Source organism: Penicillium verrucosum, assembly GCF_028828655.1.
Source record: "Penicillium verrucosum strain IBT 35672 chromosome Unknown utg000003l_segment0_segment0, whole genome shotgun sequence".
Lineage (NCBI taxonomy): Eukaryota > Fungi > Ascomycota > Eurotiomycetes > Eurotiales > Aspergillaceae > Penicillium > Penicillium verrucosum.
Window position 1 is genome coordinate 1,568,555 of NW_026643212.1, and position 862,640 is coordinate 2,431,194.

At 47.8% G+C, this 862,640-nt stretch overlaps 308 protein-coding genes across 308 annotated transcripts; 150 read left to right on the forward strand and 158 right to left on the reverse strand.

Annotated features, from left to right (window-relative positions):
- Nucleotides 1–444: 444 nt before the first annotated feature.
- N7516_008292 (ceramidase) lies at nt 445–1,296 on the forward strand (the record flags this gene model as incomplete). The annotated part of the gene is made up of 4 exons (XM_057221011.1): nt 445–505; nt 574–855; nt 959–1,076; nt 1,137–1,296. The coding sequence occupies 4 exons, from the start codon at nt 445–447 to the stop codon at nt 1,294–1,296; spliced, it is 621 nt and encodes a 206-aa protein (XP_057071283.1).
- A 413-nt stretch (nt 1,297–1,709) lies between these two features.
- Nucleotides 1,710–2,636, reverse strand: N7516_008293 (Ribosomal protein S5 domain 2-type fold subgroup; the record flags this gene model as incomplete). The annotated part of the gene is made up of 1 exon (XM_057221012.1): nt 1,710–2,636. One exon carries the CDS (start codon nt 2,634–2,636, stop codon nt 1,710–1,712), a length of 927 nt encoding a protein of 308 aa, XP_057071284.1.
- Nucleotides 2,637–2,866: 230 nt separating this feature from the next.
- Nucleotides 2,867–4,090, forward strand: N7516_008294 (4-diphosphocytidyl-2C-methyl-D-erythritol synthase; the record flags this gene model as incomplete). The annotated part of the gene is made up of 1 exon (XM_057221013.1): nt 2,867–4,090. One exon carries the CDS (start codon nt 2,867–2,869, stop codon nt 4,088–4,090), a length of 1,224 nt encoding a protein of 407 aa, XP_057071285.1.
- Nucleotides 4,091–4,568: 478 nt separating this feature from the next.
- Nucleotides 4,569–6,197, forward strand: N7516_008295 (ATP-grasp fold subdomain 1; the record flags this gene model as incomplete). The annotated part of the gene is made up of 1 exon (XM_057221014.1): nt 4,569–6,197. The coding sequence occupies one exon, from the start codon at nt 4,569–4,571 to the stop codon at nt 6,195–6,197; it is 1,629 nt and encodes a 542-aa protein (XP_057071286.1).
- Nucleotides 6,198–6,711: 514 nt separating this feature from the next.
- On the reverse strand, nt 6,712–8,485 carry N7516_008296 (uncharacterized protein; the record flags this gene model as incomplete). The annotated part of the gene is made up of 4 exons (XM_057221015.1): nt 6,712–7,756; nt 7,809–7,960; nt 8,030–8,125; nt 8,183–8,485. The coding sequence occupies 4 exons, from the start codon at nt 8,483–8,485 to the stop codon at nt 6,712–6,714; spliced, it is 1,596 nt and encodes a 531-aa protein (XP_057071287.1).
- Nucleotides 8,486–10,803: 2,318 nt separating this feature from the next.
- Nucleotides 10,804–12,271, reverse strand: N7516_008297 (putative MFS sugar transporter; the record flags this gene model as incomplete). The annotated part of the gene is made up of 2 exons (XM_057221016.1): nt 10,804–11,394; nt 11,456–12,271. The coding sequence occupies 2 exons, from the start codon at nt 12,269–12,271 to the stop codon at nt 10,804–10,806; spliced, it is 1,407 nt and encodes a 468-aa protein (XP_057071288.1).
- An 855-nt stretch (nt 12,272–13,126) lies between these two features.
- N7516_008298 (uncharacterized protein) lies at nt 13,127–13,723 on the forward strand (the record flags this gene model as incomplete). The annotated part of the gene is made up of 1 exon (XM_057221017.1): nt 13,127–13,723. The coding sequence occupies one exon, from the start codon at nt 13,127–13,129 to the stop codon at nt 13,721–13,723; it is 597 nt and encodes a 198-aa protein (XP_057071289.1).
- Nucleotides 13,724–15,630: 1,907 nt separating this feature from the next.
- N7516_008299 (uncharacterized protein) lies at nt 15,631–16,512 on the reverse strand (the record flags this gene model as incomplete). Its single annotated transcript, XM_057221018.1, has 1 exon — nt 15,631–16,512. One exon carries the CDS (start codon nt 16,510–16,512, stop codon nt 15,631–15,633), a length of 882 nt encoding a protein of 293 aa, XP_057071290.1.
- A 934-nt stretch (nt 16,513–17,446) lies between these two features.
- N7516_008300 (oxidase ustYa family protein) lies at nt 17,447–18,541 on the forward strand (the record flags this gene model as incomplete). Its single annotated transcript, XM_057221019.1, has 5 exons — nt 17,447–17,696; nt 17,757–17,888; nt 17,950–18,080; nt 18,138–18,237; nt 18,300–18,541. 5 exons carry the CDS (start codon nt 17,447–17,449, stop codon nt 18,539–18,541), a joined length of 855 nt encoding a protein of 284 aa, XP_057071291.1.
- Nucleotides 18,542–18,921: 380 nt separating this feature from the next.
- Nucleotides 18,922–19,335, forward strand: N7516_008301 (Clr5 domain-containing protein; the record flags this gene model as incomplete). The annotated part of the gene is made up of 1 exon (XM_057221020.1): nt 18,922–19,335. The coding sequence occupies one exon, from the start codon at nt 18,922–18,924 to the stop codon at nt 19,333–19,335; it is 414 nt and encodes a 137-aa protein (XP_057071292.1).
- An 86-nt stretch (nt 19,336–19,421) lies between these two features.
- On the reverse strand, nt 19,422–20,018 carry N7516_008302 (GNAT family N-acetyltransferase; the record flags this gene model as incomplete). Its single annotated transcript, XM_057221021.1, has 1 exon — nt 19,422–20,018. One exon carries the CDS (start codon nt 20,016–20,018, stop codon nt 19,422–19,424), a length of 597 nt encoding a protein of 198 aa, XP_057071293.1.
- Nucleotides 20,019–20,370: 352 nt separating this feature from the next.
- N7516_008303 (SDR family NAD(P)-dependent oxidoreductase) lies at nt 20,371–21,315 on the reverse strand (the record flags this gene model as incomplete). Its single annotated transcript, XM_057221022.1, has 2 exons — nt 20,371–21,206; nt 21,264–21,315. The coding sequence occupies 2 exons, from the start codon at nt 21,313–21,315 to the stop codon at nt 20,371–20,373; spliced, it is 888 nt and encodes a 295-aa protein (XP_057071294.1).
- A 901-nt stretch (nt 21,316–22,216) lies between these two features.
- On the forward strand, nt 22,217–23,427 carry N7516_008304 (MBL fold metallo-hydrolase; the record flags this gene model as incomplete). Its single annotated transcript, XM_057221023.1, has 3 exons — nt 22,217–22,575; nt 22,654–22,794; nt 22,854–23,427. 3 exons carry the CDS (start codon nt 22,217–22,219, stop codon nt 23,425–23,427), a joined length of 1,074 nt encoding a protein of 357 aa, XP_057071295.1.
- A 736-nt stretch (nt 23,428–24,163) lies between these two features.
- On the forward strand, nt 24,164–24,625 carry N7516_008305 (uncharacterized protein; the record flags this gene model as incomplete). Its single annotated transcript, XM_057221024.1, has 1 exon — nt 24,164–24,625. One exon carries the CDS (start codon nt 24,164–24,166, stop codon nt 24,623–24,625), a length of 462 nt encoding a protein of 153 aa, XP_057071296.1.
- Nucleotides 24,626–25,291: 666 nt separating this feature from the next.
- Nucleotides 25,292–26,579, forward strand: N7516_008306 (Tm-1-like ATP-binding domain-containing protein; the record flags this gene model as incomplete). Its single annotated transcript, XM_057221025.1, has 2 exons — nt 25,292–25,978; nt 26,046–26,579. 2 exons carry the CDS (start codon nt 25,292–25,294, stop codon nt 26,577–26,579), a joined length of 1,221 nt encoding a protein of 406 aa, XP_057071297.1.
- Nucleotides 26,580–26,951: 372 nt separating this feature from the next.
- N7516_008307 (adenosylhomocysteinase) lies at nt 26,952–28,541 on the reverse strand (the record flags this gene model as incomplete). Its single annotated transcript, XM_057221026.1, has 5 exons — nt 26,952–27,397; nt 27,455–28,056; nt 28,135–28,261; nt 28,314–28,446; nt 28,503–28,541. 5 exons carry the CDS (start codon nt 28,539–28,541, stop codon nt 26,952–26,954), a joined length of 1,347 nt encoding a protein of 448 aa, XP_057071298.1.
- A 1,046-nt stretch (nt 28,542–29,587) lies between these two features.
- Nucleotides 29,588–30,433, reverse strand: N7516_008308 (uncharacterized protein; the record flags this gene model as incomplete). Its single annotated transcript, XM_057221027.1, has 2 exons — nt 29,588–29,753; nt 29,805–30,433. The coding sequence occupies 2 exons, from the start codon at nt 30,431–30,433 to the stop codon at nt 29,588–29,590; spliced, it is 795 nt and encodes a 264-aa protein (XP_057071299.1).
- A 3,064-nt stretch (nt 30,434–33,497) lies between these two features.
- Nucleotides 33,498–34,879, forward strand: N7516_008309 (uncharacterized protein; the record flags this gene model as incomplete). Its single annotated transcript, XM_057221028.1, has 2 exons — nt 33,498–33,500; nt 33,548–34,879. 2 exons carry the CDS (start codon nt 33,498–33,500, stop codon nt 34,877–34,879), a joined length of 1,335 nt encoding a protein of 444 aa, XP_057071300.1.
- A 2,596-nt stretch (nt 34,880–37,475) lies between these two features.
- N7516_008310 (beta-glucosidase) lies at nt 37,476–40,136 on the forward strand (the record flags this gene model as incomplete). The annotated part of the gene is made up of 7 exons (XM_057221029.1): nt 37,476–37,599; nt 37,663–37,856; nt 37,910–37,962; nt 38,029–38,251; nt 38,305–38,554; nt 38,608–38,770; nt 38,831–40,136. The coding sequence occupies 7 exons, from the start codon at nt 37,476–37,478 to the stop codon at nt 40,134–40,136; spliced, it is 2,313 nt and encodes a 770-aa protein (XP_057071301.1).
- Nucleotides 40,137–40,350: 214 nt separating this feature from the next.
- On the reverse strand, nt 40,351–40,834 carry N7516_008311 (uncharacterized protein; the record flags this gene model as incomplete). Its single annotated transcript, XM_057221030.1, has 2 exons — nt 40,351–40,510; nt 40,617–40,834. 2 exons carry the CDS (start codon nt 40,832–40,834, stop codon nt 40,351–40,353), a joined length of 378 nt encoding a protein of 125 aa, XP_057071302.1.
- A 1,261-nt stretch (nt 40,835–42,095) lies between these two features.
- On the forward strand, nt 42,096–43,983 carry N7516_008312 (uncharacterized protein; the record flags this gene model as incomplete). The annotated part of the gene is made up of 3 exons (XM_057221031.1): nt 42,096–42,426; nt 42,479–42,831; nt 43,783–43,983. 3 exons carry the CDS (start codon nt 42,096–42,098, stop codon nt 43,981–43,983), a joined length of 885 nt encoding a protein of 294 aa, XP_057071303.1.
- A 220-nt stretch (nt 43,984–44,203) lies between these two features.
- N7516_008313 (hydroxymethylglutaryl-CoA reductase) lies at nt 44,204–45,358 on the reverse strand (the record flags this gene model as incomplete). Its single annotated transcript, XM_057221032.1, has 1 exon — nt 44,204–45,358. One exon carries the CDS (start codon nt 45,356–45,358, stop codon nt 44,204–44,206), a length of 1,155 nt encoding a protein of 384 aa, XP_057071304.1.
- Nucleotides 45,359–46,352: 994 nt separating this feature from the next.
- N7516_008314 (uncharacterized protein) lies at nt 46,353–48,327 on the forward strand (the record flags this gene model as incomplete). The annotated part of the gene is made up of 7 exons (XM_057221033.1): nt 46,353–46,476; nt 46,535–46,733; nt 46,782–46,901; nt 46,952–47,101; nt 47,167–47,282; nt 47,355–47,738; nt 47,801–48,327. 7 exons carry the CDS (start codon nt 46,353–46,355, stop codon nt 48,325–48,327), a joined length of 1,620 nt encoding a protein of 539 aa, XP_057071305.1.
- Nucleotides 48,328–48,583: 256 nt separating this feature from the next.
- N7516_008315 (uncharacterized protein) lies at nt 48,584–50,148 on the reverse strand (the record flags this gene model as incomplete). Its single annotated transcript, XM_057221034.1, has 2 exons — nt 48,584–49,173; nt 50,130–50,148. The coding sequence occupies 2 exons, from the start codon at nt 50,146–50,148 to the stop codon at nt 48,584–48,586; spliced, it is 609 nt and encodes a 202-aa protein (XP_057071306.1).
- A 148-nt stretch (nt 50,149–50,296) lies between these two features.
- Nucleotides 50,297–52,287, reverse strand: N7516_008316 (uncharacterized protein; the record flags this gene model as incomplete). The annotated part of the gene is made up of 2 exons (XM_057221035.1): nt 50,297–51,897; nt 51,948–52,287. The coding sequence occupies 2 exons, from the start codon at nt 52,285–52,287 to the stop codon at nt 50,297–50,299; spliced, it is 1,941 nt and encodes a 646-aa protein (XP_057071307.1).
- Nucleotides 52,288–53,423: 1,136 nt separating this feature from the next.
- On the reverse strand, nt 53,424–54,507 carry N7516_008317 (Zinc finger C2H2; the record flags this gene model as incomplete). Its single annotated transcript, XM_057221036.1, has 3 exons — nt 53,424–53,609; nt 53,666–54,277; nt 54,454–54,507. The coding sequence occupies 3 exons, from the start codon at nt 54,505–54,507 to the stop codon at nt 53,424–53,426; spliced, it is 852 nt and encodes a 283-aa protein (XP_057071308.1).
- Nucleotides 54,508–60,850: 6,343 nt separating this feature from the next.
- Nucleotides 60,851–61,608, reverse strand: N7516_008318 (uncharacterized protein; the record flags this gene model as incomplete). The annotated part of the gene is made up of 2 exons (XM_057221037.1): nt 60,851–61,120; nt 61,534–61,608. The coding sequence occupies 2 exons, from the start codon at nt 61,606–61,608 to the stop codon at nt 60,851–60,853; spliced, it is 345 nt and encodes a 114-aa protein (XP_057071309.1).
- A 407-nt stretch (nt 61,609–62,015) lies between these two features.
- Nucleotides 62,016–64,579, forward strand: N7516_008319 (uncharacterized protein; the record flags this gene model as incomplete). The annotated part of the gene is made up of 2 exons (XM_057221038.1): nt 62,016–62,805; nt 62,859–64,579. 2 exons carry the CDS (start codon nt 62,016–62,018, stop codon nt 64,577–64,579), a joined length of 2,511 nt encoding a protein of 836 aa, XP_057071310.1.
- Nucleotides 64,580–65,142: 563 nt separating this feature from the next.
- N7516_008320 (uncharacterized protein) lies at nt 65,143–67,275 on the reverse strand (the record flags this gene model as incomplete). The annotated part of the gene is made up of 1 exon (XM_057221039.1): nt 65,143–67,275. The coding sequence occupies one exon, from the start codon at nt 67,273–67,275 to the stop codon at nt 65,143–65,145; it is 2,133 nt and encodes a 710-aa protein (XP_057071311.1).
- Nucleotides 67,276–70,742: 3,467 nt separating this feature from the next.
- clf1 (putative cell cycle control protein (Cwf4)) lies at nt 70,743–72,824 on the reverse strand (the record flags this gene model as incomplete). Its single annotated transcript, XM_057221040.1, has 2 exons — nt 70,743–70,976; nt 71,034–72,824. The coding sequence occupies 2 exons, from the start codon at nt 72,822–72,824 to the stop codon at nt 70,743–70,745; spliced, it is 2,025 nt and encodes a 674-aa protein (XP_057071312.1).
- Nucleotides 72,825–73,278: 454 nt separating this feature from the next.
- Nucleotides 73,279–74,850, forward strand: N7516_008322 (U4/U6-U5 snRNP complex subunit PRP31; the record flags this gene model as incomplete). Its single annotated transcript, XM_057221041.1, has 1 exon — nt 73,279–74,850. The coding sequence occupies one exon, from the start codon at nt 73,279–73,281 to the stop codon at nt 74,848–74,850; it is 1,572 nt and encodes a 523-aa protein (XP_057071313.1).
- A 794-nt stretch (nt 74,851–75,644) lies between these two features.
- N7516_008323 (uncharacterized protein) lies at nt 75,645–76,473 on the forward strand (the record flags this gene model as incomplete). The annotated part of the gene is made up of 2 exons (XM_057221042.1): nt 75,645–76,242; nt 76,301–76,473. The coding sequence occupies 2 exons, from the start codon at nt 75,645–75,647 to the stop codon at nt 76,471–76,473; spliced, it is 771 nt and encodes a 256-aa protein (XP_057071314.1).
- Nucleotides 76,474–77,294: 821 nt separating this feature from the next.
- N7516_008324 (uncharacterized protein) lies at nt 77,295–78,702 on the forward strand (the record flags this gene model as incomplete). The annotated part of the gene is made up of 4 exons (XM_057221043.1): nt 77,295–77,313; nt 77,375–77,466; nt 77,530–77,590; nt 78,308–78,702. 4 exons carry the CDS (start codon nt 77,295–77,297, stop codon nt 78,700–78,702), a joined length of 567 nt encoding a protein of 188 aa, XP_057071315.1.
- A 1,043-nt stretch (nt 78,703–79,745) lies between these two features.
- N7516_008325 (ATP-binding cassette domain-containing protein) lies at nt 79,746–82,001 on the reverse strand (the record flags this gene model as incomplete). Its single annotated transcript, XM_057221044.1, has 8 exons — nt 79,746–79,769; nt 79,841–80,912; nt 80,975–81,071; nt 81,124–81,285; nt 81,342–81,744; nt 81,799–81,810; nt 81,896–81,920; nt 81,982–82,001. The coding sequence occupies 8 exons, from the start codon at nt 81,999–82,001 to the stop codon at nt 79,746–79,748; spliced, it is 1,815 nt and encodes a 604-aa protein (XP_057071316.1).
- Nucleotides 82,002–83,080: 1,079 nt separating this feature from the next.
- Nucleotides 83,081–87,617, forward strand: N7516_008326 (chromatin-remodeling ATPase CHD1; the record flags this gene model as incomplete). Its single annotated transcript, XM_057221045.1, has 2 exons — nt 83,081–87,441; nt 87,494–87,617. The coding sequence occupies 2 exons, from the start codon at nt 83,081–83,083 to the stop codon at nt 87,615–87,617; spliced, it is 4,485 nt and encodes a 1,494-aa protein (XP_057071317.1).
- A 1,152-nt stretch (nt 87,618–88,769) lies between these two features.
- Nucleotides 88,770–90,578, reverse strand: N7516_008327 (uncharacterized protein; the record flags this gene model as incomplete). Its single annotated transcript, XM_057221046.1, has 1 exon — nt 88,770–90,578. The coding sequence occupies one exon, from the start codon at nt 90,576–90,578 to the stop codon at nt 88,770–88,772; it is 1,809 nt and encodes a 602-aa protein (XP_057071318.1).
- A 269-nt stretch (nt 90,579–90,847) lies between these two features.
- Nucleotides 90,848–91,093, reverse strand: N7516_008328 (uncharacterized protein; the record flags this gene model as incomplete). Its single annotated transcript, XM_057221047.1, has 1 exon — nt 90,848–91,093. One exon carries the CDS (start codon nt 91,091–91,093, stop codon nt 90,848–90,850), a length of 246 nt encoding a protein of 81 aa, XP_057071319.1.
- Nucleotides 91,094–91,524: 431 nt separating this feature from the next.
- Nucleotides 91,525–92,241, reverse strand: N7516_008329 (uncharacterized protein; the record flags this gene model as incomplete). Its single annotated transcript, XM_057221048.1, has 2 exons — nt 91,525–91,580; nt 91,782–92,241. 2 exons carry the CDS (start codon nt 92,239–92,241, stop codon nt 91,525–91,527), a joined length of 516 nt encoding a protein of 171 aa, XP_057071320.1.
- A 357-nt stretch (nt 92,242–92,598) lies between these two features.
- N7516_008330 (uncharacterized protein) lies at nt 92,599–92,995 on the reverse strand (the record flags this gene model as incomplete). Its single annotated transcript, XM_057221049.1, has 2 exons — nt 92,599–92,617; nt 92,700–92,995. The coding sequence occupies 2 exons, from the start codon at nt 92,993–92,995 to the stop codon at nt 92,599–92,601; spliced, it is 315 nt and encodes a 104-aa protein (XP_057071321.1).
- Nucleotides 92,996–93,863: 868 nt separating this feature from the next.
- N7516_008331 (C2H2-type zinc finger protein) lies at nt 93,864–95,111 on the reverse strand (the record flags this gene model as incomplete). The annotated part of the gene is made up of 2 exons (XM_057221050.1): nt 93,864–94,495; nt 94,565–95,111. 2 exons carry the CDS (start codon nt 95,109–95,111, stop codon nt 93,864–93,866), a joined length of 1,179 nt encoding a protein of 392 aa, XP_057071322.1.
- Nucleotides 95,112–95,743: 632 nt separating this feature from the next.
- N7516_008332 (aldo/keto reductase family protein) lies at nt 95,744–96,848 on the reverse strand (the record flags this gene model as incomplete). The annotated part of the gene is made up of 2 exons (XM_057221051.1): nt 95,744–96,224; nt 96,304–96,848. The coding sequence occupies 2 exons, from the start codon at nt 96,846–96,848 to the stop codon at nt 95,744–95,746; spliced, it is 1,026 nt and encodes a 341-aa protein (XP_057071323.1).
- Nucleotides 96,849–97,448: 600 nt separating this feature from the next.
- Nucleotides 97,449–98,123, reverse strand: N7516_008333 (uncharacterized protein; the record flags this gene model as incomplete). Its single annotated transcript, XM_057221052.1, has 2 exons — nt 97,449–97,919; nt 97,980–98,123. The coding sequence occupies 2 exons, from the start codon at nt 98,121–98,123 to the stop codon at nt 97,449–97,451; spliced, it is 615 nt and encodes a 204-aa protein (XP_057071324.1).
- Nucleotides 98,124–98,879: 756 nt separating this feature from the next.
- Nucleotides 98,880–100,053, reverse strand: N7516_008334 (uncharacterized protein; the record flags this gene model as incomplete). Its single annotated transcript, XM_057221053.1, has 4 exons — nt 98,880–98,918; nt 98,988–99,080; nt 99,136–99,350; nt 99,426–100,053. 4 exons carry the CDS (start codon nt 100,051–100,053, stop codon nt 98,880–98,882), a joined length of 975 nt encoding a protein of 324 aa, XP_057071325.1.
- A 1,123-nt stretch (nt 100,054–101,176) lies between these two features.
- Nucleotides 101,177–101,731, forward strand: N7516_008335 (uncharacterized protein; the record flags this gene model as incomplete). Its single annotated transcript, XM_057221054.1, has 1 exon — nt 101,177–101,731. One exon carries the CDS (start codon nt 101,177–101,179, stop codon nt 101,729–101,731), a length of 555 nt encoding a protein of 184 aa, XP_057071326.1.
- Nucleotides 101,732–104,437: 2,706 nt separating this feature from the next.
- Nucleotides 104,438–105,760, forward strand: N7516_008336 (uncharacterized protein; the record flags this gene model as incomplete). The annotated part of the gene is made up of 2 exons (XM_057221055.1): nt 104,438–104,578; nt 104,645–105,760. The coding sequence occupies 2 exons, from the start codon at nt 104,438–104,440 to the stop codon at nt 105,758–105,760; spliced, it is 1,257 nt and encodes a 418-aa protein (XP_057071327.1).
- Nucleotides 105,761–107,006: 1,246 nt separating this feature from the next.
- On the reverse strand, nt 107,007–109,555 carry N7516_008337 (snoRNA-splicing protein PRP40; the record flags this gene model as incomplete). Its single annotated transcript, XM_057221056.1, has 4 exons — nt 107,007–108,032; nt 108,088–109,168; nt 109,217–109,371; nt 109,421–109,555. The coding sequence occupies 4 exons, from the start codon at nt 109,553–109,555 to the stop codon at nt 107,007–107,009; spliced, it is 2,397 nt and encodes a 798-aa protein (XP_057071328.1).
- A 168-nt stretch (nt 109,556–109,723) lies between these two features.
- Nucleotides 109,724–111,629, forward strand: N7516_008338 (TRAPP trafficking subunit Trs65 domain-containing protein; the record flags this gene model as incomplete). The annotated part of the gene is made up of 5 exons (XM_057221057.1): nt 109,724–109,898; nt 109,955–110,227; nt 110,289–111,033; nt 111,060–111,398; nt 111,461–111,629. The coding sequence occupies 5 exons, from the start codon at nt 109,724–109,726 to the stop codon at nt 111,627–111,629; spliced, it is 1,701 nt and encodes a 566-aa protein (XP_057071329.1).
- A 1,032-nt stretch (nt 111,630–112,661) lies between these two features.
- N7516_008339 (Mpv17/PMP22 family protein) lies at nt 112,662–113,761 on the forward strand (the record flags this gene model as incomplete). The annotated part of the gene is made up of 6 exons (XM_057221058.1): nt 112,662–112,727; nt 112,815–112,905; nt 112,965–112,990; nt 113,054–113,390; nt 113,448–113,614; nt 113,672–113,761. 6 exons carry the CDS (start codon nt 112,662–112,664, stop codon nt 113,744–113,746), a joined length of 762 nt encoding a protein of 253 aa, XP_057071330.1. The 3' UTR covers nt 113,747–113,761.
- Nucleotides 113,762–114,500: 739 nt separating this feature from the next.
- On the forward strand, nt 114,501–115,878 carry pgkA (phosphoglycerate kinase pgkA; the record flags this gene model as incomplete). The annotated part of the gene is made up of 3 exons (XM_057221059.1): nt 114,501–114,566; nt 114,626–115,046; nt 115,112–115,878. 3 exons carry the CDS (start codon nt 114,501–114,503, stop codon nt 115,876–115,878), a joined length of 1,254 nt encoding a protein of 417 aa, XP_057071331.1.
- Nucleotides 115,879–116,547: 669 nt separating this feature from the next.
- On the reverse strand, nt 116,548–117,076 carry N7516_008341 (proteasome regulatory particle lid subunit SEM1; the record flags this gene model as incomplete). Its single annotated transcript, XM_057221060.1, has 3 exons — nt 116,548–116,581; nt 116,787–116,907; nt 116,968–117,076. The coding sequence occupies 3 exons, from the start codon at nt 117,074–117,076 to the stop codon at nt 116,548–116,550; spliced, it is 264 nt and encodes an 87-aa protein (XP_057071332.1).
- Nucleotides 117,077–117,727: 651 nt separating this feature from the next.
- Nucleotides 117,728–120,171, forward strand: N7516_008342 (TTC39/IML2 family protein; the record flags this gene model as incomplete). Its single annotated transcript, XM_057221061.1, has 6 exons — nt 117,728–117,803; nt 117,883–117,900; nt 117,960–118,036; nt 118,109–118,175; nt 118,226–119,280; nt 119,335–120,171. 6 exons carry the CDS (start codon nt 117,728–117,730, stop codon nt 120,169–120,171), a joined length of 2,130 nt encoding a protein of 709 aa, XP_057071333.1.
- A 768-nt stretch (nt 120,172–120,939) lies between these two features.
- Nucleotides 120,940–122,768, forward strand: N7516_008343 (MFS transporter; the record flags this gene model as incomplete). Its single annotated transcript, XM_057221062.1, has 4 exons — nt 120,940–121,291; nt 121,368–121,389; nt 121,451–121,874; nt 121,923–122,768. 4 exons carry the CDS (start codon nt 120,940–120,942, stop codon nt 122,766–122,768), a joined length of 1,644 nt encoding a protein of 547 aa, XP_057071334.1.
- A 562-nt stretch (nt 122,769–123,330) lies between these two features.
- On the reverse strand, nt 123,331–141,893 carry nrps1 (uncharacterized protein; the record flags this gene model as incomplete). Its single annotated transcript, XM_057221063.1, has 9 exons — nt 123,331–126,012; nt 126,062–127,677; nt 127,726–128,386; nt 128,438–128,817; nt 128,873–132,473; nt 132,586–140,481; nt 140,545–140,847; nt 140,916–141,332; nt 141,405–141,893. 9 exons carry the CDS (start codon nt 141,891–141,893, stop codon nt 123,331–123,333), a joined length of 18,045 nt encoding a protein of 6,014 aa, XP_057071335.1.
- Nucleotides 141,894–145,966: 4,073 nt separating this feature from the next.
- abcB (uncharacterized protein) lies at nt 145,967–150,851 on the forward strand (the record flags this gene model as incomplete). The annotated part of the gene is made up of 5 exons (XM_057221064.1): nt 145,967–146,194; nt 146,324–146,861; nt 146,920–149,959; nt 150,021–150,395; nt 150,617–150,851. 5 exons carry the CDS (start codon nt 145,967–145,969, stop codon nt 150,849–150,851), a joined length of 4,416 nt encoding a protein of 1,471 aa, XP_057071336.1.
- Nucleotides 150,852–152,571: 1,720 nt separating this feature from the next.
- Nucleotides 152,572–156,677, reverse strand: N7516_008346 (nucleoporin Nup120/160; the record flags this gene model as incomplete). Its single annotated transcript, XM_057221065.1, has 3 exons — nt 152,572–153,773; nt 153,832–155,973; nt 156,041–156,677. 3 exons carry the CDS (start codon nt 156,675–156,677, stop codon nt 152,572–152,574), a joined length of 3,981 nt encoding a protein of 1,326 aa, XP_057071337.1.
- A 410-nt stretch (nt 156,678–157,087) lies between these two features.
- Nucleotides 157,088–158,374, reverse strand: N7516_008347 (recombinase RAD51; the record flags this gene model as incomplete). Its single annotated transcript, XM_057221066.1, has 4 exons — nt 157,088–157,899; nt 157,973–158,040; nt 158,149–158,228; nt 158,300–158,374. 4 exons carry the CDS (start codon nt 158,372–158,374, stop codon nt 157,088–157,090), a joined length of 1,035 nt encoding a protein of 344 aa, XP_057071338.1.
- A 739-nt stretch (nt 158,375–159,113) lies between these two features.
- Nucleotides 159,114–160,234, reverse strand: N7516_008348 (uncharacterized protein; the record flags this gene model as incomplete). Its single annotated transcript, XM_057221067.1, has 5 exons — nt 159,114–159,307; nt 159,370–159,422; nt 159,473–160,065; nt 160,117–160,134; nt 160,190–160,234. 5 exons carry the CDS (start codon nt 160,232–160,234, stop codon nt 159,114–159,116), a joined length of 903 nt encoding a protein of 300 aa, XP_057071339.1.
- Nucleotides 160,235–161,170: 936 nt separating this feature from the next.
- On the reverse strand, nt 161,171–162,411 carry N7516_008349 (uncharacterized protein; the record flags this gene model as incomplete). Its single annotated transcript, XM_057221068.1, has 2 exons — nt 161,171–161,914; nt 161,974–162,411. 2 exons carry the CDS (start codon nt 162,409–162,411, stop codon nt 161,171–161,173), a joined length of 1,182 nt encoding a protein of 393 aa, XP_057071340.1.
- A 2,161-nt stretch (nt 162,412–164,572) lies between these two features.
- Nucleotides 164,573–165,385, forward strand: N7516_008350 (A4/G1 family peptidase; the record flags this gene model as incomplete). The annotated part of the gene is made up of 1 exon (XM_057221069.1): nt 164,573–165,385. One exon carries the CDS (start codon nt 164,573–164,575, stop codon nt 165,383–165,385), a length of 813 nt encoding a protein of 270 aa, XP_057071341.1.
- A 215-nt stretch (nt 165,386–165,600) lies between these two features.
- On the reverse strand, nt 165,601–167,166 carry N7516_008351 (fungal specific transcription factor domain-containing protein; the record flags this gene model as incomplete). The annotated part of the gene is made up of 1 exon (XM_057221070.1): nt 165,601–167,166. The coding sequence occupies one exon, from the start codon at nt 167,164–167,166 to the stop codon at nt 165,601–165,603; it is 1,566 nt and encodes a 521-aa protein (XP_057071342.1).
- A 318-nt stretch (nt 167,167–167,484) lies between these two features.
- N7516_008352 (uncharacterized protein) lies at nt 167,485–167,970 on the reverse strand (the record flags this gene model as incomplete). Its single annotated transcript, XM_057221071.1, has 3 exons — nt 167,485–167,581; nt 167,652–167,728; nt 167,824–167,970. The coding sequence occupies 3 exons, from the start codon at nt 167,968–167,970 to the stop codon at nt 167,485–167,487; spliced, it is 321 nt and encodes a 106-aa protein (XP_057071343.1).
- A 1,897-nt stretch (nt 167,971–169,867) lies between these two features.
- N7516_008353 (uncharacterized protein) lies at nt 169,868–170,056 on the forward strand (the record flags this gene model as incomplete). The annotated part of the gene is made up of 1 exon (XM_057221072.1): nt 169,868–170,056. One exon carries the CDS (start codon nt 169,868–169,870, stop codon nt 170,054–170,056), a length of 189 nt encoding a protein of 62 aa, XP_057071344.1.
- A 964-nt stretch (nt 170,057–171,020) lies between these two features.
- N7516_008354 (uncharacterized protein) lies at nt 171,021–173,067 on the forward strand (the record flags this gene model as incomplete). The annotated part of the gene is made up of 4 exons (XM_057221073.1): nt 171,021–171,087; nt 172,092–172,487; nt 172,542–172,737; nt 172,788–173,067. The coding sequence occupies 4 exons, from the start codon at nt 171,021–171,023 to the stop codon at nt 173,065–173,067; spliced, it is 939 nt and encodes a 312-aa protein (XP_057071345.1).
- Nucleotides 173,068–174,163: 1,096 nt separating this feature from the next.
- N7516_008355 (sugar porter family MFS transporter) lies at nt 174,164–175,895 on the reverse strand (the record flags this gene model as incomplete). The annotated part of the gene is made up of 2 exons (XM_057221074.1): nt 174,164–175,309; nt 175,389–175,895. The coding sequence occupies 2 exons, from the start codon at nt 175,893–175,895 to the stop codon at nt 174,164–174,166; spliced, it is 1,653 nt and encodes a 550-aa protein (XP_057071346.1).
- Nucleotides 175,896–176,763: 868 nt separating this feature from the next.
- Nucleotides 176,764–178,011, forward strand: N7516_008356 (putative NAD binding Rossmann fold oxidoreductase; the record flags this gene model as incomplete). The annotated part of the gene is made up of 4 exons (XM_057221075.1): nt 176,764–177,163; nt 177,216–177,317; nt 177,382–177,443; nt 177,502–178,011. 4 exons carry the CDS (start codon nt 176,764–176,766, stop codon nt 178,009–178,011), a joined length of 1,074 nt encoding a protein of 357 aa, XP_057071347.1.
- A 1,485-nt stretch (nt 178,012–179,496) lies between these two features.
- N7516_008357 (flavin-containing monooxygenase) lies at nt 179,497–181,536 on the forward strand (the record flags this gene model as incomplete). Its single annotated transcript, XM_057221076.1, has 3 exons — nt 179,497–179,782; nt 179,851–180,259; nt 180,315–181,536. 3 exons carry the CDS (start codon nt 179,497–179,499, stop codon nt 181,534–181,536), a joined length of 1,917 nt encoding a protein of 638 aa, XP_057071348.1.
- Nucleotides 181,537–182,911: 1,375 nt separating this feature from the next.
- On the forward strand, nt 182,912–184,175 carry N7516_008358 (putative glycerol dehydrogenase (GCY1); the record flags this gene model as incomplete). Its single annotated transcript, XM_057221077.1, has 7 exons — nt 182,912–182,972; nt 183,031–183,115; nt 183,169–183,176; nt 183,232–183,389; nt 183,446–183,475; nt 183,534–183,831; nt 183,898–184,175. 7 exons carry the CDS (start codon nt 182,912–182,914, stop codon nt 184,173–184,175), a joined length of 918 nt encoding a protein of 305 aa, XP_057071349.1.
- A 1,123-nt stretch (nt 184,176–185,298) lies between these two features.
- On the reverse strand, nt 185,299–185,884 carry N7516_008359 (lysozyme; the record flags this gene model as incomplete). Its single annotated transcript, XM_057221078.1, has 2 exons — nt 185,299–185,657; nt 185,713–185,884. 2 exons carry the CDS (start codon nt 185,882–185,884, stop codon nt 185,299–185,301), a joined length of 531 nt encoding a protein of 176 aa, XP_057071350.1.
- Nucleotides 185,885–189,632: 3,748 nt separating this feature from the next.
- N7516_008360 (uncharacterized protein) lies at nt 189,633–190,445 on the forward strand (the record flags this gene model as incomplete). Its single annotated transcript, XM_057221079.1, has 3 exons — nt 189,633–189,763; nt 189,838–190,191; nt 190,244–190,445. 3 exons carry the CDS (start codon nt 189,633–189,635, stop codon nt 190,443–190,445), a joined length of 687 nt encoding a protein of 228 aa, XP_057071351.1.
- Nucleotides 190,446–192,387: 1,942 nt separating this feature from the next.
- N7516_008361 (uncharacterized protein) lies at nt 192,388–193,939 on the forward strand (the record flags this gene model as incomplete). Its single annotated transcript, XM_057221080.1, has 2 exons — nt 192,388–192,472; nt 192,534–193,939. The coding sequence occupies 2 exons, from the start codon at nt 192,388–192,390 to the stop codon at nt 193,937–193,939; spliced, it is 1,491 nt and encodes a 496-aa protein (XP_057071352.1).
- A 1,069-nt stretch (nt 193,940–195,008) lies between these two features.
- N7516_008362 (putative mitochondrial carrier protein (Rim2)) lies at nt 195,009–196,146 on the reverse strand (the record flags this gene model as incomplete). Its single annotated transcript, XM_057221081.1, has 3 exons — nt 195,009–195,215; nt 195,271–195,982; nt 196,034–196,146. The coding sequence occupies 3 exons, from the start codon at nt 196,144–196,146 to the stop codon at nt 195,009–195,011; spliced, it is 1,032 nt and encodes a 343-aa protein (XP_057071353.1).
- A 559-nt stretch (nt 196,147–196,705) lies between these two features.
- On the reverse strand, nt 196,706–199,371 carry N7516_008363 (uncharacterized protein; the record flags this gene model as incomplete). Its single annotated transcript, XM_057221082.1, has 3 exons — nt 196,706–197,226; nt 197,313–198,771; nt 198,832–199,371. 3 exons carry the CDS (start codon nt 199,369–199,371, stop codon nt 196,706–196,708), a joined length of 2,520 nt encoding a protein of 839 aa, XP_057071354.1.
- A 543-nt stretch (nt 199,372–199,914) lies between these two features.
- N7516_008364 (TauD/TfdA dioxygenase family protein) lies at nt 199,915–201,212 on the reverse strand (the record flags this gene model as incomplete). The annotated part of the gene is given in 6 exon segments (XM_057221083.1): nt 199,915–200,049; nt 200,110–200,248; nt 200,300–200,599; nt 200,636–200,847; nt 200,863–201,021; nt 201,081–201,212. The coding sequence occupies 6 exon segments, from the start codon at nt 201,210–201,212 to the stop codon at nt 199,915–199,917; spliced, it is 1,077 nt and encodes a 358-aa protein (XP_057071355.1).
- Nucleotides 201,213–203,096: 1,884 nt separating this feature from the next.
- On the forward strand, nt 203,097–205,668 carry N7516_008365 (uncharacterized protein; the record flags this gene model as incomplete). The annotated part of the gene is made up of 6 exons (XM_057221084.1): nt 203,097–203,368; nt 203,430–203,540; nt 203,598–203,889; nt 203,940–204,017; nt 204,076–204,448; nt 205,337–205,668. 6 exons carry the CDS (start codon nt 203,097–203,099, stop codon nt 205,666–205,668), a joined length of 1,458 nt encoding a protein of 485 aa, XP_057071356.1.
- Nucleotides 205,669–206,653: 985 nt separating this feature from the next.
- On the forward strand, nt 206,654–208,564 carry N7516_008366 (uncharacterized protein; the record flags this gene model as incomplete). Its single annotated transcript, XM_057221085.1, has 1 exon — nt 206,654–208,564. The coding sequence occupies one exon, from the start codon at nt 206,654–206,656 to the stop codon at nt 208,562–208,564; it is 1,911 nt and encodes a 636-aa protein (XP_057071357.1).
- Nucleotides 208,565–208,963: 399 nt separating this feature from the next.
- N7516_008367 (uncharacterized protein) lies at nt 208,964–210,991 on the reverse strand (the record flags this gene model as incomplete). The annotated part of the gene is made up of 5 exons (XM_057221086.1): nt 208,964–209,436; nt 209,498–209,736; nt 209,817–210,329; nt 210,404–210,532; nt 210,597–210,991. 5 exons carry the CDS (start codon nt 210,989–210,991, stop codon nt 208,964–208,966), a joined length of 1,749 nt encoding a protein of 582 aa, XP_057071358.1.
- A 2,845-nt stretch (nt 210,992–213,836) lies between these two features.
- Nucleotides 213,837–216,247, forward strand: lysF (homoaconitase LysF; the record flags this gene model as incomplete). Its single annotated transcript, XM_057221087.1, has 2 exons — nt 213,837–213,902; nt 213,953–216,247. 2 exons carry the CDS (start codon nt 213,837–213,839, stop codon nt 216,245–216,247), a joined length of 2,361 nt encoding a protein of 786 aa, XP_057071359.1.
- A 1,754-nt stretch (nt 216,248–218,001) lies between these two features.
- On the forward strand, nt 218,002–220,321 carry N7516_008369 (uncharacterized protein; the record flags this gene model as incomplete). The annotated part of the gene is made up of 3 exons (XM_057221088.1): nt 218,002–218,222; nt 218,259–219,354; nt 219,431–220,321. 3 exons carry the CDS (start codon nt 218,002–218,004, stop codon nt 220,319–220,321), a joined length of 2,208 nt encoding a protein of 735 aa, XP_057071360.1.
- A 1,529-nt stretch (nt 220,322–221,850) lies between these two features.
- On the reverse strand, nt 221,851–223,654 carry N7516_008370 (uncharacterized protein; the record flags this gene model as incomplete). The annotated part of the gene is made up of 4 exons (XM_057221089.1): nt 221,851–222,315; nt 222,384–223,057; nt 223,115–223,384; nt 223,441–223,654. 4 exons carry the CDS (start codon nt 223,652–223,654, stop codon nt 221,851–221,853), a joined length of 1,623 nt encoding a protein of 540 aa, XP_057071361.1.
- An 850-nt stretch (nt 223,655–224,504) lies between these two features.
- Nucleotides 224,505–227,298, reverse strand: N7516_008371 (beta-mannosidase; the record flags this gene model as incomplete). Its single annotated transcript, XM_057221090.1, has 5 exons — nt 224,505–225,287; nt 225,351–225,586; nt 225,660–226,090; nt 226,146–227,102; nt 227,168–227,298. 5 exons carry the CDS (start codon nt 227,296–227,298, stop codon nt 224,505–224,507), a joined length of 2,538 nt encoding a protein of 845 aa, XP_057071362.1.
- A 1,790-nt stretch (nt 227,299–229,088) lies between these two features.
- N7516_008372 (uncharacterized protein) lies at nt 229,089–229,314 on the forward strand (the record flags this gene model as incomplete). Its single annotated transcript, XM_057221091.1, has 2 exons — nt 229,089–229,104; nt 229,130–229,314. 2 exons carry the CDS (start codon nt 229,089–229,091, stop codon nt 229,312–229,314), a joined length of 201 nt encoding a protein of 66 aa, XP_057071363.1.
- Nucleotides 229,315–230,076: 762 nt separating this feature from the next.
- N7516_008373 (uncharacterized protein) lies at nt 230,077–230,843 on the forward strand (the record flags this gene model as incomplete). The annotated part of the gene is made up of 5 exons (XM_057221092.1): nt 230,077–230,234; nt 230,286–230,314; nt 230,371–230,497; nt 230,555–230,682; nt 230,743–230,843. 5 exons carry the CDS (start codon nt 230,077–230,079, stop codon nt 230,841–230,843), a joined length of 543 nt encoding a protein of 180 aa, XP_057071364.1.
- An 845-nt stretch (nt 230,844–231,688) lies between these two features.
- Nucleotides 231,689–233,468, forward strand: N7516_008374 (myo-inositol transporter; the record flags this gene model as incomplete). Its single annotated transcript, XM_057221093.1, has 4 exons — nt 231,689–231,875; nt 231,935–232,240; nt 232,294–233,132; nt 233,193–233,468. The coding sequence occupies 4 exons, from the start codon at nt 231,689–231,691 to the stop codon at nt 233,466–233,468; spliced, it is 1,608 nt and encodes a 535-aa protein (XP_057071365.1).
- Nucleotides 233,469–233,688: 220 nt separating this feature from the next.
- N7516_008375 (GNAT family N-acetyltransferase) lies at nt 233,689–234,383 on the reverse strand (the record flags this gene model as incomplete). The annotated part of the gene is made up of 2 exons (XM_057221094.1): nt 233,689–233,918; nt 233,990–234,383. The coding sequence occupies 2 exons, from the start codon at nt 234,381–234,383 to the stop codon at nt 233,689–233,691; spliced, it is 624 nt and encodes a 207-aa protein (XP_057071366.1).
- Nucleotides 234,384–234,950: 567 nt separating this feature from the next.
- On the reverse strand, nt 234,951–236,226 carry N7516_008376 (uncharacterized protein; the record flags this gene model as incomplete). Its single annotated transcript, XM_057221095.1, has 4 exons — nt 234,951–235,350; nt 235,425–235,567; nt 235,653–235,877; nt 235,960–236,226. 4 exons carry the CDS (start codon nt 236,224–236,226, stop codon nt 234,951–234,953), a joined length of 1,035 nt encoding a protein of 344 aa, XP_057071367.1.
- A 1,039-nt stretch (nt 236,227–237,265) lies between these two features.
- Nucleotides 237,266–239,251, forward strand: N7516_008377 (uncharacterized protein; the record flags this gene model as incomplete). The annotated part of the gene is made up of 8 exons (XM_057221096.1): nt 237,266–237,373; nt 237,439–237,509; nt 237,560–237,583; nt 237,639–237,728; nt 237,780–237,862; nt 237,925–238,322; nt 238,380–238,712; nt 238,769–239,251. 8 exons carry the CDS (start codon nt 237,266–237,268, stop codon nt 239,249–239,251), a joined length of 1,590 nt encoding a protein of 529 aa, XP_057071368.1.
- A 2,475-nt stretch (nt 239,252–241,726) lies between these two features.
- Nucleotides 241,727–242,767, reverse strand: N7516_008378 (arylamine N-acetyltransferase family protein; the record flags this gene model as incomplete). Its single annotated transcript, XM_057221097.1, has 2 exons — nt 241,727–242,276; nt 242,331–242,767. The coding sequence occupies 2 exons, from the start codon at nt 242,765–242,767 to the stop codon at nt 241,727–241,729; spliced, it is 987 nt and encodes a 328-aa protein (XP_057071369.1).
- A 1,348-nt stretch (nt 242,768–244,115) lies between these two features.
- On the forward strand, nt 244,116–245,975 carry N7516_008379 (Amino acid/polyamine transporter I; the record flags this gene model as incomplete). The annotated part of the gene is made up of 7 exons (XM_057221098.1): nt 244,116–244,223; nt 244,277–244,347; nt 244,402–244,515; nt 244,566–245,026; nt 245,080–245,103; nt 245,156–245,481; nt 245,541–245,975. The coding sequence occupies 7 exons, from the start codon at nt 244,116–244,118 to the stop codon at nt 245,973–245,975; spliced, it is 1,539 nt and encodes a 512-aa protein (XP_057071370.1).
- A 638-nt stretch (nt 245,976–246,613) lies between these two features.
- N7516_008380 (SDR family NAD(P)-dependent oxidoreductase) lies at nt 246,614–247,680 on the reverse strand (the record flags this gene model as incomplete). The annotated part of the gene is made up of 4 exons (XM_057221099.1): nt 246,614–246,882; nt 246,937–247,204; nt 247,267–247,520; nt 247,644–247,680. The coding sequence occupies 4 exons, from the start codon at nt 247,678–247,680 to the stop codon at nt 246,614–246,616; spliced, it is 828 nt and encodes a 275-aa protein (XP_057071371.1).
- A 705-nt stretch (nt 247,681–248,385) lies between these two features.
- On the forward strand, nt 248,386–249,801 carry N7516_008381 (uncharacterized protein; the record flags this gene model as incomplete). Its single annotated transcript, XM_057221100.1, has 1 exon — nt 248,386–249,801. One exon carries the CDS (start codon nt 248,386–248,388, stop codon nt 249,799–249,801), a length of 1,416 nt encoding a protein of 471 aa, XP_057071372.1.
- Nucleotides 249,802–250,030: 229 nt separating this feature from the next.
- N7516_008382 (uncharacterized protein) lies at nt 250,031–251,217 on the reverse strand (the record flags this gene model as incomplete). Its single annotated transcript, XM_057221101.1, has 3 exons — nt 250,031–250,418; nt 250,489–250,973; nt 251,053–251,217. 3 exons carry the CDS (start codon nt 251,215–251,217, stop codon nt 250,031–250,033), a joined length of 1,038 nt encoding a protein of 345 aa, XP_057071373.1.
- Nucleotides 251,218–252,849: 1,632 nt separating this feature from the next.
- N7516_008383 (type I polyketide synthase) lies at nt 252,850–260,388 on the forward strand (the record flags this gene model as incomplete). Its single annotated transcript, XM_057221102.1, has 10 exons — nt 252,850–252,910; nt 252,961–253,741; nt 253,792–253,903; nt 253,951–257,115; nt 257,168–257,359; nt 257,407–258,096; nt 258,149–258,355; nt 258,403–258,480; nt 258,528–258,602; nt 258,667–260,388. 10 exons carry the CDS (start codon nt 252,850–252,852, stop codon nt 260,386–260,388), a joined length of 7,083 nt encoding a protein of 2,360 aa, XP_057071374.1.
- Nucleotides 260,389–261,535: 1,147 nt separating this feature from the next.
- N7516_008384 (uncharacterized protein) lies at nt 261,536–262,239 on the forward strand (the record flags this gene model as incomplete). Its single annotated transcript, XM_057221103.1, has 3 exons — nt 261,536–261,542; nt 261,574–261,789; nt 261,995–262,239. The coding sequence occupies 3 exons, from the start codon at nt 261,536–261,538 to the stop codon at nt 262,237–262,239; spliced, it is 468 nt and encodes a 155-aa protein (XP_057071375.1).
- Nucleotides 262,240–263,032: 793 nt separating this feature from the next.
- Nucleotides 263,033–263,625, reverse strand: N7516_008385 (uncharacterized protein; the record flags this gene model as incomplete). The annotated part of the gene is made up of 3 exons (XM_057221104.1): nt 263,033–263,214; nt 263,276–263,360; nt 263,437–263,625. The coding sequence occupies 3 exons, from the start codon at nt 263,623–263,625 to the stop codon at nt 263,033–263,035; spliced, it is 456 nt and encodes a 151-aa protein (XP_057071376.1).
- Nucleotides 263,626–263,987: 362 nt separating this feature from the next.
- N7516_008386 (uncharacterized protein) lies at nt 263,988–264,230 on the forward strand (the record flags this gene model as incomplete). Its single annotated transcript, XM_057221105.1, has 1 exon — nt 263,988–264,230. The coding sequence occupies one exon, from the start codon at nt 263,988–263,990 to the stop codon at nt 264,228–264,230; it is 243 nt and encodes an 80-aa protein (XP_057071377.1).
- Nucleotides 264,231–264,922: 692 nt separating this feature from the next.
- On the reverse strand, nt 264,923–266,096 carry N7516_008387 (uncharacterized protein; the record flags this gene model as incomplete). The annotated part of the gene is made up of 3 exons (XM_057221106.1): nt 264,923–265,086; nt 265,759–265,871; nt 265,924–266,096. 3 exons carry the CDS (start codon nt 266,094–266,096, stop codon nt 264,923–264,925), a joined length of 450 nt encoding a protein of 149 aa, XP_057071378.1.
- A 3,687-nt stretch (nt 266,097–269,783) lies between these two features.
- Nucleotides 269,784–271,901, forward strand: N7516_008388 (aromatic amino acid ammonia-lyase; the record flags this gene model as incomplete). Its single annotated transcript, XM_057221107.1, has 1 exon — nt 269,784–271,901. One exon carries the CDS (start codon nt 269,784–269,786, stop codon nt 271,899–271,901), a length of 2,118 nt encoding a protein of 705 aa, XP_057071379.1.
- An 800-nt stretch (nt 271,902–272,701) lies between these two features.
- Nucleotides 272,702–273,822, reverse strand: N7516_008389 (zinc-binding alcohol dehydrogenase family protein; the record flags this gene model as incomplete). Its single annotated transcript, XM_057221108.1, has 2 exons — nt 272,702–273,642; nt 273,711–273,822. 2 exons carry the CDS (start codon nt 273,820–273,822, stop codon nt 272,702–272,704), a joined length of 1,053 nt encoding a protein of 350 aa, XP_057071380.1.
- A 1,449-nt stretch (nt 273,823–275,271) lies between these two features.
- N7516_008390 (type I polyketide synthase) lies at nt 275,272–282,810 on the forward strand (the record flags this gene model as incomplete). The annotated part of the gene is made up of 8 exons (XM_057221109.1): nt 275,272–275,481; nt 275,541–275,685; nt 275,748–276,016; nt 276,072–276,434; nt 276,499–277,426; nt 277,505–281,847; nt 281,920–282,589; nt 282,659–282,810. 8 exons carry the CDS (start codon nt 275,272–275,274, stop codon nt 282,808–282,810), a joined length of 7,080 nt encoding a protein of 2,359 aa, XP_057071381.1.
- Nucleotides 282,811–284,203: 1,393 nt separating this feature from the next.
- N7516_008391 (uncharacterized protein) lies at nt 284,204–285,862 on the forward strand (the record flags this gene model as incomplete). The annotated part of the gene is made up of 1 exon (XM_057221110.1): nt 284,204–285,862. The coding sequence occupies one exon, from the start codon at nt 284,204–284,206 to the stop codon at nt 285,860–285,862; it is 1,659 nt and encodes a 552-aa protein (XP_057071382.1).
- Nucleotides 285,863–287,045: 1,183 nt separating this feature from the next.
- Nucleotides 287,046–288,173, forward strand: N7516_008392 (uncharacterized protein; the record flags this gene model as incomplete). The annotated part of the gene is made up of 1 exon (XM_057221111.1): nt 287,046–288,173. One exon carries the CDS (start codon nt 287,046–287,048, stop codon nt 288,171–288,173), a length of 1,128 nt encoding a protein of 375 aa, XP_057071383.1.
- A 1,512-nt stretch (nt 288,174–289,685) lies between these two features.
- Nucleotides 289,686–295,436, reverse strand: N7516_008393 (uncharacterized protein; the record flags this gene model as incomplete). Its single annotated transcript, XM_057221112.1, has 2 exons — nt 289,686–295,034; nt 295,083–295,436. The coding sequence occupies 2 exons, from the start codon at nt 295,434–295,436 to the stop codon at nt 289,686–289,688; spliced, it is 5,703 nt and encodes a 1,900-aa protein (XP_057071384.1).
- Nucleotides 295,437–296,727: 1,291 nt separating this feature from the next.
- On the forward strand, nt 296,728–298,109 carry N7516_008394 (GNAT family N-acetyltransferase; the record flags this gene model as incomplete). The annotated part of the gene is made up of 2 exons (XM_057221113.1): nt 296,728–297,693; nt 297,747–298,109. 2 exons carry the CDS (start codon nt 296,728–296,730, stop codon nt 298,107–298,109), a joined length of 1,329 nt encoding a protein of 442 aa, XP_057071385.1.
- A 687-nt stretch (nt 298,110–298,796) lies between these two features.
- N7516_008395 (ABC transporter ATP-binding protein) lies at nt 298,797–302,870 on the forward strand (the record flags this gene model as incomplete). Its single annotated transcript, XM_057221114.1, has 3 exons — nt 298,797–298,832; nt 298,880–299,798; nt 299,857–302,870. 3 exons carry the CDS (start codon nt 298,797–298,799, stop codon nt 302,868–302,870), a joined length of 3,969 nt encoding a protein of 1,322 aa, XP_057071386.1.
- Nucleotides 302,871–303,027: 157 nt separating this feature from the next.
- Nucleotides 303,028–304,442, reverse strand: N7516_008396 (uncharacterized protein; the record flags this gene model as incomplete). Its single annotated transcript, XM_057221115.1, has 4 exons — nt 303,028–303,068; nt 303,117–303,779; nt 303,838–304,188; nt 304,247–304,442. The coding sequence occupies 4 exons, from the start codon at nt 304,440–304,442 to the stop codon at nt 303,028–303,030; spliced, it is 1,251 nt and encodes a 416-aa protein (XP_057071387.1).
- A 372-nt stretch (nt 304,443–304,814) lies between these two features.
- Nucleotides 304,815–305,561, forward strand: N7516_008397 (GNAT family N-acetyltransferase; the record flags this gene model as incomplete). The annotated part of the gene is made up of 2 exons (XM_057221116.1): nt 304,815–305,205; nt 305,260–305,561. The coding sequence occupies 2 exons, from the start codon at nt 304,815–304,817 to the stop codon at nt 305,559–305,561; spliced, it is 693 nt and encodes a 230-aa protein (XP_057071388.1).
- A 1,608-nt stretch (nt 305,562–307,169) lies between these two features.
- N7516_008398 (uncharacterized protein) lies at nt 307,170–307,394 on the forward strand (the record flags this gene model as incomplete). Its single annotated transcript, XM_057221117.1, has 1 exon — nt 307,170–307,394. One exon carries the CDS (start codon nt 307,170–307,172, stop codon nt 307,392–307,394), a length of 225 nt encoding a protein of 74 aa, XP_057071389.1.
- Nucleotides 307,395–307,616: 222 nt separating this feature from the next.
- N7516_008399 (uncharacterized protein) lies at nt 307,617–309,513 on the reverse strand (the record flags this gene model as incomplete). Its single annotated transcript, XM_057221118.1, has 3 exons — nt 307,617–308,868; nt 308,941–309,228; nt 309,293–309,513. The coding sequence occupies 3 exons, from the start codon at nt 309,511–309,513 to the stop codon at nt 307,617–307,619; spliced, it is 1,761 nt and encodes a 586-aa protein (XP_057071390.1).
- A 2,332-nt stretch (nt 309,514–311,845) lies between these two features.
- Nucleotides 311,846–313,442, forward strand: N7516_008400 (uncharacterized protein; the record flags this gene model as incomplete). The annotated part of the gene is made up of 2 exons (XM_057221119.1): nt 311,846–311,957; nt 312,022–313,442. 2 exons carry the CDS (start codon nt 311,846–311,848, stop codon nt 313,440–313,442), a joined length of 1,533 nt encoding a protein of 510 aa, XP_057071391.1.
- Nucleotides 313,443–317,208: 3,766 nt separating this feature from the next.
- N7516_008401 (uncharacterized protein) lies at nt 317,209–317,705 on the reverse strand (the record flags this gene model as incomplete). The annotated part of the gene is made up of 2 exons (XM_057221120.1): nt 317,209–317,332; nt 317,452–317,705. The coding sequence occupies 2 exons, from the start codon at nt 317,703–317,705 to the stop codon at nt 317,209–317,211; spliced, it is 378 nt and encodes a 125-aa protein (XP_057071392.1).
- Nucleotides 317,706–318,519: 814 nt separating this feature from the next.
- Nucleotides 318,520–321,070, reverse strand: N7516_008402 (uncharacterized protein; the record flags this gene model as incomplete). The annotated part of the gene is made up of 2 exons (XM_057221121.1): nt 318,520–320,406; nt 320,477–321,070. The coding sequence occupies 2 exons, from the start codon at nt 321,068–321,070 to the stop codon at nt 318,520–318,522; spliced, it is 2,481 nt and encodes an 826-aa protein (XP_057071393.1).
- An 866-nt stretch (nt 321,071–321,936) lies between these two features.
- Nucleotides 321,937–324,082, reverse strand: N7516_008403 (uncharacterized protein; the record flags this gene model as incomplete). Its single annotated transcript, XM_057221122.1, has 2 exons — nt 321,937–323,645; nt 323,704–324,082. 2 exons carry the CDS (start codon nt 324,080–324,082, stop codon nt 321,937–321,939), a joined length of 2,088 nt encoding a protein of 695 aa, XP_057071394.1.
- Nucleotides 324,083–324,671: 589 nt separating this feature from the next.
- On the reverse strand, nt 324,672–325,568 carry N7516_008404 (uncharacterized protein; the record flags this gene model as incomplete). The annotated part of the gene is made up of 4 exons (XM_057221123.1): nt 324,672–325,037; nt 325,104–325,241; nt 325,294–325,322; nt 325,418–325,568. The coding sequence occupies 4 exons, from the start codon at nt 325,566–325,568 to the stop codon at nt 324,672–324,674; spliced, it is 684 nt and encodes a 227-aa protein (XP_057071395.1).
- Nucleotides 325,569–326,336: 768 nt separating this feature from the next.
- On the reverse strand, nt 326,337–328,860 carry N7516_008405 (uncharacterized protein; the record flags this gene model as incomplete). The annotated part of the gene is made up of 7 exons (XM_057221124.1): nt 326,337–326,443; nt 326,516–326,705; nt 326,762–327,151; nt 327,201–327,565; nt 327,618–327,729; nt 327,793–328,304; nt 328,359–328,860. 7 exons carry the CDS (start codon nt 328,858–328,860, stop codon nt 326,337–326,339), a joined length of 2,178 nt encoding a protein of 725 aa, XP_057071396.1.
- Nucleotides 328,861–329,748: 888 nt separating this feature from the next.
- N7516_008406 (DNA-directed DNA polymerase IV) lies at nt 329,749–332,049 on the reverse strand (the record flags this gene model as incomplete). Its single annotated transcript, XM_057221125.1, has 4 exons — nt 329,749–330,933; nt 330,987–331,388; nt 331,436–331,608; nt 331,662–332,049. 4 exons carry the CDS (start codon nt 332,047–332,049, stop codon nt 329,749–329,751), a joined length of 2,148 nt encoding a protein of 715 aa, XP_057071397.1.
- Nucleotides 332,050–332,566: 517 nt separating this feature from the next.
- On the forward strand, nt 332,567–333,727 carry N7516_008407 (mitochondrial ATPase complex subunit ATP10; the record flags this gene model as incomplete). The annotated part of the gene is made up of 2 exons (XM_057221126.1): nt 332,567–332,991; nt 333,091–333,727. 2 exons carry the CDS (start codon nt 332,567–332,569, stop codon nt 333,725–333,727), a joined length of 1,062 nt encoding a protein of 353 aa, XP_057071398.1.
- Nucleotides 333,728–334,043: 316 nt separating this feature from the next.
- On the reverse strand, nt 334,044–334,855 carry N7516_008408 (putative vesicle transport v-SNARE protein Gos1; the record flags this gene model as incomplete). The annotated part of the gene is made up of 3 exons (XM_057221127.1): nt 334,044–334,547; nt 334,619–334,732; nt 334,790–334,855. The coding sequence occupies 3 exons, from the start codon at nt 334,853–334,855 to the stop codon at nt 334,044–334,046; spliced, it is 684 nt and encodes a 227-aa protein (XP_057071399.1).
- A 366-nt stretch (nt 334,856–335,221) lies between these two features.
- On the forward strand, nt 335,222–336,032 carry N7516_008409 (60S ribosomal protein uL29; the record flags this gene model as incomplete). The annotated part of the gene is made up of 4 exons (XM_057221128.1): nt 335,222–335,224; nt 335,287–335,426; nt 335,657–335,882; nt 336,027–336,032. 4 exons carry the CDS (start codon nt 335,222–335,224, stop codon nt 336,030–336,032), a joined length of 375 nt encoding a protein of 124 aa, XP_057071400.1.
- Nucleotides 336,033–336,584: 552 nt separating this feature from the next.
- Nucleotides 336,585–340,054, reverse strand: N7516_008410 (mediator of RNA polymerase II transcription subunit 16; the record flags this gene model as incomplete). The annotated part of the gene is made up of 9 exons (XM_057221129.1): nt 339,784–340,054; nt 339,380–339,725; nt 339,057–339,300; nt 338,538–339,001; nt 338,262–338,481; nt 338,081–338,200; nt 337,912–338,022; nt 337,398–337,853; nt 336,585–337,336 (listed from the first exon to the last, which is right to left on the reverse strand). The coding sequence occupies exons 1-9, from the start codon at nt 339,924–339,926 to the stop codon at nt 336,585–336,587; spliced, it is 2,856 nt and encodes a 951-aa protein (XP_057071401.1). The 5' UTR covers nt 339,927–340,054.
- A 1,185-nt stretch (nt 340,055–341,239) lies between these two features.
- On the forward strand, nt 341,240–343,001 carry N7516_008411 (putative SIR2 family histone deacetylase (Hst4); the record flags this gene model as incomplete). Its single annotated transcript, XM_057221130.1, has 2 exons — nt 341,240–341,576; nt 341,638–343,001. The coding sequence occupies 2 exons, from the start codon at nt 341,240–341,242 to the stop codon at nt 342,999–343,001; spliced, it is 1,701 nt and encodes a 566-aa protein (XP_057071402.1).
- An 815-nt stretch (nt 343,002–343,816) lies between these two features.
- Nucleotides 343,817–344,911, reverse strand: cbfA (uncharacterized protein; the record flags this gene model as incomplete). Its single annotated transcript, XM_057221131.1, has 3 exons — nt 343,817–344,348; nt 344,494–344,627; nt 344,759–344,911. The coding sequence occupies 3 exons, from the start codon at nt 344,909–344,911 to the stop codon at nt 343,817–343,819; spliced, it is 819 nt and encodes a 272-aa protein (XP_057071403.1).
- A 505-nt stretch (nt 344,912–345,416) lies between these two features.
- On the reverse strand, nt 345,417–347,160 carry N7516_008413 (GNL3/Grn1 family GTP-binding protein; the record flags this gene model as incomplete). The annotated part of the gene is made up of 3 exons (XM_057221132.1): nt 345,417–346,919; nt 346,981–347,075; nt 347,139–347,160. 3 exons carry the CDS (start codon nt 347,158–347,160, stop codon nt 345,417–345,419), a joined length of 1,620 nt encoding a protein of 539 aa, XP_057071404.1.
- A 380-nt stretch (nt 347,161–347,540) lies between these two features.
- Nucleotides 347,541–348,466, forward strand: N7516_008414 (HAD family hydrolase; the record flags this gene model as incomplete). Its single annotated transcript, XM_057221133.1, has 4 exons — nt 347,541–347,640; nt 347,707–347,728; nt 347,795–347,904; nt 347,985–348,466. The coding sequence occupies 4 exons, from the start codon at nt 347,541–347,543 to the stop codon at nt 348,464–348,466; spliced, it is 714 nt and encodes a 237-aa protein (XP_057071405.1).
- Nucleotides 348,467–354,332: 5,866 nt separating this feature from the next.
- Nucleotides 354,333–356,562, forward strand: N7516_008415 (homeobox domain-containing protein; the record flags this gene model as incomplete). Its single annotated transcript, XM_057221134.1, has 2 exons — nt 354,333–354,662; nt 354,721–356,562. 2 exons carry the CDS (start codon nt 354,333–354,335, stop codon nt 356,560–356,562), a joined length of 2,172 nt encoding a protein of 723 aa, XP_057071406.1.
- Nucleotides 356,563–357,543: 981 nt separating this feature from the next.
- N7516_008416 (phosphoglycerate mutase family protein) lies at nt 357,544–358,783 on the forward strand (the record flags this gene model as incomplete). Its single annotated transcript, XM_057221135.1, has 3 exons — nt 357,544–357,675; nt 357,782–358,000; nt 358,061–358,783. 3 exons carry the CDS (start codon nt 357,544–357,546, stop codon nt 358,781–358,783), a joined length of 1,074 nt encoding a protein of 357 aa, XP_057071407.1.
- Nucleotides 358,784–360,010: 1,227 nt separating this feature from the next.
- On the forward strand, nt 360,011–361,669 carry N7516_008417 (uncharacterized protein; the record flags this gene model as incomplete). The annotated part of the gene is made up of 2 exons (XM_057221136.1): nt 360,011–360,412; nt 360,470–361,669. The coding sequence occupies 2 exons, from the start codon at nt 360,011–360,013 to the stop codon at nt 361,667–361,669; spliced, it is 1,602 nt and encodes a 533-aa protein (XP_057071408.1).
- A 3,387-nt stretch (nt 361,670–365,056) lies between these two features.
- N7516_008418 (putative nuclear localization protein) lies at nt 365,057–367,586 on the reverse strand (the record flags this gene model as incomplete). The annotated part of the gene is made up of 4 exons (XM_057221137.1): nt 367,397–367,586; nt 367,092–367,205; nt 365,400–366,955; nt 365,057–365,374 (listed from the first exon to the last, which is right to left on the reverse strand). The coding sequence occupies exons 1-4, from the start codon at nt 367,488–367,490 to the stop codon at nt 365,057–365,059; spliced, it is 2,082 nt and encodes a 693-aa protein (XP_057071409.1). The 5' UTR covers nt 367,491–367,586.
- Nucleotides 367,587–375,247: 7,661 nt separating this feature from the next.
- N7516_008419 (uncharacterized protein) lies at nt 375,248–375,799 on the forward strand (the record flags this gene model as incomplete). Its single annotated transcript, XM_057221138.1, has 1 exon — nt 375,248–375,799. One exon carries the CDS (start codon nt 375,248–375,250, stop codon nt 375,797–375,799), a length of 552 nt encoding a protein of 183 aa, XP_057071410.1.
- A 2,130-nt stretch (nt 375,800–377,929) lies between these two features.
- N7516_008420 (uncharacterized protein) lies at nt 377,930–380,743 on the reverse strand (the record flags this gene model as incomplete). Its single annotated transcript, XM_057221139.1, has 3 exons — nt 377,930–378,572; nt 378,644–378,757; nt 378,822–380,743. The coding sequence occupies 3 exons, from the start codon at nt 380,741–380,743 to the stop codon at nt 377,930–377,932; spliced, it is 2,679 nt and encodes an 892-aa protein (XP_057071411.1).
- An 898-nt stretch (nt 380,744–381,641) lies between these two features.
- Nucleotides 381,642–383,866, reverse strand: N7516_008421 (fungal specific transcription factor domain-containing protein; the record flags this gene model as incomplete). The annotated part of the gene is made up of 4 exons (XM_057221140.1): nt 381,642–382,349; nt 382,407–382,913; nt 382,963–383,635; nt 383,706–383,866. The coding sequence occupies 4 exons, from the start codon at nt 383,864–383,866 to the stop codon at nt 381,642–381,644; spliced, it is 2,049 nt and encodes a 682-aa protein (XP_057071412.1).
- A 910-nt stretch (nt 383,867–384,776) lies between these two features.
- Nucleotides 384,777–386,096, reverse strand: N7516_008422 (uncharacterized protein; the record flags this gene model as incomplete). Its single annotated transcript, XM_057221141.1, has 4 exons — nt 384,777–385,055; nt 385,112–385,306; nt 385,366–385,798; nt 385,861–386,096. The coding sequence occupies 4 exons, from the start codon at nt 386,094–386,096 to the stop codon at nt 384,777–384,779; spliced, it is 1,143 nt and encodes a 380-aa protein (XP_057071413.1).
- Nucleotides 386,097–386,905: 809 nt separating this feature from the next.
- N7516_008423 (uncharacterized protein) lies at nt 386,906–389,974 on the reverse strand (the record flags this gene model as incomplete). The annotated part of the gene is made up of 3 exons (XM_057221142.1): nt 386,906–388,942; nt 388,993–389,739; nt 389,813–389,974. The coding sequence occupies 3 exons, from the start codon at nt 389,972–389,974 to the stop codon at nt 386,906–386,908; spliced, it is 2,946 nt and encodes a 981-aa protein (XP_057071414.1).
- A 790-nt stretch (nt 389,975–390,764) lies between these two features.
- Nucleotides 390,765–392,086, reverse strand: N7516_008424 (S-adenosylmethionine synthetase; the record flags this gene model as incomplete). Its single annotated transcript, XM_057221143.1, has 3 exons — nt 390,765–391,765; nt 391,821–391,906; nt 392,010–392,086. 3 exons carry the CDS (start codon nt 392,084–392,086, stop codon nt 390,765–390,767), a joined length of 1,164 nt encoding a protein of 387 aa, XP_057071415.1.
- Nucleotides 392,087–392,478: 392 nt separating this feature from the next.
- Nucleotides 392,479–393,348, forward strand: N7516_008425 (putative signal sequence-binding GTPase GPN3; the record flags this gene model as incomplete). The annotated part of the gene is made up of 1 exon (XM_057221144.1): nt 392,479–393,348. One exon carries the CDS (start codon nt 392,479–392,481, stop codon nt 393,346–393,348), a length of 870 nt encoding a protein of 289 aa, XP_057071416.1.
- A 624-nt stretch (nt 393,349–393,972) lies between these two features.
- N7516_008426 (Apq12 family protein) lies at nt 393,973–394,516 on the reverse strand (the record flags this gene model as incomplete). The annotated part of the gene is made up of 2 exons (XM_057221145.1): nt 393,973–394,412; nt 394,501–394,516. The coding sequence occupies 2 exons, from the start codon at nt 394,514–394,516 to the stop codon at nt 393,973–393,975; spliced, it is 456 nt and encodes a 151-aa protein (XP_057071417.1).
- A 922-nt stretch (nt 394,517–395,438) lies between these two features.
- N7516_008427 (uncharacterized protein) lies at nt 395,439–398,501 on the reverse strand (the record flags this gene model as incomplete). Its single annotated transcript, XM_057221146.1, has 4 exons — nt 395,439–395,526; nt 395,590–397,037; nt 397,090–398,088; nt 398,208–398,501. The coding sequence occupies 4 exons, from the start codon at nt 398,499–398,501 to the stop codon at nt 395,439–395,441; spliced, it is 2,829 nt and encodes a 942-aa protein (XP_057071418.1).
- A 561-nt stretch (nt 398,502–399,062) lies between these two features.
- N7516_008428 (uncharacterized protein) lies at nt 399,063–399,762 on the forward strand (the record flags this gene model as incomplete). The annotated part of the gene is made up of 2 exons (XM_057221147.1): nt 399,063–399,070; nt 399,480–399,762. 2 exons carry the CDS (start codon nt 399,063–399,065, stop codon nt 399,760–399,762), a joined length of 291 nt encoding a protein of 96 aa, XP_057071419.1.
- Nucleotides 399,763–401,550: 1,788 nt separating this feature from the next.
- Nucleotides 401,551–402,621, reverse strand: N7516_008429 (uncharacterized protein; the record flags this gene model as incomplete). Its single annotated transcript, XM_057221148.1, has 4 exons — nt 401,551–401,741; nt 402,011–402,085; nt 402,199–402,495; nt 402,585–402,621. 4 exons carry the CDS (start codon nt 402,619–402,621, stop codon nt 401,551–401,553), a joined length of 600 nt encoding a protein of 199 aa, XP_057071420.1.
- A 758-nt stretch (nt 402,622–403,379) lies between these two features.
- On the forward strand, nt 403,380–404,473 carry N7516_008430 (uncharacterized protein; the record flags this gene model as incomplete). The annotated part of the gene is made up of 2 exons (XM_057221149.1): nt 403,380–403,433; nt 403,532–404,473. The coding sequence occupies 2 exons, from the start codon at nt 403,380–403,382 to the stop codon at nt 404,471–404,473; spliced, it is 996 nt and encodes a 331-aa protein (XP_057071421.1).
- A 394-nt stretch (nt 404,474–404,867) lies between these two features.
- On the reverse strand, nt 404,868–407,594 carry N7516_008431 (M protein repeat protein; the record flags this gene model as incomplete). The annotated part of the gene is made up of 3 exons (XM_057221150.1): nt 404,868–405,812; nt 405,870–407,350; nt 407,405–407,594. 3 exons carry the CDS (start codon nt 407,592–407,594, stop codon nt 404,868–404,870), a joined length of 2,616 nt encoding a protein of 871 aa, XP_057071422.1.
- A 565-nt stretch (nt 407,595–408,159) lies between these two features.
- Nucleotides 408,160–409,723, forward strand: N7516_008432 (H(+)-transporting V1 sector ATPase subunit H; the record flags this gene model as incomplete). The annotated part of the gene is made up of 3 exons (XM_057221151.1): nt 408,160–408,454; nt 408,512–409,037; nt 409,111–409,723. 3 exons carry the CDS (start codon nt 408,160–408,162, stop codon nt 409,721–409,723), a joined length of 1,434 nt encoding a protein of 477 aa, XP_057071423.1.
- A 422-nt stretch (nt 409,724–410,145) lies between these two features.
- On the forward strand, nt 410,146–411,762 carry N7516_008433 (Zn(II)2Cys6 transcription factor; the record flags this gene model as incomplete). The annotated part of the gene is made up of 3 exons (XM_057221152.1): nt 410,146–410,341; nt 410,392–411,678; nt 411,731–411,762. 3 exons carry the CDS (start codon nt 410,146–410,148, stop codon nt 411,760–411,762), a joined length of 1,515 nt encoding a protein of 504 aa, XP_057071424.1.
- Nucleotides 411,763–412,587: 825 nt separating this feature from the next.
- N7516_008434 (MFS transporter) lies at nt 412,588–414,389 on the forward strand (the record flags this gene model as incomplete). Its single annotated transcript, XM_057221153.1, has 2 exons — nt 412,588–413,401; nt 413,464–414,389. The coding sequence occupies 2 exons, from the start codon at nt 412,588–412,590 to the stop codon at nt 414,387–414,389; spliced, it is 1,740 nt and encodes a 579-aa protein (XP_057071425.1).
- A 386-nt stretch (nt 414,390–414,775) lies between these two features.
- On the reverse strand, nt 414,776–416,470 carry N7516_008435 (histidine phosphatase family protein; the record flags this gene model as incomplete). Its single annotated transcript, XM_057221154.1, has 3 exons — nt 414,776–414,941; nt 414,992–415,890; nt 415,949–416,470. The coding sequence occupies 3 exons, from the start codon at nt 416,468–416,470 to the stop codon at nt 414,776–414,778; spliced, it is 1,587 nt and encodes a 528-aa protein (XP_057071426.1).
- A 262-nt stretch (nt 416,471–416,732) lies between these two features.
- Nucleotides 416,733–417,878, forward strand: N7516_008436 (phosphatidylinositol-specific phospholipase C; the record flags this gene model as incomplete). The annotated part of the gene is made up of 1 exon (XM_057221155.1): nt 416,733–417,878. One exon carries the CDS (start codon nt 416,733–416,735, stop codon nt 417,876–417,878), a length of 1,146 nt encoding a protein of 381 aa, XP_057071427.1.
- A 1,816-nt stretch (nt 417,879–419,694) lies between these two features.
- Nucleotides 419,695–421,329, forward strand: N7516_008437 (protein RDR1; the record flags this gene model as incomplete). The annotated part of the gene is made up of 1 exon (XM_057221156.1): nt 419,695–421,329. One exon carries the CDS (start codon nt 419,695–419,697, stop codon nt 421,327–421,329), a length of 1,635 nt encoding a protein of 544 aa, XP_057071428.1.
- Nucleotides 421,330–421,783: 454 nt separating this feature from the next.
- Nucleotides 421,784–423,430, forward strand: N7516_008438 (MFS transporter; the record flags this gene model as incomplete). Its single annotated transcript, XM_057221157.1, has 1 exon — nt 421,784–423,430. The coding sequence occupies one exon, from the start codon at nt 421,784–421,786 to the stop codon at nt 423,428–423,430; it is 1,647 nt and encodes a 548-aa protein (XP_057071429.1).
- A 64-nt stretch (nt 423,431–423,494) lies between these two features.
- N7516_008439 (flavin-containing monooxygenase) lies at nt 423,495–425,490 on the reverse strand (the record flags this gene model as incomplete). Its single annotated transcript, XM_057221158.1, has 5 exons — nt 423,495–423,955; nt 424,011–424,649; nt 424,714–425,130; nt 425,230–425,352; nt 425,403–425,490. 5 exons carry the CDS (start codon nt 425,488–425,490, stop codon nt 423,495–423,497), a joined length of 1,728 nt encoding a protein of 575 aa, XP_057071430.1.
- A 500-nt stretch (nt 425,491–425,990) lies between these two features.
- On the reverse strand, nt 425,991–427,059 carry N7516_008440 (ankyrin repeat domain-containing protein; the record flags this gene model as incomplete). Its single annotated transcript, XM_057221159.1, has 6 exons — nt 425,991–426,044; nt 426,115–426,444; nt 426,504–426,626; nt 426,719–426,847; nt 426,929–426,954; nt 427,008–427,059. The coding sequence occupies 6 exons, from the start codon at nt 427,057–427,059 to the stop codon at nt 425,991–425,993; spliced, it is 714 nt and encodes a 237-aa protein (XP_057071431.1).
- Nucleotides 427,060–427,842: 783 nt separating this feature from the next.
- Nucleotides 427,843–429,198, forward strand: N7516_008441 (WD40 repeat domain-containing protein; the record flags this gene model as incomplete). Its single annotated transcript, XM_057221160.1, has 1 exon — nt 427,843–429,198. The coding sequence occupies one exon, from the start codon at nt 427,843–427,845 to the stop codon at nt 429,196–429,198; it is 1,356 nt and encodes a 451-aa protein (XP_057071432.1).
- A 423-nt stretch (nt 429,199–429,621) lies between these two features.
- N7516_008442 (origin recognition complex subunit 1) lies at nt 429,622–432,095 on the reverse strand (the record flags this gene model as incomplete). The annotated part of the gene is made up of 3 exons (XM_057221161.1): nt 429,622–431,089; nt 431,143–431,264; nt 431,322–432,095. 3 exons carry the CDS (start codon nt 432,093–432,095, stop codon nt 429,622–429,624), a joined length of 2,364 nt encoding a protein of 787 aa, XP_057071433.1.
- Nucleotides 432,096–433,510: 1,415 nt separating this feature from the next.
- Nucleotides 433,511–436,450, forward strand: N7516_008443 (uncharacterized protein; the record flags this gene model as incomplete). The annotated part of the gene is made up of 9 exons (XM_057221162.1): nt 433,511–433,542; nt 433,601–433,623; nt 433,672–434,250; nt 434,299–434,341; nt 434,395–434,501; nt 434,563–434,783; nt 434,856–435,442; nt 435,501–435,791; nt 435,847–436,450. The coding sequence occupies 9 exons, from the start codon at nt 433,511–433,513 to the stop codon at nt 436,448–436,450; spliced, it is 2,487 nt and encodes an 828-aa protein (XP_057071434.1).
- A 424-nt stretch (nt 436,451–436,874) lies between these two features.
- On the reverse strand, nt 436,875–437,645 carry N7516_008444 (prefoldin subunit 5; the record flags this gene model as incomplete). Its single annotated transcript, XM_057221163.1, has 4 exons — nt 436,875–436,927; nt 437,024–437,141; nt 437,221–437,507; nt 437,603–437,645. The coding sequence occupies 4 exons, from the start codon at nt 437,643–437,645 to the stop codon at nt 436,875–436,877; spliced, it is 501 nt and encodes a 166-aa protein (XP_057071435.1).
- A 363-nt stretch (nt 437,646–438,008) lies between these two features.
- On the forward strand, nt 438,009–440,306 carry N7516_008445 (uncharacterized protein; the record flags this gene model as incomplete). Its single annotated transcript, XM_057221164.1, has 5 exons — nt 438,009–438,265; nt 438,325–439,046; nt 439,102–439,510; nt 439,567–439,855; nt 439,914–440,306. 5 exons carry the CDS (start codon nt 438,009–438,011, stop codon nt 440,304–440,306), a joined length of 2,070 nt encoding a protein of 689 aa, XP_057071436.1.
- A 506-nt stretch (nt 440,307–440,812) lies between these two features.
- On the reverse strand, nt 440,813–441,655 carry N7516_008446 (uncharacterized protein; the record flags this gene model as incomplete). The annotated part of the gene is made up of 1 exon (XM_057221165.1): nt 440,813–441,655. One exon carries the CDS (start codon nt 441,653–441,655, stop codon nt 440,813–440,815), a length of 843 nt encoding a protein of 280 aa, XP_057071437.1.
- A 1,943-nt stretch (nt 441,656–443,598) lies between these two features.
- Nucleotides 443,599–443,913, reverse strand: N7516_008447 (glucose dehydrogenase; the record flags this gene model as incomplete). Its single annotated transcript, XM_057221166.1, has 2 exons — nt 443,599–443,744; nt 443,808–443,913. 2 exons carry the CDS (start codon nt 443,911–443,913, stop codon nt 443,599–443,601), a joined length of 252 nt encoding a protein of 83 aa, XP_057071438.1.
- A 1,659-nt stretch (nt 443,914–445,572) lies between these two features.
- Nucleotides 445,573–447,921, forward strand: N7516_008448 (Major facilitator superfamily domain general substrate transporter; the record flags this gene model as incomplete). Its single annotated transcript, XM_057221167.1, has 10 exons — nt 445,573–445,716; nt 445,792–446,168; nt 446,231–446,487; nt 446,538–446,918; nt 446,968–447,125; nt 447,178–447,272; nt 447,333–447,466; nt 447,523–447,582; nt 447,637–447,729; nt 447,782–447,921. 10 exons carry the CDS (start codon nt 445,573–445,575, stop codon nt 447,919–447,921), a joined length of 1,839 nt encoding a protein of 612 aa, XP_057071439.1.
- A 381-nt stretch (nt 447,922–448,302) lies between these two features.
- N7516_008449 (uncharacterized protein) lies at nt 448,303–450,192 on the forward strand (the record flags this gene model as incomplete). The annotated part of the gene is made up of 1 exon (XM_057221168.1): nt 448,303–450,192. The coding sequence occupies one exon, from the start codon at nt 448,303–448,305 to the stop codon at nt 450,190–450,192; it is 1,890 nt and encodes a 629-aa protein (XP_057071440.1).
- Nucleotides 450,193–450,391: 199 nt separating this feature from the next.
- N7516_008450 (uncharacterized protein) lies at nt 450,392–451,117 on the reverse strand (the record flags this gene model as incomplete). The annotated part of the gene is made up of 3 exons (XM_057221169.1): nt 450,392–450,409; nt 450,468–450,917; nt 450,980–451,117. The coding sequence occupies 3 exons, from the start codon at nt 451,115–451,117 to the stop codon at nt 450,392–450,394; spliced, it is 606 nt and encodes a 201-aa protein (XP_057071441.1).
- A 588-nt stretch (nt 451,118–451,705) lies between these two features.
- Nucleotides 451,706–453,936, reverse strand: N7516_008451 (putative proline--tRNA ligase AIM10; the record flags this gene model as incomplete). Its single annotated transcript, XM_057221170.1, has 7 exons — nt 451,706–453,087; nt 453,146–453,275; nt 453,328–453,407; nt 453,461–453,551; nt 453,603–453,646; nt 453,706–453,784; nt 453,850–453,936. 7 exons carry the CDS (start codon nt 453,934–453,936, stop codon nt 451,706–451,708), a joined length of 1,893 nt encoding a protein of 630 aa, XP_057071442.1.
- On the forward strand, nt 453,902–457,608 carry N7516_008452 (RNA-binding ribosome biosynthesis protein MAK21; the record flags this gene model as incomplete). Its single annotated transcript, XM_057221171.1, has 4 exons — nt 453,902–453,957; nt 454,022–454,880; nt 454,935–456,076; nt 456,132–457,608. The coding sequence occupies 4 exons, from the start codon at nt 453,902–453,904 to the stop codon at nt 457,606–457,608; spliced, it is 3,534 nt and encodes a 1,177-aa protein (XP_057071443.1).
- A 2,508-nt stretch (nt 457,609–460,116) lies between these two features.
- On the forward strand, nt 460,117–460,551 carry N7516_008453 (uncharacterized protein; the record flags this gene model as incomplete). The annotated part of the gene is made up of 2 exons (XM_057221172.1): nt 460,117–460,149; nt 460,192–460,551. The coding sequence occupies 2 exons, from the start codon at nt 460,117–460,119 to the stop codon at nt 460,549–460,551; spliced, it is 393 nt and encodes a 130-aa protein (XP_057071444.1).
- Nucleotides 460,552–476,446: 15,895 nt separating this feature from the next.
- Nucleotides 476,447–477,016, forward strand: N7516_008454 (uncharacterized protein; the record flags this gene model as incomplete). Its single annotated transcript, XM_057221173.1, has 3 exons — nt 476,447–476,559; nt 476,617–476,681; nt 476,730–477,016. 3 exons carry the CDS (start codon nt 476,447–476,449, stop codon nt 477,014–477,016), a joined length of 465 nt encoding a protein of 154 aa, XP_057071445.1.
- A 4,376-nt stretch (nt 477,017–481,392) lies between these two features.
- On the forward strand, nt 481,393–481,702 carry N7516_008455 (uncharacterized protein; the record flags this gene model as incomplete). Its single annotated transcript, XM_057221174.1, has 2 exons — nt 481,393–481,496; nt 481,567–481,702. Coding segments are annotated over 2 exons (240 nt in total), but the record flags the coding sequence as incomplete, so codon positions are not given.
- A 7-nt stretch (nt 481,703–481,709) lies between these two features.
- N7516_008456 (putative neutral amino acid permease) lies at nt 481,710–483,437 on the forward strand (the record flags this gene model as incomplete). Its single annotated transcript, XM_057221175.1, has 4 exons — nt 481,710–481,961; nt 482,029–482,171; nt 482,234–483,284; nt 483,357–483,437. The coding sequence occupies 4 exons, from the start codon at nt 481,710–481,712 to the stop codon at nt 483,435–483,437; spliced, it is 1,527 nt and encodes a 508-aa protein (XP_057071447.1).
- Nucleotides 483,438–484,216: 779 nt separating this feature from the next.
- Nucleotides 484,217–485,732, forward strand: N7516_008457 (glycine decarboxylase subunit T; the record flags this gene model as incomplete). The annotated part of the gene is made up of 2 exons (XM_057221176.1): nt 484,217–484,608; nt 484,673–485,732. The coding sequence occupies 2 exons, from the start codon at nt 484,217–484,219 to the stop codon at nt 485,730–485,732; spliced, it is 1,452 nt and encodes a 483-aa protein (XP_057071448.1).
- A 684-nt stretch (nt 485,733–486,416) lies between these two features.
- Nucleotides 486,417–489,136, reverse strand: N7516_008458 (glycoside hydrolase family 92 protein; the record flags this gene model as incomplete). Its single annotated transcript, XM_057221177.1, has 5 exons — nt 486,417–487,044; nt 487,114–488,126; nt 488,183–488,826; nt 488,884–488,964; nt 489,067–489,136. The coding sequence occupies 5 exons, from the start codon at nt 489,134–489,136 to the stop codon at nt 486,417–486,419; spliced, it is 2,436 nt and encodes an 811-aa protein (XP_057071449.1).
- A 728-nt stretch (nt 489,137–489,864) lies between these two features.
- N7516_008459 (putative L-serine dehydratase) lies at nt 489,865–491,091 on the reverse strand (the record flags this gene model as incomplete). Its single annotated transcript, XM_057221178.1, has 3 exons — nt 489,865–490,828; nt 490,888–490,941; nt 491,003–491,091. The coding sequence occupies 3 exons, from the start codon at nt 491,089–491,091 to the stop codon at nt 489,865–489,867; spliced, it is 1,107 nt and encodes a 368-aa protein (XP_057071450.1).
- Nucleotides 491,092–491,885: 794 nt separating this feature from the next.
- Nucleotides 491,886–494,388, forward strand: N7516_008460 (putative rhamnosidase B; the record flags this gene model as incomplete). The annotated part of the gene is made up of 3 exons (XM_057221179.1): nt 491,886–492,395; nt 492,455–493,173; nt 493,221–494,388. Coding segments are annotated over 3 exons (2,397 nt in total), but the record flags the coding sequence as incomplete, so codon positions are not given.
- A 541-nt stretch (nt 494,389–494,929) lies between these two features.
- N7516_008461 (uncharacterized protein) lies at nt 494,930–497,068 on the reverse strand (the record flags this gene model as incomplete). Its single annotated transcript, XM_057221180.1, has 10 exons — nt 494,930–495,035; nt 495,098–495,187; nt 495,255–495,469; nt 495,524–495,735; nt 495,791–495,968; nt 496,027–496,176; nt 496,244–496,337; nt 496,388–496,620; nt 496,675–496,811; nt 496,870–497,068. The coding sequence occupies 10 exons, from the start codon at nt 497,066–497,068 to the stop codon at nt 494,930–494,932; spliced, it is 1,614 nt and encodes a 537-aa protein (XP_057071452.1).
- A 729-nt stretch (nt 497,069–497,797) lies between these two features.
- N7516_008462 (glycosyl hydrolase family 79 C-terminal domain-containing protein) lies at nt 497,798–499,482 on the reverse strand (the record flags this gene model as incomplete). Its single annotated transcript, XM_057221181.1, has 6 exons — nt 497,798–498,246; nt 498,296–498,421; nt 498,471–498,833; nt 498,889–499,136; nt 499,184–499,303; nt 499,352–499,482. 6 exons carry the CDS (start codon nt 499,480–499,482, stop codon nt 497,798–497,800), a joined length of 1,437 nt encoding a protein of 478 aa, XP_057071453.1.
- Nucleotides 499,483–499,890: 408 nt separating this feature from the next.
- On the reverse strand, nt 499,891–501,778 carry N7516_008463 (uncharacterized protein; the record flags this gene model as incomplete). The annotated part of the gene is made up of 2 exons (XM_057221182.1): nt 499,891–500,629; nt 500,682–501,778. 2 exons carry the CDS (start codon nt 501,776–501,778, stop codon nt 499,891–499,893), a joined length of 1,836 nt encoding a protein of 611 aa, XP_057071454.1.
- An 861-nt stretch (nt 501,779–502,639) lies between these two features.
- Nucleotides 502,640–503,581, forward strand: N7516_008464 (PaaI family thioesterase; the record flags this gene model as incomplete). The annotated part of the gene is made up of 2 exons (XM_057221183.1): nt 502,640–502,781; nt 502,842–503,581. 2 exons carry the CDS (start codon nt 502,640–502,642, stop codon nt 503,579–503,581), a joined length of 882 nt encoding a protein of 293 aa, XP_057071455.1.
- A 453-nt stretch (nt 503,582–504,034) lies between these two features.
- Nucleotides 504,035–504,723, forward strand: N7516_008465 (adenylyl-sulfate kinase; the record flags this gene model as incomplete). Its single annotated transcript, XM_057221184.1, has 2 exons — nt 504,035–504,042; nt 504,096–504,723. The coding sequence occupies 2 exons, from the start codon at nt 504,035–504,037 to the stop codon at nt 504,721–504,723; spliced, it is 636 nt and encodes a 211-aa protein (XP_057071456.1).
- Nucleotides 504,724–505,076: 353 nt separating this feature from the next.
- On the reverse strand, nt 505,077–506,570 carry N7516_008466 (H(+)-transporting V1 sector ATPase subunit C; the record flags this gene model as incomplete). Its single annotated transcript, XM_057221185.1, has 5 exons — nt 505,077–505,268; nt 505,346–505,838; nt 505,913–506,004; nt 506,081–506,175; nt 506,273–506,570. The coding sequence occupies 5 exons, from the start codon at nt 506,568–506,570 to the stop codon at nt 505,077–505,079; spliced, it is 1,170 nt and encodes a 389-aa protein (XP_057071457.1).
- A 950-nt stretch (nt 506,571–507,520) lies between these two features.
- N7516_008467 (uncharacterized protein) lies at nt 507,521–511,145 on the reverse strand (the record flags this gene model as incomplete). Its single annotated transcript, XM_057221186.1, has 6 exons — nt 507,521–508,014; nt 508,069–508,164; nt 508,221–510,194; nt 510,402–510,929; nt 510,988–511,018; nt 511,071–511,145. The coding sequence occupies 6 exons, from the start codon at nt 511,143–511,145 to the stop codon at nt 507,521–507,523; spliced, it is 3,198 nt and encodes a 1,065-aa protein (XP_057071458.1).
- A 4,267-nt stretch (nt 511,146–515,412) lies between these two features.
- Nucleotides 515,413–515,949, reverse strand: N7516_008468 (uncharacterized protein; the record flags this gene model as incomplete). Its single annotated transcript, XM_057221187.1, has 2 exons — nt 515,413–515,616; nt 515,830–515,949. 2 exons carry the CDS (start codon nt 515,947–515,949, stop codon nt 515,413–515,415), a joined length of 324 nt encoding a protein of 107 aa, XP_057071459.1.
- Nucleotides 515,950–516,837: 888 nt separating this feature from the next.
- N7516_008469 (MFS transporter) lies at nt 516,838–518,640 on the forward strand (the record flags this gene model as incomplete). Its single annotated transcript, XM_057221188.1, has 4 exons — nt 516,838–517,531; nt 517,591–517,933; nt 517,988–518,243; nt 518,311–518,640. The coding sequence occupies 4 exons, from the start codon at nt 516,838–516,840 to the stop codon at nt 518,638–518,640; spliced, it is 1,623 nt and encodes a 540-aa protein (XP_057071460.1).
- Nucleotides 518,641–518,982: 342 nt separating this feature from the next.
- On the reverse strand, nt 518,983–520,942 carry N7516_008470 (Zn(II)2Cys6 transcription factor; the record flags this gene model as incomplete). The annotated part of the gene is made up of 3 exons (XM_057221189.1): nt 518,983–519,056; nt 519,116–519,997; nt 520,048–520,942. Coding segments are annotated over 3 exons (1,851 nt in total), but the record flags the coding sequence as incomplete, so codon positions are not given.
- A 2,526-nt stretch (nt 520,943–523,468) lies between these two features.
- N7516_008471 (metal-dependent hydrolase family protein) lies at nt 523,469–524,920 on the forward strand (the record flags this gene model as incomplete). The annotated part of the gene is made up of 1 exon (XM_057221190.1): nt 523,469–524,920. One exon carries the CDS (start codon nt 523,469–523,471, stop codon nt 524,918–524,920), a length of 1,452 nt encoding a protein of 483 aa, XP_057071462.1.
- A 383-nt stretch (nt 524,921–525,303) lies between these two features.
- Nucleotides 525,304–528,024, reverse strand: N7516_008472 (uncharacterized protein; the record flags this gene model as incomplete). The annotated part of the gene is made up of 5 exons (XM_057221191.1): nt 525,304–526,169; nt 526,252–526,286; nt 526,354–526,541; nt 526,599–527,164; nt 527,235–528,024. 5 exons carry the CDS (start codon nt 528,022–528,024, stop codon nt 525,304–525,306), a joined length of 2,445 nt encoding a protein of 814 aa, XP_057071463.1.
- Nucleotides 528,025–528,628: 604 nt separating this feature from the next.
- N7516_008473 (uncharacterized protein) lies at nt 528,629–529,385 on the reverse strand (the record flags this gene model as incomplete). The annotated part of the gene is made up of 3 exons (XM_057221192.1): nt 528,629–528,897; nt 528,944–529,193; nt 529,254–529,385. The coding sequence occupies 3 exons, from the start codon at nt 529,383–529,385 to the stop codon at nt 528,629–528,631; spliced, it is 651 nt and encodes a 216-aa protein (XP_057071464.1).
- Nucleotides 529,386–530,082: 697 nt separating this feature from the next.
- Nucleotides 530,083–531,111, forward strand: N7516_008474 (NAD(P)-dependent oxidoreductase; the record flags this gene model as incomplete). Its single annotated transcript, XM_057221193.1, has 2 exons — nt 530,083–530,725; nt 530,786–531,111. 2 exons carry the CDS (start codon nt 530,083–530,085, stop codon nt 531,109–531,111), a joined length of 969 nt encoding a protein of 322 aa, XP_057071465.1.
- An 853-nt stretch (nt 531,112–531,964) lies between these two features.
- N7516_008475 (alpha/beta fold hydrolase) lies at nt 531,965–532,833 on the reverse strand (the record flags this gene model as incomplete). The annotated part of the gene is made up of 2 exons (XM_057221194.1): nt 531,965–532,524; nt 532,587–532,833. 2 exons carry the CDS (start codon nt 532,831–532,833, stop codon nt 531,965–531,967), a joined length of 807 nt encoding a protein of 268 aa, XP_057071466.1.
- A 1,758-nt stretch (nt 532,834–534,591) lies between these two features.
- N7516_008476 (FKBP-type peptidyl-prolyl cis-trans isomerase) lies at nt 534,592–535,340 on the forward strand (the record flags this gene model as incomplete). Its single annotated transcript, XM_057221195.1, has 6 exons — nt 534,592–534,725; nt 534,807–534,877; nt 534,988–535,048; nt 535,108–535,128; nt 535,212–535,250; nt 535,301–535,340. The coding sequence occupies 6 exons, from the start codon at nt 534,592–534,594 to the stop codon at nt 535,338–535,340; spliced, it is 366 nt and encodes a 121-aa protein (XP_057071467.1).
- Nucleotides 535,341–535,632: 292 nt separating this feature from the next.
- On the reverse strand, nt 535,633–536,718 carry N7516_008477 (sugar phosphate isomerase/epimerase family protein; the record flags this gene model as incomplete). Its single annotated transcript, XM_057221196.1, has 1 exon — nt 535,633–536,718. One exon carries the CDS (start codon nt 536,716–536,718, stop codon nt 535,633–535,635), a length of 1,086 nt encoding a protein of 361 aa, XP_057071468.1.
- A 676-nt stretch (nt 536,719–537,394) lies between these two features.
- N7516_008478 (Gfo/Idh/MocA family protein) lies at nt 537,395–538,507 on the forward strand (the record flags this gene model as incomplete). The annotated part of the gene is made up of 1 exon (XM_057221197.1): nt 537,395–538,507. The coding sequence occupies one exon, from the start codon at nt 537,395–537,397 to the stop codon at nt 538,505–538,507; it is 1,113 nt and encodes a 370-aa protein (XP_057071469.1).
- Nucleotides 538,508–538,814: 307 nt separating this feature from the next.
- Nucleotides 538,815–540,644, reverse strand: N7516_008479 (sugar porter family MFS transporter; the record flags this gene model as incomplete). The annotated part of the gene is made up of 4 exons (XM_057221198.1): nt 538,815–539,198; nt 539,257–539,565; nt 539,637–540,041; nt 540,108–540,644. The coding sequence occupies 4 exons, from the start codon at nt 540,642–540,644 to the stop codon at nt 538,815–538,817; spliced, it is 1,635 nt and encodes a 544-aa protein (XP_057071470.1).
- Nucleotides 540,645–543,056: 2,412 nt separating this feature from the next.
- On the forward strand, nt 543,057–544,112 carry N7516_008480 (shikimate dehydrogenase family protein; the record flags this gene model as incomplete). Its single annotated transcript, XM_057221199.1, has 1 exon — nt 543,057–544,112. One exon carries the CDS (start codon nt 543,057–543,059, stop codon nt 544,110–544,112), a length of 1,056 nt encoding a protein of 351 aa, XP_057071471.1.
- A 197-nt stretch (nt 544,113–544,309) lies between these two features.
- N7516_008481 (inositol monophosphatase family protein) lies at nt 544,310–545,635 on the reverse strand (the record flags this gene model as incomplete). The annotated part of the gene is made up of 6 exons (XM_057221200.1): nt 544,310–544,418; nt 544,473–544,604; nt 544,658–545,093; nt 545,190–545,278; nt 545,333–545,384; nt 545,449–545,635. 6 exons carry the CDS (start codon nt 545,633–545,635, stop codon nt 544,310–544,312), a joined length of 1,005 nt encoding a protein of 334 aa, XP_057071472.1.
- Nucleotides 545,636–546,997: 1,362 nt separating this feature from the next.
- Nucleotides 546,998–549,782, reverse strand: N7516_008482 (putative quinate pathway repressor protein QutR; the record flags this gene model as incomplete). The annotated part of the gene is made up of 2 exons (XM_057221201.1): nt 546,998–547,252; nt 547,320–549,782. 2 exons carry the CDS (start codon nt 549,780–549,782, stop codon nt 546,998–547,000), a joined length of 2,718 nt encoding a protein of 905 aa, XP_057071473.1.
- Nucleotides 549,783–550,489: 707 nt separating this feature from the next.
- Nucleotides 550,490–553,300, forward strand: N7516_008483 (putative C6 transcription factor QutA; the record flags this gene model as incomplete). The annotated part of the gene is made up of 2 exons (XM_057221202.1): nt 550,490–553,053; nt 553,108–553,300. The coding sequence occupies 2 exons, from the start codon at nt 550,490–550,492 to the stop codon at nt 553,298–553,300; spliced, it is 2,757 nt and encodes a 918-aa protein (XP_057071474.1).
- Nucleotides 553,301–553,705: 405 nt separating this feature from the next.
- On the reverse strand, nt 553,706–554,173 carry N7516_008484 (type II 3-dehydroquinate dehydratase; the record flags this gene model as incomplete). Its single annotated transcript, XM_057221203.1, has 1 exon — nt 553,706–554,173. The coding sequence occupies one exon, from the start codon at nt 554,171–554,173 to the stop codon at nt 553,706–553,708; it is 468 nt and encodes a 155-aa protein (XP_057071475.1).
- Nucleotides 554,174–554,886: 713 nt separating this feature from the next.
- On the reverse strand, nt 554,887–556,613 carry N7516_008485 (serine hydrolase domain-containing protein; the record flags this gene model as incomplete). Its single annotated transcript, XM_057221204.1, has 4 exons — nt 554,887–555,308; nt 555,369–555,666; nt 555,715–556,255; nt 556,606–556,613. 4 exons carry the CDS (start codon nt 556,611–556,613, stop codon nt 554,887–554,889), a joined length of 1,269 nt encoding a protein of 422 aa, XP_057071476.1.
- A 791-nt stretch (nt 556,614–557,404) lies between these two features.
- On the forward strand, nt 557,405–559,261 carry N7516_008486 (flavin-containing monooxygenase; the record flags this gene model as incomplete). Its single annotated transcript, XM_057221205.1, has 4 exons — nt 557,405–557,546; nt 557,594–557,967; nt 558,020–558,742; nt 558,794–559,261. 4 exons carry the CDS (start codon nt 557,405–557,407, stop codon nt 559,259–559,261), a joined length of 1,707 nt encoding a protein of 568 aa, XP_057071477.1.
- A 1,809-nt stretch (nt 559,262–561,070) lies between these two features.
- On the reverse strand, nt 561,071–561,662 carry N7516_008487 (uncharacterized protein; the record flags this gene model as incomplete). Its single annotated transcript, XM_057221206.1, has 3 exons — nt 561,071–561,339; nt 561,390–561,515; nt 561,581–561,662. 3 exons carry the CDS (start codon nt 561,660–561,662, stop codon nt 561,071–561,073), a joined length of 477 nt encoding a protein of 158 aa, XP_057071478.1.
- A 2,118-nt stretch (nt 561,663–563,780) lies between these two features.
- N7516_008488 (uncharacterized protein) lies at nt 563,781–564,390 on the forward strand (the record flags this gene model as incomplete). Its single annotated transcript, XM_057221207.1, has 5 exons — nt 563,781–563,933; nt 563,990–564,046; nt 564,104–564,178; nt 564,245–564,307; nt 564,370–564,390. The coding sequence occupies 5 exons, from the start codon at nt 563,781–563,783 to the stop codon at nt 564,388–564,390; spliced, it is 369 nt and encodes a 122-aa protein (XP_057071479.1).
- Nucleotides 564,391–567,924: 3,534 nt separating this feature from the next.
- On the forward strand, nt 567,925–569,862 carry N7516_008489 (serine/threonine-protein phosphatase 2B catalytic subunit; the record flags this gene model as incomplete). The annotated part of the gene is made up of 5 exons (XM_057221208.1): nt 567,925–568,042; nt 568,117–568,448; nt 568,508–568,765; nt 568,823–569,742; nt 569,805–569,862. The coding sequence occupies 5 exons, from the start codon at nt 567,925–567,927 to the stop codon at nt 569,860–569,862; spliced, it is 1,686 nt and encodes a 561-aa protein (XP_057071480.1).
- A 277-nt stretch (nt 569,863–570,139) lies between these two features.
- On the forward strand, nt 570,140–572,358 carry N7516_008490 (uncharacterized protein; the record flags this gene model as incomplete). The annotated part of the gene is made up of 4 exons (XM_057221209.1): nt 570,140–570,178; nt 570,203–570,695; nt 570,797–570,932; nt 571,005–572,358. 4 exons carry the CDS (start codon nt 570,140–570,142, stop codon nt 572,356–572,358), a joined length of 2,022 nt encoding a protein of 673 aa, XP_057071481.1.
- A 1,895-nt stretch (nt 572,359–574,253) lies between these two features.
- N7516_008491 (DUF1996 domain-containing protein) lies at nt 574,254–575,894 on the forward strand (the record flags this gene model as incomplete). The annotated part of the gene is made up of 3 exons (XM_057221210.1): nt 574,254–574,428; nt 574,497–574,653; nt 574,706–575,894. The coding sequence occupies 3 exons, from the start codon at nt 574,254–574,256 to the stop codon at nt 575,892–575,894; spliced, it is 1,521 nt and encodes a 506-aa protein (XP_057071482.1).
- Nucleotides 575,895–577,313: 1,419 nt separating this feature from the next.
- On the forward strand, nt 577,314–577,709 carry N7516_008492 (uncharacterized protein; the record flags this gene model as incomplete). The annotated part of the gene is made up of 1 exon (XM_057221211.1): nt 577,314–577,709. One exon carries the CDS (start codon nt 577,314–577,316, stop codon nt 577,707–577,709), a length of 396 nt encoding a protein of 131 aa, XP_057071483.1.
- Nucleotides 577,710–578,301: 592 nt separating this feature from the next.
- On the forward strand, nt 578,302–579,463 carry N7516_008493 (uncharacterized protein; the record flags this gene model as incomplete). Its single annotated transcript, XM_057221212.1, has 3 exons — nt 578,302–578,410; nt 578,459–578,613; nt 578,681–579,463. 3 exons carry the CDS (start codon nt 578,302–578,304, stop codon nt 579,461–579,463), a joined length of 1,047 nt encoding a protein of 348 aa, XP_057071484.1.
- Nucleotides 579,464–579,715: 252 nt separating this feature from the next.
- N7516_008494 (uncharacterized protein) lies at nt 579,716–580,450 on the reverse strand (the record flags this gene model as incomplete). Its single annotated transcript, XM_057221213.1, has 1 exon — nt 579,716–580,450. The coding sequence occupies one exon, from the start codon at nt 580,448–580,450 to the stop codon at nt 579,716–579,718; it is 735 nt and encodes a 244-aa protein (XP_057071485.1).
- A 1,371-nt stretch (nt 580,451–581,821) lies between these two features.
- Nucleotides 581,822–582,754, reverse strand: N7516_008495 (SDR family oxidoreductase; the record flags this gene model as incomplete). Its single annotated transcript, XM_057221214.1, has 4 exons — nt 581,822–582,088; nt 582,147–582,350; nt 582,402–582,649; nt 582,709–582,754. 4 exons carry the CDS (start codon nt 582,752–582,754, stop codon nt 581,822–581,824), a joined length of 765 nt encoding a protein of 254 aa, XP_057071486.1.
- Nucleotides 582,755–583,566: 812 nt separating this feature from the next.
- Nucleotides 583,567–584,144, forward strand: N7516_008496 (uncharacterized protein; the record flags this gene model as incomplete). The annotated part of the gene is made up of 3 exons (XM_057221215.1): nt 583,567–583,820; nt 583,886–584,072; nt 584,124–584,144. The coding sequence occupies 3 exons, from the start codon at nt 583,567–583,569 to the stop codon at nt 584,142–584,144; spliced, it is 462 nt and encodes a 153-aa protein (XP_057071487.1).
- A 377-nt stretch (nt 584,145–584,521) lies between these two features.
- On the forward strand, nt 584,522–586,358 carry N7516_008497 (Zn(II)2Cys6 transcription factor; the record flags this gene model as incomplete). Its single annotated transcript, XM_057221216.1, has 3 exons — nt 584,522–585,322; nt 585,384–586,184; nt 586,245–586,358. 3 exons carry the CDS (start codon nt 584,522–584,524, stop codon nt 586,356–586,358), a joined length of 1,716 nt encoding a protein of 571 aa, XP_057071488.1.
- Nucleotides 586,359–587,243: 885 nt separating this feature from the next.
- Nucleotides 587,244–587,510, forward strand: N7516_008498 (uncharacterized protein; the record flags this gene model as incomplete). Its single annotated transcript, XM_057221217.1, has 1 exon — nt 587,244–587,510. The coding sequence occupies one exon, from the start codon at nt 587,244–587,246 to the stop codon at nt 587,508–587,510; it is 267 nt and encodes an 88-aa protein (XP_057071489.1).
- Nucleotides 587,511–587,727: 217 nt separating this feature from the next.
- On the reverse strand, nt 587,728–588,769 carry N7516_008499 (uncharacterized protein; the record flags this gene model as incomplete). Its single annotated transcript, XM_057221218.1, has 2 exons — nt 587,728–587,772; nt 587,876–588,769. The coding sequence occupies 2 exons, from the start codon at nt 588,767–588,769 to the stop codon at nt 587,728–587,730; spliced, it is 939 nt and encodes a 312-aa protein (XP_057071490.1).
- Nucleotides 588,770–589,936: 1,167 nt separating this feature from the next.
- N7516_008500 (RTA1 domain-containing protein) lies at nt 589,937–590,722 on the forward strand (the record flags this gene model as incomplete). Its single annotated transcript, XM_057221219.1, has 2 exons — nt 589,937–589,973; nt 590,031–590,722. The coding sequence occupies 2 exons, from the start codon at nt 589,937–589,939 to the stop codon at nt 590,720–590,722; spliced, it is 729 nt and encodes a 242-aa protein (XP_057071491.1).
- A 489-nt stretch (nt 590,723–591,211) lies between these two features.
- On the reverse strand, nt 591,212–594,151 carry N7516_008501 (uncharacterized protein; the record flags this gene model as incomplete). The annotated part of the gene is made up of 1 exon (XM_057221220.1): nt 591,212–594,151. One exon carries the CDS (start codon nt 594,149–594,151, stop codon nt 591,212–591,214), a length of 2,940 nt encoding a protein of 979 aa, XP_057071492.1.
- A 1,460-nt stretch (nt 594,152–595,611) lies between these two features.
- On the forward strand, nt 595,612–596,165 carry N7516_008502 (uncharacterized protein; the record flags this gene model as incomplete). Its single annotated transcript, XM_057221221.1, is given in 2 exon segments — nt 595,612–595,856; nt 595,874–596,165. The coding sequence occupies 2 exon segments, from the start codon at nt 595,612–595,614 to the stop codon at nt 596,163–596,165; spliced, it is 537 nt and encodes a 178-aa protein (XP_057071493.1).
- Nucleotides 596,166–596,656: 491 nt separating this feature from the next.
- Nucleotides 596,657–597,219, forward strand: N7516_008503 (GAG-pre-integrase domain-containing protein; the record flags this gene model as incomplete). Its single annotated transcript, XM_057221222.1, is given in 3 exon segments — nt 596,657–596,749; nt 596,772–597,053; nt 597,070–597,219. 3 exon segments carry the CDS (start codon nt 596,657–596,659, stop codon nt 597,217–597,219), a joined length of 525 nt encoding a protein of 174 aa, XP_057071494.1.
- A 1,585-nt stretch (nt 597,220–598,804) lies between these two features.
- On the forward strand, nt 598,805–600,962 carry N7516_008504 (putative amino acid permease; the record flags this gene model as incomplete). Its single annotated transcript, XM_057221223.1, has 10 exons — nt 598,805–598,912; nt 598,974–598,994; nt 599,053–599,101; nt 599,159–599,425; nt 599,479–599,513; nt 599,571–599,691; nt 599,744–600,087; nt 600,151–600,273; nt 600,330–600,732; nt 600,784–600,962. 10 exons carry the CDS (start codon nt 598,805–598,807, stop codon nt 600,960–600,962), a joined length of 1,650 nt encoding a protein of 549 aa, XP_057071495.1.
- A 695-nt stretch (nt 600,963–601,657) lies between these two features.
- Nucleotides 601,658–605,189, forward strand: N7516_008505 (putative nicotinamide nucleotide transhydrogenase; the record flags this gene model as incomplete). Its single annotated transcript, XM_057221224.1, has 5 exons — nt 601,658–601,751; nt 601,822–604,710; nt 604,765–604,953; nt 605,016–605,090; nt 605,158–605,189. 5 exons carry the CDS (start codon nt 601,658–601,660, stop codon nt 605,187–605,189), a joined length of 3,279 nt encoding a protein of 1,092 aa, XP_057071496.1.
- A 1,082-nt stretch (nt 605,190–606,271) lies between these two features.
- On the reverse strand, nt 606,272–607,730 carry N7516_008506 (uncharacterized protein; the record flags this gene model as incomplete). The annotated part of the gene is made up of 2 exons (XM_057221225.1): nt 606,272–606,687; nt 606,773–607,730. 2 exons carry the CDS (start codon nt 607,728–607,730, stop codon nt 606,272–606,274), a joined length of 1,374 nt encoding a protein of 457 aa, XP_057071497.1.
- Nucleotides 607,731–610,914: 3,184 nt separating this feature from the next.
- On the reverse strand, nt 610,915–612,045 carry N7516_008507 (elongation of very long chain fatty acids protein; the record flags this gene model as incomplete). Its single annotated transcript, XM_057221226.1, has 3 exons — nt 610,915–611,237; nt 611,293–611,575; nt 611,635–612,045. The coding sequence occupies 3 exons, from the start codon at nt 612,043–612,045 to the stop codon at nt 610,915–610,917; spliced, it is 1,017 nt and encodes a 338-aa protein (XP_057071498.1).
- Nucleotides 612,046–613,309: 1,264 nt separating this feature from the next.
- On the forward strand, nt 613,310–614,583 carry N7516_008508 (cytochrome c oxidase subunit VI; the record flags this gene model as incomplete). The annotated part of the gene is made up of 4 exons (XM_057221227.1): nt 613,310–613,653; nt 613,802–613,847; nt 613,985–614,102; nt 614,182–614,583. The coding sequence occupies 4 exons, from the start codon at nt 613,310–613,312 to the stop codon at nt 614,298–614,300; spliced, it is 627 nt and encodes a 208-aa protein (XP_057071499.1). The 3' UTR covers nt 614,301–614,583.
- Nucleotides 614,584–615,075: 492 nt separating this feature from the next.
- On the reverse strand, nt 615,076–616,451 carry N7516_008509 (glycosyltransferase family 15 protein; the record flags this gene model as incomplete). The annotated part of the gene is made up of 4 exons (XM_057221228.1): nt 615,076–615,232; nt 615,294–615,912; nt 615,968–616,231; nt 616,310–616,451. 4 exons carry the CDS (start codon nt 616,449–616,451, stop codon nt 615,076–615,078), a joined length of 1,182 nt encoding a protein of 393 aa, XP_057071500.1.
- A 205-nt stretch (nt 616,452–616,656) lies between these two features.
- On the forward strand, nt 616,657–619,354 carry N7516_008510 (uncharacterized protein; the record flags this gene model as incomplete). Its single annotated transcript, XM_057221229.1, has 2 exons — nt 616,657–616,734; nt 616,796–619,354. 2 exons carry the CDS (start codon nt 616,657–616,659, stop codon nt 619,352–619,354), a joined length of 2,637 nt encoding a protein of 878 aa, XP_057071501.1.
- Nucleotides 619,355–619,918: 564 nt separating this feature from the next.
- Nucleotides 619,919–621,555, reverse strand: N7516_008511 (tyrosine--tRNA ligase TYS1; the record flags this gene model as incomplete). The annotated part of the gene is made up of 9 exons (XM_057221230.1): nt 619,919–620,161; nt 620,222–620,454; nt 620,517–620,586; nt 620,641–620,681; nt 620,739–620,827; nt 620,887–621,128; nt 621,196–621,312; nt 621,381–621,473; nt 621,523–621,555. 9 exons carry the CDS (start codon nt 621,553–621,555, stop codon nt 619,919–619,921), a joined length of 1,161 nt encoding a protein of 386 aa, XP_057071502.1.
- Nucleotides 621,556–621,948: 393 nt separating this feature from the next.
- Nucleotides 621,949–623,752, reverse strand: N7516_008512 (MFS transporter; the record flags this gene model as incomplete). Its single annotated transcript, XM_057221231.1, has 4 exons — nt 621,949–622,205; nt 622,265–622,596; nt 622,651–623,254; nt 623,317–623,752. 4 exons carry the CDS (start codon nt 623,750–623,752, stop codon nt 621,949–621,951), a joined length of 1,629 nt encoding a protein of 542 aa, XP_057071503.1.
- Nucleotides 623,753–626,935: 3,183 nt separating this feature from the next.
- Nucleotides 626,936–631,018, forward strand: N7516_008513 (phosphoribosylformylglycinamidine synthase; the record flags this gene model as incomplete). Its single annotated transcript, XM_057221232.1, has 1 exon — nt 626,936–631,018. One exon carries the CDS (start codon nt 626,936–626,938, stop codon nt 631,016–631,018), a length of 4,083 nt encoding a protein of 1,360 aa, XP_057071504.1.
- Nucleotides 631,019–631,510: 492 nt separating this feature from the next.
- Nucleotides 631,511–632,176, forward strand: N7516_008514 (TOM13-domain-containing protein). The gene is made up of 2 exons (XM_057221233.1): nt 631,511–631,808; nt 631,874–632,176. The coding sequence occupies exons 1-2, from the start codon at nt 631,527–631,529 to the stop codon at nt 631,982–631,984; spliced, it is 393 nt and encodes a 130-aa protein (XP_057071505.1). The 5' UTR covers nt 631,511–631,526; the 3' UTR covers nt 631,985–632,176.
- Nucleotides 632,177–632,375: 199 nt separating this feature from the next.
- Nucleotides 632,376–634,002, forward strand: N7516_008515 (membrane insertase OXA1; the record flags this gene model as incomplete). Its single annotated transcript, XM_057221234.1, has 3 exons — nt 632,376–632,465; nt 632,526–633,263; nt 633,325–634,002. The coding sequence occupies 3 exons, from the start codon at nt 632,376–632,378 to the stop codon at nt 634,000–634,002; spliced, it is 1,506 nt and encodes a 501-aa protein (XP_057071506.1).
- A 346-nt stretch (nt 634,003–634,348) lies between these two features.
- Nucleotides 634,349–635,790, reverse strand: N7516_008516 (acyltransferase family protein; the record flags this gene model as incomplete). The annotated part of the gene is made up of 2 exons (XM_057221235.1): nt 634,349–635,013; nt 635,127–635,790. The coding sequence occupies 2 exons, from the start codon at nt 635,788–635,790 to the stop codon at nt 634,349–634,351; spliced, it is 1,329 nt and encodes a 442-aa protein (XP_057071507.1).
- A 1,356-nt stretch (nt 635,791–637,146) lies between these two features.
- On the reverse strand, nt 637,147–638,381 carry N7516_008517 (transcription initiation factor TFIID subunit 11 family protein; the record flags this gene model as incomplete). Its single annotated transcript, XM_057221236.1, has 2 exons — nt 637,147–637,810; nt 637,870–638,381. The coding sequence occupies 2 exons, from the start codon at nt 638,379–638,381 to the stop codon at nt 637,147–637,149; spliced, it is 1,176 nt and encodes a 391-aa protein (XP_057071508.1).
- Nucleotides 638,382–639,212: 831 nt separating this feature from the next.
- Nucleotides 639,213–640,706, reverse strand: N7516_008518 (adenosylmethionine decarboxylase SPE2; the record flags this gene model as incomplete). The annotated part of the gene is made up of 1 exon (XM_057221237.1): nt 639,213–640,706. One exon carries the CDS (start codon nt 640,704–640,706, stop codon nt 639,213–639,215), a length of 1,494 nt encoding a protein of 497 aa, XP_057071509.1.
- Nucleotides 640,707–642,290: 1,584 nt separating this feature from the next.
- Nucleotides 642,291–643,782, reverse strand: N7516_008519 (TATA-binding protein-associated factor TAF6; the record flags this gene model as incomplete). Its single annotated transcript, XM_057221238.1, has 3 exons — nt 643,365–643,782; nt 642,884–643,302; nt 642,291–642,830 (listed from the first exon to the last, which is right to left on the reverse strand). Exons 1-3 carry the CDS (start codon nt 643,732–643,734, stop codon nt 642,291–642,293), a joined length of 1,329 nt encoding a protein of 442 aa, XP_057071510.1. The 5' UTR covers nt 643,735–643,782.
- Nucleotides 643,783–646,799: 3,017 nt separating this feature from the next.
- On the forward strand, nt 646,800–647,171 carry N7516_008520 (uncharacterized protein; the record flags this gene model as incomplete). The annotated part of the gene is made up of 2 exons (XM_057221239.1): nt 646,800–646,853; nt 646,917–647,171. 2 exons carry the CDS (start codon nt 646,800–646,802, stop codon nt 647,169–647,171), a joined length of 309 nt encoding a protein of 102 aa, XP_057071511.1.
- Nucleotides 647,172–647,515: 344 nt separating this feature from the next.
- On the reverse strand, nt 647,516–648,931 carry sfh5 (CRAL/TRIO domain protein; the record flags this gene model as incomplete). The annotated part of the gene is made up of 2 exons (XM_057221240.1): nt 647,516–648,215; nt 648,273–648,931. 2 exons carry the CDS (start codon nt 648,929–648,931, stop codon nt 647,516–647,518), a joined length of 1,359 nt encoding a protein of 452 aa, XP_057071512.1.
- A 1,828-nt stretch (nt 648,932–650,759) lies between these two features.
- Nucleotides 650,760–652,386, reverse strand: N7516_008522 (uncharacterized protein; the record flags this gene model as incomplete). The annotated part of the gene is made up of 5 exons (XM_057221241.1): nt 650,760–650,845; nt 650,902–651,075; nt 651,145–651,990; nt 652,052–652,297; nt 652,365–652,386. 5 exons carry the CDS (start codon nt 652,384–652,386, stop codon nt 650,760–650,762), a joined length of 1,374 nt encoding a protein of 457 aa, XP_057071513.1.
- A 931-nt stretch (nt 652,387–653,317) lies between these two features.
- N7516_008523 (PP1-complex regulatory subunit GLC8) lies at nt 653,318–654,366 on the reverse strand (the record flags this gene model as incomplete). Its single annotated transcript, XM_057221242.1, has 3 exons — nt 653,318–653,426; nt 653,494–654,214; nt 654,300–654,366. 3 exons carry the CDS (start codon nt 654,364–654,366, stop codon nt 653,318–653,320), a joined length of 897 nt encoding a protein of 298 aa, XP_057071514.1.
- Nucleotides 654,367–655,169: 803 nt separating this feature from the next.
- Nucleotides 655,170–659,828, reverse strand: N7516_008524 (uncharacterized protein; the record flags this gene model as incomplete). The annotated part of the gene is made up of 3 exons (XM_057221243.1): nt 655,170–658,341; nt 658,400–658,509; nt 658,575–659,828. The coding sequence occupies 3 exons, from the start codon at nt 659,826–659,828 to the stop codon at nt 655,170–655,172; spliced, it is 4,536 nt and encodes a 1,511-aa protein (XP_057071515.1).
- A 1,124-nt stretch (nt 659,829–660,952) lies between these two features.
- Nucleotides 660,953–663,016, reverse strand: N7516_008525 (putative chromatin assembly factor 1 subunit A; the record flags this gene model as incomplete). The annotated part of the gene is made up of 3 exons (XM_057221244.1): nt 660,953–661,052; nt 661,126–662,240; nt 662,297–663,016. The coding sequence occupies 3 exons, from the start codon at nt 663,014–663,016 to the stop codon at nt 660,953–660,955; spliced, it is 1,935 nt and encodes a 644-aa protein (XP_057071516.1).
- Nucleotides 663,017–664,060: 1,044 nt separating this feature from the next.
- N7516_008526 (uncharacterized protein) lies at nt 664,061–665,140 on the reverse strand (the record flags this gene model as incomplete). The annotated part of the gene is made up of 1 exon (XM_057221245.1): nt 664,061–665,140. The coding sequence occupies one exon, from the start codon at nt 665,138–665,140 to the stop codon at nt 664,061–664,063; it is 1,080 nt and encodes a 359-aa protein (XP_057071517.1).
- Nucleotides 665,141–667,948: 2,808 nt separating this feature from the next.
- N7516_008527 (peroxisomal biogenesis factor 3) lies at nt 667,949–669,884 on the reverse strand (the record flags this gene model as incomplete). Its single annotated transcript, XM_057221246.1, has 3 exons — nt 669,654–669,884; nt 669,187–669,539; nt 667,949–669,129 (listed from the first exon to the last, which is right to left on the reverse strand). Exons 1-3 carry the CDS (start codon nt 669,809–669,811, stop codon nt 667,949–667,951), a joined length of 1,692 nt encoding a protein of 563 aa, XP_057071518.1. The 5' UTR covers nt 669,812–669,884.
- Nucleotides 669,885–670,457: 573 nt separating this feature from the next.
- On the forward strand, nt 670,458–671,300 carry N7516_008528 (autophagy-related protein 101). Its single transcript, XM_057221247.1, has 3 exons — nt 670,458–670,616; nt 670,677–671,030; nt 671,080–671,300. Exons 1-3 carry the CDS (start codon nt 670,529–670,531, stop codon nt 671,265–671,267), a joined length of 630 nt encoding a protein of 209 aa, XP_057071519.1. The 5' UTR covers nt 670,458–670,528; the 3' UTR covers nt 671,268–671,300.
- A 620-nt stretch (nt 671,301–671,920) lies between these two features.
- On the forward strand, nt 671,921–672,695 carry N7516_008529 (uncharacterized protein; the record flags this gene model as incomplete). Its single annotated transcript, XM_057221248.1, is given in 2 exon segments — nt 671,921–672,121; nt 672,138–672,695. The coding sequence occupies 2 exon segments, from the start codon at nt 671,921–671,923 to the stop codon at nt 672,693–672,695; spliced, it is 759 nt and encodes a 252-aa protein (XP_057071520.1).
- Nucleotides 672,696–673,506: 811 nt separating this feature from the next.
- yop1 (putative membrane biogenesis protein (Yop1)) lies at nt 673,507–674,519 on the reverse strand (the record flags this gene model as incomplete). Its single annotated transcript, XM_057221249.1, has 6 exons — nt 673,507–673,630; nt 673,684–673,741; nt 673,794–673,857; nt 673,999–674,007; nt 674,077–674,283; nt 674,466–674,519. 6 exons carry the CDS (start codon nt 674,517–674,519, stop codon nt 673,507–673,509), a joined length of 516 nt encoding a protein of 171 aa, XP_057071521.1.
- Nucleotides 674,520–676,033: 1,514 nt separating this feature from the next.
- N7516_008531 (uncharacterized protein) lies at nt 676,034–677,125 on the forward strand (the record flags this gene model as incomplete). The annotated part of the gene is made up of 8 exons (XM_057221250.1): nt 676,034–676,044; nt 676,113–676,144; nt 676,221–676,247; nt 676,311–676,390; nt 676,443–676,465; nt 676,515–676,543; nt 676,605–676,614; nt 676,702–677,125. 8 exons carry the CDS (start codon nt 676,034–676,036, stop codon nt 677,123–677,125), a joined length of 636 nt encoding a protein of 211 aa, XP_057071522.1.
- A 676-nt stretch (nt 677,126–677,801) lies between these two features.
- On the reverse strand, nt 677,802–679,599 carry N7516_008532 (putative 3-methylcrotonyl-CoA carboxylase, beta subunit (MccB); the record flags this gene model as incomplete). The annotated part of the gene is made up of 2 exons (XM_057221251.1): nt 677,802–678,096; nt 678,149–679,599. The coding sequence occupies 2 exons, from the start codon at nt 679,597–679,599 to the stop codon at nt 677,802–677,804; spliced, it is 1,746 nt and encodes a 581-aa protein (XP_057071523.1).
- Nucleotides 679,600–680,121: 522 nt separating this feature from the next.
- On the forward strand, nt 680,122–681,713 carry N7516_008533 (isovaleryl-CoA dehydrogenase; the record flags this gene model as incomplete). The annotated part of the gene is made up of 6 exons (XM_057221252.1): nt 680,122–680,299; nt 680,349–680,436; nt 680,515–680,609; nt 680,669–680,904; nt 680,971–681,248; nt 681,299–681,713. 6 exons carry the CDS (start codon nt 680,122–680,124, stop codon nt 681,711–681,713), a joined length of 1,290 nt encoding a protein of 429 aa, XP_057071524.1.
- A 130-nt stretch (nt 681,714–681,843) lies between these two features.
- N7516_008534 (uncharacterized protein) lies at nt 681,844–682,834 on the reverse strand (the record flags this gene model as incomplete). Its single annotated transcript, XM_057221253.1, has 2 exons — nt 681,844–682,659; nt 682,763–682,834. 2 exons carry the CDS (start codon nt 682,832–682,834, stop codon nt 681,844–681,846), a joined length of 888 nt encoding a protein of 295 aa, XP_057071525.1.
- Nucleotides 682,835–684,462: 1,628 nt separating this feature from the next.
- On the forward strand, nt 684,463–684,699 carry N7516_008535 (uncharacterized protein; the record flags this gene model as incomplete). The annotated part of the gene is made up of 1 exon (XM_057221254.1): nt 684,463–684,699. The coding sequence occupies one exon, from the start codon at nt 684,463–684,465 to the stop codon at nt 684,697–684,699; it is 237 nt and encodes a 78-aa protein (XP_057071526.1).
- A 266-nt stretch (nt 684,700–684,965) lies between these two features.
- Nucleotides 684,966–685,169, forward strand: N7516_008536 (uncharacterized protein; the record flags this gene model as incomplete). Its single annotated transcript, XM_057221255.1, has 1 exon — nt 684,966–685,169. The coding sequence occupies one exon, from the start codon at nt 684,966–684,968 to the stop codon at nt 685,167–685,169; it is 204 nt and encodes a 67-aa protein (XP_057071527.1).
- Nucleotides 685,170–685,576: 407 nt separating this feature from the next.
- Nucleotides 685,577–685,810, forward strand: N7516_008537 (uncharacterized protein; the record flags this gene model as incomplete). The annotated part of the gene is made up of 1 exon (XM_057221256.1): nt 685,577–685,810. One exon carries the CDS (start codon nt 685,577–685,579, stop codon nt 685,808–685,810), a length of 234 nt encoding a protein of 77 aa, XP_057071528.1.
- Nucleotides 685,811–686,384: 574 nt separating this feature from the next.
- Nucleotides 686,385–686,893, reverse strand: N7516_008538 (uncharacterized protein; the record flags this gene model as incomplete). Its single annotated transcript, XM_057221257.1, has 2 exons — nt 686,385–686,482; nt 686,767–686,893. The coding sequence occupies 2 exons, from the start codon at nt 686,891–686,893 to the stop codon at nt 686,385–686,387; spliced, it is 225 nt and encodes a 74-aa protein (XP_057071529.1).
- A 604-nt stretch (nt 686,894–687,497) lies between these two features.
- On the reverse strand, nt 687,498–689,033 carry N7516_008539 (uncharacterized protein; the record flags this gene model as incomplete). Its single annotated transcript, XM_057221258.1, has 4 exons — nt 687,498–688,193; nt 688,253–688,355; nt 688,415–688,887; nt 688,953–689,033. 4 exons carry the CDS (start codon nt 689,031–689,033, stop codon nt 687,498–687,500), a joined length of 1,353 nt encoding a protein of 450 aa, XP_057071530.1.
- A 304-nt stretch (nt 689,034–689,337) lies between these two features.
- N7516_008540 (acetyl/propionyl/methylcrotonyl-CoA carboxylase subunit alpha) lies at nt 689,338–692,671 on the forward strand (the record flags this gene model as incomplete). The annotated part of the gene is made up of 6 exons (XM_057221259.1): nt 689,338–689,372; nt 690,353–690,551; nt 690,614–690,711; nt 690,768–691,661; nt 691,775–692,393; nt 692,621–692,671. The coding sequence occupies 6 exons, from the start codon at nt 689,338–689,340 to the stop codon at nt 692,669–692,671; spliced, it is 1,896 nt and encodes a 631-aa protein (XP_057071531.1).
- A 449-nt stretch (nt 692,672–693,120) lies between these two features.
- N7516_008541 (uncharacterized protein) lies at nt 693,121–693,795 on the reverse strand (the record flags this gene model as incomplete). Its single annotated transcript, XM_057221260.1, has 1 exon — nt 693,121–693,795. One exon carries the CDS (start codon nt 693,793–693,795, stop codon nt 693,121–693,123), a length of 675 nt encoding a protein of 224 aa, XP_057071532.1.
- A 1,590-nt stretch (nt 693,796–695,385) lies between these two features.
- N7516_008542 (uncharacterized protein) lies at nt 695,386–696,712 on the forward strand (the record flags this gene model as incomplete). Its single annotated transcript, XM_057221261.1, has 4 exons — nt 695,386–695,827; nt 695,891–695,960; nt 696,017–696,442; nt 696,532–696,712. The coding sequence occupies 4 exons, from the start codon at nt 695,386–695,388 to the stop codon at nt 696,710–696,712; spliced, it is 1,119 nt and encodes a 372-aa protein (XP_057071533.1).
- Nucleotides 696,713–698,060: 1,348 nt separating this feature from the next.
- N7516_008543 (uncharacterized protein) lies at nt 698,061–699,017 on the forward strand (the record flags this gene model as incomplete). Its single annotated transcript, XM_057221262.1, has 1 exon — nt 698,061–699,017. The coding sequence occupies one exon, from the start codon at nt 698,061–698,063 to the stop codon at nt 699,015–699,017; it is 957 nt and encodes a 318-aa protein (XP_057071534.1).
- Nucleotides 699,018–700,633: 1,616 nt separating this feature from the next.
- N7516_008544 (GATA-like domain-containing protein) lies at nt 700,634–702,098 on the forward strand (the record flags this gene model as incomplete). Its single annotated transcript, XM_057221263.1, has 2 exons — nt 700,634–700,742; nt 700,810–702,098. 2 exons carry the CDS (start codon nt 700,634–700,636, stop codon nt 702,096–702,098), a joined length of 1,398 nt encoding a protein of 465 aa, XP_057071535.1.
- A 573-nt stretch (nt 702,099–702,671) lies between these two features.
- On the reverse strand, nt 702,672–703,436 carry N7516_008545 (MARVEL domain-containing protein; the record flags this gene model as incomplete). The annotated part of the gene is made up of 1 exon (XM_057221264.1): nt 702,672–703,436. The coding sequence occupies one exon, from the start codon at nt 703,434–703,436 to the stop codon at nt 702,672–702,674; it is 765 nt and encodes a 254-aa protein (XP_057071536.1).
- Nucleotides 703,437–704,521: 1,085 nt separating this feature from the next.
- On the reverse strand, nt 704,522–706,376 carry N7516_008546 (uncharacterized protein; the record flags this gene model as incomplete). Its single annotated transcript, XM_057221265.1, has 3 exons — nt 704,522–705,438; nt 705,494–706,264; nt 706,361–706,376. 3 exons carry the CDS (start codon nt 706,374–706,376, stop codon nt 704,522–704,524), a joined length of 1,704 nt encoding a protein of 567 aa, XP_057071537.1.
- Nucleotides 706,377–708,300: 1,924 nt separating this feature from the next.
- Nucleotides 708,301–710,665, forward strand: N7516_008547 (uncharacterized protein; the record flags this gene model as incomplete). Its single annotated transcript, XM_057221266.1, has 4 exons — nt 708,301–708,881; nt 709,111–709,587; nt 709,647–709,906; nt 709,959–710,665. The coding sequence occupies 4 exons, from the start codon at nt 708,301–708,303 to the stop codon at nt 710,663–710,665; spliced, it is 2,025 nt and encodes a 674-aa protein (XP_057071538.1).
- Nucleotides 710,666–714,103: 3,438 nt separating this feature from the next.
- Nucleotides 714,104–716,017, forward strand: hexA (putative Woronin body protein HexA; the record flags this gene model as incomplete). Its single annotated transcript, XM_057221267.1, is given in 4 exon segments — nt 714,104–714,122; nt 714,342–714,756; nt 715,047–715,512; nt 715,532–716,017. The coding sequence occupies 4 exon segments, from the start codon at nt 714,104–714,106 to the stop codon at nt 716,015–716,017; spliced, it is 1,386 nt and encodes a 461-aa protein (XP_057071539.1).
- A 778-nt stretch (nt 716,018–716,795) lies between these two features.
- On the reverse strand, nt 716,796–718,327 carry N7516_008549 (uncharacterized protein; the record flags this gene model as incomplete). The annotated part of the gene is made up of 2 exons (XM_057221268.1): nt 716,796–717,358; nt 718,312–718,327. The coding sequence occupies 2 exons, from the start codon at nt 718,325–718,327 to the stop codon at nt 716,796–716,798; spliced, it is 579 nt and encodes a 192-aa protein (XP_057071540.1).
- A 95-nt stretch (nt 718,328–718,422) lies between these two features.
- Nucleotides 718,423–719,957, forward strand: N7516_008550 (M28 family metallopeptidase; the record flags this gene model as incomplete). The annotated part of the gene is made up of 2 exons (XM_057221269.1): nt 718,423–718,500; nt 718,554–719,957. 2 exons carry the CDS (start codon nt 718,423–718,425, stop codon nt 719,955–719,957), a joined length of 1,482 nt encoding a protein of 493 aa, XP_057071541.1.
- A 524-nt stretch (nt 719,958–720,481) lies between these two features.
- On the reverse strand, nt 720,482–721,693 carry N7516_008551 (alpha/beta fold hydrolase; the record flags this gene model as incomplete). The annotated part of the gene is made up of 1 exon (XM_057221270.1): nt 720,482–721,693. One exon carries the CDS (start codon nt 721,691–721,693, stop codon nt 720,482–720,484), a length of 1,212 nt encoding a protein of 403 aa, XP_057071542.1.
- Nucleotides 721,694–722,623: 930 nt separating this feature from the next.
- N7516_008552 (uncharacterized protein) lies at nt 722,624–726,766 on the forward strand (the record flags this gene model as incomplete). Its single annotated transcript, XM_057221271.1, has 2 exons — nt 722,624–722,668; nt 722,807–726,766. The coding sequence occupies 2 exons, from the start codon at nt 722,624–722,626 to the stop codon at nt 726,764–726,766; spliced, it is 4,005 nt and encodes a 1,334-aa protein (XP_057071543.1).
- Nucleotides 726,767–728,207: 1,441 nt separating this feature from the next.
- Nucleotides 728,208–729,644, reverse strand: N7516_008553 (copper acquisition factor BIM1-like domain-containing protein; the record flags this gene model as incomplete). Its single annotated transcript, XM_057221272.1, has 5 exons — nt 728,208–728,317; nt 728,380–728,453; nt 728,787–728,992; nt 729,055–729,368; nt 729,428–729,644. 5 exons carry the CDS (start codon nt 729,642–729,644, stop codon nt 728,208–728,210), a joined length of 921 nt encoding a protein of 306 aa, XP_057071544.1.
- A 750-nt stretch (nt 729,645–730,394) lies between these two features.
- Nucleotides 730,395–731,399, forward strand: N7516_008554 (SRR1 family protein; the record flags this gene model as incomplete). Its single annotated transcript, XM_057221273.1, has 2 exons — nt 730,395–730,899; nt 731,044–731,399. 2 exons carry the CDS (start codon nt 730,395–730,397, stop codon nt 731,397–731,399), a joined length of 861 nt encoding a protein of 286 aa, XP_057071545.1.
- Nucleotides 731,400–732,950: 1,551 nt separating this feature from the next.
- bgt3 (uncharacterized protein) lies at nt 732,951–734,886 on the reverse strand (the record flags this gene model as incomplete). The annotated part of the gene is made up of 3 exons (XM_057221274.1): nt 732,951–733,095; nt 733,172–734,174; nt 734,265–734,886. 3 exons carry the CDS (start codon nt 734,884–734,886, stop codon nt 732,951–732,953), a joined length of 1,770 nt encoding a protein of 589 aa, XP_057071546.1.
- A 1,632-nt stretch (nt 734,887–736,518) lies between these two features.
- N7516_008556 (uncharacterized protein) lies at nt 736,519–737,676 on the forward strand (the record flags this gene model as incomplete). Its single annotated transcript, XM_057221275.1, has 1 exon — nt 736,519–737,676. One exon carries the CDS (start codon nt 736,519–736,521, stop codon nt 737,674–737,676), a length of 1,158 nt encoding a protein of 385 aa, XP_057071547.1.
- A 647-nt stretch (nt 737,677–738,323) lies between these two features.
- On the reverse strand, nt 738,324–739,162 carry N7516_008557 (uncharacterized protein; the record flags this gene model as incomplete). The annotated part of the gene is made up of 2 exons (XM_057221276.1): nt 738,324–738,502; nt 738,682–739,162. 2 exons carry the CDS (start codon nt 739,160–739,162, stop codon nt 738,324–738,326), a joined length of 660 nt encoding a protein of 219 aa, XP_057071548.1.
- Nucleotides 739,163–739,191: 29 nt separating this feature from the next.
- Nucleotides 739,192–742,382, reverse strand: N7516_008558 (uncharacterized protein; the record flags this gene model as incomplete). Its single annotated transcript, XM_057221277.1, has 5 exons — nt 739,192–739,364; nt 739,850–740,648; nt 740,842–740,930; nt 741,078–741,348; nt 742,320–742,382. The coding sequence occupies 5 exons, from the start codon at nt 742,380–742,382 to the stop codon at nt 739,192–739,194; spliced, it is 1,395 nt and encodes a 464-aa protein (XP_057071549.1).
- Nucleotides 742,383–750,430: 8,048 nt separating this feature from the next.
- Nucleotides 750,431–750,948, reverse strand: N7516_008559 (uncharacterized protein; the record flags this gene model as incomplete). The annotated part of the gene is made up of 2 exons (XM_057221278.1): nt 750,431–750,643; nt 750,784–750,948. The coding sequence occupies 2 exons, from the start codon at nt 750,946–750,948 to the stop codon at nt 750,431–750,433; spliced, it is 378 nt and encodes a 125-aa protein (XP_057071550.1).
- Nucleotides 750,949–751,022: 74 nt separating this feature from the next.
- N7516_008560 (uncharacterized protein) lies at nt 751,023–753,243 on the reverse strand (the record flags this gene model as incomplete). Its single annotated transcript, XM_057221279.1, has 3 exons — nt 751,023–751,276; nt 751,346–752,960; nt 753,013–753,243. 3 exons carry the CDS (start codon nt 753,241–753,243, stop codon nt 751,023–751,025), a joined length of 2,100 nt encoding a protein of 699 aa, XP_057071551.1.
- A 2,949-nt stretch (nt 753,244–756,192) lies between these two features.
- On the reverse strand, nt 756,193–756,519 carry N7516_008561 (uncharacterized protein; the record flags this gene model as incomplete). Its single annotated transcript, XM_057221280.1, has 2 exons — nt 756,193–756,332; nt 756,390–756,519. The coding sequence occupies 2 exons, from the start codon at nt 756,517–756,519 to the stop codon at nt 756,193–756,195; spliced, it is 270 nt and encodes an 89-aa protein (XP_057071552.1).
- A 2,054-nt stretch (nt 756,520–758,573) lies between these two features.
- Nucleotides 758,574–758,939, forward strand: N7516_008562 (uncharacterized protein; the record flags this gene model as incomplete). The annotated part of the gene is made up of 1 exon (XM_057221281.1): nt 758,574–758,939. The coding sequence occupies one exon, from the start codon at nt 758,574–758,576 to the stop codon at nt 758,937–758,939; it is 366 nt and encodes a 121-aa protein (XP_057071553.1).
- Nucleotides 758,940–759,770: 831 nt separating this feature from the next.
- Nucleotides 759,771–761,321, reverse strand: N7516_008563 (DHHC family palmitoyltransferase; the record flags this gene model as incomplete). Its single annotated transcript, XM_057221282.1, has 5 exons — nt 759,771–760,326; nt 760,385–760,425; nt 760,490–760,613; nt 760,666–761,146; nt 761,210–761,321. The coding sequence occupies 5 exons, from the start codon at nt 761,319–761,321 to the stop codon at nt 759,771–759,773; spliced, it is 1,314 nt and encodes a 437-aa protein (XP_057071554.1).
- Nucleotides 761,322–762,727: 1,406 nt separating this feature from the next.
- On the forward strand, nt 762,728–763,180 carry N7516_008564 (uncharacterized protein; the record flags this gene model as incomplete). The annotated part of the gene is made up of 1 exon (XM_057221283.1): nt 762,728–763,180. The coding sequence occupies one exon, from the start codon at nt 762,728–762,730 to the stop codon at nt 763,178–763,180; it is 453 nt and encodes a 150-aa protein (XP_057071555.1).
- A 2,421-nt stretch (nt 763,181–765,601) lies between these two features.
- On the reverse strand, nt 765,602–769,291 carry N7516_008565 (uncharacterized protein; the record flags this gene model as incomplete). Its single annotated transcript, XM_057221284.1, has 5 exons — nt 765,602–765,971; nt 766,184–766,424; nt 766,486–767,154; nt 767,271–768,655; nt 768,709–769,291. The coding sequence occupies 5 exons, from the start codon at nt 769,289–769,291 to the stop codon at nt 765,772–765,774; spliced, it is 3,078 nt and encodes a 1,025-aa protein (XP_057071556.1). The 3' UTR covers nt 765,602–765,771.
- A 647-nt stretch (nt 769,292–769,938) lies between these two features.
- N7516_008566 (type II myosin) lies at nt 769,939–777,320 on the forward strand (the record flags this gene model as incomplete). The annotated part of the gene is made up of 4 exons (XM_057221285.1): nt 769,939–770,376; nt 770,427–770,570; nt 770,633–776,812; nt 776,880–777,320. 4 exons carry the CDS (start codon nt 769,939–769,941, stop codon nt 777,318–777,320), a joined length of 7,203 nt encoding a protein of 2,400 aa, XP_057071557.1.
- A 930-nt stretch (nt 777,321–778,250) lies between these two features.
- Nucleotides 778,251–779,097, forward strand: N7516_008567 (pre-mRNA-splicing factor ISY1; the record flags this gene model as incomplete). Its single annotated transcript, XM_057221286.1, has 2 exons — nt 778,251–778,253; nt 778,348–779,097. The coding sequence occupies 2 exons, from the start codon at nt 778,251–778,253 to the stop codon at nt 779,095–779,097; spliced, it is 753 nt and encodes a 250-aa protein (XP_057071558.1).
- Nucleotides 779,098–779,291: 194 nt separating this feature from the next.
- Nucleotides 779,292–780,380, reverse strand: N7516_008568 (putative GTPase MTG1; the record flags this gene model as incomplete). The annotated part of the gene is made up of 2 exons (XM_057221287.1): nt 779,292–780,047; nt 780,117–780,380. 2 exons carry the CDS (start codon nt 780,378–780,380, stop codon nt 779,292–779,294), a joined length of 1,020 nt encoding a protein of 339 aa, XP_057071559.1.
- A 1,152-nt stretch (nt 780,381–781,532) lies between these two features.
- N7516_008569 (uncharacterized protein) lies at nt 781,533–781,907 on the reverse strand (the record flags this gene model as incomplete). Its single annotated transcript, XM_057221288.1, has 1 exon — nt 781,533–781,907. The coding sequence occupies one exon, from the start codon at nt 781,905–781,907 to the stop codon at nt 781,533–781,535; it is 375 nt and encodes a 124-aa protein (XP_057071560.1).
- A 2,279-nt stretch (nt 781,908–784,186) lies between these two features.
- N7516_008570 (uncharacterized protein) lies at nt 784,187–784,929 on the reverse strand (the record flags this gene model as incomplete). The annotated part of the gene is made up of 2 exons (XM_057221289.1): nt 784,187–784,388; nt 784,460–784,929. The coding sequence occupies 2 exons, from the start codon at nt 784,927–784,929 to the stop codon at nt 784,187–784,189; spliced, it is 672 nt and encodes a 223-aa protein (XP_057071561.1).
- A 3,719-nt stretch (nt 784,930–788,648) lies between these two features.
- N7516_008571 (phosphatidylinositol 3-kinase VPS34) lies at nt 788,649–791,435 on the reverse strand (the record flags this gene model as incomplete). Its single annotated transcript, XM_057221290.1, has 2 exons — nt 788,649–791,280; nt 791,335–791,435. 2 exons carry the CDS (start codon nt 791,433–791,435, stop codon nt 788,649–788,651), a joined length of 2,733 nt encoding a protein of 910 aa, XP_057071562.1.
- A 240-nt stretch (nt 791,436–791,675) lies between these two features.
- N7516_008572 (uncharacterized protein) lies at nt 791,676–793,171 on the forward strand (the record flags this gene model as incomplete). Its single annotated transcript, XM_057221291.1, has 3 exons — nt 791,676–792,039; nt 792,100–792,939; nt 792,990–793,171. 3 exons carry the CDS (start codon nt 791,676–791,678, stop codon nt 793,169–793,171), a joined length of 1,386 nt encoding a protein of 461 aa, XP_057071563.1.
- Nucleotides 793,172–793,789: 618 nt separating this feature from the next.
- N7516_008573 (uncharacterized protein) lies at nt 793,790–794,699 on the forward strand (the record flags this gene model as incomplete). Its single annotated transcript, XM_057221292.1, has 2 exons — nt 793,790–793,883; nt 794,020–794,699. The coding sequence occupies 2 exons, from the start codon at nt 793,790–793,792 to the stop codon at nt 794,697–794,699; spliced, it is 774 nt and encodes a 257-aa protein (XP_057071564.1).
- Nucleotides 794,700–796,145: 1,446 nt separating this feature from the next.
- Nucleotides 796,146–796,872, forward strand: N7516_008574 (MARVEL domain-containing protein; the record flags this gene model as incomplete). The annotated part of the gene is made up of 5 exons (XM_057221293.1): nt 796,146–796,208; nt 796,262–796,433; nt 796,490–796,602; nt 796,726–796,772; nt 796,839–796,872. The coding sequence occupies 5 exons, from the start codon at nt 796,146–796,148 to the stop codon at nt 796,870–796,872; spliced, it is 429 nt and encodes a 142-aa protein (XP_057071565.1).
- Nucleotides 796,873–797,541: 669 nt separating this feature from the next.
- N7516_008575 (uncharacterized protein) lies at nt 797,542–798,189 on the forward strand (the record flags this gene model as incomplete). Its single annotated transcript, XM_057221294.1, has 1 exon — nt 797,542–798,189. The coding sequence occupies one exon, from the start codon at nt 797,542–797,544 to the stop codon at nt 798,187–798,189; it is 648 nt and encodes a 215-aa protein (XP_057071566.1).
- Nucleotides 798,190–799,541: 1,352 nt separating this feature from the next.
- N7516_008576 (uncharacterized protein) lies at nt 799,542–799,799 on the reverse strand (the record flags this gene model as incomplete). Its single annotated transcript, XM_057221295.1, has 1 exon — nt 799,542–799,799. One exon carries the CDS (start codon nt 799,797–799,799, stop codon nt 799,542–799,544), a length of 258 nt encoding a protein of 85 aa, XP_057071567.1.
- A 152-nt stretch (nt 799,800–799,951) lies between these two features.
- N7516_008577 (uncharacterized protein) lies at nt 799,952–800,545 on the reverse strand (the record flags this gene model as incomplete). The annotated part of the gene is made up of 3 exons (XM_057221296.1): nt 799,952–800,102; nt 800,224–800,304; nt 800,400–800,545. Coding segments are annotated over 3 exons (228 nt in total). The 3' UTR covers nt 799,952–800,101.
- Nucleotides 800,546–802,046: 1,501 nt separating this feature from the next.
- Nucleotides 802,047–804,096, forward strand: N7516_008578 (LCCL domain-containing protein; the record flags this gene model as incomplete). Its single annotated transcript, XM_057221297.1, has 2 exons — nt 802,047–802,540; nt 802,605–804,096. The coding sequence occupies 2 exons, from the start codon at nt 802,047–802,049 to the stop codon at nt 804,094–804,096; spliced, it is 1,986 nt and encodes a 661-aa protein (XP_057071569.1).
- Nucleotides 804,097–804,605: 509 nt separating this feature from the next.
- Nucleotides 804,606–808,113, reverse strand: N7516_008579 (uncharacterized protein; the record flags this gene model as incomplete). Its single annotated transcript, XM_057221298.1, has 6 exons — nt 804,606–804,848; nt 804,914–805,401; nt 805,457–805,803; nt 806,268–807,504; nt 807,569–807,671; nt 807,754–808,113. 6 exons carry the CDS (start codon nt 808,111–808,113, stop codon nt 804,606–804,608), a joined length of 2,778 nt encoding a protein of 925 aa, XP_057071570.1.
- Nucleotides 808,114–810,982: 2,869 nt separating this feature from the next.
- N7516_008580 (homoserine O-acetyltransferase family protein) lies at nt 810,983–812,569 on the reverse strand (the record flags this gene model as incomplete). The annotated part of the gene is made up of 1 exon (XM_057221299.1): nt 810,983–812,569. One exon carries the CDS (start codon nt 812,567–812,569, stop codon nt 810,983–810,985), a length of 1,587 nt encoding a protein of 528 aa, XP_057071571.1.
- A 574-nt stretch (nt 812,570–813,143) lies between these two features.
- On the reverse strand, nt 813,144–814,498 carry N7516_008581 (glycoside hydrolase family 43 protein; the record flags this gene model as incomplete). The annotated part of the gene is made up of 2 exons (XM_057221300.1): nt 813,144–813,866; nt 813,926–814,498. The coding sequence occupies 2 exons, from the start codon at nt 814,496–814,498 to the stop codon at nt 813,144–813,146; spliced, it is 1,296 nt and encodes a 431-aa protein (XP_057071572.1).
- Nucleotides 814,499–820,140: 5,642 nt separating this feature from the next.
- N7516_008582 (uncharacterized protein) lies at nt 820,141–820,755 on the forward strand (the record flags this gene model as incomplete). Its single annotated transcript, XM_057221301.1, has 4 exons — nt 820,141–820,144; nt 820,184–820,296; nt 820,338–820,442; nt 820,471–820,755. The coding sequence occupies 4 exons, from the start codon at nt 820,141–820,143 to the stop codon at nt 820,753–820,755; spliced, it is 507 nt and encodes a 168-aa protein (XP_057071573.1).
- A 1,102-nt stretch (nt 820,756–821,857) lies between these two features.
- N7516_008583 (uncharacterized protein) lies at nt 821,858–822,100 on the forward strand (the record flags this gene model as incomplete). The annotated part of the gene is made up of 1 exon (XM_057221302.1): nt 821,858–822,100. One exon carries the CDS (start codon nt 821,858–821,860, stop codon nt 822,098–822,100), a length of 243 nt encoding a protein of 80 aa, XP_057071574.1.
- Nucleotides 822,101–823,887: 1,787 nt separating this feature from the next.
- Nucleotides 823,888–825,035, forward strand: N7516_008584 (glycosyltransferase family 32 protein; the record flags this gene model as incomplete). Its single annotated transcript, XM_057221303.1, has 2 exons — nt 823,888–824,941; nt 825,007–825,035. 2 exons carry the CDS (start codon nt 823,888–823,890, stop codon nt 825,033–825,035), a joined length of 1,083 nt encoding a protein of 360 aa, XP_057071575.1.
- Nucleotides 825,036–825,677: 642 nt separating this feature from the next.
- Nucleotides 825,678–827,036, reverse strand: N7516_008585 (putative integral membrane protein (Pth11); the record flags this gene model as incomplete). The annotated part of the gene is made up of 5 exons (XM_057221304.1): nt 825,678–825,998; nt 826,071–826,367; nt 826,436–826,621; nt 826,690–826,771; nt 826,819–827,036. 5 exons carry the CDS (start codon nt 827,034–827,036, stop codon nt 825,678–825,680), a joined length of 1,104 nt encoding a protein of 367 aa, XP_057071576.1.
- A 912-nt stretch (nt 827,037–827,948) lies between these two features.
- On the forward strand, nt 827,949–829,784 carry N7516_008586 (FAD-binding oxidoreductase; the record flags this gene model as incomplete). Its single annotated transcript, XM_057221305.1, has 3 exons — nt 827,949–828,205; nt 828,280–829,546; nt 829,614–829,784. Coding segments are annotated over 3 exons (1,695 nt in total), but the record flags the coding sequence as incomplete, so codon positions are not given.
- Nucleotides 829,785–831,496: 1,712 nt separating this feature from the next.
- On the reverse strand, nt 831,497–832,175 carry N7516_008587 (uncharacterized protein; the record flags this gene model as incomplete). Its single annotated transcript, XM_057221306.1, has 3 exons — nt 831,919–832,175; nt 831,757–831,846; nt 831,497–831,690 (listed from the first exon to the last, which is right to left on the reverse strand). Exons 1-3 carry the CDS (start codon nt 832,151–832,153, stop codon nt 831,497–831,499), a joined length of 519 nt encoding a protein of 172 aa, XP_057071578.1. The 5' UTR covers nt 832,154–832,175.
- Nucleotides 832,176–832,678: 503 nt separating this feature from the next.
- Nucleotides 832,679–833,584, reverse strand: N7516_008588 (V-type proton ATPase proteolipid subunit; the record flags this gene model as incomplete). Its single annotated transcript, XM_057221307.1, has 8 exons — nt 832,679–832,715; nt 832,765–832,850; nt 832,912–832,996; nt 833,053–833,159; nt 833,235–833,317; nt 833,396–833,408; nt 833,461–833,478; nt 833,537–833,584. The coding sequence occupies 8 exons, from the start codon at nt 833,582–833,584 to the stop codon at nt 832,679–832,681; spliced, it is 477 nt and encodes a 158-aa protein (XP_057071579.1).
- Nucleotides 833,585–834,389: 805 nt separating this feature from the next.
- On the forward strand, nt 834,390–838,229 carry rom2 (putative Rho guanyl nucleotide exchange factor (Rom2); the record flags this gene model as incomplete). The annotated part of the gene is given in 5 exon segments (XM_057221308.1): nt 834,390–837,087; nt 837,141–837,463; nt 837,475–837,570; nt 837,627–838,058; nt 838,132–838,229. 5 exon segments carry the CDS (start codon nt 834,390–834,392, stop codon nt 838,219–838,221), a joined length of 3,639 nt encoding a protein of 1,212 aa, XP_057071580.1. The 3' UTR covers nt 838,222–838,229.
- Nucleotides 838,230–839,812: 1,583 nt separating this feature from the next.
- N7516_008590 (uncharacterized protein) lies at nt 839,813–840,523 on the reverse strand (the record flags this gene model as incomplete). The annotated part of the gene is made up of 2 exons (XM_057221309.1): nt 839,813–840,047; nt 840,108–840,523. 2 exons carry the CDS (start codon nt 840,521–840,523, stop codon nt 839,813–839,815), a joined length of 651 nt encoding a protein of 216 aa, XP_057071581.1.
- Nucleotides 840,468–841,282, reverse strand: N7516_008591 (Septin; the record flags this gene model as incomplete). Its single annotated transcript, XM_057221310.1, has 5 exons — nt 840,468–840,711; nt 840,764–840,851; nt 840,920–841,036; nt 841,097–841,166; nt 841,262–841,282. 5 exons carry the CDS (start codon nt 841,280–841,282, stop codon nt 840,468–840,470), a joined length of 540 nt encoding a protein of 179 aa, XP_057071582.1.
- A 636-nt stretch (nt 841,283–841,918) lies between these two features.
- Nucleotides 841,919–843,331, forward strand: N7516_008592 (phosphatidylinositol-3,5-bisphosphate binding protein HSV2; the record flags this gene model as incomplete). Its single annotated transcript, XM_057221311.1, has 5 exons — nt 841,919–842,027; nt 842,123–842,161; nt 842,242–842,339; nt 842,397–842,753; nt 842,807–843,331. 5 exons carry the CDS (start codon nt 841,919–841,921, stop codon nt 843,329–843,331), a joined length of 1,128 nt encoding a protein of 375 aa, XP_057071583.1.
- A 245-nt stretch (nt 843,332–843,576) lies between these two features.
- On the reverse strand, nt 843,577–844,475 carry N7516_008593 (IST3 family RNA-binding protein; the record flags this gene model as incomplete). Its single annotated transcript, XM_057221312.1, has 2 exons — nt 843,577–844,348; nt 844,420–844,475. The coding sequence occupies 2 exons, from the start codon at nt 844,473–844,475 to the stop codon at nt 843,577–843,579; spliced, it is 828 nt and encodes a 275-aa protein (XP_057071584.1).
- Nucleotides 844,476–844,760: 285 nt separating this feature from the next.
- On the forward strand, nt 844,761–846,827 carry N7516_008594 (dynein family protein). The gene is made up of 6 exons (XM_057221313.1): nt 844,761–845,016; nt 845,116–845,286; nt 845,346–845,728; nt 845,798–845,891; nt 845,950–846,560; nt 846,628–846,827. The coding sequence occupies exons 1-6, from the start codon at nt 844,848–844,850 to the stop codon at nt 846,778–846,780; spliced, it is 1,581 nt and encodes a 526-aa protein (XP_057071585.1). The 5' UTR covers nt 844,761–844,847; the 3' UTR covers nt 846,781–846,827.
- Nucleotides 846,828–847,274: 447 nt separating this feature from the next.
- Nucleotides 847,275–849,031, reverse strand: N7516_008595 (spermidine synthase; the record flags this gene model as incomplete). The annotated part of the gene is made up of 3 exons (XM_057221314.1): nt 847,275–847,676; nt 847,736–848,042; nt 848,094–849,031. 3 exons carry the CDS (start codon nt 849,029–849,031, stop codon nt 847,275–847,277), a joined length of 1,647 nt encoding a protein of 548 aa, XP_057071586.1.
- Nucleotides 849,032–849,337: 306 nt separating this feature from the next.
- On the forward strand, nt 849,338–850,080 carry N7516_008596 (uncharacterized protein; the record flags this gene model as incomplete). The annotated part of the gene is made up of 2 exons (XM_057221315.1): nt 849,338–849,476; nt 849,626–850,080. The coding sequence occupies 2 exons, from the start codon at nt 849,338–849,340 to the stop codon at nt 850,078–850,080; spliced, it is 594 nt and encodes a 197-aa protein (XP_057071587.1).
- Nucleotides 850,081–850,869: 789 nt separating this feature from the next.
- Nucleotides 850,870–853,173, reverse strand: N7516_008597 (uncharacterized protein; the record flags this gene model as incomplete). Its single annotated transcript, XM_057221316.1, has 7 exons — nt 850,870–850,991; nt 851,099–851,378; nt 851,448–852,494; nt 852,548–852,586; nt 852,648–852,795; nt 852,856–852,926; nt 853,024–853,173. 7 exons carry the CDS (start codon nt 853,171–853,173, stop codon nt 850,870–850,872), a joined length of 1,857 nt encoding a protein of 618 aa, XP_057071588.1.
- A 1,285-nt stretch (nt 853,174–854,458) lies between these two features.
- On the reverse strand, nt 854,459–859,542 carry N7516_008598 (uncharacterized protein; the record flags this gene model as incomplete). The annotated part of the gene is made up of 7 exons (XM_057221317.1): nt 854,459–855,044; nt 855,116–855,694; nt 855,754–855,880; nt 855,943–856,126; nt 856,191–857,321; nt 857,390–857,881; nt 857,938–859,542. The coding sequence occupies 7 exons, from the start codon at nt 859,540–859,542 to the stop codon at nt 854,459–854,461; spliced, it is 4,704 nt and encodes a 1,567-aa protein (XP_057071589.1).
- A 921-nt stretch (nt 859,543–860,463) lies between these two features.
- On the forward strand, nt 860,464–861,303 carry N7516_008599 (uncharacterized protein; the record flags this gene model as incomplete). Its single annotated transcript, XM_057221318.1, has 1 exon — nt 860,464–861,303. The coding sequence occupies one exon, from the start codon at nt 860,464–860,466 to the stop codon at nt 861,301–861,303; it is 840 nt and encodes a 279-aa protein (XP_057071590.1).
- Nucleotides 861,304–862,640: the final 1,337 nt, after the last annotated feature.

Consider the following 862,640-nt stretch of genomic DNA (forward strand, 5'->3'; position numbering starts at 1 on the left):
GAATTTCATCTTCACGGCCATTCCTGATGGATCTTGCCACCAAAAACCCCTTCTGGGGCCCCCAGACATCCTATTTGAAGTACGTTTTGATCGGCCGCAGATCCTAGTGCTTGTCCGTAACTCACCTCTCCCAGCTTCTGTGAAGAGGTATACCAGCATAGTCTCGGAATTCCCCCGGCTGATTCTCTACTGCAAATACTAATATTAGATGTGATTGGCTCTTTAAGGACTATGTGATCACCAGATACGTCGCGGAGTTCATCAACACCCTCAGCAGCCTTGTATACAGTGCGTTCGGAACCCACCGGATATGCCAAAAACACATTTCCTTCATATCAACTAATCCATCTCGCCTACCCAGTCGTTCTTGGTATTCACGGTTTGTTGAGGATCATCAAAAATGGCCAAGCGACAGTGGGTCGTTCACTTCCCTTCTTCGGTTTGATGGGCGTGGGTATCTGCTCCGGCGGGTACCATATGACACTGAAATATCACACGCAAATGTGTACGTTCTGCATATCCCCACATGGGCCTGGGGCTAAATTGACATCCTTTCCCGAATTATCTTTGCAGCGGATGAATTATCAATGCACCTCCTCACTACGCCGCTCGTGCACCGTCTCCTCACTTTCCAGAAGAGCGAGCAGTACACCCGACTCATGGGCATCATCCTCTTCATCGAGTTCACCGTCGTCATGGTTGCTCATATGGTCCTGGATGAGTTCCTTCTCCATGCGGTGGCCTTTGGATCGGGTGTTCTTCTGATTGTGATCTGTACAATGAGACTCATTCCGCGACAAATTCCAGATGCCGTAATTCGGAAGAGTGTTAAGAGCGTGACTCATTTTGGAGTTTGTGAGTGCCTCTCTTACTTACCAATCACCATTGCCGACACACTTGATCTTTTTACACTGCCGAAACGATTCTCCACGGATCCATACTAATGACCAAATTCCAGTCTCCTTCCTTTTTGGATACATGGTCTGGCTCATCGATGAGTTCGCCTGTAGACATTTGACCTCCATCCAACACTCCATCGGCCTTCCCTTGGCTTTCCTCTTTGAATTACACGGATGGTAAGTCGATGTGCATTCATTGCCTTGCCTACGAGATACACCCTCTGACGATTTATATAGGTGGCATGTCTTCACGGCCATTGGTGGATACATTGCCGTCGTGGTTATCGACATGCTCACGGCTGGTGAAGTACACGAGGATCCGACTGGCCAGTTCGCCTGGCCTCTTCCGCTTGTCGCCAGGACGATGGGGTCATCAGTGTCTAAGAAAGAGGATTGAATGGCATTAGAATGTTACAGACCCACTTGGCCTGCACCTTTTGAGCAACCTTGGAACTTTTAGCCAACGGTTCCTGGCAACCGTTGTACAGTATAGGTACACGCTCACCATCCCGACATATATCCAATATCACCACGTGAGGGTGACCAGCAGGCCAGAATCGGCCGTGCAGGAACATATGATATGCCTGCCAGTGTGGTGCTGTCGCAGTTTGACGCACTAGTAAAACAAAAGAAAAAAAAGGAATTTGTCGGCTTGAAGTTCTATCACGAACGTATCGCCCATCTGGAGACCAATTGGATGAGCTACGAAGTCTAGCTGCATAGCAGATTCAAGGCGACATTGGCGAATTTGATGTCGGTATTCCAGTACTCAGAAAACAACTGGCATCTAAATTTGTATTACCTCATCCCTCAGAGAACACGAACACCCTCAACGGGCCCTGAAGCCATCAGTACCTCCTTAAAAACTGTCTCCTTTTGCAATTCTATCATTAAACTTCTCGCATGAGTTTCGTCTCTCGCCAGGAATGCGCACGTTGACCCCGATCCACTCATGAGACTAGCAATCGCTCCAGCGGCCTTTCCAGCGCGTAAACCAATTTCAATATCCGGCAGCAGCTCTGTAGATGGACCTTCGAGGTCATTAACAAGCACAGATAGGAGATTCCCCGGATAACGTGTCCCCCAAGGAACTTCAATGCACTTTTGCTGGTTTTCCAAATAAATCTTCTCGGCAGATGGAGACCTCGCCAATATGTGATCGAATCTCTCAAACACCGATTTTGTTGACAAACCCGCAGCAGGCACACCTAGAACCCAGTTCCAGGTATACATACTTGTCTGCAGGCTCACGAGAGGCTTCTTATGTCCCACGCCCAGGGCGATCATGCCTTTGATGAAAAACGGTACATCTTCCCCTAGATTTGCGCCCAGCGTCATGAGATCGTCGTCACAAACATTTGATCCCCACAGTATATTACAGCCGACAAGGGTGGCCGCCGCATCCGCGCTTCCACCACCCAACCCGGCCTGTGTGGGTATCGCCTTGATTAGGTCGAAATGCATATGTGGTTCAAAGCCTACATGGTCTCCGAGAGCTTGAGCTGCTCTAAGGACCAGGTTGCGACCGTCTGTTGGGATTCGCTCACTCTCCGTCCCTGTTATAGTAATTGTGGGGCCTTTCGGGTTGTGTGAGATGTGCAACGTGTCATAGAGCGATATCGCCTGATAAACTAGTGTGATATCGTGATATCGATCTTCACGAAGAGGGCCGACGCGGACCTGCAGGTTGAGCTTTGCGGGGACTTGGAGGGAAATTGATCGGGTGGTCATAGTCATTGGTTGCATTGACATGTAGGATAACTTAGCAAGATAGGTAATTTATAGAGTGTGATAAAGGGAAGGTGCTCACGCGACAGGAGCGAAGGAATCAATTAGATCTCGGGGGAACCTGGGAAGCGCAGGTCGTGACGTGGGGTGCGTGGGACGCAGATCTCGGAGGGGCATGTCGATTGTCGATAGGTATTTTCTGAACCTACCTATTAACACACCATTTGGAATTTCATATAATGACTCCTCACACAGAAAGACCCACGATCGGTATTGTCATACCAGCTGCTGGCCGTAGCACACGTGCAGGTCAAGGTTGCCAAAAGGCCTATCGCCGAATCGGGGGCGATACGGTGCTCAATCGTGTTCTGAAGCAGTTCCGGTCATGGAATACCAATTGTCCCATTATTGTCGTTCATCATGGGGATGATACATCTTTACTCCAAGCTTCCATAGACTGTGACTCCAACATCCATACTACCACGGGAGGGGTCGAACGACAAGCATCCGTCCTACAGGGCTTACGCTTCCTCTCTTCTCTCCCGGAGTGCCCTTCACACGTCTTTATCCATGACGCAGCGCGTCCGTTCGCAACCCACCGTCTACTCAATGATGTTCTGGAATGCCTTATAAAGGAGCCCTTAACAGGTGTGATCCCCGCCATCGCAGTGTCCGATACGCTCAAAAAGACCGACTCAAACGGCCTGGTTAAGACAACAATCCCACGCGATGGCCTTTTCCGCGCCCAAACCCCGCAGGCATTTACATTACAGACCATCCTACATCTCCACGAAATGGCAGCTACGTCTACTTCATCGTACACAGACGATGCCTCACTCTTAGAGGAAGCAGGACTGTCTGTTCGCATTGTACAAGGCGATTCGCAGAACATCAAATTAACCTACTCTCAAGATTTCGAAGAAGGCGAAAGACTATTGCGAGCCAACAGCCCGACCCCCGGCTTGCTACCGGACGTCCGAGTTGGCCACGGGTATGATACGCATCGTCTTATCCCCGGAGATGAGATCACACTCTGTGGTGTAAAGATCCCACACACCTCCACACTCCTCGGTCATTCCGACGCAGATGTCGGACTCCACGCTTTGACAAACGCATTTCTCGGCACAATTTCTGCCGCGGATATTGGCAGCCACTTCTCGCCGAAGGATGTCCGGTGGAAGGGAGCTTCGTCTACTCAGTTTCTTAAACATGCCGCTGAGCTTGTTAAGCAGGGTGGTGGTGTCATTACGCATTGTGATGTAAGCTTTGTGTGCGAGAGGCCGCGGATTAGTGATTACCGTGATGCTATGCGGGAATCTGTTGCTGGTATTGTGGGGTTGAATAGGAGTCGCGTTTCGGTTAAGGCGGGAACGAATGAACGCAATGGGTTTGTGGGGCGTGAGGAGGGAATAGTTGCATTTGCTACCGCTACGGCTGTTTTTCCGGGCGGTTTGGGGTTGTGAAGCATATTTTGACCTATTAACTATACTGTTCTTTTCACCAACCTATAAAAAGACATATACAAAGAACACTCAAAAGCACATCTCTAATACCATCTCACAGTCCAAATAGACTAGGTAATCAAAGTATTAGGGCGTCAAGGATAGTTATATTCCGATTATTATTGTACGTCATAACCTGAAGAATCGTGGCGCAGGCCACAGCAGCTGAGATCTATATCCTGGGTTGGGGGTGCCAGTCCACTATCCTCCGATCACTTCCGTGTTTGATTGACGAGGGATGTATGCGCAGGTACTATTGGACAAGGCAGAAAACCTCATAGGGCTTCTGAAGAACACAAGGCCAATCACATATCGTCGATCTTGCAGGAATGAGCGGTCAATATAGGTGGGGGGAATCGGCACGCGATCACTTGGTTAGCCTAGGCTATCAGAGAGCGAGACAGAACAAAAAAACACCATACCTCCACACTCTCTCAGAATGAAAATCTGTGTATTTCAATCATGTTTCGAAGAACTCCAAGCTTCAGTCGGCGAGTCACAAAGGCTATACATGAACCCCGGCCAACACATCACCCAGCACAAAATATCCCACAACACCATCCATAAGACCACAGCGAAAGCCCAAATAGATGCCGCAGTGCGCGAAGGCCATGATTTCTATTTGAATTTCATGTGGGGAACACACGATGACTCACTAGCTGGCATCGACGCAATTCGATACTTTGAGTCGCTTAACCTACCTAGCGCTGGTATCCAAAGCTCCGAGCGCGAACAAACCAAATGGGACTTCTTTGCAGAGGCCAAACGTGCCGGCAGTCCCCTTGTGCCTGGGACAACGAAATTCCCTTTATTCGTCAAGCCAGCGTCGAGCTATGGGAGTATGTTTATTGATGAGCATTCTCTGTGTCAAAATGAAGATCAGTTAGATGACTGTATTCAAAGATTGAATCAGTCGATGCGTTCCGTGCGCGTCTTGCGTGCGCGAGCGCTTGGATACGCAGATCCAGACCAATATGCTGATGCCCGGGAGGCTGAAGGGAGGAACAGTTTGGATCTTGTTGTGCAGGAATTTATCGACGGAGAGGAGTACTCTGTTGTGGTCATTGCTATGGGACAAAGTCCTTTTCCGCTCATTCCACAACGTGCGAAATACAAACAGGTTTCCAGCGAGGGCCGATTCTTGACTTTGGATTTGAAGTTCGATGAGGCGTCTGGATATGAGCTGCTGAATGAGAACGATGACCCGAGGCTCTGGAAGCACTTGCAAGCTACTGCCGTCGAGGCTTTCACGACGAACAAAATGTATACGAACTACATGGGCTGTGATGTTGATATGCGCATTGGGAAGGATGGGAGAGCTTATGTCATTGAGGTTGACCCGCTTCCTGTTTTCTTTTACCCCGTTGGATCCCAACTTGAGGATACTGATATCCAGCGGGGGTTTCCTGGGAGTTACCGAGCCGTTCTCAACACTTATATCACGAATTACTTTCTCAATCATCGCGCTAAGCGTGGGGATGATTTCATCGAAATGGCAAACTTCTATGACTGTCTGGCTCAATCTCATGCTGGTCGCGTTTCAGCGACCAACTCTGCCAAATGTATTACAACGAGATCTTATCAAGGCACCGCACTTGATCTTGGGTGTGGAACTGGAACTGTCGGCCGCCTTCTGAGATCGGATCCGGAGAACCAAATTACGGAAATGGTGGGAGTCGACATATCCAAGAAATCGCTGGATATCTGCCAAAACAATTTGTATACCGAACTCGTCCATGAAAGGATGGAAGTATACATGGCGGAAAGGATACAAGGGGTAGACCACATACTCTGTATGTTTGCACTACAGCATCTTTCCATGGAGGAACTGGACTTTGTGCTCGCCCGGTGTTTCCAACTTGCCAAGCAGTCTATCACTTTGGTAGTTGATGCAATTGGAGTGGCCCCCAGTAACCCCCTTGGTTTGATGAACAACATCAAAAGATTCTCGACAGATCATTCTGAAAATCTGAGAACTTTCAAAATTCCGTATGGGTGGTCCGCCTTGCCAAATTGTTGTCGGGATAGTCAAGATTTGTACTTCTGTTTCCAACGAAATGCACATTAGTATATAAATATATATATTGGTTGGGTACGGATCTGCAAATACTTGTTTCCTAGAACTATAAGAAGCGATTAAGCCAAGCCCAGGTTAAGGTGGGGAAGGAATTCTTAGAAAAGCTCGGTCGCATTCACCCGCGGATTCCCCAAACACTAGCGGGTTGGTATAGTATATACTATTTCTCGATATCACCCAGGTGAAGTTCAATCTACGTATGAAATTTATCCCGTTTGAGCCACACAGTCTCAACTATATAGACCGCAATAGGCGATACAATTTCATCTACTATCTATTGGGCGCGTAACTCAGTTGGTAGAGTGTTCGCTTTGCATGCGAAAAGTCCAGCGTTCGAATCGCTGCCCGTCCATTTCTTTTTTGTTCCGCATAACTACCTCCTGGGAGGTTACAATTTCTGTATGAGTAGTATATGAGTAGTATCCGTCCCACGGGAAAAATGGACTCCCCGATAACTGATATAGGGCAATGGTGAGGGGGAAGGAAGCAAAGCCAACCAAAGTCATCAAAATTTTAACGTGTGAAGGAATGTGACCAAGCGCGACGAGTAGACAGGACGTGTTTCTAACCGATCACGGTGCCATGACGAGAAACAGGGAACCGAGAAAGGATGCAAGGCGACCCCGTCCACGGTCGCGGGACCACCCTGGGAGATCCAATTCTCGAATTCAGGGGTGCCTACCAGATTCGACCGACTCAGCTCGATTGCATCAGCCGGTGCTGCCATACCAGTGTCGCCGTCAGGCGTGTTAACCCTAGACGCCTTGGCACTGTATGTGCATAGGACAATAGCACTGTTCAACAGACTGGCAGGACCTAGAACATTACACAGAGATTGGTCGTTGAGTCGGTAAATATTGCTCTCGCGCTCGTAGATACGCTTCAATTGAGCGGCGTGGTAGACTGCCTGACGACCGTCTGAAGATCGGGCCCAAATACTGATGACATTTTCGATGTTGGCCTCCGGGCAACCCGAACAGCATTTGCTATGCTCGAGCAGCCTCATATTGGCATACAGCTTGAGACAAAGAACGTGGTATAGGGTAAGATTGAGACCGAGAAAATGGTTGCAATTGCCTATGAATCCACCGAAGAATGTGTCTTCCAGCTTGTCAGTCTTCTCAATATGAACTCGCCAGCCCTGGAGATAGCCTTTCCAAAGCTTGACTCGGTCTGCCGTGCGGTTCAATTCGGGTGAGCGGTAAGTTCGATGACGTTCCTCGTGGGCCTCTTTCAAAACACACCATATCTCGGACATGAATGCACAGAGACTGAAATGATTATCCTCAAGGGTCAGGTGAGGCACTCGGAGGTACCCAGGGATGAAGGCTCGTGACTCTAGTCCGCCGTAGACCATTGTAGAAAATGAACTTTTGGTTCGGACTGCCGGTTCATACCAATGCAGGTTGGTTCTGTCGGCTCTAGTCTCTGCTCGCCATAGATCGTCTGACACAGGCAGTGGTGGTCTGATCTCTTGGTACCGCATGGTAGGGGGTCGGTCAAGGATAATACACAAATAAGTATCAATGCGCAGAACCGCGTATACTAGCCTAACAAGGCGTTAGAAAATGGGTGGTTATAGATGGAGTGGGAAAAGTATACCGTTTCATCTCCTCAGTCTGGACCCATCGCTCATCGGCGGATTGTAGGTGTTGGTCTGGGTGCCACCGATCATCCAAGACACCGAGCCGTCGAAAAGTGAAGATGGCAATATCGGTCCACTGTGCTGCCCAATTCAAAGTAGATGCAGGTGCCTGTGCCCATTAATTAACTTGTTCCATCTTTTTTTTTTTTTTTTTTGGCTATCGAGGAATAAATCTTACATCTCCGAGAATCGCATAGGTCAAGGTGACGACCAATGCTTGTAGGGTGGGTAAGGTTATATCGGCCGATTGATTTTCTGTCAAGCCTTCTTCCGTCTATTCCAATATTAATATTTTCGTACTGCAAGGTTCCACCATATAAGCGACACTCACAATTGTAGGCATTAGTGCTCTGGTTAGTTCCTGATTGATTTCGTATGGAACCAGATGGTGATGACTGGCGTTTTGCATCCACATCGATAGGTTGGCCACCGCACTTGTCAACAGATCTGTCTGCTTTTCAGGTGCAAAGGTTGGAACGTGTAGAAAGGGCCAGGCTTGGTGGAAATGTTCAAAATGAATGGATTTGACCTGTGCAGTGACGAACTGTGATTGGCTCACAATGGCCTCGTGCAGCTGCAGCGACTCGCTAGATAATGATGGGGTGAATGCCTCATAGCCGGTCATCCCAAGCATTGAAGCATCTGTGGTTGCGAAGTTAGATCAGAGTCGTTCTCAAATGTAGTAGTTTGTAGCTCCCACTCACTTGAAAAACTGCTGCTGGGGGTAAAGGTTGGTACATGGCTCATGTATATTTCACATGGTTCGTCTACAACGAAGTGATTCCTCGTTTCTGGGGGTTGCTGCACTGGTGCATGAAATGGAAAACTCATAATGTCAGATGGCTCGCTGAAGTACATAGGAGGGGTTCTGTTCGGGGTGGATGTGGCTGTGTTAATCCCGGACATCATGCCCATCAATGGATCGGTTAGTGGTTGTAGAGGACCTTGATCTGTGTCCGTATTTACCAAGTTGGGCCGAGTATTAATAGAGTGGTTGCTCGCACTTCGGTCCATCGGCATATTCCAATCCAGTCGCATGGGGGAGGTATCATCTACACTTGGTATGGTTGGGGTTCCAGGCCCCTCGTAGTCTATGCCCTCTGCAAGTTCGATTGATCTATTTTCCTTCCCAAGGGAATAATTGAGGACCGATCGACTTGCGGGGATGAACTTCTGCGTACTAGATGATTCACGCACGCATAATTCTCCACTGTCGGCACATATAGAACAGGGGTAGTTAGAATCACACTTTGTTTTGCGCCGCCGACACGTTTGACATGCTAGCGGTGTCCTTTTTGCACCGGTTGGAGGTACATTATGCTGGAGTACATGTCGGTTCAAAATATCACTGTTTTGTCCAATCAGCTCATCGTCTTCTACAGCCAAAACGCCAAGCGACCAGTGCAGGCGGGTCTTACCTCCTCGTAAAGCTTCGTCCACAGATGAAACATTTATGGCGGCGCATATTAGTATGTATGAGCAGATGGCGATTAAGATGCTCTTTGCGCAGAAAGGATTTACGGCAGTCGGTATCAGTGCAGACAAAGGGACCCGACGAGACGGGGGCTCGACGCGAAGGTGAAAATGCCATAGACTTATTGGACAAAGGCGAACAGGGCTATCATGTGTGGATCGATGATCAAGGAATTTCCCGCAAGTGGAGAGAGTTTGGGGGTTGAGGAGAGAAAGAAAAACCTGGACATGAGGTCTTAGCACCAGGGGGAGATCCAAAGTCTTAAGAAATGTGAATAGTCATTGTTGGCGACCTCTCATCTGCAATACCAAATACAGCCTTAAATACCCGCTCGTTTTATGACAGTAATAAGCAGACTTAGAGAGCTCCGGATGTCAGATCTCACGATCTGCAGCCCGATTCTCGTTGGGAATGGACCCCCAATTCTAGGGGATTACTACGAAAAGGGAAAAGCCTCGTGCGAAGCATACACAATTATCTGAGAAGACTTTTCGCCAAGAGCCGCTTGATCCTTAGATCCAACGAGCTCCAGGTCCCGTGCGAGTGGTGGGGTGGGACATGTTGTATGAGGGTCTATGTGACCTCAAAGATGTAACTAACACCTCCTCTCGCGCTCTCTTCTTCCTTCTTTTGTGCTTTCTTGAGATGGCCCAAGCTTCGTTTGGTTACTCCCTTTCTCTTCTCTGGGACTGGCGCTCCCGAGGATTCCATTCATCTGCAACCCCATGCTATGGAGATAGCCGTTGGCGTCAGCCTCCTGGATCTCGGATGCTGTGAATTCGCTGTCAACCCCAAGGGTTACAATCCTTTCAACCAATTACGGCCGATGGCCACTATGAGTTGACCATTCATCTTTGTTTTTAAATGCGCTTTCAGCTCCATTCGTATCCGCACACTTCCACAATAAATAACGCCTGCGCTAGTCGCTGACCCTGCATATGGAATTGTGGCTATGCTCCGTTTCAACACAACGTGCTAATCAAATGCAACAGCGACAAATTGCACGGGACAAATTGCACGGGCAGTTGGGTACCCCTCTCTGAGATATATCATTTGCACAGGTTATTTCTCACCTGCTAAAGTACACAGGTGACAGGATCGAGATGGAAGTGGAAGGATACCTCAAAGCAAATAAACCCCTGTGCAAACAAACCACGCAAACATCCTACCGGATGACGAAGCAAGAGCAAACAAACCAAACCAAACCAAACCAAACAAGCAAATGCAAATGGTGAACGATCTGTGTTTTGCTAAGAGTTTCTTAAGAGGAATCATTTGAAGAGAAATAGCATGAAACATTAATATATATGGTAGTATAAAAAGCCCTTGCTAGCCACAATTAATTTAAATATCACCAAGATAGTGTCGATTCTTTGGAAATTCCTGGATGACTGCCGACCTGATGATCTAACAACCGCCTATTCATGTCACAAAATGGTCTAGCTGGGTGGCTTATTCACTACATATGGGATATAGAGCTACACACCCCGGCCGAATTTAATCTTCCTTCCTGGGGACCTCCTCTGGAATGCCTCTTCAATCTCCCCAAAGGTCCGACCTTTTGTTTCATGCATGAAGACGACACCAACAACAACGGTAATGACACAGCACCCACCGAACAAAAAGTACGCACCGAAGCTGCTCTTTTCAAGGAGGACAGGTGTTGTCAAAGCCACCAAGAAGTTGCACACCCAGTTACTCGAATGAGCCAATGTGGTAGCTGATGCTCGTGTTCGCTGAGGTTGAATCTCGGCGCTGTAGACTTTGACAGAGATACCCCAGGTGACAGAGTAAAGAGCGGCGAAAAGGTAGATACAGACAATCACAACCCAGCGACCAGCGCCCGTTGTTTGGTGGACGGCATTTCCAGCATACAGACTGCCCATCAAAAACATCAAGATTCCCATTACAACGCCGCCATAGATAATGCTGCTTCGGCGGCCCCATTTATCGGCATACATTAGCCCCGGGATGGTGACGGCAAAAATCACAAGCGCTGAAACACCAGAGGCTAGGAAGCTTGCTTCTGAAGAGGCAAGACCGGCCTTTTGGAATAACTGTGGAGCATACTATCGAGGTCAAGTTAGCCACTGTAAGTTCTACCGAGGTTTGCAAAGGACTTAAGCATACATAAAGAACACCATCGATGCCACTCATCTGCTGCATTCCCATCAAAAATACTGCAAGGATAGTCCGACCCAACACATCTTTGGAGAAGATAGCAAGAAGCTTATCCATGGTTCCATCCTTGACCGTCTCAGAATCGGAGCCAACTTCATGTGCCCGCACTTGTAGAACAACCTTCTCACGCTCAGCATGGCTGACGCCCAACTTGTCCCACGCCTGCTCGGCCATTTCATAGCGACCATGAAGACCTAGCCACTGAGGCGACTCGGGTAAACAAAGCAGTGAAAGTCCACATAAGACCATAGAGAAGGCGGTAAGGAGGATAAATGGCATACGCCATGAGAGTGACGAGCGGATACTCGAGGTTCCATAACTGATGAAGTATCCCATGACCAATCCCAGCGTAATAGCCAGTTGGGGACCCGTCGTCAGGGCACCTCTGGTTCTAGTTGGTGAGATTTCACAAATCAGGACGACAAGATTTCCAAGGAAAAGGCCTTCTCCGAGGCCTTCCACGATGCGACCAACGATGAACATGGGTAGAGCGACCGCTCCTGCTTCTATTGCGGCTCCAATGCCGAAGATGAAAACCCCGATAGAAATGCCCTTCGGGCGACCAAGCCGATCGGCGACATAGCCAGCGAAGAAAGAAGACAGCGCTGCCGGAATCAAGATACATGAGACGATCAAGCCGTGGATTGTGGAGTTTTGACTACCAAATGACTTTTTGAAGTCCTTCATGTCAGTCACTGGTCCGATAATACCCGTATCCATCCCGAAGAGGATTCCATTTGCTGAGCAGAGAATGCATGCTAGCATATATTTTGGGGGATTTTTCAACTGGAGGGGAATTAATCCCATTACTGCAGATTTGTTGGATTTGGCCAACTTTTGTACAAAAATCAGAAGAAGAGAAAAATCTTACCCCTCTGGGGAGATTTTCCCCAATGCCCAGACCCACGTAGGGCTGCCATTATTTCTATGCCGTCCATCATTATGTATTCGGTACAGTACAACATATAATGTACCCTTGTGTGCACTTACTACCTTTGGCTGTCATCATTCCTCGCTACTTCAATGCAACATGCGATTTTCTTGTACTTGCAAAAATTACCAACTGTACAAACTAAGAGTTACAACATAAACAGAAATTTTCGGAGAAGGGTCCTCCGAGATTGTGTTCGAGCTCCCCACGGGCCGAATCGATGAGAGGAACGAGCGCCGAAGGTTTTGTGGGTATCTCGGGGTTTCAACCGGGGTTTTCCCCTCGTTTCTGAATTTTCATTATGGGGTGCCGGGGTTTTGCCGGTCATTATTATAAGGCTTATGAAATTCAAAATGATAGGGTCCTGGACAGACGTGGCGTCGTAAAGATAAAATACTTTCTACTATGACATACAAAGGAAGTTGCAAGTTGTTTTACGCAATTCACCACCTTTCCCATGTGAGATCTCTTTATCATTGTTCCAACAACAAAGTCAGCCTCACTTCGTTGACATGAGCCTTTGTTGTTCGCACAGTGCAAGGTAAACAATAGGCTTTGTTATCCCTGGATCGTTTCTTTGAATAGAATCAAACAAGTACTGACTCGCATAACATAAATACTGCTGATATATATCCCCTTTTTGAGTACTAACCAAGCAAACATTAGAATTAGCTTTCTATACCGTCTAAATGCTTCAACTCGGGGTTTATCGCATCCTACGGATTTTCTGGATTACCCTTGACTTTTGGTTCAACACTGATCAATCTTTCTTCCCCACAAGCCAAGCCCAACAGAGCGGCAAGCTGTCAGAATCAGTCCCACTTGAAATCCTAACTCCTTTGTCTAGTGCCCTGGAGAACGAAATGTCATCTGACTCGATCGAATTGCAAAGCTGGGAAGAAATCTACAAAGAAGAGTGCCTTAGCTTCAAGTCCAGTCTAGAGACCCAAGCTCAGATTTTGAGAAATGATCCGGAAGGTCAAGGAGTATATCGTATCAAGGATGTCCGCAAAGAACTAATCTCACTTTCTCATCAGGCGGAGCGAATCAAGGAGGCTGCATTTGAGATGGTCGACGAGACTCCCGACAGTGTATATGTCCGCAACGCAACTCCCGGGTGGCTCTCCTCCCGACTTGGAGATCCGCAGTTAGAACAGGTATGTATTAGCATGGAATACAGTTTGGACCGACTGGCATTTGAACTTAGATCCGACCCGTCAATGGACCTTATGGTCGCTGCACACCTTGAGCAAATGACTGACGATATTGAGATGGACTTTCTTTAAATAGTGCTAATGCATTTTCTTATTTGTGTCCTCTAAGTGCTCCTTGGAATTGTAATAAACAAGAATAGCCGCTTCTGCAACGTCCGTGGAGATAACATGTAGATGTGCTTGTAGACGTATTCTTTTAATTGGTTTTTCTCACACGCCATACTGAGGCTATAGCTGCCATCATAGGGAATAATACTAGTCTGGAAAATTCAGCCATCCCCCTGATGTGATGTTAAGTAGATCTGTCTCCTCTTCTGTTCCTTCACCTCTCTATGATCCATTTATTTTATCGGATTCTACTATATCTAGAGGTTATCAGCATCTCTTTTTCACTATGTTGTACATTTGTACATCGTTAGGACTAGACCTCTGGATAGCCCATCAATGGGCCCATGCCCCCAGCCCATAGACCAACCCGCAGTGGGTTATGGGTTGTGGCTTCGAAGCCAGACCAACCCCCAGACCATTGATGGGGGCCTCATAGGCCCCCATCAATGCCCATTTCTGTGCACAAATATAGTCTTGGCACGTATAAAGTAGCTGATTAATGGGTGTATTTTTCGCATATACTAACCTGTATATTCAGCATTATTAAATTATCATAGTAAGAAGTGGGAATTAAGTAGATATTATACTGATTTTAGTATCGTGATACTAGATTTAATACAAAATCTCATACAAAATCAATCCAAAAAGATCCAATTTGACCCGTAGACCACGAATTCGCACCGAGGAGGATTACTGAGTATCCGCATAGAGAGAAATATATATATAACTATATAACCTACCTCTTGTAAAAATTGAAATTTTATAAAAATCAAATTTGAATCTTGTTTATATCTCCTAATCTACCTTTCTATATAATTAGAAGAGAGGGAAGACTTCTGTATAGCCTTATGTATAGCTTAGGCGGTAATTTGAATACCCCAAAAAACTAGGGAAAAATGCATTAATTATGTAGCTACGATAAATTAGCATGTTTATATTGTTTGGTTCATAATGGGCCCCCATCATACCCCATTATTTCTATGCTCCGGGCCCAGAAACCACCGATGGACCGAGGCATAGGCCCAAAAACCAGACCATTTGGTGGGTTGGGTTGGTCTGGGCTATGGGGTCTATGGGCTATCCTGAGGTCTAGTTAGGACTATTAGTCTCTTCCACTCACCCAGAGTGGAACTGATCCAGCCAACCACAGCTCGTACCACCCAATACCTTAATATTGCGGGGCTAATATTAGCCAATCAAAGGCTTTTCCTTCAGCCATCCGATTACCTACCGACCATCAAGTCGGCAACACCAACTCGACTGAAGCACAACTCTAAATATCCAGAAGTATGGGCTCTTCGAGTAAAGCTTTACACCGGCCCAACTCCGACTGCACCTCTTAACCAACAGCAGTGTGCCCCGACCAGCTAAAGGACAACACACCTTCAACAGATGGGTGAAATGGTCGCGTACGGTAGCTGGAAATATCTCCAACTTGATGAAGATATTCATCGCCTTCACAAGATACCCAGAAAAGCGGTCGATTTGTTCGACGAAATCATGGTATAGCATAATGAACATTCGCGGGCCCTGTAGCAGTTTCAATGTATGAATTAATTGTTCAAAGACATAGCCAGCAGTAGATATAGTTTATTGTGTATGAACCAAAGAAAAAGAGTGTTTAAAAAAATCAACTGTGATTCTGCTATAGCTTTCTACCCAATTTCCTTCTTTCTTCATTCGATCATTTCAGCAATCTTGAAAGTCGTCACCGAATTCATCGGCCAAAAATCATTAATGAGCGTATACAGTTCGTGTCATGCAAACCATGTCTTTCCTCCAAGCAAACCAAATTTCCAATTCAATGTCATTCCTCCAAGCCACCACACCGATAATGAATCCAATCTTTCATGTACGATGAAGTCTCAGATTTACTCCTGCTGACCATTGACAGCCTTGGTATCCTTGTTCTGAGCCTGGTTCTGTCCGTTGGCGGGGTAGTTCTGGTAAGAACCGTAGTTCTTGTAGTTACCGTAGCTCTGGTACTTGCTGTTTTGGGAGCTGGGAGTAACCTGAGCGTTGTTATTATCATGGGCAACCTCGTTCAGACGGTCATTCTGGTTGGTGGTGGGAGTTGCCTGGCGCTTCTGGTTTGCGTGCCACTGACCGTTGGCATCGGTCCAGCCATTCTGGTTGTTCTGACCATTTTGGTTGTTGGCGTGCCATTGACCCTTCTCGTCAGTCCAGCCGTTCTGGTTGTTCTGGTTGTTCTGGTTGTTCGGGTGCCATTGGCCATTGGCATCAGTCCAACCATTCTGATCATTTCGGTTACCAGCGTGCCATTGTCCGTTGATATCAGTCCAGCCATTGTGGTTCTTCTGGTTGTCATTTTCTCCATCGCGAGGCTGCACAGCACCATCATTGGCGTGCCACTGGCCGTTCGCGTCGGTCCAACCGTCCTGTCCATTTTGGCTATTCTGGCCATTCTGAACGTTCTGGTTGTTCGCATGCCACTGACCGTTGGAATCAGTCCAGCCATTTTGGTTGTTTTGTTGACCGTTCTGATTGTATTGGCCATTCTGATTGTTGTTGTTGTTGTCGCGCCACTGGCCACTCTGCTCAACTTGGCCGTTCTGGTTGTAGCGGTTATCTCCGTTGTTGGCAACGAACACGCCATTCTGCCATTGGCCCTTTCGGTATTGTCCACTCGGGTCCCACTGTCCGGCCACATCGTTGGGGTCCACGGGGCGCGCGAGGACACATAGGGGCGAGACAGCCAAGAACATGAGGGTGTTGACGATGGAGGAGCGCATCTTGAAGGCAGGTGAACTCGAAGAATTTCAAATAAAGTATGGACGATTGTTGGTTTGGGGGTGCTGGTACAATCCTGTGGTTCTTGGGATTGTTTTCTGTTGAGAATACTGATTGAAACCAGGTTCGTCGGCCTGTATTTATATATCACCAACCCCAGCCCCAATTCCCATATTGTGGCTGCTTAAAGATGCTATTCAATAGAGTTGAGAGCCGAGCCTTTGGTAAGAATGTCTGAGGTCGGCTCACGCCATTCCTCGGTGAGGGTTGACGAGGATTGACGATGCAAGGGACACCGCCGAAACGTGTAGTTGATAATCATACTGTCTTGCGGGGGATAAGCGATCAGATGTACGATGATCTCAGTTGACTGTAAAAGATGGAGTAGCACACGCAATACAGAGTACAACAAAAAGATTTAACTTTGATTGGTGGATCTTTGAGGGGTTTCATGATGAACCTCGCGTAAATCTGCAAAAATTCCGTAGATCCCGTGCGCAAGGGGAGTGTTCACATTCCTAGACGATCACCCGCGGTCAAATAGTGCTGATCTGTTCTGGCTAGGCAGACAAGCCATGCTTACACCATGCCATCTCAATGTATGCATGGACATGATGTTGTCTTCCATGTAGTTGAGAACCCCTTGAGGGATACTCACATTGACCATGCACCACGCGGTGGGACACTCATGGGATGGCGAAACGTGTGAGACATGCAGAGTACACGTTGCGTTAATTGGCAATGGCTATGAAGATTCAATCTGATGTCAGTGTTGAAGCTGGGCAAAGTCCAATCCCTGAAGTTGCGGTCTGGAACTCACGTCTGCACATCACAGACACTAAGGCAGCTCTATTGATTGCCCCTTGATGGATTGGAAATCTATTTTGCACAGATTGTCCTTGGAAACCATTCAGTAAACTACTCTCATTTTCGAGAATGGACTGTATGTTCAGCAAAGATTCTCATGGAGAGGATTCCAAACGGGAATCAGGTGAGCGACTTCTTGCAGAAGAAGAAGGCACTGTCTGGAGTGGGAATGAAACTTCAGCACCCACTTGCAACAGCTTTGCAGAATGTCTCTTGCAATTGAGTGTCCTTGTGTTGGTATTCCTAGTCGGTACTCTGTTCGGCTTTCACTGGCGTGGTGACATGGATGCCCTTTGCAGTCGACATGTTTCTCAATATTGTGAGATCTCCAAGCCTCTGAAGTTCTCTCATGGACCCTATTAATCCCATATGAATATAGCAACTGTCATGAAGGAAGTTGGCATCCAATATAGTCTACTGGAATTCAACGGCTCTCTCCTGAAAGAGAATATTTTCCGACAAGATGCTGGCCCAGATGTTGATGCAGCGTGGGAGTCCTTGGGTGTCAACTGTTTGTCTTCAAACGGATCGACTATTCCGTGGCATTAGCTAATCACAGCTCTTATATCTAGACCGCAGTGTTCGCATACCTTCAGAGGATGCAGAACAATCTGGACTCGCCACCGACCAAGTGAAGATCAATGCCAAGTATGGGGGAGGGTTTCCAGCAAATGTTGAGGGCTTGCACCACCTTCACTGTCTGGTTTGTGTCTTACCCCCCACTCCCATACTGTGAATGAAGTATACTAACACCGACAAGAACCTCCTTCGTCAATCTCTTTACTACAACTATGACTACTACCACACCAGGGGGGAAGGGCCCTTCACGAACAATGACTATATCGTCCGCCGCCACGTGTGTATGTTTTCTTCACTTTCCTATTCCCATATTGCATTGAACTGATAATTTCTCTCATCGCAGCACATTGCCTCGATATTCTGCGCCAAGAGCTCATGTGCACCGTGGACAGTGGGGTGTTGGGTCAAGTCTGGATTTACCCCGAGAATCCGGAGCCCTATGTTGACTTCAACACTCAGCATCGATGTAAAAACTTTGATGCTGTCCGTCGCTGGGCCGAAGAGAACCAGCTGCCTCAAGATCCCCCTTCGGACTTTTTGCAGGCACCATCGGAAGGAGACCGAATCTATAGTCAAATGCCATAAGTCATACTGTTGAACAATCTCCCATGCTTGCAAGCATGCTTTGCTACAGACTGAGCCTTTTGCTTTTATTTGCTATTTGTTAGTTTGTTTGCTATAACTGAGCAATGTTTAGATGGTTTCAGCAGGGTATATAAACCCCAGCATTTCTAGTTTTACCAATTAACAATTCTTCTCCTGCTTTCTCCCACACACACTATAGTATCCACTACAACACATACCAAGTGGTATTGGAGGAAAAGGTTCAACCGACTCAACCCCTATTCGAGGAGGCGGGATATCGGTCAGCCTGTATTAAAACTTGCCACCTGTCCTCATCCTTCATGACTTTTGTACCCAAATCCCTCCACCTACTCTCTCTATACCTACTTTATACTACTATCATGGCACGCCCTCGTATTGATCTCGAGCCACACAAAGAAGAGATACTTCATCTGATCACGCAAAATACTTCACATGCAGCCATTCGTGCTATTCTCAAGGAAAAACACGATATTTCGATTAGTCGCAGCACCCTGAAGAGATGCCTTGGTCACTGGAAACCGCCTATACCCGCACGGCGTACTCTCACAACTAGGGCAGAGATCCAAGATCGAGTTGAAGAGCTTATACCTCGGTATGGCACACAAAAGATTCTTGCAATCCTCGCTGCAGAGGGCACACCTTCTTCGGCCATTACCCTACAAAGAATTCGAAATGATCTTGGTATTAGGCTTAGGCTCACCCCTGAACAGCGTCGACAACAATCGGACGATGTTGAAGCTTGTGATACTGCTATTGATGAAGTCAAAGATTAGTGCAATGGCATAAAAATTACAAAGTTACAAGAATATAAATGTCACCTTGCATATCAATACCACAATGGAACAGCCATTTCCTCGATTCAGTCGACATTATAAACACTCAAATCCTCATCCATCCCCGGTAAAGCATATACGGCACTTTCCTTGCCCCCAAAAACCTTCAAAGGCTTAACCCCCCTAAACTCCAACCCAAGCTTCTCCAAAGCACCCCGACTACGCGGATTCGCAGGCGAACAAAATCCAAACACAGCATCCACCCCAAGAGTCTTATTTGCATACTCCATAAGAGCCTTTGCCGCCTCGGTCGCATACCCCTTCCGACCTTCCTCAGGTAAAATGGTAAACCCGATATCTGGAGCAAGATAATGTGGATCTGGTGGAATCCCCCTCAGGAGTGATACGATGCCGATCGGCTTCGGGCCGTCATTGGTCTGTCGCGAGACCAGAAACATACCGTATCCATGGTAGGCGTAGGTTTTCAAGACTCTGTTTTCAAGGAATGCAGATGCTTTTTCTGGTGTGGTGACTCCGGTTTTCCCGCAGGAGTTGATGAAATCGTCTGTATTCCAGAGTTGGACTAAGAAGGCGCAGTGGATCGGGTCGGTGGGGTTGAAGGGACTGATTTGGAGACGTGGTGTTGGGATTGTGAAGTCCGGTGGGAAGGAGAATCCTGGCATTTTGGCTTGGTCTGGTCATATGAGGCTGGGTTTAGAGAGAGAGAGAGGGTGTGTGTGTGTGTGTGTGTCTGTGTATGTGGACAATGGGTTTCGAGTTTTTGGTATATTTTGCTCTCTTTTATGCCTGCTTATCTCGAATGAATATCAGATACCATCATAAAACTATTAAATGAGTCACAGTTGGGAGGCTGAATTCCAAGGAAGCTTAGCGTTGACAGGGGTTAACGGCCTATAAAGATAGAGAGATGAGATACAAGATAGGGGTAAAGACTTGACAACTAGATATGCCAGCTAGTCAAACAACTCATAACTTCCGGTAAAGTAAAGATGAAATGAAATTGATTATATTCTCTTATTGTCCCATCTTCATGCCACCATTGGCACAGACCACACTGCCCGTACACCAAAGACCATCGGGTGTACACAACATGCCAACAACACCCGCGACCTCACTAGTGAAAGCAGGTCGACGACCACCCATCTTCTCCTGAATCAACCGCTTCTGCTCATCGGTCAAGCGGCTCATAGTATCCTGGCTATTCACATCCAACTTGCTCATCGGCGTGTTATCCTGGTACCCCTGGATATCGTTCCAGAACTGCTCTCCGGTCGCAAAGTACATATCACCAACAACCGGGCCGGGGTTAACGGCGTTAACTGTCGCACGGTCTGCCAGCTCACGTGCCCAGGTACGAGTCATGGCCTCAATGGCAGCCTTGGTACCACCGTAGATTGACTGGCCCACGAATCCGAGGGATGAGGATACACTGGAGATGCTCACGATGCGGCCGCTCCGGTCGGTGGGAAGGAAAGGAGCGCATGCCTGTGTGAGGAGGAGCGGGGCGAGGACATTGATCGCGTATTGCCAGTTGAAGTGTTCAGCCTCGATGGGGCCCTTGGTGGCATCGTTCAAGTTGCGGTCTTGCGATACGCCGGCATTATTGATCAGAATATCGATTCGGAGTTTGCCCTCGGTGCCGAAATATTCTTGTGCGGCATTGATGATGGCTGTCACGGCCTCGGCGGGTTTGCTGAGATCGGCTTGCACGCTCTCACATTTGATGTTATGGGTTGTGGCTAAGGAGGAGCACAATGCTTCAGTGGGAGCGCGCGAGGACTCTGAAGTGAAGTTCAGTAGTAACGAGCAGCCCTTTTCGGCCAGATTGCGGGCAATTGCTTCGCCAATTCCTGTGTAGATAGCGTGTTAGCTTGATTTGTTGATATGCGGGGGAGGCTGGGCTTTACCCCGCGATCCGCCAGTGACAATGCCGAATTTCCCTTCAAGTACGCGAGCCATTTTGGATGTTAATGAAAGAGATAGAGAAATAAAGAAGATGAAATTGATTTAGGACGGAGATTTCCTTGTCTTTAACTTCTCTTCTCTTATTTAGCCGAAACTTGATCCCCATCCCCACGCATCCCCACGGAGGAAAATTGCCCGTTGGAGAGTGACGGAGGAAATGCGGGAAAGCGGGTAAATTCCAACTTTCGGCCCGAATTGTCTTCAGCCGGTTATAACTACAACCTCTATGATCAATTCAACAGCCCTCTATAAAACTGGACCAGAAATTGGTGGATATAGTCTCTAATCTTTGGGTTTTGAGCATCAATCAGCTTGAACATGGTATGTATTACAGTGCAACGGTGGTACATGTCAGGATGCACAACATAGTTAACTACAAGAGGCAAGTTGTTATGTTTGTATGGTTTGCATTGTTTGTTTTAGAGTGGGTAGGCCCCTTTCTTCCTTTCTTCTTTTCTTCTTTGCCTCCCTGTGGCTATTCCAATCGAATGCACTCTTTTGCTTTAAAGAATAGGCTGATAACATGCTTTCCATGGTTTGAACATGGCCTGCTCCATATAAAAGTGCATAATATGGTTAGTCATCCATGTCCCGGAAATTGACAGCTCGATCTTCGTTCACTTCTGGCAATTCTGGTTTAGCCAATGAAACATTTGCAGTCAACTTCTCTGACAGATCGGAGAACATGCATGATGATAAGCTTGCGAAAGTACAAGGATCCAAATTCGTGCCCCGCCCCCGCAATCATGTCAGAGATGGATGACATTCCCAACTGCCCCTGACGAATTTCACACCCCATAGAAAGATATAGCATTATCGAGTTTGTATTTGTTGTATTCAACATCTTTCAAAGCTACATACACATCGTTATTACAATTCTCGCTGTCATCTCATCATGTCGCACCTTTCCAACGCCAAATTCACCGTGCCTTCGGGCGATCAGAGTGTCCAGGTTCGAATCATTGATTCGACTACTAGGATTAACAACTTAAAATTAGGGTTTCTCATGGAACCTCCAATGGAGGGGATGGAATATATGCTCCCCCTTCCTGCTTGGTCATTCCTGGTCGAGCATCCTTCGGGTCAAAAGATTCTTTATGATCTTGGAGTTCCGAAATATTTGGACTCGTTTTCGCCGGCCATCTGTGAACATCTCGAACAGCAGGGATGGAAAGTCGACGTCAAGGAAGAGGTGATCGACATTCTCGACAGAAATGGCATCGCTTCGAATGAAATTTCCGCCATCATCTGGAGGTCAGTACAATATACTTTTATTAATAATGATAGGCAATCATAGACTGTAAGATACTGACGTTTTCTGTTCGCGGGAAGTCACTGGCACTGGGATCATCTCGGTGACCCATCACGATTTCCTTCCTCCACTGACCTCATTGTCGGCCCTGGTTTCAAGGCCGAGTTCCTTCCTGGTTATCCAGCGAAGCCAGATGCCGTTGTACGCGAAAGTGACTTTGCGTAAGTGTTTGCTCATGAAATGGAAATTCGTTCATCTGTTAACTCTAGTTCTACGAAAGCGGACGAAACTTACGCGAAATAGACTTCTCAAACTCTGTCCAAGTTGGCGAGTTCCGAGCTGTTGATTATTTCGGTGATGGTTCATTCTACATCATAGATAGTCCTGGTCACACAGTCGGTCACCTTAGTGCATTGGCACGCACCACGACCAATCCCGATACCTTCATTTTCATGGGAGGTGACCTCTGTCACCACAGCGGGGAAATTCGGCCATCGAAACATCTCCGGATTCCTGGCGATATTCAACCAAGCTTCACTACTCCCATCTTATTTCCCTGTCCCGGGGACTCGGTATACGAGCAATTGCTAGTCCGACGGACTGGTTCGGTGGACAAGCCATTCTTCCGACCAGCCATGGGGAAAGATATTGAACAGGCAATAGATACAATTGAGAAAGCGCAGGTGGCTGATGCAGACAGCAATATTTGGTTTATATATGCTCATGATCGCAGCCTGTTGAAATCTGTGGATCTCTTTCCATTGTCGGCTAATGGATGGAAGGAGAAGAAGTGGCGGGAGAAATCACTATGGGCTTTCCTCGACGAGTTTGAAACAGCGATCAAACAGATCTGATATTCTGCTTGATAAGGCTTCACTGCGTGATCTGTTTACTTATTTAAATAATCCATCACGAGAGCCAGTCTTCCAATGGGCATTCCGACTATTCTGATTATCTTTCTCTTCTCTCTCATCAAAGCCAAGGATCGTTGAAAGATGCAAAGCATTATTTATAAAAGTGTTAAAATATAGTCAGTCTTTTTGATAAAGCCTATAACTAGATACCACCGAATAGTCGTTTTATACAAAAGCACCTGGCTCCTTACAGGAGTTTACCGTGCGGTCACCATCTAATGACTAGACTATGTCTACGACTCTACGTACACCATCACGAACGTCTTTTTCATTCTCCTATCGTTCAATTGTTCTTCCTGATACTTAATTTGCATTTAGCCGTTTCATCTGCTCGGCGTAATAGTCACTTATGCAACGCACTTTGGCTCTCCTTTATTTGCCGTCTTCTTTCTATCAAGGTAGAATCGATGCTGTCCGAGTTTCCCCATCTCGAATTCTGAACTCCGAACGGTAGGTCAATACAGCCCAACATGTATATATAGAGCACATCGGAACTTGGAAGAAGGCGATATCCGAGTGGGTGATATCGGGGAAGCCACGAGCCCATTGGACAGAACAACTGCCAAGCAGCGAGCTAAATTATAGAACGCGGGAAAGATCAAGAATCTCCACCTTTAAAAGCTGGAGAATGACAACACAGACCTTACGTCTGCTCTCAATCCACTTCAACTCGAAAATGAGAGACTCTACGATTCTGATCACGGCAGGTCCGTATCAATTCCTCGCGAAACTCGAGTCTGCAGCTCCCAATACAGTCAAACTGTTCCGATCTCTCCTCCCATATCGCCAAAAGCTCATTCACGTGCGATGGAGCGGCGAGGGAATGTGGATTCCGTTGGGCGAGACCAATTTCAATATCCCCTTCGAAAACCACACGGCGCATCCCGCGCCTGGTCAGATTCTGCTGTACCCCGGGGGTATCTCGGAGACTGAATTCCTCTTCTGCTATGGAGGAGTTGCTTTTGCAAGCAAGATGGGTGCGCTTGCTGCCAATTACTTCTTGACTATCACTGAAGGGTCTGAGAGACTGCATGCGCTTGGGAATTTGACTCTGTGGGAAGGAGCGCAAGATGTGTTGTTTGAGCTGGCGGATGAGGATAAGTATGTTTCGGCAATTCAAGGCCGGTCGATCTGCTAAACTCTAGTTTATATGCATAAATGTTTAATATAGACATTGTCAATATAGGAGACGATTGTACGAACGGGCAGAATGAGAATGCATATATTTCCAAAATATACTATCCATTACGCCTCAATTTCGTCCACTTGTCTCAACATATGTACCGGGTAATAGCTAGCACTCAAGACCTTTCCTTTTCCGTTTCCGTGCTCACCTCTTGCCGCTTTATGACCACTGAATGATACTGAGCATGTCCCTGAGAGTACCTAAGTATAGACACTGACTTCCAAGGTTGATAAGCCTTCCAATTCAAATCGCCTATCAAAAAGGGAACTGATCAACGTGACCGTTCATCCTATCGGTCTCGATCCGATGCAAGTAAAAACACTCACAGTAGTACTCCCTTCCCCTAATAAGTCCAACCATATTGACGTTCGCCGACCATCCCAGCGAACTGACATCAAGTCCGGTATAGTTGCATATGTACATACATATATTGATTGTAGAGGTATCACACCCCAAGTAGACCAACCCCGCTATAACTCCAGCACCCCACTTCCACTTCCACTTCAACTTCAACTTCAACTTCGCCTCTATTTTCAACAACACTTTCCAATTTCAACTTCAATAACTAGCTAATTCGATTTGTCCAATTCCAACCAAAAACAAAAAGCCAAATCAAAAATGTCCTCAAACACCCCCACAATCCTCTTGCTAGGAACATGTGACACCAAACTCCCGGAGCTCCTCTACACAAAAGCCCAAATCGAATCCAACAACGCCACAGTCCTTTTGATGGACATCGGCCGCAACCAAACAACCCATGCCCAAATCACAATCCCCCAAAGCGCCTTAACCAACATCTCACCCTCCTCAACTCCAATCCCAGATCTAGCAACCCTGCCTCGGGCCGAGTATATAACCACACTCACACCCTACGCCACGAAAACAGTAACCCACCTCCACGAAACCCACCAAATCCACGGGATCCTTGGCATCGGCGGCTCATGCGGCACAGCACTCGCCGCAGCAGTCATGCGCGACGCGCTACCAGTCGGATTCCCTAAACTACTAGTATCAACCATGGCGTCAGGAGACGTGGGGCCGTACATCGGCGAAACAGATATCAGCATGATGTACAGTGTTGTGGATATCGCGGGCCGGAACCGCGTTTTGGAGGGTGTTCTTGATAATGCTGCTGGGGGAATTGCGGGGATGGCGAGTTCGTTTTTGAAACGAGAGCGGGGTGAAAAGGATAAGAAGGTCGAGGAATCTTCCCGTACGAAGATTGGTATATCCATGTTCGGTGTTACAACGCCTGGTGTCACACGCGCCCGGGAACGTCTTGAAGAAGTCCTGCCTGGTTGTGAGGTTTATGTTTTTCATGCTACGGGGTCTGGGGGGGAGGGCTTTGGAGAGGCTTGTGAGGGAGGGGCAGATTGATGCGGTGCTTGATTTGACGACTACGGAGATTGCGGATCAGATTGTTGGTGGGGTTCTTAGTGCTGGGGCTGAACGGTTGACTGCAGCTACGTTGCGGGATATTCCAAGGGTTGTTAGTGTTGGGGCGTGTGATATGGTTAATTTCGGGGAGGTGGGGAGTGTTCCACCTGTTTTTCGGGAGGCGGGGAGGTTGTTTCACGAGCACAATGCGACTGTTACGCTTATGCGGACGACGAAGAAGGAGTGTGTGGATATTGGGATTTTTATAGCAGGGAACTTGTTGCGGGATTCGAGGGATAAAGGACTGACGCGGACGAAGGTTGTTCTGCCTGTTGGTGGGGTGAGCATGTTGGACGTCCCTGGTCAGACATTCCAGGATACAGAGGCAGATGAGGCACTGTTTTCGACTTTGGAGAAGGAATTGGAGGGCAGTGGGATATCAGTCGTGCGAGATTCGCGTGACATCAATGATCCTGACTTTGCCGTGGCGGTGGCAGATGAACTGGTCAAGTTGATCCGCGGGGAATAGAAATATGAACTCAGGTCAATCGTCTACGAGAGCAACTACGCAAGAAATGAAATGTTGACGCATAGCTTCGATTTGTTGAAGTTCTACACTATCACAATCGGCCCATGGAGGCCCACACACCGAAATAAGGTATCAAGAATAAAATCCCATCACGCAGTGTTGAATGCAAGACCATCCCAGGTCATCCCACGCCAAAACCAAACATTAGAAACACACCTCCGGTGCAGGCCACTTTTTATGCCGTTGAAGGACAACCACTTTTGAGTTCTAAGTTGATGGAGAACTCGAATATGCCAATCATAACATCGTCGAATCATGTTGAAAGTCTATTTCCCAAGATTATCATCGAACGCAGTTGAAAATGTAAAGAAATTAGTAACGGTAGATCTCGGGCTTGAAGGGGCCGTTGACATCCAGGCTAAGGTAGTCGGCCTGGACGGGGGTCAGCTCAGTGAGCTTGGCGTTAACGTGGTCCAAGTGGCAGCGAGCGACCTGCTCGTCGAGCTGCTTGGGCAGAACGTAGACACCGATATCCTTGCGGCCACCGGCACCGAACTCGATGTACTTCTTGCCGAAGGCCTCGTCCTCAGCCTTGAAGAGGGCAATCTGGGCCAGGACCTGGTTGGAGAAAGAGCAGGACATGACGAAAGAAGAGTGACCGGTAGCACAGCCGAGGTTGACAAGACGGCCCTCAGCGAGAAGGATGATGTTCTTGCCGTTGAGGCTGTAACGGTCAACCTGGGGCTTGATGTTCTGGACGGACTGAGCGTTGGCCTTCAACCAGGCGACGTCAATCTCGATATCGAAGTGACCAATGTCTAGAGGATTGTTAGTATTAATCCACGAACCAAAATTCTTAATTCAACACAACTTACTGCAGACAATGGCGTCGTTGCGCATGGCCTCGAAGTGACGGCCAACAAGGATGTCACGGCAACCAGTGGTGGTGACGAAGATCTGACCGGTAGGGGCAGCGGCCTCCATGGTGTTAACCTCGTAACCCTGGACGGCAGCCTGGAGGGCGTTGATGGGGTCGACCTCAGTGACAATGACACGGGCACCCATGGAGTGGAGAGCCTGGGCACAACCCTTGCCGACATCACCGTAACCGGCAACAACAGCAATCTTACCAGCGATCATCACATCGGTGGCACGCTTGATACCATCGATAAGGGACTCACGGCAGCCGTAAAGGTTGTCGAACTTGGACTTGGTGACACAGTCGTTAACGTTGATGGCGGGAACCTTGAGCTTGTTCTCCTTGAGCATCTTGTAGAGGTGGTGAACACCGGTGGTGGTCTCCTCAGAGACACCGAAGCAGTCCTCGAGCATCTCGGGGTACTTGGTGTGGATGAGGGAGGTGAGGTCACCACCGTCATCAAGGATGAGGTTGAGCTTCTTGCCATCCTTGAAGGCCTGGAGCTGCTGGTCCAAGCACCACTGGTACTCCTCCTCGGTCTCACCCTTCCAGGCGAAGCTGTAGAACACAATGGTCAGATGAAAAGTTCACCAAGGGTTACGAAACTGAAAGATTCCAGTAAGAATGAAAACTTACACAGGGACACCGGCAGCGGCAATGGCGGCAGCGGCGTGATCCTGGGTGGAGAAGATGTTGCAAGAGGTCCAGGTGACCTCGGCACCGAGGTGAGTGAGGGTCTCGATGAGGACAGCAGTCTGGATGGCTGGAGGAGCGGTCAGCATGGGTTTTCCTTTTTGTGATGGATCAATTCCTACTCATGTGAAGACAACCAGCGATACGGGCACCCTTGAGGGGCTGGTCGGCACCGTACTTCTCACGGATGGCCATGAGACCGGGCATCTCAACCTCGGAGAGCTCAATCTCGCGGCGACCGAAGGCGGCCAGCGACTATGGGAATGGTCAGTGATTGAAGGGGAACAAATAGGTGATTGAGAGAGACATACGAGGTCAGCGACCTTGAATTTCTGTGCGGGGGCAGACATTATGGGTAGTATGTATTCAGAAACTGCTGATTGTTAGAAAGAAATATCGCAAAGTGATTTTGTAGAAATTGACTGACCAAAGATGTATGAATGAGAAAGGAAAGAGGAAAGAGGGAAAAGGAGAATAGAGGGGAAAGGAAAACTCACGGGCTTGAGGGGATCCACCAAGGTCCCGGAACGTGGCAAGTACTGGTACACGCTTCTAGCATTGGTTCAATGTGTACAATTAGGTACCAGTACTTCTCAACAGTGCTTCGGTCTCCGTAGTGGGCTGACTGATGGCGGGGGTCTTGCTTAGTCAGGATCAGCAGCCACCACTTACATAAGTGGCAGCTGTTGTAGTCACGTGATGAGTTCATGACGAAGCCCTCATCTAACCTTGGAACTACAGAGTCGTAGTTCTATATCCATGTAGTCAATGAAAAGACATATAGAACCACCCCTTCCTATGTCACAAAATACGTAATTCCAGCTCATAAATTACACCAATCCGAGTCTCAAGATTGCTACGTGAAATATGTGGACAAATTATGTCAAGGTACCCTCCCTAATAGTGCTGTTTCGGTGGGGGCCACATATCCATGGATACTCATCCTATTAAGTCAACAACAGAGCCATTTCCGAGCGACAAAGTGTGCTATCTGGGACTTTAGTCTTATTGGCTATTACTGTCAAATATTACCTAAAAAGTAGGTATAACTCATTCCCTCTTCCTAGTTAAGGATTTGGGGAGCCCGGGCCCCAGGGCCCCGGGGGGTGGGTGGCCCCGGGGGTGGGTGCACTTGTGGGGCGGGGGCTACTACCATCCTGATTCGGGAATCGACCTTACACTTATCGACCATGTAGTATAGTTCTTTTTATTCCCATTTGGAAGACCTCATTTATCTTCAAAATAAAAATTTGCAATTGAATAACGCCTAATATTGCTTGTAGGCCACAATGTAAGTTCTACACCATGTATGCCCTCGTATTCTAATTTCTAGGAATATATAACGGTATGTTCAAATCGGTTCCTCCCCTCTCATAACCAGTCATGATAGTCAAAATCAGATGTTCCGCTCCAGCTTCGGTATATAGTCGTCATTGAGGGGTTTTATCAGCGCGTCACTCTTCGAAACTTCTCGCAGCCTATCTAAATCGGCGAATCCAAAGTGAATCAACCCAGCAAGGAGATATTTTTCGAGCATAACCACATATGACTGGGCTTTCGATCTATTTTCACGAAGTTAGAACATGTTCGAGGACCTGATTGCCATAACGTACCTCTGTAGGATTCTTGATCTATGTGTCACCCACTCATTTAATTTTGAAACACAAGCCATCGCAAGGATGAACACCAAGGACGCGCCGTGAACGCCGCTTTCGTGAATACTGATAACCGCAGCCAAGGGAATAGAGATCGAGTAAAATGTGCTGGACGAGTATCCACGCAGATACGGCGTGTAGGTGAAGAAAAAGATCGCCAGTCGGGCATAAATGAAGCTATCGAGCGCAGAGATAGACACCCTGTGTAGACTGGGCAGTTGCAGTAGATATGATATGGCGCAGATGACAGGGCGCAGCAATGCACCCGTTTGGTATGGAGGCCGAGTTGTAAGTGGATCGCCACGACGAAGCGTCTTTACAAGAACGAAACTGGACCATGACCAGATGAAGCAAGACAGCACATCTATCTCCCCGGGGAGGATATTATCATTGCCAAGTCGGGCTTTAGAGATATGGTATCGACTCAATTCCAGGAGCCCGGTGCTAATATGGATGAATAGCCACGCTTTGTTCTTGGAGAACTTTGCGCTATACATTCCAACTTGCCGTCGTGTGTGATAGAGGAGGATGGTCAGATATGCTGAACAATAACAGATCAATGGCGCGATATCTGATTTCCAACGCATAGTGACAGTTGCTGTATGAATTATTGGAATTGCTTCGTGTATTTATTGGTTGATATCAAATTGGCGATTTGAATAAAAGAACTGAATAGTGGGAATTTCGTACTTTAAGTAGGCTTTCGTACAGTGACTGGACATAAGTTTCTACACCCCCAGCTCCACACCACTATGATTATATAAATATTCTGCTCGCCAAAAAAAACAATATATTATATTTATCTTTACAAATAGTAACACATTATAAAAGCATTTGATTTAGAGTTCTAGGAATGAAGAACACACCATCTTGTTTGCGAAAAATCTGCTTTAACTGTGCCAAGCGCCCAATACACCTACCGGGTATTATACCCATTTTTCACCAGATACCCAATCTAGAATTTAACTATATATCTTTTGTATGACTGACCTATACAAAAGGTACCTTGGCACCCGTAAACATAACATGTATTTTAGTACTCGAACTAGCTACAGTAATAGAAAGTATACGAATATATAGTATAAAGTCTAGCTTCATTAATTTCATGGTAGTATAGATTCTTAGTATCTAATATAGAAGAAGGATAATAATTTAGAATGACACTATATGAGGCTATATTGTAGAAATATACTTGGTACTTTCTATATTTTAGTATACTTCATATTCCTTACCAAAGTTTGGTTAAATAATATAGACTTTCTTTACACAATATATATCTTCTTATGTCTTCTCTGACTAGTTTAAGGGCTGAAAAAATGTATGTTATGCCTACGGGCTGCATAACTAAGTATCTTTTGTATAGGTAGATTGGGTATCTGGTGAAAAATGGGTATAATACCCGGTAGGTGTATTGGGCGCTTGGCACGTTCAGGTGCAATTTTATGGTGATTATATCTATGCATACTACGCGTTTTAGGTAGGCGGTATGATGATATAATGGTGAGGCTATAAGGGGTATGAGAACTTATGCCTACTAACTGGCTCGCTTTTTTGGGTATACATGTTCAGATCAACACAGATCAACACCTGTATAACATGGTACAGTGTGTGACTTTGTGGTCTGCATGATCATCAAAGTACATATGATATAAGTCTCTAGGAGAATTCATAAGCATGTTACACGAACTTAATCTAGAAATCACAGAGTATACCTGTCAACTTGACAATGCCCGTCTGTGCGTACAACATTTTCAACCTCTGTCCTACCATCTAATCATTTAATTAATTACACTGCATCCGAAAACTTTAGATCCTTTTTGCCCTTTTTGGGCATTATTCTAAACCCCGGGTGTTGGGATTAGACCTCTCAATAGCCCACAAATGGATCAAAGCCTATCAAATGCCCATTTCTGTATACAAATATAGCCTTAGCACGTATAAAGTAACTGATTAATAGCTATATTTTAGCTATATACCAGCCTATATATTTATTATCATTATATTATCATAGTAAGAAGTAGGAATTAGTAGGTATTATACTGATTTTATTGTAAAGCTAGATTTTGTACAGAATTTTATACTAAACCACCCCAAAAGGATCTAACTTGACCACGAATTGGCACCTAGGAGGAAGGATTACTAAGTATTAGCAGAAAGAGGTATATATATTAGGTCTATATTTACGTACAAATCATAGTAGCACTAATAGTACCTCTACTCACTATATATAATTCCCTAATAAAAACAAGTACCCCTTATAAAGTAAAGCTTCATAAAAGTCAACTGTCTATCTTCTAACCGACTTTTCTCTCCTTTATACTTCATATATCGCTTAAATGGTAGTTTGAATACCCAAATTTAATTTAATGGCGTTTTAGTAGAGAGAAAAGCATATTAATAAGTTGCTGTGAGTGGTTACGTTGCAGATGTATATCCGCCCCGCGTGTAAACATCAAAAGTATACTGAAGCCAGCCCTCTTTCTGTATTGTAACTACATGCTGCTCGGTTACGGGCGACTAAATATGCCATCCGACATTACCCCACCGCCTAGTTCATGACTGCCTTCTTGAAGCATTTATTATTTATATACTATACACTTTATAGATTCAGTTTAGATTCAGTTTAGATTCAGTTTAGATTCAGTTTAGATTCAGTTTAGATTCAGTTTAGATTCAGTTCAGATTCGGTTTAGATTTGGTTAGTAGATAGTAAGAAATCAAGAGTCAAGACTTAAGACTTAGGAGTATAAAGAGCCCGGTATTAAAAAAAATTAATATCGTATTTGTTGAACAATCTCCTATACATATAAATATATGTTTGCTAACTATAGACTAAGCCCTATTTGTTCGTTATTTACTATTTGTTAGCTTGTTTACTATAATCGAGCAGAGTTTAGATGGTTTTAGCAGGGTATATAACCCCCTTCATTTCTAGTTTAATCAATTAATAATTCTTCCTCTGCTTTCTCCCCACATTGTAACAGGTTGCTCAACAGTATTCATTGATAAAAAAATACTATATAAAGTAACTATAGATTCAACAATGGTACTTGTGAAGTGAGAGTGGATCTAAATTATTGCCTGGCAATATAAACCGTACTCGGTGATCCAAATGATATATTTTACTATTTTCTTTGGAATTTAGATAATCTTCTCTATTTGCAGTTGGAAGATACTCCCCATGGAAAACTAACAAGGTTGAGGGGTCATTTGGGTGCCTAATTACTACCCGACACAGTGTTGTTGACCAGTTTCTCAACAAGTTCTCGGAAATATCCTGCGTTACCCGCAATGGCTGGTAGAGACCAAGATGACTGCAAAAAGCAGCACTCTGAGATGCCCATTGGTCTCAAAGACATATACGAAAAAGTTCACAAATTCGCTGAGGACGTGAGGTGAGGGTCCTGGGCCGTTTTGGGAAAGGGCCTCCACGCTCGTTTCAAATGCGGTTCGCATCATGACCTCTGAACAGACCTCACAATGATCACCTTCCTGGCTATGGTTTCAAATCCCCAAACCCGCCTTGGCACGTGAACTTCCCCCGCTGTTCTTGATCTTCTCTTCTCCCACAACACCTCTCCCTTTTCTCTTCTTCCGTAAAACCCGTACCCGTGCCAAAGCATACAACAGAGGGCGCAAAAGAAAAACACCATGGTAAGAGCGATACATCAAATCCCGAAGATCATACTTACATCTCACAGGCCAAACCCACGTTAGAGGGTCTCCCGACGGAGCTGTTGATCCTCATCTTGTCTGAGATACCCGACAGATCTTCGTTGAAGTCCATCGCGCTTTCATCGCCCACTGTCTATCGGGTATACCTTAAAGCACGACCTGAGCTCCTCCGCCGTATGATAACAAACCTCTTTGGTCCCTTGCTAGGAGAAGCGATTCTGGCCATACGATCTCGTGGTCTTCTCTTCGCGAACCACAAGGAAAAAGCGATCGCCTTGCTCGATACTTGGCGACGCAAAGACGAAATCAAACAAAGAACTTCATCAAATTTGAAACGCATTGACGTCGTCGACAATCTGCAAGAAACATTCGACCTCTTCCGTTCCCATAAACAGCTTGAATTCTTCTTGGTTGACTATGCGAAACATGCACCACGTCCTCCATGGATCCCAGAGAATGAATGGGAGTCCTATTTTATTCCAATGGAGTTTTCCCATACCGAGAAATATCGCTTCCTCAGGGCAATGTGTCGACTTCAAACCCATGGTCACATTTTCGGCCCGGCTGAAACAGTCCCCAAACCCGGAATGCACCCACCTGAAGAAAATGACTGGGAGTCCGCTGATCCCAAAGATCCCAAAGATGACCACATTGCTAAAATGCGGGAGGCATACCGGTTGTTTTTCGGGGCAATGCCACCCTGGGAATACTCAGAAATAGGTTGTATTTGGTCTTACCTACTCACCAAATTCCCACCACTCTACGATGGTATTGCTGAGAGTATGCGCGAGATTGCGGATAATAGTCCAACTTTGCAACCTAGGCTCAAAAAAAGATATTTTGAATTTATACCGCCAGATGTACAACCACCGATGAGTTGCCGCGTGAGCTCGGCCGACCAGCTCGTCTCGATGTTCTCACGTGGTGAATGTTCCAACTCACTGGCTGAGCTCGGACCAGATTTTATTTATCGCCTCATTCATGCTCCCTTTTTACCGCGGCGCGATATGATCCTGATCAACATCGAGTCAAGACTTATGACCTTTATCGGTCTCGATGTGCTCTACGCATTTACGATCCACCAAGAAGCCATAGTACCTTTGATCTCACCGGCAGACAAGTACTCTGTTGTGAACTATGAAGAGTTGTGGTCAAGTCTCCCACCGTCAAGTCTCCCACCGACTGAAACACCGAACAAAGCATGGAGAAAGGACCATATTACGCCAGAATTCCCGGGTCAAACGTTCGAGGGCGCAGTTTGTAACATGAGATCCATGCAGCATTGGAACTGGGGGTACGCTATATGGGATGATGAGCGATTAGAGGCATGGAAGGCCCCACTCTTGTACGGAGAATGAACGTGAAGCGAACTTGCACGTCACGATACCCATTGAATGCAGTGGATTACACTCGCCTCCCATCACCATCAACATCAGCCAACAAAGCTTGCTTTCAACCTATCCTTTCGCAAACGGCCATTTTAACGAGGCTTTCATGATTTATCGATATGATACTGTTCAGTCCTCGATTCCCTTCGCCACACATCTACGCCTTGGCGATCAGTTGAGTCCGTGGTTTCGGCTGCTGGATTGGCAAATGAATCTAGAGCGGCCCACCAGCCTCAGGTAGCTCAATCAACAACAGTCAATATCTTACGCTGGATAGTAAAATTCACAATGCCAAAGGGCTACTCTATCTTCCGGGAGGGCTGGGTGGTAGATCTCGACGACTATTTCACAGCGTATCTAGATATTCAAGAAAATACCAGGTTCAGTGCAACAACTTTACTTCAATTTCAATGGTAACAAGCGACTGTCTCATGAAAACTCATCCCGTCCTCCGCTCTCTTCCTCCATCTGAAAACATTTTCTTCACAAGATACTTCCCACCCATTGAGCTACAGGGAAACCCAAATGAGGGGCCAGGGGAGGTCCCTTCCAGGGCGAACATGACTCATTGGAGAGTGCTGTGGCATACAAGTCATTTCACAGACCGCTTCACCACTCAATGAAAAAGGTTCAGCCCTGCAATTTACCTCCCCTGCCCCCACACTGGGGCTTTCTCATGCCTTAATGGGAAGGAGGGCCGATCGAGGGGCCGACAGAGATCATTCAGGCCAGGAGAGACCAAGAGTGGCCATGACTGCCTCGCAATCGTTGGCATTCTTCTCTCAGTCTATGTAGACCGCTCCCATGATGGCTTCAATTGTTGTAGCCATGAGAATTCTTCCGGCAGGCTGACCCACCTGACCCGGATGCTTCAGTATGAAAGGATCTAGGCCAATAGCGATCTCCCGCTCGTGCAAATGACTATTTGATGCAACATGCGTAATCACGTCTTGAATGTTGCCTGTTGATCATGGTCAGTGCATGTAGAAGATTTGTAGTCGTTGGCAATACCAACTGACATGTTTTTTTTCCGCACCCTGGTTGACAAGAATTTGGCGAAGCGTGGCGTCGCCAACCATCGCGAGGGCTTTTCGGGGCTCGAATATGATTTGGGCGGTAGACATACTCGCCAGCTGTGGTTTGTGCAACAGAGAAAGGTACGGAGTAGACCAGCCAATTTGTCCGGGGGTTGGCGTAATCAAAAGCGTCGGAGCTAGGGCAATAGTACCCCTATAGTCGGCAGATCACAGACGGGAGGGGATAATGCGGAGGACTGGAGAAACACGAGGAGAATGGAAAAGAAAGGAGACATTCGAAAGGGGCCATGACGCAAATTAAGAAAAAGCAACCAGGGAGCCCGCGCGAGAGGGGGAAGGAGAGCAGCCATCTACTCCGTACAGGGAGGTAACTTCATGATGTCAAGCAACAACATGTCTGGCAACCCCCTTCCTGTGGGCTATCTAGTCTCTTGCCTGTCATACGATTTAGTGTTGCAGAGCGACAGAGTGACCGAATGACAGGATGATAGGATTTATAGCACGCGCCTAATATAGGCCAGTACTCTCGGCTGTCCACCTCGGGTCTTTGCAGACTTGCGGGGATAAGCCCCACATTGTGAGTGCAATCTGGAACTGGTGAGATCGGGAAATCACATTCGGATGTGGGGATGCTGCAGCATTTCACATGGTCTTCGGGGTTGGTGTTCTTCGCTTTCGCCCTCTTGCTTTGAGTGTTGATGAAATGCCCAGAGATCGAGCAAGTATGTTGGAGGAATGCCAGACATCCTAAACCCTGGATCAAAAGGTCAATAGAGTCGGCGCTTGGCTGTTAGCATAAATCAAGCCTGGTAGTTAAGTTGGAGTGTATAAAGCTGATGCTGGGCGATTGTGCATATTAAGGTGGGGCCAATGGATCACCCCACTTCACACTTCACACTTCACACTTCACCATTCATACTTCATATCTCATTCTCCCCTTTTTCTTCCTCTTCATATCTCGACTAGTTGATACCAGAGCCAGGCATGGAAAAGCTTTGATTGACTGCTTCTTAATCCTTCGATGGATCCCTTTCGTCGCCATTCGAAACCCCGGCGCGTTGTTCGGGTCTTCCGGCTGTCACCCCGTGGGGGATTTCCCCCGCCTTTACAACGCGCTACTGCAAGCTTGCTTCGGCACATGAGTGGACTTGGGCCTTCAAATGACATGACTCTGTTCATAGTACACCCGGGTCCTCTCCTGCGGTCAAGCAACTTCGGCTTAACTATCCCCGTCGACGCCATCGCCTTCCCCGCAGATGACTCTTTGCGGTGACATAGCCGTTCTTTCCTCTGGAGCTAATCAGAAATTAGACAAGTCCTTGAATGCTAGACCCTGAATAGGTGCAATGTTACATTCTATTCTGCCGATGTTTACCCGCTGGAACTCAGAAGTGGGATATTCGGTAGTTGGTATCATGCAATGTCCCGGAGTTGGGAGGGGTTCTGAGGTATAAATTGGTATTGGAGTGAGAGAAGAAACTGTCAAGCTTGCTGATACGAAGCTTCGTGGCTGTTGAAATTCGTTCGCAATGTTAACCTTTTGGCGGAAGTCATTTCTACTGAGTCTCGCGGTAGCGAACTTAGCTCTCGCCGAGGATGTCATTATTGATGACGCAGTGTTCTACGGGCAATCACCTGCGGTCTACCCTTCGCGTATGATTTTCCACTTCATTGTGTTTTCTACTATAACATGAGTATCACTGACTCGCTGAACAGCTGAAGGGACAGGCGCCGGGGATTGGGCTTCTGCTTACACAAAGGCCAAGGCATTCGTCGCCAAGCTCTCTGACGATGAGAAAGTCAATTTGACTGCAGGTATCACTGCCGAAAATGGATGCTCTGGTAACATCCAGGGTATCACACGCCTTGGGTTCCCGGGAATGTGTGTGAGCGACGCCGGTAATGGGCTGGTAAGTACCTCTCGATACCTTCACATCTAGTTATATGCTCACTCATGTTCAAGAGAGGACCTGACTTCGTTAATGGCTGGTCTTCTGGTGTTCATGTAGGCGCCAGGTATGTGAAAACTTTTAAACATGCGCTTGACGTACATTACTGATCGGTGGCCATGACACCATGCAGCTGGAACCGTGACCTTGCTAAACAAAGAGGTATCTTCATGGGCCAGGAATATCGTAAAAAGGGCGTTAACATGATACTTGGGCCTGTCGTCGGACCTTTGGGCCGTGTGGCTCTTGGTGGTCGCAACTGGGAAGGCTTCGCTGCCGATCCATACCTGAGCGGAATCCTGGTTGCTGAGTCGGTCAAGGGACTGCAGTCCCAAAATGTTGCCACTTCTCTTAAGGTAAGTCGAGAAAAATATCCAGAAGTTTGCCTTGCTGAGACCAACTTTATTAGCACTTCATTGCAAACGAGCAAGAGACCAACCGCAATCCGACCACCGATTCCGACGGCCACTATGTTGAGTCTGTGTCAACAAACATCGATGACAAAACACTTCATGAGCTATACCTGTGGCCTTTCCAGGATGCAGTTCTTGCTGGGACCACTTGCGTCATGTGCTCTTACAACCGCTTGAATAATTCCTACGCTTGCCACAACAGCAGAGCCCTCAACGGAATTTTGAAAACAGAGCTCGGCTTTCAAGGTGGGTGGATCCCAAACATTTGAGCAAAATCCAAGGACTAACTTATTTTGCAGGCTATGTGATTACTGATTGGTTTGCCCAGCATACTGGAATTGCCTCTGCTAACGCCGGTCTGGATGTTGTCATGCCTAGCTCAAGCTACTGGAACAGTAATTTGACAACGGCAATTTCAAACGGAACTATGGAAGCATCTCGTCTGGATGACATGATCACAAGGTAAGACACTGAAAATAGAGAGGAAAATAAATGAAGCGACATGCTGAAGTCCATCGGCAGATTAATGGCGACTTGGTATTATCTCGATCAAGACTCAGCATTCCCCAAGCCTGGTGTCGGAATGCCCTCCAACATCAGTGCTGCCCACAAGGCCGTCATATCTACGTCCAAAGCCGCAAAGTCAGTGCTTTTGCAATCGGCCATTGAGGGACACGTTCTCGTGAAGAACCAGAACAACGCTCTTCCTCTTCGATCCCCAAAGTTGGTCTCTGTCTTCGGATACGATGCTTACAGCCCACTGGCCTATACTCTTGCCACCTCTTTCAGCTTCCCCACAACAGCGCGATCAGCTCTATACCAGAACGGAACACTGTATAGTGCCGGTGGATCTGGTGCGAATTCACCTGCCTACATTGACTCTCCGATAGAAGCTCTTCAACGTCGAGCATATAAAGACGGGTCTTCCGTTCTGTGGGACTTTATTTCGGAAGATCCCGTCGTCAACTATGTCTCTGATGTGTGTCTGGTATTCATTAATGCTTTTGCTACAGAGGCTGTCGACCGAGAGGCTCTGTCTGATACCCACAGTGACACAATTGTGACTAATGTCGCAAATAAATGTGCCAACACTGTTGTTGTGGTTCACAACGCCGGCATCCGCACTATCGAATCCTGGGTTGATCATGTGAATGTTACCGCTGTCATCTTTGCCCATCTCCCTGGACAGGACACAGGTCGTGCTATAGTCGACATTCTTTACGGAGATGCAAACCCCTCAGGTAAACTTCCTTACACCGTTGCGAAGCAACCGTCAGACTATGGCCCTCTTCTCCAGCCCACCGAGTCCGAAGGGAAGTACCAATATTTCCCTCAGTCGGATTTCACCGAAGGTGTCTACATCGACTATCGCGCTTTTGACAAGGACAACATCGAGCCACAGTATGCGTTTGGCTTCGGTTTGTCTTACACAACATTTGGATACTCAAACCTGAAGATCTCGAAGACATCAGCCTCATCGACGACTTATCCTCCCAGTGCACCGATCGTTCCGGGTGGAAATCCCCGCCTATTTGATACACTAGCCAAGGTCTCGGCTACTGTGAAAAATACCGGTAGCGTTGACGGAAAGGAAGTTGCGCAGCTCTATATTGGCATTCCCAATAGCCCGGTCCGCCAACTGCGTGGCTTTGAGAAGGTTTTGATCAAGACTGGGAAGTCGGCCACTGTGACCTTTAATCTGACTCGCCGAGACCTGAGCACATGGGATACAGATGCGCAGCAATGGCTCCTTCAGCGCGGGACTTATCAGATCTTTGTGGGGCGTAACAGCAGGGACTTGTCCCTCACGGGAACGCTGACGATTTAGAGCCGCATACAGTTCCGGCGACTGGGAAGTTTGAACTAGTGGGAGATGTAATTCCAAGGTTATGATAATGAAATGCATTTCTCGTTAATCATCCATCCACCTTGCTCAGTTTCAAGGCTCCCCCGATTAGTGATTCTGCACGCAACCGATGTCAAATGTAAATGTAAACACACATGTCAATTCGTCTCCGTAAAAGTTACGTGTCGTAATGTCTTTATGCCATGAAGTCTTGGAGCTTTTGCTTGTTGAGAATCTCACCCTCTACGAGTCTGCCTGTCTCAGTCACTTCTCCGTTGACTTCCTGGTAGCGCATAAGAGCAGGAATATTCTTGGTGGCCCAAGTAGTGCGGTAGACATTCTGAGGGTTATTCCACCTGGATTTTCATATTAGTCAACTGGAATTTAGATCATGCTGGCGGTCACCGGCATTCTTCCGAGAAAGATCAACAATGTGGGGTCAGCATCCGTGCTTGAACTTACTCGGGTTTTTGTCCAACCTCAACGATCGCAAGTGCCGGTGTGTCATCTCCCGCAAATGCCGTGGTGATAGATGGCATAGCGGCTCTCACGTCGGGACACCAAGCTTGCTTAGTGATGGGATCTGATCCGGAGATAAAGGCGATAAAGAATTTTGAGCCCGGCCCAATCAGAAGCTCCTTTGCGGAGGTAGGGAGAGTGAAGGTTTTGAGGATCGCCATGGTAGTTTTGGCTTTGTTTTCAAAGCGAGATGTGATGGGCTCAGGTCCTTGAATTCCGAAGAGGCAATTATGGCTTTTTGCGATGTCTCTGCCAAGCCGGGTATTGCCGGCCCACGTGGAGACCTGCACTAGACCCGAAAGGGATGGGGCACTATACGACAGAAAATCATTGGAAACAGCCCAACCGCAACAGTCGCCCCTGCCATCCACCAACTCGCGACCCCAAATGCCCCTAAATAACCTGAAGACTGCCCACAGAATTCCAAGTGAAAGACTTGGCGGAAATAATCCAAATCCACATCCAATCCCAATCCCTATGCCTCTATCATCTCCTCTGTATCTAAGTCTACCTCTATAGTAATTTTCTTTGGGAATTGCCGTAGACTTGTATTTGCCTGAGGCTTCCGGATAACAGAATTTCATCAATATCTTCGGACCCCAGGGTGATGAATGGTGGGAGGGGATCGGCTGGCACGCGTAGTCATTACCCTGCGGCGCAACAAGGTGGACCGGTGGGATGTAGGGATAGGGGTTCCCGGGTGCAGGGTTCGGGGTGATAACGGACGTCAATAAGTTCGTGACCACTGCCACTGGTATGTAAACTCCATACGAAAATTACACGTTCAATTCTACTGTGAATACCAATCCTCAAAGGACTGGGAACGGCAGAAAATACTGGTCCGAACCAGACTTATACAGAGCTATACCTAGGTAACCTCATAGATATAACCTACTTACACGAGATAGGTCTCTTTTGATTGGTGCGGACTCCGAACCATGGATTGGCGTAATATCTGATTATCGATCATTAAATCCATTTGCTTTGGAATCCAGCATTTTCAAGATAGATTTTTCAAGGTAGATTTTTCAGATTTCTCATTTTGATTCCTAATACTCGTCTTTCTAGCTGTCTTTCTAGCTGTCCTCCTACCTGCCCTTTTTCTGACTTTCTAACTATCTTTTTCAATATGTTTCTAAATATCATTTGGGCAGTAAACAGATGACTCTGAAGTTCAACCTTGGAAGTACCTGAGGTCAAATACTTTTTAAACCTCACTGTACCTGGCGGTTCCTTGGCGCAGTGCATCACCCGCCGCTTCCCAAAAGGCTGATGTGTGGAAACCTTCTTTCCCTTTTTGGTGAACGGCCAGGGATAAACCTTCACAATCCCCTCTCATCGTAAATCTCATTCCATCATCATCCAATACCGTTTCTCCCATCATCTTTTCAGCCAACTTCTATCCGGCACACTCTTGACCGAATGAGCCAGCAGAGAGAAAACATGGACGAGGTGCGGAGTGTGGAGAGTGTCACCAACGAGAGCACCGATGCCACAGAGATCGTGGCCAAACAAAACCACAAGCTCTTTCACAAGCTCAAGACCAAAGTGCTTAAGTTCCTTGACAACTTAATCGACCGACATCAGCTTAAAGAAGCAACTGATGAACTGAATGCACAGAGCAAACAATACAAGACCGTCCCGATCTCGGACTTGAGTCTAAAAGAGGTGGAAAAATGCCTCAGGCTTGAATTTGATTCGAAAGACACGGAGATGAAAGATGTGCAGCCGCTCCCCCTTCCTCCTCGCCTGGGTACGCAATCCAAGACATGGATTAGAAGGGACATGTAGCAAATTGAATATAGTGAGCACACTGGGTCTCATTGAAAGGACTTTTGGCCACTCTAGAATCAATGAGGCCAGTGCGCGATGGATCGTGGACTCGGTCATTATCAATGCCTACGAGACTGCAACATCCACAATCAGGAATGCACAGCCGTTGAACGTGCAGTGCGAACGGGGTTACAAATTCGGTCCTGTGACTCTCAACCGCCAGAAGGTTGTTCTGTCAGGTCGCCCAGACTATAGTGTCTGGTATGGAGAGAGCGAGTCTTTGTGCCTCAACGTTCTGATCGTTGAGGCGAAGGGGCAGATCAGAGGGACGAACCCTATCCCCCAACTGCTCGCGTATATAGGTACGTATCTTGCTATTTATTTTGTACACCTTTTGTCTAGAAAAGCTAATTGGTATGAAAGGTTGCATCCATCGAGCCCGGAAATATGAGGGGAAACGCAACTGCGGCGTACGAAGACGTATAGGGGCCCGGAGTCGAAACCCCGTTTGGAAGGGGTTTATGCCTGAATGCCTTAATTTAAAACGGCAGAAAATTAAAATACCTGAATTACTATTACATGCGCCTTAGTAATCCAAGTACCCTGATTCTGCTGACGGTTGCAAGTCCAAAAAATGAAGCTTTTGACCTCCATACAAATCAGGTATCTCCTTCCATGAAATATACATTCAATTCGGATTTACCTCAGATTCAGTTCAGATTCAGTTCAGATTCAGTTCAGATTCAGTTCAGATTCAGTTCAGATTCAGTTCAGATTCAGTTCAGATTCAGTTCAGATTCAGTTCAGATTCAGTTCAGATTCAGTTCAGATTCAGTTCAGATTCAATTCAGATTAGAAGTCCCTATAGAGATACCTTGATTTGTATGATGTGACAGAAATCTGACGTATTGAAATGTATGCACCTCAGGGCTGATATGGAGAACTCTGCATTTTCTACATAATAGAAACTGCTGTTTCTGTGCGGTTATGACTAAGCTAGATTACATAATCTGTATCATCCCATGTATGCAACCTTGCAATTTGACATGATGGCCAAAGGCGTATAACTACAACATGACTGTGTAGGCAGGTTGATGTATTAAGAATTTATAGTATACTGTATTAGGGCGGTGTATAAAGCGGTACTAATTCAGGTATCCAGGCATCAACACCCTCCCAAAAAGGGGTTTTAACCCCGGGCCCCGATACGTCTTCGTACCGCGGCGTCTATGGAATGGCCTACACTGGCTACAGTTGGCATTTCCTCAAGATCAGCCACGAGTCAAAGGTAAGCTTAAGCCATATCAGCCAAGACCTGAACTCATATGTCTATTAGTGGACAGAATTTGCCGCCGCGGGCCGTCGGACTCATCTGGAGCAGCTCCTCGTGTGGATGTTGAGAAGAGCAGCGGCGCTCTCCCCGTCACATTCCAAAGAAACGTCCGTGGAGACTGACAACGAGGCGGGGTCGGAGCAAATGAACATTGATATAACTGGCAATATAGATATTGCGCAAAAGCATATCTGGATTCGATAGCGTGTTATTTATATACGTGGGGAGTATCTACTAGCCCATACTGTATAGTTGTGCTGTGGACTAGTTAGTAAATGCGGGATGACACAGAGTTTGCAAATAATATTGATTCCTTAGTTATCGCGTGTATAGCGTTACTACACTGTAAAATAAAGCTAGGTTGGTACCGAAATAACTCTCCTGATAATTGTGTTGTTGGCCAAGTACCTAGGTAGCTTGCTACTCAAATCTTGCTTGTCTTCTCATTTCCTTGCTTTCCACGTGCTAGCAGCTCATGGCTTTTGCTGAAGGTGTTGTTTGCGGCAGCGGCTGCAGTACTAACTTCAAGGGCAAGAGAAAAGACAGCAATTAGACCCGCCAAACGGGATTTCATACCAGGACCAGCACATCCCAAAATCCCTAGGGCTTCTCGCTGCGTTTCATAAGCGGTTCCACCTCCAACAGTGCCAACCGGTAGAGATGGGAAATAAAGAGTCAATTTCAGCTGGCGAGACTCATGGTCATACTCCGGGGTCAAATGGCCCCAGGGCCCTTCAGCAACCGCTGCGACATCCTGACCAGTCGCGATAAAGATTCCTGTTATGATGTTGGCCACGTTTATATTGGAGCCGAACTGACCGTTCCGGATCCCTCCCTCTTGTGTTGTGCGGAACACATGGTATATGCTCTCCGCCGTGCACTTGAGAACGGCACGGCATATCGTATCAGAAATGGAGGTCCATGCGACAACCTCAACGCCTCTAGGTGAGCTGACAGTTCCCCAAGATGGCTTTTTGTCCGGTGCCATGTTCCCTTCAATCAGGATGCTCTTGATATTCAACTCCAGATCCTGAGTTGAAGCAAGAAGCCAATCGCACGCACGCTGAGTAGCAATCGTGACCATATTCTGCCCTGTCGCGTCTCCACATGTGTAGTCAAACCGCACATGTACGTTTGAGCCCACAATGTTTGGTGTCAATTTCACAAGACAAGCATGGCGGCTTGTGGACTCTGCAGCCTTGACGATAGGATCCCAGAGATCTGGCACGCGACGGGCAAAATCGATCGCTTGCTGGGTACAGTCAAATCTAAACACTGGACTTCGAGACATTGCTTCACTCAAAACGTGAAACTGCCCTCCACCAGATTCATTTAGAACCTTACAGCCTCTGCTGCAGCTTGCAATGATGGCAGCCTCGGTGGTAGCAATTGGAGCATAGATTGGCGTACTGGTTCCATCGGGGCTTTTGATCGACAGAGGGCCGGCCAGTCCAACTGGTACAGAGATATATCCGATGAAGTTTTCAATAGATATTTTTGGTGCATCTTGTATGCGTTCAGTTATATGCTTCGCATCTTGCAGAACATGTGCAAACTTTGCCATCGTCTGTGAAGCCATGTGTCCGGTAGAGATTGGAGATGCAAACCGGTTGCTGTCTGTCGACGTAGTGAAAAATCAGTTCAAATATACGTGGTTGTACATCCATAGCATTTATATCTATAATCCCTCGATTGAAGAGACAAATATCGCAACCTCATCATTGCGTACCAATTCCATAAGTGGCACATAGCATTCAGAATCTGCAGCATGCCTTTTGCTATTATATCGCATGTAATACTGCATCATAGCCGAAACCTTGGGGTCACATTCTGTTGTCCACTCCATAACAGGAATATGTATATGTAGATCACATAATAACAAAGCCTGCTCGTATAGATAATACGTCTATAGAGGTATGCATGTCGCACAAGCCTATTGTAATACACCATGCGTATATAAAGCCTTCCGTGTAACAACAACGAGGGGATAGCCGGGTTGAAGTATTTTATACTCTCTCACCAAGAAACTGGTTTATCTTACAGGAGCTTGTTGAATACGTGATTTCCCGTTATAACACTCTCCTTGCACACTATAGTTAGCTATTTTCTAGACCACTTTCGAGGAGGGGTTATAGGACCTAATGTGTAGAGGTTCTTTCTTTTATAGGAAGGTCGACAAGAGGAGATACTCGCCAGAGAAAGATCTTCTAGCTAGCCACATCACTAATCTGGGCCCCATAAGCAAACAGCTGCATTGATCGACGTGGCCCTTTACACAGGGCCACGTCACCACCACCCCCAAGTCAAACAGCTGCATTGACCAAGGTGGTGTAAACCATTTATGGAAAGCCACATCATCGCCAATCTATCCCAATTTTATGTCCAATGTCAGAGTACCAAACATATAATCACTTAGCTAACAATACCCGGCTTTGGCTAATTCGTCTTCGTTTATAAAGCAGACTATCTCGTCCAATTGTTCATGATATATGCTATAGACGACCTTGTCACCCTCCGCTGTTCATTTCAGTCTATAATTTGGACTTTTTGCATTACAGGTGTCTCACTGAACAATGTCTTTCCCATCCCTCGAATTGCTCCATCTACCCTTATTCAAGGCTCCCCCAGAAGGCGCTACCGACAATGAGAGAATCTATATCACTTACCAGCGCGCTGCTGCTATTACCAAAGCTTACGGTTGAAATACACCTCCCAATATTAAATCCTAGTGACGTTATCTAACCCACCAATCCAGGGATGACAGCGGTAGATATTCTTAGCTGCAGCCCAAGATTCTGGGAATTTCATCTGGATCCTATTGGAGCTGCAGATGTCGCTACATTTACGTTGATGACCATTCAAATCAATCTTGCGGCAGGAACCTTGGCCCCCTTTGCAGAGAGCCAACCGCAGTACCGAAAACTGTTGGATCAGATGTTGAAGTTTGAGATTTCGTTAGTATAGAGGTACTAATATATCAATACTACTAACTCGGTGACTAGGGCACAGTATATGCTAACTGAGGTCGGGCACGGTTTGGATGCAAAGAATCTAGAAACAACGGCAACAATGCTTCCAAATGGAGAGTTCGATCTAAACACCCCTGGCCTCAGTGGAGCGAAGTAAGATATAATATACTTCCCATGTTGTGATATTATGTTGACAATTTCAGGATCATGCCACCATCTTCCCCGGTAAAGGGTTTCCCGCGAGTTGCGATTGTCTTTGCCCAGCTTATTGTTTCTGGCGAAAGCCGTGGCATCAGACCCTTTATTACTTGGCTCAGCGATGGGAAGCAGATGTGTGAAGGTGTGACTGCAAAGTACGTGTGACAAATAAATACCCAGATTCATAAGATACTTACCTACATATCCATCCTTGTTCTAGGTTACTCCCTAGGCGAGCAGCATCAAAACCGGTGGATCATGCCATTACCAGCTTTAACCATGTCCGACTGCCCCATTCAGCCCTATTAGGGGCTCTGGATAAGCCAAAAGACACGCGTAAGCAGTTCCTATCATGCATCTGGCGCATTGGAGTTGGTACTCTCGTATTGCCACTAACCATGATTACAGCGATGAAACGGAGTGTTTTCGTCGCAGGGAAGTATAGCCAGCGCCGACATATATTGGGGCCAGACCAGAAACCCAAGCCCATCATCTCTTTCCGAACTCAATACGGTCCCATCCTTCACGCATTGGCCCAAATCTCCGTTCTCGACGCATATACTCAGAAGAATATTCAGTATTTCCAAGATTCCAATCTGGCAGCCCCGGTCCGACATGCAATTGGGGCTATGGCGAAGGCTGTTTTGTACAAAACATCTCAAGCCAGTCTCTTCACTCTGTCGGAGCGATGTGGAGCGCAGGGCTTGTACGAGAACAATCATATTATTGAGTCGATGTTGGAAACGCGTGGGATGTCGATCGCCGAGGGAGATACCCTAGTGTTGAGTATTCGTATGGGAGCTCCTTCCTTTCATGTCATCTTTACTTTATGTATTAACGACGTTCAATTTTAGGATTGACATCGGAGCTCCTGCTAAATCGATACGAAATGCCGCCTGCAAAGCACCCAATGTCCTTTTTAGCAAAGTACGAACAAGGACTACTTGATGAGCTTCGCGGGATCACCAGCACCATTTCAGGAGGTCACCGCGGAGAAGATTATGACCGCTTGATTTTGCCAAAATCCCAGGGATTTGTTGAGGCCATAGGATACCGCATAGCCTATGAAGCGGCTATAGAGGCTGGAGTTCATCCTGACTTAGTGATCCTGTTTGAGATTTGGGTTATGATACAGGACCTAAGTTGGTTTGTTCAGCATGCCAGTGTAACCCGAGAGCAAATCTTCCAGATGGAAGCTGAAAGAATCAGCGCTGTTTTACCTCGGTTAAATGAGCTGTTGGATGCTACTGGTGCTGGGCCCTACTGTACTGCGCCTATTGTATCTCAGGCATCGTGGGAACATTTTGTTGACCGTTTGGAGACCAAGACAGGAAGTGCTACTACAAACATCGGTCTCTTAAGGCGTGGGGCCATGCTATAAACATTATTTCGGCTAGAAGCATTGCGTGTGTTCGGGTATCTTTTCTATTTTCTAATTTCATGAATTGGTGACTCCTCTATCTTCTTCTCTCCTATACTACTCTCCATCTAGATGCAGAGCAAAGTGCCCTCATGTAACTATAAACCCGGAAACATTAAAGAATATACAACAATACACATGCAATATGGTAATTTCCAATCGATTGTGATACGGGTGATAATAATACATAGATCCACCGCTATTCATGAATAAAGTCCTACTCACTCCACTCATCCTCATCGTCATCATCGCCATCATAGTCAATCTCAGACACGTCTTCCTCCGAACGAGTACCATCAAAAATCCCCGGCGCCAGAATAGATGGTCGAGCCTTGACGCCTTTCGAAAGCAGGGCTAGTAGAAGTTTATCGTCATCCGCCCGACTTCCCGCAGCCCCATTCATAACGGACTTATATTCATGGCCCATATCCTCCACGAGGGCCAAGAGCATGTTTCGCGGGAGATATCTTCCAGCAGTCCCCCAGAACGGCTTCCCCCTTTCCGCTTGTAGAATTGCGGCGGCTTGGCTGGACTTACCGCGGCTACTATGTTGCCAGCACATTCGTAGCATCTGCACACAGTAATGGAAGTATAGGTATCGTGCTGCGGGTCGGAAGTCCGTACGGAACTTCAGTTGACGGCCGTCTAGCTGTCTAAATGTTAGAACCTTAGATATACATAGGCGCTCGTCAATTTTCTCCCAATCCGTGTCGATCAGTCTAACGCGGAACTCCCGGGGCTCACCCTCGAGCCAGTACTTAACAGCAGATACTAGGGCCTTGCCCTGAAAACTCGGAATGTCTGGAACTATAACGAATTTGCCAGCATCAAAGTAGCGTTCCAGTTTTGTACAAAGAAGGAGCCCATTAGCTTCAATTCAGATTCAATTCAGATTCAATTCAGATTCAGTTCAGATTCAGTTCAGATTCAGTTCAGATTCGGTTAGTAGGATAGTAAGATAGTAAGAAATCAAGTAAGACTTAGGAGTATAAAGAGCCCGGTGTTAAAAAAAAATTAATATGGTATTTGTTGAACAATCTCCTAGTTACACACGTATATATGTTTGCTAACTATAGACTAAGCCCTATTTGTTCGTTATTTACTATTTGTTAGCTTGTTTACTATAATCGAGCAGAGTTTAGATGGTTTTAGCAGGGTATATAACCCCCTTCATTTCTAGTTTAATCAATTAATAATTCTTCCTCTGCTTTCTCCCCATATAGTAACAGGTTGCTCAACAGTATGCCAAAACTGCAAATCGTAATACTTTAAGAGGGCTCCATAAAACCTAGGCTGAAAATCAAATATAGTATTTAAATAGAGCTGATTGTTTTATATGCTAGGTTATAGTAAGCTTTCAAAGACTTTTATAGTACTAAAAACCAGCATTTATGTATGTACCTTTTATATGGCTCGCCTAGTAAAAGATACCATTGCATTTGGGGGTGGTTTTGTGTTTGGGTGTCAGACCCTCGCTTGCGAGGGTCCCTTTTTTTGCTTGGAAAAAAGGTGGGGCCGGTTAGTATCTTACTTCCTTTTTTTCAGGATTCGGATCGCTTCTGGTTCCGTTTTGAGGGATTCCATTGATTCACGTAGAACATCCATGATGATATTAGAGTCTCAAGATTCAGGTATTCAGGTTCTCGACTATCCGTAGTTCATTTTCTTCAATTATCTACGTACGGAGGACATCATTATGATACCTACCTAGGTACCTATATAGGCTTAGTAGCTGTAAGTTAAACTTTACGACAGTACTATACCTATATAGGTAAGTACCATTTCTAAAGTCACGTGTATATTGATGTAAGAGATTCGTCAAGCAGCAAAAAGTAGAAAATAAAAGGGTCAAAATAAAATAAACATGGTCTCATAAGTCATGAAAAGAGTAAAGGTCATAATGGCTCAAAAAAAAAAAAAAATAACAACCCTAGTAAGAGATCTGCGCTGGCTCCCGAGCCCCATGAGGATTCCCATCACGATAAACAAGGGTATTATCACTCCGGGATTCGCTGGTCGACTCTGCATATTCAATCTCATCAGGCCAGCGATGACGAGAAAGCGGACCCTGGCTACGAGCACGACGACGCTCACGCCTAGCAGCGCGTTGAAGACATTCCTCCTGGAAAGTAGAATTTTCCTTTCGCTTCTCCATAACCTCCTTCCATTCACCATAGGCACCCTTGATACCGAGCGCAGCGAGACCGATACTCACAGCGTCCTTGGTGTTGGCTTTCATTCGTCGTTTGTGAGCTTCTTCAGGCGTAATCTCTCCCTCGTGCAACTGCTGCATTCGCTCTTTCCTCTTCTCCATGCTCCCGTAGATACTGTGCGCAGCGTGGATGGTAGCCACACTGGCCAGACCTCCCGTAATCAGCATGTCCCGCTTCAGCTTTTTGCGTTGCTTCTTTTCATCAGAACTGGAACCTAGGTCAGAATCACTCTCGGAAGTTGACCCGTGGCCACGGTCCTTAGAACCGGCGCCGGATTCACCGCGCGATGCGCGGGTGGGTGCATATGGGGGTGGGTTTGTTCCGTCCAATGAACGGTATCGACCTACATCTCTCGAACCTTTGTCCCGTCTCCGGTCCCTGTTGTAATAATCGCTCTCCGCATCTGAACCCGAATAGTCGTCGTGTCGGTGTCCCCGGTGATGACGTCTCTCTCGATCGTCCCGATGCTCCCGACGATGCTCCCGATGATGCTCATTGCGATCGTCCCTGCTGTCGCGGCGACTGTCTTCTTCTTGTTCTCCAAGTCCCAGGGCAGCCATGCCCTTGCTGATGTACTCCGAAACACTCTTGCTGCGCTTGTGAGAGCCACGCTCTTCCTCATCGCTATCACGGGAATGGTCGCGGCCGCGAGGCCGAGATCGAGATTTTGAGTATCGATCAAAGATTTCCTTTCCGGCAGCAGCAATGGCTCCAGTGGCAGCAAGGTTCTTGAGGCCACCACCACTACCTGACGAGCGACCACCATCTCGGCCACGAGATTCCGAGCGTGAACCGCCACCCATGAAGTGACTGGCAGCCAGACCTGCAAGCGTGGACTCGACAACATGACGTGTCCCATGCTTGCTGGGGTCTTTGTCGACAAGACCATCAGTGCCACCAGCAGCCACAGCAGCAGTGAGGATGCGCTTTCCTTTCTTACCGGTCCATTCGCCGGGCTCTTTGCGCTGTTTGAAAGCCTCAAATGCGCCGGCTGTCAAGGCGGCCCGAGCAGCCTGTACGATGCGCTGCTCACTCTTATCGCGTTTGCTGTCGCGTTTGCTGCCTCCATCACGTTTGCTGCCGCCGCGATGGCGGCTGCGACTGCGCGAATCTGACGATGACCTGGAATATGATCTATTGCGATGGCGGGACGGGGAACGACCACGACCACGACCACGGTCCCCCCGGCTATCAGAAGCAGTGGAACCCCCGAGGCCTAGGACACCCAGGGCTTGGTCGCTGAACGACTTGCGACGTCTGTGGCGGGGCGACGAGCGACTTGGTGAAGAATCGGAATCGTATTTGGAGCGACGGGAGCCTGAGAGATATTAGAATTACTTTCAACCACAACAGCTCTGTATCACTCACGTTTCTCCTCGTGGTGTCTGGACCGACGAGGACCAGAGCTTCGGTAAGCAGCATCGTTGTATGGATCGTAACCGCTGACGGAGGAGGCACGGCGCACATTTTCGTAGACGGGTCGTCGCGGCCGTCGAGAGTCATACGGGCGGTCGTAGGCATAGTCTGAGCCTGGTGGGTAGTCGCGATGAACCTCCTCGATCGAGTCGTTGCTGGCATGTGGTACATATGAGTCTCGCTCGTGTCTTCGGTAACGGCCACGAGGATCATCATACGGATCGATATAACTCGCTGGACGTGTGTAGCGGTCGCGCGGCTCGCGATAACGACGATCCTCGTAGTACGCCATGGTTGAGGCGAAAGTGAAGGGGAGACAAATTCAAAGATAAAAGGTCGAAGGTTGTGAGCTACTACCGCTCACTGGGAGAATATGGGATGAAAAAAAGAAGTTGATCTGAGATGTATGGCGGGGCAGGGGCTGAAGGTGGCGTGACGTCGATGTGGATTCAGATGACTTGGCAGTGGCTGAGAGTTGTAGATTGTCTTCATGGAGATAATACATAACTAGTTATAACTAGTAGAAGAAAAGTTCGAAGTTCAAGGCCAAAAAAAGGTCGATTCTTTCTCAGACTGTATATATATCTACCTAGGTAGTACTTGCAAATCAAGATTACGCCAATGACGTATAAAAGAACAGCAAAGGAATGATTCAAAAGCGGATATACCCCATCGAATGAGCATCTGGACTGATGTCGTGTATCAGATTTCAGATAGTACCCCAACGTCATCCTGCATCTTGAGTATCAGGGAATTTTGGACGTTCCAGCCCTATAATATATATAAATGCAGACAATTAGATCATTATTTCTTTTAAAAAGATATATCCTACTACAACTAATATACAAAATACAGTATACAGTATACAGGATATAAAAACATCGGGGATTAAGATTTATGGAACGTAAACAATGGTTCCACGGGTCGCCTTCGGGGGTTCCCAGTGGCTTACGATCCCACCAACACGATGCTCTGGATGTCGTTGGGTGCAGAACTGGTTGCACATGATTTCTCATGGGAATCCCTGAAGGGACGCTGGACAGTATTTGGCTCTCCTAGAACACATCTCCCACAAATTCAACCATCACACATAACAGAATCACATGGTACACGAGGGATATAAAACAGGGAACTAATAAAGACAAATAGTAACACGTATGGTAGGCCTAGACGTCTTCTTGTTCCGAAACATGCAGTCATGGAAATGATCGCCGAGTATGGAAAAAAAAACGAAAAGAAAAGAAAAGAAAATCACATGTTGAGAACAGAACCCAGAATGGACCAACCAAAAAGAAAGAGGACTAAATTGACAGAATCAAATTGCACCGCACAGCAGTGGCCAGGCACAGAGCACCAACAGAAGAAGGAAGTCGTAATAATAAAACAGCAAATAGGGTGGACAGTCGGGGAAAACCGCACTGCGTTCCCTTAGGGTGCTGGCGGAGCAGTCCCTGGGAGAGACTGAACAACTTCCTCCATGGGCTGACTGATGTTGCGCTGGTGGGAAGCCGAGGCGTATGCCGAGCCGGGACGAGCCATCGCCCACCGAGCATCAGTCTCTGGTTCTAAAGTAGAGCGCATCTCGTCCGAGTGCGTGCGGTGAGTCCGAATGTGCTGTTTCATATTGTCTTTTCTCGTAAAGGCTTTATTACAGATTGGACAGTGCACACTCTTTTCGCCAGTGTGCTTTTTGCCGTGACGCGCCGCATGGCCCGAAGTCGTAAACGTTGAAGAACACCCATGACTCGCGGCATAGGGACACGGGTACTTGTTCTTTCGACCCGTGCCGCGCGTCCCCCGGTCTGAGAAGACGCCGTTTCGGATGTGCTCGAACGAGTCTCAGGCGACGTTCGGGGAGCTGCTGGCCCACAGGCTGGGAATTGGTATGGTTCCCGTCGCGGATCCTGCCGGGCATACGGGTGATAAGCTGATCGTTGACTGGTGAAGTAGTCGTGAGCGGAGCCGTCGGATGACCCAGGTGAAACGGGCTGGACGGGTTCGGTCAACGCGTCTGAATGATGCCTCGTCCCTCGTGGTGATGTTGCTGGCGATTCGGATGAAGCTGGGGGACGGGTGTACTGCGGGTCGCTGGCGGGCGGGGGTAGTAGTCGCTCTGAATGTGGATAATGTGATGGGGATGTGTGAGTCCGAGTAAATCGGGCAGCGGAGCGGACCGCAAAAGATGGGTTATCATCGTTATTCAGAATGGACACAATACTCGTCCTACAGCTGGACATCTCCTCAAGGCCCCGATGTGCGGTCACCGGGGCTGGAAAACTGTACTAAAAGGCAGAATGTAAGTCAGTTTAACCTGTTGGTAACCGGCTCAGTCGGGCTCTGGGTACTCGTAAGGACTCAAGAGATCACCGATCTGAGACAAGGGACGAAAGGGGAGGTTGAAGAAGAGAAAGAACATCTCGCTCAATTCTTGCCCCCCCGGAACACACGACAAACGCACCAGCGGCTCTTGAAAGATGTGTGTCCTCTGCGTCGTGTAACACGTCGACACCATTAGACCCTAAATCGGCACTTGCCTGCAGATTTGCGCAGAGGCCTGATGACTCGAGCTTGTGCCGGGCTCCGGGTGTCCTTTGGAAGTGACGAGGAAGTATCTCGAAGGCTGTTGAATACTGGAGATACGACGACTTGACAACGATAGGGCAAGCTGAGGTCTGACAAATCTGCTTCTTTCGCAAGTGAAATTTGTTCCGAGGCTCAGGTCGTCTTGCTTTTTTATTTTCGTCTCTTTCTCTGTGTTTTCCTTTTCTTCCCTTTCTAATTTTGCAATTAGATGTGGGGAACACAATCCTCAACGGCAGTTGAAAACTGGCCTGGGGATGTTGCAGAAAGTCGAAGTTCAACGCCGGTTGTCTAACCGCGCAAGGTAACAGTTCTTCCAGAGAAATGCTAGGCCGTCTGGAAATAAGTAGAAACTAAATGCGCTCTGCGCGTGTCCGTGATAGAGGTCGAAGTGGAATTGAGAAGTCAAATACGAGATAAGATGCGAGAGTTAGGTAGTTAATCGGGAAATCCAAATAGTTTAAGAGGTAATCCAATAAAGGAATATAGATCAGGAAGTAGTGAGAAGGGAAAAGAAAAGAAAAAAAAAGGTGACAAGCAGCCAACCATGGTCATTTAACTAATAATATACTAGAAAGAGCGAAAGAGCGAAAGAAGCCAAGCTCCAGGGTCTGTCGAGGCTCCCCCAGAGAGGATACACTTCCAAACCCAAGCACGCTATTTAGTTCGGTGGAGAAATCTCCAAAAAAAAAAAGAAGAAAAAAAAAGGAATATACAGACACAAAATACACAAAAGGCACAAAAAAACAAAATACATAAGACAACTAAAATACAATACCAAGACCCCTAATCCACCCTGTGCAGACCCGTTTATCTTCTCCGTTTCTTCCGGCCCGCCCGCGACTCCAGTGGTCTATGACTTTTTTTCTTTCTTTCTCAGATCACATTGTTTGAATTGCTCTTTATTCCTTTTATAGATTTATTGTCATTTCTAAACATAATAGGGCGTGTCTGTATAGAAGTGTTAATTCCGACTAGGCTTGTCATGCGGCCTAGGGTTTCTGTTGGGCCGAGAACAGCAAAAAGATCCACCACATATCGGCAGAACTACGGATAATCTTGAGACCATTGGACCCTGAGCAAGTTTACTGGATTTCGTTTACGGATAGTACAGGTTTAATACATTTCATTTATTTTAGAGACTTACTTAACAAAAAAATATATAACAGGGATGGACAAGCTTTTAGCCCTGTCCACATTATCCCCGATGTACGTGTTCATACTGTTCACTACAGAGTACTCACAGGACAACTTCTCTACCTGGTGAAATCCAAGAACATACGTAAGTGATGATGTTAGTACCTTGGCCTGTTTTGGAACTCACCTCCGGCTTCCGGCTTGGACATTCTAGAGCGGGTATAAGGTTGACTTCAATTTGGGAATCCATATGTTGATTGGTTGATTGATGTCTTAGCTCCCTACGAATTATAGCTCTGTTTTAGTCTTTTTTATATGTATATAAATTCTTTATTTTATTACTGTCGAGCGATCTCGCCCTACGAAAAAGAAATTAAAAAAAGGTAAGACACAAAAATCGGCACTGGAAATCTAACGCTTCCACGCTTTGATAATCTATCTCCCTTTCACTAGTTATAACGTTGCTTGTCGGACTTTATTTTTTTGGTTTTCTTAAAAGAGCAGTTTGCACCGAAATTCTTTTGTTTTCTCCGACATCTGGATAATCCTTCTCCCGGAAAATTTGCATAGATACAGTATATAATATATTCATGGACATCTGTTTTGTACAGAGTTTATAAAAGCAATTGCCCCGACGATTTGAGTATATAAACCCAATTAACCTAATCAAGATCATCTATCTCTGTCTGTGTCAACATTCCGAAAGATTTACACGGGTACCTACTCCGTAGGGCCAGGGGTTGAAAGGGATTTGGCCCGTGCAACTATTCGTATTCGTATCCATCCGCCCCGCTCCTTCGCGGGGACTCTCCAGGGCTGACTTTCCCTCTACGTTATAGCACGCGTACTCTGTAACGTATACAAAGCAGACTTGTTTCAGGGGTTTATATACGTAAATCTATAAACGGAGTAGCAGAGGCAATCCTTAATTATTGTGAGTCAACAGTGTATAGTTAAAACACCCCACGTTCTGCTGGTTAAATATCCAATAATAAAAACCAAGGGGTAAAATGGGTGGTCTATGTCAAATTAAGAAGGCGGTAGCAGAAAAGGTGTTAACATTTTTGCGGAGTCATTGTACGAAGTACATACTCTATCCGGTCCATCAAAACTGCGTTTTTCCTTTACATATTTCCCCTCCACACACACGGCACCGACGATCAAGCTAAGCTTCAACTTTCCGATCTGCTGGAACTAATCTAGGAAAGATCTAGTACTAACTTCGTGGACTGAGGACGCGGACCGTTTAGGGCTTTCGTAACCGAGCGTTGATTTGCCTATACTCGATCTTTGACGGGGCATACGTATGCAGCCTACGTATATTCCACGGTAGACGTATATTTACGGTAGTTCGGGACTGTCTAGTCCCTGCTCCAACAAATACGCTTCCGTGCTTGTCTCGACTAAGGATTTAGCGTTCGAGTCAGTACTCTTACTCGCCCTTGGAGCTTACGCCACAAGCTTGATTCGTCAGGACCTACTCCGTAGTACTCGTCGCTTTGTGTTGTGTTTACGTTCTTAGAAGGACAGGACCCTGTTTTAAATTCTCTTTTGCCCTTCTTGTTTCCACTAGCACAGCAGGGCCTCGTGGCACGCTTACTACGATGGGACGAGGCAGGTATTGACCAGTAGCATAACTTCGCTATAAGCACCGTTCCTGCTTAGCGGCATGGATACCCTAATTTACTATTGCACCCGCCACTTTTTGGCCCACGCGGCTTTTCTTATATGCTTACGTGTTTTAACCTTTTAGAGGGTAAGTATACGAAGTAGAGGCGTAACATTCTATTTTTTGTTGATTTTGTTGACCTATTTATTGATTTGATTGTAGACCTCCGACCTTAACAAAATGTCCGATCGGAGATTTTACACCCGATATCCGACTCCAAGGGAAAAAAAGAGAAGATTTTGATCTCCACTCAGTTCCACCATCATTTCTCTCCTCTTCGAATCAGAAAACGGATGTCATCATTCAGCCACAAGTCCTGTCAAACTGCTGCCTGGTTTCTCGGCATACGGTGTATACAGTACGTAAGTACTCCGTATTCAGCTTACGGCTTATATATGACCGGAATTTATGCTTAACTCCATAGAGACGATCCGGCAGATGATTTCCCATCTACCAGCGTGGAGACTTTCATTTCCACACTAAGGTCCCCCCTGTGGCTTATGTTCGGAACCTTTTCGCACTATTGATCTTTTGATCTATTTCTATGGTTCGCGGCGATTACCATCCTTGGATAATTATGGAAACGTTCATTTATATAAGATTTTAGTACCTGAATAGTACTCCATACTCTGCTCAACATTCTCCGTGGACCCCTGCTGACAAAGCGGGGATACAAACCCCGAGCTATCATATGCCACTTGTGGACTCGCTATGGGTCATTTGGCTACTTGGACAACGACAATTCTCCAACTCCCTTGCAATGGTCTGAGCGCACGTATCACAGCAGGTATATCACAATTTAGGCTACAGTCAAACATCATCATTAGCTTCTAGGAATCTATTTCGTACTCCATATCTAATATCGACTGGTCTCGGTAAAACAGCCGTTGTCAGATGCCATGTCCCCTGGGAAGACGAGAACCTTTTATTACAAACATATTTAAAAACCAAGATCTTTGAGAATTAAAAATTCAAGTTAATGTCAAGTCAACCAAAGTAATGATTCATTCATAAGAACCCGCGTAGTATCCGTCATCTCTCAACGATTCCCCTCTCCCCCATTTATCTAAGTTTATGTTCCCACTTTGCCCTTTACGCATCCAATGGTGTCTAGCGGATTGTTGTAATCTCTAACACTCGTATGAAGTACCGCGTACTAGTAAACAGGAGGCAGACACAAATAGCCCACCTTCCCAAAATGATCTTGGCGATGTGTCGGGATATGCGGAAGAGGCATAATAACAACCTTCCATTCATCATGCGCCACTTTCTAATAAGGGTTCGGCCGGATGTGGCTCTCAGAGGTGGAGAGGGCGTTTTATATTAAAAAAAGGAGCGCTGACGAGAGTGTACAACGTACTCGAAGTTCACTAGGTGATAAGTGGCCCAGACAAGGCGCAACTCATCCTTGGGCACTTGAGCATGGTCCATGCACGACAGTGATTTCAGTACAGCAGTACGGAGTACAACATACAGAGAGATTCGATTTTGCTTCTATGTATATGCAAGATTAATTTACCTTTATTCATACTTATTTTTATTTTTTTCACGCCCATTGACTCCCAAACACGCATTAACCCTATGTCCCATATTCGCGTACCTTGTATGAATCAAGCTGCGTAAGCCATGAACATCTGCCGTCGGTGCTTCTATGAGAAATCTACCAACATCATCTTCCCTGATGTCTGGAAAAACGAGGATTTATTTATATTATTTCCCTCATCCTGGGTTTTTCTTAACAATTTCAATGATGTCGTCGAGGGCGACGACGACTCTAGGAGGGATCTCTGAAGGGGAAAAGAAAAGAAAAGAAAAAGAAATTGTATTTTAGTATTTTCTGCAAATTTGAGCACAAATTTAGGAAGCCATGCATTTTTCTTTTTCTTCTTCTTCTTCTTTTTTTTTTTTTTTTGTAAATGTATAGCGCAAAATATGTTCTACCTTTTCTTTGATCTGTTACCAGCTGAATACGCATTAGGCTTGAAGACCAGGTCTTGTCCGGACTCTCTTGCCAAATCGGATTGAAGCTCACCTTTCACTCGACGGGCCAGTTTATAAATTTAGGAGTGTCCTCATTATATGTTCCTCCCTAGTCGACAAAGATGTCGTCGAGGGCCCTATATTGATGGCATCTCAGGTTAACTTTTACACCGGAGATTATGGAAGAGGTGGGAATTGGTCTGGAAGTGCACTGCGTTAACCAGGAGCAAGGTAGGAACATGGAAAGTTTTCACTGTTTGTTGCCTGGAAATCCTGCTTTCAACAGTTCAGTGGTGTGCACTAGTTAGTATGCAGGAAGCTTCAAGCAACGTAGATCACGCGTAGATAACCATACAAATACCTAGCACGATATCATATCCAGTTCTTCTGGCTTTTTCCCCAAATTTGATGTTTTCTTGGCATATGGTTCGAGAAAGAAAAGTCCTTAGGGGTGACACTACCGTTGCATCCGAGTAGCATATGCATAAGTTGCGATATCAATGTAAATGGGCATATCAATGTAAATAGGCAAGCCAATGATATGAAAGTGCTTCTGTAATACCTCTTGTCTCTACAATTTATAGTTAGGATGGATGAATTGATTTATCATAGGACGGTGCCCTAGCCGCCTTCATATCATGTATAGCCATTAGCTAGCTCTGAAGAATATCATCTTTTCTTGCATCCCCCACAACAGTGCCCTTGAATGTGGCAAACATTCATTCACTGTGGTCCTCCGGCTCATTGTCCTCGTCCGCCGGCCCCTAGCCTCCTGGATATCTTCTTCTCTGCTGGACTGCCTCGGATCCAAATATGGCCGTCATCTCCGGTGTGGCTACAACTTCTTCCCCGTCACACAACTCGATACATTCGAAGTCTATGACGGACACAGAAGGATTGGCGTCATCCGGGTGGTAAAGAACGTTGTGCGGACCGGGGTCCGTCCAGACAATTCCGACGGCCCGAAGAGCATTAACGGCGGCTAAAACCTACTGATAGACAAATTCTTTCTGATGGGCATATAAATCTGCCCATCTCCAATACAGGGACTCTCCCTTCGCCTTCGCCAGAACTAGTATGAAGCTATACGGGAATGATGACGAACAACGAATCACTCCTGCGGCGTAAGGGGAGGGGATACAAGAATATCAGGAGACGAATCGTTAGCTTGTCGATCGGACGAATCAGTTGGATAGACCGGAGAGGAGAAAGGATAACGGTATTCTGCCCTCTGGACCTGCGGGGACGGGGTTTCTTCTCTTGTGTTTTCCATAGTTCGCTCAATCTGATTAGCTTGCTTACGAACTTCCTGGAAATCAGATTGTAAACCACAAAGCTGCTGATTTAATTCCTGAGCTCGTTCTTCCTAGACCGTATGTCCATTTGAAGCTGTGTGGTCCAGGCGGCGTCCTGGACTCTGAACTGCGGTTCTCTCGAGAGAACTACTGGCTGCCAATCGTCGACGATGCTACTCGATTCATTGAAGGATCTATGCTTCGGAACAAAGGTGAAGCTTTTCACAAACTGCTTTAAATTTATCTTTGCCAAGTGCCTTTGTAAAGCCATCAACCACATCACCACTCGCATCGAAGAACTCAAAGCCAGTAGGCTGTCTCATATAGACCACTTCTGCTTCGTCTCTTGAAGCATTGAGATAGGCCGCAGTAAAGTCAACCTGTCTCCATCGTAGGCCGTAGATCGCGATAAGACTCATCATGATCTTAATCAACATCTCTAAGGCACCCAGGCACCCAACAGTCTATCACTATATTAGCTTTTAACAGTAGACTTTGGTACTTTGGTCAATCCAAACCTTTGGGAGTCGGACGGCGTCCAACACTTGGCCACTGCGGGCTGTCCATGCCAGAGGACCTCGAAGATGGCCTTATTGAACCTGAATTGAATTGTATTATAATGTAATTATATTGTAGACAGGGTAGTAAAGAGGGAAGAATTCAAAATCATAGCTATATATATATGTGTTCAATACAATACGCTAAATTTAACTAGAAAGGAAATTGGCAGATCTCTGGGCCGCTAGTTTAGGGGTGGGTGAACTAAAAGATTCAATTCAGGTTCAACTTAGATTCAGTTCAGATTCAGTTCAGATTCACTGATCATGGATCCAACAGCATGCGAACGAAGAGACAAGGATAAGAATGGGCTGCTTACTGCCGTCGTTCCGGACTCTTCCGCTGTGCTTCTCGCTCTATGATTTGCTCCATTTGGGGTGTGCAGGTACTCCATAATAGAGTCCATATATAAGCACTAGTTATATAGTAATACAGCAGATATGGCAGATATGGCAGATATGGCAAATATAGCGCGGTTAACAAGCGCAACACAACGGTATTTCGAATATTAGACTTATGCCAGGGTCTAGAATATCCATGAAGCTCTAAAAATAATCCAGCAAAAGAACTTCAGAACTTCGCATTTGAAATCTACGGAGTAATTAAACCGCAAATGAAAAGCGCAAACCGACATGCCAATGCCAAGCAGCTAACCAGCTTACGATGGGGCTAAGGAGACTAGAACTGGGCCCCTCCATTTCAGCCCCAGGACTCACCAGGACCCCCTTTTCCCTATTTTTTTTAAATGGAGAACATTCTCGACTTACCGTTGTCCTTTTCTCTCTATTCTTACCTTTTGCCATGGCTTCGTCGCGGGATTCGCAGCAATCGCTGCTATCCGAAGATTCGATCGACGCCGCTCGGCCCCAACAGTCTTGGAATCCACTCAACAATCGCCTAACTGATTCTGACTATCGCTACCATGTCCCCTCAGATAGTACTAGCTCCTGGTCCGAAGACGTCCTCCGCGATGTTGATGTTGGTCTGGGAATCTCGAACTCGTTGGGCCATGCCATCCCCGCAGAAATTCCGGCAGACAACCGCCATTCAACCGATAGCACTGCGACTATGACTCCAAATACATACAAGATTCCCCAATCTCCCGAGTCTCCGCAGACTCCACATACCCACGCCCACGTGCGGTGTCCCAACCGCGCAACCGTTCTCCAGAAACGGCTCTCGTGGGTCCCGTTGACAGTCTTAGTTCTCGCTATCTATGCCACTATCTTTTCAGGTATCTATCTCGGGATTGCGCTGCGCAAGCCCCGATGGCCCAGTGTCTCCATTGATGGGTCGTTGGTTCCATCTACGGCAGCTTTGCTGAGCGCATTCTTTGCGAAAACGATCGAGTTGTCCTATGTTACGATTTGCGTCGCGTTTCTGGGACAGGTGCTTAGTCGGAGGGCTTTGACGAGGGATTCTCGAGGAATCAGTATCTCGGACATGAATATGAGGGCCTGGATCATGCAACCCGGATCTATGATTGTGCATTGGGAGGCGCTGCGATACTCAGCGCTCACTTTCCTCGGGTCGGTCGCGTTAGTTTCAACGTTCGTGGCGATGCTGTATACCACCGCGGCGCAAGCTTTAGGTAAATTCGCTCTTTTCTATCCAAAACCCATGTCAAATACTAATCAACAACAGTTGCTCCTAAGCTCTCTCTTGGTCCTATTGAACCAAGGACACTCCAGGGTAAGGTAACCGCCAGCTTCGCAAACCCCGAATACATCGCATCAACCTGTGAGACACCCGTCATCAACGACATGGACCCCCAGTATCGTAACACGACTTGCCTCCAAATTGTACACGTCGGCCAAGCATATCACAACTACCAACAATGGATAGCCCAATGGAGCCAGCTAGTAATCAGCAAGAACGAAACCTCAAGCCAACTCCCAAAGCGCCCACCGCCAACAGGCTCACTCTGGGACAACACCACAGTAACAGGCAGCTGGGTCGACATCCATGACATGTCCACCCTCTCCAAGAAACACAACCGAATGGTCAACAACATAACAATGGCAATGCCGCACGGCGGTATCCCTGCCGCAGCAATGAGCTCCCAAAACAAACTCAAACAACCCCAAGACACCTCTGGGGAAGGAAAATATAACATCGAAGCCTCCGTCCCCTCACCAGCCATCAACGTCCTCTGCACCGGAATGACAAAAGAAGAGCTCAGCCCCTTAGTCTACGCCTCCTGGCCCGGCGGCGACAAATTCAACGTGACAACCTGGAATTTCTCACCCCCAGACGACATCCCCCACCCGGCAGACTGGAAAAACAGCACAGTGGTTGACTCCCTCTTCGACTTCGGTCCGAAACACAGACAAGTCTCACCTATTTTCGGCAAATACCCACTCCCATATAACACAATCCTCAACACAACAGGTGCCTGGCCCGCAGACGCAATCTACCTCCTGGGCGCAACCAACAACACCGACATGCCGGAGTACATTATGTGCTCATTGCGCGCGAAACAAACAGGCGTATGCTCGACGAAGTATTCCGCCGATACGAGCGGCGCATTCCTCAGTACGGACTGCGAGAACGCCTCCAACGGGCTCCAATACGACCGACGACAAGACGCGTTCTACGAGGGTAATTGGGACCCAGACTGGAAGAACATCGCGTCAGAGTGGGCGAATGCGCTCAGCTTGAATGCGGGTATTTCAGACGGCGCGGCTAGCAATGCCAGACTGCTTATGCAAATGATGCCGCGGTACGATAAGATGGAGGAGACTTTCGCGCTGGATCCCACTCTACCATCTATCGCGGAGGCATTGGCTGTCATGGCTGGAAGTACTCTTATCCTTAGTTCTCAGAATGCACCGTTCGTCCCGTTCTGGAATTACAGTGGCGAGGACGGGAATATGCTTTCCGAGCCTGTTTATCAGATTTTCAATGCTTCCATTCAGGCTGTTGGGTATGCTTCTGATGGGACGGAACAGTGGCAGGGGATATTCTATGTGATTCTTGTTTTTGCGTTCTTGACCAGCGCTGTCTGTCTCGGGTTTATGATTGTTGAAGCGCGCGGTCGACAGGTGACTGATTTCACGGAGCCGCAGAATTTGTTCGCGCTTGCTGTGAATAGTCCGCAGACGAGTCAGTTGGAAGGTGCTTGTGGGTGTGGGCCTTGGGGGAAACAGTTGAAGGAGAGGTGGTTTATTGGGATGGAGGAGGATGATGAGCATTACTATATTCGGAGTAAGACTGAGGAGAAGATTCCGCTTCTTCAGAAGACGGATTCGACGCGCTTAGAGCCGATGGAGATTGAGGATGGGGGTGGGAGGATGCTTAGTCCTATGGTTAATGAGTTTAGGAAGGTCTCGAAGAGGCATTCGTTTTTAGCGAAGCTTTATTGAGGATCTTCCTATGACATCGCCGTGTGGAGAGTTGGGTGCTTATGATTAACACGACTTAAATACGATAATAGTTAATTGGGGTAATGAAATATGACCAAAGGCATTTCAGTACGGCATGGCTGGAGCATGCGCTTGATTTCAAGTGATTTACACTCAGATCGAGATATGTACAGAATAACATTAACACAACACTCATACAAGAGCAACTAGATCGGCATAGTACAGCCAAAGCGATGAGGTCAAATGGATAAAAAAAAAAGCAACCGGTTCAATCAAGTGTGGCACAACGCTAAGGAATCGCTCATACACACAAACATAAAACGATGCTGGATGCAGGTAAAAAAAAATTGCAGCACGTCAAGTGCAAGGACACAGAGCAATAGGCTTTTTCAAGACACCAGTAGCCATGGAGATGCGATAAAAGGAATGGACGAGAGAGGAGGTAAGAGAGTCGCCAAATGACTTGGCAAGGCGAGGTAGGTATTTTCGAGGAAAGATGGGAGAGAGTATGGGAGAGTTGGGCTCCAAATGGACTGTAAGTCGGAATATTAGGCGAACGTATGTTAACGATCAGCCTTGAGATTGAGCCAGCTCATATCTGAATTGGTATTGTTCTTCTGCCCTTGCATCGGAAGTTCGTCGATATCGTGTGGGATGATGACGCTCGATCTTCGTGCATTGGACTGCCTTGCCTTTTCCCCAAGGCTGGCATTTGATTCCCAGGGCATATCTTGTGTGCTCGACTGGTAGAAGCTGGCAGTGTAGTTGCTGCTTGTGGGACGCCCAAGCCAGCTGCTCTGGCCCGCACCTTGCCACTTTGGATCATCGCGGTCGTCGTCCGAGGCGATACTGATGGAATCGGCACTGGAGATTCGCGCCGATTGACTCTCCGGAATCACTAGACTTCGACTGCCCATCTCACTGGAACTGTGCTCCGTGGTCGGGCTCCCGCTAAGAACGTGACCCAGGGGCTTGGGCTGGTCGAGGAAACCGAAGTTCAATGGTGTCAAGGTAGTCATTGGCCAGGCGCTTCCGCGGTAATCGGACTTGGTGTATACGGAACTCATAGTCGAGCGGTCGGATTGCAAGTTAGTGGCACCGCCGTCCTCGAAGTATTTCCCCCACCCTTCGTCAGTCATTCGGTCAGCGGCCTGGTTTCCATGGCCGGTCTCATCGCCAGCCCGATTGGTGTCGTCGGTGTATACGCTTGATGCGCCCATGACACCGCTGGAGGGAATTGTAGAGAGCGGACTGCTACTCTTGGGCTGAGACAATCCATAGCCCGTATTACCGGGTGGCTTGAGGGATTTCTCTCCTTTGTAGTTGCCAGAGAAGATAGCCAATGAGTCGACCGACCCAGCGGCGACTGGAACAGGAGATCTTGCCATGGGGTAAGCGCCTTCGGTCAGGGGTTCTATGCCCTGATCCTGGAAGCTTAGGCGGCCTTTGTTATCGCCGCCGCGACCGGGTTGCGCTGCTTGTTTCTTCTTCTTCTCGCGTCGCAGTAGGAACAGAAGGATGAGCAGGATCAGGCCAAACCCTAGGATACTCCCAAGGGTTGCGCCAAGGATCATTTTGCCATGGTCGGTCAGGCCGCCACCTACAGTCGCAACTGGCTCTGAGGAAGAAGTGGGCGTAGTTGAGGAGTTCGAGGTCGATGTGGATGATGAGGTCGATGTCGAAGTAGATGATGTGAATGATGTAGTGGATGGTTTGAGAACATGTTGATCTCCTTTTCCATTGAACAACTCTGTAGAGTTGACCCATGCGTTGGACGTCTGGTTGAAGATTGCCAATGAGTCGTTACTTTGGCCGCTGGCGAGAACGACCAAGCCACTACCCTGGGCGAGCGTGTAATCAGACCAGGATGCCGTCGGGGCGAATGTACCGTTATAAGAATCGGTGAGACCCCTCTTTCCTGAGGATGCAATGGCTGTGATCGGGTTCTGCACCTTTCCTTTCGAGGTAAGAGTGTAGCTGGTCACACTATTTGGGGAAGCGACCATGTTAAACTTCTCGAGGACCTTGGTCCCAGAGTCGGAGGCGAGTGCGCATAGAGATGAGGATTCGATTGCGGAGGGAAGAGTCGCCTCCGAGATGGTGAAGCCTTTTTTATCTGTGGCCTCGTAGACGAAGATAGCAGTATTTGTGGCAGAGCCCCCAACCAAGGCTACCTCGGAAGAACCCCAAGGCAAAATGATGGGCTCATACAATGCCGGCGCGCCCTGGTCGACACCGGACGACACGGTAAAGGGCGGGATTGTTGAAATGAGGAGTGTCGATTGAGAGGGCTGTGTGCTGCCATCTGTGTTTCCTGCGTAAACCAATATTTCCGATGTTGAGGAAATGTACCCAACACCATGTCCAGTCCGATTCTTCATCGACGAATCTATGGTTAATGTCTCCCATTTCTGGGTGCTGAACGAAAAGCGTTGGAGGCCGCTGCTGCCAGAGGAGCCGGTCCCGCCAACCAGATAAAATGCCTTTTTATCTTCATCATTTTCATTCCCCTCGATCCCGCCTTGGACGCAGGCAGGGCTAGTAACCTTGTATTCTGGGGATGGGAGTGGCTTCCAGTCCCCGTTCTCTTTGAGAGGTATTGATTGAAATCCAGTCGGTGAATAAGTGTACAGGGTGTTGCTGTGGATAGTGGAGCAATCGCCTTCGATCTTGAGTCGGGGTTTGGGACCAGTCATGTTGAAAAGTTCAGGTTAAAAAGTTCCAAGTCGCGATGGATTCCGGACCAGGAGTGAAGGTGGGTAGCCAGCCAGTAAGGGACTTAGAAAGCACGAATTAGAGAATAAAAGGTGACTGCCAGAGCACTATCTCATCTCGACCGAGGCAGTTCAGCCAAAAATGCCAACAGGCCACACTCGATGTAAGCGAGTTGATGCGATAACAGGCGACGTGAACACGAGTTATCAACTACTTTGCGCGATTAACTGCGATTCGAGGTTCTCAGGGCGAAACTAAGGTGGATCGCGTATCGGATGACTCGGCGACTCGGGGTGACACAACCAGAGTAGTGGCTCAGGGTGTCAACAATGGGATCACAACACGAACGCGTCGGTCAACGAGGATGTCGAGTAATTACAATGATCTGAGGGGCTGGGCGATCCAGTCGATACGTGCCGGGGAAAAAAAAAAGTAAAAGGCCAACAAAACCCGATTAAGCGAATGGGGGGGTGGTTGGTTGGCGAAACGAACGAATGGATAGAATATCAAAGTGCACAGCACAAGTGTAGATGCAGACAGTAAAAGGGAGAAAACAAGAAACAGAAACAGAAACAGAAACCACATCCAAGTGAAACAGGGAGAAGGACCTCTCGACCCCCTAACGGAGGAGGTTAGCAGACGGCTTAGGGGGGTTAGCGAACAACGCCATCCCTTAAGGGGAATAATTTCGTCATTTTCAATTCGCTCGGTTTTTTTCGTTTTGGGGAGGGGCTTTCCCGTTAATTTGGTTTATTTCATTTTGATTGGATTCGAGAATAAATTCTCTTTAGTTTATTCGACTTTATTGGTTCTTTTTTGCCTTCATCTATTCTCATTCTAGTATATTGATCAGGGGGTCACCCGCGAGCAGTCTGTAAGTGGGACCACACCTCTGGTACCTGGACCCCCGTTTTACAGGAAGGCTTGGACCTCCACCTTGGCTTTCAATGTTCCTAGGGTGCACCTCGGGATGTATCAACAGCAAGGGAGAGTGCAGACGTAGTGCATGTATTAAATGTAACCAAGTGCTCCTACTCCTGTATTCTGTAATATTAAATGTAGAAACATAGAAATAAATAAATTAAAAATAAAAATAAACAAACGCACCCTAGAACTTTGGAAGATTCCCCTCTCGAGGCCCGTGGTTCCTGTCCGTTGGACCCACGGAAATTCTCAAACTCTGGCGCCTTGGCGTGCCACTTCCAAGGTTCTTTGCTATAATTTCACTTCATATCTGGGACCTTGACGAACTCGGGAACTCTTAAATATCAGGCTCAAATCTGAGATGTCTTTTCCTTGGGACCGCAAGGGACTGGCGCTCATATCTACGAATTTCCAATTTTGAGCACAAGTGTACAGCATATAGGCTAGTTTCAAATTCATAGTACTACCGAGCGTTAATGCTATACTAACTCACCCCCATATTGCATGTCCTCCAGGTCCCCTATGGTCATTCCATACCCTTGTTGTACCCAAGTCAAAGGTCAACGATTACCGCATGAGCATGGCTTGGTGCCGTAGAAATCCTTCTTGCAAATGTCACAAATGTCATCAACAGGCTGATCTGCAATATTGGCCCCCACTATTAAAAAAGAAAAAGAGAAAAAAAAGTTAGCTAGGGACTAGAAATTCACGATGTTACGAGTGAGCACTTACTATTCTTGATAGGATTCGAAAGTCTGGATATAAAAGCTGATGCGGGGATTATAGTTTCGATGACTGCAGGTGACAATGTAAAAGATTGCGTAGAAATCAGAACAATATTTGCTGTTGATGGCTCATCAAGGTCGAGAATTGGTAGTGCTTTTATAGATTTTTTAACTGGTCTAAGTTACTATCCTTAAAAGAAGCTATTCGAACCCCCCTTTGTTCTGTGGCATGATCCTCAATGAACACGATTGTTTGTTGCCACCATCCGATACAAAGACAACCAAAATATACATCTTTCATATATGTCTTAGCATCTACAAGTATAAATTCTCTATTTAACGTCCTATTTTTACACCTTTGTCGTATAGACCATTTCCCTCTTGGAATACTGATACCGCGTATCCCGGTTCACTTGATATATATATTAGCCTCAAATATGAATATTAACGCGTCCTTAGATCCTTCTAGGGTCACCTAGACAATCTCAGATATCTTTCGTTAGTTATAGTATTCTATAGCATTGTCTACATGATTTATAGTGGCGACTTGTGGTGTATCTAGAGATTCCTCTACATTCGTCGTTCTATATATCGACCCGAAGATATTCCACGACTACCTTTCATTTCGTAAATGCCATAGTTATATATAGATATCGATATCTTCATCGATTATAGTCTAGTTCAAAGATTCATAAAGATATTTCCAATGGTAATTGCCCCTAAACCCCTGGTCCCATGAATAACTTAATTGTCAAAGACTTGAGGCATCTGAAAGTGAAGTTTCTTGCAAGAGTTTCCATGATCATCTCTACGGAATACAAAAGGCTTTAGTTCATTGTTCGAATTTAATATGTGACACGCTCCAATCGGGGTGAATGATTGTCGACTATATGTTCAAACTATGCATAGCGGCCAATAGGAATTGTTCTTGACGATTAATGTATCATCTAGCAACAACAGATCCCTTACGATCGACAGGTAGCTGTTGATATCTCATTCGGCATCAATATAACCATAGTCGATGTTTTGAGAGTCATTAACCCATTTCATGAGAATTTAGGTTATATCAAGATCTATACATATACTCCGTACTCGGCAAAGTGCTCAACGTGTTAGACAGAGAAATAGAGGAAGAAAGAAACCCGGGAGTGAGGAGCTGGGCTATGTATCGTGGGGCAGTGGAGCAGTGGATATATCTGTTCCTGAGACCTGTGGAAATGTCTCAGTTCTCCGTGTTTTGAATGATGTTAGAGTTTTTGATATATTTGAGAGTTGATGACCTACTTCACAGGCTGTTTTAGTGTAAATGCATGTAAGCAGATAAATGGCTAACGTTCAGTTTCTGGAAAGCATTCGCCCGATCTCTAATTCAGCCAACGCTAATATCCCACCACAGATATGTACTACAGAGTCAGTCCCCGTCCCCACTGAAGGGATTACCGGCGGGGATGCAGCTATTACACAACAGGACCGGGAAAATATGTTACAACGTAATGAGAGCTGGTTTGGTGGCTAGCATGCACGACATCCATATTGCATGCCTCGATGCAGGGGACAATCTGATTTTGACTACGTACACTACGTATCGGTTCGTGCCACTTAGCCGGCGAAACCGATTCGATCGAAAAAAGAGAGTTTGGTTTGGTTTCACTGCCAAACACAGATCCGTTTTAGTTAGTATTACAACACATGAAGTCCGTTCCCGTGACCATGGGCTCTGCATGGATGGTTTCATGATGAAAGTGCATTGGCAAATCTGGGAATCAATCGATTTTGTAAAATAAAAACTACCACACGCTCTAGGACTGGTTCTGTTGCTTCCATTGGTGTGCCTTCTGGAGCAAACGAGAGAGATTGGCAGCAGATTGATCGTCTGCAGGGAACACATGATCCACGTACTCCTCGTACTTGTCGTCTCCCAACTTGCGGCGCTTCTTGACACGTCGGGGCATCTGTTTTTCGATATTTTCGATATCCTCGGGCGATCCATGTGCATGTTCAAATCCTTGCCAGGAAGTGAGGATTTCCACGCGCTGTACACAAGTTAGTATGGATCGAATAGTGTGTGGATTATGGGAATAGCAACTTACATTGTCCGATTGACCCTTGTCTTTGAACGCCTTTTCTGCCCGAGAAAAGACTGCACGTGTGCGGAGTATTGCGTCTTCGCGGACTGGCTTCCCCTCTTTCTCTTCTTCTTCTTCCTCCATTTCCTCGTCCAGCAGCAGAGAGGACTCGAAGTTGGCGTAGTTGGTCCATACCTTGACGTGATCGGTCTTCTGAAGGAGACGTTCGTACAATTGTCGAACTCGCTCATCCTCGGCTGCCCCTTCTTCAAAGTCGATGTAAGCCTTCCACACAAGCTCGGGCATGTCAAGTGTCGATTGCTCGATGGCAAGCTCGTAAATGGCCCTCGTCCGTTCCGCGTCGTCCAGATTACGCTCCAGATCCGCGAACTCCAACCACGACTGGGTGTTGGAGGGGTTCCATTCAATTAGTTTCTGGAACAACGTACGGCACCGCCCGAACTCATACATCCGGTGTTCCATGTGGATATAGCCACGGAAAATTTTGTCTTTGGGACACATTCCAACCGCCTGCCCCAATGTCTTGCGTGCTGCTTGTAGCTGCATTTGACGAACCTCAAAGTGTGCCTTCATGAGCCAGACTTTGCCAAATGTGAACTTCTTGTGCGGGATAATCCTTAGACATTCCTGATAGATTTGACCGGCGCGTTCCATGTCCTTCGCTTCCATTTCTTCCCACACGGCGTAGAAGATCCAGAGATAGATGTAGCGGCGCCAATGTCTTTTCTCTTGTGATGGGGGAATCTGTGCAATGGCCCGTTCGTAGGTGTTCCGCACCCGCTCTGGGTCGCCCGAAGTTTCCTCCAATCGTGCAAAGTCGAACCAGATGTCATAGTTGCGAGAGTTCTCTTTGAGCTGCTCTTCATACTGCACTCTGCGCTTGGACAGAATCACATCCTCCACACCTTCACGATCACCGTATTGCTTTTCGAATGTTGTGTAGGCCTTGTGAAGGGCCATAGCCTTGGACCGCGGAAGTCGGTCTAGGGCATACTTGTAAATTGCTCGCGCGCGCTCATACTCCTTCAACTTGGCCTCGAATTTGGCGTATGCGGAAAAGAGCTTCTCATCCATGAAGTCCTCGCCTAACGTTTCGATAGCCACACCGTAGACTTCGCGAACCAAGTCACTTGTGCCATACTCCTCCTCGAAGCGGGCCCATTTGATCCAGTTCCGGGGTTCGGGATGGACGACAGTAAACCGCTGGAAAATGCCGCGTGCTCGTTCGAATTCGCTGTATCTCTTTTCCATTTTGATGTATGCGCCCCACGCACCCTCTTCCGGCTCCCATGACATCCATCGCTCAAACACTTGACGGGTACCGGGGATGTTGCCTAGTGTCTCCTCCATGTAGACATACTTATACCAGAGCTTGTCGATGCGGGGGAGAATAGTCACGGCACGGTCGAGGAGGTTTCGGGCGTGGTTAATATTCCGCGTCTTCATCTCAGCTTCGATGTAGCGAATCCAAAGCACCACGGAGGTCGGATCGACATCGAGCGCGCGCTCGAAGATGGATCGCGCCCGACGGAATTCCTTTTGTTCGAGCTCCCAGGCGGCATAGCGCATCCAGTTGTTCATGTTAATGCGGTTGCGCCGCACATAGTCTTCGAAGTCCTTTCTTTTCCGGCCTTGATACTCGTGTAATTCTTCAAGATCGGCAAAGCGCTGTGTCGGCGCCTCAAGGCCAGGCTCTTGCCGGTCAACGGCCTCGCGGAGCAGTTGCTCCGCAGAGACCTGAACCGGCGCGGCGGCCTTGTTCTTGACCCGGGGAGGTCCACGGGAGGCCTCCATTATGATGGTACTGTATTGACTGGTCCCGGTAAAGATGTGGTCCGCAACTCAAGAAGATATGAGGTGAAGTTCGGGAACGTCGAAATTGTCGGACAAGTGGTGAGGGTTGGGTAAAACGAGAGGGTTAAAAGATGAAACTGGCTTCACCAATCCACCGCGATCGCTTAAGTCGGAAATTGACAGGGAAAGTTCTCACGCCCAATCCAGTGACGCCGAGAGTAGTTTGGACCCGTAGCTCAGAGAACCCGCGCTGAAATCGCCGAACTGCGTGATTGGTCTTTATCGCCACCCCTGCACGTAGCTACCTTCTGACTAAGCACAACTTTTCTTCCCAGCCTGAAGACTTTGGGGATATTATTGCTCTTTTGCTATTTACCCAGTGGCGTTCTGGGACTCCGATCACACGCACCTCAACCTACCGGAGCGCACCCGTCGCAAAATAATTTAAGTCAAAATGTCGACCGCTGAAGAGCTTCTACGCGACTTTGAGGATGACGAGGAGGACTTCGAAGTGGGCGAAGATGAGAAAGTTGACGAAGAACCCGAGCAACAGGAGGAGTCCAAGGAAGGGACCGGGGTTACCAACGACTTCGACCGCTCTATTTCTACCGCTGATGAGCTTACACGCCTACACAAAGTCCTGCGCGACCATTACTCCATCCGATTCCCCGAGCTCGAAAGACTCGTCACCACCCCCATCAAATACGCCAAGACGGTTGCCATCATTCAAAATGGTCCCTTCAACGACATCAAGGCACTGTCCACATCATCGGAGAATATGGCCGGCGTCCCGCTTAAGTCGGTCTTGGACGGGCCGTCTCTGATGGCAATTGCGATGGAGGCAACTATTACTAAAGGTCGAGAGATGACTGAGTCCGAACTCAAGCTGGTTCTTGATACATGCGAGAGGATTTTGAAGCTGGATCATGAGCGCGCTGTTCTTACCGCAAGCATCCAGTCTCGCATGAACCAGATCGCCCCTAACCTGGCAGCTCTCATCGGGGCCGAAACGGCTGCACAGTTCCTCAACCAAACCGGTGGCTTGCTTGAACTAGCTAAGATTCCCTCCTGCAATTTGGGTGCACAAGGATCACGCCGGTCAGAGGGATTGGGCTTTGCGACCAACCACGGTGTTCGAGCGCAAGGTTTCCTCTACGACTCGCCACTTCTCCAAGAGGTTCCTCTGGACCTCCGGAAACAAGGAATTCGAATTGTTGCGGCTAAGATGGTACTTGCCACCCGCGCGGATGTTTCCAATTACGCCAAGGACGGCTCTCTGGGTGAAGAACTGAAACAACAATGCTACACGCGACTCGAGAAGCTGACCGAATCTGCACCAAACGCCGGTACAAAGGCTCTCCCCGCGCCCGATGACAAACCCTCCAGAAAGCGAGGTGGTTGGCGAGCCCGAAAGGCCAAGGAGGCTGTCGCTATGACGGAAATGCGCAAGGCACAGAATCGTCTTGCATTTGGCAAGGAGGAATCAGAGGTGGGCTACGGCGCGGGCTCTGGAACCGTTGGCTTGGGTATGTTGGGACAACAGGATGATGGTCGCATCCGTGCAACTCAGATCGACCAGCGCACCCGTGCCCGACTCAGCAAGAGCAACAAGGGCTGGGGCACAAACACCCCCGCTAGTGGCACCGCCTCGTCGTTGCGTGGCTTTGGCCAGGGCGGTGCAAGTGGCACTGCTAGCGTTCTTCAGGCACGAGGCATTCGTGCCTCTGGTGTTGGATCATCTCTCCCTGGCGCCGCTGGTACCTCCAGTACTATTGCATTCACACCCGTTCAAGGCCTAGAGCTAGTCGATCCGAAGGTGCAAGCGGAAATGAAGCGCAAGCGCGATGCTGAGGAAAATCGGTGGTTCAAGTCTGGCACTTTCACTCAAGCTCCTAACCAGAACCCCGGCAATTCCCAGGGCAATTCCCAGGGCGGTGAGAATGGTGGCTTCAAGGTGCCTGCTATCCCCCTCAAGAGGAAGGCTGACACAGGCGAGGGCAAGATGGGTCCTCCACCCAAGCGTTGAGAGTTATGTTGTTGTTGTTGTTGTTTTTTTTTTGTTTTGTTTTTCTCCAGTCTTTCCCAGTCTTGCTTTGCTTTTATCGGATCGAAGCATTTTCACGGCGTTTCATGGGGAAGATCAGGACGCCTGAGCTTCTATGATTTACGTGATACCAAACCGATTGTACATTAGATCTGACTACAGACCTCCAAATGACATTTTATTAACATATCTGGATACCACAGTAGTTAGTGATAGCTTCAACCAACCCTTAAGAAACCTCGGAAGAGATTGGGGTTTCTGGGGGTTGCCAAGAAATTGCACCATCCCAAGTCAGTTTAGGGCTCAACAGCACGTAGATGTTTCAGGATTAGGATTCTCTAAGAATAACTCAGAGCAGGATTCAATCCTTTAATCCTTTAAAACAACTTAGATTGGGGTTCCAGGAGTAGACTTAACAGGCAATAATAGGCCCAATCGACCCAACTACCTGAAAAGGAACAGTAACGGCCTAACTCCAAATCTCAAATTCGCCCACATTGCGTGCACTGTCTTGCCTAGCACACAATCATGGTGGAATGTGGTACAGTGTCCGTATAGCGGTCAGAGGATCCTATATCTATATAAACCGCCTGCAAATATCTTTTCGATATGGCGTATATCATATAAAATTATTTTGGCTATATAAAACTCAGATTCGCCCCCTTATTCGGATTTTTTGCCGAAATTATTTCTTCCGCTACTTGGCTTCAATTCCTTCCTCCTCTCAAATCTTGGATCTTTTCAGTCATAAACTAGATCCACAAAGACCTTGGAACATGACGTTTACTATAGACAACCCGTTGCCCAGCAATCCAATCTCAGCCACCAAAAGCCTCCCGGGCAAGGACAAAGACCAAAAGGTTCCAAGCTTGACTCGACTTGTGCATCATAGCCATGTCACTACAGAATTCGATTCCTTGAGATTTGAAGCTGCCGCCTCATTGCAACTGAAATTGCAGCTCGAGAAGCAATATCCAGACACAGAAATAGACACGCGACTCATTGCATCGCCCTACAACAGTGTCCCCCATCTACTGGACATTTCTGCGCTGGAGAGACAAGACCGACTCTTCGCATTGGCATTGGCATATCTCAAGCCTATCCGCGAAGACTATGCCACCGCCGAATACACCGAATCATTCAATTGGACAGAGGTGTATGATTTGTTGAGAACTTTCTCACGGGCAGAGAACCACACATGGAAATCGCAGTCGTATTACGTGGTCATCTTCCGGTCAATCCTGTTGCCGGATATAGATTCGGACCGTCTTCATGACCTTGATGCTCATTCGCACCAGGAGGCTATTGCTAGTGGGGGGTTGTTGAAGTATTGGTTTGGGGCGAAGAATGATATGCACCGGAATCTGGCGACTTGTGAGTATTCTATCTCCGGTTTTTTTCCCCCTCTTACTATGGCTAATCAATCAAACAGGCATTTGGCGCAATCGAAAGGATGCGAGACTTGGTGGTCGTGGACCTTGGCATGCTCAAGCAAGAGCGGCTGCTACAGTCATGTATGAGGAGATTAAGTTCACTACGCTGATATTGGATATTGAGGATGGAGTGCAGTCTTGGAAGCTGAGTGATTGGAAGGAAGATGCATAAAGAACATTGACACTGGCAAGATTAGATTATTGCATTTGACTGGAGTATACGGAGTAGGATGGCATGTTATTATGGGCTTGTACATCTATATCTCTTCGTGTATTGTGTTTTATATAGAGTGTTGTGACAATCACCCGATATGTTCACACTAAGATAGTACAGTACGTCTTTTTAAATGTTTTATATTACTTTACAAACTTCCAACGCTTGGCCACCTCTCAGACCAGTTTCATGTTGGATAAAATCAGATGATAATCCCTAGAAAGAATGAAAACTGCCAGTTCGCATGTAGGTTTATGTACTAAAAGTACAAAGTCCATCGCTTAAAGGGTTGAGCTTAATTTAGGAGTATTATCGTATATAACAATCGGATCTTACTCCCTTCTTAGACGGAAGAAGCCTTCTATCACAATACATATAATATAGGATTCACTTTATAGGCAATTCAGATTCAGTTCAGATTTAATTCAGATTCAATTCACTTTGGCATATATGATAGTATCCTAACAATAAGCAATAGTTACACACTGTTGCACTGAGAAGTTTGCTGCTTGGTCATTCTTCCATACCTCTCTTTACCCCTAGGTGGCTTTGTTTCTTTGTCCCCATTGAACTATGTTGCATATAAATGGCTTCAGGGTAGACTGCCCTCCCCTTTAGCAGTATAATTCTTGCTCCACACACTGTCTACGAAATATCTGTTGATATATATATGTTTATATGTTTATCACCAAAAAGGCATCCCAGACATTCTTCCTCTTTCCTCAGTCACTATTCTCCCTCTTCCACCCTCTCTTCTTTTGGCCCCTTTTGCCCAAGCCATGGTAACTATCGTCACGGGTAAGTGATGGAAACAGTTTCGATGGCCGCGGACTCACCCAGCTGAAGTCCTCCTCACTAGAGAATCACTCCCAGCAGAACGCCGCTGAGGAGCAATGCTACTTGATGGAGATTAAGCGTCTCATCAAGGAGTTCCACAACCCCATCGCTACAGTGATAGCCGAGCCTATCTAGTGCAAGGGTGGTGACAACCAGGCCTCGCCTATCTTCTTCTAGTGTCTTCGCACCAATGTCCTCCTTATCGCCGATGAGGCGCAGACTGGTATTGGTGTCACCGGTAAGCTCTGGGCCACGATAATTAAAACATATCCTCTCCTCGCCGAAAACACGTATATGCGTTCTCGCTCGCCTATCTGAGAAATACCCTCAGCGCTTTCAGAACCTCCCTGGTAAGAACAAAGGTACCTTCATACCCTTGGGACACACCCACTGACTAGTTCGTCACTAAGGGTCAAGTCCTTCGATGTCAACATCGGTGGCTCCTCCGACCGAGAAATCCAGCACATGCACCAAGGCCTAGGACTTGGATATACTTTGTTCATCCTCTTTGGTTCTCCCCGTTTCCGGCCTCCCTATAATTATATTTTATTTATCAATCACGAAGAGGAGAAATGACCTATATTTTGCCTCCGACCCCAGCCGTGTCCCAAACGAAGAGAGCGGCCTGGATGACCTTGAGCATTATCGGAAGACTTGCGCATATATAAGCGTCCAGCCCTCGTTTTCGATCACCAAGACATGTGCTTTCACTCTGCCTTCAGAGAAGACATTCGATTGCTGGGTGGACGCTGGCCTTATATAACCTGGAGGGCAATGAGAACAAACCGCTATATAGCATCACCGTCAGCCACCTGGAAGACGTGGTAATCAGGTGCGAAGATTGCCACTGTCTCTACGCGAAAAAGTTGGACTACGCTGGGTCCAACATTGCTCGATCGTTTCCAGGATAGCACCCTGATGCAAGATCGTATAACTTGTGGGAACTGTTACCAAGTCCGACGCGTACGCTCGCTCAAGAAAGTCAAGGGGAAAGACAAGACCGGCGAAAGTGCGGAGTTAGTCTTTGCCAACAAGCATAACTACCCACGAAGGCCCAAAGAGCTTACATGGCAAGAGTGGGCAGGCAAAGACGACTTGGGGGATGAACCGTATAGCCGAACCAAACTTCTCTTGGCCTACCTATTGCGAGTTCACGGGGTGGACTTTAGTAATAACAGGGTTATTTCCGACAAGATGGTGGAGAACGATTGGGAGCTGAACGATTGGGAGCTGAACGGTTGGGAGCTGAATGATTGGGAGCTAAATGATTGGGAGCTAAATGATTGGGAGCTAAATGATTGGGAGCTAGACGATTTGGAATTAGACGCAATGGACACGGACGATGAATGATATACACCTACGTACTATGCCCTTTTGGACACAACCCGGTGCCGACTATCTCTCTTCGAAAGTTGTTCATGTGGAGTGGTTGAATGTCGGCCATTGCAGAGACTCTACTAATACCTGGATTTGAAGGGAATGAGATTTGGAGGTCAAAAGAAATTGACCTCAAGATGATCAAAGGGGTATACATAGAAAAGTCTCTTACACAAAGTAACTATGCTGTTTTTACTGTTTTCGTATACACGTAAAAAGATATATATGTACCTCAAAAGATATTACAAGGCCGCATAAGCGGACGACTATTGTTTTAAAAAAAGATTTTTGAGAATATGCACAACAATGGGTTGAAAACTATCTATCTACACGACGTAGAGGCAATGAACAGCAGTCACATATTCCATGCCATCCCTGGTCTGAAAACAACCTCATCACCAATCCATTCCGACACAACATCCATCTTTAAATAAAATCATAAAATTCATGGAAGAGCTTTTTTTGGAACCCAAACCCTCCAACCTAATGCAAACATGAACTCCGTTGGAACAATAAACCATGCCGAACCCAATCCACCATTAAAAATTTAACAGGTGCTAGTGGAAGATCTGTAGACATGTGTTCCCAACCGGGGGCCGATGACTCTGGATATGATATACAAACCCAGAGCAAATCAGGGCAGGTTGCAAGGCGAATAACGATATAGGCATTTGTTGATAGATTGACGAACGGCAACAGGTCACAGAAGTAAATGAGCGTACTAGACCAAGGATAGCATGGGTGTGAAGCAGGTCACTACCGTTTACTCGGGGTCACTGTTGCCATTTAAATCGTCATCATCGCCATCGTCGTCCGAGAGACCGTCGTCGGCACCGGAAGAGGGCCCGGCGCGGTGACGGAATCCCTTGCCCTGAACCGCCGAGGCTCTGCATACGCCTGGGATCCCCATTAACCACATGATCTTCCAATCGCCACGGCGCCTGTTGCGCCGCTGCTCATAGTCGCGGCCATCATGTTTGTGACGGCGGCGACGATGCTCATTGTGGACGCCCTTTTCAGTTCTCTTCTTCCAAGAAGTACTGTTGAATATAGTTAGCACAGCATTTATAAATGGAATTGACAGCATCCATGGATGAAGTAGAAAACTTACGAAGTTGCCTGCCAGCTTCTGCTCCTGGTCCATTTGACTGTTGTACTTGTTGATACGGGGGCGGAAGCTGTTGGGGTCACGACGGAAGGTAACATCCAGGCTCTTCAAGAACCGGTTGCAACCACCGACCAGAGACTCGGGCGTCTGAGCACGAGCATCCACAGATGGCTGGCCGTCGAAGACAATGACACGATCAGCCAGGTAGGTGGCCATGATGAAATCGTGCTCGACGATGAAAGCGGTCTTCTTGGTGTGCATAATGAAACGCTTGATGACACGAGCAGCAACAATACGCTGCTCGGAGTCCAGGTAGGCACTGGGCTCGTCAATCAGGTAGATATCAGCGGGCATACCCAGAGCCAAGACAATGGCGACACGCTGCAATTCACCACCGGACAGGTTCTGAACCTCCTGGTCGATAAAGTCATCCATCTTCAAGGGCTTGTAGACATCGGTCTGGAACTGAGGAGACAGGAAGGCAGTCTTGATACGCTTGAAGAAGAGTTGGCGGACGGTACCCGTGAACTTGGGGGTGATCTTCTGGGGCTTCATGCTGATGTTCATCTTGGGGACAGAGATGAGGCCGTCGGGCTTCAATGCACCAGCAAGCATCTTACAAAAAGTGGTCTTTCCTGTACCGTTCTCACCCATCATGACGACAATTTCGGAGTCGGTGAACTTTCCGGCATCAACCTTCAGGTGGAAGTCACCCAGAGTCTTCTCCATCGCGGGATAGGCGAAGGCACGATCCTTGTCCGCAATGAACTCCTCGCCGGCTTCGGCAAGACGGAAGGTGAGAGATTCCTCACGGAATCGCAGGTTCTCGGTAGGGATGTGACCGTCCAAGAAGATGTTGATACCCTCACGGACGGAAGAAGGCAGAGTGACGACACCGTAGACAGCAGGACGACCATACAACACGCAAATGAAGTCGGACAAGTAATCGAGGACGGACAAATCGTGCTCGACAACGATGACATAGTCATCGGGGCGGAGGAGGCTGCGGATCGTACGGGCAGCAGCCAGACGCTGCTTGACATCGAGATATGAGGAAGGCTCGTCGAACATGTACCTAGATCAATCAGTATTAGTAACGGACAGGACTCCATGGCATGCATATAAGGAAGAACATACACGTCGGCCTTCTGAACACAAACCAGACCAATGGCAAAACGCTGAAGCTCACCACCGGAAAGGTGACCGATATCACGGTGCGCAACTTGTCTCAACTCTGAACGAATATTAGCAGCTGAATTCTGAAATATTGGAGTAAGGAAACGCACCGAGAACGTCCATGATATCCTCCTCGTTACCCAGCGCAGCGCGCGCCGAGATGAGCTGTTGAACCTGCTGGATAGGTCCCTTCACAGCACGGGGAATCTGATCGACATATTGAGGCTTCACAACCGCCTTCAGGTTGTCTTCCAGAATCTTGGTGAAGTAGTCTACCACAGTTAGCAAAGTTGAATAGACAACGGTGTACTCGGGGTATGCTGCTTACTCTGCAAATCGGAACCACGGAAGTACTTCAGGATCTCCTCCCAGTCAGGAGGGTTCTCATAACGACCGAGGTTAGGCTTCAGCTTGCCACTGAGAATCTTCAGGGCGGTACTCTTTCCGATACCGTTTGTTCCAACCAGACCGAGAACCTGACCGGGACGGGGCATGGGAAGTCGGTGAAGCTTGAAGCTGTTGGCCGAGTAGCGGTGGGTGACTTGGGTTTCGAGGTTGGTGGGCAAGTTGATGATGTGAATGGCTCCGAATGGGCACTTCTTGGGACAGATACCACAACCAATGCACAGGCGCTCGGAGATGAAGGCGATCTTCGAAGTGGGATCGACTTCAATGCAAAGCTTGCCAGTGCGGACCACAGGGCAAGACTTCTTGCACTCTTGACGACATTTCTGCAACTAATTAGCCTCCACGAAGACCGTCAAATATCATATCGAATCGCGTACCTTCGGTTTGCACTGTAAAGTTGGAAAGGTGTGGTGTGAGCCAGGCATTCATGAACCGGGGAGAAAATCCTATTAGTGGGGGTATTTCGCGACGAACCTTGTCACTGTTGATGATCGCAATACTATAGAGAGAAATATATCGTTAACTAGTGATATGACACTTCAAAGACGCTAGAAACATACCGAGTAAGCTTGTCAGACATGGTGGGCGGTTGTGGTTCAAAGAAACCTTGTGTATGAAGCGGAGTGAAAAAGAAAAAAGAAACAGCACCAAGTGGAGGAGGGGTGGCGAGTTGGAATTGGCAGAATAAGCGCTGTCGCAGGTAAATGAACCGGGCTCAGCAAAAGCACCAAGTATCTCTGCGCAGACTCGATTAGAAATAAGACAGGAAGAAACCCTAGTTACTATCAACGAACGAGGGGCGGCAGAATTGAATGCACTTTGCTTTCTGTGGGCTGTGATGCCTCAGGCCGCATATGCGTCACTTATTTATCAAGGCGGTGATTGGCTGTTGGGCTCGAATCGGATTGGTGGTTTATCCGAGATCCGCAAGCCACGTGATGAGACACCGTGTCAGGCGCCAAGCGAACAATGCTAATCCCAATAGGGTCAAGCTCTATTCATGCCTGATAGATCGGGTGTCTACTTTCCCTGCAAACCAAACCGAAGCAAACCCTCCAGTCAGTCCCCATCTCTTAGTTCTTCCAAGTCTCTCGTCTCCTCTTCCCCCAAGATTCCAAGCTCACGCCTCCCTCCCACCATTTACTTTCCCACATTGATCGACAGATCCCCCGCTTTCGGGGTCACCACGCTATGGAGTGTAAGTGATTTAATCTTTTCCTCAAGCACAGACGTGCCGACCGAAGCCTTCGCCGCGGTACTTCTCCGCGCCTGTCGACCCACTGCACGAATCCTTGAATCCCTCTATTCTGTTCCGATCGGGATAGTTTTCAACTGTCATCGATCAAGCAGCGTGTCATTGCATTCGCCGAGTCTGGTTGTGTGTACCATTCTGTCCATTGCTTTGGCTTCCAGCCTGGCCGCGTCCATCCCACCCGTTATCAAAAAACATACTCTTTCATCAAAGTCAATATCCTGTTCCATTCTGCTAGATTTTAGGCTCTGTTTGACCGCGATTTGGGTCGCGGGCCATCGTTTTACCCGTCCCTGTCTCTTTCATGCCTCTCCTAGCCTAAATCGAGCTTCAATGCTGACTGCCCCTCGGTAATAGCCTCTGGCATGGTGATCCCATCTGCTCAAGAACATCCTTCTACCTCGACGATGTCTAACGGCTACCCTATTTCGCCCGTCGCCGACGATACCCACGCGGATGGCGATGCGGTAGCCCAACGTGAACGCAGTCCGTCCGAACCCATGGAGTCCCACGCCGTCTCCGAGTCCTCCCCCGAACCCGATGCCGCGGACGACTCATATGACGGCGCGTCTGCTGATTCAGACGCGGAAGATGAGGAGGTAGCAGAGGACAACAGCGATTATGACGCCAACACATACAGCCGTGAAAACTCTTCATCCCCTCACCCCGACCGCGGTGCGAAGCGCAAATCGTCACCGGTTAGTGAAACCGACCTGATTAGACAAAATCCCGATCTGTATGGACTTCGACGAAGTGGTCGTGCTCGTACGACGCGCCATCTCGCCGACTCGTCTGATTCAGACTCAGATGATGTTGCACCACGCACCAAGCGTCGGCGCAAAGATGCATCCCAACAACCATCTAAGGCCTCCCGATCGGCTACTGTGTCGTCACTATCCGAGTCGGACAGTGATGAGTATGGTGGAAAGAGTGCTCGTGCTAGCAAAGCTAGAAGGCGACGTCTCCAACAAACAGCTAGCTATGAACCTTCAATGAGTGAGGTTCGCTTCTCAACGCGGACTGCGAAGAAGGTGTCGAATTACAACGAGGATGATGAGGAAGATGAAGCCATGTTTGAAGAAGACCCAGAAGATCTTCCACCAAACTACTGGGCAGAGAGTTACGTGGAGGACACTCGCCCTGCCGTCGATGTCGTCCTGAATCACCGCCTCAAGGAGGGCATCGACCCAAAATCTCATGATCTCGACCGCAATGACTTTGAGTTTTGTATCAAGTGGCAAGATAAATCACACTATCATGCCACATGGGAAAGCAATGAATCCATATCCAACTTCCGCAGCACGCGGCGCGTGGATAATTATGTTCGCAAGGTGCTCAATGAGGATATTCGGTTGCAGTATAGTGTCGACGCTCCCCCTGAAGACCGCGAAAAGTGGAATCTCGATCGCGAACGAGACGTCGAGGCCATAGAGGACTACAAAAATGTTGAACGAGTCATCGGTGTACGTGATGGTGATGATGGCACCACGGAATACCTTGTCAAATGGAAACGTCTCTTCTACGATTCCTGTACTTGGGAACCCGAAGACCTGGTTAGTGAGATCGCACAGCGTGAGATCGACCGGTTTTTGGACCGCACTGCTCGCCAACCCATCTCCGACAAGAACGAGATTAATGTTGCCACACGTAAATCCTTCGAACCCATCCACGGCACCCCTAATTTCTTGCAGAATGGAGAACTTAAGGACTTCCAAGTCAAAGGTCTAAACTTCTTGGCTTTCAACTGGGTCCGAGGTCGCAATGTGGTTTTGGCAGATGAGATGGGTCTCGGAAAGACGGTACAAACCGTTTCATTCATCAACTGGATGCGCCATGTCAGGCGGCAGCAAGGGCCATTCATTGTCATCGTTCCCCTGTCTACTATGCCAGCATGGGCTGATACCTTCGATCACTGGACGCCAGACCTGAACTACGTTGTTTACAACGGTAGTGAGAAGGCGCGCTCCGTTCTACGGGATTATGAATTGATGGTCGATGGCAATCCCAAACGTCCAAAGTTCCACGTTCTGTTGACAACTTACGAGTACGCAATGAACGATTCACCGTTCCTCGGCCAATTCAAGTGGCAATTCATGGCAGTGGATGAGGCACACCGTCTCAAGAATCGCGACTCGCAACTTTATATGAAATTGTTCGAATGGAAATGCCAGGCACGCCTCTTGATCACCGGTACTCCAATCCAAAACAACCTTGCTGAGCTTTCAGCACTAATGGATTTCCTCAATCCGGGCCTCATTGAAGTCGACGTCGACATGGATTTGAATGCCGAGGCAGCATCTCAAAAACTTGCGGAATTAACAAACTCTATTCAGCCCTACATGTTGCGGCGTACCAAGTCCAAGGTTGAGTCGGATCTTCCCCCGAAGACTGAGAAGATTATTCGGGTGGAGCTCTCCGATGTCCAATTGGAATACTACAAGAACATCTTGACGAAAAACTACGCTGCGCTGAACGACGGGAACAGGGGAATGAAGCAGTCCCTTCTGAACATCATGATGGAATTGAAAAAGGCTAGCAACCACCCATTCATGTTCCCTAACGCAGAAGCAAAGATTCTGCAAGGCAGCAGTCGTCGAGAAGATATCCTTCGTGCCATGATCACCAGCAGTGGAAAGATGATGCTTCTGGATCAACTCCTTCGTAAGTTGAGCGTTGATGGCCATCGAGTTTTGATCTTCTGTCAGATGGTTGGTATGCTTAACATCCTGAGTGAGTATATGGAATACCGTGGTTACAAATATCAACGGCTTGATGGAACTATCCCGTCTGCCGCCCGTCGCTTGGCAATTGAGCATTACAACGCTCCTGGTAGCACCGACTTTGCATTCCTTCTCTCAACCCGCGCAGGTGGTCTCGGTATCAACCTTATGACTGCAGACACTGTCGTTCTGTTTGATTCGGATTGGAACCCCCAGGCTGATTTGCAGGCTATGGCGCGTGCTCATCGAATCGGTCAAACAAGACCCGTAAGCGTTTACCGTCTTGTCTCAAAGGACACGATCGAGGAAGAAGTCATTGAACGAGCTCGCAACAAACTCTTGCTCGAGTTCATCACCATCCAGCGTGGTGTCACAGACAAAGAAGCCTCAGAGATGCAAAACAAGATGGCTCGCGTGGTTGCCGAGCCTAATTCCACAGACGATATCTCTCGGATCCTCAAGCGCCGCGGTCAGAAGATGTTCGAGCAAACCGACAACCAGAAGAAACTAGAGCAGCTTGATATCGATTCCGTCCTTGCAAACGCAGAATTACACCAAACCGAAGAGGCCGAGCAAATCCAAGCCGACGGTGGTGAGGAATTTTTGAAAGCATTCGACTTCGTCGACATCAAAGTTGACGATCTCACTTGGGACGATATCATTCCCAAGGAACAGCTTGAAGTGCTCAAGGCCGAGGAAAAGCGCAAAGATGATGACCATTATCTTGCTGAAGTGATTGAGCAAAATCGACCCCGCAAGCGTCACGCCCCCACGGACACGACAGATTCACGAGAGGAACGCAAGGCGAAACGCCTCGCAAGGGCTCAAGTCAACATCGATGATGGCGAGGAAGAGAGTGCCTCGTTGGATCCCAAACGCCCTCTGGGAGAAAAAGAATATCGTGCGCTTTCTCGAGCATTCCTTCGCTACGGCGATCTGGATGACTCTGAAGATCTCATCCTCGAGGATGCCCGATTACAAACTCGCGATCGGGGCACCGTTCGTGACGCTCTTCATGAAATCACCGACAAGGCAAACTCGCTTGTCCAGGAAAGTCTGGATCAATTAGAGGCCATGAAACAATCAGGTAGGAACCCGACGAAGAAAGAGCAGAAGGCCGTTTTGTTCGACCACCATGGCGTCAAGCGACTGAACGCATGGACTATCGTGGAGCGTCCACCGGATATGCGCCTTATCCGCGGTATCATTAAATCATTGCCTGATTTCAGAACATTCCGGCTCCCTGAAGCTACCAAATTGGCGGACTACAGCTGCCAGTGGGGTGCACGTGAAGACGGAATGCTTCTTGTGGGTATCGCGCGCCATGGGTTCGGTGCGTGGACCCAGATTCGCGATGACACTGAGCTTGGCCTCGGTGATAAATTCTTCCTTGAGGAACACCGAGTGGAGCGAAAGACACAACGCCTGCAGACCGAGGAGAAGGCAACAAAATCCCCGGGCGCTGTCCACCTTGTTCGACGAGCTGAATACCTCATGTCTGTTTTGAGAAACAAGTTCAATAACAATGCTACAGCCAGAAGGGCAGTCGACAACCACCACCGCAACAATAAGCGTGGCTCACGGGTTTCCGGTAGTGGTAGTGTCTCTGCCTCTCCGGCTCCTTCCAGTTCTCGCAGGCCTGAGAATCCCCGCAAGGGCCACCGTGAATCTGATCGATCACGCCCCCGCCCTCACACGCATGCCAGCCGGGAGGGAGACCGTCATAGTACTCCTAGCCATGACTCTCGTCCCCGGTCTGGTCTTGATATTGATCGCCCACGCCACCGTCTATCTGACGCCTCAAATGACGAGCTTCGTCGCCGCAAAGGTCATGAGAACGGCGGTTCTAATAAAGAAGACATGGCGTTCATGTTCTTCAAGCCTATTGTTGCCAATTTGAAGCAAGTGTCAATGATCACTGCCAAAAATTACCCGAGCAAGAATGAGCGGGCCCAAAAACTCCGTCTTACCCTTGTGAAGATTGGAGAATTCATTCGCAGTACTCTGGAGGGCTCGCAATCGATGCCCTCCTTGGAGGTCCGACTATGGTAAGTTGTCTTCTTGTCACATTTATCTAACACATTCTGATTTGCCTTTCAGGGATTACGTTTCACTCAACTACTGGCCGAACAAAGACGCCAGTGGTGCTAAGCTGCAGCAGATGTTCAATAAGGTCATGGAAGCCAGTAAAGCTTCCAAGGCCTCTAATGGCAGCTCGGCTTGAGTTCCCTATCTCATGGGCACAATGGGTACAGGTGTTCTTTGTTTCAGTCCAACTTCACTTTAGCACGGTTTGATGACATGCACGTTCAGCGTTTCTGATATCAGATATCTACCTATCCTTTTTCTTTTTATGTTCTTTTTGATGATAGACACTCAGCGTATTTCTTTTGCAATCTCTGCTCCCTCTCCCTCTACAATGTTCTCACTTCCAATGTTGGACTACGTTATTCCGGTATTTTTGCATTGGACTCGAGGTTTTGCAGTCGTTGTTATTGTCATCTTCCGACTTCTCGCACAATTCCTTGAGCTGTCCTCATCAAGGTGACCTCCATTTCTCTCTTTTGCTCTCTGTTCGTTGAAGGTACATATGGATGCAACTTGTTGCATGGCATTGCGAATGGCGTCGACTTCTTTGTGTGAGCCCCAAAAGCACAGAAGGAAGAATTTTCAAAACGAACATAACCCTACGGTCTTGGATGATCACTGCATGGCGTGTTTGGGGGTTTCTTTTCTTTTTCTTTTCAATTTTTTTTTTTTTTTTTTTTTCAATGGGGGAGTTTTGGACTGGCTCTCCATGGTCTTTTTTTACCTGGATTGAGCCAATCATACCATATCCCCTTTGCTTTAGTTTGCTTTTTTTTTCCTTGTATGTCGTGAGCATACGAGGACTCTTCCTATGGAGGCATCCGTAATCAAGGGCAGTTAGTTTTCTTTCTCACCACGTGTATATCTTATGGAGTGGCTGCCATGGCGTCGACTGGTTTCCTTAATCTTTCTGATCATTCAGTGGGAGTTTGTACATTCCTCGCTTTTTATTTTCGGTTAGTACCAACGTAAGACAAGGGCCTTTTCCCTTTAGTATGAATTATCCATTCAAGAAGGTCTTTGTCCTAGTTTATAGCTCAAATAAACAAACACCCATTCCAATATACAAGTACAACCCTATAAGACTAACAATCCCGCAAGCCGATCTATTTGGCCTAGACCATATCAGAGACGTTATAACTGCAAAAAAAAAAAAAAAAAAAACATTGGAGTGTTCTTAGACAAACCCCCGTGTTTGTGCATTCGTCCAGGTTGCGGAGAGTCACTAGTTGTATTGGAACGTGTTTACTATGTTCAATGTGAATTGATCACATATAATCGAAAAGCTTCAATATTTCGGATCCGAGGCATTGTACTCCCAGTTTTTATCGTAAATCTCCATGTTTCTCAATTCTACCCCAGAAATATTAGGCCGTTCGAAAGAAGGCTCAAATGCATCTCTTTGGATTCCAATTCCCCATGGAATGTCCAACGGCGTGCGTTCAAAGAATGGATTTTGTCCCTCTCCGTAGAGATATTCTTGCACCTCCTTTTCAAGCCAAACCATACGGCCAATCTGTGGATTCGGCAGCTTCAGCCCAATCAAAACAGCCGGTTGCGAGCGCGCATCTCTGTCTGCCCATAGTGTATTTCCACGTATCTTTGTGCGCATCTCTTGAAGCAAACCATGCCAATCTCCACCTTCATCAAGGAACTTCAGCATGCTCAGCTTGATAAACCGGATGGATTTTGGTAATGCACAAAGAAACGATATGACATCGGGCTGTGTCACTAGGAAGCGTGATAGTTCAAAACAGCATAGTTTAGGCCATTTATCTACTGGAATAAAGCTCTGTAAAGGAATGAGACGTTCGGGTGATCCAGCGCTATATTCGTCATCGTAGGGATTGTTAATGACTGTAGTATGCAAGCTGAAATCTTCCATGTCCTTTGCCTCATCCAATGTACTGCGAAGTCGTCCGTTCAAAAATGATCGCCAGCACGCATCGAGTTGATCATCACTTTCTCCGCCTATTAGAAAGGTGATAGCTAGATGACGGAAGCCCGGGTTTTTCAGTACTATCGCAAAGTTGTCGTACTCCTCGCAGGGTTGATCAAAGATCGTACAATTGAGTCCAGTCGGCAGATGATTGGAAGACATAACCAGCTCGGAAACTGAGTTCGGTTCATTTGCCAGTACGCGTAGTACAGAAATAACGCCGCGGTACCTTTCTCTGAGTTCGGGATATTCTTTCCAATGGTATGCGATGGGTGGTTCGACTGGGCCATTCAACCATCCCCGTGGAATAGGGTAATTGAACCCCTTTGGAAAAGCGCGAATCATAGGCGTAGAATAGAGCGGAGTAAAGAGATGGCCGTGGGCTGAAGGCGTGATAGTGACTCTCTTAAGAGCAGGGAACTGTTTGACGCCGTATAAGAGGGCGTGTACGTCACTATTATTGGCCAGCACATCCTTTTGTTGGTCTAGCAAGTGCCGGTAATACTTCCAGCGCTCGCTTAGCGCAGGTTGTGCGAAAACTTGCTCTCGACGCTCGATATGATCGGGACGGTCTACGTCTCGACCCCTACGCTGTGTCAGGAGGGCGAGGTTTGCCTCGCATGCATGTTTGAACCACTTTGGACATCCGTCCTCGAATTCGTGTCGTTCAAGAATCCGCTCCTGGGGGTACGAGCCGTATCTCTGGGCCCACTCTCTAGTGTTTCCAGGTTCGTCTTCGTCCGAGAAATTCTCATTTCCCTCGGCTGATTCGTTGAATCCGTGGGGGCCCCTGGCAAAGCGGGCTTCATCCCATACTATCTCAGTCACACCGTGACGGAATTTGTCGTGGCCTGCTATACAGCGAAAGACTTGGACATTTAGTGGGTTGGCGGATAAGAAAACGCGGTCGATGCGGAGAATCGACGCATTCCTAAATTGTACACATGAGAGGCGGAGATTCTTGATGTCGGAGTTAGATAGATACGATGATATGCATCCCCATAGCTCGAAAGGGAGGACAGGGAGAGTGGCATAAGCCATGAGATACCTAGGTAGAGACGAAGTGATAAAAATGAGGTTGTCCACAGAAGTAAGCCACTCCCGCCCCGGGGGCCGTTCCTCCAGGGTCGATCCCAGTCCTCGGGCCTCACTTTTCATTTCTTTGGCTTCATACTTGGTAGTTCACGCTTGCACATTTTGATTCTGCGAAGATGGTTACACACAAAATGCTCCTGTGATCGCTCGACACCAAGTTCGATCGGCTTCCTGGTCGTTGTCGATGATGGTTCGTCATACAGGTTGCTAGTGACTACAAACCCGGAAACATTGAACAATATACAACAATATACATGCAACATGGTAATTTCCAATCAATTCTGGTACGGGTCGTAACAATGCATCCACGGCTATTCATGAATAAAGTCACCCTACTCACTCGAGTAGTACTCATCCTCATCGTCATCGGCCCGATTTCCCGCAGCCCCGTTCATAACGAACGTATACTCATGGCCCACCTCCTCCACGAGGGCCAAGAGCATATTTTGCGGGGGATATCTTCGCGCAATCCCCCAGAATGGTTTTCCCTTTTCTGCATGTAGAATTGCAGCGGCTTGGCTTGACTTGCCGCGGGAGGAAAGTTCTCCTGGTCTCTTCTTCCCAAAGATCGCATCCATTGTGTCTTGGCCGTTCATGTAGGGAAATAGATGGGATGCTTGAATAACGTCCTCATCTAGATAATCCCCAATAATAGGATCCCATAGCCATGGTTCAGTAGATGTTTAGCCCCGTAGACTTCGATCATAGTGTGACGGAAATTAGCTTGTTGACTTGTGTCTCGACTCCCTGCGCCCGTGCCTTTAATGGCCATTCCCATAGTGGAGGTGGTGAAGAGTCTCATAAAGGAGGCCCTTAGACTCCAGATATCCCACAGAGCAATCACGAAGCTTCATACTTCCTGAAGAACGCCCAGGGCTACCTTGTTCGAGGCTGTGACATTTTGTCTTGGTGACTCTTGGGAATAGCAATGGGTGCAGGGGACTTGGATAAGAAGAGATTGGAGATAAGCTTCGACAATCTGGAGCGTTTATTCTCTTGAGAGAACTGGCTAGTGTGAGAGGAGGAGGAGGAGGTTGAGGTAGCTGGGTGTCTTCACAGATTCTCCTGGTCTGTTCTTAGGCTTGGACATTTTTTCAGATTCAATTCAAATTCAAATTAGTTCAATTCAGATTCATTTTAGATTTAGTTTAGATTCAACTTAGATTCAATTCACTTTAGAAGTCCCTATGGCTAACTATATAAAGACGGCTATGAGAATGATGCACGATGGAAGACATTCATCCAGGAACTTGACGCCGCAGCCACCGAAGCAGAAGCGGAAACGGATAAGAGAATATGGTGGAATCCAGGTCTTATCTTTTTCGGCCTTGTCCAGGGCATTTGTCAGAGCTTGCTTCTCGTCAAACGGAACCGAATGATCCCAGATAAGCTCGACTTTGATTGCGTGAGAGAACTCTGGTTCCTGCATGGGACTGTCCATCATCTCTTGGTCAATTGCTTCTGTCTGCTGCATCCAAGCTGGTAGATTCCGGTTTTCCACAATTGGTGCATTGCGGATACACGCCGCTGTTGCAAAGCGGGCCTCCCAGGCCGAGACTTTGACTGTATTGAAATACTTCAGTATTTCCCAGGCTCGACCAAACGGCTCCATGGGCCCTTCGCCCGGCAAAGGGCCTATCACAGGGACAGGGTATTCCAGGGGATCATCCCTAGGGAACTTGATTTTGGCCACTTCTTCAATCTCATCCCACTGCAGGGAGCTCATGTCTCGGTTTGTTTCGTCAGAGAAGGAGGCATAGTCTTCAAGGCTGAGTTTCAGGTGTACGGATCCGATGATAGCCAAGCTGCCATACGTAGCAGAGAACTAACGGCTTGTTCTACTCCGTATAGGACGACAGCAGCCACTGGTTATGCATCCCACGCAGTCTACGAAAAGAGATATTCCAGCTAGTGCACAACGACCAAGGCCACCAAGGATTCGAATGCTGCAGAGCGAAGATAGCAGGTCTAGTAATATACCGTGGGATGCACAAGCTCAATCGTACATCAAGCATTGCCCTGAATGCATTCGCAACAACACAAGGTTGGAGGAGGCATCGACCGTACGGGACGCTGCAACCGATCATTTCGCCACCAATACCCTATCATACAGTTTGCACCGACTTCATCACCGGCTTACCAGCTTCCAAAGAAATATTCGACGCAGTACCCTTTATAACTTACAAATTCAGAAGGCGTTTAGGCGACATCGCCGGCAAAGTAGCCTGGACAAGCAAGAAATGGGCTCTCGGAGTCGCAGCACTAGCCTTCCTACAGTGTGCTGACTGGGGCATCCCAACAGTATGGATCAGTGATCGTGATCCGAAGTTCACGAAAGGATTCTGCAAAGCACTGTTCACCGCAAAGCGAATCTCGCTCCGATCTTCCGCAGTAGCCCTTCTTGCACCACCGCTGTTATCAGCTCCCCCACTTATTCCATTGTTGCTAACGCCGAAGTCTCTATTACCAAGCAAAAGCATGGAGGATGGAGGGAATGTGTTTACCCTGGTTTTTTTCCTTTTCCTTTATTGCTTGCAGTTATGCACGTGCTCCCTGCTGGCTGCAACCAATGAACAACATAACTATCACGTTTTAATACTGTAAAATAGCCGATATCGAGAGGTTGTAAATGGTAGGAAGAATACGCCTGCTATCTTAACTAGTGAACAAGGGGCCAGTCCTTAGACTTATGTAATAATCAGGTCATGCCTACCTAGGTAGTAAGCAAATTAGAGTGGAAGGTAAGGTTAAGTTCGATGATTATATACTCAGACTCAGCACTAGAGTGATCTCTAAAAAGGAAAGGGAAAGCAATGTCGTCGTGCGGCCTAAAATCCGGTGTATATGTAGGGATCTGGCTGGCTTATGGCAGGATCGGGGGCCAGGTTGATAAAAAGGAAATGAAGATGCCCTATAGGAAAATAGAAGTCCCTAACGACTGTCACATGGACTCCTGTCTAGTTTTGCACTATAATGCCCATATAAGAAGAAAATCATGATTATTGACAATATATTTGTAGTGACCACCCATAGTGGTGAACTAACTGTCATTGAGCGAGACCTGCAAGCCATACCAAAAAAAAAAAAAGGTAATAAAGAAACAAAAAAGATTATTCATATATTCCGTTGCAAGATACCTCTCTTCTGCCTGGGGTTGGAAATACAAATAAATACGCAACTCACCAACACCATGCACGCCGGGATATGAGGGGACAACAAATGAAACAGTAACTGCAAAGTGACATAGAGCAGAGGGCAGGCTAACCAAGCATGGCCTCTAAAGGTTGAGGAGAAAAGGAGGAGCAAAGTAGGGGAAGGATAAATAGGAGAGAAAAATAAATACGGCAGCTAAGTGCTGCCCTCGATGGTCAGCACCTCTGCTGACTTCACCAACTGGTCCTGTTGAGTTTGGAACTGCTGCTGCTGCAGTTGCAGCTTTTCAAGACTCGTCGTCAGGTGTGCGGGTGGTACTGAGCCGACCATTGCGCTGAACAGCCCGATCTCAGCGTCAATGAGGTCGTCAAAGATAGCTTCCTTCTCGCGCCATGCGCGCTCGCGTTGTGGGCGAATTGTCTCCCACTCGGCTTGCAGCCGTGTAGCCTCCTTGCCAGCCCACGCGATCTGTCGACGGAGAAGACGGTAGAGTTCGCGCGGGGGTAGGGCGAGCTCCGGTTCGTCGAAGTCGAGGTCCGGGCCAAGCTCTGGCATCGAGGTCTCTTCGGGATCGTGTGTGTCGGTTGTGACGGTGTGTGGAACAATAGTGATTGCTTCGGCGTGTGGCTCGGACTCGGTGCCCGGCTCCCTGGGCTGGGTCAGCTTCAAGCGGATGCGTTGCAGCTTCGAGGCTGGGGTGCCGGTGGTGCTGCCCGGGGTGCCATGGACTTTTGAGATGGAGTCAATTGGGCGCATGGTGTCGGTTTCGTGAACAGAGCGCATGTGCTTGGTCAAGGCGTCGGAACGGGTGAAGTTGCGGTCACATTCTGTAGTTCATTGTTAGTACTCGAGATCTATCAACATCATATACCCCGTTTCGAGGGGTCACAACGTACCGGGTAGAGTGCAGTAGAATGGCTTCTCGCGGGTGTGACTTCTCATATGTGCGCGAAGGGCATAGGCGCTAGCATGTGTTTGACCTTTGCGGGTGCAATCGTTCCACTCGCATGAGTATCGCTTCTGTCGGCTCCCGATATGTTCATTGTGAAGGTGCTGCACCAATCCATCCATGTTGCCGAGATCGCCAGCGCTGCATCCATCCCATCGGCAGATAGTGACCTGGTCGGTACTCTGGCCGCTATAGTCATCTTCTTGATTGGTGCCAAGGAGGCTAAGGATGCTGGGGGAGTTTGGAATATCGCCAGAGCTATCAGAGGAGATTGAGGCAGTCGGGGAGGGAGGAGGGTGGATTTCGTCTTGGGCAGAGGAGAGAGGAGTCTGACGGTCCCAGGACGCGACACCGGTGCGACGACGCTTGGAGGGCGGCAAGTTTGACATCGAGGGCGAATGCGCGCGGCTTTCATGTTTCATGGATTCATGATCTGAAGTCTCGAGGGATCCCACCGAGGAGAGAGGAGAACCAGGAGAGTCTCGTGAAGCCATTGTGGATAGTATAGCTGATATAGAAAAAGGGACGCGGCAACAAACAAATTGCATCCGTCTATTAGCTATAGCGAGGGAGGCCATCGTATCACATCACGTGTCTTGGCGGAGGAGGATGAATTGGATCACGTGGTTGACTTGGAGCTGGCGCAAGTGAACACCCTCCTCTCCCTCCCCTCTCCCTCTGTTGTCCCTCTGTTCTCCCTCTTCTTGTCTTCCTTCGTTGTTCTTACATGTATGGATTGACCTTGTTTATTGTCTTTCTCATTCTATTTACCACCTCTTAAGACCCTGTGTTGGTTTATTTACCAATGCACAGACCTCCTCTCTCTCTTGGTGGACCGCACTAACCCAATGGTAAGCTTGCCTTTGCCCTCTATGCACACTACATACACTACCCGCTCTATACAATGAACATTACACAACACCGAATATCCTCAACTGCCCTACATACTACAAGATGATCAGAGTCTATTGAATTTGCAATACTGACAATCACCAATTACATGTGCGATTGTATGTTGACTTTTCTACACTTGATCTGACCTATACAACAACCCATTGGCATACAAACCTCTCTCATTTGCTATGATCTGTGTCTAATAAATCTATAGATATTCTGCAGGAAATTCCTAGTACCGAGCCCCAGAAACCGTGTGTTCCTCCAAAATCGCATCGATCTCAGCCATCTCAGAATCCGTCAGCGTCTCTGCACCACCCATGTTCTGAACCACCTTATCCTTCGTAGTACCGCCAGGGATGGGGATAATAGTAGGCATGCCAGGCTTGCCACTCTTGGTCCGGATCCATGCCAATGCAATCTGAGCAGGAGCATCACCTTTGCGAGTAGCAAGGTCATTGACCTCATTGATGAGTTTCAGGTTGTGTTTGAAGTTATCTTCTTGGAACCGGGACATGTGGTGCCGAATATCATCGTGGGGGATATCGGCCAGCGAGGTCACAGCTCCGGTCAGAGCACCTCGGCCGAGTGGAGAGTAAGCGATAACGGGGATGTCGAGCTCCGCACAGGTTTTGGCAACATCGTTTTGGAGAATATCAGTAGACCATAAGGACATTTCAACCTCGACGGCAGCAATTGGGTGCACCTTGTGTCTAGAGAAGCAGTTAGAGTTGAGTTTGTCTATAAGAAATCCCCATGAAGACCATAAGAGTCGAAAATAGAGACACATACGCTCGGCGGATCGTCTCGGCATCAACCTCGCTCAATCCAATTCCTCCAATCTTGCCCTCCTTGACATACTCTGCGAGAACCTTGATGGTCTCCTCAACGGGGAAAGCAGAGTCTTGTCGAGCGCATTCGAAAATGTCGAGCTTCTTCTTGCCATCAAGCAAACGCAGACATTCGTCCACGCTACGACGGATGTTCTCTTCCGAGCCATCCGGGACAAGCTCGCCCTTCTTCAACCCACCCTTTACACTGAGAACAACCTTGTCTGCGTTCTCAGGGTACTTGGCGAAGTACTTGTTGAGCAGGTGCAGAGAGTTGTACTCCGGAGTGCCGTACAACTCGCCAGCGTTCCAGAAGTTGGCACCCAGTTCCAGGGTAGTGTTAAGTGTCTCAAAGCACACCTCATGAGATGGAGGCTGTGCATTCCACGTCATTCCTGATTTGATGATTAGCATAATGTCCGCCAGTTGTGGTGTTCGCTTGGGCGGAATCGTACTCATGGTGCCATAGCCAATAGGGCCGACTTCCTTTCCAAGTAGAGAAGGCATTGTCAAATATAAAAGACGAGTTTAGAAACTTTAGTGAGATAAGACAGTTGGTTGAATGTTGATCTTGGTGGCGGGTTGGTCTTTTATGGGGTTCAAGAAGTGCCCCGCTGTCGGGTTAGATTGATCGCAGTTAAGGATATCCCCAGGTTGTTACCGCGAGTTTCGTGCGATCACTTAGCCCGTCTAGGTAAATCCTCATGATAATAACTTCTAATCCGAACTTCCCGTGTGCTCTCCGGGCATAACCTGCGGAGTTGTACTGTTGATGTTCGGAGTTGTGACCGGAAAACGAACGGAGTTAAGGGAGTTTAGCGTTCAACCTCATAAGGGCGAAGTATTGATTTCTTTGCGAGGTGAAGGTGCTATTATTACTACAGCGCATAGCCAATTGTCGGTAAATCGTCTAACGAAGATGGGCTACACTGGATGCCTCATCTCGACGATCCTATTTCTTTTTTTTTCCTGCAGAGCTGCCTACTTCATAAATTTGGCCCGGATGGCCGAAAATGACCAAAGTCCTGAACTACCTAGGTAGATCTCAATTTCTTTCTCCGGTATAACCTTCTTCAAGCCGCCAGGCCAAAGCTAGACATCAAGGCATCAACATTCAGAGTTTTGGCAGCTGGCGCCTATACCGCTTCCTAGGAAGCCATCCAATCCAATCTCATCAGAGCTGTTAATCACATTCTTCAATCGATGCTCCAACTCCTCATACAAGGAATCAAAGGCAACAGGGATATCCTCGGTCGTAACTTTCTTATCCCCATTCCAACCCTGCCCAATCTGGACGTTCTCGATTGGTCTGTTGTTGCTTTGTACATGTTTCACGGTATGAGTGTAGCCAGCCCCATTGCTGCTATAGGTTGGTGTGTAGCTGGTGGAGCTAGAGTAGATAATGTGCGTGGTTTGTGTTGGCTTCATGTTGCCCAAGTCCTCTTTGGTCTCCACACTGGCAGTGGGCGTGGCGGTTGGAGTTGATGTTGATGTTGCCGTTGCCGTTGGGGTTGGCTCTTCCAGACCCAACCCTTGCAAGATGTCATGGACGTACTTCTGGGTGTCTGGAATAAGTCTCTGTATTTTGTTAGGAGTGTGTTGTTTCAATGATAGGAGTGCCATGTCTGAGTGACTAACCGGTGACCGAGATTCAAGTTTGCTAGCTTGTCCCTTTTCCATCGCCTCATCTGTCTGGTGGATTGGATGCGCGTTGACAGTAGACACTGCCAGCAGTGCTATCAGGACTGAGAGCCATGATGCCCTTGGAATAACTTGAGACATAGTGTATGGATTCAAGCGCATGTTGTGATGAAGTGGTTGCTTGAAACGGGGTACTTCCCTGCTAATATGGAACAGGTAAACATCAAGCGTCACGACTATTCTAAGATGCAACGCCTGGGAGGCCGATCTGCGACCCTATTTTGTGGACTACCGAAATTACCGAAATGCCAATGCCAATGCCAGCCCTTTATCGTTTGGAATGAGGCTTTAATAGTACTTGAATGCTGATATTCATATCCCTGATATATTTTCCTTTTTTTTTTTTTTTTGGTAGCTCAATTCAAACATTGTTTCCATCGGCTGAGAGAGTCTGGGGGAGTTGTTTATCTGTGAAATTGGTTTGACACTGTATCAAAAGAATTATTTCTTGAGCAAAGCGTTCCTTCGTGGATCTAGGGGCCTGTGTCGATCCCCAAAATGACAGAACACATTCCAGAGACAGATTCTCCTGTGCGCCCTTGTTAGATCATAATGATTCTGCCAAGAAAGAATGACTCTCGGGGAGCTACCATCTAGAGTGACTGGAATGAGGGAGTGATACTGCTCTTCTATCTCAACTTGTCCCCTATGCAACGTCTGCCGAATCAGCGCGTTCTTTTTACAGGCTTCCAAAATACTCATCAAAAACAAAAATTGCATTGTGGTCGGAGGCTTACATGGACTATTTCAATGTTCAAAAAGTTGAAGAACCCGTGTATAATAAAACAAACCCCTTCTTGACCCTGAGCTTAATGTTCGCTCTATTCCAATAACACCCTATGCGCCGTCGTTGAACGCATAATAGTTCATCCACCTCTGTAAAGAAAAATATTAGTCATCGTCTCTCATTGCTTAGGCTTGCAGTGGCCATTCAATAAAACCGACCTTATCATAGGGCTTGGACGAGTCGCAGAACCGTAGATCTGTCGCAAGACGGATGACATTGTCCGGATCATTGTTGACATTGGAAGCGTGGATCTTGAGCAAAGAGTCAGTAAAACCAAACTTTCCAAGTAAAGAATAAGCAACTCACCATATGAGGCTTGTGCAAAACCACATCACCCGCCTCATACGCCGACACCATCCATCGTCGACCATGCTCCCGAGCAAACTCAGCCGGGAACTCTGATAGCAGACCCGTAGACATCATGTTGGAGTTGAAAGCTGACTTGGCCTCTTCATCGGTCAACCCAGCCTGCTTCGCTTTGGCAAAGAAGGCTTCTTCCATTCCAAGTCCAATATTGTCACCTGTCTCGCAAATCAAATTAGTATACAAAGTTTTCTCCAAGAAACCTTAACCAAAGGTAGAGGGACCAAACCAACCCTTTTCCAAGTAGATCAATCCACCCCCATTGAGCTTGATATCTCCCATGGGGACCCAAGCAGTGATACTCGTCGGATCTCCATACCGGAGGAAGATCTGATCATAGTGCACACCAATCGGTTTCGATTTAGGGAGGTTGTTCCTAAGGAGCGTGCGACGCAAGTTCAACGTATTTGTTCCCCAATCCGAGAAGCGCGCAATAAAATCATACAGCGCTGGATGGTTACAGAATTTCTTCGCGTACCAGTCCTGATAGTGTGCATCAAGAGCAAGGTCGACAAAAGTCGCTGCTCGCTCACCACCGGGCTTGCCGTTCCCGTCAATGTGTCCTGCTCCAATTCCAGGGTAGTCTAAATGGTTCTTGGCGGGGTCAAAGACACCTTCGACAGGTGCTGTGCCGGGCTCCAGGACTCCTGTTGATTCCAGGGAGGAGAAGTATGCATCGCGGGCGGTGAGAACGTCCTCGCGGGGGAGGATTCCTTTTAGTAAGAGGTAGCCGTCCTCGTTGTATCGGTTGCGGAGCTCTTCGAGGGGGAGGGTTGGTTCTGAGGGGCGGAGGAGGGTAGCATTTTCTGATGTTAAGGGGCCGTCACTAACAGCGAGGTTGTCTACTTGGACGCCGACCATATTGGATATGATGAAGAAGTTTAATTCAAATATTTGGACAGGTAGGACGGTGCGATCTTATATCCCCCGCACGCCGGTTGTCCGTGGGTATGGAGGGGTATACTATGAGTATCACGTAGTGAAAACATCCAACCAAAATCCAAATAAATCGATGTTGACACTGATACCCCACATCGTTTGATTGTACGACTGCATTGATGTCAGAAGGGTTGGAGATTCAGTAGTAAAGAGTAATATTCCCCGTGATTGTGGGAGGAGTTCATTACCCTTTTTGACGAAATGTGGAGGTGCCAATGTTCATCCGCGGGGAAATTTGCCCTTTTGTGGTGCTATGACATGTGTAAATCATAAAGAATTACAAGGAGCATAGCATTTCTCCTTCAAGTACTGCGTATGTATTCTTGGGAGGCTATCACAGGGTCCTCAGGAAAATAAGCATTATATTATATTAATGTGCCGCCACTCCTGCAACGACTGTCTACGACGCGGCTCCCCCTGTATCAGTCAGGAATTTCCGGAGGACTTCGAAAATGTCCTCTTGAGCATTGGAACCACCAGTGGTGATGGCACTTCCTTTGACGGAACTCACTAGGTTCGCCTTTTCCCGCTCTTCTTCCCAATATTCTATGATTGTTACTGACGGCTTTCCAGCAATATCTCCTGATCACCAGGAATGGTTTAGGCACGAGGGTGCATATATCTATATCCCATAGTAACCATCCATGGGATGTTAGTATATTAGTCACTACGATTGTCGTCATGATTAATAATAGAACCCATATAACTACCTACCTACCTACCTACCTACCTAGGTACCTCCTAGGTAGGTACGCCGTTTGGGGTTTTCCATCCCTTCACGAAAATGATGTCCTTTGAAGATTTTCTTCCTCCAACTACACGGAGATATAAATATGAGGGGTATGATCAATGTCTTAGGGTTTTGGAGCAAGAGGCCGAGAGATGGGAACGTGAGGAAGTTGCACTCGGATGCTCATATAATCCTTATTTCATTATTGATATCGACGAATGCTCCTTCCTTGAGTGTTTTGTAAATTCGGGAGATAAACTACTGATGCTATCATGGGAATCCTACGATCACATCTCTCAATCCGCTCTGTTAAAAATGGAGTCTTCCGCCCACGCCGTTGCCGCCGGAGCGTTTAACACCATTTTCTCTGCTTGGGCCAGAAGAGTGGTCGACCCCGTTCTCTCCCCCACAAGTACGAGATATGTCCGTGGCCGGTCCCGAACCAAGAAAGCCGATATCTCTTTCAGCCCAAGAGATATGCCATATGGACTATCTAATAAGTGGCCAACTTTTGTTGGCGAGGTTGCGTGGTCGGAGCGTCGCACCAAGCTCCACGAAGACATAAAGTTCTGGCTGGACGATCCAGATAGTGCCGTCAATACCGCTATCACCATCAGTATTCTCCGCGATAAGATAATGGTGGAGAGCTGGGAAAGGGCCGATGACGGGCCTCCATCACCCAACCAAAAGATTGAAATTGTCCGCAAGCCCCGTTCAGGCTGTCCTCGGGTCAATGGCCAACTGGAGATACAATTTTCGGACGTTTGCCTAAGGGAGAGGAGAGACGGGGAGAGCAATTTCCTTCTGACGGCAACCGATATGGAGGAGCTCGCAGGTCACATCTGGAAATACCAATACCCAACCAACTAGCGAGAAAGACAGCTCTAGTAGGGCCTGGTAAATGGCTTATGATACCTGGATGGTGTGGACTCGTTCTTACTTGTTATTCCTTTATCATTGCTTCGCTTTTTGGTTCGTGTCATTGCCTTGCTATCCATAACTTTTTACGGTCATTCTTCATCATGATCGTCTATTCATGACTGGTTCGTTCGAGGACCAAGATGTCTTGGCTAGAAGAAAATCCCACCAAAGCCTTCTGGGAGCCGCGTGCGCGCAATTTCATATTCCATAAGAAGTATCGACCCTAGAATAATTTGATACACGAAATCAATCCGTAATAGCTAAAAAGCCTCTGGTATATGTCCTATGCAGGTCCCCTATAGTTGCTAGTGGTGACCGCAGGAGTGTCTACGATAGGTACCTAAGTAGCTATCCAGATGATAGACTAAGCTCTGTGGCAAATGTCATATGCTCATGATATTAATTTACACCATCTGCTCAACTCTCCAAAGATTTCACGCGTACTTAGTGCCTTAGCCACCGATCCATCTGGAGCAGGTGTTCCGGGTCTACCTGGCCTCATCAAGCCCATGCAGTACATGCGCCATAAATCCCAGATGAAAAGCCCCAGCTTGTGGAGCTCTCGAATCTTTTCCAATCCAGGAGTTGGTGGCCCGTGATTCCTTGTACGTTCCCGCAAGAATACCTCCTTCCGATAGAAGCTGCTGATAAAGCCACATGAAGCATGCCTGGCAGACTTGTGCCATTTGGTATTGATCTTTGAATTCTCCGGGAAAGGTTGCATTGACCACATCGAGCTATTAGGCATGCTGGGTGTCTGCAGTGATTCAAAAAATGGAGCGACATAGTCAAACTTACCAGTGCTGTTCGTGGCGTGAGCCTCTGGCACTGGTTCGTCGACTGGGGAGTGACACAAAGCCCCAAGCTCTCTCAGAGAGTCTGAAACACATTGTATTTCATCTGAGCTGGCCGGTAATAGGGATCCAGCCTCGGACGCGTTGGGAAGGTATGATCTATATATTATGATGTTTTGGATCTCTGCTCCAGACCAGCCCCAGCCGCCCCAAGATTCTCCAGACTGCGATTTCATCGGATCTGGTCCTAAAGCAGTCTTGTATCAATTGAAAAGACCCAGCGCTTGATAAACACGAAACTCTTCAACCCATGGCGGGTGCGCCAGGTCTTGTTCTCTCCGGTGGGGCGGTACATCCCACTGGGCAAGTAATTCAGGTGTGCATGCTTGGTCAAGCCTTTTTAGAAGATTCGTTAAGCATTGGCAAGCTGTATATTGGACTTGTGCTGCGGGCCACAGTCTCAGATTCAGAACAGAATTTAGTAAGTTCCATTTTGCTAAATGCAGTATTTTCAGTACATGTAGTTTGATTCACTAACGTATTCGGCAAGCGAGTGGCCACCGCAAGCCAGTGGCCACCCCGAAAACACATAGTAAATGTGATATTTTGTAACTTTATATCTCGACAACAACATTCTTCTCAGATCCCTTTTTTTGTCGATAGCGGTTGATAAGGATTTTTAGTATCATATATCAATTTTAAATAAATTGAGAACTTGCATTGTCATGGTATTGAAAAATACATCACTGAACTCTAGAAATATATATATCTCACTCACCAATTTATTAAGTTCCCCTAAACTCTAACAAGTGGTTAAATATCATATAAAAAGCATTATGCTATAAGGAAAGCTCCTATAAACAACCGTTGTTGAAATATCACGTTGTAATTTATCGCTTTTACTATGTGTTTTCGGGGTGGCCACTGGCTTGCCGAATAGTTACGTAGACTTGAACGCCCTTTGGCTTGGGTTTTGAACCATTTGAGTCTCCCATTAATGCTAATGTTGCACAAATTGCACTTTTAGCAGATGCAGCTGTTCATTGGATAATTAATTTTACTGACGTCTTTTAGTTGTATATCGCCCAGTTATTGTTGGCTTGGGGCCTGCTGATCCTTGTGAATAGCTGTGTACTCCCCCATTGGATATACTAGCTGACCGCCTCTATCACCGCCTGCTTAAAGCCAATTTTAATCTCTAAGCTAATTTGAGTTTCTCTTTTATTTCTATACTAAGGTTCGCATGTATCCCTTGTAATAGTGGTTTGTGTGGGATAAAACCATTAAATGAGACAAAGAATATAAAGGTATCACGGTACGGTCGCAAATTATGTGATGAGGGTTTGAAGAGATCTTTATAGATAGATCCACACTTTGAAACCACTTTTTTTTTTTTTTTTTTTTTTAACAAATTATACTCTTTATACTACTCTCCCTCCTCCCTCGTTTTAGTTGTATGCATTAAAAATCTTACTCCTGCTATGCTATACGTTCACGTACATATGAGATTCATGCCATCGGAGGGGTTTTGACTGGCATTATATTATATAATCAGGGGTGGGGGCCCGGGGCGCTGAGGGGGTCCACCTGGACACTGACCTCGGGACTTCAATGGGGCGGCCCCCTGTGGAGTTCCAAGGTTGATTTTCACAAGTTCCAAGGTTGTTCCACTCCGCCACATTCTCGGGGAATCTGGAGTACACAGCCTATTCCCTACCGCCTGATTTACTAACGTACAACGTAGCCCTCATTCTTTACATATATATATACCTACACCTACCCCCAGAGAAACTTACAACAAATATCGGTCTACTCCCATAACCGATAGATATCTACTGCATTCCTTTGTTTCTTTGGTGCAATGTCTTTAGGATCACTGGCAGGATGGCAATCTACCCTGTTTAGTGCTCTTTCGTTCACGAACCTTATATCGTATCTTCAGACCGATATACAAATAAATGTGGTCATCTCAATACTACTAAGTTCCGCTATCTTCTTTAATGTAAGAATCCACAAAACCAGCCGCTTTTTTTGTTCAACTGAAACTAATTCATCGCTATCTTGACAGTTCGAATATACAGATGGAAGCGTGATAGCGGCGCTCGCCGTCTTGGAGACCCCAACCTCCATCAACGCTTCAAACCCCCAGCAAGTCGATATTTCCAAGGTTGACAAAGTTGAAGACGACCATGTGGACCAGAGTGATGTTACATCAAGAGATAGATCAGAAGATGCAAGGCAGCTCCTCTCGAGTCTGAGGCAGACCTTGCTCTGTGATATTATACCTTGTCTCGGTGCTGGTCTCTTCATGTGCGCCGGTCTCTACCTCATATCGCTCTTTGGCTTCATTGGCCCTGACTTGAACAAAACGCATGCTATGTCCACGTTTGTCGTCTCGGGACACTTGACGATGAAGACAATATTCTCTATCACACCCAGCTCTAATGCTGTCACCAACCAACGAAGCCTTGCTCGTCAGCATTTACGAAGTCAAAAAGGATTCCGGTCAATTTATCCTGGGCTCAATGTCTTCTTGATATATAACCTTGTGACAGTTTTGATCACTATCCTGGCAAGGCCGATTTTTGCAGAAGGACACAACCTTTTTGTCACAATGTTTTTCAGGTTAAGTTTCGGGCTTCTTTTAACAAATCTGCATACGGCTTGGGTTCACGCCGTTATTTCGAAGCCTAGCAAGAAATCGATGTGGCAGAGACTTCCTGGCTGGCGAGAGTGGATCGCGATAATCCCAGCAGCATCTCTGGATATAGTCCTGCCACACTGTGTCTACCATTTGACGAAGAGATTTGGGGTATCCATAGGTTACCAGGCTTTTGGAGAAGCTCATTTCTCGCAGGAAAACCTCGGAAGCCTCGCTTTTCTTATAATTGCGGTTGTATTTGAATACTTTGCCTCGATTTTCACACGAGCTACATATATCAGGGTTGCGGCGTCAATGCTACCCAACGATGATGAATCCGTTGTACCGTTCGACCGCAGCTTTGGAGGCCGAGTCGGAAACAATGAGACACATTGTCTTACCATCATTGATGCGTTCAGGACTATGGCATTGCTGAACTGGTATCGTTATCTGAAAATTGTCTGGGAAGTGCTTTACTACGAGCATATTGGGATAGTGTTCTCTGGCATTGCCATCGCCATCCAGACGACCTTTTGGGTATAATGCACTGCTGTATTCAATAAGGCGGGATAGCGGCATTTCGAAGCGAGCACAAAAATATATTTTTAATGGAAAAAAAAATCGAAGAGAAGAGGCGAAGCTCCCATTTTAGGAAACACGAAGACATTTCGTAGGTTCTGTCTCTGTTCCATATTGTCGTCGCTTTGCAGCTTGGAGTCGATGCCGATTTGGCCGATATCTCAAAGTAAAGCGATGAAAGTCGATGATTAAGGCCCGCCCTAGTTACTTATTCCAAAGGATATTGTCACGCCGAAGATCTTCATGAACAATTCCCAAAGAATTGATTTCCTTGTACGACTTGCGCATCTCCTCGCGAAGCCAAGGCGACAGCTCCATCGTTGATGTGCTTTCCCCACCCCAGCCTGGATTATGTCACGGGCCAGCCCATCAATGGTTCGGGCCGAGCCGCGTTCACCTATCTGGAGTTCACCTCTCAGACTTGGTGTAGCCGCCTTCTTATACCGCAGTGCTGTTGTGTATCTGAGTGCAGCGTCTATTTAAATACGGCTCGAGTTACATCATCCTTAATAGGCCGTTTTCAACCGCGACCATTGGCCGTAATATAACAAACCTGCGGTGGAAGAGTAACCAAGTTCTAGAGGTGGAATAAATGAGGAGGTATATGAGTTATAGATCTCAGGGGCACTGATCTATACGTACGTTCTTCGCAATAGCTGTCGATCTTTCATATAGTCCCCGGGACCTCAGTCGAATCACTAGGGTCGCACCGCACGAGACATTACTCAGGAGGGGGAGTTCTGAAAAGACGGTGAAAAAGTGAAATTAAGAGGCTTCTTCCGAGAACAATTGTTGAAATTTGAATGCGGGAGTCTGTTTGGAGGTACTGTACTGCCTGATTGTGATTATATTCACACCCAAACAAACAATTTAATCTCACCAATCCTGCGTGTGGTCAAGGAATATAGCTACGCTACTGCATACTGCCCAGTCCAAGAAAAGACGAATAAATAGACAAGGAAATGTGAGGAGGTATAAAACATTCTCCCAAGCGCGAAATCGGCGTACAAGTGCAGGGCGGCGATTTTGGGGGGTCGAAGGCATGCGCAGTCGAGGAAGGTAACATGTAGTAGATGTCTACAAGGGGATTACAAGGTCTGGAAGAAGGCAAATGGCATTGCAACATAGATTCAGCTCAATATCCTACATGTATGTGTGTGGAAGGGCAGAAATTACTTGCATATGAAGTCAAGTGTGAATGCACTCCCACCTACTCCTCTTCAATCTCTCCTTCCTCGCTGCCAGAGTGAATGGCCTTCTCATCTTGCTTCTTCACATCCTCGGTTTCTTCTTCCGGAATAGCAGAGCGTTCCCGTCGGGGGATTCTGGGGCCCTTGCTGCGCTCTCGCTCACGGCTATCACGTCGGTACCGCTTGGCAGACCGGCTAGCCACACTCTCAGTATCACTGTCACGTCGGCGTCGGCGGTCACCACTAGCCACACTGCGAGTGTCGACACCACCAGTACCACTAGTACCACCAGTACCACCACCATAATCAAGCTCATCACGGCTTCCGCGGGGATCACCTCGAGTGCGGTACAGGCGCTCGCGTTCGTCTTCACGTCGGTCTGGGTCTCTAGCACGGGGACGGTCAAAGTCACGGTCTCGGCTACGGTAACGGTCGCGGTCTCCACGTTCATCGCGGCGGTCCCGGGGTGGGGAAATACCGCTGACCTTGCGGTAAGTTCGTTCGCGGTCGGCTTGTGCCTTGCGACGGTCTGCCTCATATGCATCCATTTCCGGGGTGCGGGTGGACTGGCCGCTGGGTCCACGGCGTTCTCCTCGTCCACTGCGGTATTCACGATCACCACGGTCGTAATCCCGTCGACTTCCACGGCTTTGAGAGTGTGCTTCGCGATCCCTCTCTGCATCCTCATCCCTTTCTTTCAGGCGACGGATTGCCTTTTCAAAGGCAGACTCCCGAAGTTCATCGGACTCGAGGGCCTTGTATTCTTCGTATTTCTCAAGGCGAGGTTGAACTTCGGCCCAGGTATCGGTGACCCGGACAGGGGGCTCGAGGCGCTTGATACGAGAGCGCAGTGCGTCCACTGCGCGGCGCTGTTGACGATCGGCGGCGTGCTTCTCATCCTCTGTGCGTCGGATTGCCTTTTCTTGGATACGCTGGAAGATGAGGTTGAGGATCTCAGGGTCGATCTTGGATGTGCGGCGGTCGGCGGACATGATAGAATTAAATTCATCAAATGTGGTTTCGGTCGTAACTTCATATCGTTTGTCCTGGAATGAGTTAGTATCTATAGTCAACGATTCCGTTCAATCCTAGACGACTTACATCCAGAACATCGAGAACGTCGTTCCGAGGTCCACGCAAAGCGCGCTCTTCTTCTTCCACCATATCCCAGAACAAATCAAGAGGGGTCGAACCAGGCTGGCCCAGGATTCCATGGTATCTAGGGTCATCCTTAATGATCGGGCAGATATTCATCCACTTGGCGCCCGCCTTGATCTTGCCCTGAGCTCTGAGCTCCTTAAGGAGGGCCACAAACTGCTCTCGGTTCTTACGCTCTTTTCTAGCTCTGGCTGCCTTGTGCTGCTGGCGAGCATCGTTGAAAGCGCGCTCCAGGGATTTGATATGATTTTCGAAGGCAGTCAGAATGTCGCACTTGCTCAGAGATTTGAACTTGTCATCGCCTTGGAACTTGCTATCAGACTGAATGACAGCATGAGCCTCGGACCAGCGCGTGTATGGCTCCAGGTCAAGTGAGCCCAAAATGGTCATCAGCTCATCCATAGCGGCCTTGTGCGTGACAGACTCCTGCTCGAGATGAGCCTTCTTGAGTTCAAGGATGTACTCTTCGAAAAGCTGACGTCTCTCATCTTCCTCGTTGGTAGACCTGAATGTGGTCTCCCCCTCAATGATCGGGCGAATCGTCTTCCAGCGGCTGTAGTATTTGATTTCAGGGTGCCGCTTCAGCATAGTGTTGAAATCCGCGCGAAGCTTGGCAAATCGTTCTTTCGCCCGATCCTTTTCCTGCATGCGAACCTCGACCACGTATTTCTCGAATGCTGCCTTGCGGTCTCGCGGATCCTTGAGAGCTCGGTATTGCGGGTCTTTGATCGTAGCGCGCATTGTATCCTCCCAAGTCCAATCGGGCTGCACGTTGTGGCGTTTGAGGAGCTTCATGAAGGCGCTCTCGGCTTCCTCAAGAGAATGATAGTCGGGATCCATCTGTGATTTGTATTCAGGGGCAGCAACCATCCCATTTCCTTCATATGAGCCGTATCCACTGCGTCGGTCGCCATATCCTCGATCACCGCGATCACCGCGGTCGCCTCGGTCGAAGTCGTCACGGTCACGGTCACGTTGCTGGGGTTGGGAAAAAGAGGTTCCACCGGCCACGAAGGAAGGGGCACTATAATGGGATTAGAATTGAGGGAAGTTAATTTGGGAAGGAACTTACGCGGGGGCAGCCAGGGGGACAGGCGCCGCCTGTGCAAGCGCATCTTTGTAAACCGCAGGCATCTCCCATGTGCTTTGCTTGGTTTCTGTGTGGTACCAGTACTTGCGCCCAGCATCTGTGGTATGTTCCTTCCATGGCTGGTTTTCGAGAGCAAGCTGTAAACAGGTCAGTTAAGCTCATAGCATTTTGCGGTCAAATACAAACCTCAACCGGAGACATCAACTCTTGAGGCTTGGTCCATTGCGTGGCTTTGGTCTGGACATTGTAATAATAATTGCGCCCTTCAGCAGTTTGCGCCTGCTGCCATATGACAGAGTGTTGGTTAATGCTGGGATCCATGGTGAAGGGTGTTGAAGATATGAAGAGGAAGAATTGAAAACGGAGCTTCATGATCTCCGGGCTTTCTGCGCCTTTGGCACTTCCCGTCTACCGTATCAACACTTATCGGTTATCTCCTGAGCTCCAAACAGCCACTTTATTGACTCCTTTGCGACATCCGTTGTCGCAATGCCTGGTCTGGAGATCCCGGGTGAATTGTTGCGTCATGCCGTTCTTGATACCGTTGTGCCTCATGCTCCAGCATTCGACATTGAGGCCGCCCTCAGTTCGGCCCTAGAGAATGGAGCTGATGATCTCCCCTCTGTTCTCTCGTCAATCCCTCAACGGTCTCTATTGTTCTTTGGTATGGACTCGCAAATATTCGGCAGGGGTTTCATCTTACTCATCCATAGCTATTAGATGAATTTTTGTTCGTCCGTATCGTCTTGAGACTGTCGGATTGCTCAGGAACGATCCTGAAACATTACCTGCCACGACTCGAAGTCAAGCTCGATGTCTTTGCCGTCGATCCAGCGGAATCAGTTGGTGAAAACCTCACGCCAACTCGAGATATAATATTCTCGGGGATTGTTAGTGGAGATGAGGATCCTCTGGTGGTTTTCAATGAATTTGAGGGCGATGAAGGCAGTGGAAACCATGTCTATTTGGTATGGAATATTGAAACTATACTACGTGAGTTGTTTGAATTTTTGGGCTGTGTGTCATAACCTGAACGTCACTAATAGGTTGATAGGACGTCCCCGTATCCGAATCCAACACCCCTCACTCTTATTCATTGCCTCTGCCAGTCTGAATCCGGCTGATGCTCGCCGCCAAGATGATTCGGAGGATGACTATCTCCCCTCACTCGTGCCCGCATCGACCAACATGCTGCAATCTCTATCCACCGACAAATCCTTCAATCATAAAGAGCCTTTCCTTCCTGCTTCCAGACTGTTGAGGGTTGTACCGACAACGTATAACGAGGACCCGATATACAATATCCAGCAACAACATGGCCATCCCTTTCGCGTTGTGCCCGCTGCAAGTGCAAGGATTCGGTACTCTCGGCTGAGTTCCTACACTGCTATACCAATGACCGTGGCCAGTCTTGACTTTGAGGTCACTCCTTATCTGGCTTGCGAGGTCTCTTTTGACAAAGCAAGTCTTCACCTGTCCGAGGGAACGATTGAGTCGCTGTCAGACACCCCGGGCCTGAACCTTCCTATTACTTGCCGTCCGCGAGACGACGTGACTCTAATGTATAAACTCACACCGGAGTATGGCCCAGAGACCAATCCATCATCTACCGCGTTGGTTAGCACGCTGGACATATCTCTGGAGGCAATAATTCTCGTGGATGATACCTGCAAGCCACGTATTTCTATGCAGTGGAAAACCAATGTTGATTTCTCAGTTGCCCTAAATCCAACTTTTGGGGGCCCAGTCCAGCACTGCAGAGGACCAACCGCCCTACCAGTCTATCGGTATCAACTCAAGTAGGCGTGACACCTTCCCATCGAAGCTCATTACGAGAACGAGCATATTCGGTCACCGATGTGGGCATAACAATTTCCTTCTCCGGACCTGTTCGTGTGCAAGTGGGTTCTGTCTTCTCTTGGGATGTTTTTATTGTCAATCGATCAAACGTTCCTCGCAAGTTTGCCTTGATCGCCATCCCCAAGCGGAAACGTGTGGACCCACGAGGTCATGTTGCTCGGCCTTCATCATCATCTATTACTAGCCGGAAGGAGGACCAAGTGGCCGAGGCGGTCACTGACGATAATATTGTTCATGCGAGGCAAAAGAGTGTGTCTGGCCAGGAAGCGGAACTGATCAGCTTGAGCACGGATATTCGCGTGGGGTGGGCTACTCTCTGCTGTTTTTTTTTCCCTCTCTATTCCTCTAAACTGACGTTTTTATTAGCCCTCTCCTTCCAGGAACTTGCCACTCGACCGAAATCAAACTTCTTCCTTTGGCTACGGGCCCACTTCATTTGGAGGCAGTCCGGCTTGTAGATGTGAACACGAACGAAACGACTGATATCCGAGATCTTCCGGACATTTTGGCGGATGATCAGCCTCGCTCTGGTTAAGACCAGTCTAACACTGTACATATATATGACACGAATCTATAGCTACCTTCAAAGTAGCCTGTCCTTGACATAATTTTTCCTATGTTCTTTTATCGTGTCTTTTTGAAATGATCTTCTTCGAGGCTGTCAACACCTTAAGCCTGGGTAACTACCTTTTATATGTCGAGACTCTACACTAGCACGTATCTACTTTAGTAGCTTTTCGCTATCTGGTCGCTGGTATCTAGTAGCCTATCATGGGGGTCTTGAACCCCGGGCCGCCACGCCGTGGACGACTGTTTGAAAGACGGGTAAAATTGTAACAGTTATAGAGTATATATTGTTGGAATAAATACGGCGTCTTTTCCACTAGACCATAACAAAAACCTCGGTTCCTGTTTAGGGCCTAGGGAGGCCATATCCCAGTCTGACATATATCTTTAGCTAGACCAAAAGGAACACATCGTAATTGTAGGGTAAACTTTAGAGTACTACTACCTAGGGTTAAGAAGCTAGAATAGATCTATTTCTATCCGGCTATATAGTTACCCATAGTTATGTAGTAGGCTAAGATGATATTGCTTTCGGAATCACAATGGATACAATCATGTTGTTACTGATTGACGTTGGTTATGTATCATTGCTGCTACAGAATTCATATTTATGAAGCAAATGAATGTATAACTATTGTAGAGTACTACCTAGGTAGTACGTAGATATATATAACTACGTATGTTGTATACTCCGTAGTAGGCAGCAAAATAAAGTTCAAGGAATGTGATTGGTGGAAGGAGATCACGGGGTAATCGACTCGGTGTCGTAGTTGACCAGGTGACTTAGTGCGGGAACTTGGAGAGGGACTATCTTCTTTCTTTGATATCTTCTTATCTACGATTTTCTCATATACCTTTGGGAACTGGGTTTAATATCCAGCTTCTCAGCTCAGCCTTTCAACTGCCCCGGTGCTCCTGGACTTTGCGTCATACTGGCGCACCTGGTTTCTTCCCAGAAACCTTGCCTATCACTCTGCTCCAGTGACTAGAATCCTCTGACATGATCTGTTCTGCGAAGCGGAAAGTCCTGGATGGACTGAATAAGAGATATATCTACGGTCGCGTGGTATGTTTGATGCCCCTTACTGACCCTGGCATGTTGTCATCTTCCAATTTGTTTACAGCGGCTAATCCTGTTGCCATTATCTTCTAGCCTTTATTGCACACGATAGTTTTCCTCGTCGAGATGGCAGTAGCAGCACGCCTCGCTGCTAAATTTAATACCTACTATGCTGAAAGGCCAGGTAAGCCTTTTGCCGCCGGTACCCGCGGGATCATAGACTGACATCACTGCTATGAATAGTGCTCACGACGATGGTCACCAACGCTGTAAGCGCCCGCGACATTGAAGATTACCCTATTGACCGACAATTAACCAAATGGATGTTATAGGTGCTTGGTGGTGTTGCCGATACCGTTGCGCAGCTGATTACGGCCTTCCGGACCCGCCGGCCTCAGACAAGCGGGGACGACTTCCTTTCAATAGAGATCCCCGACATTGACAAGTACAAGACCCCTGCTGTGGGGGAACTGGGATATGTCCGGAGCTCGGTTCCGCCTTTCGATTTCGAGCGTCTGACAAGATTCATGGCTTATGGCTTTTTTATGGCGCCGGTGCAGTTCCAGTGGTTCGGATTCTTGTCCAGGGCATTCCCGCTCACCAAGAAGAATCCAACGGCTCCAGCTTTCAAGCGTGTCGCTTTTGACCAGTTCATTTTTGCGCCATTTGGTATGTTCCACCTCTAGCTACTTTGGGATGTTTTTGGACTGGACTGATTTATTCTAGGTCTGGCGTGCTTTTTTACCTACATGACGATCGCCGAGGGTGGTGGTAGAAGGGCATTGACACACAAGTTCCGTGATGTCTACCTGCCAACCCTGAAGGCCAACTTTGTGCTCTGGCCGGCAGTGCAGATTCTAAACTTCCGGGTCATTCCCATTCAGTTCCAGATTGTGAGTCTCCCATGTTCACCTCATTAAGATGGGACCCATGCTAACTTCCTAACCCAGCCATTCGTCTCAACCATTGGTATTGCGTGGACCGCATACCTTTCTCTGACTAACTCCTCCGAGGAGGCTAATTGAACGCTATTCAACGCGTTTATCATGATAACGATTCAGGCTACACAGGCTACACAGGCTATAAATTGCACTCTTTCTTTTGCCAAATTATTCGGGCGTTCCGGTTGATCAGTCTAGCTTTGATGTACATGGTTCTAGTATTTGCCCGCAAGGGTTGCATTTCAAAAGGTCGGATTTTACACATTTGGGAATACCAACTCGGGGTTTTTATTAACAATTTCGGTGATTTGACTTTGGATGCTTCAAGAAAAATTTCGCTTTTCAGCTATTTAGCTTTTCAACCTCGGAGCTTCACATGAGATTCGGAAAAGATCCAAGCATGTAGCGGCTAATGGCATTTCCATCTGTAGAGGTAATCTTCCCAGAAATGCCCGACTCCGAGGCTAAAGAGGACCTTTAGTCCTCTTTTATGGCCCGGCCTTCCCCGTATCAACAAGCAGCTCTGACATCAATCCCGCGTCAGCCCGATCACTTCTCCGGGGATAGTCGGGTACGGGCAATTGAGGTACCAATTTTATATAGATACTTAGGAAACATGAATTAATTCATACCTGGTGCAAGTACCTCGAGAGGTCAAGTACTTTATATGTAAGTACCCAGGTTGCTACGGGTGCGACCTCTTCACCGGCCTGCCCCACCAGAACTGACCCCTCCACTCTCGACTGATCGCGACTCACCGTGGCCTGATTAGTTCTTTCTCCTACTTCTATCCCTTTTCTTGCTTCTTGTCCCTTTGTCATACCATCAACCACCTATAATGTCTCTCTCTAACAAGCTCCCCGTTACTGATGTCGACCTCAAGGGCAAGCGTGTCTTGATCCGGGTAAGGTCCCAGTCAATTGAGCTTCATTACTCGCAGCCCCTAACCGATGATTGAAACAGGTTGACTTCAATGTCCCTCTCGATGAGAACAAGAACGTTACCAACCCCCAGCGTATCGTCGGTGCTCTGCCCACCATCAAGTATGCTATCGACAACGGTGCCAAGGCCGTTGTCCTCATGTCCCACCTCGGCCGCCCCGATGGCAAGGTCAACCCCAAGTACAGCCTGAAGCCCGTTGTTCCCGTGCTTGAGAAGCTTCTCAGCAAGAGCGTCACCTTCACTGAGGACTGCGTTGGCCCCCAGACTGAGGAGACCGTGAACAAGGCTTCCGATGGCCAGGTCATTCTGCTTGAGAACCTGCGTTTCCACGCTGAGGAGGAGGGCAGCTCCAAGGATGCCGAGGGCAAGAAGGTCAAGGCCGACAAGGCCGATGTTGATGCGTTCCGCAAGGGCCTCACTGCCCTCGGTGACGTTTACGTCAGTATGTAACCCCACGATAACGTTCCGATTTCCCTGTCGTTCTCCTATTTCTAACATCTATTTCAGACGATGCTTTCGGTACCGCACACCGCGGTCACAGCTCCATGGTCGGCGTGGACCTCCCCCAGAAGGCCGCCGGTTTCCTCGTGAAGAAGGAGCTGGAGTACTTCGCCAAGGCTCTTGAGAGCCCTGCCCGTCCCTTCCTCGCCATCCTCGGCGGTGCGAAGGTGTCTGACAAGATCCAGCTGATCGACAACCTTCTGCCCAAGGTTAACAGCCTCATCATCACCGGTGGAATGGCCTTCACCTTCAAGAAGACTCTTGAGAACGTCAAGATCGGAAACAGTCTCTTCGACGAGGCCGGCAGCAAGATCGTCGGTGAGATCGTCGAGAAGGCCAAGAAGTACAATGTCGAGATCGTCCTCCCCGTTGACTACGTCACCGCCGATAAGTTCTCCGCCGATGCCACCGTTGGTGCCGCTACCGACGCCACCGGTATCCCCGACGGCTACATGGGTCTGGATGTTGGCCCCGAGAGTGTCAAGCTTTACCAGAAGACCATCGCTGAGGCCAAGACCATCCTCTGGAACGGTCCCCCCGGTGTCTTCGAGCTTAAGCCCTTCGCCAGCGCCACCGAGGCTACCCTCGATGCCGCTGTCAAGGCTGCCGAGTCCGGCTCCATCGTCATCATCGGTGGTGGTGATACCGCTACCGTGGCCGCGAAGTACAAGGTGGAGGACAAGATCTCCCACGTCTCGACTGGTGGCGGTGCTTCGCTCGAGCTTCTCGAGGGCAAGGAGCTGCCCGGTGTTGCTGCCCTGTCCAGTAAGTAAATGATGAAAAATAGTCGGCGAAGAGAGTCTACATCGGCTTTTCTTTCGTCCCGCATGTTTATGAAACTGTAATGTACACAGCCAATGAATTTCCTATAATTACAAACACATTTTTATTTTAAAAGACCTCCATTGTGCTCTTAGATCGGATAACTAAGTGTTGTGCCTAGGTACGAAACCGAAGCTTTAAGTCGAGACATCCAGAGATCTCTCGAGGTCAATTGCCATGTATAGACGAGAGGAGATCCCTACGAATAGGATAGCAGCGCCAGTGGCATGTACACCGAGTTCGACCGTGCCAATCCAACTTCGACTGATACTTCCGTTCATCCCCTCCTACAAAATACCAGTTTAGACTTGGGCAGAATGAGAAGCTTTGATATTGGTGAAACATCAAAGAGAACATCATGATAGTGATCCCGAAAGCAAGATCTGCGCTCCGAGTAATGAATCGTAAAAAAGTCAAAAAGAACCGTGTCTCATTTCCTCCCTAACAAGCTCCCGACAAATGCATGCGGCAATTATGGTTTCTGAATCCTCCCATTGGTTCCAAAGACAGGGGGGTATAGTGTGCGAGATGAAATGGCCAGCCAACTCGATAATGAACCCATCCCGAAACCCGACGCGGGGGTTATCTCTTTTTGGTGCGCTTGTTCGGTTTCGTCTGGTCTAAGCCGATGCTTCGACTTTCTTCAATTCTTCCCTGGATGAGGTGATGCATGTTAGTGGGTGCGGTGAAGGAGGGGAAGCTGACAGCTGTGGCGGGGATGTGGGATCGGGGGTGCGAGCGTCGGTGGCGGTGTAGATATGAAATCAAAGAGAATTTGAAGACGAGGAATGTGGCATAAAGGGGATTCGAAGTGTAGGGAAGTGAATGTGAATGGGAGTATAGGGAAAGTCGAACTCACTGGAGCTGCTTGGAGAAGTCCTCCGCCGCATCATCATCATCCCAGCTCTCTTCCCACAGGTGCTCGCTACCGTCATTTGCTGTCGAGCCATTGGTCTGCTCGGCTTCTTCTTGAGGCCAGTCTGGATATCGTCGAGTTAGCTTCGTTGCTCCAGGGAGGAGCTTGAGTGTTTGGTCGATACCTTCAACGGGGAAATCCTCAAACTCGTCATCTTCCTCTAGGACTTGGGGCTTGGCTTGTGGCGGGGCCTGCTCTGTGTGATCGGCCTTCTGGGTAGTTGGGTTTGACATTGTAGTAGATGTGATAGACCGGGAGGATCAAAGGTAGATAGATAGGTGGAGATGTTGGACGTGGATGTGGCAGCTTTGAGGTCGGAGGTCGGAGGTTTGACTTAGTAAGACCGCGATAAGGCGATAACGATGATGTAGTTGGGAGACAACTGTTGGAAAACAGATACAGTGGTGGGGATTTAAATAAAAAGAAATGATGAATAGAATAGAGATATTGAAGAAGAAAATAGAAGAGAGTACTCTGTAATATCCAATACAATAAGTCTATAACAATCAGATTAATGTTGGACTTGACCTTCTATAAAAGGAATAGGCACGCGCGGAGGTGCCGGCGAAAAGAAACCATGGGAAGAGAGAGCCTCAGCCTAAGACGTGTTGTTATATTACTTCTCGCCCCTCCCCCCCTCGACCTTCCTTCTTCCCCTCTCCACTTCTTTCTTTGCGTTTTCCCTTTTCTCTTTGTTGCTCTCTCACATGAGTGATGTTCTCGTCCATCGTGTGTCTGCCATCGCACAGTTGACATATTGACATTCTTCCCGATCCGGCGCTCTCTCTTTTCGGCTTGATCGCATTGATCTGACCTGAGACCATTGTTGATTGTGTCCCCATTGAAAGATCCATTCTTCATACTCACTGCCAGCGGTTTTCGCTATGTTGCGAGTCGGGTCCTGGTTGTATGGCAAAAAGCCAGCGGGGGCTGTGGACTCCGTCGTTGAGTTGAAAGACTGTGAGTGGTGCCTTATACTCTAGCGAAGCCAATAGTGGTTGTTTATTGCATGCTGACTGACCGTGATATTCTGAGCTAGTGCACGAGGCAATGACAGGTATGTCCAATGGGGGAATGTCCGACCTGTGGGCACTGACTAATACCATGCCCATCTAGCGGCAACGCGGATTCTCGATGATGATGTTGACGGTGCGGAGAGTGGTCTCTCCACGGGCACTTCGTCTTTTCACAATGTGAGTGATCGTCACTATGAGATATGACGTAACACAGACCTCGAAGAACGATGCTGACTCTCGATCGTGTAGTTGGGTAAAGGCGTGGTTGCATTCGTCCGGGCAACGTTAGGCTTTGAGCAGGAGATTATGCGACAAGGTCCATGCTCTTTTTATCTTCTAAATCCACTGTTTCTGACAATCCCGCAGCATCCGAACGCCTTTATGAAGCAGAAACCAACGCGGCCAACGATCAAACCCGGTCCCAGCAAAACGCACAAGCACCCAATGCTTTTCACTCCGATATCTATGCTGCCGGCACCGAATATGCGCTGTGCCAAGCAATCGCCCAATTGATGAATGCGGTGGTCGGGGTGCTGAATGAAAGCCTGACAGAAAGCCTCAAAGCATTCTATCGGCTGAGAAAGGCTTACATCGCTCTAGATGCCATCATGAAGATGGAAGATAGGTTCATGGAGCAGAGGAATGTACACAAATCTCTACTGCCCAGCATGAGTGACCTCTCAACCTCGAGCGCTGCATGCCCAGACACAAAGTCGGAATCGTCCAGTCTCTTATCGAAAGACGGTACAAAAGTGGCTACCGCCAAGGAAGCCGAGGTGAATTCGTCAATGAATGGACCGGCTATCTCTCCCCGAGGGGTGTCTCCAGATACCTCAACGGGCACTTCCACACCTGCAAAGCATATCCACCACGACCCCGACTCCGACATCTTCAAGAATGAAATTGATATTTTTGTGCACTCTGGTGTCAACTTCTGCTTTGGTATTCTTCTTCTACTGATCTCCATGGTCCCACCATCATTCAACAAGCTTCTTTCCGTCATTGGCTTCCACGGCGACAAGCAGCGAGGACTGAGAATGCTCTGGCAAGCTAGCAAGTTCCACAACTTCATCGGTGCCATGGCTGCCTTGGCACTGCTAGGATATTACAATGGCTTTGTCCGCTACTGCGATATCATGCCCGACCCAACACCTGGCGAAACCGACGTCGAGGGATATCCGCAGGAGAGGCTGGCTGCGCTGCTAGCGGAGATGCGGTCTCGGTTCCCTAACAGTCAACTTTGGGTGATCGAAGAATCGCGCATGTTAGGCGCGAATAAGGAGCTGGGAAGGGCTCTGGAACTGTTGTCCACGGACAAGAAGAGCCCGCTCAAACAGGTCGAGGCGCTATGCGTGTTCGAAAAGAGCTTGAACGCACTGTTCCTCCATAAATACGATGTCTGCGCTGAAGCATTCCTGGAGGTAAGACTATTTCTTTTTTCAGAGAGTTTTGAACCATCAAGCTAATTCTTTCAGTGCGTGGACCTCAACTCGTGGTCTCGTTCATTGTATTACTACATCGCCGGATCGTGCCATGTTGCCCTGTACCGGCAATCCCTCGACGACCCAAAGCTTGCCGAGGAACATGCTAAGAAAGCCACTGTGTACATGCGGAAGGCACCCGAATTCGCCGGGAAGAAGAAATTCTTGGCCCGACAACTGCCGTTCGATGTCTTTGTGGCTCGGAAGCTTGCCAAATGGGAGGCGCGCGCCAAAGAATGGAACGTGTCTCTGGTGGATGCGATTGGAGTTGACCCCATCGAAGAAATGATTTTCTTCTGGAACGGACACAGTCGGATGACCAACGAGCAGCTAGAAGAGTCCCTGGCCCGGCTTCAATGGTGCGAAAGCAAAAGCAACAAGACATGGTCTCGCGAGGGCACCGAAGAAAAGGCGATCCTGGAACTTCTCCGGGCTGCAATTTTCCGATCACTGCACAGACACCACGAGGCGAAAAATATCCTGCAAACTCGCGTCTTGAACCACGACAAGTCTGTGTTCAAGGGCCACCTGAAGGATGACTGGGTCCACCCAGTTGCGCATTTCGAAATGGCGGCTAACTTCTGGATGGAGCGCCCAACATACCAGGGCCTGCATGGGATTACTGCTTCCCCAAAGACATCGGATGAAACGTCGGCAGGATCTGGAGAGACGATCATGGAGGCTGAACGAAAGCAGGTAGCCGAGTGCAAGGGATACCTCGAACATGCTGCTCGCTGGGAGAGCTACGAGCTCGATGCTCGTATTGGACTCAAGGTTACTGCCGCGATTGAAGCAGTTCACAAGTGGGAGAGCATGCACCCGACCATCTAATGGCTATTATTGTGTCTGTTTGAACCATTGGGTCACCTCTTAGTTCATAGCTGCCCCGGATACCTTATGTAACATACAAGTAGATGTTAAGGTTAGATGTTTTACGAAGTTCTTTTTAGGTCTCTTCTTCCCATCAGCACGACGATATCATGTGATAGGGTAACTCAACCTCAAACTCCAACTCCAACCCTTCATTACATCTACAGATTACATCTACAGTTCAGTTTTCCCGGTCGACAAGAGATAGAACACCATTGCTTGAACATGGATTTCATTGGCTCCGACAGACCCAGATGGAGTCGTTTGTCTTATAGCAGCAGTCGGCCCTTCGGCCTCATGGCTACTAAAGCCGAGCTCCTGCATAAAGCCGAGCTCCTGCATCCCTGAATAGGCCCTGGACCGGATAAATCTGCTATGATGATGCCGGGACTGAGGTATAGGACTGATATCCGTAGTAACCTTGGTAGCTTTCGGATAACACGGCTGTCTCATCGGACGTCCGACAAAAATCTCGAATGGCAAATAAAATAACTTCAAATCCCCGATATCTCTCAGCCTTACAGTTCCGAATTTCTAAGCATATCTCGGCTTGAGATCTCTTCCGTCATATCAACCTCTTATCTCCGAAATTCTTTTTTTTCCCCCGCGGACTTTTACTTTTCCACCGTCAATTTAGTTGACTTCATAATATCTCGTCTCATATATTCCATCTTAACCCAGCTCTAGCACTGGGCCTACGGCATTTCAGCCAATGACTCATGTGTGATAATGGCCGAACGGACAGAATATGACTATCCCGCCAGCAAATCCAGTGAGGATATCGAATCTATCGAACCGCATCGCAGCGATGGCCCGGCGGGTGAAACCGCAAGATTGGAAAAGCAAAGTACAGCGGCATCGGGGTATTCGGCCTTTGAACAGCGCACACAATCAATAGTCTCGCGCATTCGGAGTCGAGAGCCCGGCCAGACGGCCAAATTCAATCATCCACTCACCCAAACCAAGACAAGTCCCGATGTTATCGTGGATTTCGACGGACCGGATGATCCGTACAGACCATTGAACTGGAGTTTCAGGAAGAAGGCTATCACTACCGTGTTGTATGGATTAACTACTATGGGTATGTCCGCAGGCAATGTCAGGAAAATGATGATGAATCATGGAGAACAACGCTAATCGCCGGTATCAAATTGTAGGTGCGACGTGGGCGAGTTCAATGTATGTGCATTTTTTGCTTGCTTGACGGTTTAGAAATTTATTAAACTAACTACAATGTTAGTTACTCGACGGGCCAGGCGCAGATTAGTGAGGAGTTCGGCATCTCCAGTGAGGTCGCTACACTCGGCACCTCATTACTCTTGTTCGGCCTCGGATTGGGGCCCTTGCTCTGGGCACCTCTCTCTGAGCTCTATGGACGCAAGACAGCAGTTTTACCGCCATACTTTCTGGCGGCCATCTTTTCGTTCGCAACTGCCACCGCAAAGGATGTGCAGACTATCATGATCACTAGATTCTTCACGGGCTTCTTCGGCTCCGCCCCTGTGACTAACACCGGCGGAGTCCTGGGTGATATCTGGACCCCCGAACAGCGTGGAGCTGCTATTGTTGGCTATGCTATGGCTGTTGTGGGCGGGCCTGTAATTGGACCCATCGCGGGTGGTGCCATCGTCCAGAGCGATCTAGGATGGCGCTGGACTGAATATGTAAGTTTTCTATGTCTCTGAGGTTGAAACTATGCTAATATCTACTAGATCACTGGTATCATGATGATGTTCTTCCTAATTATGGACATCGTCTTTGTCGACGAGAGCTATCCACCAGTTCTACTGGTGTACAAGGCGCAACGACTGCGCTTCGAAAGCGGCAACTGGGCCCTCCATGCACGCCATGAAGAGTGGGATGTGACTCTCAAAGAAATAGGCAACAAGTACCTCATCCGTCCTTTCCAACTCCTCGCAACCCCAATCTGCTTCCTTGTCGCCCTCTACGCATCATTCGTCTACGGTATCCTCTATCTCAGTCTAGCAGCCTTCCCAATTGTCTTCCAGGAAATCCGCGGCTGGAACCAAGTGGTTGGCGCCCTCCCCTTCCTCGCCTACCTAGTCGGCATCCTAATCGGCGGAGGTATCAACCTCGCCAACCAGAAATTCTACCTAAAGCGCTTCAAAGCAAATAACAACCGTGCCATCCCCGAAGCTCGACTCCCGCCCATGATGATCGGCTCTGTAATTTTCGCTGCTGGCTTGTTCGTCTTCGGTTGGACAAGTCCGAAGAATTTCCACTGGATCTGCCCGAATATCGGTGCAGTCATGATGGGCTTTGGCTTTTTCACCATCTTCCAGGCAGCTCTCAACTACCTCATTGATACCTTCCAGAAATACGCTGCCAGCGCCATCGCTGCAAACACTTTCCTGCGCTCCATGTTCGCGGGCTGTTTCCCGCTCTTCACAAGCGCCATGTTCCATAATCTTGGTGTTCCGTGGGCTGCTAGCGTGCTGGGCTTCATTTCCGTTGCCCTCATCCCCATTCCATATCTGTTCTACAAGTTCGGCAAGAGGATCCGAGCACGTGGGACGTGGTCTCGAGATTCTGTTTAAAATTACGCGGAATGATTGATTTACATGGTTTTATTGTATATGTTGTGCTGTTTAATATTAGCTGGGTTCTGCGCACATTTACTCGCATTTAATCGCAACGTGGTTGCTCATTGTGGGATGTCCATCCCTTGCATTTGATACCCTCCGAGTTTCAGCCATCTCAGATTCACTCCTGTTGTTTTATACAAGTTTATTATATCACTACGTGGTCTACAAGTTCTACTTTCCTACTTTTCTACGGGGTGGAATATTCAATAGACAAGTTTCCGCATATTAGAGTATAACAAAGAAGTCGCCAGCAGAAAAATAACAAAGTAGATAGTAGACAGGAAGAAAGAGGTAATGAGAGAATACAGTGGGTAAAGACGATTGAATGCCATATGTACCCAATCCAGAGGGCAAAATGCCAAAGCCATAGAATATGATGAAGACACCAAGAATACAAAACGTGGAACATGAACATGGAGACGTAAGAAACGACAACGAGATTTTCTTTTTGGGGTATTTTCTTTTTGCTTTCTGTGTTTTTTTCTTGGCGGATTCGAGCTCGATAGTCATAATATCAAGCTCGAGTGGTGACTGGGCTCCGCCCGGTCAACTTTCGCGCAATGGTCATGGCCGCCTTCGACCATGTCTTCTTCTTTTCGATGCGAGCGACCGGATCAGGCGATCCAGCACCAGTAGCAAGAATGTCGGTTTGCGTGTCATCGTGATGCTTGGCGTTATGCAAAGCCAGCACGGCCATTTGACCAAGGAAAGAAGGATGTTCAATAAGATCCTCGAGACGGACCTTGAGACCTTCTTGCTCAAGGAGCCAGGTGAGCTGGGCCAGATTGAAGACGTCACCACCGAGATCGAAGAAGGAGGAGTCCAACTGGAAGGCGGATTGCTGGGTGGGCTTGTCGGCTTCTGGCTCAACGGGGGCCGTGGTGGTGCGGCTGGGTAGGACCTGGTGCCACGAGCGAGATAGAATGTCTGAATGCACAAGCAACTCTGCGATGGAGCGAGACTTTAGGTGTGCGCTGAGGAAGTGCTCGTCTGTTGGTCGAGGCACGTCGTCGATTGTCTGGGGTGGTAGGGAGCGCAGCATGCTCGCCGAAGGCAGGGACGCTGTTGGGTTGGCCACCAGCGACTGCGCAATTTCACAGGCCATATCGAGAACCTTGGAGGCGAAGAATGGCATCACAGGGCCCTTCTCGGAGTAGCCAATGGTGACATCGAGGCCACGTTCACCTGAGGGACGGGAGACCATGGTGAGATCGGCTAGGTTGTCATTGACGCCAACACCACCCATGCGGTATTTGTTGGTGTCAAGCTCCATGGTTCCCTCGTAGTCGACGTTCTGGTGGAAGACTGAGGTAGTGAAGTAGGTCCAGTCAGGCCAGTCGGTACATTGCTTGATGATCTCCCGGAAGCCCAGGGACTCGAAAGGCATGTTGGAGACCTGCTGATCTTGGAGGTAGCGGAAGAGATCGACACCGGTCCATTTCTCGTCCAGCTTCACGCGCACCGGAATGACATTGACGCATGGGCCAACTGTGTTATCAATACCGGGAACTGTGGCGTTGCGACCGCTGATGGTCAGACCAAACACCACATCGGACTGAGCGGTTAGCTTGGCAAGGGCCAGAGCCCAGGCAGCTTGCATGACAGTTGCGATGGTGACATTGCCAAGGGCAGTGGGGGAGATCTCAATCTTCTTGTGAATCTCGGTGAATGCTCCAACATTCTGGAACATGCTGGTACCCTTTCTGTGGACAACTTGGGTCATGCGAGACCCCTTGAGAAGATCGGTCCAGTGGCTGTAATGGTCTGGGGTGATTGTTCCTGGCAATTGTCGTAAGTAGCCAGCGAAGGGAGTAACCGGGGGCAGCGGGGTGCCTTCATATCCGTGCTTAATGGCAGCCATGATCTTCGGCAAGCACACTCCATCGTATTGAGTGTGAGAAAGACGGACCAAGATACGGTGCTGGTCGCTGCCCTTCTTCTTGACAACGTAGAACTGCACGTACTGCTCGCCTTCTCGTGGCCCATATTCGCGATCTCTCTGTTGGAGGGTCATGGTGAATTCATCAAGAGCGCGGTCAGTCTCATAAACAAAGATGCTGGGGCGGATCTTGCGCAGCACAACCTGGAAGAACTGGTCATGGAAGCACACAAAGACTGTACGTAGAATATCAAAGGCATCGACCACCTTCAAGCAACTCTCACGAAGGCGTCTCAGGTCTAAGGGACCATTGCCTTCAAGGTAGAAGTAGTTAAGCATCCATCGCGACTTGAAGAGAGTTGCCGTCAGAGACATCGCCTGGAAGTCTGTGACCGGGAGGACATCGGCGATACCACCCTTGAAGACACCAATCTTAGGACAGATACCGCTCTGTACTGCGGCGTCATCGATGCACGATGGCCTGAGAACCTCAAGGCTCTCAGTTGAGGGGCTGGGCCCCAATGTCGTGGGCGTAATATTGAGCAAGTCACTATCAACCTCCCTGTGACCGCCAGATTTTAGATCCGCATTCAGCATCTGCTGAGTGACGTTCGCGGCTCGTACTGTTGTCAGCATGTCCTCGAAGACAGGATTGTTGAAGACATCTGCAACGGTAAGGACCAGGCCCTCTTCGCGAGCGGCACTGACCATCTTCATGGCGGTGATACTGTCACCACCCAACTTAAAGAAGCTGTCCTGGTGTCTCACCACGTTGGGTGAGAGACCAAGCGCTGTGCTCCAAAGATTCCACAATTTCCTTTCCACATCGGCCGACATCCCATCCTCACTGGATCGGGAAGTGGCCGAACAAACACCTGAATCATCTGCTCCTTGGATACCTAACTGGTACGGTGAGTCGGGTATGGTATCAGTGTGAGAACCATAGTTTGACAACCCTTCCGTACGGATGGGAGGCACCGTCAGTTTTCCTTCTCTCAACATCTGACCAATAATCTCATGAACACGATCATCAATAATTTTCTGAATAGAACTGCTGTCAATCGCGTCTCCGGTAGACTTTGCCTTGTCAGCCAATGTGGTTTGGGAGCGATCCCAATCCAGTGACTCGGGCTCAGCCTCGGAAGCGAATTTGGAGTGCGACAATGTCGCAGTCGGGGCTTCTATGAAGCCAGTGAACACTTTGGCGATGGTGTCAGCCAGAGCCTGGGCTTCTTCGTCAGACACAACATCGTTCCAGTATCTCAAAAGAATACCCTCCTGGCCTCGGGCGATCTCAACATTCACAGTGACCGCATACTAAATTTGATTAGTATCTGTACAAATCATTGGAAGGGCTAGTACTCACCTCGCTCGGATCATGGGCGTGCTGAAGATCGAACGACAATCCCTTGTCCTTGGCACCACCCGCAACGGAGTGGTTCTGGATTGACAATGTAGTATTGAAAAGGGACTGTCCTTGCCAGCCAAGCTCGTGTTGGATACTGGCTAGAGAGCAGCTTTGGTGGGGAATGCATTGCACATGAGCATCTTGAACATTATTCGACACATCTGCCAAGGTCTGCTGATCGGAGAACTGGACTCGACAGCAAAGCATGTTAATAAAGATTCCAACCATGTCCTGAATACCGTTGACAGGGGCATCGCGACCGGCAGAAAGATATCCGAAACAAACGTCATCGGAATCTGTGAACTGTCGCAGGACGATGGCCCAGGCGGACAGGGTCAAGTTGGCGAGAGTCACAGAGCTGCGCTCGCAGAACTTAAGCAGCTCAGGGAATCGCTGGAAGTTCATCATAACACCTTTCAGTTCCCTCTTGGCTTCGAACCCAGCCGACGGAGCGAGGTGGCATGGGTGAACTCCGCCGAGGTATTGCTTCCAGTGATTGAGAGCGTCACTCTGGCTCTGGGTTCTGATAAACTTGATGTAGTCGCTGAAGCGAGGTCCTGAACCTTCGGTAAGCTTTCGCTCGTAGGCGAGAGTCAGGTCACGGAGGAGTACATCAACCGAGCCACCATCGATAATGGCATGGTTAATCTCCAGCTTAAGGACCACACGTCCGGTATTTGTTTTGCAGACAGTTAATTGGTGAGAAAGCTTTGATTGGCGCATCGCGTTCCTGTCACGAAGAGAGATGGCAGCCAACTTCTCCTCAACCTGTGAGTCTTGACATTCGACGCGCAGGATATTGTCAGAAAGGTTCTTGAGCACCAGTTGATCGAAGGATCCACCAGTGTAATTGCTGTCGACGAAAATGGTTCGCAGCACGGGGTGACGGTCGACGAGGGCTTGCCAGGAGCGGGCGACTCCTTCGGCATTAACCTTGCCAGATTTGGCATCCTTGATCTCAAACACGGTATGGAACATATAGGCATTGGGATCACGGAGCTGGCTGAGCAAGAGGCCCTCCTGCATGGGAGAGCAGGGGTAGATGTCCTCGACGTCATCCTTGTTCCGAATACCGGCCTTACGGAAGGTGCTCGCGGTGAGAATCTGGAGGCCGTGATAGTTGATTGGGAGCAGGGGATAGTCGCTGAGAGTGGGCTCGGGAGTAGCCGTTTTCAGTGTGAGGATATCCTTCTCGAGAGTCTGCTTGCACTGGAGAATCCAGCGGCGGATTGAGCCCTCATGCTGCATTTTGCTGTTGTAGGTGAAGGCAACATTGAGGCGGTCTTTGATTACAATAGCAGATACTTCGAAGAGGGCGAAACGAGCTGTCTGGGGGCCCATGTCACCTGCGACAGCAAAGTCCGAGCTGTCAAAGACGCTACCATGGTGATGGAACAGCGAATCGGCTCGCTCAAGCTGCTGCATTTTACCCAGGTAGTTGAAGAGGATTTCCAACGGGACAGGGAAATCAGCCGCCTGGTCCTGAAGCAGGCTTTTGGCGAAGTAAGGACGTCCGTTATCCACAATTTTGCGTCTAGTGTCCTTGACACGCTTGATAATGTCGTTTAGGGCACCTTCTTGTGTTAGCTTTCTGTTGGCAATAAGAGGCAGGGGGAACTTACGAGCTTCCGGATCAACTAGCAAAGGTGCCATGGTGGTAAACCAGCCAACTGTTCTGGAAAGATCAATATCGGCTTCCCATGGTTCTCTGCCGTGTCCTTCGTTGTAAATAGTCGGCACCTTGCGATCGGTGAAGGTCCGACCGAAGGAATGGACGATAGCAGACAGCAGGATGTCAACAGTGTCAGTCCGGAAGACAGTGTGGCAGTCATCCATGATAAATTGGGTAGTATCCTCGCTCAACGTGAAGGATTCCATCTTGATATCTCCATACACATTTGGTGAGTCTTGCATGCCCCAGTAAAGCAAGTTCGGCTTTTCGGGGGTGAAGGGCAGGGCAATAGCCGCATCGTGCGTCTTTGATCTCTCGGTCTGCATGGCACACCAGCTTTGGAAGGACAATGCCTTTTCGAGTGAAAGAGATCCGGAAACCACGAGCTCTTCGAGGTCCTGGAGCACGATGCGCCATGATACCATGTCAATGCACAGATGATGAGCGACGAGGAATAAGACCTGACCGCCGGTGCGAAGGTTAAACAGATCGGCTGCTAGGATAGGTCCATTGAGAGGATCCAGGCAAGTTTGACTGTCAGCAATCTTCGGAACCATCGCTCGAGTGTCGCCCACAGAGTGAACGCGGAATCGGAAAGATCCATCGACCTCCTGTGAGGATGAGTTAGAACATGTTTGAAGAAGGTTTTTCGGTGAGCTTACCCCTGCGGTTTTCTGTTGCCAGGCGCCGTCATTAGATTTGCTGAAGCGTGCGCGGAACATCGCATGCTGGCTAATAACAGCCTTGAGAGCGCGCTTGATGACCTCGCCCTCACAACGACGAGCGACTCGAACAGTGATGCTCTGGTTGAACCGAGCAGCGCCCTTGAAATAGTCCGAGCTCTGGAAGTAGAGTCTCTGGACAGGCGAAAGCGCAAAGCCTTCGCCAGACTTCTCTTCACGTCTAGCGACAGGTGCCTTGGCACTGGCGGTTTGCGCAAGTTCCTTCACTGATCTGCTCTGAAGGATGTCGTGCAGTGTCAGAACCAGTCCCTGTTTACGAGCGCGAGAAATGACAGCCATCCCAGTAATGCTGTCGCCACCTGTGAGAATCAGTTAGTAGGGTCGCTAGTTCGAGATCATTAAATTGGTACTTACCCAAGCTGACGAAAGAGCGGTCGACATTGACCTTTTGCAGGGAGACATTCAACACCTGCGCAAAGATATCGCGGACGATGTCGAGCGATCCATTCTTCTCTTGTTTTTCTTGAGGCTTCTCTTCCGTCTTGCCACGCTTGATGCGATCGTAATCCGCCATGATACGGTCATAGGACACATCATCAATATCCTCAACCCAAGAAGTGATCTTCTTCCGATCAAGCTTTCCAGAAACGAGCATAGGGAGCTTCTTGATAAGAGCCCAAGTCTGCGGGACCATGTAAATGGGCAGCTGGTTCTCAAGATTCTTCTGCACGTCGACGAGCTCGTTATAAGCATGACGCTCGAGTTCATCCTCATCCACAAGCTCGCAGGGCTTGTCAGAAATCAGCTTGGTGTCAGCTGCAACACTGTTCAGAGACATGACAGTGACGAGGCGCTGCTTAAGTGGGCCATTCTTGGGGAGCACTACGACCGCGTGCCGGGTAAGAATATCCTCAGAAAGGCGGTGCTCGATCTCACCAAGCTCCATCCGCTGGCCATGCAATTTGACCTGATGATCCTTCCGGCTGATGTACTGAACAGAACCATCAGGGTTGTAGTAGCAGAGATCGCCAGTCTTGTAGATTCGGCGGGGACCAGGGACCGCGGGGGTGAAGTCCTTGATCCAGGCAGGGTCCGTGGTGAATGCTTCTGCGTTTTTCTCGGGGTTTTTGAGGTACTCCCTGGCCAAAGGAGCACCTTCGAGTGCAAGCTCACCGACGGCACCCAGTGGGGTCAGCCGATCGTGGTTGTCGGGGTCAACAATCCAGGTGAGAGTGCTGGGAATACCGTAACCGATACGGCCGGGATCACGATTGGAGGCGACAGCATTATCGACCACAGCGAAGACACAAGTCTCTGTCGGCCCGTACCCGTTCATGAGGTGGACAGAATTGGCCCACTTGGTGATAACTTCATTGGACATCTTCTCACCACCACAAACGAGGTGCTTCAAGCAAGGCACCGCGGATGGCTCGATGATGCTGGCAATTGAAGGGGTGAGGAAAGTCCAAGTGACATTGAGTCGACGGATTGCGCCGGCAACATCATTCAGACGGTCGTCTTCGCTGGGAACACAGATGGTACCTCCGACCATGAGAATTGCAAGCGTCTCCATAACAGCAGCATCGAAAGTGAGGGAGGCGAATTGGAACACTCTCGAGGTCTCATCCATGCGAACCCATGGCGCGAATGCCATGATACTGCTGACCACATTGCGGTGCTCGACAATAATTCCCTTGGCTCGACCGGTGCTGCCAGAGGTGAACAATGCGTAAGCCATATTGGAGGGCTTGACTTGAGTGTGGCGACGGCCAGATGATTTGAGAGCTCCATAGGCCTTGATTGTCTCTTTGCTGATTGGGACAACAGTCTTCACAACTCGGCTGTAACGACTTGTGTAGTTGGGGGTGCATAATATCATATTGGCACCGACATCGGCGAGAATTTCCTCGTGTCGCGAGGTAGGGTGGGAGGGATCCAAAGGCACATACCCGCCGCCAGCGATGAGAACACTGATGAGGGTGACCATTGCCCAAGCCGACTTGTCTAAACAGACTGGAACGAAGACCTCTGGTCCAACTCCGCGAGAGACCAGGTAGTTGGCGAAGCCAGAGGCGAGATCCCAGAATTCTCTGTAGGTGAGGTCGCCATCCCAGGCACAAACAGCCTGGGCATTTGGAGTCTCGTCGGCCTTCTCACGAATGAAGTCTTGCACAGTCCGTTCCACAGTGAGCGGAATGCGTTCGTTCCATGTACCGATTTCAGCTTTATCTTCAGGGCTAATCACCTCCAGGTCTCCGAGCTTGCTCGTGCTGTTCTTGGGCAGGGCGATCAGTTGCTGCAGAACATGGGCAAATTGTTCAGTGATCCGCTTAGTCTGCCATCCGTTGATGACAAGTTCATCGTGGTGCACAGTGAATGAGATGCTCGTCTTGGTGACACCACATTCGACGACAAGAGGGTGGGTGAAAAAGTCTTCGCTTGTTTCACGTTTCTCATCGATCCAGATCTTGTTGTCAAGCTCACCATCGCCTGGCTGGATCACGAGCAGGTTCTTGAAGTCGCAACCTGTCGCAGTATCCTTGTTCAGCTGCCGGATACGTTGAAGACCACAGTGCAAGTGTGGGATCATCTCCGTGGTAGACTGGTGAATCTTCTGCAAATACTCCATGGTCGGCGCGGCGTTGTCAACCTGGACACGGGTGGGGACGGTGGTCAAAACAGGGCCAGCAATATCTGCAACACCGGGAAGATCGATGTTTCTGCCCGACAAAGTCTCGCCAAAGCATACATCACCAGATGCGGTGTGCGTCGCAATGACGATTGCCCATGCAGCGCGCATGAGGACAGGGATCGTAAAGTCGACGCTGTTGCTGGAGCGAGAAACCTTCATGGTGTGGTGCTGCGTGTTGCCAGCACGCATAGCATCAGGGACCGCATTCTTGTTCTCAGGGAAGGGAGTGCTGGACAGGTCGGTCAAATAAGACTTCCAGAAAGCGTCAGACTCCTGCATATCCTTCTTGACTAAGTAGTCGATGAACAGACTGTAAGGCGTGCCAGCACGCTTTGTCTGCGAGGCAAAGTAGTTCTCTTCGACCTTGCGGAACACCAAAGGAATACTCCAGCCATCATAAAGAGCGTGATGAACGGACCACACGAAATAGCTATCAGAGGAGCCACGCGGCTGCACCATAGCATACCCAGTGAGAGGTGCTCCATTTTGCTTTGGGAGGTGAAGGAAGTCGTAAGGCAAGGCATCGAACGACTCTGCCTCGACCCATGCGATGGGACCATCCTTCAGGACAACTTGAGCAAAATTCATAGCCTCGGTGTGGACAATGCGAGTGCGAAGGATTTCCAAGTCCGCCACGGTTTGTTGCCAAGCCTCTTTGAATTTACTGACATCTATGCCAGCAGCAAGGCGGAAGGAGGGCTGAGCAACATAAGCACCATTGTGTTTAATGGAGAGCGTCAGAAGACCCTCCTGCACAGCACTGCAGGGGTAGATATCGCTGACAAGGTCCTCGGATACTTCGCAGTTGTCGGTGACTTCGTCCATCACGTTTTCGAGGGAAACCCCAGAGGGCAGCAGAGAGAAGGGCTTGATGTTTTCTTTCTTAACCCCAGAAGCTGCATCAGACACGACGCAACTCTTGGCCATGTCAATCAAGATTGGGGAGTTGAAGATGCTCGATACGGTAAGTTCGATACCCTCTGCTTGAGCAGCGCCGACAAGATTCATGGCGGACAAGGAATCACCACCCAGACCAAAGAAGCTGTCATCGGCGGTCACAGAGCCAGCTTCAAGCTCGAGTGTCCGTTCCACGAGGGCCACGAGCTGAGTCTCTAAGCCGGTGGCGAGGGAAGCCCCCTTTTTGTCGGAGGTGTTAAAAGTGATGTAAGACTTGAGAGTCTCCTTGGACAAGGACTGTACCATGGCCCGCAGTCTTCGGCGGTCGATCTTTCCGGAGGAAGTGAAGGGCAAGTTGCGGATAGGGAAGAATAGTCGGGGCATCATGCTCTGAGGAAGAAGGTCGGGCAGAGAACCCTTCAACTTCTGAATAGCATCCATGTTAGACAAGGAGATGGGCAGTAGAAGGGCATCGGCCCCAGGAATGGTGGGGGGCGAATTGATCGCTGCTCCCCCCGTTGGAATCCGGGTCATGGACGGTGAAGAATGCGGCGAGGCCCTTGGCAATGGTCCGTTCCTCCGGGACAACAACATCAACAGCGACCTGAGAGTCTGGGGGTAGGCAGCGCAGACACTGTTGTTCAATTTCCTCAAGTTCAATTCGCTGGCCGTTGAACTTGATCTGAGTGTCTTTGCGGGCGATGAAGGCCAGACTACCGTCGCTGTTATAGCGAACCAGATCACCAGTGCGGTACATACGATCGTTTCGCTTGAACACGCCCTGCAAGCCAGCATGACGGTTCCAAGTAGGGTTCTCAAAGAAAGAGGCCTTGGTCTTTTCCTCGTTGGCAAGGTATCCGCGCGCGACGTTACTTCCTTCAATAATCAGTTCGCCCACTGCGCCAACGGGCAGAAGGCGGTTGGAATCACTCGGATCTACAATCCAAACTCTGCAGTTTGAAGATGTTCCGATGGATGTGGGATCATCATTGACACGGTTGCCATCCCAATCAACCTTTACACCAACTGTAGCGATGACAGTGGCCTCCGAGGGGCCATAGGCATTGATGACGCACCGGTCTGCCCAGCGGTCAATGTGGTTGGCCGGCATCTTCTCGCCTCCTGTGATAATAACCTTGAGAGTGGGAACGGTCTTCGGCTCTAGGGTGTTGACAATCGCAGGAGGTGCCGAGATGTAGGTGGCTTCCATGCGGCGAATGGCGCCACCCAGGTTGTTCATACGTTCCTCCTCGCTAGGGATACAGACACACCCACCAGTCATAAGGATCATCATGATCTCCATGATGCTCACATCGAAGGTGTAGTTAGAAAATTGCAGAGCACGGGTTGTGGAGTTCATGCGGAGGGAATCGATCATGGCGATCGCGGTAGTGCTAAGGGCAGTATGCTCGACAACAGTTGCTTTCGGCTTTCCGGTAGTACCAGAGGTAAAGATAGCATATGCAGCATTGTCCGGGGTAGGACGCACTCCGGGTAACGCCAAGGGCGAGTCAGAGAGTTGGGAGATTGAAGTCTGGCAGACAGGGAACGATTTCGCGCAGAGCTTCGAAACTTTGCTGTGGAGTGAAGAGGAGCACAAGACAAGGTTAGCACCAATTTCATCAATGAGCATCTTCAATCGAGATTCGGGGTGAGAGGGGTCAATCGAGACGAAAGCTCCACCGGCCTTGAGAACAGCCAGCTGAGCAACGACAGCCCAGGCTGACTTCTCGAAGCACAGCACGACGAAGGCCTCAGGCTTGATTGCAAGACTGGACAGATGGCGAGCCAACCGACTGGAAACAATCTCAAGCTGCCCGTAGGTGAAATTCTTGTCCCAGGAGCAGACGGCTTCTGCGCGTGGGTGCAGCAGAGCCTGCTGTTGAATGAGCTCGTCGGCGCACTTTTCTACTCTAGGAGGGGAGGCCGCATTCCAATCGCGGATTTGGCGAACTGAGCGCTCGGGGAATACATTGAGGTCCCCGATAGTACGGTGACGGAGGTTGTGGGCAATCAGATCATCCAAAACTTGGTCAAACATATCCATGACATGATTGATCTGGAAGGAGGAAAGGGTTTGTGTGGAGTAGTTGAAGTGGACCTGGGCGTGTGAATGCGAGACCTCAGCTTCAACCAAGATCTTGTAAGCAGTTGAGCTGCTTGGTTCACGCGTGGTGCCTTTGGGGAGATTGGCAGCCATGCGATACATCAGCGAGGTGTTGAAAAGCATTGTATCATCGAGTCCAAGCTGGTGTTTAATAATGTCCAAAGCAGCGGCGTTCAATGCGCTGTTCTCGGAGTCCTTCTTTGCTTTTTCGAGAGTCTCTTGCAGCTTATGCTCGTTCTGAACGAGGAATCGGCAGGTGGCAACGCCTTCAGCCTCCAATTTCGTCTCCGAGGCTGAGGTAGAATACCCAAAACACACATCGTCTGAGCCCGTGTACCACCGGAGGACAACAGCCCAGGCAAACTGGAAGAGAGTTTCCACGGGGAGGCCAGACAATCTGCTGAAGGCGTGGATGTTGGCGGTCTGCTTGTTGAGGGTGCGGGTGGAGCGGTTGTTGTCGCTTGCCCCATGAGAGAGTGCCGGGAAAATACAGGGCTCAACATCGGCGAGGTACTCCTTCCAGAAAGCCACATTGGCTTCAGAGAGACTGGCATGCCGAGAAACGCGGTTCCTGACCTTAGATCCGTTCCAACGCTTGATCTCGAAAGCCTCGATAGCACTGCTTGAAAGCGCTTGTGTTTCGGTTTTGAGGGCCTGGCGGTTTAGCTTTCCACATAGGGTCAACGGGAGCGAAGAAATGGGGATGTAGAAACTCGGAACCTTGCTACCAGGAAGACTGGTACTCAGATTGGCGTGCAGGCTAGAAACAACTTCTTTCAAAGGAAGAGTGGCGGACTGGAGAACGCGATCTCCAGAAGTGACCGGGTTGGTGTCTGAAGAAACCACGAAAGCAACCAGAGCATTGGTCTTCACATTGGCGGGTAGCAGCTGGATACTCTCCACAACGCACTTCCTCTTGTTGTCCAGGAAGGAATCGATGCGCGCCTGAGTCTGAATAAGCTCACTAGCCAGGGCAGATTCCTTCTTATCGTGCTTGCGACCGACAAAAACGAGAGAGCCATCGGATTTGTACCGAACAAGGTCTCCAGTCTTGAAAAGGCGGTGCTTAGCCCCGTCTCGTTGCCCAGAAAGCCAAGAAGCATTGTGGAAGAAGTCTTCGCTGTCAACGGACTGTTCGTCAAGGTAGCCGCGGGCAAGAACAGGCCCTTCGAGCACCAGTTCTCCAACACTGCCGATCGGAACAAGACAATCATGGTTGGAGGGGTCAACAACCCACGAGACACAAGAAGTGCTCTTTCCAACAAGGGCAGCCTCGTTTTCATCCTGGGAGCAGAACACGTGGAACGATGCAGCCGAGCTCTCACATGTTCCATACAAAACCTGCAGTTGGAGATCGTCCGTCTGCCAGTGGTCGAGGACGCTCTGAGAAACAACTTCGCCGCCCAAGGCAATCGATCGCAGTCCTGGGACATCCTTGGGAGAGAAGAAGCTTGCGGCGGTCGGGGTTATGCTAGCAACATTAACATGGAATGCATTGATGGAGACAGCCAAGTTGCCGGGGTCGATATCAGCCGGAATGCAAATGCAACCACCCCACATGAAGGTAGCAAATGCCTCCACGATAAATGCATCGGATGTGTGAGTTGCAAACTGCAGGGTCCTGGAGACATCGGCAATTGCCATCGTTGTAGCGAATGCCTCGGCGCGAGTCATGACAGTTGAGTGGTCAAGGACGACACTCTTAGCCGGGCCTGAGGTTCCCGCAGTCATAGCAACATACGCGATGTCGGATGGCTGTGCCATGGGGTTAAGAACCTCGTCGGCGAGGTACTCAAGAAGAGACTCGCTTACAGGGATGACGTACGGCACGGCATCCTCGAGGACCTGAGCCTTTTCTGGGGCAGCCAGAGCGACTTGCACGGCGTTGTCAACAATCCACTTCTCAACAAGAGCGAGGCTCTCGGGTGTGTCAACTGGAATACAGCCACCACCGGCTTTCATAATTGCCAAGGTGGAGACGATGTTCCACACGGACTTTTCGAAGCAGACGGGGACCAGGGTTCCAGGACCGACACCGAAGGTGACAAGGTAGCTTGCCAATCGAGAGGAGAATTGATCCAACTTCGAGTAAGTCAAGTTCCCATCCCAAGCTGTGACGGCCAACGCATCAGGGCGCTTCTTAGCCATATCTTGGACAACATGATGAGCGCACTTCTCAAAGGGTTTGGGCGTCTTGCTGTTCCACGCCATGATCTGTGTTCGGTTTTCGTCGCTCAAGTTGTCTAGCTGGCGGATTACGCCATCAACGTTCGAAACAATGTTCTCGAGGCAACGAAGATATGTATTGGCCACGTTTGCAGCCTGTGAATCAGAAAGGTTGGTAGTCCAGTAGTTGAGGTCAATGCGAGCGGTTGTATCCATTGCTTCGATGTTGATGAAAACCGGGAACTCAGCGGGATCGTGGATTGAACCAACCTCAACACACTCGATGTCACTGCTGACAGCATCCTTAGAACTAGGCAGTCTGCGATAGGAGACACCGGAATTGAACAAATTGGTGTCTGACAGCTTCAAGGCATGCTGAATGTCAATCAGCGAAGTGTGGCGGTATGCAAGGCTCTCCACGTAGTCATTCTGGATTTGATGCAGCACATCACTGAGCTTTGCGTCATCGGCAACCTTCATACGGCAGACTAGAAGGTTGATAACCGGTCCAATGACCCACTGGACGCCCTCAGCAGACACATCACGCAGAGAGGCCATGTAACTGAAGGAGACATCGTCAGATCCACAGAAGGCGCGAAGAGTCAGGCCCCAAGCGGCATTGAAAACATTCGCAAGAGTAATTCCGCGCTTCTCGCAAACAGTCTGCAGTTCATTGAGCGCTCCAAAGTTGACCGGAACGGAGCGAAGTGCCTTGGCCGACTGTTGGCCGTCAGTGAGGGCAGGGAAGTGGCACGGCTTGGCTTGATCCAAGTACGAGCGCCAGTAGTTGATGCTGGCTTCCTTTGGCGCATCTTGGAGATATTGCATATAATCCTTGAACAGAGGCTGAGGGCCTTCCTCGAGTCTGCCAGCGTATGCGAGCTGCAAGTCACGGAGGATGATTGAGATAGAGTTACCGTCCATCGCAGCATGACTCATCTCAATGCGCGAAAACAGTCTGCCACTGGGTGTGTGGCAAATGGTGAAGCGATACGCTGGTGTGGACTCGCTGTAATCCTTGGGGTCTTCCTTGTCAAAGGTGGCAAGCACATCCCTTTCTCCTGAAGACTGCAAGAAGACTGGAGTAGCATCATAGCTCTTCAGCACGACCTGGCAAAAGGGGTCTCGAGGGGTGAGGTTCTCAACGAAGATGGTGCGGAACATCGCATGATGAGAGACAACCTTTTGCCAAGCATTTACCAGGCGATCGAGATTCGGGGGGCTAGATCCAGTGGCCTTAATCTCAAAAGTGTCATGGACAGCGTAGTACGAGCTATCACGCTTGCGACCAAGGAGGATACCCTGCTGCATGCGAGAGCAAGGGTAAATATCCTCAACAAGGTCTGGCGAGTCAATACCAATAGCGGGCAACTTCTCGTTGAGCAACTTCTCCAAGGTAGGGTAGGTTAACGAAAGCATGGGGAATGAGCTGAGAGTCAAACGCGGGCCGAGGGTAGGAAGCTGCTCAGCAAGAGTTACAAGCAGCTCTCTGCATTCGGAAACCCATCTGTGGATACGATTCTGGTGCTCCATGAACTTATTGAAGGAGAAGTTGAATCGAACCTTTCCAGCAACGACCATCGCAGAGATCTCGAACAAACCAAAGCGCGGAGTATCGGTTCCAAAGTCAGCGGCGCCGCCTCCTTGGCCAGCTTCGCCAGCCATCTGATCAACAAGCTGGAAGACACCATCCTTCCTCTGCAAATCGCGATGTTGACCGACGTAGTTGAACGACATCTCGAAGGGGTGTGGGTGCTCGGATTGTTGGTTGCCCTGGGCTGGCAGAACCCGGCCGGTGAAATCGGCGCGACCATTGTCTGAAACACGGCGACGAAGATCCTTCACCTGGATGAGGGTATCAATGGGGTTATCTGACTTGTATGCGGACAAGAAGATTGGGTGCAGAATGGTGAACCAGCCAACGGTGTGCGAGATATCAATAGATGGGTCCCAGACTTCTCGTCCGTGACCTTCATTGTAAATCGTTGGAAGAGAACGATCGGGGAAGGCGCGGCCAAATGAGTGGAGCATTGCTGCGAGGAAGAGGTCAATTGGCTCCGTGCCAAGGGCTTCATGACATTCGAGAAGAATAGCATTGGTGTGGGCGTGGTCGATCTCAAACGAGGCACAATCCACATCGCCATACGTGGTTTGAGTGTCCTTAAGCCCCCAGTAAGCAAAGTCGGGTATTGCCAGAGCCTCAGTTGCGACTTTATCCTCGGCCCGAAGTGTATTACAGTGCTCATTCTGCAGGCGGCACCAGGTCTGGAAAGGCAAGGAGGCGTCGCTGGTTCCTGTCTTCTCGGGGTTTAAGATGATGTCTTCTAAATCTTCCAGAATGATTCTCCACGACACGATGTCAACAACCAAGTGGTGAGCTGTCATGGACAGGACATTAGGCTGACCCTTCACCAAGAAGTAATCGACTGCTAGCAAGGGCCCAGAGAAGCAGTTGATAGAAGATTGGCTGTCTGCGACATGGATCTTGACCTCGTCCATGCTGCCAAGGGTGTGCATCCGCCACCTGTAAGATCCCTTGATATCCCGAGTGATATGTTGACTAGATGCGGTCGCGAACCCTGTGTCCGTGAATCGTGCGCGGAGCATAGAGTGGCGGGATATCAAAGTTTCCACGGCCTTGCGGAGGGTTGGCTCGTCGACAGGTTTGTTCAAACGAGTGAGGATTCCTTGATTGAAGTGACCTTGGCCCTCTTTACGTACACCAAAGTGGAGGGTCTGGATGGGTGACAAGCTAAATGGTTCATCAACAGCTTCTTCATAAGTCGTAAGGTGATCGATTGTCTTTGCGCGAGTTGCGAGGTCGCGAATTGATTTGCTGCGCAGCAGCTCCTGTACAGAGAGGGAAAACCCACGCTTCTTGCAAAGACCGATACATGTCATAGCTGCGATCGAATCACCACCGAGGGCGAGGAAGCCCGCGTTCAAATCCAGCTGGTTCTGGGGAATGTTGAGGACACGGCTATATACAGCTGCCAAAGCTTCCTCTCTGTCGTTGGCGGGCTGGGAGGCCTCTGCGCCGACGGTTGCAACGGAGCCATTGTTCTGAAGATCTGGGTCGTTCTCCATACCTGCGACCCAAGTGGAAATACCCTTGCGGTCTAGTTTCCCTGATGGCAGAAGTGGCAGAGCTTCAACACACAACCAAACCGCAGGGACCATATAAGTGGGGAGACGAGCCGATAGTCGCTCTCGGATTCCTGGGACAAGCTCGGCCTTTTTCGAGGTGGAGACGAGTCGTAGAGGCTCCAGGTCTGAATCGGACTGTTCTGCAAGCAAGCCAGTGGAAGAGACAACTGCCACGAGGCGTCCCTTAGAAAACCCAGTCTTGGGGAAGAAGACGGAGCAATGAGTGACGTTCAAATCCTTGCTGAGCTGATTCTCAATTTCGCCGAGCTCGATTCGTTGTCCGTGGACCTTGACCTGCGTATCCTTGCGACCAATGTAATTCAAGGCACCTGAGTCGGAGTTGTACCTCACCAGATCACCTGTCTTGTAGAATCTACGGTTAGAGCCACTTTCAGTGTCCAATTTAGTCCAAGCAGGGTCGTAGATGAACGATTCGTTTGTCTTTTGTGGATTATTCACGTAGCACCGGGCCAGGGGTGGGCCTTCCAAAAGTAGTTCTCCAGGGCAGCCCACGGGCACCAGTTCATCGTGGTTATCAGGGTTCACAAGCCAAGTTCTCACACCAATAGGCAGGCCGATATCTTTACAATCGGTGTCAGATGTAACATTGGAATTCAGCACGGATGCCACGCTGGCCTCGGTAGGTCCATAACCATTGACCAATTTGATTTTGGACCAAGTAGTCAGCTGTGACTGCGACATTGCCTCCCCGGCCAGAACTAAACTCTTCAGTCCTGGAACACTCTCGATTTCAATAAAGCCGATGAATGATGGGGTGAAGCAGGCTTGGGTGACTCGCATCTCGTTGATCGTAGTCACAATATCGTTGAGTCGAGCTTCCTCGCTCGGAATACATACACAGGCACCATGAATAAGCGGCGTCAAGGACTCTGCCAAACTGGCATCGAAGGTGTGCGCGGCGAATTGAAGGCATCGCGACTCGCGATAAATCCGCAAACCGGGTCCATGCACAATTGCCCCAGACAGGAACGCGCGGTGCTCCAAGAGGGTTCCCTGCAAAACATGAGTCAGCTATTGTAACAACATTAAAAATATTAATATTAATAAAAGACTGACCTTGGGTTCTCCTGTTGATCCAGAGGTAAACAGAACATAAGCGGCATTTTGACTGGTGACACCGGACGCAAGATTGACATTGTCGGCGGGGTCAGACAGAGGATCTAGAGTATCAGCACATAGAGGTATTAAAGTGTTCACGATCGGTCGGAATTTATCAGCCAGATGCTGAGAGCACAACACAACGGGTGCCTGAACCGATTGGATGAGAGATTGCAGTCGGGAAGTTGGATGAGTCGGGTCCAATGGGACGAAGGCTCCCCCGGCTTTCATAACGCCAAGCATTGCGACAATGTTCCATTTCTGTGAAATCAGTATAAACAACTTAAATGGAATATTGGAATTAATTCATGAAACAGTATACCACTTACCGATTTATCGAAACACAAAGCCACGCGGACTTCCGGTCCAACTCCCTGCATACGAAGATAGCATGCAAGCTTCGACGCTTGGTGATCCAGTTCGGAGAACGTCAAACTTCCATCCCACGCACACACAGCCTCACGATCGGGCCCACTCAACATCTGATCGTGGATGGCTTCGTGAATGCATCGATCGTGGAGTTGTGGAGTGGTGGAGTTCCACTTGCGGATGCGTTGCCAGTCATTCTCTGAGAACAAATTAAGCTGGCTAATAGCGGTGTTCTCAGCAGAAAGAACTTTGGCAAGCAACTGCTCGAAAATGCTTGCGAGACTCTTCATCTGTTCACCAGACATGTCACCCTTGCGCCATTCGAGGAAGATGCTGATGTCTCCACGCAGCACCTTGACATGAAGGCGGACCTGGCACTGTGGATGGTTAGCCAACTCGATTCTTCTCTAGAGAACTCCCATATCCCATTCGTGACAAATTGGACTAACCTGGTCTGGAAGAGCTGTGGCCAAAATAGGTTTTGAAGGAGAAGCGGGCGGGTCATATGAGCGCAGCATGAAGATGGTGTTGAAAGGGAGATATCCCTCGGAAGCCTCCTCCGAGCTTCCATCGAGCTGGCGATTCGCACTGTTTGCGCGTACCTTATCTACAATTGCTGTGAGAGAGTCGTTGTCATTGATGGATATACGGATCGTCGAAACGTTGACGCCGGTAGAACGCTGTACAGATGATTTGGGAGAGCGCGAGTCGCCCTCGAGATGTTGGTAACCGAAGCAAATATCTTCGGAACGCATATAGTAATGCAACAAGAGAGCCCAAGTGGCTCCAAGCACTGGGTCCAGACGGCCTTCGTTCCATGCGGTTAGTAACTGCGCATGTTGAGCAGCCGTTGGTCTCGTCTTCATCGACACTGGGCGTTTAGGCCCGTCAATCGTGGAAGCGAACCGGGGAAGATAGCACTTGGTAGATTGAGCCATGACGTCTGATGGCTGGATATTACCAGGCTAGTCTTCTGTGTTTCGTCTTGTTTTTTTTTTTTCCGGTCGATGGGGGTATGTATGTATGAGCCTGAGGTGTAGAGAATGGACGACAGTATAAATTCGACGTTCAAGAGCTCTCGCGAACTTGGACGGTCTCGTCTTATTTTAAACAAACTAAGTGCAGGTAATTTTTATTTTTTTCCCTTAAAAAAGTATTATTTGCTAAACACCTCGAAATAGCTACGTCCGGCCGGAGACTGCATGGCCACACCTCGCCAAAATCCAGTAATAGGCGCTATATTCCTTGCATGGGGTCCAGATGGAAGGGAGAGGGAGAGAGAGAAACCATACGTGGATCAGGTGTACTTGGCTCCCCCTGTGGAACCAGCTCAGACACTTTTTCTGGTTTTTCCGTTTTTCTTTTTATTTCTTTTTTCTGTTTTTTATTTCCGGTACAATTGCTACATCAAATTTCATGTTTTCTATTTTAGACCAACCCTTGGAAATGGACTAGCTTACTCGACCTAGTGCTAAAAGGTCATCATGCAGGGGAATGGCCCATACTCTCTCTCTGTGTGTACTCCCGAATGTTCTCCGGAGTACTACTCTTCCAAGCGAGATGCAATTCCCCCGTTCAGGAACCCTTGCAGCCTGGAACGTGGGCGTAGCGGTCCAGAGCATCCCGTCAGGGCGTGAGGCTTTTCAGCCCCGAATCACGTTTAGATTGAATGGCGTTATCGTTTATACGATGTCCTTCCCCCCCCTCAAGCTTACGAAGTTTCAAAGCTGACGTTTCTGGCTCTGCTGGGCGTGTCGAGTACGCTTAGTGCAAGCTCGCGAACAGGTACATGCCCAGAAAGGATAATACACCATACCCTCACTTCATACCGCAGATATAGGGTTTTGCCTCTCCGGTGCATCAGGCATGGCCACAGGTATACGAGCCTCGTGAGGCTGTCATAGTTTACGGTGTACACCGACTGATGCACACATGGCACTGGCCCCGGACTCTACTTGCTCCCAGCTCACCTCTACTCTGGGAGCTCTAGTAATGGGGGGCCGCATGGCATGGAGATCCGACACCTGGGGTCTGCATCAGTAAGGTGTGGCGAGCTAAGACGGGTCGAATGAGGATTTACCGCGCATTTCAGGCACTACTGCAGCGAGTATGTAGTGGAGGTGGTGATCCCGTCTGGTGATCGCGATGAGAAAAGTTAAATTGGTAGGATCTGACACGATCATGTCTTAGGTTGTCTTTCTGAGGTATAGGATGTTATTCAGGAGTCAAGCGAAAACTCAAAAGACAGGCAGGTTGTGGGGGGCCACTCCCCGAGCTGATGTTATCACGCCCTTTCATACTTCGGATCTCCCGGTCCATAAATCCGAACATTACAGGGGTATATATGAGTAGGATCGGAGGAATGTTCGGTTAAAAATAAAATACTATTAAATCCAAGGCATTTTATCTCAGAAATGAAACTTGAACTAGTTTGTAGAAATATTCACAAAGTACGGAGTTACGGAGTACGAAGTACGATGTAATCTAATAGGTAAGACACACAGTACGCTAATGATCGCTCTGCAAGGGCCAAGGGCTACGGCCGAAATCGAACCCAACGACCTCTCCACTTGTTTATTTATATATTAGTCACATTCACACCTTCAATAACTAGCTTGATACAATAGCAAAGATATTTGGATTTTATAAATTCAACTAAAAAGTGGGACTATAGTATGTTGTATGTTACAGTTCCTAAGATTATATCCAGTCGAATCAGAAACATGGGTTGATGTTGTACAGTATGTGCATTGCTTTTTTTTTCTTATGTGCGTTGCTTTTTGTTTTTCACGATTTCTTTTCTTTTTTCGTTTTTTTTTTTGCCTTTTTTCTTTTTTTTCTGAATTTATCGTTTTCGTATAATCACGACTCGGCAACGTACGTTTGTAAATGTCCACTATACCCACTAGCCAAGAGGTGATGTTAAGTTAAGTAAGTGCATGTACGATGTAACTAGTATAGGGAAGTGCGAGTTTCTAGAGATCCACACAAGAAGAACCGACATTTACTGGGCTTCGGCATCCCTAGAGGTAGACAAGGTAGTTGATACTTATGACGGGCTAACCTGACGGGCTAAACTAGCGCCCGCAGTTCGGGGACGATTATCAACTAGCAACAATGGAGAAACTTGACAGGTCGATCTTGTCGATCGCCGGATAGATCATTTTTATAAATTTCGGCACAGTAATATAGTAAAAAATATTAGAGTAAAATACATCACCATTTTCCAAGTATCTACAAACATATAGAGATACGGGAGCACAAAATATACACAACATACGAAATACCGAAATGTCTCTACGCAGGAGAATTTGGAATCAACTGCGCATGTGAGCACAAATGTACATCGGTGGAGATCATTATGCACGGGATTTGCCACACATTAACCACGCTTCGAATTCTAAGACAAGGGGAAAAAAAAGAAAAGAGAAGAAACCGGCTTACCCCAGTCAGTTCGGCTCCATCGGGGCGGTTCTTCGTCAGGCACTATAGCTGTAGGTACGGAGTACACATCCCGACTCATGCACATTGGGCCAGCGACCGCCACGCGAACAACGCCACGTCTTGGAATATCCAGAATTTCTAGATTGGCGGCCTGTATTGAAATCAGGAAGAAGACCGAGGACAACCGAAAACTCCGAAAGGATTCAGGATTCAGTGTGGACCATAACTAACAGTTTAGTCAAAAGAAACGATTGGTTCGGATGAATTGAAGTAATAATCCCTACCGCCACTACCGAGTAAATAGAAGAAAAAGAAAAAGAAAAGAAAACGCCTTGACAGGTGGAGTTGGAGATTTGGAGATTACATTTTTGGACAATTATAGCAATTATAATCGCAACGAGAACTAGCAGAAACCAGTTGTAATCTATATCTTATTTGTTACATTCTTCTCCGAATGTGGAAGATCCAAGCGATATCCTTCACCGTGTCTGACTTCAGCTTCTGCGGTCAAGCAGAGTTTATGAGAAATATATATAAGTATAGTTAGTATATATATAAGTATAGTTAGTTATATATATATACACATGTTCAGTAAGAAGTAAGAATAAGAATAACACTTAATTACGTTATATTAAATTAAATTAATCCAAAATAATGTTTCAAGCCCAACGCGGCAGATCTCCCATCATACAGATAGAGGCTTTCCTCCCTCACATGAGAGCAAAGTTATTTTTTTGCCCTAAGTCCATACAGGACTTGGACCATATGCACTTAACATTTGCCATTGCAACTCATTGGAGGTCATTTGGACTTATTGGCTTCTAATTATTTTATTTCTGCAAGGTAGCACAACTCCCTCGTGTCGCTCGGGATTACTCAAGGTTTCCTTGACTCCAGGGGGCGAACGGATCTAGTGATGCCAACTTGTATCCCCCCACATCCCCAAGGGGGGAAGGTACATATGCCACAATTGAGAATCAGAACCACTTATTGATGACTGAAGTGGAGTCATCAAATCACAGCGCAATCTCCAAGGTCTTATAGAGAAACAAAACAAAAACAAGAAAAACAAAAAAAAACAAATGAATTTCCTAAAAAAGAAGAAAACAAACCAAGATACATGCATCTGAATGGATCCATACACAGCTAGGCCAAGTCTAGATGAGCTCACAGGGCATTGCCAGTAATAGGAGTGTAAGATGGTTGCATCAAGTGTTGTATTCATGTCCACTTGGATGCAGCCAACCAGTAACAAGGTCATAAGGGTGAGATCAGGGTCGTAGTTCTCCTAGATGTAATGAACTCCTACCTACGGAGTAGAGGGATATACGGTCCTCGATTAGCCCTATGCACCTTTGACTATAATGTCTTAGTAGTGAAGCTGACTATACTTATGTCACTTTTCTGATGCATCTGATCTAGACCAAAAAGCCGCAACACCCCCCGAGCTAATGCATGTTCTTTTTTAACCATACACTCTTTTGAATTCTAATTCCCCGTGCCACTCGTTTGCCGTCTTTCTTTTCTTCAACCATCCTTCCGTCGCCAGGTGGTTCAAGAAACAGACATGACATCCTCTCGCTATTCAGGGCCTTCGTGCCACGATCTAGATAATACCCTCCGTATTGACGCTGGGTCATGTCGGGGAGGATTCGATTTCTCTCTTTTGTTTGAGGAGATCATCCTCGAGATTTTACCTATTGTATTAATCCTAATCCTTATTCCTGTTCGTCTCTGGCAACTCTCACAAAAACGAAACAAAGTTGTGCCATCATGGTTGGTCTTCATCAAGCTGGTAAGTTGGTCGACTTGCGGTAATCTGCTCTCTGCAGTTCGCATCCAACCCCGCGAACCCCGTGGTATTTGGAATTGGTGTAATATCCAATTTGGGGAATACCGTTATCTAATAATCATCTCTGAACAGGGAGCTTGGTTGGCCCTACTAGGTCTTCAAATTGCACAAACAGCCCTATGGGCCCTTCCGGCAGCCGACAGTACCAATGCCTCCGTTCCAGCCAATGTACTCTTGATAATCGGGGTACTGGCTCTGGTTCTGCTTTCATATGCAGAGCACACACGCTCTGTGCGACCCTCCTTCATTTTGAACACCTATCTCTTCTGCAGCTTGCTTTTCGATATTGCACGCTCTAGAACTCTATGGCTACGCAGTGCGGACGCCTTTAATACTACTCTGGCCATTGTCGCTACAGTGGCGGTGGGTGTCAAACTCCTTCTGTTTGTGCTTGAGGCTGTGGAGAAAAGGCATATTCTCAAATCGGAATATGCCGGTTATCCCCCAGAAGCCACTGCGGGTTTCTATAACCGCGCCGTGTTCTGGTGGTTGAACCCACTGTTCAAGATCGGTTTCACCGGAGTCCTGCGTGTAGAAGATCTCTTTTCATTGGATAAAGAGCTGAGCTCTGAGCGCCTACTCGCTCGATTTGATGAGAAATGGAGTAAAGGTAATTACCTGTCTCAGCGATATGCGCTTTTTCCGACTCTTTACTAACATTTCTTCAGTGACAACTAAATCACCGAATACTCTGCAATGGGAGTCAATCAAGGCTGTGAAATGGCCTCTGCTTGCAGGTGTCCCTGCCAGAGCTTGCGTTGTGGCCTTCAATTTCTGCCAGCCTTTGCTCCTGGAGAGGTCGCTCTCTTTCTTCAATTCGCCCGTCAACAAGGGTACCCAAAACATCGGATATGGACTCATTGGCGCCTATATCATGGTTTACGCCGGTCTCGCCGTTTCAATGGGCCAGTATCAGCACCTCACGTACCGCGGGATTACCATGGTCCGTGGTGTTCTTGTTACAATGCTCTACAAGAAAGCCAGCTGTCTGGGCCTCGGGGAGACTGATCCTGCCAACTCGCTCACTTTGATGAGTGCAGATGTCGAGCGCATCACATCTGGATGGCAGACCATGCATGAGATCTGGGCGAACTCGATTGAAATTGCATTGGCTATCTATCTTCTCAAGATTCAACTTGGCATTTCATGTGTTGTTCCTGTTTGCGTCGCTCTGTTTGCTCTGGTTGGATCGTTGGTCGGCATGTCCTTTGTTGTCGCACACCAAGCCAGGTGGTTGGAAGCTATCGAGAAGCGAATTTCCTCTACTTCCGGGATGCTTGGATCCATCAAGGGAGTCAAGATGCTTGGGCTTCAGGATTCCTTGATGAAGTTCATTCATGGTCTTCGGATCAGCGAGTTGGATATCTCGAAGAAGTTCCGTACACTCCTGGTTTACAACATGGCCTTTGCCTGGTTGACTCGTATTTTTGCGCCAATCTTCACCTTCGGTGTTTATGTCGGCATTTCAAGCGATCCTTTGAGCGTCTCCCGGGCTTTCACATCTTTATCTCTGTTCTCACTTCTAGCAGACCCTCTCTTGACCTTGGTCATGGCACTTATGTCTTTCGCTGGCGCTGTTGGATCTTTCCAGCGTATTCAACAGTTCTTGGATAAAGAGGACCACGCTGATCGCCGGAATAACTCCTCTGAGACATTGCTCCTCGATGATCTCGCTGAAAAGCGTGTACTGTCGAAGGCTAAAGACCTTGACCTGTCTTCCATTAACTCAGACTCTGTCGAGTCGCTCAAACGCTCCAGTGCTCTTCCTTCTTCAAATGCTGTTGTTATCCAAAATGGAAGCTTTGGATGGGAAGCCGACAAGGATCCAATTCTCACCGATATTACTATGACCATCCCCCAAGGCAGCTTCACTGTTCTCATTGGACCGTCTGGATGTGGCAAGTCTACTCTGCTCAAGGCTCTTCTTGGAGAAATCCCCTGTTCTGATGGCAAGGTTGCACTCGCATCTTCCAGCATCGCGTACTGTGACCAGACCCCCTGGCACATGAACGGCAGTATCAAAGACAGCATCGTTGCCATGTCTGACTATGATCCTCAATGGTACGCCTCTGTGATTCAGGCTTGCGCTCTGGAAGAAGACCTCGCACAGTTCCCTCGTGGGGATGCTGCTGTTATTGGGAGCAAAGGTATTGCCCTTAGTGGTGGTCAAAGCCAACGTATCGCACTTGCACGAGCAGTCTATGCCCGGAGAAAGATCATGATCCTCGATGATGCCCTTAGCGGTCTGGACGCTACAACAGAAAATCACATTTTCCACAACCTTTTCGGGCCCACGGGACTCGTAAAAGAGATTGAAGCTTCTGTTCTCGTCGCTTCGTCTTCTGTCAAACGCCTTCCCTACGCCGACCACATTGTTGTCTTGGAGGCAGGTGGTCGGATTTGCGAACAGGGAAGCTTTGCTGCTTTGAACAAGACCGGTGGATATGTGGCAAGCTTCGGACTCGGATTGCCTGATTGGGAGTACAAGGCTAAGCGATTCTCCGACTCTCCCAGTTACAGCACCATAGACACTATCCAGAAAGAAAAGGAAGAATTCATCGAGGAACCAGAGAATCACGACCGCGGTGGCGATCTCGGAATCTACACATACTACGTCGACGCCATCGGCTGGCTCCCTGCGATTATCTTCATGGTCGCAATGGCCGGCTTCGTGTTCTGTATCTCATTCCCCAGCATTTGGGTTAAATGGTGGGCCCAGTCTGACACAGCAAACCCCAGACAGGAGATTGGCCACTATCTTGGTATCTACGCGATGCTTGGTTGTCTCGCCATGCTTGCGCTGATTGTGGGCTGCTGGCAAATGATCATCACCATGGTCCCAAAGTCTGGCGAGAGCTTCCACCGCAAGTTGTTGACCACTGTCCTCAGCGCTCCGATGCTGTTCTTCTCTACTACCGACAGTGGCTCAATTCTCAACAGGTTCAGTCAAGACTTGCAACTCATCGATATGGAGCTTCCTATTGCCGCGATCAACACTGTTGCTACCTTCTTCCTCTGTCTGGCACAGATGGCTCTTATTGGTGTCTCCTCCAAATACGCAGCTATCTCCTTCCCGATCGTGCTTGGTATCTTGTTCCTGATTCAAAAGATGTACCTGCGCACCTCGCGCCAGCTTCGTTACTTGGATATTGAAGCCAAGGCTCCGCTGTACTCGCACTTCACCGACTGTCTTCAAGGACTTGTGACTCTGCGGGCCTTCGGATGGCAACACGCCATGGAAAAGAAGAACATCGCTCTGCTTGACCACTCGCAACGCCCCTTCTACTTCATGTTCGCTATCCAGCGCTGGCTCACACTCTCGCTGGACATGGTCGTGGCAGGAATTGCTGTTCTTCTGATCGTGTTGGTCGTTGCCCTGCGTGGATCAACCCTTAGTGCAGGCTACGTTGGTGTCGCTCTGCTAAACGTTATCCAGTTCAGTCAGAGCATCAAGCTTCTGGTTACCTTCTGGACCAATTTGGAGACGCACATCGGTTCTATTCAGCGTATCAAGGACTTTACTTCCACTGTCGAGTCAGAAGACAAGCCCGGTGAAGACCAAGACGTGCCCCCTAACTGGCCCTCAAAGGGTGCAGTCGCCTTCAACTCCGTCTCTGCGGCCTACAGACCCTCCGAACCAGTTCTCAACGATGTCTCTCTCACTGTCCAGGCAGGCGAGAAAGTCGGTATTTGTGGACGCACCGGAAGGTAAGAAAACACTCACTCAACTTTACACTTCTATGGACTCTATTTTAACAAAAAGCAACAGTGGAAAAACCTCGATGATCATGAGCATCTTCCGAATGATGGAACTAACCAGCGGCACCATCACCGTGGACGGAGTCGACATCAGCCGCCTACCCCGACGAGAGATCCGCTCGCGCATCAACGGCGTATCCCAAGACTCCCTCCTCTTCAAGGGCAGCGTCCGATTGAACGCCGATCCAACAGGCAATCACACCGACCGCGACATCTTGGCAGCCCTAAAGAGCGTCCAACTCCTCCCTGCGATCGAAGAAAAGGGCGATCTAGACACAGACGTTGACGAGATCCACCTGTCTCACGGCCAAAAACAACTCTTCTGCCTTGCCCGCGCCCTACTTCGCCCTGGCAACATCCTCATTTTGGATGAAGCAACTAGCAAGTAAGTCAATAATCTCCAGTGTCTTCCCCTCGCTTCGACCCACATATCCACTTGGCAATTATTGTTTTCCCCAATCCCCTGCATGATGAGTCTTCATCCGAACACGATTAATTTCCCTTTCCGTTTGCGTTTTTGCGATCTGTATGATTTCGACCACTCACACCGATTCAACCCCCTTGCTGCAAGAACTGAGACTAACCACCTTTTTTTTTGGAAAATAGCATCGATACCAAAACAGATGAAATCATGCAGCGTGTTATTAGAGAGAAATTCTGTAATCACACCATCCTCGCTGTGGCTCACAAACTTGATACGATTCTTGACTTTGATCGTATCATTGTCTTGGATGCTGGTCGCATTGTTGAGAATGGTGAACCTTATGCCCTTCTCACTGAGCCCAAGTCGCACTTTAGCCAACTTTATGCGAGTGCCATGGCGACGGAGGAATCAGATTAATCTCTCTGTTTCCTTTTTCTTTTTTTTTTCTTTTTTGGGTCGGTTGTTTGATTGATTTTGGCACCTGTACAGGTTGAAGCGTCTGGTTAGGTCTTTCTTTTTGGCGTGACAATCTTCCCACATTCCCTTTTGCGAGGTACATATCGACAACAACATACAACATATTGGTTCTTGGGCCATTCTGGAGGAGTTATATATTGGGGTTCTTGTTCTGGTCCATGTTCATGTTACTTTTTGGTTCTTTGATGATTATTATGCTCTTCTTGACTCTCTTTCAATGCCTTTATAACATTTTGGGGTCACACTTATGCATACCTCTGTTACTTGACTCTTGATCTTGATCATGTACACTTTGTGTTGATAATCTAGAGTGTTCATTCAATACCAGTTATGACTTTCTAAGTCCTATTGCGATTTTCTCCGTACTAAATGGTTTTCATTCATCTGTCATTCTCCGCATATGGTCGACGAGTAGTACTTTACAGCTCACGATACTTCTTCGGTGTCATCAAACAATAGTATATAAAGTATATATAATGAGCTTGGATAGATCGCTCTGTATTCCGGCCCAATTTTTATATGTTGTAGGAATATGACGCTTGAAAGACTATAAAGCTACTAGATATATATATCGAACACCTCGCATCAATTTCAAAAGTCGACTCGTAATTAGTCGGAAAATCATTGTATTGGGTTAATAGTTTAATATTTGCCTAATAATGCCCAAATATATTCAAAACCAAATACTCACCACTATCTCTTTCCTAACACTGGAATAAACCTAGGGAGTCTCTCAAGTTAGCCCATAGTTAACTAGTTATACTAAGAGCAGTAGTTCAAGTACCGCGGCATTTTTCACCCGTTGCAAAATCTTCGCTATAAATTCGTTGAATTAGCTCTCGAAAATATAATCTCCACAGCGTTTTAACGAGATAATTCCGCTATTTATGTATAATGAACTGTAGATCAGTGTGATTTCTCATTGTCGATGATATTTTAGCTTGGAGCGGGTATTATCATGTTCAAATTCCCCGATTGCATACTTATTCCAGTCCCTACAGTGATAGGGACATTATACCTCTTTTTTTTCGGGCTTTCCCTTTGATATTTGCACACATGTACGGCTTCAATCTCTGGCATCTCTGGCAGGTTGGAATGACATTCCTCGGTCAGCTGATGGGGACGATTATCGGTGAATTGCTTGATCTAGTCTGGCGCTGGAATCTTCGACGTCTGGTGATTCTGGGGACTTTCTCCCTGAATTCCGACTCCCGCCTGCTGTTTTAGGTGTGCAGAAGATTACAATAGGACTTTAAGTACATTGGATAATGCCAGTTATTGGGAGTGGTTTCTTTGGTTTGGGGTGAGATTATCTCTCACTTGACATTCAAGGTACATCTTCCCTGGTAGGACTTCTAGTTCGCACTCAAAATTGATAGCCCTAATAGTCATGGTAAAACCAAACATGTTCTGAGATCAACTCCCCGAAAGTAAACCCATAATATCCCATTAATCCGACCGATATTAGAATGAAATGAAAAAAAAAGCAAATCCTATTTTGCACCCCAATCCGATTATGGACTACCCTAACAATAAAGAAATGAAAACCCCCATGTCAAGTACCATACATTGGAACAAAAGAAGATTAAATTCAACGGAGGCCGTGGCACCCCCAGGGCCAAAATGCAAAGTCATAGATAATTCCCTCGCGGAGGACCAGCTACAGAACCATCGTTTCATCATTATCCACATCCTTCTCTTCGTCAAGACCAAACTCCCAGTCCCCACGCTCAATCCGGCTGACACGGTCAAGCTCAGACTGGAATTCGCGACGCAGATGCTCGAAAGTGACGATGATACGACGTTTAAGCAACTGGTTGGTGGCAGGGACTTCAAAGGACACGACGCTGTTACGCCGTTCGATGGCGGAAGATTTGCTGCTTCCTCTGCGGTGGACGGGTGCGAATGCCACGGCATTGGATGATCGGCGCTTGCCTCCGAGTGGCGTGGGGGAGGTCGGGTCGACATCCTCCATAGAAACATTTCCGTCTTCGTCGGCTTGTGTGCTTGGGCGTCTTTCATGGGGAGAAATCGGAGCGGCGCTGATGGGAGGTCCGTTCTCGACGAGGATGTATGCCTCGCTTTTGTCGACACACGCGAGGAGGTTGATTAGTGACAACAACTCCTGGCGGATTTCCTTGCTTTCGGCATCGTCTTCCTCAACTGGTGACCGGACTGCATCGTCCGCTTCCCTGCCTTTGAGAGCGAGGGCTGATGACGGCACATCTCGTGCTTTGCGGAGGCGCTGGACGTTGCGGTAGGCGACTTCCGCGGCGCCGCGGTAGTCACTGCGGGCAATGCGATAGGCTTGGAGAATGCGGGTGTAGTCGGGGGTGGCTGGGAAAATTTTGTTGTCCGCATCCAACCAGGATACATTGGTGGTCTGTTTACGGGTCAGGTGAACGAGAATCTCGTCGATGAAAGACGCGATGTTGGGCACGAGTGAAGTGGGGAAACGAAGAATCTGCTTGAGACCAGCTGTGCCTGGTCCGGAGACTGCCAGGATGGTGGAGATGAGTTCGGAAAGCTCGGTTCTTTGTAATTTGAGATCCTGCAACCTAGCCAGAGCGGAGTATGCCTGGTCAAACTGGCAAGTCTTGAGGGCGCCAGTAAACAGACGAGACAGCAGATCGTCGCGTATGGTCGGGTATTCGGAGTCTTGCTCAGCCCAAACTTCAGAGTCGAGGGCCTGCAGCGCCAGGCTGGCAAAGTCCGCGACATGGGAGTATGAGCGCACTTTTTCAAAAATTGAAAGAATGTGCTGGTAGTACTTGGCAAGACCGTTGTGGAAGCAGTCAACATCGAGGAGGTCTAAAAGCTCTGCTGACATGTCGGAAAGATTGCCCATTGGCTTGCCGCAAGCTGCATTTGGGGTTAGCTGGGTTACAACAACAGGCGAAATTCACGGATAGATACATACAAAGCAAATAAGCTGCCTTCCGGAAGTAGATTGCTGCGGCATCGAATTCCGACATAGCCACATGCAAACGACCCTTGACATAGGTTGACCAGGAAGTACTTGCCTGGAAACGAAGGAAATCCCATGCAAGATCGATGTTGTTTTTGGCGATCAGGTCACACTGGATGTGGGCGACCGCGTTTTGATAGTTCACCTCACCTTCGCGGGTAATCCAGGCCACGACATCCCTGATCCCCAAAGTCAAGGTGTAGCTTTGTGGGGAATCAATCGCTTGCTGGGGCTTGATATCGGTAACAAACAGATCCTCCAGGATACTTGCAGTTCGTTGGCCATTGGCCTTGGAGCTGTCTTTCGATGAATATCTCTGTAGTGAATCAACACGGGACTTGTTCGCACGGTCGGGGCATTTGCGGACATTCGAGCTGAGCCAGGCCATCATCTCATATTCACGAAGGAGATCAATAAGCATTGAGAAAAGGTCGGACGCATCGAAGTCGGACTTGCTTGTTTGTTCCCATTCGCCATCCACGAATGTGACTAGGATGAGTAGATCGAAAAAGATTTGACGAGAGATAGAAATGGTCTCCTGCGCACCACTGACAAGAACTCGGGCGCCAAAACAGGTTGAAGAAAGTTCCGAGTCTTCTCCACAGAAGTGAAGCGAGGCGGTCTGGATAATGGCAAGGAACGCATCCATGGACAAGCAATCAGTTCTCATATGTTCACTCAAAGCCGCGTCTAGGGTGTCAAAGGATTTGTTGGAGATTTGATTGACAAAGTCACAGCGCTCTCGGAAATTCTCCATGCGGTCCAAGATCGATGAAGAAGGCTCGGAAAAGATTTCGGCCTGAAGAGCAGCTCGACAAGCACCGTCAAGCTCTGGGGTGAATCTTTTGCGGAAATCGGATGCCACTTTCAACAATCCAGAGGCTGTTTGGAAATTCGGGCCCAGCTCTCTCGAAACATTGCGGTGCCTCCAACGGTCCACCATCTTCGGCACTCCGTCGCTGAGTTCCGAGCTGGAATTGTGCAGGAACAATTCAGTAATGCTGCATTCCCGCACCACAGCGCAGGAGTCTGACAGAAGGAGCCATGGCATATCTGTGAATGAGTCGTAGGCCAGAGAAACTGGTTCGAACCGGCGTTTGTTAAGGTCTTCCGCAACTTGCCAGAACTGACGCCACTTTGAATCCGTATCTGAAGTATACCGGGAGTAGTCCATCTCCTCGTCGGCAAATTTCCGAAGAGAGACTGCCGCTGCTATTGTCGAGCAGAGTCGTTCCGCCAAAGGCAAGCTCTTTTTCAGCCCTCCAGCTGAAGTCGACGAAAGTGGCTTGACGGCCTCCTGGTAAACGGCCAGAGCAGTCTCAAGGACTTCCGGTAGATATCTATTCGGCTGGAGGAGATACTGTAGCCACTTTTCAGTGGGGTCCACCATATCATCCACAACCAGAGGTGGTGGCGGTTCTTGTCGATGGGTTTCAAATGTTGTCGAGACCCAGTTGGAGGCCCAATCCGTGACTAGAGTTTGGAGGTTGAAATGGAGGGTGTAGAGTTGGTAAAGACCGTGGTTTCTCCAGAGCACCCACAACTCCATCCCCTTGCCCTCTTCTCGAGATTTGACTTGGAAATCAGCGATGTTCCAGAACATGTTACCCGTGGCATCTGGGTCGACGGGTCGGAAGACATCATCTGGGAAGAGTTCCTCAATAATGAGTTCGGATGTCAAGCCACCTTTGACAGCCCAGAACTTGAACTTGCCGTCCTCAAATGGCGAATATGTGACGACATAGAAGCGATGTCCACCATCCATAGCCCGTTCGGCGTTGAAGACACGCATGAATGATGTTTCGGCGGGGTTCAACGTGTAAGGTGCAAGATCCGGATCCTGAAGCGAGCGTCCCAGGAGATCCTTTGTGGCCGCTAGCTTGTTCGTCGCGAGGTTCCAAATCTTAAGAGTGTGGTTCAAACAAATCGCGAAGACATATGTCTCGTCGGAGGTAGTGGCAATGGCATTGGCGACATTCAAATCGAGGTTGCGTCCGTCGTGCTTGATCGAGGACGGTACGTTCCATTTGACGAGGCCTCGAATCGAGGAGCCCCAGGTTCGTTCGTCAAAAGTGAGTGGAGACCAGTGAGAACCTAATTTCAGAAACCATTAATAAAAATGAGTGTCGCAAGAGTAGCAAGACTGAGAAAAACCACTCACCATCGTCGCCAGCTCTCCGGGTCAGTCGCAGGAGCGCGCCATTATCGAGAGAGATGAATAGCTCCAGGGGACTGCTCGCATGTAGTCGGTGGGGGTTCGAAAAGGCCAAGGGGGCGGGGAGGCATGTCTTGCACCAATCCCTCACATTTTCATCGATTGACGATGTCCGGCGGAAGAACTCGGGGCGTAGAGATAGGGTGTGAAGGTGCTTGGATTCGGTGATCACAAAGACATTGATGAGTTCGTGATCCTCCGAGTCGGACAATTCAATACCAAAGGGGAGAATCTGCTCCTGGAAATCCAGTCGCAGGGTCACATTGTATTCATAAACTTCCATCCCACCCTTCGTCAGGTCTGCGCACTGGATCTCCAGCACTTTGTTGTCGTTGATGACCCTCCACATGAATGTCCTCGGGTAGACCCTGCGCTTCCGGAAGTAAATCTCACCCTGTGTCGCGAGGTGACGTCTGGCGAATTCATCTTCATCTTTGGCGATTGGGAGTTCCTGGTCGGAGGATGAGATCGAAAAGCGTGGACGACGGATCGCGGTCTCTTGAGTCGGAATTTGGATGTTGGCGACTGTGGTCGGCGAATAGGGCCGAAGGTCGACCCTTGAGTCTTTGTAAATTTTCGCCATGATCGATTGACGTTGTGTCAACTTAGCACTCCATGGCCGGGGAAGTAGAAAGGTTGGAAGATCGAAGGGCGGGAAGCTGGAGCTCTCAAAAAACATGGGAAGTCTTGGCGCGGTAAAAGGCCTGAGATTGCCGCCTTCGTTTACTCTTAAAACTTGGATCATACATTCCCATGCTTATATTATTACTGATCTTTCAAAAATTAGGAATAAACAAGAGATTATTGCTTTCTAACTGCGCTACTATCACTATCAAAAAAAAAAAAAAAGAACAAAATAAAAAGAACCCTCCCCAATGCTGAGATGCCATGGGGCGCTCTAACCACATAAACAGCTATTGAATGTAATGCTCATCAAGTCAATAACATCGTGTCGGAGAATCAAATAACCACAAACTTGAGAGTAAAGTTGGCTCACTTATCCTCCAAGTCCTTTTCACTAGGATCACCAATACCATTATCATTGATGGCGAAAAGGCAATCGCTCTCTGGAAGACAAGGGCTATCATAAATCTTGCAAATTCGAGTCTCACCACGGCCCTTCTTCAAACTGAGACGAGTGGTACTGGCATGAGCAATGATATTACCACCAATAGGTTTCTTGGGATCCGGGTTAAACATGGCACTGGGCCCACCATCAACTTGGGCAACGACCTGGTTTGTGATCACGACTGCAATGCCAAATTCATCCGCAAGGCGTTGCAATGTACGCATGAACCTAGCCAAATGGGTCTGCCGTGAGGCGAGCTCACCACGACCGTTGAAATCTGTCCGGTATAGAGATGTTGCCGAGTCAACCACCAAGAGAGAGAATCGCGTCTCACACATCATCTGGGAGGCCTGGTTAAGCAGCTGAAGCTGATGATCTGAGTTGTATGCTCGTGCATATGCCACATTATCGAGGACCTCCTCTCCAACAAGACCGTATCGCTGCGCGACTGCAAGCAGTCGCACTGGACGGAAAGTTCCCTCTGTATCGATGTAAAGACACTTGCCCTCACCGCCGCCCATATCAAAAGGGAGCTGACAGGTCACCGCGAGAGTATGACAAATCTGACTCTTTCCCGTTCTAAACTCTCCGAAAATCTCCGTGATCGATCCCGTTTCAACACCACCTCCGAGTAATGTGTCCAGTCGCTTGGATCCCGTTGTGATCGAGATGAGCTCGCTTCTTCGGGCATGCATTTCGGTTGCCGTTGTGAACCCCATGGGCACCAGTTTTGAGGCTAATCAGGACGTTCTCGTTAGGAAACCGATCTCCAATGTGAGAGCTGTATTATATCGCAGATGAGGACTTACCTTCTACTAGGATCTTGGTGGCCTTTTGTTCCGAGATACCCTTGATCTGTTCCAACAACCGCTTGGGCCTAAAAGACACAGTCGTTGTTAGCATTGAGATGAACATAGCAATGAATATAGCAGAGCTTGCACTAGGTAACAAAAAGCCGCAATGAACGTGAAGATCATGGACGTACGTGTAGGCAACAGACTCGACAGTGTTATACCCTGCATCCACGAACAACTTAATGTCCCTAGCAGTCAAGCCAGAAACACCCTATCACAACGAAGTTAGCATAAAAGTCCAACATTCTGCAGCAAAAGTATATTGTCGTGGCATTCACTTACGTCGAGCGCGGAAAGCGGGGTTGGGGCACCAGGGCCAGGAAGCCCATTATCTTCGAATTGCTCCTCTCCCTCCATACTAGCAGTACTATGCCTCGTTTCTGAATGTTACCGGGATCTTGATGCCTCTTTAGCAGGGTCTCTTGACTCGCAAGCACGGATGATGGATCCACTAAAAAAGACGCGTTGGGTGAGATGGGTACTCGCTCTCCTCGATTTGAATACCGAACAGAACCAGGAATATCAATCAATCAGTCAACAAACAAGCAGTCTCTGGTTGTGCGAAGGCCTGAAAAGTCTGAAGCGTTTGTTTGTGACAAAAAAGGTCAGGATGACTCCGAGTCAACAAATCGGACGCGTCTAATGGATCGCGAGATCACGTGGGGTGCTGCCTGGAGCCTTTCCGGTTTTGGAGAATACTGTTTCTCTTTCAAATGTGTTGAAGCGTATGGATCTATGCTTTGTTTTTCTTATGCTACCTTACAATTAAGTGGCAAGGTACTTCATTGGGGTGGATCAATTACTGTATACCCTGGTGGGTTGGATGCCATTGGTTCAATATGCAATAAAAGGTATAAGAATACAAATCCTGCCCTGCACTAAACTCCATGCTGAAACCCCACCTGTCGATCAAAACATATTCTCTCGAAGTTCTTTTGAGTCATAAAACTAGTGCTGGAACACTGCCCAGCTAGCGCCATATCCAAATCAATGCTAAATGTCCGAGCAAAAGCATCTGTCGAAGGTCTTGCAAGGTGTTTGTTCGGATAAATTCAGTTTCCTCACGAGACAACGACCTTTCGTGAACCACGTCTCCCTACTGTTGATTTTCAGGAGGATTGGTCCACGGACGAAAAGGACGAAGCAGCGACTTCCGGAACCGTCCCTGGTACTGGTGTAGATCCGGATTGAACTCCAGCTCCTCGGCTGGGGGCCCAATCTGGACATTGTCGTTGAAGATCTGGCTCATCCTGCGTCGGAACTCTTCAGATGATCGCCGGCGGAGAAGTTCTATGAATGAGCCACGTTAGTTTCCCTGTTGAATCCCTACATCGTGGCAAAATTCGACTTACTCATGGATCGTGAGCTTCGCTTGCCCTCCGATGAAGGACCAGAAAATGACTCACTCATAGCCGGGACAGAGTCTATGTCCTCATCAGTGCCGTCCAATCCTACTCGGTGGTCCGTCGTGTCTGGATTGGGGGTATATTGGATATCTGCGTGTGGAAACTAACACGCTTTTCCCTGCCTGGTGTCTCCCTCAAGCCGATCAGTGATTCCTCCCGTGCGGGTGATATGCGCATGGCACTTGGATCGATGGGCAGACTAGCTCGACTATGGCGCCCAGCGGATCTATGGTTCTCGTAGACGAAGCCTGCGGAGGCTATGTCGATATCGGAGACGACTTCACGTCGGGCAGCCGGTGGCATAGGCTTCGGGTTGATCATAGGACTCTGAGATCCTGCCGATGACTTTGGGTTATCAACCTCTCTATGTAACGACTTTGGCGCTGGACTGGTCGGCCGACTTGGAACTGGAGTTGCAGGCTGGCAGGGACTTTGCGTGGGCGTGTTGGGATCTGAAACCCAGATCCCTTCAACTTCTACTCCTCTTTCCAAAGCTCTGGCGCCGAAAGGGATGTCATCCTTATGCAGCATTGGGTACACCTCAGCTTCCGCCTCTCGTTCTTTTGCCTCTGTCGCGGCGTATTTGCTGATCATCCAACGATTCCAGCCGAGGACGCAAAAAGCGTAAAGGAGCACTAGGGCCTGCAAAGCTTGTCAGTTTTGTCTTTGCGGCGTTACCATCGAGTTACGTACGATCAGCATGGCTAGTATCTGTCAACGACAGTAGTCAGTAGGAGATATCCATGATCATCATTTGCATACTTACCACGCTCAGCTTCTCCCATAGCTCCCAGTCCACCCAGAACGCCATAGTGGCTGGTTACTTTGAGATGTACTCGGGGCTTTACCTAGGGGAGGGACATCCGAGTAAGAATGTTCAGAGTTTGTTTTGGGGCATGAAAAAATAATGACATGAAAAAAAAGGTGCTGAGATGGGAAGTGTTCTTAGGTTCAGAGATGAGCGATCTGTTTGGGGAAACAGGGAAAGGACCCCAATATAAATGATGCCAGTGATGGCAGGAACACCTACTCAGCATGACCGTATATCATCTCAGAATCTCTACATGAATTCAGTCTCTGCACTTTTTGTCTGTCCCTTTCCTTTTCCTTTTTCTTTTTCGTATCAGTAGTCTTTCTAGATAGGAAAAACATGTGAGTAACTATACAATGTTGTTTGTAGTTATAGTTACATTAAATCTGGCTTGTAATTAGGCATCATGAATCGCAGCTATGGCATTAGCTATTTATTAAATGAAAGGACAAAAAGAATTCCTAGTATTAATTGACCAAGAAAAAAAGAAAAAGCAAAAAAAGAAATCTCTCCCTCGGGGAATCGAACCCCGGTCTCCCGCGCTTATCGGTTTTAATGACAAGCGGAAATCATCACCACTAGACCAAGGAAGATGTGATGGTTGAGTTACTGCTCGACCACTTGGCTGGTTGATAGAAATCTGAATTTATTAATTTTATATGAGCCAAGGCGTAACCAAAAGTTCTCTTGCTGAGACAAAGACAAGATGAATTCGATTTTTATAACCAGCATTTCTTTAGAATCTCAATATTTTTAATGCGCTTCTCTCTTTTCAATTGTTACAACCTTTGATTCCAACCTAGGCGTGCTACGGGGTGTGGAAACGAATTGGGTCAGACACACTTGATTATATATATTTATTGACTTGGAAAGCTCTCCAGGTTACATACCACAGCTAGTCACCTAACAACATAAACCCATTAAGTTAAGCACTACTCACGACTTCATTTCATAACACTGCACTGCACCCCAGGTCTTACCTTTCGCAGGAGACATAAATCCAGTATTGCCAGACTGACAGCCCTTAAAAGGCGCATAGGTCTCTCCTACCCAGTCGGCGTCCTCGCATTTCTTCCCCGAAAACATGGAACACTTGCCACTTTTGATAAACCATGATTTGGGTTTCTTGAGTTTACCGGAGGAACAGGTGCCCCAGTTGAGACCCTCATCAGACCACCATCGGCAGGATGTAGTACTGTCTGAGATTTTGGTGTTGGTATCGTCCGCGAGAACAATGCAGCGGGCAGAATGTTGGTCTTCATGCCCCTGAACAGTGAAGTAATCACCTTCACACTTATCTTTCGAATAGAACGACATTTGCCAAGTTTGAGTCGAAGCGGCACTGGTCGTGGTTTTGCTTGGAGCTTGGACTAATTTTATGCTAGTCAAGGTTACCATGACATCTTTCGTGGTAGCTTTTAAAGTAGTAGTAGCTTTGGAGGTAGTAGTCGTTTTGGAGGTAGTCGCCTTTGAAGTATTAGCCTTTGAAGTAGTAGTCCTTGAAGTAGTAGTCTTTGAAGTAGTTGTTTTCGAAGTATTCGCTTTTGCGGCAGTAGTCTTTGACATAGTACTTTTGGTTGTGGCTTTGTTTTGTGTACTCTTCGGTCCACAGTTAAAGATACAACTGGTGCTTGCATCACAAAAGTCAGATTTAGTACCACATTGTCCTAACTTAGAACACTGTAGATGTAGTTAGTAGGTGTTAACCAGATGGCAATGCGGACAACTATAACACTGACACATTGGTTTGAAGGGCATGGATTTAGAGAGGCGAGATTGCTATATTTGGCAGGGCGTCGTGTTCCAGGAACTTGGGGACCGCAGACAGCATGCGGGAGAGCAACTGGCATCGGAAGGGCACCGGAGCTGAGACAGATAAAATTGCCTTGCTTCAATTTGGCACAACCTGGCCAGTCCCAGGATCCGAGATTCCAAGTCTCGATATTGCTGGTAGTGATCTGGTAGTGCTTAGAAAGTTTTGCGCATGTATCGTTCTCCTGAACGATGTGGGTGTAGCAGACACCATCGCCACCCGGCGCAGGTGGACTGCGCTTGTTGTGTGAATGGTCATGGGAGTCGCCAAAGCCGTGCCAGGATTGGGCTGTTGCTATGTGAACAAGTAACAGAGAGAGGAGGATATGAATGGAATTCATTGCATTGAGAATACCCTTGAACATAACTCTCTATCGAGGAGATCGGCCCATCCTTTATAAATAGTTGAGTACTCTGTGGACATTCTTTTTCTTTTGAGATTGCCTAGTTTGCCAGATGAACACTGTCGGAACATGAACATGAAACATAACCATCGAGTTCAGTTCATTGTTCAACTACAGACCCCAGGAACCCTACAAGGTTCTATCCTGTCATATCTATCGACCAGCAAGAGTAAACTATTAATTTTCAACAAAGAACGATATCACCCATACCATCCTCTTCCTTTGTTACCTCACACACAAGGTCCAAGATGGAGAGGGGTTGGAAGGGCTAGAATCAAGAGGTAATTCTTAAGCAAGAACGATGCGTGGAAAGTTGCATATAAGGAAAAGGCTCAAGAAACTCCACCTATGTCTTGGCTAGGCAATGTGTAGATGCATATCTAAAAGGAAAAAAAAAAAGGCAAAAAGGCAAAATAAAAGAGCCCAGATCCTGGGTAGAGCTGAAAGAAAGCCCGAGAGATATTCCAGAGAGAGTCAAGGACAAAGAGTGTGTTCAGAAGTGAATAGACTCATTGGCGCCCGCGCCTCTGTCCGCACTATTGAGACTATATCCCCAAACGGTGCCCAATAATGCTGATGAAGTCACATATTTTCTATTCTAAAACCAGAGGCAAAAACCGCTTTCAACTCTCCCATGTCATGCGACAGTCCATGAGGCTATTTCCTTTGGTGGCATAGTTATCCCCGGGGGACTTAAATATCGGGATACAGGGTTCCTTGTACTGACAACCTGTTCAATTGTGACATGCCTTATACAGAGTAGTTACTACGATAAGGCAAGAGAAGTTGAAAGAAAAGCAACCGAAGAGAGAAATAAAAGAGGATACGAATGACAGTTGCCAAAACATGCACGGGAACAGGGCTGAGTATAGAAGAACCGAGATACATCTGCGAATACGCCAGCAATAATATCCCAAAAGTGGGCCTAACTATGATCTATGAGACAAGTTGCAGCAAATCGCATCTATCCGATAAGACTCGGAAATCCAGGTTATCAACTATTGCAAGCTGATTGGAATCGTATGTTAAAGTTCAAGAGCTGTGTGGCTTGAGGACCCGGGACATGAGGGGATTGTGCCGGACTCTTCATCTGAGGCACAATTTATCTCACGTCATATGATTTGTTAGGGAGGAATTGCGGCATCACTATCCAATGACCTCGTGTTCGATTCGGAAATTATTATCAAATGAAGTTAGCGTGGACTAGGTTGTCTATACGCGAAGTCTGCACGAATATGCACGAAGGAACTCCGATGCAGGGGTCCCGTTTCTCCTCACCTGGACTGAATGGGAAATATGGTCTTGTTCCTGTGTCCCAGTCGTCTTTTAATATGATACCCCCGATACCTCATAACCAGGCACACAATTCTTAACGGCGTCACTCTGTGTATACATAATCCCTGGGTATTTAATTAGTTGTATGAAAATCATCCCCAAGTGCACATTTATACATCTCTCCCACCTTTTCTCCTGGGCATCATTGCTTGTTGCAAGCTTGGCACTCTTGTCACTAACAGGCTAATGGCTAAGGCGACAAGGCTATATTAGCTTCCAAGCCACAGCCACATCAAGTTACTACTGCTTACTTTGTACTAATAACTATCACCGACGCGCCCTGAAGAGAGCGATCACTTCCCCATTAGTCCGGGGTTATCATTCCGTCATTCCACGATGCTTGTTAATTTATATCAAAATATCTAGTCTCCGTCGGGCATCCGGAGGACTAGAGCTTGTATCGTTTTAGCGTACATGGGAAATACATAATTCCATTGGACTCATACCCTAGTGTTTGCTGATTATGCGTGGACCTGATGCATGAAATAGGAGCAATTGCACGGATCAAGTGAAATTCTTGAGGCTACTGTCCATCTTGGGGTTGTCCATCGGTCTCCGACGGTATCAGGAGATATGAGGCGATGTTACATTGAGGGAGACGTATTGAATGAGCATTTACTTGAGTACTTGGGAATTATAATCTTTTATAACATATACTTCTCAACGAAGCGACAACCAGACACGGAAGCTATATAAACGGCCCCTTCCCTGCGATTATCTTGTTATCCACACGGCCAAGCAACCTCCACTTCTTTCCACCAAACAGATTAATCATCCAACCTGCACCATGAAGTTGTCTGCTGCCATCCTCAGCGCCGCGTTGCTCACCACTTCGGCCATTGCCGCTCCTCTCACCGAGCGTCGCGCAGCTCGCAAAGCTGCCCGCACTGCGGCCCGAGCTGACCGTATCAGCCGTCCGGCTTACAAGCCAGACACCAAGGAGCTTCTCAACGTGAATGCGACAACCCAGGAGAAGTACAGCTCAAACTGGGCCGGTGCAGTCCTTATTGGTAGCCAATACACTTCGGTCAGCGGAGAGTTCACCGTCCCCACACCGAAGCTTCCCTCGGGTTCTTCGTCTGGCGAGAAGTCCTGTGCCTCTGCCTGGGTCGGTATTGACGGCGATACCTGCAGCAGCGCCATTCTCCAGACTGGAATCGATTTCTGTATCCAAGGAGGCGAGGTTTCCTTCGAGTCCTGGTACGAGTGGTACCCGGATTATGCCCACGACTTCTCCGGGATCCCGATCTCCGCTGGAGATGTGATCAAGCTTACTGTAACCGCCACCTCCAAGACCTCCGGTTCTGCCGTCATCGAGAACGTCACCTCAGGCAAGTCTGTCAACCACAAATTCAGCGGTGTTGACGATGGGGATCTCTGCGAGACCAACGCCGAATGGATTGTCGAGGACTTTGAGAGCGGTGGCGAGTTGGTTCCCTTCACCAACTTCGGAACTGTGACATTCAGCAAGGCAGAGGCCACATCCGGTGGCCAGACTGTTGGCCCATCAGGATCTACTATCATGGATATCAGACAGAGCGGCAACATTTTGACCAAGTCATCTGCTACTAGCAACAGTGTTACTGTGAGCTATGTCTAAGGTTAGACATAATGGTTCAATAGCCGCACCATTGGATGATTAGAAACGCAACATTGGACTGCACTGGTACGTAAAGGAGGACTGGAGGATTGAAAAGAGACACAGTTTGGCAAACCATGGGAGATCATATATGTCATCCTTCTTTGTGGTAAATATATGGGAAGCAAATCGAAACTCATTCTAAGAATCAATAAGACACTGCTATATCTTTAAGATTAAGGGCCATTATCCCAGGTTTCTGAACTATTTCCGTTATCGAGGCCTCTCATTATGCTGTCAAAGAAAGCCATATCAACACCCTGGAATGCCCAGTCATCCACCCCGGCGGTTAGCCCAGGATCCTGATAGTTCTGCAGGAGGGCGTCAGAAACGGTATCCTGATATCGCGATGTGAGCTGCGCAGGCGGACTATTAACACTATCGATAGAGTTGCAATCCGCTTCGGTCATTGACTTAGGAAATTCATTTCCATCCAAGCGACCAGAGCCAATATCACACACTGCAGCAGAAGAGCCGTCGGTGTTATACATACCTATCACCGGAGGTTGTGCGGTGGCCATTCCCCTGGAAAGAACGCCGTGACGGGCAATCCTGACGATGCCAAAGTAAGGTATTTGCACCCGAACAACGCCATTGTCGATTTCGCTTGACTGCAACATTGCACTTTCTGGTGTCTGAACGCTGACACTCTCCGTACTGACGCCATCTGCTGCTTCGGAATCGATGGCCAGCAACTTATGCAATAAGTCCGCACTTTGCGCACTTAAGGTATCTCCGTTAACACGGGTGATTTGTTCCATATTGACCTGCGCCTGCTCTATCATGGCACGATCACTAAGATATTGGTGCGCTAAGAGATTGCTGGTCTGTGTAAAACGGTGGCTGTCGAGATGCCCCAGAAGTAGTGTAATGGCGGCCATGAGGGCAAAAAAGTCAACTGTCCGACAGCAGGAATTATTCCTGTTGTGGCCACGAAACATGATAAATCGCAAGAGAACCTCCCTTGAGGCGTTCACGCACGTCATTCTGGAATATTCATACTTCCGTTCAGGTGATGAACGAAGCATGTAAGGCAGATGGAGCTGATTGAGCAAGTTATAGTGATACAACTGGCTGAACAGCCGTCCCATATCCAAAAAGAGAGCTTGTGGGTCGTCCGTGACACTGTCAAGGTTTGGCATAAGCCACCATTTGCTGGCCATGCTTCTACCGGCTTTCTGTAGTTCCAAGTCCAGGGCTTGTGTCAGGGCAAAGTTATTACCGCACGGGTCAGACTCGTTACGCTCCAATATGCGAGAGGCGAGAGTACAGTGCATCCGCTCTAGGCGGCCCATAGGAATGTCATCTCTGAATGCTGTGCCAGTGGCCATGCTCAGGTCAGAGGAGCCTTGCGTAAGACCCAGCATGAGACACAAATTACGGTCGAGGGAGACAATTCGAAACCACATGAACTGTGGATGAGCTTTCGGTTTGTGGTCAAGAACCTTGTACTTTGCTCGGCTTTGGCTTTGGTGGAGGTTCATCATTTGCGCAATAGCCATAGCCCTCCGGTTCGCTATCCAGCTTCGTCGTAGATTTCCACCATTTTGGTAGTACATGCTTTCCACCATAACACACTCCAGTCCTTCAATGCTGCCGAAGAACTCGTCGTTTGTCGTGACCAGATTAATAGCAGTTCCTGCTAATCGTTCCGTCAAGGCGGGGAGAGATTCCGGCAAATCGTTCATCGTCCCAGGGAAATTAGGGTGGAGATGCTGCAGGAAAGTAGCAATGTAAAGCATATGTTTGGTGTTAAAGGGGGAAAATTTGAAATTTGAGGGATGATCTCAATGTAATAGCCTATCAGCATGAGTTCGGATGAAGATGTTGGCTAAGCGTTGAATGTCTATCAATCAACTAATCAAAGTTGAATTCACATGTTGCAGTGTAACTAGTTGCATATGACTATGCAGGCCCTTCATCCAACTGAAGCAAGAAATCGAAGCCAAACGCCGAGCCGTGGTCTCCGCAGAGAGAATACAGATGCGGATCGTAAAGAGTGTGGAATTAGCCCATATATAAGAAATTAACATATAATGATGGAGTGCACCCTCCACCTTCTATCTCCCACCTTCGATCTCACACTTCTCTCTCTCTCTCTTCCCCTCTCTGTGTAAACCCTCCCCTGCCTTAGTTGCAATTGATGGTGACGTTGTTCTGGCCGGTTAGGCGTGGTTGGCGACTCCATTCTCATTTCACAGCATCACTTGTCTTCACTTGCTAATACCCATCGTCTTCCACACCTAGATTTATTGCCACAAGGCCTTTCCGTCCGTCGTCGTCGTTTTCCTCGGGTGTCACATACTGGAACTAATATAGGAGACCTATTAGGTGCATGAAACGAGCTTATCGTACTCCATCTCGTTGATCCCAATATCCCACAACTACGTATTGCGAACACTACATAAGGATATGCTTTGGTGTTTGTGAGCCCTCGTCACAACTACACCGGTCTGTCTCGCTGCTTTGGTCTTGAACAAGAAGTGTCGAAGTCCAATCCGTATTGTACGCATCTGGATCAAGATCGCACATTGTGACTTCCACATCATTCATATAACCAGAGTGCTTTCTTGCTCGGCGCCTGCACCAAGCGCTTCGCAGGTGCGGAGGTTATCTCCTGCTCCCACTGCCTCTCCCGTCGCTCTCTGATTCGTTGACGTACCGATCTCTTAGCAGCTGCAGCGAGGCGCGTTGAATGTTTACGCCGCAGCGGAAAGAGCCCAATACATTGGGCGGAACTAGAGGGACACAAAACGATATGAAGGTCAACCACGGAATATATAGCTAGCTATATGGGAATGTATCCATACTGAACACCATGTATCATTGACTTTCTATCTTTAGGCCTGCATATGAAGTCGCAATGGAAACCTGACCGTAAGAAAGGTTTCTATTGAGTGGGTAACACTGACCATAGGCATTGGAGTAAGCATTTCTCTTCCGGTATACAGGTCTGCAAAGTTGGTTTCTATCCTGCCTGTCTGTCCCCTGTCACTTTACCAATTGAACAACGACCGATCCAAAAGAAGGGTCGCTCAGAGAATAAGCGACTACTCACATGATACATGTGACAGAATCCGAGAGGAATCACATGAAATCAGACTGAATTTTGGCTGGACTCCATGAAGAAAGAGTAGGGGGAGGGACCTTCCAGGAGACGCTCAGTATACTAAGTCACCACTGAGCGTAATTTCACTTTACCCTTACTTGTGAAGATTCCTTCCTAAGAGCACTGTTTTATATATTCTTCAAATCTCAATTATCACTCACTATAAATTCTAGCGTATTCCTGAAGATATAAGGCTGAACTCATAAGCGCATAAGCGTTAGCTATCTAGGTATTTCTATAAGAGCATTCATCTTGCCTCCAGGCATGAGCCTTGCTCTTTCCCTTTTTGGGAGAGGTAGCAATCAGTTGCTTGGATGAATGTTTGCCTTTGATCCCCCAAGTCGGTCTTCATCTTCCTTCATCTTCCTTCAACTTCCACACTTCGTATGCCAACTCTGGACACCGTCCAAAATGTAAGCTTCCTCGGCAGCATGACAATATTTGTGGGAAAAAGAAGCTGACTACCACTTGTCTAGTTACAGCTCGAATCTCCAGTCATTTACGCCCAAACCAATCATTATTTCCACCAATAGTGAGATACATATTATCGACGACCGCAATATAAAGGCAAAGCTGACAAGGAATAGTGACCGATACTCGGCCGATCCCAACCTTCACCGATGAGCAACTAGAGCTGCTCACCCAGTTACGAGTACGCATAAGCGACCGAGAATATTCCCGCGAAAGCATAACACAAGAAGCCGGGATAATCATAGGCATGACTGCCTCGCTTATCTTTCTCCACCTGGGAGATACCCAGCACTTCTCTGAGATGATTCCCCTATGCTACGAACCCTGGAAACCCGAATGCTTGGACTTTTGGGAGAAGCAGTTGCGCTATCGGCTGAAGCGCAGATAGATAAATGGACCCAGTGCTGGACCTTCCACACAATCGACTAAAAGGGGTATTCGAGAGTGCAGGGACCTCTTGACTTCCCACTGAGGTACTTCTCCCAAGGGCAATACAGAACATTTTACTGGTCATAATTTCATTCCATTTTCTATCATTTGTAAACCTTTAAGATTAGCCTAATGTAAGCTTCCTCGGCAGCATGACAGAATATTTGTGGGACAAGAAGCTGACTACCACTTGTCGATTTACAGCTCGAGCCTCCAGTTATTTACGACCAACTCCATCATCATTCCCGCCAAAAGTAAGATACATCCTATCGACGACCGCAATACAAAGACAAAGCTGACAAGGATAAGTGATCGATACTCGGCCAATCGCGAGCTTCACTGATGAGCAACTGGAGCTGCTCACACAACTACGAGTACGCCTTGATGACCGAGAATACCCCCGAAAAAGCATAATATAAGAAGCCCAGATAAGTATGGGCATGACTGCTGCGCTGATCGCTCTCTATCTGGGAGACAACCCGTACTCCTCTAACCTGATCCCGGACATGCTGCGAACTCTCGAGATCCGGATGCTTGGACTTCTGGAGGAAGTAGCCGAGCTAACGACCGAAGCTCAGATGGATGGATGGATCGAATGCCGGACTTTCCACGCCATTGACTAAAAGCCCCTCCCCCCTTGGGAGAATCATCTCAGTGGGAAGTGATGTCGAATTCCCCGTATTTCAAAAGGCCCCTGCAAGAATTCATCGCTACAATTCAGAACATTTCACTGGTCGTTATTCCATTCCATTTTCTTTCATTTGTAAAGTTTTGATTAGCCTCGTAGGTGAACTTTCTATTAAGTTTATTTCCTCCTTCAGTGCCTCTTACTATCAACCTTAGAACGTGGCTTTGAGTATTTCATGGAGAGCAAGTTGAGGATTAAGAGTAATATCAAGAAACTGTGAGAGTGAAGTGAGACTTCCCACCATGACTGCCAATGCAATTCTGACCCTTAATTATATATAACTCTTAACTTATCCCCCTTTTCTTACTTTTATTTGAGATCGTCCTTCACTCGCCTTCCATCAAAAAGTCATTCTGCTTTAAACTACTGCTTACTATCTCTATATACATATATGCCATCCCACCTACGGCAATAAAAGACGTAGGGAGGATGCAGTTCGTCAAGCGTCATCGCCTGGGCAGGTGTGCTCTCTGCTGGTTTTCACAATCGTACCTTCCTCGTGACAACGCGCTTCCTGTCGCAGTCCAGGGGTACCAACCCCCGGTAGGTGGTTGGTGTTAGGCCGTGCCACGATTAGCATTTAGTTTAGCATCCAGTTTAGCATCTAGTTTAGCATCTAGTTTACCATCTAGTTAGTTAGTTTACCATCTAACTAGTTAGGGATATAGTGGGTGCCTAAGGCCGTCATGACTATAGTAGCCACGTGACCGCTCCCTAATTAGGAGTAGATCGGTGTATCTCACGTGATTTCGCTAGTAGGTGCCTAAGGCTATAGATCTTAGAGTAGCCACGTGGCCGCTATCTCCCGGCGGAGGAAGGATTCCCCGCATTTACCCCAGCGGGGTAGGCACTGGCGACGCGAGATCCCACATCGGCATTTCGACAGGACCAACTCTGCAATGATGAGTGGAACGGTCGGCATGTCGGATAAACCATTGGCCAAAGCGCCTTGCTCCAACTGCCGAGGTAAGCATCCATTTGTGTATGATACGTGAGTGCATAGCTAATGAGTGCCCGCAGCTCGCCACCAGAAATGTGATAAGTGTCTCCCAGTTTGTAATCGATGTGAAACAAAGGGACTCGAGTGCAAGCCTGTGCAGAAGAAAGCCGTTTTCCTACATGGTTCGACTACCAACTTTGACACAACCTTTACACAGGGCCAAATATGGGTTAACAGCAAGCCAAAAACCTGGCGGCGACCGAAGCACCCGTCAAATGCGCTGGGCCGCCAAGACGATCCAAAGAACCCCCTGCGCTCAAGTAGGGAGCCCACGAATGGCAGGTCTCCAATAGCTTCCGTCTCAAGGGCGCACTTCCCAACACCCTCCCCACCTTTCATGGAAACGCCTCCAAGGGAGGCTTCAACTGGGTCGGAAGAAATCTCGACTAGTCGATTCTGTGGATTTAATCCTGATAATCATCAACAAGAGGCTTCCTGGCAAAGACGTCACAGTGTAACTTCCTCATATCCAGTGTTATCATCAAGGAGCCATGAGACTGCACAGCTGCCTATCGGTGGAAGCGAGCACTTCTATACCGACCCAGAAACGTATACTAGTCTGCAACATTGTGAGAGTGAGACAGATATTGATTATTCTATATCTCCATCCTCAGTCTCTATGATTGCTGCTTCACATCACAGTGTTCAAGAATCATGCCTGATGCGTTGTTTCATTGAAGAGCTGTCTCCTTTGGTACGGAGCCCTGTATGGATGAAAGTTTTCTTTTTTTTTTTCACGGCTAATAGATATAGTTTGATCATTGCGATATCCTAAGAAATTTTCAATTAGTTGTTCCTCTTCGTGCGCAGCATTGCCCAACTCTCAAAAACGCTATCTTCGCCGTTGCTTCGCGGCATTTGTGTCGACTACCCAAATACTCAACATCAAAAGGCATACTTTATCGTGGACAGCTCCTACCACGCCTGAAAAAGTCTAGTGCTCTGGAGTATATGCTGAGATGTATTCCAGATCTTGTTAAATTCCCTGACATTCAGGATCCAGTGCACCAAGAAAATATCATGGCTGCCACTGTGATATTGCGACAATACGAGGAGATGGACGAAGATATGGACGAAAATGAGATCGATACTGATTATTATGACGACAGACGTGTTAATTTCTTGGCTATTACTCAGAAAATCATCGATTCAATGATTGAGTCTCCTCCGGAAAATTCTTTGGCAACCGCAGCATACTGGATTGTTATAAGACAAGAGGTCTACTATGCATACTCTAGGGAGACTATCCCCCACATGCGATTTGATTTCGACCGCTGGCGCAACACATCGATGGCCAACAACATGATAATATTTGCCGGAGAGGTGGCGACTTGGTGTTGGGGACAAAAGCTCCCTGAGGAATGGAGTAAGAATTGTTTCCTTCTGGACAATGAAGTGTGACGACTAATCTACAAAAAAGCACAACTCAAGCTCAGAGAGCAACAGCTTTCTCAAGATTGCATGGGGGAAATTGAACCCATCCTTGATCTCAATCCGGATCGCGCCAGAGGCAAGATATTTCCGACGGTTTGGTACAGCCTCGATGTCCATGTGACTGCAATTCAGCACTTCCGATTAGCCCAGATGATTTTGATTGCCGAGAGTCCGTACCTGGAGTGAGTCCGAAGAGTTACTCTTACACTATACCTGTGCTGATATCGTCTAGAAAAGCAACCCGGACGATGCACCGCAAAGCTGAAGCACAGGTCAGAGCCATTGTCTTGAATATCTGCGGCATCGCCTTGGGTCATCTCCGTATCCAACCTGCATTGGTCAATGCTGTCATTGCCGTTACTCTTTACGGAGATTATTTCACTGATCAGGAGGAACGCAATGCTTTGGTTGGGATCATCAACAGGACAAAGGAGCTATATGCGTGGCCAATGAGGAAGCCCTACCAAACTCTGAAACGGCGATGGGAAATAGTCGATAGCGCTGAACTGTGACCTCATGTCCTTTGTATATCACTGAGAGCTCTTTTTGAATAGGAGCTGATGGAATCGTGGAGAAATAAAGCCTAGCAAGGCACTGATATACGAATGGGCATCTAGTCTCGAGTCATACGTTCTATTCTAGGGCATAAACTGGCAAGTAATCTCTATCATCTATTGATATTGCTGATTGGGAGCTAACGACATGTATAACCCTCATCTATGACGGTGCTCAATCCTTTAACTGTCAATATGTGATTCAGGGTAGCTATTCTCGAAAGTAACAAACATGAGGAAAAGAAAGAGAGAGACGGAAGAGAAGAGGGGTAAACATATATCATGTGAGAGTAAGCATGTATAACAGTACACATACAATGCTCATAAGTCAGCTCGTGATACTATCCACAACTATACAGATCCCGTGGTGTAGGTGCTGGCATCACTGGCCAGATAAAGATATGCCCCCTTCAGCTCGCGGGGGTCAGCATCACACTTCAGGGGAGTAAGATTGTACCATCCTCTTTCATCTTTCATATGGAAGGGACAATCTCCGCTGATGGGAGTATCAATGTAACAGATTTGGGTTATCTTGACTAGACCTGGGCACACCCCATGGCCGGTCCAAGGACCAAACGGCCCAAATTAGGGCACAGAAACGTGCCCTAAAAATACTGTATTAACCTCGTTTTTATACCCTAAATCAAGGTAATTTTAGTTTATAATATATAATATATAATAGTAATAGTAATCACTATATAAATTATAATAAAAACTAATAAAAAATCGAACATAAAAAAGAATATAAAATTTACTTTTTTCACCTAAAAAATCGAGGTTCAAGATATATATATACTTGTAGGATGTCCGATGGTTGTCACAAGCGTTGAACAGTGAAGTGTAATCAAAATAGTATCCTGTAGTAACTTACATCAATTGATCGCAAAATTCTAAATACATGTCCGTGAACGAGTGTCCTTATATATCCAATCCTTCCTACTTCTTCGTATACTTTCTAAGGGTCACCCTGGGGTCACAGTCACGCGACCCTTCGATCAGTACTTCCCGTGGCAGTCTTTGCCCAAGGTCTATAGAGTAACCTAGTGTGACGCGTCTAGGCTCTCAGCTCTTCGGTTATAATACCCCGCCTCACCGTTTGGACAGCGGATCTCATAAGCTCTCTCTCAGCAAGACCCTGCACATCCCCGAACACCTCGTCCATTTCCTCTAGTGTTTTGCCTTTCGTCTCAGGGACCAATAGCAGTGCCCAGACCCCAGCGAAAAAGCACATTACCGCGAAGAAGACATAGGTTCGATAGCCTTGGGTTTCCATCATCGGGGGTGTAGCTACTCCAATGATGAAATTGGAGAGCCAGTTGATACAGGTGGCCAAGGCGACTCCCTTGGATCTAGACGCTGTGGTGAAAACCTCCGAAGGAAGTGCCCACCCCAAAGGTGAGTAGGAAACGCCAAAGACTAGAATAAATAAGAAGGCGAAAGCAATACAGGCCCAGCCAGCTGCTGAATGAGCGACCCAATCATCGGAAAATAACCCGCTTAGGATCGAGATGATCATGTAGCAGATGGCGCAGCCAAATCCACCAAAAATGGCAAGAGGGCGACGTCCCACCCGGTCAATTGTTGCAAGGCAAATAAAGACCCCAACAAGCTGCAGGACATTGAAGACGCCAGATAGTATCAACGACATCTCATGTGATTGGCCGAGTGACCGGAAAAGCGTAGGCGCGTAGTAAATGAATGCGTTGACGCCGGAGAACTGTTGGAAAAACGATACACCGACTGCGACAACCGTCCGGCGCCAATTCTTCTTCTTTAACAGATCTAGCCAACTGTGCACTTCCAGCTTCCAGCCCTTAACCCCAGGATGGGTGTGTTCTTCCACAAGGCGCTGAAAGACGACCTCCGCGAGGATGCCACTGTATTCGGCTTGCACGCGCTCATCTGTAGCGGGGAGGCTTCGGAGCCTGGCCAAGCTGGCCAGGCATTCTTCGGAACGGCCTACGAGCGCAAGCCACCGTGGAGAATACGGGAAGAAGTGTATACAGATGCCTAGTGCCGTAGCACATACCATCTGTAGGCCGAGGGGAAGTCGGAAAGAGATAGAGCCTTGTAGGAGTCGAGTTCCGAAGGTGATCCAATATGCGATCACAACACCGGAGACGAGAGAAACGGACTCCAGAACCAGCAATGTCCCACGAAGGTTCGGTGGTGCAATTTCCGAGATGTAGAGAGGCGCTGTCTGAAGAGGAAAGTTAGCAAACTGCCACGAGATCTCGAAACGAAGAAAAAAGGCAAGGCCGAGAAGAGAGAGCATTTACCATAGCCATAGTACCCACGCCAATACCACCAATCGCTCTCCCAGCAACTAGACATCCATAGTTTGGGGCAGCTGTCTGAAGGATTGCACCAATATTAAAGACAACCACAACAACAGTCAATGCCCACTTCCTGGAGATCTTGTCTGCAAGGTAAGGCATGAACAGACAACCAACAAACGACCCAAGCAACAGCATTCCAGTCATGAACCCCGTGCCAAATGAGGTCTTAGTCTCGGGGAAGACTGCATGGAACTGGTCCATCACATTGATGATGGAGATGACACCTTGGTCATACCCAAACGAGAAACCACCCAGGGAGGCCAATAAGGCCGCCCCAAGCACGTAGCCAGATGAAAAAATACCTCGCACCCCATCAGGGCCGTACGCATCGGCGGAATGGCCGAGCGCATAACGCCCTTCGACGGTGGTGATGACAGCTACTTCCTCATGTTCTGAAGATGATTCAGCCACGGACTTGTCCGTCTTTATGCCTATGTCTTCGTCCATTTGGTCATTGAAGGTGGAATAGAAGTGTGATATGTTATGGACACAGATCGTGTAGATAAGGCTATGTATGGAAGCGAGGTGAATAAACCTGGACTCCAGATTCTTATATTTTTATTGGGTATATGCTGCCGTGGCATTTGCGGATCCGGGTTCAGGGGCCAAGTTGGATTGGAGCCTTTCATTTGTTGGGATTCGGGAAAGATGACGATGTCTGCTAAGGTTTCGTGGAGTTAAAGCCGGGGAGGAGATTACCAGGCATGGAGAATGCGGAGAGGGAATGGGCTACCCCGTCCAGGAATGTGTGTCTCGAGAAATGAATAGATGAAGAAAAAACGCGGCGACGGAATCTGTCCGAGAAATTACCGGATATGGAAAGCTGCGGCGACACTAAAGAAGTGCCGTTGCTCGGCGGCGATCCCATTTCCCACCTCGCGCCATGTAATTGGACCTCACACGCGACATGTTTTACAGAGTACCTGCCAAACAGTCCATCCGAGAAGCCCCATGGTTAACCATAGGTGATGATCCCCGTAGGCGGCGTTTCTCGGGCCATCCCCCCCACCCCACCCCACCCCATATCGGTTCTTGCGCGAGGCACGATGTAACTATTGGATTCGGATAGCGTCTACCAATGCAGGGAAGCCTTCAAGTGGTTTCCTGGACTAATATTAAGGATATGTTCCAGAATGGAGACCACAGGTTTATAAATAATAAGATAGCCCCGATCTCAGAAGGTGCAAAGTCGCATTCTACTGCTTGACTAGACGTCTGCATTCTTCCATCACACTGTCTGTGTCATTGCATTGCCTACCCCGAAACGCCTCATCACCGCGAATATAAAAACATCACACAACCACAACCCTGAGCTATGTCTTACACGGACCGCCGTGTCAAGTTTGCACTTTTCGGCCTCGGCCGTCTGGGAGCGCTTCGAGCCCGCATCCTCGCCTTCCAGCAACCTCGGATCGAACTCGTCGCCGTCTGCGATACTAATCCAGGCACGGAAAAATGGGCCGCAGAGGATCTGCCCTCGACTGTCCAATATTTCTCAGACCCTCAAGAATGCTTGAAGAACAGCGGCGCTGAGGCTGTCCTTATCTGCACCGCGACGGCTACACACGCGCCCTTGATCCTGCAGGCCCTTGATCTGAACTTGCACGTTATGTGCGAGAAGCCTATTTCTGTGGATATCGCTACTACCAGGGTAGTCGTCGATAAGTCTGCTTCTAGGCCTGACCTTAAGTTCCTTGTTCCATTTACTCGCCGATGTAAGTAATAGGAGGTCCCTACTTTGCAGATTGCGGGACTGACTCGCGGCAGATGACAAGTCCTACCGCCAGGCTAAGGCCCTGATTGATAATGGAACTCTGGGTGAAATCCACGCTGTTGAGACGACTGGTATCGATCAAGCAGACCCTAATGGTATGGCTCTAATTGTCCCCTAGTCGTTATCTTCTATCTATAATGAACTAACCATTCCGTTTAGCCTTTTTCGTGGCTTTTTCTGAGATGTCTGGCGGCATTTTCCTTGATTTTGGTATCCACACCGTTAGTACCAGTATTTTCCCCCTCTCTATCATCGTCTAATCCACTAACACGGTACTAGGTCGACGCCGGACGATACCTATTAGATATCAAGTCAGGTCTCTCCAACACTAAGAAGCAAGTTAATAGAGTCATCGCCTTCGGCCAGAATGCTGTCTACGGGGACTTGGCCAAGTATGGCGACGCTGACAACGCATGGGGCTTGGTGGAATATGCCAATGGCAAGATTTTCAAGACCTACCTCGGCCGTACGCTCACCAGCGGTTTCGAGGACACCACTCGACTGTGTGGTACCAAGGGACATTCGATAATCAGCTCTAACTCGAATGTTGAGATTCGCGACCATCTCGGTATTCGCACGGAATCTGTGCCTAATGCGTTCACCCTCTTCGATGCGACCTTCTTGGCTGACCTTGCTGAGTTCGCCGATGCGGTGCTTGATAACAAGCCCATGACTTGTGTGCCAGAGGATGCCTTCGAGGCGGGCAAGATCTGCGCTGCTTTACAGTACTCATTCCGCAAGGGTGTGCCCGTATACTTCGACGACAATGGTCTTCCCATCATGGAGTAAGTTATGAAGTGATTGCTGTTGAACTCCCATGCATGCATGCATGTTGTTTGCTGCAGACTGAGCCTTTTGAGATTTGTTTGCTATTTGTTGTTTGCTACAATTGAGCAATGTTTAGATGGTTTGCAGGGTATATAAACCCTTGCATGATTAGATTTAGCAATTAAGAATCTTTCTCCTACTTTTTCCCATACACTGTAGTATTCACTACATCAATTGCATATATCAAAAGATAAAAAAAATGATTGTAAATAAGATTGTTAGACTTCACCTTGAATTTCATGGCACTTCTAGAAGAATTGTACTATATTTCAAAATTTTAGTAGTGTCCATAGCTTGAGGACCATATCAGTCTTGGTTCTTAGCGGCTAGAACTAGGGGCGCAGATTTACCACAGCATATGTAAATGTTGAACCAGAAGCCAGCAAGTGAAGCATGGCATCTGGGACTTTCAGTTAACTTTGAAAGGCTCTAAGATGATTCTGGCTCTACGACATACATTATGCCATATACTACGAAGCATCGTTTGGTGCTGTTGGGACGTTAACTGTATTAATGGTCTGATGGCCCTGACCTGCCTGATCGACCAGTCTTGTGGCCGATGATAAACCTACATCTTCAACTTTCCCGCCTCCTGACCCGATACCCTCTTCGCGCTCGCGGGATTGGACATTGCGGCAATTTATCCTGCTATATGGGTGAAATACTCGATATTGCTTGAGCGCGCCGCCATAAGAAGTCTTGCAAATTACGGCGAGCACGGCACCACAACGGCAGGACTAGATTAGCTAAAGATATAAATAACACGTCTGAATAACACGTATGATATTTCGGGGGGGAGCTGCATTGCAGCACGTAGATCACCTTGCGTTTTTAGATTCTCTTTGGACGTAATCCGTAACCATACTGTCCCTATGTGTACTTAGACTTCCGTAAAGACTTACCCTGACAGGTCTAAATCGCTCTCCGTTGCCACTGATTTTTCGCTAGTCCTGGTTAAGGATCGGTTTCATCCGAGCTTAGCCACCCGTCCAATATACCGTGCCGATGTGAATAACTGGTTTCATCCGATTGATGTAGAACCTATTAAGGCAATATCGGGCGAACATCGGCGCTGGGTATATTGCCGTGGAGCACATCTTTAACGGCGCGGGGCATATCCAGAAACAGCACGTCAGGAATTAAGGAATGACCAACAAAAAATTAATCGTGCGGGGCACGGACTTTGTCCGGTCATATTGAAAGAATAACTAAATACGGTTGGGATGCGGCGAGACTTTCCTGATTCGGAGATTTTCGACACTGACTTCTAATATTGAGGACTTGTAGTAGCTGAAGAATATAGATAACTAGATCATTCGATGTGTTGGTCTTGAAACGCATATATCGGCAGCTCTGAAGCATTCTTTTTTTTTTTTCGCGAGATCAGTCTGTGAACATTACCTAAGAGGCACCTTTTCAGCATTTTTCTTGTCAAAATAAGACAAGATGGCACCTTACGTTCTGGAATCCGCTGGCACCGATGCCGTCTCTAAGACTACCATACAGTCTAAGAGCGTGACGCTCAACCACGACCAGGTCCCAAAGCCCGTCGCGGACGACTTCATGTACGACTTCAAGTACAACCACACACTCCCCACCACCGACGTCTTAGGCGTTAAAATCCCCACCGATTGCGATGCTTATCAGGAGGCCGAGGGCATCGTAGCCCGTCTCTCTGAAGCTATATCAGAGGAAGACCCACAAGCTTTCGCCGAACTGTTCCTCCATTATGGTGAGACCCTTCACAAGAAAGGTCCGAAATCTCGAGTTTGGCTAACCTCGCTCATCTCCGATTTACAGGCGTGTGGCGCGACAAACTCTCATTCACCTGGGACTTCCGCACATTTAATTTCAGAGAGGCCATCCTTAAAGCCGCTGCCGACCTTTTGCCTCAAACTAAGGCTAAAAATTTCAACTTTCTTGAGCCTGCGCCTTCTGTGTCTCACCCTTACCCTGATTTCTCTCAGCTGCAATTTGTTGTATCCTTCGAGACTGAGGTTGTCCTTTCCTCGGCTGTCATCAATGCAGTCCTCACTCAAGATGGCTGGAGAATTTACACTATGCATACTGTGGCCGAGACCCTCAAGCAATTCCCCGAGCAGCCCGCACCAGATGGACATATGACTGGTATCACTAGCTGGGAGAGTCAGAGATCCGAGGCTATTAACACTGTTGACCCTGAGGTGCTGATCGTTGGAGGTGGTCAAAAGTAAGAGTCAATACATACAAGCCCTATTGATATGATACTAAATTATTTTTACTAGTGGTCTCGCTATGGCAGCGCGCCTGAAAGTTCTCGGTATGGAGAGCCTGATTATCGAACGCAGCGACGAAATCGGAGATGTCTGGAAGAAGCGTTACGAATATCTTTCACTGCACTTCCCACACTGGCCCGATTCCTTGCCATACTTCAAATACCCTCAGCATTGGCCCACATGTACCCCGGCTCAGAAGCAGGCTCTATATATGAAGTGGTATGCCTCCGCTCTGGAGCTCAATGTCTGGACTAAATCAGAGGTTGTGAAGGCAGAGCAAGATGCCGAGGGAAAGTGGACTGTTGTTATTAACAAGGAGGGCAATGAGACTCGCACATTGCACCCTAAGCAGCTCATCATGGCCACGTCGCTATGCGGTGTTCCTTCTACCCCCTCCGTGCCTGGAATGACTGACTTCCGGGGCGAGATCCGTCACTCCAGCAACCACAAGAGCTCCCGTGACTTTGTCGGGAAGAAGGTCTGCGTAGTCGGTACCTCATCCTCGGGCTTTGACACAGCTTACGAGTGCGCTCGTCTCGGAATTGATGTGACCCTCCTCCAGCGCTCACCGACTTATGTTATGTCTTTGACCCATTCCGTTCCTCGGATGCTTGGAATCTACGCGCCTGACAAGAACGGCAACCTCCCCGATACCGATGTCATGGATCGTATTAACTTCTGTACGCCAGTTGGACCCGGCGAGGAACTCGCTAAGCGCACCGCTAAGGTCCTTGAGGACCTCGACAGGCCTCTTCTCGAAGCTCTTAACGCCCGTGGTCTGCGAACATGGCGCGGCCAGCGCGATACTGGCAACTCCACACTTGGCCAGACCCGAAACGGTGGATTCTACTTTGATGCCGGTGCTTGCGACGAAATTATCAATGGCAACATCAAGGTAGAGCCAGGTTTTATTGAGAAGTTCACTGAGGATAAGGTGACCTTAAGCGGCGGCCGTGAGAAGGAGTTTGACCTAGTCGTCTTTGCCACCGGATTTTCCAACATGATCGACTCCATTCGCGCCACTCTTGGTGAGAAGATTGCCAGTCAATGTGGGCCTATTTGGGGTATTGATGAGGAAGGCGAGTACAAGACAGCCTACAGGGAGACGGGAGTGCCCAACATGTGGATCATGGTTGGTTTCCTTCCAATGGCCCGATATGCCTCCAAATTATTAGCTTTGCGCCTGAAAGCCCTCAAGGAGGGCATTTCCCCGCCCCCTTACAAAGTTTAGATTCTATAGATAAATATGTATTGATGATTCCGCGTTCAAACAAGTGTGCCGTAAAAAGACCAAGAATACATCTCTATTTCTGTACTGTACTGAGGGTTTACCGTCCCTTAGCCTCCCTAAATTTGGGCGTATTCTGTGACTAAAACCGCAATGCTTATATAATCATGTCTTGGACACGTTCGAAAAGCTCCGCACTAGCGGTCTTATTCAGTTCTTCCTCTGGACTGTTACATATGGCGATGTCCTTCTCAAAAAGTCATTGCCATATCTTCCAGCGTGTGCTCGCGTGTCTCTGCTATTTCGACTGGTTCAAATGAGACATCGCTGGGCTCTCTTTCCTTGACCACTACTCCCTTAATTCACCACTCGCAATACTCTGCTTCAATAATAACCCCCGTTCATCCTCTTTAATATGTACTTTCGGCATGAAAGATGTAAACGGTTGGGCTTTCGATCTCCTGAGAGGATTTACTTAATCCATCAAAAACATGGTCTTCCTTCGCTGCAGAGAGAACTGAACTCATCTACCTCACTCGAAAACAGCGCGAAGAACAGGGTCTGGTCATCATGAACGGGAAACGGTCGACCATACTTCCAGGCGTGATATTCGACCAGAATTTGCAGCGTAAGGTACATGCAGTAAATTATTATTTTTGGTACTGTTTTTCTTTCCCCATCTTGTTGTTGGTCAAGGCAGCTATAATGAGCTCCGGGCCCATCCGCTTGTCGCTTTCCTGGGATATCTGCATCAATGGGTAGATAAAAAAAACCACCGCCAGAAGATTCACTGCAGAGTGCTTGGTATCAACTTTTGGTGAATACTGCGTTGAACAAGGGAGGATAGTAGGTGACCAATTGTAGACAGCGAAAATAGCGAAAATGGCGAAGCATGATTATAGTTTATCCGATAAGCTGAGAGAATAATATTGGGCGAGCCCCTAACTAGTCAACTAGTTAACTACCAGTGGTGGGGTGCACCCCTCATTATCTCAAATATTACCGTATTAGGAAGATTGCGGCGCATTGTGTTGTAACGGGCGGGGGGCTGAAAGCTCAGATCCGGAAGCAATTCGCCTAATCTTTACTCCATCGGGTAAAAAGAGTATCGGGTAGGTGTCAGGACAGGCCAGCCGACATCCTCTCGGGGCGAAATTCCCCTGAAGGAGGCACCGGACTTCATCCGATCTCGCGGGCACATACTCCACACCAGGCGATGCGATGCTTATGTTTCTGTTGGCATCAGTTAAACCGGAAGCCCTCTCAAATATAGAAAGGACCCCGTTCACATGCCTTTTCTCTTGTCCTGTATGGTTCACCTCGAAAGTGTAGCATAAAGCTCCAGACTCATACACTTCGATCTTCCACCACAATCAATATGGCACCTTCGACTCATTTCAAGCTTAACACCGGCGCCCAGATCCCCGCCGTAGGACTTGGTATGATACAAGCGCTGGTCCCTGCGGGCCTTGCGATTGTTGCTGACAAGTAATACAGGCACCTGGAGATCCGAACCTGGTCAAGTCCGCGAAGCAGTCTCGTTCGCTCTCAAGAACGGATATACTCACATTGACGCGGCATTGTAATATTCCCATGTTTCTTTTGCAGTTAATAGCCTTGGCTAATAAATCGCAGGATCTACGGTGGGCATTAGCAAAGAAATAGGAAGCAAGTTACTAGGATCTAACGGATAACCAGGAAACGAGCACGAAGTCGGCCAGGGCATCAAGGACAGTGGTGTCCCTCGCGAAAACATTTTCATCACCAGCAAGCTGTGGAATACTCACCAAAACAATGTCGCGGAAGGTCTCCAAAAGACACTTGAGGCTTTGGGTACGGACTACCTCGATCTCTACGTAAATCAACCCTCTTCCTCTTTGGGTAGATGCGGCACGGCTAACACAAACATCAGCTTATCCACTGGCCAGTCCGACTTGTTGCTGTAAGTCACTGCTGTTTCCCTCCACCACGACATTTGCATGGCTAAATTATGCGCACAGAACGAGTCGAGCGCGCTTCTTCCTGTCAACCCCGATGGTACACGATCTGTCGACCGATCCTGGGACCAGAATGAGACCTGGCGCCAGATGGAGGAGGTATACAAGGCCGGCAAAGTAAAGGCAATTGGTGTGGCCAACTGGTCGATTCCCTATATGGAGGAGCTCAAAAAGAAGTGGACCGTGGTCCCTGCCGTCAACCAAGTCGAGTTGCACCCTTTCCTTCCTCAGCATGCACTGAAGAAGTGGTGCGACAAGCACAGCATCCTCCTCGAGGCGTATTCCCCACTTGGCTCCGAAGGTACGTGCTCTTTGACACGCTATGAGTTTCTTATGACGTAGCGCTAGCTAACTTGATCGCTTCCAGGCGCTCCACTCATGTCCGATCCCACAATTCAGGAGATCGCTAAGAAGAACAATGTTTCAGCCGCCACGGTACTCATCAGCTACCACGTCAACAGGGGCGTTGTTGTACTACCCAAGTCCATTAAAGAAAGCCGAATCGTGAGCAATGGTCAAGTCATTCCTCTCTCCAGAGAGGATATGGATGTGCTGAATCGCCTGGCTGCACAAGGAAAGGCCAAGCGTATCAATACGCCTCTGTTTGGATGGGACCTTGGTTTCGATGACTGGTACAAGCAGTAAAAACTCAAAATTTGTATCTAGAATCGTACAATGCTCTATCAAAAATGTCAACTTTTATAGACTGAAATGGCCATTTAGATGTAAATAATTGAATCTGCTGATCAGTAAAGTCTGTCCTGACTGCAATAGAGTATACCACAATCGGGTTTCTCATTCATCCACAGCAAGCAATGGCAGAGTACATACAGCGATCGGAGAAGTGAAGAAGTGAAAATTAAGAAGTGGGAAACTGAAATTGACCTAAATACATCACTAATATGCAGAAACGGTAATAAAAGTTTGCCTAGTTTTCGTCTCTCCTCAACGATTGTTGCAGGAAAGGCAACATTAGCTGATATTTATTGACCCCGTAGATATAGAACGCCGCTCCTCACAGCCTATCCATGCGAAGTGTGGCCATTCCGACTACACTCCCAGGGTCTAAAAAGGTGCATTTTTGACCTAAAGGAGATATAAAAAGGCCTCTCCCAACCAGCATTCTAGTCGCCAGTCTGCTCTATCTATATAAGATCGAAAGGTAGGGTGCTGAATGGCTTCATGTCGATTCCTTGGAGCATTTTGTGTTATTAATTGAGAGGACTTTCGGTATTTTGAGAGATAGAAGGGAGCGGAGGTGCCAGGAAATAGGAGAAAGAAAGAAGAAAGAAAGAAAAAAGCAAGCGGGAAGACTCTATGCAAGCCCGTCCTAATTTCTTTGTAAAAATCTATTCGCCAGACTTGATAAATCTCACATCAAAGCCATCGAGATCCCTAGCGTATAGCAGCGGCTAGAGTAGGCGTACGGGAATAGTAAAGGGTAAGACTAGAAGACGTAGTTATAGAGAGGGGAGAATAGATAGTAGATAAAAAGGAGATAGTTATTACTAGGCGGCCTTCGGCCGCCCCTCCCCCGGGAGGGGTCCCCCGGAAGGGCCCCCGGAAGGGATCGCTTACTATTACTACTAAACGCTTCCCTACGCAAGGACTATCGAGAGGCGTAATGCCATCGAGATCCCTAGTATACTCCAGACATTGCAAAATATCTGAACAATCTGTAACGACGGAGAAAGCCACAAACATAAAAGTTGTCAGGAATTTAGGATATATCCAAATTTACACATCCCCACTGTCAACATTAAATCCCTCAGCAACCGGACTTCTGGTCGGTAGCCTTGGAGCAGAAGTCACCCTCCGCCTTGCGGCGGTTGTTCAGCATGCCGTTGAGGGTATTTGTGTTAGGAAGAGCTTCGCAGATGCCCTTGAAGTTCTTCTCAGACATCGCAGTGTGCCAGTAAGTCTGCACGCCACCACAGCCCGAGTTGAAGGCAAAGCTAACCAGCGCACCATACTGGTTCGCATTGAGGTCCTTGGCATTATCCAGCTTGCACACACAGCTCTCATAGGTATCAATGTCCTTGGCAAGTAGCTTCTTGCCTTCGGTCTTCGTGATGGGTGCATTGATGCTGCCACAATCGCCGTTAGCGGGGCAATCGTGGCCGTAACCTGTAAATTGTTAACGCTCCGTATTATCGATTCAATAGAGCTAGAATAGACTTACCGATAGCCTGGTGGCCGACAGTGTCAGTGTAGAAGTTGCTGCGGAATCCCTCCAATTCTCCAATGAGGTCGAGGGCACCGGAGTTGACAGAGGCACGCTTCTCTATCTCGGTGGTAGGCAATGCAATAGCGCCAGCGGCGAAGAGGGCAACGGCAGCAGAGTAGAACTTCATATTGATTGTATGGAGGTAGGTGACTTGCGTTGTTTGTGACTTTTGCAATGATCTTATTAATTGAAGACTTGGTTCCGAATGATGGGCCCTTTGTAGAGGGTTGAAGGCCTGCTTTTTATATTTGAATTCTGGCTCTCAGGCCCATGATCAATCGCCCTTGAGACCCGGCTGGTATCAGCTCGTTCTCCTGCTTCGAGCTCCTTGCCAATACTGTCATTTGCAGTTTCACTCCATTGGTGTAGATAAGAGGGAGTTGACTGGAAGATCTCGTATAGCCCTGCGGATCATTGTCTTACAACATATTGAGATGGACAATCCCCATGGTCAGGGTGAACGTGAAGCGATTGTTCGAAAATACGCGACCCACCCTGTGATTAATCTAAATAAAACTCCAGCTCGCAAATTGCTTCCTAAAGTAGTAATAACCAGTAACTACAACGGACGAAGCATTGTGGCCGAGGTGTTGAGACAAGCCACGCTGGTGCTGATCACGCTTAATGGCAACCACCAACACCCCAGCCGATTGACCCTGTTTATCTCAGGTCAAGTAATAGCAAATCAGAACGAGAACCTCGGCCCCATGCCTACGTGATGTGTCGATCGATCGTTGTCCCGACGAATGCCAAGGAGGTTCGACCCATAAATGCTGATATTAGTGGAGAAGATTTCTGAAATTACACCACAATGCCTGGACGACAGCATTCTAAATACTTGCAAGTGAATTGTAACTCCTCGCTCCATACATTAATATCAATTTTATGAAATTAAGTGGTATTATAATGTAGAATCTATTGATGGAATATTGATGAAGAAACCAAGCAGATAGATTCTTAATGATTGAGTTGGACAAAGAGGAGAAAGAGAGAAGGAGAGAGAGAGAGACTATCTACCTAGGTATAGTTATGGATCTGTCATCATGTGGGTCTGTGTGCCTTAGGGATTCAGGCATTCATCCAGGCACCCAACATATTATAATTAGGGAATTGGTAGAATAACCGCTGTTTTAATATGCGTGAAGCTTCAGTACCGCCTTCCTAATAGGGTGCGACGCTGGTTTCTGCCATACTTTCTGCCAGTATAGAGTTTTCTGCCATTTATTTCGCCACCGCCATATATTTCTTGTTTACATAGTAAAAAACACTGCATTTTGATCAGGAAAAATCGTACATTTCTGCCTGATTACTGCCTTGATACTCTATATATTCATCATCCTGCTTCTTATATACCTTCATATACACGATTTTGTCCTCGACCACGTGCTTAATCACGTCCTCAATCACGTCCTCGATAACGTCCTCGAATGACTGTCGTAAGGAAATTTGGCGGTTTTTGTGGAAATACTCCACGTGTTCACGTGATTACAATTTGTCACCGCAAATATAGGCAGACCAACACTGTCCCTCTTCCAGTTTCTCTTCGAATTACGACTTCCCTGATGTGGGTCTCGCATCCTTCGTACTGCCTTGTTTAGTATGATATTTGCTAAAGGCCATGCTTTTCCTCCGTGACCCAAAACCAGTGGCTATGACACCCCAACGATTTTGACCAGCAATACAACCCTGACACCAAATGACAATGATTCTACTCTCTCTCAAGATATAACGTCCGAACTCCACAATCAAAATTTAGTACTGCACGACGGTTCTAGAGACCAATTCCTGGCACCTACTATGGAACCAGGCAAAGCAGCGGCATCCACTTACAAGTCCGAAATGGAGACTTTGATCTAGCGGTGGCCCGAACAAATGCCCACGACCATAACCAGGTACGCAGTTCGCTGCTTTGAATAATCCGTGCTACTACCTAGTATCTCAACCCTTGGAAATCTCCAATCGTTACCGCTTGAGATTGTCTACGAGATATGCTACCTCCTTGATATTCGGTCTTTGTTTAATTTCCGTCATGTCAATCCCCGTACCCATCAAATCGTTAGAGGAACTCGTGGCTACGAATCTGGCCCGCAAATGCGGACCGGGCTATTCAAGGGCCGAGGAGTTGCTTCGTACGTGGTAGCGGTTAACTGCTTGATTCGTTTCAACTCAAGATAGTCAACCAACATAGGATGCCAAAGGTATGGTATGCCGATGAAGGCTTTGTACTGTAGATTCAATGCGAGTCCACCGCTCGACGGATCTCGACTGACAGAGGGACATAGAAAGCGTTGGCCGTTCGAATGTACCGACGCCAATGATCAGATATCTGACCAGACCCCCAACTAAAACTCTGTACTCGCTGTCATCCCTGCTCGACACCTCCATTGAAAGTATCCTGGGAGGGGAGGTTGTGTGGCTCATCTGGGGGGAGACAAAGATAGGTTTTGAAAAAAGGAATCACAGCATTGGAAGATGCCAATGGAAAGTGTCTAGTTCAATTTATCGGGCCGAGTAATTGAGAGACCTCGTCATAAAGGTCGTAGTGGGGTATGGAGTATCGACGAAATTCTGCGAGCATGGAAGGGAGGAGTTTGGCGCAAGGAGAATGTTGGAGGAATAGCACAGCATGAGAACTGTCACCCCGTTCTCACCTCTCTCACCCCGGTCTCAAGACTTCTCCCCCATATCACCGCACTCACCCTAGAGTGCCGCTTAGGTGCTAAGGGCATATTGAGTATTGGCCGTGCAAAATATGTGGCTTAAGTACGGCTGAGCGGACAGCCCTGTTTTCCACACCCTATGGTCCGTATGTACAAGATTAGGACGAAAGAGCATTATAGAGAACAATCCGATAAGAATCAATTACCGCGTTCGGAGTTATGCGGGGCGGGGTGAGAACGGTGCACGTCCGCTAGTTATAGATTGATTCTCACCCAACCCGTGAGACACATTGCACTGACCTGTTCCACGCCAAGGCAGTGCTTACCCGACTACTAGCTACGGAGTACATACAAGTCTATTACTCTATTACTCTACACGGTTAATTCTCGAGGATCCTGGAATAATAAGTGGCAAGAAAATCTGTCTTATAGTGAGTGTGGGTAATAAGAGGTAGGAACGAATTATGAACAAATTAATAACGAGGTACGGCGAACTCCGTACAAACGGGGTAAAAGGGCTACGTGAGACGAGATTTAATATATAAACCGGGGCGGATAAAGCGGAAATACTATGTTACAGATTGGCCATGTATATATTTATATTCTTGTTAGATTTAACCTGATTGGTTCATTCCAAGATCCCACTAACCAAAAATGTCGTGGACTAAGATGGGGAAAGGTTACAGCAAAATTTACTACTAGACCATAACAAAACCCTCGGTTCCTGTTTACTGGGGGTCCATATCCCAGTCTGAGAAATCTCCTAGGGGATGTCGATTTGTCAGGACTCCCTGTAACATTTGTATAACTATATACTATTGTCTTCAAATCAGGTTCATCGGGTCACTCCTTTTTTAGAAACGAATCCGCGCATGGCTCTTCCGTCCATTATATATCCTCAGGTTCGATTATAGGCTCGTACAAGTGTGAAGGAACCTAACAATTGTGTATGCTTCGATTGAAACCAACTAGTACTCAAGAGCATTTAGAACAATCCGGGCCTATAAAAGGATACAGCCAATTTTGCCACTAGACCATAACAAAAGCCTCGGTTCCTGTTTAAGGCCTAGTGGGGGGCCATATCCCTGTCTCTGTCTGGGATTATTCATTGACTCGGGGAGTGACGGGAGAGGAGCCATATAAAATCGACATTTCCCTGTCTCAGTCCTTTCTGTCTCATTTTCTTGCTGGGTTCTCGCTCTGATAAAATTCACAATGAGTGAATTACCTGACTACGTGCTTGATCCAGATGCTGTCCTTAAAGACATCAGTGCAGCCTGGCGCCATGGCAATGCTCCGGATTACTCCAAGACAAGAGCCTTTTATGAAAAAAGCACTCCCCTCTTGTTCCTAATCATCTGAATTTTAAATTCTATTACTTACATCATACAGCTAAGACAAAGACCCACGAACCCGGCAGTCTCCCTTTCCTAGTCGAAAATCTCGTGAAGAATTGGGAAATCGAAGCCTCCTTCAAGACAGACCTATCCGACTGGCGTACCATAGATCAGGCCGTATACACAGTTTCCCTGAATGGTGGTGAAAGACGAACAGGTCACCATATGTTAGAAGTGGGGACCTATAATGCTCTCCTGACCGCGAGTCAGTATTATGATCCTGCACACAACAATTTCAACGATTCGCACAAGTCATTTAAGCGGATGATGCCAACGTTTGCTTGGGAGGTACTTGAAGTATACTCTGGTCCTCCCGTTGTTGCCTTTCGGTGGAGACATTGGGGCGAGATGAAGAACGATTACGTGGGATACAATAGGTACCTGGTCACTACTTTCCACGATCATTTGGTTTTATGCTTACAATCCTAGCTCCTCTGAGAAGGTCAAGATCCAAGCGCACGGTGGCCCGATTGACATTGAAGGAATTATAGTGGCCAAGGTCAATGATAAACTACAGGTACAGAGTCTTGATGTCTGGTATGACCCTATGGCAATGTTTCGCCAAATTAGCAAAGAGGACCAGATTAGCAGCGAGGGTAGCAGTAGCGGGTGTCCGTTTGTGCAGGGTTAGCAACTTACCCAAATGTGACCAATTCCAATGTCATTGAGCTGTGAAGTGTCATGGAAAACGCCGGTGTATAAGCGATACGCTAGCTGCCACATATGGCTCCCGTCTCCACAGTTGCGCGGATAACCGTTGCGGAATTGGAAAGTCTTCGTATGCGCCAATAACCAATAGTATCATGTTAATAGTGTTATGTGCATAGCTGTATAAGAAGGTAGGCTCGGCTCTTATGTTGTGACCTGTATAGCGTTCTTGTATCCTTGTATATACCTGGCAGCGTATCACCCTACGAAGGTGGCCGCCATTTTCGGACTCTCCGTTCTCTTCCTGATTGAGTGTAGGTTACTTACCAAATAATATTTTTCTCCTATGATATATTCGAATATTTAGTATAACAATACATTAAATCAGAAAGAGAGGATAGTGCAACTAAGGAATAGGGAAAACAAGGAGGACAGGAGGAGGAGGAGGAGGAGCAGACTAAATACGGTTCTGGTTACAAATGTGGCCACTACAGTCTATCTCAATAAGGGATGAAGTTTCTGGCGTAGTGGGCGCTGGCTTGAGGTGACATATGGTACTATCTTCGTGTTCCTTCTTGTTTTGTCTAAATACAAGTAATAGGATAAGTGCTAGTTATGAACTCTTCGAGTGCATTCTGGAAGTCTTTTGGGTGGGTATTTTCAAATCTAAAAACAAATCTAAAGCACACTTAAGTAGAGCAAAAAGAAGGACACTGGATATTGGTTTTTTTTCTTTTGCTTAGGATGAGCATAAGCTCTGAATGAGTTACTCCCTACAAATACCACCCAGGTGAGCCCCATTCTCACCTCTCTCACCCAAGTCTCTAGGCTTCTCACCCGCACTCATAGCAGTTTTTATATCTAAATTAGGAAAGGCGGAGCGGGATATTCAGCCCGTACAGCAAAAGGTACATTTTCTATCATAACCGAAAAAAGCTACAAGTATCCTTCTCCCCTCCATTTTCATCTCTCCAACCTCGCTTTATCACGAGTAAAATATGTACCAAGCATGGCCCAACGTTGAAATATATAGCCAATATTATAGATTTCGGGGAGTATAGTAATAATAAAAAATAGTAAAATCTAGCGGGCTATACTACGAATAGAATCTAGTTATAGTCACAAGTCGAAGTATAGGCTCAATAAGCAAGGGATTTAGCTAAGGCTGAACGTGAGGCTGCAATGGCAGCAGTCTTGGTATTTATTTGTAAATAGTGGTTTTGAAATGCATTTTGTTTGTTGAAAATCCGGTGTATGTGGTGCACTAACACCGGGCAGGTGGACGATTATGGCGCACTGCACCTCACCAAATTAAGTGTTGATCTACGGCGACGCTGCGTGTGGACTAATTCGGTATCTCGAAGGTACTTCGGACAAACCACAATCTAGAAGTTGCCAGGATTCGAGAGAGTCAGACTTATTGAACATTAAGTGGCTGGGACGGTTAGATTAGAATATTTTAAGGAACTGGCTCCGAGGAACTACGTTATTTTACCATATTGGGGTTTGGGAGCCCGGTGGGGAGTGATCAGTCCGAGCAAAGAACCGACTTGCCCGAGCAACTCACCAGAAGGCATGAGAGGGAGGCTTGCGGCTGAAATGTCGACGCCAGCGAGTTGACATTGCCTTATTTGGTGCTATTTGTTTCAGTTGATCGGGTTGCATTGGGGTTGCATTGCCGGGCGGAGATGTTGGTGGAGGCTTGCACTTCGCTTTTTAGGGTCTAAAGGCTATATAGTATATATACGAGCTGCAGGCTAAATATGAATACAACATAGGCGCATTCCGGCCTGGCCGCAAGGTTGAGCTTGGCATCCTATTTCACTCTAACCGTGGGAAAAATTAGAATGAATATTTTGTATAACTCGGTAGCTCTCCTTGGATTTATGACTTCTAAGCCAGAATAACCATCCTGCCTCTCCATCATGCCGCGACTGGCGAATCTCCGGACAGGGTCAACGGACTATGAGTATGGTCGAATCCAAAATAACCACACTGCTTCTGGCAGACGTATGTACTTATGCTTCACTCTTTACTGCCTTTCGAAATACACCCTCTAATATTTGTTTAGGTATCGTCGTCGATTGCAAATTCCCTCCGATACCGAAGAAGGTGAACACAAAGTTGAAGCGAAATGCCATTTGGGGACTTATAGGGACTGCCATCTTCCTAATGATCGGCTTCATGGGAGTCGCGATAGCTTTCACCGTCATGTTCGCTGTCAAATCCCCCAATTTTGGCGGCTACAACCCCGACAGCCCAAGCCCAGACAGCCCAAAATACGCTCTCTACAAAAACACTCGATTTGAGGAATGCTACAGTACACCGGCATCTACGACAGACTGTGCCGCTATACGGGTCGCTCTGAATGCATCCGTCACTGATGATATAACTGGTTTCAGGGACAATAACGTCGGGTTCCTCAGCAGTGATCTGGTATACAACAATGACAGCAACCTAATCGGGGACTGGTGCGAAGCCATCAGCTGCTTTGATGAGTACAAAGTCATTCCGTCTACTCCGCGCGATTTGGCCTTTTTGCCGACTGTCCTCACTAGCTGGGCCGCATCTGCTGGCTTTCTAGTAGGATCGCTGGTACAGCTTTGGCTACAGCAGAAAGCGTTGTATAGCCCGGAAAATAAGCCCTGCAAAGGGCTCCGTGATATACATTGGTACAGTTGGCCGTTTATTATTGCCGATCTATGTTCGTTCGTCTGGTGGTGGATTTCATTTGGGAAACTGGTTGCCGCTCCAGAGAGCGCTGCCACACCCTTTGTAGTCGGCTGGGTCATCCCCTGGAAATATGCCGGTCTGTTCAGATTTCATCCATTTTCATGCGCATTTGGGAAAAACCGTCGTGGGCAGCTGGTTACACGGTGGATCTTCTACATCCTAGCGGTGATACAGTATATTGCTTCGTGCTACGTGGCGCATGTCAATTTTCCCATCGATTTACTTGGTTCTTCTGTATGGGGCCAACGTGCGCCAAATCCAAGTTACGATTGCGTGCAGTCTCAAATCAACGCTGCGCCCGGAGCCTCGACTTGCTCAGCGACAGAGATCTGCTCTCGCAATTGGCTGTTCGTTGATCCTCTGTATCAATTCACCGGTGAGCATCCATACTCAGTATTCGCTGTCTGGTTTATTTTCTCGACGTTGACATTTGCGGCCCTTGCCCCTGTCTTTATGATGACCGTTGGACTTTTCGAGAGAGGCAATAGTTCGCCTCTTAGCGATCTACGATGGGGAGATCCAGGACCAATTGCCATCCTTTCATTGCTCTCCTTTTGTGAGATTGTTGTTGGGGGCCTACTTATTGAGGATATCGTAGATAGACTCAGTTTACATCCTTACGCGTCAGTCACCCTTGACTGGGAATGTCAGGCTATTCATGTTGGGATGAGTTCCTGGAGGTATTATATTGATGTCCACTACGGACAGGGGTGGCGAATTGCTAAGATGTGGTTCAATTCTTGAGGTAGTTAGGTTTGTCTCCCCTGGCTGTCCATTTTGTTATTTCATATTTTGTCAAAATATATCACTGATTCTGATTATTGTGCGCGTATATATTGGAATCCTTACTGTTGTTAGGACTCTTCCTACGGAACGTCCGAAGAAGCTCCCGATACGACAAGACCCCGACAGGGGCCTAATCCTCGCAATGGTACAATTCGGGAAGGTAGCTAGGACATTTACGTCGAGCGGTCTTTCTTTATAATTGTATGGTCATCGGATTATTCGGGTGGCTTAGAACCTCGCGCCATTTGACCATATTAGGAGTTATGGCGCAGACGGTAGAGATAGAGTGGTGAATCCTGGCCTTAGGCCAACAGCATGAAACTTCCTACAAACTATGTCCACATAGCATTCTAAAATTATATATCTATAGAGCAAGATCCGTATTGTAGTTCATCTCCAAAGGGGGAGGTCGGACTTCTCGTGTCAAAAGACATATCAGAGCGAGAGGACCGCACGGCTTCCTCCAGCGAGGACAAATCGAAAGGAAGTTTCCCTTCAGGTTGGACAACACCAAAAATCACATCCAAACATGCTTCATCACTGGCGCCGTAGTTGACCAACAACGCGTGGGCCTTTGCTGCCGGACGATCAAGGTGAATGTGAATAGTCAATAATCGTGAGAGGAAAGGATCGGAAGATGTTGGAATACCGAGACTTGTCTTCGTCATCGAACTCGATAGATCCAGAACGGAAAAGCGCCTCAAATCCCCTTAAACATGGCTTTACGGGTGCTCCGAGGCGTAGTAGGGCAAACTGAGCCTCTACTAACGCTACAATAATAATCAGTCCTCGGGAGAAGAGCGGTTCTGAACACAATGAAGGAGGTATTGGAATGAGAATGAAATTTATCAATAAGATGGAATATTCTAAAGTAACGCAACCCCCCGGGGCTGTGAAAGATGAGATTATGTAATTGAGATAAGCCACGCCAAATATAATACAGGAATATGATACAAGAATGTCTAATGATCTCCCTCCCAAGAAAAAGAACTAGATCTATCGGTAGTGTACAGAGTTGTGCTTTGACCTAAGCACCAGTAACCCTCAGCACAAATTCATATACGCCAAGCGTGATGATAGCTGAGGGCAAAGAACGGAGCATGTGGGGAGCGAGGCCTCCATACAGGCCCGCCATACCTTCTTCTTTGGCGATAGTACGGAAGCATTGTACTAGGCCGGTGTATTTGGGCTGGCCATGTTCCACAGGTGCCTGGCGTAATCGTGTTCGGATAACCTAAGAATTCAAGTGTGAGTGTGAGACCAAAACAATTGCCTTAAGAGTGGCGCACCTCATGAGGATATGTCATTAGACCTGCCACCAGCTTAGCGGAAGACGCGGCACCACTAGTACTAACCCAATGGAAAACTTCGTTCCAGAAGGGAGTCCGTGGTCCCTCGGTAGCTTCTAATGATTGATTGAGCCGAGTTTTCAACTGTTCATAGAGCACCAGGTGTAGAGCCGTCTCAATCGAGCCCAGATAGCTGGCGCTCAATCCTCTGTAAAAGCCACCTAGCCCCTCAGTCCGCATGACTTGCCGGATGCAATCAATGCTATTGCGATATCGACGAGCCGAAGGACCACCGGTGTTTGTTTGTGTTTTGTCAAGTTGTAGTCGTGTTTTGACAAGCCATATTGGATTCGTTGCCGTAGAAGTTGCGAGACCTGCGCAGATTGCGGCTTGAGCGTGGACCATAGCGGAGTCTTCCGTGTGTCCCATGAGTTGAGCCCCAACGCGTTTGCAATTGCCATATACGTAAAACTTGATCGCGGTCGCCGGGACTACACCCGCCATGCTTGGACCGAGGCCTCGAAAGAAAGCCCGCCATCCTTCAGCACGATAGATGGAGTTGATAATCCGGAGCGTTTTATGATTTGATCGTTGAACAGGGCGTGAGGAGGCATCGGAGCCCCTATTTTGTGGTTGGTAAAAGTCGGACTGAAGACGTGTTCGTAAGACATCAAGAGGCGAAGTTACTATCGCAGTAGCCATTCCGCCGCTCCTGGATCAATGTCAGAAGAATCAAAGATGATGGTAGCTGGAGAAGACATACGCGCCCGCAAGAAGGTGTACCCAGGAACTGACAGCCTTCTTGGTGGTGAGAACAGGGACACTTTGCTCCTCTCCTTCTGTAGGACCATACCGAGCCTGAGCTTTACCCTCCATATTTGCGTGGTGTTTTGATGAAGATTGGGATCGCGAAGCACGAGTCTGGACACTTTTTTTCGGCGATACGATTTTCCGCGATTGAATGCAGAATCACGTGCATGGTCGTTATCATCACGTGGTTAACCCCCAACATCAATAATTCCCCAGGCCAACTTTAGCCTAGGTAATCTCAGGGTTTTGCACATTTAATTCCCTAAATATACAAACCTCCATAAATTGTAGTGATAAATCAAGTTATTACCGGCCCTTACATTTTTTACAAAAGTTACAGGGGCTATACTAGCGTAAAAAGCTTCATTTGAACATATCCATCGGGCCGTGTTATTCCGGTCCGAATAAAGCGATGCCTGGAAGCGGTCTATATTCAGGCAGGAATAAGGCAAGACTCAGGCATTCAGGCATCATTGACGCCGGGTATTTAAGTTACCGTCTGAGGCCCCCAGTTGACTGAGTTTCTCGTGAGAATCGATGAATTCACTGTTTAATGAGATTGATAAGATCAACTAATGAGATAGATGAGTTAGATATCAGTAGAGGTTAAACCATCTACATGAATCTAATAACGTTCGTACAAATCATCCTCAACATGCTTCCTCTTCCTCCCCGATGTCCATGCCTGAGACGGGGCAGCAGTAAATCTGATAGTAGCATCGCCATGGTCAACCCCATCGTCATCGTCATCGTCATCGTCAAGTTCGATCAGATCCCCAGACCCAGAACCAGGTCCATCACCCTGCTCTTCGGTGTCACTGATCTCTTCAGCATCGAAATCATTCGGTTTCTCAACACTTTGTTCTCTCAACATGTCAATCTCATCAGATGACAGGTCTTCTGCTACCTCTTTTGCCACCTGGGCATCAAGGTCAAACTTTGATGTGCAGTGGAATAGCATCAGCTCTTCAATATCATCAGAATTCAGTTGGCGATCGCGGCAGATATCTCGTGCAGTGTTGAAGAGACGTTCTACCCCAGCGCCCGTTGCGGGGATTGCAAGGACATCCCTTGCAAGTGCAGCAATGGCTGGAAAACGGGATTGATTCTCTCTCCAAAAGGAGAGCGGTTCTGAATCAGTCACATCTATATGAAATTAGTATCAAGTGGATGGATGGCTATAGAGATAGACATGGAGATGGCCATGATATGAATGGAAGGGTTCAACTTACTACCGTCGAGGTACCGCGTCATCTCGTCATCCATGACTGGGCCCAGCTTTGATTTGGAGTGAGGCTTCAGTTTTCCAGCCTTACGAAGTAGTGATGTCAATGCCGATTCCGAGGAAGGCCCCTGTGGGCCTTGGGCACTAGTGAGACGTTCCTGGATAGGAGTGAGGGCATCTCGGAACGCCACTCGATACTGATCACGGAGTTCTTTGGAATCCACCCAGTCATCAGAAAGGAATAACTGAAATCTACTATCTGGCGATAGCATCGTACAAACCGCATAGATATGTCCGCGCATTTCATCAATCTCTTTGTAGTAGTGACGTAATTTAGCATGGCTAGCTTCGAGAGAGCTAAGCATCTGCTGTTTCCAAAGGACCTTTTTGCGCCGTAGCTGCGTCATTGACTTCTCAAGATGCTCAAACAACCTATTGTAGATTGGAAAGACAAGATGCGATGTCACCTCTCGGCTCCTTGAAATGGCAAGGATAAAATCAGAGAACGGCTCAGTGATATATAGAAGGTAGTCAATTTGGCGCCATTGATCATCATTAAGCGCGAAGTCTTTGCAGTCAGACTGCTCACAGTACTTCATGATGAAGACGCGGAGTCTCTTTGCCCGGCGTAGCATTAAAAACGTTGAATTCCATCGAGTTCTGACATCCTGGATCGGCATAAGTCCTTGCCCTGGGGGTTGTATGGCAATAAAGGAGTCCCGACGCTGAGAGCTCCCGCGGATATAAAGAGCAAGATACCGTACCTTCTTTAAGGTATGCGACATATCTTGCTTCTTAGATGCCGCGTTTACCTTTGCAAGGATGAGTTGACTGTCTGTCCATATCTCAGTGGCATCATTCAGTGGGACTGCTTTTAAACGCGCAAGCAGTTGGTTCAAACTCAATTGGAGCACATGGGAAAGATGGGGGATTCGGATAACATTGATATCATTAGGCAAACACTGTTGAAGAGCATCAACCAGAGTCTTGTTATTTGATGCGTTGCCAGTGGTCAATCCAAAGACTCGGTGCTGAATGCCGCACTCAGTAAGCGTGTTCATAAGCACATTACCAAGGTTTGCACCCGAATGCGTCCCATGAAGGGGTTTGAAGCCGAGCAGCACCTCGCGGTAGACCCAGTCGACGTCGATGAAATAGCCAGTGATAGCCATAAATACGTCTCCAAATGGAGATGTCCAACAGTCTAATGCAACCGAGATCTTCGCATGCTCTGGAAGCATCCTGAGTGTATCTTGTTGTCGATCTTTGACAATAGCAAATAGCCGACGTCGAACTATATCAGCGGAAGGAATTTTCGGAGGGCTTGGGGCGGATTGGGCTGTCGAAATGAGGCTACGGAAGGCTGGATTCTCAACGAGATTGAACGGAAGCTGGTTGAGTGTGATGAATCGTAGGAGTTTATTATCCCATGCCTCTTGCGAGAAAGGTTCTTTGGTCGTGTCACCCTAGTTAAAATGCTAGTTAGTAGTGTTGATTCTTAAAAGATAAGATACATCTTTACATACCGTTTGAAGAAACCTCTTCATTCCATCCCTCTGCCTGCGTCCACTTGCAGTCCTTTGACAGGAAGCAGTATTGACATGGCGAATCATCGTTGTGGTACCATGACGACCATCCCTACTAGTTGTGTAAGGGTGCTCAAGAATTGCAGAGCAGTTCTTACACATGACCTTTGCGGTACCATGAATAGAGTGCGCGACTTGGTCAAACTCCTTCCAGATCTTCGCCCGGCTATTCTGCAAGTCCCAGTTGATCTTGCTCCGAGATCCGTAGTCAGTCTGCAGCCACCAGTCGACCCAATCGTTGCGGAGCATCGCGTCGTAAAGGAAATACTGGCCTTTGCCAGGACCGACACGTTGGAAGCGTTCAAGGGGATCTGGGGCGGCAGACGAAGGATTAGACGGCCGAACAAACGAGAGGTTGTTAACCTGCCGAGAGGTAGACGGGATAGCTGGGCGAATAGAAGGCGCAGCAAAGGACAAGCCGTTTGGCCCAGAGTCGAATAGACTCAACTTGGAGGATCTAAACTCCCGACTTTGCGACATGATCAGTGACGGTTAATGGATTCGAAGTTAAATGGATGGCTTCTGGGGAATCAGGGTCAGGGAGGAAGAATTGACCTACCTTCTTGGTGAGAGAACTGTGGACGCTGTAGGCAAACAGAGGATGTAAACGGAGGATCATACTCCATAGTGCCAGTCGACATTGAAACGGAGGGTCATAATACCAGCATCTCATTGGTTAGATAATGCATATTCAGTGGATTTGGCCCATCCAAAGCCCAAGGAAGCCCATAGATAACCCATCTCCCCGCCCATTTTACAATTTGCATCAAACATTTCATGCCAATAGCTCATAAGATACCTAGGTATGTATCTTCAAACCTCTCTCATCTCCGGAATATCTAGAATATCACGGCTCTGTGAAAATTGACGATGGGGCTTGGGGCTTGGACCTGAGATGTAGACCCAAATTTGGGCTTTGCGGAAGTCTATTTGTATTGTTTGGTGCCTATTGGGCACTATTAAGAGCCTAGTGGCCCGTTGAGCCCGAAGGTAGAAGTATTTGAACATCTATCTAATAGAATCTTAAGCCTTGAATTTACCCTCCTTTGGAACGTAAGGTGTCTCATAAGGGCGTTCAGCCTGGGGAGTAATTCGCGCCAAGTGGCGACGCTCCCCAGTCGTCCAGTCAAGAATCGCAGAATGGGCTGTGACACGGTTCTATATTGCATACACATTAGTATCTTGAACCGTTGATCAATAGTTCATGAAACCACTCACATCCCAGACAACAACAGTCTTTGGCGCCCATCGAATACGAGCTTGATAGTCGATGCCATGACCCACGTGGGCCAGTAGGAACCCTAGAAGCGCATCGCTCTCTTCTTTTTTGAGTCCGACAATACTGCGAGTGACTAGTCTTGGTGTGAGCACTGACACCCCATTTCCAAGAATATGGGAAGATACTTACAGCCACCATTGACGAAAAGCGCTTTCTCGCCAGTGACCGGATGGGTTCGAATAAGAGGATGCTCGGTTTTCACTATCAACCCCACCACGTTTCAGACTAAACTCAGCCTGCTCAAATCCGGAATGCACAGCCTTCAAACCGTGAAGACGCTCCTTGAGCGCTGGCGAAAGTCGGTTATAGGCCTCAACTCGGTTGACGAAGGCAGTGTCCCCACCTACTTCAGGGCTATCAAGTACATATAGGAAGGTGGTACCAGGTGGTTGTTGCTCATATGTAACGTCGGAATGCCATGAGACACTGCTGTTCTTTGTCGCGAGATATTCATCATATTCTCACGCATTGTTGTTCCGGTGAACGAGATGAATCTCAGGATATCCCTCTGGAGCTCCACTAGTTGGGTGGATATGATGGCGGCCAAAGTAGCCTCCAAAACCGAGGGCCTCTTGGATTGGCAGGTCGGTGAGATCTTGATCTCTGAAGGCGACAACTTTACGTCGGGCGACGAGCAGAGCGAGCAGATCCTTTCCGGCAGCAGTGAGCTTGTTTAGCTAAACGCCTGTAACCTCAGACCCAGTAGTCGGAGTCAACTTTTGGATCTTGGACCCCTTAGTGAGGAGATCCTTGAAGGAGGGGTAGGCGTCTTTCCCGTGGTCGACGTGGGTGAAGGGTTCAAGAGGAGGGTATTTATTGCCATAGTCGTATACAGGCAGGTAGTTCGGATACTGCATCGTTGTCAGGATATGTGGAGTGACTCAAAGGCCTAGCCATGACCTTGACCTACGCTGGCAGTAGTGGTTTCCCCTTCCTCGTCAACGATTCTTCTCACTCTGGCCTTGGCCTCGGTTGTTCCAGAAGCGGCCTTCACAGGGACAACCACGTCCACAGTGGGGGTTTGGGCAATAGATGGTGCCATGTTGTGCTGAGATATTGGTAAGTTGTCTCGTTATCAAGTTTGAGCAATTACTTCTGTGCAGTCAGTACTTAAATAACAACGATTCTGAATTTTTATTTACCTCGCGCCATTTTATTGGAGAATCGCGTATGGACTCCTCCGTGTCTGACACAACAAGCGACTGTCGCAAGCCATCGAGTGAAAAGGTCGGGTACACAGAACACACCAACATTAATGCCGTGATATCCGTCCTATAGAACGACAAATTTAACACCGTAACTCGACAACTGACCAAATCTGACGTGCTATTTCTAACAATAATACCGTCCCCTTGCCAATGGTTGGGGAAGGTATTGAAATGCTGACATCGCGTGATATGATGCAAGTGACAACCCCGCAAAAGGCTACCGTGGAGTATATATCCATAATTCTGCATATCAGGGTATGCCATAGCAATAACAAATGTGGTATAAAAGTCTAGAGAGTAAAAACGTCATCGTAGGTAGTATTTGCATTCATTGTTCCATAAAGCAGGCAGAGTTCTGAGTTATAATGCAACTTGCCTCGTAGATAAATAACTTGATCCTTCTAATTTTGTTTTCCGATTCTATAGAGAGGGCAGTACGGATCGAGAGGAATAATATGGATTGTCAGGAGGCTTTGTCACTTAGACTGAGGGACCGCGCAGCCTTGACCAGTCACATATTTTAACATGTGAATTTAAAAGTAGGTCAAGTAGCCAAAGTATCAAAAATTCTCATTACCGAGCTACATTGGGATGTTTCCGTCATAAATGGACATCGACGCTCGACTAGGCCTTATGAGAAGATATTCAAGGTAAACATGCGCACGTTCGGTGCAGTAAATAGGCGCGGAGCGACTGCAAGATATCTGGTCTGAAGATTGGAGGAACGAGTCAGTCAAACGGCTCCTTCCCGTCCGATGAAATCATCACACTGCGTTTCGCATCTGACCGGATGGAGAGGATGTCGAAAGACAAGGTGAAGCATGGAAAAGATCCCAGTTGCATTGAGAGGGGAGTTCGAAAAGTGACTTGATAATTGTTGGGTGCCTGGATGCCTGAGGCCCAGGGACCACATGGGACACATGTAGATAGCTTGTCTCTCTCTCTCTCCTTCTCTCTTCTCTCTCCCCGTCCACTTTCTACATCAAGAATCTAGTTGCATGGTTTCTCCATCTGCATTCCCTCAGTAGATTCTACAATAATAAAAGAGCTCAGGGATCGAGGTCACACGGGTCCACGAATTCCCCGTCACGTGATGACCGTCTTTATTTGTACTTGAGGACGAGATAAAGAAACGACTTTTCATTTTTAATAAAAGAAATATCTGGATTCCTATCACTCTACTCGGCCTTGATCTCGAAATTTGTCTACCTGGGTCAAAGAAACTCGAACTCCGATCCCATTTCGTGGTTGTCAAAAATAGAAACATAGTCAACCATACCTTTACTCGCTCCACTGGTCTAAATATACATATTTCTCAAATTTTCTTTCTATGATGCTATTAATTTTGTTCTTTGACGTTGGGGAAAGCATCCTCGCGCTGAGCATCAAAGCCTTCCTATCATTCATTCTAGTTTCTCCACAATGAAAGAGAGCGAAGACCGTATAGAGAAATATAGTTGTAAGAAACGAGTCTTGTGGCTTACAGCCGCGAGGATATATTCTTTGTTATAGCTATACCGTGTCTTTGAAGCCTTAAGCCCAAATCCACTCCATCCCAAGTGTACGTTTTCTCTCATTCTCTAAAGCATTTCTTTATTTTCCTCCTTAGCTTGGTTCTATTCCTTCAGGTCTTGATATATTTATATCTCCGACTGGGTTGCCCATTCCCATCGAGACATTTTCAATTTGTGAGACTCAACTTCAATATTACCTTCAACATGTCTGCCCGGTACGACTTTCGACGTAGTACTCGCGTGAAGCGACTACCTCCCCACGAGCAAAAGGGTTCGCCACAAGATCCAACCCCACGCATGGATCTCAAGATAGACGAAATAGACCTTGATAGAACCTACGCTGCTGTCGTGCCACCTAGGCAGAAGAAGACAAAGAAAAACAGACCATGGGCCAAACGGACAGGAACCGACCCCATTACCGACCCAGCTGAGCTTCCTCGCGGGTGGCATATGAATGAAGACGATCTTGAAACTACGTGAGACGACATAAAAGTTAATTGTCGGTGTGCAAACAACAAGCTAATTAGAATTTAATAGCGATATTGATGGTCAAATCGAAAGATGTCATGAGAGAATTGCTGAAAACATAATGCCCCATGTTTTTGAGCAAAGGTTAGAGGCCTATACAGCTGCAAAAGCCAAAAAGGAGTGAGTCAACTATCTTGATATTAATTCTGCACCGATTCTCACCTTGTTATACTGTAGGGGGATGAGGTTCCCGGGGTCTGAAGAGCTCAGCTGGGAGACCGTTCAACGGGTGTATGAATTGCAAATGATGAAGACAGATCTGGAGAGCACTACGGATGACGAAGAGCAGCTTCAAAACATCGAGGCTCTCTTGAAAGCATATAAATCAGGCGCGCTTGATTGGAATGCCGGTCTTGTTACATATTGGATGAAGGGAGCTCAGATCTCTCAACCAAGACCATTTGACTGGGATGAACTTGAAACGATTAATGCCCACCACGAGGGTGACAAAGGGTTTTGGGTGGAAGGGGTAATTGGTTTCCTACCGTTTCACAGCGACTAGCTAATGAATAATATCAGATCTGCGGCCTTGAGAATGAGAGATCCCTTTCAGCGGTGACTCTAACGCCACATTCAACATCTCGATCTCTGATTGGCGTAAGATCTATAATTATGGCTCAACTCACTTCCAAGCTTTGTTAACCTTTTTATCTAGGTGATATTAGCTATCCGCCTTCCAAGAATAGCGTGGTTTGCCGAGTTGGAATTTGTCCACGATACTGGGTGCAGTAAAATGACCATGTTCCAAAGCGATCTTAGTGTGCTTCTTGGTCCTTTTAGCATGGCTCTTGGGCACAGAGTACCGGTCGTCGGCTTGGCAAGAATGGTTACTGCTAATGGCGAGGTAACCAGGTCAGTGATTGAGGTAGAAGTCACACTCCTTGATGACAATCGTCAAAGAATGTTCGCTTGGACTAGAACCTTTTGCAATCTCACCCCAGGAGCTTGGGCACCCGGTGCAGCCCCCCGACTAGACGGTCCAATTGTGTCAGATTCGTTATACGTGGCAAGTGTACCCAATGGCATCCGTGAGGTATATGTCTCAACCACGAGACATGAACTTCCCCCTACCAGATCTGAATCTTGCTACCAACCCTGGACCGCATAATCCATCACTACAGAATCGTGTTCCCCCATTGACTGTTTTTGCCCAGACACATGGCCCTTTGTACCCCGCGGTGGGAGGAAAACTTGTTTTCCCGCCACCAGCACCTGGAGTTCCTTGAGAGACTGACAAACTTGTCATTGCTTTGCCGGGATGTTGCTTGTGCCGGAACGCACTCCTCATCTTTTGTCTCTTTCCTTTTCTTCTGTGTTGCTTGGAGTGTATTGTTGCCCCGCTTTAGTCGTCTTGTCATGATTGTGTTTTATCCGCCCAACCTAACAATACCAATAAACACTTATTTTTCATGTTAATGTAATACTTTGTTAGATTATATCCAATTTCTAGAGCTGGAATACATATCTCATCAATCTCCATTCCATCTACGGACATGTCTCGTTGTATGATTTTCTGATACTGGCCATATCCAGTCAGTTATACTTCGGAATGGGCTGTTAATGCTATAATAATTCAGCAACAGAAATATGAGGCTCATGTGCTCATTTACCAGACGTGGCCGTCCTCGGGAGAAGGGTATTCTTTTGTAGTTTCTTTCTTAATATGTACATATGTACGCTCTTTCATTTCTGGGGAGCGGCAGTATTGTTGTAAACCGATCAAAAAGATGGAGATGTCGCCATTTGTATGGGGACGAAAAGCTTCATTTTCATTCCTACCGATCTGTAATACTATGTTGTCCAAGGTTATTTTTCTGAGCGACAAGCTCAAGATCTCTTCCGAAGGTCTATTCTGTAAGACTTTCCCTTTTTTATTTCTCCCTTCCACCGTGGTTCCTTTTTACTGACATCTTTAGGCTTCGTGGGACCCAATTCACCGCTGGCAAATGGGTCGCCGATTCTCGGCATTCAAGGAACTGCCACCTTTATCTACAAATGGATGGAAAAGATGCAAACAGAAGGTATTCGCAGCTTCGAGGTCGACGACGAAGTCAGCGAAGAGTACAATCAGCACATCCAGAAGTACCTTGAACGTACAGTTTGGACTCGAGATTGCCGCAGTTGGTATAAACGTGGTACCATCGATGGCCCGGTTATCGCCATCTACAACAGATCTATCTATCTTCCACCTTTTGGAAGCTATGAAGAACCCGCGCTGGGAGGACTTCAAAATGGATCGGACGCCTGAAGCAAAGATCAACCGCTTCTCATATCTAGGCAATGGAACTACTCTGAGGGAGGCCAATGGAGGCGACATCGGCGCCACAACCTGTTTGCCCTCCCACAGGTCCACGACTAGAAGGGGCCTGGGGAAGCTTGTGTATAACTCCAATGCTTTTGTCCATTTTCCGTCCTGAAACTTTTGTGTGCATAGATTCTAGATAGTCAAGAAAGGAAGGCTCAAGACAGTGTGCTCAATGGCATACAGATCAATTCAGCATTCACAACTCAGCTTCATTTCCAACGTTGCATACAATGGAACCCCGTCGACTAGATGGCCATCTTTTTCTCAATTGCACTGTAGGAACCCAGCAACATATTTATAGTTAACTATGAGAACCCCAACTACCTCGGAATCATTCCAATGCCGTGTGTCACTGCCGAGCTCGGACTCCAGCAAATCATATATTGCATCTTACAGGTATAGTCAGGAACTTTATAAGGTCACTAAGGGTCAATCAGGAAGCCGTCCCACTGCTTAAAGTTATCTAGTCGCTATGCTTCACCACAATAGGGTTAAAACCTCCACGTCCACATGTTCTGACCTATAAGTATGTTATTAAATCAATACCCGATGCGGGGGAAAACGTGACGAATTGCCGACGCATAAGGTATGTGCGCACATGTAGGTGCCGAACTGCCGGCCCACCCCCGCGAAAAGCAGTACATATCCCGGGGCCCCAGACTTAATATCTTGGCAAAATGTCAAATACCAATATCGACATGCATGACATACTATATGAATTACCTCATAGTTGACCGTCGACATGCCAAGCTAATCAATCACCGATATGGAGGTAGCTTGGATCTCAATAGCCGGTATACTGACTAGAAAAGTGATATATATATCTGATGAACTTGCTGGCTACTATGTTTCAATCAGCTCAGAACGGAATTTGTATCACAGGTGACTGTTGCGCGCCTCAGTCAATAACGTACGATATTCCGTCGCCATGAAGTTCCTAGCGGGATTGTCATTGCTGTCCCTTGTTCCTTCTTCGTTTGCTGTTCCTACAGCGAGCAAGCACCCTCGCAATGACTTATCTCAGGCTGAGCAGCCCTTGATCAAGCTAAAGCCCCAGCGAACTTCCTCCCGTGAGCTTGTGAACCTTGATGGTCTGTGGAAATTCACACTTGCTTCCGGTGCCAACGACACGACCCAGCCCTGGACCGCGCCATTCCCCAGCGGTGCTCTCGAATGTCCGGTCCCGGCGTCTTACAACGATATATTCGTCGACCGGGACATCCACGACCATGTCGGATGGGTTTACTACCAGCGCGAGGTTTTCGTCCCAAAGGGCTGGTCGAGGGAGCAGTATTTCGTGCGAGCTGAATCTGCTACTCATCACGGTCGTATCTATGTGAATGACCGTCTACTCGCCGAGCACGTCGGCGGTTACACACCTTTTGAAGCCGATATCACCGAGTTTGTCACTGCTGGAGAGAAATTCAGGTTGACAATTGGTGTCAACAACGAGCTTAACCATGAGACAATCCCACCCGGAAAGATCGAGATCGCTGAGGCCACCGGCAAGCGAGTCCAGACTTACAACCACGACTTTTACAACTACGCTGGTCTTTCTCGCTCCATTTGGTTGTACTCTGTGCCTCGTCAACATATCGAGGACATCACCGTTGTCACTGATGTCGATGGTGAGACTGGACTCATCGATTATAACATCAAGGCGGCCAAGAATTCAACTGGGATTATCAAGATCTCCGTTATCGACGAGGATGGAGTCGTTGTTGCAACTGCCTCTGGAGCTCAGGGTACCGTCAAGATCAACTCGGTCAAATTGTGGCAACCCGGTGCGCCTTACCTTTACCAATTCCAGGCCAACATTGTAGATGGCCGCAACAAGGTGGTCGACACCTACAGCGTGGCCACTGGTGTTCGCAGTGTCAAGGTCGACGGGTCGAAGTTCCTCATCAACGGCAAGCCCTTCTACTTTACCGGATTCGGAAAACACGAAGACACCTCAGTTCGCGGCAAAGGACACGACCAAGCCTACATGGTTCACGATTTCCAACTGATGGACTGGATCGGCGCCAACTCTTTCCGCACCTCCCACTACCCTTACGCCGAAGAAGTCATGGACTTTGCAGACCGACAGGGAATCGTCGTGATCGATGAAACACCCGCCGTGGGTCTGAACATTAATTTACTGGGTGTGTCTGGGTCCGAGGTCCCAAAAACCTGGTCTGAGGAGAACATCAACAACAACACCCAGAAAGCCCACAAGCAAGCCATCAGTGAACTTATCAGCCGGGATAAGAACCATGCCAGTGTTGTTATGTGGTCGATTGCCAATGAGCCTGCCTCCGCAGAAGAAGGCGCGCGAGAGTACTTCGAGCCGTTGGTCAAGTTGACTCGCGAGCTTGATCCAAGTCGTCCTGTTACCTTTGCCAACGTCGGGGATGCAACATTCGAGTTGGATCTGATCTCAGATCTGTTTGACGTCACTTGTCTGAACCGGTACTTTGGGTGGTACTCGGAAACAGGAGTCCTCGAGGAGGCAGAGCCTGCTCTTGTCAAGGAGCTGCAAGGCTGGGAAAAGAAATTCAACAAACCAATCATCATGGCTGAGTACGGCGCTGATACCATTGCCGGTATTCATTCCACTCTTGGTCTCCCTTGGAGCGAGGAGTTCCAGGACGATATGCTCGCCATGTACCACCGGGTCTTTGACAGCATCGAGTCCATGGCTGGTGAGCATGTTTGGAACTTTGCTGACTTCCAGACCTCTATGGGTACCATGCGGGTGGATGGTAATAAGAAGGGTGTGTTTACCAGGGATCGCAAGCCTAAGATGGCGGCACATGGTTTGAAGGCGAGATGGACCAACATGACCACAAGTGGGTGAAGTCATGTTTGCTCAATATATTTGTTCCGCTTCATTATTGTTGAGATTTGTGACTATTCAGACATCCATCTCAACAGGTATTTAGGATTATCTGCAGTTCTCAATTGCAATCAATCAATATCATTTATTATTTCTTTCATCTATTCACGCATGATATATATTGCCGGAATACCAAGCAAGAGAAGGCAGTGCCCGTTCTCAATCCGATTACGCTAAAATATTGTTGAAATGACCAAAATGGCTGGGTATCATATTGACAAATCTGCAACAGGAAATAAATTCCCGTGTCAAGATGGCTCTCAAGTCGTACCGTAAGAGCATTTGCTGACACCTTTACGGTAGCTATACACCTAACTAAACATACATGTGGATTGAATACAACACTGCTCGTAGTTACATTCACGCCGAATCTCCCTTAGCAGACTGCCGAGGCTGAGACACTGTATTCGATCGCTTATCGTTGCCGCCTTTGGTGCGCCCAATGCCGACCAACTGCAACATTTCTCGCCAGAACCCAGTAGGCGGATCAAGGAAGCTATCCTCGTACGCATCGATCAGGGGTCGTTCCCAGACCAAGTCGGCTTCATGAGCCTTCACAAACTTGGTTTTCTTGATAATCTTCCAGATGAGGAAGAGAGGGGGGATGACAATCTGCATGGTGTAGTTCGACCAGAAGGTGGACACTGACCAAGGCTTGTATGCGGGGTAGCCGTAGACGATGGTCACGATGATCATCCAAACAAATGCAATGTAGGCGCAGTAGGGTTGGAGGTATCCAAAATAGGACAAGGCTCTGCGGTCGAACCCCTGCGCTTTGCACGCGCGGTGGAAGAAAATGTACGTCAGGGTGATGACAATATAATTGATGAGACCTAGGTTATGTTGTCAGTATTGTAATGGGGTCCACGGGTAAATTTTATCGTGATTTCTTACCTCCAGCAGTAACTAGGTTAGCAAACCAGGTGATGACGATGGACGAGCTACTGGAACACTGCAAAAAGGAAAGCATAGGGAAGATCATCACAACTCCGAAGCAATAGATCGGTACACCGTTGCGCGTGGTGTAAGTGAGAACTCTTGGGGCTCTTCCTTCTAGTGCTAAGCCGTACAAAGTACGGATAGCGCAGTAAGTGTAGGTATTTCCAGCAGAGAAAATCGAAGTTAGCAGGAGACTAAAAATAGTATTGTCAGTCTTCTGTTCACCAATCTTATGATTTTGTCTTTTTTTTTTTTTTTTTTTTTTTTCACTCACGCGTTGATGATCGAAGGGAAAATTGAAATGCCCAAGTTTCGCATGCCAATAACATATGGCGATGCCGAAGCAGAACCAGAAGAACCACCCGTCACAACTGCGACTAGTTGCGGATCATTAGCGGCACAAACGATACCAACGGCCAATGCACCGCCGATAAAGAAGAGACCAAATCGAATATAGACTGTCTTAAACGCATTCTTGATATAGACGCGAGGACGCTTTGCTTCAGCTGCGACCATGGAGATGTACTCCGGACCGACGACAGCAAAGCAAGCCGACCAAAGGGATCCCAGGAAGCCTTCAAAGCGACCAAGGGCGCCGGTATCCAGATACTCCATGAAAGAGCCGGGATTGTTCCAGTGGCGGAAGCCATAAGCATCATGGGCCGGGTTTCCACCAACCATAGTGATGAAGGTGAAAAAGAACAAGGAGAAGATCAGAATGACCTTTCCACCGGACAGCCAGAATTCGGCTTCACCATAGGCTTTAACAGCCAAGACGTTAAGGGAGCTATGCAAGAATCAGTATTTGGATAAAATTTCAAGTGCACGCCAATGGCCTAAATGAGCGGAAGAGGTTCTCACCCATAGACCAGGATGACACCAATGCAGACACCTGCAACTGGACCAGGTTCAGTAATCTTATCACTCCAGAAAGACAAGACGAGCGTGAAAGCTGAGATCTCAAAAGGAATCAAAAGGGCCTCATAGAAGCTAAAACGGAGTGTTAGCACGGATAACGGGGAGGATTTCAGCCTGGGCCGAAAAGAGAACGGACAAAAAGTTCCAGCCGACCATGAAACCAAGAGCGTCGTCGACCCATTTTCCTGCCAAGCGAATGAAACCACCACTGACAGGGAAGGCAGTGGTCATTTCAGCCAGACAGTTATTTACCATGGCCAAAAACATGCATTGGACGGTAAAGGCAATAAACAAGCTGCCGGGTCCGCCATGGTAAAGACCCGTGCCGATGCTCACGAAAAGGGCCGTTCCAATAGAGCCACCAATGGCAATTAGCTGGATCTGACGGTTTCCAAGATGACGTTGAAGGCTGTCGGCATTTTCAGCCATCACACCTTCTTGTACATCACGAGAGCCGCTCTCATGTTTGAGCCCGAGTGTTTCCGACACACTGCCGCTCGTGTCCTTGTCCTTGTCGCTTAGGATAGCCATTTTGTTGGCATTCCTGTCTGGGATGTTTAGTGGCTAATACAGTGTGGGTAGGGCGCGATCGAAAGAAACTGGATGGGCTGATGTCGCTTATTCGTCTAGATTCCAGGTTATGGATTCTGAAAATGTTGGGGTAGATCGGCGGGATAATCCGGGGGTGGATCTGCTACAGAAAGGTGGGATGTCGGGCTATGTTGCAAGGGCCTGGGAATCGATCACGTTGTGGGCAATGATGTTGTTGCTATGGATGTTGAGATGTTGGCAAGGCGCAATGGCAAGAGCAAATGTCGGAGATTTCGAGTCTCTAGGGTTGGATTTCCGTAGGTACGACTTTGGAATCTTCGAAAGCAAGAGGATAGTTGGAAGGTAAAAAGGAGTAATGCAGTCAGAAAAGCATAAGATGTAAGATGTAAGATGCCAAAATCATCTATTAAAGAAAAGAAGGCAAAAAAAAAAATAAAACGTGGGAGTAAAAGAGAGAACTTAAAAGGGTAGAGATTTGCCTGGCGACAAGATTAGCCAGATTAGCGCAATAAGCCCCCATGTACGCCCATGTAAACCATTGAAGCCACAGAAAAGCCATACCAAGACCAGTATGACGCAGTTCAGTTGATGGCTTTTGATCATTTTTGGTCATTTTTGATCATTTTGCTTCCTTTTGGGTTTCATTTGGTGAACTTCCCAAGGCTGATTGGCTTGGAATGTCTTCTATCGTCCCCGCACGGGCTGTAACTTAACCCGCATCCGGATACAAGTTGGGGATCTTCTTTTTGTTCGTTTGGGATTCTACTGGATCATACTACCTAAACGGGTCCTCGAACGTCCCCCGGTTCTGTCTCCTAATTCAGAGTTATTCCATTCGACTTAGGTTCGGTGAGTCCGAGGACCCGTGCACATTTCCCGCGGGCAAGATTACATTTCACTGATTTTGCGAGTTGCCCCTAAACCACAAATGTACAAAGTAACCCGTAATGTTTATTCTACTCTTGGCAACCCTGATCACATTGTCCTTATCTCGTGTTCTCGTGTTCTCGCTCGCTCTTCCCGGCTTCGAAACTTGGGGGAAATGGGGCCAAATTCTATATGTTACGTAACCTGGGAGATAACCCTAGAACGGTCATGATAAGTACCAACTTTGGAAAATTAATCAGTTCACAGCCCTACTTAACTATCGTACTATATTGTAATTTCATATTCTAAGCTTCTGCCTAAAAGGACACCCCGGAAAAACGTAATTCAGATCGCATCGGGCAAATTTGCATGCCACAATAACTGGAGACATGCGGGTTCCAGCCCGGGGGTACTCGAAAAAAAAGCTCCGGGATACCCGCCAAGCCTGCTTATATCATCGTCTAATATTGAGTACGTCCCAGGTCGTGGACCTCAGGGATACCCAAATTCATTTGATTATATAACCATAGTCTTCTTTTTCTAATTTTTAATTTTCCGTCTGACTTTTATTTACCCTCTTTACCCTCTATAATCAGGTGACTCCGTAAAAGTGTTAATACCTTTTACTACCGCCTTCCTAATTAATTATACCGCCTCTTTTATTTCTTACTAGTAGAACCTATAATATAGCCGTACTAGGCGCCTAATAACCGGCCTAACCCCCGAACGAACGCCGGAGCGGGGGCGTCCCTAGGGTAGAGAAAACCGAAACGTTTATACTACTATAACGTACGGTCGGAAAATACTAAAAATTAGTAGAGTATAAATAGACAATTTAATAAAGATATATACGAGATTTAAAGCCGATCGAATAGACGTAGAGGGAGAAAAGCGAAAAAGAAAAGGTTAAATAGTTTGATAGGGTAGAATTGATATAGAAACAATATTAAAAAGTAAGTAAATGAAAGATATTTTATAGTATTTAGGATATGTATAGATATACTGAGTAGTTGTGGTGTATTTTAGTGTAGTATGGGGCTACGCCAAGGGTTGGTATGATTGGACTAAATGTATTTTATATAATCAAATGAATTTGGGTATCCCTAAGGTCCACGACCTGGGACGTACTCAATATTAGACGATGATATAAGCAGGCTTGGCGGGTATCCCGGAGCTTTTTTTTCGAGTACCCCCGGGCTGGTAGCCCGAGACATGCATATGCCAAGTAGCGGTGGAATCACGTTTGATTGGTCAACCAGTTCTACCATCTTTCTCGATGAAATACAACAACCCTACTTCCCCAGGGCTATCTTCTTTGGGGGATATCATGCTATATAGTGGTAAACCTCTCGGTGAGGCTTCAACGAACGTAGCTATTCTCGAGAACTACTTCCAAGGTTGGATCGGGAACTATCCAAATTTGCACCCGAGTCAAACACCAATATATATCTCCTACTGGCTTGGCTAGTGTAGCTGTGTCACTCTCTTTTCCTGTCTTTCCTGTCTTTCCTTCATATTTTTGCTCTCAACCAAATATACACGTGCTTGCTGGTATTCTCCCCGAGTGAGCAACTGACTCTTGTATACATTGGGTGTCTGGATCTGCATCTAGGATTCACGACCATGATCAATGGGTTCAGGTCGTAGAGACTGCCACATAGATAAAGCAGTTAAGTGTTCCTATAGCGAATGATTAGTCGCTCAAATCTCGAGCCATCGGTTTAAACCATCCAACTCGTCCATTGCCCTGCTAGTAATGAGGTATGTTGTATTGTCTCTCTCCAAAAAGAAAAGATGGGGATTAAAATTCATATCACGTGCTTTGTAATTTCCGGGGTTGCTTTGAAATCCTCTCGCCACAAGAGGCCGGCCCCCGGAACACCAGATCACGTGATACCGTTCCTGGTCGACTCCCGAGGTCGGCATCTAGGAAAAGTTTGCTAAGAGTCACTCACCAATGTCTCCGTGTTCGATGTTGTTGAAGCGCGTGGCTAGGCCTCCGGCCGCCATGATGTGCAGACCGGTGAGTACATCTTCCTCTCATGATCACCCAATTGTGTCTGACTCCCTTAGGTTCGGCCTCGGTGGACTCCGAGCTTCGGCGTCCCAAGCAGGACAATTCATCATCCCTTGCGATCGGTCTCAAACTCCCTCTCCTCTCGCTCGCTGAGCACGACAGCCTCCACTCGGGTCGAAGGCTTCCACTCACAGCACGAGAATGTCTCAATTCCTCTCCCCGAGACTCCCTACGAGAAGCGCACGCCGCAAACATTGACGGAGAAGATTGTACAACGTTATGCCGTGGGTCTTCCCGAAGGCAAGCTCGTTCGGAGCGGCGACTACATCAGTCTCGCCCCCGGGTATTGCATGACCCACGACAACTCGTGGCCCGTCGCCCTCAAGTTCATGTCTATGGGAGCCACGCAGGTCCATCGCCCAGAGCAGATCGTCATGACCCTCGATCACGACGTCCAAAACACCAGTGCAGCGAACCTTAAGAAATACGAGCAGATTGAGACTTTCGCTGGACAGCATGGTATCGACTTCTATCCTGCGGGCCGGGGTATTGGGCACCAGGTTATGGTGGAAGAAGGATATGCGTGGCCGGGTACCATGGCGGTAGCCTCAGACAGCCACAGTAACCACTACGGTGGAGTTGGTTGCCTTGGAACTGCTGTCGTGCGGACCGACGCTGCTAGTATTTGGGCCACGTCGCGGACATGGTGGCAGATTCCCCCTGTTGCGCGGGTAACGTTCACCGGAACGCTACCAGTAGGCGTGACAGGTAAGGATGTGATTGTCGCATTGTGTGGTCTCTTCAACAGTGACGTGCTGAATCATGCAATTGAGTTCACCGGCTCTGAAGAGACTATGGAAAGTCTGCTTGTGGATAGCCGTCTGACAATTGCCAACATGACGACTGAGTGGGGCGCACTCACGGGTCTGTTCCCAATTGACCGGACTTTGAAGCGCTGGCTGCGATACAAGGCTACCGAGGCTGCGATGTCTGACGAACGCACCACTCGGGAGCGTATCACACACGAAAGAATCGACGAGTTGTTCGCCAACCCCCTCACAGCTGACCCCGATGCCCAGTACGCCAAGCAGCTCTACCTCAACCTCTCTACTCTCTCGCCTTACGTCTCGGGTCCCAATTCAGTGAAGATTGCGACTCCACTCAACGAGCTCGCCCAACAGGACATCAAAGTCAACCGCGCATATATCGTCTCCTGCACCAACTCGCGTGCTTCTGACCTCGCGGCGGCGGCGAAAGTCTTCAAAGACGCCGCCAAGGCCAACCCCGACACAACTCCCAAGATTGCCGACGGTGTCAAACTCTATATCGCGGCTGCTTCCGTGCCTGAACAAGAGGCCGCCGAATCCACTGGCGACTGGCAGGCTCTCCTCGATGCTGGTGCGCAGCCGCTTCCCGCTGGATGCGGGCCTTGCATTGGTCTCGGAACAGGTCTTCTGGAACCCGGTGAGGTTGGCATCAGTGCCAGCAACCGTAACTTCAAGGGACGCATGGGCTCCAGAGACGCCCTGGCATACCTGGCAAGTCCCGAAGTCGTGGCTGCTAGCGCTCTCAGCGGTGTTATCTCTGGCCCCGGCGCCTACCAAGTGCCAGAGAACTGGTCTGGCGTGGAACACGGATTCGGCACCGGCGTCGAACCCACCACCGAGAATGAGCTCACCAACTTTCTCGAGCAGATGGAATCTCTGATTGACCGGGTTGAGTCCGCCGGAGACGAGGCCAAACCTGCCACGGAGATTCTGCCAGGCTTCCCCGAGCGCATCAGCGGCGAGATCGTCTTCCTCGATGCCGACAATCTCGACACTGATAACATCTACCCCGGTAAATTGACATACCAAGACAACGTCTCGAAGGATGATATGGCGACTGCTTGCATGTCAAACTACGATCCCGAGTTCAAGGGCATCGCTAAGCCAAATGACATCCTCGTCGCCGGCTTCAACTTCGGTTGCGGATCCTCCAGAGAACAGGCCGCCACCGCAATTCTGGCTAAGCAGATTCCCCTGGTCGTCGCTGGCAGTTTCGGCAACATTTTCTCCCGAAACAGTATCAACAACGCGCTCATGGGCCTTGAAGTCCCCAGACTTATTGAGCGTCTGCGTGCCAGCTTCGCTCAGCCATCCTCTGGTGATGCCAAGGGGCGCCAGCTGACGCGCCGTACAGGCTGGACTTTGACATGGGATGTGAAGCGTTCCGTTGTTGAGGTCAAGGAGGGCGAGACAGGAGAGAGCTGGACCGAGCAGGTCGGCGAGCTGCCAGCGAATGTACAAGAGATCATTGCGGAAGGTGGCCTAGAGGCGTGGGTCAAGGGTAAAGTTGCCCAGTCCGGGTGAGGACACATTAACCAGATTAGGCGAATGACGGTGGGAAACACCAGTTCAACGATCACGTTGATGTGTTCGTGTCCCGGGTAATCACCACCATACGTTTGGTTGTATGTTTTTGCATATTTACCTTTTGTACTATTTTTTTTCCATCATTATCAGGTACCATAGAGACCGGCTTCTGACTGTTCAACAAGGGCATGTCTTTAAAAAGAATAACAATATACTAGAACACTAGAACACTTTCACCAGATATGATCTTTCATTTTCTTCGTTCTGAAATAAAAATTTATAAATTATCTAACAGCCAGAAGTACAACAGTGTTTACTGGGAACATGAGTTCTCAACCCGTACTCTATCCCAGTTCACTGGATCAATTTTCCTATCAAACAGTTCAAGGTTCTATTTGTTGAAAATGGTAGATATATTTTCGACTACTCCAATTGTAGGTTTTTTTTGGGTTGAATTGGAAACTCCAACACTATTTCGATACCCATCCAACATGGAAAAGGAGAGCACAGATAAAGCTGGGTAGTACCGAGCTCAGTATTGCCACTGTCTCATTCCACGAGAATGCTCCGCAAACAAATGGCAGCTGCTTTACTTTGAATCAGGCCGATGGCTGAAAGAACCAGGGTAAGAATATCCGACGGCGTTAACTACTCACCGATTGATTACCATGGGGTTAGCGTACACATTACATTCTCTTGGCGACATCGTCTTCTCGTTAATGCCTTCTTTCTAGGTAAAGCTCTAGGTTCGGACATAGTATGTTGTACATAACTATGCTGGAAGGGCGGGGAAACCTGGCGTCCCATGCTCATAATTTGTCTCCGCCCCCTCACGGGTTTCCCGAGCATGCCTTAGTGCACCTTCCCAAGGCGAATCAGGAACCTTGGAATCCTTCCAATAAATTCTGATCCGGGGCAAGTGGAGTCACGGTATTGGATCAATCTGGGGAATTTGCGCTCTATCCTTGTACGTGCAGATCTGGGGTCATTCAAAGAAGCCACCGATTGAGAACTGTTCTCCAGTATAATGGAACAGAACTACAGCGAAGCTTTGATGATTAAGCCCATTGGCGACTATACGTCTATCCTCCCATATCCTCTCTGATCAGGCTAGAGTTGTCGAGGAATTAAGGAAGAGAGGAACATGCCACCGAGCATGTGAAACCTCTCTCGATAAAACGTCGGGGATATACGAAGTTGTAAGCGGAGTCATGAGCTCCGCCTTGTTCTTACCCAAATAAGTTTAGCCTCCGTCTATCTTGAATCTCAAACAGGTGGACACACTTGGACAACACCAGGACACACCTTGTGTCGGAGAAATCCCGGTATTATATGTTACAACATATCCTAGGTATTCTCCGAGGTGTTAGAGCCAAATTGTAAAAAGTGGAATAAGGGGTTCGAAGCGACATTGTACTCATTGGATAGTTGTGAGAAGACTAGTGACTAAAGTGGGCATAGTTAGCCCATGAATAGTTAACTAACATCCCTATAGTTACGCAGTACAATCTACCGTTAAAAAAAGAAAACTTCCCCTTAGAACAAGCCGCATCCCCCGCATTGGCTGTTGCAAGGTTCTCACCTGTTGCATATCCCATGGATGTTTAAGTAAACCGGGGGCCGAGAAAACCCGTAGACTAGACCCTTTCTATCCTTCTCTCCCCCCACATCTTTTTTATCTTTTGCATGATCTTTCTTCTTTTCAGGAACGTCGAACTTTTACCCCGCATCTGATTGTACATTTTTATATCATGTTTATCGCCTTCAAAGCTCAGGACGGCGGAGAGGGTTTGCGGAACCCGAAGCATAAAAGACGGAGTGAACGACTCAGCCGGCGGGGATCCACACCACGAGCCTGCACTTCGTGTCGTCGTCGCAAAATTAAATGCGATGGCGAAAAGCCCTGTGAAGCTTGTCGGTGGTACAAGAAGCCGGAGCTGTGTGGCTATACAGGACCTCGGTCCTCACAAAGGTAAACAAGAAAATCGATACATGAAAAAACCCCCAGGAGGTTGGACGACAAAACTGATCAAATTAGCCAGTCGGAGAAATTGACAATACCCTCGCCCGACTACAAAAGCACCCTTGAAAGGCTTTTTCCGGACACAGCCCCTGAGAACATCGCCAATTTCTCAAGAGACAAATTGTTAGATTTGATGACCGCAGGCGGCGGGTCCCAATATTCTCAGCACCAAGACTCGTCGATTGTTGCCGCGTCTCTCGACACTCACGACTCTGCACTGTCAGGAGAAATGCCTGGTCTGGAGTCACTGCATACAATACCGGGAGAGCAACTCGATGAAAATCACTGCTCCAGTGCCTCGGAATCAGTCGGACATATCTCAGACGACGTCAACGCCTTATCACTCTCGGCTCGGCACCCAACCTCCTATCTAGGCGTTTCGTCTATCCAGGCCGCGTTGAAGGTCATTGCGTGGCTCCATCCAGCAGTTAACTCATATTTTGCTCAGTCCTTATCTAAAGACCAAGGACCACAGCCAACCAACTCGTTGCCCCCGTCGCAAGCTATAACCCAATCTGGTCCCCCGCCCACGGAACATCAAATGCTAGATGCATACTTTATTAACTTCCAGCTATTTGCGCCCCTCATAGACGAGGAATCCTTTCGCACCACTTACTTACTTGACCGCCGGAAGGATGATCGATGGCTTGCACTACTCAACATAGTTCTCGCGTTGGGAAATATTACAGCCGCAGGCGCAGATAACCATACCCATCATGTGTATTTTGATCGTTCAATGAATCACCTAAATCTACGATCACTTGGGAATCCTAGCCTTGAAGTCGTTCAGGCTCTAGGACTCATGGGTGGCTGGTACTGTCACTATACCAGCCAGCCGAATCTCGCATACTCCCTTATGGGCGCCTCACTGCGGATGGCCGTTACATTAGGCCTGCAGCGGGAACCTTCGGATATTCATTCGATACTCGATCCTAAGAAGTCCGGAATCCAGGAATTCAAACGTCGCGTGTGGTGGTCACTTTGCTGTTTGGAGACCTGGGGCCACGAAACGCTCGGCCGGCCAAGTATGGATTACTTTGGCCCGAGCATCACAGTCAACTTGCCTAGTCGGCTTGACAAGGTGCACATCCCCTGACCCAAATTTCTTCCCTCGGGTGAATCATTCCAGGTTCTCTTCCTAAATTGACTCTTGACAGGAATCATATTTCGAGGTCCTCCCCTTGACGGAAAATGTCCAATTTGTGAAAATTGCGTTAAAGATTCAAGAATCATTAGCTGCGTTACCAACCCTGTCGCACAAAGAGATGTTCGATCTCGACTCACAGCTGGTTCGATGGTGGCATGACCTGCCACCGGTCCTTAAGGATTACGAACCATGTCCCGAATCACTATATGCAGTGCGTACTGTGATGCGTTGGCGATTCTACAATCATCGCATGCTACTTTATCGCCCAACTCTACTCAACTACGCAATGCGACGAGTTCCCTTCATGGCCATCCGAGTTGAAGAACGTACTGCTATCCAGAAATGCCAAGAAATCGCAGCGATTTCCATCCAAGACATCTCCTCAACGACCCGATTGAATCAAATGATCGGCTGGAATGCTGTTTGGATGTTATTCCAAGCTACCATGGTTCCATTGATTTGTCTGTCCGCTGGCGTCGCAGATCACGATTCCGCTGCTTCATTCGAAACTTGCAAGACGCAGATTGAAACAGCCATGTTGACCCTTGGCCGTATGAAACCTTACGGACACACCGCGGGACGCTCTCTTGAGGTCATTTCGGGCATTCTGGAGAGTAATCTCCATGCTCCCAGGGAAGCGCAGCTTGATGCAAGTGGAGACGGTCTGGACCCCCAAAATTTCGCCCCTCCGAATGCTTTCAACACCGGTCAACAGGTGGCTCGTGATCGTGTTTCAGATTGGACTGCGACATCCTTTGAGACACTTTCTTCTCAGTACATGTGGGAGTACTTGAGTTGGGACCATAGCAATCTCTGGCCTGAGACTTTTGACCTCAATGCTCAGAATGAAGATGCGTCAATGTCTTTCTTGAATTCCCATTCCCCTGCAAGAAATACGTGACATCGTTGTCGCATTGCCTCCCATGTTATAATTTATCGCCTAAATGATACCAATCTGATCTGCATCATAATATATATCTATGTACGAAGTACGGAGGACCGTACTTCGTACCTGGCTTTATCATAATAAATAAATACCGACTAGAAACATTTGCTCTTGGATGACTCGGTACCCACTGCCTCGTTTTTCATGCATAGTACCATGGTCTCGGCTTTGTAGTCAGATCGGCAGGACTGTTGAAATTTTCAAGAAAAAAGGAGGTTATAAGTCCCACCGACATTAACAACATGCTCCACAGACAAAGTCCCGATGTGAGGACTTTATATTACTTCTTAATCAGGACTAGTCCGTTTGCTTCCCGCACTTTATTTATCTATTTATGCTCGCTCCAAATTCTCTATAGCTTAAGAACGACTACTATATATATGTAGTTAGGTTTAGATCCTTATTTTATACTAAATTAAATACGCGTAGTAGTAGTCATTATCGAGCTGTACCTAGGTAGAAACTTCGGAGCGAGTATAAATAGTGTCTGAAGCAAACGGGCTAGTCCTGATTAAGAATTAATATAGAGCGTGTTGTTAATGTGGAAAGGTCCACGTAATGAAGGGACATGTCTTAAATTAACCTCGTACTACAAGTAACTAGGGCCAATCAACCTTTGACCCACACGAGAGAATATTTTGGGAGATCCCGTTCTCCTGGACGATCGTCGGATGATCGTCGGAGTCTTGATCGACTTGTGTTGAGCCACATTTTAGTTAGTACATGCACTCGTATGTGATACTATTCATGGAGGATTTCGATATCTACCTGCAAGAACAGCAATTAAACACTTCCTCATTTGCATGTATACACCCAAAATCCCACTAATGTACATAATCGATCGTAATTGTGGGGAATGTTGGAAGTGGACCTTGAGCTTCAATGTTGTTCGATTGAAGGAATTCTATATGTACAACATACACAGTCCCTATCGAAGGCCCTTGACTCTGTATATAATTGAAATCCCATATACCGTTTTCCTTTTTTTTTTCTGTCCCCTTCAAATATCTCCCTACCCTGCCTCCGTTTGTAGTGGTGATGACGGTGGCCTAATTGTGAATGAATTGAGGTTGACGCATAATGGAGTATCTGCTTATGGGGTAAATTGCTATACGGCTACACTGCTACTGAATGTGGGATGTAGTGTCTCCGATGCAGAGGTCAAGTGATGGATCCAGGAGTTGATTGTTTAAGCAACGTGATATTTTGTGTATAGGAAATGCAGGCAGGTAAGATAGTTTAGTGTCACTTAACAATATTTTACATCTATTTCCGTTCTGTTACTTGATAGGAGTGACGGAAACCACGGCAATATCAACATTTAGATTCATAAGAAAAGAGCGAGTCACTAATCCCCAGTCTCTCATCCATATAGTCATGTGCTATTTTCAAATATGAGCAAAACATTGGGCATTTTCATAACATGAACATGGTAGCATATTCGTGACAACTAAAAAACACCGGGAAAGACTGGGTTGAGTAGCCTATGCACCCTTAACTTCGACCACCTGGTTCGCAGTCTCAGAAACCAAGACCTGCTGTGATTCCGTACTCTTCTTCCGAGGGTTGGGCGCGTCAAAGATCTCCGAGAGTTCTTCGAGGGTCCGATTGTTCGTTTCAACCGCGAAGAAGTAGATAAACACTCCCTGGACGATATTCCAGCCGGCCAAAATGATATAAGTGTGCCAGCCAATGACGTCGATAGCATTACCGACTCCGAACTGGTTCACCAACAATGCAATATTGGTGAAGACAGAGTACATCGCCATACCCTTGGCACGAGTCTCGTATGAAAGACATTCGACGGCGTACATAGCTTGCAATGGAGTCCAGCCGAAGCTGAAGCAAGCGCCGATCAAGAAGATAAACACAATAGAAGCAGTGGCTGCTCCTGTTTCCTCTGTCTTTGTGTACACACCGGTTGTAGCTGCAAAACAAACAAAGCAGATCTGCGTAATCGAAACGTTAGCGTAGAACATTGATGAAATTATAACCACGCGGGGACGTATATACGTACACTGCAAGCAACAGACGCGCCTATCATCATAGGTCTGCGTCGGAATTTGGGGCCTAAATAACTTCCCAGATAGGCTAAACCAGCAGAAAGAACTGTGTTGCCAAGATTGACGTTCAGGACGCGGGTTGTATCAGTAATACCAGCTGTGGCTAAAAGCCCACCAATGTAGTAGGTCGTGACACCCGCCTGCGCCCACTGACTCATAAAGGATGCGATAGCCACACACATAAGACGCCATCTCGCTGCTCTTGTGTTAAGGAGACCTCTAAAGTCCCAAGCCTTCTTATCCGAGCCTTCTAGGTTGATCGCCTCTTCATATTCTCGGACCTGCAGATGAACATAGGCATTATCCCGGACACCCTCGCCGTGATATTTGGTGATAACATCCCAGGCTTCCTCGCGGCGTCTATGGCTGTAGAGCCATCGAGGTGATTCGGGTATAAACCAAACACTCAATACTACCATACTGGACGAGATCAACTGACACCAAATGGGGATACGCCACGCGAGCGAACTCTCGAATCTCAGACATCCACGACAAGCACCAGCAGCGGCAATAGCGCCGACGAAGTACTGGCAATTGTACAAACCAGTCAGAACGTCACGGTAGGCAGGATGGCTCATCTCGACGACGTAGGCGGGTGCGGCAGCAGAGGCCAAGGAATATCCCCACCCTGAGAGATGTTAACAGTGTCACCCAGAATGGGGCAAGGTGGATAATAGACACGTACCAAGGAAGAATCGACTGGCGAGCAATTGATCCATGCTGTTGGCAGTACCGCCGATAATTGTACCCAGGATGACAGCGCAGGATCCAGTAAACATACCGGACCGTCGACCCCAAGTATCTAGGAACACTCCGACGAATGGTAGCGCGGAGACACCTCCAATGGTGTACATTCCCTGGATCAAGGAGGCTTTGGCACCGACCAAGCCGGAGCCGAAAGTTTCACGGAATTGCTCTATGGGAAGCAGAGCACCCATCAGGGAACCATCAAATCCTGAACTAGTCAGTGGTGAAAATTTTTCATCAACTATCAATGTGTTTTTCTCGTACCATTTACGGCTGAGCAAAGGTATGCCACAGTCAAAAATAAATATAGCTTTCTCATCTGAACACTCCAGGGGTTCGGAGGGTTCGTCCGCCTGGCGATGTCCAGAGCCAGTGAGCCCTGAACAGTCTCAACCTTGACACCCTCCTTGTGCTCCTGATGCATGGCATCGATGGTACCTTCTTTCTCGACTAAATCTGGATGTTGATTATCTGTCATGATGAAAAAGGTCGTGTTCTCCCCGGATGTGATCTCCGCAAAAATAATGACTCAATTCATGGAGGAAAAGATGGCTGTAGCATGATATTTATTGTCATGACGGGAGAGTGACTTTTCCCTTGTCAGCGTCAAGTGGTACGTTTGTGAATGTCTCGGATATCCTTGGCCAAAACGGATTCTGGTCAAATTCCCCTGTCCTCCGTTTGTCCAATCATGAAAGGTCTCTCGGGGTCCTCGGTGGGGATACAACATGGCCCGAACGAGTGATCGAAGCCGATCGCTTCTTAGAAAACCGGGGTAACACGTCTTCTACCGAAAAGAACTCGGCTTCGTCCCCGTACTCCGCGACTAAAAAGGTAATAATCCGCCTTTACTTCCCCAGATTGACGGCTATCTCGGCCCCAATATTGCGGACGTCTCCGTGGAAATGAATTTTGCGGGTTTGCAGATGTGGAGTACGAGTCAAAATGCCATGTGATTCCAACCTTTTACTATCTCGGTTATTTACTTGTACAATATTAGGGAGTAGGTGATGAACGCAAATAGAGATGCTTCCAGTCTGAGATAGACGCTGTAACAAGCATTGATAACAAGCATTGAATTTAACAAGCCCATTAACTGTAGTGGCAAAAGATACAGGCTATTTTGACGCCTCGGTTGCTGTTTAGGGCATTGGAAAAGGGGGGGCTTAGTGTACGAAGGGGCATAGCGCTCACGGGTCTCATGATGTCATTGATGCCTTGATGCCTGGAAGAAGACTCCTCTATTTTGAAATTATAACCCTGTCACAATTACAAAACTGGAAATTTCTGTCGTATTACAACCCTTGCTTTTAAAACGGTTGAAAAATCTACTGACCTAAATAACGATAACCCAACGGGGGGTCACTGTCGCTTAATCCCTTGATCTCCACCACCTGCTCATCGCCCGGAACAATATCTATAGCGCTGTCGCTGATCTGCACATTCGCCCGCTCCTCAAAGACAAGACATTTCACGGGCTTCTGTGAGGTGATCACTAGGAGTTGCTTTCCGGCTGAAGCTCCTGGCTGTGGTTTCACTTCCAGTCCGCGATCAAAGAAGTCGAGGTACTTGAGTGGCTGTGGCCAGTCAACGTCCCTGGACACAACCTGGCCATCTATCCATAGCCGCACAGCCAGGACGTGTGGCCCGGGCTCGGTGAGATGGTCAATGATTCCACTTGTGATGTCGGTAGTACCATTGGCTGAAATGGTGACGTTCTCGAAGGTCACCGGGGCGCTAAGGTCCTTACCAGTCTCCACAGATAAGAATCGTAGCTCGACAGTTCCATGCACCACAGCCTGTCGGCTGCTAGCAACCCACACCTGATAGGGGCTCTGTTTGGCTGGTTCTGCGTGCACCACACTCCAGTCATGATGTGCGCGTTGTACGCTGACCGTTACGGGCTGCATCACTCGCTTAACTGTGTAATATGCGGGTTTGGGCTGTAAGAAGTAATCCACAATTGCCCACGAGATCGTGGGCCAGCAGTCATTTAACTGCCATAGAAGCGCTCCACCACATTTTCGATCATCACCCCATTGGCGGCGCCATCCACGATATCCGAACATCATCGTCTCTGCCTGGATTACCTGTGTGAGGTAGATGTATGTCTAAGTAAGTGTGAGTAATTTCTTCTTTCTTTATACTTTTGTTGACCGTGATAAACAACGTACCTCTAGATCGGTAGACATGCGTAGGTTCTCCACTAGGTACGTCGCCAATCGCCTCTCGTGGCCGTCGGCCTTGTTATGGAAGTCCATAACTTGGGACTGTGGGTGCTTATCTTTCTCGTTTTCCAGGAAGTACTCGATCGTCGACATATGCGGGAAGCCTATCATCCCAAACTCGCTGTTAAAGCGGCCTCCCATGGTGTCAAAGATCTGGTATTTCTCCTGCGTTCCATGCCACACTATAGAGCCGTCAGTCACAATGTTTAATTAGAAATCCTACTGGGATTCCCTTCGAGGATTGGATTTGCTGACCATTCCATTGATGTATATCTCCCACAGTAGGGTCGCTTGAGACTTTTCCATCGCCCCACGGACTTCCCGGATGGTAGAAAGTACTGGGGGAGTACTCCGATACCACTTCTGGTAGTAGCTTTTCGTAGATGTAGCGTGCCGGGAAGTCAGACTTTAACCAGCTGTCCGGGTCCTTGTCTTCGTAGTTGTAAGTTAGCCCCTTCTCCTCCTGAACTTGATAATCTTCATTGTTGCCAACGTAGATCACTATTGAAGGACGGTGTCTCAATCGGCGAATGTTGAAGACTGTCTCCTGTCGTACAGACTCTAGTAGCTCAGGCCACACTGGGTAGTTGCCGCAACCGAACATAAAGTCTTGCCATACTAGCACGCCAAGGTCATCGCAAGCGTCATAGAAAGCATCGTCTTCGTAGATTCCGCCGCCCCACACTCTGATTCAATGATTGTTAGCCCGCCCCCTAACAAGGAAGTTCTGTTCTGGCATACCTGGTCATCACCTGGCCACCCGCCACCATTAACTCGATCCATTTTCGGTATCGCTCTGCACTGACGCTAGGGAGAAGGTTATCGGCAGGGATCCAGCAGGAACCTCCACAGAAAATATCTATTCCGTTGATTCGGAAAAAGAATGATTTCCCATGCTTATCCGGCTGCTGAATGACTTCGGCGGACCGAATGCCGAGTTTCTTAGACACATTGTGCAGCTCGTTTCCATCGCATAAGAGTGACACGGACACTTCGTACAAGGTCTGAGAGCCATAGCCATGTGGCCACCACAATTCGGGATTGTTGACTTCAAAAGTGGCTTTGGCACTTTTATCATCGCTTACGGGGATATCCTGGCTCGCGATTTCGTGTCCACGTAGGGTCAAATGGAAGCGAGCGATATGGCGTTCCGAACGAACCGCGTCGATTTTCGCAACCGCCGTAACAGTAGCAGTTTTATGGTCAGGAGCGAGATTTGTCTGCGGCCATAGATCCTCCACTCGTGCAGAGTAGACTTCCAATCGTACCTCACGCCAGATACCAGCTGTCATGATAACTGGTCCCCAATCCCAACCCCAATGGTATTGAGCCTTGCGCACGCCCAAGCGCGCCGGATCTCCGAAAAGGCCGACCCATTTATGATTCGGGTCTTTTTTGCGTAGCTCGGTCGCTTTGGTCTCGGCGCAATCGAACTCGATCTCTAGAACGTTTGTGCTGTTGGATGACTCCATGGCCTTGGTTATATCCACACGGTAGCCTAGGAACATATTGCTAGACTCAAGGATTGCTTCACCGTTGAGCTTGACAGAGGCAAACGTGTCCAGGCCATCGAATACCAGCGCGATCATCGCGCCAGCAGGTGTTTCCGGTCGCTGAAAAACGTGTCGATAGACCCATGCCTTCTTGTTGACCCAGCGCGCCTTGAGCTCATTAAGGCCTATGTGGGGATCCTCGAGCCTACATAATAAAGAAACGTCAGCCGGTGTCACATTCCAAGGTTGTACGGTGGTAGGGTCCCCAACTTTTCGTTTGCAATTAGATCCTGCTGCACAGTGGAAGGGACTGTTTGCACGGGCATCCATGCATCCACTGTCTCATCGTCTCGGTCCTTGAATCTCCACTCCGTGGACAGGACTTGCTTGGAAAATGCCATATTTGTAGTTCAAATATAAGATAAGTCTCCTGGGGGTGTTTGACGGCGGATTCAAGTGGGAGCAATTTCTGGGAGGGTGGAATGGGCCAATTTATATCGTCAGTGGGCACTTTAACACAACTGGGTCCTTTTCTGCCCAGATCAAACCCTTCAGCTGTAAATTTGCAGAGAAGAAAACATGCTGAACAGCACATAATCATCGTCTTCTCGATACGATATCTTTAGAGGTTGTCAGACTACCGCTAATTACTTCTACCCCACCTGCAATGTAGATCGGCCGAAAATGTCACGCTGTGACCACTTCCGTTCCGTCAAATTGCCTATTTGAGCAGTCAATGGGCGGAAGTCCGATCAAAACGGGCAGTTTCCAAGAGCTCCGTCTTTTGATGGGTTTTATAGCAGTGTCTAGTTCACACCTCTTTATCAAAGTGTAGACCCTGTTCCAGTCCTAGCATTTAAACGTCATTAACTAAACATAACACCTCAGAAGAATGATGCCCTTGAGATTTTGAAATTGTGCATGAACAGTCCGAAGATTGCGAACATGACTCAAGGCATGTCTGCCAACTTGGCAATTTGAGCTTCTTAGGCCTCGTCTTAAGGATTTCTCCAAGCACTAGAAACTGGTTTCAACTATTAGATCTCTTTGCAAGTCTAGTCGAGGAAAGTTCGGAAGGGCCCTCAAACTGAGCGCAGTGTTTTCCTCCAGGCGAATTCCCCCGCCTACAATTGACAACATATAGTTACCTAGGTAATCCAGGAACATTGATTCAGCACTCTCACAGACTGCTCATTGCACGACTCTCCTACCGGCCTGATGTCTTCAATAAATCTGAGATCCTTATGCGATTTCGCACTTATGAAATTATAGGAGCCCCGATGAACCTTAATTAATTAATACAACAACAACAAATGATAGAATTTACATTGTGACTAGTGTTCCAAGCTCAAGTTATTTGACTGTGGTGGCAAGATTCCAGTGGTTGTAGTCTTTAATAAACCTTTACACAAATTGGTAGGTATGTTGGAACAATATCCTAACGTTGGGATGTCCAATCGACCGAGTCCCAATAGGAACATCCCATCCCCTGGCCCCTATTCCCGGTTGCTAGTTGATGGGGGTTAGGGCATTCTAGTCCAATCTTACCATGCTAAGCTGCACCTGGTGTCTATATATCACCAATACTTCAACACATCTTATATTCACTTATATGTAATAGATGGTATAATGAATTATATCTATTATATCTTTATTACGGTGTATTTTCATATAGTAGTTCGAGTGGTACTTACAGGTCTACTAATGATTTTTGGGAACCTAATGTGTGTATGTTAAAATATATATTCACATATATAGACGGGATATATATATCCCATACAGTCCCTTTTTCTTTACACCATCTACCACTACTCGACTATAACCAAAACTCCTGCCCAACTTGGGTGGGGTGCCAGCTCATAAACAGCCTATTCAGCCAAATGGATTTCGAGCGCCAGAGAGTATTATTGAAGCCAGTTAGGACTATGGCGTTGATTATAGAATCTAGGTTCATTGGTAAGGATCAGTCATTTAAGTTGCTATCCTAGGTATTCTAACACTTGACTAGATCTGGGAACTACTTGCAGGACCGCCCTTCTGTTATTCAATATCCTCAACAGTTTAGTCTTACAGCAAGGTGAAGCACTTGGTATCTCTTGTATCCGTGCTTGGCCCTCCACCAGAGGATATGCTTAGGCGTGGAAGCCAAAGCTTGCGATATTTCAATGATGATGGTACTTCGGATGCAAAAATGGCAGCGCCTGAAAGTTTGTCTTGCTAATCATCAAACAGGCCAATTTAAGTTCCCCGATTTAAGTCCGAAAGAGCGACAAACGGCTTACGTTCATCGAAGGGGACGAGATGCAGATATTGTTGGGGTTTATCCCGAGACCGCTGTAATGGCGGCTAGAGGATCACACCAACTTCTCTTGTTGACAGCTGCACTAGCTAGAGAGAGTCGACTTTGGTACGTATAAAATCAATACTCGTGATCCTTTATGGGCTATCAATAGTGTATGAGAACGATCACACACGGGTAGAGAGTTACCCGTGACCCGCCTAAAAGGTGTATTAGGTAAGGATGCCTATTTGAGCCCCCGAGAGGCGGAAGTCCGATCGAAACGGGTAATTCCGAAGAAACTCCGTGCAAGTGTGGAACTTTCTAAAGATGACAATTCGGATTAGTACATGTTATTGATCTAGGTAACTACCGAATGGTTGGTTATGGAGTACTATTTGACCTAATTTCTTATATCTTTTCCGCATCGCTTAGATATGTAGTCTCGTAAGCATCCTCGGGTCTATCTTTGACTCTCCTTGTTGTCTACTTGTTCAATTGCGAGACTACATCATCTCTTTGAGCTATACTGGATGGAAGGTTTGAGACTAGTATAGTATCTGAAACTACATATTAATTATTAATAGAAAGATCCGCACACCAAACAAGAAGAAAAATGGGGTTGTGTCCTTAATATTTTTCACCTTCACAGAGAATGCAAATGAACTCTTCAATTTACTACGAAGCAATTCCTGAAACGAGATGATCATTTCCAATTTTCACACGGGAAGAGAAACAGATGGTACCATTCATATTGCTCCAGATGTCAAACCACGCATAGCATCCACAAGTGTCGAATCACCATTATAAAAGGAAGCCGCTGCACTCGAAACTTTTAAGACTCACAACTCTACCAACCGAACCAACCAACCAACAATTCATTCTCTGATCTTTTTGCAAGATGCAGCTCCTCTCCGTTTTTTCGACTTTGGCTTTCGTGTCTTCGGTCATCGCAGCTGACCGGGGCCACTACACCGTTGCTGGGATCGGAGCTCGCAAGCAGGAGATCGTGAATGCCGGTGGCAACACTCGTGACTTGGCTATTTCGATGCTGGAGACGTGAGCTTAATTCTAGTCTCCATGCCTGATACCCTTACTGACCAGTACTAGCGACACCATGACCACCGATTACACTTACGGTATGTCGAAAGCTTAGCCGGCGAAACTAGTGCTGCTGCTAACATTCATACTTTAGGTGATGGAAAGTCCGGTGATGGCACCAACTTCGGCATTTTCAAGCAGAATTGGTACATTCTGAGAAACTCTGCATCTCAATTCATGGGCAGTACCGTCGACCAGGTTTCTGATGGTGCTATTCTCAAGTAAGTTCTAGTATGGTTTATAGGCCGGGATATATTTGGCTGATGCTTGATCTGTAGTAAGGATCTGAAGATGGACATCCAAGCTCGTCACGAGGGCGAGGAGAAGTACGGATATGAGACCTGGTTCAGTGGCCACCGCAATGGAGAATCAGGCATCGACAACCCGGGTACCCAGGACATCAAGAGTGAGTTTTATCTGATATCATCCCCTACTTCACGGACCGCTCGGCTGACTTTGTCGACAGACTACATGGACGGTGTCGCATGGATTCAGGAGCAGCTTGAGAGTGATGAGAAGTACCAGAGCGACGATACTCGCTTCTACGTTAGTGTTGTGGCCATCTAGGCACAACGGTGGAGACCTTGTGGCGGACAGCCAGCTACATATACGGGATAGGGCTTTCCGCTGTATACTGTATACTACAGGATGTGCTTCGCAACCGTGACCCACATCCCTTGGGAACTTGACGTTATTTTCATTCATCCACTCGGGCGATATTGTATTTAGACTCCGGTTATCTGAGCATTAAGTTGTGAAGTTTTCGCACGAATACACTCTTTTAACAAAACTTTATTGTTCCTGCTGAAGGCCGATATTGGGATATATATGTTCTCATGCAACTACGTACATCATGCCTGATTTTGGTATGGGAAACGAGGCTTCCTGTCCCCTCAGTCGTACTTGAACTTATTTTCTACGGGGCCAATACCAGTACCTTCAATACCTAAGCGCCTAGACTAAGTGCGGGCGACATGCTTTAACTTCGTTGGAAATAGCGGGGGAATGGCGGGGAATATGACGATGGGCACAAGTCCCAAGACTTCCCTCCCGTTGGGGAAGTATTTCCCGGCTGTAATGATATGTTTGACCTGGCGATCACCTCCAGATATTTCGTTTTTGCCACCGCCCTTCCCGAATACGCCCAATTCCCCGCAAGTGGTATCCTTGTCAATCCAATGAGGAGCATCATGCACCCCCACTGCCCCGTGGGGAAATGCACCCCCATGGGGAAATAGCTTTTCGTAGAAGGTCACCACAGTGAGCTGAATTGCTGCATTGGCGATTGGCATATGGCTATAAAATACCCCAATGGCCTGTGAAGGACCTCCTGTCGACTCCCACATCTTCTATCCCCATAAGTGCCTCCACTATTCTTTTTGAAATTCCTCACATTAACATTGACAACGAACATGAGCCCGAAGAACGAAGAAGAGCATTTGGAGGATATATCCAAGGATTATGACGAGCAGATAGAGCACGCTGAATCTGAACACTATGTGAAAGTTCAGTCCGACCTCAGCGGCATCGAGGCAACAGCTGCCTCCAAGACAGCTTGGTTGATTTCTATTGTCGTTTCCATAGGCGGTCTCTTATTTGGTATGTTATCCATGTAACCGTCCAGGTGAGAGGTCATTAACTAATGAGGTGTTATCTAGGCTACGACACGGGCTATATCTCCGCCGTTCTAGTCACAATCGGATCATCGCTCGGCCATGTCCTTAGCTCGAGTGAACAGGAAATGGTGACATCCCTCACAAGTGGTGGCGCTCTGGTTGGCGCGGTTGGAGCTGGTCTCACTGCCGATCGATTTGGTCGTCGTTGGCCTATATGGGGCGCCTGCCTGGTCTTCGTGATTGGAACTATCCTGCAGACATCCGCCTTTTCCGTCGGCCAATTTGCGGCTGGGAGATTTGTTGTTGGTCTTGGGGTGGGAAGCGTATCTATGATCGTCCCTCTCTATAGTAAGTCTCTTTCCTACCCAAGTGACTGTCTCCATGGGCTTACCGATCCACAGTTGGTGAGCTGGCGCCTGCACAATACCGCGGCCGCATGGTTGCGTTCAACAATATGAGTGTCACCTTCGGTCAACTCCTTGCAAGCGCCTTGGGTGCGGGCTTTGCTACTGTAAAAGGCCAAGGGTGGCGAGCAACCGTTGGTATTGGAGCTGCCCCAGCTCTTGCGCTCAGTGGGTTACTGTTTTTCTGTCCAGAGTCACCTCGACAGCTGGTTGCTCATGGAAAGCATGAAGCCGCCGACGCAGTTCTTCTAAGGATATACCCGAAGTCGACTGTTGAGCAACGGCAAGCTAAAATGAGATCAATTGAGCTGTCCCTGCAAGAAGTGACTCAAGCTATGAGCAAGGAATCCCTTTGGGTTACTTTCAAGCGAATTTTCACCACACCTTCCACCGGTCGTGCAGTTCTAACCGCCTGCATGATCATGGCAATTAGTCAACTTGGAGGGTTCAACACTCTAATGTACTATGCAGCAACGGTATTTTCGATCGTCGGATTCAGCAATTCCACAGCCGTCGGCATCACAGTCTCCGCTACAAATTTTGTGTTTTCGATTCTCAATCTCGTGCTTGTGGATAGGTTCGGCCGTCGAACTCTTCTAACAATCACCGTCTTGGGGATGTCTATCTGCATGATTGTCGCTGTCATTGCGTTCCGATATATCCCGATAGATACTGAGACACTGGTTGTGGAGAGTACCAATGTCGGCTGGCCAGGTACCCTGGTCCTCGTGGCGATTATTTGCTACGTCGCTTGCTATTCATCCGGTGTTGCAACTATTGCATGGATTGGCACCGAGCTAATTCCTCTCGAAGTTCGAGCAATGGGAACCATGCTAGTATGTACACCTCCATTCCATGTTCTTAATACACGTGCACGTGCTAACCAGCCGGACTAGAACACCGTCACATGCTGGAGCACGAATATCATCATTTCATCGACTTTCCTTTCCATGATGAAGAGTTGGACCCCGAGTGGTGCTTTTGGGTTCTATGCCGGAATCTGCTTCTTCGGTTGGGTTTTCGTTGTCTTCTTTTACCCCGAGTGCAAAGGGATGCCGTTGGAGGCTATTCGAGAAGTTTTCGCCGAAGGATTTGGAGTCAAGTATTCGAAGAAGTGGCAGAAAGAGCACAAATACGATGCCAAGGTTGAAACAATGGTCCTGGGACATTAGATCCGAGACTGCGAGATTACACACACCTGAATATATACATAGGGTCGCTGAACAGCAACCTCTGCCAACTGAATTTACATTATCTTCCTAGGGTATTTCCACTTCTGTGTACTTCACAATGGAGAATCGAATGATTGCAGTTAGGTGTATAACTCGCTGGACCTATGCAGTGCATTTCATGTTGTCCAATGTGAAAGCTCTTGGTAGATGTCGGAGCAACTTAAGTGCGATCGCTCGGAACTGCCTTGCGACGGGCCATCGCAGCCACATCGGCCTCGGGCGGATTGGAATCCACGAATCCATGTTTCTGATATAGCGGTGCGCCCTCCTTGCTCGCATCCACATAGGCCGCAACGCCATCCTTATCCGCCAAGTCGCAGCCCCACTGGACAAGCATAGAGCCAGCACCGCGCCGTTGGTAATCAGGATGAGTACCAAGTGTATCGAGGTCTTTTTTTTCGGTCTCGGATGTCAGTAACAATTTCTTCCTTTTTGAGGTTTCGAGGGAGTTTCATTCATACAGTAATGTTTTTCATTACCCATGACGCGTTTCCTCGACTGCTCTAGTTTTGCAATGAAATCCTCACATTGCTGGTAAGGTGAGTCTGCATGCCAAATTGGAAAGCGACGACCTCGTTCATCGGGCATAGCCAGGTCCCATTTGCCAAAGGCAACTAACCGCGGTCGGCCTTGCTCATCTTTGGACTCGGTGTCGACTACTCGCAGATATCTGCAGTTTGGCTTTTGAATGTCCTTCATATGCCAATCATTATGCCATTGGTGCATACCGGGGGTGTTGGGGAATATTTCCCCGATTATCGGCTGTGTGAAGGAAGCGAACCATACCTCCGTGATGGCAGGCACATCTTCCGGTGTCGCTAGTTCTAAAACGAGAGGATTTGTTATTGATCCCATATTGAAATTGGGTTGAATATGCGTTCAAGTGACTAGCGGAAGAGTATGGACTAGGGGGTTCACACCAGGGCAAGGCGTGTTTAATACAATTTGATAAAGAAAGAACGGGGGGCTATTTCCCGGTAAAACATGGCCCCCGAGTGAGAATAAACCCACTTAATAATGTTAAAGAGGCATTGACGTGGTTTTCAATACGGGGCGCTGAGAAACAGGGGTACAGCAGGGGTAGAAGAGCAGGGGTTGCATACGGAGTACAATATAGAACTTTCGAAGGGACCTCGGATGCAACGGTTACCTAAAAATATATACATATACACTAACTAGATATCCCTCGACATGGATCAATTTATAAGAGGCCTAGCCACTTTGATCTACAGGAGTTAGGTAGGTTTTGGCCCCCCGAAAAGCATGTCCCATCATACGATGCCCTCGATATTACAAGTGGAACTACACCAAAATAGACACCCACACACCCACACTATCAATATCTAGGTCTCCACGGGATGTGAGAAGCTTATTATTCTAATTTGTCAAGTTGGACGACCACTTCTGTCTCTACAACATAACCTATGGGTGTGTCCCAGGTTCTCTCATTATGTGCGCTTCGCTTGACTGGCTGTCGACCTCCCAGTCCTGCGTGACCAAAATTTGATCTTGTGGTATCGGAAAAGCAAAATTTTCGTGGCTCTCAAACTTGACCTTGTGGTCCCGCGACTTGGACTGCCTCAGTGATTGCGAGCGTAGCTTGTAGCTCCAAGAGGTCGGTTCTTCCACCCCATCGAGCTTGAGTCCGTTCGATCGCATCCAGGACAGGAACGGGTTGAGTTGTCCCCAGCAGGCTGTCACAATACTGAGGCACTGAATGAGCACTTCGAAAATAGTGACTTCACACATCTGAAACGTTGGGTCGTTTGTTTCCGTGGCTTTCTTAATGAAGGCAAGCTCGACGATCGTTGCGACCGTCACACTATCGAGGAAAAGAGGATAAGTTTTGAGTCTGGAACTATAGGAGAGACCACTCCGTAGATCCGGGTTACTCACAAGAGCCGAGGCAGGAAGATACCTGCAAAGACCAGTCGTCGCCCCAGGGTGGTTTGGATGCTAGAAACCAGGATCATCGCTTGGGTGACAATCAAGAGGTCGGTAACGATGTTGGATATAGCGATGAAATAGCGCCAGGCTAACTGGACAGGGCCCGTCAAACCGCATTAGTGTTATCCGAATTGAGGGTGTAGGAAGTGATCACGACAAAAGCAAGACACCACTTACCAAATTAAAGCATTGACCATTCTGGAAGTCCCAGGTATGTGGCAGAGAGCATTGGAATGCAGTCCCAAAGATCGCAACAACTGCCCAGGCATATACAATGGCCTCGACGGCTCGGGCGAGCCATTTATCTTTGGCAGACGGTGTAAGACCTCGAATAAACACGACCAGAGATAGTTTCGAGAACGTGAGGCTGAAGAGGTACAGAAGTGATGCCGCGAAAAGGTTCTAGGAATGGACACATTATTAGCCTTGGCTCCACAGAAAAGAAAATCAAGTAAGCGATCGCAAAAAGGCGGAAGATGCGTACTTTCATCACCTGTTCCATATCTGCGCTGGAGACATCCTTGGAATGCTTTCCATAACCCGACCCAACTGCCAGCGAAACAACAATACTCTGACCGATGCCGAGGATCAGGGACGCAATGATCAGAAGATCATCCGTAGTGAGCCTTTTGAACAGTCGAATTTTGGTTGCCAGTCGAGCGGAGACGCTAAAGATGATCGTGACTAAAAGAACCCAGGTGGTGACATTAACCGCGGGGTCTTTGGTGTCATCTTTGAATCGTGTCCCCATTGAGCCAAAATATGTGAGACGGGGGGGAGTTACTTGAAATGGAGAAAATGAAGGAAGGGAAAGTATTAGAGAGTATAATCATGCTAAGAGAAGATGCCTCATGCTTTTTAATATGTCGCTGCGTGATCTAGTAGTGCACGGCTTCGATTTCCAGTGCCCAGGAAATGGCGACTAGGATGCAAATCCCCTCTCAGTTATTAGTAAATAAATATATGCAACTAACTAGTTATACGAAGGTCTCTGAAGGGGTGTTATGGCTCATATAGAAAAAAAAAAAGAAAGAAAAAAGGAAGGCTCCTAATGTCGCGCGAGGCTAGTTCCATTCCCTTATCATCTCGATCTGGATGTGTTTTATATGTGTTCGGTCTGTTTTCTCAATGACATTGTTCCTAACTTTTCACTTGGGCGAGGTGTTTTCCTTGGTTTTTTTTTGTTTTGTTTCACTGACAATGATCATTGTCAAAGGACATGGTAATATCGAGCTTTTATCACGTTCAAGTTCAACTCCCCCTTTAGAAGGATTCTGTCCAGTGGCCCCCGGCCCCCCGGCCCCTCGCATTAGTTCAACCCCCAATTGCTTGTTGCCCTATGAGTAGCCATTCCCGATATATGCCCCACATAGAATAACTATGTCTTGGTTCAATTGGGTATGGTGCGCTTCCTGGAGGATCCTTCCCGCATGTGATCGACACTGTGCGCATTGCCGCATAGCGTATCTATGTTGTAGTGTGTCTAAGGCCTCCCCTAGAACGTCCGTCGGGCAGAGCGTGTGTCTGACATTAAATTGGAACAAGTATAGTGCATTAGCGTAATCCACTCATGTACGGAGTACTTTCAAGTCTACTCCGTAGTCGATGTAACATACATGCATCTGATCATATTGAACACCCTTTCACCTGCATTCCCATATGGGCCAATGGACTTTTTCCCGCACATTTTTGTACTTTTAACCCAGTCGCTTCCCTCATGTTTACGTTGATATTTACCTCCCATCTGTCCCCGTTCCATTCATTCATTAGAAAAAGAAAAAAAAGCCATTATGGCCTATGAAATGAAGAGCAGCACATCTGTCACCAGTAGGGGCGATGGGCAGGTGGAGCGTGATAATGCGCATCTTCAGCGGATGGGAAAGAAGCCAGTACTTAAGGTATGCAATGCATGACTCAAGGCAAAACTTATGCGCTTATAATATTGACACTTCCATCTAATCAGCGAAACTTCGGCATTCTATCGATCCTCGGTTTCAGCTGTACTATTCTCGGCACTTGGGAAGGCCTGCTTGGGTGAGTCGTTTCCAAATTCTCACGTAATCCATCGCTAACTGGTTGCTTAGGACCTTCACTGGCCCTCTTACAAAGTGGGTTCACATGTCAACAACTTACTGCCTTACAACATTCTCTAACAGATATTAGTGGCGGGTCGGGTGGTGCGATCTATGCCTACATCTTCGGATGGGTTGGCTGTTTTGCTAATTTTATGGTCTTGTCGGAATTGGCCTCCATGTATGTTGTTCATTCTCGATTACTCTAAGGCTAATACTAACGATAAAATAGGGCGCCTACCGCAGGAGGCCAATACCACTGGGCTGCCATGCTTGCCCCAGCTAGACTTCAGAAATTCCTGAGTTTCATTACAGGTAAATCTTTGTCACATGCACCCACAGAATGTATTCCTTATCGCTGATACTTGAACCCGTAGGATGGTTTGCTGTCCTCGGCTGGCAGAGTGCCTTCGCAGCCTGTGCATTTTTAACAGGAAAGATGATCCAGGGTGCCGCGATCCTAGGGAACAACCTCTACAATGCTTTACCTTGGCAAGGAACATTGATTGTCTGGGCTTCTCTCAGTCTCGCATTGGTCGTGAACTTGGTCGGCGGCAACTTGCTGCCCCGCATTGAGGCGGTCATTTTGGTTGTGCATATTCTTGGATTCTTCGGCATCATAATCCCCCTCACCTATATGGCGGATCATAACACAAAGGAGCAGGTCTTTCTGTCTTTCCAAAATGGAGGAGGTTTTGCCACTCAAGGTCTATCCTGGTTCGTCGGTATGACCAGTTGTGCCTTTGCCTTTGCTGGAGGTGATGCTGCCGTGCATGTAAGTTTCCTCGGAGTTACGCTTTCCTCTACACGCTTCTAACAGATCTCGGAATAGATGTCTGAAGAGGTCGCAAATGCCTCAACCGTCATTCCCCACGCCCTTATGATCAGTGTGGGAATCAACGGCTGTCTCGGCTTTGGTATGATCATTGTTATGATGTTCTGCACCGACGCCGACCTTGGTGGTACGCTGGGGAAAGCCACTGGGTATAACTTCATGGGTATATTCATGGAAGCAACAAACTCAATTCCGGGTTCATTGACCATGTGTGCTATCGTTATCACTATCTATGTCTGTTCCCTGATGGGTCTCCTAGCTGCGGCATCTCGGCAGCTTTGGTCTTTCTCTCGAGATAGGGGAGTTCCCGGGTGGCGATTGTGGAGTCAAGTAAGTTCTTCTCTATCAATTAGAACCCTTGCATGGTCTAACATTTTCTCTTCAAGGTTTCTTCCACGAAACAGTTGCCTATTTTTGCCATCATCCTTACAGTGACCATCGCTGTGTTGCTTTCCCTCATTAACATCGGTTCCAATACCGCCATGGAGGACATTGTGTCCATGGCAGTGGCCGGTATTTACCTCTCCTACCTCATGGTTTCCGTTTTGCTGTTTTACCGTCGTGTCCGTGGCGACATCTCCCGATATAATGACAACGAGGATAACATTGTCAATGTACCCGGTGCAAAGCTTGTCTGGGGACCGTTCCATTGCCCCGGCATCATTGGCGCCGTGATCAACGGGTATGCGGTCATCTACGTCAGCATCGTCGTCTTTTTCAGCTTCTGGCCAAGTACAATGCACCCAACAGTGGAGACGATGAACTGGAGCATTCTGGCAATCGGAGGCAGCGTCTTCCTTGCCATTATATACTACGCGGTGCGTGCCCGGCATATCTACAAGGGTCCTATTATAGAAGTGTCCTTGTAGAGACCCGGTGGGACTCTTGAGAAAAATGTTAGTATTTAATTAGTGGGTTCTTAAAAGTTATTTCGAGAGGGTGGTTAAAGTTGGCTCAAAACAGAATTAGTTCCAAGTTTTCCCCTCTTTTTTAAAAAGGATTGTTGTTCTTGTCATGTTTTGTCCAGATTTGTGTCGACGGACTTGACCACAGGTTTTCTTAGTATTGATGGTTGGTCATGTACAGTGCTCTATTTTTAAGCAATATCAAAGCCGCAAGTAAACGCAAAGGCCACCGGTAACTAATGTACATGGTCCTCATCACAGCGAATGCTTAACTTGGCTACCGCTTGCCTCCGACTCCTCTAACCCATCTCCGAGCGATCTGGGCTTCGTATCGACATACTCACACCTGACGCTCCACTGATCCGTCCTTTGGATTCCCATCGAAGGACTTATTCCCTCTAGTTGCTGTGGCTTGACCGGTGAAGTGAATGCAAAAGCAGCGGCGGACGTCCCGAGTCCCTCGGCCTCATCTTCCAAGTATCGAGAGCGGGTCGGGGTATCCTTTGCTCCACGGCTCATACTCGCTAACGTATATGAGTTCCTATACGAGTCATTGCGGCTCCCCCATTGCGCTTTCGTAGACCGACGCCGAGCATTCCACTATCGAAGGCGTCGAGAAAAGGCTTCAAGCAGGGAATGCATGCTGTAATGAGGGTGACACACAGGGCGCATTGGGTGGTAATTCGGGTCGCGAAGGCGGATTGTGTCATGTCTGTGGAATTTGGGGCATTTCGCATGAAAACCAGGCGCATGATGGTCGCTATTATTACACTGGACACCCAGTTAGTTGAATATTTGTGAATTCGGAGACAGGAAGGTCTTACGTACGTTAGGCGGTACGCGAATGCGACCACGACGGGGACTTTCTTTCCAAAGCTAACTTGAACGGGCTTGATAATATAGATCGGGAGGAGGCAGATGATTAACTCTGTAAGAATATCGACGAAGGATATGGCTGTCCAAAACCGGAACTATATAAATCAGGTTGTCAGTATGGATTCGATCGCTGGGGTCAAAGGTCAATTCTCACAGTATCAATACATTTGCCATTATCCATTTCCCATGGTCTTGGTGTTCCGCATTTGAAAGCCAAAGTGAAGAAGACTGGAAATGTCCAGACCAACACGACGATCGATGTCCAAAGGCATACCTTTTTGTGTGATTTATTAACACAAAGTTTATTCAGGAATTCCAGGACTGAGACTTTCGTGAGGCTAATGGCAAGAACGTAAAGGAGATCAGATGCATATAGAATCTAGCACGCATATTGGCATTAATACATATTATTGTATTGACCCAGGAAGAATGGTTCACCTTTTCCACATCGATCACTTGCTGCGGACTTAAGGCAGATTGACGCTTCCCCATACCATGTTTTGTCCCTTGGAAGATAACACCAGATTGCGCGATGCCGAATACCTATCCTTTGAAAGCTCGGCATTAGAGACTGGAGGACAATGATCTAGTCAAGGGGTGTCGTAAGGCATAAGTGGGAATCCATACCAGCGCAAGGGAAATTATCCCGTCGTCTCGTTGCAATGAGCGGAGCATAAAGAATCGAAAGGCAAGTCGGATCAGCACGGCCATTATCATCATCACCAAGAGGTACAAGGCCGCAATGGCGATCTCATCTCCATGATCGGATGTAGAGTCCTCGCGTTTGTCGGTGGTGCCTATTTGAAAATAGCTTGCAATATTCATCATGAGACCCGTACAAGCAACAACATAGATAGCTCATGCATCCATTCAAGGATTTCGACACTCAGGGCCTTTTGTTCTAGCTTACATTTGGCTTGATGGTAGATTTAAACGGAGATAGATAATCGTACGCACAGCATTACGAAAAGTCTTGCCACTTTTCTTTGCTAAAGTTTCGGAGTTACAATTCAAATCCCACCGATTCCGTACTCCGTATCTTCTCAGGGATAATTGGTGTATTGGGGTCCGTAATAAGATCCTAGCACGTATTACAGGGTTGAATGCACACATGGATATATATCCCTTTCGGGCACAGCCGAAGGATCGCCTCGCCTAGGGCTAGAATGTTTTAGGGAGATTAGGCTCCCGATTAGCCCTGCAAGCATGTAATGTCTTGGATTAATTTAGGTTATAGCGATACCAATATATATTGGAATATGTACAGAGTATAGCCATAGACTTTGGCGGGCTATTGTGGGTTATAGCTTTAGTGCGCACGTGCTATCGTGTTCCCCGTCGGGGGTGCGTAAATTGGCCCCGGATCCCTGCAAAGGACCCATTTTCACATCCTCCAATGAGTTGCTCATATGGATAGAGTGTAGAGAGTGGTTGGTATACGGAGTAGGTTGATGATTTACACGGAGTACACGTAAGCTATCAATGAAATGCCTTGTCTAGTAAAAAGATGGACAACCGATCAGGTAATATCGATAGGGTCGCAAAGTTGTTAGATAGACAAGACTACGGAATTTCCGAGGTCGTTTGGCGGATACTTTCCTGATCTTCCTTCGAAAGTGCAATGCGAAAATATTTCTCTAGGGCAGCCACACGCTCCTCCTCCGAGGCGAAGGATTGCAGGACCTCCGACGTGGCCCCCAAGCGGCGCTTCAGTGCATTGTCGAATAGTGTTAGATCGCCAATGACCTTTTCACCTTCATCGTCCAGAATCATCCGTATACACAGGACGTGGAAAACAAACATGCTCTCTGAACTAGTGCTCATATAGTAGTTCATGATCGTAAAGTCTTCCGGAAGGAATTCCGTCTCAGTGAAGCAATAGGCAGGAATCCACGCCTTGCCTGCATTGCAGATATCGTACTGCCAGAGGAATTGGCCAGCCCTCGTGTACTGGGCAATAGGCCCATAGGTGAGTCGGGCAGACTGGTCGCCGACATTGTGCACCTCAAACCCGTCGATCAATGGAAGTGGCTGATGTGGCCCATTCGAGCCGAAGCCCACATCTATCAGGTACTTTTGTTCACCGACAGCAACGATATTGACCATGTGGTTCCTGCATCCGACCGTTCAGTATGTTTCAGAAATATGATTCAAGGAGTGACCATACCACCCGTCGTACTTTGGGCCTTTCCAGTTCTTCGAGGCTGATATGGGCTGGATCGCCTCATTTACCCGACCTCCGACCGAGGTGACATTGTATCCAATACTTCTAAGGACGGTCCCAAAAAGAGTACTATTCTCCATACAGTAGCCCCCTCGATCGGATTTGGAGTCTACTATCTTGTCAAATAGTTTCTGGGCATCAATGGAAATGCCGCGGTGGACTGCATAATGTAGATTGAGATTTTCAAAAGGCACCGCTGCCACCTGGTGTCGTTGCAAAACTTTCAAAAAGGCTAGGGCGGCCTCATTGTCGACATTTGCACCAAACTTGACCACCGGTGACTCCCGATACTTTTGAGGTAGATCGATTCGGTTAAAGTACTGGTTCAATTGCTCCGGTGAGTAGACTGGACGTAGGGACCAGTCAACAATAGTATCCATGTTAAATAAACCAAAGAATGCAAAAGCGTCGAAGAGTTATGTCAATGGTGGAAGTAGGGAGTCGAGAAACATAAATAGATATGAAAGCGGGGTTGATGTTTCGTCCACAAGCTTTCTACTCCGTGCTACCAAGACTTATAGTGGCCAGGGTTCCCCCTTTTGTAGATGGGATTTAATGCCTGGGTGCCTTATTTAGCACCGCTTTTTACACCGCTCTATACAGTGTGTGGTAAATTTATTCAAATGGCAGTATCCCCATTATTTTGGACGGTTTTGCAAGTTTCAAAAATGAAGCTTTTCATCTATATATAAATGGCAGGTTACCTCCATCTTTTGTGTCGGGTTATAAGTGTCAACATTAACAATGAAGAGGATTTGACAGACCAGGGGCTTTGTCTATGTGGAGATGAAACCACTTGGCCCTGTATTCTACCAGCTGGATATCCACCAATAAAAGCTAAGGGGTAAAGGGCGGTATAATTAATTGAGAAGGCGGTAGCAGAAGGGTGTTAACACTTTTGCGGAGCCCTGGAGTCACTGTATGATTACGAAGGCTTTTGTAATAAAAATTCAGGTATTTTAAATTTTCTGCTGTTCTAAAGTCAGGCATTAAGGCATCAAATTATCTACGAAGGTTTTGAACCCTGGCCACTATAAGTCTTGGGACTCCGTGCATACTAATTAAAGGAGCTAATTTGCACTAGGAGTATTTACAGTGATTTCGTGATAAGCACGGAGTACTCCGTCCTGTACGAGTCTATCAATGACGCTTGTAATTGCGCCCCCAATTGCACTTTAGAACTGTTACATGCAGCCCCCACAGCAGCGGGACATGGTTCTCATGTGCCAATATGCTTTGAATTAATTAATAAAACGGGATCGACCCTAGACACCGTGCGCGGGATGTTCATTCGGAAATACTATGGCATAGTAAATCCGTGTGGCGTACGCAGTATACCGAAAGTACCGAGCTATTGTATAGTGTATGCGTAGTTAGCCTACAACATATGTTGTAGGCGTGTCAATGAATATCCCTGCCAATTTCTCGGTGATTCTAGATACTGGCTTTTGTCTCTAGCCTAAATTGATTGCATTGGATCTATGAGGGATCAATATTGCGGAAAAACCCTCCCATATTCACGAAGACTTGATAAATTCGCCGAGGGCTAAGCCACATTTCCAAGTATCTATCTGGACGTCCGATAACAGGAAGGGTGCTAAGCATTGTCTATTATATTTCAATGCTTGTTTCTTAGTTTCTTCTTCTTTCCCCTATCCCCTATCCCCACTCATTCCAGCTTTCCCTTTTATAGTCTACCTTGGCCGGATTTTGCAACACAACACCAAAATGCCCTTCAAGAATGGCGAGATGGCGGTCCAGGAGTTGGGCTCCAGCAATTACAAGAATCGTGATGCCGAAGATATGGCAAAGCAGGGCAAGAAGCAGCAGTTTCAGGTATCCCGTCAATGAAGAACAGACTTTGGGTTGGATTTAGTTAACGCAAGCAGCGAAACTTTGGATTCTTGTCCATGTTGGGATTCACGACAACTATGATGTGCACTTGGGAGGCTGTGCTTTTGTGAGATTGAGCTGTCCAAACCTTCATGGGACTCAATCTAACCATTTACCGCAGTGCTAATTTAACTGCAATGATTGATGGTGGCCCAGTAACGCTCGTCTATGGATTCTTATTTTGCTGGTTTGGCGCTTTGGTAACTGCATCCTCGCTGGCAGAGATGGCCTCAATGTATTGAATCCGCCCAAATAATCCAAGGCTTGAGGCTAAACAAACAACAGGGCCCCTACCTCTTCCGGACAGTACCACTGGGTGGCAATGTTAGCTCCGAAGGGTCAGGCAAAGTTTTTGAGCTGGGTGACGGGATGGATGGCCATGATTGGATGGTGGGCCAACACTGCAGCTGGTGTCTATTTTGCAGCGACAGTCACCCAGGGCCTTGTAGTCTTGAATTACCCGAATTATGTTTCGGAAGGCTGGCAGGGAACCTTGATGATGTTCGCTGCATTGATTATTTGCGTGATTGTCAACTCCATCGGAGCAAAGCTACTTCCTCAGATCGAGGGTCTGATTCTGATCTTTCATATCGCGGGATTTTTCGCCATCCTCATTCCTCTCGTTTATCTGGCACCTCACAAAGATGCCTCGTTAGTTTTTGGGGCTTTTGAAAACACTTCGGGATGGAACAACCCAGGTCTGACCTGGTTGATTGGCCTGGCGGGCACGAACCTCCCATTCATTGGTGCGACATCCATCCTTCCCTCGAATACGACCTTTTCAGACTAATTCCTGCAGGTTATGACGGCCCGTGCCATATGGGTAAGATTCAAGTCAGTAGTTGAAGATATTGTAAGCTAACAGAACTTCACAGCCGAAGAAGTTATCAATGCTTCTATTATCGTCCCCTGGTGCATGATCGGCACAATCCTGTTAAACGGCACGCTTGGGTTTGCCATTGTCGTCGCTTTCCTGTTCTGTATCGGAAATGTGGATGACGCCCTGAACAGCGCCACCGGTTACGACTTCATCGAAGTCTTCTACGCGGCCACCAAGTCCCACGTGGGAACATCTGTGATGACCGCCATTCCCACAGCATTGGTCATTTGTGCGTCATTTGGGTTCCTGGCTTCCGCATCGCGTCTCACTTGGGCCTTTGCCAGAGACAAGGGACTGCCATTCTCGAATTTCCTCGCTCACGTATGGCTGATTATCACCCCCTTTGCCTCTCCCTGACTAACTTTATTGCCGGCGTATAGGTCAGCTCCGAATCCGCCCTTCCTCTTCGCGCTGTCGGTCTCTGCGCATGCATCACCGGCTGTATCTGCATCATTAACGTTGGATCAACGGCAGCATTCAATGCCATCATCTCGCTGACCACTGCGGGTTTGTTCGGTTCCTACGAAATCGCCATCGTCCTCATGCTCATAAAGAAGACCAGAGGAGAGCCGATTCCATATGGCCCCTGGACGCTCGGCAAATTCGGCATTATTATCAATATTGCCGCCATTTGTTTCTTAACAATTGCCATCTTCTTCTCCTTCTTCCCTGCCGAGATGCCGGTCACTCTGGCGAGCATGAACTGGTCAATTGTAGTTTTTACTGGCGAGTTCCTCATCGGGCTAGTATGGTATTTGGTCAGTGGAAGGAAGGCTTATAATGGCCCGGTCATTGAGTCTGGCATCAACCGTTGATCACGGAATTAGGGAGTACAGGTGGGCAAAGACTTCCCTGGGGTTTCCCAGGTGGGGGCATCACAAATGTATTATTAGATATTTATACTCGAACTTTGGGAATAGCGAAACATAAGATCACACTGTACCCATTGCCGTGCCGGGACAATTTGGCAGCTTTGCGGAGACCGTACCTGTACTTCGAAACTCCTATATCCCATCAATAATAAGATGGAGCTTATCGGCTTGTTTCTTGTCGATGCTAAGACTTGAGCTCATCCGGGGTATTTCGTTGCGCTTTGTTCGTATCTCCAGACAGTAGTTAATGCATAAATCAATCATTGCTATTTGCGGTGGCTACTTCCAGAGGGAAAAGGAGAGAATAAGTCTTGATTGATCAATCCATGTGAAATGCAGGTAACCATGAGAACCTATAGTAAACAAGGATGGGAGATGGTATCATCATTTATCTAACTGAACAATCACCAACTGTTGGATGCCTGAGGCATCACAATGTGATAGAACCTCCATATATGATAGCTCTCTCTCTCCTTTCCTTCTCTTCCTCCTCTCCTCTTGCGAGACAGTCAATTCACACAGTGTTTTCTCCATTCCATTTCCATCTGGATCGCATCGCCATTACCAACAGTTAAATATTGTCACGAAAAAGGCTGGTTTGACAATTGCAATGATGATCCCCCATCCACAACCAGTGTATGCCCATTGATATAGCTGGCAGCCTGAGACGCCAGAAACACTGCCGCGTCGGCTACCTCCTCCGGGTTGGCCAGCCGTCTCATCGGCAAATCACCCAGCATAACATCCTTGACAGCCGGTGCACCGTCCAGGAATTCGTCCATCAACGGCCCCGAAACGTACGAGGGAGCGACGGCGTTGATTCTGATACCATTGCGTGCGTTTTCAAGAGCTGGTCCATCAAGTCAGATACCCAGTAATACAACAAACGAAAGCAAGGACTCACCGGCGGTTTGAACCAGCCCTTTGACAGCGTGTTTGGCCGCAATATAATTACCCACCCCAAGAAAGGCCCCTTCCGAGGCCAGCGAGGTTAACACTACGATTGAACCCCGGGTTGGGCTCTGCCGTCTAGTCAAAACCAGCTCCTGGCTGATCATTGCCCGGATCACCTCGCGGACGACTAAAAAGCAACCGATATTGTGGACCTCGTCCATGCTCCTATAGGTTTCTAGGCTCATATCGCTGATCGGGGTTTGATTGGCAGCAGGGGTCTGGCCTTGGGTGGTCAGAAATAGCATAGCACGGAGACGAAATCACAAGTTGACTGGCTTACCCCGGCTGTAGTTATGCAGATATCGATGCGGCCATACCGGTCCTTGATTATCGCTACCAACGATTGCACCTGCGCCTCCTCACGGACGTCAACATGGTAGGCGGTTGCCTCATAGCCTTCACGCTCTCGCCCTGCGATTGCGTAGCTGGACGTGGCGGTTTCTTGGGCTTTGGAAAGATTGATGTCGGCGCAGACTAGAGTGGTGAGGCCTTGCGCAACAAGTGTATTGGCAATCGCACAGCCAATGCCACTTCCTATAGTTCAATTTATCCACCTATTAGTTTGGTGGGTGACTGGCGCAAACAATTGGCCAGGGAGTTGGCGTTGGGATCGATGCAGCAGACAATAACCAGAAAGGGAAGAGATGGACAGCATACCAGCACCAAGGACTAGAGCAACACCTTCAACCTGCATCGGGGCTATGGACGGCGGATTCTGTCAAAAATTTCTGCAGTTGGTGCTGACTCTAGTGTTCTTTATGCATGCAGGATGTCGTGTCATTGCTCACAAGTTTTAGCAGCGGGGCTCGGGGCTCGATATAAGCCTGATTGCTATGATGTACTGTATTGTATGATTCTTCAGTACAGAAAGGGGCCAATGCCACTCAAATATATATTAGTGGCTTGGGTGTTGGGAATTAAAGGTCTAGGATGTTTGTCGCCAGTCTCACCAAGGGGTACTGATACATAGATCGACCGGTGTCCTGCTGGATATAGTAAGGTCAACCATCAGATGTGACGAACACCAATTGAGGAGGGCCCGCCTTGGCGGCCGTGGCAAGTTGATTGGTCGTTCCTCCTTGAATGGACGATCCACCGATGAAACGAGTAAGCTCTCTTTTCAGGTTACATCGGTCCTGTCAACCCCTGTACGGAGTATGACTTGAGGTGATCACCCGGTCTCGATTGGTCTTCTGCGGTCATCACGACCTTTTTAATAATGATATTAATTCTCTCAGAAACTGGTCTCCGCCATGATCCGCTATTCGGGCATTTTAGCGGCGAGATTCCACTCGGTGCCTAAAGCCAATTGATCTTTGTCGCATCTCTATTTAATCCACTGCCTTGACCAACGCGGGGTCCGTCCTGCATCGATCACCAGCAATCACCCCGCCCCAACATGCCGTGGACGTCAGCCGAGCACTCGCCGAACACCTTCACCCGGCCCCTTGGCCCCAACGAGGTGTTCATCAAGCTAGTCAGTGATCCCGGACACCCGCTCGGTCGTGAACACTGGGCCGTCAACTACACGGCCACCATCAGTCCTCGTGGGGAATTCGCGGCTTTATCGGGCCCGCCCGACATTCTACCAACCCTCATCCGCTACAGTTGGTTGCACCTGCGCTTCCAGCACCCCAGTCTAGCTGCGCATCCGGACTCCAACTCCAATGTCGTCTACAGAGTTCCTGACTCTACCGATGCTCTTATCGAATGGGCCTCGCGGACCTTTATCGTGGTGGAGGATGCCCAGTCCGCCGACGAGGTCATTTCAACCATTGCACCAGCACCGGACGCCCGGCTATACTATGTCCCCCAATCGAAGGAACTACTCCTACACACAGCGCACTGGCGCATGGATGGAGTCGGCGGCCTCTTCCTCCTTGGCCAGCTGGTGGACCTGATGGTCTCCCACGCCGACACCCTCCTTCTCTCAGGAAAGCTGCCAGACCCCTTTGAATCCTTCCATTGGGGATCGGAGGTTACACGGCTAGCGCCACCAGTCGAAGAAGCCGCTAACATGCCCCTCACCGCGACCGACGCGCAGAAGGCTGTCGCCCACGGGACAGTCGGCACCTTTGCCCTGGCGGCGGGCGCCCTCGGGGTGCCCTATACCGGGGATGCCTCCAGCGTGCCCTCCGGCACTCGGGCCGCGGAGCTGCAGTTCTCTCCCACCACCACATCCGCCGCTGTGTCCGCCGCAAAAGCACGCGGCGTCGGGATCACAGCCGCTGTACATGCTAGTCTGGCTGCGGTCAACTTCCGGCACGCGATCGCCGAGCACCAGGACCGCCACTACACCAGCACCATCAAACAGTCGTTGCGGCCGTATCTACCCGAACCGTACTCGACCCCCGCGGCAGCAGCTGGGCTATACACGTCTGGCTGGTTGGCGCGGGTTGACACCTCCAGCACGTGGGAGGAGAATGCCCGCATGTATCAGGCTGAGTATGAGAAGGGAATCAGCAGCGAGTATCTACAGGCACACCGGGAGTATGCGTCCACTTTGGTCGAGGTGATCAAGAACCTTCCGGCGCCGACAGAGCCGCCCAGCGATATCGATATCAGCAGTATGGGGATCATGGAGAAATATCTGGACCGCGAATATGGAACCCCGGAGCGCGGGTTTGGCATCACGCATGCCGGGGTGGGCGTGGAAATAATTTCGCGCCAAGGAGTGGTTTTTGTGTGGACGTTCCGTGGTCAGTTGACACTCCGGCTGGTGTATAACGAAGCTTTCCACACTCCGGGGCAGATGAGGGAATTTTTACATGACATTCAAGCGGACCTGTTGAAGCAAGTAGCAGTTGTTGAGTAGAGAAATGTTGGATTTAAATAGTCGCTGGGAATAGAACTACACGGTTTACACTGTACATTTAATTTACTTGGGTCATGTAATTAATCCTCTTTAAGCTTCGTGGAAATTGCAAGTCGTTTTAAGGTATTCTTTGTCTTTCAGTGGTTTTATTTCCTTATATATTTAGAAGAGGGCAGGCAAGTAACCAAAAATAAAAGTAGAACCAAGAGAAATATGTACTTGCAATCCGTCAGACACTATCCTGCTCCGAGACCGATCGCCTTGCTTCGATGGTGGTTTTAGTGGAATACCTGCTCGGATTCCCTGAGAACCGGCCCATCAGGATAGCCTCTGTGTCTTCGTCGAGGGGATGAAATGATCGGTTGCCACTCAACAACTCCGAGGCAGTTTGCTTGCTCCTAGATAATGATATTGCGCTTGTGGTGGGTTGCTTATTTTTGCTCCGCAGGCGGCGTGCAAGTTCCATAATGTTAGGTAGACAGACGGACATGAGAGAAATCGGGCCTTCACACTGCACCCAACAGATATATTCAATGGTGCTCCATGTCAGATCCTCTTCCAAGGAAGAGCCGGCCTTGAGGAGAGTAACGAGACGACCGATAGACAAGATGACCACCCTGCACGTGTCAATACTGGTTAGAAAGTTCCTGGTGGTCAGACCTGGCCTGATGTGCTTGGGGAACTTACGAATAACCGCAAATAAAGAGGCCAGTTAGCATAACCTTCTTCGCCTTGGTCATGTGCAACGACCAGAGAAGTGGTAGCGGGATCAATAGGATAATCAAATCCAGGATCGCACTGGGGGCAGCAGTCCCGGTAAAGAATTTCCATTGCGTGAAGCATCTGGCGTCGGGAACAGCCTCCCAGGCGGCATCAATGGGCGTACACTGGAAGATGGTCGCCAACCAGACCCCGACTAGCCAGCCAACGCAGAGCGCACCAACCGTCCAGAGTGCGGGGCGGACCCAAGTAGCTCCCCGTCCCAGGACTCGATGGTAGAAGCAGAGCACCGATAATTTCGGGAAGGTAATGCATGCATCGTATAAGTAGGCGGCGGCGAAGATAATCTTAGGCCCCGCAATTTGATTGCTCACGGGTAATGTGGCTGAATGACGGCCCAAGCCCAGAGAGATCCAGTAGAATATAAGGGCCGATTCGGCCATAATGAAGGGCTAGAAGATACAGTGTTACCACACAATCCTCTGCGCTAAGTCTAGGAAAGGCCCAATAGGGAACACCAACACCACGTACCAATGTTAGGATGGCAAATGCGTCATCATAGCCAAACCTATGATTGCGCGACCCCCAGATAGACCAGCAGCGGAGGGCAACCGACACCACGGCCAATATGAGCATCACGACACAAAGGGCAATGAGCCCCGGCTGTCGGTTGCCATCAGACTCTGCAGAAGACATGTTACGGCGGTGTTACGACCGTATCTCTCAGTCCTGGGGTGAAGTTGTCCTAATCACGGGCATGAATCGGGGGCATACTACCCGAGAAGAAACGAGAGCCGGAAGTAATAAGGCAATTCACAAGGCAATGAAGGAGTTAATGCAAGGAGAATGCACCACGAGCGATTTAGCCTGACATGCAGCTCTGTACATAATTGAAGAGAAACACAAACACAATCCCTGCAAAGTATTTGGGGGGTTATATTGCTCTCTGCATTAGTCTAAAAAACAAGATTACTTCGTAGTTTGGCGCATTTATAACCTTTTTTTTGTCTTATTTTCATACACATTAGTTTCACATTCAAACAGCAGAAGAAGACAAAGAAAAGACAAAGAAAAGACAAAGAAAAGACAAAGAAAAGACAAAGAAAAGACAAAGAAAAGCTTAATATACATCATCACTACCTATATAAGTAGGGACGTACCACTATCTGTGAAACCTACATGGCTGATCGTTCTGGCTAAGTTTTAGACGGAATATTTTCGGGGGCTGGAAAGAGTTATTATTTGGCGTTACATCCGGAGGTCTCAAGTTTTACGCTAACAAACTGAGGAGGATCGCCACCCAATTGCATGAACCGTTTGATCCACACGCCTGTGCAATTATATCATGGTCTTATGTCTTATCCACTTACTGCATCTAGTGCAGATGTCACACACCCTCCGCGACACGCTGGTGATGGAGGCCTACAGCCGCCGGGGGGAACTTAATTGTTTGTGAGTGTAATTGTGATTGACCAACATTGCTTGGCGAAAAGTTACCACCTTTACTACTTACTCTATATCCACTCTAAGGTTGTATATCTTATGGCGATCCGTTATATGGTGGTCGTCCTCAGACCAATTTTTAGTACAAAAGTAGTGGGCTAGATCTAGGCACGTAGTACATATATTAATATAAATTTACTCTGTACAATATACAATAACCATACAATAACTAGTTAGTTATACATTAGTTATCTTATCTCAAGAATCTCGTGGGGTGAAAGTTGAGGGGAGCCGGAGTGGGCCCGCCCGCGCGTCCGTCCACGCCCAGGCGGGCCCTAGGATCCACAGGCACTAAGCTGCTTAAGTAGTGCGGTTGAGCTGTGGACCCTAGTTAGGGTATTATACTTTTAGTTATATGCTAGATGCCCGTTGTATGCCCCGTGCTCTAAGCTAATTTATAATAGGATTGTTTACTCCGTAAATGCATACTTGTTAACATTGAAATAACATAACTAACTTGAAGACAATGGCATACAATATAAGAGAAAGGTCATACGAAAAAATAAGCTCTATGGGTGTAGTGAGGGGCATAGAAAGACATCGGGGTGAATTACGGAGGCAGAGAGAAAAGCGCCAAAGTAATTAAACTAATTATAATTGAGTCGAACATGGGGGCCGTAAGCTCTGAGTTTGTTACCATATCCAGCTTAGGCTTTTGTGCCTGACGTGGGCGCGAGTCGCGCGACAGTATAAAAGGGTAAGATAGACGTTTCGCGCACAGCAATAGTATCATCTCAATTTTACTCGTCGGTCCCTCTGTAACACACCCATTGGGATTGATTCCGACCAGAACTCCTGATTTGAACACCATCATTAGGCGCTAGAATGGAGCACCCAGAATTGACTCGTGCACGCCAATGTGAACCAATCGCGATCGTGGGCATAGGTAGGACTGCTAAATCCTCATCGAATTCGGTGCACTGACATGTGCATTAGGATGCCGATTACCAGGGAAAGCTTCATCCCCATCTAAACTGTGGGAATTGCTCGTCAGCAACGAGACGGGCCATTGCGTTGTTCCATTGGAGCGCTACAATGCAGCGGCATATTATCACTCAGATGCGGAACGACCAGGAAGTATCAATTCGACTGGTGGGTACTTCATCCAGGAAGACATCCGAGCCTTCGAAAACGCATTCTTCGGAATCAACAACCTCGAGGCCACCTCCATGGACGCCCAGCAAAGGAAGCTCCTCGAAGTGACCTATGAGGCGTTGGAGAATGCCGGTGTGCCGTTGGAAACAATCCAGGGCTCAAACACCGGTGTTTATGTCGGCAACTTCACCAACGATTTCTTGAATATGCAGTACAAAGACCCGGAGTACTTTTCCCGATACAGTGCCACAGGATCGGGTCTGACCGTGCTGGCGAATCGGATTACACATTGCTTTGATCTGCGTGGGCCATCCCATGTGGTTGATACGGCTTGTTCGTCGTCATTGTATGCACTGCATTCAGCATGTTTGGCCCTAGATGCCCGGGATTGTGATGCGGCCGTGGTGGCTGCTGCAAATCTCATACAGTCCCCAGAGCAGCAGATGGTTGCTGTCAAAGCGGGGATTTTGTCGCCAGACTCTATGTGCCATACCTTTGATGAATCAGCCAACGGATATGGTAGAGCGGAGGGCGTGTCAGCCGTATATCTGAAGCGGCTGAGTGATGCGCTGAGAGATGGAGATCCCATTCGCTCGATCGTTCGAGGAACCTCTGTCAACGGGTGGGTTTCTCACTTTAATTCTAGATCCAAATGCTAATCATAGCGCTCAGAAATGGCCGAACACCAGGCATTGTCCAGCCCAGTGTGGAAGGCCAAAAGGCCGTCATTAGGGCAGCGTATCGTCGGGCAGGACTGGATCTGGGAGACACGGACTACGTCGAAGTAGGCTTCCCCAAAATGCTGGAAAATTACCATACTGACAGTGAAAGGCGCATGGAACGGGCACCAAGGTCGGTGATCCTATGGAGGTCGAGGCCATAGCCGATGTTTTTCATCATCGGACGGGACGGCCGACTCTTATTGGGGGGATCAAGCCGAATGTTGGTCACAGCGAAGGGGCGAGCGGTCTTTCAAGCCTAATCAAAGTCACCCTAGCGCTCGAAAATGACTTACTCCCTGCGACGGCCGGAGTGAAGGCGATCAACCCGAGCCTCAAATTAAAGGAATGGAACGTGGACATTGTTACTGCCAATCAACCGTGGCCAGTAACTCGGGTTCCGCGAGCCTCAGTCAATTCATTTGGTTTCGGTGGCTCAAATAGCCATGCTATTCTGGAAGCCGCGCAGATGGACCTATTGACTAACGGTTGTAGGGATTGGCCGGTAGGCGAAAATGCGGAGCAGCTCTATCTGTTACCTCTTTCGGCTCGATCTGAGACATCACTCGCACAGATGGCTAGTAACCTGGCTGATTTCGTTTCGGACTCAGGTCGGGAGATTCGAATTGATGATCTGGCTTTTACGTTGAGCTGTCGTCGCTCCAAGCTAGCCACTCGTGGCTTTTTAGTCGAATCTCAAGCGAGCCTGGATAAGGGGCTCACTGTGGCAAACCTGAAAGTGAGAGATTCCACCAGTGAGGGACCATTCCCGCTGGTGTTTGTTTACACCGGACAGGGAGCACAGTGGGCTGGAATGGGCAAAGAGCTTCTGAGCCATAGCTACGTGTTTAGAAAGACCATAGGCTACCTTGACTCTTGTCTCCGCGCCCTTGGCCCAGAACACGCGCCCGCTTGGACATTGGAGGGTATTCTGCGAGGTGATGAACACTGCGATATTAGCGCCGCAGAAATTTCACAGCCACTGTGTACGGCAGTGCAAATTGCCCTGACGGACGTACTCAAAGATTGGGGTGCTCTGCCAGAGATGGTGACTGGCCACTCTTCCGGCGAGATGGGAGCAGCGTATGCGGCCGGGGCTATCGATGCTCGGCAAGCCATCTTCGCGTCCTTTTTCCGCGGAACTACTGTCTCCGAATATTCCCCCGACGGCTCCATGGCGGCCGTCGGACTAGGGAAAGATCAGGCCGAGGCGATAATCGAGGAATGTGCGTTGGGAGTGTCTGTTACTGTCGCTTGTGCGAACTCGCCAGAGAGCACGACCGTGAGTGGGGATACCGTCGCCGTCAATGAGCTTCTTAGGACACTCAAAGAAAAGGATATCTGGGCTCGAAAGCTAAAGACCGGAGGTAAAGCGTACCACTCGCACCACATGAAAATCCTAGGCTCGAAATACGAGGCCTCACTCGAGCGCCATTGGCATATGGCCAATGGTAAACACGATGCAAATGGCACCTTGGATTGTCCAGAGTCATCAGTGGTCATGATTTCCACTGTGACTGGTGGACTGGTAAGTGCGAATCAAGTTGGGACACCCACATACTGGCGAACAAACCTCGAATCTCCAGTGCGATTTGACGAGGCCATTCAAGATATCTTGGCGCGTGGCACTTACCATCTGGTAGAACTTGGTCCGCACTCAGCTTTACAACTTCCTATCAAGCAGAATGCCTCGACGCTCGAACAAAGTCGATACATTTATAATTCCTCTCTCATCCGTGACCAAGATGCTTGGCTGACTACCCTTCAGCTTGTCGGTTCACTGTTTTTGCATGGACATGATGAGCTTCAATACCACAAGATGTTTGCGGATAAATTGAAGACCGGTGTTTTGGTTGATTTGCCTCCTTATCCCTGGGACTACAGCTCTCCCGCCCTGTGGTCCGAGCCTCGCGCCAGTACCGAATTCCGTCAACGCAAATACCCCCGGCATGATCTTCTCGGATCTCAGGTGTCTGGAGGGAGCACCGCGGGAGTGACGTGGCGAAATATATTGAACCTCAATGAAGTCGACTGGCTTACGGATCATTGCCTGGGTCCGTCGGTGGTATTCCCCGCCGCTGCATATATCGCAATGGCAGTCGAGGCGATGTGTCAGGTTGCAGGTCTGCAGCTGGCAGATTGTCCTGGTGTGGAACTTCGCGATCTCAACTTCATCACAGCTCTCGACATGGATCCCGAGCGAAAGCCAACGGTGGAGATCTTTACCGAGATGCGAGCGATGAAAATTTCCAACCTGACGAATTCAGATAAATGGTGGAGATTCAGTGTTGTCTCGATCGACAGTGATTCCCAGACGACCTTGCATATGAACGCGGCTGTCCGCCTCCCAGAAACCTCGCCACAGACAACTCGACAGATTAAGCTTGACATGTCAAAGATGCAACAGGATGCGGTCCGTGTCTGGTATGACAAGTTCACTCAAGAAGGGCTCAACTGGGGTCCCAAGTTTGCTGTCATGGAGGAGGTCTTCCGAGATCGCGCGCGCACGGCGCACGTAGCAGCAGCCACTACACATCTCCAGCGGGGAGAAGGGTTAGGTCAGTACATTGCACATCCGATTTCCATAGATGCGATGCTACAAACAGCCTTCGTTGCGACTACTAGCGGCGTGGTTAGTAAGCTCCGGGCTACCGTCCCTGTTGCGATGGATTCCGTTTACATCGCCTCTCCGTCGGCCCTCGACATGGATACCGACAGGCCATGGTTCATTGACTCCCAGTCAGAGAACGTAGGATTTGGAACGGTTAAGATCAACGCAGAGCTATTTAATTCGTCTGGTCAGGTCTTGATCAGGATGGGCCAGGCTCGTTGTATTGCCTACCAAGGGAACAGACAGACGGAAGCTACCGAGCAACGAAATCCTCTCGTGAGAGCTACATGGAAGCCAGATCTCTCCACGATTACCAACGCGGTCCTTGATGAGTATCTGAACTGGTTCGTACAGAACTGCGGCTCTAAGGAGTTGGCTAATACGGACATGCTGCGCTTGGCTGGTGCCCTGGATTTAGCCTGTCACCAGCGGTGTAACAGCAATATCCTCGAACTTGGCATCCAAACTCGGACAGCAGAAACTGTCCGTGGGCTCTTACGTGTCGAGTCATCTTTCCGAAGGTTTAACACCTATTCTTGCGGTGTCTTCCAAGACGGCGAGCTAGTCGGTGCGGAGGTTTTCTCAGAAAGTCCAGACGAGCAAAAGCTAGAGCGCCCGGCGGGGATTCCACAGGAAAGGAAGTTTGATATAGTTATCGTCCCCTCGGTATGTTTGATACTTTGCAAGTTTGATTTTTCTTGACGCTGATAGGTGATAGGTTGATCTCTGGACGCCAGTCCTTTTGGGCAGGCTCACACCGGGAGCAACTGTTATCATGACGGGTGATGCACTCAGTGACCATTCCACTTGGACGAAGGTCATCAAAGGAAGTGGTTCTTTTCCTGTGACAGTCGCGACCATAAGCGCCCTACCTAGCGAGGGGAAGGTTGATAAACCCCCAACAATCGTGGTAAGTTAGATGACCTTCCATCAAGTATGCTTCTAACAAGGGTGCAGGTGACTCGAGACCAAAACATAACGTGCCTAGATCGACAGCTCCAAAAGGTCTTACAAGAACATTTAGGATCCGTGGTCAATATTGTGGATTTGTCCCAAGTCAGCGTCGCAACCGTTCCGGACCGATCATTTGTCATATCGACCCTAGAACTGCAGCAGCCTCTTCTAAGCCGGATTGACGAGGGTGAAATGACGCAGCTGAAAAGCATAACCGACCGTGTAGCCAAGATCGTATGGGTCGTCAAAGGCGGTTTCGTGGGTGGAGAAACCCCCGACTTCGCTCCTGTTCTGGGACTTTCTCGTGCGCTTATGCTGGAACAGCCTTCCCTGCAATTTGCGGTTCTAGATGTAGACGCTAAATCAGCATCATCTCCTGACACCCTGCATAATATCGTCCATGTTTTGGACCGACTGATTCATCAACCGGAGCCGGACTTTGAATTCGCCCAACGAGACGGCGTCCTTCATATCTCTCGCTGGGAACCAGATGAACGTCTCAACGAAAGCTTCCGTCTGAAGCAGAATAATGAAACCATTGACTCTCCTCTAGGAATTGCCGGACGTTGCGAGTTGGGTATCAAGAGCCCGGGGCAAATGGACACGATCCATTTCGTGCGAAAGGAGTATCCAACCGACTTGCATCCAGATGATGTGGAAATCAGCGTGAAGAGTATAGGTATGAACGCAAAGGTAGGTTTCATGCTTGCGAGGGTCTATTGGTGGCGTTGTTAATGAGAAATAGGATTTGTATGCTATAAGCGCCAAGGTGGACACCAGGGATGCATCATGTTCGTGTGAATGTGCCGGTGTTATTACCGCTGTGGGCGACAATGTTTCCGAGTTTAAGACTGGTGATCGTGTAGTTGCAATGGCCCCCGGCCATTTTGCAACTGTGGAGCGATTCCCAAACTGGGCAGTGTGTAAAATGACCAACGAGGAGGACTTTACGGTACGTGATCGAGTCTTCACAGAAAGACAAAAAATTAATGCGTGCAGACCACCTCCACTATTCCGATTGTTTTTTCGACGGTTATTTATGGACTGAAGCATCGGGCGAACCTACAGTCAGGAGAGGTAGGTGCAGTGGTACCTCACTTCCATGACCTGGGCTAATCGATTAGACTGTCCTTATTCATTCCGCTGCCGGGGGCGTTGGGATTGCGGCGATCCAATACGCGAAGCATCTTGGGGCAAAGGTAACATATCTGCAGATCCAGCAGTAAGCAGTTTGTATCCGTTGTCGACTAAAACACTCGATAGATTTTTGCCACAGTCGGGAACGAATCTAAAAAGTCGTTCCTCGTCGAGAAGTATGCTCTGGATCCGGCGCACATTTTTAGCTCGCGGGATTCAACCTTCCTTCCTGCGATTATGGAAGCCACTTCTGGTCAGGGGGTTGACGTGGTTTTGAATTCTCTCACCGGTGATCTTCTGCACAGCAGCTTTGAGGCATGTGCCGACTTTGGCCGCTTCATAGAAATTGGGAAACGTGACATCCTTGATCATGGCGTGCTAGACATGTCCACATTCGGCCGCAATGTGTCCTTCATGGCATTTGACCTGTCCAATCTCTATCTCTCCCAGAAGCAAGCCCACCATCAACTATGGAAAGCACTCCTTACAGAGAGTCTTGATTTAGTGAGGTCCAAGATCTGTGAGCCGTGTTCCCCAATCAAGACATTCGACGCGTCGGATATTACCGATGCGTTCAGGCACTTCTCCCTCGGCACTCGATTGGGCAAAGTAACCGTGTCGTTCCAGGATCCAGACATGAAGGTAAGGGTGATTCCGACGAAGTATGAAACTGCCTTCAGTGCCCAAAAGTGCTACCTCATGGTCGGGTGCCTGGGAGGACTAGGTCGCAGTCTGTCCAAGTGGATGATATCTTGCGGTGCTCGACGATTCGTCTTTCTGGGTCGATCCGGTTCCGATAAGCCCGATGCAAAAGATCTAGTCGATGATCTTCGGGTCCAGGGAGCCCACGTCACAGTAATCCGGGGAGATGTTTGCCGGTATGAGGATGTCGAACGGGCCATGAACGCCGCGAATTACCCCATTGGTGGTGTAATCCAGGCGGCCATGGCACTCAGCGAGGCTCTCTGGAGTGATATGCCTTACAGCGCATGGCATACTACCCTCGGCCCCAAGGTACAGGGCACTTGGAATCTTCACAATGCGTTGGGCCAGGGTCGGGACTCCCAGCTGGACTTTTTCGTCATGACGTCGTCCATCTCCGGGACCGTGGGCACGGCCACCGAAAGCAACTACTGCGCTGCCAACTCCTTCTTGGACGCTTTCGCCCGCTATCGCAATCGTCTCGGTCTGCCAGCCATCTCCATCGGCTACGGGATGATTTCGGAAGTGGGATATTTGCACGAGCACCCCGAGATCGAGGCCCTCATGAAGCGCAAAGGAATCCACCCCATCAACGAAGACGAACTAGTCCAGATCATGAACATCGCCCTTGCGAACCAAAGGCCAGGCGTGTGGGACTCTCGGTACGACAACCTGGCGGGCAGCCACCTTCTCACCGGGGTGGAATTCATCGGTCTTCACGAGCAGCGGGAACGAGGATTCGAGGGAGACAACCACGTATTTGCTGATCCTCGAGCTGCATTGTTCACTGCATCCTTTACCCGCCGTGTCGCGGGCGAGATCGAGACACACAGCGCAGCGGCGCATCGCCCTCGAGAGCTCGCCCGAGCGCTGCGCGACCACCAAGATACAGCTTCTATTGTTGATGAATTTCGGGCTGTTGTATCGAAGAAGCTCTCCAATCTTATCCTTCTGCCCGAGAGCGAACTGGAAGCGGATCGACCTCTGGGCGAATTTGGCTTAGATTCTATGCTGGCTGCTGAGTTCCGGACCTTTATTTTCCGCACCTTCGAGGTCGACGTACCCTTCGTTGTCCTGCTAAAAAGGAGTACGACAGTGAATCTCCTGACTGACCTAATTGCGCATGGTTTGCAGATGAGTGCTTAGGCGTATCAAGACTTATAGGGGCCAGGGTTCAAAACCCCCATTATAGATGGTTTGCTGCCTGACTGCCAGACTTTAGAACTGCAGAAAGATTAAAATACCTGAATTTCTGTTACAAAACCCTCAGTAATCATAGTACCCTTCCAAGATTAGTATGTCGGCAGCTGTAAACAATAACGGTCTAGATTTGGTTGGGAAAGTGTGATACGTAATAATAGCGACATCTTCCCAAGAAGTTGCGGAAGGCACTCTCACGGATAGGTGGCATCTTGTCGATACGAGAACTTTCAAGACCAAAGGATCGTTATCTGCAAAAGTCACCTGGGCATCTCCGAAAATGGACATCAAACGGTTCAAGAGCAGCCATACCACACGTACCCGGCTGTCGATGATGCCGACCAAGATCTGGACCGCCGCCCGGAGGCGGAGAAGCGTGAATGGGAGCACTGTCTGATACCAAGTATATAAACCAAACCAAGAGGTGAACGCTCTGTGCCACTGACACGAATAGGAACTGATTCAATGGAGTGGGGAACTAGTGAGAGGGCATCCTTACGGGCTGGATTAGAGCCGATGTGTTGAAACGTCTCACGTGACTCAGGATCACACGTCTCCCCACATACTAGTTCTCTCCCTTCCCTCCATCTTCATTATCCATAACTCAATACACAATACAACATACATTGTGGCTCCATCTACCTTCCTGTAGATTCCAACAGGTTATGAGCCCGGGGAGCCGTTATTGATTTGATCTCACAATCAGTCAATATCCCCGGCAGATTCGCATCTTGCAACGTGCCAAGAATTACCCTTTTGGGACTTGCGAATAACATCAGATCGCGTCCTCGATCTGTCTGTGTGTGTGAAGAAATTTTTCTGCCAGTCTACACCACCTCGGGCGGTAAACAACAATCAGAGGGTTTTGTCATTTGTTTGCGACCTAGGTATTTTTCTTAGCTACCCCACGCAGAGCTGTTTCACCTCTGCACCTCCCTGGATTTGATCATCCATCAACATCATCACAATTTCATCATAATCGTGATCTTTCCATCAATTTTCATCGATCCTGCTACTCCCGGAGTTGGGAATAACCTCATCAAGTCCAAATCAGGCAATTTCTGCCTGCTGGCTGGAACCATCGAGTTCCATCATGGTTGGTCACCTCGCTGACTAATCCCATCTTTGCAGTTTTCGACACTGCACCTGGAGCTTCTCGACAGCTTCACCTATGGACCATTCACTTGGTCCCATCTCTGGCTTCGGTGCCTGGAACCCAGCTTGGTTCCGAATCATCGTTTGACGGTTTTCGACAAATCGTCCCCATATCGTCCACTAACGATGACAACAAGGGACAACGAGAGACTCCTCCAAACGCATCACAGATCCCTATCAAAAGCCTCAATCGTATATATCATTAGCTCGCCCTTCGGTAGACGCATTTGGTTGATATCATGCAGTGTCCCCGACATCACAGCTAGCGGGCTAGACATCCATATGCTCCCCGTAGGTTATCCATTGAAGAGCCGTCTTATACCGACCAAAGCAGCATAGTTCGTACTAGCGCAGAGCCTGGCGAAGGGACAGATCAATCCACGAAAATTTCTGACAGAACAAGACCTAGAGTCGTTACGCATCCTATTCCCGAGAGCAATCGGCGCCCAGTTACTGATCACAGGCTTCCTTCGCATGTTGTTCGATAGCACCGCAGAGGTGGAGCGGACCTACAACCTCGGCTACCCGGGTGAGGTAGGCGGGCTTATTGTACTTCTAGATACGGCAAAGTTTAGTGCAATAGCCCAGAAGATCGAATCCGGTGCAGCTGTCTCGGATACAGAGATTATGAGACTGGTTTAAGGATGTGGGAGTCAGAAGGCTCCTCATTCTTCGCAAACATAAAAGCCGGTTTTCTGTTACCTGAGGAGATCCGTGAGTCGACGATAGTGGTTCCTGATCCAGAGCAACCGATTAGTTACAACACTGTGCGTGGCAAGGGGAGCGTCGTACAAGCAGGAAGACGATATCCAGCAGGTCTCTGACCTATTTCGCAAACACCATTGTCAGGGACCATGAACTTTGCTTACGAGATGGGTAATACCTAGATCGAGGAGGGGTGGGAGACTAGGCGGGAATTGCGAATCATCGACCGGCAACCGAGACCAAAAAGCAATATCGTCCAGTTCTAGATGCCACCGATTCAGCACTTTTTCTACGGGCTTATACAGATGAGAGTATCACTCGCACTTAACTCGTGGTAATATTGATGTGTGGATGAAATATTTGAGAAGACTAGATCAAAATGAAAATATGTTCATAATTACAGGCTCGGTCATACACCCAACGCCCCTAGACTGTTATTTCCCGTACCTGCTAGTTGTTGTGATGGAAACACCTGTAGTGCTCGGAAGAGGAGGACTAAATTCATATCCTCCAAAAGGAATCTCTAGGAAGCGCTAGCTATATATGCTACTAGTAATCTTGTTGTATATCATATTCTTTTTATTGTGATTATATATAGTAGTGCCATGACAAATGCCTGTCTCGTTCTCACACATAGTTATCCTTGGGACGCGCTGCCACAGGTTGAAATGGTTGAAATAAGGACAACAAAGCAACCAGATATCCCCATACACCAATGTAGGCGACATAGTTACTGACAGAGGTCCGCCGTCAGGGTGACTGGCTGGGGGCACCCGTAGACCTTCTTGTAGGCCTCGGTACTATAGCAGGCGGCATCATTGGCCGCACAGTCAAAGGCCTCACAGCCATCCCCGGCACTGAGGGAGTTGGGATCCGCTGCGAAGGGGTTACCCCATTCCGTATTCAGCTCATCTTAAAGAAGGATGCAGTTAGTAAAGGATTCATAGCTGACAGATAGATTGGGTGCACTCACAGTACACGTAGTCCGGGTGGGACGAGAATGAATAGCCAAAGAAGAGGGGCGTAGCTAGTGTCTTTGTCTTGGCGATCTTGACAGTCTGTACATTCGATCTCGAGTCAGTTTCTCTTGCTATGTGGATTATTACGCAGACTGGAGGGGACGGAATAACGTACCGAACCAGATTCTCTGAATTCTTCGGAGAAAGTCTCTCCTTTGGCAACGGTAGTGAGAGGACCGGGGGCGCTCCCATCGTAAGGGAACGACTGCACATACACGGAGGTGGCACAGTGATTATGCACAACGGCATTCTGGGCCGAGACCAAGCCGAGGAGGGCACCGAATGTGAATAGGGTGGTCTTCATGGTTGGTATGTCGCTTTTTGTTTTGCAATAGAATGTTGGATGATCTGTTTTCCTCTCGAAAAGGGAAGGAAATTGGGGTCCTCATATAGGTCTGCTACTCTGACCACAGGCAGTATCGATGATGTACTCGTAGAGCATATCTGGGAGGCCTTGGATCCAAGACATGGCTCCAATTCCATGTCTTGGATTGTCAGGCCACCACCCGGGTGTCCACCCCACGTCCAATCAATACGACTGGCAGGTGAGACATGCGCACCACCGCCACTACATGAACTCCGCATCAACGACATCGCATCGGGTAACGTTACATCCACCCCGCCAATTTCTCCACCCTTGGCTGGAGCTTTTGTTTATGATTCTCCATGTGGACCAAAGAAGAATTTCAGCGGTTTGGGGAACTAGCCTGGATCAAGGATTTCGTCGGTTATCGAAGATTCAACCGACTCGGGTCGCGGTACCGTCCATGCCTACCCCGCATGAACACGGAGGATGACGTCACAAACTGTCCTCGTAACGCAGACAAACAAAAGGATACGGAGGAAGTCCTCTCATTCCTGGGCCAACCTGCCTTTGGCCGACTGGTACATGCCAATAATCCATTATAAGCCATGCGGTCATCCTGGTCTGGTCTGGTTCAAGCTCGTATAGTACCCACCTTGCCAAAATCGTGTCGGGAACCGACCAGGGATTTTATCAGGTGAGAAGATGGATTGAAAACAACAAACTGTTCTTGCAATGCAACGCAAATAATGCAGCTATGGAACTGGTGCCACGTTAATGCACCGTTCTAGTATACGGTGTGATGAAAGACGCTGTTTGATAACTATAAATTGACATATATCGAGTCTTCAATGTAAGTTATATGTTGCTGGTCACTCTTACGGGCGACTATAGGGATCACCATCACATAACTCTCTCATTGGGTTATATTGCCTGGCAGTAACTTAGACCCAGTTATATAGTTAGTAGTAATATTGAACCTCGATGATGCTTTATAATACATTGGAAAATACGTACTGATGCTATTCAAATTTCTTGTGATACCTATACATAGAAACGTGATCTAGTTCTATGGTTTAAGCTTTTTAGCCGCCTTTATATATATGAATAAGACATATAAAAAGATATATAAAGAGATATCTAGAAAGACATCTAGAAAGACAACTAAAAAGACAAATAACAAGACCCTAAGAAGAACATCTAAAAGAGAAGTTGAAATTAATGTACCTTACTTTAAGAAGGCGGTGATAAAATAGGCTGTAAGGCACTAGCCAATGAGAGAGTTATGTGACTTGGTCTAGTTGAAAGCACGATCCTCCTTCCGAAGGAACTTTGCAAAGTCCCGAAGGTTCTTGATGTCCGAGAACCAGAGGTCGAAAAGATTTGCACGAGGGAGGTTAACTAGTCTGGCGTCCTGACTTATAATCTGTGCAATGAGTTCCTTGCGCTCCTCGTCTTCAACTAAAAAGACGTTCATCACGATCCATGATACCTATGTTTATGACTGCCGTCACTACGGACAAACTTGGTTGTCATCCATTGATAATCTACCCTTACACAGTTATGTCCTTGTCAGTCCTATGCCTCGGAGTTATGAGCTGCTTCGATTATACCATCTACAAGTTCATTTCTAGTAAGTCCCTCTTGAGAATTCCAGTATCTTTAGCAAATTACTAACTATACTAGACCTTCTTCGCTTATTTGGCCACTTTACCCACCACTAGTGCGTTGGCTATTCGATATGCCTATGCTGCTGAGATCCCCTAACAGCGTTTACGTGCAAAAACGGCCCGCTAGGCTCTTGCATCCTCAACCTTGGTCGCTATTATGCGCCATCAGCATGATTACAGCGAGGACGAAAACTGCTCGACAATTCTGTGGGGGGTTTTTCTCCTTTTAAGATAATCGATAGTCTTTGGGACGGACCTCTCCGTGCACGGATGGGTTGACCTCTGCCTCCTACATATCAACCAGATAAGTGAATGTTTCGGAATAACCACATTAAGGATATTATAGTGCTATTGAATTGATTCCACGTTGTCTTGAAAACCTTTAGGAAGGACACTAGGAACATGGATTTGCTGCAATCACTAAATAGAAACGATGCATGTGTAATAACAATCTGAGGCTTACTATGGAGTAGTCCCTCGAAACTCCCTCGAAACTCGGTGTACCCGGCTGTCTGTTTACTAACAGCCTTGGCAAACGCAACTGTAGCTGATGCAAGTTCCTCTGCCACCGGAACACTTTATTCAGAACCTTGTTAGTGGGACGGAAATGCAATTCAGTGTATATCACCAACTCACAGGGCAGCAGTCAGTTGGTTTATTCGAAGGACAGTTGACACCTCTCTCAACAAGAGAAAGTTTGCTGTTGGGAACAGCTTGCTCAGAGACATCCTTAGTATTAGGCACGGCAAACGCCATGGAAAACCCAACGAAGGCAGCAAGGATGGCAATAGAGAGCTTCATTGTGTAATTGTGAAGGTAAAAACTCGGGAATATGGAAATATAGCAATGTAGAGCAAAAGGAACTTTCTCTGCGATGGTGAGACTGCAATTAACGAGCGGGATATCCTGGTGGTTTTATAGGGTTTATGTCTTTCCACTCTCGAACCGTATATGGGAATCTTCGATCTTCTGGTATCACAGTTAGCGCTTTCCTAGACCCCGAAGGCCCAAGTGGGGTGCTATTGGATATCCTAGACTTGCAGATAGACCCCTCCATACGGTACCCTCCAGGCTAACTTCCAACCGGAATACTGATTCGAGGCCGAAAGTGGGTCGCCTGGCTGGGCTCTTTGTTATGGATGATTTTTGCAAAGCAAACAAAATGAACTACGTGTGTTGTACAGACATTATGAAAATGCAAAAATAAAGCCTGACTGATGTCCCTGAGCTTCTAAAACTCTGACTGATATTTCTAGGCTTCTCAAACCAATGTCTAAACTTTCTTTGTCTTAACAAAGTCCCATTTTTTATTTTACCATTGCAATAGCGAAGAACAGTGCTCTACGCAAGCTTCAGCCTGTGAATAAGGGATCCAAACGATACAACCAATCATAGTGTTCTTGCCCAATACGTACATATAGACAAAGTTCTATTAGTCAATACATAATCAGACTGAGTCTTCCGGGACCGTTTTGTCTGTCAACGTTGTATTTTCCTCTTTTCTATGACATTGGGTTGCTCCTAGCTGTTCTTGCAAAAGGCGGACCCCATCCGTGCACGGAGACAATCAATTATTAGGGGCTCCACTCCCACGGCTCGTATAGGCTGGTATGTGCATGATCTCCATCATGTAGGGATAATCCTCACGAATGCTCACTCATATCCTAAGACGCCAAGATTGATCTACAGAGATTCTGCTGTTTGAGCAGAGACCTACAATTTCTGAGCTTTTTACTTCTTAGCTCGAAGGCACTACAGTGTCAACTGATCCAATTCCTGCAATGTAACCTCAAACTGCGAACTAGTAAGGCATTGTTTTGGGATATTAGATACGGCAGTGCATAGCGCCCTGTGCCCCATATCATATTCTTTTGCATCTTAAAATTTAAACGCCTTCCAATTTTTATATTTAGGAATTCAGTACATATATATTTTGTTAGGATCCAGGCTCATAACCTGTTAGAGGCTACAGGCAAGTAGATGAGATGGAGGACCACAATAGATTGTATTGTGGGATCACCAGCGATGATGCTGATGCTGATGCTGATGATGATGATGATGATGATGATGGAGGAAAGAGAGAGAGAACTAGTCTATCTACAGATATGGGGAGGCATGTGGAAGCATGTGATCATGGGTCACGTGAGAGAGTTCAACATATTTCTCTCTTTATACGGATACTCAGTAACCCTCCTCGGTACGAATTCGTGGTCCACGGGTCAAATTGGATATTTTTTAGGTTGATTTTGTATGCATTATGATGCTAAAATCGGTATAATATTTACTTAATTCCTACTTCTTACTATGATACTATAATAATACTGAATATGCAGCTTAAAAACACAACCATTAATCAGCTATTTTATGCGTGCCAAGACTATATTTATGCATATCAATGGGCTGTGGGTTGGGCCGTGGGCTATCCTGAGGTGCGAAGGGGCATAACGGCCAGTGTCCCAATGGACTTTTCGGCCAAGTTTGTGCCTGAAAATGCGTTAGTGGTGCCTGATTTTGAACAGGCAGAGATTGAAATACCTGAATTACAATGACAGATGTGTTATTAAGTAAAGTACCCAACCTTCCAAGGTTGGAAAGTGCCTAAGTCTCATAAACTGAAGATATTCCGACCATACAAAATATCAAACACCCCCAGACCTAGCGATGGATATATTTTCTCTCCTCCACTCTTTACTTTTACCCATCACCGCTTTATAATTACCTTAAGGTAAACCTCCGTCCTCCGTCCTCCGTCTAGTCTTGACACTATTGTCGAGTCTAATACCGTTACTATTGTAGCGGCTTGTCACTCATTATACGAAGCTAAAGCTGCAACTCTTTTCTTCTGTATTTGCTTAGGCGAAGATGGTAAAACTCTCGATACCGCGTGTTGGGTACTGGATAGCTTCGGGGCGATGACGATGATGGAAATAATGAAAGTGATGAAAATGATGATGGGAATACTACATATATGTAGCTTTATTTGTGTTATACAATACATTATATAGAGCGGTCAAAAATTCGGTCTAGAACTACAGTAAAGAACAGTTTGGAAAGACTGCACGATATATTTATTGTTATCCACAACAAATGTTACTTATTCTACATCGCTAGCGTGGGAATCTAGTTATATGAAGGCGATTACATGCTTCTCATCACAAAGTATATTTTCGTTGACGTAATCACGAGGAACAACTTGGAATATCCATCGCAGTGGCCTGAGATGCGTAGTCTACTGTGCGTCGGTCGCAAAGCGTGAGTGGAAAGCCGTATACTGGCCCTCTCATTGGATTCCATAAGTACTAGCTAGTTGAATGAAGGGTAAGCTCTTGGATGCAGTTTTCTGGGAATCTGTGCATTTACATCATTTCATATCCACGTGAGGATTGAGATCTAGGATCTTAAGAACCAAGTACTAGTTAGTTAGTTACTTGCTCACTAACTAGTTAGTATATTTCTTTTTTACCCCTTACGTCGCCCCACCAAATGTTCCTGGTCTCATTTTCAAGATTCTAAAAGCCTGCTCATCTGAAATCGGTTCCAACTGAGCACGACCTGGAATTTGTTGATCAGACCTGAAGGAGTAATCAACATTATTATTTCTTGCATATTTAGATATTGAATATAACACTGACTTGATACTACATTTGCAGTGTTGTGATCTTCATCAGGGCCCAGTGGGCCCTTTTGAGTCTGATAGATCTTGGTTAGTGGGTCCTGATCAACAAGGCATGCTCCCCGTTCAGCTAAATTAGGAAACTTAATTAATCAGGATTGAGATCTATCTGCATACTCTGCAGGTTAGTATTTATGCTGGTTTAAATTTTCCATGTACATGTTCCAGCTGAGTAACCAACTAGGAGTTCAGGATGTTCAGATTAACCACGCAGGAGTTTTGTCGTATTCACCAACCTTTATTTACTGCTTTTCATTCAGGGCCTAAGGTAGCCGCCCAGGGGCTGCGGAAATAGGGAGCTTCCTAAGCGATTATAGCTCCACCTTAGAACTAGAGCTCACTCCAGGGGCCTTGGCCCTTTGGAACTGGGGTCCTCAGCTATTAAATGGGAGGGAGTTATTTTCATATGGATTCTCTTTTGCCGACAGTGATAGCCAATAGGACTAAAGTCCGTGGTGGCCTCGTCGCCTATAGTGCCGATCAGCTGAGTACCTACCTTCTTAAAGTTCAAATAAAGTGAGACTAGTACAGTTTATACTAATGTAACACAGATTCACAACGGAGAGATCTTCACTCGGGAGGAAGCTGACGGGACCAGGGCCTTGCATATCCGGTTTCCACTTTTAATAATTCTATATCTGATAAGTACAAAATAGACAGTGAATACACTACTTATATTGATATATTTCCCTTTTCACTCTTTTTCGTTACTCAATCGAAGCTTTGTGTAATCATTTAAGTCCTTGGTAACCGAGCAGACAATAAAGCCACACCTGGAATTGAGAGATTATATAACTTGCTGCCTCTACCTTATTATGACCTTGACGAGGCACGACGGATCGGCTCATATGAGCGCAACACTCCAACTTTTGGGACACGCGCATGATTTGAGGAACAGGAAACAAAACCTTGAGCTTAACGGCAATAACCTCGACATTGCTTCCATCGTGGCCGTCGCCCGTCATGGCGTCGAGCCCACCATCAGCACGGACGAGCTGCTTTCCAAACGGCTTGAGATCTCCGTCGACACTATAGCCGATGTCATCTCTCAGAAATGTGTCATCTACGGCGTCAACACTGGTTTCGGCGGCAGTGCTGATACAAGAACCAACGAACTTATCGACCTGCAGACCCATCTTCTGCAATTTATCCAAAGTGGAATCATCACTGCCGCTGACAAGGACCCAGCCAGCAACTCGGAGCGGGAACCATCCCACGTCATGCCTCTTGCCTGGGTTCGAGCCGCCATCGTGGCCAGAGCAAATCAAAATCTCAGGGGTCATAGTGCTATCCGCAAGTGCGTGCTCAAAAGCCTGCTTGACCTGCTGCACAACGGCATTACTCCCCTAATTCCACTTAGGGGCACCATTTCTGCGTCGGGTGATCTTATGCCCATGGCTTACATCGCTGGAGCAATTATGGGCAATCCAGATGTTTTTGTCCAGGTGGGTAAGGGCGCACAAGCCATAGTTGTGCCATCCTCTGAGGCCTTGAAAATGAGCGGGCTCTCCCCGACCGGACTCGGCCCGAAGGAGGGACTTGGGCTTATTAATGGGACTGCTCCTTCTGTGGCAGTAGCAAGCCTGGCATTGTATGATGCACAGCAGCTTGCATTGTTGTCTCAAATGCTGACGGCATTCGCTTCGGAATGCTTGGCTGGAAATGTAGAGTGGGCTCATCCCTTTATTCACGCGACTCGACCTCACGCCGGGCAAATTGAGGTGGCAAGCAATATCCAGCGCTTCTTGAGGGGCTCCAAGTTTGTTGTTGGTTTGGAGTCGCAGCAGGCATCTGGCGATGGGCTCTGTCAAGATCGGTATTCGACAAGAACAGCCCCTCAATGGATTGGACCGTATATCGAGGACCTTCTTCTAGCGCAGCATCAGCTCGAAGTGGAGCTCAACTCCACATCAGATAACCCTCTGGTGGACACCAGCAAACAAGACGATGGTTCTATTGGAAGAGTGTACTCTGGTGGAAATTTCCAAGCGGCTGCCGTCACGTCAGCTATGGATAAGGCTCGTTTGGCCATTCAGATGATAGGACGAATGCTTTGGTCTCAGGTTACTGAGATGATCAACCCTGCGACAAATAATGGACTCGAGGCCAACCTTAATGCTACCGAATCAGAGAACTTCACCATGAAGGGAATCGACATTAACATGTCAGCGTACATGTCTGAGTTGGCTGCCCTGGCACACCCCGTCTCTGCCCACGTTATGTCAGCTGAGATGCACAATCAGGGTATCAACTCTCTTGCACTGATTTCAGCTCGACGCACTATGGAGGCTGCAGATCTGCTAGCACATATGAGTGCCTGTCATATATATGTATCATGTCAAGGTGTCGAAATCAGGGCAAACCACAATCGATTCCTTTCAACACTTCGCACCAAGATGGAGGACTTCACTTCAAGCGGAGCCTTGTATGGACTCGGATTGGAGTGTTCGCAGATTGAGACACTATGCGCGTCACTCCTGCCCATTGTCCGGTCTAGTTGGTATCGCGCAAACTCCAATACTTGGAAAGACCGTGTCTTATCTGTTGTCGATGCTGTTATGTCATCAGTGAACGTATTCGTGGCCACTCACAACCCTGATTGTTCAGTGTCCACTATCATCGCGTTTAAGAACAAATTTGAGAGCTTTGTGTCCAGCACAGCGGAGGAAATGTTTTATCCCGGCCCGACTATTTCTCCTGAGGAAGTGACCACGCAGCTTGGTAGGGGAACTGCACAAATATATACCTGGGTGCGCTCGAAGCTAAACATCCCTATGAACTGTGGGCTCCGAGACGATCCTTTGTATAACGCTCAGAAGGGCCTTCCCACAGAGGGCAAAAAGAGTATCGGAAGCTTGGTGAGCATGGTATATGAGAGCTTGCTTAAAGGTGAAATGATGGATGAGATTTTGGAGGGTTGGATGCAGGACTAGGCACATGTTGTGGCGGTGTCACCTGACCCTGTGTGACAGGGTATCACCTGACCGACAGGACTGTAGTCTCATCTCCCTCTTTTTCTTTCCCCCTTCTCCCTTAGCTGTTAGAAGCAGTTACCAATACAATCTCTCTCTCTCTCTCTCTTCTCCTGACTTCCCATCAACATTGTACCTTAAGAGATTTAGGTGATTTGATGCTCATCAAGAGAGCACAGCTTGCTATGGAGAACGTTGGTTGGAGGCTATTATTCTCGTTATGTAGGTTCCAAGATGGTTAAGCTATCATAGTCGCACATACTGGCCCACTAGATTGTGATATGGTGGTTCTTTTATTCGTGCCTTGTCAATTTCAAATGTTCGGAAACTCAACCTTACAATATATTCCGAGGTACCTATTTTGGAAGCCTTTCTTTTTTTTCTGCTAGTTAATTGGAGTATCCTTCCCAATATTCTAGTACTTAAGATAGGGCCCTCAGCACACCATCTTGCTTCCCAATAAGGCTATTAATTATAGATGCTAACGTAAACACAACAGCAGCTAGTGTAAAATGTGGCCCTGCCAAAGGCAAATTTATTGGTGGACATGTCAGTCACTTAAATATGTAGTATCCCTTCATCTGTCTAATACCGCAATGGTTCCTTCATCTCATTCGGGAATTAACGATGGGGTACTCATACATGTTATACATACAGTCAGTTAGTTATGCTGTCCTCATAGAAGATCAAACGCCTTATTGAAACTCGATAGAAAGTCAAAAGTCAAGGAGTTCTTGTTTGTTTGTTTGTTTTTGAACTTTTTACTCAGATTCATCGACCCGGTAGACTAGCTTGGAGGCTCGGACTTTACCTTCCCGTAATATCTGGAGACCGGCCAACGCTCCAGCCAAGCCGCCTGGCTTCACCTGATATGGATGAGGATGGATGCGGCGCTCCTCAAGTAGCTTCTGCGCCAATTCCCACCATTTGATTCCGAATTCAAAGTTAGTGCTATCAGGAGATACCTCGTTCGTACCCATGCGGTAAGGCTCTCCTAGGACATCATACGCCATCGAGACATGTGAATCAACGTCATCTCTGGCGGATGGCACATCCAGCAGAGCATTGTAGGAACCGCCCGCTGACGAGATGGCCGCACTGCAGATGGCAGCCGACTGGGGCGTAGATATTGTATCAAGGACAAATTCGAGGGCATCATCAGTATCCTCTCGGATCTGTTCGCCCACTAGTTGATCGTGGTAATCAAAAACTGCGTCGGCCCCAAGCTCAAGCATGAAGCTACGGTTGGCTTCGGAGCATGTTGTGACCACACGCAGTCCCGATAATTTTGCCAGTTGAATCGCAAGGGTTCCGGTAGCCGTCGCGCCTCCATAGATTAGGATATTTGTGTCGTCTGATTCACCCTCCTGGTCACCGGGAAAAGGCAATTCCATGCTCTGGTAAAGATTTTGACCAACAGTTGTCAAACCAACACCAAAGGTGGCTGCCGCCTCAAAGCTCATGGACTCGGGTATCAATATTTGGAGGTCGCCCTTCGCAATCACATACTGAGCAAATGCGCCGCCATTGTGGCGAACGGCATTGCTACCGTGTACAAATCCAGCAACTCGATCGCCTTTTTTGAACGCCTTTTTCACGCGCGGCCCCACGGCTTCTACTATTCCCGAATAGTCACAGCCCACGGTAGCCCCGGTACAGGGTACAAAATCAATATGACGCCAGTCCGTTGGATTCAAAGCGACTTCGTAAAGTGTTAGCCCAGCTTGTTCACGAATCACAGGAGTGAAGAAGAGCACAAGGAGGAAATACCAGCTTTTGTTTTGACAAGAATGTAATTATCAGGCAACTCGGGGAGCGGGACACCTTCTGCTAGCGTCGCGCGGCCAACTTCTTGGACGATAATCGCGCTTTGGGTAGTCATTCTCAACAGATCTCACGACACAGGGGTAAATAAAGTGTGCGACAGAGGTGGAGTATGGCTCGAATGTCTTCAGATAACTCTTTTGAATGGCAAATTAGGGGTTCTGAAAGGGATGGATATTATCGCACTCCGGGAATTCTCCGTTATGTGGCTTGGAAGTACTGCGCGAGCGAACGAGATCGAACTATTGAAGAGCTTTGACAAATCTTGTTTTTTTTCTTCCTTTTTTTTTACCGCGCGATAATCTAGCTAGCTAGCGTGGACCACGGGGTACTGCACATAGCTTCTGAGATCATCAGGATGGAGGTAAAATGTGCTCCATAGTTATATGGAGTACTATTGTAAGTGATCTGCGTGGAGGGGAGGGGCAAGGAGTTGTTAGTAGCTTCAATAAAGTCAATTACTACAACATACAAAAAGAAGATCGTGCAATTGAGATCCACTAGCCCAGGCGATGCCAGCAATAATCCCTCAGTTACCACAGCCGAGTATCCCTGATGCGAGATTGTAACACCATGAAAAACGGTTGAAGAGTTAGCCTTCAGATAGCCCCGTAAGATTGATATTCTCCAAAATACATCCATGTACAAGGTACGGAGTACGGAGTAAGGGAAACGCAAGTATCCGAAAAGTCCGAAAGGTGGAGCTTGTCTTAAATAGGGGGCGAGGAATGGGAAAGTGGTTTCTCCACTGCGGGATACGAATCCCCTTCATGAGAAAAGAAAAAGCCCAAAGAAATCCTAATAGGGGATCCTCGATTATGGACATTGGCTTAGTGCTAATTTATAGTGGAGCACACCATGCGGGTCAATGGAATATGGAAGATTAGCAAATCTTGAAATACAGTTACCGATACTGGTAACCAGGTGTCACAGTACAATCCACATGTACGGCAGGTCCATCTTGAGGCATTGACGATCCAGTTCGTTGATCGATGGAATAGGCAATCTCCACTTGCCACCATTTTTGTATTCTCCACGTCAGGGGCATCCAAGTAGACGGAAACTAGAGCAAATGGTGAAACTGAGCCTGGCATCGGACCTGCACGAATACGGGATTTGAGATCCAACTGCATTAGCCAGATCCATATTCCAGACGTTTGTATCTAAGTTGTAGAGTAGGAGTTTCTAGGGAAGCAGGGTTTCAGTAAGTCAAGTGCCAAAGGATGTAAATTGATGTACAAAGTACATCATCCATAGCGCTTTCCACTTAGTCCCGGTCTCCACTGCATTTTCTCCGCTTGGATAGCGAGTAAAATGTGCATGTGAATATGCGACACTTTACGCGTTAATGGCACTAGTGTCCAGGATTTTATAGCCAGTTTGGTGGTCTGCAATCAGGACGGGGACTTGCCGAACTTGGAATGCACCGCATTGAGTATAATACCCCACAGTGTCCCTGCTCCGTGATCTTATCCAAACCTGTCCTCAACCATTCCATACCCACAAGATGCCTGGCCGACCAACGACAACTTCTGGTCCTCCAGATATGGAGGGAATTGCAGTGATTGGAATGGGGTGTCGCTTCTCTGGAGGAGCGACATCTGTTGAGAACTTTTGGCAGATGCTATGCGATGGACGTACTGGACATGGGGCGGTTCCCACGAGCCGATATGAAGCTTCGGCCTGGCATCACCCAAGCCATGATCGCAAAGGAGCGGTATGAATACCCCGATTAGAAGTTGGCGTATTATTCTAACATCAAGGTCATGGGATAAGATCAATCATGATAGTGGATTTTTCTTGGAGGAAGATCCATCACGATTTGATGCTCCTTTTTTCTCTATCACAGCCAAGGAGGCCGCGGGCATGGACCCAGCACAGCGTTTGTTGCTTGAAGTCGCATATGAAACCTTCGAAAACAGTAAGACAATCGAGGTCCAAAAAGCTGATGGAAAACCAGTCCAGCTAAAATGTGCGGAATAGGCGGTATACCAATAGACACACTTCCAGGGAGTAACACAGCAGTGTACTCCGGCTCAATGACCAATGATTATGAGCTATTGTCGACAAGAGATATCTATGATATGCCCCACAACTCAGCTACGGGCAACGGAAGGACTATGTTGGCTAATCGTCTGTCGTGGTTCTTTGATCTCCAAGGCCCGAGTATCATGATGGACACTGCCTGCTCCTCCAGTTTGACTGCGGTCCATCTAGCAGCCCAATCCTTGCGATCTGGCGAATGTGGAATGGTGAGTGCAACCTGTATATCTTTTTTATGGCACAGGCTAAACATGCTTGTGGCAGGCCCTGGTAACTGGAGCTAGTCTCATCTTGCATCCTAATTTCACACAAAGACTCTCCTATATGCACATGATGAGTGCAGATGGAATAAGTCATTCATTTGATGAGTCTGCAAATGGATATGGCCGGGGAGAGGGCATCGGTGCTGTGCTTTTGAAACCCCTCAGCGCCGCATTGGCCGATGGAGATAATATTCGAGCCATCATCCGCGGCACAGGAATTAATCAGGATGGTCGTACTCCAGGGATCACCCTGCCCAGTCCAACGTCTCAAGCGAACTTGATTCGTTCGGTTTACGAACGCCATGGTATCTCAATGAGGGACACTTCTTACTTTGAAGCCCATGGAACCGGAACTCCAGTTGGGGTAAGCAAAAACGCTCTATTGATTCCCATTTGAGCACTAGGTTTATTAACTTGATGCTGAATAGGATCCCATAGAGCTGTCTGCTGTGGGAATGACTTTGGGTCAGGCACGAACACCAACTGATGAGCCGATATACGTAGGCTCAGTGAAGACAAATTTTGGTCACACCGAAGGAGCCGCAGGGGTGGCGAGCTTGATCAAAGTCATTCTGTGTTTAGAAAAGGGCACATTGGTGCCAAATGCCGGGTTCAAAAACATTAACCCCAAGATCCGGCTTGAAGATTGGCGTTTACGCCTGAGCGACAAAACGATACCTTGGCCGGAACATCTCCCACAGCGGGCTAGTATCAACTCATTTGGATTCGGTGGATCAAATGCTCACTTGGTTCTTGAAAGCACTAAAGAAGCCTTCCAGGGCAATGCTGCAGACAGGGAGCCGGCCCCTCACGTGGTGGTGTTTTCCACATTTGACCAAGCAGGTATCGAACGAACCGGCCAAAATTGGAGCGCATTCCTTCAGCGTCAAAAAATGGCCGAGCAGGAGATCCCACTCAAAGACCTAGCCCACACAATGCTGACACGCCGATCGCAGTTAGGCTTCCGCAGCTTCGCGGTTGCTAACTCACAAGACCAGCTACAGAGCATTTTAGAGAAGGGACTTCCTAAATTTTCTCGAGCTAGCCGCAAAGCTCAAACAAGACTTGCCTTTGTGTTCACTGGTCAGGGTGGTCAGTGGGCTGGAATGGGCCGGGAGCTTTTCAGGATTTCCACTTTCAGGGAAAGCATAGCACGATCGCAAGACATCCTTTCGGCCCTAGGATGTCCCTTTGATATAGCAGAGGAGACCAAGGCAGAGGCAAAAGACAGTCAAATTAACAGACCCGATCGCAGCCAGCCTATCACCTGCGCCTTGCAGATTGCATTGGTTGATCTTTTGGCTAGTTGGTCAGTTTATCCCAACGCAGTTGTTGGTCACTCTAGCGGTGAAATTGGTATGAACATCCTCCATTCTTCCCTATTAAAATAGATACACCATGGTGAATAATCGCTGACTTATTTGTAACATATAGCCGCTGGATATGCTGCTGGCTATCTCTCCCACGAAGATGCCTTGCGAGTCGCATGGTTTCGTGGTTTCTTTTCCCAGCAGATCGCCCAGAGCGACAGACGAGGGGGTATGCTTGCTACTGGTATTTCCGCATCCGATGCACAGAAGTACCTCGAAGAGCTTCCCCCACGTTCAGTTGTAGTTGCCTGCGTCAATAGTCCTTCCAGTACAACCCTTTCGGGTGATGTGGACTTCATTGACCAGCTTGAAGCAAGATTACAACAGGACGGTCACTTTGCCCGGAAGTTGCGCATTGATACAGCTTATCATTCGCCTCACATGGAGGATCTCGTTGAAGTTGTTGGTAATGCCATCAATTGCATCAAGCCAGAAGATCGCTACAGTGGCTCAATCCCCATGCTTTCATCGGTCACAAAAGAGCGTGTCCATCCCGCCGAGCTTGGTGGAGCATACTGGGTGCGTAACATGGTCAGCTCAGTTGAGTTTACTGCCGCAGTGTCACAGCTTGCAAACCTGAGCGAGTCTATCAAGTCTCGCCGACGGCCGGTTCCAATCAAATGGACTGCTTTTGTTGAGATCGGCCCACACGCTGTTTTGAAAGGACCCGTCAATCAAATTCTGAAGACCGTCAATGCAAATATGGCATCATTGCCTTACCATTCACTGGTTTCACGGAACCAGCATGCTTTGCGAACATCATTGGAAGTTGCTGGGTCTCTTTGGAGCACAGGACATACAGTAGACCTTGCTGCGGTCAATAGCAGTGTTGATACGACAAGCCCAACAATGATTGCTGATTTGCCTTCTTATCCTTGGAATCACCAAACGTCCTTCTGGCATGAGCCGGTAGAGACGGCGCAACTGAGACAACGCAAACATCCCCGTCATGATATTCTGGGAGCTGCCGTGGATTATCAAAACGCTTTGGAGCCACGATGGAGAAATTTCCTGCGACTCTCGGAGAATCCATGGATGGCTGATCATGTTGTCGCGGGATCGATTGTATTCCCAGCCGCGGGCATGTTAGTGATGGCTACCGAGGCAGCGCGGCAACTTGCCGATGGCCAGGCAAATATTAAAGGGATAGAGTTCCAAGACCTTCATTTCATGCGAGGAGTGGTTATTCCGGACGAAGAACGAGGCTTGGAAACTCTCCTCCAGGTCTCGCCTCATCCAGGAATGCCGGGTTGGTATCAATTCGGAATTTTCTCGCTTCCCTCCGGGGGTTCCTGGGTTCAACACGCGAAAGGTGCATTCATTACGCGATACGAGAACCGAGATGATGATGAGCATAACTCAAACTGGGAGGTAGCATTGGAGCGCATCAAGAATACCCAAACAGTCGCACAAATTGCCGATGTTAGGCAAGCACGTGAATGGTTGTCTCAAACAGGAGGACTCACCGTAGGACCAGCCTTCCAGACAATCACCGGTGTTTCCTTCTGCGATTCAGAGCCTCGTCTCTGGCTATCCGGGGTGGTCACAGACACAAAACAATCCATGCCCTTCGAAAAAGAGTCATCTAGTTTCATCCATCCGACAACTCTCGATTGCCTCTTCCAGTCTGCCCTTTTGTCTTGCTCTGATGCACTATCCAGCAACGACGCCAATATCCCTATCGGAGTGGACAATATCTACATCTCCAATGCGTTCCAACCCCAGGCAGGTGAGCCATTTGTTGTTCACACAGAGACCAAGTGGCGAGACGGAAAATCGCGATCCCACTGTATCGCGTCGGACCCATCGTGGTCACAGCCCTGGATCACATTTGAAGGTGTTCATCTCGGTCGCCTTCCCTTCAACCCTAATTCTCAAAAGCAAGAGGAAGCATCCTCGGAGAGCCGATATTCCTCGATTGTTTGGGAGGAGCATTTAGAGTCGCCCCTTGTCACAAGCCAAATCCATGATGGAAACAAGAAGATGGCCGTGCAAGCTAGTAGTCTCCAACTGACAGACTGGATCAAGAGACTGTGCCATACAAACGGGGATGCTAAGGCACTGATTACTACATCGCAGTCATCGGCCTCTTGGATCGAGAATCTCCAAGAGTTGATCCCAAGCGCCGGAAAGCGACCTTGTCTAGTAAAGGTCTCTATCGCTTCATGCGGCCCCGATAATCAGGTGGAAGGCGCCACTCCTGCAGAGGACACCCTCCCAGGCACTCACCTGATTCCCCTCGCTACGCTCGACGAACTTCCATCTTCCTCGCTCGCTCAGGATAAATATGATTTGGTCGTGATCGATGAGTCTAGGGTGTGGGAGGACAAAATCACTCAAGGTATTCTGTCGTGTCTGCCCACCATCCTTGAACACGGAGGTTTGGCAGCAATTCGCGTGTCAGATACCGACCTGAACTCAGCAGCGGAGAAGTTGCAGCAATTTGACGGACTCGAAATTCACAGCACGACGGAAGATCGCAAGTTTATTATCGCGCGCCGCACGCCAGTCTCATGGACAACAGACTCTGAAATCTATGTCTTGAGCCCAGCAGACAATTCCAACTCTTTCCCCGTTTTTGAGCATCTCGAGAAGATCTTTGCCACCCACAACGTTCGCCTGATGCCTATTGGATTGGATCACGTGGCTACACTAGCAGGGAAGACTGTGATTTCGTTGCTTGACTTGGCAAATCCTTGGGTATCCGGCTGGACAGAAAACGACATGGAACGTCTACAAGAGCTAATCCGAGTTCAATATGTTCTTTGGGTGTCCCCTTCCTGGGGCCAAGGGGCTGTTGACAACGTTGGATCCGGTGCCACAGGCGGCCTTTTGCGAACACTACGCAATGAGCAGTGGAACACTACCATCCCGCACCTATTGGTGGACGTGGAAGATTTGGAAGACAAGTTTGGACTGGCCTGTGGCATTCTCCAAGTCATGCAGCTCACGACACAGGAAAATTCCCGCCGGCCAGATTTGGAGTATCGTCTGGCAAACGGTCGGCTCCTAGTTCCACGAGTCCTTGAAACCCCAGCGGTGGATGAGGCCATGCACACTCTTGTGAACGGCCCTAGGCCCGTACTATCAGATCTAACACTTGATCCAAGGCCCCTTGAGTTGAAATTCCAGGACGCAGACAACGCACGCTGGGAGGAACAACAACTCGTCGAAGACCAACTTCGGCCAGACCACACCGAGATCAAGGTTGAAATGGCCACAATCTTTGATTTGAACGGGAATCACGGGAAGACACCAGAGACAGCTCTTCCAATGTTCGAGATTGTTGGAAAAGTAACTCGTATCGGATCTGGTGTACACGACTCCGCTGTTGGCGATAAAGTGTTAACGCTGGCATCAGCGAACTCGGGACTCTTGACAACAATGCGTGTCTCGGAAAGTGACACTATCAGAATTCCTGCAAACACCGACCCAACAAAGGCGATATCAACCCCTCTCGCGTACCTCAACGCTTATCAAATTCTCACCCAAGTCGGTCGCCTCAGCTCAAGTTCCTCGGTGCTTTTGGTTGGGCATATCAGTCAAACTCTCCTGGCCATGATAGACTATGCCCTTGCCATGAACATGCAAGTCATCGTGGCAACGGATTCTTCAGATACCACCAAGAGCCTTCGCTCTCGCTACCCGGCATTGGCGGATCGAATTCTAGGTGTTCACGGTAGCCTGGAAAATAGCGTGTCCAGGCTGACGAATGGATGTGGAGTTGATGCCAGCATTTGCCTCCTTGGCGGGTATCCGGGTCGAAATGCTGCTAGTTGTCTAGTCCAAGGGGGACAGTACATTAATCTGTCTAGCGAGATGAAGTTGAGTGCTCTTCCGGAGAGCTTCATCGACAGTGGTTGCACATTCTCTTCGCCGCGACTGCAGAAAACATTCTCAGAGAAGCCCGGTAACTTGCATGCTTCAGTTCGACATGTGATTGACTTCATGAAGCAGCATCGGATGTTGGATCGCGTGGAATCTTATTCCATGTTCCCTGTTTCTGATCTCCAGGGAGCTTTGAAACACTGCAAAGCGACCAACACCCGAGCTATTTTGGACCTCCAGGCTCCTGGAAAGGTTCCCATTGTACTCCCACTGCCAGATCTTACTGGCTTGCCAGTAGAAGGCACCTATATTCTAGCAGGAGGATTGGGTAATCTAGGCCTTGCGCTTGCTGATACCTTAGTGCAGTCTGGGGCCCGCCATTTGGTTTTCCTTGGAAGATCTGGCGGGACACAGACTACTCAACAGCTAGCCCTTGATCTCCTTCGCGATCGCGGGTGTAGCATAGATGTACTACGCTGTGATATCTCCCAACAGGGAGACATTGACCACCTGTCATACAAGATTCGCAGCAAAGGCTGGACTGTCGCAGGCGTGATCCAGTGTACAACCGTTCTGAGGGTAAGTTACCCTCATTTCTTTTTCTGTTTTTCTATTTTTTCTGTGAACGCTATCTAATTCCTTTATTTCCAGGACGCAATGTTCGAGAACATGACTTTTGATGATTGGGCCCAATCCACACAGTCCAAGATCCGTGGAACGCTGAATTTGCACCATCTGTTTTCAGAAAAGGAAGGCTTGACTTTCTTTGTCGCATTATCTTCCGTGGCCAGTGTCATTGGTAATATGGGACAGGCTAACTATTCTGCGGGCAATGGTTTCATTGATGCTCTCATGGAATGGCGACGCGGTCATGGTCTTGCAGGTCATTCTATTAATATTGGCCTCGTACCAGATGCCAGTGGACTCAGTGACATTTCCGAAGATCAAGAGCAACGCCGACGGCGATACAAACATCTTGAAGGCACAGAAATCATGACCCACGAGCTCCAGACCTTGCTTCGAGTGATCATCAACAGCAAACTTTCTCTTCCGTCTCAGATTATTGCTGGCATGACTGACTCCCTGTCTCGCAGCAATGGGTCTACGGGCTGGGTTCTCGATCGAAAGTTTGATCACCGGCTTTGTCTCGCTGTTGAGAATACCGAGGATTCTATTCAGACCAGCACCTTACTTAAGGAGTCCGATTCTATCGATGCTGCGACTGAGATTGTCCTCAACGCTCTGAGTGAATATCTAGCAGATGCAATGGCTACAACCGCTGATGCTATCGACTCCGATCTCCCATTGTCTGCGTTAGGTGGTACGTTTTTTTTTTCCTGCGTAATATTTCCCCACGGTGATCTTGCATTTGACTAATACTGGCCTCTAGTTGATTCCCTGAAAGCTACAGCCGTCCAAAACTGGGTCTCTCGCGAACTGGGAGCAGAACTGTCCTCTTTCGAATTTCTTGGCTCGCAACCGACCAAGGCGTTAGCAAGGAAAATTGCCGCTACCAGTTCATTTGTCTCAGTGCCGAGCTGAAGAGAGCTGAGGAACTGTCCGATGATCCATACTGAGTGTGGTTTAGGTTAAGGGTAACCATTTCCACCGTCATGTTTCTTGCTTTTTAGCGTTTTTCTCAATTTTGGCTGGTTCAATGTTTCAATAGTTCAATAGTTCAAATATACAGTATATGTGTTTTTTATTTACAATACAGTGTTTTCAATACGAAATGTACGAAATATTCGAAAATGCCAAGACTTGCCGTCCTGAGAGCCCGTGCCGCGAGTGGGTCCGAGTCCAGCCCCGTCATCAACTCACATGCCAAGGGGGATAATCCGACCGTTTATCTTTGGAGCAACCTCGCATATTGCATGGCGGATAGCCCCGCTGTTCACATTGCAGAATCATGCAATATGCAATAGCTGGGGTGAGAGACGCTATTTCAATGTAGTGAGGGGGACCAAGCGTGAACAACTTCAGCTTCGTCCATAGCTCCACTAAATGACAGTCCACAGTCCCAACACATCGGGAACTGGATCGACACTTCTCGATCATGTTGATCAACAGAAACACCGTGTTTTTGGAAGTCTGTGGAGCGGGTTAGGGTGGAGACCTCTGCTCTGCACTCTTACTCTCACTCTCACACCCGAATGGGAATGATAGCAAGGAACGTGGACTCCGTACGGAGTACGGAGGACACGTTGCCCTGTTAACAAACCTGTGTTTGCTGCACGGTCTCCCTTGTTTCAGCAGGGGTGGGAGAATCAGTGCATGCCGATTGTGAAGCAAAGCGATAAACCCCGCTTGTCGACTATGTAACTTTTATGGGTTCCACCACGCATCCCGATCCTTTACATGTTCATTTTGATTTCCCTAGTTCCACAGATCTCAATTTTAGGTTTCATTTCAGCGAGAAGGAAAAACCCCACCACTATTATGTACTAATATATGAGCTTTCGGTGTCCGGGTGGTGTTGAGATCTACCAAGGTCGGCGTCTGTCCAGTTACATCACCGAGGTAACTCCGAATTTGGTCGAATTTCAAAACAACCCTAAATGGAAAAAAAGCCTTCGAAGCAGCTGCACTAAGGGGTAAAATGTGGGTCTTGGGCTGGCCCGTCCACGTTCCCATCGAGTCAAGCAAGGCAAGCCACTATTGACCTATTACTCCGTACTTTGTACTCCATATGTCTGTACAACATAGGCTATCTCCACACCATGGAGCCTTTTCATGGATCCATTACTTTAGTTCTATAGCCGGGAACTGTAGGATTCCGTGGGTGACTTTCATAGGGAAATCCTCTATGCACTAAAATGTGTAAGGCGTCGTTTAGTCTTCCACACGGGAAAAATAAAATTGCAATAAAACACTCTGCTGCCGTATCCAATTTATTTTTCTTCCTTCTTCCTCATCCGTCTTTTTACTTCTAGCTATGGCGGACCCTGAAAAGAACGATCTATGCATGCCGACACCCCCGGCCAAGGCCATTGTCGTAGATCATGACAAGGCCATTGTTCCTGATTCCGAACAGGGCATTGGGGTAGATAATGACATGGCCATTGACCCAAATTCTGAACAAATCATTATCATAGATGATGACCTGGCCATTGATCCAGAACCTGAAAAGGTCATTGATAACGACTCTCCCAACGAGGACTCATCCAATGGCAACGAGTCCCCCGGTGTGATTGATCTGGAGGCTCAGCCCACAGAGCCCCGACGAAAGCGGTTTGCGCACTTCAGATATGTCCTATTCACCGTTTATCGACGGCTCTTCACTGTCGTATTTTGCGCAAATCTCGCAGTTTTTCTCTACGTGATGATCTCCGATCGGCAGCTTCTGGCACTCGTGAATGCGACAGCCGTAAACTTGGTCGCATGCGGTCTCGCTCGACACCCAATGATGGTCAATGCTATCTACAGAGTGATATGCTCGATTCCTCGAACTGCGCCCCTGTCTCTGCGCCGAAGGTGCGCTAAGGCAGCCCACTACGGTGGTGTCCACAGTGGCTGTGGCACTGCATCTTTGGTGTGGTATATTGGATTCGTTGCCTTGTTGTCACAGATGTATTGGACAAATTCTCCCATCAGCACAGAGACAGATGCCGAGTTCTCACCAGCGCCGATCGCCGTCGCGTACATCATTCTTGTGCTGCTTTTCGTGATGGTAGTCGTGGCATACCCCACATTCCGCAGGAGAATGCATGATTACTTTGAGCTCACCCACCGATTCACTTCATGGCTGATTCTGGCTCTTTTCGTGGCCCTAGTCATGATATTCGCTCATGAATCAAGCCAGGCTGAGCAGGTAACCCTTGGTCACTTCCTCGTCACTCTACCTGCATTTTGGCTGTTAATCGCGGCTATCGTCGCCGTGGCCCACCCATGGCTACTATTGCGGAGAGTTCCAGTAAGGGCCGAGCCACTGTCTTCACATGCTGTACGACTATCCTTCGATTTCAAGCCAATCGAGTTTGCGAAGGGTGTTCAAGTCTCAAAGCATCCTCTACGCGACTGGCACAGTTTTGCCGGATTTCCAGACCCCATTCCAGATGTTCAGAAGCCAGTTGCCAGACACGCACGTGGCAAGAAGCCATTTGCGAAGGGCCACGGACACAAGAGGAGCTGGTCTATCGTGGTATCAAAAGCAGGGGACTGGACAGCCGATACCATCCGTGAACCGCCAACCCACCTCTGGAAGCGCGGGTCGCTGATGCGCGGCGTCGGATATGGTCTACGTGTCTTCGACCGCATTATCATAGTGACCACGGGCTCCGGTATAGGACCCTGTCTCGGATTCCTAGGCGACAAAAACCGGCCCTTGATCAAGGTCATTTGGCAGACACGTAACCCTTTGCAAACTTACGGCCAGGATGTTATTGATCTCGTCCATCAGATGGGCCCAGATCCGATTATCTTCGATACCAGTCGTGACGGCCGTGTCGACATGCTTCCTGTCGTGCGTCAGCAACTGAAGGAATTCGAAGCGGAGGCAGTGTTTGTGATCAGCAACCCCAAGATGACTCAAGATATTGTATACGAGTTTGAATCCCAAGGGATTCCAGCCTACGGGCCAATCTTCGATTCATGATTTTCCCTTTTTGTTTTATTCTGAGCCAGTTACGACATATGATATGACCTACATTGCGGTCTTTAATGTGAGATATATAGTTATGACCTTTTGTCTCCTTGTTTGTGTTAGTGTCAAATTTGACAGTGAAAAAGTTTCATAGAATTTACTAAATATTAGTCTGGTCATTGTGAACTGTAGGATAGGTAGTAGCTAGTCCCTTACGACTACGAATCTAGTATTTAACCTACTAGCGAAGAGTCTAGTGGGTTTAGAACTGTGCATGAAGTCATACAAGGTGAGGAAGGGCAAGAAGTGAGAAATCCCTAAGGGATCTCGAAGTTGGTCGCATCAATAACGGATACATTCCAAGTTTCAATCCAGCGCAAATGAAAGTCCGTATTTCTTATTTTATTCTTTATTTTCAGCATGGTTTACGTTATCACATCAATTCCTCTTGACAGCAAGGCATTGCATTGCGGGCATAGCGCTCACGGGTCACATGACGGCATTGATGCCTGAATTCCCGGTTTTAGCCTTAAAGTCATACCGCTCTTGACACCGCTCTATACAGTGTACTGTAAATGATGCCGGCACGGATTAACTACTCGGCCCGATACCGAAGCTTTTCATGCCAGAGAGAATCATGCATCCTCACTTTATGGGGTGGTTTATATTGCACTTTGTATAATGGAGCAATGCAAACCACCCTATAAAGTAAGGTTATATGATTTTGTATGGCATGAAAAGCTTCATTATACAAAGTGCAATGTAAACCACCCTACAAAGTGAGGATGCATGATTTTGTATGGTATGAAAAGCTTCATTAAACAAAGTGCAATGTAAACCATCCCATAAAGTGAGGATGCATGATCTTGTATGGCATGAAAAACCTCATTTTTCTGCTCTGCCTCAGGCTACCAGAACCACCGGGGGGCAGCTGGCTTTGCTTACTAAGGGCTCTGTAATAGCAATTCAGGTATTTGTATTTTTCTGCCGTGCCAAATCCAGGCATCAAGGCATCAATGACATCATGCGACCCGTGAGCGCTATGCACCTTCGTACATTGCGGCTCAACTATGAGACATTTCTAGGCACCCATGGGGCTAATCCACTTCTAGCGGGGTTTCTCTGACTTGTGACCTCCGTGTATATATAGAGTGGTAGGTATGCTCTTTTACATGTCCATAACTCTACTCACAACATGCATTCGAGTCGACTATCAAAAAGGCGCCGTATACAGGGATTGGAGACACACAAGGACCTTGTCCCATCTCTACCTGCAAGCCCATTGACATCCCCTCTATTTACCGTCTTTCCCGCTGAGATCCGCAATCGCATTTATACCCTTGTCCTTGAATCCGAGGATAATCTCACAGACGACAGCTCTCGCTCCCTCTATAAGCAAAATGCTTTCTACTACCGGCCCGGGTACAAGCAACCCAAGCGCATCCAGACTGCGCTCCTCCAGACATGCCAGCAAATCTACGCCGAGGCATCCCTCCTCCCATCAGCAGTGAATGAGCATACTTTCTGGTTCTATCGATCCCCACCACATGTCAATGATGCCTCGTCGCCGCTGAATTATTTTCGCAAGATGACCCCAAAACAGCGGGCTCAGGTCCAGCATCTACACATGTTCACCCAGCAGTATTTCCTAGAGGACAATCATTGGTCCAAGATATGGGAAGGGCTAAAGATAGGCGACGACGGGTGCAGTTTGCGAGGGGAGTGCAGGATCGCGCCGAAGAAGATGACTATCACGTTTCGCCACACGGACTGGTGGTACTGGGAGAACAATGACCCCCTAGGCATCAATCCGTTCCGGCCCGGGAGAACCCGCGCGGCTGATATGGGAAAGGATGTTTGCCCGCACGTCGCAGCCCGATCATGGGGGAATCAATTTAGCTCTATCCCCTGTCTTGATGAACTAGTGATTGAGTTTGAGACAATCATGCGGAAGAGGGACCAGCTAGATGCCATCATACAACAAGCGCTAGAGTGGAAGTTTCCCATCGTTGCTGACAAGGGCTTATATCTGGTCGCTAACCCCAACTCAAAGAGCGCATATACTTGGGCTGGGGCGAAAGAGGTGGAGTTGAAAAGCCAAAGACCTGCATGGCCGGTCGATACTGGGGCTGGCTCAGAATCTCAAACTGTCCAGGAACAGGAGCCGGTTCCTGCAGCCCCGGCTTTAGTGCCATTTAATCCTCAATCTGACTTGGGCGGCGGTCGCGATGTTAGTCTTGAGAATCATTCTCAATTTGATGCAAATAGGGAGAAGTTCTATGTTGTATTCTTGACTTGGAGGAAACAGCGAGTTCAGGAGTAGGCCACTTATCTCTTCCTCAGTATCCATTGTCCAGATCCCATATTCACGACAGATTTATATTGAAGCTATATCCGACCATTCGCGAAGTGTTACAACTCTACTAGATTTAGCCAAATTGATAAAAGGAAATATGCTACGTCGCCCGTAGCTACGTACAATGACATCTTAAATATCGCGAGAACTAGTTATGTATATCCCTGTACCTGTACTATTTATTCATCACACTGCGAAAGTGTATCCCGGCCAGGGGTCGGAAACCAATTATTACTAATATTGCTGCCTAAAGATGCCTAAAGATGCCTTAAGAAGCGTTATTATATACCGCCTTTGGCACAGTGTATTGTAACTGAAGCTCTCAAATGTACGGGCGACTAATGGGACCACCCCTACATAACCCTCTGATTGGTTTATATTGCCGGCAGTAGTTTCGATCCACTCTACCTTTACAAAAACTGATTATGTAGTTATTAGTAATATTGAAGCCTGAAGGTGCCTTGATACCTGAATTATGAGGTCGATGACCCTCATGCCTTAGAAAATGGGCACTAATTGTTGACGCTATTCGTACCATACAAATCCTAGGATTCCCTTACTTTTCGGCGTTGAAGCCTTCCTACTATGTTATCGTCCCCTTCTCTCCCCCTCCACTCTAGAACGCTTATATTAAAGCCTTCGGTCTAAAGCGTAATTGTTATTTGTCGATTACAAAGGCTAACTTAGAAGATAAGTGTCTATGGTTTGAAGTTGTATATGGTTGTTTTGGGATTCGCTCAACTCCCCATGTTTCAATGCGCCTCCTTATTGTTATAGGGTGTAACAATAAGGGTATGTGTATCGCGTAGAGTATTGCATATGGACTGGAAAGCTACACCGGTTTAGAAAGAGAGATGATCTCATCTTTAAGGATTTAAGATCGATGGTTGGTCGTACCATTGTAAAGTGTGTGTAGAAATAAAAGAGAAGTTGAAATTAGTATATATGCTTAAGAAGGCGGTGATGAAAAGGCGGTAAGGCAGTATCCAATCAGAGGGTTATGTAGGGGTGGTCCCATTAGTCGCCCGTACAAATGGAAGCCTCCAGATGTCCCGGGTAATATTGAAGCTATTCCCACCATACAAATCTTTGAAATCTTCTGTTTCTAGGCGTTGAAGCCCTCATACATTCCGCTAATCTCATCGATTCCACTGCCCCCTGACCTTATGTCACTATCTATCCTCATCGATCCTAGCCGTACAAATCCGACCGTACAAATCGCCATCCATCCTCATAGATTTCAACTACTTTACTTACTAAGGGCTCGGTTATGGTAATTCAGGTATGCATATTTTCTGCCGGCAAATAGTCAGGCATATTCAGGCATCAATATTACTAATATTAGTTTGGCCGGGAAACACCTTTGCAATTCATTGATGTTACTTTACTGAAGCACTGGGATTTTCCAAATCAAATTCAAAATTTCATAATTAACAGATACGAATAAAAGAGCCTAGCAACTATTAAATGCTACCCCATTTACAAGATCCTGGAATGGACCTGGTTCACCAACTGTCCAATAGTGTCGACCACCTCATCGAGCAAAGACACAGCAAATTCCGACCATGACTCGACAGTGACAACTTCAATGCACAGAGTATCTCCCCTGGGGAATGTCTGCACCTTGATCTCCCGCAATGGCTCGAAATGCGGGTAGATGGTCTGCATACGACTACTGGCCGCCATGAAAGACAGACCCTCAACGTGCTCAACGTCCTGGTGCACGACCGAATCAAACCAGTCCACGGTCTCCGGCCAGTCGGTGCAATCCTTGATAACTTCCTTAAGACCGATTCCTTCGAATTGAGCACTCTGGAGATGTTGTCGCTGGACAAACCGCAAAAGATCCATGGCACTCCATTCATCTCCAAACTTCACCCGCACTGGTACATACTGCCACGATGGTCCAACAATTGCATCAGCGTTGGGGAGGTCGATGTTGCGGCCACTCACCACCTCGCCAAAAGTGACATCATCAAGGGATAAGCGTCGCGCAAGGCACAGCGCCCAAGCCGCTGTAGGGAGGGTTGCGACTGTGATTTCCCGTGGTCGCGCGGCTATATTGACATCCTTGGAGATGGCAAAATGAGCTGCAGACACCACAGGGATGTCGGGCTGGATCCGCGTCATAGACGAACCTCGAAGGAGATCACGCCAGTACGGAATGCTGACTGGCAGATTAGTGCGGGTCACGTGGCTGACATACGATGAGAATGGCAAACTCTTCGGCACCGGTCGTCCCTCGTACAGTGCCGAGAGCTGCTGCAGCAAGATCGGAAGACAGATCTCATCGTATTGGGCATGGGAGATGCGCATGATCAGGCTGCTGGGGCCCTCGACATGCCGAACGAAGAGGAATTTCAAAAATGGTGATCCAAGAGGAATGCGTGACTGAACATCCACATCGCAGAGCTTCTGGCTGAATGCTTCCACATCACTTTCAATCTCATATTCAATTATCTGGCAGGGAAGGTCGTCGACAACTACTCCCAATGAGACCCCCTCATGCTCCACGAACACAGTTCGAAGGATCTCATTCCGAGAGACCAGTTCCTGGCAACTTTGGAACAGTTGAGTGCAGTCCACCACGGTATCCATGTAGAACAGTTCGTATCTCATAGAATACCGAGGTAGCTGGACAGTTCCCTGAACCGCGATCTCCTGGAGTGGGCGACTTGGATAGACATCCACAATCTTCCACTCGGGCTGAGCAAGCAACGGGGTCATCTTGCTGATGAACGCATCTACATCGGTCACATCGAGTGAGCTGAACGGGGCGTAATGTTGAGATGTAATGACCGATGGTTGGGCTTCCACTGCGTGTGCGGCCATGTCAAACAGAGACCGGTGATCGAAGATTGTGGTTACAGTGAGCTGCAGGCCATCCAGACGAGCCTCCGAGACCAACTTCATAGCACGAATGGAGTCACCACCCAAATCGAAGAAGCTATCATCCAAAAGAATATCTTCGCAGGGAATATCTAAGACCTGGCTCCAGACGCGTTGGAGCTTTTGCTGCGCCGCTGTTGTGATTGCTGCACAGCCATTGAGGTTTTTCGTTCGGGGCTTGAGTTGACCGATCTGCGCGTCGCGTGCGCGAATAATAATAACGGAACCGCTTTTGGTATATTTCGCCAGCTGGTTTGTCGTGTACAGCTTCGTCTGGTCTTTGAACCAAGTTGGATTGGCAACCAAATTGCCGGAAGCCAGTTCACCTTCGCTTCCAACGAGCAGCTCACCCACCCCACCGGGTGGTATAAGACACTCATGGTCATTTGGGTTAACGATCCAAGTAGATATGACAGCCGAGTAAAGCTCCTCCACAGGGAGGCTCCCCGGGCCAATCTTAGCCAAACGACATTGCTCTGTAACATCCGTCTCAATCGTGGAATCATAGATGTGCTGGATTCGTTGGGTTGGATCCTCAAGGATCTGCTGCACCAGTCGATCAAACTGTTTGAGTGCTTGCTCCATCTGCGGGACATCGATGGTCTTTGAGTCGAAGCTGGCCATGACAAGGAATCCCTTCGTATCAACAGTGAAGACAAGCATGAGGGCATATGAATTGAATTTCAACGCTTCACGAGCGGCTTCTGCCTCACTGGTTGGCACAAATGCGGCGGCAGGCTCTTCTTTCGAAGAGGATACACTTTCCTCGACCGTCGGATGAATTACAATACCTGTGCGCAACTCACACGCCTCTCGAGCATCGGCGTTTAAACGTCGAATGTGCTGTAGACCCATGTGTTCGTGAGGAATGCGATCTACCGTTTGATCATGAATCTGCTGAAGGTAGCTTGACGCTCGAGCTTTACGATCGATACAAACTCGAACCGGGACGGTGGTGATCATCGGGCCCTCTATTTCCTCGACCGCTACCACGGGAGCTGTGCGGCCGGTCATAGTCTCCCCAAACACGATGTCATCAGAGGATGTGTAATGCGCTGCTAAAAGACCCCAAGCGCCTCGAATAACGGTTGCAATGCTCGTTGTGGAGCTCGACGAAGCCCGGGGCAGCTTGACGTAGTGTTCCAGAAGGGAATCGGCACGAGCTTGATACCCAGTGTATGGAATGAGAGGGAATTGTAGCGATGTAGCGCCTTCCAGTTGAGTTGCCCAATATGTCTCCGTGGAGGATCGATCGATGTCACCAAGCCACCTGATAAAGTTCTTGAACGGCGCTGGGCTACCGATACTCTCACCGCGATAGGCGCGATTCACTCGGTCAACTATCAATGGCATCGACCAGCCATCATAAAGTGCATGGTGGATGCTCAGGACGATGGAGATTCTACTAGTTGTCTCATCGTTCACAATAGCGAAACGAGCAAGCTCAGTTCCTAGGGACATCCCCTTGACTGTATCGATACTCAGATACTCTGTCAAATTGGAACTGGTGAGCCATGGAGTGTTGGCCTGTACAACGAGTTGCATCAAACCCCGGCGTGGAACTTGGACAATTCTTGTTCGTAGGATCGCAGACTCTGTTGACACACGCTCAAAAGCAGACCGCAGTCGTTGCGCGGTCTGAATATCCTGGAGCTCAATGACTCTTTGCGCGACATAAGCATCTGTGTACTTCGCGGAGAGGGCCATGAGGGCTTCTTGGAGAGGTGTACAGGGATACACATCGGCCACCTCGCTAGGACTCAAGTTGCACAACGAAGCCGCTTCGACACGTACAGCTTCGGCCTCCCAGCCTGCTGGAAGCAGCGAAAATGGAGGAATATCCAGTGGAGCTTTGTTCTCAACCTCCTTCACTTTGAGCGCCAGGTTCTCAAGTATGGGTGATTGGAAAATATCAGTGACTTGAACAGCAAGAAGCTGCTCTCGTGCAGCAGCCACCATCTTCATGGCTTTCAGCGAGTCACCCCCGAGGCTGAAAAAGTGGTCATTGATCCCGATCTCTGCCTCATCACCGAACAGCTTCAGCCATAGGCCGTGAAGCTTGCGCTCCATTTCTGTTCGGGGTGCTATTTTGACAACTGTGGACAATCTAAGCTCTGCAATATGCCGCCTTGTCAAGTCATTCCCAAGAGCACGCAGCTGCTTCCGGTCTGTCTTAAGCGATACCAGAAGTGGCATATGATTGAGTGGTATATATGCGGTGGGGATCATATAACGGGGCAGGTTTGTCGCGAGAGCATCATCGATACCGGCAATCAGCTTTTGGAATGAACTAGAAAATGAGGTAATCTCGCCGATTGCACCCGTCTTGTCACTCTTGTCTTCCGCCACAAAGACAATTAGTGTGGCATCTGATTTCTTCCCCCCGGGAAAGATCACCTCCGCTGCGACACTTGCTCCAGCGGGAAAATAATTTCGGACGTGGTGCTCAATTTCGCCCAGTTCCACGCGCTGGCCGCGCAGCTTCACCTGTTGATCGGCACGGCCGATGAAAACAACACTGCCTGAGGCATCAGGGTCGTATCTTACCAGGTCACCCGTCTTGTAGAGACGGCCCTTACGACCTGTCACATTTCCCCCACCCTCAACCAACCATGCTGGGTCCTCGATAAAAACCTCGGCGGTTTTCTCCGGGTTATTAAGATATCCATCACCAACCACGGGGCCTTCGACAAGCAGCTCTCCTACCGCGCCGATGGGCATCAACCGGTTATGATTAGATTGATCTACCACCCATGTTATGCCACCGACTCCCTGTCCGATACTAGTGTACGATCGACCAGGAGGGATGTCATTGTTGATTGTGCAGCCAACAGTGCACTCCGATGGGCCATATGCGATTACGATCTTTGTCTTCTGTCCCCATTCGGCCGCATCGCTAGCAGATATTGCCTCGCCACCAAGGCCAATAACCTCCAGCGAGGGCATGATATCGGGAGCCAAGACACGCGCGACTGAAGGTGTCATGTGCGCCATGTTCACACCCAGTTGACGTATGGCACCGCTGAGGTCATTGACTCGCTGGTCTTCTGAGGGCACACAAATGCAGCCTCCGTTGGCCAGAGTGCACAACATGCAGTCGACACTGACGTCAAATGCATACGAGGGGAAGTCGAGCACTCGCGAGTGTTCTTTGTACCCCACAGCTGCGGCGCGAGGCACTGCACCGCTAGTGTAGCTAGAGTGAGAAATAACCACACCCTTGGGCTTGCCAGTACTACCGGAGGTGAACTGGATGTAAAGGGTTGACGATGATGGGACCACAGGTAAGTCCACAGATAGTGATTTTAATTTGTCCTCGTCGACCAGCGGGCCAACAATTATTTGCTTTCCTCCTGGGACAATGCGCGAACCCAGCTCCGCCTGCAACTCAGAGGTCAATATAAAATCAGCCTCGACCTCACTGGCGATAGTTCCCAGTCGTCCCTCTGGCTGGCTGGGATCCATGAGAACTAATGCACCACCGGCCTTCATCACTGCGAGGACACCAACAATTGTCCACATGGACTTTTCAAAGCAGAGCGGAACAGCCTTGCCAATTTGCAGTCCCAGATCAACAAGATGCCTAGCTAAGTTTGTTGAGCGCTCTTCTAGCTGTCTATAGGTCATCTCTCCATTCCAAGACATGACTGCTGGGCGATCGAGTTGATTTTGAGCCTTTTCACTGATTATATCTTGGATGCAATGGTTGATAGTGGGGGGTATTGGCCCGTTCCATTTCCACAACTGTGACAGCTCTCGCTGTCCAATCCGGACGGCCTCCGCAATCGGCTGATCAAGATCACTGGCAATAGAAATAATGAGGTCGGTGAGGATATGAAGCAGGACGGTTTCAACGGGCTGCGTGGCTGTCGGGGACCTAGGACTCCCGCGAACATAAACAACACCATGCGAGATCTTTACTTCCAAAGCAAACGTCCACTAATCGAGTTAACAACCTATGCTATCCATGGGTTTGAATTTACTTACTTTGGTCTCAAGACAGGCATTTCGACACAAGAGTGTGTCCGAATATTCGCCGTCAAATTGGCCCCGCCTTCGCATTGCTTCTAAAGCAGATCTCAGCGAGCCGTCTTCTTCCTCAATGACATCCGAGATGAGACATCCCTGGATACTGCCTTCTTTCACCCAGGAAAAGCCTCTATCCTCACTGTGCACTGTTCCCCGGAACAGAAGGAGGACCCAAGCGAAAGCGAGAAGTTCCTCATGTCTTATGTCCGGAAGCATTGGCAGGGTCATAGAGTCGGACCAGCCAGCACCATGTGGCTTCTTCGGCTCTCCGCCGTCCCAAGGGGTCGCACTGGACTCGATATATTCACCCATATTTTTGGAAAAGAGTAATATCAAGAAAGTGTCTCTAGGGCTTGTCCGGGAACTACGAAGCAACAATCTGATTAAATTATCTGATGCTGATCTTCAGTGACGGACTTGGCATCTTGCGAGAAATCCCGTGCCTGCAGCACATAGAGCCATAACGGACAGAAACAATCCGGCCAGATGCCGAGACTTCAGCCAATACTGAAATGGAGCCGTCGTAAACTTGAATCAGTACGTTGTATAGTTATCAGAGTGGGGAAACATGAGCCCATGTATGGTTATAACGCAATTTACAAAACATACCATACATACATACATACCATACCATACCAAACACACCGAACCTAGCTGCCAAGGGCCGCCGAAATCTACGCTAAGCACCGCCACCCTGGGCCTACCTTGGCAAGACCTCAAGATAGCCCAAACCAGCAGCCTTCAGCCCAACCCGCAGTGGGCTACGGTATCAAAGCCCATTTCTGTGCACAAATGTAGTCTTGGCATGTATAAAGTAGCTGATTAATGGCTGTATTTTACGTATGTACCAACCTGTATATTTTCATTATTATAGTAAGAAAGTGGGAAATGTATGTTGTAGATGTTATACTGGTTTTAGCATCATCGTGCTAGATTTCATACAAAATTAACCCAAAAAAATCCAATTTGACCGGTGGACCATGAATTCGTATCTAGGAGGATTACTGAGTAACAGTATAAAGAGATATATGTATATTATCTAGAGGGAATTAGTAGAATGAAGCATCACTTTCTCGAGTTATGATTATGTAGCTACGATGAAGTGGCATGTTTATAATTGTTTGGTTCATTATGGACCCCCATTAGCCCTGTGGGGTTGTACTTGGCGTCGGTGGACCTGACCTGCACTCTGCTGACAGTCATATTCAACTGTTGTTTGGGTGGAACACTGTTACCACCATCATGATTCAAGTTCGTAAGTTTCCGCCAGATTGATTAGATGGGCTGCGACATCGGAACTCTTGTCTCAAGCATGTATGAGGGGCCTTCATTGGCTACCCTTCTTGGTATCAATCTGCGCCAAGCATACTGAGATACAAGGATGGCCTTTGGTATCAGCCAAGCATCTAGTTGCCTGAATCCGATACCTGGTAGGCCGCTGTTTCGTGCACATTGAGACGATGATGATCAATTCCCTACATGACATACTCGAGAAATCCCCGAGCCGGAGTATACCGAGGATAAGGTGGTCAATGCCAATATTGCATGTCTGATTACTTATTCTCTCATGTTCCTCTCCTGAGTTGGTAGCATCGTTATCATCATGTTTTCGAGTTCTCTGCCCTTGGTGCGGCTACCGGAGCCGTACAAGACAACTTATGAATTGCACGTCGTATCAACCGAACAGAACCTCCGCAAGTTTCAGCTGCTGAGATCTCCTCGCGGGGATGAAGGCATACCACCTCCGAAGCCTTTGGACCATGCGTTGCTGAGGTTCACAGATTTGGCCCACCCTGATCCCTCTTCCATGCCAGACGAGGGAAACAACTCACCCTGGGCACGTGCACAGAGGAGTCCGGTTACCTATATTACATGGGAAGACTTGGAGACGCCGACGGTGGGCCAGATCTGGAATGTGGTCCATGCCATCGAGACCCTGCGCAGCGAGTTCGAGATATTCCGTGGTGTGCTGTCTGGTCATGGAAGTGACATACTTGCATGCGAGCTACAAGGTGTCGGCTTAGCCGTCGCGCACCCGGAACCATCTGCTGCACCAGGAAAGCCCATTCCAAGCACCACTAACCACCTTGGACAGCTGGTCTTTTCCCGCGCTAGCTTCTGGCAAGGAGCTGGCTCACCTTTTGGTACCCGCCCAGCATGGGTATCTGACCCTGGGATCTACAGCTATATGCGCAAGCCGTTGAGCAACTACCCTTCCCGACCACGGCAACACACAGTTACCACTGGTTTCCCCGAGCGTCGAGTACACGCCCTTCACCCCGTACGGTCCCCCAAACCAGCCCCCGGCTCTCGCATCTACAGCCGCTACATCCCACACTTGGACGAGTTTTTCTCAGTCTATGCGCTAGACTACACAAATGACGAACACCTGGGGCTGTTCAATAAATGGCAGAATGACCCCCGAGTGGCTCAGGGGTGGAACGAAACTGGAACTTTGGAACAACATCGTGAATACTTGCGCAAAATCCAGGAGGATCCGCACCAGATCGCTGTACTGGCCAAGTTCAATGACACATTCTTTTCCTATCATGAGATATACTGGACCAAGGTATGGTTTCTATTTCTTTCCAACGCCTTGACCATGGCTGATTGAAATTACAGGAGGATCATCTTGGTGCGTACTACGATGCCGGTGACTGGGATAGGGGCCGCCATTCGTTAGTCGGCGATGGGCGTTTCCGAGGCCCGCACCGCACAATTGCGTGGTGGTCTGGCTTGATGCATTATATCTTCCTGGATGATCCGCGTACAGAGTTCGTGACCGGAGAGCCAAAATACTCTAATTTGGCTCCCTTGACCTACGACCACGCTACGGGAATGAACCTGGTCAAGCTGGTCGATCTGCCACATAAACGGTCCGCGCTCATCCTTGGTAGCAGGGAGAAGTTTTTCCATGTAGCACCTCTACGATTCGACGGGTCTGATACTCTCGATCGTAATCCATTCCGCTCATTGAAGTTGTGATGGTTCTAATATATGAAATATGATGTGATTGTATTACGCCTACGTTATTTATGCACTTGTGAAAAAGACTTCAAGCGTGTACCTAGACACATTCGGACATAACCGCATAAACCTTCAACCCATAACCATCAATGCAGGGAAGTAGATTTTCCGGACAAAATTAAATCTAATCAGATTCGGGATGTGGCCCCCTGAGACCCGATATTTTGAGTTTGATGGTTACCCTAAGGAATATATAATTCGCAATATCCGAGAAGTCCCCGGGGTGAATGTGCCAGAATAGAGCATACAGAAGAGATCATCGCATCGGAACTTGCGAGACCTTTCTCAAACGAGGTCTTTGTCCGGACGAAGAGGATATATACATAGGTAACGGCCCACCCCCAAGAACCTCCAAGACCAATACGAAAAATACAGATACAAATACATAACTCTTGGCTCTTGGCTCTTGGCGGTTGTTATTTACTAGTCGATCTGATAAAGGGAAAAGGGTCCAGTACAATCTACTCCGTACAATCTTACGTATTGTCCGACGTCGGCTTTCCCACTGTAAATTCTTGGTAATCGAGTCAATCGACGAGTGGAGCTCATAGATTTCTGCCACAGCATATTTACCTTTGGAATAAAATAACAAATGATCTTCCTCAATGCTCTCATCCATTCACATCAATAGAGAGAATTTTTAACATGGCTGCCGAAGATGCACCAGCGCAAAAGCGCAGCGTATGTCACCCTTAGATCCTTTAGGTTCTTGAGCTGATCCGTCACAGTGGAGGGAGAAAGCTGTCTTCTTTCGCCTATTTGTCTATGGAGAGCCTAGCAGATCAGATATCGCCCTCCTTGTCCTCGGTCTTGTTTCCGCAGTTGCCTCCGGAATCCCTTTTCCGATCATGTCTATTGTGTTTGGTCAATTGGTGGATGAGATGAACTCGACGACCTGCAACGCTAACAGCACCAATGGCGACTCATACCAAGATGGTATCAACCAGAAAGTCTTGATGATTGTCTACATCGGCATTGCCTACCTCTTCTTGATCTATATTTATGTGCTTAGCTGGAATCTGACTGGCGAGAGATTGGCTCAACGTCTGCGTGAGAAATATTTCAAAGCCCTTCTCCGCCAAGATGTGGCCTTCTTCGACAACCTCCCAGCTGGCGAGGCGTCCTCGAGAATCACAGGTGACATTACCACCGTGCAACAAGGGACATCTGAAAAGGTCGGCATCGTGATCAACAGTCTTGCCTTCTTCGTCACCGCGTACATCGTGGCTTTCATTAAGGATCCTAAGTTGGCTGGAATGTTGGTCTCCTTGACTCCCGCCTACTTGATCATGTCTCTGCTGGGTGGATATTTCGTGCAAAAGTATTTCGGTCGCGCGCTGGAAAGCATGACCAAGGCATCTTCAGTGGCACTCGAGGCATTTTCCAACACAATGGTAGTTCATGCCTTCTCAGCCAACGCCCGGCTGGAGGAGAAGTTTATCGAGTTTTTGAATCCGTCCAGGATTGCGGGAATTCGCAAATCAATTGCCACAGCCACACAAGCGGGTTTGCTTTATTTTATTGCCTTCTCGGCCAATGCATTGGCCTTCTGGCAAGGGTCTACGCAGATTGCGGATTCGGTAGAGTCCGATGCGGGCGGCATGACAGTTGGCGCAACATACACTGTGATTTTTATTCTAGTCGATGGTGAGTGTTTATATTCATGCATTGATGTCACCTCTTGCTAATTCAGTCTATCTCTCAGCGTCCTTGATCCTCAGTACAGTGGCACCTTTCATCCAAAGCTTCGACGCCGCTTCGGTTGCCTTCACGAAATTGAAGGCTGATATAGAGCACTCATCCACAATTGACGGCACTGCGAAGGATGTTGGAGAAGTCCTGTCCGAAGTCAAGGGCGACCTGGAACTGCGTGATGTTTCATTCTGTTTCCCTTCTCGCCCAGATAAGCCAGTCCTTCAAAATTTGTCGCTCTCCTGTCCTGCTGGCCAACAAACCGCCATTGTCGGCTTGTCTGGGAGTGGAAAATCTACTGTCGCCGGCTTAGCAACGAGATTCTACGATGCGACAGAAGGAACTGTTATGTTGGACGGACATGATGTCAAAGACCTGAATGTGCGTGCATTGAGGAGCCATATCAGTCTTGTCCAACAAGAGCCCTGTCTTCTGGATCGATCAATCTTCGAGAACATTGCCTTGGGCCTGATCAATTCCCCTGTGCACACTCATCTTCAACCGATCCTGACCGGTACTGCGCTGGTTGAAATTTCTGCTGCTGTGGGGGAGGGCCAAGCCCTTGCGGTCGCCTCTCTAGAACATGGTGATCAGGCGCGGGAAGTGGTAGACTTGGTCGAAGGTGCCGCAAAGCTGGCTGATGCCAGTGGATTTATTGGGAAACTCCAAGAAGGCTATGGTACTTCAGTTGGTTCTAGCGGGAACCTGATCAGTGGCGGACAGAAGCAGCGTATCTCTTTAGCCCGGGCCTTGGTGAAAGACCCCCGCATTCTCATCCTCGACGAGGCTACAGCGTCTTTGGACTCGGCGACGGAAATGCGCATCCAACGAGCCTTGGAAAGTGTGGCCGTTGGGCGAACTGTTATTACCATTGCGCATCGTCTGTCTACCATCAGAAATGCGGATAACATCATCGTCATGAGACAAGGAAAGCTTGTTGAACAAGGCCCTCATACGGAGCTGCTGGCAGCCAATGGTGCCTACGCAGAGCTGGTTCGCCTTCAGAACCTCAACGTTGAGAGTACGCAAGAGGGAACATCCACTCGATCGGTGTCACCCGTGAATCAAATAACAGAAAAGACCGAACCCTGTCTTTCCGTGGCCGATGATATCTGTGACAAAGATGAAACAGTCGTTACCTCAACTGCCCAAGATCCCAAGTCCAAAGAAACCGGCGGCGTTGTGAATACACAGAGGTCGTTTTCCTCAACAGCCAGCTCACTGGGCTCTATGTTCCGACCGTATGCGTTTGTTCTGGTCCTCGCCGTGACAGGGGCCGTTGTCATTGGAGGCACATACTGTGCTTCGGCAGTGATCTTTGGTAATGTCGTAGGTAAGCTGAGTGGATGCGAGGAACCTCAGAATATCCGCGATGCTGGAGAGTTCTACGGACTCATGTTCTTTGTCCTTGCCATTATCGAATTCTTTGCAAATCTGGTCAGCTGGTCTCTCTTTGGTTGGATGGCAGAAAACGTGATCTACAAAGTGCGAGTTCTTTCACTGCGATCCATTCTCGAGCAGGATCTCCAATGGCACGAATCCAATGACCGCAACCCGTCATTGCTGCTTTCTTTGATAACTAAGGACAGCAGTGCGCTTGCGGGCCTTACGGGCTCCGTTGTATGCACAATTTTATCTATTCTCATCAATCTGTTTGCTGCCATCATCATGTCACACATTATCGCATGGCGTATCGCCATTGTCTGCCTTGCCGTGGTACCTTTGCTGCTGGCTGCTGGATGGATGCGAGTTACCTCATTGTCACAGTTTGAAGAGCGCCACCTGGAGGCTTTTGCCCGGTCAGTTGGGATTACAGTGGAGGCTGTCAACTCGATCAAGACGGTCATGTCTCTCTCCGTTGAAGACGAGATCATGGGAACATACCGTCGTTCATTGGCAGCACCCATGAAGGAGATAACCCGCCAAAGTGCCTGGGCCAATGTCTGGCTTGCCATCGGGTACGGCCTAAGCAACTTCTTATATGGCCTGGCATATTGGTGGGGAGCAAAAAACATTATTGCAGGATATTATACTCAGACACAGTTCTTCATCGTCCAACTAGCACTGCTCGTCAGCTCACAGCTATGGGGGCAAATGTTTGCCCTGGCCCCTGATGTCTCGCGCGCCTTCCAGGCCACCCGCCGCTTGTTAAATTTGCTAGACCTGGGATCCACAAAGAAACTGTCAGACCCCATCCAATCTCTACCTAGCGAGCTTTTACAGTCTACGAGCGACGTTGAATCCACTGCAACCACCCGCGAGAAGGTTGATGACACTCGCAATGGTATCAGCGTATCCCTCAAACAGGTCCATTTTGCGTATCCTGCACGACCAGACACCCGCGTGCTTCATGGCTTAGATTTGAACGTCAAGTCGGGTCAGTTTGCCGCCTTGGTCGGACCCAGTGGTGCTGGAAAATCCACTATCATTTCACTTGTCGAGCGCCTATACTCCCCCGAATCCGGCACCATCCATGTTGATGGCCGAGACATTGCCTATGGCGATATCTCATTCCGTGACTCCATCGCATATGTACCACAGCAGAGTGTTTTGTTCGAAGGAACTATTCGCTTCAATCTTGGCCTTGGCGCACGACCTGGTCACAAAGTTACGCAAGCGGAGTTGGAAGAAGCATGTCAATTAGCCAATATCCACGACGTCATTATGCAACTTCCCGACGGATACGATACACACTGCGGGCCAAATGGTGATCGTCTGTCAGGAGGCCAGAAGCAGCGACTGGCTATCGCGCGGGCGCTGATACGAAAGCCGAAGTTGTTGCTCCTAGACGAGTCAACTAGTGCTTTGGATGCAGAGTCTGAACGATTGCTCCAGGACGGATTGGAGAAGGCATCCAAAAACATGACGGTAATCGCAATTGCGCATCGTTTGTACACGATTCGTAAGGCGGATGTAATTTTCTTGATTGAGGACGGGCGTTGTGTTGAGCAAGGCACTCACGCCCAGCTAATCGAGCGGAGTGAGACTTACAGGGTCAATGCCTTGAACCAAACAGTGGATGGATAAATGTTCTTGGATATAAAAAGGTAGAGATGGCTGGTTTTTTCTTCTGTTTCTGTTGATATAGATCTATATTGTTTAATCCCATTCCTTTATGATGGACAATTCCACAACTCCCTACTACATAAATATCGTTTTATCACTTTGCTACCAATTTGAACGTTTACTCGGTTGCTTCTCCCAAGCGCATCCATCTCCAACAAACTGGTTTTATTAGCTTAATCAATCCGGCTGCAATAATTGTCAACTTACTTCCATATCCTAGATCATCATTGAAGAACATATTGCGGATCTCGTCGCCCGTGGACACTCCCATAGTCGGGAAGTACCCAACAGCGGTTTTCCCAAGGGCCAAAGCCATCATTGGAGCTACCTCAACCAACTCGACGAAGTTGGGTTCCGTGTTGTACCGCTCCGCTAGCATCTGCTGGTGGATATTGACAGCTGCGAAGTGCCCCTGGTGCATCGCCGCTCCACCACGCTTAATACCAGACCAGGAGACAACATCACCGGCAGCATAATGATATTCCTTGTTTGGCACATCTGCAGAGAATTGAAGTCCGGGCGTGATACGGACATATCCCTCGGGGTCGCAGGCATCCTTGGGAAGATATGAGGATGTTGGTGTAAACCGTGAAACAGCATTGATTACATGGTCAGCGATGAGTTCTCGGCCATCCGAGAGCTTGAGTGTGTACTTCGCCGGAGCAGAGTCGCTACCGAGAACTGTATCCTGGACGCGTGCTCCCAACACCACTTCGACCTTGGACTCTTTCAGCATTTCAAGGGCCTTTGCTTTGAATTCATCGGGGAGGTCCTCGGAGGAGAGCAACTGTTGCCGAGAGTGAACAAGGGTCACCTTTGCCTGGGGCTGGAGCATCTTAATCTCGGCGGCGATCTCGATACCGACAGCACCTGCGACAAACCAGTCAATTAGTACAACTCAAATGGAAGAAAGATGGGTGACACATACCACCTCCAATAACAACCACGCCTTCCACGGCTTTCTCAATAGTCTGCACAGAGTCTGCAGTTTCGGCAAGATATGCCTCCCGAGTCAAAGACTTGGGTGCACTGGGCCATTCCCTTCGCAAGCCAGAGCACGTAATCATGTAATCGTATTTCTCCTCGACAATCTTGTGCCCATCATACGCAGTATTTTGACGGATTCGTGCGATCCGGGACTTGCAGTCTATTGAGTCTACTCTTCCTTGTATGTGGTTTATATCCGGGGACTGGAGAGCAGGAATATCCGCAAACTTATTCCAGAACGTGCTAGCATCGGCGTTGGAAGCTATGGCTAGAGGCAGTCCAATCAGGTGGTCTTAAAGAATTACTGTCAGTGACATGCTTTTCAAATTTTACGTGAGGATACCACATACAATAACCGTCGCGCTCATCCACGATGGTAACTTGCACGGGAATCTTGTTCCCTGGTGCCTGGTCCTTTTCAACCAGGTTGAACCGACACTTCCGGCCATGGCACAGGTCAACAAGGTTAAGAGTTGCAGCCAACCCGGAATAAGACCCTCCAACAATCAGAACCTTGAAGGGCGGCTGTTCTTCGAGACCAGGCATGGCAGCGATCACTGTAGTCGGTGTTGGTAATGATAGGGGGGGTTGTTGGTATAGGGAAAAGAAAAAGAAACCAAACCATGAGCCGACAAATCCACCCGAGTAACGGACCGGATCAGCATCACTAACTACATTTCGGTCAAATGTCTCATTACCAGGCCCCGGAGGAAATACAGCCAGTTACGTATATACGTAACTTTAACTTTCAATGCAACCTTGTCTTATCAGATCCGACTTCGGGAGCCTTGGCGCCAAGAAAGCAATTTCCAAGGTTGTTGAATACTGATGCACTTAATACCACAGTGGTACTTTCTTCAACTCTTTCTGAGCTATTCCTCAATAGCGATTATACTTTCTTTTTTTTTCACATTCAATATGGGCTTTGTTGTCGTCCCCGCCACTCTCCCTGATATCCGGGCCATCTACGATGTCTGGTTTGCGGCTTTCAATGGCCAATTGATCCTAGACCTCATCTACCCAGGAACCGATCTCAAAGATGAGGCTTTCCGTAAAGTCCACACCGAAGGGACTCTTGAATATTGGAAGGGATTGAGCATGGAGCACACCTTCCAATGCATTGACACCGATACCGGTAAAATCGCCGGCATGGCGACTTGGCAAGTCTACTGGCGGGAAAGGACAACCGAAGAGCGTCAGAAGCCGTGGATCGGATGGTTAGAAGGTGAACAGCGCGAGCGTGCCGAAGGCTTTTTGGGACAGCTTTGGGAGAAGAGGGAGAAGTGGATTGGGCCCAAGAGGCATGTGTGTGAGTGTCTACCGATTATTATATTGATCATAACCATATATTGACCGGCAACAGACTGTCACACAGTTGCAGTGCATCCAGACTACCAAGGTAGAGGTATCGGGGCACAGCTTATGCAATGGGGAATAAATGTGGCAGAACAGCTGAATTTGCCGATTTACCTTGAGTCAACAGTGGAGGGAGTCCCCTTGTATCAAAAACTTGGCTTCCAGACACTCTCAGAGGACATCCTGTTCAAGCCCGAAATTACCAGGGTCGAAAAAGAGGTTCGAGCGCCACTCATGGTGAAAATGCCCACAGCTGCGGGAAACACGACATTTGAGGAATGGGCGGAGGACAAGAATTCCTCTGTATAAATTAGGCATCTACATACTTTGTTTAGGCCTTCAATGCAAGACACGTTTGGCTAAATAATCGTATGGCATTCCAAAATCCCATCTTTAAATATTAAAAGAACCTGTCATGTACGTAAAACGTTGAACTGCATTTACATACACGCTCCTAGTCTGCAGCGTGTAAAATATGCACCAGAATTTAAGCTTGTCACCCGGGCGATAACTCCGACTAATTCCGGTAATCAGATGATAAAACCGGTCACCCCTTTCCAACAGCCTTGGCAAGGAGTTTGAGAGTTATCCAGAGGCCCAAGCGAACTAGGAGTTAGAGCCAAGACTTGGCGTATTTGTGAAGGAGGGGTGAGGTTTTTTATCAGATCCGTGAAACCCTTTTCGGATTTTTCATACCGAGCCAAGAATGACAACAACAAGGCACACCAAAAGAGAAGGGGTGTCGCCGTCACTCCTGATGAATCGATTGGTAGATGATCAAGTGAACGGCAGTTTTCGTGTGAATCAATGTGGGCTGAGGTATATCACTGTGGGAATAACAACGAGTTGGCTTATCCTGTAAATCACTCCCTATGAGGTCGTATATACTCCACTCCGAGCTGACCCATCCCCGTTGGATGTGGTGGATATGAGAACCTCGGAACGAGCCCGGCAGGTGCCGATCAGTTCTGGCGTTCGGTCTGACTTTTACTTTTACGGATACCTTGAAATACCGGTAATACCACCCAGCCTCGTGTATCGTATGGAAATACAATGTGGGGCCGCTAATCTAATCTGATCAAGAATTATCAGATAGCCCACAAACAGTCCACAAACTGTGCATAAACAGTTCATAAACAGTCCACGGATCTATATACCCGTGGACCTAGATACAACTGAACTCTTTAGGACAGTCCTAGTTTTAATTAAAGTACTTGTATCAGAGAGTGAATTTGCTGGCCGACATCGGCTGGACAGTGGGATTTCCATGCAATTCTGGTCATATATTTGAGTTTGAGACATCCAGAGAAACCAAAGAATTAATAGTCCACACTTGCAGGGAAGTCAATCCTGCATGCGCCATTTTTCCACCTGCCGCCCTTTGCCGGGACTCCAAGCTACCCTTGTTGTAGCTTAGAACACTACAACATACTTGACCCTGGAAAAAGTTCAAGTCCAGCCCTCATGAGCCTCCGAATCTCAAAGTCTCCAAATCTGGCCTTGTCAGCCCTGGATACCTTGTTGAACAATCTCCTATGCTTGCAAGCATGCTTTGCTACAGACTGAGCCTTTTGCTTTTATTTGCTATTTGTTAGTTTGTTTGCTACAATTGAGCAATGTTTAGATGGTTTCGCAGGGTATATAACTCCCTGCATTTCTAGTTTAATCAATCAATAATTCTTCTCCTGCTTTCCCCCACACACTGTAGTATTCACTACAACATACCTCTTATTCGATCAATCATGGGGCGCACATCAGTACAGCGTGTTTATCGTGTCGGACAGCAACGAGCTTGTCTGGCAGCGCCCGTCTGGTGACCTGAAGGGTTTCCGAGTACAGAAGCTGGATGGGAAGCCTCTCCTCACGTACTCGACGGTCTTGGGGTCTCAGAGCTCTTTTTGTTGGGGATGCGGTATTATGCAAGTCTTGGATGAGTCTTATCAAAGTATCTACAATGTCTCCGTGACGAGAGACAACTACAAGGCCTTGGGCAGCGTTGATGGCTCCTCTTTGATATTATGGGTTGATATGCACGAGAACACGATCACGTCTGATGGGACAATGCTAGTCACTAGCTACAATGTCACTCAGACTGATCTCAGTTCCGTGGGAGGTCCCGAGAATGGCTGGATCATTGACTAACTCTTCTTGCAGAAGCCCACTGATTACCTATTGGACTATCATTTTGAGCTAGAATTCAAAAAAGAATATCATATACTCTTCAATCCTATTTTGTAGGTACTAATAGTATGACTGACAACTAATTAGAGAAACATTATTACATACTGACTCCCACTAGCTTCAGTCTAATCCCCGTAAGCTTCATCTTCCAGCTTCACACATTTCTATCAACAGTACATCAACTTAAATAACGCGTCCCTTGACCTGCTTAAGATCCTTTATCTTAATGTCTCTCCACATCGCAGCACACCCCCAAGCAACTACCAGCATACAGACACTGGTAATGAGCATATATCGCTGCGCATCTCCATAGGCACGAGCAATGGCATTCCGAGCCGGGCTTCCCCACTCATACGACAGCTGGGCCGTAATGTCCGAATATACCGCTGCCACATCCACCTCCGCTGGCACATATTTGGCCAGCGCTTTCGGGAACTCACTGGTCCAGATAGCGGCAGACACGGTTGATCCAAGCGCGCTTCCAATACTACTGAACAGGTTCAGCATAGCAAGTATAACAGCGATATGTTGGTGATCCGAAGGCGCCATCATCGCAAGCTCGCCACAGATAACAGTAGTTCCACCAGCGAAGGCAACGAAGATTTGAGTCATGCAAATGTATCCAATACCCGCATCGGGCTGACGGAATTTAATCATCAATCCAACGCCCAGGATCATAAGCGGGAAGGAGAAGTAAACCGCCAGCCACTTGAAGCGACCAGTCCAGCGAATCAGGAAGCCGACGAGCAGACAAAAGAGGCAGGATCCAACTCTGTAGATGGCTGAGACATAGCTAGCTTCTGTGACATCCAGACCCCAAACCACCTGGAGCATTGATCCGAAGTAACTACCCCAGACCATTGAGTTGAAAAATTCAAAGATGAACATTAGCCCTCCGAAGAAGACGGTCCGGTCCATCAATAGATTGAACGGGATGAAAGTTACTGGGGCCCAAGATCGCTCGTAGATAGCGAATGCGATGAGCAAAAGTCCTCCAAAAACGATCATGCAGATAATCATCGCCGACCGCCATTGATCCTTCTGGTATGACCAGAGACTGAACGGAAGTAGGAACAAGGCCATTCCACCGGCCAGAAGAATGATTCCAATCAAGTCGACCTCTATGCAGTATTGCTTTACTGTAGACAAGGTGAGCGGACCACGGCTGGGTGCGAGCAACCCCATCTTCTTGGCCTTTTGCTGATTCCAGAAGAACAGAAGACACAGAGGAGCCACCACGACCGGAACGATGATGGTGAATATTCCAAATCCCCATCGCCAGCCGGGGCCTTCAAGGACGCTCTGGGAGATCGGTCCCCCGATCCAGGTGGTGATTATGTATGGCGAGGTTGCGAACGACAACATGAGGGCTCGGTTCTTCAATGCAGAGGTGTCTGAAATGAAAACTGTCAAACAATAGCTGACTCCTTGGGATCTAGAAGTTGTCACAAATTAACTAGGCTGTTGAAAAGACATTGAAAAACAGAACTCAATATGGATATCATACCCCACTGATGAGAAAACCTGTGCAGCCGCGTAGGTCTGAACGTTGTCGCAGCCCGCCATCATGATGAAACCCACAACCCAAATGATCAACATCAAAGACATACCCTGAGGACGACCCCACGAGTCCAATATCTTTGCCAAGGGAATTTTACTCAAGCCTCCAATGATATTGGCCATGATACTCGTGGCGGCAGTCAAAGAATGGAGCATGAAGGCACTTGTCACGTAAGGGTTTAGAGAACGGATGACGACCTCCTGGATGGAAGTAACAAAATAGATAAACCAAATGCTTCATATAAGAAAGGTTAGTGGGCGGAATGAATATAGACATTAAATGATGAAGAGATTCTCACATCGCATATGCCAGGATCAGATGAGACTTAGTCCAAACGGCCGCCGCGGCTTGAACTCCCTTCACACCAGCCTGGGCTTCTTGGTCAAGAGACTCTTGATCCGAGTTTCCATTGTCATCAGCCGTGTCTTTCGGCGTGTGAGCTGTCTCTGGCTCTTTCTCGGAGGGGTGGGTAACGTTAGAGCTCACATCGCGAGCGATCTCCGTTTCCTTCGATGCCATGGCGAGAGAGATTTTATGATTCGGATATTAACTTGTTCAAGAAGCTCCGATCAGCGGTATATATATATCTTGATTTATTAGGGCCGCATTAGCCCGATACCGGTAACAAGGAAGACTCTGCACCAATGAGTATCTTGACTCAAGGAAACTTGTCCGGTAAGTAATAATTTTCCTTGCCGCCAGGGAGATTAATTCGGGCCAGCCCCCTGGCACACCTAAGCGTCAAGAAGATGGATTCATAGGGACCTTCTCAGTCCAATAAATTCCGTTCTTGGGCTCCAATGTTCTGATGCCACCCCGGGACGTTTTGATCAGCCCATTTCAGCTTTGATTTTTCTTACCTTTTTTTTCCCCATTTGGAGACAATTGGGGGACATGGATTCTAGAGGGTGGCGTTTCCCTCTCTTCATTGTGTTGTCTACGTACCGAAGTAGTCCGTATGGGCCTAGTGTAACTTTTTGTGTCATACGGTGAACTCATTTACCGTATTTGAAAAATACCGAGGTGCTTCAAAGTTACGTGTATTTGAGTATTGGAGCTTTACAATGTTTTCTGGTGTTTTGCGCGGTTTTCTTTTTTCTTTTTTTTCTTTTTTGGGGGTTTTCCTCTCCATTAAATCACATCGCGTGTTGCGCTTGATGAGTATGGAGCAACCTTTTTTTCCTTGTCGGATGATAGTTTCCTATCTGAGCTGGCGTCACATTCCCCCGAAGCTGCAGTCTTAGCTTAGCAACTCTATATCTCAACATCTCAGCACCAAAGAAACTCCCGAGAAACGCCACTTGGTAGCGTTAGTGTATGATATGAGTTTTTGCGTGTCTCATTTGAGGTTCAGACCAGTGATACTTTGAGTAATGAGCCTGAGCTGCTAAGATCACTGTGCTTAGGTTGAATTGTTTTGTTTGGAGACTTGTTGCTTCGCACCCCACAGGTGTCTCACTAAATTCACAGGCTATTATGATGGCGTTATGTTCCTTTCCGCAGTATAAGAGTTCACTTCCTATAATGAACTCTACACCAACCCCCTACATATATCCTTTATCTGCTATATTTACGGATAAAGTTAGGCTCAAATTCATTCGCTTGGTGATATCTTGAATTTCCAATTCTTTTACTGTGAATCAATCCATTATTCCTGAAATGCAACTTCATTTCGCTTCCGACTGCATGATATAGTTTCAGAGGAGGAAACTGGTAGCCAGTGCCCAAAAGAAATGCCTGTAATATTCCAGAAAGCTCTGCCTCAATCAGGACGAGCAGAAATGGCCATTTTGGAATATGGAAGGAGTACAAAGCGTGGGAAATTTAAAAGAAAGGCAACATGGATACCTATGAAACGTGATGAACTTATGTGGCGTATAGCGGGGGTCCCCTATATATGTTAGAAAGTATTCGATGTTAGCATCTAGCTCAGCGTATTCGACATTCTTAAGTATACTCCAAGGTTAAATCACGCTGGTACCATGTCAGATCAGCGCTACTAGTATTACGGGTGACGAAATGTATCACCAGAGACTTTAATCCTATTAGTTACTATTGCCGGGAAACGATTACCTATGTTGTATGTAGGTAAGTACTATTCACCCACATTTCATAGCGAAGGACTGGTATTCCGGGATGTCAGGGCCGGGGGTGAACTCTATGCTGTACCTATAAAGGTCGTAGTTAGTACTTATATAGTTGTACAGTTATGTACATTAGGAACCTTTATCGATCCTGCAGTATATAGAATGGGGGGGTTCTTTTTACCTGATCTAATGATCTATGCGAGCAATCTGTGTTGATTAATTGACGGGGTATATTTATATATATAGTTACACTATGAATGAAAGGAACGTTACAGAAGAATGAACATATCAGTTCCTACCAAATCCAGAGTCACACAAAATTGATATATGACGAGACATCGTAAAGGAGGATATCTGCCTTCCCTTCTAGGAGGGTACAACATGCATAAGTGTTGATATGGACACCTGATTGATCAGGCCTTGTTGTCAGGCTAGCTCTCTGCATGTTTGTAGGAATCAACATTTCTTCTCTCTCTCTCTCTCTCTGCTTCCCAGTAGCTTCACCAATAAGCGTCTCTCCCATATCCATCAGATGTTGATAAGTTAACTAACCAACTAGTTAGTTAGTTGGTTTGTTTTAATATTACCCTAAGGCACCAAGGCACCACGGCACCAACTACAAAATCACGTGCCCACTGCCATATTCGAATTTTCGGCCAATCAGAGACCAGGAAAGTCAAATTTGAGATTTCCCAAAGCGGCTCTGCCACTTTTTATTTGCTTCTAACAAACTCAAAAGTCTCGATATTTCGATCAGATACTCAATGGCCGACGACATTGAAAGGAATCAAGAGAAACATAGCAATGGCGAGCCACCCCAACTGCCAGAATTGCAGCGAAGGCTCAAAAGCCGACATCTACAGATGATCGCAATGGGTAAGAACTCCGAGCTATACACATTTTCGTTCTTATTCTCATTCTTATTGTTATATTTTTGAAGGAGGTGCCATTGGTACAGGTCTGTTTATTGGTAGTGGAAGTGCAATTGCTACTGCAGGCCCCGTTGGTGCCCTGATTGCATTCACCTTCATTGGATCAATCGTGTATTCAGTCATGATAGCCTTGGGTGAGGTGGCCACCTACCTACCGATCCCAGGAGCCTTTGCTACATATGCGACACGCCTGGTCGATCCTAGCTTAGGCTTTGCAATGGGCTGGATCTACTGGTTTTCATGGGCCTCGACATTTGCCCTGGAGTTGACTGCCACTGGCCTGATCATTCAATATTGGGATGACACGATCCCAATGGCAATATTCATTGCTGTGTTTTGGGTTGTCATCATAATCTTGAACATGTTTCCTGTGAGCTGCTACGGTGAAGTCGAATTTTGGCTTTCAAGCATCAAGATCATCACCGTTGTCGGGTTTATGATATTCGCCATTTGCATCAATGCTGGCGTTGGCAGGGAGGGCTATCTAGGATTCAGATACTGGGTGCACCCAGGCCCGTTCCGACCTTATCTGATTGAAGATTCTGGACAAGATGCTCTGGCTAAATTCATCGGATTCTGGGCCATTTTGATCAAAGCCGGGTTTTCCTACCAAGGTACTGAGCTTGTCGGTATTGCTGCGGGTGAAACGGAAAATCCCCGTAAGAACATTCCCTCGGCCATTCGAAAGACCTTTTTCCGAATCGTGTTTTTCTTTGTTTTTACCATTTTCTTCGTCGGTATCGTCGTGCCATCCAACGACAAACGCCTTACCGACAATGATAGCGGTGCAAATGCGGATGCATCTCCCTTTGTTATCGCTGCGAAACGTGCCGGTGTCAACGTCCTACCTAGTATCATCAACGCGGTCCTACTTACGGTGGTACTTTCCGCTGCCAATTCGAACGTTTACAGCGGGAGTCGAATTCTTGTTGGTTTGGCTCACGAGGGTTTCGCTCCTCGCTTTTTCTTAAAAACGACCAAACACGGCGTGCCCTATGGAAGTGTTGGATTCACAGCACTTTTTGGCCTGTTGGGCTTCCTCAATGTGTCCAATGCCGGAGCCACTGTTTTCAACTGGTTGATGCAGATTGCTGGCTTGGCCGGTTTTATTACCTGGGCCTCTCTTAATATTTGCCATCTAGCATTTATGAGAGCTTTGGCTGCGCAGGGAATCTCACGCGACACGCTTCCATATAAAGCTACCTGGCAGCCTTTTTTCTCGTGGTACGGCTTGTTCTTCAACCTGCTTATTATCATCACCCAGGGCTTCACTTCTTTCATCCCGAAGTTCAGTGTCACCGACTTTTTTATCAATTATCTCAGTCTGATCTTGTTCGCGGTGCTATACATTGGTCATAAGGTTGCTTTCCGACCGAAGTTTGTGAAGCCTATCGAGGCGGATATTAACACTGGGCGGTGTGAGGAGTGAGGAATGAGGGTTGCGATGGCTATGTGGAAAGCAATGTATCTTAGAGTGTATTTAGTATATATAGGGGATTGGTATAGAGACACCCCCTCCCTGTAATCTGACACCCCTTTCAGTAATCTGACACCCCTTTCAGTAATCTGACACCCCTTTCAGTAATCCGACACCCCCTGCCTGAAAAGGCAGGCATCTACACTACCGCCTTCCTAATTGGGTGCGACCCTAGATTCTGCCATACTTTTCTGCTAGTGTAGAGTTTTCTGCCATATAATTCTGCTATCACCATGGGAATTCCGGTTTATATAGTAAAAAAACATGCATTTTGATCAGAAAAAAAAGCTTATTTCAATGGATTTAATACTTTCTACTCTAACAAAAGTATCCATTCTCCACTAAACTATTTCCTTAGCAATAGTATCCTCTATGATCTAACCACGTCCCCGACCGCGACCGCGACCCCGACCCCGACCGCGACCCCGACCGCGACCCTAAGCAGTATTTGTCCCCCGACCCCGACCGCGCGCGCGCCGAGGTATACCACGAACCTAACCCCGGCTTGCTTCCTATAAAGACGGATCTCGGTAGACGGAGGAGCTCTCTTACGCTTAAGTTTAGGTTAATAGATCGGCGGAAGACTAGGTAGACTAGGTGGACTAGGTAGACTAGGATGCCTAGGATGCCTAGGATACCTAGGCCTAGGATATCTAGATACTCGCGAAGTTACGTATACCTCGGGGTCGTCCTCGACGACGTATACGAAGGGGATCCTATATAAGTAGGGATAGGTTAATTAGAGGGGTTATATTAATACTATATAAGTACTAATACTAATAGTATAGATCTAGTTCGAGCTACTTCTTCTTATTATCGTACGCCTTAATGATATAAATATAAGGAAATCTATAGGTAGTCTTCGAATTATAGTTATAGATAGGGTAGATTAGTAGCTTTCCTTCTTCCCCTTCTAGTAGATATCTTATATAGACCTCCTTTATAAGTTAAATCGCCCGTACTAAGATCCGATTGGTTAATAGCTAGTAAAGTAGTAGAACTTACTTTATTAGCCTCTAAATCTTCTAAGTATTAATTCTATACTTAACCTTAGCGAACTAGAGGTTTATTATACGCTCGAAACTATAAAGTACGATAAGTAAATTGTTATTCGATATCTAGAGACTAAGCTTTAATAGCTAATAAGTACCCTCGGCCTAAGAGGTCGTAATTTCATTTAAATAAAGGTATTACGAGGTATAGATATAGAGGAAGCGCTCTAGACAATCGTCTAGCTACTTCTTTTATATATACTCTAGTAATAGTTAGAAGAGGGGATTATTATACTTTTCTTTAAAGTATAACTATTAGCGCTTATACTCCTCGAATATCGTAGTATAAATGATTCGACCCTACCGTTTTAGTATCTTTTTTTACCCCTCCTCGACCTTTTCTTAGTCCTCTTTAGCTTACTAGGCCTTAGTCTAACGCTAAGAAGAAGGTTTAGTAGATTAGGTCTCTATAAACTAATTGCGATCCCGATAGGCTTATATAAGTTAGTCGGTAAGAAGGGGACGAGTAACCTTTATAATCCTTATATTAATATACTAGAGATAAAATATATACTTTATCTCTAGAAATACGTTCTTAATAGTAGTAATAAGCGCTTTTTCCTTATCTATAAGGATTATAAGGGGATAGGGAGGGTCGATACTAAGGGATTCGTATACTTTAGTAAGGTAGTTAAGTATAACTTCGTATATCTCTTCCTTTTCGTCCTATATAAAGACAAAACTAGTATAGAATATCGATCCTATTATAGTAAAGCCTACGATATCGAGTAAAGGAAGACTATACTAATTTATCTTATACGTATAGTCTATAGAAAGGACCTAGGGGTTTATTTAGAGTATTTAAACGCTAGACTTATATATATAGAACAAAGCGGATATATAATATTAATCGTTAACTTCGTATTTAAAAATCTAGTTACTATCCTTTAGAAGTTCCTATAAAAGCGCCTAGATAGGTATTCGGCCGGCGAGAAAGACCTAGTTAAGTTTTTTCTAGGTATTATAGATATCCTAGGGAATAATAGTACTCTTAGGATCGGCCTTACGTAGCTCGGTAAGAATTTAGCGGGTTATACGTCCTTATCGAAGCGCGTTCTCGATCTTATCTTTCTTATAGATAAGCTCTAAGGCCCGTAGGGTAGGGTAGGTCGACGGTAGCGAAGGCTTATAGTTATACGTAGAATCCTTAATTATCGTATACTAAAGCCTAGTATCGAGATCTAGGCGAAGAACTATTATAAAGGGGTATCTAGTCGTAAGTATATTAGTATTCCGCCGCTTTATAGGGGGATCTATATCCTATATAACCTTTCGACTACGGTTATAGTAGAGATAGATAGTCTTTTTCACCCCTTTCTTTATATTTTTAGAACGTAGAGAGGTGACCGTATACCCGTACGACCGCGTAAAGGTATTTATCGCGGTAATCGCTTCCTCCGAGGTAGCGTATATCTAGTCTATTAGCGGAAGCGGGAAGGTAAAGCTTAATATAGACTCGTTAGCGTGATTAGTACTTAGCGGCGCCGGTAGGGACTCGGGGACGATCTTACAGTCGGAATTAGCGTCTAAATCGGACGAATTAAGGTATACTAGGCCTAGAGAGGCCATTTTGGTTGCTAAAATAACAAAAGTAGGATAGAAATAATGAAAAAAAGGATTAAAACTAATGATTTAGTGCAAATACAGATGAAAAAATGAGTTAGGAGAAGGTAGGTTAATGTATATAAACCAGAATTGTATTATTAGATTATTTGCTGCTCGAGTCCTATAACATACATGGGACAAAAGTGACTTGTTTTTACTATATGTTTACATACAAATTGTAGGTATCTGCTGTCGTCCTATAGTGTTAGGGGGAAGTTTGACACGAAGGCGGCGTAAAAACTCGAAGGCGGTGTAAAGAGCGGTAAATTGATGCTGAAAAATCAGGCAGGGGGGTGTCGGATTACTGAAAGGGGTGTCAGATTACTGAAAGGGGTGTCAGATTACAGGGAGGGGGTGTCTCTATACCAATCCCCTATATATATTTTGATTTTAATAGAGTGTATAAAATGGAGAGACTAGTTTAAGTAACTAAATCTAACTAGTACTATATTAAAGAAGTTGTTAATACTTATATCAAATCCGTAGAATAAATTCTAATCTGTCATGGATAACCCAGTGGAAGGCTCACCGCCATGCTAATTACCCTGCTTCGGCTGTCAAGGTCAGCAGGAAAGGTGCCTGGTACGAATCCTGGGGTTGGCATTTTCACTCGTGCGAGTAATCCACGACGCTGGAAGCCACTAAGCAATGGAAATGACCCTTGAGGGAAGCAATTCTGCAGAGACATTTCCACCCCGGGATGGCGTCGCCAGATTACACCATCCTGTTACAGGGAACTTGGCAATTTGGTGAGACAACTACTATTTTTTTCCTTTTTTTTTAGATGAATTTTTTTGAAGCTATTCAAATACATATATCTCCTCTACCCCTTTATTATTCCCCTTCTTTTTCCCTCGCCTACTTTATTATCCGGTGAATACATGAATATATTTTGATCAAATATACACATTGACCCCCTATAGAGAATACCACAACAAGTTAAACACGCTAACATATAGCATGATAAAAATATACAAAAGAAAATCATAAGAAAAAACAACACTCGACAAGTATTCCACACATAAGACAATAAAAAAAAAAAAAAAAAAAACAAATCAAGTTCAGGGAGTCCCCATATGAGTCTCATGCGATGCATGCACCGTATTCTGCGTCTGCTCCAAAACCACAGCATAAAATTTCCCTTCTTCCGAAATATCACGGTAGGGACCTGCAGAGACGACGGCCCTACAACGAAAGCAAAATTAGCATATGATCTAACTTTCACTTTCAATTCAAGTACATGGATATCAAACAACATCAAATATAAAAAGAAATGAGATCAAAGGATCAAGATCAAAACATACCACCCCTTATACTTCGGCTGATTAAAGATATCCGTAAACACCCTCAGCACTCGCAACGGCAACTCCAGAATAGAAGGCATCTCAGGTCCATCACCACAAATGGGTAGTCCCAGCTTGTTGACGGGGAGGTAGACGGTCTCTGCGACATTCTGCGGGTTGCGCGTCTCCTGGAAGATGAGGAGACGGCGCGTGGCCTGTGAGTGTGGTCCGCCTGCTGGCGGTGGCCTGGTGTTTGCGCTTGCGCTCATGCTCATCGTGAAGGCTTTTTGGGTGTGTAGAGTGCGCAATAGGTTTTTGCGGAGATCCGTGTTGGATTTTCTTTTTCTTGGACTTGGAGTTTGGGGAGAGGAGTTGTTCAGTTTGGCTGTTCTTTTTTTTTTTCTTGGTGTTGTTTTTTTTTACCCCCCTTGGACTTTTGTGCTGTGTCTCTGGATTTGGTGTTTAGAGATAGCGCGTTTTCTTTTGCGGTTTATTAGTATATGATCTTCTTGCATATAGTTCACCACGGGCTTCGTACTATTTGTTGACTGTGGCACGTATGGAGGGCGTGACAGGCTCTGCTTATCGTTGGGCGATCAGTGTCCCGATTAGGAGATCGCGGGGCAAAAAGGGGGGACTTTGGAGAAAGGTATAGTTTTAGTAGTAGTAGCAGTAGTATAATAAAGATGAAGAGAGATGGGAAGTTGGTCGTCTGTTGGTTTTAAAAAAGGAAATAAACCAAGAGAGGGGACCTCAGAAGATTAGATTGTGGCCTACATGTACAAGATTGAATTCTTAGATATTTAGATCCCCATACACAACATTCATCGATCACATTAATTAGATTATTCCTATACTCTAAGTCTCTAGATGACCTAGGTACAATAAAAATAAAATCACACTCAACAGATAAAGAAAGAAAAAAATAAATAAAACTCTGGGTATCATGATAATGTGGTCGAAGAGAAACAAATAAGAACAAAACAAAAGAACGTCAATCCCGCTCAAATCAGGGATAAATCATGGTATATGGCATCATTCACTAGGAAGTGATGAGAAGAGAAGAGAAGAGAAGAGAAGATAATCAAATCAAGCATCAAGCTCTCCCTCTAGCACTCTCCGCGCAGCATCAAGACGACGCCGCAGCACACGCGCAGCTTTTACATCTGGATCCTCAGACGTTGTGATTGCCTGCAGATCCATACAAACGTTACCAAGACTGGCGAACAGTGCTTCCAGCATCTGGGTGTCATCGTCATTGATGCCACCGACACTGGGGGTGCTGGATGCCGCGCGCACGGTCGAAACGAGGGACGAGACAAGAGAGTTTGGGGTTGCAGAACCGGCCGTAGCTGATGATGAGCGGCCAGTATGTTTCTGGGGGGTCAGGTTGTTCGGGTCCATTGGGTTGGCGTCGCCGCTGTGGCCGTATCGTGGCCCGCGTGGTGTTTCAGAGCGATCGCCCTCGACTTCAACCTCTTGGATTGGACTTGGTTGGTGGCTGTAGCCGTGAGCATGGGACTGGGAATGGCTATGACTGTGTCCATGTCGCAGCTCTGTCCAAGGATTAGTGTCGGAAACGCCAGGGGAGATGGATCGCGGGAACGCACCATGGTTGAACCGTCGGTCCCAGTACATCATGCTGTCAATGTCGTCCTCGTCGTCGGGACGCTCGCCTTCGTTCGCGGTTGCGAAGGTTGCCACTGTCGAGACAGACATGTTGCTGTTGGTACGGGAGTGCCGGGCGTATGCGGGCCGGGTTGTCTCGACTGATCCGTTCGAGCTGTTGCTCACCCGACGGAGTTGCTGGGTGTAGTTGCCCAGTGCGCTATGCAATATGAAATGCTCATAGTCGAACGCATCCTCGCGCATCTCGTGGGGCGTCGCATCCATGTGCGACGGCACATCAGGGAAGGCTTCCATGTCGTTCTCAAAGTCATCGTCAAGCGGCTCACGCAAAATCTCATCCAGAGCTTCGCGGTCAACCTCATCAAAATCACCTTCTTCGGCATCTTCGTACATGGTCTCGGCGACAGATTGGTCGTCGGCATATTCAGCAGGCTCATTGCCTTGCCAATTCTCGGCATGTTTGGATGTATTCTCAGCAGCTCGCTCATCGGATCTGCGCCGATCTTCCGCCGCTGCATTATTCGAGACATGCCGGGTGTTTTCAGAGCCACCGTCGCGTCGGGGGTCGGAGCCACGACTGCTCTGATCATCTCTGAGCTCTAGCGCATTGGCATACCAGTGATCAGCGGCCGTCAATGGGCTGGGCGTGCGCAGGCTTTGCAAGCTACGCCGGCGAAGATTATCCTCCTGAGTCTTCACCTTGAGAGAAGAGATCTTGATGTGAAGACCTTTCATTTGATACTGGAGATCCCGCACCTGCAGTTGTGACTGCGCGCGGCTAGGGGGACCAAAGGAGCTGTAGACCGGACTGAAATCATCCGGGCTTGATTTTGATCCCTCGTCCGAGGAGATGCCCAAGCCATGTGGCGAGTCCGGCGAACTGTCTTCGGTGGAAACAGGTGACTGCGGCATCTGGTCCTGTTGGCCCTGGTCATTCAAATGTATCGGAGGCTGGATGGAAGAAACCGATGACCGGTGCGTCAGATACGCCCTAGTGGGTGCATATTGGAACGACCGATTATCAGTGTGAAGGCTGGACGAAGTGCTTGCGCCCATCGCACTGACAGAGCGCGATATACGCTTGCTATCATTCGAGAGGCTCGAATCAGACGGGATATTCGTCTCGGAGTGGACTCTCGAATGACGATTATTCGTCGTATCCTGCGATGCAATGAGCGACTGCCGTCGAAGCGAAGAGTTCCTAGGATCCGTGCGCGAAATCGACCGATACAGTCCACCCACCGGTTGGTGCATACCCATCGGCTGGAAGCCCGAATTTGAGGGCGAAGGCGAGGCGGCGGTGCGCGGCGTCGTCGACCGAGCTCGAGTGAGATTGTTTTCCATAAGCTGAGAAACAAAACACATTAGTATTACTTCCTAGCCAACATGCAACGCGCCAGACAGGAGATCAACATACATTTAACCGTTTCTTCGCATTCTCCAGAATCCTCTCCGCCTCGCTGCTCAGTATCGCCGAGGAAAACTCCTCCCCGGGCCCCTTGCCCTCTGCAGCTGCAGAAGCCACAGCATTGCTAGCCGGCACAGAGGAACCCCCTGCAGTTCCAACGACAGCGGTAGCTTGCGCTCTCGCGACCTCGGGGTGAACGGGGGATTCGTCGCGTCCATTATGCGCCTCAGATACATCCTTCGAAGCAGAAGCGCGTCTGCTCCCCGCACTGATTGTGGAATTGGAGCTACTCCATGTAGGATTATCCCTATTCTGATCGCCGTGCTCATGCAATAGCGGTGAGCTAGCCAGGTCTTGTTCGTCCGAATCGCCGAATCCCTGCGATCTCGTGGGCGAGAGCTCCTCGCCAATATCTGACAAACGGCGGCTGGCATTCACGTCGTCGTGTGTCCAGGCATGACGGGAAAAATTTTTCTTCTGTCGACTAGGTGCTGACGTGGAGGCATTGGGGTCTGATTGGCGGGAATTGAGATGCGACAAGTAGGCGATTTGCGGTGGGGAGGGAGTCTGGGATTGGCGATCGTCTTTGTACGGCAGGATCATGTCCGGGTTTGGTAGAGTGAGTGAGGGCATATTTTTCTCTCTCTCTCTCAGGCCCTGGGGCCTGGGGGTTTGTCGTTGCAGAATGGGTAGAAGAGGAGAGAGAGAGAGAGAAAGGGTTGAAGTCGTAGATTCGACCCGTGTACGGGTTGGGTACCGTTACAGTTAGTTTCTCCCCTTAGACAGTTTAGCGTGCCCTGATCATTGCCTTATTTGGATATGTGGTTGTGAAGATATTCCCAATTTCGTATCTTCTTACAGACTAAATCAGAGTACATGGGGATTAGGCTTGAAAACTACCCTTTACAATTGTCAATAGTAGTAGTTTAAGTAGTATTAGGTATACAAATAGCTTGTTGATAGATCAGATCAAATATTTTACTATGTAGACCTCGACAGCAATAAGCTTTCTCCGGTTATAATAATAAAATTACCTTTTAATTTCTTTCTTTGATTGGGATTGTCTCATTGCCAACTATTCCAAGTAACTAATACGTTGTAGTAGACATGACCCTTAAATGTGACATATACTTATGCATCCTCCGTGTAAGATGCAATATTGCAGTAAGGATATATGACCCAGACACTTTTTATTGATTGTACTACAACATACGGAGTAAAACATACCTAATTACGATCCTTTGCTATGGCTAAAATAACAATGGACGAACCCCTGAGATCGGCTACCCGTATGGCTACGAGTTCCACATCGGTGGAGAAGCTAATTTCAGAGACCATCTCAGCGTTCATTCCAGGGAAAAAAGAGACAAAAGACAGAAAAAAAAGAAAGAAAGAAAGAAAAGAAAATGGTATGCTTTTTTGTATACAACGTAATTACACATGCTATAATCCCGTAGAAACGCTTATATCTAGATCTTCGAAAGCAACAACTTCGCACCACTGCTAGTCGGGCTGGGCTTCTTCTTTCCATCCTTCTCCACGACCAACGCCGAGGCCTGCTCCAGCGCCTTCTTGTTCTTCTTCAGGGTCTTGAGCAGCTCGCTCTTCTTCTCAAAGTCCTCCGACTCAGCCAGCGCGACAACGACGAAGGGGTTAGCCCCCGTCGCCCAGTCCACGACCTCATCCTTGATCTGCGCGTACAGCACATCGTGGAAGTTCAATGCAGGCTCCACCTTCTCGACAGACTTCGAGGCCGGGTTGAATCGTCCACCCTGCACAAGAGACTTGAGAAGACGTCCCGCGTGTGCGGTATCGCGGGCCTCGGTGTGCGACTTGGCGGCCTCGGCCACGGCCGCGAGAGCGGCGGTCTTGTCACCATCGGCTTCGAACAGCACCTCGGAGAGGAACTGGCAGCCGAAGGTCGTCTCGAGGAGGGTAGAGGCGCGGGCAGCGATGAATTCGAGTAGTGTCGGCGAAGCAGCCTTGACGAGTTCCAGGCGGCGCATGGCCGGGTCTTTCTTGGAGGTTTCCTTGCGGACCTCGCGCACTTCTTCAAGGACCGTTTGGTCGGCCTCGGGCAGGAGCCACTTGACGCGTTCGCCGGCGAAGGGGTATAGCACAGCGATACGCGCGGTCAAATCATTGACCTGGTAGCAGAGCTCCTCGTTACGGGCCTCTTCAGCTTCGTTCTGGTTCAAAAGTTCGGGGAAGAAGGACTTGGCGCTGAGTTTCGTGTCATCAATGACTTCGTACGCGGCAAGGATAACTTGGTGACCGTAGACGTCGCCGGCCATAGCCTTGACGGTGTCGCGGAAGAATCGTAGAAGCAGCTTGCGGTCCTTAGCGTTGGAGTATGCGAGTGTCAGACACATTAAGCGGGAGCCGGACTTGGTGAAAGCCAAATTCTTGACCAAGTCACCCTCTTCGTCACCCTTGAGCAGCTCGATAAACTCGTTCGCTTCGTTGCTGCCGGGTTTCGTGCAGAGGAAATATTGCAACATAGCATCGTGAAGCATCGTGAAACCGGTACTCTTCTTCTGCACCAGCTGGTTAATCAGCTCGCGCAAGTAGTTCATGATCGGTCCACGCTTCTCCGGGTGGGCTTCGATGATTTTGGTGAGATCAGAAGTGGTGTCCATCTCATCTTGGAAAATGACAAACTCGGGACCGTACCACTCGCGGAGGAGTCTGTTCTTCTGTGCCTTGGTCGCAACTGTGCGGTAGATGTCGTCAAGAATCCATGAACCCTCGGGGTGGCGGATGAGACGTCTGACATGGCCGTAGAACTCTGGGATGATCAAATCGCGGGTCTCATCGTCTCCATGGACAATCAACTTTCCGACCAAGAACTTAGCGTATCGACTTTGCGCCAGCTCCTTGTAAGTGCCCTTCAACTCGTGTGCGATCAGCTTGCGCTGCTCGAGGTTTCCGTACTTGAGAGCAGTCTGGATAACTCGCACCGAGTCGTGCTTGAAGACGAAGTCACGAACGCGGTTAGTGATGATCTCAAACAGCTCCTTGACAAGCTTCTTTCTCTGCTCCAGAGGCACGTGGGACTTGCGGCGCAACTGCTCCCACAACTTCTTGGAGCGGGCGACGGTATCGGCATTGGGCTTCGCGGCCTTGCGCTCCTGCTGGAGTGCTTTTTGCTTGATGTGGGATTCGCGAGAGTTGTTGTCTAAACGCGCCATAACGATTAGATGCGGCACGGCCATGGAGGCAGAACTGAAACTTACTGTTAGGGTTGGGATTGGGGTTCTTTGGGGCCTCTCCCTGCTCTTCATCATCCGAATCAGACTTCTTGTCTGACTTGGGCTTCTCCTCCTCCTCGCTCACATCGGGCATTTCATCGTCTGAAAGGGCATCAAGGGCATCAATGTCTTCGTCGGAAACATCGTCAATGTCGAAGTCATCGTCGTCCTCGGATTCTTCCTTCTGAACCTTCTTCGAAGGCTTCTTGTCGCTCTTGCTGGATTTGGAATCCTTCTTGGAGTCCTTCTTAGATGAAGAGCTTGACTTCACGGACTTGGACTTTGATGCGGAGCCTTCCTTAGTCTTGCTCCGCTTGCCATTGCGCTCCTCGCTGCCGTCAACGGCACGCTTCAATCCAGCCATTATGAAAGATGATTTCCGTAGGCTGTAGGGTATCTCCGATTGAAAAAAAAGTAATAAAACTGGGGTCTTTGCGAGCGGAGACTGCTCGATGTCCTGGTGGATAATTTTTTTTGATCGCAGGCGGAGGAAGTTTTTTTGCCGGCTGTTTGCACAGTTTGCACCGATAAGATATAACATAGCCCTGCCCAGGTGGACTGCGATTCCTAGCAGGCTCATACACATAGCAACCAGATTAAATAAATATTTCTACTGAATTTCTTACAGAAAGTAAGATTGACTGATATGTGGAGGTCCCAGGGCGTATTGCCATGGAATTTCTAGAATAAAATGTAGGATATTGTCTCTGAACGAAGCATAGATGGCCCAAGTCGCAACTCGACGGCAACAGATATACAAAATGCTGATAGGTGACATGAGCCACGCAGACTCTCCAGGTACAAGACGATCCCTAATATCATCGACCAAGTCCCAAATTATATTGTCCTTTAAACGAGTGTGGCTTGCATCACTCGAAACAAACCCCCGAAACAAACCCGAAACGCCGTAGAGAAGACCACAACGCATTAAACGTATCTCATCATTCATCACTTCATGTCTCATCGGTGGGCGCAGGGGTAGATGGGGTCACTTTCACAGATGCCAGTTCTGACCCGCCGCCACTCTGGCCGCGCTTCCGGCCGGGAATGTGGAAGCCGAAAGACGAAGTAGAAGTCTTGGGCCCGGGTGTTTGCGCATCGTGACTAGAGTCACCGAATCTGGAGAGGAAACCCTTCTTCTTAGGTTTCACCTCATCATTTAATCCTACTTCTTCGAAGGCTTCTTCCTCCATGATTTCAGACTTGGTGAGGCTATTGGAGAGAGTGCCCGACGGCGTTAACCGGGAGAATCGAGAGTCAAGAGAAGTTCGAGAAGGACCAGCATCGGGATGGATGATGGGTGAGCGCGCGGAGATATCCTAGATTGGAGATTTAACGTCAGTTGGATTCATGCGGATCAGTTCGGATCGGTTCGCGGGGCATACAAATGATCGGCGGTAAGAGTCAAAGGACTCGCGAGAGATGGAGAAAGGCTCATTCTCATCAACGAGATCTCGATGGTTGATGGGTTTGTTTGAACCCGGGTACCGGCGCCAAAAGCTCGACCGCTCTGGAGGAGAAGGCTATCACTATAATTAGCAGGTATAACACATCTCCGGATCACACAGTCTATACCGGAAGATAGACACCGCTGTCGTTGACCACTAAGGACTGAGATTAGCATTTGAAGAGAGTGAACTTGCCAAAGCAGATACGACAGCCACATCAGTCAAAGAAGTGCGGGGGATTCGAAACATACCACTCAATTTGTACTCGGTGGGTTCATCCTGGCTACTGCGGATGGTTATGGGCGCAGGACGTTGATTTGGAGATAGATGGTTCTCATCCAAGATAGCAGGATCACCATTGGGTTGGGGCTTTGGGCGTAGGAAGTTCCGAAATGGAGGCATGGTTGTGGAAGTATATTGTTGTAAAGTCTGGGGGACTTTCCTTGTGAAAGGTCCGGATTAGGGTCAAAGTCCCCCCATCGTCCGATTGCTGAGCCCACGTCATCCAATAAACCTATCCCATGGATGAAAATTAAGAATCAACCAATAAGACTTGATAAAATTATTATAAATTATATTAGAATTATTGTAAGATTTTATATGATTTTATATGATTTTATATGAGTAATTTTAACTCTTTAGCCCTGGTCCTGTCCCTGACCCAATGACTGCTACCCAACCTCGGTGTTCTATATAAAACACACATTACGTCTACTTCAGCAATGAACTAACATTCACTTCATACATTCAAGCCTAACAAATAAAGCTTTAAAGCTACAGATATCAGAAGGGGAAAAAAAACACCCTTCAACACCCACGAACACCCAATTAGAAAAATCAGAACATTCCACATCCATGGATTCCTCCGATGTTTTCTATCGCAGTTCGCTTGAAAATAGATCCACCTGCAAACAAACTCCATAAGCAAATCAGACCCAAGACCAGCCTCAATCCAGAAGCAAATCGAGGCTTGGACTGATGCATTTCGCTATCGCTTTCGTAATGGCAAGTTTCACCAGTAATTGACCGACCCTACACTGACAACGTAACGGACGAAAAAAAGTGACTCGGACATTGTTTGTTGGTTCCTTTTTTTTTCGAGGTTTTTGTGCTTTTTGACTTTTTGTGGTGGTGGTTTTTTTTTTTTTCTTTGGTTGTTGTTGTCAGAAGCTAAGTGGCATTGTTAGGCTCAAGGAGATTGGCACTGTGGTGGAAATCCAGGGAGCGAGAGTCGGATGGGTCGAAGACGGCGTTCTTGCGCTCCTCGATGAAGTAGGCTGTGCAGAACAGAATGTTAGTCAAGGAACTTCAGATATATGCAAATCAAGATACGATGTGATGTGACGTACGGGTCAGTTGAATCATATCAAACCAGCGGACGGCGTGCTCGTCGCTACCGTCGACTGCCTTCAGAATACCATTGTCCGGACGGAAAGTGGCCTTGGGAGGAATGTGGCGCATGCGCAAAAGCATCTCCAGGATGTCGGAGAAGCGGTCAGATTGGTTGAAGTAGTAGGGAGGGCGCTTGTCAAGAGGCCACTTGATTGATTGTTAGTATGAGATGCACCATGAAAGAGTAGCAAAGAACCACTTACGCGCTGAGAAAAGTTCTCGTTGTCCCATGAACGGAACAGCCAGCAGGTACGCTCCACGCAATTCAGGAGGATAATAGCCACAATGAAAGTATCAAACCAGCCACACTTCTGGCGCTGAAGGAGTCGACGTTCCAAATCATTGATGACAAACTTGCTCAACTGCGAGGCACGCTTCTCCATAGCGGCACGCAACTGACTGCAAAGAAGACCGTACGATTCTGGGTCAGACACCTCCTCGATGGGCAGACGGCCCTCATCCGACGGCTGAGAAAGAGAGTGCAACGAGTTAGGGGGCAGAGTAGGGTTGTAGTAAGTCTTCCAGGTGAGTTCTGTGTCGACGAGAATATGGGTCGCGACCCACAGCTCCAACACGCGTTCCAGAAGGATATCCTGCATCTATGTTAATACACGTTTCCATATTGAATGTCGCACAACATACCTTCTTCCCCTGGCTAAGCTCAGCAGCGAGCAGCAAAGTGGGCTTCATGAAAGGCGAGGTCTCTCGCTCGTAAAAGTAAGAAGCGTTCTTCTTGATGTACATTTCCAACTTGGCTGGGATGTCATCCGAGTCTGCGTCCAGGAGGTAGACTTCTTGCGAGGGACCAGAGAACTGGTCATCACCAAGGGCCTGCAACTGGGGGTCAAGTGCCGACACTGAAGTGCGGTGACCCTGCAGCCCACTGAAAGTCATGAAAGAGTTGCTCTCCTCAAAGTGAGTAACTTCAATGCGACCGGAGTAGGGCTCAAACTTGATTTGGTTTTTAATGCTGTTAGTGTCATGGTAAGCAAGTGTGGAGTTGAGGTCTAGAGCCTGAGTCAGTATATCTTCGAAAAGAGCAAAATACAGACAACATACTGGCATTGTAGAGCTCAAACTCATCGGAAAGGCGGGTGCGCAGGCACGGGTGCTTCCACAAACGAGCGCTCTCCACGCTAGCGCAAGTTGTGCAAGGGGTATCGCCAGAGCACTATCAACATTCGTTAGTGAGGTTGCACTTATTTCACACATCCCCATATCCAAGGATACATACAGGTTTCTTTAGCATTCGGCAACGAAGGCATGCGCCCTTCTTCCGGACGTCTTGAACTTCACGGCGTCGCTCTGCAGTAAATCGTCCCCGCACCTTGGGCTTCATAGGCTTTGTTGAGTTACCAAACTCGTTCACAAACCCTTTTGCCTGGGTATTTGGGTTCATCGCAATAGGGCGGGGGTAAGATGCCGCACGCTGGGTGGCAGCAGTCAACGAGGGATCATGTTCTTGCAAGCTGTCGAAAAGAAGTTGCTCATGTGTGGACAGCTGCTGATTCCATTGGCCCAGCTTCATATCAGAGCTAAGGTTGTCACTGTCAATGGACATTCCTTGGGGGACCATCTCATTGGCGGAGGCCGCAATCATCGACAGTTGTGACTGGCGCGCATTAGAGGTAGATTCAGGCGACATGGACGCATCACCAAGGGGTGGAGACATGGATGCAGGGTGCTCGCCCGGAGTGTGGCTTGGGAGGGCAGGAATACTAGGAGCGTTTGACGATTGGGGAGTTCCTGCAAATTGTTAGTGGTGGAAGGCATACAACAGTGAACAAAAGGAAAACATACCCTCGACATTTGCTGTACCCTCCATCTTGGAGTCAGGCCCTTGCGAGTGTCCCTGGAATCCCTCCGCTTCAAGCGCAGGATCAACAATCACGGTCTTGCCTCCAGCTGTCACAGACTGAGTGTATCCAGGTCCACGCTTGGTCACGTCCGAGGCACCCACCTGTCGCGAGGCTTCGGCCAACACGTTGAGACCGTCGAAGTTCTGCCGGTTGGGAAATCCACCATCGGCAGACTTGCCTTTGCCTCCAGAAGGGGAGTCCTTGCTCGAATCACCGTCGGTCAAGTCGGGGAGTTCGTGGAGTCGCAACAACACGCGTTGGCGGTCGCGTAGAGGGATCGCCTGACATTTTTTCACCAAATGGTTGGTAAGGCTATCAATGCGACCCTTGGGAAATACTTCGCCGCAGGCTTTGCACGTATGTTGGTAGCGATTGCTCGCGTCTTCCAGCTTGGGACCCCGGTGGAAGAACTCGAGGATGAGTTGGTTGGGTTTGCGACCCATTGTGGGGGTGGCTGTGGACGTGTTTTTGAGAGGTTTACACGTGTCAATTAGAGATATAGTGACAGTAAATAGTCAACCAGATCAATCAACGTGTCACTCGCTCAGAATGGGGTGTGTTCCACCAAGCTGATATGCCTGTGTACTCCGATTAGCAAACGTGGAATGTGGGATGTGGGAGAAAAGCCACGCACACAGTCACTGGGGACTGGGAGGTCCTGGCTGTGAGCCTCAGACAGAAGCAATAGCCTCAGAAGAGACTTGAAATGGAACAAAAAAAAAACAAATCTCAAGATGATTGAATCAACGATGTGCGGGCAAAACCCAGGGCAGTAGAGGGCGGTCTGGGAATGGGAAGGGGAGGAACACGCGATGGAGGCTTCACCGCACGAAAGGCGGTGATGTTCTTCAAGGCGGTAGGGGAAAGGCGGTGATGAAAGAAGAAGAATGCGTCAATATCAACTTGGATAAGAAACGAGAAAAAAGGATGAGTTGTTATGGGATGGGGTTGAAGGAGAGGAAAGGTGAGTACTGGACGGAGAGGAATTCTTAGTCACTTTGTGCCACTGTGACTGCCTCTCCCTCCCCTCTCTCTCTCTCTCTGAATATCTCTCTCGCCTTCTGTATGGAAACTCTATGTATGGGGCAGCTATGCAAGCTGTATCATTTCTTTTTTCTTCTTTTTTTTAGAGGCTGCCAATATGTATCTACTTAATGCACAGCAATACAAATAACTAGCATACATTCCCTACTCGTAGAAAAATATTCAAACCAAACATATCGTCATTCCCGTGTCTAATATTCGGTGCTTCCCCCGGGGCCGAAAACTGTGTAGCCAGTACTAACAACACTAAGAATATTGTTATAATCGCACCTCATCCTCCATGTGCATCAACAGATCCGGTGTTCGGGAGGTCGCCAGGGCACACCCAACACTGCAAAAATCCGACGCTCATCCCGGCCCTCAACCAGCCGCCCCCCATTCAGTTTCACCTGCTGATTCCGAAGAACATCCGCATATAGACCTTTTTGATTCAAGCACATCCCTTTCTTGCGTGCCAGCAATCTCATACTCCGGTTGAATATATCATTCCCCGTGAAGTATATCAACGCGGCTCCGATCTCCGCATCCGGAACGAACAGCAAATCAATCCGACGCCACAGGGTTGTGCCAGGTAGAGCCGATGCACCGTGCCACTTAGATCCATCCTGATGCGACGAGATGGCAAGGCTGGCCTTAAGAAAGCCACTATTGAACAATCTGGGGACAACAAGACCGAGCATCATGGTGCGGATTTGCTCCAGCGTGGCACCAGGTTTGGTGATCAGGCAGTCCACGTCCCCGCAGGTGAGAGCCCCGCGGCGGTAAGAGCCCCCAATGATCACCTGCATATCCCTGTCCACGGCCTGCACCGCCTTTCGCACGATCTCCCCATGGGCTTCGACCTCCTTGCGGGGAATTCGTTGCGCGAAGTCGCTGTGACGTTCCACCCCAATACGCTGCTGCTTAGTCAATGGAGCCCTTTCCAATAAATCATTCAGAGACCTATAGCCCTGTGCGACCCATTTGGAGGCCTGGGGAAGGCCAGCGCCATAGACGCCGAGAAATTCTTTGATTATCAAGTCTTCTGGGGTGTGGTTCGCATTTTCGAGACGACGAAGGCGGTTAGTCAAGACGATTTCTTCGATTTTATCAGCCAATCGCTCTCCAATGCCAGGGATGGCCCGAGCCTGTGCTCGTGTAGCAATCTTGTTCGTTTGCTTTCGCAAGGCGTTGATGGCTTTGCGATAGGCCATAACCCGCCACTGGTCTGCAGTCTGGGTATAGTATTCCAGCATTTGCTGTAGTACCTCGATGGTTCTGCTGTTCGGGTTGTCAAGTTCCTTGTCCGGATCGAACTTCTGCATACAGGCGAAACCTTTGGTCCAGTCAGACTTGTCTTTCCCTTTGCCTTCTCCAGCGGGAGTTTTCCGTGTCTTCCAACGTGGCTTTGACTCCTCCTCTGAGCTCGATGTTGCAATATCGGAGGCACCAGCAGCAGATTCGTCAATCGGAAATTCAACTGGGTCCAGAGGCTAATTATAAAGATTAGTCGTGGGGGCTTTCACTGACAAAGAAGACGTTTTACCAGATGACTTGTGGCTTTAGCCTCATCGATTATATCATCCAGTGCATCCCTCTCCCAGTTTCCTCTTTTACACGCTTCTTCAGTTGCAGTGTCATGGACTGTTTCGGAGATCGTGGCATCGGGCACACTTTCAGATACGGTTTCTGGGAAGTCCTTTGGCAAGGGATTTGGCGTCGGTTCGTCGACTGGAGACAAATAACGTTCTGGGGACTGGATTTTCTCTCGCCGTGATGGTTTCAATGGAAGAGAATCAGGGAGAGGTTGTTCTGCGACTGGGAACTTCTCTTTCTCGGCGGTCGTTGGGGTTCCATGGACACGAAAGCGGAGCTGTGAGGTATCAAGAACAGAACGAAATTGGATACATTCGGATGGGTAGGATTCATTGACAAGAGCAACGCTAGTCTGCAGCAGTCAATACTGGAGTCTAAATATCTCATGAATGAACTGACCGGCAAATTTTCAAGTTTGAGGTAGCTAAGGAGATCGCGTGATAGCAAGCCTTTGTCCACAATCACATGGGTGACATCAGTGGCCCAATTTCGACTCCATCGTGCACCATAATCTTGCGCTCGTTGAATGCGCAATCGTCGGAATGGAGATATATCGTTGTTCGGGAAGAAGACTGGAATTGAGAGTTCAGTGAGAGTAGGATGTGAGAAATTCAAGAATACTTACAGAAGATCAATCCCTTGAATATCTGTTGATCATCTGGGATTATCTTAGCATTATTGGTCTTTCTTTTCTTTTGAGGAGGCCCTCCGCTCTTGATGGTAGGCATAGTTCCAGTCGTCCGAGGGCGGTTCGTAGGAGCAGGTTTGGACACAGCAACCGGACTGCTTCTCTTGCTTTGAAGGTCACATGAAGATATAGGGTCCGAATCTGCTGGAAGTGCGATACGCTCCGAGGAAAGAGCGACTTTCTTTGGATTGGGTTCGTCAAGTTCTTTGTCTGCAGAAGTTAAGAAACTCTCCCAGCTCTTATCCTCTTCATCTGGATCATCTAGATCATCCAGCCGGTCAAGAGTCGCAAAAAAGCTCTTTTTAGTCGGAAATAGGTCCTTCATGGTACCTAATAGGCTAGTCCGGTTTCCAATGGAGGGGCAGGTGCCTGGGCGAGGGATGGTTCATTATAGATAGGTGCCTGGAGTCAGTGTAGGACATGCATGGATGACTCGTATTCGAGAGAAAAGAAAGGGTAAATGGTCCGAAAACTTTCTTGGGCCAAATTTGGAGGAGCCGTGGACGCCAGACGCGATTGACCAGCGCGAAATGGGCGCCAAGTCATGTGATCCAAATTCGAAATGGAAGTTATTCACTGGATACAACTAGGTGAGACCTATAGCCAGAAATATCTAATCCAGATTTGACAATTGCATAAGACCTAGTTATTAAATACTCTACTCTATATTGTTCCCAATAACGATAGAAATTAACATCGACAATTATTCCCAAAGTGAAAATATAGTGTCATGTGACCTTCGGTTTCCATGGAAGATCAAATGCGCGAACAAGTTCGAAAGCAATAACCTCACAATCCACCACCGTACACACAGCCCGTTGACTGATAGCCTGTCAGTCAATATGTGGAAATCCTCCCTCCCTACCTTGTTGGCCGACCTCCCCCTTCTGCAGACCGGCCGCTGTCTAAGTTGCCAATTCCGCAAACCAGCAACTCTCTCGCAACTACGGACCAAACCCTTTTCTCTGCGCCAATATTCCAGCAAGGCTGAGAAACCTATCGACACAAAAGAGGCTGCGCCTGTGAAACGAAACATAAAAAATGAGACACACCGCCTATCGACTGCCATCGAATTCAAACAGAATCAGCCCCAGGATGGACCTCAACCCGGCGACGCCGACTTCGTCCCTCCAAGTCTGGACCGTCCCATTGGTAGCCCGCAAGCACCATTGGAAGGACAGAACACAGGTATTGACTCGCGGTCAATGCGCCAGCGGCGTGACGACTTCACCAACTATGACCGACACATCAAGCGGCGCAAGGAATTGTACGATCTTGCCTCTACCTCTTCCTCTTCCTCTCACACCCCGGGATAAAGCACATAGATGTGGTCACAATAGTGCTAATAAACAATGGCACCTCATAGGACAAAACAAGTCGCCAAGCCGTATTTCCGCGAATGGTCCAATCTTCGCTTCGCCGAGGGCAAAACCTTTGTCTCAAACCCACGGCTCTTCAAAGCAGACAGAGCCCTCTACTTCCCCAACTTGCACGGTGTAACACTTGCGGCCCCGAAAGACCCCCAAAACACGACAACTCAGCTGCGCGGCAGCATCTCTGTTGTAAACTTGTTCTCAAGCATGTGGGCCGAGAGCCAAGTTGTGACGTTTACGGGGCAGGAACAGAATCCGGGACTTGTGGAAGCGATGGCCAGCGGCGGAAGACATGTGCAGAGGATTGATATCAATCTCGAGGAGAACCGGCTGAAGGCGTTTCTGGTGAAGACGTTCATGTGGCGGATGCGCCAGAAACTGCCCAAGGAGCAACATTCGCGCTACTTCCTTGTGCAGAAGGGTTTCGACCAGGCACTCAAGGAGACCATTGGCATGATGAATTCCAAGGTCGGTTATGTCTACCTGGTTGATTCTGAGTGTCGCATTCGCTGGGCGGGGAGTGGACCGGCTGATAAGTCTGAGTTGGAGGCACTTAATGCTGGTTTGCGGAAGCTTATTGAAGAGAAGAAGACTGCTCTCCGAGCGCAGGACCCGTCTCGCAAGTATTGATTGAGCCCGCGGGTGATAAGGATTACCTGAACTGGAGCCTTGGATGTGATTTATTCCGCTCTCGGTTGAATTTGTACATACAATGGAGAATCTGTATAATAGAAAGTATAACAAATAGGCGCCTTCAAGACCCTTTCGCGAGAATTATCATCGATTCTGTCGCATCCCCCATCAAGGAGGACTCGAAACATGCCCAAACCCAAACGCCTTCGACAAGAGAAATCCACTCGCTCGCTGGAGAGCAGCAATCCGCACAAGAACAATAAGACATAGCGGCGGTATAACTGACCTGCCGCCAGAGCTTCGCATACATACTTTATCGGAAGAACAGCAGCATCAAAAAGCAGAACCCAATGAAACACCCGAGGATAATAGCATCCCGCCTCTTCTTGTTTCCAATCTTGCCGATGAGATAGTTCATGCCAGGAACATTACCAGCAGCACCAACAATGCGGCGATTAATGTTAGCAATCGTCTCGCTCTGCACACCAAAGTTCTCATTGATGGCATACGCCTGGCTTAGCACGCCGTCCATCATGCTATGGCTGTTCTCAACTCGGCCTCGCTCTTCAAGCATGTACTCGGCCTCGGCAGCGGCGGGGTTGGATGCGCGATAGGAGCTGATATCTGAACGGACGTTGGATAGTAGGTTTGCGCGGTCGCGCGATTCAGATATGGCCGCGGTCAGACGTTGGAGCTCACGGCGGTGGTCTTGCAGTATTTCGCGGTGGCGGGAGACATTGTTCTGTTTTAGGGCGGAGGAGGTGAGGGTAGCTTCGGAGTCGAGGAGACGGGATAGTTGGGCGATGACGGACTCGCGCTGTACGGAAATCAATTAGCTGTCGGTGCCCTTTTTTTTTTTCTCCGTTGAATATTGGTGGATGTACGTACTCTTTCGAGGAGGTCTTTCAATTGCGATTCAAGCCGCAGCTCTTCCTCGGTAGGTGATGGTGGAGGTTTGGTAATCGAGGCAAATTGTGAATAGGTGTGGAAAAGGTTCTCGGTCTATCGGTGCGTCAGTTAACACTGTTATAGAACTCCTGGTGAGATAATGGTTGGTACCTGAGTTTCAAGCGACCGTGCTTGTTGCCGGAGTTGTGTCCAGCCGGAACTAGTTGAGGATGCCATAGCAGGCAGGAAGTATATGGAATGTGGATATTAAGTCACTGGAGAAGTCTGATCTGTTTAGGAGTTCTTCTCAGACCAACAAGTCAACCAGTGCAAGGGCCGAGGTGCTACCTGCTTTGTCTACGTAAGTGCCAGCCCATGATGGGGTAAAAGGAGCTAACCGGATACAGTAAATTTATGCCTCGGGGCCCAGGCATTAACAAGCCGGAAACTTCAGGCATACAGTTCAGGCATTAGTGCCACCGTAGTCACGTGCACCCGCTAAAGTCACAAATTCGCTTAGCCCTAGTCCCACAACCAGTCGCAAATTGACCCTCGGACATCTTCAATTCTCAACGTCGACAACCCACACAATTCAACGCCACCATGGTATGTCGCGCTGTGCAAAGGCTCTGGTATCAAAATGCTGATGAATCGCTCTTTTTTTGCAGTCGTCCAAGGTCAAGGCTGGTCAGCTCTGGGGCAAGAACAAGGATGAGCTCGCCACACAGCTCGAGGAGTTGAAGTTGGAGCTTAACCAGCTCCGCGTTCAGAAGATCTCTTCCGGCGCTTCCTCCAAGACTCAGAGAATGTGCGTATCCGACACCCCCGATATTTGATTTTTTGTGCGGATGGAATTTGAAGATTTGCGGGATGGGAACGATCGAACCCGAGAAAGACAACATACAAGAGGAGGACTACGCCAGCATTCAACCAAGCGATCGACGAGGGAGAGGGGGATTATGCGAACTGGCACAAAGCGCACGATACTGGGCGTCGTCAATTTTCGAGATTCGATGCTGACTGGAATTTTTTTTTTAGCGGCGAGGTTCGCAAGTCGATCGCTCGTGTTCTCACTGTCATCAACGCCAACCAGCGCGCTCAGCTGCGTCTGTTCTACAAGAACAAGAAGTACCTCCCGCTCGACCTCCGCCCCAAGCTCACCCGTGAGATCCGCCGCCGTCTCACCAAGCACGAGCGTACCCAGACCACCGACAAGCTCCGCAAGCGTGCCATCCACTTCCCCCAGCGGAAGTACGCCGTCAAGGTATGATACTCTCCGACAATCCTGGGCAGGGAAAAGGTGGACTAAGGGTTCATGGATTTTCATCTTTACCCCCTCCACCGAAATCCTTACCCGTCAAACGAGACGAATCAGCCGAACATAATACTGACGGTTTATTTGTTGCAGGCTTAAACGCAGAACTTGTTCGGATAAGGAGTTTTGTGGGAAGACGTTGCTGGCCTTGGACATGAGCAGGACGTGACTGTGGATCCGAATGCTTGTGTAGGGGGTCGGTTTTCTTTTTTTTTACATCCAAAAAATGGAATTTGATTATGTATCTAAATAGGATGCAAATCGACTCTTGACATGACATGATTTTAGACATTCTCCAAGTTTCCTTGCTCTTGCTTTTTCATGTACGACTAGCAAAGATATCACATGGATATGTATAGTCTGCCAGGACTCGTCGATGATATATATTTCTACAACATACATATCTTGAGTGGTCTACATTTTTAGTCTACATGACTCAATTACACAACGAAAAAGATGACCGACTAAAGATATCTTGCTACGGTCACCAAACAAATCTAGATGCAAAACATTTCTAATACCCCCCACAAGTACACCTAAGATTAAAAAAAGAATCTACGTACCCTCATCCTAGATCAACCAACTCCACACCACCTTGAGTTAAAGCCAGAATGCGAGTCATAGTATCCAATTTCAGCGTTGACTGATGTCCTAAGCCTGGCTAACCCTGTTGCTACTGCCGTTCGCACTCGCAGTCCGAGCCCCAAGCTCCCCAGTATCCGTCTCAAGAACCCACATCCCCCCGCAAAGACAAGACCGCAACAGCCCCAGCTTAGCAATCATCTTGAACGACAGAAGCGACCGAGGTAGATTCGTATCACCAGAGACCTCACAGCATCGCGCACACCTGCGCTTCTTCAGCGGCGCCACGCGGCCATCATTCCCCAACGGCAACGGCGGACGCAACGGACACTTTTTGAGGATATCGACCTCACGCTGCTTACGGTACAATGCCGTGCGTCGGTCATTCCCAAACCCAAGCCAGCTATAGTCCCCAAGATAGATCGCTCTGCGATTGATTTCGGATTTTAGCGCGGGGACTGTTTGCCGGAGGAGGGTGGCCACAGCCGTGGTGAGGACTGGCGGGATCCGCGCATTAACCAGCAGTTCCTTTTCCGGGCCGGGTTTTTCAGCGTCGCCGAAGCCAGCGCCTTGGTAGGCGTGCTTCACGGCTGAGTCGACCCCTGCCAGGAACTTCTCGTACACGTCGATCCGTACCGGTGATGATTTTAGTGTTTGGCAGATCTCTGTGTAGTAGATTCGGGAGTCGCCTACGAGGGAGGCGGGATTTGCACTTGTGAAGCCGGCATGCACGCCGCGGAGGCCTCGGCAGATGAAGCGTAGGAAGGCGCGCGACATGCTTGAGAGGAGAATTAGGAGAGGGAGGGAGGAGGAGTTTTTCACTGTGAAGATAGTGAGATTGGGGAGCTTGAAGCTGGAGTTTGTTATGGAGGGGTTTCTTACATTTGTGTGTGAATGCTTCTGGGTCATGGTAGACATCTTCGAATTCATCGGCCATATCGAAGATTTCACTTAGAAGAAAATGAGAGAAGTCTAATGCCCATTTGGTGTTGCCCAATACCATGCGGAGAACATCTTTCGTTTCGATTAGCAACGGACCACGATAATCGAGTTGACTTTCTTTGAACTCACCTGGGTCATGCGATTCAGTCTGTCCCCCTTTGTTATACTGGAAGAAATATGCAAATAAAACCGAGGCATGTCTGAGTTGAAGGCTTGCCCACGGCACAGCTGATGAGAGGTTGCGGCGCTTGAGTCTCCCTTTGAAACCCAGCCCGGCCTGTAAGCTAAGACAACGGGGTATGTAAGGATGGCTCATGAGTTTGTCCTGTTCGGCTGTGAAATTGCAATTAACTGGCAGTGCACGATACACCTCGCTGATGAATGTGGTTTGAGCCTCTTTAGAGCCTGTTAGCGGTCTTGATGATATCAATGCGAAGGTCTTCAGAGCACTCACCCGGTGATAGCTGCCCGAGAGCAACCACAAGTATGTCATCTGTATTGAAATCAACTCCACAGCCTCGACTGAATGACAATGTCAAGGCTGCAATGGCTGCGGAGAAATTGTCTACATGTCTTGGTCAGTATTCATTCCACGCAGGTGACATGATAGGTGATGCACATACTCTCGTCATAGAGACCCTCTGTGGATCCGAACGAATGCTCCATCACTCTCAATTGCATATGTCCGTCAATATCCAGCGTAACGGCAACACAAGCATTGGGAGAGAAAGCAATGTGAAGACCTGGATGCATGTCAGTTCTAGCCACGTCTCTGAAAGCAAGATCGATCAGTTCCTGGCATACCTGATGTTTCGAGTGGGTACTGGAACCCGGCCTGAGCCAGACATGTCACTGTGGTTGAATCGTCAAGGCCGTTCAAAACGGTCATTGTCCGTGTGTCGTAGCATGTTATTGAGCTGTCGTCATGAGTGACAGCCAAAACTGTCCCATGCTCTACTAAATCGACCGAGACAATATACTTATCACAATACACGTCCTCCAACCTGCGCAGTTCCATTTTGGGCTGAAGATAGGTCAGTCTCAATTTCACGCAAAAGTCAACCCCCGAGGAATTCGCACCTTTGCTTGAGCATTGCTCTTTTTTGACGTCACTTCGTCAAACTTCGGATGGAGGATCTGCGGTGCAGATTCCAAATGCCACCTGACAATCACACTCGGCGGACCTTGCTGGTCTGGATAGTCATGTATGGCATGGAGGGGCTTCGATAAGACAGCCAGAATCCAAGGACTGGCAGTGGACCCCGCGGGGCTATCAAACTGTCCCGGCATGATCTCTAGTCGTGTCAACGAGTATACCGAGTTCAAGAACGGTAAAGACTGATCAGAGTGGTCGGGCCCCCGGTTGATGTTCAATATGTTGCTAGGCATATCGACCTTACAGTGGATTAAACGGAAAGTAGGGATAGGGAATTGGCCAGGCGGTTTTCCCTGTACCGGCTCCCATTGTGACGGGTTCCAGCTGATGTGTACCCTATAAAGACACATTTTCTGACATGCAGAATAGGTGGAGAGAAGGATCCCAGCTGTTTTGATACGTCAGTGACGGCGGGAAATGGAGCTTTGGCTGAACGGCAATACCTTGTGTTGCGGTCATAGATGCATGCGTTAATAGTCTGTCCGAGTACCCTGTGTTCTTCAGTTCAGCAGGAAGTTCGGCCCATTTACTGTCGGGGTTCTGATATATCAGCTTGATCTGGCCGGCTCTGGTCACACATATCAATGCGCCTTTGTTGGCCGGGTGAAATGGCCCGACGGGGCGCCGGCGGAAGGGCGAGTATGCCCATCGACCATTCACCTTGGCTGCTTGGTGAAATGCGTGCACCTATATTACCATGTTAGGTTAGGGTCTTTTCAATTCTATCCTGATATATCTTGATGGATAATGGGTAGGAGTAACGTACATAACGCTGGGAGTTCAACCACATCATTCCCACGACCTGATTGCCATCATCGCCGGAGTCAAATGAGGCCTGACGTAAGCCTGTAATGCTGTTCAATGCAATGGAAATGGAATATATTGATATGCGACCAGAACAGTCGACAACGGCAAGTTCTGAACCGGTCTCATTCCATGATAGATGGGCTAGTTGATTGCCATTATGGGCCTCCAATACTGGAGCTAAAGATGACTCTTCCCCGAGCACCCATTTGCCATCTGATGGACGGCACTGGAGATGGCGGACAATAACCCGGAGTCCGTCTGGGGAAATAGATGCAATACATCCCATCCGAGACCAGGCGATTTTCCTAAAAGGTTATTAGTCTTGGAATGTGGATATGGGACTTTTTTTTTTTTCAAGCTTACTGGCAGCACCCTAATAGACGCATTTCATCTAGGCATTGTGCTAGACCTTTGATTGGGGAGGCGGCGGGCAAGCCTAGCTCCAAGGAGTTGGGTTCTCCAAAGAGATCATCCACATTGATACCGTCTTCCATGATCAAGGGCATAATATTTGTCGGACAACTTGTCAAGTATGTTTGATAATCAGGGAATCACTACAGCAGCATCGCTTCATAGAGTTCCCCGGGACCATTGAATATCAGATGGCTTTATTATTATTTGGTCAAGAAGAGGGGGGGAGTTGTAAGGGGATTCCCGAGATCGGCGGCTAATGTTCGAGGAGATGTCACCAACAGCACCAGCGATGTTACTGTCAATGCAGGAATTCCAGACTTCAATATGAGGAGGACCATAGATCAAATCCAGATGTTCCCTATGCCGTCAGCGCCTGGACCTCCAGGGACCAGTGGATTTCCCATTGATGTTGCTTAGTCAGGACTCGTGACATCCATGGATGAATCAGGTGACGGGTAGCCCTGCCAACGACAACTGACCAATCAGAACAATATCAAGGGATCCACTATTTAATATAGCGAATCAGCACTGAGCCCTTGAACTGTCAAAACATGGGAAATAGCAGAATAGCACAATAGCACAATAGCACAATAGCACCAAAGCACCAAAGCACCAAAGCACTAAAGCAACAAAAAAAAAAGGAACCAAAATAGGAAAAAATATAAAAATAATACGAAAAGCACAATAGGAAGTATTAAGATGTCCCTATTAGGGTATGAAAGGGCAATGGACTATTATCAACCCCCCTCACAACATACACAGTCCCATCAATGGTGGGGGGGTTTCAAGAGTTATCAAAGAAGCTATTACGGGACCAATTTTCCTTCTTTATTCCGAAGTATATGCGTTAACAGTCTTAAACCCACAACGACAACATATATTCGCATCAAAACAACATCGAGTCCCACCTTTTCCCTTGATCATTCGGTTCGGTCAAGTCAATTTATGTTGTACTTCTTCAACATTCCTAACGGAAATCCCATACCTTCACTCAAAACAAAGGTTGTTTTTTTTCCTGCGGGCCCTTTTTTAAATTCTTTCTTTTTTTTCCTTCGGCCCATAGAACCCTGAAGTGCACGAGTCCATTAATTGCCCTTCCCCCCAACGCTGACCTCATCGTCAACTTCCTTCAGCGCAACAACTTTCTACACTACAACTCCTTCGACTCTTGTCTACACTTTCTTCCATCTATCTCAAGGTCTTTTTTCGTCATTGATCTTTATTTATCGTTATTCCTTATTCCCCCCAGACACATATGATTTCTTCTTTTCGAGGTTTTCTATGGTCTGTGAGCAATTAGGAGATACTACCCGGTTCTTTTCGCCCCGACTCCCACCCCCTAGGGGTGAACACAACACTCCTACGCTGTTCCACCTTTCAGCCCATTCGCAACTCCCACGCAGCCATGGGTAATTACAATTTAGATTTTTCATCTGATTCGGAGTTGAGCTCCGTACCTCCATCACCAACATTAGCAGCGCAGTCATCACCAGAGCCTGCAGAGCGATACCCAACGCCTTCATCTCAAGAGGGAGCTGATTCTGCTGAGGGTTCTGCACGCCAAGTCCGTCCCGCAAAGAGGAGACGCAACCCCCTACCAAAGGAACGGACTACTCAATATCTCGATCTATCCAGATCTCTTTACGAACAAAATGATCAACACTATTTGCTCGTTCAAACTCTGCGTCATCAAAAAGACATTGTCGTCATCGCCGGCGCTGGCATTTCCACGGCTGCGGGTAGTAAGTTTCTGCTTTTGGATTCTGCCATATTTGAACCCAACTCTTAACTCCATACATATAGTTCCGGACTTCCGTTCCACAGATGGTCTCTTCAAATCATTGCAGAAAAAACACAACTTGAAAGCTTCAGGCAAGCTTCTCTTTGATGCTGCCGTCTATCAGGATGATGCATTGACCGCCCCCTTCCACGAAATGGTCCGGTCGCTGTCGGAAGAAGTTGCCAATATCAAACCCACCGCCTTCCACCAAATGCTCGCCCGATTAGGTATCGAGTCTCGCCTGAAGCGACTCTACACCCAAAATATTGACGGCATTGAAACCTCTATGGGGCCACTGGCAACTGAGGTCCCGCTTAATGTCAAGGGTAGTTGGCCGGTCACCATTCAACTGCACGGCAGTATTGAGAAGATGGTATGCCAGAAGTGTCGCTACCTCGCCGACTTCAACCCCAATATCTTCACCCAAGCCGACCCGCCCGCTTGCGACGATTGTGTCGAGCACGACGAAGTTCGCCAAGCCAGCGGTCAACGAAGTCACGGAATTGGCCGCATGCGCCCGCGCATTGTCCTTTACAATGAACACAACCCCGACGAAGAGGCAATCACCTCCGTGATGAACGCCGATATTAAGTCCCGCCCTCGCGTCCTGATTGTCGCCGGCACCAGCTTGAAGATTCCCGGGGTCCGTCGACTCGTCAAGAGCTTGTGCACAATGATCCGTAGTCGCAAGGATGGTGTCACAATGTTCATCAACAATGAACCACCAAGCGGCAAAGAATTCGATAATTGCTTTGACTTGATAATCAAGGGGTCATGCGATGAAGTTGCACGCCAGGTGAACCTCAAATCATGGGAGTCAGAGGACATTACTCCGTGCGTATACGAATCCTCGCCCGAGCCAATTTCCCACGGATTCAATTTCAACGACGTTTCCGTTGTCGTCACGCCCAAAAAGAGACCTCGTGCAGACACTGGCCTCGACACACCTTCCTCCAGTCACGACGAGAAGCCGATGAAGAAGCCAGCTACCAAAGCTACGAAAATCAAGGTCGAGAACCCGGCAAGCAATGGCCGATCCATCAAGGACATTATCAAGAAAGAAAAGCCTACTGCTCGCAAGCCTACCTCCAAGTTCATCACCAAGCCCGCCCCCAATCCTCGTCCCAAGAAGGCTGCAACAACTACGGCCTCGAAAAAAGGTGCCGTGCCCGCCGCCCCGGTCAAGAAAATTACCTCGTTCAGCCGTGTTACGAAAACCTCTCAATCCGCTGGCAAGTTATGTACAAAGGCCGATGGCAAACCTATGCAACCGGTCCCAGAAGGCGCCTCGAGGAACAATGGCCCTCTGCCAAACACAGAGCAATCCGAGAAAGCAGACGGCATGCTCAACACAGAGTCTCTTCCTCGGCCAGTGGCTTCCTCCTGACTCTTTTATGTTCTGGTCATGATATTGATATTCTATTCTACGTTGACTGCAAGTTCATGACATGATGCATGGTTCCCAAATGGCGTATTTGGTGTTCTTCTTTTCATTGCCCTTTCCAGTGTTTACCTTCACTGCTCCCCCTATCCCTTTCTGGGATTTCTATTTCTTCACCTATGTTTACATACTTCCTTTTCGTGGACTGTATTCTTACTTGCATCACCTGCGTTTGCTTTGGGTTGATGATTGTTGCTGTCCTCTTTTCGAAAGATACCATTGATAGACCACGGTTTCTCGCATGGATTGGCTCAGGCGTTTTTCGGCAAAGAAGCTGGCTTGCTCCGGTGTGATGGGATTTCCTTACTTTCAATTCTTATTATTCTTATTTTCACTCTCATGTCAATCTGCATGGGTGTTCATCTTTGGATTATCTAAATAAGATATTCCAGACTTTAGTCTCTCATCATTCGATTTGTTAGGTGCTGTCCCGTTTAATACTTGTTTCCTAGTTCTCTAGGGTACATATACTTTTATCTGTCTTTCTTGTCTCTGTAATTTTTGCTGTAGGACATTGGGGGTTTGATATATATTATTTACTAGCTGCACAACTATATTTTGGCCTTCATCTTCTTTACCTACCGCATTCGCTATATATCCAAGTATATACCAACCGAGTGCAGCATAAAATCCATTCGTCATTATGTGTATAGTACAGCAGAAACATTCTTTTCTTTTGCCAGTCAACCTCCCCTAATGCCATCCAGCATGAGTCCTCTTTGGCTCATCTACCTATAAATCACTTTGACAGGCCTAGACAATTAGCCCAACCCAAGATTATCCCGCAACTGACTACCAGGCCCATCCTCATCTTCGTCCGTCTCCTCGGCATCAGGATCATAAGGTCCCCTTTTCGCACCAGGCTCACGGTCCAGATCCTCCACATGTTCAAGGTTATCCTCACGCGGAGCATGTTCCTCCTCCTCTTCGTCATCCTCACTCTCATCGTCTTCTTCCTCTTCCTCTTCGACGTCTTCCTCTTGAGTCTCGTCTCCATCATCCCCAGCAGGCGGACCAACAGCTACCTCCACCTCTCCGTCCCGCTTTACCCTTTTCGCGGGATTATCAAGCATCTCAACATCACCATCGGCCTGAGTCGCGCTCTCGCCTAATGCATCCTGCGTGGCGCCATTCTCATCAACCTTCTTCGGCTTGCGTTTCCCGGCTTTGATCTCAGTATACGCCTCCAGTTCCTGTTCGAGACGGCCGCGGAAAGAGTCGAGTTCTAGCTCGGAGAGGGCGTTGAAGACGTCTGATGGGGCAATCGTGCGTTTGAGGGTTGCATCGTTGGCGCTAAGGTTTCATCGAGGTTAGTTCGACATACGATATATCATACCATGGGATAGAGTAGAACAAATCGGAGATTCACCATCCCGTATCTTGGACTGGAGGACTCGAATGCGAAGGCCGAAGGCAGCGGGAGAAGGGTAAAACATACTGTGAAGACAGATAGGAAACAAACACCGTAGCAGCCTTCTGCATAGCCAATACTGCGTCCTTCTGGATTGTCGTGTTCGGCGGGAGAACCGACTTGGCGAGACGAATCGTCAGTGAGCGTGGTAGGAGATAGTCCTACGGATTACCGGGGAGAGCGTTAGCCTGGCCTGGTTTTCTTGTTCCACATGCCGTAAATGAAGGAGTCCATCTATATGGTATCATCTTGCAATATGCAATGCACGGTCATGTCTTTGTCTCTGTCTTACCTCGACACTCGCGCCTGCCTCGGCCCGAGCCTTTAACTGCTGCTCCGTCGCAAACACGGGCTTGTCGGTCTGCGGTGCTGGAGGTGACTGCTGGAGCAGGGAGTCATCAGGATCAGCAGGCGTCACCGAGGAGGTGGATTTGCGAGGTGGCATTTTTGTAGGTTTGGAGCGGATGAGTGCACTCGTGCTGGTTGCGCGGATTAAGGGATCGGGGGGGTTGATAATTCGGGCCCCCCTTTGATTTCGAACCGAGTCAAGGCCTGATTGTTTCTTTCGGTAAAGAACCTTAGGGTTTTATTTAGATTTGAGCTGTGGTTATGGGCTTTGGAGATGGGACGACGTTCGAGGGTTACAAGGAAGACGCGCCAACGCGTTAGATTTCTCGATGCGCGAGTGTGGAGGCTTGGCGGTGATGTCTACTCTACTTCGACATGATTTCTATTTCTACCTTCAGTTCTACAATAATATGTAATACGATCTACAATTTTGGTTGATTTATTTGGAAAAGAGTCATTTTGATAATGTTTTTATACCACTGAAATTGAGATCAAATCTAGGGAAGGATGGAATGCCAACATAAAACGCCCACTTTTTGGTATCCAGAAAGATAGAATCAAATGAGATAATGAGTTCATAACGCGAGCAAGAAGAGCAGCCCTTACTCGGCCATCTCCTCATCATCACCTTGTCCGTTGCCCCAGAGACCCTCGATACTGAACTCCTTGGCCCACTCGGTGACGACCTTGGTGGTGTCAACGCCGGGCGCAATATCGCCGGCAGGAGCATCTGCCGAGACAACGGGCAACACGGGCGCATTGGCCCAACCTTGGATGCGGCCATCTCTCCAGTCGTTGATAACGGTCATGGCAGCGCTCTCGATGTTGGGGACACCGCGCTTTCCGAGGCGGCCGCGCTTGCGGGCCACCTGGACCAAGAAGTCGGTGGTCTTGTCACCATTGCTAGGGAATAGAGCGGTGATGCCGTACAGCTCGAGCATCTTGGCGAGGAGGTTCTCCGACGAGGATAGACGCTTCATCAGGAGGTTGACTGCGGGGATGGGATCCTCGATCTGCTTGGGAGGAACAGCGTTGAGGAGAATCAGACGAGCCTGGTCTTCTTGCTTCTTGTTCTTCTTACTAGACTTGTCACCAGAGCTGGGGAAGACGATTCCGGGAGAGTCAATCAGCTTAAGCTTGCTGTCCAGCTTGACCTGGCGCAGGCTAGTGGTGACACCAGCCTCGGCGCCTGTGGGGCATGCGTTGCTTGAGCCCTTGCTCAGACGTGCGGTGAGTGCGTTGATGACGGACGACTTGCCGACATTGGGGTATCCAATAACACCGACAGAGATGGCTCGCTTCAACTGCTTGGCGCTAGCGTATGACTTGAGGGCACGGAAGAGTGTATCCGAAGTACCCTTGACCGTTAACTGCTTGTGGTCGAAGCTGTGTGCGTTGGCAGTGGTGCCGCTGGAAGCCTTAAGGGGGAGAGTGGGGAAGGAGCGGCGCAGGTGAAGCAACCAGCCCTTGAGCACTGGGGGCGGAACCAGATCGATCTTGTTCAAAATAAGAATCAACCGCTTGTTGCCACCATCTGCCATCATGATCTCGCGCTCAATGTCCTTGGAGCGGGTACCCTCGGGGTCGCGGGCATCGAGCACATATAGCACAACATCGGCGTTGTCGGTGACCTGCTTGAACACCTTGTCGAATTGGCGTCGTGAGCTCTCCTTGGAGTACGACTTTGAATTGACCAATGGTGGGGCAGACTCATCAATAGTTGCGCCGCCCTCCTCATCGTCCTCGTCCATCTCATCATCATCGTCTTCATCTTCCTCCATATCTTCGTCTTCGCTTAGGTTATCATCATATTCCACGGCACGGGCGCGTGCTGAGGCGAGAAGAGCAGCCATGGGGTTCGAATCATTGCCCTCGGCATCCATATCATCATCCATAATATCGTTCTCGTCGATGTCGACAGCCTCGGTGCCAGTCTTGGCGGGCAGGCCTTCAGCCTTGCGGGCTTGTGCCTCCTCCCGAATGCGCTGTTGCTCCTCGGCCTTCATGCGCTTCCGCTCTTCCATGTCATGGAGAAGCTTGTCCTTGTTGGGGAAGAGATTGGGAATGCCGGGGTCCTTCTTAAGCTTTGACCGCCATTCGGGGTTCTGGAGAGAAAATCGTCAGAACCTTCGATCAGAACTGTTATGGAGACATTGTCTGCAATACCTTCTTTGCAAGCTTCTTTTGCTTTCTCTGCTTCTGGACTGCAGACTTTTCAATCTTGTGCCTCAAGCGGACAGGAACCCGCTTGGAAGTCTTGCCTATAGACCGTTAGAAGTGCGCCTCAGGACTGCGTGAGCGAGTGACAAAAAGGAGTATCATACCAAAACCACTCTTAGTAACCATTTTGAATGCACGTATTCGTTAATTACAAAAAGTGCACAGCAAACCCTCAAAGTCTGTCCGCAACGGGAGTAGAAAAAGTTGGGTGCCAAGATTTCCCAGCCGATAAGCGGATTAGTAGTTGGGCCGATCTCCGAAGATTTTTCAAATGACTAAGCTTGCGGGACAGTTACCAGATTAGGTAGGTACATACGGGAATAAGCAAGAAATATATTCCAGGTTGGATAACACCATAACCTGTATTATCTTCTTTGAAAGTTCTCGTTTCTTAAGTATTGATACCCCGAAGAAGATTCTCAGCAGATTGCTTCTTGTCTTTCCCTCACCATCGGCTTCGCTGTCTACTCCTCATTGACTCCGTACTCTCCCCGCATCCCCCCACCATGTCCTTAACAACAGGATCATTCTCCGCACCTGCGCAGGTACACACATTCGATGGCCTTCTTTCTGACTTCGATGGCACAATTGTGGACTCAACTGATGGTATTTGATCCCAATTCGAGTCCTAGGATTAATTGGAACCAATACTAACCATCCGGTATCAAACAGCCATTGTGAAGCACTGGCACAAGTGAGTCATGAACGCAGCCCAACATGACCTCCGCCAGCAGAGTATCTAACATAAATTCCGCTTCAGGATTGGTGACGAACTCGGTGTCGACCCCAAGACTATCCTCGCGACCTCGCATGGCCGCCGCAGCATCGACGTGATGGGTCTATACGACCAGACCAAGGCCAACTGGGACTGTAAGTCGACCGGACACCCAGAAGCGACCGATACCTTCCAACATAAGCATTTGATATGAACTGACAACATCATCTCACAGATGTGAATGAAATCGAAGGCCGCATCCCGAAAGAATATGGCTCCGACGCTGTCGAGATTCCCGGCGGCCGCGACCTCCTCGCAGCCCTCGAGACCTCTGGCGCAAGATGGGGTGTTGTAACATCCGGCACGCGCCCCCTGGTCGATGGCTGGCTGGAAGTGCTCGGCCTCCCACACCCCAAGAACCTTGTGACAGCAATGGACGTACCGCTCGGCAAGCCAGATCCGCGCTGCTACCTGCTAGGCCGGAAGCAGCTTGGCATCGATGATTCAACCTCGATTGTCGTACTCGAGGATGCACCTTCTGGTATCCAGGCTGGTAAGGCTGCTGGGTTCAAGGTCATCGCGTTGAAGACGACGCACTCGCTGTACCAGCTCCAGCAAGCTGGTGCGGATTGGATTGTGGAAGATTTGACTAGCATTTCGGTCAAGGCGGTTGTTGATGGCCAGGTGCAGATCGAGATCAGGGATGCGTATCAATAGATGGTCGTAACCATCTCAGTTTCGCGGATTCGTTGCTGCATGGGCAGGGATGTACTCTTGCATTTGCAGCTGCGTAACGGGTTTCTCGGAGTTGGATACACAGCCTAAAGGTTTCATGTTAAAGATTCCAGGCTTTTTTAGAATTAAAGTACACTACATACAGGTTAGATTGGTACATATATACATACATATTGGTTTGGATTTTGTTATTGACCTTTGGTTTGTTTGGGTTGGTATGGAAGTCTGTCGTGTTAGAGGGCATGTAAACTGGCAAATGTCCACCATTTGTCCATATTTCCCTGAAAGGCGATTACTATAACTAGTTGGTGGTACTGAAAAATGGTTCATCGTATCGAGGTAGAGAGGGCACCTGGGTTTTTTTGCTGCTGTCCTGGGCTATGTAATTGGTTCTCATGCCCATCGGGCCTTCTGAACAGGGCTGGATCGTCCCCGACCACAAGCACAAGCACTAGGCTCTGCATATCCTGAAACGATACAAAGATACAAAGCCCTGAAGTACCTCAGGCCGTTCCCCGGGCGGGGATGTAATCGGACCAAGCAAGGTGCAAGGTGCAAGATAGCAAGTACGTATGCACGAGTTCCACACACAACCCACCATGTTTAGCTACTTCGAAGCAGGTATGGAGTTCATCCCAAGCCTTGCACACGAATTGGCGGTGCTGTTGGTGCTTTACGGAGTACGGATTCGTTTAATGACATCCGACACATCTCATAACAAGGATGATGGCTCTTCTAGATGATTCGACCGGCAAGGATCAAACTGTATATCTGTTGACATAGTAACTGGACACCCTCGACCACCATGGCGTGCGTCGCGGACACCTTTCGTGGGTATGCAGCCACGCAATCCTTGCAGCTCAAAGCCGAATTTTATCGGCAGGGCATTACAGCATGCAAATGCACCTGCTACTCACATCTGATCCAATCATTCAGACAGGGCGGGTCGCGAACTACCGTTCATGCACGCTTGAGCCCTGGGTGGATGTGGAACCAGGCCGTGAGCCCGGAAATGCATCCCCGAGGAAGATGACTTCAGATTTGGAAAAAGAAAAACAAAAAAATACCAGATCTGCTCTAATTGGGCTCGGGCGTTCCGGCTGCAGCCAGCTCTTTTGGGGAAGGGGTTGAATGCTCACGAGGATATGGATACTTTTTCTGCCGGCAACTTTAGAACAAACGCATTGTGTGGATATCATTGGTGGACCAAGTGGTTTGGGGGATGGACACATCCTACCTGCCTGGGAGCTTGAGGCGAGAGCAGAGCTTCTCTCCAATGACATTGAGGAAGGCCACTCGGCCGGTGAGAATAACATGCAAGGGGGCTAAGTTTGCATCTCGCGTATGGGTCAGGAAAAGGTGATGTTCGAATGCAGACTCCTGAATATCATCACAATTGGCTGAGCCGAAGAAGGCGATATAGGCGAGCACTTTTTGTTCCAATCTGGAGGGGTTCCTCGTCCACACCTATTACGTTGTATCCTGTATGAAGATGTGTGACGACGGATGAGGGGCAAAGGCAATCTCATCACATACAGTAGATTATGTTCTCATGTGCTTTCCCCAATTCCGATCTGGACCGTAATGGGGATGCACTAGGTTGAAAGATGCGTCCAATCATGTTACAGACCGTTCCTCTGTAACTAGTTTTGCAGATTATTCTGCGAGCTCGAGCACTGGCCCCACGAAAGTGACAAATACATCATTCATCATTCCCAAGTTAACCATCCATATGCAGGGCGCTCGATATAGTTGCGCACCGCCACAGACCTTTGATCAGCGCCACAAGATAGTCCCGAGGACGGCCGTGGGGATCCATCACATTGACAGATCTGCACAGCTCAGCCACCAGGCTTTTGACTTCTGGCCGAAATACTCCGGGCCCCTCAAATCCCCTGACCAGTCAAGAAAAAAATCAAGCTATGCATTGCTATGGATAGGGGTTTGATATCATAATGGAATGAAGACGATCCAACCTCGGCCCCAATTGACCGTCAATCTAGGTTTTTTGGAACCCGAGGGATATTACATTTTTCTATCACACTGTCGATCATATCCTCAAGTATTCCGGGGGAATTGTGCTCCATTCTCTCTCCTTTTTCATTGTATGGAGTACACTTCTGGTTGTTGCAAGGTCCGATATTTGAGATTGTATTTTTCCGGTGTAACGGTTCACATGAGATCCAATCAATAGTGGGATGGGGCGGAGGGATCCGTGCGGGATATACGTTGCGGATCGACCCAGGGGTCGTCATGGCAGATCCGCCGAATTTTTACTTCAAACTACTAGTAGATCTGTGTGCAACATAGGTACTAACTGCAAATAGCCTAAATAACTACTAAAGTACGAGAATGGGATTTATTGTACTTGATACTCTGTACTTATATTACTGCATTTGAAGTAAAAAAAAAAAAAAAGAGAGAGAGATCGGGGACTCTCGCCCGGACTGGAGTGATATCAAATTGGTCCGTGTCCACGCTGCTCGGATTCTCAAGATGTGCTCCGTACTCCGTACTGTTCTCGCCATCACCTTAGACCATGAGACCATTTTCTCGGTGGATTGGTGGGGCATAATGTGCCAAGAAACAAAGTGAGCACAATCGCTCAAAGGGAGGAGTCATGAAGCCATCGGAAATCTCATCGGATGTGATGTGCGGACACCGATACGCGCCCTGATGCACATGAAGCTTGAATGGGAAATCTAAGTTTTTACTTCATCACAATCACGTCCATCGCAGCATTACTCCCAAAGAGCGAGGACAATGGCACACCGAGATACAAAGTTTGGGGGAATCTAAGCGCCACGTTGTGTAGTTATGTACTCCGTACGGAGTACTCTCATATGATCTACCTATGTAGTCTGTGGGGCTGTTAGTACAGTCTCAAACAAGGTCTTTGCTATGGATTTTTCTCCGGATTGATCCCTCCCTATTAACAATCGATCCACCGCAGTCTTTTGATCTATATGACTGGCCCACCGAGGGGATCAACCTTGGATCACTATAACGTTGGCGGCTTTTTGGGTCAGATCATGCTACCAAATAGAGCAGCGAAGGGGTAGATCACTAAATTGGGGACGAGGGGTGCTCTTGTAGCTTACAGCTCGAGCAGAGGTTCCGCTAGACCGGTTCATTGTTGCCTTACCCTCTGCGGGTGCCACTATCCATGTGCCAATGTCAGAGTTGGGGTTCCATATGCGATCATATTACAGTGAGAAGGCAGGCGTCTGGGGATCTCTTGACTCCATGATTTAATATTCGTTACCTAGATATCTTGACTGTTTTGCTGTCAATGGTTCTAAACACTACCATAACTAGTACTCCATAACTAGTTACTAGTTATGTACAATAACTAACTATCTAACCTCCAAACTAAGTGTGGGATGAAACAAAGTTGAGACAAAAAAAAACAAAACCAAAAAAGGGGAGAGAGACCATAGCGCCATGGGCAGCGGTCTCCGGGTGTCCGGGCAGTGATCATCTTTAGGCACATGTGCATGTTAAGGGGGTGGACAAAGTTGGGGCTGCAACCCTCGTGACTTGCGTGCATAGAGCGACTTATTTCAAGACGTTTAGCGCTTGTCGAGCAGGGTCCAACCAGAGAGCCTCGGGAAAAGGCAAATGGTGTCACACACCTGGAATATGGTTGGAGCCTGGATGAAACTGGATAACAGGGGGGACACAATATATGCCCAGGAGGGGGGCGCCACATCCAAGGAAAGACTTAAAGAAAAAAAAAAAAAAAGAAAAAAGCTCGGCAGATCCTTGAGTGATCGACGGGGGGATCTGTCGACTATTGATGTTTAGTTTGTCTTGGCTGAACGCTACCATGCGCCTGCACTAGTATGAATTTGTGCTAGCGGAAAGGGGAACCTGGTCACTGTCAGTTACAGATAGCTGACACTCAGTTGCTTCAGGAGTCAATAGTCTACGGAGTATTATACAACGTACCTTTGTAGATAGGCTAGACATCATTGTTCTCCATAGTCGTGACGATCCTCGAATCATATAGCTGTATTATTGTACCGAGAGACTACGCCCGATCGTCTGACCCAAAGCACCGGTCTCTACGGAGTAGTCACCCTGGTACGAGGGAAACACTTAGCAAGACCGGAATATTTAGGGAGAAAATGTGACTACTACCCAAAGCAGATTGATTATGCAAGTCCAATCACCGTACAGGAGTACTCTGTGCCGATATCTACAGCATTATAACATCTTATGTATAATTTGAAGCTACATACTAGAGACATATATACAACATACTCGGTACTTCGTATAGCATACAATATTGCACATAAATTAGGTACTCGCAGATCCACTGGTTTTTCTTTCCAAATTAAATTCTTCTATAGTGGACATGATTTTCTTTGCAGCGATGGGCACCTCCTGGGATCAGACATGACGCTAATGCAGGAACTGGGATTTTTTGCGTTTGTGTTTTTTTGGTTTGTGAAATTCACGGGAGAGCAAGATGGTGGTCCTCAAGCCCTGAAGACCCATCAATGTGAGTGTATCATAGTGTATCACTTCGTATATTAAATTACCGCGGGAGGGCATCCGACCCAAACTCGGCTCTCCGCACTTGAACCCTGGCTCACCTTTGTTTACCCCGAAGCTTACTATACGATGTACTGGTTACATTTTATGTAGGTACATCCAAAGCTATAGCAGGTAGACCGGTATTTTCCCACAAATATTCATGAGATGTCCTAATCGATCAGATAGGGCTCCATGGATCCTCGGATGCCCTTTTTTTTTCAGTCACACGTCCATGTTAGAATGAGTTCACGAGGGAAGTCTGGACGGGATCGGAATTATGTTCTGGGCCAACTCTATTCTGGAAAGAAAATAATAATAATAATAAAACCAAAAAGATAAAAGATAAATAAAAAGATACATCGTAAATAAGAATAAAAATAAAGAATATTCAAATCAAATCAAAATGTGACTCTGATGCAAGAGTCAGGCCGCCACCCCCTACCGAGCGGGCGGTAGCGCAACTCCACGGGCTAAAAAAGGATGAAAGACGGTGGGGAGGTAATTCAGCCTTCAATTTGTGTGGGTATTCTTCGCATCATTGGATTGTTACTCCGTAGATTTGGAGGAAGACGATCCCAGATCTGAATTGCTTTTCCCATTGCAATTCTTTTTGATTAATTCTTAATATGTATTTCAATACTAAATATGATTTTTTTATTTTATATCTATACTCGATTGAAGTACAGGTACCGGTAAGCCGGGTATTCATAGTACATAAGTCCAGTACAGGCACAGACCTTTTGCAAAGGTTGTTTCATCTGATTACCACCCGTTACTGGACAATACCCGCCCGCCAGCCAATCATACCAAACTGTTCGGCAGCTCTGTACCGCGCTTTACCAGCCGTCACCCCCGATCTTCCCCCCGGCGCCTCTAAACTCCATCTTTCTTTCTCTTCATCCTTTTCCTTTTCCACACAGTCTTTCCTTTACGTTCCTTGGGCTCTTTCTTTTTGTTTTTTTTTCTTGGTTTCTTTTTCCATGCACACTCTTTTGGGTCCCTAAATCCCGAGTCTCTCCTTAACATCGACCACTATCACAAGCTACCTCTGCTCATTTCTTTTTCTTAATCACGGACTGTCCGTACTGCCATTCTTTACATTTACAATCAAGGTCCCTGTCTCCATCGCTATAGGTTGACCAACCCCCGAATCTACTTCATGATATAGACCCCACCCCTCGAAGCTGCTACTTTCCTGTGCAGCATCTCCAACCCCATCTCTCTCTTCTCTCTCTCTCTATCTCTCTGGCGCTCCTCCCACAACTTCCTCCCTCCTATACCTGCATACTTTCCTCTTCAGAACGCCATGAGTTATATCCACCCCTCATGGAACTACCAGGGCCACCAGGGCATCCCAATGGACCAAAACATGGCATATGACCCGTCCATGGTGCCTCCTCCGATGATGCATCCTATTGACGGCTACATGTACCCTCACCCGCCAATGGAGATGATTGACTACTACCATCAACCGATTATGGACTACGACGAATACACGGAAAATCTGTCGCGACCTCGGTTGACCAAAGAACAAGTTGAAACCCTGGAGGCCCAATTCCAGGCTCATCCGAAACCAAGCAGCAACGTTAAGCGTCAATTGGCGGCTCAGACAAACTTGAGTCTGCCTCGTGTGGCAGTACGTACAACTAGAGGCTGAAACCTTCTTGTCTACTCAGAGCTAATCCAGTGAACAGAATTGGTTTCAGAACCGTCGCGCCAAGGCCAAGCAACAGAAACGCCAGGAGGAATTCGAAAAGATGACGAAGGCCAAGGCGGAGGCCGAAGAGGCTGCTCGCCGGAAATCAGAGACCTTGGACCAGCTGTCTGGATCTCGAAAGGGATCGATTGCCACTGAGGAATTGGAAAAATCCGCTACTCCTAAGAAAACACCTACCTCCACATCCAGTGGCCATGCCAAGACAGATTCTACATCCAGCCGTTCCAAGCACCACAAAACAAAGAGTGAGTCGGCAAGAGAAGCAACTTTTGCGTCCTTGCAGAGAGCGCTGAATGCTGCTTGTGCTGCCCGGGATCGATTCGGTCGCCGGATCAACCCCCGGAGCAAGAACGAGTCGGTTCCTGAAGAAGAAGAGGAAGAGGAAGAGGAAGAAGCAGTGTCCCCTGGATCAATGCCACCGCCAAAAACGGTCACTCCAGCTAGTGACCATGGAAATCTTGCCAACATAAACTCCTCCTTTTCGGGCTGGTCGGGTATCAAGGAAGAACCAGCTTCGTGGGGATCCGGCGAGCACAATGAGAATGTGGGATATAGCACCACAGAGCAGACCCAATATTCCAATTGCCACCAACCAATGGCGGAAATGTCGAACCCTTCCCACTCTATGCAGCATAACTTGGACGTCTACTCGAACCACCTGCCCTCTCACAGGGAAGAATGGTCTGAGGACAGGGAATCACGACACAACAACCTTGTCTACGGAGACATGCAATATCCGATGTCCATGCAGGCACCAGACATCTCGGTCACACGTCGTGAGTCTTCTGATGCGCTGACTGCCTCATTGGAGGGCATCGGAATCTGTACTACCGGCCAATCTGGGCTGTCTCAATCTGTCGATCGGGTAGAAGCAGCTTGCTGGAAAGAGCCCGGTAAGGAGCTCGACCTTGCTGCACGCCGCAAGCGCCCTCGCCCCGCTGCCATTGGCACCTCAGGAACTCGCCCTTTGGCTAACTCGACCTCGATGTCCTCGCTCTCGCCTACCGCTCGTATGCCTAACTCCGGTGCCGGCAACTCGATGAGACAATCCAAGTCAACTCAAAGCCTCAACTCCCGGTATGCCGGTGTGAGAAAGGCGTCGGCTGCCCAACGGTCTCCACTCAATTTCACTTTTGCGGATTCCGGCTCTATCAAGAAGGCCGAGAAGATGCTGCGACCTTCGGTCTCGACCACTAGCCTAGCTCCACCAACTCCCTTGACCCCGCAAGACCTCCAGCATTTCATGCCTGCCTCCCCCACGGATAGCAACTACTGCTTGTCGGCCCACTCCACAGCCCACTTCTTCCCTACCTCTCAACCCATGCAGGTCAACATGGCATCACCTCCTGCTACACCACTGGATATTTACTCCCCCTTCCCTTACCAAAACGTCGCCCCGCCGATGTCAGCTCCGGCTCATGTATCTTCCTTCCCTGAGTATATCACATGTGACTCTGTTCCCATGCCAGCCCGCAGCTGGGCCGACACTGCTTCCATATCTTCGCCCGAGTACCCGTCGGGTCTCCAGGTACCGCACTCGACCACCGTCTCGCCCATGGGCTATAACGCGACCACCGACCACACCGGACAGGCCTTTGGCATGGAATCGGTCTCTGGCTCCCCGTCTTTGATCTATTCGATCGAAGATACCGACATGCCAGGCTCTGCCGAGCTCGCAGAGAGGAAGCGCCCTGAATTTATGATGCATGAATTCCCAGAGCACGATACCAACTTTGGTGGCCATCACTTGCCATCGATGCAGAAGCCGAAAGCCTACACGTTCGCGAACAACACGACGCCGAGTAACTACCCTTCCTAGGGGCAGGGTCCGTTGATCTTTCCCTCACTATGGATGTATGAGAAATACGCGTCAACTTTCGGTGTTTTTGGTCTGGGACGAGTTCACTTCGCAAATTTTTCGCTTTCACCTTCTTTTTCCTACACTTTCCCTTATAAGGGAGATGTTGTCTACCCAACCATCCGTGCGCGGAGAAGCACTGTCACTTTATGTCTTCTATATACTTTTTTTTTTCGTGTCTCTTTATTTGGGGGTGTATTTACCGTGTTTTTACATATTTGGAGCATTCCTTGCATGTTGATTATTGGCCTGGGATTTATTTATTTGTTATTTTTGGTGTCTGATAGGACCTTTTAATTTCCGCCGGGCTCCCTCACGGGAACCTCGAGACCTTTTTTTATCTTCTACTTTGATTATGTTTATTTGTCTTTGTCTTTGACCTCTTTTTTACACCCGTGATTTGGAATCGGGTTTTTGTGGATGGGATTTGGACTTGGGTTTGCATATGGCTTCAGCATTCGACTTATTTTGACATTTTCCATGATACATACATTTTTTTACGTATCTATACTATCTCATATCTCTCAATCAAAAAAGGGGTTGGTCTCTTACATTTTCTGGCACTTGTCCGAAGTAAATCTCCGAGAACAAAATAATGATCCACCAGCAAACGGACTTGCCCTTTCTGGCTCGCTCGTAGGAATACATATTCCGGACATATATTATTCCACATTGTGTGGAGTCCATACTCCGTACTCCGTACGTCGTACAATCATGGATACAGCACGTGCGCCAGACCATAGGTTGTCGTCCGGAACCGTCTGGAACGCACTTGCAGCAACCTTAAGCACCACGTGCGCTACCTAGGTAGTCTTCCAAGGTTGATACCTGAATATAAAAGGAAGATATTTGTCGATCTCATCTTAACAGAGAAGAAAGAAAAACAACACAAAATTGTTTATTGAAACATTGGAGTTGAAACCCGTGTATCTCCGTTTTCAAATGAGACTCTCCATCCTCGTTTCAGCCCTTGTGGGCCTAGCTGTCGTGCAGGCATCCGCTATCAATTACTCTGCAGTCACAGGCTACTTTCTGCAGGATGAGGAGTCGACTGATGCCTCTACATTTGACTATGTAAGTGAACCGCAAATTGAGCCGAATTAATAATATTTTTACTTCACAAACTATCCCTTTGTCGATGCCTTAACTGGTCATTGATTCGGTCCACTAACATGTTCAGACGGCGGAGAACTTCGGCCTGATTGGCCGCACATATCCCGCAGACAAGGAGAACAAGAAACACGAGTCTCTAACCCAATGGGAGCGCTTCCATAACCAGGTCACCGAGTTGAATGATCAATCTCCCCCGCACATCGAGTACAAGGTTCTGTTCCTTGGTCGACATGGGGAAGGGTGGCACAATGCTGCCGAGACCTACTATGGCACCCCAGCGTGGAACGTAAGTTCCTCCATACCACCTTAACCTTGCGCTAGGATCAACCTAACTATCTCCATTCAGTGCTACTGGTCCGAACTGGATGGTAACAGCACAGCAAGCTGGGCAGACGCCACCCTCACACCCGGCGGTATCACCCAAGCGCTCAAAGCAAACGAGTTCTGGCAAAAAGAGATAAAGGAACAACGAATCCACACACCAGACCACTACTACGTCAGCCCACTGACACGCACCCTGCAAACCGCCAACCTAACATTCGGGAACCTGGATCTACCCAAGCACGGCGCGCACTTCAAGCCGACCATCAAGGAACTCTTCCGCGAAGGTATCAGCGTGCACACCTGCGACCACCGCCGTGATCGCAGCTACATTCACGACCTGTTCCCGCACTGGACCATTGAGCACGGGTTCACCGAGGTGGATGAGCTGTGGAATGGCGTTACTGGTGAGACCAGTGGCGCACAGGATGTTCGGAGTGCCGAAGCATTGGGGGATGTTTTCTTTACTTTGTCCAAGAAGGAGTCGTTTGTGTCGATTACGTCACATTCGGGTGAAATCTCGTCTATTCTAAGGGTTATTGGTCACCGGACCTTCAAGTTGAATACCGGTGCCGTTATTCCGGTGTTGGTCAAGGCTGAGAAACTCGGATGCAAGGCCCCCGTCACATCTTCTGTGCCTTGGGAGGTGAGCCCGCATTGCACAGAGCCACCGGTTTCATCGGCTACGGCTTGTGTTTGTCCTTCCGGTGCGGCGCCTGTTGCGACGCCTTTGGCTACCGGGTTTTAGGGGGTCTAGGTTAGGTAGATTAGCTAAATGCTTTTTCTTGTGCCGGATAGACCCAGCTTACATTCAAACGAAGGGCTTTGTGGTGACATTTGACACTACCAAGGAAAAACAAACATATGCAATACAAGTAATTGGCCCCTTATGCGGCCTCTGCCATTCCATGGTTCCAATTGGTGACTAATCCATTTGGCTTAACATCCATATCATACTAACTAGTATGAGGACCATGATATTCAATTCCAAGATGCCCTCCAGATAGATGTCTTTTAAATATCTTCTGTAACATCTTGGTGTTTCTTCAATGTCTATTCAAATCTGCTATCGAATATCTCTGGGAATATCCCATCTCTTGGTATTTATCCTACCCTAGCCTAGGCCCTTGTGTGGCAAAAAAAAGGTACAAATTGCCACAGGTCATAAATGACCGATAGATAGCAAGTAAAAAGAAGAAAAAAGAAACGTCCCCGGGAAGGCTTGAACTTCCAACCTCCCGATTAACAGTCGGACGCGCTAACCGATTGCGCCACGGAGACTTGATTGTGGGTAATCTCAGTGCCGGTGGCTTCATTAGTGGATTCTGGAACAATGGCTTTCTGTTGGTTACTACTGAGAGTATGAATTGGATAGATCAACACAGTGCCGTATCTATAACGGTTAATAGTTATGGGATTGGCATAATTGATAAACCGACCGAGAGTGACAACTGCATTGTTGTGAAAATGACATTGGGAAGAGTGAAAACCTTGGAACTCCATGAGGCTCTTGATAGGTGGGGCATTTTTCTCCGTACTTTCTTGTGATTGGTCAAACAATTTATGTGGTTCATTATGATTGGTCAATCCTTTAAAGTGTGAGTGACACAGTGCAGGTAGGGCTGTTTGCTCAGGTAAGTCCCGGTTAGGCGCAGTACCATGTCCTTCCAACATGTGCTTCTTCCTCGTACACCGACTTCTTCCTTGTACACCGACTTACTTTACCTGCGGATAGTTTCATTTTCTAAGCGGAATAGGATGGCATCTATCATAGTGTATCAGCACTCTACTTGCCTCAGGCCTAGTACCGCCCCGTGCCTCAGGTCCGCCCGGTCCCTCATAACAAACTCAGATTCATCACAACAAACCACTACTGCTTTGTTTACTATTCATAAAGCATCTTCGTGGACGGCCTTGGTAAACCCGCTTATTCGTATCGCGTTCTTGCTGCTTCTTCTCGGGTTTAATTACAGAAATGAATCCATCACAGGCGCAAGGCCCGCCCTCATCGCGGGTCTCTGCGATGACCTTGGACAGTTCACCATCGGTGCAGCTGGCCGCGATGGCCCTGAACAGCTCGCGCCTTATGCAGGCTCTACGTGATGCTGGTCCTACTAGTGCTCCTGGTAGGGCTTCCTCTTCCTACACCTCTTTGTTTGGTGGCACCTCCACTCGCAGGACTCCCCGCTTGACTGAAAGTCCTTCCCCCACTCCGACGCTTTCCAACACGCCGTCCTCGCTCAACAGACGCGTATCTGGAAACTCGAATTATTCTTCTTCGCGAACAACTTCTAATAACGTGCAGTCTGGTGAAACCTCTGGCAACTTCCGGTACTTGGTACGAGAGCCATCGCTCCCGTATGAGGCTTGGGAAACAGTAAGTACTACACCGGGTCAAATCAATGGGGCTTAAACCAGGCTAACTTTATATCAGGTCTTCTATGCCACCCTTACTAGTCTCACAAGTGAGGAACTTGACTTCATTTATGACGATGACTTGGAACACCCGGCGAGCAAAAAGACCCTTTCGACCTTGAGACTGGTGAACCGAATCTGGAACCGGGTTGCGACCCCTCTCCTTTTTAGATACATCCAGGCAGTTGTCGGATACTCTGCTGGTCGACCTCTCGATAGCATTCTGAAGATTTCTGAAAGCCCATACGCCCTTTATGTGCGCGACGTGCACTTTGGTTTCGTGGGATCATGGCTACCCGGACTGGATTATGATCGATACATCGACGACCTGGCAGCAGGAGCTCTTCCGGTCCTGATCAGTCGTTTCCAAAACATCCAAACATTCCGATTGCAGTCCCCTACTGTTGTGGACACGTTCAGTAAGGAAGGACAAATGACGCCACTGATGCTTTCCAAGCTAACAAGCTCCCTTGTGAACACTTTACGCTTTGTGTCTGTCCCGAGACTGAGGTGTCTCCATCTGTCTTTGCCAACCACCGCGGAATTTGCTCGTTTCTTCGAGTCGAGCGGCTACGCTAGGGACTTCACCGACATTTTCGGTGAGATCGAAGAGCTACACATCACTATTAATGACAGCACTGGCTCTGATGGCAGAAGACATCCGAAATGGCCCCGCTCGGTGATCAAGACCAGGTATCCACTCGATCCATTTGCTCCATATCTCATCCAACTTATCTCCCATGCAAAACGGCTCAAGGTCTTCAACCTGGAATCCCGTGCCTGGTTTGATGTGTCTGATCTGAAAGCAGATGCTTTCTCTAGACTGAAAAGCTTCCGGCTTGAAGGTGTGAGAATCAAGCATGAAACCCTCAAGAAGATTTTCATACAAGCTCACGATGAGCTGCGTCGCGTTCAATTGACCGACATTCGGCTCATGACGGGTACCTGGGAGAGTGTCTTTGGTGGTCATACGGCGCTTCCTCCTTGTAAACTCTCCTGGCTTAGTGTTGAAGGATGCGGCTACTCGAGGACTGGGACCAGTGCCCAGCACATCGGTTATTCATTATCGCACCCAGCAGCATTCTCGACCATGCATGGCCCGGACTGGTTGACTTATGCAGAGTGGAAATCATTGGTGAATGCAAACCGTTGTCGCAGGGAAATGCCTAAATGTATGTATTGTAGTTTCCCACCGCCTCACCAACCCACGGTCCCTTAATCGAGGGATACATAGTTAGCGGGCAAGCTTTACAGGACAAAGAGGTCACGGGGGCGATTTCATGATTTGTGACTGCTGTTCTTATTTCTGGGCTTACTGCTGCGAAGAAGTTTCCGAGATGATTGAGGCTTTCCCTTGAGGCTTTCCCTTGAGGTGTCTACCTACCTGACAACTGGCTATGGAGTACCGTACTCCGCTTTTACCTGGTCGTCAAGGTCTCCAGGAATGTATGTATGAATTTTCTCTTCACTCTACGTCTGGTTGTCTTGATCTCTCTTGATCTCCAGACGTGGCACGTGTATTTTCTTTTTCTTTTATTCTATTTCTTTTTCTTTGATTCCATTTTTCTTTTCTTTTTTCACGGATTATTCCTTTCTTATATTGGTAGGTGGGTTTGCGGTATCAGAGAGTGGTGGTTCGAGCGCAGAGCTATTTAAAACTGCGAGTAATAGAAGCTATTTAATTACTACATAATTTAGTAAATAATTAGTTAATTACCTACATAGGTACCCAAGTAGTTGGTTATTTAAACACATAGTTAGTTACATAGTTACTTCAGGGTAGAGAAGGGAGCCTGGCTCTGCAAAGTTCGGGAGAATGCGTGGAGTAGATCTCACCCATTTCAATCCCTTGGGAATTTAGAACCTAATGGGTTCAAGCTCTTTCTTATTCCGTTCGTTTTTGTCCTTCCGTCAATATTCCTTCCGTCAATATCTACAACCCACCATCGATCTTATATGAGGTGATTCCCTTTATATATCATAGAAGTGGGTTGCTCTTTATCAAATAAGTCTCCGTGGCGCAATAGGTTAGCGCGTCCGACTGTTAATCGGGAGGTTGGAAGTTCAAGCCTTCCCGGGGACGTTTGCTTTTTAGACTTTTTATAAATTTTATAAAATCTATTTAATTCATTTACAGGAAGGAGGAGGACGTACGTCTTTATATCTTGTGGTTTATTTTTTTTAAAAAAGGAGTTCGGATCATAAAATGGTGGGTAGAGGTTCATTTAAACTCCAAGTCGAACTTTATTTGTTACACTACACCAGGTGTATCCATGGATGCACATAGCCTTTCTTTATCGGGTAATGTATTAGAGGTTTTATTTCAGTCGAGATCATAATGGGATGTTATGTATGTCTCGATCATTTTTAAGAGATAAGGGGAAATATATATACTCTTGATGCTGGTAGGGTCTGACTACGGAATATCGAAAATAGAGAGAACCCGATTGACTACTGCCAGGTAATTAATCTATGGCTATAGTATTATGGTGCCAGATGATCTCGATTTGTATACTAGATACGCTATTTCTGTATTGCTCTGCTCGATGTCTGGTATTAGGTCTTAGTGGGCTCCGGTTATTCAGATGCGCTAAACAGTAACTGGCGATAATGGGGCTTACTTGATGTTAACTGTGGATGTGACAGACAACAGGCACTTAGGTAGTCTATGGTGTTTCCATTCCGCTTCTATTGTATTACTCGAGGCATATGTGTATAAGTATTAGTTTCTTATAGTAGGCGAATGGTGCCCTTGATACCGGTTCGGATTGTTCTGATTTGGATAAGTATTGTTATCTTGGTTTATCTGGTTTAGGTCGTAGTGGTAGTAACAACCCAGTCCACCTAGGATCTAATTTAGGGCCCCTGGTTTTCTATATATATAAAAGGTCCTCTAGGATAAGAAAGCAGATTTAGTGGCACTCGAGCAGATACCACTGGATTTAAGGTTTATTAGGTATAGGTTACTTTTGCTCTTACGGCTTAATATAGTCAGTCCCCTTTAGCCGGTCAACTTTTATTGTTGCTTGCCTCTATATCCTGATATGTCTTGGTACTGATATCCTTACTTGATATATATAGTATATGTATAACTCCGATAGGTATAAACTATGTCTAGTGACTGATTGGTTAGCTACGGAGTTCGGGTCTAACGAAGCCCTTTCCTATAGAGGGGTGGGGATCTGTCGTGTGTCTATTAGTGGTATCTTTTGCCTTTTTTTTTCGCTGTGTAGGCTGTGTTCGTGTGGCATTTGATAGCCATGGTGATCAAGGGATACTGTCTGACAAGACAGCACAGTGACATATATATATCTTCATGGGGATAATGACTTAAAACCAAAAGTTACCTTTATTTTGCCGTTTGCGCTTGGAAATAAAGATGTATTCATATGCGATAGGAGATTTAAACTATTTCATAATTGTTAGATAAAGGAATTTGAATTTGTGTATGATACCATGCTACAATATTAGAGTTGTTGGCTAATGGTAAGGACATAGTAGTAGGAACTTGCTTATAGTTACAAAACTTTATAGGTCTCTTATCAAATAAGTCTCCGTGGCGCAATCGGTTAGCGCGTCCGACTGTTAATCGGGAGGTTGGAAGTTCAAGCCTTCCCGGGGACGTTTGTATTTTTTTTTTTTGGTTCCGTTCCGAGGCTCCTTTCCGTTCTTGACCATGGATGACTTCAGTTTGTTACACCCCATATATATATATATATATATCAATCAGTGTACCAGGAAACGGCAATAAAACGAGATAAAAACCTAGCAATGAATCGTTGATGTTATTTTCGATGGAGCACTCTATCAAACCGTCTATCTAGGTCTAACTACAAGGAACGCTCGCGATCAACTTGAAACTAGCAAAGTAGGTAGTATATATGAGAAAGAAAACACCCACATAAGGTGGAAATCCCATTTCAATTGAAACCGGCAGAAGGAATAAAGTGCAGAGAGCAGTGGAGACTAAGTACATCGAGAAGAGAAAGTGTCACCTCACAGGTATACATGATTGACAAGAACGAAGCCGCAAAAGAATTGATACAGAGGCAAGTAAAATGGGATTTAAAAACAAGAATAGAAGCCGAATACATAGTGCTAAGCAGATGCAAGTAAACAAGGGTCACATATTTCTTTGAACAGCCAAGAGACGATTAGACATCTCGGCCAAGGCACAAGAAAACTAGACTGTCCACAATTCACCCTCTATCGACCATGTACAAGAAACAGAACAAAAACATACATACTCATAATCCTGTAACACTGTCCAAAAGGGTAGAATAAACGCCGAGTACAAGGACCCAACGCCAGTAAAGACACACTAAGAAAACAAGAAGGAAAGAAGAATAAGTAAACAAAGAAATAGGTACCTCGACTAAGTACAACTCAACAAAGGGTATAGGAAGATTGATTGGCCCAGATTAACATTAACCGAACATCGTTCTCCATGTGATGCAGCGAAGAATGCAGTAGAACACTGGAACAGTGGAAAAAGGAGAATATGAATGAAAGCATGTGGCGAAAGTGAAGAACAGTAATCATCAGATGATAGTGTAAAAGCTGGTAAAAAGAAAACGCCAATCTAGATAACGCCGGCCACCGCAGGCTAGTACGACCACCCACCTCCTAAGGGGCTGCCAGACTGGCCGGGTTGAGGTTGTCCGGGTTGCATGGGGCCACCAGGTCCGGTAGGCCATCCAGGCATACCATTGCCTGCCATATTCATTGCAAGTCCCGCCTGTTGAGGGTTTCCACCCATGAAGGGCTGGCCACCATGAGCCTGATTGGGCGGGTACATGGGTCGTGCCATGCCCGGATAGCCGGCCGGGTTGGCTCCCGGATATCCCATGCCCTGCATACCCTGAGCCTGTGCCGCTTGGGGGTGTTGCATTTGAGAATATTGCTGGGGCATCTGAGGTATTGACTGTCGCTGTTGGTTGCGGGGGGACTGGTGATGCTGTTGCTGCTGAGGATGATGCCCGAGGGGGAGATGGGGTCTGTTGCGGAGCTGCAGACATTTGTTGACCATACTGAGACATTCCAACGCCCTGGTGGCCTGACGACGGTAACGGGGACGGCTGTGGCTGCGGGGGTGGCTGTCCCCATACCTGCTGCTGTTGCGGTGAATATCCATATGGAGGAGCTTGGCCCATACCGCCACCCATGGATGGGTTGGGCCGCTGTTGCATAAGAGCGGGCTGCATGGTTGGTGGAATTCTCATGGGAGACTGTCCAACGGATTGTGGATGAGGTTGTTGGGGGTAGCCTGGTTGCCCACCCATCATTGGATTAGGTTGCATGGGAACCTGCTGAGGGAGCATATGCTGCGTATGAGCGGGATTTGGGATCCCCGCCGAGGGAACCTGTGATACCTGAACAGGCTGTGACACAGATAAACCCGATTCAAGAGCAGTATTAGACTGGGTCTCTGAGACTGGGGCCTCGCGGGGCTTAGAGTAAAATTCATCCAAGCCCTTTTGGCGGAAACTGCGCTGAATGCTCAACATTTTGTTGAAATCAGATGTGTGTTGCGCTTGGTTCATGAGGTCGGCTGCTGAGCTAGTTTGTGTGCGGTCGTGGTAAGGTTGTCCGGTCAATTCCTGGCGTGCACGAGACATGACAGTGTAATCCCGTAGCCGCGGGTCATCCGTTGTCGACATATGGATCATGGGAAGTGGAGCTAGGGGGATGGAAGATTCAGAAGCATCCAGCGAGAGCCCGTTAGGCAAGGGCTCGATGGCATTACTGTAGACAACATCGTTGTGAGGTAGCGCCGGCAACAGGTTTGTGGCAGGCTCTGAGACAGAACCATCCCGAGCCTTAGCCGCCCCAGGGCGTTTCTCACCTGCGAGGTCATCCTCAGTAAAGCCCTGCTTCCTAGCCTTGGTCTCCCAGTAGTCATCTCGAACCCGTCGGCCATTCACAATCACCCGGCTCCCGAACTGTCGGAACATGGATCTGGCGGATACGATAGCGATTTGGCGGGACCGATAGGAATATGGTAGGATATCTTGCTGGATAAGATCGTCTTTCTCGATTTGCGAAGCAATGATTTTATGCAACGATCGGTTCTTATTGAACAAAAGATATGAATCCCGATAATTCAATACCCTTGCACACTCCGTCGCAAGCATGAATAGCTTGCTTCCACGGAGGGGGACACGGAATGTCCGGCATTTATACTCACGGCCACCTTGCGGATATCCCATGGGATCTGCCTTGGTCTCTCCTGCTTCATCAAACTCTTTCGGGATGTACTCATCGCCTTCTTCGTTCAGCTGGTCTGATGTGTGATCTCTCACAGTAGGGAGCGCTTTGACCAGCGATTTTGTTGGTGTGCCCTTGCTGTCCGGTGATGCAAGAGATGGTGACCCGGCGGTGGCTTGCGACAGTGGGCGTGCTTGCATTTGAGGTGTTTGAATAGGTGTGTTTGCGATTGCATGTTCACTAGAACTTGGGCGAGGTGTCTTTGGGGGACGGCCGCGCTTGCGGCGACTTTGTTCTTCTGGAAAACAAACAAGGAAATGTTAGCATCCATCCTGTGAAGTGTAGAAGCTGTGACTAGGCAAGATGCAAGCGCTGCTGGGAATATAACACGGTTCTGGATAGAACCTATTGACAAAGCCGTCCCACGCACGTACCATCATCCTGATCCCTTCCGACATGTCCATTTCCCATGCGGTCTGGAGTGCGACTACGCTTGACACCACGGGGGCTTGCTATTGCAGGGGAATGTGCTGGTAGGGCAACAGAGACTAGGGAGGGGTATCAGTTTGAAAGCACCGATGGGAAAGGAATACACAGATAGAGGAGGGAATGAGTAGGATGATGTGATCCATTCCACCAAGTAAGAAAACAAGTCGCGCGCGAGAATTTGTGACCGAGGACGAAATAGGAAATGAAAGGCGCGAGGCCAAGGTAGCAAGAAATGCGATAAGATACACACCGGAGTTGCTCAAGTTTGCGGGATCGATGGTACCCGAGCCATCAATGATATCCATACCGTTCATTGTAGATAAGGAGTGAGATGTGCCATACATAACGGCTCGAAGGTCGGACGGTTAGAGCACCCGTCGCAAGATGGCGCGTCAAGTCAACACGCAAGGTATCCGGGTAGAGACAAAACGAAAAGCAGCGCAAGAGAGCAGGAGATGCCCAGGCAAGACTTTCGGACCTCTAAGGTAGATCGAATTAGGTCAAGTCAGGAGCTTGGGGTCTTTTAGGTAGGATCTCGGATGAACTTGGGTTTGAGAGGGGAAGGGACTCGAGGCGGTGAATATTGGAGCCTGATTGTTCAGGTGTTCCACAACCAACTGGGAGAGAACAAGAGAGGATATCGACTTGTTAATAACTGGGAATGGGTAATCTTGCGTAAAACAAGATTTTGATCTCTTTCTATTAATTCTCTATCGGGGAAAAGTCTTGTAGGGGGCAACGAGGAAAATGTAAAAAAAAAAAAAAAAAAAAAAACAAATCAAATCAAAAAAGAAGAAAACACTCGTCTCGTGATTGGTCACGAGCAGAAACAATCAAGACTCACAAGTCTGCTGCAAAGAAAGTGGCGCCGAATCAGACAAAAAACTGGTCTAATTCCCGCAGGCTGAAGATGCTTTGGGTTCTGTAGAAGCTAGGCCAAGTCGTTGTCCTGAAGAGCCCCCCGTAACAAGTAAAAGATATACACGGGATTTGAATACTTGATATTGGAGTATTGTGTTGGATACTAGTAATTTTGTCCTCACGTAATAGGTAGATTGATCGGATATTGATCGGATATTGGCCAGGGTAAAGGGATCTGAAGGGATCTGATCTGAATGGAACCCGGAGGGTATGGGGATCTTTTTGTGATCTTCTGGGCGTCGCGGGTACGGCGCCAATATACGAACAGGCTTGATAGGAGACAAATGGGATCATGAATGGTAGCACTCAGCTGTAGCATAAGCATAGAAACAAAATGATGCTTTTATTCTCTTTTGATTACCTTTGATATTTTCAACGTAATCAAAGAGGGACGATTTTCCGAAGTGGCACAGCGATCGAATCCACGATATGGGTTGAGAAACACGGAGAAGGACCCTGCGTCTTTCGGGCAACAGTGTCGAGACATATGCAGGAGGTACAATAAAGGAAAAAGAATAAAAATTATTAAGAACAAAAACAAAAAAACAAAAAAACAAGGTGCAACCGTAGCACAAGAGAGTACAACGCTCTTTTGGTTTGAAATTTCCAACTATGTACGGATTACAGAGTACTCAGGGACTTGTCCGCATTGGAGCCAATCACGAGGTCAATCACATCTGAAGTATTGGTATTGTTCTTGAATTTATATATCCCGATTCCAATATTCTTTTTTTTTTGCTGATCAATCGAGAACATGATTTTGAGTATAGGCCATGGAGAGAGTGTATAAAATGACAAATAACCTTGTTCAGTTGTACCTGAATGGCCTTTTTCCTATTCCGATTTCGAGCAAGGTCCATCACAACATGGGATGGAGTCTAGGCACTGTTATAGACCTCGGATAGAGCTATGATTACATATATGTACTTCCATTCAGTCTGGATCATGTATTGTGTAACTTGAAGTGCCTTGAACAGCTAACTGGGGTTAAAATTATAGACGGAAAAAAAGCAAGGCGTGAGAATGACGAGTGAATCCCTGACAAAGCCCCCTAGATAATGAACCCCACAGAGGAGACACGGTATTATTGATGATACCAGGATATATGTGTTTCTCACCGATGTCGACTAATGTACGGAGTAGTATGCAGGAGCTTAAGGTCCAATCCGAAGCAAAGCAACTAATATGCGAGGTCGGATTATATCGGATCAAGCACGAACTGGAAGCTATGAAAAATGTCAAAAAGAATAAATACCAAATGGAAAATTAGCCACCTGATCCTCAAATGGTTCTTGTTTTATGCCGATATTCAACAACTCGGACGATAATCTCTCGGAGGAGGCAATAATGAGGGGCCGTTAAATAAAAATATAAGGAACTGAGTGAGAGACATGGGCTCAGGCCGCATCTTGTCAGCCTAACCGGAGCTAGTGACCATTTAGACCTAGTGCTTCATGAATGAACATGGGACCATGCTCGTTCATTGTGAGAGACTTGATTTAGTTAGCTCAAACCAGGAATGTTCAATTCGAGTATTACTCAGAGAACATATGTGCTCATAATTCAGGGGACGATGGGATACGCTCGCATTATAATGAACTAGAAAAAAGGGTTAAATTACTATGATATGGGGGTTACAACGTGGATCGAACAGTCATATTTGCAATATAAATGCAAAGCCTCGTGTCCGGGGATCAGTGTTTTCTCAGACAATGAATTATCCAAAGCCAAGTTAAGGCCTTTGATTTGTCCAACGACGAGCGGATGACCTGCAGAAGTCGCCATAGATGGAACGGAACTACCTAAGTAGTCGATCAACGAACGGCCCATGCGCAACTAGAAAAGCAAAGCTACCCCAAAATGCTCCAATCAACATAATTTCCAAATCATACATAGTGCACACGATACTGTTTATGTTAAAATCATCTCCCAAATCGGAGTTGGTTTTCGCTCATATACTCGGGAACCGCAACGGCTGTACAAGGTAGAGCAAGATGTAGTATCGTTGCACAATAACGCCCGTCGCGACAGTCGGACTACTCCATGAAGTATATTGCAAAATGTACAAGGTTCGAAATGGAAAAAGCCCACATAATCATACACGCTGTCCTAGGTCTCACAGCAGCCCGGTCTTGCAGAGCTGCCGTTTCCCACGCTCGGTGCCGGCTTTCCCTTCCCGTCACACAAATGTCAGGATCTATGCCAGGCTCACAGAGCACAGGGTGACCCTGTAGTTCCAATAGGGAAAGACTGGATCTCTATTCTCTCGTGGACGCCTAGTTTAAGCCTTGCATAATCCACCTGTGTCCTTTAGCGAATGGGCCAAGTCGAGCTATGTTCCGGATGCAACATGCTTTCTTAATTACCACCTTAAACAAAGGATTGGTATTGACTTTGTGAACCGTCAACTCGCGCCGAGTGGCGTTTTTGTTCTTTGTTACGCAGATCTATTGGGTTATGTACTTACTCTTCGCCGGCTGGGTGTCGACAAATACGTACATCTGATAATATGTCCCTATCAATCTCATCGAACAGAAATGGGCGGTAAGCAATGTGAATTCAAAGACAACTGACGACAACCGCTTTACCGTCACCTCCTGGTCACTTCCAAGCTGTATCATTGTCCACCCTTACATTCCTGGAGACATACACATATTGATCACATCCGAGGCCAGTTAGTTGACACAGATATAAGCTGAAGAGAACATAATTCGTCAGCACAACAAGGTATTGAGAATATTAAAGTGGATATATCCAATAGCGTCTCCAACCAATTTGCTTTTTTACTCCATCTCTGAGCAAAGTTTAGAATATTTCCCTCTTGATGCAACACTAGAAATGTCGACCGCTTATGCGACCTTGCCATGTTTTTTTTTAGATGTTTTTCTCGGATGTCTCTCATATGCCTTTTTGGGTGTACACGAGGTGGTAAAAAAAAGCATTACTTTGTGCAAGAGACTTTTCTATGTGGAGCCTTTGATTATAACATAGTTTCCCTCTACTATTGACAACGAGGGGAAAATATAGCTCCGACCAAGAGTTAGGACATAACAGATCCCCGGAGAGTGGCTATCACCACGCCTTTGGAAGCTAAGTGTTTGGATTTCTGGAGGTAACTTGCTGTCGTCCGATGGGTAGGGGACGCACGCACGCATATTGTGTCTCAATCTAGCCCATGGTGCTTCTGATAGTGGTGGTGGTAATTCCAAGAACTAGCAGTTATGACTTGCGTAGAGAAAAAAACAGACAGAAGCACGTGTAAGATGCATATATACTCACATATCATAAGCAAGGCGCGAATTGGGGAATTACTTCCAACTTAATATAATGAGTATGCTTGAGGCTGCCTTGAGAGTTGCGTGTCGGGGCCACGCGTTATTCTGAAGTGGTGATATCATAGCTTTAGATCTATCCAAGCCCTCAAACCTTTTAGAAAACCGGGAATAGTGTGCTTGTCTGTTTATATAGACTAGTTTGACTCGTGGCTGTTAATGTGACTGGAACAGGCGACTATAGTTGTACATTGGGATACACAGCAGTGCTTGATTCATACTGTATACTATGGCGCGCAGATCTACAATGCAATACGGGCTAATCCCAAACCCGAAAATCAGGAAAGTTGTTTTTGTGGCGTTTGAACGTAACAATGAAGACTGCAGATACTATGTAACTCCGAGAGACTGCGCTTATCGATTTGGCTGGGGCTCTGTCCTGACCCACTACTATGTGACGAGGATTTACTCCAACGGCGCTTATAGCTATATTTGTCGCTGTTTCTGCTGCATTGTGTGTATTGTATACCCTAGTAAGCCCAGCAACTGGCTTAGTTGCAGCAGTATGCCAGATACCCGGAGACGAGACCTTTCTAGGGCATTGATGAGCAAGTTCTCAAGCCTGTGTGCATGCATTAGCCTGAATCAGATTCGTTAATTGTTTTGGGCTGCAATAACAGCAGTAGCCGGAAGTGCCCGGGGTAGAGTGCTCGTGACCCAGAGACGAGACCAAGTAAGATCTGCAGGGTGTGAAATCCGCTAAACCTAGGAGAGGGGTTTTTTGTAAGGCCCATCGGGCGTCGTGCAGTAGTTTATGCTGGGCATGCAGTATTCAAGGGAGATGTTACACGATTGGCTTAGTAGGAGTTTGTGTGTACGTAGTAGACATTCTTTCTTGGGATCTACAGTAGGATATGACTGTCTTTGCAAGATACAATGTATGATGTGTGTTGCACGTACGAACGTACCATGATTCTCATAAAGCATCAAAAAGCAGCGATATTCCGAAGTAGATAGCTGTGGTTCAATCGAGTCTCAATCATAAGAAACCCATCAAAGACGGGGCAATGGATAAAGGCGGGATATCTATCTCCACGGCGTAAGAACGATGAATTGAGAGATGAAATTTTTAAAGATATTATATATTCAAAGGATAGATTAATTTGATGGTTGAGTTACCGTAGCCATCCCGGAAAAAGGCCTGATATATAAGAACTGGGGAGGGAGACAAAGACACAGAGACCCGCACACCCGAAAGAGCTAGGTAGGAGTCAATGTCATTGTATATCGTCCATGGAACAGCACTATAGTTAGAGTTCTCGGCTCTTTCCATGTCCAAGGAGTTTTGCCTTGTCAGAAAGGAAGGAGGAAGGAGAGACTCAGCATAGAGATCCTGGTAAGACAGCCGGGCCGGATCCGAACCACGGTAGGATAAAAGTCTATCTCGAGAAGCGACATCGACAACAATACAATTGTCGGTCTACAATAAGAGTGTCAGAAATTATGCCTGAACGCACAGACCGAAAAACAAATATTAGGTTGAGGTTTAGGAGGGCGGCTGTAAATAGAGTGGTGGCCAAGTGCGGATTTCCCGCAGAACGGCTGGGGACCTAAGCAGAGCCGCCTAAGTTACTGTCTATCTGTATCAACACGGAGCAAAACAACTGGACTGATATTTCGAATGTATGTTGTAGTAAGGGGGTGAACTTTACATTGTAGTGCTAGAATGCTAGAATGCAACAATGTTGTGAACCGAGGGCGAAGGTGCGGGGTCTGGATGCCAACTCTACCGAGACACAAGCCGTAGGAAACTGAGGATAACATGCAAAGGGTCCAGTAGCATGGCAGGACCAGCTTGTTTTAGCAGCTTGTTTTAGATAATTAGGAGCAACTACGTAAGCCCGCAGTACACTGCGCATCGGATCGTTATTGTGGTTATGTGTACGGAATACGGAGTATGGAGTATCGACTGATGATCACTTATGGTCGACGGTCTGCGTCTTCACATGATGATGTTCCGGTTTGAGACTGATATTTCGCTGATTGTAGATGCCCCCTGATAGCAATGTGCTGTTTTACATGAAACTTCTAGCTGCGACCGTAAAGACAAGTCATCAGTTACTCCGTACCTCGTTAGGGGATGCACCGCCCAAATGGCCCAAATGGCTGACAATTCATTAGTTTACTTTGTAAAGCGACGCGAACTAGTTCGAGGCGCTGGCGCTAGAAGCATTGTGGGCCCCACCAACGTGTAGTAGCGGGGACAGAACCTGCTTTCCAAGCATCTCCAAGTGCCCAGCCTTTTATATAAGAGATTCTAGACTTCGACTTTTCGGGCTTGGTGGCTGCAATAGCTCTAAACATGTTGAAATTAGTGGGGTCTCCTGCAGTAGATCTGGCCATCTTTTTCTTCCCCCTTTTTTGTTTCACTTGCCATCAACGGCGTTGCATCCTAATCTGTAAGTTTATTGTACGATTTTTTATTATATATTTCATTATGTGTGGCTTCAGGTTTTACAATAGACCGAAGAGAACCCCTGTATTTTTCTTCTTGGCTTCCTATTTTTATTCCAAGCGGGGCCGTAGTGAAATAGGAAGTATCGGCAGGATAATTTACCACTGCTTTATTTCCGTTGGAAGGATAAACTCATATGGAGTCGACGGATTAACTTGGGGCGCCACCTTTTTTTTTGGCTTATTTGGTTGGTGTCCACGGAAGGAGCTGGTGTAGGTTTACAGCGGGGGTTCTGGAGCACCTCCGTTGCACGGGTATTGTAACCAGACGATTAAGGATCAGAGCCGTCTTCGGCGGATTCCAAAAGATCGTCAGGAGGGGCATATTCAACACTCGCATGTGGAATGTTTGGACTTGTCGGTGTACGGATCTTCTTTGTCCAGCACATTATTATGCTCACGGGGACAGGATGGGTGCTTGGGGCACTTATTATTAATTTTGATGCGGTGATCTCTTGGGTTCGAAGAAGAAGAACTGAATGTTTTATCGTATCCAGGGTTGGCCGGGACTAGAGGGCTTGCTGAGTCACCTAACGATGGGCTGTCCACGGGTGTTCTAAGGGAAATCGGCCTTGGTAATCAGAGTTCTATATAAGAAAGATTTTGCATTTTATTTTTATTTAGAGGGAAAAGAGAAATAAAAGTTGAGAGCCAGTCTTTTTTTTCCCCTTCTCTTTTCATATAAATATGCAAACGTCGAAGGATGAGGGGGTTCGGATTTCCAAGGAGAGTAATCCGTGGGGATCGTGAGTTTCCCCATGCAACGTTTTTTTGTATTTTCCTTTTTTTTCCTTTTTTCCCTTCTTTTTCTTTCTTTTAGGGGCGAATAAGCAAGATAAGCTCCGCAGAAGAGTCTCCACCGAAAAATTTTCGAAGCATCAAATGATCAAAATAACTGGGGCCCATCCATTTTAGAGGGTCCGAATAGCCGCTACTCTTGTACACCGGAAATCCCTTTTTTTTTTCTTCTTCCCTCTATGTTAGACTGGGGAAAATGATCAAATTAGAAATAAATTAATAAATAATTGATTCATTTTCTGGGGTAAAAGAGTTTAAAAAAATAATAGACAAGTCATAAGAAGAGGGCAAAACAAGGAAAAAGAAAAAAAAGAGGAAAAAGACAGGACGACCCATCAGAGAGGTCTGGAACCGGTTTCGTGTGATCTGGTGACACGGCACCTCGAGAGAAAGGCGCTTGGACCAAGTTCCCCCATTATTTCTTCCGGGTATAAGACTTCGTTATTCCCATCTTTTCTCTTGACCCTTTTTCTTTTGGACTTCCCCTCCCAATTCCCAGTCAAATTACATATCACATATCACATATTTCAATCTACCTGGGTTATACAATCTTCTTCACACCCCAGTCTATGATCACCCCATATTAAAACAACAACATGAACACTGGCACTACACAAAAAACTCCCAAGACTCCGAAACCAACCGCCTCCGTGCCAATTATCCAAAATAAACGCTGGCCCCCTATGGCAAACCGAAATGCCCTTCCTTACAAGCTCACACACCTTTCCAAAGAGAAACTCGCTCGTGAAGCTACCGCACCAGACCCCGACCTTCGCCGCTGCGTGGCTCACTTTCGCCTGCACTGTGGTTCCGTCTCCTGGACCGAGAATGATATGAAGTCTCGCATCAGCTCATTTGATTTTGAAGACACCGATGATGAAGACGACGTGGATGAGATCAACACAGAACTGCCTGTCCTCAGGAACAGGGCTCCGGCCAACGAGACTCCAGTCGAAGCCACCGAACAAATATCAATAAAATCAGAGCCCGTCGCCGTGGTGGCAACCCCGGCAGCCCCGGCATCACCAACGACGCCTGAAAATTCCACCGAGCATGGTTTTTTGGAAAAGGGTCGCAATTGTCTTGAGGCGACCTCCAAACACCTATGGACAGGGGGATCTTGCATGGTTTCCCCAATCGCGGGTTGAACCCGCCTTCGCTCTTTAATATCCTTTCTCTCCTACACACTCTCGACTACCGACCTTTTCTCCTCATCCTCTACAACCAACACGATATTACGATTTGATGACCCATAATGAACACACTAAAAGGAACCCTTGTACATAACTTTACTTTTTTACAATATGTCACTTTACATAATTCCCAAGAAACCAATAATATTTTTTTTTTTTTGCTGGACAATCTACCTTGCCGATTCCACCGTAAGAACTCGAATAATAATATCAGCATAGGAATTCGTTAACTATTCCTTTTTTCATTTTGAAATCTTCACTTCCCCAAATTCCCCACATGACTCTATTCTTGGACGCCTAAGTCGGAAGGTCAAGCGAAGTGACTCACCTGCCGCGTAACCCCGGTCACATGATACATACCCAAGCATAGAATCCTGATCTTCAATCTATATTAATATCAATGGAGAACTAACGCAGGCCCCAAACCCGAGAAATTGGGGTGTGGAACCATGATCCTCATGGAATCCAAAGGAAACTGGAGACGAATTATGTTTGGTGGAAATATGCTGATTTGCCACTTACCCGCCGATCGGCTCAGTTTTCACCATCGTGTCACATTCTTATATACGGAAACCCTTTCCAACACGATATGTTCTAGTCTTACGGAGTACACCTAATTGGCAAATGGCTATCGATATATATAACCTATGTCCGTCAACCTTGAACCAAATTGAGTTATAAGAACAAGAAAACAAGAAAGGAAAACGCGGGAAGCCATACAGCACACAGAACAGAACACCAAACCTACACTCGTATATACAAAGTCCTGGAGGACGTCACTATAGAACTTTAGCCATTGTTCGGCCGAAGGAACATCTGACATTCCCTTCTAGCACAGCGATAGTCATAATGATCCCCAGGCCCGTAAAGCTACCGTATGTTGTAAACGCGTTCAAGCGGATCTGCCCCGATTGGCTGGCATCTCATCCATTCCCCGTATCAAGTTTATCCCCTCGATAAACTCTCGACCTGTGGGGGAACTGTTCGGACCAGGATCGACGTCAACTACCTAACATCGCTCGGTGATGTTATGGATGACGTTAGTTTGCTTGGCCCAACCATCAGCTAGCAGTTTGGCGAAAAAGTGGGTAAGGTAATGAATGGGCCTAGAAGTGTCGATGCACACATACTTTTGAGTACATAGTAGATTGATAAACAGCGAAGGGTTGTTTGGATGTCGTAGTTCTCACGTACCATCTGATCCCTTATATTTTGGCCTTGACCTGACCCCAATTCCTCTATCTCATCCTCTTCATACCATGAATAAGACCAGGCAGAATTATATCCCACATTTATCTTCCTCTTCTCCAAACACAATATCATAGTCGTCATATCCGACAATGTACACGGTCCCCCAAATGTCTCTAGCGTAGCCTCCTTGCAGTTCCTTACCGTCCCATGCACGCCCTCCGTCACGATATCCTCGGTTGCAGCGCCAACTTCCAGGTGAGCAATTTGGATAGCGTATACGGAGTAATGGAAATTTGATTCGGTAATTTATGGAGTGACCAACTAAATGGAATTATATTATATTATTATGATTGAAGGGGCTTCCAGCAAAACTGGGATGTATGTGAGACCAAATAGGTGAATATGCAAGAAATTATGCATCCCCCAATCAGTAAAAGTCTGCATTAATAGATCAAGTGATCCTGCACGAACTTTGCGGCTGAATAGTTGATTTGTAGGGGCGACTATAGGGATCACAGTCACATAACTCTCTCATTGGCTAGTGCCTTACACCTTCTCTTTTACATACACTGACATCTTACTAGATCTTCTTTTTTGGATGTTCTTCTTAGGGTATTTCTTGTTATCTTTCTAGTTGTCTTTCTGGTTGTCTCTTTATATATCGATTCTAAGGCATTATAAGGCATCACCTAGGTTCAATATTACTACTAACTATATAACTGGGCCTCAGTTACTGCCTGGCAATATAGACCAATGAGAGAGTTATGTGAGGTGATTCCTATAGTCACCCGTAGATTCCGTATGAGGAGTATTGGGGTATTGTATTGTAATTCCCCCATTTCACTGGGATACATCGTATGCGGAATATACATTTGTATCTGTATTCACCGTAAATCACAATTTAGAAACAACCACATTCGCTTCTCCAGAGACAAATTTGACATTCCAGCCTTCTCTCGTGCGTTGCAATTGATCTCCGACCACAGCATAATCATCCACTGTACCTGGAGTTTCAACCCAAACAATAACAGAAGAAACATCGGACGGGCCAGGAACAATAAGTAGTTGAAGAGACGTCGGTAAGGAAATATCAAACGAAACCTCTTTTATCAATCCAGCGCTGGTCGTGACGTATACTCCCATCTGTGCAACATACACCCGACGCCGCACAGCATCTCGTGGCTCCACGGTGACCGTGTTTCCATTGGTAGCGATATTCCCACAATATGCGGTAAGCCCGGCATCGGGATCATCGACAATGTACACGGCAGACCCAAGCATCAGACCCAGGAAGTTGGGACCGTAATCACCTGAATAGTCGTCGCCTTGTAAGGTATCAGGGAAGGAGTGGAAAGCATTATACATCGAGCCATCTTGTCGGATGTTGGATAGTGGTCCTGTTATTCCGCCATAGCCAACTCGGAGGAGATGGATATCCGTTGGATTCTGGCGGAAGTGGGATAGCAGGGGTAGTGAATTGAGGCTTGATCCGTAGTGGTGGATCATTCGCTCGATGCGTTGTAGCTTGCCCCCATAGCTGGACGGGAGATTAGCAACGAAAAACAAGTCAAGAAAATATCAACTGCAAAAGATTAAGCTGGATCTTACATAAAGTCCCAATATCGTCGGGCATTCCCATTCCATCCCCAGTGTGGAACTGTGGGCATATACCCCAGGATGCTGTTGATTGTCTTAGTTGCCGTGTTGGTCAGATTGAAATAGCTAAATTAAATGTTAACAGATCAAGTATCGCTGCTAGAAAGGTCCCCAAAGAGCAAGAACTTACTTGCTCCAGTAATAGACTCCCTCTTGGCCAGTCGAGTCCCAAGCCATCTCACTGCCAAAGGGAACATCCTGTGTATCCCATGCCTCAGCGCGAAGCTTCATAGCAGCCTCCACAGAGTTGGCCTCGGCAGTCCACTGTTCGCGCCTCAAATCCGATAGAAGCTCACCAATGACAGTCTCGCCCATGAGTCCGAGACGCGAGTACCCCACAAGCCCATCTCCACCCGAGTCCGTACCGAAACAGGTCACTGTAGTGTTGTATGCTTGACTGAGATACCACTTCCAAGTGTGTGTTTTCAGAAGCGACCCGTTATCTCGACCTGCACGATACAACGCCCAGTATGTCCCGATCACATGGATATAGTCATAGGCACGGTCCGTAGCATAGGAATCATCCTTATTCCACGACCACCAGTTGCCCCAGTCGAGAGTCTGATTGTATGTGTGTTCAGGAAATTGAGCGGGCTCGTAAAAGAATATACTCTTGCGGACGGTGAAGTCTGTATTTTGGATGGTCTTAGACAGAACATCGGAAGCAAATTGCTCGAGTTTTGACACTTCTGTCGCATCGGCTAGACCAGATTGTTTCATTGCGCTGGCCAAGTAAGTCACGCCGCCTTCGTCGCTTAGCCCGGACATCCAGACTCGGGGTTCTTGGAGGACTTGTGCTTGGATTGAGTGGTCCCATGTCATAACTGATGGAGCTCGATGGAATGGGTCATTTGTGTCATTGAACCACATTGACGTGGTAGTGAACTCGCCTAATCTGCTGATTGTTGCTGGTGCTGAGTCCGTAATGAAGTAGTGTATTGTTTGGACTTTCCCATCTTCATATGTGATGGTTACCTTGGTTCGACCCCAAACCAAGCCAGTTGGGGTGAGTGATAGAATGCCATTTGCACCTTGGGTTATTTCAAAGGAGTTGTCCTCGGACACGACCTCGGATATTCGGGAGTAAAAGATGTAAAGCCGAGCTGTTAGATCAACTGGTACCACGTATCCAGGAATACCTAGCGTGGCAGGCGTGTTGGTGGCTTTGACTGCATCCTGTATACCACGCACACCGCTCTTTACGACCGTAAATCGCAACCCGTAGGTCACTGATTCACCTGGGCTCATAGTTCGAGAGCTAGGCTCGTTCCATGGGGTGACACCAGACCACTCATTCTCAGCATAGGCTTTAGTGTGAGTCTGCCATTCGTAGAATCCCTCAAATGTTTGACTGCCGTAATAGAGAGGTTCGAGGCTAGGTTCGTCTAGGTTTCGCCATGCTTCCAGTGGAGTGCTTGTGTTGAGCAACGGGGTAACAACTAACGATGCCCCGGTCCCAGACGTGGGGTTTACCTGAAGATACCCAGCGTCCATCCCAATATATGGATCTGTGAGAGAGCACTTGGCCACCATATCTTCTGCTGTACGGTTGGAGAATATACTGTTAAATTCGGTCGGGAAGCCCAGGCTGCCAATTTCCAGTGTCTGATTGGCCTTGTTGGTTAAAGTAAAGGTCAACCCGAGATCGCCGTCAATATCAATCCATTTCCGAATAATATTGATAGGAGAGGTTGGTAAGGTTTGTGTCATCTCAGCGGCGGCAAGCGCATCGGACTTGACACGTTTCAAAGATCTTCTTGCTTTTGATGAGTCGCCTGAAATCCACCGCGTTGAACCCGACAGTCGATAGCGATATGCAATGTCCCCATTATGATACTGGCCATTTGCCGCTCTGTATGCGATATCCTCGAAAGGCAAGAAGTCGAAAGACTCGCCTGCTGGCTTGAGAGAGGCGAGGACCTGGGAATCCTTGACTAACTTGATGTCAAAGTTGGCTGTGGATAAAGACGTATAGCCATTACTTAAACCAAGTGCATCATCGTATGCTTGCACGGCAACAGAAAATAACATGAATCTCGTGTTGAACTTCATTATGTGAAAGCTAAGGCCGAGGCAGGCTCTTCGCCACGAGTATTGGCTTGATAAAGTGGAAAAAAAAAAAAGCTTAGAGAATATAAACAAGATAGCACAGCTGACTACGGTTAAATATCGAGTCTCTGAAGAGGAGGCGACGTGAGACATCAGAGCTATTAACCGATCATCACCCCACACTTTTACTCCGCATCCTGAATCCAATCTAGGAATATATATTTTACGCCAATGAGAAGTTGTTTATTTTGCTGAAAATGTTAGTGTCCTTGTAGTATCACCTCCCACAATACGTATAACCGTCCATAGACTCTATCTGCCGTTTCACATAAAAATACATCATGAACGCGATATACAAGAAACCATAACCAACCCATTCCGATCCTCTGGCAGAAGATATTCATCTCCATCTGTGACGAGAGCCTCGACAAGCGTGGACCATCATGGTGGAGTGGTGTGGCGACACAAATGAAGACCTCGCGATCAGGGATGGTAATGCGGTCTACCCACTCGGCGTCCGTAAAGACGGATTCAACCTCGTTCAACCTCGTAGGTTGCTGCGAATGAGCCAGGCGAGGCCTTGAACGCTTTTAGACATAAATCTAGGGATCTCGGGATCTCTGCGCCGAGACGCTGATTCTGTGTATCTTGGAGACGCATAAGAATGAGTAGGTATAGTTGGAAAGGGAAGCCATGGATAGAACATGAGAGACAAGAATGTATTCTGTCAAACAATAGGACTTCTTCGTTTGTCTGCTATAATTCCGATCAGTGGGGATCTACGGCCAACTTGAAAATGGCCGACGTCGCTTACCTGCGGTGCGGTCCATGTTTGAACGGCCAAATCCAAGGCGGCTAGATGATAAATCGGAAAATGCATATCTGAGTATTAATCCAGGCATCAATTGGTAGACATTGAGAAGGCGAAATCGAAATCATTGAACATCTCCACTGGATCAAGCAGTCCAAAGTCCATGTGAGACTGGGTCAAAAAATCTAGCATGGTTGGTTGGTGTAGAGCCATTTCCGCAGTGAGGTATGGGACATTCGATTCGAAAAGTGGATGACCCAAATCTTCCAGAGGCCCAATGAAGGATTGGAGATTGTTTGAACTTCGGCGTCGTCGTAATGATCCGGAATCCGATTCTTCAGCCATCGGCAACATATTGGCAACATTGTCCACAACACCGTGGGAAAGTGCCGACGAAGAATACAGCGGACTATCGTGGAGACACTGGCGCACGCGCTGCATGCGTTCGTATAGGTCCCTCGACGCGAGATTATCAGATAAGCTGAGATTCCTGAGTATTTCTGTTGCGGTTTCGGCCGATGTCAAATCACTTGGATCTCCGAGTGGCAGAAGACTTGAAATCACCAGGACTAATGCGGCAGAGAAGAGGTAGGCAGGAAATGAGTAGCCAAATATTGCCAGGGATCCGCCGGTCCATTCATTTACACATAATGCTAGCGAGTGTCTTGCTGCGTGTATACATGCCTCGCTTAAAGTGATCAGAATGGGTGAGATGGAATCCATGGACTGATTGGTTTGGTTTTTCATTCGTAAAGTGAGGACATGGAGGAGGACTGGTCGAATTGCCAGGATGACACACTAAACTAGTCAGTGTCTGATGCTGGAAGGGATCAAGAGAGTGTGTGATGCTCTTACGAAATTGAACTGTAGATGCATTTGAACTGTATGTTTCGAGTTTGGCCTTTCCGTATTGAGTCTCAGATGCCCAGGAAGAGACTGAACCCACTGTTTCAATTGAGTCAAGAGGCTCTGTTCACGATGCAAAAAGGTCTCGGCCGAAATCTTCCGACAGTATATCTCTCCTGTTGTGTCACCAATAATTTTGGCAAGTTCGATTGCCGCCACTTGGTAAGCGCCATCTAAAAATTGGTCACTGTATGTTTCAGATGCCGAAATGGACGGTGGATCGACATGGATGTCCTCGTCGTGGATTTGCACAGGGAATCCCGACTTAGAGCCCCAGAATCGGTCAAGAACGTAGATAGTCCACCATATCCGAATGCGGTGTTCTCGTGCTACTGGGTGTAGATTTTGGGTTTGCGGGATATTATAGTTTAGGCCCATGCTGAGGCCGAGTCGTAATGCATTTCCGATCAAAAGGTAGGCGGAGTGAAAGCGGTTCAAAAATTGGTAGAAGAAGGCCTATAGAGAGTAAGCAAGAGCTGAGGTGGCTGCTGAAAAGGGGACTGACAATCAAGAGGAAACATTCTATATGAATCATGCTTGGTCGCTCGGGGACGATCTGTATCAGGTTCCACGCTTTGGCAAAATAGGCCAAGCCAGGTACATTCGAGGTGTCAGAAAGATCATGAGGAGTTGAAAAGACTTGGGCGATGGCAAAAAGAGCAAAGTATTTGCACTTGATGCTTGGATTATCGAAGTCACCCCTCTGATAGACGCCATGGAGCATGTCCAATGTGTCTTTTTTCAATGCCAAATGGAAGCTTGGGACGATGTGGCCAAGTGCGGTCTTCACCAACAGCTGCGCACTTACAAGGCCGGGCCATTGTACATTTGTGTGGAGTAAAGATGATATTGCGGACTCGTCAGTATAACGGGATCTTGGAAGATGAGGTGTCGGCGTGTTGGTCCCTTTCAATGCTTGGCACAGACGAGTGGCAAATGCAGCGCAAGTTGCCTCGCTGATGTAAAGGGGAACCACCGAGGCATCGTTGGACTGAAACCACGGCTTCTCGCTAAGAAGGTTACTCTGTGCCAGGGGCTCAGAGTTCTCAGTCGCCGTATTCCCGTAGACTTGCTGGGGACCAGAGCTCTGCTCTTGTCTGTTCGAGCGGCTTTCCTGTTTCAAACGATGGCGTCGGTCATGCAGCTCTTGGCTATCTTTTAGAAGTTGCTCCAAATAGCTATCGGTTATTGAAGTTAGTGACGCATTTCAAGACTAGCGACCAAAGAACATGGACACCTTTCATCCACCCGTATTTTGCGATCTCGGGTTGCATATCTGCATTGCGCTTCGTAACCTGCAACTCGGCATTTGGAGCAAGGTTTTTCTCCGGAGCATTTGATTTTTTGCGCATGACACCGATGACAACTGTGAAAGTGGTGAGCAGAAGTTTGCTGCCGCTTTTGAACATACTCACGCCACAGCTCTTTTCTTGGGTCTTGTGGTGTGAGGAGTGGTGTGTTGACTAGACCGACTGGGTGTACCCTGGGATTCAGCGCACATCTTGATCCATAAGCTGGTTTCGAATTGTAAATAGAGTGCTTTTGCTGGAGAAAACCAGGCGAGTTGGGAGAGGTGTTCGGCAAATGTTCAGTTCGCCGGTCCGCCCAATCATGAACGGAAAATACGATCAACGGGAGTTTTGAAAGATTTCAAAGTTATAAATTATGATATCAACCTTGGAAATCTCCATTCAGTACAAAATATAGAGCCGATTTTTCCCCAATTAGTTCGATAGTTAGTTAGCTTTACACCTTAACTAGTTAACTAGTTGACTCAGAATTACCTAAGCTAAAGTAAACAATAGTCACGTGACACCCTTAATTAGGACTAACTCGGTAATTACGTAATATATACATGATGGTATATGGTACAACTGAACAACAAAACACTACTCATTGTTTCGATTTAACCATATCATGCTAGTTCATAGCATATGTTGATGGATGTTGTGGATGCTATGGGTATGGAATTGCTCCGCGAAATCCATTTCTTCCGTTGAATGAAGGCGAAGGGGAGAAATTAATGACGGTTTTGGATGAGGCAACGCGACTTGAGCGTGGACTAACAGAGACAGCATCAACCCCATAGCACGATATCAAAACAAGTTTCCCCTTATACTTTCATCTCAGGAACGTGCTCATATTTACTGACCAAAAAGCAGCAAGAGGTGAGTACTGAAACGGAAAGAGAAAGCCAAGAAGTGGCAGAGGAAGTAAGTGGTCGAGTCACCAAATTTGTAAATCAAGTCTATACGTACATGGAATAATCAGGGTATTATACACAAAAGAGAAGGGCAGTAAGTCGTAGAGTCAGTATACTTAGTTCAACAGGAAGCGCGTAGATGTCTCTTGGGGTTGGAGCTCCAACGAGACAGAGGTTTTCCGCTTTTTGGGGGAGAAGACGTGATTCTTCAACCCTTTATTGAAATTCATGATACACAGCACGGAGTTGATGACTGTGAGAACCATCAAAAGTGCTGAGACTGCCGCAAATAATGTCAGGGACACCCGGAAAGAGCTGAAATCAGTGCTCTCCGCGCTGCTGTGAATTCGAATGAGGATGAGGACAAGGAATCCAATTATAAGAAGCATAAATAACTGAATGATTGGTTAGTTTAAAAGTCGGATATTGTTTCGCACTCGAGAATACTCACCATCATGAGTATGAGAGATTTCGTTTTCTCACGCTTGCAAAATTGAGCTGAGAGGACTAGAGTCATTATCGTGATTGGGATCACAGTGGCATTGATAATAAAATCCATGTCTTGGGCTTGAAAGACGACAAGGAGGATTTGGAGTTGACTTCCGAATACGAAGAAGAAATCGAACTTCAGGAGAGCGATATACACCTGAAAAGGATTGGGTCAGTCGTAGAACAAAGGACATTGCCAGCATTGTCGCAACAAACCTGATAAACGAAATATCGACGCTTCATCTGCAAGTCCGCGCTGATATTCTTGTATATAGACCATGAAAACTCCGCGCGCAACTTCCACGTAAAAAAGCTCATGCACAGAGTCCCGGTACCTAAAAACACCGGGACAAGAATGAGTTCTATTTTATATAATTCCTGCAGATGGTCGCTGAGGCTTTTATCGGCCAAGGTGGCGATAGTATCGTTGATCTCCCGCATCTGAAGGATGCCAAATGCGAATAGGCCCTGATTACAGATGCAGAGTCCGACCAACTGGATTGTGTTCCTCCGACGCAGTGCATCATATGACAGAGCCAATTCGTATAGCAGAGCGAAAATGTATAGGCCTAGGAATGACTGGAGGCGCATTTGTCCGTTTGTTTTGCTGTCGTCGTCGAGGTCGTCCCACAAGCTCATCAGTATCCAGCTAATTTTTCCCCATAAGCTCCAAGTCCGAGAAGGCACTGGTATTCGAGGTCGGACCCCTACCTTTCAATTGCCACTGTGAGGACGGTCTCAGTAATGACGGTTGCTGCAAATAATCGCGTCCATAGTGTATTGGGGACGTATAATAGAGGTCGGCTGTGGTTCGGAGCCTTGTGATGGTGTTGTTCGCTCATGACCGGACTGAGTGGCACAGAATATGTGCAGATCTCTGATTCCTTGGAATTCTCGTAAGCATCATCGGATTTGTGTTGGAAAGTTTGGAAAGGTTCAGATATCATATCCAAAAGGTGAATGTGGAGGTGAAGTAAAGTGGACTATTTACAACTCGACTAGTTGCCCTTTTCAGGAGTTTCCGTCCAACAAAACCGAATACGACTGCCTTCACTGTGGAGCCTATCAGGGCGACCACGTAAGGCCCTTTTAGATCAAGCCAAGATCGATCTAGTGGCGCTCTAGTTGCAATTGACTTCCACTAGGCCAAATAAAATAGACAGGTTAGTGTATTCCGTAGAGTGTACAAGAATAGCCGGTCAATTGTGCGGCCTTGTTATATATATTTGGTCTTTTGGCAGTCTTTTGGCAGTCCTCGGAGTACGAAGTACAGAATTACATTGTAATGTGCTTATTCGTACACTCTACCTGAAACACGAGTTAGGGTGCAAAATCCCAAGCTAGAACCTTTAGATATGGGGTCTAATTTCCTGGAAATTTATGTTGTGTCTCAATTCAATCTCACTTCAGGCATCTTATGCAGTTCAACCCCAATGAACAATAGTACGGGATATTTAACACTTTTTTCTCTCTCGCCTGAGACATGGATAGAACGTATTGCTATGTTTATGAGTATGAAAAAGCTAAGATAATGCAGTGATGGGGATATATCCAAAAAGAATTCAACAATGCACGCCATTGTCAGTGCTACAGCCGACTCAAACTCCGGGTGTAATTGAACACCAGTACAAATAAAATAGAAAAATAACACACACCAGAGCAAAACCAGCAAATCAGCACAGAAAAACTCCGCATAAATGCATGACACGTGAGGACGAAGTGCATTTCGGGCGTGGATGCATCGGAAATTAGGATATTAGAACTCCATCTCGTCGTCCCAGCCTAACTGTTCGTATATCGACTTGGATTGTGATTTATCAGGCGTTACGGGCACAGCTGTGGCGCCTTTGACGGGGGTTCCAATGACCATAGGTGGGGAGTGAGCGCGAGGATTATCGGTAACCATGGCATCAAGCGATAGAGAAAATGGCACAGCAGTGGGAGTAGATATACTCTGCGGTGCTTGTCTTTTGGGCGGTGTCTCCATGATCGATGAGGCGCGAGCGTGATCGAGAGACTGGCTGAATTGTCGAGATGACTTTGACAAGTTTTCCGCGAATGCGGAGATATCCCGAGGGCGTGAATGGATGGGGGAGCCTGGGACCATTGGTTGTGTGGATGATCGAGGCGCTGGAAGGTTGGGCACCCTGAACAAACCTTTGCCAGTGGAGGATGATGGCCGACGGGCAGCTATGGTATCACTCTGGAAAATCTTGGAAGATGGTCTAGTTGGAGTTTCTTGAATAGCTCCGTCCGGCTGACTTGATCGTGGGCTTCGTCCATCATTTGGATTGTCATGAGAATTGAAAGGGTCGGAGTTGGCGCCAGAGAATGAGATCGCCCGTCGACTTGAGGATGGGATCATGGTGGGAGACTCGCCAAAAGGAGAATTTTCCACACCGGCAAATGACCGGGATGGGGCCAGACTACGAGGGAGCGACGGTAGCCCGACCACCGCGTCCTTCCTTCGATTGCCTCGAGGAGTCGCCATCACCTGTACACCTTCGCCGAATGGATTGCGCACGGGGTTTCTTGACTTTCTTGAACTGCCGCCGCCGCTTATAACCCGTTTTGACGCATCGTCTGCCAGATCCTTGGAGACGAGCTCTCTGTTCGGCTTCCGAAGAGCATGAATAGCAGCATCCAGCTCTTTCTTCTGGTTGGCCAGCATTTGGACTTTTCTCAATTTGGTCTCATGCTGTCGTGCTACGGCATTAAGATCAACCTCGCGGTTTTCCGTGCGTTTTGCTTTCTGTATGCCGCCCCGGACACTGCCACTGAGAACAGTGGGCAGCAAGGGTTCAATTTCGCGTGTCGCATTATGCTGGCTCGGTGCAGTATTGGATCGAGGTAGGCCTGGGTGCCGAGAATGGGACGCTGCCGCTTTATCGTCCGTAAGTACTCGCTGCAATGTTCGTCGGGGCTTCGGTGCAGGCTGTTGTCGCTTGACTTCCGCCCCAGGTTCCACGCGGTGTGATTTACTCGAAGATTGTATCTTCTTAGCAGCTGGGGAGATACCGCCAGATACGCCAAATTTGCGGGTGATCAACTTGCATTTGTCCGGGAGACGGGCAGCATAGAATGGAATGATGACTTCCGTGCAGAAGTCACGCACCGCATCGCTCTCGACTTTCTTGCCTGAAAGATGGCTGTTATTGAAAGGAGAAGCTTTTGCTGTATCGGCGGCAGACGTTTCTTCCATCGTCACGGCGTGCCAAATGCACATCCGATCGAGATGGAGCTCAAGCAGCACGTTCAAATCCGTGGGCTTCTTAGGCTTGGCTTTCTTCGACGTATCTTGCACCCCATTTGCATCTTTCTCCTTGTCAGTGTTGTTTTTCTCTACCGAAGCAATAGTCATTTCCAACACCATGACCTCCAAAATTAGCAAGATCTGCAATTGAGTCTCACGCAGCCGGAGATCTGAAATCTGTTTCTTAGATTCTGCTTCACGCGATGATTCTTGCGCAGGACACTCATTTAAGATTCTATCCTTCCACCACCTGTGGATGAATCCTTCCTCCTCTGGGTAAAGACCGTTCTTGCCCATCTTTTTTTTCTTGCTCTTCCGTTTCTTAGATTTCGCGCCATCGTCAGAAAGCGCAAGAACTGCATCGCGAATTGTCGACGGTAATGTTTCTTTGTATTTGAGGTCCATTTTCTTTGTAGCGAGGATAGCCTCACGGTAGGATTCAATTAGCTCCTTCGAACCCTGAGGCTGCTCTGAGTCACGAGCCTGGAAAGAAGCCCGACAGCGCGTTAACGGGCCCTTCGCAAAGTACGCCACAGAAGTCTAGAAAATATTAGTCGGGCAACGTCCAAATATCGAGTAGAGCACATCACCTTTGAAACATAGAGAACCTGCAGATAGTGATCTCTCATCCCGTCCAGTAACTCCTCGGGTGATTGTCGCACATCTACGACATTGGAATCGACAGCATCAACATCCATAGCCGTAGTGACATCTCCCAAGCCCTGAGATTCAGGAAGCAAGAAAGAACCCCCTTCAGCGGCATCAAAACTCCTCGACGGAGCAAGCGAATGACTCCGATGCTCTACAACACCCACAAAGGGTGCCTCGGTATTCCCAAGATCCGACTCGGACGGACCAAAGACAAACGCAATATCCAACCCAGCAGACTCTTCGCCTATCTCAATGTCAGAGAGAGACCCGTCGATCTGAGCAATTTGCCACCAGTCAGCCCCATCAGAAATAGCACCGGTTTCGCCGACAGCCACGGCATCCACCTCCGCCGTGTTAGTTCTATGCCACTCCTTGGCCGCAACAGCGAGATTACCCTCGTGCACCCATCGAGCGAGCTTGGAGAGAGAGTATATGCCCCTCTTCACCCTCTCGATAATGTAGAGTCCACCGTTGGGGATCAGGCGTACAGCGAGAACAGTTGGCTCCATGTTTGCGCGCAGATCAATTTCTAGAGTGGGAATGTCCGCAGTGAAAAGGCCGCCTGGTTGCTCATCGGATCGAGAGGCGGGCGTGTCGTCAAGCCATGAGAGGGGAAGCCTTGTGCGGGGGAGTGCGGTAATTGGTTCGAGGATCAAGGGTTCATCAGATAAAGACGCCGAGTGAGCCTATGGTCAGAAGAGTGAGCAACAGCAACTAATGGATTGAGCGTATGCTGGGCCAACTATAGGCGTAACTCACTCTTATGACGATAGAACAGGTAGCAAGATGTCCAGTATTGTTTAGCTCCTCTTGATCGCATCTTTTCCGCTTCTTTATGGGTGGAGGGGTTGGTTCGTGGAGTTTGTTCAGCGCGGATGAACTGAGCGGATCCAGGATGTTGGGGACTATACGCGAGGCCATGGTCCCGTCTAGGAAATAGTAGGCATCCTGTAATTTGAACGCAAGAGTCAAGTCCTATGCTAAACTAGAAAAAGCAATTGACGTTGGTTGTGTAGGTGTCGACAGATCGCGCTCAAATCTGGGCGGGTCGGGCGTCACGCGTCGGGACGTGCACTCCGCCTGGACCAATGTAAGACACGTTAATTGATTTCAATGCAGTGGTCGAGGGACTGTCTCAAGAAGTTCATCTATAGATATTGGAATTGCTTTCCTAGAAGGCTTGAGTACGTTAAAAAATACTTAAACTAGTGGTATACTTCCAAAAGCAATATATGAAAAAAAGATATAATATTATGAATCTATCGCTAATGTTTAGATTAGCAGGCCCAGGACCAAGACGAAAAGAACCCTCAAGAGACTCTCGCAGAGAGTGCCATGAAGGTTCCCTCGAAACCGATAGAGCATGATCCAGCGTGGAAGCAGGACCAAAGGCTCCTCGTAGGTACCATGGACAGTGAGGTAGAGAGGTAGTGTTGAAGACTTTCGCTCCAGAAAAACGCCAAAAATTTCCTTTCCCAGCCGATGAAAAGTGGTATCATGTTGAATTTTGTCTTCGCCGAAAAGGCCCGTCATTTGCGCGACCATGCAGATAATGAAACAAGAGAAGTTGGTCCCCGAGTGGAAACTAACTTCTGGATTTTATGAGGGTTTTTTATAGTCTATGCTCATCGTGCTTTGAGTTGTTGAAAACAAAGCAAATCATCACAGTCGTCAAAAATCGTCCGGAGTCACCGGATTAAGCAGAGCCCGCTTAAAACTTGAGGGCACGGGGTGACTCCCAGGAGAACTCCTGGTTGGTGAAGTGACCGTTCTTGGCGGTCTGGTAGTAGATGGGCTTGGCCAGGTCAAGGTCCTTCACGATGACACCAGGACGGAGATCGAAGTTGTCGCGGATGATCTGGACCAGCTCGTCGGAGGTCTTGGAGGATGTACCGTAGCTCTCAACGAAGATGGAGAGGGGCTCAGCGACACCAATAGCGTAGGAGAGCTGGACAAGGGCACGGCGGGCAAGCTTGGCGTTGACCAGAGACTTGGCGATCCAGCGCGCAACGTAGGCGGCGGAACGATCGACCTTGGAGTAATCCTTTCCGGAGAAAGCACCACCACCGTGGGCACCCCAGCCACCGTAGGTGTCGACGATGATCTTACGGCCAGTGAGACCGGCATCACCCTGAGGACCACCGATGACGAAGCGGCCAGAGGGCTGGATGTGGTAGACAGTGCGGTCATCGAGGAGCTCGGCGGGAATGACCTTGCGGACAATCTTCTCCTTAATGACAGAACGGAGCTCCTCAGTGGAGACATCATCGCTGTGCTGGGCAGAGACAACGACGGTGTCGACGCGCAGAGGCTTGACGGCACCGTTATCATGGGCGTACTCAATGGTGACCTGGGTCTTGGTATCGGGGAGCAACCATGGGACGGAGCCATCATTACGGGCGGCCTTCATGGCAGCGTTAAGCTTGTGAGAGAGGATGACAGTCAAGGGCAGAAGCTCAGGGGTCTCGTCGGTAGCATAGCCGAACATGATACCCTGGTCACCGGCGCCGAGCTTCTCAAGAGCCTCCTCGTAGTGAAGACCCTGAGCGATATCGGGGGACTGCTGCTCAATGGCAACCAAGACGTTGCAGGTCTTGTAGTCGAAGCCCTTCTCGGAGGCATCGTAACCGATGTCCTTGATAGCGCCACGGATGATCTTCTGGTAGTCCAGGTGGGCCTTGGTGGTAATCTCACCGAAGACCATAATCATACCTAGTGTGACATGTCAGACTGAGATCTGGCCTAAAGTAATCACTGATCAACGTACCGGTCTTGGTGGCAGTCTCGCAAGCGACCTTGGAGAGGGGGTCCTCAGAAAGGCAGGCATCGAGGATGGCATCGGAAACCTGGTCACTATGGGGTGGATTAATACATTTGTGACAATTGGAATTGGTGTAAATCCCATCTAATAACACTCCGAGAGTGGAAATGAGAGATTTTAGGGGATCTAACTCACGCAATCTTATCGGGGTGACCCTCACCGACAGACTCGGAAGTGAAGAGGAAAGTGCCGCTGTTTGAAACAGAACCCATTATGACGGTGTGTGAAGAAACGGAAATTGACAAAAAAATGGGGGAAAGAAGAATGGAGAGAGGAGAGGAAAGGAAAAGGGAAGAAGATCTCTTAGGGAGGGGGGAAATTGGTGGGGTTTTGCTTTTTTTTCCGAGTTACACAAACGGTACCAAAGAAAAGATAGTGTGAGTGGGGGACTGGCCAGGTACTACCGAAGTACTCTCAAGTACTCTCGTTGTACTTCGTACGCGGTACTTCTGGTCCCTTGTCAGCTCCCGTGATCGCGCCATCTTGGGGCGGTGACTTTGGGCAGTTTATCTGGGCAATGCAATTTTCTTGTGATAAGATAGAACATCGAACTTCTTTTTTTGTACTTCTATATACTTTCTATCTTTCTATCCGAAATACAACCATGTCCAAATTTGGTGTCCTGGTAATGGGACCTGCAGGTGCAGGAAAGACCACATTCAGCAATGCGATAATCCAACATCTCCAAACAACTCGCCGTAGCTGTTTCTATGTGAACCTCGACCCCGCCGCCGAAACATTCGCCTACGAACCAGATCTCGATATTCGTGACCTGATCACTTTGGAAGATGTGATGGAAGAGATGGGTCTAGGACCAAATGGAGGTCTCATCTATTGCTTCGAGTTCCTGCTCCAGAATCTGGAATTCCTATCAGAGGCATTGGAGCCATTGAGTGAAGAGTATTTGATCATCTTCGACATGCCCGGCCAAATCGAACTCTACACGCACATTCCTCTTCTACCAACTTTAACAACATTCCTCTCCCGACAGGGCCCGTTGAATATCAACATGTGTGCCGCCTACCTACTTGAAAGTACATTTGTCATCGACAAAGCCAAATTCTTTGCTGGTACACTCAGTGCCATGTCTGCCATGTTGATGATGGAGATGCCGCACGTCAACATTCTCAGCAAGATGGACCAAGTCCGTGATATGGTGACACGCCGGGAATTAAAACGCTTTACCAATGTGGATGTGCAATTGCTGCAAGAGAAGGAAGAGGACGATCTCACCGCAAGTGCCAACCCAATGGCTGCGGAATCCTTGATGAGCGGTGGATCTTTCAACCAGCTCAACCGGGCTGTTGGACAGTTGATCGACGATTTCAGTATGGTTTCATTCTTGCAATTGGATGTCTCGGATGAGGACAGCGTCGCCGCGATTGTGAGCCATATTGACGATGCTATCCAATACCATGAGGCCCAGGAACCGAGAGAACCCAAGGATGCAGTTGAGGTGAACTATGAGGATTGAGGGATATCACATGTGATTACTGCAGCGCTGTGACTTGAAGTCAAATTTTCTGCATATTCTTCAAGACCCCCCACGACCGACCACTTCACCCAATGCGATCTCATGCAGCAGCCTCAATTTCCCGCAACGGAGCAGTCTGAGACAAAGTGCCATTTTTATCTCACATTGCTATCATGCGGCCGGTATCACAACATTGGAAATGTTCCAATATGCTTATCGACCTACACAGCATTGATGCTCCCTCGGCATCTGAAACCAACCATACTTACGACACGACCATGGCTGAGGCTACCAGAGTCAGAGTTGAGAGCTTTGCACACTGCAAATGGATATTCGGTCATATCCCCAGATAACAGAAATCATAATGAAACTGTAATGAAACCCAAACAATTCATGAATATTATGATGTCTAGAACTCCAAAACAAGTCGTTAATCGCTAGGCCAATTCTGTAGGATGAGGTAAAGAAACAGGCAGACCCATTGCGCATTTTCATCATATAGCCCCAAACAGACATGCCAGCCTGGGAAAAAAAAGACAGTAACAACCTGAGGGTTTTGAATATCAGACAAAAATCCTCAAATCCCATTACACAAACCCATCCAATAAACCAAATCAAACCACCCTACTTAAGGTTCCCCGCATAAGCCGCCGCAGCGATCTTACTCTTTTCCTGAAAATCGCCTACAAACCCATATATCACACCCCAAAGCCACCCGAAATCCCTGCCCGCATTCTCGACACCGACGCTGTAGACATACCAGCCGATCCCAATAATCGTGCCCCAGAAGACAAGCTTGAAAGCGAGTGTGATCCAGAACATGACCACGCGGTAGGCATATCCAACAATCTTAATGGAGACGAAAAGTATGATGATGAGGATGAATACTGAGAACAGGTCTGGGATGGAGGAGGAGTAGGAGGCGAGGAAACTCGACAAGGGCTCGATTAGGTATGGTTGGAGCACCATTGTGCGTAGGTGCGAGAGTTTTGTTGTGAGGTGGTCCTGTGTTGTTGTTTGGAGATAGGTGAGTGCGGGATTTTGGAGGACTGTTTGGAGGTTCTCTGTGTCGGTGGTATGATTGGTTAGCTTGTGGGACTTTGCGTTGCGGTTTGTATACCTCTATGGCTGGAGAGTAGGTGGGGTAGATACCTGGTAGGAAGTCCATGGTCACTGTGTCTTTCAGTATATTTGTTAAAGTGGTCGACAAGAGAGAGAGACAGGGGCAGAGAAAGAGAGAGAGAGAGAGAGAGAGAGATGTCCCTCGCTTGTGAGATCGGTGGTTTTCTTTGGGCTCGCCGGCGGTTTGTTTGAGAAAATGAAGTCTTTGTGACCTTTGAAAATGACTATCTTCGAGGGATCTGCCGGTGCGAGGCAGGGAAAAAAAATACCCTGGTCTTTAATAGTCAGAGTGGGTTCTTTGACTCGAGAGCGCTTTGTTTGGTCTCGTGCCGGAGCTCGTTGTTTGTAGTTGAGCAATGCGACCAGGTCGAAGAGGGAGTCGCTAGACGTGTTAGGCGTCAGCTGAAGCGGAGACTAGGAGAGCTTGCTTCTGGGGATATATATTCCGATGCGATCAATGATAGGCAGGTCAAAAAGCGAATGTGACATGAAAGCTTGGGTTTCCAAGTTGCGGCGTGGCACCCGGATGATAAGAGGATGCAAACTAAACAAACATTACATGTGAAGAGATCCTCTAGTTAACTAACTAACTACTTGGATTCATGCCTCACTTATACCAGCTGCTCTAGATACTTTTCATGAACATCAGATTGATAATAAATGATACTATACAGTAGATTAGATATTTACCCAAATAAGGACGGTTTTTATATACAAGCGCGACCAAAAACAGCCCGCCACCAGTCCCGTGAATCTAAAAGACAAAACGCCCCAAGCCCAAGTCAGGGAGGAGGCCAGCGCGATCCCACAGGCATGACTTCATAAAAGAATCCAAAACAAAGTCCCGGTACTCCGGGCTAACTCCAAGATATTGTACTCTACCATCGCGAGCGATGGGAGCGCAGATGCAAATGCAGATATGGTATAGTAAGATATTAGAAAAGGACAAAGTGCGAGATTCGTCGAATTTATAGGGCGTTGATAAGCCCTCTGAGGGCCTCACGCTCAGCTTGGATCTCAGTCTGAAGTTGGCGGGTCTGGCGGAGAGCATCGTCTCTGTGGGATGAGTTAGTAAATGGGATGAAGATAAGGAATATCAACGAAACATGAATTGCATACCTGTCAGTTTGAAGCTGAGCCACATCGAGCTGTGTGCGGTTCATCCGTCCAACCACTTGCTCCATCTCCATATCCGCATTACGGAGGAGCTTCTCGAGATCTTTGACTCGTCGCTCGAGGATTTCGGACTTGACAACCTCGGTCAAGGGTACACCCTCACCGCTTGTGGTCTGATCAAGACGCGGTGAGCGGGAATCGAATGGTGCGTTCGGCGGCCGCGGCGAGAGACCGACTAGATTGCGACCGCCATTCACCATACGCGTAAGCTGGGCATGCTGGCTTTCCTTCAGCAAACGAATCTCGTCCTCGTGCTTGGCCATCTCTTCTTCCGAATGGTTTTGCGCAACCAAAAGATCTTCCTCTAGCTCCCTCATGTGGTTCTGCAGGATATTAATCCGTTCAACTGAGATCTGTTGATCTTTGTCTCCCTTATCAATGGCTGTTGCTAGACGGGCATGCACAGAGGAGTTGGTCTGAAGCTGGTAATGAACTTTGCTACCCAGTGCCTCAGCACGTACAAGGGAGGAAGCAAGCTCTTCTGAGTCCGCAACTTCCGTCTCAGCCTCAGCTTGATCCGCCTGCAGTTGCTGGAATGCAGATTGCAGGGAAGAGGATGTGGTCACGACCTCAGCAAAGCCTTCTTGGCCGGTCATCAACTCTGCACCAGCGGCAGTGTCCTCGAGAAGAAGCGCGCGTAGAGAGCTGGTCTCCTGCTCCGCACGGTCCAAATCCATCTTGAGACCAGCGAGGTTCTTCTCGCACTGCCACTTGCCATCCAGGGCATCCTCAGCGCGCATGCGGAGATGGTTTACTTCGTCACGCAGGTTCCGCACATCTCTCTCATAGCCCAGTTTCCGTGGCTGACCCGATTGCTGGGCCTGAGCAAGCTCCATTTCGAGCATACGAGTGCGCCTCTCGTACTCGCGGGCCTGATATGCTTGGCGGTCGAGGAGACTCCGCAATGTCCGGTGGAGGGCATCACGTTGAACCTCAATATCGTGGACCTTATCAACCAATGATTCACGCGTTTCTGGTGATTTACCACCGTTGTTATTATTGACCGAGTTCGACCGAGAAAGTGAACCCGAGCGAGCTAAGCCGGTGGGCTTGCGTGCAATGGAGCTCGATCGTGATACCCCAAATGCCGAGTTTCTGGGTGAGCTACCTTCCTCGGCGATGGAAGCGAATCGACCACCCTGTAGCTGAGCCAAAGAGGCATTTTCGATTTTCAAAGCTTCAATTTCCTCGACGAGCCTGTTGTCATCTCGAAGTTGATCACGATCATTCCGCAGTTGTTCCAACTCTACTCGCATGGCGGTAAGTAGGTCCTCGAAGTTATCCTTGGATTGCCGCTCTTCGAGCAGCTTCCGCTTGGTATTTTCCAGGGCAGTCTCGAGTTCCTTAGTTTTCGACGACAGATCGGACAAGTCCGTTCTCTCGCGTCGAAGCTAGATAAATGTTAGCAGTAATCGTATGTTGCGCATAGTTTGCCAGCCGTACCTGTTGAACTTGAGATTCCAGAATTTGAACATGCGACTCTGATGCCAACCGTTGAGACCGCTCGTCCTGTAACTTCTGCGATAATTCGACCTTGAGCTGTGCCCGTTCTTGCTCTGCAGCACGGCGAATCTTTTCGATATCTTCGCTCTTCCCAGCATCTGAGGCATAGCGAACAGAGCTAGTGCCCGAATCCGAGAAATAGTCACTTGTCCGTCGATTGACGTCCGGACCTTCTAATTGTAGCCGTTCGACTAGATCCTCCAAATCCATTTCTCGGCGGATAGATCCCGCCAATTCAGAGCTTATCTCTCGTAATTCATTCTCTATGTCTGCCATCTTCGACATAAATATATTTTCCTTTAAACTCGAAGCCCCCATTGAAGGGGTCCGCGGGGGAAGACCATATCCATTTGTCTTGGAATCGTATGGAGACCCAGGTTTGAAAGGGACGTTTGCTAATGGTGGCATGGGGGAAGGCATTGCTGATCGACCGGAGTCGGAGATCTCGGTGCTTGATGATTCGCCTCCAGGGGATGTAGCTGTATTATTATTCGCCGCCTTCCAGCCGAAGAAGGAGCTGATCTTGCTACCAGGGGGTTTGGGGTGTCTTGGATCTCCCGCACCCATTGACATTGATATAGAACGCGGATCCACGTCTATGTGTAGTGGAGGTGGTCTGTTCATAGGTGCATGTACTGCCATGCTCGTTGCCCGTCGTGAGGATCGTTTCGTTGGAGGAGGGGATTTGAGGACCGGGATGAATGGTTCGCTATCTAGACGACTGTGCAGGGGCGTTCCATTCATGAACTGGTACTGATGTTCGTATTCTTCGTCAAAGTAGGAGGGACCCTCGTCTTCGTCGTCGTCGTCGTCCTCAAGCACAGATCTCAAGTATGAGGCGGAGCCGTGGCGGGAAGCGGCGGTATCGATGTGTAGGGGTTTGGTAGGGTTCCGTCCTCGGGAATATCTGGGGAGTTGGGACAGGGGCACGCGATTAGCCTTCCAGACTGTGGAGAAGCGGAATATCATGTATAGGCCATATCATGCTTGGTCGGTACAAAGTAGGTAGCCGGGGAGAGAAAAGGAGGGTCTGCAGAAAGATCCGGGAGAGGAAAAACCGGGGTCATGCTAGTCGCGTACCTATTTGGGTTCTTTTGTACCGATATATATGAGTCTCCATCCACTGATAAAGGGGATAGTGGTCTGGCCACGGGTGCGGTGAGAACTGAGGTGGGTTTATCTCCCTCAAAGGAAATGGGAGAGGAGGGGTGGTCAGGGCCCGAAGTCACTGGATCACCATTGTGCGGGAGAGGTTTCCTTCGCACTTGAGGAGTAGTATCTGGGGCGGGAATAAAACTAGAGTAGCTCTCTGAATGGGCGGGAGAGCCGCCAAACCCAACAGGAGACGCCATGAAACACCCTGGTCCGTATCAAAAAATAGCCATAGATCGACGGTCGTTCATGCCGATTAGCACGGGAAAGGGTATGGCACGCGCCAGTGAGACGACCAAAAGGGTAAGGATTAATATCAGGAGAATATCAAACGAGAAGGGAAATGGGAGAAAAGGAGAAAGTCTTGGTACAGGACAAGCCGGGGCGATTGGCGCAAACCGCCCGTGGGTTCCCCATTTCATTAGCGCTGGCTTCGGGACGAGTAAGCGTGGGTGGAGCGCAGGGGGGATGCTGGCGTGGGTCTGGACTTGCATGGATTCAATTGGTACGATACATCGTACAATGGTGCTCTGGCCGGTAGGATCGACATCACTTGAACCTAGTACTTTTGAAGTGTGGTGATAGGATTGACGTCCTCATTGATAGTCCGGACTCCGTAAGATGTTCTATACTGTGTCAATACACGGAATTACCCTGTATATTGTACGGAGTATATGGAGTATATGGTGACGTGGTTCAAAATATGAAAATAGAACATTCAATAGTGTCAAGTGGCACAAAGAACCCCTTGAGTCGTGGAGATGAAGAGGTTGGCCCGGGCTAATGCTTGGCAATTCAGGGGTAGCCGCCTTGTCGTATCGTACCGAATATATGTACCTTTTTGTACTTTTCGGTAACTTAACTTATATATCAATACTGAAAAGTACTTTCAAGTACTTGATGTCTACTTTTGTATTTGACCTTGACGGAGTCAACATAAACTATTATACAACATATAACTATTTTATACAGTTTTTGTATAACTTCAACTACTCCATATGGAGATTCGAATTTAGTACGGAGTATACATGTACATATTTAATTGTCTGCAGTAGATTAAGGGGTCCTCGAAAAAAAGGGAAAAAGAAAAATATATTATTTCCTACTGTGGACATGTCGCCCCTTTTCCCCTTTAGGAACTCTGTCTCTAGTCCAAGCTTCTCAATTTTGTGAAAAAGCCAAAGTTATTCCCTGGCAGAAGAACGTGCTGAATCCAATACTACATACCCGCTAACCACTGAGCCGTGTCCAATTAAAGTGAGACGTCGATCGACACAGCGTCTCGCCAGACACTCGGACCAGCGCGTGGACCGGCATGTGTTGCTTCAACAGGCTAAGCGCCTAGGTGTTAAAGAACCCGTTCCTGCATCGTGTTACATTTGGAAGTTGACCAATATGATTGTGGTTTATGCTCCGTACTCCGTACAGTCCACTGATGTGACCTACAACATCCAGAGTTGAATCCCAAGTTGCCGCTGAAGACCCCACCTAAAAAGACATTACTTGCTGCATTTCATATGGATTATTGTCGCGCTTGGAACTGATTGGACAATCATGTGCTCCTTGCTCCAGCTCAGAACTCAAGGATTCAACTCTAAGTTGTACGTCCATGTCCATGTATACTTTTCAATCTCCTGTGGCATGAAGAAAAGGCTCAGCACTAATTAACTAATCATCACACTACTCCTAGTTAAGGCTAATTTATAAAATTATTGTGTCATCAACCCCTTATCGATCTACAAATAGAAGGGTTTTACGGAGGTCTGAGTACTCCGTACACGGGGCATTTATGCGTCTTCTGGGACTCGCGGCGTGTTATCCCTTTGGAGACAATTGTTTCACTGGTCGTACGGAGTACAATAATATAGTTATATAGTAAATTAGCTTGGATGTTACCCGGCAACGGTGATACAAAAATAGCCATACGAGGTGGCTTGATCTATTGTGTGAAATTATTGTTCTAAAATGCGTAGGGCTGGTCCATCAGGGTCCACCCTAGCTGTCGCTGACAGAGTTGATAACTGTCAGTGTTATGTACGGAGTAGTACAGAGTATTATATCGCTTTTGTTGTTTAATCTTTAGGGATGAATTGGGAATATTTTGGGTTACTGTGTCCAAAGCACATGCACTTAACTCTTAATTTAACCTGTACTCCGTATGGAGGAGTTCAATATACAACAATGTTGTAGCTGTCTCAGTCCACCTGCATGTCAATAAAGAAAAGGTGGCTTATGCATCCCCGTTTGCTCCACTCCTTCTGTGTAGTCTAGACGATGTCTCACACTTGATCTTGTCTCACATTCAAAGACTTGATAACATAACTTGCGCCCGTTCAGCGATCAATGATCTTCTGGCTTTGTTTAAATCCCAGCCACCGCCGTTCTATCATTAGAAGCAGTTGAAATGCATCGAGCGGCTAGATGTCTCGATGCTGCATCTACGCTGTTTCAGGGGCCCTTGCTGTTTATACTTTGTTGCAATAAAACAGTTATGCTGGCATACACACCCTAGGCATCATGCTCAAATCCCGACTTTTGTAAGGTATGGCGGTGAGCATAGGAGCAGGGATTCGGTATACTTTTCCTTTGATCCCTAATCCAAACGCACCTCAAATCTACAGATTTACTCCGTGCCATCTTTCAAGCCTCAAACCTCGTCTAGGGGAGGCAAATCATTCGAAAAGGGTTATACTACATGTGAACCTACGACAAACAAAGACCATACGATTGTCTTCTTAGCTACCTCAACCCTTTCCTATGGGATGCCTAAATAGTCTCGTCCGTCCGTTCTAATATGATTCTGGGAGATTCAGATGAGGAGAACTCAAACTTCCAATGATTGTGGTCAAAAATAATAAACCAGCCTTTGTTGTTCCTTCCCAACCTGCCTATAATTGTAGCCTAATGAGCCAGTTGAAATCATCCGGACGGTGCGACGTCCCCACCAGCGAGTATAATCCCCCCTCTCTCTCGTCGTCCCCCTTCACATATTCACATCCTAGACCTAGATCGGCTCCACTGTAACCAATGTGCCTCTTTCGACTCAGCGATGTAAGCGCATGATGCGGATAACCCTAAGAATTTCAGCATTAGACTAAATAAACCATACGGGTTGTTGAATCAGAATTCTCATTCATATATTTCAATATTTCAAGGCTTCAAACCGAAAGAGTATAGAAAGAACCAAGGAAAATTGGTGTGCAGACAAGAAAAGAGTCCCCTTCATATTAGAATAAAACCCCGATGTTATTAGTTACTATTCCAATTGGGGTTATACCCTCGCGCAGTCCCAAAGACATTGCGTATTTCATAATGTCCATTTGTGCTTTCATAGAAGGTAAATCCGGCCATACACCCAAGGATAACATGGAAGAAACCGGTGATAACACCATATACAGCCCCAGCGGCAGCAGCAACATTGTAAGGGCAGATATCGTAGCCTACAAGTCCGCATTTCAAGCATTAGTCAGATCATACCTCAACAAATGCAGCAGGAATAGCGAAGAGAGTGGCCCCTAATTCCATGACAAAGGAGAGACAACAACTAACCTCCGTTATGTGCCATACGAGCAAAGACGTATCCCCCAAGGCATCGAAGCCCATAATACAAAGTTGTGTCTGAGGTTTACTACCATATAACCCCCCCGCCGCTGAGACACAAACCAAGATTAGCAATAAAGAGCTGCAAGCGAAGAAAAAATGGACTTACATTCATATAGCCCAATGCATTCTCCTGCAAGCGGAATAGCAGCGACAACAGCCGCAATAAGCAATGCGCTTGGTGCTATATACCGTTAGCCACGGTCACCAGATACCTCATAATCATAACCACCAACTCAAGTCGCATAACATAGAGCTCAAGCCGAACAATACTTCAGAGGACGGGCTTTCACTCACTTTCTCCAAGAACCAAATTGCTAACTTCCGCCGTGACCAGGACACAAATCCCAAAGCCACTTGCCACCAGAACTAACAATATCCACGCGGGAGTTGGCAAGCCCGCGAACCCTGCGAATTCAACGAACGCCAACACCCCTGATTTAGTGACTCCGGCGAGAGCGCCGATTTGCATCGCTCTCGCTGTCAGTGGGCTCCCATTGACATGCGCAGCAGTCGCCACTGCGGCTGGACCAGCGGCGGCATTTACTGCGACATCCAACGCAGCCAGGGCGAAGAACGTCCATACTAGAGTAACTAAGTATTGGGTTGAAGCATGATAAAATCGGAAGGAGGAATTCATCCCGATTTGCTTAGGGTTAATGGACAGGAAAATCGGGACTTACTGTTGATAGCAGGACGGTTGACATTGTTCATATCCATGGTGAGAATTGTTAGCAACAACCAGCTCGATTCGTGGACTGTAATAGAAGTGGTAGCAATTCACAAGGTCAGAATTTATGCCTGGCACTGAGAATGAGAGTGGATGTCTTATAAGACAATCGGATTTATTAGCCAGGACTTGATAGATAGACCAGCTCCCCGTTTCTCGCTGCCAAAAGCCTCGTGGGGTCATACGGATGACGCTGGGAGAGGCTGAAAAGGCTCAAGGCACTATTTTTCACTAAAACGGGGTCAATCACGAAGCAGTAAACGAAGGACTGCAGTGGTTTGGCTATATAGTTCCCGATTGACCAATCATGGAGCTCATTTACCGAGACTTCGTCCCTGGCCTTGCCTAACCAGCCCTAATTCGGCCTTAGCGGTTCCTGCAGTAAGCATCGTTGGGGCGCCACATGGGGTATCCTGAGGCGACCCAATACCAGTGCGATCAAGGTCATCTTGGCAGACTCAGCCGCCTTTTTGCTTTACACAACTCTGAAGAATTTTTGACTGGTAATCGCAGCGTGTCGTGGCGCAATGCTCCTGCTTAGCCGCCTCCGTGCCCGGGCATATGCCTTTTTTCCTTTTCTCCTTTCCTTTGCCTTTTTCGTCATGCGAACCGAGAGAGCCCCATCGAGGACTGTAAAAGCTATGGATACTTGAACCGAGACTAAGATATAGAGCGTCTCACCCCTCCACGCAGGCCACTGTAGCATATCGCCTGGAAAGTCGTTGCAACGATCATTGTGCCGGACAGGATGAACCCAACAGCCTGTATCATTGAGGCTAACCCCGACGTATCTGGGGTCGGAGTAAGTATCGTCTCATATGCCATAATTTTCATTCTATCTCAATTTAGCTCCCTACCTTGAAAAAAAAAAAAAACCCCCAGCTAAGCTATCACACATAGATCCGTATATCGATCTACACCCTCTGCCTAGGCGGGTCAATCACCAGATATCTACTCCGCGTATTTGCCCCAGGCGAAGACCAGGAAGAGTTCTCGCGTGGCGTCTCCTCCGCCCTCGGCTTGCAAGGCCTAGCCCTCCTCTGCACAGCAATCTACCAGACAGTTCGTGGCGACCTAACGCTTTTCCACGCGATATGCGTTGTGCACCTTCTCGCCATACTTGGCATGAAGATGGTAAGTAAAGGCCGGTATGCGGGACTCGGTCCATGGCGACTGTATTTCTTCTCCGCAATCCAGCTCCTGGCTTTGGCGGCTTTCCTAGCTTTGAACGTTTATGTCTGGGTGAAGGCGCCGAAATTTGGCAGCCAGCCTCAGTGCAACAAGGATACGGTGTATGTGGTCTTTGGCGTCAGCATCAAAGCTACTTCTCCTGTATTCCGGTATATCATTCTGGGGACGTTGGGTACAGTTGTGGCAGGTTGTGCTCTGACTTTCACGTGTATGTTACCGTGCCTGTGTGGGTACGTTGTGCACCGGAGGCGGCATCCCAACGCTGGAAACAGGATTGAGGGTCAGAAAAGGGGTTGGATGAATTGGTTTGTGGAGGTTAATCATCCTGTTTACCAAGATCGTCCTGAGCCACCCGAGAGGTTGCACGGCAAGGCGCTGCTCAACCTCACGCTGAACACAGTCGCGTACTGTTCGTTCTGCATATACTTGATTGTTTCGCTTGAACAGACTATCCATCGCAATAACCTCGACCCTGAAGAGAAAGGATGGACATTTGGACAGGTTATTGCGATTTTCTTGTTGTTGGGTGTCGCCAATGAACTGCTTAACGTCCTTCTTGCGAGTTGGGATAGAAAGCAGGCCGAAAGTTCTCAGCAGTTGGTGCAGTTTAGGCCGGGCACTGGGAACTCGGTGCATTCCTCATCTTCCTGATATCTTTATGTATAGCAAAATGAGAGTGTGTGGAACACCCTGCAGAGAGGCGCTCATAGTAATGCTGATGTCCGAAATAATCAGGAAGACACGTTTGATAATACGAGTATTCCTTGGAAACTGTCGCGAGCTCCGCCTGCAAGTCTCATTTTCCGAAGTCAAAGTGACGTTAGCCCCGGGTAGGTATGACTGCTCCGCTTAAATGGGAAGGTGCGCCATGATGCAGGAGCCAATTCGTTTCAAGGTTGCATGACATCGATTAATTTGTACAGGACAGGATATATATTCTATTTACAAACCCGAGAGGTGTAAGTCTAAGCATGAAAGATTTAAGCCAAGAAGCGTCCCGCTGGTGGCTCACTAGATGGTAGGTAAACATCCAACCAGTTCGCCCTCATTTCATAGTACTATCAACCAGCTCGCGGTAGATCTTCTTGAGATCAGCGATATCAGCATTGAGTTCGTCAACCTGCTCGCTCTTCTCGCCTAGCATCTCAAGAGTGGTTTGGTAGCGCTGGTCAAGGTCTTCGAGTTCAGCTTCGAGTTCCTGCACGCGGGAATCCGAGAGCTGCTTCTCTTCGAGCTCACGCATAAGGTCCACAACTTGTTGCCGGGCTTCGTCGCGTTGAGTCGTCACGCGGACTAGCTCGTCCTTCGAGCCAGCGCGCTCGCTCTCTAGCCGGCGGACGGTGGCACTCATGCGCTCGACTAGCTGCACAGAAGGGCCGGCACCGACGGTTGACTCGGAGATTATGTCGTTGATACCGCGCGATGGAGGTGCTTGGGTACCGCCGTATGCTGAAGGAGTGGCAGGAGTACAAGAATCTTCGAAGTACTCTTCCGGCTCAAAGCTGATGGAGGGTGCTGCAAGGATCGATGGATTGGTGTTGATGTGCGGGGGGGAAAGCGTGGCTTGGGTGATTGAGGCAGGGTAGGAATTTTGCCGAGGTGGCGTGCCAATTTCCGGTGAGGTGAAAGCCATAGTAGATGAGCGCCGGCTAGGAGGGCGGAAGTCCGATAGCCCTGGTGTCATGGCGTCGAGGGTGCTCGATCGCCGTAGAGATGCAACGGGTGATACTCCACGCAGTTGTGACGGGGAATTCACCTGCTCTCTCCACTTGGCCCGCTCTTCCTCGAGCTTTTGCGCCCACGTTGCGTCGCATGTTTTCTTCTGCTCGGCCATATCCCTTTGCGTCGAGGCGAGATCCTCTGCCGCTTTCTCGAGTTTTTGTTGCAGCTTCTGCAGCTCTTCCATGCGTTCCTCGAGCCTGCTGTCCAAATCGTGCTCAGCTTCTTTAGAATTGTCTAGTTCCTCTTCGAACTTCTTTAACTTGTGGTTCTACATTGATGTTGGTTAATCTTGCGGTGCACCAAGCCATGGAGTTTGAGATCTTACCATCTCTCGAATCTTCTTCCGAAGGTCAATCTCACGTCGACTAGCATCATCGCGTTCTTTCTCCACACTAGCTAGGCGGGAGAGCAAAGAACCTTCTAGTGTATGCCAGTTTTCACTAGCGGCAGCATATTGAGTTTGCAGAGTCTCGATTTGACGCAAAAGTTTGGCTTGCGTCTCCCCCGTTGCCCCCGATGAAGCTTCCTCGGCGCGGGAGCGGAGACTTTCCATCTTGCTTTCTAAGACGGACTGTTCGCCTTTCAATTCAGCCTCAAGTATTCGAGCCCTTTCGTTCTCTTGCTTTATCCTCTCCTTCAACTCGGTAATTTCCCTCTTGGACTTTTCTTCAGTGATGTCGCGCTCGATCTTCAGGCTGCATAGCTCCTCGTCTAGCTCCGTCGCCCGTTGCTTCTCCAGATCTAGGGCATCAGAGTTCGCCTTTGTCTCAGCGGTTTCGGCGCGGGAAACCGCACGACTCAATTGCGATTTGATCTCTTGGACAGTCTGACCGAGTGCATTGCGTTCATTGGTAACAGCTTCCAAGTCTTTAGTCGACTTTGTTTGGGATGACAAAGACTCGGCGGCCCTCCTCTCTGCGGCCTCTGCCCGCTTCGCTCGTGCTTCCGAGTTGACCAAGTCTCGCTCAAGCTTGTCCGTCTTTCTCTTCATTTCAGTCTGAGATTTGGTGTTTTCGGTAAGTTGCTGACGCAATTTTTTGATCACCGTGCGATGGTCCATCTCCGACTTAGACAGCTTCTGCCCTTCTTCGAGAAGCAATGCAATCTTCTCATCTTTCTCTAGGAGCTGCTTTTGCACACTCCCTTGGGTAGCACTTGCTGCAGCATTTTTAGCCGATTCCGCAGCGTCCTTGGCGAGGTATTTCAATTTCGACTGCAATGCATCAATACGTTCAATATAACCATGCAGTTCATCTTGCCATTGAGACTCGGCAGTTTTATGCTCAGCCTGCAAGCGAGCGATATCCGGGTTTTCAGCTTCCACCGGTATCTCTGATGGCGATTCAACGCTAACCCGCGGACTATCGTGCGAAGCAAACTCACTCGGTACCTCATTCCGTTGCGAATCCGACATTTCTTGACTGGATTTGGCCGAGGCCGTTGATGGTTGAACCACGTCTACAGAGCTTCTGGGCGCGGAGTCTGCGACGCTGATGTCCATTGAAACACGCGGTGATACCCCAGAGTCATAGCTTATCCTTGACGAGGCTAATTTAGCTGTACTGTTGTCGTCATTGGGCTGAGAGTCCCTGGGGTCTTCCACCGCACTATTTACCGATGCAACGCTGGAATCAATGTCCATACTCGACCGAGCTCCATTGCTGGGTACTGGACTAGCAGGCGGTGAGACTCGGCTCTGAGGGGACTGGGAAGAGAGATTTGAGGCATTTTGCTTCACCATAGCTCGGGCTAGACGTTCTTGAAGCCGGTCATTTCTTCGCGCGGTCGATGAACTGCGGGAAACCGCTGAAAGATGTTAGCCAGTTCTACTGGTTCGCATAAGTGTTGTGGATTTCATACACGCAACAGGAGCTTTTGTCGGTGGCGCTTCTCCGACTTGAGTTTCAGTGGGCCTTGCAGTAGAGCCGGTCTGATTTCCCTCCTCATCCATCAAGATGTGATCCAGCCGAGACTCGACGCCGGCTACTGCTTGCTGGAAAAAAGAACCCACGCCCCATTTTGGCTTCTGTGTCTGCGAATTCTGCGCCATCGTGGGATAATTACTGTATTGGAAATTGGGAACAGGCTACTAAGCGGCAAATGCCTCGTGTCGCATTCGCATGGGTTCGGTGGGGGCTGCGCTCGGACGTCGACTTGCGAGTATCGTGGGAGACGCTTTCAGAGTCAATTCGATAGCAATTCTTGCTAGATGTGTCGAAGCCTAGGCGGAAATGGCAAGGACTTGCTGCGATGGTGAAATGAGAGAGAGAGTGTGTGTGGCAGGATTTAAGCCGAATTCAAAGTACTAGGCGAGAGTTCCGAATCCGAACAAACATTAAGGCACTGGGCCGATAAGACAGTGAATGCGAGTCAATGATCGGCAAAGAAAAAGACCTATAGAAACAAGTAAGACGATAGAGAAATAGGAAGCCAGAATCAAAATAGAGAACAGAAAACAAAAGTTGAGGCTATGCGTTGAGATACCGTCGGTCTTGGCACAGGCTTCCGTCATCCCCAAAGCTCCCCCGTCTCTCTGGACACACCTCCAGTTTGTATCATTCACAGCCAGCGACACTCCTTTTTTCTGGCTCCAAATCTCCCAGATTACACTCACAATGTCACTGGAGCCACCCACATACCTCAGCTCCCTCCAGAATAACATTCGAGCTCGACCAATTCCGTGGGAGGGTGCCGTCCGAGCGGGCAACATCACCGATGAGCACTTGAAGAAGATCAAGGCGGTGGATAAGGTGCGCAAGGACCAACGCCGCCAGACAGTGGAAGGAGATCTTGCTGGATACACCGATCTGTTGGCCGGCGGTGCACAGGGAAAGAGTGTCTTGAACTCGGCCTCTCGAAGGACCGATATTGTGCAGTATATACTGGTGTTGGCCTCGGACTTGATTCAAGGTATATGATACTGGAGGACCTGAAGCTGAAGAATCATGCTGATCTAATCTTTAACAGATGTGCCTTCTCTGGCCAACTCGCTTGTTTCTCACCCAGAACCGTACAAGCCTTTCCTACCGTTCCTGCAGCACTCGACAAATGCTGAAGACCCCATTCCTCTGCTCACGTCCACCTTCCTCACGGCGCTTGTGTCGCACAGTCTAGTCGCTTCATCCAAACCTGCCCCGCGCGACAACCAGGCTCTCCCTCAGCTCTACACCTACCTCTCCACCTTAACCAAGAATCAGGACAGTGGGCTCCAGGATATTGGTGTCCAAGGATTCTCAGAGCTGCTGAGAACAAGCCGAGCGCGAGAGATCTTTTGGGCGCAACGTCAAGAGACCTTGACCCCCTTGATCGACACTCTTCGAGCTGCGGCTGGGGCGAAAGACAACGTAAGCAACGCAAGCACACTAGGAAGCAGCACTCGCAGCGTCGAGCCAGGCCTCGCCGGTGGCGTTGGCCTTCAGCTTCTATATCGGGTGCTCCTTGTTCTGTGGCAGCTTGCATTCGAGGGCGCCCTCGTTGGCGAGGAACTTCAAGAGTGAGTGATGTGACACCAAGCGTTAGCTTGACTAGCTTGACCCTCTGAGCCCCTACTGACCGACCCCACTCAGGAACTATGAAATTATCCAACTTTATATCCACCTTCTGCGTCTCTCGCCGAAAGAAAAGACCACTCGCTTGCTCGTTGCAACTGTGTACAGTCTTTGCTCCAGCAACCGGACGACTCTGCTGCCCATCGCCGTGTTCCTTCGACTCCCCGCCCTCCTGACCAACTTGGCTGGTCGTCACCTGACTGACCCCGACCTACTCGAGGATCTCAGCGCCCTCTCTTCCATGTTGGAGGAGTACACCAAGACACAGACCACCTTTGACGAATACGCTGCCGAAGTTCAGACGGGCCACCTCCGCTGGTCGCCCCCTCACAAGAACCCGACCTTCTGGAAAGATAACGCTCGACGAATTGTTGAGGAGTCCAACGGCGCTTTGCCCAAGAAATTAGCCGAAATTCTGTCTAAGAGTTGGGAGAACGACAAGCAGGTGCTGGCTATTGCTTGCAGCGACGTAGGGCACTTGGTGAAGGAGGTTCCCGAACGCCGTAGGCAGTTGGAGCGACTAGGCTTAAAGACGCGGGTGATGGAACTGATGGTTGATCAAGATGAATCAGTACGATGGGAGAGCTTGCATGCCGTCGGTGAATGGCTTCGATATACCTTTGAAGGCTGATCCCCGGAAGAGGGGTTTTCTGATATGTTGATGGCTTTCCAGGATGAACATATACTCTGGTTGGCATGTACTGTGTATTTTCTTGCCATAGCGCATACTCGCTTCCTTCTTTTTTTTCGGGGGGATCTTAGAATCATATTCATCTCTGAAATTTCATGGCCCCTAGATTTTGATATCCCAATACTCCAACCGGTGGATCCTGGGATCGACCGCTAAAGAACCCAAGATGTGCAACGATGCAACAAGAGAAGAACACGAATTACCCCTTGATCGCTCTCTATATAATTCCAATGTAATAACTTGAACCCCCTATTGTTGTTCCCCAGAAACCATATTATCCGGGCGGGTTATGTCCGGGGAGCTTTCCATTCCCCCGCAGGAATTCTTCGCCGAGAACATCATCCCACCAACCCATAGCACTCATGTCGAGATCCTTCACAGGTTGCAAGAGATGTAAGGCACGCCGACAAAAATGTGACGAGCAGAGACCGAACTGCGGTCGCTGCCAGACTGCAGGCGAGCAATGCCAATATACAATGCAGTTGCAGTGGGGTGGACGGGCGTTCTCGCGCTCCAGGTTTGGTGCTTGCGTTGGGACAGGAGGCATGCAGAGACTCGGTATGTACTCTATCCCAGAGAGACTTTTTACCTAGTTCTGATCATTCCAGAGTATTCACCAGGGGAGTTCATCTACACCACCAAGACGGCGGCGCAGTCAGCCAGCGCCAAATCCGGATCAGATCTCACTCTGTCGCAACCCGTCGACCCCTTCTCGTCCTTGTCGTCCGGTCAAAAGGCCTTATTACACCATTTTATCAACGATGCCTCTCAAATTACTGCATGCCATTCGGGAATGCAGCAGGACATATGTCGCATGCTGATCCCAATGGCTCTTCAGACCCCCTCCTTACTCTACGCTACCACGGCCCTATCGGCGATCCATATCCAAGCCCTACACAACCAGTCGGAGAGCGTAAAATCAGCACCGGATATCGCCCGTTTAATGGCTCTCAGTCTTGAACATTTTCGAACAGAGTTGCAGAATCCCTCATCCAAGGACCCCGAGGCGTTGGTGGCGACGGCTCGGACGCTCTGTCTAGCTGAAATCCATTCTGGGGCGATCAACCCGAACTCGTGGAGAGCACACATTGACGGGGCGAGGGCATTGATGAGGGCATCGGACGCCGCTGGTGAGGATTCCCTGCGGTCTACAAGCGGTTTCCGGCGGTATTTGGATCGCTGGTACTGGTCGATCGTGTCGCTTACGGCACTGACGGGCAATGGTCCACCCATTGGGGATATTTCGGACTTCGTCTCGTCTGACTTGATGGGGTTAGGCGGGTCTACTGATTACTTAGATGACTATTGGGGTTTCAGCGTAGACCTTGCGGCTGTCTTTAGGCAGATCGGTGCTGCTGCTTGGCGAAGTCATGAAATTGAGAAGGCCACCCAGGGATTTGTTGCCGGAGAGATTGACGGCAGTGTTGAGGATGATGCTGCATCCTTGGAGTTCGCAATTCGACAGCTCATGAATCGTGACTCAAACTCGCAGCCCTCATTTTACCCTAGGGCCGCAGAAGGCTTGTCTACGGAGAGCGCACAGCAGCTCCTGCTATGCAATGAGGCATTCCAACACAGTGCGCTTATCCAGATTCATCGACGACTTCGGAAAACACCAACTACGTCGCCAGAAGTGCAGCAGTCGGTCCAGCGTATCCTAGAGTGTACTGCGCAGATCGGGCCATCGTCGGGTCTTTCGCCTTGGGTGATGTTAACGACACCAATCTTTATTGCGGGCTGCGAGGCGCGTGGTCAGGATCGAGATACAGTTAGGCAACTGCTGTCGTCCTTGCATGACACTATTCGTGTGCCGAACGTTCTTCAGTCATTAAGATTCCTCGAGCAGTATTGGTCTAACAAACTCAGCGAGGAAGAAGACTGGAGCCATTTCCTCGGTAAGAACTTCTCTTAGCCGTTCCTTTGTTCATGCTAACATCTCATCCATAGAACGAATGCAGTTTGATTTCATCCCATACTAGGGAAGGACCAATCGGCGAGAGCCTATTATGCCTCATGTGCAATGATTCATGGTTTCTTTTTGTTTTGTTTTGTTTCTTTCAGTTCGGGTTGTATACCTTATCTTCCTTTGTTACCACTACAACTTTTTAGCAGGGAGGTTTGGCGTGCATATGTACCTTATTTAAGCCCTGGCGTTTGGGGGCTGTGACAAGTGATAAATATTTCTTTGTAGCAATTATACACAAAATGTCTTTTATTTTTGAGGCTAACACTTTTCTTTGCATTCACACATGTGTTAACTCGACTAACTACCTAGGTAGTTACCTAGGTAGTTATGTGTGCAAGACGGAGCTAAGTAGGAGATAACTATAACGGAACTAAGCTAATCTCCGGACATAACCTTCTAAGGTTCCATGTAAATGACACGATGAGTCAGACCTTCCAAGGTTATCACCAAGTTAATTCTAGAATATACGATATAACCTTATAGATTATAACCTTATACGCGGTCGGGATCGGGTGAATTACTTACACGAGATAGGTCTTCTTTGATTGGTGCGGACTCCGAACCATGGATTGGCGTAATATCCGATTAGCGATCATTAAATCCATTTGCTTTGGAATCAAGCATTTTTCAAGATAGATTTTTCAAGGTAGATTTTTTAGGTTGATTTCTCATTTTGATTCCTAATACTTGTATTCCAGTGATGACTAAAACATTTCGAATAGTGTAGGGGGATTTCTTAAGAAGTATATAGTCTGTCTATTCCACCTCAATACATATATATCATCCAATTCAGTATTCAACTATAGCATCTAAGGGTGTCTGTTCTAGTTCCTACCAAATGGAATCTGCCATTCGAGATGCCCCATTCGGGCAGCTTGTTCGTCTTTTGACAAACAATAAATACTTCCAATATCCCGAAGAAAAGCCTGACTTCAAGCTTCCCGACACATGGCTCCAATTGTTGAACTCTAGCGATGAAAGCAACGAAAAGAAAATCATCCAACAAGATTTTAACCGAAGCCATGAATACAGCGAGCCTTTAAGCCGAGCTTCTACCCAAACATCCCTACAATTCACCGAAGCTCGTCTCGAGGCCGACGAACAACATGAGATTGAAAAAGTCAAGTCTATCCCCATCGCCCCCGGGAAAACAAAAGACGGTTCCATCCTTGTTGATTGGTACTATACCGATGATTCAGAGAATCCACACAACTGGTCCAATCGCAAGCGTGCTCTCATCACTACCATGATCTGTCTATATACCTTTGTGGTGTATACCACTTCTGCAATCTACACCTCCTCAACAGAGGGTGTCATGAAGGAGTTCGGCGTGAGCACCTTGGTCGCTACTTTGGGGTTGTCACTTTATGTTCTGGGATATGGTATCGGACCCTTGGTCTTCTCTCCACTGAGTGAAATCCCCGTGATTGGACGCAATCCAGTCTACATCGTCACAATGTTCCTCTTTGTGATCATCTCCATCCCAACAGCCTTGGTTGACAATTTCGCTGGTCTGATGGTGCTACGCTTTCTACAAGGGTTCTTTGGCTCGCCCTGTCTTGCATCTGGAGGTGCTTCCATTGGAGACCTGTATAGCCTCATGGCCCTGCCTTACGCCATGATGGCCTGGGTTTCTGCAGCCTACTGTGGACGTAAGTTTCTTCCCACCCCATATATACCCGATATATGTCTATATACTAACTAATTTTCACAGCCGCTCTCGGCCCTCTTCTCAGTGGCTTCGCCGTCCCCGTCAAAGGTTGGCGCTGGTCCCTCTTCGAATCAATCTGGGCCTCCGCCCCAGTTTTCATCCTGATGTTTATGTTCCTCCCGGAAACCAGCAGCGCAACAATCCTGCTCCGACGTGCCGACCGTCTCCGTAAAATTCACAATAGCAACCGCTTCATGTCACAATCCGAGATTGACCAGCGCAACATGCGTGTCTCAGCCATTGCCATCGACGCTCTGATCAAGCCCATGGAAATCACCATCAAGGATCCCGCCGTCCTCTTCGTCCAGATCTACACAGCCATCATCTACGGCATCTACTACTCCTTCTTCGAAGTCTTCCCTTTGGTCTACCCAACCGACTACAACATGAACCTCGGCCAGATTGGTCTAGTCTTCCTGTGTATCCTGGTTTCATGCATTATCGGCATTGCCATCTACGCCAGCTACATCCACTTCTGGACAAATCGTCGCATCCGTAGCTTCGGCCTCCCCGCAAATGAGGCTTTCCTTATTCCTGCCCTGCCTGCATCTTTTGGTCCCACGATTGGTCTTTTCGTCTTTGCCTGGACGGCTCGTGCGTCTATTCATTGGATTGTGCCTACCATTGGTATCACCATCTATGGTGCTACGGTTTTCATCGTCATGCAGTGCATCTTCATTTACATCCCCCTCACCTACCCCAAATACGCGGCTAGTCTGTTCGCTGCGAATGATTTCTTCCGCAGTGCGCTTGCATGTGGCAGTGTGTTGTTTGCGCATCCGCTGTTTGGGAACTTGGGTGTTGCTCGAGGTGTCAGTCTTCTTGGTGGACTGAGTGTCATTGGTATCATTGGTATCTGGCTGCTTTACTTCTATGGTAGCAGGCTTCGTGCTTTGAGCAAATTTGCTATCTCGGAGGAGGTGGAATGAGTGTATTTTTTGGTTGCCTATTTGCGACTTTTTAACGACAAGTTATTGCAGGATATTTGTTCATAGGATATGGTGACAAAGAGCGGCGTTATATTTAGCGACGAACGTATAAATTGGCATGAATAATGAGAATATTAATACATAATACTCGAAGAATTTCTCTTCCCTTAAAAGTTGTACTTTTCTCAAGCATGGCTAGAAGAAATGGTCAGACAAGTAGCCACATGCTTTGGGTCTCTTCTGTGATTAGACGGCACTTGGAACGTCAGTGCATAGGTTGGAACTACGAGGCGGATATAGGAATAAATTTTAGAAATGGATCACTTTGAAACGATTATCTTAGAAAAATGGAATGAGACCATAATTTGCCGATCTCTAACTTGTTTCTATCCACAAAGAGAGGTAATATCCTCGGGGACATAGGGCTTCAGGATATCAATCAGCTCTGAAAGAGGGACCCAGTCAAGAAGACCGTGGATGCTTCGTATGGGATGGCCACTATACAAAACCCGGGCGTAAAAGGAGTGCCCGTCCTTCCTATCTTTAGTCTCCCTGTAAAATTGTTAGTGAATCCTAGCGTATCAGAAGACAGTTCGACTTACCAAACTTCGAATGCGATGTTGGATGCCATAGCGGGCCAGCGAAGCGTCTCGATCCCCAGAGAACCTAGGATAGGACCGATATCCCCATCATGAATAAAGACGTGGCTGTAATCAAGGGAAGACTTCCCGTCCAGGACAGCTTGCAGACGAGAAATGATCTCCCCAATGAACAAGCCCTCGACAACCTGGATGTACTTGACCACATCCGGGTTCGTGCGCCAGTAGTAGTTCCACTCCCAATCGCCAGCACGGAAGACCTCCTCAGCCATCTGCATCGTGACACAGGCCGAGGAATTTGACACACTGCAGGGCAGATCATAGCCGTTGCAAAGACGGCCCTGGAAGTTATCCGAAAAGTGGTCAAAGGTACTCTGCCACGAACTCTCTGTCGCACCCAACATAGCGCCCAGCTTCGAGCGCAACTCCTCGGTGACAGCTAGGTGCTCTTTCCACTGTGTGGTAGACTGCAGACTCGACAGAGTCGAGCTGACAGCAGGGCAAGCGTATCCCTCGTTAACGGTATCGACAGATGATACCATCTGGTGCAAGGGTAGAGCTCCCTTGTAGTCAGGCCACAGGCCGCGCAGGACGGCACCAGCCGAGGCCTGGGTGAGAGCGGACTCGCTGGAGCGGAACCAGACGCGGTGGCTTGGCTTCTCGGGGATCAAGCCAAGCTTCTTGCCGTAGACGCCCCACAGGTCCTTGCCATGTTGATATCCGTCCTGGACCCCTCCGATGGTGATTTGGGGGTACTGACAGGTGCCGTTCACGCTGGGTGTGAAGGGGTTGGTGGGGTCCTGGTATGTCTGTGCATACATTGGCATTGGTTGGATGCCGCTTGCGCTGTTGGGGCCTGCGTAGAGATACGGACGCACATCATCGCAGTGATATGCCTGGTTCTAGGGAAAGGAGTTAGTTTGGGCCGAGAACCGACCTCGGGATCTGAGGGTTTCTCACCTCCCCACCTGGGAGAATGTTGTATGGAGTTCGCCGCTGGTGACGTTGTAGATACTCCAGGTACACAAGCTTTCCCTTGGTTGAGCCGTTGGCTAGAGCTTCGGGGAGCTCGTACTCCTCCGAACGAGGATGCGGCATAGAACAGTAGTCATAGGTGCCGTAGGGGCTGCCCCTAGCTGGTCCATGTTTTGGAGCTTCATAGATACCACCATATGTGCCAATCGAGCTGTTACTGATGTATGATGTATTATTCAGCGTTGGAGGATAGAAGGTGTCCCCGGGGGTTTGACCCAGCACTGAGACCGCCACGGAAAGCAAGACGAGGCTGCGCATAACGGAGATAGGTTTAAGTGAGAAAAACCAAGTCTGTCGAAGACCTTCGAATATGTAAATTTCCGAACTGATTGCTAGCAAACCCAAGACGAGAAACAAAATGAAGCTCCACCGCAGTCGCACCAGTCGCGACCTGGCAATCGGTGCACGTGGCGTCGTCAAGCCAACCTGGGGAGTGCCATCAGCCATGTGTCTCTACATAGTATAGCCGACTTTGGGCTAAACGACTATTGTGAACATCGAATGTGGATTATGAAGCGATCGACAATACGTTTCCCCGTTTCCCCGTTTCCCCGATGTTTCCGGCAACTGTCTCGGGTCTTGGCGTCGATACCCCCTGCAGAATATTGACTGGGCTCCTTTCAGCAAGCACTACATCTGTATATATAACGCTACCTAGTACATATTTAATATTTGTTTATCTCTTGACTGAAATCTGACTATTTACAAAATGAGATGGACGGCCTCAGTTGTTATGACCATGGCGCTTCCCCTGGTGTCTGCGGCCTTAGCGGATTTCGCGCTTCAGACAGTACTTGACAATGCCACACCAATATTTGGATCATACAAAAAGATCGCTGGGGGGAAAGTGGAATGGATGAAGAGTTACCCTGACGAAACTTTGCTCGTTCATATGAACATCCCTGGAACCCATGACAGCGCCACGTGGAATTACACCCAGGCGACGCAAGATGTTATGCGGGGCATCACAGATCTCAACAAGGTTATTGTTCCGGAGCCAGAGGCACTGCGGTGCCAAGATTTGCCTTTGATCGATATGCTCGACATGGGAATCCGGGCATTTGATCTGCGGTATGCTTTCGATCCGACAAACTCCACCCTCATCTTCTACCATTCACAGGCCCTGCTCTCGCAGACAGCCACAGTCGACGATGTGCTGTTTGGGTTTTATCAGTGGCTGGATGACCACCCCTCGGAGACCATTTTCCTTTCATTCCAGTACCAAAGCTCGACGGCCCTGTACGCCTCCAACAACGCGGCCGTACAGCTGCAGCTCTACAATATCCTCACCTCCCCCGTGGCGCGGCATTATTTCATGCAAACAAAAGACGAACTAGGCACCCTGGGTGACTCGCGTGGCAAGATCAATCTCATGCGTCGATTTGATCTGGACAAACTTCCGGATTCTTACACAGCCGCACTTCCCGGCCTGCACTTCTCGCCTAGTCTCTGGACAGATAACGGCCCAGATATCACCCTGGAATACAATATGGCCCAAAGCTTGAGCGCCTACATAGAAGACTACTACCAACCGCTCACGCCGGTAGGGTCCAGTGCGGTTGAGAACATCAGGTGGAAATACAACGCCACAGTGGAACACATCCGCAAAGCCACTAGCCAACACCCGGATAGTCTCTTCTGGACCTGGGCGTCTAGTAATAACATAGAAAACAATCCTCCCGATTGGCCTCGTATCATGGCACTGGGAAATGGAACTGACTATACGCCGGCTGGCGCGGTTAACCAGCAGCTAGTACCTTTCCTGGAAAGACAGAAAGGCAAGCGAGTGGGGATTGTGATGTTCGATTTCTTTGAGCAGCCCTCCGACCTCATCGATACCTTTTTAGATTTGTGAAATACATAAATGAGATATTTTTTTGGCAGCATAGTCAACTACCAAGCCAACATGGGAATCAATCAATTGCACAATCGCAGAGCCCGAGGAATTACTTATATCTTCCTAGTCTATCTATGCTCTAAATCCCACGATTGGAAGTTGAGACCCCAGGTAACGCTCTAAATCAAAATGAAGAGAAAGCACAGCACCTTCACAGTATCATATATCAATGCCTCACCACACCCTAGATCAGATCGCAATGCCAATCAAATCAGACACAATGCCCTTGTCCTCAGCTGATGTCAAACTCTCCACCAGGCCCGTCCAGCTCGGTATATTGATATTGCGACCAGAGAGAAATCCCATCTTCCAAGTTTCCCACTTCGGTGTATCCAAAGAGCACATGAGGCTGGCACAGCGGGCGAATTCATGTTTCTCAAGGATGTCCTCCTGATCAAGGCAGATGCATCTCCATGCATCATCCACCTTATGCACATACTCCCATAGTATCTTACTTAGCTCATTAGTCAACTAGTATAGAGCGGATGTTGGAGATTCCACCCTTCAAGATTTCATTCTGGAGGTGTCGGATTGTTAACTCGAGCGAATCCAAATGTGAATCCTGGGGCTCGAAGTATGGCCTCATCATGACTAACGGGCACTGTCCTTCGTCCACTCCCTCAGTTGATAGATGGTAATGGTAATTTAGCTAACTAGAGGACAGGCAGTCCCAACGTCGTATGCCCCGCTCCGGGACTGGAGCCTCACCGCCTCCGTGGAAGGACTCGCCCATACACACACACACTCTCTCTCTCTCTCTTCAACAGGCTTGCCATCAATGCCTCCACGTCGCCGTCCCAGGATATCTCTCTGGGCCCGTTTTTGAACGTGGCTTCACTACGCACACTCACCCCTCCGATTACGTAGTAGTCTCATCCGACTTCAGCACAAGTACCCCTTGCTCACACTCTTGCGCATGTTCATCCCCTATCCGTCCTGGTTCTTCCCAATCCCCGGTCCATTTTCTCCCCGTGCACTTATCGAAGGTACAAAACACAATGCGGGTATAATTACATCTCATTTTGGCGACATCCATAAGCTCCGTGCTATTCCTATCTGGCGCATGCGCGACACACCTTTGCGATCAGTTTACCGGCTCTATGAGCTCCACCTCGCTGATCATTATGAGCTGATGGGATGGGAGACGGAATACTTCTTTTATCGGCAAGACTGGAAACTACGAGACATACTAAACCCGATAGATCCTGATCCACTTCGTCATGCGATTGTCGCTTCCATTGTTGATAAATTACACGAGGCAGTCAATTGGAGACTGAGTCTGGGTCTGCGGAGAAAGAGAGAGCACATGCATCGTGAAGAAGATGGAGACCCATGGCCACCTTTCACTCCGGAGGAACTTCCTTATTGGACAAAGAGCGTGGCCCCTATTGATAAAGATCTATTGAGGCTGTCAGTGCCAGCGGAATCCTTGGATGCGGAGGGAAATTTAGTGTTGGGAGCTAATGGAAAAAGTCCTAATTTGCCCGGCGTAATATTATCACAAACACAGGTTGGCTCTATACTATCTAGTCAATTGGACATTGTAGATGGCAGAATTGTCGATAGTGTAAAATTTGAGATATTAATAGCCACTGGTCTAAAGAGGGCTGCTAACATTCCAATGGAATCTCCCGTCGCTGCTCGGCTATAAGATATTAGTTTGGTTGTGACACAACGCTGATTGGCCACTATATATCCTACTCCGGCAACAGACCAGACTCACATGGTCACATCGACCACCTAAAGAGATCACATCTTGTTCCATCTCAACGTCATGTCTTCGCATACTGATAATTCCGGTCGGATAAGAGCCCGACAGCGGGCCAAAAGAGCATGTGAAATGTGCAAGTTGCGAAAGCGGAAATGCGACGGTCATGAGCCATGCACTTGCTGTATACGATACGAGTATCAATGCAGCTTCAAGCCCTCTGCACGGGAGAAAACGACCGTCTCTAAGTCCTCGACACTGTGCGACGAACCGGAAGTACAAAAGCTTTCCGAACGAGCTGGTGCTAACCAAGCACACATGGAAGCCAATTCAGGCACTGCTTTCCCTCATCTCCTGGGTATGAAAATGAATCCACAGGGCGCACCTAAGGTGCACGGCTTTAGCTGGAATTTGGGTCTACGGGATGAACCCCTGGAGCCCTCTACCAATATGACAGATCTGATCTCAAGGGATGAGATGGAAGACCTGGCCAACCATTATTTGAAGAAGATACATCCTGTGTATGGGGTCCTGGACTCTGAAGATTTACGGCAAAGGATTGGCAATAGGTGGCATGATCCTACGACCATAGCTTCTTATGACTCTATTCTCTGTGGTGTGGCGGCATTAGGCTCCTTGTACTCGGGCCAGAAACAACATCCCAAGGAAATCGCACTGGTACAATGTGCGAAGGAACAACTCGAAACAACCAAAACTTCAAAAACAATTCTCCTTCATCATGCGAGTGCTTGGATATTACGAACGATATATCTCAGGTCCACTAATTGCCCTCATGCGTCGTGGATGGCCAGTTGTTCCACGATGCACATCATCGAGGCCATCGGAGCTCATCAAGACCCCGAACTGGCATCCTTAGTGTATTCTGACACTGCAGACATCAGTTTCAATGAAGAAACCCGCCGCCGACTCTTTTGGGTAGCCACGGTTTTAAATTCGTGGATTTCCTATGAGTACGGCCGATCGCGCGTGACCCCACGAGGTGTCTCCTGCAAGCTCCCCTTACCTCGAAAGGACGACTTTACCACAGACCTCATAAGCCTATATCAAATCTCCGAAGGGCTCGACCCAGACCGTGACAATAAAGCTTCTGCCTTCGAAGAGGCTCTGGCCCGCGTTGAGGGCCTTGCACTATCCCACGATGCTTTGATCCTTTCCCAAAGTAATTTGGCGCTCACGATATACCGTCGGCTGCGAATTTTGTCTGTGAATATATCGAATGACGTTCTTGCCCGCGTTATGCGATTTGGGAACCAGGGTCTTGATGCCGCAACAAGACTAGCCGAAGATCGCTGTCCGTGGTGGCATGTTGCCAACCTACCATTTCAATTTATCTGTATCCTGCTGGCTATTGATACAAGGGAGTCGCTGTCACATATTGGTCCTGCGCTATGCTCGTTCAGGGCTATCACCAGGCATTACAATACACCTACTATCCACACGGCACTGGAGACAATAGAGTCGCTAGTTTGTCTTTTCCAAACCAAAAAAGAACGGGACTCGATTATTCTCAGAGACAGTTTGCAACAAAGAGATGGAGGACCGACTGAGCCAAGTTCCACTACTCCCCAAGCCTTGGACGTTGCTTCTTGGCTGGGAGCGACCGAAAACTTGTCTCTACCTGATGAATTTGACTGGGACTGGAATGAATTTCTAGAGACACAAATTCCTGGTTTTGGCTAACGCAAAATTGGTGCCCAGGGATAGATAGAATACAGATTCACGATGACTTGAGTACATGGTTGAAGGATGTCTGCATTGCGTTTATATAGACCCCCGTTCCATGGATTTATGTAGACAGCATGCGATGATATTAGGTTTTGATTCTCTTTCCAAACAAAACTAGAAATTAGCATGACTATAGTGTGCTCTCCTTTCTTTTTCCGGTTTCATATAATTTTGGATGGGTAAGTAGGAAAGATCGGGTAAGTCGGGTAAAACGGAAATCGGGCAACGGAAGTAGAAGTAGAAGCAGATATAAATCTGCACTACAAAGGAAAGTAATACGTGAAGCGTCAATATTGAGAATCTAAAAGGATTTGTGCAAACTACGGCTTTCTTTTTGAATTCCATTTTACCCCCTTTGCTTGAGCACGCGCCGCCGACGACCATGCAGTCTTTTCGACAATACCGACGTATGCGCAAGGACTTGCAAGAAAGCATTCAATTGCACGGTCTGAATGCTGCTACGGATTATGCTCATACACAACCAACCAACGATATCCTAGAGGATGTTGATGATGCCAGACTGGAGAAAGGTATCCGTCCACTATCCGCTACACGGAGAATCGTGCTACATGACGGCAAGAGAGTGACAGTCCCTGGCGTTAAACCCCATAACGTATCCGAAACCTCTGAACAATTCGACCCAGAATCACTGTTTATTGTCGGCTTCGATGGTCCCAATGACCAACTCAATCCCAAAAACTGGTCTATGGGACGAAAATGGTCGACATTGGGCATCGTTGGCACTACGGGTATGCTGGTCGGATGGGCTTCATCAATCGACTCCACTGTGATCAAACAAGGACAGGAGGAATACGGGGTCAGCGAGATTGTCGAATCCCTAGCAACAGCGCTTTTCCTGATTGCTTTCGGCATCGGCTCTCTTGTGGCTGCACCCTTTTCTGAGACCGTTGGACGAAACCCAGTCTACATCGTTACGTTGTTCATCCTTATGATTTTTACAATGGCCTCAGGACTCGCACCAAATATCGGAGCCCAACTTGCCTTCCGTTTCCTGGCCGGACTCTTTGGATGTACGCCAATGACCACGTTTGGCGGCAGTATGGCCGACATCTTTGACCCCATCGAGCGCACTTATGCCTTTCCAATTTGCTGCACACTCTCATTCCTCGGACCCTTTCTTGCTCCAATGGTTGGGTCGTTTATTGGCCAAAGCACGCACATCAGTTGGCGCTGGACTGAATGGTGCACGATGATCATGGCTGGGCTAGTGACATCTGCCATCTTCTTCTTTGTTCCAGAAACCTATGGGCCAGTACTGTTGGGGTGGAAAGCGAAACACCTCCGTGAAATCACCGGTGACCAACGTTTCAAGGCGGAGTTTGAATTACGACAGACACCGCTCTTCACTCGGTTGATGCACAGCTGCTCTCGCCCTTTCAACTTGTTCTTTAGAGAAATCATGGTGACGCTCTTTACTATTTATCTCGTCGTCGTTTATATCGTTCTTTTTGGGTTCTTGACGGGTTATGAGTTCATCTTTGGCGACACATATGGCTTCAATCAGGGTTCCGTGGGATTGACGTTTATTGGTATGAACGTAGGTTTCCTGATTGCATTTGCCCTAGTGCCACATGTCTACTTCGCATACAGGAAGAGACTCTCAAAAGCCATTGCGAATGGGGAGAAAACCCTTCCACCGGAGGAGCGGCTTTGGTTCGCTATGTACGGTGCTCCTTGGTTGCCAATCTCTCTTTTCTGGATGGGTTGGACCAGCTACCCCTCGGTTTCTTACTGGTCACCTTTGATAGCCTCGGTGGCTTTTGGATTCTCTGTTCAGGGAATATTTATCTCAACATATCAGTATCTCATCGACACGTATGAGCTTTTCGCGGCTAGTGCGTTGGTGAGCGCCACTTTCTTCCGATATATTGCCGCTGGTGCCATGGTCATCGTGTCAATTCCAATGTACAGCAATTTTGGTGTTCATTGGTCTCTCACGTTGTTAGGATGTATCTCCACCGTGATGACACCCGTCCCATTTGTTTTCTACAAATATGGGCATTTAATTCGACAGCGGAATATAAACAGGGCTTGAGAGGTTGGGAATAATGGTCTGGGGGAATGATCACATTTGTTTATAACAATATCTCAAAGTTACTTCAATGTGTCTTGAGCCACCTCGACGAAGCTAGGAAATAACCTGTGGCCGACAAAACACCGATAGCACCAACAAGCAAAGAAACATTGCCTAACAAGATCTCCTCCTGAGCATGCCTCACTTTTGTAGCAATTTTGCCCATGACACAATCTCTACCAGTTCCCTCGGCAATATATTCCTGCCACGTCACCTTAGAAAGTTCACGATGATAATCAATCACAGTCCCAGACCAATTATTGGTTATGACCCCGTCATCTCTCTTATACCAACTGTTACAGTTCGGATCTGCGAAGGAGGTACGTCGTAGAATAGCCTGTATCCTATCGTTGTAACTTTTCAATACGCCAGGTTCTGGCTTAAGAGACAGCGTCTTTCCTTGCTGGTGGGCTTGCATCACTTCCCCAAATAGGGTGTTCAGATATGCTGACTGTGCTTCGATCATGAGGATGATGGAGTTGTGCCCTTTTAATTAGTTAGATGAATGAAACCGGGATGTTATTCGGAGATAAGTTCTCACCAAGATTTGTGTTGGGACCATAGAACATTCCAAAGTTGGGCAAGTCCTCGACTGTAACACCGTTAAACGCAGTTGCTCCATTCCTCCAGATATCCTCCAAGGAACGGCCATTTGCGCCATAAATCCGGATCGGATGCATGAACTCCACAGTTTTGAAACCGGTAGCAAGAACTATCAGGTCGTGTTCTTGTTCGTCTTCTCCATCAACTTTGATACTGGAGTTTGTAATACCTGTGATGCCCCGTGTCTCCAAGAGGACATTTTCACGAACGAGTGTGGGATAATAATCATCTGTAAAAAGGACTCGTCTGCACCCCGGCGCATAATTGGGTATCAGTTTATCCCATAGCTCCGGCTGGTCAGCCAGTTGAGATTTCATCATGTCGGTACACATGGTCCGAAGCATATGGGAAATGTCCGAATCTCCATCTGTGATACCTGCATAAAAGCCTTCACGAAATTCCATTTGAAGTGCACGTTTACGCCACTTCAGAGGTGGAACCCACCTGAGCAGGGTCTTTTGAAGGGTAGATACTGGTTGATCTAGGCGAGGAATGAGCCAGTTTGGCGTCCGCTGATAGATAGTGAGATGAGAGGCAACCCGGGCAACTTCAGGGGCAATCTGAACAGCGGTTGCTCCTGTAGAATTGGTCAGTATTGTATTTTGTATATAGGAGTTTTGTCTCTTTCTCTGAGTGCGCACCGTTGCCAATTATTGCGATCCGCTTTCCTGTCAAATCATAAGTCCAATCCCACCTAGCAGAGTGCATTATCTTCCCTTGAAAATCCTTTAGTCCTGGGATGTCTGGAGTTCGGGGTAAATTGAGTTGCCCGACAGCAGAGACAAGGAAATCAGAGTTCAAAACGTATGAGCTTGAGTACTCGCTGTCTTTCTGGCCTGATACCACGACGCTTGTCTTCCATTTGGACTCGATGTCATCCCATCGGGCCTCCTCTACGGTGGAATTGAATCGAATATGTTTGTAGAGTCCATATTTCTCTGCAACGCCAACGAGATACGCCTGGTCGATACACAAATCAGCAATGACTCGGATCGAACAATGCAGGTCGAGGGTCACATATATTACTAACATGTATTTCTTCTTGTCCGGGATATCCTCTTGACCAATTAGGATTCTGTTCAAAGGAATAGCTATAGAGCGAACTCCAGACTAGACTTCATCAGTTGCGGTCATTGCGCATGTAGAGTAATTCTTACCATCACAACAGCAGCCAGGATACTTGTTGTCATTCCAAGTTCCGCCTACGCTGCTACTTCTCTCGAGGATAACGAAGTTCCGGGTTTTATTCCGTTTGATCAAATCGATCGCCATGCACATTCCTTGAAGAAGGGTTAGTGAAATGTATTTTACCTTGGAGGACTTAGCATACCCGATATGCCGGCGCCAATAATGACTACAGTCGCATTGGTAAAGTCTTTGTTCCTCACAGGGAGACGTGTGTTACTCGATGCCACCATTATGGATGAGGTTGACTATGCACTTGAGAGTTGACAAAGTAAATTTAAATTCTGGGCAGCAGCCCAGAATACAATCAACAGGTTCCCCGCAAGATTCCTGAAACAATAAATATGTACAAAGTACGACTACGGACTACTGATCATTCAATCACCGGTATTACCGAGGCTAATAACCCTTGGTTGATGCATGTCTTATGCAACTCCCACCACAGATCATGCACGAACTGCAAATAATCACCCTTACTTTTTGTTTTGAGCCTTTTCTTTAGCAATTAAAGAAGACGATTTGGATAATTTTGGAAGACATGCAAGGCTGAATATGCTGAGTAATGGCATGGCTGGAATGCACAATTCAAAATTATCATACAAGTTTGGGAGGGTTAACTATGAGATGAGGGGAAGCTGTTCATACCGAGTACCGAGGCATGCAGCATTCCCGCGACGACTAGGGTGAGTTTCGCCTATCCTCTGGTGCTAGCCCCGGAAATCCTCCAGAATAGTCAAGGGAGTTCAATTCCTTCTCTCTCTGCTGTCTGCAAGATGTATTGCTTGACCTGGATAAGCAACACATAAGAGTTAGCCATTCTGATCTAAATGTATAGCTAATTCCGGCCGGGGACTTGCCTTGTCGTCTGGAACTAGCTCAATCGCTAGTCTACCGTCACTGTCTCTCTTTTCTGCTTCTGCTCCAGACTTCAACAATAAGATGGCGGCAGGTCCATGTCCCTCAGAGATAGCGTGGTGAAGTGCGGTGAATCCATCCCCATCAGTTGCATTGACAGGACTCCTACCCTCTTCCAAGAGGGTTTTCAAAATAGGCACAGATCCTACTGCGGCTGCTCTGTGCAGGGGAAGTTGACCACGTCTATCCTTGACTCTGGCGCTACATTTATTGGCAAGCAATGTGCGGACGGTGGAAATATTGGCCTTGGAACTTGCGAAGTGGAGCGCATTCTACTAGATAGTAAGCTCATGTACACTCAATAGCCAAGTCGTTGTATCGGAAGGCTGACCTGTCCAGTGTTACTTTTGATAGAGACATCAGCTCCCTTTCGCAGTAGTAGGTCGATCGTTGCGTCGCCTGCGGCATCTTTTAGGCTGGCTGCAATCATAAGAGGTGTCCAACCGGATCCATCCTATGCCGATTTAGCAAAGTTATATGAAAGGGCGCAGTCGATGTTGAAAAGATGAGGGAAATTATCTGCGGAAATAAATCAGTGATACCCACTTCTACATCTGGGTCGAAATCCTTCATAGCGACTAGCAATTCCACGACCGGGACACGGTTGTAAGCCGCAGCCCAGTGGATTGGAAGACGTTCATCATCATCTTTCACGAATGCAGATTTTTGGTTTGCCTGTTTCAATAATTAGCTTTGTTCTCGGAGAGCAAACTGATCTTGCGGGGCAGTCTCGGCCCCAGGTGGAGGACAACTGACATTGAGCAACGACTCAACGACCTCGTCTAATGAAATTTATTAGTACATCGTACTATTCAGCAAAGGTTCAAGCTCTTACTTCTTCCTTCTCGAGCAGCCTCGTGAAGGGCGAACTTCTGATCGGAATCCATGGTGACTTCGTTGGAGGAAGAGGGATATTGCGATAAGAGCTGCGATAAGCCAGGATGACTGAGTCAGCAATGTTGAGCGCCGATCTCGATCTCGCAGCGAGGACGTCGTAATAAAATTGTCAACAAGCTCAATGATTTTATCCTCAGGAAAATAGAGATCTAGCTTTAGTTGAGAGATCTTGCACATGGAATATACAAATTATCTATAATTGTTCTTATTCTTTGTGGCTCTACGTGAGGTGTGAAATCTGCCCTGAGCTATTACCTTTGTACCTGTGTTCTCATACAAAAGCAACATCCGGTATGTACTCTGTTGTAGATATTCAGATATCTAGTATGTCCCTAGGTACCTAGGTAGGTAGAACTGATGACCTGAAATAAAAACACTTCCACCTCCCAAAGCCTGTCGAATTATGTTGTATACCAAATTCCACCGCCCTGTAGCCTCACCGCCCTTTTTGGACTGGGCATAATGTTGGTCAATGTGGTGCCTCAGGCACAAACACCCGTTGCAACTTCGATCCAAAGATTCATGCACATCCTTGGACCATCTTCAACCATACCTTGTCTCGCAGCTGCTAGAGAGGCAGCATCGGTCTTCAATCAACTGTGCTTCTAAATCTGGTACCTAGACTGAACATTCGGACTCGATTGCGGTCACAAACCTCCCGCAGGCTTTTTTTTTCATCGCGCGCACCATCGGGTCGTGATTCTTGAAGCTCCTGTCCTTCAAAGAAGACCAATTCATCTCACTTTCCCCCTCATCACTTCTTTGCGCACATAATGGACTACACCTCACCCCAGTCCCCAGATGACGCCGTGCGCATGTCTGCAAAACGGACCGCCGAACTCTTCGGTCCTGAATACCTGATGGTCACACCTTCAACTCTTACAGACGGCTCAATCGGCGTTTCCTACCGACGAAAGGCGGAGTACGAAGATATTACCGAGCTACCACGAGCTCTCGCAGAGAAACAGGCGAAGGCTACGGCCGGCCGGACAAAACGGCCGAAGATCCAGGCACAGACACCCGCAGACGGCAGTGGCTCATCCATGTCGCTTGTGAGGCGGCCATCGGGCACGGGGGCGGGAGCAGCTGCTGGCGATGGCCTGCCTAAGAGTTTGGTCCAGAGACCATCGGCTACTCAGCAACAGCGGCCCGAGTGGCACGCGCCTTGGAAGCTGATGCGCGTCATTTCGGGACACCTTGGATGGGTGCGGGCTTTGGCAGTGGAACCGAACAACCAGTGGTTTGCTAGCGGAGCAGGAGATCGGACAATCAAGATTTGGAATTTGGCGACGGGCGCATTGCGACTCACTCTCACCGGTCACATCTCCACCGTCCGTGGCTTAGCGGTGTCACCCCGGCATCCATACCTTTTCTCGTGCGGTGAGGATAAGATGGTCAAGTGTTGGGATTTGGAGACCAACAAGGTCATTCGACACTACCACGGTCATCTCAGCGGTGTGTACACACTGGCCCTTCACCCTCGTCTCGATCTGTTGGTCACGGGTGGTCGTGATGGTGTGTGCCGAGTCTGGGATATGCGTACGCGGAGCAATGTACACGTTCTCAGCGGACACAAAGGTACTGTCGCCGATATCAAATGCCAAGACGCCGACCCTCAAATTATCTCCGGCTCCCTAGACTCCACAGTCCGGTTGTGGGATTTGGCCGCTGGTAAGAGCATGGGCGCCCTGACACACCACAAGAAGGGTGTTCGCAACCTCGCCATTCACCCCTCCGAGTTTACATTTGCCAGTGCCAGTACTGGCAGCATCAAGCAGTGGATGTGCCCCAAGGGCGATTTCATGCAAAACTTCGACGGTCAGAACTCTGTCATTAACTCTCTCGCCGTCAACGACGAGAACGTTCTCTTTTCTGGTGGTGACGACGGTTCTATGTCCTTCTGGGATTGGAAGACTGGTCACCGCTTCCAGTCTATGGACACCACCGCACAGCCCGGCTCTCTTGAAGCCGAAGCTGGTATCATGGCTTCTACCTTTGATCGTACCGGTTTGCGTCTTATTACGGGCGAAGCTGATAAGACCATAAAAATCTGGAAGCAGGACGAAGAGGCTACTCCCGAGACTCACCCTCTGACTTGGGCCCCGACTCTCGGGAGACAGCGGTACTAGAGGGATGACCAGCATCACTGGCATTCGTACCCTCCGTTCCGATTTCTCAATACCCTGTATTCATTTTCTTTCTTGCCATCAAGTTCTCGTTGGCACTATGTGGAGTTGAGCGCGGTCTGTGGAAGGCCCTTGATTTTAAATTTTTCAAACATGTATCGGGAAGAATTTCCTCGGAAAGGTTCGTTTCATGTCTCTGAAACAAAAAGAGTCCTAACGTTTTGTATGATACAAACCCCAATTGAGCCAAATGATACCCTTGGCAATTGACCTGGATGAACAACACACGTACAACTAGCCTTTACGATATAGAGTGCAAGACACAGCTGGACTGAAAGGGTATCATATGCAAAATATTGTGCGATATTACACTAACTCCAAATAATGCGTATCGTACCAAAACACCTGAAAGAAAAACCCTCACCATCACTGCTCAATACCCATACCAAAGCCTTTAGCCTCGGCATCCTCTCTGAAAGCAGACCTGACATCTTCGGCCGCAACCCTGAGCCGAACTTTACTACTGCGGTCGCCGCGAGTGGGAATCGTAGTACCCCCAAGCACGCTTTTAGAGCCGGAGCCTTGCTCTAGCGCAAGGATACCGGAGTTCATGAGCGACATGGCTGCATGACCCAGGCTCCGCACGCGAGCACTGGGCCCCCCGCCTAGCAGGAAATCTTTCACACCGGCGCCAGCGGCTCCAGCAACGGCGACGGCCGCGTCAGCGATGCGGCGAGCTTCGTCGAGCACGTCGCCGAATGTAGATTCTGAAATGCCTGTCCGGTGGACGCGGGCGAGTAGGGCAGCAAGGAAGAGCTTTCCTGATAGCGGTAGACAGCGCAAGGACTGCTGGAGTGGAGTTGATGTAGCTTCGTGAATGGCTTGCTTGATAGTGGCGATAGTGACGCGCCCTGGTTGGCCCTTCGCAGGAGGTTTAGCGACGGCTGATTCTCCGGCTGCTTTGGCTGTGATAGCCTTGTTGCGCCGGGCGGGGGTTTTGCTGGGTGTGGGAGGTAATGATTCTGTCTCGTCTTTGGCCTCATCTACGGCAGCAGCCTCGTCGGCTGCCTGCTCGGCGATTTCAACGGCTCGACGGCAGATGTCCAAAGCTCGTCGGGCATCACCGCTAACGGCGGCTACTTTGCGGCTTGCGAATTGGACGGCGTCTGGATCAACGATATTGCCCGGTACACTGGCCAGACGCGTACTGATAATTTCCATTAGATCGGTGTGACGGTATCCCGGAAAGGTGATACGGGTTAAACCGAGACGACTGGAGATCTTGTTGCTTAGGGTTCTTTCGGGGAGATCCATGGTGTTTGCAACAGCCAGGACAATGAGGCGCGAGTGACGGAGCGCAGGCCAGTTGAAAAAGTTATACATGACAGACTGATTCTTTGTGACAAGCTGATCCAACTCGTCCATGAGCACAACACAAGAGACTCGACGAGGGGAGGGATTTGAGAATTCTCTTTCAAGAAGATCCAATGCGTGGGAAGGTGATACTCGGTCGCCTTTCAAGGCTTCCCATAGTAAAGAGTAGGATTGATGCGGGTCGGTGACTTTCATGCCGTTAATCTCGACAAAGATGAAATCGTCCATCTCTTCTTCAAGCACAGCACCGTTTAGCTGTGCAACCACCTCACGAACCGTGGCAGTCTTGCCAGTGCCTGGGGTACCGGATATATAGATACAAGCGCCTGTGCCTTCCATGATAGCAGCGCTAAGATGGTTGTATACAGTGTTGAATTCAGTCTTCCGGCACGGTAATGAGTCTGGAACAGTGGAAACGTGTAGCAAATTCCGAGCTTGACGGTAGGGAGAGTCGAAATGGGTGGGTGAGAGGACACGGGTACCTAGAGGAGTAAACTCAAGTGGTTTTTTGACGACGATCCTGATACAGTTAGTCTTAGTTCACATGGAACACCTGTTTTCGCTGTTTCTTACCGTTTATGCGTCGGGGTCATCAAGGCCTTCTTGCGCTGTGATTGTGGCGTGGCATTCGTTGCTGCTAATCGCTGCCTCTTTCTCGGGGTCGTAGGTGCCGTGGCCTCCTTGGTATCGACATACTGCGATGTCACAAATCAGTACCGCTTCTGCAATTGAAACCAAGTGGCTTAACTCACTTCATCGTCCGCAGCCTTGCGTTTTCTGGAAGCCTTCAAGCCATCCCTGATCCAATCGATCAGATGTTGGATGTTGTCTTCGTTGTACAGCTGCTCCCAGATAAACTCATCGGTGTACCGTCCTTGAACCTGGTTCACGCCTCGTCGACAAATGATGCACTTGTTGTATTCCGCTAATTCGGTCTTGTTCTTTGGAGGTCCACTCGGGTATTTGGCATTGAAGGCGCTCTGAGACATGACCGCCCCTTTGCCGCTGATTGATGTCAAGGGGTTGCTGTTGAAATCGAGTGTGATGTACTGTTCGTTGGGCAAGGCGTCGGTCCGGCGCTTGTTTCTCGTGCTCATGAATTCGTCGGGGGATGCGAACCACATAATATTGGCGGATTTGACAACCTCGTCTTCTTCATCTTCGTCCTCCTCTTCCAAAAATTCTGTAATAATGCCAACCCAGTCCTTTCCAGCTTCGGGGGATTTTAACAGAATCACATCGCCAACTTTGCATTGGAATTGACCCATCTGGGCACCAACGATTTTGCGTTTTTGGCGAGCGGGACGGGAGGATCGTCTGCGGCTACGTTTCACCGGGGTATCATCTTTGGCTTCACTTTCCTGGGTAATCTCTTCATTTTGATCGTAAATCCAGTCCCACGGAAGGTCCTCGACACCTAGTTCATCATCAGAATCGTCTCGAACCAGAGCTCCCTTGGTCATCCATTGGGCACGCTCGTGGGCACTGCGCCTCCGAGATGAAGAATCTGAATCGCTGTCACTCATTGGGGGCGCGAGAGATGTGACCGGGCAGAACGTGCAATGAAGAAGGAGAAATCGCGATGGACGCGTTGTCCACTTTCGTCTATTTTGGGTTTAGTCCGGCAAGGAGGTCTGGCCAATCAAATACATCTACCTCATACAACATAGTAAGACATGTACTTTGTTAAGATATGGGGTACATTGTACGTATAGAGTACATACAATACATAAAATATGGAATGCTTTTAACTTATATTGTACGCGAGCGTTCGTACCATAAGTCTACTGCGGCTCTTTCTTCAGGGATATCACACAATTTTGCTGTATAGGCGTCAAACTACCAACACCTTTCCCTCTTGGCGTTACTACAGTACATACATGTTATAAACTGGATTTATTCATTCAAATTACGTGACCCTGATTGTCTGATATGTTGAATGTCTAGCTTAACACAGAATGCTGCGATTTGCTCATTGTGCTCCCCTAAACCTCGCATTTTTTGTAGTTTACCTACCTACTAACTAACTCCCTAGAGAATCCTAGAACATTTTAAATAGTCAACCTTAATCTATAGGTATATGTACCATGACACCGCTTGATTGACGTTAGATGCCATAATCAACAATTGAAAAAGAGAAAGTCGATCACATTTGCGAGATGCCTATGGCGGAATAATTGTATATATCACGGAACAATAATATTCCGATACCCTAACATCCATCGAAATTGAACATCTATGGGAACTAGATCAGTTTTATAGTTACATACCCCCTACGGGATTGGGTCCAACTCGATTTCTCACTAATTTAGAAGAATTATATCACAATAATCTGAAACTGAATTGCCCTAGACTTCTTTTACCTTTCACATGAACACATTTACTACAAGAACCAGGGGCATGAATCATGATTACAAAGAGATTGATTTCTGGGTATCTTATCCATCAATATCTTCTTATTATAGCGAGAAAGTATAGGATGAGCTTAATGTTCTCGAGGTCTATATACACGCCTAATCACCTTGCACGTCTCCGTACCTGAGGTAGTTTGTACATAATCAAATTCAATACGCCGCCGGTTCATTGCTCCTACTCTTTGATCAACGGAAGCTTCCGGTCATGTCCGTAACTCTCCTCCCCTTTAAAAATTCTCAGTTTACCGACATATTGTCTTCGGTCCAATTCGCTTTTACCCTTCATCTTTCTTTTACTTGTCTCAAGTTGTGCACTCAGTCGCCGCTGCAATCAATTTGTGTTCAGCTCCATCACACGTTCATCGACAGGGAGGGGTTTAATACACCTTCCATTTCCTTCACTTGCCCGTTTAATATTTCTGAAATAGCCGGATCACCTTCTTTCGAGTTAACCGATTCCAAACAATCCGTCGTAGGAGACATCACTGTGGTTATCGAACACCTTGTCGCTACCTGATTCCGCCGAAATGGCGGCTGTGCCCCAGTCCTACGAGAACGAGTAAGTATACCTTACACACGGATATTTGAAAGGACGTCCAGCTAATAAATCCTACCAGTTGGGAGCGTCTCAATGCCAAATGTAAGAAACCTTTGTTTCAATTATGGTTATACGTACTAACCTATCTAGCATGGGAACTGCCCAACTATGGTCCGGGCCCAGATTTTGGTCGGGGGACTATCTACCGACAAGACTATGACAACCACGCACAGGATAAACCTGCTGATAATGATGCTGAGGAAGATTTTGAGGATATGAACGGTGATTCCTCTGCCATTGACGATCTGCCACAGCCCCCAACCTCAGCGGTGCCCGTAACTGGTCGGTCTCTCAAAAGTGTACCTCTTGTACCATCGCGATCACCGGTTCCAAGTGAAAGCGCCTTTCCAACCCAGGCAGTTATTACTGTACCTAGAGCAGGCCTAACTCAGGCACCACAGGGACCAATATTCGGTGGACGCGGGCCTAACACTAGCAGTTCCAATTCAATCGCACGACAGCAGCAGAATTTGGCAGGTAACCTCCAATCGGGTCAACGTGCCCCTCTCAAGGGGGGATATACTTCCCCATCACAATCACGGGTTCAATCTAAAAGAGGGAGTACTATTTCAACTGCGTCGAAACACAGAACTAAGAATCCGCTCCTCACACCTGGGCAAAATGACTATCATTCGAAGACGAAGTGGCGCAAGGGCCTTTCTCCAGATGGTGCGTGTACTCACACCAACCGCAAGCACATTACTAACAGTCAAATAGCTTCTTATCGTTTGCCTTATGAATGTCAAGTATTCCAAGCAAAGTGAGTATATAGAGCTTTGCAGTCCTTGGTCTTGGAACTAACACAGACTCAAGGATTAGACAAATAACACCAGGAGAAACCTTCAACATCGATTTCCGCCAGAGAATTATCGAGGAGACTGGTGCCTATGTGAGGATCAGTGCGGGAAATGCCAAAGCCAGTTGACCCCTAGAATTCCCCAACATATGAGGGACTGAATATGCTAATGACCCTAAAGCTAGTTCACATCTGGGGCAAGGAAAATGAGGTTCTGGATGCCCAAAATATGCTTCAAGATATGTTGAGTCGGTTGATGCAGCAGCGGACTTTGCCTGGAGCATCGCGTTGGGCGAAGATACACGCGCATTCAAACACGAAGGTTGCCCATGTCCGGTCGCAGGAAGCCCAGAATGAAAGATTGTCGGAGATGGGAAAGCCACCCAGAATTGCGGCCGACTACACAGTATGGATAACCCCCTGCTAGCCCTAGTTGTTTTGGTGCTTTATGGAGACTAACTGACCCTTGACACTACAGCTTGGCTTCCTCTGGCCTTCAGATGGCCCCTCGCTGAACTACTTTATTACCGCCCGGCGTGAGATCCTCGACTTCATTCGGTTGAAATATGACGTGAATATCTACATCAAGCCTGGTACCCCGGACTACCTTTTCATGTCTGGAAACGACGAGCGGGATATGTCCCTTATTGCATCTCGATTCCGAGAGCTGTGGGAGAGGCTAATGGTCCAACACGAGACAGAAATCAAGCTGCTTCTTGTTGCGGCGCCCCGGACAGAGCTCATGAGAACCCACGTTATCCTGCAAAAGTCCGGTGGGCTCTCACAACCCGTTCTCTGTGGACCGGAACTGGCATCAGACGTAGCCGCGACCTGGGAGACCACTGCGGATGGGATCAAGGCCAACAACAAGAGCATTGTCACCAAAAACCTTAGGAAAGCACTGCATGTGATTCCTCAATTTCGGGGATTCTTGCAAATGCGTGCAAAGTTCGGCTCGTTCACGCTGCAACAGTGGCGCAAGCCCAAAGATGGCACCTCTTATGGGTTCGCAGAGTTTCGCGAGATGCTTACCCATATGAACACCGAAGGACGTTTGGTTCCGGGGTATGTTATCACTCCGTCCGGGATCTGATGGTTTGCTGACTGAGTTATTTTTTTTTAGAATCCGGCTGCAGCAAGATGAGATCTTCGACCGAATCAAGACATCAAAGTTTCTTAAGCCCTGGGGTAAAACCAAAATCGAATCCCTCTTGAACTTGGTACCTAGATATTCCGCCAACTTCGAGTACCAAGTGAACAATGACTCGGTGATTCGTGTGGAAGCAAAATTCTCTCTTCCACTTGGCTCACAGGAGTTCGAAGTCAGCGGAATCCGTTGTTTCAAATCGAAACAGATCAGTGCTCCTGTTGATCGTCAGATGCCAATGCAGATCAGCATGATTGACTTTGAAAGGTTTGTCTACCCTAGGTTCCTTTGGAATGTTACTGTAAGCTGAGTTTAAATCTAGGTCCGACTGGCAACTTGAAGTGAAGGCTCTTGAACTATGCCCTGAAAGGGAGATGTCCCCCGAGCTAGACAAATTCATACGTTCTATTAGTTTCCAATGGAGCCCAGATGCAAAGAGCATTGGATGTGTTCCCCAGCGCAAGGCGAGGTTCTCCTATGGTGCGCCAGTCAAGCGCTTCGTTGAAAAGGCCACAATTCAGCTTCAAGTGAAAGACTCGCCGCATGTATTCGAGATCGCCCGCTTCGACGAGTATACGTACGCGGCTGGTCACTGGTCGACGACCCCGAAAGTGTCCTGGGGCGCATCGTTGTTCAATCCTAGTTGGGACGATATACTAGGTGAACAGACTGATGTCAAGCCTGTCGACGTTTTCAAGGAGGGGTGTATGTCGGTCTTCTTCCCCCCGCCAGAGGATGACGAGGAACAGACGGACAAGCCAAAAACAGACGATGAGATCCGCAAGGAGGCTGAAACCCGAAAGATAAACGAAGAGAAGCAGTTGAGCGTTTTCATGAGCGCTGTTCAGAAGATTGCGCGGATGCTGGCGAATCCTGGTGCTGAGATGCCCGAGGTCCTCGAGACTGATCTCGGAAGTCTGTTCTAGTCGAATCGGCAAAATCACACCAAGCTTGTTACATCTTGTGGGACCATAAGGGCGATTTCAAAAAAAAAAAAAAAAAAAAAAACCGAAGAAAACAACAAAATCGACACAAAAAGACAGAAAAAACACAAAAAAAACAAAAAAAAGAAGGAAAAAGAAAACTACCGTCTGGCTTGCTTATCGAGCCAAGATCATTTTTTAAGTATGTAGTAATAAAAGTCCGATTCATATTTGAAGTTATTCCTGGTTTCCAATATCGGAGAACCCCTTCGGCTCTGAATTTGTGGTCCTTTCCTCTCGTTCTTCCCACTGTACTCGATCTATCTCGAGTTTTCTTCCAAAATGGGGAGATATAAACCTTGTATATGATTTCATTTTTGGATCTATGGGAAGTCATGTTGGCCTATTCGAACCACGTGGGTCGAGTTTAGCCCGCAGCGGCCTGAGGAGTACCTTCTGAGAGCATCTTCTGCCTCAATGCTGTAGGAGAGAGGTTAGTAATCGAAAGAAAGAAAAAGGGCCTTGTAAGGAAATAGGAATCCCGCCTCCTATTATCCAGGAAAAGGGCCAACTCACTCTCTTCTACAATGCGCAGTTGCGAGCTCTTGGTCTGTACGATCTTCTCCAACTCCTGCAAGTTTGCCTCCAAGCCCTTGATCTTAACATCGTAAAATGCAATCGCCTTTGGCGCAGTCTGAAAAAAAAAGGACAAATCGTCAGCCGGACCAATTCCTACCACCGACCTCACTAAATGTAGCACCTCCACCACATACCTTTTCAATATAGAATCCAGTTCCGACATCAACAAGCACCTTCTCGCGATCCATCAACCGGCCCTTAACATACAGCGAGCTGGTGAGGGGCACGAGGATATCATCGCGGCCATCAGTTCCCTTCTTCTCGTTTCCAGTTACGCCGTCATTGATCGAGCGTACGCAATCGCGGAACTTGGCTTGGGCGGCGCGTAGCTTCGTGTGCGAGGTGGTCAGGTGTTCCAATTCGGAGGTGAGACGGGTTTGGAGTGCGCGGAGCTGAGGAACGGAGAGAGAGGCGAGGTTGACTGATTCCAAGTGGTTAGCTGGGTATTTATGTCCATATGACACGGAGAGCCGGAAGCCGGCGCTGCAGTGTCATGTTGGTGTGGGGGGGACGCACTTCCTTGCGGAGCTCCGTCTGAGGATGGGGCGTTTTGTGACATTTTGGAATTCGGGAGGTAGAATAGGGTAATTTGAGGGGATCAATTTCCGGATCGTCGGTTTGTGTTATTGTAGATCAGGTCCTCGCATTGGGACTGTATAGGTGTATATAGGTAGGTGGTGGGGGGGCTTCAGAAAACTCCTGGGTCGAAGGCGTGGCGATTGTGGTGATAGTGGCGGGTTGTGTTTATGCACACGCACCTGACCACCTCACTTCCTTCTCTTACTTGTACAGACCCATATCTTTGTCAATGACCAAAGACTTAAGTATAACCCTATATTGTGTTTAAACCTTTTAAATTTGCTAAAGGAATTTATCGGTGTATTATCCATATATTCATTCTCCATGACTACTTGTAGGTAGAATGTTATCTGCGGGGAAAAAGATCACTCCGAAGATTCCCAGTTCTCCGCTCCGCTCCGTAATCCTTCTTCACCACATATCAATGGCTTCAAGACTGGCAGCATGTGAAGCTTGCCGAAAAGCAAAGGTCGCCTGTGATCATAAGCGGCCGGCATGTACTCGGTGTGTAAGTAACGATAGAGCTGCAATCTGCATTTACCGAACGACTCCGTTCAAGAGAAAAAGGGTGGAGAGTTCTACACCCCTCCAGTCTCCTAGGTATGCATGCAATACGTGATTATATTCGCTTTATTCCCACATGCTTACCGAATCTGCAGTCGGCTACCTCCGGCCCAACCATCTTTCACTCCAAGGAATAATCCCTATCCGAACCCCGGCTTTCTAGGATCCTCTAGCCATGTCGCTATTTTCAATGAAATTTCCCCCCAAGACTATCATGCATCCGATACATACCATCCTTCTGAGGAGATGACGATGCTAGTGCAGGCCCAGTCCACTGGCGAGAACATCTTGTTAATCCAAGGCGCGGATATTCTCAGGCAGCTATTAAACACATTTCCCCTACGCGCCATGAAGGATTTTGTTACCTTCTGGCTAGCAACGGGAGCGAATTTAGCTCTGGCAGAGCCTTTTACCGAGAAATGCACTGAAGACATGACACGCCTATTCACGTCCTTCTCACAGGAAGAGAACTGGCATTTGGCATATGCCCAACGTCTAACTCAAAATTCCCGGGAACCTTTGAAGTTTAGCAGCACATCCGATATCGAGACTTTCTCTGCACAGTTCCTTGACCAGAAATTTCGCTGGGAAAGTCTAGGTATTTTCCTCTCTGCTGTGAGCCGAGCAGCAATCGATATATCATTTTTTCCGCCATTGTTCAAAACCGAAAAGGATCAGTTTATCCTTCGAAGGCTTTCTACAAAGCTCAGTGATCTTGCGTTAGATATCGCGCTCTCGCTGGATTGCTTAAACGACCTACAACTGGTTCTACAGTATGAGAACTTTATTGTACACACCCATGTTGATGGAGACCAAAGTAAGAATTCTCCATTAGTATTGTTCGTAAAACCCGCAGCTTATTGAGAATCCAGGCTATCATTCGTGGAGTAGACTTGGAGATGTTGTATCGTCTATGTTTGCACTTGGCTACCATGAGAATGTCGAAAAAACCAAGCCACCAATTCCGAATTTTCTTGCGGAGCTACGAAAGACAGCTTGGGCCACCACATACTCGGCGGACAAGAATGTGGCTATATTCCTTGGTCGCCCACCTCGGATGAGCAAGCGGTTCTGCCATTTTCAAGTACCTTTGACCCCAACAAGCTCGGATCAGGTTTGGAACACGTCATATGTTGAGGACGAGGTCGTTAGATGGAAAACAGATACGCCAATTTGCTATATGTCAAGTATTCGGTGGGCGACCCTCTGCGCTGCACTGAAGGAAGATGTCCTCGAATTGCTCCGGTCAAAGCAGCGCGAGAATTTCAATGAGAAAGCTAGGTAAGCTAGAGCCATATAACGTGTGATTCCCTTGCTCGTACTAAGTTTTGACATAGCATCATCCGGCAAAAAGCTGAAACTCAATGGTCCAATCTACCTCCTCGCTTCCGACTTTCGGGTGCTCTGAAAGAATGCTCTGGGGATGCATTTGAACGCGACCTTCTAGCTAGCGTACGCCTGGACCAACTACATGTTCTTTTTCTACTTCAATTAGCGTTTCTCGACACCCTGACCGAGCCCGATCCATCTATACTCGACATTTCGGAGCAAATGCTCTCTATTGTAGTGGACAGCATTCTTCTACGAGACCAACTGGTCAACTCTGGAACAGGACTCGTTTGGAAAGTATGTTTATCTACTTCCAGTATCCAAACCTTTACTTACCGGATTAAAACACAATTAGATTGCCCACTTTGGTCTCCCAGCTTCAGGGATTATCCTTCTTTCAATGCTGAAACAACACCGCACACTAACCCAAGGAAGAGACTCATGGTCCAAAACAATACTCAATCTCGGTATCTTTGTTGCGCAGGTCCAGGTAGGGAGCATCGTTCGGCGCGGAGATCCAAACTACGCCTTGATATCAAAAGCGACACAGACGATTGAGCGCTTCCTCGATTCTATACACCGTGAAGGGATACAATCCCCAACGCAACTGCCATCACATTTAGGAGAGAATAGTGATTGGGCTGCATTTTTCAGCCAGGATCTGTGTGATTTCGAGACTGACTTTTGGGAGAACCTCGCGTATCATCCTTCTTTATTGGCTTCGGATCCTAGTTTGCCTCCAATATAGTGAATGAACACAGTGATATACTGGAATAATATACGACGGAATTGTCAATTGCCTAGATATGGAATTGCAACCACTGAAAAGAACAATTCTTGGCATTAATCCTTTCATGTATATCGTGTGGTATATTATATACTACTCGACTATCACATATCAACTCGGGTATGCTTGGTTGGATATTAAAATTGTACAGCATCTGTGGATAATTCCACCCAAAGAATGGCCACATCTGCATCTATAAGTATTTCATGATACGTAGTAAGCAATTGAAGCAATGCATATTTACTGTATCAAATAACCGAGACTTGATAATAAGCAATGTGGTTTAATATAAATCAAGTATATCAAAGAGAAGTCTAATGATGCTAAAATCTACATTGTCTATGTATCATAATCACTTTTGGTCCTTCACCCTTGTCTGTTTTTATTTCCATGTTATAACACCAATATACACCTTGACCAGTGTTAAATCGTCATGGATTGGATCACTTACCTATCTCCGAGCCCCTCTAGAGCTCCTCATCCGGTTCCTCTGGAGAAGGTTGGCGGCTTAAACGACCAAGATAACCTCGCATCGTAGACCACACACCAGACTCTGGTTCAACAGACTTCCTGTTAACGTTAAAAGAGTTGTAGTTTTCATCCATCGGGGTATCACCATCAGCATCCAGGCTTCGTGAATCATTTGACGAGTCACCTAGAGTGGTGAAACTCGTCCATTCGGCTGATCTCTTCTTTCGAGGCTGGGGAGTCTCTGAATCATTTGTGTCATCCCGACGCCGCTTGGTATTGGCACGTTCCATAGTACCTGTGGAAGCATCAGTGTGAGGAGATGAAACTTCCGTAGGATCGGCTACATAGTAGCCAGGTCGCGGGCTGCCTGGGATAGGGTACTGAGGGACGCCCGGCTCACCCACCGAGGGAAGATCCGGAAAACCAACATTAGGAGGAATTACAGGGTACTGGGGGACGCCCGGCTCACCCACCGAGGGAAGATCCGGAAAACCGACATTAGGAGGAATGACAGGGTACTGGGGGACGCCCGGCTCACCCACCGAGGGAAGATCCGGAAAACCGACATTAGGAGGAATGACAGGGTACTGGGGGACGCCTGGCTCACCCACCGAGGGAAGATCCGGAAAACCGACATTAGGAGGAACGACAGGGTACTGGGGGACGCCCGGCTCACCCACCGAGGGAAGATCCGGAAAGCCAACATTAGGAGGAATGACAGGAAGATGAGTAGGAGTTGGGTTATAGCCAAGGAGAGCAAGAACATCTTCATCATGAAAACTAGGAGTTGAGTCCCTAGTAGGAGCCTCACCAGAATCTGCCCCAGTAATTGCCTCCATAGGAGCAATATCATAGTCGAGAATAGTAGCGAAAGCAGGAGTATACCTAGGAGTAGGGGCAGGGGCAAGAGGATGGCCATAAGCACGAGCGGGGGGACCGGGAATAGGAGCGGGAGCAAGGGCGGGGGGGAGGAGCAGGAGCAGCCTTAGGAGCAGGAGCAGCCTTAGCAGCCTTAGGAGCCTTAGGAGCCTTAGGAGCCTTAGGAGCCTTGGGGGCAGGAGCAGCCTTAGCAGCCTTAGGAGCCTTAGCAGCCTTAGGAGCCTTAGGAGCCTTAGGAGCCTTGGGGGCAGGAGCAGCCTTAGGAGCAGGAGCAGCCTTAGCAGCCTTAGGAGCCTTAGGAGCCTTGGGGGCAGGAGCAGCCTTAGCAGCCTTAGGAGCCTTAGGAGCCTTAGGAGCCTTGGGGGCAGGAGCAGCCTTAGGAGCAGGAGCAGCCTTAGCAGCCTTAGGAGCCTTAGGAGCCTTGGGGGCAAGAGCAGCCTTGGGGGCAGGAGCAGCCTTAGGAGCACGAGCAGCCTTAGGGGCAGGAGCAGCCTTGGGGGCAGGAGCGGGAATAGGAGCGGGAGCAAGGGCGGGGGGGAGGAGCAAGGGCGGGGGGGAGGGGCGGGAGCAAGGGCGGGGGGAGGAGCGGGAGCGAGAGTAGCAGCCTGGGCAGTAGGACGGGCAGGAGCGCGAGCGCGAGCGCGAGCACGAGCACGAGCAGCAGTAGGGGCAGGAGTACGGAGAGGAAGACGGGCAATAGGAATAGAACCATTAGAAAAAGCATTAGGAATAGCAGGAGCAGGAGCAGGAGCAGGAGCAGTAGCAGGAGCAGGAGCAGGAGCAGTGGTAAAAGCGAGAGGAGGAGCAGGAAGAGGAGCAGGCGCTGGCGGAGGGCGAGGGGCAAGACCACCTGAAGCAGGAGGGAGAGGGACAACAGGGACAGGGTCAACAGTACGATAATTTGGATCCACAGCTCTCCATGCAGGATCAGTGAAGCGGAAAAATTTAAGAAGATCGAGCAGACGCTCGGTGAGGTCCACCCGATCAGGGACATGGGCGAGAACTAGAGCAGGAAAGTCGTTGTGCCTATCGGTGATCCTACGTCTAATAACGAATCCCTTCTTACCTGAGAGTGCTGAATTCCAATGACCTCCCTTTGAAAAAAAGTCATACAAGAAGGGATTATAGATCTCTCGAAGCAAGTGGGCAACGGCCTGAGCACCTCCAGGGTTCGTGGCCATATTAATACCAATTGCTTCAAAAAATGATTCTTCATGCTTTGTGTTCATATTCAGTCTCATACTTGTGAAAAATCGAGCCATCTTGAAGGAGATGACCAGAGGCGGTTTTTATAGAACTTAGACTGTTGGATTGTTGGATTGTTGGATTGCTAGATTGATGGATTGTTTGTTGGCTTGTTTAAATGACTTGGAATTGATAGGAATGGTTGGAAATAATGGTGGTTTAGGTAGGATTCCCCGACTGCTAAATACTCGAGAAACCCTTTGTGTTACTTGTCAGATTATTGGAAGCATGGCCTATACGTATTATAAGACACATAAAGGGACGCATTCTATTCTAATATCGTTCTTTTTAGAACAAAGCAACGTATTTATGAGATACTTGGCAAATCCAAACAATCTCTTTATCGACCACGGGCTAATTAAGGATATTACTTACAAGCTATTGTTTTCTTTCTCATATAAAAACAAAGGAGCACAAAGGAAGATATTTTCTATAATAGGATGACATCCACAGCCTGCCCAGGTGATCTGCTACAGCATACACAAAGGGCAAAGGTTCTGAACATCATAGACATAGACGTTTTAATCAACCACCATGCCCATTGCGGCAGCGAATTATGGTGCACCATACCGATGGCCCGAAAACACGCTTTGAAGTTCTCACTTGACGATTGCGAGGACAAAGCAGGCCTCGTAGATGGAAGCACCCCGGCCTCAATTTAATCCTGCAATGTATGTGTAGCCAGCGGAGCCTGCATAGCCCATCGACTGCCGTGGATAAGACCGTCCCGATCGACATCGGTGTCAAAGTTGGGGTAAATGAAGGGAGGATCGGTGAGTGGTGATGATCGAATAGTAACGGTGCCTCAAGAAGTGGATGTTAGTAACATTGCCGAGGTCATGATATAACTGCCATCTATTAGCAAACTTGGCACCCCGAGCCATTCATACTTAATGTCTCGAGCAGAGATCTTCCGGGCTTTCAGGGGGAATTTGTCCGCTTGGAAGCTAAATCTTGCATTGTCGTTTTCCATGGCTGACTGTAACTCATCCGTCAGTATATCCTGGTTAGTTGCCCAGCTTCCGGGAAGCCTTTCAAGTAGGCTGCATACGCAAAATCAGGGTTGTCTGGTGCTAGACCGCACTCGGGGTCACAAATTATATAACTACCAGAAAACCTTGTTATATAACTAAATGGTAGACACAAAAATGATCGTTGACGTCCTTACCGACCTCTGGCATCGATTATTGTAAGAATAACATGCTAAGATAATCCTTTGGTCGAATTCCAGGGAACCTAAGGATATGTGGTGCCCGGAGGGTGCTGTGTGGATGACCTCTTTATATGCATCAAAGCGCCGAGCATCTGATAATATCACCCCACCAACCCGGGTTTTGGGGTTGTTCTACCATAAACTCGAGTCGATGAGAAATCGATGAACGATAGTTTCAGTATAAAGTCGTAATCCCTCTAGGTGGTGCACATTCCTCGCTCTTTATCGTTTCCCCCTGTCTCAGGTCTCCAAGAACTCATTAACACCGTATAATTTCCCTGATCAGCCATCTGGGTCATACTGAACTCTGATCTCCCCCCTCCCCCATTTCTATATCTTTTTGATGGGCTCCCAAAGACGAACACTGCCGCCTGGGGTCACTCTTAGAGACTGAAGTAATATAACATGGTCTATCAAATCTAGGTTACTTGAGGTCCGCTTTGGTGTTTTATAGGTCTAGCCAAGTTCCGAGCCAAGTAGAGAGAAGCTCCTGGAATGGTCTGGACATTGGAATTGTGGCGGGGTCACTTCCTGCCTAGAAGACAAGGATGCTGAGGGACGAGTCCCATTGCTTAGGGCGGGAGACAATCACGCACTTCGTTAGACCGCTTGGGCACCTATAGCATTATCATTGGATTCCACAATAGAGTTCAATCGGTCGGATGTATTATTCCGAATTTCATACTATATAATATAGCCCCATATATCCAAGGTCACTATTTCGCGGCTGAAATGGAGGGTTGGGCACCATCATGTGATCCGGGTATATCCGATGCTGACTGCAGTCTTACACGCTCTTTGTCATATGCAGGAATCCGAAGGATTCACCTCCTTTTCAGCTTTACGAGATAATCAAACGGGCAATCAGCCACATGTAATAAAACATACGCTATATTTCCTCTTCTACTCCGTATTCCCTTACGACCAGGTTGTATGTCGCATGACCCGAAAGGCCCAGGCTTGGCCTACATGATCATCCTTCTTCCCCCGCATGCGCTTTGACAGGGTAGATTCAGCGATGATCGATGATCATTGTCAGACTGGAGTTGATTTTGAAATTTGGACAACTGTCTTGCACTCTTCCGAGCCTCGCTTGACGCTCTTTTGTCTATATGGGTAGCGCCGCAACTTACAAATGTAGTATAATGGCGTCCTGCCTGTGACTTGGCTTCGGGGTACTCTGATCCCGTTTAGCGTCTAGTGCTGACGGGTGGTATAATGTGGCTGTCCTTAGAGAAAGCCACAAGTTTACTTTGGGGCTGATCTGCAGCTGTGCTCACCCCACGGGGAAAGTTTGATCTCTTTTTATATTCTGTGGGGTAGCCAATTTTTCCTAGTCTCCCCCTAAACTTCTTTTAAACGGAAAGCGAGAGATATCCTGAATCCGAGAAAGAAAAAGCTACCAAAAAGCTCCTCATCATGGGTGAAAAGTCGTCTAAGGACGCTCCTCCTCACTATGAGCATGCGATCTCAGCCAAGACAGAGCTGGATGAGGCCGCCAACCCAGATGCACCTGAGCGCCGCCAGGCGACCGGTATCAACATCGTTCAGAATCCGTTGACGGTAAGCCTACAACTGAAGATCCCCATATTTCATGGTCATGTCGAGCATGAACACTAACCATATTTATGCCCACAGCGTAGCTCCAGGGAGCAGGCTATTATCGATGCCCAGGCGTACGCAGAGTCGCATAATATGAGCGAGTACGCCGACCTGTTTGGTCGGGCTGCTGTCGTTGCGCGGAGCCCCAAAGAATTCCCATCGGCTCCGGAGCTTGATGAAGAGGAGCGCACCGCACTCGCATACGAGAGAGACCACAAATGGCATGGCCCGTTTATGCTTTGGTACTCAATTGGGCTGTGTGCTGTCGGAGCCGCCACACAAGGATGGGATCAGACTGGATCTAACGGAGCCAACCTGTCCTTCCCCGAGGAATTCGGTATTGCTGGCAAGGGAAAAGATGAATGGATCGTGGGAATCGTCAACTCTATTATCTTCTTGACCGCTGGTCTTATGTAAGTTTATCACCAGTGAGGGTCCCTCTCCTTCTACGTTTGGCGATTGACTTTGTACATAGTGGCGCTTGGATTGTCGATCCACTTAATCACTATTTGGGCCGACGAGGTGAGATTTTCGTCACTGCTCTCTGTCTCACTGCCACGCCCATCGGCTCTGGCTTTGCACAGTCTTGGCAAGGACTATTCGCTGCGCGATTTGTGATGGGTATCGGCATTGGTGCAAAGAACGCTACGGTACCTATCTACTCGGCTGAGATGGCTCCAGCCAGAACTCGGGGTGCTCTTGTCATGTTCTGGCAACTTTGGGTTGTAGCCGGTTAGTATCTCTCATCCCTCATCAGGAAGCATAACTAACCTCTAGTGCAGGTATTTTCTTGGGCTTTGCTGCCAACGTCATTGTCAAAGACATCAAAGATATCGCTTGGCGTCTCCAGCTCGGTTCCGCATTTATCCCATCTTTCATCCTCGGCGTTGGCATATTCTTCTGCCCAGAGTCTCCTCGCTGGCTTATGAAGCATAACAGGCACGCTGAAGGATTCCAGTCGATGTTGCGGTTGCGAGCTCACCCGATTATCGCTGCGAGAGACTTCTATTACTCATACGTTATCTACGAAGAGGAACTCAAGGAGGCACGGGGTGCAGGCTATTTCTCCCGTCTGTGGGACTGTTTTGCCGTGCCGAGAATCAGACGGGCTAACTATGGTGCCTCGACTGTTATGATTGCGCAGCAAATGTGCGGTATTAACAGTAAGTTATCTCTCGTCTCATCAGAGTAGCCATTGATAACACATTTCAGTCATTTCGTTCTACAGCTCAACCATCTTCCGGGATGTCGGCTACACAGAAGACCAGGCCTTGTACGCGTCGCTTGGCTACGGTGCTATTCAAGTCGTGTCCACCATCCCTACTTTGTTCCTGATCGATACCAAAGGCCGAAGAACCCTGACCTTGATTGTGAGTCGTTTCAGAATTCTTAGCAGAATATTACTGACATGTTCTTACAAAGACATTCCCCTTGATGTGCATCTTTCTGCTAGCCGGTGGTCTCTCTCTTTTGAACAAGACAGAGAACCACGCCGCAATGATTGCACCAGTTGCCCTGTAAGTTTGGTCATTATTTTCACTTTGTCTGAGCATAGGCTGATCGATATCTTCTATTAGGTTTGTGTATCTGTTTACTATTGCCTACTCCTTAGGTGAAGGACCAGTCGCTTTCCAATATTCTGCTGAGGTATTCCCGACTATTCAGCGAGAACAAGGAATGGCGTGGGCTGTTTGCATTAACAACACTTTTGGTGGGTATTCCAAATATCAAATCCATCGAACATCGCGTTAACAATATCTCCCCCAGCTGGCGTCCTTAGTCTAACATTCCCTCGAATGATGACTGTGATGACCAAAACCGGTGCATGTAAGTTGATAGACTTTTGAATAGCGATGTCCAAATTGCTGACCTTTGCTTTAGTTGGCTTCTATGCTGGTCTTAACCTGATCGCTTGGTTTATGATCTTCTGCTTCGTCAGAGAAACCAAGCAGTTGACGCTAGAAGAATTGGATCGTAAGTCAACTCTCGAATACCATGATCAATCATATACTAACGTATATTTCAGAGGTGTTCTCGGTGCCGACCAAGACATTCATTCACTATGAACTAACTGTGTGGCTTCCTTGGTGGATCAAGCGATATATCTTCAGACAGAAGATTGAAAGGCCACCACAAATTATTGCATCTGGCGAAGGGGTCAGCTAAACTCTCACAGATCTCCATATTCTGGATATCTTCAGACTGCAACTGTTGGATTGATGCCTTTTCTATCACTGGTAACTTGGTTATTTTCCATATTCTATGTACCCCTATGAGGTAGAGTGACCTACATGACAACCACAATAATCCCGGTCGTTACATATGCAGAATACATTTCTAGTGTTGTTTAATGACTGTTCAAGCAGTGATATCGTAGTTTATATCAGGTACATGTAGGGTAGTAGTAAAGAAAGGGGGTCCTTCGGCAGGAACGAACGAGCACGCCTTCAAATTTCCAAACGTCTGTCAAAAAGACTTCCCGTCTACTTTCATTGACATATATATATATTCTTCTCGACTTGTATTTTCATATCCCATCAATACATCATGGACCAAACATGGGCAGAATGGCACCATATGATCGAAGAAATAGGAGGAAACACAAACACAGGAAACCTAGAAGCTTCAAGCTCACGTATCCAGTTTACACGGCCAGAGGGACAACTTCCACCACCCCCGTCCAACATCCCGCTGCTCCCATGTCTTGAGAGCGTCCATCATGTTCTCACCCCATCGTTAAGGGTCGATGTACGTTTGTTGATTTGGCCAGAGGCCTGGTTTCCAGGGGATGACCGACTGTGCCCTCTTTGGCTCCGACCTTGGATTCAATTTCCCCAGCTCCAAGAGGAGATGTGGGACAAAATTCTCGGCTCGTCCGACCTTGTCAATGCGTGTGTTTTTCCCCCGCAAGCCTCCATTCAATACACTGCTCAGCTCCTACAATGGTACCCGGTGCATTCGGAAGACACATTGAAGCAATTTGGACACAGAACACTGGACGATTTCCTCGGGATGATTGTTAATTTGATAGAACAAAAGGACACACTGCGGTACAGGTTCAATGTTCGCGGACAACTGAACTTCGACCGCCCGTATGATTGCTGCGTTGCTGTTGCGAAATTCGGATTCGAAGAGCCGGCGTACGCAGTTTTGTATATTCCCTCGTTTTGTCTGACGGTACCTGAACTGGTTGCAGGGTTGCACGCGACATCACCGCTAAGGTCCTTCGACAATGAACCGAATACATTTGAGGAACATGCCACCTCCATAGTGGTCCATGCGATTGTTCGAGTCTACTCGAGAATGATTTGCTCTGGGCGCCGGTATGGGTATATCTACACAGGAGAGGCCTTGGTATTTCTTCACATCCCTTTGGATGACAGTAGCGTGGTCGAATACTATCTCTGTGTTCCCGCGCAAGACGTTGAGTCTCATGGCTATGATCCGCATTCAAACTGGGTTCGCCATACGGCTTTGGGCCAAGTCCTCGCCTTCGCACTGCAATCTTTAGATTCCACTCCACCATCGCAGGAATGGCAAGACGCAATTTATCAATCTTATCGCCCTCTCGAAGAAGATTACTCAATCCTTATGCCTCAAGCCCCGGATGACCTTCGACTCGGCCCACCAGCAGAGTTCACGTATGAGAACTCATTCTGGCCGAGATTCTGGGATAATCTTCTACGTGCAAACATACCCAAGGGGGATGCTGGAAGCTCTGTTCCACAACCATCTGAGTCAGAAGTTTTCAGGCCTTACTGTACCCAGGCATGCCTCCGAGGCACTTTTGAAAAGGATCTTTTGGATCAAAACTGTCCGAACGCTGATCAGCACGGCGTAGTAAAACACCAAATCAGCTCACAGGAGATCTGCGACAGGCTGAATGAACAACTTCGAGCGAATCGATATAGAGGATTCCAGCAGCTGCACATCACCGGTCGAGTCTGTTATCTGTTAAAAGCAACATTGCTGTCTCATGGGTACACAATGTTGATCAAGGCCACCAGTATGAAACGGTCGCGCAGGATTCATGCGGAATTGAAGAACTATGAGAATCTGATGTCGCTACAGGGTTGTCAAATCCCTGTATGCCTTGGGATGTTTTCACCCAAGATCCCATATTGGTATCACGGGGTTAGAATGGAATACATGCTGCTTCTCAGCTGGTCTGGCATTCGAACGGAGGAACATGCGACCCTTGAAACATGCCAGTTCCTTGAACAGGAGATGCGGAAACTCCAAGACAAATTCCAAGAACACGGAGTTATTCAGAGAGATCTAACCTTCCGCAATGTGCTGTGGAATCCCATGTCACAATCCTTTGTGATGATTGACTTGGAAGATTTGAAGTATGTGAATGGCGTTTCAGGGAGCCCCGAGGGGCATGGAAGCCAACATACCCTATCCAGTGGCTACCTTGCAGATGATGACAGGTAACCTTCGATTTTGGGTGCTCACAAAAGATATCGTGAGTGATAGTTGGTCGAGTTGGAAGATGATGAGGTAACGCAAAAGATTCTATATTTATTCCCAGCACTATCTTTATTCTGGGTGCCACATTCCTTTTTGCCTGTAAAGTCCCTTCAATCCTGTATAGTATGGTTGCAGTGGCCAGAAATAAAAACCGAACTAGGGATCACTCCAGATCAAAAGTCTATTAGACATGTATTTATTAGCACTGGATGATCACTTCACATCGCGAATGAACATACCATATCAAACCAGACACCACCAGCAAAGGTAGATTGACTTTTTCCCTGACTTTTAAACCCAACACTCTCATAGAAATTCACCAAGTAGTCATGCGCAATAAGCACAACCTTGCTTGCTCCAAAACACCCCCTCCCAAGATGCTCAAGGTACGCCCGGACGAGAGCTCTCCCAACCTTCTTGCCCTGATACTCCGGCGAAATAGCAACAGAGTGAATCGCGATGCTATCACCATACTTGTGATTCCCGATTAACTCATCATTGACAAAAACAGGCTCATCATCCAGTGATCGCCAATTCTCCGGCATTTCCATCGATCCATCGGTGACACGCGTATAAGGAGAGCGGACTGCAATGACATGTCCAATGAGTGTAGGTGAAGCTGCGTCTTGCTCATTCTCAACAAATAGTCCCAGGCATAGCTCTGGGCAAGCTCCCAGACGATAACAGAACTTATTCCGTGTCAGAAGAAACAATCTTGGAAATTACTTATTCGGTTCAGGCTCTGGCTTACCTTTTCCTCGGAGCATCGCTCCGCCTCTGTAAAGGCTTCTTCGACAGCTACGCAGATCTTCACATCTTCTTTGCTCAGAGTCCGGGTGAATGCATTGGTTCCGCCGAGGCTTGGAATGTGGATGTTGGTCTGGGTCATGATGAGATGCTTAAATTGATTTGCGAGGACAGGTAAGAAATTGTAATAGAAAATAAATATAAAGTAATCTAACAAGAGCCAAAAAAGATAGACTCAATGCCCTTTTAATGAGTCAAGGGCCATTTCTATATCGGCGGGTGAGTAAGACAACTCGGAGTATTCGGACCGGAGTGTTCGGCGTAGACAACCCCGTGGAGAACCTCAAACGGTCGATCACTACGGAAAACGTGAAATCCGGAACAAAAGTGGATGATGTTGAACGTTATTGACTTCATGTATTCCTTGCAGATGGTCAAGGAAGCTCACGCCTTATCAACTACACCGCTACTAAGCCCCATAATGAATATCATACACTATATCGTGTTCAATTGTTGCTTCCGTAGAAGTCATGTTTCTACGATATATCTCACTAAAGTTGAGATATGAAAGATGGTAGGTAGCTCGGGTTTCATAATTTGTTGTTGCCCATCATTGTTAAGAAAATTGGGAACTAGCCCTGGTGGCCTTGCATTTAAGAGGTAGCTTGATCGGAGATGAGATAATGTACAGATTGAATTGTTAATATTACATGCTGTCGCTTCCAGTCATTCACAGTTTTGACAACAAGGACTCGATAAACGTGCGTAGTCCATCCAACGACACATCCTCCTTAACGCCCAAGCGACGGCACTGCACCTCCAAAGTTTCATTCTTCTTCCACCCATTGCCAACGACAACAATAACAGGGTATCCAATCAAATCTGCGTCACCAAGTTTCCAGCCCATACCCTTGTCGCGGTCATCGAGGATAACATCGACAGGGGCCGTGGCGTCGCCGGTAAGACTATCATAGACCTGATCCGCAACGGTTTCCAGCCCCTTTCCTGAAACCACCACAACCTCGTAGGGTGCCATAGCACGTGGCCAATTGAGTCCCTTGGAATCAGCAAGGCGGTTCGCCACTGCGGAGATCATACGCGAGACGCCGATACCATGGCATCCCATCTGCATGGGCACGATTTGTTCCTTGGCCGATGATTTCGCACCTGCATCCGCAGCACCCTCGAGAAGAGCAGAGTTGACAGAAACAGACGCATTCAAGACTTTGCTGTATCGCGTTCCCAAGTGGAATGTGTGTCCTAGTTCCACGGCAGAGTGGCTAGTCAAGGATCCATGCGCGCACTGCGAGCACTGGTCTCCGTCATGCACACGGACAAGGCTGAGTTTGTTTGAAGTCCCAGGGAATTGGTCCAGTTTGGAGTAATCTATGTCTGAGGCCGTGCAGCCAACCTCCTGGAGCAGATCACTCAACGGCGGACGTTGGTATACCCGGACCTGTGAATCATATAGATCCAACACGCGCGGCTTATGGGTGGAAGACTTGTTCGCCTTTACGTGGGCGGTCCATCGCTCTAGTGGGTTCTCCACGCTCAGATCGAGGTCAATACCAACGGCGGTGGCCACCGCATTGACGGCGTGAGAGTTGACATGGCGTTCGACGGGCTCTGTGGCGCCGTTCTGCATTGAAAACTTGGGGTGCCAGCTCCGCACGATGGTGTTGCTATCGTGAGAGATAGCCATCCACATGCCAGTTGAGATTGTGGGTCCCCCTTCGACAAGTGTATCATAGGTTTGGAAGCCAGGTGCCGTGGTCTGCTCAGACTCATTAGCGCTGTGCGTCTTTCCGTCTGCAAGTTCTTCATTATAGACGTGGTCACAGTGTGAGCAGCTGACCACTTCATCCTCGCCCTTGGGGCTGATGAAGTGGTACTCATGGCTTAGTGAGCCACCCATATTCCCCGAGTCTGCTGCCGCGACCAGGTAGGGAATCTTGAGTTCGTTAAATAATTGAGTATAAGCATGTTTGACTGCGTCATATGTTTTCAGTGCTTCGCTGACACTGTAGTCGAATGTGTAGAGGTCTTTCATAATGAACTCTCGCCCGCGAAGCAGGCCCTGTCTGGGCCGGGCTTCATCCCTGTACTTTCGCGCTTCATTTATAATTCCGTCAGTGAAGTTCACAAGCAACAGACAAAGAAAGATTCTAACATATTTGATACACCCGCAGAGGCAGGCTCTTGTATGATGTCGTTAGATTCCCCACAAGTGTTGTAATTTCTTCCTCGTGTGTTGGGGCCAAGAGAAATGGGGTGTCTTTCCGATCGTTGAATCGGAATAGCTAGTATGCTTGTCAGTGATATTACGAAAAACAGTGGGTATGATCAACCCACTTCGGAGCCGTCGGTCAGTCTGCCAGACTGTCCCCATAGTTCTTGCGAGGATATCGAAGACAAAGAGACCTTGGATGCGCCTGAATTTGCTTTAGTTACCATCTCATGACAAATATAGGGTATATTTCCATACCGAGTGAGCGCATATGCTTGTCAATCAGGCGCTCAAGCTTATCTTGAACGCGTAGACCAAGTGGGAGTAAATGGAACACTCCAGAGTATGCCTAGAGGGCCATCAGAGATATTTACTGGGATATAAAGATGTGACTGCTCACCTGTCGGAGGAAACCACCTCGGACTAGCAAGTCATTGGCATCCTCTAGATCTCCGTTAACATCTGGTGATAGTCAATTCCTATCGGGGTTCTGAATGGCGTACCCTTTTCACCATCAACGGGCTTCTTGGAAATTCCACCAGTAGGGATCCAGATATTTGAAACACGGCTTCTGCCGTCAACCTACATCGAGTCAGTACTCACTACTCACTATCAAGGGTATTTAACCAATCTTTGGAAGCGCGTACATGAAGATTGCATCGCTGAACGCGCGGGCTCAACGCTAGCCGCCGCCCGGCTATGGGACCTGAGAGAGGTCGTAGCCTAGAAATCATCGATCAAGATATCAAGATATTGTAAGGCGTCGAAAGCTATTATTTTGGCAATTGGGCTGTTGGCTAAACACAGAATAAATTGTAGAGCCAGCCGAATCTCCCTTCTCCGATGTTTCTTATCGCGTTGGTCCGAGCGCCCCGATAACCCGCCGCAAAAGATTTCTCCGTTCAATTTTCTTTCCTCCATCAGTCAACCACAAACAAAACACACCATGGCTGCAGGGAAAGGAAAGCGCTCTTCGGGCGCTAATGAGATTGCTCCTGCGGCGAGCGTCTCAGCTCCCGCTGCGGAAACTATGCCATTCATGCCGGACGAGAGCGCCTTCACAGGCCTACGACAAAAAATCGAACAGCGTTTGAAGAACCAGAATCAGAGCACCGGGAAAGGCAAGAAAGATAATACCAAGCCATCGGCCCCTACCCCCAATGTTTCCGCAAACAAAGGAAAACAATCACCCGCCAAGCCCGGCCGCCCTCAAGATTCTGCGCAAGGCAAGAAGCGGGATCGCAACGGCGAGGTGATTGCTCGCGAACAGAACAAGGGTGGAATTTCCAAGCAAGAAAAGCCCAAAGCTAGCAAGAAGGGCAACAACGACGACGAAACACTGCGCCAAGAAATTCTAGCTATGGGTGGTACAGAGGAGGATCTTGATCTACTTGATGGTGTCGACTCTGAGTCTGAAGTTGAGGGCGAGACCGGCAAGGTTGACGATGATCTTCGGAAGCAGCTCTCTAGCATGTTGGAGGCCTCAGGCCATGTCGTGCCCGAGGATCTGGCGGATGAAGAAGTCGAAGACGTCGAAGAGGAAATAGAGAGCGAGGATGATATCGAGGATAGCGAGGACAATGCAGAGAGCAGCGGGCCTGAGTCCGATATTGAGGAAGCCCCCGCTCCGAAGGCAAAGCAGTCTGACTCAGTAGTACCCAAGGAGTACTTGAAGCTGGTAAGTTGTGGACCGTCCTGGCACCAGAACGCTTTTTGCTAACATGATCAATAGAATGTTCTTCCTCGGTCCGACTGGTATAATATCCCTATGCCCTCCTCCGCCGGCGACACAAAACATATGAACGCCTTACCCCGCCATCTTATGGAGCGCGTCCACGAGCTAGCCAACAAATTGCTACAGGAAGAAAATGAAGAGTATGCGGCGGCCCAGAGAGCATCTGCTTCTTCTTCCCACAAGTTCTACTCCACTATTATGGCGTCTGGTACCCTGAGCGATAAAATTTCCGCCTTGACTCTTAACGTTCAAGAGTCGCCTTTGCACAACACCAAGGCACTGGAGACCTTGATTGGTCTTGGAAAGAAGCGTAGCCGTGCGCAGGCAGTTGAAGTTCTGCGATCGTTGAAGGATATGTTCGCGCAGGGTACCCTGCTTCCCAGCGACCGACGATTGAAATCTTTCACCAATCAGCCTGGACTCGTCGCAGCATTCCAAGGCGCTGGTGGGCGGTGGAACGAGAAAGACCCTCTTCCGGGTGGTTTGAAAAAGAGCGAGCTGATTGTGTGGGCCTTTGAAAACATCGTGAAAGATCAATTCTTCGAAGTTATCAAGATTCTCGAGATCTGGTGCAATGACGAGATTGAATTCTCACGGACCCGTGCCGTCAGTTACGTCTACGAACTTCTCAAGGAGAAGCCCGAGCAGGAGACCAATCTTCTACGACTTTTGGTCAATAAGCTCGGAGATCCCGGCAAGAAAATTTCCTCTCGGGCATCATACTTGTTGCTGCAACTCATGCAGTCGCATCCCATGATGAAGCCGGTTATCATCAAGTCAGTGGAAGAAGTGCTGTTCCGCCCTGGCCAGAGCTCTCACGCGAAGTACTATGCTGTGATCACTCTGAACCAGACCATCTTGCGACTGAAGGAAGAAAAGGTGGCAGCTCAGCTGCTGGACATCTACTTTGGACTGTTCCTCGTGCTTTTGAAGCCGTCCCACCAGGGCAAGCCTGCTTCCAACGGGAAGCCCGGTCCCAAGGGGAAATACAACAAGCATGGAAAGGGACCGAAGGGCAAAGGCGACGACGATGCTTCCAAAGGACAGGCCCAGGACGATGAAATGCGGGAGAAGCTGATCTCTGGTGTCTTGACTGGTGTCAACCGTGCTTATCCTTTCACTGACTCTGATTCCGAACGGTATGTTTTCTTTCTAGCACCATATCCCTCCATACAGTATACTAACTTCTCCTAGCATGTCCAAACACCTCGATACCTTGTTCCGTATCACACACTCCTCGAACTTCAACACCAGCATTCAAGCTCTCATGCTGATTCAACAGCTCACGGTGTCTAACCAAGTCTCCGGCGACCGCTTCTACCGCACTCTGTACGAGTCCTTGCTGGACCCCCGCGTGGCCACCTCATCAAAGCAATCTCTCTACCTCAACCTCCTATTCAAGTCCCTCAAGAATGATCTGAACGTCCGCCGAGTTAAGGCATTCGTGAAGCGTCTTGTTCAAGTACTTGGCATGCACCAACCCTCTTTCATCTGCGGTGTCTTCTTCATGATCCGCGAGCTCGAGAAGACATTCACAGGCCTTTCGTCCTTGGTTGATCAGCCCGAGGAGAACGACGATGATGATGAAGAGGTCTTCCGTGACGTCCTCGATGAGGATGACGAACAACCGGAATCTGCTCCTGTTGTCGAAGCCAAGAAGCAGAACAACGTATACGATCCCCGCAAACGAGATCCCGAGCACAGCAATGCCGACCGGAGTTGTCTTTGGGAATTGCTGCCTTTCACAACTCACTTCCATCCTTCCGTCTCTCTCAACGCTACCAATCTGCTTGAGCACAACGCCATGAGTGGCAAGCCAGATCTGACTCTGCACACTCTCACACACTTCCTCGACCGCTTCGTGTACCGCACGCCCAAGGCCAACGCCAGCTCCCGCGGTGCTTCTATCATGCAGCCCCTGGGTGGTGGTGACGCCGTCGACCGGTTGGTGGAGGCTGGTAAAAAGACACAGAACCAGCTGCCGCTCAACACCGAAGCCTTCTGGAAGAAGAAGGCCAACGATGTTGCCGCGGAGGATGTCTTCTTCCACGAATACTTCACTCGTGTCAACAAGGACAAGGAGAAGGTGCGTTCCAAGAAGAGCAAGGACGTCGATGCCGAAGATCTGTCCGACGAAGGTGTCAGCGGAGACGAGGACGAGATCTGGAAAGCGCTTGTCGACTCTCGCCCCGAGCTGGAAGCCGACGAGGACAGCGACGACGATCTCGACATGTCCGACTTGGAGTCCGCCTTGGACTCTGGCGAAGATGGGGAAGGTGCGGAAGAGGACGACTCCGACGGTGGCGTCATCTTCAACGACGAGTCCGATGTTCCTTCCGACGAGGAAATGGCCGAGTTCAGCGAGCCCGAGGAAGCTGCGCCCCCAGTCAAGACCAAGAAGGCCGCCAAGAAGCCCTCCAAGGACGCCGAGGAGGACTCGGACGACTTCGACATGGATGTCTCGGACGACGATGCCTTCATCGACAGCGACGAGGACCTGCCATCGGATATGGAATTGGGTGGAGTCGATGTCGAAGAGCCCGAAAAGCCCGCCGATGCTGCTGCCCCCGAATCGAACCGCAGCAAGCGTCGCAAGCTCAAGCAGCTGCCTACTTTCGCTTCCGCGGACGACTACGCTGCGCTGTTGGACGCCGAGGAGGATGGGATGTAATCTGTTTATTCTTGCACAGAAACAGTTCGATTATTTCTTACCCCCCTCCGTGGGGGCCAAAATTCCTGTTTTGCATCTGGAGTTGTTACACCTTTTTCTCATTATTCCTTTTTTCTCATTGTTGTCTATATCTATCCTATCTACTATCTATTCCGTCTATGGACGCTGCAGTCAATACAAGATCTTTGGAATATGCCCAGACCTAGACCTAACAAGCCTGCTGATCTATAAACCAAGCCTTACCCCTTTCTCGGCAAAAGTACGTAGTCCTATAGGACAGCTCTGGGATCCAATCAAAGGGGTAAGCTTTATACTGCTCGTAAATTTTGGGTTTCAGCAATGTCTACGGGCGACTATAGTGATCACCATCACATAACTCTCTCATTGGCTAGTGCGTGCAGCCTATTTTATCACCGCCTTCTTGAAGTGAGGTACATTAATTTCAACTTCTCTTTTAGATGTTCTTCTTAGGGTCTTTTTAGTTGTCTTTCCAGTTGTCTTTCTAGTTCTCTTTCTAGATGTCTCTTTATATATCTTTTCTAAGGCATTATAAGGCATCATCTAGGTTCAATATTACTACTAACCTATAGTTAGTTAACTAGTTATAAAGTGGGAGTGGGTCTAAGTTACTGCCAGGCAATATAAACCAATGAGAGAGTTATGTGACGGTAATCCCTATAACCGCCCGTATATGTCACAAGGGATACAGAAGACTCCTTACTCCGTTGCGTACCAAATATCTCAAAACTATATTGTAGTAAAATATCGCGCATCATAAGGTAATAACTAGTGTACAAAAAGTACAAAGTAGATAGGGAACACGGTATTAAATACTCCGTACCGAAGGCACCTAAATAAGCTCCGATCTTTCTGTGGCTTGCAAGCCCCCTAAATCCCTTGACACCACACGGAGTACTCCGTGTGGATCTTGATGCCATCGCTGCGGGTTCGCACGCAAGAGCGGCTGATGGGGCCGAGGGGCCAGAACGTCAGTATTGTTTACCATTTTAATACCAGTATTCGATGTTTTCTTCTGTCAGATATCATACCAGATATGTATCTTGGAATATCTTGGAATACCCACCTACTCCGACGTAACATATTTCCTCTTGCCGGGTGGGGCTTTCCTTAGCTGCCGCTTTTACGACTCCGAGTCAGAGCCTCACCGAGTAAATTTCAGCCCGGGCTCAAATACACCACGTGATAAAACAGGGCTCAGTGATTGTGATTATAAAGTATTATCGAGCAGAAACTTATAGTAATAATATGGATTTCATTAAAGTCAAATACACGCTTAAAGCTCTCTCCCATCCCTCGATTGTGAAGAACGGGGTGCTAGCTAAGACTAATCAAGCAAACGACCAAAAAAACACGTCATTGATGCTCGTAATCTGTTGATGCTCGGTTCCCCGCCGGTAGGATATTCAACAGGGCGGGACTGGTTGATGTTTCGCCGCTAAGAATTGTTGAATCCTTGATTTCTGTGGGAGAATAAACCCTCCTTGAACTAGAGCGTATTGTTTCTGATTATTTTTCCCAACCATATGCTGGAAGTTCTGAAACACCACTGCTAGGGCGGCCGTATCCGATGGGCGGCCTAAACAGAGGTGGGCCCCGAAGTTCCTTCTGCTGAGGCTATCGAACGTTCTGTACGCCACAGAAGAAACGCGTTGCTTTGCTTTCGGGTTTTGTCCCAAGAGTAACCTGTCCCAATCACGGCTGGCCTGCGGAACAGATTCGAGTTGATGGTGCCCCAGCGCTAGTGTTTTGAGTAACGATATAACAGTCTTGTCCATTCCGAATAGCTCGCCCACCCCATCACCGACTGATAGCCAGGAGGGCTGACCACATCAGGAAGCGAACGAGCCAAAATCAAACATAGGTCGTGATTGTAACCGGTGGGGTATGGTTTGTCGTTGTTTGGGGTATCGTACATATGGGTTATAGTTCCGAACTGGTAGAGTTAGAGCTGGGAGTGATATAAGGGTAAAATTGACATGGGGAACATACCGTTCTGTTAGACACGCACGAACCAGGCAGAGTGACGGGCGTTCAACAATCTGAACGATGGAATTTTCGTGTGCGGAGCTGATGTTATTGTGATTCTGTCGGTACGAGATCAACTTGTGAAACATGCCTTGTCGGCCGGAAGATGTTCTCGAGGAAGTGAGTAGAAGTGGCTCGGAAGACGTTCTTGAGGAAGTGAGTAGAAGTGGCTCGATGTTGTGGGTTTACGGATAGTAGGTGATGTTCGAGATCAACTTGTAAACATGCCTTGTCGGCCGGAAGATGTTCTCGAGGAAGTGAGTGGAAGTGGCTCGGAAGACGTTCTTGAGGAAGTGAGTGGAAGTAGCTCGATGTTGTGGGTTTGCGGATAGCAGGTGATGTTCGAGATCAACTTATAAACATGCCTTGTCGGCCGGAAGACGTTCTCGAGGAAGTGAGTGGAAGTGGCTCGATGTTGTGGGTTTGCGGATAGCAGGTGATGTTCGAGATCAACTTATAAACATGCCTTGTCGGCCGGAAGATGTTCTCGAGGAAGTGAGTGGAAGTGGCTCGATGTTATGGGTTTGCGGATAGCAGGTGATGTTCGAGATGATGGAAGAAGAGTGGGTGAGAGTAAGAGGTGGTGGTGGTAATGGTGACGTGGGCGCGATGCATGGTCCGCTGTACACTGTCGAAGGTCCCGCTGGCACTGGCAAATCCCATGCAATGTTGGCGCTCGCCATGATGGACCTAGGTGACGCTGACTTCAAGTATCCGGTGCACAGTCAGGACTTCCCCGGGAATGAATGGTGCTCACTGTTCACCAACTGGCATAAATCCAACGAGGGAGAAGCCGAACCGATCAATATTGTAAGGGGAAGTGGCAAAAGGATGTCATTCCTAACTACCTATGCAGTGGCTATTAGACTAGCTAAAGCGGTGAGACAGGTCATATGACCTTGCCCCGTAATAATGCCCGCTAAAAAAAATAAGGCGACGTCCTCGTCGACCATAGCGCATAGGCCATTAAAGATTAAAACAATACTAAAAATAGAAGGGAAAACTGCCGTCCACTACGTCGTGCCTATTTTAAAGAAGACTAAGTACCCTTAAATTTATCGTCGCCGGCTAATCTAGTGGCCTCGAATACCGGTCGTAAGGTACGCTTATACTATTCTAGACGCGATTATAAATAACGCGCGATATCGTCTACTAATACTACGTATCCGTCTTATATAACTTCTAGCTTATTTCGTAGCTATAAGATCCGACGCGCTTCGGGAGTATTAAGACTTCTATATATACGATCGATATCGTATACCCTTTTTATAACTTTGTTAATACTATCGTAATCTATAGATAGATTGTTATCGAAGTCGCCGAATATTTCGCGAATATTCTTAGTTACCTATAACCTTAGCTCGCTCTTAGCTTCCTATATATACTCCGGCTTATTACTTCTCGCCGACTCGGAATCTATATTAGTAAAGATATATAATATAGGATATCTATTTTCTACGTTATTCTACGCCGCCGCTATATTAATCTAATTAATAGGGTCTAGTATACCGGCTAGATCTAGGTCCTTTAGATAATAATTAATTATAGTAGGAATATACGTAATAGCGGCCTCGTTTCTAAAAGAGATACTTATAATATAAGCGTAAGGCGCTTCCTTAAAACTTTCCTAGTCGATAAGTTATATATCGGTAGAACGCTATACTATACGCGATACGTCCGGCCCTATAAATAGATAGAACCCGATAATATTTACTAGACGCGTTAGGATAAGAATAAGATTATTATATATTAGAAGTAGGTTATTCGTAATATAACGTACGCTCGGTCTCGATTAAAATTTCGACTAGTTATAAGTTTCGGCCTTAATTATTAGATTATTCGGTCCTAGTAGTAGTAATTTATCCGGAGGCGTAACTATTTCGCTAAAGTAAAATCCTCTATACTTTAGGGTATTATATATAAGCTTCTTAGTAAGTAGCTAGATATATTTCTATAGCCGAGATCTAATAAGCGCGTAGTAATTAGAAAATACTATAATAAATAGTAATCTAAACGCCTATATAATAATAGGGTCGCTAATCGGCTAGCGATATAAGTTAATATCTCTATTTAAATCGAAGTCTATAGGCTATCTATTATATCGATTACGTTTAGCGACTATATTATATCCGATAATAAAGAATACTAGTATATCGGATAGTCGTTTCTTAGTAGGTAGCGTAATTAATCTACTATTAGTAGTAAATCTTACTTCGTTATAATATAGTAGCTTAGCCTAATATTACCGGCGATTAAGAGTCTATTAAGCGTTCCTATTTATCGTTATAATATAGTTAGCCTTATTATAGATAGTGTCTATATCTTTATAAAAGCCTTAATATAGTCTTAAGATCCTAATTAATATCGGCTTCTTTAGTATAATAAGAATAGCCGAAGGAAGTATATCTTAAAGAGGAAGGTATATTAAGAGAAGCGTATTAAAGAAGAATCGTTAAAGATACGATAAGATAAGATATAGGCGTAACGGAATAGGTAAATTTAAAGTATAATAAATCCGAAATAAAGCCTAGTAGGGCTTAAAGTAAAGGCTTAAAAGTAAAGTAAAGAAAAGTAAAAGATTAAAAATAATATAAAATCTTAATAACTCCTTAAAACTACTACTATTATATAGTATAACTTATCGTAATCCTATTATTTTTAGTTATTCGCTTACTACTTACTCTCGTATCTCTTAATAAGATAAGGAGTATATAATTGCGTATTAACGGCCGAACGCTAGATATCCTATACCGGCCTAAGATTCTTTCGATAAAATAGATAGTACCGTCGCTTTACGCGCCCTTAGATTCTCGATCCTATAATCTTCTCTATAATTTACTAATCTCCGCTATCCGCGGAGTCTATTAGAGATAAGATATCTAAACTAAATAGCTAATTATATAGGTCCTCGGTCGATAGGTACGGCTCTAGGTACTCGACCGATATAATAGAGTATATTATTTATAATAATAGTAAGGCTAGTTCGTACGTATTTATTAAGACCTTAGTAATCTTAAATAGTCCGGTCCTCTAATCGCTAAATTTATAATATATTTTACTAGGGACATTATACCTCTTATATAGCCTAATATATACTAGATCTCCTACCTTTAAGTCTAGTAGAATATAGTAGCTATTATATCGGGTCTTTATAATATATTATATATAACGAATAGCGTCCGTCGCGTCTAGACGATTAATAATATAGTCCTCTATAAGATTATTAATATTATTCGGACTTAGAGCGTTCGGCTAAAACCTAAATACGATCTTATTTAGGGTCTTTCCTATCGATATATTAAGGGAATTATTATATATACCGATAATCGCGGGAACTATATCTTCTTAGTTATTATATTAACTATCGTCGGTAATAAATCTTATTACGATTTTAATTATCTAATTTATATATTTACTTTATCTATCGCTCTATAGATACTACGCCGTTATTATCTATAGACGGGTATTAAGACGTTTAAAAATAGCCTACTATAAATCCGCGATAAATTTCTAATCCTAGTCTAAAATTATTTATATTAAGATACCCTATCCGGTCGTTATAAGAAAGTTTAATAGCCGTACTACCTATATCTCTATATTATCTGTATCCTTATCTAGTAGAATACCTAGCCTCTTAAATAGTTAATATATTACCGATATATATATATTATTATTATTAGCCGATATAGGTAGTATAATAATAAAGTCGATATAAATATATTAGAACGGTATTATTACTATTTTTATCGGATTTAGTAAATCCTAAGGCTTATATCTTAACGTCTAGTACGTTAAGTACTTTAGGTAATATAAAATATAACTATATAACTTTTTTACTAGATTCTTAATATAGTATTAACACTTTATCTAATAATATATATAATAAAACCCGAGATATTATAAGTTATTATAATTTTCCTAAAATATATCTAATTTTTTTATAATAGGAATATATAGCTATTTAGCCTTTTCTATATCGATAAAAAATAAGAGGTCGTCCCTCCTCCGGAAATAGAATATATTAGCCTTATTAGAATTAATACTATCTAGTTATTTTTAAATACGCGCGAATATTAGGTTTACTAGATATCCTTTCTAAATAGCTTCGGTATACGTTCTATCGATATAGATTATCGTAACGATAAATATATAAGTATCGAAATTAATAACCCTATTAAGTTTATCGTTGTCGCTATATTAGGTATCGTCGTATAGTAACTAAGAAAGGCTATTAGCGATAACGTTTAATTTCCTAAGATAATAATAGATTTTAAGGTTAAACTAGCTTAAGTATTATAACGCCTAAATTAACTGTTTATTTAGCTTATTAATAGAGGACGATCTAAGATTAGTATACCGCGCTATTTTGTAAGTAGCTAAATAATCTATATAGATAACGACTAGAAAATAATAGTCTTCGATTAAATAATACGTCTTCCGTACCGTCTAAACTAAATATACGACCTCGAGCTCTATAGGCTAGTAATTTTTCTTAGCCGATAATAATAACCTACTAAAGAATAAGATTAGCTTAATAGTTATTCGTAGGGGCGGCGCCGACGCCGTCTATTTCTTATCTTATTATAAATAGTACGCTATTACTACGAATCTATCTAAAGATATATCTAGATTATAGTATATATATTTAATCGTATTATAATAGGTATAGATACTCCTAGAATAGATAATCTCTTTTAAATCTAGGAATATCTTTATCTTAACTTCGGATAAGTTAAATATTATCTTCGCTAAAAAAGACCTTCGCTTTTACCCTTAAATAGACGTATTCTTTAATAGGCGCGTCTTCTTATCCGTTAATAGAGCGGCGATCTACGCGTATCTACTAATCTTATTATATAGATAACCGGTCGCGCCTAGAAAATACTCTAAATACGTTAGGTTTATTAGCGCCTTAATTCGCCGAATCGTATCGATCCTATCTTATAAGGTTATTAATCTAAAGCTATCTATATACTACCCTAATAGTCTAACGTCGGGAAATCCTAGAAATAATTTCTTAGGATTTAAGGTTACTATATTAGCGTATAGTATTATAAATAACTAATATAAGTAATAGAGATATTTAGCGAAGGTATACGACTACGTAATAATATTATCGATATATATCCTAACGAATTCTAAGTATCTTAGGATCTATTCCGTTTAGTATTATATATATATAGGATTATTATAGAAGCCTATTAGGGCTATAGTAAAAAATTCCTATCTATAATACGAATTAACTATTAATTTATACTAATTATCCGGATAGACTATTTATTAGTAGAAAAACTAAGTAGCGTCGACGACTATTAAATACTTTATACCTATAATAAATTTTAAGATATCCTTTTACCTTAGTAGTAGATATAAGTCTTTAATTATCTTTTAATTTAATCCTCGTAAGTCGACTACTACGCGTTCTTTTTACTTACCGTTAACGAACCGCTAAATAATGAATATAGGAAATCTAAATAGTATCAGTTTATCGGACTATACTATACGCTATTTCTTATAGAGCCTATCGAATACTTTATTAACTACCGCCTTATCTCTATCGCTAAGCGGATAGATCTTCGTCTACCTTTTACCCTTATAAGCGCCTAATTTTAGTAGTATACGAAGTAATTAGTCTTCTATTATTAAAGCCCTTCCGTACTCTTTAGAGAAGACGTTAGCGAATTTGTCTAATAATATATTAATTATAACCTTCTCCTCCGGCGTACGATAGAATATTATAATCCCGTTCGATATTATAAACTTATTTAGTTTTTTAGTTACTCCGGATACCCCGGGGCCTATAATCGTCCGCCTTTCTTCGGATTCTATAACTAAATCCCGACCGGTTATACTCCGGGTAATTGCTACCTCGTATATATTAAAATAAACCCGAAATACTTAAGTATACTTATATAGTTCGATATAACCGATATATATATATCGCGGTAATATATATTCGCGGTCCGAATCGTTTCTAACTAGAATTATACTAAAGGCGCTATTAACTAAGTAGGAGTAAAACCTACCTATATCGCGAAGCCTTTCCGTCGCTATATTATATTCCGGAACGAATAAATAGTCGCTATTTCGAAACGCCTCTTTTATCCCGACTTCGACTAGCTTTACTATATACGGGGGTACTACTACCTACTTTATCGTACGTACTCTTTACCGAATCGGTAGGTTAGTTACGATAACTCTAACCGGAATCTTTATATCCTTATAAGAGTAGAAGATTAGGACCGTATAAAGGATAAAGGTCCTTTTAAAGGTGAAATAGGAACTTGGGCGACATATATATTCATAGAAGTTTTGACACGTATATGAATCGTACGGGGTTCGTCACCCGATCGGTGCCGAGCCTTAGCACGCACATTTCCTTTTAATCTTAGGTCCCCCCGGGACCCCCTAAATTCTAGTAAGAATTAGTCTTAGTATATACAGCCTAATATACCTTTGTTCCTCCTCCTAAGCTAACGTATCTTACCCGGTTGATAGGCCTTATACCTAAAATAGTATATTCTTACAATTCTAATTCTTCTTCTTTAACTACCTAAGATACAATAGCTCTCTTAATCACCCGTAACAGCTCGCGTAATAATACCGAGGCGCTAGAGTATCCTACCTAAACCGATAGCGAATTGGGAATACTTCTATCTATAGAAGAATAAAAGGAAATACTAACTTAGGACCTATCTAAATAAACTACTAAAATAGCGGCGGAAAGCTCTCGTATTACCGATAAAACCCTTTAAAGCCTAGAAGAAAAGATTACGGAGTATAAAGCTAGAGTAGTATTATAAGAACGTATTCTCGCGGCCTAAAAAGCGATCGCGGAAAATAAAGAGAAACTTCGGGATTTCGGTTAAATAATAAAAAGATCTCGGAACTACCGCGATTTATCCGCGGAAAGTAAACCCTTCTAAAAAAAAGAGATTAAAAGAGATATTAGCTAATTTAAACTAGATTTCGGTATAAAATAAAGAGAGGACTAACTAAATAATCTTAAAGCGCTCTTTAAAGGGGCTCTAAAAAAATATATCTTAGGAACCTAAAAAATCCTCGCTACTATAAATTACTTATATACCTCCTATAAAAAAAAATAGACGTTTTATAAATAGAAATATCCCGAAGAGGTATCGGATTAGGACGTATTTAAAGAATAGACGAAGATACTTCTAAGAAACTCTTATAATATTATTACTAATATCCTTATCTAATTCTAAAAGATTATAATAAAACCTTACTAGGACCTTTATAATTTCGAAAACTATCTCGAATCGCTAGAGAATTACCTCCTAAACTAAAATAAGGAATAAAGAGCCTAGACCCTATTTATAAAACTATAGAAACCTCTTTAAGATATTATAATTATTACTAATAATAGTATTTTATCTATAAACCGGGACGAAATATTAAAACTAGTATCTATACTTTACTATATCTATTTTATATACTAGAGGCTAAGAAAGGACTCTTTAAATTATTATTACTAGGATAAGAAAAGATAGGGAAACTATACTAATTCGATATTAAATTACTCTTACGTTAAAACCTCGACTACCTAGGGTAGAGGATAACCTCGGGGCAGAGGGCAATCTAGGGGTTTTAGAATCCGAGGCTAGGGCCGGGGACGTAAATTAAATAATTAAGATAATTTATAAAGCTCTATAAATAATATATAGCCTAAAAAGGGAAACGGTACCGAAAAGATACTAAAAAGCGCCTATTTTATCTATAGAGATAAAAACTACTAGGCTTAAGATTACCCCTAAAAAACCTTAGTTTAATCTATTATCTAAATATTAAAAACTTAGGACTCTAGATAATTAGGAAAAGTCGAAGAGCTAGAGTAGATCCTAATATATTAGCTTAATACTTATTTATTAGGACTATAATACGCCTTTATATACCGATTACTATATATAATAGTATTAAAACGTACGCGGATCTAGATATTAGTATAAAATATAATATAGTTAGTAGAGAGTTCGCTAAAGAAAATAAATTATATACTATATCTTTTATATCTTTATTACTAAAGGGCGTAGCCCTAGAACGACTCCGTACCTATAGTATATACTAGGTACCTTTCGTAATTAGAGACTCTAGAGGGACTAAAAAGATAGTAAATCGATCCTATATCGGGATCGAGAGAGATTCTAGACTAGAAGGAAGCTTAGTACTTCTATCTAGGACGTTTATAAATAAATTTAATATAATTCTATATCCTAGTATAAATAAATAATAGTTCGGAATAAAGAGTTTCGAACTCTAAAACCCCTATAAATTTATAAAATAATTAAAAAATACTACCGTTATCTATATATTAGTTAAGATACTAGAAAAGGTCTAATTACTAGATAAAGACGCCGCTATATTAGATATAGATTAGGTACGAATACCCCTCGAATTAGAAGAGTTCCTTAATATATTTAACTACGAAAAAGCGGGTACCCTACTAAAGACTAAAATATCCGATTATACGATCGAACTTAAAAAAAAGAAAACCTCTTCTTATAGGCCGATTTACCTACTATCTAGAACTAAACTTAAAGAGTTATAGGCCTACCTAGTCGATAATATTAAAAAGGGGAGAATTCGCCTATTAAAGAGCCCTATAGACGCCCCTATCCTTTTTATCCTAAAGAAAGATAGAGGCCTATAGCTATATATAGACTATAGAGGGCTAAACTATATATCGGTTAAAAACTAATACCCTCTACCCCTTATTTTAGAGATTCTCGACTATTTTTTAAGAGCTTAGTTTTTTAATAAGATCGACGTTAAGGATACCTACTACCGGATTCGACTCTAGAAAGATAATAAATAAAAGACGGCTTTCCGAATAAGATATAGTTATTTTAAATATATAGTTATACTATTTAGATTATCTAATATACCCGCTATCTTTTAAAGCTATATCTATACCGCGCTAGTAGGGCTAGTTAATATAATATATATAGCTTATCTAGACGATATCCTAGTATTTACTAAGGATCGAGAATCCTATATAAAAGCCCTTCGATAAGTCTTCGAAAGGCTATAAAGAGCGGAACTCTATATAAAATTATTAAAATATACTTTCTATTAGAGAGAGGTCGAGTTCTTAGGATTTATTATAGATAGATTAGGGGTAAAAATAGACTAAAGCCGCGTTTACATAATTTAAGAATAAGAAGAACTAAAGAGCTATTATAATATCTAAATCTTCCTAGGATTTTATAATTTCTACCGCCGCTTTATAAAAAGATATTCTTAATTATCCCTACCCCTTACGTCTATAATAAAAGAAAGTAAAAATAGTAAAAAGCTAGGGTAAGTATAGTTAAACGCGACCGAATTATAGGCGTTTCAGTAGTTAAAACTTATCTTTTAGTTAGTATCCCTATTATATTATTTTAATCTAAAGAAGTATATTATATTAGAGACGGATACTTTAAATTAGGATATAAGAGGCGTACTCTTATAGCTAGATTCGGAGGGTCGGTAATATCTAGTAGCCTTCTAATTAAAGAAATTTTTAGGCCTAGAACTTAACTATACTACCCCGGATTAGGAGTTTTTCGCTATTATTTACTCTTTTTAATATTAGCGGTACTATCTAGATAGTAGTAAGTATCCTATTAAGATATTATTAAATTATACTAATTTATATATATTTATAACCTAGTAGAAACTTAATAGCCGATAGGTACGCTAGTATATATTCTTAATACCTTTTAACTTTATTATAAAGTATAGGCCTAGAAAAATAAACCCTATAAATAGGCTTTCTAGAATTCTAAATTCCGAATAAGTAATTATAGGAAAGGAATTAATTAGTCCGATTTAGAACTAAATTATAGACGAAAAGACCCCGGCTCTAGGAGAGACTAAAAGACTAGAGGCCCTAATAATCTAAAATATCGTAAGGACCTAAGATCTAAACGTAGATTAAGAGTATAAATCCTAAGGATATAACTCGATCGGATCGATAGTAAAATATATTGATACTAATATAGACCTATAGTCTAAATAGAGAGAGCTATATAACGAATTAGATATTCTATTCGATCTAAAGAATACTATAGTAATCTAGTCTATAAGTATAGCTATTATTATAGATACTCTCGAATAGATAGGAAAACTCTAATTAGATAATCTAGAAACGATCCGCCGGAAAGATAACGTATCGGCCTAGAAACCTAATAATAAAGACTAGTTAGTTAACGCCTTAGGATATCTTAGGTACCGAGGACGTCTATATATACTAAAGAAAAAAGGTATCTATTAAAAATTAATAATAATATATTATAATAACCCTATTATAGGCTATTTTAGGAGAGTAAGGACTAAGGAACTTCTTAGAAGAGATTTCTATTAGATTAACCTATAAGAAGATATAAAAAAATACGTAAAATCTTACGCGGTATATTAAACCGCTTAAACGCTAAGATATCGCCCTTTCGGTAAGCTCGAATTACTACCGATTCCCTCCCGGTTTTTTACTAAATTATTAATAGACTTTATTATAGGCTTACCTTAATCGATCTAGAAAAGAAAGATAATTAATATAATTTTAGTAATTATAGACTATTTTTTAAAATAGTGCCTTTTCTTCCTAGTTTTGACTACGATAGACGCTTCGGAATTAGCCGAGCTATTCTATTAAAGTATTAAACTATAATTCGGACTATTAAATAGTATTATATCCGACCGGGGATTAGTTTTTATAAGTAGGTTTTAGTTAAAATTATACTATATATCCTAGGTAAAACTAAGATATTTAATAGCGTTTTACCTCTAGACCGATAGTTAAATAGAGAGGATAAACTAAATACTCGAATACTATCTTCGGTACTTTATTAATAAGTAATAGAAGATATAGCCTATACTTCTACGTACCGCGGAATTCGCCTATAATAATACCGTTAATATAATAACTAGAATATCGCCTTTCTAAGCCCTATTAGGGTTTAATCTAAATTTTTAAATATACGCTAAGAATAGTAGCGTTAAAAGGGAGGTACCGGTAGCTTTAGTAAGAATTTAAAAGCTTATAGAGCTTTATAAAAAGCTATAAAAAGTATAGAGAATAATAACCGAAACGTAGGCGTTTTATTATAATAAGCGTTATAAAAAAATAATATTTAAGAAGAACGATCTAGTAGCTCTATTAATAAAAAACCTATAATTAAAAAAAGGTACTATAAAAAAACTATTATCTAGATAGATCGGACCTTTTAGAATCCTTAAATACGTCGGAAAATAGGCGTATCGCCTCCTACTTCCTAGCTAATATATAGCGATCTATAACGTTTTCCCTATCTCCCTACTTTAGCTATAGTATTAATAAGAGGGCGAATTAAAATAATTACTATTACTAGAACTAGCGGATAATAATAAATAAAAGATCGAAAAGATTAAGGATTACTATCGGTTCGAAGACGAATTATACTATCTAATAAAGTAGTACGGCTAGCTATTAGAATATAATTAATAGATACCCGAAAGCGTAATAGTAAATACGCTAAAAATTATATTAAAATATTAAAAAACTCTAGAAAAGAAGAAAACCTAAGGATAGCTATAGCCGCTAAATTAGAACCGGAACTAGCCCGCTATACCTATAGGTCTAGGGGAAACGTAGCTAGGTACGCTTCTAAGAATTATCCTATAGTATTAGATACCTAGGAATTATCCCGAGTAGCCTAGACTAATTTATATATATCCTCCCGGAAAGCGACTACCCTAATATACTAGCTACGCGCCGACTCCTTAGCTATATATAGACGAGGGTAATAACTAGTCTTATTTATAAGTTTCTTATACTTAATAGCGGTAATAGGAACGGGTAATAAAGAAATTACTAACGAACTATAGTCGGATACTTACTAGGAATAAGCGTCTTTAGTAGCCTAGAAATAGATTAGAATAAAATCCCGAAGATATAAAGGAAAATACTTTACTTAAGGTATATAAGTACTAGGAAGAGAGTAGGTATAATAGTAAGACTTTATAAAACTATTAAAACTCGCGATAAGATACTAAATATATATTATAACGCTAATAACTAGCTTATAAGGTAGCTATAATATAATCGCGGTATCCTAGTCGTTAATATTAGGCTTAGCGTCTTCGCTAAAGCTATTATTAGAGTTTATCTAAAAGTCCTAAATCTATAATAAGTACGCTAAAAGTTTATAGTAGTTCCTCTTAATATCTTTAAGGACCTAAGCGAGGTTAGTACGATTTAGTACTAAATCCTTATTAGAGTAGTCTAGAATACTTACTATCTTATAAGACTTATATAACCTATTATAGTATTAATAATTCTTTCTATTATATATCTTAGCGAAGTAGTAGATAATAAAGGGTCGAAGAGATACCGAATTAGTATCTATCTACTCGCGTATAGAAACGTATAGATATATTATATACTAGGTATACTAGCGTAAAATTAGAGAGCGTAGTTTATATAGCGAATAATAAATAAGAGGTATAATTACGATTAATTTATAAAATAATAATAAAAAAGTAGTAAAATATAAATCTAAAGGAGTAAGAAGATAGAGAGTTATAAAAGAAAAATAAATTAAAGGTTATTAACGCGATAGGGTCTAGATCGGATTCTATATAAAATAGGAAACTATAGATTAAATCTAAGAATATAAGTTATATCTTCTATTTCTATCTACTACCTACTAAAAGCTAAAAGCTAAAATCTAAAATAACGCTAATACGTAACCTTCTTACCTATAATTCGAAAAGCGGAATAGGAAAAGAATCTACTAGATCCTCTACTAAGTCCCTTAGAATAACGCCTAGTACTATAAGATCGAAGTATCCGATATATATATTTTAGATTACTACTAAAAGATTATATTTACCTTAGGTCTAAATAATAAAACTATTATCTTCTATCTAAAGATACTACCCTACTTCGGTATAAAACTATTTCTACTACTCTTCTGTCGAAAAAATAAGGAGGCGCGGAATAGGATTTAGATATATTATATAGCGACTAGCGAGATAATTATAATACTAAAATAGGTCGTTAGCGAATTATTACTAGGACGTATAATTTCTAAGAACCTACCTCGGCCTCTATAGAATCCTTCCGGTCTTTATCCGAAAACCTATAATCGGATTTATACGCTTTATAGGTAGTATCGAAGTCTTTAGTTAAATTAATAACCCTCTTACTTATCTCCCGGAGGTATATTATATCTTACGTATAATATCTATTTGTAGGTAATTAGTACTAGGCTACCTACTCTAAAATCGCGATTAATTCGACGCGATCTCCTTATATTCCCTCTAATAGAGGTTTATATATCGATTTCCGTTAATTATATTACTAGTATTTTTTAGAGTTAGCTTTATATAAGAAATACTAAATAGAAAATAGAACCGCGCTCGTTCCGGGGGTAAAACGAATAATTATTAAGCGAAGATAGCTTATATACTATATATTTTTTAAATAGATTCGATTTCTATAAATAGCGGGTATAGTAAAATCGATACTAAATATTAAGGATAGTTAGGAAATTAGGGTTCTCTACTATAAATATATCTATAGCTATATAGCCCTAATACTATAAAGATATAGTAAAATTAGATAAAGATTCGGAATTATTCTAATTATAGCTCCTTTATTATAGAGTACTACTAATATCTCCCTAATACTTTATAGCTATAATCTATTTTCGGATATAGATATCCTTATAGGAGAAGGGGGAATAATTATAAAGGATAAAGGTCCTTTTAAAGATAAAATAGGAACTTAGGCGATATATATATTTATAGAAGTTTTAACACGTATATAAATCGTACGGGGTTCGTCACCCGATCGGTGCCGAGCCTTAGCACGTACATTTCCTTTTAATCTTAGGTCCCCCGGGACCCCTAAATTCTGGCAAGAATTAGTCTTGGCACACACAGCCCAATATACCTTTGTTCCTCCTCCCAAGCCAACGTATCTTACCCGGTTGACAGGCCTTACACCTGAAACAGTATATTCTTACAGACCGATAGCTATATATCGAAGGTAATACGCTTTATAGCGATAATATTTATATCTAATAGAAGTTTAGGCCTAAGGTTATCGATAATATATATCTCCCTCTTAAAGTATACTATAACACTTTTTTTATCGCGGCTACTTATAATATAGACGTTGACTATAATATATTCGGCTATTAGAAAACGCTAGGAACCGATTCCTTTTATCTTAATCGGAGTATCTAGCCTTTTAATATCCGGTTTCTAAATCTTATTTATAACTATAGACCTATCAATTAATATTATAAAATAGCTAGTATCGTATATAATATCGATTAACGGGCGGTTAAGATTTAACTTAGTCTATAGAACTATATAGCTCTATAAGCGATAGTCTTATCCCGTACTTATCGCTGGCTTAGTAGCTAATTAAATAACCTTAATAGAACTAATATATACCTTATCGCTATCCTCCTATAATAAGACCTCTTTCTTTATATTATCGTCCTCCGATTCGCTATTCGCTATATAATAGTACTTATAATCTAACTCCGATAACCGATCGTTCTTACTATTATCGTCTATTAAAAAGTTATCCGGGGCCGTAAGTCTCGCCTTCTCCGTTTTTATATATCGAGATAGATTTAGTTATAGGCTAACGCGATTATTTCGCGCTTCGCGATAGCGCGTCTTATCCTATAATTTAACTAGTCTATCCCTATTCGCCTTAGACTTAGACTCCTTTATATCCCGCTATAGCGAGCGGTACCGCCTAGGCTTATTTTTACGCTAACTTCTAGACGAGCCTCCGTTCGATTATAACTCTCTATAATAAGCGAACTATTATAACTTAACGTTATTAATATAACGTATAAATAACGTTATTATTATCTTCTCGTCCGGCCTTATAAGCTATATCTATAAGGGAGTCGCTATTTTATTAAACGCTAATATCGCCTACGTCTCTACTATAGGGGCCGTCCTAGAATTACTATCTAGAATAATAACTTTCTAAAAGAACTTATTAGGATTATATCTTATATATATATTATAAAGCGTATACTCTAAGGCGTAGAACTCCCTTAATATATCGCTTATAGGGACGCGGAATCTTTTACTAAGGCTATCGTACTAGTTCTTTATATTCGTAATTATATAAAGCTTCCTTCGTTCGGCCGCGTCCGTTTCGTTCTCGTACTATAACGCCGCTATACCTAAAAGGTACTAATAAAATACCTTTATTATTAATTTAGGTCGGTAAGTCGGCTTTATAATCCTAGCTATATTAATAAAATTAGTTATATTATAATATACTCTCTATCTATCTAGAACTTCGGAAAATAGTAGCGCTATATCTAGATCGAAATAGCCTAGGTCTCTTATATAAAATCTTTCTAGCGATTCCGACGACTCCGACTAGGATCTTTAAGTCTTCGAACTTCTTCTTTAGCGATTCCTAGATCTATAGTCCCGCGATTTATAGTCGCGATTATTATAATTACTATCGCTAGAAGAGCCCGGATCGCTATTATTTAGTATATAAATACGCTATCTATTTATATCTCTTAGCGAGATATTATATAATCGTCCGTCTATATATCTAGATCGCCGCGAACTAGCTATTAATTACTAGCTTAATTAATTAATAGTTCTTTATATAGACTATAACTAATCCTTTAGTATCGCTAATTCGTCTATAGGATACTATTATAGATATTATATATATTAAGATAGGTATATCGGGTATAGCGTAGGAAAACCTTATAGCGATAATAGCGGCTAAAAGCGTATTATCGGCGATCTTTAAAGATATAAGTATATAAATTCCGGTAAATATAGTACTATAACCGGAGGCGTTATAGCGGATATAGTCGCCTCTAGGGCCGACCGCTATAATAACTCGGGTAATATAACTCTTAGTATATTCGTTTCTATTAGCTACCCTACCGCTTAACGCGGGGCTATAGTAGCCGGAACGTTAATACTAGTAGACGCGCTCGATATAGGCGGTATCTTATCTTCCTTAGTCTAGGGGTACGAAAAAGAACGTAAACGAGACCTATATCTAGTTAAAACTAGCCTATTAATAAACCTAATAGGTAATCTTAGTAGTACTATCGGGGACGGATTTAATAGTATAGCTAGAACGTTAACCTCGCTATAAACTAAGTCTATAACGGGTATATTAATATATATAGCCGGAGTATCGACCTCGCTACTAACCTCCGAACGCCGAGCTTTATCCTCGGCGTAGAACTATTTTAATAGCCGACGGACTACTAGCGGATTAACTACCTAATTAGGTAGGTAGCGTTAGTTAGTAACCCTCGTCGACCTTATAACGCGTTAATTCTAACTAGTATAGCCGACGGTCGTGGAAAATTGCTCTAATAACGATAACGCCTCCGCCGAAACGCGAAAATTAGGATAGTCTTTATAATAGTTAGCTAATTGCCTACCGCGGACGTACTAGCTATTAGTGGATAATAACTACGTCTACGGTATTTATTGTCCGCGTTACGTAATCCGAACGTCGAGAAACGCTAAAGAGCGTCGACGACGACGTACCGTGACGTCGCCGCCGACGATCGGTTTTAGAGAAAAGAAAAAGATAATAACCTCGGGGAAGAGCTTTAAAGATAAAAAAACGATGTTATCCTTCTTTTCCCTATAATAGACGTGTTTGGACGTGCTACCATTTGTAAGGGGAAGTGGCAAAAGGATGTCATTCCTAACTACCTATGTAGTGGCTATTAGACTAGCTAAAGCGGTGAGACAGGTCATATGACCTTGCCCCGTAACAAATATGTACAACGAGAACACAAGGCGTCAGGTTGTCGTCATGGTTGCAACAAACTCAGTTGCCAACGACATCACTATCAAGGCCACGGATATTTCCCGAAAGATCTTCCCGGATTCGTAAGCTCGGATCATACCCGTCCATGCGGTGTATATTGAGAAGCAAGTTGTGGAAAGGGCATATTTCAAGATCGCGAATCAGTCTTCACCCGATCATTCCGGCAAATCTGTTAATGACCTTAGTTCTGACCTCGCTATGTAAGATCCTGCTTCTGACGAAACTGTTCAAGATCATACACTCATCCCACCCGATGAGTCGTCTGGTCACAATGAGAACCCCGCCGACGAGGAAATGCCTGAATGCAACGAGGTCGATGACATGGATGCCATCGTCGCTGATTTCTACACCGCTGCCGAATGTGTGAACGAACTGACCCAATACTACTCTCTCACCAGGCCCGACACTGTTTCTTCGTTCGAAGGTGTGTCGGACCCGAGACTTAAGGAAATCCGCACGTCCCTCGGTGCAGCCATGCTCGGTGTGGCAGGAAAGATCCCAGGTAGCCCATGGGCTTAGCCACCCTTGATCTAGGTCCATACCACGATTTTGACGCTTTCTGGAAAGATCGTCAGTATAGAATCGAGGCAGAGGACGAGGCAGCATTTCAGAAAGCGTGTCGGCGCATGAAACGAGACGCACTAGGGATCGCACACATTGTATCTAAATCACTGCTGGCAATATGAACCAATGAGAGAGTTATGTGCCGGTGGCAAAGTCAGTCGCCCGTAGATGTCTGAGGAATGCTGCCATAAGGCCTGCCGTGCTCATTCGTTCCAAAAGTGACAATTGTACCTGTTGGTAGAAAGGGTCTTCATCTTTATCGTCGGACGAGTGCGGTCCGAGCTGTCGACTGTCTCCGAAGAGGCCAAAGCTGATCGGGTCGAACCAGGCAAAGGTGGCATGCAGATCAGTCTCACGGATCATCGAGGCCTCGTCAATAGCGACAAACGAGGGATGTAAATATATGAGAATCGTTGGCGCAGTGATCACTGCAGGTGATTAATTGAAGCTTGCCGATGCTTAAAGATGTCTGAATACCTAGATTATAAGGTTAATCAAATCAATGCCTTCTAAAATGATATTGGGACTTCTAAAAGTAAATTGAATCTGAAGTGAATCTGAACTTCTGAAGTGAATCTGAAGTAGTGAATCTGATTGTATTATAGAGAGGGTAGTTAAAGAAGAAAGAATTCAAAATCATAACTATACACTAAATTCAATTAGGAAGAAAATTGGCTGATCTCTTAGCTGCTAGTTTGAGCGCTTGGCACGGGCGGCACGGCTACTATACAAATTGAAATTAGCGTATGTTTCAAAAAGGCAGTGATAAAAATGAATGACAGAGTTATATAACTAACTAACCAGTTAACAAACTACCTGTGGCATACTTAATCATCAAACGACGGATGATACGCGGTTTCCGATCCAGAGGATAAGGCCCAGCGCCTCGCATCATGGAACATGGATCAATCCATATAAAGTCAATTCGAATGCTCTCATTCTCGATGTTCCTTAGACAACTGAAGAGTGCATAGGTACATCGTTCGCAAATGCAGGAAACCGCAAATTTGTCCTAGACCTTACTCGCAAGCTTGTTCGCGCCAGTCTCTCTGAACCCAAAGACATTGTTATCTTCAGATATAAGGCACAGTGGCGTCTCCACATCAAGGATCTACACGAACTCGCACGGAGCGAGCCAGGTGTAGCTTGGAATAGCGTTCGAGCTTTCAAGATCGACGCTATCCAGGGTAACGAAGCGGACATCGTTACCTTTGATTATGTGCGTACCGGGAAGCAGTACGGTTTCATGGGTGCTTTCCGCCGTTTGAACGTTTACGGGTGACTAAGTATGCCAAACTCTGTCATTGGTACCTCACCGCCCTTTTATCACCGCCTTTTGAAACAAACATACGCTAATTTCAATTTGTATACAACAGTCCTCTCTACAATACATAACTATGTATGATTCAATTCAGATTCAATTCAAATTCAATCTACTTCAGTAGAAATACTGGAAGGTTGTTGGTCGCTTGGCACGGCTAGTTGAAGAAGGAAGAATTCAAGATCATAGCTACATATATACATGATCAATACAATACGCTAACTAAGTTGTTTCAAAAAGAGTGAGGATAACCAATGACAGAGTTATGTGCCGGTGGCATATTTAATCGCCCGTACCCTCTTCCGTTTTCCACCCCTTCGCCAGCTCTGAATCCTTAGGCGCGCGCTAAGCGGGCGCTGATGGAGATGGAGGATTCACTTGACCCCGTCGATAACGATACTCCTGCTACTGGTGATACTGCGGATCGTATTGCTGCCTGGCAGGCTAACATACCCGAGCTCGGCCACAATAGCGATCGTGACGATGACCAAATCGACGACCCTGCCGAGCGCAATGATCAATGGTATAAACGCACAGCATTTGATCACCCCAGGGTACCGAAGAGGACAATTGACCTATTACGATCTGCTATCATACGCTAGATCACATGTCAGATTTGTTTGCTTTGTACGGGCGACTAAGTATGCCACCGGGGCACAACTATCTCATTGGATACGACCTGACGGCGATTCTCACCGCCCCTCCCTCGAAGCATACATGTTAATTTTGATCTAGTTATAAACTAATTTCAATTTCAATTATTTTTATGCATTTATACCTTAATCGCTCTGATTATTCTAGTCCTATAGAGTAGATGAGATTATGAAGACATATAAAGTAATATTGTGGTGGTTTTATATAAAGGTAATAGAGGGAGAGTGAGGGAGAGAGCTGATTGCCTATAGAGGTATTGATGGTTAAGGTATATATATAGCGGCCTAAGGCTATAATAATAACAACCTTTGAATTTAATATATTTGTTATGATAGTAGCCTTAGGCCTTTACACTTATGCCTTGGGCATCAAACCCTTAAGTAGGTCGGTAGATCATACCTACCTCTCACCCTCCACACTTTCTAAGCTTAACTTTGTATGGTATCTAGATAAGTATATTTATATCCAATAGTTAACAAATTAGTTTTTGTATGGTGAGAGTGGATCTGAAATACTGCCAAGCAATATAAACCAATGAGAAAGTTGTGTTCCGGTGGCGTATTTGGTCCCCCGTAGCTTTGTTTGCTTTGCTTATTTGTTAGGTTGGGGTGTGCATTGTCTATGGGCGACTATAGAGACTACTGTCACATAACTCTCTCATTGGCTAGTTCCTTACAGCCTATTTTATCACCGCCTTCTTTATTTTAATTTCAACTTCTCTTTTACACCTATATACATGTACGACTAACCATTGACCTTAGGTTTCCTTCTAAATTTCATTGTTGGGAAAATATGGTATTAGGCATACCGTATATAAGCATACACTAACATCTTACTAGATCTTCTTTTTTGGATATTCTTCTTAGGGTCTTTTTAGTTGTCTTTTTGGTTGTCTTTTTATATATCTTTTCTAAGACATTAGAAGGCATCATCCGGGTTCAATATTACTACTACATATGTAACTAATTCCGAGGTTTGCCAGGCAATATAAACCAATGAGAGAGTTATGTGACTGTGATCCCTATAGTCGCCCGTAATTGTCCCCACCTTTAGTATTTCGAATGAAGTACTTTCTTGCTTTGCCCTTGCTTTGCTTGTAGACCTGGCTCGTCACATAGCCTAGTTCGAAATATTAATTTCCCCCTTCCATATGCGAACAACTGCATTTGGCTGCTCTTGCTCAGCGAGCACCTGGGCAAGTCTAACTTATGTAATAGTCAGGTGATGCCTGATGATTATGTAATACTCGGGGGCGTCCACGGGTGCTCAGTTCTACTTAGTGAGCAAAAAGCGGCAAGGCCTGAGCACTAAAGCGGAAAGGGAACACCAAGAAGTCATGTGTTTGGGCATCCATGGATGGGGCAGACTCTGAGTCAGCAGCACGTGGAATGTATTTTGTTGCCTCAGGCAGAGAAAGCAAAAACAAAAGTCAATGACAACTTTGCCGATCGTTCCATAAATTACCTCGTACCAAATCAAACTCTTTGAAAATAAAATCCCTGATCAAATATACCACGTTTCCACTATTTCATGCTAAATCCATGTTCGTGAGGCACGGTATGCATGGATTCGCTGAGCTGGATGGATTCATTCGACAGCCATCCGCATGCGGGGCCGTCACAGTCCACTCGATGCAAAGAATATCGCAGGATATGGATATGCGGGGCGCAACCGACTTTGCCTGAGTGGGTTTAAGTACATTCTGAGACTCCAATAACTTGGCAAGCTAAGCTCCTGGCCCCCACCCCCCTTTGGAAAAGAGTGCGGATTCGGGATGTCCGTGGAGTCTTGATATCAAAAGAAGGAAAAAAGAGGAAAAAAGGCGCACACCCTTTGTATATTGACTGGATGTACTGGCAAAAATCAGTACCATGGACTTCAAGTCTCGATCTTCAAGCCCAATGGTCTGGATCCAAGTTCCCTGATAACTCAGGTACTTTGACTTCATCAGGGCCTAAACACTGTGTCCCTTGGCACACCTTACCGCAAGCCACGGCTTCGGCTGACAATCTGCCTATTGCGACTGTTGCTTGGCTCTAGCAACGTCATATTACTACATTTAGCCTGGTTGATTTGGTTGATTTTATTTTACTTTCCGGATGTCAAAGAGTTCCACTCGAGGTCAGAAATGACGGTATTCTCCAGATACCCAAAATTAATAGATTACCATGCAGATGCGATCGCGCCATAGAGTACATGGTATTCTACTATACTTCGAGATTTTTTTTTTTTTTTTTACCTTTTTTTTCTTTTTTCGTTTCTTTTCCTTTTCTACATTTCATCTCTCTCCTCTATCTCTTCCTTTGCATCTCTTCTTTTTCTCACTCTTCCATCTGAGTTGAGAATTGCTTGCAGTTCAGGGAATACTACCTCAGGTACCCGCATTTGCCCTAATCCGTCCAGCTCTGATCGCTTCACCTTCCAACACGCCGATCACCCCCATAATTCAATCATTCGAATGTAAGTGTCTAACCGGCGCATCCGTCCAAAAAGAAGAGAGAGAGAAAAAAAAGGTCAATCACAGAAAAAGAACACCACTGCTTATACGCGACCAGTCTGCTATCAATTATCTTCTTGAGGAGCATTACATGCATCTGCAAATCTTCAACTCTCCTCTCGACTCCACCGAGTTCCGACAAGCGCGGTTCGTCCGCTCTTCAGAATAAATAAAGAATGGCTGTTCCAAATGGATCGCCAAATCCTGTCAGCTGGGACCATGACCGGGACCACAACAGCCTCGAGCTGTCCGACAAATCCGAGCAGGAGCCCAAGCTGAAGGACTTCGACATTGAGGGCCAGGGCCGCCGTGGCTCGCAGCATAATGTCACTGCTCTCGACGCATCCTCAACCACAGAAAGCATCGGTCGCCAGATTGAGATGGAGTCCGAGAACACAATCAAATACCGCACGTGTAGTTGGCAAAAGGTGCGCTTCGATTAGACCCGATAAGGAAGTTTAGGCCTAATTGACTGATATTTTATATTTTGAATAGACTGCGGCATTGCTTTTCTCGGAGTACATCTGTCTGGCTATCATGTCCTTTCCCTGGTCATACTCCATTCTGGGTCTGGTTCCCGGTTTGATCTTGACCGTGGTTATTGCCGGCATTGTCCTGTACACTTCGCTGATTACCTGGTATGATACCCCGTTCAATGACTGCGACCCCGTAGTAAGCCTCGGTGCTAATGTCTAGATAGGAGATTCTGTCTGCGACACCCCGAAGTCCGCGACGTGTGCGACATCGGTCAGTATCTGTTCTGGGACTCCAAGATTGCGTGGTGGGCCACGGCAGTCATGTTCCTCCTGAACAACACTTTCATCCAGGGCCTGCACTGCGTGGTGGGTGCCGAGTACTTGAACACGATGTCCAACGGCGCAGTCTGCACAGTCGTCTTCTCGTTCATTGTCGCCATCATTTCCTGGTGTTTCTCGCTTCCTCGCACATTCAGTACGCTATCTAAAGTCGCAACCCTCTCTGCATTCTTCACCTTCATCTCTGTTGTCCTGGCTGCCGTGTTCGCCTCTATCGAAGACCACCCAGCAGGATACTCGGCGGCACAGGGAGAACCCATTGTGCTCGCCATTCCTGCCAAGGGCACATCATTTGTGAAAGGCATGAATGCCTTTTTGAATATCAGCTACACCTTCATTGGCCAAATCACCCTCCCCAGTTTCATCGCTGAAATGAAGGAGCCCCGCGATTTCTGGAAGTCCGTCACAGCTGTGACGATCGCTGAGATAATCGTCTTCAGCGTTGTCGGCGCAGTCACCTACAACTACGTCGGTAACCAGTACATGGTTGCGCCGGCCTTCGGCTCCATCGGCGATGACATGTTCAAGAAGGTCTCCTTCTCGTTCATGATCCCGACTATCATTTTCCTGGGCGTATTGTACGCCTCCGTCTCAGCCCGTTTCATCTTCTTCCGCCTGTTCGAGGGCACCCGCCATAAGGGCAACAACACTGTTGTTGGCTGGGCTGCTTGGGGTGGAATTCTTGCCACGCTTTGGCTTGCCGCCTTTATCATTGCCGAGGTCATTCCCTTTTTCTCCGACTTGTTGTCTATTATGAGCGCCCTCTTTGATTCTTTCTTCGGATTCATTTTCTGGGGTGTGGCTTATATCCGCATGCGCGCTGAAGACCACGGACCTCGTTTCTTTATGATCCGTGGAATTAGGGGCTGGCTTGGATTCATTTTTAATGTCTTCTTAATTCTCGTTGGTTTCTTCTTTTTGGGTCCTGGAACATACGTAAGTGATAACCCCTGTCTGGACTGGCTTGCTCTTGTTCTTTCTTCTCGTGCTAATACATATTCCTCCTAGGCCGCTGTTATGTCCGTCGTTACCAGCTACGCGGACGGCACTGTCGGCGGTGTTTTTACCTGTGCCAGCAATGCACTGTAAACTTCCCGCAGGGCGGGGAGTTTGTATCATTTTTTTTCATCTTCATCTTCGCATTTGGATCTCTTGTGCACGTTGTTTTCGACCTACCGGGTCATAGACTAGACATCGGTGGCTTATAAGTTATGACTGATGACCGAAAAGCAAAGTGGCGGATAATTTTGGATTACACATACCACTTAAGCACCTTTGGGGTGTGATGAATAGTTTGTCTTTCCTTTTCAGATGGATACGGATCCTGTCGCAGGCTTTCAATTGCTGTGTATAGCTTGACGGAAAGCCTCGATCTTGAGGCTTGCTCCCCTATATGTATATTTTTATCCCCGCATTCTCTAATGCAGTTGTCAGGTTCTAGTTGAATACCGGTGATTGGCTTGGGGGTCGCAGTTTGGCTCTCCGGGTATGATTTGCCATCGCCGCGGCAATACTCCGATGGCCTTTTGGTCTACCAATCAATGTAGCCATGTACCTGACTGCAGGAACGCAATCGCTTTCGATGGAGAACACAAACGAGAATTCTCCCATGATTTATACAATTGCTAACAGATTCTACGTGGAAATAGGCCAATGATATAGTCAGGCTCTAAGAGCTATATATATGTATCGCCATCGGCTTCCTGTAGAACGTCCGAATCGGGCAACGAGCTACTCCCCGATCGCCTATCGCCACGTGACTTTCCCGCGATGCTTCCCCGACGGCGGATTGGTGAGTTATTGTGGTTCATTTATTTCTCTTTTCTTCTTTTCTTTCGTCAATTCAATTACTCTGGCATTGATTCACCATGTCAAGCGTCCGTATTCTCACACGAGGTGTTGACCTCGCGGCGGCGAGGGCCGCCACCCTCAACCTTCCCCGCGTCTCTATCGGCTCCACCGTACTTCGGCGGGAGCTCTCCTCCGCGGCTATTGTGCGACCAACAGTCTGTCAGCCATTGAAAGCCAATGCGCCAGTCACGGCCGTAGCTTCGCGTGCTGTAAACCAGGCTGTGCGCTATGCCTCTAACTCGAGCGAGCCCCTCGGCAAGACACAGCTCTATGACTTGCACGTGGAGCATGGTGCTAAGATGGTACCCTTCGCCGGGTTCGATATGCCTTTGCAATACGCAGATCTGAGCCATGTGGAAAGCCACATGTGGACTCGCGAGAAGGCCAGTCTTTTTGATGTGAGCCACATGTAAGTCAACCGCTTCCGAGCCAAAACAAACGCCACAATGGCTAACCAAGTTCCCCGTCTATAGGGTCCAGCATCAACTTAGCGGCCCCGGGGCTATTGATCTCCTGAAGAAGGTGACTCCTTCCTCGGTAGACAAGCTCGCCCCCAACACCTCCACCCTCTCTTGCCTTCTTGAAGAAGGCACCGGCGGCATGGTCGACGACTGCGTTATCACCCGCCGCAGCGAAGACACCTTCTACTTCGTCACAAACGCCGGCCGCCGCACAGAGGATCTGGCCTTCCTAACAGCCGAGATCGAAGCCTACCGCTCCAAGCATGGCGCCGACAGCCTCAAGTGGGAAATCCTCGGAGACCGCGCGCTGGTCGCGCTCCAAGGACCCCTTGCCGCCTCCGTCCTCCAGCCCCTCATCAACACCGCAAACACCCCGGCCTCTGAAACCGACCTGAGCACCCTCTACTTCGGCAATTGCCGCGAGCTGTACCTCACCCTACCCGACGGCAGCGCAACCGCCCACCCTCTCCTCATCACCCGCACCGGCTACACCGGCGAAGACGGCTTCGAGATCTCCATCCCAACTTCCGGCGCCGAATCCCTCCCCCGACAAGTCACCGAGCTCCTCCTCGCCGACAGCAGCAAATCCCGTCTCGCCGGTCTGGCAGCCCGTGACTCTCTCCGTCTTGAGGCAGGCATGTGTCTCTACGGCCACGATATCTCCACCTCGCAGACTCCACCCGCCGCGGCCCTTGGCTGGGTCGTTGCCCGTGATCGTCGCGACCCTGCCACTGCTACCTTCAACGGTGCATCCGTTATCCTTTCCCAACTCGCCAGCCCGAAGACTATGTCCCAGCGTCGCGTCGGACTGTCTGTTGAGAAGGGGCCCCCTGCTCGTGAGGGCGCTCTCGTCGTGGACATCTCTGACCCAGCGAACCCCGTTGAGGTTGGCGTTGTCACCTCCGGTCTGCCGAGTCCGTCGCTTAGTGGTGCTAATATTGCTATGGGATATGTCAAGCAAGGGCTTCACAAGAAGGGTACCGAGTTGGCTGTTAAGGTCCGCAATAAGGTCCGCAAGGCTACTGTCGTCGGTATGCCTTGGATTGAGAGCAAGTTCCATCGTCCTCAGTAAAGGATAGATGGTCTGATGGTCTATTCTTCTTCTTTTTGGTTCTTGGTTTGTTCTGTTCGGTTGTGTTCCTTTCTGAAATGGAGGGTCCCTACTTGTGCGAAAGACTAGCGTTTCGATGATTCTTATTACTTGGCCTTTGTAAATATGTTTCCGATTTTATGACTGATATTTAGTATATCAAAAGACTTTCTGATTTCACATTTTGATTATATGCTAGCTCTGCTCGCGCAAATATGTTCTTTTAGCACGGGATCTTGATGCACGTAGATCTCTGCGTTGGTATAGAGGAGGGATATATGGAGGTTATGAATCTCTCTACCGCCATGGAGCCCTTTATATATTCCATGGGGACAAAGAGAGAGAGGTCTGACTTGCGGGTAAACAAGAAAAATTCGTTGCCTGGATGCCTTGATGCCTGTGCATCAGATATACTCAAAACCTACTTGAAATTCTGAGTTGGAAGCAAGAATTATGTGTTCAACAAACAAATGATACTATAGGGATAAACTACTTACCAAATGCAGAGGCTGAGGAAGCAGGTACCTCCAGGGTTACAAGGCATCACAGCCCCAAATCAACGTATCAAACTCCCTGTATCCACATGATACGCTTCGATCCAAGACCATCAAAATCACCAAACTGTCCACCCTCGCCAACACTGGCCCATCTGGGGTCCCTCACAGCCTAATCATCGCCACGGACCCCAGCTTCCGGCGCCAAAGAAGGCGGCAAATCCTCCCGTTTAGTCCCCCACTCACTCTCCTCCTTCCCAAGAACAAGAACCAACTCCCGTCCCTCGGTGAAGAAATCATGACCGATCCAATTCTTAGTATAAGGCTTCCCATCCAGGGTAACAGACTGAATAAACCCATTCCCACCAGCAGTACCGCCTGTAGCATTAGCCGTGTTATACTGAGCCCAGTTAACGGTTTTCAGCGTTGCCGTTTTCCCCGTTAGCGGGGAAACAATACTAACGGACTCGAAGAATGGCGCTGTGAGTAGGTACACGCTCTGTCCTGGGTTGGGGAATAATCCCATCATCGCCATCGCCACGAATGAGCCCATTGCCCCCGAATCGTCGTTGCCTGGTAGTCCGGCTGGCGTGGGCGAGAAGTAGTCGGGGATATAGGTGCGCACGCGGGATGTGGACTTTGCTGGACGCCCGGCGTAGTGGTATTGGAAGACTGTTAGGAAGGCGGGCTCGTTGCCGATGTAGGTTATGTTTTGGTCATGGAGGTAATCGAGGCGGGTGACGAAGTTGGCGGGGCCGCCTAGGAGGGATACTAGGGTTTGCATATCGTGGGGGACGAAGCTACGGGGATGGTTAGAAGGGGCTGAGGGGCTGGGGTTGGGTTGACAAAAAAAAGAGCCGAGGACTTACAATTGATACTCCCAGATGCTGGATTCAAAGGTTTCGCCTGCAGTGTTTTGTAGTGAGCAGGCGTGTGCACTCTGGTCGATGTTCGAACATGCGAGGGGATCTTGGACGCCCCATGTTCCATTCAGATACTTTGGCTGAAAGAAACCGTTAAAGCCAGTGTCTTTTCCTTGCCAGAGAGAGGCCTGGTCATTCTTGAACAGATTTTGCCAGTATCGCGATCTTGTCTCGTACCGCTTTGCATCGGCCGTCTTGTTTAGGCCCCGAGCCATTTGCGAGATAGCGAAGTCGTTGTACGAATACTCGAGTGTGCGTGAAATGCTGCGTGTCATTGTGCCGAACCCCTCGTAGTCAAAGTCTTCCACGGGTATATAGTGTAGATCCTTCCAGCTGCGTAAGCCACCGCGGCCTTCGCTAGACCAATCGTATGGCTCCTCCTCGGCATCCTTCTGCACGGCTGCATACCCGGCATCCCAATCAATGCCATCTCTGAGGCCTTTCAGGTAAACATCTGCCAGGACGTTGTCGGCGTTGGAACCTCCTTGTGTGTGGCCTTTGCACAGTGACATTCGGCAGTCCGGCAGCCAGCCTAGATGACGCTGGGTATCGATGAGGGAGCGCACCATCTGCATTACCGAGGAAGGATCAAAGATAGTGAGGAACGGAATTTGAGAACGGAAAGAATCCCAAAGACAATAGAACGAATCAAAGTAAGGCTCGCTGCTCTGCCAGAGTGGGTTCTCGCCTGTGTAGTTCTGCGGGTTGATCATAGTCCTGTAGATTCCACTGTAGAAATTGGACAGGACGGATGCATCCATATTTGTTCGTGAGACACGGATCGGACGCATCTTTTCGGTCCATTGTTCGACTGCTGTCTGGCGAGTTGCGTTGAAGTCGAAGTGTGGAATTTCAGACTCGGCATGAGCGCAAGCTTGCTCTGTGCTAATGAAGCTAACGCCAACTCGAGCGAGGACTGTATTGTCCGGAGCAGACTTGAAGCGGACAAACCCACCACCCTACGGAATCACGGTCAGCGCTCTCTGTATGAAAAGAAGAAGGCCCGCCGACTCACCGGAAGCGGGTATCCATTGATACTGCGTGATATTTTCAAATCATGAACACCAGAACTAGCGCGGGAATTAACAAAGATACCGCTGTCTCGCTGGGCGGCAGGGCTTTTGAAGTCCGCACAAAAATGCAAGACGTATGTTCCCGACCCAAAGCTAGGAGCGAACCGCGCATCACCGGTCATTCGACCCGTCGTGTTGTCCACCGAGATAGTCGCATTGTCCTGACGGGAGTTCGACAGATCAGTGAGATCCAGTAAAATCAGCGGACTGGCGCTTGTATCCTGTGGAAACTGGAAGCGAAACAGAGAAGTGTGGTACGCAGTTGTCATATCAACCCGAACGCCCGATGCCAGCTCTATAGCAAAGTATCCTGGGTGTGCCTGGACCGAGTCGGGCTTATACTTGGTCTTTCGTTGGTTCTTCGGATAGATACAGCCATTGACATCATCGCCGGCGCATTTCGCATAGGGAAAGAGAGGGAAATTGCCTAGCGAAGGATTGCCCCCAGTGCCTGAATCGTGCATGCTGGAGAATCCGGTGACACTGCCGTCCTCGTGTGCGAAGCCTCCTTGGTTGGATTCTGAGTCTGTGTCGGCGACGGCTTTCGCCATGCCATATGGCAATGAGGCGCCTGGAAACACATTGCCTGGAGAGAATTTGATTGTTGGTATGTAATTGGACTTATTTGGTTGTTTGAACTTACCTCCGTTGGCACTGCCGATCAACGGATTGATGTATTGTAGGACATCGTAATCTTCCACTGGAGAGATATCTGCAGCAGTAACTAGGGCACGACTTAAAACTAGCCACAATAACAAATATGGCGGCATTATTTAGGTTGGATGAACATAATCGAGCGCGTCGGGAAGGTCTGGTATTTAGATACCCCCTCCATCCCGCACCTGCCTGGTATGCGTGCCCCTGGTGATCCCTGTCTGTTGCATTCCGTTCTGCATATTCCCGTATTGGATCCGGGGATAAGTTTGATGTTGTTGAGGGTAGTGCGACGGTGTACTGGAGGTTGATTGGTGAGACTCGTGTACCCTGACTGTTAGGATTGAGAAATCATCCAAGATAACCTTGGAAGTTGGATCAATCTACAATGCCTTGTGGCAATAGGCTTCGTGGAATTCCTAGTAGAGATCTTGTCTATTGTGAGAATACTTATAGGATATTTCTTCCTAAAATCTACATATTGTGTAAAGATAAGCTGTTGGAGAAAGCCCTGGAGGAAGAACGCCCTGTGTAACAAGGTTGTGTACGGGCGTTCATAGTGACCATATCGCATAACTCTCTCATTGGCTAGTGCCTTACAGCCTATTCTATCACCGCCTTCTTGAAGTAACTAGTTAACATACACTGACATCTTACCAGACTTCTTAGGGTCTTTCTAGTTGTCTCTTTATATATCTTTTCAAAGGCATCATAAGGCATCATCTAGGTTCAATATTACTACTAACTAACTATATAACTGGGTCTAAGTTACTGCCAAGCAATATAAACCAATGAGAGAGTTATGTGTCCGTGAGCCCTATAATCGCCCGCAGTCGGGTCAGCTCAGATTGAATATCAGTCACCATATTATTATCATCATTTCCACTAATTGTGTTCGCAATGCCTTCTATGTTGAATTATAAATATGTAATATCAATATAATGTTTTCACAAACATCAATCCAAGTCTTTCATTGCCAACCATTTTCAAGCCTCTGGCGGTAATCTGTAATCATTTCAGAAGAAACATCGTTTCCCCCACAAACAACGATTACAACTCGACTATCCGGTGTGAGGTCCGTCATGACTTCTCTTATCCTATCTAACCCAACTTGAACACTTATTCCACAGGCCAGCTCGACCTCCAACCGCAGCTCATCGCATAAACGCACAACTCCCATCGCAGCATCGGCATCAGTACCCACAATACTAGTGACTTCGACACCGGCCGGAGGGGATTGCACGTTTTTCAGCGTCTGCTGTGCCACGCAGAGTGCCCCTAGGGTGATTGCCTGCGATGTAACTGCAGCTATGGGTTGCAAAGAACCCATGCCTAGCGAATGCGCTAGCGAGTCCGCCCCAGCTGTTTCAACAGCAAGGATTCGAACTTTCTTCTGAAGTGTTGTCGGTTGATAGGTTGGCAAATGCCTCTCAAGGCCTTCGATAATTCCGTTAAAAAGCCCACCACCACCAACGCTGCAAACGATTGCATCTGCCGGGAAGGGACGATAGGTATCAGGTTTGCCGTCCACGTTGTCCCTTGGAGGTAACTGTTTGACCATTTCATCAACCAGAGTCCCCGCACCTTGCCAGATATCGTGATGATCGAATGGTGGCACATAAATGTTCCTAGTCAAGGGATCTGATTTGCTGTCCTGGTTCCGATTTTCGATGAAAGTTTCCCGCATATACGCGTCAGCTTCGAACCAACTGGCGCCATGGCGGATAACATTGGAAGCCCCTGCAGCGCGTATCTTTTTGATCATCATAGGCTTCGCGCTAAGGGGAACAACAACAGTACAAGAACAACCGAGATCCCGAGCGGCTATAACTGCTGCCAGTCCTGCATTGCCTGCCGAGGAGCTGAAAAAATGTAGGGCTTTGCCATTGTTTGATGGATCGGAAAGAGATGTGAGGATCAAGTTTCCAATGCCCCTGAACCATTTCCGATTCTGCATTAGACCTTGTTTGACGCGCTGCAATGCCGGACTCACCGTGATTTAAACGAGCCAGAAGGTTGAAGGGACTCCAGCTTGAGGAAAATTCTACTATATTTATTCTTCAGTGCCCGGGACGTTGGGATGATGAAAATAAAAGGCCAAATCTTACCATCCGGCAGCCTTTGAGAGTGCTGCGGACTCGATCAAAGGTGTCTCAATCCAGGGCTTCTTCAATTGTTCTGAAGCGACATGGTCCATTTTCAAGCAATTTGAAGCCAAACATGCAAGACTTCCCAATAAAGTGTTCTCGCGAAAATCCAGAAATATGTGACCTTCGTGGGATAAACCAGCAATTTATATTTTGGGGGCGGAAGGCCCCTGAGCCTGGTCTTATCGACGCCCTTCAATTGACACAGTGGGTCTTTGTTTATATATGTACGGAGTACAGCTGGGGGAGCTTATAAATTAATAACCTGGCATCTAGCATGTCAACCATTTATATCAACTATTCCGCTGAGATCGTAGCCCTTTTGGTAAACTTTTAGTATACTAGGTATCCATTATCATGTGGTGACAGTGTTATGTTTCCATCCAGGAACGAATTATACCCCATTCTTTTCAACGCACCTATTATTATAAGTTAGCCAACCATGATCTAGTCATTCTCATCATGCCTAGTTTAACTAGGACCTTTATGAGAGGGATTTATACAAGCTAGGAATCCGATGCCCAGGTTGGATCCCATATCTTAGTTAATCCCATTCGCTTCATGCATATTCACGGAGAAAAGTGAAGCAAGAGAGAAGGTTAATAAGACATGTCCCCAGTATGGGAGTTGTTACTCATCACAATCGCTTATACACAGCATTAATTCAATCGCCGACGGGCATTCCTCCTCGTTGTAAGATCCCCCGAAACCCCGCTGGTCCCTCCCCCACCAGAAGATATACAACTCGATAATTCCCCCGTTGGAGGAAACCCAGAACATGCAAAGATGTATTTAACAGAAGAACAAAAGGTATTTCATTTCACGTGTATCTCCAACCGTATAGAGTGAAATACTGACAAAGTATGGCACCGAAAAGACAATCAAGGAGCTCGAGGCTAACTGGACTTGGGTTCCAAACTGGACCGACTCTTCAAACGCAAACACAGCTGGCAAGATAGTTCATTTCACGCGTCATGTTAATTTGTCCTCGCGGCCGACAAAATCAGTTCTTCATTTCTCAGCAGACACACGTTACAAGTTCTATGTGAATGGGAAGCATGTTGCTGTCGGGCCGACTCGCAGCAGTCCTTTGATCTGGTACTATGATACGCTGGACATCGCCCCCTACCTGAAAGAGGGGCAGAATAAGATTCAATTTGTAGTTGTCCGGTACTTCACAGCTTGGAGGGGCGCAATGCCCTTTGCGCGGACGGCTCTTCCAGGCTTAACAGTCACTGGGAAGATTGAGACAGGCCGGGATGTCATTGATGTTGCTTCTTCCAATAACTGGATGGCATGGGTCGATGAAAGCATTCAGTTTCCGATGGAATTGGCTGACGATGTGTTCCTTCATGTAAAACCGGCTCCGGATCGAAGCTCTCCCCCCGAACTGCACTGACATTTCCTTCATAGATCAGCGAGCGCATTATCCCTACCAACCCCGGGCCTGCTGTAAAGCCAATTGCCTACAGGTTAAGGACTCTCAATGGCGATATCCCGCTCTGGCATTTGCGTCCACGCTCGATCCCCATGCCCGAGTCCACACCAGCGGTTGTGGAAACTATCAGAGCATGCCACAGTGCGATCGATGCCAGCAATTGGACAGCCTTCTTTGCAAATGATCACTCTCTCGCACTTCAAGCAAACTCAACTCATATACTTGAAGTGCAAGCGGATGTCCACTCGACTGCATTCCTCCGATGGGCCTTCAAGGCAGCCAAAAGCACTTCTCGTATCAGACTCAAAGTGACATACTCAGAAGGCTATGAGCTTGAGCCTCGATCATACCCTTTCTTCCGCTCAAAGGCCGACCGGCTGAACGCAAGTTTCGGCCACATTATCGGACCATACGATGAGGTGATACTTAATCTTCCCAACACCGAAACCGTTATTTACGAGCCATTCTGGTTTCGAACCTTCCGTCTCCTGAGAATCGAAATCAATGTAGGCTCTGAACCAATTGAGCTAGTATCGTTTGGTGCTACTCAGGTCAACTACCCCATGGCCGTCAAGGCCGGATGGAAGGAACCCGGCGATGCCCACAGCAAGGAGATCTGGGACGTCTCCATTCGAACAATGCGAAACTGCATGTTCGACGGCTACTCCGACTGCCCTTTCTACGAACAATTACAGTAAGTGTCACAAATTCCCTAAATTCACACCCTGGCTAACAATCCAGATACTCTGGAGACAGCCGCTCCGTCGGTCTATTCCACTACCTCCTCTCAGGCGACGACCGATTAATGCGCCAAGCAATCACCAACTTCGCCGCCTCGGTCACACCGGAAGGCCTCACACAGTCTCGCTTCCCCTCACACGTACCACAAGTCATAGCTGGGTTCTCCCTATATTGGATCCTACAGGTCTGCGACCACCACCTATATTTCGGCGATACGCGCTTCGCGCGAAGTTTTCTCCCGCGCATCGATGGTATCCTCGACTTCTTCGATGCCCACGTCGACGAGCTGGGTCTTGTCAGCGGACTGCCTAGAGTCGTCTGGCAATACGTTGACTGGGTGACGACCTGGGGTGCTACAGATGACCATCCTGACAAAGGAGTTCCGACCTCTGGACGGGAATCCAACCGACACACGTATTTCAGTATGTTGTATGCGTGGGTTCTGCAGAAGGTTGCTAGTCTAGTGCGTGATGTTGGTCGGTCGGGACATGCTGCTGAGTACGAAGCGAGGGCGGAATCTCTGATAGTGGCTATTCGGACTCATTGCTATGATGGGAAATTCTTTACCGACTCGACGGCTGATGTTGCCGATGAGCTGTCATATTCTCAGCACTGTCAGGTCTTCGCTGTTATCTGTGGGGCGGCGAGGGCCGAAGACTCTGTGCGGATCTTGACTGAATCGTTTACAAATGAGCGCTTCTCAAAGTGTTCGTATATGATGCGGTTCTATGCTTTCCGGGCACTTTCTTTAGCTGGTGAGGACTTGTATGAGTCGTTTTGGGAGAGGATGTGGGTTCCGTGGCGGGGGATGCTGGCGAATAATCTTTCAACTTGGGAAGAGGATGATGTTAGACAGAGGTCTGATTGTCATGCTTGGGGCAGTGTGCCAATTTATGAGTACTGTACTGAGTTGGCGGGTGTTCAACCAGTGGCTGCTGGCTCGTCGAAGATATCTTTCAAGCCTAGGCTTCGATTGACTGGGGAGTTGGAAGCGAAAGTGGCACTGGGTGAGGATAATCTAGCCACAATCTCATGGAAGGTCTCTGGAAATGAGAAGATTGTAGAGTTCAGGCTTGAGAAGGCAGTTGAGGTTATCAGTCGACTGCCAGGCGGCAAGGAGGAAGAACACGGGGTTGTGGATCATCTCAGCTTTGCTTTTAAGGATTGAATAAGCACTTCTAGTCACATAGATATTACAGTACCTTGAAAGGCCCAAGCCCAGGACGTGCCTTTCGTCCTGTTCGACAGGTTGCGACTGACCATAAAAACACATAGAAAGACATCTTAAAAACACATTTCGCTTGGTGCTAGTGCTAAGGCTGTTGAATAATATACTACAAATGTAATATACTAAATAACTAGCATAGAAGAATTTTGAATATAATCATAAGCTGTAAAAAATAAACTGTAAAACATATAGAAATGAAGCCTATATTTACATGTATACCTTCCGTTCCTCCCGTATAGGTTTGTTCAAATCCCATAATATTGCTTTTCGTAATAAATGAAGTAGAAATAGGATAGGTAATAGACGATCGACCTTAAAAACTAGATTCCATGGTCCGTATAAGGGTTCGAAGAAGGCGAATATATATTAGAGTAGTCTGGATTACAATGCCAACTTGCGATATTAGGATACTCGAGTTTGTATAGAGAAATCGATAATGGATACGGCAAGCTATATCGATACTACCAGTCTTGATTCCGTGTTATGCTGTGACTACCATCTCGTGGTCCTCACGGTGTTCATTCGAGCGAAGCTGCACTTCGGTGACATATCCCTTGAACTTGCGAAGGTTGACCTTCTTCTCGAACCTTGAAAAGAAACCGGGTTAGCCAAATCTATAAGAAGGATATCAGATAGAAGGTCGACATACATCTCATCAATCTCAGCCGGTGTTCGGCGTGTCACTTCTGGAAGAATGAACCAAGCGATAATTACCCCAAGTGTGCCTGTGCCCGCGAAGCTGTTAGAGGAATAACCCGTCAGTATTTTCCCGAACCTAGACTTGAACAATATAACAGAAGACTGACAAGAAACCAGTCTTGACACCCCAGTGTGAGACAGGTGCGTTATTGATCATCAAAGGCGTGCAGAAATTGAACATGATAGCGACCAAGTTTGAGGATGCAAGAGCCCAACCGGCTGTTTTCGCACGTAAACGCTGTTGGGGGATCTCAGCGGCATACGCATAGCCAATAGCCGACGCACCGGTGGTGGACAAAGTGGCCAAACAAGCGAAGAAGATCTAGTACAGTTAGTAATTTACCAAAGATATGCTGGATTCTTAAGAAAGGCTTACTAGAAGTGAACTTGTTGATGGCTTGGTATAATCGAAGCAGCCAATAATCCCGAGGCATAGAACTGACACGGATGTAACTGCATAAGGGTAGATTGTCAACGGACGACGACCAAGTTTGTCCGTAGTGACGGCAGTCATCAACATAGATATCAACTGAACACACGATAAAATGACGGTTACCATGAACGGATCTTTACTACCAGCATACTGGACTAGGCCGATATTAGCAGCGTGAAAGAAGGCGCATATGAAAGGATTAATACTCACAAAAATATGTAGCGTAAGTGTTAAACACGGACAAGCCGACAAGTTGTTGGGCAATCTTGGGCCAAGCAGCAATGAAGAAGCGAAGGCGATTGCGGCCCTGAAAGACAGCCCAGGGTCCTTCTTCGCAGTTACGCTCTGCGAGGATACGCTCCTCTGCAATAGTGGCAGTCATAACTTCCTGAAAAGACACGTTAGAACTTTGCTTAAATACGATCGACAGGGGAACAATGGCACACAATCTGCTCGTCGACGCTGTATCCCTCAACGTTGCCATTGCACCTAGTTAGAACTTTGGCTGCCTTGTCAAGCTTTCCTTTGCTCACGAGCCACCAGGGTGATTCTGGGATGAAGGCGAAGATGATGACAATGATACCAACCATAGCCCACTGACGGTACATGGGAATTGTCAGTGACTATATTGGCCATGAAAGTTAAATGGGAGCCACCACGAACCTGTGTATAGATAGGAACTCGGAATTCATATGGGTCCTTTGCGCTGAGTTCCTGGAGTGCCACCGAGGCGAAGATCTGACCAACCACGAACCAGCTAGAGAGAATCAGCAAATAAAATATAGAAGTCCCATGTACCTAACTCACAAACTGTACGCATTGATATAAAAGCCTCGCAGCTGGGTGGGTGCGATTTCGGACAAGTAGAGAGGCAAGGTGGATTGCAACATACCGACACCCATTCCAGAGAAGAGTTTCGCTGCGAGCCAGTGATCCCACCTTGTTGCAAAAGATTCAATGAGCACACTAATAACAATATCGAGCCAGATTATATAGAACGCGATTTTGCGACCGAATTTTTCTGTGGCATATTGGAGGAGCTGGATAGTGGTTAGACAATCGCCAGGTCAGCCCTGAAGGTTCAAAGGACATACAATTTGACCGATAGTTTGACCGGCGGATTGGACACCACCCCAGGCGGAGATGTATTTGCCCGGGATGATCGATGCACTGGAAACCATCTGTCGAATGAAACCTTTGTTGGAGACAATACCGCCATTAAGATTGATTTCTACCATCAGGTCAACATAATTCGAAGCTAACAGGTCCCTCAAAGCAGTATATCTTACGGTAACCATCTAGCGATGCGCTAAACGCCGCAGTCATGGCAATCAGTGACACGATCTTGAACCGTCTCACACACTGCCAGACACCAAGGTCGTCTTCACGAGACCGCATTATGGGGCCCATACTTTTGGTAGGCATGGCATCTCCCTGGTGCGAAGAAGCATCCTCAATATTTTCAGTGTTCGCCTTGGGAACGTCCATCGTAAATGTAAGTTGACACAGTATGTGCCCAAGAAAAGAAAAATCACCAAGTTTCTATCAAGCGAATGTCGTCGGTAGCTGGAAGGTATTCTTTATATCCCCATTTCATTGCCGAGTTTAGAAGGATTAGTTTACTAACTCTATTACAAGGAGCTCAGTCACAAATCAGATTCTACAAGGCTAGACTCGTGTAGTTCATTTGCCGACTCGCTATTTTAGTGGTTCTCATGGGTTGTTTTCAACACGAGTGGTTGGTTGGCTTATGAAAAGGCAGTCTAGTGAGCGCCCAAACAGGCGGCAATTGCTTCGCTCTGAATTATACCGAAGCCTATTACCTAGTGCCTGATAATTATTTATGGAGAGACCGACAGGATGTAATAAGTTTTGAAGTTCACTAGTTATGATTTCGGAGTTGAGGCATACATCTATAGACGTCCTGTTGTCCGAGGACTTACTCTAGAACAATATATGTTTTTTTACAACCCCTTTATTCTTATTTGCCTACTCGCAGATTACATATTGAATGTTCGAAAGCAAAATTTACTATTGAATCGAATGCAACCCAGGACCTCTACCCCGCAAACTCCCACTAGCCCTAACCAGAGAATCCCCGGTGGCGTAGCGTAGCGCCTTTAGGAGGAAATGCAACCTCCACATCCCATCCATCCCCAACATTCGGGCATTTCGGGCAATATTTCCCCCGGCCCCTTTCTAGGGAAGGCCGAGAAATTACAGGTAAACCAGAAGAGCCTCGGAAGCTGCAACAGTAAAAGTTGCTTTCCCGCCAGAGACAGTGACTGTCTCCACACTCTCTGTCCCCTGAACAGTGCAAGTGCCATTGCCAAATGTCTGGCCTGCAACGGTCGGGTTCTCACCCTGATCGACCCGGGACGTGGCATAAGGAGCAGTCAACCGTTTAGCAGAGATGCTGGGGGAGGAAAGCCCAGAAAGAGTGTATGTCTGCGACGAACGTTCTCCGTTGGCAGAGATATAGTAGTCGGAATTATAGAGCAGGACCCGAACGGGAACACCAGCCTTGTAGATGGCATAAGCTGCGTATGCTGTATCTTGGCTATCCAGAGGCGCGATCCGGTCGGCATTGGCGAGCGCCATGGTGGCGAAATAAGCACCGTAGTAAGGGGAGCCTATATTGTAGCGGCCCCACCAGCAGTATTGGCCTTGATAGTTAGGTTGTGGTCAGGGTAGGTAAGAGTTGCTATGACTTACAGTTTCCAACGGTACCCTGGTGGAAGTACAGGGCATTTGTGCCCATCAGGACACTCTGCATCACGTAGTCCAAAATCCAGAGAGCGGCACCAAAAGTCGGGCTGATACCACCACCGCCTTGGGTTGCTAGATATGTGTTAGCAGTTCTATTAAGTGACAGTGGATAATAACGTACCGGAGTTTGTTTCGCCGAAAATATGCGGCTTGCCTTTGCCAGCAGCAGCAGAGATCTCCGCAGCATAAGGCTCAATTTGGGTGGCAATATCGCTGTGGCCCATAAGGGTGGCCAGGTTGTAAGAGCCAGATGACTGGGGATAGTTGTGAGAGCAATAATATTTCACATATTTATCCGCATCACCTTCTTTCGCAGTAAGACCAACAAGGCTCATGGGTGATGTGCCAAAGTAGACACCTGCGGAGATGATATCAGTCGCAGAGAGATTTCCGCACACCGCATCTTGCCAGCTGACTTGTGATGCTTCGTCTGCTGCGGCTGTCCAGGATGCGCCATTGGCAATAGGATCGCTATCGACAAAAACTGAACACTTAATATTAGCATTTCCGCAGCCAATCAGGGGTAACTAAAGGCATACAGTTGGGCTCATTTCCCAGTTCGATGGAGTACAGGTTCTCCATTTTGCTTTGGACGAGAAGCGCGGCCGAAATTGTGTTAGAAATATCGTCCAAACGGCGATTCAGTCCAATGATGACTTCCCCCGCATAGCCTGCAGCCAGAGAAATAAAGGATGGCCCATAAGTCAGGGTCTCAGGCGCAGCACCTGTGCTGGCCACTGTATAGGTCACAGCCTCGGTCGACGAGCTATCGTATGTCGCCCGGTCCCTGTACTGTTAACAACATATATTGAACTATAACAGGGTCGTACATACTGAGTGGTCCCTCCAATCCTCATCGGAGGCCATGTTCCTGTCAGATCCTTTAGGTTCTGCAAACATGTCGTCGTTGATTCGACGTCTTGAATATACTCAGGAAACGCAAAGAACTCCAGTCTTCACAATAAGTAAGTCTATGTATTACTAGATCAAATGGAGACTCACGATACACCAACTGGAGTTGCAGAGAGCTGCCGACTCGAGTTTGAAGGCGGGGATGTTGGAACATTGAAGCTCAAGCCCAAAGCCGAACCTGCGAGGCCCAGAAGCGAGGCTGAGATGGGGAGAAAAGCCATTACTTTGAATATCTTTGATTGATACTTGTTCTTACTAGACCACTATGACAACTAACTGCCAAATTTGTACTTTATATACCTTCTCACCCCACTCTCGGGGGGAGAATACCCGATCAACCCGGACATTATTCCGCTAATAATTGATTTACGATTCTCCAAATATTTTTTCTCAAAAGCACACTTCCTATAGATCACGCAGAAAACAAAGTAACATATCCGAGTTATCACAATATCATGTTCGTGTAAAGTAAACGGGTGTTTATATTTGCTTCTTTCATACACCAAATGCTCTCTAGTATCTACTCCTATCTTTTAGAATGACTATTATCCCTACAAATACGACCAATTGACGATAAAATTATTCATTGAACAACAGCTCCTCCTTTCCTTATTATCTGTTCTGGGCCCTTATGCAGCCTGCAGACTTCCCGTGGTAGTCCAGTATACGTTATAATTGTATCCCTGGGCATCATAGAAAGCACTCAGTGAAACATCCTTGTCGTCGGCAGTGGAAGTAAAGTCAAGACTGGAAGCCCCGGAGCGCTTGATAGAGTCAAGGGCGAGAGTAGGCGTACCACTCAGTGTCTGGTCGCCGTAATTACCACACAAAATAGTTGGCCCATACGCAATTGCAACCATACTTAAATTGTCATTTGCAGCCACCGTACGAAGACTCATGGGGAAGCGGATTTCAACAATATCTCCATCGGCCCATGTGCGCGAGATTTGAGCGTATGTCCCAGGATTAACCTTAACGTTTGATAAAGCCTTTCCGTTTAGTGTCAGCTCCGCGCTTGATGCCCACGCAGGGATGCGGATATTCATTGTCCAACGACCACTTCCGGAAACTTCCAGTTTTGATTTATCGCCGACGGGATAAGTCGTAGATTGTTTCAGGGTAATACCCATCTCGGGCCATTTCAGGACAGAAGACATGAACAAATTGACAAACAATGTCGAGTCATTGTAAAAGTAGATCGAGTCCATCAACTTGGTATTTGTCTCGAGTGCCGTTCCTTGACAGCACCAGAATGAGTCGTAGTCCGTACTCCAAGTACCACCACCCCAGGCGGGACCAACACCGCGGCGACCTCCAGCGTTGAGAGGGGTGAAGTAAGTGATGTGGCCGTGGTGGTCATGGGGGGTCCTGTTGGCCTAGCAGGTGGTTGAGTAATGCGGTTTCGTAGAAATCGAAATACGCCGAATTATCAGAATCGAGAAGCCACAGCTCGCGAGTCAGCTTGAGCATGTTATAGGAATTGCATGCTTCACATGTGTCATTTCGAAGATAGGCGGCGATAGCATTTGGAGAATGGAAATGTTCGGCTTGGCTGTTACCGCCAATCGCGTACGTGTGTGATTTGACATTGATTTCCCAGGCGTTGCGGGCAATATCAAGGTAGCGGGATTTTCCGGTGGCTTTGTATTGGCGAGCGGCCCCAATCCACTTTGGTACTTGAGTGTTTGCGTGTAGACCGTCGAACTCATCTTTGTTGGCTGCGAGGGGGTCGAATATAATGGCATGATCAAAGCGTTGGGCAACAGTAAGCCATCTCTCGTTACCTGTTTGGTGGTAGAGGTCGGCCAACACCTCATTCATACCGCCGAATTCGGTTTGTAATAATTTTTGCATTGCCTCGTAACTGAACGATTCAGTGCGTTTGTCGACCCAGCTGGCCAAGGACAGTAAGACATCTCGAGAGGTAGTGTCATTTGTCAAGCGCCAGATATCGAGAAGGCCTGCAAGAGTCTTGTGTACCGCGTAATACGGGACATTCGCGTTTGTCAGAGTGCCATTCTCGAGTTTTGCGAAGTCGGATTCTGGAAATCCAGATACATATCCGTCCGTGAAACCAACAGCCTTGTTGTTGGCCTGGCATTTTGCAAGCTCAGCAGCAAAGTAGATCGCTCGGTCATAACATGTTTGGTCGCGGAGTACAGCATAGCATTGAGCCCAGGCAGTGAGGAAATGTCCCTGGACATGCGAACGGAATGGGAAATCCGGAGCATCCCAGCCACCATTAGGCGTTGCCTGTTGTGTAGATAGTCCGTGGGTTTCCCGGAAGACATAAAGTAATCTGTCAACGTCTATTTCTTTCAAATATTTCAGGGTACGGCCTTGGTTGTCCAGGAAGCGGTCTTGGGTCAATTCGACACCGCCGAGATCGAATGCAAAGGCCTGGGCTCCAACATCCTTGATCTTTGAGTCGGATTGTCCATTGACAAAAGAGGAAAGAGAAAGAACAAAGTAAAGGAAAATAGTGAGGGGTTTCTGCCAGTCCGTGGGGTTTATCATTTTGAACTCTAGCTAGTTGATTTAACTATTCTGCAGACGTCTAAAATATGAGTACAGCGGACTAACTTATAGGATTACATTTTCCGGTGGGATAAGACATACATAGGTAGATCGAATATTGTATATATACAATGCTACAATGCCACGGGGATTCATGCGGGGGTAGCCCTGGCGGAGAAATGCCGCAGGGCTTATTAGCCGTATAGTCTTCTAAGATAGGAAACATGCCGGAGGGTCTGTAGATCAATTCACTCTACTTAGGATCGATACCAAAGGCCGACTAAATCTAAACTGGGTACGTTTGCCAGCCAGAAGCCTAGTAAGCGAGATAGATTGGTTTCCCTTCCTAGGGAGTTTGGAGATGATTCCCTAATTTCAACATATATATTTGTACATATGTAGCATTTAACAGTGTAATTTTCAGTATCATGAGGATGAAGCCATTTCATTTTCTTGAAATTGATCAGTAATGTTAAAATGACCGATCAATAGCTACCAAATAACAACATGGTTGTTGGAATATTGCACGTATGTGTTTTAGCACTCTATTATCTTGCTGAGCCGGTTAAGTACTCCGTACACGGATGTGTATTGCGATCTAGTGTAAAGCCAGAGAAACAATAAGAAAGCCCAGTAACCTGATTATCAATATATAATCTATATAATTCATAGAACGAACTATAGAAAATTCCCAAGAAGTGACGAAGATAAAGAATATTCTAAAGTGAAGATGCCGAGGTAAATCTCGCCCAAATCCACTTCCGCGTCCTCAACCACTCTTTTCTCAACAACTGTCGCCTTCTAGATCGCTAAATTTGGAATTTTTTTTGTCTTAGTTAATTTCACTCTTTAGAATTTACTATGTTCCATCGATCTTTTACTTCTCTCCCTCATTCTCTTCACGCCATTTCCTTACCCTCTACACTCTCTCCTTCGCGACTCCTTATCCGCGACTCTTTCTCCGCTGTTCCGAAGCGATCCTATACCCGATCCTACTCTACCGGTAAGTTAGAAACAGCCTAGACCTTATTCCTAACAGAAGAACTAAACTCGATATTCGCAGCACCGAGTCCCTCCGCCTCCATCCACCCATCACCACCGCCCGCGAAGCGCTCTCGTCTCCGCCGCTTCATCGGCTTCACCTCAATCGCCGTCTTCGCATTCACCATCGGGCTAACCTACCAAACCCAACGCACCCTCTCACGGATCATGGCCACCCCAACCGAAGAGGAGACCCTAATCGCATTCATTGCGACGGACCCTGTGACCTCCAAGATCGACAACACAATCCGCACCCACCCCGTCGCCGAGGCTCTCCGCGCAGACCCCGACTTCACCGAATCGCGCCCACACCTTACAATCCCGGAGCCTCTCCGCGAACGCAACCTGACCGCCGGAACGCTAGCAGGACCCGGGAAGATCGTCGTGCCGCCATATGTATTCAGCGAGCGCCGGGGTAAAACCATGATCTCGCTCATGTATCTCGGCGGTGATGTCTGCGGTCACCAGGGCATTATTCACGGTGGTCTACTGGCTACATTGTTGGATGAGGGTCTGGCGCGTTGTTGCTTCCCGGCTTTGCCTAGCAAGGTGGGTGTTACGGCCAATTTGAATATTGATTACCGGGCTCCGGCTATGGCGAATCAGTATGTTGCCCTTCGTGCGGAGACAGTTAAGGTTGAAGGTCGCAAGGCGTGGGTGGAAGGTCGGATTGAGACTCTTCCGATTGATGGGACAGATCCTGTGGTACTGGTTGAGGCTAAGGCTTTGTTTATTGAGCCTCGACAAGCTGCTGTAAGTTGAAGGAATAAGGATTCTTTTGGATTTTGACTCTTTTGACGTTTTTCTTTTCTTTTTTTTTTTTTCGGTGGCTAATTTTCTTCAGGCACTTTCGAGTCTTTACAAAGTGGCGTGATTTGGGGGAAATTTCTGCATTTTCTTTTTGGTTCCTGTTCCTGGTTCCTGGTGTCATGGCGAAATGAAATCAAGAGAGAGATAGGATGTCTTTTTTATATATTGTAAATGGGTTAGAGGTGTAATATAAGACTATTAAGACTATAAAACTATAAGACTATATATAAGACTATCACTCAACATACAACAGAACGAGTTATACAACGCCAAGCAATGGCGACACCCCGCGATGATCACATCTTCTGTGACGCGGCCAATCCACTGCCCACTGCCCCTCCTTTTATTTCAATGACTTTTTCAGTTTTCAACTTTCTTTCTCTTCATTAAATTCCATATTCAAAAATGTCTACGTAAGTAAAACCCAACAATTGTCAATCTACCCCAACACTAACCTCAAAAACAGCAACATCACCTTCCACGCCAGCGGTCTGACCCGCAGCGAGCGCACCGAGCTGCGCAACCAACAAGGTCTCACAATCTGGCTGACCGGCCTCTCCGCCTCCGGCAAGTCAACCCTCGCCGTCGAGCTAGAGCACCAACTCGTCCGCGACCGCGGTGTGCACGCCTACCGTCTGGATGGCGACAACGTCCGCTTCGGACTGAACAAGGACCTCGGATTCAGCGAGGCCGACCGGAACGAGAACATCCGTCGCATTGCCGAGGTTGCCAAGCTGTTTGCCGACTCCAACTCCATCGCCATCACTTCTTTCATCTCGCCCTACCAGAAGGACCGTGACACTGCCCGTCAGTTGCACGAGGTTGTTACCCCCGGCGAGGAGACCGGTTTGCCTTTCGTCGAGGTCTATGTTGATGTCCCCGTTGAGGTCGCGGAGCAGCGTGACCCCAAGGGTCTGTACAAGAAGGCTCGTGAGGGTGTTATTAAGGAGTTCACTGGTATCTCCGCTCCTTATGAGGCTCCTGCCAACCCTGAGGTTCATGTGAAGAACTACGAGCTTCCGGTTCAGGATGCTGTTAAGCAGATTATTGATTACCTTGACTCCAAGGGTTACCTGCCTGCCAAGAAGGAGTAAGGTGGATTTTTTCTTTGCTTTCCAGGATTGGGATTGGGATTGGGATGTATCTATGGTCGACTTGACATAAAATAGTCCTGTACAGCGGATTGGATATGGTGTTTTTGTGCTTGATTCCCCTCCCGCTTGCTATATATACTGCGTGGACAATATAGATCGCTTTTGCACATGCATTTGATGGGCCATGCTAAGAATTGGTAATGGGATCATGTCTCCCTTTTTTTGCTATTCGCTTAAATGCGTTGCCATTGAAATGAAGAAATCAAAAAGAATATCCAATGCTACTTTGTGCTAGATGTACCAAAGTGGTATATGTACGCAACGTCTCTGCGATGCCTCAAAAATAGGCAACCTTAGTTGAACTCGAATTCATAAAACACATACGGCGTGTAGTCCGCGCCGCCCTCACCACCGGCGTGCATCTCGCCAGGATCATCCCGCTGCATACGACCCTTCTTGTCCCGCCCAAAGGCATTGCCCGCCAGATACGAGTATTTATCCTCGAGGTTGTGCTTTGCGCGGTCTGCTTGCTTGGCAGTTTGCGTCTATAGAAGGTAAATATCGTCAGCTCTTGCCACTTTGTAAAATCCAACGAAATACAGAGAGAGAACATAGAACATACCCGGACCAAAGCACAGACGAAATCCAACGGCAATCCATACCGCAGCACCGTCTCAACAAACACTCTCAGAACCAAAATATGAATCCAGACCATAACAGCCTCACTCCAAGCGGTGCGACCGAGTCGTAGTGTCTCACCCCATACCTTACGCTCATCACCACCAACGCGCTCAACCTCCTTGCGCTCCTCCTCCTTTCCACCCTCGACATACTTAAAGTCGCGTGGGATCCACTTCTTCTCACGGCACTTATGCACGAACTCGACGCGGTGCTTCTTGAACGCTGTTACAGCGTACAGCGTGAACTCGCTATCGGAAGCGACCAGCTGCGCGGACCGCGGAACCACCATTGGCGCGACGGTCTCGTAGGCTTTCAGGAAGTCTTTTACTAGCTGGATGGGCACGGCGACGAGGTGAGTTTCGATGTATTCGGAGTCCTGAATGATAGTTTTCGGGTCGACCACTGAGGCGAGCGACTTGGTTGAGAGGTTGCCTCTGTGTAAACCGGGTTAGTTCTGGTTCTTGTATGCTGAATGCACAGGTGATAGTATTTGTCGCGGTCAACATACGCTTGTTTCCGCTGCAATGTGGACAGCGTGTTCTTGACCTGGTTATATTGGGAGTACTTGAATCGGATGTCATTGTCGATGCTAGCCGCTTCCTAGAGTTGACAGTAAGCATTAGTGTATAAGTTCAAGCCGGGCAGACCTCTTATTTCTATGCGCAATGCAACATACCTTCTGCAGGAGATCAATCAACTCCGCCAAGGACTTATCGGCCCTGTACTTGACTTTGTTCCATTGGAAAGTACGTAGGTACTGATCGACTGGCTCTGTAGGCAGTCAGAACCTGGAACACATAGATATCTCTTCCAAGACTGTGCTGTGTTTCCCCTCCACAGCCAGATCAACACCAAGCTAGAGACATACTATCATTGACAACCTTCATCTGCTCAATCTGCGCCTCGTCCTCCAGGATGTTCTTCAACGCATCGCCGACCTTAGCAACGACACTCTGGCACGAAGCCTCGAGCTTGGATAGCTCGTCCGCCTGCTGAACAAGGGCATCTAGAGTGCCGATCTTGAACTCCGGGATTGGGAAGGAGGTAGTGGAGCCATTGTCCGGGGAGACGGTGGTCGAGACTGCCTCGAGGGCGTCATCGCGGTGGTGCGAGGGGACGATGGAGTTTGGGAGAGAAAGGAGGAGGTATTTGCTTGGTTTGGACATGGTTGATTATGTATTCGGGGAATTCAAGGGCCTTCGACGAGGCTAGGAGCGGTTTCGGGGTTGAGGGGGAGCTCGGGTGGCCTCGATGTCGTAGGCGGTGGGTGCTTGGACCAGCTATGTCCACCTTGCACATCTACACGTTTTTACGTTTACAAGAATAATCATTGATGTGGAAGTTCAATAGTCTGATCATGCTGACTAGAAATTATATAAAAAAACTTTATATTCTCGAATGCTTTCCCCTACAGTGGTGAAAATCCCTTGAAAACGTAGAATTCCCCCGAAAAGCGCATTTCCTAACGACTTTTCTTTCCATGTATAACCTGTAACAACGTTCAATATCAAATCAAATATTCATGATATCATACTAAGAGCCTAACTAACGTATATGAATACCAATGCAGCTACTACCGCATTTCACTTGAAGTGCTGTATAGAGATGCATAACGCTAGATGACGATTCAATGCTCGCTCGGAGTTAGAAAAAAAAAAAAGACCAACGTGCCTCAAAGGACAGGAAGTGAACCACCCATAAATAAGGAATTTTGGTCACCGGAAAAGCCAGTGAGGCTAGATTCAACTAAAGCCAGGGGCGAGTAAATCAACCGGCTTCGAATCTGCAGAATATGTAAGGAAAAGGTGGGCATCAAGAAAGAGAAAAGGGTAGAACAGGGTATCTATATCAAGCGTGCAGCGCTGATTGTGAACCGAGTAGGGAAGTGGGCGCAGAGGGGAGCGGAGGGGAGCGGATGGGATGAGAAGTGGGGGTACCTGTACAAAAATAGAGGGATGGAACAAAGTTTCGAAAAGGAGCAGGTAGGATTGGTGAAAGAACAAGTCATGCTTTGAAATCACGCCCAAGAGATGGGGCAATCGATGCATGAGGGTGCGATTGGGAGAGAGTGGAGTGAATGTGAGGACGGGAGAAGAGAAGTGCCTTAATCCTAGCCTTACATGCCCATGAAAACTTCCTCGCAGTTCTCCACCAGGAACTTGAGGACATCATTCTTCTTCTGAACGTCAGTCATCTCACGGGCGAGACTTTCAGGTCGCATGATTGTTGGCGCAAAGACCACGGCAACATTCTGACTCGTCATCAAATTCTCTGCGTGGCGCTCGACTACGCGTCTGAGATGGAAGATAAGGAACTCCAGGACGTCGCGGTGCACGCGAGGCAGCTCGAGTAGGCTCTTCTGCATGAGTTCAATTCGCGCAGACATAGGGCTAACCTCGGCAGAATCTATCACAAGTTCGTAAACTTCGTAAGTGATAAGTGGATTGGGAAGTTTGCGGAAATACTGCTTCAAAGTAGAAGTGACAGCATGAATATCAAGGTCGGGGTCGGAGATATCGTAATCAAAGGGAGAGCGCTCAAAGCCTTCGCGAATAGTTTGGATGACTGAAGCGGCACCGGACTTGCGATAAATGCCTTCCATGTCCATGCCTGGTTTTATGTTTTAGTATAACGAGCAAGGAAGCAAGGACGGACAAAATATACCTCGCAACTCCACTTCCTGGATACACCGCGTGACAATGGCTGGAATGATGCTCTTTTCATGTTCCATACGAGCTTCAAGCTCAGTGCCGAAAAGAGCTGAAAATGATTAGCTTATACTGATATCATCCCGAATTGTACTACCGGGTACATACCATCAGCGGGAGCTTCGGCCAACACAGGCACGCTGTCGGCTTGCGACATCTTGCCTCCCTGCTTGCCTCTCTGGTTTCCAAAGAAACCAAAGCCTTGGCGACTCGGGTCTTGGGTCTGGGAACGCGGTAGACCACCTCCGCCCTCTTGTCCTTGACCTCCTTCACTAGACATGAAGGCTCCCTTAAGTCCCTTGACACCTTTGGCGACGTTCTGTCCACCCTTCTTCCAGTTAAACTTGCGAGGCTGGCCCTTGCGAATGCTGACAACCTGAGGGCCTGGCACAACAGTAGCTGTAGCAGGCTCGGACTCCTCTGAAATGTGGGCAGTCGCCATAGATCCCTGATAGTCGTTGAAGGAAGGTTTCATCACCTCAATGGAGTTTGTTGACCTCTGTTTGCTATGCGAGATGCCTAGACCATCAGGTCGCGGTTGACCTTCCGTAGCTTTGTAGAGTTCTTGAATTTGGTGAACCAACTGATTGTTCAACTCAGCTAGCTGTGCGTTCTTCATAGACAATTGCTCGAATTCCTGGAAGCTCTTCTCCTTTTGAGTGTTCATGGCTTCCAATTCATCCGTCAGGTCATTGCGCTTCTGCATAAGCTCTTCAATTTGCGGCGCATACGAGTCTTTCAATTTTTGAATCGACTCTGCCAGCTCACGCAGCACATGGTTCGAGAGTTTGCCAAGATCCAATGGCCCACTTGCGCCACCACGTTTTTCAGCCTCCATATGATCAGTGAGAACCGTGAGCTCACGTAGAACGATCTCGCGCTGAGCGTCAAGGACGACCATGGTAGATCGCTTCTCAGAAAGCTCGGTATTAACCAGCTTGACGGCTGCTGCTGTGCGAGCGGCTGATTCCAGTTCTGAAACTCGCAGGCGTTCTTTGCGTAGTTCGTTGCGAAGCAAGAATATCTCTTCACTCTGCGATCCGGCAATGGGGCTGCCAACATCTGTTCCGGCTATACTTCGATTGCTAGGTGATCGAGGGTTCTTGAGATCTTTGCTTATCCGCGCACTTTTCTCACTGAAGCTTCGACCATGGCGGACAGAGTTTGAGACGCGTCGCAGGAATGACTCGTTATTTTGCCCAACGGTGTCATCGCCACCAATGATGCGCGATAACTCTTCGTCCATAGAGAAGTCGCCTCCGCTATTGTACCGTAGCAAGGTTGATGCGCCGGCGCCATCATGTTGGTGTGATTCAAGGGGCGATGTGTTCAAGCCAGTAGGTTGAATAGGCTGCTCGAAAGTATCACTACGGAGCATCGGCGAGTCCCCGTACTGCGATGATGCGGGCGATGATCCAACCTCCTTCCTTGAAATTCGGTGAAGTTTGCTTTCAAGTGAATCGCCGCGCTTCGGCAAATACGGCAAGCCGGATTGTGGAGAGCGCGGTGAGTCCATTGAACCGTGGTCATGAAGACGAGGAAGCTCATTCGAGGAACGAGCCACAGCCGAAGTAATGTTATCCATAGGAATGTGTCGTTTTGTGTCCCTGGAGAATTCCTTTGATCTCCTGCTATCAGGGCTGGTAGGCGCAGAGAGGTTGCCTGTTTCTCTGAAGCTGATCGGTATATCAGATGAGCTGCGATTAGAGCCCGCCTTTGTGGGCTTGGAGGAATCGGAGATTGGTAATGGTGCTTTATCGGACGAATTGTGGTCGTTTCGTTCCCAACCCTTCTCCTCGTAGGCTATATGGGGCGAATGATTTTCCGAAGAAATTCGAGAAGTTGGTTCTTGCAGATATTCACGGCCTTCGCGTGAGGCCTCGTGTGAGCATTCGGGTTGGGCTTCATTGAAGTAGTCATGGGTAGGCTCCTGTCGTGTCTGGGAGTGACCTCTGGAAGAATTACCCTCAGCCGAAGGATCAAAGGCAAGAGGAATCAATAATTCACCACCATCTGCGTCAGTATTGCGTAGAATTGATTGACGACTGCTCCGGTATGTGCTGGAAGGAAGAAGGATATTATCTGTATGAGTAAGTAAGTAAGAGTTCCAGAAGGGCCATGTTTATCATCTAGATCATGCGATCACAATGAGAAGTCCAGGCGGTAACGACAATAGTGTATGAACAATAGAGAGCGGTGTATAGATAACACAATGTGACCACAATGTGACAATAGACGATAAAGTGTAGGCTGCGATTATACACCTAGGCTGCAAAAAGAGTTTCTTACCTGAATCAGCCTGCTGATTAGAAATTGAGCTTCCCGGTCTTTCATCATTTAGATCAGGCGTTTCCGCCATTCTATTGGGGTCAGGCGTGCCTGTATATTCGCTGTTCTCCTCCTCCATTAATTGCGCTTCTTCCAGGAGGTGAGGAGGCAACGAGGGCAATGACTTGTCCAGCTTCGCATTCGGCCCTGCTGGTTTTTTCCCACTAGTGCCGCCGGCTTTCCTTTTTCTTCTTCGTGCCATTAGCGATTCGTGACATTCCATGCAGAAAATACCCTGCGAAGTGCGCGCATAGCGCAAGTTCTCAATCTTTCGTTTGCAGTTCCGGCATCGGAAGCATTGAGCGCAGAAAGCCTGGTCTCCCGTCAAAATGGCCAAGTCTTCGATCTTGTTGTTGCAAGAGCTACAACTGTATGTGCAGTTACTACATATAAGTGATCCATCACCCAAAAGGAGGAGGTGCGCGTCCGAGTCGAGCAGAGTGCTGCATGTACTGCATCGGAAACAGTCGATGTGCCATCGGTTTCCAGCTGCCAAAGGTTAGCGACATAAGAAAATGGTGAAAAAGACCGCAGCTATTGGACATACCAAGCTCAAACGCTTTTCCTTCTTCAAGAGTCTGCCAGGACGGTTAGTCAAGTTCTTGTCCGCCTGCTCCACCTTGTGCCTACCTCTCCACAGCCCTTGCACGGGTAGGACTCGTCCTGCTCCATAGGAGACTCCATGTAAGCGCCCTGGTTCTCCATGGCGAGATCCACTGTATAACGCGCAAGACGCAAGGTCGACTATGGCCGTATATAATCGATGCGAATATAAGCCTGGCGGGGAGGGCGCAGACTAAGTCCAAATTTGTGTATACGAGCGATTCGTGATCGCTACGGAAGATCTCACTTGTCGTCACATGCGCTGTCGCTGCTGGTTCCTTTAATGTAGTCCTTGCCAAGCGCAACCCGTGTTGAAAGCCGGAATTGGGGAGATGGGGACGTTCGGTGCGAGTTTGGAGGGATGAGGTGCAACAGGGGGGCTAAAAGAACGGCGAATGGTGGCTGAACCTGCAGACTACCGAGGAGTTAAAAAAAAAAAAAAAACGTGATCCAACACCAGTTTTAAGCGTAAGACAGTAAGACATCAGTCCTCCCAAATGAATCCTGAACCAAGACAGGGCAGGGTCGATCATGTATGGGGCGGGTCGGACCAGGGTGATAGGGACGGCAATTATTTGCCTACGAACCGGGAATCAAGGGTATCAATCTCTCGACGTACCAGGTACTGCTCGGCGTGCTACAGATGTGTTTCAGGTAGATAATCGCGGGTGTTGTGACCGTTAAGCGCAACAGGCGAAGCGAAACGGGGATTGCCCCTCGCGGGCGTTGGATTTCGAGATTGGACAGACGAAGGAAGCCCCGAGGCGAAAGGAAACGAAATCCGGGAGTAGAGACGATAATTAAAAGGAAAAAGAAAAGAAAAAGGAATGAAACATGAGAGTTGGATTAGGGGGTGTGTGGAGGGATGAGAAAGGAGAGGCTAGAAGGTGAAGGCTTTCTGCCACCAAATGATTTTCCCCACGTAAACTTACGAATATCATTGATCTGATTTAATTACTCTCTACCAATACGGAGTCACTAACTAGTTACTTTCTTTTCCCTTCTGCCTACGGAGTACTCCGTACATACTATATTGTAGGTAAATGCCCAACCTATTCTCGTCTACCTTACTCCGTACTTATACCGTACCTTTGACGCGCGCCCAGAAACGTGCGGACCTTCATTTCCCCATACAATGACCAATGAGGTTTCTGATACCCCTGAATTTGGTCCAATCTACTTTAATCTCCGTCAAAATTATACTAATAAAGTCGGTAATCTCACATATTATTATACCCTCCCAACAATCTCAATCCAATCAAAACGGCTACCGGCTGAGAAAAGAGGCCCAAGCAATCTTTCAGCTCCTCCTGAGCTTCCCATCATAGACATTCCACTTCCACTATGGACGAAGGATTGCTCCATAGCCCCATTGTTTTGACCACGGTACGGCTATTTAGTCTCAAACACTTCTCCCACACTTCTCACACATACTATTTCCGGACTATGGTCCTTCAATTTCAGCCCTGTACAGCGTGGTTTCAAAATAATCTGGAGTGCGGCTGAAGTCAATCTCATACAAGTCTGTGGATACAAGTATAGTTATGGAGTATTCCGTACGGAGTATCCAGTACATAAAGGGTTTAATAATATTTCCAGACTGAATTGCAGAAAACACAGCCTTAAGTGGCAGTGCCTACTCTACCCCTGGTCCTTCATATCTCAGCTCAGACCTCCCGCGCTGTTTGGAAATTGTGAAACGGCTTGTCGTGTCACGTGGAAGCCCGTCAGATTCAAGGGGAGCGGCTTGCGCATAACAGCTAACTATTCTTTGGCTGGATTTGCTAAATGTCGGATATTTGATCTTCTTTTGCTGCCCGAAGGTGGCATATTGTTACATAAGGTTGTTCTACCCTTTCCTTTCACGATACTATGTACGGAGTACTTCTAAGCCGGTGCTCTACACATTTATCTATTAATAGCCGGACTTATCCTTTCGCACACGACTCCGGAGAATTGAAGGAGATTAAGTGATTGCCCAATATATGTATTATGATTTGTCTTAGTGCGTGTCAGACCTACTTGTCATTTGAGATTGTGGTATACTATCCAATCCCTTTTCTTAAAAAATGACTTTTTTTTCGATCTGGACGCGTAAAACAACAGCCTCGCCAATGAAATACATGATAGGCAATATCCTAAATATCGGTGTGTATTTCATACTCCGTATGTTGTACCCCCCCTAGTGAATTCTGTCAATGTGGATCATGCATATACTTTTAAGTTAGTAAACTTGGCGTTTTATTTCATCCCAATACAATGTTCTTCTTACTAAACATCTTATAAATTGGTGTATATGGTATATGAAATACAGTGCGCTAGCAAAGATTAGCGTAGACTTGGCGGTTCCACATTGACAGAATTCTGACTAGGGTGGTAGTGGCCAATGATACACGGGGTCCACTTACAATTATCAATCTATCTGGTACTCCGTCCATAGATCTGGCAGATGGGTACTCTACATCAAATGATAAACCATACGCACAGTTCATATAATATACAGAAACTGAAATACTATCAACCATCTATTCATAACGTTAGCAATAACATACAATATTAATACACAAAACGGTCGACAATACTAATAGATTGTACATGCCTTGACCACATAATAGATCTGACGGATCGGCGCCAAGATTGGGGTTTATACGCGGCAGCCCATAACTTCTTCTCTTCTTACGTTCTAGGCATTTTGGACCTTGCAAATCCAGCCGTTAATTGACATTCATGAAATTCATGCCCCAACATGGAAAGTCAACATCAAAACATTTAGGAAGTAAGGAGTCCCAGCCCCGATGATCCACAATCATGTACTGATGAGTTACTAATGGGCTTACAATATAGAATCTGTCATAAAAAGTGCGACGAGGCTCTCCCAGCATGTCGAAATTGCACGAGCACCGGTTGAAAATGCGATGGCTATGCGCAGGTGCCCGATAAGAGGACCTGAGCCTGGCGTAAAGCCGAGAAGCCCCATTCAGGCGATCAGACTGCAATGTCTGGGCATAAAGAATATAAAGCCCCACACACCCCTTCTGGAAACACTATGGTTCGTCTGGTCGATCCAAGTCAGGCCCATCGCAACTGAACAGAGCGCTGGTACTTGGACTACTTCCGCAAAAGTACGGCAGTCCAATGCATGCGTTACTTTGAAGATCCATTCTGGGGTCAGTTCGTGCATCAGATGTGCGAAGAACATCCTACAGCCCGTCATGCGGAAATGGCAATAGGTGCTCGGCATAGTCAATTTGAAGAGGTTGAAATAAAACAAATTGTCGATCCAGAAAGCCTGTTAGCTCATACCCATTCTGCTAAGGCGATTACCTACCTCCGGGGTAATCTTGTCCGGGAGTAGCCGAGTCGCATCCACAGAGAAGTAGTGCTCGTGATATACGTTGCTATGACGATGCTAGCTCTCTTCCAAGAGGATGTCTTTGCCTCTCGCTGCCATTTTCTATCTAAGTATAGGTTGTTCGAGGAATGGACGAGATAGTTGGTGATGAGCAATCTATGGTAGATTACTGCTGTATGTGGGGAAAAAGCAAAGCAAGAATTCTTATTTGGTAAAACTAGAAATGCAGGGGTTTATATACCCTGCAAACCATCTGAACATTGCTCAATTGTAGCAAACAACAAATAGCAAATAGCAAACAATATTACTTATAGGATCGAAGGTACTATATATATAATGAAGATCTACTATATAAGATATATCTTCGTAGGTATATAGAAGAGGTTTATCGCCTTAGTACTAAACGGAATTACTACACTAAAGAAGATACGGGATCGGATATTAATACCGATTAATTAGGAGGCTTATAGGTATTCTATCAAATTGAAGTACTCTATTTTGTCTATGCTTAGATATAATCAACCTCGGATCCGGATAAGATTTTCCGTGATAGTGCTCATTCTCCAACTTCTTCAACTAGAGATAAGTTCTATTTGATATATACTCGTCGCATTAGAAACCCCTTATGGCAATGTTAACCTTCCTATCTACAGCAGTATTCATGGACGTAAAAGAACAGACCCATAATACGATAGGTTTTGGAGACAACGACAGCGCCCCGACGCTGAAGAGTAGTGAGCATGTCTAGGTTCATAATATCAACAGGCTATTTAATGTTTCCCTTTTTACATTATTGAGAAGCTGTCTTTCTGGATTTAATGCGCGTGGGCAGTCGAGCTTACTCAGTCGACTTTGGTTATCAGCTTCTCGCTTGCATCGCCAGATGCACGATTTGAGAAGGAACAATTGTTACGTAGGATATAGACAGATGTTCAGTATCAGCGTCTTATTGCATAGCCAGAAGAGTGCCAAAGTGAGCTCGTTAGCGAAGGCACCCATACCTCTTCCGTTGGAAGGCTAATTAATGGTCTTGCAACCACAAGTTCGGGCCGATGCAATATCGAATTGGTTCAAGGATCTTCCAAGTGAATCAGAGGTGTCGCCACTATGAGCAAGCTGTACCAAATAAAGCTCACCCTCCAACGCGCTGATTCGCGCGCGCAGCCCTGCGATCACCTTATCCTTTTCCGTGCCTGACTTTAGGAGGACGGCATATTGTACCTGCAATCTCCGATGATGACAGGATAACATGCGAAAGCATTGCTCATATTGCGACGAGAAAAGAGTGGATGATCCACATGCCAGAGCCGTACTGCGTGTTTCCTACAACGTGTGGCGAGGACGAGAGTCAGTGTACATACAAGTGAGCGAAAAGCCGAGGCGACTTAACAGCAGAAAAGTTGAATTGTATCGCTATAGGTGGGCTTAGCATACCTGTGCACTCTGACTTGAGGTCAAGCTCTCGGTTCTACCAGTACAGGTGACCCCAATTCGAGAAGCCAAATTGGTTATCTGGGGGTTTCCATCCACGGCAATTTCCGATGGTAATGTCATGTTGAGGGTCTCGCTTGATGTAATTCTCCTAATTTCCTGCTATAAAGTAATTAGGCATACGTGCTCCAGTGAGATAATGATCGGGGTCTGAAATACCTTCTTCATTTCAGTTGGGCGAGGTTTCATAGCTTCCATCGTCCAAAATGCTGGAGTAAATTTATTTCACTTCCTTTACCTCTTTCCTGATCCTAGAGGTCCCCACAAGATTACGCAGGTTTCACGAATGAGATTCTTCGCTCGACTACTTAATAACCAAGTGGAATATAGGCTGCTGTGAATATACGTCATTCGCAATTTCACATCGAAGTCCGACTTTTCTTATCGGGGAAATTCGGCTTTAGCGCTCGCCACGGATATGTCGGGATAGAGGATTAACACTTTATCATGACTTACATTCACCACAGTACCGGCAGGACTCTTGAAGTTGTTGCCAAGAAGGCCAAGTTCGCCGTCAGGTAGCCCAACAATCAGGTAAGCTCGCATCTTCGTGCATCAGAAATGCGGCGAGGATTTCATGGGTGGAGGCTTCATGCGGAAAGCGATCGACAAATACCATTACCCAATACCCATTGCAAGAAAGAATGGTGCTGTGATGGAATACTGTAGGAAACTTAGCCAAGCAATTTTTTTTTCATCTCTCGCCTCATCGGAGTTGATCGGATATCAACGGACTTGTCACCACTCAAGCTTGAACAAGGTTTTAATATCTCCGAATCTAGTTCGGCTTTGAAAAACCAGATCTCCGAGTATGACCCCGATGGCTGCGGCATTCAGTCGGATTCGGATCTTCAGATCAGCATATATAAACTGGTTTCTACCCTTTGAAAACCACTTTTCATTCAACTTAGCTTTTCTTTACCCACTTCTGACAACTCCGTCGACGCCACGATGGCATTCATCATTCAGTATCGGCAATTACATCAATCTGTCAGAGAGCAGCTGCAAGATGTGCAGCATACGAGCGAAAAGTCGACGAGTAAATCTCCATCTCCTTTGTGCGATTCGTCAGTCAAATTGAACGAAAATAACAAACACTACTACTCCAAGATTCCAGGTATCTCGACGCAAGTGGACCAAAATGGCAACCAATACTTCCAAGTCGGCTGGGCCACTCCCCAGGATCCTTTTTGTCCCCAGCAATGGCCAACTGCCCGCCGAGTCTTGGCCACTTTGTCAGTATGTCTCATCGCGCTTGTAACCACAATGGCCTCCGCAATTGATTCGGCAGTCATAAAACCGGCATCTCTGGAATTTGGTGTCTCTGAAGTGACGGAATCTCTTGCTACTGGCCTCTACCTAATCGGATTTGGTGTTGGAGCTCTCATAGCTAGCCCACTGTCTGAAATGATTGGTCGGTACCCTGTCTACGTCGGAGCACTAATAATTTTTGGCGGTTGGATCCTTGGCGCAGCGTTGACGCCAAACATTGGAGGACAATTTGTGTTTCGCTTTCTTGCTGGAGTGTGTGGTGCTGCGCCCTTGACTGTTGCTGGAGGCTCAATTTCTGATATCTGGAATGCGCTCGAAAAAACATTCGGGTTTCCCATCTTCGCTATCCCAGCTTTCGGTGGGCCTATACTAGGTATGATGATATGATGTTCTACTAAACCGATCCACAAAGCTAACACGTCTGTTGTGCAGGACCCGTGGTTGGAGCGTACATTGGATATAGCCCGCATATCAACTGGAGATGGTCGGAATGGATTATTCTCATCTTCAATGGCTTCACAATTTGTGTGATCTTCTTATTCAAACGAGAAACATTTGGACCGCAGCTCCTCTATTACAAAGCTCGTTTTTTCCGGGGAGAGACAGGCGATAATAGGTTCATGACTAAAGAGGAAGCATCAGGCAATGAACACATTGTGCTAGTGTTAAAAAGGCATTTTTCCCGGCCGTGGATCCTCCTCGCGGAGCCAATTGTTATCTGCCTTACCTTCTATCTGACCGTGGTTTATATCGTTCTTTTTACCTTCTTGGATGGGTATGTTCCCGTCATTTGATGCTTCAAGCCATGTGTTGCTAACCATAGCCACAGTTATCCATTTATCTTTGGTCAGACGTATAGCATCAATGATGGCCTAGTCAACACCTGCTTCATTGGCCTTTTCATCGGTAACCTGTTAGCCATGGCTTTGGTGCCGTTCAGTTACTATCGAACCGCCAGCCAGCTGAGACGCGACGGCGATGATGGTTCAGGCGAAAAATTGGATCAAGAATCCCGCCTGTTATTCGCCTTTTGTGGGGCTCCTGCTGTGCCCATAGGACTGTTCTGGATGGGTTGGACTGCTTATGTAAGTATTATCCTTGTGTTAGTTACCATTTTCATCACACGTGGCTTACAAGTCTCTGTCTTAACAGCCAACAGTACCGATCTGGTCGCCTCTCGCGGCTTCTATCCTGGTTGGATTTGGCGTCATATGCATATTCTTATCTGCATATATGTACACCATCGATTCCTATGGCCAATACGCCGCATCGGCATTGACATTTATCGCTCTTGTGCGGTATCTCGCCGCAGGTGGAATGGCTGTTGCCGGAATTCCCATGTACCAAAACCTCGGAGTGCATTGGACGCTGACGATCCTAGGGATCATTAGCACGGTAGCAATGCCTATTCCTTACGCACTCTCGCGATGGGGGCCTTCACTTCGACGGAAAAGCAAGTGGGCGGTGGGCAAGAATCTGTGACCGATTCTTCTCTATCGCGTTGTTGAGGAATTTTTGACTAGAATCAGAACATCGCCGCAGGTCTGTGGAGGCGAAAAAAAATGCATACACAGAGGACTCCGGGGAAATGTGAAATGGGTTGGTTTTGCATCGTCAGCTAAAGAAGAGAGCATTGAATAACGATCCGTCAATTTGGTTGTAAAACAGCATGCGCTTGGGCACCCAGTATCCTCCCTTAGACACCATTGTTTCTATGACTGGCATGAATATCATCTTCATTTAAAACACCATCCCAAAAGTTCTATTCGAAATTCGTTAATGTTTACTGCTTCCAACGCATAAGCTGGTGTTCGAAGCACTTACCCAGTCTATGGAGTCGGGGTTAAACCACTGTACAGAATCGATCCAGTTATCGAACGTGTTACCAAATTCGGCACCTGCTGGGTTAGACAATTGAAAGCTTTTCGGAGAGAGCAATGTTCTGGTTTCGGCCCACAGTTAGTAAGCTCCGCCAATCTACGTATCTCTGAAAGCTGGCAAAGAGGCACGTACTGTAAATGGCGAAGAATAGGATAGGCCTTTTTGCAGATTGGACTTCGATCCTGGAGTTTCTCAAAACGGACCAAGGCAGAATCAAATGCCGCACGATACGGTACAGACTCAAGAGTCTTGTCCGACCAGTCGAGCAGGCATGATGCCAGTGCTACTGCTCCGTGGAGTGCATAAGAGCTCATCATGCCGTACACATTCCAACGATAACATCGCAGTCGTGGAAGCTCGCAGAACTGCTGGTGAAAATCCAACATCGCAGTACTTGAGAGAATACATTTTGACCTTGATTCAGGCCGGAAATTGTGTTTAGATCGGCAAAAAGGTGTGTGAATCAGAAGGTATAGCTGATGCGCATACAGCTGAAGAATAGCCCAAAAAGCGTAGCTGGATGTATCAAGAATGCTCGGGCGACCCCCCGACAAAAGGGTAGAATCCCATTTTCGTTGCTCGACAGCAATCTCTGCGTCTAACCGCCCTAGGGTCGTTTTATCAAGTTTGGGTGGATCAGATAGGTAGTCACAAACACGGGTTGACAGCTGGAACAGCCGCAACTTGAATATCATGACAGACATCTGGGTCGGTTGACTAGACGATCGAACAACAATGTGTTCATGGATGTCTTTATCGTTGACATCTGCTGGCATCACAGCGGGAATGTTCATCAGCCATGACGTTTCAACGTCCTGAAATATAATGGCTTGATAAGTGTGAAGTAGCAAGATACCGGCCCAGCATCGCCTGCGCCGTTCCACTTCAACACAGTTGAGTTCTGTCTGTTTAGAGTCCACATGACATCGCTGTGCAATGCCGATATTCAAAGCCATGCCTGCAACCTATATTAGATCCTGCGCGTGAAAACGATACCATCCTGCTTACCAAGTAATACCCAGCATCTGTCCACTCCTTCGTCATGGCTGATGGTGTATATCAATATTAACAGTGCCTCAAGCGTGCTCAGCCGGTGGTTTGTGAGAAAGTTGTCCTGAGCCAAGCAAACCATGGCTTCCGTCCGAAATTTGCGCGAGAGTGTGCCAGTTTCCAGGGTACTGTGCTCGGGCCAAAGCTCAGCTAGCATGGTATCGTCATTTTCCATGGTATGCAGCGTGATAGACATAACCAGGAATAGAAGGGCCAGCCAGGAAAGATCAACTCCGGTTGGGTCGTCCCTGAATACGTAATACTGATGCTCAAAAGTTGGACCGTGTAAGACATGGAAGAGCGGAGAAAGGTGCGTAAAGTATCGAGTAATGAGGTATTCGCAGCAGGGCCATGGGGGTAAATTGGAGAGCATGTCTCCAGCCGGGAGCCGAGGACCTATCGTAAATGGAAAGCAGGAACTGCGGACCTGAGCGATAGAGCCTCGCTGCTCAGATGCTGTAGGGTCCGTGTGGTGCATTGGCCTTTCAAGAACGGCATTCCAATGAGCATGTGTGAACTCAGAACACTCTTGCCCTGTGTTTGTGGCAGTAGATGCATCCATATCTAGTAAGCCCCGACTGTGGTTCCCTAACTCAGAGATAGGCGGTACATCTTCGCGGCTGCCGTGTCGCGATGAGTAGGAGGGCAATCGTGGTGCTCCCGAACCTGTTTGTGTATGACCGCCACGAACTGCATCGGCTTGGCTCCTATAAGTACAAGATGGCTCACAATCGCGATGCTTGCACGAAGAACACGGCGCTTGACGATCGCAGCGAAGCTTTGAACGCCGACATGGCTCACAACTGTATATTTTGCGTGGTCGCCGCAGGTCCCCTGATTGGTAAGAAGCCATGTGATCGGATCTAGCCAAAAAAAGGAAAGGTTTAGATAGTCGGACATGTTCGGCTTTAATGTTCATAGTCAACGGGATAAAGTTTTCAAATGACGTAATCAACCAGTGACTGACCCGTCACTTCTTGGCTAAAGCCGAAAACAAATCCGATTGCTTTAAGCTGTTGCGGTCCTAATACGATGGTTTTGGATTTGTAAGTTTAGTCTGTCTGTTCGGCAAGAGGGTAAAATGTGAGATTTGACCCAAAGTGTATGCATCTAGAATAATTTATGAACCTGTGGAGGGAATGAACATCATATGCCCTGATCTTGCCTCTTCAGCTTCATCGCATAAGCTGGAAGCCCTTGACCGAGGTTACGTGGGGAGTCGACTGGAAATACAATATCAAGGTTGCTGTCCACGACACATATCATCCTTGACATGCCCCCGTAGAATTCCACACACATTGATGAATACAAACTCTTTTAATACTCCGTTTCCGGGTGCTTTCCCTTGTTATTCGGTCTCACAGTAAATGCGGGATGCGTGGATGTTAGTCCTCAATATACACAAGTATTCCCCAAAACACGTGCCGTCGAACATATATGTATATTAGGACCTTAAGGGAGAGAACCAACCTTGAAGAGCAATTTAGGTCTAGCGGCGCTCTGAACTACATAGACTTCGGCACGACCCACTATAACCCGAACCCAACCCAACCCAACCCAACCCAACCCAAAATGGGTTTTGGGTCCATTGGTTCGACCCAACAATGGGTTTTGGGTTATTACCTATAACCCAAAACCCATTAGGTAACCCATTGGGGCCCCAATATAGAGCAAACCAGCCAAACAGCCTTCTAGCATATAGGTGTATAAATAATGCATTTTTTGCTTATAATATTTAGTTATTTAGTATTTTGTTTATAGATAGGTCTTCTAGGATAAATAAGGATAAATTGGATAATTATATTAGGGTATATTTCTCTAATATTGCGAACCATCTCAAAGGTTTCGTAGCCGCGGACCAAGGGGACCGCAAGGACAGAAGCAAAGGCAAACGGCCCCTAGGCGGGGCTCAAAGTTCACCCGTAAGAGATGGGATCATGTGCAATAGAGATACATGGAGAGATACAAGGGAAGATATATAGTTGTAGGTAGCCTGCATATCGCTTTAGTGCGAGGTGTCAGGGTAAATGAAAGCATCCATCCATCCATCCAGACTGTACCAGTTACTCGTTATAACCTAACACCAGAGTTCAGCAAACCGCCTTTACACTCAAACAGCCCTCCTACCCCGTCAAAAACCATGCTAGATCAGATTATCAAAGGATGCGCCGAGACGGTGCATAACGCAGCGCTACTAGCACAAGAAAACGCCAGAAACGCACAGCGTCGAATCGGCAGATACCACTTAGGGAGGTCTATCGGTTGAAGAAGGCCTACAGCTAGTTCAGCAGCTAAATCAGCCAGTTGAGTGTCGCCAGGGCAGGGCCATTTGGCGATTCAGCAAGATCAACAGGCAACGGGGACTCAGCCAAGGGGTAGTGGATGCAGCCACAGGATCAATTCATGTAAAAATCGCTATATTTAATTCAACTTAGGTGTTTTGGTTAAGATATCCCAATTCAAAATTTTCTCATGGGGATAGGTGACCGGCTCGACCGTGGATTAAGTTACGTTACGTTATGGAGGCAGGCTGATTAATGCCAAACCATCGGCAATTCAGATAATCCATATCCGACACTGGATTTGATTCCGACAGATTTCATTCTGTTCTTTTGTTTATTTTGCCCTGTTTACATATGTTCTTGGGCGGCCAATCAGGGAATTGCGCTGCAACCAACAAAACTATTCGTTCAGTGAGTCGGCAACTGCCCTGTAAGATGTCAGCAGGCCTGATGGTGCTGAGAGCGCTCCCGCATTGCAGCATGTATATAGAGCGAGATACATCGGGCAAACGAATTCATCATCGTCAAAAAAGAGATTTGTGTGTTTATGTCACTATACCTTCGTTTTTTTTTTCATTTTTCAATTGTCCATTTCCCCCGGACGAAGGACTGTGCGAAGGCGGTATGCCACCCTGGTTTTGGGAAACGACGGCATCTCTCCGCTGCAACTTTACGGAGCTGTCGGCAGGCAAACAGGAGCGGCAATAGCCTACAGGCCTAGCGACCCCGCAAAGCGCTGGTCTTACTCCATCTCCAGACCATAATGAGACGCTTAGCGAGTTCGAAGGTGTTTGGCTGCGCGGCATAACGCCGAGCTAAGCAGGACATACCTATTTCCCCGCATTTTGGACAACCAGGACCTCCATCATAGCGGTTTCAATTAGGAGATTCCATTCGAAGAACGACGTCCGAGTCGAAGTCCGCCATTCTTCTTGAGTTGACAGGCCTTTCGGTGTATAAAAGCAATCTCATCTCCCATCCGTCTAGAAGTCTCAGAATAAACCGGTGCTCCAAACTACCGATCCCAGTATCGCCATCCTCATCTTTATTTACCCTCGAAGGACACGTGTTCACCTCACTGCGGTTAAAACAAAGAAATGCCTCTTCCTACTCACCTTCCGTCCTCTGGTGACCCTAACGGCCGACCGATTCCCGCGGATATTACACTGAAAAATCGCAAATCCCAAGATCCAGCAAAGATCTTATTCAAAAATGTTAAGATTCTGGACTCAACTGGGAGAGACCCTTACCTTGGCGACGTTCTTGTAGATGGGGAACTCATCTCCCATGTGGGCAAAATTGATGAGTCTCTTCTCCGCCATGAAGATACCCTGGTCATTGATGGCCGAGGAAAGAAAACATTGATGTCTGGTCTCTGTGATTCCCACACCCATCTCAGCTGGAACAACTCCCCTACAATGGAAGGTCTCACGAGTCTTCCTATCGAAGAACATGTTCTTCATACGGCAAACTCGGCCAAAATGTACCTCGACTGTGGCTACACGATGTGCTTTGGTGCTGCCGCTGCGCAGCCGCGCCTTGATATTGTTGTTAAGGCTGCTGTCCAGTCCGGCATGATAGAAGGCCCACGTATTTTGGCAAATGGTCAAGAGATCTCGACAACCGGCGGAGCCATTGTCCCAAAGGTGACAAAATTTGCAGATGGAGTGGATGGAATGCGCCGCGCTGTTCGCGAATTCTGCTACCTCGGAGCCGACAATCTTAAAATAAGCATGACAGGAGATGAATTCCATGACACTATGCGTGCGGAGACTACCTATATCACGCAGGAGGAAACTACTGCGGCTGTGGAGGAAGCACACGGTCGCGGTAAACGCGTTTGCGCACACGCAAGATCAAATGAATCCGTGAAAAAATGTTGCCGTGCCGGCGTTGACGTCATTTACCACGCTTCCTTCGCAGATGACGAAGCGATAAAAATGGTTGCTGGTATGAAAGATCGTGTTTTCATTTCTCCTGCGATCAACTTTCCTTGGGCAAGTGCAAGTGGTGAAGCTACACCTTACGGTTTGACTATCGATATGGCTATCAAGAAAGGTCTAAAGCGCGAAGTTGAAATCGCCGCGGAGACCATGCAGAAAATGCACGCCAAAGGCATTCGCATTCTGCCAGGAGGTGACTATGGCTTCGCCTGGGCCCCACATGGTACTTACTCTCGAGACTTGGTCCATTTCGTCAACATGTTTGGGTTCACGCCTATGGAAAGTATCATTGCAGCAACGGCATGGGGTGGTGAAATCATGGGTCATCCAGATGTCTTGGGCAAAGTTCTTCCTGGATATTACGCCGATCTTATATTGGTCGATGGTGATCCCCTTGAAGATCTGAGCTTGTTACAGGACACCAAGAACATACATGCTATCGTCATCAATGGTCATGTCCACAAGAACAGCGAGCATAGAGCCGAGTTCGCCTGCTCATCCAAAATTATACGCCTTGAAAAGAGCGTACTCAGCGGCGAAATGAAGGCCAAGGTTTTCCCGGATGAGGTTTTGAAACTGCATGATGCACCTGTCAATGGACGATAGGAACCCCCACACTACTTCGCATGGATTGTTTCAGTGGGTGTGATGTCGTGAAACCTGGACACTATAAGTAAGCTGCGATTTTCGGAGCATTGATACTCTCCTTTCGACCTTGCTGCGAGATATGGATTATGTTGCTATGGCATCTCCGAACTGGCTTTTATTTCCCTCTTTGATGCTAATGGCTGAAATTGTAACTAAAAAAAAAATGTACGGTTTATATTAAGGACAGTTAAAACCTTTTTTGCCTCCCATTTCAAAGGGAGCGTTCTACTAATTGTGTTGTATCCTTGTTACCTGATACTGTTACCCCTTTGATACTCGAGATTCAGGAAACTAGACTTGCAAGTAACCAATAAACCATGGGATTTTATACAAATGGTTCCTCAATCATTGCCACTTTCGGGTGCTATCCAATAATCCGTAACGGGTGCATTATGACTCCCAATATCCATCATCAGCATCCAGCTCCCGTCGTCATGCATGTTCTCAGTAAGCCAGTGCATAGGAGTTTCAACAGCCCCTGTAAGGTCTTCACTCCTTGGATAATAAGTGGCAGAGCTATCCGGCATTTCAGAAATCAACGACCCCAGCGGCCCCAAATTGTTCGCATCACCCACTGGAGCGTCCATCCTAGAATTTTCCACCATAGGGCCCATTGAAGTTGCATAAGCTGAGCAACTGTGATAAGGAAAAGCCAGGTTTTGCCTGTCCTCCCCATCTGTATCCTTTGCGGCATGTGCCAAAGCCACTCTTTTTTCCGTGTCTGCCTCTGCCCCTACGACACGTCGTTGAGCATTGTCGGCGGGTGATGGGGTCGAATGAGAGACGTACCCATATTGACGGTCAGCCTCGGGCATATCCTCCATTGTAGAAGATCGCGGACTATGAAAAGTCCTCTGAAGAAGATGTTCTAGAACATTCGCACTCCGAGCAGCGGATGGTGTGCTCCAAGCTTGCCGAAGCATTTTCAACCCAAAAGCAAGTCTGCTGCTTGCTTCATCTGCGAGTTGCTTATCAAATTTTGCACCTGTCACACTTGTTTGCCCCGCGCTGGCCGCACTTGAAGGTGCGCGGTTTTCATATAAGTCGACAACGTTGATTGTACATGCAACGAATAAAGTGTATGATTGAAGGTAGGTCAGATAGCGAAATCCAAAGCGTCGCATGTGCATGGTGAAAAGCGTGTCAATCATTTTGGCCGACTTGATACACAACTCCATGGCTCGAGTACAGACACTCTGGTACGGTCCTAGTAACAATGCTATTAGCAATGGGGATGTCCAACAAGCCCGAAATGTATCTTGTCGAATAGTGCTGGGTTCCAAACTTACGACAAAGCAGTATGATTGTTGCCTGATGGACAAGACTAGGGGGATTTTTCGTCAACTATAAGGCCCTATCTAAACTTGTCCCCCTTGGCTCGAGTTACATACTTTAACAAAAGGATGTGTGACGGGGGGCATGTAGCAGCACCGGTTTCATGCTGTATGAGAAGCCCGTCTGGTAATTTGGAGGACCAATTTCGTAATTTCTGCAACGTAGTGTCGAGGTATCCCAGCAGTTGAGGTCGCTGGGTATTTCGAGGTCTTAGGTATAACATGTCCAGTATGTCGGAAACAATCTTAAGAGTTATTTAGAGTTAGTCCAATTTCTCCAACCACATTCCCGTGTAGCCTACCACATAAAGCTCACAGTAAGCTGCAAACCGTGCCGCACTTAGCGTTGGTTGAGTGATCAGACCCGGAGGGCCGTGTCTCTCTTCGCTAGGTGGTTTCCACGGCTCTTGATCAGTTTCCCTTCCATCGACCAAACAGTCTGGAGTAGGTATCTCGATATAGTCGTGAATAATTGGCGCTCGCCCAAGACAGAGACTCATTGATTTGTCCCATGTGTAACAGCTCCAGAAGAGTTGCTGGCGTAGGGACAAGTGCTCTTTGGTGTACTGGCGAGCAAGGGGGCCAAGTTTCTTTTGAGATACATGCAACCCCAAATCGCGCATCATCCGGAACGCTATTCCTGAGAAAAGCCAGCCTTGTGAGATTCGGCCACAGGCACACTCTCGTGATGAAAGGATCAGTAGGCCTTGTATCGCTGTGAAACTACTGCCACGATCGATTTCTTTTGGTAACAGTTGCAAAGCACGGCTTGCGAAGTGGTTTCCAACCTGCGTAGCATCCGGATGATCAGAATATCGCGCGGCCTGAGCTAGTACAGTACTCAGTAGGAATGGTGTCGCATAATGCCCTAATACGGGTAGATCTCCTGATGACCGTCAGTGCCTCGAAAAAAAAAACCTTCAGGTTAACACACATACTTAAAAACACGCTTTTACAGAGAACCAAATGAAAATGATGAGGGAAGCACCAGTAGACCCCCAAAAGCTCGTTCTGTAGATCCGATGATATTTCTGACGCGATGAAGTTCTCGGCAGATCCAATCGGTGCGGCTGGAAAATCTGTCTTCGGAAACCCCGGCTCATCAATTTGATTGTGAGTTTCCACCGACAGCTCTAACGTATCTTCAGACTGGGGTTCGACATGGTACAAGCTAGTAGGGCCGTAGAAACAAACCCGACCCGTACTGTCAACAGATGCTTCCGAATAGGGGTCAATACTTCCTGCTGGGAGCTCGTTTAGTCTCTCCTCGGGAGCTTTATCACGGTCGTTTTCGATGATTTCTTCATCCATAGGCGAATCTCTTGACAGTGATCGGCCAGGGTTGTTAGCAATCACAGGCTGGTCAAGTAAAAATTCTCTTTCAGATGTAGAAGCATTTCGGAGCTCCTCAAAGCGAGCTTGGTACGCTTTGAGCTGATTCTGAATCGCGACAGTATACGCAACTGATGGCCTGTGGTGATTTTCGTTAGTAGTGGTTTGTATCAAGAATTGGACACACAACTTTTCATATGAACATCTTTCCCTTCGCAAGGTGCACGCATTGCAGGAAGGAAATTCGCCACTACATTTGGCCTTGCGCTTTCTGCAGCTCGAGCACGCGAAGCCGTAACGGCGGTGTGGTGCTTTCTCTTTCCGACGATTTTGAATCGATACCGGTGGCTCCTCCATTAATTGCTCTGCAGGTTGGCCAGCTACAGCGTCGGACATTTTAACAGTACACTTCCGTCTGGCTGTTTTACAGCGATTATGCTTAGAAAGAGAAGTCGCAGAAGTCCTGAGAGCAGATGTATCACGAGAGCGGGGAGTTAGCGGATCACTCCATCTTTGCTTTTGTCAGGATTTTAGTGCGTCCCAACAAGTACCAAACTTCCGAAAACTAACCAAGTGGACAGAAATGAGCCATTTAAGTGCGGGGTGGCGGTGATCACCAGCAGCCCTATGAATCCCCGCACTGCGGCTTTTTGGAGGGTCATCATGAAACCACCTGGGCAGGGAACTAAAGGCAATCAGGTAGAGAGGCCTAGACAAAATAGGTCAGGAATAGGCTCGGTTCCCTTTGGGCGTTGATAATACTTTGCTGATGATACATCTATGGTCCTCTTCACTGAATGGATATAAAAGGTCCCAACAACAAATGTAGCTTCCTCGATCCACATAACAAGCCAGCTTAAATGAAAGATGGGTAACTGGAATGGGAACATATGGACATGCGCGAACCTGAGCTTATGTTGTTTCTGTTTCGTAGGTCCCCATTTAGCTGTAAATTATATGGTACAAATTTATGTGTAGTTATGGCTTCCAAATAACAAGATCAATCAAAATTATCGAACATGCCAGCAACATATTCACTGTATGACAGCACAAATGCAGAAGCCACCGTCACAGCAGCTGGACCATGAACGAGCAATCCAGGCGCACGAGTTGAAATCTGCATATTCAAATTGATTGGCACAGCTTCCAGACCGAATGAACTCAGCACGACTCGCATATGATGCTCCGCGGCAAGATCTCCACAATAGCTTGTGGGCACATTTGAAACTTTGGCAATGCTAATAACAGCAGAAAACGGGTAGTGGTTGACTGGGGGGGAACATCGCAAAGTCTTTTAAACAAGGATATCGCTCACGCGCGTCTTGAGCAGTGGCCGTTCCACTCCACACTTGATATCCTATGTCCCCTCCACCAAGGGAAGAGAACCCGAACAGAGAAATACCACATGGCATTGTCGTTTGTTTCTGGAGACTTAAAAATGTTTTAATTGCACCGCGTCGTGCCACAAACCCGTCTGGGTTGTCAACAGCAAAGGCTAGGCCTAGTGATGGCAGGTTGGGATCGGTACCTGGCCGGGTAAGATATATATTTCCCACGTTATCGTGCTACCGGAGAAACGTGAGTGTTAAATTAAATATCTCTAAAAAAAGCAATACGAATCATACCTGGAATTCAAAACCCTCTGACTGTGCGAAGTCCCTTAGTGCATGTCGCAGATTTAAATTTAGCGAACGCGGGGACGCAGAAATCATTCCGAGTCCCTCAAGCTCCACCACAAGCTGTTCAAATCCATTCATTATGACGTGCCAAATCTCGAGTACCTGTAGTGCATAAAGCATTTACAGTCAACGGTCTTTTTATACTGCTGGCCGGTTACAAATTGGAGGAAGAGGCACCGGGTTTACCGGATAGATGCCGTGGTCTCCACATAGCGGGGTTAGTTGAAAAGGAAAGGTCGAACGGAGACATGCCGGACAACTCTAAATGTAGCTTAAAGCGTATTGTATACCAGGTAAGGCACTGAAATAGGAAACCGAGTAGCCGGTTAGCCGGGTATTAGGAACATCTGGAGGTGACAATTAATTCTGAGACTTACAGACAAATAGGAAGTGAAAACGCCTTCATACACTCAATGACCTAACAACTCTTGAAGAGTAGCGGACGTCGTGTTTCTAATTGAATCTTCTGTCTGAAACCCCTATGATAGCGGTCTAGAATGCGGTGAAGTGCCATGACCTATAAGTGGAAGCACAAATGCCGCAGTTTCCACTTACAACTTCCCAGTTTCTGTACCGGCATTTAAGCGCAAGGCTAGAACCGAGAAATACCGGCAGGGCACGACGTCTTGTTTTCCGCGTTCGTACTTAGCTAAGCTTTGTTTATCGCTTCAAGTATAAAATCGGGCACACATGCCAGCCATACAGCCAAGGTATAGAAAATCTTTCCCTGTGCAGCTAAGGTCTTTCAATTTCACTCATCTCTATCTACCGCAAAATGGACTCTACTCAATTTGGAATCCTCGGTCTGGGAAACATGGGTTCCCAGATTGCGATGAATCTGTCAAACTACGCCGAACACCACGGTTTTCCGCCAGTTAAGTTGTGGAACCGGACCAGAGGAAAAGCTGCTCAGGTTGCGCGTGGAGTGAGGTGTGAGATGGCTGAAACTCCGGAAGAGATAATTGAGAATTGCGACATTGTTCATACTTGTCTGGCAAATGACGAAGTCGCTCTTTGTCTATTCCGACAGTGCTTCCGCAGCTCAGGTGCGAAGGGCACCATTGTTGTGGATCATTCTACATTGTACCCTTTAACGGCTTCGGCTTTGCAGAAGGAGGCTTCTCAGGCGGGTGTTTACTATCTGTCATGTCCTGTGTTTGGACCTCCAGCAGCAGCACAGGCAGCAGGGCTACTCGTGGTCTTGAGTGGTGACCCAGGAGCCAAAGATACTGTGAAGGGCTACATTGTCCCTGCTATTGCGAAAGCGTTTATGGATGTGGGCTTAGAAGCTAGCAAAGGAGTGTTGCTGAAGCTTCTTGGCAACACCTGCATTCTTGGAACTATTGAACTCCTTTCCGAAACTTTCACATTGGCCGAGAAAAATGGCTTCGACGCTGGTGTTCTTTATCAGTTTATCGGTACGTGAGAACAGGCCTATTGCTTTTATCAGGTTGTTCGCTTACTAACTATGAGAATAGAAGCGTGGTTTCCCGCTCCTGCCTGGATCAATTACGGGAAGAAGATCCGAGATGGATCCTTCGAAGGAGAAATGGGCTTCAAGATAGATGGTGGAATGAAAGATGCGTCTTTCATCAGACGGATGGGGGCTGAATCCAGTACACCAACCCCTATCATCGATCAAGCCTGGAATCATCTTACAACGGCAAAGGCTCTTGGTGGTTCAACTCTTGATTGGAGTTCATGCTCAGCTGGTATGCGCGTAACTGCCGGCCTTGAGCCGTTCAAAGAACAAGGGACTACCCCACCACATGGTTCTAAGGCGAATGCGACGAAGGATTCCTAGGCTTTCAGGCTTCCCGAAAGAACGCAGAATAGGCCACATCCTATGACTAGTTGATCACTACATTAGGCGCTCAATTCTGATACTATTATTCAGTTACTGCAATTGTGAGATATTTGTGTCTTCTTTTGAGTGATTTTTCAATCCTTGGTATACCATTCAAGTACAAATTTTCGATATAAATGAGTTAAACTTCACTAAGTACAAAGAGTGGTCTTTACGGAACATGGTACTTCAAAATACTTGTTTAGCAACGAAAGTATTCTACAAACTTTCACCATAGTGCTGTCATAATCGAAAAGAAAGAAAAGCACAGAAACAAATAAAACGCTAGCTACGGTGGTGGTAGGCATATCTATGGTTTTCTATGGTTCGGTAAAAATAGAACACTTGCTGCCAAGCACGACTCTAGCTGATCTGCATAAGCTTGCCCTGATACGTAGTATAACGTAGGCTATAGCATGTACCTGCTCCTCACTTGATCCTACCTGTATCTTTGGCTATACATATAATGATGATTCACCTCCAGTCTCCTTCAAGGGCGGCTTTGAAATATGGCTCCGCAAATCATAGAGATATATTATAGTTTGAACCAACAAGTAGGTGCATACCTTGCACTCAACGCTACTTCCTTTTTGTTTATTTTTTTAAAAAGAAATGTAGACTAATTTGTCTCTGCTTCTCATCTATTCCGGCAAACTGATCTGGCCGAAACCAGAAGGGGAGAGAGAGAGAAGGAAGTGAGATTGATTCTCTGACTGACAGAGGCTAGCTAATATACTCACTAGTTAGCTAGCAAACAATGGAGGCCTGACACCTGACAAACCAGGCATTAGCCAGGCTACCATAACACAAACTAACTATGTACGGCGCTGCGAATTATCTCCGCGCACCCCGTTGGTCTCTCCAGCGGATACCAATGCCCCACGCCATCCCAAGATATGAAACTCACAGCACAACTCGGCTCCAGTGCCTGCTTTATAGAAGAGCAGATCTCCGGCCTCGAGACCTTGTCTAAGTTGCCGCTAACAATGGTTGTGGGTGCCCTGATGGCATCCCACTGTGGCTCAACAGAATTTGAGAGGGCCAAGCAGGCCAGTGCATAGCCCTCCGGCGGTTGTCGGCATAGTAGCTCGCGACCCAGCGCTGCAACCTCAGGCTTACTGGTCAAAAATCCAGGCGGAAAGGAATTTCCGAGGACAGTGTCAACCACTTCAGTCATGCCATAACGACGGACGGCGTCGGCTCGCGCCGCCGCGCCTTGTCGACCAAACTCCGGCGGCGGTCTCAAAGGCCCGAATAGAACGAGCGAATCAACATGCTCCGGGTGCTTTGCAGCTAGGTTCATTGCCACCAAGCCTCCAAGCGAGTGGGCGACCACGGTCACATGTTTTAAAGAAAGGTGCGTGATGATTGCTTTGGAGCACGTTGGCACACGGCCTAATTAGCGAAACGGGACATTTTCAGGCAATACTAACCAAGGACATCATCAACATAGCTGTCGATACTTGTAGACTTTGGAACCGCACTCCGTCCATGCCCAGCCCAATCAAAGCGAACAATATTGAAGTCACATAATGACACCATCAAAGGCTGGTACAGGTTCACAGTTCCTCCAAGGCCGTGGATGAACAGAATGGTTGGACCCGAATGGTTTCCTTCCTGCTCATAGTAAAGTTGCCCAGCCTTAGTCGAGACTGTTCCGTACGACAAAGGGGGTGCCATGTTTCACAATAAGAACAAAATTCAGCGTACACGCTTATGAGATGAATGAGGCCCACTGAGAGAAAATTAGGAAAGGAAACAAAGCAGAAACGTCCATGCAAGGGAATTTATTATAGCAAGCACCGCCTGCAATCTTACAGGATACTAGAGATGGGAAATTGTCAAGCACGGCAACATTGCGATTCTTTGTGTAAATTATCCCCTTAACAAACGGCTTCTTGCCGGCCATAGTTCGGACTTTTCCGGGGGTTTACTGAGAAGAAAAGAAAGAAAGAAAGAAAGAAAGAAAGAAAAGCGGAGCAAACAACTAACAGTAGAATATATCTACGTAACTACTGCATCATATCCTCAAATAGTCGCTTCATTACCTCTTTCGCATCCAGAAGCAGCCTTTGACATTCAGCCCAGCTCTCGAACTGTCCATTGGGAAACATCTGTGTTATGATGGCTCGCGAGGTGGATCTCTAGCCATGTCCGGACCAATACCTGCACGAGTCGGTGCATATTAAATGACGCTGTTTCAAGTTCGACCCGAACAAGCGAATAACTGATCAATGGCGCCACTGCATCTTCAAACTGGAGCCCATCCCCATCGGCACGGACCCCTTCTGAGATCCCCTACCGATCAAACATGCTCATTAACGCCAGTAAATCCGTCGCCGCCGGCCGGTCATGGCGGATTTGCTCGAAGGATAGTTGACATGTGATAGGGACCCCGCCTGAGTAATTGCCAGCGGAATATATTCAAGTGCCTGCGCCAGTGCCTTCCCGTCCTCTCCAGACTCTCCAGAATCGCCAGATTGGGGGGCCGGAACCCTTGCCCGTAAAAGGGCGGGGGACTACCTCATTCATGGCACCGTCACAATACCCGCCTAAGAGACCCCCTTTAAAAAAGATTTCGTCGAGGTAGTTATCGGGTTGCTCTTAGCGCGGATTAGGTAGTAATCTCTACCGGTGTCGATAAAACCGATAAGATTAATATAGTTTAGGATACTATCGTAGAGTCCCTAGCTAAGTTCGCATTAGTTATAGGCCTTAACTATAGGCGCCTACGAAGAAGTTTATAGCTTTTATAAGGGTATTTAGGACTTCGCGTCTATCGTTCCTCTATCGGTCGGCTTCGGTATTTATAGCCCCGATACCTACTACGAAGGGTAATAGCGACGTATTAGTACCTATTCTAAGGATTAGAGGCGGAGGCGGTAGGTGACTCTACGCGTCCTTTTGCCTCGTTATAGCACAAAGGTTAGAAGGAGTTCCGGGTTCTTAGGGCCGCGTGAAGTCGGCCGAGCGGTCGTCTACAACTAGACGAGGGGGGGGTTATAAACCTCTATGACGCAGCGACGAAGTCGGGAAACAACGTGCTGAGTGGATTGGGGGCTCTAGAAAGTATAAAAGAACTGAAATTGAGTCCAGCAAGGTCCAAAATGAAAGGTACCCACCCCTAGGTCGCAAATAGTTGTAAAGGTGCGGGGGGCTCTCGAGAGGAGGCGGGGGAATATTGAAGCCAACCAACTCAAGCCGCTAAGAACAAATAACTGACGCTGTAATCCATGAGCGTATCTTTGGAATGCCAGTATAATGCAAGATGTTCACTCGAAATCCACGCATTGTACATCATCTCCGGAGATCATTCGCCGCTCCCGCTTTCTCCCCACTTTTAAAAAATTACGAATCAGCGTTGCCCCTCGATCCTCACTTCTTTCATATCTCTCCTTTCTTTTCGCCTAAACGTCTACTACGGAACCAGAATTCAATATGGGTGTCGAAAGAAAGATTATCACTCGTGGTAACGGCTCTGACTCGCCTGCTGCGGGTGATAAGGTCTCCATCCACTACACGGGATGGATCTACGATGCTAAGAAGGCCAACAAGGGCTTCCAGGGCAAGCAGTAAGCCGGCTGACTGCCATACCCTAGAGCCATTTAGCTTATGCCTTGAATATTTTATATACTAATTATCTATGCCAACAGATTCGATAGTTCCAGAACCCCTGGACGTGGCGTTTTCAATGTTCAGATTGGCGTTGGACAGGTCATCAAAGGTATCCTATCCTCTTATTTTTGCATCTTAGTGGAATCATTCATATCTGCAATGGTTGAACCGAACCCCTTGCCTTGTCACATTAGATGCTAATACTATCTGTCTGGTTAGGTTGGGATGAGGGTGTCCTGCAGATGACCCTGGGAGAGAAGGCAACCTTGACCATTTCACCGTGAGTAAAGTCCACATGGTACAAGAGACAATTGGAGCACTACTAACATTATTTCTCAGGGACTACGGCTACGGTGACAAGTAAGTGAACACTAGACACACAGGCGAATACTACATACGCCGTATCATCCGGCAGCTGAGTGTTCTAACATTTTTCTACACAGGGCGGCTGGCAAGATTCCTGCAGGCTCTACTCTGCTATTGTAAGTCTCTGCAACTGGAGAATAATATCGGGGAACTAACTGTTTTGCAGCGAGGTCGAGCTTCTTAAAATCAACAACAAGAGCGCCTGAATAAGCAATCTAATGGAGCAGACTAGACAAGCATGACATTTTCAGCTACATCCACTGCCATATTGTCCACTTTGCGACTTTATTATACGAACTCAACCTTATTTGAATTGCGGTTCATTGTAGAATGTCAATACCTAGTAAAGCATATAGGTGATCGAGCCTAGTCAACCCTTGGAATGCTCGCCCTGTCAATCGAGTATATCTGCGGTATGTTAAACAATAAAAATCGTCAAAAGTCGTTAAGAGATGTATGTACAGGTTCATATGCTATACAGAATGATGGATCGACCACCTAGAGGCGGTGTTGAACAGGTGATTCAGGCACCAGCGTTGGCACTAAGACGCTATCGGTAGGCTCATCCCAGCGCAAGATACGAGCCATTTTGTTATATGAGTCGATACCACGGCGAGCGTGATCGGCGGGAACAAACGGATCGGTCTCGCCGAGGGTTCGGCTGAAGAGTTCAAGGGAAACCCAGCCGCGGAATCCGAGATCTTCGAAGAAGACACGAGCAATATCCACAATGGGCAGATAACCTCCACGCGACTCCTCGAGGGGAAATAGACGTGCATTTCGGGACCAGTTCATGCGGACCGGCTGCCCGGCAACATGGAAAGAATGCTTTTCATCCAACGGAGCGGAAAGACGCTCACCGTCAACAAGCTGGACATAGAAAATTTTGGCAGGATCGATGCTGGCAGTGCGTAGACGCTCCAACGAAGCAGCCAATTCCGCAGCCGCATTAGGTGTGCAACCTGAAGGGGCAGCAGGGTCGGCATATACACGACCGGCGATATTGAAGGAATCAAGACAAAGACCAAAGTTGCGACGGTCGACATCGCGAACCACTTCCCACGAGGCCTCCCAGGTATCAATATGATCACCCCAGCAGAGGGCCTCGTAGACAAACCGGAATCCAGCGCCGGCGCCCAAGTCAGCCAGACGTTGGAGGTCACGAACAATGACAGTGCGGTCGCCAGTAGTGCGAGCAGCACCGGTCTTTGGGTCTGGGCCTAGGAAGTTGGACGGAACCTGGATCATGTCTGTGCCCAGCGCCCGCGCTAGGGTGAACCATTTAGGGAGCTTCTCATTGATGAGCCGGTCTGACTCGGTGCGGTCGATGAGGCCCTCATACATGGAAAATGGCTGCAGACAGATAATGGTCAGGCCCAAGCGCTTGCACATCAGCCGTGTTGACCGTGCGGCTTCGTGGTGATCACCGTCAAATACCCGCTGCGCGTAGCAGTCTAGATCGTCGAAGAAGAGTTCAATACCCTTGAAGCCGTGGTCTGCGGCTTGCATCAGCTTGCCGGGTAGGTCGTGTACCCATGGCCGACCTAGGGACATCGAAGCGATACCGGGGAGGTTGAAAGCCATTTGAAAGTTATATGAATGTGGTCTGCTTTTCTATGTCGATATTATAACATTCAGAGGAGGTTTGGGTGGAGGCTTTCTATGTTTTTTAATAGAGTTTCCAGATGGAGAGATATTCAGGGTGAGAGAATGTCTTCAAGGTGGACAACCCACGATATTAGGGGTTTTCTAGGGTATCAAAAGTAGTAAAACGATTGCGACAAAACGTTATCCCCTGCAACCCTCCATGACTGAACGTTTTCCCTGGTCTGCTGTGATTCGTGTGTTGATGACGAGGCCGAACCTGATAAGAGGCAAATCACATGGCCGGGTAAACGCTACCCCTTTTTCGTTCTCCCGCCAGTTCCACTTCCTCTCCACGACGTACACGACCACTCCACAGTTCCCACATCGCGGAGTTTTGCTTCATTGGAAATGCTTTCTCCGTCCTTGGAAACAAAATAGCCGTAGGTACCCGGCAATGTCTTTTCCGTATCGGTCCAGACATATCCGGAGAATCGGGGCCGAATCGTCAGTCTTGCTCAAAGTCCGGGGCAATGACACACCTTCCACAACTAACAGGCATACGAAAGTCACCAGATTGAATTCTCCTCTTGAGCAATGCAAGTTGCAAGATCATTGAATTAATTCAATTCTTTCAGAACCAAAATTTGGATTTGACCTTGACCATAAAATCACTATGGCCGTCAAAGTTGCCATTATTGGCGCAGGCCTCATTGGCCCTCGTCACGCACAATCTGTAATCTTAAACCCCTCAACAGAGCTAATTGCTCTCGTTGACCCAGTGCCGACTGGCGAAGCAATTGCATCTAGTCTCAAAACCAACTACTACGCCTTCGTCGCCTCACTACTTGCATCTCCCCACCGGCCCGACGCAGCAATCGTCTGCACACCAAACCACATGCACGTCCCAGTCGCAAAGGAGCTCCTTGCAGGCGGGGTCCACGTCCTCCTCGAAAAGCCCGTGAGTGATACCCTGGAAACCGGCCGCTCCCTACTGGAGTTCGCGCAAGCTCCAGAGCGTGCCCACCTCAAGCTTCTCGTCGGTCATCACCGCCGCTTCAACCCCTACGTTCGAGCCACGAAGGCCGTCCTGGATGCTGGATCTCTCGGTCGCCCTATTGCTATCAACGGTCTGTGGACCTTGTTTAAGCCGGATACATACTTCGCCCCGCCAACAGACTGGCGCGCATCGAACGAGCGCGGAGGCGGCGTCATTCCTATTAACCTCGTTCACGACATTGATCTCATGCACCACTTCTTCGGGCCTATTGTTCGCGTGACAGCAGAGAGTACCCTGCCGCAGCGCCCAAGCCCACCACATAATGCCGACGAAGGCGCTGCCCTAACGCTGCGCTTTGCATCGGGTGTTGTGGGCACATTTCTGGTCTGTGATGCGACGCCGTCGCCGCATAACTTCGAGACTGGCACCGGGGAGAACCCACTCATCCCGCGGTCGACGACCGGTAGTGACTCCGATTTCTATCGCATCTTTGGCTCGGATGCTTCGTTCAGTGTGCCGGACCTGACCCGTTGGAGTTATGATGCTAGCCCTGAGAAAAGCTGGAATTCACCATTTACTGTTGAGCGGTTTCCACTTCCAGATGATAAGGCACCTTTTGACCTTCAACTTGCGCATTTTGTTCATGTTATCAATGGGGACGCTATTCCTAGCTGTACTGGCGAGGAAGGTTTGCGTGCTTTGATTGTTTGTGAAGCTGTTCAGAGGGCTATGCGGTCAGGTCAGCCTGTGGATATTGATGTTGACTTATTGGCGAAGCCGAACAACTAGCTACATACTAATATGATTTTACTAGATATAATGATCTATGAGGCGGGGGCGTATATTTGATCCCCTTACGATATATCGAAAAGCACAGGTGAAAAGACACAAAGGGGTATATTCATTGGGTCATTTGCTTCTTTGCACTCGTTTAGCGAAGTGTATATAAACCAGGCAGCCCTAGTACACACAGATCAGATGTGCAACCAGAACTCATTCGGATGAGTCTGCGCCTCATCCGACAATAAAATCACAATAAGATGTACGACCACGGCACGAAGAACACCAATACCGAAAGGATTCACCATCGCATTGTTCAAGTGTACTTTGGCTGAGCTGCACTATCCTCGACTTGCTCAGGGCGCACCTTGCCTATGTTAATGCCGGCAGCCTCAACGTCGTTGCGGAACCTCTCTTCATCGTCACGCAGCTGGGCGACCATCTGCCCATGGGCATGCCACACGGGCCTGATGTCGAATAGCTGATCCATGCTCTCAAGAGGAACACCCTTGGTTTCGGGGATGAGGAAGTACACGAAGACGATGGAGCACATCATCAATGATGCGAAGAAGAAGTATACACCGTATCCCATGGCCGTGAACATCTGCGGAGTGAAGCGCGAGATGAGGAAGTTCCAGAGCCAGTTGGAGGCGGCAGCGCAGGCCTGTGCCAGGGAACGCATGTTAGGGTCGAACATCTCCTACAGACGCTGTTAGCAATGTTCCAATGCCTGGAGTTTCGAATTTGGGAATTCTTACCGAGTTGAGGACCCAGGGGGTACCGTTCCAAGTTGGTGTATAGAAGACCGTCCACAGGTAGAAGAAGAACATAGCTGCGATACCACCGCCGCTCAAGGAGTCACTGTTGTTCTTTTCGGGTTCGGCTATCTTGATGTACGCGCCGACAATCCACAAACAGACGGAACCACCTGCTGCACCAATCAACAACAGGTTACGGCGACCAACGTGGTCAATCAGCCAAAGCAGCCAAATGAAAGTCACCACAGTCTTCACTACACCGAAGATTCCAGTGGTGAACAGACTAGTGTTGTTACCCTTAACACCAATCTAGAAGCATTGTTAGCATCAGTCATCGATGCTCACCTCCATGGATGGATTCGCCACAAGATGCGACTTACCGATTTGAAGACAGTCGGACTGTAATAATTGATGGCATTGATGCCAGATCCGTTCTGCCAGAAGAACAGCGCACTTCCGAGGAACAGACGCCACATGACCTTCTTGTTGGTTCCGGCGGCCTTAAAGGGTTTCCAGAAACCAACGCCAATACTACGGCGCTGTTCCTCAAGAGCTTGGTCAATGGCACCAATTTCCTCGATCATATAGATATCGTCCTCAGGCAATTGGCGGATCCAGCAAAGATTTTTGATTGCCTCCTCACGGCGACCGCGTCCAAAGAGCCAACGAGGCGATTCCCGGATGAAGTAGCCACCGATAAGCAAGAGACCAGAAGGAATTAACTGAACAGCAAAAGGAATGAGCCATTGCTTGTGGCTCGGTTCCATAGTCTCGTCGACACCGAACTATTGATATTTTGTTAGCATCCACAGACAAGACAAGTCAAAAAAAAGCGACAACGAAAAACATACGTTGATCCAGAATCCCACAAGACCGCCTATCTGCCAGCCCAGCTCATACACACCAACCAATCTACCACGAATAGCCGGAGGAGACAATTCGGAGATGTAGATCGGGGTGATGTTAGAGCCTGCTCCGACACCAATACCAGCGAGAACGCGACCACCGTAAAGGAGGCCAAGTCCTCGGTCGCCATTAGCACCAAGCATCAGGCCGGCACCGAGAGTGAAAATCAAACCAGCGGCCAATAGGCCAATCCTACGACCCCAGAAGTGACCAATGGGATATGCGAAGAAGGCACCGAAGAAGGCACCAGCCTGGTAGCAGGAGACGATGTTGGCGCTGATCAGGTTACTGGTAGAGTCAGACATGTTGTTGAAGTTGAACTCGCTCTTGAAGGAGTCAAGAGAGAGCGTAGTTCCGATGAAAGCACTGTCGTATCCAATCATACAGGATGTGCATGAGGCCACTGCTGCCAGAAGATAGATTTTCCAGTTGTAGACCACGCTAGGCGTCGGCCGGTCCTCGACCAGCTTCAGGATAGACATGGTGGCGGTTTGTTATAGAAGAAGAAAAAGAAGAATCGCAAGACTCTGTGACCAGATGATCTTGATCCCCAATGCTAGGTGCAGAGAGGCAGTGATGTATCCGTCCTAGGAAGGACGATCACCACGTATGAAGGTATATATGAGATGCAGGTGCAGGTGCAAGGGAAGAAAGGTAAGACGAAACCAAAAAGAAAGTCCTCGCCACGTTTTTCTAGAACAGACTAGGGAGGATAGTCAAGGTCTAAATAGGATTGAGCCCCGGACTGTCGATTTGCCCTTGGAAAAACGGAGAGAATCCGGGGATTGGAAAAGGGGAAGAATTCGTGGGGATGCGGAGTCGGAGAAAGAAAGGTATAGCACAGACAGTCGAAATTTCCTGCAAAAATGAAGAAAAGCCAAGGCGCGGCAAAACGAATACTCTAAGTTTCTTCTTCACGCGTGGAGGACAATTGCTTTTGCCTCTTGGCACCTCTCATGTGTGGCTTGCCCCCAGGAATGAAATTGGGCTCAGTGGGATATGCAAACTCTACTGGGCAGCCAAGTCTGTCAAGTTGAGATCATTCGCCTAAAGGCATTGGATTGTGGGGATCCGATGCCGCTTGAAGAAGTGGATACTTCCCCAGCGGGTTTCCAGTATCCCGCGACAGCGTGCATTGTCAGCTCAATTTTCCTGGGGTACCCCAGAGACAATGCAGTGCACGATCCAGACCTTGGTGTGAAATAGCGAATGGCAATTGGTTTGATTGGATCAATTGAAATGGAGCCATGAATAACGGGGGAGGGGGAAAAACGGCCAATGATAGATTGCTGCACATATTGGGTGGCGGGGAAAAGCCTTTTCCCCGGCTTAGGGAGAAGCGTGCTTCGTAGCCGCTGTGAGGTCTCCGTTGGCCACTCACTGCCGGGGAATTTATCGGTTATCATTCATAATAGCCGTAGTCTTTTTATTGACCTCTGTACTCCGTAGAGTTTCCTGCGTGCCGTGACTAGTTCCCCTTGCGGTATGGGTGGTTGTTAGTGGGAAATCATTCAGCCCGGCAGATGTGCTTTAGTGGCGTAGAGTTGACAATGAAGCATCGAATTTGCGGCTAAGCCAATGATCATCTCATGGATTATGTTTACCTAAATCAACAAATCCATGATGCAATTACAGTCATTTCCCTATTAAGGTAGGCAATGACATTGGTTGAGGAGAGTAGGAGAGGTGGAAGAACAAATTATTTCTCAATCCGGCGGCTCATCGCTTTTTCACAGAGTCCACTACGTCTACATCGTCCATACTAGTTTCCCTATACTAATTCTTCAACTTTCCCCATTCGTTTTATGCCTACCTATTGTCGTTTCCGGCTCACTAGGTAAAGTTGAGCACGCCCCTATCCACCCTAACCCACTCCGATTAACCTCGCTATATAAAGAATTTAATAATACATAATAAGCCCTTCAGATATAGATAGAACAACAGAATCTAACTAGCCAGTCTAACCAGTTGAGTCTTAACTTGTTCTCTAATAATGGACTAACATTACGATTGAAGTTGATAATCCCGTAAGAGGCACATGTGTAGGAAAGACGTAGTTATTTAGTTAATTTAATCTGTTTATCTCCATGTTCTATATTTGAAAAGTCACAGCTACTTTTCCTTACTACCTCGATGCTCATCGGATGTGGCGTATACTCAACTTCCGGTTAACCAAGCCTTCCTTCGACAAAACATTTCTTCGTCTAGATTTCTTCAGTGTTGAGATATCCCAAAGTACACATCAATTATCTCTCAAGAATTAGGGACATCTTGGTCATATAAATTTTTACAAAATGAAGAATCAAGCGGTCTAACCGTACGATGAACTTGTCTAGCCGTGTTCCAGCCAAAGAAGCCAGCCGTTTCCCAGTCAATTTGAGCCCCACGATCTTGTCACTGTGCATCAAGCTCATGTCGTGTTTCTTCGTCAAATATTCAAATCTAACCCGAAGCAATTATGTCAGTGACGGCTTAATTTGCCCAGCGGTCAACATGCGGACAGCTGCGAATTGACGATGTACGATGCAGTCCAAGCGAGGCCGGGGTTGTGCTCAAGCCCTTTTGCTTCATCCTGTTGCTTCAGCCTAAGCAATTGTGAGTTTATTCTTTTTCCATAATGTTCTCGTAAGCAAATTTGGAATGCAGCCCAGAATAACTGCCTCGGTTCAACCTTTCCCCGAACTAAAATATATTGAAGTCTGACTTTTGTAAAAGCGGCAGCAGCTAACCTAAAAAGGGAAAGCCCCACCCGGCAGAGGGAATATCCATTGTACCTCGCACGTATAGTGAGACTAAGTATTTTCCGTCTGAATTTCGAATTTCCTCTTATAACATTATAACATCTCCCTCCCCAAGATCTGCATATCCAAGCAGATTATTATAGACAATTCATCATGTCCGTCACAGAAATCAACCAAACACCACCAGAAGAGCCCATCGCCATCCCCTCCAACCGCGATGGCGTAGCCTATCTGTACGGCCACCCTCTTCTGAACTCTCTCTCCCCACCTCTACACCAGACAGTCTACAATGCGCTCGGTCTCAACTGGACCCAACTCCCCCTATCCAGTGTGTGTGGCACATCAGAGACATACCCTCCCCCGTACACACGGTCGCCACCGATTGAGAAATATCTAGCATCGATCAAGTCCAATCCCAAGTTCGTCGGCTCGTCCGTAACGATGCCTCACAAGGTCGCAATCATGCCATACCTGGACGATCTCACCGAGCACGCCCGCCAAGCCGGCGCCTGCAACACCATATTCCTCCGCGACGACCCAACAACCGGTCAGCGGCAGTACGTCGGCACCAACACTGACTGCGACGGCATCCGGGAAGCCCTCACACAGAACGCACCTGACCCATCACGCTTCCGCGGCCGGCCTGCGCTCATCATCGGCGGTGGCGGCACTGCCCGCACCGCCATCTACGTTATGCGCCGCTGGCTCGGCTCCAGTCGCATCTATGTCGTCAACCGCGATGCCGCAGAGGTCGCCGCCATCCTCGAGGAAGACCATTTCCGCAATCCTGACCCCAATGCCCAGGCTCCTCTTATCCCCGTCACCGATCCCGCTGAGGCTGCCCGTCTCGAGTCCCCCGCGGCTATCGTCTCCGGTATTCCCAACTACCCCCCGAAGTCTCCTGAAGAACTGCGCGCTCGTGCCATTATCCAGGCTTTCTTGGGTACTGCTGTCGATGCGGATAAGCAGCAGGGTGTCATTCTGGAAATGTGCTACCACCCCACGCCCTGGACTGAGATCGCTCACCTGGCTTCTGCTGGTGGGTGGAAGGTCATCCTCGGCTCTGAGGCTCTGATCTGGCAGGGTCTGGAGCAAGCCCGTCTTTGGACTGGAAAGGATGTTATCGGTACCCCTGGTCTTGTGCAGGAGGTTAAGGATCTTGTTGCTAAGACCATTGCGGAACGGGGATCTGCGAAGTCTAGCCTGTGATTACATTTTTTACGATAATGTTTCGATTATGTTTTAATCATTGTATAGAGCGCAGATTAGTCGCTAGTTGCATTGTCTATATATAAATGGATGGCGTCTTTGATTTTGACATACATTTCGCTTTGCATCCACCATCAAGTCAATATGTAAATATGAGACATCGCAGTATAAATAGAACCAAACCGTCATGAAACCATTCAGGCTCCAGGGCGTGAATATTCCAGGTTACGGACTCGGCGCCAGACTTCCCGTACTGTTCGCTCTTGTGTTTCACGGCCTGTCTCAGTAGCGGATGGGCCAGCGGGTCTGAAATGCCATTAATTAGCAAAATCAGACATAAGGGAAACAATTCAAACTTACCTAATAGCCAAGTACAATCTGCTGCCGAGTCGAACATCCTCGATGGGCGCCGAATCCACATCCTCTGGAGGGTTAGCAGTAGTCATAAGTCCACCAGCCTCCAACAGAATAGCGGCACCAGCAGCGATATCCCTGTAATAGTCAGCATCAAAATACTGACTGGGATATAAAAAAGCAAAATTTACCATTCCCAGCAACCTCCTTCCCACCAAATATCAAAAGATCCCATAGCAACATACGCGAGGTCAAGCGTCGCGCTGCCCAAACTGCGCATACCATGCACCATACCACCTCTCCCATTCCGACTACCCACCTCCGCAGCCATATTAACAAAACTCTCAATCTTGCGCTGCATATTTCCATCTGGAATATCGCGACGATCTTTACCCCATTCGCAAGAAAAGATACATTGTGAAGGGGCATTGGCAGGCATAGGCGGGGTTGGGTTGTGGATGAGCGGAAGGCGGCGAGTTTCGTTTAGCCAGGCCCCGCGCCCGCTGCAGGAAGACCAGAGTTGATCAGTGAAGGGGGCATAGATTACGCCAATTATTGGCTTGTGTTCCACGATGAAGCCGATTGAGACACAGAACATGGGGAAAATATGCGTGTAGTTTACGGTTCCTGGGGGTGGGTGGGGTTATTAGTTGGGTTTCTTGCGACGCCAGTTTGGAACCATGAACAGTCCAATCGGTCATGGTGCTGAAGGTTCTGATTTACCGTCTAATGGGTCGATGCACCATGTTGGTTGTTCGTCAATGAGGTAATCACGCGATTGGCCTTTGGCATATGCCTCCTCGCCGAGAAATCTAGAGATCTGTTAGTTTTCTTGTCAGTGAGTGTATTGTAGTAAAAATACTAACTTGTGAGATGGGTATCTTGTCTCGAGGGCACTCCGAATGAATACTTCGACGTCTGTCAAGTAAAACTATTAGCAACAATGTCTGATATGTCTTAGTTATCAGCTGCGCGCCCTTACCTTCGTCAGTCTGGGTCACAATGTCTACTGCATTTTCTTTCTCCTCGAAGGCGTTGGAGGAGCCATTTGCACCTGAGATCCGCTGCTCGACGCGCTCCATGAGCATCTTGCCTGCCTTGCGGGCCAGTTCTATTGAGAAAACGTATATCTCATCCAGCTCATCTTGAGAGAAGGGTCCAACGGCCATGGTGTAAAGGGTTAATGGGGATGGTATGTCAATATGTCAATATAGGGAAATGCAAGGAAATATCCCAATGTTGAAGAGGTAGGTTAATTCCTTTTGAGTCATCCGGTGAAAATTGGAGGTTCAAAAATAACCGCCACTAGCCGACGGGAGTTTCGAGGTTCCAAAGTTGTGGTTGTTGAGATGTTTCCCCACTTTGTGTTTCTATTAGGGATGTTATACTATGTAAGAACCCTACAATGTGTCCTCAGATGTTCTTTTTAGATGCGATGTCTTAGATATATACAAAGGTGGTAAAGAGCATAAACTGTGCAGAGGCCTTTTCTATTTGTAACTTTTGACACCCTTAGATTGTTCATTTTTGCAAAGCCAAGCCTATAGAATTGGGATTGCTGAGAATGATGGCGCGGAAATGGCAGATTACACGTTCATACCACCGTCACTGGAACACCTAGCAAGAGACCAAGGTCTGTTTCGGTCTAGGCGAAGAGGTACTGCGGAATTTTATGAGCCCACATGTATTGCGATAGTTTGGGCGAGAGGATGTGCCTGTCGAATTCGGCCTTCAACTTTTCGATTGCAATGATTTGCTGGGTTGGAGTATCGTCTAAGAAATCTAGACCGTTTTTGTTGTGGAAGCTGACAAGAAGGATGCATTGCTCTCCTAACTAACTATGTAAAGCCATAAAGGGCAGTTAGGGTATAAAGGACCAGCGGCCCATGCAAACCCCGATGGTCACAAAATGCACGTAATAATCGATATCATGGACGTTCCAAGGTTCCTTCCAAACGGCAGGCTCTGGCCCACATTCAGTCTCCGACCACCGACGCAGCCGCTCCAAACAAGACCAAGGTAAAGTGGACGTCTGGGACAGACCCCGTCCGAGTCTCCGTCGGGTAGTTCAGACCCGACATCATCAGTGAATGCGAAAGATCAAATATTCCACAAGGCTTACTCCCTCAGAGAAGGCCTGAAGATCTTAAACAGTCCCCAAGCCCAGGGAATTCTATGCGCAGCTAACGAACTAGCCGACAAATCGCACCGACGATAATAGTATGGACGCTGGTCTCCTTTCCCGCTGGGAAAGCAAGCCGGAAATCACCAGGTTCGCCCTGCGCTCGGCCCTATATCGTGTCCGTCTACGTGTACCATCACCTCCGCCACCCCCCACAAACTGACCACCGACGGCATGGCGAATTGTCAGGCACGGCAGTGCAAGGAGGCTGGTTGACGGACATAGAGGCGTAGATAGCTTGATTGGCAGGCACCAGGTCCCCCACAGGTTGATCGACGGCCGTAGTGTCACTGGGCAATGTCACCACCCGATGCAATTGATCATCATGCATAAGAGCAGGTGGCGATATTCAAGTCGGTTGTCCATCCATTTGCTGTAACCTGTCTTGTATCGCTTCGTGGTCATTATTTCCTTCGTCATCTTTGTACTCTTGAAGCACAATGCTCCGCATAACACGCCGGGGTGCGCGACGGCCAGTGAACAGCTCGAACTGAGCGAAACCTTGCTCGGGCAGAACATCAAGGCCATCCAGGGCTACCCAACCACGATGGGATAGAGCTCGTGTTTGTTTCATGAGAGGGGTATTGAGGGGCTTGTATGCCAGCTATAAACATTGGTTAGGAATAAAAGGTCATCTTTTCAGACTGGTAAAAAGAGATATGTAAACTTACATCAACAACGACGCCACCTGTCGGGCTTTCTAGCCACTGTGCTGGCAGACGGAAGTTGGGTGCTGGCTCGCCGCCAATACTATGGGCCGGAATTCCCGAGACAACAATCGTGGGCTGTTTGAAATCTACCGGCCAGGGATCGGATAATGAAGCAATAATGCGAACTGTGGGACGGCCAGACCCGCCGGCCTCTTTTGAGTGGAGATCTTGTCGGTTGTAGTGGTGGGCCAGTCTCTCCGCATTGGCCAGTGTACGGTTGTAGACAAAGATATTTTGTACACCAAGATGGATCATGGAGTAAATTGCAGCGCGGGCCATCCCGCCAGATCCTATGACAAGGCCTGTGGATGACAAGCGAACCGCATTTGCCGGAGACAAGCCGCGCCGAATACAATTGCAGATGCCGATCCAATCGGTGTTGTCACCATGAAGGCCCTTGATAGGGCCAGCACGGCTCTTTTGAAGAAAGATTGAAGATTCTTGAAGACGGGTGTCATCCAGGTCATAGAGGTTGCGAATTGGGATGAGGGTATTGACGGCACCGATAGCTCGGGCATGCGCAGACATTGAGTGGAGAAGAGGAATACACTCTGTTTTGTACGGAAGGCTGACACTTGATCCACCGAAATATTGATTTTCCACAAGGTCATTTAGCCCTCGCAGAGTAGGTGATTGGTGAATAGAGTAATTGTGCGGCAAACCACATACTCTAAAAGCAGTGTTGTGCATCGCAGGCGACATACTATATGTTGTGTTGGCGCCAAAGACGAAAAATTGCATCGGGTCCAAGGCAAATGAGCTATAAAGCGCGTTCTGCACTTCGTGGGCTGTGATGTATGATCGTAGATGAGTTGGAACTTCTGTTACTAGGGACGGATGTGTGACTGGGGAGAGGATAGGGTTGAAGCAACGAGATATGCGACCAAGAGGACCGGTATTATAGGCGATCAGAGAAAGACCAGCAACAGGCAGGCTTTGGATGCGATGGCGAAATCTTTGCACCGCGAGGTTGTCTTCAGGTGTCTCAGCTGGTTGGCACACTCGGACTATATCGCACCCAAGGCTCTTGGCCCGCTCATAAACTTTCATATACTCATCGCCATCCCAGCCCCCCGGCAGAGGATGGAAGGCTTCGAAATGTCCAATGATCCTGGTTCGCCCACTTGCAAAGATGATCTGGGAAATAATATTGTCATCACGAGTGAGGTCTACGGTGAGGAAACCGGTAGAGAGCCGCAGGCCATGTCGGACGAGGTTTAAGTAGGCTTCATCGGTACATCTCACGGGAACCTGACTAGGAGACAGAGATCCTGTAGAGGTGGTATAGCTCTCCACGTGGTAAATCAACGGCACAATGATGTTGCGGCGAATCAGTGCTACCGCCTGGCTGATACTGTCCGCAAGACTTGAGCTGAGGCCTGGCTGGCCAGGAGAGCCCGTTACGTCGACTGCCAGTTCGAAGGCATCGGCAGTGAATTCCAGCTGCTCAATATCCACGCCCCTCTCACACACCTTGGAAAACGGCACTGAGACTGCCGATGTGTACATACGAGATTCCACAGGCAACAGCGACAGCGGGAAAGATGCATGCTGGCTGTTAAGTTCTACAATGTCACCGGTGATAAAGGCAATGAAGCGGAGAAAGTCACGCTGAACTCGTTTCAGCGTTAAAAACGGAATAGGAGTATGTGGCCTAGGCTCTGTTCGGTGCGTCGGTGGTGAATTGTCGCCGCTATCATTGGATAGATCCTCACTTCTGGCCTCTGACAGATTGAAAAACTCCAGGTTCGAACATCCTCGATATATCGGGCCTGATAATTCAAGGAAATGTCGCACCTTTTGCGTATCCCACGCTTTGAGATACGACTGGATGCTCTCAGGATCTCGAATAACATGAATAACCGGATGTGTCTGCGCAAATTCCCTAAGAAGTCTTTGGCCGTTGCGTTCCATCGACCCGGCCCCACACGCAATCACACATCCCTCTTGGTTATCTGCCAGCATCGATTCAAACACCCGCGCCTCTTGTTGCCGGTAGACGGATCCATCATTTTCCTTTTTGAACACAGCACGGGAATATCCCACACTCTGTTGGAAATAGCGGTCTGCATCGATCAATCGTCGTCCAGATGTCGCCGCGAGGATGACCGCCAGACTTGACTTTCCTGTGCCACGGATTCCAATCAATACGACGGATGCCTTCGGGCTGAAGGCGCGTGGCGTTTGAAGATGACCATTTTCAAACAGTACTGGGGATCCACGGTTCGATTGTAATTCTTTTAGCGAGGGCAGACGCGACTCTCCGAATGCTTCTCTATATTCACTCAATTGACTAGAAGAAGGTCGGGATGAAAGCTGGACAGTGGGAGAGAGTCCGACGCCCGAGCTGTACTTCCGAGGCCCATTGTCCGAAGCCTCGACCTCGTGGAGCTTGCGTTTCGGTGGGCGTACCAACATGGACATGGCGCATCAAGGGACCCACGTGTGGGAATGAGATCAGGAGCAGGGTAGCTGAAGACCCATTACCACGGATAGAAATGCGGGATGAAGGACCTCGGTAGGGTATTAAGATATACGTTATGAGGATCCGGGGATTCTGGAGGAAATGAACCGATATGGTAAGCAGGATTCCCCAAGTTTTGCGGGGGGAAAAGAAGATTCTTGATAATCGCGCGTGTCCGATACGTTACTATTACATAAGGCGGACGAGCACTCACCCGGCACTTTCGGTTTTCCTCTTCCCCGCGGGGGATTTGCGCTCAGATGCGAGTGCAAAACAGCTGGGGAAATTATCGAAATTACTGTGGCTTAGTCTGCATTGTGCCGCTAGTTTGCCCAAAAATGAGATTCAAATCCATGGCCTAAATCCCAGTCTCCAATCGATTACCTTTTACGAGACAGTGACTGGCTCGCCGCCAGCCGGGTATTCAACCTTCCCCGGAAGAACCCTATTGGGGCAAGCACCTTGCCTCGTGCTGCACCTAACCTCAACATCACGCTTCGGGCCCAACAACCCTCCCCGAAGACTCTAAGATACCTCCAGTGGGTCTCATTTTCATGGCGTAGTCGCCGGCTTGTCCGTGCAGTCGCCTATCGGCAAAAGATTCATCAATATCGCTTTGCGGGAGCATGCGCCCGAATCCTCCAAGTGGATCGCTTCCTCAATCACCATGAACGCTGAACACCGCCAGGCCACTGGCGCTAGTAGCAAATCCAAACGACGATGGGCCGAACCAGAAGATGACGGCAAGGCGACGGGGGAACCGAAGCGTCAGCGAGTCTCACGGGCTTGCGATAGTTGCCGGTTGAAAAAGGACAAATGTGATGGAAAACAGCCAGTGTGTTCGACTTGCGCAGCCCTCAGCCGACCCTGTACCTACAAGGCCAACCCGAAGAAGCGAGGCCTGCCCACCGGCTACATTCGCTCGCTGGAGTTACTCTGGGGGCTAGCATTCCAAAAGATCCAAGGCGGTGAAGAAGTCATGCGAGCATTAATGCGATCGATCAATCTCCCCAGTCACTTGGCTACAATGGGCAAGGAAGCAGAGGGGTCGGATGCATTGCTAGCTTCCTTTAAAAACAGCACAGTACTCAGAGACATTGAACGCATTCTGGTAGTGCTCGAACAGCCGGAGGAGGAAAGGGAGCGAAATCTCGAGGCATATGGCGAAGGGGAAACACCTCTGGATGTCGAAGCAATCCTTTCTTCGGCTGAAGCCCAGGAGTGGCGGATCCCAGAAGGCATGGAAGCTCACGAAACACCATTACCAGGAGTATCGCCGACTCGAACCGCTGTGAAAGATACCGGACCACGCCCGACTGCAGACTGCGGTAGTCAGACAACTACACCAGATGACCCACCCTCGTCCTCTTTCGCCTTCCCAACTAATCCTGATTACCCTCGATCGTTCTCCGTGAAACCCCCTCTTCAACTCCCCTACAACGCATGGCCCCTTTTTGATGTGTATTTCTCCTACACGCAGTGTTGGTTCCCAATACTCGAAAAACATGACATACTCCGCACCGCTTTTCAATATACCGAAGGCGATGTATACGCCTCGGTTTTAACCCCCGGGTCTGGGGAGCACGCGGCCTTGTGGGCTGTTCTCACTCTCGCCTCGCTCCAGGATGCTTCCATCTCAGCCTCCAGCGAAGTAGAAAATCAGCCTAGTGATCAGATGACACCATCACAAATGTATGCTACTGCCCGACAATTAATTCCGTCTGAGAGTGGCCCGCACGAACTCGGACACGTGCAAGCACTGTTGATCCTGGGTTTAGTCAAATTCGGACAGCAAGAATGGACTGGCTCCTGGATGCTTGTTGGTCAGGCTGTTCGAATTGCGCATATACTAAATCTCGATCTACATTCATATTCATCATCATCGAGAACCCCAGATCAAGAAAAGAAACTTGGTCGAGCAAAGCATGTGTTTTTTGGTTGCTTTGTTCTCGAGACCCTCATTGCGGAATCAACTTCACAATGCCCATCGCTGCGAAAGGCAGATTTATCCAGGATAGGCTCCATCAATGAGGATGGTCTTGAGGAATGGCATCCTTGGGAAGATCAAACTGGGTTACGCCCGGCCCAATCCTCACGGGCGTCTATGCAGCGCGGTCCCCTTCATGCGTTGAGCACTTTCAACCGCCTCGTCAACCTCGTGTCGATTTTGAATGATCTATGCTGTTGCAAACACGACCCGACAATATCTCGGTCGCAACTGGAGCAACTGGAGTTACAATTACAGCGCTGGATAACAGAATTACCAAAGAGCTATCGTCTCGATCTACAAAGTCGCCCCGGGAGACTGGCTTCTCCGCATATTTTCGGGTTAGAGATGACATATGAAAGTGTCGTCATTTCTCTCAGCTCTCAAATTGCCATTCGTGAATATGATCAGAACATACCTGAGCCTCCTCACAAAATCCGTGCTACAGAAAGCTCGAAAAGACTTTTGCAATTGCTTCAGGCCTATATGGAAACTTACAGCTTTTCAGCCACGGCACCAACCTTCGGTGTGATGCTTCGATTTGGCATTCCGCGATCCATTTCTAGGGACCTCCCGTCAGTCCTTGATATGAGTTTACGAAATACCATCCACAATCTTTCCTCGAAACTCTCTATGTTGTGGACTATGCCAAATCAACAAACCGCTGGTCGAAATGTATCACAGAGATCTCAACTACCGGGTACTTCCCCTGCGCTCTCACAGCACATCGATGCCTCTGCCGGTGGAAACATGGCAATCCCATCATCGCTTTCAATAGCCACGCCTTCGCATATTCTTCCTACCACACATGCCACACATGGGCCCCGGAATACTACACATTATGCGGCTGTCCCTAACAACGCATTCCTCTCCACGCCTTGGCTTAGAACCACACAACACATCGAAGATGTATCTCTTCTCCGCACGCCGTCATCCCTAACCTCCGTTGGGGGCGCTTCTGAGGTTCCCGCACTACAGGGCCATTTGGATGGTTCTCTTAGCAATGGGCTTCCCCATCCTACATCAGTGGCTAACGAATCCCATAACGGTCCCGGAATTCTCGCCGATCTTTCGCCATCATACCACCAAACCGCACAATACCACCCAACGGGACACCATGACCCATCAGTCAATATGGGCACATTTGTTGACATGGATGGTTATGCGCGTCCACGGAGGCAACGAATTGCTCCTGATCTCGATGCATTATTTGATGAGCTCGCGTCATTAGATGGTGCAGAAAAGTAAGAATCTATCTCCTTTTTCTTTACATATTGACTGACCTTAACCCTCTATAGAGCCGACAATCAACCGGAGTTTATGCAGAACCTAGGTTTTGTCTCTGATGTGGGCATTCCTGAGCTCTACTCGTTCTCCGGTCAGATCGAGCCTTTCTTGCTGGCACAGACCCAGCAGCTACCCAATAACGGCAGTCCCTCTGGTATGCGACGAGAATCGGGGCCTCTTAACATGTCGGGAACCCCCAAGTGATGATGACCGGTAGCATCATTCCATTTTGATTATATGAGTGCCGTGGGAACACCCTGTCGCCGCTGGTCGGCCTCATCGGCCTCTCGGTCCACAGTCCACCTAGCCCCTGGGGAGTAAGGGCTATACATCTAGTCCCTGGCTGCTATATTATATTGTATATTTGAACCCTCAAAAGGGGTCCCAATTTCTTGTCTATGTGGTAATGCACTGCAAATCCCACAATACACAAAGCTACTCCAGGCCAGGCAACTGGTAATACAGGATACCTTCTATGACAGATATGAAATTACTGGTGTAGAATTCTATTTTTCAAAAGAATAAACCTCTACAGCAGAACTCTACCCACATAAATACATGAAAGATTTTCATAAAGAGTATCTACAATCAGCTGGATTCCCAACTCAATCACAGCGCAGCCTTAGCCTCCTTCTCCTTCTCCTCGAAATTAACACAAACATGCTCAACAGCAACCTTATACCCATAAACACCAAGACCAACAATAATGCCCGCAGCCTTATCACTGAAGTACGAGTGGTGTCTCCAAGGCTCACGCGCATGGACATTGCTCACATGGAGCTCAATAAAGGGAATAGCGACACCGAGCAAGGCGTCACGGATCGCAACGGAGGTATGCGTGTAGGCACCCGGGTTGATAATGATACCATCGACCTTGCCACGCGCCGCCTGGATGCGATCCACGATCGCGCCTTCGTGGTTCGACTGGAAAGAATCAAGCACGGCACCATGACTGGCAGCGACCTCGCGACTGTTCAATTCTACGTCGCAGAGTGTTGTGTGTCCGTAGACGTGTGGCTCGCGTGTTCCTAGGAGGTTTAGGTTTGGGCCGTTGATTAGGAGGATGGATTTGCCCATTTTTTGTGGTTTTGATATCGGTCGGTTGGGGTGAGTTGGTGGTATTTGGGGGAGTGTGGAATTGAGATATTTAATATTGGGAGATGATATTAAAATGTAGACATCTAATAACTGGGTGCTCGTCAGATATATTCTTTTTATACTCTTCTCCTTTGGTCTTGTTCTCTCCGCATTTTGCCCGGTCCGGCAGAGCGCTTTGCCGTGTACGTCGTGGATTTTGTGGGGACCGACCGGCATGAGGGTTTTGCGATGAGCGAATTTGCTCACGGTCATATTGTCTGTTGTTTCATATTTTTCCAATGTTTTAGTTGAAGTGAATTATTCATGTGGGAACAATAAAGGACACAAAATCGGCCAACTGTTTTTGCTGTCTGTTGTAGATGTCACACATTGAATAAGCAGAACGTGAATCTGGCTCACATTGGCCAGGGGTCCAGGTGAAGTCGCTGAGAGAACGGCATGCCCTGCCAAAGCAGAAACATCACGCATGCCATGGCACTGGCTATTGACATCCCCGGGTTTCCCGGATTTCCCTTAGTCCGCACATCAGTGAAGGTTTAATGACATCCTTTTTCACAAGTCTTGGGAGGAACATCATTGGCTTGACTACAGGAGCTTTATATATAAGTAATATGGAAAGAGAAGCAGGATGTTTGTATTCTCTACAACCCAGACTAACGAAATATAAACAATGAACAATAAAACCCCCCACATCAAGCCTTATCGAGAGCTTTGTATATCTCAGCCTCAATTGTTCCCCATAGCCCAAGTACCTTAGCATCCGCAAACGGCAGGATTTGTGTGCAAACAAACCCCGCAACACCCTTCTCCCTGTCCGCCCACCACCATAAATTCGCCAGCCCAGTCCAGTGCCCTGTGCTATTCGACCGCCCAGTTGCACCGCCATTGCTCAGCATAAATGTGAGGCCCCAACCTTGTGGTGGGCTCCCAGAAACAGGGTATAACTCAGGAATGGGGTTGGTTAGGTCCGGCTTTGCATCTGGGATGCTTTGACGGCTGTAATTGGGGAACCGGGGAATTTGATTAGAGAACATTTCGTCCACAGTCTCTTTTTGAAGCAACTTGCTGCCTGTCCTAGGGCACGTCCCATCATTTAACAGCACAGCGAGGACCTCTGCGGACACAAGTCAGCGTATGGAATATCGACAGATTCTCGGAGCTACTCCCGACTCACTGCAATATTCCTGCGGCTTGGCAAATATACCCGCACCACCGCTGTTAAATACTCTAGCGACTTCAGCGTCGTCCTCCAGATCAACAACTAGAGGCGCTCGAAGGAGATGGTCTCGAGGCCTTAGTGTGCCATCTAGGTTTCGGTGATTCATGTATGCCAGCCTCTGGCGCATGTCATGGCTCGGGATCATGGACATTTCCTTGATTCCAAGAGGCAGGAAGACATTCTTTTGCAGGTAGTCGTTGAGCGTCAAGCCAGTTGCGCGTTCCAGTGCGATCCCCGCCCAGTCGATACCAACCTGTTCTCATCAGCAATGCATTCACGATTCTGGATAAACGGTACTTACGCCATATTCCCAGCCTTCACCGGGCTGGAATAGCAGGGGCAGTTTCATATCCTCGATTCGCCCAGAGAACTCATCTGCTCCAACCGGGTACGACCACTGTCTCAATCTCTCATTGAAAAATGTATAGCCGAATCCGGCAGTATGGGTTAATAGCATACGCAGGGTAATACCATGCTTCTTCTCTTCAAAGCTCCCATCTGGTAGCAAAACTTTGAGACTCTTCAATTCCGGGCAAAGATCCTCTGTCTGTTCCGCATCATCTAGCTTAAGAACATCCTGCTCAACAAGTTGCATGCAGGCAACACCAACTAACATCTTCGTACAAGATGCAATCCAGAAGATGCTGTCTAAGGTCATGGGGTCATTGGATCCCGTACCTCGATTACCCGCGGAGTGGGCTAATAGTTCGTTGCCATCTTTCCCAACGACCACGACCGTGGTCCCGGGAATACCTGACGTTTGGTCTTCGCAGGCTTTGTCTATGATATCGCAGAGATGCGAATGCACCTGCGCATTTAAAGGCATGTCGTCGCCGCTGCCGCTGTTATGGAATAGAATAGGCGACTGTTATACTGTATCGACAAAAGGTCAGATACACTAAAAAGAACAGAGACCAACCAGGATCATGGGAGCGTGACTTATTTAATAGTTTCAAACAGCGGCGGGTTCCGTTTCCACTCATATGTGATACTGGGGATTTCCCCCAATTCTGCGGCCATGGCCAACTAATCTTTCAAAGTTCTTTGCGGAACCGCTTTGGATTGCTGAACCGAGTGCGGGGAAGTTTCCAAGATTGTCACAGCCGAAACTACCGGCGAGAGGGGGGTCCATCCTATCACAGCTGCAGTATAGGTACTTTGTGATGGCCCGTTGAGGAATACAAGGTCTCACCTGGGCATGTGACGTGTACCGCAGCTTCTTGTGGGAATAGCGACAATGCAGCTTTGAAGCGCTTCGGTTCTTCCGAAGAATCAGATTGTTATTCTTGCTCTACGGGATGAAAAACGACGCCATAAAAGTGAGGTTATAAGAAGGACATGAGAGTTGATGGCGGGAGGTCTCGGATAGACCTCAGGATAGCCCACAGACCCCATAGCCCAGACCAACCCAACCCACCAAATGGTCTGATTTTGGGGCCTATGCCTCGGCCCATCGGTGGATTATGGGCCCGGAGCATAGGACCATAGAAATAATGTAGGCCTATGATAGGGGCCCATTATGAACCAAACAATATAAATATCAATTTATCGTAGCTATATAATTAATGCATTTTTCCCTGGTTTTTTTAGGTATTCAAATTACCGCCTAAGCTATATATAAAGCTATACAGAGATCTTCTCTCTCTTTAGGAAGGAGATATTGATAGAGAGAAAGGTAGATTAGGAGATGTAAACAAGAGACTCTCGGATTCCAACCCATAATGGACTGAAGTTCCGGGTCCCAAAAGTCCACCCCACGTGGTACATGAAGGAGGGGTACCCTGCGGTTAACTTTATCATAGGCACCGAGTAGGATATTGTTGCCAGGATATGCTGACATCCGCAGTAAGACATGGACGAGGATACGTATAAGTAGGAGGAGGTGCCCGGGAAAGAAAGCTTTATGATATTCCAACAGTCAGTCTTATTATTTGGTTATAACAACAGCAGCACTTGATCATTTCAATATTTAATACAAACATCCTGTCAAAATGGGAAGCATAGGAGAGACGGTTCCCAGGCCGAAGAAGTATAACACTGAGCTCACCGACTACTCCGAAGTTCATGCCGACAAAACTGGGCCATATGCAGAGAATCTCGAGGTCGATGCTTTGGTAGTTGGTGCTGGTTTTGGTAAGCCCTTGTTCCAGGCTTCATTCACCAACAAGCTGACGAGGTAGCCGGCATCTTCATGCTCAAGACACTTCGTGATCGCGGCCTGAAGACGGTCATTTTCGAGGCCGGCAACGACACGGGTGGCACCTGGCGATGGAATTGCTACCCCGGCGCCGGCGTTGACTCCGAAGTCCCAGAGTACGAGTTCTCTTGGCCCGAGGTATATAACACATGGAACTGGCCGAACAACTACCCTAACTACCAAAACCTGCGAGATTACTTCGATCACGTTGACAAGGTAGTTGGCGTCAAGAAGGACTGCGCTTTCAACACCGTCGTCATTGGAGCTCAGTTTGATACGAACGAGGGAAGATGGAGTATTAAAACTGCAGATGGCCGGACGACCAAGGCCAAATACCTCGTCCTTGGAACCGGCTTTGTAAGTAATTACACCCCTCAGTCTAATTAATACCTACTAATAAACTGCATAGGCCGCTAAACGTTACATTCCCCCGTGGCCTGGCTTGGATAAATTCAAGGGTATCGTGCATCACTCATCCTTTTGGCCGGAGGAGGAAATCAACGTGAAAAGCAAGCGCTGTGCTATCATCGGCACCGGTGCCTCGGGTGTTCAAATCACGCAGGCTTGGGGCCCTGGGGCTGCTGAACTCAAGGTCTTCCAACGAACTCCTAACCTCGCCGTACCCATGCGCAAGAGAGACCTCACTGTTAAGGAACAGGAGCGCATCAAGCCCTACTACCCAGAGCTGTTCCGGTACCGTGAGACCAACTTTGCCGGCTTCCTGTATGATTGGTGCGAGCGCAACACCTTTGACGACACACCCGAGGAACGCGAGGCATTCTATGAGAGCGTCTGGAAGGAGGGTGGCTTCCGCTATTGGGTTGCTCTGTACAAGGATAACTTGATCAACCCTGAGGCCAACAAAGAGTCGTACAATTTCTGGGCTAAGAAGACCCGTGATCGTATCGGTGACCCCGTTACGAGGGAGTTGCTTGCACCTCGGAAAATGCCGCATTATTTCGGTATCAAGCGGCCATGTCTTGAAAGGACTTACTACGAACAGTTCAATCGGGAATCGGTACACCTGGTTGACATCAATAATAACCCGATCAAGGAGTTCACCGAGACTGGTATCACCCTCGAGGACGGAACTCATCATGAACTTGATGTTATTGCTGTCGCGACTGGATTTGTAAGTCCTGTTTGATACACCACCAATATCACAATGTGCTGATATTCACAGGACGTTGTTACCGGCGTCATGACCCAGCTCGGCCTGAGGAGCATCGAAGGCGCCGAGCTCGAGAAGGAATGGATTCCAGGCGCAAAGACCTATCTCGGTACCACCGTCCGCGGCTACCCCAATATGTTCCACATATATGGCGCACACGGGCCGACTCTCCTCAGCAATGGCCCCACATCAGTCGCGGTCCAAGGCCGGTGGATTTCCGACGCCATTGCCAAGATTGAGGCCAATAACATCAAGTATATCAATCCCAAGATTGAGGCTGCTGATAAGTGGAAGAACCATGTCGTGGAGCTCAATAACAGGACTCTCTTCCCCACGACACAGTCGACGTACATGGGCGGCAGCATCCCTGGCAAGGTTTCTGAGCCAGTGTGCTACTCTGGTGGTATCCCCGCTTATGCCACGGAGATTCGGGCGGCCCTGGATAACTGGGAGGAAGGATTTGACGTTGTCAAGACGTGAGTGGAACTCAATGAATACCCCCCTGGAGCTAATGGTTGATTCCCTGACCACAGGTAAATATTACCGATAGTTAAGAAATCAATATTTGTTGCTTGGTATATACAAACATACTCTTTGGTTCTTTTTGGATGGAACATTAGTTATATATGTATTCCTAATTACTACGTAGTATCTGGGCATCTCAAAATACTCATGGTCCAATGGAAAATGACAAATTGTACTAGTATAAAATTGCTTCACCTCACCTAATACCATTTGTCAACTGGTAAATCACATAGTTTCCAGATTTGGCGAGTCTTGGCGTTCTGGAGCTGTAAAATCCCTCCACCTCGACGCTAACCCTATTTGCTATGAACACGGCGTTCGAATAATAATATCCCTGGATGGAACAACACTATGGGTGCCTCTCATGTCACTAAATTCCACAGACTCTGCACCTCATCAAGGCTATTGTTCGCGTCAAAAGTGGAACTCCTTCTAATTAAACACGCTTGAGGAATTACCACTCCATCCACCCCTGGGGGAACAGCTCTAGCTGCTGCCGCTAGCAGCGTGCGGATGCTTTAATATTACCTTGCACTGGCGCATTTCCGATTTTTCCTCCACGTCTCTTTCGCCATGTATGCACCCCCCCCCTTTCACTCCTCATCCACACAGTATCCTAAGGAATTCATTCCGTCTCCAGCCCTAAATAGCTTGTCTCGTCTCATTACCTCTTGTATATCGTGCCGTAGTCGCAAGGTCAAATGTGACTGCCGACAACCGCTATGTTTGGTTTGTGAGAGCGAGGCGATTATGCCTGTTCTTACGTGTCGAAGCAACCTGATGGAAATCCTACGGGGTTGCAATATGGAGAAACAACACTGTGGGATTCGCGCTGGACGGAGAGGAGAAGGACTATCTACTACATAAAGTACCAAGTGGGTGCTGGGCCTCAGGCACCCAGGCACCCAACACAACCTCAGTCGGCGGGACTGGTCTCGGAAGAGAGCCGTATCAAAACCTAAAAGTGCCCCTAATATCCCTTCATTCAGCCCGAACTAATCCTAGTTTTAACGTCTTAGCGATTTTATGGCACAAGCGAAAGAATATGAGGCATGGGGGTATAGTCGTTTGTCGCTAGACTCATCCACTGTCATGTCATGCACTATATATATCGGAACCTGGGTCTATCTGGGCGTAATGCTCAGATATATGGTCTTTTGGCCGAGTGTGTAACTCGCCAGTCCAGGGGCAGGTTGTAACATTTACTCCTAAATGTTTTCCTAGCTAATATCGACCAGATTTATAGAATTATCTATCGTCCGAGTTTAGCACATCGTTTTAACCTATTTGTTTATGTCTATTATTATCTAGATAGCGACCAAACCGGTTAAAGTTCTGCTAGACATGCCTAAGGCGTCAACCTGCGAATACCCTCATGATATATAGTAACACCCGAGCACTTTATAACTAGAGTTTATATAGTCTCGGTACCTTAGGTAAATAAGCCTTAGCTTCGCTAAGGATCTGATCACTAAGCGTATAACAAACTTATTAAGTAAACGGGGACTTGGCGGACTATGCAATTAGTATTGCCTAACTAACTAGTTATAGGCCGCAGCTAGTACAACGAATAGAAATCATGCGATCCTTACAGAATCTCAATGTTGAGTATTGCTCCCTAATAATACTAGATCTAGTTTGAAGACATCACCCCTTGCTATGTAGAGAAACCCGACCGCAACATGGATAAATCAATGTCCTTTATATCCCGCGTAAACGGATTCTAGCGTCTGGCTTTGTGCACTCAACCAAACACTGAACTGTCTAGTCATTCGAGAGAGCCGTCAGCTTTTCCTGAGCCACCTCTCCGGCTCTTCCGTTGTCTTTCGATATTTCTATTCCGATAAGCGTAGTGGCAGTTACCCACACGGCATAGCTGAAGAATACCACAGCTGTTACTATTTTGGTCACCGTACACAGGGCGCCTTCGCACTCATTGGCTCCGGCCAAGAACTTAGCAAGGCAGATGAAAGCAGCCAGAGATACAAAAGAGACAAGCCAGTAGACTGTAAAGGAGGAGGGTTTGCTCAGTGCTAGGCAATGGTTAGCTCACAGCTTGTGTCAAAATAGTAGGTTAATGTACCTTTCGAGGGTGAAAGGGATATAAAGGCTAGGTAGCCGACAGCTATGAGTGAGAGGAACGAGGAGAATAACGCAAGTGTGATTTCCCACGGGACGTTTTCGAACGAAGTAAAGTATGAATGTGCAGCTTTTGATATTGCTTATGTTAGTCACAATCATTGCAAATCTGCAAAAACCCCTTTTATTGCTTACCGATACTCGAGAGCGCGAATGTAGCAACAGCATATATCGCTTGTGAAAGCCTTAAGGAAAAGAACACGCCAGGTGGTGCCATTGTAGGAAGCGCGGCAGAGCTATAGAAGATAACAGTGTAGGAGAATTAAGACGGATTTGTTAAAGCTCTTTAATACCACTAGAGAGGGTACTACTGGGTACGATTTATCACATAGAAGATGGTGGCAAATTCGAAGAATCAGGTTTCCACCTAACAATCCTTCTCGCTCACTTAGTCACTTAATGATAAGCTTTCTTGTCTTACTGTCAAGGAAGTGTACGTAGCCTTTGTGCAGATCATTTTGACCGACATTACAGTCAGAGTCCAACTAGAGGGTAAGCTTTGGGAATTTCCTCGGTGAAACATCATTCCTTCGAGCTTTGGAGCTTAAAATATTCGCTCATCGGCAGTATGTCAATTTATAATAATAATAGGGACGGCCCGTGTTAAATTCGGCTCCTTTCGACTTCCGTTATGTTGAACTCCCAGGCATGCATGCATGATTGTTTGCTGCAGACTGAGCCTTCTTTTGTTTGCTTTTGATAATTGTTTGCTATTTGTGAGCAATGTTCAGATGGTTTGCAGGGTATATAAACCCCTGCATAATTAGTTTTAGCAATTAAGAATCTTTCTCCTTCTTTTACCCACACTCAGTAGTAATCTTACATAGATTGCTCATCACGTTATATTAACGGTTTCTACCTAGCAATCCTTCTTACCCACTTAGTGATGTAGTAGATAAGCTTTCTAGTCGCCTTTGTGTAGATCATTTTCGCCCTCTAGGGCTAACTAATTAGCTTAGTTTTATGTTGTCTCATAATTGCTCCGCTACGGCTCGTAGCGTGAACGCAGGGGCCGCAGAAACCATACATTACAAGTGGGCCTTCGTCTTGGCCGATTGTCAGTATGGTCGCTTTTTTATAGAGCTAGTGAACATTGATATCTCGGGCTCTTGCTTGAACCATTCTTGCTCATGTCCTATGTACTAGTCTTTGGTATTATCAAGATAGTAATAATCATTTGTGGGAGAAAAGGGTCAGTGAAACAGCTCATCCGCCGGCTAACAACACTACTACATAGTTCTTAATGTCCTAGGCACGATGAGATAATAGCCATTTATCTTAACTACCTTCAAGCATCTCAGCTCTAGCTCTGCAAAAAGGCTTCCCTAGGTATACTCTCTCTATATATGTTAAAGTTACATTTAGTTATCAGGATAATTAATATATCTCAATGTCTCTTTTCCAGTCTAGAAGCCGCTGTATGCATTTGATTGATAACCATAAGGCACTATGCTCGTAGCGTATGACATAAGACGGAGACCGTAAGTAGTAACTAGTTAACTATGGCGTTCTCCCTTTAGGTGCTTAGATCGTCGGGTTCATTGTGGTCTTGCGTAAATCGGTCGCCCAGACTATCCTGCCTACGTCAAAGCGAGCATCACAGTAAACATAGTAGACTAGGTCCACTGCATGCACTTCCTACATGGAATATAGCGTGAAGATCTGCCGCACGGTGTTGCTCAGGGATGGGTCTAGAGGGTCTTTTACTAGTAGACCAGTGCTCTGCCATCATACACCGGTGCTCAAAGGATGATATTCCTGCTGCGGTGGAGTTACTGTATGAGCCATTCATCCCTCTGTCCTCACTTTACGATAATGCGTTTCGTTATCCATTACTCAAAACTATAGTACACTTGTATACACATATGTACCCTATGATGACAGTCATCAGCATATGCCTCTGAGAATTGTTAGCCAAATGACCACTGAACGTGGTGTCTCCATAGCATTATCGCAAAGGAATCTCACGGCATGATGTTCCCACGACACCTATCCAAGTTACAAAACAGTAAATTTCCATAGCTATATCTAGTAGTATCTTATTTGAAACATTCTCAGCCGAAGAAGTCTGAAGGATTGCCGCCATGGACTCGAGCGTTGCGCGGATAATCAGTATCCCGAGATATCCTTGCTCCGCAACAAAAGCATCTCCGAAGTACAGCGGAGAAAAGGAGAGATAACACCGAAGTCAATGGGACACTATCCCTTCACAAGAGATATAAAAAGGGGCCCGTTTCCTCCAGCCTGAAGAAAACCAACCAGCCCGGATCCTCAGACATCTTCAAGTCTAAATTGTCAACCTTCCACTCTCTTCCAATCCAATCCAATATCCAAGATGCAGTACAAGCTTCTCATTGCTCCTCTCATTGCTATGGCCATAGCCGCACCAACCCTTGAGGAAGTCAACGGCCACCTCGCTAAGCGTACCTGCTGGTCCCTTACCGGCGATAAGCTGAAGGTCTGCCAGCAAGTTTGCAAGGCTGCCTGTGTAAGTTCTTAGTAAGGGAATATATTCTAGGTTACAACTAACCCTTTTTCAAACAGACTGTCGGAACTGCAGATATTGCCAAGGAGGCTTGTGACAAGGCCTGCGACCTCGGTGTAAATCACCCCAGCTCTCTATCTATCTTATCAAATCACTGACCGTTTTAAATCTAGCCCCTGAAGGCTCGCGAAGCCGCACCTGAGGTCGAAGCTGATTCCTCTTTCGGAAACAAGGCTTGCAACATTGCGGTATGTTATTGAATGTGGCTAATGGCAACAATGATAGACTCTGTTCTCTAATCCTAATCGTCATAGTGCGATGTTACCTGTAACTCGACAGTCCTCGCTTTGGAGCAGAAGAAGTGCCTTGAAGTTTGCGTGAGTGTGCTTAATTTCCTTTTTCCGCCATCATCATTGCTAATTGGATTCAACACTTATAGAAGGGCAAGTGTAACAACTAAAATTCGAAATAGGTGGATCTACTTGGTGAAATGAGAAGCAAGGGTGACCCATATCGCGTGATCTGGAAATCATAGTCCAAGTTCTTATAGTTAGTTAACACTAGTATTGGCCTTTACTCTGTCGTCCAAATCCCGGTAGAAATTAATAGATTTGGGTTTTAACCCCTCTTATTTTTAACATATTGATTTTTCGCATCAACGAGTGGCGTGTCAGGTCTTATGTCTTTCACTTCCTAGGCCCATGTGATGAGAGTCAATTCACTTTGCTATGATTGCTATTGCGTTCAGCTACTGTTGATTTATGTCGGGGAGTACTAGCCAACCGCCGGAGTAGCAAGAAGTGGCGAAGACGGTCACTCACTTGGGACCTGTTTTGTAGCACCCGACGTTAAAGTGTTGTTGTGGCCTTAGGCCCCCTATTGGTGCCTCAGGCATTAACCCCTCGCGGTAGATAACTAGCAGTTTCCTCTCTCCATAGCAATCAACTCTCTTCCTCCTCACTTTCTAGGCCCTACATTCTGTAGACTGCCTAACAGTAAGTCTCCTATATGAAGGATCGATTCCGCAACCTCAACACTATATCCCTCAGTTCCATGGCCGAATAGCAGCAGCACAAGATGGGTCTTTGAGCCGGGCTGATTTAGCAGCTTGCCTGGTGGGTGTTTAGGTATCGCTCAAGAAGGATACGCCTGGGCACAACCAGTCAATTCCCAGCCTCCAATATTTCTGGAAGCCTCTTGCTATCAAGCACAGCCTATCCATTCTTTGCACCAGTCGATACCTCTGCAATGAGGTTTCTCCCATCCATTCCACGACTCCGTTCAACACATCTCACTGAACTCAGAATATAACGAGGAAGAGTGGATGTCAATACAGTTGAAATCTAGAACCGTGGACACCTATCCTCGCTTGGGCTACCTAAACTAGCTCCAATACAATTTAGTATAATTCAATTCAGATCCACTTCAGACTCAATTTAGATTCAATAGAATGTATTAATTTTATTAGCCTTATAATCTAGGTAGTATTCGGACATCTTTAAGCATCGTCAGGCTTCAATTAACAACAACAACATTTGTGGAGCCAAATTACTACGGGCAATATGAGCCAATGAGAGTTATGTTCCGGTTAGCGGAGAAGACCCACAAAGAGTCGGTGAAATATCTAAAAGGGCCGAGGAGCTATTCAGGTCGTCTTGAACTCCCATCTTGAATCAGACCAAGTTGGAGCTCTTTTTAGGTATATACGAAGTGGTAAAAGAAAGTATAGTTATTCTGTGCAAGAACATTGAGGAGATTATGTCGGCCGGTTTTTTCCGAGATTCATCACCCTGAGATCACTGATGGCTATATAAAGACCCTAAAATAGACTGGAACAGTAATTTGTGTCATCTAGTATATACCTAGGTAGACACCTCTACATCTAAATATTTGCTTGTTAATTTTTCCTATCACAATAGCTGAGATAGCGGAGAAGCAAGCAAGGCAGCTACGACCTTAGTCTCGATAGCAGCTTCCTTGAGGACCTACCTAGGTACCCCCTTTGATTAAAAGATACACATATCATAGAAAGTCGCAATTCTTTAATATTCTCCAAACCGAATCCTCTCACTTCGAGTCCTCGATTGATTTAAGCGAATTCCTCCTCTTTCACGCAAGTAAAGAGACCATCGAAAACAGTTTCGATCCTCGGAACGAAGACGAAAACCCTTCCATCTCAAAGCGTGGTACTTCATTCGATACAAAAGAACAACTTCTCCTAGTCACTATTTCTTCATTCCCACACTCTGTAGTAGCGGATATCGTGAACACTATGATTCGCGAGACCCTAGAACTAATGGGGTTGAAAAAATCTCTCCTCGGACTTCCGGGTATAATCATTAAAGGGGAGGATCGAGGAAAACAACCCGATTATAGCTAGATACCTAAAAGAAGAGTACCTAGTCAACCCCGCAAACCATCGGTTACTCTTAAAGTAACGTACTCAGAATCGGACTCGAAATTGAACTCTGATGTCCGATTTTAGTTGAACCCTGATGACGGCAATGCGAACATCTGCTTAACACTACAGATCAATAGGTCCCGGCCAGAAATCCGGATTAAAAAGTGGGAAAGGCAAAACAACAAAGCCCAGCGCTCCTAGGCTAGGTTACTAAACAAGGGGGACAGCTCAACGTGGCCACCCTCTCCTTATCCCCTCTAAAAGTCTTTTCCGTTTCTAGCCAACTTATCGAAGGATCTCGAGATCTTATAACAGCAACTGGAGAGAATCGCGACGACGATTTGGGACGAGCAGTGGGACTAGCAGAGCTGATAGATTTCATTTTCAACGCTATTGTTGATCTAGGATTATACACAGAGAGGTTCATTCATTCTGACCCGAATGGTTTATTTCCATCTATTCAACGTATTGATTGGAAGTAATAAGACACCTAAACAAGTCCGTTTCGCCTAATAAAACCGGCTTTAGAAATTACCTGTAACCAGCTATTAATTATAAACCCTTAGATATCCAAATGCAACTTTTAACCATCTTTAGTGATAGTGTCAATATATGCTCCGAGTGTACCTCTTTCTTAATACTTAAATGCTGTTGGACTCTGGAGAAAGTAAAGCTGGGGTAAGTCTCCTTCGGGCCCCTAGGTGTTAATAAATAGGGTATGCTGTAAATATATATACATAGGCATATCAACCACGGAGCATTGTTGAGGGATTTATAGTATTTCAGCAGGTCTGAGATTCTGTATATTCATCATATCATGCGAGGATATCCTTTTCATAAGATCCCACATCAAGTGAAGCATATTCAAGTCCAATGGCTGCAGGTATGAGAAATTCTCCTATGCAAATCATAAATCCTGCATGCCTCAAGTCTAGCGGTCTAGGCAAATCGGGACAAGACGCAATAAACGCTAAATCTAAATGCAGATTCAAATGAAAAGTCGAAGCTGGAATCATTGATATTAAGATTAAATGCCCACACTGTTTAGCTGAAAATGTAGTCCGTAGAAGTAATCGAAACTACCTCAGGTAGAAATCTGATAGCGTGGGGTAAAAAAAGGGACCCTTGTTGCCTTAGGCACCCATTTCTCATGTTGACATGAGGCTGAATTGATCTGATTCCCGTTACTCTCTCGCACCATCCCGATATCAATCACTTTACCCTCATACAGGAAAACCAAATAAGGAAAAACTCCGATATAGTTACGATCGAGGTTGGTGTGAGACCCACCGATCTTAGGACGGCCCAGAACCCGCTTATCCAATTTGTTTCTCTTTTTCCCAACTTCACATTTCCCCCTCCCAAAACACACAATCCCCAGCACCTATTTTAACCCCCTGGGCTCTATTTTCTTTAGTCCCTTATAGAACTCAAGAGTTCTATCAACCTTATACTCTTCTTCGTCGTGGGAGTTCTATCCCGCGGTGAAACTCACCCCCGCCACACCTCCGCGATTCTCTCCCCCATCCCCCATCCCCTCTCGCCCCCTTACTCCGAACTCAAAATTCGAACTACATTTCAGTTTCCGCCAAAATGGATCGGGCTATAGCGCGCGCCGTGACCGACAAGCAGCCGGTCCCGGAGATCGATTTCACATTGCACACGATGGAGGACAACACGCAGGTGTCGACAATGGAGAGGGTGGTCAAAGGTAATGCCGCCGTGGTCTCGGTCGCTTTCGCAAGATGTGGTAACCTGATCGCTAACGGTATTTCGTGGTCTTAGAGGTGCAAGCGCCCGCTCTCAGCTATCCTCCGGATGATATGTTTTGGTCGCCTGAGGATCCATCCAAGCCCAATCTTCAGTACCTCAAGCAACACCTCTACCGTGAAGGTCGTCTTTCAGAAGAACAGGCACTATGGATTATCCACGCTGGTACACAGGTTTTGAAAGCTGAGCCAAATTTGCTCGAAATGGATGCGCCCATTACAGTGTGTGGCGATGTTCACGGCCAGTACTACGATTTGATGAAGCTGTTCGAGGTCGGCGGCGACCCTTCAGAAACGAGGTATTTGTTTTTAGGTGACTATGTGGACCGTGGTTATTTCAGTATTGAGGTAGGTCATCCGAGTCTCCCTAAATCTAGAAGAACTACCCTGACCATTTGTCTCCGTAGTGCGTCCTCTATCTCTGGGCGTTGAAGATCTGGTATCCCGATTCACTCTGGTTGCTGCGGGGTAATCACGAATGTCGCCACTTGACGGACTACTTCACCTTCAAGTTGGAGTGCAAGCACAAATATAGTGAACGGATCTACGAGGCATGTCTGGAATCCTTCTGTGCGCTGCCGCTGGCGGCAGTTATGAACAAACAGTTCCTTTGCATTCACGGTGGTCTCAGCCCTGAGCTGCATACCCTCGAAGACATCAAGGCTGTATGTATATGCCCTGCCCCCATTTTGATGGTATTAGCCGAAAGCTTACAAACATAGATTGATCGCTTCCGCGAACCCCCAACCCACGGGCTCATGTGCGACATTCTTTGGGCTGACCCTCTGGAAGAATTTGGTCAAGAAAAGACAGGCGATTTCTTCATTCATAACAGTGTCCGTGGTTGCTCCTACTTTTTCTCTTATCCTGCGGCATGCGCATTTTTGGAGAAGAACAATTTGCTCTCCATCATCAGAGCACATGAGGCTCAGGATGCCGGATATCGCATGTACAGAAAGACGCGAACCACCGGCTTCCCGAGTGTTATGACTATTTTCAGTGCTCCCAACTACCTAGATGTTTACAACAACAAGGCGGCTGTCCTCAAATATGAGAACAACGTGATGAACATCCGCCAATTCAACTGCACTCCTCACCCATATTGGCTGCCCAACTTCATGGATGTTTTCACGTGGTCCTTGCCGTTCGTTGGTGAGAAAATCACGGATATGCTCATCGCCATTCTCAACACCTGCTCGAAGGAAGAGTTGGAGGACGAGGCCCCCACACCTGTGTCTCCCACTGAAAACAAGGATAAAGATCCAATCTCGCCTCCGTCGATGGACCCCGAATCGAGCGAGTTCAAACGACGTGCTATCAAAAACAAAATTCTTGCCATTGGCCGCCTCTCTCGTGTCTTCCAGGTGCTTCGTGAGCAATCCGAGAGTGTCACTGAGCTGAAGACGGCGGCCGGCGGTCGTCTCCCTGCCGGAACCCTCATGCTGGGTGCGGAAGGTATCAAACAGGCTATTCACAACTTCGAGGATGCCCGTAAGGTTGATATCCAAAACGAGCACGTACCCCCTAGCCACGAAGAAGTTGTCGCAAAGAGTGAGGAAAGTCGTCGTGTGGCCCTGGAGCGGGCTGAGCATGAGGCTGCCAACGATGCCGGGCTCGCCACGGTTGCTCGACGGATCAGCATGTAAGTGTTCACTAGACAGATTTTGCGACCAGCCCATTTCACATACTAATTCGAATTACTAGGTCTGCTGGGTCAGGTCGCCCCCGTTCTCGACAGAGGGATCCTCCCAAGGATGCCTGATCTAACTATGATGTGGCCGAGTTGATATTATGACACGATCTATGCATTTCTTCTTCCTGTCCTCCAGCGCACACGCCTTTTGTCCCGACACGATCGATACGATACCCTATCTATCTGCTTGATCCTACCCCTCGCCTGGCGATTTAACCTGTGAATCCACAATTCTAGCGATAAATAGGACAGTTCAGTTATATGTGTGCTTATTACCCCACGTTTCATAGCAAAATATGCAATTATAGTAAAGAGAAGGTTTTGCTGATTGTAAATATTTGACATAATGATCAATCTCATTTCAACTACTTTATCTGGTAGTTACGTATCTCCATCGTCTGAGATGTAGTATCAAACCAGTGATGGATGCCAAGCCCCCGTTCCCGCGTCCACTTCCGCTCAACCAAGTTCATCCACCAAATGCCATTGCGATAACCACACCCTACAACCCTCGCTTTACCGCGCCTCAATGGCTCCAAGATTGCGCAGCGCGCTCACAAAGAGCCTGTCGCGTTCACTGGATAGCAGCGCTGTCTTTTATTGCCCCTCGTGCGCGATCTGGCGACGAACCTTGTCCACGCGCGCCAACATTAATCGCAGCATCGAGAAATCCGACACATCTCGACGGGTCGTCAGAGCTCAGAACATAATCACAGCATCGGCTTCCCGAACATTCACCACATCCTCTATTATCACTGCAAAGAGCGTGCCGCCGCAGTTCAAGGAGCTGCATGCCGCCCTCGAGGGAGTGAAGGATGCCGCCCTGGAACAGGTGAATCTCAGTCGGCTGCAGTTTGCGCTGCGGGGATTGGAGTCCGAAACGCCTCTTATTAGAGTAGCTGGTGAGTTGGTGGTTATACGATCGGGCTATTGCTCTCTTCGGCACTGGATCTTCCCCTTCGAAGAAAGCATGGTGCTGATTTCTTCTCGATTTGGACCCTAGTTCTTGGATTGAACGATGCAACCTCTGCCCGCAAACTTGTTCGACTACTACTTGCCGACCCATTGGCACCGCGAGAAGGCTGGGAAGACATTCTCGAGTCGTACGATGCCGACTCATCCCGAGGACTACTGATCAGGTATGAACAAGTCTTCTGTCTGCGGTGTTGATCCTCTATGACCAGTACTGATTTAAAGGATTTATTCTATAGATATGGCGAAATCTCACAATCCATCCCCAATGACCTTCTACCGACGATATCAGTGCCATCGCCTATCCTGAGCAAAGGCAACTTAGAAATCCTAGTCAGCACCCTAGGCTCCGAGCCCGACAATCACACCGCTACGTTCCACGCCGACACTTTCCTCGTCCCCACAGTTACCATCCAGACCTCACACTCCGGTCGGCATAATGTTGTTCGGTATCCCGTGCATCGCACGATCGTATGCGGACGTGGAGTGGATGGCCTGCTGTCGTACAGCACAATGATCGGTCGATCCAACCTGAAGAACGAGGCCTCTTCAGTGCGCGGCGCCATTGAACTTGCAGTGACAGACCAAAAATCCACAAACGAGCGACTGTCCCTGGTAGATGTCGACCGTGCCAGTACAGCACTGGATAAATTCCGTGAATCCGTCCACAATGCCTCCGACTACGAACGTGGGTGGAATAACAGTGGCGTGCAACCTCTCATCGATTGGCTTGGAACTTTCTCTGAAACATCCACTGGAAATGCGTTGAATCCGGCATTGGTCCCTCTAGTGGAGTCCCTTATTGACGCAGCCGACGCTAGTGTAATCGTCGGAGACGCCAAAGCACTCCATGATCAAACCGTTGGTGTAGCCCCTGCGGAGTCTCGGTCTAACTTGGACCGGGCCGTGACTACCTGGGCAGAGCGTGCTCACTCCGAGCTCCGCAGTTCCCTCGATGCAGGGCTGGCCAGTCCACGCTGGCGCGGTCTTGCATGGTGGAAACTCTTCTGGCGCGTTGACGATGTAAGCATGATTACCTCTGAGATCTTGGAAAGGAAATTCCTTCGTCGAGCGGAGAAGGAGGTCATCTGGACCGTGGGGAAGTACCAGCAGGCCGGCCTGTTGGAAGAGCCTACGTCTTCGATTCCTGACTCCGCTAAGGACTCTGTCATGTCTCCCTGGCCAACCCAGATCCCCGACCTTCGCACTAAGCTCCTCACCAACACAGTGCCATCCCTTCAAGCCCTCGCCCAAAGTCTGGTTCTTTTCAGCGTCTCCACCACGACTCTGACTTCTGCCCTCTCTGCCCTAACGTATGTGGCTATTCCATCCACCGGCGTGTACGAGTCATGTACCCTTGGCGCGGTGGGTCTGATATACTCCATGCGTCGCCAGCAGAAGAAGTGGGACGTTGCCCGTACCTTCTGGGAGGAGGAGGTCCGTGAGGAGGGACGCACTTCGCTTCTGGAAACTGAAGCTGCTCTTCGGGATATCGTGCGGGATGGCGGCAGGACTGTCGAGGGTCTGTCTGAAAGCCGTGCACGAAAGTCCGTTGCCAGAGCGAGAAAGGCTTTGGAGGAAGTGAAGGTGTAATCTGTGTGTGTTGTACAACGTCGAACCGTGTACTGTATATGTATTCCCTTCTTAGGATAGACCTTTAGAGCTCCAATCTACTCTTATGTGTGTGATATTCGTTATGCCAAGATCTTTCCGAGGTCCCATTTGGGAAACTGTTTACCATCAGACTGATGCATCTCCACCTTTCATGCGCTTGGTTCTCTTGCGCGAGATGCATAATAATTTCTTTTCAGCCCAGCACTAACTGGTAAACAATTCCCATTAGACCACGATCTAATCACCAACCTTGGGAGGAATAAATATATTTTGTACTCCGTAATATTTAATATGATCCCATATCTCCACAGCACATCTAATAATATATTATAAACCATAAACCAGTTCATTCTTATATAGAATACCGAAATGCCGGCGAACTGCTCCGTAGATAATACTAAAAAAAAGCTTTGTTGGTTTCACTATGTATCAAGCGAAGATCTGAGACATCGGGGTACAGGGGGTATTGGATCGGGATATTGCAGGGATAGAAATGATGTCTTCAAACTCTCCTCGAAGCTCAAACGGTTATTGTCTGAACTAGTTTGAGCATGAACTTTATAATTATGTTGATATATGTAGTTACGGAGTGTATATATATATATATATATTTGTTGTATGTATATCCGATAGGATGCAAATTGTATACAAAGTAAACTAGTTTTCTATACTCCGTAGTTCATAGTATATTTTATATTGCACCTCGCTCTAAACGTAATTGTAATCTCGGCTGAAGAGTAAAATAGGGGGTTATAATTTATGGATCGTTTCATCTTCTCTTCAGGCCAATCCCCATGGTCATCGTGGGTCACCAAGACGGGGCTAGTGGACTAGTTCAGGAACGCGCCCGTTCGTTTCGGCGTCTTAGATATTGACTTGAACACACGGGAAACTTGAAAAGAATATTCTCTATCTATAACTGTTGTGTTGTCCTCTATATTTTTTCCCTGTTCTTGCACCAAGGGGATTAGCTATTGTTCATTTTAATTCTTATACACCTAATGGTAATAGTAGGGATATATAAGTAAAGAGAGGGGGCTGATATTCTAAATAGTAATATCCCCCCCTACCCTAATATCCCGAATATCAAGGGATTGGCCCGCTCATTAAACTCAAGCCCCTCTCCAAGCACTAAGGGGGTTGGATTGGCGACTCATTATTGAGGGTTCACTTGTGCATTTTTTCTAACTTTTCTGCCTTGAGAGAGTACTTGATCCCCGTGTGCTGCTCCTTAATCTATTCCTTTGCCCCCCTCTTCTTACTTCGTGCGTCACACTCGTTTACCCTATCTCAGGGTCTGTCACTCATTCATACCCTTGTCGCTCATTCATTGTTTTATTCTTCTCTATATTTGATTCCAAATATTCCAAGTGAGTATACTTTTGGGTGTTTTTGTCTATTATTGAAAAAAAAGAAAAAAATAGAGTTGAGGCTGATAAAATGGGCGTATCTGCAGGGATTCGCAACAGAAATCGTCAGAATCGCCTTTGTTTACTGACTTCAGGAGAAACGCGCTTGATCGGTAAGTCCGCATACCTGATTACCCTTTCTCAATCCATCCCCGCGGAAAGTGATACTCTCAGCCCACAAGCAAGGGATCATTCTTTTACCCTTTGTAGAAGGGGGGATTGATATAAGAGTGGATGACGATTGGCTTGGAAACTTCAATCTGCAACATGGAGTGCTTAATGCCTTGAATTTACACTAACATATTGCTTAGTATCTACATCTCTCGCACTCATTTTCTCCACGCCTAACCGGTTGACTCGGTACTTCTGGCGAGTCTGTCATTTACAATTGTTTCTCCCTGAGATCATTCATTCATTCTTTATATCCAATCACCGAGCCCGTGGACGCGGCTCAACCACAACAACATGCAGGACATTCGACTGACAGCCATTGCGATGGCCTGCTTGGCGCTGTTCCCAAGCTATACAAGTGCTTTCTGGCGTCTTCCCTGCCGTGGAAGATCTGGTCTCGCTCGTCTGGACCCCATTGTGGAGCCTGACGAGGTCTCAGGTCACGTTCACGCAGTCCATGGAGGTGGAAGTAAGCGCGCATTTTTTTTTTCCCTAAAGCTTAGATCTTCGTCTACGGATGTGCTGATTTATGGTTAGGCTTTGGCATGAGCTCGGATCCGGCCTCGCTCCTCAAGAGTGATTGCACCTCGTGCGCAGTTACTCAGGACAAGTCTGCTTACTGGGCTCCCGCTTTGTACTTCATGCACGCCAATGGCAGTGCCCAGGTAGTTGAGGAGGTTGGAGGCATGCTTGCGTGAGTTTGATTTAACTCTCGCGGTGGAGTTCTACTAACACCTCTCGATCAGCTACTACCTTCTGTATGGACAGGACATCACTGCCTTCCCAGATGACTTCCGCATGCTGGCAGGTGACCCCTTCCTGCGCAATTTCACCTGGCCAGTTCCCGACCCTCCTAAGTCCGAGTGGAAGGGTGATCAGGCCTCACAGGCTGCTTTGCGCCAGAAGGCCCTTGGTTTCAACTGCCTCAACTACCAGACAACCGCTGAGGACTCCCTCCACCGTCATTTCTTGCCCAACAAGACCTACCTTGATGAGCACTGCACTGATGGAGTCCGATTCGAGTTGATGTTCCCATCGTGCTGGAATGGCAAGGATTCCGACTCCGATGACCACAAATCCCATGTCGCATACCCGTCCCTTGTTATGGATGGTACTTGCCCCGAGGGTTTCGAAACTCGCCTGGTATCACTCTTCTACGAGACTATTTGGGACACCTACGCGTTCAAGGGTGTCGATGGATATTTCGCACTCGCCAACGGCGACCCCACTGGATATGGATACCACGGTGATTTCATGCAAGCCTGGGATTCGGGTGTGCTGCAGGAGGCCATTGAAACTTGCACAAGCGAGACAGGTGTGATTGACGAATGCAAAATCTTCGATATCCAGTCGGAAAATGAGCAGCGTCAATGTCAGTTCCCCATCCCTTCTGAGATCGAAGACGAAAACTGTGAAATGCACGACGACGGGTTGCCTGGCGGTATGCCTATCGAGTGGGGTCCTGAGCGTGCCTCAATGAAAGCCCATGCTGCAAGCACAACCACGGGCAATGGAATTTCGCTTCCCACTATTTCCGCTGGTGGCGTCTCGATTGATCCCAACACCTTGATTGACAACATCTTCCACGCGACCAGCACTGCCGAAGCCGCTACTACTTCTTTCACTTCCACTTCGACTTCGACTCCCTCGCCAACGCCGACCCCCGTCACATCTACTATTGTCGATCCTCTCACCGAAGAGACCATCTATGTTGAGCGTGAAGTTGTCGTCCTCTGTGATGGAAACGGTGATACTTACTCGACTAGCACTGGCGCCTTACGTACTGTCTCCTCTACTGTCAGCACCATTATGGAAACCTCCACGGCCGTTTCCTACGTGAAGAAGGATACTGTCCCGGAACCTGTGGAGCCGGAGCAGGCTGCTGGCCATGCCCGCAGACATCTTCACCACCGCCACGGTCACGCACACAACTAGGCTTAAGAACCTCCATTGTGGGCTTTAGGAACCCAATGCGTGAAGTACGCAGCGCGTCGTTCTCCTTTTTTTGTCACCTTGACCGAGAGGATATACCCCTTGCTTCTACATCAAGTTAGACCTTGGACTTGCTGGATTGTACCCTGGGGGCTTTGATTCATGTACATTTATTTATTCTGATTGTTGGACCTCCTCCAGTCAGTCGGGGAGGATGTACATTGACCATACTGTCGTTCTCGTGATGAAAATTTTAAATAGTCCTGGCTGGTACACAATTCAACCGCATTGGTCGATGATAACCGGGTCTATGTAAGACATACAAGTTTTACTAGTTGCCCACATTCCATCCCTGTCCGCCACTTTGGTTATCTCCAGCCCCAGCAATGTACTGTGCAACATAGGTCTCAGTTGAATTCCACTCGCATATTAACCCGTTCTCCAATGTTTCACTTCACCTCAACCTCTCAACCGATGTCTCAGCATCTCCATACAGAGCAAAGATCAGCCTACCTCGCTCAGGTAGGCAGCGGCCAAGCTCTACATATTCCGTGCGACAATCCTGTGGGACATAGCGAGACCCGACAACAGCGTCGAGACCATCAATTCCAAGACAGAACAACAAAAATGGTCTAGAAGGTGACAATGTACGAGAGCATTTACAATTCTCACCATTACTGAGAACGATCCAGCCCCTTCAACCACAGACATGTCAACTCAGCGTTGCAACGATACCAAATGTCTTGTGTTAGTCAGTGTATATCTTCCCCGAGCCAGCTGTGTCCGTGTAGCACACTTAAACTGCGCAACATGGAAACCACTTCTCTGCCCCCATCCCGTCAGTTCGAGGCCCTGTTTAAATTGGTCAGTAAAGTGACATCGGTAGCCACTGACCCCGTTACCACGAAAACGTTTACTGTGTCATGGACTTCCCGAATGAGGATCTCTTGCCTTGTTGACGAGGGGGTAAGCTACTATTTTTATAAGCTTATGCCCAAATACACTGCTGAGGTATTTGGAAATAGTATCCTCAGTCTAATTATCGCCATCTATCAGAGGGTTGCATGCAGTGGCGAGGTAGTATGAGCTGAACTTCACTGATGCGCCAGCAAATCGCCAGCAAATCTATCAGCCACTGTTACTTTACCGTGGTAGCTTCGATCAGCCAAGCTGAGTGAGCTCCGAATCTCGAGAAGAGCCCAAATCGGGCTGTCCTGTTGGATCCACGCGGATATAAAACAAGATCCAACACCGGGCTCCAAAGAGAAAGTTCTTCCTGGCTTAGTTACAGTAACCGCACATCGTCCTATCACAATTCTTATACGTTGTTTGGTCTATGTCCGTCTACTGAACTTTGAGACTATCATAATGGAACCCCTCCACCGCATCTATCTATTTTTCGCGTTCTTCATCTCAGCCACAATGGCTATTCCTCAACAAACCGCCTCAGTCACCATGGCTGTAGCCCCGGCGATGATCACTCAAAGCCCAGAGCTCTGGTGCCCGAATGGACAAACCGCTGTCTACACGACGGACTGTACAATGGGAACCCCAGTTTCGTACTGTTTCAGCCCGGAGCCTCCGATCAAGTGCTCACAGGGCTTCTTCCCGTCAGTTTGGCATCCAGATCATTGTATGGAAGAATCGACTTGTTTCCCACTCAGCGAACCCTGGATCACCACCGAGTGCTCGAATGGGGCTGTTCCGTATTCGACGTCGACTATATATGAGGGTACTTTGGCGGGAGGAGAATCAACTGTCATTAGTGGTGAGTTTCTTGTTTCTACTCTATTTTATGACGCAAAGGTTGAGCGCTGAGGCTAACTTGAATGTCCTCTCTTGTAGCTGTCTCTTGCTCTTGTCCCGTATACCAATGGTACAGCATGACCCTACTACCAGGCTCGTCGAAATTTGACACCTTCTGTATGCCGCATAGCTCCTGTCCGCGGGGTATGACGACCTCCGTATCGGTCAATGAGTACTGTGCCACTCAGCCGGTTGGTGTTTGTTCGGACATCCCTCTACAGACTAACCTTTGTCAATGTGCCGATGCGGGGCAAACTCCTGTCTATCCTGACTGGCCTGGTGCTAATCCAACTGGGTGCGAGTTGATATATTGAAAGTGAGGGGGAAAGGTGGGAAGGGATGTTGAGTGCAATTCCATTTGTATTGAGATCATTGTCACTACATATTGCACCACAATTCTTAAATCAGACGCAAGTTCCAGATGTTTCGAATATCATTAGCCTAAACGAGTCCTACGGTAGGTCCAAGCGAGTCCCTCGGGGTCCCAATCGGGGAATTACTGTCCTTTTAACCCCGCATCGGCCCGTGTCTATAAAGTCTCCCGGGGAACATCGTGAAATTTACTTCCTCAAATTTCATCTTGATTTTAACAACAAAACTCACAATGTCTGACCTTCCTGAAATGCAGTACCGGTTCCTCGGTAGGACCGGATTGAAAGTCTCAGTTATCTCGCTGGGTAGCTGGCTCACATACGGCGGACACGTCGGGAATGGTATGACCATCTCCAACAATGGAATTGATCGAATCTAACAGACAATAGAAACCGCACTTGAATGTATGAAGGTAGCCTACGATGCCGGCGTCAACTTCTTCGATACCGCCGAAGTATACTCCGGCGGACAATCGGAGATTGTTCTCGGAGAGGCAATCAAGAAATTCGGCTGGAAGCAAAACGACCTCGTCATCTCCACCAAGGTACCTAGAAAGCGCAAGCGCAATTTCCCCATCCAATTTTATTGACCTCACTAAACCCATCTTTCAGATCTACTGGGGCCGAGCCAACAGCGCCAACCCCGACAAGCCCCTCAACAACAACGGTCTCTCCCGCAAGCACATCATCGAGGGCATGAACCTCTCCCTGCAACGACTAGCGCTGCCATACGTAGACATCGTGTACGCACACCGCGCAGACCGTGATACGCCCATGGAAGAGGTCGTTCGGGGCTTCAACTATCTCATCGACAACGGCAAAGCCTTCTACTGGGGTACATCGGAGTGGACAGCGAGCGAGATCGCAGACGCCTGGCGCATTGCCGACAGACTCGGTCTCGTCGGCCCTGTCGTCGAACAGCCGCAGTATAACCTCCTCGCGCGCGAGCGTGTGGAGAAGGAGTACCGCTGGCTTTACGAGGCGCACGGGCTCGGTCTGACGGTGTTCTCGCCGTTGAAGGGCGGTGTCTTGACGGGTAAGTATAATGATGTTTCTGCGCCTCCGGCTGGGTCGCGGTTGGCGGAGTCCGAGGATGGATATGTGAAGGGGTTGCGTAAGACGGTTGGGGATGAGATCTGGCAGCGGCAGTTAGGTCAGGTTGCGGCGTTGAAGCCTGTTGCTGAGGAACTTGGGGTTTCGACGGCGCAGTTGGCGCTTGCGTGGATTTTGAAGAATCCTAATATTTCGTCTATGATTACGGGTGCGTCGCGGCCGCAGCAGGTGCTGGATAATATTCGGGCTTTGGGGGTGGTGGAGAAGTTGACGGATGAGGTTATTGAGAAGATTGAGGTTGCTGTTGGGAATAAGCCTGCTGTTGAGGTTAGGCGGTTTTAGACTATAGATGATAGAGGTTCTATATACATAGCAAAGAGGTTGTCTGAATTAAATCTATTTATCATCTCATGTATGTAGTTAACCCAGGATCTATAGATATTGTTCGGTGGTTTTATCCAACCAGATAGATGAACTTTGGATCTCCTTCATAAAGAATCCATCGCCAGTTAGGCTTGGGGGCTTGTCCAAGTTTAATTCACGCCTGATGAACCAGCCAGACATACAATATCTCTGCCTCACTTCTTCCTCCATTTACCATCCAACGGTGACAGAATAGCTGCCATCAGAGTGGCTGTGCGACTCAAATTGAGATTCACCAACACAGTCACCGTACTCATAAGGTCCACTCAAGGATCCAGTGTAGCCCTTAGAGATAGGTGCGCCGAAAATCACCGACTGCTTGGGCACATCAGAGCACACATGCTCCTTCTTCTCATCATTCCATCCATACAATTCAACGAAGCCCAACTGGGAGCTCTGAATACCCTTCGAACCAGCGGGAAGAGTGTAAGAGCCGATCTGAGTGCTATTTCCCTTGACAACATCAACCAGAGTCCCAACCCACTTGGTTCCCTCGGTATTCTTGATATGCAGCTGGTACTGATGATTGTAAGAGCTGACGATCTCAACAGCACAGCTCACGCCGGCACCTCCATCAGCACCGTCAGAGCAGTTGGGATCGTCGGAGGTGGTTCCTTCATTGAAGCTGGAGAAGACCCCGTGGATGACCGGAAGGCCGTGATCGTTTTCACGGGGCTGCAGACCGGTGTAGCCCACGTTTTCTTGGTCGACGAAGCCGAATTGCTGCGCGAAGTAGAAGCCGCCTTCGTGGGGTGCGCCGGAGATGTCCATTGGGAAGAAAATCTCACTCAAGCCTGCGTCGGTGACGTTCTCGACGGTCCATCCGAGGCCGACCATACCGCCGCCCTGGGCTGCGGCGGATTGAAGGAATGGGAGGGCGAAGAGGAGAGGTTGAGAGAACTTCATGTTGATGGTTTGAGAGGATTGGTTGTGTGGAATAACATCCTCAGTCGGGTTGTTCAAGGTCCTTTATATGCCCTCGTTGTATTTACGGGGTATGTTGCACTTTAAGAATTGATATAGACGAAACACTGAAGCGTTTATTTCAAATGATGATCTGCAAACTTCTTTGCTCGTTCCGATGTCTCCGTTCGTGGGGTACTATATGCTCGTCTAAAATCGATATATGTCTGTCTATATTACGTTTGAGTGGCAATTTAATCTATTGGGCGCCTTTTCCCACTGACCCAGACCCATATAGAGCTCATAAGGTCAACTGTAGTCAACACTACGATCGTTAAAAAATGGACGCATCTAAAAGAAAAAGATTTCAATTTCAGATACACGTCCTTATGTGTTATTACAGGGCCCATCATTCAATAAAACTTCTATTTAATTTTGATAGTTAATCTAAATGAAACTAGATCGCGCTAGAGGTCATGTAAAACCCTTCGGCATCGGCATTTAAATTGTGGGTACACTGTAATAGACAGGTACCGTGCGGAGATCAAATGGTACGCCAAGATTCGCTTAGATGTATACAGCACGAACTGAAACCGGTGATATTCAGGGTCTTGCCAGTTTTGGACTACTCACATGGAGATATATACGTTTCCCGCTACATGGAGATATTGTAGACATATAGAGCTACTCCATCTGGGATTTGGAGATGGAGATCTGGACATTTACCACCTGCTCGTAGGTTTACCTGCATACTAGTTATATAGTTCGTACAGGGGTACGGGAAGGGGTAGTACTTTGTACATCGTACATCGCACATCGTACATGCATAGGTGGGATTTATATCTATCAGATTAAAAAATTTCCAAGGTTTCTTTCCCGTGAACGATCAAGTCAGGTCTACTACGTAGGTACGTAGTAACCCCACACGGTGGATTCGTCCAAACGAACTTCCAGGATTGGAAGGTACCCTGCATCTCCATCCATGTACCTCCGATGATCAGTTCTATAGAGGGACTCTGCGGGATTTTCTTTTTGTCCGTTTCAAGAACATGGGGTCTTTCCGAAATCCGGATTGTTTGTTTTCTCTGTGCAAATTTGTATAGGGGAGGCTCGACTCACTACCAAATAATAGGACAAGAGCTTTTACGTACAACAGTAGAGAGGGATAGGTCGATGACCGGGATGGATTTGAAGTTTGATGTCATTTTCAGGTCCAGTTAGTGGCAAGTCGACGGGATTTAGGTATTCAAGTCATGTCGGCAGATAGAGCCATGGCTGAACAATTCACTTTTATATACTTCCACCCCTCACCCCACGTTTCTGCGGGGTAAATCAGGAGAGTTGATATTGATTTGTCTGACCTGTCTCGAATATCTAAACACACTTTCCACCATCCACTACCATCTCAGTGCCGTTGATGAAACGAGCCTCATCACTGGCCAGGTACAGGCACATGTTGGCGATATCATCCACCTCGGTGAGCCGACCTAATGGCACATTTCCAATAAATTTCTCTCGGTTTTCCGGGGTATCTTCCATACCAGTGAACATGGAAAAGAGTCCAGTACCAGAAAGGAGAGGAGCGACAGTGTTGAATCGGATATTGTGGGGACCATATTCCGCGGCAAGGCCTTTGGTGGCCTATATTGATGGATTGTTAGCCATTCAGTATTCATTCACGGTCCAAACATTCACTCACGTTAGTGACTGCCCCCTTGGTGGCATTATACCAAACCAACCCAGGCCGTGGTCGACTCGCTCCCGTGGAGGAGATGTTGATCACCGACCCACCCTGCCCTTGCTCGATGAGACGCGGCATCAGGGCCTTTGTAGCGAGATACACGCTCTTCACGTTGACCTTGAACACGCGCTCCCACTCTTCTTCTGTAACCTCTGGTGTCGGCTGAAAGCAGGAGATTAGTGAAGTCCCATCATATACTATATTTCAACCCACCTTGTTGCGATAGCTAGTGCCCGCGTTATTCACTAGCACATCCACTCGCCCAAACTTGGAGATTGCCAAGTCCAACACTGTATTCCAGTCTGCTTCTTGTGTGACATCTTGGCGCTGAAAGATGAGGTTGGAAGGATTCTGCGCGGCGACCTTCTCGCCGCCATCAACGTTGATATCAGTAACGATTACTTTGGCGCCCTCTTCGCCGAATCGGCGAGCGATAGCTGCACCGAATCCATTGCCTCCTCCTACAATGAGGGAGAGGTATTAGCACCTATAACGGAATGGTGTAATATAACAATCTTACCGGTGACGATAGCAACTTTGCCTTGGAGTCTTGAACCTTGGGACATCTTCACGAAGTTCAGTAAGATAGTTTGATAGTATAAATCACTGTAAAAAAGCGAATCCTTTATAAAGAAGTCCTAAGTAGCCGAAGAGGGGTTTCGGTAGCTCGGAGTGAAATCCGTTCCCCGCATTAGCCTACGTGCACGAGTATATCTTCTTGGAGGGGAAGTATCGTCTTCGACAGCCTAACCCGTTATGGTAGGCTATCAATGAGGAAAAGTAGGGGGGTCACATAAGGATAATTTCTCTATATATCAACTTCTTTACTATTTTCCTACCACTAAACAATGTCGGATCAAATTCAACCTCTCGAATCTCAAATACTAGATACTATAAAAGCATACTATGCACTCGAAAAACCAAATATCGCTAAATTAGCGTGTGAATTCGATATTCCGTACAAGCGTTTACGCGACCGTGGATATAAAAGGCATTACGGAGATAGATCGATACCCTATATTAAAAAGACTATAAATTTGATTCTATAAGGGGGTATATATGTAGTAAGTACACTATCGGCTGTGATCCGTCGAATTGATTTATTTTCTAAGCTGGTGACTATAGAATCTATATATCTGTTTTTTGCTGGCATTTTAAACTGCGAGGCATTTAGTATTATTAAATCGAGTATTTCCTACACTGGATAATCTGTCTATTGTCCCAAAGAAACCCAAGGAAAAGGACGCATATATGCCCGGTGAACTTGAATATACACGTCGAATTAAAGCCTTGTTCAAAGGATCTGACCAGCCGTTTGCTGGCATCATCCCTTTTTCCGTTAGTTAACTTCTTATTATCTTAGTTAACTTATATTATCATGATTTTACAGATTCTCTTTGGATTCCTAACCTTTTCGGCTATTGGTTCAGCTAATGCCAATGCCAATGCCTGTTATGGTTCCAATGTGATCTCAACACCTTCAGTGGACCATCGCCCTGTGCCATGGGGTATCCCAAGTGTCCATTATTCCTCCCTAAATGGCACGTTGACTACGTGCTGTGACTCTCTTGATGAGATCCGCGCCGCGCTCGATGATATCGATGATCAAATACTCGATCTTCTAAATCGGCGGTTTGTACCCCCGACCCCTATAATCTTTAGTTCTGTCGTTGACATTAACACCTTCGCTCATATAGAGCCGCATACGTCCGCGAGGCAACTCGTTTCAAATCCACCCGGGCTTCTGTGAACGTTCCCTCGCGCAATGAGGCCGTCCTCAGACAGGCAGAGCAGCAGGCGGTGCATATTGGAGTGCCAGTGACGATTGCCCGGGCGGCCATGGGCGCTATTCTGAATTCCAGCGTGCCTTTTGAACAGTGCATTGTAAGTGAGCTTGTATTCTCATTTAGAGTCGAAACTGATCCTTTGTCATAGTTCGATGCCTATGATCAGTAGTTAAGATACACAAATGGCCACAGCATTGGGGTTGGGTTGAGTTCGAAGATTCCCACTTTGTGCAGCAATTAAGAACAGTCAACAACAGTCAACTTGAAGACATAGCCTTGACGCTAAAGTCAAGCTAAAGGCTTTTAAGCGCCAGAACCCCTATATGTAGGGACATAAGAGTGTTTAGTTTGGGTAAAAATCTTTTAATACAAAAAAGGGAAACCATTGGCCAAGAGATGCCGTTAGCGTCCCTTCCAAACCCCAGAGAGCCTTGGATTGATTCTCTCGGTAACATCTAACATCCACCATTAATGACGATTAGTCTTCATTCCAAGTGTCCACGAGTCCATGTCTGAACACTATTTTACCTCCGAGTTTCGCGCCCGATGGAGATACGCACGGAGGGTGCACCGTTGTCCGACACGTCGGATACACAACCCACCGAACCCCCAAAACGAGTCCGCCGCTGGCACCACCGAGGATTTACAGGCTGTTCCACCTGTCGCCGCCGTCATGTTCGCTGCGACGAGGCATCTCCCGCCTGCAATAACTGTGTCCGTCTTGGACGCGAGTGCGACGGCGCGCAAGGGCGGATGACCTTCAAGGTTTACGGACTCTCTCAAACACCGACGGATTCATCGCCAAAGTCATCCAGGGCACCGAAGAGACAGAAAAACAATTCAACATCCAGCCCAGAGTCAAGCGATGCTTCTACAGTCTCCCCCTCGGCGGAGAAGGAAGATGTTGACAGCAAGGAAACCCACAAGGCGATGATCGCCCCCGCAACGCTGCCACACCCAACAACCAAGTTCCGCTTCCAGGATCCCGTCACCTGGATCAGTATCGCGAAATCGATTCAGCGCACCGAAGAGCGTTATCTCACATACTTTGCGGATCAGGTATCAACCTTCCTGATCATCTACAACACCCCCCACAATGCCAATCCCTACCGCACACATTTCCCGGATTTCGCCCGCTCGTCTCCAACAATGCTCAATGCAATGCAGGCATTGGGCGCATTACATCTCGCGAATACATCGGTGGGATCGCAGCGGAATAGGCATTTCCAGCAGGCAATGGGCAAATACGGTGTGGTGGTGAAGGGCTTCCGCGCACGATACTCAGATCCCAGCCAGCAGCTGAGGTTAACGGATCTCGCGACGTGTCTATTACTTTCCTTGTTCGAGGTTTGCTTCCCACTTGCCTTAAGACCTGCCAGTCATGGTCAGTCAACTAACATCCCTACAGATGATGGATTCCCAGCACCACAACTGGGCAGTACATCTCAAAGGAGCTCGCGAAATCTACAACCTCCTCTTCTACCCGCAACCGGGGGACTCGGCACGTGAAGTAGAACGCGTCGCCGAGACGAACCACCCTCTCCGTTCATTCCTCGTCTCCCTACTATCCTATCTCGATGTGGCAGGCGCATGCGCAACTCCCGGCGGTACCGTGGTCGAAGGTAATTACTGGAAGACTATGGGTGGAGAATGGGAATACAATCTCGGGACGCCAAGCTTGTTGTTGACGATCCCCGACAACCCACGTCTGAGCGAGCTACGGGAGGCGTGGTCAAGCCTAATGGAAGTGCAAGCATCTATCAGTACATTTGCCTCGGACAAGAAAACGTGGATGACAATCGACCAGTCAGACGAAATGTACAAAGACATCTTCAACCAGCTGGTTGTATGGCGTGCCATGACCCCGCCCTGTCTACAGCTTCTCGCCGATCTGGACGATGAGAGCCTTGCTCAGTATCCGTATCCTGACGTTCTCGAATATGCGGGTTGCATTGAAGCATACGAGAAAGCGACATTCGTGCATCTGCTTCAGGTTGCTGGGGCTGGGCGTGTCGGTTGGATCAACGATTGGACGTATATGGACATGCTTGTCAGTCGGATTCTTCTGCTGGCGTATAAATTACCAAAAGATGTCGGTCAATTGGCTTTTCTGTGGCCGCTTTTCATTGCCGGGCAGGAGACTCGGAATGAGTCTGAGCAAAAATACGTTCGTCGAACCATGGAAGAGTTGAAGCGGTTTGGTTTCAGGGTATGTTACAGGTGAACTTCATCAAGAGGTCAGTCCAGATGCTAATGTCTCACAATTTAGAATGTCGATAAAGCACTCGGGATCCTGGAAGGGGTCTGGTTCAAGCGACGCTCCTTTCCTGGAGGTTGGATCCAGACCTTGGAGGAAGTTCAGACGAATATCCTTCTTCCCTGATGTGAAGCTGGCTGCAGTCGATATCTCCAAACCTGTCTCGCTTCATTGATCGGGACGATGCGAGTGACCTGTCTTGACATTGACGACTATACTTATGGAGGAGAGGTCTTCAACTCAATGAGGCGCTCTCAAGCAACCACCGAAATATACTCCTACCCCCATCTCTCTGCGATGCGACGCTGATCTCCTCACAACATCGTCGTCATACATATCTTGCCTTGCTTTTTCTTTGATACCCCATGACTTGAACTTGACTCTTTCATGGCTACGGACTTGGTCTGATACCATGTACATAAAGCAACACATAATACACCAGGCAAATTATAGTATAATCACTGTCATCATTCTGATACTAGGTAACCTCTGCTGCGTGGCCCGTGTGGAATGGATCACGCTGAAAATTCCCCAGGCATCCGATATACAAGTTACAGGGTAAGGTGCAGCCCAAGGTGCAGCCCGTAGTGTGATAACTGGGCACCTCCATGAAAGTGAGGCTGGTCTCATATCTTCTACTCCCAATCTTCTTCTTCATCTGCACCTCCGTCTGCACCCGCGGCACGCAGCCAGGCTAGAACTGGCGGGCGGCGACTGAAACGTCTACAGTATCTCGCCTCTGAATACTTTGCCTCTCAACCCGGTGCTGATAATAATGCTCCGAACGTCGGCTTGCACTACTGTCTGAAACAGGTTCTCAAGGGAGCCAGTTACCCCAAAGAAAAGGTGCAGGAACTGACGGAAATTACCGCGTACAGGCTGGGAGCCATGTATGAGGCCGACTAATTGAGAGAACAGATAGGACTCGAATTTCCGTCAATCTTCGACACCGACGCAAATCAGGCAATTGGCAAGCTAGATGAAAATCCTTTGATCACGAAAACATGAGAAATGCTGCGCTTGTACGACATCAACACAACTCTGATCGGGATTCGCCGACCTTATGCCAAGCCACTCCAGTACCTTACACTTGCCCTGGTCCAGACCTGTCAGTCCTGGGAAACTATCGAGACGCAAGTGAAGGCAATGGCCGGCAAGAAAAAGGCCTGGCATCGGTTCATCTTTAGGGCATGGCAAGGGAGCCGGATCGCTCACGATGAGGGCGTGAGGAGGAGTCAACGTGCTTTCCTGGATTCATTTAAGAAGATCGGACAGTAGACCTCTTGTTTTAGTTTTTCTCGCTCTCCATCTCCCCTCTATCCTTATCGAGAAGATTAGCGATGTTATCAATTATGGGCCGCAAGTTTCGCTCCTGATTAATCTAGGCTTCTTCTGGCAGGATCCTGAGTGCAGATTCTTCATGCCTGGATCTGTTGTGCAAAACCCCGAATTAGGGTTAGCGTTGCATAATGCAAAAGTCTAGAGTTAATGGGAATTAACTGGGATTTTCAACATTCCATGTAATGCAAAACTGCACGGTCTATTGAAGGCTTTGAAGTATACTGTATACTGTGCCTCGGGTATTCAAGCCAATAATCCCACTCCAAGCCAAGAAAGTCAGAAATAATCCTCAACATATAAACCCCAGCATCCCCGATCTGCCAAAGATGTTTCCCATGCTGCAGCAACGCTGCATAGTAAGCCAGTATGACCAAAGCCTCCGGCTTTCTAGCTACCAACAAAGCTGTAAACTCAGGAGGTCCCAGCATTGGCCAAGTGCAGAGCATATGGTATCTGTTCCCCTGTTCCTCCCTCGAGAACACAGCATCAAATCCAACCTGAAGGAACCTAATCACGAGCTGACAGGCTTTCTTATCCTCCAGGCCTAGACTTTCCGCTTGATCCACCAACTCACTGGCTCTTCTGCAGTCGTTTCCCCTCGGTGAGCGCGATGTAAACGACGCACTCCATGAAAGTATTGGTTCGAGTTCCGACTGCATCAGCTGAGTCTTTGCCGTCATAGCAATGGTATGTATACCCCTATGCATTTCGACGAATTGCACGTAATTGGTCATGAATTCGTCGATACCATTTGGTGTCCGTTTAGCGAGCGTGTCGGTGAGTAGATGGTGCCCAAGGATCGATGAGAACAGTAGTATAGAAACGCAGTTAGACTGGTTAATTTCTGTCCAGGCCGCATTGAATATCGAGACAGCGCGAGTTTGCAGTGCGACGGCTTGGTGTAGATAAGAGGCCGAACGCTCGGGTTTCAGAAAGGCCAGATGACGGGCGGAAAATGCAAGCAGCTGGTACATGAGATATGGTGACTCCAGACCTTTTTTGAGGCCAAGGGCGAGTTCGGGGCTAGAGACTTCGTTTTTGGCGCCGTGAGTGAGTATTAGAAGCTCTTTATTGGTGGCCAAGTGGACGAGGAGTTCCATATGCTTGAGGTTGATGTCTTCTTCAAAGGTTTGATCATGTTGGTTCCGGACACTTGCATTTTCAGTCGAGCCTGGATTGATTAGTGAGGCTGCCATTAACCTTGAGAGGGGCGGCATTAGGCAGAGTCACGGTACCTTGGCTCGATGTATTCCCTGGACTTGTTGAAACCTCAGGAGAGGGATTGGCTGGTGTCAAATGGGTTTGTGGTATTACTTGATTTAAATAACTGCATTCTCGCCCGGAAGAGATACAAAGCGAGCATATCGGACGACCTTCGTCGCACTGGGTGTTTGCAAAGGCCCTTTATCAGTCACGTCAGTGGACGCTTCGTCGGGGAGCATTACCTTGGTATGTCGTTGTTTGCTATTTCACACATGTTAGTATAATTTGCTAGAGGGGTTAGATTTATTAGGGATTCGAATCACCATTGTAGACAACCTGTCCGGGATTTCTTATGGCCGCGACGGAGCATGTCGCGGGGGCTGTGCAAATCAGTAAAACACGCGTATCACAGCCAACCAAACAACGCCGGGGTCCAGCTATCAGATGAAAGCCAAAGCCTAGCAGAAATACAGAAATACATGTATTTATCGAAAGTCAAGGTTCAATACGTGGATTTAGAGGGTGTTTTACAGAAAGTCAGGTGACTGTACACCATACAGCGCATACAAGTAGTTAGTAGTAGTTATCGTGTCTGTTGAGATTGTTGTTTTTGTCATATTACTTACGGGGCTTAGTACTCCGGAACCATACATCGTCATACCACAGATTTCTTTCAATATTCGTCAAATCAGTGGATAAGATCAGTCTCCGTCCAGGGCTGGCCCCGGGTTATACCGTGCTTATGTAACACGCGTGTTAGCTAACACGCGTGTTCGGCTTCTTCCGAGATCCATTTCTATACTACAGTATGTTGTAGGCAATATTTATAGAACCTAAGCAGTCTACTACATTTCTAGGATAGTCTGCCAGCCAGAGAATAGTGTGCCCTGGCTTTAGGCTGTATAGAAAATATTTAAAGATGCTGACCCCTCTCACCTTTCAATGATCATGTTGCCACTTGACCTGCTACCTTGAGCGAACTTCCTCATTTTCCTGCCATTTCGACCACCAGCTTAGCCCACTGTGTGATGCCAACTCTCGAAACATACGAAGGGGTCTACTTATGGCACTATGTACCCAGCCTGCCCCTCGCCATCACTTTTACCGCCCTGTTCTGCCTCGCAACAACAGCTCACATTTGGAAGCTGCCTACAACAAAGATGTGGTCCAATCTTCCTTTTGTCCTGGGTGGAATCTGTAGGTCTCAATCCAAACTATTTTTGGAGCCTCTCACTAACATCATGGCTTCTTTAGTGGAGATTATCGGCTACGTCTTTCGAGCGGTATCAACATACTCCACGGGTAAACTGGTACCCTACATTATGCAAGATATATTTCTGGTCTTACCCCCAGTCTTCTTCGCTGCAACACTTTACATGACATATTCCCATATTGTCAGAGCCATCCACGGCGAACCCTTTTCGCCCATTTCCATGCGCTGGGCCACCCGGTTCTTCGTCACGGGAGATATTGTGTGCCTATTGATCCAAGGCAATGCTGCTGGCCTACTCGCCAAGCCAGAAACCACGAAGACGGGCGACTACATCATTATTGCGGGACTGGTTTTGCAAATCTTCATATTTGTCTATTTCTTGATATGCTGTTTGCTGTTCAACATTAGGTTTCGAGTGCAAGTAGGTGAGACTGAAGTCACAGCCCATGTTCCATGGCAGGCATGTCTTAATATGCTTTATGTCACATCGACGGCTATCTTAGCGCGGAATATCTTCCGGGTGGTCGAGTTTGCCATGCAGTCGGTAGATGATGCTAGCTATCTCGTCACCCACGAATGGCCGCTGTACGCATTTGATGGCGCGTTGATGTTGTCCTTGATGGTCGTGTTCTTTTTCTGGTACCCAAGTCAACTTCATGCTAAGTTGAGAGGCTCGATGGTGGAGCTCACGACCAGTGAGACTCCATTCGCGGATCCACGTATTGAACCTTGACTTTCGATAAATACATGTATTTCTGCTAGGCTTTGTCTTTCATCTGATAGCGTAAAGCCCATGCTTTTCTCCCCATATATCTTCATAGATTCCCCACCTCGGGATGAAAGTAAGACAGCGTGATCCGCGAGCAAAACCGCCTGGCGAGGACAGGGACCGCCTACTAGTTAAGTAGTCCTGTTGGCTCTCGCCCATATGATTAAAACCAGCAGGGTATTTTGGTAACACACGACCCATTGCAATGGTACCCCACAGAAACCCCGTTACATTATGAGCCCTGTTGTTGGTAAAGGACAGAAAGAGAAAGTAGAACTATGATTGTCAACATTATGTCTAGTAATTCTCGCAGGGCAAGCTAGTAAGTACCTACGTATCGGATTTCCTCTAGTACCTCTTGCCGCATTTTGACATACGACCACAGGAATAAAACTAAACCATAACCGCATCCATGGATTCATAGATCCTGCTCTCAAGAACCAGTCACACCTTTCACATGATCGTGCAAGAATCTGGGCCAAAGGGAGTTTCGTTCCCAGATGCAAAGATTTCCCGCGTGTTGAAAGAGTCCAACAGATTGTCCCAGTAGATATGGTCCATGAATCCACCTCTTTGCCCCTCAAACACGTCTGCAATAATTTTCAAGCACTCTGGATCTCTCTCTCCCAAAGCCGCCACGGTAAGTGACACCCGTTTCTGCTGCGTCAATCTGGAGTCCCCTTCATAAGCCAAAACCCATGTTGGGTTGCGACAAGCCCGTAGATTGTCTTCTATCTGCATGAACAGCACATAGCAGCGCACGAGAACCCACATGTAGTTCAGACTGGATAGCGGCCTCGTCTCGCCACAGACGTCCGTAATGAAATCGTGCTGGAGAAGGCTCAAGTATGCAGGAAGGCTAAGATCGCGTTTACCAGGACCACCGAGCGGACCACACGAGTATCCCTCGGGTAAAGTGGCCTGAACAGTTCTCATCAATACAGACATATCAGGCTCCTCTGACATAGATGACATCTTGGATGATATTCCGATGATGTCTTTGTCACTCATCCCCTGGAATCTAGCACGCCTGACCAGGTCGGTGTCTGCCAGGGTAACTTCATCTGTGGCGCGATCCCTGGTTTGCCTAGCCTTGGCCAAACGCATGAACGCTAGAGCCGTGGCAAAGGGGATGTCTTCATCCGGGATTCGATCTGGAATCCAGTCTGCGCTCCGGTAGACTTGCAGTAAAGATTTAGTTTTGAAAAAGCGATTGACACTGGGATCTAGCAGTTCGTTCAAATCCGTCGCATTTCGGCCGAGCTGTTGTCTTCGTACCTGATTCCGGAATCTCTCCCGACGAACGTTGGGCCCACCAACCCGAGTCTCGATGGCCTCGACAAATTTAGAGGTGGGTATCTTCCCGTTGGAGAAGAAGGAATCCCGGAAAAGAAACTCGAGGGTACTCCACAGTCCTACTGGTCGTGCTATCAGGCCTTTCTGGACCAACATGTTGTGTAGATGAAGGACGCACATCGGCTCAGGAACCCTCTCCCAGATGAGCATACCCATGCCGTATGTCAATTCAAGTGCTTCCGACAGGCCTGCACCACAGAGGAACGGAGAATATTCCCATAGGCCATTGCTGTTTGTGTTTGAAAACCGCGACGGAGGGATAGTGTTTAAGCCATACATATACATGCTTTCCCCAAGCCAGTTGATGAAGTCCTCTTGAAGTCCAATCAGCAGTTGTTTGAGTGAAGCGTTGCGATTGGGGTCTCCATGAAGCATAGCATCTCGGTCGAATAATTGAGTCAGTACCCCCACTGACTGGCAGAAACCCCTGTTGGGTCTTGTTGACTCGCGATCCATGAAAAGATCGACATCTCTCCGAGGCCGAAACTCGGAAGCAGGCGGGTTCAGGACATGGCCCTCAAAAATACCAACCGACCAGCCGCGAGACACAGTAAGAGAGTCCACGATGGACTGCAGCTGGAAGACATGGTGAGGAAGGATCTTTGACCGAAAATCTGTCCCAGGCTTTTGTACCGCGAGATGGGTGATGTCGCCAGCAAAATCGTTGATGCCGAATAATAGCCGATGTTCGCTCCAGGGTCCGGTCCTAGACCAATCAACCGTTTCGAGAGGAATGTGCTGTCCCTTGAGTGTCCGTCGCTGAACGACAACCGAGGAAAAAACATTGACCAAGTCGTATAGCCAGTTGATGGTGTATGCTCGGCGCCACTTCAAGCGTTGCTCTTTGGTTGTTCTTTGAAGATCCAACTTGGGATCCCAATTCTGGATGCTTTTGAGCATAGCCTTGGTAGGCTTACCGGTGCGTGTCGCCTGATAGTCGGTGACAAAGTCGAATAGGTCCTGATTGGTGTTCAGTAGGAACTCTTCTCTCACATCGATGTCACGTTGCGCCGACATATTACATGTTCCATCCGGGTTTTGTCGCGCAGCTTGCATATGGAACATGCCTTGAGACTTTTCAGGATCTCCACGCGTGAGTGTCTGCATAACGACATCAAAAGAGTCGTGGCTAGGAAAATCAACGAAAATCTGGGATTGCGTGTCCTTGATCATCGCAATTGCCACATTGCATAGATTTGCAGCAACAACACTGTTCAAGCCCTGATAGGCTACCTGACGCCAGACACCCTGTAGGTAATGACGGAGCTCCACCAACTGATTGGTAAGTGAGTAGACAGCCATCAAGTACTCAGTGACCATGCCAGTCTCATCCTCAATGATGCGATAACTCTCCAGGGGAACATCCTGTAGGTCGAGAGTAAAGGCAGTGTCCACCGTCTTTCTTTTGGTCTTCGGCTTGCGCCCTCGTTTATTCTTCTTCCCCTTTTTGGTAGGCTTTTGTTTCGACCGTCTGGTTGCAGCAGGGATGGTAGCTTCTGCAAGATCAGCATCCTCATCTTCACTGCCGTCACCATCAATTTCTTCTTTTGCCCCTTCTCCTCCTTCTTTCGTCTGGCTATCCAGGCTCAGCGTGGAAAATTTGTTCGCAAAGATAATTTGCTCCTCGTCTTCATCAAGTGCCTCAGAATCACATTTCCTTCCTGACTGCCACTTCTCTCCTCCCAGGGCATTGAAAGCATCTGTCAGGCCATTTATCCAATGCTTATGCGACTCATTGCTTTTTTGGATGTTTGGATCCGAGGCGGTGAGCTTCAGGAAAAGATTATGTGTTTCTTTCCTAGCATCGATGATTGCTTCAAACAAGCGAAATATGGTAGTGGGAATCGGGTCGATATGTTTCGCGATAAGCGCCGAGAGTGACTTCAGTGTTGCCAAGGAGACCACTCCAGTGGTGTTCGCAGCCACTGGGGCCTCAGAAGAGAGTTTCTTGATGATATGGGCAGAAGTAGAGATGATCCAATAGACAATGTGTCTCTGGTCACGCTTGTACTTGAGATATGTGTTTCGGTCCGCCATGACTAGATGGTGTGGGGAAGTGTAGAAACAGATTCAGCACTCCACCCGAGATAGTTTGCAAACTTTGGTACAGGGACTAAGTATGCCATCCGACACATAACTCTCTCATTGGTTTATATTGCAAGACAATAATTTAGATCCACTCTCACTTCACAAGTACCATGTTGAATCTATAGTTACTTTATATAGTATTATTTATAAATGAATACTGTTGAGCAACCTGTTACTATGTGGGGAGAAAGCAGAGGAAGAATTATTAATTGATTAAACTAGAAATGTAGGGGTTATATACCCCCCTAAAGGAAAAACCATCTAAACTCTGCTCGATGATAGTAAACAAGCTAACAAATAGTAAATAACGAACAAATAGGGCTTAGTCTGTAGCAAACATATATATATAGGAGATTGTTCAACAAATACGATATTAATTTTTTAACACCGGGCTCTTTATACTCCTAAGTCTTAAGTCTTGACTCTTGATTTCTTACTATCTTACTATCTTACTAACTGAATCTGAACTGAATCTGAATTGAATTGAATTGTATTATAATGTATAGTATACAAATAAAGAGAAGTTAAAATTAGTAAATGCTTCAAGAAGGTAGTAATAAACTAGGCGGTGAGGTAATAACCAATGAGAGAGTTATGTGTCGGATGGCATACTTAGTCGCCCGTACTTTGGCCTCACCGCCTCAACACATGTATATAAATCGCTGCGATGAATTCTCAACTACATACGACCGTACTTAAGTGTTGGGTGCCTGGGTGCCTGAGACCCAGGACCCACTTGGGACAGATCCAGTAGATAGTCTCTCTCTCTCTCTCTCTCTTTCTTCTCTCCGTCCAACCTCGACAGACGAATCCCACAGTGTTGTTTCTCAATATTGCAACCCCGTAGGATCTCTATCATTAAGCCAAACACCGGTGACACCTGAACGCTCTGATCCGCCTGATTATTACATAAGCGCATTAACTTACCTAGGTACCTAGTTACCTACCTACCTAGGTAGGTACTAGTAGTTAAGGTGCTCACTATGCTGCATACCCCACCTAGGTAAGCGACTAGTCCTATTTAGGACTACCGGTTTTCTCTGGGCACCAATCACGTTATGGGGACAGCTAAAGTACCCTAAATAGGTTTAGTGAGTCAATGACTCCGCATCATATCTATCTAAAGCTTGGCGTAGCTAACTTTTATCACCATAGCTTCCCGATATAACAAATTACCAACCAAACAGCAATCTCACCCGGTCATATCTTCTCTTTTAACCATTTTGCCTAAGTTCCAGATGTTACGAGTCAGCCTATCCTATATATATGAGAGTGCGGTTCCAGGAAGTGTCCTGGAATTCTGGTCTTTTGCTCCTAGCCCAGCGGGTTAACCTTTGGAACGCACCCCAAAGGGGTAGCTTGTGACACCAGAAATCCTCACCGCGGTTGTTCCACGCGGTTCTCTCACGATGGACAGCGAGGCAAGACCCCAAGACAAGGAAGGCACGATGGGAGGGACTCGTACCTCCCCCACTCTTTCCCAAGCTTCTCAACTATTTCACCTCTCTATGTCCTCTCCATTCTTGCATACTGCCAACGCCCGCGAGATGCTATCCCCGGGAGCAATACCCCCCTCCCCCAAAAAGCTACCAATTCGCCGCAAAGAGGCTGGCTCCGACACAAGCAACTCCACGTCCGATTCCGCTGGCTCGATGTTTTGCACCGACACAGACTCCTCTGGCTCCCCTTATTCCCCACGACCCCTCACCCCCACGATCCCACTAGCGATTTCGTGGTGCCGCCCCACGCCTTGGTCCTCGCGTCCCCGACTATTGAAGGCCTCGCAGAGGCCATTCAACAGCTAAAAGACCAGTTCGCGTTATCAAAGCTCCCCAAATCTCAATACCTCCACATCATCACACTTAACCAAGCCCTCATTAAGAGGCTGGAGGACGAGCCCGACATTTTCCGGGGCGTTAGAGCCACAATTTCCCACCAGCAAGCCGAGATCCTCACCGCCTAGTTCATTACTACCTTCTTAAAGCATTTACTAATTTTAACTTCTCTTTTATCTGTATACTATACACTTTATAGATTCAATTCAGATTCACTTCAGATTCACTTCAGATTCACTTCAGATTCAGTTAGTAAGATAGTAAGATAGTAAGAAATCAAGAGTCAAGACTTAAGACTTAGGAGTATAAAGAGCCCAGTGTTAAACAATCTCCTAGGTTGCTCAACAGTATTCATTTATAAAAAATACTATATAAAGTAACTAGTTATAGATTCAACAATGGTACTTGTGAAGTGAGAGTGGATCTAAATTGTTGCCTGGCAATATAAACCAATAAGAGAGTTATGTGTCGGGTCGCCCGTAGCCGACGCCAGGTGGTGGCACTCAAACACAGGCGGAGGGACTAAGCTTGTTGTCCTAATCCATTCGACACCCTGAATCTCTTGGGTTATATCAAAGCCCATAGAGAACAGGGTGTCGAATGGAGCCTCCGAGACATGATGATTAAGGACAAAGAAGGCTCACCAATCGGCTACACTTTCATCGCAAAGAACGTTCCGATCATTGAGCTTGCAGATGAACCAAACCCAGTTGTTTATCCGAAACCAAAGCCAGTTGTCGGTAGCGCCTAATGCCACAATCTCAGCAGAACTTGCTCACCGTCGTCTGGGCCATGCCGGTAGCTATAAAGGCCGGATCAATAAAGACAAACTTGGCTGTGACGTTGGCACAGAACATTATGATTGTGAACCTTGCGGAAAGGGGAAATCGAAGAGAATTGTGTCTCGGGATCAGCAGGCAAGGGCTACGAGAGTAGGCCAGTTGCTTCACGTCGATCTACATCCTGTTAAGCCAAAGGATTTAAACAGTAAGACAGGCAAAGTTGAGATCGAATACGTGATGATTATTACAGATGACTGGCAAGCCGACAGAGAGAACTCGGCAAGCCAACTTCGATGCAGTTGCTTCGTCAGCAATAGCAACAGCATCAGCTATGGACCGCACCTATGACTTTGGAGGCATGGCTATTGCAGCAAGCGCTTTCCAGAATCCAGAACAATGATCAGATCGTCGATGACAAAGCTCTCGATGACAAAGCAGCTGATGACAAAGGGTTTGTCGGTTCAGCTACAACCACTGTGTCGATTTCAAAGAGCCGCCAATTGCGAGAAGGCATTGATTGGGTTCTTAACACTGGATCTTCCTGGCATATCTGCACCAACAAAGAGCTTTTCATCAACTATGAGCCCTATAAGCCAGGCACAGCTGTGGGCTGGGACTCTAGCTCAGGCCAGGAAACAATTGCAGAAGGACACAGTGACATCATCTTGCCAATCAGAAAACCGGGCTCATAACCTGATAGACAGACTACAGATGGTAGGGTCTGGAAAGTAGAGAGGGAGAGAGTTGATTGCTATGGAGAGAGAGAAACTGCTAGATAACTACTGTCGAGGGGTTGATGCCCTGAGGCATTATGTTGGGGCCTAAGGCCACCACAACAGCCATGAGCCAATCTGGACGGTGGACGTGGAAGTTTGGTCTGAGGTGGACAATCTGCGGCCCGGGCCAAATACTAGGGAACATCCAGCAAAAATCATGCAGTATACCCAAAGGGCCTATTTCGAGAACTGCGTGGTCTACGGGGGGCCATTGGCTCTCGACTTTGAAGTACTGATGCGTCGACCTCCGAATAGCCATAAGGCAAATGTTGTTCTCGACGACCACGATCTATTTTGTATTTGTGCTGAGAAAAAAATGAGTGTGCAGCTTGCTCCATGGGTTTTTCGGGAAAGGCTACGAGAGATGACTACGTGCGTTCTGAGCTTTGCTTTGTACTGTGTCTGTGTGTTTTGATTTTTGTTTTGCTTCCTAGTGAGCAGCCAATCACAATCACTAAGCACTCACTAAGCGCTCATTGGACCATATTGATCTATCACGTGACATACCATGAGCAGCTCAGTCTGAGTCTGGACTGAGTTTTACTCAGTGAGCCTGACTCTAAGCACCCTCATAAAAGCGGCAGCAGCCAAAATAGGAAAACCCAAGCAGTATAGTGTCCTAGGTACGTACCTACAACATAGGTACGGAGTAGTCTTGTCCCACCCCGGGTGGAGCATCTGCCATAAACCCACAAATGCCAAATTCGGCGACATTGGACTTCTAGTCCGTGTAACAGAAGCGAATTGTGTATGGAGATTCCAGCAATAACTACTCCAATCTTTATTCTATCTATCTCTTTCAAATATTCAAGGCCTGGAGTATATGTTTGGATAAGAGTAAGGTTTACGGATCAGACAGCTCCGAGCGCGGAGCTTATATGGATGTTTTTCCGAAATCGAATAAACTGATAATTTTCGACATGATACTTACCCGGGCAATTTAATACTCCTTATAATTCTTAAATATCAAATCTCGTAAGATCTTTATATATGTTATATTAATAATATAAATTGTTAAGTCATACATACCTACCTAGGTAGGTAGTATGTAGTATAGTCATCAAATCACATCCACTTAATTCTGTGGGGCCTAAGATTCCGGTGGATCAGTTAGGGAACGTTTGGACCGCGGGATTAACCTTACAAAGTCAATAAATTTTCTCTCATTGAACTTCAACTTGCTTTCTTTCTCTCATCTGAATATCTGTCATGACTCCTCACGACCCTGTCGCTGGCTCCACTGACCTCCTCGCCAATCAAGGTGAGGGTGAGGTTGATCGGGCCGAGCTCAAGAATCAGAATGATGCCGCCTTGCTGGTAAGTGGTGCAATCCAGTCTGTTTTTGTAAATCTCAAACTAACATGGTATAATATTCTAGCGGACCATGGGCTATAAGCCGGTAGGTCGAATTGTATAGATTAAGATGATATGTGATCAGCAACTGAGTCACCAAACAGGTTCTTCATCGCACATACACCTTGTTCGAGAATTTCGCGACTACATTCGGTGAGCTTTTCGTCATTCCCCATTTTGGGGCCGCAATCGTACTGACTTTTCTTCAAGCTGCTCTTTACTTTGTCGGTGGTGTTCGCGTTACTTTCAGCACGGGTATTGCCGCCGGTGGAAACCTGGCCTATTGGACTAGTTACGTAGTAACCATGGTGTTCACCTTCATTACCGCTGCTGTCATCGCTGAGGTTTGTTCGGCTTCGCCATCCGCCGGATCGATCTACCTGTGGGCCGCCGAAGCTGGTGGGCCTCGATTTGGCCGACTCCTGGGCTTTATCGTCGCCTGGTGGAGTACAACGGCTTGGACGACCTTCTGTGCAAGTAAGTTGTGTATCTAACCCCAAATGCTTGTATCATGCTAATTGGATTTATAGGCAACACTCAGGCTGCGACTAACTATATGCTTTCGGTATGTTTCTCTTCTTTCTTGGTTTTCCCGGGATCTCGACTGATATGTCGCTTTTAGGAAATAACCGTATTCAACCTCGATTTCCCGTCGGACTCAAGCAGTGTTAAATTCCGTGCAGTTCAGTGGATCTGCACTGAGGTCTTGCTTGCTTTGGCCGCCCTGTTGAACTTCTTGCCTCGTATGTACAAACGCGTGTAGCCTGGATTCAACTACCTCTGACAGCATTTTAGCTCGCTATTTCAGATATGTCTTCTGGGGATCCGCTGGAGTCGTGATGCTCGACTTTTTCATGAACCTTATCTGGCTGCCCATTGGCACCGCTCAAACATGGGGATTCCGTACCACCCACGAGGCCTTTATGACCACGTACAACGGTACCGGCGCCCCTGCTGGCTGGAACTGGTGTCTTTCTTATCTTGCTACCGCTGGTATTCTGATTGGATTCGATGCCTCGGGCCATGTTGCGGAAGAAACCAAGAATGCCTCTGTCACTGCTGCTCGTGGTATCTTCTGGAGTACTGTTGCCAGTGGCTTCGGTGGTTTGGCTACGATTATTCTCTTCTTGTTCTGCGCGGTTCGTCTCCTTTGGTCTCTGTGAATCCCGAAGTTCGAATTTCTGACCTGGTTTCTTCTTTAGCCTGACACCGACACACTTATGGGCTTCGGCTCGCCCCAGCCCTTTGTGCCTCTTTACGCTGTTGTTCTAGGCAAGGGCGGCCATATCATCATGAACATCATTTGCATCTTCGCTCTATGGCTGGTGAGTTATCATCCGTTTGTGTGCTTGGATATCTCATAGCTGACTATATTTTCCAGAATACCGCAATTGCTATCATCGCCGCCTCTCGCCTTGTCTTCGCCGTCGCCCGTGATGGTGTACTTCCCTTCTCCGGTTGGGTTTCTCGTGTGAACAACGGTCAGCCACGGAACGCAGTTATTGTTGTTTGGGCTGTCGCCGCCCTGGTCACTTGCACCCTTCTTCCATCCGCCACGGCTTTCACATCCCTTGTCTCGGCAGCCGGTGTTCCCAGCGCTGCTGCGTACGGTCTGATCTGTTTGAGTCGACTTCTGTGCACCCCGACGCGATTCCCGAAACCCCAGTGGAGTCTCGGTCGCTGGAGTAAGCCATTCCAGTTCATTGGTGTCTTCTGGAATGGCTGGGTCGTCGCTGTCCTGTTCTCACCCTACGTGTTCCCAGTCACTGGCGAGAACTTAAATTGTATGTTGCTCGTTTTCTCATAGGTTTTCTTCTCGCTAACTTCCTGGATAGATGCCCCCATTATCATGAGTGGAGTCACCATCTTGGCATTGATCTCCTACTTCATTATGCCTGAGAGTGCCTGGCTTCCTCGTGATCGCATCACTCACTTCATTGATAGCAAGGGTGCTACTGAGACCGTGGAGGAAGTGGACTCCACCGACCATGGGGAATCGAGCACTGGTCGATGATGTGGAGGAATGTGGAAGTGTAACTGGCTACTGGCTACTGGTTCCAGGCATACAATGCCTTAGAGATTTGCAATAGATGGGTTTCGGACTTAGGTCATATAATAATCTAGCTCATTCAAACTAATTCAAATTGCTATTTATCATACATACTACATAGTTACTATTTACATACTATAATTGTTCCTAAAATGTGTAAATGTGGAGAATCCAGGGCTTATCAATCTTCTCCAACGCCTTCCCCGCGTTTTATGGTGCGGGAGAAAAGGCTATAGATTATTTATAGTATTATGGTACTATAGTACTCCAGGGCTATAGTACAGAATATAGGCTATAAGCTATGTATACAGACACCCATAAAACTAATTTATATAAATTACAAATATCCGAGGGGTTTCATCGCAAGGTAGGAATCGTACATAACCGCTTTCCCCTCTTTTTACTTGGAAGTTGTGCCGAGATCTGTGCTTTGACTTAACTTCAATTTCCCCTCCTTTCTCTTCTTTCTTTCTCTCTTTCTGCTGTAGTTCTGATGCTCTTTGAAGCTTTTGTTTCTAAAGCTCTTTGCGTTGCTGCTCTTCGCCTTTCAGTCTGGCCTGGATGCGGTACCCCGGTCCTGCTACCCCTTCCTGGGCCCAATAGGCATTAGATGAGACAAAAAGACCCGAAACGACGTGCAGCTTGCAGGATTACTCGCAATGAGTGCTCCGGTATCCCTCCGGTCAGCCCTACGGCCGCGCTTTGGCACGTCCATTGCTCGGGCAGGGAAATATTTCCTTCCGGTGACGTCGAGTAAGCTTCTCCAAATCGCGGTATCGGATGCCCAACTTGAGCTGTTTCCTAACTACTTTCCTCTATTTAGCCTCTCAAGTTCGACAAGTTACTTCATTCGCGTCGCAGAATAAACGCCTGTCCATTTGCAAGCCGCGATGGCCCTCCATTTCCAATCGAACCGCTACAACCTCCTCTGAGTCACCTCCCTCCGAGCTCGTGTCTACCACCCCCTACTCAGCCTTGACCGTTGGAGTCCCTCTGGAGATCTTTCCTGGTGAACGTCGCGTGGCAATCACTCCGCAGAATGTTGCCCTTTTGTTGAAAAAGGGGGTTTCCCGTGTTCTCATCGAACGCGGCGCCGGCGAGCGCGCTCAGCTACTGGACCATGCCTACGAAAAGGCCGGCGCGACAATGGTCGACCGGGACGCAGTCTGGTCTCAGAGTGATATTGTGTTGAAGGTCCGCAGCCCGCAATCGGAGGGACCATTCAATGAAATCCAGGCTTTACGCAAAGGCTCAACCGTTATCTCCTTCATCTATCCCCTCCAGAACAAGCCCCTCGTGGAAGAACTCGCGGCTCGTGGCGTGACGTCCTTTGCGATGGATCGCATTCCACGAATCTCTCGTGCGCAGACCTTCGATGCCCTTAGCTCCATGGCCAATATTGCAGGTTACAAGGCGGTGCTGGAGGCTTCTAATCATTTCGGTCGCTTCTTGACTGGTCAGGTTACTGCAGCTGGAAAGATTCCTCCGAGTAAAGTTCTCGTTATTGGTGCTGGCGTAGCTGGGTTGAGCGCGATCGCGTCTGCCCGCCGCATGGGTGCTATTGTTCGTGGCTTTGATACCCGTCCTGCTGTGCGTGAGCAAGTCCAGTCTTTAGGTGCCGAGTTCGTCGAGGTTGATTTCCAGGAGGATGGTTCTGGTCAGGGCGGATACGCCAAAGAAATGTCCAAGGAGTTTATCGAAGCTGAAATGAAACTGTTCATGGAGCAAGCTAAAGAGGTTGATATCATTATTACCACGGCCCTGATCCCAGGCAGACCTGCACCGAAGCTCATTACTAAGGAGATGATTGCTGCAATGAAACCCGGCTCTGTTATCGTTGATCTTGCTGCTGAGGCAGGTGGAAATTGCGAAGCTACTGTTCCCGGGGAATTGAGCAACTACAAGGATGTTACTATCATCGGCTACACAGATTTTCCTTCGCGTCTCCCTACCCAGTCTTCAACGCTGTACTCGAACAATATCACCAAGTACCTTCTCTCCATGGCTCCACAGGAGAAGTCGTTTGGGATTGACTTTAAAGATGAAGTTGTGCGCGGTTCCATCGTGACTCTAAATGGTGAAGTAATCCCCCCTGCTGCTCCACCCGCTCCACCCCCAACCCCAAAGCCAGAGGCGCAAGCTGTCGCGCCAAAGGAGGAAGTCGCTTTGACGCCCTGGCAAAAGACAACACGCGATGTGACAGCAGTCACAGGTGCAATGGGCACGACCCTGGCCCTCGGAAAGGCAGCTGGACCAGTCTTTATGGGCAACATGATGACCTTCGGACTTGCTGGACTGGTCGGCTATCGTGCTGTGTGGGGTGTAGCACCCGCGCTTCACTCGCCGCTCATGAGTGTCACGAATGCCATTTCGGGCATGGTCGGTATTGGTGGACTGTTCATCATGGGAGGAGGCTTTGTGCCGACTACTATCCCAGAATACTTCGGTGCTGCCTCCGTGCTTTTGGCTTTCGTGAATATCTCCGGTGGCTTTGTGGTCACGAAGCGCATGCTGGATATGTTCAAGCGTCCAACCGACCCTCCCGAGTACCCATGGCTGTACGCTGTCCCAGCCGTGGTGTTTGGTGGTGGCTTCATCGCGGCTGCCAGCACCGGTATGTCGGGTCTAGTCCAAGCTGGATATCTCGTCAGCACAATGCTGTGCATGGGCTCAATCTCTAGTCTGGCATCCCAACTAACAGCCCGCCGCGGCAACATCTTCGGTATCTTGGGAGTAGTTTCCGGTATTCTGGCCTCACTCGCTGCAGTAGGCTTCTCTCCTGAGACGCTGACACAGTTCACGGCTGTTGCTGGAACAGGTGCCTTAGTCGGAGGCCTGATCGGCCGTCGCATCACACCAACAGGTCTTCCTCAAACCGTCGCTGCTCTCCACTCAGTAGTCGGGTTGGCCGCTGTTCTAACCAGTGCCGGAAGTGTGCTGGCCGATATTGGTGACATCACAACTCTACACTTGACAACAGCGTACTTGGGTGTTCTGATTGGTGGTATCACCTTCACCGGCTCGATCGTCGCTTTCCTGAAACTGGCAGGGCGCATGTCTTCTAAGCCGACGATTCTGCCCGGTCGACATGTTATCAATTCGACACTATTGGGCAGTAACATGGCAACCATGGGCGCGTTCATTACACTAGCGCCAGGAAGCCCTGCAATCGCAGCTATCTGTCTAGGAACAAGCACGGTGCTCAGTTTCCTGAAGGGATACACCACGACGGCCGCCATCGGCGGTGCCGACATGCCCGTCGTCATCACAGTGTTGAACGCTTATTCCGGATTCGCCCTCGTGGCTGAAGGCCTGATGCTCGACAATCCACTTCTTACCAGTGTCGGATCCCTCATCGGTGTCAGCGGTTCTATTCTCTCATACATCATGTGCGTCAACATGAACCGGTCGCTGACGAATGTCCTATTCGGTGGTATCTCGACTCCGGCTGCACAAACTCAGAAGAAGATGGAAGGCGAGATCAAGCAAACTAGTATCGATGACACCGCGGAAGCTCTATCCGGCGCTGAGAATGTCATCATTGTGGTTGGTTATGGTATGGCTGTTGCCAAGGCGCAGTATGCTCTTTCAGAGATCGTTGCGCTGCTGCGTTCCCGTGGTGTCAACGTTCGCTTCGCTATTCACCCTGTTGCTGGCCGAATGCCCGGTCAATGCAATGTGCTGCTTGCAGAGGCCTCCGTTCCATATGATAGTAAGATTTCTTTATGGTTGGTATTTGTCGATTATTCGCTAACAATTGGTACAGTCGTCTTGGAGATGGAAGAGATCAACGAGGACTTCTCGGACACAGACGTCACGCTCGTCATCGGCGCTAATGATACCGTTAACCCGATCGCCATGGAGCCAGACTCCGCTATCTCCGGCATGCCTGTCCTCCATGCATGGAAGAGTAAGGAGGTGATAGTTATGAAGCGGGGGATGTCCAGCGGATATGGTATGATTTCTTCTCCGTCATTCCTATTCCTGGTCAATGAATCCATCTAACATTTTCCACAGCGGATGTTCCCAACCCCATGTTCTTTATGCCCGGTACTCGGATGCTATTCGGTGATGCCAAGACCTCTTGTGATGGTAAGTTGAGTGTTTTATTTGGATGCATATGTATAAACTGAAATGGTGCTAATTCATCTTCCAACAGCCATCAAAGCCGCCCTAGAGGCACGGAAGTAGGCTTCGACGAGAACCAATAGTCCTTTCCTTCTATGACTATATGCTATGTTCGGATTGCTCCTTGTTTAACAATCTTATGCCCAAGTGGCTGGTTTATTGCTCCATTCCACGCTCACGCTAGATGCATTGTTAACTGCTATTTTTTTTTCATCGAATTACTCTTCATATCCAGTAGGTCGAATTATTTAATGCACTTCCAATCCTTCTTTTTATAAAAAAAAAAAAAAGAGAAAAAACACACTCCCAATCCAGAAATTCCACACTTGGCATTTAATGAGGACCTTCATGGGGGAGTCCCCCAGCCGAACCCCCTAGCGGGCTGTAGTGGATAATAAACCTTCCCAATCTCAGAATCTCAGATCTATCGGGCAGTGGGTCAAACATGAAATTTTCACATGGCCACATGGTCCTTCTATGTTGTAAATCGTACAAATCCATTCAAGACGAAGTGGACAGACAATATTTACTCGTATTGTTGTAGCAAGCAGCGAATTCACCTATATCCATCCCATCAACCCAATTCCAGCCGGTTCTCCTGGTCTATGTTGCCAAGAACTCGTCGAATACCCCCTTGCTAAGCTTCGTATACGCTGGCAATACATGCAAGGTTTATCGACGGGGTTGGATTGGAAATTGGACTAATGAGTTCTAGTGTGAAAGAGGTGTGTTGAGTGATAATATATCGATAGCTACATCTTTAGCTATGTAATTTTAAAGAACTAATCAGGATAGGACATAATCAAAATCAAAATCTCCTTATAGTATTCCCCAAAATCAAATACCATGCGCCAAACACTGAAGTAGACATTAACCATCCCAGAATCCTGTCCAAGTCAAGGACACAAGGACCGTCATACATTAGCTGGTCAGAGACAGATGTAAGGAAAAGAGATGAAAAACAAATATTCGTCCAAAAGAAACCAGAAAACACCAAAAAGACACCAGAATAAGAAACCCAAAGCAGACTAGATATCCTCCATAAAAACATTACTAGATCAATATATATGTTAAAAGTACCAGAAAACAAAAAGCAAAAACAAAAAAAACAAAAACAAAAAAAAAAACAAAGGCAAGACCCTCATCTAAGCCTTAGTATTCGATCTCTTCCCCAGCTTCAACCCCATAAAGCCCCTCCCACTGGGCAAAACACTAGCGTGACGTGTATGGCGACGTTTGCTAGACTTGCGCACGACATGGCAGTCAGCACTAGGAATAGGAGCGGGCTGAGTAGCGACGGAGATCTGCGATGAAGAGGGACCGTTGACGCCGACCTCTGAGCGCAGACTACTCAATGAATTCACGCTGGAGGCAGAGTGTTTCCTTGTCATGCGACGCATCATAAGTGGGGAGCGACTGGTGAGGATATTCGATACACTGTATGTTGAGGGCACGCGCTTTGAGGAGAAGTATGATGATGGCGAGGAGATTGAGGCCGGGCTGCAGGGTCTGGTGAGTTGGGAGGGTGCGTCGTTGTAATTATTTGGTCTGGCGTCTTCGGCTGAGAAGGGTGTTGAGGGGCGGGAGGTGTATGTTGGGACGCTGTTGGTGCTTATGTTGCGCAAATGAGGGGGGTCGACGGGTACGCAGGCTTAGTGGTTGTGGCATTGTCTTGTCGAAACCGGAGGTTTGGGGTCGAGTTCGGGGGTAGCCTTGGGTTGGGACGGTGCGTGGTGGTGCTGGGAAGTAGAGGACTGGGGATGTTTCGGAGACTCGATTGGTGGTTGCTCTGGATGTGACCTGTGTTTCTTTTTCCAGGGCTGGGGTTGGGGATGGGATTGGAGCTATCTTGGGCGCCTGCTTCATGGTGCTTCTTTTCTCGGATACTCGCGTTGACTTGGTGGCTGGGTCTGACAAGCGTTGCATGGTAAGTCGGCGGCTGTCAGCCCTGGCGAGCACAGAACGGTGGCGGCTGCTTTCCTGGGAGCGGGAATGGCTGGGACGGGATTTTGAGGTCTTTGACAGTGACCCCAGACGGTTGATCAAGACCACTGTGGGACGAGTTCCGGGCTCCATGATGGTCACCTCCTTTGCAACCTGAATGTCTGCATCCTCTACGGAAAAGACCGATGAAGGTGAAGTAGAGCGAGACCTTGAGGTGGTTGGCGGTTGTTTTGGCCAGACGTATACCGATGGCTGTAGAAAGGTGCTAGATGCCAGTTGTGACGGAGAATCTGAGGGTGGCAGTTCGAGGACCATCTGCTCCTCCGGATCAAAGACGTACGTATCTTCGTCGAAAGTGGCCTCGCTGTTTCTCTTGACAGTAGCAGAAGAGACGGGCCGGGCCCGTTTGACTGTTGGCGGAGCCAGATTATTTTCCTCCCGATCAGAATCGGGGTCTGCGTGAGAATTCTCGTCGGCACTGAGATCAGAATCAAAGATTCCAGTTTGTGAGCCTACGGGCGAGGAAAGTAGATCCTGGGCGCCTGTATCAGATTCAGACACAGCCTCTTCGTCTGATTCGTATCGGTCCTGGAGGCTATGTCTGCTCAAGCGGTGTAGGCTCAGTGAGGTAGTAGGTTGAAACATGTTCCCGGTAGTCATATGGTTTGTAATCGGGGATAAAAGATAGAACAGGAGAAAAGAGTGACTGCTACAAGTGTAGACAGTTCCAAAGTAGAGGTAGTTCCAAAGCCAAAGGGAAATCCAAACTCCCAAGAGAAAGAAGAAGAAGAAAGTACCCTCGGCGAAGAATAGGGTAACACTAGGAGATACAACAGCTGTCAAATATCCTAACCAAGCTGTAAAGGAGATCCCTAACAGAATCCGGCAAAAGGGCTCTTTAAGGAAAGGGACCGTAGTGGGACCAAGGAGCTATGGGCAGGGGATGTATATAGGACGGAGGTAGAAGGAAGAAAAAGGCATCCAGGGACCATTCTCCATGTCCTGTACACGTGTAGAAATGTAGAAAGGTAGAAAGGCAGAAAATAGAAAGGTTCAATAGTCCTGGATTTACTCACCAGATTTATTATTTTTTTTATTATTTTTTTGTTATTTTTAACTAAATTTTGTAGAAGCCAGCGCGTAAGTAAACCCTTGAGGGTTGGTGATTGGTGTCTCACCCTTGCATGGAGAAAAAAAAATAGGGCGGGTTGGCCAGTTTCAGCAGGGGGAGAAAAACGCGTTACACTGGATATCGTGGGAGGACTAGATTAAAACATTAAAACACTAATACATTAATACATTATACATTATACATTAATATACATTAAAAAAGTGAAAATAGGGGAGGCAAAAAGAAATACTTAGGTAACCATATCCTCCGTATACAACATAGTATTCAAGCCCAATCTGATAGATCACCATAACCAATTGGTTCAAGGCCCATGCTCCTAATACTCCGCGATTTGTTCAATGAAATTGGACATTTATGCATATCAGAGCCTGAAATTATGCACCAAGGGCCAACCCCAGAGAGTCCTTCGTAGGAAAATCATACTATGCATACTATATACAAATGAGACATCTGTCCCTGGAAGCATTCCCCCATATGGAATATGGAATACTCAACATGATCAGTTTAGATTGAAATGAACCCATAGTGGGAACAGTCAACTACGGAGTAAAAGTGTACAACAGTTCTGATCGAATCACATTTGGTGTCCAGCGTGTTGCCAAGTCCGAGATCGGTGGGGCCGTATAAAGCTCAAACACACTTATGAACGGTCTCCATTTAGCTTCAAACGGGGGTACACTCGGTCTTGTTCGGGTCTATGTACAACATATGAAAATTCTTCCGAAGTTGCCAGGGGTTTGGAAGTTGGAGATATATTACTCTTCAGGGAGGAAATCAGGGGTTATACCCAGGAACCCAGGAACCCAGGAACACACAACTCCTGAAGGGACTGGAATGATCATGACGATTCAACAGCCAAGATACTGGGAAAAGATATGAAAAAAAAAAAAACTCTACTCCGTATTCTCCTTACATCTAACATCCATCGGCGATTTTCCAATTCTATCTCACCTGTCATTCATGGATATCATATCATATCATCTGTGATAGTACTACTCCAACATACAACATATAGTTACTAGTACCGCCACCAGTAAGGATACACACAATAACTACATGTGTTCCCCCATTCTTTCATACATACACATTCTGCACGTCAAACTCTTGACATCTACTTCAACTAACCTGCATTGACCAATACTCTCCCTCTCCGTACCAAGTGGGTCTCTACGAAGGATTCGGCGCCACCACTCCGTTGACACATCCAAGGCGTTTCAAATCCGACCAGGGACATCATATGTTCATGTTGCTGATCTTCACTATAAACGTCAACACGGCCACTACGACATGCTTATCCTTTTTCTTTTTCTTTCTTTTTTCCTGTTTCTTTTTTCGAATTGGCGTCTATGCTCCGGTAGCAAACCCCGGCCCTGCATATCCGTCCAGTCTCCGAATATCCCACGCGCATGACATCCAAGCAAGGCGCTTGTAACTTTTCGACAAAAATGGGCAATGAGCAAATAATCCATATCCTTTCCTGCCTTGGACTTTATCTCTTGTCCCGGTCTATTGAATTGCACCCAGCCCCATTATATCAATGGCTGTACCTGTCTTTCAACCTGGGAGGCTGGATGGATATAACTAACCTACCTTACTCCTCGCCTTCCGGGTCAAAGGCTTTGAGGGGGAGGCTGAAGCTCTGCCCGTTTCGTCGACACTTGGATAATGATCGCCTTTCTCACTGGGTCAACATCCGGGGCATATGAGATACATCACTTTCGTGGCGTTGTTTGTGCCTCGTCGCACAGGCCATGCTGCGCGCATCGAAGCTCCACCTGGCGGTTCCTGTTCCTGCGTTTCTGTTTCTTCGGTGCAGTTTCCAGTGTGACACTACACATTGTGCTACAGAGGTCAGTGTATACACTTTATGTTGCCACATCAACAGGTTATCTATTTGACTTCTCATTGTTTGGGAGGCGAAATCAATAGACTTGATGGATAACCTCGAGAGACGGTCTGGCTGGATGGTCTCTTGAGATACAGACTGTCTCTGCATGGGCCATGTATCCTCAGTCCCGGCTATGCGGAAGGTGCTGACAGCGTGGAAAATCGATCAACCTTGACCAGGTGGAAAGCAAACATCCCTTGCTGATCAGTTACGAACCCGCCATATGGTATCCAGTCTCTTTCCCAATCTATACCATGATTTCAAGAACGGACATGATTACATTTAGGGTCTTGATAGAGGGATACCCCCCTATAAGTGTCCCAGCATCCAAGTCCCTCTATCAACACCCTACATTTATATTGATACAATGAGCTAACGTCTATCAATGAATAATTTAATAATAATAATAATAAGGGCGAATGGTACAATCCAATGGCCTGCCACCAAACGGGTGATAACAACAAACATGAACAGAAGAAGAAAAACATTATAAAATACAACCATGACGAGACCGCCGGGGTAATCCAACATCCCCCGGTAGGTTTTCCGACAAGTTTCGGGGCATGTATTCCGACAACTCCGAGGCACATACCCCATGCCCGGGTAATGGACCTGGGCATCATGAGGTGTTCATTCATTAAACAAATATAGGGACGTATCACCCAAGAGCAGCCACTCTGCCCTTCTGCTTTGTTTGGCCACAAGCATCGGATGAAGCAATGGCTTATCCCAAGATGATTCCACAATCAAACTCGTGGGGTAATACAATTCTTCCAAATCACACGCTGAAAACATTCAGACGCAATTGTGCTTCGGTGGATTATTTAGGCCTTGCGGGAGCGTGTCACAGGGCCGTTGGAGCGGCCAGTGGATTTGGCGCTGCCGTTCTGGGCACCGGCCGGGGAAGGAATTTCGAAGTTCTTCATGTCGATCAACGATTTTTGGCCAGTGTTGCGGCGGGGACGTCCGGTCTTGGCGGTCTTGTTATAGGTCGCAATGTAGAAAGAGATGAACAGGACCAAGTAGGAGCTGATGATGCCAATACCAGCCATGGCAGCGAATTCCTCACCGGCGCACTTGCCCATGTTAGGGAGCCACGGGAAGTAGGCGGAGGTGAAGTAGGTGTACGAAGCGAAGTAGATGAAGCCTTGGAACTGTCAGTATTCCATTCTTCGCAGGTTACCGGGCCTGAAATGACTTACCGACGTCAATGACGAACTGGAGGATCTGCAGCATGGTGATGTACTTCTTCCACCAAATGCGAACGCCGCGGGCGCTCTGGAAGTAGTACCAGTACATCACGACGTGGACCAGCAGGTTGATGGTGATCGGCACCCACTGCACCGCAGTCACACCGATGAGCTGGGTGTAGCAGAGGAGGGCAGTGGCACCGTGGTGGTAGGTGTGAAGGAAAGTCAATGGCTTCTTCTTGAGGACCAGGAAGACGGTATCAATGAACTCGACGTATTTGTTGAGGTAGTTGAGCTAGTCGAGATTTGGGTTAGTTTCTCTCCTTCTAACGGTTCAAGCGCTTCGCAACTTACGTAGTAAAGAATGATCAAAGGGCGAGTCCAACCACCCTGCTGGTCACAGATGGCGTAGAAGACTCCGTGTCTCCAGAGGGTGGGGAGCAGCTGCTCAATGAACAAGACCAGCAGGATACCGCTCACGGTGGTCAAAAGGAGGTTGTGAATCATGAACAAGGTGTTAAGCTTGAACGCAGGCAACTTCTTCATGACCTCACGTCCACCGAAGATGATAGCGTAGTAGGTGATAAGCATCACTGTAGTCTCCTTCAAGGTGGACAGAGGGGTCACACCCTCGGTGAAGTTGAACTCGCTGGCGGGATACCCCATGACCTTCTCGTAGGCCTGGTCGAAGAGGGGCCACAGGTGCACGCCAAAGGGACGATCGAGAGTCGGGACCGACACATGTTTAAGGATTTCGGATGCCATTGTGACAGGATTAGGTTGTTCTCTCAAACAATATGGATATGGAATTGAAGATAAAGATAGCCCTGAAAGGCAACCTGTTCTTTTCTTTGACGCAGTAATAAGACTGCAATAAACCGACAAAACAAGAAAGGCCTATTAGGAAAGGAAAGGAATGAAAGGAAAGCCAAAGAAATGAAAGTGGGAAAGGGGGAGGGGAGAGAAGAGAGAGGGATAAGCTGGAGAAATAAGAGCACAATTACTTTTTGCGTCCGGCGCGTCCGTTGAGGACCAAAAAGGGTTTAGCGTGTCATAAAAAAGGGGAAGATCAGGTTCCGATCGCATCGACTTGGAGTAACTATATTGTCCGAACATGTGAAACCTTTAATAGATTCATCTATAGTTGTATGGTTAGTTCTTATTCTTCTTAATACCAAACCCCAGATTATAAAATATATACGGAGTACTATGTACAACATAGTGCACTGTTGCTGAAGGCAATGCTGTCCTCGGTGGGAATCCATCACATGCTAGTCTAGTTAAATGCCAATAGCGCATTATCTATTACAATGAAATACCCTGGCAAGTTATATGTGAAATTGCCGAGGCGTTATCCAAATCAATGACTATGTGCATATCTTTTGCCCTTGATGGTTAAGGCATTAGGTGGATTCCAGTCTCCGCCTTAACTAGATCCATACCCGAAGCGTTGCATTGGATGTCTAGTCATTTCTTATTATTGAATCACAACTGAATATCGTTAAAACTTGCCATTGGCAATAGCCTTGGCGGGGACTATAAAGGTGGTTTATGAAAGTTAGGAAGATCTTAATAGTTATTGGGATGTTGCCTACTAACTATATATATAGTCAATTCTAGTTCTCAGCCGAGGTATAAGCTCAAAAGCCTACACTCATATATCTAGTCAAATTCCCTGGTTTTATACACCGTCTTCAATAGGATTCATTGCTCGAATAAATTTGAGTCAGTTCCTTAGTACAACAATTAAGTCAAAAATATATACTTGAACTTCCAATTGCTATAAAAGTTGATCTTCCACTTTTCAACGTTACAGTCTTCTTCAATATCTAAGCTTATCATGTGTGACATAGATATATACCTAGGTATATATATATATGATCCAACAATAGCTATGCCATATAATAAAACTTGACTGTCATGACCTTCGGACTCGGCCAATGACACGCATCTAGAAAGTGACAGCCATCCAACCAATCAGCAACCATCATTTGAGATCAAGACAACTTGGAACGGGGCCAATCGGATGATGAGTCATCACCCGTGTTACTGCCTCAGGCGTCAACACCACACCACCCGCAAAATCCTAGAGGCACTTCACACCTCCCCTTCCCGTACCCATCCACACTTCTCCCCTCACCATTGTCCTTGTCCGGTCCACCGTGGTCACCTTCCGAAAATGTCGTCCCTATCCATCTTCCGTGTGGCGACCCGCGCCGTTCGCCCTACCGGCTTCTTTAGAGCTCCCCAATTGACCCGGTCCCGGATGCAGTCCCCGGTGACTCTGGCCGCCGCCCGCGCTCACAACTTCGGTACCACCTCTATGCTCCGCTCCGGCCACGAGGATGAGACATACGAAGAGTTCTCTGCCAGGTACGCCTCCAATCGCAAGCCATTGAGGGTCGGAAGAGTCGGACAGAAGCGCCCTGCATCTCCATGTTAGGCGCTTCCCGGAACCAACATCGGCAATCGTCTGGACATGATAAGGACATCTCATGCTGACCGTGTCTCCCAATGACAGATTCGAGAAGGAATTCGATGGTGTGCAGGACGTTTTCGAGCTCCAGGTATGACTATCTCGACTTCACCCGAGGCATATTGATCGCCATGCGATACATGGCATCAGCCACACCCGTCAATCAACATGCGGCTCCTATATCCGCACCAATTCGACAAATGACTAATGCATGTCTTTTGCAAACAGCGCAACCTGAACAACTGCTTCGCTTACGATCTCGTTCCCTCCGTCGAGGTCCTCACTGCCGCCCTCAAGGCCGCCCGCCGTGTTAACGACTTCCCTACCGCTGTTCGCGTCTTCGAGGGTACGCTTCCACAACATCCTATCTTGGAGCACCAGTATCGTTCGTTATTGAACCCGAGCTAACGTCATTTCGTCATCAGGTGTCAAGGCCAAGGTCGAGAACCCCGACCAGTACAAGCAATACCTCGAGTCCCTCGAGGGTCTGCGCGTCGAGCTGGGCGTCGCTCTCCGGGAGGAGCTCTACCCCCAGGAGGCGTAAATTCCCATCATCAATTCTACTTTTACGTCAATTTTCTCTTAAAACAAACAGTACCCCCTCGCATGTTGTTTATCCAGCACTTTTTGACTGGCTGAGGATTAGAGGTCAGGTAGAAGAGAAAACTGTATACATACTTTAGAGACTCTTGTGTTGTTAGTGCTGCTGTTATCTGGAAAAAGGTCTTCTGTGCCTTACTTGGTTGGTGCTTAATCTATCTTGATTCCATCTTGTTCAGCCATCCTACATTGTTGTATTATCAACCGCTCAAGTCAGTCCTCAGTCCTCGATCCTCAATCCTCATTCCTTAATCATCAACTTTCCTACACTTATCTTTACGGAGGATATTGCCTCAAAATGGTCAAATAGCCAGACTGGTCTTGAATCTCGGTTTTTGTTCCTATGTAGCGAATATATCACACAAAATGACAACTGCAACAAGCAGACAAAGAGGCACCCGACCTAAACAAACAGGGCCTCCAACAATGACCACGCGCAATCGATATAAGTACAAGGCCCCCGTAGTTCTCCTGGAAACAGCAACATGGCCAAAACGTATATTTGTGACAAGGAATAAACCAAAAACGGAGGAAAGAAAAGGGAACACAAAATCATCAATACACAAAGGTATGTGTCCGCTTAAACGCCGGGTACCAAGCCACTGATATTCAGTAATATAGTCATAGGGGTATGCAAGGTGATGCAAGGAATCGAGTCGTGAAGGATTCTCCAGAATGACAAGAGACCAGAGAATATATCAAACGGGATATCATCATAATTAGTGCGTTCCAACATACTTGAAGTAAGTGGGTCGGCAATCCTCCTTGGAAAGGAAGTCTGCGCCTTGGAAGAACTGGCCAGCCTTGCAGCCGGAGCATTTGGGAGAATTAGGGCAGTTAAGATACGGGACGTGGTTGTACCCGATATCGCGGAACCTAGCGTAGATACATGTGAGTGGGAGGGGTTCTTAAATGGGAAAAAGGGAATGTGACTTACCAGTGGACGTTGGCGGCATCGGCGAAAAGACCAATTCCGAGTGAGTGAACGGGAGCATCACCCCAGCGTTCGTAGAAGAATCCACCGGCGCGATCCAGGTGCTGGAAGTACGCTTCGTACTTTTCGCCGCGGAAGAAGTCAAGATCGCCGATTTCGAAGTTGGACCAGAAGTGGCAGGTGGAGTATCCATTGGCGCCCTTGGTGTGCTCGGGACGGGCCACGTCATCCGTAATCCACTCCCACATGTTGTTGTCGCTGAGGTACGACGGGTTGGCGGCGAGGAATCGCTGAGTCTCGGGCCAAAGGGACGGGATACTCTGTGGTGCGTCGTAGAGGTTGATGGTGAAACCGTAGGTCTTGTTACCATCCTCCATGTATCGGAACACATCGTAGTCGACGTCGCAGAAGAACTTGACATTGGGCTCAATGCGCCAGTAGTAGCGGTAGCCTGCGAGAGCAGGGTGCTTGTAGAACATGCCGCTGTTCCAGCGACACATCTGGTGGTAGGAGACCTTGGAGCTGTACTGGATGTCTTGTTCCTCCAACACCTTTGCTGACTCGCGGAAGAGTTCCATATTGATCCATTCTGGGACGTCCCAGTGTTCCTTGGGCACAAGTTCTGGATGTAAAGTTAGGTATGGTTCCTCTTGTTCTAACCGGGCTGGAATATATACCATATTGGCACTTCGCCTTGGTCATTGCCCGAGTCTTCTGCTTGAATTCCTCGGTGAAGGGCACATCGTTGAAGAAAATATAGGGATAGTTAAACTTGTTGTTCCATGTTCGCTCCAGATCAGTCATTGTCGAAAGCAGCTGATCCAGTTCCTCATTGCGGACGAGAGTAATGAGCGCAGCATTGGTGCGGGCCGATTGTTCGCTATCGGGGGAGTAGTCGTGTTCGTCGGCTCGCCATAAGTTTCCTACAGGTTCTCCGGTAGCTATGCGACTTGTTAGTATGGAATTTAAGAGTGCGATGGTTGTAATAGGAGGTGTGGCAAGAAACTGGGGTCACGCACGATCTACAAGAGGATCCTTTTTCATGCCATGAGGCAACTTAGACCCTTCTTCAGAGGAGCTCTGGTGTATTTGGAAGACCATAAATAGACAAAGAAGGATACATGCTGCACCCAGCATGCGAATCGGTCGTGCGATAGCCATGATGGTGGTATTTGCTTAAAGGGGGGAGATACTCGGAGGGAGAGAGAGGCGCGTAATAAGAGTGGCCATCTTACCTTATCGGGACTAGCGCCATCCAAGCAAAACATCCGGGTCTCTCTTCACTTTATGCTTCTTCAGTTTATGACGCCTAGAGACATCTTGATGTGATTTATCTTTGTTTCTAAATCCGAGCCTATGTCTGAAAATGGCTCTCGCTGCTGATTTAAGTACGCTTATTGATGCCTTGATCACTTCCGTTGCCAAGATACCGCCGAACCACAAGGTATTATATTGAATTTCATTATTCTCATATCATCAGGCATGATGTACTAATATATATGTAGGGGTCTGCGCACACCCAGAGTCTGAAGCGTCGTGTACAAGCGGGTCTCCGAACTGGATCTCATACGCGCACCGACCAATTTGCAGTCACCAAGCAACTCGAGGGACTACAGGAAAAGTTTCAAATCTTGAATAGAGATGAACTTGCCGAAGCCCTTCACAGCCGCCTTGCGGATCTGGAGAGAAATCGGCACTCCTGGCTCCCAGAGATCCTGAGTCTCTTTCTGCAGCTCTCAGATCGCCCCGCTCTTCTGTCTACGGTCAAACGTCCGGAGGAAGGGACCAAGACACCAGAAGCAAAAGAGACTCTTTCTTGGTCCGACCTTAATGCAGAAGGTACTGCATTTAGCGATGAAGAAATTTGGGAACAGGTAGATTTTGCTGGCGACTCATCAGATGACGACTTTTCATCCGTTGCCAGTGATGTATCTCTCCCAAAGCACAGGCCTCAATCAGCCACAACGGTGGATGAAAGCTACACGATACCAGAGGACGTTTTTGTTCCAACAGAGGATGGGGATCTTGTTGCTTCTCTAGAAAAGGCTCAATTCTGGAGAGCGGAAAATCACCCTTCGCCGCCCCGAGGAGAAGCAGCCACACGACCCATCACAGAATCCCAGCTTGCTAGAGAGACTATCTTTATGCTCCAGGGCCTTCCGACGTCTGTTTATGTACGTTTGGACGATGATTTTGGAGTGGATCGAAGATACACACTTGCACATTCATCCAGCGAAGCCCTGTCATCGCTTTTGGAGTGTTTTAGCGATATAGGCGCCAAACTCAACGATGTACGAGATTTCACCAAGCTCCCACAGACCATCCCATATATGCAAACATTTTGCCGAGGTTTAGAAGAGCGTCTTCTTGAATTTAGTAGAGTCTTATCTCAACTTCAGTGCAAATACCTTTCCGCTGGGTCAACTATCAGTCTCATCCAGCTTCTTGTTGATGTTCGTCAACACTCCCACGAGCTAGCATTGCTTGCAGAAATGATCACCAAGCTAGACAAAAGCTCGACTGATCAACCAATGTGCTGCCTTGATTCGTTATACGACTTAATATGTATGTTGGAGGCCCTTGGCGACGAAAGTACATCTCAAAGCCTGGCAGAGCTATTCTTTATGTGTTTCAAAACATATTCAAGCTCGATTCGACTCTGGATGGAAAAAGGTCAGGTTGATGCTTCGGACAGCACTTTCTTCGTGCGATCTAATCGTGAGAATGAGAACGGGGATCTTCGAACTCTTTGGCATGACTGGTTTGTGCTTGATATGGGCTACGGGCAGCAGAGGATCCCTCGGTTCCTCGAAGCTGGTGTCCATAAAGTCTTTACGGCGGGGAAGAGCATGGTATTCCTACTCCATCTGAATGCGCCACCAGACATTGAGACCATGAGATTCGAGGACCTCTATTCCCAGGATTCTTCACTATTACTTCCTTTCCCCGCATTAGTAGAGTCCGCTTTTGAAAAGCTTGTGGATGTGGATCATTCACTCAGTGCTAGCCTATTACGAACCGAACTCGACCAACAATGCGGATTATGGACCTCCCTTGATGCCCTTCAGCATGTCTACCTCGCTAAAGACATGAGCGCCGTCAGCATTGTTGACGCTAAAATATTTGAGCTGATCGATCGGGGTCGTTCCTGGGATGACAGGTTCCTGCTCACCGAGATATCAAGGACGGCTTTCAGTTCAGTATCTGTCATTGACACATCAAGACTCCTTGTGCGGCCAGCTAGTACTCCATCATCGCGGGGTTCTGAAAATAATCACCGGACTGTGGGGATTCTGGAAGCAATCTTAATTGATTATGGCCTCCCATGGCCTATTGCGAACATAATCACCGAGGACGCAATACACACCTACCAACGGATCTCAACCTTCCTGATGCAAATCAGACGCGCTAAATATGCAATTGTGAAACAGCGTATTCGCGACGCTCGCGTCGTCACACCTGGCGACAATGACACATTGGTGCGCGCTCTACACCATAACATGCTCTGGGTTCTCGATTTCATCTACGGTCATCTGACCTATCTCGTGATATCCACCGCAACCCAATCTCTACACAAAGATTTATCTGGTGCACAAGATGTTGATGCCATGATAGCCGCCCACCAATCCTACATGTCTTCTTTGGAAGCCCAGTGCCTCCTCTCTAAAGATTTATCACATATCCATGACGCAATAATCAATTTCCTGGATCTGTGTGTTCATTTCGCAGATCTACAAGCCGCGCACTTGATCGGCGACGAAGAACAACACCATCCAAAGAATCTGAAGACACCGCGCAAAAAGAGGGACGCTGGAGACGAGTTCGACTCCGATGATGATGATGAGGAGGAGGACTACGATCATATGAAACGCGAACACACACTCACAGTCTCATTTCGTGAATCGACATACAGCCAGCAGATGAAAACAGTCAACAACAACTTCAATCATCTAACCGCCTTTGTGACGGATGGCTTGAAAAGCCTAGCCCGTGCAGATGGTCTTCACAGTTGGGATATTCTTGCCGACAGGCTCGAATGGAGGCGGAATTGGCGTAGGCATTGATACACGATACAAATACCCCTGTTTTGGTTCTAGCGGGAGTTGGCGTTGCGTAGCTTAAAATTTGACACTAGGCAGTGGAAGATGCAACAATGGCTTTTTTATTTATTTTTTGACTACACATAGCTTTCAGTCTCAAAGTGTCTTCTATCCGATTCGGAAACTCAAATCAGCCGACCAATCCTTTTTGGTCCGGGGGCGTAGACTTCCATGGATGTCCACGAAGTGATCACCAACCCTGTCGAATTGGAGCTGATGGACAATGTATGGATTTTAGATTATGAGAAGGAAAAAGTAGAAGAAAGATTCTTAATTGCTAAAACTAATTATGCAGGGGTTTATATACCCTGCAAACCATCTGAACATTGCTCATTGTAGCAAACAACAAATAGCAAATAGCAAACAAAAGAAGGCTCAGTCTGCAGCAAACAATCATGTATGCATGCCTAGGAGTTCAACAGGAGCCTTAGATCCCTGGTAAAAGGGAAGAACGATATATTGCCAGATATGCGTATGGTGGTCAGTCTTAGATGTCTGATGTGCGCTCTATTCTTTTGCAGAAACTATCTATTGCTCTGAAGGTTGAGCGGCCTCTTGCTCGGAAGGCTGCGCGGCCTCTTCTTGCTTGGCGCCAGGGAAGCGGGAGCCGCGATCCTTGACCTTCTTGACCTTCTTCTGCACAACCGGAGGCGGGTAAGCCTTCGATGTAACCTCCTGCCATTCAGCCGAGGCCGTGTAGGCTGCGTGGATAGGGGCCATAAGGGCGACCATGGCGGCCGAGACAGCAGGCTTAAGCAGCTGTGGTGTCAACTATAACGTGCGTTAGTAAATGATACAAGCCTTTGGAGATAAGAAAATAGTTAGACATACAATATCAGCTTTGTAAGCATCGTGTAGTTGCTTGATATCGGAGAAGACCAGAGGCTCGGCGTCCTTACGCTCGACGCGGAATTCTCCGTGGCCCTTAAGGACAGCTGCGGGAAATAGAATGTGCTCAACCAATGAAATCACGCCGTTGTCTTCGACGATCTTAGGGAAACACTCTGCCTTTCGGATTTTCTTTGCGATGCTCTCGGCAGGGTCGAGAAGGTCGATTTTACTATCTAGTCGGCTTTAGCATATTATGACCTCTATATAGATAACCGATAAAAGGGAAGGGACATACCTGGGCTATCACTGGAGCTCATTTTGCCGGAGGATAATGAGGCCATCATAGGATTTAGAAGGTGGGCGCGCTAGACATAGATAGGTAAGCCTCTGATAGCTAATAGCGTAGGATGAAAACGTACAACGCGGTATCCAATTTTGGGGAGCCACTCCGTTGCCGCGGCTGGGTTTGTGTGTTAGTTTGTGGCTTGTAGTTTGGGGATTTTGTATCGCGACTGACCGAACAACTTCCGTTGATCGATGCCTCCGAGCTGAGCATCACAGTTCAAATGTTGCTCATCGAGAACCTGGAGAATCGGGTACAGCAGCCTGGTGTAGTGAATGGTTAGTATATTGTGCCATCCATATAGGCCGAGAGTCATCCATACCCACTCAACGGAGCATTGCCAGTCTGCTTGACAATCTCACTACCCGCCTTCTTGGCTTGACCTTCAGAGACCAAAGAAGACAATTTGTACACATCAAGCACATACTCAGAACTCTTCTGGTAAGAACTACCAAGAACAAATTCGAGCTTTTCAGTAGGAACCCCGACGGCCTGAAGGATAGCGGTGATAGTGTTTCGGTAGTAAATTGAACGTTGTTCCACTAGCTCGAGTGGCGCCTTCAACTGTTTATCTCGAAAGGGTTGGTTAGATCGGGATCTGAGCGAGTCCCTCCAAAATGTATGCGCTTACATTATCAAGGAATGCGTGGACATCCGCAAGCAGAATAGTGACATCGCAGCCTGCGAGTAGCAGCTGCGCAATCTTCAGCGCTGGCACGAAGTAGCCAATGTGAGGGCGTCCGGTCGTCTAAAGGGAGGATGTGTTAGCAGGTTGTCGCGACAAGCGTTCTGCTTTTATAGGCGCATAGTACGAACAGCAGTGCCCCAGTACACCTTGGGATTGCGTCCACTCTTCAATATGTCCTCGATGATCTCAGGGTTGAGGAATTCGGCGAGGTTCGAATTGATCTGCAAGAAATGAGTGTTTGTTTGAAGGACGGTACGGGTAGGGTCTCACAAGATCGAATCTTGCTTGCGTCGCGGAATCCATGATGGGCTGAAAAGCAGAGAATTAGAATAGGAAAATAACGAACGCAATAGAGAGAGCGAATTGGAGAAGACAAGAGAGTTGTCCAAAGGAAGAGATCTCGGCGAAAATCAAACCATGGAAAGGTGGGATGTGTGACTCAGCGCCTCCCCGCCCTCCAGGGCTATCTCCGCTAATCTCCATTCTCTCCGATAGTTCCTTCAACTCGGAAGGTTTCCGTTTTCATGATCTGATGTGCTTTGAACAAATTTTGTATTAAAAAATATCAATATATATTAAAAGTTTGATCGATTATATATGCAATGGATATCCAAAGACGCCGTGCCAATGTCATCCAAGTTCTTTTCCACATCCTCCTCCCTTTGAAACTTTCCCGAAATCAAGTTCGCAACAAATTTATGCCTTGGTGGCTTTCTCCTCATCGTCGTGGAAGGCGAATTTCGAGAAACGACGAATGGACTCTCCCTTGAAGTAGAACACATAGGGGATGGCGCAGCAACCCAAGCCGATGAATGCAAGAAGCGAGCTGGCCCACTGGTCACCCAGACGCTCGTACATTTGCTCTGTGAACAAGACGGTGCAGGCACCCCAGATAGAACGGATGAAAGTCTTGGCTGCGAGAGCAGATGCTGCTTGATGCTGGTAGGTATCAACTAGAGAAATAGTTAGCAACAACACAGATTAAAAATGGTTTCATCGGTTCGATACATACCAAGGTAGTTGTTGGCAGAGTTGTAGAGCAGAATAATACCGATTCCAAGAATGAAGCCTCCCATCGCCGGTCCCATCCAGTGAAGGTGGGGGTAGGAAGTCCAGGCGAAGACGAAAAGACCAGCAGGGACGCACCAGCAAGCCCACATCATGGGAATCAGACGCTTTTCGGCTGGAGGCTTGCCACCGTATGCTGCGGAGACCTTAAGATAGTGCTTGTTGACAAAAGGAGCAAGGGCTGCGCTAAAGATCACACCGATAGCCAGAGGGATAAACATGAGACCGGTATTAGACGCGCTCCATCCTTTGCCACCCTGGTAAACAATTGGGTAGCTAGCAACATAGTTAGTCTCCAGTCTTCGTTAATAGAAGATGTTGATGACTTACGCAACGAAGAACATGTAAAGCAAGCCATAAATGACCGACATGTAGAGAGAAATGAACAAGACAATGGGCTCGAGGAATAGAAGCTGGAAAGGGCGGAAGAGGAAGATGCGCAACTTCTCACTCATGGGGCGAGGATCGAGCTCAGTTTCGGTGGTATACTTGGGGTCGTTCTCAGTCTTGCGAAGTTTCTGGGCTCGCTTCTTCAGCAAAATTGGTGCAAATGTCTCAGGGACAGTGAAAGTGATCAGGACCCAGGCGACAAAGGACAAAATAAGCTGGATCCAGTAAAGCCAGCGCCAACCACAATTGTCAGCCAGGAAGCCACCAACAAGTGGGCCGATGGCCGGTCCAATGAAGGGAGCAGCGCTGAATGCTGCCATCGGAACACCACGCTCCTCGTTCTTCCACAGATCAGCTAGAGTACCACCGACTAGTGTCATGGGAGCACTGAAAGCGATTCCATCGATCAGACGGCAGACAATGAGAGTTCCAATGTTCTTAGAAACGGCACATGGAATGACGAAAATCACAGCGAGTGCAAGGGTCGAGGCGTAGACAGGTCGACGTCCGAATATCTCTGAGAGTGGAGCAAAGACCATGGGTCCTAAAATAAAGTTAGAACTATACAAATCACATCACATCACATCAAATCTGTAAGTTACTTACCAATACCGAATCCAATAACGAAAACAGTGATAACAAGCAAGCTAACTTCACGACCGATACCGAATTCCTCGATGGGTCCCTCAACGTCGGCTGTAATGACACTACTGCAAAAGGCGACGACAAAACACGTGAAGGCAACCACCATGGTACAGTACCACTTGTAAGCCTTCGACCAGTTCTTAGGGTTCTCCGGATCATCGATGGTAAAGGTTACCATCTTCCAATCTTCGATTTTGCCAGTAGCATTGGACTTGACCGGCTTGATGATTTCCCCTGTCCTCGTCTCGGTGGTGTATTCGCGTAAATCGGCGTTATCGTTGACTTCGCGGATTGGTAGGTCGAGGTAATCATTGGGTTGTTTATAGTTGTTAGACCCGATGGAGGCTGTCGTACTAGTTCCATTGGTGTGGGTCTGATCTGACCTAGGGGTCTCCATGTTGAAAGATATCAGACGGGTTGTAGGGGCTGTACCCAGACAAAAGTATGAAGTGTGATAGGTATAAGTGCAAGGTGTTGTAGTGATGGCAACGTGTGATCATACAATATAGATTCTTTTGGACCCCCTTGGGGTGGCATTCTTTTATATTTCATCTCTATTAAAATTCTGCGCCGAACTTTTGGCGAGTGGGGCATAACAAAAAAAATAAAAAGCAACAAGAGCCCTCCATGGATGAAGATGCTCATACATTCTTGCTACAAGCGGAACCTTTGATATCGGCCACCCAGATGAGTTGCCTAATATGGAATAACGGTGTTATCCCCTATTAGGCAATATGCTACGATGGCGCCTTGGTATTCTTGGCATTCTTGGCATTATCGCTTGATTCCTGATTGCTCACTTTCCTTCGAGAAAGCACTTTGCTATATTTTTCAATTAACAATGCAAAGCTCTCATTATCCACGCTCTAAACGTAAATCAGGATGTAGCTCTACTTGTTGAGACATTAGTAAGTAGATCCTCCAGCGCTGGTCTTTCCTTCGAGTAAGGAGGTTCCCGAGGTCATGATACCGTCTCACTAATCTGCCGATCAAGAACGCGTCATGTATTGTTGTTAATGAGCGATCGGGAATACCCGAGTATGTCTTTAGCCTAAGAATTGTCTTTTGTATACTTCCTAGCTTGTTCAAGTGTACTTTCCCGAGTTCTAGCTTGGCATCACCCAGAAGTACCACATGTCGTAGAAAGCTCAATCAAGGGGATAGCAATAGAAGCCGAATTTATAGAGGTAAAATTACGAGATGTAAGGTGTCTTATGAGCCGATATTGCAGGTTAGGTCAAGGATAAATCAACTAAAAGACATCGAAAACGTGTGTATTCAATAGTTGTATCTGCTGGCAAAGAGACCACCTCAGAAACAACATTGAACTTGTCTAGATTAGCTCAGTCCAGAGGATATATTACAGTGTCACAGGATATTCATAACAAAAAAGGATCCCTGGGCCACAGTTGGTCAATGAGATTCTCCTTTTGCTTTTCCTTGTATAGATCGGAGCATACTACCAAATCTGGAAATTTCAAATGGGATTTCCTTATTAGGAACTAAACCTCAGGCAAGGCGGATTTCGATTTGCCACAACATTCTTTTCTCTATTGTTCTAGAATCTATGCATTAGACCAGGGCTGAAAAGCCCACCAGTAGCACTTTAAAGTGGCTGTGGGTCTATGTAGGTATCTTTTGTAGGTGTTGTCCATATCAAAGATACAAACATTCAAATCCAATGCCCCTTGCCCCAGAATTAGTGGAAACATGTATGTACTTGCGGATTTTGTTTGGAATGTTCAATTATTATTGAATGGGGAATACTCCGTACGTCTTGAGGTAAATCTTACCCCTATCCCCATAATAAAACGAGCATTTTGTTCTTTGCAATCTCGTGTACTTTATACTAGTAGTACAAAGTCCCCCATCTGAATTACACATGCTAGATACTATTCTACTGTTTAGTGTATTTTCTTTTAGTGAGAATTACGGTGAACAAAACGAGAGCAAAAATGGTTGGAAGAGCGTCTGGTATATATAGCATGTATAAAATATCTTTACAATAGAGACTATACTCTGTCCATACGTTTTTTTCACTCATATCACGGCCAGGATGAGTTGAAAGACACGGATATCATGCAAGTGTAAACTTGAACCTGCATAGTTTGGTATTCGTCACGCCGGCATCTTGTGTAAGCCCTTCCTTTCACCCTTGGAACCCGGAGGCTTTGCGATTCTAGCTCCACAGGGATGACTTGAAAATTAGTGAACAAACTACTGACACCCCTATTGACTATAAGGGACTTTGATATTACGGGATATGACCGGGAGATGAACAATAACGGACGGGAATTTGTTATTCAGCTTCTCGACCATTTCATGATTGTGGAGCCCAGCGGCCGGCGTTTGTGCATAGTAACTACTATAGCCGAAGGCGGCTTATAAACAAAACCGAGTTGCTTCCATTGGAGTGGCTTTGCACTATCGGTGCTCAGATTCCAGGACTCTTAGGATATCTTCATGTCTTAAGCATTGCACATAGAGTCTTCGCCTCACTCCGGTGTCTGTGGGAAATGCCCAACTTTGGAATGGATTATTGCACGTCTAGTATCCTCTGCAAGGTTCTCTCACTTGACGACTGTACTCTGTCTAAGATAAACCTATCAAGCATCAAGTAATTCGCTCAGGTTGTCACCAAATGGGGGTAATTACCTCTAATATATGGTTGGCCCTATGATATAATAGAACTAGAATATCACATGCCTATAAACCAAGTCATTTTCATCGCCATCACAACTGTCTTAGTCTGTGTTCTATCGCTAGGAGCGTTATATCTGGCTTCTCACGCCAGCTTCATTCGTATCGCCCGAGATACTCTCTGGCGGCGAGCTCACACCTGCCGTTAATAAGGGCGTATTTAGAAGCCTTCTATACGAGCTTTATTCGGCCCAAACATTAGGATGTGATGAGGAATATTCCAGCTTTGATATATGAAACCATGCTGGGTCCATCAATAATCATATGTATGTTTATCCATACGTTTTTGCGATGTAATTTATAGGTGATTATTTTTATTTCTTTTTATTCCATGGATTTTTCTTCCTGCCAAGTATATTTGGGCTTCCCAGAGGCCAAGAACGTCCCATTGTTGTGGTGAGTCCCTTGTACTGATTATTATACTGAGGGGATCCCCCGGGCCGATGTTGTTGACTTAGTGCCCCACAACGCCCTCCATTTAACCTCTCCGCTCTCCTTTGGATGTTATCAGATAGAATGAAAAAGCCTAGTAATGGTCACATTTTATAGATTGAAAAGTTCATTTAGTAAGATATGTGAATGAATACAGCATTGGATAAAAAAATGGAAGAAATGAGGAACTTGCCCTCAAACTTTAAATCTGTTATCAGCACATGACCCAACCTGATAAGCCGCAACAGGCTTAGGGCGGGGGAAACTCATTTCTCTTACAAAAAAAAAAAAGCGGCGATAGAGTCATCGCCGGCCTCTTCTAGCGATCTTCTCAAGTCCACTTGAGAGAGGCACTCGAGCCACTCAATCTTAATCGATACCAGGAGAATCAATTTTTATCTCCTGTGTCATACTTGACTCATTGGGTGAATCCCCAATTTGCCTCACGATGACTTCTACCGATACTTATCTGGCCATCCCGGGCTCCGTTGCATTTTCCCGCTCTCGAGGACAGGCTATTGCTACTAGCATCGGTGTCCAGGATGTCCGAGCCCAGTGGATTCACTATGTGCATACCACCCAGCCCTTGGAGGAGCCCCAGCGTGCGGTACTCGAACAATTGCTTCAGTACGGTGACATCACAGACATCCCTCCTACCTTCGAATCCACCGACGGTCAATTTGATACCTTTTACATTTTCCCACGGACCGGTACCGTCTCGCCATGGAGCTCCCAGGCCACGGGCATTTCGCACGTCTGCGGCTTGCAGAAGTACGTCAAGCGGATCGAGCGGGGTATGAAGATTTCGTGTCTTCGTAACAGTGCAGAGGACTACAAGCCGGAGTACATGGATACACTTCATGATCGAATGACTCAGATTATTGGCAAGGATGAGCCCGAGCTGAGCCTCATGTTCTCCGAGCACGCTCCCCAGCCCCTCAAGACCATCTCCCTCCAGGGCGGTACCAAGTCCCCCAAGGAGATCCTCCAAGAGGCAAACACGGAGCTCGGCTTGGCCCTTGATGATTCAGAAATTGATTATCTTGCTGAGGCCTATGGCCCGAATGGCGCAATTGCCCGTGACCCTACTGATGTCGAGCTCTTCATGTTTGCTCAGGTCAACTCGGAGCATTGCCGACACAAGCAGTTCAACGCCTCCTGGGTGATTGACGGCAAGCCCATGCCAAACAGTCTGTTTGCCATGATTCGCAACACACACAAGAAGAATCCCGAGCACACCGTCAGTGCCTACAGTGACAATGCCGCTGTGCTGGAGGGTCCCGAGGCCGCGTTCTGGGCCCCCGATCCGACAACTGGGCAGTGGATGCACACCAAGGAAGTTGTGCACTTCCTGGCCAAGGTTGAAACCCACAACCACCCTACTGCCGTTTCGCCTTACCCTGGTGCGGCTACGGGATCCGGCGGTGAAATCCGTGACGAGGGTGCCGTCGGCCGTGGCTCGCGCCCTAAGGCTGGTCTCTCTGGCTACTGTGTGTCAGACCTCTTGATTCCTGACTTGAAGCAGCCATGGGAACTCGATGTCGGCAAGCCAAATCACATTGCCAGCAGCTTGGATATCATGTTGGAGGCACCCATTGGTAGCGCTGCTTTCAACAACGAGTTTGGCCGCCCCTGCATTGGTGGATACTTCCGCACTCTGCTCACTGAGATCGACGTGGGCAATGGTGAAAAGGAAGTTCGAGGATACCACAAGCCCATCATGATCGCTGGTGGTGTCGGAACCGTTCGCCCTCAACACGCCATCAAGCACCCAGACGTTGTCAAGCCCGGTGCTTTCCTTGTCGTCCTTGGAGGTCCCGCTATGCTTATTGGTCTGGGAGGTGGTGCTGCCTCCAGTATCGCTTCCGGTGAAGGCTCTGCCGAGCTTGACTTTGCCAGTGTCCAGAGAGGTAATGCTGAAGTCCAACGGAGAGCCCAAGAGGTTATCAACGCTTGTGTAGCCATGGGAGACAACAACCCCATCAAGTTCATCCACGATGTTGGTGCCGGTGGCTTGTCCAATGCCCTTCCCGAACTGATCCACGACTCGGGCTTGGGAGCTACGTTCGAGCTTCGTGAAATTGATAACACCGACCGTAGCATGAGCCCCATGCAAATTTGGTGCTGTGAAGCCCAAGAGCGCTACGTCATGGCCGTCGGCGAGGAGAGCATGAACAAGTTCACTGCTATCGCTAACCGTGAGCGTTGTGGCTTCTCCGTTGTCGGTCGTGGCGGCGGTTCGTCCGAGGAAGAAAAGAGACTCATTCTCCTTGACCGAGAGTCCAAGGAGTACCCGGCCCCCATCGACCTTCCTTTGTCTGTGCTTTTCGGAAAGACTCCTCGCATGACCCGAACTGTCGATTCGCGGAAGCTGAAGCTGCCCGCCGTGGACTCTAGCCTCAGCAAATATCTTCCCTCTCTCACCTCGAGGACGGAGGTTGTCGATGAGGCTATCAAGAGAGTTCTGTCTCTGCCTGCAGTCGGCTCCAAGTCTTTCTTGATCACTATCGGCGACCGCACTGTTGGCGGCCTGACAGCTCGTGACCAGATGGTTGGCAAGTGGCAGACACCCGTGTCAGATGTCTCGGTTACTGCCACCTCCTTGGCCCAAGGTATGAAGACCGGTGAAGCCTTTGCCATGGGTGAAAAGCCTACCCTGGCTCTCATCTCCTCGGGTTCGTCTGCTCGTATGGCTGTTGCTGAGTCTCTCATGAACTTGGCTGCTTCTGATCTTGTGGATCGTCTCAGCCAAGTGAAACTCTCAGCCAACTGGATGTCTGCCGGTAGCCACCCTGGTGAGGGTGCTGCTATATATGAAGCCGTGGAGGCCGTCGGTCTGGACCTGTGCCCTAAGCTTGGTATCAGCATTCCCGTCGGCAAGGACTCTATGTCCATGAAGATGAAGTGGAAGGATGAGACCTCGAATGAGGCCAAGGAGGTTACTGCCCCGATGTCCTGTGTCATTTCTGCCTTTGCGCCGGTTGGCGACTTCACCAAGACCTGGACCCCGGCTCTTCGCAGCTTCGAAGAAGTTGGAGAGACTGTCCTCATGTTTGTCGATCTTTCGTCCGGTCGCAAGACTCTTGGCGGATCTGCTCTTGCCCAGGTCTTCAACGAAGTCGGTTCCGAGTGCCCTGACGTTCGCGATGTTGATCTCTTCCGGGACTTCTTCGATGCTACGCAGCAACTTCAAGAGGCCGGAATTGTTTTGGCTTACCACGATCGCTCCGATGGTGGTCTTCTGACTACTCTTGTTGAGATGATGTTCGCCGGTCGCTGCGGTGTTGAGATCATGCTCGATAATATCTGTGCCTCTTTCAACACCAAGGATGTCATTGAATCCCTTTTCACTGAAGAGCTTGGTGCTGTCTTCCAGGTCCGCAAGGAGCACGAGATCCAGTTCCGCTCATGCTTCGCCACTTGCGGTCCTCCTCCACGTCTGATCCACAAGATTGGACGTGTGGCTCAACAGCCCAAGCAGGACCTTGCCATCTACCACAAGGCCTCTTTGGTTTACCGCAACACCCGTTCCAGCCTGCAGCAGACCTGGGCCAAGACCTCCTACCACATGCAGAAGATCCGTGACAACGCGGACTGCGCGGAGCAGGAGTATGCCAACATCCTTGACGATGCCAACCCCGGTCTCTCTTGGAACCCTAGCTTCGACCCTAAGGACAAGGGCTTGCCCATGATGACCAGCCTTTCCCAATACTCCCCCTTCGCCAACAAGCCCCGCGTTGCCATCCTTCGTGAGCAGGGTGTCAACAGTCAAGCTGAGATGGCCTTTGCCTTCAACACCGCTGGTTTCTCCGCCGTCGATGTTCACATGACCGACATTATTTCTGGTCGTGTGTCTCTCTCCACCTTCGCCGGTCTCGCTGCCTGCGGTGGTTTCTCGTACGGTGACGTCTTGGGTGCTGGCCAGGGTTGGGCCAAGTCCGTTCTGCTGCACGAGAACACCCGCAAGGAATTCCAGGAGTTCTTCGAGCGCCCGGACACCTTCGCCCTGGGTGTCTGCAACGGCTGCCAGTTCTTGTCTCGTATCAAGGATTTGATTCCTGGTGCGGGTTACTGGCCCAGCTTCGAGCGCAATGCCAGCGAGCAGTACGAAGGCCGTGTCTGCATGGCCCGCATCTCCGACCCCGACCCATCCCGCCCCAGCGTCTTCTTCCACGGCATGGACGGAACTTCGCTCCCTATTGCCGTTGCTCATGGCGAGGGTCGTGCCTCCTTCGCCGGCTCCCAGGGCGTCTCGGCTTCCGACTTCGTTCGCGAGGGTCTTGCCCCCGTCCGATTCGTCGACAACTCCTCCCTCAAGCCCACCATGAAGTACCCCTTCAACCCTAACGGCAGTCCCGAGGGTATTGCCGGTGTGCGCAGCCCCGACGGTCGTGTCCTTGCTATCATGCCCCACCCTGAGCGTACTGTCCTGAACGGTATTGCCAGCTGGTTGCCTCCGAATGCCGAGTCCTGGGGCGATATTGGCCCTTGGGGACGTGTCTTCTACAGCGCCAGACGCTGGGTCGGTTAGAATTTCTAGTCTATATTTACGAATCTTTTTTTTTTTCAACTGTTTTTCTCCCTATTTATTCTGAGTTCTTGTCCATATTGTCCGTGAACTGGAGTTTGAAAAGAAAAAAAGAACATACCAAAATGATCTCTCAAATCAGTATATAACAAAATTGATCAATACCATTTCCAGAATATTAATCCAGTACAAAATTATGTCTATGAAATACCCATGGATATAGTAGAATTCATATAACGAGTGTATTACAATTCTCCTGGATAATATTGAAATTTCCTCGAGTAAACAAGACGCTATTCACAGAATCGATGGGCCTCAGATAGAGACCACCATGGATGGATACGATATGCTGACATAATCCACATGATACCCCAGCGAGCTCATCGGGCCCATCGCATCAACTTTAGCCTCTTTTACTTTGCCGTTTTTTTCGAGATCAAGGGTCAACACCAACTCCGACTCCGCTATTTAAAGATACAACACAGCTACTCGGTCTTCTCCAATCCTAATAATGGCCTCCGATGCCGCCTCCGCCTCGCCCGCCGAGCTCTACGACTCTGCTATGACCGTCCCCTCCGACTCAGAGAACTACTCCGCGAACCATGAGATGTCCTCCTCGGTCCCATCAACCGCAAGCTCACTCGTGATGCTTTACAATCCGCCTAGTGTTTGGGGTATTCTGCGCGGAGCAGCCATCAACCTCTTCCTCCCCTTCGTTAATGGCCTCATGCTCGGCTTTGGAGAGCTGTTCGCACACGAGGCTGCTTTCCGACTTGGATGGTCTAACACTAAGGTATGTGGAATCTTATATATCTCATTTTGATCCTGATGACTGATTCGCTGCTTTTTATTATATAGATCTTCCCTACCCACCGCCGCTCACATGCAGTGGGCCCGGGTATTGAGATGCGGGAGCTTCCTTCGGAGCGGAGACGTCCTGGACTGAGGGATACTGCTTCTTTGGAATAAGCGATTGATGTTTATTCTGCCTTTGGATTCCGTTCCAGAATGGCTGCATTTACGCGGGAGACAAAAACCGAAGCATATGTGATTTGGGATCGATACCTGGCTTTCTATGCACACCTGAATTTAGTGGTTGTACATAGACTTGTTGACTCAGGGGGGTTGGCGTTTGGCGAATTAGGATTTATATTTTTGCAACCAGCTTTTGTTATAGAATATCCAAGTCAATGACCTGGGGAATATCATATTTCCATATTCGAGTCTCCGTGCCTGACCCGTACCCGTACCCGTGATCCGGGGGTAGTTACCGCCCGGGCAGAAAAAGTCGCGCCGAAAGGTAGGAGAACAACTCTTCCGTAGTTGGTTATCTTCCCATCTTTAATTATCTCAAACCACAATGATGGGACATGTTGGCCTGAAAGGGTCCGGCGCAGCTGCTACCCTTGCAAGTCAGAGGATGACCGTCATGTCCCGCTCCTCTCGATCTGTCTGTTCTCCCGTTGACTCGGAATTTGCAAAAACATAAGAAATTGACTTGGCTTTGTAGATATCCACGTTGCGGTCACAAAGTCTGCGGTTCCCTAGCCAGCGCGGCCAATTGAAGTCAGCACTATCCGGAAGTGCTCCATGGCGCATGACACCAGCTGTTATCGGCCCGGCCGCAGTCCGATTTAATTCCACCTCCTCCGACTCAACACTCCCCGAATTCGCTTTCGACGGCACATTGAAGAATGCGGTAAACATACACGATATTACTACGATTCCGGAGCGCATCGGATACCTTAAGGAGCTTGGGCTGGACTTCGGTTGGGGCTTTTCGTCGACGATGCAATGGCTTATCGAGCACACTCACATTTGGACCGGCATGCCATGGTGGGCTAGTATCGTGGCTGTCGGTCTTATTACTCGTGTTGCAATGCTGAAGCCTGTCATTGGCGCATCCGAGAACGCAGCAAGGATGACCAACGCCAAATCTAAGACCGACCCTCTCCGGCAAAGAATGGTCGAGGCCTCGTCCGAAGGGAACCAGCAGGAAGCCCAGGTTGTAAGGGCCCAGCTCAAGGAGATCAATGATGCCCATGGAATTAAGACTTGGAAGTCCCTTCTTCCCATGTTGCAAATTCCACTTGGTTTCGGATGTTTCCGAGTCGTGCGAGCCATGACTTCGTTGCCAGTACCGGCCATGGCCATGGAAACAGCGGGATGGGTTAAGGACCTGACTGTTGCTGATCCCACTTACATCTTGCCAATGATTGCTGCGGGAACGCTGTGTCTATCTCTGAGGGTAAGTCTTGGTCTCATGTCATCTACTGTAGCCTAGCCGCGATACTAACCCAAGACAACAGAGAGGTGGTGAATCCGGCCAAATGCCCATGATGCAAACCGAAGCAGGAAAATATATCATATATGGTTTCCCCGTCATGTCTTTTGCCTTCATGGCATTCATGCCGAGTGCCCTACAGTTCTACTTCGTGGCAACCGGTCTTTTCGGCCTGGGTCAGACTTACCTGATCAACTCGAGCATCTTCCGGACGTGGATGTCCTTGTCGATTGCCCAGAAGCCATCCAGCGGGCCGACGTTCTCGGCAGTCACCCAAAACACCCAAAGCAAGGGCCTTCGCCAACTGCTGGAGCGACTTGAGAAGGAAAAAGCCGCGCAAGAGAAAGCACGCACCGCAATCCCTGTGTCACTTGCACAGGAAGATGTGAAGATCAGCTTCATTGACCGCATCTACCAGAAGTTCGGGAAAGCCGGCTCCAGCTTGTCTAAATCAGTCTCAGAAACTATGGGCACTTCAACAGTCGAGCAACGTATTGCCCAGGACCACAAGAAGCGCGCAGATGAATACGAACAACAGCGAAAGGACGAGGATGAGCTCATGCGGAGAGAGCGTAACGAAGCTCGTCGCAAGGAGCACATGAAAACCCTGGAGAACGAAAGGACCAAGGCGAGCAAGTCTTTGAAGAATAGCCAGGCGGCTGCTCGCAAACCTAACGGGCGACGTGGTTCTCGCCGTGCTTGATCGGCGTGTGTTTATACAAACTGTAAAATATGGCGCAGTGGCATTTGCATTTTCTTTTTGTGATTTGGAAGAGTAGAATTTAGTTCGATCACAATCTCCATTTTGGCTATGTACACTTCTATATAGAATTGAAGCTTGCATCACTCATCTTGCTATCGTATTGACTCAAGACTTGAAGAGCCAGGAAAAGGAAAAGCCAGAAAAAGTCATACTATGTACATCCATGGCCATGGACCAGCCATGCCGAGGAAAAGCAAGTCTTACTAGATCACACAACACCAAAAAGCCTAGGTCAAACCAATCAAATCTATAGTATCAACACGTACGGAGAGAAAACGAAAGAATATCAAGTCTGCATAGGTATCGATTGCAAAGGCAACGACGTCTTCTCATCCTCAACAAATACAGCCTTCTCTAGCTTCTGAGTCATAGAGGCACAGAATGTATCCACATACGCCGTCCACAGCGCCGCAAGGAGATATACAAGTCCAATCCAGAGCGGAATACTAATCCCAACGACCCACGGCGGCCGGATACGCAACCAGTCGTCGCGTTTGTCATCAGTCAATGGCTCAGGACCCTTCCACGGCTGACCACTGATGCCATATAACATCCAGCAAAGCACGACCCGCAGCATAGTTCCGTGGATGAGGTAGACGGCGAAACTCTGCTTGCCGAGCCAGAGGAGGAGTCTGCTGGAGAGGAAGTCTTTTGTCGAGGGAGAGAAAAATATCGCCAGGATGATCATGTCAATTGCGAGTGCGGTATAGCGTTTCCCGACGTTGACGTCTGGCGGGAATATATAGTGGCTTGCTTTGAGCATCACGTTCGACCAACCGGTCCATTCTGGATGTTCACCGGGGTATGAAGCGAGGAATAACGCGAAGATCGTGAGTGGGATAGTCAACATCTTCCTTCCTCGCGGGTGCTTTTCTATCCAGTCTTTGAGGGCTGTGTGGTAGGAGAAGTCACTGAGGAGCATGCCGTAGATGGCTTGCATCTGGAAGGTTTCTATAGAATCGGCATTAGCAACGGGGTTTATTTTGGCTTCAAGCATACTAGATCCGTAGATTGAAGCTTCATATGGTTTTATGTTGTATCTTGTATCCACGAGAAACACTCACCTATATCCTTTCCGGCATTCTGATGGAAATACAACAACATTCCAAGATAGACCACAACCCTATACCGAAACTTGACGAACATAGTCGCCGAAAGCACCAGAAAAACCAACATAGACGAACAAAGCAGCGGTAGCAGCGCCCACTGATGATCATCATACGCCATATATCCGGTCGTCCAAGTGGACAAGAAATTCATCGGCAGACGAATAAGTTCCTTCCAAAAGGAATCCGCCAGATCCGGTGCCGCATATCGACACCACCAGCAATCAGATCTATTGGCAACTATAAAGCCGCCAAATTGCGCCACAGTCCATGAAATGAACAGCGCAATCGTCGCGGGGAAGATGAGTCGTGGTGGTCGACGAAAGGCGCTCTTTGCGATTGTTTCGAATGCCCCTGTTGTATCACCTGCCCGCGACAGCTTGAGTGGTTTGAGTGCGCAGACGTAGCCGGTTAGGAAGGCGAAGATTGTTACGCCTAGGCGGCCTTGCCAGGGGATGCGGAGGATGGGCCATTGGAGAATTCGTGGGGTTGCTTCTTCGTTGTCGCGTGGTGAGAACAGATCGTAGTCCCAGGCTCGGGCGAGATGGGTGAGGACTACTAGGAATGAAGCGATTCCTCGGAGGCCCTGAAAGTTCAATTTGTTAGACGTTTTTTGTATCATAAGCACTGTCTGCTTTCAATAAACATACATCGATCCATTTAACACTCTTTTTGGGATCTCCTTTCACTGCTGGATCGGAGGACCAAGGTAAAGGTAAGGATGTAGGTATTGTGTCTATTAAACGAGTGTATAGATGAGAGGATTGGAGGTATTGCATTATAAAAAGAAGTCAAGAACTCCACGATGCAAATATAGAAGAACCACACAGGCTATGAACTAAGTTGACTAGCTCTCACTCCAACTGAAAATGAGTTAAAAAGAAACACAAAGAAAACAAAGAACAGACACTGGCCCTAACTGGCGATCGCATCAAGAAAGAGGCTGCCAAGAAGAAGGGGAATTGAAGTCGACGCGGCCCTGCAAGTGGTATAGCCCTTATGTCCCAGATCCAATCGTATATTCCCTGAGAAACAGGTGCACATATAGACTAACTAGTTAAGTTAGTTAACTATGTTAGTCCCACATTGCATTGAATGAACACAGGCCCTTGCTGCACGGCTTTCTGCAGGGTTGAATGACCTACCTGATTCCTGTTTTTGAATTCCTGTTTTTGGGGAAAGAGATATCATATTTCTACTATTGCTTCTACTATTGTCATCTAGTCCATCTTGACTCCGTTAGTCCGTATCTTGTATGACATTGAGGATAGCCCTAATTCCGAAAATGCCCAATGTACCCAATCAGACCTTCTAGCTATGTAGGCAGCAATAGAGAAGTTGCGAAAAACACCAACTTCCTACAAATAGTGTCATCCAGGAGGACATGGCTGTTCTTGGCATGTCTGTTACACTACCTACAATGTTATAGGCATGGAGTGGACTACTATGTTGTAGTTTGCAAACCGGGCAATTCGATACAAAAGTGAAAATCAGATGTGAGACATCATGGGAAGACAATGGTGCATATAATCATCCCTAGTCGCAGCCTTATGACATTAGCCAATACGAATCATGTTTGCTCACACGGAGAGCACATGGATGCGTTGTAAATGACACGGACATTCTTCACCCCCTGCCAAGAGGGCTTCCAGATTCGATGTATCAAAATCTAGTGGAATGTGCGATTGGAATACGGGTACGAGTATGTTCTAATTTAAGAACGGGGTTTTCATCTACTACAAGTATGTTATACTAACTAGTGAATGAAGGCCCAATAAAGGACATCTCGAACCCATTGATAGTACGTAGTATGTTGCAGAAGAGAATAATCATATCAAAGCCGAATCAAACCCTGTCTATCGTAACAATTTCCCCGCAAAGCCCCAGATCGCCGATCATAGTGTATTAGACATGAAAATGAAAGTAAAACCAAAAAAAAAAAAAACCCGCCGGTATGCAATGGAAGACAGTTGGGTGGTTATCGGAAAAGCCTTCTCCCACCTGCACTTCCTGAGTTCCAAGTGAATGAGCCTCGAACGCCCAGGTTCTCTAGACTCAATCCCGAGTAACCGACTCCTCCACCTTCACCATCACGTTTTGTCCGCCGTACTGCTTCACGCAGATGTGATGGTAGAAGCTGGCCACGGTGTGGGTTTGGTGGAGGACGGAACTCACGTTTGGGGCGGAGAGGAGTGGGAGTTGGGATAGAAGGTGTAGGCGTACGGTTAGAGTCAAGTGCTTCTTTCTTAACTCCGTTGCTGAAAGAGGCGGAAGCCGAACCAGGGACTGGGGTTCCTGTGGGGGTCGGGGTGGAGGGTTTGGAGTTTGCGGTCACACTTGAGGCTTTGGCCTGGGCGGCGGCTTCGGCAGCGGCTTCGGCAGCGGCTTCTTCGGCCTCAAACGCATCGCGCGCAGCGAGGTCGTGTGCTTCGGCCCATTGGGCCTGGACCGTTCGCGCCATTTCGATCACTTCACCGGCGAAGACCTTGGTGAAACCATTGACGGTCGTCACCACGCTGGCTGGGACGGATTGTGAGAGGGCATGGTTGACGATACGGCGGAGTGTTTCTTTGCGCAGCTTCGCTCGTTTGAAGAGATCGTATCGCTCTGATTGCATGGGGTTGAAAGCATCAACCAGAATCCTGTCCAAAATCAACGTTAGCTTCATCCAATATGACCGGAAGGACGGGAGGAAACATACGCTAGGTTCTTCTTCTCAGCCTCTGTATCCGTAGCTCCTTCTTGCTGCCCAAATAGCTCTGCCTCATCGTCCTCGTCATAATCGTCCGCATCATCAGCACCTCCACCTCCACCACCTCCACTGCCAGAAGGACCACCTCTAACTGAACCCTCGTTTTCGACTGATCCGAACCGTGTAGAATCTCCCGCTCTAGCGCTGAGAGCATCATCACGCTCCCGTTCTCGCTCTTTCTCGGCTTTACTCTTGCGTCCTCGTTTCTTTCCACGTGAAGCACCAGAGAAGATTCCGTCTGCGCTTGCTCCGCCCAGACTCCCTGTGAAACTACCTGTCACGCTCCCTGCTTCACTGGTACCACCGAAACTGCGATCTCCAACATCGATCCCGGTCGGGAATGAAGTCTGGCGGAGTGGATGCATGCGCTGCTTCTTTCCAAGCGGCTGCGATGCGGAGGAGGAGATGGAGGGTCGTTTGAGGGGATTGGGTGATGATTGGTATGGTGGTGGTGACGACATTTTGAGAGTTTGTAGCGGATAAATAGGGGCGGAATGTATTGTGTGTGTGATAGTTCGATAAACTCGTATTCAGTACATTCAACTGCGACGATGCTCAGTCTACTCAATAGAGTATGAGCGCAAGCTGAAGCTCTTTCGAGGCCCAAGGATTTCGCGCTGCGCCGTTGCGCCAGGCGAGGAAGGTAGATACCAACCTCGGATTTTAAAGAAGAATGAGGGTTGGTTTTGAGCAATAGTAAGATATCTCTCAAATGACCATAGATCGTGATGTGATTTTGTGGGGGAGTTTCAGTCAAAGTAGTTCGTCAATCGATTGGAAGTAATTTGGAGACACGAGATAAGGACGCATCTCACCGCCTTCTATTTTAAGCCAACAATAGCCCGATTCATATTGGCCGCTGTACGGAGAACGTGTGTAGGAACTCTAGAATTTACATTCTACACTGAAGCCAATATGATGCAGAAAATAATAATTGTGGTTCAAGACGCTTGAATGGACCCTGCAGATGAGTCTTCAAACCCAGGTATGATGTATGATCAAAGGAGTGACAGAACGACGAAATTCCGAAAATAATTGAAGCTCAATGTACCCATGATTCGAGCTTTCTCGACTGAGCCACTGTAACGAATGCCGAAAAGAATGGATCGCTCAGCTTAATCATGCAATGCTGTACACTATGTAAGGAAACAAGATGGACATAAAAAATAAAGAAAATAAAGAAAAACGTGCAAATGTTGAATGCCAAGGTGACAAAAACCCAAACGGATGGAAAGGTCGCACCCGCGAGGAGAGAACAGCCCAATGGCGGATAGCTGAAGAGCCAGGCCATCTTAGAATCCCTTCTCTCCAAGTCGCGGTGCCCCCCCTTCCCAGTCATTGCGTTCGTAGTAACGGAATACAAGATCATACCCATTCAGCTCATGGACGATGCGGTCGACACGACGGTAGCCTTCGACGTGCTCCATCTTGTTGCTGCGGCGCAGCGCCTGGCGCTGAGCATGCGCCACATCACACTGCCCATTCGCCTCTTCGAGCTCATCCGACGCGGGCTTGGTCTCGAACAAGGTGATGCTAAAACGGCCAGGCTTGAAGATCGCAACAACCTGCTGGATGATGTCGGCAGTAGCCTTGCCGTTCTGAGAGTGCGGGACGTTGGTCTCGAAAGATGCGTACGAACACTGAGGCTCCGGCGTCACATGCACGGTGAAGTAGTGGGTCGGTGCGTTGCCATCAGGAGCCGGCACAACGCCATTGGCAGAGAAGCCACATGGAGTGAAGAGGTACGCATCGATGCGAGCATCCGGGAACTTGCTCTTGGCGTACACGTCAGACAGGCCGCATGACTCAGAGACGACAGTGCCCAGAGCGTGACCCTCGGTGGTGAGCTCGGCCGGCAGGGCGCCACCAGTCTCCTCATCCATGTCGGAGGTGTTGCTGAAGACGTCGAGGTGATCAGTACCATCGTCTTTCTCCGAGTTGCGGTGACGTTTCTCGGCCACAACAGTGGCGTTTTCGAGGTAGAACTGCTTAGCGTTTTCCTCGTCAAGGTCGGTCATCAGAACCTCGAGGGTCTCATCGTGCTCATCACAGTCAGTGCGCGGATTGGCATCAGGGAAGTCAAGGACCTTGGTTTCGGTCTCGTTGAAGTTAACCTCCTCCTTAGGACTCGCCGGTGGGGTGAGCACGGTGCCAGGCTCGGTAAGGTAAAGATACCAATGTTCTCCATTCATCTTGCCGATCATGTAAGCGCTGCCGTTGATGAACAACCTGTCCATAGATCGCACTTCATCGCGCCAACTGCGGTGAGGGCCACGCTGACGGTCAGGGAACAAGAAGTTCTTCCGGCTGTAGAAGACTCGGTAGGGGGCCGCAGCCACTGTGATACCCCGGGATGGAGGGGCCGTGGCGCGTGGGAACCCTGCGAACAAGGCAGCGATTTCCAAGATGCGGGGGAGTCCCGAAAGCAAGGTAGTAGTTCCGCACGTCTTGAGAATCAACTTGTGCGGCCAGACAAACATGCTGGACTCGGACAGAAGGTAGGCGTCCATCTCATCGGAGGAGATAACGGAAAGCACCTGGCAGTTGACCAGGTCCAACATATCCTTCCAAATTTCCCCGGGCACCTTCTTAAGGCCGTCGGGGCCGGCAGCGCCTAGCTCAGCGGCAGATGGTGCAAACCATACCTCGAGAAGCTTCTCAGGACCTTCGAAGGCATTGGTCGAGTCGAGATCCTGAGTGGCCTCGTAGTTAATTGTCAGAGACGGCGTCCCCGCGAACGAGGATGGCGAGGTGGTGTAGTTCGTTGGAATACCGACGTAAACCATGATGACGGATGTAGCTTGAGCTGTTGTACTCGTGTGTTAAACGAAGCAGAAACAGTGACGTCGGACCGCCCTATGTACTTCGATGGAGATAGGCTGTAGAAGCACTGTCTACTTGCCCAGACGAACAAGGGGGCGATGCCCGTCTGAGAAGAGAAGGCCCTGAAACAAAAACTTAACTGGTCAGGCCAGGCGGATATAATCTCCAAACAGACCGAAGGGCTGCTAAGGAGGTCGGAAGGCGAAGGACAAAAAGAAGATGCTAAGAGAAATGGTGACTAGCAGTCGGTACCCTCGTCCTGGAAGATACCGATACCGGTCAAAGTATCGGGTCTAGCAGACGAGAATTCTGCTTTGTAAATAAAGTTATTGGGAAAACGGGAGAGCTGGTGACGACGGGAGTCGTGTTATCGAGGCCTAGAGCAGTATGGCAGTTAGAAACAGTGCTATAACAGAGAGGAGCGACACATGGAAATTCGTTTGCAGTATTTGAGGTCATGGCATTGACCATGATATCCCGATCCAATGCCTTTTGATTGCTTTTGCCAATCGGCGCTTCTCAAAGACAGAGCGGGAATCACACTTACTTCGCGGGCTTGGACAAGAATCGCAGAAGGTCAGTTGGGCTCATGGAAGGCGAAGACAAGTTCGGCTTAGATCAGCACGAGGTAGCGGAGGGCCACAATCGTGAACATCGGCGGGGTCTGTCTGTAGGACAGTCTCACCCAGAAGCCCAATGGGTGCCCGAGATCAGGGATTGATTACTCTAGAGAGAAGAAGGAATCTCTCGCTAAAAGATATTGGCGAAAGAGTTTTTTGTTTTGGCCTTGGTGACCTCGAGTGGGAGGGGGAAGTGCAAAATATTTGCTGAAGACCAGTTCGGTTGGTAATAAGTGATTTTCTCTGTGGGCCTGCGATAGGGTGGGGCAAAACGGATCAAAATCTGTCTGACATCAGGGAAAGAGATTGTGTTAGCTGATGCGTCAATTGCAGGGAATATATTGGAGCCTTGTGATACGTTACATACAGAATGAGCAAGTTAGAAGCTGCAGTAATATGCAGACCGTCACAGACACCTGTCAGAGAGGAAATGGCGGGAAAAAAAAGAGAGCCAAACCGGGCGAGGCCCCGGTTCTCACACGAGCGGTGATGCCCGGCAGAATTAGACTTTGTCCCTGGAGCTATTATGTAAGGTCAGCCTGACTCAGCATAACTATAGCGGGGAGCCCTGGAGCGGGGAGATCTCCAGTACTATGTACGTCTCTATGTCTAGGGCTGCAAGTATCAATGTATCAAGTACACGGTAGGAATGTTGAGATCAAGTAGTTACCGACTGACAAACACAGAGGCAATCCACTACATAAGTAGGACATCCATAGTTAGATGGAGTTATGGAACACAATGATCAATGACTGTCATGTAATTAAGAAAAAACATATCCAGAGGCCTGAATATATCTACCTAGGTATCCATAATCCCCGAACCAACGCCCAAGATAACGCCATTTCGCATGAACAAATGATTTCATCGCGAGCTCATTTGCAAAAAGCACCCGAGAGATATCATGCAGAAAACCGAGAAAGTCATTCATGCTTCCAAAATGATATGTGCTAACTGCACCTCACCAGCCTCCACTATCCTTGCCGCTATAATATCACCGACCTTGTCAACCAATCTGGAGCGGAGATCGTCTGTGACAGTATGACCATTGGTCAAAAATGGTTGGCTACCACGCAGAGAGGCCAACACAGCCACAAGTGCATTCAGAACTCGCTCCGCAGCTGGCCGACGGGCAGCATCGTCCAGGCCATCGCTAAGAAGTTTGGAATATTCGTGCAGATTGGGAATGACGAGGACGCGGATTACTTCAGAGCCGCCGACAGATTGCAGTCCAATGACGGCACCATAGTGAGCGCCGAATGGCTTTGCAGGGTCGAGGAAGGTCTTGAGACAGGAGCGCACGAGTCGGGGCTTGAGCATGTGCGATGAATGGGAGTACTTTTTGGAGATGAGACCGAGAAGAGAGGCCGCCATATCCCGCAGAGCGAAGGACTCCACGAGATCCGCAGCTCCACCAAGTTGTCGACCGATGAGGCAGGTAAGAATGGATGGTACGAGGGATGCGATCTGGTGCGGTTAGCGTCTATAGATATGTTCTTCCAAGGTGGGGGTCTACTCACGTAGGGGTCCACGTAAAGTGACTGGTTCTGGACGAGCGCCTCGGTCATGTGCATCACCTGAGTGAGAACGAAAACATTCTTGAGACTGTGCGTGACCTTCTCGGCAATGAATTGGACAAAGTATGGCACCAGCTGGTGCAGACCTGGGTCCTCGCGAAGGCTGGAATACCCGGAGGTACGATAATCATCGCTTGTTTCGTGCAAAAAGGCGCTGCAGACCTTTTCAAAGTAGAGCTGGAGTTCCCTCGAAAGCACATGCTTGACCAGTGGCTTGACAGCCACATCGCCTGTGCCACTGATTGCCGCCAGTGTGGAGTTCGCATTCGGACCCTTCGAGACCAGTTCGAGGTTGCGAGAATCGGCAGCAGTTGGGTTCTGAGGGATCGAGGGCTGCACACCTTCGACAGCCAACCAGTGGGCTAGAGTAGACATTAGTGAATGGACAGCACATGTAAGTAGGGAATGAGTATTAACCACTTACCAGTGAAGGAGACTTCGCGGGGAACTTTTGGCAGAGGTGCGTTGATCAACTTCTCAAAGTCAACCTCTTCATCTTCGACGTAGAACAGTGGCTGACCAGGTCCTAGAGAGGCTTCGCCGAACTTCAACGGACGGGTGGAGTCGTAGCCATACAATGGCTCCACGTCCAGGTTGCGCAAGGCCAGCGCGATGTCTTGAGTTGTAAGAACCGTGCGCTTACAGTGGCGCATACACTTCAGCGCTTCCTCGAGCACCTGCGCAACTCGATATTCGACATCCCGGGCGAGATTCTCGGTCACATCGTTATTGAGATTGAGGATACCGACGGATTCGGCGACGTCGCGGATGTTATCAGGGTTCCAGACAGACATGGTGGAAGGGCGTATTCTGGAATGAAGTTGTATGAGGGAAAGATCGGGATAAATTCAGGTTTGGATATTTATGACGCTATCGCGAAAAGTGAGCTGAAGCGCGAGGGACGAGGTGGCAGATGAGAATTCAGAAGGCGAGTCGCATTCTGAGGCCACCGCCAGCGGATCCACAGATTAGACAATAATAGCCCCTTTCTATTGAGTCTGTATTGTGTTTAAATGATGAAGGAAACGCGGCAAATCCCAATGGATAGAAGGAGTAAAGTGAACAAGCGCCGCCTGGAAGATGAAAGCTTGCCGATAAGAGTTGCGTGAGTGGTTCTACGGTCACCCGTACTCCTGTATACTAGCGAGGCTACGGAAGTGCACTAGTTATAGAGGGAACGGACGTCTCTCTGACATTTATTAGAAAATATCTGTCTCTATTGAGTTCTCGTCCTTCAACATAATCGTCCCCAAATCTCTCTGATATGGCTTCATTAGAGCCGCACAAGGTTTTCCTGATAACGGAAATCCTTGAACTGATCCTACTCGCAACTGACACGCGCACTTTGCTTGCATCCGCTCAAAGAGTCTGCCGTAAATGGTACTTCTTGATTCAGGATTCGAGCGACTTACAGGCTGCCCTGTTTTTTAAGCCCGTCGATTATACTCTACCACGCGGGACGCCGGGAATTCGCAACCCGTTGCTAAAAGAATGTATATGGCCATGGTTTTGCGCGAGACAAGCGCACGAATGGAAAGCGCCGCCAGTAGAAGGAGGGGCGAAGATACCTCAGTTCGATCCTCAGAGCGACGAAGTCTTTCTCCGAAAAGGCGCAAGTTGGAAACGAATGTTATTTCAGCAGCCTCCTCGATCGTGTATTGGACTTATAGAGAAAGATGGAAAGGGCGTGAATAGTCCGACATATACGGAAGTGGACGTTCAACCGAGGGGTAGCCAAGACTATTTACGAATACGTGACGTGGTGCTCCCTTGTACGAACATCTTGGGTGCAGTTCACCCTCTGCTAGATGAAGGACTACTCTGGTACGGATTTATTCGTGAAAGGCAACCACCGCTGTATTCCGGGGATGAACAATATCCAACAACTAACGAGATGTACGGAGAAATCTCGAGGAGCCAGGTAGCATATATTACCTCAATATGTCTGCGGGACTGTGACATTGTGTTTTTTTTAGCAATCATAGTGCTATGATGTTACATGTTTGGCTCTATCATATTCGGAGTTTTGTGCCTAGGCAGGTTTATATTCCGATACCGATGACCTAGATTTCTAAGGACATGTACGTGAAACGAAGTAGCGAAATAAAATGTTCATTGAAAACCAAAGCAATAGTTACATGGTCTCCTACCGGTCCGCTATAAGGATACCCTCACCGGCGGAGCTAATGAATGGACAGTTGTGGGAGGTATGCCTATGGGTATGTAGTGGGGATTGAGATGACGCCGAATGCATAATCAAATCACTGCCAGTCTGTCATAGGGATATCATCACCAGCCGAGCTACTGAATTGACGGTCGTGTGAGGTAGGCTCACAGGAATGAATGCTGTGGAGATTGAGATGACGCCAAGCAAGATGATCGTAAGGAGCAAGCGAACTATAGTCTTGTTCCCCATCAGGGTGTATCCCCAGGTCAGGGTCCTTGAGCACCACTTTCAGGATGTCAGAAGATAGTAGTAGCAATATATAAAGAAGTACTTGCTAACTCACCTTGCTACTTTGGTTGATACGGTAGAAGTTGAAGGTCACGCTATCTGTAGAGACCCCTATCTCGTAGTCCGCGGGTGCTCGTTTTTTGGAGTCAACTTCTTAACACCACTTCTTAACACCGAAAGGGTCTCGACCTCCTCTTGGGTCAGGTCGCTCACGGCTACTCTAGGTAGTTTGTGGTCGCGTGCAGCTGCCTTCTTAGCTTGCTGTAGCGTTTCTCTCATAAGCCTAAATCCTAACCCGGGCATCTTTCTCCAAGCTACTTAACTAGTGAGTCCGCAGTGCCTGTGAGAGTAGTCTATCCTATAAAGATTTACCCACCCCTAAACTAGTGGCTAAGAGATCTTGCCTATTGTATTGAACATGTATAGCTATGATCTTGAGTTCTTCAGATTCACTTCGGATTCACTTCAGATTCAATTCAGTGGGCATTAATTTTATTAACCTTATAATCTAGGTATTCAGAATTTATAAATAGTAGTAGTAGAAGGGAGCTTTTAAGACTATCCCCAACCCACCTTTCTGTTACAACCTGCCCCTGGACTGGCGAGTTACAAACTAGGCCAAAAGACCATTATATCTGAGCATTACGCTCAGATAGACCAGGCTCCGATATATATAGTGCATGACATGACACTTTCATTCTCACTCACTCATCTTCCATCCCATCCCTTCTCACAAAAACACCACCACCGCCACCGCCACCATCATAGCTCCCAAGAAGCTTTTCCGCAAGCGTGCTCTTAGGCTTGTCGAAGTGGCCCTGAAGTGGCTTTCAGCGACAAGCAACGTCTCGAAGGCGGAAATTGCCGATGAAGACTAGTCTCATTTAAAGAGTCAGGACCACGTCGATACAGTTGCCTCTACCCTCGATCAACCGGGAAGGCGTGACCCTTCGTTCGCTACACAGCTCCAACTGCGGGACAACTATCGCTGTGTAATCACGGGTCAACTGAACACCGATCAATGGGAGCACGAAGGGGAACCAGAAAACGTCTTCTATGGCCCGACTGAGGGCGCTCATATAATACCTTTTGCGTTTGCCTCTTGGCCAGGGGTGTCCGGAGCGCCGAGAGATACATCAAGTACCTGGACCTTACTAACTATACAAGTGTTTCCCTATGGTTTGCGAAGACAGACCATCGAACGATATATTCGGGACTGGGGAAGAGTTAAGAGGCTCTAGTTGGACTGTTGTTAGAGAGGACGGTACGACCGATCTGGCTAGTCTGCTGGATATCTAGCGAAGCAGCACGACATTGATACTCTAGGGTCCCAGATCTCGTCGTCCTTGACAATGGTGCTGCTACAAAAGTCGTTAGTGAAGTGAAGACGCCATGGGCTAAGGAATGGAGTACACTCTTTTGAGGCTGGCCAAGAGTACCGGCTTCGCCGCATTCTCGGTATGTATGATATTAACTATACTCGTGATTTAACATACTAATAATTACACTATTATAGGACAGGTTGCCCGATACATGAAAGACCTGAACGTGCGACATGCGTTCTTCTCGACTTATGAAGAAACCATGTTTCTTAGGAAAGTTGAGACAACAACCGGCTGGGCTTTGCAATTCTCTCTGGTAATCACTCACGATTTCCAGTACAGCATCCCAATAGAGACTATTACCACTCGGCAAGGGCTATTTTATTTGGCTCTTCTCGGCCAAACTACGCGGCCATTTACTACCAGGCCTTCGCGCCGTCAGTGGACCACCTAAGCAACTGACGCGAGAGTGGTGACATGGGTTGCGGTGATTAGGCTAGCTCACGCCCTTTAAACAACGCACCTCCCTTCCCCCTTGCTTTGGCCTTCCTCTGGTGGATTCGTGAATTTCCCATCCATTCAATTCCAGAACACATAATGAAGGCCAAGCAACACCTGGTTGTTAAGATCTACAAATGAGATGAGATCATGAAAAGACTGTCCAATATAACTGTAGTGCCTATAGTTGTAGAAAGCAATGTAAGGAAAAATTAGGGCATAGGCAGGTACACAAGAGCGGGGAGTGTTATTCACTGCTCCTCCGGGTATCATAACAGAAAGCACCAGCCAAATATCGATCTACTGGGCTCCATCCTTCGCAGGCTCTTCCTTCAGAGACTCAGCCTTGGGAACATCTGCTTTGGTGGGCTCCTTAGCAGTCTCCTCTTGGGCTGTCTCCACCTTGGGAGTTTCTTCCTTCGATGGCGCCTCCTCCTGGGGTTTCTTCGCAGCCTCCGTCTTCGAGGGTTCTTCCTTCGCAACCGCGGCCTCCTTGGTGGGCTCAGCAACAGTAGGCTGCTCGGGAGACTTGCCCTTGTCCTTGGTCTCCTGTTCCTTGCCCTCAACCAGTGGGATGGACCTAGCATTCTCCTTCAGCTCCGGACCCTTTCCACCATAGACTTTCGGAATTTTTTCGGCAATCGAAGCAGAGAACTCGCGAGCCAGGTTGGCGCCGTTCGTGATCGGGTGGAACTTGCGTGTGGTGTTCCGGCTCAGGATAAACTTCATGGCGGTGAACATCCAGCCCATGATCGCGGGAACGTTGACGAAGAACTTCTCACTCAGGAGCTCTGGGTATGCCGTAGCGAACACTTCGATGACCTTCTTTGTTGCGGCACGGACAGATGGGTCCATACGGAAGAACTTGACATTCAGGTAATCGTGCACTTGGATCATTTGGTAGGGATCCTCGCCATCGTACTCAATGACCTCGGTAGCATCTTTCATCTTCAGGTCCTGCACAGCGAGCTCCATGAGAGCGGCGCGCCACTGGACGAATCTGCGGCCAGTTAGCATTGATTTCGACTGTAAATAACATTCCATGCTAGGTACTCACTCATCAGTATCCGCGAATGTCGCACTGATATCCTTCACGGCTCCGTAGATGTTCCAAGTAAACACCAAGGGCCGTCCATTCTCCTCATAGGTGGTCAGGTATCCCAAGCCTCCAAATTTGGCGGCGCTGTATTTCGCGGACTCTGCCAATGCTAGCGGATTCACGTCCTTGCGCCACTGGAGTGCCTTGCTGAGCTGGGTCTCGGCGGCTTTGGCATTGCCTTCGTTTGCACGCAGGAACTTGATCAACACGTTGACGGTGGGAATATCGTCGCTGTCCTTGAGAGGCACTCCCCACATCTCAGTGTGACCAATGTTTCCGAGGATGGTTGGCAGACGGTTAAACAACTCGCCCAACGCCGGGTTCTTGCTCAGGTAAGCTGGCTTCTCAACCTTGGGTTCTTCGGGCTTGGTTTCTTCGGGCTTGGCCACTTCGGACTCTGTAATGGCAGTGGTGGAGACAGTAGCCTCATTTGAAGCCACGTCCTCATTGGCTGGGTCACTGGCAGGTTCAGCTTTGGCTGCAGTCTCAGTGTTTTCGGCTGCAGTCACGGGAGTTTCCACGGGCTTATCGACTACTTCGACGGTTTCTTCACGCTTCTCAGGAACAACGGGCGCAACGGGCGCCACGGGCGCATTCTGACCAGCAGTATCCGGCATGATTGATAGGATTAAAAGTGAGGATGTGTTGAGGTTAGAGGAAATAGGGGGGTTTTAAATTCACAGGGGTGCAGTTGCCTTGTCAATAATCGGACCACTTATCATTCCCCCCACCTGTCAGCCCTGGAGCTATATTTCCCTCGTTTCATGGTATATCACATCCACCTGGAATCTATTTTTATTTTATTTTTTATTTCTAGGGGGTTATCCTGTGTTTTTTGTTCAATGATATTTTTAAGCTAGAACGTGTGAATATCAATGGTGTACTCGTTACATATGTGAGCTAGTTATTAACTGGAATTTCCAGATAGAATCATTATGCACACCTCACATAGCTTTGAATAACTTCAATATATTCAATAATGGCCATAACCATTCATATATTTTTGAACCAAGTACTCCGTACGGAGGAGATATATCACCTATGCGAAGTATTAGTACTTACCCTTATTTATACATACTAACTAGTTACATGGTGGAAGACTAAATGACTAGGAGCAACCACCGGAGGTCACTTGACCTCGCAACAAATAGATACATGTAGCATCGAATTCTATTTGAATTGAAGTTATATTTGAGTTGCGTTAGTGTTATATTATGTGGTAATACTATAGCCTTAGAGAGTTTATCTCAAAATAACTCCCATTCTTCTGGCGTTAAGTTTGTTGGAAGTGTACTTCAGCTAGCCCTCACGGTTGCTAACTATATTGTTTGACATGTTTGCTTTCACCGTTGGTCATGTGATAAATTCACCCCTTGGACGTTTTTCAGGTGGCTGTTGAAAACCCTCCTTATAGCACTCCAAAATGTTGGCGCACTTCTGAAAATGTTGCTCGGCTTTTCATGAATTATTAAAGTATTGTGTATATGGCTCTTTTGGCTTTTTGGGTCGCATATTACCCTCGCCTATCTTCGTTCGTGGAGAGAGTGACGATATTGAGAGGTGCGGACGCTCCCTAACGGAAAATGATTATCCCACCGTCGCGAAGAACCACATTTTGGGATCAATTGAAGAATATCAAGCTGTCTTGCCTAGCAAAGTAGCAGACCTAGTTCTCTATGAACCTCAGCTCAAGCCAAGGGTCGACTTCATTGATAGTAAGACTAAAACCGGGTGTCGTTGTCAAATGCCCCAGGTATTCGTGGTGGAATTCTGGAGCGGCGGACGCCTCCTCATTTTTCAAGGACATCAGGCGCAGTTTCGAAGTTGAAGAGCGACTTTTCGATATATTAGGAACGCACCCTAGGATAATACGGTATGCCAGCCGAACACCAGGCGGTCCAATCATTAATATCATTTCTACTGTAGCTATATCGGTATCTCTAAGGAACCTCGTGGATTGCTCTTCAGCGAAGCTAGCGATGGTAATAATATTGACTCTAGAGAGAAAAAGGAAGAGAGAGGATGCTAGCTAATAATTCTGGAAATCTCTATAGACCCGTACTAACGAAATTTATTCCTTTGGAATAAAATTGTATTTACTATGATACTGGTAAATCTACAACGCAGCAAAACTGTATGCAGTCAGCTTCAGCCAAGCCACCTGTTCGGAAACGGACGCAGGCAGATGTGACCGAAACCTTCGACCTGCATATGCGGAAGCACATTGGCGAAAGAGGTGAAGGAATTGACAAGGTGCAGATACCAGTAGTGTATGGAGTACTCCGTAGATCCAAAGATCCAATTATTGCGAGTTATATCTGTTAGCACGTTTCCGATAGTTGTCTGATCCTAGAAATGGGTATTTTATGCACATTGAGTGTGTTTGCCAAACAAGGTGAATCAATATTATTGCCGTATGCTTTGTACTCCCTTGGATATTGTCCCTTAGTCCCTATCACACTCTTTCTTTTGAGGAGTGGCTGAGCTGAGGTTAAAGGCCGCGTTGACGCTAGCCAGCAAAGAAATGACCACTACATATATATATATCATTAGCGTGGAAAGCCAGCCCGTGATATAAATAACTTACCAAGTACACACTGCAGCTCAAAATACCCAAATCGTTCAACCATAAACCCAGCCAAGATGGGTCCAACTAGTAGACCAGACATCCAGCTCATATTTGTAATGGCAACGGCACGAGAATACCCTCCATAGGGACCGAATATACCAGGATGCAAGACCTCCAATTCATCAACGGTTGCTGCAAAAAGAAAAGAAAAACGCACACACATCAGTATGCCAGCTCACAGCAATAACATCCCAAACTTACCAGTTGCTTCCATTGTCCCAACCCCCATAAGCAAGCACGTACAACACCCAATCATAGTCGTAGAGACCGCATAGATGATCTTCCCTCTAGTTCCCAAAGTAGCCCACGGAAAGCGCTCATCGCCAGCGACACCAAGAACCCAAAGAAAAGGCGCAACAGAGATAAACCCAATGGTAGTGGGAAGCCTCGAACCCACCCGATCTTTCAACAGCCCAACAAGAGGAGCCAAGATCATCCCGGGACCCTGTATAGACGCGAACAAAAGCCCGACGGGGAAAACGCCCCAGCCAAAAGCGGACCTGACATGCATTGCAATCGTAGACTCGAAACTAGCAATAAACAGCGCAAAGACAAAATAGCACACAATCCCCGCGGCAAAGCAAGGTTGGCGGAAGAGACAGATGTAGAAGCGCCAACCGGCGATTTCCTCGGTCGACGACGAGGGATCTTCATTGAGAAGCGGTTCTGTTTCATACGGGATTATATGTTCATGTTGATGTTGATGTTCCTCGGCGGATAGAGATAGAGATTCATTGCGAGTGCGAGTGCGACAAGCGGTATCGCGACGTTTCTGCGGTTTTTCGATCATGAGTAGACGCATGATGATATCCACTATGAGAAATAGAGCCGCGCCAGCCCATGCTGTCCAATAACCTCCAATTCCAAAGAGAAATCCAGCAATGACAGGACCGGAGCATGTTCCAGCTGATGTGAGAGTCGAGCTTAATCCTGCTATCTTGCCCATGTGTTCTGAGCCGATGTTCTCGGCCATTGTGGCCATGCTGACGATGTATAATGCGTTGCTGACGATGCATTGGAAGAAGCGACCGATGAAGAGCCAGGTTACTATCGATGAGTTAGTATAGAAGGCTGTAATGCGATTTGCACATACAAAACAAATACTCACGGGATGTAGTGATTGATAGACATAATACGCTGATCAGGGTTAGTACTAGCAACACTAGTAGTAGAATCTTCTTGGAGCTGGCTCGGTCGGCTATGTCGCCGATAAACGGGCTCGAGATGATAGATATCAATGCCCCTTCAACTAGAAATATGGAAGTCAATCGCTGGGTAAGGGAGTTGTCTAGCTCTAGGCGGTTTTCGAAGATGTAAGGGAGCAGAGGGACCATGAAGGCGAAGAGCATTTCATCTAGAGAAGTGATTTGAGTCATTATATAAAATCCAATCTCTTCCATGTAATAGTTCAATACACGAACCTGTGAACAATGCCATAGACATGCTGCTGAGAATAAATGTATCTGACGAGCGCCAGCGATATCCCCATGTTGGCCATGAGACCTGTTTCTTAGTATCCAGTAAAGGAAACATTTCGAAGGCCTCGTTTATCAATTGGCGATTCTGAGTCAACCAACAAAGCAAAGTAAAAATAAGGAAAGAAAATTTGGAAATGAAGGAAAAATGCAGATGAGATATATTTATCAAAAGTAGCTAGTTTGAGGGGGAGATCGCCTATATTTGGCCCAAGTCAAGCAAATAATGAGACACCAGCCCTTCGTACTTCGTACTCCATAAACTGGCTGCAGATGCAATGTCATGGTTGCTTTTTCTCCCTTCCGACCAATGTGAACGCGGTGTTTGATGTGCATTGATGCCCAGTGGTTCTAGCAAATATACCAACTGAATCCCAATTGTGATCTGGGCTATTCTTAAATTCCAAATTTTGGTTTATAAAGACCATAGGGGGTATCTAATAATACGGGAAACATACTTACTTTTGCCTTTATATCCGTGTAGGACAAGCCTAGGGATGACCTTCACATGTTCAGAGCTTATTTAGACAAAAGGAGTTACAATACCTTATATGTATATATACACCTAGGTATGAGGTTCGGTAACGTAAATCATGTATTCATTTCCCGTGAACTGAAGATGAAGAGCGAGGGGGGTTAAGACCCCAGTCTAGAGCGAAGAGATCACCTGCCAAGTGGAAACCCAGACTAGGAAATGAGCAAGAATAAAAATCCCGGTATAGGGGGATGGCACTAGGGGAATATACAAAGCAGTAGAGAACATTGAATAAAAAAAACAGGAGAGAGACTGGTGCGACGGCAACCTGAAATCAAATAGGACCGCTGCAGGGGAAAGAACTCAACTCAAAGATACGAAAGCACAGGAAAAGCCCAGAAGGGATCAGGAAGCCAGAATATCTCTATAGTCCATTGCTGCGGAAGCGTTCAGGCAGTTGAGGCATAGACGGTGGGGGACCAGACTCCGACTCGTCGGTATCTTCCATCTCCTCATCCAAATCCTCGGGATGGCTAGATATATGAAGTTAGCTTATGAAGTCCACGTATCGATATCAATAATAGATCAGGATCAACATACGCAAGTAGCTCCTTGATGTTCCTCATCTCGTAGTGTCTCCTACGCTGCTGCTCGAAATGAGCATGCTTCGCGCGTGCCTCTTCAGTTGTCAAGAGCGGATCATGCACCGGTGCCTCGGCGCCATTTACATCCTCCATACCGACATGAACATGCTTCTCGCTCTTGTGCGAGTCCGTGCTCATGCTACGGTCACGGATGACACGAGGGTCGTCCATGGGGATGTCCTGCATGTTCTCCTCGGGTTCGCCGAGCTCCAGGTCGGGGATTTCATCCTCTGACACACCCCTCCGGTGCTGGGTGGGTTTGGTCGACTTATCCAGCTCATCGACGACAATGCCCTGCGCATCGATTAAGGTTTCCTGTGCCTCGTCGAGCCGCATCTGCTCATCATCTTCGCTGGGGTCGTAGTGGGGCGCGTACGGAGTCTTGGGTTCGTCGATCTTCATCTTCGCCGTCTTCTCCTGCTCGGCCAGGTACAGGTTTGCTTCGTCCCACTTTAGACGGGGCTCGTTTTCGTCATGGGCGCTGACTGACGACTGTCGGCGCGAGTTGGAGCCGTGGGTGGTGGATGAGGATCGTCGACGGCCTGCATTCTGCAGGGTGTTTTGGAGGGTGAGTTCCTTGGTCTCCTCCGGCTCGGAGATGATTGGAACGGAGGGTGGGGATATGGGTGCCATCGGAGCGGCAGCACCTTGGAAAGAGTTGGAGTTCTTTAGGATACCTATATAGTTGGGGCAAGAATATATTTGGTCAGATCCCATCGTTGCTTTTGATCACCGTTTGGTGCTGACGTAGTTTGGACTCACCTTTTGGTCGATGGTGCACATCATCGGAGCTGTGCGCCTTGGCCGGCATGTGTGGTGCGGTAGTCATGGTGGGATGATAGTTGGGAAAGACCGAGTGTCGCCCGATTTGCAAGTGGACGATGGACGATGGTAATAAGAAGTTCTGATTTTCAAGGGTGGGGAATCTAGAGGTGGTGTGTGGGCAGTTTTTTTTTTAATTTTTTTGATTATTTTCACTTAGGTTGCTCAGCTGCGCTCCAAAATAAAAAAGAGGCTGAGCGGCTGATGTGGTGTGGTTGATGTGATATGGGAGGTTAAAATGGATAAATGCAAACGTGATTCTCCTTTAAAATATACCCAAGTACCCAAGTACCTAAGTAGTCCCTAAGTAGTCACGAGGTGAAGTCCACTGATGAGTGGGGGGGGATGCAAATCCAATGACGTCGGTCCAATCTACCCGAACTTCAGCTTATAGCTAGTTATGTCTTAACTATATGAATATATATCCAATATCCAAGGAAATATAATATTAAACTAGGATCAAGACAAAACGTCCAATCTTTCAATATATTCAAACGCCAGTCATCTTCCAGAGGCCAAGCCAAGACAGAAAACCTGAGGCAAGAGTCCCAAAGTCCACGGAATACCTTATAAAACACCCAACTAGATCGCCCAAACGGGGGGTATATGGATATATATGCAAGGACGTAATAATCACGATGTAGAAGACAAGAAAAAAAAAAGAAGAAAAAAGTGAAAGTGAAAGTGAAAGTGAGAAAGAAGAAGGAAACCAAAAAAAAAAAAAAAAAAAAAAAAGTCGAGCCAGCGAGGAAAAGAATAATAAAAGAGAAACGACACAACAAGACCAGGAAAAGACCAGAAAAGTCTCTCTCAAGCGATGGAATCAAACTCCTCACGCTCACGAAGTCGATTCCGAGCAAGAGTATCGCCACCACTGGCCGACAACTGCATCCAGTGCAGCGCTAGACACATACTCTGCGGGTCCGATTTAGAGTCCTTGTCTCGTCGATACATCATCTCCGCCTTGAAGGTATCCCGCGGGAGGGTCAGAGGGAGGGTCACGCGCGGGAGAAGCTCCGGATGAGTCAGATAAAGGATTGCAAGTTCGCGCTGTGCCACTGGGTTACCCTCTTTAGCAGTGATGATCCACATCCCCGCTGCATCTTGGATGGCATGACCGGGCCGGGATTGGAAGTCCGACGCAAAGGGGGGATGACGATGGGAGAGCTCCTGGAAGACGATTCGGTCGGCGATCTCGACCATGCTGTGGCAGATCTCTTCCTTGAGGCTTAGTGCGGCTAGACCGAATTGGAGGAATGCTGTCCCGCGGTCGGTCTTGTTCAGCTGATCCCCTGGGACGAACGCCGAGATAAACTGCAAGTCCCTGAAAAGGGTCTTCGGCTTCACTTCGAGGATCAGATCGCGCAAGGCTGCTACAATTTGTGCTTCCGATGGAGTGGAATAGTCAGATCGTTGGGAGCCATATGTGACTGACTCGGGAGGAGAAGAAGACGGTAGTACTGAGTCCATCTGTGGTAGGTCGTTGCGCCCAACCTCAGAGAAACTGTGGCGACTGGCCCGATGGAGTTGAGGACTGCTCCGCATCCTGTCACCTTCTCCCGGGGAAGAGCTGAGAGAAGTAGGGGAATTGGCATCTTGTGGCGAAATGAGCGACGCAACCACCAACGAACGCAAGTCCCGCAACGCGTTGAGCTTTACAAAGGGATTTCCATGACGCGAGAACACTTCGATCAGCCGGTGGAAGACTGCCTTGTATGAAAAGGACGACTGCCCGTCCGATTCCAAAAATGCTTGCGGTAGCTGCGACGAGGCCTCGACACGAGGAGCTTTGTGTTGAGCCTCACGTAGGTTGTCCAGAGACCTGCTCCGGCGACCTTTCAATGAACCACGCTGCTGACCAAGATGCTTGGAGCGCTCTTCATAATCGACGTAGAACTTCTGAACAGCAGCTCGTCGGCGCATTTCCAACTTAATGCGTTTCTGGTCCAGCGCGTTGGTAAACCAGGCGTCGGTTTCACTACCACAACTCCATACTGGAGAGCCCAAATCGCTCAAAAGCAGACTAGTCAGTGTCTGCCTCAAGCCATCCATGAACACCGCTTTCCCGTGTGTCTTGTGTTCAACACGACGGGGCTGGCGGGCTGCAGTCTCACTGAACATGGATGGTGGTCGCGAGTACACGCTTGACGCACTTGCGGCATACATAGGGTGCCGCTGGGGCGCAGACCAGAATGTACTGTAGGTATCACCGGTAGATGTCGAAGCGGCACGGCCAGGTGAACCTCCGATAGAGGACATGTCAATTGAAGGCAAGTCACGCTGAGGCCTCCATTTATCGGAGATTATGCTTTGGATAGAGGGCTTGCGACCCAATGATGGAGTATCTTGAGAAAGACGAGACATAGGATCAGGCATAGGCATATTGGCACCATAGAAGTGGGAAGCAGAATTTGTGTCCTCGCTTGTGGTCGTCGAGGGTCGAGGAGTACTAGGCATGGACATCCCAGGGAATGTGCGAGAGCCATAGCCCTCAAACTTTGAACGCTCTGTCTGGAAAAGCTCACTTGCCCATAACACTGGCGTCTCGCTCATCGTTTCCCCCACCAGTTTATTAATGCTCATTCGAACCTCGTAACAGAATCGATGAATTCTTTCTTCTCCCTTGCAGAAATTGTCGATTCCGTTGTGCGACAACCATTTCCGAGTCAGCTCGACTTGCTCGTCAGACAACTTATTCGGTCCCCCTTGGCTACTGGGTGCCTTCATCATGTTCATAACTTGCACTTCGGGTTTCTGGAACAAGGAGCCACCCAAAGACCTTGCCCCGTAACGAGAACGCTGTTCTTCGGGGAACTGGTTGAAGAGCCGGGCTGAGTAGATCATCGTTTTCAAAGCTATAGCCACGTGTTTGGCCTCCTCGTATCTGATAGAGTTCTTGACGTCGTTCATGTACCACATTTTGTCTCGGATTTTGCAAAATGTGGCCGTCATATCTTTGACTTGAGTTTGGAGTCGGCGGAGACTGTGATCGAGAGACACGAAGTCAGTCTCGCACCGCTCAATGACGCCTCGTGATTGAATCAGTGAACGAGTGTAATTCTCATGCATCGGGCCCAAGATCCACGAATCGTCCGTGGTCCTCGATGACCTAGGCGTTCCTCGTTGTCCGAGCTGCTGTGAAGCGTTCCACCAGTAGTGTGCGCCAACAAAATCGGACTCATGATGGCAGCAGAACATGGCTTCGTTGAACCGCTGCTTCAAGGACATGGCAGCTGGCTGCGTAGTATTCTGTGAAAGGAACCCATAATCACCCGCGTCCTGAATGCGGTTCTCTTTGACAAGTCGAATGATCGCCGTCTGTAGTGCTTCATGATTTTCCTCCAGTCCTAGCGTCGTGGAGTGTGCGTCATCTTCACTTTCAATCATCGGGCCTTTGGACGTTTCGTATCTACTATTAGGTAGGAGGCTCCAAGTTAAGTCACGACCATCTGCTGCAACTGAGAAGATGGTCCAATGCTCGTCTGAGGGGTGCTCTAAGCTCAGCCGCTCATTGGGATGATCTAAATCAGTTAGCTCGAATCGAATGCGAGCGGCCTTTTCAGATAGGCTATTTTCCGGTGCTAGGATGGACTGAGTTTCCACTGAGAATATGGAACCATTATGTGATGTAGGTTTTGAATTTGTGTCGTTCTTGAAACGAGCGAATGCAGAATCCATCAGTGAGTCTGGCCGAAGGTTGATAGATGGTGGCGGACTGGATGGCCAAGAATGAACACCAGCAGAGGCTGGTGAGGAATGCAAAGAGGAGGTCTGTTGGAAAAGAGTGTCTAGGAGCGTGAGAACATCCAAAGCAGACATCATGAGGAAAGTTGAGGGAGACTTTCGTCGATGAGGAAGTGGTGCCTGTAAAGAGGGAATAGAGGGGTCAATCGATACTTCCGGCGGCATCGTGTTATCGAACCGAGAGAGCATGTTTTCAACACGGCCCTTGATCATCGGACGAGGGATTGAGAAATGATGCCTTGAAGCTATCAGTAACGTGTCGAAATCTGGAGAGAGTTCAAGCTAGGATAACGTACATGGAACGCAAAACAGCAAATACTTGAGCGTAGGCACGGTGCCCAACCTGGTTCAACAATTTCTCGCGGGCATCCTTTCTGATGTGGAAGTCTAAGAGAAGACCATGGGTCTATTACAGGAAATGCAGATTATGGTCAGCTTTGCGAGTTCACCATGGGCTAGAGGCTCATATACCTCAGGATACGTCAATGCGCGATAGAGGAACTTTGAAAAGAACCACTGGAGGAATAAGAATTCCAAGAAGCGACTGCGGGTCTCGGGATTATCCAGCTTGCGCAACACAGCCTTTGCGAACTGTAGTACGGCATGAGGAAAACCGCCATCTGGGTCATCAAGTACACGGAATAAGTCATCCACGGCAGAAGCAAAGAATTCTTCTGCAACATCCGTTCGCATGGGGTCCAGGGAATCCATGGCAAAATCCAGCCCGGGTGGTGTGGCTATAGGCTCTAGGAGAAAAGCACCGGTTTGTAAAATGTCCATTAGGTAGAGTTCAAATTTGGGACGGGCTTTCCAAGTGCTGCCGGTAGTCCAAGAAGAAAGGATCTGGCCGATAAGAGGATAGTATCTACTACTTCCGTTGGAGATTAGTTGAGCGCAGACGGATGACCACACTTCCATACGCAAGCGGGATTCAGGCGTCTCTGGGTCCAAAGGGGCGGCAAAAACGTTAAAAAGAAGTATAGATAGTGGGTCAGTCCTCTCAAAGGCATATGCGTGATCCTTGAAAGCCGCGGACTGAGACTGGTTCCTGTTTAAGAAAGACTGGGCCCGAGCCCGGGATGTAGAAGGGAACGCGGGATCGTTGGTATCCAAAGCAGTGGCAGGAGAAGTAAAAGCAGCCAATTGGGCCGAAGACAGACTTTGTAGCCGGTCGACCAAAAACTGGGGATCTGAACGGACCAGCCGCAAAATCTCCAAAAAGTCCGTCCGGGACTGAGGGCTCAACTGATGAAGGAAATCCGGGAAACGGCCAATGTCAGTTCCCAAGGATGGCTCCCCGTCCACGGAGTCTGTCTGGCCATCGTTGGAAGCAGGTGAAGCGCATGATTCCTGGAGTTCTTGGAGTGTATGGTAAAGAGCAACGAAACTGGCCTTGTCATCATGGCGGAGAGCTTCGACAAGACCTCGCTGTGCAGTCAGCCCGACACGAACCATACGCGCAGAGACGCCAATGGACACCTTGGTGGCACGCAGGCGCTTCTCCAATCGCTTCCTTTGGGCCTGCTTGCGCTGGTTCTGGTGATAACGAGTGGCGAAATCCTCGAATGATATCTGGGGGACATCTTCCACTGGTACAGGTATAGAAGCCGTCGCGGGCCGGGGATTGTGTCCATTGGAGGAAGCGGCTTCTACCTTGGGACTGGCACGGGCCGAGCCAGCCAACTCACCTGGCCCCACGTTCAACGAGGATTCAAGTGCGGACATGGCTGGTGAACTCGGAGGTGAAGGAGGTAAAGGCACAGATGTGGGATCTTGCGCCCGATGCGACAAGTCACATGGTGTATTAAGCTTGGGGAAATCAGGTATTTGCTCGGCTGAAGCTGGTTAGATTGGGCTGTAATCATAATAAGGGGGTATAACGATAAGAGCACCCCTCTTTCAACGTCCCAACCCCATATAAGGGAGAAAAGCGCAAAAGTAAATAATTATAACGACGTACTGGTTGTAGAATGCAAAGAGGGATAATGATCCTCTTGATGTTCTATCATCTTGCCATTAATAGACAGTCGCAACCCCCCCTAGCCGACGAATTCCTATCGCATTCTGAAACGAAACAGAGGTTCTCGGAGTGACGATGCACTCGATCGGATGAACTGTTGGCTTCCAGGATGAATGTGTGGGAAGAAAAAGGCGGGGGAAAAGAGAGGGCAAAAATCAAAACAAGGAGGGGAGATGGGGGTTTAAAAACAAAGTAAAAATGACTAAAGAAACCCGGAGTATAAAACAAAAGGGATTATAATAGTTAGAGAGAGAGAGAGAGAGAGAGAGTAAAAAAGGAATCCTCGAAACGGACAGTTGCAGACTACAAAAGTGCTAAAAGTCAAGTAGAAGAGACTTGGAAGAAATACGCTAACAAGGTAAAAGGATCAGGTACCGAGTACAACAAGACGATGCGTTGGCAGTGCAGGAATGAGGTGTCCATGCGCCCCTCATGCGCCCCTCAGAATTTATAGACGTGTACATCTCTCTCTTTCTCTCTCTTACGTGTTCAACTATTTTAAACATATGTACATCATAAAGTATAGAATCTGAGGGCCTATTAAATCGCCACTATGGTCTAAGATCTGAGGAAATACGACTAACATGTCATAAAGTGGCAACTTGCTCACATGCAAGGATGTTGTCCTGACTTATATACATTTGTACTACGATACAACCGGCATTTGTTTCATGCAGCTAACCCGGGATACCCCGACCCTTAAAACCAAAAAGAAAAAGCAAATATGTTTGATCACGATGGAGTGAGTGAATCGTTCATAATGGCATTACAAATGCTTAGGTACACCCAAACTCCGTTCATAGGTACTCGTGTAGGGAAATCCATACTATCACCGACAAACCCATTTCTTGTCAACTTCTTTTTGTCCGACACGAGCAGCTACCTGGTCAAGGGTGGCTTTGAGTGTATCCTTGGACACCTTGGGGAATCTAGATACATCTGGATTAGCATATACTCTAACCAAAAAAAAAAAAAAAAAAAGTGGATATCGTGAGAACCAACCGTTTCTTCAAGATCTCGACCAACCCAATCTTACTGAGATCACTACCTTCAACTGCTTCCTTGAATTCAGCAAGTTGGTCGGGTGGGAATGGCCGTTTCGCTTTCGATGTGGGAGGTAAAGCACTGCTCGCCGCCACTGCTCTAGGGACTGTAGGAACAAGGAATCCGTCTATGGCTGTCGCGGGTCGCGCCTTCACAGGTACTGGATCCACAGCCTTGGGTTTCTCCCAGTATGCAGTCGAGAAGGGGTCGATGGGGAACTTGACCGTATCGGATATAGTTTGCATCCGGTAGACCTCCATTTCAGGCTCAACTCCATTGGTAGCCCACTTAATTCCAGTAGAGACAGGCTCTAAATCACCAACAATGAGACGACGTTTGCCTTCGGCAAGAGCATCATCCTCGTCATCCAGGAAACCCTCGAGATCATCTTCGCCCTCATCACTGCCTTCATCTTCTTCTTCAGAGTCCAGCTCTTCACCTTCTTCGGGTTCCTCCCATTCCGCCTCGGAATCATAATCATAATTGGTATCCGGTAGCCCTCGGTGATAGGGATTTCGCGCAAGTCTTCTCGAGGATAACTCGGACACGTGACGGGTATAAGTTCCTTGATAGGGAGGGCGGATGTCCTCGCCAAACTTGAGAGACTTCATCGTAACCTTGCAAAGAAGTTCTTGTGGCCTCGAAGATTGCATTATGCTCTGGTTTTGCGGCTGAGTCGGATCGTCAGACTGTTGTAACTGCAACAGTATATCCTTGACAGAGTTCGTTGGCTGACGCCCACGACGGAAGGGGATTATTTGAAAGACTTCTGATGGACGGAATGGATGTGTTTGGGCTGGGGCTTCAGTGCCTAGACTTGTATCAATCGTTTCCCGTACATGCTTGAGGGCCTCTGAGTCACGCTCAAACCGATGGGGAGGTGCCACGACAGTATGAGATTGCAGAAAGAAAGCAGGAAACTCTCGCTCATAGTCTGATTGCACGACACGAGTTTCGCGAGAAGAATCGGATGTGGCAGATGCCTTCTTGGGCGAAGGGGCGGTGATCACCTGTCCTGATGGAGCGGACGGTACCGGTGGTTTGGTGAAGAAGGAGTTCAGTTTCATTTGTGACTGAACCGTTAGCACATGGGCATCTTCCTGTTAGGACGATTGTGAATGACGCTTACTCGGGTCTTCTTCTCTTTCTCCTCGTCCTTTTTGCGCTTCTCTTCTTCCCTGGCGGCCTTTTCGTCCTCCTTTGCCTTCTTCTTTTCATCACGTTGCTTACGCTCTTCTTCACGTTGAGCATCCTTTTTCCGCTTTTCTTCTTCTCTGTGTCGTTTCTCCTCGTCGCGCTCGGCATCGCGCTTCTTCTTTTCCTCCGCCTTTAGGCGCCTCTCTTCTTCCCTCTTGACCTTCTCTTCCTCTTTCTTCAGCTTCTCCTCTTCCTTCTTCGCCTTCTCCTCAGCCTTCTGGCGCTCTTTGGCTTCTTTTTCTTGTTGTTTGGGATCTGTACCAGTAGAGACTAACTTGCGTTTCTTAGAGGCTGGTGTATCAGGCTCAGGATTGGAAGTAGCATTAGTGCCTGGGGACGTCGATCCCCCGGCACTAGCTTCATTTGGTTTACGTGGTGTCCGTCTCATCACGATTTCGACCGAGGGTGGAGGCGGATGATTACGCTTGATTTCAACAGGCGGGGAAGTAGTGTTGTCAGGTTGGGAGGAGAGAGATGGGTCGCGATTTTCTTGGTTTTCGCCAGCGAACTCGGCTAATGGTCGCTTCGCATTTGGCGAGGGAGGGTTGGCATCATCAATCTCGTGAATTGAGCGTTTTCGGGAACCGGATGAAGGTGATGCAGGAAATGACGGAGCCGACTGCATCGGCGATAGAGATGTACCGGGCACCATTGACTTCAGGGTGCTGGTTAAGAAGTTGAAGTCTTAGGAGCGTTGGTGGTGAGGAAAGGGGGAATAGGTTGTCGTGTGATAGATCGCGACTTCAGTTCATAGGTGGTTTAGGTCGGGTCATCCAAGGGAAAGTGCGACCGAGGGAAAGACAAACAACAGACGTCGGTCGGATTAGATAACTGATATTCAATCACAGGGTATCAACTTCGCTGTTTAATGAACGTACGGAGTAGAGCAGTGACAGTTGGGCCAAGACTGGGACGCGTTAATGGTTTCGCGCTCGCGACCGATAAGCACGTGTGTGATTATGTAACCACTCTACGAGCCCGCGGACTGCCCAGGCAAGTGCCCGAGTAGACATTCCAAGACCATCTTGTGTGGAGTCTTCAGTGTTTTACAATTTATGGCATCATTTTGGACTCCCAAGATCTTATGGAATGAGTGTGATGCCTTGTATTTCAATATTTTTAAGTTGAACAAGTCATTTTGCTATGATAGTGGTTCAATTACCTTGCAACGCAACGGCAACGGCAACGAGGCTGCAACAAAAAGCCATATAGTACCACTCCACGGATCTTATCCTAAATACGAGACGAATTGAGATAACCTTTGGGGTGAAATTGCTATCTCTAAATTAAGAAAAGCTAGGCCAGATAACCAACACCAGGATGGCCCCGTATGCAGCCGCAGAAGGACGAAGACAAGCGAGAGCTAATCTATAGAGACCAGCAGTGCCATCGAGGATATACAGCCAAAAATAAAATTAAAAGAGCCTGGAGAAAAACAGAGATGCGACGCTTGGAATAGAAAGGAATAAATCAGACAGCAAACGTGCAAAGATATAGACAAAGCAGAAGGACGCATTGGTCTAAACCATCAAGATATGCTGAATAGGGCCAGGTGTGGAGTTGCAACGAGATAGGTATTATGTGCAATTGACGAGGCGTTAAAAGAAATCATGTAGAAATCATAAAAGATAGAAGGAAGCGGGATATAAGAAGATGAAGGACGAAGAGTTGGCAGACGCTGGATGAAAACAGGGTCTCAGTCGCTGTCCGAATCGGGATTTGCGACGAAAAGCCGCACATTGGTCATGGTAGTAGTTCGCTCATCCACACTGCCTCGTCGTCGCAACTCGGCTGCCGTAGTGGCTTTCTCGGCTGCCGCAGTGGCGGCGCTCGGAGCCTGCATGTCACCAACAAAATCGTCTTGCTCTTGCTCGCTGCTGTGTGTTGTTGCGGCATCATCTTTGTGGAGAGATGACAGTCGGCTCTTTTCTTCTTCGTGAATCTCCGCGGGTGTATTTTCAGACACTTCTGGCAGGTCGGTCTTCTCGTTCGGGGGCGTGCTGTTGCTGCCCATCGTTCCCTGTGGCCGCGAGTATCCACTTGGGTAACGGTGGGCACTTCCCAGGGAGCTGCGGCCGCTGCCGGTCCGTCTGTGGACTGCGCCACCATCACTGCTGAGAGTGTCATCATCCCCATCGCCGACCTCGTTCGCACTCAATCGCACGGGGACCTTGGCGCCCACTAGATTTGAGGGCGAGAACTCAGCAGCTCCCTTAGGACCATGTCGGATCTTGCCACTAGCCAAGGCTCCTGCCCGGCCAGCACCATGCACTTCAAGGTACGCTCTCTTCTTGTCCCGTAAGGCTTGTTCGCGCGATCTAGCGTCTTCAGGCTGTGCCCGGTCACACCAGACGGTAGCCTTTTGCCGCCGCATGAGGGCCACATATCCAAGCTGAGAGTTGGCAGAGCGAGACGAGGCGGTTCGCCGAATGTCAGAAACACCATGCCCCGCATGTACCGTCGGATGGTTGCTGGTGGACGAGGTCGAGGTGGTGGTGCTAGACATGCGTCGAGAGGGTGGGTGAGGAGGAAGAGTCATTTGAGGAATTGGAGGTGGCGGAGTGCCATGGTAGTGCTGCGAGCCGCTCGAGTAGGGCAACACGTTGGAGGATGTGGTTCGAGTCCGACTGTGCGTGGTCTGGGGGCTCGCTAGATGGGGCGCAAGTTGGTGCCGTGGAGAATCGTAGGATTGATACCCGCCATACCCGTGCTGGGCACCAGAGAGGGGCTTCCGGGCAGGAGGCCCTTGGTGGAGGGGCATTCGAAAGTCAGTCATGTTGGGCGGAAGAGTACACCAGCCTTAAATTTCCAATGTGGGGTGCCGCTGTTCTAGGAGTACGCTTTGCCCAGGAGCGCGTTGGAAGTTATTTCAGGATGTGGGATGCTGATTCGTGATGATGACTTGAAGGGCTGCGTTTCCGATGCGTGCGGCTGACGGATAGAGAGATAATGCGGCCTCAGCGCCTACTGCAGTATGCAGCCGCCGCAATCCCGTTTGGGGGGTCTTAGGCGGAAGGCTGAGAATGGGAGCCTCAAATATGTAGCGTGACCAAGGTGTTGTAGTTGTGCAATGGGCTAATCCTCCGACTATTCCTCGGGATGGTTTTGAGGCGAGGTGACCGGTAGGAGCGCACACAGGAAAGTGTGATTCAATCGGTAGGCAATCTCGGTGACTGTAGTGAAAGAGGGAAATTACAAAGAAGCACACAACAGCCCTGCAGTCTGCCAGTAAATGTCGAATGTGGAGGAATAGTCGGGATGGGCAGGTCTTAAGGGGAGGCAGGGCAGATCGGGGGAAACCTTGAGGACTTTGACCGGTCGTTCCTTGGTAGAGTAAAGTGATTGGACGATACGGAACACGGCGGAGGAAGTACTTTCCCACACAATTGGGCGGGTGGAGTACTTGACTCAGCCACACATGAGGCTGGGTAACTTATTCCGTACAACATACGGAGTACGGTATATTACATTTCAAGGTTCAAGATCTAAAACATCGAATGTTTCAAATTGTTGTCTCTCTCCAGCTCTCATTTTCATAACGCCATCATTATTTATTTTGTACTCCGTTGGCCTTTTCTTGTTGATCAATGTTGCATTGACATGCCAATACAAATCCGCCTCCCACCGAGCACGTGAATGCTTGAAAGCAACATATTTGTGGGATCCTTGGTTATTCATTATCACTGAGGATAATAGCTCTGCCGCGGAAATATTTGGTGTGATGATGCGAATCGTGGACCCCCAGACTCCTCCAGCCGACGTACACCACCACCTAACAATCCCTGCTGCGGCCATCAACTGGCTCCACCATCTAGCCGCCCCGTAACCCCAATAAGACACCAAGGTATGCTGCTAACAATGGCAGTCCACAAGTGCCCACGTCCTCTCCCATGTTCTAGGGCCTGCGGTCAGGTGAGGTCGTTGCTCCCGTTACAAGCGGCTCGTTTCCTAGGACTGTTAGGCTAAGCGAGAATTCGGAGATGGTGGCATAGCGGCCAATGTCCAAGACTCCAAGCGACTTCAAGTTGGTGGTAATTTGTTACCACTTTTGCGAGCCATTCCTGCGAGAAGTGCATAATGCTGGTGCAGATTGGCTCAAACTATATGGCCTATCACAACGTCTGTCTCGTCGGATTCACTATCTGATATGGACATACACCTGGCTCGACTTCTCTGCATGTCGTCCCTAGTAGAGACGAGGGAATACTTGCTAGCGTTCTAGAACTTCTAGTATCTTCTTCGACTAGATCCGGTCCTTTTTTGGTTCTTTATGAATATCGATGTTCGAGAGCTCTTTGATAGGCAGAACGATCATATGAATGGGGACTGCCGCGTGTGCTACTGGACATTTAATTGCATATAAGCTACATATATCCACATATCCTCGGAAGATAAGGGCAACATCCATTTTTACAAGATGTGCGAGCTTGTCACCAAGCCCCCTATATTTAAACATGCATGGGCCATGTAATAAAGACCAGGACCGATGATAGCGGGCTGATCATTGGACTTAATTGCACAGTGCGGGGTATACTACCCTGCGAAGGAACGTTGGAAGAGGAAGAGATATTTTATCATGCACATGGAATTTGCCTTTAAAATAGCCGGGGGGTAGTATTCCCATTGGAGGTACTTCGTCAGCCAATGGCTCGGACAGTATTGATGCATACCATAATTGGACTAACGCTTGGAAGAAAGGACATAGGGTGACCCTCCAACCCCTTCGGTTAAAAACGGTGAAAATGCCCATTAAAAGTGCTATGTCAATACATATACAACAAAACAAGGTCATAGTTCAATACGGTAAAGTTTCAATTGCGCGACAAAAAACAAAAAACAACGGAGAGAGCTGCGCCACACCAAGTGGGCTGTATTAGCTCATTGGTGGAGCTCGCAAGCTGCAATAGGAAAAAGAGTATAGTCGTGACGTCAAGATGTTTCAGCGTATCCGCGTTTTTACGAAGAGACAAAAGGAAAAAGTGCCTGTGCCTGATGAGACATTGACATTCAGAATGAGGCACAAGCCGAAGACGGAAACCATTGTGATGAGTGGGGAAAAATAAATGTGACATACGACACTAGTATGAACTATGTATGAACTACTGTTGTAGACTGAAAATCTATATCTGTGCTAGCGGATGTGTCCAGCACATATCTTTTGCTTTCCAAGCATTTTATTTGTAGATACATAATATGGCTCCATAATCTCACTCGGCGATGTCCTAGCATCCTTATATGTGTCTCAGCGCCACTATCCCCAAGCATAGGGCCCCGGTGACTCCACTCACACTAGTCTACTTTGGTCTGGGGTATAAGATCATACAATTAGGCGTGCTCGCTAAACCATGACGCATTCATGCCTAATTTGTTGTAGAGAATAAAAACAGGGAAAACATTGCTAGAAATAGGTAAGATAGGTAATTGAATTGGCATATATCATTAGCATACCTCAATTCTATCGCAAAGATAATGTACGTAGAGGAAATAGAAACCAGGTCCAGAACGATCGGCAAAAAACCAAGGGTGTAAGGTTATAGAGAGAATCACACGAATCGCCATCAAGGTTGAAGAGTCCTTCATTGCCTTACTGTGTTGGCTGGTTTTCTTCTGTTGGGGAGGTGTTCCCATCATCCGTGGCCTTGCCCCATGCCTCCTCAAAGGCCGAGGCCGCCAAAGGCTCAGGCTCAGGCTCATTGAAGGCAGGTTCATCGGGCACAAGACTGCGTGGTTGTGGCTCAATGATCTCCTCCTCCCCCTTTAAATCGGCTTTAACTTCCTTCTCAACTATCACCTGGGAAAAAGATGATGAAGCAGTGTCATTATCGACTAGATCCGCCTCCCTGGTCGGTACGGCGTTGTTCTTAGCACCAAGAAGCTCGAGGTCAAAGTTCGAGCTATAGACCACGGCAGAGAAGGCCTCGAGCTCACGCACGTTCTGGTCCATGGCGACCAAATACTCATTTGGCGGGTGGGCACCATTGCCAATTACGTGTGTCTGGCGAGTCATGACAGCTAGGAGGTTGGCAAGCTTTGTCTTACGCTCGGAGTTGGCAGCCAGGGGCACAACAGTGGCGATTGAATCAAATGATTGCGGAGCAGTCTCTGGTGCGGAGGTGGAGGTGGGCGCCTTGAAGGCATCAGCGGCACACCTTTGATCGATAAGGGTTGAGAATCCCTCGTTGTTAAGAAGTGTAAGGACAAGGGAGAAAGAAGGAGAGTCGATCAAATCTGCTGTCTCATCTAGGAGGTGTCGCAGCTTCGACGCCGTCTGGGAAGAGGACGGGTCAGCTACGCCTTCCACGCCCGACTCGCGTAAGACATGTTCCTCTTCCTCTGCCGGCGGAAGCAAGCAAGAAAGCCATTTTTGAGATCGTCGCTCGTCCTCGGTGCTGCCTTCCACCTTCTTTCGGATTTGCAAGGTCAACTCAGAGAGCTTGGCCAAGCTGATATCCTCACGTGGATTCAAAGGTCCAAATACTTCCTCGACGGCAGCTTGCACCCTTCCCATCACGTCCTTCCACCCGCGGTGAAGCAGCCACCAACTGAAGGCGAGGTAACGTCGGTTGGTCTCGAAGTCATCGCCCAATGTTTGAGTGAGCTCATCATCGTGGTCTTCAAGACTGATTGTCGAGGCGTTCGCAGGTGGTGTAGCAAGGGAGATCACGCTAGAGAGGTAGTTCCGGCGGCCGAGTAGGTTAAGTTGGATATGAGTGAAGACGGTGAGCAAGGAGAGAGTGTAGACCATAGTAAAAGACCGAGTGACAGCTAGAAAATGTTAACTTCTACCAGACGGGGTTGATTATGGACGAAATAAAGGCTCACAGGTAATCTTCACCTCATTCCACAGTTGGGTCTTGTTCCGTTTGGGCCGAGGTTGTCCGTCCGAGTTCAGAGCAGAGTCTCCGATCTGGCTTGCGTGCACATATCCCTCACTCTGGAAACTGGAGAGGCTTCTCCGATCATCGTCTGGCAGACTCGGGGCTACTGAGCTCAGATCTGACCCAGTTGCCTCGCCTGCATTCAGTCGAGCCAACCTCTCCGCCCGCTTTTGCTGCAGCTCCTTGGTCAACTCCTCAACTGGGAGAGCATCGATAATATTCTCGGCGGCGGTCGGCAACAAGGCAAGGACAGTGTATGTGCAATCGGTTTGGTTTTGTTCGAATCGTCGGCGCAGACTATTGCGATGGGTCAGTGATTCCGGTTCGGGGTATTCTGGTCGAGGTTGCACGTGCTACAAGCTCGCGCTTGCCAGTGGAGGGATAGGAGTCATCGAATCAAGGGCAACTGACTTTTCGCGGGCAATCCGATCGCTGCTCATGCGCTCCCGTGCCTCGGAGATCTTGGATAGGACATATTGTCCGGCCAAGTAGCCGGCTCCTACCACCCCAGCCCCAATTGCAAGACCTTTGCGATTGCGCTGGAACCAGCGCCTCGTCGCACCGATCATAATTGTGTTTGGTGCTTCTCTGGAAAGAAGTTAAAATGATAGGCAATTTCAAATCATAATAGATCCAGGAGATGGATGATTCAGTAGATGAGGAAGAGAGGCTTCGGGCGCTGATCGCCAGTTTCAGGCCTCGGCTAACTAGAGCTCACCGTTATGCAAGAGTGAACCGGACCTATAAAACACCACGTAGGGTTAAAAGTACCTACAAACATACCTAGGTACTGCATGCTCTAACTAGATATTTGACTATGTACATAGTATATAGTTATATCTTTTCATTCCTCTAAATCATCAATTATTGTGTCACATTAGAGCTCTCCCCCGGATTTGGCATGGCCATCCCGCAACAACCCGCTAATCCCTGCCCAAGTGTATGTCTCTTTCTTATTTTTTCTCTTCTCATCGCTCTTTTGTATACTCCGCATACTCCGTACACTCCGTACTTCTTCAACATAAGCGTTCTCTTTCAAACTGGTTTCCCCCAGTTCGATGATAAGCGATAAGCTTCAGTCGGCTACGTCCGATACAGGCCCGCCCCCCCCCTTGCCATATTACCCTTGGGGTCATCACTCCACCTTACATCCCTCCAGTTCTATACAACAACTTGCTTCCTGACTATTCCTCTATTCTGTATTTACGACAATACTTCCCCCTTCTACCAACAAAAGCTGTCTGAGCCTGCACCCAACCCCAACCGGCTTGGTTGCGAGCTGCGTCATGGCGGGGATGGAGCCCCGCAAAACCCCTCCGGAGTACTTCCTGGAGATCTTCGCCGACACCACCCATGTGCGAGATGTACTGAAGGGTTAGTTGTGAACCGGAGACATATGTGATCATGTTTTTACTGAAAAGTGTTTCCTGCCAGGTGTCCTCAACCTCATCTTCTTCCACCGTTACTTCCCTTCTATCCGGCCGGTCACCTTTGACGTGCTCGATTTCACACTCCCCGCTATAAACGATGCAGATCTAGAGACGTTAATTGAATCGCGCGTATCAGCTCTGGTCCGGCAGCACTTATCCTCCGCAGCCGGCGGGCAGGATGGTCAAATTGTCGGAGGGGGCGGGGGCGTGCGAGGGCGGATCGCAGTCGAGTTCTACGAGAAGAAACGGCGTCGCTCTGGGCACTGGTTTGGCGGATTAACTGGGAAAGGCGAGGAAGAGGTGTGCTGGGAGATTTGGACACTTGATGTGACGATCGCAACACCGCGCACTGAGTCTGGTATGTACAGTCTGCGGGTCCCTTTATCCAGAACTAATTTTGGTCACAGAACGAGCCAAAGTGCGCAAGGCAATGGGAAATATGCTGCAAAAGGCAGCCTTGAAAATCTTGAGCGTGGTAAATCGAGATAAAGACCATATCCCACCCATTACCACTAGCGATTCCAACCCATTCCCCTATCGGATTGTCGTCAACCCTCGCGCTGACGGCTGGGGTAATCGCATGGGGCTCTACTGAGCTATGTGGTTTGATTAAGAGCTTGGACGATACGTGGAATCGCGGAATCGTAAAGTCTGATACGTTCCCACTCCGATTATTGTTCAACCAACCGGACACGTTGCTTTTATTTCCTTCAATGGAACATGGCCGCGGGCGATCGACCCCGATACGATTTACGAAGTCTGTCAGATATTATAAAAAGGGCTATACTATGAGCCTACGAAACCTCATGTGCTGTTCTTGACCTTTCAAGCGATGGCCATACGGAGTTTAGTGCTTAGGTGTTTATTTCTTTTGGGAATTTTGAAAGGGCTGGGCTGGTGTTTTTTTACAATGTGGCGTAAGTACATATGAAGCTGTTTTTTTAACTCGATTACGAAAATAAATGCGGATATCCTGCGGGCCTTCTATATCCTTCACGAGGCAGCATAGACCGGAGAGGTGTGTGATTTCGGTGTACAGCGTCTCTTCAACCAGACCATCGCGGAATTTGTCATTAAACACTCTACTTAGGTACGAAACATATTCTATGAGAGCTACACCGTGCATGACAGCCTGCAAGTTGTAAGCAAAATGGTACCATTGGGCCAATAATATTCCACCTGATCCCCCAACACCCAATATCTAGCCGAAGATTCAACTGCCCCTCCATACAGTGTGCCAACACCCCAATGCAGGACCAAAGAAGCATCACATTGCTTCAAGCAGAAGCCGACAATGACGACGAAAGTTATTTCCGGCTTCTGATCAACGGGTTAGTAAGGTATATCACTATCGCCCAAGGTATCTGGAGCACAGATGATATGTGCTTCGGTCCATCTCTCGCCACGATTCTCCCAGAACTTCCTACAGGCGATTGGAACGCTGGGCTGGTAAACAAACATCCAGAAACCGGCGAGCCGTACTTCGCACGCGCTACTCGAGCTTCGTGAGAATACATGGCATAATACCTTTGTTGATTACATGGATCTCGGCGAGAGCAGGAGACTTCGGACGGGAGTTTACGAAGTCAAATGTCCGCAATTTGAGGAACTTGTCGTTGTCAAGTTTGCTCGCTTTGACTGGGAAATTGGGTATATGGAGGGCGAGACTGCTAGCTACCGGTTGATTGAGGATCATAACATTGGACCCCGGTTCCTAGGACATCTCGTTGAAGATGGTCGTGTTATTGGTTTTTTGATGGAGCGTATCGCCAATGCGCGACATGCTGGGCCTCAGGATCTTGAGATTTGCCAGCAGACACTCGCTCGGTTACATGCTTTGGGGATTAAGCATGGTGATGTGAATCGGTTCAACTTCTTGGTTCGGGACTCGAGAGCTATCTTGATTGATTTTGACAAGGCTCGGAAGTGTGATGATCCTAACTTGCTTGCTGGAGAGCTCGGCAGCTTACAAGAAGCGCTGGAATCTTCTTCGGAGAAGGGTGGTGGGGGGTATCTTTGTTAGCACCGATTAGCTGTCATTATCGGAACAGAAGGACGTTGGTCAAAGTTGGTTTGCCGTCAGACCACCTCCTCGAGGTCCATTAATGTGTTTGGCTTTGACCCTGGAGTAGGCGGATGAAGGTGGTTGATTTTTACGCCCGAGGAGCGTCAGGGGATTCTTGATGAAGAATGGTTGTAAGACGCATGTTGGTCCGAAGAGCTGTCTTGTTGATCGGATTAATGAGATGTGTGAAATTATCAGAAGTACATACGAGGATAGCTACGCGCAATATTTTGAGAAGCCAGGCGATGCTGTTGATACGACATGTATGGAGAGTGAAAAAGCATGGGCTGCTGTGTGAACCTGTAGCTTGTGTAGCTTGGCCAAAGTATCCCTACTTGTGCGGGGATGTACCTCGATGGCGCATACCTAGTGCAGCACCCCAAATAAGATACAAAATAAGATATATGTAGACGACGTAGATCTCTAACATCCGAAAACCAACTGCATCCCAATTGACAATGTACGAACTAAGCAACTAAACCACTCGAGTGTGACAAAATGGCAAGAACCAAGACAAGACATTCTCATATTCAGCGAATATCCAACCACGGACCTGTCGCAACATTTCTCGGGTCCTCTCTATTTCATATTCCGGCTATTGCACTGCTCCTATTTAATCATAGCAACGAAGCTTTGAGCCAACAACTTCACTTCGTGCTTAATGCCCCACCGGGCACAGAGAATCGGATCCGCGACCCGCGCCAAAGCAGGTTCCACGGAGCTTTTATTGTCCATGCGATTCTCAGCTAAGAGGTAAGACTATACCTCTCTAGGTGGAGTGGGGCTTGCTCGCAGCCTCGGCCTGGGCGCGGAGGTTGGAGGAGGTACCGTTGGTGGAGAAGAAACGTCCAACCACGGGCTGGAGGAAGGAGTGGAAGACAACTTGGGCACCGCTGTCATAAAAGGTCAGCTACTGGTCTAGGCTTGGTCATGAGATAGGACATACCTGGTCTGGGGAAGAGCCATCCACATGATCAGGACGAACTTGAAGATGTAGTAGAAGGCTGTGATCAGTTAGCAAAGTAGTAGAAAGATTGGCATCTTGTGGGCACATACGGAACCAGTAAGCGGCGCTGATGGCGCTCTCAATGACAGTCAGGAAAGCGAAGACAACCCAGTACTATCAAGTCAGGTGTTAGAATCACTGGTCGTGCGAGCGGGAAAGATGTCACGTGGATGGTGTATGATAACCCCGAATCGGCGGTGATCCCATACTTCCGCACGATTGCGACAACAAGGTGATAGAGTCATATGAACATACCGTGAGCCACTGTGAGAGTGAAGAAAAACATGGTTAGCGATTTGCGCATGGACAGGAAAAAGTTACAAAAAATCTTACCTGGGTGTCATCCTGGGTGCTTGAGGTGAAAAGCGCCTGAAGGGAGTAGTAACCGGGGACGAGGAAACCGGCAAAGTTGACGAGGAACTCGCCAGCAATGTTGAAGAAGACAAGGAAGAAGTAGATTCCGACGAGGCCGAGGATGACATAGACCTTGGGGACATTGGTCTGACGCTCGAGGTTGGCGAGGACAGGGTACTTGGAGAGCTACAAAATGATAGATGTCAGCTTGAAAATCACAGCGATAGATAACATCTTGAAGTGTTTATCAAAGGATGCGATTGTAGTCGCTCCTGTTGTGGTCGCTGGCGCTTAGAATCATTGCAGTCACCAGGCGAGGGCTAGACCTGAGGCGCCAGTGAAACACACAACAATAGCTGGAAACGTACCTCCTTGTCAAGCTGAGCAATAGAGTGCTGAGCACGCTCCTGGAAAGAGGCCATTTTTGGTTATAAAGGATATCGTGTGTGGGAAAACAGGTCAAAGAGCTATTAGGATGGCAATGGAGCGAGGGATGGTGAGAATGCAACCGGTAAAGCTGGCGGCAAGAAGACAGAGGCTAGCCTGTGTGCATCACGTGATGGACATGACGTATCCGTCCATGCCATGTGAAGCTGCACGAAATAGATTGTTATTTAGTTTGAATATATGTGTTATCTCACTAGTGACTTTGAATTTGAAGATCTAGCCTTGGAGATTATGCAGATATGATTCCCTATGTCTTTAAACATGCTACCTGCTGGGGTACCTAACTGAGGGGCTAAGGCAAACATATTGGCCTTAAAAAGAATGTAGCGAGTTTTAAACTTCAACAGTACTAGCGCTGAAGGGTTAATGTAATTCGAAACAGATTTCAAAAGGAAGATTTGAATGTTGAATGTATACTCTGTATTCATGGATGTATCAGAATCAGTTCCTCTCCACAAATTTCCCGAGATACATAGTTACCTTGGTAGTATGCCTATATATGACGTACGCGGCTTTCCCCAAAATCATTGAGGGCTGTTTACTTTATTCGGGATACTAAATACATATGTGGGTAACCTATTCTGTTTGCGTGTGTATGTTATCCAATATATAGTTATATTTTTTCCTTCCATCATGAAACCGGGGAGTGCTCCTTTGTGGACCTCCCCCTGCAGCAGTTGGTCCGTTCGGGTCTATGTGATGCATCCTTGTCCTTGTCCCGAGGTCCAATGAACATTGACCAATTATGGAACGTGTCTTTATTCCACTCTCTCTCGCACACACGAGGTATCAAGTTGAAATAAACAAAACTGATAGATGCCGAGTATCTTGAAACACAAGTGACCTCGAGGCTTCAACACTTTGATACTATCCACTGCCAGTCACGTGACCCATATTCACAGGGATGGAATTTGAAACCGGTAAAGAAAAGGTTAAAAAGACCCCAAAATGGACCCCAAAGAAAAGAAAGAGATCAAAAACATTGCCGAGAAGGCATATACTTACAGTTAGTGCCTGACCGCCAGAGACAATCTCGGCATATGATGTGATTGGATCGAAGGGCTAAAAAGACAGAGAGGGCAATTAGGCTAACCCCCGTTATCAGACGTTTCTCCCCTCCTGAAAAATAAAAACTTCGTGCAGAAACCCCTAAATATCTTTTACTTTATATATACGTTGATACTCTTCAGTGGACCCAATCCCTCGAATCCCTCGAATCCCTCGAATCTCCTCCCGTGCACAAAAAGGCGGGCCATGTAACCGCACCCGCGTACCGCCCTTCCAAGCTCTTCCATCCTCGAGCTACACAATACAATTGAAGCATTCAACGTGGCTTATGGGCCAATTCATTACAGCCAACTTGTTCTAAGATTTGAGATCGTCATATATACTACCACGTGGGATCCACACCAAGAGCCGACCTTCGGTCCTAGAGCTATTTCGATTTCTATTCCGAATCACTAAATAATATCGATACACATCCTTCTCAATGCGGCCACAGTGAGTTGATGAATACTCCCTAAATACTGTTAGATCCAATTCTAATTGTTTATTTGCGCCCTGTCTAGACGCGAATACCATATTGTTGTTTTGGGTGCTGGTAGGAGCCTCTTCTCCTGAGATATTCCCATAGGTCACACGCTGACCACAGGCATTCCCATGCGTCGCGATAACAGGAGGTGTTGGAAAAAGTTGCTTAACAGGTTCGTTCCTTGTGTTCCTCGTCCTGCCCTGAGTCCTCAAGCTGATCAATGATCATCTTCCAGCCCAATTCGTTCAAAATGTCTGGATTGAAAGCTACGACCCCACGATCGAGGATTCATACCGGAAACAGATTGAGGTGGACGTAAGTGGTCTACCATGCGCTGGAAATTTCCCCCGTTAACCAAGCTTGACAGGGTCGACAATGTATACTGGAGATGTGAGTCCCTCGGTGGTTTGGTACATGGCATGATGCTAAATTTTTGAAGTCTTGACACCGCAGGAACAGAACAGTTCAGTAAGTCTCCCCCCAAATCAGCACACCTACCTACGTACGACCTAAGCTAACAACCTTCAAGCGGCAATGAGGTAAATCTAGCTATCCACCCAGCACCACAATTGATTCCGCGGACCGACCCCGAGAAAAGCACACCGTACTAACAACGCCCCCCACAGAGAGCTCTACATGAAACAAGGCCAGGGCTTCCTCCTCGTCTTCTCCATCACCAGCATGTCCTCCCTAAACGAACTCTCCGAGCTCCGCGAACAAATCATCCGAATCAAAGACGACGAAAACGTCCCAATCGTGATCGTGGGCAACAAATCCGACTTAGAGGAAGACCGTGCCGTACCACGCGCCCGCGCATTCGGCCTATCCCAGAAATGGGGTAATGCCCCATACTACGAGACCTCTGCCCGCCGCCGCGCAAACGTCAACGAAGTCTTCGTCGATCTGTGTCGCCAAATCATCCGCAAGGACTCCGAGGGGTCAAGGAGCAGCAACGATCCCAGCCGCAAGCGCGAGGGCCCCAACCGTCATGACCGCAAGAGAGACAATCGCCGGCCGAGAAATCGCCGCGGTCAGTGTATCATCCTTTGATTTCAACAATTCCAGGGGTCCCTTTGACTAGCGGCCCTTGTCTTGTTTCATTTTCATGCGATACGACCCCTCTGCGACATATGCCCCACCCGACGCTGTTATGCATCTTAACATGTCATGTATGACTGATGTTCTTTCTATATGTCTATGCCTCTCCCCCTTATAGAGCCCTGCTTCGCTGCTACAGATTTATTTCTTTTGTTTTCTTTTCTTTTGGGCTGTACACAATTGGTGTCACCCTCTTTTTTTATATTTGACATATATGAGGTTTGGTTGATCTGGACTCTAAAAAGACTACTTTCACGAGATGGAGGAAAAAGTGCTTTCTTTCTTTTGGTCCTGTTGCTATTATCCTTTGGTTGAGAGATTCGCGCTAGATCCCTTGAATGTTAGGCATGTGGTTGAACCCTTTGCCGTCAACATAGAAAGGTGTGAAAATATAGTACTGGATATCATGGACATGCTGAGCCGTTTTCTGCGATGAGCTCCTCGGACCGTGTACAGTTCTAGAGGCCAACTAGACTCAAGAATGAGACTCTGCAGAGGCCTGTAGGCTACACTTCACATTTCCACTTCACTATTCCAAAATGTCACTTGAACATACGTCTTCCATTTTATGTTTTAACGGATCATCCTCGATGAAAATTTGCATATCTCATTCCACCCATTTAGCACTCTACATACGGAACACGCCAAACCTGGTTTGTACATCCGGCTCAGCCTTACCACTGAGCGCAGCTGCCAGGCCCAACCCCAGCATTTTCCTCGTCTGAGATGGCGGGATGACACCATCATCCCACAAACGAGCGGATGAAAAGGTCGCCTCGGATTCACGATCAATGCGTTCTTTCAAAGCCGGATCAGCGGATCGTCCAACAGCCTCCATAACGGCAGAGAGTTGCTCGGAGCCCATAACGCCAATTTTAGCATTAGGCCACATAAAGAGAAGACGAGGCGAGTAGGCACGGCCACTAAAGCAATACCAGTTAGAAAAGTACCAGAAACAGCCTAAGAAAAACTTACCACATCCCGTAATTTCCAGCACCAGCACTGGACCCAAACACAACAGTGAACTTGGGGACATCGGCGCAGGCAACAGCAGTAACAAGCTTAGCACCGTTCTTCGCGATACCTCCCTTCTCGGCATCAGCACCGACCATGAATCCGGAGATATTCTGCAAGAAGACAAGAGGGATCCGCCGTTGAGCGCAAAGCTCAATGAAATGAGCTCCCTTCAGCGAGGATTCAGAGAACAAAATTCCATTGTTGGCAACGATACCGACACGATGGCCGTGGATGCGGGCAAAGCCCGTTACCAGGGTCGAGCCATAATCACGTTTAAACTCGGCGAATTCACTCCCATCAACAATCCGCGCGATGACCTCATGGACAGGAATCTGGCGGCGTAGATTCGTACCAACGATCCCGTTTAGTTCATTAGGGTCGTACAGCGGTTCTTTCACGACAAGAGAATCTCCATTACCGTTCTCTAGCTGGAGCGGAGTTGTCGTGGTAGGGTAGTTGAGATTCGCGACGGAGCGACGAGCAAGGACAAGAGCGTGTGCATCGTCGACAGCCAGGTAATCCGTTACACCGGAAATGCTTGAATGCAGCTGACCACCACCCAGGTCTTCGGCGGAAACCTCCTCTCCCGTCGCGGCCTTGACGAGAGGCGGACCTGCCAGGAAGATAGTACCCTGGTTCTCGACGATGATAGTCTCGTCACTCATAGCAGGCACATATGCACCACCCGCTGTGCAGGGACCCATGACAACAGAGAGTTGTGGGATACCGAGAGAGCTCATGCGGGCCTGGTTGAAGAAGATCCGACCGAAATGATCACGATCTGGGAATACATCTGCCTGATGAGGCAGGTTTGCGCCACCAGAATCAACGAGGTAGATGCATGGGAGGCGGTTCTCTTGCGCAATCGCCTGTGCGCGGAGGTGCTTCTTCACTGTGATGGGGTAGTAGGTGCCGCCCTTGACGGTGCTGTCGTTCGCAACAATCATGCAGTTGACACCCTCGACCATTCCAATGCCGGTGATAATTCCGCCTGCTGGAACATCCTCGCCTTCGTAAACACCGTGTCCTGCAAGTGCTGATAGCTCTAGGAAGGAGGTGCCTGGGTCGACTAGGGCGGAGATCCGGTCTCTTGGGAGCATTTTACCGCGGGCGATATGCTTCTCACGCGCTTTGTCGTTTCCTCCACGCGCAATTGTGGTGTGTAGGCCGTTCATCCGGTCTAGGAGTTCTTGCATTCGATCGCTGTTTTCGCGGTACTCCTGTGAGGAGGTGTCCACTGCTGTGGGGAGGACGGAAAGGGCTGAGGCATGGTGAGGATGTGTATAACTTGCTACTGTTCTATAAGCTGGCCGCGTAATATTTGTTGACTGGCGGAGTGAGTTTAGACATTTGCGTGGTCCGAGTCGTGAGCCCCAGCTCCGAAGGACGAGCGGGGACGGGGCACGCATTGCGGGGAAGGTGGAGTGTAGCAGGTTCTGAGAAGATGATAGTAGAAGCTCAACTCAAGTCAAAACGGAGAGGGATGTATAGGTATATTGTGAGTCTCCCGAAGTATTTAACCTCATATCAGCGAACGGCAGAAGAGAAGCGAAGGCACAAAGCTGGGGTTTCCCCAAATGCGGAGGTGCGACGATTGCCGCTTATACCCGAGGGCCATCATCATTCCCATTGAAAAGACTAAAAAGGACCAAAAGGATATTAGACAATTGATGAGATAAAAAGAGTATAGAGTAGACAATCAATTGGCCTGTAGATAGATAGATAGATCATAATATTGGCCAGAAATCCCAAAACGTGAAGACTTGAATATGTTCTAAGGTGGGAAACTCGTGCATACATAGAGTCTAACAAGTCCTTGATTGCGCGCCGAGGACTACCGCACCCTCCCCTACACACATATTTAAATGGTCCACTTCCCCAAGAGCAATTATCCCAGCTTTTGTATTCTACATCGATTCTCTCATATAACCATGGCCTCCTTAACCCTCCTTTCTCTCCTTCGCACATCAACGCGTGCGGTGCGGTTAAACCGCATCCCCGCACTCACCCCATGTTTCCGCTCCATCTCAACAAAACACCCCACAGGCTTTGCACCTCCGTCCGAAGACGATCTTCTAGAGTTGCGAGAACGTGTGCAAGATTTCACAAGTACGTTACCCATGCTCTTGCCCAAGCCACGTTTCTAACCTTGCTTTAGGGCGAGAGATCCCAGCCGATGTTGCTGCACGGACAGATGAACAGAATGAGTTCCCAGCGGAAATGTGGAAGAAAATGGGTGATGCTGGGTATGTGTGCTCTCAAGTTATTGATTCATTTCTTCAAGGAGGGAGTGTGCTAAACAGCGCATGCTAATGGATATGAAGGTTCCTCGGTGTCACCGCCAACGAGGAGTACGGTGGCTTGGGTATGGGCTACCAGGCACATTGTGTGGTGATGGAAGAGATTAGCCGAGCATCCGGTAGGTCTTTTAGTATATGCTACTTGAGAATCGATCTGACCTCGGTTCTGGATAAAAAGGAAGCATTGGTCTTTCCTACGCCGCCCACTCCCAGCTCTGCGTGAACCAGCTCTCCCTCAATGGCTCGACAGAGCAAAAAGAACGTATTCTTCCCGGTCTCCTCTCAGGCGAGAAAGTCGGTGCTCTCGCAATGTCGGAGCATTCAGCTGGCTCCGATGTAGTCAGCATGAAGACCACGGCGAAGGAGGTGGATGGAGGCTGGCTCTTGAACGGAACCAAGATGTGGATTACCAACGTATGTCATTTTGGTGGTATAGATGGAATTGGAAGTTCCGACCTCATTGCTCACACTTTCTTGCAGGGCCCTGATGCCGATTACATTGTCGTGTACGCCAAGACAGAGCCTGAACTAGGCTCCAAAGGTATCACAGCGTTCATAGTTGAGAAGGGCTTCAAGGGCTTCTCCTGCGCACGTAAGCTAGACAAGTTGGGTATGCGCGGCTCTAACACAGGCGAGCTTATCTTTGAGGATGTTTTCGTTCCCCGGGAGAACATTCTGGGTGAGCTGAACCGCGGTGTCCGCGTCTTGATGGAGGGTCTGGACTTGGAGCGACTCGTCCTGAGTGCAGGACCACTAGGGTGAGCCATCTCATACCACAGCACACCTTTCACATTCTAACACCTCATAGAATCATGCAAGCCGCACTTGACCTTGTCCTTCCTTACACACACGTGCGCAAGCAATTCGGTACCCCGATCGCCCACAACCAGCTGATCCAGGGCAAGCTTGCGGACATGTATACTAAGCTGGCTGCCTCGCGTGCATACACCTATGCCACGGCACGGCAGGTAGACAACGCCGCCGTGGAACCTGGCGAGCTGACCGTCCGCACTCAGGACTGCGCTGGTGCAATCCTCTATGCCGCTGAACGTGCGACTGAATGCACGCTTGATGCCATCCAGCTCATGGGAGGCAACGGGTATATCAACGAGATCCCTGCTGGACGTCTTCTCAGGGACGCGAAGCTGTATGAGATTGGTGCCGGTACAAGCGAGATCCGTAGGATGGTCATCGGACGCGCATTCAACAAGGAGTATGCTTAGGCAAGAGAATTATACACAAAATTACTTATTTTTGGACGATACTATCCCTTTGGAGAGTATATGCAAATTCATTTTAGTCATTGTACATGTCATAAATAGCCCTAGATTTAAAATTACCAACATAACCTTCCTACTTCTTCTGTCTAGCAGACCTACGCACCGGCGGTGCCGCACCACGCTTCGTAGCCTTATCACCACCGCCTTTGGGCAACGCAACCCTCTTTGGACGAGGCGAGGACGTGTCCTCGTCGGTGTCATCCTTCTGCACAACGGCCTTCCGCTTCCGCCCTCTCTTCAACGGAATCACGACCTTCGGCGGGGAAGATAGTTTCATCGAGCGGAAAGAGTCTGGATCCGGGTCTGGAGTTGTATTCGAAGCATCCCCAGCATCAACGGCCGAAGTATCCGACGAGATAACATCAGACATCTCATCCTCACTATCGTGCTCGTCTGTGCCGTCACCAGCGGGCATTTCATCATCAGCCAGCGACAGATCGACAGGCTTGGATTCGATCACGTTTCGCTTTTTCAGGCGCGATTTATCCAGCGCCGGCTGGGCAGATTTGAAGACTTCCCGCCAGTTCTCTAGAAGCGCGACTTTCTCGCCCGTGTCCGGCTCGTACAAAATGGCGACGTCCTGGTCCCGGTCCAGTGCGGGTGTTTTCCACACCACGCCCTGGAAAGAGGCGGTATCCGGCACCAGGGGTGATTTCGTCGGTGGGATTCGGGTGATGTGGCTTTTTGGACGGGCAGATGCCTTTGTTCGTCGTGGTGCTGTGGCTGCGATCTCGGTTCTTTTCTTTCTCTCTGCGCTTTGATCGACGGTTGCGTCATCGTCGTGGTAATCATCTGAATAATAGTCCCAGTCGCTGAAATAGTCTTCGACGTCAAAGCCAGGGTCTTCGTATAGGGCGGCTTCGTAGTGTGAGGAAGCGGCAAGATCGTCCTGGACAAGCAAAGTTTTGGTTAGGGTCTGAATTGATGATGTTTTCTCGTGCAGATTTGATGGCACGAGTCGGTCTAGGCATCGTATTGAAGGTTTGACTTACGACCATGTCTGGGACTAAATCCTCGTACATGTAATCATCCTCGAATTCGTAGTACTCGTCGTCGTCGGACATCGTGGAGTGAATACTGAAAAAAAAGTTGAATGAGAATCGAGTGGCGAGGGGTTCGAGGAGGCGTTTGCTAAATGAATGACTAGACTCAAACGAAAGTGAATCAAGCAAATATATGTATAGCACGAGCAAAACGAGGATGCACGGCTGATGTGACAGAGTGAAGATTGAATTGATCGTGCATTGAAGAAGATGGCAATCCTGCTAACATAAGCCTTGGCGTTTCTCCACTTTGAAGATCTACATCGCGTTTACCCTCCAGGGCTATGGGCTCATTCATATTGCCAGCAGTAATTTAGATACACTAATGTTGTAGTTATTAAAGCTTGTCGGTGCTTAAAGATGTCTGAATACCTAGGTTAGGTTAATAAAATCAATGCCTTCTAAAATTGGCATAGGGACTTCCAAAGTAAATTGAAATTGAATTGAATCTGAAGTGAATCTGAATCGAAACTAAATTGTAGAGATGGTAGTTGAAGAAGGAAGAATTCAAAATCATAGCCATACATGTCTTGACTGCTGAGAAGAAAATGGGTTTCTATTCAGAGCATCGGAGAGGGTCCATAATGTATATAAACTCTGTTATGGAAGAAAGCTGATTTCGCCTTCCGTTCTGTATACAGTCGCGGTCAACAATTAGTCGAAAATGCATGCAATATTCAAAATTCAGACACCAAATGACTGGGAGCATTTTCCAATTACGGTAACACAAGTGCTCAAGTGTTCAGGTGATATTCTTGAAATGTAATAGCCCTCCAAGTAAGTTCCATGTACTATGCCTTTTACAGTATACACTTCCTTAATCCGGACCGGACATCTAAACTATACAGCCCATTCATCTCACATACGCCGATTCCCTGAGTAGATGTCGGACAATATGAAGTTATATATACCCCTCCACTTCCCCTCCCCTCCTCATTTTTTCTTTCCTTCTACAACCATCCCACACGATGTACTTCCGCGGGCCCCCGTTGTTCGTCCCAACTGGGACTCCCACCTGCTGAAGAGGATTCAATTTAACAAACCAGCCAAAGTCTTTTGGAAGAAACTACCTGTATGCTTCGAATTTTGAATTTTTGTAAACTTCATCACCTCAGTGCTTGGGTAGAGGCTAGGGCCCTAGCCTTTATTCACAGTACTGAGCATCCGCGATTCCTATATCTAGGTTTGATTTCCTCCGTGAAACAATTTACTGGGGGCTGATAACCTAGATTCTCACCCTCTCTCATCTTCGCCGGTTATTCAGAGAGAGACCCAGGGCCCGGGTCTCTCTCCGATTACCGAGCATCCGTATCCCTAATACCCGGTTTGACGTCCTGGGTGGAGACTGCGGTGCCTGTGGTCTTCATTCGGAACTGATAATTCGGGCTCTAAAACCCCGCTTGTTGACCGATACCTGTTTTGAGACTCCCATGTGGAAAAGACATACCCCCAGCTGGATTTGGCATCGTGTGGGATCGGTTCAATCAACGTCTGTCGAGGTCTCTCTCGTCCCCGTCCAGACCCGCAGTTTTTCCCACTGGGTTTCCTGCCGGCTGGACATTCAACTATGTTGAGCATTTCTTGGTGAGCCACTTCAAGTTCAACTGGGAGTTTTTCCCATGTGGTTTTCTCCCAGTTCGACATTCACTATGGTGATCCTTGCTACCAACATGGTACGACACACCACTCGAGGCACTCTTTCCGGCTGGGAAGCTTTCCCCACGTGGGTTTTTCTCCTAGCCGGTTTTAATGAGGCCTCAATATCACGACATCCGAAGGCAATCTTTAGGAAGCAAGGGAGGAGGGAGGAGGGAGGAGGGAGGAGGGAGGCATGGCAGTCGGTCGAACGCGAAGAAGAAAAGGGAGTGGCAACCCGTGCCATTTGATGGGTCTCAAAGAGGCAAGAGGACAAACTTGCGCATCAACCCGACTCTGAAGGGAGGGACGGAGGGAGGGACGGAGGGACCTTCAGAGTCGGGACGAAGGGAGGAGTGGAGGCATGGCAGTCGAACGTGAAGAAGAAAAGGGAATGGCAACCCGTGCCATATGATGGGCCCCAAAGAAGCAAGAGGACAAACTTGCGCATCAACCCGACTCTGAAGGGAGGGAGGGAGGAGGAGACGTCAAACTGTCGAGGCAGTTCATGCAAGCCATGGGAGCAGCAATGCCGATAGGCCAACGCCAACGCCGACAGGATCACACGGAGCAGCAACGGCCACACCAAGAACCTTCTACCGATAAACAAGCTAGAGCACAAACCACAGACACCCAAGTTTCGGAATCCGGCTTCACACCGCAGCAAATAGCTACTCCCATGGAAATGATGCGGACGCTGCAAGCGGAGCTGCTACCCTAGGCCCCCCAGGACCACGAGGCTTTCCCGGGCCGCAAGGAATTTCAGAACGGAATGGACTGGATGCCATTCCAACCGGTAGTGAACACTTCCTGGAAGACAGATGAGATCAGCTATTTCGCGCTGAACATCGAAAGTGAGCAACATATCACATGAACGTTCCTCAATCAGCTACGGAACAGGGAGGGAGGAAGGACGGAGGAGGAAGGACGGAGGAGGAAGTACGGAGGAAGTACGGAGGAAGGACGGAGGAGGAAGGGCGGAGGAGGAAGTACGGAGGAAGTACGGAGGAAGGACGGAGGAGCAAGGACAGAGGAGAGAGGACGGAGGAGAGAGGACGGAGGAGAGAGGGAGGCATGGCAGTCGGTCGAACGTGAAGAAGGAAAGGGAATGGCAACCTGTGTCATACGATGGGTACCGAAGAAGCAAGAGGACTCAACTGCCTACCGAACGCTTTGAAGAAGAAAGAAACAGACACGGCAACCCATGCTACCCATGAGCCCCGAAGAGACAGGAGGACACAATTGCGCATCAAACCGACTCTGAAGGAAGGGAGGGAGGGAGGGACCTTCAGAGTCGGCAGCGAGGAGGGAGGGAGGAGCGCCATATGTCCTCTTGTTTCTTTGGGACTAGCTGCCTATTAAACAGGCCCTGAAGAAGAAAAGGGCATGGGTTGCCGTGTCACTACTATCTATCGAACGGACCCGAAGAAGAAAACAGGCATGGCAGCCCACCCATCCACTGGGTCCTAGAGAGGACCTACTTGCCCACCGAATAGACCCCGAAGAATAAAATGGGCATGGGCTGCCAAACTGTCCTGGCCCCAAAAGAACAACGAAAACCATTCAAAAAATACCATTATCAATACCCAACAACACGAGAAGAACAAAAGCAACACGAAAAACAACAAAACACCAAACAACGCCAATATCAGATTGATTGATGGTCAAGGTGGATGGAGTGATGACCATCCACCCGACCCCTAAACACCCAAAAGACAACGCCAATACCAGATTGATGGGCAAGGTGGATGGAGTGATGACCACTCACCGACCCCCAAACACACCAGAAACACCAAGCAACGCCAATACCAGATTGATGGGCAAGGTGGATGGAGTGATGACCATCCACCCGGCCCCCCAAAAACACCCAAAACACCAATACACCAAGCAACGCCAATACCAGATTGATGGTTAAGGTGGATGGAGTGATGACCACTCACCGACCCCCAAACACACCAGAAACACCAAAGCAACGCCAATACAATATCAGATTGATGGTCAAGGTGGATGGAGTGATGACCATCCACCCGACCCCTAAACACCCAAAAGGCAACGCCAATACCAGATTGATGGTCAAGGTGGATGGAGTGATGACCACCCACCCGGCCCCCCAAAAACACCCAAAACACCAAAACACCAAGCAACGCCAATACCAGATTGATGGTCAAGGTGGATGGAGTGATGACCACCCACCGGACCCCCAAAACACCAAAAGCAACGCCAATACCAGATTGATGGGCAAGGTGGATGGAGTGATGACCATCCACCCGGCCCCCCAAAAACACCCAAAACACCAAAACACCAAGCAACGCCAATACCAGATTGATGGGCAAGGTGGATGGAGTGATGACCATCCACCCGGCCCCCCAAAAACACCCAAAACACCAAAACACCAAGCAACACCAATACCAGATTGATGGTCAAGGTGGATGGAGTGATGACCATCCACCTGACCCCCAAAACACCAGAAGCAACAAAACAAAACAACAAAGCAATGGAGGAAATTCAAGGCAAAACAAAGGGAGATTGGAGGAGACGATATTGGATTCAATTATGTACGAGGCACTCTTTCCAGCTCGTTGTTTTATCCCAAAGGGTTTTCTTCGAGCTGGTTTTAACGAGGCCTCGAATTTATGTTGGAGGAGATGGATGTTGAGCTCTACCTTTTGAATGGAATGTGGTTCTAATGTATGGAAGGTGTAGTTGGATAGTCCGAGAGAGGGCATGGCACCTCTCTTTCGGGCTGTCTGATGAAAGGGTTATTATATAGTTGTTGCTAGATGGTTCGAGGGAGGGCATGGCACCTCTCTTTCGGATTGTCTAGTGACCCAACACAATAAAATTTAAATTATGGTTATTACTTGGATTCTTTATTTTATTGTAGAATCTATGTCGTACTATACTATAGTAGAAAAACAATCATCGTCCAGCTGGTTCTTGTTTGGCGTTTTGATAGGGGATGTGTCTTGGTTGGGAATATATTTGTGCAATTTAAAAGTCGCCGGCATAAAGGTCAGATCATGGTGGTAGTCGACTCAATTTCTTCCGATCAAATGTGGCAGTAAAGTTCCCAAATACCTGAGTATCCCAACCAATCTAAGAACGCCTCATTCAGTCCTTGTCGTAGAAGTTCATCCCCCATATAGTACTTGCTTGTCTTCTCCCACACAGCGGTTCCAAGAGCACTCTGAAGAGGTTTCCCTAACCGAATTGTTTCAATAGATCTCATGAGGTCCGTCCAATAGATGCTCCCCGGCTGCCAATATCGCTCCTCATCTGCAGCTGATGCAAGCCTCTCGAATTCCGGCAGTGATTGAACAGTCTCCCAGATTCTAGGTGCATCATAGTATGACTGCCTGCCATACTTCCTCAAAATTTGCTGAGTATACTCGGGGTCAACCATCTGTCGAGAGGTTCGTTGTAGATAATCAATCTGCTGATCGATAAGATTTTGTATATCCTTCCTCTCTTGGACGGGCTCTTCTTTCTCCGTCCTGTCGAGATGATAGGTAAGCTCATCTCTCAATTTTCGCAGGCGGTATTGTGTCCATTCAGGATAGAGAGAACTTGTATCCGCATAAGGGCGGACGTTGGTGATATAGCTGGAGTCATAAACGTTTGGCATCGTAGAACGGTATGAAGTGATGATCGATATCCGCTCCTTCACGCCTTTCGCCCGGGCAGCCAGATGACAGACTTCGCCGCCTTGGAGCATGACGGCATGACCAATTTGGGGGCCCTCAACCTTCACAGTGTATGGTTAGTAAGGATATTCCAGTCTCAATAAGATAAATTCCTACGCACCTTCTGTACCTCGCCGTCTCCCTTCTTGATATATGTCTCACCTCCGATCATACCCTCAGTGTCACTCAGCATCAATACACAAACGTAAGGATACGAGTCATAGCTTTGGTCCAATTAGTTTTTGCCGCTGTCACAAGCAAGGTGGCCAGGGGATGAGCTTACTGCCACGGAATAATAGCACTAGCATCTTTCAAAGGATCGTAAGCTCGGTCTTCAGGACTCAACTCGAGCTTTTCTACCGTCGGCTCAGGTTTGAGATTGCTGGCCATTTCTGCGATGGTTGTGCCCTCAACTTGAATGTTAGTGTGCCCTATTTCCGTCGGCATCACCACCTCCAGAGGTACACCGACTGCTTCAGACACAATCCTCATTGTCTCGGGGTGCGTCCAAAATTCATTGACAAACTTTGACTGTTTCACTGCATCACGGAGAACCAAAGTCCCTGGGAATGGCGAGCTGGCACATTTTTCTATAACATCCTTTTGGAATAGAGCCCTTCGGTAGGCTTTGACACCTTCGGCTGATAATAATGGAAATGGCACTGTTCCTGCAATGGGAGATGCAGTTGAACTTTTGCTTAGAAGCAATTCTCGCATTGAAAATTTCTTGGAAGGTGGGATGTAGTTGAGGTGTATCTGTTGGATGCAATCTTAGAGGCGAAGTTTTGGTCAAATGTCAGGATTTATCTAGATTTACATACTTTTGGATCGAATACTTCTTCCTTGGTTGGTTTCTGGGAAGGTCCCCAGATATATTGCTTCACCGGGTTGAAAGGATTCATCGTTGGTGTAATATGTTGTGCCAGAGCCCAACAAGGTAATTGCTGTTGGTTTTCAATTTTGAAAACACAAATTGTGACCTAGGAGCGGGAAAGGCATAAGTGCAGCCCACCCACACATTCTTTAATAGTCGATGCAACAACTAAAGGTATAGTTACTTCGCTTGGATTGACTCACCTGGGTAGTGCGTTATAGCCTAGATAAGCCATTCCTATCAAGGAAGTTCTGTCCGGAGCATATCACCGGGATTGCATCAGTATTAGAGGATCGCATATCCACGTTTGAATACATTCCGCTTTCATTAAGATGTGTGCTGGCAATCGAGATTGTCCTCGTGAGCCGTTAGTTTTCTATCATTCCATAACCTTGCAGGATAACTAAGAGATAGATCTACAGTTCTTTGTATCTCCCGAGATATAAGCCAAATGCTTATCGTAGTCTTGTTTTCGCTTTATCTGACCAATGCCTTGGCTCGAGGGATAGGTTGTAACCTCGAGACTCACCACTGTCGCCAGTTGGATATCACAGAAGCTGATATGGGAGTTCACCAAACTATAACATAAAATCACTGTTCGTAGGACTACCAGTACCTCCCTTTTAAAAAGCGGCTCGGGGCCTGATGTGGAAATTGTCAGATAAGATAGAAGTTATATGACGTTACGTCTTGTCCAATAGATCCAGCATAGAAACCCAGGGCTCAAAGGAAACGGGTGTATCATCCTAAGCAATCAACCCCAGAATCCAAACCATCCAAGTTTCCCCATGGGGATTTCAACAATGGGTATTCTCCATGATCACTCCTTCATTTGGTAACGGTAACCAGTTACCATGTATTTTACCCACTCGGCCAGCCATGGAGGGCCTTGGCAGACATCGACTGGGCTGAAGACCTCGTGACCATACATTTCCCAAAGCGGCTGCTTATGTCATCTCATACCCTCGGCTTTCCCCGCAATCTCGCTTTGCGTCGGCTCAACAAGAGCTTCTCCAAACCCTTGAACATTTCCCATTCTCTACTTTATCCTTCGAAATACCTTGATTATGCTTACACTGTGAACCAAGTTACTCTCTGTAAAAACCTCATTACAGCTGGAAAGGCTGTTCTTCCACCGTCATGACCCTCTCATCCCTTCTCCGCATTACCCCCCCGCTTAACCCCGACCGCGGCCCGCAGAACATCGCGAGCTATATCATCGGCCACTAACACATCAAATACAACCAAATCGTTGGACTCGATTCTTATAGCCAATCGAGGAGAAATTGCTTTGTATGCTGGGCACTGAATTAAGTATAATTGATGGTGCTAACTTCGACATGCTAGACGAGTTGGACGCACTGCCGCGGAGCGTGGGATCCGCGTAACAACACTCTACACCGATCCGGATAGCCGAGCTCAACATGCCTTGAGCTCCCCCTTCGCTTTTAATTTGGGGTCGGTGTCGGCGTATCTCGATGGTGATAGGATTATTGAGATTGCAAAGAAAGAAGGGTGTCAGGCAATACACCCTGGCTACGGCTTTGTAAGTTGGCTGGTGAATATTTAGATTCCAGGCAAGATATTAACTAAGCGCTTGATACACAGTTGAGTGAGAACTCTGCATTTGCGCGAAAATGTACGGAGGCCGGGCTGGTCTTCATTGGCCCGCCGTATAAGGCTATTGAGGATATGGGTGATAAGAGGTACGTTCATTGCTGTATTTGAATGCTCAGTATGCTTACCAGATGTACCGTACTAGTCGTTCCAAAGAGATCATGACAGCTGCCGGTGTGCCATGCGTCCCAGGCTACCATGGACAAAATCAAAACCCTGCCTTCCTCGAGGAGCAGGCGGACCAGATCACATACCCAGTGCTTATCAAAGCCGTCAAAGGAGGTGGCGGAAAGGGAATGCGCATTGCCAGTTCCAAGGCGGTGTTTCAAGCTCAGCTTGAATCGGCCAAGTCAGAGGCCATGAGCTCATTTGGAGATGACAACGTGCTGGTGGAGAAGTATATTACCACACCGCGGCATATCGAAGTCCAGGTATTTGCAGACAAGCATGGTAACTCTGTTGCGCTAGGGGAGCGAGACTGCAGTATTCAACGGCGTCACCAGAAGGTTCTAGAGGAATCTCCGGCGCCTCATCTCCCTGATGCAACTAGAAAGGACCTCTGGGCAAAGGCACGGTCGGCTGCAGAGGCCGTCGGCTACGAAGGTGCCGGTACAGTGGAGTTCATTTTCGATAATGACTCGGGGGATTTCTACTTTATGGAAATGAACACCCGTCTCCAGGTCGAGCATCCCGTGACTGAAATGGTCACAGGACAGGATCTTGTCCATTGGCAGATTTTGGTGGCTGAAGGAGCCAAGCTGCCCCTTACGCAAGAAGAAGTGGAAGAGCGTATCGCCCAGAGTGGCCATGGCATCGAGGCCCGAATCTACGCTGAAAACCCAGCCCAGGGATTTATCCCTGACTCAGGACGTCTACTCCATGTGCGAACGCCGGCTACTTCAGAGGATATCCGCATTGACGCTGGCTTTGTGCAAGGGGACGAGGTCTCAGCCCACTATGATCCTATGATCGCGAAACTTATCGTGCGCGGTGCAGATCGTGAGGAGGCTCTCCGCAAGCTGGCTGCTGCTTTGGAGGAGTATGAAGTCGCAGGACCTGTGACTAACATAGAATTCCTAAAGGCCATTTGCAAGAGCCCGGACTTCATCGCTGGTGAGGTTGAAACCGGTTACATTGAGAAGCACCGTGAAGAGCTCTTCCCCCGAAGACTATTGAGGAGGAGGTGCTGGCACAGGTTGCATTGGCCTGTCTACATCGCGACGCCGTCTCAGGGGCGCGATCCTCAACCGGAGTTGCGGGATCAACGGTCGGGTTCACTCCTAGTTACCAAGAGCGACAATTGTCATTTACTGAGAGCGGCGGCCCAGGGTCTACCGATGGCTCCACGTTCAGTGTACGAGTGCAGCAGACAGCAGATGACACATTCAACGTGGAAGTCGGCGGAAGAGTCTTTGAGCAGGTGGTGAGCCGCCTGGATCCAGCGTCACACATTGTCACATCGTTCTTCGCGCACACCCGGTTAGATACAACAGTGGTTCGAGACGAGGACACTATTATTGCATTCCAGCGTGGGACCCAGTACCGGCTCACGGTGCCCCGGGCTAAGTGGATGGAGAAGGCATTGGGACTGAAGGATGTGACAAACAGCGTCCTAGCCCCGATGCCGTGTAAGGTGCTGCGGGTGGAGGTACAGGCGGGAGATGTGGTGGAGAAAGACCAGCCGTTGGTTGTTATCGAGAGCATGAAGATGGAGACGGTGATTCGCAGTCCACAACAGGGCACCATTGCACGGATCGTGCATAAAAAAGGAGTAAGTCACGCGCCTTTCCCCCTGACTTTAATGTAGAATTCCCCGGACCCGCGTGACATCTTTTGTTTCATTTGAATCTCTTGTTTTGATTTTTTTCGCCCTTGTTTATCTTTCTGTCTGGGCTGTCCTTTCTATTTTCTACCCGGAAGTTAAAGCTGGGGAGAGGGAAAAGGCCCCATGACCCTATATTGGGATTCAAGAACAACTGACTAACATATGCCTTGTAGGATCAATGCAAGAGCGGAACGCCGCTGGTGGAATTCGCCGAGTCTGAATAGAGTGGGATTTTTAGTATTAAGACGCACAGGTCTCTTACTCTCTAAACATATTACAATAAACCAAGCTGAAAATGGCGATTTTGTTGATGATTTCGGGGGCGTCAACAGCCTTTTGGCACCCCATGTATAGATAGATACCTGGGTATACACCTTGGCATTATTAATGAGGCGGTCGATCCTAGTTGTTTCGCCTCCAGCTAGGAGGTAAATGTAGACTACGATATCACCTATGGACGGGCCGGAGGGTAAATAAAATAGAGCGATCAAGTGCACTCGAAGGGCAATATGCTAGAACGCTAGACAGCTTGATCTATTATTTGATATAGTTTTGGGCTGTAGCAACTTCTGGAAAGGGCTGTCCACCTTCAAACTTTTTAATCTGCCGCCCTTCTCCAGAAATCACTCTCATTGTCAATATCGTCGTCATCGTTGTAGTAAGAATCATCGTCCTAGTAATAATCACTGTCATATTGGCAAAGATAATCACTGTCGTATTGGCAAAGATACTCGTCGTTTTCAAAACCATCCTCCTCCTCTACCACATTGAGTATCCATCCATGGCTCTTCATCTTCTTTCTCATGTCTGAGCTTGATACTTTCCCATAAACCTCGACGACGATGTCCTGGAGAGACGAAATCTCTCTGAAACGAGCATCGACCAGCGCCAAGGCATTAGCACAGATGTTAGGACTTTCAAGTGAACCGAAGTGACGTTCCATGGTATCTGTGCTCTCTGGGGCTATGATAAACTTGTTGAGATTGGTGCAGTGGCACTGGGTCTTTTCCGGTATATCAAGGCTGTCTACTTCCAGGCTGGGCTTTTCATTAAGACCACGAAGTCCGGGGAAGTCGATGCGGATACACCGAATATGAGATGCGTTGGCAAAGCCAATCTCATCAAGAAACTGAGTTATAAGTTTGGGTGTCGACCCACTGAAATCAAAGCAGTTATCACCATAAAGTAGTGACCTGGCTTCGTGTAGGATTTTCGTGTTCGTGTAGAGGATATTGGGTACTAGACTATTATCTGAACTCCAGGGATCAATAGGCTCTGTGCGTACTAGGAGATACATGTATATCTCGTTGCGGAGTTCCGCAGGAAGACCGAGGAAGCTAGCCGGCATCTCTCTGATCGCACTCCTGCAATGGTCGACAGTATGTTGTTGAGTAAATGGAGACAGGTGTTATGCTGAAAGCTAAGGGAAAGGTAAGATGATGACGCAGCTGGGTGCTTTCGACGGCACTTTTGCGGCTCGGTGTCTGCGGGAAATATTCCGAGATATCGTAGTTGCGACCCGGGTTGAGCTGAGGACACGTTCGTTGATGAGTGTCTGCGTCGCAGTGGTGATGAGTCTATGTCTATATTGGTTGCGGGTCAGCGCTGCTTACAACATAAGTGGGCAGCGGGCACGTGCCCGCAGACTAACTACCTACGTAGGTAGTTAAGTTAGTTAACTAGGTGACTACTAACTAGTTATTGTCATGTGCTGTATATCAAAGTAGGAGCTGCCCCTTATCACCGACATAATGCCTACATATATGTACCTACCTAAGTAGGTATGTCTCGAGGTGAAATGATACGTTTATTCATGACCAAGACAGATTGGCTCTAGTTCTCTTCCGAAGAAGCTAGTTGATTAGGCTCTTGAACACAGTGACATCTTTTGAACCGTGAGAAGCACGAGAAAGACAATATTTGACCAATCCCTTTTTAGGTAAGCGATTCCAGTTTTATCCAAACACGGCTTAGCGTGGTTTCGGATACGAACCGAGAAACAGTGTGTGTATATATACATATGATCTCGTGAAATAAAATCAGTGACAATAGCAACTTAATAAATAAGTCGAGGATCATGAAGGTCATCTCACTGTTTAAGAGGAGAGGTGGCCAGGTGGAGATGTTATAAAACTGGGGTTAACTGGGGTTAAATCCCCACATAAATCTAGATGGTCCACTATATTTTACCCCGGACATTCCTTTGATTTACTTTTGGAACCCTACCTTATATGAGATCTATTTATTCACCGAGTAATGTCACATATATAATACTACTCGGTGACAAAATGCAAACTGCATGACACAAAAATGACACAGGTCAATCCGAGCTCTCCATTGGCCTACGGCAAATGCGCGTTGTTCCCGAAGTGCAGAAAGTGACTGGTCCTTTTAGAAAATAATAAGTTACAATTACAAGATATGTGTAGTTCTTTCAATATAAGATCAAGCTGCAAATATTGGGAGAGAGCTTCGAATGAGAAAGAATAATTTTAGATATAGTTATAGAGTGCTATAAATCAAAGTGCTCTATGTATATAATACGAAACTAGTACCCGCCGATCTAACATCACGGTCTCGGCTTTTTATATTTTCAAGTTTGGATTAAAATCAACGAATGAAGAAACCTCAAATAATACCAAAATAGAACAAATTAAGCTCCCTCTATTCAATCCACGTCCGCTGTCCATTGGCTTGTTTTCACCGCAATTGTTGCATTCCCCAGCCCTTGAGCCCTAAAAAAAGAAAAGAAAAGAAAAAAAAGATAAGGTCCGATGACCTGCTTTCTTTGAAACTCTCAGCTTCCCCTGGATAGACCCTTCCCTCTCCCCAATACCAATTCTCTCCAATCCCATCCTCCGCACATAAATCACATATCGCATCTCTCCCAATCTCATACCCCCACAGCTCTAACGCCTTTGAAGCCGTGACCTTCAAAATGTTCAAGCCTACAGTCGCACGCAATACCATAAGGGCCCTGAACACTGCCCACCCTGCCTTTGCAGCTACTCGCCCAGCTACAGGCTTCACTCGCCATCTCTCATACACTGCCTCACTCGGAAAGAAGAAGAGCGATGACCCCGCAAAGGACCCCATCCTCTCTGCTACGACCAAGGCTCCCGAAGGTGCTTCTAGTGAGAAGGAGGGTCAATTCGCTCGTACCGATGAAAGCGTACACATCGAATATCCTCCCGACAGCGAGATGCCCACCCAGCCTGTGGCCCAGGGACGCGGCGGCATGCATTTTAAGCGTACTCTAGCTCAATTCTCCCTCGAAAAGAAAGTCAGCGTGGTGACTGGTGGTGCTCGTGGCTTGGGTCTGGTCATGGGCCAAGGCCTTGTCGCTTCTGGCTCATATTTGGCTATCATCGATCTTAACAGTATGTTTTGGCAACCACTACTAATAGCCGGGACATACAATGTATCCTAACATCTACACCCAGAGGACGAAGCCGAGTCCGCAGCTGCTTCGTTGATTGAACAGTTCCGCAAGGAGAATCCCGGTCTGGAAGAGTAAGCATCCATTGTCATACCCATTTCAGCTCGTCGCAGTCGCTAATTCCAAACAGAATGCCTAATGTCACTGCCCATTACGCAGATGTCGCCAACCCTGACTCCGTGAGCAACGCCATGGCCGAAGTCCTGGCTAAGCACGGCCAGATCGACAACCTGGTTACCTCAGCGGGCTTTACCGAGAACTTCGAGGCCATTAACTACCCCTTCGACCGTATGCAGAAGCTGTGGGGGGTCAATGTTGACGGCACATACCTCTTCGCCATCAATGTTGCCAAGCACCTGATGGAGCGCAAGGCGCCCGGTAGCATCGTCATGATCGGCTCCATGTCCGGCACCATTGTTAATGTTCCCCAGCCCCAGGCTCCGTATAACGCCGCAAAGGCAGCTGTGCGTCACCTTGCTGCTTCGCTCGCTGTGGAGTGGGCTGGCCATGATATCCGTGTTAACTGCATTAGCCCTGGCTATATGCTTACTGCTCTGTGAGTACCCCCTACATAGACAACGAGAGATATTTGAGTAAAGAAGTTTCTGGAAAGGAATTGTTGCTAATGTTGTCTTCATCATTCAGAACCCGCAAGATCCTCGACGAGAACCCCCAGCTTCGCGACCAATGGACCTCTCTCATTCCGGCTGGCAAGATGGGTACACCGGAGGATCTGATGGGCGCCGTCACTTTCCTTCTTAGCGATGCCTCTAAATACATCACTGGAGCGGATCTCCGCGTTGACGGCGGCTACACCGTGACCTAAGCATGCTATCTGGGCATAATTTAATCTCCATTTTTTATTTCCATGTTGCATGATACTAGTTTTCCTTTCGTGCATGGGAATCCGGTATAGACCGGTCATATCTGGCATGAGATACGGGATAATTTGGTCACGCATCCCGGGTTTTGCATTTTAGAGCCTACTCCGCCAATCTGTCACTCTTTTCTAAGAGTGGCTTGATTTAAAAGTCATTTGGGATTTTCTTCACTTCCAATCACAACACAGCTTGAATCATGCAGTGTTGGGGAGCGCACAATAATAGCCTTGGGATCACAAAAAGAGCTATGTCTCGATGGCTGGTCTAGACCCCTGTGTGTTGCCCAGAAAAGGAAATCTGAAACATCCACTCCCTGGCTTATCCCAACACCTCCTTGCGGAATGCAAAAGTCCAACGTATTAATAGACCTGATCTGACTCACCTGCATTCCGGGATGCGGATAACCTGGAACTGGGAATCCCGACGGAACAGATTCCGATCTCCCCGTCAATATTTTACTGGTCATTAGCTTTGTATTTTGGACATCCAAAGGAAGCTTTTTTGCTATAACATCCATAATATCATATTAGGCCAAATCAATCGTATGCCGAAAGGAGGTTGCTCTACACAGGTGCCGATCTCCATGTGCTCATTGCTGCGTCCAGTCTAAAACGATCATATCTTGTGCGACGAAGGATTTTCGACAAACAAGAGCTCCCTATCATTATAGAAATCGACGTGGCAGATCATTTGCCGTTGAACTCCACAAACAAGTCTCTCAGGTGTCCTATGTGGTTCGAAACATTGTCCCAGGTTGACTTTGTATTTGGGACCGTTGAACAGTCTATGTACCTACTCTATTCAAATTGGCGGCCCAAATGGTTGATGCGTCTATTGCAAAGGCTTGCTGTTGATCTTTTGACCAAGCGGCGCAAGAGGATGATAGTGAGCGTTAGACGAAACAACCTCGCACAATTGCACATTGACGAATCATGTACGGAGTACATAGAGCTTTGTTAGAAAGCCACTTGGAAGAGCTTTTCAAAACACAGGGTACATTGTTATCCTGCTTAATATGCCCATCTCATCAATCTGGAATACGTTTTTCCCACATCTCGGTGCTAATTTCCCGTTAAAGCCCCAAATCGACCATTTCCCGTCTTGGCTACTTCGCTCTTATATCGATCTCTTTTTATCTCCGACTTATACCACTTTCATACTCCATGCCGAACCCTCTTAACCCCTCAAGGCTGAAGAAAGTCCCTCTACAACTAATGTAAATAAAACACAACCCCCCTCTTTGTCAGTTAGAGTCCCCTTCCTCCTACTACGTTCTATATCCCCCAACCCACCATGCGCTTCAATCTCACATTGAGCCTGGCTATACTAGCCAGCGCCACATCCGCTCAATCAACAACCCAACTATTCAATTTCACCAGCTCAATCAACATCGAAAACACCGAGCTCCGCCCAAACGGCCATCTCCTCCTCACAACTTTCTACAATGCCCATCTCTACACCCTCAACCCGCAATCCCGCACTCCAAAAGCCGAGCTAGTCGCCACACTTCCTGGTGCTACAGCTCTAACCGGCATTACATCCATTAGTCATGACAAGTATGCCGTCGTAGGGGGGATACAGGGCTCATACCACTACGATAACGAAACCATCCACACCGATTTCAGCAAGAATGCCACAACCCCCACTATTCAAATCGTCGCCCACATCCCCGACGTCGAGATGCTAAATGGCATAGCTTCAATGCCGTCGCAGCTGCATATCCTCCTAATTGCAGATGCGCGGCTGGGCTCTATCTTCCGCGTCGATATGACCACCGGCATATCGAAGATCGTGTTGAAGAACGATGCTCTCTTCGCGCCTGCAAATTCGTCTATGCCAATTGGTATAAACGGACTACAGGTTGTTGGAAATAATGTCTACTTCACTAATAGTGCGCTTAATATCTTTGCCCGGGTGTCTGTTAGCGAAGATGGTCGGACCTTCGGTCGTATTCGGGTTATTGCGCGTCCGGAGCGCGAGGCGGGTGATACTGATTCCGATTGGGATGATTTTGCTATCGATGCTAGTGGTAATGCTTGTGTTGCGCAGCCGGCCTATTCCATTGTGGAGATTGCATCGGATGGAACGCAGAGTGTTGTTGGTGGTGGGGGTGATAGTTTGGCTTTTATTAGACCTACTTCGGTGCAGATCATGCCGGGTCGGAGGTTAGCTTATGTTACTACTCGTGGAGGTGATGCGCGGGGTGTTTCTTATGGTGGGCAGGTTGTTGCTCTTCGGCTTCACGAGTAGATATTGTACATATGTGCAGTGTAGACGGTATAACTAGCTACTAGAACTGTCTAGGACTTGTAAAGTTTATGTGGAAAATGGCTTATTTGCAGATTTGACCACTACATAAACTTGGAAATGTGATAATTCAGGACAACAAATTTGAATTAGAATGATGGTCTGCCGTTATTGGTAGTCTCTCTACTAACCTGCTTCACGCTTATGCAGGACGTTGCACTCTTCCCGACATCAGGTACTTATACATCTCCTTTCCCGTGTCATTTGTTGTGGAACACACAGGGTAGCTTGAAACCGATCTCATGGAGTGGTTTATGGAGTGGTTATCGTATAGTTAATCTCTCCTATAAGCTGGGCCAATGCCGGCTGGTATCTATATTATGCTCGATATCTGCACGAATCGACTCGGGAATTAAAGATTTCTACGATCACCTTTCTACTTGGGTCTTCTAGATCGTTTGCAGTGGATTTGAAGTGGAGCAAACCTGGAGAACCTCTATCAGACCCAATCACAAGCTTCCCCGGGTTTTCTCCGCATACCGCATACCTGAGAGATGCTCCCCTATTGGATGCACCGGATCAAGGGGCATGTGGCTATGAATGTCACCTCGGTAAAGCTCCTTGATTTGCTCTGAGGAGTTTTTCTTCAGGTAGTATTGGGGGTTGTGCTGTATCACATTTGGCAAGTCGGCCGCCGATAGGGCTGTCTTTGCTACATCCCTGCTTGCAAAAGGACGCGCAATTTGGAATGTAACGATGAGAGAAGGGTCTTCTTCAACCTATCCTTTTATGTTTTAGTCTCAATTGCAGTGCTTTCGTCTTATTCATAGTAAGTAGTAGTCTTTTCTTGTTCCTGTATCGTAACTATAGACTTCACCTGGACGCACTTATAGGAACGGTGAAGCCCAATCCCGGCCCGTCCCGGTTATCCGGAGAAGACGAAGTTCCAGAAAGGAGATTTAGGAAGAATAAGGGAGAAGATCTAGGTGGATCAAGGTAGAGGGGAGATTTTAAGGAAGATCTATTCGGTCCGGTTTTGAATCTAAGGGGGTGTGTTCCCCCCCACCTTGACCGCTACAGGCAAGGGCGAACCCTGGGGTACTACATTCCTCAAATTTCTTTTTGTCTCTAAACTTCTCGACATTTGATTCTTTTTGATTCTTTTGTGGAGTGCGGAGTGCATATAGCTTTTACAGTCATGATCTTCATACCTAAAAATAAAAACCAGTTGAGCATGTTCAAACGCTCTAACTGATGTGGTACATCAACTTCCAAGTTCAACGTTGAATATCTTAAGAGCTTCAAAGTATTGACTCGCCACATCAGAGTAGCGAGGTACCCGGAAGAATAACGCGAGAATATTTCGCTCTACAGAGCCCACTTGTCAAGCTCCTTTTTTCTTTCTTTTTCCTCAGCATTTTGTTTGTGCTGAATACAAAGGATGAGATGAAATCGAACCTTGACTTTACATCAGCACGACTGGTTCACGCGCCATTCAACAGTATCACTTGAGTCAGCCCCTCCTCAGTCTTGCCGTTCTCACGTCGCTCATCTCGTACTTCTCTCTACAAATTCAATATCCCGGTTTCATCTCAAGAGTACCAAAACGAACATCCAAGATGGAGCCAAAGCTCCCCCAAGGTCTTGTGGCTATGTCCAGTGTGTCGCCCAGCGAGATCTTGGAGCAGGATACATTAAGTAACGGTGTTTACAAGAACTTTTGGCAAGGTAACGTAACACCCCCTGCTCCTGGTCTCGTTGTGGAAGGGCTGGCTGACTGACGGACAACAAACAGCCTACTCAACCTCCTACCTAGCCAGCAAAGATGAGATCGAGCGTCGCCTAGAAAATCTCTTCTGGAGGATATGGGGCACTAAACGACTCTCGAGCCGCATAAATTCCCATACCCTAAATCGTCTTATTATGCGCATCAAGGCATCGGCAGTATTAGTCGGACAAAGGGTGACCGTCCCACCGTTGCCTGGGACCGGCGACAAAGAAGAAAAGGTAAACACAAGTTTGTTCCACATCGCACCATGTCAATCCCATATTGACGATTCATGCAAGCCCATCAATAAGAATCCGTCAGGCTGCGCTGCCGGAGCCTGTTCTCCTCACTCAATATTGAAAAAGCCGCAGCCTTCACAGGTTGAAACATATAAAGCAACTCGGTTGCTCCTTGATACTCCTCTCGGCACAAAAATAACGCTCGACCCTTCCAACTCACCCACCGCAAGCATGGCTGATGAACCCGCCACCAATCTAGGCAATCAGCATCACAAGACGATGGACGCCGAGCCCACCCTGATGCCAGAGAAGGTTGGCAACCAGGGTTCCAAGAAGACATCCATAGCTGGTAACTCCACTGCTATTCCAGAGAACGTGGGCCAGCAAGGTCCCAAGAAGACCTACCTTACTGCGACACGCTCTGGACGAGGCCCACGCCGCCGCCCAGTCTTCAACCGCCGCAAGTCCTCGCAAACATCCATCCCGAAAGTGGCACCTCCAATCCGCCGGTGCTCTGAGCCCACCACCAAGGCCGATGGAGCCGACACCGTCTACGAAGACAGCTATGTAGAGCTGGGTCTGTTGCAGCACCTCAGCTTCCGTGACGAGGAAGACCAAATCGCGCGCGATCTCGGACGTGAGATTGCGCCTGAGCCAAAGCCTGCCAAGCCGTCTGTTCCACTGTTCGACGATGAATTTCTTGATGAATCTTCCGCCGCCGAGGTTGCGAAAGTAGCACAGAAGACGTGCCCTGTTCCTTTTCCGCGAGCTTCTTCCCTTCGGCACCCGATGTTGAGCCCTGAGGATTTCTGCAAGATCACACCTTCATTCAATGTTAAGGAGAGCCACCTTGACATGCCTGGTGGACCGCAGCTTTCTTCTCCTGATGAGGTCGAGGGGGACTGGACGGATATCGATGCTCTCGATTCGACACTTCCTGTCCTACAACCTTTCAAGAACTTGGTCTCACACCATGAGACTGTTGACCCAAATCTCCCTGCTGCCCAACCTACTATTGTCCCCGTTGTCAAGGAGGCCTCCTTGCTGACGTCTGCTATGAAGGGAGTGAAGCTATGATCTCTCATCACTGAGAGACAGAGCCTTGGTCCGGAGGACGACAATTACTCCGGGTAAGACACATCAGATTCAGTTCTGATTTTGCCGGCTCTCAACATACTGTACATTACCATACCTCAGAGCATGCTGACCAGAGGATCCCAGATGATGCGGGTTACTTTGGAAAACAATGAGATTACATTCGCTCATTGTATCGAAATTGATGACCCGAGAATCAAATACAAGAAACGATAATGTGCATGATATCCAAGTGCCTGCTTAGGGCTTATTCTGTATATTGTATTTCAATATTCGTACAGTAACCTCCATGGACGAGGCTACATCTAAACCAAAGCCACCGGAGCTACGTATGTCTCAAAAATAAAATGCTTTGTATTGGAAAAATGCCATCCATAAAAAGAGGCAGAAAGCACTATACACCATGACTCCCGAGCCTAAGTGCGTGCCAGATACAAAAAAGGAAAAAGGAAATGCTATTCACCCCCCATTTACCATCCGATACCATCAAGGCATCTATCCATAACAGACTCCACCCAACAAGCCCACTATCAAAGCGAGCATTCCTCCCAATATCTAAATCTGTCCACCCTTCTCAGCATCAATCGCATCAGAAACAGCCGACCTGCGACTCTTCAACCAGCGCACCAAGACCCAAGAAGCAGTCATAACCCAGAACACCAAGTTAATAATATCAATCCAAACAGCATGCCGCATGCGATTAATCTTCGACGCATCACCAAGCGCAGAAGTCATATCCGTCTTCGAACTCGAACTCGAACTCGAGCCCTCCGAAGGATGAACACCAATATACATCTTCCCAAAGATCCCAAACAACGTCAACCACAAAACGGTAACAACAAACTCCCACGCAAACTGCGGCAGCAGCAGCTCAGGACCTTGTCCAGCGCCGAGTTTAGTTTTCCGCATGACAAACGGCAAGACGAGATGGACGGCCGCGGTGACGGTTGCGAAGAAGCCCGTGACGAGCGCGTACACCCATTTCGAGTGCCAGGTGTGTTTCTCCGAATGGTCGTGGTGGACGTCTCGGCCGTAGAGGCCGATGACGGTTAGACCGAAGATGAATTGGAGGAAGCGGAGACCGGTGAATAACATGAAGGTGAGCTTGGCGCTTTTGCTTTGTTCTTGCGGCGGCGACTCGAAGTGCATTGTTGTGCCTGGGGTCGCGCCCGCTGGGTAGCCGCTCATTGGGTGTTGCTCTGGTTGGTAGTTTGGCGGGTAGACGCCGGCGTTTTGGTATTTTTGGAGGTCTTTCTTGGCTTTGTGCTTTTTGGCTTGGTTGTAGCCCAGTTTGAGGAGGGGGACGGCGAGGAAGGACATTTGGTTTCTGGTGAGGTGGTGATGTGATGATAGTCGGTAGGTAGTTGGAAGTTGGATGGTGTGGATGGAAGTAAAGTTATGTAGGGACGATGGCGCACAGCGCAGAGATTATATCAAGAAGTAGAGAAATAAAATGTGAATTCGAAGAGAACAAGACGAGTGTTCGGATTGTTCCAAGATTCGGCAGACCAGATGCCAAATAAGAGGAACGAAACGATTGTCGAGATTGTATAGGTAGATATGAGGACAAAGAGAAAGTTGTTTGTCGGATTCAAAGTGTATAATAGAGATAGAAGAGAACAAAAGAAAGAAGAATGATAATAGAATGAAAGACGAGTCTGATTTCATCAATGACACAGCCAGGGTTGTTCTTTATATACCAGCCCTATTCTTGTTTCCCCGGCCATATTCGTCACAACTTCAAGACAACAAAGCCCAATGTTTCTTTTCTTCTGACATCTGTAGCCCAAGATGAAACGCATCTCCTTTGAGCGCGCGGTTGTAGGGTTTCTCCACTGTGTATCGTCGTCTTTCATCCAAAGACAATGAGTCGGGGACGAGAAGATGAAACGTGCAGATCAAAATAGAATGCCGAACATCCCCCCTGACATCAAACGCTAACACAAAGCTAGTAAGCTAGGGATTGCAGAACTCATGATCCTGGTATGGTGGAGTAGCTTCAGTTCGCGCGCGCCAACTCGGGTTTGAGATGGTTTCAAAAGTGCGGGTTGCTTGAGGTCCAATCAAATTCCCCTACTCTATTTTTGGAGTATGCAAGTATAGAGAGTGTCTAGTCTAAGAAAAGAATGAAAAGAATACATGCTACAAGAATGGACTTTGGATCATTTCACATTTGATTCAGAAGATACATATCATGGACATTACAATTACAAAGAATAACCAGGAACTTCAACGAAGTCCGATGAGTTGCTCGCCATACCAACATGCTTGAGAGGGGATTTCCTAGCATGTAACAATCCGAGAACACCCCAACACCATATCAATCCCGGAAAGAAAGAAGAAAAATAATAAACAACTGCAATGATGAAACGCCAAAGAACAGCCATGTGGATGTGGTAGGTCAACTATGCCGGTCGGCTTGCTCCAGAATCCGCAGCACCCTTAAGGCCATGAACAGACGCAGTGATCTTCGGATGATTTCCAGTGGGTAGTGGAGGCCGGAGGTCGGAAGGGGGCGCAGGGGCGGAAGGTGGGATAGGCGAACTTTCATCATCATCATATTCATGTCCTTGGTACTCATCGTCGGGGAGACCTGACCCACCGCCAGAGGAGGAGTGGTCCACTGAAGCGCGGTCGTATCCCTGCTGGTAAGGATGGTGAGAGTCATTCTTCAATGCGTTCTTGGTCGCCTTCTTGGTCTTGCGACCCTTCATCTTAGCCTTTTCCAAAAGTCGCTTCTTCTCCGCCAGTCGCTTGCGCTCTTTGCGGTCTTTCATCTCATACTGTCGGATCAGGGCTTCGGGTGGATGCCCAAAGATGCTCTCATATTCACAGAATTCACAAATCCAGATGTCCTCGAGACTCGGGGGATGGTGAAAGTTGGTGTATTGTTGTTGGATCTTGCGTTGACGTGCAGATAGTGCATATGTGCTGCTTGGAGACCGTTTCTTCTTGGGTCCCACGGGAGTTGGCTCTCCGCTTTGAGCGGGTGTTTGCGTACCGGGTGGGGCCTGGTTGCTGTTCAGGGGGCTAGTTTGTGTCACATGTGTGGAGAAACCCCTCTGTTTTTGACCTGCCGGACCGAGTGGTGAAGTGGGGGATCGATAAGGGATTGAATAATTTCGTTGCATCGCCATGCCCTTGGACGAATCAGACTCACATGTAAAAGTGAATTGGGTCTTAGTAGGAGTGGTATTTTCCTTCTCTTTCTCTTTTTCTTTCTCCAACAGGCTGACATTGCTGGGACCTTGAGGTGGAGAGGAGTGTGTTGCGGCATTGGCGATCGCGGTCGAGATAATTCCCTGGTCAGAAGTGGATTCACCTGGTGTACAAATTAGAACCAGTGTGTTGGGGGAAGGAAGAATGGAAATGCATACCAGAAGGGCCAGGGGAAGGCATCAACCCGTCCCGCCGGTTGGGCGTCCGGGCATTCAACCAACCGTGCTGAGCATTGGGCGATAACGGATTCCTGCTGTTGCTACGAACAGTAGGACGCCCCAATCGACCTCTTCCTGAACCAGATATCCCGCTCCCCAAAGGGGACGCAGGGTTCCCACTCCCATAATATGTGCCAGTGGCGTCAGTGGGGGTGGGAACCCGTACGGGGGTTGAGCTGGCCAACCCCATACTGGCGAACTCCGGAGACAAAGCTGAATGATGCCCTCCTAAGTTTCCAGGGGTAGGTATCTTTCTCTTTTTCTTGTTGTTGGTATTCTCAAACGCGTCGTAACCGTCCCCTGTTGAAGATTTTGTGTGCGGTGTGTCGTGAGGGAAACTGTGTGAAGTGCCAGACACGGGAGGTGACAGCGAAGATCTCCGGATAACACCACTCCTCCGAACAACAATCGGACCGCCTTCATCACCGCTCTCCAACTCTATTGATGTCTCAAATTCATGACTGTCAACCTCTGGTGACAACTCAGTCTCCACGGTCTGCTGCACATAAACTTTGGATTCATTCACCGCTTCTTCAGAATCCGCAGAGACGCCATAGAATATCTGGGATGCCGGCGGTGTAGGAGGATAGAATAGGGTGTCGGCAGCATCGGAAGAAAGGCGTGAACGGAGGGTCCGTCTAGGTAGAGGACGGATGAGACGATCAGGGTAGATAGTAGAGGGTGTGTCAGGAGACGAATTGAACACCCCGTCTACATGCATCGTCAGTATTCAGTCAACTAGGTGATCGTTCTCCTGAATTGGGGAATTCCTGATCATCCGGACAGGATGTCCCTGAGCAGACATACTCAATGTAGCTGTCATCATGCAAGATATCCACGCTCGCCATCAACCGCCCACAATGCTAAGAGAATGATATTCCAGCCCTTTGGCTCTGTCCTTTTATCCCCCGCCACAGTATTTCCTTTTGAGGGTACCAATAATCCAAAAGTCGGGGGGTTATGTTGAGTGTTGAATTGGGAGGCAATGTCTTCAATGTCTGTGGTCACGGTCATAAGCTTTTTACCTCTCAATAACAACCATCCAAAAGGTGTATAGGCGGTGAGGTCAACATATAACTGGGATTCAATCCAATCCCCGCGTTCCTCTGCCGTCCACAATCCCCGGAGTCATGAATATCAACCTACCACAAAATAGTGCTATTACTCAGCACTTTGTAAATTCAAGATTGATAGGATGGGATCCAAGGTTGGAAGTGAAGCAAACTTGGATCCAGATCCAGTGTCAGAGTCAAGGCAAAAGAATCAGAATAACTACTAAGAGGGGTTGAGGGATATGAAGAGAAAGAGACAAGTCACGGGAATTTGGAAAACACGCTAATCTCCTTTAAGTAATCATCTACCTAATGACTTCGGCGAAAAGTGGCATTACCTAGGCACATCATTCTGAAGAAACAATCTGCAGATCAGACATCTGAGAGTACATGTTTGGTTCATCTTCCAGATCCCATGGTATATTAGAACCATTACACTGATGGATTCTCTACTTGAGGGGCATAAAAGTCCTGTTCTCCGATCATCTCCAAACTCCGGTACCTACGAAACTCACTGCTTAAGAGATAGTTAGTGTGAGGATTGCTTGAATGCTGGTCATGAATTTGCTGATTATACTAGGAAGCATAGCCCTAACTTGCGCAACGCGCGACGAACCCCAATCGTGCGTGGTATGACCACTGAGCCCCTCCGCGAGGCTTTGCTCACAGCCTCGTTTTGCCTCTCCAACCACCAATTCACCCAGGAGCACTTCTCGGAATAATAAATACATCATCGAGATGTTCAGGAGAATAAATTCTCACTTGCAACTTGGCCAAAGTTGTCCTGCCGACGCCAAAAACGGGTTCGGCTCGGAATGAGAGGCACACTCGGTACGAAAGATAGTCCGGACATACAGAACTTGAGAATATACAGAACTTGAGAATAGGGAATCATAAGATCAGTTGGTCTTATTCTTCCTACAACATAGGAAGATCCAAAGTCGAGTCTGGCGGGTTAAGCCTCCCAAGGCCATTAGACCTATTTTTGGCAGTGCTCTCTATGTTATTTCACTGGGGATGAATCGCATCGGTCTTTCAAACAAGGACTCCGGTAGCCCTATACAGTATTGCATCTTGTGCCTTGTTCCCTGGCCAGCTCCCTTTCACTTGCAATATCCCTCATTGCTTTATCCTGGTGTGGTAGTAAAGAAAAAAAAAACAACCACCAATTAGTGGGCCGCAAACCCATTGTACATAGTAAATATTTGGCCGAAATTATAGCCCCAAAAAGTATATATAAACAGCACTAAGTTCATCCATAAGCAATAGGAAAAAAAGAAGTGAAACACGAACGGCCTGAGTGGTAAAAGATTCGCGCGTTGAGAGGCGTCGAGAGCGGGGAAACCGGCGATTGGATCTTTTGGAGTCCCGTTCCGGCGCTTTTCTCCTTCTCTTCTTCCTCCCCGCCATTACAAGGAATCATTTCTCGGACTATGTAGTCATCGGGCTCTTTATCGAGCCTTGTGACGCCTTTATACAGATCTGTGATTTCCAATTGTCCTGCTCCTTCCGACTTGACACTGCACCCTTCCCAAGAGCTCTCAATCGCGCGTAAGAGCTCCCTCGCAAACGGCTTTTCTCGAGTTACTGCTGGAACCACACCAACCAGCGGCTCGAAAATTTTTTGATTTTTCCTAATTTGGTCTTCAGAGCTCACTTTTATACTCTCCTACAATCCTCAGCCCTCCCCCCACCATGACTCCTCGTCGTTCCTCTCGGGCTCGCACCTCCCAGCCCTCTCCTGCCCTCCGACAACATACCAACTCTTCCTCCAGCTCCTCAAATTCTCATACTCGAGAGAGAAGCACTCGATCGAATCATAAAAATCCTTCTCCTCACGAATCGACTGGCAACCGCTCTCAGTCCATCGATGATGCAGATGGTGGCTCGAAAGACCTTCCACATACGCGGAAGCGCCAGCGCGCTCATGACGACGACGACGATCCACCCCGTGAAGAAGACGAGGATGACCTAGATGATGAGGAAGAGGAAGTAACTCGGTGTCTCTGCGGTCAGCAAGAATATCCGGGCTTGCCTGCTTCTCGTCGCGAGGCCCTCGGTCGCGGCACCATCAAGCTGGAGTCGGGACAAGTCCCCACTGATCCATCTGATCCTCTGTCGGATGAGGTTGGGAGCATGTTCATCCAGTGTGACTTGTGTAAAGTCTGGCAACATGGTGGTTGTGTTGGAATCATGGACGAGGCAACGAGTCCTGACGAATATTTCTGCGAGGAGTGCCGGAAGGATTTGCACAAGATCAAAGACGAACCCCATGGGTGAGTGAAACCCCGTTATTCTTGGAATTTATTAGGCCCTGCATATTCCTGCATATTCCGTCGATCTATGGCTTGGTTGTGCTTGGTGCTTTGCTTTTGCTGCTTGGAGGGGCTGTTTTCCCGAAGCAGCCTCGAGCACAATCACTCCCCCAAGCAGTTATGAAATACAAATGACTACTATTTGCTGCTATATCGAACATTCTGGAGAAGCATACTAACAATTCTACAGACAACGCTCCTCTACCTACCTTCCTGTTGCACCAGAGCCAGTTCCGCCGCCACCACCACCACCCCCTCCTCCTCCTCCTCCTCGAACCCAAACCCCAGCTCCAGCTCCAGCTCCGGTCCCGGACCCGACCCCGGCCCCGGCCCCCACGGTACCTGAGGTACCTGGCGTACCTGACGTACCTGAAGTGCCAGTAGGCCCAGTCGGTCCAATCGTGCCCGCGGTGGCCCCGTCCCCCGGTCCGTCCTCTCGTGCCTCATCGAGAGATATATCACGGCGTTCCAGAGATCCCAAATCCCGGAACAGCGAGAGTGCCGCCGCACACGCCAAGCGGCGATCAACAATGAACAGCCGGGATGCTGCTTACGACGAAGAAGAATTGATCCGACGCGCAATCGAGGAGAGCAAGGCCGAGACCAAAAGTAATGCGGATGAGACAGACACACATTTGGGCAAGCGAAGTCGAAGTGACAGTGTGACGTGCGTATTTCCAAGCTGAACGGCATTGGCTCGGATAATGTGGCTGACCAGGTACCCAGGAACAGAGAAAGAGCGAAACGCCCACGAACTACTTCGCCGTCACCTAGCGCTGTCTCGAGGCATAGCAATATACCATCTCACCCGCCTTCTGATGAAGAGGCGAAACCAAAACCCGCAGTCAATGGGACTCGCAGGCAGAGAGCTACATCTCGGGCCCAGCTGGAGAAAGAGCCTACAAACGACGCCGATGAGGGCGAGGCAGAGGCTCCTGAAGCGATGAATCGTCGGAAAGAACGATCAACCCGGCGCAAAGGAGATGGTAAGTGATACAGCCCAAGTGCACAATTGCCCTCATTCTAACACTATAACAGAATCCGAGCACGAAATCGGCTCCCCAACCAAGACTGCACCGCCAGAACCTGAACCGTCCCAAGCAAGCCCTAATACCCCTACTCCACAAGAGCCCACACCTGTTCGTCCGTCAACCCGCAAGTCCGGTCGACCTCCCGCTCGTCGCGGTCGTGTTGGACGAAACCAATATACAAAAGACCGGGACACCAATGGGAATGGAGATTCGGGGTATATGGCGAACTCCCCGCGCCGCGGCCAGTCCCACGAAATCGGTGGAGACTCCCCTCGCGTTGGCTACAGCGGTGTCAACGGAGCACACCTCAATGGTGGGGAGTCAGGACGGCCAAGCAAGCCGCGCCACATGCACCCACAGCGAACGACGATGAACGAGATGAAGCGCCGAGTAGCAGCCATCCTGGAGTTCATCTCGCGCATGCAAGTGGAGATGGCTGTTGCTGGCGAGAACTCCTCCACCCCTACAGGCAACGGCGACCGGGCCCAGGGCCTACTCTTGAAGAGCATGGTCGATCAGATCGACAGTGCCATGCCCTCCACGCGCAGCGATGGCGGCGAGTCCGGTCCCGCAACCACAGACGGCGGCTATGGCGAGTCGTCTACGACCCATGAAAAGGATTTCAAGGAGCTCAGCAGCGTCGAGATGATGGACGTGCTCACTCGCCATCTTCTCAAGTGGCAGCAGGAATATGGCAAGTTTGGAGAACGGTAGTCTCCGCCACTACCACGCAGCTTGTTTCCCTCTTCTTCTCGCGCCGTCTCATCTTTTGAGCTTATCCGCTGCTTCGCATCACGATACCCATCTTAATTTGTTTTTCTCGCCCTATCGATGTACACTAGACCTTGCTTCCTTTTTCTTTTCTTTTCTCTTCTCATTTGTCTTCGACATATCATTCCATACTGGTCCGGCGTCATGATCATCCTAGAAAATAAGGATGGTATGTACCTAGTGGCGGCTCCTCGTCTTGCTTGGTTCCAATGTTTCATTGCCTGTGTTATTTTCCTTATATGTTTTTTTGTGGTCTATCCTTTGCTGTGACAATTATGTCTTGCTGTTCGGTATGGTCATTCCTCTAAGAAGCCCTCTTCCTGGCTGGCCTTTACTTGTGCCTTTTGTTATTCTGGTGCCTGGGTTTCATTTTTGGTGTTTTGGGGGAAAAGTCAGGGCTTATATATCGCTGTTTGGCTTTTTGTAAGAAAGTCTTTCTCTTTCTAGTGGGAATAGTATCACTACTCTTTTGTCCATTACATATATTCAATATACTAGGGACAATGGATGTTCTTCGTTTAGTATAGAGTATATCAGTTATACATACTAGATACCTTGTCTATGGCAGAAGACACTGTCGGTGTTCATAGGAAGAAGAAGCGAACCAACATGTTAAAAAAGGCCAATGGCACTTCCGAGGTCTCCTTCGTGGGCATCTTGCTTGACCCTGTTGATGGGATGCACCAAATAACTTTCGAATGCATTCATGTTTTGGTACGTTGTATTTTGTATCGAGCAAAAGACCGAACCGCCGACTATATTTAGAGTCAAAAAGCAGCTTGGTTACCTTCCCACTGCGTTGCATATTACACTATAGGCTCGGAATCAGTTATCAAATATGTATTGTAAGAGTTTAGTTCGGTTCTTGTAATTGGCGAACTGGTATCGGCAATGATGGTCCGACAAGATGATTCACAGTTCACGCAATTCAAACATTCCTCGTGTATTCCAGTAACCAGGCTTTCAAGATTTCGCGAGCAGCTAGAACCCCCCGATAATAGCAGAAATCGACAGCATTGAGCGAGACATACCCCTGCTGCCGGCGAAAGTCCAAAATGCATGTAGGACAGCAAGCGCGGGGATTGCACGATCAGAAACTAAACTGCTGTCAACTGTGTAGTCGACAACTATCTTAATGGCTTTTGGATTGTGCTTTCAGGGTTTGTAACCGCAGTTGCTACAGGTGCGAGTGCCTTTGCTCGGTAGTATGTAACCATGTCCAATTATGAGACTCACTCCACTGACTAACTAGGTGCAATAGTCCAATCACGGGAAAACTATAGCGGGGTGGTTGTTTATTTTTCCCCCAAGCCAACGCAGTCCATTCTCATAGAGGGGCGAGATATAATAGGTATCGCGGAGCTATTCCAGTGAACCGGACACATCCAGCGATTCGGGGGCCACAACTCTCCATTATAACTAGTTTGGGTTAGTTATATAAGTGGATAGTTGCTCGCTTTGTTAATAACAAAAAGAAGTAACTAGTTATGTAACTAGTTATATCATTGTTGTATCGTAGAAATTATATGTAGAGCCTTCATCGCCAGACACCTAAGCCTTCCAATATCAAGATTCCATTGTCACACCGCGCAGGCTCCGAAATACTTCAAAGGCAAAAGCTTATTATACAAGCTATGCATCGAGCGCAACAACCCGGAAACTCCGTGGCTCTTGTCTCTTGGTACTGTCCATCAGATCCTATAACTTGAAAAGCAATCGACGAATATGTCGGGGACTTCTCGCACAATGATTGAATTTATACGCATTTATCATAGTGCAACGTCGGCGCCTCGTTACATTTGGTGTGTCTGTGTACCAGCAACACTCAAAGCCCTTGATATTCAGCTATTTCGAGTGCAGTTTCTCAAGGAATATAGGTTTGTCACGCAAGAAGATAGTTATATATGTATTCACGTTAGTTGTCCCAACAATATTTTGGTAGATGGCACAGCCCCGTGAACAGTAGAGACAAGAAGAAATTGGGTATACTAGTAGTGTTTCACAATAAATTGCAATGTTGTTACTCCGTACGGGAGTACTTGATGATGACTTTCAAGGCAACATCATATAAATAGGGGAGTACAGCTCGTAGCCACCAATAGTTAGAAATAATCCGATCTCAAAATAATCCCACTATAAATACAAATGTACAGCTCAATTGACCCCAGAAAGAGGTCTGCTGATCCTATACTCCATATTCCGTGGGGATCTGAGAGAACCACAATAAATACAAGAAGAAGAACAGTGGAGCCGATGTAGCCCTGAAGGACGTGGAACAATTGGAAATATAAGTATGTTGTACGGAGTACGAGACTGCTAGACTTGGTTGTCGAGAAAAGTACATACTCTGTACTCACTAGATAACTATTCTTATATGTATTACCTTTTGGGCATCTACACTAATTGAATTATACCAGCATGTACGGAGTTCAATGGAAGTCCACTTAATCTTGTGGACAATTGGTTCCCGCCCCATAGGGTTGTACCATGGTACCCGTGAACGGAGTACTCCGTGAAAAGGGGCGACACGGAAGATAATCAACATCACCACTCCATTGGACAAATGGACGAAATCTAATGATGTGACTCGATTCAAACCACGGTAATCACCTTCTTCAAATGTCTCATGGAGAAAACAAATGTACGAAAATTACTCCGTACCGTTAGGTGAAACACATTTCCCAGCCTCGTTGGCTGTAAGACGGTCTAGACATGAGCTGCATGCGCTGGGTGGCGCCTCACAGGGGTTGGGCCGGGGCTGGGGACCCAACAGAGGGTCAATAATCTCGATGAATCACTTTCCAGTGGAGAAGTGCATTTGGTCAGTACGGAGTATTGGTATTGGTATCACTGCCGCGTATGCTGTAACGTGTTCAGATGTGAATCGTGTCAGATATAGGCCAATGGCTGGCTACAAGTGCCGAATGGCAATATTAAAACAAAAGGACACTTCTTAAGCCGAGGGAATCACTGTGAACGTGTCTCCGCAACCCCAATGCAATTGTGCCGATGTGATGGAGACAAACAAGATCGGCGCCAAGGGGATCCAGATGTCCGATTCGACCCGGAGGTTGCTATGGTGATGGTGTCGGTGGCGCGGTGACAATACGCGCAGGCTGGCCAGCCCCCCATGTGAAAGGCACGGTGTATTGCAGAGTTCGGGGTATCGGTATCCATCTATGGAATTGCATTCCTGGAGGGTTTAGAGTGATTTAACTCGAACAAGAAAGAAGAGAATCCAATCAAACATATTGTATAAATCTAATAGGTCAATTCAATTACCATAGAAAGACAGTAAGGAGAAGAGGGAACCTCGGTGATCAGCGGAGAACCCAAACCGGCAAGGCGGCGTAAACAAAGGGTCTGGCATAAATAATCGTAATGCTCGCCAACTGCGCTGGTCTCTTTCTTCTTCTTCTTCCATTCCTACGATCTAACATTCTTCTCATCTAAGCTTATCTTTTTTCCCCTCCATTCCAATCATCTATCTATCTGCAGGATAAAAAGATCTTCTCTTTTTCTCCTCTCCCCACACTTCGAGAAAGACTTCCCTTTCAAGTCTTTTCTTGTTTAGTCTTTCGAGTTGTTTAACGACAGTTCGAAAGGCATTCGAGAAAAGACGCTCAAAAGTCCGTCAATCTGGACTTTGACGCCCGTGTTCCAATCCCCTTCAGTGTCTTCCCGTCGTCGTACCGGAGTGACGCTGTCTCTGAAACTACTCAGACTAGAGTAGAGGGAGAAGTCAATTTCGATCGTACTTCGCGCGTCGAACGGGAAGATACTCGAGGTTCTGCTCCCCTTCCCGCTCCTGTTCACAGAAAGGAAGAAGCCGAGTTTCGCATTCAAGAAGAGCGTCCGCGCATTCAAGAAGAGCACTCTCAGTACCAGCAGCACCCTCAGTACCAGCAGCAATCTCAGCAATCGCAGGAATCGCAGCAGTACTCGGAATCGCACTCTCAGCAGTACCAGCAGTTCCAGCCTTCTCACCAGCCCTCGCCCAACTACGCCCCTGAAGTTGAGCTTACTCGTGAACGGTATGTAATTGTATTTCCCTCGGTATTTGTTTTGTTTCGTGTCTTTTTTGTTTTTTTCACCCCCCAACCTCCAGCGTCTCCACTTGTGAAAGTGGAGACCTGCAGCTGAACTATCAGTTATTTGTTGTGAGATCTCCTATCTTGGTTTAGATCGATTACGGATTTGGTCGGGGACTAAAATTACGTGTCATCAAAACCTGATCCACTTCAATTAGCGGTGACTGGCTTGTTTTGTTTATATGTTTATGGTACCCGTGCATGTGGGCTGACACCTTTTCTAGCTACCCCAGTTACCAACAACCTTCTGTCGACTACGAAGACCGTACTCAAGTCTACGATAAAGTCGTCGAAAGTCAAATCGACCTCACTGAAAGAGACTACCGTCAGCGTACCTCTCCCTCTTACGACCTCGACGTCTCTTACGACCGTCGTTATCGTCAACCCGTAGACTCCGCCTACGGTTACCAAGCCCAGTCCGCCGACGTCTCGTACGACCGGATTTCCCAACCCCAGACCGACTCTTACAAGGAAGACGACGTCTACCTTAGTGAAGTTCAGCCCCGTGCTCGTTACTCCACCCCGACCCAAGTAAACGTTCCTCAGTCCACTACCCGTGACACCGCCCCCACTCGCAAAATGGGTTACTACGACGACGAAGGCCAGTACCACTCCTTCCGCCGTGGCGTTGAGCGTGCCGCCGACCGTGTCATGCACCCCTTCTCCCACTCCGAGCATGAGGAGTCTCACGCCGGTGAGGTCGTTGCTCCCCCGTGAGAACGTCCGCGTCGTTGAGCCCCGCAACCGTGGCTCCGCTGGCGAGACTGTCCCCATCCCCTGCCACTTCATCCGTGTCGGCGACATCCTGATCCTTCAGGGCCGTCCTTGCCAGGTGATCCGCATCTCGGTCTCCCCCCAGACCGGCCAGCACCGTTACCTCGGTGTCGACCTCTTCACCCGCAAGCTGCAGGAGGAGTCCAGCTTCGTCGCCAACCCCTCTCCCTCCGTGGTTGTCCAGACCATGCTCGGTCCCGTCTTCAAGACCTACCGCATCCTGGACCTCCGTGATGACAACCGTCTCGTCGCCATGACCGAGAGCGGTGATGTCAAGCAGGGTCTCAATGTCATTACCCAGGGCAACCTCTTCAAGCGCATCAGCGGTGCTTTCGCTGACGGCCGCGGTTCCGTCCGTGCTCTCGTCATCAACGACGGTGGCCGTGAGCTCGTCGTCGACTACAAGGTCATCCACGGCTCCCGTCTGTAAATTGTTTTTATTTTTTTCCTGGGTTTCTCCTAGAAGGGGGTCTGGATACGCTTGTCCCTCATCCATGGTGTGATGAAATAGTTATTTGTTTCTTTTCCTTTTTGCTTGTGTGATTTAATTTTCTTTTGTATTACGATCTCATGTATGCAACTTTTTGTGTGCTGGTGAAAACTTGAATGGATTTATCCGTATTCAATTAGCCTTGACTTCCTTGTAACTAGCTCATAATGCAGAAATTAGGCCCATGTCTTCACTTAGTTCCACTTTTCCTTTTCTGGCTCATATTGATGTTGGGTAGAACCCCATTCTGCATGTATTATTGGCTTGGCGAGGATCAGGTTTTTCACGTATGTTACCTTTAATGTTCCAGATGTCCTTGAAATTAAAATATGATCATTTTGAACAATACTCTTGTTCTCTTTCACCATTGTTGAGGTGAAAGTGTAGTTATCACAGATCCTCGGATATATATTTCACAACCATGGTTGTCCTCGGGGTGTCTCCAGGCACCGCTTCCCATTCGCTAACCTCAATTGTCTCTACATTTATGTTTCAAATCTAAACGGAGAAGCATATCCGCGTCGCGAATAGAGTGGCAGATTGGTCCTAAGACTGGAGCAATCCTGGGCATGCCTTGTCTTCCTGTCTGCGCTCGTTTGTCCAGTATATGGCACGCGACCAACACTAGGTTTGAAGCGCACGGTACCACAACACAGTGATGGGATGCGAATCGAACCGGCAATATCAGTGCCAAGTCCAACGATAGATCCACGCATGGCTACCATAACTGCTTCGTCTCCACTGCTGCCGCCGGCCGTGAGGGTGTTGTGTTTCGGTGTGGGTTCTGCACACGTCCAAAAACATTGTTGTGCGAGTCTGTCGGTATTGTCTGAGGCATGTTGGTCTTCACGTACAGAATGACGCCTGTTTCCATAATGATATCGACCAAGACAGAGTTCTGAGTGACGGCCTCGTGACCCAAGAAAGATGCAAATCCGAGAGAAGTCGGCACATCATTGATATTGAAGGTTTCCTTCAAACTAATTGGGATACCGTAAAGTGGGCCGACAGGTTTTCCAGTAGTCTTGGTATGTGCGTCTAGCTCTTCCGCTCTAACGAGGGCCTCCGAGAACACGGTCTCCGCCAAGCGTGAAGTCAACTGTAGCGCAATGGGGGCGCGCTTGCAAAAGGCAGTGGTCACTTCGATGGTACCGAACTCTTGAGTGGCGAGCTTGTCGTGAAGCGAAGTTGCTTCAGGAAGTTCAGCAACCGCGAGGTCCTCTTTGGTAAGGATGCCGCACTTCGAGGGGACATCGAGGATTTTCAACTCATTCTTATGGACTTGCTGGAGGATCTCTGCTGTGTATTTTCCAACATTCAAAGATAAACCCAGGCAAATGGGAGGAGAGCTATGTGGAGAGCTGAGAATGACAACAAAAAAGAGGAATCTATCTTTAACTCAGGATTGTGGACGTTCGTCATCACATTTATACCTTATACTCTGGGAAGGGTGAGAAATAGGCCAATCAAATACTTGGCGACAGTGCTACCAGAGCTATCAGTAGTACCCTCGACTCAGCTCTTGTCATTCAGCGAGATCTGCACCGCGCAATTACATGGCACCACGAGCACTTGGAGGATTATTTGGAGACGCATGCCCAAATCTCTTCATTTTACGAACCAGGCTTTATTCCATTAACTTCAAGAAACACTCATCCTCTTAATTGAAATAACTATTATTATTTGCGCCAGCATCTACAGGGTTAGGCCTACGGTGATAGTGTATACTTTATCGGTCGAGCTCCAAATAAGGTCACTGGGCGTCTCTGGTGCCTCTGATACTTCTGAGCAGAGGTCCAGCGTAGCTACAGCAGCATAAGTAAAGCCAAGAAGGGCGATGGAAGGACTGGGTATTGTCGTCTTTCTTTTTGCTTTACTGATCTCTGATAAGCAGTTATCTAACTTGGCCCACCACCTTTTGGATATAATCAAGATACAAATTCGATCAAACCAAGGGATTATGGCAAATACTATGTTGCGAATATGGACTAAATGATTAGTCGTTAAGGTTCATGGCGCTGGACAATGGACGCAACCCCCCGCAACAATGTTATCCATCCCTACTATCCCGCTTGCAATGCCTTGGCACTGTAACCTCAGCCTTCATGTTAACAAGTGCCGTCGGGGTTCCGCCTGCATGACAATAGCCGGCCCTATGATAATTGCTTCCTCTTATGCCAAGTGAAGCAAGCCAGCCTCTTGGCATACCCCTCGGGGCCCTACCAATCACGCACCATTGCGCTTTATCATCGCGTGATGATCACTAACAATACAAAAAATAGGTATAAGAACACCGTTTCTTGCTCTTGGTTTGGAATAGCTACCTATTCGCGCGTTCCTTAACAATGAAGTGGCTTTTGTTGATAACCCACCTGTCCTTGGCCTTAGCTGAAGCTGGTCGAAGGAAGCCCCTGGTTTCACCGGTATGTATGCATGGTGTATCTCCACCTCGTTATCAGGTGGTCTGACTTATTAGGACGACTTTCCCTCTACGATTCGGTTGAAAGACCTCCTGAAGGGCACCCAACAGCTTGAGGACTTCGCTTATGCGTATCCCGAGCGTAATCGTGTGTTTGGCAGTGCAGCACATAATGATACCGTTGACTTCATCTATCGCGAGTTGAAGAAGACCGGCTATTATAATGTGTGGAAGCAGCCACAGGTGCACACATGGACTACTGCAAAGACCACGCTAACGCTCGATGGAGAGGACATCAAAGCGTCCGCCATGACATACAGTCCCAGCGTTGATGTTACCGCCGGGCTGGCAGTGGTCTCGAACCTCGGATGCGAGGCATCAGACTACCCGAGTGACGTGGCTGGTGGAATTGCCCTAGTCAAGCGTGGAGAATGTTCTTTCGGACAAAAGTCGGTGCTGGCTGCTGCAGCCAAGGCAGCTGCGGTACTTATCTATAACAATGAGGCAGGGTCTGTTAGTGGAACTCTAGGTGGAGTATCTAGTGACCTTGGCCCTTATTCCGCCATTGCTGGAATTTCAGATGTCGACGGCAAGGCCCTACTCAGTGCGGTAGCAAAGGGTGCCGTGACTTTGGACCTTGAGATAGATAGTAGAATTGAGAACCGCACTACATTCAACGTGATTGCAGAGACGAAAGGCGGCGATCACAACAACGTCGTCTCACTGGGAGGTCACACCGACTCTGTCGAGGCCGGCCCGGGCATCAACGATGATGGCTCTGGAATTATCAGCAACCTCGTGGTAGCAAAAGCGTTGACGCGATACTCTGTCAAGAATGCCGTGCGATTCTTCTTCTGGACGGCAGAGGAGTTCGGTCTGTTGGGTAGCGAGTACTACACCTCGCACCTGAGTGCTGACGAACTGGCGAAAATCAGACTTTACCTCAACTTCGATATGATTGCCTCCCCCAACTACGCACTCATGATCTATGATGGTGACGGAGATGCCTTTAACCAGACTGGGCCAGCGGGTTCTGCCCAGATCGAGGCTTTGTTTGAGAACTACTTCAAATCCAAAAAGCTGTCGTATATTCCAACTGAGTTCGATGGCCGATCCGACTACGACGGTTTCATCTCTCGTGGAATTCCCGCTGGTGGGGTTTTCACTGGTGCTGAAGGCGTCAAGACCGAAGCACAGGCGAAGCTATTCGGAGGCCAAGCAAATGTATCATACGATGTGAATTATCATGCTGTCGGGGATAACTTCAAGAATCTCAATCACGAGGCATTCTTGATTAACTCGAAGGCTACGGCTTTCGCTGTTGCAAAATACGCCAATAGCCTTGCTTCTATCCCCCGACATAGTGCAACACCTGCTAAGCGAGTGGCCAAGAAAAGAGCACCCCGATCGCATGCGCACACTAAGAATTCCGGATGTTTCCATTCTCTGGTTGAAATTTAGTAGCTGTGACCATCTATCACTGCCCAGGTGGTTACCAATGTTGATATAAGCAAGTATCCAATTCAATCCATTTTTGTCTGACCGACCACCATTGTTGTCTACGACAAGTAATCTCATATTCTATCTAACATGGGGTTTGAAATTTTAGTACCCAAGATTGGAGATATGTAATACGGAGTACTAGTTTTAAGAATATATTCGTATAGTGTGGAAGTTATATGGCCCCCGCGGAGCGAGAGACTCATGTAATATGAAGATGCGAGGACATCAGTCGACACTCCTTCCGATTTGCCCAAAGTTGTTGGTCTTCAACTTCAATTCGATGATGATGCCAGCGTTAATTTTGTAAACCTTCCAAGGTTACCTCTATCCCACCTAATCGGTGAACGCAAATGCAATGTGTTTAGTTCATTCAGATCATAGTCCCATTATATCAACTCTCACAATACCGCTCTCATGTCTTTCCAAAACATTATTCCACAATTCAGTTCCGCAATTTGTATCCAATAACATCAATTAAAAACCTAGTCGCGTAGACCTCCGATCAGATCTAGAATCGCCCGTGCAACCTCCTCCGGACTTTCCTGGGGCGTCCAATGCCCAGCCCCATCCACAAGCCGGAAGATACGTAGGTCAGCGCATGACAACCCGTTCTTCATCTTCTCGATAGCACCAGGCTCCTGATAATTACCCCAGTCCAGCTTACCCGAGACATAAGCACAAGGCGGCTCTAGCTTTTTCCCGGCAAAGATATCAAAGTCCTTCGTATACCGCCCCCCAGCCGCGGTGCGAACACGATACCAATTCAGCCCGCCATAGAAGCCCGTGCGCCCATACTCGCCCGCATAAACAGCGAGTTCCTCATCTGGCAGCCACGAGTGCGAGGTCAGACCGTCAGACGGCTCATGTGCCATATCGCGCATCACCGTTGCAGGCATAGTCTCATTCAACGGCATGATATAATACCCAGGTAGCTCAATCAAGTCGGCCGCAGACCACTTCCCCAGCGGATGCGGCTGGTTCCCCGACCACGAACCACTCTTCAGATGGAAGTATCCCCGCAAGAAGCGATGCATCTCCTCAGGTCCCAGATCTGACATCTCAGGCCCAGCTTGCTTAGTCGAGTAATACCACTTATAGTGCTTACGGCCGAGCTCCGCAAGCGCCCCATGAATCCCCGCGGCAGCAGCCGACCCCTCGGCACCGCCAGCCCCACCTGCAGCCGCCATATCAGACCCAGCCGGGACATCCGCATTCGCCGTATTAAATGGTAAATCCGGGGCCCCGTTAAACGGATGACTCATGAGCGCAACGCTCTGGAAGAAATCCGGCCGCATTAGGGCGCACATGGCTGCTGATACAGCGCCGCAGTCGTGGCCGGCGACGCACCGCACGGAACGGTAGCCCAGCGCGTGCACAAGGAGTACAATATCCCGCACCAGGCTAGATAGCGAGAAGGTTCCCAGGTCGACATCCTCGTAGCTGCGTGTGTCCCAACCTATGGTGCGGCCGAAGCCGCGCTGGTCTGGGGCTACGACGTGGAAGCCTGCTGCTGCTAGTTTGGGGAGCACGCGGCGCCATGAGTAGGCAATTTCTGGGAAGCCGTGGAGGAGGACTATCAATGGTTTGTTGTTTGCTGGGGTGTAGCCGGCTTCCAGGATGTGGATGTTTAGATCGGTGGTTTGGATGTGACGGCTCGTTATGCCTGCGGGGAGGGGGAGGGGTTGGAAGGCCATTGTTGGTATCGGGATCTTGATGCAATATGTGGGATATATGGGGAAATGTAAGAACGCAATAGGAAGCGATCTCTACATATAGTGACATAACATACCGAGGTTATCTATTTAAGTCGGTCGCGTTAATTAACGCGTTGTATATCACTACCCCCATAGCCACTCATTTATATTCATTCCAACCCAATTTTCTTCTGAACTAAATTTAAGACTCTAAAGCTATGCTGTAATAAGATAATATACAAACATAGTGACCTAGAATGGCGTAATGGTGGTTTAAAGGCACGGGTTGTTAAATATTAGGCTTTATATTCACCCGATATGGGCTATGAAGTTAGCGGATTCGAAAGGTTATAATGTCCTAATAATAGACATAGTTCAGAGTAATAAGGGAGAATTGGCAACAATTCAGCGCTAGATTTGCTTTGAATAATAGCTTAATACTATCTGCATCCTTCTACATAGTTATATGTTGTAGTTAACTATACGTAGAGTAATACCCCAAGTATAAGGCTGACATAAGCAATGCATAAAAAGTCCAGGCGGTAAACCAAGTTGTTGTGCCTGACCCAAAGTCATGACGCAAGTTCCTCTCGATCTCGGATCTGCCTGGATCTGCTTCGATCAGTTTTGATCTTTTTTTTCTTTTTGAACCTGCTTTTTCCCTTTTTTCCAGCTCTCCTTGCCTGACATTGCCTTCATATCTCCTTGTTTTTGACTGGTCCTGACTTGGTCGATCCCTCCCGAGTTGCTCCCCCTCAACTTCTTAATTTCCCAGTTTCTACTTCTTCCTATAGCTACCCCATCGCATCATCATTTGGAGATCCACCTTTCATCCACTTCAATTTCGGATCTCGGCGCTGCACTAAGCAGTGACCGGCCATCCGGTCTTTGATCCATTCCAGTCCCTAAAAAGGCCCAAGACTCTGAACAATGGTCTTCGGTCGTCGCAAGAGAAGTGCCTCTGCCCATCACCAGGTGTGTTCCGCGCATCGAATACCAAAGATAGCAGATCTCCCTATCTGTGAATGGGTCCCGTTGCAGCACTTGATGCAATCCAACGGGTACCTGCAACCTATGCATGAAAATGAAACTGACAGCCCCCCTTCCTTCTAGCCACTCTCCACACCCGCCGCGCATTCCGCCCAGTCTGCCGCCAGCCATGCTTTCCTAAAATCCCAACCCTCCACAACCAGCTTGTCCTCCGCGGCAGCTGCAGCTGCACTCCGCAACTGCACACCTACCCCGACCCCCATTGAAAATGTCCAGACAAAGCGCATGGTCCAGCGGCGGAGCTCGACCCAGTCGCAGGTTAATCCCGTTAGCGGTCGCCGTTCAGCCAGCGTAGGTGGGACGCTGCATCGCTCCAGTAGCAATAGTTCGATGAGCGCACGCACCTTTCGCGATCAGTCCCCCCGTCGCCCAGCTACCAGCTCCGGGCCCGTCGGGCCTGGGCCTATACCTACCAATGTGCCTCCATTACCTACTCTCCCAACGCAGTTTTCGCAGCGGAAGCTGCCGAACCGACGTGCGATGAGCATGGAGCCGTCAATGCGTTCACCTCCATCGTCTCCACCGCGCTCTGGGATGAGGGGCGTGGATCGGGAACATGGGCGAGGATCTCCGATTCAGGTAGCTACACATCAACGTGTGACTAGTCTTGGGACTGTTCCAGAATTGGAACGATCGGCGAGTCGGAATTCAGTGAATTTTTCGTACCCCTTGGGCTCGCGACCTATCTCGCCGATTGCAATGCCTGAGGATAATCCGATGAGCCTCCATGATGCTATTCAAGAATCGATTGCTGAGGTATCTGACAAATTTCCAAAAGGGAAACCTAGGGCACAACCATCTGGCATCCTAGAAGAAAGCCCCATTGCAAACAAATCTGGTTCTTTGGCTGGTGCCGCAGGTGCTGCGGCCCTAGCGGTTGGCGTGTCAAAGGACAGTCCAAGTGCGAATGGTCGGACTGGGAACGTGCGAAATTCGCTTATAGAATCCGATCCTCTAGACCAATATACCGGTGACGCTAGGTCTGTTGTGGCCAGCGTGGAAAGTGAACACCCATCCTCCCGAGCTCTTCCTAAGCGGTGGCCATCCACTGTTCAAGAAGAAGAGGAGGAGGCCGAAGATGACGATACAATTGTTCAAGATATCCCTATACGACAAGGCAGACACCGAACGACGAATGCATCGCCAACTGCTGATCACGTAGAGGCAGCACCAGTGCCCTCATCACCCTCTTCGGAACTGCAAATAGGGCAGCCGCCAAACTGTCAGTCGAGCAGCCTAGGTAGAACTGCCCGTTTTTCCAGATTGCTCTCTGTAGCTGGAGCCGGTGATCAAGTTCACCAGCCTCCACCCAGATCAGTATCTCCTGCCAAATCGGCTTTGAAACACCCAAGGGGAAGCTCTTTATCGCCTGATAGGAGGGTTGGGGCAACCGGTCGAGCTCTGCCATCGAATGAACTATCAGATGGTACCTCAGTGGCCTCGGATGAAGGATCTCGAGTTGACACTAGAAAGAAGTCTGTTAAGGTCAGTTTCGATGATGAGGCTGAAGTCGTCAATCCAGTAGCCAGCCCTCCTACCTCGCCAGAAGAATATACACCTGATTCTCCGCCCGGTGGTAAAGCCAAGCCTCGTATGAGTTGGCTTAGTGCTGAGAAGAAGAAGTCGCCAGCGGAGTTTGCGAGTGACGATGACTGGGATGTAGTCATCAAACCCCGACAAGTTCTTCCTTCTTTCGGAAGCATTCGGGGGAGCCGAGGCGGTGGTGCCCTCAAAAGGTCGCCAATCCCAGATTTTAGTGACAATGAGTCCAGTTCTTCGTCTGCATCTGAGGTGGCGCCTAGCCAGGAGATGTCGCTCTCGAATGAATACTTCCAACCACGCGGTTTGGGGGCTCTAGAGCAGTTATCCATAAATGGCAGTCTGCACACTTCGCATTCGGATACTAGCCCAGAGGCCAAACGAGAAGCTGGAGTCGCCGATGATACAACTGAGAAACAGCCATATTCTAGCATGGGCTCGAAATTATCTGTGCCTACTATTGCTGTCGAGCCTGCTACACCCCCAGCAGACGGAACCACACAAAGTTTCGACATGAAGAGATCTAGCATGGACCAGTATAGGATTCCGGGCGGGTTCCCGCGCTCCAGCTCAGATCGCACTCTCGATTCGACTGCGAAGAAGACTACTAGCACACAGGCCGTGGCAAGCGCCGTTCCAACGCTGGACGACGTGGATACAGAGGAGGAGTCTGGTGATAGCGTCTACAGCGATGCAGCGGAAGACATGGATGGGGATGGGTTTGGATCCATCAATGCCATTGTCGATAGCCGGTCAGCCCCTAGGTCCGCCCCGACTGAGGAGATTGCGAGTGAATCCCGGGATGTAACACCGAGGCCTATCGATAGAGCCCCCATGGTGGATAATCAGTCACAAAATGTGACTGGTCAATCACTTGAGGAGCGCTCCATGACACCGACTCAAGGCACTGTCGACCGCCTTGTAGAGGAATCCCCTGCCTCTTCGGTTGACCATATGTTTAGTTCCGCATACCCGCCAGTGCCAATTCAGTTGCAAACTCGTAATGCGGCTGCCCAAAATAGCAGCGTCCAGACACAGCCCACCATGCGAACCCGCCCTATGTCGGTAAACGTGAATGGCGCGTCTCATATGGAGGATCCCCGGTGGTCCAGCAATGATGCTTCTTCGCGAGGTAGCAAGGCCAAACCGCGTCCACTGTCTCTTGGCCCGGTTTTCCACAATCCAGGAGGACAGACAGGTATCCCTAGCACTCTCCGCCGGAAATCGTCGAATGGAAGTGATTCCACAAGCAGCTTCAAACGCTCTTCTCCGCGTGCAGATACCCACTCCATGCGACGGACGATGAGATCCGGTGCTTCTGGTCCTAATGTTCGAGTCCAATCTCCAACAGAGCGCAACGAGTCTCCCCTTGAACATCGTCCTCTTTCATCTGGCTCCTCGAATGGCACAATGCGCAAGACTCTCCGAGGACCCACTGGAGGTGAGCGATATTCGTTCTTTTCAACAAACAAGAAGGCACCTCCGAGAGCGAAGTTCACCAAGGCACCCGCTAAGTCGGCGCGCGCGACTCGCTTTGCAAATTCAGATGGCGAGGATGAAGCCCGGCCTCATGTCTTCACTAGTCGGTTTGCAGATTCTAGCGATGAAGATGAGCCTAGAAGTAATAAGTTACGCCCTGTTCGCGGTATCCCCCGCCGCCAAGGTGCTGACGACGGTGACTCGACAGAGTTGGAAGATAGCTCAGAAGAGAGCGCTCGGCAGCAAGCACATTCAGTGCTTGCATCCAAGCCAGTGCTCTCTTCATCCAGTTCCCGCGGAAAGAACGCACCAGATATGTCTGGAATGGCAGCTGTGGCCAAACAACGTGGCATGTCGCAGCGAGACTTGGAGGAGTTCATCATGGCGCCTCCCCATGGTCGGAAGCAGGGACTTCTCACCCGCCTTAGGATCAAAAAACCCAAGAACTCGGATCAGGGAGTTCGCGAAGCTGACGCCCAGAGTCCCCTAGAGCGGTCGCGTCCGGAATTCGATCAATTACGCGGCGAGCGCATGGTGAATGGGAACCACGGCACCACAACAACCACAGTGTCTGCCAGGAATCCAGAGCCGACTCGTTTGTCCAAGCTGGTGAAGAGAAATTCTAAACGTCAGTCAACAGGGCCAGACGCTTGGCCCCTCCACCACAACGCCAAGGAAGATGAGCCTATCCAGCTCGTCGCAGAACAGCCATACAGTGCCCCGTCGTCTGCTCCCCAAACGCAGAATCCCGCGCCGATAACATATGGAACAGGCGCAGTACAAAATGGAACCGTCGTTGTCAATGGGAATGGCGCCCACGGTGCATCTCCGATTGCGAAGGAGCCCGAGGCGCCCCGCGGCGGACCAGATCCGAACAATGATAGCACCTCTGAAGTCACGAACCCCGATGATCATGGGCTTTCGGCGCGCGACATCGTGATTGCTGGCTCGGGACGAAAGAAACGATTTCCTCTTCTTCGGAAGGCATTCGGTCTGCGCGCGTGATCATATGTCGCGAATCTGAACTGTGTTCTTGTAACCTTGCTTCTGAGTCAGACGGTTGAACAGATGCCTTGTTTCACGTTTCAGCTCTAATTCTTCTTGGTTCCCTCTTTTATTTTCTTTCTCCTTTGCACACCTTTCTACCAGGGAAGACATGTTGCCTCGATGGCTACTGTTGTTTTTCCTTCAAAAGTCGACTCCATCTTCTACAATATCTAATCTCTAATGACTGATATACGCCCCTTGGTTTGCTTCTTCTGGCTCACCTTTTTTCTTTTTTTTATCTTTGTTGTGCCCTGTATTCCACCTTTCTCGCCCTCTCGCTGTTTGGGAAAAACACGAACCCCAAAACTGGGTATTACACTCTCGCTCATACTCTTCTTCTTCTTTCCTTCTGTTTCTTTTTGATCTTCCGGTGTGGCCCATTGGAGTTGTTCGCTTCCATGATACCCTCGTTTTTCCTTCCCACCCTGTATTATTGACGTTCTTTTATATCAACCTCGGCCCCTTATTAGGCCAGGACGAGATTGTGTGTCGTTTTGGCTATTTTCAGACTTAATTTTTTTATTATAGATCTGGTCACAAGAGACAAAATATGATCTACCTAATGTTTCTGTTATATTTTACATGTCAAATCAGTAAAGGTTGCGGTAGGAATAACAAGCCTGTTATGCTGGTCTTGGTAGAGTTTGCATTATTTTCTCTGCGCAAGCAAAGACATTATTTCATCGGAAAGTAGAAATCATTGGAACTGGCTATGACTTGCTTTTTACATCTAGTCTTACAGGTTGTTTCACAAAGAATTAGTTTATCTCAGCACTTCCAAGGTTCATTTCTAAGATCTCTATTATAGTTGCAATTTCATGGGCTCTTTCCGTCAATATGGCTAATAGGAGGGTATCCACATGGACTGGCCGCTTGGCCTAATGGTTAAGGCACCCGACTCCTATTTAGTAGTGTCATCGGGAGATTGTGAGTTCGAATCTCATAGTGGTCGTATTTTTGCTCCCGAAAATCCTTATTAGGTTCGGGAGTTTTTTGTTTGAATAAGATATTGTCGAAAGAAGGCAAAAATACAATAGTTAGGTAAAATGTACATATGTATGTATGAAACATCTAATACACACAGTATACATACGCTCGGTCCTAATCGGGAAGGTTCGAACCGTCAACAAAACGCCCACAAGACTCTTTTATATTGGAAAACACAGGTCTGAATTCAAACTTCAGGATACTATTAAGGCAGTGCTTTCAGTATTGATATCATCACATATGTAGATAAGATGAGGTAGGCCTCGGCGATAACCATGTACAAGAAGCCTAAGCTAGAAGATTAGTCGCCCTATAACTAGTTAGTATAACTCATACAATTTAATATGCAATATGATATTTGAAGATATCTACATTATTGATCGGAAGGAATGTTTGTAACCCTGGAGAGGCCCTATAGGTGGAGGTTAGGAGGCATAGTAGGTGGGTTGGATAAACCAAGCTGATTTTTGATTTTTGTCGAGGCGAGTGCTGCTTCGAGTGAGTTGTTTTCGATGGGTACCACTGTATGAATTAATATTGGGGGAGGTAAGGTCATCTTCGCATCCTGGAAAGGAAGCGCTCACCGTCGCAAAACCCAACTACTACAGACCTTGGAGTTGAGATACCGTCATCTGACTGAGCAATAGGACACAGCGACCTACCGGTCCAATGAATGTTGGAAGCTATATAGAACGAGCTCAATAGCAAAACAATAAGAGCATGTCGAGGTTGAAACCTACTCAAGATTGTCAAATCGGAAAGATATATATTCGTTCAGTAGAGCTAGAGAGATAAAGCCCAAACACCAGTAAACGCCAAAAAGACCCAAAACGTCGATTAGACAGACCATTTGAGAAAGACATAGACATGCAGTATCATCAACACTGATTTTGAAGCGTCACAGATTAATGAAAACCAGGGGTATGGCGCAAAGGAAAGACAAAAGCAAGGAGCGCACACAAATGCAATCAAGAAAGCTCAGCATATCTACATGTACAACCCGAAGGCGACAGCCAGAAACAGCGGTACGACAGCCGCAGCCGACAGTTTCGGAGGCTGTAGCATCGCCGCCCCCGAACCGATTGAACTGGTGGTGTACATGTACTCGAAAGAGATGTCCGATGAATTGAAGCAATTGTCGCGAGTGACCGCCTCAACGGATGCATCGCCATCTTCTGCGAACTCAATGTCCACGCACTAGAGCCAAGTCAGTACATGGCTTCCTGGATCGGAAATAAGAAGGGGGCCTGGGGACATACATTGAATAGCGCAGCGCCGTGCTTGGCTGTCTCGACTAGCTGAATTGTGGCGTAGTCACCCGGGCTGACGGAGATATTGGCCGGCAGAGGCACCTGGGGCAGACACACGGTACCAGGGTAAGGGTTGTTGGTCGGGCCGACGATCTGGAAGGGCGGGACAACCGGGTGGCTCATGTTTTCTGGGATTTCACCGAAGCCGAGATTGACATAGATCAGGGCAGTGGCGTGGCCTGGGAACCAGCCCGGCTGGAAAGCGACGGCACCACCGCTGACGGGCCACTTGGTTCGGTTGGTCGACCTGGGCATACCACCACCTTGAAAAATTCGAGTCAGTGATTGATGTATAAGGACGAGCGGATAGGTTTTTTCTTACAGGGATAAATCCACTCCATGCCGTATGGGTAGATGTATGAGCCGTTCTTGACATCGTAGGAAACACCAAGACCATTAGCTTGCTGGACGGTGCCGTTGGTGTGGAGGTTATTTCCTCGATAACCAGGGTACGTGATGACGGTGTGAGCGTGCGCCAGTCCCAAACACAGCAGGAGTAGGACGGAAGCCCATCGTGATATGGATTGTGTGAAGCTCATGGTGAGATACGACAGCGACGGTGACAAGTTGCAAGAGTTGAACAGGAATTATTCAGCTGTCGCTGAATGAGACTTGGATTCAACTTCTCCGATCGCAGGATAAATAAAGCAGGTAGGAGAGGGAGGACAACGGTATTGGCAAAATGGACACCAAAATCATAGAACTCCAAGACCAAGACCAAGCCATGATTTTCGAGGGCTGTATGGTCTTTTTGAGGGGTACCGGGCCTTCACTAGGGCGGACGAGTCAGAACCCTGGAAAGCAGATGTGACCGAGACTGCATGGCGAGGCATCTGTGACTGGCTCCGGATGGTGATGAAGAGCAAGGGTAGCCTAGGATCATCACAACCCGCTGCAAGTGCCATCACCTAAAGGGTGATGCTGCACGATGATTTGCTGAACGACCAGCGGTGGAAGCGCCGAGGAGGGACGCTAACGTTCGGGGAAACAACTTGAGCGCTTACAGGAATGTGCGAGTGTGCTGAGAGGATAAGTTTTGAAATGTTGGATATTGTTTTCCTGCAAAGCATTTCACTCTTTTTCATGCGAATATGTAGCTCTATCTCACCCTAACCTTGTCTTGGAATGGTTAACTATACTCCTCCAGCCAGTTCACTTAGTAAGCCTTTTGGAGTGCCGCCAAGCATTTTCCCCCGCATCTCCAAAAAAAATACAAAAAAGCTTCAATAAATCCAATACATATACAACCTTGGAATATCCAGATTTATATAATTATACGTATATAAAATATGCCCCATACATCCCACCCTTCCCGTCGAAAACAACAAACCCAAAAACGAACCCAAGTGACCGACGACGATGGCTGGACTCATGTCGCGAGCGGCGGCAACGTGCGGCGCGTAATGCGCACACGTCCGCAAGGCACAACTGCAATCAAGGAATTGGAGTCGGGGGTATCCTCTGGCCAACCCGAAGAACCCATCCTGACCCCAGCAGAGGCACCGGGTCGACTCACGTTGTCCGACCTGCAGGCGCAGTTCCAAACCCATCGTGAGAGGTGGGAGGCTTCGGAGAGTTGGACTAAGTTGACGGGCGTTTTGGATGAACGGCTGAAGAAGGCCCAGGAACAGGCTGACCCTACTTTATCGCCTCCAAGCCTTTGCCCTGTTGACTCCATTGTCTGCATCGGGCTTGGGAGCCCGAGTGGGTTCCTGCGTGATGGATGGGTTGATCGGCGCTCTGTGTCGCTTTATCAGCTTGCTGCATTGGCAAGTATAAAGGATCAAGTTGCCTGTTCGTTTCCCGATCTTTTTGGATTTGGCTTTCTTGCCTTGGTTAGGCTAGTTATATCTTAGATTAACTTTGATCTTCTCCACTTCCACTACCGACTATCGCATTTTCAAGATATCCCACGCTAACAACACATCCGCATCACAGGCACCACTTCCAATCTCAAAGTCTACGCCCAAGACCCTGTCTTCAACATACTAGATGAATCTCTCCTCGCAGCTCTGAATATAACAGTCATCAAACACCCAGAGGCCTTCTCGCACATCACAGCGAACACGATGCTCTTCTGCCCCGGCGCAGAGCGCAAACATCTTGAATTGTTGCTGCCATCGAAACCGTGGCTGTTGTTCGGAGGTCCGCTTGAGCATGCGGACTCTGGAGGTGTACTACAAGGATATGTAGATGGTGCTGGGTCATATTGCTTGCCGGTGTTTGAAGCGCTTGAGCATGCTTTTTGGAATATGAGGCTATATTGGGTTGAAGAGGTGGTGGGTACGGAGTGATATGTATATAAAACTTTTGGTATTTTGGATATTTGTGGTTATATAAGATGCATGGGATTATAGAGGTTATAGAGGTCATAGACTAGGTTAGGTATGCATGGGATTGGCGTTAATGTGATCTTTCTTGAGATTGTTTGGACCTGTTGAGATTAAGTCACATGTCATGATCTTTCACATGATTATACACGCATGTGCACCTTCCAAGGCTGTTGAAGTACCTGCGTACCTTCCCGATTAGGTGCCTTCCCTTTTGGGCGAGACTCGCCCACCGCAGTTCCCCTGTTTGCCTGAGCCACTGGGAAGGTATAAATACCCCCTCCCCCCCCAATTTCTCTCTCTCCTTCTTTCTTTCTTCTCCATCCCTCACCCGAGGTCCCTCCAGGCCCACATTGCACTCCGTGGTTCTCTGGACACACACTTTTGTTTGAACTTTCTTTTTTGAACTCTCTCAGCTTCAGGTCTTTATTCAACATATTGATGCTGTTGTCAAGTGATCGGTTTTATCCTGATGAATCTGGCGGGTCTCTGTAGGCGGCCCTTGCTAGGCTGCGAATGGCACGAAGCATGTCTGGGAGGAAACAGGAATGGGCTTCGGTCGAGACACTCCTATGCACCGCTGCGGAAACAGACTGTACTAGCTTGGGTGCTCCCGTTGTCCGCCAGGATCTGAACCAAGGGGCTCTGTTCTCATCTCCTTCCTCTTCGTGCTCTTTGAGCCAATTTTTTGTTCATCCCACAGAGATAGCTCTCTTTGTCCGAAGATCTTTCTGAGGACGCTTTTCTTTTTTTTTTCTGGAAGGTCCCTTCTTTTTGATGGTCCCATTCCATTGTTGTCTCTTGATATTGTCTCTACTCATTCCTGTCTCTTGCTGTCTCTTGCTGTCTTGTGCTATATTTTGTACAATAACACTGAAGGGCTTGCTTGAGGGTACAGGGGTACAGAATGATAATGATCAATGAATGAAGTTAGTGCATACATTTGTTTGTAGTTTTGATAAGTATTCCCAAGCCTACTCAGAATTGATGAATCGACCCATTATGTACATTGAGACAGAGGATAGCTAGTATGTAGTATAGCTATGAAAGGCAAAACACGCAAATGATCCCTGTTAATATCCCATGAAGACAAAAATTCCACCACCAAACAGATACTAAGACCCTCCTCGTAAATGGAACGGAAAGGAAAGGAATGAATAGAACAACAGAAGATATGCAATGTAAAAATCAAGCATGGCCCAAAGACAAGCAGAATGTGTAAAGTCTACACAAAGACAAAAAGGACAGGAAAGATGATGGACCGCCAGAGAGGACCCCCGAGATTTCGAATCGAAATGGAAGAGATGTAAATCCGAGGAAAGATGCAAGGACTCATTGAGAGGTGAGATCGTCGGGGGTTGCGATCGTGATGAAACGGTGTTGGAAATCGAGACACGAACGCCAGTGCAGAACAAAAAGCAAGACTAAGAACATGATACATATGCACATAAAAGAAAATTTCATGATCATGATGCCATAAAACAGCCACAGCCACAGTCGGAATCTGACAGCATCTTATGGGGCCGTCTTACCATCACAGTCTGGGATCTTGAGGCCCTTCTTGAGCTTGCGAGCCGAGTCCATCAAACCCCATTTATCCTCCCATTCCTTGCCGGGCGTGTTGAACTGGACTTTCCATGGTTCATCAAAGGCCTCGAACCTGTAGAGAGGGTTAGGAGTTAGTAATCTGAATGAACGGCCGGGGATTGAAGAAGCCGTGGGCAGCGAGTACATACCAGAAATAATCAGTTCCATTTTCCAGCGCGGGACAGATCCAGTCGGACATGAAAGTGTTCATGTTATCGACACTGGCGACAGAACCAGGCGTGTCGTCGTCACAGACCTTGCTATCACCGCAGTCCTTGCCGCCGCCACTGGGCCATCCAACTTCTGAGATGATCTGCTTCTTGTCCGTGCCCTTGGTCAAGGAGACGTCGTGGGACTGCCAGAAATCCCATGTCCATGAAACAGCAACGTCGACGTTGACACCGGCGAAGAAGGGATGGACGTTAGACATGACGACGTCCACTTCATCCACTAAGTCCGCGTTCCAGTTATCACCGAGGTCGGAGGTCGCGATCAATAGATCTAGGTTGCGCTTCTTGACCTCCTTCGTGACGTCTTTGATGTACGAGATCAAGGTCTTCTGGGCAGACTGCTTGCTTTCGCCGGCGCGGTAGAGGGCCTCGTTACCGACAATGATACCCTTATAGATGGATGTGTCCTTGGTATCATCGAGGAGCTTGTAGAGGTGCTTGATCTGTCGTTCGGTCGAGGTGGTATTCGAGTCAATCCATACACCGAGCCAAAGTTTAATATCCTTGAGCTCGAGACGATCGATCGCATGAAGAACCATTTCAGTCTGGTTGCAGTCGGTACCGTAAAGACGCACTGTATTAGTCAACTGAGACAGGACAGCCATGTCACGGGTGATATTATTCTGCGACGGAGGCCACTTCACACAGTCCGGGTACTGCACGCCCCACGGGGTGTAGTCCATCCCAGGGAAGACCTTGTGGAGATCGTTGTTACCCATCAGAGCCTTGATCTCCGAGGAGTGCTTGTCGAGGTCGCCATTAGTCGTTGCATCATCCGTAGCAGTTTCCGCACCGGCCGACTTCGACTTGTTCTCGTTGTGCCGATTACCAATTGTACCACCCACGGCACCACCGATGATGGCACCTAGAATCACAAACCCAAGAACAAGACCGACAATCCAGCCCATCTTCTTGCGTCCGTCTACTCCATTGTTCGCTGATCCCCCCCGAACCTCCCCCCACCGCCGCCTTCCAACCCCCCACCGGGAACCGAGTTATATGCGACATCGACATTCTTCTCGCGACCAAACAGGCCGGTGAGAAGGCCACCGGCAGCGGCGCCACCAGTCGCGCCGGCCGCAGCAGGCGCAGCCCGGTTGCGCGGGGGGAGCAAAGTCCTCTTCGCCATCATCGGCGATGTCGTCGGGGTTGATATTCGACATCTCGCCATTACTGTACGCGGTCGAGTGTCGCTGATAAGGTCCACCAGTGAGACCCGCATACGGCGTGGGGTATTGGTATGGGCTATGTGCGGGATCGCTCAGATGCCCGGATGATTGACTAGGCGTCTGCATAGCGGGCGAGGCGAGTGCGCCGCCTCTCGCCATGTTCAATGCGTGGGAGTGTTCGGGACGAAATGAGTCGGCGCTGGTAGGGCCTGCTGAGGGGACGTAGGGTGTGTCTGAGCCGGTTGTGTTATAGTCGCGCTCGGCGGGGCCAGTGTATCCGTCGTTTATGCCGTGAGATGCCTCGATACCACTTTGGCGACTGTGTGTATTGGCGATTCCTAGGGCGATTCCGCTGATTCCACCGCCCGGTGAGCTGGGACCGAGATTGTCCATGCCTGGTGTGATGGTGTGGTTTTCGCGGGAGCTGTGGGAATAGCGACGGGTTGAGGGTGGTGAAATGTCCATTTGTTTTTTTTTTTTTGTATTTTGAGGGAGTTGAGAGTGACCGGTGTCCGGTGTAGACCGGACTTTGAATAATAAAAAGTTCAGAAGTTGAGAGTCGTTGAACCCGCGAACGCACCGGCGAACGCGAACGGAGAAAAATGTAGGGAAGGTGCCAAGGCAGATAATTTCGACTGAATGCAGGAATTCCCTTCTGAGACAAAGGAAGATCGAATAGAAAGAGACGAATAAACGAGAGAATCAGAATCAAATCAAAGCCCAAGTACACATTAGCGGGATAAATAAGGGCGTGACCGGGACAACGGGGGGAAATCACAAATCACTATATTATTCAACATCCATGTATTTTATTTTAACCCATTCTATCCTTGTACACCTGGGTAGTGTTATATCTCAAGCAATTTCAACATTCCAGGGTCCTTTCAGGGTCTTCCAGGGTCCCATGTGGGACCTTTTCAGTGGATTCGTGTCCCCTTGGCTATTTTTATCTTTTATCCTATAACATATATGTAGTTATAACTAAACACATAGATCTCATTCAACGTTAAAATAAAAGTCGTGGTATCATCTAAGGCATATCACTATAGACCATATCCAATCCCTTTCGTTTTTGTTTTGGGATTTTCTCCTTTTCTTCCGCAACCCGTCAACGCCCTGACATACCAAAGACCGAAAACAAATTTAATCAACTCCCAACAAAAACCACAGAAAGTAAGAAAAGTAGGAAAAGTAGGAAAATAAAATAAAAATAAAAATAAAAATACTATTATCTTCAACCTTCAACCTCCTCCACGTCCCGCTACATAGCATTCTCAGGACTAGACTTCACGTCCACGCTCTAGGAACCATCGCTTGCCACGACGAGTATCGAAATGATCAGGTATATCCCCCACATCCTGGCCCGCAGCAAGCATACTGTTTCTCATTTTATATAAGCATCCACTATTCGCAAGCGGTTAGCGGGATCTCTTATTTGTCTCAGCTGTAGTCGGATTGTTCCATGGACACGCGGCACATGTGTGTGGGATGATGGATGATGGGTTCAGGTGAAACATTTTTCCCAGAAGGGTAATCATAGTGAGAATTGCTATCGACAAATTCGGAAACATCACTTCACATCTAAACCCCTCACGAGAAGGTCTATCCACAATAGCATCAAACACCTTAGTCTTCGAGAGAGTTTTGAAGGGCAAACTTCAGTCGCTTCAGCTACCGGATGCTTGCGAAGCGGATTGAACATCAACCAGTTCAAAAGTTTACGGTACCAGCAAATTCAAAACGGTATCAACACTCTTTACCAGCCAGTAAGTTTCTCATCTGTTGTGAAGAGGGTCAACGTTTTCGATTCAAAGTCAGTATCGGCACCGGCCTATTTTTCGAGGACACATTCAATCGGAATACCTTATCGTTCACACGACCTTACGAATCACCTATTTTTGTTTCTGTTTAAGAAGGGCTGGTATCCTTGGTCATGATTTAGGTGCTTATACCTACCTAGGTAGGTGCCTAGGCGTATACCTATTTCCTAGATAGGATTAGTAGCAAGTGACTTGCATTCCACTCACTCTATGGTTTCCCACTTTCCTCTTCAAAGCATCTTCCACGCACTTTCCTTCATCTGGCTCTCGGCCCAAGATGTCTGAATATGACTTCTCACTCTGCGAGCGCAACTGGTCACTAGCGAGATATCTTGATTTCCCCCTACCATCGTCCACTTCCATGTCGCCCCCTCGATTTGACGAAGAAATGTCTGATCCTATACCAAGCTCAACACCCCCAGCCAAAAGATCTGTCCGAACCCCAGCATCCAGTCCAGCGTCCCGGCGCAAACGCCAGAAGCTATCCTGGGTAGAGAATACCCCAACCGCCACGACGGTCAATTACAAGTCACCAGATTATGTACGTGAGTTGATGGCAAGAGGTGTATATCAATCAGATGGAAAGCCAACAGAATACCATATGATGGTGGCACAACTCGAGAAGCGCCCAGCCCATTGGCAAGACCTTCCCAGCAGAACTCTAGATTCCTTCGACGTGATCATTCAGAGTATCGGAAATAAGGGAAGTATTCAGGGAGGCATTGTCCCCCTTTTGATGGATTATATTGGATTGCTATTAAACCCGGAAACACTGGCTGTAATGGACATCCCATTTGAACAGTGTCAGCTCCCTATCCAATTTGATTGCAAAAATATCCCAGCACCGTACCCTGATGTCTCTGTTGGTCTCCATCGAAGCCAGTTCATGGACTATATACCAGCTCTGCACCACCTCGACGATATTGCTTCGCCAATTTCAAGGACTCCCGACCTTATATTCCCATGCTTTGCTCTTAAGGCGAAAGGTAACAGCGGAAGCATAATGGACGTAGAAACCCAGAACCGCCATAACACAGCAAACATGTTGTTCAACCTAAGACAGCTTTCGGTTCTCGCAAACGGTGAAGAAGCCACGCACAGATCATTTGACCGAACTATCAAAGCCTATTCGGCCACAGTATCACAACAAGCACTTACCATCTTTTCTCACTGGGTCGAACAGAACGAAGACAGGCAGGGCTTGACATTCTACTCGTATCCCGTGAAATCTGTCGCTTTCGGTGGATGTGGATCATATGAGGATTGGAACCGCGCCGCGATGTACTTACAGAACGCGATTTCCTTCACAGTCCAAAAGACGATAAGCCAAGTCAAGGAGGACCTGCCGAGATTGAACAAGGAAATACTCCGGCAGATTCACGGCCAGCCTACACAACCTACCACGACTCCCTCCAGCCCCAAATCCAGTCAGTAGGAATTAAAAGGATGAAGGTTCATATCACTTTTTCTTTTGCTCTCCACTTGTGTCGTGTATGAAGACGTATAGGGCCCTTTTCAATTCAGATTCAATTCACTTTAGAAGTCCCTATAGAGATACCTAGATTTGTATGGTGGCCAAAGGCGTATAACTACAACATGACTATGTAGGCAGGTTGATGTATTAACAATTTACAGTATATGTATTAGGGCGTTGTATAAAGCGGTACTAGTTCAAGACATCAACACCCTCCCAAAAAGGAGATACGTCTTCGTAGTCGTGTCGTGTCTTGTTTTCCCACTCCGCTATGTCCTGGTCTTACGTGTGTTATATCTCAAGCAATTTCAACATTCCAGGGTCCCATGTGATAGTTATAAACACATAGATCTCATTCAACGTTAAAATAAAAGTCGTGGTATCATCTGAGTCATATCACTATAGACCATATCCTATCCCTTCCAATCCCTTCCAATCCCTTTTGTTTCTGTTTTTTTTTGGAATTTTCTCCTTTTTCTTCCGCAACGCCCTGACATACCAAGGACCGGAAACAAATTTAATCAACTCCCAACAAAACCACAGAAAGTAAGAAAAGTAAAGAGTAAAAAGGAAAGATAAAACAATAAAAATAAAAAATAATATCCTCTTCAACCTTCAACCTCCTCCGCGTCCCGCTGCACAGCATTCTCAGAACTAGACTCCAGCCGACGTCCACGCTCCAGGAACCGTCGCTTGCCACGACGAGTATCGAAATGATCGGGTATATCCCCCGCATCCTGGCCCGCAGCGAGCATACTATTTCTCATTTTATCGCGATAAGCATCCACTATTCACAAAAGGTTAGCGGGGTCTCTTATTTGTCTCAGCTGGAGTCGGATTGTTCCATGGACACGCGGCACATGTGTTTGGGATGGGATGATGGGTTCAGGTGAAACAGTACCAACCCCCCAAAAAAGGATTATATAAGTCGAAAACAAGAAACCAAGAAACCAAGAAAACACTTACACGATCGCTGTAAAAATAACATCCGTCCCGCAAACACACGACTCTGACTCCAACTCATCCGATAGCCGAGATCATTAAGCATCAACTCCTTCCGATGTTTTCTGCGTGAGATCTTCGGCACCTCGATGTCAGTCTCGGCGTCAAGCGACGGCGCAGGCACAGTCGTGCGTCCGATAGTCGATGCCTCCGGATCATCCGCTTGCTCGGTGTCATCGCGGAAGAACCGCTTAGCGGGCACGACGCGGTTCTCATCGCGCATCTGGATGGGGAAGTAAGTGCGCGGATAGACGGCGTTGGACTCGCGGTAGGAATCCGGGATCTCGTCCATGTTGACTTTGTCGAGGACGACCTTGACACGGACACGACAGCCGCGCTGCGGATCGTCGACTAGGATGAATTTGCGGCGTTTGCCGTCCGGGAGATGGCTGAAGAGGTCGTCGTTTGTTGGGCCTTGCTCGTCGATGTGGTCGGTTGAGTCCATGCGGGCTGAGGTGGCGATGGTTTGGCGGCTTAGTGAGGTGAGGCTGTTGTCGCGGAGGAGGGGGGTATGGAGGGCCCGCTGGCGCTGCCGCCTGGGGTTAGGGTTGTTGGGGTGTCATGGAAGATGTGGGCGGGGCGGAGGTCGGGGATTGAGGGTTGTGGGAGGCGGGTGTCCATGCTCCGGTGGCCTGGGTATTCCGTGCCTATGGGGAAAAAGGGAATTAGCCTACGCTGTACAAATGCATGTTTGACATGTCGGGGAAAGGAGGTTCAGTTCCAAAGAAAGGAGAGCCAAGGCACAAGATGCGCAGTGTCAAATGATAAAAGGACGACAAAGCAGTGAAGTTGAACAGGGTATGAAATAAGACAGATAAGAACACGGACTGCGGATCAGGTAGGGATATAACAGAGAGAAGAGTACACATCTCATACAACCGTTGACACATCCTCATACACACATACACACACACAGACACAGACACAGAGATCGGACCAGACAAGACACAAAACTCCCACATATACACATACAAACAAGACATAGATCCGGTCCGACAAGAAAGAAAAGCCCCAAGAAGAAAATACATGAGTGATCCCGCCCCTCTTTGAAAAGTAAAAGAAAAGAAATAAAAGGATAGGAAAATATCGACGGAACAAAAGCACAAAACACATCACATGTGGTGAAACATACCGCTAACTTCCTCACTAGGACTACCATCAGGTTGATGATGATGATGCATCTGCGGCGGGCCCATCGACATGGGACCCAAACTCGGACGGGGTACAGGAGCCGGCATAGCACTCATACCTGGAGGCGGACCAGGCGGGCCAACAGGACCTTGCTGGGCCATATGAGTCGATTGAGCGGGAACCGACTGTCTTCGGTTAATTTTCGCCATACGACGGACCCGTCTGCTACGCAGTCTCGGGTCCTGATTGCTGTTGCGCCAGCTATCGACAGCACGCTGAATTAAACCACGCTTTCCTCTCAGAGCAGGATTCAGATCTGCCAATGCCCAGCCGACGGCATTGCATTCTGTTTCGTAGACCAGTCGGTTCCCGCGATATTGGTCCTTGCTGCAACAGGCGCGCGGGTACACACAGTTTTCGGTTTTGAATTCTTGCGTGAGCGTGTCCACGATGACTGATTCCACGTCACACCGAATGGTGTATTCCATCTTCACCCGGTCTCGGGAATATTCGAAGGCGATCCACTGCACACCGTTGCTGTCCTGTCGCACCACTAGCGGGGTCGTGGCTGGGATGGGGCCTGGCGCTGCGCTGGAGGTGGTACCACCCAGTGGTGGGCTTGCGTGGGGATTGCTGCCGGACATTGCGTGGCTGTTGGTTGCGGTGAGAGGAGGGTTCAGCATTGTTTGTTGTGGAGTGGTGGGGTGCTGGGAGGAGTCTAGTTTCATGATCGGGCTGCTGGACATGCCGGATGTAGGGAGGTGGGGGGAATGGTGTGGTGGCCCTTGGGATGGAGCTTTCTGGGGGGGGCATCATCAATGGCTGTGTTGTGATAGGATGCGGATGCTGTTGGGGAGAATGGTGGGCTCCATATGGCGAGGGCTGAACTGGGTTCATGGGAGAATATGGAGGATAGCCAAACATCTGTGGTGGCATCTGTGGTGATTGGGAATACATGTTGCGGCCATGTTGTTCATGCGGCTGAGAAGCTACCGAAGCTGGTGAGCTTGATTGAGGGGTGTGGTAAATAGAGGGATAAGGTCTCTGCATTTGAGCGGTAGATGCCATGAGGTCAGGTGGCCCTAATCCTTGAGGATTAGCTGATGTCTTTGATAAGCTAAAATCAAATAACTAAATGGTGAAGAGCGTCAAGAAAGCCAAGCACCAGTGCATCACTTCTCAACCCCAACAACTCCCCACCAACAGCTAAAGAACAGAACTGGGCTTACCACTAGAAGGGTAATGTGCCGACGCCGGGGTCGTTGTATAGGGAGAGTTGGTGGTATAGTAGGGTGAATCCTGAGGTGGTGGTCCGTAGGGATTATGGTGGTGCAGGACGCCGTTTAATGGATGAGATGGCGGAGGGTATGTGGTAGGAGGAAGAAGAGAAAGAGAGGGCTGAACAGGCGAGGCGGGGCCTTGCTTCTGTGCTAGATTTGATCGAGGTTGTAATGCCTGAGACTGTTGAGAACCGGGACGCCCAGAGTTGCCGTGTCGAAGCTATAGCAGAAACAAACATCAGTGACTATGACTTCAATAGCCAGCCCCTAAAGGTTGCTAGAAAGATACGAGCAAGATTCGAGCCAGAAAATGCAGGGTGCTACAAGCTGACAACGTGGATGTAGGAAAGAAAGAAAAAGAAACTTGGGAACACAGCCATAAGTGTGCAGAGTGACATCAGCGTAGAACCCCTCCGGTCTGGCGTGGGAATTTGAATCTTGCAGGTATGCAGAATCTCATCATCATGGAGGCGAGGGGGTTGGATTGGGCCACAGATCAATGATAATCCTCGGACAGGGATGGCCTTAGGTGAGTAACAAATGGGCCAGGGTATAACCGGGATAGTCCGTCCAGGACCAAAGAATAGCATGGATCTGTGTAGCGTTGGTGTGTCCTTGATATCGCGAGTGGGGGTTCTTTTTTGTTTGTTCCGAGGGACAAAGCACTCAAAAAGCTGGATCATGTAGATATCACTCCCAATCCGCTACACGGACTTTAGGCATGGGGGATGTTTTTTTTTTCGTTGCTCTCAATTGAAATCATTTTGGTTGAAGTGAGGCTCTAGTTGGAGCAAGGGCTTTGGTGGGTCCAGAATAGATGTATACAAATGAGACAGTCTGCCGTGAGTCATGGCCAGTAGATGCCAAATCGACCAGAGTCGGGTTCAATAGCTCGGCATGCTGAGTTGACGGCTGTTTTCTGATTGAGGGATTCGCAACGCTGCTCACCCTGCACAAGATCCAGGTCGACGAAACAGAGAATCGAGAGAAGGCTGACCCCAAAGGCGTGATAGACATCCAATTGTTCGAGAGAAAAGGCAAACCCCAATGGTAATAGAGCTCTCCCGGCAACCACATATAGAAAGGACCAAGAAAGATAGGAATGATATTGAAGTAGGAAACGTATCACAAAATCTATAGGGTAGACGGGAACTCGAAAGGAAAAGAGATACGTATGGAAATGATACTCACGGGATCATCAATTGGATCTTCCTTGTACTTCGTCGCTGGAGGACCAAGGTCGGGCTGTACCATGCCGGTCATGAACGACCTCTCTCACGGTCCAAGACAGAATCTTGCAAAACTTGGAAAGAGTACAAGATTGAGAAAGTGAGAGCTGGGATGGGGTTTCTTTTGGGAGAAAGAAAAAAAATTAAAAAAAATTAAAAAAAGGGTGTAGACCACGAGGGCGATCCCGAACTGAGGCTAAACAGAAAGCTGCGCGACACACTAAGTGACTGGGGTTCAGGGGGGCCGTGTCAAGGTGAAGGCAAGTGGAGGGTCCAGGGTCGTTTATCTAGCTGCACCCGACTCCATTCTTATTTCCTTCGCAAACCTCTGAGAGCTAGAATCAAAGGGTTTTTAGAAAGAGAGAGAAAATATAAAGAATAATAATAAAAAAGAAGAGAGAAATAATTAAAAAAAGAATAAAAAAAACCCCCGAAAAGAAAGAGGAAAAATAGGGAAATCTAAAAAGGAATAAAAAGCCCAATATGGATAAAAACATAAAAACATAAAAACATGAAAAGATAAAATAAAAAAAAGACTTCCCAGGAGCAAAGTGTATCAGGATCTTGTAACTAACTAGCGGGACAGTGTAATAATAATGGACCAGGATGCCTGGACGCAGGAGATTACCTCGAGTCCGGTAAACATCCGAGCCTCTCTTTAAAATTAAATGTGTCATCTAGCCAAAAGAAAAGAAATAGACGCTTGGGGATGATGTGCAGACAAAGAGACAAGTGGGGAAAGGATGTGCTACGGCATATTCCAGTGGGGGAGTAGTCCGTAAATCTATGTTGTATGTTGTATATACAGAGGGTTAGGGCAAAAAAGGGATTTGCCGCAACGGCTTGGACTTCTCGGATCTAGTGGAGTGATCGTGATACGTCCCTTGAGGTTGGTAATCCACATAATTCATATTTTTATACAACGTATGGTGTTGGAAAGTGAAAATAAATAAACTCTGAGACCTAGGATTTTGAGCTGAGATTGTGATTACGCCGTTTGCCCCTACAGATTCTAAAATAATATAGGAAAATACCTAGGTACATTGCACCCAGACTCAACAGGTTACGGGTGAATCCGTTTGCTCATGTTAAGATCTAATACATAACATCCAATGACCCACAAAGTCTAGAATATGTTGACCCATGAAGATTAGCGTGTGGACCTCGGGATGGACTCGAGGCTAAAAAAGAAAGCTAGTTGACGTTGCCCTCGGATCGTGCAGAGGCCAGTTTCAGGTACGGCTTGGGCTGAGAAATTCTCGCCGGAGTATATCGAAGATCGGCGGAATAATATGTGAAAAGAGTAAATGAATGAAAAGAAAAGGAAAGGAAATAAAAAGGAAATAAAATCCCCTCATTTTGAAGACGCGTACTCCGTACTAATAAATCTAGTAAGTTACACCGATCTCTCAGCTGCTTCTTTCCACGGCCCAATTGTCTAAAGAAAAAAAAAAAAAAATCTAGCTCTTCAAATAAACTCGAAACAGCCTAACGGCGCCCATCACCATTTCTCTTTCTTGGCCGGTCTCTGCGTTCGTGGGACCCGTGTAACCCTGTCGATCTCCATGAACTAGTACTCCGTACGAACATTCGAAAAAAGACCACTGATATATATGCATCTAATATCTCAGAACAACAGGGGACGATCGAGTCCCTCTCTCTCTCTTTCTCCTTGACGCTAACGTGAGAACAGCATCGTTCTGTCGTAATAATAGCCAATCGAGTTAAGATTCACCCCACCAAAGGATGTGGGCCACTACTCGCGTTTGCTCTATCCAGAACTAATCTAGTGGCATCTTAGTCAATCTTGGCATTTATGTTTTATCAGTTCAAGAAAGAAAGAGAAAGAAAGGCGAGTGAAAAAGAAAAGAGAGATGCAAGCCCCAACCTTCCCCTAATTTTCTCCGGTTTCTGACACCGGCCGATGCATGACACTTGAAAGGATTCAAATGGTTTTGTCTTTCGCCCCTGTGCTTCATATGAAATGGCTGGAACGCTAAAAGAATTTGTGCCTAGGCACCCGTTTTTCCTGGTCTAAGTCGTGGCTTTCGATTGGATTTAATTAATTTTTATACTTCCCCTTGTCCTTTGTACGGAGTACGGAGTACCCTTACCCTTCTTTGTACCTCGGGGGTGGAGACATCCCCGAGTGGACTTTAGACCCATGGACTATCCTCGGAGGTTATTGGACTATCCTCGGGGGTAATAACGGTAACCGTCCATGGCAACAATGTGAGTTTGATATCGAAGCATTTAAGTTTCTATTATCATTCATATAGCCCTGGGGCGGGTAACCGGCTCATGGGGCTCTCACCTACTCTGTATGTAAGTCTACAATATCCGTTGTATCCGTTGTAATTTGATCAACAGAAAAAATGAAAGCATGTCGATTTTTGCGCAGTGACTTTGCATGAAGGTGAAATTATGGGCGTACAGGAGTCCAACTTCGGAGGTTTAGACCTGCACGATAATAATAATGATAATAATAATTAAAACAAAGAGAAAGAAATTTTTTTTTTTTCAAAGTAGAGTGCTTCCAGAATCAGACTAGTTTCCTCCTCAGCTACACAACAAAGACACGGAAAACGTAGGGTGGGAATGCACCAATGAAGTTCTGCCCAATGGATCGTCAAGTAGGGTGATTTTGACCTCGGGAGTGTTCGAGGCACACCCTAATCTCCCAGGAACTTACCTACAACATAGGTAGAGACTCAGCCCTGAAGGTTGGAGCTAAAATCCGAGTGCACGGTTGTATGGCCCCCTTTTTCTTTTTCTTTTTTCTTTTTCTTTTTCTTTCATTTATTAGGGCTAGAAAAAAAAAAAACGGTGTCATTTCCACGGAGGACTATCATTGGCGTTAGTTGTATGATCGATGATCCCGCGGTCTTCCGTTAAGCCGTACCCGCAGTCCCACACGATAATTTTGGAGTCTCCAAGCTTCAGAAATTGTGATAGCGTGACCCACATGGTCTATGCGGACTACTCCGTATAGAATATGGCATGAGGCACTTTAGATATATTTTGTATTCCGTATGTCAACCCTTTTTCTTATTATATCTTTTATTTCTTACATCTCAATCCCAACTAAAGCTGAGACGAAGTGGAAGAGTCCACCTGACACCAATTGTTACACACAGTATCACCGATCAAAGTGGCTGGGGCTGACCGGGGACGCTACCGGGGGGACGAACCAGAGAACCCCTGGGCGGATCAACCGACAATCCTGGCCCCCTTTTTCGCTCTAAAGAGTGCCACTACCGCCCCGGATCGACTACCTGGAATGGTCCAGAACCCTGGCCCATTGTTAGGTCTTTTTACATAGCGAAGCTCTCTATGTTGTATTTGCCGACTTAGCAATTCACCAACGTGTGGAACTAATTTCTTTTTTTTTTCCTGTCGGTCTCCGTCGGTCTCGATCTGTTGTCGATCCATAAGAGCGTACGTCATGTTCGGACAAAGACCCCAGGTGGCCTGTGCGAAAGAGAGAGATAGAGAGAGAGAGAGAAACACCGTTTGGATATGAGATTTTTATCTCGTATGCGGGAGACCAAAACCCTAACCCCGATCAAGTAAGAGGAAGCTAGGTTTTTCGCAATCACCTTTGTCATCAAGGGGCTTGAACTACAATATAAGCAGTAAAAGGACTTCGAGCTACTGCTGGCCACGGATGCATATCAAGATAGTTCAAAGCGCTTAACTTGATTACTGAAACTATGAAACTATAATAAAGCAGGCACTCCGTATCCCATATGGAGTAGGTTGGATTCGGGTGTTTTTTTGAACCCCGAAAATAGAAAATACCCGGGAGAAGTCCACCGTGATCTTTTAGTCAATTCTTTGTTTTCTGATCGACAGAAGCAACATGGAAAAAAAAACCCCCCAAGTTTAAAGAAGCAGACTTTCCGACGTCCACGTTGGCCTAGTGTAACCCTTGCTGCTTGCAGGTTCAGTGATGCAGGCGAGCTGTCTCTCTTCTTTCACCTCCAGAACTAGCTTGAATTTGAAATTTTTCCTGTGGAGATAAGACCGAACTCCGGGGAGATACATACAACATACTTCATCGGAGCTCGGCAAGATGTTGAGGCCGGTGTGTCCGATTGCTCAATATCGACGCTCGGCCCTGAGTATGGATACATGGGTACGCCAATGGGCACGGGGCAATTGAGGGGCTATAAGCCACAATCTAGTAGATCGCGGGTCGAGCTATAGTCCTAGGAAGGTCAACTTGAAGTCTTGATATTCTTAGTCGCTTGGCAGTCTATGGTTACGTTACGTTGGCTGCATCCATGGATCCATAAATCCTGCCCTAGTGCCGAGGTGAGTTGGGCTATTTTGATTTAATTTCTTGACAAAGTTTTTTTTTTTTTTTTTTTTTTCTGAAAATATTTGAAATCTAATTGCCCCCAAATTAAAGTTGGCATACCCTGGTCTTTCGTCCATGCGGATATTGCCCCTGCTTAGTCTGCTTGGTCTGCAATGATCTGCCCCAGGGCTGTCAACGGCTTCAAATCCTTGAAAAGTTAGCATATAATCAATGCTTATGTATATCACTATCATCACTATGATTCACTCCAAACTTTACAGCCCCAGCTGATGCCAACCAATTCAGGGTCCCAATACTATATATATATATATACATATATATACTATATAACTATTAAATCATTCTCCGCACTCCGGATCGCCCTAAGACAGATATAGCCCCCTTGAACCAAGCGGGATGGTGCCGAGAAGAGGAAATGATAACCGCCCCCAAAAAGAACATACTCGGATATGTTACATCGGCTCTCTCTGACCTTATTCCCTATACGCTGAACGGAGTACTCCGTACATGTATGTATGTTGTATTGTAGTTACTTATTATCTTGAACATCGACGCGATAGATTACCTAAGTAGGTAAACGTTGAACGGCCCCACCATCCGGATCCGAAGAACGGAGTTCAGAACGTGCGATGGGGATATTATTAATTTTAGCCGAGCTCTCTCGCTTCTCGATTTCTCGATTTCTCCTCCTCCATACGGAGTAGGTAAGTACTTTGTACCAAAATCCCGCACAGATTGAAGGTTATCACACCGGTCTACTCCGTACGCCGGCCCCAGCCGCTAAAACCCGTAATTGGGGAATATCGGGGAAAGATCATAACCCGGGGGCCGACTGATATTATTTGCTACGTTGTACAATCTTGGAAGGATTGTATCATTTACATCCAATAGAAAATTCAACCCAGGAAAACATGGTAAATATATACATAAATACATGCAGATTTGATTCCTAGTTGTAACTGCGATATGTGGTCACCATTAATATAATAAGTTTTCGGCTCTTCCACGCGTTCAACATTCTCACACCGAATGTTCCCTCAAACTCTTTCGAAATGGTTTCTAGCCTGAACCATAAGTCAAAGTCAAATTACCCAAAAAGTTAGTTCTCACCGCAAACCAAAAGGAAAAAAAAAAAAAACCTTTGCGAGCCATCCCATGTGGGAAAGAATGTGTTAGAGTATGCATGTGGGCGCGGTAGCCCGTCGCGTGGCCGGAGTTAGCGAATTGTTTCAGAATTTAAAAAGTTTTCACATTTACTACCTAGGTATCTGTTGAAAGACACGGAAATTGTCGAGGCTGATCGCTGCAGAAATAGCGAGAATGACAATTACCATACGGAGGAGTCCTAGATATGCTTAAGAATTATACCGCATGAACTGAGCTATCTGCACACTGCACCGTTTAATCGAGGATTAGAGCTATCCCATGTATCATATGTCACAGCCCCGGGGGAATAACCAAAACTCCCTTGTCCTATAATAATCCTAGATATTGGTGATAAGCACTGAATCACTGCTCCGTACGGGCCACGGGGTAGATCGTAACTAACTCAGTCTCGGCCCTATTAACAATCTAATGACACAATCGGGAGGGTCAAGGTCAGATGTGTCAAAATGTTGAGTGGAGGAGGCAGGGGGGTCAACAAGTGAGCGCGTTTATGTTTGCTTTTTTTTTGTGGCTTTTGCCCCCATGTGCCACGACGATCTTCAACGAGTTCGGGATAGTTGTCTCCAGTCAACCAATCTTGACTGTTTGTACTCCATTGAAGGCGTAAATGCAATATAACAATTTCCTTAACCCCCAAAGCAACGGTTTAGCTAATACTATCTTAATCAAATTCGGAAATACTCCATGGGGAATCCGGAGTTACGGAGTTGTCCAAAAACAAGCATAGGAATATTACAAATCACATTGTGACGTTAAAGAAGATCGTGTCAAGGATCAGCACGTTCCCTTAGGTTTAATCTCCACAACGGAGGTAAGCACTGTATGTTGGATGTATATTGATCATTAATGGGAACGAGACCAGATTGGACAGTCCCCTTGTCCTAGGATGGATGTACTCCGTACCCTGTACAATCTAATAACCTGATTCAATAGATCCATCCCGACAGTCAAGCACCCGGCAAACAAGCTCTCTCCACCTTCCTTGATTTTGATTCATATGGAGAGATCGACTTTCTAGATTTCCATGGTAGCTGTTAGCTTATAATATTGTCGACTATCATACGCTATTATGCTCCGTATATTGTAACTCCTTTGTCTAGGTGGAGCCCACCACTCGCCACACCCATGACTCGCTTCTACCCGGGTTTTCTCGCCGTCCATTAACAGACAACCTGTGGACGGTTAGCTCCACAGAGCTTGGATCATCAAATCGGATGTGATTTCACATCCACGGCCTCCACACTAATCATACATCGTATATCGTATACAACATACAGAGTAGTTATTTCGTATAGTATGCAGTCTAGCAGTGATGTTAACTAGTTATGTTGTAGTTAGTTCAGGGTCTTTGGTTCGGGTTTACATGAGGCATATTAAATGCCGCATACAACATACAACATACGTATACTCCGTAACCAGCCGTGATCTCGGGCCACTTCTAGGGCCGAAGTAATAAAATCTCCTGTTGTAACCCTACTATAACTCTTTAGGTAACTAGCTGCTCCCCATGATTCGACTATACTATACAAAGTATGGAATAACAAGATGATAAACAACTCAACCAACACTGGAAACTATACCGATGCTAGTGATGTAACACTATACACGTACTCCGTAGTAGTTAACTAGTTATAGTCTCTTAACTATTGGTATGTCCATCCCACCCTATATCTATCTAGTTAGTCTACTATTTCACCCGGGCAATTGCAAGCTAGCAAGGGAAGTAGGTGGGACGTGCCTCGAACAGGGGAGGGGTAGCTAATCTATTCTTGTACGGAGTACTAGTTATAATCTCCACGCAAATTATCTTGGGTGGATTTATTCCAAGTACTCCATACTCCGTCCTCCGTGGTAGAGATCTACAGATGTAGCCTCAATTTATAATGAGTCAATTTCCACCATCACTAGAAGAACATCGGTGAAATCCGAAATCCGACAAGAACCCGACTCCCAACGCAGAAAACCCCCAAATGTTTGCCAGTGGCGTATGTCTAGAACCTGCAGCCACTTATGCATCTACGAGAATCTCAGTGTTTCCCCCCTTTTTTTATTTATACACTTTTTTTAGTCTGTTTCCCCAGTGGGGTTAGTTTGTTTTCTTTTTCATTGAAAATTATTGAGATTTAGGCGTTCTTTGATAATTCCTGGGGCAGACAGACACTACTTCATAAATATGGAGTATATATTCTACGGAGTATGAAATAGAAAACAAGCAAACATGGAAAAAAGAAAACATTGCATCCCGACACAATTGCGTTTGCGGTCGTGGCAAGTCCTATTTGCTTTTTTCTCTTGACATTTCCCGCCTCCTGCACTTCTAGGAAGGGCGTTTGATTTGTATGTATTTTCCTTTAGCGCTCTTGTGCTCTCCATAGGTACAGATGCACACACCCACAACAGAAGTAAACATCCGGAAGTGGGGAAACCCAGCTCCAGACTCTGCTATCTTCCCTTCCCTCTTTCCATTGAGATAATGTAATGACACGACTACATATGCAGACCCCATCGTATCGACCGATCCAGAAGTAAGAGTGTCACAAAAGCTGAGATAGCAACATATGCGAGTCATGAAAAAGAAAATGTCACGGCGAGTTCATCCAATGAGCCGCACCACCCGGAGTTTGACTCGCGTTCGTTGTATCTGGTCTAATATCGGATGACTGTGGATGCGAGCGCGGGTGGCCTAGCAACTGATCATCGTTGGGTTCCGCAATTAAAGCCGCTGGGGCCTGATTGGGTCGGAAAGAATCCAGCGTGTTGCGCTGCATGTGTAGGCGTTGTTGATCTTCGACGTCCTGTCAAGCAATATGACAGGTGCGTACTCCGTACTGAGTGCATACAACGCAACCATGGATTGGTGTGGATGCGGTGTAAGTTGGTATAAACCGGAAGAGGAAAAAGACACGACTTGAGTCTGAGATGGGTTTGTTTGTACCGAGGACCTTGGGAGGCGCGTAAATAGGACGGGTGCTTGCTTTTTGTCTGCAGGGGCTTGTCGCATGGTCTTCGTCCCCAGAAGGATAGATGCATTAGTCACATTTGTTAGAGCTAACTTGAGAACCGACGGTTTCCTCGCCCCTGCACACTTGGCGAACGCCATTATGGTTTCAGCGGGCCGATGCTACTTCGGCGCCCTGCGAGGCATATCCAAATCTCGAGACATTGAAAGATCTCCTATACCGGCGCAGCAGCCGGATTGCTCATCCTAGGCCGTTCAGCCTCATGCATTGAGTTGGTCGACGCGCGTGGACGCGACGGCAAGGACATCTTCTGTGCGGGTGGTGCAGCGGCCGCTTCGAGCTGCTTCCAGGGCTCTTCCTCGCCCTCGTCCTCGTCGTCGCTGGAAGACTCCTCGCCCCGGCGGCCGTGGCGTTGAGTCTCATCCCTAGACTTGCGTCTCTCGCGCAGCTGTTCCTTGTGTCGAGTATCTATGCAACTCAATTGTGAATATTCTACTTCAAATGTGACTAGGGGATATACACAACACCGTGACTTACCTCTGATCTCCTGTGTCTTGACAGCATACTGCTGGATCTCCTCCTTGCTCAAAACCCTCAACACAATCACATAATCCGACCGCTCCTCGAACCGTTCATTGCCCGCTTCCAATGCCTCCGGATTCACAAGCCGCCGGTCGATCTTCGTCCAGCGAGCTCCCGGTGGGATCCCTTGCTTATGGGCATCTTTGAGGGGAGCGACCCCCTCTCTCACTGGATTGGGCTCCTCTGGGAAGGCCGGGCGCGGAGCCTTGAGGATTCCCTTGGGAGGAGCATCGGGCTCCTTTGGAGCAGCTGGCTCGACAGCAATAAGTCTTCGGGGGTCATCTTTGGCCTTGTCGACCGGGGGCGATCGTCGCGAGTCAATGGCGTGATCATCCTCCAGCATGCGGTGGGAGCGAGAAAATCGGTATCCACGCGAATGGTCGCGGTCTCGCCTGTGGTGCGAGCGGTCCCGACTGCGGTCCCGGTCACGGTCGCTCTCGGTGTCGGTGCTGCTGTGCCTGCGACGTGCGGGCTCACGTCTGTAGTTTCGCAGGTCTTCATCTGACGTGTCGGCATCATCGATGTGCGTCCGCCGCCTAGAGTGTCGCCGCGATCGACCGTGGCGACGGGCATCGGCAGGGTCCAAGTAAGCTTGCTTGGTTCTTTCATTGGCTGGAGCTGCTTCTACCAGCTCACGCGATAAGGGCTGGGCATCGTGGTCATGTTCGCCGTGTGGCCGTCTGTGCTTGCGTTGTGACGGACGGTGGTTATCGTAGTCCGACATGTCAGAGTATCCGCCTCCCAAGGCCGCAGTTCCAAGTCCTATATTAGCGAGCGCGCCGACGTCATGTGGTTTGGGGTGATGGTCTTCTGGATAGCGGTGCTCCCGATCGTTCGCGTGGCGCGCTCCGTGGGCACGGCGGCGGCGACGCTCGTCACGTCGGGAGGGGTATTCAGCGTCAGAGTCTTGAGGTACGGCAACCAGGGCTTGATCATGGAATCCATCATTCGATCTATGTGGGTCCCGATGGTCATCTTGGCCATACGCTGAGCTTCGTGGCCGTTCACGCCCAAGCTTGTCAAGGCCCCAGGATGTTGGGGGTGGGCCATGAGGACGGTCTTTTCGTGTTGCCCATTGGGGGGTTTCTTCCACGCCAGTGTTACTGAGCGGCCGATCGACAGAATATCTCGGCCCGCGATGGCGCGGCTTGACAGGGTAGTCCCGGTCGAATTGCTCACGGGCATTGGTGTATGAATATGCGTCAAAGTCATCTATGTCATCGCCTTTCCTCAGTCCGTCATACGCTGGATAGCGCGGTGAGCGAGGGGGCGGGTGGACACGGTATTGATGTGCACTGTGATCAGTCCTGTGTCTGGCATCATTCCGTGGGCCGATATGGCCCGTATCGCTCGCATAGTCAGTGCTGTAGATTCGGCGATGGGCGGGGTGTCGAGAGGAAGCAGGGGTTATATGATGGCCGGAATCTGTATGAAGAGGGCTCGGGGTACGGCGGTGAATTGAGTGGTGCACGGGCGAGAGATGTTGACGGGATGTGGGAGGTACAGCCAGACGTACTGGCGTCTCGTAGTCGGCTTGTGTTGATGTGTTGCTTCTGTGTCTGGTGCGAGGCTGGACGCTGTATTCGGTGCGTTTTTTTGGCGGATGCAGTCGGATCACGGACTCGATGAGACGATATTTGGTGGGCCTCGAGTTTTGATGGTCGCCCTGAGCGGTACCCAAAAGCACTGGCGTATCCAGTATCGGATGGGTAGTCGGCAAAATCGTAACGCCTTGGTGCATCATAAGGGTCGTAGGAGGAGTTTAGTTCTACCATGCCGGTTGACGCTCTCATGGGGTCAATCATGGAGTGTCGAGCTCGGCTGGGAGACAGATTTCGGTAGTGACTCGACATTTTGAGATCTGAAGATGCGACGGATGTAGATAATGATAAAGCCTGATCGGTTGAAATCAGGTGTAACAGTCTTCTCCGGTCGGCTTCGGGAGATGACTATTTAACAATCCGAGTCGGGTTATGTAGAAATGCCCAACCTGGTCGGTTTGACTCGAAGGCGAGGATTCGGTCAAAAGTCGAGAAAATCGGAGCCGAAATTGACACGAATCCCGGAGCCCAATAGTTGCCCAACTCAACAATGAAGGAAGGGATTCAGAAATGTGTTGAAACGAAAGGTGTGAACAATGACGCAAAGGTGGGTTGGGGGTTGGACCAAAGGTTAGTAAGAAATGCCAAGGGATTTTCCCACTGATGATTGATTATTCAGTCAAGGTTCTCTCCAGGGCTTTAGGAAGGAAGTAGACAGCTTCTGAAATGGAAGAGAACACAAAGAACACAAAGAACACAATTACTAAATAAATGTATATAAATGTATATAAATATGATTTCCATGGATCCAGAGAATATGAACCTTGGGAACTCAAAGCTGTCAACCGTGGATGCCATGCGTTGTTCCCGCTCTTTTAACTATGAAACTCCCTTACTTCATATGCGTAACACTCCCCCGACAGGCGGTCAAGAATCCTTCATTTTTGTTTCGCCCGGGTAAGCCTTGGAAGCCATATAGGTACCGAGATATGTGCCCCGGTGGGTTCCAAGGTTTGTGATATCACTTGAGCCGCATGAAGGGGAAAATTAGTGTCGTTTGGGGTAAATTTAGAATCCACCCACTCAAAACGTTGATATAACTTAGTCCTGACTCCTGAGCACCCGGGCAGATCTAAGTGCTTATATGATACTCAGTGAGCAAAAGCGGCAAGGTCTAAGTACTATAACGGAAAGGGAAGTCCAAGAAATGGCGGAGGAAATCAAGTACATAGGTAGCTATAGGCATTTACAACAGAAATGACATCTAGTAGCAATGCACTGGGAAATTCTTACTGTGTTCATCGGCGCTTTACCAGATATTTTAAGGCTAGGTGCCCTTATGACGGTGAATATTCCCAGGTTCAAGAATAAACTATTTGGCTAATATCAAGGCATGAGAAAAGACATATTAAATGCCTGTCAAGTGAAAACAACATCCAAAAATCCGAAATCCTTCCAATCAACTACCTTTAGAAAAGATCCTTCTCTATGATTATAAGAGCGGTTGCTCAATCGTTGCTACTTGGGAGAAGCAGGGGTATACCTTTGCCATGATGTGAGTCTCTTACGGAGCTTTTTATTCTTTGGTTCTACAACGTCTAACTGCTCCTAGAAACCAAGTCCTCTTACCATCGATTCACTGGAAATAGGAAGACTTGCCCATGAAGGAAATCATAGATGTTAGATGTCACATTTCTAAGCCGAGGTTCTAATGGCCCAAAGTATCACCGTGTTGTTATCAAGGCCGAGGTAAGACAGTAAGGTGGCTTATCATTTATATGTACGGGTAACTATTAAACTCTTAGGTATCAGAGAAATTAACGTCTTTAACTAATCTCTGCTTGGCTTTTATATAGAAATGCATTTTTTATTGTTAAATTGCTTCATTTCCTACCACGGATGAGGTTGCCATTGTTTATAGGAATCCCTGAATACTTGAGCCACTCGCTTGGAGTGCATAGCCTCGGCATCTCGGACTTGATGATATTTAGACCTAGATAAGTATTTAGATTTACGGCCAGGGTATTGAGGTACAGAAGGACGGTTACAACACTAGATATATCGAAAGAAGAAATAAATCACTCGTATTTCTAATCAACTAAAGACAGGAAAACCTTACTTGTAATACCCTGCATCCTTCAGGAGATCACGATCCGCATACGCTGTACTCCTGTAGTCGGCATTCAATTGCTAATATCCAAACGTCTGGCCTACGGAGATTTTGAAGTCCCCTGTATTGATCTTATTAGGAATAAGGTACGCCCGATAAGACTTCCATCTGTCGGGGGTAATGTCGTTGAAGGCACTGGGGTCGATTGACTATAGGGAGGCTTCGCTAAGTATAGTAAGGGTGGTATAGATAGACTAGATAATTGTGTCGCTGGCTCCTAAGACGGATAGTTTAAGGAAATGTTAGAATATTTCTAGACTCGGGTTGCTCTATTTACCGCTAGCTTGAGGGGCTGCTTTTCCGGCGATCCAGTATAGAGATATGATGTACTGTTCGTATTCGTCCAGCGAGCATAAGCCTCCCGTGGTAGATTTACTGCCATCCCATTTTAGCAACTCGATAAATCGATCGGCGTTCGTATCCCAGAATTTGGTATTGAAGCCATCTATTGTTTAGACAGCTTTCGTAATTGTGCTATCCACCCATTAGTATTAAATAGGACTGAGCTGGCTTGCTTACCTTGAAACGATCATCGCTGTTGTATATAGCCTACGTGATAAAAGCCCTTGCGGTGTTAAGATAACTAACTACACGGGTCCCCGCTCTGGACGGGAGGGCCTTTATTCCAATGCCAGCTAAAGAAGATAGATTCCTAGAGGCCGTAAAGGGTAAGGGAGCCTGAAGAACTCCACTAGCTCAGATAGTCCGAATCCGATCTATAGCTCCCTTTCCTATTTGTAGTGCTCGTTCATAGGGAGAGAAGACCTTTGGAGCGATTAGAAGAAGGCCAGCGTGTCAGCCATAAAATCGTCGAGATCCTGATATGCCCTCTCAGGGCAGAGGACTCTCTTAGGTTCTTCTAACCATTCGCCAACGGGTGGATTACTAGCATCGAGGGCGGTGATTATCAGCGATCTCGATGCTGGTCTATAAGGTAAAAACTAACGCTTTATGATAGGAGCAATTTCAGTCACTTGCTGGACAGTGCCGGCATCATCGCCGGATTCAACGAGTGTCAAAAAAGAGGGAAGGCTGGGTGTGATGGACCACTTGAGAGAGAAAGATGTTGGCCGCTTGAAGTGGACCCGATTTTACTCATCGCGACTTTCGGTTGACAGGGTCCATTCCGCTTGGCTGTAGTAGAACGGGGCTGGGTCCAAGGTCTCCAGGCTCAGCATCCAGGTGCTGTTGCTATCACTGATGGTTCTCAGATGGATGGTCGAATCAGACGCTATGAGTGCTTTTGCTTTTTCCTTGCGTTATCTGGAAAGCGGCAGATGCCACGTACGTCGTGTTGGTATCGTCGACCTTCCGAGTGGTTGTTGTGAGTTTTGACTGGCAGATGCAAGTCCACTGCTGTCGATCCAGGGCTTCTCGATAGACCGTGTCATCCACCGGCACTGTGTTCCCTTCTGCATCTCGGCGTCTTGAATGGAGGAGGCACGACCTCCAGGTCCCCATTCTTGGTCTGCCCAAACAACACTGCCACCCAATTCCCTTCCGAGTCTAGCCCATAGGTAAAGATGGTCGTCTTTGCTGCCGAGTTGGTGGTCTTATCAGTGACAGAAGGGGCGAGGACTCGCTTCCATACGTATTCGGGGAATCTTCAAACTGGTCCTTTCAGGTGCCGTACTCCTGGGACCTTCTGAAAAAGTTTCTGAAGGAGTATGTACTATTGCACCATATAAATTTCAAATAAGTAACATTTGGACCAAGATTTTTAAAAGGCTTGGATATCTCACAGTCATTGGTCTATATAGATGTCTAACAATTGAACAGGCGTCGCGGATCAAGCTCACTTGCATGGAAGGGGCTATTATTGGTCTAACTCAATCGGGGGAAGCATACTATTTACGTTTGGGTAAATAATAAAAAGAGCATATGTAATAAAACAGGTCTTAGTACGTGTAATTAGACCGGGAAATCAAGCTAGGATCTGTTCTCCCTAAGATCTTAGTGGATTTTAGTCAAGAGCTTTAGTTAGTGAACAACCGCACTTGGTCCTGGATAGGGCTAGCATGGTCATTATTTTGACGTATGCTATTAATTTAGCTGCTCCCGCGTTTTGATCAGGTCCCTCAGTAAGTGGATAAGGCTGCTCAGATGCTCAGTGAGTAAGATCAGGCTGCTCAGTGAGCGAGCCTTGGAGTCATCCAGCTTTTGTAACGATCAGGTTGCCCAGGTGGTGAGCGACCTGAGGTCGGGAACCTGGTGATTATGTAATACTCAGAGGCGTCCCACAGGTCCAGCTCCCGAGGTCAGTTCTACTTTCTACTCAGTGAATACAGAAAGAGAACGCCAAGAAGTGACAGAGAAATCAAGTACATAGGTACCTTAATACTACAAAATACGTAGCCACGAAAAGGTAATCTCATAGAAAGTGCCCTCTACGAAGTACGAACCTCACCACACCCCTAACCACCACATTGCCCGCAGCAAGGTTATACACAACCTGGACCACCTATTGGTGCATTTATTATTCCCAGGAACAGCGGGCACTACATGGATACTGTCTTTGGCATATTTTACCCACAACAATCAAAGAAACCAACAAGAGCTACTGAGCAGATTCACCCTCGCACCCGCGGGAAAGGATTGGAGCCAGATGCCCAAACCGAGGCGCAGACTCTGCAGAAGAAACCCGCCCAAACCAAAAACCCAGGCCACTGGAACTAATAACCCGCCTGTTTGAGTACCGAATATGACTCCACTAGGCCACCCAGTAATAGAAGCCCTACATTCAATATAGATGGCCCGCCTCAAGTGGAAGGAGGGCAATACGCCTACAATCTCCACCATGGCTCGATCACCTCCCGAAGACGATAGGTTCCCAGTCACTAACTCCAGCGCTAATGACTAGAGCTTCTGGATCTCTAGTATCCCCGGTCCCATCGCAAATTACCATATCCCGATGCCCAGGTCGTCGGTTACTAGGCGCAGTTCTGGCCGATCAAGACCCGGGTCGCGGGTGAATATGTCGGCATCAAATACATGGGTGTGCCACGTTGTTTCTCTCTCTGACTGATCAATTTCGCGTTCACTTCACCGCTGCTTAAGCACTGCTGGCTGCTGTTCGCTGTGCCAAATTACCCGCTGGGTATCCTGCTCCCTATGTTTGGGGTTTCGACTCTGTTGTCGTTGTTTGGCTCTCTGAGTCGCACCTGTTCACCTTGGGTTTCGACCGGGCTTCTATACTTGGGCTTTCGGTGCTGTGATGGGAGCCCTGATTATGGGTGCCTGTGTGTCGGTTTTGTGATATAAAGATAGCCTCGTCCATGGCTGGTTTTGCGGTGTTCTCACAGTGCTTCATACAATCAGACTTCGGCCTCATACAACTATATTGATAGTTCCAATCCTTCAGTCCACATTCAAAAGCTTCAGGATCTCCACGATCAAGATATCACAGATCAAACCATCCTCCCTATCAATCGGTTTATCCAGTTGACACTTCACCTGACTGTCTTTCTACGCCATGTCAAACTCCATGTTCAATGCCAACAATACCTCGGACATTGAGGCCGACAGCGAGGGACGGAATTTAACTCCTCTTCCGTATGGCTGGCGCTTGCTCCAGCTTAACAATTCCTCTTATGCCGATGTCATGAGCAGCCCGCTGATGTATCGTGCACACTCAACTCTGGCTCCGTTCCCGGATGTCATACCTACGCTCGCGCCCACGCCCGACTACCTGTCTACCGGAGCCCCAAGACTGGCGGTACTATGGGTGAGATGCTGCGGATGCAACAATTTGGTCAATCCTGATCTAGCGCCGGAGTACAGGTGTCCGATTTGCTCGCATACTGAGTGCAGTTCCTGCGGCAAAGAGAATGTTCCCTAGAGTAGGATAGACTTTGTGTTTGGGATATTCGGGTTTTACTTTCTTTCCTCTATTTCTTTGCCTCTATTGCAAGTCCTTTCCTTTTCTTCCTTTTTGGTTGTCATTTTTTATCTTTTATTTTATTTTTTTTTCATTTTCTTTTTGATTGATGGTTCTTTTGTTTATTGTCATGGGGCATTGGTGCATCTTAGGGATAACGTTCGGACACAGGACCGATGATGCGAACGATATGCCTGCCCAAACAAAAGTCAAGGCATTGGGGAGTCATATAAAGAGTATAGATAGATAGTTATTTGTTTAGAATTGCGAAATACTTTGCGGTATATATATCCCATCCAGAACATATATAGAGGGTGCCATATCACACCTGTAGACTTATAGCTGCTCCTTCGGTCTAGGATAGTAGTGATTTTATCTTCGAGAGCGATAGATGATCAATAGAAATATTGATCTATCTAGAGACCTGGTTACATTGTTGAAGGATTTGAAGAACCGATTCCAAATGTAGTGACAATGGATAGCCCAATGTATAAAGATACGCTATGGCAGGTAGAGATAGACGATGACTGAACCGATTATGAATATCCATAGGAAATCTTTTTTTTTTTTTACTTACACGTTCTACTGGCAGGCCTATGAAGTGCCGACCTCGGGAGACCTGTACATAATAACGAGACATCCAGCCGTACAGTTCAACTGCCCGGTGAGGGACTTCAGTCTATCGGAAAATGAATTACCCTAACGCGGTCAGGTCAATAGTGTATACAGTGGGGGCATATTGCATTAATTATAAAAGGTATCCAAAAACATGCACGAAGCAAGCGCCCCAAACTATTGATTGCTAGGAGAATTTTCCCGGTGGCTACGCCCCAAATGTGGGGACTGCGGAACAACAGCCCCGTTCTCGGGCGGCGGGGCCAGTCCAGCCTCCAGCCGCAAGCGGGTCACAACGGGTCCCAGCGCAAAATGACTCTCCATGCTGCTGTGGTCGGCACACGGGCTTTTCTTGATCGGTAACAGCCAATCGAAGACATTGTATCCCATAACCTGCTGGATGTTCTTCAATGGACTGCCTAGGTCGAAGGGGTTCTCGCCCGGCAGAGTGTGGAGAATGGCGAAGACGTGGCGTTCGCCTGAGGAGGGGTTTGTTGTTTGCGATTGGGTTGAAGTCGAGGGTGCTTGTAGTGGGTAGGAGACCATGCGGAATGTCGGAGCCCAGGGGGACTCGGCTACCCAGAGTCGCTCGAGGAGGTGTTCTGGGACACGGATGGCAAGGGTCCAGAGGGCAGTGCGTCGGTTTAGGTTTTCAATTGTTGTGATATTAAAGATGCCCATCTGGACTGAACTCAGAGTCATTCCGGCGGTGAAAAAGGCGAAAAGGCCGCTCCTAGTGGTTTTTATCAGACTTGGTAGATCTCCCGAATATCCTGTGTGTGGGCACTTACAGTGCAATGCAGACACACCAATGGGGGTTTACTCCTCCGGTCTGGTTGAAAGGTTAGTAACTGACTCTTGGTGATTTTGGTATGGGTAGCTTGTGGAAGTCTCACCTGGCGTCGGATCTCCGCTGTAAAATAAGCAGATACTATAAGAGCAAAGGTACAGAATATGCAAGTATAAGCAACGAACTGAATGAAGAATTTGAACGATGTCTCAGACACCACGCCTCCAACCCTGCATTCTGTCAGCTGGATACTGGTTTTGCGGAAAGCTGTCGGTATCATACCAAGGACAAAAGTGATCCATTTTGCGCACACATCGACCTAACTCGCGGCAGTGGTGCGCCCTGTCCGTCTTGTACTGGCAGCACGTGGTGCACCACAGGGGGCGGCCATCCGCTTGGCATACGAAGACATCTTTTTTGTAGAAGCTCTCCAAGACAATATCTGACTGAACTGCGGTGCCTACAGCAGTAGAGTTCGAGCCTCTCTCCACATCCGCGTCTGCCTGGATTGTCTTCTCCGGATCGGGTTTGCGCGTGCTTTTCTTCCCACGCCGGCGCTTCGATTGCTTTTCGTTCTCGTCATCGGCCAGTTTTTGTTCGCCGAGGGGAAGGTACCCGGGATTCCACAGGACTTGGTAATAAAGATGCAAATATGAAACGACCATGGGGATTAAAAGGACGTAGTAGATCGCGATGATGGCGGCGCCAGCGCCGACTCGAGGGTCTCGGTTATGGGATGGTAACGGATAAATTAGATAGTCGACTAAGTTTCTCATCGTTAGTTCCCTGGCAAAGACGTCTTTGATCAAATTTAGGGAAAACTCACTGCATAATGGTTTCGTGACCGCATAGGAAGCGTATACCACCGCGCCAAGTAACACAGGCGGAATGAGCCTGGATACTATGACGTTGGCACGCTTCTGCGCGGGAGACGCCATATATACGGAATCAATACAGCAATATCAAATGCATGGATTTTAATGCGTGCCCGTTCGGGGGGAGGACTGTAATCAGGACCGGATCGAATTAGGGAAGGTCGTTGAATCAAACAATGCAAACCTGACGTAATCGGAACTCTCTGCCCAGGTGCCCAGGCCCGTGTCCCTGGAGTTCGTTCCCAGGGCTCCCGTTTGGGTCCCAAGGATCGGGGCATCGGTAGAACCTTGAAAAACACCCAGGGAAGTTACAGCTTGCCCTGCTTCAACCTCAGCTATCGTGTTCACACCGTAAAGGTCGGACCTACTATTAGTCATTCTAGATTTTTCTCAGCTGCGACCGTCAGATAAGGCCTCGCAAATGTCAGATCACCTCTAAACTCTTTTTAGATCTTGACGGTATTACGGTTGTACTCAATAGAGCTCTCGATATAGTAGTATCTTAGAAAAGCACATGGCATGGAATTTCCGCGGGCGGATCCACGGGTGAGAATTTAAATTAGAAATCAGCCGTTGAGTTTCACAGTATCTCGTAATCTGTTATTTCTTACGATGAAACAAATTTTTTTGTTTTTCCCCATCATATTCAGGTTGTCAGAAACCAAAGCCTGGGTGACTTAGGCAACACTGCTCAGAGCGCGGAACTTTGGGACACCTGACTTGAATGACATGAATGACTCTTTATTTTGCTTTTGGAAGCAGCCGGTGCCTGGAAAACTAGGGAAGAGTGGAGTATATCGTACACCTTGGAAACCAATTGATCGAGTTCATTTACCAAGGCATCAATGTCGAAAGGAATTCAAGAATTTAGACCGTTATTTCGGACCACCCGAGTGACCAGAACCCGTTGATGTACATACATTCTCCGGGTAAGCCAGGCGTTCCGAGACGGTGTGAGGATTTGCTTAGCCTTGGAGAATAGTGGACCGGGCCCGTTGACTCAATACGCCTAGTCTTCAAATATGATTCACAGCACAACTGGGGTGCTCTGGGCAATGACAGGGCCCCGGACTACACTAAGCCACTACCCTGGGCAACCCATCTCGCGGGTGATGTGCGACTAAGGCCAACTTTCACCCCGTCGCCCCAATGAGTGTGCCCGGGTAATGAACTCGGCCAATTACGATGTGGATCTCATGTCGCAAGGCAGCCTGGGCTGTTGACTGTTCCAGGAACGCTGCCTTGCGCTTCTGCTTCTATTACATCTATTCTAGTTTCTTCACGTATATAGCTCTCATGGATCCCCCCATGCTGAAATTCAATTCTATCCTCAAACTCAATCAACACATCCAACTATCAGTCCAGCAAGACCTTCCCGCTCTACAACTATAAAGACCTTCGACTCGTCTTCCACCAAATCTTCCATCCTGTCTATAATATCAATCCAATCTATCCAACCCATAACATCAATGGCGTCTCTGTGGTATTGCTGCGGTTGTCACTTCGGCCCTCACAACTCGTCTCTCTACGACGCCTGCATTCAGTGTGGAAGAGTTCGTTGCGCTCGCTGCGTTGACGAGAAGATCTCCGATAGTATGAGCATTCACTCGCACTCCCACTCCCACGACAGCAACCCGATCTCCGCCTACCCAACTGCCGTCTCATTGCACTCGCCTCGCACCCCAACCTTGAAGACCACAGCTATGTCCATAGTTGTACCAGAGCTTCCCGGTCTACAGCCTTTACGACGTGCCGACTGCACAGGCATCTCGTCAACCTCACTACCTGGAACGAGGCAGAACAGCCCGACCTACATGTATATCTGCTGCGCTTGCGGAGACGGGCCTAAGATCTACAACATTCAACCTCGGTGCGTGTCATGCAACCACATAGCTTGCAACAATTGTGAAGAGGTCAAGTGAGACTTTTTGAAACGCCGTCTTGCGGGCCGAGACAGGGTACTACGAATACAATGGTAAGCCACTCCGATGCTCACTCAGCATTTCGGTTCTTGAAGCTGACGGTTCGGCATAGTGATTCCGAACTCTACTGTTTACTTTTTTTTTCCTTTTCGCGATTTTTCCTTTTTCTTTATTCCTGGAATGCTTTTTTTATTTGCTATGCAAAGCGGGTTATGGGTCATGAGCATATATGGTATGGTGTTTAGACTAGAATTTTGTATACTTGCGATTTCTTGATTTGGTTTAGCGCAAGGCCAGCGGGGCTGGATTCCCCTTCTGTCTGCCTTGGCCATTTGATTTTCCATTTTCATTTTCAATCTCATTTTCATTTTGATATGTTTTCTTTATGCTTCTTCTTTTTTTTTTGTTTATGGAATGAATATTATGGTTATTACTATTATTACTATCACTCTATCTCGTTTATGCGCCAAGAAGTACAGAGTAGAGTCATCTTGATCTTCAAGGTATGCAGCAACCCCTTCCCCCCCTGCTCTGAGCCTCATGGGCTTGATCTCAAGTATCATGGTTGGTTGGAATAATTTGCGGCTCATCCAAATATGGACCCCGCTATGCTGAGTGATGTCCTCTGTATGCAAGCCAAGATGAACTAGTCTGCTTCTCCTGTTCTTGTTACCGCTCCTTTACTCGGACATCTGCAGCAAACAGCCCTATGGCCCATACTGAAAAAAGCGGTCTTGGTACTCGGAAGCTAACACGGACGATATCTATTAATCCTTGTGCTCCGCTTCTCTTTGACCTCGATCTTTTTACCTTTGTGACTCTTTAGACTTCACCTATTTACGGCTGATTTTCTTACTCTGACCTCGACTCAGCCCCCTCATGTTCTATGATGTTATTCCCATTTCTCCATTTCTCCATTTCTCCATATCCCGTTTATCCCGTCTCCCAACTATGTATGTCATTGTAGTAGCCCCCCACCTGGGCACTTCTAGTTTGGACTTTGGGGCTGTGCTGGACTGTGCGCCCCGGGTTTTCCTTTTGGGTTTTCCTCTGTTGTACCTTGTACGTGCGCGCTTGTCGTCCCATCACCTGAAACTCCCGTGTAAATTCGCGTAAACGCAAATTACTACCATATCCTCAACTCATTTTCCACGTTAGTATTTTCCTTGGCTGTTTCCTCGGGCGCTGGGCGCGGGATCTATCTCTGGCATGGCTGTTCTATTATGGCTATATGGACCTACGATTATACTCCATACAAAACATCAATACAACCTTGGAAGGGGAGGAACATATGTAACCGAATGCGAGGAATCCCCGGACCAATCAGCAAGAGTCTATCAAATCCAAGACATTGGTCCGCTGGTCTGCCTTGCCCTGACTCAACTCGTATAGATATGCTTCGACAATAGGAAAAATGTCATATTTACATTGTATCTTTGATTAGCCGAAATAATATTAAAAGTCACAAAACTCACCGTATGTACTCTATTACTTTACTATTATTATCTTTGAATTTCTGAGTCTTCTTGAAACAGTCACACCAACCCTGGCCCCCATCTCCCCGACTCTGCACGCTATACTTAGCATCCACTAACTAGCCGCAGGAACCCACATCTTCTTTCTTCTTACTTCGTACTTTGTTATGGGAATAAGTGAGTCTTTTTCTTGTCTTCGGTCTAGGCTTGTATTTAAGATTTGACTTCTTTTTTCAAGCTGCATTTCTCAGCTTAGATGGTCACAGCTGAAAATATGTATCTAGCACGTTTGGGGGCTAACTAATCTCTTTGCAGGTAGGACTTTGTCAAGAGTAATATTTTATTTTATTTTCTGGCCTATTCTATTCCTTAGCTACGCATGAATGAGTCAATGGTTTTAGCGTGTTTTTCAAATTCACATGGTGTATCTCTGAAGGTCAGATGGATTGAGTCAGAACCTATCCATAATCCAAGCAAGATACAAGACAATTGGTGCTTATTTCGCTACTACGAAAGATCGAAAGAGACCAATAGTTGGATAGGAAAAAAAAAATACACATTCACTGATTGCTATGGATGTTTTCTGTGAAAACCCGCTGGGATTCTAATGGTACAACCGCACCCTTCAGTGTGCAGATTAGCAGGAGAGCCAGAGCTCCCCCAGAGCTGAAACTGCCGAAACTGCCAATGTTACGACCAGCAGCCGAGACGCAGACGCCCCAACACCATTTTGTCGGGTCACTAGGCAATGAAAGGCCCAGAGCCTAGATTCAACAAAGAAAAAAAGAAGAAAAAGGACCCAAAGAGCGCGAGGCCCCCAATCGTGCACATCAAATGCAATTGGAATGCAGGGAAGAAAACGCCGAATCGGCTAATGATGCAGAGGAAAACCAGGTCATGAACGCGAGAGGGTTGAAAAGAGGTGGTGGCATGGGATATTGTATTGAAAAATGGATGGCATCATGGCCATGATGAGGGTTGTCTGAGTCCATGTGGTGCGATGATGATGTTTTTCCCCCGCCATCGAAGTTCTTTCGACGTCGGTGTTCACAAGACTGATGGAAGACAGCTCACCTGGAGAGGACTCTTAAAGGGTCCAATGAATGAGGGAGAATGTTACAGGGACAAGACACGCGACGGGTCTTGGAGGAAGCGCCTACGGTATGCGGCTATCTCAGAGGCCACAGTGTTGAAATCTTTCACCTTGTCACGCCGTAAGTCGTTGATGATCTCTTTCAGACCAGCGAGATATTTTTCTTTTTCTTCTTCGGTTTGACCCTCTCGGACAGAGCCCATCTGGACGAGAATCTTGTCGTCTGTCGAGGTTAACGGCTCTGTGGTCAGCATTCGAACAGGGCAAAAAAAAAAAAAGGAGATGGCAAACGAGTTGGAAAGAAAGGAAGAAGAGGCAAGAGACTAAGGCAGTAGAGCAATAAACAGAAAGTAGAAACAGACTAGATAGTGCAATACGCCGGTGGGGGAGCTCGAGGACGAGGTGGGGTGTTGCACGTTGTTCATGTCGACGCACCGCTTAGAGTCATGTCTCGAAGATGCTGAAACTCGCAGGATCGGTCATTGCAGACACCCCCGGCCAGCTCATATGGACACATGTATTTCATAGAATCGATATTATGACTGTAAGTTAGCGAGCGGTAGCCACTCGGAACGTCTTCGGCATAATGCGGGTGGTAGCGATAAGCCTTGAAAGTCCGCAGTGGGCTGGTGTACGGCGTGAATCTTGGCTCCGAAATAGCGGGCGATGCTTCTGTCTAGATAGGGGTTAGTATGGGGTCACCAGAAACTTCCTCTGAAAGGGGGTAGTGTTCATACGCCAGGAGCGCCAACCTGAAAGCCCGACCGAGGTAATGGGTCTGACATCTGAGGCGTGCTGGTTAGTTCTTCATCAGCTTGAGTCAAGTCAAATGATGGTGCCGAGACTGCCGTGTTTTCTACGAGACCGGAAAGAGCTGGGCTGAATGGAGGAGGGCTGTAACTGGAGCCTTCAGACTGTGATTCAGCATCAGGCTCTGGGGGCTCATAACCGTCGGATTCCGCAGACTCTTCACGCTGAGATTGTTCGCTAAGGTGGTGTTGAGAAACATATTCGTCGGCAGAAGCTGCACTAGGATGGGTGATGGCAGAGGGCGAGCTTCGAGACGTCGATCGCTCTGAAGAGTCGATCTCCATGGGCTCTGAGAATGACGGCACAGTAGTAGGATCGATATCCGCTTGCGCTGGTGAAGTAGCAGGTTCATCCTCACTCTCGCTGGACGAATCGGAATTATCACTGCTGCTGTCATCAGATTCTTGCATAGCCGACCCAGCTGAATCGGACTCGAACGAAGCCGATGCCTGTGCTGTGCTATCGATTACACCGTCTGCCACTTCCTCAGCATGGGCTTCTTCAATCAGATCTCGAGTGGCAGTGCCTTCGGGTGATGCGTCTAGTTGGGAAACAGGGGCAGCCGGCATAAGCGTATCAGGGGGGTCGTCGTCGGTCTAGTATTTGGAGAATCTGGGTAATGGTTAGTTGAAGCGCAAAATTCTCTCTCGAAAATATCCAAAAATGATCATGTAAAAGCAAGAGACAGACAGAAAGGAAAGACCGAAAGAACGTTACCTTCTTCAGAAGTAGCTGCGATCACGCTGGATTGTCCACCGGATGATGATGACGCCCCAGACTCATCCAGGGTGCGAGGTGACTGGGTTCGGCTGGCAGCGAGCTTTGATTTCCTTCGTAGTTCCAGCTCTGCAATTTTGCGGCGCATAGCTTGAATTTCCATATCTTTGAGTCGAATGTCCCCTTGGTCATTGAGAGTAGAAGGTCCTTGTGGTGTAGCTGTCGAAGCCCGAGTGGTAGGAGGATTTGATTGGCTAGTAGGCTTCGCAATGGTCGAGGTCACTATCGGCACTGGTTCCTGCTCTGGACTCGAATCCAACTCCATGTTGTCATCCTCATCATCGCCATACAGTGATTCATCGTCGCTGATCGCAATGATGAGTTTCTCAGTAGGATCGAACCGAGTCGCAGCCGGGTTGAAATGCTTCTTCGGAGGTGCAACTGGCTCATCGAAATCGGACGCCCGCGGCCGCTTGCGTTGGGAAGTTCGAGACATAGGCGTTGAGTCAGGTTCCATCACATGTGCCGGCTCAGAGGCAGAAGTTTCATCTGGCTCCTGCTCCAATCCGGTCATGAGAAGTCCTGGAAGGCCGGCAGAGCGACGAGATTCGGGCACAGGAGGTCGAACAGGAAGCGGATGTTGAATAGCTGGCGCCGGAGATTCTAACTGGACGGGTGGCAGATTTGCCTGAGCCAATTTCTGGGTCTTCAACAAAGTCTGTCTTTTGAGTTCTTCAATTCGCTGCCTTGCCAACTCCGTCTGGGCTTTGCTCTTTTGCTTCACGAGAGCTTCCTTTGAAACCAGACGGGCTTCATCAACTGGTATAGCGGGAGGGGATTTCGCACTGCCAGTGGGTGAAGTCTCTTTTGATGTCGTCTTGGCAGCTTTCTCAGCCAGCATCCGGGCGATCAGTTCCTTTCGCTCCAGAGGTTTGCCAGCTTTAGAAGGAGGAGCGGCGGATGGGGCGGAACGTTGGGGCACCGGCAAATCCGACTCCGTGGTGCTGCGAGCCTCCTTCACTATCTTGGTCACCTCAGCGGGGCTGCTAGATTCTAATCCCTTGCTAGCAACTACAGCCGCGGTGGAGACCTTCTCAGGAACTGGTGGACCTTGCACAGGTGATGTAGTGACCTTGATGCCAACTTCTTCGTAAAGGCGTTTCAGGATCACAGGGTTGATACCCTCTGCGACTAGTTCATTGTAGCGGATGTTATGGGGCGCCAAGCTGAGCAACGCGCCTTGTGCTTGAATTCGTAGCTGCGCTGCTGATTTCCGAGGTGGAGGGACGGGGACAGTTGCAGGTGGGACTTGCTGCTGAGACTGCATCGCATGGTGCACCATGCTTGCGTCTGCCGAGACTGACAAAGGAGGATTGTATGCTGCATGCTATTAGTAAAACATAATCAAACATGGGGAAGCATGGGAGTAATACGTGACCCACTGCTCCTAGCGGATCGTGCACTAGAAGATATGGTTTCTCCTTCTTCCAGGTCTAAATACTGGCGCGTAGACTTACGCGTCGTCGGCTGTAGTGATTTTTCATCTGATTCATCACTAACTTCGCCCTCTTCACGGTGATTACCTGTCTGAACTGGGGCGTCTTTCAGACGTACGGCTTCTGTTGATAGTTGGCGTGAGTTATGCCCATCTAGACCCCGATAGGGCATGGCGGGATTTGAGGACCCTGTTGGCATAGGGGGATAGGTCATCGGAGGAAACGGCATTGGAGGGAAAGGAGGTGGAAATTGTGATGCGTCGAAGTGGTTGAAGAAGGGAAACTGAGGCGGAACGAATGCTTGGTTTCCAGCGCCATTTGAACCTGGCATTCGCGAATTCGCATTGACGCCTGCCATGTTATAGTCGAAAGTCGGCACAGGATTTGTCGCCAGTGGCTGGTGAATTTGAGTATAGTCTGAACTGACTGGAAAGTTCGGAGGAATCATCGAAGGGTGTGCAGGAGGCCATTGTTCCGCATAATTCGGATGGCCACCGTATGAGGAAGGTTGGTCGGACATGATATATTATGTGCAGGAATGAAAGAGATTTATTCGGTACGATTCTCAGAAGCGAAAGGCTGGAGGTGAAGAGAAGTCACGATTTCAAAGACCAAATCTCATGATGTCTTGAAGGATTAAGCAGGTGGAGAGAGGTACCGGTAGGTCTTCGAGAAAAGGATACGCAGAACTTGAATTTAAGAATCACTGTGAGGTGTGAAAACGACCTTATAACGATCTAGAAATAAGAAAGGGCCATGCGACCGTAGATTCCAGCTTGTAGGGGGAGGAAGAGATGGGTAAAGGGTTTGAAGTCGAGAAGAATTGAGATACGCGGTCGTCTCCAAGGTCTAAGCGCCTTCATTGACAAAAATGATCGAGTATTTCACGTGATATATGCACGGACCACTTGTGATCGGCGGGCGCCCGAGGAACGCAGAGTAAACAAACATCATGGATATTGGGGTGCGTCACTTCGAACATCTTGCCTTTTCTTCCAACTTTTCATCAACTTCACACCTCTCCTATTGTATTCTACTTGGTTTCTTCTGCCTTGCGTGTCCTATTACACTCACCTCCCCTACACTTACAGCTGAAATTGCGGAGAGAGTCTTGGCTATGATAACGACTGCTTCGCCCAAATAATGTCCCATTGAACTACGATCACCATGCTTCCCTCCCAGTTGAACGGCTCGCCAAATCGGGCGAGTTTATTTGCCCGCCCATCGTCTTCACAAGGAGCACACTTACCACAGGCGAGGCCCAAATCGGCCATCATTACACCATCTCATGGGCTGGAGTCCGCGAGAGGTCATCTGCGCAACACATCCGTGTCACAGTTGTCGCCAACATTATCACTAAGCGGAAATCGTGAGAGATCGAACTCTGCAAAGAACAGTCCTTCCTCCGGAACATTCGCGCCAAGCTTTATCAAATCCGAGGAATTACGACGGGGAGCGGATCAGATTCGTGGACTCGAAGGAGAAAATGACTTCTCTGGGAACAAATATGTGTGGCTACGAGACCCTCAAAAGGCTTTCGTCCGGGGACTGGTTTTGGAGGAATCTGAAGGAGGGCGGCTGTTGGTGCAGACCGATGATGGCGACGTATGGATGTAATCCGATTAAGAAGATATAATGCGCTGACACTGGAATAGCAACGAGAACTGAATGCGGACCAGGTCGACAAAGTCAATCCTGCCAAGTTTGACAAGGCAGATGATATGGCAGAACTCACACATCTGAACGAGGCGTCTGTGGTGCATAATCTGCACACCAGATATCAGTCAGACCTAATCTATGTTCGTCACACCTGCGAATATGCACGTGCCACTCTGGGAATTTGACTGACTTGACTGTATAGACTTATTCTGGACTTTTCCTGGTAACGATCAACCCGTACTGTCCACTACCGATCTACACCAACGAGTACATCAAAATGTACAAGGGCCGAGGGAGAGAGGAGACCAGGCCCCATATTTTTGCCATGGCAGATGAGGCCTTCCGGAATCTTGTCGAGGAGGGCCAGAATCAAAGCATTCTCGTAACAGGAGAGTCTGGCGCGGGAAAAACCGAAAACACGAAGAAGGTTATCCAATACCTCGCTGCTGTTGCCACTTCTGATACGCCTTATGGTCGGTCTGGAGCGAAGCAACTCACTGGTCTTTCACAACAGATTCTAAGAGCCAACCCTATTCTCGAAGCCTTTGGTAATGCGCAAACGGTCCGGAATCACAACTCCTCCCGGTTCGGAAAATTTATTCGCATTGAGTTCTCGCGCTCAGGCCAAATTTCCGGAGCTTGGATCGATTGGTATCTGCTCGAGAAATCACGAGTTGTCAAGCCAAACCCCAACGAGAGAAACTATCACGTTTTCTATCAGCTTCTCCAGGGCGCAGACCGCAAAACACGCGAGAAACTTCTGCTAGCGGACCTTCAGATCGAGGATTTTGCCTACATGAGAGATGGAAATGATTCCATTGTGGGCGTCTCAGACCAGGACGAATGGAACTCGTTGATCGAAGCCTTCCATGTGATGGACTTCGGCGAGGAAGACCAGCTCTGTATCCTGCGGACCCTTGCGGCTGTCCTCCACCTTGGAAATGTGAGTGTTGCGAAGGCGAGTGTGCGCGCAGACCAGGCCACCCTAGCACCTGAGGGTTACTCCAGCATGGAAAAGGCTTGTTACCTTCTTGGTATTGAGCCCGAAGCATTTGTCAAGGGTCTCCTGCATCCACGCGTTAAGGCCGGCCGGGAATGGGTAGAGAAGGTCCAGACGCCAGACCAGGTACGGATGGCCCTAGATGCCCTCTCTAAGGGTATCTATGAGCGCGGATTCGGAAATCTTGTTGCTAGAATTAACGGGCAGCTTGGCCGCTCGATGGCCAGCGACGACAACTATTTCATTGGGGTCCTTGATCTTGCTGGATTTGAGATTTTCGACAACAACAGTTTCGAGCAACTTTGCATCAACTACACAAACGAGAAGCTTCAACAATTCTTCAACCACCACATGTTTGTTCTCGAGCAAGAAGAATATGCGAGAGAACAGATTGAGTGGCAGTTCATTGATTTCGGCAAGGACCTGCAGCCAACAATTGACCTCATCGAGTTGACCAACCCCATTGGCATTTTCTCTTGTCTTGATGAGGATTGCGTGATGCCCAAGGCCACGGACAAGTCATTCACGGAAAAGCTCCATAGCCTTTGGGACCGCAAGACTCCAAAGTACCGTGCTTCTCGTCTCAACCAGGGCTTCATTCTGACCCATTACGCCGCAGAAGTTGAGTACAACACGAGTGATTGGCTTGAGAAGAACAAGGATCCGCTGAACGACAACATTACACGCCTATTAGCCGCCTCGAAAGCACCGCACGTAGCACATCTGTTTTCCGACTGTGCAGACTCCGAGGAGGATGGTGCTGGAAACCACCCCAGAAGCCGTGTCAAAAAGGGTTTGTTCCGTACAGCCGCCCAAAGGCACAAGGAACAACTATCTAGTTTGATGGCTCAGCTCCACTCGACCCACCCTCACTTCGTCCGTTGTATTCTGCCTAATCATAAGAAGCGGCCAAAGATGCTGCACGCTCCATTGGTCTTAGATCAGCTACGATGCAACGGTGTGCTGGAGGGCATCAGGATTGCTCGTACTGGATTCCCGAACCGGTTGCCATTCACGGAGTTCCGACAGCGGTATGAGGTCCTTTGCCAGAACATGCCGAAGGGGTACTTGGAGGGACAGAGTGTTACCCGTACTATGCTGGAAAAGCTCGGCATGGACCGGGGCTGGTACCGCGTTGGTCGGACCAAAGTTTTCTTCAGAGCAGGTGTCCTGGCTGATCTAGAAGGGAAACGTGACCAGCTCATCCGAACTATCATGTCAAAGTTCCAGTCTGTGGCACGAGGATTTGTTCAGCGCCGCATTTCCAATAAGCGGCTCTACCGCGCGGAGGCAACCCGGATCATCCAACAGAACTTCCACGCTTACCTGGACTTGAAGGGGAGCCCATGGTGGCGCATGTTCTCAAGAATGAAGCCCTTACTGGGCGACACGAGAAATGCGAAGGAAGTCAAAATGCGTGACGACAAAATCCAACAACTTGAAGCCAAGATGAAGCAGGACGTTACGGACCGCAACAAGCTCGATGAAGAAAGACGTCGAACGGAGATCGAGATTCAGAAGATACAGCATACTTTGGAGAGTGAGCGCGCACTTGCATTGGACAAGGAAGAGATTTTCAAGCGACTGCAAGATCGAGAAGTGGAGCTTGCTGAGAAGCTTGCCGGTGCAATCGCCGACCAGGAAGGCCTTGAAGAGCAACTGGATGAATTGGTCGATGCGAAGAGGAAAATCGATGACCAGCTGCAACTTCGAATTACCCAGCTCGAACAGGCCGGTCTGATCATTCAGCAACTCGAGTCAGAAAAGAACAGTTTACAATCTCAAGTCGAGGAACTCGACAGCAAGCTTTCTGAAACGGAGATCCAGTTCTCTGGAAAGAACGACCAAATTCAAGAACTAGGCCAGGAGATCAAGATGCTCCAAAGCCACCTCAGCTTGAAGGATCGTAAACTTCAAGACCTGGAAGCCAAATTGTTAAAAACCGACCAAGATCTTGATATCAAACTCGCAAACACTTCCAAGGAACTCGACACATCCAAGAAGCAAATCCGTGATCTCTCCGAAGAGAACAAATCAATTCGCGATCAGATTTCCGAACTCTCGAGTACTTCCACAGGCTACGAAGACCTGCTTCGTCGAAAGGAGAGTGAGATTGCAGTTCTTCGAAATGACGTTCAGAAACACGATGAAGAAAAGCGAAGCGTTGAGTCCGAAAAGACTTCCCTTGCTGCACGCCACGGCACCATGCAATCTAGACTCCGTGAGGTACAAGCCGAGAGAGATGCCATGCGCTCTGAACAAACTCAACTTCAACGCGAAGCCGCGGACCTGAAGAATCTTCTTGAGAATAAGAGATCCGAGGATGCCGAGGCTGGAGAGAGCAGGAAGCTGCTAGAGCAACAGGTAAATGACCTTAAGAGCCAGCTCTTCCAGGCTCAAGCCGACCTCAGCCGAGAACGCCAGTCACGAGATGACGTACAAATGCTTTCCGAGCACAATCTTGCACAGTTGACTCAAAAATATGAGACACTCAACGACTCTAAGATTACAATCGAGAAGGAGATGTACATCCAGCAAGATAGTTTGCGTCGTGCTACGGAGGCGCGAGTTGCGGCGGAAACAACACGGAAAGAACTACAAGGCGAATTGATCAAGCTCCGCGAGAGGTTCACAGACGCCGAAACTGCCCGCATGAATGCCGAGGCCGAGATTGAACGAAAGATCATGACCCAGGCCGAGGAGCGCATGATAAGTTCACGCAAGGACCTTGAGGAAAAGGCTCGCCAGCTTGAAGAGGTTGAAACAGAACGATCGCATCTCTCAAGCAGGATTCAAGAGCTCATGCACTCGATTTCCGAATCCGACAACTTCCGTCTGCGCCATGATCAGCACAAGGAGCGTCTTGAACGAGAGCTTGTGACTCTTAGAGGCCGGCTGACGGCGTCCGAAAACGATAACAAGTCCCTTTTGACCAAGATTCAGCAAAAGAACCTTGACATCGCTCGATCAAACTCGAAGGCCAGTGATAGCAATCGACTCCGTTTGACCAACCTTCAGAAGGAGAAGGCCAGGCTCGACGAGGAGACCAAAAAGCTCAGTCGGCAAGTGGAAGACTCGCAGGTTATGATTACATCCTTGGAGAAGCAGAAAGAGAAGTTGTCGTTGAGCTTAGAGGATTTGAACCATGAGGTGAATCGCGAACACAAGACCAGTCGTAATGCTGAAAAAGCTGCTTCAACAGCGAACCTGCAACTAGCAGAGGCCAATCGGAAACTCGAAACCGAACGACAGCTTCGCAATCAAGCTCAAGCTAATACCCGTCAAACCCAAGGTACCCTTGATAGAGCGAACAAGGAGATCGAGGATTTACACCGCCAATTGATTCTATTGCACAAAGTCTTCGAGCCTGAGGCCACTGAACCAGCTCAGTCTTGGGAGGCTGTTCAGCCACACCTCTCCAAGCAAGTTGATCTGGCCCAAGTCCTTGAGACTGTTCAGAACAAGCTTGGAGTGACCGAGGAAAAGTACGCGAGAGCGGAGACCCAGCTTGCTGAAATGCGCCGACGCCATGCGGATGAGATGAAGGAGCTCGATACCAAATATTCATCCTCCAAGCGCGCGTTGCTCGAGGAGATTGACCAAAACGAAGTGGCCAATAATCGTACTCCGGCTCACCTCAGAAAGAATTCCGAGAATGCTGCTAAGAAATACTCTAACCCTACCACGCCCAACCGGCGCTACAATGCCTTCGAAGCACCAAATGACTCCGCGCGGTCCGACCGCACAGTGGACACACAGGGCTACCAAAGGCGCATGGATACAGCAGCGGAGCTCGAAGAACTTCAGAATAAGCTGCAGATGACCGAGATGCAAAACAAGCACCTCCAGAGCCAGCTTGGACGCTCCACTCCCACCGCGGATATCTGGCAGGACGACAGTCCTTCAATTCGTCGCATGCAGCTTCTCGAGCGAGAGAATGGCCGTCTTCACGACCAACTTGATGACTCTTCCAAGAAGGTTTCATCACTGGAGCGTAGCATCCGCTCCGGAGAATTGTCTCTCCGCGATGTTCAAGCTAAATCGCACGAAGAACTATACGATCTTATCAACTCGCAAGAACAATCTAGGCGCTCACTCCTCAAGGTTCACAATGAAACTATGAGTGAGTTTGGTGATGCCAAGGCTCACTTCGAAAAGTTGAAGCGCGCCAGAGCGACGTTGGAGGTCGAACTTCGTGACGCCCGCTCCGAGACCCAAGAGCTGCAGGTTGGTAGAGAGCAAGATGGAGTTAGCCGTAACCAGCTTCTTCAAGAATTCTCAGACCTCCAGATTCGCCTAGATGCCGAGACGTCGAGGTCGGCTGATCTGGAGTCAAGCCTCATGCTGTACAAGAGTCGATCTGATGAGTACTTCAACAAGCTCGAGCAGGCCGAAATTGCGGTGATGAAGGCTTCACGTGCCGAGCAGTTCGCTAAGTCTCAAGGGCAGGAAGCCGAAGAAACCTGTGCTCAGATAATGTCCGAGCGCAAGGAGATGGATGCGCTTGTTGAGGACTTGCAGCGACAGGCACAGTCCCTCGAGGCTCGGATGGAGGACCAAGCTGCAGAGCTCCAAGGTGCCTTGCAAGCTAAGCAACGTCTTCAGAATGAACTCGAAGACTACCGCAACCAGCGCGCCATTGATCTTGAGGACAAGGAGACCTCTATGGAACAAACCCGGCAAAAGTACCAGAGAGAGTTCTCTACTCTTAACAATGAACTCGAGATGGAACGTGAGCGTGTCATCAACGGCCGTGGAGAGACTTCCCGTCTCCGTGAGGAGTTGGAAGATCTTCGCAGCAAATGGGATAACGAAGTTCTCAATAGCTCAACATGGGCCAAGGAGAAAGCTCGCATGGATGTTGTTCTGCAGGATGTCACCAACTCTCGTGACGAAGCTGTCACCGCACACAACGAGGCTCAGAGCAAGGTTGTTTCACTCTTGTCCCAAGTGCGCACCCTTCGGACCTCTGTTGAGGATGTTCACGCAGAGCGTGACCTCCTTCTGAAGGACAAGAAGATGCTGGAAGGCCGATTGGCCGAAGCTGGCGAGCGACTTGAGGACCTTGCCAAGGGCGAAAGCCCATCTATGCGGAACGCTGCCAGTATGGACCGTGAGCTTCTTGAGCTCAAGTCCAGAATTGCGCAACAGGAAGATGTTTCTGCCGCCGCGGTTGGTAAGATGCGCCGTGCAGACGCCCTGGCAACTGAAATGCAAAAGGAGGTCACTGCTGAGCGGGAGGCCAACGCCCAGCTCTTCAAGGACAAGGCAGCAGTTGAGAAGCAGCTGAAGGAGGCTCAACTTCGGTGTGTTGATCTCGAAACCAAGAGCTATTCCTCTGGTAGCCAGGACGTTCGCTTCTTGCATAAGCGAATCAAGGAGGTAAGTTAAACTAGCTCTATGCTCTATGCTCTATCTTTGTCAGTTTTGTACTAACCTGGCCGTTTAGCTTGAAACCCACCTGGAAGACCAGGAGAGCAAGCACAGCTCCGAGCAGCGCTCGCTTCGCAATGTTGATCGCACTGTTAAGGACCTCCAATCCCAGATCGATAGGCGAGACAAGATGAATACCCAGCTGAATGACGATGTAAACAGAGCTCGGGATAAGATTGAACGGCTCCTTCGCAACATCGAGGAGCTCCAGCATAACGACTCGGACGCCCAGCTGCTGGCCCGCCGCGCCGAGCGCGATCTCCGCGAAGAGCGTGAGAAAGCACTGCGTCTGGAACGCGAGCTGGAGGGCTGGAAGGCCCTGCGCGTTGAGCGAGGCAGTACTATTGGGCGTGGTCCCGTAGCTTTCAGTGACGCTGGAAGCCGTCGAGGGAGTGCTGTCTATGGATCTAATGACATTCCCCAACGGCACCCCAGCAACACCAAGGGCTTTTTGTGAATAGGGCTTGAATTATCTTTAGCAGGCTGATCCTGCCCGGAGTTGTAACATTGGTTATGGATGGATGTTTTTTGTTAATGAGGTTTATTTGCATTCGGGAAAGGGATGTTCCAGTGCTTTCTGCTGGCCTTGGGCTTGTTCATATTGTTTGAAAGGCCAAGCATTTGTCCCTTGGTCTGTATTTTCCGGTGTTCATTTTTGTCTCACGTTTGTGTTTATGAGTAAATATGCTCTACGGGTGGACTAGGCTATCTACAATAACGAGAATGTAACAATTCATCAAACCCTCCATTTTATTTGTCTTTAGTTCTCTTCTTCGGGTAATTTGGTATTTCTTGTCCCAACTATAGGCAGTGCATCTTTTGGGAGAGACCACCAACCGGTTCTTTTCCTATTTTGGAGCCTTTAATAACATATATCGGATTTTTCTTAGCGAAACTATCGATTTCCGTCAAATCTACCTAGGACCATCCAAAGTGAGTTGACATTGCCTGTATTCTTTAAAGCAATACAATTCAAGGTTATATAAATTCCCCACATTCTGACCTACAACGTGGACAGGCGAACCAAGTAGAAAACCCTAACTAGTTAACTAGTTGTTTCTTATGACGTAACCTGTTGGTTGTGAATAAAACATAGTACAGGCGGAAGACTATGGGAATATCTGTATTTTATTTTTGGGGGAGATTTAAGAAAACAAACATATGCTCTAAAGCGTCATCAAATCAAATATATGTGACTGTTCAATGGTGGATTGAACATTGAAGACATATGGAAAAAAAGGCACGTGATATCCGCGCGGCTAGGCGGCAATTAGCGCGCAACTTCACTTCAAGCTGTCAAGCTCATGATTTCCTCTCCGGATTTCTTCCCTGCCAACGCCCACGATACCCGACTTCTTCGGGTCGCTGACTTGGTCAATTCTTCAAAATGGTGAGCCTCACCCTTCTCGACTTAAACCCACGAGGAAATCTCTATATCCGAGTCGAGTCACATTTTGCTAACCCAAATCCCCGCTATGTAACAGGCACGCAACAGTGAAAAAGCGCAGTCGATGCTGTTCCGCTTCCGAGCGCAGCAAGCAGCCGACCTCGGAATCATTGATATCTCCCGCACACGGCGCCCCAAGGCCATCACATCCATCGACACGGTGCCAGTATGCGAGCGCTGGCGCGGACAAGTCCTCCAAGAAATTTCGCGCAAAGTATCACGCATCCACGTGCAAAGCCTGAGCGATTACCAGATCCGTGACCTCAACGATGAGATCAACAAGCTCATGCGCGAGAAATGGGCGTGGGAAATGCAGATTCGCAACCTGGGCGGTCCGAACTACATGCGTGGATCGAACCGAATTTACGACGATGAAGGGCGCGAGATCCCCGGCGGGGGCAAAGGCTATAAATATTACGGTCGTGCCCGGGACCTACCTGGTGTCAAAGAAATGATCGATGCTGCAATTACTCGCGCGAAGGGACCGGCGGAGGAAGAGGTTGTATCTGGCCGCGGTGGAGATATTGCGACGAGGAAGGTTGATGCCAACTACTTCGGTTACGGTCTTGATGAAGAAGACGGCACGTTATTGGCATATGAGAAGCAGAAAGAGAAGGAGTCTGTTGAACACCTGCGCCATCAAGGAGAGGATGATGCTGAAGATGGCTGGCAATCTCTACCTGGTGATGCAGGCGACGGGGTGGAATGGAGACTCCCGACGCTGGATGAAGTCCAGGAAGAGCTTGTGGATAGGCGGCGCCGCCGCCTTCTGGACAAGATCTCTTGATTTAGACATTGCGTCCCAGATTCCTTGCTTCCATTTCTGTCCTTTGCTTGGGTTGGGCGTTACAGGTGCTTCTGCAAAATCTTCACATTTCAAGCATCATCCTCTGTTTGTTCGTAATGACATCACTTGATTATTATTTCCAAAATATCCACCAATATTCCCAAGGCAGATTCATTATATAACTATACAGTATGTTACAGATCGCTAGTTGCATCCGGTTTGTTCTTTCGGGTCGTCCTTTCCACCCTCAAGGCTTGCGTCATGCTCATGCGTGATGTTTGCGTAGGATCTTCCCGTCGTTGTTGCTCTGCTTCTAGGTCGTCCACCAAAAATCGACCAAGCTCTCCTTGCCTCCACTTCTGTATAAAAAGCAATGCGGCTCCATCCATCATTGGAACTCCGCCTTTTGCAAGCAGACCAGTTTGGCGCGCAAAACTTTCAATTAACGGAACCACATCATTCGTCGGTTCCGACCAGCGCTTGTACACTGTCGGATCATTCAAGTTTATATGGTACAACAAATAGTCCGCGAGAGTGATGGCTGAAATGACATTGTCCTTCACACAGCCGCAGAGAGCCAGCTTGAGCATATTCTCCGCCTCCGGGACATACGGCATGAACACTCCCGGCGTGTCCAAAACGTAGACATGTGACCCGTTTTCGCGGTCAATGATTTTCACCTGCGTGGCTATCTTCCGTGTAATACCGGGCTGCTGTCCGGTTTTCAAAGCCTTGGCTTTGCCCGTGCCTGAGTTGCGTAGGTTGTTGATCAGTGTTGACTTGCCAACATTGGGCATCCCGACAACTAACACTCGACAGCCTACTAACTTATCGGGGGCTTCGGCATCGGTTCGAAGGTGTTTGATGATCTGGCTGACATCTGGGCGCGAGGATGAGCTGGTGAAGAACACGGCGCTCTTTGGATCAAAACTTTGCAATTTGCGTTCTGTCTGCGGCTATGTTAGCTGATATCCAACAAAGGCCTACAATCTGACTCCATGGTAGAGAGAAATACTTACTATTTTCTGAGCAGATGATTTGGAAATGCTTCCCAGATCTCTTTTAGTGTAGACGACCAGTCGGCGCATCTTGCCCAAAGCTTCCTCGAACATTGGGTTAATCGAGGTCACGGGGGCTCGGTAGTCACGACACTCGACAACATAGTCGATAGTGGAGAGCATGCTCTTCATCTTTGTCAGACCAGCCCTGTGGTGTCCTAAGAAATAGGACCTTGGGATGGCCCCGTAATGGGGGAATGCATTGCGCGGAATGAACTGGGCCATGGAAGATCGTTGAAGGGAGAGTGTTGTTCAGTCCGGTGAAATACGATTCATTTTTCAATCGGAGCAGTGGACGATCGGTCTGGAGGGACTGGATGATCGAAGAAATAAAATAACTGGTCCGCGGAAGGCAACAAAAAAAAAAAACCGTCAAAATGTCCAAGGCGGAAGCGCGGGCGGTGAACATTACGTCGACGTGAATTGCTACAAACGTACAATATTTATCGTATTTATCCATGGATGACAGCTAGGGCTTTATAAGCCTCTTCATACAGATATATTGTGCCTTCATAAGGCAAGGAGCCTGCTTAGTGCCCACCCCATGGCACCTGAGATAGCATCAATCTCTTCAGGGCGTACAGAAACCCTAAGTTAGCAGCTATAAATGTACTCTTGACAAGATTGGCAAGAAAATGACTTCATTTGGGTTGTTCTCTTTTAGAATATTATAGGAAACCCTTCCTCCACGCGTTAGGTTCATCTTGGGCTTAACAACATCCACTCAGAAATCTCTCTAAATGCTCCACTAAGTGGACACTTTTTGGGACTTCCTTTTATGGACTTTTGTGTGCTATTGACTAAGTTGGCAGCCTCAACTCAGTTTTTGTTAGATGACTTTTGTCTGTTCTATACGGGTTATGGAAATTAAACAAAATCTTATAGATATCCATTAATATTACCCAAGCATTGTCTGTTGTACATTATCCCATACATCCATCCCATATCCCATATCCCATATCCCATATCCCATGTCCCATAATCCTATACCCCATACATCCCATAATCCCACCCCATCACAATGCTGTTTTCATAAACCTTCCCAACCATAGGCGCCAGTAAATAGAAACTGTGGTTCGATATCAACCATCCTAGTAGAATGGTCTCAAAACCTCAAGCTTGCACCCCATGGATTCTGAGCATGTGGTCCTTCAGGGTGGTCTTTCGTTTCAAGGGCTTTGTACAAATTGTGCAAAGGAATGGACTCGGGTGACCATGGGTTTCCTTAAGATGGCGAGTCAGCGATCCTTTGACCGTGAAGGTAGATGTGCAGCCGGGCGAAGTACATCGGATAGCGGTGTCTGGATTACTAAAATAGTTGGATATTCTTAGTAACTAGTGACTCTTTGCCTCGGACGAGACTGCGAGGTTGATAACTCACTCTTGTTCACGTAGCTGATGATGGACATCCGAGTTTTCGTCGCTGTTGACGCCATTGTCTATGACTCCGGGCTCAAGAGGCTCCTGCCAATTTGGTTCCTGTGTGAAGGGAGCCACAAGAGGGGTGGTGTTCGTGGTATAGTTCGCAGGTCCGAAAGATGCCGTGGGTACCGCCTGAGCGTCGTTGTTGCCGTTGTTGACAACAAGATACTGTGCATTGTTTCTATTCACATAATGCGGCTGGTAACACACCCACAGAGAAGAATCCCACGTGGGGACATCACCAGGACGAACAAGCGCTGGTTGGGGAGAAATGGAACCGGGAGTGTTCTCTTCCTGCTGGGGGACAAGTTCAAACGTATACGGGTCCATATTATGTGGTTACCACGGTATGTTTAACTCTCAATCGAAGGATAGAGGGAAGTAAACACGAAGGAAAGAAAGGAATATAGGTTAGATTTCTGTAACATCATGGGGAAGAGAAATACCTGGGTATTTATTTCAGTTGAGGTGGTTCAGGCTTTCACCCAAATATCAACCAAAAAAAAAAAAGAGGTGGAAAAAAAAAAGATCGACATGTGGCACTTGTACATATTGGAAGAGGTGTTGTCCACGGCCAGTCTATTAGGCGCACGAATAATTTGGGAGCCGCAAGTGTGCGCCGTTGCTAAGGGCAGGGACAGGCATGGGTGGAGACTAGCTCTCTCAATTTCATTTTCTTCTCCTTTTTGCCATTTTCTTCATAATCATTTATTTCGATTTTTTTTTTTTTTTTTTTTTTTTTTTTTCCCAAGTCTAGCTCACAGGGTGGCTGTTGGGGGCCATGAGAACGTGCGAATCCAGTTCATTTTCTCGTGAAATCTGAGAAAACGGGCTAGTGGATAAACCTAACATCTTCATATACATGTGGTACAACGAGTCAGGGATACGAAATATTATTCTGGAGGTTGTAAGGACTACATAGATAGACTCTACACCTGATAACTCTCTACTACTACCCATCAAATATTTTGTATAGAACTATCACCACAACGCGGGCGTACTGTACATAGACAGCGCAAAGAAAAGGAATCGGAGTTAGGAACGGGGATAGATTCCTTGGACTTTGATAATTTTCTATAAAAAATATATATACCTTCGTGTGCATTTCCCTTTTGGATTGTTCCTGCTTTTTTCTTGCATATTTGGACCCAACTAGCGAAGGCTATTAAAAATACATACTATCCTCAACAAGATAAATATTACAGGAAAGAAATCAAAGGCATTATTCCTAGATGGGATATCCGCTTAACAAAGGTCAATAGGTCAGTCACCCTTCCGTTTATATCCCGATGCTTCAGCGAGACGGGGGATCTACCATCCGGGGAATTTCAGCCGCCAATGACCCGCCAAAGCCCGGCGGTGTGCAAAAGGAGGGTTTCAGATGTAAAACCCTAGATATACAATGGCAATCATAATATAACTACACATAAGTTTCGACGCAGGTACCCGGTTGACACGTTGGTTGGGATTCGGGCCATAAGGCCTAGGCGGTTCTCGACTCTATGGCAACTCTACATGTAATGTATAGAGTAGGTGAAAATTGGGTAAATCACCAGACAATTTCCACATCTGAGGCTACTTCCAATCTTGGAATACTTGGATTTTATGTTTGTGTTAGTAAGATACCCTCCGCAGTACTTTCTTTAGGGCTTTCTCTTCACACTAAACTATGACTTACAATATATGCACCCCAATTGGAGCAAATTTTCAATCGAACTGCTTTTGAGCTACTATAATAACTGTAATTCAGTTGATATCTCGATTTCGTCCTATCGGATCTATTTAGAAATTTAACCTGACGCGTCAGGGTTCTGAGGGATTGCTCATGCCGGATGTCATTTTCAAGCGAATGAAAACTCGGGGGTCCTAGCGATCCATCTATGGACTCGGACCTCCTTGTTGTCTCGCCAACTGTATTCCTTGGTTTTCCCTTCTTTTTCCCCCTCTTCTTTTGATCCACCGTGTCTCCCAATGTGTTATCCACTCCTAGAGTGATCAATTTAGGTATATTCTGTACTGGATTCTTGTATAAAAGGTACTTCTAGTAGGTCTACAAGGTCTGGCCTATAATATTCAGAGATCTGTCCAACCTTGTATTTTTCCCCCGCCCGAATCAGAATCAAGGAACTCCACCACCCCCTGTCCCTATAAGATCCTTGTTGCCTCGCGGTTGCCTCGCTGTACTTTCACTAGACCACGATAGCATCAGGCCATGTACATACCGTGCTAAAGGGCTTTTATAGAAGTACATACGATACAACATATAACAAGTTCTCCATTTGGACAAGACGAGGTGTCACACAACCTCCAATCGTGGGGTAGGGCTTAGCCAGTTTAAGGTAGATCTTTTAATGTGACGTGCATCATCCGTACATCTTCATATGTATCACATATATCCCAAGAACCCCCCCCAAAGAACTCATATATCCAAACATCCAAACATCCAAATATCCCATGCTCCTGCTGGAAACAATAATTCCCAGCCCTATCGCCGCGCCGTTTCCGTAGACAAACCCAATTATAGCACCCGCTCATGTAAACCTAGATTCTATCGCTAACATAGACCTCAATGCTCCAAATTCCAAATTCCAAATCCATATTCATTGAGCTCAAGCCCGTATCCCGTGGGCCTTCAGCTGGTGGTCGGCCATATGAGACTTTCTGGAATAGACATTTTCACATAATAGGCAAGGGAACGAGCGCGGGGAAGTATGCTGCTCATCGCGATGGCGCTTCAATGATCCCTTCTTCGTGAAGGTGCCACGGTACGAGCAGTCCGGCCAGTCACATCGAATGACGTTGTCTGGGTTACTGGAATAGTTGAATATTTGTCAGTAAACCGCTCATTCTCTTTCACGTTAGGCTGGGGATGGGTGGCTCACGCTTGTTCATGTCCGTGGTTAGGACTACGGGGCGCTTTGCTGTTGGCAAAACCATTGCTTATGGCTCCAGGAGCAAAATACTGCGCGTTGTTCTGGTTTTGTTCGGGACATGGCAACGGAGGAGCCACAAGAAGGGCGGTACGATTGAAATGATCCGCAGAGTCGTGAAAAGGTATAGCTACGGCCCGAGGGTCATTGCCGCTGACAGTATGATACTGTATGTTCTGATTCGGGCGGCGATGGGTGGGCAGGGCTGTAGGCGCGACATGTCCACCAGGCGGCGTCAACGATTCCTCATACGGATTGTATCTAGGTTGGTATGCAGGAGCCATAGATGTATCTGTCACAACGGGTGGCCGGTGAGCATGGAACGTTTGGGGATAAATGGAACCCAAAGTAGTCAAATCGAACTGGAAGAGATGATTCAGGGTCGGATCATCCAGGTTGAGGTCGTCTAGCGACCGCGGCATGATTAACTATCAACGGCAGGAGAGACAAAAGTAAAGATAGAAGTAAAAATGGGCAAGGGGAAGAATTTTGATTAAAGCAGCGTGGATTGGGTTTGAGTATTTTCATGCTGGAGAATAGGAGGGGGAAGTTGGAATATTTATGTGCAGCCCGAGTTCTATTCGAATATGAAGAGAAAAAGTGAAGAAGGTGCCAGGATGGATCCGCACAGGGCACGGGTGTATGTAGATAAGTCACCAAGGTGATTGTGACAGACTCTGTAATTTCATCACAAGAACGGGTTAACGGTGTTGGCAAAATCTGAACAGTGGGTATTATTACTCCAGTAATGGGTTCTCGATTGTCATAGATCAGGATCGGCCCTGAGCATTGCTCTCTTGATGATCGCCGGTACCCAGACTGTCGGGTAGCGTACTCCGTAGATTTATGTGCAGTTTGCTGAAAAGGGAATTAGGAAAATAAGAAAAGTACGGAAAATACGGAAAATACGGAAAATACGGGAAATCAAAATAGCCAATGGGGAGGACAAACTCCCGGTGGAAAATTGATGTAACAGGTTGTAATACCGAAGAAAGTCCAAACCATTACTGCCATTACTGCCATTACTGCCATTAATGCCATTAATGCCATTAGTACAGCCAAAACACACAGCCTCGGACCCTGACCCGCCAAAAAGCAATTGATGGAGTGGAATCCGGGACTAAGGTGCCCCGGTTTATTTTATTTTATTTTATTTTATTTTATTTTATTTTATTTTATTTTATTTTATTTTATTTTATTTTATTTTATTTTATTTTATTTTAATGTACTTTTCTCATTTTTGCTTTGAATTGCGTATACGGGCTCCACCAAACCAACCTGTCCAATGGAGGCCACTCTAGGTTCAAATGAAGACTCCCCAAAAAATAAAGACAATGTGGTTGGGTGCAAGAACATAGTGGATTTTAGATGTGGATTTTGATCTACAATTTCTGGGACTTGGTGAATTCTCTTAGATCTTCTTCTAGTCAGGTATTGATTCAGTGTATGTTGTATTTAACCGGAGGCGAAAACAACAACAACCATCGGACGTAATATGTATCTACCAGATGTAGCCCTGGAGAGATGAGGTGGAAGGAAAGGAGCTCTTTCCGACGGCTACCCGTGAAGAATGTCCAATATGTGCACCCTAAGGGGACTTTTGCCTCCTTCCCCAGAAGGAGTCACGGGAGATCGGCGGGGCCCCAATGTAAGAAAAGAATAGTAGTACAAGGGCATATAATCCCTCGAGACGACTCGGTAATCACCCGCATCATATAAAGGGGATTACTGCGGATTGTGGCGAATGTGTGGCTGAGTATTTATCCTTTGCGCTATATCCTTGGAAGAAGGAATTTGGATGTCCTCGGTATATTCGGTGTGTCTGGGCCTTGTCTTGGTAAATTACACCACGAGCTGTATGTACCTGCATACTTTAACAGCAATATGTTCCCTCCCTATCAACTTGAAAGTTGTCTCTCCATCTCTATAGCATCGTACTGCAAATTCGGGTAGAAGGGTTCTCAGATAGGTGTGGTGTGGACTAGGCAGAAGCATTTACCAACTGCTAAGTAGTGGAGAAGGGGGTGGAAGAGTTTCATACCTTAGTTGTCACTACAACATACGGAGTACGGAGTACTGAACTACACAGACACACCCATGCATACAATTCCAAGGTTTAGGCCACCCATGGGCTAGGTTCGGTTCGTGTTGTGGAGCAGAGGCAGGGATGGGATGGGATGGGATGGGCTGGGCTGGCTGGGTTATCATAGCCTGTCATATTGTTGGCCTTGCGTCTCAGACTCCATCCAAGGATTGTTGCTTGTCTGTACAGTATACCGTCCAATCCAGCTTCGACAGCTTTTGTAGACAACAAGCTTGCACCAATCCAACAAGCCCCTACAACCGTAAAAAGAATAGCACGAACTGACCAAGCCTGTGCCCTGTAAATAGTAAATGGCTAAAATACTAAATAAATAATAGATCATTGAACCATTCAACCATTTTCATTTAAATTATTAAATCTCTAACTCAAGGTTCTGCACTAAAGAGCTAGGAACTAAATCCCCGAGCGTCCTTGTGGACGAGTGGAGAAAAAAAAAAAGGGAAAAACCAGATACAGGAACGAGAAACGGATCTTCCAACATCGTATTTTTGAATTTTTCTATTATCGCATTACTAGGCTCCATCGGGTATAATACGTAATTCGATACAATAATGAAGTAAGAAATTCACACGGGTAATTAAGGCATGTTATGACGTATGACGCCTGGGTAAATAATCTCCTAGCCAACCTATCCAAACACCCTTAATCGATTTCGGTTATTAATTTTGACAGAAAACTGGCCTTTTTCGCGGTCTCACAAATTTAACTTTATTCCCCGTGGTCTTTGTCTGATGATTCTCTACGCCACCATCGAGAGGAGCAAAAAGAGGATTGTATATCTTCACGAAGTTCACGATCCTAGGATCCACCGTAGGGGGTGGAGATGCGCTAAACAGAAGGAGACGGCTCCACTGTCTTGACTACAGTAGAAACAGAAACTCGTTAGCAGGGTGCAAATGCCTGGTCTCTTTCTAAAGCATGGTGCTTCTATTGGTACATCAGGGATGTGAGTAAAATATGCTAAAAATATCTGCTATACCTTTAGGCATCCCGTGGACGTCTTATGAAGGCTAGAATAAGCATAGGAACCATCCATGGATCCAACCTTGAGTTAAACCTTAATTAAACAGACCGTTCCACCAACTTTAAGGCCTTATATCAACTCCCGAGCTTTAAAATAAAAATTCCAGTTGTCGACTAGACGAACCACGCTAAGCCCAAAAGTTCGCAGCTATTATTTCGAGGTCTAAATTTTCAAGTATGGTTTTTAGAATATACTATTCATCTATATACACCCGGCGGAATCCCTAAAGTGATGGAGGTTCACAAAAACGTGAGTTTGGATTAACGGGGGTTGACTGCGATATACGGTGAAGCCTGCGGGTGCCGTGACAGCCGCCGAGCTCGCCAGCGAAGGGATCTCCCGGTCTGCAGGGCTCGGCAATGGTACCTGGACATGCACACGTTATGTGTGACTTACGAGCCAGCGTATTACCAATTGCTCCCACAATTGAAATGTGAGAGGATGGAAAAGAATCATTATTATACCCACTAACTATATCCACTGTGTGTCGTTAATCTTGCAAGACATCAAACGCACTTCGAGTTCACCACACATGGTCGTCCTGGCCAACAAAAGCAGTAGAAAAGTCCCCTCACCCGTGTTAACTTGCCATAGACCGGTATGTTATAGAGTGGAGGACATGCTAGAAAATTATATCTGCCCTAGACGTCAATCACCCTGTTGTTCACTGGAGGCTTGGCCTGGTTAGATCTAGACTATGCAGTAAATAAGAGCCTGCTTGGGTGGGCACCTGTGTGGGCATTGCCCCGAAGCTTCAAGAAATCATTGCTATGTAGACAAAATTATATAGGATGGGTGGGTATCCTGATTTTTATAAACCCATCACATTGCGCCGAGCTTCATGAAACAGAAGCGAAATTCCCATCCCGTAGCATCGTTTCTAAAACGCCTGAATGTCTGCGGCGGAACCAAAAAATGTTAAAAAATAAAGTGTATGCAAGATCAGCATAGAAATTACCTTGGAGCTTGAAATACACATATCAGAAAGCACGAAATCTCAAAATGAAGAGACCTTATGCCCGCCAGCCCTGCACGAAATCATGCAAGCGATCAATCACAACACCGAAGATAGCATTGACACTGTCTGCGATGAGTTGCTCAAAGTGACGGATGGCTTCTTCTTCGGTCATTTCAAGATGGAAGCGCTCCTTCACTTTCAAGACGGCTTTGTCAGGCTCCACCCGAATATCAGGAATATTAGCATCCACCATCAAACTGAAGAGGTTAAGAATCAGATTCGCGGATTTGCGCAGCGTGGTGTAAGCAGTGTAGCAGTATTGCTTGAATTGCAGATAGTGGGGCGAAGTTGTGCCGCCCATGCCTTCGACCATTTCCTTGCAAAGTTTCATCATGGGTGCAAAAGGCTTCGGATCACGACCGAGAATGAAACCGAAGTCGGCGTGGAAGAAGTGGCCATCTGGTGCTAGAAGCAGATTTTCAAGATGCCGGTCGCCAACGCCGAGGAGGTACGTGATGACGCAATACCCTGCACATGATTTGATGTACGTATCCATTGTTTCTTTGCGGACGCCGAGAGGCTCATTGTCATCTGGGTTGTTGGCTTGTAGATAAGCGAGGATGGACTTGTACTTGGCTGACGCCGCGGAGAGAGAAATTGAAGGGATGAATTGCACAGCGCCGGCGGTTGCGCTGGTGGCAAGAATTCGATAAGGAGTCAGTTTTAGATCAAGGTTTTCCTTCTGCAAAAGGCGATCCATCAAGATGATGATCTGGATAACCAATTGATCTTGGCGAAGATCATCACCGACTTTAAACAGCATCGGATAGCGACGACCCTCAGAAGTCTTGAATGTGATAAGCAAGGGGGAAAGAGTTGACTTGAAGACGTTCGATTCCTCGGGGTATAGTCCAACGACTGAAACATCAGGATTTAAAGGCAAGGGCAGCGGTGGATCTATGTTTATCAGGTCGTTATCAGGGTCACGGAGATACTTTTTCAGCATCTCAATCTTGCCAACCCTGTTTTCGCGCGCGAAGCGTACGTCCTTGGCTATTTTGGAGAGCACGGCGACCATTTCACCTTGGTGCAATAATGTCTTTCTATGCTCGGGATGAAGCTTCTCCAGTTCAATCATGAAGTAGTATTCAACCCGCGCAAATAGCCGTCGCTGAATTGCATCGGCATCATCGAACTCGACCATGAGATACCAGTGTAGGTAGTTGCCAAGTTTGAAGTTATTAGCCGCACGTGAAATCAAGAAATGTGCAAGCGAGGACTCCTGCGGAGCCGCATCTGGTTGGTTATCCGGAGTTGCATCATATTTCAGAGCCTGCACCAATTGAAGAAGATATAGAAGCAACTCCTCGTCGTCTGCCTTTCGCAGTGTTTCCACCGCATATGAACGGACAGCAGGATTATCAAAGGTAGGACCCAGAATCTCCAGAGCATCATCGACGTCAATCTCAGTCCATTTAGGGAACATTTCAACAGCTTGCCGCGATTCTCCGACATCCCGCCAGTTGACTGATTTGACGAATTTTGTCAATGCCTTCTTCTCCCGTGTGAGATGATACCTGAAACGCCACACAAGATCCTTCTCTTCGGCGGTGAGGTCTTGCGTCGGCTCGTAGGAAATAATCATATTGAGATCATCTCTGATCTTCGGGTTGGGCTTCAGGTCACGATCCATGATGCCGGTTCGATGGCTTCGGATCAAACGCCGGTGCTTGTCCTCACATGGGTTTCCAATTTGGCCAACCTCTGGATCGTAGATTTGAATGATATTATGGGGATCGGCGTGTGAAATTCCAGGGCCAAATTGTACCTCAGGAACTGGCTTAAGAGTAGCATTGGGGTGGGGTGGTGCATTTTGAGACCAAGAGGAAATGGGCGGAGGAGGATACTCGTGATCGGCCCATACAATGGGATGATCAAATCGTGGAAATTCAACATAAAGGTTGAAATACTCATCTTCGAGGTTCTCTTCATCAGAGCTATCGTCCTGATTTTTGCCGTGTTTCGGATCTTTTTGCAGGGCTGCGTCAAGTTCAAGGGCGCGCTTTTGAGCCGCTTCATCTGCATTTGTCTTCAGTTTCTCTAATTCGCGAAAGAGCAATTGATCCATCCAGTCAACACGTGGGATCTCGCCCATTTCGTGCTTCTTGATCAAGACTTCGACCCGTTCCAGTTCCGCCTCTTCGGGTGACTGCTGTGAAGGATCCCGGGTATTCGGTTTACGACGCTTAGGTGGTAAAACAGATGGAGTAGAGGTTGTAGCAGAGCCGTCAGCGTCCTTATGTAAATAAACCCTGCACTTTTGTCTGCCCATCTTCAATTTTCCGTCTTCGTCAAACAAGGTGATTGTAGTTCCACCAAATGGGATGTGCGTAATCCTATCGGGGGCGAGTGGAGACATATCAACGATGGTGATTGCCAGCTGAGCATTACGCTCGGCATCTTTGATGGACATTGGCATCTCCAGCCATTCATTCCATGCTCGAGTGGTTTTGAAAGCCTTGTATTTGGTCTTCATCGGCACGCCCAATGGCTTCGACTCCGACCATATCTGAGCGGTCACATAGAGATCGGAGGCGGGGTCTTGGACAGAGCCAATATGCCGTAGCTCGGCGTTTTCATCAAGCACCGTGCATGGAATCGGCTTTTGCTTCCCCTCTAACGAGCCACTGTGGATGCATCAATTAGAGAAAAACCTCGGTTGCCAGAAGTGGAGAACGTACATCTTGATCCGTATAGGTATGTCCACTTGAGTGGTCACGGCAAAGGTGAAGGCTTCCATCTCTGTTCCCCGTCTAGAGAGAGCAACAGGTCGCTGCGTCATGGCCGATAAGCAACTGACGCGGGGAGGTCACGTGCAAGATCCACGCGACGCGCGACAAAGCGTTCGCGATCATTGAATGTAGCCACACTTTTTTTTCAAGGACCGGTGTATTTCGAGGTAAACTCTTTGTCTAAATTTAGCTGCTGTGTGTAGTCGCACGCGACTTGTTGTTCCTTTTTTCTTTGTTGAATTTTCTTTGTTACAACCTGCATCTCATATCGCGCTAAGTGTTGGTCGAGGATGGCACGTCTCATTCGCACGCACCTGGACGAAGCAAACACCCCAGGTCCTCGAGCAGCACCATCTACATTATCGCCAGACGCATTTTCTTCTGATAAAGAAAACCACATCAATAAGAGAAGCACCGCTGTGATGGCACCGCCTTCACAGAGGAAACGACAGCGACTAGCTGACCGCCCCTTGAATGCTCAGCCTGTCCAATCCGCCCAATCTTCTCGGTCTGCTCAGTCCGCTCGAACTGCGCAGTCGCAAGCATCATCTCAACGAACTGGCAGCGACACACGATACTATGACCCTGACCAGGATCCCGAAGAACGGAGAAGTGTACGGAGAGGACTTCGAGATCTGGGTAGGGAACTGAATGGTAGGTTGCTTTGTCTGGACTTGAGGCTCGTATGATAGTGCTCTAACAGCTTTCACAAAGACACACGCGGCGAGCTCATGCAGCCTGGAAATGATGGTATCCTCAACATTGTCGAACAAGCAAATCAATTCTACGCCAAAGTGAAGCAGACCGCCGATGCCACCCTCGATTCGCGCATCCTAGTCAACACCGCCGACCTAACGCACAAGAAAGCCACCCAGCTCGCCCTCGGTGACACCTCTGCCGGTATTGATGTAGATGAGTTTGTCTCCAAGTGTGTATCGTTCATGCGTCGCGGTCCGAATAATGCGACGGCTTCGGCAAATGGGACACAGGGACGCCGAGCGCGCCCCGGTAGAAGCCAAAGAGATCCCGATGCCAGTGACGAAGATGACGGCGATGCGATGAACTGGGATACGCTTGGCCGATCGGCCTGCTTCCCTAACAATGCTCGTCCGGCTGTGTCTGGATGGTTGCTGGGACCGCTATCAGTACAGAAGCGTACGCGGCAACTGACACAGCGAAGAGCAGTGGAGCGTATCGATCCGACGCAAGCTGTGGCGCCCCGAGAAATGGCGCAGGACGAGCTTGGCCAACAGGACAGCACGAATCTGACCCAGATCTGTTCCGAGATCAATAAACTGCTTGCCAATAACCAGAGTAAGCGTCAAGAAGCTGCCGAGCGTGAGCTTAGTAGCCAAACAAATCTTACACCGGAGAAGGCGCAACAGATCATGGATAAGTACAGCGTGGCGGACGACGGGGGAATTCCCTTGTTTCGTTTCTGTATCAATCCGAAATCTTTCGGGCAAAGCGTGGAAAATCTGTTCTACGTGAGTTTCCTCGTGCGAGACGGTACAGTGGGTGTATCAACAGATAGTCGCGACTTGCCGACGCTGCGTGAGTATTCTTCAACATGACTGGTTGATAAAGCACTAATATATTGACAGATGCGGCCGCGCCATTCGCCCCTAGTGAAGCGCAAAAAAAGGGCGTGCAGAAACATCAGGCGGTCTTTAGCCTTGACCACGATACGTGGCACGAAATTATCGACGTGTTCAAAATTAAGGACTCGATCATCCCCCACCGCGAAGAGAAGGAGCAAGAGACTGGCACAAGTTGGTATGCCTAAGCTTCTTTCGAAGACACGATTCCACGAGTCAATATGTGTTTTGCAAGATACCCCTTGATCTTTTGGCTTGCATTACTAGGTCAGTTTAATATTTTAGCTTTTTACTACCAGCTGTATTCTATGATATTTAGCACATAATCCACCTGGTCAGAGTATAAGGCTTATAATACACAAAGTCGAAAAATTCTATAAATTCTATAACAATAAGCTAGTTGGATAACTAGCCTCTTTTAATGCACATAAGCCATGTAGTTATGTACAAAATACAAAAGTAGTTGCCGAGGTCTCCCCAGGCGATGATAAATCCATCCGACCAGGCTCGATCCAAAGTGGAGAGTGGCTGATAAGCCTGTACGTCATTCCAAGCTTGTCTGGCCACTTTCTCCCTTCTTCTCCAACGACCTTTATAAACCTCCTATCTTACTATTTTATAATTCAGCTTTTCTTCTCTCTACCCTTGCGAACTTCACATTATACCTACCTATACCTGTAAGACACACCAACTGAGACATACAACGCCAGGGAGCGCAACTCTCAAACTCTAAGCACAAACAAAGCCAAAGAAAAAGGAAAGGCGTCGAAATGTCACAGCTCTTTCCAACCAACCCTTCTGCGACCATGGTAATCCGCCATGTGACGCCAGACATTGTGACTATGAGTCTGCCATTCGCACGGTTTGGACATCTGCAGTTCGGCGGTCGAGGGACGCTGGGTTAGTGCCAACCCTTACAGAGCCAACCTTACCAGGCGCACAATGCCTCGGGGAACAGGAAATGATGTGCAGCCATGTCAAGCCCACGGGGGCCCCTTGTTTAAGATATTGTGCTAACACTCCTTGCATGCGACAGTCAAGCTTGCTACTGGATCCCTCGCAGTATTCTCACCCGTCGGCCTAACATCTGAAGTCCGCGAGACAGTCGAATCCCTCGGTGGCAACGTCAAATACATCACGGCGCCAGATATCGAACACCACCTCAACATCACCCCGTGGAAGAACGCATACCCACAAGCAGTGATCCTGGCGCCGGAAGGTCTGTATGAGAAGCGACAATCGAACCCGGAGTTCCAGGACACCCCGTTCGAGCATGTATTCAAGAAGGACGATCAACTGCCGCGGTCGATCTCGAAGGAGTTCGATGCTGAGTTTGAAAGCGAGTATGTGTATGGCCACGGGTCGCGCGAGCTGGTGTTTCTGCATAAGCCCACGGGTACGGTTATTGAGGCGGATCTGCTCTTCAACCTACCCTCTAAGGAGCAGTATTCCAAGACCCCCGAAGCGGGGACTAATTTCCTTACGAGGCTTATCATGCCGCTATTGTCCACCAAGCCACCAGCTACATGGCACAGACGGTTTGCATGGTATATTCTCTCCAAACAAGATCGGGCGGCGTTCAATGAATCCATGAGAAGGATTGATCAATGGGACTTTGATCGTTTGATTCCTTGCCATGGCGATACCATCGAGACTGGTTCCAAGGGGATATTCCGCGATGTGATGGCATGGCACTTGGATCGGAAGAATACGTAGTCTTCTTGTCTTGTCGAAACCATTGTAATATTTTGATTACTTTTATTTAGGCTTTCGGTGTTGCGGAGGGGGTCATTCTGCATCAATATGTAATTTTCTTTTTTTGGGGACGTTGTAGGCAGCATTATTTTGAATCTGATCTTCTCTCTTGGCTGTACCAAAGTGGATAGCCTATGCTTGCGGTCGTTACTATTCATAGTATGAAAGGCCTACTATTAGCTCAATTTTAAAACTTTTGCATCACTCGCATGCTTCTGGACTCTTCCTGTATGTACTTCGTACATTTTGATGTTTTGCCATGTCTACCTAGTTCTGCCATATCTCCACTTGTCAGACGTCAAATACTACGATGTAGTAATAGTGAAAGTGATTTTATAATTAACACAATGCAAAATAACTCAACATCCTCATAAGTATGCGTAAAATAAACAAAAATCAAGCCTGTCAAGTCCTACTCCGTGGCCCCACGTCATAGGGCTGAGAGAAGAGTAAGTCAGATGACTCGAATTAAAGAGGATATCAATGTCATCAGACGTGTACAAGGTCTCTTCGCTTCAAACCGGATCTCCCCTGTCTACGGCAGCTCGGCAGCCTACAATATATACAGTGGATGTCTAGAAAACACCACGCACCTGTCAGACAGCAACAATGATCGCCCTGAGTGGAGACCCAACCCAATTCTGCACCAAATCAGAGCTATCGTCAATAGTCCATAGGATCGGCAGTCAACTCACCACTCAAAGAGCAAGCCACTGAAGTATGTATATCACAATCCAGTGCAGATTCCAGATTCCAGGCCAGCACATCGTGGCATTTTAGTTTTTAGCATGGGGAAGCAGTTTGGGGAAGATAGGGATGACGATATGGAGGCAACAGAATACTTCCAGGGCTATGCAGTACCTGTACACCCATATTCCTCACAGTCTATAGGCCCACTCCTTGCTCCGATCGGGTGTTGAGGAGCATTCAGCCACAGTCCACATCAGCGGTCAGTCCGCCACGAAAGCTCGATATTTTACCCACCCAGGCCGGGAAAACGGTTGGGCAGGACACACTTGGACCAATAGTGACCTCCGCTTGTTGGAAAGAATTGTACACGGAACTGATATGACGACATTAGGAGGCTTAGATTGACTCTATTGATCGCGTTTAATGCAAGTTGTGCTTTGTTTTGGGTTCTTCCAAGGTTAATTGATTGATATTTATTTTTCTGGTTTATTGGGCTTTCATATTCGTCCCTTGCTTTAAAAGCACTCTGTTGCTCCCTCTTATGGTTTGTTCGTCTGTGCGACCTGATACGTTATATAGCTTCTCGTGTGCCCCAGTCCATACTTCTTATCCCACGTTACATCTTCTCACACAAGCTGGACAACATTATCTCCGTATACAAGAACGTCCTTCATATTTATTCAACAAACAACTTATTGATTTGACAACACCTCAACAATGCCCGTCATTTCACGTCTCGTGTCTATCATCCTCCGCGTTGCGGAGATCGCCTTTGCAGCTGTGAATAACCCATATCTACACCAACTGTGAAATCGCATCTAACTCTCTTTCAGGTCGTTGCAGGTGTTATTGGACACTACCTTGCCGAGGTTAACCACAGTGGTGTAGATGTTGACTGGTGGCCCCAGTCGCGATGGATCTATACTGAAGTAATTGCCGGCTTATCGATATTGCTGGGCCTCATATGGCTGATCCCGTTCTCTTCGGGATTCTTCTCCTGGCCTAGTACGTGCTGGATATCCTACCCCGTGGATATAGACCAAATGCTTACTGGAATCTAGTGGACATTCTCATTTCGTTTGCTTGGTTCGCTGCTTTCGGTGTCCTTGTCGACACCATCCGCCACTGCCCTGCGGCAGCATCTGGTCTTGGCACTTTAGAGGGGACCAGACATGTAGCCGATGGAAGGCAGCCGAGGCTTTCAGCTTCCTTTCTGCTATTATCTGGCTTATTTCTGCTATCGTCGTATGTGATGAGATTTCCCGGTCCACATGGAAAAGTACTAATAGGCCCCCAGGGGATCTGGTTCACCTTCCGCGTTCGCCAAACCCCCACCGATGGAGTGTAAGTGATCAATGCGCGCCCTCGAATAACACGATATTTCTTGATTGATACTGACATACCGAACAGTAGTCGCCGCCGCTGGGGTCGTTCCGCTGTCTAGACAAAGACGACAAATCACCAAGCCTCTGCATAGCAGACATTAACACTACTACTGCACCCATACGCATCGCGTCTCGCGCTAAGCACAGTTTTGGCGACATAAATTCTTTCATCATGCTCTTGCGCTTCTGATTTGAAGGCCAACGAATTATGACTTGCGTTGATACCCTCGGTGGAGTAATATCTTTAGTGCTTTGTTTGCGATTTGACTATTTATTTTGCTGCGAAGTCAGCCCTTTTGAAATTTATTCCATATACATATAGCTCATTTGGGCATCGTTGTCTATGGCTAAGCAAGCTTGTGCCGTTGTTATTACCTAGCTATGGATATCGCTTCAACGGTTCTCAAATACTTTGTTATACCCACCCTTGCCTAGTTTCCAATCCCCTAGCCAGAGTAACAAAGAACTGTTAACAAGGCCTTTATTTTGATCTTCTCCATTTTCGTCTTTGTTGTCTTTCTTCTCTTTTATTCGTTTTTTTTTTCCTTTCGCGTATAATAATAGCATTACTGTCGTCGAAAGTGCGGCGTAGAAACCATATAAATAGGCCTCCAGCCTGAACAGTTCTTGACAATCCATCCTTGCTAACCTCCAAGTTATAGATTCACCCTCCCTGATCATCGTTACCACAACACATCATAATAAAATTGTGGTATCAGTAAGAAGCTATGTCTGCTCTACTAGATAACACTTCAGCCCAGCTCTTTGAGACTACACGCACTTTGTTTCAAGTCGACTGCCAGCAGTTCATTGAGGACATCTTGCACAATAGATTTTCGCTTGACGATGAGCTCAAGGATAGGGTGGGTGAGCTTCATCTGTCATTGGAGCAGCTGAAACGAGCCGGATGGATGATGGCTATTGATTCCCCGACAAATGAGCTTGTGCGTGTTGTCCCTATTGGATTCTTCTCCGTTCTGATCGACCGCCCCGGACAGGAACCAATGTCCGAGTTTGACTGGGCCTGTATTTACACCTCTGACACTTTGAATATGCTGACTGCTGACTTTATGCGACACAGGGACCCCGCTGAGCTTGCCCGGAACGTCGAGACCCAATCATTCCTCTGGGACTTGGGTATGCCTTTCCCTGTGACGATTTCTCACGCTGAGGATACCGCCCCAGAGCCATATGTGAATGCTTTCCGGATCCCTGCTGCTGCTAGTATGGCTCGTATGAACTCCCGGATTCCAGTGAGGCCTCGCCCTCCCCCTCCTGTCGACACTGATGTGGCCTATAACCGGCCTGTTCCTGGTCCTTATATTGTGTCCGAGCCTGCGTCCCCTACAGGTGATAACACTATGGGTCTTCACTGAAGCCCCAGTATGCATCCCCGGTAAATTCATGTTCCACGTTAGCAATTTCCCTTTTCCAGAAAAGAAGCAAAAACAACCCAAAAGACTCATATGTTGAATTCCAGTAGTCTCAGTACTTTTATTATGAAAACAATCATTCGTTCTATCCTCACAATATACCTCCATATAATTTATCTTCCTTGAAAATATAGAAATCTTTGGTCTTTTTTTAACTATTAGTAGCATTTAATCCCTGTAAGAATAAGAAGAGCCTAGGTCTGGAGTTTCACTCCTTAACATTTCACTATGGGAGCGTTACCTCCACTTGCGACTGTTCTTTAGTAGTGACAGCCCTGTGTCTACCTACCTACCAGGAAATGCCGTCGAAAATCTGCGTGCAAATGCCGAGAGAACGCCAGTACATTTATCAGACCGCGCCTAAGAAGTTTCACAAGTTTCTTGTGCCCAACTTTCCTCTAGGTAATCCCGCTCCTTCTTCGCATTTGAAATTCGAGTCCACATTCTGATAACGTCCCATTAAACGTATCTTTGACCCCAACTACTTGGAAAGCCTTGATCACAGCAATGTCGGGTCGGCCCCAGTGGAAATTGACCACATTGGCGATACAGGTACCACTGGGACTGATGGTGTGAGAACTAAATTTGACGCGATTGTCCTTGCGACAGGCTTTAATGTCTAACAATGTGTGGTGTCACCTGACCCTATGTGACAGGACTGTAGTCTCCTCTCCCTCTTCTTCTTTTCCCCTTCTCCCTTAGTTAGCAGCAGTTACCAATACAATTGCTCTCTCTCTTTTTCTCCTGACTTCCTATCAGTTGTACCTATGCAAGTGTATGGCAAGGATGGCCAAAGCCTTTGTCCAGGGATATATGGGCGTCTATGTGCACAACTTCCCAGACTTTGGTCTACTGTATGTATTAGCCAGCTGGTGAGTTCCAAAACAATACTTTGCACTGCTTTGGTCCGAATACCTTTCCGGCACATTACTCCGTACTATTCGCTTCCGAAGTGCAAATCGACTGTCTTGCTCGAACATTTCCTGCGTCTATCGTAGACCACCGGTGCCCAATCACTTTATCAAAAGCAAGCCGATGCCATCCTGTGAGGTAACATCCATTAGTTATAGAAGTGCAACATTGACTTCCTAGAGAAGTATGAGCTTTGGTACAAAGCTTACTAGTGAAAGATAAAACGGGAGTTATAGTCCTTTCCAGCTGGGCAACGCCCGTTTCTGGTTCGTGAACAACTAATAACTAGTGAGCTAGCAGTGAAGAATGAGTTTAATTAAAGATAACGTTGGGATCAAAGTGGAACAGTTAAAAATACAAAATGACCACATCTGCGCAAGGATTCAAGTGTCAACGTCAAGAGCATCCCGGATCCCGCTTGTAAACTCCCCAATTGGTGCCAACTGGAGGGGACTGATTATAGGCGTCACAGAAGCGGCTGATTGGCGTTTGGAGTCAGGCCCTTGGTTTAAGGGCAGACTAGGTCGAAGGCGGGAGTTGTATGCCTGTTGTGCATGTAGGATGATGGATCCAAACATGCTGGCAACAGCTTGCCAGCCGTCTGTTAGGACCCCCAAACAGCCCAATTTGTCTGCTTCCATGATCTTCTGCTGGCTTGGACCATCGCCATATAGGCGAGGATTTGGCCCTGATCTGGGAAACACCCGCGTCTCTTGGCCTCAATGATAACCATATGACAGGCCATGTGATCCTTCTCTCCAAAAAGAGACTGTAGTCTGCCGTCCCAACGCATTTATGTGGGACATCTTGGTGGATAACAGGTCCCCACCACGTGCGGTTTGCCGACCACCTCACTTTGGTCTAGTTCCACTTCCTGGGCACAGTAAGCTTGTTGAAGTGACGCGGGCTGCGTAATGGAAGGTGGAACATTGGGGAACTGACCTCTGGATAGCGGGGCGGGTTAAAGGTCGCGAGGAGTTTGGCGGAGCGAGTTGCCACTTTTCCAAACATGATTCGCTTTTTGCGTGATGTTATGAGTATCACGATGCGGACTTCACCACGAACCATCTCTTCGCGTCCTGGCGGAGGCGAGGCAACGACTCTGAGACTCCGGTTTCGACCACTAGAGTTGGACAGCCGACATTTCTAATTCCGTTATTGTAGCGAGAAGGTGAAACAAATTAATGGAGAAAGAGAGAGAGAAGAAAGGTTGATTGTTTATGATCTGTAGAGGGAGCTACTCATCTGGCAACCATGTCTGGTCTCCCTCTTTGCTCTTTCCCACGGCGGGCTTATAGGTCTTTGACCCGACCCACAGCAATTCTTCAAAGGGGATATTCATGGCGTAAATCCTTGAATCGGAGAATTCCCCAGAGCTTCCGAGCATGGTATGACCGATTACTCCAGATGGTCTATCATTCCGAGTCAGAAGTCCCCACCCCCATTGTTACGCATATCGAACAGCTGTTCTCCTCTGGTCTCCCACATCTGAACCCCTCCGATATGACCTTACCTCAAACAGAGAAGATTTTCAATATAAAGGAGGCTCGTGGCCTTCAGAGTTGGCGGTTTCCTTCAATACATATTGTTCTTCCGGCTGGATTTGGTAATTGCCATCACTCATTCACTTCAGATTCACTTCAGATTCACTTCAGATTCAAATTAAAATTAAATTCACTTTAGAAGGATTGATATTAACCTTATAATCTAGGTATTCAGACATCTTTAAGCATCTACAACATCAGTGGATCTAAATTAGTGCTGGCAGTATGAACCAATGAGATAGTTATGTGCCGGTGGCGTACTTACTTAGTCGCCCGTATATACAGATCAAGGACTGCTCCAGAGCCCTGCCCGCATTCGAGTGGCTTTGGCTCTAGAGAGTCCTTTGACGCGGGGGCCTGTCGTCCACCAAAACGTCCCACATACGTGCATTGGGACGGCAGATTACAGTCTCTTTTTTTGGAGAGAAGGATCATATGGCCTGTCATATGGTTATTATCGAAGCTAAGAGCCGCGGGTGTTTCCCAGATCAAGACTAATCCTCGCCTGTATGGTGATGGTCTAAGCTAGCAGAAGATCATGGAGGCAAACAAATTGGGCTGTTTGGGGGGACCTAACAATTCAAAATTTCACTCATTCAATATTAGGTACTAGACCGAGCTGAAAAGGCTGTCATCATGGCAGTAGATAATTACACTTTGACCTGTTCCTAATCTGCCTAGCTCTATGCTCTACAACATAGATAATGCACATAATGCGGCTGATCTAAATCGTAAGGGAATATGTAACGACGTGGTCCGAAGGAGCCATTGTGCTACGTTAGTGTAAGTATGATGTGGATGGGGCTGTTAGCCAATCCCACTATAGCGGCTCATTGGTGATGGTCAAATTTGAAAGCGAAGTAGGCCGTCCAAGCCCATATCCTTGTTATTCCTTAATACAGGCCAATCCATCGTTATTATTTAATCTTTTAGATGTATCCCTTTTTTATAAGCTTAGGACGCAGCCTCTTAAGTAGCAAAAAGTTCAGCTTTTGAGCTATTCTACCTAGGATATAGGTCGTTATGATTGCTTCCATTACTACCCATTGCGCGCAGAATTGATATTTCCGATTCACAATTGGAATCTGCAAAAGAATTCGGTATAGCAGGACCTCGCTACTACATCAATAGTATCATTAATATTTATATATTTTGTTAATACCTTTGGAGAACTCGTCCATGCTGGGTTTGATATCCCCAGACCCCGGCAGCAATCCGGATGACTAAAAGCCAAGAAATTCCAGGGATCAACGACCTCAGGTCCAGGGATTGAGAACAAGGAATTCCCTCACTTCCTTCCTCCTAAGAACCCCAGAGCTCAGGTAAACAACCTTGTATATAAAAATGCAGTCGCGACCGGAGTCTTCCGGGGCAAGTGCGCCATCACCCTCACCGGATAAGTCGTCAACCTCTGAGTATCCCTTGCAGGAGATCGGGTCGCAGTACAAGGACGAAGCCCGCGACAGCGATGAGTTAAGTTTGGACTTGGAAATAGGCGACATGCCTCTTCTTCCCTCGGAAGGCCACGACGTGGAGGCTCAATCGGAGAAATTCGATCCACCGTTTTCTTGTACGCCCTCGGGATTCTGTGCATGGCTCCGCGGTCCGACGCCGGCGCATGTCTACCACATTAATCCTTGGTTCCCACATTTACAGGCTGCGCCGGCGCGTCTGATTGATCACAAATTTCCGCGCAGAAGTTCAAAGATCGCGCTCCTTTTTGGTGGTCTAATCTTTTGGATTGTCGTGTTCTTCGCATCCTTGAAAGCGTCTGTCGCGGGCCAAGAGGTTCCGGGGTTTGGGCAGCCCGTCAAGCTGTCGTGTCATCACCGTTTATGGTGTGTTTCTATTTTTATCCTAAGTAGATCATCTAACATTGTGAACCTAACCATATCTTTTTAGGAGCAATGCCACGAATTGCGGACTGAATGGTGATCTTTGTCGCCCATTCGAGGATCAATCCTTCGCATTCCGTTGCCCATCTGGCTGTGCCGCGGCGATTCTCCTCGAGCCTTATGTTGTTGGCGATCAGGAACTCAATTACCGACCGTTAGTTGTGGGAGGTAAGCCATCCAAGGTGGATGATAATCACAGCGGCATTTACCGTGGCGATTCATCAATTTGCGCGTCGGCACTGCATGCAGGTCTAATTGATGACGCGAGGGGCGGGTGTGGCATCCTGCACCGCACCGGCGAGCAGAAAAACTTCCCTTCTATCATGCAGCACGGAATTGAAAGTATCGAGTTTCTCTCGAGCTTCCCGATGTCATTCCGACTAGGTAATGAAGCGTCATCCCCAGACTCGAACAAGACAAAACCAATCAAGTGCTCTGATGCGCGCTGGTCGCTCTTCGCCTTCACATTGATCTGGACCACCATCTTGTCATTAGTCGTGACGTCGGCACCGGCATTCTATTCCATGGTATATTTCATTGTCTGGTTCCAAGTCGCCATGGCGTCCGACCCACCCTCTATGGGGAGCTATTATGATCTTGTGTCAATCGCGCTCGGTCGATTCCTGCCTGGTGCATTTGTGGGATACGTGCTGTATTACTTTTGCGTCCGGCACACGCTTAAAAATTTGGATGCACACTGGGACAAGACTGTCCTGTGGCTGGGCGGCTGCTGGGTTGGCGCCCTGAACACAGACACATTCGATCGCATTCCAATCTCTCGCCTCACGCCCCACGATATCCAGCAGCAACCGGGTGCTCTCACGGCTCTCATCATTGTAGTTGGGACTTTGATCGCAATTGCCTTTGGTCAAGCACATTGTTTCCGTCGCGAGGGCCGCTTCTTCCCTACGCTAAGCATATACGGCGTCCTTGTTGCAGCTGTTCTCCTTCTTGTCGCCGTTCCGCACATGAACCTACGCATCCATCATGATATTCTCTCTCTTCTCTTCCTACCGGGAACAACTATGCAAACTCGACCCAGTCTCCTATACTCAGGTATCCTTATTGGTCTTTATATAAACGGCATCGCCCGCTGGGGCTTCGGTTCGATCCTCGAAACTCCAGGCGCTCTCCTTGATGGTGCCAAACTTGGTACCGTTCCACCAAAGATATATCCTCCTTCCTTAACGGATGTGAACAACCTCGTTTTCTCGTTCCCGGACCTTGAGCCCCATGCCGACGGCCTCAGTGTCTTAGTCAATGACGTCGAGCGCTTTCAAGTCTTCCGACCTAAGGATGGCCAACCTTTGCCGGATTTCACCTGGTCTCGTACCTATCCCAACGAGTTAGAGTATTTCCGTTTTGGACTCGCTCATACCAATCCTTTGGGTGGTCTTTGGTATGAAGACTTTTCTCCACCTGCCGTTTGGGAAGCTGATGGTAATTTTGTTTTCCCTGATCCTGAGATCTCCGAGGATCCTGAATCCGAATCCGAATAGACAACTGTGGTATATGCCATCTGTACATACTCTCATTCTTCTGTTTCAATTAGAGATGGATATTTTTGATAGATTTGCGACGCATGGGCGTTAGGCTCTAGTGTGTTTGGTACTAGTGATCTCTCCTCCGGGGGTTAGTCCCCCATACAGCAAATTGTAAAGTTCTTTCCTGCTGGCAACGGTGTGGGATGAGTATACTATAGGCGCATGTCATACTGAATTTACACATCACTCAGACGTTGCGCGTGAAATTCTATGAGTTGCTGGATCCCCTCCGGGCGATGACTTTTTTTTTGTCATCGGGGTTCTTTTTAATAATCGTCATGCGACTAACTAAGCAAGCGTAAACCCGGGATTCATCGTAACTATTTCACAGGCTACACGTACTCCACGACGCCAAGCGTTCCGCGCATTTCACACGCGCCATCCTATAGCATAAAATTCATTGTCACCTCCTACATGAATACATATACCTACGAAGCTAGAATAAAAGCAAAAATGAAGAAATATCATCCCTTGAAGTAGCCATGACACGATACCTGTACAATACTTTGCTTTCCACCGTCCTCTATGACCAAAGCCGTGAGCTTTCCTCCCGTCACACAACCTGAGTCAAGACCCTTTGTGAATGTGCGGATAGAAAGAGAGGTAGAAGCATCGTGGCCATAGACAACAGTCATGGCGTTTGCAAGGGGATCATCGGTTGAAGTCTCGAGGCTCAAGTATAGTTTCGCTTGGTGTTTATCGAACATCTAAATTGAAAGTATATCAGTACAACGACAAGATTAGAGGGGTAGATGGGAAAGCTCAGCCATACTTTAGCCCAATTCGAGCCTTTCTTTTTCGGGCTGGGTTCATTTGTATCAGAATCAATGGTCCGCATAGTCATCACGCTGGACGGGTCTTGCTTCTCAAGCTCAATGCCCGGTACTAGTCCCGCATGAACGACAACCACCTGGCCCATGCCTGGAATTTGGCCCACATTCAGGATCATTGGACAGTTCTCCAGCCACTGAGCTTGCTCTTCGCTCAAAGACCGTGCGAGTGCACGCTCGGCTAGTTCTCTAGACGAGAAACCAGAGTACCTACCCTCATCGGGGGTTGTGAGAGTTTTGGTCTTCACCATCTCTTGTCGGAGAAGCAGAATCCGGTCCTCGTGGTTCCCGCGGACACTGGATGCCGAATGCTCCCGAGCTAAGTCCACGACCCCTTTGCTGTCTGGTCCTTTGTTGATCATGTCACCGACAAATACAAGGTGATCGCCACCTTTTGGGTTGAAGGAGACTTTTTCAAGAAGTTGCACCACTTTCGTAGGCTTGTCAATTCCAGGGATTCTTGTAGTTTAGGGATTATTTCTTACACTCATCTTTGCAGCCGTGCACATCTCCCACAAATATTAGCCGTTTCCGACTCGTTTGCCCCAAATCCCCTTTTGGCATATCCCCAGGCACCAGGTCTGGGTCCAGTGTACGAACGTGAACCAAGCCGTCGAGGTGAGGGGACGAATGCAAGTGCGAGTTTTGGTCTTGTAGTTGGGGAGAAAGTAGCATTCGCCAACCGACCCAGGCGAATATAAACAACGCGCCGTAGATCAGAATGTGCCGGAAGCGCGGCACGAAAGCTACCGAGAGAGTCATTTTGGCCCATCCCGGGGATTTCATGTCATCCGCGGGGGAGCTTAAGGCGTGTTCGGAACCTCCAGGGGCTCTAGACTGCCATGGATTTGTGGCGGAATCAAGCAGAGGGTGAGAATATTGTGGGAATTGATTTAAATAGGAGGGATGGTGAGTTGTGGTCGGGTGGGAGTCGTTATCTGGGGACTCGGAGTCTTGCGGATGGGAGTCGCGAGACGCCATTCCACTACACCCGAGCTGGGCTTTATATCCTTGAATCAGTTTGTACTGTATGGTTCATATGTGCTGCATTTATCTGCTGAAAGTGAGCGGCCGCAGGTAAATGTGAAGATTTAAGCGTAGATTTAAGCGTAGATTTAGGCGTAGATTTAGGCAGAACTTAACCTCGCGCTCCGGCGTACCTATACCATAATACCCGCTTTCTTCTGTTAGCGAGCTAGTGATGTTTGATTTATATATGTTCCTTATGTTCCAAACTGGATTTTGTTCTGTTGATTTATTTGTACATTTTAATACTATCCTCGGTACTGATCATACTCCTCTGCTTCCCGCCTGCGCAGGTTTACACGCTGGAGCACAGCCTCGCCATATACCTCTTCCACCTTCTTGCCACCCTTGAGCACCTCTTTCTCGTGGTGGAGTGCTTCCTCCTTGGTCATGCAAACCATGTCATTGATATCCATCGGGATAGTCTTTTGTCCCTCTTTCTCAAGGCTTAGATCCATGTTCCATCCGTGGGCAGGAGTTTGCCAAGGAACGAGAGCCAGTCTGTTAGACAAGCCACTGATTGAACTCTTCCCCCGGTATACTTCTTCCACAGCGAATGCAATATCATCCTTGCTGAGTGGCACGCGAAGCCCCACAGTATCTTGACCGGTGACTTGCTTAATCATTCTTTCATGCAAGTTTAGCAAAGCACCCAAGATGGTATCGTAGAGTTTCTCGCGGCTCTTGGCGCCCATATTGTAGTCAAGCGGGTAGCCAGTAATAGTGCAGATAACGTGGTTGGCTACTGTATAACCAAACACCGCAGGCATAGTGCCGAGTACTGGGAGGATGCGGGCTCGGAAGTCGGGAAGAACTCCAAGCTCACCAACTTGACCCTTGGTGAATTCATCCTCGGGGAGAGGAAGTAGGGTAGCCTTGCCCGGGCCTGGTTTCTCCGTCGAAAATACGGCTGCGACGCCAGACGAAACGCCAAGAAGCTTAAGTCTGCGGCGTGTACTGCGGGACAAAGGATCATCGGTGCTGAGCGAGATGTCCCCGACCACGACGCGAGTCGGGTCCGACTTGCATCCTGCGCCCATCGACGAAATCACAGGCAAGGAGTTTGAGTGGCAGTAGTGTAGCAACTCTACCTTGGACGTAATGTTGTCGATACAATCAAGCACGAAATCCGGTCGACGGCCCTGTCCGTCTTGTGTCAGAGACCATGGGCCGAGGAGATCCTCAGACGCGGCCTTTCCGTAGAGCTCGTTCCGACAATCGAAGGCGACCCAAGGTGCGATTTGTTCCAATCGCCTCCGGATGCAATGGACCTTCGGTGTGCCGACATCGGCCAATGTTGCAAGAGCGTGTCTGTTCAGTGATGAGAGTGTGACTTGATCGAAATCGATGAGTCGGATTTTGGACACGCCCGATCGAGCTAGTGAGGCAGCGGCATGCGAGCCCACACCACCACAGCCGACAACAACAACGAATGATGATCGAAGCTGGGCAAGGCCTTCGTCGCCGAGGAACACACGGTTTCGGGCAAGCTGTTCAAGAATCAAATCTACCAAAGCGAGACAGGCTGAGTGAGATAGGTTCCAGAAGCAATTCATAGAAAGGTCACATACCATCATCGTATTCTCCTTTTTGCGCTCTACGAGCCAAAGCTGCACTTCGTTCATCTTCCTTGCTCATCTGTACTCCATTCGAGGCAGCGCCAAAATCGGTGAGCTATAGTCCGCGGAATCAGTTCTCTTTTCTTTGTCCTTGTAGCTTGGCAGGCTGGATGCGCATATTCACTGGCGTAGCTCACCATTTCTGCGGGATTCAAATCATCTAGACTTGGAATCGAAGCCTTCAGATCATGCACAGCTTCCTTGCGCTTGTATGACTGGTACCCGAAGATGGCACCTGCGACAGCTGCGCCGGATACGACAGCCGCTGTCGCAAGCTGCCCGTGGGACGAACCAGCCTGGCGATGGAGCCAAGAAGACATGCTTGCAATCACACCGTTATGTTTCGTGTCCTGAGTATCCCTCGGTTTGCTGTTATTTTCGTGGGAGGTGCTTCGATCAGGCTCGTTATATCTGGTATCCAGTTCGTCAGAATCGAATCCGTAGTCGAGGTCGGCTTCGTTGGGCTCTTGCCACCATTTGGATGTTGAGTGAGCCATTATAAATGTGGGATGTACTGACCATGACAAGTAGCCGACCGCTGCAGGCATGAACTCTTAATAACGGAATGTATATGCAAGCCAATGCGTTCATCAGTGGAACCATGCTGGCTATCACGTGCCACGGTCCTGGGTAATTGTGCGGGGACTAAGTAAGGCGGTAGGATAGGCGGTAGATGTGCTCACGACGCGCCGCGACACGGTCCCCACTATCTTCACAATACCCCCCAAACCTGCAATTCGGACTCATCCGCCAATTATCCCCTGATGGTGTCAAATACGCTCTTGGATCATCTCATCCGATAGGAAGTTGTTGTTGACACACCGATGCAGCTATCATTCTCGATATCCCACTGCGGAGCGCGTCTAGGTGCAGCCTGATGTTGAATCCGATAATACCTTGCCAGTCAATGCCAGCAACTACCTCTTATCGTTTGAGACGATGCAAGATCGACATGATCGCGAACCTGGACCTAACTTCTCCGCTATTTATTACGAGAGGTATGTATGTTTTTTCCAACCTAGTTCTCTGGTATCTGGCTACAATGCAGATTCAATGGAATATCATGTGCCAAGTCTTGATGACGATAAACCTCACAAGAGCTTCTCATGACATGTCGGTTGAATAAACCCGTCGGGTCATGGACTTCATCCCCTGATACGTCGGAGTGGAAGAAGACATCGGCACCACAGTGTGTGATTGAGCAATGAACAGAGATCTGAAGAGACTCGGACCTTTGATATTTCTTGCTGTGTGTTGTTTTGGCATCGCGTCAATATTTCAATGCGTTCAACTTCGACTAACATCGCTCAGCCTTGCTGTACATATTCTAGATCTCCCAAATCTCACATCTCGTTCGGTTTTCTTCGCCTATCGCCCTGTTCCCTTCCCGGTACGATATTCTTCATGAGATGTTTCGGATCCTCCTCATGTAATAATAGCCCAGTGATGAGAAAATACAGTTACATACTCCGAGGCCCTGTATATGTGCTTCGTCTGTACGCCTTTCAAGGAAACGACAAGCACGCCGGTGACGAGTGACAAAACATGGTAGTTTTCAATCTGAGGGCATATTTTATTACCAGAGGGATCTTGGAGCCTTCTTCAAATCAATACATTGTTCTTGTTCTATTTAGTCAGGTTCCTGCTTTCTAATTATTCTTGGCCTTGGTGCGATATACCAAAAACGAATTGTCCCATTTCTTCAACTAACATCTCTTTGATCTTGTATAAACTTCATAGACATAAGCATGACTTGGTTTTTACACTTTGCGAAAGCTATAGAAGCTTGTTGCTGACCCGAAATCATCCTATAAACATCCTCCCTAGGCCTCACAAACCCAGCAAGAGTGTCCAGGTCACGGGTTTATGTTCGGCTCAACTAAGCCTGTTGACGAGTCGCATGATCGACAACAGGCTGTGAATCCATCATGAAGAATAAACTGGCTCAGCATGCTTTCTTCGCAAGGCATTGATACGAGTTATTGTGTATAGGTCTTTAGATTACCGGAGTAATTTCGCTGTAGCTGTGATAATGGTTTCCTCTGCATAAAGCCCCCTGCAGCCTGCTCCTTACGTGGCATAATCGTGGTTGACTGGAGACCTAAAAGAACGATTAGCGCCTAAGCACCCCCACAACAAAGAAATGTGTCTTTAGAGAGACTGCAGCTGCAAAGCCCAGGGGATTATGATTATAAGTGCTTAGTGCCTCAGGCAGAGAGCAGTATAGCACCGGAACGGAAGAACAATTAATTCCGTAGGCTTAAAAACAACATCTTATTCCTAATGAAGCATCCCTCAAGCTCAGCTTTCATTTTTAACCTTTGATAAAAGGGTCTGGCTGTATGCTTTATCCTAAATGACTCTAATGCTGAGCTTGTGGGAAAAACAACCACCAGCAATATTTGTTATTCCATGGGGCTGCTAACATGCGCCTATAGTACCTGTTAATCCGGAGAGCATACCTTCCATCAATTCAGATGACAGGCCGTGCATTGTTGAGCAAGGCCTCACCATTGAGAGCGTACTCGAATGGTACATAGACATCAGATGCAGTTGGTTGTTCCCTGTTGAGAGCCATTCACGATGTGACGCACTGGGGAGTGTCCACGTGTATATTCAAGGAAAATACCGTGCCGTCCTCAAAGATGTACACCTTGACCAACAATAACCATCCGACTATCAATGACATTCTAAAGTTTGCTGGTTTGTCTTGAAATAACTTTCACCAAAAACCTAGCTTCCAAGCTTTGCTCTCGGCGTTTATCTGGGCTATGTACTTCGCCAACTAAAATTTGGGAGTATCTTCGTTAATCATCCTGGCTTTTGCTCTCAGGCTTGATTTTACACTTATTCTTTTCTGTTGTCTTGCGGGCGTGTTTTTACTCCGGGGTCGTAGGCTTTTTGGGTTGTGTTATTCTGTTCTTTTCTCCTTCTCGCCCTATGATGAGTTCGTCCTAGAGACGAATATAAGCCAATTCTGCAGGCATCTGCTTGACGACGGCTCCATTTATGGCACTTCGTGTCTGTGGACCGTGTACACAGCTGGAAGCCAGTTATGAAACCTGAGAGCAACCTGAGGGCGAGTTTCCTTTTATTTTTGTGAATATCATCATGTACATATATAGTATGTTGATAGAATCAAATGGAATAATCTGCTGACATTTATGTTCCTTTTTCACATCATGGCTACATGAAGACCGGCTGGGGGTATATATATTGATCCCTCAGAGCTGCAAACTAAAACAGAAAGAGGAATGTTATTTCGTAAATGTAAACGCTTGCTTAATGCCAAAATTCGCACGCTTAACGACGAATGTACACATTTTATATTATTGCTCATCGCCTCGGACGTAACACGCCATGCGACTAGCGCAGGAACTTGCCCAATGCGCCACCGATGTTCTTGAGATCTAACAAGAAAGTGTCATGACCGAACAGCGACAAGTCGTCACCAAGCTCGATATGTTCAACCTTCTTGTTGCCTCCAGCACGGAGTGTCTCGGCGATTTCCCGCTGCTGCCACGCTGGGAAGAGGATGTCACTTGCAACACCCATGACAAGCACAGGGTGGTCCTTGAGAGGCGCAAGGCCGGCAACAAGATCCCGGGGAGGACCTTCCACTTGATCGGCAGAGACGGACTCGTCCAGCGGGGTGGCATTGGAGGTTGATCCAGGCTGCTCCTCATAGGGCTTGTCTGGAAGGGTAAGACTGCAAGCGGGGTCCGAGGCATTTGGTGCGTCACCACCGTGTGCAATGCGATCCTCAGACTCTGCGCGGCGTTTAAGAGTCGCAGTCTGATGAGCATGGCCGAGATCGAACAAGTCCATGGCCTTGGAGACATAAAGAAGACTGTTGGGGTCGTACTCGAGGCAGAACTTCTCACCGGCATGGTCGAGGTATGTCTCGATGAGGAAGTCGGGACACAGAGCGGGCTGTTTGCTAGGGTCTGCACGCTGGCGACCAAATCGCATCTCCCACTCTGGCCCGCTACGGTACGTCACGGTTGCAATCTCGCGCGCTAGCTTCATACCAGAGTGGGGTGGGATTCCATCGTAGTAGAACCCACGGGCCCAGTTGGGGTCCATCATCAGCACTTGTCGCTGTGTGTGTCGCATCGCTATACTGTAAGGGTGGCTGCGGGCACAGCCGCTGATGCTCACAATCTTGTTGACCCGCTCTGGGAAGAGTACACCTGCCGCGAGACTCTGCATGCCGCCCATGCTGGATCCAACTGAGGCAGCCAGTTTCTTGATTCCTAGGCCGTCAAGGAGCCGGAACTGAGCACGTACCATGTCGTCCACAGTCAGAATCGGGAAGCGGGTTGCGTACCGCTTTCCGTCGGACGGATCGTGGGAAGACGGGCCTGTGCTGCCGTAGCATCCTCCGATGACATTGGTGCATATAATGTGATATTTATCGGTATCTAGTGGTAATCCGGGGCCAATGAACTTCTCCCACCACCCAGGCTTTGGGTTGGACGCTGTGCTATGGGCATGGCTTGAGGCGGACAAGCCGGTGTGCAGGAGGATGGCATTGCTCTTGTCGCCGTTCAATTGCCCCCAACTCTCATAGGCAACATCAAATTCAGTCAGCACACCACCCCAGTCAAGCAGAAGTGGTTGTTCACAGTGGTATGATTCGTGTCGGCCGGTAGTGTATGAAGGTTCGGGGCCGGACTGCAGCGACCGAGCAGAGAGCTGCGCTGACTTTGCTTCTTGGGCATCGAGACAAGGGAACGACATGGCTGGATTGGAGGAGTCTCTCTCAGTTGATCCCGCGGTGGCCGATGCTGACTTTCGCGGCGGCACGGTATGCAATGGGCGTGCGGTCTTCCATTGCGCTGACAAAGTCCGATGCGGTCCCGCGGACTTCGCGAGGGAGTTGCCTTGTCGCCATGGCTGAGTGCGAATTGTGCATGAAGCAGCTCGAGCCGCTCCTCGAAAAGATTGCATTATAAAGCCTGAGATCTGTGTGAGTCAAGAACGAGAGCTTCCCAGGTTGAGGGTTATCGGGGGGAGAAATATGTTGACACCTCAGGCGCTAAAAAGTCGCGTCATCACCGACATCGGTGATTGGCGGAGGTCTGAACGTTGAAGTATCAATGTACGCAGATATTATTTGCAACTTTTGTCAAACAAGTTGAGGACAAATTTGAATATATATATATATATATTAGAATAACAACAACAGAGGTTAATATGTACTCTCGTCTTTTGTGGTCCATGGTTGGTTTATACTGCTAAAGAGAACCCGTAAAAACCAAGTGAAATAAGTGTTCAAGGGCCTATAAAACAAGAAAAATGTAGGAAGCATGCGAAATTTGCCTCTTGATGGATCAAAAAAGACGCTCATAGCTGAGGTCCCAAAGCTGATTCTCGTACAAACGGTTATGCAACTATCAAATCGCGACTCCCAAAATAGGAATATCCAAAACGCCCAACGCTAGATGCAATAAAAGTCCGAAATATGAAAAGTAGGTTGTAGCAAACCTTTATTGCTACAACGTATCACAATCCGCCTGTTGGCTCACGAGCTCCTCGTGGATTTCGTAGAATTTGTCTCTTGGTCACCCATGAGCTTCATAACAATCGTATTGTTGTTGGGTCGAATATCAATAGCAGCAGACCACATACACCGGAATTTGCCGCAATTAGCATGAAAAACAATCTTGCCCCCATCAGTCGAGACCGTCGCACCACCAGGCGCCTCGAGACCCCAATCACCAGTCTGCAGCAAAGGCCGATTAGCCCTCACATACGGACCCTTGAGGGATTTTGAATGTGCATATTTCACATTATAGCCCAGTGAAATATAGCAATGCGAAGAGAAGAATAAATAGTAAATGCCGTCCTCAGTGAGCAAGATATCAGGGGCCTCGACAAGGGGACCATCAGTATCGTCAATATCGAGGATTTTCACTGGCTCTCCGACGGGTGTGATGCCATCGCTCTTCAACTCCTGCAGAAGAATTGGAACAGATACAAGTGGTTTCTTGCTATTGTTGCAGTTGCCGCCGTGTCCAACGCTGTTTCCGTCGGCCTTGTAGACCACGTACAGCGTGCCGTCGGTGTCTCTGAACGGCGATGGGTCGATTGCACCGCCGTGCTTGTGGGGACAGGCGAGTGGCTTGTCTTCGGGGATATAAGGACCTAGTGGGCTTGTGCCGTTTGATACGGCAACTCCCACACAATGGTGGCTGCCGTAATCCTTGGCTTCTCCAGAGTAATACATAACAAATTTGCTGTCGTCCTAGAAATGTATATGTGAATAAAGGAACTGGATGGGACGATCCTCATGAATATACTTACCCGCTGGATCACATCCGGGGCCCAATGATTGGCCTTCTTCTCCCAAGCGCCAAGGGTTGGCATCGCATCATAATCCTCGTGAAGAGTCCAGTTGACAAAATCAGTCGATGTAGCAACAGGCACATGGATACTGCCGGGGTTTCTTTTCTTGGGGTTGGTTCCGTAGGCATACCAGGTGCCATTGTGCTGAATAAGTCCCGGGTCCGGGAAATTGTGGAGGGCGAAACTAGGCCGGTTCTCCTCAAGTTGATAGCTATGGTCTTCATTTGGCTCAGGTCGTTTCCAATAGTCATCAGTGTCTTTCGCAAAGCCATAGATCTTTGTAAAATAGATTGGAAGTGCAATCACGAGTGCTGTCAAGGCCAGTCCGAGGAACCCCAGAGCACAGAGTATCCCAATCTGATGTCGTCCCCATGGTCGGGTAAAGAAGCGTTTCTTTTCCGCTCCGGCTCCCGCTTTCGCTTCCAGGGAAGATTGAATCTTGCCCCCATCTGAGGTTTCATTAACTGCGGTTGTCTGGACCACAGAGTGAGCCACATATTTCCCAGGCACAATGGAGATGGCATTCGCCATTTTTTTCTTTGTGACGCCGAAATAAAAACTGGTTGGCGCTTGGATTTCTTATGCAAAAAGACACCGTTGACTTAAATCAATTACTTAGTCGTGTGTGGTTAAGGCTCTGGGTAAGCGTAGGAAGGCCGGGCTATTCCATAGTGAATGACTTTCCACGGTAATGATGTTTGAAAATTGATTACGAAGGCTAGAGAGAGACAATGGAAGAAAAGATAAATGGCAAGTCTACAGGGCTTTATTATACGACATGCAACCGAGAGGTGATAAATGGCTCAAATTATGCGAAACGGGGATAATAAGCCGAGACGAGACACAACTTATTGGCTATAATTCAAACAAGAAATGATCAGATTCGAACCCTTAAACAGAGTATGGGGTACCCACACTAAGACATTCCATAAACCCTATTGTACAACTTGCAACGCCTCGCGATCTCGGGGTTGACTCTTTTTTTCCCCCAAGGACGCCATCCGTGGTATTTGATGTCGTTAGGTCCTGCTACCATTAATCTACTTTGAGGACGGCCCTGGAGAAGCAAAAGGGAAAATATATATCCAACACCCAAGCTTCTGCGGGTGTCAATAAGCACGGGTCAGTCCAACGAGAGCAAACCAAGCCAGTCAATGATCACTTTCTATTTGTCGATTAGTCCCAACAGGGTGGGGGGCATCCATTTAATCGAAATGCAATGTTCAACGATAGCCTTTGATTCGCTCAAGTCTATATCTGACCTAAACGGCTCTGTCTACGGATTATGTTGTAGGCAACACAGTTGTTTCCTTTTAGGGGTTCTGTTTACCCACGAGAGGCGCGTAAGAAGGGTTCAGCATGTGGTTTTTTTTTTTTTTTATGAGAGCGAGAATTAAATATGAAGTAGTTATCAAACCTAACACATGATAGTTCACAGTTTCGAGGTGTCGTAGCCAAGCGGTGGTTAGCGTATGCCCACGTGCACATGTGCTATTGGGTTGAAAGTTTGTTTTTTTGCACGTTGGATTTAATTTCCAGGAGGAATTTAGGACCAATTGCTAGTCTCTGGCGGATTTGCCAAGGGAATCCCTTCTTGATCGAGAAGTTACCTATATTGTACAACATATGTACGGAGTACATAGGAAAGGAGTTATTTTGAGTTAAGAAGCACCTAGTTATATGTAGCAATATATATCAGATTTTAGGCCATGGTCGCGATTTTCTCGATCGGGGTGTTGCTTTATAAGGGGGGCTCAGGGTTCTGCTCACTGAGTGACCACTCAGTAAGTACCTAGGTATTTAGAGTAGTTATGCTTGGGTAGTGATGTTCAAATAACTACCTAACTAGGGGACCTGGTGTTGGGCGCTTGGCACGGCTATGCTCAGTCAGAACTCACGTCAAAATTATGGCTTACAATATGATTGTTAAATTATGAAAAATTATCATTCCTGGTTCCATAACTCAGTTGGTTAGAGTGTGATGCTAATAACGTCAAAGTCGAGGGTTCGACCCCCTCTGGAACCACGATTTCTTTTTGGGTCCATTACTTTTTGCTACTCTCTATAGTTATTCTTTATCCAACTATATTATTAAAATAAGAAGCAAAGTGCTCGACGTGCGGCGAAAAAAAGAGAGGTCTCCAATCAGAGCAGCAGCAATGTTACAAGAGAAGCGAAAACAACGCCTAAAAAAAGCCCGAACATGGTCTGGCACACGTCCAAAGTTGAGCTGAAATACAGTCCAACAGCGCTAGTCGAGACGGCTGAAAGACCTGATTTTGACTTCACCAGCCTCCACGTCCTGACTCTTAGCAATATCCCTTATAAAACGCTCGTATTCACTAAATCGATACCACTGCAAAGGCCATCGTTAAAGCTGCCTTCGAGGGTAGCGGAGAGAAGATCACGGCTACAAGCGGCGCTATAGAGGCTTTGGGCCTTTCTGGACATAAATGTTATATATCCCCATCACAGGTAACCGAACCTGTCTTGAACCCTCTTTGAAAAGAAGTCAACATCGGAGCAACTACTCGTGTTTATAGGATTCTAGCTACTCCCACCGGCCACGGATGCTTATTCGCTAGTGCTGGTCAATAGATTATAGGACCACAAAGATACGGAAATTAAATTTCGAAGCATAGTGATATGTAATTTGATCCGCTTCGAGATGGATTTTCGCGCTTTATAGCGCCGCCCGCTTACCCTGGTAGAGTAGCGTCTATACGCCCGTACGAGAATAAAGCGGGCTTCTTCAAGCTACGATACCATCTCTGATCATATTTAACCCGAAACTAACTGAAAGGAATAACTAGTTAATCACTAATACTAACCTAGGCTACTGTTAACTAACTAACTAGTAATCTAGTAAAGATAATATTTATCGGCTGAAGGTTGTGGTGATTTCACGGCTTCAACTTTCGGTCATCAACTGAAGACATAGACGCTCGTTAGCTATAGTTGTATGAAATTATTTCCATGTCTATCATTCTATCATTGCCTTTCTTCCGTACTCCCCTTTATTATCTGACAGTTCCGCACTTTTATTTCAACCAGGAACACTAGCTAGCATACACAGGTTATATTGTTTGGTTATGATGAGCAATCTATGGATTTAGATTACTACTGTGTGTGGGGGAAAAAGCAAGATAAAAATTCTTATTTGGTAAAACTAGAAAGGCAGGGGCTTATATACCCTGTAGAAACTATCTGAACATTGCTCAATTGTAGCAAACAACAAATAGCAAATAGCAACCAAAAGAAGGCTCAGTCTGCAGCAAACAATCATGCATGCATATGGGAGTTCAACAGGTTATATAGACTTGACGCCAATGACCTAAAGGAGAACAAATTATATCTATGATCGATATTCCCTACAGAGTATTGCACATATTCTTATTTGAATAGGAAGCAAAAATACTTACAAAGATGAAGAATATAGGGCAAAAAGCAAAGGACAAAAAAGGAAATCGTGGTTCCAGAGGGGGTCGAACCCTCGACTTTGACGTTATTAGCATCACACTCTAACCAACTGAGTTATGGAACCAGGAATGATTACTTTTGATAATTTAACCATCATATTCCAAAAACATAATTCAATCAAAACCCAGTTAGTTAACTCACCAGCTATTACTGCCAAGTCTACGCTAATATTCGCTAGCGCTGTGTATTACATATACCATATGCACCAACTCGTAAGTTCTCTAGTAAGAAAAACATAGTATTCGGATGAAATAAAATGTCAAAATTACTAGTTCAAAAATATATGCAGGATCCACTTTGACAGACTATAAGAGCCCCTAGGATCTCTCTCTCAGTTATAGAAACTAATACTAGGATTAAAAAATAAACATTTAGCAAAACAGAAACACGCTGGTTCCAGAGGGGGTCGAACCCTCGACTTTGACGTTATTAGCATCACACTCTAACCAACTGAGTTATGGAACCGATGATTTTTTCATCTACAGATCTTACATGCTCTATCTAGTAGTATACGATTTATCACATATCAAGGATCATTAGACTATTTATTTACCTTATTTGTCTTATTTGCTTACCGAGAGATCTATTGCTATAAGGGCCCTTAGGATCTCTCTCTCTCTCTCTTTCTTCTTCTTCTCCGTCTTTACTTTTTTAGTTGGAATACACTCTTTCTTTATTAATTGACCTAGTTAGTTCGTAACTAACATACAATCTTTCCCACTTAATCCAATTTTATACCGGTATAGACATAACCAGGTCATCGACCAGGCACCGCGTATCTGTCTTCGATGACTCGAGAAACTGATAGGATTAAAAAAGAATTTAGAAAAACAGAAACACGCTGGTTCCAGAGGGGGTCGAACCCTCGACTTTGACGTTATTAGCATCACACTCTAACCAACTGAGTTATGGAACCGATGGTTTTTGCTTCCGGAGAATCTTAACCATCAAATTCTGATAGGCTCTCAGATCACGGTCGTATTTTGAGTTCAGATATTCCTACGGGCATTTAGGGAAGTGGGGCCCATATGGTTATTTAGTATCTCTTTCCTTCTCTCCTCATCTTCAGTATCTCATTTAATGGGCTTATTACTGCAATATGCCTACCTTGTCACATTATGGTGAATATCCCTTCTACGAACTTCTATACGGAGAACTGGCGAACTGCACATGCTTTTACGACTGTATAAAAGTTCCACCTTCACTCTTAGTCCAGCACCCACCTTTGTGGTCCCAATGAACAGTTTAGTAAGTATTGTAAGTGCGAGACTGCACTGCTTCGTGGCACTTGGTACGATGTAGTAAAGGTATTTAACCCCTCCTCTTTTTTTATTGGATTTTATCTATAATAAACTACATTTAACAGTAAGCACGAACTTATTAAGTGCAACTATCTGAGTTCGATCTCGCTCGCCACAAACAACATTTTAGATCAACTTCGTACCAAACTTAGCGCCGAATTCGCTTCCACCATCCAAGCCTTCCAAAGCGAGATCTTAACCCTCTTACAGCAGTCAACCTTTCGACACCAGACTCATATGCAATCTCAGCCTCGCTCGCCCTTACCATCATCATCCTCACATCGAATCACTGCAATCCTACCTGCACGTTCCGGTGTTCATAACGTAGACACAATTCTTGGTCAACTTCGCCATGTATGATAAGTGCAATCCCAATACCTCGCTTCCGAACCAGTTATCTCGACAGCTCAGCCTTCCACGTACATACTCCGAATTCATCAAAATCATACAGCAGCTCGGCGGCTATAGTTATGATCACCCATAGGGCAATAATAACAAAAATGACGATGCGATGGACCTAAAACGGTTAACGCTAACGTCGGTGGAGCACAATATAGAGCTAAAGTTGCACTTAAAGCAAGTGACAATGATAAAGATTTCGATGATGATAATATTGATGGAAATTTCAGCGAGAATGAACACCAACATGAAGAATAGAGTTTAAATATATAGAGGGACTATGACAGAATCAAAAATCTAGAAAAAAAAAAAGAAACAAGCTGGTTCCAGAGGGGGTCGAACCCTCGACTTTGACGTTATTAGCATCACACTCTAACCAACTGAGTTATGGAACCTGATCATGTGATAGCGCCGAGAATCTGCGCCTATCAATGTTTTTGCATATGTTGGATGTTAAAAGGTGAGGTTTTGTATGGATACGCCCTTATGGCTCAGTGGTTTAAGTCTACGTTATGTGGAATAAGTCCTGTAGTAGTGGTTGACCAGGTCGTGATAGGGAGGTCAATTAGGCAACGGACTACGGTACTACCTGGTTCGACCGGAAATTCATCTCGAGCACAGAACATCTCCATCGACTAGATTGGGATGGGATTTATCGTTTGAGACAGTAGACATAACAGCGGTGTTTCAGCAGCCATTGGAGCCAACTCACGACTCTACAGTCCAGCGCGACAGACATAGATGGCCTTGAAACGAAACCCCGGTGGCTTTGATGTGCAGATCTAAGTGGAACTTCCACGCCCCCTGGACCTCATACCGGTTGATCGACATAATCATACCGAACATTTACTCCTGAAAGTCAATGAGCTCTATTCCAACCGTTACAGGTAGAGATCCTGGAGCGACATCCAACTGTGGACATATGCGCAAAGCTTTAGAATAACCTCACGCCTGGTGTGAGACTGGTTAGCGATGGGGGGTTGTTCTCCCTGGATGGGTAAGTGGATGTCTTGAGATTCACGGGATTTGCCCGCAGTTTCTAATAAGCTCTTGGCCAGATTACGATCAATTAGTGGAGATATCAAAACAACGGCCGCTGGCATTTACATGCATATTCTCTGGCCCCGAATGATCCCCAGCATTCTGCCTGTACGTCGGCCAAGCAAAAAACCTGGGAAACAGGATAGCAGATCACAATGATAGACTATATCGCAGAAAACCTCCCAGCCTTCATTATCACGTTTAGGATTTATAAGACATGTGTTCTGGGTTCGTTATACTTGCGATATTTAACGGTGAAACAGAAGGACAGAACCTATCTAGATAGAAACAATGTCTACTGAACTTGTTAGAGATGTAGATGGCCTATCCAAGGATTTCGACACATATCTGCCTCCATCTACAGACCGCTCATCCGCTGGCCGCTATCTCAACGTCGTACCGCCTATATGGCAGAGGTCTCATAATGAGGATTTACCGGCAAGGAAAGAAGTTTTTGACCGAGCAGGGTTCGAAGCACTCATACGGTCAGATAACCCTATAGTTCGATCATGGGCACGCCAAGCTATAGCTTCGTATAACGATCTCAGGAACTCTCCCGACCCGTAGCTACGCCGCTATTAGTTTAAGAACAACCAGCGGCAGCTCCAACAGGCTTAGAACGCCAACTAAAAGAGAGTTATTAATAGGATAAAAGTCTATCAGGTCGAGGGCAAGAAGAGAACTATACATTATGCTCTAGGCCGCAATCGTGGTTATATCACGTACGGATCATACAGCAATTTGCCGAGATAAGCTCAACATTCTCCGATCACCGCAAATGGGTGGTCACGGCGGTAACCACGTAGGGTGTAGCAAAGAAAAGAAAGCACATAACCATTGGCTAGGCTTTTTCATTGTTGATACTTGGCTATGGATTGAAATCATATCCTAATATTTGGTAGCTCTAAAGGGAACATACTTCATTCTTTTTACAGATATAGCATGCGGGATATTGGAAGTATTTATCCGCGTACAATGTCTCGGAAAGGCCGGTGCCTACATATATTAAGATTAAATTCACTAAATCTAGGCACCGTACGTGAATGGCAAAGGCATAAGGTACTATCGAGCCATATTCCCACGCAAATCCCTAGAAAGTCTGGGAAAGCCTTGCCCGACTGCATTAAGAAGACATGAAGTCCAGCCGGAATTGATTTGATTGGTCATTAAGGAGGATAAAAAGAACTAGAGACTTGAAAGATGAGCAAAAAGAAATCGTGGTTCCAGAGGGGGTCGAACCCTCGACTTTGACGTTATTAGCATCACACTCTAACCAACTGAGTTATGGAACCGATTATGATATCCAGGGAATATTATGCATTATGAGCTTAAGCCCCAAAATTTTTAGATTAATTTGCAAGCTAAGCCTATTGAGGCCTCTTGCAGTAACAATGCATGAGTCCTTCACAGCCACCGGCACATAACTCTCTCATTGGTTCATATTGCCAGCAGTAATTTAGATACACTAATGTTGTAGATGCATAAAGATGTCTAAATACTTAACTACTTAGGTAGATTATAAGGTTAATGCTCGATCGGACCCAGTATCAGCCACGACGACGACAGAACGTTCTACGCGAGAGGTCTGGGTGCCTCCGACTGCGGATATCCGTCGCCTGATGGGGGACTTTAGCGATAGGATTGACGAGATGTGTCGTCCCGTCTGCATATGATCAAGAAGGTGCGCAAACTGCTCGACACACCAAAGGCGCGGCGCGTTCTGGACATGGCGGCGAAAATCGACTTGTTGTATGGTGAATACGACGAGGCGGCCGAGCACACAAGCGCAGAGCTTCGACAGACAGACGATGTCGTCAGTTACGCCCTGCGAAACGTTTTACGTGACATTCAGGCTGAAGCCATCACCGTCAGCCGGCGTCAGCTTGACCCTCTAGTATTTAGCCTCCAGTAGATAGGATAATACATCATACTTACTTCCCCTTTGCTTTCGCTGCTTACAATCAGACTACATAGTCTACAGCTTCTACGGATCTTTCCGTTAGTTTTTTTCCACTTCTAACGTCCCTTAGTCCAAGCCGATCATGGAGCGCCATCCAGAGCCTCTGTCTCTCCTACAAACTCTCACTCATCACCTTTCCCATCAATGATCAGCACTTCTGCGCAGAGATTCATATTAACCCGCCAAGAGGTATTCGGTCCCTACCTCACGCCGGATCCAACACGTACCCAACCTCCGAGTGATACAGTGTACCTTAAGATAGATACATTGCGGACAATAGCCCGTATAAATCTTTTACCAGCGGTTTAACAACCTAAGGTACTGTTCTCTCTAAAACGCGGCGGGTCCATTGATACAAAGATTGTTGCTGCTGATGGTCGGACTGATGGGAGGGTGGGAAATCCCGCCTTCATAGCTATTTTTATGTATCAATACATTCTAAACTCCAAAGGACCCTTTTACCTCTTGATCTCCTCGTATTGATGCTCTAGCTGTTCCATCGGAGATTGGATCTTTCCCGAGCAGCATGGCCATAGACATGGCCGTTCTCTCCACTTCCAGAGGAAGTGTTGGATTCCAGGACATCGCAATACTAGAGTCATAATGCCGGTCTTCGTTCTCTCTTCGATAGTATATTCGCAGACCGTCTAGGTGATACTTACTAGTTTTAGAGCTATAGAGTCTGCTTACCCAGGCGGTGACCCGTCCGGCGTCGATCTTCGTAGAGAGAGAGAATGGAGGTAAGGGTAGTATTACTCCTAATCGGGTATAGCCCCACAAAGTGTGAATAGCTTCAATAATTCGTATTTTTGGTGAAATCATGCTGTTGGCTCTACAATGCGAGTTCCATATCAAATTCCTAGGCCAAGCGAAGCTTATATCACGATCGGGGCTTGCAGCAGATAAGCGTTAAACTATCCCTACATATAGGATCGAAACTAACTCATTTGAAGCGATATATATAGTGTAGTTCTATTCTGTAGTTCTTAGATGAAGAAGTTCAATGGTTATCTAACTAGTCAACGTTTATCTTATGTTATGAATCTTTTATCTCGGGATGATCATCGCCGATTATGGAAGAGCAACAAGCACCTCATGTGGGGGTGCTCCGATAAAGCGATGTAATTTATGTAGCAGGGACATTGTTTGTTAATATTGTCAATATATGTCAAAATAGAAAGAATCAACTATGTAAGAAACGAACACTCTGTCAAAAATGGACATAGATTCAAGTTACATCTCAAAGACCACGTGAGCGGCTCCACCCAACTTAAGCTGCTTCCGGCATACGCCATCCTCTTAATCGAGTCGTGGACGTCTAACAAAATTAGCCAGCAAGGCGATAAATTATTCGCTGCTAGACAGCGTGGACAGCTCTTCTATTCATCTCCCCTTGCCGTTCTGTGGTATTACTAGGTGACCGGCAATTCTTGCTGGCTTTTCTTTTTTTTACGCCTCCTATTCCGATTCTAGGTTGACCGTATCTCCGACCATCGAGGTCACATCCAAGACTTCCGCATATCGATATGTCACCCTCTCAATTTCTCTAGTCTAGGATTTGAAATCGCTCGACTACCACACCCGCCGAACGAATTGCATACCAAGAATATTCAAATCCCCTGGGCTCGCGGATCACGGAACATAAAAGCACGAAGACCTTGATTCCTATCTTTCAGCCAATCTACGGCTGTCGCAAAACCAACGGTTTATTTCCGACTACGCCGGCCCCATCGCCTGTCATGATCACCCCGCGCAAGGTGCTGCTCGCCCTGCTCTGCGTAGTCAGCATTGTTCTCATCCTCCGCTCGTTCCGAGACCCTGAGGTTCCTGGGGCGCCTGGGTACAGACCGGTGAAGAAGATATCACAAGAAGAGGATGAAGCGATCGCAAATTTGGCACGGAAAACACCACCGCAAGGTCGAGCCCAGTTACCCCTCGGCGCATCACTAACAGCACCGCTCCGCGAACGTCTCCGGTATCAATTCCCATATGAAATCGAAAACCGATTTCCCGCATACATCTGGCAAACATGGAAATACACCCCGGCATCATTCTGGTTTGACGAAGACCTTCGTGGTCTGGAGGCCAGCTGGACGGAGATGCACCCCGGGTTCACACATGAAGTCATCCCTGACGAGACACAGCAACATCTGATCAAATATCTATATGGATCAGTTCCTGAAGTATTCGAGGCATATGATTCGCTGCCACTCGGCGTCATGAAGGCGGATTTCTTCCGATACTTGGTTCTTCTAGCGCGCGGGGGAATATACAGCGATATCGACACTTTGGCCCTCAAACCCGCGCACACGTGGCTCCCTGAGGAACTCGATCGATCAACTATCGGATTCATTGTTGGCATCGAGGCTGATCCTGACCGCGATGATTGGCATGACTGGTATTCGCGCCGTCTTCAGTTCTGCCAGTGGACCTTGGTGTCGAAGCCCGGGCACCCGATTCTTCGTGATATGGTGGCTTATATCACCGAAAATGCTCTGCGGATGAAAAAGGCGGGCATCCTCAAGGTTGGCAAGATGGATAAAACTATTATGGAGTTCACTGGGCCTGGGGCTTGGACAGATTCTATCTTCCGCTACTTCAACAGCCCGGAATACTTCAATATCCAGCCTGGTGATAAGAACATTACCTACGAAGACTTTAGCCACCAGACTACACACCGCAAGGTTGGTGATGTGGTTGTTCTACCCATTACCAGCTTCAGCCCCGGTGTGGGGCAAATGGGTGCGGGGGATACGGATGATCCCATGGCCTTCGTGAAGCACAATTTCGGAGGTATGTCTTTATGTTTAACATTCATTTAGTCTCATTTGGACATCGTACTAACCTTTTGATTCCAGGCACATGGAAAACAGACCCATCGCTGTGAAAAATGCCCAACCCTTATTATATTCGATTCCAACACTGTACACTGTATAGTATCAGGGACCTATTGCAGACCGTTACTTGCAGTTCATCTCAATCTTTGCTCCCATTGCATCACCCACACCTCCCCTCTAGGTTTCCCGATTGTCTCTCCCGTCACAAACTCTCAAATCTCCGGCATTGAACTATCATCATCGGTGCTTTGAATATGACTGAACCCAGGCGCAAGCTTTAAAACCCGTTCCATGTTTCATGATACCTGTTCATATGATTCCCCCACTTTGTTTTTCATTGTTACATACACTGTGCTTTTTTACTTTTTGCTGAGTAAATGGGTTGCTACTAGCTGTACTAGCTACTTATAGATTCGATTTCAATATCATTGTTGTGGTAGCCAAAAGGCAAGTTCGAGAAGATTTCCTATCGCCTGTGAATGGAGATTTTGATTTATCATTCTCTCGTCTGGATATCCATTATACGAGCCTAGGGGATATATTACATATGAATATGTTGCCATAGTTGAATGTCTAACCGGTGTATCCGGAGAAAAATATGTATTTGGTATCAGATATATGTAATTCAGTTTCTCATTATTCAAACCCTCCCAATCTCCCAAAGTCCAATAACACCAAGACCCTATGCCAAATCAAGGAGCAGTGCCAGACTTAACTGTGAACTCTGAAGTCACATACACTTTTAAGTTGTCCGCTTCCGATAATATATGCTCCTCGCTACCCCCATCATTCGATTGCGACCCGGATCGAATATCGATAACCTGGTGCCCTTCGGATTCAGATATAGGGCCGAAATTGCTCTTTCTGCGCCCTGTCCCCGTCCCCGTCCCCGTTCCTTGGCGAACAGAGTCAAGCGCATAGGTACGCGAAGTGTCACGGTTTCTGTATGAGGTCACAGTGGAAGCGAAGGACTTGAACAGAGGTCCGTACGTGGGAACGCAGGCGATGATAACCTATGCAATTTTTGTTTCGTTAGTTTTGTCCTTGGACTTTGAGAAATAGAAAATAGTAAAATTCCCACTTACACCCAGGCTGGTCTCCACACAGGACCAGATTACGATATTCTTGCTGTCGGTGTAGGTCTTCAAGTCCCAAACGGTGAGGATGCGGATTATCTGGATGACGGTCACGAAGAAGCCGAGCGCAAACAGGCATCCCAAGAGGGCTTTTTGTTTGAGGCGGAGCTGGAGTTTCCAAAGGACTGGCAGAGGTAGTGCGATGATTATCAGGTCTAGCACGATGCTGGTGCCTCCAAGGGCAAAGTAGAATGGTACGGTATCGATACAACTCCCGGTGAGAGAAGGATCCCATTGTTTTGCGACCTGTTTTGATGTCAGATACCCTATTTTCACCGATCAATGTAATGTGTATTGGAGAAGGAGAGGCTGACCGGTAGGCAGGAGACGGATATTATAATGGCGAAAATCAATTGGTTAACGACACACACGATAATGGCGGCAATTATGATTTTGCGATATGGTTTGATAATCCCCGCAATGCGCAGATACGAGGCTAACAAGGCGACTTTGAATCCGAGTACAGCGAGGCAGTAGACCGGGCCGCCGGTATATTGGACCTATGGATCCAAAATTAGTGTCCGGCTCGAGATCGAACAATGTCATTGTTAGGTCTTGCGATACGCACCTTGCTAAATGGAATAAAATTCTCCTTTGGGAGATAGGCGGCGGTGAGTCCTTGACCCCATCGTGTCTCTGAGGTAGTCATTCTGTTAATTCCGAATAATTTCACCTTGGCTGATCAAGGAATATCGACTCACGAGCGACAGCGATCCCCGCGTATGCTAACGTTAATAGTGAACTCGCCAGTGCCGCATAGTCATCAACCCATGGAAACCGCTTGTTGCTTATTCGCACATAAAACCGTAGACATACGGACAGGAAAGCTAGAATTGAGCACACCAAACAGACTGCGATCACTCGAGGGATATCGCTTTTTGGATCGGTCTCGTGGAGGTTGTATACCCAGCCCATGATTTGATCATTATCACACAAAAATTTGGGCCGAACGGGGATGTGGTATTCTTATTCATAATTATTAGTCCCCGGGCAATTCGTACGGAGTACAACCAGAAAGGTTTATGAGTCGGGGTGGAGCGCGGTGGGGCGGGGCGGGGGGGCTTATATCGACTTAATTAAGTTGCAGCACTGGACTAAAAAAGACAGGGATCCATATTGTGCATATGTTGGATAAATTATAATTTGTCCATTTTTTTTCTTTTTATTTTCTCTTTAGGATTTTGTTTTTTTCTTGTTTTTTTCTTGTTTTTTTCTCTTTTTTTTCCGGCCTTATATTAGATATATGGAAGCTACTGAAATCCATAGGTAATTTATGAACTGTGTGATCTACACAATATAGAAGAAGATCTACCTATGTATCCATGGATTATTCCCTCAAACCGTGGAGATATTTGGAGATATTTAAACTGTGTGTTCCACTGATGGAACACCCATCAAGCGCCAACCTTTTCCGAAGTTGCAACCTCGGGATGTGACACACATTAAAGTTTGAGGAAATTTCCCAAAAGCTACAGAATAGGCCCCAGGTGGTACCAGGTGGTCCCAGGTGGTCCTAGGTGGTTGAAGGTGGGGGGAAATAACATCCATGTGTGGCTGGCTCAAACAAATGAAGTCTCCACAAACTAGTTATACTATTTGTACACATTCTTAAGAACCTTGGAAATTGTTCTCCAAGACGAAGTCCGTGCTTGTCTTGGCCTGCAAAGATATATTGTCATAGATTACATGCGTCAATTAGTGTGGGTTTTTCTATGTTCTAAGCGGATACCCCAATACCCCCTGGTTTGTTTGTTTTTGGTTATCTTTTCAGTACATAACTCCGAATTATTTAAAGAGAAACCCAATACACTTGCATGAGAGCCAAGCCAATTCATTATGTTTTTCCGCGCATCCTTCGTTGCTTCCTTGTTGGCGGTTCTGCCTCAGGCTTTAGCCTCCGAGGCCTGCCATTGCTTCCCCGGAGACACCTGTTGGCCCACTGAATCTGAGTGGTCTCAATTCAACAACACCATCGAGGGTCGACTAGTGGAGACCGTGCCTCTAGGCACACCTTGTCATGACCCTAACTACAATGCTGCGACCTGTGCAGTCTTGAAGGATGGATGGCTCTTTCCCGAGCAACAGTAAGTTGACCTTAAACATGTAGAATAACAACAAACAGCGTGTACTAGGTACTGACAATAATATCTTTTAACAGCTATGAATCGTCTTCCTCGATTATGGCACCGTTCTTTGCCGAGGGTGCTTGTGATCCCTTCCACCCCGTCTCAAAGCCCTGCACACTGGGTAACTATGTGCGCTACAGCGTGGATGTTACCAGCCCCGATCAGATTTCCAACACTGTAAAGTTTGCAACCGAGCACAACATCCGTCTTGTCATCCGTAACACCGGCCACGACTACAATGGCCGATCCACTGGTGCTGGATCCCTTGCAATCTGGACTCACCACCTGAAAGATCTGTCAATCGACTCCTACGAGGATGAGCACTACTCCGGAAAGGCCATGACTATGGGCGCTGGAATTCAGGGCTTCGAAGCCTACGAGCTTGCCGAGAAGACTGGCTACCAGGTCGTTGGCGGTGAATGCCCCTCCGTTGGTCTTGCCGGTGGCTACTCCCAAGGAGGTGGTCACTCCGCCCTCAGCTCCCGCTACGGTCTGGCCGCCGATCAAGTCCTGAAATGGGAGGTCATCGATGGCCAGGGTAACTTCATCACCGCCACCCGTGACAACGAATACTCCGATATCTTCTGGGCTCTTAGCGGTGGCGGTGCGGGCACTTACGGTGTCGTCTGGTCCATGACCTCAAAGGCACACCCCGGAACTCCCGTCTCCGGCCTGAACATGACATACACAAGTGAGGGTATCTCGCAAGATACCTTCTACAGTTCCGTCGAGGCCTTCCACGCCGAGCTGCCCGCTATCGTCGATGCAGGTGCTATGAGCGTTTGGTACTTCACTAACACTAGCTTCTCTATTGCTCCTATCACCGGTCCCAACATCCCTGTCGCTGACTTGGTGGCCCTTCTCAAGCCCTTCACCGACAAACTCGACAACCTCGGCATCAAGTACACCACCGTTTCCAAGCAATACGACAGCTACTACCGTCAATTCCAGGATATGCAAGGCCCCATCCAGGTTGGCACTGCCCAGTATGGAGGCTGGTTGGTCCCGAGATCGGTCGTTCAGGACAACAACCACGCCCTGCTGACTGCCTACCGTGAGATCACCGAGGCCGGTGGTGTCTTCATTGGTGTCGGCTTGAACGTCTCCCAGAAGGTGACTGGAGACGTCCACAACGCAGTCCTCCCTGCTTGGCGCGAGACCCTGATTGATACTACTTTGACTACCCCTTGGGAGTGGGATAATGATGCTCTCATGTTGGAGCGCCAGCGCCAAATGACCGAGGATTTCATTCCTAAGCTGACTGCGCTGTCTCCCGAGTCCGGTGCTTATATGAATGAGGTATGTAAACCAATATCTAACTCTAATCTCCTTCATTATTATGAACACATGCTTATCGTTTTGGCAGGGTGACTTCCAGCAGCCCAACTTCAAAGAGGTCTTCTACGGTACCAACTATGATGCCTTGCGTAAGGTCAAGGCCAAGTATGACCCGAACAATATCTTCTACGCCAGAACTGCTGTCGGTTCCGATGAGTGGACCGAGAGTGAGGATGGCCGCTTGTGCAAAGCGACCTAGGAAAGATCCAATTGAGTTGGATGTGGTACTATATAATGTATGAAAGGTTTGAATCCTATCATTTGGGGATTGAATATACTTGGGAGGCCCAATATCTCGAGTTGCCATCGAACCGATCTATGTATTTATACTGTACTCAAGTTTCCATAGACAATACAATAGAGGTCTTCAAAGACAATAATAATGTGATAACTAGCTTCTAATCATAAAATCTGCGATGACTATGTGACTGGGTACATCCATCCTATGCATACCTAACGAGGGTTCCCTCTCTTCCCAGATTCTCGCGTCTTCTACTCAAAAACACCTACGAGTAGGTGCACCAAGCATTATCTTGAGTAGACAATATCGAAAATCCCGAATATGTGCAATAAGCAACCACCTATGTAAGTTATATTGATCACTTTACGACGAAAAGAGAGTCAAAAGACAATGGTATTAAAACGCTCCCCGTTCACAAGATTGCGCTTGGAAACCTTGTGAAGTTGCTGTGGGTTCGTAGGCAAGAGTATGAACTCCAGGTGATCGATCTCCATGATCATGATCGAAAAACAAAGTTCTGCGAAGGGAAGTGTATGTAAAAAAAAAAGAAAGGAAAAAAAAAAAACAATACTGCCCGGGGTGGTCACCATACTTGTTGTCCACGAGTGTGGGTGTGGGGGGAAGGTCAAATGATGGCTGACCAGCTGAATAGCATGAGGAGTGTGATACCCCCCCCGAGACCAGATTTGCCACAGATACCTGCCAAGGGCTGTCGTGGATCGCATCTGAAAGCAAAAAAGGTAAGATTGACGCGAATGATCGCGAATGATCGCGAGTGTGGCCTCTGGGTGGAGGAGCATTCGCTCACCGGGGACGCGTCCGTGGGGGTCCCGTGGGGTTGGAGAGAGATGGCGGTCATCTGATAATGTCGGAAGAGCGAAGGTTCGGTGGGAGCTTGATGGGCTGTAATGGCAAACGAATCTTTCAGAAGTCCCTGAATAACGGCTCGTACTTCTTCTTCAGATCCTCCGTGTAAATGTTCGTGTTTCTGAGGTCGGGGGATCCGGGTATTCTTCAAAGTTACCGGTGTCGGCGGGGTGGGATAGGCGGGGAAGTATAGGCCCCTTCACCCGGCGATAAAACAAATCATCCCATATGACATTTTGAAAGAAAGGGTGGGACTTGACTCGTGTCGAGCCACCAGAGATGTGGCCCAGTCGCTCCGACGGATTTGTTTTACAGAGTAGGGAGACGATGTTCTGTGCTGCGGGCGGCATATTCGGAGGGAAGCGTAGACGGCCTTCGATAATCTGCTCGTAGATGCGCATAGGGTTCTGATCCCAGAAAGGTGGCTGCCCGATCAAGAATTCGTAGATCAATATTCCGAGAGCCCACCAGTCCACTGCAAGTCCATGGCCGCTGTTTTGAATGACCTCCGGAGCTAGGTATTCCGGCGTGCCACATAATGTGTATGTCTCGCGATTATCGACTTGCTTTGCAAACCCGAAGTCAACAAGCTTGAGGTGACCGTCCGCATCCAACATGATATTCTCCGGTTTGAGATCTCGGTAGGCAACTCCATGGATGTCGTGTAGGAACTCGATTGTCATTGTTATTTCGGCGGCATAGAACGTCGAGACTTCTTCGCTAAAGCGTCGTTGTCGCCGGAGATATGTGAATATTTCACCTCCAGGACAATAATCCAGCTAACAATGGTCAGCACCTAGTGGTCATCCAAAACAAGTTCCGAGTTCCAAAACAAGTTCCGAGTTCCAAAAAAGAAAAGAAAGTTGCCATACCAGCATGTAGAGGCACTTCTCATCCGAGAATGATGCAATCAAGGTGGTGATGAAAGGGTGGTCAATAACGGCTGCGAGGGCCTTTCGCTCGTTGCGCACATGTTCCACTTGCTTGAGTTTGATCACTTTCCAGCCGCAATCAGCACGAGTTATCCCTCGCCACGCGCAACGTTAGACAAAGTAGCGCTTACCGTCCGCCTTTCGCAGAATTTTCAACGCATAGACTTTGTCTTTGTCCTTTTGGTCCTTTAACCTTGCGAGCCATACCCGAGCGAAAGTGCCTATACGATGAAAACCATAAACAGTCAGACGTGACTCTTGTAAGAGAAATATGGATTAGGCCGCGCGCTGACCGGTTCCGAGAGTCTTGACGAGCGCAAAATCGCTCACATGCAGACTCCTCGACGAGATGCATAGTTGCTTCTCATCCTGGCGCTCGGTGATAAGAAAAGGGTTCGAGGATCGCGGAGACGGCCGGAGGGACTCGACAAGTTGCTTTTCCCTGTGATGCAGGTTTCCGTTTAGCTTGGGAAAGACCATGGTTCCTGGCGCCTCATTTGGCGAATGTTGCACTGCTCCAGTTGCCATTAGAATGGTTTAAATGTCAAAGACCATGTCGCGGTAGAAGAGGGAAGAAAAAAAGTGTGTATGGAGACCCAGTTAGCGCGCCACCAATCGGCAACACAGGTTAACTCCGAGTTTCAAATCATAAAGAACATTGAGGACTTGAAAGAGTCTGGGGGTTTCAGAAAAATCGCGGGGCAAAGAGTTGTAAGAATAGAAGTTCTGGCTCTGACGTATTTTGCTATTCGGGGGCGGGGCTGAACGGGAAGAGACTACGGTGATAAACCGGACCTGAGTAAGCTCTAAGCTTTGATTTGATCCCGAATCTATATATAAGATCCCTTTATTGTACACCAGAAATAAGAATGTATTTGATTTAGAAGTCAGTCCAAGTCAGTCCCATATCTCGATCCAGTCCCATGGTCATTATCTGTCCTGGTTATGATTTTAGTACACGTTTATTAAATGGTGTCTCTTTAAGCTCAGGATGACCGGTAGCGGATCGAAACAGTGTGGTGGAATGAGTTGGCGTACGAAATTGCTCAGAGCTCAAGACTTTGAGTTTAGGATCAAACCAACAATCAAGCTGACCATGTTAGCAAAGAGTAATCTAAATAATCTGACTTGGAACGTACCCGTAAAGTCCGAGAACTTCGCCAAAGATCAGGATGAGAATCATTCCCACGTAAACCCGAGACTGTTGCATATATGCTCGGACACCCTAGAGTAGCTGTTAGAGCCTCAATAGTCCTCTCACGTTGCTGCGTATATAGGGTCCTTACTGCATCACCCACAACTCCAATTGTATAACCAGCAGCCACACCCGTAAGACCAACTGACATTCCAGCGGCAAGATGCATGAAGCCTCTGTGCAGTGTTAGCTTGTGCCAAGCTCCACATCACCCAACTCGCGAAAAACGTACGTGTACAAGCTCATGTTGGTTGTTGGGCCCACTGCTTGCGCAATGAGCACGGCGATAACGAGACCGTAAACTGCAATGATACCGGACATAACAACGGGGATGAGGGACTGCCGCCATGAACTTGATTAGCTACCATGCTGCTCATCGCTGAACCAGCGAACCTGGGATAGATGGTTTCTTACCTTCATGATGAGATCGGACCTATAGGTTCCCACACCTGCAATTCCAATGCCAGACTTCGCTGTCCCATAAGCTGCTCCTGCCGCTGTGAGATTGTAAGCTGTTTGTCCAAAGACCTAGAACCTAGAGAGCTGGCTCCATCCGCGCGAGGTATTTCACGTACACCCGAAGATCATCTGTAGGGAACTGTTAGCATACTGTCGAATCGAAAGGAGGTTATAAACTCACTGCAGCAGCAATGCCAGCCTAGTATCGGAAGCCTGTTAGTCTATTAACTCCAATGTTTTTAGGGCCTTGAACTCACGAAGGAGAAGAAGGGAGCGAACTTGGGCGCAAGCTCACTGTCTGCCATAGTGATGCTGGAGCAAGACTAATCTCGCCAATCACACAGAAATATAAGAAGAAAATGAGACCTGTTTGATACAAGGTCAAGGGCAGGGAGAAGTTTGGGCTGTTGGTAGCTGGAGGTTTCGGGGCTTTGGGTGTTCCACATGGCCACTTCGCCCGCCGTAGTCCACGCCATTGTCTGCTTCTAGGCGGTGACGATACCGTACTTGCTGTATTCCAGATATTCAATTCTAAACGCCCTATCACCCGCATATTAGAAGTCTTTGTATTGAAATTACCATACCGGCCTCGCCGTCACCTTCGCCATCCTCGTTCTCCTGGGTCCCTCTTTCCCCCCCAGTTTATTACTGCATTTTCAACATCTAACCATCACCCCCACTTTCAACAACTCTCCTACCTTTATCACTCACCTCAAATTTCGGAGGATGCTGAGGGCATGAAATCGAAGGGAGCCTTGACTTTGTTGCGCTCACGGCTCCTGGCGCTTTTCCATTAATACCGTTTTGATATTGCCTTGAAATTCCCCATCCAAACTGAGGGGAATTATGGAATATTGAGTCCCATCAGTGCTTTTGAGACAATCCAATATTTCTTTCGAGGTCATTGCCTACCGAATATTTTATTCTCTTTCCACCTCTACTGTTTCTCCCGTTCTCTACGATCTTGAACAGACCTCTTGCGACGCCCTGGACGCTCTCCACGATCAAACCGGATACCCCTTTCGCCTTCTTCGCATCCCGGACTAGATATACCTTCCGTATCTGATTAGACCACTGCTACTCGTCCTCGGTCGCTGATAATCCGTGAAAATGGCGGATTTGGGGGGCCAGCGTAGCCGGAATTACCGGCCTCACGGACCCGCCTCGTCTACGCAGCGGGATGCAGCGTATTCTGACATTTTTGGAGGCGCACCACCCGCAGGACGCTCCCATACCATGAATTCCCAGACCCCGCAATTCTCCCAGGGTCGCGCTCATACCATGTCGTCGCATGTCGCACAACCCCAATTTCAGAGACCACCACCGCCGCCAACACGGCATATGCCAAATGGACACGGACCGCCATCGGCACCACCAAATGGATATCCTCCACCCCCACCATCTGGGCAATATCAGGCCTACAATCCAGGGGCCTCGGCAACAATGTCTTCACATCAGCCTCCTCGATACAACCCAAACGCAAATCCCCAACAGCGCTTTGCTGCTTATCCTCGACCTCAACGCCTCGAGTCAAGACCAAGTCCTGCGCCCCAGTACCCAGACCCTAGGGATTTCAATCGCCCCATGCCTCCTCCTGCGCTGAATTCCGATTCAACCCGGTCAAGATCAATGGCAAAACTGAGCGGACCGCCTTACCAGACCCCGCCAAGCAACTTTAATCACACCTCTGCCACTGCCTCTCGCCGTGAACAGTATCATTCTGGTGCCCAGGTCACGCAGCTCGGCCGGCCTGTTCCAGAAAAGCATGCGAACGAACGGGCCATGTCTATGACTTCCTGGTCATCAGATCGGGATCCGCATATCATGAGCAGCGGAAGGTCAATTCCACACCGTAGACCTCCGTCAAGTCACGATCAACAGATTCCAGTAAGGCACGACTCAATTATGCAGCCCACTCCGGATGAATCTGTTGCATCTCGTCAGCTAAGTGATGCATCGCAGGCATCTCGAACTATGTCCATAGCATCCACTGTTGCCCCCGATCGGGCGATGAGTGTTCAAAGCCAAGCCACACAGAGCTCCTCCGGCAAAGTTACCCTTGTTTCTAGGGATTCACAGCGCAAAGTTCCGGTGGTCTATCCTGCTTTACTTTCTCTTGTCGCTGAGATTTTCAGGGAGAAGATTTCACTTGGCGAACGACAGAAGAACGGTCTTTCGTATCAAAATGCGTTTTCGGGTACTGATTCAGTGGACTTGATCGGCTCCATAATCAGAACTAATGATCGCAACCTTGCTCTTTTACTCGGCCGTGCGCTGGATGCTCAAAAGTTCTTCCACGATGTCACATATGACCACCGTCTTCGAGACGCACCCGGAGAGGTCTATCAGTTCAAGGAAACAATGGGAGAAGACAAGTCGACAACCGAGGTTAATGGGGTCTTCACCCTCCTGACTGAATGTTATTCTCCGACTTGCAACCGGGACACTCTCTGCTATTCTATTGCTTGTCCGCGACGACTCGAGCAGCAATCCAGGTTGAATCTGAAACCTGAGCCGGTACTAGGAACATCGGAATCCAAAACTGCTCTGCCTCCCGATGATGACGACGACAATGATAACCAAAAGCTGTGGATTAGCACGGTGCCCAAGGAGGTCTCGGACTCAGTTGACGATCACGAGAAGAAACGACAGGAAGTCATCTTCGAGCTCATGTACACCGAGCGTGATTTCGTTAAGGACCTAGAATATTTGCGGGATTTCTGGATGCGACCATTACGTGCTGCTGGAACCACCACTCATTCCCCAATTCCAGAACACCGACGTGAAAAGTTCATCCGAACCGTGTTTGGCAACTGTTTAGAAGTCCTTAAGGTCAACAGCGCTCTGTGTGAAGCCCTGAATGCTCGACAGAAGGAGAGTCAAGTCGTTCAAACCATTGGCGATATCTTCTGTCAACATGTTCCTAATTTCGATCCTTTCATCAAATATGGTGCCAACCAACTTTACGGAAAGTACGAGTTTGAGAAGGAGAAAGCATCAAACCCAGCCTTTGCCAAATTTGTCGAAGACACAGAACGTCTCAAGGAATCTCGGAAGCTGGAACTGAATGGTTACCTGACGAAGCCTACAACTCGTCTTGCAAGATACCCGCTTTTGCTTGAAGGTGTTTACAAAAACAGCGCGGATGGTAACCCTGACAAAGAAGATATTCCAAAGGCCATCAAGCTGATCAAAGACTTCCTTTCGCGCGTCAATGCCGAAAGTGGAAAAGCGGAGAACCATTTCAACTTAGTTCAACTGAACGCTGCACTGAAGTTCAACTCTGCGGACTATGTTGATTTGAAGCTTACAGAAGAAAATCGACAAATGCTCATGAAGATGTCATTCAAGAAGACTACAGCCGACAGCTCCGATGTTACTGCGTATCTCTTTGACCATGCCGTCCTGCTCGTTCGCGTCAAAGTGGTGAATAAACGAGAGGAATCTCGAGTTTACAGGAAACCAATTCCTTTGGAACTGTTAGTAATCGCTCAGATGGAAGAGGTTATCCCACGACTTGGTATTGCCAAAAGACCTTCGTCCAGCCTCCTGTCCAACAAGACTGTCATCAACAATCCCCCTCCTGCCAAAGATGGTGGACTGCCCATCACATTTAGACATCTCGGCAAAGGCGGTTACGAACAAACTCTCTATGCCACAAACAGCGCCACACGGCGAAAGTTTATCGAAGCGGTAGAGCAACAACAACACAAATTATGGGAGCGAAACAGCAATTTCTACAACAAGACGATCCTGAGCGAGGGCTTCTTCGCAGCGGTCAACCGGATCAACTGTCTTGTTCCGATTGGTAAGTTGAAATCCCCTTATTTGGCTTTAGTATCACTCGCTAACTCCTACCAGATGGAGGCCGGAAGTTGGTCTACGGAACTGATAATGGTATATTTGTCTCTGAGCGCTGGCCCAAAGACAAAACAGCAAAACCAAGAAAGGTTCTAGAGGCTACCCAAGTCACGCAAATCGACACTCTAGAAGAGTACCAGCTGCTGTTGGTTCTGGCAAACAAAACGCTTTCCTCTTATCCCATGGACGCTCTCGATTATGTCGAGGGCCAGAACAGCATGGCAAAACGGCCCAAGAAAATTCAGGGCCATGCCAACTTTTCAAGGCAGGCATTGGTCTCGGTCGTCATCTTGTTTGTTCAGTCAAAACATCGGCGCTATCAAGTACGATCAAGGTCTACGAGCCGATGGACAATCTGGCAAAGGGAAAGAAGAAGTCTGCTGTCAGCAAAATGTTCCAGGGCGGCCAGGATACTCTTAAGCCTTTCAAGGTACATATTTTCTCTTGCGTATTTGTGGTTCACTTCACACTAACACTTTCACTCAGGAATACTATATCCCTGCCGAGTCTTCTTCCATCCATTTCCTACGTTCTACGCTGTGTGTTGGTTGTGCACGTGGCTTTGAAGTGGTCAGCCTAGAAACAACAGAGACGCAGTCTCTCCTTGACCAGGCCGACACGTCCCTTGATTTCGTGGCACGAAAGGAGAATGTCAAGCCCATCCATATTGAGCGAATGAATGGCGAGTTCCTACTCAACTATAGTGATTTCTCATTCTTCGTCAACCGCAACGGGTGGCGAGCCCGTCCGGACTGGAGGATCGCCTGGGAGGGCAACCCGAACTCATTCGCGCTGTCCTACCCTTACATCCTGGCGTTCGAACCCAACTTCGTTGAAATTCGACACGTTGAAACAAGTGAATTGACGCACCTTATGACCGGCAAGAATATTCGCATGTTACACAGTTCCACCCGCGAGGTATGTCACTTCTATGTTTTTCTTCCCGAATGTTTTCTTTTATCACAGATCAAATGCTGACTAGTTTTGGTAGATTATCTACGCCTATGAAGATGAACGAGGCTACGACACTGTTGCCAGTTTAGATTTCTGGACCAACAAGCCACAGCCAGCGGCCACCTAATGTCCGACGGGTACATGCCACAATAAACCCCTGCTTGGCATCGCCGCCTTGACGCTGTCGTCCGCATCTCTTTTCCCACGTAGCATTAAGGAGGTCTCTGTCTAAGGTTCTGAACGACACTCGCCTTCACTACATGTTCCGTCCCAACACACTCGCGAAGTTGTGACTGTTTACTGTGTTGTCTGTACAACAGTTCAGCGGATAATCCACATCTGCTTCGCAAACACCCATCCCTGCCTTTCCTCAACACCCAACCAATCACAACAAATCGGGGTCTTTCCCCGTCTTTTCTACGCAATGTACAATGGAGCGCAAATACCACTTCTTGCGTGTCTGCTTTCTTGCTTTTCACCTTGCCCTTTCTTCTCCTTGCTGGTTGCATATGCTCTTTTTTTTCTCTTCTTTTTAAAAATTTTTTACCTTTCTTCTTTAGCTCTTTCTATCTCCCGATGGCTATGTCTTCTTCCGCATGGCCATATTCTCGAGACGTCTTCGTTCTACCTGTATCGTTTTGAGTTCGAGACATCTTTGTCTGTTATACTTAGCAATTTCATTGATGTGAATGGCACCATTGCATTTCAGATGACAATTGCAGGAAATTTAAAATTAGCCCACTAATGTGATTAAATACAATTGTGATGTTCGATCTGCTTTCATGGTCTTCCATTTTTCCCCTGCTAGCTAGAATGAAAATAATATGTATAAAGCAGCGGAATATATATCTTGATGTTGGTATATAGCTCAACGCTTGATGATTGGTTCACATACAGCTAGAAATCAACTTGGTAGTAGTAGTATACAACTATCTTTTTACTTCTGGACCAAGTTGTGAAATTAGGCAAAACTTGATCGCCCTTGATGGCGAACCAAGCTCAACATATATTAGCTGTAGTCCCACAAACTAAAGCACACTGCTACAGATAGTACACAGTAACAAGCTACGGTGGCACAACCAAAAACGAGAGAAGTGAGCTACTCAGGTACTTTTTCTTCCTCAATTACTATCGGGGGAAGACAGGCGAGGAGAAAGGATAGATATTTGGCAAGACAGGAGCCATGAACGCAAAAAAAAAACAAGAGAAGAGGGAATATTGCTGCGCTGCGGACTTTGGACAAGAACAGGAGAGGAAGCAGAGAAGTGGGGGAAATAGAAATGATACAGCAACATGTAACGGGCCAGCTGGGATGTGATCAAAAGAAAAAAAGATAGGATGACCTGGACATGACGGAAAGCATGTGCTGGAAAAGAGGCAGTCATCGGGTTGAACGCAGTGAGATATGTCGAGGATAGGGATTCCAGAATCTGGCAAAAACAATTCCCAACTCGACATAGTTCTGTTTCCCATTGGAAATGAGAAGTATTGCACCCACAATTCATGACCAGAGTGCCGTAATCTATGTTGAGGCGGCCCATCCTCGCAGGGGTAAAAGAAAAGAAGAAAAAAGCTATTAACGTGAATAAACAGAGTCAATATTATCCCATAAACAAAAGCCAACTTGTTGGTGCCACAAAAAGTCCATGTTGGCACAAACGGTATCACATTGCGAACCGGCGCCCCGCTGAATGAGCCATATCATCGACAGGGTATATCTAGGCCTCTCCGTTGGCTGCTTCGCCGCCCTGGCTTTGCTCACGCTGCATGCGAGCTTCGATCTCTCGGAGCTGGCTCTCGCGAGCCAACAGCTCCTGTCGCTTCTCGGCAATCTCACGCTGTACCTTGATTTCAACCTCACGGAGCTTCTCCTCCTCGCGACGGAGCTGCTCCTCCTTGAGGCGGTGAGACTGGGAGGCAAGATCCTCGGGGTTCATAGCAGAATCATAGCCACTAGTCATCCGTGTGTTAGCAGATCGATCATAGATATTTCCAATACCAGGATAAACATACCCAGATCCAACATCGACGCTCTTGCTAAGCTTCTCAGTACGGTAGTTCTCATAGAGGAAGTCGTGAGTGATCTCCTTCAGATCAGCCAAGTGGCTGTGGAGCAGAGCGCTACGGATAGCCAGGAAGTCCGAGTGACGAGGGTTCTCAACCTCGACAACACCCCATGGGTACTGGCGCGCGCGCACTTTCCGGTTGTCAATCTCAACAAAATCTTCGGAGCCGACAATAGCAAAAGGCATGAGTCCACGGAGCTCGGCATTCTCCTCCACGGTATCCTCATCATCCTCCTCGATGTCGTAGGGGAAGTTGTAGACGGGAATGCGGTAGTGTTCAATGTCCTCCATGATCAGCTTCTTGGACTCAGCCAATTCGGCGGGGGGTGAGTGAATCGGCCTTTCCAATGACAGGAATGACATTAACACGGGGAGAGAGTCGCTTCATCAATTCGATATCGAGTTCACGGAGACCGTGGCCGGTGGGTGTGATAAAGTAGAGCAGGACGTGCACTCGGTTATCCCTGAATCGAGGGTTACGCTTAATTCGCGATTCCTCTGCAAGAATATCATCGTATTGGCGCTCAAGGTAACCGACAATCTCGCCGAAGCTACACAAAAAGTCAGTCGATGAACATATGTCGGGTATCTGTGTGTACATGCCTGGCCTCGTTGTCAATCTGGTCACCAAATCCGGGGGTATCGACGATGGTCAGGGAAATGCGGGTTCCTTCCTCGTCCAACTCGAGCTCTGCCATCCCAGTGTCAGTATTGATGGCTTGATATAAGCGCCGTGCGCAGGGGACGGTTTCAACTGACCGACAGTCACGGGCTTGATGCGGACACCCTCCTCAAGGTGGGCATTGGCAGCATCATCGGCATCCTTGCCCTCTAGAACCTGCTTTCCGCAGAGAGTGTTGACAAAAGTTGTGCGGCCTGTCGCAGAAAGGAGATCCGGTTAGTCCCTGGAAGTCGAGTAAGTCGGGTTGAACATACCTGTTCCACTGGCGCCGCACACCATCAAACAGAATTGGATACCCTTCTTGACATTCTTCTTGCGACGAATCTTGATCTACCCGGAACGAGTACGGGCATGCAATTAGCTTGGGAAACTTTTTGAGAACGCGGGAAGCTCCCAATAAAAGGGGAGAATGCACATACCGCGTTGAGGGCTGACGACATTGTGAGCTAGACGAAGATTAAAGAAGTTTAATCTGAAGACAGAAGCCCAAAGCAAGGAATTAATAACGAGGAAGAAGGGTGTGAAACTTGGCTCTCCTGAGAGTCTGGAGAGAGTAGGGGGGGGAGGAAAGACAGTTCGTGTTTCCCCCTTTCCCAAATAGGTGGCCAATCACGGGACAGCTCTTCTTCTCCAGTCTGCTACCTTTTTACTTCTACAAAGCTCTTGATCGTCACAATGGATTAGTGAATGTAGAAAAAAAAAGGCAAAATACATTAAATTATCATACATTTGGGTATTTCCCCCTTATTTCCATACACAATATTGCCTTGATGCTCATCAACAAACATCAAGCAGCAACTCAGGGGTTGATCAAAGTGGGTCGCTGCTGGCAACCGTATGATTATGTAATTCATGCCTGAGGTGTCAATGTGGATCTTGCCCGCATTGCTTCTTATCGATTAAGAAGCTCGGGGATGATCCCAGACATCCTATGAAGGCATTTGAAGCATTTGAACCTGAAAAGATCATTAAGGTCAACTATTTATTAGGAATTGCGGACTTTATCATCGAGAGTCAACCCACACATATCTATCTAATCAAAAAATCTCTCTCTTATGCTTCGTTGACATACAGCAATGAATACCCGCCAATCTATCGATGAGTCCACCGGGCCATATTCACTCTCAGCAACATTTAATCATAATAACAGCTGTTTCTCAGTGGGATTGGAAACGGGATTTTGTGGTAAGGGAAGCTTGAGTCAGCTGCCAGGAGAGCCTTGGAAGAAGCTAGCTCATATCATGAACTATGAAGCCGAGGCTGATGAACGATTCGAACAGTATATAATGCCAACCCTTGCGAGCTCAAGGTTTTGAGAGGTAAGTGATTGATACTCCGGAGTCGAGAATGTACCAAATAAGGAAGAACCTGCTCTAATTGCCTTGATTTGCACTCAAAGATTTCAATGCAGGTATCGGGGTGGCGGAAATGCTTGGCCAGTCGAACTACTTGGCTATTGTGGGGGGTGGAAAGAACCCCAAGTTTCCACAGAACAAGGTAAGCAACCATTCTCAGCACAAAGTATGGGTATCCGAGCTAATATACACCCCTTAGTTGGTTATATGGGACGATGCCAAACAGAAAGCGGCCATCACACTTGAATTCCGCACTTCCGTCCTCGGTGTTCGTCTCTCCAAATCAAAAGTCGTCGCTGTCTTATTAAACAGCGTCCATGTCTTTGCATTCTCCAACCCTCCACAGAAACTCTCCGTCTTTGAGACCTCCGACAACCCCTTGGGGTTGGCCTGTCTCGATAACAAGGTGTTGGCCTTCCCGGGCCGATCTCCGGGCCAGGTCCAAATGATAGAGCTGGAGACCGGCAACATCAGTATCATACCCGCACATAGCACACCGTTGCGTGCTATGGCTTTGAGTCCAGATGGGAACTTGCTGGCGACGGCGAGTGAGTCTGTAAGTTCACTTGGCTGCGATGATCTATCGGTGGGTTATTGACATCTGTACAGGGGACTTTGGTTCGTGTATTTGCTACAGGGAATTGCACGAAGCTAGCAGAATTGCGACGCGGTGTTGACCACGCCGTGGTATTCTCAATTTCATTTTCGCCATCCAATACTTTGCTGGCAGTAACATCTGACAAATCGACTCTTCACATCTTTGATATCCCCCACCAGCAACCCACCGCTCGTCGCAGTCAGTCACCATCACCAGCATCCGAAGAAGCACATCCTAGCCAGAAATGGGGAATCCTTGGCAAGATTCCCCTACTTCCTCGTGTCTTCTCAGATGTCTATTCATTTGCCAACGCACATTTCGAGATTGGTGAACAACCCAACCTGGGCTCGCATGTGCCACCGATCGGGTCATCATTTGGTCGGCCTCAAAAAGGCCTGATAGGCTGGTGCGATGACCAGACTCTGTTGGTAATTGGAGCTGGGAAAGAGGGGCGCTGGGAGAAATTTGTGCTTCGAGAGGGCGAGGAAGGAAAGCGATATTGCTTGCGGGATGGCTGGAAGAGATACCTTGGTTGATAGAAGAGAATTCCCAGTCTGTCAAAATAAGGGTAGTACTATATCGCACAGCAAATAACGAACACCTTGTCCGCAGCACCCAGATTACTGCCAGCATCAAGCTTGAATCATTGCATCGCTTTCTGGACGGCGAAATACCATTATCTAGTCAGGATGACCCAACTAGCAAGCAGAGGATCTCGGCGAGAAAGATTTGTAGGGTCGTAGATAACCTTGGAAGACTTTATAATGATATCTCATACTTTTCAACGGCGGCGATCATGTCTATCCCGATCACTGCGATGTCTTCGGGACTCGGGAGAGCGTGATTTCCTCGGTGATCGGTCCCTTCTGGATTTCTCACCTCTTTCGGATGACCTATAGCGAGATCGCCTCTCTTTATCTGGAGAACGATCATCTCGATGTCTTCGCTCGCGAGGAGAACGGGAGCGGTGTCGGCGGTGGTGTCGACTTGATCGTTCTCTACTGTCATCGCGTCGCCGAGATGATTTCTTGGTGCTGTTCCACAACTGGATTGCAGTAGCGACCTCTTCCTTCTTTTCCTCGATGAGGAATTCCTTCATCGGGTCTTCGTCGTCGTGGTTCCGAATCAATTCTTCCAGCTCCTTCTCCTCTTTCAGCATCGGTCGCCTCTCTTCTATTTCTCTTCGGTCGTTCTCCTTGGCCTTCTTGTTCTCGATAGCCGGATCTCCCATCAACTTGGCGACATTGTCCTGCTCTTCCTCATCATCCTTCCGCTTGTAGCGCGCATGATCCACCCGAAGCAAACGACCCATGACAGTTGCACCCCCAAGGTTATCCACTGCAAGATCCGTGCTGCGCTGGTCTTCATATTTCAGGAAGGCAAATCCCTTGCTCTTGCCTGTTTCCTTGTCGCGGACTAGATTGACATGCACCGGTTCTCCATACTGTGAGAAAATCGCGATGATATCACCTTCAGATAGATCAAATGGAAGCCCTCCGATGTAGATATAGGCTGTGTCACGGTAGTCTGCGTGCCATGATGCCTCTGGGGGTCTATAGGTGGAAGGTAAGACTGTCAGCGGGGAAAAAGAGCTTTGCGGAAGCTTCATATGAGTTCAACTTACATCGCATGCTCAAGCTCGCGCTTATTGAGCGCCTGGACCTGGCGAATAGAATTCATGGGAAATGGAAATGTGTGAGAGAGAATGGTTGAAGGTGAGAAGTTGGAGAGAAATAAATGTGGAGACCTTGCGGAACCGTAATAATCAATTGTTTACGGAGACGCACCTTTATAATGCAAACTAGCCCCCTGCTCAACGACGTGCCAGAAAAAGACACTCCTCTTTTTTTGTGACTTGCATTCGAAGAACTTTTCGCAAGCAGGCTTGTTTTCACCTGGGCCCCCTACATTTATCCATCTTCCTCGGGATTCCCCTGACCCGCGACGTTGCTTCGCCCTTCTCCCCCTCCGCCTCCACATTTCCACGCGCACAATATTTCCGCTGTACTACGGTAGAGAAAAACATTTGGAAGGGTGAATGCCCTTTGAGGCATGGTGGGACTAGACACGATGTCCTCCAGTCCGAATCCCGGGTCGAAGGTGGCCGGAACGAGCAGTCGGCCAACAAGCAAAGATGGCTCCAAGAAGAACATTTGGTCCTCTCTATTAGATACTGTTGCTAATGGCAAGCGCTTGCCTGAGAAGAACTTGCTAGTGCTAGGTTAGTATCAGTTTCCTCTGAGCGTTCTAGTCTGGCTCATCCTCATTTCTGGTCCCGTCTTTCAATTTCTTGGACGTGTCGCTGATAGCTCGACGATAGGTGGTACGCCGGACAGCCAAAGGGAATTTCTAGATACTTTTTCCGCGGACACGTCTGGAGACCCTAGCTTAGCAAACGACAAACGGAAAGGTAAAGGGAAAACACCTCCAATCGCCAATCAGTTTGCGCTTGGATACACATATCGAGATGTCCTTGATGCTGATAAAGAAGGTATTGGAACAATGCACTCTTTTACTAGCTTTGGCTATGCTAATGCTCTTCTTGCGCAGATACTCTGGCCCGCGTCTCGGCCTACCTCCTGTCCGAACCTTCTCCGTCATTCGCACCTCTCCTCAAACCACTCCTGACCCCCAAGTCCGTCCCGGAAACGCTGGTTGTCATCCTGATGGACTGGTCAGACCCATGGACGTGGGTTCGAAGGCTAAGAGAATGGACCCGTCTGCTACGTTCTGTGCTCGTTTCGCTTGACGATGAAACTAAATTCGTTATGGAAGAGACCATGACCGAGTGGCGCGATCGCAAAAGGGGAATTGATCCTAGCTCCGCGGCTGCAGGCGGCATGTCAAACTCAAGCGGTCCTGTCACAATACCTCTAGGACCCGGTGAATGGGACGAGGGTCTCGGAATCCCAATGTGTGTTGTCTGCCAAGGGGTACGTAAACTCTTATCCATAAATCAACTACTGGTAAACTTTACTAATTTGGTTCCTCGACTTTCTCAGGCGGATAAGATTGAGAAGTTGGAGAAAGATCACGGATGGCATGAAGAGCAGTTCGATTTCGTTCTCCAGTTCCTCAGAACAATTCTCCTGAAGCGTAAGGACTTTCCTACCCTATGTTTGGCCATTTTGGGCTCTTTTCTAACCCCCGACAGACGGCGCATCGCTCATCTATACTACCCCATTCCTTGCAAACTCTCTTCAGGGCCTGATTCATTCTTCCCTGGGCATACACTCTCTTTTGAAGCGAGAATCATTAAAACATAATGTGATCGACCGAGACAAGATCCTGGTCCCAGCCAACTGGGACTCGTGGGGTAAGATCCGAATTATTCGGGAAGGATTTGACATGGAGGGAGTTTCAACAGCGTGGTCAATTGAGATCCAGGACCCTCCCGAGTCAATCTATCAAACCACAGACGAAAACCAGCAGAGCGAGAACGGCCTAGCAGACGAAGGCACAAGCGCGGTGACCATGTTCGAACAGACAATCAACGACCCCAAACGAGGTACAGCCAACCCCCACGGTAACACGACCAAGATCGAAATCGAGACCACCGACCTCCAAGATTTCTTCGCGACCCAAGTGGAAAAACTGGAAGATCTCAAAGCCAAGGATGAGAAGGAGAATTCAAACCAGCCAACCCCACAACTGGAGATGTCTCCCATGGCCGACGAAGGCAAAGTCAATGATCACATTGGCCCTGTACAGTTCAACATGGGCGGAATCCAAGTGGACGCCGATGATATGTTGAAAAAGCTTCGGGTAAGCACCCGATCAGCGCGGCGTCATCCCCCTCCCCAACCCAGGACATAGCTAAATATTACCCCAGGACCGCGAGGCCAGCCGAACCCTAAAGAAGGAGAGCCCATATGCAGGCACCGGCGGCAATGACGAGAAAGCCCACAACCAAGCCCTGGCGAACTTCTTTGCTGGCCTCGTCAAGAAGCCTGGCTCTAGTCCCCGTGGCAGCCCCTCGGCTTGATTTATTCTTTTCTCGCTGTATTTTAGTTCTTTGTGCGTACATAATACAGAGGCCGGAACTCTCGCTCCTAACGATGGGCTGGGTGGTTTGATATATGGAGATGAAAGAGCTCTTGGGAGGCCTTTGACTGTGAAGGAGGGACAGTCACTCTGTTAGTACCTTAGCGGTGGAGGGGGTCCCCATGGCTTTTCGGCAGGTGTTAGATAATGATACCAATATGAAGTCTGTGATTTGTGATTTTAAATGTCTTTCCAGCAGTACGAGGAAACAACAGGCGGATGGATATATATATATACGCTTACCGTTGAAGCTATAACTGCAAAGCACGGCACCAAAATGCTTCTTAGTAAACCAAAAGTAATTTTTTTTTGTAGTCTATTTTACTATTATTTCATACCGTGCAATTCTCAGACATAGAAAGACAAGAGAAAAGCCAGAGCAAGAGCAGGAGTAATATTCGATATTCAAATTTTACTCTTGCTCCCTTTCAACACTCACCAGTTCTCCCACACGGCATCAGGCAGAACCTTGCGCATAATAGCCCAGTGCTTGAGCGCACTGCGATCCTGGTACTTGTGCAATCTTCCGACCTCCTTCGCCCTCAAAAGATACTTACCGGTCTTGGGGTAAGAGGCAAACATGGCAGGGTCCAGTTCATGCTTGGGAACCAGATAGCTTTCACGAGACCTGCTGCGCAGGAAGTCTGCCGGGACAGGGTCACGGAATTGAATCGGTGTGTTGGAGCTCTTCTTGCAGAACAGAACCATGTTGGTGAAGTCGGTATCTTCGCCCTTCCCGGTGGGTTCTTCGCGGAAGATGCGGCAAGATGGGAAGACAGCTCGGATGGTGCGGACGATGAGACCAGTTGGGTAGAGGGTCAAGTCACCGGCGTAGTTCTGGGGTTTGTTCGTTAGTTTGTGGTTAAGTTGGGGGTTTGTTGTTTGGTGCGACTCACAATGGCAATGGCACCGTCTTCTTTGAGGAGCGAGTGAAGGCCTGACAGGAACTCGTACGTGAAGAGTTCAGCAGGCTCGGCGCCTCCGGTGAATACGTCGTGGACGATGTAATCATACTGGGGTGTATTGGGGGAGGACTCTGCCTTCTTCACAAATTTCACAGCGTCTTCAATGACGGGGATGTGGTTGGGTGGGAGGTTGAAATACTGAGTGGCGAACCTGTGCACGACAGGATCGATTTCGACGATGGTAGTTTCAACACCGTGTTTTATGAGCGCGGAGGGTGTTGTACCAATTCCAAGACCACTGTTTCCTGTTAGTAAGCTGGGTGATTGATGCTTTTCCTGTGGTTCTTACATGACCAGCGCCTTGCTGTCCGCGTCAACGCGGGGAATGCCATGATCTGGCTCAACCAGACGCACAGCCTCGAGCATGGCGAAGATTGCGTAGATAGGATCTTCCACCTCAGGCTGGTAGCCTGGTGCCAACCTAGTCCACTGCCCACCGAGCAGACTGTGATCGCAACGCATAACGCGGAATCCGTCATTCTGGTTTTCCAAAACAGAAATGTATCCCGTATAAGCTTCCTGTCGTGCCAAGAGGGAATAACCTTCGTGCTCAATTGCAGAATTAACACCACTAATTCCGGCGAAGTGGACGTTTGAGGTCACTGAGAAAATTATAGAAGGAATGGCTAGGACTAGCCATTTTGACGGGATGAGCGCAGCGTAAGCGGCCGCGAGGAGCATTTGCATGCCGACTCTGGTGAAAAAGACCGAGGTCCCAACAATCCATGAAAGAATATATTGGGCAATGTGATCGCCAGCCGAATAGAAAATATATGTACCTATCAAAGGCACATGCTCGGCGATCACGTCGCCCTGCGCCTCGAGTCTCAACGCAACCTGGATTTGCTTTCCGGCATAGGCAACGGTCAACAGCACCAGAGGATAATAACCACAAAGTTCCGTGATGACTGGGCCTGCGGGGTTGCCGATCTTAGAGCTTTGCTGCTTGATAAAGTACTGGAGAGTTGGAACCCAGAATGCCAACACAGGGAGCATGAAACCACCGAGACGGCCAAGGCGTTTGAGAATCTTATCCTTGAGTAGCCATCCGATTCCGCCGGAGATGGCGACTCCAAAATTATGGAAGATATGGGCGGCGAAGGATCCATAAGTTGGAGACAAGACAAGCTTCGAAAGGGGCGAGTAGAAGGCAAGCAGGATCAGCAAAACCACGCCGGTAGTGAACCGGCGGGCATCAATGTGCTGCAACATGTCCTGAAGAGACATGATTTCCAGCTGACGCAGTTCTAGATATAAGGAGAATCAACCAAGATAGCGCATCTGCAAGCTTGTTAGCAATCTGAAACCGTGTCCTTGTCTCCTTTCACGTCCCCTTATTGCAATAGTCACCCGATGAATAATAAGGCAGTACTTTAAATCAGATCTTTGACTTACATGTTCAAACCAGACACATATCAAAATACTCTTCGACGAGAAAAAAGTGATTACGGAGATGAAGGCACTTTTGCCGCCGAGCTCCGTGTTCCCAACTTCCTTCTCTCTCCACCTTCACAACTCTGAAACACACCAAAGATGCCACATTTCCCTAAGGATTCTGGTTTCACGACCAAAGATGCGTCTGACGTACAAAAAGCTGTCACAGTCAAAAACCGTCGCAAGCGGTATCTGGATTTACACCCAGAATACTTCTCGGCGGGGCTTGAGCTAGCCGGTCCGCCTGCTCTCTTCTCTCCCATTGCCAGTTGATTATTTTACACATCATCTTCTAGCCTGGCTTATCGCTAGTGCTAGCTGACTTTGCATACAGTAGCAAAAAAAAAAAAAAATACACGATGCTAATCCTGCTCGACTTCTCCACAGACCCGTTACTATACGATCGCCTCATCCGCCGATTCCAGACAACGCAAGAAAGAGAGGCCGAGGGGCGAGCGAAGGGGTTCTCAGGTGTCCTGGAGACCGACCTCCTGCGGTCTGAAGCCAAGATAGATGCGATCTCACACCCAGACCCCAATGCGATGATGAGCTACACTCGCGGCCCAGATGGGGAAATACTCGCCGAGGACCGTGATGAAATACCACCAAATAAGGAGGAAGGCGAACGGCTCTGGCGGTGGGAAATGGGATTGCGTTTCATGCAGGGCAAGGACTCTGATTTTGATTACAAGACCGTTGATCAAAACGATGACTACGATGATCACACAGATGAGCAAGATCAGTACTTCGAGGACGAGGAGCCTGAATGGGTGGTTGACAGCACTCGGGGGGACAACGCTCGCCCAGATCTCCAGGGTGAAACAGGCATCCAGGATTTCTAGATTCAGAGACACTTGTTGCACGTGTTCCTGAACTGTGGGCTATAGCGAAGCCTGCTCGCTGGCTACATGTGATGCCATAAATTATCTCTCGTGGTGGTCTATCTGACATCACTCGGTTGCCCCTGAAATACCCCGCCCTCGAAAAGTCGGAAAACAAGAACTTGACGCTGCTTTCAAGTTCCCTGCCCCATCGATAGCTTCGTGTTCGTCGTTGGGACGTGGATATGGATGTGTCGGTACGATTCAAAAGTGTCCGCGATAGCCGCTGGCTGCCACGAGTTGCTCTCCCGAGAGACTGCAGGTGCTCACACTACACCAAAGTTGAAAACTCTCCGTCGTTATGAGGACATTTCTAGCTTCGTGCTATTCAGGCATTAGCTCTTGCTACTGCGACTTGTCTGTTATCTACTTCTGACCATCGATGCTTCACTTTGGAGTGAACACACTACTTGAATGTTCACTAGGATTTCTTGTATGATACTACATAAGAATAGTCAGCCGCCTATGTGGCCTTGTGCCGTCTTTTTAGCTGTCGTTTTCTTAAGGTATTCCCCCTTTATTGGTGTTCTAGCTACACTATAGGCGGTGTGTGAAAAACGCGTATAACCTTCGTGATTTGTGGCAATGCTCGAGACTAGTAGGATGCCTAATTTAGCCTTCTTATGGCCATATGACAATTCTACCTAATGAGAAATGATACATGAATACACCAGTATGTACCGAAATACCAGACACTTATTCACTTAGAATCTATGGCAACTCAGGCCTCGGCCTTATATGCTTCGCTATTCATGATGTGCTTTTGGCCAAAAGTGAAATGGCCTTCTCCCTGAGCTTGAACTTCTGAATCTTTCCACTTGCTGTCTTGGGTAAAGACTCCGAGGGGCCCAAAAAGAAGACATGCTTCGGAACTACAAGAAAACAAATATCAGCTCGGTTTATAGGCAATGGTTAGGATGGTCGGAGAGACCGGCTGAAATCGATGGGAAACGATGCAGTAGTCTGGGTTATGACTTACTAAGGTGGTTGCTAAGCTTTTCACGCACCCATTGCTGAATATCCTCAGCAGTGAGTTTCTTTGAGCCATGGTCCCGAGGAACAATGAAAGCAGCCACTGCCTCACCATATCTCACGTCCGGGACGCCGACGACAGACACATTTGCAATGCCATCGTTGGCTAGCAAGCAATTCTCGATCTCTAGGGGGTGTATATTCTCGCCACCGCGGATGATCAGATCTTTGATCCGTCCAGTGATAGTGATATATCCATCCGGTGAGATGGAAGCTTCATCTCCAGTCTAAAAGCACGACGTCAGAAAAAAAGGAAACAGCTTTACTTTAGATAAAGAATAGAAGATTCGACTCACATGCATCCACATCTTGCCAGATTCATCTGGAATCATGACCTCCGCGGTCTTTTCTGGATCGGCCCAATATTCCTTCATTAACAGGTACCCGCTCACTGCCAACTCGCCCCGCCTCTCTATAGACAGAATTTCTTTCTTGCCCATCGGGTCCACAATCTTTGCCTCGACATGCGGCATGAGCTTTCCGACAGAGTAGATCCGCTTCTCAATGGGATCGTCTGTCGTTGTCATAGCCGAGACGGGGCTTGTTTCCGTCATTCCATAACAGATTGTCAATTCGGTCAGATTCAGCACCTTGTGCAGTTTTTTCATTATCTCAGGCGGAATACTGCTTCCAGCAGCGATGCCCGTGCGAAGGTGCTGGAATCCCTCGCTTGAGATTTCTCCCGTCTCAATCATGCTCAGCTCCTCGAGGAACATTGTCGGTACACCGTGCAGCGCGGTACATTTCTCTTCTTGGACTGCTTCTAGAGCAGCACGAGCATCGAAGGACTCACTGGGGAAGACGATGGCCGAGCCGTGGGTTGCTGCCGCCATATAGCCTAATATACCACCGAAACAATGGAACAGCGGCGGCGGGCAACAGACAATATCATTCGGTGTGAGGAGCATGCGATCACCGATCTGGGAGCCATTGTTAAGGATAGAGCGATGGGTTAGGCATGCTGCCTTGGGCATTGATGTGGTCCCTGACGTGAACTGGATATTCACTGTTTCATCCGGCGAGAGATCTCGAGCAGGAAGTGGGCAGCCGTCTGCAGTAAGCTGGGACATAATGGATGCATATGGTGTCAAGCTTTTATAGGAAGATATATCCACGCGGCCTTCAGAGTTGTCGACCATGATGATATTCTTCAGAGAAGGGACTAATGCGGATTCCAGGTTTGACTTATGGAGGTCGCCAACAAGGTCATCGAGCAAGGGAACATTGCTGCGTGGCTTTTTCCTGGGCAGATTGGACTCTGTGCTAATTAAAAGATGACTGGATTGTAGGTGACCCAGGGCTGCAATCACTTGTGCAGTATTGAAAGACGGATTGAGCGGAACCTATGAGATTATTAAACACGATGTCGCCTACCACGATGAGCAGGCTGACTTACCAAAACGGCACCAAGTTTGAATAACGCGTATGTTGCCTTCTCACGGATATTAGCTTTGTTATTTTCTTCTTAGATGTATTCCGACGGGCAACTAACGTACCACAGCATATTCCATCGAGTTCCCAAGCATGACTCCAACCCGCTCGCCCTTCCCAACACCCACTGATTCCAGCCCCCGAGCGAGAGCATTGCTTCTTGCGTCTAAAGAGGCATAGGTTGCTCGATCATTCTGATGTCTTGAGATAACACTATACAATATAGTTAGTATCTCGAGTCTCAATTGACCGATATTGTGTCACGATTCTCACGCTATCCTGTCTCCGCATTCCGCGACAATCTTGGCAAAATGGTCTCCAACAGTAGACTCAATCAAGGGCGGCTATATCGAAAGCAACATGGTCAGATAAACATTGCTTCACATTAATAGTGATATTTTCCGATTGTTATTGGATAGTTATTGGACAGAGATTACTCACACTTGATGGCCCCCGCGCATAGCTCTCTGTTAGGAGCCCTCTATTGACCAAGGGTGCCTGCTGAAGAACTCTCTTTCCTCCAAACACAGACTTCCGACAGGATATACGCCCTCCCAGGCCAAGCCCCGTGATAATTCCGCTGTAGCTCATGTTCTTATTCCAATGCTAGCTTGACCAAGATCTCATGACTCTACCTGAGAGCTGTGATTGACTCGACCAAAAACAGTACTGCAATAAGTAAGTAGCAGTTAAAGGGTTCAAAGCCGAGGTGTTTGAAACAGTAGGGATTGAAGGGAACAACGGCGGAGTAGGACCACGGAAAGTGTAGCTTTCCCCGCACCCCCAAATTGCCAAATTGCGGGGACGGGGAACTACATCACCAGTTAACTAGTTAGTTAGTCAACATGTTTCCTACATTATTATGCGTCAAACTAAAATAAAATCAGTTCTTAACTCAAAAAATGCAAAATACATAATCTATCACGGCATTAGCCTATTCCTACGGAATCCTACCTAGGTGACTGTACGTAACGTACTTTCTCTTGTCGCCGCTTTTACGAGGGCGCTTAGAGTCAGGCTCGCTAAGTAAATTTCAGTCCGGGCTCAGACTCAGAGAAGATGGCGTACATGCTAAAGAGGAAGATGCTAAAGAGGAAGATGTTAAAGAGGAAGATGTTGAAGAGGAAGATGTGTTAAAGAGGAAGATGTTAAAGAGGAAGATGTTAAAGAGTTGTGAAATGTAGCGAGGGTAGACCCGAGGAGAAGGTTGTTGTTGTTGGAGGGTAAGTCTTAAGAGAGGGCAGTAGGATAAACTGGAAACTCTTGTATTGTTGCGTTATTGCGTTAGAGAGGAAAGGGGGAGAGAGAGAACTATCTACAAGTGGGGACTAATGACAGCAAGCAGGGAGATCACGTGATCTCGTAACAGTAAGTCATACTTTTCTTTTTTACCTCATTATTATGCACATTTCGCATGATATATTGCACTTGTCGGCATGTACGTATGGATGTGCGGGCATTTGGCCAAGCGGTAGTCGTTGGCGACTTATTGGCAGCATACCGCTTGTTTGGAACCCGCCCATCCTCAGCTTGAGTGCCGCTTGATCTCAAGTTGCCGGATCGCCTCCGGGCGATGACTTTTTTATTTTCTGACTTTTTTTTAAGAGTATACTATTCATGCTGTCACCTCATTGCTTCACTACAAGCCCTAGCAAAAATTTAGTAACTAATGCGATAAATTACAACGTTATGTCTCAGCATCAATGATCTTGACGCAATGTCCTTATATTCAAATACTTTTGAGATGACAACTAGCCACTTAAGGGAGTTTGGGAAATGTTCATAGCTCGGTGATTAAGATCTATCTATTTCTAGTTCCCAATAATTAATTGTCAAGCACCCGTGGTGAGACCTCAGGAGTCAGGATGACCAAAAACTATTTTTTGTATATAGCCCAGTGCACCTCCTGCTTCTTGATGTTACCATCGCACTGCATGACTCCCTTGCCCTGCATTTTATCAGTTCCGTGGCCCCAGTGCTTCGAAGTGTATCGGATAATATCGACGACGTCCTGGGCCCCGACATATTCGTCGACATTTCCTTTACGACCCTTGCCCTCAATGCCGAAAGTACAAGTTCCATAATTGAGAATTCCGAACTGCCTCTCGATCGGCTTGATCCATGACCCACTTGTTCCTTGGATGTTCTTGACAATGACCAGGCAATCATCGATAAGTGGCGATCCACTCGTAGTCTCTTCGACATAGGTTGTTTTCGATGTGGTGCAGTACGACTTGCCATTGTCGTTGTTGCATGGGAAGCCATCCTTATGTCTTGTGGCATCTGTCTTGTCGGCATTTTCCCATGATTTGCGGGCCAGAGTCTCACTGCACACGGGAAGACGCATGAATCCAGGAGTCGTGATGTCCAACTTCTTGAGGGCACCAAATGTGCCTGAGTCTTTTGGATTCGCGCTGGCTCCGCCGTTCTCGTTGCCGTTCTGCTTGTATGTTTTGACAGATCTGGTAGGGTCATTTGTTAGTGATCTGTAATGAGGGATGAAAGAAAATCCGTGGAGAAAGCGAAGACTTACCCAATAATGATATCGTCGACCTTGAGTCCACTCCAGGCCTTGCCATCAAGCTCATCAACACCTGCGGGCGAAGAGAATGCACTGTCGGGGCATTTGCAGCCTCCCGGAATTCCGCAGTTCTTTGAGCAAGGGTGCGATTTGCCATCAGGATCCGCCAATTGGTACAGCCTCTCTTCATAACACGCAGACTTCAAGCCCTTGGTATACTTGTCACCATCCTTATCATCGCAGTCTCGACCTGTGTCAATGATGAAAGGATGATGACCCGAGGCCTGCCAAACAGCGGGAATGGAGTATGCCCAAAAGGTAGTTAGGAAACTATCTTCCACCGACTTCTTCTGAGCATCTGTTGCTTCGACCTCCTTATCCTTGCGCTTTGTCTTTTTCGGGTAGGGGCGGTCTTCCGCAACGCCGTCGAGCAGGCGTCCGTCCGCTATCATGGTGGTGAGTCTTTCAATGGACTTGTCAGTGCCGTCGAACAGATCTTTGAGATCCGTTGTGAAAATTTGTTCCCAAGCTTTAAGACTCTGACCCATGTACTTGGAGAATTCGGCTTGCTTTTCGGGTGTCCAGTCATCTCTGGAGATGAATCGTAGTCAGCTATAGTTTCATATCAAAGTTAAATTTGGAAGACCTACACGTCCGGATCGCTTTTCAGATTCATTGCAAGCGTGACAGGACTGGTGAGAATGGCGTTCAAGGCCGACTTGTGGTGATCTTTCGAGGCGTCGGTCTTGGCGGCCATCGCAGGTATTTCCGACAGCACTATAATGTAAATTAGTAATTTGAGGAATTTGACCAGGTAAAGCTCATAAGGGGAAGAGTACCACTGTCGAAGAATTTCCCGCCAACTGTTGGCACACCCAAGGCGACCAGACCTAGTACGGCGTTTAACCACGAATCATCCTTCTTTGGAGGAACAGGCGCAAATGTGTTCTCCAAATCAGGGAGAGTGTTGTCAATGACAAGTGCGGCGTTAGCCACAAGTGCGCTCTTGAACTCGGCATACATCTGGGCGTATCTATTGTTAGCTGGGTCCTTTCGAACTACCCGGGAGGGTAGAAATGGTATTTACCTGATGAATCGCGACAAAAGAGTTCCAGATGAGCACAGCCGCAGCACCTGTCTTGTCATTCTTGTCAACCTCGAATTCCGAGCAGCTTCGAGTCTGCACGCAATTGGAGTCTGCTTCAATACTATGGCATTTTGCCCCATCGAAGTTGCCAAGGTAGTACAAAATCTGGGACGAGAACTTATCCTTGATGTCGTCTTCGTCAGAGTTGTCTCGGTAGGCCTTCCAATCCGCAATCACATCACTCCAGGCATCGGCGGCGCCAAGCTTTTCCCAGCGGGTCATGGGGGACCAATAGGGAGTCTCCCTGTAGTACTCGTCGTCACAGCCCTTGTTAGTCCAGTTGCCCCTGCGTTTACCAGCGCCTCGTGGAGTGATGATGCCAGACTTCGCTTGAAGTATAATACCAGGCCAATTATCGAATCCCTCGGGTGCGTCGTTGAATTCTTCCAAATCGGTGGCCCAGTTGACTGTGCCGCCCATACCAAGGGATCCGTACATCTTGGCTCGCTGAGCCCTGATTTCGGGGCTCATGTAGGCCACCCAATTTGTGTCGTCGTAGACCATGATGTTGCTGTTGCTGTGGGTGTCAATATAATGTTTATTGACGCGGGATGAGTTGTGCTTGAGGAGTTGGTTGATCTCCGCATTTGAGATGTAGCCTGCGGTATCAGTGCACTCTGCCTTATCGGCATTGGAATTCAGCCGGCCTCCGGTGAATTTGCACAGCGGTCCATCGCAGTCTGCATCGGCCATTTTGAAAGATCTTCCGTAGCTGCTGACGCCGACAACTACCTTGCCCGAGTCCACACCAGCCTTGGTGATTAGGGAAAGAGATTGTCGGGTCTCCGTCATATTGACATGGCTTCGCAGACAGCTTCCATCATCGCAACCTGGTTGGGCGTTGGGATTACCTGCATCCCATTGTCCGTGCAAATCATAAGTCATGAAGACGATGTAGTCAACAATCTTACTGATCTTCGCGATGGGGAAGCCCTTGAGGTACCAGTATGAGCCAGGAGCAGCAATTGAAACAGACTTGTCTTTGAGAAGATTCTTCAGAATCACAAGGAAAGCGAGATAGTTGTCTCCTTCGCTCTTGTCACCAGGCGGGGTTCCAGGAATATCAGGTGCCTGGTTTTTGTTAGTAACTGGTCACACTTTCGGCCTCGGAGAGAAATTGCGCATAGGACAGTACATACACTTGGGTACTCCCAATCAATGTCGACACCGTCAAGGTTGTTTTCGTTCACGAAGTTCGCAATGTTAGTGGCAAGCTTCTTGCGATTAGCCGCGTTGGTTCCTTGGCGTAAAATCTGGTATGTGTCTGCTTGGGTAGAGAAGTCCCATCCACCGAAGCTGACAATCCTCTTGGGACCAGAGATATGCTTAAAGTTAAGGAACTGATAGTTGGTGGATTTGTCGTTGATGCTGATTTTGTAGTCGGAGGAGATATCGGCAAAACCAAAATGCAAGTGAGTATATTTTGAATGATCAATTTGCGACGCATCTTGATACAAGCAATCACGTTTGAACTGATAGCCTTCGTAGTATCCGATGCTGCGGAACTCGCTGGGGGCATTTCCTTTCACGATCTTCATACCACAGTGTGAGATGCAGCCGTTGGTGCCGGCTTTAGCAGTACCAGGGGCGCCCGTGTTAGTATCAGTACAGAATTCTGCTGTGGTTCCGCACTATAGGCAGTATTAGTGAGCCCAGTGTAACGGCGGAAATCAGATGGGGAGCATACGTGGCCAAATGTGTTGCAGCAAGCATTAAGTGGGCATGGGTTGAGATCGGCAAGCTTGTTCATATCCTTTGGAGGCTTCGTGCCAGGAACCTGGGGACCACACTGGGCATCAGAAACCTCAGCCGGCATGGGCGGAGATCCTTTGCTGACACATATGACAGAATCTCTGAAGATATTTTTGCACCCAGTCCATCCCCAAGTCTTTTGATTGAAACCATCGATGTCTTTCTCGGTAAGACTATTGGCCGCAGCAATCGTTGAACAACTTTCGCCATCGCCAACAGTGGTTGTGGCACATGATCCGTCTTTGTTGGGCTTTGGGCTGAAGTCGGGAAGTGTACCAGAGGAGCAGCAAACGTGCTGACCAGGCTTTAACTTCGAGCAGAAGCCTTTTGCAGAGTTGTACTTAGTGAAGTCAGCCCCGGAGATACCACACCTCGAGGCGATTGCGGCGCAGCTATCACCATCCTGGACCTTCTCTGTCTTGCACTCCGCCCTGGAAGATAGCAGATTCCCCTCTTGCTGCGTAGATGACTTGGCAGGTAGGGGTGAACCAGAGGAGCAGCAAACGTGCTGACCAGGATTTAAATTCGAGCAGAAGCCTTTTGCAGGGTTGTACTTAATGAAGTCAGCCCCGGAGATACCACACCTCGAGGCGAGTGCGGCGCAGCTATCACCATCTCGAACCTTCTCTGTCTTGCACTCCGCCCTGGAAGATAGCAGATTCCCCTCTTGCTGCGTAGATGACTTGGCAGGTAGGGGTGAACCAGAGGCTTTCATGCTGCTTGTGGTCGTATTTCTTGACTTGATGGAAGACAGCATGGGAGATGTAAAGTGGGCACTAGTCGTGAAGTTCGTGCTTTGTTCGAAGTCAAGGCACTCGGCATTGGACCAGGATTCAAAGGCAGACTGGATGGATCTAAAGGTGCCATTTCTCAGAGCCAGAAATCCAAAGACGTGTTGAGAGTCATAGTGTGGTCCACAAAGCTGCATAGCCAAGCTGTCTCGACGTCCATCGAAATCGTGGGAATCGTCGATGAGAGACTCCAGAGCCACATCGCTAATGTCTTTGCTTTGTAGACTGTTGCCAATGTAGATACCAGCTGAAGTGGCACCAAAGCGAGAATATAGCATAGCTGTCTTGCTGGGATCAAGATGTCCGCGGGCAATATAATCACGCATCTGTCTGATCAAGGAGCGGTACTCGGATTCAGTGCCTTCTGAATGTGACGACCAGCCAATCTCATAGTTGACCTTATACTCCGTCACAGGGCGAGAAATTCGCAAATGGGCTTGCGAGTTTTCTCTCCAGTCATTGCCGTATGCCGAGCAAGCGAGGATACGATGATAAGAGTTGGTATCATCGACATCATCGTACATATTGAAGCCATAGAACAGAGGCAGGTCACACCTTTCGAGCTGTTTCATATCGTGGTAGGTCGACCAATTGGAGGGATTGGGTCCCGTGATAATACATCGCTCGGGGCAGGCGTTGTTAAACCCCTGATAGCTTGGACTGGCACCCAGTCTGGGATTTCCCTGACCGGAGACGACTGCAGCCGATAGCAGTATGCCTGCAGCCATGCCATTCAAAAGGGGCGCCATGGCTTTGGACCCCTCTTTGCGGAGGTTGAAAAGAGTGTAATGTAAAAAAGTTGAAAAGAGTGAAGAAAATTGACCAAAAGAGTGTATAAACAAATGAAAATGAGTGTCTGTTGGGAACGGTGAAAGTCCCGAGAATCTCCCCAAGTCGAGAGGTATATTTATTCTGAGAAAACCATGTCCAGTGCTGGAGCAGCGCAAATAAATATACGATATTTTCTCGCCCCCAATCTTAGACTTGACATATGTTGTAGAATGCTTCCAAAGTCCAAGTCTCTCCAGGGCTGTACTGGATCCGCAGACCCATCTGGTATGGCCCCCGGGTGTGATTGTATCACGGACGACATACTCATGCGGATACTTTCTTCGAGTTCGAGAACTAGATCCATCCGGTGTTTCAGAGAAATGCACCATAATCTCCGTAGAATGCCGTGAAGTATAGGACACCCAATTGCAGCGTTTGTACAAATCATACAGGGGCCGCCAAGAGTGGCAAAAGACCCCTAAGCACTGGCTTGATCCACTGCACTGGCTTGGCTTGTAAAATAGACATAAACTAGGGTTATTACATACATATACATAATAATATACGGATTAGTTGTGTATTTGTATATAATTTCGTATATAATTTCGTATTGAAATGACCCACTTTAAAAAAGGACCCTCTTTTCCACCCCCAAACTACAAAACCTTCTAATCTCCCTAGCGCGCGTAGTCCCGTTTGTGCCCGGAAAAATTACACCACATTTGGGGTACTTCGGTACTTCGCCCTGCATCAAAACTTCCCCTGTCTTTCGATCTCTTCTCCTGACCTTAAGAGCCTTGGGATCGATATCATTGATCTCGGCTTTTTCTTTTAGACTGTCCTAGTCATCCATTGTTTCACGACAGACCTTTCCACTCCAATATTGCCGAACTCGCAGGATGTTCAACATCAAGGCGCAACTTCTCGCCCTCGGCCTTATGGCGTCTCTAGGAGCGGCCAATACGCATGACTTGGGCTTCGGAGAGGTCGATCTGATCTTCCCACGAAATGGCACCTTTGAGCCGATGGAGCTTATGCCCGTCATCTTCGCGTATCAGAACCCTAGAGTGATTGATGGACTCTATCCATACCTCAGATACGGTGTGTGGCCGGTGGATCTCCCAAGGGGGAATCAATCAATGGCCGCCTATTTCGATGACGGTGAGTTGCCTCTTAATACGACGGACCCGGTGTGGTACCTTAAGGGTAGCATACCAAGCACTCAGCATCCCGAGAGTCTAAACACCGAGAATGAATGGCAATTTGTCTGGGGACTTGAATACACAAACTGCTCTACATCGACGAATGGGACCACTTCCGACGACAAGCCCGAGTTCAACTTGAGCGGCCCGTCCCAGAGCCATTCCATCCGCTTCACTACGAAAAAAGGGGCAGGTCAGCCCAATTTGACCGCTCTTACTGCCGATGACAATTGCGATGACATCTCCGCCATAGCGTTCAACGTCAAGAAAACTCTCATAGCTCAATCGGGCTACCTTGAAGGCGACAAATGCGCCGTGCTCGAGACTCCGGCGCCTACTCCTTCTCCTTGCAAAGTCAGTATCGTTCCTTCGGCTGCCTCGAGCATAGCAGCTGCTATAACCTCGGCTAAGTGCCGGGGTATTGACCCCGTTGTGAGCTGCCCAGCTAAGCACAGCGGGGCTGCTATTACCGATATAGCTTCTTCGCTGAAATGGTGGACTACTAGTGTATTGATTGTGGGAGCGTTCTTGATTTAGATGCGATCTTGTTCACATTTCTATGTATTAGAGCATTCTACATGTATGAAGTATTACTGTCAGAGCGAGATTGGAGATATCATATTTTTTTAATACAAGGAATGGGGCCAATTTAGGGCCGCATTTGAGCTGAATTGACGAAATACTAGATAATAAATATGTTAGTTATAAATTATGTAAATATTCCAAATACTAATAAATCAATAACATCACCAATAACTATTCTCTACACAATATACAGAATAGGAACTATAATATCACCACTAACATCCCTAGCCATGGGCCTTTGCACACCGGAGTTTACCGTGGACCTCGTCGGGTCGTGTGATATTTAATATATCTAGCTCTTGGCCTTTGTTTAAGGTCCCTACGCACCTCGGAACTCCACGACTTGTCGACTTTCGTACTAGAACAAGCTTAGTGCTGCAACCTCACTTCAATTTAGCACTTTCTTGGCATTACAAGTAGCGGCTTGAAAAATTTACGTGAGGGCAAATTTTTCTTGTGCTAGTAACTTTTACATTATTCAAACAGCAAGTTGCCTTCCGAGTACGGAGTATAACTAACTAACTATAGGGTCTATTGGCAAACTACACTATTAAGTACCCTAGTACCTGTATTTCCTAGTTAAGTACCCTCCTCAATGCCAAGTAAAAGGGCTTATTAAGTCCCACAGCGCTCTTCCAACCGGGGTCCTAATGTTGGGCGCGATTGAATTAGGGAACCTTGAGCCCTTTTGAGAGCATGGTCTCCGACAATCTTTTGCATTTACGAGGGCACAAAAACAATAACGGTTCCATAGGGCTAGATTATACACTACCGGGCGATCCTCGGTCGACTCCAAGGTTCAAGCCATTGCGGGTGGAACAATCGGGGGTGGAAGGTGGGTCAAGCCCTGGTAATTTAAATGTGGCCAATTCACATCAAGAATGAAAGTCCTGCCAACCCCCTTTCCCCATTCCCGGGCCGGATCACCAATCGGGACACCAGGACACCACGACTGAAGTGCAGGTGGAGATCCGGTTAGGCATAGGGCGGTTTTTTGAAATCAGGTTCGAAGGTCAGTGCAGTTTGGAACTGGGCCGAGGTTTGCGATAGGCTGATGCCTTGGGCTGAATTTTGAGCTGTGGCTGACTTGTGTAGGTTTTGTGAGGAACTCTTAGTTCCTCGGGCGTTTTTAGGGCCTTGGCGTGCTTCCAACGTTACAGTCTGTAAGCGAAAAAGCGAGTAAACCCGGCCCCATCCTTCCTATTTGGGACTATCAAAGCTGCAATAGGGCCCATTTGCATAGTTCAACCTACGATGCAGCCCACTGCAATTTCCTTTGCCATGATGGA

Bases quoted from the DNA above. Each gene is read 5' to 3' on its own strand.
- N7516_008528 (XM_057221247.1), top strand. From the start codon at position 670,529: ATGGCGGGGATGGAGCCCCGCAAAACCCCTCCGGAGTACTTCCTGGAG. The intron at 670,617-670,676 runs GTTAGTTGTGAA...GTTTCCTGCCAG, and splicing joins TGTGCGAGATGTACTGAAGG to GTGTCCTCAACCTCATCTTC. The intron at 671,031-671,079 runs GTATGTACAGTC...TTTTGGTCACAG, and splicing joins AACACCGCGCACTGAGTCTG to AACGAGCCAAAGTGCGCAAG.
- N7516_008514 (XM_057221233.1), top strand. From the start codon at position 631,527: ATGGCCTCCGATGCCGCCTCCGCCTCGCCCGCCGAGCTCTACGACTCT. The intron at 631,809-631,873 runs GTATGTGGAATC...TTTATTATATAG, and splicing joins TTGGATGGTCTAACACTAAG to ATCTTCCCTACCCACCGCCG.
- N7516_008594 (XM_057221313.1), top strand. From the start codon at position 844,848: ATGGTGGGACTAGACACGATGTCCTCCAGTCCGAATCCCGGGTCGAAG. The intron at 845,017-845,115 runs GTTAGTATCAGT...GCTCGACGATAG, and splicing joins GAAGAACTTGCTAGTGCTAG to GTGGTACGCCGGACAGCCAA. The intron at 846,561-846,627 runs GTAAGCACCCGA...ATATTACCCCAG, and splicing joins ATATGTTGAAAAAGCTTCGG to GACCGCGAGGCCAGCCGAAC.